General features: G+C 42.7%; 5 protein-coding genes and 2 pseudogenes across 9 annotated transcripts; 3 read left to right on the top strand and 4 right to left on the bottom strand.

Moving 5' to 3' along the window:
- Positions 1 to 23129: 23129 nt before the first annotated feature.
- DNAH10 (dynein axonemal heavy chain 10) lies at positions 23130 to 269917 on the bottom strand. Its single transcript, XM_073627593.1, has 79 exons — positions 269647 to 269917; positions 261611 to 261730; positions 261363 to 261493; positions 251047 to 251155; positions 247159 to 247274; positions 238929 to 239154; positions 231866 to 232023; positions 230760 to 230984; positions 230474 to 230664; positions 224002 to 224200; positions 217419 to 217613; positions 217139 to 217309; positions 210371 to 210547; positions 207089 to 207262; positions 202377 to 202546; positions 195460 to 195611; positions 193058 to 193219; positions 192534 to 192741; positions 190696 to 190852; positions 188615 to 189091; positions 185682 to 185840; positions 183867 to 183983; positions 183133 to 183235; positions 178736 to 178914; positions 178029 to 178240; positions 177705 to 177861; positions 170998 to 171231; positions 170648 to 170770; positions 167899 to 168132; positions 164183 to 164406; positions 162713 to 162982; positions 162435 to 162618; positions 160531 to 160665; positions 158960 to 159112; positions 157925 to 158113; positions 156674 to 156820; positions 153550 to 153741; positions 152108 to 152226; positions 150895 to 151053; positions 150410 to 150545; positions 150203 to 150325; positions 148252 to 148386; positions 143682 to 143898; positions 143470 to 143589; positions 139364 to 139509; positions 138425 to 138577; positions 137425 to 137685; positions 136305 to 136477; positions 135553 to 135646; positions 125508 to 125675; positions 124926 to 125114; positions 124667 to 124838; positions 119986 to 120189; positions 118570 to 118650; positions 116109 to 116306; positions 112545 to 112706; positions 111076 to 111250; positions 104727 to 104908; positions 104468 to 104604; positions 100953 to 101170; positions 93580 to 93801; positions 91998 to 92145; positions 88559 to 88838; positions 79543 to 79772; positions 70899 to 71172; positions 69551 to 69655; positions 69139 to 69293; positions 68651 to 68805; positions 63595 to 63778; positions 58952 to 59152; positions 57889 to 58098; positions 46491 to 46586; positions 45716 to 45887; positions 39640 to 39771; positions 39069 to 39280; positions 38684 to 38851; positions 38209 to 38389; positions 30266 to 30411; positions 23130 to 23353 (listed from the first exon to the last, which is right to left on the bottom strand). Exons 1-79 carry the CDS (start codon positions 269870 to 269872, stop codon positions 23207 to 23209), a joined length of 13896 nt encoding a protein of 4631 aa, XP_073483694.1. The 5' UTR covers positions 269873 to 269917; the 3' UTR covers positions 23130 to 23206.
- Positions 269918 to 294470: 24553 nt separating this feature from the next.
- Positions 294471 to 408033, bottom strand: ATP6V0A2 (ATPase H+ transporting V0 subunit a2). Of its 2 annotated transcripts, none has more exons than XM_073627605.1 (20): positions 407778 to 408033; positions 399848 to 399926; positions 397120 to 397217; positions 386776 to 386913; positions 382747 to 382847; positions 377807 to 377933; positions 373937 to 374019; positions 359933 to 360026; positions 358122 to 358334; positions 347648 to 347798; positions 345665 to 345804; positions 339390 to 339529; positions 338140 to 338230; positions 329794 to 329912; positions 325686 to 325914; positions 324584 to 324703; positions 322872 to 322994; positions 306552 to 306669; positions 298072 to 298246; positions 294471 to 295846 (listed from the first exon to the last, which is right to left on the bottom strand). In XM_073627605.1, the coding sequence occupies exons 1-20, from the start codon at positions 407892 to 407894 to the stop codon at positions 295744 to 295746; spliced, it is 2559 nt and encodes an 852-aa protein (XP_073483706.1). In that variant the 5' UTR covers positions 407895 to 408033; the 3' UTR covers positions 294471 to 295743. The 2 variants fall into 2 exon arrangements, with proteins under 2 accessions (XP_073483706.1, XP_073483717.1); XM_073627616.1 differs by lacking the exon at positions 407778 to 408033 and adding an exon at positions 402107 to 402234.
- Positions 408034 to 408039: 6 nt separating this feature from the next.
- On the top strand, positions 408040 to 466508 carry TCTN2 (tectonic family member 2). Its single transcript, XM_073627627.1, has 18 exons — positions 408040 to 408282; positions 413044 to 413148; positions 413262 to 413338; positions 415286 to 415481; positions 417749 to 417849; positions 424766 to 424965; positions 432024 to 432156; positions 435177 to 435318; positions 435442 to 435498; positions 435590 to 435721; positions 445774 to 445848; positions 452036 to 452116; positions 453744 to 453852; positions 458296 to 458399; positions 460634 to 460787; positions 461406 to 461516; positions 463383 to 463471; positions 466297 to 466508. Exons 1-18 carry the CDS (start codon positions 408201 to 408203, stop codon positions 466413 to 466415), a joined length of 2067 nt encoding a protein of 688 aa, XP_073483728.1. The 5' UTR covers positions 408040 to 408200; the 3' UTR covers positions 466416 to 466508.
- Positions 466509 to 499800: 33292 nt separating this feature from the next.
- Positions 499801 to 537009, bottom strand: RSRC2 (arginine and serine rich coiled-coil 2). 4 transcript variants are annotated; one of them, XM_073627557.1, is made up of 10 exons: positions 536813 to 537009; positions 527210 to 527363; positions 527066 to 527109; positions 520805 to 520992; positions 520432 to 520545; positions 515323 to 515448; positions 514356 to 514444; positions 511391 to 511623; positions 505421 to 505510; positions 499801 to 501093 (listed from the first exon to the last, which is right to left on the bottom strand). In XM_073627557.1, the coding sequence occupies exons 1-10, from the start codon at positions 536816 to 536818 to the stop codon at positions 500914 to 500916; spliced, it is 1224 nt and encodes a 407-aa protein (XP_073483658.1). In that variant the 5' UTR covers positions 536819 to 537009; the 3' UTR covers positions 499801 to 500913. The 4 variants fall into 4 exon arrangements, with proteins under 4 accessions (XP_073483658.1, XP_073483665.1, XP_073483675.1 ...); XM_073627564.1 differs by having other exon boundaries at positions 514365 to 514444; XM_073627574.1 differs by lacking the exon at positions 536813 to 537009 and adding an exon at positions 526480 to 526555 and having other exon boundaries at positions 527210 to 527349.
- Positions 536770 to 1058306, top strand: KNTC1 (kinetochore associated 1). Its single transcript, XM_073627545.1, has 64 exons — positions 536770 to 537154; positions 540228 to 540376; positions 550658 to 550778; positions 580889 to 581004; positions 589785 to 589863; positions 611079 to 611156; positions 627383 to 627417; positions 627506 to 627616; positions 628467 to 628560; positions 628677 to 628729; positions 630146 to 630258; positions 630356 to 630410; positions 635473 to 635571; positions 635862 to 635905; positions 635991 to 636056; positions 636132 to 636207; positions 644124 to 644249; positions 644329 to 644418; positions 668935 to 669000; positions 669084 to 669145; positions 669240 to 669351; positions 670223 to 670366; positions 672431 to 672487; positions 673232 to 673333; positions 682750 to 682869; positions 682957 to 683100; positions 686824 to 686922; positions 716889 to 716992; positions 737759 to 737861; positions 737958 to 738092; positions 740914 to 741033; positions 753592 to 753664; positions 769345 to 769409; positions 781383 to 781672; positions 781759 to 781931; positions 787706 to 787803; positions 794999 to 795143; positions 796559 to 796615; positions 833438 to 833601; positions 840709 to 840813; positions 863846 to 863974; positions 864057 to 864173; positions 871488 to 871597; positions 871685 to 871889; positions 874086 to 874175; positions 875153 to 875324; positions 883711 to 883769; positions 884462 to 884678; positions 885056 to 885129; positions 887714 to 887924; positions 888861 to 888973; positions 905979 to 906028; positions 910762 to 910840; positions 914925 to 915043; positions 919835 to 919970; positions 940954 to 941049; positions 942348 to 942404; positions 983269 to 983323; positions 983408 to 983471; positions 983619 to 983748; positions 1001944 to 1002033; positions 1024090 to 1024235; positions 1057163 to 1057253; positions 1057887 to 1058306. Exons 2-64 carry the CDS (start codon positions 540245 to 540247, stop codon positions 1057911 to 1057913), a joined length of 6663 nt encoding a protein of 2220 aa, XP_073483646.1. The 5' UTR covers positions 536770 to 537154; positions 540228 to 540244; the 3' UTR covers positions 1057914 to 1058306.
- LOC141125157 (5S ribosomal RNA) lies at positions 642209 to 642327 on the top strand (annotated as a pseudogene).
- On the bottom strand, positions 857151 to 857245 carry LOC141124480 (U2 spliceosomal RNA; annotated as a pseudogene).
- Positions 1058307 to 1071771: the final 13465 nt, after the last annotated feature.

Genomic DNA, 1071771 nt, shown 5'->3' with positions numbered 1-1071771 from the left:
GCTGTCACGGCATATGCGGGGAGGGGCCACCGACCCGCATGGTAATCACCGCTCGGATCGGTGGCCCCTCCCCGCGTATACCGTGACAGCGTGACGCTGGTGGTGGTCCGTGTGCTTATTGGGGCGCATATATAGCATTTCCCCCAGACACAGTTCTCCCTACTACACATTTGGACAGGCTGCACTTTACAGAAATTCCTTGCTCTTATGCACACATCCCAGGTAATTATGCTATCCCTTCACAATACCATTTTCAATTAGTCATTTTATTCTTACTGTGTCTTAATGCCTTTAAACTGGTCATGGTTTCTGCATATTTCTCTCCTTATTCTTGTCTTCCTGGTTTTGTGGTTCTCTACCATAACTTCACTTGCACCTGGTTTAATTGTTAATATGGTCTTATTTAACTATTTATTTTTCAATTCCCTATATTTGAATACTATATCATTAATGGATAATATTTTTATTCAACATAGACCTGTTGAATATTCTCATTTCTGCTCACCTTCACACGCTATGAGGACTGGTGATCTGTGTTCTGGGGACATTGTGTGTTTGCCCCACTGGTGCGCAGGCTCAGACTACCTCAGCTCACAGGAGAGACAAACCTCTCTGGCCCTGGCTCCATACTCAACTTACATCAATGTACTTCATTTCATGTAAGCACTCAGGATTGGCAATTTGCCTGTTCCTGTTATTCCCAGTGCCATATTAGACTAATTACCGTGTTTCCCCGAAAGTAAGACAGTGTCTTACTTTCTTTTTATCCCTAAAAGCCCCACTATGTCTTACTTTCGGGGTATGTCTTATATTGGGAAAATATGTTGGGGGGCTTTGGTGAGATATCAGGGGTCTTAACAGACCTCTGATATCTCCCCCTTGAGACAGAGAAAGAGACAGAGGATAGAGATTCCCCAGTCCCTTTCTCTGCAGCGTCAGCTGCACTGAGAATGAAAGGAGAGAAGACAGCGGCTTCTCTCCATTCATAAACTGACACATTGTAATCACAGGAGATTACAATGTTTCAGTTATGTGAATGGACAGAGTCAGCTGACTCTGTCTATTCACAAAGGAAGGAGGGGGAGGACGGAGGAACGGAGGGGGAGAACGGAGGGGGACAGAGAAGGAGGGGGGAACGGAGGGGACAGCGGGGAGGCACAGAGGAGGAAAGCGGAACGGAGGGGGAGAACGGAGGGGGACAGAGAAGGAGGGGGGAACGGAGGGGACAGCGGGGAGGCACAGAGGAGGAAAGCGGAACGGAGGGGGAGAACGGAGGGGGACAGAGAAGGAGGGGGGAACGGAGGGGACAGCGGGGAGGCACAGAGGAGGAAAGCGGAACGGAGGGGGAGAACGGAGGGGGACAGAGACCCGCACCCCCAGCGGCCCGCACCCCCAGCCCCACTCTTTGTACCGCACGTCACTGGAGGCAAATCCCCCCGTGTTTCCCCGAAAGTAAGACATATGTCTTACTTTCGGGGTACGGCTTATATTAGCTGACCCCTCTGAAACTCCCGATACGTCTTACAATCGGGGGTGTCTTACTATCGGGGAAACACGGTATATCCTATATTTTGTAGATACGTTCGAGCATCTTCCCCTGATGAAGTGTGCTATACACAAAACGCGTTGGTCATCTAGGATGCAGTCATATGCCTGCTAATAGAAAACAATCTAGATCCACTATCGACAACCAATGATATTGACACCATTTATATATCTTTTATAGTATTGCAATGTGCCGCTTAGATGACATGTCTGTATATATTTATCAATTCATCTCATGTTGCAAAGCCAATATGTATGCCATTTTATTCTTGTTGTCCATGCCCTATGTGTATGTGTATATAAATAATATTATTTTATTTATCTTTGCATAATTGTCATGTATTTATTTATCAATTATGTTAATCAAATGCTTTACAACCTAACCTCCACTAGTCAATAACCACGTCTAAAGTCCAAATTTCCCTTTTATGTACACACAGTACAATTGTGCTTAATCATTACCTGTAATGATTAACCAATTCCCACCCGGCCTATAGCGGATTGACGGCCAGACGGTGGTTCTGTTATCCTGACTGGGCGTCATATGATGTCCAGCAGGATAACATGCCGATGTGCACGGCGATCGCTAGTGCGGTGTGTCAGTCTGACACACCGCATCTCCAATTGTGGTAAGGAGCCTCTGACAGAGGCTTCTTACCACGTGATCAGCTGTGACCAATCACAGCTGATCATCGCGTGAACCAAGAAGTTGCGGTAAACGGCATTCCTCGGTTTGCGCTGACAGGGAAAGCCGATTGGCGGCTCTCCCTGTCGGGGGGGGGTCTGTGCTTATAATCAGCACAATGATTATCAGCACAGCCCCCATCAGATGTGCCCATCAGCTGCCAGCAGTGCCCCAATAATGAAGTCTGGCAGTGCCCACCGCAGTGCCAATTAGAGCCCATCTCAGTGCCCAGCAGTAACACCTGTCAGTACCTCATCAGTGCCATCTGTCAGTGCCAATCAGTGCCGCCTGTCAGTGCCCATCAGTGCTGCATATTAGTGCCTCCTTTCAGTGCCCATCAATTCTACATATCAGTGCCGCGTCGTCAGTGCCCGTCTGCCATGACAGAAATTAAGAAAAATGTTTGTTTTTTTTTTTTTCTTGTTTTTTTTTTTTAATTTTTAAAAAACGTTGGTCTTTTTTAGTTTAGCAGAAATTAAAAACTGCAGAGGTGATCAAATACCACCAAAAGAAAGCTCTATTTGTGGGAAGAAAATTATAAAAATTTAGTTGGGGTACAGTCTTGCTTGACCGTGCAATTGTCATTCAAAATGCAACAGTGCTGAATGCTGAAAATTGTCCTGGGCAGGAATGGGCGAAAGTGTCTGGTATTGAAGTGGTTAAGCACAATTTTACTGTGTGAAACACATCTACAAGACTGTGTATTGGTGTCTTTTAATGTAATCTCAGTGAATAATAAACGGCAATTGGACTTTCATAGATGTGCAGCCATTTCTTCTTTACTTCATGTATCCACAGAAGCGGGCCGGGGCTAGCACTTGATTGGAGTTCTTGTCAGGCATAGTATATTCACCTGGAGTGGCGAGTTCTACATTTCTACTATGCATTTACATCACTGTTGGTAAGATTACCGATATGTGTGACAAAGTCAGGTGTTTTTTTCTATTGCCACTTTAAGAATCTATGCTGCTATAGCATAAAGTTCTTAAAAAATTGCTGCCAGTTCACAGGTGAGGAAACTGGCAGTAATTAGGACCATCTTTGAGCTGGCATACCAAGTATGCCAATACTCAGAGTGGGGTATGTCTGCTGAGAAGCTGTCTTACATGGGACAGCTTCCTGCACAGTACTGTATCCTTGATCCCATTTAGCCACCAGCTGGGGCATTTTCTGTCCGAAAGCTATGTAAACAAAGGGATAAATGTGAGTTCATTACCCAAGTATCGCAATGTCCATAATTGGGAAAAGGCTTGTCACTGGGTGGATGAAGCTTGGTGGGGAAATGAGAGAGTGCATGGATACTTAGACCTCATTATGAGCACCAACGGGTTCATGTACCTACACACTCCAAAATACTGTGCATCCTTATCTACAATCTACAGCTCTCAGAGCAAAATTCAATTATAAACGCATAACCACCTCACTATATGTACATAAATAAAATAAGAAAGATATAAAATTTAAAAAAAACAATACAATACTGTATATCTAAGTGGTAAAATCACAAATTAATTCAGTGTTTATTAAAACAAGTGGTACAAAATCATAGCTTTATAACCTCTCTTGGTGACATATAGTGCTGAAGAAATGTGGGGGAAAAAAAGACACTCAACTGTATGGCTGCGGGTGTCTCCTGCTGGTTCTAAGCCCAAAAGCTGAACAATCACATGACTGTCAGTCACCACTCTCTGCTCTGCCACTCTTGCGCTAACTGGATCACCAGGCTCAGGCTCTCAGTGGAGCGCTGAGAGACTGAGCCAACTGGCATTTAGGCATCTAGGGGGATCCTAACATTATTGTTGAGATACATCCAGAGACTGGAGCCGCTCTGAGGGTTACACTGTTAACTGAGTCTGGGTCACAGGAGTGCAAAAGTAAATGCAGTCCTGTGACCCTCAAGAGAAGTACAACCAAAAAAGCTTTGCCATACTTCTTTTAACAAAATTCATATACATCAAAAAAATCCATAACAACATTAATGTCCATTAGAAGCAAAAATGTGCAAAAAATCTACTCTTAAAAAGTACTGGTGCTTCACACCATTAAAAGTGCATTCCTTTTTTTCTAGTAAACTATCAGAAATCAGAGGCGCTGAACATATCTATGCCGACCTCTTTATCTACACTACTTCGGGTTGATTTCCCCTTCAAATGGACCACATCGCACATAAAGTACCTGGGCATCCTTTTACCCAGTAGGATAGAAGATATTTTCTCATTAAACTTCCCTCTTCTGGCAGCCATAAAAAAATACCTTCTGTCCTGGCAACACAGCTTATTCTCCTGGTTTGGACAGTGCAGCATAGTGAAAATGAATATTATGCCCCGTCTGCTTTACTACTACCAGGCCCTGCCCATTCAGGGCCCGAGCTTCTCCTAAGGGCAGTGAACCAAGCTCTTGTTACTTTACGAAGGGCCCTGAAACCCCCTTACCTGGCACAGCCAATTCTGCGATTACCAAAGCTACTGGGTGGCATGGCTTTGCCGGATGCCAACCTATACCACATGGCTTGTCATTTGACATGCGCCCTGGATTGGTGTCGCCATGGCCCTCTTAAATAGTGGGTACAAGTGGAGCAGATCCTGGCAGGGATTTTGCTAGAATCGGTGCCATGGTGCCAAACAAATATGCCTAGCCGAATTTTATGGTGGGAGAGACATGGCGGATATGTCTGAAGGTGTTCCGCGACTTTTCTCTCGCTCCGACCCCTTCGTCGCTCAGCCCTATAGTGGGCATCCCTGCTTTCAGCCCTGGCCTCCATGACTCTAGATTCCAGGAATTGAAAGTGGTAAGGCGATCCCAGGCCCGTCATTTTATTGCCAATGGACAATGGATGACAAGACAGCGAATCATTGATGACCCGGCTCTTGCGGGCCTATCTTTCTGACAAAAATTACAATTGGCCCACTTCATTGGCTCTTTACCCCTCCAGAAACCTTTCAGAGACGCCTTACTACCTTTGAACCATTATGTCTAGAACAGTCTCCACTGCATCACGCGGTCTCTTAGACCTACCAATTGCTGTCTCTCAGACCTCCTTATATCACCAGGTGGGAACGAGAGTTAGGGCTACATCTTACAGAGAAACAAGTGGAAAAAATTCTTCTATTCTCTTACAAAACTTCTATTTGCGCTAAACACCAGGAGGCTTGTTTTAAGGTGCTGACCCAGTGGTATTATACGCCGGTGAAAATTCATAGGATGTTCCCTCAATGTTTGGATCTTTGTTGGAGATGTGGGGAGGAGTCCGGTTCTCTTCACATCTTTTGGTCTTGCCGTTTCCTGCAGTCCTACTGGACAGAGGTCCACCACATAACCCAAAAATTCCCTGATTTATCGTAGGATCCTGCGTTTGTCCTCCCGCATCACCACAGGATTCCGAGTAAGATCTACAGGAGATCCATTCTACCTCTCCTGCTCATAGCAGCGAAGAGCTGCATCCCGCTGTTTTGAAAGCAGACACAGCCACCGTCAGTTGCCGCCTGGTAGAAAAGACTAGCCGAAATCAATGCCATGGAGGACCTGGTGGCCACGGAGAGAGGCCTTTGTGAGAAATTCCTCAAAAAAAAAAAAAAAAAAATTGGCACAAATTTGTCTATTCTGAAGAGTACGTGGAGCTGGTGACTTAAACCCCCTGTATTGGAGACCATACTGTTGGATCCCCAGGCCCCCCCTTCTCTCTTCTTACTGCTTTTCTCTTGCTGCAAGGCCCCTTGGGTCATTTATGCTCGCTCTTTATTCGTGTTAAATCGTGTCCACTGTGTAAAATGCCATGCGGGATACAGAGACTTCCTAGATCCTGATGCTCAGTCTTATCTTCATTTACATGTTTACTTTTTTATACGCAATGGCTTTTGTGGTGAAGACTTATTTTTGGAAGTGCTCCATTGCATACACATCAATGTTGTGGTTTCTGTATTTACCGTATGCTCTCTTTAAATAAAGTATTAAAAAAAAAAAAACTGCATTGCCAGTGGCTTATAATCACTCATCAGATATGTTTGACCTCTCATTACAAGATGGTCAAACAGGGCTGTGTAATGATTCTAGATAAGCAGGGAGATGGTTGGCTACCTTTTTGTTATTCCCTCCTTGATCTTATAAAGTGGTTGTAAAGACTGAAGGGTTCTTACCTTCATGCATTGGCTTCTGCTGCTGTCAGTCAAAAACATTGAGGAGGGAGCGGGGTCGGTGCCAAGCCACACTGTGTGTGTCAAAGGACAAACACAGCCTGGCCTGGGAGTGCCCCCCATAGCAAGTGGCTTGACAGGTGTCTAGAAGCCCTCTTAAAGGTCCCGCCCTGCAACCAGCTAATGCTGCCATGTCTATTTGTCAGATCAATGCTAACTGGACAAGACAAATGAACAGAGACCAGTAACCTTTCAGCTGATGCCCTCTGTATTGTTTTGTGTTGACATGGTCTAGAGAATGCAATTTTCCAAGTCTCTAGAATAGCCTTTATCACTGCATTTGCACAGGAGTGTGTGGTTAAAAACTTGGTCTGCTGAACCTACTTATAAAAAGAGTCTTCTACACATGCCTTTTGACAGTGAACTCCTAGTTGGAGAATCCCTTAAATCAAAAAAGACAATGGGGCAAAGATACACCTGCTCCACAAGAAAAAGCCTAAGTCTCTTACTCTTTATGGCTACTACTACTTCCTGTTAGCAAAAAAGTTACTTTTGCTCTTCCCAGGCATCAACTTCCAAACCTTGGTTGAACACTTCCTTTCGTCGTAAGCCCTGGAATCCACTAAGTCTGCTCAGAAGCCCTCCTCACAATGCAGAGGCGGCTCCGCACTTAGGAGTGGCGGGGCATCTGCTGGTGTTTGCACCAGTCTGGATCCAAGATAGATTGGACCCAGAGGTCCAGAACGTCATTTCAAAGGGATGCAAAATAGAGTTTGTATCTCTGCCCCCCAATCTGCCTTATGCCTTCCAATCAGCCAGCCTCAGACCGAAAGAAGGTAGATTTAATGATTGCTTTGCACCAACTTCAGGCACAAAGAATGGCTGTACCAGTTTCTCTTTTTAGAAGATTAGCTTCAAGGTTTCAATTCAAACTAATTTCAGATTCAGTAGGGACAGCTGCCCAATGTTGGACTTAAAATCTCTAAAGAGAGTTTTTTTCATGTACCAAAATTACGGATATAATTAAGAAGTTCTGTCATTGCTTCTCTCAGACAAGGGGAATTCCTGGCATCAGTAGACATACAAGATGCCTATCTACACATTCCCACTACACTCATCCCCTCACATCAATATTTTCTGTGTTTTGCTTTGGAAGGCCAATGCTTCCAATATGTAGCACTACCATGTGGAATACCATCTGTACCCAGTGTTGGTCTTCTACAAACTCAGGGCATTCATGTCACAGGCTACCTGGACAACCTCCTACTGAAGGGCTCCTCAGCCACAACCGTTTCCACCCAATTCCAAAGGACTATTCGGTTCCCTCAAACCTTTGGCTGGATATTCAACTTTCTAAAGTCTGCTCTACAGCCCTCACCCAATCTGGAGTAATGGGGTCTAATCTTGGACACAGCCCAAACCACAATTTTCCTTCCTCAGGAGATGGTTGCTTCCCTAAATCCCCACACAAGGATCTTCCGATCAAAACAGTAATCCCTGAGTTTGCTTCTGCATGAGGGTTTTGGGCTTGAAGATCACCTTCAAGACAGTTCCCTTTGCCCAGTTTCACTCCAGTCCTTTTCAATCCAACATACTCATAACAGGGAACAAGCAAATCAAATCCTTGGATTGTCAGGTGCTTTTTTCCAGCCAGACAAAGCTCTCTTTGACATGGTGGCTCTCCAATCCTGGCCTGGAATAGGGAAAATCTTTCCTTCACATACGCTGGAAGGTGGTGACTATGGGTGCCAGCCTTACAGCCTGTAAGTTTACAATTCCTTGAATGTCTAGTTCCTACCATCAATATTCTGGAGAACTGTCTAGAACATAGTCTGAGGACTGAGAGCTATCAGACTATGGGGTTTATTTACTAAAGGCAAATCCACTTTGCACTGCAAGTGGGCTTAGAGGTGCAGTCGCTGTAGATCTGAAGGAAAGATCTGAAATGAGGGAAACTCTGCTGATTTCTATCATCTAATCACGTACTTACAAAAATGCTGTTTTTATTTTCCTTGCATGCCCCCCTAAGATCTACAGTGACTGCACTTCCAAGTACACTTGTAGTGCAAAGTGGATTTGCCTTTAGTAAATAAACCCCTATGTCTATAACACTGCACCTTCCTTCTGCACCCAGTGAAGATACAATGATCTACATAAACCATCAAAAGGGCACTAGAAGTCAATCTGACCCAAAAGAAAAAGGCTGATAGCCTCTTTCCAGCTATCTCAGCCATTCACATCCCTAGAGTAGACTTGTGGCAGGCAGGCTTCCTAAGCCATCAACGCCTAGAATCGTGGGAGTGGCCTCTGCACTTTGAGATCTTTCAAATTCTCTGTTAAAGGTGGGGAAATCCAGATGTGGATATCCTGGCCTCCAGGTTCAACAACAAGCTGAACAAATTTGTAGCATAGACCAGGGAGCCTCTAGCCTTCACAGCAGATCTCAGGTGATTCCTTGAACTCAGTTTCTCAATATTCAAGCTGGTTCCTGTCTTCCCTTGAGTTCTGTGCAAGATAGGGAAGGATTAGGTTCCCGTGATTCTCATCCAACTAAGTTGGCCAGGAAGGACATGGTACACAGACATACTAAGACTAGTGGAGAAGCCTTGGTCTCCTTCAAACAGAGCAGACTTACTGGCCCAAGGCCCCCTATTCCAGTATTCTAGGGGGAATATTCTGTCACTTATATTTTAGCCTTTCCTCAGTCTGGTGTTGACCATTGTTTGGCCCTCAATACCCTCAAGGGACAGGTTTCTGCCTAACCCATTCTATTCCAGAAACCTCTTGCCTTTTAATCCTTAATCAAGACTTTTCTTCAGAAAGTTGCATATATAAATCCCCCAATTCGACCTGTGTCACCTTGTGATCTTAACCAGGTACTCTGTGTACTTCAGAGACCTTCCTTTAAACCAGTTAGGCTGCATTCACACTACAGCTTTTTGAATCACGGGCAGATCTTTCCGCTAATTGACAGCGCTGACGTGTGAATGAAAAAACGCGGAACTCATATGCCATTCATTTGAGTGACACCTCAAATCACGGTGCGGGCCTGCCCTGATTGTTGCGCTGCAATCGCGGTAACTAGCATTGCGAGAGGCATGTCACCCCAAAGTAGCTCCTGAACTATTTTTGGGCGGCATGCGTCCCGCGATGCGGGTTGCCGCGATTGCAGCACAATTTATCGCGTGACAATCGCACCAGGCCTGCACCGCGATTTGAAGTGTCATTCAAATGAATGGCATCTCAAATGCAAGTTCTGCATTTTGTCATTCACAAATCAGTGCTGTCATATCGGGGACAGGTCCGCGGAAGATCTGCCCGCGATTCAAAATGTTTAGTGTGAATGCAGCCTTAGAGATATTCCACTTGTAAGGATGTGTTCCTGGTAGCCGTTACATATGTTAGGTGTATTTTTGAATTGGCAGCTCTTTCCTGTAAAGAGCCCTGTGCACAAAAAGTTGTCTTGAGACTAAAACCTTTCTTTCTAAGGTCATCTTTTCTTTCCATCTCAATCAGGACATTATTCTTCCTTCCCAGGGTCTACCTGGCAGACACAGCCTCTATACACAATATTGAGCCCTTATTTGTCCTTCCTGTGGGCCCTCGTAGAGGGCATCCTGCTTCCTGCTCCACCATTGCCAAGTGGATCAGGCAACTTATTCGCATGGCCTACGCCTTAAGAGTTCCTCCTTTTCCCTATGAGAGCTCATTCCACTAGTGCTGTTTGTGTCTTTTGGGCTGTTCAGCATCAAGCATCTGCTCACCCAGTATTTGTAGGGTCGTGACCTGGTCCTCTGGTCACATGTCCTCCAAGTTCTACCAAGTAGATGTTCGGGCCTCTGCTGATGTGAGTTTTGACCGCAAGGTGCTTCAAGCTGTGTGAGTGTCTGAGTGTTTTTGTTGGGGTTCTTTTAATTCCTGTTGGTCTATTGGCAATGTCTGTTTGCTGTGCTGTTACCCAGCCGTCAGTTTTTTGCTTGGGTATGTCCCATGGTCTATGAATACAAGTCCTTTGCCCTGCACTGTATTACGATATTTGGAATTTTGACTTATCTGTATTTTTTAAAATTTTGGAGTACAGTACAGAACACAAGCACCTAGGGACGCTAGCAAGTTTTTTTTACCAGTGTCCAATCAACTAAAGGTAGTCTGCATTTAACTCATGGTCTATGAATACAAGTCTTGAATCCTGTACTGTACTCCCAGAAAAGGAAGGTAAGTTCAAATTCCTATAATTCTGTCTACTGCTTGATTGTAGATTCAATGTATGCAGTTACATCCTCAAATTATTATGTATTCTAGAACTGATTTTGCCATTGCGCAATTTGTTCTATCTATTGTTACCGTTAAATGCTGTATGGTATGATTACTGGCACCTGTAATACCCAAATGCATGTAATTTCACTAAACATAACCGAAAAAGAAGATGGCTTTTTTTTCCACTCATGTAACACTTTTAGACTTCATTGCAGTATTCCAAATTAAAAGAAGTTTTCAGAAACACTGGAAATCCACTATTTGTGACAACATATTAACACAGAAGGGTCTGATCGCTTACCTGCAATTAGAGTTAAAGCGGAACTAAACCAATCGATTTAATGGTTTCCCAAAGCAGTTACATTCAAGGCAAGCCATGAATAACTATCACAGAAGCTTTACACAGTGCTTTTATGTGCATGAGGCAGTGCCAAAAGGCAAGCTGCAACCTACTTATCACATACATGTCCTCAGTAACATCACTAGCGCCGGGCACCTAGGGAACATGTCCTGCATCTGATCCTTGGAACCTCTGATCCTGAGGTTGCAATCCGCCTGTAACTTTGTTTCTTTGCATAACTGCTGCATTGCTACTCCCTGCCTGCCAAATTGATTGTGGCCATGCCCTTTTAACAATACTCCCAAGCCTGGTCATATACATTTTCTCCTGGAAGAAGCATGCATACAATAAACAGACACAGATTCAAATTTATAGCTGGTGAGCTGCTGCCAACATTTGACCATCTGCCTGCCCACTAAAAATATGTTTTTGATTATTGCTATTGAGGAGTGGAGCAGCAAGGGTGATGATCAGGGGCACACTGAGCACCAAGTGTAAGGTTGAACACTTTCCACCAATGTAAGCCTGCATACTGACCATTAAGGGGACACACAAAGCACTTTCTACTAATATAAGGGGATGCACTGAGCACCTGATGCAAGAGGACACCAATATAAGGGTATGCACTGAGCATCTATGTGAAGAAACACACTGAGCACTGACCCACCACATGTATAGGAGTACACTGAGCACAGGTTGCCAATGTACGGGGGTACACTGACCACCAAATAAGGGGACACACTGAGTGCTAACTACTAGTTAGTGATTATGTTGGATTGTTAGGGGATCACTAAGCAGTGGCCACCAATAAGGGGATGTTCTGACCACTGAACACCAATGCAAGGGGGCACGCTGAGAACTAACAAGCATGCCGAGTACTGACCATCAATGTGGGAGGACACACTAAGCACTGACCACCAGTGTAAGGGTGCTCATTATGCACAGATCACTAATTAGGGGACACACTGAGCACTGCTAACAGGGGCACATTGAGCACCAGTGTAAGGGGGCATGCTGAATGAAGGTAGCACACTGACCACCAGCATAAGGGGATACTTACTTCTGACCACTGCACTCTACAAGTTGTGCTGTGCAACTGCAGTTTGACTGTTACTGATGTATATTATATATTAAAATATTCCTGACTGCTGCACTCCATATTCTACAGAATCCTAACTGCTGCACTCTGTATGCTATGTTGTATGTTACTTAGTCTTGATTTCTGCACTCCAGTTTACATAACCATGACCCCATGTACTCTATTTTCTTTTTAGTACATTACATTACCCCTGCAGTCTATATGCTGTTTTGTATGTTTCACAAAAAAGTGGGCACAATGGTCACACAGTCATGACTGCTAGTTACATAGTAGGTGAGGTTGAAAAAAGACACAAGTCCAACTATATGTGTGATTATATGTGAGTATTACATTGTATATCCCTGTATGCTGTGGTCGTGCTTATCGAATAGTTTTTTTTAAATTATTGATGCTCCCCACTGAAACCACTGTGGAAGGGAATTCCACATCCTAACCGCTCTTACAGTAAAGAACCCTCTATGCAGTTTAAGGTTAAACCACTGTTCTTTAAATTTTAGTGAATGGCCACGTGTCTTATTAGTTACATAGTAGGCTATACTTTATATGCCATGTTGTATGTTACAAAGTCCTCTGGGCACCTCGGGTCTTTCACAATTCTAGCCCCCCCCCGCCGCCCTGCCTTTCAGTTTGCTTATTCACAGTCAGCACAAGGAGACCTGCAGAGGCAGAGATTACACCACAGGAAGGTTCCCAGATGTTACTTAATACTTCATTGTCCATGTAAAAACCCAATTGGCACACACAGAGCTGCACAGTAATGCTGACACAAGCATGGTATAAAGGAACAAAAAGCAGCTTCTTCTAAGTGTAGCAATAAGACATTTTAATAGGTGAAATAAAAAAATGTAAGCACTCACAAACGAGCGATAAATTCCAGCATTAGTATATATGTATAGATCATCTGCGCTGTCCCGGGATCGTGCCTGGTCTCTCTGGCTGGAAATAGCGATCAGTGATCCAACCGCACTGGTGGTCCCCAGCGCTTCCGGAAAGCTGGGATGATGATCAGCGGTACACAGAGACACTCCAAGTTGACGTCACGTCCGGGTACAGGGTCAGCGGGCGGTGCGCACATTCGGAGCATGCATGCTTCTTCCTCAGGCTCTGCTGGGGGCCATCTTTGAATGGGTTATATATACTACATAGCAAGGATTCTGAGTGGCTAAACGGAGCGTGTAACCATAGGAACACACACATACCGGTATATATATATATATATATATATATATATATATATATATATATATATATATATATATATATACACACACTCTATATGGGAGCACAACTTGATACCAAGAGCTAAGGACAATGCTATCAAATGATTACCAATAGTGCAATAATGAAATTAATTTGTTGAAAAGCTACAATACTTACAATCGACCAGTAGAGTCATAGATGCAAACAATTATATATATCTATCTATAAAAGAGTTATATTATCGCGGACTTATTAAAACCTTTAATAAAAAATTATATGTGATAATACATATTAATATACACACAAAAAGACACACCCATATGTGACCAATGTACATAGTTGATGTGTTATTAATTTATTATTGAGAATTATACGGATTTCCAAAAGAAATTAATTTTGATGCTAAAAAATGTAAATATCATACAATTATTTCGGAATTAAAAATAACATTAATATAAAAAATAATAACAATCAAATTGTTAAATGGACAATTATGGAAAGAAAATTTTTTTGTATATATTATTTATAGGGGGATTGTGATTTTAAATGGGTCAATAATATAGTGGGGGGAGAGGGGATTTTAAGAGGAGAGAGCTATATAGTCTAGAATGTAGAACAGCTGATTATAGTAAAATATTAATTCCAATGCCTTCATTTAGGCCTCCAGGCGATAAACTATCTAAAGTGCAGATCTAGTAATTTACTCTCTCGCATAAACGCGTATATCGTTCAGCTTTGGGAAATTGGTTGGGAGTGGCCTCTATAACCCAAAACGCATAGTCCTGAAGATGACTGCTTATGGAACTCTTTGAAATGCCTCGGAACACTGTTTGTCGAAACTCTTTTCAACAAAGTTCCGATGCTCTCCAAACCTTTTACGAAGGGTACAAATAGTGTCCACATGGACAGGTTAAACAGTACACTACGAACTCTGAGGAATATTACTTAAATCTTGCCTTAATAATAATCATCGTATTTTTATCATAATAGTTACTCGGTTAACCCGGTCTAATAGTCTGTGGGGCGACCATGGAAATTATACAAGATATTGAATCTGCTAGATATACCATTCTAGATGAGCTGTATACTGTCTTTCCAAATAACTTCTTCCACCCCTCCACATCGGTCCCCAGATCCACCTATAGACAGATATGTGCTAAATTTTGTAAAATAGAAGATACCATCAATGCAGCCATCCACCAATGGTAGGATAAGTTTTTCTTGATAAATATTTGACATACAAGATCTCTCCTAGAGGTCTTAGAAATCTAAAAACATGATAATTTATGGGTCCAGAACTAGCTTGTGAGTGCTCTAACATTTTCGAGTTTTGCACTCAAAAATGGATGGAGATTATTACCATACCCAATATACTGTCCTTCTCTCCAAAACCACAGATCTCATTCACACTCTTACATCACAGATTACGTCCCTACCCACATCTTGGCTTAGAAAACTTAAACAAAATACTAAGTTCCAAGAGGATTGTCTTGTCAGAACTAAATTACAAAAATTCCATAGAGACTTTGATGATTACAACACTAATAGGGTTTTCTGTTGGAAGAAACCCAGACCAACCACACAGCATCTTGTTCCTTGTGATGATGATTATAGTTCATTCATGCATGATGGCCCCATCCCTGTTATGGACTGGGAACTCATCTCCGCTGTACCATTTCCTCCCATGCCATCAGTCCCTCCAGTGGGGAAGCGGGGTAAAAATAGATCCATCCCACATCCCAGATCTAAATCACACTCCTTCTTGACCAAGATCCACACCACTGGTCCCTGTTCCTCCAAACAGGGCCCATCTTCCACCAAACCTACAGTTCCCCTCAGAAAAAATATGAATGCAACCAATAATTCCCCCAGTCAGGCATCCACCTCAGCCTCCACTCTTGCCTTAACAAGTAACAGTGTAAGATCTTGCCTCATGCCAGTATTGCCCAACTCTAGCATCTCCACTCCTACTGCTATATCCTTGATTTCTATGGAGGAACAACCTAATACTACTGCCCATTCAAGCACTATCCCTGTTGTAGTAGATTTGTCCCCTTCACCTACAGCCACTCCCAATTCGAGTACAACAGAAGAACCATCATCACTTCCTCTTTTTTAGTGGTCACCCCCCTGTCCTGCCCAAAAAGAAAACTCACCGTAGAGGCAGGAGAGGGGGAAGACATAGACACAAAAAGGAAAGAGAAGGTACGCAGACTATAAAGATTTTCAATTTATCTGATCATGTTCTGTCCAAATCCAAGCAGTCACTCCTTGCATGCGGTCTCACCTTTGCTCCCACAGCATCCCCCAATCCTTTCACTCTTTTTCCTGATCTTAATAGATTTATTAGAAATCTAACTGTCAAATGTTACTATAACATCCAAGCCCTTAAGAACCAAAATGCTGATACTGACAGTGATATCAGCACCTCAGGCTACAGTTATACAACAGATGATCCTCCTGACCTCAGTGTCTCAGAACTGAGGGCCTTGGATCACTTGGAGCATTTATATACCGAGGATCCAGACGAATATGTCGAAATACTCACTCAACACTTGTCCACATCCCTGCCCATCCAGCATATGAAATTTCAACCTAAATCTATTTTTAATCCCACCTTTGCTAAAGGTCCCTATGTTCAAAGCTTCTACCAAGTGGTCTATGTTGATATTCTTCGTATGTGTCAACAGACCACCACACACACACACATAGTCAGCTGCCGAAACTACAGCCCTGAAACAGCTCACTGACAATAGGCAGCTTATCATTAGGTCAGCAGACAAAGGGGGAGGTATAGTAGTCCAGAATCGTTCAGAGTACCAGTTAGAATCCGCCAGGCTCCTCTCAGATAATTCTACATATCAAAAACTCACCAGTGACCCATTACCCAATTTTTCTAAGGAAGCCCATAACTTGATCAACAGGGCTGCAGCTGAGGGTCTCATCACGGCACCCGAAGTAGCATTCCTCAAACATGAATTCTATAAAAGGCCTTACTTTTATCACCTCCCTAATATTCATAAGGACCTAGTTAATCTGCCCAGTAGACCAATTGTTGCGGCTATGGAAAGTGTTACAAGTTATTTCTCTATATATATCGATCACTTCCTGCAGCCCACAGTGCAAAATCTCCCCTCATACATTAACGACAGTATTCATATATTAAATATGCTACAATACTGTTGGGAGCCTTCATACCGCTGGCTTTCGTTAGATGTAGTTTCCCTCTACACCTCTATTCCGCATAACGTTGGGCCACAGGCTGTACAGTATTACCTTAATGAGGACCCACAACTTAAATCCTGCCAGGTATATTTCCTTTTGGAAATTTTGGAATATTGTCTTACACACAACTATTTTGAATCTTATGCCGCGTACACACGAGTGGTTTTGCCGTCGGAATAAACTCTGAACGTTTCTCCGACGGAATTCCGCTCAAGCTGTCTTGCATACACACGGTCACACCAAAATCCGACCGTCAAGAACGTGGTAACGTACAACACGTACCACAGGACTAGAAAAAGGAAGTTCAATAGCCAGTGCGCCACCCTTTGGGCTCCTTCTGCTAATCTCGTGTTTATCTTGTGTTAGTAGAAGTTTGGTGAGAGACGATTCACACTTTTCAGACTCGTGCTTTTCAGATCATATAAAATAAAAGATTATTCATGAGATCACGAGAAATAATAGAGAAATAAGTTTGTCAGAACTCTGTGTGAATATCAGCAGCAAAACAACTTCATTATTCTAGCATTATAAAGTACAAAAGAATGCGCTGCATTAAAAGATCACAGAATTTGCAGCGTGAGGAATGTGCTATCTCCATTACCAATGCTAGTTTTACCAGACCGATCGCTTCCGTCTCGTACTTGCTTCAGAGCATGCGTCGTTTTTGGTGCGTCGGAACAGCATACAGACAAGCGTTTTTTCCAACAGTAATTTGTTCCGTCGGAAAAATATAGAACATGTTCTATATCTACGTCCATCTGAATTTTCGACGGAAAAAGTCCGATGGGGCATACACACGGTCGAAATATACGATGAAAAGCTTGACGGAAATTCTGCTTGTGTGTACGCGCCATAATGGTGAATTTTATATTCAGACCCAGGGCACAGCTATGGGGGCAAATTTTGCCTCCATCTATGCGAATCTCACTATAGGTTATTGGGAACATCTTCACATCTGGCAGAATAACCCATATGCCTCGAATTTAGTAATTTATGGACGTTACATCGATGACGTGGTCATCATTTGGGATGGTCCAGAATCCCTAATCACTGCATTTCTACAACATTGTAACACCAATACCATGGGTTTGTCCTTTACTTTAGTATCTGATATGAATAAGCTTGCTTTCCTGGACCTGGACCATCATGACAACGTCATCTGCGCACAGAACTATACTAAACCCACCTCTGGAAACTCTTATTTGCATCATAAGAGTTGTCATCGCCCGCGATGGGTTAATAACATTCCTAGGAGTCAGTTCTGCCGTCTTAAACATAACTGCACCCGTACACAGGACTATTACACTCATGGCCAGTTACTCAAGACCAGAAAAAGGCTATCCCGATGATATTGTTCAAGATGCTTTTCAACACCATCTCCATAAAGACTTAAGGAGTGATAGAGAGGCTAAAGCATTGGACAGTTCCCAACCAGTACGATTTGTCACACAGTTCCATGCCCAATTTAGGAAAATGGAAAGGACCTTCTCAAAACACTGGCCCATATTGAGTGAGTATCCTCATCTGAAATCCACACTAACTGATCGACCCTTAATCACATATAAGAGAGCAAAAAATATAAAAGCTTGAATAGCTCCTAGCAAAATAAAACCACTACGTCCCACTGTCAGTGCTCCCCTAATGTTCTTCACCATCAAGGGAATGTATCAATGTAAGAAACTGTTATGTCTTACGTGTAAACACATGACACATAGGGAAAAAGAATTTACATGCAAAGGGAAGCAGTATAGAATACCTGACTTTTTTACATGTTCCTCAGAGTACGTAGTGTACTGTTTGACCTGTCCATGCAGCCTGCTGTATGTAGGTCGCATTATACGTACCCTTAGTAAAAGGTTTGGAGAGCATCGGAACTTTGTTGAAAAGGGTTTCGACAAACAGTGTCCCGAGGCATTTCAAAGAGTTCAATAAGCAGTCATCTTCGGAACTATGCGTTTGGGTTATACAGGCCATTCCCAATCATTTTCCCAAAGCTGAATGCTATAAGCGTTTATGTGAGAGAGAAAATTACTGGATCTACACTTTAGACAATTTATCGCCTGGAGGCCTAAATGAAGTCATTGAAATTAATATTCTATTATAATCTCATCTGTTCTACATTCTGGGCTCTATAGCTCTCTCCCAACCATCCCCCTCCCCCCTCTATACCAATGACGAATTTAAAATCATTATCCCCCTATAAATAATATATACAACAAATTTTCTTTCCATAATTGTCCATTTAACAATTTGATTATTATAATTTTTTATATTACTATTATTTTTAATTCAGAAATTAATTGTATAATATTTTTTAACAGAAAAAATTGTATAATATTTAAATGTTTTAGCATCAAAGTACATTTCTTTTGGAAATCAGTATAATTCTTAATAATCAGTTAATAATAACACATCAACTATGTACATCGGTCATATATGGGTGTGTCTTTTTGTGTGTATATTAATATGTATTATCACATATAATTTTTTTTTTTAAGGTTTTAATAAGGTTTTTAACTCTTTTATAGATATATATATAATTGTTTGCATCTATGACTCTACTGCTTAATTGTAAGTATTGTAGCTTATCAACTAATTCATTTTATTATTGCACTATTAGTAACCATTTTGATAGCATTGTCCTTAGCTCTTGTCCTTAGTTTTGTGTGTGTGTGTATATATATATATATATGTGTGTGTGTTTCTATGGTTACCCGCTCCGTTTAGCCACTCAGTATCCTCGTTATGTAGTATATATAACCCATTCAAAGATGGCCCCTAGCAGAGCCTGAGGAAGGAGCACAAATGCTCCAAACGCACCGCCCGCTGACCCTGTACCCGGATGTGATGTCATCTGTGTCTCTGTGTACCGCTAATCGTCATCTCAGCTTTCTGGAAGTGCTGGGAACCACCAGTGCAGCCGGATCACGGATAGCTATTAGCAGCCAGTGAGACCAGGTATGATCCCAGGACAGCGCGGATGATCTATACATACAGTTGTGCTCATAAGTTTACATACCCTAAATTTATGATTTCTTGACCATTTTTCAGAGAATATAAATGATAACACAAAAACATTTTTTTCACTCATGGTTAGTGTTTGGCTGAAGCCATTTTTTATCAATCAACTGTGTTTAGTCTTTTTAAATCATAATCACAACAGAAACTACCCAAATTACCCTCAAAAGTTTGCATACCGTGGTGGTTTTGGCATGATAACATGCACACAAGTTGACACAAAGGGGTTTAAATGGCTATTAAAAGGTAACCATCCTTACCTGTGATCTGTTTGCTTGTAATTAGTGTGTGTGTGTATAAAAGGTCAATGAGTTTCTGGACTCCTGACAGACCCTTGCATCTTTCATCCAGTGCTGCACTGACGTTTCTGGATTCTGATTCTGAGTCATGGGGAAAGCAAAAGAATTGTCAAAGGATCTGCGGGAATGGGTAGTTGAAATGTTTTAAAACAGGAAAGGGATATAAAAAGATATCCAAGGAATTGAGAACGCCATTCGGCAGTGTTCAAACTCTAATCAAGAAGTGGAAAATGAGGGGTTCTGTTGAAACTAAACCACTGTCAGGTAGACCAACTAAAATTTCAGCCACAATTGCCAGGAAAATTGTTCAGGATGCAAAGAAAAACCCACAAATAACTTCAGGTGAAATACAGGACTCTCTGAAAACATGTGGTGTGGCTGTTTCAAGATGGACAATAAGGAGGCACTTGAAGAAGGATGGGCTGCATGGTCGAGTCACCAGAAGAAAGCCATTACTACGCAAATGCCACAAAGTATCCTGCTTACAATACACCAAACAGCAAAGAGACAAGCCACAAAGTCATTTGGAGTGATGTGACCAAAATTTAGCTTTTTGGCCACAACCATAAACGCTACATTTGGAGAGGAGTCAAGGCCTATGAGGAAAGGTACACCTTTTCTACTGTGAAACACGGAGGTGGATCGCTGATGTTTTGGGGATGTGTGAGCTACAAAGGCACAGGAAATTTGGTCAAAATTGATGGCAAGATGAATGCAGTATTTTATCAAAAAATATTGGAGGAACATTTGCATTCATCAGCCAGGAAGCTGTGCATGGGATGTACTTGGAAATTCCAACATGACAATGATCCAAGACACAAGGCCAAGTCAACCTGTCATTGGCTACAGCAGAATAAAGTGAAGGTTCTGGAGTGGCCATCTCAGTCTCCTGACCACTCTGAGCCACTCTGGAGAGATCTCAAACATGCAGTTTGTGCAAGACAGCCCAAGAATTTACAGAAACTGGAGGCTTTTTGCCAAGAGGAATGGGCAGCTTTACCATTTGAGAAGATAAAGAGCCTCATCCACAAATACCACAAAAGACTGTCATTGATGTTAAAGGGGGCAATACACGGTATTAAGAACTGGGGTATGTAAACTTTTGATCAGGGTCATTTGGGTAGTTTCTATTGTGATTATGATTTAAAAAGAGTAAACACAGTTGATTGATAATAAATGGCTTCAGCCAAAGACTAACCATGAGTAAAAGAAAAGTTTTTGTATTATCATTCAAATTCTCTGAAAAATGTCCAAGAAATCATAAATTCTGCAAGGGTATGTAAACTTATGAGCACAACTGTATATACTAATGCTGGAATTTATTGCTCATTTGTGAGTGCTTCCATTTTTTATTTATTTTTTTTTTCTATTAAAATGTCTTATTGCTACACTTATGCCCTGTACACACGACTTTCAAGCGGTCTTGCCTACACATGGTCCGACCAAAGTCCGACCGTCCAGAACGCGGTGACGTACAGCACGTACGATGGGACTAGAAAAAGGAAGTTCAATAGCCAGTAGCCAATAGCTTCCGTCTCGTACTCAGAGCAAGTGTCGTTTTTGGTCTGTCGGAACAACATACGGACAAGCGGTTTTCCCGATAGGAATTGGTTCCGTCGGAAATATTTAGAACATGTTCTATTTCTAGGTCCGTCAGAATTTTCGAAAAATAAAGTCCGACGAGACACACACACGATCGGAATACACGATGAAAAGCTTCCGTCTGACTTTTTCTGTCGGACGTTCTGCTCGTGTGTACGCGGCTTTAGAAGGTGCTGCTTTTTATTCCTTTATATGTTCCAGTGTCTCTAGCTTTATAGCTGGCGGCCTTCCAAGGACAGTATACCTATTATCCTTACATGGACTCACTGTCATGGACTTGAATCATTGCCCCGCCAAAGTAACCCCATCCCAAACCCCCTTTTTCTAATATTGCTTAGCCATATCCAGAGTGCGCCATATCACCCCTTTGTCTATATGACACAGGAACGGTGGCAGATAAGAGTAGGATCCCAGTAGCAGAAGATGTTTGGGCTCACACAGACTCATGCATATTAAACCAGGGGGTGCAGTTTGGCATCTTCGCCCAGGACACTGGATTATCTTGCCAGGGGTGGTGCACAGTTTGGCATTTTTATGCTGGGCCTGGAAGACTTTGTCCCAGCACAGATTTTTATAAAATAAAGGATAACTGCCAATACATTTTATCAATAAGAAACATAATGGAAACAATGGAAATGTCAGAACATAGGGGGTTATTTACTAAAGAAAAATCCACTTTGCACTGCAAGTGCACTTGAAAGTGCACTGAAAGTGCACTTGGAAGTAAAGTTGCTGTAGATCCGAGGGAGACATGCAAGGAAAATAAAAAACAGCATTTTAGCTTGCACATGATTGGATGATAAAATCAGCAGAGCTTCCACTCATTTCAGATCTACCCCTTAGATTTAGAGCAACTGCACTTCCAAGTGCACTTTCAGTGCACTTTCAAGTGCACTTGCAGTGCAAAGTGGATTTGCCTTTCGTAAATAACCCCTATAGTGTTCATTATGGTTGCAGTAGGTTGAAAGGAAGGATTTAAGTGAGTTTTGCACCTATATAATTGAAGCTGTAGTCCTTACTACATATCAGCTAAGATTTAGGCAAAACCTTATGCCTCCACCATTCTTCTAAGATGAGAAACCACAGCATATTCTGCTGTTAATTAAAAATAAAAAAGGATGCAAGCTCTTTTGTTAAACAGCAGTGATCTGCTCCATATTCTATGCTGTGTCTGTGTGAGACACAGCACAGAGAACTGTTCAACTGGAGCAACATGTTTTGGTTCGCCCGTCACCCCCCTCTCCTTTTTGCTCAGTTGAGTGAAGGAGGAAGGCTGTTAACCCAGCAGGCTATACTCTGCATGGGCAGAGAGAGGCATGTGAACTGTCTACAGACAGGTCACATCCTGTATGCCAGGAATATGCAGACATTTTTCATATTGAAAACTAACACAATCCCTTTGTTAATTAGGTGCAGCCCCTGCACCAGCTTCTATGTCACTCTGAAAAAGAAACTGACGTGGGTGGCACAGATAGACCTGAAATAGGTCTGTTATGGTAATGGGGTGCACAAAACTCACGCCAGTTTCCTGCGCCATTATGATTGAATATCAAGTTCTTTCAAATACATAAAATACATACAATAAATAAGTACAAAATATTCAAATATGTTTACAAATGCTTTTTTATTTATTTTAAGTGCATGTATCCATATATATATATATATATATATATATATATATATATATATATATATATATATATATATATATATATATATATATATATATAAAAATGTATTCAGTTTTAAATGTAAGCAATGAAAATATAAAAATCTTATTATCTGAGTATTTACATTTATATAAACCTAATCAGAGTTGAGAGTGAGGCACACGCTTTGTAACACCCAGTGTGATAAATGTTTTGTGGTGTACAGATCAGCCTCAAATACCAAACCTACTCCCATTGCGTTTCTCCTCATGGAAGTGGTGTACACCGGTGTCCGGAACGTGTTCTGCAAAACACAAAAAGCTATAAGCATAATCTGTACCAATAGGTTATTACATTACACTGTGTCAATATATGCTAGAATTTTAAATCACACATGGGGGCATATGCATAAAGCAGTGAATATGATATTAACCAAATATTCACCGGTGGCTAATCATGCCCTGTAAGCTAAAACGGAGTTCCACCCAAAGGTGGAACTTCCTCTTTAAGCACTCCTCGCTCTATACATGCCACATTTGGCATGTAATTCTTTTGGGGGGGGGGGGGGTGTGCCTAGTTTTCCTGTCCCACTTCCTGCTTCCGACTTCGGGCCACCTAGGCGACTCCACTTCTCCCCCTAGGCGGCCTCTCCCTCTCGGCAATCTTCTGGGACACGTCATAGGTCCCAGAAGATTGCCTGGCCACTCGGAGAGCACAGCGCGACTCGCGGCCGGCTGTGAAGCTGCAAGCTGTCACAGCCGGGTGCCCACAGTTTTAGTGTGGCGCCGCGGAGAAGAGGGGGGAGAGGAGCGAGGCTCCGCGCGGCTGCACTGCTGGATTGTGGGACAGGTGAGTGTCTGTTTATTAAAAGTCAGCAGCTACACTTTTTGTAGCTGCTGACTTTTAATAAGCTAAAAATAGCCTGGAACTCCGCTTTTAAAAACACATGCACCAGGAAGATTCACTTGCAGTGATTTGATGACCTGCTGTAAAAGAGAAGGCCTAGGGGAAGTAGACTGGGTTGCTCCAGTAATGAGTGTTATAATGCATTTTGTAAGTATCATATTTAACTTCTTCAATACAGGGCATTTTTACCCTCTTCCTGTCCAGACCAGTTTTTAGCTTTCAGAACTGTCACACTTTGAATGACAATTGCGTGGTTATGCTACACTGTACCGAAATTAAATTTGTATCAATTTTTTCACAAAAATAGAGCTTTCTTTTGGTGGTACTTAATCACCTTTTTTTTTTTTTTTTTTTAGCAAAAAATAAAAAACCCAAAGACTGAAAATTTTGAAAAAAAAAGAAGTTTTTATTAGTTTCTCTCAGAAAATGTTGTAAATAAGTAATTTTTCTCCTTCACTGATGTGCGCTGATGAGGTTGCACTGATAGGTGGCACTGATGAGAGGGCACTAATATGCAGCACTGATAGGTGGCACCTATGGGCAATGATAGGTGGCACAGATAGGCGGCACTGATGAGCAGGCACCGAAGGGCACTGAAAGGTAGCACTGACTATCATTACTGATGGGCACAGAATGACATCACTGATGGGCACAAATTGACATCACTGATGGGTACAGATTGGCATCTTCGATGGGCACTGTTGGGGCTGCACTGATGATCAGTGCCCTGTTTATCTGTACAGGTCTCTTCTGTGAGGAGATGACGCTGATCGGCTCTCCTCACCTCACACTCTGTTAATGTGAGGCGAGGAGAGCTGATAAATGGCATTTCCCTGTGTACAGGTGATCAGCTGTGATTGGACACATCAGCTGCATCATCAGCCCTTTACCAAGATTGAAGTTGCGCCGTGTCCAGGGTCACGGCGTGCCCAGAATTGCCACGTGGCGTGCCCCTGCAGGCATGCAAGCACAGTGAGACTGGGGCAACATCATATGACATCTTCCCAGAACAAGAGAGGATCCCGTCCACCGTCTTTTGTCTATACAGCGGGCGGGAGGTAGTTAAGACTTCAGCCCTCTATGCCCCTTAACTGTAAACATGATAGTCTGCAGGATCATGTTGATGTGGTTGACACATCTCCTAACACCAAAGTGACCCCAAACCCAGATCTCCCATGTTTTCCCAGTGGCCATTACCAAACATTGGTTTCCCACCTTTCCACTATGTCTATAATAAACCGCATAGCGACTATGTACAGTATATACACTGATCATCTATGGCAACCAGCAGATTAAAAAGTACAACACCCAATACCAAAAACGTTGGGACGCTGTGTAAAATCTTCATAAAAAAAAAAACAGGATGTCATGATTTGCAAATCTCATAAACCCACATTTTATTCATGATAGAAAATAGAAAACATCAAATGTTTAACCACTTCAGTACTGGGCACTTTTACCCCCCTCCTGCCCAGGCCAACTTTCAGCTTTCAGTACTGACACACTTTGAATGACAATTGCGTGTTCATGCAACACTGTACCCATATGAAATTTTTATCATTTTGTTCACACAACTAGAGCTTACTTTTGGCGGTATTTAACCACTGGGTTTTTTATTTTTTGCTAAATAAATGAAAACAAAACCCAAATTTTAGAAAAAAAAAACAATTGTGCAAATAAATAATTGTTCTTCATAAATTTAGGCCAAACTGTATTCTGCTACATTTCTTTGGTGAAAATAACATAAATCAGTGTACTGATTTACTTAGTTACTTAGTCTGTAGGAAAGTTATAAAGTCCACAAACTATGGTATATATCTGAACAGTGTCAGCTTGGTTGGCGGCGCCCCCCCCACCCCATCGGTTGCAGGAGGTTGAGCTCCTATAGGTGGCGGGCAGTGGCCGGATTGTGGGCTCCTATGGGGGGCGGGCAGTAGCTCCTGTGTTCTCTCCGCATCACAGCGACTTCCTCCGTGCGGCTCCTCCTCCTAGGCATCCAATAGGATTGCCTGTCCTTTCAGCCAATGGGTGACTGGTGTCAAAACCACTTTCTGATTGGCCGGGAGAGGATCAGTGCTATCACAACGAATATTGATTTAGCTGTTGTAGCACACCTGGGTGGGCGCGGAGCGCACTCTCTGCTACCCGAGCCCACTCTATATTAAAGCCTATTAGAGCCTCTTGCTCTAATCGGTGCTTCAAAAAAACAGCCCCTCCGCATTGGAATCCATGCACCGGTATCCTGAAAGGGGCCGGATGCATGGATAGGAGAGGCGGCGATGGACGGGGGGGCGTCGCCCGTGCGCCCTTAATGGATGGGCCCCGCCCCTGTATCTGAAAATCAATCAATCCTGATGTATGGATGGCCTGTCTCATTTCTTGAGGCCCGAAAATGTCAGGAAAGTACAAATACCCCCCAAATGACCCCTTTTTGGAAAGTAGACAGTCCAAGGTATTTAGTAAGAGGCATGGCGAGTTTTTGTCATTTTTTTTGGAAAATCATGAAATTTAAAAAAGTACAGCATCATTATATAACTAGTGTGGTGGTGATCAGGGACATTGACTAATGACAATATAACAAAAAACAAAAAAAAAAGATTTAATCATTTTTATTTTTTAATTACATTTTTTTCTTTTTTACAACACTGTGACCAGAGTAATATAATGTACCATAGTAACACTGTACTACTCTGGGGAAGTGATTTATTATGATTGCTTATAGCAGTGAATTTCATTGCATGCAAGTAAGCATTTTACTGAATGAAATCGATTCAGTTTGTTTTGTTGTGGTTAGCTGTGGCTTGGCCCAGCTAATCACATGGTACAGATGGGCTGTGATTGGCCCTGTCTGTACCATGTGATCACTGTGACCAATCACAGCTAGCAACACAATTATACACAATAGATGGCATGAAAGGAAGCCATCCATTGTTTACAATTGTCATGTGATCTGCTGTGATTGGTCACAGCAATCACATGGTACTGACAGTGATCCAGTACACTGATCAGCCATTGGCTGTGTCCAATGGACAGCCAGTGGCAGATCATGCTGCACCAGGGCCGTGCATGAGGCACGATCCTGGAGGATATCATATGATGTCTACCTAGATCAATGAAAAGGCCCGCTCGGCCGTCATTTCACTGTAGGCCAGGCAGGAATTTGTTAAACTGAGAAAATGTACAATTTTAAGAAAAAAAATAAGGTAATTTTGAAATTGATGGCAACAACACGTCTCAAAAAAGTTAGGACAGAGTCATGTTTACCACGGTGTAGCATCCCCTCTTCTTTTAATAACACTCTGTAAGAATCTGGGAGCTGAGGGATGTTGTCCCATTCTGGCCTACCTGCTCAACGGTCTTGGGCCATATTTTTTATTTCAAGATGCGCCAAATATTTTTAATTGGTGAAAGGTCTGGACACTGGTAGGCCAGTTAAACACCTGGAAACTTCTACTACAAAGCCATGCTGTTCTCATATTTTGTAGTGAGTATGCAGTTTAGCAGTGTCCTGCTATCCTTCCCTGAAAAAGATGTCTGGATGGGAGCATATGCTGCTATAAAACCTGGATACACCTTTCAGCATTGATAATGCCTTTCCAGCTGTGCATGTTGTCCATTCCATATGCACTATTGCAGCCCCATACCATGCAGGCTTTTGAACTGAGCTCTGATAACAAGCTGGAAGGTCCCTCTCCTATTTAGTTCAGAGGATGCAACTCCCATGGTTGCTAAAAAGAATGTAAAATTTTGATTCGCCTGACCACAGAACAGTTTTCTACTTTGCAAGAGACCATTTTATATGTGCTTAGGCCCAGAGAAGACAGCAACACTTCTGCATCATGTTGAGATATGGCTTCTTCTTAGCATGATAGAGCTGGATGGCACAGCAAACTATGTTCAGAGGCAATCATTTTTGGAAGTATTCCCGAGCCCATGCAGAATCATGCCTGTTTTTAACCACTTGCCAACCGCCGCACAAACATATACGTCTGCAGAATGGCACAGGCAGGCAAATGGGTGTACCTGTACTTCCCTTTGAATTTGCCGCCTATCGGGCGCGCGCGGAAGCATGCCCGCGGGTCCAGTGAACTCGATGTTCACCAGCGGCCTGCGATTGCAGCGAGGAGAGGCAGAACGGGCAGATGCCTATGTAAACAAGGCATTTCCCTGTTCTGCCTAGCAACATGACAGGGATATACTGCTCCCTGTCATTGGGAGCAGTGATCTCTGTCATGTTGTAGTGAGCCCACCCCCCCACAGTTAGAATCACTCCTTAGGACACACTTAACCCCTTGATCGCCCCCCTAGTGTTTAACCCCTCCCCTAGACTTTAACCCCCTTCCCTACCAGTGTCATTTATACAGTAATCAGTGGCTATTTATAGTTCTGATCACGTATAAATGACAATGGTCCCAAAATAGTGTCAAAAGTGTCCGATGTGTCCGCCATAATGTTGCAGTCCCGATAAAAATTGCCGCCATTACTAGTAAAAAAAAATAATAATAAAAATGCCATAAATCCATCCCCTATTTTGTAGACGCTATAACTTTTAAGCAAACCAATCAATATACACTTAATGTGATTTTGTTTACCAAAAATATGTAAAAGAATACATATCGGCCTAAACTATGGAAGAAATTTGTTTTTTTATATATTTTTTGGGATATTTATTATAGCAAAATGTAAAAAATATTGCTTTTTTTTTCAAAATTGTCGCTCTTTTTTTGTTTATAGAGCAAAAAATAAAAACCGCAGAGGTGATCAAATACCACCAAAAGAAAGCTCTATTTGTGGGGAAAAAAAGACATCAATTTTGTTTGGGTAAAACTTCGCATGACCGCGCAATTGTCAGCTAAATCGACGCAGTGCAGAATCGCAAAAAATGCTCTGGTCGGGAAGGGAGTAAATCCTTCCGGGGGCTGAAGTGGTTAATGAAGTGCCATCAGAGGGCCCGAAGATAACGGCCGTCCAATATTGCGTTTCGGCCTTGTCCCTTTTTCACAGAGATTTCTCCAGATTCTTGGAATCTTTTGATGATATTATGTACTATAGATAATGATATATTTAAAGCCGTTGCAATTTTAGGTTGAGGAACATTATTCTGAAATTTTTCAACAATTTCTAGATGCATTTTCATAGATTGGTGAAACTCTGCCTATCTTTAATTCTGAGACACTCTGACTTTCAAGGATACTCTTTTTAAACCCAATCATGTTACTGACCTGTTGCCATTTATTATAATTAGTTGCAAAATGTTTTTCCTTGTTATTTCCACTTACTTTGCCACCTTTTTGTTCCCTGACCCTACTAGGGGGTCCTAGTAGACAATAGGCTCAGCAATGGCATGCAATGCCAAGCTGCTGCTAACAAAGCAAACAGAATATTGGCATGCATTAAAAAGGGGGTCAACTCCAGAGATAAAACGATAATTCTCCCACTCTACAAGACTCTGGTCCGGCCGCACCTAGAGTATGCTGTCCAGTTCTGGGCACCATTCCTCAGGAAGGATGTACTGGAAATGGAGCGAGTACAAAGAAGGGCAACAAAACTAATAAAGGGTCTGGAGGATATTCGTTATGAGGAAAGGTTGCGAGCACTGAACTTATTCTCTCTGGAGAAGAGATGCTTGAGAGGGGATATGATTTCAATTTACAAATACCGTACTGGTGACCCCACAGTAGGGATAAAACTTTTTCACGGAAGGGAGTTTAACAAGACACGTGGCCACTCATTAAAATTAGAAGAAAAGAGGCTTAACCTTAAACTACGTAGAGGGTTCTTTACTGTAAGAGCGGCAACGATGTGGAATTCCCTTCCACAGGCGGTGGTCTCAGCTAGGAGCATCGATAGTTTAAAAAAACTATTAGATAAGCACCTGAACGACCACAACATACAGGGATATACAATGTAATACTGACATATAATCACACACATAGGTTGGACTTGATGGACTTGTGTCTTTTTTCAACCTCACCTACTATGTAACTATATGTAACTTTCATGAGACATGTTGCTGCCATCAATTTCAAAATTACCTTTTTTCCTAAAATGGTACATTTTCTCAGTTTAAATATTTTAATATTTTATATTTCCTATTGGGAATAAAATATGGGTTTATAAGATTTGCAAATCATTGAGCTATGTTTTTATGTAGATTTTACACAGCTTCCCAACTTTTTTGGAATTGGTGTTGTAGGAAGATTCAGAGGAACACAGTCATTTAAATACACATAAAAAAAAAAAAAATGAACAGCAAATGTGGTAAGGTACAGAGTGGTAAAAAGAGATTGTGAACTTTAACACTACCTACCTGTAATTTGAGGCGATGAGATTCGATTGGAATAACCTTTAATACAGGCAACTCCACAACAAGTACTTTGGGTTTACTTTTAACTAAGCATGAATTCTCTATGTCCCAGTCAGCTCCCTCGAGGTACAAGCCTGATATGAAGCATCCTGCACAAATATTGAAAAGGTTTAAATTACATATCTTCTACGGTGTCTGCTTTCACATAATACAAAAATAGGATTTTTGTACTAACCATGAAACCCTTTTCTCAAAGTCCACTAAGGAACACAGTCTTATGATAGTAAGCAACCAAGGGTTGTATTGCTGCCTACAAAAAAATGGACACTAGATATATAGAAAACTGAAGACCTCCTGGAAGCTAACCTTCATTTTTCTAAATGCCTGTTGTCCATTACTCCTCCCACCTCACACCAGCTCAGTTATATCACGGAGTGCAAAGAGAAAAAGATAGCATATGAGGAGGCAATGCTGGTCCCTCAATGTATGAGAAAAGGATTTTACGATTAGTACTTTGAGAGGTCCACAGCAGTGAAAATAAATCTTACATGCTCAAACATAAACCTTACACAAAAGAAGTTTTATGAATTTTTAACAAAATCATTTTGGACTTACATGATGTATTTCAGAACCTAGGTTTCAACAATCAGGCCATCAAAGCCAGGGATCAAGAAGCAGGGTAGAAGATGGGGGCGTGGCGATCGGGCTCCAAGATGGACACTTAACCAAGGAGCTCCGCTCGCCTCAGGAGATAATCCACAGCCATCAGAGCCCACCAGCACGTCTCATGACCCACAAACCTACCATCCAGATGGTGAGACCCCGCTGCACACGTCGGGAATGCCTAGACACCACAAAAACCCGCAACAACCGCAGAAAATGACGAGCTACTACTCTGCCCGCGGATTTCAACAAAATGGCGGCGGAGCGATAGATAACAGACCGGAGCACAGGTCCGAAGCGAGCGGCAGCAGAAACGGGCCAACATCCACCTCTATTCGATCCTCCAATCCGCCAAGTGTGTCATCCTCAGGTCCATCCAGCCCTTCCACGAGAAGCCCGGCCAAATCAAAGCCGAGGAGAGACTCTCCAACCAGACAAGGAACCGACCCGGGCATGGAGGTAAGCGGGCCTCACAGTGATCCCACACACCAGAGCAGCACTGACAGGGACCCTATCAAGGAATTTCCCACTGCAGACCGGCCTGTATCAGACACTTTATTGAAAGATATGCTACTGTCCTTACGCTCCTCATTGCAAGCAGACATGGTCAGGGGGATAACAGAGTGCCAGAGGGAGGTACAAGCCATAGGCCACAGAGTACACCAGGTGGAAAATAAAATGGAGGAATATACCTCAGCATACAATGTGATGGTGGAGGCCCATACAGCTCAGGGGGAGGACATTACATGGCTAAAGGTTAAAATGGCCGGGGACAGGTCCAGGAGGAACAACCTCAAACTGAGAGGAATCCCAGAAGATATTCCCCCTAACCAGCTCCTACAATTTGCCCAGACCCTATTCTCCACACTGGTGCCAGACGCTTCAGCACATGACCTTCTCGTGGACAGAATCCACAGAGTCCCTAAACCATCTTTTCTCCCTGCAGACATCCCCAGAGATGTCCTATTGAGGATGCATTTCTACCACATAAAAGACCGGTTACTCCAGGCCTCATGCAAACGGGAAAATATCCCTCAGCAGTATGTGAACATCAGACTGCTCCCAGATCTCTCCAGGCACACTTTACAATGTCGACGCAACCTGTTAACAGTCACAAAAGACTTGAGGAACCAAAAAATCCTCCATAAATGGAAGTACCCTGCCATGCTCTCTATCACCCATAATGGGGTCACTGTCTCAGTATCCACCCTGGAAGAAGGGCTAACCACTTTAAGGAGATGGAATATCATTCCGGACCAGCCTACCCCACAAGCTCACCCGGCAGGGCCCTCAATTCCTCCAAAATGAATGGCAGGTGGTGTCCTACAAACGTTCCAGCAAGAAACAAGCAGGTGGAAGCTCATAATTGAAACCCAAACCCACACAGGTTTATCTCCAGGGCTGAGTTTCTAAATTTGAATCTCTCCCTTACCCCTATAACACCAATAGCAGCTACATCTGCACGAGGATCAATTTTAAGATCCATTTCTTATGTTACATATGTTGACTTTTCATTTTGCTTTCAGTTTCTTTTTATCTCCTTCTTTAAGTGATATACGCAGCTTAATACGACACAACTTCACCTCCGATTCAGCAGAGGATTCGCTACAGTTAGTCGTCTCCAATGGCAAATGCACCACTGGATGAAACATATGGTCGCAGTGAGTACCCCCATTACACAGCCTCACGATTTACCACACGTCTATTAAGATGACGATCACCTGCCTTTCAATCAATGCCAGAGGTTTAAGCCACCCGGCTAAACACTTTTCTTTATGGAAAGAAGCTCACAAACAAAAGGCGGACATCTTGTGCGTCCAAGAAACGCATTTTCAACTCGACAACACTCCCTATTGCGCACACAAGGACTACCCACACATCTACATGGTCTGTATACCGCATCGCAAAACAGGGGGTGTCCTATTGGCCTTCAAAAATTCCCTATCCTTTGTACCCAAAGAAATTGTTATTGACGAAGAGGGCAGATACATCATTGCCACAGGGGATATTAACTCCAACCCATACACCATTGTAACGCTATACGCACCAAATTCGCAATCCAAATCAGATTCATCAAAAGAGCTCTACAAAGCAAAGGCCCTGCAATATGATAATCTTCTGATTTGTGGAGACTTTAATGCGACTCCGGACCCACTTCTGGATACATCATCAGGTAAAGGAAATTTATCCCTTCAATCATTACTACACAAAGAGGAGGTATTTGATACATGGAGATGTCTACATGACTATGAAAGGGACTACACCTTTTTCTCAAGCAGACATTGCTCATACTCCCGCATAGACTTATTCTTAGCGGATAAATGGCTCCTACAAAACATAGAAACAACGAAAATTCATGATATTACGTAGTCAGATCACTCTGCTATCTCTATGTCTATTGTGGAGAGGGGAATCTCCTCCTCACCCCTCATCTGGCGCTGTAACACACGTATTCTCCAAGACCCACAATACCAAACACTACTATCTCAGCACATTTTTTCTTAGACAATAATGGATCAGTCACTGACCCATACATCTTGTGGAATTCACACAAGGCCTTCATGAGAGGCATTTTAATTCAAACAGGAGCCAAAGAAAAGAGGAGACGGGCTTAGCAGCTTAACACTGTTCTCTTAGAAATACACAATGCTAATACTCAAAACAAAAAAAAACCCTACATTACCATTAACTGAGAAGTTAAACTCCCTTAGAGAAAAACTTAGAAACATTCTCTCCCAACAATATGACATGCATCTTCGACGCCTTCAACTAAACTATTATGCAAATGCTAACAGAGCAGGCAAATATCTAGCAAACAGATTAAAGGCGGCCCGCACCAAAACAAGAATAGCATTCCTAAAACATCCTACACTGCCACACAAAATCATAAATCCACAAGATATAGCTGACCAATTTGCAGACTACTATAGTTCACTATATAACCTGCACACAGACCCCAACACACACCAACCAACAGTAGAAAAGATTGAATCATTCCTAAAGAATATCAATCTCCCAACTCTTTCCGCACACCATCTAGAAACCCTGAACGCACCAATTACACTACGGGAAATAGAACAAACAATACATACACTTCCCAATGGAAAATCTCCAGGACCTGATGGCTTTTCCAACGAATATTTCAAAACATTTGCCAATATCCTATCACCACATATGTCAACAATATACAATAAAGCTGCCGAGACCGCAACTCTTCCTCAAGATATGCTGAAAGCATACATAGTGACACTACCAAAACCAGGCAAAGAACCCACCACTCCAGCAAATTTTCGCCCTATTTCTCTCCTTAACTCAGATATAAAAATATATGCCAAGCTATTAGCCAAAAGACTAACAGACATAATTCCAAACATTATACAGCATGACCAGATGGGTTTCGTGAGGGGGGAGACAAACCTCTGACGCAACTAGAAGAATTGTGAATGTGATCAACTTTGCTGAAAGAACTCGAACGCCTTCTCTGCTATTGTCGATAGACGCAGAGAAGGCGTTCGACAGGGTCCATTGGACCTATATGAAAATGACTCTCACCAAGTTCGGATTTAAGGGTGCCATACTGCAAGCCATTATGGCTCTATACTCATGCCCCTCAGCACAGGTCTATTCCTCAGGGTTCTTATCTAAATCCTTCCACATCACAAATGGAACTAGGCAGGGGTGCCCTCTATCCCCAACAGTTTTTAACTTGATGATTGAACCCCTAGCTAAGACTATAGGGTCTCATTCCTTGATTACGGGCTTCCAGTTTAGCTCCAGCTCACACACCATAAACCTCTTTGCAGACGATGTAATCCTCATCCTGACTAATTCGGCCACATCATTACCGCAAGCCCATGAAATTCTTACCACATTTGGGGAAGTTTCATACTACAAAGTCAACTTCACCAAATCATTAATATTGGATCTAGGAGTCCCACCCCACAAGCGCAAATTGCTACAGTCACAAATGCCTTATACGTGGCGCTCAGGAGGCATCACATACCTTGGTATCACGCTTACTAATAAAACCTCCACGCTTGTCAAATCCAATATGATCCCACTGATAGCCAAACTGGAGGCCCAAATCAGGAATATGTCCAACAAGGAAATCTCATGGCTTGGCAGAATCACAGCCTATAAGATGATGATATTGCCACAAATACTGTATATATTTCGCACTTTACCAATCCACATACCTCTTCATTATATCCACAACATAACAAAATTAGGTTGGAGATATATCTGGAATGGTAAAAAAGCTAGATGCTCCAGAAACAACCTCATGTCCCACAAAAAAATAGGAGGGGCAGGCCTAGCAGACTTATATGACTACTACTGGGCAGTTAGACTAGACCAGACCAAACTCTGGCTTAAAACTGAGGACACACCATTATGGGTAGACATTGAAACAGCATTAGCACCAACAAAAGACTTAACTCTAATATTGCTAAGTGATGGGTGGTTCCCATGGAAGTTGTCATCCTTTACCCCCCCCCCATGCAGATATCACTAAGAGCATGGAGATTCATACTTGCACAGAAACACAATGACATACAAGACATACAATATACCTTACCCCTGACACTACTAGAGACAAAGATTCCTTTACTGAAGACAAAGCATCTGACAAACAAAGGTATCACAAACATCTTAGATCTCTATAACGGAACACAACTCAAACCTATCGATCAGATCATGACCCAATATAACCTCCCGAATGACAGGAGACTCATTTGCCTGGGGATCACACACTTCCTTAAATCTTGCACTAGACCGACCATCTCCCTCCCAAACAAAATATGGCAATTCTACTCAACTGCTGACAGTAGCACAAAAGGTATATCCTTTTTCTACAACAATATAAGGGATAAAAACACATTCCTTAAAACTACAGCAATGAGAAAATGGGAGGATGAATTGGGCACTATCGTCTCAACAGAACAATGGCGACATTCATTCAGGGAAATACACAGAGCTTCTCATTGTGTTAAGCACTGGGAACTAGCAATTAAAATGGCTAACAGGTGGCATTATACTCCATATAGTTTGGCAAACTATTTCCCCGGAACTTCACCACTTTGTTGGAGAGCATGTGGACACACTCCTACACATGCTATGGCACTGCCCCACAGTTAAAAGTATATGGAACCAAGTATTTAGAGTACTCTCCTCTATAACCGGAATGCTCACACCCCCAGACCCGACTTTGGCAATCTTACACTTAAACATGGAGAAATTTCACACTGACTTTAGAGCTGTAGTGACTCACATACTGTTGAGACAAGATCACTGATCCTACGCAACTGGAAATCCACAACAGCCTTAAATATAACAGACATAGTTACAGCCGTTAACAGGAATTATACTTCTGAACGTCTCATAGCGATAAACTCATCAAAATGAGCGACTTTCGACAAATGTTGGTCTATATGGCCCTATAGATTTTGATCTAGCTGTTGCAAGAGGTGATTCTATTGTATTAACAGTACCTGTAGGTCTAGAATTATACCTATATACCAATTTCATGAACGTTACTTTCTGAATGTATATCACACTAAGATGTATATCACTTATTATTCTACTTTATGTTCTGTAACCCATTTATTTGTATTTTTTGTATCTACTTTCTGAGATACTCAATAAAAACTTACTGAAAAAAAAAGAAGCAGGGTAGAAGATTGATCATTGAGATAACAAATCTGACCAATCTGGTATAAGACACAGAGCGTCAGCTAACAGATGAGGATGGTGTACCACACTCTGCTAGGCTATATGAAGCTATAAAAATGCCCTCAGCCTTGATCCTTCAAAGTGGACAAGTTAAAGGCTTCTGCAGAGGAAAGACATCGATCCGGACATACTCAACCTACGGCACCACGTGGGCATCTGCTGCATACGTTGTCAGATACTGAACCCTGGAGAGAAACCAGTTTGTTGTTGAACTGAAAAGCTAGTAAGTCCACATCTGGTGTTCCCCAAAGCAGACATATGTCCTGGAACACCTCCTAATGGAGAGGGCATGCCCCCAAATCTGGTTCTCTTCCCCAGAAATGAGCACCTCAGGGATCATTAGAATATGACACTCCACCCTGTTCAAGACAGACTTTAACTTTTTAACCGCGACACTGATGGAGCTGGCACACCTTCATGCGTAGACAAATTTGTCTGCAGGCTTTGGTCCCTTGGTTTGCCAGTGACATTTAGAACCCTTAAGTCCAAGACCATGAAGAAAGACTTGTGGATCCAGGCAATTGAACCTGACTTGAAAGAACGATGGGAACATTTGATGCAGGATAGGAAGATAGGATAGGAAGATGTCACACCCCTGATGCCCCTGTACATGACAATTCAGCATCAATGAATCTGTCAACCCAGGGATTCAGGAAGTTCCCTGTGCATTTAATGTACACTTTGCATGTGCTCTCTCCTCCAAGTGCTGCATCATCAAGCCAAAAGGAGAAGAAAAAGACGGGAAAATGAATATGGCAGTTGAGCCCAACATTGGCCAGCCACCGGAGCACAGCTTGACAGTTAAAGTGGTTGTAAACCCTTACATATACTTAGTGAAATGACTAGCCTCAAGTGATACACAGAGCTGAAACAAATCCTACTACATATGTTGTACCTGTTTATTTGCAGCCATCTCTTCTCTACATTGTTTAAATTCCAGAAGTTACACAGCTTTTCTGAGCTTCCAGAGGCAGGTGGCAGTCATCTGTCACACACTGCACAGGTCAGAGAAGAGAGCTGAATGTGATCTGAGATCTGAGTGGAGGGAAGGGTCACACCCCCTCGCTACACAATCCCATTGAAAAATATGCACAGCTGAGGCCACCAATCAGAGGGCTTTGCGCTGGAGGTCCACTCCCCATCCCCCTTGATCCCTTGGAGTCAGTACAGCCTGTCAGAAATGACTCATGCAGACAGCAGAGGAATAAGATTGCAGACAGAAATCCCACAGTGCTTTGGACTGAGGCAAGAACACACTATAGACAGATATGCTTTGTTCATTTTTATGTCAGAGGTTTACAATCACTAAAGAAAGAGCTGGACTCCTCAAGTGGCCATCTTTTAAATCTAAATAAAGCACAGCCCAAGAATTATAGAGGAGGGTTCTCCCATGTGGCCAGCATGCAAAGTTACAAAAAGTATAAGGCAAACCCTGTAGTAAAATAGAAAGCCTCAGTAGTTGTTATATACAATGCAAAACACCTAAACATTCTTTTTTATTTGAGTACACTACTAATGTAAAACAATCCCAGGAACACATTTAGAGGACTAACCCTGCCCAGCTCTTTCAGTCACTTCTTCAGCTGTACGAAACTTGGTAACCTGAGTATACAATGTGGAACGGTCAAGTGGCCAGCCATTCTTCCTGCAGGTGGCTTGAACAAGAGCAGTCAGGTAGGATTCTGGGATATGTAGACCTGACAGCCACATGACATTTGGCTCTCCTTCAGTAACCTGAAACAAAAATTATCAATGAAACACACAAATGAAAAGCAGCTTTTAATTTTAAAAAAAGAACAGAGAGAGAACAAAGAAGAAGAACAATTCTAGAGCAAACTTTACACATTGTCAAAATATTGTATTGTCTGGTATTAAGTTTTTGTAAGCAATCAAACACCCTGCATTTAGTCTTGCAAATGAGCTCTAGTGATGGTCTACAAAAACATCCAGGCTGGGACACATTGAAGCTGCACTAGAATAGAATACATAAGATCATAAGATCTGTACTGCATGAGAAGCATATAGTACCCATGATGTGTACTGATTGTAGCGTCTTCTGAAGTGAATCATCCAGTTTCCCAAAGACTTCAGTGTATCAGGAGCCAGTCTTCTCCATATGTTTGGAATCTGACCATTAAAAAGTGCTCGGGCTACTTCATCTAACTCATTGCTCATTCCAACTTCCCCAGCCAAAGCCTACAGATATAACAAAACATTGTAATTATATATTAATAAACACACCATTAAGGTATTTTAAAAGAGTGAGCTGGTTGATAGTTATCTATATAATATTGACAAAATCAAAAATTGTCAGAATGGCTTAGAAATATAGTATAGCTGAAGCTGTAACAGTAGAGTCTATGAATGAGGAACAGTAAAGGAAATCAGACTCAAATAGCACTACATTACTCACCCTCTGAAGTTCAGCAAGAGACCTTGACATACGGATTATCAGTTTGTTAAATCTCTCCAGTTCCTGTAGCAGTACCACTGTGGTGGGTGAGATGTCCAAGCCAAAACTCTTTCTAATTTGATCCAGATCGAATATTTGCGGCAGTTTGTTTTCAATGTCTTTTGCCACTTGCCCAATGTACTCATCACGGCTAATCCCCAAGCCAGATTCACCTGCAGGAATAATGAGTCAATGTTTAACATTGTGATACTGGTATCTATGTGTTACGGCCATGTTAAAGTACTCACAGGCAGTGTATAAAAGCCATAATGTAATTGACAAACAAAACTATGTATGATGTCTACAGTGCACAATATATATACGATACACTGTACATTTTGGCTTTGTCTTATACACAGGCACTTTTTTGTTTTAAATTTGATGTGATAACCATCACTTTAGGAGCACTTTAACATCAGCATATTTTGTTAACCTTGAAACATTTATACAGTTTATTGATCTTTCATAGCTGCTGTAAACATAAGCATAGAATGCAAATGTAAAAATCCACAAGCAGTTCCAGTTGAATTACCTGTTTGTGGCTGAAGCTCCAGGAGGTGAGACCACATATCCCGAGCTGCTTGTGTGTAATATCCAATTTCAGCATTTGAGTTAAGGCCAAATACTTCAGGGGTGTTGGCCAGTGGAAGGGACTCTATCTCCTCTGTTAAATAAAAGACATTGACAATAAATGTGCAAGTAATTTTACTGCGTGACAGACATACTGTACATTTCAACAAAGAGGCCAGATCAAAATGCTCTTTACGCAACATAGGTTTGCAAATTAATATATACACTTAAAGCAAATGACCTTCCTCTGCACTCCATACTCCTTATGATCCAGAGCTTTTATATGGGTCTACCAATTTGCAATACCTTTGTCATTATTTATGATCCTGAAGTAATACATATTTTTGTGACAAATAAGGCTGTCTTTTGGCCACGCAGTCCTCCTAAATTATTATTTGTTTTTTCTTTAGAATATGTAAAAAAATGAGTAAAACAAACTTTAAATAACACACTTTTTTTAGACTTAACCAGTAGTAGTTTTAAAATGATTACTAAAAAAAAATATGCTATTTGTTCCATTTATAAAGGCACTAAAATTATGTTTCTGCTACAAAGCTGAACAAAGTTATTTAGAATGGAATACAGTTTTTTTTTTAATTATGTGCATCATAGGAAACTGAAATGTACAGAGGCACTTGACTCAAGAAAAACCATGGTTTTAACAGTCATGCCAGTAAAGCCAGCGACCCTTAGCCCTAGAATGACAAAAAGGTCCTTGGGACAGAAGATCCTGACTGAGCCCACCGAGTGTCTGCCAGGTGTCTTAATGCAGTTTTTAACCTAAAAGCAAAGATGCAACATATTGCAGCTTACAAATCCTTAGATGTGGTGGCATTGGTTCTCTTTTCTCCCTTTATTTCACCAGGCGGCAATTTGAGAGGGGCGGCAATTCAGGGGTGAACTGGGCCGGGATGGTGGGAGCGTGCTGTGAGCTTCAGCATTCAGGGTGGCTTCTCTGCTGCTACCGTAGGTGCAGGCTTCTTATTGTTGCTGGCCTGCCCACCACCTGTAGCACAGAGCCGACAGGCTTTTGGAGCACTTTCATTGGCTTTGGCTGTGGTAGGTGTCAGATAGGTCACGCTGGTGAGCGGGGACAGAAGTCCAGCATGCCTGAGCGAGCTTGTGGTACACACTGCCTCTCCCGCCCCTTTCTCCCTGCCCATGTGCTGCATTTATAAAGAGGAAGAGGGGGTGGGAAGATTAAACAAGCAGCTGACAGCCACAGTAAAGCGCTGACTGTGAGCCCCACCCCCCCGGACCATCCAAGTGAGTGAGCTGAGCACTGTCACTGACCAGACCCTGACCCCCCTATCTTCCCCCCCTGTCCCCCCTGTCTCTCTCCCTGTCCCCCTCTCTCTGCCCCCTCCCCCCTCTCTCTCTATGCACCCTCTCTCCCTGCCCCCTCTTTGGCAGCAAGTGACAAATGACACGCTTCATCTGGGTGGCAGGTGACAGTGGCAAGTGACATGCAGCATCTGGTGGCAGGTGACGGTGGCAAGTGACACACAGTATCTGGTGGCAGGTGACGGTGGCAAGTGACATGTTGCATCTGGGTAGCAGATGACAGTGGCAAATGACATGCTGCATCTGGGTGGCAGGCGACAGTGGCAAATGACATGCTGCATCTGGGTGGCAGGCGACAGTGGCAAATGACATGCTGCATCTGGGTGGCAGGCGACAGTGGCAAATGACATGCTGCATCTGGGTGGCAGGTGACGGTGGCAAGTGACACACTGCATCTGGTAGCAGGTGACAGTGGCAAGTGACATGCAGCATCTGGTGGCAGGCGACAGTGGCAAATGACATGCTGCATCTGGGTGGCAGGTGATGGTGGCAAGTGACATGCTGCATCTGGTGGCAGTCGACGGTGGCAAGTGACACGCTTCATCTGGTAGCAGGTGACGGTGGCAAGTGACATGCTGCATCTAGTGGCAGTTGACAGTGGTAAATGGCACGCTGCATCTGGTGGCAGTTGACGGTGGCAAGTGACACTCTGCATCTGGTGGAAGTCAACGGTGGCAAGTGACATGCTGCATCTGGTAGCAGGTGACGGTGGCAAGTGACACGCTGCATCTGGTGGCAGGTGACGGTGGCAAGTGACACGCTGCATCTGGTGGCAGGTGATGGTGGCAAGTGACATGCTGCATCTGGTGGAAGGTGACAGTGGCAAGTGACATGCTGCATCTGGGTGGCAGGTGACGGTGGCAAGAGACATGCTGCATCTGGTGGCAGTCGAAGGTGGCAAGTGACATGCTGCATCTGGTGGCAAGTGATAAGCTCAGGGTTCCCACTGATTCTGCATTATGGTGAGTTGAACTATTTCATTATATATTACAATGTAGTAATAGAAATAATGTGATTTGATTATCCTGACACCATATTAAAGTGGTTGTATACCCTTATTTTTAAACCTGTACGGTTTAGGTGATATTCACTTTTCGTGCAGCCACTGACATCAGCGGCGCATGCTCTGTGAATGCCCGGCTGAAGGTCTAGCAGACGCTGCCAGACCCTGCCGGGAAGAAGACTCCCGCGTGCTCCGGCCACTCACAGCACCGAAGCCGCGAACCTGGAAGAAACGCAGAGGGCAAAATGTCAGCTCCCTCGGCGTGGATTGGGCTGCGATACGGGGACCTCATTATAAGGTAATTATTTCATAATGAGCTAGCATGCTATGCATACTAGCTCATTATGCCTTTGCCTTACAGGCAAAGGCATGTAAGGCAATGTGCAGGTATACAACCGCTTTAAGCATGGTGTCGGGATGATTTCAGTGCTAGCACCAACCATTCACCCAACAAATCACCCCCACCGCTGAATTCCCTGTCAACCCTGAGACTACAATCCCTCCTTCCCCGGTCCTTGGCAAAATTGTCCCTGAATGGCAATTTGCAAATATGGTCACCCTACCGGGGGGCAGGGTAGCAGATTTCCCCCAGCCCCCTCTGATGCCTCTGTTTGGGGGTTCTAAGTAAATATTGTGTACATATGTTAAAATCAGCAAAAAATGCTGATTTTAACGTGTATAAAAAAGTAAAAAACTGCCAGAGTGCCAAGTGGTTAAGCTACAGCACCTATAGCATGACAGAGGTAGTTCACCTTGCCTATTGCCCGCTTGCTGGTCGTAGTGTTGAAAGGGTCAGCAAATGCATTTGTGTTTCTGGCTGACCGGAAAGACTGAGGAGTTTTAAATAGCTGGCCTGTAGCCACCAGTAGCAGAAAATAACTGAAGAAACTTCCAGAAATTATGGGCTGTCACAGAAAACACCATTATAAAACTACAAAAATCATTGCACTGTAGAAAATTCAAGGATTTAACTTATGAGACATGAATCTACCAGTGCATGTAGCCTTGACTAAGTAAACTTCCTGGATTTCCTATTCACTGTACCCTGCTTATGCATTGGAAAGGTCTTTCTATGTAATTTTAAAAACAAAAAAATCTCCGCGCTATCATAGAAAGTACCCCAAAGAGAGCAGCAGTTCAACTGTGAAAAACACAACATACAAGAAAAATAAAAAAACTGCGCTATGAAGTGAGAACCCTGCCTTTGGCCAATCATTGCTTGCACAGCAGAGTACGCTGTGATTGGCCAAAGCATGCAGGTCAGGTGCATGCTTTGGCCAAACAGCAGCCATCAATGCACTGCGATCTCGCAGTGCATTGACAGTCTCGTAGTTCATTATGGGGCGCTCGAATTTCCCACAAACGCCCCATAATGTTCTAAATTCACAGTCGAACACCCGACACTTACGTTCGACTCAAACATCGGGCTCATCCCTACCAAGGAGCCATCGGGTCCCCATTTGGGGAGGCTGACATTGGGTTTTTAGTTGCCAAACCTGACTCCATCTTCCAGGCAGGAAGATCTTGTCTTTTATCTTGTTCATGATAAAATCCTCTACAGAGGGATGAAGAGAAAAAACCTTGGTGGAACAGTTAGGTCTTTGAGAACTGAGCCCAGACATGGTCTGTTTAGGTGAGCCAACATCTGACAAATTCCGCTGGTGGGATCTCCTCCTCTAGGGAAGGGATGGATTCAACAAATGACAATGCATCCTTTAGAGCAGTGATGGCAAACCTTGACACCCCAGATGTTTTGGAACTACATTTCCCATGATGCTCATGCACTCTGCATTGTAGTAGAGCATCATGGGAAGTGTAGTTCCAAAACATCTGGGGTGCCAAGGTTCGCCATCACTGCTCTAGAGGGTCTGTAACAGAATCCAAATTATAGGCATCTCTGTGTCAGATTCCACTGGGGTTAAACAGACAGTTGGAATTTTAAACCCTTGTGATCATGAGTAACACTAAAGGATGCATAAAACCTTGCATACCAGAAGAAAGCATCTATGCTGTGATCTGTAAGAAGTGCAAAAAGCACAATCTTTTCCCATTCCCAGCTTGACCTTGCACATAGAGCCAATTAGGTCCTGAGTTGCTGGATTGCCTGCAGCCATAGGGTGATCATTTAGTGCCAGACATGCGTTAAATTTAAAAAAAGGGCTGTTGTACCTGTGAGTAAAAAGAGCTACCTCACTCTCCCAGGTATATTAAGGGACCAGCTTACAGGGTAGATGGAAGTATGGCTTTGTGACCACACAAAGGCAGGCAGAGTGTAATAACCCCCCCCCCCATTGTGTCTATTAAAATCTATTGTGTCCCTGGTGCCAGTGTTTTGCCAAGAAAGGTCCGCCGTCGGATAGTTTCCGCCCTGTACTGCGCAGGCGCAGCTCTTGCGCAGTACGGAGGACAAAGGAGACGCTGAAAGTCTCCGAACATAAACAGCTGTTCATCAGCTGTACACGGCGCCTGCGCAATTAAGACTACATTGTGTCACACGTTCCCGATACTCGTGCAACTCTGCAAGGAGTGGGTGTAGGGGTGGATGCATACAGAAGAGGCCGCATGATGGGCAGAGCTCATACAAGAGGGTTCTGCAATGGATCTGCAACAAAACATCAAAATCCGCACTGATACTGTGGCAAATTGCTTGTGTTAAATAGGTCCAGCAAACCCGCCCATCAACATTGAAAAACCCACCCTCCAATTGTGTAAACGCTCCCCGCAAAGATCCGCCCCTTTGAGAAATCCACCCCCATCGTATGAGCTCTGCCCATCATGTGGCCTCTTCTGTATGCATCCGCCCCCCCTTGCAGAGAGCGCCCCCTGATGCGGGAGTGTGTGGCACGATGTAGTCTTAATTACGCAGGCGCCGTGTACAGCTGATGAACAGCTGTTCATGTTCGGAGACTTTCGGCGTCTCCTTTGTCTTCCGTACTGCGCAAGCGCTGCGCCTGCGCAGTACAGGGGTGGACACTATTTGACGGGGGACCTTTCTTGACAGGACACCTGTTGGTGAAGAAGACAGGCTGTTGGTGAAGAAGAAAGGCAGACTCTGTGAGAAAAAGGCACAAAATGTAGGTACAAAAAAAGGGGAAAATCCCAAAACATCCAGAGATCTGCCTAACCACTCACAAGAAGTAAGTCATCAGAAATGAGGGCAGATGAAAACCGCCACAGCTCTGGTCCAGAAAACTTTGTAAGGAATCCCCAGATGTACTGGCCTGATCTGAAAGTAGAGTCCTGGAGAAGTTGGAATACAGATGGACTGCCACCGTCATCACAGAAAAAACATCAGTATAATAGAATAAAAGCTTCCAAATTATGCAAAAATATAGCAGAAAGGAAAGAGACATCCGTTCTCTTAAGGACATTAAGTGAAACTGAGCAGGTGTGAGATGGGGAAGTTATAGCTTTGGGAAGGTTGGCCTTCAGTTTCAATGTGCTTATTACCCATTTCTCATGTTGGTGGCAACATAACCAAGGGTTGCTTAACTGTCTTCTCTCATAACAGAAAGTTTTTAATCTGTGTTTAATGTGTAATGGATGCATGGGTGGTATGTAAATAGTAGGAATCTAGTTAAGATTAGCTAATGTGCATATTAAACCTGAGACTGAACTATTAATAGGTCAAAGTAAAAGGTAGAAACAACTCTACCAAAAACTCTGATTGCAATGACAGACATTATCTTACCAACAAAGTCATCCTTTTTATCACCACTTGGGATTTTGTAGTCAACTTCATCATTCTTATAAAAGTGGAAAAGCTGGAATGTGTCAAATATGAAGTCACCCAAATATTCATCCATGTACGTGGTTAGAATTCTTCTATCAAAGCTATCGATGGCTCGGCCACCATACATGACCTGTAGATACACAGTAAGATGTCATTAGGCTTCCTAAAGACCAGTTCAGAATGGTGCTTTTAGCTGTATATTTTTAATGACACATAAACTCATATTTTAGTCTATCCCATTCTAGTAAGAACCAGGAACTCTCTTAAAGGGGCTGCATGAATTACCAAAGAACTTCTAATTAATTACAAGCACAGCACTGTTTTTCTCAGCAGTCTTTGCTAATGGAACAAAATATTATATATATATTATATGTGTGGAAGCAGATCAGTAGTTCAAAGCATTCCTGAAATTAGCCAAGACAGTGTGAGAGCAAGGCAGTTCTCACTTCTCAAAATACATACATATGGCCATTCTGTGATACTTACTCTATATTCTGTATGTTTCTACCACAAACCCCTCAAACACACAGAAGAAGCATAAATGCCCCCCATAGTGTCTATGAATCATTTGTAGCAGGAAAACAAAAGTCTCATTTATACTCATCTAGCATTTGTCTGTAAAGACAGAGGCCAATAATTGCATGTGTTTTACAGTAAGCTGCGTGACCTTGCTATTTATGTTGTTGCTGGAAATCAATGACATTAGCAGGTAAAAGCCAGGAAACAAACCAACCTCTCCAATAAGGTACTTTAGACTGCCCCACGGTATCCTGGTATCATTTTGAGTGTAAGCTTTGGTTAGATATGTATTTAATATTTCCATGCACACCTAAAAGGAAAACAAAAACAAGTGATGTTAAATACAACTATTCTATTAACGTGATCAGATTTTATGCTAAATAAGAAGATTTCCAATATGTACAAAAATTCAGCTGCTATTTGATCTGGGGCAGCCCCTCCATTAGGGACGCACAGGCGCCACCTCCCCGATCCATGTGTTTGGCCCCTTGCACCTTGCAGGACGCCGGATGCATGAATTCCAATGGGGGGGAGGGGGTTGAAGCACCTGATTAGAGCCAGGGACTCTAATAGGCTTCAAAATAGGGTGGGCTTGGGGTGCATGGAATACGAACCAAGCCCACCCTGGTGTGTTACAATAGCAAATGAATATTCGCTATTGAAACACTGATCATACTCCCGGCCAACCAGGATTGACCAGTCACCTGATTAGCTGAAAGGACAGGCGATCCTTTTGGACGCCTAGGAGGAGGAGAGGAGATGGGCAGCAAAAGCAAGGAGGAGGAGAGGACAGAGGAACTGCTCCCCGATGCCTGCCACCTAGATGGGGCAAGTGCCAAACCGACTGGCTTCCATATAAATGACAGGACAAGAAACCAGAGGCCCAGGCCATGGCAACCCAGATTCTATTTTCCCCCCAGAGTAGGTGTAACACACAATAAAATTGCATATGACAACAGTTGCATTGTTTATTACTGTCAGAGTTGTAAATGAGCAGGCAATGAAAAAAAATGTAATCATGAATACACTCCTTATTTTGTAGCACCAGAGAGTACATCACAGTTGTAATATATGGGAATACCCAAAAAAGTTGCAAAAAAAGGACCGACGAGACAGAAAACGCAAAAAGGAAAGCAGCCTATAAATAGCATAACATGTCAGATTGTTCTTGATAGGTGTTTCATGATGTATCATATTCAATCAGAAAAACTTTTTTTTTTTTAATAGATAACTGGAGGTAATGCATGCAATGGTGTAAATGGTCTTGGAAGGCTGTAGTTGGGAGGGCTTCTCTCCCTCTCTCTCTGCAGTCCTGCCAGGTAAAGTGTGAAGGAATGTGATGTAAATAATAATAATAGTAATCTGAAAATGTCTATTTTCTTATGTGCATACATATTTTTCTCCTTTCTCATTATATAAGTATACAGGTTTGCTCTGTTCCTATATTTTCTCAAAATGGCAGGTACCCCCTGCATCCCACACATCAGAAGAACGCGGAACTGAAGATAAAACCAAGGACAGCCAGACCTCGTTATGAAGATTCTCCATTTTCTTTTTCTATCTTAACCAATGAGATGTACCTATTAGACTAACATAGCAATGACGTATTTGTGTGTATAAAACATTAACACCGCCTTGAATAAATTAGAAGTGTAAGAAGTAACGGAGCTGAGCGTGTCTCAGAGTGTTTACTTTTATATGCATGCATATCAACACTTTCAAATTAGAGACAGCAGCAGATAACCTTGGGCTCGATTGGAGCTCTTAATCATTTCCATAACAGATGGTGCCGAAACCCGGGACCTCAGGCTACAGTCGAAGCCGTACCGCGATAAGCATTTGGGCGTTAACTGATTGATGAGAGTGGGGTTTGCGCAGCCCTAACAGTACCGGTAAGTTTGATTTATATTCTTACCACTGTACGACTTTCTTATCTTTCGGTTGACGGCTGGATTCTGTCGGTATGCTGAGACTGTCTTAGAGGCAGGTATTTCCTCGCCTGAGGTTGTTTTAACGAACCTGCCAATGGGTTTCTGCTGACTGCATTTTTTGTTCACTGTCTGCCATTCTTTGGACTGCGAAACTCAGCAGTCTAAAAGTGCTACATGTGTGAATGGGTAGTCTCATCTCCAGATGAGCTTTCGGCCTCTGGAGGAAACATGAGATTGTTTCCCTTGTAGCAAACGTTTATAGACGGGTTACTCTGGGTTCGACGAACCTTTGAGGGTTATCTCAGCTGCTGGCTTTGCAGTCTAAAAGTGTTACAGAAGTCTCACCCCAAGACGAGTTGTCGGCCTCTTGGTGTAGAGCTGGAAAAAAAAACGTCTATAAACGGGTTTATTTTTGCAGGGTGGTCTGCCCTTGTGGTTATCTTAGCCTGCTGAAATTTTGCAGTTCGAAGAGTGGCAGGTGTAATGTCCTGTCGTGAGTGTATTTGTGGTTTACTGTTTGCTATACACGAGAGGGGTTGGGGTGGGGACTGGTTAAGGTCGGAGGGGGGGCTGCCCGGGGGATCTGTTGGGTCGCGGGCCGTTGCTCCTCACTACCCCTGATGTGTTTGTTCTTGTTCTGAGATTAACCTAGGAGCGCAGTTTTATGTGCTCCCACCGAAGGAATTTGTTGATAAGAACACTGAGAAAAAATATTAACCCCTTGGTTGTACGTATTCTCCTCTCAAGCCGTTAGCCGAGAAACAGAGAGAGAAAAGAAAGTGATATTGTAAAGAAAGTGATATTGTAAAGAAGGAGAGAAGAAGATGTTGAAATAGTTAACAAAGTTGAAAGAAGTGGCGAAAGTTATGTTGCTAAAGAAACAGGGAGAAAAATCCTGTGTGATAAAGAAAATTGGATAAAGGAAGTTAAGAAAGATGGCGATTGTATTATGTATGTGTATCACAGAGCTGATGATATGTTGGAACTTGAAACAAAGGAGGGGAGGGACAGCACTGCCCTCCGTCTAACAACCACTCCTTTCTCACCACCCAAGCACAACCCACTGTGACAACTCAGCCCAGCGGCCATCTTAGTGCACCCATGCCTTCACTTTCTACCCAGCCCAGTGCACTTCCTGCTGGCGGCCATCTTGGTACACCCAGTAAGCTTAAACACAGCCTGTACCCAGCCCTCCCTGTTTTAAACCAGGATGGTTCGTACCACACATCTGTCTTCCCCAATACGGAAGCATCACATTCCCAGGCCGGATATGTTAATGATGAAGAAGCATCTGAGTGGGAAGCCCAACAGCAGGCAGCAAAGCCACCCACTGATTTAACCCCCAATCCGGCTCCAGACTCTCAGTTCCGTGAGGATCTCAAACACATGCTGGCAACCGTAAGGAACAGTGCCTCTTGCCAGCCCCCGCCCCAACAACAGTCTCGGTTACCAGAAGGGGCACCAGTGATGTATGTCGCTTTTACTCCATCACAAGCAGCGGCCTTAGTGACAAGTCTGCCTGACCCAGAGAAGCAGCCAATTCCCTTCTACCACAGGATAGTGCAGATACAAGAAACTTACTCAGCTGCCTGGAGAGACTTGATCAGCCTATGCCAAATCAAAGCAGGATATGTCTTTTGGCCAGTCATGCAGATGGCCTTCAATGATGCCTGCCTGACAAGTGCCACTTCCTACACCTCAGGCGTGGAGTTCTGTGCACAACTCCACGACTGGGCAAAGGAGAAGTTGACGGATCAGACCACCACAATCCAAGATATTACCCAAGATAAAGGGGAGTCTGTGAAGAAGTATCATGCTAGACTCATAAAGACACACACACATGTTATCAACTGCTTTTGTTTCAGGGCTCAGAGAGGATATCAGAAAAGGCCTGATGGTGGCCCGCCCTGAATACCATTCAATGAAAATGTCTGATTTATTGTTGGTGACCAGAGGTATAGAAAATCAAAAAGGTAAAAAACCAACGCCCCTCATGGTAACCCATGACGAAGATCCCGCCTACACTAGTCCACCACCACTGCCCAATACCAGGGAAAGGATCACCTGTTACAACTGTGGGAAACGGGGTCACTTCAGAAAAGAATGCAGAGCCCCAAGATGTCCCAGACGAAAAACCTACCACTTTCCTCATTGACAGGGGTGCAGCCAAAAGTGTGTTGAGGGCGGTGAACCTGCCTAATAATTCTTTCCTTTCCACTATTGATGTTTCCTGCGTAGGAATGGATGGGGTGCCCCGCTCCAGTCCACTTCCTGATTTGCTTGCCAGATTTGTGGTGTACTCTACATGTCCCGTGAATCTACTAGGAGCTGATGTGTTGTCCAGACTACAGGCCTCAATCAGGACACGCCTGAAGGGGGGATGAAGTTACATACTTCCCTATCTTTAGAAGACTCATCTGCTTTGTGTTCTCTGCCTCTCCTGATGACACTTAATGAAGCAAAAACTTCAAGTTCAATAATGCAGGAAGTACTTGACAGAATCCCTGCGTGCCTATGGTCCACAGGACCGGAAGACAACGGTCACTTAAAGGTGCCACCAGTTTCAGTCAAGCTAAAAGAGGGCGCATCATTGCCCCGGAAACCACAATAACCCCAAGAAGAGAATCCTAAAGGAGAACCAGGTACCTGCTGTGGATGCCTTTGACTGCAAAATACCTCACAGAGGTGGACCTTACAAACGCTTTCTTCAGTGTCCACCCTCACCCCTCCTGCTGGTACCTTTTCGCATTCATCCACGGAAAGAAACGGCAACATACCTAAACAGTTGTGCCACAAGGGGCACAGAACTTTCCAAGCCAGTTTGCAAAAGCTATGGCTATCATCCTTGACACATGACAAGAGGAACACCCGGAAATGATTCTCTTCCAACATGTTGATGACCTTCTCCTTTGTGCAGCTGACTTACCCCCTGTTGAAGTCACCTCAGAAAGCCTGTTGTGCTATCTTGCCAACCAGGGCTGCAGAGCCTCAAAGCCCAAAATGCAGTGGTGCTCAACACCTGTCATTTTCCTTGGACTAATTTCCTAGTGCAGAGCATGGATTCCAGAAGCCTTCCTACTGATGCTCTGCAATCAGACCCTTCCAGATGTCTCCTGAAGAAATATCTAAGTTTGAGGCCCTCAAGTGTGCCATCTCAGGCGCTAGGGCTCCCAGCCTACGGCAAAACGCTCAAGCTCTTTGTATCCGAACGTCTGGGACATGCTGCAGGTGTACTCACCCAATCACACGGCATCAGCCTACGCCCCGTAGGATATTATTCCTGTCGGCTGGATGCGGTAGCAAGAGGAGGCCTATTGTGTCTGCGAGCTGGATTTGCTACACAAGCCTTGCTTGACAAAACTTTGAACTTGGTCCTCGGACACTGCCTCGTTCTGCTTGCTCCCCATGACGTTGTTGCCATATTCAACCAAGATCCAGCCGAAACACTTGTCCACTACCAGACACTTGAGACTCCTGTGTTCCCTCCTACTGGACAGCATTACTCTATTAAGTTGTCAAACACTGAACCCTACCACCCTTCTTCCACTTCTCGAGGGAGGAAAGGAGGAGGAGGAGTAGAGTCTTGACTTGTCACCCCATGACCACACAGGACACGCGGTCACCACTGAAAACACTGTTCTACAAGCTGAAGCCTTACCACCGGTGATGTCTGCACAGGAGGCAGAGCTGTAAGCACTTACTACAGCATGTAAATGGGCAGAGGGAAAAAGAGCCAACATTCATATGGACTCAAGATATGCTTTCAGCATTGCCCATGATTATGGTGTTATCTAGAACAGAGGATTCCTGACGGCTGCAGGAACACCTGTGAAAAATTGATGCCTTGCTTCTCCCAACCCAAGTGACTATTCTGAGTAAAGCACATGACAAACTGAACTCAAAGGAAGCTCGAGGCAATCATCTAGCCAATTCAGCTGCCAAACAGACAGCTGGTGGTCCACGGGAAGTGGACAGTAGGGTGGTAGAAGAAGACCACCCCGTGCTTACCTTACAGACTTTCCCAGTGGACAGAGTTTATCTAAAAGAACTACAGGAAACAACAAGTCCGGATAAGAAGGAAAGCTGGAAACGGAGAGGAGCAACTCTCAGAAATGGACTATTCGAGTGCAACAAGAAGCCTTGTCTACCCAGGAGTATGTACCCAGCCGTGGTGCAATGGGCACATGGAGCTGCCCACTTGACAAAGACTTTTATGAACTCTCTTATCAACAAGTGTTGCACCAAGAGTTACTCCACTGACCGACAACTTCTGCAGATCATGCATTATCTGCACCAAATGTAACCCAGGATGCACAGAAGAAGCACAGAAGAAGCACCTGGCAAAAGCCCTATACCCCATTCCAGAGGATGCAAATTGATCATTCTCAAGTGCCAAGAAGTGGCAGATTCGAAAACGCCCTAGTGGAAGTGGTCATGACTGCCAGGACCACAGCTAAGAAACTACTGAGTGAGATAGTATGTAGATTTGGGGTCCCAGAGGTGATATTGAGAGATCAGGGACCAGCCCTAACAGCAACCCTTACAAAAGAGATTTGGGCAGCACTGGGGGTTCAGTTGGCACTACACACCCCATACCACCCTCAAAGTAGCGGGAAGGTAGAAAGGATGAATGGGACACTAAGAACAGGATGTTAAAGATGGCCCAAGAGACTAACATGAGTTGGCCAGACAGTTAGCCCATTGCCCTGTTCAGTGTCAGACACACCCCCAGGGGAAACATGCCCTATCCCCTTATGAAATTTTGTTTGGTTCAGCTCCCAGACTTGGTTGTTACTTTCCACAACAGTTACAGTTGCAGTCTGATGTGTTGACTAATTATGTAACCACATTATCACGAGAATTAACTTGAATGCATGTCCAGGTGTTTTCTTCCATTCCAGATCCTGAATTAGATACAGGAACACACCAACTACTGTCTGGAGATCCTTGAGCCAAGATATGATGGTCCATTCCAAGTTTTGCTGACCACAGCCACCTCAGTCAAGTTGGCCAGGAAGAACACCTGAATGCATGCTTATCACTGCAGGAGAGCGTGTTTTCGGGCGCTGCATATCCTTTTTCTGTTTGATCTAGGGGGGAGGGGCCCAGGAGGTGGCCATCGCAAAAATGATAACATAATTACGTTTTGGTGTAACTCTTCAGGTACACATGTGACCACCTTTACCTTAGATTACTGTGACATAGTACCTTGTCCGTTTGACCCTTCATGGAGATGCCATTGGTACAGTGATATCCCTGATGGTAAGGACATATATGTATGCCACACAGACAGTTACTGGGGACAGAGTTGTGGTTTCTGTGGGGGCCAGTGGGTTGGAACACAGGGCCAGACTGGGCGACCACAGAGTGCATTAGACAAAAAAGATGAAAATAGAAAGCCCCCATATCCTAACCAAAGATACCCCTGATACATACACTGACCCAGCACACAGTCAGAGGAGGAAGCGAGCAGCTCTCTCCGGAAGCTTTGATCCTCATGTATACATACATGTCATAAGGGTTACAAGGGGGGTCCCTGATGAATTTAAAGCCAGGGACCAGGTAAAAGCTGGTTTTGAGTCTTTGATCCCCATAACAACTGTCAGCAAGAATGTAGATTGGATTAACTACATGTCATGGTTATGCAATAGAGTTTGTCGATCAACATACCTGTCTCCATGTGTTCATCTCTAGAGACCAGCTGACCCTCACCTGACTGCTTTTGTAACCTCTCCTCTAAGCATGGCCCCACCCCAGGCCCTATCAGGGAACCCTATATTAACCTGTGCAATGCAAGCCAGCAGTGCTGATCAACCATTGTGTGTTAGCCTCTGTGTGTACTTGCTGTGTTTCATACATCTGATTCCTGTTACCGACTTTGGCGTGTTCCCGACCATCCCTGTTTGCCTGTGACCCTGATGTTCCAGCCTGCTGCCTCCTTCCTCTTCTCCTGTAGTCTACGGTGAGCGTGAGCTGTGAGACCCTGGGGGCCGCGACCTGGAGCCAGACTGCAGCGCAGTCCATCCTTACCATTAAAGGCTCTGGTGAACACCTGCTGGCTCTTAGACTCCGCGCCCTGGGGAATCTATGCTCTAGCTCCCAGTGGGATCTGTGTCAGTGATTCAGTAGACCTGCTTCCCGAACCTCCCAGGGTTCAATCCGCAGCAGTCACCTGTAGGGTCCACTACCTTGCGGTGCACTCCTGATCCCAACGGTGTGCATCTGTCACCCAGCCTCTAGGTGACCTGACACTACACATATTATAACCAACAGAGATTTGTAAATTACTCTAAAGATGCCCTCCAGCGAATTGCTGACCAGTTAGCCCCCACTTCCTACATGACATTCCAGGACCTGATGGCCTTAGACATGGTGCTAGCTGGGAAAGGAGGTGTTTCGTAAAATCATAAAAAAAACAGGAACTTGCTGCACATACATTCCTGATAATACTGGCCCAAATGGTAAGGTTACTTTAGCTATAAAGAAATTAGAAGATCTGTCATTGGAGTTGAAGAAGAACTCAGGTATCACAGACCCATGGGACCAATATTTTAGCTGGATGAGTGGGTGGCAGAAGGTGCTCGCCCAGATACGGGTAACGGTATTAATAATCCTGGTCCTTTTAGCCCTGATTGTATGCTGTATTCTACCTTTCGTAAAAAGTTAATGAGCAAGGCTGTAGACAATAGCACACCTACATTTCTCCACCAAGAAGAAGAGGATCACCTTGTGATGGAAGATGACAAACCCTTCACTCCTCTACAGTCACTCCCTGTCCATAATCTCACAATCCTATAGGGTTTTAGGGATAGATAGCGCCTGACTGCACCTCTCCAGCTGTATCTAGGAGGGAAGTGAACAGTTGCTGCCCAATTCTATATACAGCCTAAAAGAGTTGCTGAGGAGAAGGGCCAGGCCAAAGTGGGACCTTTAGTATTAGGGACAGAAAAGAGAAAATAGTAATTTTAGGGGGGAATTGTGAAGGAATGTGATGTAAATAATAATAATAGTAATCTGAAAATGTCTATTTTCTTATGTGCATACATATTTTTCTCCTTACTCATTATATAAGTATACAGGTTTGCTCTGTTCCTATATTTTCTCAAAATGGCTGGTACCCCCTGCATCCCACACATCAGAAGAACGCGGAACTGAAGATAAAACCAAGGACAGCCAGACCTCGTTATGAAGATTCTCCATTTTCTTTTTCTATCTTAACCAATGAGATGTACCTATTAGACTAACATAGCAATGACGTATTTGTGTGTATAAAACATTAACACCGCCTTGAATAAATTAGAAGTGTAAGAAGTAACGGAGCTGAGCGTGTCTCAGAGTGTTTACTTTTATATGCATGCATATCAACACTTTCAAATTAGAGACAGCAGCAGATAACCTTGGGCTCGATTGGAGCTCTTAATCATTTCCATAACAAAAGGACTTACCTCAGATTCTGACTGAGTCTCCTTGTCTGTCTCTGGATGTGCTGTCCTGGCTCCCTTGCTATGCTGTGTACTTCTGTGGGTTTGACAGTCTGAATGGTTTTTGTCTCAGACTCTAACTGTGTCTGTTGTCTGCCTTTGGAAGTGCTGTCTGGGCTCACCTGCTAATGCTTCTAAAGTGAGTGGATGAAGGCAGATGGCTCTTAAGAAGACAGTGTACCTGTTTTTTGGTGAGAGGTAATATGATTTTCTCTATATATTTTGTGCAAATATGAGCTTGCCACACCTGTTAGTGGCACAGAAGATTAGCAAAGAAAGGAGAGGGCGATGTGGGACATGGTTCTTAAAAGAGTGCCCAAGGAAATTATGCAAATGAAGGTGCTTTGCATTCTTTTAGGAGCAGAAACCTGAACGCAAATGCTCCAAAAAACATAAGATCTGCCAATGATCACAGGATAACGACACAGTTTGTCACATTCATTAAGCATGTGATTAATACACTCTAAAGGGGTTGTTTCCACTTACCCTGTGAAGGGTCAGGATCCAGCAAATTGACACATGTGTTTATGCCAGCATGATATAAAATGCCTTGCCAAGCTCAGGGTGCATTTTGGGCCTGCATGCAGTCTGCAGTGGCAGAGAAATGACATTGCACAGGTTGCCGCACAAGGATGTGGTTGTGAAAAATTATAAGCCCTATTAAGGCGGCTATAGCAGAAAGTATGCTGCAAATATCCACGCCACAAGCAACACCCATAATGATAGAGCGTAAAGCGCTCATTGATGAAGGATGGCCTTTTCCCACAATGCTAGAGCGTAAAGCGCTCGTTGATGAAGCATGACAGAACCTTGTCAGAAGACCAATTTACAGTAACAGGTTCTCTAAGCTTTATCCAAATAGGATGGCTGATGTATGTTTATGCACTGCACTTCCAGGGGTGGATGCTGCCCTCTAGCGTCTGGGACAGCAAGTGTCTTTGCCTTTTTATAACTCGGTTACCTTCAGATATCATATGGATGAGAAAGTGGACTTGTTCACACCAGATGCAGTCCAGTGCGTTTTTTATTCTGCATCAAGAACGCATGGACAGTGTCTAACTTTGATCCCAATTACTTAGTTCACACCAGTACAGAGTATTCTAGTGCAGTCAACAAAAGTAGAATGTTGCATTGTTTCTGTATAGAACACATCTGGAAAGTGGCAAAACACATTAAGAATGCATCAAAAACACTCATGCAGAAACACATCTGGAACACAGAAATTGTGGTGATCTGGCAATCAGGCTTGCATGGAATCTATACAGTGACAGATTTTGCCTGCCATTCAGCAATAGAGTTAACTCCGCTATATAAACTTCAGAAATGGCATTACATTCAACACCAGAAACTACAAGATTTGGCACATTGTATGGAAAGAGTGGAACCTAGCAACAGACTGTTGGTTGATGCTCTTGATAGACCTAGTACAAGCGCTGGCACACTGTCACTGCTATGAGATCATTGTGGTTACGGCCACTGGAGGGCAGGCGGAACTTCTACATAAGCCTTTGACATTTCCTATAATGGGAGGTTATGGTTTGGCCAAACGCTGAACAACACAATTAAGCACAAATGACAGGAGGAAAAGTCTGGACAGTGGCCACAGACTAGTAAGAGGAAGCCGCCATCCTTCACTCAAGCCTACTGAACTTCAGAAGGTGCAGGAGGCCAAATCTTATAGGACAGGCTGCAGATTTAACAGATGACAGTGGAGGTGTCTCAAAGTTACTTTTGACACAAAATCAAGTCCAGAACAAGCTGCTAAGATGGCTGGAAAGTCTTTTTGAAGGTGCATTCAACCAGTCTCTTCCAGTTGGGGCCAGGGGGCCTGAGTGAAGTTGATGATTGTAGCCTCCTTCTGGAGGGTTTGGATGACAATCATCAAAGACCAGTGGGTCCAGAAGACAGGTGGGAGTACAAGGGAGATTTCCAAAGTTGACCACTGAATTAATTTAATTTATGTTCAACAGATCTCAGAAGAGAAAATGTTTGGCAAGATTTTTATACTGCTACAAGGCCATCATGCCAGTGATGCCGGAAACATAGAATCATCTGGGGGCCTTTCTCCCCAGTTTTTCTAGTACTTAAGGCAAGAGCCTTTTGGTCTGCTAGTGTAGTTTATTTGCATGAGCGCAGTGGTGAGACATCAAGCATAGGTGCGTCAGATTGCTGACCAACAGTTAGAGATACAGATCCATACCTGGAAATCTGATTCATTAAAATCATAAGGTACATTCCAACCAATCTTTCCAAACTTCCTTCTCTCCTGCACCACAGCATGGAAGAATGCCAGGACAAAGACCAGGGATTTAAACGCGGGATGCTGACAAGCGTCAAGAGCTTCATGGCTGATTTTAAAATATGTCGCCCTCATGTTCAGCTTCAGCCCATTGGGAGGTTCTGTAACCACCTGTAGAGTACATGAAACATCTATTTATCTACAAGCATGATAAAAAGCAAAAGCATGCACATTAAATCTGAACTCCAGAAAAACAGTAAATTCACAGCTTAAGTATTTTTACCTTGTACTAGACCTGTTTTACCTGCCAAAAAATGTCTGATTTTGCTCAGCCACTCGAGCGATCTGTAAGATAGACAGCACAGCCAGATCATGGACCTGCCTGCAGACTACATCGGAAACTACAATACAGTCTGGCAACAGACCTGCCCCAGCCTGAGACTGTAAAGCAGCAGCATGATGATGAGATCACTGTGTGTTCTCCTATCATCATATTCACAGCATGGCAGCATTGTGCAAAGAAATAACTGAACTGTCCCAATAGGTTTCATTAGCCATATGTTGTTACTGTAAAGTGCAGTGAAGTAGCCTTATTCACATGACTGAATGTTAGAAGTGATATTAAATTCTATTAAACTATGTACATCAGTCCCAGTTTACTTTAGGCCACTTCACCTAATTTAATGTTTAGTAAAATAGGCCCATACAGTATTTCATTTAGTCCACATACACGATCTCTCTGTTCTCTGTTTTTCCTATAGGGCTGAAATTGGCAGGGCTGTCTCATCTATGCTGGATTATTAGATGAAATTATGATCTTTACAGTGAGCAGTCTCTCCATACTAACACCCCCTTATAAATCTGCTGATAAGCATTAAAGGTGCAGTATTTTCGTCTATAACAGTACATCTCAATTATAGTAAACCATGATACTTTAAATAGTCATAAGGTCTAGTGTGCATTCTGATTGCTGGTTAATCATTACTATTGTACTCTTTTACTGCTTTGCATTGATTATATTTACCTTGAGTGATTTCTGTAGTATTCCAATTGGAAAGTCTTTGGTGGGATCTGTGGTGAGCCACAGGCGGAAATCTGGATGAGGTTTCCTTATCAACTCCAAGGCTTTCTCCAAATCCTTCAGCCATTTCACCAAGAGGTGACAATTCTGTAGCATTAGCCATTGCCCACGAGATACTGCTATCTCCAGCAGCTGCAGGGCAACCTGTTACAATGTAACACAACAAAATTTGAGTGCAATTTAAGCGTGAGGGCAGACAGTACAATTACAGTACAAATCAATGGAGGAGGGATAAGAGGGCCCTGCTCATTAGAGCTTACAATCTAGAAGCGAGGGTCAAGTGATACAAAGGTAATAACTGTGGGAGATGAGCTGATGGAGAAAATACAAGTACGGTTGTTAGGTATGGGCTAGATAGGCTTCTCTGAATTGGAGAAAGTCATATAGAATGGGGTAGGGAATTCCAAAGGATGGGAGAGACTACAATAGTTTTCTTTCTATAATTCAAGTGGCTAGCACTTCCATCTATCAGCACTAGGGTCGTCAGTTCGAGTCCCACCCATGGCACAACCTGCCTGGAGTTTGCATGCACTCCCTGTGCCTGCGTGGGTACTCCAGTTTCCTCCCACACTCCAAAGACATGCTGGTAGGTTAATTGGCTCCTGTCTAAATTGGCCCTAGTATGTATATGTATGAATGTGAGTTAGGGACCTAAGATTGTAAACTCCTAGAGAGCAGGGATTGACGTCAATATACAATACATATGTAAAGTGCTGTGTAAATTGATGGCGCTTTATAAGTACCTGTTATAAATAATTAAATAAATACTATCTACAGCCTTTAGTTCAGAAAATGCCATCATATATTAAGGACACTAAACAACTTATTAACTTGTTATCCGACATTACTCCCAAGAGAGGACTGTGGCTGGTCACGGCAGACGTAACCTCGCTTTATACCATTATCCCCCATCTTTTGGGCCTAGAGGCAGTTAAGCTGTATTTAGTAAGAGGTTCTGGCTTAGTTCCATCTCAGATTGATTTTATTATGGAGCTACTAGAATACGCCACAAGTCACAATTATTTTTGGTTTAACCACCAATTCTATCGTCAAGACGAGGTGGCAATGGGGGCGAAATACGCCCCAAGTTTGGCTAACTTATTCATGGCCAAATGGGAGGAGGATGTCGTCGACGCCCACAGGAGACCATAATTGGTCCTGTGGGCTAGGTATATCGACGACGTCCTCCTCCTATGGGACGATAGTGAGTATGAGCTCCATAGTTTCATGATGCTCCTTAATGAAAACAATAGGGGTATCAGGCTTAATTTTGAGGCCAGTTTAGAAGAAATCAATTTTCTCGATTTAAGGATCATGGTGAAGGGAAATAAATTTGTGACATCGACTTTTTTTAAGCCGACAGACAAAAACTCATACATCCCTTCAGATAGCTGTCACTATGAGCCCTAGTTTAGAGTGGTCACTCAAGGTCAGTTTACGCATCTTAGACGCAACTGTACTGAGGTTGAAACCTTTGAAAATCAGGCGGCCATTCTTGCCAGTAGGTTCATAGAGAAGGGCTAGTGTCTGTTGTCTCAGGCAGTGAAAGTAGCACGTGAGAAAGATAGGACATCACTTCTGGCAGAAAGCCAACACAACATGGTTAATACTCAATTTTCTTTACCATTTATTACAACATTTTCAGTACAACATCATAATGTCAAGAAATGAATCCAAAAACATTGGCATGTTCTGACTAGTGATCGAGTTCTTGGCACTATATTACTGGAGAGACCTCAGGTTATATTTAAAGGGGCATCATCTTTGAGTAACAGGATTGCCCCTAGTGTCCAAGATTCACCAAAGACTAATAGATGTTTTTTCCAGAACCTCACTGGCTACTATAGATGCAAGAATTGCCAGGTCTGTACCCTCAATAGATGTAAGGAGAGGAAAATTTGCAAATTTACATCTACAAGCACCTCGCGGTCATATGACGTGGAACCATTCATTACCTGTTCATCTGAAGGGGTCGTCTATCTTATACAGTGCCCATGCGGTTTACAGTATATAGGGAGGACCAAAAGGTCTCTTCAAGTAAGATTGAACAAGCACATAAATAATATTAGGCAAGGCTTTGATAAGCATTCAGTCTCTAGACATTATGGCCAGGTACACAATAGAGATCCCTCCAATACATTGTACATGGGGATAGACAAATACAAGCCCCATTGGAGTGGTGGGTCATTAGTTAGAGAAATTTCGAAACGAGAAATGGCCTGGATATACAGACTCAAAACCTATGTTCCCTTCGGCCTCAATGTTGATACTGACGTAAATGCCTTTATCAATAACTCTTAATATCTGATTAACTTATTTTTTATGGGAACTTTTAGGGATCTATTATGTCAAAGCTGACTTTGTGGTTGGATGGTAATTCACTACAGGGTCCATTGGTAACCTCTGTTCTGAGTCTCTATTCGCCGGGGACGGATATATTTTTTTTTGGCTTCTCCTTCCTTTTTTTCCCCTCTTTCCCTTTCTCCCTCTTTTTTTGTAATTATAGAGATATTATTCATTTACATGGGTTTTAGTTTGGAATTTTTTTTAAATAATTTTTTTTAAATGAAATCTTCATTCTTTGGTGAGTCTCAATTCCATCGATTTTTATATATGAGGTAATGCCCAATGTGTAGTTTGATTGTGGCCCACTAGATGTCATCTCAATCACTCTGAGGGTGGCCCCTAAATACACATTGGCTCATCTTCCGGTTCCTTTAGCATGGAGGACCGTTTTAGGGTTAATGACGTACAAGCCCTATTCATTTTATTACTTTTAGAGTTTTTCAAGGGATATTATTAGAGATATTGGTCTTGAGTCAACTGCACATGTGTTAGTGTGACAATCTGGATACCAACATATATTCTCTATGCGATGGCATGCCTTTTCTTTAGATGTGCCATCGATATTGACAGTGTGTCCATTTCTGTCATATGTGTGCGAGTCTTGCAGCATACTGACTAATTTAATTTTTTGTAATGTGTTTGAGCTATGAAGGTTCTTTAAAACTACCTTCTTTTTTATTTAGACTGTTTTTTTAATAACACAGTAAAATCTATTATTTGCCCACTAGGTGTCACTCGGCTCAGCTGTTGAGCGTGTCACCATTGTGGACATTAGACCCACTTCCGTTTTCTATATATGAGAAGGGGTGGCTGATCCAGGGATCTCCGTTTATTTCTTGTGCCCGGACCGTTGAAGCCTGGTTGCATGCTTGTTCCCTGGGAGCATAGGCAGACTTTTTCCCACTCAAGGTTTAGTTTATTTTATTTATTCATTTTCAGCTATGCCGTCCCATTATTTAAATGTGGGGTAGGTTGCCTAGATCAAGTCCCATTAGTGTGTCCCGTCGGCTCTTGCGTATTTTCATATCGCACACTGCGCAGGTCTGTCGGTGGACTGCGGCTCAGAATGAGACTTGGTCAGGTTGCTATGATATAAAGGGAGGTGACGCAGCACGCCGCCCGTGCCCCTGGATGACGTAATTCTCTTACGAAACGCATAGGGCAGAGTAGGACGAAGCGCTGACATCACCTCAAGTCGTTGTTTGTGTATCCAGAAGGACAGGTTTGTCCGAATGTGTACTGGCTGGCACATCGGACTTCAGGCTTTCTATTTGTTACTACTTTTGTAAGTGCGAAATGTTTGTTTTTAACCTCTTAATAATTACACTATTGGAGCATTTATGTTTCTTACATGTTATGTGCACCCACTAACGAGGCAATCTGAAGAGTAGCTAGCAAGCAAGTCAGCAGTCTCGATGTGCTCTGAAGATTACAGCTATGCCTAAATTATATGCTTTCCCTGATCCTCTAGTGGGGGATCACGGCTATCTGGTAAGAAGTGATTCTTTCCACAGTGGTGCTGGTTTGCACATACTCCTTGTTAATCAGCGGTTGAAGATTCATCTCATCTGTGGATGGACTTTATTTTTGATCTTTGCACGGGTGGATGTGACACTTTTCAGCTATTTACAAACAGACTGTATGTCTTGTTTGGATATGGACTGAGTTCTGTTTATAATCTATGTCATTTTTATATATGTTTACACAATGTTTATGATTTATTAATTTATTCATACACATTTGCCGTTCACATTGAATTGTGGTTGGTTTGCACATTTTTGTGTGCAATATAGGGCTTATTAACACATTTTTGTCTATTCACATTGCATTGTGAATGGTTTGCACTTTTTTTGTGTGTACAATTTACGGTTCATCCCTATTTATATTCACAGGTTTAGCACGATTCTAAGTTTTTCTTTATTTTTTCACTATATTGGTGTTATATAGGAGAATTGCTGCTTCCACCATACAACAAATTTATCAGGTGTCTTTTATCTATCTTAGCACAGTTTTTTTCTTTTTTCTAAATAAATACTGGTAACAAGTGCTGTCTTAGATGCCGCTAATATCTTAGTATTGGTCAGTGTGTGTGTGTACAGAAGCATGTTAGATAATGTTGCAGTATGTGACAGTATAGATCAGTAAGTTGAAGAACAATGGTGTACATCAACATGGCATGACACAAACAGGGAAGATAAAATACATCAAATGGAAAACTGCTAACAAAGCAGAACACATACTTTCTCCTGCCCCTGTCCCATGGCAAGGAACTTAAGTCGGTTTCCACCAAATCCAGATCTCTCTGCCAGCTTCGTGAGGTCACTGGCAGGGTCAGACCCCGGACTTAAGATAAAGACGATTGGTGAAGTTGGAACACTTTGTTCAAATATGGCTTCGAAGCTTATGACTGGTGGCTGAACATACCTGGTAAAAGTAACAATAAATTCACTGTATGAAAAAGAAACAATGATTTTGACTGGTTTCTGTGGACAACAAGGAGTTCCCAGTACATTTTTCTACATCAGCCTTTATGTCCTTAGCACTTCAGTGATAAAGTACAACTTTTTTAAACAATCTAAATGTTAGATTAGATCTGAGATTTTTTTTTCTGACTGGCTGTGAATGTGTTTCTGTAAATTACCAATCTGGTGGATCATTCAAGAGGCTTTTGAAAATTCTACGCTATCACCATTTGATCAATTTAAAGTATATCTAAACCCAAGGACATTACAGAAATATATTATAGATTGCACCTTATCAATCCTTAGGTGTGGTGGCTGCATTCATTTTTTTCTTTCTATTTTTACTTGTTGATCCTGCCGGTAACACACTTTCTGCCCTAGGGACAACACTCACTTACTGTATCTATCGAGGTGCAGGGTTGTCACCAGACATAAAGTTTGTTAAAACTACAGAGCACCCCACTCTCCTTTTCTCAATCACATAGGGGAGAGGTGTTCTGGAGCTCTCAGAGCTAACCTGTTTATAGCTGATAACACTGCTTGAGATAAGGCAGCACAGTCTGCATGTTAAAAGCTCACTGCATTTCTGGCAGGATCATTAAGTATTTTTTGCACTTAACAAACTAATATACCAAAACACTTCTAAAAGTATATTTAATAGACAAAACTGAGCAAATGAATGAAATTAATTCTCAGGGTTTACATAATCTTTAAAATTCTATCAGACATAACAAACAAAAGGTGTGTGGCAATGTTAAAAAGAATAATCAATACACCACAGACACATACAGTATATAAATAGAGGTTTGAGGGAAGAGAGCTACTTAGTAGTTAACTAATATAGGGAGCCAGGCAGGGGAAAGCTTAAATACAGCCACTATTAAAAGGACATAATATGCATACAGTAAGCTCCTCTGCACAGGGATAAGTAACACAAGGCATGACAGACCAATTTTACTTATAATCAATGGTACGCTTTCAAGCAGCCACACGGTTACAAAAGGCAATCTATGAATTGTTCACAATTCCCTGCTCTGCAGAAAAAATAGTCCCAGGGGTGACTAATGCTGCCTGGCCAGGCTGGCTCCACACCAAATGACAAATGAAACCACCTCAGCACATACACACATATACATAAGTAAATATTTTATTATATTTTTTCATGTGACAACACTGAAGAAATGATACTTTGCTACAATGTAAAGTAGTGAGTGTACAGCTTGTATAACAGAGTAAATTTGCTGCCCCCTCAAAATAACTCAACACACAGCCATTAATGTCTAAACCGCTGGCAACAAAAGTGAGTACACCCCTAAGTGAAAATGTCCAAATCGGGCCCAAAGTGTCAATATTTTGTGTGTCCACCATTATTTTCCAGCACTACCTTAAACCCTCTTGGGCATGGAGTTCACCAGAGCTTCACAGGTTGCCACTAGAGTCCTCTTCCACTCCTCCATGACGACATCACAGGGATGGTGGAAGTTAGAGACTTTGCGCTCCTCCCCCTTCCTTTTGAGGATGCCCCACAGATGCTCAATAGGGTTTAGGCCTGGAGACATGCTTGTCCAGTCCATCACCTTTACCCTCAGCTTATTTAGCAAGGCAGTGGGAGTCTTTGAGGTGCGCTTGGGGTCGTTATCATGTTGGAATACTGCCCTGCAGCCCAGTCTTCGAAGGGAGGGGATCATGCTCTGCTTCAGTATGTCACAGTACCTTTTGGCAATCATGGTTCCCTCAATGAACTGTAGCTCCCCAGTGTTGGCAGCACTCATGCAGCTCCAGACCATGACACTCTCACCATCATGCTTGACTGTAGGCAAGACACACTTGTCTTTGTACTCCTCACCTGGTTGCCGCCACACACGCTTGACACCATCTGAACCAAATTAATTTATCTTGGTCTCATCAAACCACAGGACATGGTTCCAGTAATCCATACCCTAAAGCCTCCTACACACGATCAGATTTTACGACAGGAATTGCGTGATGACAAGCTGTTGGCGGAAAATCCGACCATTTGTAGGCTCCATCTGACAATTGTCGGATTTTTCACGGACAAATGTTGGATAGCATGTTTTAAAATTTTCCGCGGACAAATGTCTGTTGTCGGATTTTCCGAGCATGTGTACACAAGTCCGTCGGACAAAAGTCCAAAGTACAAACATGCATGCTCGGAAACAAGAATGAGCCAGAAGCGGTCGGTCATGTGAACTAGCGTTCGTAATGGAGAATTAACATTCGTGACGTGGCAAATTATGAGATGTCGAAATGCAAAGCACATTCTCTTCTTCTTTAATGGGATAATAATGAAGCTGCTTTGCTGGTGATACTGCTGGAGTTATTGCAAACAAATTTTCAAAGGCTTTTTTTCTAGTGATATCAAGATCAATATTATTATGCTTTTTTTTTTATTTGGGCAAGTTACCACAAAACCATTATCCCATAGTTTTTAAGATCAAAGATACAACTATGTTGGTGTCCCTTGTCAATTTTACATTGTATTTTTTTAAATGTAACTGCCTACTCCCAAACTGTCATTTGAAGTAAAACACATAGCCAAGTATTATTCTACACAATTTTTTTTATTGTGCATTAAAAAAAGAAAACAAATAAAATTAGATATGCTATCTGCCAATAGAACTTAACCAAAAAGTGTATTCTATGCATCCAAAAATATAGAAAATATACCAAATCAAATCATTATTATTCAACAAAAAAATAAAATAAAAGCCTCATGCATGAGTCCTGCTTGTTGATATAGGGGGTCAACAAAGCCAAGAATTGAAAGAGGTGAAAGCAGGCATCCATCATCTGGAGATAATTCTGAAAATCATCTGGATTATTCTCCTGGAGCTCCCGCAGCAAAGGCATCTGATATAATTGGTCACGATTAACAAAGCAACCAATTTTTGGTCCAAGAACTCCTCCTCCTGTTGCTGGACTGGACTTGGGTCAAAGCAATATCTCCAAGGCCAATAATAAATAACACGTTATCTCCTCCGATTCCGCAACATGTCTGGTTGACGAACAGACGTTCAGAAACTAAATGAAAAGCGCCAAATGAAAAGCACAAATTAACACTCACCAAACTTCTACTAACACGAAATTAGCAGAAGGAGCACAAAGGGTGGCGCTAAAGAGCTGAAAAATCACGTTGTACGTCAGTACGTTCATGTTTGTTGGCCGACAAATCCTTGCCATTTGTATGCAAGACAAAATCCAGGCACACGCCTTTGGACAAATATCCGAGGTTTTGTCTGCAGAAAATCTGATCGTGTGTACAAGGCTTTAGTCTGCTTGTCTTCAGAAACTGTTTGTGGGCTCTCTTGTGCATCATCTTTAGAAGAGGCTTCCTTTTGGGATGACAGACATGCAGACCAATTTGATGCAGTGTGTGGCGTATGGTCTGAGCATGGACAGGCTGACCCCCCACCCCTTCAACCTCTGCAGCAATGCTGGCAGAACTCATACGTCTATTTCCCAAAGACAACCTCTGAATATGATGCTGAGCATGTGCACTCAACTCCTTTGGTCGACCATGGCGAGGCCTGTTCTGAGTGGAACCTGTCCTGTTAAACCGCTATGTGGTCTTGGCCACCGTGCTGCAGCTCAGTTTCAGGGTCTTGGCAACTCTTCTTATAGCCTAGGCCATCTTTATGTAGAGCAACAATTTTTTTTTCAGATCCTCAGAGAGTTCTTTGCCATGAGGTGCCATGTTGTACTTCCAGTGACCAGTATGAGAGAGTGAGAGCGATAACACCGAATTTAACACACCTGCTCCCCATTCACACCTTAGACCTTGTAACACTAACGAGTCACATGATACCGGGGAGGGAAAATAGCTAATTGGGCCCAATTTGGACATTTTCTCTTGGGGGTGTACTCACTATTGTTGCCAGCGGTTTAGACATTAATGGCTGTGTGTTGAGTTATTTTGAGGGGACAGCAAATTTACACTGTTATACAAGCTGTACACTCACTACTTTACATTGTAGCAAAGTGTCATTTCTTCAGTGACATGAAAAGATATAATAAAATATTTACAAAAATGTGAGGGGTGTACTCACTTTTGTGAGATACCTATCTTTATCTATCTATCTATCTATCTATCTATCTATCTATCTATCTATCTATCTATCTATCTATCTATCTATCTATCTATCTATCTATCTACACAGTGTGTGGATAGATAGATAGATAGATAGATAGATAGATAGATAGATAGATAGATAGATAGATAGATAGATATGTATATTTCGTTTTAGCATATACTGTAAAAAATACTGTAAAAGAGCTTGCAAAGGTCACTTTCACAGTTACAGTCATAAAAGTAGAATAAAAAGGTACACTGTTAAATTTGCAACATAGGGAGCATATTTAAATACTTTTAGAACAAAATCTGGAAAACCACAGATGCCAACTGTACCTAAATGGGTAAAAGAGCAGAACCAAGGCATGGGACGGAGCACCCCATACATCAAACCGTATGCTAAATTAGCAGACTCATGTAAGCTGCCATTGAGATTTCCTCTCCTTCTTCTTCTATGCTGGGAGAACAGAAACTCAAAGTATGACAAAAGGAGAGGTGGGCCTGATCGCTATATCAACCTTTGCCACTAGTATTCCTACATCAATGGCTCTGTCCAAACAAACCCCATTTTGTCCATGTTTGGAAACCCACCCAACCAACAAATAAAAATAAAATTAAAGCTATCAGTTTTGTGTATTTCACTTGCTAGTCACTAAAAATATCCAGTGTTCCAATCTGTCATGTCAGGGAAGTTAACTGCAATATATACAATACCACCTTCAGCCCATTGTTTGTGGTACTTACTTCTCTCCCATGGTGACTGTAACGTAGTCTGTAACAGCTCTGTATACACGGTCTACTCTGAAGCAGCGCAGGAGTATCAGTTTCTGGAAGCTGGAGAGCTTGTCATTGTAGCCAAGAGGGGAAGGATACTGTTCCAGGGTGTCCAGGTCATACCACTATAAAATAATACACGAGTACTTTTAGGAAAACGATTTTAATGATTTTTTTTAGTGCAGTTTAGACAATGAAAGTAAATTTTTGTGTATTTGTCAAGAACAACGCATTTGTTAAGTGTGAACCAGCCCCATAATCCTGATCATAAGTATGATGCACATATCATAAACTCCAAATATATGTGTGCATTTTAGATAGATAGATAGATAGATAGATAGATAGATAGATAGATAGATAGATAGATAGATAGATAGATAGATAGATAGATAGATAGATAGATAGATAGATAGTCGATATTGCTATTTATCATTTACAGTCATAGATAAGTAACTTACAGCCTTCCACTCTGACTGATGCCTCTCCACGTCATCAGGAAGTGACCCGAATAGTGATGGGAACAGTTCAGTCAGTCGCATGATGTCCTCCCAACCCTGGTCTGGGAGCCAGGAACATGGCTTCTTCCTCTTACTTTTCTCAAGGGATATGTTACCTTAAGAATTTAGGAGACTGTATTAGTATACACTGAGCTAAAAAAAAAAAACTCTAGGCATCTGACCAAATTCACATTATAAAAAAAAAAAAAAGAAGTATCCAAAATAAATGTCAGTGATCTAGCCAAACACTGGCCCTGCTTCTGCTCACTTATTACATTATAAAACCTTTCTAGTAAGAAACACTTCTCTCATTTCATGTTTCATCTGCTGACAGTTCTGCTTGCTCATAGTCATCATTCTCAGGTTTTATTACCTTTTAAGAAAAAATCCAGTTCTTCCTGTGGCACCCTGCCATCTGCTTGTTCTATCTTTATAGTCATATTGAAGGAAAATAGCAGTTTATGTCTTTCAAATAAGCCTGAAATGGAATGAAAACACCAATATAATAATATATATGATATGGTCAACATATAAAATGTATGTTTAGCAGCATCAATTTATGTTTAAAATTGAACTCCTCCAATTTGTTTCTGGTTTTGTTAGAGAAGGGGAGGATTATATCATCTATCAGGTGTTCAGTTGTCTGCAGGGCCAGATTTACCATTAGGCACACACCTATAGGTGGCTGAGGGAATGACGTGACTTTTTCCTGTATAGTGACTGGCCACACATTTTTTTTCTCCAGTATCAATAAAAATGGGTTTCTGATACATGGGTATTTACACAAGATCACAATATTCTAAGCCAGATTAGGACCAGGAAAACAAGTAAATGTTTAGTGTAATAGAAGGGATTCTAGCAGAGGAGTGTTACTAAGAGCCCTTGCACACTGGGGCGGGGGGTGGCGTCGGCGGTAAAACGCTGCTATTATTAGCGGCGTTTTACCGTCAGTATGCGGCCGCTAGCGGGGCGGTTTTACCCCCCGCTAGCGGCTGAGAAAGGGTTAAATACCACCGCAAAGCGCCTCTGCAGAGGGGCTTTGCCGGCGGTATAGCCGCGCCGTCCCATTGATTTCAATGGGCAGGAGCGGTAAAGGAGCGGTATACACACCGCTCCTTCACCGCTCTGAAGATGCTGCTGGCAGGACTTTTTTTACCGTCCTGCCAGCGCATCGCTCCAGTGTGCAAGCCCTCGGGGCTTTCACACTGGAATACAAGCAGCGGCACTTTCGGGGCGGTTTGCAGGCGCTATTATTAGCGCAATAGCGCCTGCAAACCGCCCCAGTGTGCAAGGGCTCTTAGTGCAATGTTCTGAGTGTCATATGTATATTTCCCCAACACTTCAGAGTTACATATCAGGTACCAGTACAATTACAATTCTATTATTTAACCTATTGCATCAAAACATGAACACGGTATGGTTTATTCCATATGGAAATGTGACAGCCATGGTAGGTTAGATCGGACACAATACAGCTCATTGAGTGATTACAAGTAGAGATAATACATAAAACGTATGATGTTCTCATTGGATGTGGAAAGTGAAGGACAGTTTTATACGTCAACTCAAGTATCAAATATAGCTATGTATCTTAGTAAGTAAAAAATGAACACATCGCTGCAACTGCAATCAAGTGTGAAGTTAAATAGTTTGAAGGCAAGAAGATATGCTAATTGTTTTGGTGACAAACAGTGCAAATAAGCATTAGAAAAAAACCCAACCTGTGCATCCATAGTTGTAGACATTGAATGTTAAAGTGTCCATTATGTTTTTCAACCTTTTAGCCAAAATACCATCCGGCAAAGACTTTCGTAGTGATAAATCAAAGACTGCCAAGAACGAGGACAGAGAATATTGATACATTGAGTTGACCAGTGCCATTTCAGAAAGGACAAAGAAAAGAATGGCTCCACGCTTGGCAGCTGGTCTGTACCCATCTCGTAATTTATCAATGTCCACTGCAGTCCGCTCTGCCAGTTTAAGTTTTTCTGAAACCTAAAATTACAAAAGTCATTGTTCATTTTTGGTCATTGCCACTTCTAATAGAAAAACAGAACATCGATGGTAATAACAGTTGCCCTAGAAGAATATTAGAAGAGTATCAATGCAGCCATTAACTGAGAAATAATTATCTAATAAATGATTTTACAGGTTTTTAAATTCTTTATTAGAATCATTTATCAAGGTACAGAGGGAAATCTAAGTATCTCAAGTTAGTGCTGAGATATGTACATAAGTAGTTACCAGTGTATGATAACAGCTAATTGCTGGGGACGGAGAGAATAAATAAGCCATCATAGGAGTGAGACCCAAATTACAGACAACTGCATGCACAGAATGCATACACAGAGTGCATAAAATAGTAATGTTCAATCATCATAGCAAGAGGAGGAGTTGATTTGGCACCAATGCTAGAAGGCTGACCTACATTGAATGTCATGTGAGCTACACCAAAAATCAAAAAATAAGCTAAACTATTGGGAGTCAGTATAGATAGCTGAGATATATATGTGGTCATAAATACAGAAAAGCAAGTTTCAAAAGCTACACTGATGAATCTTATATGGGGCTAACATACACCTGTTCTTCTATTTCTGGTGTCACTTCAAACAAATTAATCCATATTTGTTGCAAATTCTGTGAAATTGTCACTATGGGTTGTCACCTAATTAAGAAGAAGCAACTTTCTTTTGTTTAAAGAAAAAAAAGGAAAGAACAGTAATATTATGCTAATTGGTGCATCCAGTATTGAAAACAAAGAAAGAATCTGCAGAGGCGCTTTGCCGGCGGTATAACCACGCTGTCCCATTGATTTCAATGGGCAGGAGCGGTGAAGGAGTGGTATACACTCCGCTCCTTCGCCGCTCCAAAGATGCTGCTAGCAGGACTTTTTTCTCGTCCTGCTAGCGCACCGCTCCAGTGTGAAAGCCCCGAGGGCTTTCACACTGGAGAGACAGCAGCGGCACTTTCGAGTCGGTTTGCAGGTGCTATTATTGGCGCAATAGCGCCTGCAAACCGCTCCAGTGTGAAAGGGCCCTAATGGTATAAACAATCCTTATTTCCATATACAAAATTCTGTATTTTCTTCTAATATACATGACTGTACCTGAGTGTGATCGATGTACAGTGGGAACAGAAAGTATTCAGACCCCCTTAAATTTTTCACTCTTTGTTATATTGCAGCCATTTGCTAAAATCATTTAGCTTCATTTTTTTTTCCCTCATTCATGTACACACAGCACCCCATATTGACAGAAAAACACTGAACTGTTGACATTTTTGCAGATTTATTAAAAAAGAAAAACTGAAATATCACATGGTCCTAAGTATTCAGACCCTTTGTATTTAGTAGAAGCACCCTTTTGATCTAATACAGCCATGAGTCTTTTTGGGAAAGACGCAACAAATTTTTCACACCTGGATTTGGGGATCCTCTGCCATTCCTCCTTGCAGATCCTCTCCAGTTCTGTCAGGTTGGATGGTAAACGTTGATGGACAGCCATTTTTAGGTCTCTCCAGAGATGCTCAATTGGGTTTAAGTCAGGGCTCTGGCTGGGCCATTCAAGAACAGTCACGGAGTTGTTGTGAAGCCACTCCTTCGTTATTTTAGCTGTGTGCTTAGGGTGATTGTCTTGTTGGAAGGTAAACCTTCGGCCCAGTCTGAGGTCCTGAGCACTATGGAGAATGTTTTCGTCCGGGATATCCCTGTACTTGGCCACATTCATCTTTCCCTCCATTGCAACCAGTCGTCCTGTCCCTGCAGCTGAAAAACACCCCCACAGCATGATGCTGCCACCACCATGCTTCACCGTTGGGACTGTATTGGACAGTTGATGAGCAGTGCCTGGTTTTCTCCACACATACATTAGAATTAAGGCCAAAAAGTTCTATCTCAGTCTCTTCAGACCAAAGAATCTTATTTCTCACCATTTTGGAGTCCTTCAGGTGTTTTTTTTAGCAAACTCCATGTGGGCTTTCATGTGTCTTGCACTGAGGAGAGGCTTCCGTCGGGCCACTCTGCCATAAAGCCCCGACTGGTGGAGGGCTGCAGTGATGGTTGACTTTCTACAACTTTCTCCCATTTCCCGACTGCATCTCTGGAGCTCAGCCACAGTGATCTTTGGGTTCTTCTTTACCTCTCTCACCAAGGCTCTTCTCCCCCAATAGCTCAGTTTGGCCAGACGGCTAGCTCTAGGAAGGGTTCTGGTTGTCCCAAACATCTTCCATTTAAGGATTATGGAGGCCACTGTGCTCTTAGGAACCTTAAGTGCAGCAGAAATTTTTTTGTAACCTTGGCCAGATCTGTGCCTTGCCACAACTCTGTCTCTGAGCTCTTCAGGTAGTTCCTTTGACCTCATGATTCTCATTTGCTCTGACATGCACTGTGAGCTGTAAGGTCTTATATAAACAGGTGTGTGGCTTTCCTAATCAAGTCCAATCAGTATACTCAAACACAGCTGGACTCAAATGAAGGTGTAGAACCATCTCAAGGATGATCAGAAGAAATGGACAGCACCTGAGTTAAATATACGAGTGTCACAGCAAATGGTCTGAATACTTAGGACCATGTGATATTTCAGTTTTTCTTTTTTAATAAATTTGCAAAAATGTCAAGAATTCTGTGTTTTTCTGTCAATATGGGGTGCTGTGTGTACATTAATGAGGAAAAAAATGAACTTAAATGATTTTAGCAAATGGCTGCAATATAACAAAGTGAAAAATTTAAGGGGGTCTGAATACTTTCCGTCCCCACTGTATATAACCAAAGCAGAAAAGCCGCAGCGAGTGGAGGAGGCGACAGCAACTGCAGAGTAAATAGCAATAGTTTCTTCGTTAGGAATATCAAATAGATAATCCAATTTGCAGATGGTATGTATGTATATATATATATAGTCAATCATCAAAAAGGATGGTGTATATGTAACATTGTATGGTGTTGGTTTTATTTTTATATGTAATGTTATTACATTGGTGGAATGGGTATATACACATATATATAGAGTATATATAGAGAAAGTATAAAATATGAATGTTGAGTAAAGTTATATTTCAAAATAACTAGTGGTTGTTGATACATTATATATATATATATGTGTATGGCTGGCACATGTGCGAATAAACAAATCCAGACTTAAAATGCAGTCCTAGATAGATGTAAAATATACAATGTCTTGTATACATAGATATTGGCTGTTATTCCTGAAGGTTATGTCGAGCACTAGCTCAGGGAGGAAAAGATGCAAAGTGAGCAGGTGTCATATATGCTTTCCAGACAGAGTGTTTAAATAGAAAAAGGGCACGACGTCAAGCGCACCCAGTCCACCGACACAGGAGGCCTCGCCAGCGGACTGCACATGTCCGCCGGAGTGGCAATATGGAGGAAGGACGAAGATGAAAAAAATGTCCATGTCCCCTGAACGCCGCCACAGATAGGACATCCGGGCGGCCACCTGTGTCGGGCAATCCCGATGGTCAAATCACAGCAAGAGGAGGGAGAGAATTAATACATAATTACAATGATAGGATATAACATATTAAAGCATGGAAGTTATATATTAGTATAAGAAATAACATTAGAAATACTTGTATCAAATATCGATGCTATATATGTGGAACACATAGACACATATTTTTATTTTAGTTTTTACAGACAATTGATGTTTATGTTAATCAGAAATAACATATATAATAAAAAGATAAAGTAGGAAGAGATAGACCAGGAATGTAGGGTCGGGAGAAAAAAAAAAATATATATATATATGCGTACATGCATAAATGCATCCATACACATATATAGCAAGGGCGACCGCATATGGGACTCATTGTGATTTTAAAACAAATAGCTGGGTTCAAGTAAGAGGGACAAACATTTATTTTCCCCTATTATGGTAAATTTTATTTTTCCATTCCACCCGAGGAAAAGCCCTCAAGGAATGGTTTGAACCGTATAGCTTCATTTAAACCTGGAGCCTGTGTGGCCTTGAGCTGGTGGATCCACCGTAGTTCCATTTGAAAGAGGGTCTTGTTCCAATCTCTTCCTCTGGAACTAGGGTGTATCCGATCCAATATAAGAAATTTGACATTTGGGAATTTGCCGCCATGTACTATTTGGACATGGCGTCCCAAAGGAAGATCAGGGTTGCATACCTGCATACTACGAATATGCCTGTATGCCCTCCTCCAGAATTCTAATTTGGTTTTCCCAATATAGAAACAGCTACAACTGCATTGTAACATATATTTTACTCCAATTGTTCTTCAATTGGCAAAGTGTTTCGGATAGAAGATTTTTCCGTTTGGGAGAATGGGATTCTTTTGAGTCCACATAAATCTGCAATAAATGCATGTCCCACATATAAAGGTGCCCTTGTATTTACAGTGAATTTTTGCTGATTCATTTTTGAATTCACTGTTGACAATTTAGTCCCTGATAGACGTAGCTCTTCTAAAAGTGAAGAGAGGTCTAGCAGGCACAAATTGCCCAAGTCAAGGATCCAAGGTAAGCATGTGCCAGTATTTTTCGTCGATTGTTTTGACTCTATGTTGTTGTATGTTATACTTAGTGATAATCCTCAAGGGATTGGTCTCATTAATCGGTTTCTGTGAGTAAAGTAGGTCCTTTCTAGGCTTTATCAAGGCTTGTTTGTATCTTTTAAGAGAAGCTTGGGAGTAGCCTCTAAATAAGAGCCTATCATGTAATTTATCTGCTTCTTGTTTATATATATATTGTCATCTGTACAATTGCGTTGTATCCTAAGATACTGGCTATAAGGAATTAAATCAATTAGGGCTTTAGGGTGGAAGCTTGAAGCATGGAGTATTGTATTGCCCGCTGTGGGTTTTCTTTACAATTTACTACACAGGGTGCCATCTACACCCTTGTAGATTTCCACGTTCAAAAATGTGATGCGATCTTTGTCATGAGACATGGTGAAACTTAGGTTAATGTCATTTTTATTCATTCTGAGTAGACACTGCTGGAGCATATCTGGTGTGCCATGCCAAATGACCAAGATATCATTAATATACCGATACCATCCAAGGATGCGATCGGTATACATTGCCAAAGTCTTGTTTCCTCGAAAACTGGCCTCCCACTCCCCCAGGTGCAGGTTGGCATACGATGGGGCAGGTCCCCATCAAAACCCCCTGCACCTGGAGGTAGTGGGAGCTGTTAAAAGTAAAGACATTGTGTCCAAGGATATACTTCAGCAGTGACAGAATAAATTCATTGTAGATGGCATCAGTGTTTTCGGCCCATTGCAGCATGTGATTAATGGCTGCCAGACCTCTTTCGTGTGGGATTGAACTATAGAGTGTTTCAACATCTATCGTGGCCAGTAGAGTGTGATCAGGGATATGTAATGTTTCAATAATTTGTAGATGAACAGTATCTCTCACGTAGGATGATAGTGTTAGGACATAGGGTTAGGACATAGGGTGTTAAATATTTGTCAATTCATTTGCTTGCATTCTCACTGATTGAACCCATCTCTGATATGATGGGTCTACCCGGTGGGTCTATTATGTTTTTATGAATTTTTGGAAGTACATAGAAGGTAGGGACTTTTGGGAAATTGTTTCTAATAAAACTCCATGTATTTTTAATAATTGTATGGTTGAGGTAAGCAGTATCAATTAATGTGTAGAATTCTTTGTTGTATTTATCAACAATGTGCGTCGGGATCCGACGGTACCAATCTTGATTTTTTAAAATTTTATTGCACATGTGGATATAGTGTTCATTTTTGAGCAAAACGACACTGTCACCCTTATCAGTGAGTTTGATGGAAATTTGGTTATTGTCAGAGAGTTGTTTTAGCGCTAGGATTTCTTTTTCATTTAAATTAGATGGACCATCGATTTGTATTTTGAGTTTCCCAAATGTCAAATTTCTATTTTTGGATCGGATACACCCTAGTTCCAGAGGAGAGGATTGGAACAAGACCCTCCTCGAAATGGAACTACAGTGGATCCACCAGCTCAAGGCCACACAGGCTCCAGGTTTAAATTAAGCTATATGCTTCAAAGCATTTCTCGAGGGCTTTTCCTCGGGTGGAATGGAAAAATAAAATTTACCATTATAGGGGAAAAGAACAATGTTTGTCCCTCTTACTTGAACCCAGTTATTTGTTTTAAAATCACAATGAGTCCCGTATGCGGTCACCCTTGCTATATATGTGTGTGTGTGGATGCATTTATGCATGTACGCATATATATTTATTTTTTTCTCCCCACCCCACATTCCCGGTCTATCTCTTCCTACTTTATCTTTTTATTATATATGTTATTTCTGATTAACATAAACATCAATTGTCTGTAAAAACTAAAATAAAAATATATGTCTATGTGTTCCACATATATAGCATCGATATTTGATACAAGTATTTCTAATGTTATTTCTTATATTAAATATATAACTTTAATACTTTAATATGTTATATCCTATCATTGTAATTATGTATTAATTCTCTCCCCCCTCTTGCTGTGATTTGACCATCGGGATTGCCTGGAACAGGTGGCTGCCTGGATGTCCTATCCGTGGTGGCGTTCGGGGGAAATAGACGTTTTTTTCATCTTCGTCCATCCTCCATATTGCCACTCTGGTGGACATGCGCAGTCCGCCGACTAGGCCTCCTGTGTCAGTGGACTGGGTACGTGTGACGTCATTCCGACATGCATGCACTTCACACGTGCGCGTTGCGGGATGGAGCCGCGCACATCCAGGGAGTGCCCTACATGTCTGTCTTTCTCTCCATCAGCTGTTCGCAATTAGTTGCGCCAGCTGATCGGAGAGAAGACGACATTTAAACAGCACTGGCACACCCCACACCCAGAGGTAACCTGCTGGATGTCGGGACGTGCGGCCGAGCTGTTATACAGTATACTCAAGGTAACACCATGCCCTTTTTCTATTTAAACACTCTGTCTGGAAAGCATATATGACACCTGCTCACTTTTCATGTCATCTTTTCCTCCGCGAGCTAGTGCTCGGTATAACCTTCAGAATAACAGCCAATGCATACAAGACACTGTATATTTTACATCTATCTAGAACTGCATTTTAAGTCTGGATTTGTTCATTCGCACATATGCCAGCCATACACATATATATAATGTATCAACAACCACTAGTTATTTTGAAATATAACTTTACTCAACATTCATATTTTATACTTTCTCTCTCTCTCTCTCTATATATATATATATATATACCCATTCCACCAATGTAATAACATTATTTGTAAAAATAAAACCAACACCATACAATGTTACATATATGCCATCTTTTTTGATGATTGACTATATATATATATATATATATATATATATATATATATATATATATAATTACCATCTGCACATTGGATTATCTATTTGATATTCCTAACAAATAAACTATTGCTATATACTCTGCAGTTGCTGTCGCCTCCTCCACTCGCTGCGGCTTTTCTGCTTTGGTTATATACATCGATCACACTCAGGTACAGTCATGTATATTAGAAGAAAATACAGAATTTTGGATATGGAAATAAGGATTGTTTATACCATTATACCCCATATATTTGGGGTTACCATATGAATTGTCCTTCATTACAGGGTTTTCCCACTTGGGCCCCACTACATCCTGCTGGCCAACTTCCTGCTGTGAGAGGAGTGTTCTCACCCCCCTCTCCTTGGGGATCCCTTACGTTACAGTCCATTTAAACGACTGGCTTTGATACTTAGATGCTATATACTGGCGAACACAAAGATGCAACTCTTACTGCTTTCTCTTGTTTTTAATGTTATATGATGGAATGTTGAAACCGCCTCTGCTATCAAATACTATGTAAGTATATATGAAACTTTTTTTAGACAGCCTACTCGATTACAGAGTCTACACTATTAGAAATTTACTATTTCTTAATTATGTTATAGATGCATTTAACCCTCTTCACACACCCTGAAGAAGCAATAATTACACTCAGAAACACGTTGGGTGCAAAGAGGACGTCTTATGCGTCGTAAATATGTTGATAGCACTTATATTTGTGTAAACATTCCATTGCTCTATATTTGCATATGTATATTTTAGTGACAATGTCTAAATATTAATAAATATTTTTGTACTATTAATACTCTATATACTCTTTTAATTACTTTTTATGTGCCTTAAAAGTCCACTTTAGGGGATTCTTTCTTTGTTTTCTTTTGTTTAAAGATCCACCATACAGTGGCATCATTGCTACTATTACCATCTTCCCATATGTATTTGCATCTTTATTCTTTGAACTAACAACAGTTCTTATATCGCCAGACCAAGTAACTGAATGCAATAGCTCAAGCAGGAACTAGGAGTCATCTGCACTTTCAGCACCTTACCTCGGTTGCTTTTGATTTAGTCTCTTCCAGAGTATGAACTAGTTCAACATTATCCAGCATGTTACCAGTAGACGTGGCAAGCTCTCTTAGCAATGAATCCTCCAAGTCCTTTAACAGCTTTTTATTTTCACTGGTCTCTTGTATCAGATGTTCTCTTTGCTCTTCTAATTCTCTTCTTTCAAAGCCAACAATGACACTAAGTAACTGATCTTCCAAGCCCTTCAGTGTAACTGAGGATCACATAGAAAGGAGAAGTATAGGAAGGATTTCAACTCTGCAGCCTTTTCAATATTAAAGTTTAATTTTCCCCAAGACTATCATCTTTTTTTTTTTTAAAAGGTGACATTTTTTATTGTTTTATATACAAACAACAAATACATAGGTATTCATTCAAGCGAACATCGCTCAGATCGTAACAAAAACAGTCTTCAGGTATCCAGTCAATATACACAAAGTGATTTGATAATTACATAGCTAATCTGTTTGTTTTGATCCTTATGGAATCTAGGTATATGCATACATTTAACGTAATCCAATGTTACAGTTTCACCACACAGATCAGGGGGCAGGTGGTATGGTACGATCTGAGCTAACCCAGGAATCCCAAATCTTGGAAAAAATTTTAGGCCATCCTCTGGCTTCATATGTGAACTTATACAAGGGGATAGCATGGTTAACAATAGTGAGCCAGAAGGTTATGGCAGGTGAGGATTGAGATTTCCAATGCATGGTTATTGATTTTTTGCATTAAACAGAACTATACGTAGAAAAGTTTGTACATTCATATATAGTCATCCATTTATCCTAATAGGCATCAAAGGGGATTACATATATTAGGTACCTGAGCTATAGAGCTAATAAAGGTCGTAACCTCCGACCAGAAATTTCGAATCGGTGGACATTCCCACATTAGATGAAAGAACGTACCATCAGCCGTGCCACACCGGCAACACAGAGCGGAGGGTATTCTATGCAGTCTATGAAGCAAGCAGGGTGTAAAGTAGGACCTGTATAGCAATTTAGTTTGGATCACCTTGTCTTGGGATGAAATGACTGATGCGACCTGGACAGGAAGCACCTCCTGCCAGATATGCTCTGTCAGCTCGGGTATGTCAGAACGCCATTTACGTTCAGTGCCGCAAAGCCTGTTGGTCATGGTGTCGAGTAGATTTTTATAGTATGTAGAGACAAGTTTTGTATGAGAGGGATCTGTTAATAAACGTTCAATCGGGGAAGGTTGGATATCTATGTTACGAAGGCCAAACTGTGTCGTGGCAGTGTGACGTATCTGTAAATATTGGAAATATGCTTTGGGGGGGAGAGCGAAGTCTCTTTGAAAGTCCGCAAAGGAGTGAAACATGCTATCTAGGAAGAGATGTGAGATTACTTTCACCCCCCATTTAAACCAGAAGCCCCCATCTGTTCTACGGAAAAATTCTTGCAGCCGTGGGTTGCCCCACAGTGGGGAATTCAGTAAGTGCATGGCTTGTGAGTCGGATGGCAATAGCTTAGAGAGTATAAATATCTGTAAGGTCATTGCTAGAACAGTTGTACCCCCTCTTCCCTTGAGTGGCATTCTGTGTATGAGGTTCTGGAGGGATTCATAGGAGGTAAGGATGGCTGCCTCCAAAGCAGTGGCCGCATTGTTGGCTTTGGGATAGAACCACCAATGCGCATGTGTCAGTTGCGAGGCCACATAATAGGTTTGAAGACAAGGAAGTGCCAGACCCCCTTCCAGAACGGGTAGTTGCAAGGTGGTTTTTGCGATCCGAACAGCTCCTCCTCTCCAGATAAAGTTAGTGAGGACGGAGTCTATCTCTTTGAATTTGGCTTTAGTGATATAGATTGGTGAATTACTCAAAATATACAAGAAGCGCAGCAGAAAAATCATTTAAAAAATATTTATCCTACCTAGTAATGTTAAAGGAAGAATTGACCATATCTTCAGTGTGTTCCTTAATCTACCAATAAGAGGGTCCAGATTAATTTTTACATACGAGGAGATAGGGTGCTGTATCAAAACCCCCAGATAACGAAGAGTGGACGATCTGTAGTGGGCATGCGGGAGGCAACACTATAGAGGCTGTCTGGTCTATCATAAATAGGAGAGACTTGTCCCAGTTAACCTGGAAACCTGAGAAATTACCAAACCTCCGGATAGTATCCAGCAGGGCTGGGAGAGACGACAGGGGGTCGGCCAAATATATCAGCATGTCGTCTGTATAAAGGGATACTTTTTCTTCCAGACCCCCAATCGTCAATCCCACAATCGCCCCACTGGATCGTATCGGTGCCGCAAGGGGTTCTATCGCCAGTGCAAACAGCAATGGCGACAGAGGACACCCCTGTCTGGTGTCTCTCCTTATTAGAAAGGGATCAGATATGGAAGCATTCACTCTTAGTCTAGCCGTAGGTTTATGATACAGTAGTTGTACCCATCTGATAAAGGCGTTGCCAAATCTGAATTTAGCTAAGACTTCTAGTAGATACGGCCATTCAACCGAGTCGACGGCCTTTTGAGCGTCCAGGGCCAAAACAGCCTGAGAGCCCATGGTATCATGAATCGCCTGCATGTTAGTAAAAATCCTGCGCAGATTAATGGAAGTCGATCGTCCTGGGATGAATCCAGTCTGATCTGCTCCAATAAGAGTAGTGATGACTGTATTCAATCTCCGGGCAAGCACTTTGACTAAAATCTTCATGTCTGAGTTTACTAGCGAAATCGGTCGGTACGAATCGCAAAGAAGGTTGTCCTTATGGGGCTTAGGGATAAGGACAATCAGCGCCTCCGACATGGAGGGAGGCAACTGTCCCGTCTTTAGGGCAAAGTTATATACCCAAAGCAAGTGTGGGATCAATAATTCTCTAAAATGTGTGTACCACTCGATGGGGAATCCATCCAGTCCTGGCGTTTTATTTCTGGCAAAGGACTGGATGGCCTCCCCTATTTCCTCATTCATCAAGGGAGCATCAAGCAGTGAAGCCTGAGGGTTCTGCAACTTTGGAAGTGAGATGTTAGATAGATAGTCATCTAGTTCCACAATAGTGTAGTGCGCCCTAGAGGAGTATAACGTGGAATAAAACGTGACAAATGCCTCCATTATTTCTGTGTTTTGTTCAACTATGATTCCCTCTGAGTTCCTAATTCTCGGTATGTTGCATGGCTGATAGTCAGGTCTGGAAAGATATACTAACAGGTGACTGTTCTTCTCGCCGAACTCAAAAAGCCACTGATTCTAATAAAGCAACTTTTTTTGGGTGCGTTCCAGGAGCACCAGATCCAAGTCCCCCTTCTGCATCCACCAGTCTGGACTGAGATACCTTACGGGCCTGCCCAATAGCTGCAGCGAAAGAGCCGTACGTGGTGGCTTTAAAGGCATCCCACACCAGAGGGATGGAGGCGCTCTGTTTGTTGGTTATCCAATAGGATTTCATTTCGGCCAGGCTCTGATCAACAACAGCCTGGTCAGCCAGCCATAGTGGGCTCAACCTCCATATTCGATAAGAGAAAGGTGTTCCTATAACAAGGCCCATAGCAAGGTCCTATAGCAAGGTCCGTCAACAAAGGAGAGTAATCGGACATCGCTCTAGGGAGGTACTTGACCTCAGACACCATATTAAGCATAGCCGATGAGACCAGACATAAAACAGTGCGTGACAGTGTACCATGAGAGTCAGAGTGGCACAAGTATTCTCTGATGTCTGCACGTCTCTACCTCCAGGCCTCCACCAGGTCAAATTGAGTCAGAAAGGAGCCTAAGGGCGCGGGGGGGCGATGTAGAGCATCGGAACCTATCAATGGAGCTGTCAAAGACTGTGTTGTAGTCACCTGCTATCAATAAGGGGCCCTCTGTGATTTTCAGGATTGTGCCCATTACTTGCTCAAAGAATTGTTTAGTAAAGGGTGGTGGAACATACATGCTAGTGATTGTATACAGTTTACCAAGGAGTTCAAGCACTAAGATTACAAAGCAGCCACCCGGATCTAGTTTGATGTGTTTAATTTGACATGAGCTGATTTGGCTATAAGGATAGATGTACCTTTAGCATATGTTGAATATGTGGAGTGAACGGCATACGCTATTTTAGCTCTTTTAAGGGCCAAAACCCTGGAGCCCTGGAGATGGGTTTCCTGGAGGAGGATCACATGCGGATTATGCCTGGACAAATATTCAAACATCAGAGAACATTTCACTTTGGAGTTGAGCCCCCTAACATTTCAAGAAATCCGGCGTAATGTAGATATAAGCAAGTATTAAGCATAGTCATCAGTACACATCTCTCACAGAATAGTAGAATCAACCATGCTGCATAGATCCATATACCCCGCGAGATACAAGGAAATATGCATAGTTTGGATGTCGCAGAGAGTAATGTGATCTCTGCAGATACGGACTGGATACTAAGATGGCCGAATAGGCCGGTGAATATGTATGAGAAAAACAAAAAAAAAAAGGCCATATAACAAAAAAACAGTCCCAAAACATCCAAAACCACCCTAACCCTCCCGGCTCACAAACCCAAACACATGAGAGCTTTGTTCCCGAAACCAAAACAGCAAAGCAGGGGGGTCATGGTAAGGTCCCAATACTAATAAACCAGATGGAGTGAAAGGAAGTCCGTAGCAATGTGCATCCGTCCCTGTCCGCACAGGGTATGACGTGTTGATCGACCAAATCTTGGATAGAGTGTTCCAGGGTGGTGAAAATTTTCAAACAAGATGGGAAATGAACAAGAAGGGGGGAACAAGGATGTGGAGGTTAAGTCATCCAGGGTAAAGGACTTCAAGGCAATATATGGTAAGATGTTGGTAGGTGTCCCCAACTTCTCATGAGGAGGAGTGAGAAGGAGGACGGGAAGGCATTGTGGCGCTCTCCCCCCCTCCCCCCATGGCAACATAAGCCAAATGGGTCAAACATGAGGTAGAGAGATCCATTTGTAGGGCTTTCACGTTCAGCGAGGAGGAGACCTCTGGTGCTGGTTTCGCAGATCCGGAGGCCCTAGGGTATCCACCCAGTGTGCTGCATCCTTAGGATCAGTAAAAAAAGTAGGCCTTGCCCTGATGAATTATCCACAACCATGCAGGATATAGCATGCTGTAGGGTAGTTGGAGGTCCCTCAGCCTTCTTTTGATAGCCAGGAAGGTAGCCCTCTGTTTTTGTGTAGCTACTGAGAAGTCCGGGAAGATGGTGATTCCATTACCATTAAAGGATACACAGCCTTTCACTCAAGCAGCTCTGAGAACCGCTTCTCTGTCCCTGAAGTGCAGTAGTTTAATAAGCATGGCATGCGGAGGAGCCACAGAGGGCAAGGGGCGTAAAGGAACTCTATGAGTTGTTCGATGGCGAATAGTGGTGAAAAAGTGGAGGCGCCAAAAGTGGATGTCAGCCCTCTTTCCATAAATATCTCAGGGGCCCTTCCCTCTGAACCCTCCAGGAACCCCAGAAAGCACAGATCATGCGATCTTCCAAGTCAGTAAGCTTGTCAGCAGTGTAACCCTGAGCTTGACACAGCCCTCTAACTGAAGCCTGCAAGGTACATGTCTCATCTTCCAGCTCTCCAATGCGTTGTTCAGCATTAGACACTTTGTGCCAGAGGTTGTGCACATCCTGTTTTAGGAAGGATAGGTCAGTTTTAATGGAGTCCATTTGTGTGGTGAGGGAAGCATGGCTGTGCTGAATGGCCTCCATGATCTGTGCCAGGGTTGGCTTTACAGGGCCTGTGTCAGCATTGCCTGCATTAGGGGTGGCAGGATCTGTGTCCTCAGCAGGGGAGAATAGGAGGGGATCCCCCGGGCTAGAAGTGGGGGGACGCTGTGACTCACCCTTCCCTGAGGGTTGCTGCGCCGCAGAGCAGGAAAAGGATGGCAGGTTGTCTGTGCGTAGAATGCTGGCCGGCGCCAACTTGCTTCTGCCCGCATGGCTGCATCGGAGGCATGGATCCCAGGGCTTCCTCCATCGGCGGGCCGTATTTGAACATCGCCTGGTGGGCTCTAGGATCCCATGAGGCTGTGGGGGCAGAAGGGGCCCCTGAAGAGCGGAGGGGTCAGCAGGATCAGGTGAGGATAAGTGCAGCACGGACGGAGCTCAAGCAACTCACATCCTCACATCCCGGTCATTGGCCACGCCCCTAGACTACCATCTTTAATTATATATCATGTAATTAACACCTCAGCAAAATATAATTTTTATGTTTATTTTGGGCTCAATTTACAGCTCTGCTAAGTAAATGGTAGTCTGCAAAGGCACACAAACACATATGATGTCCTAATTTGCCATACAAAAAATCTCTATCACATGCTATCAAAAGGCCCCACAGACATTGTAATTGAAACACTCAAATGGAAGCTACGTTGCTTGTCATTCTGACCACAAGTGCTTGGCCATATCATTTAAAATCTGTCCTCTTTTGCTAGTGACAACTGTGTTCTAAGGTACACTTAGGTCCTTTAATGCAATGTGGTCATTTTGCTTTTAGGAGCATGAATGTTAAAAATACAGTGTAGTTACACTCTGTATTAACTTAGATATGCTATAACCCCAACACACATAATATATATATATATATATATATATATATATATATATATATATATATATATATATATATATATATATATATATATATATTTACATATGTCATTATATATTGATGCAGCATGTCTTCTCATGCTCATAATGACTTTTGCCCAGTTATAGTCTTCCCTTTCCTAATAAGTGCTCCCAATTTCATGCTTCCTTCTAGGCAACTCATGTTACTCATGTCTTCCACATGCTAAACTTAGAACAATGAAAAAGTCACAAGGTGAAGTGGCTACAGAGAGGTGGTGAAAGAGTTCTCTGCTTGAAACTCTACGTTCATGTTATGTTTTCACTACACATTTAACTAATTTCTTCTTTTAAGCAAAAAAACATCAGGTTTTAAAAAACAGTCATACTGCCTAATTTAAATTGTCAGCAGACCTTTGTTGAGTGTCACTGATGTTACAGAAAACACAACTGACATTTTCAAAATATTTTGATGTGCCCGTTAATCAAAGCATTGTAAGCTTCCTGATGCTCATTTTAATTGCTGCTAAGAAAATTGCTAGGAGAATCTCAAGTTATGTATTGCTATACGACCCCTTTTCACACAGAGGCATTTTTCAGGTGCTAAAGGGCAAAAAAAATAGCGCCTGTAAAGAACGCCTCCCCTGCAGCCCCAGTGTGAAAGCCCGAGTGCTTTTACACTAGAGCAGTGCGCTAGTGTAAGTTGCTACACTGTATAGTTGGTATCAAACTGGTAATTAAGAGGCCACCACATGGAGACACATCCTGGCATCCAAACCCTCAGGTGGATCTAATACATACAGTATCTCACAAAAGTGAGAACACCACTTACAATTTTGTAAATATTTCATTATATCTTTTCATGTGACAACACTGAAGAAATTACACTTTGCTACAATGTAAAGTAGTGAGTGTACAGCTTGTATAACAGTGTAAATTTGCTGTCCCCTCAAAATAACTCAACGCACAGCTATTAATGTCTAAACCTCTGGCAACAAAAGTGAGTACACCCCTAAGTGAAAATGTCCAAACTGGGCCCAAATTGTCAATATTTTGTGTGGCCACCATTATTTTTCAGCACTGCCTTAACCATCTTGGGCATGGAGTTCACCAGAGCTTCTCAGGTTGCCAATGGAGTCCTCTTCCACTCCTCCATGACGACATCATGGAGCTGGTGGATGTTAGAGACCTTGCGCTTCTCCACCTTCCGTTTGAGGATGCCCCACAGATGCTCAATAGGGTTTAGGTCTGGATACATGCTTGGCCAGTCCATCACCTTTACCCTCAGCTTCTTTAGCAAGGCAGTGGTCGTCTTGGAGGTGTGTTTGGGTCATTATCATGTTGGAATACTGCCCTGCGGCCCAGTCTTAGAAGGGAGGGGATCATGCTCTGCTTCAGTATGTCACAGTACATGTTGGCATTCATGGTTCCCTCAATGAACTGTAGCTCCCCAGTGCCAGGAGCACTCATGCAGCCCCAGACCATGACACTCCCACCACCATGCTTGACTGTAGGCAAGACACACTTGTCTTTGTACTCCTCACACGGTTGCTGCCACACACGCGTGACACCATCTGAACCAAATAAGTTTATCTTGGTCTCATCAGACCACAGGACATGGTTCCAGTAATCCATGTCCTTAGTCTGCTTGTCTTCAGCAAAGAGTTTGTGGGCTTTCTTGTGCATCATCTTTAGAAGAGGCTTCCTTCTGGGACGACAATTTGATGCAGTGTGCGGCTTATGGTCTGAGCACTGACAGGCTGACTCCCCCACCCTTTAAACCTCTGCAGCAATGCTGGCAGCACTCGTATGTCTATTTCCCAAAGACAATCTCTGGATATGATGCTGAGCACATGCACTCAACTTCTTTGGTTAACCATGGTGAGGCCTGTTCTGAGTGGAACCTGTCCTGTTAAACTGCTGTATGGTCTTGGCCACCATGCTGCAGCTCGGTTTTAGGGTCTTGGCAATGTTCTTATAGCCTAGGCCATCATCTTTATGTAGAGCAACAATTCTTTTTTTCAGATCCTCAGAGAGTTTTTTGCCATGAGGTGCCATGTTGAACTTCCAGTGACCAGTATAAGAGAGTGAGAGCGATAACACCAAATTTAACACACCTGCTCCCCATTCACACCTGAGACCTTGTAACACTAACGAGTCACATGACACAGGGGAGGAAAAATGGCTAATTGGGCCCAATTTAGACATTTTCACTTAGGGGTGTACTCACTTTTGTTGCCAACGGTTTAGACATTAATAGCCGTGTATTGAGGTATTTTGAGGGGACAGCAAATTTACACTGTTATACAAGCTGTACACTCATTACTTTACATTGTAGCAAAGTGTCATTTCTTCAGTGTTGTCACATGAAAAGATATAATAAAATATTTACAAAAATGTGAGGGGTGTATTTACTTTTGTGAGATACTGTATTTGATTTTATTACATAAAATTATATTTATACTCACCAGTATAATTGATCACCATGGCTTTACCAAACACTGATGGGGAATACTTGGGGTTTGCCAACTTTGTGTTTAGATACAATTTGAAGTTTGGATCATAATCCACCTCTTTATCTCCTAAAATGATGAACTGGCGACCTTGAGCACCTTTGATGTTCTTCTCCAAAACATTGTCAATAACAGGGTCAATATACTCATCCACATCTTGAAACAGGAATGGGAAGCCATATTTAATGGCCATTTCTAATTGTTTCAAAAAATCAGGATCATTAAATGAAGAAATCTAAAATAAAAAGATGTAATATTTTTTGGTAGTGTTATCATTTATCCACAGACAGGTGCTTAACTTTTTTAATAAATATGGGTCATTAGTCAAGGTTATGCTTGATCAGTAATAGAACAACGATTGTGACATTTATGTGATGGCAGTAAGAGCAGCTTGAAAAACTAATAATCAAAGGTTAGGCCAAATCTGGTAAGAGTCAAGAGTTTAATGAAAGAGAGTGAAATAACATTTCACATAAGTATTATAAGAGAGTACTGCACTAATAATCCTTGGTTCAAATGACATAACAAAGTTAACTTTATAAAGATAAAAACTATTGAACACCATTGGTGAACAAATTGGTGGGTTTCATCATCAACCAACTTGCTAGAAGTTTGTGGTAGAGAAATATCTCCTTGGAACAAATGTCTCTGAGCTATAAGCTACAAACTATCAGCTGTTCAGTGCCAGGGCTAAAGGACAACTCCGCAATTGTGCAGAAAAGCAATATTGTAAATAACTCAGCAGACTTAGCTTTAAAATGTGACTTTTTTTAATACAAAATGGATTAACTTTAAAATCACTTCTCTAAGCCATCAAACCTTGCACTGTGAACAGGGGTAAAGCTCCACCCCATCATTCCTCAGCAAAGATTGGGAGAATGCTGAGGCCTGGAAAGAAGCAACCACTCTAAAAGAAGCAAAGCTTCTTCACAAAGCAGAATGGATGATCAATTTCTTATGACAAATGTAGCAGCCATTTTGAAAGATTTTACAAATGGACTTGTGGTAGGTAGCCCATGGCAAAATCATAGCGTTTATTCAGAAAAAGTATAACATTCATAAACCTAAGGTGGTATTGACTAATTGATTTTTTGATATTCTGCACACTCTAATGCCCTGTACACACGGTCGGACATTGATCGGACATTCCGACAACAAAATGCTAGGATTTTTTCCGACGGATGTTGGCTCAAACTTGTCTTGCATACACACGGTCACACAAAGTTGTTGGAAAATCCGATCGTTCTGAACGCAGTGACGTAAAACACATACGTCGGGACTATAAACAGGGCAGTAGCCAATAGCTTTCATCTCTTAATTTATTCTGAGCATGCGTGGCACTTTGTGCGTCAGATTTGTGTACACACGATCGGAATTTCCGACAAAGGATTTTGTTGTCAGAAAATTTTATAGCAAACTCTCAAACTGTGTGTGTCGAAAATTCCGATGGAAAATGTGTGATGGCGCCTACACACGGTCGGAATTTCTGACAACAAGGTCCTACCACACATTTTCCGTCGGAAAATCCGACCGTGTGTACAGCGCATAAGGCTGAAATCACACAATCACACAAACACACTGCAATTTTATCTCAAAACTAAAAAACAGGTTTGGCTGGGGATTTATTTGCATGCAGTTTCCCTATTCATATAGCTGCACCAAAATGCATTTGTGAGAAGGACCTAAGCAGCCAAAAATGACCTTCTAATTCAGATGAACATGTAGTTTTAAGGCTCCATGAACACTACTGTTTTTTTAACCACTTCAGCCCTGGAAGATTTTTCCCCCTTAATGACCAGGCCATTTTTTTGCGATACGGCACTGCGTCACATTTTTTGCACGGTCGTGCGACGCTGTACCCAAAACAAAATTGACGTCCTTTTTTTCCCACAAATAGTTTTTTTTTGTTTTTTATTTTTTGCGCTATAAACAAAAAAAAGGCGACAATTTTGAAAAAAAAAACAATATTTTTTACTTTTTGCTATGATAAATATCCCCCCAAAAAAGGAAAGAAAACTAATTTCTTCACCAGTTTAGGCCAATATGTATTCTTCTTCATATTTTTGGTAAAAAAAATAATAGAAAAATCACAATGGGCGTCTATTTATTGGTTTGCACAAAAGTTATAGCGTCTACAAAATAGGGGATATATATTTATGGCATTTTTAATTTTTTTTTTTAAGTAATGGTGATCAGTGATTTTTAGCGGGACTGCGACATTGTGGCAGACAGATCGGACAATTTTTTGGGACCATTGACATTTATACAGCGATCAGTGCTATAAATAGCCCCTGATTACTGTATAAATGTCACTGACAGGGAAGAGGTTAACACTAGGGGGCGAGCAATGGGTTAAGTGTTCCCTAGGGAGGTGTTTCTAACTGTGGGGGGGAGTGGACTGACAAGGAGTAGAGAGAGATCGCTGTTCCTGATCACTAGGAACAACAGATCTCTCTCTACTTCCCTGACAGAATGGGATCTGTCTGTTTACATTGACAGATCCCCGTCCTGACTTTCTGAGGAGCGATCACGTGTCGCCGGCAGACATCGCGGCTGCCAGCCCCACGCACCGGTGTTGCGGCACAGACGTGCCCGCTATAGCTCTTAAAGCAGCTGACGTACACCTACAGCGGTTTGTGTAGCCGTGCCAACCTGCTGCAGTATAATGACGGAGGCTGGTCGGCAAGAGGTTAAGCTCCTAGAAGCTGTTATTAGCATTTTGTTTCCTGCTTCTAGAAACTAAATAGTGTTATCTTATGTGTCCTTACATACTAATTTAGGCTATTAGCATTTTTTGAGCTTCAGCATCTAGGAGCAAAAAAAAAGAAAAAAGAAACGTTTTTTGGAGCATTTTTCCAGCAGAAAAAAAACGCCGAAAGCTACTAAATGCTACTAAAATGCACCTAACAAATTATTGTTAACATGTAACAACAAAAACGCTAATAAAATGCTAATAAAACACTAATAAAATGCTAATGCTCCTAAAAGCTTCTAAATGCGTCTAAAAGTTACTAAAATGCTACTAGAAGCTGGCACAAAAATGCAATTATTAGCATTTTTTTTTCAGTGTTTATTTCTAGCTTTTTTTGAGCTTATGAAAAACGCTAGTGTGCATGGAGCCTACATTAGACAGCAGCATTTTTTTTTTTTTTTTGTAAAAGGTTTATTTATTTGTTATGGTAAACCTTTAAGTTGAATAAACACATGCTATCATTTGCACACTTATCACTTAGCATTTTTTTTTTTTTTGTAAAAGGTTTATTTATTTGTGATGGTAAACCTTTAAGTTGAATAAACACATGCTATCATTTGCACACTTATCACACAAATGAGCTCTCAGACTTTGCTTTTATATTTGGACATTTATTAATAAAGAGATTAGCAGTAAACCTACCTTAAGGTTATTCCTTTCCTCTTTCCTTTTAATCCAGTTCAGTGCTTGCTGTTGAGGATCTATGCACAATGGGAAACGACTTGCTCTAGTGGTCAGTATTCCATTCTGTATGGAGAGCTCATCAGGAGGTAATCCTTCTGATCCCCATCTGTAGGAAAGATATATAATACAGATGCTGTTCTCATACATTCCAGCTGCTGCTCCCTTAACATCCTAGCATAACGCCTAAAATACATTGACCTAAGTGTACGTTCAAACATAGTGCTCCCAACCCTCCCAGGATCTTCCAATCACTTAACATAGGAATCTTGCTATACAATGCCAATAGACAGTGCCAAGCAGTTATTTTGCATGCTGCAATGGGACTGTTCTCCCTTGCACCCCAGCTCTATAATCAGTAAAGCATGCCTGCACAATGAGTGTCCACTGGAAGCAATAGTAGCCCTAGTTCAAAGTATGCGTGTGCACCACTTAGTTCCATTACTTAATACATATGTGCAGGCATGCTTTGGAACATGAATCTGGATTATGCAGAAGAACAGAGTGGATCTGCTTCCTGAAAAGCACTGCCTGGCCTTTGGCAAAGTCCGGATTCTGAGATTCTTGTGTTAAAAATGATTGGAAGAAAGGGAGGAGGGAGGCACTGTGATTGATATTTGAATGTATACTTTACAAATGTTCATAGTATACTTAATTTTTTTTAAACTATATTGCAATGGTAAAACTATAGATACACTGTCATTCAAAATCAGGGGCAGATGTCAGAAGAACATATAGTGCTTGGATTGTGCAGGCTCCATCCACAAGTATTGTTGAGAAGGTACTGAGGCGATGAGGTTACTGAAGTTAAAATGCTGCATACAATTTTCAGCTCCATGCACCCTTTTATACAATGTGGTTGGGTGGTAATTGGAAAGAGGTTTAAACCATATGCCCTTGATGAAGCCGGTATGAATTTGACCTGATGGCTGAAAGCCCTCACTAAAACATCAACCAATCAGCAATGGTCTTTGTTTAGCCTAACCGATGTAATATAAAGATGAAACCATATTGGATCTCATAGCATCTCACCAAAAATAAAAACTCACAGGCTTAAAGCGTTGTTCCAGTCAAGTGTTGAGTTATTTGGACCATGTTGAATTTTGTACTGCTAACTGCGGGCTTACTGTCATGGTGACAATGCTGTCATCAGTGTTCCCCTGCTCATGTTTGTTTCTCTATAGTAGGCCAACCTTCACTTCTTTTATGGTGAAACCATTGTCACCAGGATAGGAAGTGAGGGAAAATCTCCATAATGGAGTCCCTGTAAGATACAACAATGGTTCTAATTTTGGATTTCCTTACCCACAAACTAAAAAAACATATACACTTGAAGCCTATGAGTTTTGTTTTTTTTTAAAGGAAAGGGGCAGCAAGCTGAATTTTTGTACATTTTTAATCAAATGTAGCTATTCATTTAGATTGACTTTCATGGCAGTTACATGAGCGATTTAAATATCACGTTAAAAGCATTCAAGTGTAGTTTCAGTTTATAGCAAAGTTATAAGAATTACATCAAAACAGTGAAAACATTATCAGTCACCTGCTAATTTCAACATCATCAGTAAGTAGGCTCTCTATCCTGAAAGGCTGGCTCAGTGGGATATCATGGTCCAGTATGTCCTGTTGCCATTCTGTGTAAACCATTTCTTTACGGAACTCCCAGTTGAAAGCTCCTTCATAGCTAAGAAATGCAGAGCATAGCAGACAGTCTCCAAGTAACTTCACTCGTCTCTCCTTCAGGTCTTCCAGATCCTTGGTCCACCTAAAGAAAACATATCAAACTTCAAATTCTGTATTACTGCTCAGTTACATAAATCACCTCTTTTTACAATGCTCATTACTTTGTTGCTAAAGACCCTTTGGGGTGAAGTTTTATCCAGAAAAGGAGCATGGTTTTTATTGACTTTCTATGATAATTGTACCACATTCCTTGACCAAGTTATACTTGTGAGCTACAAATGCTGGTTGTAGTAACAGAATGTTTACATTAGTTTTGGTTGTATGTATGCTGCAGTAATCTTAAGGGCTTGTGTTGAATAATGGATGCAGAGTGATTTCAGAAGCATTTATCCTGCATCTGACAGTTTGAGATGCACCTTTTTTCCATCGAAGTTCTTTCACAGGAACTTCTAACTGGCATTTGACCTCCTAAGCTGCACCAGTTTTTGCATTCCCATTGACCCGTATATGCAGTAAAGCAGTTTTGATGCAAACAAAAACAGGATTTTTGTTCTCACCATGAAATACTTTTCTTTGAGTTCATTGAGGGACACAGGAAATTTGAGTTATACTGCTGCCTACAAGGTAATTGGACACTGGCAAAGAAAAACTGTAGGCCAGCCCAGGATAACACCTCCTACTACCAGCATGCCTCAGTTTGTAACAAAAGAAGTACAAAGAGCACAGAGGGGTGGGACCTTGTGCTCAATGGACTCCAGGAAAAGGATTTAGGGTGAGTAAAAAAAAAATATTTTCTTTCTCATCCATTAAATCAGATAGGAAGATTTTAATCTTCAAGACATCCAAAAGCAGTCCATCTGATGGCTGGGCAACACAGAGAACAATCTCTAATATGTACAAGATAAAAAAAAAGAAAGAGGGAAAACAACGGAACTACTCATAGTTCAAAGAGCCGCCAGAAGGACTTTACACCCAAAGCTGGCATCAGATGAGGCTGAAATGTCCAACTTGTAGAACTTATAGAATAAAATACCAGATGGCAGCCATGCAAACAGTTGATTGATGCAGAAAAGAAGGACTCAGATCTAGTAAAGATTGCCTTGAAAGGAAAGGGGTTAATCCTTGAGATCTTAAGCTTGTTTGATGCTCTGATTGAGTCACCTAATGATGGTGGAATGAGAAGCTATTGTAGTTTAATGGAGTCCATCCAGGATTACAAAAGTGAATCGGTCTTCCTGAAAGAATTAGTGGCTGATAGACTCTCACAGCCCAAACCACATCCAGACAGTGGAGGGAAATGTCCTTTTGGTGAACTGCAGTTGGACAGAATAATGGAAGAACAATGTCCTGATTGAGTGAAAGGCAGAAACTTACATAGGCAAGGATGTAGTCCTGGGTCTCAACACCACCTTGTCCTTATGCAAAGCCTAAAAAGGTTCCTTGCAGGATAAGGACACCAGTTCACATACTCACTTTGTAGTGGTGATAGCCACAAGTAAAACCACCTTGTGGATGAGAGTCGATAAGAGAACATCTGTATTGGGTTTAAACGGGTGGTTTCTAAAGTGCAGAGAGAACCCAATTCTGATCCCACAGAGTTACAAGAGAAAGGACCCCCTCTGCAAAAGTCTTAATCAAAGAGTGAGAAGCCAGTAGTCTCTGAAACAGAATAGAAAGGGCAGAAACCTGACACTGATAGTGCTAAGAGCATAACGCTGGTTCAGACAGCTGTAGGAAGAGGATTTTCCCCCCACACAGAAACTGCTGGGGTAGAAGCCCCAAGATTCACAAGTGAAGTATGGCTTTTATATTTGATTACAGACCTTGTGAGAAGAAGACTTCGTAGATTTCAGCATTTTATGATTTACAGACTCAGTGATGCTCCTGTCCCTCAGAACCTGGGCTTCAAAAGCCAGGCTGTTAAAGCCAGCAACTGTGAAGCAGGATGGCAAACTGGTCCTTGAGACAGAAGATCCTGATGATCCAGTAGAACCCATGGAGTGTCTGTCAGAAGTCTCACCAGGTTAATGTACCACATCTACCTAGGCAATGAGGGCCACCAGAATGTCCTCCATATTGATCCTACAAAGCAGACAGGGATGTTTCAAGGGATTAAAGGCATAGATTAAGGTGTACTGAACCCACAGAACCACTAGAGTATCCACTGTTTTTCCATAGGATCCCTGTACCTAGAGATAAAGCTGTCAAGTTTGTTGTTAATCCTAGAGGCGAGGGGGACTGCATCTATAGTGCCCCACCAGCAACAAATGTCTTGGAACACCCCTGGGTGTAGGGGTCACTCCTCTAGGTCAAGATGCTGCAGGTGCTTATCACCTGGAATGTACAACCTCAACTCCAAAAAAGTTGAGATGCTGTGTAAAATCAACATATAAACAGAATGCAATGATTTGCAAATCTCATAAACCCATATTTTATTTACAATAGAAAACAGAAAACATAAAATGTTTAAACTAGGAAAATGTACCATTTTTGGAAAAAAAATAAGGTAATATTAAAATTCATGGCATCAACACGTCTCAAAAAAGTTGGGTCAGGGACATGTTTACCATAATGTAGCATTCCCTCTTCTTTTAACAACATTCTGCAAAAATCTGGGAACTGGGAAGACCGGTTGCTGGAGTTTTGGGAAAGGAATGTTGCCCCATTCTAGCCTAATATAAGGTTTTAACTGCTCAACAGTCCTGAGTCTCCTTTGTTGTATTTTTCATTTCAAGAAGCGCCAAATATTTTCAATTGGTGAAAGGTCTGGACTGCAGGCAGGCCAAATAAACACTCAGACTTTTCTACTACAAAGCCATGCTGTTGTCATAGATACAGTAAGCAAAAGAGCCTGGAAGTGAGCATATGCTGCTCTAAAACCTGGATATATCATTCAACATTGATGGTGCCTTTCCATAAGCTAGCTGCCCATTCTATAAGCACTAATGCACCCCAATATCATCAGAGATGTAGAATTTTGAACTGAACGCTGATAACAGGCCAGAAGGTCCCTCTCCTCTTTAGTCCAGAGGATGCAGCTCCCATGGTTGACAAAAAGAATGTCAAATTTAGATTCGTCTGACCACAGAACAGTTATCCGCTTTGCAACAAACCATTTTAAATGAGCTTTGGCCCAGAGAAGAGGCAGTGTTTATGGATCATATTCAGACATGGCTTTTTCTTTGCTAGATAGAGCTTTACCTTCCATTTTTGGATGGCACAGCAAACTGTGTTAACAGACAGTAATTATTGGAAGTATTCTTAGGCCCATGCAGTGATGACCATCACAGAATCATGCCAGTTTCTAATGCAGTGCCGTCTGAGGGCCCAAATATTACATATGAGCCTTTTCCCCTGTGCACAGAGATTTCTCCAGATTCTCTGAATATTTTGATAATATCAATTTTACATTGAAGAAAATTCAATTCTGAAATTATTCAACATTTTTTAGATGCAGTTTTTCACAGATTGGTAGACACCTGCCCATCTTTACTTCTGAGACATTCTGACTCTCTAAGATGCTCTTTTTATTCCCAGTCATGTTACTGACCTGTTGCCAATTAACCTAATTAGTTGCAAAATATTCTTCCAGCTCTTCGTTACTAGTATCACTTACTTTGCCAAATTTTTGTAGCCCTGTCCCGACTTTATTGAGAAGTGTTGCTGCCATCAATTTCAAAATTACCTTTTTGTTTCTTAAAATGGTACATTTTATCAGTTTTCGCATTTGTTTTACATTTTCTATTGTGAATAAAATATGGGTTTATGAGATTTGCAAATCATTGCAATCTGTTTTTATGTAGACTTTACACAGCATCCCAACTTTTTTGGAATTAGGGTTGTACATGATTGACAAAGCTGAACCTTGAAGTTCTGCCCAGGGTAGGATCAGATCTACCTCTCTTGTTACAGTGGGAATTCTGATCTAACCAGATGATTGATGTATGCCACCACCTTGGCAATGCCCAACTAAATCTGGATTAGATTATCCAGCTAAATGGCCTGAAGTTTCAGGATTTAATTGGTAGAAAAGACTCCTCAAGTGACCAAAAGAATGTTCAGGACTTCTCCCCTGCCCAAAAAGAAGGAAGAATTACCCAGACTCCAGAGTCAGACAACCTGGTCCTTGGTGATAGACAAATCACTTGAGAGATTGACTGTCCCATAACAAAAGTGTCTTGCTTTTTAGAGGTCTGAAATTAAAATGAATAGGATGGAGAGTAGGATAGCTCCTGGTATGCAGAGTTTGAATCTAAGAATGGAGTGTCTAAATTTCCTTTTGTAGAAGGAACACCCAGGTCTGAGCTGTGTCCAGGACTAGACCCAGATACTCCAAACAATGAGTTGGTTCCAATGGCAATTTCTAAAGGTACATGACCCATCAGAATCGCTGTAACGTCTGGATGATCAATGTCACCTTTTCCAACAGAGCCCAAATGAACAGTTCCTTCAACAAGAATTTGTTTAAGTATCCCACAATAGAGATGCCCTAATCACCTTGGTAATAACCCAAGGCGCAGACTGCAACCAGGGTCACAATTACTTTGGCTAGCTGTTCAGGTAAATGTTCATAATGCTGACAGTGTGCTTCTGCTATCATTATAATTTGTAGTGAGAGGGGTGGAGATGTTAATTATAGTGCAGCTCTTTATTATACTACTCCTACAGGACAACTTTATTGAACTGCTGTGGGAATCAGGAGATATGTCATGGAGCAATGCCAACAACCTCCCCATATTTCTTACTGAATAATACTTACTTTCAGGGCCAGAAACACTGACATGCTAAATCCAATTAAATCATGTTGTAATAAAAATTATAATCACCTCTGTTTGTATCGGTGTATAAACTGTGGATTATTATCCAAAAAAATACTTTTACTAGTGACACAAAAATAATAACCTTTGCACAGAGCATTAACCAATTGCCTACTAGGGCAATTTTAATTGTTTGACATACATGTTAAAATCTACATTTTTGCTCGAAAATTATTTAGAACCCCAAAACACTGTATATTTTCTGAAAGCAGAGCCCATGGAGAATAAAATGGTGGCTAAATATGGCATGTTTCATCCCACCGTTACCGTTCCCTTAAGGAAGTCACATGACCGTGTGAAGAAACACGTTAGTTGGAGACTATGATGTTATCATACAAATGAATGAAAAGCATGATGGTGGTTTTTATTTTTGAGTTGAAGAAAGAGCTCACCACCTGGAAAAAGTTGTAACTTCTTCTGCTATAGCATACTGGAAGATTTATAAAGAGAGTGGTCTGGTGGTAAAATCAGAGATATCCTAGGGAGGTGTTTGAAGCCTGTTAAAGGAAAAGGTGCATTGTGACCTATATATACAGTATATACATAGGTCAATATCTCCAGTTCAGGGCACAGAGTGAAAGGTGGTGGAGTACATGTGACACATATTGGATGAAAAGCATTCACGAGCACATATGTGGAAAAGTATTTATTTGCACAGCGTAGGAAAAAAATTACTATTATTAATCATTGTAGTGTTTATATACTGTTTTTGGGTACAGTATGGATATCAATGAAATAGTGTGGACTATATATGCGCATTTAATTGTGGTTTGGTATAGAGGGATTTCGAGTTTGCAATTCTATGTTTGTTGATTTATGTAATAGTGTTTTCTTACACTTAGTCTAAAGACCATATGTACAGTATATATTAGAAGTGTAATAATAATTGTCAACTCATAAGGGATATTTTGTTTGTTCATTTGGTTGTGCTACACTTTATAATGTATTTGGTTAATATGTTTTTTTTGCACAGTTTTTTTAGTAAATTTAGAGGTTGTTTTGACTAATAAAATGGTGCCTATTGCAATTTTTTATGTCATATGATATTTGCACAGCCGTTTATCAAACGCAAATTTTTATTTTAATTTTCAAAATACATTTAAAGTGGTTGTAAAGCCACTATATTATGATTATAAAATCCCCTCGGTTAAATAAGGACATGTGCCCCACTGCATGTGTTAGAACTATGCAGATTTCTACCTTCTTTCAGAGTGCCTCCTGGTGCTCACGTGACTGCTCGCCGCTCTCCTCTCCTGGGCCAACAGCTTCAGTGGGCGGGGCCAAGAACTCCTGCTGACGTCAGCCGGGAGGAGGGGAGGAGAGCGGCCAGGAGGCACTCTGAAATCAGGTAGAAATAATAAAACACATGCAGTGGGGCACATGTCCCTATTTAAAAGAGGGGATTGTATCATCATAATATAGTTTTATTAGCAGCAGGATGGGGGGGCGCAGGCACTGTCATGCGCAGACAGGCAGGGAGGGGGGGGGGAGAAGGACAGAGGAGAGCTGCGGATGATGGAGGCACATAAACTGACCACGGTGTCAGGGCTCGGCAGCCATGTTAAACCGTAGTCAGTTTACAGGGGGGGAGGACAGAACCAGGCAGGATCAGACAGGTATTTTATATGATACAGGGGGCCAAATTACACAGCACAAGCACTGTGCTGCATAACATGCTTAAAGGGAACAGGATCAATTTTTATTTTTATTTTTTAACTAACTTTAGATTAATTGTTAGTGCAGAGCAATACAATATAATACCCATTTTTTGGGGGGGGGTAAAATATAAAAGATGATGTTGCATCGAGCAAATAGTTTGCAAACATGTCAAGATTTAAAATCTGTGCACGCCTGTGAAATGGCGACAAACTACACTGCCTAAAATTGTTCATAGGCAACGCTTTAAAAGCTTTTACAGATTATCAGTTTAGAGTTAAACGTGAGCTATGGTGCTAGAATTATGGCTCTCGCACTGGCGTTTATGACGAAACCTCATGTGTGTTGCAATCACCATTTACATATGCATGTCATACCTACAGTATGTGTGCTTTTGTATTTCCTCCATCTCCTCTGTTTGCAGCCAACCCAACTGCTTACAACAGTCCATGGCTTCCCAGTGGAATGGGAGAGCCTGGAAAGGGCGGCAGGAGGGGGGGAAGGCTTCTGAGTGCTGTAAAAGCCACTCAGATTACTTTTACAATAAAGCCAATCGCCAGCTCTAAAAAAGAATACCAGGTTCATGGCTGCAGGTGCAGCCATGATCCTGGTATAACAGCTTCCTGACAAGGCCATATATAGATGGCCTCTGGGCTGGAAGCGGTACATTTTTATGCATTTGTACAGCAACATAGTTTTCTAGTTTGCTTATCCTAATCCTTGTTAGATAATTTACACCACAGATCCATGATATACTTGCCTTATATTCTCAGATCCCAAGCCAGAGATGAGTTTATCAGCTGCGATCAGCCTGCGTTCCATTATTTCTGCTTCCTCTTGGAGTTTCTGCTTCTCTGTTATGGCAGCCTCATAGCGCTCTCCCAGGTTTTTCAGTTCACTCTGGATAGCAGCGAGTTCAGCCTGAATCTTCTCCAGTTCACGCTTACTCATGTAATAGTTCCTTTCTAGTTTTGCCACCTAGATTACAAAGTAAGTAATCGGTATGACACTATAGGTAATCGATTTGTATATGATATACATATACACACACACACATATATATTTATATATCTATATATATATATATATATATATATATATATATATATATATATATATATCTATCTATATATCTATATCTATATCTATATGTAGGTCTCCAGTTTAAAGTGAAACTTCACTCTCTCTGTTGAAGACAAGCAGACTAAGGACATGGATTACTGGAACCATGTCCTGTGGTCTGATGAGACCAAGATAAACTTATTTGGTTCAGTTGGTGTCACGCGTGTGTGGTGGCAACCACGTGAGGGGTACAAAGACAAGTGTGTCTTGCCTATAATCAAGCATGGTGGTGGGAGTGTCATGGTCTGGGGCTGCATGAATGCTGCCGGGACTAGGGAGCTACAGTTCATTAAGGGAATCATGAATGCCAATATGTACTGTGACATACTGAAGCAGAGCATGATCCCTTCCCTTCTAAGACTGGGCCGCAGGGCAGTATTCCAACATGATAACGACCCCAAACACACCTCCAAGACGACCACTGCCTTGTTAAAGAAGCTCAGGGTAAAGGTGATGGACTGGCCAAGCATGTCTCCAGACCTAAACCCTATTGAGCATCTGCGGGGCATCCTCAAACGGAAGGTGGAGGAGCGCAAGGTCTCTAACATCCACCAACTCTGTGATGTCGTCATTGAGGAGTGGAAGAGAACTCCAGCGACAAAGCTCTGGTGAACTCCATGCCCAAGAGGGTTAAGGCAGTGCTAGAAAATAATGGTGGACACACAAAATATTGACACTTTGGGTTAAATTTGGACATTTTCAATTAGGGGTGTACTCACTTTTGTTGCCAGCGGTTTAGACAATAATGGTGTGTTGAGTTATTTTGAGGGGACAGCAAATTTACACTATTATACAAGCTGTAAACTTACTAGTTTACATTGTAGCAAAGTGTCATTTCCTCAGTGTTGTCACATGAAAAGATAGAATAAAATATTTACAAAAATGTGAGGGGTGTACTCACTTTTGTGATATACTATATGTGTATATATATATATATATATATATATATATATAAAGAAATAGATATATATGTAGATATAGATATATACACACACACATACATACATATATATACATACGTATATAATTCCAAGGGTAGCCACGGCACTCTATGCTTGAAGTAAATGCCTAGGTGCTCATCTACAAAGAAATCCATATAACTCCAAAAAACGGTTTAGAGGCACTCACGGGTCTTGCAGAGAAGGAAGATCAAAAACAGCAGTGTTTTTTATTGTCAACCTTTCGATGAAGCTCAGTTAATCTTTCTCAAGTTGTCTTGAGAAAGATGGACTGAGCTTCATCGAAATGTTGACAATAAAAACACTGCTGTTTTGGATCTACCTCCTCTGCAAGATGTGTGACTGCCTCCAAACTAGTTCTGAATATACAGCGGGTAAAATAAGTATAGAACAGATCACCTTTTTTATAGGTAATATAAAATTCCAAAGGTGCTATTGACATAAAATTTTCGCCACATCTTGGTAACAACCCATGTAATCCATACATCCAAAGAAACCAAAACGAATAAATTCAGAAATTAAATTATGTGTAATAAAATAGAATGACACAGGGAAAAAGTATTAAACACATGAAGGAGGGGGGGGGGGGGGTTGTGCAAAAAGGCATGGAAAGCCAAGACACCAGCTGAAATCTATCAGTAATTAGAAAAAAATCCTGCCCCTTGTTATTGCAAATTAATATCAGCTGGTTCAGTCTCAACTGATGGCCTATAAAAAGGTGTCTCATTACCAAGGTGTCACACAAGAAACAAACATGATGGGTAAAAGCAAAGAGCGCTCTCAAGACCTTCACAATATTATTGTTGCAAAACATACTGATGGCATTGATTACAGAAGGATTTCTAATCTTCTGAATGTTCCAGTGGGCACGGTTGGGGCCATAATCCGTAAGTGTAAAGAACATAATTTCACCATAAACCAGCCACGATCAGGTTCTCCTCGAATGATTTCTGACAGAGGAGTGAAAAGAATTATCAGAATAATTGTCCAAGAGCCAAGGACCACTTGTGGAGAGCTTCAGAAATACCTGGAATTAGCAAGTACAATTGTTTCAAAGATAACAATAAGTAATGCACTCAACCGCCATTGTCTGTATGCACGCTAACCCCGCAAGACTCTATTGCTGAAGAAAAAGCATGTTGAAGCTCAAATAAAGTTTGCTGCACAGCATTTAGACAAGCCTGTTAAATACTAGGAGAAGACACTCTGGTCATATGAGACCAAAATTGAACTCTTTGGATGCCATAATACACACATGTTTGGAGGTAAAATGGCACTGCACATCACCCCAAAAACACCCCAATACCAACAGTGAAGTTTGGAGGTGGAAACATCATGGTGTGGGGCTGTTTCCAGCATACGGTACTGGCAAACTACATGTCGTTGAAGGCAGGATGAATGTAAAAATGTACCAAGACGTTCTTGATAAAAATCTGCTGTCATCTACCAGAATGATGATGAAGATGAAACAAGGGTAAATATTTCAGCAAGACAAAGATCTCAAACACAAAGCCAAGGAAACTCTCAATTGGTTTCAAAGAAAGAAAAGAAAGCTGCTAGAATGGCCCAGCCAATCACCTGACTTGAATCCAATAGAAAATCTATGGAAAGAACTGGAGATCAGAGTTTATAGAAGAGGCACACGGAACCTTCAGGATTTGAAAACTGTTTGTGTGGAAGAATGGTTCAAAATCACACCTGAGCAATGCATGCGACTAGTTTCTCCATAAAGGAGGCGTCTTGAAGCTGTCATTACCAACAAAAGGATTTTATATAAAGTATTAAATGAATTTCAGTTAGCGTGTTCGATACTTTTTCCCTGTGTCATTCCATTTTATTACACATAACTTCATTTCTGAACGTATTTGTTTTGTTGTTTGTATGTATGGATTGCATAGTTTGTTACCGACATGTGGTAAAAATTTAATTTCAATAGCACGTTCAATTAATTTTTATTTTCTTTATTGTGCTGTATTTAACCCTGGTTAAGGGAGATGGCGCTGAGCCCCCTGAATAGTGTTGGCTATTATTGTAGAATAAAATCTTTTATGAACTACATGAACTAGTGTGGAGCTCCCATCTTTTTAACAATTTAGTGTAAGAACTCAAAACGCTATCTACTGGCATCAATTCTCTACACTATAATTATTACAATTAAACCTTCACCATATGCACACTGCAGATAGGAGACTACCTTTTCTCTCTTTGGCTTAATTTCTTTAGCCACATCACAGTAACTCATCACTGCCTCTACAAACTTCAGCATTCCTGAGCCTGCCTTACTGACAGCTTCCATGTCCTCTAATTTTGCAGTAGGGTTTCTCAAGAAACCTAAAAAACAGAGGTGAGAGATAAATAGTTTAAGCTCATTAATAGAAAATTATATATAATACATATAGTATAATTGTATATAATAGTTTATAGTATATACTGTATATTTATAGTAATATTACCTCTAACAGTCCTGACTTGATTCTGTGTGATGGCATCAAAGTCTATATCCATAAGTATTCTCAGAAAATTCGGTTCAGACATCATTGCCTTTGCACTTTTCCAGCTGATCTCCTTATAGCCTCTCATCACAAGGATACACTCACATACAACCTGAACTGCTCTTGGTGGCTTGGCAAAGGTCCTTGATAAAAATGACAAACAAATTGCCTGTTCATATAAAACTACTTAGGATTTGAATATAGCATAGACCACTGCACACTGCTCACACTCAAATATCATGCTACTGTACTGTATGAACCACCAAAATAAATTGGAATAGGTTGTGTGACAGATAATGAGTACTGTTTAAATGGTTTTCATTTATACACATAAAAAAGCAAAAAAAAAAAAAGCACGCAAATTCTATAAAACAGTTTTTAGACAAACATTCTGTATATCGTATATTTTATATAGCCATTTTAAAAAGGCTTCTGAGAAATCAGTCTTGTCTATTTGCCAGTGCTATAAATGAATACATCATTAAATATTTACTCAACATGTGCTGCAATGCCTACGGGAAGACTTGCACAAGGAGTGTACCTATTGTTTTTTTACAATCCACAACACAGCCACTCACATTAACACCTCACAACACTTCACATCAGAAAGAACCTCACTTGGTGGTGAGACCAGTACTTACATCCTCCTTTGATGTGCATTAAGTAAGAAAGAGGCCTTAATGCATGTCATGTAATACACACTACAAGCAACTGGTAAGAATGCTATACCTGAGTTGAACTAGAAGTGGTCAGAATTTTATTGCACAAGATTGATAAGAAAGCAAAAAAGGCTTTGAATTTTAAGGGCACCTATAAAGAAAATATTGCATTCTTAAAACTGTATGCCATTAATACATAGTAATTACACAGTAATGATTGTATTTAGTATATTTATGTATTTTTATTTGACATGCTTTCATATATATTTTCCCCACATTTATATGCAGACCAAGTTGTCTAGCAAAAGCGACAAAGGCTTTTTTTTTTTTTTAAACCTGGGTTACTATGTAATCTGTGACATTTTTTACCTTGCATACTCTTATCTGAATGTAATCTTTACTTTTCATTCATTTGAAGACTGGTGGTGACAAGCCCTTAGTACCGGTGTTCTGCCATATAGTGTCCTCCTATCGGATAGTGTCCGCTCCGTACTGCGCAGGCGCAGCGCTTGTGCAGTACGGAGCAAAAGGAGATACCGAAAATGTCCGAAGTTGATCAGCTGACCATCAGCTGTACACGGCGCTTCGGCAGTTCTTAGCGATGGCTGTGTAAGAGGGCCCCTCGCGGGCTCGCTTCGCTCGCCACGCTTCGGGCACGGCCTCGCTGCGCTCGGCAACTATTTATTCTCACTCTATGTCCACTTGGATAGTAGGGAATGATCCTGGACATAGGGTAAGAATAAATGTGCAGGCGCCGTGTACAGCTGATGATCAGCTGTTAAACTTCTGAGACTTTCGGCGTCTCGTTTGTCCTCCGTACTGCGCCTGCGCAGTACAGGGAGGACACTATATGATAGGGGACTGTATTTGACAAGACACCGGCCACTTTGTTGTGGGCATCAATAAGTCTCTATTGCCTCATCATTCTTTCCAAAGCAAAACACTTATTTTATCAATTTGGACCACATGTAGTAATACAATTGCACATTTAGGTTCACCATTTACTGGCATTTTTGCATGCAAGTTGCTGAAAACCCTTGACAAAGTCCATTAGGAGTAAACGCGTTGTGGCATAGTCTGGTAACATTACTGAAACAGCAGGCAAAGCTTCTGCAAGCCCAGGGTAGCAGTGGGAGTGTAACACACTGATGGACATTGGTGCACAGACAAGCAGCAGGGAGCGGGGAGGACAACAACATATAGACATCTGCTAATTTGGAGTGTCATAAACAGTGTGGATGGGCAATAAAAATATGTGAGTGCAATTTTTTTATATTTTTTTTAAATAAATCAATAAAGATTTTATATTATGTGTGATTTCCCTGATTTCATGACAGGGGGATATGTGTAGAGAAGCAGGTGTCAGAAGTGTCAACCAGCTGTGTGCATTGTGACGCAACAGTGGGGAGAGGGAGAAATGGTCTGCAAACCAGAGGAGTGATGTCCATAAAAAGTGTGTTTAATAATAGGAAAGACAAAAGGAGTCAGTGAGTGCATTTTTGTTTTACAACCGAGGTGGAGGGATTCACAACTTGTGGTGGAAAAGAGGAGCTTTCAACTTACCATCTATATAAAAGTTTGTTTCTTTTTTGGTGGAGGCTCAGGCTGGGTTCACACTTATGCGATACCAGATATCACATGTGATTCGCACCGCATTGCTGTGCACATCACATGCAATGTCTGCGTGATGCAAATTCAGCCATACAGCTTGTATGGCTGAAATTGCATCGCATTTGCACCAAAATGGTGCAGGAACCTTCATGAGGATCACCGTTGTTTCTGAAGTGATTGTATTGACATTTTTATTTTGTTTTTGGTTGTTGCCATTATTTAATGTTGACACACAGTGGCATATATACGTATAATCTAATAAGTTACATTATTGGCGATTGCAAAGGTTATTATTATTTTTATAAAGGATTTATACAGCGCCAACAGTTTACGCAACGCTTAACCATACATATGCATAATCCATACATACATCTCAAGTTACTGTATAAAACACAGTTTTCAAAAAATATTGCAAATGGTACTGAAGCCAGGAGTATGTTAATGCTGCTTAAACCTTTGAAGGCAAATCCAGATGATGTTGATTTATTAAAGGTGTTGAGAATCTTCATCATAATAAATATCATGTGAATATTTACTCCAATCAGGTGCAAAGCAAAATCCTGTTCCCTTTGAATACTCAATCACGTGTGGATGCTTATCATATGATTGGATAACTGAACTGAATGTTCATACAATTTTTGAGTGAAGATTCTCAACTCCTCTAGCAAATCCGCACAGGTGACAGGGTTTATAATATGTATTGAATGATGCAAAGAACTTTTATTTTTATCCATATGCCTCTATATAAAATCTCCCATTGAACTGCCCTTGTTTGTATTTTGTAATCAAATTACGTACGAGACAAATACTAACATGGAAAAAGCTGACATAAATAAACAGAGTATACCACAGACATAAAAGCTTATCCAAAAAAAGAGCAGATCATCACTTTCTTTCTCTTATCCTAAAAGATCTGTTAATCCTTCAAGCACAAGTTATGCATCAAATACTGTAGATGCATTTTTATTTTTTTTATTTTCACATCTGTAGTTTAAAAACTGAATTGGACATGTACAATTGAGAGGATTTCATACAAAAGATGTGAAAAATGGCAGGCCACTGAACCAGTTAATCATATGAACAGTAACAATTGAAGAAAAAATAGAGGGATTGATTTACTAAAGGCAATTAGACTGCACTTTGCAAATGCAGTTGCTCCAGAGCTTAGTAAATGAGGTGAAGCTTTGTTTTGCAAAGAATGCACATTTTTTTTCTTGCACATGATTAGATGATGGAACTCAGTAGAGCTTCCCCTCATTTACTAAGCTCTAAAGAAACTGCACTTGCAAAGTGCACAGTCCAACAGCCTTTATTAAATCAACCACATGTACCACATGCATAAAAAATTTCACCAAAAAAGAGCAGATTACCGTATTTATTTTATTCACCTACACTAAAAGATCTGTTACCTTTTGTAACATGTTACACCCATATTCAGGGTGTAAAATGTCACAGATGCACCAGCCTTCGCAAACCCCCCCCTCAATCCCGTTTTGACAGAAATTGGGGGATCTCCTCCCCCTGCTAGCTGTCACAATTTAAAAATACTTGCCACGGCCTTTTCCCCACACCCCCCTCCCAAAACACTTACCTGAGTCCTTCATCGATCCAGCCCTGTGCCCAGATGAAGTTCATGTCTCTCCTCTCCCTGCTCTCACAGGCTGCACTGATAGCAGAGGGAGCCATGGCTCTTGCTGCTGTCAATCAAATCCTGGGAGAAAGAAGGGGGGGAGGCATGGCCAAGCCAAACTTTGTTTGTCTATGGACATACATAGCCCGGCTTGGGAGTGCACCCACATGTGCGCCCCTATAGCACACAGCTTGCTATGGGAGTGAACTCAGGAAAGGAGGAGCGGGTACCCCAGAAGAGAAGATAAAGGGTTGCTGTGTGCACCATTGCACAGAGCAGGTAAGTATAACTTCTTCTTTTTTTTAATAGAAAAATTACAACCACTTAAAATCTTCAGGGTATATTGTTGCCTACAGGCCAGTCTAGGGTAAAACCCCTCCATTATATTATTATAGACGCAGAGTGGGACCTGTAAACCTCAACAGACTCCAAAAAAAAGATTTTATGGTAAACACAAAAATCTAACTTTCAACGGACAGTTGTCAATCATAGGTGATATTTCCAGCAGTGGTGCAAAGAAGAGCCTTGATTGAAAAAAAATCTCCTATAGGCAGCAGTATAACCTGAAGGTTGAAGACTTCCTGTGTCATGAGAAAAGAAAATATGTTTCCATGCACTGTTGTAGATACAGCTCCAAGTGAAAAAATCACAACTATATGGTATGCCAGTAATTGGGGTGTATAAAGGTGTTATAAAACATATTATAAATGTTAGTAGTATAAGTGTCACCAATCACGCAATCAATAAACAGTGATAAGTGTATAAATCAGCTGCAGCTACACTGCGTCACTATAAAAGTGGAAGTTGAAATATACTGTAATGCTAATAGTGGATAGCTGCGCTCAATACATGTATAAACAACAATATAAATGCAAGAATATATATATATATATATATATATATATATATATATATATACACTGAGCAAAATTATAAAACACAACACTTTTGTGTTTGCCCCTACTTATCATGAGCTGAACTCAAAGATCTACTACTTTTTCTATGTACACATAAGGCCTATTTCTCTCAAATATTGTTCACATTGGAGCGATTTGTTGTTCACATTTGATCTCTCAAATCATGTGATTTGAGAGATCAAATTGGAGGCAATGACACTGTTCCAATTGGTAAGACACCGATTTTGCCGCGCTGCACCGAATTGCAAAAGTAGTTCCTGCACAACTTTTGCCGATTTCAGGTGCGACTTCAATAGACATCTGTGCATGAAGCCACACATATGTCTATCAAGCAGCACCTGAAATCGCGCTGACCTTGCTACTTTGAAATCGCGCTCCTTCAAGGGAAGTGGGCGCAATTTTAAAGTAGCATCAATGGGAACCAGGGCTAAATCTGTGTTAATGAGCACTTCTCCTTTGCGGAGATAATCCATCCACCTCAAAGGTGTGGCATATCAAGATGCCAATTAGACAGAATGATAACTGCACATCCCTGATTGAGTGGATGGAACGCTTTGTATCCGCAGATCTGGTGAGTGAGATCTGGTGAGTGAGTAGAGCTAGTGGTGAAGGATTCACTCACGGTGGTGTGGAACTGAATATTTTGGCACTTATTGATTTTCATTATTCATGGTTGCACTTGGGGACTGTATTATACATATATAATTTTTGTTGTGTATATATATATATATATATATATATATATATATATATATATATATATATATATTTATTCTTGCATTTATATTGTTGTTTATACATTTATTGAGCGCAGGTATCCACTATTAGCGCTATATTATATACTTTTTCTAAGTCATACTGGCTACATGGAAATTGATCCTCTAGCGGGACTTTTAAAGGGAACACCTACTCATGGGTCATAAAGAGTATGGAAAATGTAGAATTAGGTATGATAAAGTGTTTATTATTAGTATATATAATTAAAGGGGTCTGTGGTACATAAGGGTACATATGCAGCATACGTAATACATACAAAAAAATAGCAATACAAATGCCAGTGCAAACAATTCACAATCATAAAACTCCAATACACATGGAACACATATGCGGGGAGTACCCGACGCGTTTCGAGATATATACTCTTCCTCAGGAAGAGTATATATGCCCTCTTCTTCTCTCAGTGTGGGATGGCCTATCTCATCATGACCACTGTGCTAGATAGAAGACTGGTAATCCCTCATTCCTATACTTCTTTGAATATGCTTCCCAAAACCACAAAAAAAAAAAATCACAACCCTTAAAAAAAGAGCAACAAGGAATATTACACCTTCATAAAGTAATACACTACAGCATTTTTCTGGCAGGCTCTATAACAAAACTTGCTGTAGCCCCTCAATAAAGTAACAGTCTTTATTCATTTCCTTCACTGATTGTTCTGATAAATAGGACACAAAAGTGAAAGTTACAAAAATCCAAGGTGAGCTTCATTTTACCTTATCTCTGTGACATCAGACTTGTCCAATTTCTGCAGTTCCAGTTTTGCAGCTTCTAATATAGGTAAAGCCTCTGCCAAGGCACTCTCTGCTTCCTTCTTCTCTACAGCAATCACTTTGTTCTGCTCCTCTATTTCTGCAGCCTTTTCTTCAGCAAGTTTTTTCTTCTCTTCAGCTGTATTAATCAATAACACGATATGGCATTCATAGGGTGATTTGATGTGTATATGTAAAGCCTTTTTTTTTGGGATAGTGTGGGGAATAATTATTACCCTGACAGTTTTTTCAATCGTTTTTATTGAATTTTTTGTGTACAAATAAGAAAGAATCAATACAAAGCAGAGCAGTAAGTGCCATTTCACACAGGGGTGGCTTTCAAAAAGTCGTCTGACTCTGAAGCCGCCCTGCACAATGCGACCTCAGCACGGCTTGTAAACAACTTCTTTAATAGAAGTCAATGCAAGCCACTCTGAAGTCGCCCCAAAGTAGTGCACGAAGCTTTTTCTAAGTCGGAGCGACTTGAGTTTCGCTCGTATTAGAATGGTTCCATTGCATTGCATGGAGCATGACTTGTCTAAGTCGCCTGACAGGTCGCCCCTGTGTGGACCGGGACTTAACGATTCACATATAGCTCTGTTTACACAATAGAATAGGTGTACAAAGAGAGGGAATAAGAAAGAAGATCCCAACTGAAGTGAACCATTTTGGGGGTCCAGTATAGATGCATACATACATGTAAAACTTGTAGGAAAGAAGGTGGAAAACTAAATCTTATATAGATCAATAACATAGTAATCGATTAAAAAAAGAGTCGTCCAGTAGGATAACTATACAGATCCACCAGTAAATGTATTTGGCCCATATGGCCTAAGGCACCAGTAGTACTTAGCATCTATGAGGTGGTCTATTGAATGAGAAAACAATTTGCGTTTACCATAAAATATCAGGTTTCATGAACCCCCCTTGCCAAAGTTGACCGACCTCACGGTCAATTGTTGGCTTCACGAATCCCCTTCACCATAGATAAAATTATCATAAACAGGGAAGAGGAGAAAAAATGGGGGAAAACAAAATTAACTAGAGAGGAGAAAAAAAGGGGGGGGGGGAGAGAAGACTAAGAAAAACAGAAGAAGGAAAGAAAAGAAAAAATGGAAAAAAGAGTCTGTCTGGGGAACCCGGTCAATTTGTTTACCATCTTTGCTACACTGAGAAGAATTACCATCACTTCCTGTCTCACATACACAATAAGAAATATATAGAAATTCTTACAAAATAGGGGAAATTTCACATTTAGACATTTGTCACTGGGGCAGATATCTACTGTGTCTTCATTTCGATCCGAGACTTCAGTACTTAGGGTTGTAGTGCACCGGAGGTAATGTTCTGAGATGTGCTAACCAAATGGGAATACCCGGGGGGCTTTGGTGCTGGGGAACTTTAGCTGTCTTTTGATCTTGTGTATAACTCACCTACTATTGTGTTAACTGATATCTCATCCAATAATGCTTCACATGCAGCTGATTTCTCAGCCAATACGACTTTTTGTTCCGCCAGCTTTAAATTCAGCTCAGCCAATTGTACCGCAGCTTCCTTAAGCTTATCTAGACCCCCCTCAAGACGTTTGCACTGTGCTGAGAAAGAAATAAAATGTAAGTCATTTATCAATCTGCCACAGCTCAACATTTTTATTAAAAAATAGGATTTAGAATCTATAGTATACAGTACAGAGACACTGAAGACTTGCAATGTATGTATGATAAAGACAACGCACTTAGTACATCATAATACAGAATGGTAACAGAGTAGAAGAAAGTCAGCAGCACATACCACACCAAAGACATGCCTCGCCTCTTCTAACCTTCCGAAGCTAAAATCCTCAGATCATTAAATCCTGGACCCCCTATAGTTTCAGATATAATTCAAATAGAAATCTCAGAGACCAAACTAGGAAATTCACCAGGCCCGGATGACTTCTTGTGCTAATAGTATAATCTCCTCTCCCCCATCTTACCCCCCATAGTTATCCTTAAAGATAACACCCTTACCCAACACCCTGAACCAGCTATCAAACAATATTGCTGTTAAATGCACATCTCAAAATCTTCACTAAAATTCTGGCTACTCATCTTCTACATCTTACATCTCTCATTCACCTAAACCACATAGGTTTTCTATCTACAAAAAAAGCCCAAGAAAACACCACCAAAGTTCCCAATTGTATTCATTCAGCTAACTCCACTTTTACGCCTTGCCTTCTGTTGGCCACCAATGCTGAAGACAGGTCAATTGCAATTTTACACTCTTGGTTATTAAATTGCACCTTTATAAAGATTTTCCAAAATCTTGCAGGTGTTAAGGGGCCTCTCCAGAAAAACTGCCGGCCCCTCATTCCTTCTGTATGCAGGATGAGCTCAATATCACAATATTGTTAGGGCCATTTAAACTACGCAGTGTATCTTCTCCTGACTTGGCCTTTCTATTCAAACATATTCTAACCCCAACTTGAAAAATGCAGACCAGAATTCTGATGCTCCCAACCTAATGTTATTTAACACATATTAGCTTATTCCTGCTTTAATTCTCAGTTTTTTGTTGTAGGGCCAAATTGTTTTAATAACGATAATCCTCTTTCTGTGAATTTAACAATTGACATTGTAATACTGACACATAATCACACACATAGGTTGGACTTGATGGACTTGTGTCTTTTTTCAACCTCACCTACTATGTAACTATGTAACTATGTAACATGTCCAGTATTTCAATATTTAACATGCCAGATGATGCTTATATCCTGTACATTTTACCACTGCTATAAAAGGTTGCACGCAAGGATGTTTGTTATTTGTTTTGTACGGTACCTGTTTTATACTTTGAATTGGGCATAAATAAAAACTTTGCAAAAAATGCTCACTAGCATGATTTATTAATTTTGAATCTATAATGTCAATTGTTTTATACAGTGCTTGCTAGTTGTTTTATTTTATTTTGCATCATACATAGCTAAAGAAAAATTTTAGACACCAAGCACTACGTTTTATGTAAGTGCTCCACTCACTCTAGTACCCATAGTATGTGCAGAAATGTATATATATTAAATACCCAAACAATTATATGTGTTTGTGACTGCAGCTGCTCCTCAGTAACCCTTGTCAGGCCACCTCAAATACATATGAAAGTTGTAAACCCACAGCGCTGTCACCAATTCTTATCCACAATACAAAGTATATGAAGAAATTACATCACAATTTCACCATCACCAAAACTAGAAAGGTCATATACAAAAGTCCCATTCAGCCAATGTTAAAGGGGCTTATTTTGTAAACAGTTCATCAATGCAATAATATGCATTCCACTCTGTAATCCATGCAGACAAAAACTTCACCCGAGAATACTGACCCTGTGCTTTTCAGCATACGAGTCAAATGCTCCTCAGGACACCAATTGGGCAGGCAAAACACGATGAGCGGGACTTCCAGTGATTTCACTTCCGGACAGTGGAGCGCACGCAGCAAAGGAGCTTCCAGGTCTACATGCGTTTTTTAATTTTGATTCATGTGAGTGTAATGGCAAATTCTTTCTTACAATAAAGGCATGCCATACACATAGAAATTATGAATACAACTTGACATTGATCATACAAGGATGGTTGTCAGTCAACATAGACATCCAAATATAGGGACATTAATCAATATCAATTACTATGGGAATAGGGATGTCCTCAGTCACCCAGATCTAAGATCAGGGGCAGAGGCGATATCTATAATGTCAGGTTAGTTACACATATAAATAATCTATGCAACATCAAGTGACACAGAATAACCAATGAATGATAATGCTCAAGGGGAAAAAATAGAGAGGGGTAGAACAGAAGAAAAAGAGAAGAGAGGCAGAAGAGGGAGAGAATAATATATAGTGAATACGAGTCCTCCTGTTTAATATCACAAAATGGTCAGAGCTTATTGTTTGAGTTTAATTCTCAGTCTCAGAGAAATGGAGTAGTGCATCCAGATGTACCATAGGGTGGTGGATTTTTCCCAACTATGCAATTCTTTTGCCTGCATTTCCCCCATTAGCATAGTGTCATTGATTATGTCCACCCAGAGGGACAAAGGAGGAGTAGACTTGCATTTCCAAAATCTGGATATATGCGGCCCTGCTGCAGAAAGGAAAAATCTTAAAAGACATGATTTCTGAGATTTAACTGAACCCGGTAAAATAGATAATAGGGCTATGGTGGGGGAAGGAGTGAGAGACTCATCAGAGACATCCCCATATATCTGAAAGACCATTGACCATAACAGATGGATCCGTTCACATTTCCACCAGATGTGCAGGTACGTCGTCTACTGCTAATTAATTCTTATTCAATGAATGCTCTCAAGTGAACTCTTCCATCAATATAAAAAGTCATCTACCAAGTAGGTTTACAATTGCCAGGTCTTAATATATATCGATAGTGACCTAATCAATGACAGCTGGTGAAGGTTCAAACCTGATGGCAGAGATGGCCCTTTAAATTAAATAAAGGAGTTTACGTGAGATCACTCTGAGTAAGCACTAATCAGCGTGAAACGCATCTGAGTTGCAAGGGCTCTGGATGTACACCACTGAATCTCAAAAAAGATTTTTATGCAACCTCTAGTGTGATAAGCTGACCTAAAAAAAAGTTTGTTTTGAACAGTATTACAGCATTGTATGTCAGTGTGACACAGCCCGTTGTGATTTCTCTGATAGCTAGAAAAGAATGGATCATTATAATACAGCTGGCTGTTAGAAATTGATTCCACTGTCTATCCTATAAAAGTGCAAGTCTATAAAAACATTTCAGATACATCCAGCTTCATTCTTTATCACGAGGGTATAATAGGCTGCTACCTGAAAAATTAAATCCTTGGAGATAACATTTTGCTCTGCCTCTCAAAGGAAATCTACTATAGCCATGGGTTTCCTACAAGCAGCACAACCAAAGCTTTGAGAAATCACAGTATCAGTATACATGTTATTATTTTAAGTCTACATTAATATTTTACCCAAGTTAAACTGGTTCTTCTCTTCCAACAGTTTGGAATATGTGTTGATGAAGTCAAGGTAGTTCTTCGGAGTTACATAGTTGCTGCGTCTCAGCTTCTGCTGGAATATTTTGCTGAACTTTCCCACAGAATCATGGACCATTACAACATGGTTGATGACTGGCTCTAAATCCTGAGATGGGATCATTTGGCTCTCTCCTGAAGCACACAGAAAACATAGCTTACATTAAAACATGCTAAATTCAACTAGACCTTACTGGTGTTTTGTCCTTTAACAGCCTTGCTGAAATGCATACAACACCCTGCCAAATCTCATAGTCTCATGATTGATAAGGTTGAATATCAGTCCATCCAGTTCTACTTCTGTGGGTGTACAAGTGTGTATGTATTTATGTCTCTACCCATTCCCATATCCCTGTATATTGTGATTGCTAAGATGGCCATCTAAGAGCTTTTTGAACTTAACAACACTCTCTGCTGACACCACACCAATTGTGGAAGGGAGTTCCACATCCCTACTTCTCTAACAATACCCTAAGCAGTTTGTGATTAAACAGCTTCTCGTCCTAATTCAGTGAATGGCCCCGTGTCTTCTTACAGTAAGTGTCATGAGACTGAATAGTCTTTTCTCTATGTTTGGGTCACCATTGACATAGATATTTGTATAGTGCAATCATATCACCTCTTAAGTGTCTCTTCTACAGGGAGAATACGTTTAATGTATGCAGTTGTTCCTCATAACGGAGGTCCTCCAGTCCTCTTATCAATATTGTTGCCCTTCTCTGGACTCTCTCCACTTCCAGCACATACTTCCTGAGGACTGGTAACCAGAACTGGACGATTCAAGATGCAGCCGTACCAGAGTCTTGTAAAGTGGTAGAATTATAGTTTTTTAGTGTGTTAAAACTTTATTATGGTGGAATAGTGTGTTATATAGCCCGGATTTGTAGTATGTGAGCAGAAAACAACTAAAATGGCAACAGAACTGTCAGGCATGGTTTTAAATATGTAAAATTATAATTTGGTGAAGCCTAGAAGATGTAGTCATAGGCTCAGTATAATAGTAGTATCAAGCAGTGTCTACAATGTTGCCATAACTGATCACCAGGAGCTACTCTATATCTTTTTCTGTGCATAATGATTACAGAAAGGCTTCCTAAAGCAAACAAATACTTTGTGGATTCTATACTAAAATTTAGTCGGATGGAAACTTTTGTTCCATCTACTGTAAGCACATCGGTTTGATACAACTTGCAATCATCAGAATATGACCGTCATTGCCTGTAGTGATTGTGTACGATAGTTACAGAGCTCTCCTGACAAGAAACTCAAGAGCACTTGCTCCATTTTGGGGGCTGCGTGGGTCAACACAAACACACAAAGCCTTAGAACAGCAAGTCACTCCCTTGGGCTCGTCTCCTCCCTCCCCAAGAGATTTGGTACAGAGAGTGCACTGTCCTCAACAGGAAGTTTGGGGAAGCTGTGCTTAGGCATCTGGAGCCAGTGACAGTGAAGTCTGCAACATGTAAGTGATTGGCACGTATATGGACTAATTCATATGCTGGGGAATGTTTCCCTGGTTGATCAGAATATATTAGTAAAAGAATTGAGTGTTCAATATTACTTTAATGCATCATCACATCATTAATGCATCCCTTATCAGACTGCTGAGCCTAAAATTTTAATCAGACAAAGCTTTCTTTGCTATGCTGTCTCTTTAGCTAACTCAAAGTACTTTGGGAATACTTTGCCTTGTATTAAATGTTATTTGTGCATCACAGCATTTAAATGTGTAAATATGTATCAATAAAAACTGATAAAAAAAACAACAGTTTAAAAAATGTCTACATTTAAAAAAGCAACATTAATATTGATATAAATCATTACGGTTTTTCTTTAGTAAACATCGAGAAACATTTATGTTCAGTAAATCCGTAGAATAAACATCAAAGATAATATGCAGCTGTATTGGCCCATTGTTGCCAATTTGATTTTAATTTATTAAAATTAGTTCAGTGAAAAATGATTTGTGATTGGTTTGTTTTGGTTAGGCCTCATTCCGATGGGTGCTGATACCCGTAACCCGTGAATGGGTGCCTTGTTTATGCAGCTTCAGACACCAAGTGCTGGGTGCTGCAGAGTGGCTACCTAAACAAAGCTGCTCATCCCAATTTGACAGCTGTGATGGTGCAGCAGCCCTGAATGCAGACAGTGTTTTGAGGTCACTTACCCATATTGCTGTCAAACTAGGATGAGCGGCAGTGTTTGTGCAGCCACTGCATCCCAAGAGACATGAATGGACTGTCTGCACAACGCACCTGGCGGCTGAAGCTGCATGAACAAGGTGCTCATACAGGTGTCAGCGCCTGTCTGAATAAGGCCTTACTTCGCATATCCACACTGCCCTGCTTAATCCAACAAGCCTGGCAGTACAAATTACTGTAGCTCTTAGTACACTTACCTAAAAATGATTTAGCAACAGCATACAGGGCTTGAGGTGGCCAGGGCAAGAACCAATCAATTCCAGTATTATTCACCAAACCTTGAAATAAAATATCATAGACTTATTATATAACATTGAAAATATAAAGAAAGGTATAATGTGCAGTAAAAATTATTACAGTGAGAACATGCAGTAATTGGAAAAAATCTATTTTACCATGCAGCTGCATTCATTCCAAGGTTTAATCCAACGGAATATTCGTCAATAACAGACAGGTTATTAGGACTAAAACCCATTTTCAGAGCTCAACCTCATCATGGAGTTTATGGCCTCCTTTCATGAATGCTATACAAAATATCTGGCATTATGGTACACCTGGATCAATTTTTGTACATCTCATAAACTCCAGCCCTTCCTTCGAGTATTACATGGAATGTCTGTCTGCAATTTTTGCTGAATTAGTCGTCTCCTGGGTACCCCCCTCTCCCCCACTCTTTCCTTTTTTCTCTTTGCCCTATTTTCTGTTCGTGTGGATTTCCATTTCTGCTAACATTCTTTCCTGTGCAGATACTAGCAACTAATCAGTAAAGGCCCATCCCCTGAATTTTAAAGGGACACTTTATTTATAATATCTCACTGGGTCTGAGGTTGTTAAGTAGTGTCGTGGGTTCCATATTCCTAGAATCGTATTGGATTTGAGCCTGTGTGCTGAGTATCTCAAACCCAAAAAGTGGCATGCTGGCATGTCCTTCAGCAATAAATTGGGAAATTACTGGCATCAATCAGCATCTGACAAAGGGGGTTGATTTACTAAAACTGGAGAGTGCAAAATTTGGTGAAGCTGTACATGGCAGACAATCAGCTTCCAAATTCAGCTTGTTCAAATAGGCTTTGACAAAAAACCTGGAGGCTGATTGGTTTCTATGCGGAGCTGCACTCGATTTTGTACTCTCCAGTTTTAGTAAATCAATCCCAATATGTTTTTTAAAGCTAAATTTCAGGCAAAGAGAGAAATACAAAAATTAAGAATCAATTTTTATGCATTTCTGTCCATCCAGTTCTAAGGTTTAAAGCCCTGTCAGACAGGGAAGAGGCTTAATTTTTCCTACGCTACAAATATGTAACACTTGCAGGTTCTGTCCCTCCCTCAGCCTGTGACAAATGGTGAAAGGTGAAACAGCACACTGACTCATCTTTGTCACTCTGCTCTCTCCATCCATCTCCATGTTTTTGAGCTCCTCTCCCATTTTGAGTTATGCAGTACAGAGGATTTACAAAAAATACTGCAATCATTTTTGTCCATTATATTTGTCTAGCATTCAGCTTTAACTTTTGTTACTACAAAAATACTTTTGATGCTTTCTTAGGCCTTTACTTTAAACCACGTGATGTAAAATGGTTTGAATATTTTAAAAAAAAGGCTGTCTTTGTTACCTGGAAAATTCCTGCATCTTGTTCTTAGTGTGTCACCAACCGGGGACATTCCAAGAACAATATGGAGGTTGTTGGCACTCTTGTTAACAAAGTATTGCCAAATGCTTTCTTTTGCTGGGCCCATCCCATTTTTACTAGCTTCATCCCTGATTTGGCTTAAAACAGACTCCTTTTCTTCATCAGGGAAAAGTGCAGGAACCATGCCTAAAAAAAAAAAAAAGACAAACAATATAACATTACATGTATTCCATGATATTCTCTTGCTCTTGGAACACTAGTGAAGCTGAATTTCTGTGTTTCAATAGGCTTATTTAAAAAGGCAAAATACAATGTAGAAAATGCAGTAACCAATAAACCACGGCTATGAATAGCGTAATCTGCTACCTGACAAGTTTGTAGACTGCAATTGTATTATTGTATGTTTTTTTTTGTTTAAGGTAAATGTAAAATGTAAAAGAAAAACATAAAATCTATCAAAGTTATGTTTATAAATGATTCATATAACAAAATTGCTATGGGATCTTATATCCTTCCAAAAGCATGCTATCTGCATTTTGTAGCCCTAGGACTGAAGCACTAATACCAGAATTACCAGAGCTTTTCAGTTGATGGAGAAAATACAAAATAAGTGGAACATGCTTCTATGGAATAAATTAACAAAAAGACATGACTATATACAATCAAAGCGATTGTAAACCTAGTTTTACTTTGGCAATGTGACAGAAAATGCATGGTTCAATTATTGATAATACTGTAATAATTTACTTGTTATAATGTCCAATTTTCACTTTGTTTTATTGTTTTGTATTTTGATTTTTTTTTTCAATAAACTCATATTGAAAATAATATCCACTTTGCATATAAAGCCAACTATTCTAGAACGTATCTTTTACTCCTCATCTAATTTAAATATAAATATTTATAAAGTCATTCAAATCATCAGGTCTTTTGTACAAGTGTTACAAACAACGTTTTTGTACACATTTTAAATACTTGAGCCCCTCACTGGTCCCTTGCAGGCTAACAATTATGTGCAGAAAGATTGGGTTCACTTTATGTCAATGGCAGCCAGAATATGACTTAGATGGTCAACCGCATAACCTTATTCTGCAAAAAGGAGCCACATGTTAAAGGTATCTTAAAGACAAAAATGAAACTTCTAAAGAAGTGTACCTTTAACATCTGGACACAGTCTAAACCTTTAATCCTGGCATTCACCATGTTCATTTTGTGCACTAGGAGTTGCTAGTATCCCCATTTACGGATTTTTCTGAATGAAAGCCTGTATATACAGGGCCTTGAAAAAGTATTCATATCCTTGAAATTTTCCACATTTTGTCATGTTACAAACAAAAACTTGTATTTTATTGGGATTTTATGTGATAGACCAACCTAGAGTGGAAGGGAAATGATAAATGGTTTCACATTTTTTTACAAATAAATCTATGAAAAGTGTGGAATGTATTTGTACTCAGCCCCCCCTAAATCAATACTTTGTAGAACCACCTTCAGCTGCAATTATAGCTGCAAGTCTTTTTTGGGATGTCTCTATCAGCTTTGCACATCTAGAGAGTGAAATTTTAGCCCATTATCCTTTGCAAAATAGCTCAAGCTCTGTCAGATTGGATGGAGAGCATCTGTGAACAGCAATTTTCAAGTCTTGCCACAGATTCTCAATTGGATTTAGGTCTGGACTTTGACTGGGCCATTCTAACGCATGAATATTCTTTGATCTAAACCATTCCATTGTAGCTCTGGCTGTATGTTTAGGTTCCTTTTCCTGTTGGAAGGTGAACCTCTGCCCCAGTCTCAATTCTTTTGCAGACTTTAACAGGTTTTCTTTTAAGATTGCCCTGTATTTGGCTCCATCCATCTTCCCATCAACTCTGACCAGCTTCCATGTCCATGCTGAAGAAAAGCATCCCCACAACATGATGCTGTCACCACCATGTTTCATGCTGGGGATGGTGTGTTCAGGGTAATGTGCAGTGTTAGTTTTTCACCCGACACATCGTTTTGCTTTTAGGCTAAAAAGTTTAATTTTGGTCTCATCTGACCAGAGCACCTTCTTCTATTCGCTGTGTCCCCCACATGGCTTCTCACAAACTGCAAATGGGACTTCTTATGACTTTCTTTCAACAATGGCTTTCTTCTTGCCACTCTTCCATAAAGGCCAGATTTGTGGTGTGCACAGCTAATAGTTGTCCTATTGACAGATTCTCCAACCTGAGCTGTGGATCTTTGCAGCTCCTGCAGACTTACCATAGGTCTCTTGGCTGCTTCTCAGATTAATGTTCTCCTTGCCAGGCCTGTCAGTTTAGGTGGACAGCCATATCTTGGTAGGTTTGCAGTTGTGCCATACTCTTTCCATTTTCCGATGATGGATTGAACAGAACAGTGCTCTGTGAGATGTTCAAAGCTTGGGATATTTTTTTTATAACCTAACCCTGCTTTAAACTTCTCCACAACTTTATCCCTGAACTGTCTGGTGTGTTCCTTGGCCCTCATGATGCTGTTTGTTCACTAAGGTTCTCCAACAAACCTCTGAGGGCTTCACTGAACAGCTGTATTTATAATGAGATCAAACTACACACAGGTGGACTCTATTTACTAATTAGATGATTTCAGAAGGCAATTGGTTCCACTAGATTTTAGTTAGGTGTATCAGAGTAAAGGGGGCTGAATACAAATGCACACCACACTGTAAAAAAAATTGAAAACCTATCATTTTCTATAATTTTCCTTCCACTTAAGAATTATGTGCCACTTTTTGTTAGTCTATCACATAAAATCCCAATAAAATATATTAACGTTTTTGGTTGTAACATGACAAAATGGGGACATTTTCAAGGGGTATGAAAACTTTTCAAAGCACTGTATGTAAAAGTAGTCTTTGATACAGTTGTTGAATAGCTATAGAAATTCACCTATTGGCTTTATTTTCCACATGCCGCTGCAGTTTAAATTTCTTAGATTACATACTCCCAGAAAAAATATAATTTTAAAAACTTTGTAGTATGTAAACTGAAACGATTAACTTTTCATTTGCTCCCTTTTGGTCTGTTAACCTTCCTAACGGTATTCCCGAGTGTGGGTCAGGGTGAATTTTCACTACCAAAAGCGGTAACCCCGAACCACAGTCGGGATTTCTTTGCAGGATCCAGGCAAAGTTACCTATCTTGTCCCCAGGATCCTGCGATGTCCTCTCGCTGTGTCCACGGGCTGTGTCCTCCGCCCGATGTACTGTGTGCCTGGCTCCGTTCCCTGAGAGCATCGCAAAGCATGGGGGCGGAGCCCTGCAGCAAATTTAAAAAGTGAAAAAAACATAACACATACAGTACACTGTAATCTGTAAGATTACATTACTGTATCAAATCATTCACATCCCTTTTGTCCCTAGTGCTCTGTCCAGTGCCTTGCATGCACCTTTATATTATATATGCTGTTCTTTCTGCCTGGAAACCTGAGAATGTCCATGGCATCCAAAAAGCGTCCCTTTTACGTCAAAAGCTTTTTCTGGGCAGCTAGAAAACAGCAATAGTAAATAAGAATCAAAAATAAATAATTTTGTGCCGTGCTACCTACCTAATATTCTGCTATAACAGCAGTAAAATTAAAGTGTCAATGGTGCAATATGATGCTCTGCTGTGAAAAATCGAATTCATAACATAACTGAAGTGAAGCATACATTAAAGATACAGTGGTGGCATATCCTTGTGACATATACAACCCTACAAGATCTCACACCTCAAACTCATATAATTAATAATTAATAACAGCAGGTTACTTATAATAAATCCTAATTATAAAAAATATATATATAGTGACACAGAAGTGAAAAATAAAGTGCTGTAGTGCATACAAATACATATATCACAGGATCAGTTCAACATATATAACATAAAAGTCCTTATCAAACATATAATTATGAGTCCATTGATGGAAGTGATCAAAAAACCGTGTTGCAGTGTCCACACTCTGGTGCTCCCCACCCTTAGGTAATAGCTGCTCACCTCTGAGCGTGTGACCTCACATTTAAGTTTGGTCAAATCACGCATGTGAATCACCTCTGGATTCAAAGTTAGCTGTGGGATCCCGAACTGCTCAATAACGCTGTCTCCTCATATATAAACAGTAGAAAAAAACTCCATAGTGTGATATCGTTTTTTACACAATTTATTATACAAAAAAAAACCCAGTCCAGGGTACTCACATGGACCTGGTGGATCAGTGCACTGCTCTATTTAAAGCCTTAAAACACTGGGAATTGGTTAAAGTCATAGGCTCGTTCACTGTGAGACAGACCAGCTGCCTCCTGCACCATCCTGTCCCCTCCCCTACGCGTGTCACTACAAGGAAATGACGTATCTTCTTCATCCCCCTAAGGAAGATACGTAATTTCCCTTGTATCGATTTTGTTATATCTGTCCGATAACAGAAACAGCCTGAATGAAGAAAAAAAATTTAGCCACCATTTCGAAGAACTGGTAAGCGGCAATATATTCATTTTTTGTCCTTGAGTTTGGATACATTTTTAAATCGAATCATTCAGACATGGATTTTCAGCTGCAATCAGTCGCAATACTGTTTTATGCTAAATAGTAAAGGGTGGCAGGATAACACGATGTGTAATGGGCACTGATTTGAATATATGAAACACTACAAAAGTGGTTGGGCACACCTGATGTTAACATGTTGTTGATAAGTTCAAGAAATCCTTCTTCAGCCACATGTGCATCAGTAAACAGAAAAATCATCTTCTTATTTTCTAGACCGAGTTTAATGTAAAGATTCTTCAGATCCTCACGAAAACTGTTTTCTCCATATCCTCGGCTCAAAACAATTTCAAAGACCTAATCAGACGGCATAATATTTTTGATCAATGTTGCATGACAGAATGAGAAATGTACCCAATATATCTCACATTTATTTAAGCAAACCTCATATCCAGCAGCAAAGGCAGCTAGTCGAGCAAGAGATTGCTTCCCTGACCCTCCTACACCAACCAGCAGAGCATGACCTTGATCCATCCTTATAATTCGGTGTATTCGAGTCAAATGTTCAAGGGCATCATCAAAGAGAACCAAGTTCATTTTAGTCTTACTTTCATTGTACTCCTCAAGGATTTCCTGGAAACAACAACAGTAATTATTTAAAACTCTTATGTAGTAGATTATACACACAATTAAGCAACAAACATACAGCTATCATATACTTAAACATGCAGTATATATGATCTTAAATTGGCAAATATATCCTTGAAAACATGAGTTTGCACTGTTAACTGTTGGAAGCACTGCACATGGTTTCAACTTCTGCAGAAAGAGGAACAATTTGACTTCAATCACAAGACATTCCCAAGGATAACGGACTACAAAATATTATTAACATGAACACAGAACCAGGCATTATACACCATTTTGCGATTACTGCGAGATCAAACTTATTGCATCGCATGTGAATATAAGACATGGCCAACCTAATATTTTATTAACTACGGTTATTCATTCAACATATTTTACCTGAAAGAGAGCTTTCACTGCATCATAATCCTGAATGTCTTCATATACCCGTGGTTCTCCTTCATTCATTGCGGTTCTGAAGTCACCAAACAGAATTGGGTCCCTCATGGCATATTCTAAGTCAGCTTTGAAGTGTTCATCTATTAAACTTTGAAGGTGGCCCTGAACCTTGTTGGATAAAAAAAAAAAAATTGGAAAACATTATTAGCATTCAGCAAGAGAAGTACATTACGCCCAACAAGGCTTACTCCAGCCTAGATTCTAGCACCCCCAGGACCTAGGCTCAGATAGTAATTTTCTGCTCAAGTGGAACCTAAAAGACTTATATGTCCCATTGCCAAGCCAGCTCCCCCCAACCAATTAATGCATCTTAACATAAAAGGGTTTATATTATACAGTCTTTTTTTTTGTAAAATTCTTCTTATTGAGTTTGATATAACAGAGTAGAAAAGTGACTCGGCACAACACAGAGCCACACATATGGCCAACAATTACGATAACATTCAGAATAACAAAAGTTCTAACTAGACATGTCACGACTGTCGTGTACCCCCCCTCCCTCCCCTCACCCTGCCACAACTTAAGACTCAGATCTCCACACTCCTCACAGAGACCTTGTATGCAGACGTTAGTGCACCTGGTACTCAATACATATCTCCAGGAGTATTCATGCAGTGCCCCATTACCTCCATTATTTAAACCCAAGCATTAATTATAGCTGAAATCCACAACAATATAAGCAAACTAGAGTACATTGAGCCTCAGATACCTTCCATCCCCAGCTAGGATATTAAGCGGATGTACACTTAATAGCGGTCAAGGTCACTAGGACTCCTACCCCACCGTGACATCCGAGTTATACCACGCCTGCCATACCTTATCAAATTTCTTCCACAATCCCCTTGACAGGTACAGTGGGGCAAAAAAAGTATTTAGTCAGCCACCAATTGTGCAAGTTCTCCCACTTAAAAAGATGAGAGAGGCCTGTAATTGTCATCATAGGTATACCTCAACTACGAGAGACAAAATGTGGAAACAAATCCAATCACATTGTCTGATTTTTGAAAGAATTTATTTACAAATTATGGTGGAAAATAAGTATTTGGTCACCTACAAAAAAGCAAGATTTCTGGCTCTCACAGAACTGTATCTTCTTCTTTAAGAGGCTCCTCTGTGCTCCACTCATTACCTGTATTAATGGCACCTGTTTGAACTTGTTATCAGTATAAAAGACACCTGTCCACAACCTCAAACAGTCACACTCCAAACTCCACTATGGTGAAGACCAAAGAGCTGTCGAAGGACACCAGAAACAAAATTGTAGACCTGCACCAGGCTGGGAAGACTGAATCTGCAACAGGCAAGCAGCTTGGTGTGAAGAAATCAACTGTGGGAGCAGTAATTAGAAAATGGAAGCCATACAAGACCACTGATAATCTCCCTCGATCTGGGGCTCCACGCAAGATCTCACCCCGTGGGTTCAAAATGATCACAAGAACGGTGAGCAAAAATCACAGAACCACACGGGGGGACCTAGTGAATGACCTACAGAGAGCTGGGACCAACGTAACAAAGGCTACCATCAGTAACACACTATGCCGCCAGGGACTCAGATCCTGCAGTGCCAGATGTGTCCCCCTGCTTAAGCCAGTACATGTCCGGGCCCGTCTGAGGTTTGCTAGAGAGCATTTGGATGATCCAGAAGAGAACTGGGAGAATGTCATATGGTCAGATGAAACCAAAGTAGAACTGTTTGGTAGAAACACAACTCGTCGTGTTTGGAGGAGAGAGAATGCTGAGTTGCAACCGCTCATGCTTTGGGGCTGTTTCTCTGCAAAGGGAACAGGACGACTGATCCGTGTACATGAAAGAATGAATGGGGCCATGTATTGTGAGATTTTGAGTGCAAACCTCCTCCCATCAGTAAAGGCATTGAAGATGAAACGTGGCTGGGTCTTTCAGCATGACAATGATTCCAAACACACCGCCTGGGCAACGAAGGAGTGGCTTCATAAGAAGCATTTCAAGGTCCTGGAGTGGCTTAGCCAGTCTCCAGATCTCAACCCCATAGAAAACCTTTGGAGGGAGTTGAAAGTCTGTGTTGCCCAGCGACAGCCCCAAAACATCACTGCTCTAGAGGAGATCTGCATAGAGGGATGGGCCAACATGCCAGCAACAGTGTGTGACAACCTTGTGAAGACTTACAGAAAACGTTCGACCTCTGTCATTGCCAACAAAGGATATATAACAAAGTATTGAGATGAACTTTTGATATTGACAAAATACTTATTTTCCACCATAATTTGCAAATAAATTCTTTCCAAATCAGACAATGTGATTATCTGGATTTGTTTCCACATTTTGTCTCTCGTAGTTGAGGTATACCTATGATGACAATTACAGGCCTCTCTCATCTTTTTAAGTGGGAGAACTTGCACAAATGGTGGCTGACTAAATGCTTTTTTGCCCCACTGTATGTCACTTTATAATAGGGCATCATTGAATTCACCAACCCCTTCCAAAAGGGCAAGGATGGGGCCTCCGGTTTCTTCCAGTGTAACAATATGGCCTTTCTACCATAAAACAATAGGATATTGATCAGAGTTCTGTGAGTCCGAAACTGGACCACCTCTTCCACCAATCCCATGAGACACACTCTAAATGTCTGGGGGACTGGGACCACCAGGACCTCTGCTATGCAGGAGGTAACCTCAGTCCAAAATTGTTGGATCCGAGGGAACCCCCAGAAGACATGGTCGGCAGCTGCCGGCGAAAAGGTACACTGCCAACATTCCGCCAGAACATTCGGGTATATGACAGCTAATCTAGCTGGTGTATAATAAACTTTATGCAAGAATTTAAAGTGGATCAGCCTGTCCCTCGCTGCTACTAAGTGCTGAAAGGGGTCATCCCACTCCTCACCCTGGATGTCAGAGACCTCTACCTCCCACCTTTCCCTACATTTAACCACTGCCAATGGTCGTTTTTTAAATAACTCCTTGTAGGTAACTGAGAGTGTTTTGGAAAGTTCGTCAGATATGAGCAGGTTTTCCAAGTCTGAGGGAAAGGACTCGATGGCCCGGTCTTTAAATTGGGCCTGGAAGGCATGACGCAGCTAAAGTAGTGCGACTTGGTAAGGTCATATCTACATTTTGAGCTGGTCAAAGGTCAGTAATTCCCCCTCCCTAGTTATGTCTTTGAGTAGTTTAATGCCCCTAGATACCCACGTCATGGGGTCTTTAAAAAAATAGAACTGAGGCAATTTGGGGTTCATCTACAAGGGGGTCATGGGAGAAAAGCCCAGAAGATTAGGGCAGGCCAGTCCAACCGCCTCTTCCCATGACTTGATGGTGGCTTTCATAGACATCATAAGGGGAAGATCCGACTTAGAACCTCTATGAATGGCCAATCTTAAAGACTCATATGATCCCAGGTGTGCCGCCTCTAATACCATGGCCCCCAGCATTAGAAATCAGCCAGCGGTGTGCAAACACCATCTGGCTCGCTATATAGTATTTCCTCCAATCTGGCAAGACTAAACCTCCCTGACCCAAGGTTCCTGAAGTACCTTCAGCCCCATCCTGGGTGACCTTGGGGACCATAGGAATGAACTGGTGATGCTATCCAATTTTTTAAAGAATGATTTAGGTATCCATATGGGTGCGTGTCTTAGAAAATATTAAATAACCAGGAGAATTTTCATCTTTAACAGGTTAATCCTCCCTATTAATGATAATGGAAGTTTTTGCCATGCTTGGGCCTTCTGTTTAACTGCTTGCCGACCGCCTCACGCAGATATACTGCGGCAGAAGGGCTCGTACAGTCAAAATCACGTACCTGTACGTTGCCCTTTAAGAGGCGGCCAGTGGGCGCGCGGCAAGCTCCGTGAGTCGGGTCGCGGGTCCCGCAGACTCGATCGCCGCGGGGATACCCGCGATCACCTCACAGGGAGGAAGAAGGGGGAGATGCTGATGTAAACAGCATCTCCCCGTTCTGCCTAGTGACAGTGTCACTCGATCTCTGCTCCCTGTCATTGGAGTAGAGATCAGTGACGTCACACACACAGCCCATCCCCCTGACAGTTAGTAATCACTCCCTAGTACTGATTTAACCCCTCCCCTAGTGGTTAACCCCTTCACTGCCAGTGTCATTTACACAGGAATCAGTGCATTTTTATAGCACTGATTGCTGTAAAAATGACAATGGTCCCAAAAATGTGTCAAAAATGTCCGATGTGTCCGCCATAATGTCGCAGTCACGATAAAAATCGCTGATCGTCGCCATTTAAAAAAAAAAAAATTATTAATAAAAATGCCATAAAACTATCCCCTATTTTGTAAACGCTATAATTATTGTGCAAACCGATCAATAATCGCTTATTGCGATTTTTTTAACCAAAAATATGTAGAAGAATACGTATCGGCCTAAACTGAGGAAAAAAATTGTTTTTTTTTATATATTTTTAGGGGATATTTATTATAGCAAAAAGTAAAAAATAATGCGTTTTTTTCAAAATTGTCGCTCTATTTTTGTTTATAGCACAAAAAATAAAAACCGCAGAAGCGATCAAATACCACCAAAAGAAAGCTCTATTTGTGGGAAAAAAGGACGTCAATTTTGTTTGGGAGCAACGTCGCACGACCGCGCAATTGTCAGTTAAAGCGACGCAATGCCGAATCGGAAAAAAGTGCTCTGGTCAGGAAGGGGGTAAATTCTTCCGGAGCTGAAGTGGTTAAAGAGGGTCAGTAAGGGTATCAGATTAAGGGGCACATAGTCGGCAGTATTTGCTGTGATTTTAACTACTAAATATGTAATTGTGGACACCCATTTCAATGACAAATTAGGTTTCGCCACCTCTCTTGCACCTGGATCCAGTGGCAGGATAGATGATTTGTTCCAGTTAACCCTCAAACCCAAAAAAGTAGTGAAGTTATTTATAATCTGCAAAGCCGCTGTCAGCGATTCCCTCGGGTCCCGTAGGAACAGCAACAAATCATCAGCATAGAGCGCTAGGCATTCGTCAATGGTACCTTGTCTGATCGCCCTAACCTTTGGAGATGATCTTAGGGCAATCGCCAGTGGCTCCATCATGAGAGCAAATAGGAAGGGTGACAAAGGGCAACCCACTGAAAAAAAAGGGGAAGTATTAATGCCCAACCATAACGCCACCTTGGGGTTGCTATATAGAAGTGAAATCCATGTTCTGAAGACTGATCGATAGAGACTATGATTCTAGTAGGGGAGTCAAGGTTAGGTCGTTATATGTGGGTAAAAAGTCTTTGCAGATTCGTATCAGTAGACTTACCTGGCATAAAGCCTGTCTGATCAATATCTACAAGAGAGGAAATAACCCCAACAAGTCTATTGGCCAACACTTTTGTTTTCAGGTCCATATTTTGTAAGGCTATAGGCCTGTAAGAAGAGCATTCAAGGGGGTCCTTACCCGGTTTCAATAAGAGAATCATGTATGCCTCAAGCATTGAGTCAGGGAGCCTCTGTTGTTGCAAGCAGTGCTCTAAAAGTGCAGTAAGTCTGGGGGCCAACTGATCTACATACTTCTTGTAAAAGTCAGCAGGAAACCCATCTGGCCTGGGGGCCTTGTGAGTTGGAAAGGCAAAGATGGCTGAAACCACCTCTTTGGTAGTGATCTTGGAGTCCAGAGCCAGCCGGTCTGATTCCAACAAACTTGCGAGTATAAGACCCTTCAACAGTGCAGTCAGGGCAGTCTGATCATACTTTGGAATGGGTGCATATAGATTGGAAAAAAATTCCCTAAATTCATCCATAATACCAGAAGGATTATTAGCTAGGTCCCCATTCCTAAATCTGATGACAGGAATATTCCCAATCTGGCTATAGTCAGCCACCAACATGGCCAACAGTTTATCATTTTTATCGCCCTCTGTAAAAAGAGAGTTAGCACTGTGACCAGCCTCCGTATGTGCCAAGTTATTGAAATGCAAGGAGAGCAAACGCCTGGCCTCTAGCAAGGCAGAGTATGAGGAATCCGAGGGATTACTAGCGTTGCTCTCCACACATTCCTTTTCCCTTTCCAGCAATAAAAGAATCTCAGCATCCTGCTCCACTCGCACCATCTTTATAGCAGATATACATTTCCCTCTGGCTACTGCCTTAAATGCATCCCATGCTTTGAGAGGATCTGCCGACTCATCGTTGGCCTTCCAATATGTTGCAATCAAGTCCAGAATATGAGAGGACGCCCCATCATTCTGCAACCAACCAGGAGAGAGTTTCCAGATCCGTGACCCCTTCCCAGCAGGAAAGGCCAAGGAGAGGGAAAGTGGATTGTGATCGGATATGCCCCCCGCCTAATATTCAACCCCCTGCAGAAATGGCAGCAAAGCTGGGTTGCTAAAGCCAGATCTATCCTGGCCGACGAGCGATGGGACTGTGGTGCGAGTAGCATCTATCAGTGGGATTTTTATAGCGCCATAGTTCCATCAGCCCAGTCACCGAGACCCAGGACAGAAGCTCCACAGACCCCGTTCTACTCGGATTGGAAGAGTCCAATGCATCTAAAGTGGCATTGAATTTTCCCATCAGCATCAATGGGAGATGGGCATGAGGAGCCAGCTTAACAAATAAGGTATATAACAATTTCACAGTAAATGGGGGAGGTAAGTAAATATTCACCAACAACAGCTTATAGTACCAAATATCTAAGACCATTGCCACATATCGTCCCCCCGGATCTGAGATCACCTGGTGTATAGTGGACGGGACACCCTTACTGACTAGGATGGATACTCCTCTTGCAAAAGTGGAGTTAGTTGCATGAAATGCCCTTTGTATCCAGGGTCTTCGCAGGGCAAGAACCCTGTTCCCATCCAAGTGTGTCTCCTGCAGGAGGACGACATGTGGCCTAGACTTCTTAAGATATTGAAACACAGTGGCCCATTTGAATTTGTTATTTAGGCCCTGTATATGCCAAGACACTATTTTAATCGGGTTAGTCATGACTATAGAGTCCAAAAACTGCTTTGCTGGAACCCGGGGGCCCAAGCATAAACAATGTCACAATGTGAACTAACTAACCACCCTAAATTGGTGCCAAAATATCTGTGAGAGCTGAGAACTGAGCTTGAACTGAAACAAAACCCCCCTGCCATTATACCAGAACCAAAAAAGAAAAAGAAAAAATTGAAAAATTCAAAAGAAAAAAAAACAAAGTCTGGTATGTAGCTTTAGTCCCAAACATAACCATCAAAAAGTTCTGGAAGTTAAACCGACATTCAAATGTTCGACAGATAAAGTTGTTTTTTTGTGTGTACCAGAAGGCTCCACTTAGAACAAGACTAGGAGCATTTGCAGGACAAAAAAACAACTGCATGTTGAAGCAAAAAGAAAAAAAAAAAAAAAAAAAGAGAAAAAGGGCAGTAGCTAAAAACCTGATCATCTGGCGCCATCTATGGACGTTTAGTAGATACAACAGGTAGGTTCATACATTGGGTATGTAATTAAGGTTTATTTAACCACTTCGGCCCCGAACCATTTGGCTGCCCAAAGACCAGAGCATTTTTTGAGATTCGGCACTGCGTCACTTTAACTGACAATTGCGCAGTTGTGCGACGTGGTTCCCAAACAAAATTGGTGTCCTTTTTTCCCCACAAATTGAGCTTTCTTTTGGTGGTATTTGATCACCTCTGCGGTTTTTATTTTTTTTTCTATAACGCAAACGCAATATTTTTTAATTTTTGCTATAATAAATATCCCCAAAAAACTATTTTTCCCCTCAGTTTAGGCCGATACGTATTCTACATATTTTTGGTAAAAAAAAAAAAATCACAATAATTTATTGATTGGTTTGCGCAAAAGTTATAGCGTCTACAAAATAGTGGATAGTTTTATGGCATTTTTATGAATAATTTTTTTTTTACTAGTAATGCCGGTGATCTGTGATTTTTATTGTGACTGTAAGATCGCACACTTTTGGCGCTATTTTGGGACCATTCACATTTATACAGCGATCAGTGCGATTAAAAATGCACTGATTACTGTGTAAATGTGACTGGCAGTGAAGGGATTAACCACTAGGAGGCGCTGCAGGGGTTAAGTGTGTCCTGGGGGGGGGGGCTGGGCTACGTGTGACACGACGCTGATCACTGCTCCCAATCACAGGAAGCTGTGATCAGTGTCCTCAGTCCTGTCACCAGGAAGAATGGGGAAATGCATGTTTACATCAGCATTTCTCCATTCTTCCTCTCCGCTAGACGATCGCGGGTATCCCCGCGGACATCGAGTCCGTGGGACTCGCGATCACACTCATGGAGCTCGCGGCAGGCGGGCGCGCGCGCCCACAATGCCACATCTTAAAGAGCAACATACATGTACGTTAATATGCCTGTACGTGCCCTTCTGCCAACGTATATCGGCGTGAGCCGGTCGGCAAGGGGTTAAAGCATAACTCCAACAGGAATCGCTTGAGGACCTGGATAAAGGCACAACAGGTGCAACAAGGTAGAAAGGCAATACTTATAGTTCAGGCAATCTTCATGGGATCCTGTCCAACTATTCATAGGCAGCCAGTGGGTTGTCAAAAAATATAGCATGCTGTATTGTATAGCCTTAGCTCTCAATCTTTCCTGGATATCGTTGAATGAGCATCTCCTTTTCTGGGTTTCTGCAGAGAAATCAGGGAACAATATCACACAGGTATTTTCAAAGCGCAGCTCCTGGTGTTTCCTGGATTCTGCTAGGATCATGTCCCGGTCCCTGTAGTTCAGGACCCTGACCAAGAAAGGCCTGGGGAATTCCCCAAGGGGACGTCTGCCTGTGGGGACCCTGTGAGCCCGTTTGACCACATAAGTGGGGGGGGTTCCCCCAGCACTAGGAGCTGTTTGAAGAATTGTTCAGCAAATGTGGCCGGTTTAGCCCCTTCAGGCCCCTCAGGCATCCCCACCACTCTCACATTGTTCCTTCTCTGCCTGCCTTCTGCATCATCAGCCCTATTTTGCAGCTGTTTCACCATGTCTTGCAGCTCAGATAGTTAAGAGCCTTGGGAATGAGAGGCATCTTCCACCTCAGAAATCCTGTCCTCAGCTACTGTGAGCCTACCGCAGATTTTGTCCAAGTCATGCCGGATCAACGTGCACTCAGTGGCCAGATGGTCAATGCTTACCATCACCGCAGCCTTAATTGCATCGATCGCCTCCAGAATGGGTCGAGTAATGGCATCCTGTGGATTTTCCTGCTCCTGAGAGGCCGACAGAAAGACTCCAGGGTCCGGATCCTGCACAGTCGCTGCGTGTGCCATCTTATTGGCCTGTTTCTTGGCGCCCTTTCCTGTGTGAGGAGAAGACAAGATGGCGGGGGCTAGGCCTACCTCCGGGCCGCGTGTGGATAAAGTCTGGCGCTGACACCTCTGCATCTGGTGCCCTGGCTTGGAGGCCCCTTTTCTCATGTCCTGGAGTGCAGCGGCAGAACCCGGTACCTCTGGTAATGGATAGCGGGCAGGAAAGCTCCTAAAAACTGATCTATTTGCAGGAGAAGTGTGGAGCTCCTGCCTGGTTTACATCTGGTCACGCCTCCTCAAATCATACAGTCTTTAAAGTTCAGACATATAAGTAAATGTTATAAATTTCTTTAAAATTCCTTACTGATGTGTTTTAAACTGAACACATGAAAGTGGCTTTGACAGATTTTATGTAAACCATTTAACAAGCATGTCAATTAGCTGTCATATAAAAACTAGAGGAACAACTGACAGGCCTTCATGTTAAGTACAATCATGGATACATGGCAGTTCAAGTTTCCAAAAATGCCAAAACCAACATTTCAAAAATAGATAGATGTAGTTTGATAGGCTATAAGACTACTTTTACAATATATTGTTGAGGTATCAATTGTACATCCAATGTATAAATACTAATCATTTTTCTATTGAAACTTAACACAAAAGTGATTTCAGCTTAGTGATGTAAGAAATGGTTTACTAATAAACATGGTGTTGTGCATTTTATTTTGAGTACGTTGACTGTTCTTATTACAAATGTTCATTATAAAATGAATCCACATGTTCACGTACCAGTCTCTTGTCATCTTCATTGATTAGTCTGTCATGGAAAACCCGTAAAGCTTCATTCCTCCAAACTCTCACCATCTGACTCGCCGTTTGAAATCTGCAATCGGAAGCAAAATATAAATAGTTCATATCAGCTCTATATATATCCAGAAAGAAACAATGGTTGATCTCCACATACACAAAATAGAAAGGTCCTGGGTGCACACTGAATAAATGCCCAATACATGTTTGTGGATGTAGGGCACTCACATACATGTCATCCAAAAAGGCTTTTATTCACAGACGTTTTGGTGGGTCACAGTCCACCTTTATCAAGGCTTTGCTATATTGCGTTTTTACATTCAACTTTTTAAAACTATTATATGCATAATTCTTCCCCATTTTCAACAATAATTGAAATTGCCAGGTGGGAAACAGTACTTGCAGTAATGAACATACATTTTGGTGCTGTCTGCTATTGACCTATCAAAGAAAATTAGAAGATGGTAGTTAGGGATTTCTTCATTCAGTTCTGAGCTTGTTAACTGCAAGAGGGAAGATGGACCCATATACTGTACATACAATTGGGAGCTGCATTACGTAAGGATGACTACAAAACACAACTGTAACATAGCATATGTGTAATTGCCTGTTCTTTCCAATGCAAAGCAGGGATAGGGTTAGAAATAAAAAATATCTTTTAGTATTTTTTTCCAGCCACCTACTGCTATTAAATGACAAGTTTAACACATGAAATGTGACACGAAAAACTATACCTTTCTGGGGTAGTAAGAACCAGTCCATGAAATACTCGGGAAAGGTCCCGGAGATTAAATATATAATGGAACTTTGAAGGGGTTGGAGGAAGGTCACGGACAATCATTTTATATAACTCCAAGGTGCAGAAAGTCAGCTTGTCGCATATGGCCTGAATATCTTCACTGAATAGCTGTATAGGGCAGAAAGTTAACCAAACAGTTTAAGTTTACATTTATTTTTCTGATAAACACAAAAATGTGTGTTGTGTTAATGTTTTGGGATGTCACTGAGTATAAATAGCACCGCAACGCTAATGAAGAGAAAATGCACGTTTCTGCAATGCACCATGCTGAAGAGGCCTAAATTGTTCTGTAAAACAGACCTTGCATTAAAATACAAGGTTTGCTTATTAGATCTTGCCCCCCTCCCTCCCCCCTTGTGATAGTAGTTGAAAAGTGTACCGTATTGCAGGGCCTGACGTCACTACCCTCTTTGGGAAATTCCTGGGAATGATGAGTAAATCAAAACTCATGAGAAGATGCTTCAGTCCAGTGAATCCCTATTATTCCCAGGAAGCAGGGTGATGTCGCTTAGGCACCACAGACAGAAGATGGGGCAAAGCAAGGTATCAAACCTTTTTTTTCCAGTGGAAGGAGGCTCTGATCTAATATGTGGACATTGCATTTTACTGCAAGATCCACTTTACCTACAATCATCAGATAAGTCACCATTGAGAGCTTGAGAGGGAAAAAATCTAATGTGTGTAGGTACCTTTATAAAACAGTAATTTTGAACAATTACACAGTACTCTAGGCAGGTGAGGTAAGAAAGAGTTGTTCTGTGATCCAAATTAGGATCACGCAGCCTAGGATGACAACGCTGCTCCTGCGAAGATGCAGTACAGCGGGTGACTATTGTCACCCAGGGACAGAAAGTGGGCTACTGCCAGAATCATCAAGGGAAAATAAAGGGGAAAAAAGCCTAAAAAAAGAAAACAAACAAGTTCACCACTTCTAAACACTGGCAAGCTGGAATATACAGTATATTATTTGAGGGTTTAGATACACTTTAAACACGCTTTTGATCATTAAATTAGCTATCATTCGCTATTAATTAAGTGACAAACATATGAATTACCGTAGTGTGCCCATGTAAGATCGAGTAGTAAATGTGTTGCAGTGAATCTTCTGAAGGAAAAAGCACATTAAAGACACTAAAAAGAGAAATGAATCTTGTATCCACTTCATTTCGGCCACCGCCAGCCTTTCCCATTGCCGCTATGAATCCAAGGTCCCGAAGGAATTTGCAGTTAAGTTCTTTGCCACGATCATACATGCCTCCCTTCTCCAGCAAAAGCTTTAGGAGGGCAATTGGCTGCTGGGTCCCATATTCGTCAACCTGTATGTAGGTAAATTCAACAATATAAAATAAGTATGGGCATTTGTTGACTACAACTTTTAGAGCCCTTTCACACCAGGCCGCCCATAGCGTCGGCGGTAAAACGCCGCTATTTATAGCGGCGTTTTACCGTCGGATTAGCGGTGCATTTCGCCCGCTAGCGGGGCGCTTTTACCCCCCCGCTAGCAGCCGAGAAAGGGTTAAAACCGCCCGCAATGCGCCGCAATAGCGGCGTTTTGCCGGCGGTATCCCAGCGCTGCCCCATTGATTTCAAAGGGGAGCAGCGGTGGAGGAGCGGTAAACACACCGCTCCAAAGAAGCTGCTGGCAAGACTTTTTTTCCCGTCCTGCCAGCGCAGCGCTTCGGTGTGAAAGCCCTCGGGCTTTCACACTAGAGACAATGCTGCAGCTGTTTGAGGGCGGATTGCAGGCGCTATTTTTAACGATATAGCGCCTGCAAAACGCCCTCGGTGTGAAAGGGGTCTAATCGTAAGAAAATGGTACCTGGTAGTTAGTGGTCTAATAGTATCAACAATTACAGGAAAAACATATGTAAAACAAAAGCTCTCTATTTAAACAGGACCTCTAAAATATGCACAATCTTGTTATTTTTATACAAAAAAATGGCAAATTATTTTCTGATTTGAAAGGGGAAATCTTGCCATCATAGGTGTTTAATGACTAGGGTCTAGAACAACAGTTTTACAAGATATAGTAATATGGCAGCTCAAGAATTTAACCTTGGGCATATTCATGTCATCCATGAACACTAGGAGGCGCTTTCCCATTGGTGGCCCATAGTTATCCTTTGTACGTTTCTCTACGTTGGCTTCCAGATTCCTTTGGATGTCCATTGATGTGGTACGAGAGGAGAAATTGATAATCAGCAACATCTGAGAAGAAAACAGAGATTCAGGTATGCCAGTTTGTAGATGGATGGGTGAACTATTAAGAATATGCAGCAGAGAAACAATAATAGAAAATGACTTATTTTTAGATATACAACCTTTCCACTATATGGGTTGAGTATTTGTGTTAAACATTGATTCAATGTTAGAAAACAAAGGTTTTTTTTTATACCAGGTGTTTCAAAAATATAAAAAACAAAAAACAAAAGTTGGTAGCAGAAGCACCTCTACCCATGGTACTTTAGATTATGCATCCCTTCCATGTTAGGATTTCTTCCACTACAGTGAACAATTCTTGGTACAGTGTACACAGTTACATAAAATGTACTGTACATACAGTATATGAAAGTTGTACATATACATTTACCTATATCATTATAAGAAAATAGAGTCTAAAAGAAAGGAAAGAATCTAATCTTGCGCCATCTGAGACAAGGTTCCTATCAGGCCTCATAGTTTGAACAGTTAAGAGTCTGAATAATCCTACTGCATACTGTTGCACACCCTCCCACATTTCTAGAAAACTTTTGATTTTTTCTTGATGGTCCACATCTATTGTGACACATGTTCTAGCTAGCCAACTGTGTCAAAGTGAGCCCTTCCTGGTCAGTCCAAACATTTACTTGGATATAGCATACTTTTATGGTCATATAGCGCCAATATTGGATAAACTGACATATTTGATGGAAAGCTTCTATGTCATTTAATGCAGTAATGTTTGCACATCTTCCACAGCAAAACACAGACACTTCAACAATCTATACAATGTACCGTGCTATCACTGTTCAGGTTCCTTAGAAGGTTCATAGTAGTTGCAGTCTTTGATGTCCCAGATTCACCTACAAGAACTACTGGCCGTTTGATTTTCACCATTTGCTCCAAGAGCCATGTTGTGCGAGTTGTGTCCACAGTTGGAACTAGAAAACATTAAAAGAAGGTTTCTGGCTTGGTACAAGCTATTTCAGGCTGACCTTTAATATAAATATAATATAATATATACAATAAATATGATTACGTTTTCTAAATAATTTTATGAAAACAATGATAAATAACTGCCAAGGAACACCTCAGCTTCCAAAAAATAGGATTTTTGTACTCATTGTAAAATACTTCTTGTGGAGTCCATTTAGGGACACAGGAAGTCCTTGACTGCTAGGTAATACTGCCAAAAACAGGAGGACAGGACACTGGCAAACATAAAAATGATGGGTCATTCTCAGATAGCCCCTCCTACTCTGAGGTGGGCAACAAAAAACATTATGTTAACAGGTCCACCGAAAACAACAGAATTAAGTACCAAGTGCAGTTTAAAACGTATTTCCTATTTTGCGGGCAAATTTGAGAAAACCCCACTATATGTTTGTTATGTGTTCCCAAAGTGAAGAAAGAGAGAAGGAAGGAGGGACTTCACCAATTTCAGGAGGCTACCATCAGCTCCAGGACTCTCCTGCAGAAGCAAAGTTGGGCAACTCCTGGACTGCAGGGTATGATTCCGGCATCAGAGTTTGAAGTTTCTCCCGAGGAATAAAAACTCTGGCTTAAGCTAAGTTGGTTCCAGCACTGAAACAGAAAGTTCAGGATCCTTCTGAATCTGTGCAAAGTCAAAACTACTTTGTTTGCCTAAATCTAGGCCAACTAATCACTCAACATATATCCATCAATGGGAATGGCCCAAGAGTGCAATGAAGGCTAGTACTGTGGCCAACCAAGGTGCAGAAGAAAGGTTAAACACAAACGGAAAGTGTAAAGCACCCGCAGCAGTGTAAAGCACAAAACTCGCTGCTGCGCAGGGAAGATGGGGACATGCAGGTGTCCATGATGTGCACAGAGGCCAGAAAGTCTTCCTTATGTATGGAGGCTGTGACAAAGATGGTGGAATGAATAAATGCATTTAGGCCATCTTGATGCAAGATGGGGTGAAAACGGAAAAGGTTAGTAGAACTCCATAAACAGTTCTGCAATTCAGTGCTTTGGACCTGTAAACCAAGCAAGGGGGTGGAAGTAAAAGTCTAGCCTGCAGTCCCTAGAAACCATCTCTTGCACCCAACCATCTCAGATGCAAGCTGTCCAATTCTCTGCAAAGTCAAACGGATGTCCACACACTTTGGAGAGTGAGGCTGCACCTTCATGCTAAAGACTTGGGGGAGACCTTGGAATTTGGCTTAGGTTTTGGCTTAAAGATGTATTAAAGACTTGTTTTTTTTTTTCTTTCTTTAATAACAAACATGTTATACTTACCTGACCTGTTTAGTGGTTTTGCACAGAGAAGCCCAGATCCTTCTCTTCTCGGGTCCCACACCGGAGCTCCTAGCCCCTCCTTCTTCCCGGTTCCCCTCACAGCAAGCAGCCAACTCTGGGGGCACCCAAACAGCCAATCAGGAGTGCGAGTCCCCAGAGACATCGCTAGATAGAGAGGGGACTAGATCAAGAGGGTAAGTATTAATGGGGGCTGCTGCGCACAGGTTTTTTACCTTCATGCATAGAATGTATGAAGCCATCAAAAACCTTGTCCTTTACAAGCACTTTAAGCAACAAAAGGAACTTTTCTTGACCTCCAGCAAGACATGAGTCTTCCCAGATGGCACCTTAGGCTTCTTTGGCTAAAAAAAAAAAAAAAAAAAAAAAGGGTGTTATTGCCACCTGTGGTGCCCTTTATAATGGTATCTGAAGTAGACCCAATGATACACAGTCACAGTTGAAGGCCATGTGGACTAAGCACTGTGATGATCATGAGGTCTGAAGAACCCCAAACAGAGTGGGCAGAATTGGAATTTATACAGAACACCGTCAGTCGGCAACAACACAAATACATTTCTTGTGTCTGTAGCCAGGCAGAAACCTGGCATATTTCATATAAACCAAAAAACAAAAATGTAATATATTGCAGCTTACTGGTCATTAGATGGTAGTGGTTGCACTTGTTTTCTTTTTTAGGCTGCATTCATTTTCTTTTGTTAGGCTTTTTTCCCTCTCTTTTCACCTGGTGATCTGGCCAGTAACCCACCTTCTGTTTTAGCGTGCCACCATTGTAAATGAATGAGTATCGGGCACAGCAGGCAGCAGCATTGTCAGCTTGGAAGGGGGGGGGGGGGGGGGGTAGTGTTAAACGTACTAGCAAATTTAAATGCACTAACAAATTTAAGTCAAACCACAGCTCACACTTTATAATCTGTTACAGCAAACAGTTTTTTTCTCTGAATAAATAAAAGCAGATCATTGTAAGCATTCCTGTTAGTGTTTAGTGGTTTGTCTCATCCCTGTAAACCGATACAGCTGGACATGAGCTTGTTGTTTTGAAAAACAACAGACTTACTGGCTGGATCACCAAATGTAAATAAAGGGAAGGAAGCCTAAAAAAAGAAAATGAACGCAGCCATCACAGCCATAAATTGGTAAACTGCAATATAATAAATGTTTGCTTTTGGGTTTTATATTGCTTTACAAGAGAAGTTTGGGAATTCTGTTTCTCCCATAATCATGCTTGCCTAGGTGGATGCAGCATCGGACCAAGGCTGCATCTTTCCCCTTTCGTCTCTGCACTGAGAACATCGCTGATGGCTCGGTTCTCTCGGCTCCCGGAGCATAGAGCTGCTGACTGTCAATCACCCCGAGTCACTGCTTGTGCTTCCAGAAGGACGGGTTTGTCTGAATGTGTATCGGCCGTCACATCGGACTTCAGGCGTTCTATTTGATGCAATATTTGTAAGTGTGTTTTTTGGTTTTAATCCATTAATGAACCTGTTGTACGTCACAGCGTTCTGGACGGTCGGAATTTGGTGTGACCGTGTGTATGCAAGACAGCTTGAGCGGAATTCCGTCAGAACTTTGTGGGAAAAACCTTCAGAGTTTATTCCGACGGGAAAACTGGTCGTGTGTACAGGGCATTACAGTAAAGAGCCCCGTACGCAGTTAAAGATTAAAAAGCTTCTCCTCCAACTTCATTGAGTGGTCATTTGTCTTTTTAGGCGACCCGAGACTAAATAGTTTTCTCCTTATGCTAGAATCACCATATCTCATCCTAAGCATCTCTTCGATGAGATTTGTAGTCACTGTTCATAACCAAGATCCTCCAGCCCTCTTATTAGCTTTGCTGCCCTTCTCTGGACTCTCTCAAGTTCCAGCATATCTTTCCTGAGGACTGGTGACCAGGAATGGACAAGCATGCACAAGACATAGCCAAACCAGACTTTTGTAAAGTGGTAGAATAGCAGTCTATTCTCTTGAGTAAATATCCTTTTTAATGCATACGAATAGTCTGCTTGCCTTGCTTGCTGCTTTGCATTGCATGCTATTGCTAGGTCTGTCATCTATTAGGACCTCTAGATCCTTTTTCCATTCTTGGTTCCCAAAGAGGTTCTCCTTCTAGTGAGTAACTTGCATTAAAATTTTTAGTCTCCAAATGCATTAAATGACATTTTTCAATATTGAACCTCATTTGCCATGTAGTTGTCCATCCCTTTATTTCATCAAGGTCTTCCTGTAAGGATTCTATATCCTGCTGTAAAGTTATTACCCTGCTAAGCTTTGTATCATCAGCAAACACTAGGAATGAACTATTTATACCAACTTTAATATCATTTATGAAGGAATTAAACAGAATTGGTCACATGACAGAGAGTTGGGGTTCCCCACTTACAACTCCAGACCATTTAGAAGATACATTATTTGTGTATAAGTGTTTAAAAGAAAAAGTGTTCTTCAATGGCTCTTCATACATGAAACGTGATAAAGGGGAGATTTTTTGTTGCTAGGTGTCATTTTTTTCAATGCAGTCTAGTTGCTGTTAGTCTGAGCATCTGATGCAGCAGTAAAAGTTGGTATAAATAGACTGACATACTTACTGTGTTAAATATTCACTTACTGAGCCTACAACCTACCTAGAATATCAATAAATTTCTCCTCTGATTTATGGATATATTTTGGGACCAGCTTGCTCCAAGGTATCCATTTCTTTTTCTCACCATCAAAATGAAAATCATAGATTGTGGGCAGATGACCTATACAAAAAGAGATTAGATAATTGAATTTCCTTTAATATGCTCATTAGGAACAGTTACCTTGTGGCAGTGATCAGAATGCTGAAACTCACCTGGAAGCTCTCCAGGCCCAGCCAGGGACTTCTCATCATAAACTGTTGTCATTGATGCTAAGCGCTTTACATACTCATCAAATTTAATTCTTCCACTCTCAAGTAATGTGGCTCCCAATGAACAATACAAAGCTTCTATAAAGTAGCATTCCAGCACACTGACATCCTCAATTTCCTTTTCTATTAATGCATCCAGCATCATTGCCAGCTGTGTCACCTGAAACATTTAGCAAAAATGTACATATGAATTGATATGATTACATTTTTGTTCAGGTTATATTACATAGGTTAATGAAACTGCATTATGTATTAAAGGAATGCAAAGAAATGAAAATAATGCATATTTTCTCCCTATAGCTCGCTATGTTAAGGCCTTTGCAGAAGTCTTTCTAAAGCTTTTTTTCCTTTCACATTTTGTTCCAGTTGCTGCTGTCACCTAGGACAAGGCGTAAGAAGCATTCCTGACAGAGTTTTGCCTGGAGTACTACTTTCATACATCCTCAGATACAGTGTGAATTTAATGCATAAAACACTGTCACTTCCAGTGCTAACGGGTCTTCCAAGGTGAGGAGTAGGAGCTAGCTCTGAGGAAGGGGGTGCACCCCCGAAACATGTTATAGCTGTACCACGTGTTCCGTGCATGTCCATGCGCTGTGTTTATGGCTTTTTGTCAGTTGCACCTTGTGGAGTACCTACTTTTATACATTTTTAATAAATTATCTCTGATAATGCACTAGATGTGCACGTCTTCCTTTTCTGTTTTCTTGAATTTAATGCATGAGCTAAAGCAATTTTATAGTAATGAGTCCTTGAGGGGTGCCATAAACTACGCAATAACTCATGATATTGTGAATAAGACACAAATCACTTTTAATCACCAAAAATGTACGTTTAAAATTTTTTCATTACTGCTGATTGAGCAAACGTAAACAGTGAAAAACCTGCACATTTCTGCTTCATAGGTACCAAAGGAAAATCACAAAAAAGGCTTTATATAGTTAATTAGCATTCTGTATGAACTAAGGGAATATGTGAAGGTTTGTTTCAAATGATCAGTTTCAGCTCTAAAATTAATCAAAGTATCACACTGATCCTACTCTCTCCCCACTCTGCAACAAATAGAATACCAATTGCACAATTTATTACACAGAGTGGAGCTGCCCTAAGCTTTTTGATTTTTAGAAACAATTCACATGCAGACTGACTAAGGCACTGGAGGCATCCTGGATGCCAGATCCTTTAGTTCTGTTATATATTTACAGCTTCCTTTCTACTCTTAAAAAATGCTAAACGGATACACATCCTACTATGCCAGGAGGCAAATCCTCCTCAAATGGAAACTCTCTGCCCCACCCTCTTACATTGATTGATGTTCAGCTATTAGATCTGCAATTCCACTGTTCCAACTGATTTACAGGTGCAAAAAATTTTAATATCATCAAAAAGTTAAATTATTTCAGTAATTCAATTCAAAAAGTGAAACTCATATATTATAGATTCATTACACACAGAGTGATATATTTCAAGCATTTCTTTCTTTTAATTTTGATGATTATGGCTTAGAGCTCGTGAAACCCAAAATTCAGTATCTCAGAAAATTAAAAGATTGTAAAAAAGTTCAATATTGTAGACTCATATCTCATAGCTCTTATCAGCTAATTAACGCAAAACACTTGTAAAGGTTTCCTGAGCCTTTAAATCAGGGGTCTCAAACTGGTGGTCCTCCAGCTGTTGTGAAACTATTAGTCCCATCATGCCTCTGTCTGTGAGAGTCATGCTTGTAATGCCTCATGGGACTTGTAGTTTTGCAACAGCTGGAGCGTCGCCAGTTTGAGACCGCTGCTTTAAATGGTCTCTCAGTCTGGTTCAGTAGGTTAAACAATCATGGGGAGGACTGCTGACTTGACAGTTTTACAGAAGACAGTCATTGACACCCTTCACAAGAAGGGTAAGCCACAAAAGTCATTGCTAAAGATGCTGGCTGTTCACACAGTGCTATGTGCAAGCATTTTAATGGAAGGTTGAGTGGAAGGAAAAAGTGTGGTAGAAAAAGGTGCCCAAGCAACAGGGATAACCGCAGCCTTGAGAGGATTGTAAAGCAAAGGCCATTCAAGAATTTGGGGGAGATTCACAAGGAGTGGACTACGGCTGGTGTCAGTGCTTCAAGAGCCACCACACACAGACATATCCAGGACATGGGTTACAACTGTCGAATTCCTTGTGTCAAGCCACTCCTGAACCAGAGACAACATCAGAAGTGTCTTACCGGGGCTAAGGAGAAAAAGGACTGGACTGTTGCTCAGTGGTCCAAACTCCTCTTTTCGGATAAAAGTAAATTTTGCATTTCGTTTGGAAATCAAGGTCCCAGAGTCTGGAGGAAGAGTGGAGAGGCACAGAATCCAAGGTCCATTGTGAAGTTTCCACAGTCAGTGATGATTTGGGGAGCCACGTCATCTTCTGGTGTTGGTCCACTGTATTTTATCAAGTCCAAAGTCAGCACAGCTGACACATTTTAGAGCACATCATGCTTCCCTCTGCTGACCAGGTTTATGGAGATGCATATTTCATTTTCCAGCAGGACTTGGCACCTGCCCACATTGCCAAAAGTACCAATACCTGGTTTAATGATCATGGTATCACTGTGGTTGATTGGCCAGCAAACTCGCCTGACCTAAACCCTATAAAGAATCTGCAGGGTGTTTTCAAGAGAAATATGAGAGACACCAGACCCAACAATGCAGACGAGCTAAAGGCCACTATCAAAGCAACCTGGCCTTCCGTAACAACTCAGCAGTTCCACAGGCTGATCGCCTCTATGAACAAGGACATACTTTTCAGCAAGCCAACGTTTCTGTATTAAAGGTCCTTCTTTTTATTGGTCTTATGTAATATTCTAATTTTCTGAGATACTGAATTTTGGATTTTCACTAGCTGTAAGCCATAATCATCAAAATTAAAAGAAAAGAATGCTTGAAATATATCACTGTTTACAGAACCAATTTTGCTCCTTTTTACTGATTACCCCACCCTGGCATTTTGTGGAGCTGAACACATTTCTTGATGCAAACTAGTACACGGGCTCTCTGTGTAGGCCCTTGGGCCTGGGAGACACATGTGGAACCTTTGATTTGTTTCCCTAGGTCGCTCAGAGGACATTTATTACCTAAATAAGTTGATTGCTCATGTTCTCTCAATCTATGCCTTTTTATTTTGTTTGACATGCTATACCCCTGCATGGGTTAAGGGTTGTCATGTTTATTATAATAAAAATTATTGTACCAGAAATATATCACTGTGTGTAATGAATCTATATAAAATATGAGTTTCACTTTTGAATTGAATTACTGAAATAAATTAACTTTTTGATGCTATTCACATTTTTTGAGATGCACCTGTATATGTGTAGAGCCTGCCCAGCCACTTTATTGTTCCTTGCTTTTTGTGTCTGACTTGTAATTTATGTAAGGGTCATACAGACTATGCATTTTTTTACACGTTGTGATTTTGTACGATACTTGAACTGTGGTACTACTGTTGACATTTTAGGGTGAATCTTTGCTGGCTGTGCTCTGGAGATTGAATGCAGAGAGAGCTGTCGCAGAAGGGCTGGAATGCACTCTCTCCATTTCCAGCACCTCCAGCCCTTCTGTGACAGCTCTGTCTGCATCCAATCTCCAGGGCACAGCCAGCAAGGATTCACTGCCTTCTTGTCATCCAACTCCTGGCTGTACATACAGTTACCCAGCCTGTGGCTCTGTACTTCCTATTCAGTAACACTCTGCACCGCAGGTAGGATGTGGTCGGCTGCTCAGGTTTCTCCTCCCTCAGAGCCTCCAGCCTGTTTGGGACAGTTTTCTCTGCACTCAGCCTAAACTTTATATATAGTTATTTTCTTCACCTGGATTGGACAACTGGATCATAAGGTAGAGTGGGTATTGTGGGCTGTGATTTGTGTATGTTGTGATTTGTGCCGACACCCCAGAGCACTTCAGGCTATACTGACAGTGCTCCCTGCATCCAGCTCCCTTCACCCATGGCCAGTTCTAATTCAAAGCCCTGCACCGCTGCATATGTGGATCTGATTTTCTGCAATCCTTATTTTGTAAATTATTTATTTGTATTATTTTTTACTTCTCTCATGAAAGAGGACACAAAGTGTCCCCCATCATGAGAGAGCTCTGACAGGTGAATCTGTGATCAGCTCCTCCCATCCTGTAGACACCCACTGACTACAGAGGAGCAGGGCATGTCACTTCTGGAAGTGACACCACTAGACCTTACTAGATACACCCACCAGCTATCCTTAGATCAGAAAGGAGAGGGGCTGCAGTTACGTGACAGACAGGGAATACCACCAAATCAAGGTAAAAAAAAACATCAATTTTTGCATTTTGGGACACCTAGCTTAGCTTACATTGATGATTGCAGAGGAGTATTTAGGTATAAGACTTTCCTTCCACTTTAAGCGAGAGATAGATTATGTTATTTCCAATAAGACAATTACATTCCTGACTGAAGATGAACTTCAGGGGTTCAAGAATAAAGTGCTAAAAGCAACATTTATAATTACCATGTTTAGATCAGTCTGAGGAACGATTGTTTTTAATTTTTCTCCTTGTTTCCCATCAAGGATTCCTTCAACAATCATTTCAAGACAATGAGGGACATATTTCTCAAACAAACTGTTTAATTCCGCTTGCTCTTGCTATAAATGAAAAAGAAGAAAGTCTTTGTAAGCACATTAAAAAAAAAAATAAGTCCCTAAATAATAAATCGAGAACTTGTAATTTTCAAAACAAAAGCAAAAACATGTACATTTCTACAATCACAAAGTATTGTGTTACTAAAAGACTCCATACTACACTGAGGTTGATTTACTAAAGGAATACAAACCGTTCACTTCTTCGCAGATTGGTTAAAAAGGTTAAGCTGTTCTCATTTTAATCAATTATGTGCTAGCAAAAATCCAGGTTTTTTTTTTTTTTTTTTTTTTTTAGTTCTTCTTTTTCTCTCACACATATTGGTATTCAAAGTGAAAACTTTGAAATGTTGATAAAGTAAACATACACTTTGCTAAGTGAACACCCTCTACTCATTCCCAGTATATGCATCTCCAGTGGCAACATCCCTCTATTATATAACTGAGGAAAACATAGCATAATATCAGTAAAAAAAATACATGATTTTCAGTATTCCCATGTCTGTAATTTTCACATACATGTAAATAAATCAGAAATTGTGATCTTTCTGCAGCTACTTCCTCCTCCCCAACCAGTAAAGCTGAGGAAGCCTGAAGCCTGTGAAAAAAAGTCCTAATCCCATGAAATTTTGATAATGTTGTCAATCAGTATCAGGTAATATAAGGTATTGTATAGGGTGTCAGTTATTGCAGGAGTCTTCAACCCCTGAGCTGCGGACCGGCACCAGTCCGCGGCCTGATGACCGGGCCGCACAGCAGGAGGTGAGTGGTGACCAAAGTCAGCACAGGGCTATCACAGACCGAGATCGTCGCACCATGCCTGTGTGCCCTCTCCTGGCTCCTCTGCCCGCCCAGCGGACAATGTCATACTATCAGCAGGGCAGGGGGCAGAAAGAGCCGCCACCCCCTGCCTTGTTGATTGGGAGGGGGAGCTGGGAAAGGACACATGGACTGATAACAGCCTCTGCCCTACCAAAGGTCCTGTGCAAGGGAGGCAGAGATTGGAATGGCGCAGTGTGGTGTTAGAGAGGAAAGGGGGGGGGGGGCAGGGGCACTGTGATGGAGGAGGTTGCGATTGCTAGGGGTGTATTGTACTGTAATGCAATGTAATGTAATGTACATGGGCACTGTGATATAAACTAGAATGCATTGTAAAGGGGCACTGTAATCATTACAGTGCCCCTTTACAGTGCAGTGCCTTTATATCACAGTGCCCCCTTTACAGTACAGTACCCTTTACATCACAGCCCCCCTTTACATTACAGTGCCCCCTTTACATCACAGTGCCCCCTTTACAGAGCAGTCCCCATTACATCACAGTGGCTCCTTTACAGAGCAGTCCCCATTACATCACAGTGCCTCCTTTACAGAGTAGTCCACACTACATTAATGTAAAGTGGACTGTACTTTAAAGGGGCACTGTTATGTAAAAGGGACTGCAATGTAAAGGGGCACTGTAATGTAAAGGGGGGTTGTGATGTGAAGGGGAACTGAGGACACTGTGGGACCGCTTCAAAGGAAGAACTGTGATGTAAAGGGGGGACTGTGGACACTGATATAAAGGGGGGGACTGTGCTGTAAAGGGGGGTTGTGGTGTGAAAGGGGGCTGAGAACAGACCCCATGAATATCCCATCCACACCCCCCCTCCTTCGATCCCTGGGAAAATAGGCTGCCATGAAACCGGTCCCTGGTGCCAAAATGGTTGGGGACCACTGAGTTACTGGACTACAGATTGGATGTTCCAACATTACAAGGAAATTGTACCTGTATTAAGGATCATGATAATTCATCAAATCATCTAAAACTACATCCTTTCTTTACCTTGTTCTGCCTATTGCTGACCCACTTCTGCCAGTAGGGTCTGTATTTAAGATTTTTAGGATCAACAAAGACCATTCCACATCTGGACACAGTTGCAGGTGATGCATACTGCAAATCTCCAACCTATGGAAACAAACAGTTATCAGTACTAGTATGTCTTTGACTGTGGATAATGAAAATCAATAAAAAGATGAAAATAGCTCAGACCTCGAATAATAAAGCACAGTGTGGTTGAAGTCTAATTCTCTCTCCATTTGCCAAGGTCAACAACTTGTTGTCATCCATCACTGAATTCATGTTTTCCACCCATAGCGCATCCACATCTCCATCAAACAAAATATACCTGTACATAAACAAATTGTGATTTTACGGTACACTCATAGATAACACGTTGTTTGCATTTATTTAGAACGACTGCAATATGTCAGGAAAATTCACCTGCTTGCAATTGCCAGTGTTTGTTACTGTTATTGGCGACATTTACTGTCATTTTCTGTATAAGGCAGGCCAGCTAACAGATCAGAGCAGGAGTATTAGTGAATACAAATTGTGCGGACCATATGTGAATCTGCAACGTATGTGGAATTCAGTTAAAGATCAATGTAATGGCTAACCCTTTATAAGCATTATTAGTTTAAAGTAGATGACAATGTTGTGTTTAGTATCCATCATAAGAAATAACATCCTTTTACCTTCTCTCTTTTTTATCAGTTGGCTTGTTGATTTCCCTGAAGATGTTAGAAAGCACACCATCTGTCCAGTCTCTTGTTGTGGGGTCCAGAATACCATACAGCTCAATGACACTCATGGCTTTAGGATTCAGTGTATACAGCTTTGTCATAAGTCCAAGCCTGTAAAGGGTAACATTGTCATTTAAGATGTTGCTATCTTTTCTTCTCTGGCATTACAAATCTATTAGAAATTGGTACAGAAAGTCCCCAAAATGATGTCTGAGTAGTGTTTTTACATGAAAGTTCTGTAAGCTAATTTCTCACCCCAATAGTTTATAAAGCAACATTTACTATTTTCAACAGAAAAAAAACAAATGATGAAAAGTGAAAGTAGGTAAAGTGCATTTTTACATGGAGTATTCTCAGCTGCTATGTAGGCATTGCTAGAAAACTATGACATTCAAGAGGGAGCAATAAAGAATTTACTCTATGCACAGTATTTTGATATGAAAGCAAGAGGAATGTCATGGTGCACTTTAGTGATATTGGGCACATTATAATGTATACATAGGTACCATTTTTGATCTTCATGTATCAGAGTAAAAAAGACATACAAAATGTAAATACATATATGTTTATTGTGTAAGCTCTTGTAATATACACAGCTTTATCACACTGCAAAGCCATAAATATCACTCCGCCACATCCTGGTTTACCTTTGCTACATTTCTGTATAGCTGTGCTGCTTCTTTTATCACCAGCCTTCTAATTAGACAGAGGTGAATAACCTGATCATTTGCCCAGCAAGCAAGCTGTAGGCTAAGCAGTGAAAGCAGAAAATAGGTGTGTCACCTACCTGGCTATGGCATGTAGCAGGTGTATCAAATGAATGTCTGTACAGTACACAAATCATTTAACACATTGGTTCTCAACTCCGGTCCTCAGGACCCACTAACAGGCCAGAATTTAGGTATTACCTTGGGGAGATGCAGACTAGAATACTGCAATCTCTGAGCAGAAAATGATATCACCTGTGATGTATTTCAGTTATCCTGCAAACCTGGCCTGTTAGTGGGTTCAGAGGACAGGTGTTGAGAACCACTGATTTAACCTGTAATTAAACTATGTTTTTTTTTTAACTAATGTTCTGCTTTATTTCTGCAATAGGGATCCTTGAATCAAAGTACATTCTTGCTTAATAACAGGTCTATTGTACGTATTAAACAGTACTTACTTAGTCTGTGCCAGACACAAAGTGTTAATCACGACAGACTTTCCCCCTCCGGTGGGTCCAACTACCATGGTAGTGTGACGGGTTAGCATTGTCTCATACATCTGCACAACTTTATCCACCTATAAATCATACCATATATTTAACATTTCGATTTCTAAGTATACAAAATATAATTTTATATTCACATATATAAACAGCACAATATAAAATACCTTATTTAGACAAAATCAAAAATATATGACAGAATAGTAAACAAGAGGCATTGACTTTAGCATTTCCTGATGCATGTAATGTCCATTAGTACCTTGCGGTGCCAATCATTTTGCTGGATTTTGTAATGCACATAATATATAAGCAGTTATAACAAACAATTTTTTTTTCCTTTTGGGATAAAGGTTTTATAAAAACTAATAAAAGCTGACCATTGTAAGCACCCCTGCCAGTGTTAATTGGTTTGCCTCATCCATGTAACTGATACATCTACAGGGGAGCTTTTTCTTTTGAAAAACAACACACTTACTGGCTGGATCACCAGATGAAAATAGAAGAAGGAAAGCTTAAAAAAGAAAACTAATGCAACCATCACATCTAAAAATTGATAAGTTGCAGTATAATTATTGCTTTCTTTTGGGTTTATTACTGCTTTAACAAAACATGCATATTGCTCTTGCTGACTGGTTGCCAGGGTGATCCTCTAAATCCAATGCTTTCTGTGTTATTGCCCTAAACATGTATTCAAAGTTGAATGAGTTTTGAATTCACAGTAACTTCACTTGCATTATGATTGTTCTGGGCCTGTGATTCAGAAAGTGCTTAACAGATAGGAAACTATAATTTTAAGAATTAGTAACAACTTCTTGTTCTCCTCTCTAGACCTCAAGGAATAAAGGATGCAGTGATGTTTATTTTAGCCGAGTCACTGGATTTGCATGAAGAACCCATGATGATCTCAAAGTCCATTACAGTGACACATGGCTTTACTAAGCCATAGCAACACTCTCTAATGTCAGGGCATTTATTAGTCCTATTGACCACTAATGTATGGGGCATTGTTTACACCAGCTGGCCACTAACACCACGGTATTTTTAATCCCACTGACCTCCAATACTGGAAAATTTTATTTGTTACTCCTACTGGCCACAATCTGACCACCAAACAGTGTGATGGACAGTGAACTGGCCCTTTGTTTTAAAAAAATGTTAAGGGAAACGTTGATTTAAAGGGATTCTGTGTCTAAAAAAAATCGACAATAAGTAATATAAATTTAGAGAACACCATTACCTAGTCTGGCCTTGTATTAATAATGCCACCTTGAAACATCTTTGAACCATTTTTCATGGTTTTATTTAGAAATACAGTATATCAACAGTCAAACAAGTGCTAATTTGCTACTGTAAAAATGTAATTGGTTGAGTAATGATTATTTGATGGATGTGCTTACCTGAACAGGGAGCATAACATAATTGTTGTCTTTCAGAGCTTCTTCTACTGCATCATTAAAGTTGGGGTAGCGAACACGGGGACAGTCCAATCCCGGGAACAAATCAGAGATCAAACCAAGGAAAAGGGGGACATCTTCAAACACAAACTTGGGTAGATTCATATCTCTCAAAGCCCTCATTAGTACAACATCCTAAAACATAAGAATTCACAAATGGTAAGTGCAATTACAAAAAAAATAATAATATTACATGCAAGTAATTAAAGTCATGAACTTAAACTCTGTAGACTATATGGATCAGTACCTTTATGAGTTTTGTTTCCTAAATGGTGTCCTTTCTTCCCCTTTCAACATCACTAATGATACCAGGCAAGGCTGCCCACTCTAGCCCAGTTTTGTTCATTATTACCTTAGAGCCCTTTTCATCAGGGAGCACCCAGATATTTCTAGCCTGATCATAGGTTCCGCAGGACAGCAGAAGGTTGTGGGTTATGCAGATATGTTCTTTATCATCACCAACCTGATTGTTTTTCTTCCCAATCTTCAGGTGAAATTAGAGCTTTATAGTGCTCTATCTAACCTCCAAAGAAACTGCCAAAATTTTGAGGCATTGAAAGCAGCACTTGTCCCTGGCAACAGTTTATCAGATATGGCAAAGCTTACCATTAAAATACACAGAGATTATCAATAAATATCTAGTATTCCCGTTGATCTTGCTAGGACCTTTGTCCACCTCTTCTTCAAATCAAGATAGACTATGACTGCTGGCACAAAGGTCAATTGTCATGGCTTGGAGGGTGCAGAATTCTAAAGATTAATATTCTGCCAGGAATTCTATACCTCTTAGGGCCAGTTCACACCACATGCAGTCCAGTGCATTTTTTTTCTGCATCAAAAACGCAAGAAAAGTAGGTTATATGGTTTTCAATGGCATAGTTCACACCAGTGCATTCCAGTTCCAGCAAAAAAAGTAGAACATGCTGCATTTTTTCTGCACTGGACTGTACTGGAACGCTGTAAAACGCATCAAAAACACACTGGAACGCACCTAAATGCACCAAAAAGGCACAGCAACACACGCGCATCCGGACTGCATTTCTATGGTATAAACTGGCCCTTACAAGACCTTTATACATTTTTTTGTAGGTACATAAAAAGCTGCGCCTCCACCGCTCTATCCTTTGACTTAAAAAAGAGCAAGGAGGAACTGCCTTACAGGATTTTCCCATCCCAGGCTACATGCCACCTCACTAGAGTGATAGACTGGTGCAGTCACAGCTCCATCAAACAATGGGTGATGTTGGAACAAGCCTATATGGCCATCTCCTTGTACACACTACCTTGGTGAGTGTTACATGAACTCTACAGGAAATACTTCCAACAAAGTAATATCTCTCTCTTTCTCACTTTTTTCTCAGTAATATGTAATACATACTTTTCTCCAGCAGTACATGATTCTTCCATCCTAAATGTACCCCAAGTAGTGCTATTATGACCCCTTGACTTTACAATGTCCCGATCGATAGTGTCTAGATTAGAAGTTCTGCTGGTTGGTACTTGCCTGCCTGGCTCATTGACTTTTGGGGAATGGCCCAGCTTTCACATTTTATTCATTTCTTATTGCTGACTGAAAACTTCTTCAGATCTGACAAGTCTTTTGAAACTGCATGTGTACAGCAAGGTCCCCTCAGGCAGTTCCCTAATTTACAAATTATTCTCCACTTGGGGATTATGTTGAAAAGGGTACAGGACTTGCAATGATAGTGTCACAGGCGCAAACGGACAGAATCCTGGACTTCATGCATAAGTTGTTGCTTTACATAAAATATCAGGAATCTGGATTTAAGCTTTTGACACAATGGTAGAGGATGTCACATATTCTGCATTTCCATATGCCAGACATTTCTATCTTGTGCTGGTAGTTTGAAGCGGGCCCTGGGTGACCTTCTGCACATATTCTGGTCATGCCCATACAGGTAGTTCCTCTGGCAGAGGTTCGCTGCACTTCTCAGATCAATGCTGCCGGGAGCAGTATCCCAGAACTATGGAAACATGGAAACAAACCTGTGCTCCCATTATAATTTTGTGGATGACCAAAATCAATTAAATTAAATGCATAGAAGAGTTAGTTGCCTCCAGCAGAGACATTTTTGACAGATATGAAGCTCTCATGCACATTAGTTCGTTCTCCACACTTAGACGTTTGACGCACTTGTGAGAATGGGGTCTAGGGTAACACAGGTCAGAGGGAAGGATGCTGCCCTTTTTTCCTTTCCTTGTTTCTTTCTTCTTTCCAACTAGAGCCCTCTTAGCTACCCCCCGCCCCTTTTTTTTTTTTCTCTTAAACATGCAACAGACTTTGCTACCAAACTGCACCCCCTCCCCCACACCACAAGTGTGAACCAGCCCTTACTGAGCTCAGCTGGGCCCATTAAATTATGTGACTGGGAGTACTTACACAACCAGTTGGCTTTGGAAGTATATATGATACCCTGATTTCTATCGTCGTTTTTACTGTCAACTGAGGTTACTTCTAATGCTGTAGCTTATCCACTTAAAGTATCTTTGCTTAAATAGAGAATGCATAGAAAAGAGACAATGCTTTCTTCAATGCTTGTTGGATATCCCCCAACATGTTCTTATCTCTGCTTAAGCCGGGTTGCCTAATATCTCCTTTAACCACCTTGAGTGGCAAAATGCAGGCAACACAGGCAAAATGCAGTATTTAGGACTACAACACAATAGTGTGAACATTGCCTACTAAAAACAAAGTATTTTCTCTTGTCCGCGCATTTTGATGCTTGAAAAAATATAGCACAATGCATAAAGGGTGTCAAAAAAACGGTAATAGCACAAAATTGGATGAAAGTTTTTAATGTGCCATCTCTAGCCACATTGATACCACTCTCCCAAATTCCTCTGATGGAATCATTAGTACCTATAACATAGGGATATCATTGCACAGTTGCACTGAAATCATCCTTGGTGTGTGTAGCCTTTAATAGTTTTCTTATTTATACTTCACAAAAGGCCATACAAAACAATAAATACCACAAACTCAAAAGAGTTTTATGTACAGTACAACATGGTCACACCTTCCCTGACAAAGCCCAATATTGTTTACCTCACTCAGGTCCGGTGAGCCTCTCTTTAGCTCTCCAGCCATCACCAAGACAGACTTCAATGCACGCAGTCCAAAATCATAATGATGTTGCTTGGACAGTTGTTCACGGGCAAGTTTATACAAGACAGTCATCTTTTTTGCCAAATTCTGAAATGTTATAAATGAGGTTAAATAACATATTACAGATGCACCTCTTTTATAAAAAGTAAAGCTTATTATTCATGTTTTGCTAAGATGTAGATCTGATCTGTAGATATGTGATCTGTAAAAATGGATTGTCAGCTCAAAATATACACATATGATACATTTGCAGTAACCCATAACAAGATGACTACACCAATTACTCTTCCATCTCCATCAACCGCATGTTTCATCTAAAGAATCAGTCCATCGAAAACTGATATTTTAACTGAAGTTGGGGACTGGTGGGCTGATTCAGCCTCTCCTCTGGCATCTCCAAGAGCAAGATCTCCCTACCATAATTCCTTATCCACTCCCTATTTAACTGGGAGTTTTAGGTGTGTGTTTCAGCATTTCATTCTCCATATTATAAAATACAGTAATATACCAATCTTGTTATGGCTGTAAACCCAAGAACTCAAACACAGAGATCCCAAATGAAATCCCCCGAACTTAAAAGAACTGTCCTATGGTTTATATCTTCCATAACCTGATAGATATGTTTTTACTGACTAGGGAATCTAATGTTTTTTTTTTATTGTGTGTATTTTACTATATGCACACAAGCCACATTTTACAAATAAACATTAATTCATGACAGAGTGGTGCCAAACCACTGTGGGTTAGCTAAAGACGGCAAAGCAGGAATTGTTCCCTTTCAGACAGCTGTCTCTCCTGAATCATTATAATGAACCCATGAAAAAATTTTAAGTTACTGCTCTGGTGCATCAAGGTCTGTGTGTAAAGTTCAACTTAATCTATAGATGTCTGTGAATAAAAGGCTTTATTCAACATGTGGTAGATGGAGAGAATATAGAACTTCACATGCTGGCTGGAAGACACACTACACAATATTTATATGCAATTTATCTGTACTATTGCAGCAAGTCCTGAATAAGTTTTATCCCCCCACACTACATGTACAGTAGAATAAACTGACAGTTCCACCTTGTCCAGGAAAATGATTTCTTATCACGTTCCAGATTCATGTACTTTTTTGGAAATGTAAAATGATTTTATACCAAATTATGTGTATCTGAACATTTTGAATACTTCCAAGAGCACACTTACCTTGGCCATAAGAAAGCCCTCTGAAAAGAGCATGATTTCACAAATTTGCTGAAGATCTGGTACAATAACCACCACAGGCCTGAAAAGAGCCTTAACTGATTCTGGCAACTCTGTGCGACCAGCATATCCAGGATTCATTGTAATAAAGATCCCCATTCGAGAATCCATGGCAATTTCTTGACCTTCAAACTAAAAAGCAATCAATAATAAAGAAAAAAAGAAAAAAAACTGTTTTATACTGATAGCATTCAAGTGGGATAATTACAATAGGATACATTACAGCAATGCCATTATGCAGGGCTTCTCAAACTGAAACATATTCATTTATATGAAATTTTCAACCACATACTCCTTGGTGTACATGGAAAAAATCTAGGGGATAGAGAATGCTAAGGATTAGATGATACAAAATTAAGGGCAGGGGTGTCTGTACCACCACAAGGGAGAGAACTATCAATGTGGTAAAGCTGAATCAATGCTTGCTAAAGCAGTATCCAAAATCCCAGCAAAAAAAAGGTAGGACAGCTATAGTTCTCATAACATTTTGTTCCACTGTGTGTACATTATTGAAATATAGCAGAGTAAGCAGACACTTCTGATACTGGTGACATCACTAAGAAAACCACAAATAAAATCATACAGCCTATTACCAAAATACCTTAAGTGTCTGCTAGTACCTACAAACCTAATGATCACCGGCAGATCTGGTTAATCATCTTACTTGTAAGGGTACCTTTACAGATTTAGGATACAGATAAACTTGACCTGTTTGCAACTCACTTTGCTGCTTTACATTGCAAAACGTAGGGGAAATGCAAAGTGAAGAACCACATATATCCCCTCCCCCAAACACACACATTTACTTTCTTAAATGTAAAGGAGCAGTGGCATTGCTACCAACAAGGTCAGTCAAAATGTTCAAAACAATTTGGTCAGCAATTCAAATCTGCAATGCCGCCAGTTTACCACCATGAGGGATCTCACAGAGACACACACACATAAAAGTGACTTTAGTTGTTAGATGCATTTACTTACATGAAATTTCTTTAAGTGGTGTATTAGGGCATTTCGTATAGTCTGTATCTGAGAAGAAATGACTGATAGTACTGAAGCATCAATTCGGTTGAATTCATCAAAGCAGCCCCAAGCACCACATTGAGCAAGGCCAGAAAAGATTTTACCAACAGCCTATAAAAATAATACAGAGTTTCAAGTAAAAGCAGATCGATCTAAGCACATACTGTACAAATTGTGACTACAGACACTGATAGTCTGTAGATAAAAGTTGTTGCATTATAAATGATTTATAAGTGAAATGTTTTTTTGCTCTGCTCTGTTAAGGAACACACTGTTCAGTAGTGCAATTATCCATGAATATGGTTGATTACTTCCTGATCAGGGTGAATTACAATCTAAGATCTAAAGCAGGGGTCTCCAAACTTTCTAAACAAAGGGCCAGTTTACTGTCCTGAAGACTTTAGGGGGCCGGACTGTGGCCATTGGGGGTAGAAAAGCTCCCAACGTCAGTGGGTAAAAATATTGCCCCATGGTTTGTTTCATTGGAAGTAATTGCGCCCCATCATTGGTGTCAGTGGGAGGAATTGCAGCCCATCATTGATGTCATTGGGCCCCATCGTTGGTGTCATTGATAGGAATTGCACCCCATCATTGATGTCATTGGGCCCCATTGTTGGTGTCAGTGGGAGGAAATGTGCCTCATTGCTGGTGTCATTGGGAGGAATTTGCACCCTTCATTGGTGTTAGTGGAAGGATCAGTGACCCATTGTTGGTGTTAGTAGGAGCTGCAGTGCCCCATTGTTGGTGTTAGTGGGAGGAATAGTGACCCGTTGTTGGTGTCAGCAGGAGAAATAGTGCCCCTTTCTTGGTGTTAGTGGGAGGAATACCAGCCCATTATTGGTATCAGTTTGAGGAATAGTGTCCCAGGAATTGCACCCCATCATTGATGTCATTGGGCCCCACTGTTGGTGTCAGTGGGAGGAAATGTGCCCCATTGCTGGTGTCATTGGAAGGAATTTTGCACCCTTCATTGGTGTTAGTGGGGGGAATTATGTCCCATTGTTGGTATCAGTGGATGAAATAGTGCTTCAAGGGCTGGATAAATGCAAGCTAAGGGCCACATCTGACCCCTGGGTCGCAGTTTGGAAATAATGAAAGTATATAACTAAAGAGTCAAAAACTAGAAGCCGTACACATTACATCACATGTCAAAAAGTCAAACATATTACATTGTGTTTGCTGTTTTATATATATATATATATATATATATATATATATATATATATATATATATATTTTCGTAAAGCACACATTTACAAGAAGACTCAATCTTCTAAATTCCATTTTAAACATCCTGCTACCATTGAACCAATTGCAACTATAAAACTAGTATAGTGGAGGCTGAAATATATGTACATTAGCTGTATTGTAATAATTTGTCAAATGCTACTCTTGCCTAGATACATCCTTCTACAACAGACAGAAAAGGTCTGTCAGGTGTGCAGCTATATATCTGTTGGTCTGTTAAGCTTGGTATAATATATAATATGATTGCACAAGACATGCAGACTAGGAAGTCATAGATATACCTTGTAGTCCATGCCTTCCCCACAGTTTGTTACCACACACAGCAATCCCAGAGCTTTAGCCAAATCTTTAGTTGTTTCTGTTTTACCAGTTCCAGCTGGTCCAGCAGGTGCCCCACCTAAATACATGGACAGTGCCTAGAAAAAGGAAGACATTAGGTAACTACTAAATACCATTGCAGTTACTTTATATCATATATTTGTAAGCATCCAGTTTTTCCAAAAATAATGGAAATCTTCTATTTGGCTACAACCTGTGCTGTTCTTTAGAATCTTTTTGAAAGAACAGCAAGACTATCCTGAAAGATTGAACAAATGGATGAATGGCAGATTGAAAATTATTCCAATATAGAACCATATTTTATTCACAAGAATCTGTATGTTAATTGTGTTTTATGATAACATAATGCCAAGTCTGATCAACATATATATTTAAATCCTAAATAAACATTTGTATGTTAGGTAAATTCACATTACCTAACCTCAGCCCAACCCCTATGCCCAACTTTTAGGCTGTTATGAGGGAAGTACAGCAATTGCATTGCTAGCATCCTTCTGAAATGTCTAGTTTTCTGGATGGGTCTGGCTTTAATAAGTGTTGGAATTTCTAATCTCCATACTTGTCACTGGGCTGTAATTTGGAAAGCATTAAAACCAAAGCATCAACTTTGACAGCCAGGGAATTAATATTCTTATGCCCTGTACACACGATCATTAATCGGACATTCCGACAACAAAATCCTAAGATTTTTTCCGACGGATGTTGGCTCAAACTTGTCTTGCATACACACGGTCACACAAAGTTGTCGGAAAATCCAATCGTTCTGAAGGTGGTGACGTAAAACACGTACGTCGGGACTATAAACGGGGCAGTAGCCAATAGCTTTCGTCTCTTAATTTATTCTGAGCATGCGTGGCACTTTGTGCGTCGGATTTGTGTACACACGATCGGAATTTCCAACAACGGATTTTGTTGTCGGAAAATTTTATAGCCTGCTCTCAAACTTTGTGTGTCGGACAACAAGGTCCTATCACACATTTTCCGTCGGAAAATCCGACCGTGTGTACAGGGCATTATAAGGGTGTTAAACCATGACAGCCTATATACTTTTCTCATGACAGGTGTACATTAAACTGAGCCTAATGTCAGCTATACACACATAAATACAGACTGCACAAGAGAAATCTAATAGATTCTTCAATCCACACTTCAGGAATCTCCCCTGGTGAACGCATTTGCTGTCTGACAATTTTACACCCAGCTCCTTTGATGTTTCGATTTAAGATATGAGCAGTGTGGCCTGCTAATACCCTAACTCTCAACATAATGTAAACCCTAAATCTAACCATTCACCTCAAAACTAATTCCAACCCCCAATCTAATACACGCACCTAACTGCTAACATTACAGCCATAAATAATTATTACACATAATTATTATACATAGTGCTTTATGAAATAAAATCCAGCTGATACTAGCCTGATATAAGCATTGCAGTAAAATGCAGTTCTCCAATACAAGTCTATGTAAATATATCAAGAACTAAAATACTTGCATTGGTGCTCAACATTCCAAATGATCAGAGCTGAACAGTAACTGGTTTTCGGTATTCGTGGATGTAACCATTAAACTGGTAGTTAAAACATCTGTTTTCTACACAGACTCTGTGCATTTTGTGATAGAATCATATGCATTGCTTACAATAACTGCACATAGTGTAGAGTAGAAAAATAGGGCAGCTGAATAGTTGTTAGGGGCAACACAGTTCATGTAAAATGTTCTTAAAAGTACATAGATAGCAAATGTCTTACAAAATGATAGTATGTAATAATGTTACATGATCTGATACATATACTAAATACAAATATAGCACACATGCTGTCAGAGATATACTAGTATAGAGCACCTGGGTAAGGGTGAGGTAAATCCTATCAGTAAGTGGGGTGATGACTAGCCTCCCGTTAAGTCCCATGTATTCATAGCCATAGGCAAAGGTTCCTGTGCACTGTCGGACATTAAGTTCATCAGGTTCTCTGTCCCAGTAAAAACGTAGTTGGCTTTCCCATTCAAATTCCCGAGCATCCATAATACTGGTAAAGAAGTATTTTAAATGATTATTTAAAAATATTAAACAATATTTGTTATTTACAGAGTCATTTCACAATACTTTTCCCACTTGCATACCTGTCTCTGACAAATATATCCACAATGTCTCTGGCATGTACATCAATGATAAGAACAGTGTTGTACTTCTTCCTGTCATTTTTACTGAGCGGTGTGGTGATGCGGGTGACCAGCTCATCAATTTGTTGGTGCATTTTCTTTGCATAGTTTTTTAGTGCTTGTTTGTCCCCTTTCTTCACTTTTCGGAACACGTCCTCCACTTCCCATGTCCACCAAACTTGATTACCAGCCAGGACAATCATACCCTGGTACAAAAGCATCCAGTCTATCCTACAAAATGAATATAATGTAAGAACAGTTAGATATTCAAACATATCACTGGCTGCCACCATGCCACTTCCTTTCTATTCCTATCCTTCCAACAGGTAGGGCTTGGGGACATGGTACATAAACAACACACTTGCTCACTTGTGTACATGGATGTGTTACAGACAAATGTTTCCCATTCCCCTAATTTCTTGCAGACTATTAACATTTTTTTTTTTACACACTTACACAGAAGATGTGGAATACACAGTGGGCCTTGGGGACAGAAGTTTATTTATTATTTATTTATTTTAAGTTCTGTATTTCTGCGACACAGGGAACCTTTGGGGGCATACAATGGAATACCAGTGCACATACTGTAAGTCCTTGGAGACAGAAAATTTGGAATACCAGTGTACAGCAGGCCATGAGGGCAGGAGATATGAAATGCCATGTGCACATTTAGCTTTAAGATCAGGAGATGTGGAATATTGGTGCACAACAGGGGTTGGGGAAACAAGGTGTAGTATGTTGGTGCCCAATAGCATGGCAACAGAATGCAGTACACAGCTGACCTTGAACCTAGAAAGATGGAACACATTGGGCCTTGGGGACAGGAGCTAGAGAATGCTAGCGCATAGTTTGGCCTTGGGGTAGAAGATGTGGATTAATGAAAAAGTGCTGCTTAGTTGGCTGTTTATATAACTTTAGCATTGCCTTCACTATTATAGAGTCAATAGTGGGGTTGCCACATTGACAATACAGTAGCACGATTCTGTGATGGGGCAAAGAAAATAACCAGTGACACTGGTCCCAAGGCACAGTCTGAGAAGCATGCTTTCTCATTACAGCAGCAGGACTGGTTATGTCCACCAGCTGGATATTAGCTTGTTTTTGCGAAGATGCAAGAGATGAAATATGAAATCTGATTTGTTGCTATGTGCAAGTTGTATTTTGATTAGTCAGGCAGCTACACTTGATCTGTCAAATACACACTATAAAAGCCTTGTTTTGTCATAACTACATACAAGCATAAGATACATAATTAAAAATAGCATGTATTTTGTATGCTGTTATTTTCAAATTAACAAGGGACTAGAAAAAAAATAAAAAAATAAAAGCATATATTTTATGGTATTCTTATATGGATTCTAACATAAGATAACAGGAAGTTTAATCCATGTAGACAAGTATTGATGAATATGACTGTGGAGTATAGAGTACCTGCTCTTATTCTCACAGTATCTAAATATAGCCTCCTTTGTAATGAGTCTGTTGGTTCTCCTCATTTCCTGCAATACAGCAGTCATCCAATCCTCCACACGACCTTCAGCTGCTATGGCTTGGCGGAATGCCATCACTTCTCCTTCAGCTGAGATCATACCTGTTGCCATCATTTCACCACGGTCTCCATCTTGAAATTTCAGAGATGCAATGTTATCATACATCTGCAAAAAAAGAGGTTGCTTTTATTAAATAGGTAAATGATAACAGTTTAATCACACAGCATTTGCACACTTTCAGTCCCAAACTGAAGTGTGCATTCCACTATAACTTAAAGTGTATCTCTAGTCAAAATGTAAAATGTATTGCAATTATTCCTGGCTTATTCCTATTAATGTGAACGATCTTGAGGTTTGTAAACTTAGTTTGTGAAGATCTCCACGCATTTACTTCCTTGAATTCTGTGACACATTTTCACTATGCCCTGTGAGTAGGCACTGCTGTCTCACAGAACGAAAGGAGATCTTTCAAGTAAGCTTATCTTGGATTGACAAATATACAGTAACTATTGCTTGTATTGCTATTACAGTGCTGATGTTATAAAATGAACACACATGCTGTGACCATAGATCTCCTTTAATGTTAGACCAAATGAATTAGGCAATGGCATTGACTCTAAAGGGCCATGTATAAACGTCTAATTTCCTTATTTTCTTCACCAATAAAAACTGTTTTGCTCTGCTGTAATTCTCCACTCACTCTTGCCATATTTCAGCTAAGGGGAAAATAGTCAACAAAATCTATTTAAAAATCACTTCACAAGTCTATAAAGATGGCCTTGTAGCAAATTTTATTATCAGACACACAAGAAGGATTAAGGAGGAAGGTAGATATCACCTTTGGGAGCAAAGAGGCCTTGTGCAACTCAAAGGGGTTGGTATACTAAAATTGGAGAGTGCAAAATCTGGTGCAGATGTGCATGGTAGCTTCCAGGTTTTTTGCCAAATTTTTAAGTACTTTCAAATAACATTGGTCAAGTCATCGTATGTACTGAGAATTTTCGTACAAATGTTCATTCAGATAACCTACTAGTGTATGTCTAGCTTTAGAAAGTTTCCTTACAGGATAAGTCCACCAATTCAGAGACTCTCCTTACAGAAGTGATAGCCACAATAAAGGCCACCTGACTGGTAAAGTCAGACAAAGTAATATTGATGATAGTCTCAAAGGGCAACCGTGAAGGCCAGATTGACAACCCAAAAAGATACAAGGGAACAATCAGGGAGAAGGATGGTAGCTACTCCCTGAACAAAAGCCTTAACTACAGAGAAAGAGACCAAAGGTTTCAGCCAAGGCCACGATTTGTACTTGTAATAGTACTCAAGGCCAGTTTTTGGTCCAAGTCAGACTGGAGAAAGGACAGGAGCCCCATGGAATACTTTCTAGATGAAACGTCCTTGACTCACACCAAGGTGTGTGTGTCAATTAGGTCCCCCAGGTGCGATGGTAGATTTTATGAGAAGTCGACTTCTTGACCTTCAAGAGGGTGGGGATAACAGAATCTGCGAGGCCCCTGTGCCTCAGAACCACTGCGTCAACAGCTATGCCATTCAAGCCAGAAACTGAATTGCAGGATGGAACACTGGCCCTAGGGGCAAGAGATCTGGACGATATGGAAGAGCCCATGGAGCATCTGCCCAGAGCTTGAGCATGTTACAATATTCTTTTTCCTAGGCTAATTTAGTGTACTCAACTTGGGAACGCAACATAGGGAAAAAAGTGCCAGGCACCCCAGAACTGAATGTTAAAAGGACATTCTGCTCTGTACTCACCACATCAGTTTGCCCTTTACATGCTGGGCTCTGCATCCGGCAGACTGCCACTCTGAACCTGTAAAGCACCCTATGGCTAACTCTGTAAGCTGCACTATGAGCCAAGGGGATGACCCACAGCAGAATCCAGTGCAAAGCAACATTACAGGCAGGCCCCGCATCTTTCTCAATGAGGTTCTCAGGGTACGGTCCCCCAAGGCTCTGCTGAAGAGTCCACGGATCCTAGAGCTGCATAAAAAGCCGCAGGGTTTCATTATGAAAGAAATCCATCTCAGAAGAAATCATCAGGAGAGAGGGAGAAAAAAACCCTCCATAGTAAGAAGATGTGCTTCTCTCAGTAGGAGAAGGGATCTAAGGACACTAGTAAAAAAAAAAACAAAAACAAATTGCCCTATTCGAGTCATAAATCCTTGCATAATAAAACACCTCTGTTGTTAGGCAGGAAGAAGAATGAGCACCCAAGGATGAAAGTGGGAGTTTCAAAAAGTTCCTCGGGCATAAACAGTGCCTGACTGCCAGAATTCTACAAACACACACAGCAGACTATAACAAGATATAAGGAGGGATCCCCAGTAAAATAAACAAGTCCAGAAAAGTTTTCTGTCCTCCTCTACAGTGCCCAGTCATGACAGCTGCTTCTGTGGCAGAAGCACATACAGAAAAAAATAATTCTGGTACATTTAAAGAAGAAAATCCCAGACACAGACAGAGACCTGCCTAGCCACTCACAAGAACTGAGCCTTCAGAAACGGGGACAGATAAAAACTGCTGTAGCTCTAATTCTGAAAACTCAGCAAGGAAACTGCAGATACACTGGATTGACCTTAAAAGCAAAGTCCTGTGCTAACTGAAACACAGAGGGGGTGTCAACCCCAAATGCAGAGCTGTCACAAAGAGAATACCAGTATACATATTGAACCAGGAAAACTTGCGCTGGTTAGCTAACTGGAAAGACTTCCAAGATTTCCAATATCTGGACATCCATTCTTCAAAGGGGACTAAGTAAAACTGAGTAGGTAGGAGAGTTATAGTCTCTCTAGTGGGTTGGCCTCCAGTTTTCTGTGTGCCTAGCGCCCTTTTCTCCTGTTGGCAGCATTATAACCCTGGGATGCTTATGCCAAGCTGTGTCCCTCACTGGAAGATAGAGAAACCTTATTTTTTCTGAATGTGTTTCACTGTGTTGACATAGTGACATAGTGATGACATGGTTGGGAACTTCTAAGTGGTTCCTGATTGTTAGTGGGGGCTGAAGCTATCAGTGACAGTTGAGTTTATCAGCTAGCAGCAGGACAAAGTGTTGGAAAAAGGGCCCATTCACACCATCAGGTTGTAAATACTCTAAAATGCAACTCCACTTCACTGACCTCTGGGTTAAAAAAGGGGTAATATGCTCTTAAGAATTAATTAGGTAAAGTTGCTTAAAAGCTGCAAACTGAGGACTGTAGTGGGTGAATTCTGAGGTTACATTGGCCCTATATTACCCGGCCAATGTACAGTAGGACACAAATGTACTAGTTATTGCAACTATATAATGCTAATTTTCAGTGTTTGCCAGACATTATGGGGTTGATTTACTAAAGACAAAAAGACTGTGAACTTTGGAAAGTGCAGTTGCACACGGCAAGAGCAGTTGCTCCAGAGTTTAGTAAATGAGCAGAAGCTCTGCTGACTTTCATCAACCAATCATGTGCAAGCAAAAATGCTGTTTTTTTTCTTTTCCTTGCATGTGATTGGGTATTCTTTGCAAAGTGAAGCTCTACCTCATTTACTAAGCTCTGGAGCAACTGCACTTGCAGAGTGCAATGACACTTTCCAAGGTGCACAGTCTATTGGCCTTTAGTAAATCAACCCCTATATCTTGTCCGAAACCCTTAAACTGTTCACCTTGATAATGTGCTCCTGTACACAAGTGGGATCACTGCTGCCAAGAATGCTGAGAAGCTCATCGTCTGATATGAAGAAGAATCGAGGGAATGCATTTCTCTTAGAGTCTAGGTAATCATTCAAGCTCTTCTGACATTTCTCAAGATCCTCACTTAGGTTCTGTAAGTCAAACAGCCGGTTTGTTGCCTGGCAGCATCGCTTTATAACTGGGTCTTTCACAGTTTCTGACATTATCTGTAAATGATAAATAAAGTCATTCAGTAAAAAATAAATTATAAATATACTCTTGCATTATTTTCATGAATTAAAGCTGACCTTTATTCTGTTTATAATTTGCCTTCACGCTTTCCCCTTCTCATCAACTGATTATTTAAAATTTGAAATAAAACCTTCTGCTTTCATTACATACTTATTTTAGACAGCATTCTGCTTCTGTACCCCTCTCAAGAGTCCTCAACCCCAATGCAAGCAGATGTCTGGCTTTTGGGAGGAATTCTGCAAATGTAAAAAGTCTGTGATGGGTAGATGACAGAATGGAAGAGTGGGCATTCCTAGTCAGACTGAATTGGTATGCAGGCCACCTTAGGTAATACCCACATGTAACACTGAACCTTCATTATTGAAAGTACTGAATTACAATGAATGAAAGGGGCAGTACAGGGATAGTCAGGCTGCAAGGGAAAGGGCTAAATGATGTGGGGCACCAAAAAAACTGAAAAAAGTGGGCTCTATCTGGGTTGCTGCAACTTCTAGTGCATATTGTAAAATGAAAAGAAAACAGTATTTATTAACTTTAAGCACTTGCCTACTGGGCACTTTTACCCCCCTCCTCTCTAGGCCAATTTTCAGCTTTCAGCGCTGTCGCACTTGCAATTGCGTGGTCATACAATGCTGTACCCAAATTACATTTTTATAATTTTTTTCACACAAATAGAGCTTTCCTTTAGTGGTATTTAACCACTTCAGCCCCAGAAGGATTTACCCCCTTAATGACCAGGCCATTTTCTGCGATACAGCACTGCGTCGCTTTAACTGACAATTACGCAGTCATGCAACGCTGTACCCAAACAAAATTGATGTCCCTTTTTTCCCACAAATAGAATTTTCTTTTGGTGGTATTTGATCACCTCTGCGGCTTTTATTTTTTGCGCTATAAACAAAAAAAGACCGACAATTTTGAACAACATTTTTGACTTTTTGCTATAATACATATCCCCCCCAAAAAAGTAAAAAAACAAATGTATTCATCAGCTTAGGCCAATATGTATTCTGCTACATATCTTTGGTATGAAAAAATCCTAATAAGCGTACATTGATTGGTTTGCGAAAAAAAGTTATTGCATCTACAAAATAGGGGATCGATTTAGGGACTTTTAATTTTTTTTATTGTTTTTACTGGTAATGGCGGCGATCTGTGGTTCTTAGCAGGACTGCGACATTGCGGTGGACAAATCTGACCCTAAGTGACACTTTTTGGTGACCAGTGACACCAATACAGTGATCAGTGCTATAAAAACGCACTGATCACTGTATAAATACACTGGCAAAGAAGGGGTTAACACTAGAAGGCGATCAAGGGGTTAAGTGTTCCCTTTCTTACTTAAGTGCTTTCTTACTGTAGGGGGAGTGGACTAACAGGGAGTAGAGAGAGAGATTGCTGTTCCGGATCACTAGGAACTGCAGATCTCTCTCTCCTCCCCTGTCAGAACGGGGATCCGCCTTGTTTACATTGACAGATCCCTGTTTTACCTCTGTGAGGAGCGATCGCGGGTGGCCGCTGGACATCAATCACATGCATGGACCAACGTACGGGTACCTTGCCGCAGTATATCTGCGGTGGGCGGTCGGCAAATAGTTAATCACTGCTGGGTTTTTTATTTTTTGCAAAAAAAAAACAAAAAAAGACCAAAAATTTGGAAAAAAATATGTTTTTCTTAGTTTCTGTCAATAAATTTTGTAAATAAGTAATTTTTCTCTTTCACTGATGTGTGCTGACAAGGCGGCACTGATGGGCACTGATGCGGCAGCTCTTATGGGCACTGATGAGGTGGCATTGAAGGGCAGTGATTAGGTGGCCCTGATGGGCGGCACTGATATGCGTCACTGATAGGTGGCACTGATATGCAGCACTGATGAGCACTGATGGGCGGCACTAGTGGGCAATGATAGGCAGCACGGATAGGCGGCACTGATGGGTACTGATTGGTGTCACAGATGGGCACTGCTGGAGCGGTACAGTAATCATGGCACTGATGATCAGTGTCCCGATTATCTGGAACCCCTGCGATGAGAAGCCACTGATCGTCTCCCCTCGCCACACACTCTGTCAGCGTGAGCTGAGCATAGGCTTACCTGTAGGTACAGTGAATATTTCCTAAACATGCACCGTTTAGGAGATATTCACACTGCATCCAGCCAGGAACGTCACCGGCGCATTCGCATATCATGCCGAACCTTCAGAAACTCGTGCCATAAACGAGGGCTCCCGTGCACATGCGGGTGAGTGACTTCATTGTGGCCCCGGCCACTCATGTAGCCGGATGGCTGCGAACCCAGAAGGAAGACTGGTTGAAGATGGAAGCCCTCTCAGCGGTGACATCGCGCCGCTGGAGGGCTTCGTTTTAAGGCAAGTCTTGCATAATGTGCTAGTATGCAACGCATACTAGCACATTATGACACTGCTTTGCAGTGGATTCTTTTTTTTTTTTAAGATGCGGTTTACTACTGCTTTAAGGTCATGACTACTTACTCGCTTAAATATTTTGTCAATATTGTCAAATTTTTTTGCCTCTTCTGGTAACTGTGATCGAATATCTCCTCCAATAAATATGCTCTCTAAATACATCCACTTCCGCTGTACAACCATCCAAACCTGTAAGAGAGACACAAAGCCAATGTGTAGATTTAATGTTGCATTTGACAATTATATAGATATCACAATGAAATCATACAAATTTGATAATGACTAACAGTTTAGTGTAGTCAGTCTGATAAAAAAAATGCTCTAAGTGGTTGATAATGTCTTCTGCACTTCACTGCTCTCTTTATTAGCCTACTCAATAGAGTACAAAGCATAATAAAAGCAATAATGTTACTTACTGCAATTACTTCTCCAATCAATGAGAGCGATTTTTCCCACAGCTGAACAGTGTTTAAGAAAGGGCCAACAAAGCGACTGCCGGAGATACTTTGCAGGTTCATAGCATTGTCATCAAGAATCTGCAGAATGTCATCAACAGCTCCTAGAATGTTGCCGCGGTCTTGAGTGCCCTTAATATACCTCTGTACGGTAAACTTCATATTTTCCCATGTATCCACAATTTCCTTTACACCCTGGTGAAAACATAAAAATGTAATTCATTAAATGAATTGCTGACCATTTTCTTATACTCACAATAAGTAGTATTACAAAACTTGTATATGTTGTATCAATTACATATGTGAAACTACTTGAAAAATGTTCCAATGAGAGCTATGTTGCAAAGTGAAGATCAGCACTGCAAACCCACTGAACAGCAATGAGCGTCTACTCTAGAGCAAGGATCTCCAAACTTTAAAAACAAGGAGCCAGTTTACTGTCCTTCAGACTTTAGGGGGGCCAGACTGTGGCCAGTGGGAATATAAATGTTTTCTCTGGCATCAGTGGGAGTAAATAGTATACATTCTTTGATATCAGGGGGAGGAATAGTACCCCATTGTTGGTGTCAGGGAGAGGAATAATGCCTCATTGTTGGTGTCAGTGGGCAAAATAGTGTCTTGTATCCATGGGATAAATAGTGCCCCAAGGGCCAAATAAAGGAAACCAAAGGGCTGCATCTGGCCCCCGGGCCACAGTTTGGAGACCACTGGTCTAGAGTGACCAAACAAACCATTTCCAAACAGGGGCAGCCTTACAGGTGCTCAACTCCTTCTAAAACTACTCCTAGCAAACATGGGGGCAACTGGAAACTATGAAGACATTTTGAAGTGTACATTTTGAATGTTTAAAAGTCCTGTGTATGAGCATGCGCCACAAGAAGCATGCTATAACTGTTATAAACCAATAAAGTCTATCATGTGCCCCTCTCTGATATGGTTTCACATCATTATTTGGATCTTACTTTTTATGACTTAATTGAGAAGCTTTACTAACCAGTAGGAACCAGTGGCGGCTGGTGAAGTTTTAGGATGGGGGGGCGCCAGACCCAACCCTCCTTTTTGACCCCTCCCACTTATAAGCCCCACCCCTTAAAGCATCCACCCATTCCGTCCCCTGTATTCCACTTGCTTCTACCCATAGTGTCAGGAGTAAGGATGGGCTCGGGCATGTTCGCACACTCCACGTGCAGAGCCTGCCAGGAAGTCGGCACCGTGCTGCGCTAATCACAGGCAGTGAGACATTTTCCCGATGTGCGGCTGCAGAGATCGGGAAATGTCTCACTGCCCGTGATTAGCGCAGTGCTGTGCAGACTACCTGGCGGGCTCTGCACGTGGGCTGTGCGAACACACCCGAGCCCATCCTTAGTCAGGAGTATACAGCTCAGGACAGCTCATCATAGCTAATCACAGGACAGAGTATAGCCCAGACTCACAGAAGAGTATACAGCCCAGAATCAAAGCAGAGTATACAGCCCAGACTCACAGCAGAGTATAAAGCCCAGAATCACAGCAGAGTATACTGCCCAGAATCAAAGCAGAGTATACAGCCCAGAATCACAGCAGAGTATACAGCCCAGAATCACAGCAGAGTATACAGCCCAGAATCACAGCAAAGTATACAGCCCAGAATAACAGCAAAGTATACAGCCCAGAATCACAGCAGAGTATACAGCCCAGAATCACAGCAGAGGATAGCATATAGCATTTCTCACAAATCCTGGTATATAGTATTTCTCACAAAGCCTGGTATATAGCATTTCTCACAAAGCCTGGTATATAGCATTTCTCACAAATCCTGGTATATAGTATTTCTCACAAAGCCTGGTATATAGCATTTCTCACAAAGCCTGGTATATAGCATTTCTCACAAAGCCTGGTATATAGCATTTCTCACAAAGCCTGGCATATAGCATTTCTCAAAAAAATGGTATATAGCATGTCTCACAAAGCCTGGTATATAGCATTTTTAAAAAAAAAAATAATATATAACATGTTTTACAAAGCCTGGTATATAGCATTTGTCGCAAATCCTGGTATATAGCATTTGTCGCAAATCCTGGCATATAGCATTTGTCACAAATCCTGGTATATAATATTTCTCAAAAAGCCTGGTATATAACATTTCTCACAAAGCCTGGTATATAGCATTTCTCACAATGCCTGGTATATAGCATTTCTCACAAAGCCTGGTATATAGCATTTCTCACAAAGTTCACCTCTGTACCCCCCTCCATCCACAGCTCACCTCTGTATCCTTCTGTCCATCTCGTTACCCCCCCCCCATGTGCACCTCTGTACCTCCCGCCACCTCTGTACCCCCCCTCCTCCGTCCACCTCTGTATCCCCCCATCCACCTCTGTACCCCCCCTCGTCCGTCCACCCCCACCACCTTTGTACCCCCCTCCTCCGTCCACCTCTGTATCCCCCATCCACCTCTTTACCCCCCTCCGCCATCCACCTCTGAATCCCCCATCCACCTCTGTACCCCTCCTCCTCCGTCCACCTCTGTATCCCCCCATCCACCTCTGTACCCCCCCTCCTCCGTCCACCTTTGTATCCCCCCATCCACCTCTGTACCAACCCCCATCCACAGTTCACCTCTGTACCCCCCTCCATCCACAGTTCATATCTGTACCTCCCTCCATCCACAGTTCAACTCTGTAACCCCCACATTTCACCTCTGTATCCTTCTGTCCATCTCGTTACCCCCCATGTGCACCTCTGTACCCCCTGCCACCTCAATACCCCCCCTCCTCCGCCCACCTCTGTACCCCCTGCCCCCTCTGTACCCCCCCTCCTATGTCCACCTCAGTATCCCCCCATCCACCTCTGTACCCCCCTCCCCCATCCACCTCTGTACCCCCCCATTCACCTCTGTACCCCCCTCCCCCATCCACCTCTGTACCCCCCTCATCCACCTCTGTACCCCCCATCCACATTCACCTCTGTAAGCCCAATTCTCTGCACGTGCGAATCCCCTTCTCTCCACGATGTTCTTGCTCACCTGACACCGCAGTACAACACAGTGCAGTCTCTGCCTATCAGACCCGTAGCACACAGCCAGAACACTTCACTCGGCTTTGTGCTACACAGGTCTGTCACTGTCAGGCAAAGTGGGGCGGGAGGAACACGGAGCGCCACTCATTCACTGTCACTCCGGTCCGCAGCTCCTGACAGAGGGAGAAGCGGGACAAGCGGGCTCAAGCACATGAAGCTCGCAGTTGTCCCGCTCTTCTGTCACAATGTGGCCGCCGCTTGGGAGAGCAGGGGGGATCGGCTGCACTCGCTACTCCGCGAAAATCTGCGGGCAGCGCAGGGCTTAAATGGCAGCTGCTTTGGACCCCAGTGATGACAGCCAGCACTTACCTTCAATGGCGCCACACACACTGCTGTCGACTCCCCCCACTGTGGCAGAGAAACCGGAAGTGATGTAGTAGCACCGCCCACGCCCACTGTCCTCTCCTCTGGTCCCCGCCGCGCCAATCCAATGCCACTACTAGGCATACTGACGAATCAAAGTAGAGTGGGAGTGTGTGCAGCTTGCGCCCTGCACACACCCTAAGCACGGGCAAATCAGCTTCCCAGTCTGCAATCAGCTGATTGCAGGCTGGGAAGCTTCCCATAGACCTCCGCATGTCCGGCGCCTGGTCACTCTTAAAGTGACATTTTTTTAAATTTTATTTCATTTTTTACAGCTTGGGGGGGGGGGGGGGGTGTCACCCGAGTGCCCTCTATGGACAGGTCGCCACTGGTAGGAACGCTCTTCTGTTTACTTGAGGCAGTCTCACTGGATGGTGGAATGGCAGCTAGCACAGTTTAAACCCCAAATAAACTTTCAGTTTAAATTAGATAAATATAATTCAGGTGCATCAAAACAAAAGGTGTGCAAAGTCTTACATTTAACTTTCTTTATAAAGTAGTCACCCTCAGGTACAGTATCTCACAAAAGTGAGTACACACCTCACATTTTTGTAAATATTTTATTATATGTTATAATGTGACAACAGTGAGGAAATAACACTTTGCTACAATGTAAAGTAGTGCGTGTACAGCTTGTATAACGGTGTAAATTTGCTGTCCCTTCAAAATAACTCAACACACAGCCATTAATGTCGAAACCGTTGTGCTAAATATGGTGTTATCGCTCTCACTCTCTCATACTGGTCACTTTAAGTTCAACATGGCACCTCATGGCAAAGAACTCTGTGAGGATCTGAAAAAAAGAATTCTTGCTCTACATAAAGATGTCCTAGGCTATAAGAAGATTGCCAAGACCCTGAAACTGAGCTGCAGCACCGTGGCCAAGACCCTACAGCGGTTTAACAGAACAGGTTCTACTCAGAACAGGCCTCGCCATGGTCGACCAAAGAAGTTGAGTGCACATGCTCAGCATCATATCCAGAGGTTGTCTTTGGGAAATAGACGTATGAGTGCTGCCAGCAATGCTGCAGAGGTTGAAGGGGTGGGGGAGTCAGCCTGTCAGTGCTCAGACCATATGCCGCACACTGCATCAAATTGGTCTGCATGGCTGTCATCCCACTAGGAAGCCTCTTCTAAAGATGATGCTCAAGAAAGCCCGCAAACAGTTTGCTGAAGACAAGCAGACTAAGGACATGGATTACTGGAACCATGTCCTGTGGTCTGATGAGACCAAGATAAAAACGTATTTGGTTCAGATGGTGTCAAGCGTGTGTGGAAGCAACCAGATGAGGAGGAGTACAAAGATAAGTATCTTTCCTACAGTCAAGCATGGTGGTGAAATTGTCATGGTCTGGGGCTGCATGAGTGCTGCCGACACTGGGGAGCTACAGTCCATTGAGGGAACCATGAATGCCAACATTTACTGTGACATACTGAAGTAGAGCCTGATCCCTCCCTTCGGAGACTGGGCCGCAGGGCAGTATTCCAACATGATAATGACCCCAAACACACTTCCAAGATGCCTTGCTAAAGAAGCTGAGGGTAAAGGCGATGGACTGGCCAAGCATGTCTCCAGACCTAAACCCCATTGAGCATCTGTGGGGCATCCTCAAACGGAAGATGGAGGAGCACAAGGTCTTTAACATCCACCAGCTCAGTGATGTCGTCATGGAGGAGTGGAAGAGAACTCCAGTGGCAACCTGTGAAGCTCTGGTGAACTCCATGCCCAAGAGGGTTAAGGCAGAGTTGGGAAATAATGGTAGCCACACAAAATATTGACACTTTGGGCCCAATTTGGACATCTTTACTGTACTCACTTTTGTTACCAGCGGTTTAGACATTAATGGCTGTGTGTTGAGTTATTTTGAGGGGACAGCAAATTTACACTGTTATACAAGCTGTACACTCACTACTTTACATTGTAGCAAAGTGTCATTTCTTCAGTGTTGTCACATGAAAAAATAGAATAAAATATTTACAAAAATGTGAAGGGTGTACTCACTATTGCAAGATACTGTATGTTTTGACTTTTATACATTTATGCTTACTAAGCACCAAGATTTTCTCGGCATAAGTTCCTCCACTGCACCCACTTTCGTAAATCCAAGAGGTCTTTCTAAACCCATTATACCATGTCCTTTTTCTTCATTCAGTTAGACTTATGACATCTTCACACATGGTTTCTGGTTGCTCAATGTGGTTTCTGTATGTTAAACTGTATACCTCTATGGATATTTGTATACTTTTATAAATGTACCTTTGCAGTGAACTGAAGTTTACATTAGACTCATGTATGGAGTCAATATTTTTCATGTTATCTGCAATCCTTTAAATAAAAAATTAAAAAAAAAAAAAAAGAAAGTCACAGCGAAGTAGAAAAGCCGTCTTTTTGCCAGACCTACAGTATATCTCTGCAATCAGCAAATCTCTTACTAAATGCAGATTGGCAAGCTTTAGTTCTAGTCAGACCTCTGCAGAGACCGCTTTTTTCACACAGAGAACAAAGGTTCCTTCTACAGCAGGGGTCTCCAAACTTTCTAAACTAAGGGCCAGTTTACTGTCCTTCAGACTTTAGGAGGCCGTACTGTATCCACAGGGAGAAGAAATTGTCCTGGCAGCAGTGGGAGTAAACAATGCATCTAGTATCATTGGGAGGAATAGTGCCCAGTTGTTGGTGTCATCGGGAGGAATAGTGCCCCATCATTGGTGTCAGTGGAAGGATCGGTGACCCATTGTTGGTGTTAGTAGGAGCTGCAGTGCCCCATTGTTGGTGTTAGTGGGAGGAATAGTGACCCATTGTTGGTGTCAGCGGGAGAAATAGTGCCCCTTTCTTGGTGTTAGTGGGAGAAATACCAGCCCATTATTGGTATCAGTTTGAGGAATAGTGTCCCATCATTGGAGTCAATGGGTGAAACAGTGCCCTGTTGTTGATGACAGTGGGAGGAATAGTGTCTTGTATCAGTGGGAGGAAAAGTGCCCAAGGACCGGATAAAGGCAAGCAAATGGCCGCAGTTTGGAGACCACTGTTCTACAGTATGCCAGCATGTTGTCAGGGGGCAGGCTTCTCTAATCTACTCTCTGTGGCTGCTTTCAAAAGAAAATTAAATGAAATATTTTGCATGGTTCAGAGTGAGCGTGGTGTCCAAATACACCATTGACAGAGCTTTGATGAATTGAATACGAGCTTAAAATGTACCTTTTTTCATTCTAATTGGATGAGAAGTATATTCGCAACAAGGAGTCCTTACCTTCTCAATACTGAGTTCTTTAACGGCTGATGCTACAATATCACTGATGACATCAGCATACTTGTGCAGCTCCATCGCAAACATGTTTTCCAAAGTAAAAGTGTCAGGATTCATTTCAAAATTTGTCCCCGTTTTGGTCATCAACTCTTTCCAGTGTCTACAAAATATATTTTTTTTTTTAACTTGAGATATGTGAATTAATGAATGACATTCACTATGCACAAAACATTTACTGATCTTCTGTTAAACAAATTCTAATATACACAACGATATCCATTAATAAATATTTAAATGATAAATTGAAGCGTTTATAAAAGCACAAACCTGTCTCTCAGGGCTTCATTCTTTAGATCAAGAAGCAAGGGTATGGAGTCTTTAAATTCCTTCATCTTGGATTCTAGGTAAAAGGCCACAGGCAGACTGCGGATTTCTTTAGAAAGCTTTCTAAAAGTCTTGAGGAAGCCATCAATGCCATCTTGAAGAATCTGAACATTTAGATTTGCCCACAATGTCTGGGACCATTCTTCTTTGGCAAGCTAAGAGAGAAATAACAAATCCATCAGTGAACAATTCATATCTCAAATATCATTAAAAAAAATTATAATGAGCCAAATGTTGGTTCACAAATCCTGCATTAGTACAAGCCTTACTGGAAGAAATGATAAGCTGTTAGGGCTCATTCAGACTTGTCTGTTTTGGTGTTTTGCATTAACTCTCGGACATGGAGTATTTTTGTGATGCAGCACATGAAAATAGACCGCAGTGCATTACCACGTATGATGGTATGCTGTAACATATATGCGTCAAAGGTGTGTTACCTTAGTGCTTTAGGGTACTATTGAAAATGAATGGCACTGCAATGCACTAATGCATGCACAGTTCATTGACTCTTTAACAGTATCCAAAGTGTATTTAGGTGACTATGGCAAGTTTCTTGTAACACATACTGTATAGTGGCTTTAAAGAAATTAGGCTGTAAAAAATTACTGTATACCAGAGTTACTGTTAGCAAGAAATTCATTTTGACATACCTTTTGTGCACTATAAATGTCATATATCTGCCGCAAACCCTTCATTTCTTTTTGCACTTGTAAAAGTTCTGAGTACATGGTAATCGGAAGATCAAAAAGTTTTTCTGCATTAGCCAACTCCTGGCGGCTCTTTTCATATTTAACTAGCTCTTTTTCATATGCAATAAGGACTTGCAGACCTGAAAATGACCAGATAAGATAAGATTAATATTTATTTTAGAAATGTATTAAAATAAACATCTTCCAAAACAATATTGTTGGTTTGAATGGAATGAATAGGAACTTAGCCCCAGGCATTGGTGAGATCTGCCAACAGATTTGTTATTACCACAGTAGCCAAAGCTCTGCTATGAGCACAACTGCCTTGTTCCTTGTCCTCCGTATATTCTTATGGAGGACCTGGTGGGAGGCCAGAAGCAACAATTATTTTTGGCTATAGGAATGTATGAAGTTTGCAGCAGTGCTCTGTCTTGTTCATCAGAACCAAGCATGAGAGGAAATATCCCTGATATGAAGCTGAGGATCTCAAATCTCACGAGAAGATGCTACTGCACACTTCTGGAGCATCTTCTTGTGAGACTTTGGATCTTCATCTGCCTCAGGACCCAACCAGAGGGCATGTGATCAGACAAGGCAACCCAAGCAAAATGTGCGGTGTAAGTTTAGTACATTTTTTGCTTGGTCTCCTAATGCAGCCTTTTTCAACCAGGGTGCCTTCAGGTGTCTTCAGGAGTGCCTTGGCAAAATGGCTAGAAACTGCCCAAAAATTGTATACAAGCCAGCAGGTGGATCAAGCCTGCCAATTAGTTACATAAAGTCACAGGTTTTCACTGTGCACCATTACAACCTTCTAGCCTCCAGTGTTCTAACAACCAATGACCTCATCGGTTGAAACGGAGGACATGGGGCACCTGCACAGCAACCTTGTTTGCCCCACCCCTGCCCCTCTCCATCAGCACTGGGGTTACATTGCTGAGTGAAGGAGAGAAACAGAGAGAAGAGAAACGATGGAATACTAGTCAGTACCATTGTGCAAAGGTGTTTGCTTTGGAAGAATAAGTCACCGCTAATGTTGGGTGTCCTATGCATATGGGTGTTGCTGCATTATGTAAAACCAATCATTTTGTTTTTTACATTTTAGAATGGGGTGCCTCGAGTTTGTGCAGAATTGTAAAGGGTGCCTTGACTGAAAAATGGTTGAGAAACACTGTCCTAATGTGTTATCTTTTTTTAACAGGTAATGCTGATATTTTTCCAAGGATATAGGAGTCAGGGGTACAAATGTTTAGCAGACTGCATTTTGATGCAAGGACCCAGAGCCATCTTAATAGCATCATGGGCCCCTGGGCAAAGTAATGCACTGGGGCCCCTACAAGCCTTCCCCAATTTACATACCTACTCTCAAGAATGACAGTATAAATAGTTGATAAATTTGAGCTTATATTTCCTAGTACTTTCCATAAAATAGATTTTAAAACAATAAGAAAACGTGCCATAAATCAAACACTAATCAACACAACTATCCAAACAATATAAAAAGTTTTGAAGAACCAAATTTTCACCCTATACACAATATGTTGTTATACCAGTGGCGGAACTACCAGGGACAAGTCTGCACTGACAGTTCCCCCTCTACCCTCGCCTAGATGGGAAAGGAGAAAGCAGATCTGCTCCTTCTCCTCCCGCTCCTCTCCTCCAGTGTGCACCACCGTGAGTGTGAACAGTTAAATTCAACTGCTTAGCTTCACACTTCCTGCGGTGCAGGCTCTGCGCTGTATGAGAGAGATGCCCTTAGCTCAGAATCCTGCTGAGGAGGCACTGATATGCTGTATTGATGAGCACAGATAGGTGGCACTGATCGGGTGGCATTAATAGGCCACACTAATGGGCATCAATGAGCACTGATGGGCACCGATAGGCGGCATTGTTGAACATTGATAGGTGGCATTGATAGGTGGCACTGATGAGCACTGATAGGCGGCATTGAGCATTGATAGGCGGCATTGATGAGCACTGATAGGCAGCATTGATGAGCACTGATAGGCGGCATTGATGAGCACTGATAGACAGCATTGATGAGCACTGATAGGCGGCGCTGATGGGGCTGCACTGATAATCAGGGCAGTGTAAACAATGTACAGACAGCGTTGCAAGTTAATGGCTCTCCTTTCCTCACACAGAAAACGCGTGAGGAAAGGACTGCTGAAATAACCAGCAATTCTGTTTACATCTGATCAGTTGATCACACAGAAAAGGGCCACTATGATTGGTCCTTTACTGTAAATAGCTGTGTCCAAAGGACACAGTAGTCATAGAGAGTGCTGGATGTGCGCCCCAGGGGGCACACGGGAAATGGGGTTCTGGGAGGATGTCCATGGATGCCTTCCCAGAATTGGAAGCCCGGGGGGTCAGGGGAGTCCTTCATGGTTTCTTGCACTGGGGCCCTGAAGGTTCTAGTTACAGCTCTGTGCTATACTATAGAAATAAAGATGGCACAAAAGAATTTCTATGCCGCCTACCCTCAATAAAACTACAGTGAGTGAGTGGCAAGCGGTTAAGGTATATTCATACAAGATACAGTGGGACTGTGGTGGGTGGTTATTCCAGCACAGTCCCACCACATGACAAATGCCTCGTCTCTGGTATGTCCAGTTCACACCACTGCATTCACAGCACTGCGGGCAATTGAACTTTATGAAATGTCAGTTTTACATTGCAATAAATTTTGTTTAAAAAAAAAAAAAAAGCACAGCGTGTTGTAATGCAGCAGCTGGCGTCAAAAAACCCTTAGTACTTGTTCACATGGGTGCGATTTGTTATGGGATTTGACAGGTCCAGATCACATGGCAAGTCACACCCCATTGCTTGCGAACCATTCATATCACCGCGACTCATGTCACAGCAATTATGAAAACGGTCCCTACGCTACTTTTTCCAGATTTCATTGCGACTTGCATAGAAATCTGTTAAATTAAGTTGCAAGCTGTAATGAAATCGGTGGTGCAAATCACACTGATCTGTGACTTTGAAATCACGCTGAAGTAGCACGATTTAAAAAACGCACCAGTGTTAGCCAGGGCTTTGCTGAAAAGGCAGCATCTCAGGGTTTGCACATGCTGGAGCCACAATGCTTTTTTTCATGACTGTGGCAAGAATTACACCACCAATTGCATTTGGCGGGCACCACTGGTCACCAAACGCAACCCATTCAAATAAAAGGGTCTGTGCTGCAACCCTCCCACAACCATCTGCAATGTACATGGTTGTGGTGGAGGTGATGCAGCGTTTAGGGGGTTAAAACTGGTGGTGAAGAGGCGACATATAGCCTCCTCACCTCTGTCAAATACCTCTGAAAAGCAATCCATGTGCAATTGCTGTTTAGAGGAGTGGCAGTCTTTGACAGTAAGAGTAGTAAGAGACTCAGAGCAGCAGAGGAGAGGGACATATGCATTTGTCAAGTTGGGGCGGGGGCTGTGGGGCGTTTGGACACCAATTTTGCAATCTCTAGTGTCCTCCAATTGAAGTTTTCGCCTGCTGCAGCTTCACACATATCTATCTAGCACCATGCTGTGTGTGTACATCAGGGGGTGGGGCTGCTAGCGTGGGCACAGCAGGGATTGGTCACTATACAAGGGGTCTTCAGCATCCTGGGGGCCTGTGCTGTTCACTCTGAATCCTGCTGTATCCAAAATCTCACTCGCAGAAGTGAGATATTGAGTGACACTGCAGGATCGGTACAGGCAGCTACACAGGCAGCACAGTTCACCCATCCAGCTTCCGGTCACGGAGTCCTAGCTGGGCTGTGGGTGGACCGTAGAGGCGGAGCTGCTGACATTCGGCAAAGAGCATTCACGTTCATTTAGGGAGGTTCAGGAAAGGTGAGACTGACAGTCCAGCTGGAAGGCAGATGTAGAACTGGTGCCTGCTCAGCCTGACTCCCAAGCCCAGCTTCCCTGCTGCTAGCAGCCCATTGTCCCTGCAGTGCCAGTGTGCAGAGACCAGACTGCAGACACATTCCTTCCTTCCAGCTAATCTCCACACTGCCATATCCGCAAGATCATTTATTGCAGGAAAACTGGCCCTGGTGGGGCCCCATGATTCCCAGGGGTACCCGCTCAATAAGACGGCCCTGCAAGGACCGCTTTCAAGTGGTCAGCAGTCATGCATAAAAACTATTTTTTTAATACGTTTTTTTTCCAGTATATACAATACTTCATGCAATGGATTTAAAGTCTTGTAACAAGCACAAGAGATGACTCTTCATCATAACAATGCATTATAGCGAATTATAATAAAACTCCAGAGAGTAAATGTTGCATAGAGTCTCAGTAAATATAACAACCTTTACCACTGATCTGGTTTATTAAAATAATAAGCTGCTGGATGTTTTACTGTACCTTTTTCAAGGTCATCCCCCACTGCTCCAGGTCCTTCTGTGCGGAAGAGTTCTGCAAACTGTGCCAACTCTTTCTTGTACTCCTCAATCTGATCTTTTGTTATCTATTAAATGGAAAAGAGTGTAAATAATCTTCCAGAATACAGAATTTTCAGTATGAAGATGAGTTCAAGAACATGGGGGGGAAAGAGCTCAAGCTAGTAAGAAAGTTTAGGAGAAGGTTCAAAAATATTATTTTATTGAAATTTTTGTGGGTGCTTTGAACAGCATTTCCATAGAGGTTGTGAGTCAACCAATAGTGTGTTTATACATGTTTGGCAAAAAAAACAAAGATTAAAAAAAACTAAAACAAAGGCAAAATCAATGGAGCAGTAGGTCCTTCTCTGCCATTAGTCTTCTATGTTTCTTTGAGAATGCATCAAGACTAAGGTTTCATTCAGCACACAAAAAGCATAGTAACACATGACAATGCACAGTGAGTGAAGAGCAATGCATTGTATCATTTAAACCACAGCCCATTAACAGTTCACAATAGACAAATGCATTAAAAAAAAAAAAAACGAGCAGGATCTCATAACTAATGATCTGCCCAGCGCAATGTACTTTAACACAGGAATACTTGGACGTACATGGCATTGTGCTGTCAATTAGTCCTTATAATATACACTGTTATCCATAATATGACTACATGCAATAGAACAATATGCAGTACTGAAGCACAGGTTTGGCACACACCTGAGTAAATGTCTTTTTTACTCTTCCAAGGCTGTGATCCACCCGCTTTGATTCCAGGAACAAATCTTCCCAAATTTGCGTTATTTTCTCTGCCAAATTTTTCTCTTCTTCCTCAAACTAAATAAAGCATTACACAAAATTATGAATATATACATATTTTATTGTGTATTTCAGAAATTTCAACAGTTCAGATTGGAAATTCTATAATATTGCAATAAACATCACGAAATGTATTACAGAAACGTAAAAACAAGGTCAATTTATGTATATGTTAACAAATCCATTTCCTCTTTGGGAAGTGAGAGTACAGGTGCTTCGATGGGAGATGACAACTTGTTCAAATAAATACTGCTAAACATTCAGCTATTAAAAGAGGTGAACTAAAAGCTCTTTCGTCAAAAGTTTTTTTTGTTTGTGATAGAGTATAAAAGAGTCAGTTTTGTTGCTATGGGCTTGTTTTACTAAAACTAGAGAGTACAGGATCTGGTGCAGCTGTGGATGTTAGCCAACCAGCTTCTAACTTCAGCTTGTTCAATTACGCTTTGACATTAAAACCAGGAAGCAGATTGGTTTCTATGTAGAGCTGCACCAGATTTTGTACCCTCCAGTATTAGTAAATCAACCCCTATGTGTGTCCCCAGTTTGAGAGATTTCCTTTACTGGTGACAGGGAGCCAGAGGGACAGCAGCAATTCTCTCCAGAGGAGACAGACAAAATAAATACAAAAAAAAAATTAGAATGTCGGTAAGTTTTTTTTACTTATTTTATTAAATAGCATGGGAACAATAGATAACAGGGCTTCAAACTTACTACTTCAACCACTCTAAATATAAATATATAGTACGTTATTATATGTTATCTAACGTCGCATAAATAAAAAAAAAGAAATAACAGCAAAAACACACTAATTTAAAATTTTACAGCATATCAAGGAAAAACAAGAGCTTCAAAGTTTATCAGCCTTGATGAAGGTAAATTGATGGCATTAGCAAATCTCAAATTAGAGCAATTATTTAATATTTAGTGTAAATGTAATGTGAAATTTATCAATGTAAAATGTATCCTATTATAGACATTAGAGCTGCACGATTCTGGGAAAAATGAGAATCACGATTTTTATGCTTAGAATAAAGATCACGATTCTCACGGCGTAACATCATCTTTCACATTATACAAAAAAAATTGGGCTAACTTTACTGTTTAGTTTTATTTTAATTCATTCAAGTGTATTTTTTTCCCTAAAAATTGCATTTGAAAGAATGCTGCGCAAATACAGTGTGACATAAAATATTGCAACAACCACCATTTTATTCTCTAAGGTCTCTGCTAAAATGATATATATATATATATATATATATATATATATTACACACACACATATATAATGTTTGGGGTTCTAAGTAATTTTTATTTTCATTTTCAGCAAGTGCACAAAAAACTGAGAGATGAAATGAAAGAAGTCTTATTTTATCTTTCTACTATAAACTACTGAACCTATCAGCCTCCATGTAATGGAGGTGAACAAAGGCTAGAGGAGCATGTTTGAAGACCAGCCTGGGTGGTAACCATGGCTCCCTCCACAGATAGAGTGGAGGAGTGAGAGTAGATACCCAGGGACAGGAAGTGTATTTGCAGAATTACCAGGTGAAAATAAGGAGAAAAAGTCCACTATGTCTGAGGACTGTAAAGATGCAATAAATTATATTTTTGTTTTTAGGTTTAGATATACTTTAAGTGTTATGTGTGGGTGCAAAAAATGTGCTTTAAAATGCACCAAGCTTTAAATGTTTATGTATTGCTGCAGAGTTTACTCACCTCAATATTATACATGGCCAGAGTTCTATACCTCTCTTGGATGTCTCGATATCGCATTTCTGCCACTAAAGACATATCTCTTATATCTGCAATGGTGGCAAGGACAAACTTGAGATCTTCAAGTGTGTCTGGAGTTTTTATTAAATTTAACGATAGTTTCTACAATACAAAAAATAAATAAATAGGAAATAAACAGAAATTGAAATATAAGCCTTATTTTCTAATGGAAATGCCATCTGAATTATACTGTTTTATTTTTTTTTCAATATTGTATCATTCGGACCCGAGCAAGATTACTACTCAAAAGAACTAAACAAAACACAATTCAGGTCATAGAATAGAGAAAACAGCTAATATCTTTTTATTTCACAGCCCATATTAATCCTCTTGTCTTTTAGGCCTTGCGCTTTTAGAATGGAACCAAGATCAGCTGAAGGACACTTAGGGTCAAGACAATGATGGGATTGTGTGACCTGGGACCAAAATGCCTATTGGCTGCAGAACTTAAAACAGGATCTGAGCATAGAGGTACCATACGCAAAGACTTCTGATTAATCCTATAGGAACAAGCAAACCCTCAAACAATTTAATTTGTACCCAGTAAAAACAAATACTTTTCCATGTTCGCTGTACATGCACTACATAAAAAATAAACAATTTTGTTATCTCTTATCATTGCTCTATCAGCAGATGAATTGGATGACATTATTTAATGCAAAGTTTTAATGATCCATGTATGATCAGTTTTCTGAACATCTACACCCAAAAGCATACTGGTATTCGTAAAAAAACACTGAATAGGCCTTTTTAAAAATAAGACTTTAGAGGGTTAGTTCATCTTTTCCATAAAACTGCTTATGCAGATAAGGAGTGTCTGTAGTTATAAACAAGCTGTGCAGCTTTGACTAAAAAGTTGAATAATGCCCTTGCTATAGTTGTAGGCAATTAACATACCTCCTGAAGCCTGACTGGAATACTTTCAGGATGTTGCTAAGAGAGGCCTAGTCCTTACTGCTCACTTCCACCATTACAGGAGTGAGCTCTAAAAGGCTCAGCTCAGAGCTAGGTAACGGAATATGTGTGGTGTATCCGCGCAACGGAACAAGAAATTGAAATAAAATTTAAAAATCGCATAAAATCACACAAAAAAAATCGCATAAAAAGACTGGACTGCTGCCTCCACAGACGTAATTGCCACCAGAGTGGAAAAACGAGAGGTAAATAAAAGGTTAATATGTGGGTGTGGCGCTGTCCTACGCGTTGAGGCTAAAGAATACCATGTGAATCGTAGATAAACAAAAAGAGCGGGGAGGGGGGGGGGGATTTCTGGTTCCTAGCAACCAAAGTGACTGTGCTTTATAAAGATAATCCAACCACATGTGTTAATTATAAAAAGTCAAACACCAATAATATTATATAAATAAATAAATTAATAAATTACATAAATTTAATAAATTGAATGGTGACTGGTGCTCAGTGCATCATGGGTGATATTAAACGTTCATAGTGAAAATCCTGGTTTTTCTGTAGACTTAGGCAGGTGTATCCATATATGCATCCGCTGCCTATATTAATATTGGTGACCGAGTGCTCGTGTCTTGTGATCATGCAGACACTCACCAGCTTCTTTAACCCCTGCGGGTGTAACACACAGTCACATTGTGTGCCACTGTGCGGCAGTCCACAGGCAGTTACTGGGTCAAGATGACGTTTTTAGGCATAGAAGAAGAAAGAGGAGATTCCCATAGCGTAAAACCGTAAAACACTCTTTATTAAAAGCAGATGACAAAGTGGTACTCACACTTAAGCAGTTTAAATTAGGCAACCAAGTGTCATCAGACAACAGAGCGTCAGGTTTAAAAACTGTGATCCACTGGGAGATGATGCAAAGGCGTCAGATAGGCCACTCCCTACGCGTTTCACTCCCGTAGACGTCCCTCTGACGAAACGCGTAGGGCGGATGCATATATGGATACACCTGCCTAAGTCTACAGAAAAACCAGGATTTTCACTATGAACGTTTAATATCACCCATGCTGCACTGAGCACCAGTCACCATTCAATTTATTCATTTATTTATTTATATAATATTATTGGTGTTTGACTTTTTATAATTAACACATGTGGTTGGATTATCTTTATAAAGCACAGTCACTTTGGTTGCTAGGAACCAGACATCCCCTTCCCCCCCCCTCCCCTCTCTTTTTGTTTATCTACGATTCACATGGTATTCTTTAGCCTCAACACCTAGGACAGCGCCACACCCACATATTAACCTTTTATTCAGCTCAGAGCTACTGTATCAGGTGAGGGAAAGAGCATGTGAAGGGGGTTTGATTTAGAGAAAAGCTAACTCCCGTGATGGTGAAAGTGAGCAGTAAGAGCTAGGCCTCTGTAGCAACATCCTAGAATTATTCCAGTTAGGCTTCATAAGGTACGTAAATGGCCTACACCTATAGCAAGAGCATTATTTAACTTTCGCCAGAGCTGCACAGTTGGCTTTTATCTACAGACGCTCCTTACCTGTATAGGCAGTTTTTTGGTAAAGGTGAACTAACCCTTTAAAAGCTCCATAACTATGCAGGCAGTTATTGACGATTATTCTTCTTCTGCAAGGTGCAGGTTACTGGCTGCCATGTTAAACCAAAGGACTTCAGAATTCAAGTATGCAGGGAACTCTAACTTTACTCTGATGCCGTGTACACACGGCCAAAAATCGTCTGGAAACGGTGGGTTCGGCAGGGAACGGCTGACTTTTGGCCCATGTGTACAGCTTCCTGTCTGACAAAATCCAGTCTCACAACTGGCTTCTGTGGAATGGGCATGCAGCTTTTATATTTATTCTGTAAAGATTTCCTTAAAGCATTCATAATGAGGCCCTGAAAGGTGCATGCATGTACCTGTGTATAAGATAGTACATCTACGAAACATACCTCCAGCTCATCTCTGAGGCTGTAGAGTTCTTCCCGTGCAGACTCATTTAGCAGGTGACCCAGTGAATTTACCCATGTCCTTGCATTTTCCTGCACTGTGTAAGCTAAAGGACCCAAATAAAGTCTAATACATTGTTCATCTTTAATTAAAGGCTGCTGGGTAACCTCCAGAGCTAGCCTGCTGTAAAACTGCAATTTTTCATCATAGGTGACACAGGAAGGCTTTTTAGCAGCAAATTTCTCCAGGACAATGGCTTTATCCAACTTCCACAGAGGCCGGTATCTCTTCCATCTGTTCAGGTACTTGGTGAGGGAAGTGAGCAGCTTGTGCGTGTTCTGACTGATCATGACTGCTTGTTCTATGATTTGAGAGATCTGATATATTTCACTGTAGAAGCTGTAGACAATTGGCTCATCCTCTTCTGCTTTTTGAGGAGGGCAGAGAATGCATGTTCCATGCATCCAGCGTACAAAATTCTGAAAGCAGAGAATGTTGCTGTTAGAAAATATTGTAAAGTATCCATGTACATGTACTTTTTTAAAGCAGAACTCCAGCAAAAACTAAAAAGATAAAAATAAAGCCCATTAAAAGATTAAAAAAACAAAACCAGCTTTTGTTGCAATATTCATTTTCAATCATGAGGTTTCCCCTGCAGTATTTTTTATCGGCTGCTAGATGTCAAGATGGCCAGCAATCATTCAATTTACTTCAGAGAAGAAGTAGAAGGAGATCGTCATAGACCAAACCTAGCCTGTGACTGGACAGTGAAAGGAAAAGCAGCACAGTGATGAGCTCATCTCTCTGTCACTCTGCTTTCTCTTCCTATCACCATGCTCCTTATCAGGACATGAACTGATTGGTTTCCCATGCTACTGCTTCCTCTTATGCTGCAGCCTTGCTGTACAGGACCTGCAAACGGCTGATATTAGTCTAAGTTTCAGTATTTGCATTGCTAATTGTGATGCATTTAAGAGAGCTGCATTCTTTGGTGTTTCCGTATCTGCCGAGAGTTAAGCCTTTAACAGGAATGCAAAATGGGATAAAATATACAAAGAGAAATGTGCTGACCCTCAGGAAATATTTAAACTCACTTTAGTGCTCTGAAAAATGCTATTCAATCGTGGCCTGTTTTAGTGAAAGTGTCTGCTTTTCACTTCCCCTTAAACAAGAGCAACAATGCGAATGCGGTTGTATATAAATATAGGCACTAAATTTAATGTTTTATATTGCAATTCATATTGTACTAAAATAATAAAAAAGTAAACATGCAAATCTAAATATTAAATGTTAACTTGTACACTTGATACAATTCAGTTTTTATCCTGCCAGAGTGTTACCAGGCAATATACTGGACAAACCTTTACAAAATGGACCCCAAAAAGCATTCAGATGACCTTCTTCCTTGCCTCTCGTGTCTTTGCCATAAGAGGGTGGCAACCTTTAACAAGAATCTACTTTTACAGATAAAAATATACTTGCTTTGGGTAAATTTGCATTTACATTTTCTAAGATGGTACAATTTTAAACAGATGTTCTATGTCCTTTTTACCATCTGTATAAAATCTCTAACTTACAAATAAACATTTAATACAGGATGCATCCATAAAAATGGTAACCCTGGGTTCTTCAAAGGCAGAGTATAGTAAAAGCTGTCCCTCTCTCTTTCTCTGAATGAAAACATGTAAGGCCACTTATGAACAGACCTGAAAGAAATGGAGAATGAGTCATATCTCTGACTCATTGAGCTGTGTGTAAAGGTTTTTCTTTTTTCAGCAGAGCAGTTAATGATAGCTTGGTAAACAGTGAACCTGGAGCTGTACCTCTTATCTGGAAAATACTTCTTTGTTTTATTCATATATTGCATATATTTATATTTTAAATCCTTCATATTTACCATACCTGATAAGAAAATGTTATATATCATAGTCCTGAACATAATAAGATATTCTCTTTTCTCACTACAGGAATTGATAAAAACGAGTAGAGAAAATTTTACAGGCTACACAAGAGGAATTGTTTATATGACTTTATACACAATTAGTTAACAAGGAATAAACCTCTTTTTTTGGTTTGGTCTTACCTTTGTGGTCTCCAGACATCCTTTGTAGCACTGAGCAATCAGCTTGAAAATTTCATTGAAATTAGGATGCAATATAATTTCTGGTGCAGAGAGAATTGTTTCAACTTGAAAGAGTGGAGTTTTCCCAATAATAGCAGCATTAAAGGCTTGGAAATTTCTGGAGAAAACAATATAAAATGTTAAAGTGTATTCAGTGCAGTATGTGGTTAAAATATTCCATACATTTACATACATTTACAGAGACTGAAATATTTAACATTATGATAGGCTTTGCTGTAGAGACTGCTTCTCTGCCCCTATTTGAGCTTTTGAGGGCTATAACATCTGGCAATATTAAACCAAGGGATAAGAAACGAGTTGGAAGATCGGTATGACACACACTCATCTCTAACACACATTGCCACCTTTCTCTGGATTGGAATATTTTAAGTTTCCCAAAACATTTATAGTCTTCCAGGCTCATTCATAAAGTTACATAAGATCATTAGCATAAACAAAGGTATATATTTTATATTCACAAGTACAAAATAACAGCTAACCTGGTATTGTCCATAAAGCTGGAGAGCACAATAATGTATGCCTTTCGCTCAGAGCAAAGATTTATTTACATCTTAGTGTTTTAGAGCAGTGTGTTAAAAAAAAAAAAAAAAAATACTGTTTGCTGTATCTTTAGCCCAATTTTCATAAAATACACTTTCATCCATTTGAATTAAAGGTAAGGAAAAAAAATAAAAATGTCAGTTAAGATGTGAAATTTACAACCTGACCAAGTTATATTCTCCCCATTAAGGAGAATTCCTTTGTCAAGACTTGTTTAAGGTTGTAAGGCACTGTCCACAGGTTTCATGTGGCGACATCAGACAGTCCACTGGGACGTCCACCAACTGGAGATTGGTGACATGCTTTTATTGAAATGGCTAAATGTGAGTGCATTATTCGTGGTCAATAAAGTTGTACTGAAATACTAGATGAGAGGATCGGCTGTTTTTACTTCCTACAAAGAGACTAGATCATGGTAGGTCAGACAACAAGCTTTTGACAGTAACAGTAATGACAACAAGCTTTTAGGATGAACCCAAAAGTGGGGAGACAGACTGACTGCAGGAGTTATGTTGAGAAGTGAAGATCTGAGTGCAGGTGAAGATGGCAGCATATTGAGTCTAGCACAAAATAAGGGTCAAAATAAGCCTTGTTTGACAACTGTAGCTACAGTGAACCTAAATTTACTATAGTGAATATGCTTTGTAAGAAAGTAGCACCGATATGTCATTATTGTTAGAGGAGAATGGATGCCTTTACAGCCTGCTACTTCTGCTCTGAAACTAGCAAATAATAAATAATAAAAACTTAAAAAAATAATAATAAAAAAAGATACCAGCAGTCCTTAAGACAGGTAGGCAACCTCAGCACTCCAGTTGTGGTGAAACTACAAATCCCAACATGCCTCTGCCTCTAGGAATCATGCCTGTGATTGTCAGGGTTTAGCAATGTCTCATGGGACTTGTAGTTTCAAAACAGCTGGAGGGCCGAGGTTGCCTACCCCTGCCTTAAGAGGTAAGGCTACAATGTTATAACAACTTGAAAGTAGGAATAGAGATTATTACAAACACCCATTGGTGACTAATTCTCTTAACCATCTCTGAACCAACTTCATGGGAAATCAATTATATTTTTGATGCATTAGCTAGCCTATATTGGTAAGTCTTACTAATATCAATTAGGATTTTTTTTGCGCTGATTCTATATGCTACTTCCAGCTCACAAAATGACTCCCTTTGATCCGTGCAGATAAATGTGATGAAAGTTGCAATTTTCAATTAAGCAAGCATTACACTTACTTTAAAACCAACTTTGTCAATGTGTTGTAAACTTTGCCTTCCCAGTATGCATAATATGGTGCCATTTTTGGATTTTTGCCAGTGTTAGTATTCACCACTAGACCTTCTATTTTTGTAAGAATGGAACCAATTGCAACATATTTTCTGACCATGATTTCAACATCCTTAGCCCGTTCGATTTCTATGTATTCAAAGAACTCCTTTATACCTAAAAAGCAGATAAAAAAATTATAGTTACAAAGCATGAGCATGGAGTCTTAAAAATGTTACACATTAAATCATAAAAAAAGTGGTACTTAAAACTGTGGATCTAGATCTTTCCTGTAACAGACCACTGCCCAATCAGAGAACCATAGTGATAAAGCCAACATTTTCCAGGCAATTATTTGATGCTTAGAAATCTGTAGTGTGTATTTTCATTCAAGACACAGTAAAACTGTTGAATAAATTCAGCAGAACCAGCAGCACTCTAGCATGTACAGTCGGATTCTTTTTCCCAATACAGAATTTTCAGGCTACATTACCTGGAAGATCTGTAGATTTTTTCGTCAAAAATTTGAAGAGATTTGCTGATTCGATGGCTAACAGCTTGCCATCAATATCATTTGCATTCTTCTGAATTTTATGCACCAGCGATTCAAACTTTGACAAAGCCTGGCTGCATCTAGTGATGTACTCTGCAATACCTAAAGGAAAGATACAACTACATAATAATAAAAAATATAGAAACAAATATTAAAAATACGTTTTTGTGAGATACAACTGTTTTTGTATAATTTCAACAAGTTCAGCAAAGGCTGTCCTCAGGGAAAAAAAAATATTTAGAGGTGAGGAAAGTTCTGGGTGGAGACAGGGCCACCGATAAGGGGGTACCACCTGTCCCCCTGGACCAGGCACACAGGGGGAATCAGATGTGGGCAGGACAGGAAGGATGATCGGTAGCGCGACATATACAGGAACGATGCCCTGTACGGCTTTCTGCAGCTGCTGAAAGCCGGATTCTCCCCCCCTTTCTCCCGTCGGCTTTCAGCTGCTGGAGGGAGAGACACACAGGGCATCATTCCTGTAGAACCCCTAGGAGACTCTGCCTCCTGTTCATTCATCTGCAATGCAGCCGAGGCTGCAAAGAAAGGAATTGAAGAATCGATTACCTCAATTCCTTTCTCTGTCTCAAAGGTGAGATGGCAGGGGTCTGTTTAGACCCCTTATATTAAACCAAAACCCCCAGCAGCAAAATCGTAAAAAAAAAAAAAAAAAAAAAAAAAAAAATGTAAAAAGCAATTTCTAAAAAAAATGTAAAAAAGCATTTTACAAAACTGTAAAAAAATAATTTAAAAAATTAAGGGCTCATTCACACAGGTTCTCTGGCACATACAGTGTGAATGAGCAGTTTGTGTGGCTGGAGCTGCCTCTCACCCCTTGAGGATGCAGCAGCAGTATGAACACAGCCGCAGGTCCTAATTTGAGAAGTGTGCAGGTCTGGATGAGTGTCACACACTGTCTGTGTTCGGGGCCGTACTGCACCCACATGCCTATCAAATTAGGACTTGCAGCTGTGTTCGTACAGCTGCTGCATCCCCATAGTGTAACATAGGCTGCCTCCACACAGCAATAGCCACATTAAAAAAAAAAAAAAAAAACACTGATTCACACGGTACAGGCCACAGCACCTTAATAAATGAGCCTCAAGACCTAATTTACACAAAGAACTTTATTTATTAACTCAATACAGTTTTATCTTTTAGACCTAACATGAATTGTGTACGTTATGTTATGTTTCAGTCCACTAATAATGATTTTGGTGTATTGTAGTGAAAATATTCTTTTGATATTTTCGGGGAGGGGGTCTTCAGTAGGCTGTAGGGGGCCCTGTGATTTCTAACAGCAGCCCTGGGTGGAGGCGTAAGATGATGGCTGTTGGCCTATCTGTTGGGTGACTACAGCAGTCGGATGAGGGTTTCTAAAATATGCTCATAATATCCCTCACAGACCATAAGGATTTTTAAACATTCAACTAATGTCAGTGCGAACTTCCATCTGGCTGCTGTGCTGAACTACTTGTTGAAATATTCTGAGTCACTGACCCCGAACAAGTATGCAGATAAGGAAAGCCAGGGTAAAGTCGGAGGAGAGAGCAGATTGATGGCTTTATCATATCACTGCTGCCCCTTCAATGTAAAATAACAAGCTGTACTCCAGCCTAGGTTAAGACCATATAGCTCAACTACAATTTAGACTGTAAAGCAATGTCAGTCCAAACCCTGGCTGTGCTGTCTGGATTACTAGACTGGTCAAGATCAACTTTTGAAGCTCATTAATGCAAAAAAAAATCTTCCACATTAACCAATGAAGAAGTGTACTGCATTCAAAGAAATGTTTGATCTTACTTATCAAAGTAACTTAATGTATAAAGTGCAATTTTTAAATTTACCCAAATCATCCTGCCTATAGCTAGCCTCAAAGTCAAATCAATTTTATAGTATTACATAGGGTACGAAATTGTAACAATAACCTGTCAGGATTTTTTTTTGGTGTTTCTTTGGGGAGATTTGTCTCCAACTTGAAATAGAACAAGAAATGGGCATTCTCTCGTAGTTGTTTTGGGACAAGCTTTCTTTCTATTCCCTTCCAATGAGAACTCAAAAATTTCTTTCTATTCCCTTCCAATGAGAACTCAAAAATTTCTCTCACCTATAGTCTGGTTACAATGGTCATCAAGACAAATAGAGAGGGTGTTGATACAGACAATAATACAATCCTGACAAAGGTTCAAACCCTTTCCAACGCTATTGAAAAAAAAAACTATTTTTCGGCTTTAGATGCACTTTAAAATGCCTTTATTTAATTTACGCTTTGTAATGTTGGAAGAAATTGTAGTATTGAAAAAAAAAAACAAGTAACTGCTCTATTAATGCAACATTATTACCTAAGGAGTTCCAATTTAGCCTTCTGTACCCAGATCGGAACACTTTCAGTAGTTCTCTGATTTGAGAGTCAAGCAGTTGTGTTTCTGCTTCAATCAGAGATGCCATCAATTTCTCATAAGAAGCCAATATTTGTTTCATGTCATCGATGTACCTAAAAACAAGTTCACATTGTCATAACATCCTATGAACAACTTTCAGGGATAAATGTCTCCTCTATTGCATTAAATGTACAAGCACATTTAGGGGTCAATTCCCTAACGTTTACTGCATGCCATAACGTACTCATGTGACTAATTTGCATAAGTTATCCCATGCGGTAAATTAGGTCCAATTCTTTAAAAAAATAACGATTGTGCGGTATTTACTGCAAAAACAAAATGTGTTGGTAAATATCACTTTAAAAACTCTTAAGTCCAATTCCCAAATGGACCAGAGAGTAAAAAAGCATGTGATATTTCCCACCAGGGTTTTGCTGGCAGTATCACATGCTGTATTTGTCAAAAAAACAGTGTGGGGGTCGAGAGGACCCCCACACTGCTTTTTGACAAATAGCTGGTTGCTAAGGAGCGGGCCCGGGAAGCCGGCTGCCAGGTCCTTGACAACAGATGACACAGTAGCTGTCAGCAGGTTCCCGCTGACAGCTGAATGAAAAAAAAAGACAACAATTAAAAATGATGGAAAAAAAAACAGCCCCAAAATCCACATCAGGCCCTTATCCAAGCATGCAGCCCGGCAGGTCAGGAAAGGGGGGGACAAGCAGGCACCCCCCTGAACCATACCAGGCCACATGCCCTCAACATGGAGGGGGGTGGGTGCTTTGGCGCAGGGGGGCTCTGACAAGGGCCTCATCCCCACAACCATGAACGGTGGTTGTGGGGGTCTGTGGGCAGGGGGCTTATCGAAATCTGGAAGCCTCCTTTAACAAGGGGCCCCCAGATCCCGGTCCCTCCCCTACAAATCACAAAAAGGGAATCAATCTTCCTGAAAGAAGCATTGGCTAAGAGATAAATTCTTACACCCCATGCCATATTGTGACAATGGCGTAAACATTTTTGGGGGTGAACTGCAGCTAGACAGAGTAATGAAAAGCAAAGTGCTGGTTTACGCGAAAAGCAAAGTCTTCTTTAGGTAAGAAGGAAAACCTAGGCCTCACCATCATGTGGGGTATGTCTCTAATGTGTTCAAATTATATTTTTTGTAGAGCAGAGAGAACCAAATTTAGATCCATTGAAGTCACAGGGGAACAAACAGGGAGAGCGACATGGGAAACTGCCTGAACAAGTTCTTAATCAAGGAATGAGAGGCCAACAGTCTGTGAAACAAAATAACAAGAGCAGAAACCTGGCCTTTGAGAGCCCCAAGACACAAACTCTGCTCCAAACCCAGCTGTAAGGAGGAGAGGATTTGTCCCACTGAGAATTTCCTAGGATAAAAGACTCAAAACTCACACCAAGTGAGTATGAGTCCAAGTCCAATAATGGACTTTGCGAGAAGTAGAATAGCATTTAACATTGTGGGGACCACCAATTCCAAGATTCCTCTGTCCCCCAATACCTGGTCTTCAATAGCCATGCTGTTAAGGCCAACAAGCAGAATGGCAGATTGGTTCTTGAGACAGAAGATTGGGACAATCTGATAGAGCATGTGAAGCATTTGTGAGTCTAACCAGGTGAAAGTACCACATCCACCTAGACCAGTCTGGAGCAATGAGGATCAATAACGCCTTTCATTCCAATCCTGCCAAGCAGACGAGAGAGAAGTTTTGTGGGAGAAAGCCATAGAACAGTGTGTACTGATCCCACAGAGCCATCAGAGAGTACACTGTTTCAGCTAGAGTAGTCTTGTACCTGGAGACAAACCTCATTCTCATTTGCTGTGCAACCTAGAGACCAGGAGGTCCACATCTAGCCCCCCCCCCCCATATTGGTAACACAGGACTCAGGACCCATGACTCTCATGCAAAAGCGGAGAGTTGGACAACACCTGGACTAGAGAGTTAGAACCTGGAATCAGAGAGTATAATATTTCTCCTGAGTGGAAAACACTCTGGCGTAAGCTTTTTAAAAAAAACAGATACACAGCTCCAATTGCAATTTCTGAAGGTTAAGGATCCATCTGAACTTTTGTAATGTCTGGACAGTCAAGACTAAACTGTTTGGCAAAGCCTGTACTAACTGTTCCCTCAATAGGTCATGTAATTATACCACTGTGGGAATGTCAAAAGAATGCAGCAGGGCTAGTATTGGGGCAAGCCCCTTGGTAAACACCTGGTATACAGACAAGAAACTGAGTGGCAAGGCTACAAACCGAAAGTGCAGGGAACCCACAGCAAGTGTTGGTGCACTAGCAAAATGTGGACATACAGGTACACGTTCTTGATTTCCACATAAGTCAGGAAGTCTCCCTGATGAAGAGAGTTGATGACAGACTTGGTGGATTCCATGTGGTATTTCTGGACTCAAATTAAGATACCCAGTGGTTTGAGATACAAGATGGGGCAGATGCCCCTTTGTGTTTGCGAACTTTTGAACAGGTTAGAGTAAAACCCCTGAAACTGTTCTGCCACAATCAATAGGCAAATGACACCTTGATGCAAAAGCCTTGAAAGAGCTATATGGAGATCTGCTAATCTGCGTGGTGACCCAGAAAGCATGAAGAAGAGAAATCAAGGGTCTGGGAGTGAAACTCTAGCTTGTAGCTCCTGGAAATTACCTCCTGAAACAGATGCAAGCTGTCCATGTATCCAAACAGGCTAACAAATGTCACCTCACTTTGAAAAGTACCTTCATGTGGAGGAAAGTTTTCCTGAGGGTTTCGCAGACTTTGACCCCCAAACCTTGTGGCTGGACTGGGACTCAGGCTTGAGGTTTGGATCTGGAGGTTGTAGGAGTGCTATAATAAAAAAGATTTTTCCTAACATCCATTGAGGGATGAGCCTTTCTGGTCTGCACCTTGGGCTTCTTTGGCTGCTCTTGCCAACAGTGTTCTTGATAATGATTTCCAGTGAAGATCCGGAGAGATGTCATCCCTCGAAGGCCATGTGGAGTATGTTCTTTGTAGGTATAGGTTCCGCAGTTCTCCGCATGTGTACTAACATAAACCCCATGCAGGAGATAAGATGGGAGACCTCCAGCAATCCTGTCACAATTATAGTATAAAGCAATATTAATTTGTTCCTCACCACAGGCATGCGCACTGGGTGTGCCGAGCATGCCTGAGCACACCCTAATCACCCCATGCGCATTAGCATTATCACTCTGTGTGCCACTGGGAAGATGGGAAAGATCTTCCTCTTACCGGTTTTGCCAAAAGAGAAGTGCTTCTCTTTCACTGTGCCGGCAGGGAGATCAATTTGCCTGGGCCATATATATGTAGACACACGCAAATGTGTGTTTGAGCTTTAGGGTGCACACCCTAATGCAATAAGCTGCACACACTTATATTCCTGACATTTTAATGTTTAAGAAAGCAACCACAGTACTGACTAAATCCTTTCTAATAGACTGTGACCCATAAGCCAGAGTTTGCCAAAGCAAAGTCACAGCTAAGACAGAATAAAGAGCAGGACCTCCCAGCAAGAACAGAGCTCTAGAGAGGGCTTCTATCTGCTTATCGTTTGGGTCTTTAATCACTTGCCGACCGCCTATTGCAGATGTACTGCAGCAGGTTGGCTCTATTGCGCGAAACGACGTACCTGTATGCCATTTCGTGCAATAGACACTGGGGGGCGCGTGCATGCTGATTGGACAGAGGGGGAGCCAATCAGCGGGTCCGGCGGACCCGATGTCCGCCAGCCACCCATGATCATCCCGAGTGAGGCAGAATGGCGCTCTGCCTATGTAAACAAGGCAAATTGCCGTTCTGACAGGAAGAAGATGGAGATCGTGTGTTCCTGCTAGGCAGGAACACGGATCTCTGTCTTCATCGAGTCAGAAAATCCAACACACAGTTAGCAAGAACAACCTAGGGACACACTTAACCCTTTGATCGCCCCTGATTTTAACCCCTTCCCTGCCAGTGACATTAGTACAGTAACAGTGCATATTTTTAGCACTGATCACTGCAATGTCGTCACTGGTTCCCAAAAAAAGTGCCAAAAGTGTCAGTTAGGTGTCCAATTTGTCTGCCGCAATGCTGCTGTCCTGCTAAAAATCTAATAAATAAAAATGCCATAAAAATATCCCATAGTTTGTAGACACGATAACTTTTGTGCAAACCAATCAATATACGCTTATTGTGATTTTTTTACCAAAAATGTGTAGCAGAATACATACTGGTCTAAATTGATGAAGAAATTCATGTTTTATAGCTGAAAGTAAATAATATTGTTTTTTTTTTTTTAAATTGGCACTCTTTTTGTTTATAGCGCAAAAAATAAAAACCACAGAAGTGATCAAATACCACCAAAAGAAAGCTCTATTTGTGAGAAAAAAAAGGACATACATTTTATTTGAGTACAGTGTTGCACGACCGCGCAATTGTCAGTTAAAGTAACGCAGTGCAATATCGCAAAAAATGGCCTGGTCATTAAGGGGGTAAAACCTTCCGGGGCTGAAGTGGTTAAAGACAGGCTCATTCTCCACCGGAATGGTGCTTGGCTAGATCCCGATCCACAGTGGAGGCTGACCACTTTTTAACAAGATCCCTTTGAAATGGATACATAGCTAAAAGTTGCATGGGGAAGCAAATACAGTATCTCGGCAGGGTGTTTCCAAGCTGTATAGTGGAAGACTTGGAAGAGCGGGTGCACTCGTAAAGTCGTTGTTAAAGGGCTCTAAAGGACCCAAAACTAGGACTGGCATTGGTAGAAGTAGCAGACTTATCCTCTAGTTTCATATTAGTGTGCACCACATCAATAACAGCCAATATGGTTTCCTTTAATTTGGGAGTCATAATAGAAGACTGTGACTCATTGGAGGTAAGCTTGTTTGATAAAGATTTGGGTGACTCAGAGTCTCAGTAGCTGATGGCTCAGAGGCTACTAAGGCTACAAGTAGATATAGAATCTACAGATGCAGGTGCGCTTGTGGTCTCCGTGGCCAGAGTCAATAAATAATGGTGTAATTTCAGCCATAAATCTTGTGTGATTGTAGTAAAGACCTCAGACAAGATAGCAGAAGAGCCGCTCACACCCACTGGAGCTATAAAAGCTTCCAAAGATGGGATACGCTCCAGGATTAGAGGGCCACATGATTATAGATGACAGATGTTGGCTGTATCAGTGGGTGTGCTGCAAGCAACAATGGAGCTGTTTCTAGAATGTAAGCTGGGGTCACTCAGTAGAGCAGGGCTGCTTAAGCAATGTAAGGCTCAGGGCATGAGCTAAGACCTCAAGTACTTAAGACATTCAAACAGCTGAAGCAGATGAGGGTCGGATGGTCAGAGGTGACTGTCATCACCTTAGGCAAGAAGCAAAATCAAAACATAGATTGGAATTTTATGTGCTCCTTTGCAATGCAGGAGCACCAGTGGAGAGATGCTTTCTTGATGCTGACTTGCTAAAAAGGCAACACAGAGCATGCCACACAGTAGATAATGGCAGTGCTCAGTCAGTCCCCCAGTGTTAACCACTTCCACAGTGGGCACTGGTGGAAAGCAGGAATTTCAAAGGCATTAATGAGATAACTACGAGTGTTCAGCCAACCCACAAAGTGAAACAGGGCAAGCACTGAGACAATACCAACAGTTCTGGACCTGAAAACCACTCTGAGGTCAACTTGTTATTTGAATCAAAATACCTTACACAAATTTTCCAAGGTAGCCTGACAACATTCAGTCTAGTGGGGTCTGGACATAGCACTTCTAAAGCCAGGTTAAGGATAGCTGCATCAGATAGCTGCAATCAAAGAGTCTTGACTGAGGAAAAAATGTTAAAGAAAAACTAGAAAAATTGGGTTAGACTTTTCCCAGCAGAGCTGAAGAAAAGACTGTCATGCTCCTAGGACAAACTAGAAAAAAAACTGAGAAGGGGTTATCCTGGGCTGGCCGACAGTTTTTTCGTTTGTCAGTGTCCAATCCTAGTGTAGGTAGGAGTATAACCTAAAAGTGAAAGACGTCCTATGCCTCTCTAGAGAAGGGGAAAGAAATACTCATCAACTTAGCAGGAATTAAAGTGTGTGTAGTCTAACTTTTGCTTGGTCTCCGACCCATGGTAGAACCCCATCTTACATGTTTCGCCCAGTAGGGGCGTAATCATAGAGGACATACAAGAAATGTAGGGCCAGCCAGCAGGGATAACATATTGGGGCATTCAAGCAGTATCAATTTTATTTGGGTTTCTGTCCACTTAATTAACTTCTTTTATTGGTTTTCTTTTGGTCTGTTAAATATATAATTAAATGGATTTTATTGATAAATGCAAAAAACCTATTGATCCTACAAGAAATTAAATCAGCAAATAACCCACTGTGCTTTCTGCCTGTGCTGCAATCTTATCAGTTACATTGTTTTCAATTATCTCTGAGGACTACAGAACCCTGCTGCCCTTTTGTGCACAAAAAAAATACCTATTGATCCTTACAGAAATCATGTCAGCTTTTTCTGTCGTTCTCTGTTTGTGCTCACCTCTTATCAGTTACATTCTGCTTAGCTATCTCTGAGGACTACAGAACAACATACCATGAAGTGTGTTACTGGCAGACTCACCCAGTAAAAATTGGAACAAACATGGATAAATGTGCTGCCAACCCTACATTGAAAATACTGATCTCATCCTCTGCAGGAGCAGAAGGTAATTTGAAGAAGCACTTAGTTGGACGTCAGTTATATTCTCTTTACCCCTTGTTATTGTGCCAAGTGATTACTGCATTTTGTTTCATTTTATTTTTATCAAAGGAAGTAATATGACTGCTAAATGTTTCATAAACTAGTATAAATAAAAACGAAAGGAGGTTATAAGGCAGTATATGGAGAGAACCTTAAGAACTTGTCTTCTTGTAGCGCAACATTTCTAGGTAATTCACCAACAACAAATCCTAGTTGTTCCATGTGTTTTGTTTCTGTTATTATTTCTAGGAGTTCAGGAGCAAAGTTCACAGCATAGTGGACATTTTTATAATCAGTGTCAGCCTTGAGCTGGTCCACATCCTGAAAAGATATAAAAAAAAACATATAATTATTACTTTCTAGGCATAACATAAAAAATGTAAACACCCAGAACACAAATATAGGGAACGTACATAACAAAACTTTTATTTTCAGCTTCTAGCATATCATTGACAGGCTGCCACAGGGAAGTCTACCATCCAGATCCAATCAGTTCATACTACACAATATAGTTGCAGGCCAGATCCATCCAGCCTGATATTTCATCCTTTGCTGGTCAACAAGCAGTTGAATCAGAATCTAGCTTTCCTCTTGCACAGTCTAGTGGAGAGAATTCCCTGTGATGGTCTGTGTCTTCATACTCTTGTACAATGCAAAAAGCATCCTCTCAAAACTAGTCTTCTCAATTGGTGTTCAATTTACAACAGCATTTATCAATCTTTTTACCCCAGAGGAACCCTTGAAATAATTTTGAGGTCCCAGGGAGCCCCTGGATTGGGAAAATGCCCCTTACATAAGATCCCTTTCACACTGGGGTGCTTTAGCGCTAAAAATAGCGCCTGCAAAGTGCCCTGAAAGAGCCGCTCCTGTCTCTTTGGTGTGAAAGCCTGAGGGCTTTCACACTGGAGCAGTGCACTGGCAGGACAGTAAAAGAAGTCCTGCTAGCAGCATCTTTGGAGCTGTGAAGGAGTGTATACCGCTCCTCCACCGCTCCTGCCCATTGAAATCATTGGGCAGCGCGGCTATACCGCCGGCAAAGCGCTGCTGCAGCAGCGCTTTGTGGGTGGTTTTAACCCTTTCTTAAAAGCACCCCGCTAGCAGCCGAATACCTCTGCAAAAGCTTAAAAGCGCCCCGCTAGCGGCCGAATACCTCTGCAAATACGACGGTAAATCGCTGCTAAAAATACGACGACGCCCCCACCCCACTGTGAAAGGGGCCTTAGTGATGGTTAGTGGGAAAAATACCCCCGCCCCCTGCAGGATGGCCAGAATGACACCCTTGCAGCTATGCTTCTGATTCTGCTGAGTGGCACTGGACCTGGAGCTATGCAAGCACCATCAGATGGGAGGTCACAGCTCAACGAACCCCTAGCCACCTCTAGAGGAACCCTAATTGAGAATGGCTGCTATACAGCATGGATAATCCATTGATGGAGCATTAGGCAGGCCACAAAATTTGATTAATTTAACCTGGTTTATATTGAATAGGTGAAAATTCTATTAGTGTGTGCCTTGATGGTACTACTTAACCCGACAACTGAAGGAGCCCAGTAGAAAATTGTCAGATGAACAGCATCTGTATACAATCAAATGCAGTCACCGTTTAAGTATTATGACAGCTGGTGGTGCTGGCAGTCAGAATACAATAGCCACACCATAACATTTGTCCATTTGTGCTGTTTATGCTATATAGGAAAATCTCTTAGATTATTTTGGTTTAGCCCACATGACCAGCTTCACACCATCATTTGACTTTGTAATGGTTTCGGCAGTTAGAATATGTAAACCCAACATTTCATATTCCTGATATGTGCCTGTTGAACCATGTACTTGTATGAGAAAGTATCCTTTTCTCTTTGTATTGCTTCCTTTGTGTGGACTCCCTGGTGTTCCTGGCAGTCCCTCTGCTTTCCTAATAAAAACTGACCACACTAGGCACAGTGTGGTCAGTATTCTGGCTGTGCTGGGAACTCTGCGTGCTCTCCTCTAATGATCAGACTGCTGACAACCCCCCTGCACAACCATTCACTGGGAAGTTCAGTGTGCTGCTGTTCCCCCACCCCACAGCACTCTGAGCTGCTTATGCAGCTGAGAAGAGAGGTTATGTAATCACTTATAAAAAAAATTTAAAACAGTATATATAATGAGATATAAATAAATAAATATATATATACACACACACATACATACATACATATATATAGTGGGGAAGGAAAGTATTCAGACCCCCTTCAATTTTTCACTCTTTGTTATATTGCAGCCATTTGCTAAAATCATTTAAGTTCATTTTCTTTCCTCATTAATGTACACACAGCACCCCATATTGACAGAAAAACACAGAATTGTTGACATTTTTGCAGATTTATTAAAAAAGAAAAACTGAAATATCACATGGTCCTAAGTATTCAGACCCTTTGCTCAGTATTTAGTAGAAGCACCCTTTTGATCTAATACAGCCATGAGTCTTTTTGGGAAAGATGCAACAAGTTTTTCACACCTGGATTTTGGGATCCTCTGCCATTCCTCCTTGCAGATCCTCTCCAGTTCTGTCAGGTTGGATGGTAAACGTTGGTGGACAGCCATTTTTAGGTCTCTCCAGAGATGCTCAATTGGGTTTAAGTCAGGGCTCTGGCTGGGCCATTCAAGAACAGTCACGGAGTTGTTGTGAAGCCACTCCTTCGTTATTTTAGCTGTGTGCTTAGGGTCATTGTCTTGTTGGAAGGTAAACCTTCGGCCCAGTCTGAGGTCCTGAGCACTCTGGAGAAGGTTTTCGTCCAGGATACCCCTGTACTTGGCTGCATTCATCTTTCCCTTGATTGCAACCAGTTGTCCTGTCCCTGTAGCTGAAAAACACCCCCACAGCATGATGCTGCCACCACCATGCTTCACTGTTGGGACTGTATTGGACAGGTGGTGAGCAGTGCCTGGTTTTCTCCACACATACCGCTTAGAATTAAGGCCAAAAAGTTCTATCTTGGTCTCATCAGACCAGAGAATATTATTTCTCACCATCTTGGAGTCCTTCAGGTGTTTTTAGCAAACTCCATGCAGGTTTTCATGTGTCTTGCACTGAAGAAAGGCTTCTGTCGCGCCACTCTGCCATAAAGCCCCGACTGGTGGAGGGCTGCAGTGATGGTTGACTTTCTACAACTTTCTCCCATTTCCTGACTGCATCTCTGGAGCTCATCCACAGTGATCTTTGGGTTCTTCTTTACCTCTCTCACCAAGGCTCTTCTCCCCCGATAGCTCAGTTTGGCTGGACGGCCAGCTCTAGGAAGGGTTCTGGTCGTCCCAAACGTCTTCCATTTAAGGATTATGGAGGCCACTGTGCTCTTAGGAACCTTAAGTGCAGCAGAATTTTTTTTGTAACCTTGGCCAGATCTGTGCCTTGCCACAATTCTGTCTCTGAACTCTTCAGGCAGTTCCTTTGACCTCATAATTCTTATTTGCTCTGACATGCACTGTGAGCTGTAAGGTCTTATATAGACAGGTGTGCGGCTTTCCTAATCACGTCCAATCAGTATAATCAAACACAGCTGGACTCAAATGAAGGTGTAGAACCATCTCGAGGATGATCAGAAGAAATGGACAGCACCTGAGTTAAATATATGAGTGTCACTGCAAAGGGTTTGAATACTTTGGACCATGTGATATTTCAGTTTTTCTTTTTTAATAAATCTGCAAAAATGTCAACAATTCTGTGTTTTTCTGTCAATATGGGGTGCTGTGTGTACATTAATGAGGGAAAAAAAGGAACTTAAATGATTTTAGCAAATGGCTGCAATATAACAAAGAGTGAAAAATTTAAGGGAGTCTGAATACTTTCCGTCCCCACTGTGTATATATATATAAAATTGAATGGTTTTTTTTTTACAAGGTGAGGGTTTATATATACTTTTTTAACAGGTAAAGGAGGGTTTACATATACTTTTAAGAACTTTTAAGAACAAAACTGCAGATTTTGGTGTGTGTATCAAAGAAATGTCCAAAGGTATAAAAACCCAATATATAATTTAGCTTGCCTGAAAATATACAAAAGTGAAACAAAGGTCTCTAAAGTTTGTTTCTCCAACTAGAAACGTTATAACACTATAAGCTAAATTTGCCCTTGCCGTTATATTATATGTAATGCACTCTCATGTCTGTATATACCTATTGTGGGTATCATAAGATTGTGTTCAAATATTTGTGGTACAATGAACTGAGCAATCATAATTTCAGTTCTGCATAATTAATTATAAAAGTGATAATAACAAAACAGAGTGCATTCACACTATATTGGTGTTGGTCCCAAAAGTATTGAGACGCCTGCCTTTACACGCACATGAACTTTAATGGCATCCCAGTCTTAGTCCGTAGGGTTCAATAAAGACATGGATGAGCGAGTTTGGGGTGGAGGAACTTGACTGGCCTGCACAGAATCCTGACCTCAACCGGGTGGAACACCTTTGGGGTAATTTAAAGCGGAGACTGCGAGCCAGGCCTTCTCGTCCACATCAGTGCCTGACCTCACAAATGTGCTTCTAGAAGAATGGTCAAACATTCCCATAGACACACTCGGAAACCTTGTGGACAGCCTTCCCAGAAGAGTGGAAATTGTTATAGCTGCAAAGGGTGGGCCAACTCAATATTGAACCCTACGGACTAAGACTGGGATGCCATTAAATCTCATGTGCGTGTAAAGGCAGGCGTCCTAATACTTTTCGTAGTATAGTGTATTTCCAGGTGCAAATGAATGGCAGTAATGAAAGCGAAATAAATTAATAAAGTGTTGCCTTTAGCAGAATGTTAAATCAGATGAGATGATGAGATGAGGTAGTTGTGTAAGAAAAAGGAACTTTATGCCAAGTGTTATCAATTTACCAGATCAGAAGAAAAGCTTGCCTGGTTAATAACATTCTGTGTATTTGTGTTAATGAGCAAATTTCTTTTCAGCAATGATGGCAGAATCTGATCTGTGCTTTCTTTCCAGGCGTCATATTTCTTGTCTTCATATTCCTTCATTTTTCTGGCAACTTCCAAATATTTTGCCTTTGCCTAAAAAACAAATGCAGGATATGTGTGAAAGCAGAAAACTCAAATATAATGTTCTCTACTTGACTGGTTATTAGCCTGACACCAGTGAACAATACAGAGCTGTGTATGAACTATTATGCTGCCTCCATCTCATGCATGAAATCTTATATTCAGCGGCAGATTCTGTCAATAATAGTTTTTATTCTCTCCTATGCCGCCATCCAGTGAAAATGATCTTTTGTGGAGATGGTGCAAAGAAATGTATGTGCAGTTAAATGTGAGTACGCCTAAGCAACTGGCAAACCCCAGTGACTATAGAGGAGGTTGAAGTGGTGAGTAGTTTTAAGTTTTAAGTTCTATAATTGTACTTTTTTTTTAAATCAGTTACATTCAACTTTACATGGAAAAAATAAGTTTTTATTTACTTAAAGTGGCAATAAAGATGAAAAAAAAAAAAAACCTTTTCCCCTGCAAGGCAATGCGATAATGTGCTAGTATGCATTGCATACTAGTACATGATGTGAAACTTACCTTAAAATGAAGCCCTACATTGGCGTGCTGTTACTGCTAACAGGTCCCGGTCTTCACTGCCTTCCAGGTTTGCGTGCTCCAGTCCTTTAAATGGTCGAGCCGTGAGGACATCACACCCACGCATGCGTGCGGGAGCCACTGTTTACGGCACAGAACTCTGAAGGATTGGCACTGGTATGCCGTTCCTTCAGAGCGCATGAGCCGGTGGCGTCCCCGGCTGCTACACAAGTAAATATCTCCTAAATGGTGCACATTTAGAAGATACTTACAGTAAAGCATAAACAATAGACTTTACTACCACTTTAACATAAAATCCATTGCAGAACAGAGGAATGTAGTAATTCTTGGATATTTGGATTATACTGCTGCCTTCAGGATGTTTGGACACTGGCAAACAAAATGAGGCAGCCCTCATATAACCCCGCCTCCAAAGGTCATGCCTCAGTTTTGAGAGAAAGCAGTACACAAGGCCGGTAAAACAGATGAGTGGGACTTTTGTCCCTTAATGGACTTCAAGAAAAAGATTTTACTGTGAGTACAAAAATCTTATTTTTACCATCTGTCCATTGAAGGAAACAGGGATATGGTAACTCTTAGACGTTTGGAACATCCAAAATAAGTCTGAGGAATGGGCAGCCACCACTGAGAGATCCAATGGATGTGGAAATCTTACTACATGGAGCATCTGAAGCAGCCTGATTAACACCTGAACAAAGGCTAGATAAAAATGGACAAAAGCAATCATGGAAATTACCACGACCAAGAAAGAACACCAAGGATTAACCTGGCATTCCAGCACAGAACAGGTAGTAACTGCTATGGGAAATTTGCTACCAGAAAAATGGTGGACCTCAAGCAATGCGGTAGACAATCAATCATGTACAATTTAGAAAACAAGTGAAACAATAGGCCACCTGAAAAGGAGAAACATTTTAGATCATGAGTTAAAGTGATCAGCAAAAAGAATGTTTACTGGGGTAAGGGTCAAAGCCTAGGATAACTAACCCTTGACTGTGGGTAAAAGATGGTTGGACAGACAAGATATGCCCAAACAAAAAGACCAATGGGAAGACCTTTGGAGCAACATGTCTAAAAGACCCTAAGCCTGGAACAGCAGGCTGATCCTAAAACTGCAAATTAGAACATGCTACAACAGTTAGAGTATCAAGGACTCCTTGTAAAGTCGATTCATATGGAACTTGTTGAACTACAGGCATTGCAAGAGAAGTCTGAATCTGAATCAGAGATGGTAATAAGGGGCCTCAGGCACACTTAGAGGAGGAGGTCCAGTATAGCTGAAATCCTGTTTTAGAAGGCCCTATGATGTGCTTTTAACCTCCTGCAAGCAAATTCGAAGTGAATATTAAATGTCTTATGGACATACGAAAGGGCCCCCTCTTCACACTTCAGAGCTGTGATAGACTCTATTGAGGACAACCCTATAGTAATATAGGGTCACAAGATCTATGTTGCAGACATCTGTCCCTTCTAAGGATGACAAGAAATCACCCCTATCAACAACATGTAATTATGGGCTGAGGTCAACCACTGCAGGGGAACTGTCCTCTGTAAACCTTAAAAAAAGGGAAGAAAAAAAAAAAACATCTAGTGCATGTGCAACTATCACCTAGCGATGAAGCGCTCAGTTCTCTCAGCCTTAACCGGTACCACAGTAAGATGGGGGTGGCAGGAATTGTAAAATGGAGTGCTGGTACCAGCTGTGAGCTCTGAGAGACACAGCAGAGGCTCTGCCATGGGGTTGAACCCAGAGAGCGCTTTGCAGATAACTAACATAGTATACAAATGTTTGGAAATGGCCACAATGCAGAGCCAATGCCTGAAAGTGACATTCTGGGCAACCCTCAAAATTTTGGGGTCCACATACAACTTTCAAAGGCTAATATAGCTTAAACACAGATGATTACTGCGCAAGTCTTCAGAGACTGGGTCACACCAGAGTTTGTGGCATGGCTCTGGACCTGGAGAGTGTTCTGCTGCCAACACAGTACACAGAGGTCTAGAAAGGGCCACAATGCAGAGCCCAGTACCTGAAGATTACATTTCAGGATAACACTGCAGTCTTCAGTCCAGCGGAGTCCAGGTATGGCTTCCAAGCCTATTGTTGAGGATACACCGATCCAAAAAGCTGCTGTGTAGTGACTAGGTCTAGCAGTGTTTTTGAAGTCTTCATTGAAATCACTGAAGAAAAATATACCAGAGTAGCTTAAGTTTAGTGAAAAAAAAAAAAAAAAGGCAATATGATGCTAAAGCCATGCTAAGCAAAAAGCTTCCAACCTCCTAGGATGCTAGCAAAAATGTGAGGCATGATGGTTGTAGGTGGGGTTACACGGGGTAAAGCTGAATGTTTTTTTGATTGCTAGTGTCCAAACCTTCTGAAGGAGGCTGTATAAGACAAATGTCCATAAATTACTACATTATTGTGTTCCTCAATGGACGATGTAGAAAATTGCATTTCCGTAATTGCCCAATTTTCATGGGAGATTTTAAAATTCTGAATGAAAGGTCCACTTTAGGGCACCATTATAAGAACTTTCATTTTAAAAGAACCCTTCTCATTAGTGTATGTGAACATCTTACCATCTTTCCACGCTCTGAAGATAACATCTCTTCCATTTCTAGGAATCTGATGATTGTATGCTTGATTCGGTGGAAAAGTGATCTCTCCCAGTATATAGATCCAGCCACTGGAGGATGATTTTTGTACAGAGGAGGATTATCCTGGTTTTTCACAAATAGGTTGTTCACTATATCCACCTGCAAAGCAAAATAAAAAGACCAACTCTGTGAGATAAACTGCACTGTTAAATTTTGTTCTCATTCTCATTTAATCAGTTCACAAGTAAAAAATCCTGAAATCAAAATCAGCAAAACTAAATGGATTAAAGTATACAAACATAAATAAAAAATGTCAAATACTCCATTTGAATACAGTATCCATGGCACAAAGAGTATTAATAGCGATATCCCCCCTGGTCAAAAAAAACGCAACATATACATTTATTAGCATGTTGCAATTCTCCTGTTTGTTGTTGTATGAAAACACCTAAAAAGAAGGCTACAAACATAAAACACCCTAAGCGGTCAGACAAAAACCATTAGACCCACTGGTTCCAATCCTATCCAATCTAGTGACTCTAACTTGATAGCCAATCTCAGTAATTAAAACTGTTCAAAAGGCATGAACTTTAAGTGAAGCTTTTGGCAGAGAAATACTTTTGGCAATGCAGTATATTCATCACAACTTGAAAGTGTTGGTAATTACATGTAAATTGCTACTAAATAAACATATAAATCGTTTATTATGTTAGACAAACAAAATAAAGTATAATAATGAAATAGATTGTTGGAGTGTTCATTCTACAGATATACTGTAGGTCAGGCATCACTAAATTCCGGAGCGCGGTCTGCGTCCGGAATGAGCCACTGTCCCACCCAATCCTCCGCAGTCCTGCCATTTAGGAACTGGTTCTCCCCCTCAGCCATTGCCACCTCTGACATCTCCACAGGCTGCCATCTGGAGGCAAGACAGTTCTGGATGAGGGCGGGAGCTGCCAGGTTAACTTTAAGTTAAGCAGTAGGTGATTGGTTGCTAAGACATAGAGCGGTCCTAGTAACCAATCACAAGCTGATTAACAGGAAAAGTAGCTCCGGTGCTCCATTCAGAACTGTCTTGCCTCCTGATGTCAGCTCTAGACCTGCTTTGTCTTCCACCCTCAGCCCTGTGTAAGGTAGGACAGGGGAGAGGGCTATGCCACTGCTGTGAAGGATTGGGAGGAAGCCAGGGGTGATATAAGAGGGGGCTGAGAAAAGGAGTCTGAAGAATGAGGTGGGTGATATAAAAGGGGGGAGGGGCTGAGAACAGGAATGTAAAGGAGTAGGGCAGGGTGATATGAAGAGGGGCTAAGGACAGAAATGTGAAGGGGGGGGGTGATACTGTATGCAGTGGTGGCTGGTGCTTAATTTTCTTGCAAGGGGCCCCCCCAAGCCAGCCAGCCACCTGCCACCAAGAACCTCCCCCAGCTCGCTCAATTGCCGCCCCCCCCGTCGCTCGCCACATTGCTTTGCCCCCGGCGTCTCCTCCTGAGTCCCAGCAGTCGCTTCTCCTCCCGGCCAATTAGGACTTAGGACTAGCAGCCAATCGGGTCTCAGGTCTCACGCTTCCTGATTGGCTGGGAGGAGAAACAGGAAGACATTAGCGAATATTAATTTGTTAATGTCACACAACTGGATGGGCTCCGGGCCAAGCCAACTATAGCCTCAGGCTCTAATCATGTGCTTAAAAAAACAACCCATTGAAATCCATGCGTTCAGCACCCTGCATGTAGATTCGGGCCCTGCGCATGGATTAAGGGGGCGGCCCCTGTGCCCTGCATGAGCGCCCGAGACTGACTGTATGAAACGGGGCTGAGGACTGAAATGTAATGGAATAGATGGGTGATATGAAGGGAAGCTAGGACAGGAATGTGAAGGAGGAGGGGGTGATAACAAGTGGGGGCTGAGGACAGGAAGGGAGGAGGGTCATATGAAGGAGCAGTGCTGTGCAGGGGGAACTGAGAATACTGATGAATTAATGGGATTGTGATGTGAAGGATCTGAGGTTACGTTTACAGTATTGCAATTTGCGTTGTGCGTGTAGGTAGCATATTCATTTCAATGGGCTGGCTTACATGCAGAAATGCAGAAAAGGAAGTCCCTGATCTTATTTTAAATTGAAGTGCTCTAGAATTTCCTGGTAGAGGGCTGCGCTGGCTTTGGACTTGATAATACACAGTGGACCAACACCACTAGATGAGCTGAAAGCCACTATGAAAGAAACCTGGGCTTCCATAACACCTCAGCAGTGCCTCAGGCTGATCGCCTCCATGCCACGCTGCATTGATGCAGCAATTCATACAAAAGAAACACCGACCAAGTATTGAGTGCATACTATACTGTACATGGACATACTTTTCAGTAAGCCAACATTTCTGTATTAAAAATCCTTTTTTTTTATTGGTCTTATGTAATATTCAAATTTTCTGAGATACTGAATTTTGGGTTTTCACTAGCTGTAAGCCATAAATCATCACAATTAAAAGAAAGAAATGCTTGAAATATACCACTCTGTGTGTAACGCATCTATATAAAATATATGAGTTTCACTTTTTACTGATTAATTACTGAAATAAATTAACTTTTTGATGATATTCTAATTTTATGAGATGCGCCCGTATCTCTCTCTCTCTCTCTCTCTCTATATATATATATATATATATATATATATATATATATATATATATATATATATATATATACATACACACACACACACACACATACTGTGTGTGTGTGTGTGTGTGTATATATATATATATATATATACATATACACACACACACACACACACACACACACACACACACACACACACACACGCACACACACAGTACCCTATATATATATATATATATGTATATATATATATATATATATATATATGTGAGTTTTGTTTTTCTTTGACTAGATGATCTGTACCTAGTGTTTTCACGGAATTTGATAAAAACTGAATGTTGCTGACATATACTGGGTATATCTATACTTGATGTGTGGTTGCTTTCTGAGCAGTAATAGGACATTTCTTCTTTACTTTCATGATTGGATGCCTTCGTGACTTTACATAATATGACTGCAGGCAGTACATCTGTATCTGATGAATAAAAACTCTGACAGTCTGTCTCATTATTATGCTTTGCTTGTCTCATACAACAAAAGATTTATATGTTTATTCTGTAGCAGTTTAAATGTACTTACTTTCAAGTTGTGATGATTATGCTGCATTGCCTGCAGCAAGTACATGATGTAAAAATTATTTTGGATTATATATAATGTGGTGCCTTGGCACTGCCAAAAACTTTAGTTAAAGTTTGTGCCTTTTGTGATCGACTGTCAAGCTATAGAGTCACTACAGTAGTTATGTTTAGGACCATTGGGTCTTTTGTCTAACCACTTAGAAGTGTAATATTCGGGGTGTTTTAGGTGTTTTCAGATAATTTACCTTTTTCTAAATTAATACAATTTTCTATGTTGTTGTTGTTGTGGTACAGCAATCGTTTTTTTATTATCTCTCCTATATTAAAGCAATAAAACATTGTGATTAGCTCTAACCCTTTCCCGCTCTACTCAAAAGAAGTTTTTGTCTGTGCCCCCATATGGAGAGATTTCTCAACATTTCCAGTGTGGATAATGAGTGAATAAGGCTTCAGATCTGTACACAAACTAATTGAGGACAATCTGATAGTCTTCACCTGTGGATACATCTTGCCCTATTCTATCTCTTTCTTCCTGCCCGATGTCGCATCTACAATTATGCCGCCTCGGCTCCCGTAGAGAGGTAATGTCCCTGGCCCACCCCACTCCCACCACAGCACACTGCACTTGTTGCTTCAGTCGGTGAGTGCATTTGGTTAAAACAGCTATAGATGCTTAATGTTCATTTCATCATTTTCTACTTTTTTACATGGACTCTATGGTTCATTATACTTTTATATATATCCTTTAGGAAACCCAATCGCATCAGCTCCTGATGAGTGGGGATACACCCACGAAACGCGTCGAGCTTTGTATTAACGATGCCCCAGCTACATCGTACATGGAACCATAGTTATTTATACCACACGTTTTCCTTAATTACATCAATTCTTTCCTTACTCAAGAAATGCACATCTACCATGTGGGTGCACGTGTCGGTATCAGGCTTGTTGTTGCTAGCAATACTATGCTATATTACTGCTTTATTTACATTGGATCATGTGCTGTTATACGTATATACAATTTCTATTATGTTTATGTTATGTGTACATCTCCTATGCATACATTAATGAACTGTTTACTGTATATGAAATGAATACTCTTTTATTGTTTGGTATTATTTACAAGTAATAAACATTTCTTAATGCATTTTTTACTATGGTCTATTTTTACCTCCACTACCCAAGCGCTTCATTTAAACTCCCAACTTCCCTCTCAAGTGTACCTATATTCGGGATGGAGACACACTAGTGTGCCTCATTTAAAGTCCCAAACACCCCCCTCATATATCCATATATTACCGGGATGGAAGCAATTGGTTATATGGGATTGGTAGTGCTCCCCTACCCTCCCTGTGTGAGGTCTGCCTTTACTCAAAAGGTACCATTATCTATAGGACATTGTCCCGTTTATACGTTTATAGATACATTTATTCTTTAGTCGTGGACACATTATTGTCTATTTTACTTATTTATTCTACTTTTATATGCAGCATCTTGGTTACCGATTCCATGCCCCACATTGCTTTTTCCCTTACAGATGCCCTAGATATATCTTCCACCTGACCAGCATTCGTGCCCTGTGTGTGGTGATTGGGCGTGTGGGTGGTGCTGGGCTCTCCTCCTTGCGGGAGCCGCGATGCGCCAGTGGGTCCTCCCTTTCTCCCCATCTACTTTGTGATCGGGGGATCGGGTGGACGCCCCTCTGCGCATCGGCGCCACGCCCCCTGCGTCGTGCGCATGACGTCAGCTTTTGACGTCACTGCGCCGACGTCCAGTGTTTTCCACCTTGGTGTCCCTAGGGAGGAGCCTCTCCACGCCGACGGCTGAGTGTTACTCGGTTCAGGTGCGGCGGCTCCTCCTCTGCGTCACCCACATGGCGTTGGCGGCATACTTATACTCCCCATTGGGAGCTGGCTGTTCACACGGCCAGTCTCTTTCTGGGGTCTCTGCAGACCAGCCCTACGTTCAACGTTCGGCTGGTGGTGCCTTCTGATGCTGCATTTGGGTAGGTTCGATGTCCCTTTTCTTCTCCTCTTTCCTCTGCTTTGTGTTTTGCTGTTTCTTGGTGTATGTGTCTATTTCTATGGTGATCCTGCCTTATTCCTACTTATTAGTCACTTTTCACTTCCAATTTCTCCGGCACTTTTTGCTATTATGCTTTTACCCTTTTTGGTCACTTTTACTCCTATCCTTACGTCACTCACCTGTGAGCACAGAACCCCATATACATATACTATTTACGCCATCACTTTTCTTGGAACTCTCTGGGTACACTGTTTACTTTTCAACTAATATTACTCATAAAATATCATTTTAAACCAGATATATACTTAATGGAATATATTATTCTGTTCCCAGAACTGTTTGTTCCTACGACAGTACATCTTCACCTGTGGATACATCTTGCCCCATTCTATCTCTTTCTTCCTGCCCGATGTCGCATCTACAATTATGCCGCCTCGGCTCCCGTAGAGAGGTAATGTCCCTGGCTCACCCCGCTCCCACCACAGCACACTGCACTTGTTGCTCGAGTCGGTGAGTGCATTTGGTAAAAACAGCTATAGATACTTAATGTTCATTTCATCATTTTCTACTTTTTTACATGGACTCTATGGTTCATTATACTTTTATATATATCCTTTAGGAAACCCAATCGCATCAGCTCCTGATGAGTGGGGATACACCCACGAAACGCGTCGAGCTTTGTATTAACGATGCCCCAGCTACATCGTACATGGAACCATAGTTATTTATACCACATGTTTTCCTTAATTACATCAATTCTTTCCTTACTCAAGAAATGCACATCTACCATGTGGGTGCACGTGTCGGTATCAGGCTTGTTGTTGCTAGCAATACTATGCTATATTACTGCTTTATTTACATTGGATCATGTGCTGTTATACGTATATACAATTTCTATTATGTTTATGTTATGTGTACATCTCCTATGCATACATTAATGAACTGTTTACTGTATATGAAATGAATACTCTTTTATTGTTTGGTATTATTTACAAGTAATAAACATTTCTTAATGCATTTTTTACTATGGTTTATTTTTACCTCTACTACCCAAGCGCTTCATTTAAAGTCCCAACTTCCCTCTCAAGTGTACTCAAATTGTATATCTGACAAGTATACAGATTTGTTTTTTTATATTTTTATTGAAAAGTGATCCCTTTTTATGACAAAAGTTAGGGGGTAGAGCAAAATACCCATAGAACCATATCATTGCTAATTTTGCATTAAAAAAGTCTAGCCTTCGTTTTACAGAATTGTGACTGTTAGGATTGTCACTTAAACATTTTTTAAGGAAGTCGCAACTGCTTCTCTTAAGAAGTCATACCTTCATAAATCATGTCAGACGGATTTCATTTGCCCATCTCTGTATTTGTAGGATTGTCGGTATAGCCTTGCACAAGTGCCAAAATTAGCAGCTTATTAACAGGTGTATGTGACAACTGTATAGTTAGCTAATGTACACAGCATGTAGCACATATGGAAACATTTACGATTAAAGCAGTCATTTTTTATGGCATGGATGGTATCATACCTCTTTACAATACTGCTCCAATATAGCGTTAAATTTCATCATCATCTGCTTGTTAATGGCTTCTCGTGACCGGATGTGTTTAAATTTTAATAACATGTCAAAAGCGGCTTCAGCTGAACGAAGTGTTTTGAATGATTCATCAATGAAGCTGATTGCTTCACCTTCAATAGCCTGTACATAAAGGTGACATGTCAGCATCAGGTCTTGACAAAGCAGTATTTTCATGAAGTCTTATTTTAATCCAGCTAATAATGTTCTCTACAAAAGAGAAGTCACATACCTGGACTTCATTTTTAAAGTCATCCATAACAAGCTTCCACTGATGGGAATGTGTGATACTGAAAGGATCAAATGTTAAATTTTCCATTGGTTTGATAAGACCATCAACTCTGTTCAAGACGTCATCTATACGCTTGGGATCTCCAGTCACTGCTTTTAGCTCTGCACCAAAAATGTTGTAGAACTCTTCTAAAACCTGTTTGTGGGAAAAGGAAAAACATATGACCATATTTTCACATTAACTTATCCTGTAACCCCATTTATCTCTATACCGTAGTATTTGTTGGAGAGAAAACTCATGTTTTGCTCTCAGGTTAGTTTTCAACAGCCTAACAACAGAGTCTGTCAGAGAAAAATGACAATTTCAGAATTTTATAACCACTTTTATATTATTTCCTCTTCTGTTTTTAATTTAATGTTTAAGACCCCACCATCCTGCTGGTGTAGGGAACATCAATCAAGCAAGTTAGAAATAAGCCTCGATTTTCATTGTTCTCCCATGAGAAAAGCTGCCAATAATGATCATTTCTTTTCATGCATGAATAAGATTGTTTTTTACCCTCAAAGTTCTCTGGGTAATTAAATTAATCAAATTGCTACTTTTCCTATAATCTCTAAGATAGGGGTACCTACATGTGATGATATTGTTGCTGATTTCACATAAACCACTTTTATTATTACTATATTCTTATGCCCCGTACATACGATCGGAAATTCCCCCAGCAAAAGTCCGATGCGAGCTTTTGGTCAGAAAAAATCCCGTCTGTGTGTATGCTCCATCGGACTTTTGCTGGCAGAATTCCAGCCAGCAAAAGATTGAGAGCAGGTTCTCTATTTTTCGGTTGGAAAAAGTTTCGATCGGAAATTCCGATCGTCTGTACAAATTCCGACGCGCATTTGACGCATGCTCGGAAGCATTGAACTTCATTTTCTCAGCTCGTCATAGTGTTGTACGTCACCGCGTTCTTGACGGTCGGAAGTTCAGAGAACTTTTTTGTGACCGTGTGTATGCAAGCCAAGCTTGAGCGGAATTCCATCGAAAAAACCATCCAAGTTTTTTCCGACGGAAAATCCGCTCCTGTGTACGGGGCATTAGAATCTGATACAACCTACTTGATGGATGTAGGGCATAAAAAATCCTCAGTCCTGTAAATATAATGTTATAACATAATTTATGGTCTCTTTTGCACCCTTATGGATGCTCATTCTTCCAAAGTATGCACAACCTCATATACCGCTTTCTGTACTGTTGAAACATAGATGTGCAACCATTAAAGACTTTAGAAGATTGTACTTTCTAAAACATATAGTTTCCCCATTTCAGCAGCTCAGTAACAAAGTGGAAACAAAGTACAATAGTCCTTTTCATGTTTCATGTAGAAAAAGATTATGCAGTACAACAAGGCACTACATAATATATCAAATTGCTTACCCATATTAGAATTGTGTTGTTCTGCACCAATACACAAACCATGTATTGCTTTTTAAAACTGCTGCTGTCAAAATGGACCAAAACATCTTGAATTGGGGCAGGGGTGCATCTAGGATTACATCTATGATGTCCTTTTGTTATGTTTTACTGTTTATACAGTTGATTTCACTGACCTGTTTGACAGCACTTCGTTCAATAGAAAGGTGTAGTATACCCTTAAAGCGTATCTAAACCCCAAAACAAAAATGTAATATATTGCAGCTTACCAATCCTCAAGACTCCTTTCACACTGAGGCTGTTTTCAGGCGTTTTAGCTCTAGAAATAGCCTCTAAAAAGCATCTGAAAACTGCCTCCCATTCTGTGCAATGAGTGCTTTCACACTCGGGCATTGCGCCTGCGGGACGTTAGGAAAAGTCCTGCAAGCAGCATCTTTGGGGCCCCCCTGCCCATTGAAATTAATGGGTAGCGCATCCAAATCGCTTTAAAAGCGTTTTGAAAGCGCGCAAAATGGGACTTTCTCACGTGACCTTAAAAAAAATCCGCCTGCTAGCGCCTGAAAAGCACCGCAAAAACGACCGGCGCTTTAATGCTGTTTTAGCGGCACTACAGTGTGAAAAGGCTCTTAATGTGGAGCTGCAGTTTTTAAATGTATTTTACCTGATGACTTGGCCAATAACACACTCCCTGTTTTAAGATGGATGGAGAAGCAACGGAGACACCTTTTTATAGCAATCATTGTCAATCTTGGGAGAAGGTAGTGTTAGGTGGCCTAGAAAATTTAGTTACAGCAGTTACAGCTTTTTTTTTCTTTTGGGATACAGGTTTTACATAAATAAACAACAGCTGACCATTGTAAGCACCCTTGCCAGTGTTTGTCTCAACCCTCTAACTAGATACGTACAATTCGTTTAGGTCCAAATATAAATTCGGACAAATTTTTGGTTATTGGGATACTAGGATGTATCCTATTTTCTGAATGAAATAGTAATGAAGTTAGTTGAAATTCGTTTAACCGCTGGCCGGCCAGCACACAATGATGTAAGTCGGCACAATGGCTGCGCAAATGGGCGTACCTGTACATCCCCTTTAAGACGCGGCTCAGTGGGCGCGCACCCGCCACGTACTCCGTGACAGTGCCCGCGGGTCCTGCGGATTCAATGTCTGCCGGGGGCACGCGATCGTGACACGGAGCGACAGAAAGGGGAGAAGACTATGTAAACAAGGCATTTCCCTGTTCTGCCTAGCAACATGACAGGGATCTACAGCTCCCTGTCATCAGGAGCAGTGATTTCTGTCATGTTGTAGTGAGCCCATCCCGCCCACAGTTAGAATCACTCCCTAGGACACACTTAACCCCTTGATTGCCCCCTGGTGTTTAACCCCTTCCCTGCCAGTGTCATTTACACAGTAATCAGTGCATATTTATAGTACTGATCGCTGTATAAATGACAATGGGCCCAAAATAGTGTCAAAAGTGTCCGATGTGTCCACCATAATGTCGCAGTCACGATAAAAATCGCAGCTCGCCGCCATTACTATAAAAAAAAAATAATAATAAAAATGCCATAAATCTATACCCTATTTTGTAGACACTATAACTTTTGCGCAAATCAATCAATATACGCTTATTGCGTTTTTTTTTTTACCAAAAATATGTAGAAGAAGAATAGATATCGGCCTAAACTGAGAAAGAAAGTTTTTTATATATTTTTGGGGGATATTTATTATAGCAAAAAGGAAAAAATATTGCTTTATTTTTCAAAATTGTCGCTCTTTTTTTGTTTATAGCACAAAAACTAAAAACCGCAGAGGTGATCAAATACCACCAAAAGAAATCTCTATTTGTGGGAAAAAAAGAACGTCAATTTTGTTTGAGTTCAATGTCGCACGACTGCACAATTGTCAGTTAAAGCGACGCAGTGCCGTATCGCATAAAGTGCTCTGGTCAGGAAGGGGGTAAATTCTTCCGGGGCTGAAGTGGTTAATTGCATTTTGTATATTTGTTTTATAACCCATTTCAAATTTTCAGAACAATTCGAATTCAGATCAGTCGAAAAATGATTGACCAATTTGAATTCTGTGTGAAGAATACCTGGTTGTTAAGGAGCGGGTCGAAAAGCTGTCCGACGCGTCCTTGACAACCAATGAATTATTAGCAATCAGCCAGTTTCCCCACTGACAGCTGATTGTAAAAAAAAAAGAATGAAATATGAAATATGCACAAAAAACAAAAAAAAAAAAAAAAACACCCCCCCCAATCCATACCTGGCCCTTTAGGTCTGGTATGGATTTTAACCACTTTCTTAGCTTCCATCTCATACTTGCTTCAGAGCATGCGTCTTTTTTGGTCCGTCGGACCAGCATACAGACGATCGGTTTTCCCGATAGGAATTGGGTCCGTCGGAAAGATTTAGAACATATTTCTTCGTCCGTCAGATTTTTCGAAAAAAAAAAGTCAGATGAGGCCTACACACGATCGGTATATACGATGAAAAGCTTCCATCTGACTTTTTTTGTTGGACATTCCGCTCGTGTGTATGCGGTATTAGAATGACAATTGCGCAGTCATGCTACACTGTACCCAAATGAAATTTTTATCATTTTTGTTTTCACACAAACAGAGCATCTAAGCAATTAAGGCTTGCGCTGTAGCCATCTTTCAGCTATAGCACGGGCGGCAAGAGGTTAAGGAGAACCCCACGCCAAAAATGTTACATATTTTCTTTATTTTAGATTTTTTTAATAAAGGATTGGTAAAAAACTTGTGTTGTGTTTCAATTTACTTTTTAAACTTTTTTGGTGAAGGAGTACAATGTACCCTGTACTCATTTACATGGGGGGGGGCAGGGTCTGAGGACCCCCTTGTTAAAGGGGGCTTCCAGATTCGGAAAAGCTCCCTGCCCGCAGACCCCCAAAACCACCAGCCAGGATTGTGAGGAAGAGGCCCTTGTCCCTATCAACATGGGGACAAGGTTCTTTGCGTGCATCATCATTGTGCACTTCCTTTTAGTATAGCTGCTGGTGGTTTAAAGAGATGTCGGTGAATTATGCAAGAGGTCTGTCCCTGTATGCTAATAAAGGCCAATGTGCACTTCCTGATGATAAGCACTATGTTTAGTTTTCTTTTATGGTGACTTGGCTGAGAGGAGGTGAAAAAAAGGAGTGGAGAAAAAAACCCAGGTAGTGTCCATAATATTGAAACATTACCAAAGATCCCCTATGGTGGGAAAAAGGCGCATATAGACCATCCATTGGTCATATGCCACAGGTGAGGGCACATCTGCTGAAGTCACTATTGCATGAATATATTCTCATCACAAAGCGGTGGACACTTATATATAGTTTTTTTTTTGTTTTTTTTTTGGGGGGGGGGACATAGGCAACTTTACAGCAGATTCACGTTTTGTTGGAGTTGTTGTTTTTTAAGGTTCAGATCACATCAAAGGACAATGATGAACTGTTTATTTATTTTCATTTTTTTTGTCACAATCTTCGGTTTTTGATATGGACTTAAAGAGATAGTAACATTATTGATCAGTATCACATTTTGGTTATATAGGAGCGAGGCCTTGTTGACTCCTCTCCAAATGAAGCGTTTATGGCCAAAAAGATACATTTTGGTCTCATCACTCCAAATGACTTTGTGCCAGAAGGTTTGAAGTTTGTCTCTGTGCTGTTTGGCATCTTGTAAGCGGGATATTTTGTGGCATTTGCGTAGTAATGGCTTTCCTCTGGCGACTTGATCATGCAGCCCATTTGTCTTCAAGTGCCTCCTTATTGTGCATCTTGAAACAGCCACAACACATATTTTCAGAGAGTCCTGTATTTCACCTGAAGTTATTTGTGGGTTTCTCTTTGCATCCCGAACAATTTTCCTGGCAGTTGTGGCCGAAATTTTAGTTGGTCTACCTGACCATGGTTTAGTTTCAACAGAACCCCTCATTTTCCTTCTTGATTTGAGTTTGAACACTGCTGATTGGCATTTTCAATTCCTTGGATATCTTTTTATATCCCTATCCTGTTTTATACAGTTCAACTACCTTTTCCTGCAGATCCTTGACTATTCTTTTGTTTTCCCCATGACTCAGAATCCAGAAACGTCAGTGCAGCACTGGATGAAAGATGCAAGGGTCTGTCAGGAGTCCAGAAACTCATTGATCTTTTATACACGCACACTAATTACAAGCAAACAGATCACAGGTGAGGATGGTTACCTTTAATAGCCATTCAAACCACTTAGTGTCAACTTGTGTGCATGTTATCAGGCCAAAATCACCAGGGTATGTAAACTTTTGATCAGGGTCATTTGGGTAGTTTCTGTTGGGATTAGGATTTAAAAAGAGTAAACACAGTTGACTGATAATAAATGGCTTCAGCCAAACTTTAACCATGAGTGAAAGAAAAGTTTTTGTGTTATCATTCATATTCTCTGAAAAATGGCATAAATTCTGCCAGGGTATGTAAACTTATGAGCACAACTATTAAATTGCTCCTTTAGAGATGAATAGATGGTATGAGATATGACAAACTTTTTTTTATATTTTTTTTTACCATCACAGATTTTTTTTTAGAAGTGTTAGTTGATTTTATCTGTTAGAAACCATATATACGTAGCTGGTATTGTACGCATAACATACCATAGTGTCATGTCTATGGAATAAAATGTTTTAGGGAAGGAGTGTTTTGTATGGTAGGTGTATATAAGTGATAACTACTTGTATGTCTGTATCCTCTGAAGAAGCCTTTTCTGATGAAACTTGGATCAGGATTTAGATGTGATACGTTAAATTGTATTCTAAATGTATCTTTACACTTTGATCTTGTAGGGAGTTCCAGCTAAGGGACTTTCAGTCCATGGCCAAAGAGAAAGCCTGAAAGAGGCTATGCTACTGGGATTGTGGTTGCACTGACAGTGTATGGATGCACAGATCAAGGATTCCACTGAGTAATCCTGTAGTGAGAGAGCAATGTATTATCCAGGAGATAATTTTAGTTAACAGTAGTGCAGAGAACAATGTTAATACTAGACACAAACTGATGGCGATAGCTGTGCACTTTATGAGATGATATTTATTTAACAGGAGTTTACCTACCTGCTGCTGACAACAGTGTTGATTCATATATATTAATAGATTAAATAAGTATCAGTACCTGCATTATCTTGAAGAGATCCTGACAGATAGATGCCAAATAGTCAGTTTTCTCAAAAAGGCGTTTTCTGTCAAACTCCCATCGCTGATCCCTTCCAGAGGCTTCAATCTTGGCACGGACTTCAAGGTAGCAACTTTTCCACAACTCAAGGGTGCGTTTCGCCTCTAGTGTTTTCTCCTTTGCAACTTCTTTGTTTTCTCTAGAATAAATTTTCTCATATTGAGATTATGAAATGTACTTATTCACAGTTTTTTTTTAAACACACCAGTAACATCAGTCTGCTGCTGCAAAAGGAAGAATTCCCTCCCTAGTTATTACTCTGCTCAGTGTAGTAAGAATATGTTGAATTTGTATATTGGTTAACCACGGGATGAGAAGCAGCAGAGTGACTAAGCTGCGTAAATAAGACCGATTTTTACACGGACAGACTACAGAGCGAATAGGCAGCAGACAGAGTCATGGGTTTCCACACTGGATGTCCATTTCTGTTGATTGAAAGGTAGCAAGAGGGACTTTATCTGTGCAAAACACAAGGCCAAGAATATAAAGATACAAAACCTACATTTAAAAGCTGAAAACTTTCCTACTTAAAAAAGGGTAAAAAGAGACACCATACACCAGCAAGATATGAGGTATTCCTACATAGATGCCACAGGTGTTGTGCTTAATTAGTTGGAGCCTTTAGGTTGAGCAAAATGCAAGAAAAACGTAAGTAATTTCACTGAAACAAATGGAAATGCACCGCGCCAACACTCAACAGCTAAATAGAAGGGTATTGCCACAAGGGTTAGCTAGAAGTATTAGATTGTCGAGTACCATCATCCTATATTGATATGTTGAAGGGGGGAATGGGAAGAGAACAGTAAGGGCTACTCCAAACGGGCCCTATCTTCCCATGAAGGAAATGTTGGACTATAGCGGTAACCAATTAGGACATAGAACATAAATAAAATTCCAGTTTATTGAGTTACAAAGTCATAAAATATGTACGATGTACATTGTACATTGTATATATTTTATGACTTTGTAACTCAATAAACTGGAATTTTATTTATGTTCTATGTCCTAATTGGGTACCGCTATAGTCCAACATTTCCTTCATGGGAAGATAGGGCCCGTTTGGAGTAGCCCTTACTGTTCTCTTCCCATTCCCCCCTCAACACTCAACAGCTGGCAAGACTTTCAAGCAAAAGCTAATATGTCCATATTCAAATATTTATATTAATTTTTACACTTAATTTGTTAACACCTTAGCATCATAGGCATTATGTTGCGCTAAAAAAAAAGTAGGACTTGCTTTACTTTTTTTTTTCACTGCAGACAAGCACATATCATTGCAACGTACTAGTGTGAACCCGTTTGAGTGACTGTCTCTGTACACCATGTAGCAGGGTGGCATGTTTGCTGCCACTACCACCCCCCCTACTTGTCACAAGTTAAAGCGGAGTTCCAGTCATATGTTTGTTTATTAAAAGTCAGCAGCTACAAAAAGTGTAGCTGCTGAGTTTTAATAAACAGCCACTCACCTGCGCCATGTTCTCCCCGCGTCCTCCCTCGGCGGCGCCGGCATCTCTACTATGGGCACCCGGCTGTGATAGATTGCAGCTTCACAGCCGGATGCCCACTGCGCATGTGCGAATGGCGCTGCGCTCTGCGACTGGTCCCGAAGTCTTCTAGGACCTGTCATGTGTCCCAGAAGACTTTGGGAGGGAAAATTTCCTCTTCCAATCGCCTAAAGCGTCTGTAGCGGAAGTAGGAGCAGGTGCTGTAGTGGAAATTATAAAGCTTCACCTATAAGCAAATAATTCTGTTGCGCTTAAAAGCACAATTCACAGCTCTCTTGTATAATGCCGGGAAAGCGCGCTTGTATATCTCCAAGTAACACAGACAGACGCTGGTATCACGTTGAGCTTAGCAAAATCCCCCCTAGCATGATCTTCTGCTTTAATTTATACTGTAAACATGAATAACAAAGGAAGGTGGTGGCTTCAGAATCAGCCAGACACTTGTATTCTTTCAAAAGAACCAATCACACACACATGTATATATTCAAAAAGAATACGAGTAGTGACATGTGCAGATGGTCGTGAGCAGAGCCATGTGGCTAGCTTCCCTGTGAGACACAAAGGGGGTTATTTACTAAAGGAAAATTCACTTTGCACTGCAAGTGCACTTGAAAGTGCACTGAAAGAGCACTTAGAAGTGCAGTCGCTGTAGATCCGAGAGGGACATGCAAGGAAAATAAAAAACAGCATTTTAGCTTGCACATGACTAGATGATAAAATCAGCAGAGCTTCCACTCATTTCAGATCTACCCCTTAGATTCAGAGCGACTGCACTTAAAGGTGCACTTGCAGTGCACTTTCAAAAGCACTTGCAGTGCAAAGTGGATTTGCCTTTCGTAAATAACCCCCAAAGTGTCTCACAATTTGAACACTACTTACAGGGCTCTGAAGATGATCGTGTGCACTTTACCACTGCTACCAAAAACACGAGCCGTACTCTATCATGGCTCAGTGGGCCATAATTTTTGTATGGTTATGCTTTGGTTCCCATGTACGCAGATCTGTTTGCTAGGAGCGTTAATACAATCGCCATGAGGTGGCCAGTCTCTTGGTGAGGCATAAACAAACATCCCTAAAAGAGCAAACAGCCAATGGTCTTCCATCAATATCTGTATGTGCAAATACCCTTGCAAAACTGACACTGGGGGACATCTGACAACATACTTTAATAAAAATTTATTTCCACAACATGACACCCCGAAGCCCAGCCCACGTACCAGATGCAGAGGATCCCTGACCGACAGGCGATTATTACAGCTCACCATGTCGTGTCCTCCCTATAAGTCATCCCTCCTGAAGAACAGAGTGTACAAGTCAAGCAGTGTTTTGAACTCATATGGACTGTAAGGACTGATTCATTTCCAGGTGTAAGAAGAAGATCAAGATTCCTCAAGGGACAAATGGGAGCATATGACAAAGAGGAGGGACTGTTGTGGACATTTTTATTAATGTATGTTGTCAGATGTCCCCCAGTGTCAGTTTTGCTGCAATATGCTCATGCGAGCGTATCTGCACATACAGACGTTGGTGGAAGACCATTGGCTGCGGAAACCTTCCCGTGGACACGGCAGATCTGTTTGCTCTTTTAGGGATGTTCGTTTATGCCTCACCAAGAGACTGGCCACCTCATGGCGATTGCAATAACGCTCCTAGCAAATAGATCTGTGTACATGGGAACCATAGCATAACTATACAAAAATTATGGCCCATTGAGCCATGATAGAGTACGGCTTGCGTTTTTAGTAGCAGTGGGAATGTGCACACGATCGTGTTCAGAGCCCTGTAAATAGTGTTCAAATTGTGAGACACACGTCACTACTGGAATTCTATTTGAATATACAGTCAGGTCCATAAATATTGGGACATCAACACAATTCTAATCTTTTTGGCTCTATACACCACCACAATGGATTTGTAATTAAACAAACAAGATGTGCTTTAATTGCAGACTTTCAGTTTTAATTTGAGGGTATTTACATCCAAATCAGGTGAACGGTGTAGGAATTAGAACCGTTTGTATATGTGCCTCCCACTTTTTAAGGGACCAAAAGTAATGGGACAGATTAACAATCATCCATCAAACTTTCACTTTTTAATACTTGGTTGCAAATCCTTTGCAGTCAATTATAGCCTGAAGTCTGGAACGCATAGACATCACCAGACGCTGGGTTTCATGATGCTCTGCTAGGCCTCTACTGCAACTGTCTTCAGTTCCTGCTTGTTCTTGGGGCATTTTCCCTTCAGTTTTGTTTTCAGCAAGTGAAATGCATGCTCAATCAGATTCAGGTCAGGTGATTGACTTGGCCATTGCATAACATTCCACTTCTTTCCCTTAAAAAACTCTTGGTTGCTTTTGCAGTATGCTTCGGGTCATTGTCCATCTGCACTGTGAAGCGCCGTCCAATGAGTTCTGAAGCATTTTGCTGAATATGAGCAGATAATATTGCCCGAAACACTTCAGAATTCATCCTGCTGCTTTTGTCAGCAGTCACATCATCAATAAATACAAGAGAACCAGTACCATTGGCAGCCATACATGCCCATGCCATGACGCTACCACCACCATGCTTCACGGATAAGGTGGTATGCTTTGGATCATGAGTAGTTCCTTTCCCTTTCCATACTCTTCTCTTCCCATCACTCTGGTACAAGTTGATCTTGGTCTCATCTGTCCATAGGATGTTGTTCCAGAACTGTGAAGGCTTTTTTAGATGTTGTTTAGCAAACTCTAATCTGGCCTTCCTGTTTTTGAGGCTCACCAATGGTTTACATCTTGTGGTAAACCCTCTGTATTCACTCTGGTGAAGTCTTCTCTTGATTGTTGACTTTGACACATACACCTACCTTCTGGAGAGTGTTCTTGATCTGGTCAACTGTTGTGAAGGGTGTTTTCTTCACCAGGGAAAGAATTCTTCGGTCATCCACCACAGTTGTTTTCCGTGGTCTTTTGGTGTTGCTGAGCTCACCGGTGCGTTCTTTCTTTTTAAGGATGTTCCAAATAGTTGATTTGGCCACATCTAATGTTTTTGCTATCTATCTGATGGGTTTGTTTTGTTTTTTCAGCCTAATGATGGCTTGCTTGACTGATAGTGACAGCTCTTTGGATTTCATATTGAGAGTTGACAGCAACAGATTCCAAATGCAAATAGCACACTTGAAATGAACTCTGGACCTTTTATCTGCTCCTTGTAAATGGGATAATGAGGGAATAACACACACCTGGCCATGGAACAGCTGAACAACCAATTGTCCCATTACTTTTGGTCCCTTAAAATGTGGGAGACACATATACAAACTGTTGTAATTCCTACACCATTCACCTGATTTAGATGCAAATACCCTCAAATTAAAGCTGAAAGTCTGCAGTTAAAGCACATTTTGTTTGTTTCATTTCAAATCCATTGTGGTGGTGTATAGAGCCAAAAAGATTAGAATTGTGTTGATGTCCCAATATTTATGGACCTGACTATATAAATGTGTGTGATTGGTTCTTTTGAAAGACTACAAGTGTCTGATTGGCTGATTCTAAAGCCACCACCTTCCTTTGTTATTCATGTTTACAGTATAAATAAAAGCAGAAGATCATGCTAGGGAGGATTTTGCTAAGCTCAACGTGATACCAGCGTCTTTCTGTGTTACTTGGAGATATCCAAGCACGCTTTCTGGGCACTATACAAGACACACTTTTGGGTGGAACGCTGCATTAAGAACAATGTTGGCTTCACAGCCAACAGCCTTCTAGCAACCAGTGAAGCTGACAGTGGACGGAGCCTGAGGGGGAAATTGAGATACTAGTTTCTAATTAGGTCCGCTTACTCCTTGCGATTGACAGCAGGAAGTAGGCAGATTCTATAGCCAAAAACAGGCTGCCTATTGGCTATGGATCCATCCACTGCCTGCTGTCAATCGTAAGGGAAGTGGACCTGATGGGTAAGTAGAGTCTCTGAATTTCCATCAGACTCTACCTATGCTGCTCCAAACACCCTTGGCCACTGCACTGATTTTGTGACAACTGCAGCGGCAGGGAGTGAGCTTAGCTGCATTTAGGATGGAGTTCCTGTATGGACATTGTGGCCTCATTGAACCTGTGCATGTGGTTGCATGCCACAAACTAATGTGCCCGTTTCCATAAGGTACAAGAAACTGTTGCCCACACCAACATTTAACACTGACAGTGCACAACGAAATTCTAAAGAGTGTCATAGACACTGTTTTTGAATACCCCTGGTTATATATATTTATATATATATATATATATATATATATATATATATACACACACAGGATACATACAATATATAGATATACAGTATATATCCACTTGAGTTTAATATTGCTAAAATTAGTTTAGTAGCTCACTTAGCTTTATTATTAATATTGCAAAACATCTGTGACTTTTCCAGTTTTCGGCAGCCAGGCATATGTATTATAAACACTTAAACCCTCTGCTGCATATTAACACATCATGCCCACAGGGCTGAAATGACCATTCCCTTAAAGATGCCCCACTGTAACAAGAAATCACAAATCATTCTGGGAGCTGTAGCTTTGTAACTCACCTCCGACACTTCTGTATAGTAGGTGGAAGCACAGGACACCTTCCCCCCACACCCTTTTATCTCTGGCAGAGCCAGTGCTGATGAGAAGTTTAAGACGGATATATTGCAAAAACTATTAGATTTAGGAAAATATGCATGCTGTTATTTATTTACACTGCAGAATGCTAAGATAAGGCACGTAAAATATGAATGGCAGTCAAGTGACTTCAGTGGTACTAACTCTGTCAACTTTAACAGGGTAATTGGAGGATTTTTATTTCTTTTTTATGAGATGTTTACAATATAGATTGGGATTATATAAAATATTATTATTATTATGTGTCTACCTAATACTGATCAACAACTTACCTAAATAATGTGCGAATATTAAGAACTCGGCATACTCTTTCCGCAATTTCCCATGCAATTCTTTCCATCAAAGGGACCATTCTTTCATCCTTGTTGTAATGTCGGGAAATGATCCATACCATTCTCAGTGCTTTCATCATAGGTGGAATAGTTTCCAAAACCACATTAAAACCTGTGCCATGTGTTAGGTTCTACGATAGAAGTTACAAAACATAAGTAGGTTTGTATGTGGTTTGCAGATAATAGGTAATTTGCTGCTAAAGTTACTCAACAAAAATGGACTTGCCTTCAAATGTCGTTCCAGAGTGGTGAGAAATCGAACGTTATCAGCTGCTTCTACATGGTACTTCATTAGCTCAGCCAGGTCCAGATTTTGCACTAACCCAGGGTTTACAATGGAGCATACGTCCAAGACCTTCTTCACAGTAGGAAGTTTCATTTGTTCGCTGAGTGCACTTAGGGTTGCATTGCGCTCACGCCAGAAATCTATTTCCGCCAATGGACCTTTACCCTAAAAGTAATTTACAATACTTATTCACTAGTTTAGTCTTTATAAAAGTGTCCGAAAGAAAGCATTTGCATTCTGATCAGAATCTCTTCTTAAAGCAGAGGTCCGCCCACCCCCCGAAAAATTAAAAGTCAGCAGCTACAAATACTGCAGCTGTTGACTTTTAATAAATGGACACTTACCTGTCCAGGGAGCCTGCAATGTCTTTGGATCAGCTTTTGGGTGCAGCCGCCGCCATTGCCAGTAAGGGAACCTGGCAGTGTAGCCTTTCGGCTTCATAGTCAGTTCCCTACTGCGCATGCGCTAAGCGCATTGTGCTTTCTAATTGGCCCAGTGGTGGAGGAAGGAGGAGGGGGCCAAACTTCCACGAGACAGCACAGTGGTCCCATCTCCCGGAAGTGGGGAAGGGGGCCTGTCAAGAAAAAGTCTCTGTTCCCCCCTGAAAGGTGCCAAATGTGGCACCGGAGGGGGGAGGAGACGAACAAGCAGAAGTTCCACTTTTGAGCGGAACTCCGCTTTAACCTTTCTAGCATAGATCACAAAATTAGGAACAGAATGAGAAATTTGTCAAGGCAACAAGCACCTTCCTTTTGGGCACTTTTACACAAGAGCCAATATCTTTTTCGCATAATTCAAATCTTTGTACCTCGAAACTTTGTATTTACTGTACATCTGAGGCTTCTTCTACAACAGTCAGAGCTGCAGACATTTGCGTCTGCTAGATAATTACACACTATTAAAATATTTATATGGCACCCCCAACCCTACTACATAGACCTCTGATTAAAAAAAAATTATTCTCTATGGCTGCATATTAATTCATTATATTACTACCCAGTAGCCCATAGAATGAAAAGACATGTATCTAATCATAAATAAAATACCTGAGGCTGCTTCTGTAGTAGTTCTGCCAGAGCTGCGGACATTTGTGTCTGCCAGTTCATAACACACTGTTCAAGTTTTTCTACAGCAGTTTTATCAGCTGCCATAGCATTCGTTTCAACATCAAGATTTACATCCGGCATTGCTAATTTTATTTCTCCTGAATGTGAGATGGAAACAGAGGGTGAATGTTAACCCACTTTGTTAATTTGTATTGAATGGTAGACTTGTGCACGGTGGAAAATGTTGTTTTGTTTTCATTCGTAAAATACATAATTTCGTTCTGTTATATTCGTTATGTTACGTGAATTTGTTTTCAAATAATTAATTATTTCTATAGAGTATAGATATTTGTTGCAACAAATTTGTTCTATTAATTGTTTCAATTTTGGATAATTTGTTATATATATACTTGTGATAACGAATTGTAATTCTGAAAGTCGTTTGTTTATTGAATCCAATAACACACACACAATGACAATGTCTCTTCTGCTGCTTCTCAAAACTCGTCTCCTCTGCTCAAATGCAATACAACAACCTTCTCAGGAATGCACTTTGCCAGTGGTTGTGCTGATGGTACCAGAAGGAACCTGATGTTTAGAGCTTGAATCCATTAGTACACACACAATGGGGTTGATTTACTAAAGGAAAATGCACTCTGCACTGCTAGTGCACTTGAAAGTGCACTTGTAAATGCAGTCGCTGTAGATAGCTGTAGATCTGAGGGGAAGCTCTGAAATTAGGGAAAGCACTGCTGATTTTATCATCCAATCATGTGCAAGCAAAAATGCATGTTCCCCTCAGATCTACAGCGACTGCACTTCCAAGTGCACTTGTAGTGTACTTGTATGCAATGTGGATTTGCCTTTTGTAAATAACCCCCAATATCTCTTCTGCTGCTTCTCAAAACTCGTCTCCTCTGCTCATATACAACACCCTTCTCACTCAGTTCTCAGGAATGCAGTTTGCCAGCATTATTATTCCGACCTCTAGCACAAAATAAATCAGCTGATTGGGCTGTAAGATTTACTCCGAGTCAACCTGCTGTTTCATTAGACCTTTAACAAAATTAACAAATCATGCCAAATTAATTTGTTATTTTTGTAATCATTTTTTCATATTAGTTGAAATTCATCATTTTTTTCTTTGGACATTCAGATGCATCCGGATGTCCGAAAGATGCAAAATTCGGGGAAAATTTCTATTGAATAGCAAGAATGCTTTTATAAGAAAGGTTCTGTTAAACTGAGCCTGTGTCCAGGCTATACGCACTAAAGTATGTACATTTTCTGAACAGGCAACAAAAGCACTTTAAAAAATACCTTTTTCACATCCATAGCTATAGGCATGATGGAAAAATTCAAGTTCACAACAGAGGCACAGAGGTTTTAGCTTTGGTTTCATTTTAAATTCTCTTGTACCAGAATCATGGTAGCCTGCCAGCCTCAAAATAGGTTTATTCTCATTCACAGCTTTTAAGAGATTGCTCTTAACAGCTTCCACAGTTTAGATAACTGAACTGTGGAAGCTGTGGCTAAAAATGCAAGCAAAAAGCAAAGGGCTGGTCACCAGTATTGGCAGTAGTCTACCTGCAGGCTTTCCCCATTACTGACTTACCATTCCTTGTTCTGCACACTGTCTCTGTGAGGAAGAGGTCATGTTAGTAGAGGCAGGGCTTTTCATTTGCATGTCAGAGTCTCCAGTGAAAAGTGAGCAGCACAGTATCATGGGTGTCCGCAGAACTTTTTTCACGGGGGGCAGGTGGGGGGTGATATGAAGGGTGCTTCAAAAACACCCCCCGCTGCTGTAATTCATGCACCCTGCGTCCGAAAAGAGTCCGGACGCCTGAATAGGGGGTGGCAGCGGCAGCCATAGATAGATTCATGCAATGCATGAATCTATCTATCTATAGCTGATAGAGGGATGGCCCGAGAGAGGGGACGGCACCCATGCGCCCTTAATGCACGGGCCGCCATTGTGTTCTGGCCATATTTTGATCTTGATGAAAACAGCTATACAGTCTGTATAGCTGTTTTCAACAAGATCAAAATATGGCCACAACAGATGTATTGCAATTCAAAAAGATGTACATTGCATTCTCTAAGCTATATAAATTATATGGGCATGGACTGGTCTGGTACACCTGGCCTGAGTAGTAACTTCTAATTCAAAGTGAAGAAAACATGAATTATCTCTGTATTTTAGTAATGATAATAACAACATAATACACTAAAGAGACATATCTTTCCAGCAAATTAGCAATAAATAAATCAAAATGCTCTTCCTCCTGGGAGTCCTGGCTGCTACTAACTGTTGTTACCTGTGGTTCCTAGCGGTTCTTATGTTGCCTAGGCACAGGTAACATATCACTGGGCAGCTCACACTTGAGTGGGAGGTGGCAGTGTCGGCCCAGATCTACATAGTGGCAGACTGCTAGCATATGACTCGGCTCGGCGGCTCGCACTTGAGTGGGCGGATCCATCTACAACAACACACCTACACACTACACAGGCAGCCAATCAGTGAGGAGGAGCGTGAAAAGGCCGAGCTGCCGAGCGGAGGACACAGGACAGTGTCTGGACAGAGCAGAGAGCAGTGTAGTAGCAGCTGCAGACCTAGAAAAAAAAGTCAGTGGCAGCCACGGCGGACATTTCAACACAACACACAGACACAGTGCAACTGCAAGCCAACACCTGATGATTCCGGGGGGGGGGGGCTGGCAATCCCCCCCCCCCATGCCCCTATTTGCGGACGCAAATGCACAGTAGTGACATCATCCAATAACACTTCAAATCCCCTGGACTATTAATTAGAGAAGGGGTCTCAAACTGGTGGCCCTCCAGCTATTGCGAAACTACAAGTCCCATGAGGCATTGCAAGGCTGACAGTTACAAGCATTACTTCCACAGGCAGAGGCATGATGGGACTTGTAGTTTTGCAACAGCTGGAGGGCCGCCAGTTTAAGACCCCTGAATTAGAGACAGAAGTGCCTTAGACCCCACGCTGCAGATAGACAACTATGAGGCCTATGGCTACAAAAGTGCCTAGACATGCACATATACTAGTAATTGTTAAAAAAATCTTGGCTGCGCTCTTCTTTCCTAAACATATATACACTATATCACCAAAAGTATTGAGACGCCTGCCTTTACACACACATGAACTTTAGTCCGTAGAGTTTACTATTGCGTTGGCCCACCCTTTGCAGCTATAACAGCTTCAACGTTTTTGGGAAGGCTGTCCATAAGGTTTAGGAGTGTGCCTATGGGAATGTTTGACCATTCTTCTAGAAGTGCATTTGTGAGGTCAGGCTCTAATTTTGGAGGGAAGGCCTGGCTCGCAGTTTCCACTCTAATTCATTCCAAAAGTGTTTTATTGGGTTGAGGTCAGGACTCTGTGCAGGCCAGTCAAAATCCTCCATCCCAAACTCGCTCATCCATGTCTTTATGGACGTTGCTTTGTGTACTGGTGTGCAGTCATGTTGGAACCGGAAGGGCCAACCCCAAACTGTTTCTACAAAGTTGGGAGCATGAAATTGTCCAAAATGTCTTGGTATGCTGATGCCTTAAGAGTTCCCTTCACTGAAACTAAGGGACCAAGCCCAACCCCTGAAAAACAACTCCACACCTTACCTCAACCCAATAGAACACCTTTGGAATTAATTAGGAGCAGTGACTGTGAGCCAGGCCTTCTCCCCATCAGTGCCTGACCTCAGAAATGCGCTTCTAGAAGAATGGTCAAACATTCCCATAGACACACTCCCAAACCTTGTGGACAGCCTTCCCAGAAGAGTTGAAGCTGTTATAGATGCAAAGGGTGGGCAAACTCAATATTGAACCCTATGGACTAGGATGCCATTAAAGTTCATGTGCATGTAAAGGCAGGCATCCCAATACTTTTGGTAATATAGTGTATGTGTGTAACATAACAGATAATTCCTCAAAATTCTAAGCACGTAATTATAGTGATAACATATGTTCCTCCTTTCATTAAACCAGACAAACCAACCAAAAAGTGAATATAAAGTTCATATTCCTTACTTATACACCGTTGGTCCCTTTTCACTCTGTGAATCTTCAACTATATTCGTGACTCCCACCATCTTTCACCACTGCGCTCACCTCCAGTGCAGACCTGTTTCCAGGTCACAAATGCCTTCCCCTGCAGGGGTATACAATCAGCCTTTTCAATCAGATGGTATCCTTATTTCCTCCACTTCTCCTTTATACCTGTGCACTTTGCTGGATAAACCACATCTGTCCCTTTAAACCTGTCATCGCCTTTCCTCCACCGTTTATCCTCATTCAAAACATAGGTCTTTCATATTTTAGTACTTTTTGCTTTCACATTTATTAAAGCATAAAATGTACTTACATTAAGATCAACAGTATTGCGCTTTGTTCATACAGGTATACAGCGGGGCCGAGGCTGCCGCGAGGCTCTCAATCCTTGCACTCCGCCCAATGCATATCTTCACGACCATTTAATGCTTTTTAAGTGCATTTTATACTTTAATAAACGTGAAAACTTAAAAGTACTACACTATGGGACTCATGTTTTGAATGAGGATGAATGGTGGAGGAAAGGCGACCGCAGTTTTAAAGGGACAGACGTGGTTTATCCTGCAAAGTGCACATGTATGAAGCAGAAGTGGAGGAAATAAGGATACCATCTGATTGAAAAGGCTGGTTGTATACCCGTGCAGGGGAAGGCATTTACGACCTCGAAGCAGGTCTGCACTAGAGGTGAGCACATTGGTGAAAGGTGGTGATGTTCACAAACATTTCTAAAGATTCACAGGGTGAAAAGTGACCAATGGTGTATAAGTAAAGGAATATTGCTGCTGGAAAAAAAAAAAAAAGGAATGCACCATATATGAACTGATTACTCACATATGAACTTTGAATTCATATGTTTAATTGGTTTAATGAAAGGAGGAACATATGTTATCACTATAATTATGTACTTTGAATTTTGAGGAATTACCTCTATTGTTACACACACACATATATATGTTTAGGAAAGAAGAGCACAGCCAAGATTTTTTCACGTTTACTCTTCATTAGTTGTGGGAACACAATAATTTGGCTTGCTGCCTTTGAAAGTAGTATTAGTTTATTGCACAATAATTAGGAGGGCGTGGGATAAAATCTATTAGTTTATTGGTTTTATATACTAGTAATTGCATAGCTAATTTTTTATGAGGAATTACTGACAAAAAAAAAAAAAAACATTTTTCAGGGTGCTGCTTAGGTAGAATTAACATTTCTAGATATCATTATAATATAGTTAATCTTCACTTTTTGAGTTTAGGTCTATTTTCTTTTCTTTTTTTAATTAATAATATGAAGTTTATTATTTATTAACTTAAACTACAAACACCTACAAATAAGATAAGTACAGAAGAGGCAATAATGTGATAGCAGAATTGTCATAAAAGGAATGACCGCCATGAGAGACCAATCCAAGCCCCCTAGGAGTCAGAGGATGGCAGAGGAGGGCAGAGGAGTCAGTAAATGTGATGTGTCCAGAGGCCAATACCAACAGTTAGGTATGAAAACTGGACTTAAAAACAAGTCTACTTTATGTTCGATTTCAATATTGCAGCAAAACAATCTTTAAAGTCCAAAATTCTACAAACTGTACATAAAAATCTTACACCATGGTGACCCTGATATACAAATACAAAAAAATGGATCTCCAGCACTTCCTGATCACAAGTAGTCTTCACAGCTCGCTATCTTACAGATACATCTTGGGAGAGCATTGTCATTTGGCTTTCTTCTTCTAACCCCGTGGTCTCCAAACTGCAGCCCAGGGGCCGAATGTGGCCCTTTGCTTGCCTTTATCTGGCCCTTGGGGCACCATTCTATCTACTGACACATCAATGGGGCACTATTCTTCAAGTTGATACCAACAATGGAAGACTGTTTCCCCCCTTAAAACCAATGATGGGGCACTGATGCCAGGCTATTTTCTACTCCTATTGGCCACAGTATAGCCCACCTGAAGCCTGAAGGACAGTAAACTGGCCCTTAGCTTAGAAAGTTTGGAGACCCCTGTTCTAACCTACAGTGAGCTGCCAAGGCGAAGTGTTGTGTAACCAGACAGTGGATCAGATTTTTCATATTTATTTTTACAATGTCATTTTATTTCACAATTTATTACATGTTTGGCTATGTTGGACTTGGTCATGTATGTTCATTTTTTATAGTTCAGGTCTGCTTTATCTTGGAACACCTGGATGAAGACAGAGGTAAACCATAATTTCTTTGCATGCCATTGTAAAAAAGGGCATTTAGGACTGAAAAAGAGACAAAAAAACTATTTAGATGAGCTATTTAGATGAGGAGCTACCCTGGAGTCACCAAATACACAGTAGCCTTTCTGTAAATTCCAGTAATGATGAAATTTTTTTTAGCTAAATCTTTAAACTTTTTAATCTGACACAGATTAACATAGGAGATTATTTTTTTAAGGCAAAGAGGAAAAGTGCAAAAACTCAAAAGATGACCCCCCCCCCCCCCAATGTATTATGATTTATGCTGCCAGACTTATCTACCTTAGCTACCGCTCAGTGTCTGTCACCCCTCTCTGCCAATCCCTCCTCTTCCAATGATTCCAAATATCACCCAAACCATCCTCTCCGTTCCTGCCAAGATCTTCTGCTATCTAGCACCCTTGTCTCTGCCTCCCATGCTTGTCTCCAGAACTTCTACTGAGCCTCTTCTATCCTCTGGAACTCTCTACCTCAATCTGTCCTGCTATCTCCTGCCAGTCTCTCACCACTAGGCGATCCCTAAAAAACTAATCTCTTCAGGGAAGCCCATCCTGCCTCCACCTAACAATTGAACTTTAAATTCTTCTATCAGCTCAACCCTCACAGATATTATCTTTTCTACCACTTGCCCCACCCTATTAGATTGGAGACAAGCACAGTGTATCCTTTTCAAGAAATGAATGATGACTGTAAACTATCTTAATATTCATTTCATTCAGTTCATTTTATTTTGTCCATGATCGTTTGGGTCCTAACTGTATTGAAAAACATAATAAAACACTCACCCTCCAGCTGCTGTATTGTTTGCTGAATATGATTAAGGATTTTTTGCATATTTATTAAAAATTCATCCCTAATTAGCTGAACACTTATGAACTCTCCATTGGGCTCTCCATGCTGTGTGGAATCTTTGTCATTTGAGTCTTGTGAAGGCACGGATTGCCCATGATCACCTTGAAGGGTGATGTCTTTATTTTTATGCTGATTATAAGCCAACAGAGGCATATAGACCTAAAAACAAAATAAACTGTTACCTAGTAATACAGGTAGCATGTTATCATTAATGAGATATTGGAAACAATGCAAATAAGCCATTAGGTGTTCCCTATAAAATAAAATGCTATACTACACCTTTCTAAAGAACGTATGAACTATCTTATTTTTAGTTTTGAGCAGAGTGTGGAAGAGTTACAGTAGAAGCCAGATCAATCAAGTTTATTATTTTTGCTGCCTGTGTCCTTATTGTAACAGATTTCCCCCTCACTTCCTGTCTCACTAACATTCTTCACCAAGACATCACTCCAATGGGAGTACACACAGGAATAAAAAACAGTGTTTGGGAGAATCAGAGAATCTTAGACCATCTCAGTTGTACAGTATGTGTACCCATATAAAACTCAAAACAGAGGTTTTGACCCCATCTTGGCTCCAACCAAAAGTCAAAAAAAAAAAAAAAAAGCTTTGTCTGCAATTATACTTTAGGGTGCACACAGACATTCTTAGTTTATTAAAGAGGAGTTCCACTCGAGGTCCAGTCAAAAAAAAAAAAAAATTAAAAGTCAGCAGCTACAAATACTGCAGCTGCTGACTTTTAATTGGACACTTACCTGTCCCAGGGTCCAGCGAAGCCCCTCTCGTCTCCCCCTCCGTTCAGCGGCACCGGCATTGCAACTGTGGGCGCCGGGCTGTGGCTTCACAGCCTGGCACCCACTGCACATGCGCGAGCGGCGCCGCGCGCCGTGATTGGCCGCTCAGTCACCTGGGACCTGTAATGGGTCCCAGATGATTGACAGGAGGGAGGGAGCAGAGCTGAGCCCTTCCTGTGCCGAGGGGGAAGTGATGTCACCAGCCCAGGCACTGGAAGAGGCAGACTATGAGGGACCCCCTAGCAACAGGCATTTAGAGGTAAGTAAAAAATATATATATATCCAAATGTTTTTTTTTATTTTTTTTTAAGATTTTTCATGTAGTTCTTTTTTTTTTTGGGTGGAACCCCACTTTAAGAAACCAAATGACCACCCAAAGACAATACAACCGGTACACATATACTTTACACTGCGTAGCATGCATTGTATAGTCCGAATGTGCAGTTCCCATAGAAGCAGTATTTACCAGTTTGTCATTTGGCAAGTGTCAGGTTAACATTCACTTAATTATATGTAATAGTAGCTATACTAGCACTGCTGAGACTCCATCCTGATAATCTGTGGCTTAACACAATATATGATGTCATTAGGGGCAGAGTATTGAAATTGATACAATTCCAGTGTTTCAACAGTGCAGTAATGTGAAATGGAATGTTTTCTTGTCAGACAGTGGATTTGCCAGCACTGTAACCCTCTTGGCCTGGGATATGGGATATGGCCAAAGAGTAAGGCTTGTTAGCTTCAAGTGAAGAGCTGCCCAAAGTCTGCTTGCCAACTTACATTTAGGGGCTTTTTTTGCCCACTTTTAAAAGATAAAGAATTAAAAGAAAAGTTCTTGTACAGAAGGTTTCCCATATAGGGTTTCTCACCATGACATAGAACACAACACAAGGTTTTCAGCCTCCTGGCAATAGAGTTGCCAGGTTGGGCTTTACAGGCTTCCTGCCTGTTTAAACAGGAGGTCATTGTGCACAAGGGGGAGCCATTTATATCAACTCATGATGTCATTTATATTTTGTTCTTGTTATCTTTTATTATTCATTTTCATAGAAACATAAGAAAAAAAAAAAAACACGGGGACATACAAACTGATTTTTTGTTTAAAGTGGAGGTCCACCCTAAAAAAGGAAATGGCGTTAAAATTCATAAAAAAATTAAAAACAAAAACAGTTGAAAAAAAAAAAAATGTAACTTACCTGAAACCCCTGTTGCTAGGCAGTCTTCCTAATCTGCCTCTTCCTATTCCGCAGTGCTTCCTCCTCCTAAGGTGAGCGGCCCCGTTGCCTTCTGGGACATGTGTGTGTCCCAGGAAGCAACGGGGCCATTCACAGAGCACCGCGCCGCTCGCGCATGCGCAGTAGGAAATTGGCAGTGAAGCCGCAAGGCTCCACTGCCTGTTTCCCTTAGTTAGGATGGAGGCGTCGCCGGCCGATCCGATGGATGGATCGGCCTCGGGGGGGGCCGACATCGCGGGCTCGCTGGACAGGTAAGTGTCCTTATTAAAAGTCAGCAGCTACAGTGTGGAAAGTGCACTTGGAAGTAAAGTCGCTGTAGATCCGAGGGGGACATGCAAGTAAAATAAAAAACAGCATTTTAGCTTGCACATAATTGGATGATAAAATCAGCAGAGCTTCCCCTCATTTCAGATCTACCCCTTAGATTTAGAGCAAGTGCACTTGTAGTGCAAAGTGTATTTGCCTTTCGTAAATAACTCCCTAAGTCTCCTTACACATACTTTGTGCTCTTGTGTACTCACAGTACTTTACCTATTCTTCATGTTCTTAGGCTTGGTTCACACTGCCGCGATTGTGAGACCCCAAGTCTCATGACATGTGAAATCTTATGTTAGTCAATGAGAGCTGTCTTAATTAGCACTACTGAAGTTGCTCCAACTTTAGAAAAGGTTCCTGTACTACAAGGCGACTTCTATCCAAATTGTGCCCATAGACTTTAATGGAAGTTGCCTCCAAGTCAGATCCTCATCTATATTGATGTGATTGGATTCCAACTTTACAGGAAGATTGCCCAGGCAGTGCATGGCATCTTCCTGTATGCTGTCATCTCTGCATACCTGCACAAGACAAAGTCACTTCAAAGCCACATCAAATCGCATCAAAGTACTACTCAAATCGCCAGCAAATCACCAGGAAATCACCTGGCAAAGTCACACCAAAAGTTGCATGACTTTCAGGTCGCAGTAGTATCAACCAAGCCTTAATTAAAACCTTTTGTTTGCAAAAGTGCAAAGGAGGTTTTAATTATGAGTGTACTGCCAAACACATTCCCTAATGTCAGAGACACCTCCGCACTTTTGTGATGGTCACATGTCACTGGACTCTGCAGGGTAGCAGGCATAGATCAGTGGTCAGAAAGTGGCAACTTAACTGTTGATTTTTTACAAAAATGTAACAATTTGCGTTTAGTCTGTTTAAGCTAATATTTAGAATATTTGGAGGAAACTTCTGATTGTGAAGGTACTGTGTTAACACTGTTGGGAGATGAAAAGGTTTACTTTAAAGCTAAACTCCAGGCAGATATAAAAGGCAAATATGAATTGTTAATACACAATACAATGTATTATTTTTTTTTAATTCAAGCATTTCATATACTTGAATTTGACTTGGTATCAGCCTCTTTCTCTCTACTGTACAGTAGATCCCAGAGAAGAGGAGAGAGAAGCAGCACAAAGAGCTAATCAGATGTGCTGCTGTGGAACCGGCATGCTGATAGGAGAACAAATCAGACTGACAGGAGATAATTAATGTGCAGCCAGGTGGGACTATGCTCTGTGACAAGGTTGTGTAATGGACATATAACTTATGGTTACTGGTTATCACACACGAAATCTGTGTGCAAAAAAACATCAAATGTTTCCTTTTTTATGGGTAACAGGGAACAAAGTGTTCATTACATTTAACTATTGGCTGAATCAGTAAAACCTTAAAGTGGAGTTCCACCCACTTTTACAACTCTTCAGCATCCCTCACTAAACTGTGCACTGTAAACAAATTGGATATTTTAAAATTTTTTTTCTCAGCACCTACTGTATATCTGCTGAGTTCATTTTTCACTTCCTCCTCCCTGGCCGTGGCCTATCACATCATTTCCTGTTTGCAATGCCTTCTGGGAAGGAGCGGCAACTTCCTCTGAAACTGCCGTTGCTATGGAAACCTGACCTGAAACCTATTACACTGCTTGTGCTGCACTGAGCATGTGGGGTGGCAACTTCCTCTGAAACTGCCGTTGCTATGGAAACCTGACCTGAAACCTATTACACTGCTTGTGCTGCACTGAGCATGTGCGAGATCTGCAAGGATGAGATCCAGGAAGAAATACAATCTGGCTTTAGATGCCCACACTTAAGATGGCCACGGCCTGCTGTAAGTTTATAAAATAACAAAATACTGCAATAAACTAACAAAACAGACCTTAGTTTACAGACTAACTTTAATAGAATACATTAAGCTTGTGTATTATAGGGGTATTTTTATTTAACCACTTAAGGACCGCCTCACGCCGATTTACGTCGGCAAAGCGGCACGGGCAGGCAAAATCACGTACATGTACGTGATTTGCCTCCCGCGGGTGGGGGGTCCGATCGGACCCCCCCCCCGGTGCCCGAGGCGGTCCCGTTCTGTTTCCCGGCGATCGGAGATGAGGGGGAGGCCATCCGTTCGTGGCCCCCCCCTCGCGATCGCCGCCGGCCAATGGGAACATTCCTTTGCTGCTGTATGCTAAACAGCAGCAAAGGAAATTATGTCATCTCCCCTCGGCTCGGTAGTTTCCGTTCCAGCGCCGAGGGGAGAAGACATCAATGTGAGTGCACAACACTACACACACACAGTAGAACATGCCAGGCATACAAAACACCATGATCGCCCCCCGATCCCCCCCCAATCACCCCCCCCGCCCGTCACAAACTGACACCAAGCAGGTTTTTTTTTTTTTTTTTTTCTGATTACTGCATAGTGTCAGTTTGTGACAGTTACAGTGTTGGGACAGTTAGTATTATCCCCCTTTAGGTCTAGGGTACCCCCCTAACCCCCCCTAATAAAGTTTTAACCCCTTGATCACCCCCTGTCACCAGTGTCGCTAAGCGATCATTTTTCTGATCGCTGTATTAGTGTCACTGGTGACGCTAGTTAGGGATGTAAATATTTAGGTTCGCCGTCAGCGTTTTATAGCGTCAGGGACCCCCATATACTATCTAATAAATGTTTTAACCCCTTGATTGCCCCCTAGTTAACCCTTTCACCACTGATCACCGTATAACCGTTACGGTTGATGCTGGTTAGTTCGTTTATTTTTTATAGTGTCAGGGCACCCGCCATTTATTACCGAATACAGGTTTAGCCCCCTGATCGCCCGGCGGTGATATGCGTCGCCCCAGGCAGCGTCAGATTAGCGCCAGTACCGCTAACACCCACGCACGCAGCATGCGCCTCCCTTAGTGGTATAGTATCTGATCGGATCAATATCTGATCCGATCAGATCTATACTAGCGTCCCCAGCAGTTTAGGGTTCCCAAAAACGCAGTGTTAGCGGGATCAGCCCAGATACCCGCTAGCACCTGCGTTTTGCCCCTCCGCCCAGCCCACCCAAGTGCACTATCCATCGATCACTGTCACTTACAAAACACTAAACGCATAACTGCAGCGTTCGCAGAGTCAGGCCTGATCCCTGCGATCGCTAACAGTTTTTTTGGTAGCATTTTGGTGAACTGGCAAGCAAGTACCAGGCAGCGTCAGGTTAGCGCCAGTAGCGCTAACACCCACGCACGCACCGTACACCTCCCTTAGTGGTATAGTATCTGATCGGATCAATATCTGATCCGATCAGATCTATACTAGCGTCCCCAGCAGTTTAGGGTTCCCAAAAACGCAGTGTTAGCGGGATCAGCCCAGATACCTGCTAGCACCTGCGTTTTGCCCCTCCGCCCGGCCCGGGCCAGCCCACCCAAGTGCAGTATCGATCGATCACTGTCCCTTACAAAACACTAAACGCATAACTGCAGCGTTCGCAGAGTCAGGCCTGATCCCTGCGACCGCTAACAGTTTTTTTGGTAGCGTTTTGAAGAACTGGCAAGCACCAGCCCCAGGCAGCGTCAGGTTAGTGCCAGTACCGCTAACACCCACGCACGCAGCATACACCTCCCTTAGTGGTATAGTATCTGAACGGATCAATATCTGATCCGATCAGATCTATACTAGCGTCCCCAGCAGTTTAGGGTTCCCAAAAACGCAGTGTTAGCGGGATCAGCCCAGATACCTGCTAGCACCTGCGTTTTGCCCCTCCGCCCGGCCCAGCCCAGCCCACCCAAGTGCAGTATCGATCGATCACTGTCACTTACAAAACACTAAACGCATAACTGCAACGTTCGCAGAGTCAGGCCTGATCCCTGCGATCGCTAACAGTTTTTTTGGTAGCGTTTTGGTGAACTGGCAAGCACCAGTGGCCTAGTACACCCCGGTCGTAGTCAAACCAGCACTGCAGCAACACTTGGTGATGTGGCGAGTCCCATAAGTGCAGTTCAAGCTGGTGAGGTGGCAAGCACAAGTAGTGTCCCGCTGCCACCAAAAAGACAAACACAGGCCCGTCGTGCCCATAATGCCCTTCCTGCTGCATTCGCCAATCCTAATTGGGAACCCACCGCTTCTGCAGCGCCCGTACTTCCCCCATTCACATCCCCAACCAAATGCAGTCGGCTGCATGAGAGGCATTTTCTTTATGTCCTCCCGAGTACCCCCACCCAACGAACCCCCCAAAAAAGATGTTGTGTCTGCAGGAAGCGCGGATATAGACGTGACACCTGCTATTATTGTCCCTCCTGTCCTGACAATCCTGGTCTTTGCATGAATGTGCAATTTGATGAGAGGTATAGTGAGTATTTTGCAGACCTCACTTTTTGTCACAAAGTTTTGAAAATTGAAAAAAGAAAAAAAAAAAAGTTTTTTCTTGTCTTTCTTCAGTTTCAAAAACAAATGAGAGCTGCAAAATACTCACCATGCCTCTCAGCAAATAGCTTGGGGTGTCTACTTTCCAAAATGGGGTCATTTGGGGGGGTTCTGTGCCACCTGGGCATTCCATGGCCTCCGAAACTGTGATAGGCAGTGAAGAGTGAAATCAAAAATTTTCACCCTTAGGAATCCTGAAGGCGGTGATTGGATTTCGGGGCCCCGTACGCGGCTAGGCTCCCAAAAAGTCCCACACATGTGGTATCCCCGTACTCAGGAGAAGCAGCTAAATGTATTTTGGGGTGCAATTCCACATATGCCCATGGCCTGTGTGAGCAATATATCATTTAGTGACAACTTTATGCAAAAAAAAAAAAAAAAGTGTCACTTTCCCACAACTTGTGTCAAAATATAAAATATTCCATGGACTCAATATGCCTCTCAGCAAATAGCTTGGCGTGTCTACTTTCCAAAATGGGGTCATTTTGGGGGGTTTTGTGCCACCTGGGCATTCCATGGCCTCCGAAACTGTGATAGGTAGTGAGGAGTAAAATCAAAAATTTACACCCTTAGAAATCCTGAAGGCGGTGATTGGTTTTCGGGGCCCCGTATGCGGCTAGGCTCCCAAAAAGTCCCACACATGTGGTATCCCCATACTCAGGAGAAGCAGCTGAATGTATTTTGGGGTGCAATTCCACATAGGCCCATGGCCTGTGTGAGCAATATATCATTTAGTGACAACTTTTTGTAAATATTTCTTTTTTTTTTTTTTTTGTCATTATTCAATCACTTGGGACAAAAAAAATAAATATTCAATGGGTTCAACATGCCTCTCAGCAATTTCCTTGGGGTGTCTACTTTCCAAAATGGGGTCATTTGGGGGGGTTTTGTACTGCCCTGCCATTTTAGCACCTCAAGAAATGACATAGGCAGTCATAAACTAAAAGCTGTGTAAATTACAGAAAATGTACCCTAGTTTGTAGACGCTATAACTTTTGCGTAAACCAATAAATATACGCTTATTGACATTTTTTTTACCAAAGACATGTGGCCGAATACATTTTGGCCTAAATGTATGACTAAAATTTAGTTTATTGGATTTTTTTTATAACAAAAAGTAGAAAATATCATTTTTTTTCAAAATTTTCGGTCTTTTTCCGTTTATAGCGCAAAAAATAAAAACCGCAGAGGTGATCAAATACCATCAAAAGAAAGCTCTATTTGTGGGAAGAAAAGGACGCAAATTTCGTTTGGGTACAGCATTGCATGACCGCGCAATTAGCAGTTAAAGCGACGCAGTGCCAAATTGGAAAAAGACCTCTGGTCCTTAGGCAGCATAATGGTCCGGGGCTCAAGTGGTTAAAAAGTATAATTTTGGCTGGAACACCACTTTAAATTTCCACAAAAAAAAATACCTGTAAAATGACTTGTTTGAGCATCACCAGATGATGTCCATTTAACATTCCATACTCCAGAAACCTTGGCATGACATCATTGGCCTCCTGCATATCATTGGGCTCTGGGATAGTTTCTGTACATAAAAGAACATTATACAAAATAAATCAACTGAAACACACATCAAAAGTTAATGTAACCTAAGCACATTTAATCACCTCCCGCCTGGCCTATTATAATAATATGGTCAGGAGGGAGCACCATTACCCCAGGTGCACGTCAAATGATGTCCTCAGGCAGAGGTTCGATCTGTCCCCCGCTGTCTCCACCGGATTGTCGTACTGGGTTGGTCCTACAACCACGTGATTGCACATGTCACATATGTCAGTTGTACACAATAGCTTTCATTCGTAGCCATTCATTTTGTACTATCGTGATCTTTGTGATTGGTCACAGTGATCACATGGTACAGGGGCCAATCACAGCAGACCTGTACCATGTGATTACTGTGGCCAATCACAGCTATCACTATAGTACACAATGGCACATAAATGAATGTCATTCATAAAAATAATTGCTTACAACAGTGATCATCACTGTAATAAGCAATCCTAGTGAACAAAAAAATCCTGATTACCTCCGTAGAGCAGTACTGTGTCACTATGGTGACACTGTACTGCTCTGGTCACAGTATGTAAAAAAAAAAAAAAAAATGTAGAAAAAAAATTGTAAAAAAAAAAAAAAGTTAATGTTTTTATATTTTTTCTCTTTACATACTGTCGCCAGTCAATGTTCCTGATCCCCAACACACCAGTTATATGATGACACTGTATTGCTCTGGTGATAGTATGTAAAGAAATTGTGAAAAAAAATCATTTAATTTCTTCATTTTCCAAACAATTGTGACAAAAAAAACTTACAACCTCAAAAAACTCACCATGCCTCTTACTAAATACCTTGGGGTGTCTTTCCAAAAAGGGGTTATTAGGGGGGTATTTGTACTGTCCTGGCATTAGAGCCTCAAAAAATGAGTCAGGCTGTCAGTGTATCAGAATTGATCAATTTTCAAATATACAGCATATACCATAGTTTGTAGGCTCTATAACTTTCACACAGTAAGTAAATAATATATACTGATTTTGGTTATGTTTAACAAAAAATGTAGCAGAATACATTTTGACCAAAATTTATGAAGAAAGATTATTTATTTGCAAAATTTTCTAACAGAAACTAAGAAAAACATGTTTTTTTTCAACATTTTCAGTGTTTTTTTGTTGATATAACAAAAAAAAACCAGTGGTCATTGAATATCACCGAACGAAAGCTCTATCTGTCTCACGTATATCTAATGACAGATGCATTTTACAACTAGAAGTAAGTGGAAATCTCTCCAAAGTGAGGGAAGTCCACTCTTGGACATTTATCACCAGAACAAGTGTCTCCATTGGAAGATTTCTGCTCTATTCCTGGTCTGGTGACAGTAATCATGAGGACACACAAATCTCCCCAACAGTGACATAAGCAGAAAAAATTTGGCAGGCATATAACTTTTGAAAAAAAGTTTATTGCACAGTTCACACAGGTGTGAAAAACAGTATATTATCAAAAACAATGAAAAGCCGAGTATACAATAATTCTGTGTGCTCAGTAAAAAAAATCTTCAAAATGCTTGTGGGCATTTTGCCCCTGTCTTTCATATAATTCAGTAAACTAGTTATCTGTTTCAAATTCTAAGGGATAAAGATATAAATATGTATCGTCCCCATATCAAATCTTGAAGACAATGACACACTCAGACTCCACTGTTGGAGATTACACACTGCAGAGATTTTCCTGCTCTGGGACAAAATGAAAAGACACGTATGGGAATCGGGGTTTTTGCAGATTCATACTTACCTAGCTGGATGCAGCATCGGTCCCGCCAGCTCTAACACTGAGAACCGAGCAACCAAACACTGCCAATCGCTCGGTTCTCAGGGCTCCCCGAGCAGAGAGCTGGTGACTGCCAGTCAGCGGCTCTCTGCTCTGCCCTCTCACTTCTTCAAGCCAAACCCAAACACTTTAGTGATGCACGGCAATTTTTTATTTTTGTAAAATACACTATAGGATTGTAAAAGACCTGGGACACCTTGGTTGCCCCAAAAAGAGTAGTAATGCGGTGTGCGTAGTGCTCCATGGTGAACAGTGGTGTGGCCAAATTGTTTGCAAAAAAAAAAATTGAAAAAAAAAAAAGCGCCTTGCAGTTCCCTGTTCTCTACTGAACTATACAGCCTAATCCACAAATGAAGTCCACCTGACATGGAGAACAAGAGCTTTATAAAAAATATGAATAAAAAAAAAAAACAAGAAGAAGAGAAAACAAAAAAGTGTGTTGTTGTGTGTGAAGCTTTCCCTGCTCAGAGACAGCAGGCACCGCAAACAATGGAGGAGGGAAGGAGCCAGGACATCCATGCAGATAAGGGGAAGAAGGGAGCCCTGTCATTGGATAAGTGGAGGGGCATGTTAGGGACAGAGGAGCACTACTCCTGCCAATCACCTCTGATCCCTCCCCAGCACTCTGCTCCTATTCTCCTTCATGGACTTCATGATCCCTGGCTGCTGGGATGAGCTCCACGGTATGTGAGAGACTGATCGCTGTGTCATCCCATCTTCTCTCCCTGCCGCTCCCCCAGCACCCAATCTCCCAATCTCCAAGTACTCCTTTAAAGCACTGGCAGAATGAGAGTGGCCATCATTTGGGCAGATTAACCTTGCAGTATCCACCATCACATGATTTTATAAAAAAAAAAAAATTGACAGCATTCAAATTCTCAGCATCTGCTGTTGCAGTTTAGACGTTCTAAAAATAAAAAATAAAAATAAAAAAAAGTGTATAACACTCACTACCATGGTCATACAGAAATGTAACAGAGTTAATAATACGACAGCTCCTAATAATTAATTTCTAATAAAAGCAAACAGAGATTTAGCTTACCATTTTCTAATATCAGTTAGTGGAAAAAAAAATCATGCAAGAAAAAAATAACAGAAGAAAACAAAACAAGAAACAGTAAAATAAACTGAATTAAAAGTGAAAAAATGCTTAAAGTGATTGTGAACTATATTTTTTTAAAACAAGTTTAGTGTCTAGCTGATTGCCATCTTCTAATACAATAGTTTAACATTTGTTTATGAAGGTAACCTTATCACAAAATAAATGATATAAATATAGATAGAGCTTGCTCTGGTAAAAAAAAACAGACTCATAATATTTATTTGCTCAAAACATTCTCCAGACCGTTTTATGATCTGGCTATTTATGACCAGGCTGCATTAGCTTCGTGTTTTGCTTTTCACCTGGAGTGTTTTAGTGGGGTTTTAGTGTACCTTAGTTTTTGTTAAATGTGTCTAAGCTGGCTATGTTTGGCTATGTTTGTTGTCAAAGGTATCATCTTAGATGGCTGCCTGGCACAGAGATGAGATTTAAATCTAGTCTTTTTTTGTGAATTTTGAAGAAATGGTGGTGGCACTGTGTTCAATACAAGCTCTCCATTCTCTCCACACAGTTTGGTGGGCATCAGATCTCCCTACATTCACAATATTGCATTAGGATACCTATAGAGACAAAATAAATGCCTTCTGATATGGCCATTTGCAAGCCAAAAAAAAATCTCCTCTGCACTGCAGGGGTCTGACTGTGCCTCTTCAACCTCCACCTCTTGTACTGACATAAACATCATTTGATGGTCTTAGGTAACGATTATTTGAACGTGTTTCATTAACAATTTTTTCTCGAAAGTTTGATTGTGCCCACATGTCCAACTATCCTCATTTGCCTATGGCCATCTTTTGCGTTTTATTTTATTTTTAGCACAATTATTTTAGTATGTGATTAGTTGTTTAAACTACATATTTACAAAGTGTCTTACCTTGGGTATGTCGAAGAAAAACCAGTGTACTGGAATCAGCAAACTTTTCAGAAATGCAGTTAAATGATACATACAGAATTGTGTGATTAACCTTCTGCAGGATTATTTTCTGAAATCACAAAATTAATTTTGAGTTGTTAGCATGAAAACACAATTCAGCAGTGTATGTTGTCACAAACATTATAGGGCTGATTCATCTCAATAAAGAGAGACAACTGGAGGTGTACCCTTTGGCAACCGGTCAGGTGATTGATCTTATTAAGCATCATCTTACACAGATACTATTTTACTACCTTCGTGTTGATCCCATTTTGTGTTTTTGAAGTCATTTTTTTTTTATGTATAACTAAAAATATAATCCCAGTATAAGTACATCAATGAAGAGGGTGTCCGCAAACGTTTTTGAAGTTATAGAGCAGATGGCTGTCCAAGCTGGACCTAGGCCCACCACTGCACGTACTACGATGGTTATTACTATAATGTGATAGGTATTATTGAACTCATAAGCACAGACTCAAAGACATAATAAAATGACATAGGCTACTATTAAAGTATTCATATTAGCCTTTATTTACACATTCATTATGGAGCCCTCTGTAAGTATACATAATGCCTATGTGCTTAAACATTTTATATCGGTTTTCCTCTACAATTGTCATTACTGCCTCAGTACATTGGTGATAGGAAACTGCTTGTCAATCTACTTAACATCTTTTACACTAGTAAATATAAATCCCAGAGACTTTTCCAGCACTGTATTTTTCTAACACATTGGGGGTTGATTTACTAAAACTGGAGAGTGCAAAATATGGTGCATCTGTGCATGGTAGCCAATCATCTTCTAACTTCAGCTTGTTCAATTAAGCTTTGACAAAAAAAATGGTAGCTGATTGATTTCAATGCAGAGCTGCTGTTTGGTTTTGGGTGCGATACCCCGTACTGCTATACAATGGGTGAATGGACGTATTGCAGAGCAGTTGTATGTAATGTTCTAGGTGTTGCTTGTTAATTGAAGTGTAAATTCATAAAACAGTCATTAAAACTACTTACATGAAAACTAATTATGATTTTAATTAACCTGCACCTCATTTTAAAATGCCCTCCATGACATGTTTTTTTTTTTTAAAATGCATAGTCTTGAAAAAGTCCTGTTGGAAAATTATAATCGGCTTATATTTCAATCAGAGTATGGTTAATATTAGACATGTGCAGTTCACTTTGTTCCAAATTCGTTTTTCGACAAAATCCGACAAATTCGTTAATTCGGAAATATTCAAATTAACGAAAACCCGTTCAATAAATTTTTCCGAAATTTGGAAAATCCAAAAATTCGGAAATTCCAAAGAACGAAAATCTGAAATGTAAAAATCAGAAAATTTGAAAAATCCGAAAATAAGAAAATTCAAAAGAACGAATATCCAAAAATAAGAACGAAAACCCAAAAATACAAAAAAAAATAACTATTACTAATTATTAAATTATAGGTATTGGAATTTCCTTTCAAATTTGCCTGTTAGTGAACGTAACAAATACGAATTTATCCAGAGTTACGAATTATCCAAAATAACGAATGTCGCATCTAAACAAATGGAACATAACAAATTAATAATAATAAATAATAATAAAAATTTTTTATTATTATTTTTAATAATTAATTATTAACCACTTCGGCCCCAGAAGGTTTTACCCTTTAGACCAGAGCATTTTTTGCGATACGGCACTGCGTCGCTTTAACTGACAATTGCGCAGTCGTGCGACACTGTACCCAAACAAAATTGACGGCCTTTTTTACCACAAATATAGCTTTCTTTTGTTCTTTTTGTGGTATTTGATCACCTCTGCGTTTCTATTTTTTGCGCTATAAACAAAAAAAGAGCAACAATTTTGAAAAAAAAAATTTTTTTACTTTCTGCTATAATACATATCCAAAAAATATATATAAACAAACAAATTTATTCATCAGTTTAGGCCGACATATATTCTTCTACATATTTTTGGTAAAAAAAATAAAATAAATCGCAATAGGCGTATATTGATTAGTTTGCGCAAAAGTTATCACGTCTACAAATTAAGGGATTGATTTAGAGACTTTTTTTTTTTTAATGGTAATGGCGATCTGCGACATTGCAGTGGACAAATCTGACCCCAAATTACACTTTTTGGGGACCAGTGACATTATTACATTGATCAGTGCTATAAAAATGCAGGGAAGGAGTTAACACTAGGGGGCGATCAAGGGGATAAGTGTGTTCCCTCAGCGTGTTCTAACTGTAGGGGGGATGGGCTTACTGAAACATGACAGAGATCACTGTTCCCGATCACTGGGAGCAGTAGATCCCTGTCCTGTCACTAGGCAGAACGGGGAAATGCCTTGCTTACATAGGCAGTTCCACGTTCTGCCTCTCCTAGCCGGGATCGCAGGCCGCTGGCGGACATCGAGTCTACGGGACCCATAGGCACGCTCCCGCAGGGGGCACGCGCGCGCCCGATATCCTGCTTTTACGGACTGACGTACAGGTATGTCCGTTTGCACAGGAGAGACATTCTGCCGACATATATTGGCGTGAGACGGTCAGCAAGTCGTTAATTTGTTACGTTCCATTCGTTTAGATGCGGCATGCGCTATTTAGGAAAATTCGTAACTTCGGATAAATTCGTATTTGATACGTTCACTAACAGTCGAATTTGAAAGGAAATTCCAATACCTATAATTTAATAGTTAGTTATTATTAGTTAGTTATTATTTCAGATTTTCAAATGTTCGTTCTTATTTTCAGATTTTCACTCTTTCAAATTTTTGGATTCTCGAATTTTTGGATTTTCAAATTTTTACGAATGATCAAAATAACAAATACCGCATCTAAACGAATGGAATGTAACAAATTCAAATTTTTCTGAAGTTACGAATTTATTCGAAATAACGATTTTCGATCATAACAAATGACCCGAAAAACAAGAAAAGAACAAAAAACGAATGAAACGAAAATAAATACATTTTTCAGCAGTACACATGTCTAGTTAATATTTCTAATTACAGACTGCAAAAAGTAATTTATTTTCTCATTTTGTTAAAAGTTATTTAAGCCCTCATGTATTATCTTTATTCCAAAAAAAATACACTTCTGTTTTTTTTCCCTATCTCTCCTTAATTGGTGGAATAATAGATCCACATTTATTTTGTCTCTTTCTTTCTGAAGTTAGACTTCACTATTTTCCCTATAATGCTTTACTTAGTTCTCTTAGGACGCATTTATACAAACAGCACCCTCTGAAGAGAGATCCGTGTTGGTTTACTTTTCAAAGGGTGTTTGACAGGAGGCGAGAAGATGTTATGTTGCCTCCTTACCATTTGTTTTCACCCCTAAAAACCATGCAGTGCAGGCCCACATGTAAACATAACCTAAGGGTAGGATAAATAGGAATCCCAATCTTATTGTTTTCCTTTTGTCTCTGCCTATCCTTCAATTCTTAACCGCGTCAGCCCTGGAAGATTTTCCCCCCTTCCTGACCAGAGCACGTTTTGCGATTCGGCACTGCGTCGATTTAACTGACAATTGCGCAGCCGTGCGAAGTCGCACCCAAACAAAATCAACGTCCTTTTTTTCCCACAAATAGAGCTTTCTTTTGGTGGTATTTGATCACCTCTGCAGTTTTTATTTTTTGCGCTATAAACAAAAAAAGAGCGACAATTTTGAAAAAAATGCAATATTTTTTACTTTTTGCTATAATAAATATCCCCCAAAAATATATAAAAAAACACATTTTTTCCTCAGTTTAGGCCGATATGTATTCTTCTACAAACCCCAGTGCATAGTGAGAAACATGGCTGTCTTATCTTCCATCTTAAATAAACCTCCTCCCAATATACCTACTACCTTTTCAACCCTTCTTTGACAAACTATGAGCACAGATGTAAATCACAAAGGATACGATGTGCGGGGTGTTTACTGAGATCAGACAACAAATAGGGGGTGCCATTCAAGGCTCCAGCCGGGTCCTCTCCTTTAGTACAATGCTGGGAGTAATGGCAAGGACAGAGCTCATCCCTGCTCCAATGTTACAAAAGACAAAAAAGGTCCTATGCACAGCACATCACAGCAAGACCCTGTGGATGTGTGAAATGACAGCTTCAGCCTAGGCTCCAGCCAAACCACGCCCCCACTAATGCATTTTATTCCACTCCAGAGCTTAATCGTGAGGGGGCATGGCTTGACTGGAGCTGTCATTTCACACATTAACAGGGTCTTGCAGTGATGTGCAGCGCATAGGACCTTTTTTGTCTCTTGTGTTTATTGAGATACTGGCCGGATTCGGGAAGGATGATCGGCAGAGTGAGTGGCTTGTAGAATTCTTCTAGAGGAAGATCGCTGGATCCAGGGAGAGGTGGTGGTCCGAGGTTAACTGGCTTCAGGGTCACTTTCACCGGGTAGCACACTGCCGGGGCAAGGGATGAGGAGGGCAAAGTGGCACCAGAAGTAGACTTATGGGTCAAGGTGTGCAGAGGGGCAAATCTTGATGCCCAGCTGCAGCTTTGGATTCACACAGGTCATAGGCAGCAAAGGGTTCACAGAGAAGAGAGGAGGGGGTGCCTCAGTGTCCAGACAGCAGCTCACAGCTAATAAGGAACTACAAGTTTGAGCAGTCCCAATTGTAGCATACACAGGTTCAGAATTATATGTTCCAGCAGTTCTAATCTCCTTCTGATGAGACTCTGCAGTCATGAGTTTCTCCATGCCTATCACTGAAGTCAACATTTGACTTCTTTCTCTGAGCACAGGTCTGGTATATTGCATCTGGAGTTCAACACAGATCTGAGACAAATTGCTGGGGCCCAGTGTCACGGAACGTCCCACACTCCACTTGAGTGCTTCCGTCATATACCACTTCCTCCCAGTCTGTATACAGATATCCCAACCTCTCTGAGCATAAAACAAGGCGACACTTGCTTGTTGCTACCAAGAACTGTTTATTTAGACTCAAAATTACAAGACTTTATATGCCGTTGGAACCTCCTCTAACAATACAACTGTAACCTAATTAACATAATTGACATGAGCTAATTAACTAATCCTTTATACAGCCTAGGTGACTGAGACATGACCTATTGCCCAGACTGAGTTAATTATCACAGGACATTTCTCACAATAGCAGCTCCAATAGGAGTCGTCCCGTCTCCTACATTGTATAGAGGACAATGTCATCAGCTCATTCAATTACATTAACACAGGTAGTTGGAGCTGATGACACCAGCATCTCCTCACAGGATGTGTCCCAACAGAATGAATCAGTCTTATCAGCAGGGGGCTGCTGGAGGAATCCCCCCTCCCTCTTCAGGGACACAAATCTACAGTAAGGAGTCCCCAACAGAATCAAACAACATACAATATATACATATATACACGACTGAGTCCGATTAGTACAGTTCAGACTGGATTTCTAATTCACCTCACAAAGAGTATTGTTCCATTGAAAATCCAGGGCCCATAATCAAAAGGCAACAGGCTTGCATACAGTCCTCTCCAACAGCCTCTGTTCTGGCTAGGTCTGTCACATTTCTCCCCTTTCGGCAGGAGACTAACACAGGAGGAGACCCCAGACGGGTTGACTCCGAAGTTAGTCAGTAGTTCCAGTCCTCTACTGCCTGTACCCACACAGTACCCCAAAAAAAATTGTTCCAAACAGAGTATTACTCACCCAGCCAACCTCTGCCTCTCTCAGAGAACATATCTGCCGCTGGGGAGAGGCCTGGACTGGCCCTTCTCCCTGGAGTCCTTTCTGTCGCTGGAGAGAAGACAGGGGGACTGGGCTCACTCTGTCATGCTGTTGGGGATCTGAGCCAACTGCCCAGCATCCCTGGGGTATACAGGTGGAGACTGAAGTCCCATCCACCTTCACAGGAAATCCATCCTCTGTTAGTTGAGGGCAGAGTCCAGCAGTACTCGGCCCTGTTGCCAGCCCTTCTGCTGGAAACCCCACACCATCTGCTCCGGCTACCTGTTGGGGAGGGAGGCCGACTGCCCCACCTCCCTGGAACTCTGTAGTTGTTGCCGGTGATGGCCAGAGGTTGGTAGCACTCTGCCCGGTTGCCGGTGCTTCAACTGGGGAAGTTCCCTGTAACTCCACAGATACTGCTGTTGGTGCGGGGCAGAGCACAGTGAAGTTTGGCCCCAATAGCAGCTCTTCTGCTGGAGGCTCATCAGGTTGTTCTTCCTCAGCAGAAAAGTCTATTAAATCCCCTACCTCTATAACTGGTGTCTGTGGATAGAGGTTTACCATCTCCTGTCCGTGGAACTCAGAAGATGCCATCAGTGCTGAGCAGAGCGCAATGAAGTTTGGCCCTAATCCCAACTCTTCTGCTGGGGGCTCACCCGATGGTTCTTCCTCAGCAGAAAAGTCTATCAAATCCCCTGTCTCTGCAACTGGTGTCTGGGGATGGAGGTTCACCATCTCCTGTCCATGGAATCCAGAAGATGCTATCAGTGCTGGGCAGAGGTTAGCAGAGCTCTGCCCTGTTGTCAGCACTTCAGGTTTGGAGATGGCAATCTCCAGATTTTCCACTGCAGATTCTCTGGCATGCTGCTGGACAGGCACATTCCTCCATCCAAGATCATCCCATGCAGAAACAGGATCATCAAGGTCACTCAGCACTTGCTGCATCCGCATTAAGACCTCCGCCTCCCTAGCTGTGGGGGCAGGTTGGCAAAGCACACTATTGCTCTGCCACATTGCCGACTCTTCAGCCAGGATTTCAGGGCTGTCAGCTGGTATTTCCTGATAGTCCCAGGCAAAGGGAGCCCAGCCCTGGCACTGAGCAATGTCTAGCAGCCGTCTGTAGGTGATCTCTAGCTCCCATTCTTGAACGGCCAGAAACTCCAAATCTTCCTGTGCCCAGTGCACTTCCGAAATGTTCAGTAGCCCTTCTCTGAAATCCATGATTTCGTCCACCCGCCACTCCAAATCACTCCCAAAGTTAGAGTCCCCTGTCAGCTTCACATACAACAGTCCCAAGCCGCCGTAGCTTAAGTCTTCCGTTGGGCTGTCATCCGCTATCCAGGGACATGCTTGGGATACATGCCACCGGAGGGCTCTGTAGCTCTCATCCAGCTTTATCTCTGCCCAGACCAGCCTGCTTAATTCAGCTGTCTGCTTCTTGTGTGTGCGACCAGTACCTTTCCTCGATGGAGGGGAGAACTTTTCCCTGGTGTCGCTGCTCACGGGCTAGCGCTTCCTTCCAGAGTTTGCAGCGAATAGAATCACACCATCCCAGCAGGACCTGCTCCGATACTGGTCCTCTGTGCTGTATCTGCATTTCTCGCAACCTCCTTCTGAATTCCTCATCCATGGCGGCTGGTATCTGTACCTCTCCTCTCCTGCTATCTGGACCTTGGATCCAGATGGATGTTTGGATGTCCCAGACTGCAGGAAGCTTTCCCGCTGCTTGCCACCAATGTCACGGAACGTCCCACACTCCACTTGAGTGCTTCCGTCATATACCACTTCCTCCCAGTCTGTATACAGATATCCCAACCTCTCTGAGCATAAAACAAGGCGACACTTGCTTGTTGCTACCAAGAACTGTTTATTTAGACTCAAAATTACAAGACTTTATATGCCGTTGGAACCTCCTCTAACAATACAACTGTAACCTAATTAACATAATTGACATGAGCTAATTAACTAATCCTTTATACAGCCTAGGTGACTGAGACATGACCTATTGCCCAGACTGAGTTAATTATCACAGGACATTTCTCACAATAGCAGCTCCAATAGGAGTCGTCCCGTCTCCTACATTGTATAGAGGACAATGTCATCAGCTCATTCAATTAACATAAACACAGGTAGTTGGAGCTGATGACACCAGCATCTCCTCACAGGATGTGTCCCAACAGAATGAATCAGTCTTATCAGCAGGGGGCTGCTGGAGGAATCCCCCCTCCCTCTTCAGGGACACAAATCTACAGTAAGGAGTCCCCAACAGAATCAAACAACATACAATATATACATATATACACGACTGAGTCCGATTAGTACAGTTCAGACTGGATTTCTAATTCACCTCACAAAGAGTATTGTTCCATTGAAAATCCAGGGCCCATAATCAAAAGGCAACAGGCTTGCATACAGTCCTCTCCAACAGCCTCTGTTCTGGCTAGGTCTGTCACACCCAGGTGTCTGGCTATATTTTGGCATAGGATACAATAATTCCTGTGCTCCCCGCTGAGTCTCCAAACCTGCTGTGTAAGACCATGAACCCATTGACCATTTATGCAGATTAGCTGACTGACTGTGTTACACACTGGCTTTTGATTAGTTTTCATGTATTAGTCCACTGTCCACTGTAATAGTCCACTGTCAAAATGTGTACAAAAAAAAAACAACACTTGTCACATTCATCTCTGATTCAGCAGGGGATCTTCTCAGGGATCCCCTGCTGAATGGAGCGCTTCCATGTAAAAGGACCTGAACACTACTGAGAAAGAGTTAAACTGGTGGGTTTTGTTCCACTTTAAGATCAGTGGACAACCACGTCTATGTGTTGTTATGTGTGTTGGCCTTCCATCCTGTTCACTGAGCTGGCAAACAGCACTGTATTACTACTAGCCTGCAGATAGACAGTATCTCCTTAAACTCAATGGAGAAAAAGCCACAAATGCCCAGAATGCTGCCTGAGTTTCCAGTGGGAAGAGTTCCCCTCATTATCTGTCCAGATGATGGAGACAGTCAAGAACAGAAAGAAAATCTCTCCAATGGGGCAGTTTCAAAAACAATTTTGTTAAAACCTAAATCCAGGTTTGATTTAACTTTAAATAGTTCCTTGGACCAAGCTGGTCCAAACAAACTATTTCCTTCAGTAATACATGCAGCCGCTGTATAAACTCTATGTAGCATCAGCATACAGTATACAGCGCTGTGTTTCAGCAATGGTACAGGGATTTCCCGCCTTGTTCCTGGAAAAAAAAATTGAGTCAGGCTGAACTCTGCTCATCCATTCACAGGAAATGTTTTTATATGAAGGAATACAAGGCTTCCTCTGATTGGCTGAGGTAAAGATCATGACATTATCCACCCACCTCTCCACCTCAGCCATTCAGAGGAAGCCTTATATTCTTTTACAAAGGTTTTTATTGATAGAAAAAATAAGTACAACAGAATTATGCAACAATAAGATGGCATCATCGTACAGAATATGAAGGGAGAATCCCTGCCGAGGGATGGTGATTAATAGTAAATTATTCGTCAGTACAAAAATATAGAAAATAAAAAATTATATATAAAGACAAAGAACACTTACAGTGTATCATAACAAAAATGTAATCTATATCTCAAAAGTGTTTTGATGTTCATCTGGTGCATATTCAAAGTAAATAACAGAAGAAGAAGAAACAACATAAAAGGGTGCATCCACTCTTATATCAACCGTAAGACGTTTATAAGTGATCAATAATAAATAAAAAAAAAAAAAAAAGAAAGAAAAAATTTTTTTAGGCTAAATTCTTTTTTTTTTTTTTTTTTTGGTTGATTCATATCACGAAAACCATCATAAGTGAATTAACTCCTCAGTGAAAGAAATCACAAAGGAGATTACATTAAAAGACAAAAGAAATGGTAAAGAGTAAGTTGATAGAAAGAGATAGGGGGGAATCAAAAGAGAAAAGGAGAAAGGAAACAAAGAGGAAAGGCAGAAAAGAGGAAGGAGTCCAGTTTAAAAGGGGGGGGGGTGCATTCGGGGGCCACTAGATTGACAAAAGCAGGTTATCAAACTTGGAGGTTTGTTTGTATGATATCCATGGTTGCCAAACTCTAAGAAATTTACTGTGCGTATCAGAAGCCAGGGACGTTAATTTCTCATTTATCATTATATCGTTCATTTGATTCTTCACTGCCTCAAAACTGAGTATAGGGGTTTTTCAGGACCGCGCAATGGTCAACTTAGTTGCATTGAAAAGGTGCAGTGCCAACTGACATTCTAGATGAAGAAGTTCCAGGATTGGTTTGCATAGAAGGGCTTCATATGGATCCCTCTTTAGATTAGAGTGGAGCATGTTGCGCAAAAGGGTGTAAACCCTGACCCATAGTCTACAAACTTTGGGACAGGTCCACCATATGTGAGCCATAGTGCCCTCCAGCAAGCAACCCCGGAAACAGTAAGGAGGATAAGAGGGGATAAAACGAGCTAGCCTAGCAGGAGTGTAGTACCATCTGTAGAAGACCTTGTATGCATTTTCTAGGATCTGAACATTTCTCTAGGAAGCCTTATATTCATAGTTCCTGACTTTGTAAATCCTGATTACTCAGACATGGTACAAACTTACAGTAAGCGGAACAGGGGCAAGTTCCTCTTCATGAACTTCGTGATTGAACAATGAGTCTGCATCCATGTCTGATTTTCCATCTGCCTCTGCATGCGGAGGAACAGTATCTTCAGTTGATGTGACATCATTTTCTGTTCAATAAACACAACTCAGATTGGATAAAAATAATTTGACTTCACAGTTGCATTTATCAAAGTTCTTGAACACAGAGGGGTAAATGAGTAGATTAAAACCATGGGAAAACTTACTGTCACTAGGTTGTTCTGAAGAGCTTGTCTTCTCAGAGTGCTCATTGAGCTCCTCTGTATCATCACAGTTAGTATCTTCCTCATGTGAAACACCATTTACTTTCAGGAGTTCGTCAGGTTCTAAAAAGGCAACCAAACATTTTTCAGTTTCTTAGTTAGCACTAAAAAGATCCTGTTGCCCGACCATTTATTTCAACAACAGTCTTCCCATAGGTTAATATGTGCATTTAGTGTATTTATGCATGGTATTTAACTGTAAAACCCAATTGTGTTGACATCCTAAACCCCTAAAACTGCAGCTGGGCACTGCCATCTTGGATGTAATGTCAGCGGCCCCTGCAAACTCAGAGTTGTCACTCAAGTGACACTCTATAGCAGGGTTTCTAAATCAGGGTTCCATAGAACCCTTGGGTTCCTTCAAAGGTTGCTAGGGGTTCCTTGAGCAATAAGCAAGATAAGTTCCAATTGACACCATTGATCTTTTTAGCTATCTGCAAGGGTATAATTATTCCCAATTATCACAACGTAAGGCGCATTCTTCCTGACCATCACATTAATGTATTATGAGTTGTAGATATAGTAATTTTTATCAGGGGTTCCCTGAGACCAGAAAAGTTATTTTAAGGGTTCCTCTGAGTTGAAAAGGTTGAGAAAGGCTGCTCTATAGTAATACCCTTCGCTCCTCCCCCAGCTGCTACATAAAAGGTTATGTAGGGAGGGGTGGATTTCATAAACCAGCACAGACCATAATTAGATGCTTTAAGAACAGAAAAAGGCTATGAGGGAAGGGGCTGTGCTGTGGAAATTACTTTAGTAGTCAAATTTATCAGCAAGTTCAGAGGCACACTTTGTCAGTTAAAGTAGAGTTCCACCCAAAAATGGAACTTCCACTTTTTGGATTCCTCCCCCCTCCGTCGTCACATTTGGCACCTTTCAGGGGGAGGAGGGAGCAGATACCTATCTAATACAGGTATTTGCTCCCACTTCCTGGCATAGCTCACCGCGATGCTTGCGGTGACCTATGTCACTTCCAGCGCCTACCCTGTCATCCCCCGCTGTGTTCTGTGAGACACAGAACACAGCAGGGACCTGAGAGGACGCGCAGCGTGACTCGCGCATGCACAGTAGGGAACCAGGAAGTGAAGCCGCACGGCTTCACTTCCTTATTCCCTCACCGAGGATGGCGGCAGCAGCAGCCGCGAGCCAAAGGACGGATTGGCTTCGGCTGCCGACACCGCGGGCTCCCTGGACAGGTAAGTGTCCACATATTAAAAGTCAGCAGCTGCAGTATTTGTAGCTGCTGGCTTTTGATATTTTTTTTTTCAGAGGACCTCCACTTTATAAAAATATTGTTTATGTAAAGAAAAGTGCTGCAAGTAAACATTACCACTACTTGATTTTCTTGTGCTTTCACCTGCAATTTTTGAAGTTGGTGACAGGGTCCCTTTAAGAAGGAAGTATCTCTAGAATTTTAAACTCATGTTGAGTTCCCAATAGGACCCAGTGCACATATAACTTGGTCTTATTAATATATATGTGGTGGTTTTTAATTAAATTTACACTATCAGTTGTGTCTGTACTGGTTGTAGCTCCACACCAGGCTGAAGCCCAATGTATGGGTGTTCCTATGGTGGGGGAACTACAGGCAGCACTGAAGCCACCTTTTCTCTTCATTCTGCAGCCCTCCTATGTAATTGTATAGCCTTCTGTCTCCTCTGTAATCTTCATTTCTTACTGTAAAGAAAGCTAATGATCACAGACCCACCCTCCCAGCTGCCAGCAGCTTGAATTGTGAATAATCACACTGGAGAGCAGCGCTGTCATTCATAGAAACACAAGCCGATTAAGAATACACTACGGCAACTATTACACTAGTCTCTCTCGGACAAATGCAGTGTGTTGTTGTTGGCTTGTGTGTTTGTGGATAACAGCACTGCTCTCCAGCACGGTTATTCCCAACACAAGCCACCAGTTACAGCTGTACTCTCTCCTCAATTCCGAAATAGCAAGATGCAGCTTGTGGCTGGGTGGGTCTGTGCTCTCTAGCTTTCTTCTGTTATGACTCCAGCTATTTGATGGTTTGAAAGTTTGGTTGAGGGCACAAGCAAATTTGACAGTTAGCTATCCAGGCATTCCAGGAATCTAACTGTTTTTTGAAACATTTACATTTAGTTGCACTTTATTTTTTACCGCTGTTCAGGGGCTCTGGGCTTCAGCAAACAGGCAGCCTCCGGTAAGAAGAAACAGGAACAATGCTGGAGGCAATTTACAGCACAAATTCATTTTGGTAGCATAATTATTAATGTGGAATATATGTTCCTTGCTGAAGAACATTATTTTTTATCAAGTTTTTATGGCTAAAGTTCCTCCTGCTAGATCCATTCAGGCCGGCCCCTTTTGCAGGTAAAGCTATGTAAAACATTAAAAATAAGTGCCTATATTGTTTAAAATCCAGTAATACACTGTCCCACCCTGATCTGCACGTGCGCATTTCCTCCCTATTTTTAGGCATTGTTGAGTTTGTAGAGGCCAATCTGCTGACAGCCTTAAAGCGGAATTAAACCCTCCTATCCTTTACAGCCAAGGAAGCTACTTCTCTTTGATCTGCAACTGCCATGGTGCTGCACATGAAATCAGTTATGACACCAGCCATTTGATGGTTTGACAGTTCGGTTGATGAAACAAGCAAATTTGACAGTTAGCAATCCCGGGAAATTCCAGGAATGTAACTGTTTTTAGAAACCATTAAACTGATGGGTTTAGTTCCGCTTTATGATTTACTGCTGGGGCTCTGGGCTTTAACAAAATGGCAGCCTCCGGCAAGAAGAAAAAGAAGCCATGCTGGAGGCAATTTACAGCACATACTAATTTTGGTAGCGTAATTATTAATGTGGAATTTATATTTCTTGCTAAAGAACATTATTTATTATTAGGCTGTTATGGGTAAAGTGCACTTTAAGTTTTAGGCAGCTCCAAGCTGCATGGACTGTAGTTTTGAATCTGTAGTTCTGTAATAGTTTCCCTTCATATAAAGCCTCCAGTGAAAAAATCCATCCATAAAGCAAACATGTACCATCAATTCAGGACTAACAGGTTTGCTTGATAGCCCACCCCTAACTGTTGATTTACTTTTCCCCATGCTTTCTGGCTGCCCCATTTCAACTGAGGAGCCCTTGTGAAATACCCATGACTTTTGAATATGAGGAGCATGTGACCCTTTCTTCTATGCCATAATGTATTACTAGGCACCTAAACGGTCAGTTGCCAGGCCTGGGTGACAGGAAGGTACTGTGTAAACTACAACGCAAAACCTTAGCAGGGCTTTCTTTTAGAGCCCATTCACACTGCCAGCGTCCGGGCATCGGCAGTAAAGCGCCACTAGTTTTAGCGGCGCTTTACTGTCATTTCTGCAGCGCTTTTCGGGCGCTAGAGGGGCGCTTTTAACCCCCGCAAGCGGCCGAATAAAGGGTTAGGACCGGCCGGATAGCACCGCTGCCAAGGTGCGTTGCAGGCGCTTCGGCGGCACTGCCCATTGATTTCAATGGGCAGTGGCGCTTTAGGAGCGGTGTATACACCGTTCCTAAAGCACCTTAAAGAAGCTGCATGTAGGACTTTTTTTGACGTCCTGCCAGCGCAGCGCCCCAGTGTGAAAGCACTCAGGCTTTTACACTGGGAGTGCAGATGAGACTTTATTCAGCCGCGTTACAGGCCCTATTTTTAGCGCTAAAGTGCCTGAAAAATGCCTCCAGTGTGAAAGGGGTCTTAGTGGTTTGTGAAATACATTTTAAACCCTGTATACACATGTATTGCATTTTATATGCTTTGTCTGTTGCTGGTAATGCCCTTGGCATTACATTACCTATCCTGACACATACTCACATTCCTAGACCTTGATAAGAAACTATCCTGCCTATGTATTGCATTCAATTGTAATATTAATGGGATACTTATGTAAGCATGGTTATAAAAAAAGAACTCAAATGAACAGAACACTTATTTGAATTTGGATGTATATTTGTGTGTCTGCAGCTATTACTAATTTGAGACCACTGATCTATGATCTATATTAGGATAGGAGTTGCTTAGCTATAACATTTCCAAGACAGGTGTGCTGGATAAATTGGGTGGCATGGCAGGGGAGTTTTCAGTAGTGGATATTGCAGTCTAACTGCAGGCTGAACAGACCCCCATTGGAGTACACCTCCACCCCTGCATAATTTTCATTATTTTTAGTAGTTTTTTGTTTTGTTTTGTTTAGAGTTTTTGGTCCAGTCACCTGATGTTCTCCAGTTCTCCTTGTCTTCATCCTGCAGAGGTAGTGAGTAAAGGCCCACTTACACCACATCCATTGGGTTGCATTGGGCTTCATTGCTTAATACAGGCCCAGCACAACAGCCAGCATTGATGTGAGCTGGGAAGAAATGGATCAACACAGATCACCATGCTGCAGCGTTCTACAACGCGCCTTTGTGCCTCACAGTGCACTGCAGCACGTGTTAGGAAAAACAAAATAATAATAGTTTGGCTTTTGCTGTGTAAAAAAAAAAAAAAAAACTACATTAACATACACTATATTGTCAAAAGTGTTGGGAAACCTGTTTTTATAGGCACATGAACTTTAATGGCATCCCAGTCTTAGACCCCTTTCACACGATCAGACTGTTCAGGTCCGCCTGTGAGTTTTGACGGCGGACCTGAACGGGCGCTCCATGTTAGCCTATGGAGCGACAGATGTCAGCGGAGACATGTCCGCTGACATCCGACCCCGTCCGATCTGCAAAAAGCAGACGGATGGCCCTACGTCCAGATCCGTCGCTGGCGGATCGGATCGGGTGAGATCTGATGAAAACGGACATGCTGTCCGTTTTCATCCGATCCCTCCATAGGCGGCAGAGGCACCTGACAAGCCCCTCCCTGCTCAGTGAGCAGTGAGGGACCTGTCATCCGCCGGCTCAGAGGAGATCAACGGAGAGATCTCCCGCTGAGCCGACGGACCGAGACAGGCTCAGTGGAAGCAGAGTCCGCCTCGTGTGAATGAGGGCTAAGTCTGTAGGGTTCAATATTGAGTTGGCCCACCCTTTGCAGCTATAACAGCTTTAACTCTTCTGGGAAGGCTGTCCACAAGGTTTAGGAGTGTGTTTAGGAGTGTGTCTATGGGAATGTTTGACCATTCTTCCAGAAGCACATTTGTGAGGTCAGACACTGATGTTTGCAAGATGGCCTGGCTCACAGTCTCCGCTCTAATTCATCCCAAAGGTGTTCTATCAGGTGCAGGCCAGTCACGTTCCTCCACCCCAAACTCACTCAGCCATGTCTTTATGGACTTTGCTTTGTGCACTGGTGGGCAGTCATGTTGGAACAGAAAGGAGCCAACCCCAAACTGTTCCCACAAAGTTGGGAGCATGAAATTGTCCAAAATCTCTTGGTATGCTGACGCCTTAAAGCGGAGTTCCACCCAGTTTTTATTTTTGTCACCCTTTCTGCTGCTAGGAATAAAATACTGTGATTAATAAAATTACCGTTCAACTACATGTTTTTTTTAATTGACTTACGTTTGTTTTGTGCATTCCTGAGCACTTCCATCTTCACTGTGGGCATGTGAAGCCCACTAGGACTCTGTTCCGGGATAAGGTGCTGCTGGATACCCAGCATGCACCTCCTGTTTTTGTGCTTGCACAATCTACACAGGGTGTAGCGCAGGAATATTATTTGCGGCGATGCCCACTGACTCCTGGGAACAATGACACACATCTCCCAGGAGCCAAGGCGCCGCAGGATGAGATGTACATCGCCATGGCCTGGAAGAGGCAGATTACAAGGGACACCCTAGCAACAAGCCACAAACAGTAAGACAATTTTTTTTTATGACAAATGTTGTTATACTTGCAGCAAGGGACTGATTCATATAAAGATTGAAATATGGGTAGAACTCTGCTTTAAGAGTACCCTTCACTGGAACTAAGGGAATAATCCCTCCTCCACCAAATGATTTGGACCAGTACACAAAGCAAGGTCCATAAAGACATGGATGAGCGAGTTTGGGGTGGAGGAACTTGACTGGCCTGCACAGAGTCCTGACCTCAACCCAATAGAACACCTTTGGGATGAATTAGAGCGGAGACTGCGAGCTTAGTATCTTGTGACTGTAACTAAAAATTGGGTGTGGTACCTTTTTTATCACCCGTGTTTTGAATCTACCACTCTGGAGTCACAGATCTTTGTGTACAGCCATGGCCAGAAGTTTGTAGAAATCAGGTGCTGCTGTAACCAAGTAGTTACATGCGTACAGATGACATGACTAGCCCCTGGGAGGTGGAAGGCGTGTCAACGCCCTGGGCTCACAGGAAGTAGGTTGAATGAGTTGAATGAGGCTGTGCCAACTTGTGTGCCTGCTTTTTGCAACACTTACACTAAAAAAGTTTTGTTAAAAGAGAAGTATGGGCAAAGCCTTTTGGACCATACTTTTCTTCTGATCACAGGGGTACACTTAGGCCCCTTTCACACGGGAATTCATCAAATCCATCACATCTGCCTGCTCAGGAAGGGATTTCCTCTTCGCTGATCCCCACTGAGCAGGCGCATGCCAGATGCGTGTCCGCTCCACTATGCTGCCGCTCCATGATCTGGAAGGATCACAACAACTTTGTTAAGATCCACTCATAGCTCTGATTAACAGCAGACTACACCTCTTAGCACCTTTACATAAGGTGTCACCATTATAGTGCCACCTTACATGAGGTGTTCCCATCAGAGTGCCCCTTTACATCAGGTGTCCCCAGCAGAGTGCCCCATTAACATAAAATGTATCCATCAGCATGTCCCTTAGCTTAGGGGCACCCTGATGGGTACATTAATGTTAAGGGGCATGCTGATGGCACATTTTGTTGTGCCCATCAGCATGCCCCTTTAACGTAAAATGTGCCCATCAGAGTGAATCTTAACATAAAATAAGGGGCATGCTGATGGGCACATTTTATGTTAAAGGGGCATGCTGATGGGCACATTTTATGTTAAGGGGGCACACTAATGGGCACATATTATGTTAAAGGGGCACGCTAATAGGCACATTTTGTGTTAGGGGCACTCTGATGGGCACAACAAAATGTGCCCATCAATGTGCCCCTTAACAAATTATGCCCATCAGCATGCACCTTAACAAATTCTGCCCATCAGTGTGCACCTTAACAAATTATAACCCACATACCTTGAGGGCAGGAGTCAGTACATTTGGCAAGCTGCAGGGGGGCAGAAGCTGCGAGATATACCTCACAAGTGAGAGCTAGGAGCAGGGAGCCGGTGTTCTGTCAAATTCTCCAACTCGTCAGAAACTCCAACCGCGTCATTTCAGGTTTCTTTAAACCATCAGTAATTGGAGATTTTGACTAATTGCTGTTTGGCTACAACACCGGCAACCGAATACAGTCTGGTACAGGAAGGTTTAGCTGTTTTTACAGCACCGCGGCTAACAAGGGCAAAGTTGTTGCCACCTCGGAGGCGGCCATTTTGTTGGCTAATATCGGAGCGGAGTAACAATCTCCGCTCATAATATCGTGCACCGGACTGTATTCGGTTGTTGGTGTTGTGTCCAAACAGCAATTCGTTAAAATCTCCAATTACTGATGGTTTAAAGAAACAGAAAGTTAAGTAGGTGGAGTTTCTGTTTGGATATTTTGACAGAACACCGGGAGTGAGAGCGAGAGCCGCGGTCAGGAGCAGGAGGCGGGGCGCACACGCACGATGTCATTGGTTGCTGGGAAACCCGCGGTCCCAGCAAACCAATGACTGCTACTACACTGCTACTACCTGGCAGTCCGGGCAGGATGACCGCGCGGGCCGTCATTTAGCTGGTGGGGACAGCTGCAGCATATTGAGTATGGAAGTTTCTTTTTTTTTTAAATTCATCTTTGCAACCCCCAAACTTCTCCTGTGATTAAAGTTAAAGTGTCAGGACCTAGAATCAATCCAAGGCAAAGGGTTTCTTTTGTGAGATCGGTCACCTCAGCAATCACAGCACACACACACTGCAGATTTCTCACCGACAGCTATTTCCACCTCCACTTCTTCCTCCCGGATCCTTTTATAGAAGAAGAGTGCAGAGGTCCCCTCCTCGTCCGTACTCTCATTGAGAAAGCGCAGCAGCTTCTCCTCTTGCTCTCCGTTGTTCCGGTTGAGGAGTTCCTCGAAGCACGCCGGGTCTGTCAGGCTGAAGCCGCAATACACCCGATCCCGAATCCATTCCAAGCGCGGATCATCCAGCGACATCTTCCAACTCGTAGCCGACTTGTTAGCGTGTGGTCGTTATGGCAACGCCACGCTGTGGGCACTACATTCAGATAAATGAAGTGCAGAACCCTCCGCGGTGATCATTCCTTCATCTCCTTCCGCCCAGAAACACCTGCATGGCTCTCTGCTACACTAATGCTGCACTACTGCTGTACTCAGGAGACAAAACCAGATCTGCCCTGTTCAAGGGACCCATTTCTACTGTTTATACTTCATGAATAAGGCTATATTCCTAACTATGCCTCCTTTTTTTTTTTTGCAAGTTGTGTTAAGGTAGCTCATTCACTTTGAGGGCCAATTCACACCATAGAAACCCAGGATTTGTTCCAGATGCTTTTCTGCATGCTCGTTTTTGATGCAGTCCCAGTGCGTTTTCCCCCTCTTTTTTCCTAAACTTAACCACTTAGGCCCCTTTCACACTGGGGCGGGAGCGGCGTCGGTTATTGTTAGCGGCGCTTTACCATCGGTATTCGGCCGCTAGCGTGGCAGTTTTACCCCCTGCTAGCGGCCAAGAAAGGGTTAAAATCTGCAGAGGCGCTTTGCCGGCGGTATAGCCACGCCGTCCCATAGATTTCAATGGGCAGGAGCGGTAAAGGAGCGGTATACACTCCACTCCTTCACCGCTCCGAAGATGCTGCTAGCAGGACTTTTTTTACCGTCCTGCTAGCACACCGCTCCAGTGTGAAAGCCCTCGGGGCTTTCACACTGGAATACAAGCAGCGGCACTTTCAGGTCGGTTTCAGGCGCTATTATTAGCGCAATAGCGTCTGCAAACCGCCCCAGTGTGAAAGGGCCCTTAAGGACCGAGCCTCTTTCTGAGATTTGTTGTTTACAAGGTAAAGACATTTTTTTTGCTAGAAAGTTACTTAGAACCCCCAAACATTATATATTTTTTTTTCTAACACCCTAGAGAATAAAACGGCGGTTGTTGCAATACTTTCTGTCACACCGTATTTGCACAGCGGCTTACAAGCACACTTTTTTTGGAAAAAATACACTTTTTTGAATTAAAATAATACAACAGTAAAGTTAGCACAATTTTTTTTATACTGTGAAAGATAATGTTACGCCGAGTAAATTGATACCCAACATGTCACGTTTCAAAATTGTGCCCACTCGTGGAATGTCGACAAACTTTTACCCTTAAAAATCTCCATAGGATGAAGGAGAAATTCCGGGGGAATATAGGACTTTAATAATGAGGAGCCTATTTCAGACGCATAAGCTTATAGAGCAAAACTGGACATCGCCATTTCCACCTACAGTAGTAGAGTGGAAGATACAAATAAGGGAAACCCTAGTTAAGGAAAGATATATTTTTCTGCATAGAGGACACTCAGGAAATTTTGAGAAGATGGCTTGATATTTTGGATATATAAGTGGAGGATGGAATTGCTCTAGCTCTACCGATCACGGCGATACCTCACATGTGTGGTTTGAACACGGTTTTCATATGCGGGCGCTACTCACGTATGCATTCGCTTCTGCACGCGAGCTCGTCGGGACGGGGTGCGTTTAAAAAATTTTTTTTCTTATTTATTTTACCTTTAATTTTTTAGTTTTACACTGTTTAAAAAAAAATAAATGGTGTCACTTTTATTCCTATTACAAGGAATGTAAACATCCCTTGTAATAGAAAGAAAGCATGACAGGACCTCTTAAATGTGAGATCTGGGGTCAAAAAGACCTCAGATCTCATATATACACTAAAATGCAATAATGAAAAAAAAAATGAATAATTTTGTCATTTAAAAAAAAAAAAATGGCCCTTTAAGAGCTATGGGCGGAAGTGAGGTTTTGACATCGCTTCCGCCCTACATTGTTATAGAGACAGGTGGGGGCCATCGCCTCCACCGCTGCCGACGGCTCCGGCAAGTGGCGGAGGGCACCGGAGCGCAGCGGAAGGGCCCCTCTCCCACCACCGATAAAAGTGATCTTGCGGCGAATCCGCCACAGAGACCACTTTTGTTTGAAACCGGACCGTTCACTGAAAAAGAGGATACCAGGGTTATGGCAGCTAACTGAGAACGATAATCCTCTTCAAACAGCCAACGTATAACGATGGTGGGCGGTCCGGAAGTGGTTAAATAAGGACATGTGTGTTCCAGTGTACAATTAGGTGCGTTCAGTGCGTTTTTAGGGCGGTTCACACCACAAGCGTGTTTTTTTTTTCTGCATCAAAAACGCATGGAAAGTAGGTTATATGGGTTTCAATGGCGTAGTTCACACCAGTGCGGTCAGTTCCTGAAAAAAAAAAGTAGAATATGCACTGAACACATCAAAAATGCGTCAAAAACATTCATGCAGAAAAGCATCTGGAATGCATCCGGACTGCCTTTCTATGGTGTGAACTGGCCCAGTGCAGGAAAAATGCAGCATGTTCTACATTTTTTCTAAAACTGGAATGCACTGGAACTACAAGCCCTGGTGTGAACTATGCCATTGAAAACTATATGGGCCAGTGCACACCATAGAAACACAGTCTGGATGCATACCAGATGCTTTTCTGCATTTGCGTTTTTGATGCATTTTCCCCCCTCTTTTTTTCTTCAAAAATAAGGACGTGTGTTCCAGTGCGTTTTTTTTTGTGCATTTAGGTGTGTTCCGATGCGTTTTTGATGCGCTTTACCACGTTCCAGTACAGTTCAATGCAGAAAAAGTGCAGCATGTTCCACTTTTTTTTTCTGGAACTGGAACGCACTGGAACTGGAACTCACTGGTGTGAACTATGCCATTGAAAACCATACAACCTACTTTCCATGCCTTTTTACTAGACTGCATGGGGTGTGAACTGGCTCTATAACCTACTTTCCATACGTTTTTGATGCAGAAAAACGTGAACTGGCCCTGATGCTTTGTTCGCACCGATGCATTTCAGAAACAGACGCAAAATCAAAAGCTTTCTTGCAACATGCAGAAACGTGCTAACCCTTTGCAGACACACAGTAGTGGTGCCTATAATTCTTATGGCACCCCCACGCATCTTGCAAACGTACGCACCAAGACGTATGGTACCAGGCAGTTTGGTGCAGCTCAATTTTGAAAATGGTGCAGACACTTTTTGTTTTCTCTTTTTTTTGGCTTCTTGTGTACAAGACAGCCCATGCGCGCACATGCTCGTCCTAGCATAAACAAAAAAAAAAATACTTGTACAAAAAGAATTACCTTCATTCTAGGATCGCGTATAGAGACAGAAGAGTGCCTGTCTCTGTACACTATAGAGGAAAGTTTACTAATATTGGAGCGTACAGAATCTGCATCAGCTGTGCATAGTAACCAATCAGCTTCGAACTAGCTTGTTCAGTTACCCATTTAGGCTGGGTTTACACTATGTTCTGCATGGGGCACAGCAGGGGGTCCGGTGCGTTCCTGTTCACCGTTTCAGATCCGAATTAGGTCTGAATTTTTGCCTGAATTCGGCCCTGAAATGGAGCCAAAGATGCACAGGACCCTTCTGCAGTGCGCTCCACAGCCACTTCTGAGATGTGTGAACCGGATCCATTGAGAGCCAGTCAAACTCTCCTGTCTCATATTTATTATTTTATTCATTTGAGAGGAAGAAAGGCATTCACTTTACCAACATCAAATATAACATATTATACATGTCTATATGCTAATCTAATATACAAATAAATTCATTTTCTTCCAAAGCATAAGACCATGCACTCTAAATACAACAAAATCAACTATCTCATTATAGTCCCCCAAATACATCAAGACAGAGGTCATCTCCCAACCATTATCAGAATATATCTCAGACTCCGCCCTGGGGGGCTCTATCTATATATTCCTAAAGTGTCTAGCTCTCTTTTACCTCTATATTTTTAAACAAAACAAAATAAAACCTAACAAAACAAAATCCAAAAAAAAAAAGATTTAAAAAATGTAAGGGTAGGAGAAGCAGAACCCATCTCCAGCCTCCCCACCCTCTCTCCTGCCTAGCTACTTCACCCACTGAGAATCTAATAGCCACATCTTTTATTTTCAATCATTGGGATTCACATCTATAAGTGTTTTTCCCTCTTCTGTGTTAATGAAAAGATTCCATGGAGACCATGTTTTCAGATATATCCCTCTTTTTTGCCAGGATGTCCAAACCAAATCCTCCATAAGGTTCAATTGTTCTACTCTTTTAAGCCACAATCCTACCGATGGTGGTTGTGTCTGCTTCCAGGTAAGTGGAATACATGATTTAGCTGCATTCAGCAGGTGACATAGAATAGATTGCTTATATGATTTAACTGAGATTTTAGTATCCTGTAATAGGAAGAAGGATGGGTCCTCCGGAATCTCCTGGTCGCTAAATTTTTGAGCAATTCTCTGAACTTCTTTCCAAAAGTTCTCTATTCTGGGGTAGGACCAAAAGATATGCATTAACGTCCCCTCCTTCCCCCCACAGCGCCAGCAGTTGTCTGCTACTTCTGGGCAGCATCTGTTTAGGAATGCTGGGGTGCGGTACCACCGGGACAGAATCGTAAAATTTGTCTCCCGCATTCTTATGCAGATTGATAACTTAAATGTGTTGTGTATTATATTAGTACACTGCTCTTCCCTGAAGGTTCGATTCAAATATCTCTCCCACCCCCTAAAAAAGGGCAACCGAAAGTCCTCCATGGGTGCAACCAACAGCGCAATACGTTTTAGAGGGGGTTTGGTGAAATACACCACTTCCGTTACAATATCCCTCAAAAGTTGTTAAAGTGCGCTCATATCTACTTGGTGGGGTTAAAGTATTTAGAAAGTGTCTCAGCTATACCACACGCCAAAAGTCCAATTCATATGGTGTAGGTCCTGTTGTCAATGAAAATATCATGGGCCATGTTCTCCCTGTTAAAAAATGAGAGGCCTGGAAGATCCTCTGGTCTATCAGTACAGTAAAATTTCCCTTCCTCAATCCCGGCTCAAACTGGGGATTCCCCAATATTGGAAACAACGGTGAGATTATTGCCGATAGTTTACCCTTGGAGAAGAGCTCAAAGCCCATCTTTAGGGTGAGTCCTATCAAAGGATGTGCCTTTGTAATAGTCAGGAGATCATTGTAGCACCAAGAGGCTTGTTGCAGTAAAGCACTACTCTGAGCCTGCTCCAGGCCAGGTCATATCTTCTGATCCCCATGTCTGCTCCAATCAGGCGGCTCAATAGAGCTGCTTGGTAGTATTTGTACAGGTCTGGTACAGCTAGTCCACCATTTTGTTTGGGTATAGTCAACAGGGATCTACTGATCCTTGGGTGTTTATTTGCCCAAATGATTCTGGCAAGGAGGGAGTGTATCTGTTTGAAATAATATTTAGGTATAGCGATGGGTAATGCTTGGAATAAGTACAAAAACTTCAGCAAAATATTCATTTTGATAATATTGCACCTCCTAAACTAGGAGTGGAACCCTCTCTGCCATCCCTCCAAAAGGACTCGCACTCTGTGTAATATTGGTGGAAAATGAAGATTGTATGTATGGGAAAGGTCTGCTGGAATAAAAGTAATCGGATTAGTCAATGAGAACAACATATCATCTGCTTAAGCCGAAGTTTTATACTGCATACCTCCTATTGATAAACCTCCAATATCTGGATTTGATCGGATCCTACACATTAAGGGCTCTAACGACAAAACAAATAATATTGGGAACAGTGGGCATCCCTGTCTAGTTCCATTCGTGACTCTAAAAAGCTGGGACAGTACCCCGTTCACCAAGAGTTACCCTTGTCCCCCCAATCTTACCCTTCAGGAGCAGGTATTGCCTCCCGGCATCCATCAAGGTTTCTGTACATGACCATGGAATCTTACTAGAAATCAAAATAGACACCCCCCCTTGTCTTGGCAACAGGGTTAGTAGCATGGTAGCCTATTGGGAAGGATCTGTTCCTAAGAAGAGGGAGACTATTCTCTTTAAAGTGTGTTTCTTGGATAAATACTATGTCAATCCTTGATCTTTTCAGATCCTGAAGAAGTATACATCGCTTTTCAGGGGTGTCTAGTCCCTTAGCTTTAATTGACATTATTGAAATGGTGTCCATTTCTTATACCTCACACCCCAACTAGAGGGTATCTCTAAACTCAGGAGGGACAAGAGCGAGAGAGAGAGGAGGAGAGAAAAGAGGGGAAAAAAACCCCCACAGAGGGCCAAACACAAAAAAAAATAAACCCCGAAGAGGGCCAAACAGGAGGTGAAAGACCTCCTTTCAACTAAATCCTGGAGAGGACACCCTTCTGCAGCCTCTCCAGGGAGGTCCAAAGCAAATCAGCTTTATGCACCCGACCTTCCTACTATCCCTATTCTTTGAGTGCTAACCTAATGGGGAGATATGGTTGAGCATGGCCTAGAGGGGAGAGTCCCCGGTTTACCTCCACCAGCTCCTCTAGTCTACCTTTCAATGCTTATTTATATTTTATTACGATCCTGTGATATTTTATAGCTACTATCTAATATACAGTCAGGTCCATAAATATTGGGACATCGACACAATTCTAATCTTTTTGGCTCTGTACACCACCACAATGGATTTGAAATGAAACAAACAAGATGTGCTTTAACTGCAGACTTTCAGCTTTAATTTGAGGGTATTTACATCCAAATCAGGTGAACGGTGTAGGAATTACAGTTTGTACATGTGCCTCCCACTTTTAAAGGGACCAACAGTAATGGGACAATTGGCTGTTCAGCTGTTCCATGGCCAGGTGTGTGTTATTTCCTCATTATCCCATTTACAAGGAGCAGATAAAAGGCCCAGAGTTCATTTCAAGTGTGCTATTTGCATTTGGAATCTGTTGCTGTCAACTCTCAATATGAGATCCAAAGATCTGTCACTATCAGTGAAGCAAGCCATCATTAGGCTGAAAAAACAAAACAAACCCTTCAGAGAGATAGCAAAAACATTAGGTGCGGCCAAATCAACTGTTTGGAACATCCTTAAAAATAAAGAATGCACTGGTAAACTCAGCAACACCAAAAGACCCGGAAGACCATGGAAAACAACTGTGGTGGATGACCGAAGAATTCTTTCCCTGGTGAAGAAAACACCCTTCACAACAGTTGGCCAAATCAAGAACACTGTCCAGGAGGTAGGTGTATGTGTGTCAAAGTCAACAACCAAGAGAAGACTTCACCAGAGTGAATACAGAGGGTTCACCACAAGATGTAAACCATTGGTGAGCCTCAAAAACAGGAAGGCCAGATTAGAGTTTGCCAAACAACATCTAAAAAAGCCTTCACAGTTCTGGAACAACATCCTATGGACAGATGAGACCAAGATCAACTTGTACCAGAGTGATGGGAAGAGAAGAGTATGGAGAAGGAAAGGGTCTGCTCATGATCCAAAGCATACCACCTCATCAGTGAAGCATGGGGGTGGTAGGGTCATGGCGTGGGTATGTATAGCTGCCAATGGAACTGGTTCTCTTGTATTTATTGATGAATTGACTGCTGACAAAAGCAGCAGGATGAATTCTGAAGTGTTTCGGGCAATATTATCTGCTCATATTCAGCAAAATGCTTCAGAACTCATTGGACGGCGCTTCACAGTGCAGATGGACAATGACCTGAAGCATACTGCGAAAGCAACCAAAGAGTTTTTTAAGGGAAATAAGTGGAATGCTATGCAATGGCCAAGTCAATCACCTGACCTGAATCCGATTGAGCATGCATTTCACTTGCTGAAGACAAAACTGAAGGGAAATGCCCCAAGACCAACAGGAACTGATGACAGTTGCAGTAGAGGCCTGGCAGAGCATCACCAGGGATGAAACCCAGCGTCTGGTGATGTCTATGCATTCTAGACTTCAGGCTGTTATTGACTGCAAAGGATTTACAACCAAGTACTAAAAAGTGAAAGTTTGATGGATGATTGTTAATCTGTCCCATTACTTTTGGTCCCTTAAAAAGTGGGAGACACATATACAAACTATTGTAATTCCTACACCGCTCACCTGATTTGGATGTAAATACCCTCAAATTAAAGCTGAAAGTCTGCAGTTAAAACACATCTTGTTCGTTTCATTTCAAATCCATTGTGGTGGTGTATAGAGCCAAAAAGATTAGAATTGTGTCGATGTCCCAATATTTATGGACCTGACTGTATCTAGTACATTTCAAATAGCTATACTTCATATACATTGGTGTACCTGCGTATACATTTTTATTACTTAAAACCGAGAGAACCTAGTCTATAAATTGAAGAGACAACCAAAAAAGAAAAAAGGAAACCAACTGGAAAAGAAAACAACATTATATGTGTCTCCAGAGAGTATAACTTGGGGGGAAAAGAAAAGGAAAAGAAATAGAAAAACAAAAGGGGGAAGGGACAAGGGGGAATCTCCCCCCCAACCCCTCCAATCCCGCCCCCCCCAATGCTTCTATAATACCCTTATTAATATTTATTACCAACTCCCAGCCCTTTGTTCTATTCTTCTACTTACAGTTTCTTGCCCCCCCTTATCTCCCTCCTCCTACTACCCAGACAATCTATCTATATATTATATATTAGTGTATTGGGTTATATTAATACCTTAGTGTATTTTATTGTACTTTTGTGTATGTGTTATATCCTATATTCACCCCTTTGCTTATATTGTAGTGTCCCCTTCCAATCCTGTATCTTGTAAGTAACAACTTCGCTTCTGAAAAAAAAAAGGGGGGGGGGGGGGATTATGCGATCCTATTCCCTCCTCCCCCACCCCTTGTGTAAAAACTAACCTGATTGTGATTGTGTACTTCTGTGTGCCTATGCATACCATAGGGCCTCCCCCCCAACCCAAAAACCAAATAAACAAACAAAACAACAAAAACATTGCATCTATTGATATCCCAAGAGGAGAGGGGAGAAAGGGGGCACCCAACTGCACATCCTTAAATTTAGGGCTATCTACTACTATTGCTTAAAAAAAAAAAGAAGGAAAAAGATGAGGAATAATGATCCAAAATTCACTATATACCTCATTTGGAGGTTGAGACTCAAACCAAGTAACATGCTAAATGGGCAGTACCCCCCAGTCAGAGAGCCCCCACCCATCTCAGTGAGCAAAGTGTAGTTCAGGCCACGTTCATAATATTACCTTTTCACTGCACTCACATATGATGGATGAGGGCTCCCCCACAAAGCAAACTGCCACCCTGCCACCGACACAGACAATCGACTCCAGTGGGTCCACTGCAGGGAAACCATCCCGCATGTCCCCCCTAAAGTTGATAAGATACCTTTTTATAATTTTAATTAAACCATTGCTATATGGGTGAAGAAAAAAAAAGAAAACCACAGAAAAGGAGGGAAAGAGGGAAGGAAGAGGGTCGCTACCAGGAAGAGAAGATCTCCTGTCATGCGGAGAAACCCACATCCAATTCGCATCAGTGTGAACCCAACCTGAAAATAAAAGGTAAATGTTGATTGGTTGCCAAATACAGCTGAATCAGATTTCGTCACCTCCAGTCTTATGCTGGCTATACACTAGTAGAATTTCTTTGTTTTAGCCCTGGATAACACTGGAGCGTTTTGACATGAGATTTGACATTTCAAATCTGCAGCAATTGCCGTCAATGGCACCGTCCTAATCGGTTCGAGGCCGCATCTGCAGCGCTGCACAGATTTCAAAAAGTAGTTTCTGTATTAGTTTTTGCGATTTCAGGCTGCGATTTACATTGACATCTGTGCAGAAACCTGCACAGATGTCTCTGAAATCGCGGCCGAAATCGGGACTGACATGCGGGAGTGAAATCGTAAAGCTGGGCTTAGGAACATTTGTTCAATTTTCTATTTGTTAGCGGGATCAACTCTACATTTCGTTTTGATCACAGTGATGAGAAAATTAGAAAATTCAAAGAAGCAGAATTGAAAATTTTTATTAACCACTTGCCCACTGGGCACTTAAACCCCCTTCCTAACCAGGCCAATTTTCAGCTTTCAGTGCTCTCACACTTTGAATGACAATTACTCAGTTATGCAATACTGCCATATGAAATTTTTGTCCTTTTTTTTTCCACACAAATAGAGCTTTCTTTTGGTGGTATTTGATCACCACTGAGTTTTTTATTTTTTTGCGCTATTAATAAAAAAAGACAGAAAAATATTTTGGCCCAAATTTATACTGCTACATATCTTTGGTAAAAATAACCCTAATAAGTGTATATTATTTTGGTCTTTGTGAAAGTTATGGAGTCTAGAAGCTATGGTGCCGATCTTTGAAAATTGATCACACCTGATGTACTGGAGGCCTATCTCATTTCTTGAGGCAATAACAAGCCAGTAAGGATGGGCTCGGGCGTGTTCGCAACCCCACGTGCATGAGCACGCCAGGAATGTGACACTGTGCAGCGCTAATCACAGGCAGCGAGACATTTTCGGATCCTTGGCTGCACAGATCGGGAAATCTCACACTGCCAGGGAGCACCGTCAGGTGTTCTAGGAGCATAACACATCTAATTTCATGACAACCTATCACATCTTTGAAGGTCCTGGAGCACCATGACAATGGAATTACCCACAAAATGACTTCATTTTGGAAAGAAAACACCCCAATGTATATTCTATGAAGCATATGAGTCTTTTGTACAGTTTATTTTTTCCACAAGTTTTTGGAAAATGTGGAAAGAAAATGAAAAAGCATTTCTCTACGTATTTTTATGGCACTGACGGACACTGATGAGGATCCACTGATAGGGTGGCAGTGGCACTCATGAGCACTTACTGATGGGCACTTTTTTTTTTATAACAGAAGGACTATATGGGCATTTTAGTGACACAGCAGAGGAACAGATGTGCACTGTAGAGAACTGCTGGGCACTGATGGAGCACTGCTCGGTACTGATGTGGCAGATGTGCACTGTAGAGCACTGCTGGGGAATAGATGTGCACTGATGGGCACTTGGAATATAGAAAAAAAAAAAACCTCAAGCAGCCTCACGCCACAGCTTCTCCCTCCTCTCCTCACACGATCGGTGTGAGGAGAGGAGACAACCAGACATGACACCGGTTTGTTGACAGTGATCGCTCCATCATCGGACAGAGTGATCATGTGGTAAAGGGCCGCTGGTATTGGCCCTTTACCCCGATCTGTGACTCGCTGTGTCCCGAGAATCCTGCGGTCAGGGACACTGCCGGCTGTGTGCCCCAGGGGGAACATGAGAAGCTCGTTCAGGGGAGGGCGTCATTGTACGCCCTCCCAGAATTAGCCAGCGGCGCTGTGGCCGTCATTCAGCTATGGCCCGGTCGGCAAGTGGTTAAAAAAAACAAATTTCTAACCGTGTATGTGGTTCTCATTTGGGAAAGTTCATTCATACTAAAATTGAACGCTAAATACAAACAGAACTTTGAAGTAATTTCAAATGACATTTGTCAAGTCATGAAATGTACTGAAAATTTTTGTAGAAATGTTCATACAAACGTTAGTTTAAAATCTACTAGTGTATAGCCCATGGGTGCTCAACCTGTGGCCCCCGAGCAATTGTGGAACTAAGTCCCATGAGGCATTGCAGGGCTGACAGTAGTTACAAGCATGACTCCCAAAGGCAAATGTATGATGGGACTTGTAGTTCCACAAGTTAAGCACCCATGGTATAACCAGTTTAACCATGTGCTTACTGGACACTTTCAACCCCTTCCTGACCAGGCCAATTTTCAGCTTTCAGAGCTGTCACACTTTGAATGACAATTGCACAGTCATGCAACACTGTACCCATATGAAATGTTTATCTTTTTTTTTTAACACAAAATAGAGCTTTCTTTTAGTGGTTTTTAAAGTGGTTGTAAACACTTACAGACCACTTTGACCTACAGGTAAGCCTAGATTAAGGCTTACCTGTAGGTCCAAGAAATATCTCCTAAACCTACACAGTTTAGGAGATATTTGCAAAAAGACAGGCATAGCTGTCTACGGTGCATGCGCCGTAGACAGCGGCGCGCAGGCGCACTGAGCATGCCACTGCTAACGGCGATATGCCGTTAGTGGCGGCTCCCGTGCGCATGCGCGGGAGTGACGTCATCGCGGCTCCGGCCAATCACAGCGCCGGAGCCATGATACCCAGAAAGAAGATGGACGCTCTGAAGCAGAGGGGACAGCGGTGACATCGCAGGCTCCTGTGTCAGGTAAGTGACACATAATGGGCTACTATGCGATGCATAGTAGCCCATTATGCTTTACCTTTGATTATCAGTGTAGATGTCCCTTGTGTTTACATCTGTGATCAGCTGTCATTGGGCTGCTGTGGTTGGCCCTTCACTCCGATCTGTGATCAGCTGAGTCCAAAGGACTCAGGAATTACAAAGCGCGCTGCCTGTGCTCTGCAGCGATCATGGGAGGACATCCATGGGCGCCCTTCCGTCAAAGCCCGCACTGTAGCTGTCTTTCGGCTATAGCATGGGTGGTAAGGTGTTAAAGAAGAGCCAATGTCTGAGATACTTACCATTTGACACCCATGAGGTCCCTCACCGGCATTTTCTCCCCAGCTTCTTCCAGGTGCCAGTCTTCAGCTACCGTAACTTAAGTGGTCAGTGATAATGGTACTCCCACACATGCACAGGAGTTCAGTCATCCTGGCACAGCATGCGCTGCTCAGTGTACATTTCAAGAAAGACTGCAAGCAGGCAGTGCCTGCTCACAATTTTTTTTTAAAACAAGACTTTATTTCCACTTTAAAGCAGAACTAAAGGGAGCTTTACATACCTCTCCTACAATGACCCCCACTTCTTGCTGGCGCCAGCATCTTTTTCTGTGTCGGTCTTTGGCTGACTTCATTGCCCAGCCTGGGATGATGTCACTCCTGCCTATGCACAGGAGCCAGCCATCCTGGGACACAGAGATTGTGTCGGCAATGTAAACTGACCTGCTAATGTGCAACTCAGTTTATATGCCCAAGAACGCTGAGAGCAGGGTTGCCAACGGTCAGTAAATCTACTGTAGGTTTGTAAAAAATCAGTGATTTTTACAACTGTCTGTAAATATCAGGGGCTGATAATTTGCCATGCTGTGTTGACTTAAGCGTAAACCAGGCAAATTACTTGTTATGAGTATTGTCAGCATTTTCATATTGTGTTTAGATTGTTTAAAAATTGCTTGTCTTGGTTATTATTAGGAGTTCTGTCAGTTCCAGGTTGTCAGTAAAAAGTGTGTTTCGTCAGTAAATTTTCCATGTTTTGTCACAAAAAAATGCTGCAGGAGGTTTGCAACACTGGCTGAGAATAGACAGGTAGGTGGATTTTATTGCAGAAGAGACATTGCAAGTCTCTTCTGCAAAAAAGAGCCCGTCTGTTCACAGTGAGTAAGTATAACTTTAGTTCCGCTTTAAGTAAATTCCCGTCTGTGTGGCAGAGCTGCATGTTTGATGGCAATCCCTCCCCATCTGTCAGTGGTTGTCAGATACATTATCAACTGTGAAGAATTCTAGCAACCAGGGATGTTAAAATTGGGTGGAGTATGATGGAGATTCAGAGAGACTAGCTCCCCATCAGGTTCACTCTCTCCTTGTGATTGACAGCAGGCGGATTCCAAAGCCAATTGCAGGCTGTCTGTCAGCTATGGAATCTGAACACTGCTTGATGTCAAAGGAAGCACTCCTAATAAGGAATTAAAGTGGAGCCCCACCCAAAAGGGGAATCTCCGCTTGTTCGCACCCTCCACTGCCGCATTTGGCACTTTTTTTTGGGGGGGAGCAGGTACCTGGTTTTGACAGGTACCCGCTTCCACTTCCAGGTAAGATTACCGCAGTGATCTTTGAGTATTTCCAGCCCCTCCTCCTTCCCCCGCTGCCTTCTGGGACACACACAGACAGCAGGACCATTCATAAAGCGCAGTGCGACTCGTGCATGCGCAGTAGGAAATCAACTGTGAAGCCTGAAGGCTTCCCTTAGGCCCCTTTCACACTGGGGCGGTGGGGGGGGGCGGCGGTAAAACAGCGCTATTTTTAGCGCTGTTTTACCGCGGTATTCGGCCACTAGCGGTGCGGTTTTAACCCCCCGCTGGCGGCCGAAAAAGGGTTAAAACCACTCGTATAGTGCGGCTATAACCGCGGTATTGCCGCGCTGTCCCATTGATTTCAATGGGCAGGAGCGGTTTAGGAGCGGTGAATACACCGCTCCTTCACCGCTCCAAAGATGCGGCTGACAGGAGATTTTTTCTTCTCCTGCCAGCGCACCGCTTCATTGTGAAAGCCCTCGGGCTTTCACACTGAACAAACAGCGGAGGCTGTTTTGGGGCGGTTTGCAGGCGGTATTTTTAGCGCAATAACGCCTGCAAACCGCCCCAGTGTGAAAGGGGCCTTAGTGAAGATGCCGGCGACTGCACCAGAAGCCCATTGATGATCCCTGGACAGAATTTGTAGCTGTTGAATTTTTTTTGAGCAGACTGGAGCTCCTCTTTAATGTTTCTGAATCCTCATCAGTCTGACTTGAGGCAGTCTACATCCACAAAAGATCTGCGGTTAGTTCTCCAAGATGTTTGGAACAACTTACCTGCTGAGTTCCTTCAAAAACTGTGTAAGTGTACCTAGAAGAATTGATGTGGTTTTGAAGGCAAAGGGAAGTCACACCAAATATTGATATGATTTGGATTTCTATTTTGTTCATTTACTTTCAATTTTGTTCATTGATACAAATAACCACTTGCCGACCCATTACACCGTGGCAAAGTAGCTCTCCTGTGCCAGATCATGTACCTAGTACGTGATCTGGCACTTCCAGGATATCTGCTGGCACCCGCTGATCGGCGAGGAGGAACACAGGACACAGCTCTTCATGTGTAAACAAGGCAGAGCTCTGTCCTATCAATGGGGATGTGGTAGTAAACAGTCACATACCTTAGGATAAGCACATCACAGTACACACATAAACACTGGTTAGGCACACGTGTAACCCTTTGAATCACCCTAGAAGTTAACCCCTTACCAGATAGTGTTATTAGTACAATGACCGTGCATATTTTTAGCACTCCGTTGCCCCAGTGACAGCATCCTCTACAACAAAACGTACGTTGGGCGGAGGACATAGCAGTGACCTCAGCACGCGTGCCCGCCGGGGCGCAGGACAACACTTACATTGAATACTTGCTGTTTATCACATGAGTATATAATCTATTTTAATAAAGTATGCATTTTTATGGAAATTGCACAATGAGCGATCCTCTTCCTCTTTTTACACATGCTTGGATTATGGTTGGTGTATGACAACTGATCTGCTGACCCAGTGATTCTTATTAAGGTCTTTTTTCACATAAGTGTGGAGCACCATTAAGTGATCACTTGGAGCACTATTTGGACAGAAAGAGCAAGTATGGTGCACTATTTCTAACACCATTATTGCATTTGGGACTATACAATTGTTGTGCAATACCTTTGGACTTGGCACTCAAAAGAGTTCACTGCATGATAGCACCAATTTATGGAATTTGTTTACATGTAGTTTAGTATTTATGATTGTATATATGTGATGAACAGTTTTTCATGCATTTTGAGCACTTATATGGGTATTGGTGTTATGACAGCACTGTATAGCATTTAATTTATTTTAAGCACATTGACAGCGCAACACTACTTTTCGTTTATTTTATTTTTTTTTAAGCACAGATCACTGCATTATTGTCACTTCCAGGTCCATGGCGCCACTCTATGATGAGTGTATACATTTTATAAGCTTTATTTATGGATATTGAATAAAAAATTACTACACTAGCTTCTTCCCTTTGGTCTGGTTTATGATTATCTGGGGTATCAGAGAAATTGGTTGGCTGCTTTGTTTGTCAAAGCTTTCTGGTGAGTGCGGAGAGATTTGCACATGATGGAGTTGGATGAAGATAGAAATCACCTTTTATTTTATTTCATTCTATATGGACACTGGTTTTGGGTCACTATCAATTGAGACCACTGGACTTTTATTGTTTCATTTTGTATTGATTATATATTGTTTTGGCACATACTGTAAAACATCTATTTTAGTCTTTGCATTTTAAAGGGCTAGCGCCTTCTTTTATATTTTGTATAATAAATGTAGACATGCTGATATTTTTTTTTTTGCAACATACAAACACCTAATACACATCAATAATTACATGAAAGTTAAAAAACAAACGAAAACAGAACAAGTGTTTTTAACAGCTCATTACAGGTCACGTTTGCACATAATAATGTGTGTTGTGAACAAACTCTTAACCTGGCCCTTATATTGGTCAAAAGGCACTAGTATTTTCAGGGTTCCAGGTCAGTGACTCAAATATCAATAGGAAAATAGGATCTTTGACTTACCAGTAAAATCCATTTCCTTGAGTACAATACAGGACAAAGGCACTTGCCTACTGGGCACTTTTATCCCCTTCCTGCCCAGGCCAATTTCCAGCTTTCAGCTCTGTCATACTTTGAGCAATGACAATTGTGCGGTCATGCAACATTACCCATATGAAAAGTTTTTTTTTTACACAAGTAGAGCTTTCTTTTGGTGCCATTTAATCACCATGGCCGCCCTACCGGCAATGTAAGTCGACTACAACGCAGGTGGGAACTGGTTAAATCATTAAGACTGGAACATCCAAAAGCAGTTCAATTGGTGGGTGGACAGTACAGCAACGAATGCCAACAGGCCCACAAAACACAGGTCAATAAGGGAGCAAGACTCAGAGAGCAGTTTGTAGTACCTTACACATAAAGTTGGCATCAGAGGAAGTTTGAACAGTCACCTGATAGACCTTAAATGTTTCAACTGAGGCCCAGATGGCAACCTTGCACATTTGAGAAACAGATGCCTGATGCTGAAGGGCCCATGAAGCACTCACATATCTGTTAGAATGTACTCTAAAAGGGAAGAGGGGAACCCTACACCTCAAACTGCAGGCTTTGACAATAACTTCCACCAAACAATGGTGAAGCTTTTTGCAGGGAACAGTCCAAATTTCCAATGCACATGCTCTTGGAATGGGCTCTCAAAAAAGTTTTGGGTGCTACAGCGACCACCAGCTAGATGCTGCAGCATACACAACACAACGTAAATATTCGCCTGCACACCACGGATCTTTAATCAAGTCCAAACGGCTTTTATTGAAAAAAGATCACATAAGAAACCGTGTAGTGCAAAGTTTCCAAAACATTGCACTACACTGTGATATGATCTTTCTTTAGTAAAAAATGTTTGGACTTGATTTTTCTTGGGATGCTTTATAGAAGGGCATAAGGAAAGAAGGTCAATATCTTAAGGTGGAGGATAGCGACTACTTTCAGGAGAAAGGAGGACATAGGCAACACCTAGAAAGGCTAACTTATAGACTCTCCAAGCAGGTGATAGCCACTAAAGAGCCAAGAAAACCAGACTGAGATCCCGGAGGAAAGAAGGGGAGCGAACAAGGAGAGAGATGCAAGTTGCTCTCTGAAGAAAGGCCGTAACTAGAGGGTGAGAGGCCAAATATCTCTGAAACAGAACAGCCAAGACAGAGGATTTGTCCCTCAGTGGTCCTCAAGCACACATTTGATCCAGACCAAACTGGAGGACAGACAAAATACATCATACTAAATACTTTCTCAGTTTTGCACCAACAACATAGACCTTCTAGGTGTGATGAATGACTTCACGAGAAGCCAACTTCCAAGCCCTCCAGAGGGAAGGGATGACAGACCAGAGCGATTCTCATTTGTCAGCACTTGTACAGTGGATCGCTCTGTGCTACACAGAGCATAGCGGGGATTTCAAATCCTCGGACTAATGTATGGGCTGCATGGGCACTGACAGCTCAGCATAGTACTGTGGGGAACAGGAAGTATATAGTGTTGGGTCACCTTTACATTTTTTCTGCAAAGGAGAACACTTTAGGTACAGTATACCAGAGTATAATGCAATGCTCTCCTTGATTCTGAGTAGGTGAGGGAGAACCTGGAGGGGTAGAAAGGAGAAGACCAAGTTAATTTGATCCCACAGCATCACCAGAGTGTCCACTGCAAAGGCCCCAGGGTACCTGGACCTGGTGACAAATCTGTCCAGTTTGTAGTTGAATCTGGATACCAGGAGGTCCACATCTGGTATTCCCCACTTGTGGCAAAGGGTTTGAAAGATCTCTCGATAGAGAGCCTAGTCCCCTGGGTCCAGACACTGATGACTAAAAAAGTTCACCTGAACATTTTCCACGCACGAGATGTTGAAACTGTGAGCAGGTGTCTCCCTGAAGATTGATGTAAACCACAACTGTGGAACTGTCTGACTGGATTCTCATTGGGTATCCTCAAATTAGAGTCCAGTGTTGAAGGGACAACCAAATTCCCTAGAGTCCCAGAATGTTAACTGGAAGCCAAGCTTCCTCCAAAGTCCAAAGCATTGACCAAGTCCCAGAAATGCTCCCTAACCCGACAAGGGTTAGGGCTCTCAAAGCCAGCATCATAGGCCTAGGGGTTGGGGATAAATTTGTTGCCCTGAAGAGGGTCCTGGCCATAGTGACTGTATGGCCTTTGAGTGGGTAAGTCTATGAACAAACTTAAATAGAATTCTTTGAACTTGTCCTCCACGGTGGTCTGCAGATCTGACTGTGCTTGATTAGATATTGGTTAGTCTGAGAGACAAAAATGATGGAAGAATTTTGAACTCTAGTTTGTACCCCTTTGAAACCACTTATTGAACCCACAGGTCTGGGATATCTGTGACTCAGAGACAGGCAAATAGATGTCCCTCTTTTAGAAGTGAGGGCCCTCTCTTCACTGTAAGAGGGTTTTGAAGTGGAATTTGTAGGTTTTGTGTTCCAAGCCTTGCCCCAAAAGGATGGGCTGAGTTTTTTTACTTTGAAGATGAAGCCTGAGGAGAGCGATGTGACATTCTTTTTTTTAATGCGGTAGAACCTGCAAGGAAGGGGGGTTTTGGAACCTTCCATTGTGGGAGAAGGAACTTTTCTCCTGTGGCATCTTTTTATTCAAATTGTCAAGCACCTTATCAAATAGACATTCTTCCTCAAAGGCCGTAAATATGTTAGGCAATGTTTGCAGGCGGCTTCAGTGATCAGGCTGTGCATATGAATAGAAATGAGAGCCATTCTTGATAAGTGTCATGACATGTTCTGGGGCATCTACGCAAAAGAGCAAAATGGAGGACAGTGTCTGCAAATGCTCCACCAAGGTTGGTCCTGCATAGAGGATCTTGCTGGTTGTTCATTGTCCAAGTCCAATTAGCTGCAGTCTGGCAAACAAAAATATCAGCAAAAGCCAGTTACAAAGCTGGGCATGTGAGGTTAAAAAAATAGCCTTTAATAGCATCTGTCAACAGAATTTTTAAATTAAGAGTTCAACAATGATTCTCATGAGGGTGAAAATGTTGTCTGGGTTAATCCAATCTTTATAAATTGACCATTCTATTTGTTCATGAATGGGGAATATCTTTTTAGACTTAGCAGGTGTCTTAGTACCCAAAAGGGGCATGGTGAGATGGAGGAGAATAAAGTGCAACAATGCTGAGCAAAAGTGAGCATATCTACATTGGCAAGCATATTGCATTAAGCCATAATATTAGGTGTATGCAAGGCTATGAGTGGGAAATCGTCTGCGGCCTCCTCTAACACCACATTTGGGTCTGCCCTTCAATATCTGCGTCCTCTAGAGCAGTGACTCCAGTCCTCAAGGCGCCCCAACAGGTCATGTTTTCAGTATTTCCCTCCACTGATACAGCTGTGGCAGTGAAACTGATAAAATCATCTGTGCAAAATAATGGAAAGCCTGAAAACATGACCTGTTGGGGCACCTTGAGGATTGGAGTTGAGAAACACTGCTCTAGTGGAGGCATTCCACTTTCGGAGACGTCAGGCGTGAAGGAACATGGCGCTTTTGAGTTCTGGACAGTGAAGGCCGTATTAAAGCTGATAGTTAAGCTGCTTGTTGCGTGCCCGAGATGGAGCTTGAGCCAGCTGGAGAGACTTGTGTTAAAAAAAGGGTCTTACGCCTATGCAAAGACAGCATCATCACTCTGAGTGGCATGAGTGTTTTTCAAGCCTTCAGCAGAGATTATGTTTGTCTGAGCTTTTGCTGCTGCTGCAGTTCCCTTCCATCTGGTTTCTAACATTACTATCGGTGAAGGTATTCACCTGTGGGATACTCCCAGAGTAGGATGCGCAAATAGGGTACGTTTGTGCGTAAAGGAGTACATAGCAACCCAGGTGTCAACAGTCTTGTAGCAAAGGGCAGCAGGAATGTCTGAGTAGGTGTGATGTAATGCCTATTCATACATCTTAAAAAACTCAGATTTAACCCGTTCCTGCCCCCGCTATAGCCAAAAGACAGCTACAGCGTGGGCTTACTTTGCCAGGAGGGTTTCCATGGATAATAAACAGCAAAGTGCAGCGCTAATAACATATGTGAAAAGTTAAAATTGAGTTCCACCAAGTGACATGTAAAACAATTAGTGAAAAAACATATTACAAATAACAAATGAAACTAAAATCACAAATGTATGTGAAAAAAAGTCCAAAAATTCTTGATAAGTCCACAAATAAAGTAAATAGATGAAGAACACCCATCCAAGAGAGGTTTGTGACAAAAGGTGCCTAGATATGGTCCACCAAAACGTGTGAGTAGAGTCTGCTTACCAGACGGCGATGACTGCTATTATGGCAGTCTCGCCCAGCATAGGGATTATGGTCTCCCAAAACCCAAGGTACAATACGGGATCGGTAGTTCTAACACTCCATCAGACCGAAAATACAAAAGAGAACACCTAGACAGTATGGAAGCTGGGGCAATGTGGCAGCATATGCAGAGGCACCTGAAGGCAGATGTCCCCCACGGTGGACACGGGAGGCATCTAGGACCACTGAATATTAAGTACTTTTAGGTCAGAAGATCCAATGTGGCACCCCGGGATTAGGGAATAAAGGAGTAATGCTGCTAGTGTGTTCTTAAGCAGTCTATTGTCAGTGAGTTGTTTCTTTCGGCAGGAGTCTATTGGTGCAGTAGATGCAGCGAAAGACAGCTCCACCTGTGGCTTAACACAGACACTTTCAGTTCATATGCTGAAGACAGAAGTCTGCCATGGATGTCGTCCAGTGATTGCACTGCCCGCATACCCCCTGCAGCACGCAGGCTGTACGCTCTGTTATCGCTGTGTGCCTAGGATGCAGTTGATCACAGATCGGGGTAAAGGGCCAATCACAGCGACCCTTTACCATGTGATCACGATTTAAACACAAGCCGGTTATTGGCATGCCTTCCTTCACACTGACAGCATGAGGAGAGCCGATTTCCAGCTTGTGTTAAAGGGACATCTACACTGATTATCAGTGTCCTGATAATCAGTGCAGTCTCAACAGTACCCACCAGTGCAGCCTCATCAGTGGCTATACTTGTTTGCAAAATTTCATAACAAACTATGAATTTTTTAATTTTGTCCCCTCAACATTTTTTGGCAAATTTTTTTTAGCAACAAATAAAAACCCAGTGGCAATGTAGTATGACCGTGCAATTGTCACAGTGTGATGGCGCTGAAAGCTGAAAATTGGCCTGGGCAGGGAGGGGGTAAAGTAGGCAAGTGGTTAAAAGGGTGACATTTTTACTGTCACGTTTGAAAAAATTAACACTCTGTAAATGAATAATTTTCAAACACAATTCCTGATTTCCTGATTAGTATTCATTTATATGTTAAACAATCAGGAAACCGCAATAAATGAGGCAAGAATATCAATTCAATTCAGGGTAAACCTGTCTCAACCATCCATGTCACTGGTCCCTATTTAGGGTCCAGGCTTCATCCATCAAGGCGGGCAGACCCCCCAAAGGGCCTTCAGTGTCTTCCAAAGGGATGGACCATGACCCTGGCCTGTATCGCATCTTTGAACTTGTCCTCTGTCAGTCTAACACCACATGTTGCACTAGATACTGGAGGTGAGCACCCAAGCAGGATCCAGTGCCTGAAGCAACATTACAGGCCATCCCCACAGTGCCGGGTTTGGGTGCAGCTCAAGGTTTTTTAACCCAGCATTTCAAATTCCTAATACGTGTCAAGTACCATGTAGTAACATAGTTACATAGTAGGTGAGGTTGAAAAAAGACAAGTCCATCAAGTCCAACCTCTGTGTGTGATTATATGTCAGTATTACATTGTATATCCCTGTATGTTGCAGTTGTTCAGGTGCTTATCTAATAGTTTTTTTTAAACTATCGATGCCCCCCGCTGAAACCACTGCCTGTCGAAGGTAATTCCACATCCTTGCCGCTCTTACAGTAGAAAAACCGCTACGCAGTTTAAGGTTAAACCTCTTTTCTTCAAATTTTAGCGAGTGGCCACGTGTCTTATTAAACTCCCTTCTGCGAAAAAGTTTTATCCCTATTAGGGGGTCCCCAGTATAGTATTTGTAAATTTAAATCATATCCCCCCCCCCCCCAAGCGTTTCTTCTCCGGAGAGAATAAGTTCAGTGCTCGCAACCTTTCTTCAGAACTAATATCCTCCAGACCCTTTATTAGCTTTGCTGCCCTTCTTTGTACTCACTCCATTTCTACTGCATCCTTTCTGAGGACTGGTGCCCAAAACTGGACAGCATACTCCAGGTGAGGCCAGACCAAAGTCTTGTAGAGTGGGAGTATTATCATTTTAGCCCTGGATTTAATCCCCTTTTTAATGCATGCCAATATTGTTTGCTTTGTTAGCAGCAGCTTGGTATTTCCATCCTAGATTCCCTCAGAGGTTCACCCCCTAGTGAGTAGATTGCATTCATATTTTTTGCCACCCAAATGCATTATTTTACATTTTTCTACATTAAACCTCATTTGCCATGTAGTTGCCCACCCAATTAATTTGTCCAGATCATATTGCAGGGTTTCCACAACCTGCAGAGAAGTCATTGCCCTGCTTAGATTAGTGTCGTCTGCAAATACAGAGATTGAACTGTTTACCCCATCCTCCAAGTCGTTTATGAATAAATTAAACAGGATTGGTCCCAGCACAGAACCCTGGGGGATCCCATTTCCCACCCATGACCATTCCGAGTATTCCCCATTTATCACCACCTTCTGAATTCGCCCTTGTAGCCAGTTTTCAATCCATGTACTCACCGTATGGTCCATGCCAAAACCTTGTACAGTAAATGTTTATGGGGAACTGTGTCAAATGCTTTTGCAAAATCCAGATACACCATGTCTACGGGCCTTCCTTTATCTAGATGGCAGCTCACCTCCTCATAGAAGGTTAATAGATTGGTTTGGCAAGAACGATTCTTTATGAATCCATGCTGATTACTGCTAATGATACTGTTTTCGTTACTAAAATCTTGCATATATAGTCCCTTATCATCCCAAGAGTTTGCATACTATTGATGTTAGGCTAACTGGTCTGTAATTCCCAGGGATGCATTTTGGGCCCTTTTTTAAATATTGGTGCTACATTGGCTTTTCTCCAATCAGTTGGTACCATTCCAGTCAGTAGACTGTCAGTAAAAATTAGGAACAATGGTCTGGCAATTACTTGACTGAGTTCCCCAAGTACCCTCGGGTGCAAGCCATCCGGTCCCGGTGATTTATTAATGTTTAGTTTCCCAAGTCTATTTCTAATTCTGTCCTCTGTTAGCCATGAGGGTGCTTCCTGTGATGTGTCATGATGACAAACACTACAGTTTTGGTTACTGAAGCCCCCCAATTCTCTCGTGAAGACTGAGGAGAAGAATAAATTCAATACCTTCGCCATCTCCCCATCCTTTGTGACCAGCCACCAACCAGCAGCCCTAATTGCACCCTTATATATCCTGTTGCATTCTTTGTAAAGTCTGAATGCTGATGATCATCCCTCAAGCCTTGTATTTTTTGAAGGCCTTGTATGAAAGAGTTTTTTGCTTCTTTTGTGTGAAATCCCTGGTTTTTGCCAGTCCCTCTGTTTTCCCGTTATAAACTGACCACACTAAGCAGGAGAACACACTGTGGTCAGTTCTCCAGCTGTGCCGGGAATTCTGCCTGCTCTCTTGCAGTGATCAGACTTGTCCTCACGTGCCCCCCTCCTACAGCCTTTCACTGGGAAGATCAGTGTGCTGTTGCTTCTCCTCCCCCCCAGCTCGTATGCAGCTTTAGACTGTTATCACCACTGGCTCAGTAACCAATGCTATATATGGTAAATTGTGCTGCATCATCAACATTATTTGGCGTTTCAGCATACAAGAGGGTAATCTTACATACATGGCAGCATGCAGTGAGCAACAAGATGGCCACCTGTTTCCGGGAACAGCGCAACATCTCGCTGCCTCCATTCTTAAGTACGAGACATATATTAGTTGGATGTTTAACTTGGGGACTGCCTGTAGTCTGTTTATAGAGTCTCACCATCTCGAATAGTTTTTATGGTAATGCAAATTCTGATACCTGATGAACACAACTTCCTCCATCACATCCATACCACTGTTTTGGCATAGTGGTTGTACAAAAAACTGTGCATCTGACCTTGTGTTAAAAAAGGTGCTGAAAAGACATTACTACCCACTGTTACCAGTTATCTACAGTGCCTTTCTTAAAATGTTACTTGTTAAAATGGATCTCTCTGCTGCATCATCAGAACACGGTACTTGTTTATACTATATACTTTATTATAGTATGGAACTTAACCACCCCACCTTATATGTTACAGTTTAACTTTTCAAAGAAATGGTACAAATTGAATGACAGAAAAACATTAAAAAAGTCAAAACTGATTAAGTATTTATTCTTTGTAACATATCATTTACAAAGTCCCCAAATGAAAAGGAAATAAATTCGAATAAAAGAATGCAAAATGTCAAAAAATGTAAATGTTGCACAAGCAACATACATAGTTGCAGACATATGGATTATTTGTCCACCTTAGTAGGAAGTTTCAAATTTTAAAATACTGTACATCTGAATTATTTTACATCTTTTTAACCTTCTTACAAATATATAACAGCATTCATATCTCATTCTTAGCTTAAATTATCAAAGAATTAGTATAATTAACGTTTTACCACTGACATTTTAAATTTCAGAAATTTGAGAGTTCTGTTTAAATTTTGATGACTTTCAAAGCTTTTATAATACAGTTTGTAAGGATAAAGCACACAAATTCATCTGTCAATGAGCATAGAATACTTCTGAGAGGTAGAAAATTGTAGGAGAAACTAATCATAAAAAAATAATGCTTACTTTCTCACGTTAACAGTAGTTGTACAGTGTGTTCCTTTTGCTTAGAATTTTTTCAAAGGATTTCTAGGCAGTTAACACTTAAAAATACATTAATCTAGACTGGGATACAGCAGGAAAGGGTGTGCTAGTCTTTTCTTGAAGTCTTCATCCGACCTAGTGTCTCCAAGACACCCTCTCCGATGGGATAACTTAAAACATTACAGCACCACTTTTATGATTAAGAAAATTGGCAAAACAAATACTTGTAAAAAATGTAAATACCTCTTTGCCTGTGCTGCTTAAACCTGCTCCGCTCAAAAGAAATTATCTGGCAACTTCTGGATACCAACACTCCTGAGCCCCTCACAGTGCTCAATGGTTCCTCCTCCTAATCCGCACATCACAGTGAGATCTGTGACGGACTCAGGAAATCAACATGCCAGGAAGTGTCAGTTCTTTAGGAAGACTTTGGGGCACAATTACTCTTTATCCAAGTGCGTTTCGGTGATGTGGGCAACAGGAAAGATGGGTGTTTACATTCTTCTTTTTTAAGAATATTTATTTTGACTATTTTCATATTTAGAGGCCTAATTTTTCTTTACCTAATGACAAGACAGGACCTAAGAGGAAATATCGCCAAAAAGGACAGTAATAAAAACAGATGTTCCCACCCCTTCCCACTGCATCCAAAATGAAGAAAACTTTTCGGCTGAAATTTTGTTTACCTAGCTTTTTTTCATAAAGCAAGATAAAATGGCACCAGATGGTTCTTATTTACATAAATTCTGCTTGTATAACGAAGGAAGCATGAGTCTATGGAAAGTATTCTTTGTCCATATGGAGAGACATGTGCTTAAAAGAGAAAGGTGTAAATTTGTATCCTGCACCAGAATAAAACTTGTTCTGGAATTCCACCCTGTAAATAAAGAAAAGATTGTTCTGTTAATCACTGGTCTTTGCATGAAGGAGTACATTGCATGTTCAAAGGCTACCAAGAGCTCATCATTAAATATGGTATACAAATGATAAAGACACTATAGATACAGTGGGGACGGAAAGTATTCAGACCCCCTTAAATTTTTCACTCTTTGTTATATTGCAGCCATTTGCTAAAGTCATTTAAGTTCATTTTTTTCCTCATTAATGTACACACATAGCACCCTATATTGACAGAAAAACAAAGAATTGTTGACATTTTTGCAGATTTATTAAAAAACAAAAACTGAAATATCACATGGTTCTAAGTATTCAGACCCATTGCTCAGTGTTTAGTAGAAGCACCCTTTTGATCTAATACAGCCATGAGTCTTTTTGGGAAAGAAGCAACAAGTTTTTCACAAGTTTGGAATTGGGGATCCTCTGCCATTCCTCCTTGCAGATCCTCTCCAGTTCTGTCAGGTTGGATGGTAAACATTGGTGGACAGCCATTTTTAGGCCTCTCCAGAGATGCTCAATTGGGTTTATGTCAGGGCTCTGGCTGGGCCATTCAAGAACAGTCACGGAGTTGTTGTGAAGCCACTCCTTCGTTATTTTAGCTGTGTGCTTAGGGTCATTGTCTTGTTGTGTCTTGTTGAAAGATAAACCTTTGGCCCAGTCTGAGGTGCATTAGCACTCTGGAGAAGGTTTCCGTCCAGGATATCCCTGTACTTGGCCGCATTCATCTTTCCCTCCATTCCAACCAGTCGTCCTGTCCCTGCAGCTGAAAAACACCCCCACAGCATGATGCTGCCACCAGCATGCTTCACTGTTGGGACTGTATTGGACAGGTGATAATCAGTGCCTGGTTTTCTCCACACATACCGCTTAGAATTCAGGCCAAAAAGTTCTATCTTGGTCTCATCAGACCAGAGAATCTTATTTCTCACCATCTTGGAGTCCTTCAGGTATTTTTTTTAAGCAAACTCCATGCGAGCTTTCATGTGTCTTGCACTGAGGAGAGGCTTTCGTCGGGCCACTCTGTCATAAAGCCCCGACTGGTGGAGGGCTGCAGTGATGGTTGACTTTCTACAACTTTCTCCCATCTCCCGACTGCATCTCTGGAGCTCAGCCACAGTGATCTTTGGGTTCTTCTTTACCTCTCTCACCAAGGCTCTTCTCCCCCGATAGCTCAGTTTGGCTGGACGGCCAGCTCTAGGAAGGGTTCTGGTCATCCCAAACATCTTCCATTTAAGGATTATGGAGGCCACTGTGCTCTTAGGAACCTTAAGTGCAGCAGAAATTATTTTGTAACCATGTCCAGATCTGTGCTTTGCCACAATTCTGTCTCTGAGCTCTTCAGGCAGTTCCTTTGACCTCATGATTCTCATTTACTCTGACATGCACTGTGAGCTGTAAGGTCTTATATAGACAGGTGTGTGGCTTTCCTAATCAAGTCCAATCAGTATAATCAAACACAGCTGAACTCAAATGAAGGTGTAGAACCATCTCAAGGATGATCAGAAGAAATGGACAGCACCTGAGTTAAATATATGAGTGTCACTGCAAAGGGTCTGAATACTTAGGACCATGTGATATTTCAGTTTTTCTTTTTTATTAAATCTGCAAAAATGTCAACAATTCTGTGTTTTTCTGTCAATATGGGGTGCTGTGTACATTAATGAGGAAAAAAAAGGAACTTAAATGATTTTAGCAAATGGCTGCAATATAACAAAGAGTGAAAAATTTAAGGTGGTCTGAATTAGCCATATAAGGAAATCAATATTTTGTACTTTAATTCTCCAGCTAACACTTTTTTTTAGAATAGGAAAGGGAAAGTAAAGGTTACATTAGAACCTGTCAGGCTTTTATTGTTGTCTGTGTCCCTGGAGAGATTCAGATTCTTCACTCTGTTTGTCCTGGTGATTATGGTCACTTAGACAGAAAGTGATAGGAAATTCAAAAATTTCCCCTTAATTTTAGACTAAATTTCCACTTTCCCTTTGTGTCTTTGGGACAGGAAGTGAAGGGAAATCTTCCCAAAAAGAAACAGCAAAAATAACCCAGCAAATGTATGTCTGAGTGACTCCTAGCCCTCTGATTTCTTCAGCAAAGGCTCCTTCTATGTTTCTAACATCACAGGTACATTTTTAGCTGCAAATGTTTAAAACAATATGCATGAACAACTGTCTAGACACCAAAAATATATTTTTTAAAGCAACTCACCAGTGTAAACGGATTGCATGTAGGAAGGCAGAAAGTCCCTCCATGACAAGAAGAATGAAAATGGTCAATGCTATGAATGCAGCTGTAGCTAGTACCAGAAGAAATGCGCCAATAATGGAGTATGGCATATGAAGGCCCATCCTCAATACCATTTTCCACAACACTTCAGATAGTTCTGCAGTTTAAAAATGTGAAAATAGGTAAATTAATCACTCTGGGCTTTCAAAATACTGCATATGAAATAAAACCCAGGAACAATTTGTTCGATGTTAATGCATAACTCACAAAAAATGATCACACTAAAACTCCACTAAAACCCATATTTTAAGTTTTCAGTGAACATGCCAACCCCAGTCTTAAAAGGTTTCAGGGACAGGGTAAGGTAGCTATAGTACTTTTTGGTACTTTGCTCAATTTTGTTATTATGGCTTTCAATGTGGTAGCATCTCTCTCTAATGCATGGATTGTAAGGGTGGTATGCCATTAGGGCTGCAAATAGAATTTTTATTGATGCCTTCTCCTGGTCCTTCAGGTATTTCAGGGTTGTACTTCCTTCTCCTGAAGTACCTGAAGGACCAGGTGAAGATCCACAAGATGTCACGGTGCATGCCGGATATTTGAGGGTTAGAAAGCAAAGAGAAGCCATGAAGAAAAATTCTATTTTGCAGCCCTGAAGACATACAACCCACAAATTAGACATGCTACCGCAATGTAGACTATAATATCAAAATCCTGCAAAGTATCAAAAACACTATTTCCTATAAGAAGCAAAACAGTCAGGCTTTTGTAAAAGCCTGCTCTGCTGAGAGTGTGTCCTACCTGTCATATATAGAGTGACACAGCTTCTCAGGGCTCTTGCCACACGGTTTCCACCACCCTGAAATCCTGCTCGTAAATCTGAAAATATACCTTCTGGCTAGTACTGTGTTTTACTGTGAGGGGGTGGCAGGTTCAGGACACCGAACGAGTTTGGTAGCAAGTTTCTGCCAATGATTTCAGCTGAAACATGCTGATCAGCTGTGTTCAATCACACACACAGAACTCTGTACACAGAACAACGATCTGGCTGTAAGAGCAGCACACATTACACTTGTTAGGCACACAGGCAACCCTTTGATTGGCCCTCGATGATATCACCACACTTTTACAGTCAAAGTCGCTGATCACCGCCATTACCAGAATAGCGCCTATAGCTGCATAAATTCTAATATATATATATATATATATATATATATACATACATACACACACACACACACACACACACACCATAATATATATATATATACATACATATATACACACACACATTTTTTATTTATATATATATATATATATATATATATATATATATAAATTTATGAATAATTTTTTTTGGATATGTTTTATAACAGAAAGCAGAAAACATTGTTTTTGGGTTTTTTTTCTACATTTTCAGTCTATTTTTAATTTACATATAATAAAAAACCCAGTGGTGATCAAATACCACCAAAAGAAAGAAAATCTTGACAGTACAATCATCCAGGTGGATTACCACTATTTAACCACTTAAGGACCGCCTCACGCTGATGTACGTCGGCAAGGGCAGGCAAAATCACGTACATATACGTGATTTGCCTCCTGCGGGCGGGGGGTCCGATCGGACCCCCCCCTGGTGCCCAAGGCGGTCCTGTTTTGTCCCCCGGCGATTGGAGGTGAGGGGGAGGCCATCCGTTCGTGGCCCCCCCCTCGCGATCGCCGCCGGCCAATCAGATCATTTCCTTTGCTGCTGTATGCTAAACAGCAGCAAAGGAAATGATGTCATCTCTCCTCGGCTCGGTATTTTCCGTTCCGGCGCCGAGGAGAGAAGACTTCACTGTGAGTGCACAAGACTACACACACACACACACACAGTAGAACATGCCAGGCACACAAAACACCCCGATCCCCCCCCCGATCGCCCCCCCCCCCCCCCGTCACAAACTGACAGCAGCAGTTTTTTTTTTTTTTCCTGATTACTGCATTGGTGTCAGTTTGTGACAGTTACAGTGTTAGGACAGTTAGGGTTAGCCCCCTGTAGGTCTAGGGTACCCCCCAACCCCCCCTAATAAAGTTTTAACCCCTTGATCACCCCCTGTCACCAGTGTCACTAAGCGATCATTTTTCTGATCGCTGTATTAGTGTCGCTGGTGACGCTAGTTAGGGACGAAAATATTTAGGTTCGCCGTCAGCGTTTTATAGCGACAGGGACCCCCATATACTACCTAATAAATGTTTTAACCCCTTGATTGCCCCCTAGTTAACCCTTTCACCACTGATCCCCGTATAACTGTTACGGGTGACGCTGGTTAGTTCGGTTGTTTTTTTATAGTGTCAGGGCACCCGCCGTTTATTACCTAATAAAGGTTTAGCCCCCTGATCGACCGGCGGTGATATGCGTCGCCCCAGGCAGCGTCAGATTAGCGCCAGTACCGCTAACACCCACGCACGCAGCATACGCCTCCCTTAGTGGTATAGTATCTGAACGCATCAATATCTGATCCGATCAGATCTATACTAGCGTCCCCAGCAGTTTAGGGTTCCCAAAAACGCAGTGTTAGCGGGATCAGCCCAGATACCTACTAGCACCTGCGTTTTGCCCCTCCGCCCAGCCCAGCCCACCCAAGTGCAGTATCGATCGATCACTGTCACTTACAAAACACTAAACGCATAACTGCAGCGTTCGCAGAGACAGGCCTGATCCCTGCGATCGCTAACAGTTTTTTTTGTAGCGTTTTGGTGAACTGGCAAGCACCAGCCCCAGGCAGCGTCAGGTTAGCACCAGTACCGCTAACACCCAAGCACGCACGCACCGTACACCTCCCTTAGTGGTATAGTATCTGAACGGATCAATATCTGATCCGATCAGATCTATACTAGCGTCCCCAGCAGTTTAGGGTTCCCAAAAACGCAGTGTTAGCGGGATCAGCCCAGATACCTGCTAGCACCTGCGTTTTGCCCCTCCGCCCAGCCCAGCCCACCCAAGGGCAGTATCGATCGATCACTGTCACTTACAAAACACTAAACGCATAACTGCAGCGTTCGCAGAGTCAGGCCTGATCCCTGCGATCGCTAATAGTTTTTTGGTAGTGTTTTGGTGCACTGGCAAGCACCAGCGGCCTAGTACACCCCGGTCGTAGTCAAACCAGCACTGCAGTAACACTTGGTGACGTGGCGAGTCCCATAAGTGCAGTTCAAGCTGGTGAGGTGGCAAGCACAAATAGTGTCCCGCTGCCACCAAAAAGACAAACACAGGCCCGTCGTGCCCATAGTGCCCTTCCTGCTGTATTCGCCAATCCTAATTGGGAACCCACCGCTTCTGCAGCGCCCGTACTTCCCCCATTCACATCCCCAACCAAATGCAGTCGGCTGCATGAGAGGCATTTTCTTTATGTCCTCCCGAGTACCCCTACCCAACGAACCCCCCAAAAAAGATGTTGTGTCTGCAGCAAGTGCGGATATAGGCGTGACACCCGCTATTATTGTCCCTCCTGTCCTGACAATCCTGGTCTTTGCATTGGTGAATGTTTTGAACGCTACCATTCACCAGTTGAGTATTAGCGTAGGGTACAGCATTGCACAGACTAGGCACACTTTCACAGGGTCTCCCAAGATGCCATCGCATTTTGAGAGACCCGAACCTGGAACCAGTTACAAAAAAAGTGTAAAAAAAAAAAAAAAAAATATATATATATATATATATATATATATATATATATATATATATATATATATATATATATATATATATATATATATATATATATATATTAAAAAAATAGTTGTCGTTTTATTGTTCTCTCTCTCTATATTGTTCTGCTCTTTTTTACTGTATTCTATTCTGCAATGTTTTATTGTTATTATGTTTTATCATGTTTGTTTTTCAGGTATGCAATTTTTACCGTTTACTGTGCTTTATTGTTAACCATTTTTTTGTCTTCAGGTACGCCATTCACGACTTTGAGTGGTTATTCCAGAATGATGCCTGCAGGTTTAGGTATCATCTTGGTATCATTCTTTTCAGCCAGCGGTCGGCTTTCATGTAAAAGCAATCCTAGTGGCTAATTAGCCTCTAGACTGCCTTTACAAGCGGTGGGAGGGAATGCCCCCCCCCCCCCCACCGTCTTCCGTGTTTTTCTCTGGCTCTCCTGTCTCAACAGGGAACCTGAGAATGCAGCCGGTGATTCAGCCAGCTGACCATAGAGCTGATCAGAGACCAGAGTGGCTCCAAACATCTCTATGGCCTAAGAAACCGGAAGCTACGAGCATTTTATGACTTAGATTTCGCCAGATGTATATAGCGCCATTGGTAAATTGGGGAAGCATTTTATCACACCGATCTTGGTGTGGTCAGATGCTTTGAGGGCAGAGGAGAGATCTAGGGTCTAATAGACCCCAATTTTTTCAAAAAAAAGTACCTGTCACTACCTATTGCTATCATAGGGGATATTTACATTCCCCGAGATAACAATAAAAATGATTAAAAAAAAAATAAAAAATGAAAGGAACAGTTTAAAGATAAGATAAAAAAGCAAAAAAATAATAAAGAAAAAAAAAAAAAAAAAAAGCACCCCTGACGCCCCCTGCTCTTGCGCTAAGGCGAACGCAAGCGGCGGTCTGTCGTCAAATGTAAACAGCAATTGCACCATGCATGTGAGGTATCACCGCGAAGGTCAGATCGAGGGCAGTAATTTTTGCAGTAGACCTCCTCTGTAAATCTAAAGTGGTAACCTGTAAAGGCTTTTAAAGGCTTTTAAAAATGTATTTATTTTGTTGCCACTGCACGTTTGTGCGCAATTGTAAAGCATGTCATGTTTGGTATCCATGTACTCGGCCTAAAATCATCTTTTTTATTTCATCAAACATTTGGGCAATATAGTGTGTTTTAGTGCATTAAAATTTAAAAAAAGTGTGTTTTTTCCCCAAAAAATGCGTTTGAAAAATCGCAGCGCAAATACTGTGTGAAAAAAAAATGAAACACCCACCATTTTAATCTGTAGGGCATTTGCTTTAAAAAAATATATGATGTTTTGGGGTTCAAAGTAATTTTCTTGCAAAAAAAAAAAAAAAAAAACTTTTTCATGTAAACAAAAAGTGTCAGAAAGGGCTTTGTCTTCAAGTGGTTAGAAGAGTGGGTGATGTGTGACATAAGCTTCTAAATGTTGTGCATAAAATGCCAGGACAGTTCAAAACCCCCCCAAATGACCCCATTTTGGAAAGTAGACACCCCAAGCTATTTGCTCTGAGAGGCATGTCGAGTCCATGGAATATTTTATATTGCGACACAAGTTGCGGGAAAGACAACATTTTTTTTTTTTTTTTGCACAAAGTTGTCACTAAATGATATATTGCTCAAACATGCCATGGGAATATGTGAAATTACACCCCAAAATACATTCTGCTGCTTCTCCTGAGTACGGGGATACCACATGTGTGAGACTTTTTGGGAGCCTAGCCGCGTACGGGACCCCGAAAACCAAGCACCGCCTTCAGGCTTTCTAAGGGCGTGAATTTTTGATTTCACTCTTCACTGCCTATCACAGTTTCGGAGGCCATGGAATGCCCAGGTGGCACAAACCCCCCCCCCCAAATGACCCCATTTTGGAAAGTAGACACCCAAAGCTATTTGCTGAGAGGTATAGTGAGTATTTTGCAGACCTCACTTTTTGTCACAAAGTTTTTAAAATTGAAAAAAGAAAAAAAAAAAATGTTTTTTCTTGTCTTTCTTCATTTTCAAAAACAAATGAGAGCTGCAAAATACTCACCATGCCTCTCAGCAAATAGCTTGGGGTGTCTACTTTCCAAAATGGGGTCATTTGGGGGGGTTTTGTGCCACCTGGGCATTCCATGGCCTCCGAAACTGTGATAGGCAGTGAAGAGTGAAATCAAAAATGTACACCCTTAGAAATCCTGAAGGCGGTGATTGGTTTTCGGGGCCCTGTACGCGGCTAGGCTCCCAAAAAGTCCCACACGTGGTATCCCCGTACTCAGGAGAAGCAGCTGAATGTATTTTGGGGTGCAATTCCACATAGGCCCATGGCCTGTGTGAGCAATATATCATTTAGTGACAACTTTTTGTAAATATTTTTTTTTTTTTTGCCATTATTCAATCACTTGGGACAAAAAAAATAAATATTCAATGGGTTCAACATGCCTCTCAGCAATTTCCTTGGGGTGTCTACTTTCCAAAATGGGGTCATTTGGGGGGGGTTTGTACTGCCCTGCCATTTTAGCACCTCAAGAAATGACATAGGCAGTCATAAACTAAAAGCTGTGTAAATTCCAGAAAATGTACCCTAGTTTGTAGACGCTATAACTTTTGCGCAAACCAATAAATATACGCTTATTGACATTTTTTTTTACCAAAGACATGTGGCCGAATACATTTTGGCCTAAATGTATGACTAAAATTGAGTTTATTGGATTTTTTTTATAACAAAAAGTAGAAAATATCATTTTTTTTTCAAAATTTTCGGTCTTTTTCCGTTTATAGCACAAAAAATAAAAACCGCAGAGGTGATCAAATACCATCAAAAGAAAGCTCTATTTGTGGGAAGAAAAGGACGCAAATTTCGTTTGGGTACAGCATTGCATGACCGCGCAATTAGCAGTTAAAGCGACGCAGTGCCAAATTGGAAAAAGACCTCTGGTCCTTAGGCAGCATAATGGTCCGGGGCTCAAGTGGTTAAAGAGAAAAATGTAAGCTTCTCCCAGTGGAGAGAAGGGGTCCATCATCTAAGGACACTAACAGTCACTAGTGTCCCATCACCTGAAGGTAGCTTCAAATAACCCAGTCATAAGAACTAAAAAGTGATACTAAAAGTCTGATGAAGGCTTGAGCAGCAATACGGAGTTATATCATCCAGGACTATCATTGTCATAGACCATCTGTATATGAGCAATCATCTTTTTGTTACAGCCTGACTATTGTTTTGATCCACGATTATAGCCTTTGAACTCTATAGTAACCATAAATTAAATCTTGTAACTCCATATTCTTAGGACTTGTTTCCCGGATAATTAAGCAATGAAGTGACTCTAGAAATCTTTACAAGCCCTATTAGGTCTTGCGTCCATTACAATTTACTGCATTCCAAACAGTCCTATGATCTATGGCTCTATTCCAACGGTGGTATCAACTTAGTCAGTCTTAGCTTCTCTGCAACCCCGGGGACCACACTTGCATAGTTAGCCCGCTATTCTTTCCTATTATTTTTAACTACCAATACTGGCGATTAGCCATTGGGGCTTCTATGCAAATGTGGATCACTACAGGCGCCTGCACTGCATGTTTTATCTGTGTGTCTACGTGTGTGTACTGTCAGTTCCTGTTTGCCTATCTGTTTCACTGATACATCATTTGTAAACCCATACACTTGGTGTATCATTTTATGGTCGGTCTCAGAGGACCCATGTTCTAGAACTTCAATTGGGAAGTAATATGCATATATTTTATAGATCTGTGTGATTTTGTTTAAATTGATAATAAAATGTGATACTTAATTTTACACACTTTTCTCTTGACTGCCCTCTCTGGCCACAAGTAGCTATCTTTATCCCTGGGACAACCAACCTGGTGATTTGTCCCCGGGATATATCTTTACTTATATGCTTTATACAGGCTACGGCCAGAGCCTCAGAGTTTGAGGAGTGGCAGCAAGTAAGCAATCATCATACAATTAGCAGAGAAAGAGTAACTTTGCGGTCATCTTTTTTGTAATTTAGGTGTGAATGGAGCCTGAAAGTAAAATTGGTGTTTACACAACAACGAGGCTCCATTCACATTTCCGAAAGCACCACAAACCATGCGCTTTGCCACGTGTCGGAAATACGATGCAAATGCACCAAAAAGCGCTGTAAAAAAAGTTCTGGAGCTTCTTTGTCATGCATAGGGCAGCCTATTCAAGTGAATGGGCTGCCCTAAGCGCAATCAGTGGAAACTCTCCAAATGATGATGTGATTATAATATAATATTAATGCATTTGTCTACAGTATGACACCTGTGATGATGGCAACAAGTCCTGCAAAGTAGACTCGGGGCACTCAGACAACCTAGATTGCATATTCCTGATAAATCATATTTTAGTTAGCAGAGCTTCAGATAAAGTATTTTAGGCCTCTAACTAGGCTATGCAGGATAACAATTACAAACGTAAAGCCAATATTAAATAGTTTTTGCAATATACTGTATTAATAATATATTATATATAATTTAAAGTTTAGGGCAACATAAATCAAATCTAAATGAGTACAGAAGGAATTTTTAAAATATATAGCAAGCAGATTTACTGAATGAAAATCAGTTTTCAGCAGTGTGATATAAAAAGATTTAAACGAGTTTATCTGTGGAGCAGTAAAGCATTTTGCAGATTGCACTTTGAACCGAAATTATGGCTTACATCCTTCCACATTATGTGATGTTCCTATTTCCTAAATATCCCCAAAGAAAATAAGATACTCACGGGCATGTGCTAAACTTAAAGCCCAGAGTCGCAGGTAGGAAGCCGTGTTGGAAACACATCCCAGGCAATATTCTATGGTGTGGATGGCCTGATGCATAAATACCTCTGCCATATCAAACTGAAAAACAAAGAAGATCAGTACCAATACAAAAAAATGTGTGATGTTTCAAATATATTTATTCACATTACATCAAATAGTACATAGGTCTTTATAGCGGAACTCCAGGGAACTGAAAAAACTACCCTTGCAGTGTGTCTCTCTCTGCACTGCCTGGGTTTAAATGCTCATTTTTGCCTAGGGTACAAGTATAAAGCACGTTTTTCTTATCTTATTCTGGTCTCCCAAAGCCTTTTATTTGGCATTCGACCCAGTGGTTGCAGCTGTGACACATCACGTACCACGCAGGACCAACAGTCCTGCTATGTAAATGAGGATGTTTAGGGGCTTGCTCACAGCCGAATCGTTGAAGATGTGAGTGCCAGCTGCTGGGGGAGCAAGAGATTAAGTAAAATAATTTTTTCCAGGTAACCTAAGCAAAACAAAAAAGTAAATCTTGTCATGTGGGGGAAGTCCTATGCAAGGGTAGGTTTTTCAGTTCCCCAGAATTTAGTTTCAACTGACTTCCCAGATTTAGCCTTCCCATATATTCTTCAATCATTTTTGTTAATTTTTTCAAAGAAAAGGAAATACAAACGGCAGTACATGACAATACAGATAAGTATCAGAGAAACAAAGAAAAGGGTAGGTACAAAACACTCAAGAATGTGCCCAGTGATCCATTGGCATCGAATGTTATAAAGGTAGGTTCAGTAAAATAAAGGACTATCAAGCGGTGGAAAGCTAGACATATATATTAAATTACCTAGAACCCACCAGAGGTGGTTCTGGCCAGCTCAGTAGATTGCTTTAAGAAAGGCCTGGATACTTTCCTAAATGTACATAATATAACTGGGTACTAACATTTATAGGTAAAGTTGATCCAGGGAAAATCCAATTGCCTCTTGGGGGATCAGGAAGGAATTTTTTCCCCTGCTGTAGCAAATTGGAGCATGGTCTGCTGGGGTTTTTTGCCTTCCTCTGGATCAACTGTGGGTATAGAATTGGGTATATTGGATTGTACGATATTTTATTTATTTATTTATTTTATGGTTGAACTGGATGGACTTGTGTCTTTTTTCAACCTAACTATGTAGAACCCCTTTGGGGAAAAAAAAAAAAACGTAGGGGGAGTGAACTTATAAAAGAAAGAAAAAGACTAACATAACCATGCCAGAATATAATACCCATAAATCTGCTGTATGGGAGAGTGGAGAAGTCTTGAATGCTGATGTAAACATAAGAAATTGGCCTGGGTAACCATACCACAATATACAATCATTGGAATGCAGAGGTAGGACTCTGATTCCAGGGGACCTCCATGTGGGCTAGCCTGGCAAGCCAGATGCCTTGACCACCAGACAGGGAGGATTCTGTAAAAGCACACAGCCTGAGGAAAATAACAAAACAGGTAATGCCCTGTTGCCCAGAGGAAACACAAACTTAGGCACTAGGGTGAGTGTCACTTTTTTATAATGGAGGATGATGTGTTTCCTGTTTCAGGTGGGAGGAGCCTACTCTCTCAGGTGTTGCCTTGGAAGATGACTTGAGAAAGGGAAGGATGGGAGTGCAATAGAAATAAGATAAAGGGAGGAGGAAGGGGTGAAAGGGATGCCTGTCAGGAAGTTCACTGCTATCCATTCACATGCCCACCTCTATCCAGATGGTAAAACGTACAGCCATGGCCAAAATTGAGAATGACAAAAATATTACATTTTTACAAAGTCTGCTGCTTCAGTGTTTTAATCAGATGTTACTATGGTATACTGAAGTATAATTACAAGCATTTCATAAGTGTCAAAGGCTTTTACTGACAATTACATTACGTTTATGCAAAGAGACAATATTTGCATTATTGACCCTTCTTTTTCAAGACCTTTGTAATTTGCTCTGGCATGCTGTCAGTCAACTTCTGGGCCACATCCTGACCAATGGCAGCCCATTCTTGCATAATCAATGCTTGGAGTTTGTCAGAATTTATGGAGTTTTTTGTTCACCCGCCTCTTGAGGATTGATAACAAGGTCTCAATGGGATTAAGTTCTGGGGAGTTTCCTGGCCATGGACCCAAAATTTTGAGGTTTTGTTCCCCAAGCCATTTAGTTATCACTTTTGCCTTATGGCAAGGTGCTCCATCATACATTTTTCGTCACCAAACGGTTGCTCTCGGATAATGGTTTTTTTTACTATTCTTTATTCATGGCTGTGTTCTTAGGAAAAATTGTGAGTGAGCCCACTCCCTTGGCTGAGAAGAAACCCCACACATGAATGGTCTCAGGATGCTTTACTGTTGGCATGACACAGGACTGATGATAGTGCTCACATTTTCTTCTCCAGACAAGGTTTTTTCTGGATGCCCCAAACAATCGTAAAGGTAATTCATCAGAGAAAATGACTTTACCCCAGTCCTCAGCAGTCCAATCCCTGTACCTTTTGTAGAAATATCAGTCTGTCCCTGATGTTTTTCCTGGAAAGAAGTGGCTTCTTTGCTGCCCTTCTTGACACCAGGCCATCCTCCAAAAATGTTCACCTCACTGTGCGTGCAGATCCACTCACACCTGCCTGTTGCCATTCCTGAGCAAGCTCTGCACTGGTGGTGTCCTGATCCCATAGCTGAATCAACTGTAGGAGACAGTGCTGGCACTTACTGGACTTTCTTGGGCGCTGAAATGTTTTTTAAAAATGTTTTTTAAGTTCATTTTTATGCCAGAGAGGGACTTTGCAATTCATCTAATTACTCCTCATAACATTCTAGAGTATATGCAGATTGCCATCATAAAAACTTAGGCAGCAGACTGTGTCAAAATTATTGTGTAATTATTAAAACTTTTGGCCACGTCTGTAGATATGAGAGCCATTCAAACTTTTCAAACATTGATTATTTCGAGGTTCACAACTATCTTTTCATTAAGCATAATCAATATCATTTTACACTTCAGTTACATAGTTGGAGAGGTTGAAAAAAGACACAAGTCCATCAAGTCCAACTCATGTGTGTGATTATATGTCAGTATTACATTGTATATCCCTGTATGTTGCAGTCGTTCAGGTGCTTATCTAATAGTTTCTTGAAACCATCAATGCCCCTTCTGAGACCACTGCCTGTGGAAGGGAATTCCACATCCTTGGCGCTCTTACAGTAAAGAGCACTCTACGTAGTTTAAGGTTAAACCTCTTTTCTTCTAATTTTAATGAGTGGCCATGAGTCTTGTTAAACTCCCTTCTGCAAAAAGTTTTATCCCTATTGTGGGGTCACCAGTATGGTATTTGTATATTGAAATCATATCCCCTCTCAAGCATCTCTTCTCCAGAGAGAATAAGTTCAGTGCTCGCAACCTTTCCTCATAATTAATATCCTCCAGACCCTTTATTAGCTTTGTTGCCCTTCTTTGTACTCGCTCCATTTCATCCTTCCTGAGGGCTGGTGCCAAGAACTGGACAGCATACTCTGGGTGCAGCCAGACCAGAGTCTTGTAGAGCAGGAGAATTATCGTTTTATCTCTGGAGTTGATCCCCTTTAAATGCATGCCAATATTCTGTTTGCTTTGTTAGCAGCAGCTTGGCATTGCATGCCATTGCTGAGCCTATCATCTACTAGGACCCCCAGGTCCTTTTCCATCCTAGATTCCCCCAGAGGTTCTCCCCCCAGTGTATAGATTGCATTCATATTTTTGCCACCCAAATGCATTGTTTTACAGTTTTCTACATTGAACGTCATTTGCCATGTAGTTACCCACCCCATTAATTTGTTCAGATCTTCTTGCAAGGTTTCCACATCCTGCGGAGACGTTATTGCCCTGCTTAGCTTAGTATCGTCCGCAAATACAGAGATTGAACCGTTTATCCCATCCTCCAGGTCGTTTATGAACAAATTAAATAGGATTGGTCCCAGCACAGAACCCTGGGGGACCCCACTACCCACCCCTGACCATTCTGAGTACTCCCCATTTATCACCACCCTCTGAACTCGCCCTTGTAGCCAGTTTTCAATCCATGTACTCACCCTATGGTCCATGTCAACAGACCTTATTTTGTACAGTAAACGTTTATGGGGAACTGTGTCAAATGCTTTTGCAAAATCCAGATACACCACGTCTACGGGCCTTCCTTTATCTAGATGGCAACTCACCTTCTCATAGAAGGTTAATAAATTGGTTTGGCAAGAACGATTCTTTGTGAATCCATGCTGATTACTGCTAATGATGCCATTCTCATTACTAAAATCTTGTATATAGTCCCTTATCATCCCCTCCAAGAGTTTACATACTATTGAGGTTAGGCTAACTGGTCTGTAATTCCCAGGGATGCATTTTGGGTCCTTTTTAAATATTGGTGCTACATTGGCTTTTCTCCAATCAGCTGGTACCATTCCAGTCAGTATACTGTCAGTAAAAATTAGGAACAATGGTCTGGCAATTACTTGACTGAGTTCCCCAAGTACCCTTGGGTGCAAGCCATCTGGTCCTGGTGATTTATTAATGTTAAGTTTCCCAAGTCTAATTTTAATTCTGTCCTCTGTTAACCATGGAGGTGCTTCCTGTGATGTGTCATGAGGATAAACACTGCAGTTTTGGTTACTGCAGCCCCCCCGATTCCCTTGCGAAGACGGAGGAGAAGAATGAATTCAATACCTTAGCCATCTCCCCATCCTTTGTAATCAGATTTTCTTCTGCATTCTTTATGGGGCCAATATGGTCTGTCCTCCCTTTTTTACTGTTTACATACTTAAAGAATTTCTTGGGATTTTTTTTGCTCTCCTCTGCTATATGTCTTTCATGTTCTATTTAGCCATCCTTATTGCACCCTTACATTTCTTGTTGCTTTCTTTATAAAGTCTGAATGCTTATGATGATCCCTCAACCTTGTATTTTTTGAAGGCCTTCTCCTTTGCTTTTATATGCATTTTTACATTGGAGTTAAGCCATCCAGGACTTTAGTTCGCTCTTTTAAATTTATTACCCAATGGGATGCACTGGTTAATGTCCTTATTTAATATGCTCTTAAAGCAAACCCATCTCTCCTCCGTGTTCTCTGTTCCTAATATTTTATCCAAATTTTTTGCCTTCTAGCAAGGCTCGTAGTTTTGGGAAGTTGGCTCTTTTGAAATTCAGTGTCTTTATATTCCCCTTATGTTTCCTATTTGTGTGATTTATACTGAAGCCAATTGACCTGTGATCGCTGTTACCTAAATTGCCCCGTATTTCCACATCCAAGATCAGGTCTGTATTGTTGGTAATCAGTAGATCCAGTAATGCTTTATTTCTAGTTGGTGTGTCAACCTTCTGCCCATAAAATTGTCATGCAAGACATTTAGGAACTGGCGAGCCTTAGATGATTGCGTGGTCCCAGTCTATGTCTGGATAGTTAAAATCCCCCATTATGATAACACTTCCCATCCTTGCTGCTAATCCAAATTGTTATAGGAGATCTGTCTCCCCTTCCTCCCTCAGGTTAGGGGGCCTATAGCATACTCCCAGTATTAGCTCCCCTTAGCTTCATGTTACTATACTTACCTTGGGTTTATGTGCTTTGGTCAACCTACCACTAATGCCTCCAATAATACCCTTTGGAATATGTTCTGCGCTGACTGACTATCTCTACCTCTGGGCCCTCCCCCCATCGCCTAGTTTGAAAACCCCTCTAACTTTTTGGCCATCTTCATTCCCAGCTGATCTGCACCCTCCTCATTTAGGTTCAGTGCGTCCCTTCTACTTCTATAGTACCGGTTATCGACTGAGAAGTCGGCCCATGCTAGTCCTACGCGTTTTGACTAAACAGTCTTGTTGAAGCCTGTTGACTGTTTAGTTGAAACGTGTAGGGCTAGCCTTTTCAGTTTTCCACATTGCCATTTTTTACCTGCTTGTGATCACATTTATCCTGTATGGTTTTTATTCATTAAATCCCATTTTTTGACCTACACCACGTGGAGCTTCCTTTTGTCTTTTTCCATGCCTCCATTTTGAACTGTTTCCTCCTGACCATTCCGTTCCGGAATTGGAGAGCATGTGTGACAGGGGTTAAACTTCCGCCTGTGACAACTACCCCTCACCGGTGACCGTGGCCTATAGGACATCATCCGGTTGGACATCACGGGAGACCATCCCCCCATGCCTATTAGACGCACTGCTATACGGCATGTGCGTCCTACGGATCTGGTAAGGGTATCCATTTATTTCCATTGAAGATCTGTGTGCCTTGGTATCTGTGGTCGCCTTCCCATTTGAGTGTTAATATACCTCTCTGTGTTTAACGGTACCCTCTTATTGGAGAAGACATCCTTTTTACCCTACATCTTATGGACTTCCACCTCTTGCTGTTCCATATTTCACTAGACACTTTGATTAATCTCAGGAGGCTTCACTGCCGGCTTCTCACATTTGTTTGCTGTTATACTCACTTTTTCACATGTGTATTCAGTATTATAATTTTTTCACATATATATCAAGTATATGCTAGATATTCTTAGCGCTGCACTTTATTTGCATCTTTATAGGAATTGGTTTGTTTGTGTGCCAGCTGCTTTTGTTGTTTTTCATTTTGATTTGTTGGGTTTAACGCAGCATTTTTTACATTTTGCATACTTCCCTAATCTCCCTCTGCCTTTCTGGTGTGGCTCGATGTACCGGTAGTATTCCTGAGAATACTACCTTGGAGGTCCTTTTCCTCAATTTAGCTTCTAAGTCCCTAAAATCGTTCTTTAGGACACTCCATCTGCCTCTGACTTTGTCATTGGTGCCAACGTGCACCATGAAAGCTGGGTCTTCCCCAGCCCCTCCCAGTAATCTGTCCACCAGATCTGTGATGTGCCGAACCCGAGCGGCCGGTAGACAACATACTGTTCGGCGCTTCAGGTCTTTGTTACAGATTGGCCTCTCTGTCCTAAGATTGAATCCCCCTACCACCAGAATCTGTCTTTCCTTTCCCTTCGCTTCCACCTCACTCTCACTGGAGGAGTTCTTCCCCTGGCAGCTAGGAGAGTCCCTCAGCTCCAGCAGTGCTGGTCCCTGACTGGTTTCACCAATGTTACTCAATGGAGCGTACTTATTGGGATGCTCCAGCCCTGGATCGGCCTCCCTGGCACTTCCCCCTGTACCCTACCTGACTGTCACCCATCTACTCTTTGCTAGCGCCTGCACCTCTTTGTCTCCACCCGCCTCTGTGCTGGCCCCTGCCGGCACCTGCCGTGTACGTTCCTGGCTCTCCTTTAGTATGGAGGGACTTCTCAGTGCTGACAGTTGCTTTCCCAGATTCAGAACCTGGGCTTCCAGGGAAACAATGCACTTACATTTTGCACAGTAAAAACAGATTAACCACTGAATTTTTCTGGGCCATGACAATCGCTATTTGAGTGGCCAGAAATATAAAATAGATCAATGTTTGAGTATGCCCAGTAATATTTTATTACTGGCTCATTTAAGAGGGTATCCCAAATGTTCTTGGTGATATTTATCACAGGTACTGAATTTATCAGGGAATGGGCTTGTGTCCAGAAATATCTGACCTTGGGACAAGTCCACCATATGTGTGGAACTGTTCCCAACTGACCACACCTCTGGAAACAAGAGGAAGAGAATCCAGAATAAATTTATGAGAGTCCCTCGAACTAAAAACAATCTGGAGTAAACTTTATATCCGGCTTTTATAAGAGCCACATTCGTAATTCCTTCATACGAGAGGTCCAGACCCTCCAATTCTCTTCCTCTATTTCTTAGTCTAGATCTCTTTCCCATGCCAACTGATAAGACAAAATAGAAGGTGAACTAACAAAAATCTCATATAATATAGAGATGCCTCCATGCTAATCTGTATCTTGAAAGTGTAGATTTGAAAATGCTGTCCTTGATGTAATATCAGGACTTGACATCTGGAGAAAGTGTAGATAATGTAAAATTTGCCATAAATCAAATCTTAAAAAACCCGTGCCACTCAAACAATATATATTTATCCCAAGTTAAATAATAAAAATAAATAAAAATAAAATAAAAGTAGTTGCTCCAAGCTGCACTTATCTCACACTTCAGTGCTATAAAATATGAATCAAATATACAGTATATAGCTGTGCTAGGTAAAAAACAGTGATAATATACCAAATATTAACCACTCAATAGTGCATCTACAGTGGATCTAAAAAGTCTACACACCCCTGTTAAAATGTCAGGTTTCTGTGATGTAAAAAAAATGAGACAAAGATAAATCATTTCAGAACTTTTCCCACCTTTAATGTGACCTATAAACTGTAAACACAATAAAAAAATGTAGGAAAATGTGTTATGGTCTGATGAAACCAACGCTAAACCTTTTGGTCATAGTTCCAAAAGATATGTTTGGTGCAAAAACAACACTGCACATCCCCAAAAGAACACCATACCCACAGTGGAGCATGGGGGTGCCAGGTTTATGCTTTGGGTCCGTTTTTCTTCAGCTGGAACAGGGGCTTTAGATAAGGTAGAGGGAATTATGAACAGTTCCAAATACCAGTCAACATCGGCACAAAACCTTCAGGCTTCTGCTAGAAAGCTGAACATAAAGAGCAACTTCATCTTTCAGCATGACAACGACCCAAAGCATACATTCAAATCAACAAAGGAATGGCTTCACCAGAAGAAGATTAAAGTTTTGGAATGGCACAGCCAGAGCCCAGACCTAAATTTGATTGAAAATCTATGGGGTGATCTGAAGAGGGCTGTGCACAGATGTCCTCGCAATCTGACAGATCTGAAGTATTTTTGCAAAGAACAGCGGGCAAATATTGCCAAGTCAAACCATGTGCCATGCTGATAGACTCATACCCAAAAAGACTGAGTTCCGTAATAAAATCAAAATGGTGCTTCAACAAAGTATTAGTTTAAGGGTGTGCATAATATTGCATATTGTAACTATATTATTATTTTAGTTTTTTATTTTACTACCCCTCACCTAAAAAAATTCAGTTTGTTCAACTGAGTTGTACAGTTTATAGGTCACACTACAAGGTGGAAAAAATTCTGAAATGACTTAGCTTTGTCTCTTTTTTTACATCACAGAAATCTGACCATTTTAACAGTGTTGTCTAGACTTTTTATATCCACTGTATATGATAACTTTGCACAATGCTCAATACATGTAAAAAGAAACGTGAAAAAATAAAGCAAACAAAAATAGGATTTTTTAAAACAGCTTACCTATAAAATCCTTTTCTTTCGAAAGACATCACGGGACACAGAGCCACAGTAATTACTGATGGGTTATATAGGGTATCACTGGTGATTGGACACTGGCACACCCTATCAGAAAGTTCAACCCCCTATATAATCCCTCCCCTTGCAGGGATACCTCAGTTTTGTAGCCAAGCAATATAGTGTATTAGAAGAGGGGCGGGACCTCTGTGTCCTGTGATGTCCTTCGAAAGAAAAAGGATTTTACAGGTAAGCCGTTTTAAAAAATCCTATTTTCTTTCTCGAACATCACGGGACACAGAGCCACAGTAATTACTGATGGGATGTCCCAGAGCAATGCTACCTGGGGGGGGGGGGGGGGGGGAGACCACGACCAAGTAGGGTGCAATCAGACCTGAGGACCCTGTACCGCTGCCCGCAGCACACTACGCCCAAAGGCGATATCCTCATGCCTTCTCACATCCACCTGATAGAATCTGGTGAATGTATGAACTGAAGAACAGGTTGCGGCCTTGCAGATCTGAGCCATCGAGGCCTGGTGATGCACTGCCCAAGAAGCACCAATAGCCCTTGTGGAATGTGCCTTGATCTGAAACGGAGGAATCTTCTGTTTCAAACCATAAGCCTGAATAATCAATTGTCGAATCCATTTAGAAATGGTAGCTTTTGACGCTGCCTGTCCTCTATTGGGACCCTCTGGCAGCACGAACAAAACATCCGTTTTGCGAATCTGAGCAGTTGCCTCGACTGCTCTTACTACATCCAATGAATGTAGTGATCTCTCTTCCAGAGAACAGGGATCTGGAAAAAAGTAAGGCACAACAATGTCTTGGTTTAAATGAAAATCAGAAACCACCTTCGGTAAAAAACTAAGATGAGGGCGCAGTACCACTCTATCCTTGTGTATAATCAAATAAGGCTCCTTACAGGAAAGGGCTGCTAATTCTGAAACTCTTCTAGCAGAAGAGAAGGCCACCAGAAAAATTAACTTCCTTGTCAACAAGACCAAAGGAATCTGACTTATTGGTTCACAAGGCTGTTTCTGTAACACAGCCAGGACCAAGTTCAAGTCCCAGGGGTTTAGGGACGCTTTAACCGGAGGATTAAGACGCAACACCCCCTGCATAAAGTTTCGGACCAAAGAATGTGAAGCAAGTGGCCGTTGAAATAATACTGATAAAGCCGAGACCTGGCCCTTGATGGTACTCAAGGCCAGCTTCATCTGTAATCCTAATTGTAGAAAATCAAGAATTCTACCTATGACATATTTCCTGGGATGCCAACCTCTGGATTCACACCAGGATACATAAGCTTTCCAGACTCTATGATAAATCATCCTGGAAGCTGGCTTCCTTGCATTAATCAAGGTAGATATGACAGAACCTGAAAGCCCACGACTCTTCAGAACGTGGGTCTCAATAGCCAAACCTTCAAATTTAGCGTTTGTAAGGCAGGATGGAACACTGGACCTTGAGATAACAGGTCTGGGCGTAACGGTAGGGTCCATGGGGAACCCACCGTCATCCTTACTATTTCTGCATACCAAGTCCTTCTGGGCCAAGCGGGGGCCACCAGAAGTACCGACTTCCTTTCCTGCCTGATCCTGCGAAGGAGTCGTGGCAGTAGCAGAATAGGCGGGAATGCGTAAACCAGTGAGAAATGATGCCACAGAATCACCAACGCATCCGTCCCGCATTCAAGAGGCTCCCTCGTCCTTGCCACAAATCTAACTTTTTGTTGAATCGGGATGCAAAGAGATCTACATCTGGGACCCCCCCATTTTTGGCATATGGCTCAAAAGACGTCGGGGTGTAGAGACCATTCCCCTGGGAGTAACTGCTGCCAGTTCTCTATCCCTGGAAGAAACTGCCGATATGCATGGCACATGCATCTCTGCCCAGACTAAGATCTGGTTCACCTCCTTTTGAGCAGCTCGGCTCCGGGTGCCTCCCTGATGATTGACATAAGCCACTGCTGTGGCATTGTCGGACTGGATCCTGACCGGGCAGCCCTGTAACCTGAGAGTCCAGGCTTTTAGGGCTAGATATACCGCCCGGATCTCCAGAATGTTGATGGGTAAGGTCCTCTCTGTCTTGGACCATATCCGCTGAACCGCAGACTGTTCCAGAACTGCTCCCCAACCTGACAGACTGGCATCTGTTGTTACCACCGTCCAGGTAACCGATAGAAAGGATTTCCCCTTCTGCAGGTTCAGGAATGAGCCACCAATTGAGGCTCTGACGCACCGCATGAGACAGGTGCATCGGAAAGTCTAATGCCTGAACCTTCTTGTTCCAGGTCGACAGAATACTGTGTTGCAGCATTCTTGAATGAAACGGAGCATAGGGAACTGCTTCGAATGAAGACACCAACTTCCCTAGCAGCCTCATGCAAAGGCGGACAGAAGGACCCTTCTTGGTCCTGACTGCCAGAATCAGCTCCCTTAAAGCCGTGATCTTTGCCTGAGGTAGAAATACTTTCTCCTGGCTTGTATCTATGATCAGACCTAAATACTCCAGTCTTCTTACTGGTTTTAGGAAAGATTTTTCTAGGTTGAGGATCCAACCTAGGTGTTCCAGATACTTGACCGTGGATCTCAAGTTCCCGTTCAAGGAGGCTACCAACCGGTCTATCAATAGCAGGTCGTTTAGGTATGCTATGACAGCTATACCCTGAGCCCTTAGTCTGGCCACAGGAGGGGCCAAGACCTTTGTGAACACCCGAGGTGCAGTGGCTATCCCAAAAGGCAGAGCCACAAACTGGAAATGGTGCCCTCCTACCTCGAAGTGCAGAAACTTCTGATGAGCAGGAAAAATGGCCACATGCAGATATGCATCTCTGATGTCTATTGATGCCAGAAATTCTCCTCCCTGCAGGGTAGAGACTACTGTCCGGATTGATTCCATGCGGAAGGACTGAATCCTTAGGAATCGGTTCAGATCCCTTAAATCCAGAATGGGTCCGACATCCCCATTTGGTTTTTGGACCGTAAAAAGGGTGGAATAGAAGCCCAATCCCTGGTCCTTTGCGGGAACCATCATAATGACCTCCTGTGACAAAAGTCGCTCTAACGCTAGAAGGAGCGACTGCTTCTTTTCTGGGTCTCTGGGGACACTTGATCTGAGGAACCAAGGAGAGGGAAATTCTTGAAACTCCAGCTTGTACCCTAAGGTTACCGTGGAGATTACCCATCTGTCCTGGAAGTCCTCCTGCCAGAGCTCTGAGAACTGTCTCAGTCTTCCCCCCACTCAATCGAGCGGGGGCGCCCCTTCATGAAGAGGTTTTAGTGTTTTGCCTAGTAGGCTTCTTCCCCCAGGATTTCTTTTGTTCCTGGGGTTGACTCTTGCTTCTGAACCCAGACGGAGGAGGTCGTCGAGACTGCCTGGAGGCTGAAGCCCCTGGCGCTGGGGAAAGAGTCAGTTTGAAGGAGGGATGCTTACTCTTCTTCTTGACAGGTAAGAGAGTACTTTTCCCACCAGAAATTTTCTTGATATAGTCATCCAAGTCATCTCCAAACAACCTTGCACCACGAAACGGAAACCCAGCCAGCAGCTTCTTACATGGTGCTTCGGCTGACCAATTTTTCAACCATAGGATTCTACGTATATGCACCAACCCCAGTGAAAGATGAGAGGTAGAATCTCTGATGGCGTCAACCACATAACATAAGGCCGCTGGAAGGTTAGCAAACCCCTGGGCCTGTTGTTCGGGTAATAATTTGATGACCTGTTTAACATGGTCTCTTAAGTATTGACAGACTCCAATCGCTGCTACTGCAGGTTGAGCCACTGAACCTGCTAAGGAGAAAACATCCTTCAATAGGGATTCCATCTTTTTATCTACAGGATCCCTGGGCATCTGAGCATTGTCTACAGGACAAGTCAGATTATTATTTAAGGAGGAAATGGCGGCATCAATGGCCGGTATTCCCCACATTTTAACAAACTTTTCTTCCATCGGATAAAGTGTTGAAAACTTTCTCGGCGGAAAAAAACATTTGTCTGGGTGATCCCACTCAGAATAAATGAGCTTTTCAAGTAAATTATGAACAGGAAAAGCCTGTGCTGCTTGGGAAGGTTTCAGTGACCCCAAAGCAGAAGAGGGTTCTTTAAATGATTCAGGTACGGGCAACTTAAATGTGGAGCGGACCAATCCAGTAAGGATCTGCACTAAGACTTTCTCCTCTTGGGAAGTCGCAGAGGGTCCCTCTCCACCTGATTCCTCCGAAGAGGAATCATCTGTCTCATCCCAATCCTCTGAAAGGGTTTCCTCTCCTTTATCCCAGAGTTCCTCTTCCTGAGGGTCTTGGGGAACAGAAGAAGGCCTAGTGCGTTTTCTTCCACCAAGTGAAGACCTAATCACGGCCATTAATCTTTCCTCTAAACCATTAATGGTTGAGGAAAAAAACCTCCTGTGTAATGTATACAGGGGCTGAAGTGCCGGATGCAGGTGTAGCCCCTGACCCCAATGGCTCTCCCTGGCTAGCCGTCCCTGGCCCCTCAGGGGGGGAGGATGCTGCAGACAGGGGGCCTTCAGAACCTGAACGAGATCCCCTAGTGTCTCTGGTTCTGGGGGTGTTTGAACCTCTTCTACCCATAGTGCAAAGCAACAAGGTGGAGGTATCACAAAATGAACACTGACTGCTGAGCGATGTAGTCTGGCTAAAAGCCTTGCTACCCAATGCCCATTCTGGTGTTACCTTAGTAAACGCTGCCTAGGAGAGAATGCCTGTGTCCCACCTTACATGCGACCGTCAGATCTGTGTCCCTCCAAAGGCTGTGTGCACCTGTACAGAGTGCTTTAATAGCCTGCAGGTGGCCTGAGTGGGAGTCTAAGCACCTGTGCTGACGTCCCGCCCCCCCCCTAGAATTTCGAAAAAACAAGCGCATTCCGCGCTGGCCGACCCTCCAGAAATAGCATGGAGGAAGGCTGGGGGAGGGAGAGAGGCTGGTAGTGAAAGCCTGAAAACGGCAATGGCGGCAATAACGGCAGTGCCCGAGCGGTATAACCGCTTTCTACACCCCTATGGCCTCCCCCCTAGCCTGGGGGGAACATCAAACATGAGAAATCGCCCCATCCATCCTACCTTGAGGCCCGAAGACGCTGTGAAGCCTGAACACTGAGACCGACATCAGCATGACAAGGTTTGTGCTCTTGGCAGCCCCCGGTGGTCACAATAGGCATAGCATGCATTTACCTTAAAGGAGAAAACCTACTAGAATTAGAAAATTCTGTGGAATCTCCTCTTACCTTATCCAGCCGCAGGGTTCAGTTTACACAGACCCAATCTTCACCTCTCACGGTTGAAAAAAAAAGTCAGAAACTGGGGTCCCCTACAAATAGGGGGATCCTGCAGTTCTGGACCTGTAAAGCACCCGGCTAGAAATTAGGCTAGAAAACCATTTTCTAATATGCGGGGTCCAGCTCTCTAAAAAGAGAAGCGTTACAGGTAAAACCTCGTTTCTTCGGACACAAGGCCCGGGTACCATCCAATTCGGGCCCCGAAAGGACACTTTGAATGGATCCGGTTCGCCTGGCTTGCCCCAGTATAGGATATTCCCCTTTGAAGCTCAGCACAGCACATCTTTACACGTCCATCACCTAAGACACTGGCGTAAAAACTGAGGTATCCCTGCAAGGGGAGGGATTATATAGGGGGTTGAACTTTCTGATAGGGTGTGCCAGTGTCCAATCACCAGTGATACCCTATATAACCCATCAGTAATTACTGTGGCTCTGTGTCCCGTGATGTTTGAGAAAGAAAAGTGTCCACAAAGCGTTCATCACATTATGTGATATTTCATGCTTCATAAAATCCTTCTAATCTTCTTCTGTGCAAGCAAACACCCAAGTGCCGCTTAGTTTGAACAGCCACAAAAATTTGCCGTAGTCTGAACAGTTCTGAGGAAGGCATCTCAAGTAGTTGAGTAAAGTAGGGTGAAGGGCTTATGCCCTTATGTTCAAGGAAATGTCCTATACGGTATAACCCTTTGTACCCTTCCCATAATTTCTTAAAAAGCTTAGAGAAACAGCTATAACTGGTCTCAAGCAAGAATCTGAATTCTTAGTCCTAGATTACTAAATGTACTTTCAAGTTTGCTTAGCTTTACTTTGACTCAGCCCCACACTTCAACACAAGTATCAACACTGCAAATGCCTGGTGAAACATACAACCAGCCTGTCTTTTTTTTTTCCTGTTTGATCACTGCCGGAATCTATAGTCACCAGCAGTGATCATTATATTCTGACAACTGGAAAACCTCCCACTGTCGGAATACAATGGGCAGCAAGAAGAATGTGTTGATGAGGGAATGAAGCACTTTTCTTTCATTCAACCGGTGAAGGAAAGAAAATTGGTTAATGTATGGTCTGTCTTAGTGGATACTCTAATACACTCAGAAGTTGAGACACAGTGTGGAAGGTCAGGCTAGCTCGGTTTCTGCAGAGGGGACATGGACAGACCCAGCTGTGCTCCATTGGCAGCCGGGTATAAAAGGAGTCCTTTGTCCGTTTACGTCAGTCTACTACTGATCCAGTCTGCCAAAACGGAAAAGGATGCAGTCCTTTGCTGTATTTTTTAGTGGACCTGATTAGACCTGGAGAAAGGCAAGAGTAAAACGGACACGTCCGTTTACACCAGCCTGTCTATAGAGCTGCATGGACCTTCTGACCAGAACCACCTGAAAAACTGACAGGCGGACCTGATTGAAATGTAAAAAGGGCTTTACAGACAAACTTCAGTTGGTCTCTGATATTTAATCTGAAAATGCCAGGCTCAGGTAAAGTAAAGATAAATTTAAAACACAAGTATAAATAATAATAATACTTTTAAAACTAAATGCTAAGATTATTGCACAAGCCAACTCTTTAAATTAAACCGGTCTTCACAGTACTCACATTTTCTGTAGGCCAGACACATTTATGGGAACCCAAATAAAAAATAAAGTTGTGAAGAGATAGGTTTTGCCAAGCAAGCTGACTCTAATAAGTTACAAAAGAATATAAATCATCTAATCTAATCTACTATACTTTCCATTCAACATTGAGCTAAAATCAAGCATGTACCCAACCTCCTCTTTTGATCTGTCCCTCTGAACCTCACGGCCTGTATGATCTTCCCCTTCTTCCAAGTCATGTGACCGGAGTAAAGACAACTCTTCTTCGCTGCCTCGGCGCACTAACGTGTATCCCTTCTACAGAGAGAATAAGCATTATTAATAATAAAAGGAGACATGAACATGTATATAGTCAAATCAGTATAATAAATGTATCTAACCGGGGAGATATGCCTTCACTTCATGTCCAATAGCAAGAGAGTAAATCCCTGGTTTTCCGCAGAACTTGTGTCCCCATAGGAATATTTCCCCTCTATTACTGTTCTTCCGACAATCCAAAATGTGTCACTTTTTTTCACTTTCACTCTATGGTGTCTGTTTATGAAGCAGCGAAAAAAACGTCACTGCTTCATTCTCCGGCATTCACAGAGGCTATCGTTCTCCTCTGTGTGCCAGTTTATGAAGCGATGTAGATTACTTCTCCTTTGGAGGAGTGAAGAGATCTACAAAAGCTTCAAACAGAGAACGGCCCCTGATACTGGAATCTCGTGAGACTTTACAAGATTTCAGTACCAGAAATTCACCGAAACACAGATATCAATTTATTAGGCAGTGATAAATTATCATTGCTCAATACACGGACAGACGGTATGGTTAATGCTAATAAAGTAAAGAGTCCCCCTACACACACACACACATAATAAATACATACATATATATATATATATATATATATATATGTATGTATATACACACACATGCAAACACACACATAAATATGACAGGGGGGCATGGTTACTGTCTTGGGGGGGTCTGAACAAGGTAGAAGGAAGTTAATAATCTTCCTCAGATCCCCCGGGATTCTCTCTTCACTCCCCGCTTCTCCACCTCTGAGCTGGTCAATCGGGGAGTGTGAATTCTAACTCAGATCACCAGTGAAGTGCTGAGATCGCAGCTTCATAAACTGGCCGTTTCTGTGTCAGTCAATGAGGATTCTCTGTGTGCGGAGATCATCGGCGGAAGAACATGTTCAAACATGTTCTCCCCTGATTATCTCTGTTTCATAAACCGTTTATGGACTGTGATCAGTGGCGATCCTCTGGATCACCGCTGTTCACTGCTTCATAAAACGGACACCTTGGTGATAACAGTAAACAGGACATATAGAGAGAGATTGAATCTCCCACAGACAGATACAAAAAAAATCTGAAAGGTGTTCTAATTTGATTCCATGCTATTCAAAAAAATTGTTATATTTTAATAGTTACACTGCAAGCAGAATAAAGTAAAAAGAAGCAGCACATAAAACCATTCAGTTGTGCGCTAGTGAAAAAAGCATACTTGTGGGAGGAGAGAGCAGAGTGATAAAGATAAACTCATTAGTCTGCTGCTTTCCCTTTCACTGTGCAGCCACAGCGTGGGGGAGGGACAAGATTTTTTTTTTTTAAATGCAGCAGAGAAAAATCTGGTCTCCTACCCTACCAGACAGCACTGTGCTGCACAACGCTTCAAAGCTATATGGAAAAGTTACGGATAGGAAATGTGAGTGATGTTATTGTATTGGCATGTAATAAAATAGCAGAAAACTTGTCACAGCAGCAAAGGTTTGAATTGGTCTTCATTCAACTGCATTAAAAAAAATAGAAATGAATTTAAAAATATATATAAAAAAAAAAAAAAAAAAAAAAAAAAAAAAAAAAACACAAAACAACAGAACAAACACCTACCCTATAATTCCCAAAGGTCTGCCCTCCATGATGTTGCCAGTACAGGTACAAGGGTTTCCCAAACAGCATTACAGGCACGCAGAGGAACACAATAACCACAAGGAATATCTGGAAACCAGTCTAGATAGAGAAACAAGGGACTTTCACAAGGCAGACCTCAACAGCTTTAAAACACAGTACTCCCTTACCGTATTGACAGGCAAATTAAAGTAAAATGACCATGACCCCCCCCCCCATAGTAATTTTAATTTTAGAACACTACAAGACATTGTGCATATGGCTTCTAACTGCCGGTATCAAACATATCTAATCTTTTACTGGAGACCCAATTTTTATGCTTTGCCTTTGTAGTCTATAACACACTACTAACCAGCAATCTTTTTGATAGAGAGAGTTATAGAGCATTTACATAATGGCTACAAATCACTACTCTATTTTGAGATGCATATACAATGTCATACATTATTGATGCTCTTATATTTGAAAGCTGCCTTGTAATTTTTTCTTTGTCAGTACACACCCTTGTTTGAGGGAATTTAACCCATTAAGAATCAAAATGGCCTATGCAACTCTATCTGTCCAAGCCAAGGTAATTCTGCAGAAATGATCAAACAACTGAATGACTTAATTTAAGAAAAGACCCTGCACAAACAGAATAAGCCAAGTGTTTTTCTGCTCGTTTCCCCCACACTTCAGCATGAAGAAGCATTTTCTAAATGTCCTTTTTCACACTTGTACGTTCAATCACCCTATGCTCTACTCTCAAAAATACACAAGCTTTCTTTCTGAGCGTAGACAGGTGTTTATGGCTCCATATACTTCAAAAGGGAACACCAGTAAACATGTGATGCACGCATTCAAAGAATCAGTAATGCAAGTAATTATTGCCTATAGCTGACCATTGACTGATCGAAAATTTGATTTAGCAGGGACTGTCAAATTTCAATAAGTGTGTGGCCATCCCTGTTCGATAAAAGTCGACTGTTTGACTTCTCTCGAAGACGTGCTAAGCGGAAAAACAAAAAACAAAAACAAAAAACCTGTCTGTCTATCTATTACAGCAACTGTTATATTCAGGTTTTGAGCTCCAAAATTGACTGACCTGTCCTGGGTAAAGATCTTGGTTCCTGTTCTTGTCATCACTGCCAGCGCCAGTAAACATAAACATATTAATGAAGTGAAGGAGAATACTAGGTGCATCCTTGGAATTCTCTGCAGAAAATGCCAACCACTTGAATATAATCATAAAGACGAGGTAACCAAAGATACACATCATAAAGATAAGCTCTGGGATAAAGACCAGGTACACACAGAATTTCTTCTTGAAGTGCCTGGAAAAAAGTATAGCAGAGAGATTTTTTTTTTTGTTTGTATCGTTTAATTCTAAATGCAGGGAAAAATCATTGATCTAAACATTTAAATTACAACTCAAGCTTTTTTTTTTAATTTTTCTTTTTAATTTGAAGTTTGATAGAGAAGGTTAGAGCTAAAACCTGCAAGTTGTTTTTTTTGCCATGTTATCCAACAGGGAACATTTCTGTTCACTTCCCTTCCTGATGACCACCTGCGAAACTGTCAACCGCTGACACGTGGGGGTGTAAACTAGAAAAGAAAGTTAGTGTTTCTATTTCTGAACCCACGCCATCCAAAACTGAAAGCAAACATTTAAGTTTAAAGAAGAACTTCAAGAAAAACACTTTCCAACTAGTTAAATCTCAGGAGCTGAAGTGCATGCCGCCTACTGGATCGTTGCCTTTTATTTAGAATTTACTATTTCATTGAGCACCAATCGTATATTTTTTGCTACAATTCCAGTGCTCCAAAAACAGACTTGTGACTCTCCTACACACAAGCCATCACAAAAGTAATCTTGTTCTCACCTCCTTTTTCCTGTCCATTTGCAGAACGCTTTGCATTTTTAAAAAATGGTTCAGAGAATACAAAGCATTCTGTGATTGGGAAAGAGGAGGGGAGGGGTGGACAAACAAGACCGCTGCTGTGTAAGAGAGAAGAAAGACTCCTGTCAGAGCACTGGAAGTATAGTGAAGGTTCTCAATAAAAAATGTAAATTGCATATCACAAGCAGTGATCCAGGAGGTGGTACTTGCTAAGATTTAACAATATGTAACCCAGCAGAAAAAAGGAATTTTTACCCATGTGTAAACTACATATCTTGTAGTACAGTACAGGACACTGGAATCAATTCATATACTATATATGCCACAACTTTCAGGTGATTAGACAATGGCAAAAGCTTTGCTGGGTCTGCCCCCTAGTATCCCCATATAACCCTGCCCACTCCCTGAGTCTGCAGTTTTGTTAGGAAGCAATAAAGAAATCATAGAAGAGAGGCGAAGGACATGTGTCCTGTACTCTAAGATACGGAATTTACAGGAAAGGAAAGAAAAGAAAAGAAAAGGAAACTACAGGAAAGGATATGCGTTTATAAAGATCCCAAAAGAAGGAAAACCCCTCAAAACAGAAAGGTAGAGCTCAGCTTGGTAACGAAGTCCTGTAGGAATCACAGCAGGTGACACAGAAGAGACATCGTCAGCAGAAAGTTGCAATGTCTGAAGAGATGGGGAGAGGATATACAATGGTTGACCAGGACCGTCAGGGTATTAATTTGCATGCAGTAAGCAGGAACAGGCAGAAGGATGTAGAGAACGAGGTACCAGTAGAGAAGTCAGGGTGAGGGTCCCTATCACACCATTAGGAGGAATGGTCTTACCAGAGACTACAGAGAAAGGGTGGAGGAATCTGCATGAATGAGTATTTAAGGGGGGGGGCATCCATTGTGAAAGATGGAATGCGCCAATGAGGGAATGTCCGGAAGTAGGGATACCAGGAATTCGCCTAGCAAAGCTGCTGTGCAGCCATAGGTCAAGGTGAGAAAACTGAGCAAGGCAAGTGCTGCAGGTGTAGTGGAAAGGAACCCTGGGAGCTATGTTATGGCAATCGCTTCCAATATAAAAATCGGCAATCAAGTCAGTCATTACCAAAGTCAAGACTCAGAAAATGAAAAGCAGATAGTCACTCCAGCAGCAAAACATGCAAGTTGGCGATCGGCAGGAATGGAAAAAGTAAGGAAGAGGCTTGGGGTGAAACCTGAAGGCTGAAGCAAGGGATGGCATGCGATGGTAAAAACAGAGGAGCAAAGGCTCTAGGTTGTGGAACTAAGCTCCTCAAATAGACTAAAATGGGGATCTGAGAACAATAATCTCCCCGCGGGGAGTCTCAAATGGCTGGGTCAAAGGGGACTGCATGGGAGTCTGACTACTGAATATGCCAATGCATCATGTGCTTAGTGGTAAGTTCAGAATTCAAGGACAGCAATAAAGTTGATCAAATAAAATTTAAAGGGAGATAAAAAAAAAAAAAAAAAAAAAAAAAAAAGATAAATAAATTGTGGATTGCCCTCGTCCCCCCATGCTTATGCGCAAAGGCAGACACACGCAGTCCTTCCCGCACACATGCGTTAGCGATTGCACCACACATGGTGAGGTATCATTGCGAACATCAGAGCGAGAGCAATATTCTAGCACCAGACTTCCTGTGTTTATCTAAAGTGGTAATCTGTAAAGACTTTTAAATGGCTGTCTCTGGATAATTTAATGCACCTTAGTTTTTTAGCAGTTAGACAGGTGTTTGCATTTTTAAAGCGTGACATGTTTGGTATCTATTTACTCGGAGTAATATCATAATTTTTATTTTATCAAAAATTGGGTATTATATTGTGTTTGTGTGCAAAATTCATTAAAATGTATTTAAAAAATAAATAAATAAATAATATTCTCTAGGACATCTGCTTAAAACAAATATATAATGCTTGGGGGTTCCAAATATTTTTTTAGCAAAAAAAAAATATTTGATTTTGTACATATGTGAGGAGTTCAGAATTGGCCAGGAGTTGAAGTGGTTAAAAAGGAGTGAGTGGTTAAAGCTCTACCAGTTGAAGCCTTTAACAATAGTTAAACTGTAATAATTTTACCATTATGCTGAATAGCGAGAGAAAGTTAGTGTGCAAGGAGTTAGTATATATAAGGATACAAGAAAACTCGGTCTTACCTTGTACACATCACTAGCCCCATTCAGGGTCCAGGCTTCCCCATCATTGTGACCACCCTCAAAAGGAATCTTCCGGGTCTGCCATAGGAATGCATCATGGCTCTGGACATGTACAAGTACTCTGTGGCTAGCTACTCTCATTGCACTCTCATGTGACAAGGTGAGCACCGAACACTCTCAAATACTCAAAGTAAACATTACAGGTCGGCCCTGAAGCCTGGGTACGGTTCCCAAGTTGTACACAAGGGTCACTGATACAGAAACTGCTAATAAGCAATGGAGACGATAAGCAGTCGGATCTGGATAAAAGTTTCAGTAAGGGACGTAAATAAATGGGGGAAAAGTAAGAAGAAATTCTTCTCCAAGAGGAGAAGGCAGTCATCATCTAATTACAATAGCAAAAACTGGCACCTCACAGTTTGGGCAGAGTTATATAGAGATATTAGGGGGCAGACCCAACAAAGCTTTTACCAGTGCTCTATTAACTGAAAGTAATGTCACGTACAACCCATGGTCCATTTAAAAAAAAAAAAAAAAAAAAATCGCTTCCAGTGTCTTGTACAATAAAGATAGGTTTCTTCCCTGGAGTACTTCTTCAACATAAATATCAGGATGTTCAGTATAACCTAAATTTACATGATGTACATTATTTATAAAGAAACTTTATTTGTAGAAACAGCAACTTGCTTGTAGCTCTTCCTATTGCACATTGATGCATCTATTGGAGATCATACAAGCTTAAGGCTTAAAAAAAAAAAAAAAAAAAAATAAAATAAAATAAAAAGTTATAAAATCCTGTGCCGATTCATTAGGGTTTTACAGTCACAGAGCAAAGGACTGTAGGGACACTATATTGTATTTAACTTCAATACCTCACCCCATTTTATTATGGTGTATTCACCTTCGTGGCAGGGGGAAGGTATGAAGCTTTGCTGAAAAAGGTTCCAGTCAACTCAGTGAAGGCAAAAATACTGCATATAGTTAACTACACATCTTTATAAAATAAACTTCTAACAGTTCTGTTTCTCAGGGCCATTAGGTATAGTGAAATAATGGGAGAGATTATGCTCAGGGCTGATATTTATTGTGGTAAAAACCTAGACATAAAGTCATATTTTTAACTTTGTACATATCACACTTACATGTAGTTGAAAAGACTCAGAACTACTCCAAAAGTCATGTGAATGACACCTACAATAATGGACATTTTCATTTTGAAAGAGTTCAGGAAGGTAAGACGGTTTGTTGCCAAACTCCAGATCTGTGAAAAAATAATCATCATAAGGGAAAGTGGAAACTGCACAACATATTGTGGAGGAGATGTATAACTAAGGCCCCCTTTTACACTTGCAGAACTTTGACGCCACTTTGCCATGAGACTTCAACGCGACTTGAAGCAATGCCTGTGTAATTTTGAGGTCTATAAACCTCAAGTTGCATCAAAGTTGGAACAAAGTAGTTCAGGGACTACTTTGAAGTAGCACAGATATAAAACGGTACTCATTGGAAATCATGGGGTACCACATGTCATGCGACTTTGCAGTCCCAAGTCGCAGGACAAGTTGCACAAGTGTGAAAGGGGCTTAAGCAAAGAAAAGGGCATGTGCTATTGAAAATACACACAGGAAAAAGAAGGGGGTTAGGAGATGGACAGCAAGATAGCATGAGATCCTCCTTGTGAAGTATATAGGGCCCTATCGCCTACAAAGCACAACCTACATAGGACTCCAGCCCAACAAAAATATTCTGTCTGGAGTGCTGCAAACACCTCCTCCAAATGAGTCGGAGCACCTCCAACAGTCCTTGCTGGGCTGAGCTAGGCACATTCCCTTAAGTGATGCAGCACAGAAGAGGGCACTGTTATTCTGTGACCGCCTACAAAACTGCAAACCCAACTCATACAGTATAACCTTACTGACTAACAAGGCCCAGGGCAAACCATGAGCCCTGCAACAGCTAATGAGCACCTTGTCCACCCAAACTCCAACAATGTGGTCTGACAAAATCTCAAATAAAGGAAAAAATGAACAATCCCCCCCCCAAAAAAGAAGTCAGAATAGAAAAATTCAACTCAGAATCTAAATACTTACCATTTACTACAGAGAGACTACAAACTGACCCTATACCTATAGATGTTACAAAACCAAAACACAAACAGATTCTAAGCCTGCACAGACTGAGCACCCACAGCCTGAAAATGGAATCAGGGTGAAATGGACAGACCTACAAACCCAGGTAGAATAGACTGTATCAACAGTGTGATGGGGGGGCCCTGGAGGGTGTGACCCACTTCCTGCTAACATGCCATAAGTATTCAGCATTGAGTGGCACTCACTTCAGATTTTACGTCCATGGAAAAGGGGAAAATACTCAACATTTTACTGAGAGAACAACAAGAGCAGATAGTAGAAGTAGCTTTACAATATGTTATAGTGTGTCACAGACTGGAAAGAATATGAGAAACCTTGACTTTATGTATGTCCCATACATGGACTTACTCCCTTTATACTATTTTTTTAACCTGATAACATTACTGCCCACGCCTCCTATTCCCTTTTTTGGTTCTCCACTATACACAATACAATAGTATCCTAGGAATTATCCCTTCCACCTCCTCCAACTGATAATTCCTCACCTACTTTGGCAATGCTAAAATGTATTTGATCCTACCAATAAAGCTGATTTGAAGAAATAAAGAGACAGAGAGAGAAAGGGAAGACAGTAACGGCCAGTTCACACAGGCCTAAAGTAGTTCTAAAGCCCTAAAGCAGAACTCCGGCCAAAATGTTTTTTTCCCCCCATGTCCATGTTGCTGATCTACCTTCACCCACTTTGCCATCCATGTTCTTCTGAGCTCTGTAGTTCCTCTCTAATAGGATGCTGAACTTGCGGGAAAAAACGTTATTGCCTGGGGATTTCCTGTTTGTAAGACCCCTTGGCTTCTATCTCTCTCCTCTGCTCAGGCAGCGGTCTGGCACGCCCCCTTGTAGTCCTCTGAAAGCCGAGCAGGAGGAAGCAGACATGTTGTGGGTGGAGGGGTTTCACAGCCCCCAGTCTGTGCCGGTAGCATCAAGCCGGTCCATCCATCAGCATCATCTTTCCAGGTCGCTCTGAACCACTCACCTCCTAAGCCTACCTGACCCAATTCGGGGTACGCCCTTTGGGTCCATCCCATCTGGTAAGCCTCTCCATCTTCAGGTGGTGCTGTGTTTATTTTCACCATAGATGTCTTATTGAAGTATCAATTTTCTTGAAGGACTTCTCATACAATATACATAAATGTACTTTTTGGTTCCTTTTTGGGAGTATTAATCCAACACGTCTTTACACATTGGACATTTCATCCTCTAGCGCTACACCTGTTTTGTTTTTTGTTTTTTTTGTTTTTTTCTTGTGCCACCCATGGAGTAGGTGTCCTCTTTCTCCTCTCTCCTCCCTGACAGTCACCACCCCCACTCTACCCCCACTCTGTCCCCACTGCACCGCCTCCTACCTGCTATCTCCGTGCAGAGCAGGGATTACCATCAGTATTTACTTGTATGACACATAGGGGATCTCCCGCGGTGTCTGGTATTGTTATATGAGAACGCTGATGTCCCGCCCCCCACCGTTATAGGAACAGTGCGCTGTTAATCATAACAAAAATGGTGGCGAGGCATCAACGCTCTATGTTCTCACATAACAATACCTGACACCGTGGGAGATCCCCACTGTGTATATACACAAGTAAATACTGATGATAATCCCCGCTCTGCACTGGCGGTTCCTGTCATGGTGGTCCCTGACAAGTTGCACCGGTGGTTCCTGTCATGGTGGTCCCTGACAAGTTGCACCGGTGGTTCCTGTCATGGTGGTCCCTGACAAGTGGCACTGGCAGGTCCTGTCATGGTGGTCCCTGACAAGTAGCACTGGTGGTTTCTGTCATGGTGGTCCCTGACAAGTAGCACTGGTGGTTTCTGACATGGTGGTCCCTGATAAGTGGCACTGGCGGTTCCTGTCATGGTGGTCCCTGACAAGTGGCACTGGTGCTTTCTGACATGGTGGTCCCTCACGCCTACTGTTATAGGTTGAACACGAGCTGGTAATCCCCCTGGAACACTGAGCCTCAAGTAGGCATTTTCTACTATCAAGTTTTGGGATTGAAACTGCTTGGCGACAGTTGGGGTTATGTCAGGCAGTAGGGAGTTACATATACCTTTAATAGGTTACCAAATTTACCCAGGTTTCTTACACGGTTTTTCATGCTGGACTATGTGTTTTTTCCTTTTTTTATTGTTTTTCTTCTTCTTCCCCCCCCCAGAATATCCGGACGGAACATCATCTGGACTATCTCTGCCCCTGGCTTCCAGGCAAGACACGGTTGGGTATGGGCCTTCTATGCTCCTAATGTTACAAAATTTTTCTTTCTTAAATGGGTACGGATCCGATTGATCTTTTGGAATATCAGAGGTCTGAACGACAAAATGAAAAGGTCTCTGTTTAAGTTTCTGCAATCTCATAAACCTCACGTTCTATTTCTGCAAGAAACTCACCTCATAGACAGTAAGATCTTAGCTCTCAAGAGTGCATGGGTTAAACAGGGGTTTCATGCCACATCCTCCTCCTATGCGAGGGGGGCGACCATTCTACTGAGCAATTCACTACCTTGCTCCATGGAACAGGTTTTCTTTGATCCTGGGGGACGTTATGTTATTTTAATTCTTGAAATGTGTGCTTAGTGCTGGGCGTTGGTAATGTGTATATCTCTCCTCCGTTTGATCCCACCGTCCTGTATACCATTTTCACAAAACTCACCCTCCTCCAGGTCCACAAAATCATAGCCAGGGGGGACTTTAATGCCATCCTAGACTATAAATTCTTTTATTAAAAGGAGTTGTAAATTCAGAAGGTTTTTTATCTTAATGCATTCTATGCATTAAGATAAAAAGCCTTCTGCCTGCAGCAGCCCCTCTCACACGTACCCGGGTCCATTTAGTTCCAGCGACGTCCATGAATGTCTCAGCCATCTGAGATTCTCCTTCCTGATTAGCTGAGACACAGCAGCGCGCCACTGGCTCTCGCTGCTGTGTTTCTGGGATGATTCAGCCCATGAAGATCTGACCTTCTCAACTTTGATATTGCTGCACATCATTATGCATTTTCCCATGGTTGTATGGGTTCAGTGTACCTCTAACCCTGCCTACCACGATGGTCGTTGCAGTGCTCCTGTCTTGCAAAGGCTTCACCTCATCCAGCCCTAATTTGAGCATTTGTCCTTCAGATATCTCTGGAATGGAAGCTTTATAAACTGGTTTGGGCTTGTCAGTGGCTACTTTCCAGCTCTCGGTTAGACTCTGTTTGGACATTCTGACTGTTTTCAAATTCCTGTGTCCCTCAAATGTACAACGGCTAAAATACGATTTTTTTTTTACCGTAAAATCTTTTTCATTGAGGGACACCGGTTCATAGCCCCTTTGTTTGGCATAATGTACTGCTTGCTCAGAAAACTGATGCATATTGGGTAAAAGAAGGATTATATGGAGACTGGCCTACAACTTTTTCTGTTTGCCAGTGAACAAACCTCCTGTATGTGGCATAAAAACCTAAATGTTTCTGAATTCCCCATGTACCTCAAAAGACTTGGAAGGAAGAAAAAGATTTTACAGTAAGTACAAAATCTTATATGAAACACATGGAGGCCGCCATGTGTTTCATATAGTGTGTGTCAGGTCACATCTATTTACTGTATACCAAATATTTGGGTGGAAGACACCCGTTTACAGTGACCTGTCACACCTAATACACTTCATTAACTTTTGTTTAGCGCCCTTATACTGGGCCATAACAGTGTTCAGCAATTTATTATTAGATTCATTCCCTATTTCCAATAGATCCCTATGTCATCTCTTCCCTATGTATTATCTTCGACCCATTATCCTCTCCAGACCACTTCCCAACCCCTTGTCCGGTTCAGCTTGGATTTGGGGGGGTTCGGGTGTTTTCTCTGTCTCTCATGCTTCGACCCTGCAACCAGCGGTGTCATTGACGTTGATTTAACATCTTTTTATTCCATCCTTAGCCACGCACCAGAGGGGTGGAGACTGACTGCTGATGGCTCCTCCACATGCAGCTGGGAATCCCCTCCCCACCTCTCTTGTGCGGACTGGCCAATCAGGCATGACGTTAACGGGGCCCCTCCCTGGGAATGGGAGTATATAGTAGCCTTGAAGCAGCTGGTGGTTCATTTGCTTGATTCAATCACAAGGAAGCACATCCTGATCCCACACACAGCCTATCCTCTTTGCTGGGAGATCAGCCATCCACTTTTGGTATGTTTTTTGTTTTGTTTTTTCTCCCCTTACCTGGTTTTATTTCACATACACCCCCTCATGTAGTCCCCTTGAGGGAACACATAGACACTTTTGCCCCATTACCTTTACACTTTTACACATTTAACTAATCTCTTTTTTGACACATTTTTTCTAGGAACACCATGCACTTTTGGTGTACACATAGTCTATTGGATCATACTGTGACCACTATGTTAGGCTCCGGGCGCTGTTCCCCATCCTTGGAGGGTTCCCCCGTTTCAACCCCGGGGGGAGACATCATGCCTCTTACCCCCGTCTCCCTTGGCGGATACCGGACTTGGCCTTGAGGCTGTTAGTAAGTATCCCAATCTATCTCCCTTGTTGGGACATGATTCCCTTGTTCTCCCTTATTCTAAGGGCATTATCATTAACCCCTGTTCTTTCTTTCCTAGTATATTACACATAACATTCCTGATGAATGGCTGTAATGCCAGGAAACGCGTAGAATGCCACTAGATGCCAACAGTCCCTTGTTTTTATTACATTTTTCAATCGATTTATTATACCTTGTATGTTTGCCATGTCTACTTTTTATTTGTATTGCATGCAATGAGCAGTATATTTAGTGTAAGTCTGGTGACTACCTATCTATTTGATACAAAATATCTGATATGTATTCTAGACTGTAATAAATAAATCATGTACTGTAATTTCATTTTTATGTTGTCATTTTCTTTTAACACGGCGTACCCTCATTTAAAGTCCCACAAAATTCTACCTTTCTATCTACCAAATCAGGGATGGAGGCCATGTGTTTCATATAGTGTGTGTCAGGTCACGTCCATTTACTGTATAACAAACATCTTAATATATTTCAGCCTTTAGATGTGGTGGACACATTACCTTTATTTATTTATTTATTTTTTTAGGAAAAGTAAATTTTCTGCAAATACAGATAAAACCTCTTGCCAGAAATACATGTCCTCATTACTTCATGCAAACTGAATAGATAGGGAGGTGCATCAGAGTAGCAAAACAAAATCATTATTTAAAGTGAGCTAGGAGGAGAAAATAAATTAGTGTATATAGTAAGGAAGTAAGTGAAATTTACTATGATAGATATACAGAAAGAAAGAAGGCATAGGTAAAAGTAAAGTGACCTGATCTACAGTATCTTTATTTTAAAAAATGGTGAAAAGTTTAAAGAAGGAAGTATCCAAGAAAAGTGAGAACTACAGTGCCTTGAAAAAGTATTCATACCCCTTGAAAATTTCCACATTTTGTCATGTTTCAACCTAAAACGTAATTGTATTTTATTGGGATTTTATGTGATAGACCAACACAAAGTGGCAGGAAAATAAATGGTTTTCAAAATTTTTCTACAAATAAATATCTGAAAAGTGTGGAGTGCATTTGTATTCAGCCCCCTTTACTCTGATACCCCTAACTAAAATCTAGTGGAATCAATTGCCTTTAGAAGTCAACTAATTAGTAAATAGAGTCCACCTGTGTGTAATTTAATCTCTCAGTATAAATATAGCTGTTCTGTGAAGCCCTCAGGAGGTTTGTTATAGAACCTTAGTGAACAAACAGCATCATGAAGGCCAAGGAACACACCAGACATGTCAGGGATTACTTTGTGGAGAAGTTGAAAGCAGGGTTAGGTTATAAAAAAATATCCAAAGCCTTGAACATCTCACTGAGCACGGTTCAAACCATCATCTGCAAATGGAAAGAGTATAGCACAACTGCAAACCTACCAAGACATGGCTGTCCACATAAATGGACAGGCCAGGGAAAGAGAGCATTAATCAGTGAAGCAGCCAAGAGGCCCATGGTAACTCTGGAGGAGCTGCAGATATCCCCAGCTCGGGTGGGAGAATCTGTCCACAGGGCAAGTATTAGTCATGTACTTCACTAATCTGGCCTTTATGGAAGAGTGGCAAGAAGAAAGAAACTGTTGAAAGAAAGCCATAAGTCATCCGTTTGCAGTTTGGGAGAAGCCATGTGGGGGACACAAACATGTGGAAGAAGGTTCTATGGTCAGATGAGACTAAAATTGAACATTTTGGAGTGAAATCAAAACTATGTGTAACAGAAAACTAACACTGGTACATCACCCTGAACACACCATCCCCACCGTGAAACATGGTGGTGGCAGCATCATGTTGTGGAGATGCTTTTCTTCAGCAGGGACATGGAAGCTGGTCAGAGTTGATGAGAAGATGGATGGAGCCAAATACACGGCAATCTTAGAAGAAAACCTGTTAGAGTCTGCAAAAGACTTGAGACTGGGGCAGAGGTTCACGTTCAAGCAGGACAACGACCATAAACATACAGCCAGAGCGAGGGTCTCCAAACTTTTCAAACCAAGGGCCAGTTTATTGTCCTTCAGACTTTAAGAGGGCCAGATTGTGGCCAGTGTGGGCAGAATATGTCCTGGGCCCAGCATTAGTGAGAATAAATATGGCCTTAAGGTTTATGGTCAGGAGGAGTAGTAGTGCCCCCATTAGTAATAGGAATAGTAACCCATCATTGGTATCAGTGGAAGAAATAGTGCCCCCTTGTTGGTGTCAGGGGGAGGAATAGTGCCTCAAATCGGTGGAAGGAATAGTCCCCCAAGGGCTGGATAAAGGCTAGCAAAGGGCCACATCTGGCCCTCGGGCCGCAGTTTGGAGACCCCTGGTTTAGATCAAAGCATATTCATGTGTTAGAATGGCCCAGTCAAAGTCCAGACCTAAATCCAATTGAGAATCTGTGGCAAGACTTAACAAGTTGCTGTTCACAGATGCTCTCCATCCAATCTGACAGATCTTGAGTGATTTTGCAAAGAATGGGCAAAAATTTCACTCTCTAGATGTGCAAAGCTGGTAGAGACATCCCCAAAAGGCTTGCAACTGCAGTGAAAGGTGGTTCCACAAAGTATTGACTCAGGGGGGCTGAATACAAATGCACACCACACTTTTCACATATTTATTTGTACAAAAAATTGAAAATCATTTATCATTTTCCTTCCACTTTACAATTACGTGCCACTTTGTGTTGGTCTATCACATAAAATCCTAATAAAATACAGTTATTTTTTCGGTTGTAACATGATTAAGTGTAGAAAATTTCAAGGGGTATGAATACTTTCCAGGCACTGTAAACTTGAAAACCAAGAACAGAGTAGAAATAAACAAAGCACAAGCCACTTACTGGGTCTATTCCAAAGGGATAAACTCCGAGAAAAACTCCAGGTACATTAGGATCTAGAATCAAATACTTGTTCGAATCCTTACGGGTAACACTGGAAAAAAAATTATATTAATGCAGATGGGACATGAGAGCAATATGTAACATAACTTTGAAAGGACTTTGATGTGAGGCAAATAGCTGTTCACAGCCAGCCTGCAGTAAACACAGGGATAGAATAATGCACAAGGTCATTCTCTAACCAGGGGGACACCTGAGGATATTCAGCTGCCCCCTAACACCTGACCTGCATGGTGCCCGAAGGGTGATGAATTGGATGGACATCTGTGTGATTATTTGCTCAAAGGAACTGAAAGTTGAGCCTGGGAGAGGAACAACCTTTTTATGACTTTTGGTTCAACTGTCTTCAATGACTGTGATTACCAACCCCTTCCCCATCTGGGGTGTGGGTCTCAAGTCTGGATAAAAAGGATCCTGGCCTGAGAGAGTCAGTGAGGATGTGTGTATGATAATAGACAGACCCCCTTCCCCCTTTTTTCCCCCTATCCTCATCTGTAATTGTAATGAAGTTTTATCCCTACTGTAAATAAATCCAACCCTTTATAAGAATTAGTCTTCAGTGGAATCCAGGCACCCCAAACCGAGCACATTTTACACTGGGGTAAAGTAAAAAACTGCTGTTTGAATATTCTATGAACATGCATACATAATAAATATGCTATATACTGTAAATTTAACACATACATATTATAATAATACATACTATAATACCATTTTTTTTGCTTTGTCTATATGTGCTGCATAAACTTGTTCTTTAGGCCTCATGCACACTGGACGTTTCTGAATGTTTTTACAGCAGCTGTTTTTGGCTTCAGACATTTTTTTCTACACTCAATAAACTCCCCATCATGTTATCCTATGTGTCCATGCATGCATAGGCTGTTATCAGTAGTTCTGAGATGTGTTTTTCAGCTTTAAAAGCGTTCCGTCAAAAAACGCAGATAAACGCTCAAAAACGTGGCTCACCAGCGTTTTTTTTATGTTTTTGATCCATAAAGAAAAAAAAAAACGCTAACGCAGAAAACCGCTAATAAATGCTATTGCAAAAACATTAAAAAAAACGTTGAAAATCTCACTGCAAAGCTACTGCCGTTTTTATAACGTTATTTTAACGTCCAGTGTGCATAAGGCCTTAAATTTACAATTACACAAAATGTTGTTTTAACAATATACAATCATAACAATATACTCACTTATATATCGCAGGATTCCAGCTATACCCAAAAATGTTCACCGACTTTGAGAAGCAGTCATTGTAGATAAGCCCAGTGTAAACCGAAAAAAGCCCCATTAGCAAAATAATGTATCGGCCTTCAAAAAACGTCCTCATAATCTGTTGATGAATCAATGAAAACCCTAAAAAACTACTCAGTCTAGTGTGTGTATATATTCTGAAACATGTACAGTACAGTAAACAAAAGAGAAGTCTCTGGAAGAAAATAGTATAGTTTATACAAGATCTTGCATGACAATATGCAGTACACTCAAGGAAAACCTAAATCTTTGAGAATTCATAGGATTATAAGAGTCCTGTAGGTCCCATGCATTATATGGCTTCTCCTCATTTTGCAGGAGAGACAGCATTATGCTGGGCATAAGCTTCACCAATAGAAATTTGGTCACTAAGGGGTATATTACTCTGGCAGACATAAGTAGTAGTATGTCGATTTTGCAGTACATGACCTTGTCTGCACTACTCGACCTGCTCCTGCTTTGACTGAGGCTTGTCTTCGGTACATATCTGTAGACATGTTGGTTACATTTTTATATTGGGCCTTTTTGGACCATTTGGCTGGCCAAAGACCAGAGCACTTTTTGCGATTCGGCACTGCATCGCTTTAACTGACAATTGCGCAACCGTGCGACGTGGTTCCCAAACAAAATTAACATCCTTTTTTTCCCACAAATAGAGCTATTAGTGGTATTTGATCACCAATTTTGAAAAAAAGCAATATTTTTTACTTCTTGCTATAATAAATATCCCCAAAAAATACATAAAAAAAACATTTTTTTCCCCCTCAGTTTAAGCCAATACGTATTCTTCTACATATTTTTAGTAAACAAAAAAAAATTAATCGCAATAAGCGTTTATTGATTGGATTGCGCAAAAGTTATAGCATCTACCAAATAGGGGATAGTTTTATGGCATTTTTATTATTCATTTTTCTTCTAGCGGCGATCAATTTTTATGGTGACTGCAACATTATGGCGGACACATCGGACATTTTTGGCGCTATTTTGGGACCACATTTATACAGCGATCAGTGCTATAAAAATGCATTGATTACTGTTTAAATGTGACTGGTAGTGAAGGGGTTAACCAGGAGTGGGCGCTGAAGGGCTTAAGTGTGTCCTAGGGATGTGTTCTAACTGTAGGGGGGATGGGCTACGTGTGTCACGACACTGATCACCGCTCCTGATCACAGGGAGCTTTGATCAGTGTCTGGTCACTAGGAAGAATGGGGAAATGCTTGTTTACATCAACATTTCCCTGATCTTCCTCTCCGTGAGACGATCGCGGGTATCCCAACGGACATAGAGTCCGCGGGACCCACGATCACACTCACGGAGCTCGTGGCGGCCACGTCTTAAAGGCTATGTGCAGGTACGTTAATATGCCATCCTGCCGACGTATATCGGCGCGAGCCGGTTGGCAAGTGGTTAAAAAAACAATTTGAGGGAATGACCAGGGTCAGATTTTGCTTAGAATTGCTCTATTAAAGTGATACTAAAGTCAATTTTTTTAAAATTTAAAAACAAAAAACATGTTATACTTACCTCCTCTGTGCAGTGGTTTTGCACAGAGCAGCCCAGATCCTCTTCTTTGGGCCCTCGCTGGCGCTCCTAGCCCCTCCCTCCTGCCAAGTACCCCCACAGCAAGCAGCTTGCTATGGGGGCACCTGAGCCGCTGCTCTGTGTGCGACACTGAGCCGCAGTTTGGCCCCACCCCTCTTTCCTCATTGGCTCACTGACTGACAGCAGCGGGAGCCAATGGCAACTCAGTCAATGAGGAGGGAGAGTACCCGGGCAGCCGAGACTCTCGAGATGTGGCTCAAGTAAGTATTAGGGGGCTGCTACACAAAGAAGAGGTTTTAATCTTAATGCATAGAATGCATTAAGATAAAAAACCTTCTGACTTTAGAACCACTTTAAAAAAAAGAAGTACTTCATATTGCAAGGGTCCAACTGACTATGGTGTCCGTTTATGAAACAAAAGAGATCTCTGGTGTGTTCCGGTTTATGTAGCTGAGATGAGGAGCAGAAAACATGTTCTCTGCTTCTCAGCAAACAACCGTTCTGTCACAAACGGCCAGTTTATGAAAGTGAGATCTAAAGATCTCACTGTCCGTTACACTGAAATATCTTCCTTCCAGATTCACCAGCTCAGAGATGAAGAATCTGGAAGAGAAGCTGGTGCGATTAGAGGAAGAAGAAGTCAGACTTAAATATATATATATATTTATCATGTTCTTTGTTCTTTTTAACTTTGATTTCACTTTTTAAACTCAGCTGCACTGTAATCTCACAATATATCACGAGATTACAGGCAGCCCACCCACTTTTACATGGATCTCGGCAATTTTCAGAGGAAAAACTCCTCTGTGCTCCCTCTGAGAACTGAAGTTCTCGGCTTCATAAACAGGCTGCAGGAGAATTTTCCTCTGAGAACCGCCGAGAACTGAACAGAGAAAAAACTTCTCAGTTTAATAAACGTACACGTATGTGTTTGTAAACTCTTATGCCACATACACACGATCGGAATTTTCATCGGAAAAAGATATGCCAGCTTTTCAGACAGGATTCCGCTCAAGTTTGCCTTGCATACAGTCAGGTCCATAAATATTGGGACATCGACACAATTCTAATCTTTTTGGCTCTATACACCACCACAATGGATTTGAAAGTAAACCAACAAGATGTGCTTTAACTGCAGACTTTCAGCTTTAATTTGAGGGTATTTACATCCAAATTAGGTGAACGGTGTAGGAATTACAACAGTTTGTATATGTGCCTCCCACTTTTTAAGGGACCAAAAGTAATGGGACAACTGGCAGCTCAGCTGTTCCATGGCCAGGTGTGTGTTTTTCCCTCATTATCCTATTTACAAGGAGCAGATAAAAGGTCCAGAGTTATTTTCAAATGTGCTATTTGCATTTGGAATCTGTTGCTGTCAACTCTCAATATGAGATCCAAAGAGCTGTCACTATCAGTGAAACAAGCCATCATTAGGCTGAAAAAACAAAACAAACCCATCAGAGAGATAGCAAAAACATTAGGTGTGGCCAAATCAACTGTTTGGAACATCCTTAAAAAGAAAGAACGCACCGGTGAGCTCAGCAACACCAAAAGACCCAGAAGACCACGGAAAACAACTGTGGTGGATGACCCAAGAATTCTTTCCCTGGTGAAGAAAACACCCTTCACAACAGTTGGCCAGATCAAGAACACTCTCCAAGAGGTACTTGTATGTGTGTCAAAGTCAACAATCAAGAGAAGACTTCACCAGAGTGAATACAGAGGGTTCACCACAAGATGTAAACCATTGGTGAGCCTCAAAAACAGGAAGGCCAGATTGGAGTTTGCCAAACAACATCTAAAAAAGCCTTCACAGTTCTGGAACAACATCCTATGGACAGATGAGACCAACATCAACTTGTACCAGAGTGATGGGAAGAGACGAGTATGGAGAAGGAAAGGAACTGCTCATGATCCAAAGCATACCACCTCATCAGTGAAGCATGGTGATGGTAGTGTCATGGCGTGGGCATGTATGGCTGCCAGTGGAACTAGTTCTCTTGTATTGATGATGTGACTGCTGACAAAAGCAGCAGGATGAATTCTGAAATGTTTCGGGCAATATTATCTGCTCATGTTTAGCAAAATGCTTCAGAACTCATTGGACGGCACTTCACAGTGCAGATGGACAATGACCCAAAGCATACTGCGAAAGCAACCAAACAGTTTAAGGGAAAGAAGTGGAATGTTATGCAATGGCCAAGTCAATCCCCTGACCTGAATCCAACTAAGCATACATTTAACTTGTTGAAGACAAAACTGAAGGGAAAATGCCCCAAGAACAAGCCTGAACTGAAGACAGTTGCAGTAGAGTCCTGGCAGAGCATCACCAGGGATGAAACCCAGCATCTGGTGGTGTCTATGCGTTCCAGACTTCAGGCTGTAATTGACTGCAAAGGATTTGCAACCAAGTATTAAAAAGTGAAAGTTTCAAGGATGATTGTTAATCTGTCCCAATCATTGTGTGGGAGGCACATATACAAACTGTTGTAATTCCTACACCGTTCACCTGATATGGATGTAAATACCCTCAAATTAAAGCTGAAAGTCTGCAGTTAAACACATCTTGTTCATTTCATTTCAAATTCCATTGTGGTGGTATATAGAGCCAAAAAGATTAGAATTATGCCGATTTCCCAATATTTATGGACCTGACAGTACAGACGTTCACGCAAAACTTTGCTGAACTTACGACCGTCAAGAACTCGGTGAGGTACAACACTACGACGAGCCGAGAAAATGAAGTTCAATGCTTCCGAGCATGCGTAGGAATTTTGCACGTCGAAATTGCCACAGACAATCGCATTTTCGGATGGGAACTTTTCCCGACCAAAAAATTGAGAACATGCTCTCACTCTTTTGCTGGCTGGAATTCGGCCAGCAAAAGTCCGATGGAGCACACACACGGTCGCATTTTCCAACGAAAAACTAAATTATGGTGTGGGGTTGTTTTTCAGGGGTTGGGCTTGGCCCCTTAGTTCCAGTGAAGGGAACTCTTAAGGCATCAGCATACCAAGACATTCTTTACAATTTCATACTCCCAACTTTGTGGGAACAGTTTGGGGATGGCTCCTTCTTGTTCCAACATGACACACCAGTGCACGAACAAGGTCCATAAAGACATGGACGAGCGAATTTGGCATGAAGGAACTTGACTGGCCTGCACAGAGTCCTCACCTCAACCCAACAGAACGCATTTGGGATGAATTGGAGCAGAGGCTGTGAGCCAGGCCTTCTCGTCCACATCAGTGTCTGATCTCACAAATGCGCTTATGGAAGAATGGTCAAACATTCCCATAGACACACTGCTAAACCTTGTGGACAGGGTGGGCCAACTCAATATTGAACCGTACCAGCTAAAACCGGGATGCCATTAAGTTTAATGTGCATGTAAAGGCAGGCATCCCAATACTTTTGGTAATATAGCGTATATAGACAATTCAGAAATGGGCATGATCTAAAAATGGTTATATGCAGTATTTGCTCTGTTATTTGAAATAAAAGTACCGTATTTATCGGTGTATAACATGCACTTTTTTCCCCTTAAAATCAGGGGAAAATCGCGGGGTGCGTGTTATACGCCGATCCCCGGCGATCCTGAGCTGCCAGATCTAAAAAAAAAAAAAAAAAAATCGCAGACCGTGATTTGAAAACGGCGCCACCGGTGCCGAAATACACAGAGCCGGTCCTCAGCTCTTCTCGGCCACTTTCGGCTTCACTCGAGCGCCGCCCGAACCTAGCCGAGTGTACTCGGCTAGGTTCGGATAGCTCCGCTCACAGTCACGCCCATCCCAGGCGGGACTACGAGTGGAGCTGAAAGTGAACGAGAGCCGCCGAGAAGAGCCGAGGACCGGCTCTGTGTATTTCGGCGCCATTTTCAAATCGCGGTCGGCGATTTTGAAGCCCAGTATGGCAGGGGATTGAAGGCTGCACTGGGACAAGGCTGCACTGGGACAAGGCTGCACTGGGACATGGCTGCACTGGGACATGGCTGCACTGGGACATGGCTGCACTGGGACATGGCTGCACTGGGACAAGGCTGCACTGGGACAAGGCTGCACTGGGACAAGGCTGCACTGGGACAAGGCTGCACTGGGACAAGGCTGCACTGGGACAAGGCTGCACTGGGACAAGGCTGCACTGGGACAAGGCTGCACTGGGACAAGGCTGCACTGGGACAAGGCTGCACTGGGACAAGGCTGCACTGGGACAAGGCTGCACTGGGACAAGGCTGCACTGGGACAAGGCTGCACTGGGACAAGGCTGCACTGGGACAAGGCTGCACTGGGACAAGGCTGCACTGGGACAAGGCTGCACTGGGACATGGCTGCACTGGGACATGGCTGCACTGGGACATGGCTGCACTGGGACATGGCTGCACTGGGACATGGCTGCACTGGGACATGGCTGCACTGGGACATGGCTGCACTGGGACATGGCTGCACTGGGGCAAGGTTGCACTGAGAAGGCTGCAATGATGGGCATTTAAATGTAAGTTTTTTTCCCTTCAACTTCCCTCCTAAAAGTTTTTTTTCCTTAAAATTCCCTCCTAAACTTGGGGTGCATGTTATACGCCGATAAATACGGTATATTAAGTGTAAGTACAAAAAAAAAAAAGTGCAACAGGGAGCTAATAAAAAAGGGAGCGGTAAGGAAAACAAATCTTGCTTACTTCATCTTGAGTTCGCTGGAATTTGGGACTGTTTTCATGGCGAACCAGAAAAAAAGCAAACAGAGCCATTAAAAGTCCATGTCCAAAATCTCCAAACATAACAGCAAATAGGAAAGGAAATGTGATGATAGTATAGGGAGCTGCAAAAAAAGAAGAAAAAAAATAAATCAGAAAGGTCACCAACAATTGGAGAGATGCAACCATGGATTACAATAACTGCATGAAATTAATAAATGTAATGCATGTATTCATTGTCTTTATATTTTCATGCAGACCAAACTGCCCAGCAAATGTGAAATTGACAGGGTACGAAAAAAAAAAACAAAAAACAAAAAACCTAGTGTTTGGATTAAAGGTTCAAGGTTTATAAACCCTGGGTTATAGGTTGCTACCTTCAGGTGATTGGACACTGGCAAAGCTTTCTAACCTACCCTCTGGGTGTACCTCTATAACCCTATCACACTCCATGCGACATCAGTTTTTTTTAGTACAAGACACAAGCTTAATATTCATAGACCAGGAGACATCCCCAAGCAAACAATAGAAACAAGCCCATCAAAGCAACAAAGATCAAAAACCCTGTTGGCCAAGAATGTTTTTGTGTAATCTGCTTGCATGTTACATGTTATGTGCAAAAGTACACATTTTTTTTTATTTCTGGTTTGACTCCACAGTTTCCTTCAACGCCACAGGAATGGCAGACTGTGGCCTTCCATTTTGCCGACCGTTGGGACTTTCCCAACTGTGGAGGGGCTATAGGTGGGAAGCACGTCCACATCGTGCCACAGCCCCATTCGGGATCTTACTATTACAATTATAAGGGTTTTAATAGTATAGTGTTGATGGCGGTGGTGTCGGCACAATATGAGTTCCTCTATGTGGACGTGGGGAAGAATGTCCAGATGTCAGATGGAGGAGTCTTCGCCCAGACCGAGTTCTACCAAGCAGAGTGCCACTGAAAGAACTTTGCACCCTAACTTGCCTGGACATCAAACTGGTGGAAACTGGAGAAGGTATGATGGGAAGACCAGATGGCACCCTTACAATGCAGAGCAACAGAAACTTGATGTCTAAAGGCCCAGGAAACTCTAAACCAAGTGGAGTGAGCATGAAGAGGTACTTGGGGGGGGGGGGGGGGGGGCACCTCTATGTGACAAATTCTGGTCAAGTCCTGACTGTAGGAAGGCTAGACTAAAAAACCCAGAAAAGGAGGTTCGGGTTGCTCTGTGCACAACCACTGCACACAGCAGGCGATTATAACATGTCTAGTATTTTAATTAAAAAACACATTTTGCCTTAAAGGAGGAGTCCAGCCTGAGCTTGTTAGACTGGGCTTCTCCTATGGGTCACAGGAGTGCAAACCATTTTGCACTCCTGTGACCCGTTTTCAGCAGAGAGCGGTCTGAAGTCCGCTCTCTGCTGACGTCACACAGATCAGTGCAGGCACCGCGCCATCCCAAATCTGGGAGTCTGGATCCGCCAGGTACCTGGACTGATAGCCGTCTCAGTCTCTCAGTGAGCCGCAGGGGGAAGTCTTTCAGTGCTTAGAGCAGTGCTCCGCGTTTTTTGAATACAGGTCACGGATATGTCTCTGTACCTCAACGGTCAAGAATTTTTTTTTTTATTAATGGCCTTTTAAATAAAAGGAACTAATAAACAGATGCTACAATTACATGCACTACAGTTGTCAGAATACAATATTTTTCATTTGGGCCCTAAAGTCCAACTGCAGACTTAATTTTCATTAAAATATTAAAATATATAGTTCCAAGGCAGTGGTATAAGAAAAAAAAAAAAAAATTGTGACTGCGATGTACTTCTTTCAATCAATATCTTTGGAAAAAAAGGTAAGTGTATTATTTAAAAAAAAAAAAAAAAAACATACAGAGGATAACTACAGGGAAAGGGATGGGGTTATCACTGTTAGGGGATTGGACTCAGAGTTGGGCTTTAAAGAGAGTTAAAAGATCATATATAAATAACCTGGATTCACTTCTCCATACGTTCCAACTCCATAGGCATCCACAATGTTCTGAAAGCCAGAGGTGAATTTGTTTGTTCGGATTAATGTTGGAGGTGTGTCATTGGTAGGGATACGATTGATGAAAGAAGGTATAGAAGCTCCACTCTTTCTCTGGAAGATAACAGAAGAGTGTCATGACTATATACAATGTAGATGATTATATGAATTTAGAAGCTGATCACTTTGAAGCAAGATATGCATCACACCACCATTATGGCCCAGCTTGTAATAGTCTGCATATATTTTCCTTACTTCCATGTTATTTCAATTTTAAGAAGGGGAAGTTAGACCCCTTTCACACTGGGGCGGTTTGCAGGCGTTATTGCGCTAAAAATACCGCCTGCAAACCGACCCAAAACAGCCGCTGCTGTTTGTTCAGTGTGAAAGCCCGAGGGCTTTCACACTGAAGCGGTGGACTGGCAGAAGAAACAAACTCCAAGCCGCATCTTTGGAGCGGTGAAGGAGCAGTGTATTCACTGCTCCTTCACCGCTCCTGCCCATTGAAATCAATGGGGCAGCGCGGCTATACCGCGGCAATGCCGCGGCTATAGCCGCGCTATGCGAGCGGTTTTAACCCTTTTTCGGCCGCCAGCGGGGGTTAAAACTGCACCGCTAGCGGCCGAATACAGCCGCAAAAACAACGGTAAAACAGCGCTAAAAATAGCGCTGTTTTACCGCCGACGCCCCCACCGTCCCAGTGTGAAAGGGGCCTTAGTGAACATATCAGATTTTATACAAACACCTTTTTTGCCAATGGATAGGTATGCTCTTATGAATGCTGTCCATGCTAAAGTGGTGTATGGGCTGCAGCAAACCAGCAAGCAACCCTGCCCGGGTGTTTATGGGGGCGTAAGCACAAGGATTTAAAATCCTGCAGTGAATACCCTCTATATGATCACTACTAGTTAAAATATAGCTTTTAACACAGGGAAGGTTATGGCTTCCTTCACGGATTTACAGAGAAAATATGACCTCCCCCGTACGAAATATTACAGGTATCTCCAGTTGCGTCATGTTTTTCAAACTCAATTTGGCGTTATTAGCACTAAGTTCTCTGACTATCCATTGGTTGGGGTGTTAAGGTAACAGGCCCTAAGGGTTTAATTTCTACCGTTTACTCCCATTTATTGGCTACCTTCACTTAACACAAAGCCTCTGGAGGTTTCGCAATAAATGGCAAACACTTATACCCGATCTGTTGGACGAGGACTGGGAGGAAGCATGTACCTCCCATTTAACTGTTTCACCAGCTATTAATAACAAGCTTATTCAATTATACATGGTACATCAGTCTTACCTAACCCTGGTAAGATTGCACACAATGCATCGTATCCCAATGCCGGCGTGTACTAGATGTACCAGCCGTCGTGCAGACTTTATTCATGTTATGTGGCTATGCCCTCTTATTGAGGTATACTGGAAATGGGTGATATACTGTCTAAAATTCTCGGTCCCTGTGCCATGTGATCCGTGCATCTGTCTATTGGGTATATTAGATGAGGAACAATGACCAGAATTTACTGGAATAATGCTGAGAGAAACACTAATTTTTAGCCTGAAAGGCTATTGCACTTAAGTGGAATCTGGCCCGCCCCCCCCTTACTTGTCAATGGATCCAGATTGTGAATCAGATACTTCCTTATGAAAAAAATAATTTTTCAGCATAGGCGTTGTACCAGCAAATACGACAAGGTGTGGAACACTTGGTGCTCCTCCATTCTCACTATATCTAGTAATCTATTTTCTATACTTAAAATGTGTGAGAACTGGAGACAAAGGTTTTGTACTGGGAATCACATTATAATGAATCCATCCTACTCTGTACTTATATGTAACTGTTCTTTATCGAGACTGGACACTCAAGTATATACAACTGCAAATTTGTACATCTCATGTATCTGTGTACCAAACCTTATGATTCTTTACGCTCATGTCGAGTGTGTTGGTTGTTGTACCAATATGTTTTTTTACATATGTGACAAGAAAAATAAAAAAATAAAATATAAAAAAAATATAGCTTTTAATAGTTCATAAAACAATATGACAAATTTTGTTTCTCCCGTTTAGACTTTGAATAAAAGCCATATTATTTAACTGAAAGACACTAGATGGGATGCACAAACCTCACTTCCTCATGGTTATACTACTATAAATGGCAGGGCTTTTTTTTTTGTTTAAAATGTGTTACAATTTTGTCATTATCATCAACTGTAGGAGAACGGACTACAGGTATTGTCATTTATTAAAGGAAACCTTTACTGAAACACATACACAGGCTGCCATTGCTCCCTGCACCTGAAAATCCAAAATTGTCTTTTTGACTGTGGTTTTTCATATATACTGTACCACAAACATGTAGCAAACTAGCTTAGAATTAATAATTTGCATTTTTTTTTTTTTTTTTTAGGACAGTGACTAACAAGTATTGAAGTCAGAATCAGCATGACAGACAGCTAACCAGCAGTTTGACAAGGAGCTAATGACTACAAATTACAATTTGTTTCCTTAAATCGGTATTAAAGTGGTAGACCTGCACGATTAATCTTTAAAGAATTGACATTGCGATTCTACCCCCCCTCCCGATCTTAAAAAAGCATTTCAGTGCAGAGAGTTCTCTGCTCAAGCTGACATCTGTCAAAAAAGAAAAAACAAAAAAAACAAAAACAGGCAGCCTGCCAAGTTTCTCACAACATCGCTAAAGAGAAACATTGCAACAAATTGTTCTTTAGCTACACACGATCGGAAATTCGGCCAGCAAAAGACCGAAGAGAGCTTTTGGTCGGAAAATGCGACCGTGTGTATGCTCCATTGGACTTTTGCTGGCCGAATTCCAGCCAGCAAAATATTAAGAGCATGTTCTCAATTGTTCGGTCGGAAAAAGTTCCTATCCGAAAATGCGAACGTCTGCAGCAATTCTGACACGCAAAATTCCTACACATGCTCGGAAACAATTCGACGCATGCTCGGAAGCATTGAACTTCATTTTCTCGGCTCGTCGTAGTGTTGTACGTCATCGTGTTCTTGACGGTCAAAAGTTCAGCTCACTTTTGTGTGACCGTGTGTATGCAAGCCAAACTTGAGCAGAATTCCGTCAGAAAAAGCATCAAAGATTTTTCTGACGGAAAATCCACTCGTGTGTACGAGGCATTTTAGATCAAAGGGATGAACTTACTGTCTGTTAGACACCTTTCACATTGAGGCAGTTTTCAGGTGTTTTAGAGCTAGAGATAGCGCCTGAAATCTGCCTCCCATTCATTTGCATGAGTGCTTTCACACTCGGGCAGTGCACTTGTGAGACGTTAGAAAAAGTCCTGCAAGTAGCATTTTTGGGGGCGGGTTTGGAGCGCTGCAAAAAGCGATCCAAAAACACCCCTGCCCATTGAAATGAATGGGCAGCGCTTCTGAAATGCCTTAAAAGTGCTGCAAAAATGCGTGTTTTTTGGATATAGGATCTTGTGACCTTAAAAAAAAAATGCCCCGCTAGCCCCAAAAAGCGCCGCTAAAGCACACAAAAATGACCATCGCTTTAGCGGCGCTTCAGTGTGAAAGGGGTCCAAATGAGGTCAGTTTAACCACTTAAAGACTAAACCTTTTTTGACACTTGTTGCTTACAAAGGTAAAAATCTGTATTTTTTGCTAGAAAATTACGTAGAACCCCCAAACATATATTATATTATATATATATATATATATATATATATATAAAAGTCAGAAGGTTTTTTTATCCTAAAAAGGGGTTGCATTAAGGTGAAAAAACTTCTGACAGTGACCGGCCCCCCAGCCCCCCCATTTTACTCACCTGAGCCCGTTCGTTTCCTCGGTGGAGACGCGCTCACCTTCTCTGCCCGGGGTCCTCAGCTCTTGATTGGATAGATTGATAGCAGCGCAGTCATTGGCTCCCGCTGCTGTCAATCCTGGGCATCGGAAGGTGGGGTCGAGTCCAGCATTTTGCATCTATGCACACAAATGCTGGATTCGGGAGTGCGCCAACAAAAGTAACCCCCCAGGAGAGCGCTTCCCCTAGGGGGTTATACGATGCGGGGAGGAGCTGATAGCGCCGCCGGGGGACCCCAGAAGTAAGTCTGACATGTTTGTTATTTAAAAAAAAAAAAAAAAAAAAAAACAAGGGTTTACAATCACTTAATGCATTCTATGAATTAAGATAAAAAGCCTTCTGTGTGCAGAAGCCCCCTAAAACTTACGTGAGCCACCTCTCTATCCAGCGATGTCCATGACTGCCTCAGCCGTCCAATCTCGCCTGACTGGCTGAGACACAGCAGTGCCGCCATTGGCTCCCGCTGCTGTAAATCAAAGTCAGTTAGCCAATCAGGAAAGGGGGGGGGGAACCTCCAATTTTTAAATGCGATGGCTGCATTAATTTTCTTTCGGACTTCTGTTCTTTTATTTTCATCTGGTGATCCAGCCAGTAACTGTTGTTTTTCAAAAGAACAAAATCTCTTGCAGATATGGCAGTTACAGGGATGAGACAAACCATTTACACTGACAGTGGTGCTGAAAATGATCAGCTTTTGTGTAAAACCTTTATCCCAAAAGGCAAAAATAAAACTGCTGCTGTAACTGCTTATAGAGGGGTTTGGCTTCAATTTGTTAGTGTATTTAGATTTGCTAGTGTATCTAACACCCCACCCCCAGACTCATAATGCTGCTGTTGAAAGGTGCACCTATGCTCCTCCATCCAGAGTGGAGGCTCTCTAAATCAGGTGGTGTGTTTACTGGCTTGATCACCAGGTGGAAAAAGCCTTAAAAAAAATGAAATAAAAAAACGAATGCAGCCACCACATCAAATGGGATTGGTAAGCTGTAATGTGTTATATTTTTGGTTTTGGGATTAATACCACTGTAAGAAAAAAAAAAAAAAGTCTGAATTACCTGTAAATCCCATATCGTGGTGTACAGTACAAGACACAAGGCTTGATATTCTTAGACCCTGGGTTATTGACTGGTACCTTCAGGCAATTGGACACCGTCAAAAACGTTGAAGTTTATGACCCCTGGTCACTCCCTTATAACCCTACCCCATTCTGAGAGTCCTCCCAGTTTTGCAGAGTAACCAAGAATTAGAAGGGAAGGTGGCCTGTATACTGTACTCCAAGATATAGAATTTACAGGTACAAGCTTGATATTCCTAGACCCTGGAACATCCCGAAGCAAATAAAAAGAAGCCGCATCTGCAGAAGACTGGACATCCACCTAACAGAACTTTGAAAAGATATGAACAAAGGACTAGGTGGTGGCCTTAAAAGCTGTACACATGAGAGGGGTTGCCTTTTTTTTTTCTAGTGATGGTAGATTTTGAAGCAGGATTTCCATTGCAAGGTCCTGATGGTAGGGTTAATAGGGGAGTTAATCCTCCTAAAAGAAGCTGTAGCTTTGAGGTAGACTCTGATGGCTCCTACCACGTCAAGGTAGTGAAGAGCAATTTCCACTGGGTGTGCTTGGGTAGGTCAAATGGAGGGAAGGACTAGGTCTTCATTCAGGTGGAAGACTAATACCACCTTAGGAATAAGTGGGCGGGTCCTAGGCACATTTCCCATGTAAAAGGATGATGAATGATTCTTTACCCTTTTTTAAAAGGGTCATCGCCGCAGGGACACGCCTGACAGACATGATAGCCACTAAGAAAACTACTTTGCACAGCAGGATAGATCGCAAAACTAACATTGCTTAGTTAGTAAAGTAATCTCTCAGGTTTTTTTTCGTTCTGCCTACTGGGTTGAATGAAACAAAAAACTGAATGTGTGTACCAGGCATTAGAGAACCCTCTGTTTTTCGAGAACTGGACTTCAACAGCCTTGTCATTAAAGTCAATGACTGAGCAGGATGGACCAGGGGGGCTGGTCTGGCCTGTTTAGCAGAGCTCAGGGGTCATCTTCTAGCAGTCTGTGTACAAAGTTCTTCTGGGCCAATTAGGAGCAATAAGAACCACATTTCTTCTCTTGTCCTATTTTAAGAAGCGGTCAAGGCTGAATTCACACAGGAAAAGCATACAGTAGCCCGAACTGAGTCCAGGGAATTATCAGAGCATCCAATGTCAGTGCTAAAGGATCATTGGCCCTGGTCAAAAAAAAAAAAAAAAAAAAAATTAACTTGTTGAGCCAGGCTAGCCAGGAGTCCATCTCTGACAGATCAGGTTAAAAGGCGTTGGGGTCAAGGGCCCATTACCCTTTAGCCAGGCGGTGACCGCTGAGGAAATTCACCTTCCAATTATTCACTCCTAGGGTATGGACAGCAGAGATCAGTGGACAATGTGTCTCCATCCAAGATATGATCTGGGCTTGCTTTCTTCAAGGCTGCATGGCTGCAGTGTTGCCTTGTTCATTTGATGTAGGCCACAGCCGTGGCACTGTTTGAATGCACCCTGAGTAGGTGTCTCAAAAAAAAAAAAAGGAAAATGGAGGTTTGAATGGCGCAGAGCCATTTTGGTTGTACTAAGCTCCAAGATGCTGAGGGTTTCTGTTTTTCTTCTCCTAACCAAATTTCTTAGACTAAGGGATGAAACCACCTCACCAGCAGGAGAGACTGGCATCTATTGTCCCCTTCTATTGATATGAAAGTACTTCCCCCATGTCAAGGATGGGTTGGAAAAACACTAGGATTGAGAGATCTTGGCTGGATAGGAACAGCGACAGATCAAAAGAAGGAGCATGCTTGTTCCTTGACAAGATCTGCATCCGAATGGTCCTGTGGGCGTTTACTGCAGAAGGGAGAAGAGTCCTTCAGGAGAAGTTTGTCTAGATAACATGTGACCTGGATGCTCAGAGTTTCTAGAAGAGCAAAAAGAAGTGCAAGCACATTTTTAAGTACTCTGGGAGCAGATGATAGGCCAAAAGGCAGAGCAACAAACTGGAATGGATTGTCTGCTACTGCAAAGCCAAGTGCTGATGGGTTGGATAAATAGTAAAATTGAGATAGCATCCATATAGATCCAAGATGCCCAACTACTCCTTGTCTCAGAGAGGCAACAACTGACCTTGGTGATTCCATGTGAAAATTCCATCATTTAAAGGAATTTGTTTTAGAGATTTTTGGTCCAAGATAGGATGAAAACCACCATTGGGTTTTTGTACAATGAACAGCTTTCAACTAAATCCTTTGAACCGGTCCTGTAGAGGTACTAGAACAACAACCCACTGGAACAAGAGACTATTCAGAGAATTCTGCAAACCTGACTCTACTTGGGCTGATTTTGGTTGGATTGAAAGAAGAAAAAAGTGAGGTGGGTAGAGTTTGTCTATTTCATACCGCTTTCAAACCACTGATCGAACCCACAGGTGTAAGACATCTATGACCAAGAGATAGGAAAACTGTTACAGACGTTCCCCCACTCCTTGGCATGAGGGCACCCCTTAATTAATAAAACTTTACTCCCTCGGTCTCCGTGACTGTGCTCTTCAGTGGCTCTCATCCTACCTATCCCAACGCACCTTCAGTGTCACTTACAATTCTACTTCCTCCACTCCTCTTCCCTTCTCCGTCGGGGGCCTCCAAGGTTCTGTTCTTGGACCTCTTTTATTTTCAATCTACATCTCTTCCCTGGGTCAGCTTTCAATATCATTTCTAAGCTGACGACACACAAATATATCTCTCCACCCCTCAACTCACTCCATCAGTCTCCTCACGCATCACTAACTTACTAACAGACATATCTGTACGGATGTCACATCACTTCCTCAAACTCAACTTGTCCAAAGCCGAATATTTCCTCCCCCACTTGCCTCTTCCCCTGACTTATCTGTCAAGAGCAATGGCACAACCATCCACCCATCCCCAGATGTCAGCGTGCTAGGTGTTATCCTGGACTCTGAACTCTCCTTTCGGCCCCACATCCAATCACTTTCCAAAGCTTGCCGTCTCAAACTCCGCAACATCTCCAAACTACATCCCTTTCTAACCAATGAAACCACAAAGCTCCTGATTCACTCCCTGGTTATCTCTCGCCTTGACTACTGCAACTCCCTCCTCATTGGCTTACCTTTAAATAGACTATCCCCCCTTCAGTCCATCATGAATGCTGCTGCCAGACTCATCCACCTTACAAACCGCTCAGTGTCTGCTACCCCTCTCTGCCAATCCCTCCATTGGCTGCCACTTGCCCAACGAATTAAATTCAAAATACTAACAATAAGTTACAAAGCCATCCACAACTCTGCCCCCAGCTACATCACTAGCCTAGTCTCAAAATACCAACCTAAATTGCCCTCTTCGTTCCTCCCAAGACCTCCTGCTTTCTAGCTCCCTCATCACCTCCTCCCATATCCGCCTCCAAGACCTCTCCCGAGCCTCGCCCATCCTCTGGAATTTGCTACCCCAATCTGTCAGACTGTCTCCAAATTTATCCACTTTTAGGCGATCCCTCAAAACTTTACTCTTCAGAGAAGCCTATCCTGCTTCCATCCAACAACTACACTATTTTCTCCATTAGCTCATCCCCCACAGCTATTACCCTTTTGTATAACTTGACCCTCCCACCTAGATTGTAAGCTCTAATGAGCAGGGCTCTCTGATCTCCCCCCCCCGTTTCAAATGGTATTGTAATTGTACTGTCTGCCCTAATGTTGTAAAGCGCTGCGTAAACTGTTGGAGCTATATAAATCCTGTATAATAATAATAATTAAGAGGACCTTGGAAAAGACTTGGAGGTATTTGTGGGCCAAGTCTTGTGTCAAATGGGAGGGCTAAATTTTTGGCTTAGAAGTTGAAGCTCAAGTAGAACATTGAGGAGCTCTGCGTTTTAAGGAGATAGAAGTCCCTTAGGGGGTCAAGAACCATTCCACCTGACAAATCTTTAATGAATTTGTCAAGTGCTGTAACAAATAGAAGTCCTCCTTTAAAGGGCATGTGTGTGAGATGTCCTTTACATGCAGCTTCAGCTGACTGGGATTTGAGCCACAAGTGAGAGTCTGAGTCATAACATGGTCTAGGGCAACTACACAAAACAGCAAGTCAGGGGGCAATTGCTGTAATTGCTCAGTTAAGGTATGATCCTGGTGTACAAGATTGTGTCGGTTGTTCATTACCCTATTGACACTGTTACAGAAAAGTCTGCCTTAGTCAGGCAGACCGTTTGTTGCATGCCTAAGAAAGAGCTATAAGTCAGATGCGGAGACTGGTGTTAAAACTTGAGCCCTGCTCCACTGCAAGGGAAGCATTGTCATTCTAAGCAGTTTGAGCGTTTTGCAGACCTTCCACAGAGTGAAGGTATGCCTGAGCTTTTGCCACAGCTCCTTTTAGCCCGATTTCCTCCACTGCTCTCAGTGAGGGTATTCCCCTGTGGAGTACTGAGGAGTGGAGTATGGAAATGAGGTAAGCGTGTCTGAAAAGGAGCAACCTTTGGTGCAGAATATCAAGTAACAAAGTCCTTGTGGAAAAAAGAGTGGGAGGAAGTAATGGGCTCTAGGTGAAAGCGGTATGAATTGTGCGACCTGTGGTGTGATATAATACCTGGTCAATCACATGATACCAAGTGGTTATATCATGTTGTTTTCCTGATAATTATTTTTTTTTTTTTACATGTAAACAGATACTATTTAGTATACACATGAACAGTGTAAAGCAAGTAATGGAGGTAATAGATCTCATACTTGTTATGATGCTACAGCAACGGTCAACGCTACAAAGGGTCCAAGCTTTGCCCATCATGGTGGGCATAGCCATTGCGGGGTATACAGGGTCTGGGATAGGGAAGGACCATAGCCCTGGACCTCTATAAACACACTGTGGCTGACTACATGCATTGCACCAAGTGCCAATGTGAGCACCTAAGCAGTATCCAGTTCCCAAAGTATTTTTTCAGGCCACCTGGGTACAGCTCCCAAGATTTTACCGAGTTTTCACTCATCCGGATCCACTGCCTCATTGTGAGGAGTTTGATTAAAAAGATTTGGTTTAAGAATCCAAAGTAAACAAAATTAGTCAAGCTAAGAGTGATTTCATCTTAAGCACCCCGCTATCGGCCGAAAAGCAGCGCAAAAGCGCCGCTTGAACGGCGCTAAAGCTCTGCTAAAACGAGCTGTGCTTCAGCACTAACGGCCAGCGCTTTCAATATAAAAAGCACCCTTAAAAAAAGTTTCCATTAATTACTCTAGTCATTTACAGCAAAAGACTTTTCCTCAACACCTGCTGTGTGTCTCTACACTAAATGTAGACAACATTTTGTCACTGCATACAAAGTGCAATAAAACACAAACATTGTGTTGGGTTGGTGATGGTTACAGTTCCAGCAGATCTCTTGAACTGTACAAATACACATGAAAAATCTTGCTATACATACCTTTACATCCCACTGTACAGTTTAACACTAGCTGAATCATGAAAACCCACACTTCATGTTAATTTGAATAGTACAGATAAAATATATGACATAAAAACTATACAATAAAGTGCAAAAAAGATCACAACAATTAAAGGACTTACTGAGCCTTCCTCAAGCGCATGTCTCAGGGTTTGAAGATCGGCTACAGGACACCATACTTCAGCAATCAAACATTTGTTGGTGACATCAAAACTGCATAAATTCAGCACATGGTATACAGCTTTCATTTTTTTGACTTGAATAACCCACTTGAAGATGGACTCTGATGCCTTGTAAAGAACTTGTTTGAGATATTCCTCAGTTTTGGAGATCACCTACAAGGAACAGAATATATACTTGAGAAATACTTGGAAACATTGGTTACACAGCCAAAAATAATATTGATGTCTATTAAGATTTTAAAAGCCTTAAAAAAGGGAATTTGTGCATTGTCCACGTACTGGAACAAAAGACAAAAGGCCCTATGTTAGATCTATATTGATTTGGGCAAAGCTTTCACAGGGCTAAGATCCCTCTCTTCTGCTGGTCAAGAACACAGTACTGCAATCATGTGAACAAGGACAGTATCATATGTTCCTTCCTAACGTAAAGTGTTACTAAACCCAGGACCCTGCATTCTGATCTCCCTTTTCTCATCAGCAGTATATAGCAGTCTTGTGACTTCTATCATTGTCCAGCCAAGCACTGGTTAAAGCTTGTAGGAAGAGTTTTGACTGCCCTATGAGGCTGTAGGATTCCTGACTCTCTGTCTGGACTGTGCCGATTGGCCCTATGCTGATCACATGCACTCTTTCAAGAAATAAAAAAACTCTCTAGCAATACTCATCAAACTGAGCATGTGCAGAGTGCCTCCGTTGGCTCTGTGTTATCAGGAAATCATCAGGGGACAGAGGAAGGGGGGGAGGATCAGAGAAGCCAAGTACAAATTTCCTTTTTACACAATGCTGAGGATTAACCCCTTAGGTTCCACAGTATAACAAGAATGCTTTACTGCATATAAAGAGTAATTTTACTGTTGTGGGTTTAGTAACACTTTAAGTACCCAATATCGTAAATTGCATGGCAGGGAAGCAAAGAGAAGGCAAGTATAAGCACCAGGATCAGCACCAGGATTATTAAAACAGAACCCCAGCCAAAAATATTGAATAGCCTATTAAAAGGTCAACTACATGAAAAAAAAAAAAAAAAAAAAAAAAAAAAAGCTTGGATGGATTGCAACATATTTTAGCGCTCACAATATTGCCTTGATCCAGTATGCCAATACCCCTTTGCCGTATACCTCTAACAGCCATCAACAGCATATCTTGTCAATAATTTTTCAAACTGTACGATTTTGTATGACTGAGTCATACAAGTTCCTGCCATTTTTTTATATCCTTTTATTATAGGACTGCCTGGCCCCACGTCCGATGTTGCCACACTGCTTACACTTATACAGCATTTCCATGGCCTATATATTTATTCACGTGTAGTGAAGACGTTCTCTTATATGTTTGTTAGTCTGTCTGCATTTGTTTGTCCAATGACAACGTTGTCATTAGATGGTGAACGGTGGAGGTTCATTGATTTGATTTTGTAACTTGTGTAATTAATTTTTGTGTATTTATACAATTAATACATTTCTATTTTGTCATAATTAGTTTAATTTTTCTGTTAGTTCTGTGGCTCTATATGTGGCATCTTTTTCTATGCCTTTTCTTTTTGGTGTAGTTTCTTTTCCTTATTGCATGGCCAGCCACTGAGCCCCACCCATCCACAGGGTAAGTAGATGAGTATCTGGCTTTCCTTATTGTTCCAGTTTGGCTTCCATACCCTTTCTTGTCTTTTTCATTATTTGTTACATTGTTCTGGGGACTATGAATCCCACACCTATGTTAAGTACATGACAGGGCTAGTTCCTAGCTTAGCTTACCGCCTGCAAGTCTTGAATTCTTGTGTTCAATCCGAATATTATCTCTTGTCGTTCCTCAGAAGAGTTTGGGTATGGATACACGTGACAATGGTAACTGTAATGCAATAGCAAAAAAGCAATTTTACGCTAAATGTTGAAGTGATTTAATGTATCTTTCAGCAGCAAACAATGGTTTTGACTGAAATGCGAATGTTGTTAAAGGAAATATATAGTTGTTTATAGAAAACATTTCAGATATGCAATGTGGATGCAATCAGTTTAAAGCAAAACATATGTTGAGGGTCCATTTAAACCAAACCAGTGCATTGTGGGGCGTTTAATGCATGTTATATATAGGCATCAACATGCATTGTGTTAAGGCAGCCAAGTTACCCGCACATGCAGCCATCGAACCTTAACTATATATCAGACATGTACCATTTCTTGTAATGCTTTATTGTGCAGTTTAACGCAGGTACACCATAAAAAGACAGCTCTATCGCACACACGACCAGTATACACTAAAATGCAGGGTGCTGGGGCAACCGGTGGATGGCGTCACACAAACAAAAAACACGTTGCCAGTCTACCTTAAAGCAATATTCAACCCAAAACCAAAGATGTAATATATTGCAGCTTACCAATAAATAGATTTGGTGGCTACAATAGTTTTCTTTTTTAGGCTTTTCCCCCTCCGTTTTTACCTGGTGATCTGGCCAGTAACACACCTCCTGTATTAGAGTGCCATAAAGACCAACAGAAACACCTTTGGACAACAACGTCAGTCTGGAGGAGGGGACTGTTAAATGCATTAGCAGATTTAGATATAGTAACAAACTGAAGCCCAAAACTGAAAACTAGCTAACAGTTGATAAGCAGCTAAAGCAATAGTTTTTTTTTCTTCTGGGGAAAGGTTTTACTTGATTAAATAAAATCATTGTAAGCACCACTGTCAATTGTAAATGGTTTGTCCCAACACTTAACTGCTACATCTGCAGGACAGGTCAGGAAAGTACGCTTAAAAAAAATAAAATTAAAAAAAATGCAGCCACCACATCAAAGAATTAGCAAGTTGAAATATAATAGATGCTTGCTTTTGGGTTTAAAGTGGTTGTAAACCCTCTTTTTTTTTAAATAACAAACATGTCATACTTGCCTCCACTGTGAAGTTCGTTTTGCACAGAGTGGCCCTGGTCCTCCTCTTCTGGGGTCCCTCAGCGGTCCCTTCCTGCATCAAGTGTCCCCGTTGGAGAAGGCTCTTCTAATGTGGACACCTGTGCAGGCACGCTCCCCGAGTCCAGCATCTGTGTCCATTCGCACAGAATGCAGGACTCGGTTCCGCATCATTGGATTTAATTGACAGCAGCGGGAGACAATGGCTGCGCTGCTATCAATCTATCCAATCAGGACACGAGACACCAGCTAGAGCTGGTGTGCTCATTCCTGGCCGGAGGATGACAGCGTTCAGGTAAGTAAAACGGGGGGGCTGCAGCACTACAGAAGGTTTTTTACCTTAATGCATAGACTGAGGGTTTACAACCCCTTTAATACCGCATTAAACTTCAACAATAAGACAGCCTTTCCTGACATTCCTTTAGCATATCAATCAACATCATTTTGGAACCTTCAGGGATTCCTTCATCAGATAGCGACATCTCACTGTTTGACATACTGAATGAACATCAATAAAGGCAGCTATTAATGTTGAAGATTTAAGGGGTTGTAATGGCAGAAGGTTTTTTATCTTGATGCATTATATGATAAAAAGCGTTCTGTGTGCAGCAGCCCATCCCAGTACCCCCTATTACTTGACTGAGTCCATCTAGATCCACCAATGTTGCAGGAGTGTCCTGGCTGCCCGGGACTCCCCTCCTCATTGGCCAAGACAACAGCGCAGTGCCATAGGCTCCTACTGCTCAGCCAGCCAATGAGGAGAGAGGAGAGAAAGGGGGTGGGGCTGGGCCGCAGTTCTGTGTCTGAATGGACACAGGGAGCGCTCGGCTCGGGTGCCCCCATAGCAAGCTGCTTGCTGTGGGGGCACTCAACAGGAGGGAGAGGCCAGGAGCACCGAAGAGGGAGAATAAAAGGAGAATCTGGGCTGCTCTGTGCAAATCCACTGCATGGAGCAGGCAAGTATGACATCTTTAACTACAAAAAAAACAAAAAAACACAGAGACTTTAGTATCACTTTAAGGTGTGCCGGCAACATATTTTTCACCAGTAACACAGGTGCATTGGGGCGATACTAAAAATGAAGAGGCAGCATAACGCTCCAATGGATGCATGGAGCATTACCTCATGTTACTGTAATGAACCCTTACAGTTTTACCTGCCAACAGGATTGCATTTCTGTACAACCAGCCTTATGGTTTGTATCTATTTTCCAACTGTACACAGCTAGAGAGGTGAGAGTTTCTTATTAAAAAGATAAAGTTCACTTTTTGGAAAAAAAATAAATAAAATAAATGCACTATTTTTTTGCAGGTAAAGGAGGGGGGGGGGACCCACAGCGGCTGCAGCATTGGGAACATGTTACACCATAAAAACAGGTGGAATATGTAACATGTTCCCAAAAGGTGAACTTAACCTGTAAGCATTTCAGCCTCCTAAGACACTCACCACCTTCCACATTTGAAAGTGAACCACCATCATTACCTCTGTCCAGTGAGACCTAGGAAATAGCAGTTTAGTTGGAAAAAATGACAAATCCTCTGGCAGGTAAATTAGGACACATATACCCATCAGCCATGTATTTTGGTACTTGCCAGAAGTTCCATATGAACACAAATATTCCTCTCAAGGTGTGCCAATGTTTTAAAAGCTTTGTTTCTATTGATATAGAGTTGAAAAAATACATGGGACAACAATACAAGTCCAATAATTATATACAGTATCTCACAAAAGTGAGTACACCCCTCACATTATATCTTTTCATGTGAAAACACTGAAGAAATGACACTTAGCTACAATGTAAAGTAGTGAGTGTACAGCTTGTATAACGGTGTAAATTTGCTGTCCCCTCAAAACAACAACACACAGCCATTAATGTCTAAAGCGCTGGCAACAAAAGTGAGTACACCCCTAAGTGAAAATGTCCAAATTGGGCCCAATGTGTCAATATTTTGTGTGGCCATCATTAATTTTCCAACACCGCCTTAACCTTCTTGGGCAGGGAGTTCACCAGAGCTTCACAGGTTGCCACTGGAGTCCTCTTCATCTCCTCCATGATGACATCACAGAGCTGGTGGATGTTAGAGACCTTGCACTCCTCCACCTTCCGTTTAAGGATGCCCCACAGATGCTCAATAGGGTTTAGGTCTGGAGACATGCTTGGCTAGTCTATCACCTTTACCTTCAGCTTCTTTAGCAAGGCAGTGGTTGCCTTGGAGGTGTTTTTGGGGTCGTTATGTTGGAATACTGACCTGTGGCCCAGTCTCCAAAGGGAGGGGATCATGCTCTGCTTCAGCATGTCACAGTACATGTTGGCATTCATGTTTCCTTCAATGTACTGTAGCTCCCTAGTGGCGGCAGCACTCATTTATCTTGGTCTCATCAGACCACAGGACATGGCTCCACTAATCTATATCCTTAGTCTGCTTGTCTTCAGCAAACGGTTTGTGGGCTTTCTTGTGCATCATCTGTAGAAGAGGCTTCCTTCTGGGACAACAGCCATGCAGGCGTATGGTCTGAGCACTGACAGGCTGACCCCTCACCCCTTCAACCTCGGCAGCAATGCTAGCAGCACCATATGTCTATTTCCCAAAGACAACCTCTGGATATGACACTGGGCATGTGCACTCAACTTCTTTGGTTGACCATGGCGAGGCCTGTTCTGAGTAGAACCTGTCCTGTTAAACCGCTGTATGGTCTTGGCCACCGTGCTGCAGCTCAGTTTCAGGGCAATCTTCTTATAGCATAGGCCATCTTTATGTAGAGCAACAATTCTTTTTTTTTCAGAATCTCAGAGTTCTTTGCCATGAGGTGCCATGTTGAACTTCCAGTGACCAGTGTGAGAGCGATAACACCAAATGTAACACACCTGCTCCCCATTCACACCTGAGACCTTGTAACTCTAACGAGTCACATGACACCGGGGAGGGAAAATGGCTAATTGGGCCCAATTTGGACATTTTCACTTAGGGGTGTACTCACTTTTGTTGCCAGCAGTTTAGACATTAATGGCTGTGTGTTGAGTTATTTTGAGGGGACAGCAAATTTACACCGTTATACAAGCTGTACACTCACTACTTTACATTGTAGCAAAGTGTAATTTCTTCAGTGTTGTCACATGAAAAGAAATAATAAAATATTTACAAAAATGTGAATGGTATACAAATTTTTGTGAGATACTGTATATTTGTAGTTTTCCTGAAAAGGAGTTCTGCAAAGTGATAGACTGAAACCAGTCACTTAGGAGTACTAAAGGCATTTTTTTTTTTTTTTTTAACTTTTGTAAAGAGTGGTGAGGAATTAGAATATTTTTTGAGGTTTTTATTGTTGTCTGTGTCCCTGTTAGGGAGATTCACCCTACCTATGTGTCATGTTTATCATCATCACCGAAAGTGAAAAAGACAAATTTTGGGTTGTCCCCAGAACAGGAATATTGGGGATATCTGGCCCTGGGGACAACCATGGATGCCCTCACTTTAGAGTCAAGGTGTTCAGCCTGCAGCACTGATGGCTGTGAATGCAGCACGACACAAAATCATAAACTTAATTAAGAACAGGGGGGAGATTTTTTTGTAAAAATGCATTTACACTTAGCGAACACATGTGGCCTAAGAAAAACTGGATGGTGTCTCTTTACTGGACTTTTAGAAGTTTTATCTTCCCAAAGAAAAATATTCCCACGCCCGCCTGACCCAATCACTCCTTGTTCATGTCATCAGTTTTCAGCAGTACCTATATTTATGAGCAACTATTTTCAAGGATGAAGCACACAAAGGGCAAAATTAGAACCAAAATATCTGATGAGCACTTGCTACATCATCCATCGAACCAGACACTTATGTGTTAGTTTATCAAAAACCGTGTCAAATATTGGGCTAGTTTTATGTTGCCCTCTTTTACTTAGAAAAATTAAGTTTTGAAACTCAGATAGGTACATTATCTACATCAGTGATCATTAACTTGTGATCTGCCTGACTTTTTCTGCTGACCAGCTATCCTTAGTGTATTTTATGTGTGAATTAAGAGGTGCAGTGCTTTTTAAATAAAAGTCCAAGAAATTTAAAGGTCATGAAGGGCCAAAACACTTCTTGAGATGAATACTGGTACGCTGGATAGAAAAAGCCGTCACCAACACCCAATAGTACTGACTCTTACCCTAAATCAAAGGGATTTGCACAGTGGATGGTCAAATAATAGAAACAGCGATCATCACAAGCTGGTAGAACCACTCCGCCAGAGGTATGCTGATCAATGCACAGGTATGGATATCAATACTCTAATTTCGCCATATATCCATACCTGTGCATTGATCAGCATACCTCTGGAGGAGTGGTTCTACCTGTTTGCGATGATCGCCGTTTCTATCATTTGACCATGCACTGTGCAAATCCCTTTGATTTAGGGTTAGAGTCAGTATTAGTGGGTGTTGGTGACGGCTTTTTATAGCCAGCGTACCAGTAATTCATCTCAAGAAGTGGTTTTGGCTCTTCATGAACTTTATATTACTTATTGGACTTTTATTTAATAAGTGCTGCACCTCTTCATTTATTTCTTCCATTGTACCCAGCAATATTGTGTCAGCTGCTGTTTGCCTGTTATTGATCTTAAGCGCAACAGATTTGTTATTTTAACGTTATTTTATGTGTGGCCCAAGACAATTCCTCTCCTTCAAATGTGGCCCAGGAAGGTGAAAAGGTTGTACGACCCTGCTTTAGAGGGATGGTCTTCAACTTCCTGTTTTGCCAAGGGACAGAAAGTGACCCCTCCATTACTCGAACCAAAATGAAAAAAAAAAAAAAGTTTTGTTCTAGTTCTTCTTTAAAGTGGTTGTAAAGCCACTGTGTGATGTTGCTACAATCTCCTGTTAAGTTAAATGATGTGCCCTAGTGTATGTGTTTAAAACACATACACTGGGGTACATCATTTAATGTAACAAAGGCGATTGTAGCAATAAGACTCAGGATAGCAGCAGGAGGGGAGGGTCAGGGAGCAGATCGGGGTGGACAGGCAGGGAGGGGAAGAGAGGACAGAGGAGAGACAGCAGATGATGGAGGCGCGTAAACTGACCACGGCGTCAGGTCTCAGCAGCCATGATAAACCGTGGTCCGTTTACAGAGGGGAGGGCAGAACCAGGCAGGATCAGCCAGGTATTTCAGATGATAAAGCACGAAAAAAGAAAAAAACAAACTAAAGTCAATAAAAATTAAACACATGTACACAATCCCAAAAGTTTACAGTGGAGTGATATGTGAACAATTACAGCAGCAATTCTCCTGCACAAAATATATACAGTAATCAAAATTGGAAAACATAGAATCGCGTTAAACATATGAAAAATACATATAGTGAATGTGCTCTCATACACCAACCTGATATTAGGATAATCTTATATCCAAATATGTGCAACCATATGAATAATAAACAAACACACACACACCTACCCCTATTCCCTCTTCCTCTCACTCTCATACCATTTTTCTCCTCTTTACAGCCCATCCTGTGCTCAGCGGCCTGGTTGCACCTTTCCTGCCTGGCGGTGTTTCTATTGGGGTGCTGCGGTTTCTCGGTGGCTGTGATCCGCGGATCGGGGGATATGTGCTCGGCCTCAGCCCCGGGTGAGAATTTGTTGACCCAGACCACTTACATATCCCGGCTCATTGGTTGCCATTGACCAATGAATTATATGTAAGCATCATTGAGACATAGGTTTCTTTTATACTTACTTTCTATCTATCCATAACTGACTCTATACTAATAGATGGCTTTATTGTTTTAATTTTTAGTTAATTTGCATCGGACTCCTGATGATTGGTAGAAAGCCAAGAAACGCATAGCGTTACCAACTTATGGATGCACATATTGTTGTTTTTTGTTCTTTGTTTTTTTATTTAAGAATAACAATATTTCTCTTTTCTGTAACTGCCTCGATTACATGAATTATGTTCATTGCTTGTATTATGTTAAACTACGTTGTACAGTGTATTCTATGAAACTTATTTTACGCAAACCGTATTAAAAAGATATTTTGTACCATTTTATACTTCGAATGTCTTTGGAGATTATGGTATCCCAGGCTATATGCACATTTATGGTTATTACAATATTTTACCCATTACAGATATAACATTTGTTTCAGGTCAACCCCTTTTGACCTGGAACAACCAGTTTCTGCATCCATTGGCATGTCTCAATTAAAGTCCCGCTACCATCCCCTCTTTCTTTACCATAAACTATTGGGATGGAGACATGTCAGTGTAATCATTGGTGTGGACAGGTCACAATTCTAATTTAAATTAATAGACCAAATGAGATTGTGTCCATAAGGCCTGCAGAGCAGTATCACCTGTGAACTCTAAGGGGTTTATTTACTAAAGGCAAATCCACTTTGCACTACAAGTGCACAGCAAGTGCACTTGGAAGTGCAGTCGCTGTAGATCCGAGGGGAACATGGAAGGAGAATAAAAAACAGCATTTTTGCTTGTTACATGATTGGATGATAAAATCAGCAGAGCTTACCCTCATTTCAGATCTCCTCAGATTTACAGCAACTGCACTTCCAAGTGTACTTTCAGTGCACTTGTAGTGCAGAGTGGATTTGCCTTTAGTAAATCAACGCCTATATGTCCATCCAAAATAGTGCAATCTTCAAGCTCAAAAGAAGAATTAGTGCAGAAATCCACCACCATTAAGTAAGGGGTTACTGCTTACCAGAAGCCCGTGATCCCCGGGGGCGGAGCGACGCGCTGACGTCACCTTGTGTTGCTGTTGATGGTTCCAGAAGGACGGGTTAGTCTGAGTGCTATCGATTGACGCACCAGATACTAAGGCGTTTTTATCTGCTTCTCTATGTAAGTGCATTATTGTATTTTATTACACAATAAACTTTGAAGGTTTTACACTATGGAGCACTTATTATTTTTGCATGCCATGAACATCTACCCATGAGCGTGGAATGAAATGAGGAGATTTGGAGTGCTATGAGTTTTGTTGGGTGTCTCTGGAGATCGTAATACCATCCCCATTATATCGAGGATATACAGGCTTCCCTTGATCCTCTGTAGCTGGGGATCACGGGCTTCCGGTAAGCAGTAACCCCTTACTTAATGGTGGTGGATTTCTGCACTAGTTCTTCTTTTGAGCTTGAAGATTTCACTATTTTGGATGGACATTTAGAGTTCACGGGTGATACTGCCGTGCAGGCCTTATGGACACAATCTCATTTGGTCTATTAACTTGTCATGATCAATCTTTTTTGGATAATTTTACACTATATAATTTAAGTGTTTTGCTTATTTTTTCTATTTTGTTTATTATTTATATGGTTGCACATATTTGGATATAAGATTATCCTAATATCAGGTTGGTGTATGAGAGCACATTCACTATATGTATTTTTCATATGTTTAGCGTGATTCTATGTTTTCCAATTTTAGATGATACAAAAGGGCCAATTTACACAGCACAAGCACTGTGCAGTTATTCATGCTTTAAAGGACAGGATTCATTTTTTTTTTTGGAAGGGGCCAGGGTTCAAACTCCTAGAAGAAGTCTGAGTCAGTGTACCAGCTTGTTCTGGGACAGTTTCCTCTTTTGCTCTATTTTATCCAGGCAGAATTCTCACGAGAAGAATGGCATGCATAAGTCTGAAATGAGTCTAGAAAATTATCAGGGCATCAAATACACTAACAGAGGTAACTTGCTCTTGAACCTGGAAGTCAAGATATCCACATCCTCATCACTGATATCTCAGGTTGAAGATGTCCCCCTTGGTTCAGGCAGTAAGCCACATTTCAACTGTCCACTCCTGGGATGCAGGAGGACATCAGGGAGAGCAAAAATGACTGAACAGTGTTTTTTATGTCCACGAGATGATCAGGCTTTCTGCCTTTAAGACTGCATGACTCTTGGTGCCTCCTTGGCGATTGACGTAGGCCACAGCAGTGGTATTGTCCGATTGTCCCTAATCAAGTGTTCAGTGGTGCACAGCCATTTTTATCGCTTTAAGCACCATAATGCTGATAGGGAGCTTGGCTTCCTCTGGATACCATGACCCTGTACTGTGAGAGATAAACACTCCTTCCCAGCATCCCCAGCCTGAGAGACTGGTATTGGTTATCACCTTCCAGTGGTATGGTGGAACAACTTCCCTATAGGCCCCCTAACCTGAGGGAGGAAGTGGAGACGGATCTCCTATCACAAATTGGATTAGCAGCAAGGATGGGAAGTGTTATCATAATGGGGGATTTTAATTATCCAGACATAGACTGGGCAGAGGGAACAGCGCATTCATTTAAGGCTCGCCAGTTCCTTAATGTCTTGCAGGACAATTTTATGGGTCAGATGGTAGACGCACCAACTAGAAATAAAACATTACTGGATCTACTGATTACCAACAATACAGACCTGATCACGGATGTGGAAATACGGGGCAATTTAGGTAACAGCGATCACAGGTCAAATAGTTTCAGTATAAATCACACAAATAGGAAACATGAAGGGAACACAAAGACACTGAATTTCAAAAGAGCCAACTTCCCTAAACTACAAACCTTGCTAAAAGGCATACATTGGGATAAAAAATTAGGAACAAAGAATACGGAGGAGAGATGGGTTTGCTTTAAAAGCATATTAAATAAAGGCATTAGCCAATGTATCCCATTGGGTAATAAATTTAAAAGAGGGAACAAAAATCCTGGATAGCTTAACTCCAATGTAAAAATGCATATAAAAGCAAAGGAGAAGGCCTTCAAAAAATACAAGGTTGAGGGATCATCCTCAGCATTCAGACTGTATAAAGAATGCAACAAGAAATGTAAGGGTGCAATTAGGACGGCTAAGATAGAACATGAAAGACACATAGCGGAGGAGAGCAAAAAAAATCCCAAGAAATTCTTTAAGTATGTAAACAGTAAAGAAGGGAGGACAGACCATATTGGCCCCATAAAGAATGAGGAAGGACATCTGGTTACAAAAGGATGGGGAGATGGCGAAGGTATTTAATTTATTCTTCTCCTCAGTCTTCACGAGTGAATCGGGGGGCTTCAGTAACCAAAACTGCAGTGTTTATCCTCATGACACAACACAGGAAGCACCTCCATGGTTAACAGAGGACAGAATTAAAATTAGACTTGAGAAACTTAACATTAATAAATCACCGGGACCAGATGGCTTGCATCCGAGGGTACTTAGGGAACTCGGTCAAGTGATTGCCAGACCATTGTTCCTAATTTTTACAGACAGTCTATTGACTGGAATGGTACCAGCTGATTGGAGAAAAGCCAATGTAGCACCAATATTTAAAAAGGGCCCAAAATACATCCCTGGGAATTACAGACCAGTTAGCCTAACATCAATAGTATGTAAACTCTTGGAGGGGATGATAAGGGACTATATACAAGATTTTAATAATAAGAACGATATCATTAGCAGTAATCAGCATGGATTCATGAAGAATCGTTCTTGCTAAACCAATCTATTAACCTTCTATGAGGAGGTGAGTTTCCATCTAGATAAAGGAAGGCCCGTAGACGTGGTGTATCTGGATTTTGCAAAAGCATTTGACACAGTTCCCAATAAACGTTTACCGTACAAAATAAGGTCCGTTGGCATGGACCATAGGGTGAGTACATGGATTGAAAACTGGCTACAAGGGCGAGTTCAGAGGGTGGTGATAAATGAACTCAGAATGGTCAGGGGTGGGTAGTGGAGTTCCCCAGGGTTCTGTGCTGGGACCAATCCTATTTAATTTGTTTATAAACGACCTGGAGGATGGGATAAACAGTTCAATCTCTGTATTTGCAGATGATACTAAGCTAAGCAGGGCAATAACTTCTCCGCAGGATGTGGAAACCTTGCAAAAAGACCTGAACAAATTAATGGGGTGGGCGACTACATGGCAAATGAGGTTCAATGTAGAAAAATGTAAAATAATGCATTTGGGTGGCAAAAATATGAATGCAATCTATACACTGGGGGGAGAACCTCTGGGGGAATCTAGGATGGAAAAGGACCTGGGGGTCCTAGTAGATGATAGGCTCAGCAATGGCATGCAATGCCAAGCTGCTGCTAATAAAGCAAACAGAATATTGGCATGCATAAAAAGGGGGATCAACGCAAGAGATAAAACGATAATTCTCCCACTCTACAAGGCTCTGGTCCGGCCGCACCTGGAGTATGCTGTCCAGTTCTGGGCACCAGTCCTCAGGAAGGATGTACTGGAAATGGAGCGAGTACAAAGAACGGCAACAAAGCTAATAAAGGGTCTGGAGGATCTTAGTTATGAGGAAAGGTTGCAAGCACTGAACTTATTCTCTCTGGAGAAGAGACGCTTGATAGGGGATACGATTTCAATTTACAAATACTGTACTGGTGACCCCACAATAGGGATAAAACTTTTTCGCAGAAGAGAGTTTCATAAGACTCGTGGCCACTCATTACAATTAGAAGAAAAGAGGTTTAACCTTAAACTACGTAGAGGGTTCTTTACTGTAAGAGCGGCAAGGATGTGGAATTCCCTTCCACAGGCGGTGGTCTCAGCGGGGAGCATTGATAGCTTCAAGAAACTATTAGATAATCACCTGAATGACCGCAACATACAGGGATATACAAAGTAATACTGACACATAATCACACACATAGGTTGGACTTGATGGACTTGTGTCTTTTTTCAACCTCACCTACTATGTAACTATGTAACTTCCCCACTGCCAAGGCTGGGTTGCAAATTCACCAAGCTAGAGAGTTTGTTGCTTAGCTGGATAAGAGCATGGTCAGGTCGAGAGAGAATGCATGTTTGATCCATGCCAACAAGAGGTTGTGTTGGAGAGGCCTTGAATAGAGTTGGGTGAAAGGCATAGGCTCGAGGCCCAAAACACTCAAGGAGACTCTCACAAAGAGACTCTTTAACCTCAAGGCCCAAGACGTGAGATCTGAGAGACCAGCTTGAAAGTTGATAAGATAACAAAGTATGAATTATCTGAATAGTCATGTGGATGTTTGCAGATAGCTGAAAGGGTAATAAGTCCTTCAGAAGAAGGTCGCCCAGATACCCTGTGACCTGAATGCCTTGAGTTCTTAGGAGGGGAAGAAGGGTGCAAGAACCTTTGTAAATACTTTGGAAGCAGAGGACAGGCCAAAGGTCAGTGTAACAAACTGGAAATTATCTCCTACTGCAAAATGCAAAAAAGTGCTGATGCGCTGAGGTGCGTAAATGTGAATATGCAGATAAGCATCTTGAAGAAACTTTGGAACTAAGCGGTACTTGTTTAGGGATTTTAGGTCCTGCATAGGACACATTACCCCATTTAGGTTTTGGGACTGTGAACATCTTTGAATAGAAACCTCTGAACCTGTTCTACTACCGGAATGACCAATCCCTGGGACAAGAGATGGTTCAGGGCAGTCTGCAAATCTAACTGTCATTAAGCAGATTTTGGTTGATTTGAGTGGAGCAGTGAAGGGGTAGAGTTTGAAACTTTGTACCCCATTTGAAATCAACAATTAAAACACACAGGTCTGGGATGTCAGCGACCAAGAGACATAAAAACTAACAGACATCACCACTTTTGTAACCTTCTGCTGTAGAAGCAGGGCTTTTCCTCCTGTGACATATCTGACAAATTTGTTAAGTCCCTCACCAAAGAGATGTTCTCCTTCAAAGGGCATATGTGTGAGGTTTGTTTTACAGGTAGCTGTTGCAAAGCTGGGCCTGAGAGAGTAAAGAGAGCCTACAGCAGAGATTCAATAAACAAGGTGATTGTCTAACCTGTCTGTGTTGCTGGTTCCTATATAAGGCCAGGCTTAGCCCATCATAGTGGGCATACCCCCAAGAGGAGTCTACAGAGTCTGGGTTTCATAGGGATAGACTAATCGGCTTGGACCTGTATAGCACCCTGCAGCTAACTACATGCATTTCACCAAGTGCTGAGGTTAGTGCCCAAGCAGGATCCAGTGCTGAAGCATGTTACAGGCCATCTACAAGTTGTGGGGTTTGGGTACAGCTCCCAAGATTCTACAGTGGTTGCAGTGATCCAAATGCACTGCCTCTATTGTTGCGAATATGATGTGAAGTCAAATAATAAAAACTAGTTGAGCCAAGAATGACTTAATTGTAATGGAGGTCCATCACCTTAGGACACTAACAAAAACAAAAATTGAGGACTCTGAGTGGGGTAGGTTTTTTGAGGGGACACCCAGGGGGCATGTCTCAAAAGCCTGCCAGTTTCCATCACCTGAAGGTACCAGACTATAACCCAGGGTCTATGAATACTTTGTCTATGTTCTGTAGTGATATCCAAAGATATTGAATTTGAGGTAATTTAAAATTCCTCTATTTCTCTCATGCCGACACAGGTAGGAATCACTTTAGGACATTAGCAGAAAGCTGAGAACTTAGGCTAGGGTACAATTATCTGAAAGTAACAGCCTTTCAAATGTAAAGGTTTTGTTTCCATAGTTTTTATTAGTTTTACAATGAAAAATGGCAATACAGATGAAAATTGATTTGTACATTACTGAACATACAGCATTAAGGTTGTCAGCTCAAATTTAAATTTTAAATAGTAAACATCTAACCAAGCATTTTGACAGCTAGCATAATCACACACACACACACATATATAAATATCAATGCCTAATACTGCACAATAGCAACGTATCAGAGACAGAGTGCCTGCGCTGTAAGCCAAACAGACCTGACTGCATTGCACAATGCTGCCAGCAAGTTTCCTATCAAGTTTCAGGCACTGGGATAGAGGGAGAGGTGTGTAGGTTGTCTTACGGCAGGAAAAAAAGATCACAGCATCTTTACTGTAAAAGTTGGAAATAGTGATGCAAATTACTCTACAGAACACTCACCAGTCACAGATCTTTTTCACTTTCTGTCCAATCTGGTCTCCCCAGTAAGAAATTAGAAACACAAACCACTTTGTTGGCTCTTCCTTTAAAAATGAAAAAAAAAAAAAAAAGAAATAGTCCTGTATCAAAATTAAACCTTAATATAACAATACTTTAAGATATGACCACAAAATGACACCAAATATATATGAACCAGCAACAAATGGTAGAGCTTTAAAAAGGACAACGTCATTCACTTTTCTTCTTTTGAGGGCTTTTCTTGCTTGATTTTATTAAAAAAAAAAGTCCAACAAACTTCCAGAATAGAAAATAGAGTAGCTTCCCTCACAGGGGGGTTTTCAGCATTTCCATCCAAAGAAATACCCAATCAGCCTGTAGGCTTATACAGTACATGCAGCATTTCTGCTCTGGCATTACCTTTTAGGCCCTTTGTCTGCCTCCCACGTATGAAGACAGTCTTCATACACACTCTGTGCACATAATTTGCAGCCCCTTGTTGTTTTGGCTCCAACATGGAGCCCTCCCCTGCCTGCTGGGGTGGAGCCAAGATCTATGGTCCGGTCTTTACAAAAAGCCCAGCACACACCTGACCAAATTATCATCCCACCCAGATCTAAAAAAAAAAACCTTCAGGTTTCAGGTCCCAAAATGGACTTTACAAAACCATGAGGAAACTGAACAACCAGTTTCCTCTGAGTTAAGCAAACCCCCTGGAGCTCCTCAACCCGCTTGGTTGAGAATCCTGGGTTATGGCCTCTATTTAGACCCTGGCATGATACTGCACTGCCAAGATAGTGAGTGTGTGTGTACACATATACACATTGTAAGTGTATATGTTAATTGCTTTAATTGACTTGAAAGTGACCCACTCTGGCTACTACAATTTTTTGCAAAGTACTATAGATTTCCTCCTCATTAACCTTTTGCAGTTTCGTTTAACATACCTACCCGAGCTAATATACAAATGTATTAAATCCTAGCAGCAAACACCAGCAAGTCTCCTACTTTATGATTTAGAAACTGAATGTGCTGTCCTAGTGTTGACAGATAGCTGAACACAGGACTGGTTGGCCTATTTTTTCCCCATCGTATTTCATTTACCAAGTCTATACAGGAGCAGTGTTCCCAGTGGCTAATCAATACTTCTATCTTTCTTATTTACATCAATCCCATTCAAGAATTGACCCGTCCCTAGCATTTCTAGATTGCCATCTCTAATTGCCACTTTCCTGTCCAGACCTGTATCAGACCATAGTCCCTTACTAGTGGAAGCTGCTTGAAGAAAGTACCTCCTGGAAGTTCCCACAAGACCTACGATTTGTCTGAAGATTGTTCGGCCTTTCTAATATTAACAATAGCTGATCAGATGCTTTAACACCTTTAAAAAGGGACACCTTTAGGTGTCTTCTTTAGTACAGTTTCTCAAATGAAACAGTCCTGTAACTCTATGCACACCCTAGCGACTATTGCGGCTCAAGTGAAATAAGCTTATACTTGACCCCTCCGATTCCAACAAGAGGTCATACATACCTGCAGCCAAATCTTTTTTTCTAAGCAATCCATTTTTGAGAGAGGGGAGACAAGTCCAGCTCTATATTGGCATTTTTGGCTAAAGTAAAACCATTTTTCTCCTTCTACAATTTTATCTATACACAGGCCAGATGACTGACTTGTTACTACCCCTGTAACATAAATGTTACTTTTTCTGATTACTGACATATTCTTTATAATAGTACCACATTCTACAGACTCATGGGTAGACAACTATTCCTATTTGTTAGCAATCTCATCTCCATGTCTTACACTTGCACAGTGTGACTCCTTGGATGCCCCATTACAACAAACAAGATTAAGGTAGCAATTTGCTTAATTTTAAATACAAAGGCCACTGAATAGGATGGACTTTCACTTGAAATTTTAAAAGCTGTACATAGACTTTTTAATCTTCACAATGCTTGAAGATAGGCACTAAGGACAGTATACAGTTGCTTCATCAGGGAAGTTTTTTTTTAATTTATTTTTAGCAGAAGCAGCTGCCAGTACATAATGGTATGGACGCCATTACACATAAGTATATGGTGCGGTTAAAAAACAAAAAAAACACACACACTTTAGCTCTAATATTTCATGCAACCTGTAAAAGCTTATTTTGTGTAGATATCCAGAAATCCTGAGACTGCTGCTGTAGGTGGAAGTGACTCTCATAGAAAAGGCAGATTACTTCCTCTGTCCTTGTGAGCAAGCCAAGAATGGTGAAATATGTCAAGGAAGGTTGGTTTTGGGGTGGGAGACATCACTGTATGCAGTCAATACACTGCTTTTTTAAAAATACTGCAAGAAGAACTAATTGGAGCGCAATTTTTTTATTTTTAGATTTTCAATATAAAGTGGAGACAGACTGTGATGGCTGGCACCCAAAGTTGTTCATGTGCAGGAGAGGCTGGTTTTGAATGGAGCCATGGATCTGTGTGTTGAATATGCTTTAAAAAGCTGGCAAAAAAAGCTTTTTCTTCATCTAGTTTTTTTAGGTACTTTGAAATGATGTTATCAAGTCCCTTCTTTTGTATCAAATAAACTCCATCTCAAAACTTAGGTCTGACCATTTTTTTTTATATGGCAGCTCTAAAGAGCTTTGGTTTAAGAATTTGGCATCACTTACTGATGTTCCACATAGGATAGGTGAGCCCACACCCTGTGCTAGCAGCACTGCTGTGGGACATAACACTAGAGTGGGATTTAAAGCTGAGTGCCACCAATTTTTTTTTTTTTTTAATGTGAGCAGCTACAAATACTGCAGCTGCTGACTTTTAAAATATGGACACTTACCTGGCCAGGGCGCCCGCGATGTCCTCACCCGAAGTGGATACCTGTCAAGCCGCTCCCACCCCCCAAAAAAATAAATAAATTACATGCCAAATGTGGCAGGGGAGGGGTGCTTAAAGCGGAACTTCCCCTTTTGGGTGGAGCTCCGCTTTAACAGTTGTATGATAATCACCCATAGTGGAATATACTGTATTTACAAAATGTCAACATTATTTACACAGCAAGCTGATCTTTTTCCTATATCTATGGAAAAAAACACACACACACTTTAAAGCCAAGTTCCCCTATTAAAAAAATAATAAATGCACATATTTTGCAGAGAAAAACAAAATTGCATTTATAAATTTTCTTCATATAGGAGTCTGCAAAGCATTGCACCTGTGATCAGTGGATCATGGGTACAACGTCAGGCTCCTTCACACGGTCATGGGGAGGGAGGTTAGCGACAGGAAACACCCTTAACATGCAAAAGGTGAAGCTAGCCCTTATATTACAAGCGCACGCACGCACACACACACACACACACACACACACACACACACACACAAAACAGAATAATCCTAAAGTTAAAGAATATGTAAACCCAACATTTCATATTCCTGATTTATGTGTCTGCTGTACTATGTACGAAAAAGTATTCAGTTTTCTTTGTATTGCTTCCTTTATATGAAATCTCTAGTTTTCCTGCCAGTCCCTCTGCTTAAGTATTAAAAACTGACCACACTAAGCAGAAGAGCACAGTGTGGTCAGTTTTCTGGCTGTGCTGATAACTCAGTCTACACTCCTCCAATGATCAAACTTATGCTGACCCCACGCCGCCCAGCCACTAACTGGGAAGATCAGTGTACTGCTGTTTCACCTCCATGAGCTCCTTATGCAGCTGAAAACAAGGACACCTATAAAAAGGGGGGAAAAGGGTATTTATAATGTTTTTTATATGTATACATAAATGTTTTCCCTTTTATTTCTAATTTAAACTGGTTGTTTTACAAAGTGTTAGAATTACCACCTAGCTAGTTGTTAGAATGCAGGGAAGGACCTACTCACAGTTTCAGGGTCATTCAGAAACACATCTAGCTCCTTGTAAGTGAGAATGGTGTAGCCTTTGCAAACCCTCCACAGCATCTTTTGAAAAGATTGAAGTTTGGTACAGTGAACTAGCCCAGAAACAAACCTGCCAAAATAAAAAAAAAGTGAAATGATTTTTTGTAAACATAGTTTCTACTATGATCTCACTGTACTCTATGTAGTAAACACAAAATACAAGGCAAGCTTTGGCAAAACATTTGAAACACAAACAGCGAGGTAGGGGTATAACTCCAATCTGTCACAATGCCCCTTTTTTTGCTTAACCACTTTAACCTCGGAAGGATTTACCCCTTAATAACAAGGCCATTTTTTGCGATACGGCACTGCTTTACTTTAACTGACAATTGCACGGTCGTGCGACGATGTACCCAAACAAATTGAAGTTCACAAATAGAGCTCTTTCTTTTGGAGGTATTTGATCACCTCTGCGGTTTTTATTTTATGATTTATACAACAAAAAAAAGACGATTTTGAAAAAAAAAAAAAAACACACTATTTTTTACTTTCTGCTAAAATACATATCCCAAAAAAAAAAAAAACAAAAAAAAACAAACAAAATGTATTCACCAGTTTAGGAAATTTGTAGTCTTCTACATCTTTTTTTTTTTTTTTTACCAAAAAATAAGAAGCAATAAGCGTATATTGATGGGTTTGCACAAAAGTTATAGCTGGTAATGGCAGCGATCTGCGATTTGTAGCAGGACTGCGACATTGCAGCGGACAAATCTGACATCAAAGTGACACTTTTTGGAGACCCGTGACACCAATACAGTGATCAGTGCTAAAAAAAATGCACTGATCAGTCTATAAATTTACAACTATGTATACGTCCATACATGTGTGACTCTATAGTCACATGGGCTGCTGAGATGTCATAGGGAGGAAATGCTCAGCATAGAAAAGCACAGAAAATTGAGTACGTGTAGAGCGGCCAACACTGCTCTGCAAAATCCCTATCTGAATTGGGGACTTGAACATTAGGTGGAGATATATAGCAGCAGGATCAACCAGTTTTTTTTTGGCAGAACACAGAAACACTCGCATAGTGACTGAGTGAGTATGAACAACATGTTATACAGCATTTATTGATAGGTTTTTTTTTTTTTAATTATGTGGGTTTACTGACACTCTAACCCATTCAAGTAAAAACCCAGAAAATGAAAACCTCTACCTCCAATTATTCCATTATAGCTAGAGCTAGAAAGGATGCCAACAGATATTTTACATCACTGGATTGCTGCAACAGCAGCCTACCTTCACCTCACAACTGTGGGCCCATTTGCAGGAGACACATTCTTAGTCCAGTAAGTTAAACCTCTACACACACACACACAGAATTATTTCTCTATGCACAACATACTTACTAATGTAGCACCCTCCAGTGTGCTACTAGAATAATGCAGGCAAATGTATTGACTAATGGTAAAAGGAGTCTTGAATCTGTGTCAAGAGTTTATTGCAGGTCAGGCTGGATGACTCATACAGGCAGGTCTCTGATGCTTCCCCCTGGTTCTGGAAGTTTGGAGAAATTTCAAGAAGCTGGAGGGTGGAGGCCAGGAGGGTTGATCTGCATACTTAGGGGAGTTAGGCCAATCCCCTGGCAGTGGGCCTGGCATGATGGCTGAGCCAGCCCTTTAATATGGAGGAGCAGTAGCAGCAGAGGTGTTGAGTGGAAGATGGAGTGCTGAGGAGACTGTCAGTGGGCTGGCTTGGGAGGATCCTGACAGCAGTGCAGTTTGAAAGCAATCTTACCCAAGAATCATAGGGAACAAGGGGGACAGTGTGAGTACATCAGCACAGTCAGGGACTTACAAGAGGAAAGACTGCCAAAACAAGCCTTTCTGGAAGACAGCACTGTGCTTAAATCTTTCCTTTCCCTTGCCCTGGAAGATCTTCAGTAGCAGCTGGGTGGGCTGGTGAAGAAGCACCCATTTGGGCGGAGTTCCTAGTCCATAAAGAGGAACTGCATTCTGCTCACATAATTTGTAATAACATCATTCTGTGGGCTTCCTTCCAACCACTTTGCATATTTTTTTATATACACCGATTCTGTACTTGCCAAATATGCTGCAGAACTCTCCCTCCATCGAGTCCGGCTGCAACCATTTTAAGTGTGGGCAGCTGAAGCCCCTGCCTATTCACTTCCTGGATTTACACAGAGGCACTCTGCAGCTCTCATTGGCCCGCTTATTACTCATCCCCCCGCCCTTCCTGGTAAACTCTCACAAGAGTGAGCTGTGCATGATATCATAAGCCTAGGCTTTTTACCAGACAAGACACAGGAAGTGGGCTGTATAAGGTATTTACCGGCAGAAAAAAAAATAGGAGGAAATTGTCACTGGTTTTTGTACTTTGATTAAAAGTTGGGCATTCCATTTATCCCTTCACCCCATCCAAGTTGTTACCCCTAATAAAACATAAAAACAAAGCCAAGAGATTGACTTGTGTTTGGATGCAAGTGGAGAATGAGTGTTGTCTGGCTGTAGAGATGTAGGAGAGCCAGTTCCCAGTGGCTCCTGCAGCGGTAGTGCTACACTAATATAATATAATTCTCTACAAATCTGATGCAAGCATTAAAGTAATTGTAGAGTCAGAAGGTTTTTTATCTTAATGCATTCTATGGTGCTCTTCACTTACAGCCTTTACTCTGTTATCCAGTTTAAGTGATGCTGGACATCATTCAACGTGAAAGACTGAGGTCATCTTTGTGGCAAATGTCTCTATAAGGACAGACCTGGACCTCTGATATAGATCGCACGTTCACAGAACTGTTAATGAATGACGTGGCTGAGTCTGCAAAAGCCGCACATGGCCACATTCTTTTTAAATTGTGACAGTGAATGCGGAAAAAAAGATTTCCTGTCGGATGTCATAGCGGTGGATTGAAGGGGCACAGGCAGGTGCCCTTTGCTAACCTTTTACATTTTATACCTTAAATACATGTGTAACAATCACCAAAAGGTGAACTTATCCTTTAATAAATAGGTGCAACATACTTTGATATTCAGATATTATTCTCTGGCACATCCAAAGACTGGGTTGCAACTTTTTGACTCATATATGGAGACAGGATTATGATTTCACTAAGTGCCACCCATAAGGAAGGATACAAATCTATATTAGACTGCATGCTTTATGCCAATCAAGCTGGAAATTATTTTGTAAATAAATATTCTACTCAAGTATTTATTCTTAACTCCAAAAAGTACTTTCTATTGCTCCTAGTCTCCACCAGATTCTGTTTTTTTTTTTTGCTGTTGTGATCTGACTTCTATAAGGGGGTGGCTATGTACATTCACCATGGTCCCACTGTATGCGGAACATAACCACTCTCTCTTACTTGCTCCTGAGGTTGACTAGGGCCTATGGAGTATAGGATTTGGAGTGTGCAGAGAGCAGTGCACATGACCACGACTAACATGCACAGCTTGTTCCAAACAGAAGTGAGGGGGAAATGAAAGCTTTGGCATCTTACGGGGAACATTACAATGAGGCAGAAAAACACAGTAAGAAACATTTTCATGAAAAAGATTGGTATGGATTATTTTTGGAGAATAAGGATATCGTTTAGTATTACTTTAAGCACATAATTACAGGGAAGTACATTAGGAAGTGCTACCTTGATATTCAATATTCTAACCAAGCTTAAGCATACCACTGAGTGAAAGTGAATGTGAAAATATAACTTGAGTGCAGTTGCGTATCATCCATGGGTGCAGGGTGTGGGGTGAACACGGGCCCCCCAGGGTAGGGGGGCCAACTGTGCCCACACGCACTGTACACATGGAGTAAGTAAACACTGGTCCATAACATTGCCTTGGGCCCCATGATTTCAATCAGAGGGGCCCAAAAGGTAGTAGCATAGGTGAATTTTATTTTAGGGTCACAAGTGGAGGCAGCCAAAGCCACATTTTCCGATGCTAGGATTATAGTTTTGACAGCTCAGAGAGACTCCAGGGGGCAAAACTTGGTTGGTGGTACCATGATGTATACTCACAGCAAGTCAGTAGTGTGACTGCTCACTGCTACCCCTGTACTATGTGTGATAACTGGACACAGAAGACGACATCTTCCTTCACAGACTGAGTTTGGATACTTTGTGATCTGCATGTGTCAGGTGCATACCAAGTTTGTGAAGGAAGATGCTGCGTCAAACTATGGCAGGTATGTGCTTGGAGCAGCAAGCGGTTTATTTTTATCAGCAGCGCTGCTGAATGGTGTCTGTGGAGATAAGGAGAGAATGTCTGTGTTCAGGTTGCCCAGAACTTTGCACAGCAGCCCAGGAATCGAGCCCTAATGGCTCCTCCATGACTTGATCACCCTTTTGCATGCATGTGGCAGGCTGACAAAAAGAAAAAAAAAAAAAAAAAAAAAAAAAAAAGACACTCAGAACAGAGGGCTTGTCGCAGACAGTGGGTTCTAAGACGCAAGTCATACACAGCATGTCCTACTATACAATCTCTTTAGACTAGAGAAAATCAGGAGTGGAGAAAAGTCTGTATTGGGGTAATTTAGGGGAAGAGTCTCTACTGGGAATGGGGAAGGGGGGAGGCAATATTTAATGTCCTCTTGTGCACATACTACCCACCTCCATGTTGTGTGCCGAGCAATTACTATGGTGTATTGCTCTTATGGTTACTTCAACTGTTTTTGTAAGCTGTTGTTCAACTGTATACTTTTGAGCCAGGAAATACCCAAGGGCTGTTTTTTATGCATTTCTGTTTTTATATAAGCAAAAAGGATTTGCACAAAAACTAAAAAGTGTATTATACAGAAAATTTCTAATGATTCACATACCTTTAAAATGTGTCAGCAGTAACAAGCAAAATACCAGAACTGCAAGCTTACGTCTTATGGACCTGAGAAAAGAAGGGTTCACTATCATGACTATTACTCACCCCAGTTTTGCGCCAAGTCTCTGCATACAAGTATAGTCCATTAAGGAATCCTTTTCCAAAGCAGGAAACTCCTCATAAATGGTTTGTGAAGAGGTTTCATACTGAAAAACAAACAAAAAAAACCCCAAAAAAAGTGAACACAAACCTTCACGAGAATGAGGATATAAATGCAAAAAGGCTAAAAGTGATTTAATTTCATTATGGCTAGCAAATAGGGGAGAGGACATTATTATATTGGTTCTTTGAAACAACCCTTCACCTGGCACTAACCTGTAACCCCATGTTTTTTCACCTGTCACATGCAAGAATTTTGGTAGCTGGTAGAGGTCCTGGCATTTAACAGCTGATAAGCAGGGACATGACTTAGTGTACTGAGGGGGTGTTCAGTACTTGTGTAAAGTCGAGATCATGGAGATCACATGGTACAGACTGGATCTAGTATCCAATGTGAGCATTAACACATGTACTTGCAGGCACCACAAAGCTTTTCAGCTAGATAAAGCCCTTTCATTTAAAATTCTGCTTCATATATTTGGTTTGTTCCAAAAAAAAAGCGTCAAGCATTTATGAAATTAACACTGCTAAAGCAATTGCCCGGGAAAAGACTGTAAAACTAATGAAAAAAATGCACCTTGAGCAAAGCAAAGTATTTGCCTTCTATGGGAGCACTCGGCAGGGGATCCGAGAAGAGGAGGATCAGGGTTGCTCTGTGCAAAATCATTGCACAGAGCAGGTAAGTATGACATGTTGTTATTTTAAAAGAAATGGTCATAGATGGATTGAACCTGCTGAATTGATCAGTCTATGAGCAGGCTGGTTGTACTGAAGTGGATCCATCAATCAACTACAGTACAACCAGCCTGTCAGATTTTTTTTCACCCGGTCACTGCTGGAGGTTATAACCACCAGCAATGAACACTGTATTCTGCTGGTGGGGAAGTCTCCCTGCACTCCCCACCAGCAGAATATAACAGTGCTGCGGGAGGGATTCCCACATCAACACTGACTGCGAATCAAGCAATTTTCTTTCCTTCAACCTTCATTCAGAAAATGCATGAATGGCCCGTCTTAGCCTCTGATGAAGTTGGCATGCCGTATCATGTAGGGCAGGATTGGTGCTGAACACCGGGTTTCTGCTCTATTACACAGTCCTTTATGAGTTTAAGCCTGGGCAGTGATTACAGGTTAAGGAGCTGAAATTCATCTGTATGGAGAAGTGGGGTCTGGCTCTGGACAATGATTAGTATCACTGCGCCTTATAAATTTTTACTTCTTATTGGCCATCTGCAACATTTGCTTTCTGATACATGCACTGCAAAACGTATGCCTTGTAAGTAGATTTTAATCCAATAAATAAAACTGGTTGTAAGTTTTTACACTATGTGGCTCGTTTTCGCTCCTTGTGAAACATTGAATTTCCTATTGGGGAGTGGCCTGTCTGGGAACCTCTCATGTTACTCATGAGGAATGCTGAATTACCTAAGGGCAGATCTATGATTCATAGGTTCTGGGAAACTACACAAGCCTATTTTGACCTGTCTAATAAAGGTTAGTGAAGGTCAATCCTAGAGGGTGAATGCATTTCCATGGTGAGGAGCACATGTAATATGCACTGCAATCTGCAAAGGATTTGACTATCTGTACCATTTCACGAGGCAATGAACTGCACACAATTTTGATTGTCTGCACACTTTAACCACTTTAATACCGGGCACTTTTACTCCCTTACTGCCGAGGCCAAATTTTCAGATTTCAGCGCTGTCACAATTTGAATGACAATTGCACGGTCATGCAACACTGTACCCAAACTAAATTTTTCCCATTTTGTTCACACAAATAGAGATTTCTTTTGGTGGTATTTAATCAACACTGGGATTTTTTATTCTTTGCTAAACCAACGAAAAAAGGACAGAACATTTTGAAAAGAACAAGGTTTTTCTTAGTTTTCGTTATAAAATTTTGCAAATAAATAATTGTTCATAAATTTCAGCCCAAATTTATTCTGCTACATTTCTTTGGTGAAAATCACCCAAATCAGTATATATTATTTAGTCTGTAGGAAAGTTACACAGTCCACAAACTATGGTATATATCTGAAAATTGATCAATCCTGATGTACTGAGGGCCTAGTCAATCCGTCCAAACGATCCTTTTTGGAATGTAGACAGTCCAAGGTATTTAGCAAGAGGCATGGAGGGTTTTTGGAAGTTATAATTTTTTTTTTTTTTTTTTTAATACGGTCACCAGTGCAGTCAGCGTTATCATATAACTGGCGTTGCGGTGATCAGGGATACTAACTGCTGACAGCATGGCAAAAAAAAAAAAGATTTTTTTGTTTTAAAACACACTTTGACCAGAGCAATATAATATTACCATAGTAACAGTGTACTACTCTGGGGTAGGGATCAGGATATTTTTTTCTGCTGAGTGCCCTCACAGAAAACAGCTTGCTATGGGGGCATCTGAGCAGGCTCGCTCCCAAGCTGCTGCTCTGTGTCCCCAATCACATATGGAACAAAATATTACAGTGCACACATGCAAAAAAGACATTTACCTCCTGCAAGGCTATTTAAAACACCTAGACATTTTCAAAAAACATTATCAAAAAATATGGGGATTTGGTCACACCATATTGCTATATGGTGCTTAAGCCCACTTATTGCGACAAAGTACCCCATGGTTAGTGGGTCCTACGCTATCCATAGAATGGGAGATCCTGCTTCTCTGAACCATGGGAGCCATACACTCTTCTATATGGGAGAACTAAAGGTCTCCACCTATGACACAGGTGGACACTAATGGGAGGTACCGATGAGGGAGTGTGGTGCTCCTGCCCAAAAGGATTTGGTCAGAATCCATACAATAGACAAACAAGATATGCCTCCCATTAGTGTCCACCTGTGTCATAGGTGGAGACCTTTAGTTCTCCCATATAGAGGAGTGTATGGCTCCCATGGTTCAGAGAAGCAGGATCTCCCATAATATGGATAGCGTAGGACCCACTAACCATGGGGTACTTTGTCGCAGTAAGTGGGCTTAAGCACCATATAGCAATATGGTGTGACCAAATCCCCATATTTTTTTGATAATGTTTTTTTTAAATGTCTAGGTGTTTTAAATAGCCTTGCAGGAGGTAAATGTCTTTTTTGCATGTGTGCGCTGTAATATTTTGTTCTGTTGTATGGTCTTATGGCTGCACCATCTTTAATGCATCTTTTAGGGTGTGCCCCCCCAAATATCTTGTTCATTCATTCACACATGGAGCATGGCTCGGCCCCTCCCCCGCTCTCCTCTTATTGGCTCACTGTCTGTGATTGATATTAGAGAGAGTCAATGGCTCCAACTACTGTCTCAGTCAATGAAGAGGAATGGACCCAGGAGAGCCGCTGGTTCGAGATGGGGCTCAGGTAAATATTAGGGGGGCTGCTACACACAGTCATTTACCTTTATGCATAGACAACCACTTAAAAGGTGACTGACATTTATTATTTTTCATTTATTGTATGTTAAAAGGTAGGGAGTAATAGCACTGGGTCATTTTTTTTTCAACTTCCTGAAAGTGCCTTTTTACTTATTTATTTTTTTAACTGACCACCCAACCAAACCTGGAGCATTTGAACCGTCCTGTGTGTGTATGTGTTTGCTGACAGCTGGAAGGGAGAGGAGTCCTTTTGGAGAAGATTGCCTAGAGTTGCTGACTTGGATGCTCCGAGTTCTGAGAAGGGCAAGAAGGGGTGCTAGGGCCTTTGTAAATACTCTGGGAGCGGAGGAGCAGTAGCACAAGATTCTATGACTGAAGGGGCTGAATGGAAAGGTTTGCATTGTCAGGCACAGCTTGATGAGCGCATGTGGCAGCTCCCATAGTTCCGATTAACCTTCACAGAAATGGAAGGTTTAGTTATTTTGACTGTAAGTAGGCTTTAATATACAATATGGCTTGTGTAGCAATTTTTCCTTTAGTGGAGCTGCCCTTTAATAAGTTAAAGTTAGCAAAAGGCTGAATAGAATAGCATATTCATATATGGATACCTCTGATGATTTCTGCACAAATTTCTTGGTTACTCGCAGCATGTGTGTATACTCGGTTAATTCCTGGAGGTTTTTTTGTAACTTTTCCTTGTTCTTATTTACTTCCCTTAATTCAGATTCTAGTTTCTGTAACTGTTCCTAGAAGACAGAATAAGTAGTAGAGTAAGAAGCATGTTAATGATTAAAGTGATTGTAAAGTCTCTTTTTTTTCCAATAAAAATAACAAACATGTTATACTTACCTGCTCTGTGCAGTCAGTTTTGCTCAGAGCAGGGTCTCCTGGCCCCTCCCTCCCTTAGCAGCTTGCTATAGGGGCACCCGAGCCAAGCTGCAGCCACGGCATTCAGACATGGATCTGCGGTTGGGCCCTGCACCCACTCTCTCCTCATTGGCTAACTAATTTTGATTGACAGCAGCGGGAGTCAAAGGCAACGCTGCTGTGTCTCAGCCAACAAGGAGGGTAGTCCCAGATGGCTGAGGCAGTCATGGACATCGCTGGATAGAGATAGGGCTCAGGTAAGTATTGGGGGGGGGGGGGGGGGGCTAAAAGGGGCTGCTGCACACAGAAGGCTTTTTATCTTCATGCATAGAATGCATGAAGATAAAAAAACTTTCTGCCTTTCCAACTCCTTTAATAAAACCCTTCCCTTAAATCAATGTTCTGCTCTGCATTTGTAAACAAGACCATCAGCGATTAATGTTACTATAAACGATAAAGTACTTTAATGAAAGCATGACTTACAGATGACTCCTCCAGAGCTGACCCCAATGCAGAAGGATTCGTGTACAAATGGCACTCAAAGCGGAATCTTTAATTGGGCGAATGGCGGGTTTCAAGTCCTTTTACAAGAAACCCTGGTACGAGTTGCCCAAGTCTAGCCACTGGGCAGATGACAGAGGACTAAAGCCAAAAATACTAATCTCCAGTGTGGTGGGGGTTAAAAGAACCAAGGGACTTTCACGGGTTCTCATCAAGAGTGCCCGACTATGCATGCCCTTTCTGCTCAACTCTGCCATTCATAGCCGTACTTCAACTTCTATGAATAAAACAATCTATGAATGGAGGAGCAGCCCTATCAAATCATTTGCTTGTCCTGCATTGATCCATTTCCATTCATAGAAGCTGTAGTAACTGTACAGCTTCTATGAACAGTGGAGATGAGTGGAAAGGGTGGCCATAGTGGGGCACTCTTGATAGCCTGTGACAGCCCCTTATTTCTAATAACCCCCACCGAACAGGAGATGAGTATTGTTGGCTTTAATTCTCCATCACCTGCCCAGTGGCTAGACTTGGGCAACCCATACCAGGGTTTCTGCTTCTATTAACCCCCTGCCACAAAGGAAGATTATGGTGGAGGGGGTGGATCAGGGGCATGGACAGAGGAAGATTTAACCTAACAGAAGAGGCATCAGCACAAGTGACACATCCTATCGACTAAGTTATGTCCCTTGTGCTGATTTTTAGGGTTAATATATTTTGGCTGCACTTAGGTTTTATTAACATATTAAAGCAGTACTAAAAGGCAAAAATACTCACCTCCACTCCAACATACGCGAGGACCTTCAGAGTCAACAGATTCTCCCTTGCTTTTTTCCGAGTGTTTCTTTGGTTGTTTTTGTTGGCTTGCACAGGATGACGTAACTTTGTGGTTACACCATGCCAAGAATGTACCCTGGGCTGAACATGCACAGCCCAGGGTACATTTTAAAGAAGACTGAACAGGCAGTTATTGCAGAAGATGCATAAATAGATAAATGGCCTATTCGCTCACAATTTTCTTTTAAACACTTTCGTTTCTTAATTTAAATTAAATTAAGCTTAATTTTGTGTCTAGAGTTCCAAATTAGCTTTAATAGTTTTCTCTATAAATGTCAGCCTACTAATTGAAGCCCATTAAAAGCTTGCTAGGAGTTTGCTTAGTGCTGAATTTCAGGCAAACAGCTAAAAACCTAGGTCAAATACATAAACGCCGAAGGATTTGTACACAGCACAGCTCAGACTGACAGGTCAGGAATCAGGATACCTATTTTTTATTCTGCTGCAGTTGTGTAACACTAACAGGTCATGACCCTTTCCCAACCTGTGCTTAGCCAGTGAAAAAAAGAAGCAGCAGACTGATGAGACCATCTTTGTCAGTCTTATCTCTCCTCCCATCACTGCAGCACAACTGATTAGCTCCTGAACTGCTTCTCTCTTATACAGTCTAAACTCTGCTGGGAATGCAAAAGGTTTTTTTCCTTTGAATCCTTACTGTCCTTATTAACACCTATAACGCTAAGGCTATTAAGATGATATTGAGTAGGTTAATTACAAGCTGAAATGTAAGCAAAATTAAATGAAGAGATAGCCATTATGGAGTTAAAAAATACAGATATTACACAAGGGCAGCAAAATTTGTACATATACACACATACACACACACACACACACACGTCCATATATATTTGAACACAGGCACAATTTTCATACTTTTGGCTCTGTATTCCACCAGAATAAAATTAAAACTAAACAACCCAAATGAATTTGTAAGTGCAGACTTTCAGATTTAATTCAAGGAGTTGAACCTAAATATCAAGTACAAATTTTAGGAACTGCAACCATGTTTATACACAGTACCCCCATTTTCAGGGGCTCAATGTAATTGGACAAATGAATATAATCATAAAAAAAATGTTCATTTTTAATAATTTTGTTGAGAATCCTTTACTGGCAATGACTGCCTGAAGTCTGGAACCCACGGACTTTCTAATGCTTTGTCAGGCTCTAACTGCAGCTGTCTTCAGTTGTTCTTTGTTTGTGGGTCTGTCTGCCCATAAGTGTCACCTCATCAGTGCCCGTAAGTGCCACCTCAATGCCCACCAGTTCAACCCATCAGTGCCGCCTCTTCAGCGCACATCAGTGAAGACAAAAAATGACTTAGTTACAAAATTTACTGACAGAAAAAAAAAAAGTAAACATTTTTTGGTCTTTTTTTCTGTAAAAAATAAAAAACCCAGCAGTGATTAAATACCACCCAAAGAATGCTCTATTTGTGTGAAGAAAGTGATAAAAATAGGATTTTTATATCAGCTTACCTGTGAAATCCTTTTCTTGGAGTACATCACGGGACACAGAGCCATAGTCATAAATACAGTCAGGAACATAAATATTGGGACATCGACACAATTCTAATCTTTTTGGCTCTGTACACCACCACAATGGATTTGAAATGAAACAAACAATATATGTGCTTTAACTGTAGACTTTCAGCTTTAATTTGAGGGTATTTACATCCAAATCAGGTGAACGGTGCCTCCCACTTTTTAAGGGACCAAAAGTATTGGGACAGATTAACAATCATCCATCAAACTTTCACTTTTTAATACTTGGTTGCAAATCCTTTGCAGTCAATTACAGTCTGAAGTCTGGAACGCATAGACATCACCAGACGCTGGGTTTCATCCTTGGTGATGCTCTGCCAGGCCTCTACTGCAACTGTCTTCAGTTCCTGCTTGTTCTTGGGGCATTTTCCCTTCAGTTTTGTCTTCAGCAAGTGAAATGCATGCTCAATCAGATTCAGGTCAGGTGAATGACTTGGCCATTGCATAACATTCTACTTCTTTCCTTAAAAAACTCTTTGGTTGCTTTCGCATTATGCTTCGGGTCATTGTCCATCTGCACTGTGAAGCGCCGTTCAATGAGTTCTGAAGCATTTTGCTGAATACGAGCAGATAATATTGCCTGAAACACTTTAGAATTCATCCTACTGCTTTTGTCAGCAGTCACATCATCAATAAATACAAGAGAACCAGTTCCATTGGCAGCCATACATGCCCACGCCATGACACTACCACCATCATGCTTCACTGATGAGGTAGGATGCTTTGGATCATGAGCAGTTCCTTTTCTTCTCCATACTCTTCTCTTCCCATCACTCTGGTACAAGTTGACCTTGGTCTCATCTGTCCATAGGATGTTGTTCCAGAACAGTGAAGGCTTTTTTAGATGTTGTTTGGCAAACTCTAATCTGACCTTCCTGTTTTTGAGGCTCACCAATAGTTTACATCTTGTGGTGAACCCTCTGTATTCACTCTGGTGAAGTCTTCTCTTGATTGTTGACTTTGACACACATACACCTACCTCCTGGAGAGTGTTCTTGATCTGGCCAACTGTTGTGAAGGGTGTTTTCTTCACCAGGGAAATAATTCTTCGGTCATCTACCACATTTGTTTTCCGTGGTCTTCTGGGTCTTTTGGTGCTGCTGAGCTCACCAGTGCGTTCTTTCTAAGGATGTACCAAACAGTTGATTTGGCTACACCTAATGTTTTTGCTATCTCTCTGATAGGTTTGTTTTGTTTTTTCAGCCGAATGATGGCTTGCTTCACTGATAGTGACAGCTCTTTGGATCTCATATTGAGAGTTGACAGCAACAGATTCCAAATGCAAATAGCACACTTGAAATGAACTCTGGACCTTTTATCTGCTCCTTGTACATGGGATAATGAGGGAATAACACACAACTGGCCATGGAACAGCTGAGCAGCCAATTGTCCCATTACTTTTGGTCCCTTAAAAAGTGGGAGGCACATATACAAACTGTTGTAATTCCTACACCGTTCACCTGATTTGGATGTAAATACCCTCAAATTAAAGCTAAAAGTATGCAGTTAAAGCACATCTTGTTCGTTTCATTTCATATACATTGTGGGGGTGTATAGAGCCAAAAAGATTAGAATTTGTTGATGTCCCAATATTTATGGACCTGACTGTATATTGGTTATATAGGCTATCTTTAGGTGATGGACACTGGCACACCCTAGACAGGAAGTTTACTCCCTATATAACCCCTCCCCTTACTGGGAGTACCTCAGTTTTTGTAGCAAAGCAATACACGTGTATACTACAAAGAGGGTAGGGACCACTGTGTCCCGTGATGTACTCCAAGAAAAGGATTTTACAGGCAAGCTGGTAAAAATCCTATTTTCTTTATCTTACATCACGGAACACAGAGCCATAGTCATAACTATATGGGATGTCCTAGAGCAATGCTATCTGAGGGGAGGAAGACACAAACCAAAATAGGGTGCAGTCATACCTGAGGACCTATACTGCTGCCTGCAGCACACTGTGCCCAAAGGCGATATTTATTCTCCTGTCTTTTTACATCCACCTGATAGAATCTTGTGAATATATGGACTGAAGACCAAGTTGCGGCCTTGCAGATTTGAGCCATAGAGGCTTGGTGATGCACTGCCCACGAAGCACTAACAGCCCTGGTGGAGTGCACTTTGATTTGAAAAAGTGGAACCTTCTTCTTCAAACCGTAAGCTTGAACAATTACTTGCCTAATCCACTTAGAAATAGTAGATTTTGACACTGCCTGTCCTTTCCTAGGACCTTCAGGCAACACAAACAAAACATCCGATTTTCGAATCTGAGCAGTCACCTTCAAATAGACCTTGACTGCTCTCACTACATCAAGAGCGCGTAGAACAGGGTTCTGGAAAACATTAAGGTAGAAAAATTTCCTGGTTTAGATGAAAACCTGACACCACCTTCGGGAGAAAGCTAGTATGAAGACGCAATACTACCTTATCCTTGTGAATGATTAAATATGGCTCTTTACAAGAAAGAGCAGCCAACTCTGATACCCTTCTTGCAGAAGATATGGCAACTAGAAAACTAACTTCCTTGTCAAAAGGATCAAGGGAGTATGCTATATCGGCTCAAAAGGCTGTTTTTGTAAAGCCGACAAAACTAAATTCAGGTTTCAAGGGTGACCTAACCAGCGGATTGAGCCATGTTACCCCCTGTATGAAACTACGGACCAGAGAATGTGAAGCAAGTGGTCGTTGGAACAATACCGATAAGGCCGAGACCTGGCCTTTGATGGCACTCAAGGCCAGCTTCATCTCTAATCCTATTTGCAGAAAGGCAAGAATTTTACCTAGAACATATTTTATAGGATGCCAACCCCTGGATTCACACCAGGAAACACATGCCCTCCAGACTCTACAATAAATGACTCTGGAAGCTGGCTTCCTTGCATTAATCAAGGTAGATATCACTGACCCTGAAAGCCCACGATTCTTCAGAATGTGAATCAATAGCCAAACCGTCAAATTTAAGGTAGGATGGAATACTGGTCCCCGCAAGAGCAGGTCTGGACATGGTGGTAGGGTCCATGGGTCCCCTACCACCATCCTTACGATCTCTACATACCAAGACCTTCTGGGCCACGCTGAGGCCACAAGAACCACCAACCTCCTTTCCTGCTTGATCCTGCGAAGATGATGAGGTATCATCAGAATAGGAGGGAATGTATAAATCAGTGAGAACTGATCCCACGTGGTCACTAAGGCATCTGTTCCGCATGCAAGCAGATCCCTTGTTCTTGACACAAAGTTGTCGACTTTGTTGTTGAACCTGGACGCAAACAGATCTACATCCAGGACCCCCCACCTTTGGCATATAACTAGGAAGATGTCGGGGTGAAGGGACCATTCCCCAGGGAACAACTGTTGGCGACTTAAGTAGTCCACCTGCCAGTTCTCTATCCCTGGAATGAAGATTGCCGATATGCAAGGCACATGCTTTTCCGCCCAGGCTAGGATATGGTTTACGTTTCCCTGGGGTGCATGACTTCTAGTGCCCCCTTGGTGATTGATATAAGCCACTGCTGTGGCATTGTCGGATTGAATCCTGACTGGACAATCCCGCAACCTGAACTTCCAGGCCCTTAGGACTAAGCGTGCTGCCAGAATCTCTAGAATGTTGATGGGCAAGGTCCTTTCAGTCCTGGACCATTTTCCTTGGGTAGTAGCTTCTTCCAGGACTGCTCCCCAACCTGAGAGGCTGGCATCTGTTGTTACCACCTTCCAGGTAACTGGCATGAAGGATTTCCCCTTCTGCAGATTCTTGGAGATCCTCCACCAACTGAGGCTCTGGCGCACCTTTGGCGACAGACGCATTGGAAAATCTAGCGCTTGGACCTTCTTGTTAAAGCAGATAGGATACTGTTTTGCAGCAGTCTCGAATGAAACTGAGCATAGGGAACAGCTTCAAATGAAGCCACCATCTTTCCCAACAACCTCATGCAAAGGCGAATAGAAGGATCCTTCTTCGCCCTGACCACCTGAATCAGCTCCTTTATGGAGCTGATTTTTGCCTGGGGTAAAAACACCTTTTTCTGGGCTGTATCCATGATCAGACCCAAGTACTCTAGTCTTCTTAATGGTTTTAACCACTTACAGACCGCCCGCAGTCGTTATACAGCGGCTGTTTGAAGGAGGATATCATTGTTATGGCAGCAGCTAGCTGCCATAACCCCGGTATCCCCGTCCTCAGCGGGCGGTCCGCTACAAGATAAAAAAGTGGTCTCTGCGGAGGATTCGCAGCGAGATCACTTTTATTGGTGGTGGGAGAGGGCTCCCCCCCTCGCGCCACGATCCGGTGCCCTCCGCCGCTTACCGGAGCCGTCGGCAGCAGCAAAGGCGATCGCGTCTGTTTTTTTTTTTTTTTTTTTTTTTTTTTTGCATTTTAGTCTAAATATGAGATCTTAGGTCTTTTTGACCCAAATCTCAGATTTAAGAGGTCCTGTCATGTTTTTTTCTATTACAAGGGTTGTTTACATTCCTTGTAATAGAAATAAAAGTGCCATTTTTTTTGTTTTTTAAAACAGCGTAAAAATAAAAAAAGGTACAATAAAAAAAATAAAATAAAAACGCGCCCTGTCCGGGCGAGCTCGCGTGCAGAAGTGAACGCATACGTGAGTAGCGCCCGCATATGAAAACGGTGTTCAAACCACACATGTGAGGTATCGCCGCAATTGGTAGAGTGAGAGCAATAATTCTAGCCCTAGACCTCCTCTAACTTAAAACATGCAACCTGTAGAATTTTTTAAACATCGCCTATGGAGATTTTTAAGGGTAAAGGTTTGTCGCCATTCCACGAGCGGGCGCAATTTTGAAGCGTGACATGTCAGGTATCAATTTACACGGCGTAACATTATCTTTTACAGTATAAAAAAAAATTAGTCTAACTTTACTGTTGTCTTATTTTTTAATTCAAAAAAGTGTATTTTTTCCAAAAAAAGTGTGCCTGTAAGACCGCTGAGCAAATACGGTGTGACCAAAAGTATTGCAACCACCGCCAATTTATTCTCTAGGGTGTTAGAAAAAAAAATGTATAATGTTTGTTTCTAAGTAATTTTCTAGCAAAAAAAAAAATGTTTTAACTTGTAAACAACAAATCTAAGAAAGAGGCTCGGTCCTTAAGTGGTTAAAGAAGATTTCTCTAGGTTGGGGATCCAACCTAGGTATTTCAGGTAGTTGACTGTGGTGACCATGCTTTGGTCTAAGCGGGCTACCGACCGGCAGGTCGTCTAGGTTGTTATACCTTGAGTCCTTCACTTGGCCAGAGGAGGTGCCATAACTTTTGTAACACCCCTGGTGCAGTAGCTAGACCGAAAGGCAGAGCTACAAACTGAAACTGGAGATTCTCTACCTTGAAACGTAGATATTTCTGGTGAGCTGGGAAAATAGGCACATGCAGGTATGCATCTTTGATGTCGATTGACGCCAGAAGTTCTCCTCCTTGTAGGATGGAGACAACTGATCGGATTGATTCCAAGCGAACAGAGCGGATATTCAGGAATCAGTTTAGATCTTTGAGATCTAGAATGGGTCTGACATTACCATTTGGTTTTTGCACCGTGAAAAGGTTTGAATAAAACCCCAACCCCTGCTCTTCCATGGGGACCACCATGATCACTTTTTGAGACAAATGTCGGTCTAATGCTTGAAAGAGAGAATTCTTTTTTTCTGGATCTTTGGACATTTGACCTGAGAAAACGAGCAGACAGGAACTCTCGGAACTCTAGTTTGTATCCTAGAACTATTGTGGAGACCACCTATCTGTCTCGAAACCTTTCCTGCCAGACCCTTGAGAACTGCAGAAGTCTTCCCCCCACTCGAGCGAGCGGGGGCGCCCCTTCATAAAGAGGCTTTAGTATTATCTAATAATACCTTGTATTCCTTTTCTGGTACCTATAAAGTCTGCTTTAAAGTCCTAATTTTTCAATCCAAATACCACACTTATGCCCTGTACACATGATAGGATTTTCCGACAACAAAATCCATGTTTTTTTTTTTCGACAGATGTTGGCTCAAACTTGTCTTGCATACACACGGTCACACAAAGTTGGTCGGAAATTCCGAACGTCAAGAACGCGGCGACGTACAACACGTACGACAAGCCGAGAAAAATTAATTTCAATAGCCAGTGCTGCTCTTCTGCTTGATTCCGAGCATGCGTGGAACTTTGTGCGTCGGAATTGTGTACACACGATTGGAATTTCTGACAACGGATTTTGTTGCTCTCAAATTTTGTGTGACGGAAATTCTGATGGAAAATGGAATTTCCGACAACAAGCTCCTATCAAACATTTTCCGGCTGAAAATCCTATCGTGTGTACGGGGCATTAGGATCAACTCCAGACCTTTTACCTGCTTAATTGATGAAGAAAAACGGAGGAGTAGCCCTCACCTGGCCATGAAACAGCTTTTGATTCAATTGTCCAATTACTTTTGGTCCCTTGAAAAAGTGTGTGTGTGTGGGGGGGGCTATTCTTAAGAGCTGTAATTCCCAAACCCTTCCTCTGATTTGGATGTACATACCCTCAAATTAAACCTAATGCCGCATACACACAAGCGGACTTTACGGCAGACTTTGCCCGGCGGACTTTGACAGACTTTACGACGGACTTTCTGAATGAACGGACTTGCCTACACACAATCAACCAAAGTCCGACGGATTCGTACGTGATGATGTACGACCAGACTTAAATAAGGAGGTTCATAGCCAGTAGCTAATAGCTGCCCTAGCATGGCTTTTTGCCCGTCGAACTAGCATACAGACGAGCGGACTTTTCGACCGGACTCGAGTCCGTCAGATAGATTTGAAACATGTTTCAAATCTAAGTCCATCCAACTTTTGAGAATACAAAGTCCGCTGGAGCCCACACACGATCTAATTGTCCGACGAAATCCGGTACGCCAGACAAAGTCTGCTGTAAAGTCCGCTCGTGTGTACGCGGCATTAGAGTGTGCACTTCCAGCCCATTTTCTTTATATAAGTATATACCTGGAAAAAAAGCAAAACTAAAATTGTGCCTGTGTCCAAATATATATGGACCGAACTGTATATATACAAACACACTGTATATCGTGTTTGCAATGTTTTAAATGCATTACAGTACTCTTATTTGAGGAAATGACGGGGTGCAATTTACCTATGCCTTTTCTTTCAATAGGTCATGTGATGTCTACAAATAAATGCATGTGATGCAATCTTGTGAGAGTTACCTGAATTTCTAGCACATGTTTTGGAAGGGGGGCTGCTGGCAACATATTTCCTTCTGGAACTGGAATGTCCGCTTTCTTGATTTCCAAAACCAGGTACCCTGTTATGAAAATGAACAAGTACATTGAAAGGGTGAAGAATAAACATAAATTAACGAGCTCAGCTTCTTATTCACAATAGCCTTTACAGTATTTATTTTTTTAATGCATTCTTTATCTTTTCATTTTTTCCAATATAGAATAGTGATAAACCACACTACACTAACATTTGGTGGGCCCTTAAATTTTTAAATCTACTATATATATATATAAAATAATTTTTTTTCTATTACACTGAACTTTGCATAGTACAACAAATGTAGGATTTAAAATAAATAAATAAATAAATTAAAAGACAGAACTAAGCCTCGCTTCACACTGGGACGACTTGACAAGTAACGTCCCGTTCAGTACAATGGAACCGTTCTAATCGGAGCGACGCAAGTCGCTCCGACTTAGAAAAAGGTTCCTGTACGACTTTGGGGGCGACTTGGGGCGACTTGCATAGACTTCTATACAGAAGTCGTTTTGCAAGTCGCCCCGGCAGTCGTGTGCAGGTCGCCTCGGTGAGGCGACCTGCAAGTCGTGCCGCCTCTGGTGTGAACCGAGGCTAAATCCCCTCAAGGTCAACTATAGGCATTACACAATAGAATATCAAATGTAACTGCAAATTCCTCTCTTTCCCAAAATTAAATGAGGGGATTTTAAAAAGTGGAAGCCAAGCCAGCTTTTTTTTTTTTTTTTTTTTTTTTTTTGCAGTCCTTTGACAATGAGCTTTACTTTAAAAAGTACTGCCATGTTGCTCACAACGACTACCAGTTCCCCTGTTCTGTAGTGATGCCACCATAATAAAAAAGGTGGCAATTCTGGAGCCACCATAGGCTGGAGTTTACACCATAAGGCCATCTAAAGAGAAGTGACTTTTTATTGGATGTGCAGCAGATGTAGAGAAGAGCAAAAAAACAACATTAAACTACCGCTAATATGAAGCTTGTTTTTCTCCCAGCCAACAAATTTCAAAATAGGAAGCAGAAAAGAGAAGTCACATTTATATATTTTTTTCAACAGATACTAGGTAACCTAGAACAGGGGCTCCTCTATTTAACACCGTTGCATACCTAGCAATTACATATTCAGATAATTCTCTTTTCTCAAAAACATAAGAGCTGGAAAAAGGAAGATTAGATAGATAGATAGAGAGTTTTATTTAAAAAAAAAAAAAACAAAAAAAAACACACCACACACACACAGCAAGTTGGGTACAAGTAAGAAAGGACAGCAAAACACATTTGCAAAAGATCCAAAAAACAGAATGTTAGCTCACACTGCACATTATTATTTAAAAAAAAAAAAAATATCACAGATGAGGACAGGGGGGGAAAATATAGTTTATTTTAAGGAAAATTAACAAAAAAATATTATCTCAAAAATGTGAATCAATCTAGCTATAAGCCATTTAGTTATAAAAACAGCAATGAAACCTTCCAACGCTTAACATACATTTGCTTCTGTGAATGGTTATATTCAGAATACCTTATTCTATAATTGCTTGGGTGAGGTTGCTATGTGCAGTTTTAATGATAAGAGAACATACGCTTGTTATAGAAGATAGGACTAAACATGTGATTTCCAGCAGGAAAAACATTAGCACATAGCGATCCCTTTACTAAATGTAACAAGCTAGACATTTGCACTTTGTTTTATGTAGAGGATTACTTTCATGTGACACAGCACAAATTCCTGTACAAAGTGGAAATGGTCTGCTGTCACTGGTATGAACTGAAAGCCTTCTCCCTGTGTAGCTTTACTCAGATTACAAGAAAAAAAAAAAAAAACAATATAACCCTATCTGAAAACATCATAAAATGTAACTCAAGCCAAAAAAATATTTTATAGTTTTGGAGAGCGCTGGGAAGTTTAAGAATTCAGGTCTTCAAAGTGGTTGTAAACCTCAGACATTAAATATGATTAAAGCCCCTCTATAGTGTGTACTTGTCTAAATTGAGAGCACCAAGTGTCAATTCTGTCTGCTGTGTCGTTCCTCTGCTATAAACATAATTCACTTCTGACAAGGTTTTCCTGACACCATCAGAAAAATGGTGACAGGGGAAGGAACTCCATCTGATTGACAGCCTCAGCTCTGTTCCCATGTGCTATGTGAAGGGGGTGTGTCCCTTCCCTCCAATCAGCTCTCGGAGCTCTCCACTCTGAGGTCTGTAGAGTGCAACTTCAGGTCTATGATGATGAAGGCTTAGGCCGAAACGCGTCAGTATTTTGGATGATGTTACTGCTGTGATGCTATAATAACGTTTTCTATGGAGAAGCTGTCAAGTTGCCGGCCCGTACTTGTTATGGACTCACTGTAACTTCAGCTCTCCTTCGAACGCAGAACAAGGCTTGGTAAAAATAACAATAGAGGAATGATCAGCTACAGTGAGCCTACAGACAATGCTAGTGACTTGGCTTTTTGAATACAGCTTCCATAGTCTAGATCCTTTTTAAATGCAAATCATAATTCTTTACATCTAATAACTTATATCTGATCGGGTACTCTTGAATTTTGCTTAGATATTCCCTACTCATTTTAAGAATGCAGTTGTCAAACCCATCCAAGATATATAAAGCACAAAACAAAGAAAGCAGTAGTGCATGCATATAACAAAACCCAAACATGGATATTTTCACTACCCACCTAATATTCTTTCCAACTCTTCACACTTCTTTACTTCACCAACAAATCTTTTCTGAAAGGCACTCACATGAGGGTTCAGCTGTTAAAATAGATTTAAAATGTGTTTACAATACACAAGTAATCCAAGCACATGCAGAAAACATTTATCATCATATTCTATATTGTTAGAACACATACAGCCATTGCCTGCTGCAAACCGCTGAGGCTGGCAACACAGGCGTGCTGCCATTTTCTTACTACTTGTTATAAAGAAAGAAAACCAACACACAATCTAAGGCCATTTATTCAAGTATTTCAGTGTGTTAGTAAAGATTATTTCATGGCAGTTTAAACATGTAATCCATTTTTTTCAACGGTGAGTTTAAGAGATTGGGGGGGGGGGGTTGTTATATCAAACAAAGGTAGCATGTAGCAAATTTAGTTAGGTTTTAAGGAAAATCTATAAAGACAGGAGGAAATAATTGATTACTGCACTACTTACAAGAGGATATAGTATGCTCCTTCCAACAGAGGCAGTGTAAGGCTTTAAAGTGCTCCTAAACCCAGGACTCTGCATTCACTATATCTGGTCTCCCACAGTACACAGAACACGGAAAATGCAATTATTTTAGTAAATATAAACTGATAAATACTGTTTCTCATCAGCAGTATATAGCAGTCTTGTGACTTCCATCAGTGCCTGGTTAAAGCTTGTAGGAGGAGTTTTCCCACTGCACTGGCTGTCCTATCAGGACCCCTGACCGTCTGGACGGTGCTGATTAGTCCTGTGCTAAAAAAAAAAAAAAAATGCAGTCTCCCAAGAAAAAAAAAAAAAAAAAAAAAAAACCTAGCAATACACACCAAACTGAGTATGTGCAGCCAGTAACTGTGTCTTATTCTGACCTGTTTTGGAGTATGTGGAAGAGGATGTGTGCATACAGGATCAAACAGCTTTTTTTACACAATGCAGAGGATTAACCCCTTAAGTTCCACAGTGAGTATAACAAGCATGCTTTACGGCATATACAGACTGATTTTACGGTTTAGTAACACTTTAAAGTGGAAGTAAACTTCCATCACTAACTTTTACCTATAGGTAAGCCTCATTATAGACTTACCTATAGGTAGTGTAAAGATCTCCTAAACAGGCACCATTTAGGAGTTAGTTACTGTACATTAAGCCAGTGACATCACTGGCACATGCGCTCTGAAGGAATGGCCATCCATGACATTCCTTCAGAGCCCGTGCCGTAACTGGCATGCGCGGAAGCGACAGCATCATAGCTCCGGCCAGTAGAACAGGAGCTCTCAAGACCCCAATGCAAGACAGGTGATGATAGGAGCACCCTGACTTCTCGGCACTGGAAGAGGTCTGTTTTAAGGGAAGTTTAACATAATGTGCTAGTATTTATTTATTTTATTTATTTCAGGTACTTATATAGCGCCGTCAATTTACGCAGCGCTTTACATATACATTGTACATTCACATCAGTCCCTACCCTCAAGGAGCTTACAACCTAATGTCCCTAACTCACATTCATACATACTAGGGACAATTTTTTTAGACAGAATCCAATGAACCTACCAGCATGTCTTTAGAGTGTGGGAGGAAACTGGAGTACCCGGAGGAAACCCACGCAGGCACAGGGAGAACATACAAACTCCAGGTAGGTAGTGTCGTGGTTGGGATTCGAACCAGCGACCCTTCTTACTGCTAGGCGAAAGTAGTATGCAAAGCATACTAGCGCATTGTGACATTACCTTGCAGGGCAAGGAAAAAAAACAAAACAAAAAAAAACTTCCAGCGGTATATATTTGCTTTAAGTGTAACTATGGCCAAAATCAAACATAACATACTGTATATGATACAGTCTTTCACTAGCATTAATTTAGCAGTCTTTCTTTTTCTGAGTCTCTCTGTAACATAGTTTATTACCTGGTTATCCTGTTTTTCAACTACCTGTAACAGACCAAGCTGAGCAGCAAGTTGGGGGTCAATCATTTAACACTTACAGGGATTCTTACAATGTTTAGCTTTTATTCAAGTAAAACCTTTATCCCATTAAAAAAAAAAAAAAAAAAAAAAAAAAAAAAAAGGTAAAAAAGGTACGGTAACTCCACTTTTGTGGGGGAAAAAAATAGCAAATAAAAAAAAAATACATATAGTGCATACAATTGCGACTCAAGTCATATTGTAATTAAATGTTATAAAAAAAAATACCTTTCCTTTTCAATCTGCAGCTCTATAATTTTCTGTAAAATGCAATGTAATATGGTTACCTGGAGGTGTTCTGTACACAGATGGTGTACAGAATGCCCCGCCAGAAATGTAATTTCCTGCTTGTGTGATTGGCTCGCTGATTTTTCCAGAAGTTTACACTAAGATAAGTCAGATTTTTGGCATTCACTGCAACAAAAAAGTCATTTTTGGTAAGATACTCGAAATGGGAAATCACGTCTAAAGCAATGCAGAGTCTGCATTTTTCCTCAGAGCCCTGCAGGTGCAGCAGCAGATTGAGAATTATGAAACCACTCCCATTAGAATCACTTGCACACAGGGATTTCTTCAGAGTAACAAAAAGGTAGGAATCTGCAACAAAGTTTGTTGAAATCATTGTAATGTACATAGATCACCCAGACAGGAATGTTTTTCTCTCAACCAAAGTGGAGTTACTCTTTAAAGTGTTACTAAACCCACAACAGTAAAATCTGTCTGTATATGCAGAATAGCATACTTGTTATACTCACTGTGGAACTTAAGGGGTTAATACTCTGCATTGTGTAAAAAGGCCCTTTGATCCTGTATGGACAGATCCTTCCCTTCCTGCAGAGTCTCTCTTGGCAAGGACAGATAAGACACAGTGAGGGTAGTAAAGCTAAACATGCTCAGTTTGACCTCCATTGCTGGAGAGAACATTTCCTTGTTGAGCTAAGTCTTTCAGGTCACATGGTATTGACATCTCACACTTGGCTGACCCAGCTCCTCTACTGCCTGCTGTGCCGACCCAGCTCCTCTACTGCCTGCTGTGCCGAAATCTCATCCCACCAGTCCTCATTCCTGTGGCATCAGGAACTCCGGAGCAGCTCTCCTGACTACCTACCTGCCAGGCACTTATACCATTCTGTACTCTCAGGTCCCCTGTATGCTCTATCAGGGGCCTCAAGTCAGATACGTAAGGGAGGCCTTCCTCTGCATTACCGGGCTCATCTATAAAAAGGTACGTGGAAACGTAATCGTTGCTGTCAGCAAATTGTGTAAATAAGTATTTTTTCTTTTTCGCTGATGTGGCTGCACGAACATGCAGCACTGATATGTGGCACTAATATGCGTAACTGATGAGCACTGACAGGCAACACTGAAAGGCAGCATTGACTTGCATCACTGATGGGCATCCCTGTGAGGAGATGCCACTGATCGGCTCTCCTCTCCTCACACTGTCGGTGTGAGGTGATGAGAGCCGATAAACGGCATTTCCTTATTTACATGTGACCGCCTGTGATTGGACAGACTGGGGCGATATCATGACATCGTGTCAGAACAAACGGAGCATCCCACCCGCTGTCATTTGTCTATACGGAGGACGGTAGTTAAAGTATAACTAAAGGAAAGACGTTTTCGTTTTGTATAGGATAGAGTGGGGAGGGGTTGAAACCCCTGTCCGGTTTTTATGTCTTTCTGTGTCCCTTTTAGATTCACCCTATTTGTCCTGTTTATTGTTCTCACCAACAGTAAAAGAACATCCCAATTTTTGATTGGTTACCAGAACAGGAATAGAGGCAAAATCTTCCAACGGGGATGCCAACTCTGATGACAACTTCGGAAGGATTTCTTCTCACTTACTATTGTGACTATAGGACAGAAAGTAAAGGGAAATCTCCCCACTGGGACACAGATGGGAAAAAACTGATAGCGGTTATAATCCTCCCTTAGGCTCCATTCACACTTGTGCGACTCCAAAAACATGTAACTTCCATTGCTACTTCATGCAACTTTGGCAGGGGTCAAAGACAGACGTGTGACTGGGTGTGTCTCTGCAGTCAGACAACTGTCGCATTGACAACATTCAGGTGCGACTTTTGAATGTTTACATTGTAGTCTATGGCACTCAGGTTGCATCAAAGTAGCGCAGGAACATTTTTCATCTCATTGCAACTTTAAGTTGCATAGATTTGAATGGCTTCAATTGAAATACATGTCCTCTGGTTTGTCACGCGACATTATGTGTCCAAAGTTGCAAAAGCGTGAATGGAGCCTTTTATAAAAATTAAAAAAAAACATTTTTGCTTGTAGCTCTAGTCCTCTCTTTAATTCTCACAATACTCACTTCATAAATAAAACAAGCTTTCCTGAACCCGACCTTATTAATACAATGGGTATGCTCTCCTCTCCTCAGGAAGATTCAGCCTTTGTCCTATGTACAGTTAGTTTTGCCTTCATTTCCACTTGAAGCTTAAAGTGGAGCTCCGCCCACTTCTAGGAGACCTCGACGCAGCAAAGTCCCCTGAAAATTCGGCCCCCCTCCTCCTTCCCCCACCACCGATAGGAAATCGGCTGTAAAGCCGCAAGGCTTCACTGCTGGTTTCCCTCACAAAGAATGGAGGCAGCGGCAGCACCTGAGAGATGATTTTAAAAATCGCCTGGGGCTCCCTGGACAGGCAAAGTGTCCTTATATTAAAAGTCAGCAGCTACAGTGTTTGTAGCTGCTGATTTTTAAAGTTTTTAGTGGGGGGGGGGGTGGACGGAACTCCGCTTTAACTCCAGCCACAAAGATTGATCTGAATTTCTAAAGCCAAATGGGGGCAAAATGTTTATAGTGCCTATGTTTAAAGGCTCAGTCCACCTTCTAGAGAAGAAATTAATGCATGTATATTTGCTGGAAAAAGAATGTGCATTTATTTTTTTCTACAGGAGCCTGCAAAGCCTTGCACCTGCGATCAGGGGATTGTGGGTACAATGAAAGGACTCCTACCGACTTTTCCTCCGGCCCTATGTCTTTACAGAGGAACAGACTTTCAGTTGGGTGTTGAAGCGTCAATGGCCTATGAATACGGTGATCACCACATCTGTGTTCCAATGAGAACTACAAGTCCTGCTGGTGACAGATGGGACTTCTAGTTCATTTAATCACAGATGAATGATGTGGCTGCGTTGGTGCAGCCCTGCACTTGTTGGCAAATTAAAAAAAAAAAAAACAAAACAAAAAAAGACAGCTGCTGTGGGAAAGAACCCTGGCAAGCTGTCACGGGAGGACTATTTGGCGGGGGGAGGGGTCCAGTTAGCACCATGTTACTTTACACCCCGAATGCAGGTGCAACATTCTGTATACTACAATGCAAAAGTGGAGTTAGGCTTTCATCTAGCAGGCTGGCCATACATTATACAATTTTCTTTTAGATTTACCAAAACCATATAACATGAGGTCAAACCTAAACACTTTCTATTTTTATGCAATCAGGTAGGCCCTTGCACTACATAGTTGAAGGTAAATCTGAAGGAAATTAAATAAGAAAATTGTAAAATGTAAGCCCAGCTTAATCCATTCATTATATTGTTTGAAACTATTTGAGCGCCCAACTTCCAGCACTGCAGAGATTTGTCATTTGCCTTCCCCGTCCATTCACAGAACATTTTGTATGCTGTTTAGTACTGACATTACTCGGATGGAGTTCCCCTTAAAAGATTTGTTCTTCACTGTAAACAATGCTAAATGTAGATATCACACCCAGCGACGTGGACACCTCCCTAACCAAACAGTGAACTTCTCAATGGAAGTGGCAGCTGATGAATGGAAGGCTCCATTATCCTGTCACTGTGGATTATCACCATTACCAATGGAAGGCTCCATATACTTGTCACCATTACCAATGGAAGGCTCCATATACTTGTCACCATTACCAATGGAAGGCTCCATATACCTGTCACCATTGATGCTCATATTACCAATGGAAGTGCCAGCTGATTAATGAAAGGCTCCATACATCTGTCACTGTGGATCATCATCACCATTACCAATGGAAGGCTCCATACACCTGTCACTATGGATGGTCACCATTACCAATGGAAGGCTCCATACAAACATCACTATGGATGGTCACCCTTACCAATGGAAGGTTCCATACAAACATCACTACGGATGGTCACCCTTACCAATGGAAGGCTCCATACAAACATCACTACGGATGGTCACCATTACCAATGGAAGGCTCCATACAAACGTCACTACGGATGGTCACCATTACCAATGGAAGGCTCCATACAAACGTCACTACGGATGGTCACCATTACCAATGGAAGGCTCCATACACCTGTCACTACGGATGGTCACCATTACCAATGGAAGGCTCCATACACCTGTCACTACGGATTGTCACCATTACCAATGGAAGGCTCCATACACCTGTCACTACGGATGGTCACCATTACCAATGGAAGGCTCCATACACCTGTCACTACGGATGGTCACCATTACCAATGGAAGGCTCCATACACCTGTCACTACGGATGGTCACCATTACCACTGGAAGGCTCCATACACCTGTCACTACGGATGGTCACCATTACCAATGGAAGGCTCCATACACCTGTCACTACGGATGGTCACCATTACCAATGGAAGGCTCCATACACCTGTCACTACGGATGGTCACCATTACCAATGGAAGGCTCCATACACCTGTCACTACGGATGGTCACCATTACCAATGGAAGGCTCCATACACCTGTCACTACGGATGGTCACCATTACCAATGGAAGGCTCCATACACCTGTCACTACGGATGGTCACCATTACCAATGGAAGGCTCCATACACCTGTCACTACGGATGGTCACCATTACCAATGGAAGGCTCCATACACCTGTCACTACGGATGGTCACCATTACCAATGGAAGGCTCCATACACCTGTCACTACGGATGGTCACCATTACCAATGGAAGGCTCCATACACCTGTCACTACGGATGGTCACCATTACCAATGGAAGGCTCCATACACCTGTCACTACGGATGGTCACCATTACCAATGGAAGGCTCCATACACCTGTCACTACGGATGGTCACCATTACCAATGGAAGGCTCCATACACCTGTCACTACGGATGGTCACCATTACCAATGGAAGGCTCCATACACCTGTCACTACGGATGGTCACCATTACCAAAGGAAGGCTCCATACACCTGTCACTACGGATGGTCACCATTACCAAAGGAAGGCTCCATACACCTGTCACTACGGATGGTCACCATTACCAATGGAAGGCTCCATACACCTGTCACTACGGATGGTCACCATTACCAATGGAAGGCTCCATACACCTGTCACTACGGATGGTCACCATTACCAATGGAAGGCTCCATACACCTGTTACTACGGATGGTCACCATTACCAATGGAAGGCTCCATACACCTGTCACTACGGATGGTCACCATTACCAATGGAAGGATCCGTACACCGGTCACTGCGGATGGTCACCATTACCAATGGAAGGATCCATACACCGGTCACTATGGATGGTCACTATTACCAATGGAAGGTCCCATACACCAGTCACTATGGATGGTCACCATTACCAATGGAAGGCTCCATACACCTGTCACTATGGATGGTCACCATTACCAATGGAAGGTCCCATACACCTGTCACTATGGATGGTTACCATTACCAATGGAAGGTCCCATACACCTGTCACTATGGATGGTCATCATTACCAATGGAAGGCTCCATACACCTGTCACTACGGATGGTCACCATTACCAATGGAAGGCTCCATACACCTGTCACTAGATGGTCACCATTAGCAATAGAAGGTCCCATATACCAGTCACTATGGATGGTCACCATTACCAATGGAAGGTCCCATACACCTGTCACTAGATGGTCACCATTCCCTCCTGGAACATAGGAGCAGACTAGAAATCAGGACACAGAAAAGGCAGCGAATACTCACATCCCTGAACTCTGCCAGCCCCATCTCCCCCAGCTCGCTGACACAATCATAGGCCGAGCCGGCCTGTAGGAAGAGCTGTGCCAGGCACATAGGATCACTCCGGAAAAGAGAGCCCATGGTGTGTGTGTCCGCCGCTCTGGGCCAGGCTCCTGTGTCACCGATAAGCTCTCCACGTCGCTTCCTCTCCACTGCTCACTCCGCACACAGCACTTCCGGGATGGCCAGCCTTCCGCTGATTGGCAGAGTAGACGGTCCGCCCTGGGGGATGGGCTTCTAGAGGGAAGATAGTTTGCTGGCTGTAGGGATCCGGCAACGTGACTCCGGCTCTCAGAGCGATTGGTGGATGGGGCCATGGTTACTGTGGAACGCAACGCTCCTATGGACATGGCATCTTAGCAACAAGAGTGTGCGGAGGGCAGAGAGATGGCGGTCCGGGGGGCTCCAGGGCTACTTGTCATAGGCATGGTGGTGCTGATAGCTGGGATAGAAGGTCAGATCATCACAGGTGAGGAATAAGGATGGCTGCTCTTCCCTTATTGCGGCCTGACTCTTAGTGTAGGCCAGCACTGCCAGGTAGGATATGGGGGAAATGACAGAGATCAGACCCCACAAGGTGCCAACTCCGACCTTTGTCAGCCACCAAGGGTTCGCCTGTGCTCCTCCTCTGATTTGGGTTCACATTGATACAAGGGTCTGACGTCTGACTTTATTACAGTGTAAGTGCAAAGTATACAAAGTAAGGCTGGGGGCACACTTTGCATCTATGCAGATTGATGTGTGTTTTCATGTATTCTGTACAAAGTGTTCTGGGCCGAGACCCCCTGTACAAAGTGTCCCGAGACCCCCCTGTACAAAGTGTCCCGAGACCCCCCTGTACAAAGTGTCCCGAGACCCCCCTGTACAAAGTGTCCCGAGACCCCCCCGTACAAAGTGTCCCGAGACCCCCCGTACAAAGTGTCCCGAGACCCCCCGTACAAAGTGTCCCGAGACCCCCCCGTACAAAGTGTCCCGAGACCCCCCCGTACAAAGTGTCCCGAGACCCCCCCGTACAAAGTGTCCCGAGACCCCCCCGTACAAAGTGTTCCGAGACCCCCCCCCCCGTACAAAGTGTCCCGAGACCCCCCCCCGTACAAAGTGTCCCGAGACCCCCCCCCGTACAAAGTGTCCCGAGACCCCCCCCCGTACAAAGTGTCCCGAGACCCCCCCCGTACAAAGTGTCCCGAGACCCCCCCCCCCGTACAAAGTGTCCCGAGACCCCCCCCCGTACAAAGTGTCCCGAGACCCCCCCCCCGTACAAAGTGTCCCGAGACCCCCCCCCCGGACAAAGTGTCCCGAGACCCCCCCCCGTACAAAGTGTCCCGAGACCCCCCCGTACAAAGTGTCCCGAGACCCCCCCGTACAAAGTGTCCCGAGACCCCCCCGTACAAAGTGTCCCGAGACCCCCCCGTACAAAGTGTCCCGAGACCCCCCCGTACAAAGTGTCCCGAGACCCCCCCGTACAAAGTGTCCCGAGACCCCCCGTACAAAGTGTCCCGAGACCCCCTGTACATTAAGAGAGGGTAAAATCCCTTGTTTAACAGCCTCTCGATCATCTTAACTACTTACTGACCAGGCCTTTTCTGGAACTTTATGTTTACAAGTTTAAATTAGTATTTTTTGCTAGAACCCCCAAACATTCTATCTATCTCTCTATCTCTCTCCTAGACCTAGAGAATAAAATGGCAATTGTTGAAATATTTTATGTCACGTGGTAATTGTGCAGTTGTCTTTTAAACGCATTTTATTTTTTTTAAAACGATACACTTTAATGAATTTAAAAAAAAAAAAGAATCACAATAGTTACCCCAATTTGTTTGTATAATGTGAAAGATGATGTTACCACAAGTAAATAGATACTTAACATGTCATGCCTTTAACCACTTCCCGACCGCCTCCTGTAGATATACGTCGGCAGAATGGCACGGGTGCGCAAAAATGTGTCAAAAATGTCCGATGTGTCTGCCATAATGTCGCAGTCACAATAAAAATCGCTGATCGCCGCCATTACTATTAAAAAAAAAATTAATAAAAATACCATAAAACTATCCCCTATTTTGTAAACGCTATAACGTTTGCGCAAACCAATCAATAAACGCTTATTGCGATTTTCTTTTTTTTTTTTTTTTTTTTTACCAAAAATATGTAGAAGAATACGTATCGGCCTAAACTGAGGAAAAAAATGTTTTTTTAAAATATTTTTGGGGGATATTTATTATAGCAAAAAGTAGAAAATAATGCGTTTTTTTTTTCAAAATTGTCGCTATTTTTTGTTTATAGCGCGAAAAATAAAAACCACAGAGGTGATCAAATACCACCAAAAGAAAGCTCTATTTGTGGGAAAAAAGGACGTCAATTTTGTTTGGGAGCCACATCGCACGACCGCGCAATTGTCAGTTAAAGCAACGCAGTGCCGAATCGCAAAAAACGCACTGGTCAGGAAGGGGGTAAATTCTTCCGGGGCTGAAGTGGTTAAAATTACATGCGGCCGTGGAATGACAACACACTATGGTACCTCAAAATCTCCATAGGGATGCTTTAAAAGAAAGTTTAGAGTTACAGTAGCATTCCAGTCAAATCCTAACTATACCTAAATCTGATCTCACCCCCATGCTAAGGCTATTCTAGCTACCTTGTAAAGGAAAGCAGTTTATTCTTACCTATTCTGAGGGTTCTCCAGTTCGGTCACATGATCTCTCCAGGAGGGACGGATAGCCTGCTGCAGAACCTGGGCAATTACATCACCCTTAGGCTTACTATGGGGGGGGGGCAGCCATTGTCAACTGTCCATCCCTCTACACTGAAGTCAGCGATGGGAGCTGGACCAAACCAGAGCACTCTCAAACTAGGTAAGTATAGACATCTTTCCTTTCACAGGGTAGGTAGATAGAATAGGTTCAGAATAGGGGTGGGAGTAGATTTGGGTATAGTTAGGATCTTACTGAAATGCTACTTTCAAGTGGTTCTAAAGGCTGAAGGTTTTTTACTATGCATGAAGGTAAAAAACCTTCTGTGTGCAGTACCACCCCCAGCCCCCCCCCCCCAGTTCTTAACTGACCCCCCTCCGATCCAGCAATGTTCACAATAGCCTCGGCTGTATGGGGACTCTCCCTCCTCATTGGCTAAGACAGCAGCGGGAGCCCATTGGCTCCCACTGCTGTCAGTCGCGGCTCTATGTGTGTTTTATGGACGCATAGAGCAGCAGCTCAGTAGCAAGCACACAGCGGTGAATGTGGCTTAAACCGTTACAGTTTAGTTGTAAAATGTCTAATATCATAAAATGTCTGATATCAAAAGAAAACCAGTGTGTACAGCATGACAAGTATATGCCTTAAAGGCATGACGTAAGGTAAGCTGTGCATCCATCCGATTTCCTACCCCTATTCTCTTGGCTAAAACAGGTCATTTGTCTAGTAATGGGTTTAGAAGTATGATAAAATTCCCCTGAGATTTGATAGCACTGGGGTTTTCTGATGTTCAATAAACCTTTATTGCGTATTATTTATTTATTTATTTATTTATTTTAAGAAAAATCGGAAAATATGTATCATTTTAAGCCGTTGTAAAGTAATTATTACTTTTTTAATTAAAATCAAACCGAGCATATTTACCTGCTCTACCCCAATGGTATTGCACAGAGCAGTCCCTTACCTCCTCTTCTGGAGTCCCTGCTCTTGACTCCTCTTCTCCAAGTGCCCCCTCAGCAAGCCATGTGCTAAAAAGGACTCCCATGCTGGGCTGTGCGCGTCCATAGACACACACAGCTCTGTTCAGCTATGCCCCACGGTCCCTCCTTCATAGGATTTGACTGTTAGCAGCAGGAGCCAATGGCTTCCACTGCTCTCATTTATCCTGTGAGTGAAGGAGGAGAGGAGAGAAGAGTTGCAGCCAGGCACAGCGCTAGATCCATGCAGGACTCAAGTAAATGTTTAGGGAGGGTGGGGGAGACAAACGGCTAGACGAATGTTTTTTACCTTAATGCAAAGAGTGCAGTAAGGTAAAAAAAAAGCTTTTGACTTTAGAACAGGGCTCGACAAACCCCAGGTGCCAAGTCGCCATGGCGACCAGCAGTTTCGTACCGGCGCCTGGGCTGCCGCCCAAATGCTCCACACACCCCGTGCGCGCTCCTTCCTGCTATGTACAGTATCCTGGGCTTCGCTTGCCCATCTGCGTTCCCCAGAACAGCATAGCGGGTGCCGCCGGATAGAGGGGGCGGGGGGGAGGGAGGAGTGTTCGGTTTACATTCTGAAATGCATGTGAATTGTACAGGAACTGCACCACATTCCTGTTCAATTCACCTGCGATTCAGTGCAGTGCAATTTAAGTCCATTTCTTTTTTGGAACCACACTGCAACCGGATCCCATGGTCGTTTTATACCATGTGATCTGGTGCTGGCAAGCGCACTGCGTTTGTGACTTGCATTTGGGGTATCTTTAAAGTGGATGTAAACCCTCACATATACCCAGTGAAATGAACAGTCTCAGGTGATACACAGAGATGAAACAAATCTCCCTACATAAGTTTTACATGTATATCTGCTGTCTTCATCTTTATATATCCTTTAGAAAGTGCAGATGGTGTTAGTGATTTTTTTTTTTTTTTAGTGAATTGTTTTGAGTTAGTGATTTTCTCTATTAGTATTGCACTGGGAGTGGATTATTGGCATACAGCCAAGACAGCTGATTGGAGGAAAGGCACCCAGCCCCACTCCATATAGGCAAAGGAAGGCAGGAATGCGCAGAGCTGTGCTCTGACAAGTCAAGCTCTCTGCTAATCTCTTTATAGCAACCTCCCACGACAATTTTCAGGCTGCTTTTATCTCTGGTGTCTGAGAATTTATCAGAAGTTATCAGACTGATAACAGAGGGGATTCAGTGCTTTGGATAGATATAAGAAAACACTGCAGATATATGTGCCCAGCTCAAATTTCATGAATCGGGTTTACATCCACTTTAAGCTTGCATTTGGACCCACAACGGATCATAGGAGCAGTGTGATTTGAATGCAGTGTGAGAAATGCGCATGAATCGCGAAGTTTCCAGTACCACATTAGTTTGATCCTAGCCTTAACCTTGTCTAGAATGTGTGTTTATAAAGTTAGCAACTATGCTGCTGATGGTATAAGCATGTTCTCATTTGAATCTTTAAAGATTTGTTCTCAATTGTAAATAATAATGTAGTTTGCACAGATTTTAGGTGCCTTCCTAATTCTGATGATCTGCCTTTCAGGTTTCTTTCCTTCTACAATATTTATGTCTGGACCTGAAGTAACTACATACCTTGTTACAAATGCATCTTCTGTCAATTTATCCCTTGCTGTCATTACAGATACCAGTAAGTTGAATGTTGTCTCCTCTATATTAAAACAAATACATACTTTTATTGCCCCAATTATTTACAAGAACATCTACATAACACTAAGCTTTACTTTTACTTTGTAATTTTAGTTTCCGCACCTGTGGAAAGTTGCAGTGGGAATAATAATATAGACAACTGGACTTCAACTTATGTTGGGACACAAACTGTGAGTAAAATAAATTCAAAAAACTTTGTACAAATTATATTGGCTAACCTTTTACATAACTATGATTTATTCTTGTTTATTATTAAATTACTGATTCTCAGATGTGGTGGCAGCATTTATTTTTTTTTCTGTTGTGTGTTTTTTTTTCTTTGGGGGGGTATTGTGTTTTTAGGTTTTTTTTTTTTATTTTTTTATTTATTTATTTTTTTATTTATTTTTTTTTTCACCTGGGGATCTGGCCAGTAAGTCTGTCATTTTTCAACTCCCTATAACAGACCAAGCTGTGCAGTAAAAGTGGCAGTTTTTTTTGTTTTTTTTTAGGGAGATTCTCCATCTCTATTTGTCCTGTTTACCATTATCATTGAAAGTAAAAGTAAAAGAAAATCCCAAATTTTGGGTTGTCCCCAGAAAAGTAATAGAGGGGAAGTCTTTCTAAGGGGCTCCGGTGACCTGGGAAGGGGCTCAAGAGATTCCCTAAAGGGGTTGTAAACCCTCAAGGTTTTTTACCTTAATGCATTCTATGCATTAAGGTGAAAAACCTTGTGTGATTCAGAAGCCCCCACAGTGCCCCCGTTTTACTTACCTGAACCCGGGGAGGAGCACACCAGCTGCAGCCGGTATCTCGGGTTCTGATTGGATAGATTGATAGCAGTGCAGCCATTGGCTCCCGCTGCTGTCAATCAAATCTAATGACGCGGGAGACAGGGGACAGGACCGAGCAGCAGGACACGGGAGCGCGAGTGCCCCGAGGGAGAGCGACTCTTTAACGGGGCACTCGAGAAGAGGAGGAGCCAGGAGCACCGATGTGGGACCCCAGAAGAGGAGGATCAGGCCACTCTGTGCAAAATCAACTGCCCAGAGGAGGTGAGTATGACATATATATTTTTTTTTTTTTTTTTTAAACCGAACCTTTACATATCCTTTAATTTGCCGGGATTTTCTTTCACTTGCTGCTTGGCTATGGGACTGGAAACAAAGGTAAATCTCCGCAATGGGACACAGATGGCGGCAAAAAAATCTGACGGGTTATAATCCTCCCTTGCTCTATCCAAAATGAAAAAATACATTTTGCCTTTAGTTCTACTTTAACACTGACAAGGGTGCTTACAATGGTCAGATTTTATTCATTTATGTAAAACCTTTATTCCAAAAAAGGAAAAAAATAAAAATTTGCTGTATCTGCTTAAAATGCATTCATTTGTTAGTCAAGTCCATTTAAATCTGTTAGTACAGCTAACTAATGCCGCGTACACACGATCGGACATTCCGACAATGAAATCCTGGGATTTATTTTCGACGGACGTTGGCTCAAACTTGTCTTGCATACACACGGTCACACAAATGTTGTCGGAAATTCCGAACTATAAGAACGCGGTGACGTACAACACGTACGACGAACTGAGAGAAATTAAGTTCAATAGCCAGTGCGGCTCTTCTGCTTGATTCCGAGCATGCGTGGAATTTTGTGCGTTGAAATTGTGTACACACGATCGGAATTTCCGACCAACGGATTTTGTTGTCGGAAATTTTGAGAACCAGCTCTCAAATTTTTGTTGTGGGAAATTCCGACAACAAATGTCCGATGGAGCCTACACACGGTCGGAATTTACGACAACAAGCTCACATCGAACATTTTGTTATCGGAAAGTCCGAGCGTGTGTACGCGACATAACACTACCTTCTTCCCAAGATATCAATGCTGCTGTGCAGTGTGGAGACTCCTTAAGACAGGAAGTGTGTTACTGGACAGATCACCAGGTGAAAGTAAAGAGGGATAAAATAAAAAAAAAATAATAATCCAGCTGCCGCATTTAAGGATTGTAAGCTGCAATATATAAAATGTTTGCTTGTTTATTACAACATAAATATCTGTGATCTAAAAAAATGAGCCACAAATAAAAAATGAACATTGTTAATAATACTGACACATTTTCATGTTTTTGGCAGAATGTATTTAAAGTCACAGTGACATCACAGAAGAATCTTACTCTCTGTACCATCAATGAAACGAATTGCTGCACTGAGGATCTGTGTATTGTGGAAACACTTCAAGTTACAGCTTGTGAGAATAACGCTCCCATCAGCAGTCTACTAATCTATGCTGAAATTTATATCAACACCACCTTTATAGGACTTGTATCAGGTAATGGGGTGAAACAAACATGTCATTATTTTCTGTATGTGTACTATTCAGGGACAACAACAGTAATGACTAACACTGAACTGAATCTTATTCTCATTGCCACCACTGCATTTGTTTTTACACAAATCAATTGGATGTAAACTTGTTGTTGCCTTATAGAAATACTTGGTAAACAATGTTCATGGTTGTCATTTTTACAATAAATAATGTATATAGGGTCCATGCACATCGGGCTTAAAAAAAATGCCAGTTCTTTTGGCAAAAAGGAAAACAAAAAACGCTCCAAATAGAGCATTTTTGTACGAGCGTAAACATAAAAAGCATTTAGCATTTTTTTTTTCTGCCAGAGAAATCCACTCAAAAATGCAAACCAGGTTTTGCAACCTTTATAGCTACTTTAAAGTATGCCTCTAAACATCCTAGTGTGCATGGACACATTGGATAACATTGAGTTGCTTCTACAGGTGAAATGCAAATATAAAAAGGTCAAAAATAAAAATTACACTTTAAAATGCATACAGGGAGTACAGCCTACCTGCTCATTCCTTTAGTTTTTAATGTTATTGTTGTAATGCACCAGTTGATTTTAGTCCATTTTTTTTTGGTAATCTGGTGGTCTCTTCTGCTTGTGATGTAGGCGAGGGTCGAATATATATATACATCAGTCAAGTCAATTGCAATTTTGCTTCTGGCTTGCTTTGATCTGCTTAACCCTAGGATCCCACTGCTGCGTTTTATTAGGGCCACGCTTGCGTGGTTAGGGCAGCACATTTCAATCCAATGGGCTGCTGTGCATGCGTTTCCGCAAAACAAAAGTGCATGCACCCTTTTTAAAAACACAAGGCGCACGGAAATCGTTTGGTCTTTTTGACCATGCGATTTCCCTGCAGTTCCTGCAAACACACTGCATGCTTAAACGCGTGGGGATGTCATTCTGAATGAATGGCAGCACCGCGATTCTCCTAAGAGCAGCGCAATTTGGCGGCGCGTGTGGGAACAGAAGCGATTGTTACAGCCACATGCATAGGTATGAACCTAGCCTAAAAGTTGCATCAAGCTGCTTTTAAGTTGTGTTGTTTTTTTTTTTAGTTTTGGATAGTGGAGAGGGATTAGAACGCTTGTCAGTTTTTTGGTTTTTTTTTTTTTTTTTTTGTTAGCTATTTGTGTCTCCATTAAAGAGATTGGAAACCTGAGAAAAAAAGAAATAAATAAAATGAACCTGTAAGAAAAAGGCATAATGAGTATGCACCGCCGCTATGATGCCGCTACTGCGAATTCATGCGGGAGCTGCCGAATGGCCGGTCCTTCAGAGCGCAGACTTAGCGAAGCCAGCGGTCTTTCTGTAAGACCGCTGGCTTCTATCCCTCTCCTCAGCTCAGCCAGCGGTCTGGCATGCCCCCTTGTAGTCTTCTGAAAGAGCAGGAGGAAGCAGACATGTTGTTGTGGGCGGAAGGGGTCTCACAGCCCCCGGTCTATGCCACCCATGGTGGAGGTGTCCTCCTTCTCTCTCCTCCCTCCTCCTCCTCCTTTGCTCCCTGACAGTCGTCGCTGTTATCTCTGTGCAGAGCGGGGATTATTATCATTAATCAGTTGTATGACACAACGGGGATCACCCGCTATGTCAGGTATAGTATACAAGAACAACGCTCACTGATGTCCCGCCCCCGCTGTTATTATGATTGACAACGCACTGTGCCGATTGTGCCGTTATTGGCACAGTGCACTGTCAATCATAATAATGGTGGGGGGCGGGACATCAGCGAGCCGTGTTCTTGTATACTATACCTGACACAGCGGTACATCCCCGCTGTGTCATACAATTGATTACTAATAATAATCCCCGCTCTGCACTGGTGAGACTGACATGCGGCACTGGTTTGCATTTATATTAAAATGCTTTGCATTTATAAAGCTGTAACCTATCATACTGAGTGTTATGTATGAGTGTTATGTATGGCTTGCTGGTTGCAGAATGAGGGGTGTGATTTATGTTAAAGTGGGCGAGTTCACATTTACATGTACAAGCCTAGTGTACCGCCCACATTAATTCCCATCCCAAGGATTCATGGGAAATGTAGTCTGATTACAGTTAAAAAATCCTGACGGGGTTAACTCCCCCCCCCCCCCCCCCCCCCTTTACTAAATGGGAAAACAAGTTTTGCCTATAGTTCTACTTTGATAGATGTTTTTGCATGGTATAAGCTGGAATTCCTATTAAATGATGTACATTTAGCATTAAAGCGAAAATGTTTTGTTTTTGTACACAGATAATGAAACTGTGATACCCAATCAAGTGTACCAACCTCTAGGATCGTGCCCATGTAACCTGACAGCTGGAGCATGTGACATTCTCTGCTGTTGTGATCAGGTAGGAGTTTATGCAATCAAGTGCTGTTGTATTATATATTCTTGTAGTTAGCCCCACTTCCAATCCCTGTCCAAATAATGCCGCCTCAACCCCTACATCTCCAGAAAACGGCCCTTTTGTACCAATGACGCCACAAAGCTTCTAATTTTACTCCCTGGTTATCTCTCACCTTTAACTACTGCACCTCCCTCCTCCATTGGATTACCTTTATATAGGCAATCCCCCCCCCTCAGTCCATCATGAATGCTGCTGCCAGACTCACCCACCTTACCAACCGTTCAGTGTCTGCTACCCCTCCCTGCCAATCCCTCCATTGGCTTCCGCTCACCCAACAAATAAAATTCAAAGTACTAACAAGAACTTACAAAGCCATGTACAACTTGGCTCCCAGCTACATCACTAACCTAGTCTCAAAATATCAACCAAAACTGCTCTCTTTGGTCCTCCTAAGACCTCCTGCTCTCTAGCTCCCTTGTCACCTCCTCCCATGCTCCCCTCCAGGATTTCTCGAGAGCTTCTCTCATCCTTTGGAACTCACTACCCCAATCTGTCCAACTATCTCCTAATCTAACCATCTTTAGGCGATCGGTGAAAACCCTTCTCTTTAAAGAAGCCTATCCTGCTTCTAACTAATACACTGTTTTTACTTCCTCCATCCGCTCACCCCCCACAGCTATTACCTTTTGTATCAATTGACCCTCCCTTTTTAGATTGTAAGCTCTAATGAGCAGGGCTCTCTGATTCCTCTTGTACCAAATTGTAATGTAACTGTAATGTCTGCCTTCATTTTGTAAAGCTCTGCGCTAACTGTTGGCGCTATATAAATCCTGTATAATAATAACAATAATAAAAGTTAATTTCTTGCAAAAAAACATTATAGTTAACAATGTTAGGATTGGGAAGAATTGGCACTTTGAGCTTAGTAAAGATCAACAAAAAAAATGAGTGGAGAGGTAAAGACAAAAGCAGTAACTATGGAACTATAAGATTGTTTTTTTTAGCTATTCAGCCTTCATTAGGAAAGGTAAGCAACAAGTGCAGCTTGAGGCAGGTACTGATTGCTAGCAGATTCTCCTCCTGGAGCATGGATCGCTTTTCAGAGGAACAGCATTTTTTTGCTGGTACTTTGAACAAACAAGAAAAAAAAAATCAGTTCTGATTTGTACACATATAGGGGTTCAGGATTAAACGTGCATACATAAAATGTGCATACATACATGTAAAGGCATACACACACACATATATATACTGTATGTGTGTGTGTGTGTGTGTGTGTGTGTGTGTGTGTGTATATATATGTATGTATATGTATATAATATATGCGCGCACACACACATCTAAACACCTACAGAAAGCCTTTTAAAAATCGTCAGTGCATTACCTTACCTCTTCCTGCCGGGGTCAGGAGGGCACAATATGTGTATGTGTGTGTGTGTGTGTGTGTGTGTGTGTGTGTGTGTGTGTGTGTGTGTGTGGGGCAAATTATGGGGCGCACCAGGGCACATTACAGGTGGGGGGGGGGGGCACAGTAGGACACAATACATGAGGGCAGCAGGGAATATTGTAGGGCACATTATATGGGGGGGGGGGGACAGAGGGGCACAATATGGGGGCTAGCAGGGCACATTATGGGTTACAGCACAGTATATTATATGGGGGCATGGGGGGACATTGTGGGGCACAGCAGAGCACATTATGGGGGCAACATGTCATATTATGAGGCACAACAGGGCATATTACATGGGGGCAAGAGGGCACATTATGGGGCACAGCAGGGAATATTACATGGGGCAAGAGGGCACAGTATGGTGCATACAGCAGGGCACATGGGGCACAGAATGGTGCATCACAGGGGCACACAGGAGGGCACATCACGGGGCACAGGACACACCGCAGGGCGTCGGGAACATCACATGTCACACAGCAGAGCACAGAGCACATCATGGGGCATACAGTAGGGCTCAGGACACACAGGAGGCCACTGGGCACACAGTAGGACACATGATTGGGCACACAGTAGGACATTGGACACATCATGGGGCACACATCAGAGCATGGGGCACACAGCCAGGCACATAGCAGGACACAGGGCACACAGCTGGGCACATAGCGGATCAAGGGGCACACAGCAGCATACAAGCAGAGGCACTTTCCGACCTATATGCAGAGTAGCGCGGGAAGCGGCTGTAATTAGACCTCTCATAATGCACTCCTCTCCGCTGGACCCTCCTCTCTTCTCGTCTGTCCCAGGTGATGACAAATACAAGCTAGGGTGGACAGGAGGGTTGGAGGGGCCAGTGGGGAGGAGTGCACCACAAGAAGACTAATTACAGGCTCTTAGCAGGGACCCAATTTACCCGTCAGCTAGCTGTGATTGACAAGTAGATCACAGTGGAAGCTGTTATGGGGCCCCCTACTGGCCACGGCCCTCGGTCGGTCCACCCCTAATTGCTAGTATGTCTAAGCAACTGTGATTTTCAATACAGCAAAATGGTGGCAGTGGGTCCTATAGGGAGCAATTCATTTTTGTTTGTCTTGCATTTTTACCTGTGTTGTACAAAATAGGCAGAGAATGAGTCCTAAAAAATATTTTTACTGATGAAATGATTTATTTTACATACATATTTATATTCATAGACCATGTTATTCTGGTTTATTCATATTTTCTGTATTCATATATCTGGCATAGTGACAATTTGAGAATTGGCCTCTGTTTAACTGCTACTTTTGTTATTGCTGGATTTTTTTCAATAAAAATATTGAAATATTTTACATACATATTCATTTTAGAAGGTTAGAACAGATACTTTAAAATCAAAACGCACAAAGCACATACATTGTTTGACAACATGAATATCAAGTTCACCAAATAGAAATAAAGTAAAAGCATGTACTTGCATTCAGCAAACATGTAAGAGGCAAGTGACAATTATCAGTCAAAAAAACAAAAGAATGTATTTGTTAATTGGATGGGGGGATGTGTCTGTAGGCCTGATTGAGTACTGAATCCTATGTTGGGTGTGTGGATGCAAATCTCTGTAGCTGTCAAGGAAGGAGGGAGTTATATCTGACTCAGGTAGCACTTTAATAAAATAAGGGAAAATGGAGGGAGGAGGCAGGGGGATAATTCCAGACAAAATATTAGAGAGAAAGTGAGGGTTGCAATTAGGGCTCAGCCAAAGGCACCCAATGCATATGGCCTATATTTATGTCATCTCTAATGTGAGAGCAGGAAGTGGTCAAGGTTCAGACTGATTGTAATCGAACCACAGTGACCATATTTTTAAGAATTTAGAATGAGTATCATTTAGTATAGAGATGAATTCTTTTGGATCACGGTGCCCATTATCCGCTGTTTCACCTCCATGAAGTTCAGGTAAAGCTGTCTTCAGGCTTTTGCTATTGTTTGATGTGAAGATAAAATCTGTTAGTTTTCTGTCATTAGTGGTGGGATCAGAGATGCAGTAGGTCTATTAAAGAGGAGCTCCAATCTTGTTAAAAAAAATAAATTAAGAGTCAACAGCTACAAATACTGTAGCTGCTGACTTTTTATAAAAAGACACTTACAAGCCCAGGGATCCACTGCTATCTTCACCTGGGCTGGTTCTTCGCCAGCCTAGGGGTCCCTGGCGCCATATTAACTGGGGAATACTGGCTGTAATTACCTGCTAGCTCACAGCCGATTCCCCATTGTGCATCCACGAGACACACTGTGCTTTCTGAATAGTTCTGCAGCCTCCTGGGTCCTGTGACGTGCCCTAGAAGGTTGTGGGCAGGAGTGCTGAACTTCTACTCAGTTCGCTTAGGTAGATATGACACTTTTAATAATGTGTATTCTGTGAACCAAGACAAGGGGCTGGAACACCAGGTGGTTAGAAGTCTTGAGCATTCCCTAAATCAGGATATACGCTAGTAGAATATTGTTTGAAATGTTTTGATTAAAGAATATTTGTTAAATTTTCTAACAGTCTATGGGGTCAAATGAACGTTTGCTTTCAACCACATTGACAAGAAAATTCAAAGGAGCAGGATGGAAAAATTTTCTTAAAATAACAAAATTCTAACAGTGTGTGCAGTTTTCATTCAGAAAATTACATTCTTTCCAAAATCGAATGTTGAAAGCAAACAAAATTTAGTTTTTTTGGACAAAATTACATTTGTCCTGTCATTGAATGTACAAAGAATTTTCATACAAATGTTTATTTGAAGATCTACTGTTGTAAGGGCAGCATAAAGGCTAAGTTCACCCTTTTTTTTTTTTTTTTCCTCTAAATTCCAGCTCCCCTATGTACCAATATAGTGTTGATGTACTTCTTTTGCAAAAATAAATCCGCTTTCCATTTATTCTACATACGCCTACCTCACATTTTCATAGCTGTTTAAAAGTTGACCAGCTGAGGGTAGATGATGCAGGGTTTGTGTGCTAATGAGATCAGTTGGTCAACTCCTTCCTGTGTTATGACCTAAAGTCTGTACAGGAAGTAAGACAGAAGTAATCGAGCAGTGTTTTTAAACCACTATGAAGAGAGTTAGGTAAGCGTGTGTAGAATAAATGGAAAGCTGTTTTATTTTTGCAAAAGAAGTACATTAATGCTATATTGGTACATAAGGGAGCTGGAATTTAGAAAAGAAAAAAAAAAGGTGAACTTAGCCTTTAAGTCAAGGTGGATAGTTTGCTTTATATAGGGAGTCAAATGAGGAGATGATATTGATGCCTAAGAAAGGTAAGGATGAGGGAGGGCCAAGTGAAGTGATCATTCTTCCTGATTGTGTGATATTTAGTGCTTTGAACTTGGTTTCGTTAAATCGAATTCCTGAAATTTCCACAAAGTCCGATATGGTGCTAAAGAGGTTTGGTAGAGAACTGTGTGTAGCGTAAATACTCAGTAAGATATAATCTGCGAATAGCATGGCTTTGTGTCCACGAACTGAAGGCTGTGAATCTAACGCTCCGTACACACAGACCGAATGTCGAGAGACTTCAGACGGTTTTTATTGAACCATTTTATTGAACAATCTATTGAACATTTGGCCCGTGTGTATGTCAGCCCTTTCGGCAGAAGCGCGCCAAATGGACAAACATGCTGGAAAACCAACAGCCGACCAGCTCCCGGTCAGCACTCTCAGCCACTGGCCACCCCCCTGTCAGAACACAACAGCTCAGCGGGGGAGATCGCTGTACTAATATCAGATCGTTAGTACAGCGACTCCGACCGGAGCTGTCAGTTTTCGTGCATTCAACTTGCTGGGTTGAGCAAAAAAAACTATTAGGCATTTGTGTTTGCTCAGATTGCAACGGCAAGAGGCTCTAGGGGTCAAGATGAACGGAGTTGGGGTGCCTTGAAAAATAAGGAAAGGCTAAGAACCAAAGCCTGCTTATTTTGGTGATGCTGAGGCTTTAGACCATAGTGCTGCAATATATGCTAGAAATCCTTCCCTGAAGCCCCACTTAGAGTGCAGAAAACATGTGTTGTCACAACAATGTGTCAAAAATTTTGTGGACATCTAGGAAGAGCAGTCTGGCATCCAGAGATCTGCATCTGGTGAAATGGATGAGCTGTTTTATGCCACATGTTGTAACTTGGCTGTCATGAAAAATATGAAGCTTGCATGAGCTTTGTGATTAAGTTTATGTAAGAATATGTTTATTCTGGTGGCCACAATTGTAGCCAAGAGCTTTACATCAGTATTTAGCAGTGAGAATGGGTCTATAGCTGAACCATGAAAGGTCTAGGTTAGGTTTAGGTAGCACAACTACATTGGCCTTCAGGTCTTTAAGAGAAATACATTACCATTCTGAAGGTAGTTGAAAGTCCGATCTGTATGTGAAATCTGAGTGACCAGAGTCTTTTTAATAGAAAAGCATAGCTGCCTGGTTTTGTTTTATTATTAATGTTAAGTGATTTACAGCTGTAAGAACCTCCGCCTCTGTGATGTCAGTTAAGTGTAGTTCTGTATTCTTCCAAGATGGCGGAGAATTGAAAACATTGGAAGAATTCTTCCGCTCTGCCACCAGGGAAGGGAGCATGCGGTGCATAAAGTTAGGATAACTGGCGTTGGAATTCGAAAAATATTTGGACAGGGTTGCTGGTGAGTCTGCTCTGGCTTGTTCAAAGAGTAATAGGGTGTGTTTTCCGTTCAAAGCATCACATTTAGCTAGCCTAGTGTTGGGTTTATTGCTTAGTGTATAAAATCTTTTATTTCGCCCCGTGGAGTTGTTGTTCCACAATGTCCATTAGGTATAGATTCAGTTCTGCCCTGATCTTATCTAAGTGGTTGCGAGTGCGTGGTGTTGGGTTACTTTTGTTTAATGGAGGGACTTGCTTCAGTTCTGCTTTTATTTACAGTGTGCGTTCCTCTGTCTGTTTTTTTTGAGAGGTGATCTGGATCAAGTGACTCCTAAGGACCACACTGTATGCTTTCCACACCATGGCCGACAAAGAGACAGAGTTCTTATGGCTTAAGATATATCCTGTGATAGTAAATTAATGTTTTTTTCTGGAATATCTAGGTGAGCTAGCAACGTGTCGGTAAGTGGCTAGGTGGTCTCATGGCACCTTTGTGCAAGGGAGTTGCAATATTGTACAGTATGATAGGGTCATAGTCAGACCATGGTACTCATAGGATTTTGCCTCTGGAGAGCTCTGGAAAAAAAGATTGCTGCTCCCAGATATGGTCTACACGCATGGGCAGGGTGCATGGGGCAGAGTTATAAGTATAGTCCCTAAGAAGAGGGTTTAATTCAAAAGAATTTTATTTTAGGTATGTTTTATAATCAATACAAGTTAGCGATACTTGCCCCAAACTCTTGGAATTCTACCCAGGGCCTCATGTTCACACTCTTTGTATGAATCGTTTAATTTCTTTACTTTGAAAGCACTGTTAACAAGATATGTTTTGTCTTATGTTCTTATAGGAATGCAACTCCAGCATGATAGCACTTTTTAATGGTTCCTGTTACTCTGGAGTTTTTGGTGGCAATGTTTCTCCACCATTTGACCAGCTTTGTAGCGTCCAGGAAAAGAATCATGCACCAGACTGGTTTCCATTCCTGTGTGTTCAGTCCTCCATTGATAACTCTCCATTTCTTGGCTATTTCTATCAGGGAAACACTATGTAAGCATCCATTAGTGTGCATATTTCATTATATGGTATTTAATATTTTGTTTTAAGACAAGTGTAAAAAAAAAAAAATAAAGTAAATCAATCTCATTGTGTCCAACCTTTTGCCTTTTAAAAACAGCACCAATTCTCCATGGTTACTTGCTAACAATGTTTAAGGAACTCCGCGGGTAGGTTGTTCCTAATATTTAGGAGAACGTACAGTGATAATCTATGCATTTAGGCTGTTTTTGTTGCTTTTGTCTTTTCCCGTTATTCTAGACAGACTCAGTGATGATGAGATCAGGGACTCTGTGGGGCTTTACAATCCCTTTTAGTACTCCTTGTTTTTTTCACTGAAGATAGTTCTTTGTGACTTTTGGCTATTTATTTTGGGTAATTTTCCTGCTGCAGAATGAATTTGGGACCAGCCTCCCTGATGGTATTGCATAATGGGGAAGTATTTGCCTGTACTTTTCAGCACTGAGGAGACCATCAAGTCTGATCAAATCCACAACTTCATGTGCAGAAATGCAGCTTTAGACATACAAGGAACAATGATTTATCCTTCACTGTTTCCTTCACCCTCTCATCTCCTACAACTTTCCATACCTTTGGTGAACAAATTGTCTACTGTTGGAGCCAAATAGTTTACATTTGGACTCCTCAGTCTAGACTAGAGCACCTGTTGGCATTTTTCTGCACATCAGTTCTTTTGTTTTCCTAGCAAGTCAGGTGGACTTGTTTCCATGTCTGAGGTATGGCTTTTTAGCCACAACTATTCTATGAAGACGACTTCTGACCAGACTTCTCTGGACTGTAGATGGGTGTACCTTTATTCCACTGGTTTCTGGCAAGTCTGAGCTGATGGCTGAGGGAGGTCAGCAAGATTAATCTTTCATCTGCTGCACTAATTTTCCTGGGCTGGCCACTGTATTTTTGGTTCTCAATGTTGCCTCCTTTTTGTGCTTCTGCAAAAGTGCTTAGGGAGCACACCTGATAATCACCCATCTTCCTAGAAATTTTTGCCTGTGAGAGGCCTTGTTAATGCGTTAAGGCTCTCAATCCTCCTCCCGTATTTTCCTTCTGTAACTGCAAATGTTTTTGTGTGTTTCCTTATTCTTTTTTACACTGCACTAGAGTTGCACGATTCTGGCCAAAATGAGAATCACGATTTTTTTACTTAGAATAAAGATCACGATTCTCGTGGTGTAACATCTTTCACATTATACAAAAAACATTGGGCTAACTTTTACTGTTTCGGTTTTTTTTTTAATTCATTAAAGTGTATTTTTTTTCCCCAAAAAATTGCATTTAAAAGACTGCTGCGCAAATACAGTGTGACATAAAATATTGCAACAACCACCATTTTATTCCCTAGGGTCTCTGCAAAAAAAAAATATATATAATGTTTGGGGGTTTTAAGTAATTTTCTAGCAAAAAAATAATGATAAGCAAATATAAGAAAAAGGTTTAGTGTTTAAGTGTTTAAACTTCCCTCATTTACACACCGAAGCTGAAGAATGTTGTGATACTTGGCAGACTTCTGGGGTTTTTTCTTTTTCTTTTGACGGCTGTGGTTTCAGCAGAAAAGAGAATCCTCCGCATAGAAAAAAATCGGGAAAATACTTTGTCAAGATCGCAAGGGGGAAAAAATTGCGATAACGATTAATCGTGCAGCTCTACACTGAGCGGTCTTCCACAATCTCAACTTGTTAGTGCATGCCTTTTCCTCACCTAGTTTAATTATTAGACACAGCTGATTTTCTTTGATTTAATGGATATATTTTAGCACACATGTTATCTTGTTGATCATTAGCACTTGTTTGGTGTAATTGTGCACCTGACCATATGTCTGCAAAATAGTTAACAGTGTGCAAGTGTACCTGGGAGAATTGATGCTGACTTAAAAGCAATGGTGGACACACCAAATATTGATACAGTAAAACCTTGGATTGAGAGTAACTTGGTTTGAGAGCGTTTTGCAAGACCAGCAATTTTTTTCTTTTTTTTTTATCTTTTATAAATTTTGACTTGATAAACAAGCAATGTCTTGATATAAGAGTAGAGTCATGTCACAACTGAGTATAAAAGAGAAGAGAGGCGCCTCTAAGTGTAGCAATATGGTTACATTTAATGAAGGTACAACATTTAGCAACTCACATGGTTGATGGTTAAAAGAGGCACATCTAAGTATGCAGGCATCTGTGGTAAAGCTGTCCACATAGACCATCCTCCGCACCGCCATTGACGTCATCCTTTCTAAGCTTCAAGCCTCATTTTCAGATCTCTCTACTGCAGGGTAGTCTCCCCGGTCACGATTTCAGACTGACTGCGGTAAGAGCTGGCGATGCGGAGGATGTTCTATGTGGACAGCTTTACCCCGGATGCATGCATACAAACCGTGTTTCCCTGAAAATAAGCCCGGGTCTTATACATTTTTTCAACAAAAGACCCAGTAGGGCTTGTTTTCGGGTTAGGGCTTGTCATGTGCTGTCTTCTCTCCCTATCTCCCTCCCTGCCTGTCAGAAATCCCCAGTGGCCAGTGGAACAGAGTTAAAAGTGCCTGTAAAATCATAAAATGCACTGATTATATAGTTACATAGTTACATAGTAGGTGAGGTTGAAAAAAGACACAAGTCCATCAAGTCCAACCTATGTGTGATTATGTGTCAGTATTACATTGTATATCCCTGTATGTTGCGGTCCTTCAGGTGCTTATCTAATAGTTTCTTGAAGCTATTGATGCTCCCCGCTGAGACCACCGCCTGTGGAAGGGAATTCCACATCCTTGCCGCTCTTACAGTAAAGAACCCTCTACGTAGTTTAAGGTTAAACCTCTTTTCTTCTAGTTGTAATGAGTGGCCACGAGTCTTATTAAACTCTCTTCTGCGAAAAAGTTTTATTTCTATTGTAGGGTCATCAGTACGGTATTTGTATATTGAAATCATATCCCCTCTCAAGCGTCTCTTCTCCAGAGAGAATAAGTTCAGTTCTTGCAACCTTTCCTCATAACTAAGATCCTCCAGACCCTTTATTATCCATTTCCAGTACATCCTTTCTGAGGACTGGTGCCCAGAACTGGACAGCATACTCTAGGTGCGGCCGGACCAGAGTCTTGTAGAGTGGGAGAATTATTGTTTCATCTCTGGAGTTGATCCCCTTTTTAATGCATGCCAATATTCTGTTTGCTTTGTTAGCAGCAGCTTGGCATTGCATGCCATTGCTGAGCCTATCATCTACTAGGACCCTTAGGACCCCCAGGTCCTTTTCCATCCTAGATTCCCCCAGAGGTTCTCCCTCCAGTGTATAGATTGCATTCATACTTTTGCCACCCAAATGCATTATTTTACATTTTTCTACATTGAACCTCATTTGCCATGTAGTTGCCCACCCCATTAATTTGTTCAGATCTTTTTGCAAGGTTTCCACATCCTGCGGAGAAGTTTTTTTTTTTTTTTTCCATAATAATATTTATTGTCCGATGCACAAAACAGAGAACGTAAACAGTGACCGGGATATTACATGGTACAGATTGTTTCACAAATCTGAGATACAGATAGATAACATAGGCATAACCAATATCAAATTCAAAATATTAGGTTGTACATCAGTCATTTAACAGATTGTCTTGATTAACCCTTTCGGGGTAAGTACTGAGGGAGTATTATAGCACCAGTCAGAGGCCAAGGGTTATGAGAGAAACAAGAAATATCAGAAAAGAAAAGAAGAGGGGGAGAGAAAAAGGAGAAAGAGGTGAAAGAGGTAAGAGAAAGGCAAATGGGGAGGGAGGAAGGAAGAAAGAGGCACAAGGGGGGAGGGGAGGGGGGGGGGGATCAAGTTACACAGAGACTAAGCCCTACAATAATGAGGTAGGGGAGAGAAGAGCTGTAGGGGAGGGATTGGTGACTTGATAGGGAAAGAAATGAGGGGGGAGGAGGAAGGGAACCTGGTCTTTCCCCCTGTCTCCATCCTGCCCCCCCGCCCCGGCGCAGCCCCCTCCACCCTCTATCCCCTAAGGGGGAAAGTTGAAAAGGTTCAGGGGTTATATTCGCCAAATCGCTTAGACAGTTTGAAGTGTGTCCAACAGGCCCATGTGGTCGTAAATTTTTGGATTCGCTCCTGCGATATATGAACCAGCTCCTCCATCTCCTCTATCTTTGAGATCCTCCGAAACCACTCTCCAATCGTAGGGGCAGAAGTGGATCTCCAATGTGTCGGGACGCACAGTCTAGCCGCATTCACCAAGTGCATTGCCAGTGATCTGTAGTATTCCTTTTTAGTTAAGTGGGTATGATGTAGGAGGTATTGAGCAGGGGAAAATGTTAGGGAGTACGTCGTAATGTGTGTAATAAGGTCGTGTACCTCCTTCCAATACGGTTGAATGAGGTCACATTCCCACCATACATGTAACATAGTCCCTTTTGCCTTTCCACACCTCCAGCATGTATCTGGGATTGTCGGAGAAAATTTATGTAGGAGCGCCGGGGTCCTCCTGCGGAGAAGTTATTGCCCTGCTTAGCTTAGTATCGTCTGCAAATACAGAGATTGAACTGTTTATCCCATCCTCCAAGTCGTTTATGAACAAATTAAATAGGATTGGTCCCAGCACAGAACCCTGGGGAACCCCACTACCCACCCCTGACCATTCCGAGTACTCCCCATTTATCACCACCCTCTGAACTCGCCCTTGTAGCCAGTTATCAATCCTTGTACTCGGTCCATGCCATCGGACCTTATTTTGTACAGTAAACGTTTATGGGGAACTATATCAAATGCTTTTGCAAAGTCCAGATACACCACGTCTACGGGCCTTCCTTTATCTAGATGGCAACTCATCTCCTCATAGAAGGTTAGTAGATTGCTTTGGCAAGAACGATTTTTAATGAATCCATGCTGATTACTGCTAATGATACCGTTCTTATTACTAAAATCTTGTATATAGTCCCTTATCATCCCCTCCAAGAGTTTACATACTATTGATGTTAGGCTAACTGGTCTGTAATTCCCAGGGATGCATTTTGGGCCCTTTTTAAATATTGGTGCTACGTTGGCTTTTTTCCAATCAGCTGGTACCATTCCAGTCAGTAGACTGTCTGTAAAAATTAGGAACAACGGTCTGGCAATCACTTGACTGAGTTCCCTAAGTACCCGTGGATGCAAGCCATCTGGTACCGGTGATTTATTAATGTTAAGTTTCTCAAGTCTAATTTTAATTCTGTCCTCTGTTAACCATGGAGGTGCTTCCTGTGTTGTGTGCACCGTACCTTCCTACAACGCCTTCCTTGGCGCTTCCATGTACCGCCTGAACGGTCTTTTCCCGCTCCGAGCACTGCAGAGGGAGCGGGGCCTGAGGTCCCCCCCTGCTGACAGCTGGCAGAAGAGGAGGAGAGCAGTGGGGGATCAACTGAGCAGCGCCACAACGAAGGTATTCACCACAGAAAAATACACAGTCTAGACCACACAACATAACCCTTCCAAACTATAGGCTTATTTTCGAGGTAGGGCTTATATTGCAGCCCTCCCCGAAAAATCACAGTAGGGCTTATTTTCGGGGAAACATGGTAGATGTGCCTCTTTTGATCATCAACCATGTGAGTTGCTAAATGTTGCACCTTCATTACATATAACCATATTGCTACACATAGAGGCGCCTCTCTTCTCTTTTATACACTGTAGCTCCAGCTGGATTATGCTTCTAATCCCCTTGTGGAGGCTGCCATTTTTGGATGGACATTTTATGGTTACACAACCTATTACATTGTGCCAGCACAGGGATCTGTGTGTGTAAACACACAGATCCCTGTGCTGTCAGAGGAGAGAAGACATGTTGTTTGTTCCTACTAAGTAGGAACAGCGATATGTCTCCTCTCCTACTCAGTTCCATTCCCATACACATAGAACACACTGAGGGAACACACATTTAACCCCTTGATCGCCCCCTAGTGTTAACCCCTTCCCTACCAGTGTCATTTACACAGTAATCAGTGCATTTTTATAGCACTGATCGCTGTATAAATGTCAATGGTCCCAAAAATGTGTCAAAAGTGTCCGATCTGTCCATCGCAATGTCACAATACCGCAGATCAACACCATTACTAGTAAAATAAATAAATAATGGCATAAATCTTTCCCATAGTTTGTAGACGCTATAACTTTTGCGCAAACCAATCAATATACGCTTATTGCGATTTTTACCAAAAATATGTAGAAGAATATATATTGGCCTAAACTGATGAAGAAATTTGTTGTTTAAACACATTTTGGGATATTTATTATAGCAAAAAGTAATAAATATTATTTATTTTTTTCAAAATTGTCGCTCTTTGTATAGCACAAAAAATAAAAAACGCAGAGGGAAAAAAAAGGACGCAAATTTCGTTTGGGTACAGCATTGCATGACCTCACAATTACCAGTTAAACAATGCAGTGCCAAATTGTAAAAAGTGCTCTGGTCAGGAAGGGGGTAAAACCTTCCGGGGCTAAAGTGGTTAAAGTGGAAGGCAAGTCAAAACCTAACTAAGCTTAAATCTACTCCACCCCCATTCTAAGCCTACTCTATTTACCCTGTAAAAGGAAAGAGGTGTATACCTACCTATTCTAAAGTCGCTCTGGTCTGCTCAAATGATTGGGTCCCAGCACCGACTTTGGTGCAAAGCAGGGACAGCTGACAACAGATGCCTCATAGTAAGCCTATGGGTGACATCATCACCCAGGCTCTGCAGCCGTTGTCAGACATCTCTCCTCTCACTAAAACTGGTGCTGGAGAGATCATGTGACTAGACCAGAGCGACTTCAGAATAGGTAAGTATAGGCAGGATTGGATACAATAGGCTTAAAATGGGGATGGAAGAGAATTTAAGCTTAGTTAGGTTTTTGACTTTCCTTCCAATTTTCATTTGCATTGAAAAGTAATGTTATGGTCATATCAGAAGTCAAGGAACATTGAAATTTTCTTGCATTCAAGTAAATCTTAGTAGTTTTACATTTTAAAAGCCATTTTGGTTCGATATGATAGGTTTTCTTATACACAGTGTATTTAACATTTATTTATTGCTCTTCCTTGTATACAGAAGCCCTTCCCAGACTCCATTTTTCAATCTGAGCTTTCAGTCCATTGTTCAGGCAACAATTAGTGGTTATAAAGAAGGAAATCCCATTTTAATATTACAGAATGGATTCAGTGACTATTTTACTATCCCACAGGTAAGTGGACTGTCCATTTGTATAAATATATTGTAAATGCTAGAGATGCATCGGTATCGGTGCCAAAACCAAGCATTTGCTTGAGTATCTGTACTCCCCCAAATGCTCCCGATACTGAAACCGATACTTTGCAGTGATATTTGTGCCAATACAAATGAATAGGCGCAGATCGCACTGCAAAGAATTAAATGCGATTTGAACAGAAATGTGGTGGGATTCCTGTCTGAATCACATGCGATTTCCCCCCACTGCTTGTGTGTGTGTGTGTGTATACATAGAATGGGATTAAAGTGCCATCTAGTGGGCAGTTTAAAAAAAATGTTAGAACTCGCAGTATATATCTAGCCACATGCAAAATAATCTACATAGGTGTCCTGGTCTGCCGATGATAGCAAATCAGGGCTGCTGGAGATGCTCACAGGGCTGGAGATGTAGAGGCCGTTTGCCCCCAAACTGACATCATTTCCGCCCTATACCCATTGGGTCCCAGAACTTTCCATCCAGCCCTGTGAGCCCTTCCAGCGGCCCTGATTTGCTATCATCGGCGGACCTGGACATAATGTAGATTATTTTGCATGTGGCTAATCTACTGTGAGTTTGAACATTTTTTAAACGGCCCACTAGATGGTGCTTTAATCCCTCTCTATTCTCACACACACACTGTCTGTACGGTTGCCCTCAGTCTGGCTTTTCACGTATCACATGTAGACCTCGCTAAACTGGACGTTGACGGGGAAATCCTGGAAGTGACCTTTCGGGCACTGTGTTCCGCATGAACCAAAACCACAAAGCGCAGTGACATGCTACAGTGTGCTGCAGTGCACCATGAAATATGCAGCAGGTCAGATTTTTGGGCCACGTGGTGCATTAGGTAGCCCATTTAAATGAATGGGCTGCTTTTAACGCATCAAATGTTAATGTGCTATAATAAACACACAGCAACAGTCCTGATTACTGTAAATGGGCTAAATTTAACTTGTCCCTAAAGGAATGACCTCACCTAACCCATGTGTAGTACATGTGAAGAAATACTTACTTTTGTCCTTGATCCAGCAAGCGTTATCGTGCAGCCCTGCCTGTAGCTGCACCACCTTGTTTTAGAAAGCATCCTTGCTAGGTCTTCATCCTATGCATGCGCACTGCAGCCCTTTGTTTCCTATGGGAAAAATCAAACCATGCAGGCAGCTTGAGGCTGCCATGAGTTTGGCTCTCTATAGAAATGAATGAGTCCACTAACTACATGCACAAGCCAAAGAGGACCTGACAGGGATACTCTCTGATGCAAGGCTGTGCTGCTCTGGGCAGGGCTCCACAGTAAAGTTTACTGGAATTAGAATGAAGAGAAAAATGTCTCCAGGTGGGATGCACTCAGGGGTGGGATCATGTCTTAAAGGACAACTTGTACCAAACATACAGTTGTCTTTAGGCTGTGTATTCTATGTTAATAAGTAAACCTATGTTGTTGTTTATTCGAATGTCTAAGATTAGGGGTTCAGAATTGTCATTAAACTAATGTTTCTGTAAGCAACAGTTCTCAGAGTAGCAGTCTCAATCTTGTCTAATCTGATGTATGGAAGAATTGCAATTGTACTTTTTCAATTTACCTCTCTGGACATATAGGACATACCCAAGTATCATTTTTGTTTATTGGGACCAGTGCTAGATGAAGACATCTCGACACAGGACGAAACTAAAGCCTTGGATCCCCATATCAAGTATCTTATTTGATCTTCATATTCTGGATTAAATTCCATAAGAAGTCTTAAAGGATTAATTCACCTTTTAGGAACCTGTTACATGTAACATGTTCCCAATGCTGGAGATGCTGTGCCATATCTCTCCCCCCCCCCCCTTTCCCTCCCTGTGACAGCAGTGCGGAGAGAAGTTTCCCATACTAGCTGTCACTGTTTGAAATCAGCGGGGCTTTGCCCACATGGCCGTATCATTCATTCACACAGCTCTGTGTGTGTGAATGAACTACAAGCCCCTGACATCCTTTGCGGCTGTTGGCTTGTAGTTCTCAGTGAGCTACGGATGCACTGTGGGTCGCCGTGGTAGTTCATTGGTTCTTCCTGTCAGATTGTATTTGCTTGCCCGTACAGGATGTAGGGGCACACAGATACTCTGACAGACCTAGAGGAGACCTGCATGGCACCAGTGATCTGCTGATCGCTGGTGAAATGCTTTACAGGTCCAAAAAAAAAAATAAAGGCACTTTATTTTATTTTTTTTTCTAAAAAAAAGTGAACTTCTCCTGTAAACAAATCACTTCACAAAACAGATTTTTCAGATTTGGGTGGAGTTTTGAATGTTCACTTTTAATAAGGTGCAGGAGTCAAGTCAGTGAAACGAGAAAACAAGGAAATATGTAAAAAGAGGCCTCCACGACAAGGGGGTAGGAGAGGATAGAGAAGAAAAGATAGAAAGATTGTATGGAAGGAAAGGAGGAAGGACATCAGGGACTATAAAAATGCATAACTTACCATAGACATGGATGGGTGGACATATTCAATCCCTATTGTGTTTAATGGCTGTGTAGTGAAGGTTTACCTCTTGCCACTCAAGTAACTAACTGTGATATACTGGGAGAAAAGCGACTTGAATAACCGGCCTGTGAATTTTTTAATATGTTGACGACTCGGTTGTAGCACACATTAAATCTTGACTTTCTCCCCCAAAGACAGAAAGAGGTATATGGTATGGTATATTTGCATGGTGTTTTTCTATAAAGTTGAAAATAATCCTCCAGTTTCTAATTCTTTACCACGCTGAACTAAACTAAAAGGAAAAAAAAAAACACTCTTTGGCTAGAGGTCCACATTAACTTATCCAGGCTTTCTCACGCTCCACATAATTGACTTACAGTGAAAGTTGACTTACAGTTGAAGTTTCATATTGAAATCATCTGGGCCCTGGGCCACCCAGATTGCTTTTATGGATATCCCCTGTTCTTTTGGCTTTTGTAAAGCATATACATTTTATATATTCAGAAACTGATGGCCAAACATTATTTTTTCCAGAAATCTACCATTGGGCAATGTGTGAATGCTGCACCTGTAGCTTACTTACAAGATTTCAATGTTACATGTGTTACTGATATAACTGCGTGTTCAGATGTTCTCACAGTTGACTTGAACGTACAGGTTAACCCTGGGAATGGAGGTCAGTCCTAAAATCATTTCTCTAATATCCAGTTTTTTGATGGATCACTACATGGTAAAGGATATATTTTTTTCTGAGAAGTATATGTCTGCTGACCCTAGTCATAATCATAATTTTTTTCAGGTTCTGTCATTCTGACAGTACAAAGTCAGAACACAAGTGTGGACATTGCTAATACAGGTATGTTTAACTAAAATCGTGTATCTTGATTTTTCATTCTGATTAATCTTTCATTATTAAAATAGACTGCAATGCTTCTTGCCTTTTGTAGGCGCTGTCCTGCCCCAAGCTGTACAGTGTAATGTGATTGTGTCAGCAGATTACACATTCATTTGGAATGCCAGCGTGATAAAGGAAATACAAGTCTCCATCGTTACTGCTAACATAAGCTTAACTCATCAAGGTAATGTATTATTATCCACATTATGTTGATGATGACATTTTTTGTATGGTGTCATTTGATGGGAAATTGAAGGATATGAAAACTGACCACTGTTTCTAAGTCTACCATCTGGTAATGCTGTTTGCAGCTATTAAATGACAGTCAGCTGTGCATGTAATGTTTGCCTGCTGACAGATCTTTCTAAGGTCAGATCATTCTACAGGCATACAAGTTAGGATTAAAGTCAAAACCTAACTGAGCTAAAATCTACTTCCGATATATCACAATAACAGTGCCACAGATATGGGCCCTAATGGACAGCTGCTACTCTATATATTGCAAATGATAATAAACAAACCATATATTGTGATAAGAGTGGTGCTGGTCTGCGCATCAACCCCCAATATCCTTAATATAAAGTACAAATAATAAAAGAAAAAAATTATATCTAATATCACATATATAATAAACACATTATGTGCAAAATATGAATAAAGTGCTAGTGCATTCAAAAGTGCAATTCAATATAACTGTGCAATGTTACTAAAGTGCTTCTATAACAATCCATACAAATTCTCTAAAAAAAAAAAAAAAAAAAAATTGGAAAAAATAGATGAATAAAGGTGTAAAAAGTTCAAAAAATATTTCAAACTTGTGACGTGAGATCCAAAATGTCTTTGCATATAAATGCCCAAGTGCTCCACCACTGACGTCTTCAAGGAGAGGCTCCTTGAAGATGACGAAACGTACGTAGGGTGGGGCAAGGATGCTGATGACATTGCGTATGCTGGCTCACACTTGTGGTCTATGACAGGTCCGGAAGTGAATGGCTATTAACAGCTGAGATTGTTACTCCGGGTAGGCACTCTGCAAATGTAAGTGGAATATGTGCATTCTTTTAACAAGCCTGTTAGACGTTTTTATGCTATGGGAGCCTCCTTCCTTCTCTTTATTTTCCCACATTGTATGCTGTGACCTTGGAAAGGGGAACCTGACCATAAATCTGTAAAGAAAGGGAGTTGCAGTTGGTGATCGTTTGGAGAAACTGTGGTCTGTTTGCTGGTTTCACACAGTGGTGGAGCAATTGGGCATTTATATGCAAAGATGTTTTGGATCTCACTTCACAAGTTTGAAATATTTTTTTGAACTTTTTACACATTATTCATCCTTCTTCCTTCTTTTTTTTTTTTTTTTTTTTTTTTTTGGATAATTCTTATGGATTATTATATAAGCACTTTAGTAACATTGCACGATTGTATTGAATTGCACTTTTGAATGCACTAGCACTTTATTCATAGTTTATTCATATTTTGCACATAATTTGTTTATTATACTGTATATGTAATATTTGATATATATATTTTTGGATTATTTGCCCTTTATATTGAGGATATTGGGGGTTGGTGTGTGGACCAGCGCCACTCTTATGACAATATAAAATCTACTTCCACCCCCATTCTAAGCCTATTGTATATACCCTGTATAAAAGGAAAGATGATGTCTCTACTTGCCTATTCTGTAGTCTCTCCGGTCTGGTCCCATAAATCTCTCCAGCAGCAAATTCATTGTAGAGAGAGCAGCGGCAGTGACTGCAGAGCCTGGGCGATGACATTACCCCCCCCCCCGTGCCCGTGCCAGTCGGATTTGTTACAGGAACGATCAGTCCTCAGGTCCCGGCCAATGTTTTCTGGCCTGGGCCTGCTGATCGGTCCTGACAAATGAAATCCTTCCCCTGTCTATGTAAGTGTAAACACAGACAGGAGGAAGTGATGTCATCTCACCTCGTGGAGTCTTTTTGATTCCAGTGAGAGGAGAGAAGACATCTTAGCACAACACCACACTAACACCAGTACCAGTTAACCCCTTCACTCCCTGTCACCGTGTCACCAATTGCAGTTTTCTGATTTTTCCCTGATCACTGCATTGGTGTCAATTGTGACTGTAATAAGTGTTAGGGCAGTTAGTAGTAGGCCCCGTTAGGTCTAGGGTACCCCCCTAAACCCCCCCTAATAAAGTTTTAACCCCTTGATCGCCCCCAGTTAACCCTTTCACCCCTGTCACCAGTGTCACTAATCAATCTTTTTTCTGATCGCTGTATTTGTGTCACGGGTGACGCTAGTTAGCCAGGTAGTTGAGGTTTTTATAGTGTCAGGTACTCCTGTATATTGCCTAATAAAGGTTTTAACCCCCTGATTGCCCCCTAGTTAACCCTTTCACCCCCTGTCACCAGTGATCACCGTATTAGTGTTACGGGTGACGCTGGTTAGTTGTTTTGTTTTTTTATAGCATCAGGACACCCGCCGTATATTAATCAGTAAAGGTTTAACCTCCTGATCGGCCGGCGGGTGATATCAGTTAGGTTTTAGTGTCAGTCAGGGTCTGCGTCGCTCCAGGCAGCGTCAGATTAGTGCCAGTAGCGCTAACACCCACGCACGCACCATACACCTCCCTTAGTAGTATAGTGTCTGAACGGAACAATATCTGATTTGATCAGAACTATATTAGCATCCCCAATAGTTTAGGGTTCCCAAAAACGCAGCATTAGCGGAATCAGCCCAGATACCTGCTAGCACCTGCATTTAGCCCCTCCGCCCAGCCAAGCCCACCCAAGTGCAGTATCAATCGATCACTGTCACTTACAAAAACACAACACACATAACTGCAGCGTTCCCAGAGATCCCTGTGAACGCTAACAGTTTTTTTGGTAGCGTTTGAATCAGTCGCTGACAGTCAGGAGCTCTTTTTCCTGTGAGTCTCACTACGGTACCAGTAAATTTAGAGACCAAAATGTCAAATCGAAGGTACAGTAGTGAAGAGGCCCACACGTTTCTGAGCATGACAGATAGTGAAGAGGAAGTCGCCCATCTGTCAGATTCAGGCTCAGAATACGATCCTGTAGACCGCAGCGGCACCCTGACAGATAGCTCTGACGACGGAGTTATGGTCCCTGCCATGGTCAGGCGTACCCTACCCCGTTCTTCTGCTGTTTGTTGAGGTGCAAGAGCCTCAGGGCTCTCAGATGGAGCAGAGAGCCAGTACTAGTGCCGCTTCTCCTCCTGGTGAACTGGCAAGCACCAGCGGCCTAATACACCCTGGTCGTAGTCAAACCAGCACTGCAGTATAACGTGGTGACGTGGCGAGTCCCATAAGTGCAGTTCAAGCTGGTGAAGTGGCTAGCACAACTAGTGTCCCGCAGCCACCGAGAAGAAGACAAACACAGGCCCGTCGAGCCCATAGTGGCCTTCCTGCTGCATTTGCCAATCCTAATTGGGAGCCCTCCACTTCTGCAGCACCCGTACTTCCCCCATTCACTGGCCAACCCAGAATTCAGATGGAAACAGTTGATTTTACGTCGCTTGAATTTTATTTGCTGTTTTTCATGGAAGATCTCTATAGATCTATTTTGGACCAAAGCAATTTGTATGCTGGTCAATTCATCGCCGCTAATCCCCATTTGACCCTTGCCAGAGAATGGAAACCTATTACGGTTTCCGAATATAAGACCTCTCTGAGCATATCCCTCCTCATGGGCATAACTAAAAAGAGTGAGTTGCGGTCATATTGGTCCACTAACTCAATTCACCATATTCCTGTATTCTCTGACTCCATGGCCAGGGCACGATACAAGCAGATCTTGCGATTCATGCACTTCAATGATAATGAACTCTGTCATCCTCAGGGTGACCCTGGATACGATTGGCTCTACAAAATTCGGCCCCTCGTAAACCACTTCAACCAACAGTTTGCAGCTTTGTTTACTCCCAATCAAGTTGTCTGCATTGATGAGTCCCTGATTACGTTTTCTGGCCGCTTGTCTTTCAAACAGTATCTTCCCGGGGGCGTGGCCGGCATGGCAGACTGAGCGGACGTGTTACCTGTGAGCTCCTGGAGTATAACTGATTCCTTCATCCGTACACTGATATAGTTCTCCCTGGTGAGTCCCCCTTGGGTCTGGATGCCTTCCAGAACACCCGGCATCCAAAAGCGGGGTAAGAGATTGAAATTTCCCCCGAACATTCCTCAGGACAGCAGCCCGCTCTCCTGCTCAGCGGGCCCTCCTGCGCGCCATTCCAACATGGCGTCGCAAACAGACCACAAGGCGGACCTCCTCGCTGCTACAACGGGGTTGCCTGAGCTTATGGCTGCCATTACTTCTTGCCAGGCAGCTGTTACCACTTGCCAATCTGCCTTAGCTTCCAAAATAGAAGAAGTGCAATTGGATGTGGGCTTACTAAGACAGGACATTGATAAAATCAGATCCAGAGTGTCGGAGGCTGAACAGCGTGTGGGGACGGTTGAAGATACGGTGACAGACCATGCTGCCTCTATCCGCACACTACAAAGGTCAGAGCCCTTGAATACAGAGCTGAGGATGCGGAGAACCGCAGTAGAAGGAACAACCTGCGGATTGTGCTTTTACCTGAGGGGGCTGAGGGAAAATCGCCGGCCCTATTTACTGAAGACCTGCTAAGCTCGCTCCTGCCCTCTGCACAGCTCTCCCCGTACGTTGCAGTAGAGAGAGCGCACCATGTTCCTCCAAAACCGGGTCCGGAGGGATCCCCCCCCCCCCGCACCTTCATCCTTCGGGTACTGAATTTTAGGGACAGAGATGAGCTCTTAAGGGCCTCCCGTGCTGCGGGCGAACTCCCCTACCATAATGTCAAACTTCTCTTATTCCCGGATTATACCATGGAGACTCAGCTGCAGCGCCGCTCTTTTGATGCAGTCAAGGTCAGTCTGAGGAAGAGAGGAGTTAAGTACAGCATATTGTTTCCCACAAAGCTCCGTGTGGTGGATGGGGAGACGATTCGTTTTTTCACCAACACTAAGGATGCAGCTGCCTGGTTGGAAACCTTCCCCCGTAAGATGCCGGGAAGACTCACCGCTTATGTTGGCGTTTTGTTGCTGCGGTTGGCAGTGCTTCTTACTGTTCTGAGATAGGTGTTACCCAGCGACTACTACTTTTTTATGCCCTTCTTTGCCGTTTAGGTTTTGATAATGTGCGAAGTTTTTCAAAGGAAGTATGCAGGTTGAACACAATCTACCTCGCTTTATGTTGGAACTATCTCTGTACACCCCAAGAGGAGAGGAGGTTTGCTTTCCCCTGTGTATATGTCGGGGCTTATTGTGCAGGGGCTGTGTTCACTGTGTCAGACTAAACAGTTCTTTCTAATTGCACAAAAGGGTATTTTTTTCTATTAATGACTGGCTCTAAGTGATAACAGCGCCATAAGTATGCGCCCCTGCCTGGGCAGGTGAATGTCGGTTTCCTTTTTTTTTTTTTGGCCTCGCTTTATGTTAGCACTATCTCTGTACACACCAAGAGGAGGGGAGGTTTGCTTTCCCCTGTGTATATGTCGGGGCTCACTGTACAGGGGCTGTGTTCACTGTGTCGGACTGAACAGTTCTTCCTTATTGAACAAAAGGGTATTTTTTTCTATTAATGACTGGCTCTAAGTTGCAACAGCGCCATAAGTATGTGCCCCTGTCTAGGCAGGTGAATGTCAGTTTTTTTTCTTCTTTTTGATGTTATAATTTTTTCAGTTGTGCTACTCCATGCTCAGGGAATTTCTTCTATATACCTAAACCTGATCGTTTAGACATTGGTAATGTAAAGTTATTACCTTCGGTCGTGCGACCCTAACTAGATAGTCATAGTCAGTTGACTATGGGGTTTTTGGGATCCAGGCGTTCCTCACAGTTCCGAGGTGCGCGGGGTGGGGGGAGTTAGCATCTGCTAACCTGTGTTGGGTGTTTTGCTTTTACAAGTGTTATACAAGTAATGTTGGTCTTCTGCAAAAAATGTTGGTTACTTACCTCACTGTTCTTTATGGTACGGCTCATTTGGGTACATCTTTGCAGGTTTGGGACCTGGTGCAGGTCTCAGAATATCTCCAATGGCTAACACGGCGCAAGACGCCACCGGTCACAAACCTGCTGCGGGCATTTGTTTTTTTCCCCTCATGGTTGATTGCTTGGTGGTGACATGGAATGTGAGGGGTCTAAATTCTGCTATAAAGCGCTCACTAGTACATAATTATTTAAGGAAGATACGTCCACAGGTGTGTATTCTTTTAGAGACGCATCTAATGGCATCCCGTGTCATGAGCTTAAAACGGGCCTGGGTGGGAGCTCACTACCATGCTACCTATTCCAGCTATGCCAGGGGGGTCAGTGTTTTAGTGAACAAATCCCTGCCTTTTCAGCGTCTGGATGTTAAGATCGACCCAGGGGGAAGGTATGTGCTCCTACATGCTCAGATTTCAGAGGTACCTATTGTGGTGGCGGGCATCTACCTTCCACCTCCAGCTGATATAGATGTGCTTCATGTGCTGATGCAGCAGGTTATACTCTATAATGTAGAGAACGTTTTATTTGTGGGAGACTTTAATATGGCCCCCTCCCCAGACTTGGACAGACTGCATACTTCAGGTTCACAGCCGTTGGGTCTGACTCACTGGGCCTCAACCTTCCATATGACTGACGTTTTCGCGTCACTTCCACCCCTCTGATAGGGAGTTTACTTGCCTTTCTACCACATACCGGACCCTGTCCCGTATCGACTTGGCTTTTGCCTCGTCGGGATTGCTGCGTAGAGTGGTCTCATCTGAGATTCTCTCGTGTGGAATTTCGGACCATGCTCCGGTATCTGTCTCATTAAGGCTCTCAGAGGTGGTGGGTGTACATGTATGGAGGCTGTCCAAATTCTGGATCATGGACCCAGATATTCAAGAGGAGATGCCAGAGGCACTGTGTAACTTCTGGATGGCAAACGAGGGTTCTGCTGGACCTTTAGTGGTATGGGATGCCCTTAAATCTTGGGTTAGGGGCACGTACATGGCTCGCATAGCTGCAAAAAAAAGGCAATCTGTGCAGTCCCTGCAGCAGTTGGAGGAACAGGCACGAATGAAAGAGGCTGAGTATGTGCGTTCTCCCAGTCAGGGGTCTTATGTGCCCTGGCAAGACACCTTGAGGGAATTATCTCTGTTTAGAATTGAACTCACCAAGAAGGCTATGCTCGATAGTGCTCAGAGGGTATTTGAATTCTGGGACAAGAACGGTAGACTATTGGCCTGGTTGGCAATATTAATTATTACACGAGCGTGCTACTTTTTGGTCATGGAATTGGTGCATGTGGCACCGTGCAATCTAATCGCCGGAGCTCACCCCAGCGGCTTGTAGATTCCCGTCTTAGGCTGGGGGAGAGAGCATGCTTGAAGTGTAATAATTTGCTCACTGTGAAGTGGAAGGATAATCGGAATGTTTTCATTCTGTCCTCCCTTAACGCAGACACAATGGTCCAAATTCCTACGGCGACTGGTGTTGTGGAGAAACCCCTCTGTGTCCACGAATATAACCTTAATACGGGAGGGGTGGACCTCAACGACCTGTTGTTGGCGCCGTACCTAGTTGCCCGTAAGGCCAGACGCTGGTACAAAAAAGTGTCTGTATACTTATTTCAATTGGCTCTGCTAAATGCTTATGTGCTATACAAAGCTTCAGGACGAATTGGATCCTTCCTTAAATTCCGGGAAGAGATCATAACAGCCCTTCTGTTTCCAGACAGTGCCGTGGCCCAACTTCCCAATCCAAATGCAGTAAAGCCGGCTGCATGAGAAGCATTTTCCGTTCGTCTTCCCTGGTACCCCTACCCAATGAGCCCCACCAAAGAAAAGGTTGTGTCTGTAGAAAGCGTGGATATAGGCGTGACACCCGCTATTATTGTCCCTCCTGTTCCGACCATCCTGGTCTTTGCATTGGTGAATGTTTTGAACACTACCACACACTAGTGGAGTATTAGCGTAAGGTACAGCACTGCACAGACTAGGACACACTTTCACAGGGTCTCCAAAGATGCCATCGCATTTTGGGAGACCTAAACCTGGAACCAAACCATTACATCCACTACAACCACTACAACCATTACAGTTACAAATAAAAGTGTAATAAAATAAAAAAGTTAAAAAAAAAAATATAAAAAAAAATAAAAATTGTTGTTTTATTGTTTTTTCTCTCTTTATTCTCTCTCTATTGTTCTATTGTTCTATTGTTGTATTGCAATGTTTTATTGTTACTATGTTTTATCATGTTTGCTTTTCAGGTATGTAATTCTTTTATACTTTACTGTTTACTGTGTTTAATTATTAACCATTTTTTTGTTTTCAGGTACGCCATTCAGCTGCAGCACTGATTTATTTATCTTGACAGCAACCGAGTTTGCTCCCACAATACCTAAATCAGCGACTCCAGCGCTGTAGAAGGTGATTTCGCCATCACAGTTAAAAAAGAAAAAAGAGCATATATGCCTCCCCCCCGTCTTCTGTGGTTTTCTCTGGCTCTCCTGTCCTGTCCTCCTGAACCCGAGAATGCAGCCGGTGGTTTCGCTAGCTGACCATAGAGCTGATCAGAGGCCAGCGCTCCAATCATCTCTATGGCCTAAGAAACCGGAAGCCAAGAGCATTTCATGACTTCATGGATTTGCTGGATATAAACAGCGCCTTTGGGAAATTGGCAAAGCATTTTATCACACTGATCTTGGTGTGTTTTAGATGCTTTGAGGGCAGAGGAGAGATCTAGGTGATTGGTTTTCGGGTTCCTGTACACTGTTAGACTGCCAAAAAGTCCCACACATGTGGTATCCCCATACTCAGGAGAAGCAGCACAATGTATTTTGGGGTGCAGTTCCACATATAACCATGCCATGTTTGAACAATTTATCATTTAGTGACAACTGTGTAAAAAAAGAAATAAATAAATAAAAAAAGATTGTAATTTTCCCGAAACTTGTGGCAAAATATGAAATATTCCATTGACTCATCATGCCTATCAGCAAATAGCTTAGGGTGTCTACTTTCCAAAATTGAGTCATTTGGGGGTTTTTGTGCTATCTTGGCATTTTACGGCCGTAGAAACTGTGATATGTAGTGAGGAGTGAAATCAAAAATTCACACCCTTAGAAATCCTGAAGGCGGTGCTTGGTTTTCCGGGTCCTGGACGCGGGTAGGCTCCCAAAAAGTCTTACACATGAGGTATCCCCATACTTGAGGGAAGCAGCAGAATGTATTTTGTGGTTTAATGCCACATATAACCATGGCACGTGTGAGCAATATATCATTTAGTGACAACTTTGTGTAAATTTTTTTTTTTTTGTCATTTATCAATCACTTGTGACAAAAGAATAAAATATTCAATGGGCTCAACATGCCTCTTAGCAATTTCCTTGGGTTATCTACTTTAGCACCTCAGGAAATGAGATAGGCAGTCATAAACTAAAAGCTGCGTAAATTCCAGAAAATGCACCCTAGTTCGTAGACGCTATAACTTTTGCGCAAACCAATAAATATACGCTTATTGACTTTTTTTTTTTATCAAAGACATGTGGCTGAATACATTTTGGCCTAAAATGTATGACTAAAATTGAGTTTATTGAATTTTTTTTTATAACAAAAAGTAGAAAAGATCATTTTTTTTTTTCTTTCAAAATTTAGTCTTTTTTGTGTTTATATCGCAAAAAATATAAGCCACAGAGGCAATCAAATACCATCAAAAGAAATCTCTATTTGTGGGAAAAAAATTTTTGTTTGGGTACAGCATTGCATGACCGCGTAATTACCAGTTAAAGCAGCGCAGTGCCAAATTGTAAAAAGTGCTCTGGTCATTGAGCAGCCAAATCCTCTGGGGCTGAAGAGGTTAAAGAATCTTAATTTTATTGAAAAAACACAGTGTATAAACCACCATAATGCTTCAAGTACTGGTTGTCACAAGGGAAACAGTAGCATTTTCCTGGGTCATAGAGGGGCCACAAACCTTTTAAACATTTCCAAAATCTGATTGAAAACTTCTAGCTTGGGAAACCTCTAAAATCTGCAGGTACCTTATCTTAGATGTGACTCCCCTTCAATACCCTTGATAAGATGTATTTCTCCTGCATGGGAAGCCTGTTATCATGATACCTTTATAGTAGCGTGGGTGGATTAAGGGAAAACTTGTGACTTCAGGTTTAAAAATGTAGAAAGATATGATTATGTTAGCTATGGTAGTATTAAGGTTGTTTTCCCATTTTCTTTCCACAGCAAAGTTATCACAGCAATTTACAGCTAAATTTCTCACCAGCAATGGCACATCAACTGTTCTCTCTGGCAACCCAGGTAAAATGTTTTCAAAGAAATATAAGCACACTTTGTCACATTTAACATATACAGTATTAATTCCATATTCTATAATGTGAGAATCCTCCTCTTCACCCTCCTCCTCCCCCTCCCCCCTGTACACAAAGAGATGGGGGGGCATATTTATAATGACATTTGCCGTACCTGTTTAATTATTACAAAGTATGGTGTTAGAACAGTGATGTCACTGGGGGTGCTGAAGATCCCTGGCCCTGTCATCGAATTTAGAGTGTCAAGAGGGGTGCATCTTTCTACAGTGTTCACCTTCCCCCAGTTCTGGCAAGCACAAGTCAGCAGTGCAGAAGCCTGTACACTTTTGCCATGGATATACTGTAACTGGTGTCTGGGGCTGACCATGTGTAAAAGTGGAATAGTTTCTGCTTTTTTTTTTTTACCTGCCTATGCAGGTAAGGGATGTTTGTAGATTTAAAAAAACTGTTCAGCTCTGACTAAAATGAATTGCTGTAGGTGTAGGTAATTTACAAACCACCCAACGCATGACTGGAATACTCCCAGGATGTTGCTAAGTACTCCCAGAACATTGCTAAGTGAGGCCTAGTCATCTCTTCTCACCTCCACTTCACTCCTGTGATTGTGGAGGTCAGAAGTGATGACTAGGCCTGTTGTTCTGGGAGTAATCCAGTCAGGTTTCATAAGGTATGTCAATGGCCTACACCTATAGCAAGGGCTTTATTCAACTTTAGTCAGAGCTGCACAGTTTGTTTTTATCTACAGATGCCCCTTATCTGCATAGATGTATTTACCCTCAAAGTTTTTGTCTTGCCATTTAGTACTTTAACCACTTGCCGACCGCCTAACGTATATATACGTCGGCAGAATGGCACGGGCAGGCAGAATCACGTACCTGTACGTGATCTGCCTCCCGCGGGCGGGGGGTCCGATCGGACCCCCCCCCCCCCCGGTGCCAGCGGCGGTCGGCATTTGACTGGGAGCGTCGGGAGGCGAGGGGGAGACCATCCGATCGTGGCCCCCCGCTCGCGATCGCTCCCAGCCAATTGGAATCCTCCCCTGCCTGTGTGTAGTTTCACACAGGCAGAGGATGTGATGTCATCTCTCCTCGGCTCGGCAGTTTCCGTCCAGCGCCGAGGAGAGAAGACATGTAAGTGCACACAACACAAACACACACAGTAGAACATGCCAGGCATACTTTACACCCCCGATCCCCCCCCGATCGCCCCCCGATCCCCCCCCAATCACCCCCCCCCCCCCCGTCACAAACTGACAGCAAGCAGTATTTTTTTTTTTTTTCTGATTACTGCATGGTGTCAGTTTGTGACAGTTACAGTGTTAGGGCAGTGAATATTACCCCCCTTTAGGTCTAGGATACCCCCCTAACCCCCCCTAATAAAGTTTTAACCCCTTGATCACCCCCTGTCACCAGTGTCACTAAGCGATCATTTTTCTGATCGCTGTATTAGTGTCGCTGGTGACGCTAGTTAGGAACGTAAATATTTAGGTTCGCCGTCAGCGTTTTATAGTGACAGGGACCCCCATATACTACCTAATAAATGTTTTAACCCCTTGATTGCCCCCTAGTTAACCCTTTCACCACTGATCACCGTATAACCGTTACGGGTGACGCTGGTTAGTTCGTTTATTTTTTATAGTGTCAGGGGACCCGCCGTTTATTACCTAATAAAGGTTTAGCCCCCTGATTGCCCGGCGGTGATATGCGTCGCCCCAGGCAGCGTCAGATTAGCGCCAGTACCGCTAACACCCACGCACGCAGCATACGCCTCCCTTAGTGGTATAGTATCTGTACGGATCAATATCTGATCCGATCAGATCTATACTAGTGTCCCCAGCAGTTTAGGGTTCCCAAAAACGCAGTGTTAGCGGGATCAGCCCAGATACCCGCTAGCACCTGCGTTCTTCCCCTCCGCCCGGCTCAGCCCAAGTGCAGTATCGATCGATCACTGTCACTTACAAAACACTAAACGCATAACTGCAGCGTTCGCAGAGTCAGGCCTGATCCCTGCGATCGCTAACAGTTTTCTTGGTAGCGTTTTGGTGAACTGGCAAGCACCAGCCCCAGGCAGCGTCAGGTTAGCGCCAGTACCGCTAACACCCACGCACGCACCGTACACCTCCCTTAGTGGTATAGTATCTGAACGCATCAATATCTGATCCGATCAGATCTATACTAGCGTCCCCAGCAGTTTAGGGTTCCCACAAACGCAGTGTTAGTGGGATCAGCCCAGATACCTGCTAGCACCTGCATTTTGCCCCTCCGCCCGGCCCAGCCCAGCCCACCCAAGTGCAGTATCGATCGATCACTGTCACTTACAAAACACTAAACGCATAACTGCAGCGTTCGCAGAGTCAGGCCTGATCCCTGCGATCGCTAACAGTTTTTTTGGTAGCGTTTTGGTGAACTGGCAAGCACCAGCAGCCTAGTACACCCCGGTCGTAGTCAAACCAGCACTGCAGTAACACTTGGTGACATGGCGAGTCCCATAAATGCAGTTCAAGCTGGTGAGGTGGCAAGCACAAGTAGTGTCCCGCTGCCACCAAGAAGACAAACACAGGCCCGTCGTGCCCATAGTGCCCTTCCTGCTGCATTCGCCAATCCTAATTGGGAACCCACCACTTCTGCAGCGCCCGTACTTCCCCCATTCACATCCCCAACCAAATGCAGTCGGCTGAATGAGAGGCATTTTCTTTATGTCCTCCCGAGTACCCCTACCCAACGAACCCCCCCAAAAAAGATGTCGTGTCTGCAGCAAGCGCGGATATAGGCGTGACACCCTCTATTATTGTCCCTCCAGTCCTGACAATCCTGGTCTTTGCATTGGTGAATGTTTTGAACGCTACCATTCACTAGTTGTGTATTAGCGTAGGGTACAGCACTGCACAGACTAGGCACACTTTCACAGGGTCTCCCAAGATGCCATCGCATTTTGAGAGACCCGAACCTGGAACCGGTTACAGTTATAAAAGTTAGTTACAAAAAAAAGTGTAAAAAAAAAAAAAAAAAAAACACAAACAAAAATATAAAATAAAAAAAAAATAGTTGTTGTTTTATTGTTCTCTCTCTCTATTCTCTCTCTATTGTTCTGCTCTTTTTTACTGTATTCTATTCTGCAATGTTTTATTGTTGTTATGTTTTATCATGTTTGCTTTTCAGATATGCAATTTTTTATACCTTACCGTTTACTGTGCTTTATTGTTAACCATTTTTTTGTCTTCAGGTACGCCATTCACGACTTTGAGTGGTTATACCAGAATGATGCCTGCAGGTTTAGGTATCATCTTGGTATCATTCTTTTCAGCCAGCGATTTGGCTTTCATGTAAAAGCAATCCTAGCAGCTAATTAGCCTCTAGACTGCTTTTACAAGCAGTGGGAGGGAATGCCCCCCCCCCCCAACGTCTTCCGTGTTTTTCTCTGGCTCTCCTGTCTCAACAGGGAACCTGAGAATGCAGCCGGTGATTCAGCCAGCTGACCATAGAGCTGATCAGAGACCAGAGTGGCTCCAAACATCTCTATGGCCTAAGAAACCGGAAGCTACGAGCATTTTATGACTTAGATTTCGCCGGATGTAAACAGCGCCATTGGGAAATTGGGAAAGCATTTTATCACACCGATCTTGGTGTGGTCAGATGCTTTGAGGGCAGAGGAGAAATCTAGGGTCTAATAGACCCCAATTTTTGCAAAAAAGAGTACCTGTCACTACCTATTGCTATGATAGGGGATATTTACATTCCCTGAGATAACAATAAAAATGATTTAAAAAAAAAAAAAAATGAAAGGAACAGTTTAAAAATAAGATAAAAAAATAATAATAATAAAGAAAAAAAAAAAAAAAAAAAAAAAAGCACCCCTGTCCCCCCTGCTCTCGCGCTAAGGCGAACGCAAGCGTCGGTCTGGCGTCAAATGTAAACAGCAATTGCACCATGCATGTGAGGTATCACCGCGAACGTCAGATCGAGGGCAGTAATTTTAGCAGTAGACCTCCTCTGTAAATCTAAAGTGGTAACCTGTAAAGGCTTTTAAAGGCTTTTAAAAATGTATTTAGTTTGTCGCCACTGCACGTTTGTGCGCAATTTTAAAGCATGTCATGTTTGGTATCCATGTACTCGGCCTAAGATCATCTTTTTTATTTCATCAAACATTTGGGCAATATAGTGTGTTTTAGTGCATTAAAATTTAAAAAAGTGTGTTTTTTCCCCAAAAAATGCGTTTGAAAAATACTGTGTGAAAAAAAAAATTAAACACCCACCATTTTAATCTGTAGGGCATTTGCTTTAAAAAAATATATAATGTTTGGGGGTTCAAAGTAATTTTCTTGCAAAAAAAATTATTTTTTTATGTAATCAAAAAGTGTCAGAAAGGGCTTTGTCTTCAAGTGGTTAGAAGAGTGTGTGATGTGTGACATAAGCTTCTAGATGTTGTGCATAAAATGCCAGGACAGTTCAAAACCCCCCCAAATGACCCCATTTTGGAAAGTAGACACCCCAAGCTATTTGCTGAGAGGCATGTCGAGTCCATGGAATATTTTATATTGTGACACAAGTTGCGGGAAAGAGACAATTTTTTATTTTTTTTATTTTTTTTTGCGCAAAGTTGTCACAAAATGATATATTGCTCAAACATGCCATGGGAATATGTGAAATTACACCCCAAAATGCATTCTGTTGCTTCTCCTGAGTACGGGGATACCACATGTGTGAGACTTTTTGGGAGCCTAGCCGCGTACGGGACCCCGAAAACCAAGCACCGCCTTCAGGCTTTCTAAGGGCGTAAATTTTTGATTTCACTCTTCACTGCCTATCACAGTCTCGGAGGCCATGGAATGGCCAGGTGGCAAAAAACCCCCCCAAATGACCCCATTTTGGAAAGTAGACACCCCAAGCTATTTGATGAGAGGTATAGTGAGTATTTTGCAGACCTCACTTTTTGTCACAAAGTTTTGAAAATTGAAAAAAGAAGAAAAAATTTTTTTTTTCTCGTCTTTCTTTATTTTCAAAAACAAATGAGAGCTGCAAAATACTCACCATGCCTCTCAGCAAATAGCTTGGGGTGTCTACTTTCCAAAATGGGGTCATTTGGGGGGGGTTTTATGCCATCTGGGCATTTTATGGCCTTCAAAACTGTGATAGGTAGTGAGGAGTAAAATCAAAAATGTACGCCCTTAGAAATCCTGAAGGCAGTGATTGGTTTTCGGGGGCCCCGTACGCGGCTAGGCTCCCAAAAAGTCCCACACATGTGGTATCCCCATACTCAGGAGAAGCAGCTAAATGTATTTTGGGGTGCAATTCCACATATGCCCATGGCCTGTGTGAGCAATATATCATTTAGTGACAACTTTTTGTAATTTTTTTTTTTTTTTGTCATTATTCAATCACTTGGGACAAAAAAATGAATATTCAATGGGCTCAACATGCCTCTCAGCAAATTCCTTGGGGTGTCTACTTTCCAAAATGGGGTCATTTGTGGGGGTTTTGTACTGCCCTGCCATTTTAGCACCTCAAGAAACGACATAGGCAGTCATAAATTAAAGGCTGTGTAAATTCCAGAAAATGTACCCTAGTTTGTAGGCGCTATAACTTTTGCGCAAACCAATAAATATACACTTATTGACATTTTTTTTACCAAAGACATGTGGCCGAATACATTTTGGCCTAAATGTATGACTAAAATTGAGTTTATTGGATTTTTTTAGAACAAAAAGTAGAAAATATCATTTTTTTTCAAAATTTTCGGTCTTTTTCCGTGTATAGCGCAAAAAATAAAAACGGCAGAGGTGATCAAATACCATCAAAAGAAAGCTCTATTTGTGGGAAGAAAAGGACGCAAATTTCGTTTGGGTACAGCATTGCATGACCGCGCAATTAGCAGTTAAAGCGACGCAGTGCCGAATTGTAAAAAGTGCTCTGGTCAGGAAGGGGGTAAAACCTTCCGGGGCTGAAGTGGTTAAACATTCAACAGGCACTTGCTAGGTATTACATTCACCAAGTACACAATATAAGCATTTTATAAATATGGAGGTTCCTTTTTTAACTAAGTAGGATTACATGGTTATAAAGCTGAGAAAAAAACGTAAAACTGTTTTGGGGATCTCTAAAAAAAAAAAGATGGGATGTTGCAGCCTTGCCAACTAAACACATTATTATATCTGCCAAGTTTACTTTTTTCTGTTGCAGGTTACCAATTTGGAAAGCCAGTCATAGTTGCTAATGGAAGTACTCCTTTCACTAAAATGACTCTGAACGTCTGGAAGCCTGGTAAACTGGTGTATTTTTACAAAATTAAGCAAGGGTTAAAACATCCTACAGCTTAAAGAAGATATAGCATTTAGAATTTTTTATTTTACAGTTCTGTCCCCTATGTGTCAAAGTGCTACATGTACCAAGCTGCAGCTATGAACCAACTGTCTCCTTCAAAGCTGTTGTTGGATCTGCCATTGCAGGAGGAGAGGGGGCAGGCCAGTACTCATAACTATGATTAGAAAGCACTTGGAAACACCGAACAAAATACTACATGTACAGAAAAACAGATGAGTTGTCAAGAAGTATCACCCTAATGTATAAACAATTAATTAATATAAAATATATAACATCAATTATTCAGCTGCCCAGGCACAAACCATTCACCTAAATTTTATATTATGGATAAAGCTAGGTGTGTTCCAAAAAACATGGAGAGAAAAAGAGGGCAAACAGCCCGGACAGGATTCTTCAAAGAAGAACAAAACTGTTTTTTTAGCAAAAAATAATAATTACTTTATTATAAATAATTCTACCATCTAGAAAAGATTTTTTCAAAAATAAAAAAGATACCTCCACCACATGGTTATGTAGAATGATAACGTTATCAGAACATGGATAGCAACACCAGCCACACATTCATTCAAACCCCAATCAAACAGATGTCAGCTAAGTAGCAGTTAATACCTAGTAAGAAAAACCAATGTGTCCATTTGTAGTATAAATATGTTGGAGCTCAAAAATTTAGCTGATTAATCATCATTTTGAATAAGCATATATCTGCAGCTGAGAACTTCTGTACTTTCTAATCATAGTGTTTTCAATACCATAGTTATGAGTACTGGCCTGCCCCTTCTCCTGCCACAGCTGATCTGACAACAGCTTTGAAGGAGACAGTTGGTTCATAGCTGCAGCTTCTCTCAGCTATGAACACTTTTCCCGAGACAAGCAATGGCAAGAGGAATGCTGAGGGAAGGGGCACAATGTCAGTAACTGAAATCGTAGAGTTACTTAGTGTTACTAAACCCACAGCAGTAAAATCGGTCTGTATATGCAGTAAAGCATGCTTGTTATATTCACAGTGGAACCTAAGGGGTTAATCCTCCACATTGTGTAAAAAGGCTGTTTGATCCTGTCTTTTCTGATCCTCCCCTTCTTCCACTGTCCCCAAACCATCTCCTGATAGAACGGAAAGTTGGGGGCACTCTACACATGCTCAGTTTGGTGTGTATTACTAGAGAGTTTTTTTTTTTTGCTTGGGAGAGTGCATGTGATCAACACAGGGCCTATCAGCACTGTCCAGACAGAGGGTCAGGGAGGTCCTGCAGCCTCATAGGACAGGTCAGGGGAGAATGAAAACTCCTCCTAAAAGCTTTAACCAAACACTGATAGACTGCTATACACTGCTGATGAGAAAAGGTATTTAGCAGTTTATATTTACTAAAATAATTGCATTTCCATGTTCTGTGTACTGTGGGAGATCAGATCTAGTAAATGCAGGGTGTAGTAACACTTTGTTGTTGCAGAGAGGTTGTGTACCAAATGGTTTATTTGTTCTGAGTACAGTTCTTTATATTAAACTATACTGTATTATTAGCAGTTTGTATTACAAATAACTTTGTGATGTTTTTTTTTTCTTTTCCAGTTGGGGAGGGTTTGTGTTCCACAGCTACACAGACACCTGTCTTATTTGGACAAAATCTATTTTCTGGATGCCTCTTTAAAGTTGTCAGTGAAAGCTGCACTCAGCTGAGGTGCGAGATTGCTTTTCAATTGTACTACAACTTTACAACTATATTTTTCCTCACTTCCGCTTTAGTGAAATGATTGTCTCTCTGCGCTCTGTTTAATCTCTTCGCACTCTTTTTAAAAAAAAAAAAAAAAGTGTTTTTTTTTTTTTTTTTACATACACTTTTTAGCTAAAAATGAGACGATAAAGTAATAAATAAGCATCTATGAATAATTTAGCATTTCACTGCCAGTGCCATTTTTACATTTTTTTTTTTTTTTTTTTTTTTTTGTACACATGATAAAATGCACATTTTAGGCCTGAGTATTCGTTAAACCCCCTAATAGTATATAATTTTCTTAAATCGGGGACCCTGGAAAATAAAATGATGGTATGTGCAATTTTTTATGGTACATGATATAATCGCAAAAGTTTAGCAAATGCACATTTTCTGTAAAAAATATACTTAAGGTAATTTTAGTGCACGCAAATGCAATATACTGCCTCATTTTGGTAAAAAGAAAATTGTAATGAAAATAGTCTATAGGCGATGCTTTAAGGCCCTTATGGGTCATCTGTTTGGAGTTAACCGTGAATAATGGCCCTAGCACTATTGCTCTCACTGTGGTGTACTCAGTGACAGGGCCGGTGCTACCACTAGGCAAATTAGGCAGCCGCCTAGGACGCCCAGCCGCTGGTTTCAATACTCTGTCTCCCGCCAGTCCCCGAGCTATGTAGATTTTCGGTGCGGTGGTGACTGTATGCAGGGGATGTGATCCCGCGCTACAGCAAAACCACAAACAAATTTTATCCCTATAAATAAACCTGCAGTGTCTAAAATAGAGAACAAATAATATTTCTCTTATAGTGTAAAAAAATATTAATTTAAATAAACAAATAGACAAATAAATCAATCCAAGGGCATGAAGAGTAATAATCGTCTCTTAATATGATCTTCAAAAAATATATATATATATATAAAAAGTGCGTTAATCACAAGTGTCTGTGCAGAGAGATCACGCAGAAAAAGTTCCAGTAAAGGCAGTGGGCAAGGAGAGGTATAAATCCAAAAAATGAGCTCACAGAGCCCTCACCTTCATAACTTGAAAAATCAGCATGTAATGGACAGGAATCAGTTGTGTTGTTACCACTTCAACCACCAGGGGGTCCTCCGTTCCACTGTATGCACGACCACCCGAAGTGTCAGTCTAAGCCCATAGATAAGTAGTAATCCTATTGCGCCGATATCCACCACTAGGGGGTCCTCTACACCACCAAATGGGCGACCTCAAATAGACATCCCATCCAAGTCCTCATCCGACCTCGTCACCTCCGCTTGAGGGGGGGGGGGAATGAGGATGAAGGGCAAAGGTAGGAGAGAGAAGAAGCTCCAGTAGTGTAGTGTGTTATAATAAAAACAAAGTTTAATTCAATATAGTACACACAAGGCGTCTGAACGCCACTCTCAGGTCACTTCCGGTGCACTTTCAACCTACGGCCACTCCGGAAGTGACGTGAGAGTGGCGTTCAGACGCCTTGTGTGCTAATTCATGCTTGTTTTTAATATTTTTATTGTAAGAGTCCAACTACTATATTGAATTAAACCTTGTTTTTATTATAACATACTACACTATTGGAGCTTCTTCTCTCTCCTACCTTTGCCCTTCATCCTCATTTCCCCCCCCCCCCCCCCCCCTCGAGCGGAGGTGACAAGGTCGGATGAGGACTTGGATGGGATGGCTATTTGAGGTCGCCCATTTGGTGGTGTAGAGGACCCCCTAGTGGTGGATATCGGCGCAATAGGATTACTACTTATCTATGGGCTTAGACTGACACTTCGAGTGGTCGTGCATACAGTGGAACGGAGGACCCCCTGGTGGTTGAAGTGGTAACAACACAACTGATTCCTGTCCATTACATGCTGATTTTTCAAGTTATGAAGGTGAGGGCTCTGTGAGCTCATTTTTTGGATTTATACCTCTCTTTGCCCACTGCCTTTACTGGAACTTTTTCCGCGTGATCTCTCTGCACAGACACTTGTGATTAACGCACTTTTTATATATATATTTTTTGAAGATCATATTAAGAGACGATTATTACTCTTCATGCCCTTGGATTGATTTGTTTATTTGTCTATTTGTTTATTTAAATTAATATTTTTTTACACTATAAGAGAAATATTATTTGTTCTCTATTTTAGACACTGCAGGTTCATTTATAGGGATAAAATTTGTTTGTGGTTTTGCTGTAGCGCGGGATCACAATAAGCTTTCACTTTGATTTTGAGTGGATTGTGATACACTTTAGGTTCCGCTGCAGACAGCTGTTATTTATTCAATATATTGCACCTTTATGCACTGTATACACTTTATCATTGGTGATTCACTTTTGATGTGTGTTTTTTATTAGTCTTTTACAGCACATTTAGTAGAGCGAAGGCTTTTTCACATTTTTGTATGCAGAGGATGCCTCTGTCTGCAGCATGTAACTAACTCAGGTGTCAGCCACCCCGTCCGTAAGTAAGTAGTGTCAGAGGTGCAGAGCAGCACTGGAGGACTGTGCCTTGAAGGAACGTAAATGCACATCCCCTACGCGCCACTGCCTCTATGATCAGTGACCTGTCTGTCTCTCCCTCTCTGAGTCTCTGCCTCTGCCTAAACGCGATTCCTATACAGAGTCATGTGACCCTGCCATGTCACCGCCATTCGTAGAGGCCGATCTCCCTCCTGTACAGCGGCAGCATGTGCTATAGCCTAATCAGATTGGAGTAGTGGGCGCTCCGGGGCTGCAGCCTGGAGGTACCGAGGCAGGGTTTTTTTCCTGGCATGGCAAGGTCATCGGATGCATGTAGAGCCCCGGTGAGTGAAGAACACTGACACTATATTAGGAATCGGGTAGGTTAGTGTAATGGTCAGGTAGGTTAGTGTAGGGGTCAGGTAGGTTAGAGTAGTGGTCAGATTGGCTAGTGCAGTGGCCAGGTAAGTCAGTGTAGGGGTCATGTAGGTTACTGTAAGTGTCAGGTAGGTCAGTGTAGGGGGTCTGGTAGGTCAGTGTAATGATCAGGCAAGTCAGTGTAGGGATAAGGTAGCTCAGTGTAGGTAGGCCAGTGTAAGGGTCAGGTAGGTCACATGGGCAGGGCAAAGGGCGTGGAGTCAGGGGCGGTGCGGAAAAATGAGGTTTCGTCTAGGGTGTCAACAATCCTTGCACCATCCCTGCTCAGTGATCTATAATGTGTAGCACAATCACCGTGCTGGTGGTGGGTTAAAATATTGTTAATTCTATTTTTTTTTTTTTTTTTTTTATATATACATAACTTTACAATAACCCCCTATGTGATAGCATAGAGCCCTGATGTCTCTCCTGCACTCCACTGCAGCTAATGGAGCACAAATTGTTCTGGTGCTTAGGAAGTGAAATGCGCCAAAATCACTTTCACCCGCCTAGAGTGTGTAAAACCAGAAGTCCTAATTAGTGACTAACAAAAAAATATGTAGAACAAATAATTCTGCGCTTTTGAGGGATTTTTTTTTCCATCTAGCTTTTAATTGTAGATTAGATATTAACCACACAAGTGCATTGTGTTTTAATGAGTCAACTGACTAAAGCTGAATTAAGTGATACACAAGTATGGCTGCCCCCATGTACATATAAAACTATACAAAAATACAGTTTTGTAAACTATTGACTATTAAACTATTATATATAGATGGGGATACTATACATTTCCTCTTAAATTGTACCATTTTTATTTATCATTGGATTGTGGTAAAATGATTCCTGGTTCTCCTACATGAGGCTTGTGGTCTGTTCACTTGGTGCTTCTTCTCAGTGTTTACAGAAAAAATAAGCAAAAGCCCTGAAACAGAAGGATGTTAAACTACCTGGATGCCTCCTATGTTGCTTCAACAGACTGTGAGCTCTTTATTAGATAATCTCTGTGGAAGCTCAGGAGATTTTTACACACAGCAGAACTGTGGTGGATAAAAATTCTTCGATCACCTGCAGGGAGCAGTTTTTCTTCATGTGTTTTTGATGCTTTTTTCAAATTTTATGTTTAAAGCTGTTTTCCCAGGGATTTAGCCACTGTCTAAAATCTGCTGGCTTACCATGCATTAAGTCCAACAAGGTGCATGTCCCCTCGTGGACTTTTTTTCTTTTTGTTTACATCTGACAGTTTTTTACTGAGCGCTAAGAGTACAGCTGTCGTCCTCCATCTGGAAAATGAGGAGGGGCTCTATCTGACTTGCTGAATCTTTTATTGCACAATGTGAGAAGCTCACAGTGTGCTGGAAAATCAAGTAAACAGCAGATTTAAAACGTAGTAGCTTGATTTGTACAGCCCAGTGTTACACTAGTCATGTACCATGACTTGTAAAATATTTCAATACTAAATAATAATATGAAAAATGTAGAAGTATGTAAAAGCTTCATTAAGTGTCATTAATTGAATGAAGTGTCTTTATTGCAGGGAGAAAGCGCTACAGTTCCTGCAATCACTGGTTACAGTCAATTACATTGCCATGAGAGGAAACTCAAATGTTGGCGACCCTAGTGAATGGGTATCTATAATATGTGAGTATTATGGAACTCAGGAGAAAAAAAGTTTTTAGTTTAGTTAGGTCTGAATATTTTCTAAAATATATTTATATTTCATTATGTAATCTGCTGCTTTGTATCAGTTTAGATCTAAAGTTGCCTAATTGTTTTAGCTTAAGAGCATTATATATGATTTAGCCCTCATGCACACAGGCTGTTAAAAAAACGTTATGAAAACGCCAGTATCTTTGCAGTGATTTTTTTTTAACTTTTTTCAGCGTTTTTGCAATAGCGTTTTTTAGCGTTTTTGAGCGTTTTTCTGCGTTAGCGTTTTTGAGCGTTTTTTTTTTTTTTTTTTTTCAATGGATCAAAAACGCTAAAAAACGTTGGTGAATGATGTTTTGAGCGTTTTTCAGCGTTTTTCAGCGTTAGAGCGTTTTTACAGCTGAAAAACGTCTTTCAGAACCCACTGGTCCTGGGTTTTTTTTTACAGCTTAAAAACGCCTATGCCACTTGCAGCTCAAAAACGCCTAGGTGGGCATGAAGCCATAGACTAACATAGACAGGCCTTTTTAAGCTGCAAAAAAGCTCAAAAAAGCAGCTGTAAAAACGTCCGTGTGCATGAGGACTAAAAGTAAAGCCTAGTACACACTACTAGTTTTTTCCCAGCAGGTTGAACGAAAAAAAACTGACAGCTCAGGTCAGAGCCACTGTACTAACAATCCAATGTTAGTACAGTGATCTCTCCTGCCGAGCTATCGTTCGGCAGTTGGTTATCCAGCATGCTCGTCCAACAGAAGTCGGCCGAATGGCTTCCATACACACTTGCTGATTGGTGACTGGGTTTTATTCGGCGATGTCGGCAGATATGATCCGTCCATTAGGTGCGCTGCCCCCTCTCTCCAGGCCACCCCCTATTCATGCGTCCTGCCTCTTTCGGGGCACCGGGCGTATGAATTACAGCGGCGGGGGATTTTTTTGCAGCACCTGAATAGAGCCAGAGTCTCTAATAGGCTTCAGAATAGAGTGGACTCAGGTCACAGAGCATGCGACTGGAGCCCACCCAGGTGTGTTATAACAGCAAAATGGATATTCGCTGTTGAAACACTGATCCTCAATCCGGCCAATCAGAAGCGGGTGTGGGACCCCATTTTTCGAAGACTCCCGATTGGCCGCCGAGGAGGAACGGAAGCCGCCATGATGGAGAATGGGAGACCACTGCCGAGCAGGGGGAAGCCGCCGGTGATGGGGTAAGTGCTGCTGACTGACCGATGGTGGGGGGGGGGGGTTGGGGTTATACTGTCTGCCACCTCCCCAAAACAAATTTCCACCAGCCGCCACTGGATGTCAGCATCTGGCTTTAGAAAGTTTTTACAAATGAAACCCCATGTTTTGCTCTCTTATATTGAAAGCATTTAATATTTCCTAATGCTGGAAAGTATTTCTAGTTAATTATCTAGAATTATCCATAAATGTAATGAAAGAAAGTTGTTGTTTGATGGTGTTTAAAAAGTTATTCTTTTCATTGAGTGATATTGGAATATTTTTTTTTAAAGCTAGTGTACTCAGTGTAATGTAGGCTTGCCATAGAAAAGAAAATCAATTAGTAGTTTTAAAATCTGAACTCCATGGAAAGGGAAAAACTCCGATCCTTGACGCCCACAGGCTGTAAGACTGTTCCCTGCAGCTTCTTCTTCCCTATGCTCCAGTAGTCACAGGTTCAGGTTCATTAAGTTCAATGCAGAGCCCATAGCCCTATAATGGACATGAGGACTTTGAGGAACAGTCCGCTGCTTGAGCATAGGGGGGTAGAGGAGAGCTCTGGCAGTTGGGGGGGGGGGGGGGGAGCAGAGGATCAGATAAGTGACACTACTTTTTGTGGCCCCCTGGATATAAATGAGCATTCAACTCTTTCAGTGCAGGCCCCACTGCAAAGGAGAATTTTTCCTTTCTGCAGAGAGGGGCTTTATGCTATTTGTAGTGGTCTCCAGTTATGCAATGTGGCTCAGACAACTTTGTTAATGCATGTGCACTATCTATAGGTATGTGCACACTGACAAGGAGGAGACAGTTGTTGAATGGTAATGACCTGAACCCTTTCTTTGGTTGCTATGGGCTTCATCTCCACTGTCCAATTATGCTGCACTTATAAATTAATGAATTGATTACTTAACCATTTGCTATTTATGGTTATATTTGTTTTAAAATACGGTGTGGTATAGGGGGGGATAGGTTGTGTGAATTAATCAAGCGATATGATTTTTGTCTAGATGTGCTACCCAATACTACATGTACAGGGAACTGTGCTGCAGAAAATGTAATGTGTTTAAAGGTACCATCGAACGTGAACATTGAGATCATTACAGCTGTGACAGGTGCAGTGGAAGGCATTCCGCAGGAAGAGATTCTGGCAGCCAAAGTCAGGTAATATCAACCACTGTGTACTGCTTTCTTTTTTTTTTTTTTTTTTTATGTGTTTCCTGGTCTCTTGTTCACAACCTGATTTAAATTAAAGTGATACTAAAGTCTCTTTTAAAAATTTAAAAATAACAAACATGTTCTACTTACCTGCTCTGTGCAGTTGGTTTTGCACAGAGCAGCTCGGATCCTCCTCTTCTTGGGTCCCTCGCTGGCCCTCCTGCCGAGTGCCCCCACAGCAAGCAGCTTGCTATGGGGGCACTTGAAGCCGAGCCACTGCTCTGTGTGTCTATTCAGACACACAGTCCCTCTCTCTCTCTCCTCATTGGCTCACTGACTTTGATTAACAGCAGTGGGAGCCAGTGACGCCCCACTGATGTCTCAGCCAATGAGGAGGGAGAGTCCTGGACAGCCGAGACTCTCGTGCAACATTGCTAGATCAAGATGGGACTCATGTAAGTATTAGCGGGCTGAGGGGGGCTGCTGCACACAGAAGGTTTTTTTATCTTAATGCAAAGAATGCATTAAGATGAGAAGCCTTCTGAATTCAGAACCACTTTAATGTAAACAGTGTGGTTTTTAATATGTTTTATTTGATCTGTACTTGTTTTATTCCTTTTTTAGTTACTCAACTATTAATGTGGAGTGTGTATCTGCCTGTAATGTGTCTCTGCCGCTCACAAGCTCTGTGCAGTTCATCCAAGTCCCAGCTCAGCCACTTCCAACTATCACAAGGTAAATAAGGAATATGGTACAAACAAAAGCAACATGTTATGAGAGCTGTAAATGCACTTATGCTATCCCCAATTTTATCTTCTAGCCCCCTGAACAGTATCTTATTGAATAACCATGGGGCAGGAAAGTTAGTTTCAGTTGAAAAGCTGCCAATATGCTGCTTTTAGATTTAAGAGGGGATCATTGTTTGTATGAGCTGCCTGCTGAGCACTGCAGAAAACCTATTAAACTTGAAAGGCTGGCTTAAAGACTTTATGGGGAAGTCATTTGGAGGGGGTTGTAGACACCCTTTAGCATCTTGTCAGGGTGCTGCACCGAAAGTGCAATTGTACCCAGTCAGAGACAGGTATGTAAATATATGTCAGTGCTGGTTGGAGTGTCTGTACTGGACACTCTTTCCTCAGTGCACCTCCTCCCTGCCCACTATGCCCGTCACAACGATAAGCGCATGGCGAGAAGTTTTGTTCTAGGGGTGTCCAGAGCCTGATAGGGAGACTAAGAAAATAGTTCCTTGTTGAGTTGGCTTTACTTTTGATTGACATACAGAGGTGTCCTGTGAATCCATGACCGCTATACAGACCAATAGAATCTTTTGAAACTGCCCACTGCTATGCGCTATCAGTCAAAAGAAAGGCATCCCTGATGGAGAACAAATCTCTCGGTTCCACCTACCCCGTGACCACTCATTTCCCAAATATGGACATTGCAACATGCCCCACTCTGATGAATGGCATACCTTGGTACGCCAGCTCAGAGCTGGTGATAAACACTGCCAGTTTCTTCACCTGCAAACTGGTGGTAATTGTTTAAGAATCAGACTCTTATAGTGGCATTAATGTTCCTGACAGTGGTGCAAATGTCTAATTAGGAGCAGGTCGTTCTTAAGGAGACTAAAGTTGACCATACACTGAGAATTTCATCCCTGATTTGACTTTTGGCCAGTGACTGCTAGAAAAGCTTCAGCAAAACAGCAGCTGCATGCAATCAGAAGGCTAAACTGGCCATACACTCTGAGCATTTCATCCCTGGTTTGACTTTTGGCCAGTGACTCTGATGGAAATTTTTTGGCAAAACAGCAGCTGCAGGCAATCAGGAGGCCAAAGCTGGCCATACACTTAGAATTTTGTAGAGAGAGAGTATCACCGCTCCAGGTGGGTCAGATCAAGGTAAAAGGCATCTCCTACAGTCTAGAAGTCCAGGTGCTGGCAATGCTTTGGCAGTTAGACATCAAAGAAATTCTGGACAGCCGCACTCCAAAAATATTTGCCTTTATTCAATAAGGTGTCATCCAAAATACAGGTCACAGCAAAGTGGAACAAAGCTTACGCGTTTCGCACTACAAGGAGGGCTTAGTCACAGCTATGACCAAGCCCTCCTTGTAGTGTGAAACGCGTAAGCTTTGTTCTACTTTTGTTCTGTGACCTGTATTTTGGATGACACCTTATCGAATAAAGGCAAATATTTTTGGAGTGTCCAGAATTTTTTTGATGTCTAACTACTTAGAATTTTGTCCCAGGTATTACTTTGTCCTGTGACCCTCCTAGAACATTTTTTTTTTTTAATTTTGTTTCTTGAACAAAAAGCAATCTGTCAGAGTATGACCAGCATAACAATGTGTTACTGAGGGAAACAATAGTGGTTGGAACAGGTTTTTTTAGAATTTTTTTTTTTTTTTTTTCTAATAGCAGTTGTCTGGTGATACCTGTCAGACATACTGCACAGGAGACAAATGCAGGATTATAATATAGTTAAACACAGAATTATTTTCCCTGTCCCTACTTTTTTTTTCAATAATGTAATTTACATTCCAGTCCTATTCTTATCTTGTTGCCAAGTCTGTGTTAATGACTTCTCTGATGCTTTCAGATTCCAAACAAATTACACAGAATATAACTGTGAGAAGAATGACGTGTGCTGGCAGCAACTTGCCTATCCACTTACCAAATACTACACAGGTATAGACAGTCATTTTTTAATAAACTCTTTTCCCTACCTGAGCCTGCCCAGTTATCCAGATCAACTTTTATAGTTTGACATTTAAGTAAAAACATAAAAAAATATGAACATACAAATATATTTCCCGTATAACATACTTTGAATGCTGCTCGCGGCCATAAATATATGGCTACTGTCTTTCTCGTGTATTTTATTTTCCCTTTTTCTCTTGTTGCTTTTTGTTTTTTCTTGGTTGTTTTTTGTAAACCTACAAAATCTTTAATAAAAAGCCATTTCGTAAAAAGTACAAATATAAAATATAGCATTACTGGAAATTTAAATAACATTTTCCAGGCAATGCTGAAAGAATTCTGAAGATCATAATTTTAATTCTTATGCCTTGTTTTTGCCATAATACTATAATCTTTTTTTTTTTTTTTTTCAAAAATGCACACCCTTATTCTGTATACTTAGTGGTAATCTTAGAGATGCATGTGGTGAGCAACACAGCTCAGGTTCTTTGTGACATTCAAATGATGGGGTTTGGGAATAGAGGTGTCTACCATTCCCAACCACCACTAGCCTGAACCATTAGTACAAGACAGGACGGCATATGAATTCTAATGATCTAGGGCTATGGCTGAACTTACCACCTGCATGTACAATATTGGCAGAAATCTATATAAACCTGACAAGACAGTGTTGTCCTAATCTTCAAGCGTATCTTAACCAAAATAAAAAAACGAATATAACATATTGCAGCTTATCAGTCCTTAGACAAGGTAGCACATTCATTTTTTATTTATTTATTTTTTTTCACTTTGTTTTCACCTGGTAATTCTGCCTATAACACACATCTTGTCCCCGAGTAGCTAAACTAACTTCTCCGCTGTATCTATGGAGGTAGCTCTGGTTACCACCCAGGCTAGATTTTAAACATTCGCCTTTGCTCATCTTCATTACATGGGGAGTATGGTTTACAAATGGAATATAACAGTTCATATCACAAGAAATGGCCTTGCATTTCTAGCAAGATCCACTGGTATTTTCTGAAGTTGCTGAAAAAGTTCTGAAAAAACTACTGCAGCAACTTAATTTGAAGACTGGTAAGCTGCAATATATTATGTTTTTGTTTTCAGGTTTACACTTTAGTTGTCTAAATGGGGTCCATTGTAGTCTAATTTTCACGTTTTAGCAGAGAAAAACTACGCCCCCTGTACACTTCTGCCACTAAAGCCCAAACTTTTCAAAATTTGCCATGTTCTCTGTCTTCAGTGATGTCATCATGGACTTGTACAGAGTAATAGTTTGAGCAGTTATGGATTAGCTTTCAGTGTGAACAAGCTTGGCCATTTTCCTATCATCACTCTCAATAATCAGGCATTTTTACCCATGGAGTTGCCATTTTCTGGATGTTTTTGCACAATTCTTTGTAAACTCAAGACCCTGTAGTGCATGAAAATTCCACGAGAGTTGCACAACCACCACATCATGCACCAAAATTAATTCTATAAATTTGCAGTAAATATACATCTTTATATTGTAGAACGGTATAATGTTTAAACAATGAGAAACCTTTTAACCATATCTACATGCTTCATGTTTTGGTTTGCTGCCACATAATTTACTGACTGTGCTTCAATGTGCAGACATACCTAATGATTAGGTTTAATTTATATTTTTCTTATACAAGACTTTAAAGTGGCTTGTGGTACATACTCTAGGTAGAGCAAGCAGTAAACTGAAAAGACTGGATGGAGTTTTTCTGTTCCACAATTTAAATTTTGTTACTGCCTGTTAATCATCACAAAAGTAAATATTCTCTGCATTAGGCCTCATGCACACGAGACTCCAGTGCAAACTCTGCTGAACACATGTTTTTAAAAGCTGAAACCGGCATTTAGAAACGCCCGTTTTGCCACGTTTGCATGCCGCGTTTAGCCGTGTTTATCCGCGTTTGCGTCTAGAAGCGCCTGCAGAGCAGAAAATAACATTTTGCGACCCAACTTTGGGGCCCCATATCTCGGGGCCACTTGGTGCTAGAAACCCCAGACCTAGCACTATAACATTTCCAAATTTGGGGTTCCTAGCACTAAGTGGCCCCAAGATACGGGGCCCCAAAGTCGGGTCGCAAAATGTCAAGCACTTCTGCAGCAGAGAATGACATTTTGTGAGCCAACTTTGGGGCCAAATATCTCAGGGCCACTTAGTGCTAGGAACCCCAAATTTGGATATGTTATAGTGCTAGTCCAACTGTGTTAGCACACCATTTGGGGTTCCTAGCTCCATGTGGCCCCAAAGTCAGGTTGTAAAAAACACTTATAAACGCAAACACGTGTTTGGCGTCTGAAACATGGAAAACTTTTGCGTCTGAACCCATTTGTTTTGCTTCTGGAAAAACGAGGTTAAACGCAACTGCCTAAACGCCAAAAAACGAGACTGTGTACATGGACACATAGGATAAAATTGAATGGGTTCAGGGGCAGTTGAAAAAAGTGTCCAACTGCCTCTGAACACGAGTTTAACAGCGTCTCGTGTGCATGAGGCCTTAGAGTCCACTAGTAATGGCTACCAAACAGATTTGGTCATTTAAATGACATTTAATAAAAATCTGCATGTGTCTGCAGTGTTCGAGCTGCATTATTTTATTTTTTTCCTTTTTGTTGTACAATGTTATTTATATACCTAGGACCACAGCATAGCTACATGTGTCAGACAAAGGCTGTGAAGATGGTTTTCCAGGGCTGGCCAAATTAATGTAGAGTTCAGAGACTAGTAGGACCAGTCTCTTGAGACTAGAATAAAATAAATGAAAAAACTAATTGATGGTTCTGTCTGATTTTAGGGGAGCCCTACCATCTAACGCTAGCCAAAGGTATGATCCTAGCTTTCTTCTTTATAAGTGCCGCAGTCCTAGGAGGTCCATGGGACAGAATACGTAAAGCCTGGTATAAAACACTGTAACCATGAATGATTTCTTGCTGTAATGTAAATATATGTAAAACACTATATTTTTTAACATTTAAATAAAAATAAATAATGAATAACAATAATAAACTCTTCTTGATTTTTTTTTTTTTAATTATATGGTATAATAATGTTGCATGATTCTTCCACTAATACACCTGAAAGGCTTTGCCTAGGCTATGTACAGTATATTTCATTTATTGTCTGGGGACCTATGGGGCATATTTATAAATTATTTTCTTCTAAACCTCTTCATATCCATGATGATAGATTTATACTGCCACCTTCAGGTGATTAGACACTGGGGAAAAAAAGACAGCAAGTTCCGTATTAGGAATAACTCCTCCCCATTAGGCAAGGCTTAAGTTTTTTTGCTAGTGTCTTGGGTGATGGTCATGTCCTGCATAGTCTCTGCACAAAACCATAGCTACCTTCACAACAGTTCCACCTGGGATTTAGAGACTAGCTCTTTCTGGGTCATTTTCTTATGACTTCTCTATGCTTAGAGGAACTCTGCTTTGCCCACCATGATGGGTGAAGAAAGGACCTTTTAAAGGGTCCTGTAGCAGGGCTGGTGAGTGCCCTGGAGTAGTCCTTGCTGGTACCCTCTCTTGGTGACACCACCTGGAGCAGGACAGACTGTATGTCAACATTAGCTATCAGTCCAAACTTGGCAAAGATGTAAAAACTCTATCTTTTGCCCATAGTTGGACTGATGCAAAGAAAGGAAGGACATGCAGCCTTCAATGCTAGCTTTTTATTTGTGGTGTCAGATTACAGGTCACAGCAGTGACTTTTTGCTTTACTGGTGGAGACAGTGCACACTCTGGAGAGGATCAGATGGGTTCTAAATTTACAGAAATTGGCCTTAGTCCCAACCCAGTGGTTGGAATATTTAGGCCTAACCCTGGATACAATCCAGGCAAGAGTGATCCTCCCCCTGGACAAATATCTTACTCTGAGGACTCGTGGACTTGCTCAAGTTGTTATCAAATCCCTAGATTCATCTTTGCATGAGGGTTCTGAGAAAGATGTAGTCTCCTTCGAAGCAGTGACCTTTGCCCACTTACATTCCAGGCCTCTACAGTGGAATGTCTTGCCATCATGGGACTGGAGAACGAGTTGTTAGATTCCCTGATGTTCTTAAATACCAGCATGAGATCTCTGGACTGGTGGATCTCCTCACGGATTCTGGAGATGGGGAAAATCAGTGGTGTTGCTAGGGGGTGCCTTCTGGGGCTATTGTCCCAAGTCTCTTATCGGGTGCAGTGGTCAGGGCCAGGCTGGCCTACCGGAATACCAGCAAGGCCATCTGCCCTGGGGCCGCTTTGAGGGCAGCGGTGCCCGTAAAAGAGATGGCTGAGGGCCCAGGCCGACATGTCAACTGCACATCCGCCGCCGTCGCTCGGGAAAGCCCGTACACGCTCGGCTCTTTTTGGGCGTGCGCATGCGCAGTGCCATAATGGCGCCGGGCAGCGCCATTTTTAAATGTAACGCAGCAGTGTCACCTCTGTGAGGTCTCGGTGGCGCGCGCCTCTCATAACGGCCGGGTAAGACCCCTTTGCAGCCTCTGACTACCTCCTGTTATTGTTCTCCTCGCACCATGTCTGCAGCCTCTGACCATCTCCCTCTGCACCATGTGTGCAGCCTCTGACCATCTCCTCCTGCACCATGTCTACAGCCTCTGACCACCTCCTCCTTACACCATGTCCGCAGCCTCTGACCATCTCCTCCTGCACCATGTCTGCAGCCTTTGACATCTCCTCCTGCACCATGTCCGCACACCCTCTGACATCTCCTCCTGCAACATGCCTCTTGCTTTATTTTCTTCCCGCATATCAAATATATTTTATTTATATATGTTAAAGGTGGCCAACAGTTGGGTTTCAATATTCCTGACTAAATACTTTTTTGCCCCACTGTATGTAACAATATTTTATATATATATATATATATATATATATATATATATATATATATATACATACACAGTGGGGCAAAAAAGTATTTAGTCAGCCACCAATTGTGCAAGTTCTCCCACTTAAAAAGATGAGAGAGGTCTGTAATTGACATCATAGGTATACCTCAACTATGAGAGACAAAATGTGGAAACAAATCCAGGCAATCACATTGTCTGATTTTTGAAAGAATTTTTTTGCATATTATGGTGGAAAATAAGTATTTGGTCAATATCAAAAGTTCATCTCAATACTTTGTTATATATCCTTTGTTGGCAATGACAGAGGTCAAACGTTTTCTGTAAGTCTTCACAAGGTTGTCACACACTGTTGCTGGTATGTTGGCCCATTCCTCCATGCAGATCTCCTCTAGAGCAGTGATGTTTTGGGGCTGTCGCTGGGCAACACGGACTTTCAACTCCCTCCAAAGGTTTTCTATGGGGTTGAGATCTGGAGACTGGCTAGGCCACTCCAGGACATTGAAATGCTTCTTACGAAGCCACTCCTTCATTGCCCGGGCGGTGTGTTTGGGATCATTGTCATGCTGAAAGACCGAGCCACGTTTCATCTTCAATGCCCTTGCTGATGGGAGGAGGTTTGCACTCAAAATCTCATGATACATGGCCCCATTCATTCTTTCATGTACATGGATTAGTCGTCCTGTTCCCTTTGCAGAGAAACAGCCCCAAAGCATGATGTTGCCACCCCCATGCTTCACAGTAGGTATGGTGTTCTTTGGTTGCAACTCAGCATTCTATTTCCTCCAAACACGACGAGTTGTTTCTACCAAACAGTTCTACTTTGGTTTCATCTGACCATATGACATTCTCTCAATCCTCTTCTGGATCATCCAAATGCTCTCTAGCAAACCTCAGACGGGCTCATACATGTACTGGCTTAAGCAGGGGGACACGTCTGGCACTGCAGGATCTGAGTCCCTGGCGGCGTAGTGTGTTACTGATGGTAGCCTTTGTTACGTTGGTCCCAGCTCTCTGCAGATCATTCACTACGTCCCCCTGTTGATTTCTTCACACCAAGCTGCTTGCCTATTGCAGATTCAGTCTTTCCAGCCTGGTGCAGGTCTACAATTTTGTTTCTGGTGTCCTTCGACAGCTCTTTGGTCTTCACCATAGTGGGGTTTGGAGTGTGACTTTGAGGTTGTGGACAGGTGTCTTTTATACTGATAACAAGTTCAAACAGGTGCCATTAATACAGGTAATGAGTGGAGGACAGAGGAGCCTCTTAAAGAAGAAGATAGAGGTCTGTGAGAGCCAGAAATCTTGCTTGTTTGTAGGTGACCAAATACTTATTTTCCACCATAATTTGCAAATAAATTCTTTCAAAAATCAGACAATGTGATTGTCTGGATTTGTTTCCACATTTTGTCTCTCATAGTTGAGGTATACCTATGATGACAATTACAGGCCTCTCATCTTTTTTACTGGGAGAACTTGCACAATTGGTGGCTGACTAAATACTTTTTTGCCCCACTGTGTGTGTGTGTATATATATATATATATATATATATATATATATATATATATATATATATACACGCGTGTATGACTGCCCAAGCATATGACTTTCTTGCCTGCCCAAGCGTGTTACTTTCTTTACTTCGCTGCTATGGGCTCTAGCCCCAGATCTTTTGTAGATCTAGCAATGCCCCTGGGGAAAATCATGCCTCCCTCTATCCTAGAAGATCCTGATGATAGACACCAGCCTGATGGCCTGGGGTGTAGTTCTGGACAGTCTCTCAGTCCAGGAAACTTGGTCACCGCAGGAGAGATTGTTGCCCATCTCCATCTGCATTGGCCGGTGCAGTTGAAGGGCCTTTTTGTAAGGGTCCAGTTGGACAACGCTACAGAATTGGCATACATAAATCATCAAGGAGGCACCAGGTCACTCAGGAGGAAGTGGATCTCATCCTGTCTTCAGTAAAACTCTGTTCCTGCCCTATCCGCTGTCCACATTCCGGGTTTGGAAAACTGGCAGCCACATTGGGGTGTATTTACTAAAACTAGAGAGGGCAAAATTGGTCACAATTCTGCAGAGAAACCAATTAGCTTCTAACCTCAGCTTGTATAATTCAGTTTTAGCAAAAAAACTTGGAAGCTGATTGGTTTCTCTACAGAATTGTGACTAATTTTGCCCTCTCTAGCTTTAGTAAATAAACCCCATTTTGTCAACAACTCTCTCTGGGGATTGGGCTGTTCACCCAGAGATGTTTGAGGATCTCTGTCAACAGTGGGGTACCATTGATGTGGGTCTTCTGATGTCCAGGTTAAATGCAAAGCTAGACAGATTTGTTTTCAGGACCAGGGACTCTCAAGTTTTGTAGTGAATATTCTGGTGAAACTGTGGGGCCAGTTCTCTACAATTCATTCCTTCCCACTGTTACGCCTTATACCTTTTCTGCCTCAAAGGATTTGTGTGGAAGGCATTCAGTTGATTCAGATCATCCTGGCCTGGCCCAGGAGAATGTGTTACTCCAACATTGGAAACATTTTGCCAGAGGATCCTTGGATCCTTCCAGATCAACCCATCCTTCTGTCACAAGGTCCAGGCTTCCATCCTTCTTTACAGTCACAGGCTTTAATGGCATGGGTGTTGAGTCCATGGTTTTAGGAGACAAGGGGGGCTCTGATATGGTCATTCCTTCCCTACTAAAAGCCCAGAAGGTGACTTCAAGGAAGATTTTCCACAGAACCTAGTAATCTTATTTTGCTCGGTGTGAGGCTAGAGGATTTCATCCTCGCAAGTATGTTGTGGGTTGCATCCTTTTCTTCAATCTAAAGTTGATCAGGGTTTGGCCTTGAGTATGATCAAGGGTCAGATTTTGGCCTTGGTGGTCCTTTTTCAGACATTGATTCACATTCCTTGGTACATGCCTTTTGTGCAAGGTGTCAAGCATATTGTTACACTGGTCAGTACTCTGTTAACTCTGCAGGACCTCAACTTTGTACTTTCTGCATTGCGGAAATCTCTGTTTGAACCCATCCAGGATATTCCTTTAGTCCTTCTGACTCAAAAGGTTATATTTCTGGTTGCCGTTACTTCGGCTTGCAGTGTTTTCGGAATTGGCTGCTTTTTCCTGTAAGGAACCATTCCTGGTGCTCCACTATGACATGGTGGTTCTACAGCCTTAGCCAAAAAATTTTTCTAAGGTGTTTTTTTGGATCAACTCAATCAGGTCATTGTGTCACCAGGCCTTTCTACCAAAAACCACAGATACCAGGGGACAAGGCACTTCACTTTGGATGTGGTTTGTGCTATCAGCCTGGAGTTGACTGCTGCAATTTGTTGGTGGGATTCCCAAACAGCTTCCAAATCCAAAATTTTCCAATGGATCTGTCATATTTTCTCAAGCTCACAGTCTAAAGGGTGACCTTCCACGGTTGAAGGCTGTTGCGTGAGGTTCTAACCTGTTCTGGTTTAGTTGTTTGGGGCCACTTGGCCTATTGCAGTGTTGCCCCCCCCCCCTTATATTCAGTGCTTTGGGTCATCCCTATCTTCATGAATATACATATACTCTGTGTCCCGTGATGTATGATAAAGAAAATGGAAATTTTGGTTTACCTGTAAAATCCTTTTCTTGGAGTACATCTCCGCCAAAGCCTTGCCTAACGAGAAGGGATTGTGGCTAGGACAGGACTTGCTGTCTTTTTTTTTTTTTTTTTTTTTGGTACTGTCCAACCATCTGAAGTTGGCAGCATAGCTTTATCGTCATGCATTATGCAAAATTGTTACCATGCTTACTGTAATTTTCCTTTCCTGGGAGCTCATGTCAGCCTACGAATGGCTCAGCTCCACCCCTCTGACCCCACAGGACAACCCCTGCTCAAATAAAAGGAGGGATTTCCAAAACCCAGTGTTCCTAACACCACCTTGTGAAGGAACACCTGAGTGGGAGACCCTATGCTGACATGATGAGTTCGCAGGAAAGGAAAATTACGGTAAGTATGGTAACAATTCTCCGTATTCCAGGGGCTAATCATATCAGCCTACGAATCTTGTATAGCTAGCATAAAAACAAGAAAGGGCGGGACCAAAAAAATAAAAGAAAAACAAACTATGCAGACTGAATGCAAAAGAATTGTATTAATATCACATGGAAAGAACAGAAGCAAGCACCGAAGTGCCCAAAGCCCGGGAAGGGCCATCCAAACGGTAATGGAAGATGAACATGTTAGAGGACTTCCAGCTGGCAGCCTACACATCATCGTCTTCAGGATTAGAGAAGTCGGAGGAAATGCATATACAGGCTGGAAAACCCAGTGCTGGTACAGTGCATCCTGACCCCTGGCTCTCGAATGGAAGAACCGGGAGAAGAATACCGGCAGCTGGGCATTGAGCGGAGAGGCCATCAAATCCACTTGCCCCATTTAGCAAAACAGTTGTAGGAGATATTTCTGATTCAACATCCATTTGTTTCGATTCAGAAAGTGTGTGCTTAACCACTTCAGCCCCGGAAGGATTAACCCCCCTCCTGACCAGAGAACTTTTTGCAGTTCTGCACTGTCACTTTAACTGACAATTGCGCGGTCGTGCGACGTTGCACCCAAACAAAATTGACGTCCCCACAAATAGAGCTTTGTTTTGGTGGTATTTGATCACCTCTGCGTTTTTTTATTTTTTGCGCTATAAACAAAAAAAAAGCGACAATTTTGAAAAAAACACAATATTTTTTACTTTTTGCCATCCTAAATATTCCCCAAAAATTTATTCAAAAAATATTTTTTTCCTCCGTTTAGGCCGATATGTATTCTTCTACATATTTTTGGTAAAAAAAATCGCGATAAGCATATATTGATTGGTTTGCGCAAAAGTTATAGCGTCTACAAAATAGGGGATAGTTTTATGGCATTTTTATTATTAATTTTTTTTTATTAGTAATAGCGGCGATCTGCAATTTTTATCAGGACTGCGACATTATGGCGGACACAACGGACACTTTTGACACTATTTTGGGACCATTGTCATTTATACAGCAATCAGTGCTATACAGATGCACTGATTACTATGTAAATGACACTGGCAGGGAAGGGGTTAACCACTAGGGGGCGATCAAGGGGTTAAGTGTGTCCTAGGGAGTGATTCCAACTGTGGGGGGGGGGGGGTGTCTACTATACACATGACAGGGAGCAGTGATCTCTGTCATATCACTAGGTAGAATGGGGAAATGCCTTGTTTACAAAGGCATCTCCCCGTTCTTCCGCTCTGTGACACGATCGCGGGCACCCAGCAGACATCGAGTCGCAAACAATGCCGCATCTTAAAGGGGATGTACCTGTACGCCCATTCTGCCGACGTATATCGTCGTGCAGCGGTTGGGAAGGGGTTAAAGTGTGTGCTGTTGTACTCTCCACCCTGGGAAGGTTAGTGACTGACAAGGAAAACAGATTGTACTCGGCCTACCGAAAGATTTGTGCCGCAATCTGCAGAAGAGGCAGGCTCCTTGTTCCTCCCATGATTCGACACATATGCTTCTGCCATCCTGTTGTCGATTTGAATCCTCACATGACGGCCCTGAAGCAGGGGCGCAAAGGTCAGTAATGCCTCCTGTGCTGCTGTCAACTCTAGACGAACAAGGAATCGCTCCCTTTCATCTTCCTTAACCACTTTAATACAGGGCACTTATACACCTTCCTGCCCAGACCAATTTTCAGCTTTCAGTGCTGTCGCACTTTGAATGACAATTACACAGTCATGCTATACTGTACCCAAAGTAAATTTTTATCATTTTGTTACCACAAATAGAGCTTTCTATTGGTGGTATTTGATCACCTCTGGGATTTTTATTTTCTGCTATACAAATAAAAAAAAGACAGAAAATTTTGAAAAAAAAATGTTTTTTTTGTTTCAGTATACAAAACTTTGTAAATAAGTAAGTTTTCACCTTCACTGATGGGGCTGCACTGACGGGCACTGATAAGGCAGCACTGATGAGCACCAATGAGGTGCCATTGATGGGCACTGATGATGGGCACTGATAGGCGGCACTGATAGGCAGCACGGATGGGCACTGATAGGTGGCACAGATGGGCATGGATGGGCACTGATAGGTGGCACTGATGTACTGTAATGTACTGATGGATGCCAATCAGTGTCAATCAATAATGCCTGCCAATCAGTGATGCTCATTGTGGGCACTGATTGGCATCCATTGTGGGCACTGATTGGCATCCCTGGTGGTCTAGGGTGGCATACCTGGTGGGCATCCCTGGTGGTCTAGGGTGGCATACCTGGTGGTGGGCATCTCTGGTGGTCTGGTGGCATCCCTGGTGGTCCAGTGTAGGCATCCTCAGGGGGACTGCGCTGATAATCTTTTGAACTCCTCCAAATTCAGATCTCTCCACTGAAACAGATGGGCATGTGAAGATTGGGGGTTATTGACAATATACTACTGGGCGTAGAAATTGGTCTGGTCCACAATGAATTGCGAAAAAGTGTCGGGCAAAAACAGATAAAAACAATCGATCTGTGAAAGGGGGAATAATTGGTGATCCCGAGTCGGAAGGCAGCCATGTTGGGTTGGCAAGACCATCTGGCATGTGTAGAGGCCCTGGTTCTTGGGGGACATAACACTCCAGTAGTTGGGGGATTTGAATTAACTGTGCTGGTACTCAGGCGTGATGTGGCAGCACTGGTACTGGGCCTGGGCATTTGTTCCTGGGGCCTATCGCCAGCGGCAGCACTGGTACTGGGCATTTGTTCCCGGGGCCTATTGCTGGCGGCAGTGCTGGTACTGGGCCTGATAATTTGTTCTTGGGGCCTATTGCTGGCAGCAGGGCTGGTACTGGGCCTGGGAATATAATCCTGGTTGCTGGCGGCTGCCTGGTTTGTGTCCTTTTAGGAGGAACCCATTCTTCCTCCGAATCATTTACCGATTCACTATTCTCAATTGGTTCAAATGCCAAATTTGATTCAGAATCAGAACTGGAATCTGATGAGAACTCACTGCTGCTCTCATCAGTCATGGAGAGGATCTGGAATGCCTCCTTAATAGTATATAATCTTTTGGACATGATGCTGATGGCTGTGTTACAGGTGGCAGGTGATGGTCACTGATGGGTGATGACGGTGTGATGGGCGATGGTCACTGATGGGTGACACGCCACAGTCACTGATGGGTGATGGGTGCATCGCTGATGGTCACTGATGGGTGACGGGTGATGGATGACAGGCCACGGTCACTGATGGGTGACAGGTGACAGGGCAGGTCACTGATGGGTGACAGGTGACAGGGCACGGTCACTGATGGGTGACGGGTGTCACTGATGGCAGTCTCTTATGTGACAGGTGCACTTTATGAGGTAACTGTGGTGACTGTTGGGTGACAGATGACAATGGGGGGAGGGCGATGGGACAAGTGTTGTGCTTGGTGCAGACACTACAGAACACAGATCGGTAACTCTCTGCTCCTGGCTCTTCTCTCCTCACACTGGAAATGGTGTGTGAGGAGGGAAGAGCCGGTAACAGCTAGTTACAAGTCTGTGTTTACATTTAGTGATCAGCTGTGAAAGGATCACAGCCAATCACATGGTAAACAACCGCTGGCCAATGGCTGTTTAACAGCGTCGGTGACGAGCAGTGTACCCGGGAACACGTTACCACCGACGTGCACGCGCATCGCGATTGCGTGCGTGCGCCATGCAAAGTGGGGGAGGTACCATTTGTGATCGGCCGTGACTTCATCACGTGGTAAACGGCCATGCCCAATGGCTGTTCACCCCCCTCGTGATGAGCGGTGTCTCGGTGACAAGCCGCCACCGACAGTACAGGGCTGCGCACACACGGGCTTGCGCATGCCCTGTTTAAATGAACGGATGTCATATGACGCCCGCCCAGAACGAGAGCCGAGTCGCCGCCCAGCCGTCATATGACGGTGGGCGGGCGGCAAGTAGTTAAATGAATGTGACAGCCTTTTAGGTGTTGTCAAGTTTCATAAAGGGCTTTGCCTGCCAAGGCATGAGCGGCACAGGCCCAAGTTAAGGCAGTGCTTGATGCCTACCAAACTGGAAGGACTATATGGCAAGAGCCCATAGTTTGTTTCCCATACACCTGAAAGAAAAACTCTTACCTGAACGGTGCCCTTATCATCTTTGCAACGACTGGCTACCAGGAAGAAGTGACACTCATGGCTTAGGAAAATAAGCAAATGGCTTTGTAGCAAACTAGCAGTGAGAAATACAAGGTGGTAACCATACACATTACTGCTTGCTGAACAAGACCAGTCTCAGTAAAAAAACAAATCCCTGACAAACAGGGATACTGAGCAAGAGCCATCTGGTAACTTAAGATATTAAAAGTTACCTATCTACTTCAGATTATAGCCATACAGACTAATAACCAGTTCAAAATAAATTCATTTTTTTTTAACTTTCAATTTTTATTAGGTTTTGACAGATTAATTTCCAACAAAAATGATTACAATTATTTGGTGTTGCTTATCTTATTGCATAGTTCATAGTATAACAAACATTTAAAGAACTAATAATAAGTAGTTACAAGGGTAACATACAATAGTTGAATTTTGATAACTTGCCCCCACTCACCCCGAGTGGAATCTAACTGTAAGCTGGACATGGTTACCAAGTATTTAAATTAATAGGGATGAGAAGGATCTGTATGGTATTTAGTCTTGGTATATCAAATATCGCTATTCTTTAGGTAGAGGCTCTCGGGTTGTTTAATCATGCTTGCCATTTTTTTTTATTATTGAAAGAATTTTTTTTATATGCTAATAACAGTTCGTACTGAGATTGGGTGTTCAGTCTAGTGATCACATTTGACAGGTTGGGAGATTCTGTACATTTCCACATGCTGGCAATGGTAAGTCTTAAAGCTATTAGGATATGTGCTACTATTGTTCTAAAACAAAGTGGGTATATATCCAGATGTATTCCTAATAATGCCATTGCAGGTGTTAGTTCTATCAGGTTACCTGTAAGGTCTGCTATAAAGGAGGAGACAGATTTCCAAAAACATAATTGCATGTCCAAAGAGAGTGTTGAAGGTTTTCTACTAGTTCCTTACACCTCCAGGAATTAGGGGAGGTGGAAGGATATATTTTGGATAATCTATAAGGTGTCGGGTACCATCTGTTTAGAATTTTCTGTGAATTATCCCAATGTTCAATACATGAGGATGCTTTACAAGTAATTGATAGTACTTTCTGCCATTGTTCCCATGTAAAGTTTTGTGAGAGGTCCTTTTCCCATTTTAACATGCATGGCCGAAACTACGGGGGCGGTGGCCTGCCCCAGGTGACGCACCTAGGGGGGCGCCGCCAGGGGTGCCGCTCTTCCCGCATTGGCAACTGCTGCTCTAAGGGTGTCGCTGCCGCCCGGTTAAGTGTAATAGACAGGCAGCGCCCGCTGCATAGTTTGCTAAATACCGGTGAATCAAATAGGAGGGAGACTACACAGGTACACTAGCGCTGAATCACTCTGCTCCTCCCACCCACCCTATAGAAAGGCATTCCAGAGTGATGCTTCAGTTACTGTTGCTATGTTGCTAAGCAACAGTAGATGCAGCGTTGCTCTGGAATGCTTTTCTATAGGACGGCCAGGCGGGAGGAGCGGAGTGATTCAGCGCTAGTGCGCCTGTGTGGTCTCCCTCCTACTTAATTCTCCGGTATCTGGCAAACTATTCAGTGGGTGCTGCGTGTCCATTACACATTTGAACCAGAGGCAGTAACACCCTAGAGCAGAGGCACCCGGTTCAAGCGGCACACCCGGAGGGGTGCTGTAAGGTCTTCCGCCTAGTCCTGCCCAGTGCCCAAACAGCCTACGTCTTTTCTGAGTCAGACTGGGGGGGGGTGCAGAGGATGGCCCTGGACTGGGGAGGTGCAGATGAGGCCCTGGACTGGAGGGGGGGTGCAGAGGAGATGCTGGAGGGGGGGGGGGTAGAGGAGGCCCTGGACCAGGAGGGGAGTACACCGGAGGCCCTGGACTGGGGGGTGTAGAGGAGGCCCTGGACTTAAAAATTGGGGTGGTTGTGGTAAAGGACCTGGATTCAGAGAGCAGGGTGCGGAGGAGGCTCTGAACTTGGGGTGGTCTGTAGAGGAGGCCTTTGACTAGGAGAGGAGTGAGAGGCCCTGGACTAGGGGGGTTGGGTGCAAAGGAGGCCATTGATTAGGAAATTGTGGTTGGTGTGGCAAAGGCCCCTAGATAGGAAGGTACAAGGGGGGTACTGGACTAGGTGAGGGGGTGCCTGGAGGTCCCAGATTAGGAGAGGGGCTGGAGGCCCTGGACTAGGGCAGCAGGTGTCTTGAGGTCCTGGACTATGGGAGGGGATCGTGGAGGCCCTATGGACTAGGAAAGAGGGTGCCTGAAGGACATTTCAGCTTCAGGGAGAAAGAGCCTGGATTTAAAGCCTGGGATGAGGAAGAGCCTGCTTAGGCCCTGGATGGTGAGTTCACAACATAAATGGGGACATTTATCAATTGTCGCAAGTAATGCCAAACAGGAGCAGAGACAAGTCGTGTGATAGATTTATTTTTTAGTTTTGATAAATTCCCCTCACTGTGTATTACATTTCTTACTCCTGACTATTGCATTCTAAGTACAGCACATTCTTTGTTAAATTGGTTGTAAAGGAACAAGATTTTTACTCTTCATGCATTCTACTCATGAAGGTAAAAAACCTTCTGTGTGCAGCAGCCCCCCAGCCCCACCTAATACTTACCTGAGCCCCCTCTCGATCCATCGATGTCCACGAGAGCCTTGGCTGTCTGGGGACTTACACTCCTGATTGGCTTTTGGCAGCAGCGGGAGCCATTGGCTCACACTTCTGTCAATCACAGCCAGCGAGCCAATCAGAAGACGGAGTGTGAATAGACACAGAGCCACGGCTCGGGAGTGCGCCTCCTTAGGTGCCCTCATAGGAAACTGCTTGCTGTGGGGGCACCCAGAAAGAGGGAGGGGCCAGGGGTGCCAGCGAGGGACCTTAGAAGAGGATCCAAGCTGCTCTTTGGAAAACGACTGCAACAGAGCAGGTAAGTATAACATGCTTATTATTTAGAAAAGCAAAAGAAAAAACAAGACTTTATCTTCACTTTAAGGTTAGCTGTGTGTAGTAAAGGATATGCAACAGAACAGTTTTATTTTATTAAAATGAGTAAACTGAGCTTTGTACTGTCTGCTGCATACTCGCTTGTGGCATAGTCATTAAAGCATATGGCCCTTAAGGCTCGATTCACATCTATGCATGTTGCTTTTGAGCGTTTTTGGAGTTTTTTTTGAGCAGTGTTTTTGCCACGTTTTGCGTTTTTTTTTTTTTACAGTTTTTTTTTTTTTTAACTTAAAAAAAGAATTAAAAAAAAAAAAAACGCCAAAAACGCAGTAAAAATGCTGTACTTGCGTTTTTGATGCTGGTCCATTGAATTCTATTACATGCAAAACGCTGCATTTTGCATGAAAAAAAGTCCCTGACCCTTTCCAAAAATGCAGAGGTACAAAAAGGCATTGATGTGAACATGTTCCATAGGAACCCATGTTAAAAAATTCCCATGCATTTCTGCAAAATGCATCAAAAAACGCGCTAGTGTGAATGGAGCCTTAAGCCCCTCCCACTGTTAATGCACTCTGACCACACCCAGAGTTTTGGGTGGCGCTGCTATATTGCCACATACCATTTTTCTTGAGGGTGCAAAAAAATGACCAGTCCCGGGTGCCAGATATGCTAGCTACGCAATTATTAACATGTTTAGGTATTTGTCAATTGGAGAGGGAGAGGAAAGAAGGTTGTAGAATAATTTAGAGTCAAATATATTTTTATTGTATTTTATAAGAGAAAAACAACAGTACATGGGTGATGATCAGATGTGCTGTACATTAAGCAATACAGTGCGAGATCCAAATCAAATACAAATCTGTATGGCATGCAAGCATACCTGTCTTTCAAACAAAAGGTGGTTACAACCATGATGTATTGCATGACAGATTTATAGTAAGGGGGAGCAGATATCTGCGTAGCAGTCATTGGAACATAGGGATAGAAGAAGGGGGGTAAGAGGAGAGAGGAAAAAAAAAAAAGGAAAGCGAGAGAGAGAAGGAGGGGGATAGGTATTGTGAGAAAGGAAGGTTAGGGAGGGTTGAGCAGACCCCCACGCAACAGGCTGGGACAATAGGGTCTGGGGGATGAGTCCGGCTTAGCTATGAGGTGTTAACATCACCTTTAGGGAGTCAGAGGTAGAATATTCTATCCAGATAAGCCAGAAGGTTTTAAATTTGTTGAAGGTGTCATTGTCTAGGGCTATCATTTCCTCCATGCGCATGATGTCATTTTCCGCCGAGACCCAGGCGGATAGGGGTGGGGTGGTAGTGGTCTTCCAGAAGAGGGGGGTAAGTTGTCTGGCAGGTGACAGGAAGAAACATAGCAGGGTACGTTTCTGGGAGGCTATGAAGCCAGGGAGCATTGATAATAGCGCTATCTCTGAGATGGTATCGTTGGCCGATCATATAGACTGCTGTATATAGTGAAGACCTGAGACCAGAGGGGCTGTATGGCCGTGCAATTACACCAGATACAGAGGTAGTTTCCATCCACTGAGCCGCATCTCCAGCATGATGGAGGTACGGACAGGAAGATTTTATTGAGAGATTGAGGATCCCTGTACCACCTAGATAAGAGTTTAAAATGATTTTTCTGGGTATAGCAGGAGATTGAGGATTTATGGGTGAAGTGGAATGACTTTTGCCAGTCGATTATTGAGAGATCCTTTCCTAGGTCCGCAGCCCACCTCCTGGTTTAAGAGGGTGGTTGATCATGTATCAGTGCATGTTGTCATTTGTAAATGGTGGAGAGCAGGTGTCTGGGTGTTTCTGAGAGAGCACAGCTGTTCGTATCCCGTTAGAGATCTGTGGATTTGGGAGGAGGAGAATAAATCTGAGCAAAAGGAGGAGATTCGTAGGGCCGTCAACCAATTGCCTTGGTCTCCTGGCAGAACAGGTGTACCCGAAGTTGGGTTCACGAATGAGCTTGCCAATGGCCATGACGACCGAAGATATGGGCCTATTTTGCTAGCTCCCATTCCTTGAAGGAGAGCAGGGTGATCAAATAGTGATGTAAGTGGTGAGGAGTCTGAGGACAGCAATGATGCTAGTCCGTGTTTGTACCATAGGTGTAGCGTGGCGGTTGTCAGCGGGGAGGAAGTGGAGAGAAGGTGTAGCTTCTGCCCATATCCCCATAGTAGTGCCCGGAGGTCGGGTGTGGAGAGATCTTGTTCCACCATAGTGGATGCTTTGGGGAAGGGCTGGGGGAACCACTCCAGTATCCTATATAGCAGCATTGCCCTGTGGTACAGTTCGAGTCTGGGAGGCCTACTTCGCCCTGAATTTTGGGGTATGTTAGTAGCGTATGGCGGATATGAGACATTCCCCGGTGCCAGAGGAAGCGTATGGTCATGGATTGTAGAGATTTAAAGAAGTGTTTAGGGACAGAGATAGGCACAGTCTGAAATACGTAAAGTAATTTGGGAAGGGTGTCCATTTTAATAGTATTAATACGCCCAAACCAGGGTAGCGGTGTTAGGTTCCAGGTGTCTAGTTCCTTCCTAAGCTGAGTTAGCAAGGGGAGGTAATTAAGGTTATAGAGATTTGAGAGATTGGATGGAATTGTTATCCCCAGGTAAGAAATGCCCCTGGAGCCCCATTGGAAGGAGAAGTTGGTCTTCACTTGGGCAAGTGTAGTAGGTGGTAAAGAGATATTAAGGGCTTCAGTCTTGGACATATTTAGTTTAAAATTGCTAAATTCCCCAAATCTGTGAAATTTGTGCATCAGGCAGGGGAGGGACGTGTGTGGATGTTGAATATACACTAAGAAATCATCCGCATAGAGTGAAAGCTTGTGGTCGGCTGCTGGCGCCTGAATCCCTGCTATATTTTTGTTCTGTCTGATGGCCCGTGCTGGATGTTCTATTACCAGGACATAAAGTAGAGGGGAGAGGAGGCATCCCTGGCGGGTACCATTAGAAATGTGAAACAGAGTAGATGAGGAGCCATTGACTAAAACGGAAGTTGATGGGTGGGAGTACAATGCCATAACCTTGGATACAAAAGCGGGGCCTAGGTCTATCTGTTCTAGGGAAAGGCATAAGGACTGCCAATTGACCTGGTCAAATGCCTTTTCTGCGTCAAAGGACAAAAGGCATGGTTTCAGGTTATGTCGCTGAATGTAGGAGATAAGGTAGATGGTTTTAGGCATGCTTACCCTGGCCTCCCGGCCAGGGATGAACCCCACATGATCTTTGTGAATAATCGCGGGTAGTAGAGGGGAGAAGAGGTTCGCTAGGACTTTTGCGAAAAGCTTAACGTCCAAGTTAAGTAGGGAAATCGGTCGGTAACTACTGCATTGAGAGGAGTCTTTGCCCTGTTTGGGTATGACAGAAATATTGGCGGATAGGAGTCATCTATGTGGTGGAACGCTGCGACTAAAGTGGGGTAAGGGACTGGGCAAATGATTTATAGAACCTAAGGGAGAACCCGTCCGGGCCTGGGCATTTACCAGATTTCAATTCCTTGATAGCTGACAAAAATTCAGATCCTATTAAGGGGTTATCTAGGTCTGTGGACTCATTAGGGTCTATTTGTGGTAATGCTGTTTTTGAGATATAGTCTCGCATGTCGGATAGGTGTGGGTCTCCCTCAGGTATCTGTCTAGTCCTTGTGGGTAGGTTGTATAGTTGGGAGTAATATTGTTGGAAAGCGCTTGCTATGCCCTGGGTGTTACTAATCTTCTTTTGGTTGGGAGTACAGATGTGTGGGATGCGGAGTAGCTCCCTACGGGCGTTCGAGAGGTCCACATATACTGTGGGTTCTGGGTTTTGTTGGCGGGTCTGTTCCAGTGTGTGTATAGTGGTCAAGAATTTTGTGATGCAAGCGGTCCTGGCTTTTTTTTTTTTTTTCGGCAAGATCCGTGTTGAATGAACGTCCCTCGAATTATGCATTTTAGAGCTTCCCATTTAGTGAGGGGATGGATTGGGGTCGTCGTTTTGATGGTCTCGGATGAAGTAGCAAATTGTCTGTTCAATAGCCCCATGCCTATATAAGTCATTGTGCACCTTGCACATGGCATTACAGCGGGAGAGAGCGTTGAGTCAACATCAGAAGAAGAGAGAAGAAAACAACAGAAAAGAGCAGAAGATATCGGAGGAGCCCGGGAGAAGATGCTGGAGAGCACAGAGAAGTCAGAAGAGACCCCTGGAGCTGCCTAATTAATAACTTGTGTAATGTGTTTTTTTTTATTGACACTTTTTTCCCCAGGTGAATGAGTAGGGGTACTATGTACTCCTACTAATTCACATAAGGTGGGGGGCTGGGATCTGGGGGCCCCCTTATTAAAGGTGGCACCCAGATTCCGATAAGTCCACCGCCTGCAGACCCCGACAACCAACAGCTAGGGTTGTCAGGAAGAGGCCCTTGTCCTCATCAACATGGGGACAAGGTACTTTGGAGTGGGGGGTGTAGGGCTCCCCCTGCCCCCCCCATGTTGAGGGCATGTGGCTTGGTATGGTCCGGGGGGGGGGGGGGGTGCAGGCCCCCCTTTCCTGACCTGCCGGGCTGCGTGCTTGGATAAGGGTTTGGTATGGATCTTGGGGGAACCCCCATGCCATTTTTTTTTGGCATGGGGGTTCCCCTTAAGATCCATACCAGACCGAAAAGGTCTGGTATCGTCTTGGTGGGGGAACCTCACGCAAATTTTTCAAAAAATTTTCACTGGGTTCCCCCCTCAAGATGTATGAATGTGCTTTGGGGGGTCATTTTTGCTATGCACATGCTATGTGTTAGAAATATCTTATGAATTGACATCTTTGTGTTAAAAAAGAAAAAGTTTTTCCTTTCTTTCCACATTTTCCAAAAACATTTGGAAAAAAAAAATGGCACGTTCAAAAGATTTGTGCCTCAGACTGTACTTTGGGGTGCTTGTTTTCCAAAATGGGGTTGTTTTGTGGTTAATTCCACTGTCTGGGTGCGGTCGTTAGGAAATTAGATGTGTAATTTATGCTCCTAGAATGCCTGACGGTGCTCCTTGCATGTTGGAACTCTTTATGTGGCCAGGCTGTGAAAGTCTCACATGTGGTATTGCCATACTCGGGAGTAGCAGAATGTATTTTGGGGTGTAATTGGAAGTATAAACCTAGTGTGTGAGAAAGAACTTATGACAATTTTGTGTAGAATTTTTTTTTTTTCATTTTCCCAAGAGATATGGGAAAAAATTACAACTTTAAAAAAACTCACCATGCTTCTTACTAAATACCTTGGACTGTCTACTTTTCAAAAAGGGGTCATGTGGGGGGGAATTGTACTGTTCTGACATTTCAGGACCTCAAGAAATGATAGGCCATCAGGTGCGATTTATTTTTAAAGGATTTGCACCATAGCTTGTAGACTTTAACGCAGACTAAATAATGACAACTAATTTGGGTTAGTTTTACCAAAGATATGGAGCGGTATAAATTTTGGCCCAAATTTATGAACAAAAATTACTTATTTGCAAAATTTTATATAGAAACTAGAAAAAAAAAAAAAAAATTGACAGTTACTTACCGATAACTGTTTTTCTAGGATATCTTCCAGGACGGCAGGCCTGAGAGATGAGAGGCTCCTCCCTACAGGAAACACAATCAATCGACAGCTGTTTTAAGTCCCCACCCTTCCCCTTGATCCTCAGTTTGTAGAGAAGTAACTCCTGAACCTGGTTCACAAGGGAAATCATTCCTCATAGGTACTCACCTTCTAGTGTTCTACCATTTTCCCTCCTCCAACGGGCGGGAAGTAGGCCTGCCGTCCTGGAAGATATCCTAGAAAAACAGTTATCGGTAAGTAACTGTCAATTTTCTCTAGTCATCTTCCAGGACGGCACACCTGAGAGGATAATCAAGTACCTCAGGCCTACCTTAGGGTGGGACCACTGCAAGACCCTCTTGGCGAACCTTGGTTCTGCAGTGAGTTTTACCTCCACTCCATATGCTTGATGAAGGTATTATAGCTGGATCATGCAGCTGGTCTGCATGTCTACTCCACCGATGTCCCTGCCTTCTCTGCTTCGGATGCAGGACCTAGGTGGAGTGGGCTCTTAAAGATGGAATCAGAAAACATGTTAAACTTGTAGGTTATCAATGTTGCCTGTCTCACACATCTAACAACCCTGGCCTATTGTGCCTGTAGGTGCTACTTAGAACCCTTAAAGGTTAATCAGAGACCTGTGTTGTAAGACAAGGACACTAATTGATCACTAAGAGGGCCTGTCTAACACTACCCTGTTCAGGGAATTAAAACTGCAAAAAAAGGTGGGCCCCTAACAGACAACCTTTTTTGTTCATTTTTATCTTTACATCAGCCAAGACTAAAGGGAAGCCTACTTAAGGGTAATAGATTAACCGAGGCTTGATCCCTGGGTTTAAGGCATGCCCACTCTGTGGCTTTACTTACGCCAAAGTGCCTACTTCAGGAGAATAAAGTTCATAGCAGGAGTATAACACTTATACTGCTACATCTAGTTCTGCTAGAAGGGCGAGATGAAGGCCATGCACCGAGCCGTAACCTATTCGGTGGGGTGGACATCTTTATACTTCATCTTCAGGTCATAATACTCCTCTGAACAGAACTTCCCAAGTTCTTACTAAGCAGGGTGATTCTTTATCGCCTTCCTCCAGTGTCCTATAACCCTACTGGGCTTCAACCCTAGGAAATGGTTCCAGCATTCCTGAATGTATGGGGCTGAGGCTTTCTGACATGTGACGTCTGCCGCCAGAACTCCAGGCCCCTCCACGGAAAAGAGGGCTGAAATACAAAAGGTGATACATGCATTATTAATATCACAAATTAAAAAAGATCATAGCTTGTGGACCCAGCACAATAGATTTAGACAAAAAGGACACAAGCATAGACAATAATGTGTATCTGAGTGTGGCTAGCTAAACCAACATATCAAATATGGGAGAGACCCAAATCTGAACTTCAATGTAGACAAACAGTCCTCACAGTCTGGTTTTCTGATGTGCAGCCAATCTGTAAAAACATTAAGACACACGCAAACCCTCAGTCTTGGTTCACACTGGGACGACTTGTCAGGCGACCTAGTCACCTGACAAGTAGCGTCCTGTTCTGTGCAATGGAGCCGTTCTAAATCGGCGCGATGCAAGTCGCTCCGGCTTAGAAAAAAGGTTCCTGTACGACTTTGGGGGCAACTTGCATTGACTTCCATACAGAAGTAGTTTCGCAAGTCGCCGCTGAGTCGTGTCCTGGGTCGCCTGAGGCAGTCGCGCTGTAAGTCGTGCTGCCTTAGTGTGAACCGACCCTAAATGCTGCGTGTTTCTGAAGTGCAGCTAGCTAGGTCATAACTGATAGAGATATATATATATATATATATATATATATATATATATATATATATATAGATATAGAGATATATATATAGATATAGAGATATATATATAGATATAGAGATATATATATAGATATAGAGATATATATATAGAGATATATATATATATATATATATATATATATATATATATATATATACACACACACATATACACACATATATATATACATACATACACATAAAGGACGGGAGTCCTGTTTACGGTAGAGTTTTACTGATGTACAGCAAAACAGGGCAATAAATATAAGACAGAAAGACCCAAACTTCTATGTTGCGTATTTCTGATGAACCACCAAATACAGTTATAAGATCAATATGGTACTGGCTAGCTAAACCAACATAACAAGACAATATCTTTTCTGTTATGCAGTTCTGTAGTGCAGTCACATAGAACCAACATGGAAAGAACCCAAGCAACCTGCAGCATTGTGTTTTTCCGAAGTGCAGTAAGGTAATGGAATCTGAAACAGAAAGCACCAACAAGCTTCAATGTTGAGTATTTCTGCTGTGCAGCCACATAAAAACAGACAGCCTTCCTAGCTGCGATCTTTCTGGTGTATTGCAAAGTAAGGCAATAAACTCCATGATGTCTATTCTTGTGTGTAGCAAAACCTCAACCAGAAGGGAAACTTAGGGCTCCCACACCTGTGCGACCCAACCTGCAACCGCAAAAACGCAAGAGAAAAGTCATACACTATGGCTTCCAATGGGAACCAATTGTGTCTGTGCAACTCCAGGTCGCGGCGCCACCAAGCAGACCCTGCTTTCTGGATCCACAGACCTCAAGATTACACAGGTCGCAGGTAACTTGCAAATTTTCAGGTTGAACAAGCGAGGGGTCCCCAATGCTGTATCTTCTGGAGGCGTGCAGCCAACAACCCCCTGCTGTGTATCCTTAAGAAGCAGCAAGGTAGAACAATGAGAAACAGAAAAGACACCCCTCACTGCTGTGCCTTTCTGATATGCAGCCGATAAGGCAGTAAATATAGAACATACAGGACACAAACAATCTTCAATCTTTGTGTATGTCTGATGTGTAGTAATATACCAATACTGAGCAGATACGCCACCATCCTCAATGTGTCTCCCTGCTGAGGCAGTAAAAACAAATCAGAAAAGGACAAGCAACCCCACTGCTGTGTCCCCTCTGATATGCAGCCAATAAGGCAGTAAATGTAAGACATAAAGGGACAGACAACCTTCAATCTTGTATATATCTGATGTGCAACAATATAACAATCTGAATAGAGATAGCACATCCATATTGAAGGGATTTGGCATGCGACTCAACATGTAAAATCGCATGCCTAAAATCGGCAACCTTTGCCGTTAATAGCACTGTCAGCCTGACGCCACTTTGCGGGGCTGCACCTATTACCAAAAGGCAGTACCAGTACTACCCCTGGCACAGGTTCAATTTGTATTTCCCCACAATTCAGGACCATCAATCTTCACTACTGCCTTTCTAATAAGCAACCAATAAGGCAGTAATACAGGACACAAAAAACCCCAGACAGAACTCAATTTTGAGTATGTCTGATGTGCAGCAATATAACAAATATGAGCAGAGATGTCATAAAACTCAATGATGTGCATTTCCGCCATGCGTCACAAGACCAGAAAGTACAGACCACCTTCCCTGTTGTATTTTTCTGATCTGTAGCCAAATAAGGCAGTACCTTTAGGATATAACAGACAACAACAAAGCTTCAGTGCAGTGCATTTCTGATGTACAGCACTATACCCCTTATGAGCAGAGATGTCACAAATCTCAATGTGTATTTCTGCTGTGCCACAAAATATCCCAGCAAGGACAAACCTTCACTACTGAGGTCTACTGGTGAATCCCTTTATGCAATAACCAAACAGAGCAATTTGATCCCTAGGCATAGCCTGGGCTGTAGATACTAACACTTCACCCCCCAGTGAAGGAACAAATTCTAAAAATGGTTAGACACCTTACTATAGTAGCTGTTGTCCTACCTTACCTCCGTAGACTGAGCAAATGCTGGTCAGCTCACACACAGGTGGGGCTGATCAGAAACTAAAGTCTCAATGAGCCCCGCCCTAGAGACCAATTTAGGACAGCCTCTAGAAAAGGTGATCACCAATTTAGCCTGGAGGAAAATAGCCACCTGCAGGCCTTAAACAAGCAATCATGTATCTATCTAGCTCTTGCATATGTTTGCACAGAAAATCCTTAATTAAAGGATATAGGAAGCGATTTATGGTAAATCGCCTTTAGATCTGTCACTGAGTTGACTGCAGCCCAAACCAACAAAAAGGTTTTTCTTACCTCCTGCACTTCAATATAACCACAATGTAAAGGTGGAGTGGGAGGTTGGGGCTTATGACTTCAGATTCCTAGCAGCTGGGCTAATAGGGCCATATACCTAGTGCACCTGCTGACCAGGAGAACTTACTCCTGAATCCTTCAACCATTGCACAATCCATAAATTGTTCAGTGGTATACCTGGCATGTAAGGAACTCTTTGTATCTACCAGGTCCTCCCCCCCTTCGCTCTATTCATCCCTACTAATGTCCCACAACCGGACATGTAGGGAGAGTGTTGGAAACCTACTGTTGTGATAACCACAGTGTCTCTGCTGTAAGAGGGAGCTGTGGCTGGTGGTATTAGCAGTAGCTTCTGGGCTATTTTGTTATGCAGACCCCAGGTCCTGCACTGCACCACTTAGTAAATACAGGGGGAAGGGGAAGAAATGCCTTACCTACCTCTTTCCCATCTGAGGTGGTTTAGGCACACTCGCTCCTCTGCACCACTTGTCCACCATACAGCATCTCTGATGTAAGAGGGAGCTGTAGCTGGTGTTTTTAGCAGAAGCTTCTGGGCTATTTGAATCTAGACCCCAGGGGAGATTATCTCAAATGCCCAGAAACCATCAGGCTGGGATTGGGGATTTTGCAGCTAAATTCCCAAGGTAAAGGAAAGTACTCACCGTTGTAGTCTTCCCCTTTTTCCACAGCCACCGGGCTTGCTTTTCCATCCTTATGGTCCACACGCAAGGAGGATAGCCGCCAAAGTGCCCCCCCCCCCCCCCAACTACTGTCCCCATAGGGAGCTGCAAGGTTAGGCTGTGTCCTGCCAGTCAGTATATACACCTGGGGGGGGGGCAATGCCGTACGTTCCTCATTCCATTCTGGAGGTGGTTTAGGCAGACATCCACCGTAGTGAACTGGTGCCTCCTCGAAAGGAGGATGTGGGCGCCTGCTCCTGCTGACTCTCAGCCTTCCCTCCTGGGTAAGAACGCGGGTCGTTCAAGCGGCGCCCTCCCCAGCAGCCCACGCGGGCTACCAGGGGCCCAGGAGTCGGGGGCCCTGGAAAGAACTGACAGCCAGCACCCCTGTCTGAACGGACGCCCGGACAGGTAAGGGGGGGGAGACAGGAAAAAGGCCCCTGAAGTTCTGGGGACACCACTGTACCCAGGGGCCTTCAGCTCTCAGGGGGGCTCTTCCAGTTTCTGCTGCCCCCCTGAGGAAAGGATAAGGGAACCCCCCAGGAAGGATAAATATATCCGGCCAGACCCAGAGGCCCATCAGGTACTAACCAGGCCCGACCCTGCTTTGCCTCCGAGATCCTACGAGATCGGGCAGGCGGCGCCCTCTTTCACTTTCAGGGTGATGTGGCCGTAGGCCTTCCCCAGGCATTTGGTCCGGCTCCCAGGGGGGGACCACCAGCGCCAGGCTTCGGGTCATTTGAAAAAAAAAAAAACAAACGGTTTCGCTGTGTAGGGAGAAACACAATCAAAAACTGAGGATCAAGGGGAAGGGTGGGGACTTAAAACAGCTGTCGATTGATTGTGTTTCCTGTAGGGAGGAGCCTCTCATCTCTCAGGCCTGCCGTCCTGGAAGATGACTAGAGAAAAAAGCTTTTTTTTTTTTTTCTTCAAAATTATTCACTTTTTTTTTTACTTATATCGCAAAAAATAAAAACCCACTGGTGATTAAATACCACCAAAAGAAAGCTCTATTTGTGTGAAAAAAAGATAAAAATTTTGTTTGGGTACAGTGTTGCATGCTTGAGTAATTTCATTCAAAGTGTGAGCATTGAAAGCTGAAAATCTGATTTGGAAGAGGGGTGTAAGTGCCCTGTATTGAAATGGTTAAGCATCACATCAATCGAAGAAAAGGAAAAGACACTAGAGAGGGAGAAGGGAATTGCTGCTCACCCCTTAGATATTAAAACAAAAAAGAGAGAAAGGTTTCCCCACAGGCGGGGTTTTTAGGCAGCACAGTAACAGGTGTAGTCAGTATTGTATGAAAAAATACAATTTTATTGAAAAATATACCATAAGTTAAAAACAATGAGCTCCAGTGAGGAGTGCTTAAAAGCTAAGTAGCTGGACATACAATGGCAGACATATATTCATAACAAATCCTATCATGAACATAAGACCTGACGCGTTTCAACCCTTAATAGTTGGGGTCTTCTTCAGAGGTTCGGTCTGCTAGAAAGAACATATAAATAGCATTGGTATATACATACATCGCTTATATTGTATAACAGTAACCACATTCATCATGCAATGCACCAATACAGTATAGTTACCAAGTGATGTATGTCCAACAGAAGAAAGAAAACTTCCCACATGGAGGTCCCTTAGAAAGATATGCTGTGTTTCCCTCACAGTCCGAGGGAGAATTCCGGATGCCTCCACCACCACCTCAACCCAGACCGGGGTAGCGAGAGGCGAAAGTGACTTGCGAGAGGCCACACACTGAGGCACCGCCCGCCAGAGCAAACAGCCGGCCGACGAGCACAAAACCTAGGATGAGAGCTTTATGAGACAGGCCAAATGCACACCCAAGGGATCATAATCAGATTCTTCAAATTTTTTGTGAACAGAAACAACCACCAAGGGACCGAGGTCACCCATATATATTATCTATAGTATATGTGGTTCAAATCAAACCAGAGAGAGTTTCCAACCATATTTGTATGGTATGTCTCTGGAGGCTAGTAAATAGTATCTAACTATGAAAATATTGGCAGAAGTGCTCTTTCCATATACAAATGAAAAAGGTAGTGAAGGGTGTGATGGAATGTGAAAATGATGAAAGCATACAAACAGCATGGAAGAGAAAGTGAAGTATAGGAGAGGAAAAGTGCAGTGAAGTGTGAACAGGGTGATGATGGGAGGGGGAGGGGGGGGAAAAAGGAGTGTTGGGGGGGGAAAAAAGTAATAATAATTATAGTGAGGTGCATGCATATTCATTACCTCAAAAAGTGCTAGCCATAGTATGTAACTGCATCAGAGTGCCCCATGAAGACTAGATTAGCACCTGTTTGCCAACCCGGGATTGGTCACAGGTCATGTGGAACTTAGAGGGTTAGTGTCCAAACCTAAGTCCACTAGTCTAGAAGCAAAACAAAAGAAAAAAATAGAAAAAAATTTTTTTTGTTTTATATCTATGAAAAAGTATACAACCACTATGGTCATGAGTAGTCAAACAAAATAAAAATAGCAAATAACAGGGTCAAAAGGCCCTGATTACATGGGATAGAGACAAAGATGCAGAAACATAAGGCTGGAGGGGTGTACTTACTTGGTAGTGACCACGAGTGGCAAAGAGTGATAGCAAGCAAAGGAGGGTGTGTATGATCCTCCAGGCAGGAAAGGATTATGAGACTATTGCCAATAGTATTTTTATGTCCTTAGTTAATTAGGGGTGTGCATAGCCCGTCCCACCCCATCCCAGGTGTGCCCAGTCGGTCATCAGCTGCGTGGGGGGGGGCAGTATGGCCGCCATTAGGGCAGCCGTGTGTGGTCTCCCCGGCGTCCAGGAAGAGCGTCAGCCCCGAATTCTCGTCATTCTCGCCGAAATCTCGCGATACCCATGACGTCACGTCGCACGCGCGGGGCCCCGCGCATGCGCAGTGGCGCGGAGTATCCGAGAATGTTCAGGGACGCCGCCGGCAAGGAGGGATAGATCCCCAGTGCGGCGCTCGGTGGCCACCCGAGCGCCGGACGGGGAAAAAAACAGGGGGGGGGGAAAGAGCCGTCTAATCGTGTCGGCCCATGTGCCCCCCCCCCCCCCCCTTGCCGGGAAGGCACATCACCAATCACCCCCGCACTGGGAGCGATGGCGGAGAGAGCACCAGCGCCCCCCCTGGCCGGAGGGAAACAGACACATATACAATATACAGAGAACATTGTATTTTTAACTTAACATTATTGGATACATATTGCTATTTGTACATTACATACATATAAAAGGAGCATCAGTAAAAAAGGAGAAATTCAATCATATGCATTGGTAACCTGATAACATCGAATTGAGGGGTAAAAAAGCAAGGTCAAACGGAACAAACCAATATAAAATGAAAAGTAACAAGTATGGAAAAAATTATCAAAAGGTCAAATCGGAAATATAATAACACTAGAGGCAAGGAAGGAAGAAGAAGGGAGGGGGAGGAAGGTTGGAAGGGGGGGGGGGGGGGGGGGAAGAGAGGGGAGGAGGGAGAGAAGAAAGAGAGGAGAGAAAGAGGAGGGAGGGTAAAAAATGGATCCTAACAATGAGGTGCTGATTGATAGACTGCTTTAGGTATACTCCACTCTCAACATTATAGAGAGAGGGAACATACCTATTGGGTTTTACCAGAAACAAAACCCTTTAAGAATGGAGCAAAAGAGGTAGCATCATTCAGTCCTGGGAAAGAGGTGGAGTTTAGTTTAAATATCCACCTCTGTTCATGCTGCAATAAGATTTTGTTCCAGTCGCCGCCTCGCGTTGGTATATGAACTCGATCGAGTGCGGCGAAAGTTACTTTAGGCATTCTGTAATTGTGGGTTTCCATCACATGTCGCCCAAGTGGCAAGTACGGGTTGCTGATTTGCATATGGTAGATGTGTTTAGATATGCGTTGGTGGAACTCTTGTTTGGTCTTTCCGACGTAGTGTGCCCCACATTCGCAAGACATGAGGTACACTACGCCCCGCGTTTGACAGTTGGTGAAGTGTGATGGTTTAAAAATTGTTCCATTTGGGAGATTAAAGATCTTTTCATGTCTTATGTACTGGCAGTAAGAGCAGTGTCCACAAGGGAAGGATCCCAGGACTGAACAATGCTTTCCTCTTTTTTGTGCGTTTTTAAACTCACTTTGAACTAGTTTGTCTCTTAGTGAGGTTGCTCGTCTATAGGTGATTGAAGGGGTATCTGCAATGAACTTACTAATTTTTGGGTCATCCCAGAGTATGGACCAGTGTCTACCAATAATGTTTCTAATCTGCTTGTGTTGTTTGGAAAAACGTAAAATCACTCTGGTGGAATTCATGTTGGAGTCACCCTTCGGCTTTTCTCCAGATAGCAATGCATGTCTGGGTTGTATGGCCGCTCGATTGTACGCCCTACGCAGGCATGAGCGGCTGTAGCCCCGTGCCAGTAATCTAATTTGTAGTTTCTGTGCTTCCTGCTTGAAGAGGGTCTCATCGGAGCAGTTCCTGCGTAAACGCAGGTACTGACCGTATGGGATAGATCTCTTCAAGCCTGTGGGGTGAAAGCTATCCGCATGGAGAATGGTATTTCCTGCGGTGCTTTTCCGAAACAAAGTACTGGAAATGAGGTCCTCTGAGGTACGTCTCAGGTGCAAATCCAAGAAAGTTATTTGATCGCAATCATATGTCATGGTAAACTTTAGATTGCGATCGTTTTGGTTGATATAGTCAAAAAACTTTAATAGAGATTCCTCAGGGCCCTCCCAAATCAGGAGGACATCATCAATGTATCGTCGCCACATACGTATGTGACTCACGTATGTGGCGAGGCCCTCATCCTCTTGGAGTGCCCTCTCCCACTCCCCCAGGTACAGATTGGCGTAGGCCGGGGCACAGCAGGTGCCCATGGCCACGCCCTGCACCTGGAGGTAGTGGGAGTGGTCAAAGATAAAGAAATTGTTATTCAAGATGTATTCCAGGGCGTCAATGATAAACTCATTTAATGCTACATCATATTTGCGGCTTCTTAAAAGGAGTGTACGTACAGCCTCAATCCCCTTGTGATGGGGGATCGAGCTGTACAGGGCTTCGACATCGATAGCCACAAAAAAAGAATTTGATGGAAGAGATACTCCCCGGATGAGTTGGAGTAAATGCATCGTGTCTTTTAAGAACGAGGGCATGCTTGTAACAAACGGTTGTAGAAATGAATCAATCACTCTACTCAGGTTTTCTGATATTCCTCCATTCCCGGAGACAATTGGTCGTCCGGGAGGTTTTATTTGACTCTTATGGATTTTGGGCAAACTATAAAACGTGGCCATGCGTGGGTACTTTGTTCGAATGAATTCATACTGATCTCTAGTGATAACTCCCTTGTCCACAGCGGACTGGATTAGATCATAAAATTTAGTATACGATCTTTGTATCATTTTGTTTGAGGTGATTTTGTACCATTCTTCATTGTCTAAGATGTCTTGACACATACGAACGTAGTCCTGATTGTCCATCAAAACTACGTTCCCTCCCTTGTCGGATGGTTTTATTGTGATTTCTACATTTTTACACAGAGAATCAATAGCTGCCGATTCCTCAGCAGTTAGGTTCTGTGATTGTGTTTTTTTGTATGGGAGTTTAGAAAGGTCTCTTAATGTTTGTTTGACAAAAATCTCTATGTTTGGGTTTAAACTGAGAGGTGGAAATTTGCCGGAAGGTTTTTTGAAACTCCTTGCAGGTTTCTGGGTAGGTTCATTTACGCTTTCCAATAGAGTTTCCAAGTCAATTTGATCTATAAGATCCAAAGTGTTATTTTCTTGGAATAATAGTGTCAAATCGCGCAGGGCTTTGAATTCTTTTATACTGAAGGTAGCCCACTCAGTCATATCTGTATCAGTGTCGGTTTTTGCATGAAGGCTCTTCAGAAGGAGCCGACGTGCAAATAATTGTAAATCAGTTACAACTTCAAATAAATCGAAGTTTTCTTGGGGACAAAAGGTCAATCCACGTGATAGAACATCGATTTCAACTGCAGATAGTGAATGGGATGATAAGTTTATCACGCTGAGGGATTCTGTGGAATCCGCGTGATATACGCATCCAGGTTCCCTGCTCCCCTGTTTGATTGGGATGGGGAGGATCCCTGTGTTTGGTTTAAAGGATTCTGTAATCCCGATTTTGGACCTCCTAGGGAGGGATTTGAATGTTTTTTAATTGCTAACACACTGGGCAGGACATCTGTTTCATTGGTAGCTATACTCGATATATCAGATTTGGATCCTACATGTCTCACCTCCTCCCTATTGGTCTCCGGACTGAGTTCCGAAGGGGCCTCCATAGTCCGTTTTTTCCTATCCTGTTCTGGGGAGCCCTTGTTGTTACGGCTCCTTTTAAATTTGCCGCGTTCTTTAGATGTTTTTGAGTTTTGGTTGGAATCGAAATCTTTTTTGGGCCTCGATATACTACCGATTTGTTTAGATTGTTGCTGTGATACGTATTGTTTATTTTTTTGGAGATTTGTTTGAGAGTTGTTATTCCATTTATATGCTCGTCCTTCAGAGAAGGCGGCATGATCCCTCCAGAACTTCGACTCCTTTTTCTGCAGCACATTCCTGTTAAAGGTCGACAGGTCATTCCGAAGATTGGCCTGCAGCTCCGAGTACAGGGTGTGCTGCATAAAAGGCTTAAGGGAGGTGTCTATGTTACCAATCTCTGTGTCTAGTAGTGCCATTTGTTTGTTATATTCCCTAGTGAGGATGGCCATCATTTCCTGAGAACAGGCATTCAGATTGGCCTCCCATTCGCTTTTACATTCGGCGCTGATTTGATCTAGATTGGGAAATATTTGAATGCGTAAGCCTAAAGGGTTGATTTTATCCTCTTTGTATCTGTTCAAAGTTTTAATGTGCCAAAATAATGCAGATTTTTTCTCAAGTGTTCTATTCAGCTTGTGAAACAGAGATGAGATCTGAGTTTTAGCTCGATCACCTTGTTCAAACTCTGTTTCATAGCCTGACATCAAATTTACCCATTCTGTACCTTGAAAATGACTCATATTGATATCAATTCTTAACCAAAAAAACATATAGGTACCAACAACCAAAAGAGAGAAATTAATCCTATATACTGAAGCTCATATTTCCACTCTCATGTGTCATAGGGGAAGGGGTGTTTAACCACCCAATTGACAGTCGAAGAAAAGGAAAAGACACTAGAGAGGGAGAAGGGAATTGCTGCTCACCCCTTAGATATTAAAACAAAAAAGAGAGAAAGGTTTCCCCACAGGCGGGGTTTTTAGGCAGCACAGTAACAGGTGTAGTCAGTATTGTATGAAAAAATACAATTTTATTGAAAAATATACCATAAGTTAAAAACAATGAGCTCCAGTGAGGAGTGCTTAAAAGCTAAGTAGCTGGACATACAATGGCAGACATTTGTATATGGAAAGAGCACTTCTGCCAATATTTTCATAGTTAGATACTATTTACTAGCCTCCAGAGACATACCATACAAATATGGTTGGAAACTCTCTCTGGTTTGATTTGAACCACATATACTATAGATAATATATATGGGTGACCTCGGTCCCTTGGTGGTTGTTTCTGTTCACAAAAAATTTGAAGAATCTGATTATGATCCCTTGGGTGTGCATTTGGCCTGTCTCATAAAGCTCTCATCCTAGGTTTTGTGCTCGTCGGCCGGCTGTTTGCTCTGGCGGGCGGTGCCTCAGTGTGTGGCCTCTCGCAAGTCACTTTCGCCTCTCGCTACCCCGGTCTGGGTTGAGGTGGTGGTGGAGGCATCCGGAATTCTCCCTCGGACTGTGAGGGAAACACAGCATATCTTTCTAAGGGACCTCCATGTGGGAAGTTTTCTTTCTTCTGTTGGACATACATCACTTGGTAACTATACTGTATTGGTGCATTGCATGATGAATGTGGTTACTGTTATACAATATAAGCGATGTATGTATATACCAATGCTATTTATATGTTCTTTCTAGCAGACCGAACCTCTGAAGAAGACCCCAACTATTAAGGGTTGAAACGCGTCAGGTCTTATGTTCATGATAGGATTTGTTATGAATATATGTCTGCCATTGTATGTCCAGCTACTTAGCTTTTAAGCACTCCTCACTGGAGCTCATTGTTTTTAACTTATGGTATATTTTTCAATAAAATTGTATTTTTTCATACAATACTGACTACACCTGTTACTGTGCTGCCTAAAAACCCCGCCTGTGGGGAAACCTTTCTCTCTTTTTTGTTTTAAGCATCACATCAATTGCCCTGTGGACTGGGAATACCTTAGTCTTCTTCTTTTGTAGACCCCCCCGATACAGAAGGTGTTTGGAAAGTTGACTTTTTTCTTCCTCAATCACATGCGATGTCTGAGCAATAAGAGTTCAGCCATACAGTTATATGTCATTGGATTCGCACAGAAAAAAAAGGTACAGGACATTTTCCCCCCGTACTGGAATCGGATTGCATGTGTGTTCTCACCCATGCAATCTGATGCCTGTCAGAATCCACAGTTCGCACTGTAAATCTAACTGGGGTGTCATTAACATTGTATTGACACCCGCAGCGGTTCACAGAAGGCAGTGTGAACTGCCTGTGAGAGAGATGCTATGTGGGAACCGGCACTAGAATCACACAAGTGTGAACCTAGGCTTAAAGATCATCCAGGGAAAATTTATACTTGGGGCCCTTTTTTCCCTCTTATCTACTCTCTTGCTGCTCCGAATCGGAACTTAATGCGTTAGTGTCAGTGGTTTCAAAGCTCACGTCCCCCTCTCCTAAAGAGACCCGAAGCTACTGATCTTGGGAGAAGCTATAGGTAAAGGCTGACTGATTGGAGCAGTAGCAGCTTTAATGTCTGTGATAAGTTTATTAAACGCAGAGGAAATTTCTTTCTCTACAGGTTTGCATAAAGGGTATCTGCCTCCTTCCTCAATAGTAGGGAAAAATGTAGTTTACAAAGCGGCTCTGTGCTATCCGAAGGCATCTTCATTCCACACTTGGCACAACGCTTTTTGGGAATGGGCTTAAAACCCCCCCCCATGGCGGTGTTCACCCGGGAAAACACTGCACTCCTGTTGTGCCCCCATACCGCTAGGTAATATATAGTACTCAAACGCTCTGCGTCCCCCCAAAACAGTCAGATACTCAGGACACCCCCAGGTGCCTGTGTCCCCCCTAGCACTGATCTCCCCTGGAGATTGTGCTGTCGGTATTCATCCCCCTGCATCCTTAGGTTGTGTGGTGCTCGCCCTAACCCCTGTAGTGGTGTCCACATGCAGTACCAGCTGGCCATCCCTCCTCCCTGTCCACAAAATGAAAACACCTCTCAGCCCTGAAGCCACACCGCCTTTGTCCCAGCCTGGGCACAGGGGGTGGGGGGAAGGATTCCCTGCCACCCGGTGCCAAGAAGAGAACCACCACAGCCGCATGCCAACCTCCTCCACCAAGTAGCTTTGCTGGTAAGGATGTACATTATTCCTCGCCCCCCCCCCCCCCCCCCCGATCCCAGAGCCTCCCATCCACCAGCCGGCCCTCTCGTGACCCGGATGAAGCCCTTGGGGATAGAGTACTCCAGCAAAAGGCCCATGTCTCCTTCAGATGGAGAAAACACAATAACAGGCGATGTGCCTGAAAGACTGCCCTTAAAGATTGAGTAACACGTTCCCCGATTGGTGGGAGGAGCGCAATCTCTCAAGGGCTGGCCTGGAAGATGACAGAGGGAAATTGTTTGTCTCAACACTCTAATGGCTACATTTGCAGGGAAGCTTGCTCTGGTGGAAAACAGACTTAGTAGCTGGATCACCAGATGAAAATATAGGAAAGCCTAAAAAGAAAACTAATGCAGCCACCTCATCTAAGAATTGGTAAGTTGCAATATAATAAGGGTTTGCGTTTGGGTCTAATACGGCTTTAAATTCCAACTACAGGTCAAACTGTCAAATCACATTTCTATGGATATTCACACTGAGAATACAGGCTGTAAGCAAATGTTTTGTCTTGTACCTACAGTTAGTATCACAGAATAAGAAAAAAAGAAACACTAGGGTGAAAACTACATTAGTAGGAGTTTTTGTATTTATTCTACAACAATCTTTTATTGTCCGTTAAGTATATTACAACAGTAGAATGCATGGACAATTAGCATCTACAGTCAGTGATAATGAGCTATAACCAACAAGAGCTTGGCTAAAAAACATCTGTGCAAAAATGATGGTATAAAGTATGTATATCTTAATATTAAAAAAAAAAAAAAAAACAAAACAAAAAAAAAAAAAAAAACAAAAAAAACAATAGCCATATGTTTTTTTGCCACTGCAGTCCAGAATACATATTCAAACATGTGCTATTAGAGCGCAAAAACACCTGGAACAAAAGAATGTAAACTTATAGTAAAAAAAAAATCTCCAGAATGACTTGAGGGATTGTTATGGAAAAATTCACAACATGTGTATACATTTAAAACTGAACTACAAGAACAAAAACTTTAAACATATTCCTCAATAGTCACAAAGGATATAAATCCAGTCCGTGTCTTTGCAAATTCAGTTATTACCTTTTAAAAGTAGCAATGATTTCATCACTGTGAAGCACGTAGCCTGTGCAGAGAGCAGGTCCTCCCGCTACAGGCTGCCTGCAAGAAACTACAGGTGGGGATACAAGGCCACTTACCCTGCAAAAGGAGAGGGAGCAGCAGTGACTAGTCTTTATTACAAGAAGCTTCTGCACAAATTTTACACTAGATTCTTCCACAGATCTGGAACATACATACAAAGTACAACCGGATTCAAGATTGAAGTGAGAATACACACATCTCTTGTATTTATAAAAGGTTTATCCCGGAGTTCAGCTTTACCAGTGGGATCAGACCTGCTTACTTCGATGTGACAAACACACAAAACATTGATGACCATACCTTTAAAGTCATACACTTTTGAATGTCCCCAAAAAAAAGTTTAAATTCAAACATCTTACTATTGCAGTTTAATGAAAATTGTCATGTGTCAACACTAACACCAGTATCACTGATATTTACAAAAATGATTTTTTTGTTTTTTGTTTTTAATAAGTTAAAGTCAATGCAACATCCATGCAAGCTAGAGTTCTAGCTTTTTGGTTACAAGGACAGGTGAGAAGTCCAGAGTAGCAGAAGTGATACATCTTTCTTCTTATTCAAACCATGTCCATTCCACGCATTGATGATGTAAAACCCAAGCCCATGCCTCTCTGGGTGTGAGTCTGTGATCTTGCCATCTCATACTGAGCATCCAGGTTTCGAAAAACCTCTTCTTGTTGCTTTAGGGTTTTGAAACTTTCCACATCTAATTTGCTAGGGCCAGCTTCTTCTTCATTCTAAAAACAATATGAATGGTTAACACATTGATCTATGCTTACAGCCAAAGGAATACTACTTCCGCAGAAATGCATAATTGTCATTACTCACTAGAGGCAGGGCTCTTGATTAACAAGAAAACTGGCAAAATGACCAGGCTAATAATGCTTGTGAAGTGCTAGAAAATTACTTAGAACCCCCAAACATTATATATATTTTTTTTAGCAGAGAATCTAGAGAATAAAATGGAGATTGTTGCAATATTTTTTATCACACGGTATTTGTGCAGCGGTGTTTTAAACGCAAATTTTTGGAAAAGTGACACTTTCATGAATTTTAAAAAATCCAAACAGTAAAGTTACCCCAATTTTTTTGTATAATGTGAAAGATGATGTTACGCCGAGTAAATAGATACCAAACATGTCACCCTTTATAATTGCACGCACTCGTGGAATGGCGACGAACTACGGTACCTATGAATTTCCATAGGCGACGCTTTAAAAATTTTTTTACGGTTACCAGGTTTGAGCTACAGAGGAGGTCTAGGGCTAGAATTATTGCTCTTGCTCTGACGATCGCGGCGATACCTCACATGTGTGGTTTGAACACCGTTTACATATGCGGGCGCGACTTCGGTATGCGTTTTCTTCGCTGCGCGAGCTCGCGGGGACGGGGGCGCTTTAAAATTTTTTTTTTTTTATTATTTATTTTAATTTATTTTTGTACTTTATAAATTTTGTTTAAAAAATTTTTTTTTTTTTTTTTTTTACTTTTATTGCTGTCACAAGCAATGTAAACATCCCTTGTGACAGTAATAGGTGGTGACAGGTACTCTTTATGGAGGGATGGGGGTCTAAAAGACCCCCCCCATCCCTCCTTTACACTTCAAAGTATTCAGATCGCCGAAAACGGCGATTCTGAATACTGTGTACTTTTTTAAATTCGGCTCTATTGGCAGCCGAGTAAACGGGAAGTGACGTCATGACGTCGCTTCCGCGTTTACAACGAGAAGGCTGGAACGAAGCCGCTCGCAGCTTCGTTCCAGCCCGCCCCCAGCCGCCGAAGGCAGCCGAATGGACACCGGGCCTCCAGATCGCACGGGAGGCCCGGTAACAGCGGCAGGAGGGGATGTCCCCTCCCGCTCCTCCGGTATAACAACCGAGCGGCTTTTAGCCGCATCGGTTGTTATACACGGGTAGCCGATCGCCCGCTGTAAACAACGGTACCGGGATGATGCCTGCAGCTGCGGGCATCATCCCGGTATAACCCCGGAAAGCCGAGTACGCATATCTGCGTACGGTCGGCAGGAAGGGGTTAATCCTCAATTGACCAAGGAACCATAAATCTCAGGCACATGCTATACAGAGGGCACCTAGGTAGACCCCCCTCCCCCTTCTTAGACTAGGCTATGGGAATTTCACGTCAGCCAGTATAAATCACGCAAATCGGAAACACAAGGGGAACCACAAAGACACTGAATTTCAAAAGAGCCAACTTCCCTAAACTACGAAAATTGCTAGAAGATATAAACTGGGATAAAATCTTAGGAACAAAGAACACGGAGGAGAGATGGGTTTGCTTTAGGAGCATATTAAATAAAGGCATTAGCCTGTGCATCCCATTGGGAAATAAATTTAAGAGAGTGAATACAAGTCCTGGATGGCTTAACTGTAAAAATAAATAAAAAAGCAAAGGAGAAGGCCTTCAAAAAATACAAGGCCAAGGGATCATCATCAGCATTCAGACTTTACAAAGAATGCAACAAGATAAGCAAGGGTGCAATTAGGGCGGCTAAAATAGAACACAGACACATAGCGGAGGAGAGCAAGAAAAATCCCAAGAAATTCTTTAAGTATACAAACCATAAAAAAGGGAGGACAGACCATATTGGCCCCATAAAGAATGAGGAAGGAAATCTGGTTACAAAGGATGGGGATATGGCGAAGGTATTGAATTTATTCTTCTCCTCAGTCTTCACGAGGGAATCAAGGGGGGGCTTCAGTAACCAAAACTGCAGTGTTTGTCCTCATGTAACATCACAGGAATCACCCTCATGGCTAACAGAGGACAGAATTAGAAATAGACTCGGGAAACTTAACATTAATAACTCACTGGGACCAGATGGCTTGCACCCAAGGGTACTTGGGGGAACTCAGTTATATAATTGCCAGACCATTGTTCCTAATTTTTACTGACAGTCTACTGTCTGGAATGATTGGCTTTTCTCCAATGTATCACCAATATTTAAAAAAGGGCCCAAATACATCCCTGGGAATTACAAACTAGTTAGCCTAACATCAATAGTATGCCAGATCTTGGAGGGGTTGATAAGGGACTATATTAGAGCTGCACGATTCTGGCGAAAATGAGAATCATGATTTTTTTTTTTTTTTCTTGCTGAGAATAAAGATCATGATTCTTGCGGTGCAACATCTTCTTTCACATTATACAAAAAAAATTGGGCTAACTTTACTGTTTAGTTTTTTTTTTTTTTTAATTGCGTTTGAAAAACCGCTGCACAAATACGGTGTGATATAAAATACTGCAACAACCACCATTTTATTCTCTAGGGTCTCTGCTAAATAAAATATCATGTTTGGGTGTTCCAAGTAATTTTCTAGCAGAAAATAATGATTTTTAATTGTAAGCAACAAATGTCAGAAAAGGTTTGGTCTTTAAATGGTTAAACTTCCTTCATTTACAGGCTGGAGTTCTTTCCTTTGATAAAAGAACAAAAAGATACTTTGTTTCTACTTATTTGTGGTGTTGTGATAACACTTGGCTGGCTGCCTGGATTTATTTTTTTCCAGCCCTGAGAACTCTCTGCACTTGCTAGAAAGAATCGTGACAGGCTGTTTTGAAGATCGGGAAGGAAAAAAGAAAAAAAAAAAAAAGAAAAAAAAGATTGCGATTTTGATTCTTAGACTATATACAAGATTCATGAAGAATCGTTTTTGACAAACCAATCTATTAACCTTCTATGAGGAGGTGGAGATGCCATCTAGATAAAGGAAGGCCTGTAGGCGTGGTGTATCTGGATTTTGCAAAAGCATTTGACACAGTTCCCCATAAACGTTTACTGTACAAAGTAAGGTCCGTTGGCATGGACCATAGGGTGAGTACATGGATTGAAAACTGATTACAAGGGCGAGCTCAGAGGGTGGTGATATATGGGAAATACTCGGAATAGTCAGGGGTGGGAAGTGGGGTCTCCCAGGGTTCTGGGACCAATCCTGTTTAATTTGTTCATAAACGACCTGGAGGATGGGGTAAACAGCTCAATCTCTGTATTTGCGGACAACGCTAAGCAGGGCAATAACTTCTCCACAGGATGTGGAAACCTTGCAAAAAGATCTGAACAAATTAATGGGGTGGACAACTACATGGCAAATGAGGTTTACTGTAGAAAAATAATGCATTTGGGTGGCAAACATATGAATGCAATCTACTCACTAGGGGGTAAACCTCTGGTGGAATCTAGGATGGAAAACGACCTGGGGGTCCCAGTAGATGATAGGCTCAGCAATGGCATGCAATGCCAAGCTGCTGCTAACAAAGCAAACAGAATATTGGCATGCATTAAAAGGGGATTAACTCAAGAGATAAAGCGATAATTCTCCCACGCTACAAGGCTTTGGTCTGGTCGCACCTGGAGTATGCTGTCCAGTTCTGGGCACCAGTCCTCAGGAAGGATGTACTGGAAATGGAGCAAGTACAGAGAAGGGCAACAAAGTTAATAAAGGGACTGGAGGACCTTAGTTATGAAGAAAGGTTACGAGCACTGAACTTATTCTCTCTGGAGAAGAGACACTTGAGACCCCACAATAGGGTTAAAACTTTTTTGCGGAAAGGAGTTTAATAAGACACGTGGCCACTCACTAAAGTTAGAAGAAAAGTGGTTTAACCTTAAACTGCGTAGAGGGTTCTTTACTGTAAGAGCGGCAAGGATGTGGAATTCCCTTCCACAGGCGGTGGTTTCAGCATTGTTTCGTTCTTTATAAAAACGAGTGAACAAGCCCTTAATGTGGCTCACATTGGAACAGGACAGCCCAGTAAGCGGGAGAACTCTGCAGTGCTGTAAAAGTGATCAGGTGGCTGGAAAGCCTCCTGGATAATTTTTTACAGGGGAGCCGATTGCCAACTTTAAATAAAAACATTTTTATTATATATATATATATATATATATATATATATATATATATATATATATATATATATATATATATATATATGCTATACAAAGCCTTTATATAGTAGCTTGCTTCTTTTACCCATTAAAAACACTCTCCACCCCCCCTAAAAAAACAGGAATTTATTCAACTTAGAAGTCAGTATGAAATTACTCACCTTTATTCCCATTAGTTTTCTAAATTTAACATTTTGGTCTTTGTTTCCAAAATTTAGCTTTTCCCAGATTTCTGCTGACACAGATTTATCCTAAAAGGAATAAAATGTGAATCTTAAATACATCCTTAAGCAAACATCCATATTCAAAACTCATTAAAAATGTATTATTGCAAAGTTCTTCTTTATTGCTCAATTGTTAGCAGTTAGTTTTGTGCTAAATATAATACTAATCAGGCAGATGTGCAAAACATTCTGTCACAGAAACGCAACCTAACAGTACTAAAAAACACGTATTGAATCCACAGCAAAGAAACCTGGGAAAAGTTTATCAGCTGTTCACAGCGGAATCCTAATGGAAATACACAGCTGAACACTGTGTTAATTCTTAGTGACCACTTAAGGCAATACTGTCACTTGAGTAATAAAAACTAAAATTACAAAAATTGTAAAAAAATGGATACTGCTTAGGCCCCTTTCACACTTGTGCGACCTGAAAATGGCGTGATTGTGATGCGATTTTAAGCAATGCATGTGTAATCTTGTGGTCTATGACCTCAAATCGCATCAAAGTCAGACCAAAGTAGAACAGGGACTACTTTGAAGTTGCACAGATAAGAATGGTACTCATTGGAAAACATGGGGAACGACCTGTCATGCGACTCTGCAGTCCCAAGTCGCACAAGTGTGAAAGGGGCCTTAGCTGTCTGGCAGACAGGGACTCCAATCTTCACACTAGAATGGACAGCTGCCAGAATGCTTTACCTTTCCAGGAGCTGTTTGTTCCCGACTGCGGTAGGGGGCAGTGTGGTGAGGGACATACACGCAGCTCTTTTTGTTTTTTTGTAAATTTTATTTGAAGGGTATAAAACACACTTCATTAATGTCACTGTATAGCAGTTCAATGCTCTGCGCTACTGTACAGTGTCCTTCGGTTCTGTATAGCACGCTGCGAAAAAAAATGCAGCATGCTGAATTTTATTGCATGCACACTGCAGTGGAGCTCTGCATTGTAAATGGGACACACAAAAAAGACAGTAAAACGCCTGTCACTGCACTGTGTGTGTGAATTCGCCCTCGCTCTTCTGCAAAGCTTCTGTCAATGTAGATATTGGATTCTTCCAGATGTGTCAGATGCCACATTCCTCACTACGTGCTGTGGTTCTGCCCACCACAGATCTAGCGCTACAGGGCGTATCAAAGACAGCACCTGGCAGGATAAACTGCAGCGTGCAGGTAATAAACACTGTCCAAGTGTTAGCTAGTGTAGTTCTGGTGAATGCAGGCATGGATGCTAGAACACACAAGTATTGCCCTGCAAGTATTTTGCAAGATTACTTTTTTTGGCAAGAGAGAGTCACTTTAAACACAAGATGAAGTAGGCATTGAGCATACAGGTATTTTTAGTGAAGACTGGATTTTAAAACCTCACTTTTCAAATCTTATGGCACAGCAGCGAGTTTCTTGGGCAAGTACTGTTGTACTGAATCTGCTCTGTCCCATCTTAAAACAGTTTCAAAATTCACTTAAATATCGGTCTACTGCTTGCTTACAAGAATTTAAAGCAGAGTTCCCAGTAGCATAATAGCAAGTCCAGAAGCTAAATGATTCAGCACCCTTTTAAAATTGCACAAAGCTTCATGGCTGCATGTGCTTCCCAGTGGGTTTGTGGCATAACTACCAGCCATCAAAGACAGTTCCATTGAAGTGCTCATTAAAACAGTAATGTACTCTGCATTGTGGTTACATAGGAAGTCTGCCCACATCTGGATTACTGGTGAACTAAAGCAATCATGCTGCTGCTGGGCTCAGGCAACAGATTACTGCGTTAGAGATCTATATCTTAGATCACTATTTTATTCTGTTGCTAAAACATTGCATGAATTTATTAAATAATACACCGGCCACTTTATTAGGTACACCTGTTCAATTGCATAGTACCACAAAATTACTATTCAGCCAATCACACGGCAGCAACGGGGGGTGGGAATCTAGTTATGACAGGTACCCAGCTCCCACTTGCGCTCGGCCACCTAGGCGACTCAACCTCTTTCCCTCCCTGCAATCTCCTGGGACATGTCACAGGTCCCAGAAGATTGTCTGGGCACTGAGAAGGCGCAGCGCGACTTGCGCATGCGCACCTGGCTGTAAAGCCGCAAGCTGTTACAGCCGGGTGCCCACCCTTGCAATGACGGCGCCGCAGAGAGGAGCGAGGCTTCAGGCAACCGCATCGCTGGACCATGGGACAGGGGAGTGTCTGTTTATTAAAACTCAGCAGCTGTGCTTTTTATAGCTGCTGACTTTTAACCACTTCAGCCCCGGACCATTTGGCTGCCCAAAGACCAGAGCGTTTTTTGCGATTCGGCACTGCGTCGCTTTAACTGACAATTGCACGGTTGTGCGACGTGGCTCCCAAACAAAACTGACGTCCTTTTTTCCCCACAAATAGAGCTTTCTTTTGGTGGTATTTGATCACCTCTGCGGTTTTTATTTTTTGTGCTATAAACAATAAATATCCCCCAGAAATATATAAAAAAAAATTTTTTTCCTCAGTTTAGGCCGATACGTATTCTTCTACATCTTTTTCACTAGTAATGGCGGCGATCTGCGATTTTTATCGTGACTGTGACATTATGGTGGACAGATCGGACATTTCTGGCGCTATTTTGGGACCATTCACATTTATACAGCGATCAGTGTGATTAAAAATGCAAGATTACTGTGTAAATGTGACTGGTAGTGAAGGGGTTAACCACTAGGGGGTGCTGTAGGGGTTAAGTGTGTCCTAGGGAGTGATTCTAACTGTGGGGAGGCTGGGCTACGTGTGACAAGACACTGATCACCGCTCCCGATCACAGGGAGCTGTGATCAGTGTCACTAGGCAGAACGGGGAAATGCTCGTTTACATCAGCATTTCCCTGTTCTTCCTCTCTGTGAGACGATCACGGGTATACCCGCGGACATCGAGTCCGCGGGACCCGTGATCACACTCACGGAGCTCGTGGCGGGCGCGCGCCCACAATGCCGCATCTTAAAGGGCAACGTACAGGTACGTTAACATGCCTGTACGTGCCATTCTGCCGACGTATATCAGCGTGAGCCGGTCGGCAAGGGGTTAATAAGCTTAACCACTTCAGCCCCGGAGGATTTTACCCCCTTCCTGACCAGAGCACTTTTTGTGTTTCGGCACTGCATCGCTTTAACTGACAATTGCGCGGTCGTGCGACGTCGCTCCCAAACAAAATTGATGTCCTTTTTTTCCCACAAATAGAGCTTTCTTTTGGTGGTATTTGATCACCTCTGCGGTTTATTTTTTGCGCTACAAACAAAAAACTAGCGTCAATATTGAAAAAAAAAAAACCGTTATTTTTTGCTATATTAAATATCCCCCCCAAAAAAATGTATAAAAAAAATTTTTTTTCCTCAGTTTAGGCCGATACGTATTCTTTTACATATTTTTGGTAAAAAAAAAAAAAAAAAAAAAAAAAAAAATCGCAATAAGTGTTTATTGATTGGTTTGCGCAAAAGTTATAGCGTCTACAAAATAGGGGATAGTTTTATGGCATTTTTATTGATAATTTTTTTTAATTAGTAATGGCAGCGATCAGCGATTTTTATCGTGACTGCGACATTATGGCAGACAGATCGGACAATTTTGACACATTTTTGGGACCATTGGCATTAATACAGCGATCAATGCTAAAAAAATTGATTACTGTAAAAATGTCACTGGCAGTGAAGGGGTTAACCACTAGGTGGTGCTGTAGGGGTTAAGTGTGTCCTAGGGAGTGACTCTAACTGTGGGGGGAGGGGCTGTGTGTGACACATCACTGCTCCCGATTACAGGGAGCTGTGATCAGTGACAGTGTCATTCGGCAGAACGGGGAAATGCTTGTTTACATTAGTATCTCCCCATTTTTCCTCACCGTGAGACGATCACAGGTATCCCCGTGGACATCAGGTCCGCGGGACCCGCGATCATGGTCATGGAGTTTCCTGGTGGGCGCAAGCCGCCTCTTGAAGGGCAACGTACAGGTACGTTGCCCTTCTGCCGCAGTACATCTGCATGAGGCGGTCGGGAAGCAGTTAAAAACGAGTAGAACTCTGCTTTAAGTGACTTAGAACGTGGCATGGTTGTTGGTGTCAGATGGGCTGGTATGTAAAAAAAAACCTGCTGATCTAACTGGGATTTTCACACAACCATCTCTAGGGTTTACAGAGAATGGTCCAAAAACGAAAAAAAAAAAATCCAGTGAGCAGCAGTCGTGTGGACAAAAATGCCTTGATGTCAAAGGAGAATAGGCAGACTAAGTTACTGTTACCTTTCTATCATCTTGAACCAAATGACCACTCGTTACAACCAAGGTATGCAGAATACCTTCTCTGGACACACAATAAATCAAACCTTGAAACAAATGGGCTACAGCAGCAGAAGACCACACTGGGTGCCACTCCTGTCAGCTAAGAACAGGACACAGGCTACAATCCACACAGGCTGACCAAAATTGGACAATAGAGGATTAGAAAAATGTTGCCTGGTCTGAGGAGTCTCCATTTCAGCTGCGACATTCAGATGGTAGGGTCAGAATTTGGCATAAATAACATGAAAGCATGGATTCATCCTGCCTTGTATCAAGGGTTCAGGCTGGTGGCGGTATAATGGTGTGGAGGGTATTTTCTTGGCACACTTTGGGCCCCTTAGTACCAATTCAGCATCGTTTAAACGTCACAGCCTACCTGAGTATTGTTGTTGACCAGGTCCATCTTCTGATGGCTACTTCCAGCAGGATAATGCACCATCTCACAAAGCTCAAATCATCTTAAACTGGTTTCTTGAACATGACAATGAGGTCACTGTACTCCAATGGCTTCCACAGTCACCAGATTTCAATCCAATAGAGCACCTTTGGGATGTGGTGGAACGGGTGATTTGCATCATAGATGTGCAGCCGACAAATCTGCAGCAACCGCACAATGCGATCATGTGAATATGAACCAAAATCTCTGAGTAGGGCTGCAACTAACGATTATTTTCATAATCGATTCGTTGGCCGATTATTGTTTCGATTAATCGATTAATCGGTTAATAACCTTAAAAAAAAGCGTGGTGTATAATTTAGTTAATATGTAAAGTTTAAAAAAGGCAATTTGTTCCTAAATATCTTTATACGCAGGGGTAAATATAAGTAACCAACTATATGGTTAGGGAGTAAAATCTTTAATCCTCTCTGAGAATAACAGACAGAAGAGATATACTCTATATACTATTAGAGGTTGAATCTGGTAAATATCATCAGACTCAGATCAAATTTTTTTATTTAAAGAAAAAAAAAATCTAGACTGTTTTGCAGATTTTCAAACAGAACTGTAATATTATATGCTTTTCTGCAGCTTCTCCACTGAAGTGTATTGAACCAAAAAAGCACCGTTTTGCATTGAAAAAGGTCCTTGACCCTTTCCAAATACACAGCAGCTGAAAAGGCATAGATGTGAATGTTAAATGAACTGTAGTGCATTTCTGCAAAAAGCACCAAAAAACACATAGGTGGGAACCAGGCCTAAGACATTTAGTAACATAATGGAGTTAAAAAAAATAAATAAAAAAAATAGCCCTTAGTTTTTTTTACTTTGCAACAGTGAAAGTAATATTTACAGTAGAGATTATTTGCTCTTTTTGTACTTTATAGGGCTAATTTTAGCTTTTTTAACCCCATTATGTTACTGGCCGATTAATCGATTACTATTTTCATAATCGATTAATTTCATAATCGATTAGTTGTCGATTAATCGATTAGTTGTTTCGGCCCTATCTCTGAGGAATGTTTCCAACACCCTACTGAATCTATGCCATTAAGAATTAAGGCAGTTCTAAATGCAAAAGGGGTCCCACCCGATACTAACAAGGTGTACCTAAAAAAACGGCGGTGAGTGTAGTTACCTTGTATTTGAATAACCATGTTAAAATGATCTTACCCCTTCCTTTTTGCCTTGCCAAAGCTTCTTCCTCTTCTTTTCTTGCTCTGCAAACTTCATAGGATTTACAGCTGCTGGATTATAATAGCTAGGAACAGAAATGCCAGTCTCTGCCAATGCCTTTGCCTGTAAAGCAGCCATTTGTGCTGCCATTGCAATTTGAGGAGTGACCTGTGTTCCTGAGGCCAACAAAGCAGCTACATTGATAACCGATCCACCACCTGCTGCAGCAACTGCAGAGAAAAAAAAAAAAAAAAGAAAAAAGGTTATACCATGGGTTGAAAAAGATTTGTAAAACAATCACATTTAGGCATGTGAGCAGCAAGCCTTGTCATTAGGACAGACAAGTTCACATATATGTTATATTTTAACTATATTTAAAGGGTTTGTAAAAGGTTCAGATTGCTTTTACAGGCAGCGAGAGGGGACACCCCTGGGACACCCCCCCCCCCACGCAATCGAGGAGCCCGGTATCCAATCTGGTGGTGCCTCAGGGTTACCACAGAGCTGGCCATCTCTGTGGTCCTGGGAGGCCGGGAGTGACGTCCCTTCTGGTTTTGGCACATGTAAACACTGCCATTTTTTTTTTCCTGGAAAGCAGAGATCAACTTTTTTTTGTAGCTCATGTTTTCAAGTGTAGAGGGGAGATCTGGGGTCTTATAGACCCCAGTTGTCTCCATAAAGAGGATCTGTCATGCCTTATGCGCAGGGGTGTATCGACCGTGAGGCAAACAAGGAATTGGCAATAGGTGGAATCACGTGATTTTGTTCACACGATCAGCAGGTCCGGCGGCCGCGATCCACTGATCGTTCAGAGGAGAGACAGACCAAAAATATGTAACAGAATACATATCGGCCTAAATTTGATTTAACTTTTTTTTTTTTTATTGGTTATGTTTTATAGCAGAAAGTAAATATATATTTTTTTTTTCCTCAAGTGCCGGTATTTTTTTTGTTTATAGCGCTAAAAATAAAAACCGCAGCGGTGGCCAAAAAACACCAAAAGAAAGCTCTATTTGTGGGAAGAAAAAGGACATCAATTTAATTTGGGCACAGCATCGCACAACGGCGCAATTGTCAGTTAAAGTAATGCAGTGTCGTAATGCAAAAAATAGCCTGTTCATGAATCAGCAAAACCTTCCGGGGCTGAAGTGGGTAAAAAGACATTTTAAAATTTTTACCAGGTTACTGTTTTAGAGGTACAGAGGAGGTCTACTGCTAGAATTATTGCTCACGATCGTGGCAATACTTTACATGTGTGGTTTGAACACTATTTACATATGCGGCGCGACTTACGTATGCGTTTGTTTCTGCATGCAAGCATGGAGGTACAGGGGGCTTTAAATTTGTTTTTTATTTTTACTGTCCATTATTTACTTTTTGGGTTCACCTTTATTCCTATTACAAAGAATGTAAACATCCCTTGTAATAGATATAACATGTCCTTTAAGAGACACTTTGCCTTTAACAGAAAAAAATTCCTTTAACTACTTCCCGCCCGGAGGGAGTACATGGACGTCCTCCTGTTTCAGTGGTTATACTGATGGGGAATGCAACCCTCCCGCCGCCTATAAAAGTGATCTTGTGGCAAATCCATCGCTGGGATCACTTTTATCTGAAAGAGAATCGACCACAGTACAAAAGGATACCAGGGTTATGGCAGCTAGCTGCTGCCATAACAACGGTATTTTACATCAAAGTAATGATGTAAATGTACTGTGGGCGGTCAAGGGGTTAAAGCGTCGCCTATGAAGGCTTTTAAGTAACGTAGTTTGGCACCATGCCACGAGCGTGCGCAATTTTAAAGCCCAACATCTTATCTATTTACTCAGCCTAACATCTTTTATATCTTACCAAAAAAAAAAAATCGGGTTAGTGTTTTTTTCCATTAAAATTCATTAGAAAGTGTATCCCCCCCCAAAAAAAGCATTTGAAAATATTGCTGCGTATATACTGTGCGACATACAAAATTGCAACACCCACCATTTTATTCTCTAGGGCCTCCCCAAAAGTATTGGGATGCCTGCCTTTACACGCACATGAACTTAAATCGGATCCCAGTCTTAGTCCGTAGGGTTTAATATTGAGTTGGCTCACCCTATAACAGCTTCAACTCTTCTGGGAAGGCTGTCCACAAAGTTTATGAGTGTGTCTATGGGAATGTTTGACCGTTCTTCCAGAAGTGCATTTGTGAGGTCAGGCATTGATGTGGGCAAGGCCTGGCTTGCAGTCTCTGCTCTAATTCCTCCCAAAGGTATTCTATCGGATTGAGGTCAGGGCTCTGTGCAGGCCAGTCAAGTTCCTCCACCCAAAACTCGCTCATCCATGTCTTTATGGACCTCGTTTTGTGCGCTGGACCAAAAAATTTGTGAAGGGGGGATTATAGTGTGGGGTTGTTTTCCAGGGCTTGGTCTTGGCCCCTTAGTTCCAGTGAAGAGAACTCTTAAGGCGTCAGCATACCAAGACATTTTGGACAATTTCATGCTCCCAACTTTGTGGGAACAGTTTGGGGATGGCCAACATGACTGTGTACCAGTGCACAAAGCAAGATCCATAAAGACATGGATGAGCGAGTTTGGGGTGAGTCCTGACCTCAACCCGATAGAATACCTTTGGGAGAAATTAGAGCGGAGACTGCGAGCCAGGCCTTCTTGCCCACATCAGTGCCTGACCTCACAAATGTGCTTCTGGAAAAACGGTCGAACATTCCCATATAGACACACTCCTAAAACCTTGTGGAAAGACTTCCTAGAAGGTTCCCCAATACTTTTGGCAATATAGTGTAGGTGTGTGTGTGTGTGTATATATCTCTCTCTATAGATATATAGATGATGGAAAAAAAAAAAAAAAAAAAAAAAAAAAAAAGATTTTTACATGTAGGAAAAAAAAATGTCAGGATTGTTGTGGTACGAAGTTAAGTAACATGCTAGTAAATGTAAATACAATATTTCGTAGCTCATAGTACCTTTCTCACCTACAGTACTTTCTTGCTGTTTCTGCTTTTCAACCAATTCTTTTTCACGCTGTTCCTGTAGTTTTTTTGCTCTTTCCAATCTGAAAAGAAAAGATAAAAATTGTATATAAAAAACGTGGACAAAATAATTGCACTGCTAAATGATGTAGAAAAAGTATTGACGGAACAACTGTTAAGTTGAATACAGAGACATAAGCATTCACCAAGTGTGTTATAATAAGCTTTTGGAATTTCCTCCAAATTTGGAAGGTACAGTTTAAAAGACAAACTGATGAGTTATGATTCAAACACCATAAAAAAAAAAAAAAAAATAAAAAAAAAAAAAAATACAATTTTCACAGCGATTGGGCTTACAAATTGATCCACAGACCATCAAAATGCTAAACCGCAGCCAGGCACTACTTAGAACTGGAATGTAATGTAAAGGCTACCATTTCTGTAATTTAAGGAAATGTTACTTTGCATTTTGCTAATCCGTGAGTGTGCTATTAAATCACTAGCACTATATTGGAAGGTGTATAATTAATCTATGGGGAAAATTTGTTTACCACACTATAACTATACAATGCTCATTGCAAACACTCCTCAGATCCATATCTGTATACTGCATAGGCTTGTTGTCAATACATTGGCTTAGACGCGGTTTACCAATATGCTGCTTGCAGTCTGGAGCATTTCTGTTCACCGGTTCGGGTGTGAATCAAGTGTGAATTTTTACCTGAATTCGCACCTGAACCGGACCCAAAAATGCACAGGACCCTTTTCAAAACCGTACGCGTGAAAGCCAGTCACATTTACATGTTATGCGAATTGGATGCGGTTAAAAACACATTTAATTTGCATACATGTGAACCAAGTCTTACTTTAGTAAAGCCAAAAAAAATTGGCAAATGAAGACTGACTTGATAAAGTACACACTGGCAAGAACCAATACATTAGTGTAAAAAGAAAGTATTACCTTCTAGCCAAAGCTTCTTGGGCATCCATAGCTGTATTTCTCCCTCTAAAGGCTGGTGGGCTTGGTGGTGTCCGACTTCGACTCCTACTATGCCGCCTTGGTTTTTCAGGTCTCTTCTTTTTCTCCCTTGGGGAAAACAGTTGGCAATAATATAAACAGATAAGTTGCTGTTTGGGTCATCTGCCATTGGTGTGGGCACCCAACCTTTTTCTTAACTCCCCCGGCCCTGTTTCTTCTCTGCTTGTCCTAAACGATTCACAAATCACATAGGTGTGTAGCGTGCTGCAGCCCGGTGATCATGTGATCACATGTGGGCAGTCGCTATACAATAACATGATCACAATGTCATCAAAGCTGTTATGAATTCATTTATAACAGCTGTTTCCTTTGCTGCGATTGGCTGACAGCTATCACATGGTACCTGGGCCAATCACAGCACCCTGTACCATGTGATTAGCTGTAGCCAAAGATCACTAGTAATCACGGCTGTCATGAATGTAACCCATTCCTGACAGTTGAAAACATTGCTGTGTTACATTGATTTGTCGGAGGATGTGAGAGCAGGAGAACGTGGTGGCGCAGTTCTCTAATCTCATGATAGTTCCTGCTGAATTCCTCCCCTCAGCAGAGATTGAATGGCGGGGCAGGCAGTGGACGGTCCCCCCCCCCCCCCCCCATCGCGTTTGGCCGGATAGTATGAGCGTAGCTACGTGGACTGGAGGAGCCCTCGTGTGGAAGCGGGGAGGAGAGAGGTTCCTGGAGGACACGGCAGTCTGCTCCAGAGGGGGAGTGTGCAAGGCCGCAGAAGGAGAGGTGGAGAGGAAACGTGGAACTTGCTATACAGCCGGAGATTGTCTGAAAGTTGAGGCTTTCCGAACAGCGGGTCTGGATGGCCCCATGTAAGCCACGTGCAGTTAAAGCCCAGACTGTTATTCCAAGATCCTCTCCCACTTCAATGGCAGCTAAGACAGCCGGAAAGTCAGTGGTGAAATCCCAAGCTGGAGTGTCAGAAGGGACCCAAACAGTAGTAGACAAAGCGGTGGAGCTGGCTCCCTCTGGCAAGGACATTATGGCAGCTATTAAAACATGCAGTGAGACTCACAACTAAAATTGATGCACTGGCTGTAGATATTAATATAATTAAGCATGAGTTTGATAAAGTCAAGCAAAGGATTAAAGAGATGGAAGCCTGGGTTACAAAGGTAGAAGACAATCTAAGAACAGATAACAGAGAACTGCATATTTTGAGAAAACAAGTCAGATTTTTACAGGATAGCGCAATTGACACAGAAGCCGCTTGCAGAGAAATAATATCAGCATTATAGACCTGCCAGAGCAAGTGGAGGGAGATAAACCAGCTGAATTCTCAGAGAAATTATTGATAAAATGTACTGGGACTTGCAGATATGTCTGCAACATTTGTGATTGAGAGAGCACATAGAATCTCTTATCGATCGCCAATGCCCCCCCACCCCGTTTCTTTTACGTCTGTTGCATTATAGAGACCGAGATCGTAATGCGGAAAAGACTGCAAGAGAATGGAACAAAATTTAGTCTCTTATACCCTAGTAAATTACAGGTTATTGATTACAGGCGTTTTTCTGCCTTATACATTGGTGACCTGAACAAAATCGCAGCTAAAAACGCAGTAAAATCGCGGTCTAAGGGTACAGAGATGGTGTGGTGTTGCTGCCCCGGTGATGCTTTTTTTGTTTTTAAGAGCCACATGACTCAGGTCAGTGTGGAGCTGTTTGTCTGTTTTCACTACTTATGTATAATGTCAGGTGAAAACAGTTGTTACTCTATAATATCATGGAATGTTCGAGGGTTAAATTCTAAGTTCACAGAGCGGACAAATAAATGCTGGCGATGTGGAGAATCAGAAGGTAATATGCTCCACATCTTTTGGTCATGTCGAAAGTTAGTAGATTTCTGGTCTAAAGTATGAGATACTGTAAGACAATTAACAGAGTATGACCCGGGGTCCGACCCAGCAAGATATCTTCTTCATCTTTCGGATCTCTCAAAGTGTACATATCGGAATTCTCTGGTGGCCCATCTTTTGAATGCGGCAAAGGCCTGTATCCCGGCCGTTTGGAAACAAGAATCACCCCCCTCGATCTCACTATGGCTAAAAAAAGTAGCAGATATATACGCCATGGAAAAAGGCATTGTGATTACACAGGGTAAGGTGGAGAAATTTAATGAAAAATGGAATTCATGGTCTCTTCTGGTCTGCACCAGGGATATGCACTCGGAGAGCAGGATGGGTCACTATGGGGGGGGGGGGGGGGGGAGAAGAGAGCGAGAGAACCTAAATAATGCCATAGGGAAATTTTTGTATTTGGGGTTTTTGGGTTTTTTTTTTCTTGTTTGATAATAAGCCATATGTGTCTACTAAAAACTGAATCACAATGTGCTAAGTTATACTCTGCAAATTGGAAGCAGCAATAACGATATAAAAGTTCAAACGAGCATTAATGTTTCAATATGTAAGAAAATATAATCTAATCTACAGTTGATTTTACTTCAGGAGACACATCTAGTGGGAGGGAAACTAACGACTCTTAAAAAAAAACAAAAACAAAAAAAAACAAAAACACGTGGATTCAAAAAGCTTATCACACTTCCTACTACTCCTCCTATGCGAGAGGGGAGTCAGTGTTAATGAATAAATCTTTTTATGGCTTAATAGAGAAGGTATTTACGGCTGTACAGGGAAAATACGTCATATATAATATTGGGAAAACAATGCTGGATCATCGTCGTTGGATATGGTTTGGGATGTTTTTAAAGATTATGTGCAAGGGCAATATATCTCAAACATGGCCGCGAAAAGGGATCTACACTTGCATATGATGGAAATAACTAGGTTAAAACTATATAAAAATAGACAAAATATTTTGAAAAAGGGGATAAAAGCGGGAGATTCTTGGCAAGGTTGGTGCAACAGGAACATCAGGTTACACTTATCCTAGAAATTAGGACTCCAGAAGGAGAAACGGTAGTTAATCCTGGGGATGTTTTGGAAACTTTTAAGAGGTATTATAGTTACTTATATACCTCTTACCTCCCCTCCGACTTACGCTCGGGGGAGATGTCGGGCCTTTTGGACTGGATAGCCCTCGGGTGGCTGTCAGACAGGGAGAGAGACATTGGTTAGCCCGATTACAAGTGAGGAGATCTTCAAGACTACACATACTTTTCCGAGGGGAAAAGCCCCAGGTCCTGATGGAATACCTGTTGAATTGTATATAAAATATGGGGACATTTTAGCCCCAAAATTAGCGCAAATATTCACAAGTGGGTTATCGAAAGGGACTCTTCCAGATTCAATGAGACAGGCACATATAGCCCTTATACATAAAGAAATTAAGAATCCAAAATTATGCGCTTCATATAGGCCAATAGCATTATTGAATATAGACATTAAAATATTAACATTGAGAATACATTATTTGTTAAAAACCATTATAGATTCAGACCAGACAGGATTTATGCCTCAGAAGATGATAGATAATAATCTACGTAGATTACATACTAATATACATGCTCATCATGTTAACGAGGGATCCAGAACGGTGGCCTCCTTGGATATAGAGAAGGCCTTTGATACTATCGAACGGACCTTTCTATGGGAGATACTTAGAAGAATGGGTTTCCATTAGTGTTTATTAATAGTTGGATACAAACAGTGTATAATAAACCTATGTCAGCAATTAAGCTGGGAGGAAGGCTGTCAACTTTTTTTCAGTTATATAGAGGAATGAGGCAGGGCTGCCCTCTCTGTAGACAGAGAGGAGAGGATATGATGTAATCCCTGTTGTAACAGCTCCTCCTCTTTGGCAGAATAGATGCTGCGTCTTTTGAATTACAGAGAGGACCTTCCTGAAAATTAAATTAGTCTTTTCTCTTCAATAGTAAGCAATGCCACAAATGTAATAACAGTTTAGTGTTTTGTGTAGGGCCGATCACGGAGTTCTGCTTTAAGGGCCTCAGGAAACAATAGGCCATCGGTACATCAGAATTAATCAATTTTGAAATATAGATGCCATGATTTGTAGATGCTATAACTTTGACGCAAATTAATTAATATACACTTATTTTTTTTCCCCAAAGACATGTAGCAGAATATAATTTTGTAACAGAAAGTAGAAAATAGCCTTTTTAAAAAAATTGTCAGTCTTATTTCATTTACCGCAAATACTCGAGTGTAAGCCGCATTTTTTCAGCCCATTTTTTAGGCTGAAAAACCCGCCCTCTGCTTATACTCAAGTGAATGTCAGCTGAAGAAAAAACTTTGCAAAACGGAGGCGAAAAAGGGGAGGGGCAGTCCGACTGGGTGACGCTCATGGATCGGCCCGACGCCCCTGTGAATTTCCCCTCTCTCCCATGCTGCGTCAGTGTGTGCAGCTGCGCAACAATGTCCCGCTTCCTAGACCTCCTCTTGTGATTGTCGGCACAGTGATCCAATACTAGGAATCATTGTGCCGTGTGTCATAGGAAACGGGACATCGTTACCGCGGCTGCACGGCGATTCCGATCTGACACAGCGGGACATCTCATTACCAGGAACAGGTAGGCTGGCAGGCTGTATTCTTTTAATGGGCACTGGCGCGCTGTATTCTTTTAATGGGCACTGGCAGGCTGTATTTTTTTTAATTTTTATTTTTGAAATTTACCGGTAGCTGCTGCATTTCCCACCCTAGGCTTATACTCGAGTCAATAAGTTTTTCCATTTTTTTGTAGTAAAATTAGGTGCCTCGGCTTATATTCGGGTTGGCCTATACTCGAGTATATACGGTATATCACAAAAAAATAAAAAGCCCAGTGGTGATCAAATACCACCAAATAAAAGCACTGTGTGGGGGGAAAAAATATATATACATGTGTAATTTACACTATTGCATGGCTGTGCAATTGCCAGTTAAATTAGTGCAGTGCGGAATAACACAAAATGCTCTGGTTGTGAAGGGGATAAAACCTTCTGGAGTGGAGGTGGTTAATAAACTGAGATTAAACATAAATAAATACATAAACACTTGTGTAATTATACTGTAAATAACTAAATTTATACAGGAAAAAAATTGCTTAGCGCACAAGACTTACCGGCTTTTGCTTCTATGACGGTGTCTGGATCTGGAGCGTGACCGGGGTCGTCGCTTCCTTTCTCTGCTCCTTGATCGGGATTTTTTCCTGTCACGACTCCTACTACGATGACGCCTGGAACATCATTTTTTTTAGAAAGAGAGGTGAATAAGGGCACATTTTTCTCAATACATTTACTCTTAACATCCACATACTAATGTTGAAGATAAAAATATAAGTATCCATTACTAGCAAGTCAAGACTTTTCCAACTCTTTTTCTCTGTTCTAAATTATTTGTTGACCAGAAAGAACTAAAATTGACACCATGGCTGCAACATGGAACATTTCTGACAATAAATGTGCTTAGTGGTTATAAAGTAGAAAGAATAATACCTTTCACGCGACCGGGACCTGGAATAACTTCTGCCCCTAGATGGCTTCCGATCCTTGCGGCGATGTCTTTCTTCTCCATTTTCTGATGAATTAAGTCGCTCCCTGACTTTGTCTGAATGATCTTTGTCAATGATGTCATCAGAGCGATGCTTCTTTGAAGATTTCTCTTTGGACCCATGTCTTCGACCCTGTTTTAAGAAGAAGTTGGTTCTTTCAGGAAAATAGTGCAACAAAGAGAGTTAGTATAAATGTCAAACGAGTGACATAGGCTGTGAAGTAACTTTTGTGACCTTAGTGACAAAAATAAGTCTTAAACCAAGCCTTCAAAGCTTTGTATTTCTACTGTCTGAATTACTAAAACCATAGAGAAAACTGTAGTAAGTTAAAGGCATTTTTAGGAAAACTGGAACTACCATATGCTTGGGACCCTTCCATGCAAAAAAGATAAGGTCCAAATCCCTCCTGAAGCAACTATTTGCTTAGAGCAGCCTGATGCAATAACAAATTTTGATTTGAAGTCCTGTCTGCTGACATGCAGTAATGTGTCAAACTGAACTGAAATGGTCGGAATGATAGTATGGAGTTGCCACCACTGACTAGAGTTGAAAGGTGCAGGCTCAGGGGTTGTCATCTTGGTCCCGATTTTCTTACCTAGTGAGTCATCGGATGTTTTAGATTTTCATTGGCTGCTTTCTTGTTCAAGATCAAACAACTAGTAAAAGGAAGAATGAAACCCAGAGCTTCCACCTTCAAAGCTGTCAATACCAACTCCCAAATTCTATGCCCGCAGACTTACAAAGAGTTCTCTCAGAATTTCTCCATTTTCTTGACTAAACACAAGCCTGATAAATATTTGAAGTAACAGTGGGAGGTGTGTCCTGATGTATGTTTACATAGCAGTTATTGACATTTTTCTGAGATATCTCCTTTTAATACAAAAAACAGCAAAATTACAAGACTGCTTTGATCAGAGTTTGTACCCAATTATGAAGGAGGAATATATTCTTACACACCCAAAATGTATTACCATCTATTTTCCTTCACCTGAGCTAGATATAAAATTTGACAATGCTAAAAAATACTAGTCGAATATTAGAGCACTTAATTGATCTCAGCAAGCAACATAAACACACGACATGCATCAGTTCGTGCAATATAATCTGATTAAACTCTGTGATACAGTTGCAGCACTTTCACAGTTACAAAGATGGCACTTGGATGTTGACCAAAATAAAAAATTATCAAAACCCAGGAAGAGGAGAAACAGGAAAACTGACCGTTTTAACAGTGTTTGGTGCCCCATATCTCATATACTGTTATGAAGTCATTTGGGGGGGGGGGAACGACTTATCCCTAGGCTTCATGTATTCCCATGTATTTCTACAAGATGCTGATCACCTAAATAAAACTGCTGCACGTGTTTCTTTAACGAGAAACAATACTCTTGCAAAAGTGACAATGTCACTGCAAAGACCATCCCTCACATACTCGCCTTACCGGCAAGACCCCCCCAATGCTCCTCGCAGCCATCCACAGCACCTTTTAGTACAGAGTAGCATGCGATCTCCCCCACTCCAAGACAGTGCTAGTTTCTAGCAGCTAAAATGCTAGGCTTGAGCACTGTCACATGATGGGGCCCTTGGGTGGTCAACCAGTCAATTCAGTGCTGGCTGCAAAGGAGGATGGAGGGGCAAAAGATTGCATGGACACTCATATTGCCCTATAATGACAAGGTGACATTGTCGCTAGGGAAAAGTAGGCTGGGACAAATAGAGGCTCCCACTGTATAATGCTGCTCTTGAAAACCCCAATTGCCTGGGCGTCTCACCAATTTAATATCTTCAGAACTTCCTAAGGCACTTAAATCAAGTATGGCTGCAAGATAACTAGCACTCTTGAAATAAAGTCAGCAATAGTAGCCCCTGTATTTTTCTTAGCACAGCTGCCATTATCGGACTACAGATGCAGAGGAAATTGACAAACACAAAGGCTGTTTTTTCCATGTGATAGAAATTTATGGAGGTTGAAAAACTTCATACAAAATCTTCAAACCATGCAGGCTGTCATTGCCATAGTCTCTTTTCAAAATCTGAATTGCTTAGCTGCTAAATTGGCCCTCTCACTAGTCCAGAATACGATCAAAGTTGAAGCTTTCAGACTTGTCAAGAGCCTTCATCATGTTACAGTTCAATGACCCCCAAGTATAGAGGGCCAGATTAACAACCAGGCAACTATACCACTTTCAGAAAGGAGGCCAATAGATACAGCTCCCATTTCTGTCTAATCACAGGTTTACATTAAAGCGGAGTTCCGCCTGGGTAAATTTTTTTTTTTTTTTTTTTTAAAGCCAGCAGCTACAAATACAGCAGCTGCTTAATTTTAATATTTGGACACTTCCCTGTCCAGGGAGCCGACGTCGGCACCCAAAGCCAACCCGTTGTTTGGCTCCGGGTGCAGGCGCCGGCATCCTTACTACGGGGAGCAGGAAGTGAAGCCTTACGGCTTCACAGCCGGTTTCCTGTCATGCTGCGATTTCCGAGTGATCCCCTACTGTCTTCTGGAACTGGACATTGCGTAGATCGCCGCACAAGATTGATCACTTCCAGGGATCTTTCCCTGGAAGTGGGAGCAGATACGTGGATTTGACAGGTATCCGCTCGACCCTGAAAGGTGCCAAATGTGGCACCAGAGGGGGGGTTGGGAAGGAATTTGATCCGCAGAAGTTCCATTTCTGGGTGGAACTCCGCTTTAAGGAGGCTAATACAGTGTCAATACCAAACCGATTTTCCTTATCGGTTAGTAAACTGAATTGTACGCAATGGTGCTTCTAAAGCCGGCCAGAGACAGTTTTGAAATCTCGGCCTGTTCAGCAGGGACTGGACGAAATTCAAACCATGTATGGGTAAGGCTGATTGTGCCCAAGTTGATCGATCGATCATTTTGGGTTCAACCAGCCTGTCAAATTTTTCATGCAATAATTGCCAGCGGGTATAGCAATAATCAGTGTTCTTCCAACCGCCCCCCTCACCGGGAGAACAAAAGCTATGTGGGAGGGATTCCCCCATCAACACATTCAGTTGTTGAAGTTGAATGATTGCCACTTTCAGAAAAATTAGGCCAAACAGTTACAGCCTCTATCTTTCTCCAAACGCCAGTTTACTTGAAGAAGGCCAATACAGTGCTGATACCAAGCTGCTTTCCATTATCATTTGGTGAGCTGAATTAAAACCAGCAACAACATTTTCAGATATTTGAGCTACAGATGCTCTTCTGTCGCTGGCTCACCAAATTCCTTCTTTTGACCACTTTTGGTTGGTCCTGACCACTGCAGACTGGGAACATCCCACAAGAGCTGTTTACAATTAGCCGTTACAATTTGGCCCTTGTCAAGGTCACTCAAATCCTTACTCCTGCCCATTTTTTCTACTTTCAACTTACTTCAACTCACATCAACTTCAGAGACAGCAGGTTCACTTGCTGTCCACTGTCAGATGCCATTGTAACAATATAGTCGATGTCATTACACTTTACATTCTCAGTGGTCATAAAGTTATGGCTACTCGCTTGGTTGGTTTAGAACCATGCACGCATGTATGATTAGTTAGCTGCAGAAGCAGCAGAGAAAATAATCTCAGGAAAAAAAGGCAGAACATAACACGTTTGTCCGTTTTTAATACCCTCACAAATCTGAATATAAATTTTACAGTGGCTGCAATGCATTATGCACCCCAAATTTTAGGGAGGTAAATTACATTTTGTTCTTCACATTTTTCTATGCCTATAAGTTGTGCTTTGCACATCACTGTGGTTAGCCTGGAGTTTAACTTTTAAAATCTTAGTGAAGGAAGAAAACTTTTTGTATGAATGTAACATCCATAGAGTTAAAGTGGATGTAAACCCGAATTTTTTTTTTTTAATGTCATAATATAGAGTATAAGATTTCCTATCATTTGAGCCCATTCTTGCCACAAATAGTTAATCCAGCTCTGAACAATCCTCTTTTATTGTTCAGTGAGATAAATCTTGACAAACAGAGAAAAACTTTGTCAAATACTCCCCCTTGCTGTGAATGACAGGTGATTTACATATCTCGTGCACTAGCCTAAGACATGCAGTATTTTTGAATTCCCTCCCCCACTCCTTTCTTCTGCTGCTCTGCCAGGATTGGATGTTCCACACCTCAGCATAATTGGGCATGCTGAAATCATGTGGTTACTTTCTTGTCTTTTCACTGGATGTTAGAGATCATAGCAGAAGTTCAGTGTAAGAAATACACAGGAGAAAAATGCATGTTGACAAGGGGAATGTAGAGGTGGGGCAGGGAGTCTACTGACATCACGACTCCACCCACCGAGCTTCATACAACAGACCCACCCACAGAATCTGCATTTTTTCGGTTCTCATAACAGACAGAGGGGAGACATTTGACAGGTAAAGATACATGCAGGAGGCATGTATATCCTTATAGATAACCCCTATGGCAGTAGTTTAGAAAGGATGACATTGGGTTTACATCCACTTTAAGTAAATAAAGAAGTATAGCCAAAGCTTTTCTGGCTATACTTACACTATACAGTTAGTTCTGCACTCTTGTGACTCATTCTGAAGCCCGCTGTCGATGAGCTGGTCCAGGCTCTGGACTGGCACCTGGCTCAGCTTCTCAGCAATCCGCTGAGAACTGAGCAAGCTCCGCCCCTTCCACAGCCCAGTGCTCCAGTGAGCGCTGGAGAGGAAAGCAGAGAACCACTAACTGAAAGTCACGGCTCTCTGCTCAGAACGAAGGAGAGAACTGAGCGATCAGCATTGTTTGATTGCTCAGTTCCTACTTCAGAGCCGGTAAGGGACAAATGCTGTATCCACCCGAGTAATTTTTTTTTTTTTTTTTTTTACACAAAAGCCATACTTTTTAATAATGGCAAATGTTAAGCAAAAGGCAAACTGGCTTGCTTAATACCAATGGTTACAGTGGAAATTAAAATATAATGCATGAGGTATATTAGTAGTCACTTTTCCTACTGGTTAATATTCACTATAACAACTATATTTTACAAAATACATTTTAGATGAATAGTGCTTCCAGTTAGGTTTTGCAAAGCCAAAATCTATTGGGGTACAAATCATACCTCAACTTCCAACCACTGTCAGGCAAAATGATACGTAACAATCCTGCTTGTTTCATATAACAATTATATTTCCGTCTAAAGCAAAGCACAGAGCTGTAGATGGCACCATTTGAAAGAAAGGGAAGAGCGCTACACTAATGGTATAAAACCAATAAGGGTAAACAGATGAGTGGTGTGTACTTTAACACACTGGAATAACAGTTTTTGTTGTTGTATTTTTATTTTCACAAGTATTAGGCTAAAAGACAAGTCCATCCAAAAAAAGCTAAGTTCACTTTTCTTTCTCCAAGATGGCTGTGACAAAGCTTTGCTCTGTTTCAGATCAAATTAGCAGTGTATTTATGTCCATGCCCAATTATCCACATATCTTAAGAGAAATCTAGCTTTGGACAACCAACTCTGTCTTAATGAATGACACCTGTTAAGACATATAGCTTGGAGGAAAATAGATTTCACCTTTAACATAAAACACTTACGGTAAAATAATATCCTTAAACAATGTATTTCAATTATTGTACAAGTCAAATAGGAGGTTGAATGACTGATAGTTACCTTATCATGAAGTAGGCTTATTTTTTTGCTATGAGTCAGCAGCGTCTTCAGTTCAGTCTCTTCGTGCTTTAGCACGCTGAGTATGATTCATTATAGAAAAGTTATCATGTGGTCTAGGCACAATAATCAATTTTATATCAATGCTTCCTATCACAAGTGATCACCAAATATGGTTAGAATACTATTCAAGCTTGCAGTATCACCAGTGCACTACTCCTCAGCAACAAGTTTTACAGAGGCATGAGCAGCTACTATATTACAAATGGGCAGGGCAAAAACACTAAATATGCAAAACCTTGCACCAGAATATACTCAAATATTTCAATGTAGTCAGTCCATGAATTCTGCTGTTTAGCTAGATTATGCTTTAACAGCAGAGTTTAAAATGAAGTTAGATACTGCTGAAGCTGTAATAAATGCAGTTAAATAGAATTTGACAAAGTAAAGTGCACCATACACAATAATATAGTGAAATGTTCAATGTTTTTTACATAAATGCTTCGGTACTTACTTACCATAGAGTAAAATAATCCCCAATTTAAACAGTTATATAATTAGTCAATGTACACTACAAAGTATTAATTACCTCTTTGCTCCTGCTTCGACTCCGATGTTTCTTCCCTTCATTATCTGCAAAATTTAAAGTGATATGGTAAATAATAGGGGATTTGACTGACAAAGGTACAAGGAAGAAGAAAAAAAAAAAAAACACAGGAGACACCCAACTTACCACCCTTCCGTTTATGTTCTCTTGAACGTGATCGGGATCTTGAAAAATGTCTGCAAGTTGTAGGGGACTTTGATGGATCACATTCTTTCATTCTCTTTTCTAACGTGGGTGAGCAGCTATCCGGGGAACCTTCATCTCGATCTGTATCACTCGACTGAAAAATACACACATATTAACGGTTTGAATAAAAATTTTGAACCTTAACACAGGCTCATTTATATAAGCAAAATAAACTGGTCATTACAATAATACTGGAGTTGTCACTGTTAACCTGCTGAAAAAAAGCAGTCTGGCTGACCACTCAGGAAAGTCAGGCGGCCACCTGCATATTTAGGGGTCAGCAGGTGGAGTGTGTGGCAATTGTCCCCATCACAGAGATAAATGTAGATCGGGGGTGATAACAGCGAAGGCAGGTGACTGGTAGATTGCGGTCTGGGCTTGCAGACCCACCATCCCAGAGCATCAAACAGAGTACAATGCAAAGGGACTGATTGTAATCCTGTCCCATGAGGAGTGATACCAACTGCACCCCACCTCTTATCCCGGCTAGGGTTCTCCAGAGTGGTGCCAGCAGCAGGAAAGAAGAGATCCATAGGTCAGTGCGAAGCAATACACTGGGCATAATTGTATAAGGCTGCTTTCACACCGACATGCTGCACTTTACCTACACCACGGGTGCAGCGCACCTTGAGCAACCTGTGGGTTTGCTGCACTTAGCCATAGACTTCCATTATATCCTGTGGGTTTGGTGCTCTTTCTAAATGCAGGATAGAAAGTGCACCACATCTGCAGGATATAATAAGTCTATAGTAGTATAGAAGTTGCAGATGCAATGCGATGCAGGTAAACCACAGCACATCAGCGTGAAAGCAGCCTAGGCGGCTCAAAACAGTAAGGGCTAATTTACATTTGCAGTCTGAGGGGTGATAAAACCCCATAGTTAAGATGTGCTTTTATCACCTCTGCCCCAACCGCACACCCTTTAGCTGCAGTGGCTGGGATGTACACGTTGCAGCAGAAGTTTTACGCCCTGTCATGGTTGGTGGGTGTAGCACCTGCCAAGTATGACCCATTCAAGTGAATGAGGCCACTCTGCAAGTGCCCTGCAACCTTGTGCAGTACAGTAAACAAGGTGTTAAAGCAGGCAGCCTTGTGTTGCTTTCTCACCACCTGTTTTAACCCCTTAGACCCAGCAGGATACAATTGCGGGTAACTTGCAGAGTGGCCCCATTTACTTGAATGAGTTGTAATTGGCAGGCGGTAGCACCCACCAAAAGCAACAGGGGGCTTAATTCCTGCTGTGGCATCTGTACACCTTTGGCTGCAGACTCAGCAGCTAATGAGGGTAGAGAAATTTCAATCATCCACCCTTCCTCAATTCACAGATCCCCTTCGCTTCATTTTTAACACAATTTAACACCACTCACTCATCCTACTGGATTTATGGAGGAACAGCATTAAAGACCTGGGGCTACAGGACACATTGTCAATTTATCTACATTTATCTACATAACACAGGAGGGAGGAGTTTTGTAGTCCAGAGAGAGCGGAGAGCAATACAAAAAAAATAAGAGTCAGCAGGGGCACAAAAGATTATCAACTCACTTGATTTCCGGCAGGAATAACATGCATAACAAAACCACGTTCAGCCTGGATTCACCCTATTGCGAACACAGACCTCGCATGTGATTTGCACCACATTGCTGTGTCGATCAGATGCGATGTCTGTTCAATGCGAATTCAGCCATACAGTTGGATGGCTGAACTCGCATGAAAAAGGTGCAGGAACCTGTTTTTTCCCCCCGCACTAGAATCAGATCGCATGGGCGCGATTCCTGTCCGAATTCACAGTTCGCACTGCGATCTGATCTGGAAGTGTCATTAAAGCGTTAACCCAAAAGATAAAATAAAATAATGAATCCTGCTCCTTTAACCGGTTCCCAACCGGCGCACGCCAATGCGCGTTGGCAGAATGGCACGGCTGGGCAAATGGGTGTACCCGTACGTCCCTTTAAACTTGCCGCCGTGCCATTGTGTGCGGGCAACCGGCGGCGTGTGCTGGGAGCTCCGTGAGTCGGATCGCTGCGGGGATACCCGCGATTGCCTCACGGAGAGGAAGAATGGGGAGATGCTAATGTAAACAAGCATCCCCCCATTCTGCCTAGTGACAGTGTCACTGATCTCTGCTCCCTGTGATTGGGAGCAGAGATCAGTGACGTGTCACACGTAGTCACGCCCCCCCACAGTTAGAAACATTGTCCAGGACATACTTAACTCCTACACTGCCACCTAGTGGTTAACCCCTTCACTGCCAGTGTCATTTACACAGGAATCAGTGAATTTGTATAGCACTGATTGCTGTATAAATGACAATGGTCCCAAAAATGTGTTAAACATGTCCGATGTGTCCGCCATGTCGCAGTCACGATAAAAATCGCTGATCGCCACCATTACTAATAAAAAAAATAAAATAATAAAAAGACATAAAACTATCCCCTATTTTGTAAACGTTATAACTTTTTCGCAAACCAAACGCTTATTACGTTTTTTTTAAAACCAAAAATATGTAGAAGAATATGTATCGACCTAAATTGAGGAAAAAAAATGTTTTTTAAAATATTTTTTGGGGATATTTATTATAGCAAAAAATAATGCGTTTTTTTCAAAATTGTCGCTGATTTTTTGTTTATAGCGAAAAAAATAAAAGCCGCAGAGGTGATCAAATACCACCAAAAGAAAGCTCTATTTGTGGGAAAAAAGGGATGTCAATTTTGTTTGGGAGCCACGTCGCACGACTACGCAATTGTCAGTTAAAGCGATGCAGTACCAAATCGCAAAAAGTGCTCTGTTCAGGAAGGGGGTAAATTCTTCCGGGGCTGAAGCGGTTAAAGCATATTATATGACACAGTGCTTTTGCTGTGTCATTTGGCCCCCTGTAACACCTAAAAAACCTAGCTGATCCTGCCAGTGTCTGCCCTACCCTCTGTAAACTGACCACCATGTATCATGACTGTTAAGCCCTGACACCCTGGTCAGTTTACGTGCCTCCATCATCCACAGCCTGCTGTCTCCTCTGTCCTCCCCCCTTCCTGCCGGTCAGCCTGTGGCAGTGCCGCCCCCTCCACTCCTGCTGCTTACATTACACTAACCTGTATACACCATCAGCACTGCTTCCTATTAGAGGTGTACACCTCTATGTGTGATTTATAAAAATAAATGCTGCAAATACCTAATTTCAGAGCCGAGATCACGATCACCAGCCGGCTCCCCTCTCTACTGACGTCAGCGGGGGAATCTCTGCTCCTCCCACTGCATCTGTCAGAGGAGGAAAGGAGAAAGCTGGCTGGTCATGTGATTGCGATCTTATGGAGGTATTTGCAGTATTTATTTTTATAAATCACACACAGGGGGACACTACAATAGGAGGCAGTGCCGATGGTGCATACAGGTTAGAGTGGCTTAACAACCACTTTAACTTTGTATTGACACCCGCAGGGGTTCGCAGAGGGCAGTGTGAATTGCCTGCGAGAGATGCGATGCGGGACCAGCCACTGGTTAGGGTTTTGCATCTTCACTGGTCCCACGACTCGATTCAATTACGATTATCCTGTCCACGATTTGATTCCACAATGCATCACAATTATTGCGCAAGTGCGCATGGTTAAGAACTTTTTATCCAAAAATTCAAGCAGTCAGAAAAACTAAATTTTTCTCCAGTGGCAGAGGGGTGGCCGGGATCAGTGGCAGAGGGGTGATGGTAATGGAGGGATGGAATCAGTGACACTGGCATGCTCACCTGCTCAGTGTCAGTTGATTCCCCCTCCTCCATGCTGCTCACTGTGTCTTCCACCTTCTGTGCCTCCAGTGAAGTCTCTCCTGATGTCTGGTCTACTTGAGCTCCTCCCCCTGCACTGTACTGGCTGTCAGCTCATCAGCTGACTTTCTGCTTCAGTGAAGGGGAGGGGGCTTTATCCACCATGCAGGACCTGCCTCTGTTTCTCCAGTAGAGGCAGAGCACTGCACGGAGCAACGGATGATGTCACCAGGCATTGATTCGGCCAACTCGCAGCATCGTGAACGTCTGAATCGCGATGCACCGATGCTGCAATTATGTTCAACACCCCTACCACTGAAATTGCTCTGGTTCCCGCATCGCAATAGTGTGAGCCCAGGCTCAGTGTAGTTATCAGAAAATGGGGAAAAACAAAGATGTTTATTGTAGGGTTTACTATTACTTTAAAGTGATTGTAGTCTGTTTTTTTATGTTAAAAAAAGGATTTACTAACATACTTACCTGCTCTGTGCAATAGAATTGCACAGAGCCGTCCCCAATCCTCCTCTTGAGTCCCCTGCTGGCACTCATAGCTCCTCCTCTTCTTGGTATGCCACTGCAGGAAGCCACTTTCTATTGCGGTACACTTGTGGCCTCAATCCAGTCTTGTGCTGCCTGCGTCCATAGACAGCCCTGCCCCCCATAAAAGGATTTGACTGACAGCAGTGGGAGCTAATGGCTCCCGCTTCGTCAGCAAAGCCTGTAAGAGCAGGGTGAGCCACTGGATCTAGTAAGGACTCAGGTAAGTATAAGGTGGGGGTGGAGGGGGTTGCAGAAAAGAAAATCACTTACCCCCATCAACACAATCAGTGTTGATAGGGGAATCCCTCCCAAGGAGCATTTGTGTCCTCCTGGCGGGGGTATCTATTTAGTCGATGCAACATCAATCATCTTTTATATTTTTCCCCCAAAAAAGTAGGTATTATATTGTTTTTGTCTGCAAAAAAGTTTAGGTATTACAAGTACACTAATAGAGCGCTGACAATTTTCGCAGTGCTTTTACCTACAGTACATTCACATCAGTCCCTGCCCTCAAGCAGTTTACAATTCTTTTAGTCAGAAAATTAAGTACTGCTAGAGGACTGCAGGTGGGCCCCTTTGCAGGTACAGTATGTAAAACATTAAAAATAAGTGCCTATACTGTTTAAAATCCAGTAATACACTGTCTCACCCTGCTCTGCACATGCTCAGTTGCTCTCTATTTTTAGGCACTGCTGAGTTTGCAGAGGCCGATCTGCTGACAGCCCTATTAAATACATCCTCCAACCCTTTACAGTCAAGGAAGCTGCTTCTGTTTGATCTGCAGCTTCCATGGTTCTGCACGTGGTCAGTTATGACTCCAGCCATTTGATGGTTTGACATTTTGATTGAAGACACTATCAACAGTTAGCAATCCCAGAATTTCAAGAATGTAACCATTGAAACCATTTACCGTATATACTCGAGTATTGGCTGACCCGAATATAAGCCAAGGCACCTAATTTTACCACAAAAAACTGGGAAAACGTATTGACTCAAGTATAAGCCTAGGGTGGGAAATGCAGCAGCTACTGGGTTAACAATGCCCATCTGCAGCGTCACTGTGTCCATCTTCAGCTGTACCTGTGATAACTAAAACAGCGGGTGTTTCCCGCTGTGTCATGCAGTCTATTCAGCCATCCATTGTAACAAAGCCCTGCCTCCTCCTTGTCCGTGATAGACAGAACACCGATACAGTTTCCCAGCATTGTATCAGTGTTCTGTCTATCACGGATGAGGAGGTGGGGCTTTGTTGCAATGGACAGCCAAACAGACCGCATGACACAGCGGGAGACACCCAGGTACAGCTGCAGATGGGCATGACACGGCCGGAGACACCCGCTGTTTTAGTAATCAGAGGTACAGCTGCAAATGGGCCCCCTCACTCGAGTATAAGCCGAGGGGGGGGGGGGGGGGGGGAGTTGGGGTTTCAGCCTAAAAAATTTGCTGAAAAACTCGGCTTATACTCGAGTATATATGGTAATTGATGGGTTTAGTACCGCTTTAAGATTTACTGCTGGGGCTCTGGACTTTATCAAAATGGCAGCCTCTGGCAAGAAGCAGCCGGAACTATGCTGGAAACAATTTACAGCACATACTCATTTTGGTAACTTTTCTAGAAAAAAAACAAAAGTATAGTAGTGATACCTGAATGATGCCTGCAGCTACAGACATCAGATATTTATCTTTTCAGCCAGCGATTCACTCACATGTAAAAGCCACCCCATTGGCTACTTAGCCACTGGATTGCTTTTATAAGTGGCGGGAGATGCTGAATTATTGTAGAGCTGGCTGGGGACCAGATGGTCCCCGGCCATCTCTATGACCCTGGGAGGTCGGAAGCGACATCATGACGTCACTTCTGGCACTGACAGATGTACCAATTTTTTTTTACCTTGAAAGCAGAGATCGATGTTTGTTTTTCTCATACTTTCCAGGGTAGAGGAGATATCTGGGGTCTCATTGACCCCAGATGTCTCCATAAAAGAGGACCTGTCACATTGTATTCTTATTACAAGGGATGTTTACATTTCTTGTAATAGGAAAAACAAAAAACAAACAAAAAAAAAAAAAAGACAGTGTAAAAATAACAAATAAAAAAAGTTAAAGCTCCCCCGTCCCCTTGTGTTCGCACACAGAAGTGAATGCATACTTGAGTTGCGCACGCATATGTAAACGGAATTTGTACCACGTGTGAGGTATTGCTGTGAACGTCAGAGCGAGAACAATAATTCTAGCACAAGACCTCTAACGCTAAACGGGTAACCTGTAAAAATTTTTTAACGGTTAGCCTATGGAGATTTTTTAAGTACCGAAGTTTTCGGTGTAACTTCATCTTTCACATTAACCACTTCAATACAGGGCACTTATACACCTTCCTACCCAGACCAGCTTTCAGCGCAGTCGCAGTTTGAATGACAATTGCGCAGTCATCCATCACTGTACCCAAACTAAATTTTTATCATTTTGTTCCCACAAATAGAGCTTTCTTTTGGTGGTATTTGATCACCTCTGCGGTTTGAATTTTTTGCTAAACAAATAAAAAAAGACCGAAAATTTTAGAAAAAATAAAAGTTTTGCTTTTGTTTCTGTTATAAAATGTTGTAAATAAGTAAGTTTTCTCTTTCACTGATGGGCACTCATGGGCGACACCGATGGGCACTGAAAGGCTGCAAAGATGGGTTCTTATGGGTGGCACTGCTGGGCACTGATAGGCATCCCTGGTGGCACTGGCAGGCATTGTGAGTGGGCACTGATTGGCATTTCCCTGGGGGTCTAGGGGGGGGGGGGGCATACCTGGTGGTCTAGTGTGGATGGCCATCCAGGTGGTCCTGGACAGCATGATGGTGGTCCTGGGCAGGATCCGAGGGGGGGGGTTGTGCTGATAATAAGCACAGACCCCCCATCAGGAGAGCAGTCGATCGGCTCTCCTCTACTCGTGTCTGTCAGACGTGAGTGAGGAAAAGCCGATCACTGGCTCTTCCTATTTACAACATGATCAGCCGTGTCCAGTCAGAGACTCTTTACCTAGATCGGAGTTGCAGTGTGTCAGACGATAAACAATCAGCGCAGACCCCCTCCCCCCCCGTCAGGAGAGCCGCCGATCGGCTCTCCTCTACTCACGTCTGTCAGACGTGAGTGAGGAAAAGCCGATCAACGGCTCTTCCTATTGACATTGTGATCAGCCGTGATTGGACACGGCTGATCACGTGGCAAAGAGCCTCTGCCGGAGGCTCTTTACCAAGATTGGTGGAGCGGTGTGTCAGACTGACACACCGCTCCACCGATCGCAGCGATGCGGGCGCGCGGCGTCATGTTATCCTGCTGGACGTCATAAGGGCTATGGGCTGGGCGGGAAGTGGTTAAGGACCAGGCCTATTTTTCAAACTTCTTGTTTACAAGTTAAAAATCTGTTTTTTTTTGCAAGAAAATTACTTAGAACCTCCAAACATTATATGGTCTTACAAGTGCAATTTTTTTGGGGAAAAATACACTTTTGAATGAAAAAATAAAACAGTAAAGCTAGCCCAATTTTTTTTTATACTGTGAACGATAATGTTATGCTGAGCAAATTGATATCCAACATGTCATACTTAAAAATTGCGCCCGCTCTTGGAATGGCGACAAAATCTCCGTAGGCGACGTTTAAAAATTTCTACAGGTTACCAGTTTTGAGTTACAGAGGTCTAGGGCTAGAATTATTGCTCTCGCTCTAACAATCTCGGCGATACCTCACGTGTGGTTTGAACACCATTTTCATACGGGTGCGACTTACATATGCGTTCGCTTCTGCATGCGAGCTCGGCGGGACAGTGCGCTTTAAATTTTTTTAAATTATTATTTTACTTTTTACAGTTTTTTTTTTTTAAATAACTAATTTGGGTCACTTTTATTCCTATTACAAGGAATGTAAACATACTCTGTAATAGAAAAAAAGCAGTGTTTTGTTATCTCTCTTCAAAGTCCTAAGTCCCCTAGCTTTCTCCAGCCTGGTTCTTCTGTTATTAACCTGATGACTCCAGACACGTTCTCCATCACATATGATAAAAGCAGCAGGAGTTTTGTGTTGGGGAGGATGGTATCACTAGATTAGCAGAGCCCTGAACAATTCAAACAGTTTTAAGTCTCTACCAATGAGGAGAGGGGGTGAGTGTGCCTTTCCTCCAATCAGCTGTTTTGGCTGCATGCCCAGGCTTCACTGCAAGTGCTAACCAGGAAGAGAAAATCTAACACGATGTGCACTTTCTAAACAGTATAAAAAAATAAAACAAAAAAATAAAAAAGGAGACAGCAGATATACAGGTAAAACTTATGTAGGGAGATTGGTTTCATCTCTGTGTATTATCTAAGGCTGTTCACTTCACTGGGTATGTGTGAGGATTTACATCCACTTTAAACAAAGTGGGGTAAATATTGTGTTTTGTTTTTTAAATTCATGTTTTTTTTTCCCCCAAAAAAATGCGTTAAAAAAAAATGACTCCACAAATCAAATGTGACATAAATTGCAACAGTCACCATTTTATTCACTAGGGTATCCGATAAAAATATATTTATAATGTTTGGGGGTTACGAGTAAATTTCTAGCAAAAAATACAGATTTTTTTTTTACATATAGGAGAGGAATGGCAGAATTGGCCGGGTATGGAAGTGGTTATAAATGGTCCTAGCTGTGTCCATGATTGATTAAAATGAAAGAAGTGACAACACTTGGCAGCTCTCATATGGGAAAAGCATGTTTCAGATCACAGATGGGGGGGTTATAAAATGTGACTTTTGAAGGGTTTGTAGAGTTGTTTACGTGGGAAGATCGCTGTTGTGGAGGTGAAGACTCCTGGTAGGAGATGTACACAGGGATCGCCATCACACTGCTCTGTTCCTTTATCCCATCATCACCCACCAGGCCGCAATCATTGTCTCTGACTGCATCCTGATCGCCATCCAGGAGTACTATTTGGCTCCTCATATCTGCGTCCCTAAAATGGTTACCATCACCGTAATATTATTGTATCCGTAGGAAAGTGATTGTTCTATAGACATATAACAGGCTCGGTCACAGGCCGATGTTTCTCCCCACAGCCCTGTACATGGCTACAACGCCTGACACAGAATGGGAGACAAAGCAATACGACGAGGGGAGGGCCGAGGCGGCGGAGGAGCACCTAGGCCGCACTAGTCATGGCGAAGACGCGGCGCCATTTTCCCTCCCTCTCGCTCTCTCCGGAAAAGGCCTCAGCTCCGAGCAAACTACTTACCGCCATCACTTAGGCGAAGCCGCGTCCTCTACGCGCTACTGAATGCTAATAGCCAGCCGTGCGGTAACCCCCCACACACACAACGCCGTACACAATTCACAGGAGCGGGCGGGGCTCACAGAGCCATCCGAAAAGGCACGAAGGAAGCGGCCGCCGCGCACAGCATGCTGGGAAACGCTGCTCACGTCACCAAGTCCGTCCCGCCAAATTCGACTGAGAGAGAAGAGCTGAGGAAGTGTCCCGGACAGCCCTGTGGGTGAGGAGGTTTGGCAGACAGCGGTCCGTATGTCTTAAAGAGGCTCACTGAGTCGACCTGTCTTCTCTAGCTGCTTCTAGAACAAGGCATGTCTAGTGTTTTCTTATTATATTACAGCTGACTTTTACTTGTTATAAGGAACTTCACAATGCATGCTGTCCAAAGGTTGTCTCCACTGCTCCTTCATCCAGAGTGGAGACACCCCGAAATCCTGTTTACACTATAACCCAGTGTGGGAAAGATGCGTTTTGTGCGTGAACGCGCTTCCCTTTTGAGACATGCGTTGGTGTCATTAACCACTTACAGACTGGAAGATTTGGCTGCTTAATGGCCAGGCCATTTTTTGCGATGCAATGTCGTACTCAAACAAAATTGACGTCCTTTTTCCCCACAAATAGAGCTTTCTTTTGGTAGTATTTGATCACCTCTGCGATTTTTTTTATTTTTTGCGCTATAAACAAAAAAAGAATGACAATTTTGGAGAAAAAAAAAACAATATTTTTTGCTGTAATAAATATCCCCAAAATTAAAAAAAAATGAATTTCTTCATCAGTTTAGGCCAATATATATTCTTCTACATATTTTTGTTAAAAAAATTGCAATAAGCGTATATTGATTGGTTTGCACAAAAGTTATAACGTCTACAAACTATGGGAAAGATTTATGGCATTATTATACTAGTAATGGTGGTGATCTGCGTTTTTTTTTTTTTTTTTTTTTTTTTTTTTTTTTAGCGGTACTGTGACATTGCAGTGGACAGATCGGACACTTTTAACACATTTTTGGGACCATTGGCATTTATACATATATGAATGCACTGATTACTGTATAAATGACACTGGCAGGTAAGGAGTTAACACTAGGGGCGATCAAGGGTTTAAATGTGTGTTCTAACTGTATTGGGGATAGGACTAACTAGAAGAAGAGACATATCGGTGTTCCTACTTAGTAGTTATAAACGATATGTCTCTTCTCTCCTGACAGAACAGGGATTTGTGTGTTTACACACACAAATATCCCTGTTCCTGTTCTCGTGCACGCAATCGCGCCGCCGGCCACGCACAGCGGGGGCACGCTCGCTCCTCTGGCGACGCGTACTCCTGCTATCGCCCTCAAAAGTACATATGTACCCATATGGCGATTTGCAAGAACAAACCACTTTGCCACCGTATATCGGCATGAGCTGATCGGCAAGTGGTTAAAGTGATTGTAAGGCTCAGTTCACACATATGCGACGACAGGCATTGCTGTGCAGATCCCATGTGATCTCTGTGCGATGCGAATTTCAGCCAAAGTGTGTGGCTTAAATTGCATCGCATTTGCACCAAAATGGTGCAGGACCTTTTTTTGGTCCGCACTGGAATCAGATCGTATGGGTGTTTACACCTATGCGATCCGATTTTGCGCTATTTGACAGTTGGCACTGTGATATGCGAACTGATCTGGGGGTGTCATTAACTTTCTATTATATAAATCACAAAGTGCAGCGCTAAGAATTAATAAAAATGTTTGCCTCTCTTCCTTTCAGGGGCGCGCACTCCGGCTCTGTGACTGGCTGGAGTTGCGTGATGTCACTACCGCGGGAGCCGCCGGTCACGACACTTGCTATTAAAAAAAAACGTCACGAGCGGCTGCTTCTTCACAGTGCATGTGCTGATGACATAATCGGCGCAGTGTACAGCAAATATCTCCTAAACGGCGCTGTTTAGGAGATATTTACACTACCTATAGGTACATCTTACCAATGGAGGTTTACAACCTCTTTTTAAGTGCTCCACAATGTGTACAAAATGCACACTTACCGATCACATCTATAACGTAAGCCTTTGGTGTCTAAGGCCCCTTTCACACTGGGACGGTGGGGGCATTGGCGGTAAAACGCCAATATTTTTTTTTTTTTTACAAAATTGTTTTTTTATTTGTTTTGATAGAAAGTAGTTTACAGGTTCAGATAGTACAAATGCATCCATAAACAAATCTCTTTTACAAAATATAAAAGAAAGTACAATAGCCCAACGGGGGCCAACTGTTATAGTTATACATCATATTTACCAAATTCCTCAACGGAGGAATGAAGTATACCACTGGTCACATAAGGGTAATGAGTGTGGACCTCGTAGGGCACCACAACCTAAAATCACAATGCTATATTCAGCAGGGATATTTCCATGAACACAACATCCACACCATACATGCACCCATCTATACTCATTCACACAAAAAGGCAAACCTTGTCCCACCCCGCCTCCACCACACCGTCCCTCCAGGTACACAAACGACCCACCATCCAAAGGTTACAGCCTCCCCTAGACGTCAAAACAAAAAAAAAAAAAAAAGAAAACCTATCAAGGGGAGGCCGGATATAGTTATTGTTGTGAGAGCGGAGTGTCCTTCCAAAAGGAGTCTGCTATATCAAGCCAGGGCTGCCAGATCTTAGCAAATTTTTTTGGGCAGGCCCTACCCTTATAAACCAGTTTAAAAATTGGCTTCAGATAGGAAGCCTAAAACACAAAATAAGCTGCAAAAAAGTTAGAAAAATCAGAGGGGGGTAATTAGGCAAGTGATGTAATAATCTTTTGTGTACTGGCTATAGTGGTTTTCATGATTTGGGTGGCAGAGTTTACTACCGCATTAAGACCCCTTTCACACTGGAGGCATTTTTCAGGCGCTTTAGCGCTAAAAATAGCGCATGTAAAGCACCTGAAAAATGCTGCAATCCCAGTGTGAAAGCCCGAGTGCTTTCACACTGGGATGCTGCGCTGGCAGGACGACAAAAAAAGTCTTGCAGCTTCTTTGAGGTACTTTAGGAGCGGTGTATACACCGCTCCTAAAGCGCCCCTGCCCATTGAACTCAATGGGCAGCGGTGCTTTGCGGGCGCTTTTAACCCTTGATTCGGCCACTAGCGGGGATTAGAAGCACCTCGCTAGCGGCCGAAAAGCACCTCTAAAACGACGGTAAAGCGCTGCTAAAACAAGCGGCGCTTTACTGCCGACTCTCCCACGCTGTTAGTGTGAAAGGGCTCTAAAGCCTTTCCTTGTTTATTTTCCAGTTGTTCCCATGAAGTGCCACTTACCCTGATGCAGATTTAAATAAAAATAACATTTGTTGGTATTACAGACTCTTTTAATGTTTAATGATCATCAATTTTATATTTACAGCAAACCCTGCCATCAATATGTGGAATGATATTGAAATTTTAGCAAATGATGACACTGGAAGCTGCCGTTTGAACATAGATTCACGGCAAGAAAGTGGCACCTCTTTATATCAAGTGGACACGCTACTTAAAATTGCATCAACTGAAAAGGTAAGACTTTTTTTTTGTAAAAGGCATATAGAATATCAAGTCTAAACATATTCTGCCACCTTTGTTTATTGTAATAGATGTAAGTAACTGAATCTAAACAATTACTAGAGCTGGCCATACATGTAGCTAATTATTGTCTGTTTTCTGATGAACCGACTGCAGTTCGAACTGTGAAAGGCCTTGGCATCCTCTCACGTGATCTCTTGCAATCTGGAAATTCAAGCAGTAGGGTTTTTGGAGGAACAGTGGATGCAGCCACTGTTTTGAGTATTCTACCCATGCCAGCTGTTGACATACAAAAGCCGGCACTGCAGATTTGCAGCTTTGTCCAGTTACACTGTTTATTGTGGATAGGGGAAATCTAACACACTAAGGCTCGCTTAAATTTCTACCTATTTTTTGGAATTAACTTTTTTTTTTTTCTCTTCATACCACAGTGCAAACTGCACAAAGTTTCAGACCTTTGACTTTCATCAGGTACTTGTAACATGGATACACCCACCTTTTTTATATATACATCACGATCTACCTTTTAAGGGGTGGTGTCATGAACTTGTACATAAAAAGTATCCAATAATATGAATATCAATGCAAGTATTAATAAATTAATAACAATTAACCACTTCAGCCCCGGAAGGATTTACCCCCTTCCTGACCAGAGCACTTTTTACAATTTGGCACTGCGTCGCTTTAACTGCTAATTGCGCGGTCATGCAATGCTGTACCCAAACGAAATTTGCGTCCTTTTCTTCCCACAAATAGAGCTTTATTTTGATGGTATTTGATCACCTCTGCCGCTTTTATTTTTTGCGCTATAAACGGAAAAAGACCAAAAATTTTGAAAAAAAATGATATTTTCTACTTTTTGTTCTAAAAAAAAATCCAATAAACTCAATTTTAGTCATACATTTAGGCCAAAATGTATTCGGCCACATGTCTTTGGTAAAAAAAATGTCAATAAGCGTATATTTATTGGTTTGCGCAAAAGTTATAGCGCCTACAAACTAGGGTACATTTTCTGGAATTTACACAGCTTTTAGTTTATGACTACCTATGTCATTTCATGAGGTGCTAAAATGGCAGGGCAGTACAAACCCCCCCAAATGACCCCATTTTGGAAAGTAGACACCCCAAGGAAATTGCTGAGAGGCATGTTGAACCCATTGAATATTTATTTTTTTTGTCCCAAGTGATTGAATAATGACAAGAAAAAAAAAAAAACAATTACAAAAAGTTGTCACTAAATGATATATTGCTCACACAGGCCATGGGCATATGTGGAATTGCACCCCAAAATACATTCAGCTGCTTCTCCTGAGTACGGGGATACCACATGTGTGGGACTTTTTGGGAGCCTAGCCGCGTACGGGGCCCCGAAAACCAAGCACCGCCTTCAGGATTTCTAAGGGCATAAATTTTTGATTTCACTCCTCACTACCTATCACAGTTTTGAAGGCCATAAAATGCCCAGATGGCACAAACCCCCCCAAATGACCCCATTTTGGAAAGTAGACACCCCAAGCTATTTGCTGAGAGGCATGTTGAGTCCATGGAATATTTTATTTTTTGACACAAGTTGCAGGAAAGTGACAATTTTTTTTTTTTTTTTTGCACAAAGTTGTCACTAAATGATATATTGCTCACACAGGCCATGGGCATATGTGGAATTGCACCCCAAAATACATTCTGCTGATTCTCCTGAGTACGGGGATACCACATGTGTGGGACTTTTTGGGAGCCTAGCCGCGTACGGGGCCCCGAAAACCCAGCACCGCCTTCAGGATTTCTAAGAGCGTTAATTTTTGATTTCACTCCTCACTACCCATCACAGTTTTGAAGGCCATAAAATGCCAAGATAGCACAAAACCGCCCCAAAATGACCCCATTTTGGAAAGTAGACACCCCAAGCTATTTGCTGAGAGGCATGGTGAGTATTTTGCAGCTCTCATTTGTTTTTGAAAATGAAGAAAGACAAGAAAAACGTATTTTATTTTTTTTTCTTTTTTCAATTTTCAAAAGTTTGTGACAAAAAGTGAGGTCTGCAAAATACTCACTATACCTCTCAGCAAATAGCTTTGGGTGTCTATTTTCCAAAATGGGGTCATTTGGGGGGGGTTTGTGCCATCTGAGCATTCCATGGCCTCCGAAACTGTGATAGGCAGTGAAGAGTGAAATCAAAAATTTACGCCCTTAGCCTAAAGGCGATGCTTGGTTTTCGGGGGCCCGTACGCGGCTAGGCTCCCAAAAAGTCTCACACATGTGGTATCCCCGTACTCAGGAGAAGCAACAGAATGTATTTTGGGGTGTAATTTCACATATTCCCATGGCATGTTTGAGCAATATATCATTTAGTGACAACTTTGTGCAAAAAAAAAAAAAAATTTGTCTTTTTCCCGCAACTTGTGTCACAATATAAAATATTCCATGGACTCGACATGCCTCTCAGCAAATAGCTTGGGGTGTCTACTTTCCAAAATGGGGTCATTTGGGGGGGGTTTTGAACTGTCCTGGCATTTTATGCACAACATTTAGAAGCTTATGTCACACATCACCCACTCTTCTAACCACTTGAAGACAAAGCCCTTTTTGACACTTTTTGTTTACATGAAAAAATTATTTTTTTTTGCAAGAAAATTACTTTGAACCCCCAAACATTATATATTTTTTTTAAAGCAAATGCCCTACAGATTAAAATGGTGGGTGTTTCATTTTTTTTTTTTTCACACAGTATTTGCGCAGCGATTTTTCAAACGCATTTTTTGGGGAAAAAACACACTTTTTTTTAAATTTTAATGCACTAAAACACACTATATTGCCCAAATGTTTGATGAAATAAAAAAAGATGATCTTAGGCCGAGTACATGGATACCAAACATGACATGCTTTAAAATTGCGCACAAATGTGCAGTGGCGACAAACTTAATACATTTTTAAAAGCCTTTAAAAGACTTTACAGGTTACCACTTTAGATTTACAGAGGAGGTCTACTGCTAAAATTACTGCCCTCGATCTGACCTTCGCGGTGATACCTCACATGCATGGTGCAATTGCTGTTTACATTTGACTCCAGACCGACGCTTGCGTTCGCCTTTGCGTGAGAGCAGGGGGGGGGGCGGGTGCTTTTTTTTTTTTTTTTTTTTTTTTTTTTTAATTTTTTATCTTATTTTTAAACTGTTCCTTTCATTTTTATTTTTTTTTTAATCATTTTTATTGTTATCTCAGGGAATGTAAATATCCCCTACGATAGCAATAGGTAGTGACAGGTACTCTTTTTTGAAAAAATTGGGGTCTATTAGACCCTAGATCTCTCCTCTGCCCTCAAAGCATCTGACCACACCAAGATCGGTGTGATAAAATGCTTTCCCAATTTCCCAATGGCGCTGTTTACATCTGGCAAAACCTAAGTCATGAAATGCTCGTAGCTTCCGGTTTCTTAGGCCATAGAGATGTTTGGAGCCATTCTGGTCTCTGATCAGCTCTATGGTCAGCTGGCCGAATCACCGGCTGCATTCTCAGGTTCCCTGTGGGACAGGAGAGACAGAGAAAAACATGGAAGACGGTGGGGGGGCATTCCCTCCCACTGCTTGTAAAAGCAGTCTAGAGGCTAATTAGCCGCTAGGATTGCTTTTACATGAAAGCCAACCGCTGGCTGAAAAGAATGATACCAAGATGATACCTAAACCTGCAGGCATCATTCTGGTATAACCACTCAAAGTCCAGCAACATACCAGTACGTTGCTGGTCCTTGTTGGGCATATATTGTAAACTTTTTTTTCATACAGCCTGTGGGCTGAACGAAAAAAGATATTGATCGGTGGATATGCCCACCATTAGAATACCTCCCTTCATCCACCCACTTCTAATGATGGGCATACATGCACCATTTATATATGCCGAAGCATGGGGGCATCCTCCCGCAAAAGGCAGGAGCAAATCGCTCCTCCACCCACTTCTGCCCCCACGCTTCGGCATATATGCTGAAGTATGTAACTGTGGTGGTGAAATCACCTCCGACAGCGCTGGAGTCACGGCTTTATGTATCGTGGGAGCAAACGCTGTTGCTGTCAAGATAAATAAATCCGCGCTGCAGCTGAATGGCGTACCTGAAAACAAAAAAATGTTTAAAACACGGTAAACTATAAAAAAAATTACATACCTGAAAAGCAAACATGATAAAACATAACTATAAAACATTGCAGAATAGAATACAGTAAAAAAGAGCAGAACAATAGAGAGAAAATAGAGAGAGAGAGAACAATAAAACGACAACTATTTTTGGTTTTTTTATTTTATTTTTTTTGTGTATTTTTTTTTTTTTTTTTTACTTTTTTTTTTTTTTTTTTTTATAACTAACTTTTAAAACTGTAACGGTTCCAGGTTTGGGTCTCTCAAAATGCAATGGCATCTTGGGAGACCCTGTGAAAGTGTGTCCTAGTCTGTGCAGTGCTGTACCCTACGCTAAAACTCAACTAGTGTATGGTAGCGTTCAAAACATTCACCAATGCAAAGACCAGGATTGCCAGGACAGGAGGGACAATAATACCGGGTGTCACGCCTAAATCCGCGCTTTCTGCAGACACGACATTTTCTTTGGGGGGGGCTCGTTGGGTAGGGGTACTCTGGAGGACATAAGGAAAATGCCTCTCATGCAGCCGGCCTACTGCATTTGGATTGGGAAGGTGAGGTGGAGCACCGTCTGGAAACAGAAGGGCTCTGACGATCTCTTCCTGGAATTTAAGGAAGGATCCAGTCCGTCCTGAAGCTCTGTATAGCACATGAGCGTTCAGCAAAGCCAATTGAAATAAACAGACACTTTTTTTGTACCAGCGTCTGGCCTTACGGGCAATTAGGTACGGCGCCAACAACTGGTCGTTGAGGTCCACCCCTCCCATATTAAGGTTATATTCGTGGACACAGAGGGGTTTCTCCACAACACCAGTCGCCGTAGTAATTTGGGTCGTCGTGTCTGCATGAAGGGAGGTGAGAACGAAAACATTCTTCTTATCCCTCCACTTCATAGCGAGCAAATTATTATACTTCAAGCAGGCTCTCTCCCCCAGCCTAAGACGGGACTCTACAAGCCGCTGGGGAAAGCCCCGGCGATTAGGTCGCACGGTGCCACATGCTCCAATTTGATGATCAAAAAGGTGACTAAAAAGTGGCACGCTCGTATAATAATTGTCCACGTACAAGTGGTACCCCTTTCCGAATAAGGGTGACACCAAGTCTCACACTATCTTGCCAGCGCTTCCTATGTAGTCAGGGCAGTTTGTCGGCTCTACGTGACTATCTGTGCCCTCGTAAACCATAAAACTACATGTATAGCCTGTGGCCCTGTCACAGAGCTTATACATCTTGACCCCGTATCTGGCACGCTTGCTGGGAAGGTACTGTTTGAATGACAAGCGGCCAGAAAACTTAATCAGGGACTCATCAACGCAGACAACTTGATGGGGAGTAAACAAGTCTGCAAAACGTTGGTTGAAGTGGTTTACGAGGGGCCGAATTTTGTAGAGCCGATCGTATGCAGGGTCTCCACGAGGACGACAGAGTTCATTGTCGTTGAAGTGCATGAACCGCAAAATCTGCTCGTATCGTGCCCTGGCCGTTGAAGCAGAGAACACGGGCATATGGTGAATTGGGTCAGTGGACCAATATGACCGCAACTCACTCTTTTTGGTTATGCCCATGTTGAGGGAAAGGCCCAGAAAGATCTTAAATTCGGAGACTGTAATTGGTCTCCAATCTCTGGCAAGGGAGGACTGGGGATTAGCGGCGATGTGTTGACCAGCGTATAAATTGCTTTGGTCCACAATAGATCTATAGAGATCTTCGGTGAAAAACAGTGAATAAAAATCCAGTGGCATAAAGTCAACTGTTTCCACCTGAATTCCGGGTTGGCCAGTGAAACGGGGAAGTATGGGTGCTGCAAAAGTGGTGGGTACCCAATTCGGATTGGCGAATGCAGCAGGAAGGGCACTATGGGCACGGCGGGCCTGTGTTCGTCTTCTTGGTGGCAGCGGGACACTACTAGTGCTTGCCACCTCACCAGCTTGAACTGCACTTATGGGACTCGCCACGTCACCACGTGATACTGCAGTGCTGGATGTACGACCAGGGTGTACTAGGCCGCTGGTGCTTGCCAGTTCACCAGAAGGAATAGCGGCGCTAGTACTTCTCTGCTCCATACGAGGGACCTGCGGTTCTTGCACTTCAAGGACAGAAGAAGTAGTTCGGGGTCTGGTATGCCTGACCCTAGCAGGGACCACAACTCCGTCGTCAGAGCTATCTGTCATGGAGCCGCTGTCCTCTACAGGATTGTATTCTGAGCTTGAACTTGACAGATGAGTGACTTCCTCTTCACTATCTGTCATGCTCAGAAACGTGTAGGCCTCTTCACTAGTGTACCTTCGATTTGCCATTTTGGGCTCTAAATTTAGGGGTACACTAGTGAGACTCACAGGCAAAAAAGCTCCTGACTGTCAGCGACTGATTCAAAGCGCTACCAAAAAACTGTTAGCGATTGCAGGGATCAGGCCTGACTCTGCGAACGCTGCAGTTATGTGTGCTTAGTGTTTTGTGACAGTTATCGATCGATACTGCACTTGGGTGGGCTGGGCTGGGCTGGGCTGGGCCGAGGGGCAAACCGCAGGTGCTAACAGGTATCTGGGCTGATCCCGCTAACACTGCGTTTTTTTGGGGGACCCTAAACTGCTGGGGAGTATAGATCTGATCGGATCAGATATCGATCTGTTCAGATACTATAGCACTAAGGGAGGTGTATGCTGCGTGCGTGGGTTTTAGCGGTACTGGCGCTAACCTGACGCTGCCTGGGGCGACGCAGACCTTATCTGACCCTAAGAACTTAACTTCTATCACCGCCGGGCAATTAGGGGGTTAAACCTTTATAAGGTAATAAACGGCGGGTGCCCTAAAACTGTAATAAACTACAAAAAACAAACCAACTAACCAGCATCACCCCTAACAATTATATGGTGATCACTGGTGAAAGGGTTAACTGGGGGCAATCAAGGGGTTAAAACCTTTAGTAGGTAGTATATGGGGGTCCCTGTCGCTATAAAACACTGACATCAAACCTATATACTTGCCTCCCTAACTAGCGTCACCTGTGTCACTAATGCAGCGATCAGAAAAACGATCGCTTAGTGACACTGGCGACGGGGGGTGATCACGGGGTTAAAACTTTATTAGGGGGGTTAGGGGGGTACCCTAGTCCTAAAGGGGGCTAACCTAACTGCCCTAACACTTGTAACTGACACAAACTGACACCAATGCAATAATCAGAAAAAAAAAAAACCTGTTATTGGTGTCAGAGTGACAGGGGGTACAGGGGGGTGACAGGGGGGTGACAAGTGTGCCTGCGTGTTCTACTGTTAGTGTAGTGTTGGTGCACTTACTTGGATGTCTTCTCTCTTCGGCGCCGGGACGAAAAGACCGGCTCGAGGAGAGATGACATCACTTCCTCCGCTTCTGTTTACATTCACAGAAGCCGAGGAAGCCTGTCATTGGCCAGGAGCAATCGCGAGGGGGGAGCCACGAATGAGTGGCCTCCCCCTCACCTTTGATCGACCCTGACCTGAATCCGACCGCCGCTGGCACCGGGGGGGTCCGATCGGACCCCCCACCCGCGGGCAGGCAAGGACGTACCTGTAAGCCCTTTTGCCTGCCCGTGCCGCTCTGTCGACGTACATCGTCGTGCGGCGGTCGGCAACTGGTTAATAAATCTTCAGTGCCTGTAAATATTGATTTAGCTGGTAGTCAAATCTATAGCAGCAACAAGGAGTTTGAGAAAAGTTTTTATAGATAAATGCTTAATTGAAGCCTATTATTTATTGCACCCAACTTAAATACTTAAAGTGATTGTAAAGTCTTGTTTTCTCCCCTAAAAAAATATTAAACATTTTAGACTTACTTGCTCTGTTGCAGTGGATTTGCACAGAGCAGCCCAGATCCTCCTCTTCTCGGGATCCCTCTTCTGTGATCCTGGCCCCTCCCTCCTGCTCAGTACCCCCACAGCAAGCAGCTTGCTATGGGGGCACCCGAGCTTAGTCAAAGCTCCGTGTGTCCATTCGGGTACGGAGCCCCGTCCCTCTCTCCCCTGATTGGCTAGCTGACTTTGATTGACGGCAGTGGGAGCCAATGGCGCTTCTGCTGTGTCTCAGCTAATCAGGAGGGAGAATCTTGGACGGGTGAGACGCTTGTGGCATCTCTGGGCAGAGAGGGACCTCAGGTAAGTGTTAGGGTGGGGGGGGGCTGCTGCACACAGAAGGCTTTTTATTCTAAAGTTTTACTTTTTTGGATAGGGTGGAGAGAGACTGTCAGTTTTTATTGCTATCTGTGCCCCTGTTGCGGAGATTCTCCCCCCTCCCCCGCCTATTTGTCCTGTTTACCATTATCTATGAAAGTGAAAGTAAAAGAAAATCACAACTTTTGGGTTGTCCCCAGAAAAGTAATAGAGGGGAAATCTTCCAATGGGGACACTAGTTCAGGTGACCTAAGGGCCCCAAGGAATTCTAATTTGTAGGGGTTTCCTCTCACTTCCTGTTTGGCTATTGGACAGAAAGTGAAGGGAAATCTCTGCAATGGTACACAGATGGCGTTTATTGATTGGTTTGCGCAAAAGTTATAGCGTTTACAAAATAGGGGATAGTTTTATGGCGTTTTTATTAATAATTTTTTTTTTTTTTTTTTACTAGTAATGGCGGCGATCAGTGATTTTTATTGTGACTGCGAAATTAAGGTGGACACATCGGACATTTTTGACACATTTTTGGGACCATTGTCATTTATACAGCAATCAGTGCTATAAAAATGCACTGATTCCTGTGTAAATGACACTGGCAGTGAAGGGGTTAACCACTAGGGGGCAGTGTAAGGGTTAAGTATGTCCTGGGGACTGATTCTAACCGGGGGGGGGTAGGTGTGGCTACGTGTGACACGTCACTGATCTCTGCTCCCGATCACAGGGAGCAAAGATCAGTTACACTGTCACTAGGCAGAGCGGGGAGATGCTTGTTTACATTAGCATCTCCCTGTTCTTCCTCTCTGTGAGGAGATTGCGGGTATCCCCGCGGCCATCGAGTCCGCGCGTCCCGACTCACGGAGGTCCTGCCCGGCGTGCATGGCGGCAAATTTAAAGGGAGGTACAGGTACGCCCATTTGCCCAGCCGTGCCACTCTGCAGACGTACATCGGCGTGCGCCGGTCGGGAACCATTTAAGATGGAAAACCTTCTGTCTTTACAACACCCTTTAAAGTGGTTCTACAACCTTAGGATGCTTTACCTTAATGCATTCTCTGCATTAAGGTGAAAAACTTTCTGTGTTCTGGATTCCTCCCCCCATTGACTCCTGCTGCTGTCAATCAAATCCTGACAAGGGGGTGGGACAAAGCCAAGCCATGGACGCAGGCAGCAGGGCTCAGGAGCAAGCCCACATGAGTACCCTGTTAGCAAGCAGCTTACTGGGGGGTGGGGGGTGGGGGGAGTATTTGGAAGGGGGACAGAAGTGGAAACACTCGTGGAGGATCCAGGTTGCTCTGTGCAAAACCATTGCACAGTACAGGTAAGTATGACATATTTGGTTCTTGGTGAGCAGGTAATAGAAGTTCATTGTTAGGGGTTGCATACACTTTAAACCTCTGCATTTGATACATTATTCTTTGGGTGCCTCTCATAGAATTTCACCTGCCCCATGACCATCACCTATTCTGATGTTAAAAAATAAATTAATTAAAAAAAAAAAATCCCCTTAAGGTTGACTGCTTATCTATGGTCCACCATGTAAAATCATTTATTCAATTCCACATCATATTTTAAATATTTGTAGTTTACTTCTAATAATCTGGATGACCTTGAAGTTTGTAAACATACTTTGTCAAGAATCCTACATGTTTACTTCCTTGAATTCTGTGACACATTCACTATTCCCTGTGAATATGCATAGCTGTGTCACATTTATCACAAAGCCTGCTGTCTAAACTATAGAGGCGCTGAGAGGAGGCGTTTCAGTTGGCGCAGTCAATAGAGGAATCAATACTTGCAGGCAGCGAAGGTACCACAGGATGGATAGTCCCTTGAAACTGAATGTAAAGCAAACACGTTTTTTTGAAGGTCTGACAATATTTTTGAATTTGTGTCATTGTCAGCCTAACAGATGGTGGTGCTTTTTTTTTGTTCAGTAAGGTCTTATGTATTGAACTCTGTAGTTTTCAACGTGCAACTTTACTATATTTAAAAACATATATATTTTTTTTTTTCAAGGTGATTGTCAATCCAAAACTATTCGCCTACAGTTCAAATGAGGGATGTGTAATTGTTGCTGACAAATCTGTATGCCTGCTTGATAGCATTTGTCAATCTCTGCAGCTCCAGTTACAGTTTGGTAAGTGCCAAGGATTGTGAACAGCAATCAGATGCGTTCTGTAACCCAAACAAAAAAGAAATTAAAAATGTGTAAAGTTTAGAATACCCCTCTTAAAATGACGCACTCTAGTTCCTTGGTCCTTGTACAGTTGATGCTTGCTTTAAAAAAAAAAATAGTATCCGACTCTCACCTGAATCTGTAAAGAAAGACATCCTGCGACATTTCCTGGCTGCACCAAGGGTAGTTATTCCCTGCCAGTGGAGATTGACGACTATGTCTTCCCTTGGGGTTCGGGCGATTGTACGTGGACCGTATAAGAGATCTGGAATGTCGGCTCAGAAAGCTGGACAGGAGGAACGGTTCTCCCTCACCTGGACCTCATGGTCCATGTTCCGCTACTCCTCGGAGTTCCTTGCTTGGGCTGAAGGACACCCCGTGACAGCTTTGGTGGAGTGCATTTATCTATTTATTTTCTTTTTTTGTTCCTTGGTCCCATAAGCTCCTTTTTCTTTTCCATCTGGCTTTTTAATCCCCTTTTAGGTGTATAGCGTTCAGGGGCCTGGTATGCATTACTAGTGTCAATTACAGTGTTCATTTACGACAGCTTGAAGTCCCTTCAGCATCTTACTCTCTCAAACAGAGCAGTGCTGCATTATATTTCTTGATGCCCCCCCCCTCACAATAAAGTTTCATGTTGTGTCATTGTTGGAGCCTATCGCCAGCATTAGTACCCTGTATCTTTGCTTTTATATATTTTTTGAATATATGCTCTTGAATTTGTGCATAAGAGATTGTAATTTTTCTACTTTATATTTATCAAAGTAGACATTTGCTTCTGTTTTGTATATGTTAATCTTTCCATACATTTTTTTTTCAATAAAATCAGATTGAACTTAAAAAACAATAGATGGATGTTCTCAAACTTCATTATGAAACCTGCACCACTAAAATGAATGGACTAAAACATTATACAGGGTAGATAAATAACACAGTACACAGATTTTTCTGGTGGTATGGATCTATTAAATTGACCTGTGCCTAATTCATAAAAGCCTTACATCAGTTTTGGTACAAGTACTGAAACTTGTACTAGATTCAGGTAGTTATTACTACCACCATTTTTAGATTCTGTTACTATGCCTGATGGGGAACTCTGAGAAACTAGATTCCCCATCAGGTCTGCCCTGCCTGTGAGTGGCAGTGGGTGGATTCCTGTGCCGCTATTCAGTCCAATAGCACTTTGATTCTACCCACTGTTCTCTGTATCTGCTGGCAGTTGCAGGCAAGGCGGACCTGATGGGAAGATCACCTTGGGGTTCCCCATCAGGTTGCGCCAGCCCAACAACTCAAATTCACAAGAGCTACTCCTATTGGGCCCAACTTGCTCGTGATTGACAGCTCACGCCAGTGGGCAGATTTCAAAGCCACTATTGGACTGAATAGCAGCTATAATGAAATGTCAATCAAAAGTAAAACAGACCTGATGGGGAAATAGTCTCTTGGTCATGCCCCTGTCAGTGTGATGGTTGCAATGACCAAGGAGGGAGGGTGGCGGTGCACTGAGGAACGAGTGGTCCAGTAAGGACACTAACCACATTGCCAGTATCGGCAGATCATGTACCAGGTACATGAATCAGGCGCAATCACTGCTATTTTCTGTGCTGCGCCCTGACCCTTTATGAATGCTCCGGTCGCTTTTTAGGCAAGCATTTTAAAACATTTGCAGGAATAGTGAAAACCAACCCCCCCCCCCCCCCCCCAACCCTTTTTTTTTTTTTTTTTCCTTTGTCAGTGCAAACAATATTCTCATCCTAAATGCATACTCTTGTCTTGGTGTCACATTAAAGCAAAAGTAGCAGATCATAAATATAAACCTATTTAACATCTTTTACTATTTCCTTCCTTTGGCACGTTTATGACAAATACTATCAATCTAAATACGTATTAGTTATCAGAGCATCAAGTTTATGATTACATTTAATTTCGAGACATTTAAATGTTTTAGTATTACCGAAAAAAATGTATGTGATTGGCGGACCTCCTATTTTTATAGTCCTCTTCCAGGGCGGAACTCCTGAGAGGTGACTGGTTCCACTCGACAGGAAACGCAATCAACAGAGGTTAAAAATCCCTGCCCTTCCCCCTGCACCTCAGTTCTTGATTGTGTTTCTCTGGTGCAGCAAAACTTTACTTACCTGAAGCCTGGGGTGGATGGTCTCTCCCTAGGACGTTTATGCCAGGAAGGGCTGCGCGTCCATGCAGGGCATATTCCCACTCCAGGGAGTTTTTTCTATTGCAGGGCGTCTTCCCTGTTTTGGAGCGCCGGGAACACTTCCCCTGTGCCAGAAAAACTCCTAGAGACGAGACGAACAAAGCCCCGTTTCCAGGTCTTCACCTATCGACACAGCAAGGAAGCAGACGGATGGAGAGTGAGGATGTGCTAGTGGTGGCTGCAGCCAAGGAGGAGACCATGAGCGGCGAGTCGGACACTTCTTGCAGGTCATGGGAAAGGGGGGAAGCCTGACCCACACCCCTGTGGGTAGAACAGGGCAGGCAGGAGAAGGGACAGTTACTAACATTAGGCACAGTCTTTCTTTATCCCCAGGAGCCAAGTGGATCTGCTCCCGGGAGCTCTTATAGGCTACCCAAGCCCACTCCCTCGCCTCGCTCAAAGTGGTGTGGCTATTGTAATGAAAAGTTGCCGCTAGAGCATACCAGACCTTTTTGTTATAAGTGTATGCACAAGCTTTCAGGCAATTAGACCTCAGGTCATGAAGGATTTTTTGTCTGTTCAGTAGGAGACGTTAGCCACCCTTCAGTCCTTTAGGACAGCAGTGTTGTCTAAACAGGACACTGACACCTCCTCTAAAGAGGAATCTTCCTCCCAGGAAGGGACGTCTGTCCCAAACTTGTGGGGACCTCAGAGACCAAAAATTTGAATGAGGAGGTGGAGGGGCCTGGGGGTTCAGGTCAAAGCTCCCTAGATGATGGGCAGAATTTGGACCTAGCTAGCCAGGACAGTGATAAGGCTAGACCAGGTAGGCATCTTTTTTTCCATGGAAGACATGGAGGGGCTTCTTCGGGCAGTTTACGCCTCAAAACATCTGAGAACCTCCGGCTCAGGTCTCTGCCAGAGATAATATGTATAGGAGGCTAGTCAGACCACAGTCAAAAGTCTTACCGGTCCACCAGACCCTTTAAGGAAGTTATCCTGAGGGAATGGAAGGAGCCAGAAAGAAAGGTATTAAAGCTTAAAATCTGGAAACTGAGGTATCCATTTGGGGAGGAGGAGGAAGAAAAGTTCTTCAAGACCCCCAAATTGGACGCTGCATTGTCGGAGGTGTCAAAGATGTCTGATTTGTCCTGTGGGGATTCGGGTAATATTAAGGACAAGATGGACCACAGGTCATAGAAAGTATTGTGCAGGGCCTGTCATGCAAACACAGCAGTCATGGTCTTGGCATTGGCCTGTGCCAGCTTTTTTGTGGCCCCTCTAGTCAGAGCCAATTCAAGTCCAAAAAGGACTTGTGCAAAAGATGGGGTAACAGTAAGGACAAACAGAAAGGTGGTCTCCTTTTTTCCAGCCCTAGTCCCCACTAAAGATTCCAAATGACACCAGCCTCAAAGTGGGGGGGACTCTCACGTTTTCTGTCCCAGTGGGAGCAGATCTCCGGGAGCCCTCACATCCTGGTACTGTTAAGAGGGGGTTATCTGTTAGATCTCCTCTGTCCCGCCTCAAAATTTTTATTTTGACTCTCCTGCCCAGGGATCAGCTGAGAGCAGAAGGACTTCAGGGCGGTAGCTGAGAATTGGCGGAACAGGAGGTAATCGCCCCAGTCCCAACGTATCAGGTTTGACTGGTATTTTATTCCCATGTGTTCGTGGTCCAAGAACCCTCAGGCAAGTTTCACCTGATCATAAATCTCCGGAAACAGTTTCTGCAGTACAGCAGGTTCTGCATGGAGAGTATCTACAGTGTCCGAAAAACACCTTTTAAAAGGGGGTCTTCATGGTCATGCTGGACCTCAGGGATGCTGCTCTCCATAGCCCTGGAACATCAGACCCTATTACGGTTTGCCATACTAATAAGTCGGGGGATCCAACACTGGCAGTTCAGAGTGCTCCCCTTCAGCCTGGCAGCAAGCTCAAGGGTTTTTACCAAGGTACTAGCAGAGGTATTGTAGCTCACCTTCACCTCCAGGGGCTGTCCTCGATCCCATACCTGGGCGACCTCCTGGTCTATGCCCATTCGCTGCAGCCACTAAGGGCAGACTTGGAGAAGTTGATTTTCACACTGGAGACCTTGGGGTGGATCGTCAACCGAGAAAAGTCCTCCCTAGCGCCATCCCAAACAAAGGTCTTTTTGAGATCTCATGCACTCCGGGGTTTAAATGCACTTTCTTTCAGAAGAGAAAGTTGTAAAGGTGATGGGGGCAGTTTTAACATTACTAGAGCTCAGAGAATGTTCCTGCAGGCACATCATGAGGGTCTTGGTGCTGATGACGTCTTGCATCCCAGCCCTTCCTTGGGCACAGCTTCACTCCAGAGAACTTCAGTTCTTTCTGCTCTCCTCGTGAGACAGGAGGAGGGAGTCCTTGGATGGAAAGGTGTCCCTTCCAGGAGAAATAAAAGCCTCATTAAAGTGGTGACTCGATGGAAACAGGCTAGAGTTAAGTCGACCTTGGAAACAGTGGTTCCCAGTCAGGCTGACCGCAGATGCAAGTTCCTGGGGATGGGGGGGCCCATCTGGAGGACCCCTGGGCTTAGGGAGCTTGGGACCCAGCACAGGCAAAAACCTCTTCCAACTACAGAAAACTACTGGTGGTGGGACGGGCCCTAAGGGTGTTCGAGGACAGAAGGCGGGAGAGGGAAGATCAGATTCTCTTGGATAATATGATGATGGTATCTTGCCTAAATCATCAGTTCTGTCCCAGGAGGTCTTAGGTTGGGCAGAGGAGACACTGTCCTCTATCTTGGCGGTCCACATAAGCAAACCTGCCAATATAGTCAGCAGCCCATCCTTTAAGCGATATGGGAGCTAAACAACAAAGTCTTTTCTCAGCTAAGTCAGCTCTTTGGTACCCTGGAGATAGGCATCTTTGCCTGCAGGAGGAACAGGAAGGTGAGGCGCTATTTTTCCCTCTCTCTGAAACAGAGATTCTATTATATAGATCAGTGTTTCTCAACTCCAGTCCTCAAGGCGCACCAACAGGTCATGTTTTCAGGATTTCCACTATTTTGCACAGGTGATTTGATCAGTTTCACTGCCTTAGTAATTACCACAGCCGTTTCATCTGAGGGATATCCTGAAAACATGACCTGTTGGTGCGCCTTGAGGACTGGAGTTGAGAAACACTGATATAGATTATAATAAACAGAGAAAAAAAAATATTATATATATATATATATATATATATATATATATATATATATATATATATATATATATATATATATATATATATATATATATATATATATATATATATATATATATATATATAATTTATATATTATGAGCTCTCACATTTTCTTAAATATTTTATAATATCTTTTCATGTGACAACACTGAAGAAATGACACTTCGCTACAATGTAAAGTAGTGAGTGTATAACAGTGTAATTTTGCTGTCCCCTCAAAATAGCTCAACACACAGCCATTAATGTCTAAACCGCTGGCAACAAAAGTGAGTACACCCCTAAGTGAAAATGTCCAAATTGGGCCCAAGTAGTAATTTTCCCTTCCCGATGTCATGTGACTTGTTAGTGTTACAAGGTCTCAGGTGTGAATGGGGAGCAGGTGTGTTAAATATGGTGTTATCGCTCTCTCTCATACTGGTCACTGGAAGTTCAACATGGAGCCCCATGGCAAAGAACTCTCTGAGGAGGATCTGAAAAAAAGAATTGTTGCTCTGCATAAAGATGGCCTAGGCTATAATAAGATTGCCAAGATCCTGAAACTGACCTGCAGCATGGTGGCCAAGACCATACAGTGGTTTAACAGGATTGGTTCCAATCAGAATAGGCCTTGCCATGGTCAACCAAAGAAGTTGACTGCACATGCTCAGCGTCATATCCAGAGGTTGTCTTTGGGAAATAGATGTAGGAGTGGTGTCAGCATTGCTGCAGAGGTTGAAGGGGTGGGGGGTCAGCCTGTCCGTGCTCAGACCGTACACCACACACTACATCAAATTGGTCTGTATAGCTGTCATCCCAGAAGAAAGCCTCTTCTAAAGATAATGCATAAGAAAACCTGCAAACAGTTTGCTGAAGACAAGCAGACTAAAGACATGGATTACTGGAACCATGTCCTGTGGTCTGATGAGACCAAGATAAACTTATTCGGTTCAGATGGTGTCAAGCGTGTATGGCGGCAACCAGGTGAGGAGTACAAAGACAAGTGTGTCTAGCCTACAGTCAAGCATGGTGGTGGGAGTGTCATAGAAGCTGAGGGTAAAGGTGATGGACTGGCCAAGCATGTCTTCAGACCTAAACCCTATTGAGCATCTGTGGGGCATCCTCAAACGGAGGGTGGAGGAGCGCAAGGTCTCTAAAATCCACCAGCTTCGTGATGTCGTCATGGAGGAGTGGAAGAGGACTGCAGTGGCAACCTGTGAAGCTCTGGTGAACTCCATGCCCAAGAGGGTTAAGGCAGTGCTGGAAAATAATGGCGGCCACACAAAATAATTGACACTTTGGGCTCAATTTGGACATTTTCAATTAGGGGTGGTACTCACTTTTGTTGCCAGTGGTTTAGACATTAATGGCTGTGTTTTGAGTTATTTTGAGGGGACAGCAAATATACATTGTTATACAAGCTGCACACTCACTACTTTACATTGTAGCAAAGTGTAATTTCTTCAGTGTTGTCACATGAAAAGATATAATAAAATATTTACAAAAATGTGAGGGGTGCACTAACTTGTGTGAGATACTGTGTGTGTGTGTGTGTGTGTGTGTGTGTGTGTATATTAGGGTATTTCATTTTTCCAAAGGTGTGATTTTAAAAGATATGCCAAATTTTAAGAAGATTGGATAATATTTAGGGGTTGCACACATTTGATCACTTTTATTAAAGCAAAGTCTGTGGTCTTCAATTGATAAGAAGTCATATACAACAATGCTGGATGAAGAAAGTCCCGTTCAAGGCTTTCTAGAAGAACAACGAGAGAAAATGGTTAACTACATCCAAAATGTCCTAAAAGACGGAAGTCATCCAAGAGAAGACTACAAAGAGTTATTACAACTCTCACTCCTGTACCTAGGAGGTTGGTCTTAAAACGACTTCCGTTTCAGGATCCCAGGGGCACTGCATCAAGCAAGGTGGATGGCAAAGGCAATATATGCACTTAAAATTGTCCTCTTCACTAAACCGTTGAATATTCCTCAAGGACAATTGAAAGGAATGAAACGGGTTGCACATTTTGTCAGCCTCATATATGTTCACTTTTGGCATGAGGCAATTGTAAGTCGATGGGCTCCAGAGAAAGATTTGGATATGCTACAGCTTTTGAGCACTTACCCAGATGCAGACGTCAAAAAATGTGCTCTCACAGTTGCTAAGAGACACCTTTGGTATCTGTCAGAAATAAACGTAGGATTGGCTTTTTTGAACGAATGTATTACTCAGGCTGTTAAGGAAAATATGACTAAAAACTTAGAAACCAAACCTGCGAAGAAAAAGGAAGTGAAACGATTATAGGGCAAAATCATGGTTTTTGAAGGAAAAGACCTGAGCCATTTCGTTACTAATAAAACAAAGACATTCTTTGAATTGTTTGGGATCCACAACGTGACATAATACTGCAGTGATTCTCTAAGAAGCCATGTGAATGCTCTTAAGGTTGTCAATGATACCGCAGAAAGAGGAATTGCTCTGATAAAAAAGTATAACGAATCGGTCAGGGATGAACAACAAAAACAATTCTTGTTGAGGGTAGTCGAGCATCACAGAAAAGTCGAGCATCACAAAACAAGGGATTGCATCGTTCAAAGTTGATCAATATAACACATGTTGTGCCTATCATATTACCTATTACTCTTAGTGTATAGTTTTAATAGTATTTTAAGTTTGTGATTTCTAGTTTTCCCAATAAAAATAATTAACATTGAAAAATCTTATTTTTTGCCTACTTTTACAAAACAGATCAAAGTGCAACCTCTAAATATTATCCAATCTTCTTGAAATCTAGCATATATATCTTTTACATCACTCAGACTCGGGGGGCAAAAGCAAAGTCTGCAAAAATGTTAGTTTATTTTTTTTTCCATTAGAAAATGAAACACCCTAGCATATGTTGTTTTTCTTTTTTTTTTTTTCTCACTGGTGCCAGGAGAAAGATGTCTCTCCTCCTAATTATGCCTCCCCTCTAATGATTAGATACCCACCTTAGGATCTGACCCTGGTGTTGGGGGCATTGACTGAAGCTCCCTTCGAACCAGCGTATCAAGTTTGTTGGATTCTTATCCTTTAATTTAGCCTTCCTACTAGCCATTACTATGGCTAGGAGGATAGGTGAGTTATAGGCCCTGTCTATTAAGGAGCCTTTTTTGTTAGTTTTGGAAGACAGGGTTATTCTTAGGCAGGATCCCCTGTACCTCCCTAAAGTTACCTCTCATTTCCATAGATCACAAGAGATTGTTCTCCCATCATTTTGTGAAAACCCTAAAAACAAGAAAGAAAGACATTCTCATTTGTTAGATGTTAGGCAGTGTCTCCTGACATACCTGGAAAGAGTGGGAGAATTTAGGAAGTCAAACCACCTCTTAGTTTTATTCAGTGGTCAGAAGAAAGGAGGGCAAGCGTCTAGCAAGACGGTAGCCAGGTGGATCAGACAGGCCATTGCCTTAGCCTATGAAAAGTCAGGTTCCCCTGTTCAAGTTCACCTTAGAGCTCACTCCAAAAGATTGCTGGCGGCCTCTTGGGCGGAGAAAGTCGGAGCATCGATGGAAAAAATCTGCCGGGCAGCCACATGGACAAGCCAGAATACCTTCTTGGGACGCTACAGAGTGGAACTGTTGTCCCCTCAGTACCTGGCATTTGACAGAAAAGTCTTACAGGCAGTAAGGCCTGACCTTTTTGCTCTTCGTTTCAGGTGTGCTGTCCTGGAAGATGACTGGAGAAAAATACCAGTTACACTTACCGGTAACGGTTTTTGCGGGAAATTTTCCAGAATGGCAGGCCTACTTCCAACCCCTGGGTGTTGGTTAATTCTTAAAGAATGTCCCTTGTGCACCAGTAGTTATGATACTTTTTCATAACTGAGGTGCAGGGGGAAGGGCAGGGGTTTTTAACCTCTGATTGTTTTTCCTGTCAGGTGGGACCAGTCATCTCTCAGGTGTGCCGTCCTGGTAGATTTCCCAGAAATACTGTTACTGGTAAGTGTAACTGGTATTTTTCAAATGCAACCCCAATACATTGAAAAGTCTAAATACCTTGTTTTATTGGAGTCATTTCACACATTTTTGTTTTGTTTTTGTTTTTTTGTGTGGTTTTGTTTTGTTTTGTTTTTTTTTTTTTCTTTTTATATTTATTTTCAGTGAACGGAGTGCAGCAGGTGTGCATGAGAGAGGCTCAATCCGGGTCAGTTATACATCTAGATCAGCCTTTCTCAACCTTTTCAAAATAGAGGAACCCTTAAAATACCTTTCCGGTCTCAAGGAACCCCTGCTAAAAATTATATATCTACAACTCGTGATACATTTAGTGTGACAGACAGTGAGAAGAATGTTCCTTACACTTGTGGTCATTGGGAAGAATTACCCCTTTAAAGATGGCTAAAAATATTAATGGTGTCAGTGGGAACTTTATCTGAGGGGCAGAAATTGCTCTTTGCTTGAGGAACCCCTAGCAACCTCTGAGGGAACCCTATGGTTCCATGGAACTCTGGTTGAGAAAGCCTGATCTAGATAAACAGTACCTCAGATTCAAAAACAGCAGTCTTGCCAGTGAAACCATCTCTTCAGGAATTTCTCCCTAGTGCCCTTCTGTCTCAAACATGTCTTCCATTTCTTGATTTCCACAATCTTTGCCAACCAGACAGTAACCAAGGATAGTTGGAGCTGCTTCCCAAAGATTGGGATACAACGTTTTGCAGTACTTACAAGGACCGGGATGACAGACCATCTAAAGGGCCTAATTGGAATCTGGTGATGGTGTAACAGAAAAATATCAGGATCTCGGGGGGCATATCATAGTCTGTGAAGTTTTGGATGATTCGATGCACCTCTGTCCAAAGCACAACATTTCTGTGGTGTGCGCTAAAATAAAAAGTACTGCATGATCTACAAGTTGCAATGTGAACCATGCATTACAACACCACTGTTTCAATAGAACTGAATGTCACTCGTGACATTTTAACCACTTCAATACGGGGCACTTATACACCTTCCTGCCCAGACCAATTTTCAGCTTTCAGCGCTACCACACTTTGAATGACAATTGCACGGTCGTGCTACACTGTACCCAAACTAAATTTTTATTATTTTGTTTCCACAAATAGAGCTTTCTTTTGGTGGTATTTGATCACCTGTGGGATTTTTATTTTTTGCTAAACAAATAAAAAAATACCGAAAATTATTTTGTTTCAGTTAAAAAACGTTGTAAATAAGTAAGTTTTCTCCTTCACTGATGGGGTTGCACTGACAGGCACTGATAAGCACAGTTGAGATGGCATTGATGGGCACTAATATGTGGCACTGATAGGTGGCACTGATGGGGGCACGGTTGGGCGGCACGGATGGGCACTGATGGGCGGCACGGATGGGCACTGAAGGGCAGCACGGATGGGCGGCACTAATGTACTGCAATGTATAGTACTGATGGATGCCAATCAGTGCCAAACAATGCCTGCCAATCAGTGATGCCCATTGTGGGCACTGATTGGCATCCATTGTGGGAACTGATTGGCATCCCTGGTGGTCTAGGGTTGCATTCCTGGTGGTGGGCATCCCTGGTTGTCCAGTGTGGGCATCCTGGGGGGGGGGGGGGGGGGGGGGTGGCTGCGCTGATAATTGATCAGCACAGACCCCCCCTGTTTACGTCGTGATCAGTTGTGATTGGACACGGCTAATCGCATGGTAAAGAGTCTCCGTCAGAGATTCTTTACCTAGATCGGAGTTGCGGTGTGTCAGACTGACACCGCAACAACAATGGCCGCGATGCGCGCCCCCGGGGGTTCGCAGCGGCTTAATATCCTGAAGACGTCATATGACGTCTGGTCAGGATATTGAACACCACTTTGCCGCCGTCATTTTGCTATATGATGGGCAGCAAGTGGTTAATAAAGTTTTTTGTTAAAAAAAAAAAAAAAAAAATCAGTGGCTGTGCGCACAACGTGGTTGGCTGGTATGAAGGACCCTTAAAGCTGAACTCCAAGGATATTTCACAACTACCTTTTGCGGTGGGTGCCCCTCCCCTTTCCTACAAAAAGTGAACTCTTGTTTTTGTCTAGGGTACCATTAAAAAGCAGTTTTAGTTACCTTTTATTCCTTGCTACCTTGGCAGCTGGCGCTCTCTTCCTTCCAATTCTTTGGGTTGTGGGTAAGCCCTTCTGTGTCCTCACTTACAATACAGAGCTGCTGGTCCTACATTGTATTTGATGTGTGTGTGCCTGCAAACAGAGCACCATAGAGACAAGGTTTCAGGGGTCCAGTTGTATGAAGAGAAGGAAGCCCGTGAGAGAAAGGGATAAGGTATTTTTAAAAATACATTTTAATACCTCCCTAGACAAAATGAGCATTAACCCTTTTAGTGTATGGGGAGTTCCATTGCAGAGGTAGTTTGGAATTTTTACTTTTTTCAGGTTTAGAGAATTAGAATATGAAACAAAGAGCCTAGCTGCTATGTTTAATCCAGTGTGTTTTAATCCAGTATCATTAACCAACAGTGCTGAAACGGTTGTCTGTCAGTGACAGCTTGGTTCCACCGCTATGCTGAGGGGCAGAAATGATCAGCTCCTGGTCTTTCGATCTTGCTACCCAGGGGACTTTACTTGTAGAATCCTGTAGACTTCACCTCCTTAACACCTCCAAAATACGCCACTTTTTAACCCTTGAAACTACCAATCAACTCATTCACCCCTTGTCATCTCCTGCCTTGCTTATTGCAGCCCCCTCCTCATAGGATTACCTCAACACAGGCTTTCCCCCTTCAGTCTATTGTGAATGCTGCTGCCAGATTCACCCACCGTACCAACTGCTCAGTGTTGTCCACCCCTCTGTGCCAGTCCTTGCACTGGTTCCCAAGACATCCTACTTTGCTTCACCACCATCCACTGGCTCGCCGGCATGAGCCGTTGAGTATACATTATGTGCAATCACAAGTGGAAGCAACACAACTAAATGAAGAGGGGGAGAAAGGGGAATTAAAAGGAAGAAAAGACAAAGCAAGGAAAGGCACAAAAGAATAGTAAGAGGGGAAGAAGAAAGACAAAGCAAAGGAGAAAAAAGGACTGTCCGAATGCTCGACTCCACTCCTCAGTCAGCTGGAAGTTAGAGATACTTAATCCAATGATCCCAAACACTGTCAAACTTGGCAGTCTTATCCTGCAAGATACTGACCAGCTTTTCGTTGAGCATGATCCATGTCGTTTTTTTTTTTTTTCATAATTGCTAGATCATCCACTGGTTTCTCCTGAATGGTCACTATAGCGATTTTTGCCGTGAGAAACATGAAGTGGATTAAAGTTTGAACATGCTTGGGAGCATCCACAACAGGCTCGTTGAGAAGAGCCACCTTAGGGTTTTTAACCACTTCAGCGCCGGAAGGATTTACCCCCTTCCTGACCAGAGCACTTTTTACAATTTGGCACTGCGTCGCTTTAACTGCTAATTGCGCGGTCATGCAATGCTGTACCCAAATGAAATTTGCGTCCTTTTCTTCCCACAAATAGAGCTTTCTTTTGATGGTATTTGATCACCTCTGCCGTTTTTATTTTTTGCGCTATACACAGAAAAAGACCGAAAATTTTGAAAAAAAATGATATTTTCTACTTTTTTGTTCTAAAAAAAATCCAATAAACTCAATTTTAGTCATACATTTAGGCCAAAATGTATTCGGCCACATGTCTTTGGTAAAAAAAATGTCAATAAGTGTATATTTATTGGTTTGCGCAAAAGTTATAGCGCCTACAAACTAGGGTACATTTTCTGGAATTTACACAGCCTTTTTATGACTTTTAGTTTATGACTACCTATGTCGTTTCTTGAGGTGCTAAAATGGCAGGGCAGTACAAAACCCCCACAAGTGACCCCATTTTGGAAAGTAGACACCCCAAGGAAATTGCTGAGAGGCATGTTTGAGCCCATTGAATATTAATTTTTTTTGTCCCAAGTGATTGAATAATGACAAAAAAAAAAATTACAAAAAGTTGTCACTCAGCTATTTGCTGAGAGGCATGGTGAGTATTTTGCAGCTCTCATTTGTTTTTGAAAATGAAGAAAGACCAGAAAAAAATTTTTTTTTTCTTTTTTTCAATTTTCAAAACTTTGTGACAAAAAGTGAGGTCTGCAAAATACTCACTATACCGCTCAGCAAATAGCTTGGGGTGTCTACTTTCCAAAATGGGGTCATTTGGGGGGGGGTTTTGCCACCTGGGCATTCCAATGGCCTCAAACTGTGATAGGCAGTGAAGAGTGAAATCAAAAATTTACGCCCTTAGAAAGCCTGAAGGCGGTGCTTGGTTTTCGGGGTCCCGTATGCGGCTAGGCTCCAAAAAAGTCTCACACATGTGGTATCCCCGAACTCAGGAGAAGCAACAGAATGTATTTTGGGGTGTAATTTCACATATTCCCATGGCATGTTTGAGCAATATATCATTTAGTGACAACTTTGTGCAAAAAAAAAAAAAATTGTCTCTTTCCCGCAACTTGTGTCACAATATAAAATATTCCATAGACTCGACATGCCTCTCAGCAAATAGCTTGGGGTGTCTACTTTCCAAAATGGGGTCATTTGGGGGGGTTTTGAACTGTCCTGGCATTTTATGCAGAACATTTAGAAGCTTATGTCACACATCACCCACTCTTCTAACCACTTGAAGACAAAGCCCTTTCTGACACTTTTTGATTACATGAAAAAAATATTTTTTTTTGCAAGAAAATTACTTTGAACCCCCAAACATTATATATTTTTTTAAAGCAAATGCCCTACAGATTAAAATGGTGGGTGTTTCATTTTTTTTTTTTTCACACTGTATTTGCGCAGCGATTTTTCAAACGCATTTTTTGGGGAAAAAACACACTTTTTAAAATTTTAATGCACTAAAACACACTATATTGCCCAAATGTTTGATGAAATAAAAAAGATGATCTTAGGCCGAGTACATGGATACCAAACATGACATGCTTTAAAATTGCGCACAAACATGCAGTGGCGACAAACTAAATACATTTTTAAAAGCCTTTAAAAACCTTTACAGGTTACCACTCTAGATTTACAGAGGAGGTCTACTGCTAGAATTACTGCCCTCGATCTGACCTTCGCGGTGATACCTCACATGCATGGTGCAATTGCTGTTTACATTTGACGCCAGACCGACGCTTGCGTTCGCCTTAGTGCAAGAGCAGGGGGGACAGGGGTGCTTTTTTTTTTTTTTTTTTTCTTTATTATTTTTTTGCTTTTTTATCTTATTTTTAAACTGTTCCTTTCATTTTTTTTTTTAAATCATTTTTATTGTTATCTCAGGGAATGTAAATATCCCCTATGATAGCAATAGGTAGTGACAGGTACTCTTTTTTGAAAAAATTGGGGTCTATTAGACCCTAGATTTCTCCTCTGCCCTCAAAGCATTTGACCACACCAAGATCGGTGTGATAAAATGCTTTCCCAATTTCCCAATGGCGCTATTTCCGGCGAAATCTAAGTCATAAAATGCTCGTAGCTTCCGGTTTCTTAGGCCATAGAGATGTTTGGAGCCACTCTGGTCTCTGATCAGCTCTATGGTCAGCTGGCTGAATCACCGGCTGCATTCTTAGGTTCCCTGTTGAGACAGGAGAGCCAGAGAAAAACACAGAAGACGGTGGCGGGGGGGGGGGGGCAGCATTCCCTCCCTCTGCTTGTAAAAGCAGTCTAGAGGCTAATTAGAAGCTAGGATTGCTTTTACATGAAAGCCGACCGCTGGCTGAAAAGAATGATACCAAGATGATACCTAAACCTGCAGGCATCATTCTGGTATAACCACTCAAAGTCGTGAATGGCGTACCTGAAGACAAAAAAATGGTTAACAATAAAGCACAGTAAACGGTAAAGTATAAAAAATTGCATACCTGAAAAGCAAACATGATAAAACATAATAACAATAAAACATTGCAGAATAGAATACAATAAAAAAGAGCAGAACAATAGAGAGAGAATAGAGAGAGAGAACAATAAAACGACAACTATTTTTTTTTATCTTATATTTTTGTTTGTGTTTTTTTTTTTTTTACACTTTTTTTTGTAACTGTAACTTTTATAACTGTAACCGGTTCCAGGTTCGGGTCTCTCAAAATGCGATGGCATCTTGTGAGACTAGGGGTGCAACAGATCAAAAAACTCACGGATCGGATCGATCCTCGGATCAGAGTCACGGATCGGATCATTTTCGGATCGGCAAAAAACAAAAAAACAAACAAACACACAAATCTTGTTACACCCACTGGAGTTTTGGATTTAAAAGCTATTTTCAACACAAAACGGAGCTTATATGCATAAATACAGTATTTGTAGATCGGACAGACTGTTTAGATGTTAGATTTTAAAAGCAACAGCAAACCTGCCGACCTTACATGGTTGCTAATGTGACAGAACACCTCTGATTTTCACATTTAATGTCCCGCACTGTAATATAGCCACATGTCCCCCACTGTAATATAGCCACATGTCCCCCACTGTAATATAGCCACATGTCCCCCACTGTAATATAGCCACATGTCCCCCACTGTAATATAGCCACATGTCCCCCACAGTAATATAGCCACATGTCCCCCACCGTAATATAGCCACATGTCCCCCACCGTAATATAGCCACATGTCCCCCACCGTAATATAGCCAGTCCACATGTCCCCCACTGTAATATAGCCAGTCCATGTCCCCCACTGTAAGAGCCCTTGCACACTGGGGCGGTTTGCAGGCGCTATTGCGCTAATAATAGCGTCTGCAAACCGCCCCGAAAGTGCCGCTGCTTTCATTCCAGTGTGAAAGCCCCGAGGGCTTGCACACTTGAGCGATGCGCTGGCAGGACGGTAATAAAAGTCCTGCTAGCAGCATCTTCGGAGCGGTGAAGGAGCGGTGTGTATACCGCTACTTTACCGCTCCTGCCCATTGAAATCAATGGGACGGCGCGGCTATACCGCCGTCAAAGCGCCTCTGCAGAGGCGCTTTGCGGTGGTTTTTAACCCTTTCTCGGCCGCTAGCGGGGGGTAAAACCGCCCCGCTAGTGGCCGCCTACCGACGGTAAAACGCCGCTATTAATAGCGGCGTTTTACCGCCGACGCCGCCCCCCCGCCCCAGTGTGCAAGGGCTCTAATATAGACACAGACTTCCCACTGTATTAGTGCTGTGCCTGTTAGTCAGACTCATACCTTGCTTTAGAGAAGCCGCCAAACCCACGAGTTGGGGGAGGGGTGATGACGTCAGCACGATGCTCAGCGCCGCCGGGTGTACCAAGATGGCCGCGGCTCCGGAGCTAGGCCGAAGCCGCGGCCTTTCCTAAAACCCGAGGCCGCGGAGCGCTCCGCGGATCGCGGGTGTGCCGATCCGAACAGGTTGGCCCGTTCAGATCGCGGATCGGTGACGATCCGTTGCACCCCTATGGGAGACCCTGTGAAAGTGTGCCTAGTCTGTGCAATGCTGTACCCTACGCTAATACACAATTAGTGAATGGTAGCGTTCAAAACATTCACCAATGCAAAGACCAGGATTGTCAGGACAGGAGGGACAATAATAGCGGGTGTCACGCCTATATCCGCGCTTGCTGCAGACACGACATCTTTTTTGGGGGGGTTCGCTGGGTAGGGGTACTCGGGAGGACATAAAGAAAATACCTCTCATGCAGCCGACTGCATTTGGTTGGGGATGTGAATGGGGGAAGTACGGGCGCTGCAGAAGTGGTGGGTTCCCAATTAGGATTGGCGAATGCAGCAGGAAGGGCATTATGGGCACGACGGGCCTGTGTTTGTCTTTTTGGTGGCAGCGGGACACTACTTGTGCTTGCCACCTCACCAGCTTGAACTGCATTTATGGGACTCGCCACGTCACCAAGTGTTACTGCAGTGCTGGTTTGACTACGACCGGGGTGTACTAGGCCGCTGGTGCTTGCTAGTTCACCAAAACGCTACCAAAAAAACTGTTAGCGATCGTAGGGATTAGGCCTGACTCTGCGAACGCTGCAGTTATGCGTTTAGTGTTTTGTAAGTGACAGTGATCGATACTGCACTTGGGTGGGCTGGGCTGGGCTGGGCCGGGCGGAGGGGCAAAACGCAGGTGCTAGCAGGTATCTGGGCTGATCCCGCTAACACTGCGTTTTTGGGAACCCTAAACTGCTGGGGACGCTAGTATAGATCTGATCAGATATTGATCCGTTCAGATACTATACCACTAAGGGAGGTGTACGGTGCGTGCGTGGGTGTTAGCGGTACTGGCACTAATCTGACGCTGCCTGGGGCTGGTACTTGCCAGTTCACCAAAACGCTACCAAAAAAACTGTTAGCGATCGCAGGGATCAGGCCTGACTCTGCGAACGCTGCAGTTATGCGTTTAGTGTTTTGTAAGTGACAGTGATCGATCGATACTGCACTTGGGTGGGCTGGGCTGGGCCAGGCGGAGGGGCAAAACGCAGGTGCTAGCAGGTATCTGGGCTGATCCCGCTAACACTGCATTTTTGGGAACCCTAAACTGCTGAGGATGCTAGTATAGATCTGATCGGATCAGATATTGATGCGTTCAGATACTATACCACTAAGGGAGGCGTATGCTGTGTGCGTGGGTGTTAGCGGTACTGGCGCTAATCTAACGCTGCCTGGGGCGACGCATATCACCGCCGGGCGATCAGGGGGCTAAACCTTTATTCGGTAATAAACGGCGGGTGTCCTGACACTATAAAAAATAAACTAACTAACCAGCGTCACCCGTAACGGTTATACGGTGATCAGTGGTGAAAGGGTTAACTAGGGGGCAATCAAGGGGTTAAAACATTTATTAGATAGTATATGGGGGTCCCTGTCGCTATAAAACGCCGACGGCGAACCTAAATATTTACGTCCCTAACTAGCGTCACTAGTGACACTAATACAACGATCAGAAAAATGATTGCTTAGTGACACTAGCGACGGGGTGATCAAGGGGTTAAAACTTTATTAGGGGGGGTTAGGGGGGTACCCTAGACCTAAAGGGGGCTAACACTAACTGCCCTACCACACTAACTGTCACAAACTGACACCATGCAGTAATCAGAAAAAAAAAAAAAAAACACTGCTTGGTGTCAGTGTGACAGGGAGGGGGAGGGGTGATTGGGGGGGATCGGGGGGCGATCGGGGGTGTAAAGTATGCCTGGCATGTTCTACTGTGTGTGTGTGTGTATATGTGTTATGCACTTACATGTCTTCTCTCCTCGGCGCCGGAACGGAAACTGCCGAGCCGAGGAGAGATGACATCACATCCTCTGCCTCTGTTTACTATACAGAGGCAGGGGATGTTTCTCATTGGCTGGGAGCGATCGGATGGCCTCCCCCTCATCTCTAAACGCTCCCAGACAAATGCCCACTGCCGCTGGCACCGGGGGGGGGGGTCTATATTCACCATTGTAACAGAATAGAACAAGGAGTGAACGCTAATCCAAAACCGGCGAACCACAGGTCTACCATATGTGGAACATCGTACCAGGTTGACCACATCTCCGAAAACAGAGAGGAAACCTCCTGGTTCGAGAGGAGATCTGGCATCAGGTACCATCTGGAAAGCACCTTTATATCCTCCCTCCACCAAGGCTGTTTTCATGGTGCCCTTTTATGTAAGAGGAGACCACTTCCACCAGTCACTCAAATCAATCTCCTCCCCCAAGTCTTGCTCCCAAGCCTGCAAAGAAGATAATTTCAATGACGGGTAAACAATTTGTACAGCATCGAGGTGCCCCCCCCCCCCCCCCCCCCGGGCTTCCCCCCGGAAACATCTAGAGTCAAAAGCAGTGCGCGTAGTAATATCAGCTACAGATCTCCTGCAAAAAGTGCAGGATCTGCTGCAAACAAATGCTCAGACGGAAGCACTTTCAACTGCTGCAGAAAGTAGGAGACCGGCCAAATTCCTTTATGGTCAAGGAAATCACCTATTCTATACCGGCCCTTATCAATCCACTACTGGAATTCCTGCTGACATAGACCAGGTGGAAACCCCCTGGGTTGTGGAACAGAGGATCCACCAGAGTTTGTGGGGAGCGCAGAGGCACAGTCCTACAGGACGAATCCTAGACCTGCATAGAGTGTGATAAAGAAGGGCACAGGATCGGCGGACGCTGCCGAAATGAGATCTGCATCAAAAGGTCAATGGGGAGACTGCAGGGACACCCACTCGGGTCTGCACGGGAAGGAATATATCTGAGCTGCTCTAAAGTATTGTTTGAGGTCTGGGACCCCCAGCCCCCCAAGCTTATGCAAAGTATATAGCGTGTGCCGGGCCAATCTACGCCCCCTAGGGGCCCAAGTAAACTTAGGCTGGGCTTGAGGTTTCTGTAGTTCCTGGGAAGGGACTGTTGTAGGTAGAACACGAAAATAGTAAAGGATCTTGGGGAGCACTACCATTTTGATCGAGGCTATTCTCTATCCAGGAGAGACCACCAGGTGACTATTGTTCCAAATCAGTAACTGAGAAAAAAGTTGTGAATAATTGGATCGATAGAGAGTTGCCAAAGAAGGGGTCAATTTAATGCCAAGGTAGGGAATGAAATTCCACTGCCATGCAAAACTATAATTCCCCTGGAGACTTAGACATCATCATCCAGGTTCACATTCAGAGCTTCCGACTTTTCCCAATTGAGGACTAAGCCGGAAATGTTTTCAAAGCTCCAGAGGAAATCTAGAACTGACGGCAGGGAAGTATGTGGGGAGGACAGAAAGAGGAGCAGATCAACTGCAAACGGTGCACATTTTTATTGTCTACCCCCACTGTTAATACCTAATATATCTGGATGGGCACTAATTGCCACAGCCAGTGTCTCAATGGCGATTACAAAAAGAATAGGGGAAAGAGGACACCCCTGCCTAGTGCCTGACCGGATAGAGATTGAATCAGAGAGGTAACCTTGTAGGCGTATCCAGGCCGAGGGGTTGCTATAAAGTACCTTTAAAAATGACAGGAATTGAGGGCCAAAATTCCACCTATGCAGTATTCTAAAGCGATAGTCCCATGAGATACTATCAAATGCTTTATGTATAGCATACCCTTTCTCACACCCCTCTTATCCCAGGAGATTTGAAGTACCGAGATCAAGTCTATGGATCGCCGTATTTGATCCGAAGCCGGACGGCCTGGTATAAAACCTGCCTGATCTACATGAATATAATTAGCAATAAACTGGTTCAATCGAGTAGCATACATTTTTGACAATAATTTGAAGTCACAATTAATTAGTAAGATCGGCTTATAATTGCGACCTCGCTTAGGTCTTTGTGAGGCTTCGGGACCAAACAGATGAAAGCTCTATTAGAATCTGCATCAATGTAACCCCCCTCTTGCAAGGCACTATAGTAAGCAACTAAATCGGGAGCTAAAATATGTGCTTATTTTTTTAAATAGAGGGCAGAAAACCCATCCGGGCCCAGAGCCTTAGCCGGCTTAGACTGTTTGCCTGGAGTACCTCTGAAAGGGTTATTTCCCCATCTAACAACTCCCGATGAGCATCTGAAAGAGACGGGATTGGATACAAAGCTATCAAAATCTTATGGGCCAGAAAGCTGAGGTCCCTGGTAGTTTTTTATAAAACTCCTGAAAGTCACAGAGGACCACCACTGGATTCTGAGTAAGCGTTCTTTCAGGTTGCCTGATTATAGGCACTGACGTCACCAAGTTCCTAGGGGTTAACTTTCCAGCTAACAGTTTGCTCAGCCAATCTGCCTGATGATAACATTTTGCCTTAATCCAATGCAAATGCTTTTCCGCTTTAATAGTCAAGCAAAGGTTAAGTTCCAATCTCACTGCGTCAATAATACCTTAGAGATCTAGAGAGGGGTTCTGTTTGTGGTCTTTAAGGAGAGCCGTCAGTTCAGACCCTTCTTGGCGGATAAGGGCTTCGGAATGTTTTTTATAACGAGATGCCAACTGGATGAGGATGCCTCTCACAGAGTCCTTGTGAGCCGCCCAATTTATTTGGGGGGGGGGGGGGGAGAGTCTGTTGGGGGTCATTATTGGCAAAAAACTTTTTAAGCTCTATATCAAAGTAGACTGCAGGGTTACTGAGCAGTGCTTCATTGAGCTGCCAGGAGAAAGGCATATTAGATGTGCGAAGGCTCGAGATCTTTTGCTAGTACTGAGGAGTGGTCTGACCAAGGCACTTCTAAAAATTTTTGAAGAGTGGAAATGGGGAACATTGGTAGAGTGGGCAAACAGGTTCTCGATCTTGGAATAGGTAGCATGGACACTACAGTAATAGGTATAATCCCATTTAGTAGGGTTAATCTCCCTCTATATGTCAATCCGGTCGCATTGACAAAGATATTTTGCGAACTTAGTCCCCAACCTGGTTTGGCCGAAAAACCCGGGACCCCATGTGCCTAGTCTTACCAATGGTGAATCTAAGGCAATGTTCGAGTCCCCTCTCCTCACAAAATGAGGAAACAAGGTATTGAGCAAGTGGGTGAAAAGGTCAGTTGCTCTGAGTCGGGGGCATAATACGTTACAAATGTAACACCCAAGAGCCCTCAATCTCCCCAGCCACCAAGAGATATCAGCCATTGGGGTCTTTAACAATAGTAGAGGGGGAAAAGGAGAGCCTCTTAGATATACAAATTGCCACGCCCTGTGTCTTATCGGGGGCATTGGCCAAAAGAAACGGGGGATACTGTTTATGCAAAAAAGGGGGTGCATATGAGGAAGGTAAGTGGGTCTCCTGTAAGAATACCACGTCTGCCCCCACCAAGTGATAATAATTAAATGCCTTCCGGCGCTTAACAGGTGAGTTCAGGCCCTGAGCATTGTGAGACACTAAGGCAATAAGGCAGTGGGTTTAAGCTGTGAGGACATAGCCATATCGGGAGAGAAGAGGCAGGCAATTCGTTTTGCACTCCTGTGACCTGTTTTCAACAGAGAGTGGACTGAAGTCCGCTCTCTACTGACGTCACAGAAATCAGTCCAGGCACCGCGTCATCACGACAATAGTCTGGATCCACCAGGTGCCTGGACTGATGCCTGTCTCAGCCTCTCAGTGAGAGGCTGAGATGACCGCTCCCTGCCCCTCCACAGCTCAGTGCTGCAACAGAGAACCGAGCCATCGGCGGGGTTTGATAGCTCGGCTCTCAGTGCAGAGGCGCTGGGGGACATATGCATCATCTTAGTATGAATCTAGAAACCCCCCCCCCATACTTCTCATTTAATTCCGCTTTAACCACTTGCCTACTGGGCACTTTTACCCCCTTCCTGACCAGGCCAATTTTCAGCTTTCAGTGCTCTCACACTTTGAATGACAGTTGCACAGTCATGCAACACAGTACCCAAACAACATTTTAATCATTATTTTTCACACAAATGGAGCTTTATTTTGGTGGCATTTTAATTTTTTTTGCTAAATAAATACTGAAAATTTTGAAAAAAACAAAAACCAGAAAACGTTTTCATCGTTTTTGTTATAAAATTTTGAAAACCGGTAATTTTTCTCCTTCTCTGATGTGCGCTGATATGGCTGTACTGATGGACACTGATAGGTTGCACTGGTGGGTACTGGTAGGTGGCACTGATGGGTGACACTGATGAGGAGGCACTGGTGGGCACTGTAGGGACTGTACTGATAATCAGTGCACGTTTATTTTTGAGAAGCAGGTTATCGGCTCTCTTCTCCTCTCTTCATGCTGTAGGCATGAGAAAAGGAGTGCCGATAACTGGCTTCTATTTACATCTTTGATCAGCTGGCATTGGACACAACTGATCACACGTTAAAGAGCCGCTGATTGGCTCTCAATCTGTGATCAGCAGCGGAGCGGGCACATTTACGGGAGGCGGTCATATGACGAACCCCAGAACTAGCCGTCTGTGCTGTAGCCGTCATTCAACTATAGCGGGGTCGGCAAGTGGCAATCCCTTAAAACTCATCTCTTTAGGAAGCCTATCCCGCCCTTGCCCAACAACTGAACTTTTAAATCTCCTATCGGCTCATCCCTCAGTTAACATTTGTACTGCTTGCGCCCCCCCTCCCACATTAGATTGTAACCTCTCAGGAGCAGGGCCCTCCTAACCCTTTCGCATTGACTTGTATTGTAACTGTACTCTCTCCTTTTATATTGTAAAGCGCTGCGCAAGCTCTTGGTGCTATATAAATCCTGTATTAATAATAATATTAATAATCATATTTTAGTTCTCACTATTCCCAAGTCAACTCTAGCAAAACCGTGTGGTGATCTGATTCAGATAATCTGCCTACTTTAAATGCAAGTCAGAGGGCAAAGATCCAGCTGGAAGATGGCTAATGCTCAGTGGTCTTCTACAAGACGTTTAGGTTACCGTTGTCTTTTACAGCTCAAATGTTGTTCAAACTTTCCTCCTATCCAAGTTGATACCCATAAACTGGGTACATTTAATTATAGGTGGGGACTTAAATCGGTCATTCACCCATAGTTTCACACATTTTTCTAACTCTCTTGACACAGTACTCGCTGAAAGACCGTTGGAGGAAACGGAATCCCACAAAGCGAGATTACAATTTTTTTTTTGTATTGTCTTAATATTTTACTTCCCCGGGCCTGCCTAGTATAAAGTTGTTTTGAAGCCTCAAGGTTGTTTTTTTCCTTTCGCCTTAAGCAGGACATTGTTCTACCATCCCTCTCTGTCCTGCTTCTAAACATACTAAGGAGATTTCCTTCCATTCTCTGGATGTGGTATGCGCCCATAGTCTAACTTTCAGGTAAAGCTCCGTTTAGATCCTTCTCTTGTCCACCCCTCAGTTGTACTCCTTTTGGGTGTCCTAATGTTCCATAATACTCTTCATGTGTACCAAAATGTATGATAATTAAGATGTTTGAATTATCATAACCCTTTTCTTGGCGCACATTACAGGACGCAGGTCCCCCCTCCCCCTCTAATCTTATGATCGATTCCTACTATTACTTCCTATCAAAACTCAAGCATGCTGGGAGTTGGAAAATTTATTCTGAGCTGACTTTAAGCATTTTGTGCCAGTGTCCAATCTTCTAAAGGGAGCAGCACCACCAAATGTTCCTGAATACTCTTTCTGTATCCCATTTTGTACTCCCAGAAAAAAATTTCTATGGTTGTTTCCTCCCCCTGCCCCAAATCCTTTTCCTTTCCAGGGTCCTATCTAGTGTAGAACCTCAGAATCTCCTCATTTCAAAGAAGAACACCACAATTTATCTGGGGACCTAGACTTCTTAAAACCATTCCGTACCAACATTTACTACGAGGTGGTTTTGGGGGGTGGGGGTTGGGGGCGAATCCCACTTTCCATTCCCTTAAGGTATGGGATGACAAAATTACTCAGGGGGCTTGATTTCCCCACATCTTCTATTGCTCTTTCATTTGTAACCCCTCTTTCTCTCTTTTTTTTTTTTTTTTTTTGTTTAGCCACTCAACTTCTCAGTCTTTTGAGGCTTGGGAAAGGTCAGGGCCGTGTAGTCTACACACAGATTTGCAGAGTAGTGGCATTAAATCCTTCCACATCCTATACTGGCCAAATGTTGACATTTTCCAATATAGAAAGAGAAAAAAGGTTTGGGACTTTGTGTGAGACAAGCAGCCAGGAAGGTAACACAACATAGTACTAAATAAGAATGTCTGGTGAGTGCACCATATCTGTGACCACATTATTATTATACAGGTTTTATATAGCGCCAACAGTTTGCGCAGTGCTTTACAACATGAGGGCAGACATTACAGTTACATTACAATTTCATACAAGAGGAATCAAGGGGCCCTGCTCGTTAGAGCTTACATATACCATTTAGCTATATTTTGTTGGTATCAACACACTTCTATCCTTAACGATGACCATTATGTGATATTCATGTATAATTCCACAGTCACCCTTAGTACGCTCATTGTTACAGGTTATGTTTATGTAGTTATATCGCGCTACAAGCTTCCCAGGGATACTTATTTCCCACTGGCGTTCCATCTAGCTGCCTTTTAGGGTACCGCCTCAGCTCCCGGGTTTGATGATACGTATTCACCCCTGGCTGGCTCTGACCCTTGGCATCCTTCACTCATATACACAGGTCCCTTGTAAGTATCATATTATTGTTTAAAGTCACCAGCCTCATTCTATTTTCCCCTGCCTGACCTCTGGTTAGCCCCTAAATTATTCTATATATTCGTTATAGACAGCTACACTGCATCTGCTCCTGAAGATTGGAATTATCCATGAAACGCGTCGAGCTATTAGATGCCTTTCATAACAAAAAAAACCCCTCTTTCTACATCAACTATAACCTGCCGTTTTTGCACCTCATCAACTTTTATTATGTTGTTACTGTGAAGACACGCAACAATGAGTCTGGGCCTTTTATTTATTTATTCACCACTGTGACTACATTATGTTGCTATGCTACATTGCTACTGTTATTATGTTATGGAATTTAAGTTTATATGCTCTACTAAATCATACTTATGCATTTTGGTATTGTGCAGGAGGCTATATGGTCACCACTTGGCTTATTCACCAGACATTATTAATATTATGTTGCGGCTATATGCAACAGTCTGGTGTTTTTATTACGTTACCATTATGACTATAGTATACTGCTATGCCATTATGTTATTTTACTATTGTGTACTCTACTATGGTATTAAAATTTCCTCGTTTTATTATATTATACCGTATGTATTTTGTTACCATGCAAGTTATGTGGTCACAGATATGGTGCACTCACCAGACATTCTTATTTAGTACTATGTTGTGTTACCTTCCTGGCTGCTTGCCTCACACAAAGTCCCAAACCTTTTCTCTCTTTCTATATTTGCATATCGGGGATGGAGGTTCATTCCTATTTTAATGTCCTCATACAAAGTCCCACCTAGTTAGTTTTTTCTGTTTCTCAAAAGACATTTTCCAATACCTGTAGGTCAAGGTTCTACACCCAGCTCAAACTTTCACACCCTTCAAAACAAAATGTCTTAGGGATCCCTACTTACCTGGTATACACTCCTTATTCTTCCCTTTGTCTCTAAGTTGGCCTCAGATCCACCACATTACACTTGTAACTGGATGTCTTGACCTTTTTTCTGTGGTTGCCAAAGATGACTGAAAACTAATTTGGGCAACAGCACAAAAGTCCTCCCCATTAGTGTTACTGCCATTGAAACTAATTTATAACAAAGTTATCTCCCACTGGTATGTAGTTCTTGACAGGATTTATGGATTTGTTCCTGGGTACTCCCTATATTGCTTAAAGGGAAGCATTGCATTAGGTACTCGCATGCATATATGGTAGGTAGGACTGCCCAATTCAACATTTTTGGATATGTTTTTTGCATTGTATCAGAGCTTTATGGACCCATTATGCCATTGATCCTGGCAAAGCACTCCTAGTTTAAGACCATCAGGCATAAGTAGTGTTCAGTTCAGACTATTTTTGCATGTCTTAACTGTGGCTAAAAGATTGTTAGGGTGTTGAAAAGCACCAGTCTTGCTCATACTGAGGTTCGGAACAGAGTGACTCAAGGTGCGATACATGAAAAACTTAATTCTAGTGGATAAGAGTATCCAAATACCTTCAAGTATAGCAACCATTGGTAAATATATTATCTCCAGACTTTGAGAGAAGTCTTTTTGGAACCCTGAGCATTTTTCCTGTTGTCATAGATACCTTGGACCATAATCCACTTTGAAGTATAGCTCCTCCCATGTCTCCAATGCCAAAAGCATCCTCCCTGCCCTTTTCTTCTTTAAACTTTACTTGCATTAATTTACAAATGTCTGTCACCTTTTATGAGCCTCTATATCAGCCGTCACTAAATTGCGGCCCGCAGTCCAAACACAAACCGAGTGACACTCCTGTGCGGACCGTCAGGCTGCCAGTGTACAGCGCCACATCCCCACTGCTCCGCTCAGCAGTCATTGGTTGCTGGGACTGCGGGCGTCCTGCAACCAATGACATTGTGTGTGCACCCCGCCCCCCGCTGCTTTTTATCTCACAGCTCCTGACCGTAGCCGCAAGGTAAGCTATGACGTCACTTGCACGCCCCCGCCCCCTGCTGTTATTGAGTGAGAGCTGGGAGCCACGAGGTATGATGTGCTATGCGCACCCCTTCAGCAAGACTCTGACGCAGCCCTTGTCCCCCTGCAGCTTGTTACCTCCTGATCCCTGCTTGCCGCAAGGTATGGGGGGTGTTTACAGGGGCACTCTGATGGGCACATTTAATGTAAGGTTCACTCTGATGAGCACAACAAAATGTGCCCATCAGTGTGCCTCTTAACATAAAATAAGGGGCATTCTGATGGGCATAGTTAATGTTAAGGGGCAAGCTGATGGGCATATTTTTGTTGTGCCTGTTAAGGGGCACGCTGAAGAGCACATTTTATGTTAACGGGCACAACAAAAATATGCCCATCAGCGTGCCCCTTAACATTAAATATGCCCATCAGAGTACCCCTTAACATAGAATGTGCTCTTCAGCGTGCCCCTTATTTTATGTTACACATTGTATGTTAAGGGACACTCTGATGGGCACATATGTTAGTGGGGGCACAGTGATAGGCACATAACATGTTAAAAGGGCACTCTGATAGGGACACCTGATGTACAGGGGCACTCTGATGGGGACACGTGATGTGATGGAGACACCTGATGTAAAGGGGCACTCTGACTACACATAATGTAAGGGGGCACTCTGATGGGGACAAATAATGTAAGGGGGCACACTGATGGGAGACACCAGATGTAAGGGGGGGGGGGGGGCTTCTGATGAAGAAACCTGATTAGGGCTGCAACTAACGATTATTTTCATAATCGATTAGTTGGTCGATTATTGTTTCGATTAATCGGTTAATAACCTTAAAAAAAAAAAGTGTGGTGTATAATTTAGGTAATATGTAAAGTTTAAAAAAAAAAGCAACTTATTCTTAAATATCTCTATGCAGTGGTAAATATAAACAACCAACTATATGGTTAGGGAGCAAAATATTGAATCCACTCTGAGAATAACAGACAGAAGATATATACTGTATATACACTATTAGGGGGAGATATACTGTATACACTATTAGAAGAGAAATACAGTTTTTTGGCCAATTTGTTGTTGGGCAGATTAAAAAATACAAATTGCTGCAAAAATGCATTACATGCTTTTCTGCAGCTTCTCCATTGAAGTATATTGAACCAAAAAAGCCTTGACCCTTTCCAAATACGCAGCGGCTGAAAAAAAGCATAGATGTGAACGTGTCCCATAGAAAACCATGTTAAATGAACTGTAGTGTGTTTCTGCAAAAAACACCAAAAAACACAAAGATGTGAACCAGGTCTAAGACGTTTAGTAACATAATGGGGTTAAAAAAAACTAAAATGAGCCCTTTATAGTACAAAAAAAGCAAATAATCGCTACTGTAAGGGGTTAATTTTTTTTACTGTAGAACTGTGAAAGTAATATTTACAGTAGCGATTATTTGCTCTTTTTTGCACTATAAAGGGCTAATTTTTTTATTTTTAACCCAATTATGTTACTGGCCGATTAATCGATTATGAAAATAGTAATCGATTAATTTCATAATCGATTAGTTGTCGATTAATCGATTCGTTGTTTCAGCCCTAAACCTGATGTAAGGGGGCACTTTGATGGGCACACCTGATATAAGAGGGTACTCTGACGTTGGCAACTGATTTATGGGGGTAGTCTGATGGAGGCACCCAATGTAATGAATTATTGTGGTAGGGGCACCTGATGTAAGGGGGAACACTATTGGGGACATTTAAATTTACAGGGTATTACCAGTGTGTGTGGAGGAAACTGTAAGAAAGGCGTCAGAGTGCGGCTTGTGCCAAAAAAAGGAAAGTAGACATGTACAATCTTTCATGGCACAGACTTGTGATTCGTACCTCGGTCGAAAATTTTTTGTAGTTACTGGACCTCCTTGAATTTTAATTCACTTCCCCTGCTCTATATGAATTTAACATTTGTTTATCCTCCTCATTATTTTTTTTCTACTTATGCAATCTTCTTTTTGCATTTGTATATTACTACTCTCTTCTTGAATTTGAAACCTAATGAAAATATTGAACGATAAAGTGTAAAAGTTGATGATAATCTTTTGATTGATGTGTAATCATGATTATCAGTGTTTGCCCAAATTTCTTGGCTTCAAATACTTTTTTGTGCTTTTGCTATTGCCAATGGCACCGTCCGATTCCTAAAAGTAGTTTCTGTACTACGTTTGGCGACTTCGGGGTGCGATTTAAATAGACATCTGTGCGGGTTTCTGCACAGGTGTCTCTGAAATCGCCCCTGAAGTTGGGACAGACATGCGGGAATGAAATCATGCAAGTTCAGCTGAACTCGCATGATTTAATTCCCGCTGTCAGTGTGAACCTAGGCTTAAAGCTGAAGTTGCATTGTGGGACAATAACGATTAGTTCTGTGAATATAGGAGTAGAAAGGAGTGGGTGAGTTGCACAAATCCTTCACATTCACAGCTGCTGCTGTTAACGTCTGCAGCACCAGAAGATTGCTGCTCTGGGCACCATCTGGCAGCAAGAAAGGAAGACTTTTTTTTACATGAAGCAACAATCTGCTGGATATGGGAGAGCAGACCATTACAAATAATGTATCTAGTGTTTGTATCCCATCTTCTTTAACAGACAATCCAAGAAAACCTCATGTTCACATCTTTCCTTCCAGCCTTCATAAAAGTCTAACTACATCTTCAGTGCAGTTACACTGTATATTTTAAACTAAAATTTGAAGACAAGAAAAAAAATCCACTTTTGTTATTTTATTTTTACAGATACAGAAGTAGATGTTGTGGGCGTTTGTCATGAAGGACAGTTTCTGTTGGTTGGAGAGAGAAATGGCAATGTTCATCTTATTCATGTGATATCTAGACAGATCTTGATTACGAAGGTAAATTTGTTCAGTCTACATTTTGGTTTCAGGGGTTAATGGAAAGATTTCTAATAGTAAAATTAAAGTAAATGTTAAACTTTCAAAATAAAAAAAAAAACAAGTTTTTCAATTATATTGTTTTTGGTTAATGTAATTATAATCCTTTTTCTGTTCATTGAATTGGTGCCCTTATTAATATATTTATTTATTTTTTTTATATATATTTTCATGGTAGAAGAAAATATTTGGATTGGTGAAGGGGAAGGTGTTAGAACTTTTTGAGTATTCTGGCCAAATCAGTATGCTCATTCCAGTGGACCCAATCCTGGAGTAACTAATCCTGGAGAAAGCTGCCCAACCCATTTTTTTCTCCACTCAAGACCCCTCAAAGCTCCTCAAGCTGCATAAGTGAGAACCAAAGAAACATGTGAAAGTTGACCGCACTCCAAAGTATATAGGAATAAAATTGTAGCTTTATTGCAAATTTAAATCCATAAAGATGACCGATACAGACACAGCAGACATTAATAATCTCTGCTGTGCCTGTATCGATGTCATCTTTATGGATTTAAATTTGCATTAAGGCTACAATTTTATTCCTCTATACTTTGGAGTGCAGTCAACTTTCACATGTTTCTTTGGCTATCTATCCAGACCGTGGACTGGACCTGCACCTAATTGTTGGGGGAAGGATAACTCTCACCTGGAGCTGCATAGGCTTGTCTTTGTGTTGGATTCTTTGCATAAGTGAGAACCCTGGGGGACATCTAACCCGTCTGACACTGTGACGAGGCGCACCACTGTCACAAAATATATTTACACGCATGTGCGCATGCAGGAGCGACAGGTGGCCAGTAGAGCTGCACAATTAATCATCAAGAATCGTTATCGTGATTTTTTTATCCCCTGTTGCGATCTTGACAAAAGTGTTTCACGATTTTTTTCTATGCAAAGAATTCTCTCTTCTCTTCTGAAACTACAGCCTTCAAAAGAAAGGAAGAAAAAAAACGGGCAGTCTGCCAAGAATCATAACGTTCTTTAGCAGAGGATCTAATTAGTGTAAACATTGTAACAATTTGTCAGTGGAATAGACTTGTGTGTAAATGAAGAAAGTTTACACTAAACCTTTTCCTGACATTTGTACGTTTCAACGTTTCAAGTTAAAATCTTTTTTTTTTTTTGCTTGAAAATTACTTAGAGCCCCAAACATATTATATATATATATATATATATATATTAGTAGAGACCCTAGATAATAAAATAAAATATTTTATGTCACACTGTATTTGCGCAGCGGTCTTTCAAATGCAATTTTTTGGGAAAAAAATTACTTTAATGAAGAATAATAAAAAAAAAAAAAAAACAGTAAAGTTAGCCCAATTTTTTTGTATAATGTGAGAGATTTTACGTTGTGAGAATCATGAGAGAATCGTGATCTTTTTATTCCAAGCAAAAAAATTGTGATTCCCATTTTGGCCAGAATCGTGCAGCTCTAGTGGGCAGGCAAGTACCAAAACAGTATAACTTAAATGTTCCATGCATTTAACCTGGTGAATTCCCAGCAAACCAGCAGAGATACAAATGGAGAGGGTTGCAGCATAGAGCTCTTCTTTTCTCTTAAGGCCCATACACATGATCGGACTTTTTGACAACAAACATGCAAATTAGCTGTTTTGGAGCAACACCCGTCCGTGTGTACGCTCCATCGGACAAACTTTTTTAGTTTTCATCGGTCTTTTGTTGGCTGTGTGAACGGACAAACTTTCCGGCAACAAAAGTCCGATGGAGCAAAGTCCGATCGTGTGTACACAAAGCCGTCGGACTTTGTACAAACTACAGTACGCAGCTGCGAGAATGGTTCTCGGCGTCAGGGTACTGTACATCTCGTGCTGGCTGCAATAGGAAAAACACATTTTCCTATTGCGGCGAGCGTGAGAAGGGATTCCCCTCTGGGTGGCATATCGGGCCCTTAGGTCTGGTATGGATTATAAGGGAACCCACTACCCACGAAAAAACGGTGTGGGGTCCCCCCAAAATCCATACCAGACCCCTATGCGAGCACGCAGCCTGGCCGGTCAGGAAAGGGTGTGGGGATGAGCTAGTGCCCCCCCTCCTGAACCGTACAAGGACGCATGCCCTCAACATGGGGGGGTGGGTGCTTTGGGGGAGGGGGGCGCCCATGTTGATGAGGACAAGGGCCTCTTCCCGACAACCCTGGCCATTGGTTGTCGGGGTCTTATTGGAATCCGGGCGCCCCCTTCAATAAGGTGGACCCCAGATCCCGGCCCCCCACCCTATGTGAATGAGTATGGGGTACATCATACCCCTACCCATTCACCTAGGGAAAAAAGTGTCAATAAAAAAAAACACACTACACAGTTTTTTATAGTAATTTATTAGACAGCTCCGGGGGTCTTCCGACTTTGCTGCTCTCTCCGGCCTCTTCTCCCCGGTGTCCTGTTCTTCTCCCGCTCTCCGGCCTCTTCTCCCGGTGTTCGACCTCGGATGACATGACCATGCCCACTTATGACGTCACAGTCCCAGCATGTTCCGGGACTGTGACGTCATAAGGGGGCGGGGTCACTGCCTATATAAGTCATTACGGAGCGCTTAGACAGCATTACAGCGGGAGAGAGTGTCGCGTCAACATCAGAAGAAGAGAAGAGGGAAGAAGACGACGCAAAAGTCCGGGCCACCGCTAGCAAAAGAGCGGCAGAAGATAGCGGAGGAGCCGGCAGAAGAACCGAACACTGGAAGAAGAGGCCAGACATCGGGAGAAGAGGCTGGAGAGAGTGGCGAAGTCGGAAGAAGACCCCCGGTGCTGTCTAATAAATTACTATAAAAACCTGTGTAGTGCGTTTTTTTAAATTTTTTTTTATTGACACTTTTTTCCCTAGGTGAATGGGTAGGGGTACGATGTGCCCCATACTCATTCACATAGGGTGGGGGGCCGGGATCTGGGGGCCACCTTAATAGAGGGGGCTCCCGGATTCCGATAAGTCCCCGCCCGCAGACCCAGACAACCAACGGCCAGAGGCCCTTGTCCTCATCAACATGGGGAGGATATATATTATGTGTGTGTGTGTGTGTGTGTGTGTGTGTGTGTGTGTATATCTATATATATATCTATCTCACAAAAGTGAGTACACCCCTCACATTTTTGTAAATATTTAATTATATCTTTTCAAGTTACAACACTGAAGAAATTACACTTTGCTACAATGTAAAGTAGTGAGTGTACAGCTTGTATAACAGTGTAAATTTGCTGTCCCCTCAAAATAACTCAAAACACAGCCATTAATGTCTAAACCACTGGCAACAAAAGTGAGTACCACCCCTAATTGAAAATGTCCAAATTGAGCCCAAAGTGTCAATTATTTTGTGTGGCCGCCATTATTTTCCAGCACTGCCTTAACCCTCTTGTGCATGGAGTTCACCAGAGCTTCACAGGTTGCCACTGGAGTCCTCTTCCACTCCTACATGATGACATCATGGAGGTGGTGAATGTTAGAAACTTTGTGCTTCTCCACCTTCCGTTTTGAGGATGCCCCACAGATGCTCAATAGGGTTTAGGTCTGGAGACATGCTTGGCCAGTCCATCACCTTTTACCCTGAGCTTCTTTAGCAAGGCAGTGGTTGTCTTGGAGGTGTGTTTTGGGGTCGTACTCATGTTGGAATACTGCCCTGCGGCCCAGTCTCCGAAGGGAGGGGCTTATGCTCTGCTTCAGGCATGCACGTCGGCTCCGGGGACAAGCTGCAGGCGCACCTGCTACAGCGTCTTAAAGAGCTGATGTACAGCTATGCGCAGAAGTGCCATCCTGCCACAGTATAACTGCGGTGGCTGGTCGAGAAGGGGTTTAACCAGCTGTACACTCACTACTTTACGTTGTAGCAAAGTGTAATTTCTTCAGTGTTGTCACATGAAAAGATATAATAAAATATTTACAAAAATGTGAGGGGTGTACTCACTTTTGTGAGATACTGGAGATATATTATATATATATATATATATATATATATATATATATATATATATATATATATATATATATATTACACACAGGGCTTTTTTTTTTCTCAGAAGCTAGATGCAAGAGCTTAATATCCTCTTGCTAAACCCTCCTCCTCCCCCCCGGTGAAAACCTGCATGTGCTGTGCCGCATGATGAATGTTGCCAAATTATGCAAACAGTGGGAGGTTCTTAACACGGTTAACCGCTTCAGTCCTGGAAGATTTTACCCCCTTCCTGACCAGAGCACTTTTTGTGATTCGGCACTGCATCGCTTTAACTGACAATTGTGCGGTTGTGCGACGTTGCACCCAAACAAAGTTGACATCCTTTTTCCCCACAAATAGAGCTTTCTTCTGGTGGCATTTGATCACCTCTGCGGTTTTTTTTTTTTTTTTTTTGCACTATAAACAAAAAGGAGCAACAGTTTTGAAAAAAATGCAATATTTTTTGCTATAATAAATATCCCCCAAAAATGTCCTCAGTTTAGGCCGATATGTATTCTTCTACATATTTTTAGTAAAAAAAAAAAATCGCAATAAGCGTGTATTGATTGGTTTGTGCAAAAGTTATAGTGTCTACAAAATAGGGGATATAGTTTTATTGCATTTTTATTCATTTTTTTTTTTTTTTTTTTACTAGTAATGGCTATCTGCGATTTTTTTTTTTTTTTTTTTTTTTTTTTTTTTTTTAAATTTATCTGGACCGCAACATTATGGTGGACACATCGGACAATTTTGACACATTTTTGGGACCATTGGCATTTATACAGCGATCAGTGCTATAAAAATGTCACTGGCAGGGAAGGCGTTAACACTAGGGGGCGATCAAGCGGTTAATTGTGTTCCCTAGTGTGTGTTCTAACTGAAGGGGGGGGGGGGGGGGCCTGTGTAGGGTGACAGATCACTGTTCATACTCTGTATGAACAAACTGTCTTTTCTCCCCTCAGAGAACCGGAAAGTGTGTGTTTACACACACTGATCCCAGTTCTCCGTGTGTCAGCAGCGATCGCGGGAGTCCAGCAGTGATCTTGACCGGGCACTTGCATCGCCTCTGCGGGCGAGCAGCGGGCACGCGCCCCTAGTGGTCACAGGGCGAAGCGACGTAACATAATTCGCCCAGCTGTGCCATTCTGCTGCAGTACAACTGCGGCGGCTAGTCGGCAAGTGGTTAAAAAACCACTTGCGCTCTAGAAGATTTTGCCCCCTCACGATCAGGCCATTTTTTGCTTTTCCGCACTGCGCTATTTTAACTGGTAATTGTGTGGTCATGCAGCACTGTACCCAAACTAATTTTATATATTTTTTTTCACACAAAATAGAGCTTTCTCTTGGTGGTATTTGATCACCGCTGTTTTTTTTTTTTTTTTTTTTTTTTTTATATAAATGAAAAAAGATCGAAAATGTTTACTTTCTGCTAAAAAACCTATTCAATTAAAAATACATTTCTTCATAAATTTTGGCAAAATATATTCTTATATTCTGCTATATTTATGTGTCTTTGGTAATAATCCTAACAAGTGTATATTGACTGGTTTGTGTGAAAGTTTTATAGCATCTACAAAATCAAGTGTGTGTGTGTGTGTGTGTGTGTGTATATGTATTATACTGGTTTTTTAAACTTCTTTTTTTTTTTTTTGTACTACTATTTGTGGCGATAGGCGACTTATCATGGCACTGCATTCTGACACTGGCTGGGACTGACTAACTGACGCTGAACTCACCAGTCGCCTTAGTACAATGATCAGTGATAATACTATACAGTGTCACTGTACTAATTACACTGACTGGGAAGGGGTTAACATCTAGGGTGATCAAGTGTGTTAAATGTGTGCCTAACTATGTGCAAAGTGTGCTACTTTTACTGTTAGATCTCTGTTTCACATCCTTGCTTTAGAGTGATAAGAAACAGAGCTCTGTGTTCTTTATCAACACAGAGTTCTGGGCTGTGATTGCACAGAGCCAATCATTGACTGGGACTTGCTGACAGGCTCCCGCTGTGTACAATTATTATTTTATCAGGTCACAGAAGATATTTTCAAAGTTTGAAAATATCTTCTGTGACCCGATAAAATAGTAATCTGCTATTTTTTTATGCCAAACTAATTTTTAATGATGTATTAAAAAAAGTGTTGTTATTTTTACAAGAACTTTTTTGGTTTTATCTTGTTTATGGCACCGCTAAAATCCCACAAAAAAATCTCCTTGTATTTTTGTTCTATGTAGGTACCCCCCCATCCCAACACTCGGCTCTCTACCCTGTTTCTCCACCCAACACTATATGCAGTGTATATTGTATACCTGAGAACATAGGAGATAACTGCATGTAGCAGATCAACGCGCTAGATCTTAACTATGAAGCCAATTCTTTTTGGTAAACACAGTGGCTTTGTGGTTAGCGTTCTGCCTTGCAGCATTAGGTGCATGGAGTTTGAATGTTCCGCCTGTGTTTGCGTGGGTTTTCTCCAGGTACTTTAACTTCCTCCCACTCTCCAACGATGATGCTGGTAGGTTAACTGACTCTAAAATTGTCCCTAGTATGTGTATGTATGCATGTGAGGTAGGGACCTTGGACTGTAAGCTCCCTAATGGCACAATAATTGTACAATATATGTAAAGCACTGTGTAATTTGTCGGAGCTATTGAGAAAAATCTGTAATAAATATTAAGATTTGCCTAGGTCTGAATTAATTGCTGATTTTTTGTTGATAATCAGTCTTGGGAATCTGGGATTTTTGGGAGACAAATGGTCTTGTACTGAAATGTACAGGTCTTTTGGCACTGAAAGTTCCCTTACCAAATTTACTGTGCAAGTCTGTAGATTGGAGCAGCTTAAAGTGTGCATTGCAGCAGTGCTGGTCACTGCAGAGTGAAATGTCTCCTGATTTGCTCTATGCAGTTAAATGTTATGTATAGGTGTGTATAAATGGAGATCCACATATATATATATAATATATATTGTACATACACATTGTGTGTTGTAAATATTTATATACACAGTATATATATATATATATATATATATATATATATATATATATATATACACACACACACACAGTGGGGACGGAAAGTATTCAGACCCCCTTACATTTTTCATTCTTTGTTATATTGCAGCAATTTGCTAAAATAATTTAAGTTCATTTTTTTTCCTCATTAATGTACACACAGCACCCCATATTGACAGAAAAACACAGAATTGTTGACATTTTTGCAGATTTATTAAAAAAGAAAAACTGAAATATTACATGGTCCTAAGTACTCAGACCCTTTACTCAGTATTTAGTAGAAGCACCCTTTTGATCTAATACAGCCATGAGTCTTTTTGGGAAAGATGCAAGAAGTTTTTCACACCTGGATTTGGGGATCCTCTGTCATTTCCTCCTTGCAGATCCTGTCCAGTTCTGTCAGGTTGGATGGTAAACGTTGGTGGACAGCCATTTTTAGGTCTCTCCAGAGATGCTCAATTGGGTTTAAGTCAGGGCTCTGGCTGGGCCATTCAAGAATAGTCACGGAGTTGTTGTGAAGCCACTCCATTATTTTAGCTGTGTGCTTAGGGTCATTGTCTTGTTGGAAGGTAAACCTTTGGCCCAGTCTGAGGTCCTGAGCACTCTGGAGAAGGTTTTCGTCCAGGATATCCCTGTACTTGGCCGCATTCATCTTTCCCTCCATTGCAACCAGTCATCCTGTCCCTGCAGCTAAAAAACACCCCCACAGCATGATGCTGCCACCACCAAGCTTCACTCTTGGGACTGTATTGGACAGATGATATGCAGTGCCTGCTTTTCTCCACACATACCGCTTAGCATAAAGGCCAAAAAGTTCTATATTGGTCTCATCAGACCAGAGAATCTTGTTTCTCACCATCTTGGAGTCCTTCAGGTGTTTTTTTTAGCAAACTCCATGCAGGCTTTCATGTGTCTTGCACTGAGGAGAGGCTTCCGTTGGGCCACTCTGCCATAAAGCCCCGACTGGAGGAGGGCTGCAGTGATGGTTGACTTTCTACAACTTTCTCCCATCTCCCGACTGCATCTCTGGAGCTCAGTCACAGTGATCTTTGGGTTCTTCTTTACCTCTCTCACCAAGGCTCTTCTCCCCCAATAGCTCAGTTTTGCCGGACGGCCAGCTCTAGGAAGGGTTCTGGTCGTCCCAAACGTCTTCCATTTAAGGATTATGGAGGCCACTGTGCTCTTAGGAACCTTAAGTGCAGCAGAAATTTTTTTTTTGTAACCTTGGCCAGATCTGTGCTTTGCCACAATTCTGTCTCTTCAGGCAGTTCCTTTGACCTCATGATTCTCATTTGCTCTGACATGCACTGTAAGCTGTAAGGTCTTATATAGACAGGTGTGTGACTTTCCTATTCAAGTCCAGTCAGTATAATCAAACACAGCTGGACTCAAATGAAGGCGTAGAACCATCTCAAGGATGATCAGAAGAAATGGACAGCACCTGAGTTAAATATGAGTGTCACAGGAAAGGGTCTGAATACTTAGGACCATTTGATATTTCAGTTTTTCTTTTTTAATAAATCTGCAAAAATGTCAACAATTCTGTGTTTTTCTGTCAATATGGGGTGCTGTGTTTACATTAATGAGGAAAAAAAATGAACTTAAATGATTTAAGCAAATGGCTGCAATATAACAGAGTGAAAAATTTAAGGGGGTCTGAATACTTTCCGTCCTCACTGTATATATTTATTTATTACTTTTTTGTTTTTCCAAACAGTGTTTATAAATAATGGTGACATCCATCTGGTTTTTTCCCTAATTTTTTTTTCTATTCTTGTTTAGGCTATGGCATCAAGCTGTGTAAAAGATGGTGGAGAAACCTTTAAAAAATTACTTATAGAAAAAGATACTTCAGATGAAGGTTGCTATATTTTGGCTTATTGTAGAATATTTGCTACTAATGTTTATAATTTATTACTGTCATTTTCAAATGTCCATGTTTAGTTTGAAATTTAAAAATAGAAAAGAGTTTTTTGTTGTAAAGAAATTTTAAGGATATATGATCTAATATGTAACAAATGTATTATATTGGCATATATTGAAAAAAAGATATCCACTGGCTCTAACTGTATAGGTAAATGGGATGGGGAACCCGAAGGACAAACATCACATATACATTACAACGATAAAAACACTTACAAACTATAAAGGTATGAGACCTATGTGTGGCAAAAATAAATCTTAAAGGAAACACACCATACATATCTATATTTTAAACCCCCATTGAAGGCCTTTCTACCTTGAATCATCAAATAATACTGGTAATATGGAACAATGCTTAAATCCTAGAAACAAGCTAAAATTAAATGCACCAACTGTGTACTATCTGTATTGATCCATAATCCACAATGTACTGGCTTGGTCAGATGGACAGTAGTTTTAAGTAACTTTGCAATCCAGGGTGTGCTTCCAAACACAAACAGTATAAAGTTTTTTGTTAATGCACTTTTGAGTAGGAAATTGGTGCATTGACATAGTCCCATGTAATGGGATTTAAGCATCTCAAGGTATTGCCCATAGTGATTAAAATGATGCCTCTACATGGTAAACCAGCAGAGGGATTATAATGCAGGCATCTTCTGGTCTTATCTTAGCTCTTAAGCCTAGTAGACACTATCAGTGGGCTAAATGAAAAACAACTGCAGAGCTTGGTAGGAGATCCTGTACTAACAACCCTATGTTAGTACAGCAATCTCTCCGCTGAGCTATTGTGTTCTGACATGGGGAATGCCGTGCCAGTCGTGCGATAGTCCCCCTGCCAGGGGGGGCGCCTTAGAGCACTGATCGGATGCCAACTGGCAGATCTTTTTTAGCCATGCCCCTTCAAATGTATGGCTTCTTTCAGACCTGCTGCCGTACGGCCGAATGTCAGCCAAAATCTTTTGAACCAGCTGATACCGCTCGATATTCGGCCTGTGTGTACAGCCCTTTTAGCCTCTTTGTGTTTTCTTGAGGAATTTCCTGCTTGGAAAATGGCTCTGTGCATTCCTCATCCCAGATGTTATGCTGGGTTTAGCTTGGTGATCTCCTACACCTCATGCTTTTAGTTTGGGTATGCTGTGTACGTAGGTGCAGCGATGGACATCTTCCAAGCACTCCCCATCAATGAACTGAAACTGCACAATGATAACTAGAGCCTTAACTCGGTCCTTCAATCTGCTTCAATACTGCCACCTGTGGTGTTTTTCTTTGGACACAGAGTCTGGCTAATATTCATTACCTGCTGGGTTATACTTCATCATCAGGTGAATGGACACTGGTAGACCAAAGGCAGGAAGTGATCCTCTATATAACCCCTCCCTTACAGGAAGTACTTTAATTTTTGACCAGTGTTTTCAAGGTGAATGGCACAGTTTGAGCTCTCTGAGCTCCAGGTCTCTAGTCCCACAAATGGTTCCAAAATGAATCAAGGGATTGACCGATTGGATCCATTTGACAGGCTTTTATGCGTAGATAAATGGTACCCGAGCCTCGCAAAGAAGACTCAAGATCCTGCAAGGTTTTGCCTGAAATGTGGCCTCAGGGTGCTGGACCCTGCGGAGTGGAAATCCTGGACACTACAGCGCTAAGGCATTTCCTTCAGGGTGCTGTACAGGTCCAAGGGAGTGGACCCTAAACATGAAAAGGGTGACCAGTTCTTGAAGGTCCAAGTGACAGGAACCTGCCGTGAAGGGTGAAGATTGGGCCCTTAGTTTCTAAGTGTCCCTGCGCCTGGACGGGTAAGTGAAACCCCTTTATATTATTATTGTTGGGTGTCCCAGTGATTGTAACAATCAGTCAAGCTAGCTAAAAGCTGGACACCTGTGTGCGGTGACCATACGGGGGAGTTCTGGGCTAGCAGTGGGTGTTTGCAAAGTGTACCTTTTTTGGTTGTGTCTGGCTGTTTTTTACCTGTATGAGAGCGCATGACGGTAAGCAATTTTGCCTTGGTTCACCATGGCGCAAGTGCGCCGCTGTGCTCAGCAGTTTGGCGGCCATGACGCACGTGGCTTCGCCGCACATGCGCAGTAGCCTTTATCTAGACGCACAAATATTCTCGTTGTACGCGAATACAGTCACGCCCATTCGCCGGGACCGCGCACATATGCACAGAATGTTCCAGCGCACACCCAGCTTATTTAAGCTGTGCAGGCCAAGCATGTGGTGCTTCCAGAAGGCAGCTGTGGGACACAGAGCAGGCTCTGAACAGACACTTCTGTTGCAGTAGTTCATTTTTCCTTACCTGGGTCACGTGAGCCAGGTGTTGCTTGGCAGGCTAAAGGTGCTTAGCAGGATTGTTGCACAGGGGCTTAGTGAGCCCTATTAAAGGGTCTCCCTTCTGAGGTGTTTTAATACTACTCCCAGGTACTCTTTGTCCAAAATTAGTGTGACTGCGCTAATCCATAAATGTGTGTGTGTGTGTATATATATATATATATATATATATATGTGTATATATATATATATATATATATATATATATATATATATATATATATATATATATATATATATATATATATAAAATAATATTATTGTTACCACTGATGCGTTGTGTTTTTCAACCTACTACCGTTAGACTACCATGTGCCAACATTAAAAATAAAAAAATATATAAAAGTATATTAAATAGTGTAATATAATAGAAAAAATGCCAAAGTTCATACAGTGAAACAAGGATCACGCTTGAAAATCACATCCATATGTTTTAAATCTCCGATATATAAGAAGTGCTCTTGTGCTTCAAATTTCATTCGTGCTGTATAGCCATGACTTTTCACCAGTTCTTGTGCCACCACCACCTTCTAGATTGGTCACTCACCAGAGCCTAGAAAAAGTATTGCCTTTGGTTCATATAGGGATAATCACTCCACTATCCTGGCGTCTCTCCAGTCAGTTTATCACTAGACGTTTCTCAATGCCCAATGTAGATATTTCAAAAAGATTTAATGATTATCATTGTGCAGTATGTTTATATAAAAAGGAATTTATAATCATTAAAAACAATAATGCCTCGTACACACGGTCGGAATTTCCGATGGGAAATGTTCGATGTGAGCTTGTTGTTGGAAAGTCCGACCGTGTGTATGCTCCATCGGACTTTTGCTGTTGGAATTTCCACACACAAATGTTTGAGAGCAGGTTCTCAAATTTTCAGACAAAAAACGCTGTTGGCTGAAATTCCGAGCGCGTGTACACAAATCCGATGCACAAAATTCCACGCATGCTCTGAATCAAGTTCAAGACGGAAGTGCTTGGTCTTGTAAAACTAGCGTTTGTAATGGAGATAGCACACGTCACGCTGCAAATTTTTAAATCTTTCAATGCAGCGCATTCTCTTCTTTATAATGCTAGAATAATGAAGTTGCTTTGTTGCTGATATTCACACAGAGTTCTGACAAACTGATTTCTTATTTTTTCTCGTGATCTCCTGAATAATCTTTGTTTTTTTTGTTTTTTGTTTTTTTCACAAGATCGCCAGAATAATCCTTTTTTTTTTTTTTTTTCTCAAGATCTCCTGATTTTTTTTTTTTTAGAATGATCTCCATAATATTTTTTGTTGTTTTTTGTGTGTCAAGTTACTACAACAGCATTATTATCTTGTATTTTTTAACATCAAAAACGTTGGTTGGTGTTGGTGTCTCTTGTTAATTTGACATTGTATTTTTGAAATGTACCTGCCTACTCACAAACAAACTGTCCTTTTTGAAGTAAAACACATAGCCAAGTATTTGTTAAAACAAAAAATATAAATGTATTAGGGGTCACAACAAACTAAAGAGGAAGGCAATGCTGGAGAAACAGTTGAAATTGGTGAAGCCTTTGTACCCCAGGGCAGACATCAATTTGACAGGCAAAATTGGTAGCCTGAGGAGTCCATTTAATAGAGAGCACAAATCCGGTCCAGGACTTCGAGAGATCGGGAGCAGCAGCAGATGACATATATGTCCCCAGGCTGTGTTCTTACAACAGTCTGCGTCTTTTGCCAGACCACACCAAACCCAGGCCATCACTCAAAACTTCCTTGCACGCTTCCTTTCAGGCTGTGATGTTGGAGGTGTTACTGGAGGTTGTGGAGGAGTCATATGGTCCAATGTGACTTTTATTGGTGAGTTGGCTCCTCACCCCCTTATTAGGGCCTGCAGTATAACCTCCTCACAGATGAGGCGTTGGCCCTCCTCCATTACTTGCATTTTACTGTCCGTCATACACCCAAAGGCCTCGTGGACACTAGGGGTGGTTGTGAGGACCGCAGTAGCCTGCCAAATCAAAGCAGTTGCTGACTCCTCCACGTTCCCCACCTTCCTGGTCCTTTTTGTTGGAAGGCGGAGGGGAGCAACCTGCGATTCAGTCAGGCTACTGGGCATTTTACTGTCCGTCATACACCCAAAGGCCTCGTGGACACTAGGGGTGGTTGTGAGGACTGCAGTAGCCTGCCAAATCAAAGCAGTCACTGACTCCTCCACGTTCCCCACCTTCCTGGTCCTTTTTGTTGGAAGGCGGAGGGGAGCAACCTGCGATTCAGTCAGGCTACTGGGCACGGCCACCTCCTGGCTGCCACTTTCCACGGCCACCTCCTGGCTGAGAATTTCCTGTGTATGAAAATGGGACATAGTTTTAGTTTTTTGGTCATCAATCGCACACAATTTTGAGCGCATGACTGTTGCAAATTGAATGTTAACAAATAGAAAAGACTATCATTCTGACCCCAGCATTTTTCATTCTTGTCCCAATCATTTTTGGCTACTACTGTCTATTGATATGTAAACCACTTTGTTAGATCAGAAATTGGTGATCAATAATAACATCTAGTTAACGTCATTAATTTTTTGACAAGAAATATGTTGAACAATGCTTTACCTGGCTCAAGCTGGTCTCCTCCACATCTTGCTGGGTGGAAGGCCTAGGTTGTACGCTGGAAGCCTCAGCTGAGGTGGAAGGAAGAGTGGAAGGAAGTGTGGAAGGAAGGGTTGAGAGTGATTGCCTGGGTTCACTCTGGTCTGACAAAAACCGCAGTCTGTCGTAGTACCAGAGCCTGGGGACATAAATGTCATCTGCTGCTGCTCCTGATCTCATGGGATCCTGGACCTTTTTGTGCTTCCTATTATATGTGATCCTCAGGCCACCAATTTTGCACTTCAAATAGGTGATGTCTGCCGTGGGAATCGTCGGCTTCACCAATTCCAACAGTTGATCAAGCGCTACCTTCCTCTTAATTTGTTGTTATAAAATTGATGTTTCACTTGCCACAGACAGGGCAGCTCTCTGTACTTATCAATGAAGTTGGGGAGGAAGTCATGGTCATTTAAATTTATTCATTTTATCTGCAAGACACAACACAAAAGAAACCCTAATGTCAGGCTAAATTCTCCTAATCTTGTCCCAATATAGGCCTCAATTTATAAACAGTATAGGCCACTAACCATTGATGCCCCGAGTTAAAATTGTTCCTTTTGTTTGCACGATCGGCGCTTACGCTACTCTGTCCTCCGCTCACAGATCGTACGTACAACGCACGCGTGTTTATGCTTTATATACACCGTGCATGCGTGAAACTCCACCCCTGACCTTCTTTCTAGTGTATTCCCCGCCCCTTCTCTTTCGGCGCAGTGGGAGAGCACATGGCGGAGAGACAGCAGGTGCGTGATAATAGCAGCAATGACGAAAGCCTGGAGCCAGAAACATCCCGATCCTGGAGGAGATATAAGGCCTCAAATATTTCCTTTGTAGAGATGGGGGAGATGGTGGACATCTTAAAGAGGGCTGACTGTGATGGGAAGTATGGACCGTACAGCAACCCTAACGTGAGAAAAGCCAAGATCATGACTAAAGTTGTGAAAAGTCTGCACAGGTATTTTGGGGTACGACGAGCCAAGGAGCAATTGAGGAAACGTTGGTCAGACCTTAAATTGAGGGAGCACAATCAGTATTAAAAGATCAGGAAAGTGCTTCTAAAAAAGTAAGTATTTGTCCTGTGTTATTATTATTATTATTATTATTATTATTATTATTATTATTTTTTTTTTTTTTACTTGCATGCTGCTCCATGTGCTTTTCTTTACTGTTGTACAGTTTAAAATGGCAAGTTTGAGGTTCGTAGGCACAGTAATTATTCGTAGTAAACATCATTCGTTCGCCCACTAATACGATGTTTTTGACAGATGCAGATTAACTACATTTGTTCATGTCTATTTGTATTAAAGGGTTTGTAAAGGTAAACGTTTTTTCACCTTAATGCATTCTATGCATTAAGGTGAAAAAACTTCCGATAATACCGCCGCCCCCAGCCCCCCCGTTTTACTTACCTGACCCCTCGAAAGTCCCACGCTCGCTCCCGACATCCTCTTCGCTTCTAAGCCTGGCCGCTGATTGGCTACAGTGGATGGATTGAAAGCAGCGCAGCCATTGGCTTGCGCTGCTGTCAATCACATCCAATGACGCGGTGCGCAGGGGGCGGGGCTGAGTGATACAGTGAGCGGCTATAGCCGCCGGCTGTATCACGGGAGCGCGCCCGCAAGAACTAACCACCATGCGAGGGAGCTCGCATTAAGGTGGTGAGTCCTTGCGGGGAGCAGCTGAAACAGCCGCCAAGGGACCCCAGAAGACCAGGTTCGGGGCCACTCTGTGCAAAACGAGCTGCACAGTGAAGGTAAGTATAACATGTTTTAAAAAAAAAATGCCTTTACAACCCCTTTAAAAGAAGTTTAGTACATTGTTGTCTAGATGGGTTTGTAACTAGAATGAAATGCAAACTTGATTCAGTATAAGGAGAGCACACTCAGCAGCTGTTTACACATCTGGACGCAGGAGCACTAGTGTGGGACACCTGAACACCCTTTTTAGGGTGTCCCACACAGGTGCTCCAGTGGATACTAGGGGTCTCTCCATGTGTGAAACTTTAGCAAAAAAGGTAAGTGGACACCAGGAAACCCACTACTCATGAAGAGGGGGAAATCCCCACACACCATAAAGATGATGTGGAGGGAGAGGTTCAGGAAGTGGGCAAAATAGTGACCACAACAGGTCAGTGTCTGAGACCACAACTACAGCTTTATAATACATGGTGTGTTTTTTAATTTTTAGGTGATGTGGATGTTGTGGAAGAAGAAACTTATTTCAACTGTGCAAGTGCACAAGTCCTCATTGGGGAGATAATGGTGTGCAATCGTGATTTAGAGATGGTCAAGCAAAATATCACTGATGTACAACAAAAAATGAAGAACATCATTGAGGTTTTAGGCAGAATCTAAAACCCTCCAAAATTGAACAGTTTGTCGTTGAATTTTTTAGTTTTACTAAAATTTTAAAGCCAAATTTTTAAGATGCACACAGTGTGTCAACATGTGCTATCTGCTATCACAGGATATCAATGTACGCGTTTTGTGGGTGCAACCCCCTTCCTCGCAACTAAATAGATGAGAGGAAGGGGTTGCACCCTCAAAACACGAGGCAAGATCAACACAGTTTTGACATACTAATGTCTCATATTGCCTTCAATTTATCAAAGTTGAACTTTGTAAGTACCTGAGTTGTGTATGTTATGGTTTTAAACATGTCTGTTTAACCAAAAAAAGGCTATATACTGTCACACATACATGTTATACACCAAAGATGTTGGTTTGTTAAAAAACTCTTTTCTAATGCACATGTGAATGTGCATGAAGTAAAATGTTTTATACTCAACAATGTGTGGCTTCTTCTTTCAATGCTCAATACCAGTTTTTGAAGTAAGTTGTAGTTACAGTGACAATGGGGGTATTTACTAAATGCAAATACACTTTGCACTGAAAGTACAGTTTTGGTGCACTTTCAAGTGCACTTGTAGTGCACTTGTAATGCAAAGTGGATTTTCCTTTAGTAAATCACCCCAACAGTGCTCTAAAATTTGCCCCAATCAGGCCGTTTTAGGGACTCAAAGCAATTCATGGAGCTGAAAAGGATGATTATTTTTATCATTAAGGCATTACATACATTAGCAACAAAAACAATGTGTGTGTGTGTAGCAGACCCACAACATAATAGTTAGCTGAAGAAGAGATTGTCACCTCATTTATCAAATAAATTACAGTTGCACTATTGAAGAAAATGGCCAAAAATAAAAGGGCATTGGAGAACCTAGGAGACAGCTAAAAGTAACACAAGCAGTAAATCAAATTAAATATGAGTTCAGTTTATTATACAAAAATTTATTTAAAAAATGTTTTACACATTGTCTGGCATATCAATGGCCCCCCTACCTGCAAAGTACTCTACATACTTTTGTTTTACTTCGCGGGCGCTTTGGGTGGGCAAGCCAGGACGGCCAGCTTCAAGAGTCGTCAAGGTTGTTGTATTTTGAAAGCCGGCCTCAATCCCAACTGAGGCCACATAGTTTGTTGCATTTTTCATTAGGAAATTATGGACTATGCAGCATGCAAGAACAATATGATTTATGTTATATTCCGCCATGTTGATCCCCTGTCAGAAATGGGCAGAACTGGCTGGCCATTATTCCAAACGCATTCTCCACCACTCTTCTGGCTCTGGCCAGCCGGTAATTAAAAACCCTCTGGTTCGGGGTGAGGGTCCTCATCAGGAACGGCCGCATCAGATGGTCACCTAGCCCAAACGCTTCATTAGCCACGAAAACAAATGGGAGTCCTGCCACGTTGTCTTCCGGAGGTGACAAGTCCAAGCTGCCATTCTGGAGATGTCTGAAGAACTCCGTCTGGGCGATGACTCCGACAGCCAGCCATTTTTCCCCACGTCCACATACAGATACTCGTATGGCGCTGCCACTACCGCCAACAACACAATACTATTAAACCCTTTATAGTTGTAATAGTATGCCCCCAAGTTGGGGGGTGGGACTATGTATACATGCTTCCCATCTATTGCCCCTCCGCAGTTGGGAAAGTTCCACTGCTAGGCAAACTGGGAGGCCACAGTCTGCCATTCATGTGGGTTTGAAGGAAACTGTGGAGTCAAACAAGAAAAAGAAAAATTAGTACTCTTGCACATAACATTGCAAGCAGATTAGACACAAACATTCTTGGCCAACATAAGTATAACATTTATTTTAAGGAGTATTTAACCACTTGCCGACTGCCTCGCGATGATATACGTCGTCAGAATAGCACGGGCAGGCAGAGTAACGTACCCGTACGTTACTCCCCTCCCTCAGTACGGATCGCTCCTGCAACGATGCAGCCCCGAGGCGGTCGGCATCGTTGCAGGAGCGATCCGTCCTGAGGGGGAGGCCACTGATTCATGGCCAACCCCTCACGATCGCTCTTGGCGAATGTGAAGCTTCTGAAATGTATACAGAAGCAGAGGAAGTGATGTCATCTCTACTCGTGCAGCCTTTTCGTTCTGGCGCCCGAGGAGAGAAGACATCAATGTGAGTTTGCACCAACACTACACTAACACTAGTACACATAGGCACATAAATCGCACCCCCTGTCACAGTGAATCCAATAACAGTTGTTATTTTTTTTACTGATCAATGCATTGGTGTCATTTTGTGACTATTATAAGTGTTAGGGCAATTAGTGGTAGGCCCCTTTAGGTCTAGGGTACCCCCCCTATAAAGGTTTAACCCCTTGATGGCCCCCCAGTTAACCCGTTCACCCCCTGTCGCCAGTGTCACTAATCAATAATTTTTCTGATCACTGTATAAGTTTCACGGGTGACACTAGTTAGCCTGTTAGTTATTTAGGTTCACCATCAGCTTTTTATAGCATCATATACTACCTAATAAAGGTTTTAACCCCCTGATTGCCCCCTAGTTAACCCTTTCACCAGTGATCACCGTATAAGTGTTACGGGTGACTCCGGTTAGTTTGTTTATTTTATACCCGCCGTTTATTACCCAATAAAGGTTTAACCCCATGATCGCCCGGCGGGTGATTTAAGTTAGGTTTTAGCGTCAGATAGGGTCTGCATCGCCCCAGGCAGCGTCAGATTAGTGCCAGTACCGCTAACACCCACGCACGCAGCATACACCTCCCTTAGAGGTATAGTGTCTGAACGGATCAATATCTGATCAGATCTATACTAGCGTGCCCAGCAGTTTAGGGTTCCCAAAAACGCAGTGTTAGCGGGATCAGCCCAGATACCTGCTAGCACCTGCGTTTTGCCCCTCCGCCCAGCCCACCCAAGTGCAGTATCGATCGATCACTGTCACTTGCAAAACACTAAACATAACTGCAGCGTTCGCAGAGTCAGGCCTGATCCCTGCGATCGCTAACAGTTTTTTTTGGTAGCGTTTGGTACAGTTGCCGACAGCCTAGGAGCTTTTTTACCTGAGTGTCTCACTACTGTACCAGTAAATTTAGAGCCCAAAATGGCAAATCGAAGGTACAGTAGTGAAGAGGCCTACACGTTTCTGAGCATGACAGATAGTGCAGAGGAAGTCACTCATCTGTCAGATTCAGGCTTAGAATACGATCCTGTAGACGACAGCGGCTCCATGACAGATAGCTCTGGCGACGGAGTTGTGGTCCCTGCCAAGGTCAGGCGTACCATACCCCGATCTTCTGCTGTTGTTGAGGTGCAATAACCACAGGGCTCTCGTATGGAGCAGAGAAGTACTAGTGCCGCTCATTCTGGTGAACTGGCAAGCACCAGCGGCCTAGTACACCCTGGTCGTAAATCCAGCACTGCAGTATCGCGACGAGTCCCATAAGTGCAGTTCAAGCTGGCGAGGTGCAAAGCACAAGTAGTGTCCTGCTGCCACCAATAAGACAAAGACAGGCCCGTCGTGCCCATAGTGTCCTTCTTGCAGAATTTGCCAATCCTAATTGGGAGCCCACCACTTCTGCAGCTTCACCACTTCTGCAGCACCCGTACTTTCCCCATTCACTGGGCAAGCCGGAATTCACCTGTTCAGGAAAACAGTTGATTTTACGTCACTTGATTTTTATTCACTGTTTTTCACAGAGACTCTCTCTAGATCTATTGTGGACCAAAGTAATTTGTATGCTGGTCAATTAATCGCCGCTAAACCCCAGTCCTCCTTTGCCAGAGATTGGAAACCAATTACAGTTTCCGAATTTAAGACATTTCTGGGCCTATCCCTCGACATGGGCATAGTTAAAATGAGTATATTGCGGTCATATTGGTCCACTGGCCCAATTTACCATATGCCCGTGTTCTCAGCCTCCATGACCAGGGCACAATACGAGCAGATCTTGCGGTTCATGCATTTCAACAACAATGAACTCTGTCGTCCTCGTGGAGACCCTGGATACGATCGGCTCTACAAAATTCGGCCCCTCGTAAACCACTTCAACTAAGGTTTTGCAGCCTTGTTTACTCCCCATCAAGTTGTCTGCGTTGATGAGTCCCTGATTAAGTTTTCAACGGAACGTCCCACACTCCGCTTGAGTGCTTCCGTCATATACCACTTCCTCCCAGTCTGTATACAGATATCCCAACCTCTCTGAGCACAAACAAGGCGACACTTACTTGTTGCTACCAAGAACTCACTTTATTCAGAACCAGAATACAGTCTTATATACACAGGAGAAGATTACTCTAACAATACAAACGTAACCTAATTAACATGAGCTAATTATCTAATCCTTTATACAGCCTAGGTGACTGAGACATGACCTTTCGCCCAGACTTGTGGTCACCGAGCTTCACACAGTTATATCAACACAATATCAGTCATCCCGTCTCCTACATTGTATAGAGGACAATGTCATTAGCTCATTCAATTAACATAAACACAGGTTGATGACACCAGCATCTCCTCACAGGATGTGTCCCAACAGAATGAATCAGTCTTATCAGCAGGGGGCTGCTGGAGGAACCCCCCCCCCCTCTTCAGGGACACAGATCCACAGCAAGGAGTCCCCAACAGAATCAAACAACAAACAATATATACATATATACACGACTGAGTCCGATTAATACAGTTCAAACCGGACCTCCAATTCACCCCACAAAGAGCACCGTTCCATTGAAAATCCAGGGCCCATAATCAAAAGGCAACAGGCTAGGGTTCAGTCCCCTCCAATAGCCTCTGTCTCGGGTGAGTCTGTCACATTTCTCCCCCATCAAAGGTTGACTAACAAGGTCCCAGACCTCCACCTGGTCTGGACATACGTTAGTCAGGCAGAGTGAACTCACATAGTCTTCCCGCATGATCTCCATTCTTGGCTGCAAGGAATAGTTGACCTCAGTAGGTGTGGGGCAGAGGTCATTTACTCTCTGTCTGGCTGCCAGGGCTTCAGCTGGATTGTTTTTAACATTCCTGGGCTCGGTCTGCTGCTGGGCAGAGGGGCCAATCACCCCTGCTTCTTGAAGCTGTAGAGGGACACTAGGTGCTAGGCAGAGGCCAGCGGTGCTCTGCCCTGTTGCCAGCGATTCAGCTGGGAGTAGCAGCTCCACTACACCAGCTTGTCATCGGAGAGAGGGGCCAACTGCCCCGGCTCCCTGGAACTCCACAGTGGTTGCTGGTGCTGGGAAGAGGTTGGTAGCACTCTGCTCTGTTGCCAGCACTTCTGCTGGGGACTCTGCATCCTCCGCTCCAGCTAACCGTTGGTGCAGGAGGCTGGCTTCCTCCACTCCCAAACTGTGTAGCTGCCATTGGAAAAGGGAGCCAGCTGCTTCCTTTTCTATTCCCTCATCTAGCTGCTGGGACGACATGTCGATGGTACTGTCTCCCAGGTACACGGATCTTTGCTGGGGAGTAAAGCCCGCTTCCTCCACCCTGGCCAACTGTTGGGGAGGGACAACACACACCTCCTCTCCCTTCTCCCCCTGTATCTGCTGCTGGGAAGTGATTGCCATCTTCTCACCCTGAGCCTCCACAATTGCTGCAGGTGTGGGGCAGAGGTCTTGGACTCTCTGTCCGGTTGCCAGCACTTCTGCTGGGGGTTTGCCAGGTGATTCCTCCTCTACAGAAATGTCTATTAAATCCCCAGTCTCTGGAATTGGTAAAAGTGTGGGGCAGAGGTCTTGGACCCTCTGTTCAGTTACCAGATCTTCAGCTGGAGAAGTTTGTTTTAACTCCGTAGATGCTGCTGGCAGAAAATCACATGTCCCTGTCAGTGTTGTGGGAGAAAGGCCAACTACCTCTTCTCTCAAGAAGGCTGAAGCCACTGTTGGTGCTGGGCAGAACACAGTGAACTTTGGCCCTGATAGCAGCTCTTCTGCTAGAGGCTCATCAGGTTGTTCTTCCTCAGCAGAAAAGTCTATCAAATCCCATGTCTCTGCAACTGATGTCCGGGGATAGAGGTTCACCATCTCCTGTCCATGGAACCCAGAAGATGCTATCATTTCTGGGCAGAGGTTAGCAGAGCTCTGCCCTGTTGTCAGCACTTCAGGTTTGGGGACGGCAATCTCCGGATTTTCCACTGCCGATTCTCTGGCATGCTGCTGAACTTGTTCTAGCAGTTTCCTGTATGCCCTTTCCAGATGCTGTTCCTTCCTTAGCAAATGGTCCAGATCAGGTTTGAGCTCTGAGACCCCTGCAAGACCGAGCATAGACTCTCTATAGTCTCTCAGGTCCTCAAGGTCAGGTTCCCCTTCATCGCCAAACATAAAAAGATCTGTAAGGTTCTCACACAGCAATCCAGGGCTGCCAAAGTCATATCCCTCCCAGAGAGCATTCTGTTGTCTCCCCTAAATATCCCTCCTCTGCGTGTCATTGCAGAGCCCGATAACGATTGTCCAGCTCTATCTCCTGCTGGACCAACCTGTCCAACTCAGTCACCCATTGCTCCTGGGGCTGCTCTCCCAGGAGTGCCATCCGCAATGCCCGTTGGTCACTGGCCCGTTGCTCTTGGGTTGGAAAGCACTTGCCCTGTTTTATACCAGCGAGACGGAGGGCTGCAATCCAGAGCTCCACCCGAATTTGCTGCCTAAGCTCCAGGTATTCATCCTCAGACACAGTCCTGGTGTATGTTGAAAGGATGATCCGCAGCAGCCCCGGGAACTCTGATGCCAGGTCCATATCTCCGCTGGGGTGACTGAAGTCTGCTATGCTGATCTTGGATCCAGTTGGAGGTTTGGATGTCCCAGACTTCAGGAAGCTTTCCCGCTGCTTGCCACCAATGTCACGGAACGTCCCACACTCCGCTTGAGTGCTTCTGTCATATACCACTTCCTCTCAGTCTGTATACAGATATCCCAACCTCTCTGAGCACAAACAAGGCGACACTTACTTGTTGCTACCAAGAACTCACTTTATTCAGAACCAGAATACAGTCTTATATACACAGGAGAAGATTACTCTAACAATACAAACGTAACCTAATTAACATGAGCTAATTATCTAATCCTTTATACAGCCTAGGTGACTGAGACATGACCTTTCGCCCAGACTTGTGGTCACCGAGCTTCACAAAGTTATATCAACACAATATCAGTCGTCCCGTCTCCTACATTGTATAGAGGACAATGTCATTAGCTCATTCAATTAACATAAACACAGGTTGATGACACCAGCATCTCCTCACAGGATGTGTCCCAACAGAATGAATCAGTCTTATCAGCAGGGGGCTGCTGGAGGAACCCCCCCTCCCTCTTCAGGGACACAGATCCACAGCAAGGAGTCCCCAACAGAATCAAACAACAAACAATATATACATATATATACACGACTGAGTCCGATTAATACAGTTCAAACCGGACCTCCAATTCACCCCACAAAGAGCACCGTTCCATTGAAAATCCAGGGCCCATAATCAAAAGGCAACAGGCTAGCGTTCAGTCCCCTCCAATAGCCTCTGTCTCGGGTGAGTCTGTCACACTCCCCATCAAGTTGTCTACGTTGATGAGTCCCTGATTAAGTTTTCTGGCCACTTGTCTTTCAAACAGTATCTTCCCAGCAAGCATGCCAGATACGGGGTCAAGATGTATAAGCTCTGTAACAGGGCCACAGGCTATACATATAGTTTTATGGCTTACGAGGGAAGAGATAATCACGTAGAGCTGCCGAACTGCCCAGATTACGTAGGGAGCGCTGGCAAGCTTGTGTGGGAGTTGGTGTCACCCTTTTTCGGAAAGGGGTACCATTTGTATGTGGATAATTATTACACGAGTGTGCCACTTTTTAGTCACTTGTTTGATCATCAAATTGGCGCATGTGACACCGTGCGATTTAATCGCCGGGGCTTTCCCCAGCGGCTTGTAGATTCCCGTCTTACGCTGGGGGAGAGAGCCTGCTTGAAGTGTAATAACTTGCTCGCTGTGAAGTGGAGGGATAATAAGAATGTTTTCGTTCTTTCCTCCCTTCATGCAGACACGACGGTTCAAATTCCTACGATGACTGGTGTTGTGGAGAATCCCCTCTGTGTCCACGAATATAACCAAAATATGAGAGGGATCGACCTCAATGACCAGTTGTTGCCGCCGTACCTAGTTGCCCGTAAGGCCAAACGCTGGTACAAGAAAGTGTCTGTCTGTTTATTTTAATTGGCTTTGCTGAACGCTCATGTGCTATACAGAGCTTCAGGACGAACTGGATCCTTCCTCAAATTCCAGGAAGAGATCGTCAGAGCCCTTCTGTTTCCAGACGGTGCTCCACATCATCTTCCCAATCCAAATGCAATAAGCCGGCTGCATGAGAGGCATTTTCCGTATGTCCTCCCGAGTACCCCTACCCAAGGAGCCCCCCAAATAAGATGTCGTGTCTGTAGCAAGCATGGATATAGGCGTGACACCCGCTATTATTGTCCCTCCTGTCCTGACAATCCTGATGTTTGCATTGGTGAATGTTTTGAACGCTACCATACACTAGTGGAGTTTTAGCGTAGGGTACAGCACTGCACAGACTCTCTCTCTCTCTCTCTCTCTCTCTCTCTCTCTCTCTCTCTCTCTCTCTCTCTCTCTCTCTCTCTCTCTCTCTCTCTCTCTCTCTCTCTCTCTCTCTCTCTCTCATATTGTTATTCTGTTTTATCATGTTTGCTTTTCAGGTATGTAATTTTTTTTTTTTTATACTTTACGGTTTACTGTGTTTTATTGTTTTGTTTTCAGGTATGCCATTAAGCTGCAGCGCGGATTTATCTTGACAGCAACAGGGGTTTGCTCCCACGATGCATAAAGCCGTGACTCCAGCGCTGTAGGAGGTGATTTCACCACCACAGTTAAAAAAAAAAAAAAAAAAAAAAAGAGCATATATGCTGAAGTATGGCGCAGCAGGGGTGGAGGAGCGATTTTCTCCTAACTTTTGGGGCGGATGCCCCCATGCTTCGGGCCTATATTTTTTAGGCCATTCAGCTGCAGCACTAATTTATTTATCTTGACAGCAACAGCGTTTGCTCCCACGATACCTAAAGCCTTGACTCCAGCGCTGTAGGAGGTGATTTCACCACCACAGTTAAAAACAAAATGGTGCATGTATGCCCATCATTAGAAGTGGGTGGATGAAGGGAGATATTCTAATGGTGGGCATACCCATCGATCAATCTCTTTTTTTCGTTCAGCCCACAGGCTGCATGAAAAAAATTACAATATATGCCCAACAAGGACCAGCAACGTACCGGTATGTTGCTGGACTTTGAGTGGTTATACCAGAATGATGCCTGTGGGTTTAGGTATCATCTTGGTATCTTTCGTTTCAGCCAACGGTCAGATTTCATGTAAAAGCAATCCTAGCTGCTAATTAGCCTCTAGACTGCTTTTACAAGCAGTGAGAGGGAATGTCCCACCTCCCACCATATTCCATGGTTTTCTCTGGCTCTCCTGTCCCAACAGGGAACCTGAGAATGCAGCTGGTGGTTCCGTCAGCTGACCATAGAGCTGATCAGAGACCAGAACAGCTCCAATCATCTCTATGGCCTAAGAAACCGGAAGTTACGAGCGTTTCATGACTTAGATTTTGCCGGATGTAAACAGTGCCATTGGAAAAGCATTTCATCACACCGAATTTGGTGTGGTCAGATGCTTTGAGGGCAGAGGAGAGATCTAGGGTCTAATAGACCCCAATTTTTTCAAAAAAGAGTACCTGTCACTATCTATTGCTATCATAGGGGATATTTATTGGCGTATAACACGCACCCCAAGTTTAGGAGGGAATTTTAAGGAAAAAACTTTTAGGAGGGAAGTTAACAATAAAAATGATAAAAAAAAAAATTAAAAGCACCCCTCTCCCCCCCTGCTCTCACACAAAGGCGAACAGAAGCATCGGTCTGGCGTCGTATGTAAACAGCAATTGCACAATGCATGTGAGGTATCACCATGAAGGTCGGATCTAGGGCAGTAATTTTAGCAGTAGACCTCCTCTGTAAATCTAAAGTGGTAACCTGTAAAGGCTTTTAAAAATGTATGTAGTTTGTCACCGCTGCACGTTTGTGTGCAATTTTAAAGATCATCTTTTTTATTTCATCAAAAATTTGGGCAATATAGTGTGTGCATTTAGTGCATTAAAATTTTTACAAAAGTGTGTTTTTTCCAAAAAATGCGTTTGAAAAATCGCTGCACTAATACTGTTTGAAAAAAAAATGAAACACCCACCATTTTAATCTGTAGGGTCTTTGCTTTAAAAAAATATATAACGTTTGGGGGTTCAAAGTAATTTTCTTGCAAAAAAAAAATTTTATTCATGTAAACAAAAAGTGTCAAAAAAGGCTTTGTTTTCAAGTGGTTAGAAGAGTGGGTGATGTGTGATATAAGCTTCTAAATGTTGTGCATAAAATGCAAGGACAGTTCAAACCCCCCCCCCCCCCAAATGACCCCATTTTTGAAAGTAGACATCCCAAGACATTTGCTGAGAGGCATGTTGAATCCATGGAATATCTTATATTTTGACACAAGTTGCAGGAAAAAGACAAATTATTTATTTGTTTTCACAAAGTTGTCACTAAATGATATATTTCTCAAACATGCCATGGGCATATGTGAAATTACACCCCAAAATACATGCTGTTGCTTCTCCTGAGTACGGGATATCACATGTGTGAGACTTTTTGGAAGCCTAGCCGCGTACGGGACCCCAAAAACCAAGCACTGCCTTCAGGCTTTCTAAGGGTGCAAATTTTTGATTTCACTCCTCACTGCCTATCAGTTTCGGAGGCCATGGAATGCCCAGAGTTTTTTTTTTTTTTTTTTGTTTTTTGTTTTTTTGTTTTTTTCAAAATTTTCAGTCTTTTTCCGTTTATATCGCAAAAAATAAGAATCGCAGAGGCAATCAAATACCCTCAAAAGAAAGCTCTATTTGTAGGAAAAGATGCTAATTTTGTTTGGATACAACATTGCATGACCGCGCAATTACCAGTTAAAGCAGCGCAGTGCCAAATTATAAAAAGTTCTCTGGTCTTTAGGCAGCCAAATGGTCCGGGGCTTAAGTGGTTAAAGACAAAAGTTTAAGGTCCACTTATCAGATTCCTCACCCCCTCTGATGGCCCATTGTAAAAATTTTAGGGGGGGGGGGGGGATGTTTTGGACAGGTAACCCTCTCCACTTCATTGAAAGCTAAATGCATAAATAATCTGTGTTACTTTGGCAAGCCCCTCCTCCTTACTTACACTATTGACATCCCACTGGACAATAAGAAGTGTTATAATACAAAAATATGAATACACACAGTAAAAATTGAAGCGCATTTTTACATTCTGCAATTACCTATCAAGATAATAGAAGAACAAAACTTTAAACAGTACCATTTGAAAGTATTCAGGCAGGCCCTTGCACTACATGCTTTGGTGAATTCATCCATAAATATGACCACAAAAGAGGTAGGTATAGTGTGTATGGGTTTGGCAAAGTTAACAGATAGAGTATTGGTATAGGTTGGGGATAGGGAGGGTTCGAAATTAGTTTTGCCCCCCCCCCCCCCCCCCCCCCCCAAAAAAAAAAATCTTGCACTATGCCTGAATTTAAGAACAACAATAATTTTTATACACATTTTAGGGGGTGTTTAGGGGTAAGCACTACAATGGAGCTGACAAAATACATTAAGTGACTAGGCTAGGTGTGTATGGGCCCAGGATAGCATGCCGGGGAGGTTAGTGATGGCAAATATGCATGAAGGACAAAAAATAAACTTTAAAAGCTTCCAGCATGCATGAGGACAAAGAGGACATTCACAGCATATTACAGTCATGGTAACTAGGGAATGATGAAATAAATACAATACATTAGCAAACATTAAATACATAGAATGTGATGTTAAAGGAGAAAACTTACCTTAATATAGTACTTCTGCAGGACCTGTATGATGGCAGAACAGGTCTCTGGAATAATGATTCCCAGAGCCTGGGGGGGAGATTCCAGTCGAGAACTTGATGTTCGACAAAATTTTTGTGACCGTGTGTATGCAAGACAAGTTTGAGCCAACCTCCTTCGGGAAAAAAAAATCCACGGTTTTGTTGTCGGAATGTGCGATTGTGTGTACGCGGCATAAGTGTGCACACTGACATTTCCCACTATTGGTGGTGGATTCTACACTTCTGGTCAGTTAAAAGTGAGGAGAAATGGAAGTGGGTGGTCCGTTTCGATCACTCGACCGGATTTGCCTAGTAATTAACATTAAGGGCATAAATACCTTTTCCAAGGTGGCGAGCCCAGCTTCCTGATGACGCATGTTTGAATGTGAAACGCGTTTTGGGTATTCCCGAACGTCACTTCCGGTCACTATCCCGAACCAAAATGAGGCTTGGAGTGCAAGCCGGGGACGAGGAACTCAACAATAGAACAGAGCCCCATAGCAGAACGCTGCATAAACTCTGTGCCGATCTAAGGCACTGGGAAATGTGAGTGTGCACTCTTATTGTTTTTAATGATTCTAAATAAATTCCCTTTTATATATACATACTGCGCAATGATAATCTTTAAATCTTTATGAGATATCTACATTGGGCTTTGAGAAACGTCTAGTTCTAAACTGACTGGAGAGACACCAGGATAGTGGAGTGGTTATCCCTATATGAACCAAAGGCAATACTTTTTCTAGGCACTGGAGAGTGACCAATCTAGAAGGTGGTGGTGGCACAAGAAGTGATGAAAAGTCATGACAATACAGCACAAATTAAATTTGAAGCACGACAGCACTTTTTTTATATTGGAGATTTAAAACATATGGATATGGTTTTCAATCATGATCCTTGTTTCATAGGAACTTTGGCATTTTTTTTTCTATTATATTGCACTACTTATTTATATACTTTATTTTATATATTTTTTGTTTTGTTATTTATATCTATATCTATTTATATCTATTTGTATCGCAGTGTACTGCGGTCTGCCGTATAAGTTCTGATGGCTATTGTTTGGCAGGTTGTCTCCCTCCCCTCAAGCCTGTTGCTCTGGGTTGTCCCAGCAGGTAATGAATATTAGGTTGACTCTGTGTCCCATGATGTATGAAAAAGAAAATAGGATTTTTTCTTCATACTTACCTGTAAAATCCTTTTCTTTGAGTACATCATGGGACACAGAGATCCCTCTCCTATTTTTTGAGGATTTAGTGCTTGCTAAAAAACTAAAGTACTTCCTGTATGGGAGGGGTTATATAGAGCATCATTTCCTGTCTGAAGACCTTTGGTCTACCAGTGTCCATTCACCTGATGATAAAGTATAACCCAGCAGGTAATGAATATTAGCCTGACTCTGCGTCCCATGATGTACTCAAAGAAAATGATTTTACTGGTAAGTATGACGAAAAAATCCTTTTTTTTTTTTCGCCCGATTACTGCCAGTAGCTATAGGCCCCAGCAGCGATTTTTTTTTTTTTTTTTTATATATTCTTCTGGTGGGGAAGGCTCCCCGCGTTCCACATTGGCAGAACACAATAGCGCTGCGGGAAAGATTCCCTCATCAACACTGACTGTGTTGATGGGGGATCAAGCAATTTTCTTTCCTACTAACTTTCAAGAAAATTGTATAATATATGGCTTGCTTTAGTTTTCTCAATAAGCCATAACAATTTGGGTGCAAATTCTTCAACTAAAAATAAAGATAAGATTGTGTGTTCAACAGGCATGGCATTGTATTCTCTTGTGGTGGGCAGAAATATATATTTTATATGATCTCTTAATTACATGATCACAATCGGCACATCAAAATTATACTCATTTTACTAAGCTCATTATCATATTACCACTTGTTTTCTTGCACATTGTGCATGTTTTGCATTAGACCTCTGATTTACTAAATGTTGTTCTCCAGGTGTGTATCACATATTCCTTTTGACAAATGGAGGCCTCTACTGTATAATGTACTTTCATCTTGCAAGGATAAATGATGGTATGTTAAAGATGTAAACACCTTATTTTGTACTGTAATATAATATATTTTATGTGGCATAGCAAATTTTTTTTTGAAGGTAACAGTATAACTGCAAAAATGTACAGTCTTTTTAAGTTGCATTAATGAAAACCGTCATGGGAGAAATACCTAGGTATTTATTCCTTTAATGGATTCAATGACTCTTAATGTGTAGTTTGTGTGTTTTGACTCACTTGTTGAGTGCTTGTTTTTGGGGTCAGTGAAAAGGTAGTCAGGCAGCTTTTTTTTTTTTTTTTTTTTTTTTTTTTTTAATAGAGGTCCAGACTGTAATAATGATCCACTAGTAGTAGCATAAACTTACCTTTTTCATGGCATCGCCTTGCCTGGCATAATAGAAGCAGCATAAGATATCAAGGCATAAGGCTTCATGCAAAAAGGTAGTTTGGCTCCTGTAGGTCAAATCCTGAGGTTTTTGAGCACCCAAGAGGCACAGGTACAGTGTTCACCCCTGCTGCAAGCAGCCTCAAAATCTGACAGGCTGAAATTTGCAGCAGCTAGACATTGTACTGAGTAGTACTTGTGCTTAGGACCATGTGTGTTCAGGGACGTATGCCCAGAATGCAGGATTCTGCCTAATAAGCTTGTATGTATGTTGCCACAGAGAGTACATCCAAAGTGTGGGTCATTACAGTAAGCTGGGGTGGAATTTGTAGTGGATGCAACCAACATGCTTGCTTTAAACCATATTATGAGTCATTGGCTGCCGGGATTGTGGATGCTATTATAGCAAGGTTCCGGGTCCCCTTTGGTCTAATGAGAACCTCCAGAGTTGGGGACAGCTGACATCCTTCTGTGTAGAGTGGGTTACAAGGCATGGTGGGTGTAATGCAAGGTAGATTCATGGGCGCCATATACTTCTTGAATGCAAAGACATTTATTTTCTCTTGAAAAGAACTGGGAGAGAGGGTTAAGGGCCAGGACACCTTTGAGTAATTGCAATGTTAATTAGCAGACTCCGAGACTTCTATAGGTAGACAGCCATGCAGGGAAAAGCATCGACAGGACACCACATCTGCATGTGAAGGATCGCTGTCTCCTATGGCACAGTCTTTTATACCAGTTTCTAACACAAGTTGTAACGTACTTCCTCTACAATCACTTCTTGTAGATCTTCACTCCAATGAGCTCCCAGTCTCTCTCACTAGACTTGCTGATCCTCTGCCACTGGATCTCCTGAGCTCTTCCAACCTTCTCACTGAATATCTTCCTCAAGCGTCACCCCCTGCTTCCTGCTGGGTCCCTAGCTTGGCACTCAAATACTCATCAAGTGTCACCCCACTGGCCTGCTCGGTCCCTAGCTTGGCACACAAGGATGTTCTGCGAGGGTCGCCTCCGCTGGCTGGGTCCCTGGCTTTACACCTGCTGAAGTTTCCCAATTATTCACCGTCCCCGGTTGGTGAGAATGCTGCTCCGGCACTTGCTTCAGCTACTCAGTGTGTTCCCTGATAATGAGGTGGATGGTCCCTTAGTGGCGACAGCTTCCCCTCTATCTCCGATCACAACAGGTTTTCCGGCCGGCAGAACCGTCACTTATGGTTGGACTGCAAGCAGCAGTCCCAACCCTACGCTGCTCTCTTGCTTCTGGATAGGCCCTCAGCCTAGCAGCCAGATGTCCCCGGGTTGGGCCTCAGGCTCTGGCCTAGCAGCCCAGGGAAGCATAAAACACTTCCGCCCAGACAGCCATCCAGGTGGCACCAAACCCTGATCACCTGGCCTCACCCATATAAATAGGCTCTGCCAGCAGGCCAAGGGACCCAAAAAGATACCTGCCCATTGGCTGAGATACCCCATCTATTCCTAATCTGTCCTTGCAGTGCTCTTGTCTTATCTTATCTAATGTCACCTGATACCCGGCCATCTAGTGACAGAAGAGAGAAGTGCAGCAATTCCAGAATTAGGGTGGAATCAATTGATCTCCTATCAATTGGCCAATGCAACTGTACCTGGCAGATAAATTTACTAGCAACCCTGCCTTACCATCAAGGTGCTACATCATATACATGTCACCTAGGTTTCTCACCTACACATGATTGTGGGCTCCAGGGTTTGTGTCTGCCATGGAGGAAACCAACTTGGTTGTTTTCTCAGATCTTAAGTCCTGATCTAGGTTCTTGAGCCTAGAGGCTTTGTAGTGCTTTGGGTGGAATAATGCCTTCAGTCCTAGATCCACATTAGAAAAAGGAAAATTTTGTGACTTTAAATGAGGCTAGCACCAAAGGGATGCTCGCCTCCATCCCGGTCATTGGTTAAAATGAAAAAGAGAGAGAAGTGGGACTTTAAATGAAGCACACAGCAGCACAACGCAGGTCAAGTGACCAACATTCATTTATTTGGTATAATCCATGGTATGTAAAAAACATTTTGGGCATCCAACCTCTAAAATGCTGTGGGCACCAAGCCTCTATATAATAAACCATGGATTGATTATACATAAAATACACATAAATTACACAATAGGTCATGATCCATTGTCACACAGAGAGCACAGATAACAATCAATATGCATGTGTACATTTGTTACTATGATTAGACCCAAAAAGAGCCATGAAAATTAGGACAAATAATTATAATAATAAAAGAGATTTAATGCCGTGACAGATACTTATGGAGGTAGGTGGAATCATTGAAATCTTGGTATTCCATGATATGGGAAGATTGGTAATAATCAAAGCTCTACGCGTTTCGCGGTATAGCAACCACTCATCAGGAGCATACGTCATGGAATGATTCTAAAAAATATTTTTATTAAAAAAAAAAAAAAGTTTTTCAGTAAATAGGAAATGAAAATGGTTTTGTATACAAATATTTTACTTGTATAGAATGAGTTAAAGGTTGTGCGTCCAAACTCACATCTGCATCGGCGATCCAGTGAAACGGCATCCAGAATCGCAGAGAGCTGCAAAGCAGCCCGACGCCAGGGTGATCTGCGGGAATGGGAACAACGGCCATAGGCAAAACCATTGCTGGTGGGTGCAATGAGTGTAGGATGCGGACCTCCATGTGGGAAATATATATGAAACAAATCATAGTGATATGTGTTGATGTGTAAGTATGAGAAAATGTGAAAAGGGTGATGTGGCGACAACATGGAAATAAGGAGAGAGAGTGGGATAGGAAGGAGTGGAGAACAGAAAAACAAAGAGAAAAATGAGGCCAAACATGAACATGAATTTTTGTTCTCCACTCCTTCCTATCCTACTCTCTCGCCTTATTTCTCGCCTTATTTCCATGTTGTCACCACATCACCCTTTTTCAAGTTTTCTCATACTTACACATCAACACATATCACTAAGATTTGTTTCATATAGGTTTAATGTTTCATAGAGGTTTCCCACATGGAGGTCCGCATCCTACACTCATTGCACCCACCAGCAATGGTTTTGCCTATGGCCGTTGTTCCCATTCCCGCAGATCATCCTGGCGTCGGGCAGCTTTGCTTTGCAGCTCTCTGCGATTCTGGATGCCGTTTCACTGGATCGCTGATGCAGATGTGAGTTTGGACGCACAACCTTTAATTCATTCTATACAAGTAAAATATTTGTATACAAAACCATTTTCATTTCCTGTTTATTTACTGAAAAACATTTTTTTTTTTTTTGTAAATAAAAGTATTTTTTAGAATCATTCCATGACGTATGCTCCTGATGAGCGGTTGCTATACCGCGAAACGCATAGAGCTTTGATTATTACCAAACTTCCCATATCATGGAATACCAAGATTTCAATGATTCCACCTACCTCCATAAGTATCTGTCATGGCATTAAATCTCTTTTATTATAATTATTTGTCCTAATTTTCATGGCTCTTTTTGGGTCTAATCATAGTAACAAATGTACACATGCATATTGATTGTTATCTGTGCTCTCTGTGTGACAATGGATCATGACCTATTGTGTAATTTATGTGTATTTTATGTATAATCAATCCATGGTTTATTATATAGAGGCTTGATGCCCACAGCATTTTAGAGGTTGGATGCCCAAAATGTTTTTTACATACCATGGATTATACCAAATAAATGAATGTTGGTCACTTGACCTGCGTTGTGCTGCTGTGTGCTTCATTTAAAGTCCCACTTCTCTCTCTTTTTCATTTTAGATCCACATTAGAGCTGTTTGTCAGACCTTACCAATAAGTCAGTTGTTTGATGGACTTGCTTTACAAAGCCCTTCTGCATTGAACTGTGTGTACCTTGCTAAATACACCCATGCGATCCGATTCTGATGTGGAACAAAAAAAGGGTCCTGAGGGAGTTTGGTCCGAATGCAATGCGAATTCAGCCATACAACCTGTATGGCTGAGTTCGCATCGTACAGACAGCGCATGTGATTTGCACTGCGGTGCGAATCACATCCGATGTCAGACTGCACCAGTGTGAACCGAGCCTTACAGACTAAACCTTTTTCTGACACTTGTTGCTTACAAGTTAAAATCAGTATTTTTTTGCCTGAAAATTATTTAGAATCCCCCAAACATATTTTATATATATAAATATCTTTAAAATACACCGGGGAAGATGTGGTTGGTGTGCGGGCGCCACCGCAGTGGTTCGTTCTGAGGTATTTCATAATTAATATAATTGTAATAATATATAATTTTTTATTTATTTATTTTTTTTTTAGTAGAGAAACTAGAGAATAAAATGGAGATTGTTGCAATATTTTATTTTACACTGTATTTGCGCAGTGGTCTTTCAAAAAGCAATTTTTTAGGAAAAAATATACTTCAATGAATTAAAAAAAAACTAAACAGTAAAGTTAGCCCAATTTTTTGTATAGTGTGAAAGATGTTACGTGGCGAGTATCGTGAGAAAATCATGATCTTAATTCTAAGCAAAAAAATTGTGATTCTCATTTTATCCAAAATGGTGCTGGGACCTGAACTGAAAGCATCTTGGACACATGGGCACAGAACATTGTGTTCAGTGGCTACAAGCTAGAATTTCATGCTCCACCTTCACTCTACTTTTTGTTATTAAATCTGCCAACGTGTCTGCAAAGACAAGCACATCGAGGCTGCTCTGTTGCAACAAATCAGTTGTCCCCAAATAGGAAAGTTTACAGGGAGTCTACGCAAACCTGTTCACCAATCCCAAAGCAAAAGGAGGCATTCATCCCATTCTAGATCTAAATATGCTCAGTGGTTTCTTTTTGAGGGCACAAATTGGATTATTCCAGGTCAGTCATTGCTTCCTTATATCAGGGGATTTTCTGGCCCTTCTGGACATCAGTTACCCTTCCTTTGGTCTAGCCACTGCACCTTGGGCCTTCTGCAAGGTGCTAGTTGCTGTTCATGCCCTGCTCCGTTAAAAAGGCACCTCATAGTGGGATACCTGGACCTTTTACTTTTTGGGGTGAACAGTCTGCATAGACCTTATTGGTCAATTTCTAACAAAACTGTTCAAACTCTCCAGAACCTCTAGATATCTGCACGGGAGCAAAGTTATCCCTTGGAGCATCTTGATCTCCTGGAAACTGCTCAGTCAGGAGTTCTTTTTTTTTTTTCTGAAGGACAAACTCCTGACTCTGCTCCCAGGTTTGAACTCTGCAGTGTAGGTGCTTGTAACCCTAAAATTTTACATTAGAGTTCTGGGCTTGATGCCCAAATTTACTTCAAAATGTTGCAAATCAATTTTCTGTCTGTCTGGAGCAAGAATACCCATTGTTTGAAAAATCACATTTACCTGGTGTCCAAGACTAGGTTACTGTATACATAGCCTGGTGGTTTATGAATCTAGTTCTGGAACTTCACATTCCAGCTCTCTCTTCTGTGCTCCTTTGTGGAAGTTAGACTTACTCAGTCACTGCATCTGGGCTCTTCACCTGGGGGTGTTTCAACAACTCTGTTGCAGGTGAAGAATATTGGATTTTGACCTCATGGTTTCCAAATTCAAGAGGGTGAGCAAGTTTACCTCCAGGCCCAGATCCTCAAAGATAAGCTATATTTATTGCACCAAACTGGCTCAGGCGGATGTGGTACTTGGACCTCACCAGACTCCTGGCAGACAATCTGCAAGCTCTTTCAGGTTTCCTGGAACTTCTGTCCCAAGGACCAGTTTGTCACCTTGCTGCAAGGTTGCTGGCTTTAAATGGCTTTAAGAGATGGGTACCTATTTGATTATGTTTTTGCTACGCTTCTGGGAAATCCATTTCTTGCAAGGTCTATCATTGCACTTGGAAGGCAGACTGTTGAGAGGCATGGAAATGCGATCCCAGGAGATAGGTCAGGGTGCATCCCCCAGAGTTTCTCCAAAGCAGTCTGGATCAAGGTTTTGGCTTAAAGTGGTTGTGAAGGTAGAAAGTTTTTTACTTTAACGCATTCTCTGCATTAAGGTAAAAAGCCTTCTGGGTGCAGCTCCCCCACAGCCTTACTTACCTGAGCCCAATCTTGATGCAGCGCTGTGCCTGAGAGCAGCAGCTCTCTCTGCTCACTCCCTCTGCTCGCTCTCTCTTGCCTCACTAGACATGGACCAAGCAGCGGGAGCCATCGGCTCCAGCTGCTGTTACACAATCAGTGAGTAGAGAGCGGGGTCAAGCCACACTGTGGGTTTCAATGGACAGGCAGGGCAGCTCAGGATTGAGCCCGCATGAGTGCCCCCATAGAAATTGGCTTGCTATGGGGCATGTGGCAGAAGAAGAGGTTTTGGGGAGTAAGTTTGACGTGTTTTATTATTTAAAAAAAATATGGTTACAATCACTTTAAAGAGGAAGTAAACTGCCCTTATGTGTTTGTACCTATACAGGCAATCCCCGGGTTACAAACAGCCGCGTTACGAACGACTCCTACTTACGAACGGCCTCAAATGCCAGCCACTTGTGCTCCCTGCGGGTCCTGGATACCTCTCGAGCACTTCCGAACACATTCCACACTGCCGTACTACGCCCCAGATAACATAACAAGTGCCCGAAACATCCCACATCCATGCACAGGCGGCCGATACACTTACGAACGCAGTGTTCTGACCGGAAGTTACACTTACTTATGCAGTGTTGCGACTTATGAACAACTTCGACTTACGAACAAACCTATAGTCCCTATTGTGTTCGTATCTCAGGGACTGTCTGTAGGTAAGCCTATAATAAATTCCACCCCCAGGCGCTGGGAATTCCAGTCGTGTATCGACACTGTCATCCCCGCCTGAGATACCAGATATGGCAAAAAAGCCAGGGTGAGTCATTGGGACCAATTGGTGGTGCAACTGCTTCTCACATTTCAGCCCCTGTATACATGACTGAAAATGCGTTTTCCTCTGCCCTGCAGGGCCTAGAAGGAAAATTAGCGACTTTAATTGCATCCGCTATCCAAGAGGATAGGAAGCGTGTTAGATCCCCCTCCCCCCACCTTAAGACCCCTTATCAAGGGAACAGTGGGTAGAGGATGAGGTGACCCTCAGGAGATCAGGAAGAAAGGCAAACCGACTACTCCTCTGTGGAGGAAACAATGGTAGATGAACCTTTTCAGCCTCACAATCTGAGAGATTGCTGGTACAATCTCTTACAGCGATGGTTCATGCCTCTTTCAAGCTACCTCTAGCAGAGTCAGCTGATAATTCTGTTTCTTCTTAGGTTCCTTAAAAACCTTCACAGATTTTTCATGCGTTTCCCATACATGCATTATTAGAAAAGCTTATTTATACTGAATCGGATCACCTAGATGAGCATTTTCCCTCCAAAGAGATTCACATGGAGGAGAAATTCACCAAAAGCTGGAAGGTACCAGCAGTTGACGCTGCGATTTCCAGTGTGAATAATAGCCTAACTTGTCCAGTGGACAATGCACAAATGCTTAAAGATCAGACTGATAAAAGATTGGAATTTTTGTTAAAATCCTCTTTTCTTTGGCAGCGGTTATTCAGCCTGCAGCCTGCAGCAATAGGCATCTGTCAGTCCGTAAGGGACCAGTTTAGACCCTGCATACAGGCCCGCGATTTGGCCGAACTGCCAAGGGCGCTATGTTTTGGATAAAAGGATAGGAAGCGTGTTAGATCCCCTCCCCCACCTTAGACCCCTTATCAAGGGAACAATGGGTAGAGGATGAGGGGTTACCCTCAGGTGATCAGGAAGAAAGGCAAACTTCCTCCTTTGTGGAGGAAAGAACGGTAGATTAACCTTTTTCAGCCTCGCAATCTGAGAGATTGCTGCTACAATCTCTTACAGAGATGGTTCGTTCCTCTTTCAAGATACCTCTAGCAGAGTCAGCTGATAATTCTGTTTCTTCTTTATGGTTCTTAAAACTTTCACAGCCTTATCATGCGTTTCCTGTACATGCACAGATCCACACAGAAGAGCAAGGTTTGGGGTTTTATTCAATAGACCCATTCTAGATCTAAAGAATCTAAATCAGTTCCTGAAGATCCGCTCCTTTCAATGGAGTTGATCAGGTCAATAGTTTCTACCGTACAAGGAGGAGAACTTCTGGCGTCTATCGACATCAGGGATGCATATCTGCATGTCCCTATATTTCCCACTCACCAAAGGTTTCTGCGTTTCGAAGTAGAAGAGCAGCATTTCAGTTTGTAGCCTTGCCCTTCGGGCCAGCTACAGCACCCAGGCAGCATCGAAATATTGCTAATAGACCAATCAGTGGCTTGTTTGGAGCAAAGTGTACGCATTACTACCAGTTTCCTGGAAAGTCTGGTTTGGGTTCTCAACCTAGAGAAGTCTTCCTTGAAATCCGCTAAAGAAGCTGGAGTATTTCGGTCTGTTCATAGATACAGCCCAGAAAAAGGTGTTCTTGCCTCAGGCAAAAATCAACTCCATAGGAGAGTTGGTGCGGATGGTCAGGTCGAAAGGAGATCCCTCCTTTCGCTTTTGCATGAGGTTGTTAGGAAAGATGTTGGCTTCATTCGAAAACTGTTCCCTATGCCCAGTTCTATTCGAGACTGTTACAAAACAGTATTCTATCTGCTTGGAACAAAACAATCCAAGCTTTAGACTTGCCAATGCGGCTGTCCCAAAGCCTCAATTGGTGGTTACTAATCCAGAATCTGCTGAAAGGAAAATCCTTTAGACCAGTTATCTGGAAAGTGGTAACGACAGACGCCAGCATTTCAGGCTGCAGAGCAGTACTAGAGAAGACAACTGTCCAGGGACAGTGGTCAAGATCCAAAAGAGCCTTGGCCATCAATCTCCTAGAGATTCGGACAGTGCGCCTGGCTCTGAAGGCCTGGACTTCCAGGTTACGGATTGTCCTGTCAGGATCCAATCCGACAAGGCCACAGCAGTGGCCTGTATCAATCACCAAGGGGGCACCAAGAGTCTTGCAGCGCAGACAGAGGTGAACCATATCTAACTTGGGCAGAAAGGAATATTCCGTGCCTATCGGCAGTCTTCATTCCGGGAATAGAGACTTGGCAGGCGGACTACTTGAGTCGCCAGCAGTTATTCCCAGTGGAATGGTCTCTTCACCCTGACATTTTTCGGGCTGTTTGTCAAAGATGGGGGACTCCGGATGTAGATCTTCTAGCATCAAGATTCAACATGAAGTTAGTCAACTTTGTGTCCAGGACAAGGGATCCATTTGCATGCGGAACAGATGCGTTGGTGATCCCGTGGGATCAGTTCTCACTGATCTATGCATTTCCCCCTATTCAATTGCTGCCTCGACTCTGCCGGTAATTCTGGTAGCACCAGCATGGCCCAGAAGGTCATGGTATGCAGAAATTGTAAAGATGGCAGTGGAGGACCCATGGTCCCTTCCACTATGGCCAGACCTACTCTCACATGGGCTGATATTCCATCCTACCCTACGAACGCTAAATTTAACGGCTTGGCTATTGAAACCGACATTCTGAAGAAATGTCAGCTTTCCAAGTCAGTTATCTCTACTTTAATGCAAGGAAGCCAGCTTCCAGAACTATCTATTAGAGAGTCTGGAGGGCTTATGTTTCCTGGTGCAAATCCAAGGGTTGGCCCCCTTGGAGATATATCATAGGCAGAACTCCTGCCTTTTTACAATTTGGGGTAGAGATGCAGTTGGCCTTGAGTACTATTAAAGGCTAAGTCTCAACTTTATTGGTCTTATTCCAAAGACCGCTTGCTACACATGCCTTAGTCCGGGGTTTTATGCAAGGGGTGATGCGGATTAATTCGCCAGTTAGATCACCTTTGAACCCTTGGGACTTGAACTTTGTTTTGTCAGTGTTACAAAAACAGCCATTTGAACCGATACAGCATATTCCCAAACCAGAAGCTGGTTTTCTTGATTGCTATATCCTCAGCAAGGAGGGTTTCGGAATTGTCTGCTCTTTCTTGTAAAGAGTGGTGTTATGCCCTTGTCCAGATTTTTTGCCCAAAGTGGTCTCAGGTTTTCACCTGAACCAAGACATGCTCCTGCCTTCATTTTTTTTCCCCCAAAACCATGTTCCAGGGAAGAAAAGTCACTACATTGTCTTGATGTGGTGAGAGCAGTGAAAATCTATTTAAAGACAACTGCTCAGATTTGAAAGACTAATGTCTTCTTTATTCTGCCAGAGGGTCCTAAGAAAGTACAGGCAGCATTGAAATCCACTGTCACTAAGTGGATTCAGCAAGTTATAATTCAGACTTATGATTTAAGGGGTAAAATTCCCCCTTTTCAAGTCAAAGCGTTGGTTAGTGCTTCTTGGGCAGTGCGTCACCAGGCCTCCATGGCTCAGATCTGCAAGGCTGCAACTCGGTCTGCAGTCTATACATTCACTAGATTTTATCAAGTGGATGTAAAGAAGGGCATGAGGCGGGCGCACTATGCTGCAGGCAGCAGTATAGGTCCTCAAGTCTGTTGGCGCCCTACGGGTTGTGTCTCCCTCCCCTTAAAAAGCATTGCTATGGGACGTCCCACATAGTAATTACTATGCTGCTCTGTGTTCCATGATGTACGATAAAAAAAATAGGATTTTTATTACAGCTTACCTGTAAAATCCTTTTCTTGGAGTACATCATGGGACACAGAGGTCCCACCCCTCTTTTCTGGAGTATATGTATACGTATATTGCTTTGCTACAAAAACTGAGGTACTGGTAGGAGGAGGGGTTATATAGAGAGGCAACTTCATGTTTAGGGTGTGCCAGTGTCCATCACCTGAAGGTGGCTATAACCCACATAGTAATTACTATGCTGCTCTGTGTCCCATGATGTATTCCAAGAAAAGGATTTTACAGGTAAGCTGTAATAAAAATCCTATTTTTCGTTAAAAATACACTAAAATCATTATTAGCAGATAAAAATACAGCACAGTTTACAAAATTCCTACTAAATATTAAAGCTTAACCTGTATTGAGTTAATAAATAACAGGTTTTTGCAATTTTAAAATTACTCCTTTTTGCAAAATGGTGAAAACTGAAGGTGTGCAAAAATGTAAATAACCACATTTCTCTCAAAATCTGAAGGTTTTCATTGTTCCCTTACAGCTTTCAGAGTTTGTTAAAGACCCCCCCAACCATATATTTTCTGAAAGCATAGGACCGGTAGATTAAAAAGAAGGTGCTGCTGATTTTTAAGGCCCCACAATATTTGCACAAATGTTTATCAAAACAATATATTCGCTAAAAATTCTCTAAAATCATTTTTAGCAGATATAAACATAGCAAACTTCCTGCTAAATTCCTACTAAATATAAAAGCTTAAAGGAGAAGTCTCTGCACTGAGAACCAAGCCATTGAACTCTCCAATGGCTCAGTTCTCTCGGCTCCCTGAGCAGAGAGCTGCTGATTGTCAATGGGCAGCTCTCCTGCTCTGCTACTCCACGCTCGCTGGAGTGCTGAGCTGTGAAGGGGCGGGTAGCGGCCATCTCAGCGGCTCACTGAGAGGCTGAAACAGCCATCAGTCCAGGCACCTGGCGGATCCAGACTTCCAGAGTCAGTATGACACGGTGCCTGGACTGATCTGTGTGATGTCAGCAAAGAGTGGACTTCAGGTCACAGGAGTGCAAAATGAATTCAGGTTGGACTTCTCTTTTAACCTGTATTGAGTTGATAAATAACAATTTGTAATTTTTTTAATTACGCCTTTTTGCAAAATGGTGAAAACTGAACGTACGCTAAAATGTAAATGTAAACCACATTTCTCTAAAAATCTGAAGGTTTTCATTGTTCCCTTACAGCTTTCAGAGTTTAATGACCCCCCAAACCATATATTTTATTAAAGAATAGGACCAGTAGAATAAAAAGAAGGTGCTACTGATTTTTAAGGCCCCATGATATTTGCGCAAATGTTTACCAAAGCAATATTTTCGCGAAAAATACACTAAAATCATTATTGGCAGATACAAACAGCAAATTTTACCAAATTTCTGCTAAATTCCTACTAAATATAAAAGCTTAACCTGTATTGCGTTTATAAATAAATATTTGTAAATTTTAAATGGCGCCTTTTGGAGAAATGGTGAAAATCGGACATTTGCAAACGTTTCCTAGAAAATCTGGAGGTTTTCCTTTTTCACTTACAGCTTTCAGAATTTGTAAAAGACCCTCCAAACCATACATTTTCTGAAAGCACATGGGCAGTAGAATAAAAAGAAGGTGCTACTGATTTTTAAGGCAGCGTGATATTTGCCCAAATGTTTATCAAAACATTAGTTTCGCTAAAAATAAACTAAAATCATTAATAGTGGATCCATACATGGCAAAATGTACACAATTCTTGCTAAATTCCTAGTAAATATAAAAGTTAAAACTGTGTTCAGTCAATAACAAATATTTGTATGTTTTTAAATTGCACCATTTTGTGAAATGGTGAAAACTGAAGGTACGCAAAACTGTAAATAAAAACAATTTACTCTAAAAATCCGGAGGTTACCATTTTTCACTTACAGGATTTTAAAAATTATTAATAAACGTGATACAGAGGAAACAAATTCCCAAACACAGATGTGAGGCTATGTGAACTGTGTAATGCAAGCCGTGTGATGCTGGTATCAAGCAAAAAACAGTGAACAATATATATGTGATAATAAAAAATACGGATATATTTCTTATATTTATATATAAGCGCATTAACTAATTAATTGGCAATCGGCAAATTATGAATAAGGAATTCCAAAAATGTTCCCCAGTGTTTGTTTCCCCTGTATCAAGTTTATTAATATTTTTTAATATCCTTCATCTACCATCCATGATGGTTTCAACATTCACAGAACAGCGCCATTTCCCTTTCTTTGATTCTTAATACTTTGGATTTCACTGTGTTCCCAATCTGACATCCGTGTGGGTGTGGGGACATGACCACGAACGCAGACAGTGTGAGCTTAGGGCCATGCATGAGGACCTACATGGATGTAAAATCGGGAGCAATGGCTCTGTTCATGCAGTTGCTGCATCCAAAATGACATCAATGGGACTGCCTGCACAGAGATGCATGGAACACCTGTGCTTCCCTGTAAAGGTACGCTGTGTATGCCCTATGTGAACAAGGCCCATTTCACACAAGCACACCGATCTGGTCTGCCTGTCCAATTCTCAGGTGGGCCAATTGGACCACCCATTGTTCTCTATGGAAAGGCTAATAAAAATTGATGTATCTGTTTACACCCGCCTGCATCCGATCCAGTTCAGTCCGCTAAAAACAGACTGATGTGGATTCCATTTCCCACCCATCTAGCAGATCAGATCGAATAATATCTGATGGAAAATGGACCACCCCATAGAGAACAGCGGGCTGTGTCCGCTCTGCATCAGTGGAGCGGACACGGACCTGTTATCCGCCTGCTCAGTGGGGATCAGCAGACATATTCCCCACCAAGCAGGCAAATCTGCATGACAGAGTCCACTCCACGTGAAAGGGGTCTTACCAGGAGCGCCCCCTTGCAGGGTGCCGGAATCGTACGCTTGTAGAAGTTATTTTTTTCCAATCCACATGATTAGTACCTGAGGCTCTAATTGGCTTGAAAAAGGTTGGACTCGGGTGCAGAGCATTGCACCCTGAACCCACCAACAATTTAATATTCGCTATTGTCTTCCGGCTCCTCCTCCTAGCCAATCAGGACAGATCGGGTTGGCTGGGAGGAAAAGCTGAGGAAGCTGTGGAGTGGAGCTGTCACCATGGAGAGGCTGAGTGCGGGTGGACCTGGGGGGGTCTTACTATGTTCGTTTTTACATTTTCTTTTATTATTTTTTTATTTTTTGGGGGGGGGGGGGTCTTTGGTGAGATATCTAAACAGACCCCCATATCTCTTTTTTTTTTTTTTTTTTTTTTAGACCAAGGGACTGAAGATAGTCCCCTTTCTCTGCAGCACTTTACTTGAATGAATAAGGAATCTGTATAGATCATTCATAAAATGACAGTCTGATACATAGTAACGCTCGCAGTTTACTATGTATCAGCTGTCAGTGGATATAGGAGCGATTGCAACCTATGTCCACTGTACTACAGGGGGGAGCTTGGTAAATGCCCCACCTGCACTGCTCCCCCTCTCCCATCCCGCTCCCCAGCGTGACAGCTCACCAGAGCTCAGTGCGGGCAGAAGCTGCAGGCAGTGAGAGGGAAGGAGGGATGCTGCTCTGAGCAATGATAGATCGGGGGATACGGGGGCTATCTGACTGGCGGGGGGGACACCTCTGGACCCCCCCCCCCCAAGCTCCATGCAGTACCTGAAGCCGGCGGGAGTGGATGAGGAGGGATGAGGGTATAGCTGCGGGGATCCGGTTTGCGGGGGTCGGATCGTGTAGAGGGGTGGGGCGGGGTATTCAGTGCTGGGGGGGGGGGGTGGAGAAGGGGGGGGTGAAGGGGATAGTAAAGGAGAGTGGGGGGGTAGTTTTAGGTGTAAGAGAGCGGTGGGAGGTGGAGAAGCAGAGGGCAGGGAAGCGGCGGCATGGGTGGGGGGGTCACATTTGAGGTTATTAACTCTGATCAGCTGGTTGTAATCCGCTGATCAGAGTTATAGAATTGTTCAGCAGAGTCTGCTGAACAATTCTGCTATAAATTTATGGTCATTGTGACCATGAGCTTATAGAAGAGGGAAAAATGAGGGCCATATGGACCTGGTCACCTGCGGGCACCTTTTGTAGGTCCATACGACGTACGTACCTGGCAGTAAAAGGGTTAAGTACTCTCAAAGGTCAGCTTTCAGCTCTAGTGAATCTGTTTCAAAAAGGCTTGCCCTTTATTCTCTAGGGAAACCTTTGTACAAGGTATTGCCCTCACAATTCTCACTGTGTTTCCATCAGGGATTCATTGGGATCTTAAGCTGATTCTGTAGGCTCCTCAAAACTGCCTTTTAAACTTATCGGAGATATTCCTCGGTCCACACTCATCCACAATTGACCACCTTCTTTGCCATCAACTCTGCAAAGGGAGGTTGAGTTAGGGGCTGTCCTGTAGAGAATTTTTTTATTTTGTTCAATGCAAAGAGGCGGTTTTAAGACCTTGGGCCTTTTTTTCGTCCTAAGTAGAGATGAGCGCAGGCATGTTCACATCCTAGTTAGAACCCATCTGAGCTATCTTGCCAGAAAGTTGTCACTGCGTACTGCCATTCATATGCAGCCAAGACATTCCCTACCCTGCAACTGCACTTAAACATGGGGCTGTTTATTATTCTACTTCCTCTAACAGACCAAGCTGTGCAGCAAAAGTGGCAGGCAGAGGGTTGTTGCAAACCATTTAAAACTTGCTGCAACTGCTAAAAATTGTTAACTGGAGTTGGACTTTAGTCGCTTATGTAAAGTTCATCTAAACCTACAAGCCCATTTAATACTACCCTCTCTGTATAGTGCTCCTGTCCAAGGGTGACTCCTTTGCTCCTTCGTAGATGGAGGAACCACCCTAAGACCGGATGTGTGTCACTGAACAGGTTCAAATAAACGAGAAAAAAAAGAAAACCAAATGGGGAAAAAAAAAACGAATGCAGCTATCACAGCTAAGTTTTGGTAAACTGCTATATGTTAGATTTTTTGGTTTTATACCACTTTAATAAAGTAAAAAATCAATTTTTTTCCCTTTTTAAATCTACAAGCTGCATGTTTGAAGCGGTATCAACCTATTCCCTGCCAGAGACATTTTTGCAGTTTTTTTGCACGTTTAAAAAAATAATTTTAAGCCTGAAGATTACTTAAAACCCCCAAAACATGATATAATTTAATGAAACTTGATGGGTCAAATATGCTACTGTTGTCCTCCTTATGACAGTCAACTTGCTGATTTACACACTTTCGTATTTTTGGTAAAAAAAAAAAAAAACATTGAATCGGCTAAACAAATTTCTTTTTTACAGCTGTGGAGAAGATGGACTTCAGTTCTGCAAAGGAGGTCATTATTTTTTTCTGACATGGCTCAGCAATTGTAATAATCTTTCTGTTAAGGTCTGTATTTACTGTCATGCGTATTCATTCAACAGTTGGAAGGGAGGCTCAAGACTTGTTTTACATCTACAGAAAAGTATCACACTGAAAGTTGTTTGAATTTAGTGATTGGGGATTTGACAAGTGATACTCAACTAATTGTTGGGGTAAGCAAGTTTGTAACACTCTGTACAAATCCTTTAACATCAGAAACTGATTTCCTTTCCTAGCTCACCCCCGGTAACAGTTTCTTTCCTCGTTCTGGAGATTTTTCGTTTCTCTAAATTGTTTGTACTTTTGTCGTCTTGTCTCTCCTTTAAATGGTTTCATTCTCCTGTTTTTATTCTTTCGCCACCATGTCTTCCTACGAGTGTATTGTTGTCTCCCCTACATTTATTTTTCATATATTCTGCGGTTTTGTTGCTTGTTCACGCCATATCATTTTCAATGTGATATATACATAAGGCAAAGCAGAAAAAAAGTGAAAAAAGTACCTAATCCAGTGCTGCCTGTTTCTTTTTTCCTTGGTACGCACATCTTGACCTAGCTTTCTGGTTTTATAGCCGCTATTGACTCCTCACTGGTATGTCAGCTTCTTACATATAGTAAGGCCGAGCAGGAGTTGGTGTTAGTTTTGTGTGTGTGTGTGTGTGGTTTTTTTAATTTTTTTTTTTTTTTTAAGTTAGCAATGTGTACATACCAGAAAATGCTGGGGTTTGGGAACCCAGGTTGCTTAATTAGAGTGAATACATGTCCTGTTATGTGCTAACAGCACTGGATTAAAAAAAATAAACTTATCCTTCAGGTTTTTTTTTTTATATAATAAGACAGTGTTAAAGTTACAAGGAATGAACTCAGAATTGCTGGTGTTATGCTTTTGATGAAAATTGCAGTAAAGACCGATCATTGCCTCATGTTAGGTACTGTTCCCTCATGCAATCCCGACAACTGCTTTATAGAAAATGTAATGTGAAAAAAAGTATGGGTTAATGTCGCTTTTGTTTGGGTTCACACCAGGGAAGAGGTGATTATGCTCTCTCAAAGTGGAAAATGGATCCTGTGAAAAAACACCTTGCTGTCCAAACTCTTGCTGATTGTAGTATGATCCAAGGTAAAATTACACTCACTAATTGCCAGTATTACTAATTAATATTTAGTTTTTTGTTTAAATATTAAAGCCACCATAGAGTTGCATTGTTTTGATGTTTATATTCCTTTAATGCTAAGGTGCAAAGAAACTACAGATTTTGGACAACCTGTTGTTTATTCTGGATGAGCATGTAAGTGGGCACTCTAATAATTATATTAAAGCTATAGTAAACATTCCAAGCTACGCCTGCACAAGATGTGCATTAAATATGTAGTTTCATGGTGTCATTTATTGCCCTGTATGCACAGTCTATAGCAGATACATCTGTGTGAATGAGTGCATATCTTTCACTTTTAACACTAAACTGCAGCACATGCATAGTTACATAGTAGGTAAGGTTGAATAAAGACAACAGTCCATCCAGTTCAACCTGTGTAGGTGTACATGTGTCAGTGTCTATAATTATTTGCCATATTATTGTGTTCATTAAGATGCACATCCAAGAGTCTTTTAAAAATATCCATACTCCCCACTGCCACCACCAATTGTGGAAGAGTTCCACAGCCTTATTGCCCTGAATGTGGAAATCTCTCTGCGCAGTTTAAGGTTAAACCACTTCTCCAATCTCATTGTGTGGTCCCGTGTCCCCTTGCACTCCTTGAGACTGAATAGTTTATTTCCTATGCTGGGATCACCATTGAGGTATTTGGAAATCTCTATCATGTCCCCTTTGAATCGTCTCTTCTCCAGCAAGAATAAATTTAGTGCTTGTAGTCGTTCCTTGAATTGAGTGTCTATTGACACTTGTTCATTTTCATGCACCAAACCCCATGTATTTTACTGCATGCAAATGCATTTCAAGTTAAAATCCCATTATGTCATATGTGACTGTTTTACATCTATGTGCTGCAGTTTAGTAGGAAAGAAAAACTATATAAACTCATTCAGACCCATGTGTGTGTACATTACCATGCTTGCTGTAACACACACAAAATAGTGTGAACCCATGGTTTTTAATGTATTTACATACAATTTGAGGTATTTTAGTGTAATATTAATGTAGGGCATATTTAGTACTCATTCGTTTTGACGCATTCTGGGTTTTTTTTATTTAAAGGAACATTTTGAGATTATATTGTTTTTGGTATGTAAGAATTTTTTTTTAATGAAGGTATAGATTACCATGTTTTTGCAAAGATTCATTTTTTTTATTTTTTTAGCATTTTATGTCATGTTTTGTTTATTTAAACCACCTGGCTAGTCTTTCATATCAGCCAGTTAAAAATAATTGCTAGGGAATAAACAGGAGTTCCCTCTCTGAAAATAACAGCTCGGAGATTTTTTTTCCAACAATGGAGCAAAATAGGTGAAAACAGCAGGTGGAACTTTAGCTTCCTTTTTTTATATTTAAAACCAACAATGCAAAATATGATTTGCCTATTTTTCGATTTATTTTGTGTTTGTTTTTTTATTATTTATAATAAAATATTAAAATTAAGATTACATATTTCTTAATAAGAAAAATGTTTATGTGGGAGTCCACTTTACCTTGTGTTTATAGAACAAACTCGGTTTCAGCAAGTTGTAATACATATTTCACTTTTAGGGCATTCTGAGTGTATGGGATGTGTATACTCTGGTTTTAATATGGGATTGGCCTTCCTTTCACATATCGGACTTTCTTTTAACAACAGAAGGAGATTCATCTTCAGTTACACGGTATTTTCAAAACTTATTTAAACTGATTTACCGGTAATTAATTTTTGTTGTGTGAAATGCAAAACTACTATAGAACATGTGTTATTTCTTTTTGCAGACGAACTGACACTAACCTTAAGCTTATAGTTTTAACATTTCCAAATGATAAACAGGTAAGTGCTAAATTTTACATGAAGTAGATTTAGATGGCTTTTTATTGCATTTTGCCACAGGTTTGACATCTATTACCCAGAATTTGGCTATTTAATATTTTCAATGGTTTCTATAGTGTCCATGAAACTACCCACATCAAAAAATGAATTCCAAATCCTGTACCTGCTGACTTTTATTAAAAGGACACTTACCTGTCCTGGAGTCCAGCACCATCCTCACCCAGGCTATTTGTTTACTAGCCTTTGTGTTTCTGGCACTGGCATGCTAACTGTGGGTAGTGGCTATGCTGCCACGCTGCACTTTGCAAATGGTCCTGCAGTTTTCTGGGATCTGTGACATGTCCCAGAAGACTGCAGGGGGTGGGGGGGGGGGGTGGGGTGGGGGGAGAAAAGCTGTTGGAAGTAAGTCCCCGCTAACAAAGACTTGTGCAAGCAATATGCTTGCCCAACTTTTCTAACTTCAGAACATGGAGCAGATGCCATTTTTCTGCTGATTATAAACACCAAAACCATTTCCACAGGCAAACGTCTTCAATATTATTTCATAAAACCTATAATTTTATTACAACATCATAAAATACAACAAAAACAACATGGTGAGTGACATAATATTTTTAATACCCAGATGTAACCCGGAAGGGATCACAAAAGCATTTTTATGCTTGATGTCTTTGTATGTATCCCATGCCCGGGACAGACCCAACGCATTTGCGAACAATATCTTCCTCAGGGGCATGGGTGTACAGTGTCTACAATCAATTCACCAAATATCCATATATAGCAGTTTTACATATTCATTTATAATACCTTGCAATTAGTTATGTAATGATGTTAACACATAATAAGGCCTTGGAGGCTGGTATCCTTCCCCCCACCATGCGAGAAGCCTTGATCGTGCTCCTGCTGAAACCCTGCAAAGATCCACTTAAATGTGAATCATACCGCCCAATATCCCTCATAAATGTGGATGTTAAGATCCTAGCAAAAGTGCTTGCAAACCGCTTAAATACTGTAGTTACGTCCCTGGTCAATAGTGACCAAGGGGGTTTTATACCTGGACGGTCCACAAGAATGAATATCCGCAGACTATTCCACAACCTGCAATACCCTCATGAGTGTTCACGTACCCGTGCCATTGTGTCTTTGGACACATGTAAAGCATTTGATAGTGTGGAATGGCCATATCTCTTTCGTGTGCTGCGGGTGTATGGTTTCGGTCCTCGCATGGTGGCATGGATTAGACTACTTTACACATCCCAAGCCCGAGTGCGCGTTAATTCCTCAATCACTAAATCATTCTCCATTACAAGGGGCACGAGGCAGGGATGTCCTTTATCCCCGCTTCTGTTCGCCTTGGCTATGGAACCGCTGGCGGCTCGAATTCGTACATCCCCTTCCATCAAAGGCCTGCCTATTGCTACTATTGAGGAATGTATTTCATTGTATGCAGACGACACTTTGGTGTATCTGGCAGATACTAATACATCACTTCGGTCGCTGTTGGCCGAGATTAATAGGTTTGGAGATTTCTCTGGATTCCGGGTGAACTGGGACAAATCCAGCCTGTTCCCTTTGGATTCAGCAGCAATCTCCCAGATCCACCCGCACTCCAACTTACAGGTAGTAACTTCCTTTCGATACCTTGGGGTATTGGTACAATCGCCTTTATCCACCTACATTACTAATAACTTAGACCCCATACTGAATAGACTACAGGAACAAATTAAGCAGTGGATGGACTTGCCCCTAGATCTTATGGGAAGAGCAAGTCTGCTTAAAATGATCTACTTACCGAAACTGCTATACGTGCTGGCTAACTCCCCTTGCAAAATCCCCAGATCTATTTTTAAAAGGATAGATACGATTTGTACAACGTTCCTGTGGAGTGGGGGGACCCCCAGGGTGGCACTGGAGACGTTAAGGCTGCCATCACATATGGCGGGGTTGGCGTTTCCAAATTTTTTTCTTTATTACTTAGCATCACAGTTAGTGCATGTGCATGATTGGCTATGTCCGGTCCCGGCAAATGCATGTACTACCACTGAGGGAGCCATTGTGTCTTCCATGGAAACCCTACATAACATTGTTTATAGAGGTAGGGTTCCAAGTCGACCAGGCACCTCTATGCTAGCAACTTCTCTTTTACTTTTTCGATATATCATTACAAAAATCTCTAAATATTCCTGGTCCACATCCCCAAATAATCCCCTGTGGTTCAACCCTACTTTGCAGGAACTACACTCATTGCCCGACACTCAGCGATGGCACTCTAAGGGAATAAAATACTTATGTCATTTGTATGATGCCCAAGGGTTTAAAACTTTTCAACAACTGAGCTTAGACTTTGGCCTACCACGCTCTTATTTGTTCCACTATTATCAACTTAGGCATGCTATACGAGCTCAGTTTGGCTCCTTAAAGAATCCCATTAATTTGCCCCCACTAGAGAGACTACTAAGACAACCAGACCCTAATAAGCTTATTTCTACCTATTATGCGGCCCTAATGACGGACGTTAACCCCCGATTTAGTAAAGCGCAGGAAAAATGGACATCCATGGACATCTCATTTACTGAGGAAGACTGGACTGAATTCAGAGACACATATAAAGCCACGGTCATTTCATCTAGAGATAGAGTTATACAGATTAAATTTTTTCACCATTCTCATCTTACCCCGGCCAGACTACACAAAATGGGGCTGAAGACCTCCGCTGAATGCTTTCGTGGTTGTGGAGGGAGTGCTGATTTTATGCACTGCTTCTGGACCTGTCCAGTGGTTCAGGACTTCTGGGTGGAAGTAGGCTCCTTCATTTCCTCTGCTTTAGGCCTCCCCAATATCATCCACCCAAAAAATGGCCTGTTGGGGATCTTTGGAGATTTACAACTACCAACACAGGTCAAAAGATTACTACGAATCCTCTACTTTTACGTTAGAAAGACCATCCTGATGTCATGGAAGGGTGTATCAACACCCTTGAAATCCCTATGGCTAAAATTAATCAATGATGTGATACCACTGTATAAACTTACTTTCGAACTAAGGAAACGGACAAAAACATTCCATAAAATTTGGGGTAGATGGCTTGCTAGCCCTTTGACCCTCACCTTGTAGGATATGTAGTTGGGGCATTTACAGGTCGCGCCGGGATAGCATATAATTTATGCAAACTATTGGTACCGTTATATACAGACGAATTGCTTGTGTGGGTAGTTGCGTGCTAATATTAGCAGATGTACCAATGTCTGTCTCTGTTTATATGAGCTACATGTTATTACTGTTTACCAATGACTGACCGAGCATATTAAGTGGATGTTTGTTGTGCTTGTTTTGTACAACTGATTTGTAAAATTAATAAAAATATCTTTAAAAAAAAAAATGATGTTAACACATGCAGTATATATCAGCCAATCTTAAAACCAAAGATGCATTAGTCCTCCCCAAGATGGGCTAGATGTCTGTCAGGACTGCAGCACTTGCACCACAGTGATCGTATAGACCACACTAGTGGGGAGCCACTACATACAACAAGGAACCATTATATAAATGTCATGAAATGCTAAAATTTAAACCTTTTGGGTGAAGTTCCACTTGTTTGCACCCCCCCCTCCACTACCACATTTGGCACTTTTTTGGGGGGGGGGGGGCAGCGGGTACCTGGTTTTGACAGGTACCTGCTCCCACTTACAGCACATATCGCCACAGCGATCTGAGCTAGAAGTTCGCCCCCCTCCCTCCTTCCCCCCCGCAGTTTTCTGGGACACATCACAGGTCCTAGAAGACTACAGGACCATTCACAAGGCGCAGCATGGCTTGGGCATGCACAGAAGGAAACTGGCTGTCAACCCACAGGGCTTCACTTCCTGTTTACCTTACTTAAGATGCCGGAACCTACACCCAAAGCCAATTGAAGAATGGTGAGCACATCACTGGATCCCTGGACAGGTAAATATCCTTATTAAAACCCAGCAGCTACAGTATTTGTAGCTGCTGACTTTTTGTTTTTTTTTGGGGGGGGGGGGGGGGGTGGGAACTCTTCTAATTTTCAGATTAGTTACCAGAATAGCATTTTATCACAACCTACATCAAAGCTGTGTTTTTAACCTTCAGGTCTAAACATACACATAAAGCAAGGGTATTGAATTAAAATTCAGACGTGCGGTCAGAAAAATATCTTACAGCAGAGGTCCGAGTCACTTGTTTATATGATGACTGAGATCCTTTACATCACAGCCCCCCCCCTCCTCTTATATCTCAATTCCATTCCTACATCAGTGTCCTCAGTTCCCCCTAAATATCACATTTCCAACATAGTCCCACACTTCACATCATAGTTCACCCTCTTCACAATAGTGTTCCCAACCCCCATTCACACCCCTCCTTCATTCATTCCATGTCCTCAACTCCCATTCACATCAACAGCCTCCCCACAACAGTAGTGTCCTCTGACCCCATTCACAGCACACGCCCCTCACAGCATTGTCTACCTCGGTTTCCCTTTACCCTCCCACAGTAATTCCCTCCTCTTCCCCCCTTCACCCTCCTACATCAGCCCCTCCCCCCCCTGTATCAGATCTCACAATCAAAGGTACCTAATAAATGATATCAATAACATGTCCTGGGATATAAAAAAAAGCAAATCCTTCTTTCTTTTTTTTTTTGCGTTCGTGATTGTATAATAAGTTTGCCCTATAGGGCATACTATTAAATGTCTACCCCAGGGACAAGCATACAGCAGATACAATATGTAACCAGCTATCCTTAAAGAGTAGACCAAATGTACATTGCTGCTAACTCACATAATTCTTAAGCGGCTCAAACCCAGCGACCAGGTCTGTGGTTAAAAGGCAACTGGTGTGATAAAAATGTTAGTGCCCCTCTAAATGGTCCCTTAGGGGATATGTCCCACCTACTGTATATCTGGGGGTAGATGTAAAAAATGGTGTATTACCGCCCGATGTAGCCAGTTCTGCTCCTCCTCCTCATGGTTGAGGATATGCCGCCATCTCTGCCCATCCACTTGACTTCCCTACATTTTTTTTTTGTTTTTTTTTTTGCACAGATGAGAAACCTGGCGGTTTATTCCTTGCCCACAATGCACCATTTGTATTCTATTGAAGTATCCGCTGTTTCCAGTCTTGTTCAAATTGGCATCACAATGGTGAGTTTAATAATGTATATACTTTTCTCTTGAAACGTGAATGTTTTAAATGTTGTGGAGGTGAAAATTACCTGCCTGGGGCTCGCTCCAATCTATGAAAAGATGGAAGAGCTCACTTCCACGCATAAGTGAATTGGCTTTGAATTTAGTGCCTGTCATTCTGCATTTACATACCTACTTGTTTGCTTTAAAATGGCGAGAGATGAATTTTTGCTCCCTTGGAAGAGGATGATCATTATTTTGCTGAAAATGTTTACATATCTGAAACTAAATGCTTCTATCTCTAATAGGATACAATATATCTTCTAGAAGGAATATATGATGACCACGAGGGGTATGTTTTTTCCATCCAAGTAAATAACTAGATATGTGTTTTTTTTTATTTATTTTTTTAAGACTATTCTTTATTGCATATTTAGGTCATCTGGGGGCCTGGTCAGCGTGCTTGCACTGAGATGTCTAACAGAAGCTTTACCAGAAAACAGGTATTTTATGTAAATTACATGATTACAGAGGTGTTATGGATCGTCTCTACTCATCTGTTCATTCCTTTTTACCAGGTTAAGTCGATTACTTCACAAACTTAAATTTGAGGAAGCAGAGAAGTTTGCAATACAGTTTGGACTGGATGTTGAGGTATAATCTCAGTAATTCCTTCATCTTATACAATGTTTGAAATCAATATATTGATATAGTTACATAGTAGGTGAGGTTGAAAAAAGACACAAGTCCATCAAGTCCAACCTATGTATGTGATTACATGTCAGTATTACATTGTATATCCCTGTATGTTGCGGTCATTCAGGTGCTTTTCTAATAGTCTCTTGAAACTATCGATGCCCCCTGCTGAGACCACCGCCTGTGGAAGGGTATTCCACATCCTTGCCACTCTTACAGTAAAGAACCCTCTACGTAGTTTAAGGTTAAACCTCTTTTCTTCTAATTTTAATGAGTGGCCACGAGTCTTGTTAAACTCTCTTTTGCGAAAAAGTTTTATTCCTATTGTGGGGTCACCAGTACGGTATTTGTGTATTGAAATCATATCCCCTCTCAAGTGTCTCTTCTCCAGAGAGAATAAGTTCAGCGCTCACAACCTTTCCTCATAACTAATATCCTCTAGACCCTTTATTAGCTTTGTTACCCTTCTTTGTACTCGCTCCATTTCCAGTACATCCTTCCTGAGTACTGGTGCCCAGAACTGGACAGCATACTATAGGGGCAGCCGGACCAGAGTCTTGTAGAGCGGGAGAATTATCATTTTATATTTTGGAGTTGATCCCCTTTTTAGTGCATGCCAATATTCTGTTTGCTTTGTTAGCAGCAGCTTGGCATTGCATGCCATTGCTGAGCCGATCATCTACTAGGACCCCCAGGTCGTTTTCTATCCTAGATTCCCCCAGAGGTTCTCCCCCCAGTGTATAGATTGTATTCATATTTTTGCCACATAAATGCATTATTTTACATTTTTCTACAGTGAATCTCATTTGCCATGTAGTTGCCCACCCCATTAATTTGTTCAGATCTTTTTGCAAGATTTCCACATCCTGCGGAGAAGTTATTGCCCTGCTTAGCTTAGTATCGTCTGCAAATGCAGAGATTGAACTGTTTACCCCATCCTCCAGGTCGTTTATGAACAAATTAAATAGGATTGGTCCCAGCACAGAACCCTGGGGGACCCCACTACCCACCCCTGATCATTCCGAGTACTCCCCATTTATCACCACCCTCTGAACTGGCCCTTGTAGCAAGTTTTCAATCCATGTACTCGCTGTATGGTCCATGCAAATGGACCTTATTTTGTACAGTAAATGTTTATGGGGAACTGTGTGAAATGCTTTTGCAAAATCCAGATACACCACGTCTACGGGCCTTCCTTTATCTAGCTGGCAACTTGCCACCTCATAGAAGGTTAGTAGATTGGTTTGGCAAGAACGATTCTTTGTGGATCCATGCTGATTACGGCTAATGATACCGTTCTCGTTACTAAAATCTTGTATATAGTCCCTTACCATCCCCTCCAAGAGTTTACATACAATTGATGTTGGGCTAACTGGTCTGTAATTCCCAGGGATGTATTTTGGGCCCTTTTTAAATATTGGTGCTACATTGGCTTTTCTCCAATCAGCTGGTACCATTCCAGTCAGTAGACTGTCTGTAAAAATTAGGAACAACGGTCTGGCAATCACTTGACTGAGTTTCCTAAGTACCCTCGGGTGCAAGCCATCTGGTCCCAGTGATTTATTAAAGTTAAGTTTCCCAAGTCTAATTTTAATTCTGTCCTCTGTTAACCATGGAGCTGCTTCCTGTGATGTGTCCTGAGGATAAACACTGCAGTTTTGGTTACTGAAGCCCCCCCGATTCCCTCATGAAGAATGAGGAGAAGAATAAATTAAATACCTTTGCCATCTCCCCATCCTTTGTAACCAGATGTCCTTCCTCATTCTTTATGATGCCAATATGGTCTGTCCTCCCTTTTTTACTGTTTACATCTTAAAGAATTTCTTGGGATTTTGTTTGCTCTCCTCCGCTATGTGTCTTTCATGTTCTATCTTAGCCGTCCTTATTGCACCCTTACATTTCTTGTTGCATTCTTTATAAGTCTGCCAATTGTGGCGGACCTGCCAATTCTGGTGTTTAATGGCAAATACCAATTGAGCTCCATGGTGCCGGGCAGTGATCGCAGAGCCCATTAGAGGACGTCGGGCCCTCAGGCCACCCTCATGAAGTCTTTTTCTGGTTGTTTGGTCAGAGACATTCACACCATTGGCCTGCTGGAGGTAATTTTTTAGGGCCCTGGCAGTGCTCATCCTGTTCCTCCTTGCACAAAGGAGCAGATACCGGTCCTGCTGATGGGTTAAGGACTTTCTACGGCCCTGTCCAGCTCACCTAGAATAACTGCCTGTCTCCTGGAATCTCCTTCATGCTCTTGAGACAGTGAAAAATAGCAGAAAAGATGAGTAGGGAAAAAAAAATGTCAGTGGCCTCCACCTTTAAAACCATTCCTGTTTTTGAAGGTTGTCTCATTGTTGCCCATCTAGTGCACCTGTTGTTAATTTCATTAACTCCTCCACAGCTGAAACTAATTAACAACCCCCCCTTCTACTTAAAGTGATTAAGTCTCATTTTTTTTTTTTTTTTTAAAGGCAAACAAACATGTTATACTTGCCTCCTCTGTGCAGTTGGTTTTGCACAGAGCAGCCAGGATCCTCCTCTTCTCGGGTCTCTCTTTGCTCCTCCTGGCCCCACCCTCCTATCGAGTGCCCCCACAGTCAGCAGCATCCTATGGGTGCACTGGAGCCAAGTCACAGCTCCGTGTGTCCATTCAGACATGGAGCCCGGCCCCTCTCTGCCCTGATTGGCTGACTGACTTTGACAAGCACTGAAGCCAGAGGCGCCGATGCCATGTCTCAGGCAATCAGGAAGAGAGTCCCGAATGGCTTAGACATTTGTGGACATCGCTGGAGTGAGATGGGGCTCAGGAAAGTATTTAGGGGGGTGCTAGGGTGGCTGCTACACACAGAAGGTTTTTGTCTTAATGCATAGAATGCATTAAAAAAAAAATCCTTCTGCCTTTACAACTCCTTTAACTGACCAGATCAATATCCCAGGAGTTTAATTGACTTGATGCTATACTCTGATTAAAAAGTGTTCCTTTAGGCTGGGTTTACACTGCTGCACACAGCGGCTCTGTCACGGATAGTACTTACTGAGGCTGAGATGCCGAGAGCGGCTCGCCCTTGTGACCTTGCGCACCCTGTCCCCCGAAGGTGATACTGGGAACAGGTGGCAAGCGGAGGCACGGGCCACCAGCAGGTGAGAGTTCCTTGAAGAATCTGAGAAGCTGTATGAAGGATAGCTGAGCTTCAGGAACTGGCTGAGGGTCCAATGCAGGACAGAAGGATCAGGTGCAATGACAAGTAAACAAGTCCGTGAAACAGGCCAGAGGTCAAATCAAGGTAAGGCAAATAAGCAAAGTCCGTTAGGCAGGCCGAGGGTCAAACACTAGTAGGCAGATCAAGCAAAGTCCGTTAGGCAGGCAGAGGGTCAAACACTGGTAGGCAGATCAAGCAAAGTCCGTTAAAGCAAGCCAGGGGTCAGATCGAGGAGAGCAGCAGCGTAGTCAGGAACAATCCGGGTGAAGGCAGGCAATCAGATATGGCAAACAGGAAGCTGACGAACAAACCAGCAACCCGTCTATGCACCAGAGCTGTCTGAAACAGCCCCACCACAGCGTGCGCTACCGTGCGCACTTGCAAGCAACTGCACGCACATGGGGACTGTTGTGCACACGCCGCACCATCGGGCTGCGCACGTGTGTGCGCCGAAACGTCAATCCACTGCGCATGCGCGCAGGAGCATGGCGAGTAATGGTAGAAGAAGTCCTTCTCTGACAGGCTCACAGCAGGTGTCTGGTGTGTCCCTGTTTACCGTTTCAGGTCCCATTTCAGTCTGAATTTTTGGCTGAATTCGGACCTAAAATGGACCAGAAGACGCACAGGACTCCTGTGCAATTCGCTTCGGAGATGTGTGAACCGGCTCCATAGAGAGCCGGTCACAATCTCCTGACATGCTTTGTGCATCGGGCTATGGTCAGAAGTGGGGGTTGAAACACCCCCAAAAAAGAGCTAAAAGGGTCTCCCTCAATCTCTGGAAAGCCCACTCATCTCTACAAATGGCATCCTCCTCTGAGAGTGGGTGGCTGGCCAGAGTGAGCATCAGGTCCATGAAATGTCTGCATTGTTTTTAACACTGCAGACCCTGTTTTTTTTATGATAAAAAAAAAAGTTTAGCGACTTTAATCGCATCCCAGTGTGGGTCAACATGTGACAGGTTCTCTTCCATTACCCAGGACCCTCAAACTGAGGAACTAGGGGCAGGAGAAGACTAATTCCCTCAGGGGACTGTGGTGAGGCTGATGACTCCTCTTCTGAGGTGTCAAATGTGGGAAAATCAGCTGTTCCAGCTGTTGATGGTGCAATTTCTTGCTGAATGATCCACTCCACATTTATGTACCCTTAACTGAGTGTTTGGGTTCACTAAAGCCTCCTCAAGCCGTGCATGCCTTTTCCTGTCCATTCATTGCTGGAAAAGCTTTTTAGTATCTGAGAGGATCACCCAGATAAGCATTTTTTTTCACTCCTAAAAAGTTTTCACACTTTATCCTATGGTGGAGGAAATTCACTAAGTAGGGTATACCAATTAATGCTGCTATATCCTCTGTGAATAAGTTTGACTTGTCCGGCAGGCAATGCTCAGATGCTTAGGGAGCCAATGGATAAAAAAGTGGAATTCCTATTGAAAAAAAAAAAAACACTTTTTTTTTTTTTACTCTGGCAGATTGAGTGTCTCAGCCTGCACTGACAGTAATTGCCTAATCATTGAGAGACCAGTTTAAACAGGTGTTCAAGGTTATCCTGCTCAGCAGGCCCAGGAGGCAGCTTTATGTTTGCAATAGTTGCTATGAGAGATTCTATCCTTCAGGCCTTGCGCACTTCGCTTGTAAGAAGCTCCTGGCTAGTCTTCCTTTTTGCGGTGAAACAGCTATTTGGGGATGTTTTAGATAATACATCCAAAGAAATTTATAGCAGAAAGCACCCCTTTTGCCATTTAAGAAAAGGAGTAAATGTATTTTCGTTTTTTAAGTTCCTTCTCCTGTGCCAGAGGCATCAGCCTCCAGGCAGTCACGGCGGCTTCCACCGTCAGGTTCAATCGAATAGGGGGAATTCTTCTGCAGTTCTCAAGGATCTGGCAGGAAGAGTGTCGAGATGAATGGGGGACTTCCTCAATAGCTTCAGGGTTCAAACTGGAGTTCCAAGAGTTCCCGTCTCCTCGTTTTCTGAGATCAAACGTTTCTAAGGATCCAGAGAAAAAGAAAAAAGTGATCATAGGGGTCCCCATGTAAGAACAGAGGTTGGAGTTTGATTCAAACCTCTTTTTTTCACGGTGCCAAATCCGAATGGACATTCTGGATCTCAAAAGTCGAAATTCAATTCCTGAATATAACCATTCTTTTTTCGTATGGAGTCAATCCAAATCAGTTATCTCCATCCTACAAGGAGGAGCACTTTCTGGCGTCAATCGACATCAAAGATGCATACCTCCATATGCCTTTTTCCTCGCTCACTAGTAATATTTACTTTTCAAGGTGGAAAATCTTCATTTTCAGTGTATAGCTCTGCTTTCTGGTCCACCTACTGCACCTTGAGTGTTTACAAAGGTTCTGGCTCCTCTTCTAGCCAGATTAAGGGCCCAAGTTATAACGATTATGGTTTACTTAGTCGATCTGTTCTTGTATGGTCACCACATTCAACTACCTGGAATATCTAGGTCGGATTCTCAACCTAGGAGAAATCTTCTTTAAAACTATGAAGAAGGCTAAAATACTTGGGTCCGATCATAGGTACACCCAGAAAAGGGTATTCTTACCCCAGGCAAAGATCAGCGCCATAAATAAAGTGATTTAGGTGGTCGAAGCAAGATGAATTTCTTCTATTCAACTTTGCAAGAGGTTGTTGGGAAAGATGGTGGCTTCATTCAAGGTCGTTCCTTATGCTCAGTTTCATTCGAGTTTGCTGCAAAACAGTATCCTATTGGTTTGGAACAAGGGTTCAAGCTCTACATTGTGTCTAACTCCAAAGCCTACGGCCACATCACCCTGATAGCGCCCGATCTCGGCTGATCTTGGAGGCTAAGCAGGGTCGCGCCTGGTTAGTACCCGGATGAGAGACCACCTGGAAATACCAGGTGCTGTAGGCTGGATGCGCCAGAGCCTCAGTTTATGGTTAATATCCAAAAATCTACTAAGAGGAAAATCCTTCCTTCAGTTACCTGGGAAGTGGTAACAACATATGCCAACCTTTTTTGTTTAGGTTGGGGAACAGTCCTGGAAGAGGCAACTGTCCAAGAGAAGTGGCCCAGATCAGAAATGGCCTTGCCCATTAACATTTTAGAAATTCAGTTCTTGGTCCTGAGGGCCTGAACGTTCAGTTTACGGTATTGTCCTGCCAGGATTCAATCCGACAATGCCACAGCAATTTCAACGACCACTTGCTTTGCATTATTTGGTTCGTAACTTTATTCAGGGGGTAACATGGCTTAATCTCTGGTTAGGTAACTCCTGAACCCTTGGGACTTGAATTTAGTTTTGTCGGCATTACAAAACAGCCTTTTTTTGGCCGATACGACATATTCCCTTGGTCCTTTTTTGACAAGGAAACTTTTTTATCTGGTAACCATATCTGCTGCAAGAAGGGTATCAGAATTGGCTGCTCTTTCTTGTAAAGAGCCATATTTTTATTGTTCGCAAGGATAAGGTAGTATTGCGTCCTCATCCTAACTTTTTACCGAAGGTAATATCGGGTTTCTATCTAAACCAGGATATTGTTCTACCTTCATTTTTCCAGAACCCTGTTCTATGGAAGAAAAATCACTACATTCTCTTGATGTGGTGAGAGCAGTCAGTCTACTTAAAGGTGACTGCTCAGATTCGGAAAACGGATGTTTTGTTCGTGTTGCCTGAAGGTCCTAAAAGAGGACAGGCAGCATTGAAATCTACTATTTCTAAATGGATTCGACAAGTAATCGTTCAAGCTTATGGTTTAAAGAGGTAGGTCTACCCTCTCAAATCAAAGCGCACTCCTCTAGGCCTGTTAGTGCTTCGTGGGCAGTGCATCACCAAGCCTCCATAGCTCAATTCTGCAAGGCCGCAACTTGGTCTTCAATCTATACATTTACCAGATTCTATCTGGTGGATGTAAAAAGACATGAGGATGTCGACTTTGGGCGTAGTGTACTGCAGGCAGCAGTATAAATCCTCTGATCTCATGGTGCCCTACTTTGTTTGTGTCTCCCTCCCCTCAGTTGGCATTTCTCTGGGATATCCCACATAGTAATTACTATGGCTCTGTGTCCCGTGATGTACGATTAAAGAAAATAGGATTTTTATAACCGCTTACCTGTAAAATCCTTTTCTTTTGAAGTACATCACGGACACAGAGGTCCCGCCCCTCTTTCTAGTATACACGTGTATTGCTTTGCTACAAAACTGAGATACTAACCAGTAGTGGGAGGGGTTATATAGGGAAGCAACTTCCTGTTTAGGGTGTGCCAGTGTCCAGCACCTGAAGGTGGACTATAACCCACATAGTAATTACTATGGCTCTGTGTGCCGTGATGTACTTCAAAAGAAAAGGATTTTACAGCTGTTATAAAAACCCTTTTTTTTTTCTATTATATGAATTGTTTTGTGTGGCGCATATCGTATCCCCTACTACAATCTTCTGATATAGAAATTGGAGGTTTGATTCTCTGTTCAATATAAATGTATGGGGATAGTGCCTAATTTATCTCTACAAAGGTCTTCCGCCCCATTTACACATTTGTATCTTAAGGAACAGGATGTTATTTAATTAAGTCTTTGCACATGATATTGAACGAGATGTGCTAGGTTTTATTTTGTTGATGCCTTTCATGAATATACCCCTTGTTGTGGTTATTACCACAAAGGCCGTTTGCTAGAATGTTATACTAAAACAGATTAATTTTTTGAGCAGCTTGTGTATAAAGTAAAAGTCAACACCATACTGGAGAAAATGGCATCCACATCCATTGGAAGTTATGGACAGTCTCTCTGGCAGGAGCTTGTGGATGAAGCCAAAGACAGTCTAGTAAAAATAAAGGTATGCTGTCTTCTCTAAATTGTATGATGCCATCTGCCTGTCAAATATTTATTAACATATATTTATTTTATGCATTCAGGATGACAACTTTGTGACTGAGTACTGTGTTAATGCCCCCTGGCCTACTTATGAAACCGCCTTTACTATGCTGAGTTATGCAAAAACCAGGGTAAGTCATGTTTTTTCTACCTTTATTGTTGTACATTGTTTACAAGAAAAGTCTAGGTGTTTAATCAAATGACATGCATTTGCCCACTGAAATTACATTTTGCTCAATTGAAATTGACTGGCCATGTGTTATTTTTTTATCTTTTTTTTATTATTTTTTTTTCTTCTTTGTACTACTGAAGGTGGTAAAAGACCCATGCATAGGCACAGATATAAGTTTCACTTTGCCATGTTTGGTATTAAGTGCTGTTTAGTGAAGAATGTGCACGTGAATGTGTTTATAAATGCACTAGTGTGGCAGGCTGTTGTCTTTTTAAATGCATTAGAGTGAAAACTATATGCATTGTATTTTTTAGAAGTCCTGCAAAAATTTAAATTATTCTTCATGAAAAGCAACACCCTTGTTGCAAATATTCAGGGACCCTGCCCGATCATCTCTTATTGTCTGCCAATGAGCTATTTATGTAACAATTATACCTTCAGCTATAGGCTAAACATTTACACGATTATTAAAAAGAGGGTAATTCAGTTCAGTAGACTATCACAACCATACAGGATGTGGGTTACTTAAAATGTTTGTAACCCAAAGAAAAAAAAAAAGAGATCCTGTTCCCCTATAATAGCAGGTTAAACAGCACAGTGCTTCTGCTGTCTAACCTGCCCCTGTGGAAGTTGTAAAAAATCTGGCTGATCCTGCCTGGTTCTGCCCTCCCCCCTGTAAACTGACCAAGGTTTATCATGGCTGCTTAGTTTATGTGCCTCCGTCACCTGCAGCTCTCCTCACCGCACATCCTCACCCTCTCCCTTCCCTGCCTGTCAGCTCGGGAGTCTGTGTCTCTATCCTGCGCACCCCCCCCCCAACCCCCCTGCCCTGCTTCTGTTAGTAAAAAAACAAAATTTAAGAAAAATTTGTTGCCAGCCCCTCTCTTTTAAGCTGCCATCCTGCACTGTGTAATTGTTAGAAACAAAGCTTCTAAATACCTTTTTGTGATGTAACTTCAGGCCGGTCACGTGACTCCCGGCCATTCTCCTACTCCGATCCAGAACTACAACAGGAGAGGCCGAACAACCAGCTCAGCGGTGACGTGACCTCACGGCTGTCATCAGAGGGAGATCTCAGCTCCTCCCACTGTAGCCCTGGATCTGAGTATTGGAGCAGCTGGGAGTTACGTGACCGGCCTGAAGATACATCACAAAAAAGGTATTTAGAGGCTTTGTTTCTAACAAAAACAATTACACAGTGCAGGATGGCATCTTAAAATAGGGGGTCTGACAGCGAATCATAAGGTAGGGTTACAAACCCTTTAAGTCAAATCTATGAATGTGCAGTGCTGCCATTTGTGCAATTCTCTTCTTCTTCTCTAATTTGCATGTTTGAAGATTACTTTAACCACTTCCCTACAGGGCACTGTCACCCCCTTCCTGCCCAGACCAATTTTTAGCTTTCAGCGCTCTCACACTTTGAATTACAATTACTCAGTCATGCAACACTGTACCCAAATGAAATTTGCGTCCTTTTTTTCACACAATAGAGCTTTCTTTTGGTGGTATTTAATCACTAGTGGGTTTTTTATTTTTTTGTTCTATAAATAAAGACTGAAAATTTAGTGAAAAAATGCCTTTTCTCTGTCATAAAATTTTGCAAATTAGTAATATTTCTTCATAAATTTTGGCCAAAATTTATACGGCTACATATCTTCGGTAAAAATAACCCTAATTAGTGTATATTATTTGGTCTTTGTGAAAGTTTATAGAGTCTACAAGCTATTGTGCCAATTATTGAAAATTGATCACACCTTATGTACAGAAGGCCTATCTCATTTCTTGAGACACTAACAAGCCAGGAACACACATAATATGTATAAATCTATAATCTTTTGAAATGTTAATTTTTTTCCATAAGTTTTTGGAAAATGTGGAAAAAAAATAAACGCATTTTTTTTCTCACAAAGTTGTCCTTTTTTAAGATATTTCCAACACATAGCATGTACATAGCAAACGACACCCCAAAATACATTCTGCTACTCATCCTGAGTATGGCGATACCACATGTGTGAGACTTTTACACAGCCTGACCACATACAGAGGCCCACCATTGAAGTAGCACCTTCAGGCAATCTACAAGCATAAAGTATACATCTAATTTCCTGACAACCTATCATTTTTGAAGGCCCTTATATTTCTAACACATTGCATTTACATACCAAAAATTGCACTCCAAAATAAATTCTAATGAAGAAAGAGTAAAAAAAAAAAGTATTACCTGCGGTTTTAGTAGTGTCCCCAGAGGAGAGAATTGATTCAGGCAGCAGGCAGGGATGTGCTTAGCAACAACATTATTAATTATCAAGGCAGCAGGCAGGAATATTGTCTATAGTCAGCACAAGGATATCTTTGGCACAGCCAAAGCATTTGTCTATAGAAATTGTCCAGGCAGAGACAGCCAGCACAGCCATAATATTGGTCCTGGTACACCGTTACCTGCCTGCACTCATTATTGTACCGCTCTCCGGCCCTTCATAAACATACTGCCTCTTGCTACAGCTAATTAATTCCATAGTCCAGGTTGCAGGCAGAGGTGTGGTCAGTTTATGCGGCAGGCAGAGGCATGATGGCAGTAAGTCATCAGCAGACTGAGGGCCGCAATCAGGTAAGACCTGGGCACAGGGGTAGAGGCTTCGACCCACCCAAATCTCTATGAAGCCTACAGACTCCAGACCCATATTCGGAAATTATGAAACCTGGTGACAACAAAAAAAATTGTTTTCTCCATCCGGAAAAACATTTCTGGTGCCCCTCACATGTGAGACCCCTGTGTACTACAGTAACAGGGCAACAGATCAGTCCAAGCGGTAGGCAAAAGCTTAGTCCATAAAACAGACCAGGGTCAGTTCACGTGCAAGCAGTCCAAGCAGTGGGCAGAAGCGTAGTTGATAAAACAGGCCAGGGTCAGTACACGTGGAAGCGGTCCAAGCGGTTGGCAGAGGCATAGTCCAAAAACAGGCCAGGGTCAGTTCACGTGGAAGGCAGTGGCATGGTTATTTGAGGAAGCATGGGAAATGGTCAGCACAGATGATGAAAATGGGGAAATGGTTAAGAATATGGGCTAATATTTTAGGGATGTGTGATATAGTCTGAAGAATTCACCAATGGAAAAGCTGGGTTCGGAGGGACACTGGGGACAATGGTAGCTGGTATCTCTTCGAAATCCTTTATTGCTGCACGCTCAACATCTTTTTTGGCGTCTTCGGCCTGCTTCAGATGGTGGAATGTTGTCCGGGAAGTGGCGTTCATGAAGTCGACTAACAGCATCAGAGCGAAGGTTTTCTGGGGTGGGTCTTTGATGGTAGATGAGGGACTTCTTCGATTCATTTTAGGAAGTGGGTAGGGCTTTCTGTGGATTTGGTGTGAATTATGTAGGCTTTATAAATGGAAAAATGAATTAAATAGATTGCTACTTTCTTGTACCAGAAACGTGACCTCCTTATTGATAAATAGGGCTGAAGCATTTGGTCGTTGAAATCCACCCCCCCATGTACAGATTGTAATCTTGTACACATGTTGGCGTTACAATGACCTCGTCTTCTCTGCACTTCAACTGTAGTAGTGTCATGGATGGTTGACATCATGTACACATTCCTGGTATCCTTCCACCTCAAGGCCAGCACTTTGTTGCCTCTCGAAGTTGCTCTTTCTCCCCTTCACAATTTCTTATTCACTATGGCTTGTGGGAAGCCCTTCCTATTCTTTCTGGAGGTTCCACAGGCCAGGGTTGTTATGGGTGTTTGAAAAGGGGCAAGCTCATGTAGAAGTTATCCAGGTATATGTGGTAACTTTTTTTCAGCAGTGGGTATGCCAGGTCCCATACAATTTTACCAGTTGTGCCCATGTAGGCCGGGCACTCAAGGGACTGGAGCTGGGAATCTCTTCCTTCGTATATGCGGAACGCATACAGATATCCTGTGACTCTCTCGCAAAGCTTATAAAATTTCACTCCGTATTTGGCCCTTTTGCTAGGAATGTATTGCTTTATTCCTAGCCGGCCTGAAAAGGGTACCAGGGACTCATCTACACATATATGCTGATCAGGGACATAGAGTTCTACAAATCCTTGGGAAAAGAAATGAGTGGGCGAATTTTATATCATTTATCGTAATTTGGATGATTGCAGAGAGGGCACTGGGTGTTGTCACTGAAATAAAGAAAGCGCATTATCATCTTGTATCGGGACCTGGACACTATGGAAGAATAAATGGGAATGTGGTGGATGGGGTTGGTGGACCAATAGGCATGTCCTTCTTCCTTTTTTTTTATAAGCCCCATGTTTATGGTGAGGGCCATAAACACTTTGAACTCCTCCAGAGTAAAATCGTTTGATGATTGGGGTTTGATGGCAATATGCTAATGGGGAAAAAATTGGTCTGGTCCATGATGGGTTGCAGCAAAGTGTCAGGCAAAAATAAATAAAAACAATCAATTTCAGTAAAATTTTGGGTATTGGCCTGCACACCTGGCTGTGCGGTGAAAGGGGGAATTCTTGCTGATCCTGAGTCGGAAGGCAGCCATGTTTGATTGGCAAGACCAGGAGGATGTGTAGCAGCCCTGGCTCTTGGGGTACGTGGCACTCCAGTGCTGGTAGTTGGGCGATTTGAAGTTCCTGTGCTGGAATTTGTGTGTGATGCTGTGGCAGTGCTGGTACTGGGCCTGGGCATTTCTTGTGGTCTTTCGCTGGCGGCAGCGCTGGTAGTGGGCCTTTGGTTTTGGCGTCTATCGCTGAGGGCAGGGCTGGTACTGGGCCTGGGAATTTGATCCTGGTGTATATTGCTGATGGATACCTGGTTTCCAGAGCTCCGTGCCCTTTTAGGAGGCATCCATTCTTCCTCTGATTCATTTGCCGATCCACTACTATCTATCGGTTCAAATGCTGAATTTGATTCAAAATCATAATTGGCATTTGAATCTGAGAACTTCCTGCTGCTCTCATCAGTCATGGAGAGGATCTGGAAGGCCTCCTCACTTGTATAGAATCTTTTGGACATTTTTTCTGATGGGCTGTGCGACTGGTGACAGGTGACAGTCACTGATGTGCCACAGGTGATGGGTGACAGGTGATGGTCACTAATGAGTGACGGTCACTGATGGGTGACGTGGGACGATCACTGGTGGGTGATGGTCACTGATGGGTGACAGGTGATGGGTGACAGACACTGATGGCAGTCTCTGATGGTGACTGGTGCACTTTATGGGACTGATAGGTGACAGATGAGGGTCACTAATGGCGGTTACTGACGATGGTCACTGATGGGTGACGGGTGACAGTCACTGATAGCAGTCTCTGATGGTGACTGGTGCACTTTATGGGACTGATGGGTGACAGATGAGGGTCACTGATGGCGGTCACTGGCGATGGCCACTGATGGGTGACAGGTGCACCGCTGACGGCAGTCTAACGATGACAGGTGCACTTTGTGGGCACTGATGTGTGACAGGTGCACGTTTATAACCTCTGATGTGTTGACTGTTGGGTGACAGCTGGGGGGGGGGTGGCGCGATGTGACAGGTTCTCTTTTTTTGTGGTGTTGGTGCAGTACACTACAATACATAAATTGGTAACTCGCTGCTCCTGGCTCTTCTCTCCTCACACTGGAAACGGTGTGTGAGGAGAGAAGAGCCGGTAACAGCTAGTAACCGGTCTATGTTTACATTTAGTGATCGGCTGTGAATGGATCACAGCCGATCACATGGTAAACGGCCGCCAGCCATTGGCTGTTTACCCTTGTCGGTGACGAGCAGTGTTCCTAGGAACACTCCGCCACTGACATGACCGCGCTGCGCGCTCCCAATCATGCGCATGCGCGGACTTATGCAGGGTATACCCATATGTGACTGGCCGTGGCGTAATCGCAGCCGATCACATGGTGAACAGCCATACCCAATGGCTGTTCACCCATGTCGGTGACGCGCTGTGTCTCGGGGACACGCCGCCACCTACAGTGAAGGGCTGCACGATCGCGCGCATTCCCTGTGTGAATGGGCCACCGTCATATGACGTCGGCCCAGAACAAGAGCCGCACGCCTGTTCTGGGCTGTAAATGTGTTTTTAACCTGTTGCCACCCGCCCATCATATGATGATGGGCGGGCGGCAACAGGTTAAAAACACATTTCCTTTTGAGTAAAATACGTTTTTCCTTGGTATTGTATTGTTAAGATTACTTATAAAATTAGAATACCATCAAAAAGTACATTTATTTCAGTAATTCAATTCAAAAAGTGAAACTCATATATTTTATATAGATGTGTTACACACAGTGATATATTTCAAGCATTTCTTTCTTTTAATTCTGATGATTCTGGCTTACAGCTAGTGAAAATCCAAAATTCAGTATCTCGGAAAATTAGAATATTACATAAGACCAATTTAAAAAAAAAATAAATAAAATAAAGATTTTTAATACAGAAATGTTGGCTTACTGAAAGGTATGTACATGTGTACAGTATAGTATGCACTCAATACTTGGTCATTCTACTTTTATCTCCAGATCAGGCATGCATTAGATAAACAATTCAAGACTAGGGCATTGGAATGGTGTAGTGCACCGCTGCTTAGCAAGGTGGTAAGAGCTCCTAGCCTTAAGGGACTTATATCAGGAATCTATGACCAATTAATGGCCAGGACGATTAGATGAGTTCCACTCTTGCGTGCAAGGGAGGGGTGGGAGGCCGATGTGGGGGAGTTGAGCGATGATCAGTGGGAGAGAATATTGGAGCTTGGTCCAATGGTGTCCCTCTCTCCGTCGCAGCGGACAAATAGCAAGGGTAAGATAATATGTGTTGATGGTGTAATGGGAGAATATATAAAGGAATGTCTGTATTTTTATATTATATTGTTTATGATGGATAATGTATACCTTGAAAAACTAATAAAAATGACTTGATCCAAAAAAAAAAAAAATACTTGGTCATGGCTCCTTTTGTGTGAATTACTGCATCAATGCGACTTGGCATGGAGGCTATCAACCTGTGTCACTGCTTTGTGGTGTTATGAAAGCCCAGGTTGCTTTGATAGCGGCTTACAGCTCATTTGCATTGTTGGGTCTGGTGTCTCATCTTCCTCTTGACAATACCCAACATATTCTCTATGGGGTTTAGGTCAGGCTAGTTTGTTGGCCAATCAAGCACAGTGATACCATGATCATTGAACCAGGTATTGGTACTTTTGATAGTGTTGGCAGGTGCCAAGTCCTGCTGGAAAATGAAATCAGCATTTCCATAAAGCTGGTCAGCAGAGGGAAGCATGAAGTTCTCTAGAATTTCCTAGTAGAGGGCTGCACTGACTTTGGACTTGATAAAACAAAGTGGACCAATACCAGTAGATGACATGGCTCCCCAAATCATCACTTACTGTGGAAACTTCACACTGGACCTCATGCAATTTGGATTCTGTGCCCCTCCACACTTCCTCCAGACTCTGGGACCTTGATGTCCAAATGAAATGCACCTGAAAGAAGCGCCTGAAAGAAGCCTCATCTGCAATCCCAATGTGAAAACCCGAGTGCTTTCACACTGGGGCGCTGCGCTGGCAGGGCGTCAAAAAAAGTCCTGCAAGCAGCTTCTTTGGCTGGGTGCGCTGATGGCCCGAGCCCTTTCAAACTGCCAGCGCCCAAAAAACGCCCCAGTGTGAAAAGGGTCTTAAGCGGCGCTTCACCAGCGTTTTTCGGGCGTTGGCAGTGTGAAATGGCTCGGGCTTTCACATTGGGATTGCAGATGAGGCTTCTTTCAGGCGCTTTACAGGCGCTTTTTTTAACGCTAAAGCGCCTGAAAAGCACCTGAAAAACGCCCCAGTGTGAAAGGGGTCTAAGGGAAGCGGAATGGTCATTAAACCAAGAGTTATTCGAGACGATCACCGAAAGTTGGGGCCTTCCTCAGGTGGAAATCTTTGCAAACCAAATAAATGCAAAAACATCAGCCTTCTTCTCTCTCCAGAGACGGGGTCAAACACTCTGAGTGGACGCGTTATCTCACAAATGGGACCTCCCCCTGTCTTACGCCTTTCTCCTTTCCGGTTAATCCTAAGAGTGTTAGCAAAGTTCAGAGCAGAGTCCACAGATCTGATCTTAATTGCCCCCTATTGGCTAAAGATGTAGAAGAGAGGGGTGCCCCCAGGGATAATATGGACAGGGAACCAGCATAGGATGGTAAGGAGAAAATGCAAAGTGTATATAAAAAAAATTGATACATTTTATTCAAAATACAAAAGAAGACAAGAAATTATAAATATCTAAAAATCGTAAAGAGGAACATGGTAACAGATGCAAACATACAGCTACTAGATGCTGCAGCAAACGCTAAGAAAACGCAGCTGCTGCAAAACCACCCTACATGTTTCGGAAAACCACAAAAAGATTGGTTCCTTTTTATGATGAGTGTACTTCCTTCTTCAGGGGTTCAGGTAGGACGTGTTTGTTGCATTTCTATCAAAAAAGATATATAAATAAATATATATGTGTAAGTACACAAAAATAAAAGAAAAAGAACTTTTGCGCTAACCAGACAAATTAGATTAGATAAAATATTAGGTACAGCTGCTAGTGTTAGTCAAAAAAATACAAAGACCCTAATACAGTACATATATACTGACAAGCGCGCATCCTTACACAATGTATATTAAACAGTGTGTGTATTCCTTAGTGGTTTGAACCCTATAGGTGTGATATTGAAAAATATCCAAAATGTATGTGAAAAAAACTTATTTGAAGAAATTACTATAGTTCCTCTGAATATTAAATTAACGTGCTCCAAACAATATTGTGAAAATAATATAGTAAAAAATATATTGGTATAGTGACACCAGCCACAATGTTGCTAAAAAAACTTTTTAGTCAGCAACAATGTAGCATCCACTCATTACTCAAAATAATATTGTGAACAACAAATAGTGAAATATAGTGGTATAGTGACATCAGCCACAATGTTGCAAAAAAAGGACTTTTTAGTCAGCAACAGTGTAGTATTCACTCAACACCTCAAAAATAGTGCTAGAAAAAAAAAACAGTCTGTCAGTGGGAACTTCTCCCCCCTGAATATCCTGTGAAAAAAACTTAAACAGTAAAAAAATGTGTAATCAAGCTCAGTCCTCATAGAAACATATATTATGCTGATGATGAAATAAATCTTCTACTGGAATACAGCGATGATCTTCCCATTCAGCAATATAATAGAAGAGGCCGCTTACCGGATCAGATGGATCTCTGGTTTAGGGAGATCAAACAAGCTTGTTGCATTAGCCTGCCGGCTTCCTTGATTACCACCTGGATGTCAGTCACAGAATCTTCATCCACTTAGCCCGATCCACAGAACAGGTATCCTCTGTTTTTGGTATGAAAGATCTCCGTTCCTCTCCGTTCCCAGTGGAAGCCTGTTTAGGGGAAACGCGTCGGGTGGAGCTAGAGGCTGTGACGCCATCACTTTTTTTTAGTTTTTTTCCCCATGCGGTCAGTCGGTTTGCTACCTCGCTGCATGTCTGCTAAAATTTGCAGTTGAACTTTTTTAGCTGTTTTTATCTGGTTCCCGTTTGCTGTGCACCTTTGAAGTTGTTGATTTGCGGTTCCGAGAGTGCTGTGTGTCATTGCTGTGATCAACTGCAGTGGAATTTGTTGAAGTGACTGTGAAAAAGTTTTTTGAAATAAAATTTTTTTGAAATACACATCTGCACTGTGGAGTTTCTCCCGCTTTGTTCCCACTGAGGTGTTCGGCTTATATTATGGATAAATCAAAGATTTAAATTATTCTGGAGCTGTGGAAATCTTTCATACCAAAAACAGAGGATACCTGTTCTGTGGATCGGGCTAAGTGGATGAAGATTCTGTGACTGACATCCAGGTGGTAATCAAGGAAGCCGGCAGGCTAATGCAACAAGCTTGTTTGATCTCCCTAAACCAGAGATCCATCTGATCTGGTAAGCGGCCTCTTCTATTATATTTCTGAATGGGAAGATCATCGCTGTATTCCAGTAGAAGATTTATTTCATCGTCAGCATAATATATGTTTCTATGAGGACTGAGCTTGATTACACATTTTTTTACTGTTTAAGTTTTTTTCACAGGATATTCAGGGGGGAGAAGTTCCCACTGACAGACTTTTTTTTTTTCTAGCACTATTTTTGAGGTGAGTGAATATTACACTGTTGCTGACTAAAAAGTCCTTTTTTTTGCAACATTGTGGCTGACGTCACTATACCACTATATTTCACTATTTGTTGTTCACAATATTATTTTGAGTAATGAGTGGATGCTACATTGTTGCTGACTAAAGTTTTTTTAGCAACATTGTGGCTGGTGTCACTATACCAATATATTTTTTACTATATTATTTTCACAATATTGTTTGGAGCACGTTAATTTAATATTCAGAGGAACTATAGTAATTTCTTCAAATAAGTTTTTTTCACATAAATTATTTTGGATATTTTTCAATATCACACCTATAGGGTTCAAACCACTAAGGAATACACACACTGTTTAATATACACTGTGTAAGGATGCGCGCTTGTCACTATATATGTATATGTGTAAGTAGCCAAACACTACAAAATACAATAAGTTTACATATTTGGGTTGATTTTTAGAGAGGCAGACATACAGACAAATGTACAAGTAAGTACTTACAAATCAAAGATGTTCCTTTACAAGAGGATAATGCATAGCACATATGCGGGCAGATGAGCTCCCACATCCAGGAATCCCTTTTGGAGGTCGATTATAAAAGGGGAGACCCCTATCACAGGGGAAGTCCCATCACCTCATTCAATGAGTGGACAGAGTTTAGGGCATATAGCAGTTTGGTCAAAGGTCTGGGATGGGATCAAACACCACAAGGAGGCGGATGCAGAAGGTCAGAGCTTGCAGGAACCACCCAAAATGGGTATGGAGGGTACTAATCTGTCAGGACAAAAACGGGGGGAAAAAAAGAGGAAAACATGTGTATGTGTGTATACTGTGAATCCATCTATATAGCACAAAACCATTGGCAAACTCCCATTGAGCAAAACAAGCAAAGACATCTTGCCAAGGGGGGAGGAGAGGCAAAAGCTATGGAAGTGCAGATAAGTATGCCCTGTACTCTGTTCACTCATTGAATGAGGTGATGGGCCTTCCCCTGTGATAGGGGTCTCCCCTTTTATAATCGACCTCCAATGGGATTCCTGGATGTGGGAGCCCATCTGCCCGCATATGTGCTATTCATTATCCTCTTGTAAAGGAACATCTTTGATTTGTAAGTACTTGTACATTTGTCTGTATGTCAGCCTCTCTAAAAATCAACCCAAATATGTAAACTTATTGTATTTTGTCGTGTTTGGCTACTTACACATATATATATTTATATATCTTTTTTTGATAGAAATGCAACAAACACGTCCTACCTGAAACCCTGAAGAAGGAAGTACACTCATCATAAAAAGGAACCCATCTTTTTGTGGTTTTCTGAAACATGTAGGGTGGTTTTGCAGCAGCTGTGTTTTCTTAGCATTTGCTGCAGCATCTAGTAGCTGTATGTTTGCATCTGTTACAATGTTCCTCTTTACTATTTTTAGATATTTATAATTCTTTGTCTTCTTTTGTATTTTGAATACAATGTATCAATTTTTTACCTATACTTTGCATTTTCTCCTTACCATCCTGTGCTGGTTCCCTGCCCATATTATCCCTGGGGGCACCCCTCTCTTCTACAAGTTTGTTTTGGGATGTGGAAGTGACCCTTAGGATTAATCTCTTGCTTAGTTTCCTTTCCAAAACCATTTTTCCTATTGGCCAAAGAGACCCTGGTTCTCAACCCTAATGAATCTCTCAGCAAAACCTCCCTGGAGATTACCAATCAGGGAGGACCTTCTGGGTCAAGGTCAGATTCTTCATCCAGATCCAGCGTACCTCAATCTAACCGCCTGATTTCCGAGGAAGAAATTCTAAGGAAAAGGGGACTAACAGAAAAACTCATCAACACCCTTCTAGCAAGTAGGAATGTGGTCACCAGGGCTATTTACTTCAAAGTCTGGAAGTGTTACAATTCCTGGTGTTCCAGCAAGAACTTTAATTTTGTTAGCACTATTTCAGTTTTAGAATTTCTTCAGGAAGGAATGGAGAAAGGTTTAGCAGCAAGTACTCTCAAGACGCAGGTAGCTGCATTATCAGTAGTTCTGGAAAAGACCCTGTCAGGGGAAACCTTGATAGTCAGGTTTTTTAAGGCTATGTAAAAAATTAGGCCTAGGCCTCTTATTAGTTTTCCCTAGTGGGATTTATCTTTGGTTCTTCAAGGACTCACTAAGTCACCGTTCGAGCCACTAGAAGAGACATCTTCAAGATTTCTGACCCTAAAGATAAATTGTTCTTGGTGACAATGACATCTGCATGTAGAATCTGCAAAATACAGGCATTATCAATTAAAGAGCCCTTTGAGGTGTCTGCCGGACAGGATAGTGCTGAGGACAGATCCAGCCTTCCTACCTAAGGTGTCTTTAGTTTTTCACCGCACACAGGAGATCATTCTCCCTACTTTTTCTGCCCCATGTCTTCTGGGCCAGGAGAAGAAGCCTTCAACACTCTGGATGTTAGAAGGTGCCTCCTAAAGTACTTGGAAGTAACGAAGAATCTTAGAAAGTCATCTTCGCTTTTTGTCCTAATGGAAGGAAGTCACAAAGGGGATAAAGCTTACAAAAATACCCTAGGATGGTGGCTAAAACAGGCTATTAAAGAAGCATACCTGTCCTTAGGGCTAGAACCTCCGGAGTTAATATTGCTTCACCCTACACTGGCAGTGGCGGCTTTGTGGACAGAAAGGGCTGGGGCATCACCAGAGCAAATATGCAAGGCTGCCACGTGGTCCAGTTTTTCAACCTTCATAAGACACTACAGGTTGGATCTACTGTCGGCCTCAGACCGGTTCTTTGGCAGGAAGGTTTTACAAGAAGTGGTCCCACTCTGAAGTAATTTCTCTGTTATCTCCAAGGTGCTGTCCTGAAAGGCAAAGGGAGAAAACCTTAGTTAGACTTACCGGTGATGGTATTTCTATGAGCCTTTCAGGACAGCTGCCTACTTCCCTCCCTAGGTTATTATGTATGGTTTATAATCGCTGGGCTAGGTAATTGTCTGCTTATATCTTCCAGCATGTCGGAGGAATTCTTGGTAACAACTGATGGCATGGTGGAAGCAGCTGAATTTAAAGGGGTGTTGTCACGCAGTGTTTCCTGTGAAGAGGTCGAGCTACACTCTCTCCAAGGTGCTGTCCTGAAAAGCTCGTAGAAATACTGAATATGAAAAGAAAAAGTGTAGCGCTATATTATACTAATGGACATTAATGTGGACATCAATGTGAACCTTTGTGTGAAACACCCGTGTATACATCTTTACTCGGTCCTGCTAGTCCTGCAGGAATAATTAAATGAAATAAAAACACCATATAAACAAAAATCTGGTGGTATAAAAAATTCGTTGTAACAATCTTTGTGTGAAACACCCGTGTGTACATCTATATTAGGTCCTGCTAATGATGCAAAAATGATTGAAATAATATATTATCACCATATATGTAAAAATTTAGTGGTATACAAAATACATTGCAGTAGTCTACTATATAGTAAACGTTAATACAGATTGTATATACACAGTAAAATGATCCCAAAACTTCCACCAAAAATAAGCATATGCGATACAAATTGGGGTGGGATTGGGTAGCGAGTCTTTGGGATATTGACAAGTTCGTTCAGTCAGACGGATGCGTCCTGGAGCATAGATATAAATCTCACAGTAGTATCCAAACATATCCCCAGTAGACTTTTCATATATTCAATAAGGCAGAAAATATTATAAAATGCCCTTACCGGACGTGGTGGACTCACAGGCCGTTGGCGGTGAGTCGTATAGGCTTGCACCGTTTTAACGATAAGGTTATGGCTACTCTTGGTCCATAGTGGAGGGTCTTGGATGGATCCCCGATCACGAGCAGTACCGTGGGTTCCTCTTCTGATGATCACTTGATCTCATCCAGATGAGATGAAGGGAAAGGGAAAAAAAAGCTCCACATAGCATAAAATCCGGGTAACCAGGAAGTTTTATTGCATTGATTAAAAAATTCCAATAAAAAATCGGGTTTAAAAGCAAAGTTCATATGAACCAAATGGTAAGTTTAGCGCAGTAATCAGATGGCTGTGGTAGTGTCACACCCGACGCGTTTCGTCTACAAAGACTTCGACTGGGGTAAACGTAGAAATACTGTCACTGGTAAGTCTGTCTAAGGTTTTCTGAGCTACTGAATATTGGGTTTTAGCTAGCTGTAAGCCATAATCCTCAAAATTAAACTAAATAAATGCTTAAAATATATTACTCTGTGTGTAACGCATCTATATAAAATATAGGAGTTTCACTTTTTGAATTGAATTACTGAAATAGTTTAACTTTTTGATATTTCAGTTTTAATATGCACTTGTATCTTCCACACTTGAACTCCTCCAGTCTACCTGCTATAGTCCTACCACCTTATCTACTCTTTGGGCACCTATCCATCTCTGCATTCCAGATATCTATTGGGTGACCTGGGGTTAGTCTTCAGCTAAGCCCGAATCCCAGTGAGGGGGGTCCTTGACGGAACACAAGCTATCCCTAAGACTCCACTCTCTGCTAAAGCGTTTGCTTTCAGGTAGGGACATGCCTATGCTTGTGACAGCGGGTCAGCACCTATGCTTGTGACGCATAAAGCGAGAACATGTAAAATGTATTTGCCAGATAATTAGGCCGTTCATTCCTTTGTCATAATTCTTATAAATGCCAAGGTTAAACTTTTTAACCACTTTCCGCCCGCCATATAGCACAATGACGACCTGAAAGTGGTTCTGTTATCCTTACTGGGCGTCATATGACATCCAGCAGGATAAGCCGTGATTGCGCGCCTGCGGGGGCACACAGCACGCGATCTGTGGTGTAGTTAAAGAGCCTAAGATGTAGGCTCTTTACCACGTGATCAGCTGTGTCCAATCTTTTTTTATTTGTAGCTCAAAAAATAAAAACCGCAGAGGTAATCAAATACCACCGTAAGAAAGCTCTTTTTGTTGGGAAAAAAATAGTAAAAATTTGCTTTGGGTACAGCTTAGCCCGACTGCGCAATTGTCATTCAAAATGTGATGGTGCTAAAAATTGGTCTGGGCAGGAAGGTGTATAAGTGCCCTGTATTGAAGTGGTTAAAGTTGGACCCCTGGAAAATATTAAAACATATAATGTAGTTGGGTATTTCTGTCTTGATACTAGCTGCTGTCATCCCTTGCATAGGAGCACTTAGGGGTTTATTTACTAAAGCTAGAAAGGGTAAAATGAGTCACAATTCTACAGAGAAACCAATCGGCTTCTAACCTCAGCTTGTTTAATTAAGCTTTAGCAATAAATCCTGGAAGCTGATTAGTTTCTCTGAAGAATTGTGATTAATTTTGCCCTATCTAGCATTAGTAAATAAACCCCTTCGAGTCTTGGCAGACTGGGAGTGAAAGTTGCAGCACTAATGGCTAATCAAGCTGTGCTGACAGAAGGAATTAATGGATTAGCACTGTATTGCTGTTCCTTTACCAATCAGCAGCATCACTGTATTCTATAAGGGCTTTATTATGGTGCTGCTCTGCTCTATTCAGCAGGGGATCTGTGAGTGGATCATCTGTTGAATCTGAGTGAAACTGGAGGTTTGTCAATTTTTTTTAATTTTCTTTATTTCCACGCCTGTTCAATTTATGTCTGGTGGACCCGTGGGTGGCCAGATGTAAATGGACTGTTTACATCAGGCTACCCTCGATCAGTCACATTTTTCCGGTCCTGGACAGACTCTGAGGTAGACAGGTGTAAACTAGCACAAATTATTTTACACCCCCACCTGTCCAAAGAACTGCATGGAGCTTTTCGATGAGGTCGACCTGAAAAGCTGACAGGCAGACCTGATTGGCATGCCTGTATGAAAAGGCCATAACTCCTATTACTAAGTTGACTGACAGGCAGAGGTGTATGAATCACAAAATGGCTAGGAGAATTTCAAATCCTGTAGCAGTTACAGTTGTTCATGTATATATGTGTATTCATATAAAGCAGTTTGCCAGAACTAAAGATAGTAAGATAGAAAGTAACTAAACGAAAGTCTATTGCAGACCCCAGAAGTTTTGGAGGATGTGAATAAAGAATTAAAACTCTATTTTCAAACAAACGACCAATCAGATTTGACCCAGAGATATTGTAGGGGGCCCTTAAAGTAGTTATTAAAGGAATTCTTATTAAGCACAGGTCACGGTTAAAGGGCTGCGTGAGGAAAAACTTAGATCTCTTCTCGTTGAGGTTCATACTGTTGAGTCCTAACATAAACATGCTCCAACCTCATTGCTTGAACGGGATCTTATGTCTCTGCGCAGACAAGTCACTGACTTATTTTGTTATAAAGCCAAAGCAGCTTTACAAATGTGTCATAAAATCGGCTATGAAGCGGGTGACAAATGCGGGAAAATATTAGCCAGGTCGGTCAGAGAACAAAAGGCTATCTGCCTATATCCCCCAAATTTCCTCCTCCACTGGTCAAAAATCCATCCCGCCTAAACAAATTGTGCAAGAATTCAGAGATTTCTACTAGTCTCTACAATCTGCCGGTTCAAACCCCCCCCCCTCAGACCCAACTAGATGCTTACATCTCCTCGTCCCAGCTTCCCCTGGAAGTTCAAGAGGCGTTGGAAGCTCCTATCGCTGAGGAAATTCAAAGAGAAGTTTGTTCATCAAAACCAGGTAAGGCTCCAGGTCCAGATGGCTTTACGCTACACTACTACAAGCTTCTCCTCCAGACTCTAGGCCCCTATATGGTGAGATTGTTTAATGAACTTGGTTCAGAAACTGTTTTTCCTAGAGAGACATTGAAAGCTCATGCCTCTGTCATCCCTAAAGAAGGTAAGGAACCCACCTCTTGTGGCAGTTATAGGTCTATATCACTCCTGAACTGTGACCTGAAGCTGTTCACCAAGATCATCTCATCTAGCACAACATCTACAACAACTGGTTCACTTGGACCAAGTTGGATTCATTCCATCTAGAGAGGCATGAGATAACACTATTTAGTGCTTGATCTAATACATGTTGCTAATGCGATGCGTACCCCCCTTTGTATTTATAGGTACAGACGCTGAAAAAGCGTTTGATCAAGTTAACTGGAGCTTTATGCTCTCTGTCTTGTCATATCGGTTTGGGAGAACACATGTTAACATGGATTGTCAAACTATATTCCAACCCGACAGCTCAAGTCAAAGCCAACGTAATTCTGTCTGACCCATTCTCCATCACTAATGGGACCAGACAGGGGTGCCCACTATCCCCTCTACTTTTCACTTTTGTCCCTAGAACCTTTCCTCTCTAAAGTTCGCTTGAACCCGGACATCAAGGGAATAACTGTTAAAGTACAACATAAAATATCAGCATACGCTGGTGACATGCTTTTTTCCTTGACAAACCCGGTGCTATCGCTTCCGAATCTCCATGAATTTGAAGTTTACGGAGCGTTGTCTGATTTTTTAATTCATTTTAGTAAATCAGAGACCATTGGGGTTGAAGTCCCTCCTGGCCTTCTCCAAACTTTGCGGTCAAGTTTCAAATTCAAATGGACAGATCTGGCCCATCCAGATTGTCAAGTACTTTTGATCTCAATTTTCCCCCTCTCTTGACCAAAACTTGCTTTTATTGGAATCCTGGCACCAGGGTTTACATTGTGTGGTTTGGTAGATGTAACCTCCTTAAAATGTGCATCCTACCAAAATATCTTTGTCTTGTCTTTTTCAAGCCTTACCGATAAAGATTTCCGGTCGTTACTTTAAGCAGGTACACTCCCTATTCATTAAATTAATTTGGGCACATAAATGGCCTTGCCTCCCTCGTCACCAACTCTCGTTAACTAAACAGTATGGAGGACTAGCACTTCCAGATGTCTTGAAATACCACCAGGTAGTACATCTAGGTAGACTTATAGATTGGCGCTGTCAATACGCCGCCAAGCTATGGGCACAAATTGAACAAGCTCAAACGGATATTCAATTGAAGAGTGCTCTTTGGTGCTATGATGCTCTGCCGCCTGCCTTAAAGTCACACCCTCTATTAGGACCCACCATCCGTATATGCTCACACCTCTTTACACAAGCATCACTTTCTGCTAAAGCTTCCCCCTTGTCCCCAATCCTGGCGAACCCACAGTTTCTTCCAGGCTTTCATGACGAGTGTTTTAGGGCCTTACGCCAAGCTGATCGTTTTCAGGCTTCCCACTTTCTGGCGGCGGAACACTGGCCTACTATCACATCTTTAATGAAGGACACAGATCTCTTCCGTCATAACATTTTTGAATGCTCTTGAACGACATCATTTATTTCGCTCTTTAGCAAGTCCGCAGGGGTTCAGTAGACATTTGACCACTTTTGAGGAATACTGTTCATATGAAGGGACATTGTCACAAGTGTTATCTAAGATCTACAATTTATCCCCCCCCCCCCAACAACCATATATACCCTGTATAAGGAAATGGGAAAGAGACCTATATCGCACATTCACACTAAATCAACAACAAAACATTATTAGGTTCTCGTTGAAATCACCTATCTGTACAAAGATTCAGGAAACAAACTTTAAGATTTTGACGAGGTGGTATCATACTCCTCGGATGTTACATAAATTTTACCCCAATGATGCTGATTGCTGTTGGTGCCAGAAGGGAGATGGAACATTGCTCCACATCTGGTCTTGTCCTAAGATGATTGACACACTTCTGGAAAGAATCCCGGCAAATCACGCAAAAATTCGCCGACCTATGAGATTCCTGACGATCCAGCCTTTTTCTTGCTGCATGTTTCATTATTTCTGCAAAGATGTAGAAAAAGTTGATTATACATCATTTGCTGAATGTCACCAAGTCATGCATTCCACTTAATTGGAAAAACCCACAGCCACCAACCATCGGTTGCTGGCTTCACAAGGTGGAGCAAATAAGTAAGATGGAGGACCTCATACTCGCAGTGCAGCACAAACACGAAAAATACTCCAAGCTTTGGAGGTTATGGAATGTGTTTGTCCTCTCCTGAAGAAGGGGCAGCTCCTTTAGGATCATAACCACCCGACTAGCAACATTTGCTGACTACCTTTATTGAAATGAACCATCACCATATCAACCCCCCCCCCCTCTTTCTCTCTCTAGTTTTTTCTATTTTCTTTTCCTCCTTTTAATCTTTTGCTCTTTCGAAAATCGAAAAAGGTGCAGGCAGCTCCAAACATTGCCCTAAGTAGACGTATATCCAATGGTTGTTTCATGGTTCGACATGTTATATGTTACTGCTAATGCATCTGGATATTTTGTTGGCTATATTTTCTGGATGTAATAACTTGGATCTGCCTTTCCTCGTTTACCACTTCATTAAAGCGGGGGTCCACCTAAACCGCCCAAAAAAAAAAATATTAAAAGCCAGCAGCTACAAATACTGCAGCTGCTGACTTTTAATACATGGCCACTTACCTGTCCCGGGGTCCAGCGATGTCGGCAGGTGACGCCGAGAACCCGCTCGGTTCTCGGCAGCTGCTGCCGCCATCCTAGGTGAGGGAATCAGGAAGTGAAGCGTTGCGGCTTCACTTCCCGGTTCCCTACTGCGTATGCGCGAGTCGCACTGCGCATCGTAACTGGTCCCCGCTATCTCCTGGGAGCTGTGTGTTTCCCAGGAGACAGCGCGGACTGACAGGAAGAGGCATAGACTCCCATGGGAGTCTATGCCGGAAGTGGGTGCAAATACCTGTCTTAGACAGGTATCTGCACCCCCCTCCCCCCTGAAAGGTGCCAAATGTGACCCGGGGGGGAGGGTTCCGAAAAGCGGAAGTTTCATTTTTGTGTGGAACTCCGCTTTAACCAGCCATTGTCATATGACGTTCGCAGATGGGATCTCCCATCCTGGGCGGCGTCATATGACGTCCTTGGCTTCCCGCCGCTACTGCGGGGGCCCACAGAATGGCGATCGGGGATCCGGTGTGTCCCTCGGGACACAGCCGTTCCCCGATGAGGTTAATGAGTGGGTGGTGGAGCCTAGAAATCAGCGTGACCGGCTGTATCCAATCACAGCCGGTCACTATGCAGAGCGGCGTGCACGCGGCGATCGGGGTTGAGGCTTTTCCCTTTGACAAATCCCAGCCCCGATCAGGGTAAAGAGCCAAGGAAATGGCTCTTTACCACATGACCGGCTGTGTCCAGTCACAGCCGGTCACAAATGTAAACCGTAGTGTAATGGCTGTTGCTGGGCTCTTCTCCTCACACACCGATCCAGTGTGAGGAGGAGAGTGAGCTAACAGTGAGTTACATGTTTACTGTGATTTTACTGTGCCCATATTGCCCCCCCTGAATAAAGAGTACCTGCTATCAGTACCCATCAGAGTACCTTCCATCAGTCCCGTGAGCCCATCAGAGTACCTGTCCCTGACGCTCAGCCCATTAGTCCCTGACGTTCAGCCCATCAGTGTCACCCGTCATACAGCCACTATGTCCAGAAAGGTATACACGCCAGAAGAGGCATACCAAATACTGAGTCTGACTGATGAGACCAACGGAGAGCTCTCATCACCCAGTTACAGTTCTGATTCTGGTTCAGAATATGAGCCCGTCAAAGGCAGCAGAGGAGTAAGTAGTCCGTCCAAAAAGAAGAGTGTCTGAACACCAGGCAGCTACCAGCAGTGCCAATGGCGCTAGACCCCTGGAGGAGAGGCCACGTACAAGCCCTGCTAGACCCCTGGAGGAAAGGCCCAGTACAAGTGCGGGAATTGCCCGCCAAAAAATTAGGGCCCAAACCCAGCTACCAGATGCCTTGGCAAACCCATTGTGGCTGCCTTCTAGTACAGGGTCAGCCACGATCCCCCCCCTTTCACAGCACAGCCAGGTGTGCAGGTCCACACTGAAGGTTTTTCCGAAATTGATTTTCTTAATTCATTTTTTCCTGACGAATTAGTTCAAGGCATCGTGGACCAAACCAATCTTTTTGCCCAACAATTTATTGAAAACAACCACAGCTCAAGCTATGCCCGCCCTTTTGAATGGAGACCCCTAACAGTGGTGGAGCTTAAATTGTTTTTAGGCCTAACACTCAATATGGGGCTTACAAAAAAAATGAAGTGCATGCATATTGGTCTACCAACTCTATCCACCACATGCCAATTTTTTCCTCTCTCATGCTCAGGTCCCGATATGAAATTATAATGCACTTCCTTCATTTCAGTGATAACTCACAATGCCTCCCCAAAATCACCCAAACTGATAAATTATATAAAATTCGCCCCCTAATTGATTTTTTTCTCCAAGAGGTTTGTTAAACTTTATATCCCTGACAAGAACATCTCTGTGGATGAATCCCTGATCCATTTCACAGGCCGGCTGGGAATCAAGCAATATATCCCCAGTAAGAGGGCGAGGTACGGGTTGAAGCTCAACAAGCTCTGTGAAAGCTCCACGGGATATGTGCACTCATTCCGCGTGTACGAAGGCAAAGACTCCCAGCTCCAGCCCCCTGAGTGTCCATCGTACATGGGAATAAGCGGAAAAATTGTCTGGGAGTTGGCATTCCCACTCCTCCAAAAGGGGTATCACATATACATGGACAACTACTATACCAGTTTGCCCCTTTTCTGCCACCTATACCTAAAAAAAAAAAAAAAAAAAAACTTTGGCCTGCGATACAGCAAGGAAAAACAGAAAGGGCTTTCCACAGAGTCTAGTCACCACCAGGCAACAAAGGGGGGAATCGACAAGCTTGAGGAACGAGGAAGTGTTGGGTGTGAAGTGGAGGGATTGGAAAGATGTGTACATCATGTCCACCATTCATGATGACACCTCAGTGGAACTTTGCAGAAGACACGGTCCCGTTCGAAAGCCTTCCTGTATCCTTGAGTACAATAAATTTATGGGGGGGGGGGTGGATTTAAATGATTAAATGTTGCAGCCCTATCTGTCAACATGAAAATCCCTCTTCTGGTACAAAAAAGTTGCAATTTACTTTTTTCATTTGGTCATGTATAATTCTTTCATAATCTACCAAAAATAGAAGGAAAAACCCAACACTTTCCTAAAGTTTATTGAAGCCATTGTCACTGCCCTGATCTATCAACAAGTTTTCCCCCCAGCAAGCATTCGATTGTGTCAGCAGACTACACGAGCGCCATTTTCCTGACCATATTCCACCATCAGCATCTGGAAGACGACGCCAAAAAAATTGTCGGTCTGCACCAAAAGAGGAGTTAGGAAAGACACCAGTTTCCATTGTCCCCAATGTCTCTCCCAACCTGGCCTTTGCCTTTGCGGAGAACACTATCACACTCTTGTAAACTATTAGCCCATATTTCGAATAGACTGCCATTTCCCCCCGTTTTCGATTTCTGTCCTGAATATGTCCCTGATGCCTCAAACCAACCATATCATTGTCTTCCATGCGAACTGACCCTGGCCTGTTTCTCAACTGTGCCTCTGCCTGCCGTCTGCATTGTTTATCTGCCATGTTTCTGCCTTTCATGTGAACTGACACTGGACTGTATCGACTATGCCTCTGCCTACCGTCTATTTCTGCCTTTTACGTGCACTGACCTTGGCCTGTTGACCATGTTTTTGCCTGCCTTTTGGACTGATCTTTCACCCTGCTACACAGGGGTCTTGCATATGTCAGGGGCTCCAGAATAGTGTTTGAGTTGAGAAAAACAGTTTTTGGTTTTCTCTGTTCCTAGAACAGGGTCTGGTTGCCCGGAGGCTTCAAAGAGATTTGGGTGGGAGAAGCCTCTACCCCTGTCCCCATTCTTTCTTGACCGATGCCCTAAGCTTGATGGTCCTGCCTGCTCCCTGGACAAATACTTTGGCTGTACTTGACCATATCTTTGCCTGCTGCATGTACTATGGACAGTGTTCCTGCCTGCTGCATGGACGATCCTTTTGCTGCTGCTGACCACATCCCTGCCTGCTATCTGGACCAATGCTTTGGCTGTGCTGACAACACCTCTACCTGAAGTGACTGATCCTGCCTGCTGCCTGTTTTGTCCACGTTCCTGCCTGATGCCTGGACCGATGCTCTCCTCTGTGGACCACTGCAGTACAAAAACCGCAGGTAATCTTTTCTTTACCCTTTGCGCAGCAGAATGTATTTTGGTTTGTAATTGGTATGTACAGTACATGCTATGTGTTATAAATATGACGGGCCTTCAACAATGTGATAGGTTGGCAGTAATTTATGTGTGTAATTTATGCTCCTAGAACGCCTGACGGTGCTACTTCAATGTTGGGCCTCTGTATATGGCCAGGCTGTGTAAAAGTCTCACACGTGGTATCACCATACCCCGAAGGAGAGCAGAATGTATTTCGGGATGTAATTTTTGCTATGTACATACTGTGTGTTGGAAACATCTCATAAATAGACAACTTTGTGTAAAAAAAAAAAAAAAAAAAAAAATGCGTTTTAATTTTTTGCCCCACATTTTCCAAAAACTTCTGGAAAAAATGAACTGTTCAAAAGACTCATCATGCCTCATAGATTATACGTTGGGGTTTTGGCTTTCCAAAATGGGGTCATTTTGTGGGCGTTTCCATTGTCCTGGTGCTCCAGGGTCTTCAAAACTTGTTATGACAATTTTGTGTAAAAAAAAAAAAAAAATTAATTTCCCAAGAATTGTGGGAAAAAATTACAACTTCAAAAAACTCACCATGCCTCTTACTAAATACCTTGGAATGTCTGCTTTCCAAAAAAGGGTCATTTGGGGGGATATTTGTACTTTCCTGGCTTGTTAGGGTCTCGAGAAATGAGATAGGCCGTCAGTACATCGGGTGTGATCAGTTTTCAATGATTTCCACCATAGCTTGTAGACTCTATAACTTTCACAGAGACCAAATAATATACACTAATTTGGGTTATTTTTACAAAAGATATGTAGCAGTATACATTTTTGAAGAAAAATTACTTATTTGCAAAATTTCACAAAAGTGTTTTTTTTTTCCAAAATGTTCTCTTTTTTTGCTTATATTGCAAAAAATAAAAAACTCAGCCGTGATTAAATACCACCTAAAGAAAGCTCTGTCTGTGAGAAAAAAATGATAAAAATTTTGTTTGGGTACAGTGTAGCATGACTGAGTAATTGTCATTAAAAATGTGAGAGCGCTGAAAGCTAAAAATTGGTCTGGGCAGGAAGGGTGTATAAATGTCCTGTATTGAAGTGGTTAAATAAAATATTTGAAAAAAGATCAAAAGTACTGTGTATACTTGTTACTTCCCATTTGCCTCCTTCCTGTATATGCCTTATCGTTGGACAAGATTTTGACTATTGAGATGTTCTTATATGCTTTTCATTTGTGTAACATGTATACTTTTTTTCATTTTTTTATCCAATAAAGCGAGTTTGAAAAAAATACAGTACATGTTTACATGGACTTGATTGTATTTTTTTCACTCTGGTAACTGAATCTTTTTCTTCCTTTCAGATTCAGAGAAGGGAGGACAAGGCTTTGCCAGTAACTTCAGATGATATTCCCATTTCCATCATCGATGTAATGATTAGGATATTTTACAGTAAATTGTGTTTATGTAGAAATTCATTGAGATGTTCTTATATTATTATTCAACATTTTAGGTACTAAGAGCACAGGCCAGATTGGTTAGTTTTTATGGTGCTTTTGGACCAGATAAATTCAGGTTAGTATTTGGACCTTAGACTGTAGATGCATAATAAAAGGGCAGCATTTAGCTTTACTGTTTTTTTGTTTTTTGTTTTTCATCCTTACTTAAGTGGCATTGCATGGATAGAGTTTTTAAACAACAGTGATGTGCTAAAAGACATCTTCTATCAATTGGAAGAAGTAAATTTGTCGTGTGCACAGTACCTGTGGCTGAGACATCAGGTAAACTAGATTGCAGTATTTAATGTATCTATATTTAAAAGCCAAGTCCATCCTAATTATCATGTTTTGTGTTACTCCCATATTTAGACCTGCAGCTCCCCCCCACCCATTTCCCCATTCTTTCACACGCTTTTCCTTTAGCAGCGTAAGTGCATTTATTTGTTTTTGCAAAAGATGAAATCCTCCTTTAAATTTGTCAACTCCTTGTAGCAGTTTCTTGCTGTCATTTATAAAAAATTTACTTGCAGCTCCACTTGCTAGTCAGAATTCAAGGTAAAGAAATGAGGGAGTTGTTACTGAGATGGGAAGATAGCCACGAATAACCTGATAAATGTTCTAACCCTTCTCAATTTTACTGAAAAGAAGCATTTTATTTGTGTCCCCAGATTATGTCATTACGGGAGTCTTTCCAGTAGGTTCACAAATTGTAGAAAGTTCCTTTCCTCCATGGTTTTAATCTAGAAATAAAAAAAAAAAAAAATGTGTTACTGTGCATTGCAGTGCAACACAAATGCATAGGGTTGTCACTAAAAACATTACTGAACCTCAACAAGGTAAAGTGGGCTCTAAAGCTGAATTCCAGGAATGAAAAGTAGCATGAGTGATGATGTTCTACCCTGTAAATTCAAGGGAATGTAACCTTGACAGCTCAGCTAGTGTTGCAGTAAGTAGAAGGAGAGGCACGTATCTTTCTTTATATATTATAATAGTATTATGGGAGGAGGTGAAAGGGTAACGGCTGGGCTGCAATAGGTGAAGTCTTATACTCTATAGTAATACCTTTTTGGGGTTACCCTGGAGATTCGTTTCAAGGTAGACGTTTATGTTGGACAGTATTGTGCTACAATGAACCTTCTTTTTTGCCTCATAGGCAGAATTTGAAAGCAAGTTTGATGAGAAGATTCTTGAAAAGCTCCTTAGCATAATTCCTGCAAATATCCCTTCACAAGAATTGTGCCTCTGGTTTAAAAACATATTGGTTCCATTTGTGAGAAGAATTGTGCCAAAAGGACACGTATGTTATTGAGTCTTTCATAGCATTATGTTATGTTACAGAACCATTGCTTAGAGGTAAACTCCTGTTTGTGTTGAAAAACCCTTCCATACATTTCAAACCTTTAAGCAAACTTTACAGATCTTTATCTAGAATTATCAAAATTAATTAGTAAAAGTGTTCCCATTCCAATAGGAAAGGTGATGTAACAATGTTAAAAGAAAAGTTTGGGAATAAACAAAATACGCATTTATACTCGCCTAGGTGGATCCAGCATCTGATCTGCTAGAGGACTGAGCTGTGGAGGGGTGGGTGGCTAGCTCAGGCTCTCAGCAGCTTTGAGAGGCTGAGCAAGGTGCTGGTCCAGGCTTCTAGGTGGATCCCGAGCAATATAATCAGGATCTTTTCAGAGCCTGGATCAGCTCTGTGACGGCAGCCAACCGCTGGCTTTACCTCGCTGTAGGCTTTAAATGGGTCACAGGAGTGCAGAACGAACTGCACTCCTGTGATCCATAGAAGTACGGCTAAAAAAAAAACTTAGGCTATACTTCTACTTTGAGCTTTGACAAAAAAAAAAATTAAACTTATTGGTTTCTTTGTAGAGCTGCACGTGATGTTGCACTCCCCAGTTTTAGTAAATCAACCCCAGGGTTTTTTTTACTGAGGAGGAATAGAGGTCAAAATCAGCGTCCATGTATTTGGCCTGCTAAAATTGAATATGGTTATTCCAGAATGGTAGAGCTTGTCTAGAAATGTCAGCAGTACCATGGACTGTAAACAGGAGGAATGTGTCATTGGAAAAGAGAGACGAAAATTAAAGCAGCATATTGGCAGGGACTGTCATGAAGTCTGTGAACGTAGGAGATGGTGCAGGGCAATGTTGTCAGAGAATGTTTGAGGGGCAGTTGATATTCCTTTTGAACCAGGGGCAATGGAAATTAGATATTTAAGCAAGTCATAGGTTATACTATTTTCTTTCCTTCACCCACAGTCAGTATTGTTGGGGGAATCCTTCCCTCTGCGCTATTGTATTCTGACAGTGGGAGGTTTCCCCACTGTCAGAATACAATGACAGAATACGTTGAGGATTGGTGACTGGGGGTTAACACACATTTTGTCACACGAGCTGGGCATTGAAGGATAATGCACATAAGTAGTAGGCTGTTTACTGATGGGTAATCCGATTACTTCTACTGGATTGTGTGTGCTGGACAAAGGATACCGGAGAAAAACACCAGCTGTATGTTGGATGCAGGATCTTACTGGGAAAAGATTAGGAGGGGAATTCCCACAGTGACAGAGTGTCACGGAACGTCCCACACTCCGCTTGAGTGCTTCCGTCTGTATACCGCTTCCTAAGTTCTGGAACACAAGTCCAATGGATCTGGCTATAGGAACCCCCAAGAACTAGACAACACCAGTCTTGGAGTACATCAGGACTAACTTTATTTAGAATCAAAATTACAAGACTTTATATGCCGTTGGAACCTCCTCTAACAATACAACTGTAACCTAATTAACATGAGCTAATTTTCTAATCCTTTATACAGCCTAGGTGACTGAGACATGACCTTTCACCCAGACTTGTGGGCACCGAGCTTCACACAGTAATATAAACACAATAGCTGGAGCTAATTACACCTAATTAACCTAATTAACATGAGCTCCAATAGGAGTCGTCCCGTCTCCTACATTGTATAGAGGACAATGTGATCAGCTCATTCAATTAACAGGTTGCGTTCAGAATCAACCAAACCAATAATAGTCTCTACATACATCCTGGGAGATATTGTGGACAAATATTACTGTCCCATTTTAAGTAGTCCAAGATATATTTTCTCCCTCACCCTGTGCCAGGATGGCACAGGGTGACTTAGACATAAGATTTATTCTGAGTTCCACGGGCCCTCCCGTCACACAGAGTGAAAGTAGAACTCCACCATGTGATAGATGAAAAAATTTAGCACACAATAAACAGGAGGTGATGTTGTGGGTGGGGTTTTTTGTTGATAATTTTATTTTAAAAACCTTTTGAAGACTGACATAAAATTTTACTAAACTGTTTGTTGATTATTTCCCCTGTAGAAAATTATTGCAAAATGGCTGGAACATAGAGCACGGTCTCTAGAACTAACTGATAAAGTGAGTCTAAAATGTAATGTACGTATGTTCCTTGCTAAAGAACAAGTTGTTTTGAGTAAATTTCTGCTTTAAAGGGTAAGTTCACCTTTACAAAAAAAACCTGTAGGGTGAACTTACACAGGATGCCCTCCTCATCACCCCCGCCCCCCCCCCCCCCCCCAGTTTTGCTGACCCGGCGTGCGGCCATCGCCTGCTAGGAGACATTGGGTCGCTGCCTCACCGGTCGGGGGTTCAGGAACCTCCCGCAGCTTAATTTCCAAAACGTACCTCGTAAGGAGGTACGTTTAGGAGCATTCTAATTGGTTGGCGCCGACCAGTCGGAACCCATGTAGACCATCCTGTCACCGCGGGAGCAGAAGAGAGAAAGCCGTGGGGATTTCAAATCCCCGGACCAGTACAGCGACCATACGAGCTGTCGGTGCGGGGGATCGCCGGACTCCAGGTTGACGGGACTGGGGGGGATGGGGAGGGGGTCTAGTGTAAGTTTACCTTACAGATTTTCTGCAAAGGTGAACTTACACTTTAAGCTTGTCTTTAGTTTTCAGAGGTCTTTGCTACATATTTGTACTGCATTTGTGTGGTAAAGCAGGACACAGTGCTAAGCCCTGCTCTCAAGCATTGTATTTCTCTAGCACTATATTTAAAGACGGGTTGGCAGTTTGTATGAACATTTTAAAACTAAAAAACCCTTCCTCTCAAAATGAATGATGTTGTTGTCTTTCCAAAATGCTGCTTTTTTTAAAGGCTAACTGGCCAGAAAACGGTTATGAAATGGCAGAAGTATATTTTACATCGAAGAATCCAGCAGAGCTTGGCATTGCCTCTTCTTGGCTTTGGATCCCTCTGGTGAGTAAAACTCCACAGTTTGTATCACTCCTTTTTGATTATATGTAAATGTATCTGCTCTGCTTTTATGGAGGACACCAAAGCAATTTAAAACGAAGGTTATAGTACTGATTATTTTACTATAGAACATAAGAATTCCCTTCCACATACCAATTTCTCGTACATCTATAAAGATACCAATGCACTTGGATATGCCCGTCTGCACAAAACTTCTTTTTACATTTACTGTTTTTTTGTGCAAAATAATTTATAGCTTTTTAGTGGGAGTACTGTGATTCTTCAAAACGTATTCATAAATAAATCAAGAATTTTTTCCCCTATACAAACGTATGAGGCTAGAGTTTGGTAAGTTTGGTAAGTTCTGGCCTCCTTGGCTGAATACGCATTCTGCAATTTCTACAGATTGATATTATATATATATATTTTCTAAAAATGTGAGGAACAATGATGCATATGACAGTCAACATGAAAATCAATGACGAGAAATACACATGATACAAGTTATGATTATTAATTCAGATGGAGACGGCTTCAAGCATTATAAACAGTCCCTTTTGTGTAAAGAAAGCTTAGGGCAGATATTATTGTGCTTAAAAAACAATACATTGAGTACATTTATCTTTATTCCCTGTTGGGAGATATTACTCTTCTATGTAACTAATCATTAGTGGACACTTGTATTTTCTGTGTTTTTAAGTGTCTTGTACTTTGTATTATTGTTTGTTTTTGTGTTTTTTTTATGCGTAATACAATCTTCCTTAAAGAGGAGGGCCAGTCAAAAAAAAAATTAAAAGTCAGCAGCTACAAATACTGCAGCTGCTGACTTTTAATTGGACACTTACCTGTCCCAAGGTCCAGCGATGCGGGGGATCGAAGCCCCGCTCGTCTCCCCCTCCGTTCAGCGGTGCCGGCATTGCAACTGTGGGCGCCGGGCTGTGGGCGCCGGGCTGTGGGCAGCCTGGCACCCACTGCGCATGCGCGAGCGGCGCCGCGTGCCGTGATTGGCCGCTCAGTCACCTGGGACCTGTAATTTGGTCCCAGATGATTGACAGGAGGGAGGGAGCAGAGCTCAGCCCTTCCTGTGCCAAGACGGAAGTGATGTCACCAGCCCAGGCACTGAAAGAGGCAGACTACGAGGGACCCCCTAGCAACAGGCATTTAGAGGTGAGTAATAAAAACATACTAAATACTAAAAAAAATGGTATAATAGTGCAGACAAGCAATACTGGCATCAATAAAAATGCAAACAAACAATACAAAATATATATGTATATCAAAATGGAGGGTGCATAAGCCCAGCAGACATTAGGCTCATAAAAATAGAGTGGGTCAAAATACTAGCATGAGTGGAAAACACTGCAAACAGCTGATAACATACAAGAAAAGGAAAAAATTAAAGCAATAAAAATAATCCCAGTAAGTGTGTGCTAGTATCATACCAGCACGTAGCAACTTACAAAACCTGTAAGTGACAAGTCCATAAAGTGAGATAATGCCAATCCCACCAACAAATGTGACACTTCCATATAAAAAACAATTCCAATAGTGAAAGGGGAGGGGGGAGTTCTTCAGTGAGGGCACCTCCGTGTTCGCAGGCCGCTTACCTTACTGCTGTAAGGTATACAGCTTGTGTTGTGAATGGCCAGCGAATAAAGAAATCCAGTTGTACAATGGGTAACAATGGTTGAGCATGCAGGATGGCATATAAAAAGACAGACAGCATATAGTATAATTTCATGACGTCCAGAGTGGAGGGGTAGCAAGACACAGAGAAGGGGGGGGGGGTTTACACTCGTTATACAATGAGTGCGGGCATCAACCCACGAGCCCCGAGCTCCTATACCTCCAAATGTTAACTTCAGTCCTCAGTCTGTCCCCGTTTCAAACTCCTCAAAGCTCGTCGGGCTCTTTTGGCTGTAATGAATCACAATCTTCTTCTTATGCAGTCAGTCTGGACAAGGTAGTGCTCTCACTATAATTTTGGCCGTGATACCTCACATCTGTGGTGCGAACACTGTCTGCATATGTAGCCATGACCTACGTATGCGTTCGCCACCACCCACTGGGTCAGGGGACGCTTTAAAAAATTATTTTATTATCTTATTTAATTATTTTTACACTGTCCCTTTAAAAAAATGTTTTTGGTCACTTTTATTTCTATCACTAGAAATGTAAACATCCCTTGTGATAACAATAAAGCATGACAGATCCTCTTTATGGAGAGATCTGGGGTTTCTCTGCTACCCTTGAAAGCATCAGGTAAAAATAAAACATTGATCTGATGCTTTCCCAGAAAAAAACAGGCATTTACATCTGCCCTAAACCGGAAGTGACGTCATGGCGTCGCCTCTGGCCTCCTAGATCAGTGGAGACGATCTGGTCTCTCGCCAACTTTATGGCCGCCAGTGAGACCAGTAAGCCCAAGAACCACAGAAAAGTGGCTAATCGGCCACTTGGTTCACTTTTATGAAAAAAAGAAAATTGTAGTACCTGGGCTGCTGCTTGCCCACAGCAGGGCTAAAGGGGGGGATGACGACTCGCCTGCCTGGTGCCTGGAACTGCATGCACAGACACATTTTTATTAAAATGTGTTTTAATTTTTCTGGTTGTAAACATTGGACATATGAACAAAAGCACATCCTTCTTTACTGTGTACTTACCTCTATCCAAAGCATGGAGTGTGATTTCTTTCTGCTGCCTCATTCCACTGTTATCACAATAAATCTCCCCTCAGTGAGATCTGCACTGTGAGACTTAAGATCTCCACCCCTGCTGCTGGAGCTGGGGAAAAAAAATCCCTATATCTGTGTGTTTTTAGAACGATCTGCAAAATTGCGGCAGATAAACTGGCAATAAACAGATACAACTCATGTAGGAGATTTTGTTTTGTCTGTGTTTCACCACCTCACTGGGTATATGTGAGGATTTTCAACCACTTTAACTCAATTTCTTGGATAGGGGGGCTGATAATAGTTTGGACCCCAATGTGTCCCCTGTCCTCCAATGCAACTAATCAAATACACTTTGTGCTTGATTAGCTGAATTCTCAAATACGGAGGAATGACAGCTCTGAAACTGGAGGCCAGGTAATACACATGGCTTCCAGTTTAAGTAATCGCAGGAAAGCTTGGAAAACGGATGTTTCCCGATCACCTCACAGCAGGTGCCGTTTCTCGCAGCTCAGGCTTCCCAGAGAAATGGAAGAGCCTGAGAACAACTTGGGGTGTTGCTGGTGGAGGCAAGGGAGGGCAACACACCTTCAGAGCTCCATAAATATGCTCCATAAAAGTGACCAGCCGGCTTTAGACCTGCCTGGATCACTTTTAACAAAGCTGAACTCTTGCATTTATAAACATACCTTGGTAGACACGGGATTAAGACATTTGGGGCTGTTCATACATGGTGCCATAACTGATATATTCTGCACTGGATGAATACCAGTCACCATTAGGCACAATTGTTTTTTGCATACCCCTTTCACACTGCAGTGCAGCCTGGAGGTGTGGTGTATTAAGCTGCGATTAAATGCAGACATATCAAAGGAAGTTTACTCCCTATATAACCCCTCCTCCTTCCAGGAGCACATCAGTTTTTTCGCCAGTGTCTAAGGTGTTGGTCACGAGTGAAGAAGTGCTCTGAGGAGCTCCAGGAGGGATCCATGCTGGATTTAAATTCCTCCATAAAAAGAAGCCAGATCCATCCAAAGTGCCACTGAGGCCTAAGATGGATGGTACCTGAGACCTCGTATCTGAAGAACGAGGTTTTGCCTGTCACGCCTCTTTGTAGGGCTGGACACCAGGAACCCAGGGCTTAGGTCTTGTTACATTACCTAAAACTTCCTGATGGGGTGCTTGTACATGGCCCAAGGCAGTTGTAACCCCGTTTTAGTGACCCAGTCCTTGAAGGTTTGCTAAACGCAGCCCGCTGTGATGGGTGAAGGGTTAATTCAGCAAAATCCTGCGGCGAGGATAAGGTAAGGGAAGAAACTTTGGTATTAAAAACATCTATTATTTTCTTCCATTAAAGGAAAAAAAAATTTGTCATTCCTTAAAATCTCCACTAGATGGAGTCTATGCACATGCCTTACTCTGTTGTCTTCACTGTTAGCTCAGTCCATGTCTGGCTGCACAGCGTGTGGAGGGAGATTTGCAAGGTAAAAAAGAAATCTGCAAAAAATGTCTTTTTCTCCCCCTGATGGGACCAGAGGGTTAGGTGGACAGCAGCGCTTCACCCGCCTTACATTACCACCCCTGCTGTTGGGGATATGGAGGTCCCGCTATTTCACCACTAAAAGTTTTTTACTGTGGCTGTATTTTTTACTTATCTGTGCCTCACTGCAGGAGTCTCTGCCCCCCCCCCCCCCTCATGTTGGGTCTGGGACCCGAAAAACTCTGCGCTCAGGCGCGGGAAACATTTTAAATAAAAAAAGGGGTGGAATTTTTCCGAGGGGGGGTCCTAAACGCAGGTGCCGTGAAAGAGGACGCATGCCAGGCTAAAAGCAGATAAATACAGCTGTGTCAGTCTCTCCTCTGCTTGTGAGGAGGAAACAAGCTGCCTGCACACAGGGACACGCGAGCTGTGGGACACGTATGGGTTGCAAAAACTGGCATTCCTGATTCAGGAAGGACACTTTTTCCAGCACTAGGCTGAACTTTATAGTGGCTTTTAAAGTGACTATTTTCAGCGATTTAGTGCAAATTGTATAGCGTCTCTGTTTTTGTACTTAGGACTATGCTTGCCAAAAAAGTAAAGGTTTCACCCCCCAGGCATTGGAATCTTGAGCTGTATTTCCATGCTGTCATCCTCGCCTGAATTACCAGTTATGGCAACTCAGGGTGAGCCATTGGAACAAATTGATGGTGCAGCTGCCTCTCACATCTCAACACCTGTATACATGACTGAAGATGCCCTTTCCTCCTCCCTCCAGGGTCTGGAAGAAAAATTAGCGGCTTTAATCGCATCCTCCATTCAAATGGAGAGGAAGCATACTAGGTCCCCTTCCCCCACTTCAGCTTTGCAAGGGGAACAGTGGGCTCACAATGAGGTGTTACCCTTAATCAATCAGGAAGAAAAGCAAACCGATGATTCCTCTGCAGAGGAAACAACGGTAGATGAACCCTTTTCAGCTTCTCAATCTGAGAAATTGCTGATACAATCTCTTACAGAAATGGTTTGTTCCACTTTCATGCTGCCTCTAACAGAGTCTCATGAAAACTCGCCCTCTTCCTTAGGTTCTTTAAAACCTTCCCATCCTTTGCATGCGTTTCCAGCACATACATTTACTAGAACAGATTATTTTTGCTGAATGGGATCACCTGGATGAGCATTTTCTTCCTCCTAAGAGGTTTTCAATTCTCTATCCTCTGGAGGAGAAATGCTCCAAAAAAAGGAAAGTACCAGCAATTGACGCTGTGATTTCCAATGTGAATAATAACTTAACTTGTCCTGTAGACAATGCACAGATGCTTAAGGATCCAACAGATAAGAAGTTGGAATCGTTGCTAAAATCTGCCTTTTCCATAGCAGGTTCCATCACTCAGCCCCCAGTCGCCGCAATAGGCGCCTGCCAATCCCTAAAGGACCAATTTAAACAGGCCCTTGGAGAGCTTCCTACACAACAAGCTCGGGATTTGGCTGAACTACCTAAGGCATTATGTTTTGCCATAGATGCCATTAAAGATTCTATTCACCAGGCATCCCGCCTTAGGCTTATGCTTGTACATATACGTAGAATCCTGTGGTTGAAAAATTGGTCAGCTGAAACACCATGTAAAAACCTCCTAACTGGGTCCCCCTTTCATGGGGAGCGACTATTTGGAGAAGACTTGGATAAATATATCAAGACAATTTCTAGTGGGAAAAGTACTATTTTATCAGTCAAAAGAAAATATAAACGCCCTTCGTTTAAACGGCAACTTTCCCCTGCGCCAGGGGCTTCTTCCTCTAGGCAGTGGCGACGGCCTCCGCCATCAGACTCTAGAGGAAAACCTCAGGGTCAGACCTTTTGAGACCAAAAGAAGCCCTGGGGTAGGAAATCTGCAAAACAGAATCCTAAAGCCTCATCATGAAGAGGCAACCCCCCTCACGAAGGTGGGGGGAAGACTTCTGCAATTTTCAGAAGTCTGGAAAAAGGAAATTCAGGACAGATGGGTCATCTCCACAGTAACGCTGGGGTACAAGCTGGAATTTCAGGACTTTCCACCGTCTCGCTTCCTGAGGTCAAGCGTTCCCAAAGATCCAGAGAAGAAACAATCTCTGTTTCAGGCTCTAGAACGATTAATATCTTAAGGGGTGATCACAGATCCCCACAAAAGAGCAAGGTCTGGGGTTTTATTCAAATCTTGGTACCAAAACCAAATGGAGACTTCAGACCCATTCTAGATCTAAGAAAGCTAAATCAATTCCTGAAGATCCGCTCCTTTCGCATTGAGACAATCAGGTCAGTAGTTTCTATCCTTCTAGGAAGAGAACTTCTGGCGTCAATCGACATCAGGGATGCATATCTGCATGTCCCTATATATCCTGCTCATCAAAAGTTTCTGTGGTTCGCGTTAGAACAGCAGCATTTCCAGTTTGTAGCCCTGCCCTTCGGGCTAGCAACAGCACCCCGGGTGTTCACCAAAGTGTTGGCCCCACCTCTAGCCAGGTTAAGGGCACAGGGCATAACAATCGTAGCGTACCTAGACGATCTATTACTTATAGATCAATTTTTGACTCGTTTGGAGCAAAGCATACACACTACAACTAACTATCTGAAAAGTTTGGGTTGGATTCTCAACCTAGAGAAATCTTCCTTAATACCGCTAAAAAGGCTGGAGTACTTGGGTCTGATCATAGACACAGCCCAGAAAAGGGTGTTCTTGCCTCAAACAAAGATCAACTCCATAAGAGAGCTGGTGCGGAGGGTCAGGTCAAATGGCAATCCCTCCTTTCGTCTCTGCATGAGGTTGCTAGGAACCATGGTGGCTTCATTTGAAGCAGTTCCCTATACCCAGTTTCATTCAAGACTGTTGCAAAACAGTATCCTGTCTGCTTGGAACAAAACAATTCAAGCTTTAGCCTTGCCAATGCAGCTGTCCCCAAGAGTGGCCCAAAGCCTCGCTTGGTGGTTATTAACCCAGAATCTGCTGAAAAGAAAATCCTTCAGAGCAGTCATCTGGAAAGTGGTAACGATGAATGCCAGCCTTTCATGCTGGGGAGCAGTACTAGAAAAGACAATTGTCCAAGGACAGTGGTCAAGAACCGAAAGAATCTTGCCCATCAATATCCTAGAGATTCGAGCAGTACGTCTGGCTCTAAAGGCCTGGACTTTTAGGTTACGGGATTGTCCTGTCAGGATTCAATCCGACAATGCCACAGCTGTGGCCTATATCAATTACCAAGGGGGCACCAAAAGTTTCTCAGCACAGAGAGAGATGAACCATATTCTTACTTGGGCAGAAAGGAATGTTCCATGCCTTTCTGCAATCTTAATTCCGGGAGTAGAGAATTGACAGGCGGACTACTTAAATCGCCAGCAGTTATTCCCAGGGGAATGGTCTCTTCACTCTGATATATTTCGGCTGTTTGCCAAAGATGGGGGACTCCGGACGTTTATCTTCTAGCATCCAGGTTCAACACGAAGTTGGTCAACTTTGTGGCCAGAACAAGGGATCCATTCGCATGCGGAACGGATGTGTTGGTGACTCCATGGGATCAGTTCTCACTGATCTAAGCATTCCCCCCTATTCAGTTGCTGCCTCAACTTCTTTGCAGGATCAAACTAGAAAGAAAGCCGATAATTCTGGTGGCACCAGCATGGCCCAGAAGGTCATGGTACGCAGAAATCGTAAAGATGGCAGCGGAGGGCCCATGGTCCCTCCCACTATGGCCAGATCTGCTCTCTCAGGGACCGATATTCCATCCTTCCTTACGGTCTCTAAATTTAACGGCTTGGCTATTGAAACCCACATTCTAAAGAAACATGGGCTTTCTGGGTCAGTTATCTCTACCCTGATTAATGCTAGGAAGCCAGCTTCCAGAACTATATATTATAGAGCTTATGTATCCTGGTGTGAATCCAAGGGAATGGCACCCTCGGAGATATATTATAGGCAGAATTCTTGCCTTTCTACAGTTAGGGGTAGAAATTAAATTGGCCTTAAGTGCTATTAAAGGCCAAGTCTCAGCTTTTTCGGTCTTATTTCAAAGGCCACTTGCTACTCATTCTTTAGTCTGGGTCTTTATACAAGGGGTGACGCAGCTTAATCTGCCCGTCAAACCTCACTTGAACCCTTGGGACTTAAACTTAGTTTTGTCTGTATTACAAAAACAGCCATTTGAACCGATGCAACATATTCCCCTAGTCCTTCTGACAAGGAAGGTGGTATTTTTGGTTGCTATATCCTCTGCAAGAATGGTTTCAGAATTGGCTGCTCTTTCTTGTAAAGAGCCATATTTGATTATTCATGAGGACAGAGTGGCGTTACTCCCTCCTCCAGGCTTTTTGCCAAAAGTAATTTCAGGTTTTCACACGCACCAAGATATTGTCCTGCCATCGTTTTTTCCAAAACCATATTCCAGAGAAGAAAAGTCACTACATTGTCTTGATGTGGTGAGAGCAGTGAAAATCTATTTAAAGAAACTGCTCAGATTCGTAAGACTGATGTCTTATTTATTCTGCCAGAGGGTCCTAAGAAAGGACAGGCAGCGTCGAAATCCACTGTCGCTAAGTGGATTCGGCAAGTGATAATTCAGACTTATGATTTAAGGGGTAAGATTCCCCCATTTCAAGTTACGGCGCATTCTACCAGGTCGGTTAGTGCTTCTTGGGCAGTGCGTCATCAGGCCTCCATGGCTCAGATCTGTAAGGCCGCAACTTGGTCTTCAGTGCATACATTCACCAAATGTTATTAGGTGGATGTAAGAAGGAATGAGGATATCGTCTTCTGGCGCAGTGTGCTGCAGGCAGCAGTATACATCCTCAGGTCTGGGTGTACCCAGCAGGTTGTTTCTCCCACCCCTCAAGTGGCATTGCTATGGGATGTCCCATTAAGTAATTAAGGGTCTGTGTCCCATGATGTACGATAAAGAAAATAGGATTTTTATTACAGCTTACCTGTAAAATCCTTTTCTTGGAGTACATCATGGGACACAGAGGTCCCTCCCCTATTTTTTGGTATTTAAGTATATTGTTTTGATACAAAAACTGATGTGCTCCTGTAAGGAGGAAGGGTTATATAGGGAGTAAACTTCCTTTGATTCGGTTTACCAGTGTCAACACCTGAAGGTGGCCTATAACCCATTAAGTAATTACTTAAGGCTCTGTGTCCCATGATGTACTCCAAGTAAAGGATTTTATAGGTAAGCTGTAATAAAAATCCTATTTTTTCTAAAACAAGCATAATATTAGAGTTTGATGTTTATTTTTATTGAAGAAAGAAGACTGTGACTGTGAGGAAGTTCAGCAGTTGATGAAGCTTGTCACCAGCCTCCAGGAGTTGGTGGAACTATATAGGAAATATAACTGCAGGCTTGCCCTTTCTGATTTTGAAAAGGTAAGTTATATGTCTTCAGTAGTTTCTGAAACTGGTGTTGCAGTTTTTTACTTTCCATGATCTTTGATACTACTCTTGACATTTTAGGAGACTACAACTACAATTGTATTCCGTATGTTGGATAAAGTCTTGGCTCCTGAACTTATTCCATCCACTTTAGAAAAGGTTATTAGGCCCTATATGCATCAGCATAACCTAAATGAAGAAGAACTTTTACTTCAGTACATCAAGGTAATTCAAATTACTAATGACAAGTGCTTTTTTTTTTTCTCTTAGACCACGTGTCAAAAACGCAGCCCGAATCCAGCCTGTTTATTTTCAGCTGGAACATGTTGGAACCCCCGTTCCACCACCTCCGTCTCTCGCCCTCCGCTCCCCGCTTACCACTGTCACTTGTAAACAAAGATGGCTTCCGTGTTTACAAGGACAACTTTCCCCTAGGCAGCTTTCACATATCCCTGCCTGCCCTGCACTCATGGCAGGGACAAGGTAAATGCAGCTGCAGTGTGGGTTGGAGCATTATATGGTATCCTGCACTGGAATCCCCATCTGTGCCTGCAAGCAGAGATGCCAACCAAGTGCAAGTGAGGGAGAGAGAGGCAAAGCTGGGAGGTAGGGCCGGGTAGGTGAGATGTGAGGAAGCTTTTTGGAATGGGGAGGAGAGGTGAGGGCTGTGACAGGTTATTCACAGAATCGGTCCTCCGCCCTGTAATGTAAAGGGGCACTGTGATATAAAGGGGAATGCACTGTAAATGGGCACTGTAATGGTTACAGTGCAGTCCACTTTATAACACAGTGCCCCTTGCAGTCATGCACCCCCTTTTTCTCTTTAATCGCAGTGCACCCTTTTACTCTGCCTCCCTTGCACAGCCCTACCTTTTCTTAGGACAGAGGCAGGATTCAGCCTGTATGTCCTCTACAGGGTATCCCACCCTACCGACCATGTCATCCTATCAGCAGGGGGCGGGAGGAGCTGCAGATCTGGATTATATTAACAAGCGGGTGATTACCTGCTTGTTAATATGAAAAGACTCCCGCTCTATGTGCAGATCTCCAGCTCCTCCCGCCCCCTGTTTTGCAGATAGAATGATATTGTTGGCGGAGTGGGAGAGCAGGAAGAAGAGACACAGGCATGGCTACATAGCGGGAGTTGAATGGCAACCGCTGTCTGTGTTTGCCCTGTCCAGATGGTGTTAACCGCTTACCTCCTGCTGTGCGGTCCAGTCATCAACAGGCCGCTCTTGGGACACGCAGCCCCGGTCCATCGGGAAAATGTTTGGTTTGCCCTATGGCCAGTCCGGGCCTGGTGATGCAGTTTCCTGAGAAAAAACAAAAAAACCCCTTATTTATTTTTAAAACCCGCATTTCTTTCAAGATAGCACAATGTGAATGTTCAAGGAAAATGGTTATCAGATAAATGCAGTCTGCCATTGTTATCTTCCCTATAAAATTTTAGTTGCCTGTCTGACATAAAGATGCAGTCAGTCTCAGACCTAGAAAAAAAGGATATTGGTTGAACTAGATGGACTTGTGTTTTTTTTTTTCAACCTGACCAACTATGAAACTATACATTTTAAAGAATGTTTATTGTTACTGACACGCAATTGGTGTGTTTGAAAAGTAGTTTGCGAAATCTTGAGGACGTCACTTGCCACAAGATTCCACTGTGTGGCCAAGGCACCTGTGGGATATGCTACAGTGCCTTTGAAATTTTCCACATTTTGTCATTTTGCAACCAAAAACGTAAATGTATTTTAATTGGGATTTTATGTGATAGACCAACACAAAGTGTCACATAATTGTGAAGTGGAAGGAAAATAAGTGGTTTTCAACATTTTTTACAAATAAATATGTTAAAAGTGTGGCATGCATTTGTATTCAGCCCCCTTTACTCTGATTCCCTTTAAGGAGACATACAGCCAAAACTCGTTTGGCTGGACTTCTCCTATGGATCACAGGAGTGCAATCCGTTTTGCACTCCTGTGACCTGTTTTCTGCAGAGAGTGGACTGAAGTCTGCTCTCTGCTGACGTCACGGATATCAGTTGAAGCACCGGGTCACGCCGACAATGGGAGTCTGGATCCGCCAGGTGCCTGGACTGACACCCCGCTCAGCCTCTCAGTGAGCCGCTGAGAGCCTGGGAGGGCCGCTCTGGCCCCTCCACAGCTCAGAGCTCCAGTGAGCGAGCAGGGAGAAGAGCAGAGAGCTGTTACTGACAGTCTACAGCTCTGTGCTCGGGGGAACTGTCAAAACCAAGTGATCAGGGATGTTCCATCGCCCGATTCTCAGTGCAGAGGCGCCTGGGGACAGATGCAGCATCGGACCGACTTCTCGTTTAACCAAATTCTAGTGGAACCAATTGCCTTCAGAAGTCACCTAATTAGTAAATAGAGTCCACGTGTGTAAATAAATCTTGGTATGAATACAGCTGTTCTGAGAAGCCCTCAGAGGTTTGTTAGATAACCTTAGTGAACATACTTCATCATGAAGGCCAAGAAACACACACAAATAAAATTGTGGAGAAGTTTAAAGCAGGGTAAGGTTATAAAAAATATCCCAAGCTTTGAACATCTCACGGAGCACTGTTCAAGCCATCATCTGAAAATTGAAAGAGAGTGACACAATTACAAATCTATCAAGACATTGCTGTTCACCTAAACTGAAAGGCTGGACAAGGAGAGCATTAATCAGAGAAGCAGCCAAGAGGCCCATAGTAACTCTTGCAGTTTGTGGGAAGCCATGTGGGGGACATTGCAAACATATGGAAGAAGGTGCTCTGGTCAGATGAGAGCAAAATTGAACTTTGTGGCCTAAAAGCAAAATGCTATGTGCAGCAAAAAACTAAGACTGTACACCACCCTGAACACACCATCCCCATCAAGAAACATGGTGGTGGCAGAATCATGCTATGGGGATGCTTTTCGTCAGCAGGGACAGGGAAGCTGCTCAGAGTTGATGGAAAGATGGATGGAGCCAAATACAGGTCAATCTTAGAAGAAAGCCTGGTGGAGTCTGCAAAAGACTTGAGACTGGGGTGGTGGTTCACCTTCCAGCAGGACAACGACCCTAAACATACAGCCATAACTACAATGAAATGGTTTAGCTCAAAGCATATTCATGTGTTAGAATGGTCCGGACCTAAATCCAATTGAGAATTTGTAGCAAGACTTGAAAATTGCTGTTCAGACGCTGTACTCCATTCTGACAGAGCTTGAGCTATTTTGCAAAGAAGAATGGGCAAAAATTCCACTCTAGATGTGCAAAGCTGGTAGAGACATCCCCAAAAAGACTTGCAGCTGTAATTACAACGAAAGGTGGTTCTACAAAGTATTGGCTCAGGGGGGCTGAATACAAATGCATGCCACACTTTTCACATTTATTTGTAAAAAAAAATTGAAAACCATTTATCATTTTCCTTCCACTTCACAATTATCTGCCAGTGTTGGTCTATTACATAAAATCACAATAAAATACATTTACGTTTTTTGATTGAAACATGACAAAATTTGGATTTTTTTTTTTAGGGGTATGAATACTTTTTCAAGGCACTGTATATCACATCCTGTTAATGTAGGGTGCCCTGCAGAGTCAGTAGGAGTGGGCAGAGCTAGCTGGCACTCCGTTTAAATCAGACAGTGCTGGCTTGTTGATGTCAGCAATGCCTGGTCCTGGATGACAAGTAGGCATTGGGAAGAAGTCACTGTAGACACAGAACAGACATGAGTCTTCTCACTAGATAGCTGTGTGACTCTCATTCCTGCAAGGCAGCCTGTTTATTATTAGTCACGGCATAATTGAGGAAAATACTGAGAAAAATAATACAGGAATTATAGTATGTGTATTCTTTGCTGCATTTTCTTGTTTTTTTATTTCCACCTGTAAACAATGAACGCATACATAAAAATATTTTCGGAGTGGAGTTTCAGAAATTCACTTATATTTGTTGTATTTTAGGATATGTTGGAGCGCTGCAGTTCTCGCTCTGCATCACTGTTTGAAACTGCATGGGAGGCAAAGGCAATGGCTGTTGTTGGGTGTATGACAGATACAGATGTAAGTAAACCCATCTATTTTCCTGATTTTTATATAAAAAATGCTTAGTTGTGTTTTTCCCTAATAAAATGTTCCAGTTTTGTCTGCCTTGTACACTCCATGCAAACTTCAATGGCTTACATCTCTTGGACTCTGGAGGAGAGTAATCCCTGCTTCTGGACTTGGACCTGTGTTGTGGGTGGGGGGATGTCAAATTTTGACCTGGCTTCAGGCATGTGGTACGCCGCTAGTAAGACTCCTGCTATACAGTCTGTGAGCTCTTCAAAATTTGCAAGTTCTTTTGTCCTAAGAATTCAAATATGTAAAGTGCAGCGCTAGAAACATCTGACATGTATTACCTATACATGTGGGAAATGTGTAATAAATATAACAGGTGTGCTGAGAAAGATACGAATAAACCAACGTAAAATTGTGATGAAAACCAGCAATAAAAATCAAAAAGTGTCTAGTGAAATATGGAACAGCAAAAAGTGGAAGTCCATATGTTGAAAGGTGAAAGGGTATCTTCTCCAACAGGGGAGTACCGGTAGGCACTGGAAGACTTATGGATACTCAAATGAGGAAGAGACAGCAGATGTCAAGGCAAACAGATGTTGAATGGAAGTAAATGGATACTGTGCCAGTTGCCCAAACTTCAATCGGCAACCACCATCTTCTACCGGTGTTCGTGGCCCACAGGACTCCGTCTGGTTTGACTTCCCGGGAGTTTATCCCCATGCCTGTTTGACGCATTGCTATATGGTATTTGCGTCCTACGGATCTGGTAAGAGTATCCATTTACTTCCATTCAACATCTGTTTGCCTTGACATCTGCTGTCTCTTCCTCATTTGAGTATCCACACGTCTTCCAGTGCCTACCGGTGCTCCCCTGTTGGAAAAAATACCCTTTCACCTTTCAACATATGGACTTCCACTTTTTGCTGTTCCATATTTCACTATAGACCCTTTTTGATTTTTATTGCTGGTTTTCATCACAATTTTACGTTGGTTTATTCGTATCTTTCTCAGCACACTTGTTATATTTATTACACATTTCCCACATGTATAGGCAATACATGTCAGATGTTTCTAGTGCTGCACTTTACATATTTGAATTCTTAGTGGACTTGGTTTGTCTGTCAGCTGCTTTTGGTGCTTTATATTTTTTGGTTCAGCGCAGCATTTTGTTATTTTTCATATTTAACTTTTGTCCTAAGGACTGATTTACCATCCCGCTCCATGGTCTTTGGCAGCTCAGGTTCTGAAGGAAAGGGGCATCCAAGTCTGTAATTCCTATGATGCCTCAGGTTAGGAAGGCTATATTCAGCAAAGTCTGTCATCAGATATGGAATGCACAATTCTCTTTGTTTGAGTCTTGGGGGTTCCACGCTAGGAGTTCTTTTGGGGATGAATCCCCTTCTTCCTTGCAGCTGGGCCTGAACCAGCGTTGGGCTCTCAGCACTTTCAAGAGCCAGGTTTATGCCAATTATATTATCAGAGACCACTGGCCTCCTATATGTGATCAAGACCTTTGTAAGGGGGTCTACCGTATAACCACCCCTTTTTGTTTTCACTGTGGATCCATGGGATGTAAATGTGTTTCTCTCTGAGCTTCAGAAATCGCCAATTGAACCCATTAGAGACATTCTTATCCCTACTATCCTCCACAAGGTTGTTTTTTTTTTTTTTAATCTGAAATGTTTTTATTGTGTCACAAAATCAGAGGTACAATAAGAACATGCATAGGAACATCTCTTTAGGGTGTACAACAATATCAGTATAGCATACAGACGGTGATATAAGGCACGTAAACCCAGGGTATGGCATTTCTGTTAAAATATCTTTGTTGTCAGAGTCTTCGAGTGAGAAAGTGATAGTCCTAAGCACCAAGGCCTGAGGTGTGCCTTGGCCTGACTGGTCAGTATGCCTGAAAAGAGGGCAAAAGACACAAATTTAGGTGAAGAAGGGAAGGTAACAATCGATCAAGAGTAGTAGCGTGCGCCCGGATGGCAACAGTATGTATCCGAAAATCCGAAAAGTGTGCCCTATGACCGGAAAAACATTCCCCCCCCCCCCCCCCCGACTTGGTGATGAGACAGAACCCCCTACAGACCTGTGAAGCTACCAAGAACCCAACTAAACATCCCGTGAATGATTGGACAGGGCCTGAAGTCCGAGACGACCCAGAAATGAGAATGAACTGCTTGTAAATGAGGATGCGTGGGGGAAGGGGAGCAATGGCTGCCCCGAGGAGCCCCTGCAAAATGAATGGCCGAGAAGATCAAAACTACAAACGGACACCAGTGAAGTGCTCAGTGAAACCCCTCCCAAGCCCTGGCCTGGCCATACTGGTATGGGGAAGTGCGAGGGTGAGTGCCAAAGAACAACTGGTAGGAGTTCAAAATGCTAAATACCTGAAGGATGTGATGAAGTAGGTGGATGAGGCCCATGCACTATGGCAATAAGTATTGACAACATGGAGAAACCATGCCAGACACAGAATACTGGTCCCACCTGATGCGATCGGGTCGTGCTTCAGCCTGTGACCTGACAACCGAGCCTAAAACAGAACTGAGGAAGGAGGGCCAGACTCCACCCCAGGGAAATAAGTCCCATGGCATGAAAACAGTCATACCCAAAGTGACTGAAAACCCCCCTACCTGGAACCGGCTGGGGAACAGAAAAGATGACCGGACTGACGTCCCTGAGCAGTCTTCAAGGCCACATCCTAGACAAGATCCGAGCCGAGAGTGGAATCCAGAATCATGATGACGTTTGCCCAAACCTACCACTTAAGGACCAATAAGGGGATAACGAATGCCAATACAGCCCAACCTGAGAACATGCACAAGAGAAATAAGACAAGACAAGAGAACAACAACGCCCCTCTGTGTCTACCTAAGTATGAGCGGAAATGCCAAGACCACTGCGCATGAATAGACCTGATGATGGACCCCCCCCCCCCTCGTGTGAGTAAAGAGTGAGCCCGAGTAACCTGCCGCGCAGAGACAGGTAATTAACTGAAAACTCAGGGCTGGTGCACCCACAGACCGTGGTGGGTAATCATACAGGTGTGGTGAATGAACGTGCATCGTATGACGTATGTTATACGAGCGAGAAGATTGTGGTCAACAATCATTAACAAACGAAACCTCAGCCCGTATGGATCTGTAGACGTGACAGATCCTGACATGTGAGCCCTAGCTACCTGACGCAGGTACAACCATGAACAAAAAACTGAGACATGACAAACAACGAAGATGAAACCGCTACCGGAGTATGTGCTGTGACTGAACAACGATGCCCCTCTGAGAGATGCTGAGGCTGAACACTGAAACGGAAACGTTAGGGCAGAAACATGAGCACAATAACGCTATGACAGAAATGCTGAACTAAATGCTGAGACAGAAACGTGATGACAGTAAAACCCTGGGGCATGAATGTAATGACAGTAAAACCCTGGGGCAGAAATGTAATGACAGAAAATACCTGGGGCAGAAATGTAATGACAGAAAATACCTGGGGCAGAAATGTAATGACAGAAAATACCTGGGGCAGAAATGTAATGACAGAAAATACCTGGGGCAGAAATGTAATGACAGAAAATGCCTGGGGCAGAAATGTAATGACAGAAAATACCTGAGGCAGAAATGTAATGACAGAAAATACCTGGGGCAGAAGTGTAATGACAGAAACCCAGGGGCAGAAATGTAATGACAGAAACCCTGAGGCAGAAATGTAACGACAGAAACCCTGGGGCAGAAATGTAACGACAGAAACCCTGGGGCAGAAATGTAACGACAGAAACCCTGGGGCAGAAATGTAACGACAGAAACCCTGGGGCAGAAATGTAACGACAGAAACCCAGGGGCAGAAATGTAATGACAGAAACCCAGGGGCAGAAATGCCATGACAGAAACCCAGGGGCAGAAATGCCATGACAGAAACCCAGGGGCAGAAATGCCATGACAGAAACCCAGGGGCAGAAATGCCATGACAGAAACCCAGGGGCAGAAATGCCATGACAGAAACCCAGGGGCAGAAATGCCATGACAGAAACCCAGGGGCAGAAATGCCATGACAGAAACCCAGGGGCAGAAATGCCATGACAGAAACCCAGGGGCAGAAATGCCATGACAGAAACCCAGGGGCAGAAATGCCATGACAGAAACCCAGGGGCAGAAATGCCATGACAGAAACCCAGGGGCAGAAATGTCATGACAGAAAATGCTGGGGTAGAAAACGCTCAGACAGAACGCAGAGGCAGAAACACGATGACAGAAATCCTGGGGCAGAAACACTGAGGCAGAAATGCCATGACCGAAACGCAATGACAGAAACGCTGAGACTGAAATACTGATGGCAGAAATGCAAAGACAGAACCCTGGGGCAGAAACGCTATGATGGAAATGCCGAGACAGAAAAATTGAGCCTGAATGCTGAGCCAGAAATGCTGGGGCAGAACCGAATAAAGAAAAAATGCCATGACAGAAATCCTGGGTCAGAGATGCCATGACAGAAATCCTGAGCCAGAAACGCTATACAAAAATCCTACGGCAGAACCGCTATGACAGAAATGCCGAGACTGTACGCCGAGACAGAAATGCCGGGGCAGAAAGCTATGACAGAAAAGCTAGGTCAGAACGCTGAGACGGAAATGCTGAACGCTTATGACAGCAAGCTAGGGCAAAACTCTAAGAGAGAAATGCTGAATGCTATGACAGAAATGCTGGACAGAACGTTGAGCCAGAAATGCTGAATGCTATGACAGAAATGCTGAACCCCTGCGACAGAAATGCTGAACCCCTGCGACAGAAATGCTGAACCCCTGCGACAGAAATGCTGAACCCCACGACAGAAATGCTGAACGCTACGACAGAAATGCTGAACGCTACGACAGAAATGCTGAACGCTACGACAGAAATGCTGAACTCTACGACAGAAATGCTGGGCAGAACATTTGAGACAGAAATGCTGAATGCTACGCCAGAAATGCTGAGGCAGGAAACGCCATGACAGGAAAACAAGCGATGAGACTAAACGCCTAAACAGAAACGCTATGACAGAAAACCTGTGCCGAAACGCTATGACAGAAGTCCTGGGACCGAAATGCTGCGATATGAACACTTATGACTGCAGCGGTGGATGCCCGGGAGGCATGCGGGCCCCCCCCACATGATGCCCCACGTGAATACCGGGAGGTGAGCGGTCGGGTGAGCGCCACCCCCGGCTATGAAAACTGGGAGACGTGCGGGCGTCCCCTCCACGGTGCATGGCGTGGTACCAGGGAGGTGTATTGGCGGGCGAGTGGCAAGTGGGTGGGTGGAGAATGGACGGACGCGCCCCCCCCCTTCCCCCGGCATGAGAGCCGGCAGACGTGGGCGGGCAGCACCCCCCCTGGACAGATGGGGCTGTGGGGAAAGTGGGTGGTTGGAGGATGGATGACCGGACAGACGGCACAACCCCCCCCCTCCTCCCCCGCAGTGTGAGTGGCGGGAGAAGCGGGCGGGCAGCCCCCCCCCCCAGCACTGTCAGGAACAGAGGGACAGCGGTGGCCCCCCCCCCAACTATGCGGGATTGTGCCCAGCTGGATGGATAGACACCCCCCCCTTTTGGGCGCCGGGAGAAGCCGGTGGGCAGACAGCACGCTGACCAAATGGAGCCGTAGGTGATGGCTGGACGCCCCCCCCCGCCGTGAGAAGTGGGCGGCTCCCCACAACTCTGGCAGGCACCTGGATGAAAGGGAAAAGAAGCAGGCGGCAGCTGCTATACAAGACGAATGCCCCCTCCCACGAGCACCGGGAGAAGCGGGCGGGCAGCACCTGGCTAGCTGCAGCCAAAGGAGGGTGGATGGACGGCCCCCCTCCCTCCCCCGGCATGATCACCGGGAGAAGCGGGCGGACCGCACCTGATTTAGCTGCTGCCGAAGGGAAGAAGGGTGGGTGGAGGATGGATGGACGGCCTCCCTCTGTCCCCCGGCATGATCCCTGAGAGAAGCGGGCGGGCGGCCCCGTGGCGCCGTATGCAGAGAGGAACAGACGGCTGGCTGGACTTTCTCCCCCCCCAACACCCGGAAAAACGGGCTGGCGGCTCCCCCCTGCAGCAAGCTGGTAAGGGGAGAGAATGCTGGCCAGCGAGTGGCTCCCTCATGGAGCTGTTTTTGAATGGGGAGAGTGGCTGGTGGTGGCGGCGGCCGAGCACCCCCCCCCCCCCCCCCGAAATACTGGGAGAAACAGGGACCCGTGAATATGGGTGCAGGAGGGTAGACAGGCGAACTCCCCAGTGAAGCACCGACAGAGGTACCGCCGCCATGTTGCAGCCGACCCGGAAGTGACGTGTAGGCCCCACCCCCTATTGAACCCAGAGACGCCGACGAGCCCTGGCCTGAAGGAGGAGGAGGCTTAAGTAGCCCTCTCAGCCTCCTCCCACAAATACAGGCTAGCCTCCAGCTAGCCTTTACACATGTCCAATTAACCCATTCCTTGTTTTTAGCAACGTACGTTCTATTGATAAGCGGATAACAGATTAAGTGACACACTGGTAGTCGTATACACTAGGATACTGAGATTGAACTAACTACCTTCCAATGGGAAGGCAAACCAAAGCAAGTGTATGAGGTCTCCATCGGCCCCTCCACATCTGGGGCACAGAGGGGACTCCACAAGGTTGTTTTTACTTGTACCCATCACCTCTGCTAGACAAATATCAGAAATGATGGCCTTGTAAGGGCTTTCTGATTTTGCATAGGGACAAATTGGCATTGAGGCCCAGGACATCTTTGTTGCCTAAGAATTTGTACTTTCTTTCTCGGACATCACGGGACACAGAGCCACAGTAATAACTGATGGGTTATGTAGGTACCTTTAGGTATTGGACAGTGGTCACACCCTAATCAGGAAGTTCAACCCCCTATATAATCCCTCCCCTTCCAGGGATACCTCAGTTTTTACGCCAGTGTCTTAGGTGTTGGACGTGTAAAGATGTCCTGTGCTGAAGCTCCAAAGGGAATATCCTGATATTCTATACTGGGGCAAGCCAGGCGAACCGGATCCATTCAAAGTGTCTTTTCATGGCCGAATTGGATGGTACCCGGGCCTCGTGTCCGGAGAAACGAGGTTTTACCTGTAATGCTTCTCTTTTTAGAGAGCTGGACCCCGCAGATCAGAAAATGACTTTAAACCTCCTAATTTCTGGTTGGGTGCTTTACAGGGCCAGAACTGCAGGATCCCCCTATTCGTAGGGGGCCCCAGTCTCTAAAGGTTTTTTCAAACGGAGCCCACCGTGAGAAGTGAAGATTGGGTCTGTATATACAGAATCCTGCGGCTGGATAAGGTAAGAGGAGATTCCACAGAATTTTGAATTCTAGTAGGTTTCTCCTTTAAGGTACATGCATGCTATGCCTATTGTGACCACCGGGGGCTGCCAAGAGCACATACCTTTTCATGCTGTTTCCTGTCTCAGCGTTCCACGCTGCACAGCTCTTCCAACCGGCTCCAGGTAGGATGGGATGGGGGGGATTTCTCCTTAGGAGTGTTCCCCCCAGGCTAAGGGGAGGCCGCAAGTGGTCTGTAAGGCGCTTTTTATACCGCACTGTCGCAGCCAGGCCGCCATTGCATCTATGCAGGTCTCATCGCTGCCGGCCTCTCTCCTTCCTCCTCCACCCCCAACCTTCCTCCATGCTCATTCCGGAAGGGTCAGGCTCGCGCAGGAAGTGCTCAGTTTTTGAAAAAACGAAGGGGGGGGCGGCAGAGGGGGGGGGGGGGCGCCAGCACAGCATTAGCGTGCTTAGACGCCCACAGTGCCATAAGCATGGCTACTTAAAGCACACTCTACCGGTGCTCTGAGCCTTGGAGGGACACAGAGCTGACAGTCACATGTAAGGTGGGACACAGGCATTCTCCTAGGCTGCATTTACTAAGGTAACACCAGACTGGGCATTTGGTAGCAAGGCTTTTGCCAGATTACATCGCTCAGCAGTCAGTGTTCATTTTGGATACCTCACACCTTGTTGCTTTGCACTATCGGTAGAAGAGGTTCAAGTACCCCCAGAACCAGAGACACTAGGGGATCTCGTTCAGGTTATGAGGACCCCCTGTCTGCTACATCCTCCCCCCCTGAGGGGCCAGGGACGGCTGGACAGGGAGAGCTGTTGGGGTCTGGGGCTGTACCTGCTTCCGGAACTTCAGCCCCTGTATACATTACAGAAGAGGTTTTTTCCTCAATCATTACTGGGTTAGAGGAAAGATTAATGGCCATGATTACAGCTTCACTCAGTGGAAGAAAACATACTAGGCCTTCCTCTGTTTCCCAAGACCCTCAGACAGAGGAGCTCTGGGATAAAGGAGATGAATCCCTTTCAGAGGATCGGGATGGGACGGATGATTCCTCTTCAGACGAATCAGGTGGAGAGGGACCCTCTTCGACTTCCCAAGAGGAGAAAGTCTTAGTACAGATCCTTACTGGATTGGTCCGCTCAACATTTAAGTTGACCGTACCTGAATCTGTTAACGAATCTTCATCTTCTTTGGGGTCGCTAAAACCTTCTCAAACAGCACATGCTTTTCCTGTTCATAATTTGCTTGAAAAGCTCGGATCACCCACCCATTTCTTCCGCCGAAAAAGTTTTTAACACTTTATCCTATGGAAGAAAAATTTATTAAGATGTGGGGAATGCCGGCCATTGATGCGGCCATTTTCCCTATAAATAGTAGTTTGACTTGTCCTGTAGACAACGCTCAGATGCTCAGGGATCCTGTGGATAAAAAGATGGAATCCTTATTAAACGATGTTTTTTCCTTAGCAGGATCAGTGGCCCAACCTGCAGTAGCAGCGATTGGAGTCTGTCAATACTTAAGAAACCATGTTAAGCAGGTCATCAAAGTATTACCTGAACAACAGGCCCAGGGGTTTGCTAACCTTCCAGCGGCCTTATGTTATGTTGTTGACGCCATCAGAGATTCTATCATGCAAACCTCTCGCCTTTCACTTGGGTTGGTACATATGTGTAGAATCTTATGGTTGAAAAATTGGTCAGCCGAAGCACCATGTAAGAAGCTCTTGGCTGAGTTTCCTTTTCGTGGTGCAAGATTGTTTTGAGAAGACTTGGATAACTATATCAAGAGAATCTCTTGTGGGAAAAGCACTCTCTTACCTGTTAAGAAGAAGAGTAAGCGTCCCTCTTTCAAACGGGCTCTTTCCCCAGCGCCAGGGTCATCAGCCTCCAGGCAGTCACGACGGCCTCCCCCGTCTGGGGCAAGAAAAAAGGGTCAACCCCAGGGACAAAAGAAGTCCTGGGGGAAGAAGTCTTCTAGACAAGACACTAAGGCTTCTTCATGAAGGGGTGCCCCCGCTCGCTCGAGTGGGGGGAAGACTGCTGCAGTTCTCAAGGCTCTGGCAGGAGGACTTCCAGGACAGATGGGTAATCTCCACAGTAACCTTAGGGTACAGGCTGGAGTTCCAAGAATTTCCCTCTCCTCGTTTCCTCAGATCAAGTGTTCCCAGAGAAGAAGCAGTCGCTCCTTCTAGCGTTAGAGCGACTTTTGTCGCAAGAGGTCATTATGGTGGTTCCCACAAAGGATCAAGGATTGGGCTTCTATTCCAACCTTTTTACGGTCCAAAAAACCAAATGGGGATGTCAGACCCATTCTGGATTTAAGGGATCTGAATCGATTCCTAAGGATTCAGTCCTTCCGCATGGAATCAATTCGGACAGTAGTCTCCATCCTGTAGGGAGGAGAATTTTTGGCATCAATAGACATCCTGCTCATCAGAAGTTTCTACGCTTCGAGTTAGGAGGGCGCCATTTCCAGTTTGTGGCTCTGCCCTTCGGGATAGCCACTGCACCTCGAGTTTTCACAAAGATCTTGGCTCCTCCTCTGGCCAGATTAAGGGCTCAGGGTATAACTGTTATAGCATACCTAGGCGACCTGCTCTTGATAGACCGGTCGGTAGCCTCCTTGAACTGGAACTTGAGGACCACGGTCAAGTATCTGGAACACCTAGGTTGGATCCTCAACCTAGAAAAGTCTTTCCTAAAACCAGAAGGAAGACTGGAGTATTTGGGTCTGATCATAGATACAAGCCAGGAGAAAGTTTTTCTTCCTCAGGCAAAGATTACTGCTTTAAGGGAACTGATTCTGACAGTCAGGACCAAGAAGGGTCCTTCTGCCCGCCTTTGTATGAGGCTGCTGGGGAAGATGGTGTCTTCATTCGAAGCAGTTCCCTATGCTCAGTTCCATTCAAGACTACTGCAACACAGTATTCTGTCGGCCTGGAACAAAAAGGTTCAGGCATTAGACGTTCCGATGCACCTATCGCATGCGGTGCATCAGAGCCTCAATTGGTGGCTCATACCCGAAAACCTGCAGAAAGGGAAATCCTTTCTACCGGTTACCTGGACGATGGTAACAACAGACGCCAGTCTGAACAGTCTGCGATCCAGGGGCTATGGTCCAAGACCGAGAGGACCTTACCCATCAACATTCTGGAGATCCGGGCGGTATACTTAGCCCTAAAAGCCTGGACTATCAGACTACAGGGTTGCCCGGTCAGGATCCAGTCCGACAATGCCACAGCAGTGGCTTATGTCAATCATCAGGGAGGCACCCGGAGCCGAGCTGCTCAAAAGGAGTTGAACCAGATCTCAGTCTGGGCAGAGATGTATGTGCCATGCATATCGGCAGTTTTCATTCCAGGGATAGAGAACTGGCAGGCAGACTATCTAAGTCGCCAGCAGTTACTCCCAGGGGAATGGTCTCTGCACCCCGAAGTCTTTTGGGCCATATGCAAAGATGGGGGATCCCAGATGTAGATCTCTTTGCATCCCGATTCAACAAAAAGATAGACAGATTTGTGGCAAGGACGAGGGATCCTCTTGCATGCCAGACGGATGCGTTGGTGATTCCGTGGCATCGGTTCTCACTGATTTATGCATTCCCGCCTATGCTGCTACTGCCACGACTCCTTCGCAGGATCAGGCAGGAAAGGAAGTCAGTACTTCTGGTGGCCCCCGCTTGACCCAGAAGGACTTGGTATGCAGAAATAGTAAGGATGATGGTGGGTTTCTCGTGGACCCTACCGGTACGCCCAGACCTGTTATCTAAAGGTCCAGTGCTCCATCCTACCTTACTAACGCTAAATTTGACGGTTTGGCTATTGAGACCCACGTTCTGAAGAGTCGTGGGCTTTCAGGTCCTGTCATATCTACCTTGATCAATGCAAGGAAGCCAGCTTCCAGAATGATTTATCATAGAATCTGGAAAGCTTATGTATCCTGATGTGAATCCAGAGGTTGGCATCTCAGAAAATATGTGATGGGTAGAATTCTTGATTTTCTACAATTAGGATTAGAGATGAAGCTGGCCTTGAGTACCATCAAGGGCCAGGTCTCGGCCTTATCAGTATTGTTTCAACGGCCACTTGCTTCGCATTCTTTGGTCCGAAACTTTATGCAGGGGGTGATGCGTCTTAATCCTCCGGTTAAAGCGCCCCTAAACCCCTGGGACTTGAACTTGGTTCTCTCGGTGTTACAGAAACAACCTTTTGAACCAATACATCAGATTCCTTTGGTCTTGCTGACAAGGAAACTAATTTTTCTGGTAGCCATCTCTTCTGCTAGAAGAGTATCAGAATTAGCAGCTCTTTTCTGTAAAGAGCCTTATTTGATTGTACACAAGGATAGAGTGGTATTGCGCCCTCATCCTAGTTTTTTACTGAAGGTGGTTTCAGATTTTCATCTAAACCAAGACATTGTTCTGCCTTCCTTTTTTCCAGATCCCTGTTCTTCGGAAGAGAGATCGCTACATTCTTTGGATGTAGTAAGAGCAGTCAAAACCTATCTGGAAGCAACTGCTCAAATTCGCAAAATGGATGTTTTGTTCGTGCTGCCAGAAGGTCCCAATAGAGGACAGGCAGCGTCAAAAGCGACCATTTCTAAATGGATTCGACAATTGATTATTCAAGCTTACGGTTTGAAACAGAAGAATCCTCCGTTTCAGATCAAGGCACGTTCCACAAGGACTATTGGTGCTTCTTGGGCAGTGCATCACCAGGCCTCTATGGCTCAGATCTGCAAGGCTGCAACCTGGTCTTCAGTCCATACATTCACCAGATTCTATCGCCTTTGGGGGTAGTATGCTGCAGACAGCGGTACAGGGTCCTCAGTTCTGATTGCACCCTACTTGGTTGTGATTCCCCCTCCTCAGTTGGCATTGCTTTGGGACATCCCATCATTACTGTGGCTCGGTGTCCCGCGATGTCCGAGGAAGAAAATAGGATTTTTTTATAACAGCTTACCTGTAAAATTCTTTTCTTTCGATGGACATCACGGGACACAGAGGTCCCGCCCCTCTTCTTTTTTTTTTATCAAAAGTTTTTATTGCGCACAGAGTCAAAATTTATACATTACATCTGATAATGACGTGACATACAAATCATAATAGAGGCGTACATTGAACAAATTTAACCTTCATTAGTAAAAAATATATTTCCGTGTTCATACATGTAGATTCCTGAGTTCGCCGTCCTTATCACTCAATCAGTATATGTGCATTTTTTAAACCAGAACAAAAAAATAAAAACAACCAGCATATTACAATCAGCAACTTCTCCCCTCCCTCCCTCACCCACCCATAAGTCTGTCTTTGGTAGAATGGCCCACAAAGTAAAGAGAACCAGAAAAAAAGGAACAACCACCCTCTCATCAGCCCAAACAGAAAAATTGAGCTCACTATCATCCGTCCTTTGCCTATTCACTTTCCTGAAATAGGTAAAAAAAATCCAAAAAACATCCTCCCCGCAAAATATTTATCCCTCGCCTTCCAGGGTATCAGCAGAGTCAACCCATCTAAACCATACTTTTTGAAATTTTTTTGAGGCCCCCCTAGCTTCATAAGTCATTTTATACATCAAGACATCAGAGTTAATTACTTTTTTCCACATCCCCAGTGTCAGCGGTTCATCATGTATCCATCTTCTGGCAATAAGCTTTCGTACTCCAAAAAATAAAATTCTCAGAAATAATTTTGTGTGTGTACTCATTTGTTCTTGTCCAAACACCCCTAGGAGACACCTTAAGGGAGAGCAAATATTTGGCAAATCAAACTGTTCCGAAATGAATTCTGTCACCTGCGACCATAATGGTCTTACTTTTACACATTCCCAGGTCATGTGTAAGAAAGTACCCTCCGCCCTCCCACACTTATGACAAATAGCCGATTCCCGTCTATGCATTCGATACAATCTAGTAGGTGTATAGTACTGTTGATGTAGGTACCGGAATTGAATCATTTTATCCGTGTAAGAGACTACTGATATTAGATATGTATCCAACACCTCCTGCCACATTTCTTCCGACAGCTCAGGGACAATCGTGACCCAACGTTCCATAGATCTAGAGGTTGTAGTCCCCACCCCTGGGCCCACCGCCCCATAATATCTAGAAATTCTTTTTTTCGGGTCCGGATCCATCAGAATCCTCTCTAAGTCAGTATTCTGAACTATAATTTCATCAGCGCCAAACTGCGCAAGCGCAGCATGGTGTAGTTGGACATACCGAAAGTACCAGTTCCTCGGTATTTCAAAATTCTCTCTCAGCTGTGCAAATGTACAGAAGCGATTGTCCTGATATATATGATGTAAGTATTTTATGCCATGTCTAGCCCAAGAGTTATGTCCGTCAGTTAATTTCAAAAACTCTGCAAGTGTCTTATTATACCATAGGGGATTGTTCGGTGACAACCACAATGGATCATCCTTCCTACGTCTGGAGCATATATAGAACACTTTCCCCGGTAGTGTCATTACGGATCCCACCTCTCTCCCTGGTATCCCCTTCCTATACAGCATATTTTGAAGTGTTTCCTGCGAGGAGGCAACAGCAGCCTCCAACAGGGCAGTAGCATTGGGTGTTAAAGGGAAAAATCGCCAGTGCAGAAAGGATAATTGCGACGCCAGAAAGTAAGACCTCAAATCTGGTAACGCCATTCCACCCATTGTAACTGGCAGTTTTAAAATCGCCAAGGAGACTCTGGGTGCTTTAGAGCCCCAAAGAAAACCCACAATAATGGAATCTATATTTTTAAAAACCTTCAGAGTCACAAAAACCGGAGAGTTCGAGAGAATGTAAAGAAATTTCGGCAAGAAGATCATTTTAAATAAATTTATCCGTCCCAATAGGGTAATCGGTAAATTCTGCCATTTCCGCACCTTCTCCCGAAAATTTTGTATGACCGGCGTCAAGTTTTTGTCCAAGAACGTAGAGATAGGAAGCTGGATCTCGACCCCTAAATACTTAAAAGATGTGGAGAGTGGAATGGGACATTCCCTCGGGATCACCACCCCCTCATCAATAGGGAAAATGGAAGATTTTTTCCAATTAATCCGGAATCCAGAATAATCTCCAAATTCCTGAATCAATCGGAAAGCCTCTAATAATGAGGGCCCTGGATCCTGCAAGTATAACAACATGTCGTCGGCATAAAGCGAAACTCGCTCCTCAAAATTGCCCAGTTTCAGTCCCACCAATTGCGATGTGGTTCTTAGTTTGACCGCTAAAGGCTCAATTGCCAAGGCAAACAGGAGGGGCGAAAGCGGACACCCCTGCCTGGTGCCTCTAAAAATAGGGAAGGAATCCGAAACTATACCATTCACCCTTAATCTTACCAGCGGGTCCGTATAGAGTAACCTCACCCAAGCAATAAAACAAGGGCCAAAACCATATGACTCAAGGAGGTGGAACAGATATGTCCACTCTACGGAGTCAAAGGCTTTTTTTGTATCCAAAGAAGCCACTACTCTAGTCCCCAAATTGTCATGGGCTATCTGAAGGTTTATAAATAGTCTCCTAATATTCATCTGTGCACAACGACCTTGTATAAAACCAGTTTGGTCAGCGTCCACTAAATTTAGTATAACAGATTGCAGTCTACCAGCTAATATTTTTGCAAGGATTTTTGTGTCCATATTCATCAGCGAGATTGGACGGTACGAATCACATTCTCGAGGGTCTTTACCTCCCTTAGGTATTAATACAATCAGGGCTTCCCTCATAGAGGGAGGGAGTCTACCATCCGATCTAGCTGTATTAAAAACTTTCAATAGGCGTGGGGCCATACCGTAACGAAAAGTATTGTACCATTCCGAGGGAAGGCCATCCAGTCCAGGTGCCTTCCTGGGCGGAAAGGAGGCAATCGCCTTCTCTACCTCCTCCACCGTAATACCCGCTTCTAGAGCAGTACTGTCTTCTTCTGTCAATCTAGGTAGTTCTACGTCAGCAATGTATTTCCCCAGTTTCTCCAGTTCCAAGGGGGCACAAGAGCTATATAGTTTTTTATAGAAACGAGCGAAAATATCCAGGATAGCGGCCGAGTCACATATTTCAATCCTAGAATCATCATACACCGCCTTAATATATACCGGGATATAGTCAGGTCTCGCCAGGTATGCCAGAAGCCTGCCATTCTTGTCTCCAAATTCGAATATACGTCTGCGTTGTGCCAAGTTTAATTTTGTAGTACGATCTGTGAGGATCGTCTTGTACTCCCTTGTACTGGTTTGTAAAGTCAGTAGTCTTTCTGTAGTAGGGTCTCTAACATATTCAGCTTCCGCCAGTGTCGCCTCAGTCTCTTTAAATTGTACCTCTGAGGCCAGTTGTTTTTTAAAACTTCGGACCTCCGTCATGAACACCCCTCGCAGCGTGGCCTTAAAAGCCTCCCATTGGAGAAGTGTGGATGCGGAGCCAGTATTTTCTGCCCAAAAATGTTTGATCGCCTCTGTACATTTGATTTTAATATACTCCTCTTGAAGCCAACTCGCCTCCATTCGCCATAGCCTTAAACCCGGCTTTGGTCCTAGGTTAAGTTCCAGTAGCATGGGGGAATGATCTGATATGGCTCTGGGCAAATATGAAACCCCCTGAACCAACTGCATCCCGTCTCCCTCAGTCAGGACGGTGTCTATCCTGGACAGCGTCTTGTGCGTTTCAGAGTAGCAGGAATATTCCCGCACTCCAGGATGATGGAAACGCCAGACATCTCTGAAACCATGTGCAGACAACCATCCCGCTAAAGGAGCCGACGTGCCGGATACCGCCCCAAGTCTCTCCAGAGCAGGGTCTGCCACAGTATTGAAATCTCCTAGTATATATATCCTCCCCTCCGCTACCTCATAAACTATCCGTAGCATATCATCTAAATAAGCTAGCGAGAAAGGAGGAGGTACATATAAATTCACTATTGTTAGAAATTTATTCATCACCTGGATTACTAATACCACAAACCTCCCTTTAATATCAGTCCGAACCGCATGTATCGAAATAGGCATAGCCTTGGTAACCAAAGTGGAAACTCCCCGTGCGTACGAAGAGTAAGTAGCATGATAAGCCCCGGCAATATGTGCTCGTTTTAAGGAGAGAACCCTGGAGCCCTGTAGATGCGTTTCCTGGAGTAGAATTATATGGGGCTTGTGTTTCTTAATATAATCAAAAATCAAGGAGCGCTTGAATTTAGAATTGAGGCCTCGTACGTTCCAGGCCAAAATTTTGAGACTAACCGCCATATCTATAATTGTAGTAGTAGGCGGCCCTCCCCAGTACACCTGTCGAATCCAGCCATCCCAATGGGCTCCAGGCCTCTCCCAGTATTCGCAGCGGGCGATGCACGCAGAACATTTGAGAGAATTTCCTGTAATAACAGCAAATGTGAACCACCCCCACCAAAGACAGACTTAAACAAACCCAAAAATTACAGTTTCCAACCCTTCCCCTCCCCCTCCCTGCACCCAGTCCCAACATACCAGGCACTTTTTTCCCATAACCACAATGAATTAGCAGCAGAGATGCAACTCAAAACTAGTCACATAAGGCAGGTTACTTGGAAGTAACAGTACTACTTAGCATTAGAAAACAATAAAAATAATAAGTCAATAAAAACTCTGTTTTCCCTAGAAAAATAGGAAAAAGAACTTTACTCCCAGCAAAAAAAACTGTTCCAGTAAATTGCAGTTTCAAGGTCCATCTGCAGACACTGTATATCTTTTTTTAACATAGGACAGCGGCAATATAAAACAAAAAAAAAAAAAAAAATTTTCCTCCTTCCTTTTTTTCTTCTCACCCTCCTTTTTTTTTTATTTGGGCCGCTAGTATCTATAGAGAAGTCCTCCAGAAAAAGAGAAAAAAAAAAAAATTTCCAAATGGGAAAAAAGAACTGACCCAGAGACAGACCCAAAGGATTAACTTTCCCCCTCCCCCCCCAAGGATAACCATCAGGAAGAGATTGCATCCACAATACACAGATCTCCTGTTCCAGCAATATTTTCAGCATGAAGAAAAAAAATTAATGTTATAGCAAGGAGAAAAAAAGGGGGAAGGGGTCAACTAGTAAGGCAGGGAGAGATATATCACAAGATACAGTCAGATAGGCAGACAGTATTCTTTCCAATTAGTATTCTCTCACCCAAAAAGACAGTTGCCTCACACATTTTCATCTTCTTTAAGGCGATCTAGGAGAGGCTCTATTTCTCCGATGACCACGGGAGTCTAGCCATTCAGACGCTTCAGTAGGATTTGTGAAAAAAAGCGTTTTTCCATTCTCCACAATGCGCAGCTTAGCAGGATATAGCATGCTGTAGATCAAGTTGAGATCCCTTAATCTTTTCTTTATGGGTTGAAATGAAGCTCTCTGTTTCTGAGTAACGGCAGAGAAATCAGGATATATTGATATGCGATTTCCATCAGAAGTCATCTCAGGGCCCACTCTGGCTCCCCTTAGAATATTCTCCCGGTCCCGGAAGTGAAGCACTTTTGCTATCATAGACCTGGGGGGGGCATCCTTTGGAGGGGCCCGGCCTGGAACTCGATGGGCCCTTTCAATAGCAAACATCTTTGTAAAGGTGTCAGGCGCCATATTAGCAATCAGCCATTTCTCTAGATATTCCTCTGGGTGCTTTCCCTCCACTCCTTCTGGGAACCCCACCAGCCTTATATTGTTTCTTCGCATACGGTCTTCCATGTCGGCCATCTTTAAAGTATGTTCAGATAGGGTCTTTCTGGTCACCTGTGCTGCAGTATCTAAGGGTCTTATATTATCCTCCAAGGCAGTAACACGGCGGTCTGTAATCTGTGCCTTCTCCCTCAGTTTTTGCATATCATGCTTGATGAATGAGAACTCCACTCTTAGCTCTTCAAAATGATCTAGTAACTTTGCTTGGCCTCCCTGAATGGCCGCCATTATCTGTGACAGGGACGGTTCCTCCTCTCCCACCACCTCCCTGTCAGCTCTCGCCCAGCGATCCTTCAACCTGTCCAGCGATCTTCCCCTGTGTATCACTACCTCTCTTTGGGGCTTAGGACTCACCCTGTCCACTGCTGAGGATGAGGATGCCTGAGGCGGTGTCCCTGTGGATCTCTGCAGCGGCGGCCATTCCTCCTCCTCCTCCTGTGTTCCAGCGCCATTTTGAGAGCCCCAGGCGAATTGTGCCAGCCGCTCACCGGCGGATTTGGGGCACGGAGGGCCGTATTTTACCATCCCTGAGGGTGCCTGATGTATCCCAGCACACATCCCCAGCCGCTGGCCGAAAAAACAAGCGCCGCTGTCCCAGGATTTTATCAGGATAGTTTGTCTGCAGACGGAGCTCCGTTCAGACGCTCCTTACATGCTGCGCGCTAGCTCCGCCCCCCCCCCGCCCCTCTTCTAATACACTTATATTGCTTTGCTACAAAACTGAGGTATCCCTGTAAGGGGAGGGATTATATAGGGGGTTGAACTTCCTGATTAGGGTGTGACCAGTGTCCAATACCTAAAGGTACCTACATAACCCATCAGTTATTACTGTGGCTCTGTGTCCTGTGATGTCCATCGAAGGAAAAGGATTTTACAGGTAAGCTGTTATAAAAAATCCTATTTTTCAACTCAACAAGGACATCATTCTTTTGCCCCTCTGGCCAGCTCTAGTTCATTAAGTTAACTACTTAATGACTGCCCGCCACAGTTGTATTGAGGCAAGTCGGCTCTCCTGCATGAATCGCCGTCGTATGTTGGCAGGCGCTGTTGCGGGTGGGCATGCGCCGCCGGCAGCGCACTCTTGCGTCCACTACCAGAGGGTTCCAGCGGGTCGGGTGGACTCTATGTCCACCGGCGGCTTGCGATCGTGGTGAGGAAAGGCAGAATTGGGATCTGCCTTTCTTAACAAGGGGACATGTCACATCTACTGTTCCCATTTTTATAGTACTGATCAATGTAATATTGTCACTGGTCCCCAAAAAGTTTCATTTGGGGTCAGATTTGTCCGCCGCAATGTAGCAGTCCCGCTAAAAATCGCATATTGCCGCCATTACTAGTAAAAATAAAAAAACATAAGTCCCTAAATCTATCTCTTAGTTTATAGACAGGATAACTTTTGCGCAAACCAATCAATATACGCTTATTGCGATTTTTATTTTATTTTTTTCAAAAAAATATGTAGAAGAATATATTGGCCTAAACTGATGAATAAAACCCCTTTCACACTGGAGGCAGTTTTCAGGTGCGTTAGAAAAAAGCGCCTCAAAAATGCCTCATCTGCAATCCCAGTGTGAAAGCCTGAGTGCTTTCCCACTGGGGCTCTGCGCTGGCAGAACGTCTAAAAAAGGCCTGCAAGCAGCTTCTGTGAGGTGCTTTAGGAGTGGTGTATACCCATTGCCCCGCCCCGTGCTTTGCTGGCGTTTTTAACTCTATTCGGCTGCTAGCGGGGGTTAAAAGAACCCTGCTGGTGGCAAAAAAGCGCCTCTAAAACAACGGTCAAGAGCTGCTAAAACTGACGGTGCTTTACCACCGACGCCCCCGTGCTGTCAGAGTGAAAGGGCTCTAAATTTGTTTTTTTATTTTTGGATATGTATTATAGCAAAAAAACACTTCTCTGTGATTATGATCATGCTCTTGGTTCAGCTTGCTTTAAAACTGAGACATATAGGTATCGGGTGGAGCTATCTTGGGCTTGCTGACAGTTTCCAGTGTCAAATCCTCCTGTAAGCAGCAGTATAACTGAAGGTGAAAAATGTCCCTTGTCCTTCAATTGACTCCAAGAAAAGGATTTTACAGTAAATACAAAAGCATTTCTCTTCTTGAATTAATTTGTCCCTAAATTACAACAGGCAAACTGGAAAGAGGACTTAAGCTCCTCTGAGACAATGCAGTTAGAGCTCATCTCCCATGCCTTGCTATTGCTTAAAGAGAAATTTCAGCCTAAAAACAAAACTTTTAAAAATTAGGTATTAACCAGTGCTGCCTTCCTACAGCTGGTTCTCACCACTGCGGATCTCCGGCGCTGCCATTTTGGACTTGGGAGCTGCTTTTGACTTTCTAAGGAACCACAGCCAGCTCCCCACTGTGCATGCCTGAGATGATGTGGCATTGGGGGGAGGTGTTGCTCTTCCCCGTGGTAGCTGTCAGCTTTGTGAGTGTAAAAGAACTACAATTCACCTGTCTAGAGGAGACCTATGCTTTTTTTTTTCTATAGACCACATTGTGTCTATCTGCGCATCACCCTAAATATTCCTTCTCTTTTACTTTCTCCCCCTCCCCCCCCTTTTTTCCCCTTCCTTTCTCTTTCCCCTTGGATGGAGGACTCGCAGACCCCCTCTGATGTTTTTCTTTTAATATCTGATGTAACATAAGATGTTCAATGTGGCATTTGAGATGTGTTTTATACAACATTGACAGTTGTTACCTGATATTCCCCTCCATTTGTTTTTTTTTTTGTATCTCCATATGTTTTGATTTTCATAACATAAAAATATGTTCAACCTGAAAGAACTAAAAGTCATAGTTATCACTGGAACATATGTGCAGTGATTACTGCACTTGTAGCCCATTGACCCTTCCTTCAGCTCAGTAACGAAAAGTCTGTAACTTGGTACAGACGTGAGATGGAGGAAGAGTCTTCAGGAGCATGTGCATTGCACCCACAATCCACTGATCACAGCTGCAATGCTTTGCAGGCTTACTTGAAAAAAAATAGTAATTTTTGTTTTTTTGACAGTACAGGACACCAGCTATACACTGGGTGTTCAGAAACAGGTGAAACCCACTGACTTAACACCTTCCTCTGGTGCGCAGGAATGGGAACAAAGGGGTTCTCATCTACCCTTTTTACTGATGAAGCAAAGGGGTTGTGTGGTTTTCTCCTGATTTTTTTTTTCTGCCTCCTTCCCTATTCTCTTCCCTCCTTAGATGTCTCTGTTGCCCCTCTTGGCATCCCACACTCCTTTTGCCTAAGTAGAGAGGATTTTGCGGCTTCTATGTCCACCTTTATGGGACAGATGTCAGATCTTACATAGTCTGTGGGCCATCAGTAATGTAAAAGATCCCTGCCACCTCCATATCCCCCAAAGTCTGTTTTTGATGCATTTCTGGGCAGGTTCTCTTACACGGAGGAGGATAGTGGGGCAGGTGAGGAAGAAGAGGGGGGGCGAATGAGGAGTGAGCTTTTTTTTTTTGACTGACCGACGCAGGGAGGTGCGGTCTGAGCATGACGGAGTGAGAGGCGGAGCTTCGCAGTGGCGCGCTCGAGCAGGAGATCGGGTTAGGCGGGCTGAGTGAGAGACGCCAGGAGAGCCACGAGTAGATGTCGGGGCGAGTATATGCCGGGACGCAGACGAGAGAAGGGCATAGATCGGGCTGAAGCATCCAGATACCCGTCTATTATAAAGTACCTTGCTGCAAAGATAGAGCCAGCCATGTCATTGGAGGCCGGGGCCGGGGCCGTTTCTCGGCGCGCGGTCCGGGCCGCCCAGAGACAGCTAGCGGCCATGGAGGAACCAACCATACAGACTATCATAAGCGACTCAGCCGGGAACATCCGCACGGAGTTGGCAGAAACCGCAGAAGTAAGCCCCCCAATCATGCCCCGGATCAGGGCTACTACAGAGACTCAGGTATGTTCCGTTAACAGGGGGGAACCTATTGTACTGGCTGCTGATGGCGAACAGGACATTAGGAAGCTCATACAGGCGTTACCAACCAAAGAGGAATTACAAGCCCTATTGAGCGACCTAAAAATGGCGGTAAGGGAAGAAATGTGCGAAGTAACTGTCAAGCTAGAAGTAATGGATAAAAGACTGGGTAGCTGTGAGTTATCACAGTCCTCGGCAGACGCCCGAATAGATGTGTTGGAAAGGTTGCTCAAAACACAACATCAAAAATTGTTAATGTTGCAGCTACAAGCAGAGGATTCTGAGAATAGAAGCAGGAGAAATAATATACGCATTAAAGGGATTCCAGAAATAATAAAAGCACCTGAGTTGAGGAATACAGTAACCGAGATTTTTAATAAATATCTAGGGAAAACAACTGATACCCAAATAGAGTTGGATCGCGTTCATAGGAGTCCGGCAGGGCCTATGTTGGAATCAGGGCCCCCTAGAGATGTGTTATGCCGTGTTCACTTTTTTGGGGTGAAAGAGGAGATAATGAGAGCAGCATGGCAGAAAGGGGTTTTGGAACACGCAGGCCAGGGGGTCCAGGTGTTCCCAGACCTTAGTTGGCAGACGAAAAGAAGGAGAAGGTTACTGAGACCACTTCTGGATCAATTACGGGCAAAAGGTGCAACTTATAGATGGGGACACCCATTTTCATTAATTATAAAAAAGGATGGCCACACCTTTGCCCTGACGGTGCCAGAGCAACTACCGGACTTATTTAAGTTCTTAGACACAGAAGTGGTGGAGATCCCTGACTGGATTGATATCCCTTTAGAGAATATGGGAGGGTATACTCAACAGAAGAAACTGCAGAGGAGTAGAAATTAGGAGAAGGAAGAAGAACTATAACTCATGGGTGGACTTGTTTTTTCTTGTTCAGTGCCCTGTCTTTGACGCTCTTCAATTTCTCCCTATCCTGGACTTGCTGGAAAGCGCCTGGGACTTTTCCATCCTCCCCCTGAGGTGCACCCCCGTGCCTCGCCCCCCCAAAGGGAAAGAAAAAAAATTTTTTTTTTTTTTTTTCCAAGTTTAATGGAAGGTACTCCATAGGAATGTGATGGACTATAAGCGATATCAATGGAAGGCTCGCCGCAGCTTCCAAATTTTTTTTTTTTTTTGGTTTTGTGTATCACTGGGAAGGGGTGAACTATTGTTGTGTTTTGGAGGGATAGCACTTGGGTATTTAGAAGCACTTGATGTATATGATGAAATGTCACTCTCTGGTTTTTTTTTTTTTCTTTTTTTTTTTACGGTGTGCTGTGGTAAAGGAAAAATTAATTGCTGTGTTATGGATATATATCACGTGGTCTTTGTGGAAACACATGATACACTGGTTGCACATGAAGAAAGTGTGGGGGAGGGCATTAAGGGGGGAGGGGAAGGAGGGAAGGGGGAGGGGGGTTCACGTAGGGGGGAGGGGTAGGGGGGGGGTGGGATGAGTGTACATCAAGGGTGGGGAGGAGGGGGTAGGGGTAAGAAGGGAGGGGGGAGGGGGAGGGGGGAGGGAATTAAGATATTAATATCACACTTTTTGCTAGCACTAATATTTTCACACCAAGTGACAGGGGTACTTAGTGGCCCCTATGAATCAGAGGGAGATAAGTAGGGGGAAGACACGAGGTAATTATATTTAATTTTTTTTTTTTCCCTCTGTCTTCTTTCTCCTCCCCCCCCCCTCCCATCAACCTAACTTTCTCGGGGTGGTGGGGGGGGGGGTGGAGGGGAGGGGGGGGGGAGTGGGGGTAGGCATGGGGTATCTAGAAGTAAGGGGTATGAAAAGGGTTGGATGGGGATGTGGGAGGGGTGGAGGGGGAGGGGGGGTTAGGTGGGGCTATAGGTTAACAATCACAAAATAAGTTTGGAAATGTAAATACAACTGTACAAGGTAGCTTTGACTTCTTAATGTTGTGCAAAGGGAAGACACAGCCCTTCTCTCTTACGGGTACTGCTTTTGGTGTACTCCCCTTGATTATCTCACTCTCAATGATTATCAAGGGGCGTGCCACTGCTATTTTTGATAAATATACGCTCAAACTTTTCGTGCTCAGGGGCATTTCCCTACAAAAGACGTCTCCCCTCCGAGTGGAGGAAAGTCGGAGGCGTCTATAACGTGGGTTTTTTTTTTTTTTTTCCCAACGGCTCCGTGGATTCGCGCCGTTCGGTTTGTACCTCTTAATTGGTACAGGGGAACGGGGGGTGGGGGGAGGTGGGTGGGGGTTCTTTTTTTTTTTTTTTTTCTTCCTTTCTTCTCTTTCTTTCTCCTCCTCTCTCTGGGGTTCTGGTTGGGGGGCCCCTCTCCTCGTAGTTTCCAATAGATCGTAAAAATATGACTAGAATAAAATTCACCTCATACAATGTCAAGGGACTGAACACTCCGGAGAAACGGATCAGATTACTTGCGGAGATGGGAAGGATGGGGACGCAGATTGGTTTCCTCCAGGAGACACATTTTAGAAGGGACAGAATACCAAAATTTGTAAATCATAAATTCTCAATAGTTTATCACAGTGCATCCCCGAGTGCAAAAACCAATGGAGTATCAATCATTGTCTCAAAACAGATCCCGTGGAAGGAATTAAAGGTAGTCACAGACGAGGTGGGCCGCCTTTTAATTGTAAAAGGACAAATTGGAATACAGAGGATCACACTGGTGAACCTATACCTCCCAAATGAAGAACAGGTCAATTACCTTGAAACCTGCCTACAAATGATACATCAATACAAGGAAGGGATTCTAGTGATAGGAGGAGACCTAAATCTTGTATTAGACCCGTCCCAGGACACGTCTAGGGGAGCATCATATCTTTCACTGACAAAAATACGAAGAGTTAAGAAATTATTAAGTAATTTGCAAGTAATAGATACATGGAGGTCTCTCCATGTTCAAGACAGGGATTATACGTTCTTTTCGCCAAAACACAAAACATACACTCGTATTGATTATGTCTTGATATCACAGACAGTCATAACATCACTGGTGAGTGCGGAAATTGGATCATTTACCTTGTCAGACCATGCTCCGACAGATTGTACGCTGGATCTAGGGGAGGAGGAACGCCGGGAATGGCATTGGAAGATCAATGAAACACTACTAAAAGACAAGGAGTATGAGCAAAAACTTAACCAGGAACTAGACTCCTTCTTTTTGACAAACGAGTCGAATGAAGTTACCCCATTTTGCATCTGGGAAACACACAAATGTGTGATGAGGGGAGTTTTGATATCACTAGGGGCGTACAGGAAAAAAAAGCTTAATGCACAGATTGAGGCCTTGCTTAAAAAAATCCGGGAAGTAGAACTAAAAGATAAAAAATCTCAGACACAGTCACTAGAGGAGAAGTTAGGTGACCTCCGAGGGGACCTGAATTCTCTTCTTATTGAACAGGCAAAAGCTAAACTGAAACGGGGAAGGCGGACACTATATGAATTTGGGAACAAACCAAGTAGGATGCTGGCAAAGGCCCTCAAGGACGCCTCAACACAACCCCATTTGTCGGGTATCAAAACACAGAGGGGTGAAGTGGCGAATTCGTCACAGGAGATGGCACAGACTTTCAGAGAATATTATGAGGGTCTTTACCAGCTGGACAGGCATCAGCCCCCACAGAGGGGTAGAAATAAACAAGAGAGGGCAAAAGAATACCTACATAATTCAGAAATGCCAAGGTTAACGGAGGAGGTAGCACGAGAACTAGACGTACCAATCTCAATTGAAGAATTTAAGAAGGTAATAAACCTCCTAAAAGTAGGGAAAGCCCCGGGACCGGATGGTTATACCCTTTTGTACTACAAACTTTTTGCTGAGAAATTGGCCCCGAGATTTATAGCGGCTTTTAACTCCCTACGGGAAGGACGGAGGATACCTAGAGAGACTTTGATGGCACATATAGCTGTAATTCCGAAGGAGGGAAAGGACCCATCCCAATGTTCTAGTTATCGGCCAATTGCGCTGCTGAACGTGGATTTAAAAATTTTTTCTAAGATCTTGGCGTTAAGATTAGAAGAGCATATTCCGGCACTGATTCACCCAGACCAAGTGGGATTCACGGCAGGAAGGGAAGGGAGGGAAAATACGCAGAGAGTAATAAATGCAATATATATTGCACAGAGCAGACAGGAACCCCTTATATTGTTCTCAGCGGACGCAGAAAAAGCTTTCGATAGGGTTGATTGGACTTTCCTTGAAACAACTTTACAATATATTGGATTGGGTGAGGGAATGCTGAGCTGGTTCTCAAACCTTTACTCAATTCCAAGTGCGAGGGTTAAGGTTAATGACAGATTGTCGGATCCGTTTGTGATACAGAATGGAACGCGACAGGGATGCCCCTTTTCACCAATTATCTTTATTCTCACGCTGGAACCTTTTTTAAGGAAGATACGCGCTGACTGCAATATTAGGGGTATCAAGACAGAGAGAGAGGAACACAAGTTAGCAGCATATGCCGACGACTTGATCTTCTTTATAACCTCTCCTATTATATCCCTCCCTTCCCTTCTAAGTGAGATAAATAATTTTGGAGATTTAGCAAATTATAAGGTAAATTATACTAAGTCCGAAGCCATGGGGTTGGAAATGAAGACAATTGAAATACACCAGATAAAATCACAATTCAATTTCAGGTGGACAGACTCCCACATAAGTTATTTGGGGACTAAAATCCCAAAGAAGCTCAGTAGAGTGTTTGAACTAAACTATGCCCCGTTGTTAAGACAAATTAAACAAGATTTTAGGAGATGGGACAGGGAAACCTTCACTTGGTTTGGAAGGACAAATATTATAAAGATGAACGTGATGCCGAGAGTCCTTTATTTGTTGCAAACATTGCCAATAAAGATCCCATCGAACTTCTTAAAAGACCTTAGATCAAGGTTCTTGAGATTCATTTGGGCAGGGAAACCAGCAAGGGTAAGGAGAAACATTTTAGCACTCCCAAAAGGAAAAGGAGGTATTGGTTTTCCAGACCCAGTACGATACAGGGAGGCCTTACAACTAGCGAGAGTGATGGAATGGTGTGCCTCCGTTAGGAAGCCACACGTACAGCTAGAACAAGCAACGACTAAAATCCCATTGGAAGGAATAGCATGGATAGAAAAATCAGAATTACCTACTATAGTGAAAAAACATCCGTTAACAGGGGCAACCATCTGCTCCATTTATATGATCTTTAAAAAAACAAATCTTTCACCAAATCCGAGCCCAATGACTCCGGTACTGGGCGCCCCGGATTTCTTACCAGGCCTAATTGACCGGAGGTATGAGGCATTAAAACATAAAGGGAAAAGTAGGCTCATAGACTTTTCTAGAGACTGCCGTCTGATGACACGAGGCGAGATAGAGGGAGAAGTGACAGAAGACCTGGACTATTTCAGGTCCATGCAGCTAGGAGTGTATATTCGCTCAAAAATCAAAACATTCCCAGTAATACGGGGGCTATCTAGCTTTGAGCGGAGTTGTTTAAATGGTGAAAGTATGAGGCACTCCCTATCATATTTCTACGAAATATTAACAAATCTGGAAGCCCCACAGGAGCTCAATTTCATGCAAGCCTGGGAGAGAGAGTTAGGAGTAACGTTCACCCAAAAACAGAAGGCCAAAATGTTAAAATCAGTACATAAAACATCGATTGCTAGCAGATATCAAGAGGGAGGATATAAAATCCTTACCAGATGGTACAGAACACCATCAGTTCTTCAAAAAATCTTTCCACAGGTATCAGATAGATGTTGGCGATGTAAGAGAGGGGTGGGTACGATGTTACACATATTTTGGGATTATGAGGAAATTAAGAGCTTCTGGGAAATGGTTGAGGAAACGATTAAGGATATTACAGGTGTGTCTCTTGGGAAAAACCCGGCTGCATTTTTACTAAATGATGTTCCCCTATCGGTGGAAAAATATAGGAACTCTCTGCTTAAACACCTTCTCACTGCCGCAAGGGCTTGTATACCGGCTCTGTGGAAGAGTACAGTCCCTCCGACCAAATTCCAGTGGTGGGCTAGAATCATAGAAATTCAACAAATGGAAAATTTGACTATGACGCTGAAAGAACAAGATGAGAAATATCGGAGGATTTGGTCCCCTCTAGTAGAGTACAGAACTAGAGAACAGGAGAAGGGGGCTAGGTAGGATCGAATGGAACCGAGGAGGGGGGGGTCTCTCCCCCCCCCCCCCCTTTTTGGGGGGGGTAGAGAGAGGAGGGGAAAAGGGAGGAGAGGAATAATATATATATAATTTTTTTTTTTTTTTTTTTTTCGTGGGAAGGGGGGTGGGGTGGGGGGGGGGGGGGGATATAAAGGATATGGGAAATGAAAGGGGAAAAGATATGCTTGCCCTTGGAACAGAAGAGATTTAGAATTATTTTGTAAGGAAACGAGTTAAGTAGGTATATTATGACAAAAAGAAGCTGTATATGTTGATATGATGTTTAAAAGAAATGTTTCATGTGGCATGTGATATATGACTGTCAGAAAATAAAGAATTTGAAAGAAGAGGGGGGGCATGAAGGCTGCTTCCTCTGGGTCATAGGTTCCCCTAAAAATGCACACAATCTAAAACCTTTCCTGTGTGCTCCCTATTGGAGGATGTACTGTATGGGGACAGGCTGCATCTTGAAAAAAAATTTATGCCCTGCCAAAAATCTTTACATCAACAATACCCAACAATACCCTATAGAGGATTTGTTTCTCAAAAAAAGTGTGGTCCCTGAGGTTGATTCAGCTATCTGATTGTACACAGACATACTCTGGCTTCTGGCGGACGTTCCAAGGCTGCTTGGATCTTTTGTCTCAGTATCCCACCCTGCTTCTTGGACGCTGGCTTTGACAACCCGGATGTTGAAACCCAAGTCCTGAAAGATGGACATCTGGCTAAAACGGTCAAATCTAAGCTTTTCAGTACCAGAAAATTGTCCTCTCTATATCACCGTACCTCTAAGGCTTACTCTGCCTGGTTTGCAAAGTGTTAGTCCTTGCTAGTATTCCGTGGAACGTCTCCTGGTTTTTCTACAGTTGGGGTTTGGACCTGCATTTGGTCTGGAATACAATCAAGGTCTGGATATCAGATCTGGGTATTCTTTTTTTTTTTTTTTTTTTTTTTTTTTTTTTTTAATGGTTGTTGGCTTCTTACTCCTTGTGAAGGTACAAGGGATTGCTCATATCGTTACTCCTAGACACTCTCCAGTGTTGCCGTGGGACTTAAGTATGGTGCTTTTGGTAATGCAGGCTCCTCCTTTTTTTCTGCCCATTAGAGAGCTATCTTTGTCTGACCTTAAGCCGGCCATAGACTAATCGAATCTCGGCCAGTTCAGCTGGGACCGACCGAGACTCGATACATCTATGGGCAGGCTAGTTGTACTAAAGTCGATCCATCAATCGACTTCAGTACAACCAGCCTGTTTAATTTCTTTTATGTGATCACTGCTGGCAGCTGTAGCAGCCAGCAATGATCATTGTATTCTGCTGGCAAGTGGATGTTCAGGCTTCGGCTAATGGTCGCAAGGTGCTTCAGGCTGCTATTTACCATGTATACTGGATCCTTTTTTGTTGTCGTGTGTGTCCTTTGGGCTGATTTTGTTGCCCTCCCTTCATTGGTATTGCTTTGGGACTTCCAGTCTTTTTTTCTGCCTGTTGATGTATTATATGATCAAGAAAATAGATTTTTGGATTTGCCTGTAAAATCAATTTCTTGGAATGCAGTATAGGGCACCCTTCCCTCTGTAATCATCTTACAGCTTGCTAAAGAACTGAGGATTTCTGGGAGCTGGAGAGGTTATTAGGGATCCTTACAGGTTTTTTTGCTGGTGTCCAGTCAACTGAAGGTACGTGCTTAGAGCCCATTCTTCCCTAAAGCTGGCCGTGTCCTGTATTGTATTCCAAAAAACTGATTTTACAGGCAAGTCCAAATTCCTATTTAGTCCTGTCCATAATACATAAAAATTAAATATGTGCAAAACAACCATACATTCCCTGTAAACAAATCCTATATGTTTCATTTTAACCCACTTTTTAATTAATTTGTGCATTTTATTTACAGTTAATATTTGATGCTGTCCTTCAAATAATGTATGGCGCTGTGGTTCCATGGAGTGATGCAGTAGAGCAGCTTGTCAAACAACATCTAGAGATGGATCATCCCAAGTAAGTAAAGAATATTCCTACCCTTTTGCATCATATTTTCTTCACCATTTTAGCTTTCATCAGTATGATCATTTTAAATGTATATTATTACTATACATTTTAAAATGTCTGTGGGCCATCAGTAATGTAAAAGATCCCTGCCACCTCCATATCCCCCAAAGTCTGTTTTTGAGGCATTTCTGGCCAGGTTCTCTTACACGGAGGAGGATAGTGGGGCAGGTGAAGAAGAAGAGGGAGGGCATGAAGGCTGCTTCCTCTGGGTCATAGGTTCCTTCCTGGAAGAGCCCATTTCTGTTAATTTATCACCAAACCTCAGGGACTAGTTCAGTCTTGATTGATGAGGTGTGGACATGCCTGGCTCCGAATGGGCTAGAGGCTTCTCCACCTCCAAGATACCAGTATAGGGTCCCCTAAAAATGCACACAATCTAAAACCTTTCCTGTGTGCTCCCTATTGGAGGATGTACTGTATGGGGACAGGCTGCATCTTGGAAAAAAATTTATGCCCTGCCAAAAATCTTTACATCAACAATACCCTATAGAGGATTTGTTTCTCAAAAAATGGACAATAAGCCTAGGTTTACATATGTGCAGGTCGGGAATGTGTGTATAATCTCGTGTGTTCCTAACCCACTGGTTAAACTCAGATTGATTAGTGGTTCCAAAACTAACTCCTAGATTGTAAGTGCTAACGAGCAGGGCCCTCTGATTCTTCCTGTATTGAATTGTATTGTACTTGTTGTAATATGTTGGCCGATTTATGTATAATGTTGTATTGGAGTGCCATGTTGACAAGAAATTCAGTTGAATTGTCCAAGTCAACTGAATTTTGACATATCAAGGGGACAGCTGAAGACTCTTTGATGTGTTGATCTTATGCAAGTCTACCTAGGTGTGTGAGGTGAGATATGGTCTGTAAACCTAATTGAACATTTCAAAGGGTACATTGTTTAAAGGTCCATAGAAGAAGTATTTATTGATGGTAATTAGACTTGAGGGGGTAACAATCAGATCAAAGAGTATTTTGGGTTGACCTAGCAGAAACTCCCTCCTAGTGGACTAGTATTTCGGAGAGGACATTCAAGCTGGCATTTAGTTTTTTGGTATAGTTTTGTCTGTGTGTGACTGTGAAGACACAGACCTAGGAAAATGGGACTCTGAATTATATCTACTCTGTCGGATTTTTTTGTCATCTGTGGACTTTGCACTTTGTTCTGTGTTGGAAGTCAATAAAGTGCATCTCTCTGGAAGAATTGGGTTGCTGCGGAAGAGTACTTACTGATTAATTATCATACCCACGATACTACTATACTACACATATTATTCTATCACTACAGTACTGTCTGCCCTAATGTTGTAAAGCGCTGCGTAAACTGTTGGCGCTATATAAATCCTGTATAATAATAATACCTATTACTGCAGCAGGAAACAGACACAAAAAGATACTTTGCATTTTTTCCAAAAACTGTTCTGTTTATTTGCTGCAGTTTGAGGAATTTTTATACACATGATTACTTAGGTATCACATTAAAATGGTTGTAAAGGCTCAAGCCTTTTTACCTTTATGCATTCCATGCATTAAGGTAAAAAACCTTCTGTGTGTAGCAGCTCCCCAGTCACCCCTCATATATTTACCTAACATAAAAAGGAAAGCTGCGCTGTGCAATAATTTGTGATCATAAGAAAAAATATTACAGAATTTAAATCCTACAATTGAAAATGTATAAAAAGTTCATGCCTGTGGCTCTTAACCCCAGCCTCCGGTCTTTCAAAGCTAAAGGGGCTCCTCAGACTCTCCGCGTAAGATGTCATCTCATGTGGCAGATGTATGTTCATTCACTTCCCAAAGGGCTGTCAACACACAGTACCAGCGACTTAATTTCTGCAACACTCTACAAAAGGTGATAATGGGATCTGCAGCACTCTGTGTCCGGCATGCTCCTGTCACCCCGGGTATATTTACCTAAGCCCGATCTTCCTCCAGCGATGTGCTGGAGAGCCTTAGCTCTCAGGGGACTCTCCCTCCTCATTGGATTAGACAGCAGCAGGAGCCATTGGGAGCCTGGAGCGACGGCAGGGGACCCAAAAAGAGGAGGATCGGGGGTTCTCTGTGCAAAACCACTGCACAGAGCAAGTAAGTATAACATGTTTGTTTATTTAAAAAAAAATTGCCTTCAATATTACTTTAATGTTACAATTGTTTTTTTATGGTAACAAGGGGCATTACACAGACAGGCTAATTACTAATCAAGACTCAAAAGAATGCAAACATGTAATCATAACATTTTTAGTGCACTGTGCAATACATGCAAAGTATACAAAATAGAATACAGTTTTTTTTGTTTTTAGCAGTAAAACTTTATTAGGACAATTGCAGCATTACATGTGTAACAGTAAGTAGAATAGTAGGCAAGTTACAGACCTCAATACACTGCAGTTAGTCATATAGCAATCCAATGTTCTCCTATGTTGTATCAACCTGATCTTCTACCACAACATAGGCATGAAAATAAAAATCTTTAGCTTAATCTAACACTACAGAATCACAAACATAAGCTATACCATGAGACTCAATCAGGGAGTGGGGGCAAGGAAGGGGGGTGGGTAGAAAGGGAAGGAGACAAAGAGTAGGAAGGGTGAGGAGGGAAGGTGACACAGTCAAAGGTAAATGAAATGTCATAATCTGTTCCCTAAAGGCCGGACAGAGCTTTTAATAGTCAAAGTTAAGGATTCTGTCCTCAACCCACGTTGCCCTACTTTTGTCAAACTTCTTAGGGCAATTGCGCCCCATGTAAGTAAGACGGTAGAGGGGAAGTACTGCGTTAACCATCAATCTCCAAGCCGCCACTTTTGGAGGCTCAGCGAGTTCCCACTTTTAAAAGGATCTTTCTAGCATAATATGTTGTATAAAATATAAACCGCTTTTGGTGTGTGGAGGCCTGTAAGTTGTCAGTTAGTTATACCCAACAGTAAAATTAAAGGGTCCAAAGATTTTGTCAGTGACCTCTCTCTAAAAGTCCAGAATGCTAGGACAGAACTACACCATATGAATAAAATTCCCTACCTCTGTTTGACATTTAGGACAATCAGATTGTGAGGTCCGGTAGATTATAGACAATCTCTGGGGGGTGTAATATACTCGATGAATGAATTTTATTTGCACCAGTCTATCTCGGGCAGAAATCATCAATGGAATGTACTGCTGGATCCCTGCATCCCAGTCTTCCCTGGACAGCTCGGGCAAATCTCTCTGCCATTTCTGGAATAGCTGGCAGGGTGGATTTGATTTAAATCAAGTCCATTTAAATCATGATTTAACTCACTAGTAAAAAGGCTTGATTTAAATCAACTCGATTTTAAATCATCATTTTTGAAAAGCAAGTGTCATCTCTGTCCCATAGCGGCTCCTCCTCTGACCCGCTGTTGACTCACCGACAGTCCTATTCACTTTAATGGGGCGGCTGGTGATGCGGCAGTGACATAACAAGGTGAGGGATGTGGCGGCCCATGTGAGTGGATGCCCGCTAACAGGCGCTGCCATGATGGATCTGAAATGACAGGTGCTCTTTAAATGTAAGGACTCATTCTTGCTGGTAGGTAGAATCTTTAATATTTGCAAACAAAATTAAGGTTTCCCATTAAGAATAATAAGCTGTCAGGTTAGTAAAACAGCGATATCAGAACCGATTCAATCATACAGCTTGTAGTGTACATAGATTTTCAAAACAATGGGATAAATAAATATTCCTGAACTTTGTTTTATAACATGGTTACTGTGAAATCGTGTGAATGCATCAATGCAGTGCATGTTATCTTAGTTTGCAGAGCTTGGATTCATTGAATGAGTATACCAAAAATGTAAATATTGCATAATATACAGCCTCATGATACATAACTAAGCTCCATTTCATGCTGAATAAATTATATTATTATTGTATCTTAAATAGAAAATTATCTTCAGATAGATGTCAGATGTCTTGCATCGGCTACTATTATTTTGTTTGTCATTCAAATGAAAGGGCTGCTGTACCTGGGACGTGCATGCGTACATGCACATGCACGTATATGAACCTAGGCTATAAAGGGTTACTGAGCCTGTGATACATTTCTGAGGTCTTTCACCAAGTTGAAAGGAAATGGAGAGTAAAAGGAGGAGCATAATATTGCTGCTATGGTACAAAGACAGTCTATTTCTTTCAGAATATTTTGCAGCTTACGCAAAGAGTACCTTATTGATTTGTTTTGGTTGAAAAATAAGCTCCTACCTCTACAGGATCATGTGTTGGAGGTCACCACATCCCGATAATATAGAAAAAAAACAGACCCCCTTTGGAAATGGGATTTTAAAAGTGGCCAAAAACACCAAGTAATAATATAATTAATAATAACAAAACCTTGTTGTATAGACAGAAATGCACAAAGGCATAAAGATAAATAATTTTGATACATATACAGACATTTATGACATCTCTGATGAACCCGACGTTTCCTGCTTGATGCCCTTCTTCAGGGTTTTTTTTTTTTTTTTTTTTGCAAACAGAGCAAAATGTCTACCGAGAAAACATACCGTATTTATCGGCGTATAACATGCACTTTTCCCCCTTTAAAATCAGGGGAAAATCACGGGTGCGTGTTCTATGCCGATCCCCCGCTGATTGTGAGCGGAGGAGCGAGCCGCCAAGATACACATAGCCGAGTGTACTCGGCTAGACTCGGCTCCGCTCACACTCACGCCCAGTCCCGCCCTATGATGGACATAACACAGGGACTGCGAGAGGAGCCGAGAGCCGCGGCACCATTTTTTAGCTGGAAGGCTGCAAATGACACTAGAGCAATGCTGCAATGACAAGGCTGCAATGACAAGGCTACAAATGACACTGACAAGGCTGCAGATGGACACTGATAAGGCTGCATTGATGGGCATTTTAATGCAAGTTTTTTCCCTTAAAATCCCCTCCTAAACTTGGGGTGCATGTTATACGCCGATAAATACGGTATATACCATTATAGAGACAATAGACGAACATCGATGTACGGCATAAACAAATAAATGGCAATGCATATCGCATACCAATGGTAACAATAAATTGTACATAGGTATAAGAGCCCTTGGGCCCCATGCAGCAGAGAGGCTGGACGGATGAGACTCAATCTCAGATAACCCCACAAAGTATGGATATATCAGCGAAGGTCCAAAAAGGGGAGGAATGCCACAAAGAAAAAGTCAGATCTGAACTGATCTGAAAGATAAAACGGAGTATAGTAGTGTCTAATGCTCTTTAAAGTCAGGCACCAGATGACATTACACATGATTATACAGTCAGGTCCATGAATATTGGGACATCGACACAATTCTAATCTTTTTGGCTCTATACACCACCTGAAAATCTGCAGTTAAAGCACATCTTGTTCGTTTCATTTCAAATCCATTGTGGTGGTGTATAGAGCCAAAAAAAAATAGAATTGTGTCGATGTCCCAATATTTATGGACCTGACTGTATATACATAAGACATACATACCTGGATAGAAAATATAAATAGATTCTTCACAGGAAGATGTCCCCTGTTTAACAATCCCAAGAAAATGGCTGGGAGAATTCCCATGAATCCCCTGCCCAGGAGGTATGCCTGTCTGGGATGTAAAGCGGTAGTATTATAAAGATCAGCATCACCTCTAGCTTATTATTTGAGTAAATCAGGAAATCACAAAGAAGTGTGTACTGTGTGTCCATCTCCACCTCTTCTGGAGAGTTTTTAAAAGTGCCAGTGATCAGATCCGTCGCAGCTGTGTTGTTTGCACGTCGCAACGGGTTCTGTTATACACCTGCAGATGCCCGCGCATGTGCAGTGGTGCCAGATGTATTGCGCATGCCCAGTGGTGAAAGGTCGGGGCGCATGCACATTTGTGGCCGACCAGGACCGACTGTCCTCAGCGCACAGCGCGGCCCCAAATAAGGGTGATGGCGTCCTGCGCTCCAGGGACACCAACGCACAATCTTGGCCTGTCAACAATGGGTGGGACTCCAGAAGGACCCAATCATGTCAGCACCGTGTAAACAAGGGGGGGCCCTGCGCTAGCAACGTCGAACACCCCTTTGTGCGCCGGGTGAGATATGTTCAAAACGAGGAGGGGGCATGAAAGGAGGAGTCCCACCGTCAGGTGATAGAAAAAATGGAAGGAAAAAAAAGAACGATTGTAAAGGAGTCTGAAAGGCAAAATAAAGTAGCATCATTACCAGCATATTATGCTATATTAGACCCTAAAAGGGTCAATCAAAAGAAGGGAGGAGATATAAAATAGCATTTGAAATATTAGCATAGAAGGTCGAAGAAACTCTTAGTGAAACTTCTTATAAAAGTTTATTTCTCTGTTCCACCATATGGCACCAAATATACTGCCACATAGTAGAACAGGAATAGAAAAGTTGGAATGGGAGATTTTAATTTTATCCAATGGGAGGACTAATATAGTTTATCCCGATAGCCAGTCGGATATAACACCTTCTCTCCTATTCTTCCCATCCCCCAGATGAAAAAAAAGAAGGGGACCATGTCATTAAAGTGGTGTTCCGGTCAAAATGATACTTTTTAAATAAAAATACCCCTATAATACACAAGCTTAATGTATTCTAGTAAAGTTAGTCTGTAAACTAAGGTCTGTTTTGTTAGTTTATAGCAGTAGTTTGTTATTTTATAAACTTACAGCAGGCCGTGGCCATCTTAAGTGTGGGCATCTGAAGCCAGACTGTATTTCTTCCTGGATCTCATCCTTGCAGATCTTGCACATGCTCAGTGCAGCACAAGCAGTGTAATAGGTTTCAGGTCAGGTTTCCATAGCAACGGCAATGTCAGAGGAAGTTGCCGCCCCTTCCCAGAAGGCATTGCAAACAGGAAATGATGCGATGGGCCGCGGCCAGGGAGGAGGAAGTGAAAAATGAATACAGCAGATATACAGTAAGTGCTGAGAAAAAAAATAAAAAAATATCCAATTTGTTTACAGTGCACAGTTTAGTGAGGGATGCTGAAGAGTTGTAAAAGTGGGTGGAACTCCACTTTAAGGCCAGGGGGTGAGGTGGTATCCAGACTTGTTATTCAGCGTGTTTCACGCTGGAGCAATAGTCTTTTCCAGTCTCCACCCTGGGTATTGGGATGTATTCGATCGAGAATAAGAAATTTTATTTGTGGAAACCTACCCCCCATGTATATCCCTAACATGCCTACCTAATGGAAGATCTAAGTTTGACTTCTGCATACTAAGGATATGCCAAAAATGTTCAAAAAGGTTAAAAATGGTTCTTCGTTCAATTTCATGTGTTCTTGGTTTAAGTTTTTTTCTACAAGTTCTGTATTGCTGTACTCTGGCATGTATAATGCTTTCCTGCAATGCAGCTTATCCAGTCAGAGAATACCTTGCATTCATCGAGAAGAATACAAGGTGTTCTGTGAATGGTGACTGTGTTCACTATGTGCAGCGCAACATAGTACCTAGAAGATGACGGCAATCACTGTAGTGATTCTCTGCTTCCATAGCTGTTCGACAGGTATGGTATGTGCATGCTTGCACATTGACATTGGTCCAAGCTGACTAATGTGACCATGCACCAGGGTTGCATTGCAGGATCCTGGTGCGGTATACTTACCTTGTCCCCAGGATCCTGCGATGTCCCCCCGATGTGTCCGCGGGCTCTGTCCTCTGCCCGAAGCCTCTGTGTGCCGGGCTCCGTTCCCTGCGAGTAACGCGACGCACGGGGGCGGAGCCCAGCGGCAAATTCAAAAAATGTAAAAATCATAACACATACAGTACAGTGTAATCTTATTATTTCACATCCCTTTTGTCCATAGTGGTTTGTCCAGTGCCCTGCATGCAGTTTTATATTATATATACTGTTCTTTCTGCCTGGAAACTTGAGATTGTCCATAGCAACCAAAAAGTGTCCCTTTACGCCAAAAGTGGTTTTAGACCAGCTAGAAAACAGCGATAGTAAATTAGAACACTTGCAGAATTGAGCGATAGTGAATAGTGGGGAAATTCATTTTATTAGTATTTTTTATAATTATTTATACTTATTTATTATATTATAATTTATGATTTTGGGTTTCAAACTTTATCATACCCGGGATATCTACTAGACTCTTGTTTGGACAGATTTAAATGTGTTATTGCTAAGAATTACAGGCCTACAATATAAAACGCCAAATTTCTATGCAAAATAATTGTACCGCTTTGAGGCGCAAAAATCTGACATAATCATACCGCCAAGGAGGCTACAGTGGCTACAGCCAGACTTTGTGGAGGGAGATTTCTGCAGCATATTTGGCAAGTACAGAATCACAGTATATATAAAATATGCAAAGTGGTTGGAGGGAAGCTTCAGAATGGCAAAGATGTTTTTTATTACAAATTATATGAGCAGACTACAGTTCCTCTTTAACAATCAAGTCTTTGGGGGACATTGGTAGAATTAAGTTTAGTGTTTTTCATTGCCATGTAACTATGATATAAAGTATGTGTTTGGGAAAAATTAAAAAATAAACACATGCAGAAAACCACTTTAGTACATGCACAATAACCCACGATTTGTCTCCCCACACTGCTGGTGTAGAAAAATACCAAAAATCCAGTGAGATCCTAATTTCCTGTGGAGAGCTGGAAACTGTCTCAGCTGCACTTAAAGTTCATGTTACTCTACCATTTCATATTCCTGATAGGTGCAAAAAAAAAATTAGAAATAATAGACCGTGCAAGTGGTCAAACAAACCAAACAAATAATAAAAAAAAAATTATATAGTGAAAATCAGCTGCAAGCACACCAACTGATATCAACTTAGTCACAAATAGCTAAAAATACTGTGCTCCGCTAAACAAATATAGTAGAAAGATTAGTGAAATAGCAAAGAAGCCATTTAACATTAAAAACATATAAAAGTAAATAAAATTGTTTCACTTGTAACTTAATGTCCATGTGATCATCCCATTCTTCACTGAGAAATCAAATAAATCAGTGCATCCTCCACCAGTGTAATAAACCGTCACCAAAATTGAATGTATGGAGGCTTACTTGAGTTCCATGTCCTCCTAAATTAATAGAAAGGTTATGACTCGCAAGGATAGAAGCTCCCTGGCACAGTGTTGGATACACAATTTGATAGCAAATCAGATGCAAAACCACCGAAAGATGTCTGATTGTTCTCAAATTAAGGGTAAAGAAGACCCCAGGACAGGAGCCGTTGACGGGGCTTCATCTGATGCCAAAATCCCTTTGCACTTGCCACTCTAAATGGAGACCACATAGTGTTAACCAGATACCACACATTTATTAAAAACTAGAAACTGTACTTACAGAAAAAAGGCAGCTACAGAGCTGTATTACATCAACGTGAAGGACCCATCAGATCATGATGACATCACGTGCGTAGCCCCACTCTGACCGGGTTCATCAAATATTACATTCTCTAAGGACTGCTCCAACTCCATATTACTGTATATGTAAACCCTGGGTTACCTAGATGACAACCCGTCCATTTGCACAAAACCTCTTTTTTGACTACAGTTTTATTATGCTAAGAAATTTAAAAGTTACTTCAGTGGTAATCAGAAACCTCTCTTAAATTTGCTCAATGCCTTAGACTTATTGACCAGGTTATCCTAATGTAAAAATTAACATGCGAGGCCTAAGGTTGCCCTAAGAAATTTGAAAAGGTCTGGTCCTCTTGGGTAAATACACAAGCCAGAATACCACCTGATTAAAATGATATATATCTATATGTAATGCTATAAAGCTATGATTCTTGTGTTGCATTCTCATCTACTGGAATATATATTATGCACTGTTGGAAAACCTAAAACCGGTATTCTTGCTCTTTTTGGCAGTAACGTATTGGGTGGAGTCTAGCTTACTTTATTTTTTTTTTCTTTGTTTTAGTTTGGTACACTGTATGCTTTTTGTATTTGTGTTTTCAGAGATTATAAATATAATAAAAATTTACCTAAAAAAAAATAAATAAATAAATAACGGCAATACCAGTGTATTTGCATTAATCCAATCCTGTAATCGGAATAAAGCAAACCGTTGCTGTAGAACTAAAGCTGGCCATACATTACATTACTTCAACTATGTAGTGCAAGGGCCCGCCTGATTACATACAAATTGAAAGTATTTAGGTTTAGGACCTCATATCATATGGCCTTGGTAAATCTAAAGGAAAATTGTACAAGAAAATTGCATAATGCATGGCCGGCCTAATAGTAACATCAGTTACAAATCAACATGTTACAGGATTGGATTTGTCTTCTGTTACAATTAGATAATACTCCCTTCTCACTGAAAGATTTTTTTTTTTCTGCCATATCTAGTATAAGTGAAATTTTCCCCATTGATTTATGCAAATGAGCCCATATTGCCGTCAATGTTTTTTACTCAGTATTTGGACTGGGTAGTTATCTTGGTGTGTGATATAGGCACACATGTTGATTTACATATAGTCATGTTCATGTGGAAATAAGTTTTTCAGTTTTCGATATAAAGAAAAATAAATGTACTATTTTTGGATGCACTCAGTGGTAGCAGTGTACTTCTTTCCTGCTGTTTGTATCCCTATTCTTTGGGAGTCTTTTGTAGAACTGACAACACTGATGTGATTTCAGACAGTGTTGTTACGTCAGAAAATAGGAGCTCAATAAAGGGTAAGCTCACCTTTTACAGAAAAATCTGTAAGGTGAACTTACACTGGACCCCCATCGCACCCGTCCCGCTGTACCTGAAGCTGTCAATCACTAACACTGACACATGGTAAAGCTGCTTTACCAATCCAGGGATCAGATATCCCCCGCAGCATAATCTCCTAAATGTACCTCCTAAAGGTACGTATAGGAGGCATTCTGATAGGCGCCAACCAATCAGAACCCGCGTAGCCCATCCTGTCAGAAGAGAGAAGAAGAGGAGAGAAAGCCGCTGGGATTTTAAATCCACAGACCGGTAAAACGGCTTTACGATGTGTTAGTGCGGGAGATCGACGGCTTCAGGTACAGTGGGACCCGGGTGCGATTGGGAGTTGGTCCAGTGTAAGTTCACCTTACAGATTTTCTGTAAAGGTGAACTTACACTTTAAAGTTCTTTCAGGTTAAAAAGGTATTTTCTTTATCGTACATCATGACACAGATCCTAAGTAATAACTTAATGGGTTATGGGCCACCTTCAGGTGATGGACACTGGTATACCCAATACAGGAAGTTCACTCCCCTATATAACCCCTCCTCCTTCCACGAATACCTCAGTTTTTTTGCCAGTGTCTAAGGTGTTAGTCACGAGTGAAGATGTGCTCTGAGGAGCTCCAGGAGGGATCCATGCTGGATTTAAATAACCTCCACACACCGGATCCAGCCAAGCCACTGAGGCCACAGGATGGTACCCAGGCCTCGCATAGAAGAACAAGGTTTTGCCTGTAAGCCTCTCTTTTGAGGGCTGGACCCCAGGAACCAGGACTCTTTTTGGTCATGCTACATTACCTAAAGTTGCTCCTGAGGGGTGCTATACAGGTCCAAAGGAGTGGAACCCCTTTAATAGGGACCCGGTCTTTGAAGGTTTACTAACGCAGCCCACCGTGATGGGTTAAGTTTGGATCTGTCTGTTTTCAGCAGTATCCTGCAACGAGGAAAAGGTAAGGGAAGAAGCTTAGGAACTGTAAAAAGTTCATCTATGCCTTTTTCTTCCATATGAAAAACATTGTAATGTCTTAAAATCTCCACTAGAGGGAGTAAAGATAACATACCTTGGTACGTTGCTTCTCAGCAGCTCTGTGTCCAGCTATAAATAGCGTGTGTGTGTCCCAGCAGCAGGAGGGGGTTCTTAATTGAACAGGGGTGTTCCTCTCCCTCTGGGGGTACCGCATATTGTTAATAATGGCTCCTGTTTAAAACACTAAGTGTTACAGAATACTTAGCCTACTTCTGAGGGAACGCCCCCCCCCCTCTCCTCGAGGGGTGCGGTGGCGGCTTCCTATGGGTATTACTTTAATGACTCACATTTTGTTGTCAGACTGCCAGTTAAGTGAAAAAGAGGGGATAGGTATGGCGCTGCTCTTATTAAGAGGTGACCTACAACCTCTAAATACTTGTGTGTGTCACGGGTGCATTTAGTGCAAAAAGTGACAATAAAAGTGCAGAAAATAAATATTTGTATATTCACAAAAAATCCTACTGTGTACACTTCCTAACCACTTGTATATAATACATATTGTTATGTTCAAACGAAAATAAACACAATCCTGTGCAAAACCTGCAATTCAAAGTGACATTTCTGTGCAAAAAAATCCAACATATATGACTGGTGTATATTGTTGCTGTGAAACTGGGTTCAGAAATATGCATATACAGTCCTTAAACCCTGGTAGTCCAATAAAGTGACCATGTGCTCCTTCAAATTGTTCTGTGCTTCTTGGAAAACAGTGCCCCATAAGAAACGCACTCACCGCTGCTATTCACCCCACAAGGAGGTATTTCACCTTCACAGTATGAGCCACTGTGTAGCCTGTGGCGTGGGAGGAAACTTCCTGTCCTGTGTTCTCCAAGTGCCTCCTTGTCTGCGATGTAAGTGGTCTCCTCACTGTTAACCTCTTAGATGTTGCCCACATGTAGAGAGGAAAGAGACTCCATAGTGTGATACCGTAAAAAAAATCCAAAAATGTATTAATACTGATGGGTACTCACATTTAATAAAAATCATTAAAAGCGAAAACAGTGTTTAAAAACAGGAATCTGCGCTCCACGGCTCGAAACCGGAAGTGATGCAATGACGCTGTATAGTCCCGCCCAGACTCCCAGTTAAATAAGCCTTGTTGTGGCACGAGGCAGGGGTGCCCTCTTTCCCCACTCTTGTTCGCCCTTGTGCTGGAACCATTCCTGCGCACTGTTAGGGCAAACCCAGATTTTAAAGGGCTCACGATAGGTCCCACAGAGCATAAGCTTTCAGCCTATGCTGATGATGTGCTATTCCACCTCACGGAGCCTCTGGTCTCTTTGCCTAATCTGATGCGGGAACTTCAAAATTTTGGGGAGTTGTCTAATTTCAAAATTAACTACACGAAATCAGAGATATTACCTATTCAAATGACACCCTCCCTGACAGACCGATTAAAAGCTGCTTTCCCGTTCACTTGGACTAAATCATCACTAAAATACTTAGGTATAAGACTGACGGACAGGTTTGAAACCTTATTTACTACCAACTTTCCCTCCCTAATAACAATTGTGAAGAAAGATCTGACCCAGTGGGCTAAGACAGCCTTCACTTGGATCGGAAGACTTAATATTATTAAAATGAATGTCCTACCACGTGTGCTGTTTTACATGCAGATGATACCTGTGGCTTTACCTAAGAGCTTTTTTACCCAATTATCCAGTATTATATCCACCTTTGTGTGGAACAATAAGAGACCGAGAATCGCCATTAGATTACTGAGGCGCCACAGGGATGCAGGGGGCCTGAGCCTCCCAGATGCGCAAAAATACTATAGAGCTATGGTCCTACAAAGGATACTTAATTGGCGCTTCCACACACACTCCAAAGTGTGGGTCTCCTTAGAAAAATATACGGCGGGAAGAAATCTGGCATATGCCCCATGGCTAGCCCGGGAGCACAGGGGGTTGTCAACTTTTGCGTCTCCATTGACGACCATTTGAAAGCTTGGGACCGACTTAACACCAATTTAGATCTGGCGCCCCCTGTGTCCCCTCTAGCCCCACTGGGAGGATATCGGTGGTTTCTGCCTGGGGAACAGACAGTTTTTTTTGGCTCCTGGGTGGATGACGGCAATGCCAGCTGTGGTAAATTGATAGAAAGCGGTAAATTAGTCTCACTAGAAGCTCTCAGAACCCGGTCAGGGAGTTTCCCTATGGACTTTTGGCGTTCTAGGCAACTCCACCATTTTTTCAAAAAACACGGAGGCTCCATAAGAGATACTTCCTCCCTTACACCATTTGAACGCCTGTTCGTAGATGAAGAGCCGATTCCACATATGATTTCTGAACTGTACCAGTTGCTCAGCTTTGCTTCTCCAGTAGTGAAGCCACCATACATTAGGGCTTGGGAAAGAGACCTGGGAGTAGTTTTCACCCCTGCTCAATTATCTGCCCTTTATTAACTCACTCGGTCAATTGACTCCAAGACGTAAGAAATGAATTATAAAATACTGATGCGCTGGAGTGCCGGCAGATTTAGCAAAAATATATCCAGCCACATCGGACCTATGTTGGAGAGGTTGTGGCCACAAAGGCACTCTTCTCCACATTTGGTGGGATTGTCCTGCGATTAAATCTTACTGGGAGGACATCAAATCACAAATTAAGGATATCATGGGCATTGACATACCTCTCTCTCCGGTGCACTTCCTGCTACACATTCCTCCAATGCCAATACGCCAGTATAAGAAAAGTATACTACCTCACTTGCTTAACGCAGCAAAGCGGCTTCTCCCTATATACTGGAAACAGCCGCAAGTACCATCCAGAGAGGAATGGTGGCGCAGGGTGGGAGACATCTGTGAGGCAGAGGATTGGATTGCCACATGTAAAGGTGTTCGTGACCGCTTCACTGCGGTGTGGCAACCCTGGACAATATATACTTTAGATTCAAGTCACATCCCTTCTAGCTTAGACGTAGCCCTCCTTGAGCTAGCTGACCCATCCCTGAAAGGACGCCTTACAGACCCACAAAGGGGAGCAGTGAACCAGGACCCAAAGTAAAATAAGGTGGGGGAAAAAAAAAACACCTAGGGGAGACATGTCCCCTTCTCCTGTTCTACTTTTTAGTGAGTGTGGTGATGTCGGGAGGGCCTTGGTGGGGGGCGGAGTCGGACGCAGATTCCCAGGTATGTTCCAAACTATCTTTACTTTTCTTTTCTCCTTCCTTTCTTACCTAATAATGCACTAAGCCTTAACTGGTTATGGTTGTCTGTTTAAAGACAAGATAATATGTTTGACGTCAGGTGACGAATAAGAAATGATTAAGCAAGGAGACCGGACGGTCTCTGGAGGTTTGTGGCCATGGGACACCCTGATCTGGGGGTGTACTAGCACTATGGCGCTGACATGGTTTTTACACATGATTTTGGAGGGGGTTGGGGGTGTGGAGAGAGGTCAGTTGGAGGCGTATGTTGCCCCCCCTCTCTCCGCGCGCTCCTGATTGTCCCACTCTGTAATCTATCATGAAAAACTGAACTTAGCTGAAAATGTTAAAAAAAACAAAACAAACAAAAAAAAACCTGTCAAATCATTATAGTCCGGAGACCGAGACGAGCATACTCCAATATTCTGTCACCTGACTGATTGTTGTTTTTTTTCTTTTTCTTTTTATTAACACTAGCTACACCAGTTAAGGTGTGATTGTCTAGTATTTCATATATACCACTGATATTATTGTTTTTTTTCTTTCTTTATTATTCCTTTTTTGTTGAATAATAAGAAAATTGACTGGTATGTTACCTCAAACCATCATTCTAGGTGGATGTAAATCTATCTTCACAGTTTTACAGTTTTGCAATGTAATATCCTGTCTTTCATAAAAAAAAATGTATAAAAAAAAAATAAGCCATGTTGTGCCCCAGCCTTATATATTTCAAAGACCGCTTGCATGTAGAAAGCATAGACAGGGTTCTGAAGCGCCAGACGCCGATCACAGATCCTCCTCTTCATCGGGTCTGCATTGCAGACCCATATGCCATGCCGTCCGTGCGCACGCAGACTAAGGTTCATTTTTAAAAAAAAACAACGAGTAGGGTGGGTATTGGAAGGGGCGTGGCTTAAGGCAGGCGGCGCCGTGTGCAGGAATCTGCTTCCACGTGGCACACCACGCACAGCTGAGGACGTCAGTCAGGCTTACACCTGAAGTTTGTCATAAAACAGGCGCTCTCATTTTCAGAAGATCTCTCAAGAGCAACTGAAGAGAAGAAGTCTGTCACACAGGACACAGGAGCACTGGGGCATGTAAGGGATGTATACAGGCATTTCCAGTACAGGAAATCCAATTGCTACTCAGCACCAAAAGCTGATCTTTATGGTGGCATTGTTTTGCTAGCTATTACTCAGCAAGAAGTATATTTTTTCTTAAAGTGCCTCTGCTTTTGTGCTTAACACTATGACTTCCAGAGCTACCACAAAGGTACCAAAAATTCTACCCCAGGCGCTGGGAACTCCAGTCATGCCTCCACACTGTCATCCTCTCCGGAGATACCAGACATGACAAGCTAGGGTGAGTCATTGGAACCGATTGGTGCTACAACTGCTTCTAATGCTGTGTACACACGACTGGACTTTTCGTCGGACGGAACTCCGAAGGACTTTTCGACGGAGTTCCAACGAATCAGACTTGCCTACACACGATCACACCAAAAGTCCGATTGTTTCGACTGTGCTGACGTACGACCAAACTAAAATAAGGAAGTTCATAGCCAATAGCTGCCCTAGCGTCGGTTTTAGTCCGTCGGACTAGCATACAGACGAACTGATTTTTAGACCGGACTCGGGTCCGTCGGAAAGATTTGAAACATGTTCCAAATCTAAAGTCTGTCTGATTTTTCGACAGCAAAGGTCCGATGAAGCCCACACACGATCGGATTGTCCAGCGGTTTTTTTTCCGTCGGACCTTTGCTGTTGAAAAGTCCGGTCGTGTGTACACGGCATAACACTTGAGCCCCTGTATACGTGACTGAAGATGCATTTTCCTCTACCCTGCAGGGCCTGGAAGGAAGATTAGCAGCTTTAATTGCATCCTCCATCCAAATGGATAGGAAACGTGCTAGATCCCCCTCCCCACCTCAAACCTTTTACCAAGGAAACAGTTGGTACAGGATGAGGTATTACCCTCAGGAGATCATGAAGAAAAACAAGCCGATTATTCCTCTGCGGAGGAAACAACAGTTGATGATCCTTTTTCAACTTACAAAATCTTACGGAGATGGTTCGTTCCACTTTCATGCTACCCCTAACAGTCAGCTGAAAGTTTCTTCCTTGGGTTCTTTTAAAACCTTTACAGCCTTTTCATGCGTTTCCGGTCCATGCATTACTAGATTAGCTTATCTATGCTGAATGGGATCACCCGGATAAGCATTTTCTCCCTCCAAAGAGATTCTTAGTTCTCTATCCCATGGAGGAGAAATTCACAAAAAGATGGAATGTACCAGCAGTTGACGCTGCGATTTCCAGTATAGATAAAAGTTTAACTTGTCCAGTAGACAATGCACAAATTCTTAAAGATCCGACAGATAGAAAATTTGAATTCCTGTTAAAATCCTCTTTTTCCTTGGCAGGGGCACAAAAGAAGAGCAAAGCAGAATTCTAAAGCCTCATCATGAAGAGGAGCCCCCCCCCCCCCCCCCCCCCCCCGCTGCAATATTCAGAATTCTGGCAAAAGGAAATTTAGGACAGATGGGTCATCTCCACTGTGTCTCTAGGATACAAACTAGAATTTCGGGAGTTTCCACCGTCTTTGTTTTCTGAGATCAAACATTCCCAAAGATCCAGGGAAAAGGCAATCTCTGTTTCAAGCATTAGACCAATTATTGGCTCAGGGGGTGATCATACAGATCCCCACAGAAGAATAAGGTTTGGGGTTTTATTCAAACCTGGTTACGGTACCAAAACCAAATGGAGGTGTCAGACCCATTCTAGATCTAAAGAGTCTAAATCGGTTCCTGAAAATCCGCTCCTTTCGCATGGAGTCGATCAGGTCAGTAGTTTCTATCCTACAAGGAAGAACTTCTGGTGTCCATCGACATCAGGGATGCATATCTGCATGTCCCTATATTTCCCGCTCAAGAAGGGTTTCTGCGATTCAAAGTAGAACAGCAGCACTTTCAGTTTTATAGCCTTGCCCTTCGGGCTAGCTACAGCACCCCGGGTGTTCACAAAAGTGCTGGCCCCACCTCTAGCCAGGTTAAGGGAACAGGGCGTAACAGTCTTGGCGTACCTAGACAATCTATTGCTAATAGACCAGTCAGTAGCTCGCTTGGAGCAAAGTGTACGCATTACAACCAGTTATCTGGAAAGTCTGGGTTGGATTCTCAACCTAGAGAAGTCATCCTTAAAACCGCTAAAAAAGCTGGAGTATTTGGGCCTGATCATAGACACAGCCCAGTAAAAGGTGTTCTTGCCTCTGACAAAAATCAACTCCATGCGAGAGCTGGTGCGGGTGGTGAGGTCGTAAGGAGATCCCTCAATTCGCCTTTGCATGAGGTTGTTAGGAAAGATGATGGCTTTGTTTGAAGCAGTCCCCTATGCCCAGTTCCATTCAAGACTGTTGCAAAACAGTATCCTGTCTGCTTGGAACAAAACGATCCAAGCTTTGGACTTGCCAATGCGGCTGTCCCCAAGGGCGTCCCAAAGCCTCAGCTGGTGGTTACTAACCCAGAATCTGCTGAAAGGAAAATCCTTCAGACCAATTATCTGGAAAGTAGTAACGACAGATGCCAGCCTGAAAGGCTGGGGAGCAGTACTAGCGAAAACGACTGTCCAGGGACAGTGGTCAAGAACCGAAAGAGCCTTGCCCATCAACATCCTATAGATTCGGGCAGTGCGTCTGGCTCTGAAGGCCTGGACTTCCAGCTTCAGGGATTGTCCTGTCTGGATCCAATCCGACAATGCCACAGCTGTGGCCTATATCGATCACCAAGGGGGCACCAAGAGTCTCTCAGCACAGAGAGAGGTGAACCATATTCTAACTTAGGCAGAAAGGAATGTTCTGTGCCTATCGGCAGTCTTCATTCCAGGAGTAGAGAATTGGCAGGTAGACTACTTAAGTCAGCAGCAGTTATTCCCAGGGGAATGGTCTCTTCACCCCGACATTTTTCTGGCTGTTTGCCAAAGATGGGGGACTCCGGACGTGGATCTTCTAGCATCCAGATTCAACATGAAGTTAGTCAACTTTGTGTCCAGGACAAGGGATCCACTCGCATGCGGAACAGATGCGTTGGTGACCCCATGGGATCAGTTCTCACTGATCTATGCATTCCCCCCTATTCAGTTGCTGCCACGACTTCTTTGCAGGATTAAGCTGGAAAGAAAGCTGGTAATTCTGGTAGCACCAGCATGGCCCAGAAGGTCATGGTATGCAGAAATCGTGAAGATGGCAGTGGAGGATCCATGGTCCCTTCCACTAAGCCCAGACCTGCTCTCTCAGGGGCCGATATTCCATCCTACTTTACGAACGCTAAATTTAATGGCCTGGCTATTGAAACACACATTCTGAAGAAACGTGGGCTTTTCGGGTCAGTTATTGCTACTCTGATTAATGCAAGGAAGCCAGCTTCCAGAACTATATATTAGAGAGTCTGAAGGGCTTATGTTTCCTGGTGTGAATCCAAAGGTTGGCACCCTCGGAGATATATCATAGGCAGAATTCCTGCCTTTCTACAATTAGGGGTAGAGATGAAGTTAGCCTTGAGTACTATTAAGGGCCAAGTCTCAGCCTTATCGATCTTATTTCAGAGACCGCTTGCTACGCATTTTTTAGTCCGGGGTTTCATGCAAGGGGTGATGTGGATTAATCTGCCAGTTAAATCACCTTTGAGCCCTTGGGACTTGAACTTAGTTTTGTCATTGTTACAAAAACAGCCATTTGAACCGATACAGCATATTCCCTTAGTCCTTCTGACAAGGAAGCTGGTGTTCTTGGTTGCTATATCCTCAGCAAGGAGAGTTGCGGAATTGGCTGCTCTTTCATGTAAAGAGCCATATTTGATTATTCATGAGGACAGAGTGGTGTTACGCCCTCGTCCAGACTTTTTGCCAAAAGTGGTGTCAGGTTTTCACCTGAACCAAGATATTGTCCTGCCATCATTTTTTCCAAAACCATGTTCCAGGGAAGAGAAGTCACTACATTGTCTTGATGTTGTGAGAATTGAAAATCTATTTAAAGACAACTGCTCAGATTAGAAAACTGATGTCTTATTTATTCTGCCAGGGGGTCCTAAGAAAGGACAGGCAGCGTCGAAATCCACTGTTGCTAAGTGGATTCGGCAAGTTATAATTCAGACTTATGATTTAAGGGGAAAGATTCCTCTTTTTAAAGTCAAAGCGCACTCTACCAGGTCAGTTAGTGCTTCTTGGGCAATGCATCACCAGGCCTCCATGGCTCAGATCTGCAAGGCCGCAACTTGGTCTTCAGTACATAGATTCACAAAATTTGATCAGGTGGATGTAAGGAGGTATGAGGATATCGCCTTCAGGCGCAGTGTGCTGCAGGCAGCAGTAGAAGTCCTGAGGTCTGGGGGTTCCCTACGGGTTGTCTCTCCCTCCCCTCAAATAGCATTGCCATGGGACGTCCCGTTATGTTATTACTTAGGCTCTGTGTCCCATGATGTACGATAAAGAAAATAGGATTTTTATAACAGCTTACCTGTAAAATCCTTTTCTTGGAGTACATCATGGGACACAGAGGTCCCTCCCCTATTCATGGGGTTTAAGTATATTGCTTTGCTACAAAAACTGAGGTACTCCTGGAAGGAGAAGGGTTTATATAGGGGAGTGAACTTCCTGTATTGGGTATACCAGTGTCCATCACCTGAAGGTGGCCGGTAAACCATTAAGTTATTACTTAGGCTCTGTGTCCCATGATGTGGATTTTGCAGGTAAGCTGTTATCAAAATCCTATTTTTCTGTATTTTTTTAAAGAAACAAAATGTTTTAGTCGTGCTCCCGAAATGTACTTGGTATGTTTTTGTTTATTTTGCCTATGCTTTTTTTATATTTTAATTGTATTAAATTTATTCCTGTTAGGGTAAAGTTACTGCAGGAAAGCTACCGACTTATGGAGATGAACAACCTTTTGCGTGGCTATGGGATCAGGGCATTTAACTTTCCACATGACAAAAATATAATGGTGAGCAAGTAATTAAAGCAGAAAGTCCTGCAGTAAACTGTCTTCAAATGTACTTTTTTCTTTCTGTCCAAAATAATATATTTTTTTTTATCGAAGGGTTTAATCAAATACATCCTAAAGCAAGATTCCCCTTCATCTTTGGAAGATGCTTTGAAAATTGCTAAAGCATATCAGCTGCCCACAGTAGAGGTGTACATATTTAGGCTTGTGCAGCTAATTTATATGAACAGGGTATGTATTCTGTTTTTAGTAATATTAATTACTAATTATATTTAAAATACATTGTACGCCACTGTTACGTGCAGATTTTGTTTTGTATAACGAAGTTGTTAAAAGAGTAGAATTGAGGAGGTGAAAGTTGAATAGAAAATACTATTTACCTGCAAAAACAACATTGTTTCACCTTTGTTAGAATTGGATTCTAAGGAGGTATTATCTCTTGTTTTTGAAAACACAGTATAAAACTTTTTAAACAGTATAAGTGAACAGGTATTATGGACTGCTTTAATATTATAAACATTTCTTCTCATTCATGCATGGAAAACTTTATTTTGCATAAAATGTTTTATTCGTAAGTGATAGCTTTAGGAGGGCCATGCATTTTTGCCTTCTGACTGCTGTAGTGCACGTGCTAACTGGAATTGAGAGCATAGGCATAGCGTAACATGCTGCAGCTTCACTGTCTGGTCAGTAAGTGTACGTGTTTTGACCGAACTGTGCTGATGTTGCCTGAACTAGGGTCCCTGTTGGAAGATTTTCCCCTATTAGTGTTCTGGGGACAGCCCAATATTCAGGTTTTTCTGTTACTTTCAGCGATAATGCTAAATGTGACAAATGGAGGAAGTGAATCTCCTGAACGGGGCATAGACAGAAAAAAATATATCTGACACATGTTCTAATCACTCTCCATTATGTAAAAAAAAGTTTTGCATTTAGTTATATAAATATCACATACATATTTTCCTCAACTAATTGAATCCCCAACTTTAAATGGTTCTAAAGGCTGAAGGTTTTTTTTTTTTTACCTTCATGCTAGGCATGAAGGTAAAAAACTTTCAGGGTGCAGCCCCCCAATACTTAAGCCCAATACAGCGATATGTGTATGAGAGCCAAGGCACTCCGGGAATCTCTCCTGATTGGCTGAGACAGCAGCGACTCCCTCCGCTGTCAGTCACAGCCAGTGTGGAGGGGGTGGGACTGAGCCACGCTCTGTGTGTCCCATAGACGCACAGAGGCGGCTGGGCAGTGAGCATGCCGGAGTGCCCCCAGAGCATGCGGCTTGCTCTGAGGGCACTCGGCAAGGGGGAGGGGCCAGAAGTGCCTGCAGGGGACCTGAGAAAAGGAGGAACGGGGCTGCTCTGTGCAAAACCTTTGCACAGAGCAGGCAAGTATGAAGTTTTTATTATTTTAAAGAAGAAAAAAAACAAGGCTTTAGAAACACTTTAACCACTTGCCTACTGTGCACTTTTACCTCCTTCCTGCCCAGGCCAGCTTTCAGAGCTGTCGCACTTTAAATGACAATTGTGCTCTTTTGGTGGTATTTAATCACCACTGGGTTTTTTATTTTTTGCTAAACGAAAAAAAAGGCCAAAAATTTTGGGGGGGAAAAAGTTTTCCTTAGTTTGTTATAAAATTTTGTAAACCGGTACGTTTTCTCCTTTACTGATGTTAGGCTGCACTGATGAGGAGGCACTGATTGCTGCCAATCAGTGCTGCCGTGGATTGGCACTGATTGACAACACAGGTTGGCACTGATGGGCATGGTTGGGGCTGTCCTGATTATCAAGACACTGATGATCAGTGCCCTGCTTATCAGTGCAGATGTCCCCTTTCACACCAGCCAGTTACCATCTCTCTACTCTCCTCACGCTGTCAGGGATGCCGATAACTGGCAAATGTGTTTACTTTGTGATCGGCTGTGATTGATTGGACACAGCCAGTTACGTGGTAAAGAGCTGCCGTCATTGGCTCTTTACCCCAATCGTGATGTGCTGTGTCCTACGGACAGAGCTAACCACCGATCGCCATGTGCCCCTGAGGGCCCGCATGCGTGACAAGAATGGGAGTATGTCATATGATGTCCTCCCAAAACTAGAGTGGTCCTACCTGGGCCATAATTTGACTATACAGTGGGCAGGAACCGGTTAAATAAAGAATAAATTGACTTAAATCTAGAAGACTAGCCATAGACTAAAAAAAAAAAGTTTGTTCATTCTGCAAAAGGATAATGGTTTCAACCTGATATGTTTTAGTTAAATGCGCAATTTTAGTCATCACATGCTCAATAACAGGTTGGAAGCTGCACACTTTTTCTAACTGTATAGCGATTACTGTAATCTTCAAAAAAAAAAAAAGCACACTTTTTCTAACTGTATAGCGATTACTGTAATCTTCAATAGTTTCAAATTTCATACAGGTAAACATTACCATTTTACTTATTAGAACACATTTCCACAAGATGGAGGAAATGCAGGTTTATGGTTATGCGCTAAGCCAACACCCTGGACACCATATACACATACATCTATCTATAACTGATGTAAACATCTCGCTATTCAGAATTTTTTCCCCCCATAATAATCCACTTGTGAAATATGCTGATCCTAGTTCCTCTGCAATGTAGTTTTGTCACATACTTTGTTTTAGGGAAATATTTTGTTGGAATAAGTGTTTATTAAAAGTATTTTCCTGCACTAGAACAGTGATGGTGAACCTTGGCACCCCAGATGTTCTGGAACTACATTTCCCATGATGCTCAGGCACTCTGTAGTGTAGTGGAGCATCATGAGAAATGTAGTTCCAAAACATCTGGGGTGCCAAGGTTTTCCATCACTGCACTAGAATCTTTAGGAGCCGTTATAAAAAAAAATATATAAAATATATTTATATATTAAATATAAAGATGGAAATAATCAGTTTTATTTTTATGGCAGAAAAAGATCATTAGTAATGAAAAAGTGTAAACAAGTCTTCATTGTTGGCATTTTGCTCGCTATATTTACATTTTTGTAGATATTTAGTTTTCTTTCTTTGAAAAATATTGCATCCACAGGGTGATGAATGCTTGAATCTTTTAAAGTCCATTTCTCCATCTGAAGCAGAAAAAACAGTTGAGCGTCTGTCTCTGTGGGCAAGAATAGCATTGCAGGAGAGCCCAGGCACTTCTGAGGAGGTATTGTTAAAGGATATAAATAACTATTTAGGTTATCTTTCTGCCATCAATCTATAGCAGAATTTGCCGCAAATTTTTGTGGTTTGTTAAAGTGTACGTTACCCTAAATATATGTTTTCTGCGTGTGTGCTCACATATGTGTATTCTATAAATCCTAGTCTATCATTTTCATGCAATTCTTCCTTCTGAAGTACCTGGTTGATCCTCCCAGTCACCTCTTCCCAAGTCATCTTCCAGGATTGTAACATGGGAGAGATAGATTCCGCCTCCTGCAGGAAATGCAAGCACATACATATTTTTTTTCTTTATACATATTTTTTTTCTTCTTTTTAAATCCAACCTCTTTTATTCATATTGAAGGTCATAACAGAGAAAATGTCACATATAGCATAGATTACAAAAATGTACATTCTTGCATAGTTGTACGTAACAAAAAGAGAGAAAACAAAGTCCGAACCAATTTAACGTAAAGTGGTACATGACCACGTTTCAATTCAAAGGAAATCCTCTGAACAGGAGGATAAAGACAAAGTATACAGTGTTCAATATCCCAGGGATTACCTGATGTACAGTAATATAACCAGTACCAAAACACTTTCCAACAAGTGAGCTCAAACATAAAGTGAAATACCAATTAGAGTGCTAACATCAGCACTCATCTACAGTAGCCTGTCCATTATTAATTGAGGAGAGGCTAAACTTGGTGTATCCAACCATACCTGCCAGATTATTTGAAACTTGCATAAAGCTTTTTGATGATGATAAGCAAGTTGCTCACGCAATAATGAGTTTGCCCAATCTATCCATTGTTTCACTGTCTGGATAGTGGGGGCCATCCAGTATCTAGCAATCATCATACGAGCCAGGTAGAAGAGGCGAGATATCATTATATATGCACCTGGTTGGTATAGTTCAGAGTCTAAAGCATCCAATAGGCAGATCAGGGGATCAGTATGTATGGTAACTTGGACTACTAATTAAATAATTTGTACTACCTGGTTCCAGTAATGTTTGTTTCGAACACCTCCAAATCAGATGTATGAAATCGCCTCTATGAGAATAGCATTTACGTCACAAGAATGAATCCCTCCTACCCCAATCAAATAGCTTAGCTTGCGTTCTAAAGGCCCAATGTAAAATTAAAAGTTTTGAACGTTTATGAGAGGCTGACAGGGAAACCCAGGGAAAGGGACTCCAGGGCCAAATCCCATTGTTCACCAGTTATCTCCCCAATATCCTCCAACCATGATGCTCTACATTTAAGTGCAGTGGAATACTGTATAGAGGTAAGCAGCCACTGATAAATACAGGAAATCAGCCCTTTCTTCTCTAATGCATATATCGCCTCAGTAATTAACATCGATTCTGATGTTGCATCTGAACTGCATGCCAGAGTTGCAAATATTGGTAAAATTGTGCATGAGACAGTGAATATTCAGAACTCAACTGGTCATAGGATTTAAATATATTACCCACAAATACCTAAACTACTGTACATATAAATATGCCCTTGCTTTTCCAGGTATGAAAGCCCTGGAGGTTGGCTACTTCTGGGTACCCTGGATTATGCCACAATGGAGTGAAGCTAAGAAAGCCTGTTATATGTAATAAAGATTTCAGGTCACGCCAGACCCCATACAGGAGAGCTGTAGTAGGAGATGAGGATGGGAGAGCCAGTAGACCAATCAAATTAGGATCAGGGTTAGTAATTAGGCCAGTTATAGGGTCCTTATAATCTATATGTCCCCAACCAGCTAGTTGCAAAAACTGGGCTGCAAGAAAGAACATTTTAGAATGTGATACATCTAGACTTCACTTATCTTTAGCATATTGCTGCGTGGTCTCTGGTCCAGGTCTCTGAACTGGAAATCAATATGTAGAAACCACATCTGGGGAATCCACATAGTATCATTATGAAATCTATAGAGAAGTTGAATTTCAGTGGTATAATTACTAAAGCGCTGAAGTGAAAATATATCTATAAATTATGTGAGAGTAAAGTAAAATACATAAATAAATATCAAGATAATTCAGCTGCAATCAATCAGTGACACCCCACTTGCAAACAAATGAATAAATAAAGTGATGCACTCGTATTATCTCATCGATATCCTGCTACCTCATTGTGCTGACAAAACACATCCTAAAGATGAATACATTGTTTCAAACTTATTGCAAAACATAAGCAGTGAAAACCACATCAAAACATATAAGATAAATATCTAAATACAATGTGTTCAGAGTTTTCATGTATGATTTCCTTATTAATGAAAGACCTCCCGGGGATTTTATTCCACAAAAGATATTTTATAACCAGTGTTCTTGTGAGTTAGTGAAAAAATATATATAAAAATAAATATGGGTTTATATGTAATCCAATACACCTCAAATAAAAATTGTGAGTGGTTCACTAATTAGAAGCAAAAATGATACCTCCTCTTCGTTTTTAATCAGGGCTTTGTGAGTCAGGATGAATCAGCGGTGGATAGGCTTAGTCCCTTTCATCTGCCGGCTTAGATCGGTTACTCTCCAGTTCTAGTGCTCTCCCCCATATGAAATACAAGAATGGGAAAATACCATTGCACACATATCAGCCAGTACATACATGAAGCAAAAGACCCCAATAGATTCACTCACATGATCTCTATATCATAGATCGCATTCTCCAGTTATATGGTCATTTTACACTCAGCTCCGTGCTGCTCCATGCTGCTGCTATTTGGATCACTTGCAGACTGCACACTGACAAGAGCGTTACAGGCTCCTTCTCCCCACGCATATCGTCACTGGGCACGTGACTTTTTCAAGGGAAAAAGTCACGAGCGTTACAGGCTCCTTCTCCCCACGCGTATCGTCACTGGGCACGTGACTTTTTCAAGGGAAAAAGTCACGAACGTTACAGGCTCCTTCTCCCCACGCGTATCGTCACTGGGCACGTGACTTTTTCAAGGGAAAAAGTCACGTGCCCAGTGACGATACACGTGGGGAGAAGGAGCCTGTAACGCTCTTGTCAGTGTGCAGTCTGCAAGTGATCCAAATAGCAGCAGCACGGAGCTGAGTGTAAACTGACCATATAACTGGAGAATGCGATCTATGATATAGAGATCATGTGAGTGAATCTATTGGGGTCTTTTGCTTCATGTATGTACTGGCTGATATGTGTGCAATGGTATTTTCCCATTCTTGTATTTCATATGGGGGAGAGCACTAGAACCGGAGAGTAACCGATCTAAGCCGGTGGATGAAAGGGACTAAGCCTATCCACCGCTAATTCATCCTGACTCACAAAGCCCTGATTAAAAACGAAGAGGAGGTATCATTTTTGTTTCTTATTAGTGGACCAATCACAATTTTTATTTGAGGTGTATTGGATTACATATAAACCCATATTTATTTTTACATATATTTTTTCACTAACTCACAAGAACACTGGTTATAAAATATCTTTTGTGGAATAAAATCCCCGGGAGGTCTTTCATTAATAAGGAAATCACACATGAAAACTCCAAACACATTGTATTTAGATATTTATCTTATATGTTTTGATGTGGTTTTCACTGCTTATGTTTTGCAATAAGTTTGAAACAATGTATTCATCTTTAGGATGTGTTTTGTCAGCAAAATGAGGTAGCAGGATATCAATGAGATAATACGAGCGCATAACTTTATTTATTCATTTATAGAGAAGTTGAGATGCCCAGATCATGATTAAATTAATTCTGCCGACAACAGACAAAGGCAGCTTACACCAACTGCGACATTTCAAACTCTGCTTTTCTTGCAGCAGGGCCAGGTTCAAGGTTGGGTATTGATTTGGATTAGGGAATAGCACCACTCCAGGGTATTTAACCTTCTTAGTGGTATTCCCAAGTGTGGCTCGGGGTGAATTTTCCATACTAAGTGCGGTAACTCCAAGCCACACTCGGGGCTGCATCGCAGTATGCAGGGATAGTTACTTACATTGTCCCCAGGATCCTGCGATGTCCCCCGCTGTGTGCGGCGGCTGTGTCTGCCGCCCGATGCTCTTTATGCCGGGCTCCGTTCCCCGCGAGCGGCGCGACGCATGGGGACAGAGCCCGGCAGGAAATTCAAAAAGTGCAAAAAAACAGAATGCATACAGTACACTGTAATCTTACAGATTACATTACTGTAATAAATTATTTCACCTCCCTTTTGTCCCTAGTGATTTGTCCAGTGCCCTGCATGCACTTTTATATTATATATACTGTTCTTTCTGCCTGGAAACTGAAGAATGTCCATAGCAACCAAAAAGTGTCCCTTTACGTCAAAAGCAGTTTTAGACCAGCTAGAAAACAACGATAGTAAATTAGAACAGCAGGATTGAGCGATAACGATTTGTTGGGAAATTCATCATCAGACACTGAAAGTGAAGACAGCGACAATTCTGCAACTGAGCACATTTCAGTGTTTTTGAGTTGATTACATTATTGAATACATTTTATTATTATGTTATTATGTTTGATAATTATTTATAGTTATTATATTATAATTTATGATTTTGTGTTTCAAACTTTTTCATACCCGGGATGCCTACTAGACTCTTCTTTGGACAGATTTAAGTGAGTTGTTCCTAAGAATTATAGGCCTACAATATAAAACGCCAAATTTCCATGCGAAACAATGTACCGCTTTCAGTATAAAAAATCTGACATAATCTTACAGCCAGGGAAGTTAACCCTTTCATGACTAAGCCTATTTTTGAAATTTGGTGTTTACAAGTTAAAATCCGTATTTTTTGCTAGAAAATGACTTAGAACCCCCAAACATTATATATATTTTTTTAGCAGAGAATCTAGAGAATAAAATGGCGATTGTTGCAATATTTTTTATCACATGGTATTTGTGCAGCGGTGTTTTAAACGCAAATTTTTGGAAAAGTGACACTTTCATGTATTTTAAAAAATCCAAACAGTAAAGTTACCCCAATTTTTTTGTATAATGTGAAAGATGATGTTACGCCGAGTAAATAGATACCAAACATGTCACCCTTTATAATTGCACGCACTCCTGGAATGGCGACGAGCTACGGTACCTTTGAATTTCCATAGGCGACGATTTAAAAATTTTTTACGGTTACCAGGTTTGAGCTACAGAGGAGGTCTAGGGCTAGAATTATTGCTCTCGCTCTGACGATCGCGGTGATACCTCACATGTGTGGTTTGAACACCGTTTACATATGCGGGCGCGACTTCCGTATGCGTTTTCTTCGCTGCGCGAGCTCGCGGGGACAGGGGCACTTTAAAAAAAATTTTTTTTTTTTTTTAATTTAATTTATTTATTTTTGTACTTTATAAATTGTGTTTAAAAATTTTTTTTTTTTTTTTTTTTTTTTACTTTTATTGCTGTCACAAGCAATGTAAACATCCCTTGTGACAGTAATATGTGGTGACAGGTACTCTTTATGGAGGGATCGGGGGTCTAAAAGACCCCCGATCCCTCCTTTACACTTCAAAGTATTCAGATCGCCGAAAACGGCGATTCTGAATACTGTGTACTTTTTTAAATTCTGCGCCATTGGCAGCCGAGTAAACGGGAAGTGACGTCATGACGTCGCTTCCGCATTTACAAGAAGAAGGCTGGAACGAAGCCGCTCGCAGCTTCGTTCCAGTCCGCCCCCAGCCGCCGAAGGCAGCCGAAAGGACACCGGGCCTCCCGATCGCACGGGAGGCCCAGTAACAGCGGCGGGAGGGGGGGGATGTCCCCTTCCGCTCCTCCGGTATAACAACCGAGCGACTTTTAGCCGCATTGGTTATTCTATTCGGGTAGCCGATCGCCCGCTGAAAACAACGGTACCGGGATGATGCCTGCAGCTGCGGGCATCATCCCGGTATAACCCCGGAAAGCCAAGTACGCATATATGCGTTCGGTCGGCGGGAAGGGGTTAAATGAATTAGCTTTTGGTATTTGTAACGCACCATTTGGTAAAGGGGTAAGTAAGTGCTCTAAGGGCATAAGCATGGACTTATTCCAGTTAATGGTGAATCCTGAAAAACTGCCAAATCGGGTAATAAGCTGCATCAATGCTTGTAGGGAGCCATCAGTATTTCCTAAATATAATGGGGTATCGTCAGCATATAGGAATATTTTCTTCTCTAGTCCAGCTCTATGGAATCCAACGATTGATGTTAAGTTACGAATCAGGATAGCTAGGGGCTCAATCGCCAAAGCGAAAAAGATGGGGGATAGGGGACATCCCTGCCTCATACCTCTATACCAGGATAATGAGGGAGATAGTTAGTTAATTAATGACGGGCTCGAGGGGCTGAATAAAGTACCTTACACCCAATTTAGGTCCCAGGCCAAAACGAGATAAACTTTCCCAGAGGTAGGGCCATTCCACACTGTCAAAAGCTTTAATTGTAATAAAAATAGGTAATAAAATGTAATATCTGTGTTGGTAATGTTCACAGGTTGAAGTGTTGATGAAGTGCATAATAGAGATCACACATGTGATTTTTTAATGTTTTTTTTTTTTTTTTTTTTGAATAGATAAGATTTCACAATATGGGGTGTTCTTCTTTTTTTTTTTTTTTTTTTTTTTTAATTTATTTATTTATTTTTTTGGGCGGTAAATACTTGTGTTTTTTTTTTCTCATGGGGGAGGGGGGTGGACCAAGAACAATGGTCCTTTTTACTATGGAGGCAGAGGTTTATATTGTAGGCATAACCTAGAGATGCTGTGAAATTATTGTAGAATATACCCCTTTGGGTAAATAAAGGGTGTTATAGACATAATATTAGGGATGCACTGGTGTTAGTATTACATCTCAAATCTCTATCTTGCTTGATTACTCTCCCCACTATAAACACCTCTGGGTTGTGAGGAATCAGAGGTGTTTTTTTTTTTTTTTTTTGGGGGGGCGGTACATTTTTCTTTTTTTCCTCCCCCCTCCCTCTTTTTTCTGCTCTCTCCCCATCGCTAGTTTGCTTACTTCCCCTTTCTTGATTTATCTCTTCTCTGAGGGGATAAGATGACTAGGGTAACGTTAACATCATATAATGTAAAGGGTTTAAATAGCCCAGAGAATTGACCTAGGTTACTAGATGAATTATGGAGACTTAAATGGAGACTTAAATCTAATATTATTTTTCTCCAGGAGACACATTTCAGAAAAGATAAAATTTCTAGATTAAGAAATCATAGATTCCCAACGGTGTATCATGGTGCCTCTCAGTCATCTAAATCAAGTAGGGTTTCAATTCTTATTTCTAAACAGATCCCATGGAAGGAAATAAAAGTAATCTCAGATGAGAAGGGACATCTCCTCATCGTCAGGGGGCTTCTTTGTGAGCAAAAAGTTACTCTTGTTAACTTATATCTGCCAAACGAGGACCAGGTCTCCACATTGTGGACATATCTTCACCTTGTACAACAACACAAGGGGAGGGCCTCTTGTTGATTGGAGGAGATCTTAATATAGCGATTGATCCTTTGATGGATGTGTCGAAAGGAGTTTCTCATCTCTCAAATTCCAAATTACGTAAAGTCAAAAAAATCCTTCATGATTCTCAGTTGGTGAATACGTGGAGAACTTTACAGGTAGATGATAGGGATTATACATTTTTTTTTCAGCCAAACACAAGACATACACCAGAACTGATTATATCTTTCTTTCACAGAATGTTTTGATAGACATATCGGAGGCCTATATAGGCTCATTTACCCTATCCGACCATGCATCGACGAGCTGTATTATAGAAGTAGGGAAATCAATGCCTCCTGAGTGGCATTGGAAAATTAATGAGATACTGCTGAAAGACCCAGAATATGAGAGACAGATAGCACAAGAGTTGGAATCCTTTTTTGAAACTAACGACACAGGGGAAGTAACACCTCTGTGCCTATGGGAAACAGATAAATGTGTTATAAGAGGGATCTTGATATCTCTGGGGGCGAATAGGAAACGTCTTCTGACAGCACAGATAGATTCGCTACTTAGAGATATCCAAACATGGGAAACTACTCACAAGAGATTACAAACCCCACAGATAGAGTAAAAGCTTGTGCGTCTACGTGAAGAGTTAAACTCGCTACTTATAGATAAGGCAAAGGCTAAATTAACCCGATGTAGATGAACATTTTATGAATTTGGAAACAAAACAAGTAGGATTCTGGTTAATGCCCTGAGAAAGACGAGGGCACGGAATTACATATCTCATATTAAAACACAAGGTGATGTGTTAGTTGACTCTTCACAAAAGATAGCACAAGCTTTTAGGGACTACTATGCAAACCTATGGCTACACCCTATCTTATTATAGGAAAGATAAACAAAAGAGGCCTTGGGATTGTGCGGGTGAGGGGGAGAGTGGAAGTAAATTACCTAAGGAGTAAGGAGAGAAGAGGGGGGGGGGGGTTTGAAAGGGATAATATGATTGGTACCCAGAAGTAATAAAAAATATATACTTTATTAGAAATATACAAAAGAAATATTTAAAACAGTGAACAGTTCATACAAAATATCTAGACCATATACATGAGTGTTTTAATCAAGGAAAACATGCATATACGTGGTACTTGAGAACCCAACATGTTTCGGATAAAAAATGCAATTCCTTCTTCAGGGGTTTCCTGTAAGGATATTGTATGATCTCGGGGGGGTACATAGGTAGAATATACCAATCATTAGTACACATATACAGTATACATTATACATATAGCTATAAATGGTAGGTCATAGGAGCTTATAAGGGCAAACAATCATGATAAGAACTTTGGGAAAACGAGAAATATATGTATATTTGTATATATCATAAGGAAGAGAAAGGACTTACTCGTTCACAGAAATGTGTGCATATCCCAGGCCGGACTGTAACTTGGTAGCTTAACAGATGGTGCTCCAAATCCTAGTATTATAAGTTATTTTCAGAGAAACTGGCACAGAGATTTGTGACCGCCTTTAACTCATTACGAGAAGGGCGGATAATACCAGCAGAGACACTACTAGCCCACATAGCAGTCATACCTAAAGAGGGGAAAGACCCTTCCATCTGCTCTAGCTACCGCCCAATTTCCTTGCTCAATGTTGATCTAAAAATCTTTACGAAAATCATAGCAACGAGATTAATGCCCCACATCCCTATGCTGATCCTGATCAAGTGGGCTTTACTCCAGATAGAGAGGGTAGAGAGAATACTCAGCGGGTGCCGAGTGCTACACATCTCTCCCAAACTCATCATATCCCCTAGTGCTGTTATCCACGGATGTGGAGAAGGCATTTGATAGGGTTGTCTGGAGATTTTTAAAAGCTATGATACAACATATTGGATTGGGGGCGGGGATGCAGAGCTGGTTCTCAAATCTATATTCAACGACGACGGCACAAGTTAAGATCAATGATATATTGTCAGATCCCTTCCCAATAGGAAATGGGACTCGCCAGGGTTGCCCATTGTCTCCTATTATTTTTTTTCTTAACTTAGAATCACTTTTGAGAATGATATGAGCTAACGGGGATATTAGAGGCATTTTAACAAAAGGCGGAGAACATAAAATTGTCGCTTATGCGGGTGATTTGATGTTGTTTGTTTCTTCGCCACTAATATCCCTTCCATCCCTACTACAGTATCTGCACACATATGGGGCACTGTCGAATTTCAAGGTGAATTATGAAAAGTCAGAAGCGATGGGGGTGGAGCTGGATACTGCTCTTCAACAGCAGATTGCTTCCCAATTTGTGTTTAAATGGACAAATTCTCATGTTTTGTTACCTAGGAACAAAGATACCGAAGAAACTGTCGAGGGCCTTTGAACTTAACTTTGCCCCTATGATGCGTCAGTTTAAATTAGATTTTCAGCGATGGAATAGGGAGGTTTTTACATGGTTCTTTAGGATCAATATTATCAAAATGAATGTTATGCCAAGGCTGTTATACCTATTCCAGACACTACCCATAAAAATCCTTTATGGGCTTTCTGAAAGATATTAGATCAGAGTTTATGAAGTTCATTTGGCCCGGAAAACCAGCGACGTTGCTTCCAAAGGAGAAAGGGGGGGGGGGGGGGGAGTCCCGGATCCAGTTAAATACTATGAGGCCTCTCATCTGGCACGGGTAGTGGATTGGTGTGTGCATTTAAAGAAACCATGGATCCATATGGAACAGGCAACTATTGATTTACCTTTGGGGGGGCTTGTCTGGATTCCAGACAGAGACATTCCGCAATCTGTGAAGAGACACCCAATGGTGGGTGTGACCCTACGAACACTTAAGAAGATCTTTAAAACCACCACTATCTCGCCAGAGCCGACTCCCATGGCTCCAGTTCTGGGCACATCGACTTTTCAGCCAGGAATGACAGATCCCCATTTTAAGGCCCTGTTACGACAGGGCATTAGTAGGCTTTTTCATTTTTCAATAGAAGGGCGAGTGATGACAAATAGAGAGATTGAAGGCAATTTCTCAGCAGACCTAGATTTCCTTAGCCGGTTACAGTTGAGTACATATATTCAATCTCAGTTAAGAATCCCTGCTTTAATACGTGACCCCTCAACTTTTGAACAGATATGTTTAAAGGGGGAATCATTGAAACACTCACTGTCATATCTATATGCCCTGCTAATTGAAATAGAGGCCCCACATGAATTGCCTTTTCTGCAATGTTGGGAAAGAGATCTGGGGGTATCTTTCTCACAGGCACAAAAGGATAGGTTTTTATTTTTCGCTCACAAAGCCTCACTGGCGAGTAGATATCAAGAAGGAGGCTATAAAATCTTTACGAGGTGGTATAGAACAACGGCAGCATTGCATCGGATATTTCCTCAAGTATCGGATGTATGCTGGAGATGTCAGGAATCGGAAGGCACCGTGATACGTATTTTTTGGGAATGTCCAATGTTGAGGGAATTCTGGCAGATGGTTGAGGAAACCGTTGAAACGATTGGGGTGTGTCTCTTGGAGAGAATCCGGCAGCCTTTCTCTTGCATGACACCCCATTGTCAAATGAAAAATATAAAAACTCACTGTTAAAACATTTGCTCACTGCAGCAAAGGCTTGTATTCCAGTATTGTGGAAAAGTAATGTATCCCCAATGAGATTACAGTGGATGGCAAGGGTTTCAGAAATTCAACAAATGGAAGATCTGACTATAACAATGAAAGAACAGGAGGAAAAATATTGGAGTATCTGGAATCCCTACTTTTAATATAGGGAACAGACTCTCCTATCTGAGTAATGTTGGTCAATCCTGAGATAGTTATTTAATAGTTAGAGACTGGGCAGTGAATATGGCTGAGGTGGGCCTTATTGGGTGGGGGGGATTCTATTTAATGTTTTTTTTGTTTTTTTTTTTTTGTTTTTCTCTCTCTCCTTGCTTATCTCTCTGCCTATAGAGGCAAAACCAGGACTTGTTCTCGGAGAGGAAAAAGAAATGGTGTTTATTTTGTTAAGAGATTGAGCATGTAACATGATAATTAATATCAATTCGGATTAAGATAAGAAGAAAAAACAAAATATATAGAACTGTGGTGTTGTGCACTATGAATCCTTATTTGATATGATTGTATAATGTTTTGATATATGAAAAAAATAAAAATAAAGAATTTATTAAAAAAAAAAAAAAAAACAGCTTTTGCTGCATCCAAGGAGAGAATGACCCTACATCTCACATTATCCACTGGCATCTGTAGGTTAAGGAAAAGACGCCTGATATTATTGGCCGTAGATCTGGAGGGAATAAACCCTGACTAACTTGTATATAGTCTAGTAGGTAAAACCCGGGCCAGAAGTTTTACATCTGTGTTAAGCAGGGAAATGGGTAGCTGTGAATCTGAAAAAAGTGCATATTTGCCTGGTTTAGGAATAAACACATAAATGTTTAAAAAGGCCACCCACCAGCTGCCCCTCAGTTCTTGTGTTCTCTGCATCCTGCACAGAGGAGGATACACAGCCCCAGTTTGTTTTACATTTTTTATTATTATTTGGGGCAGGCACAGAAGCTGGTCTGTTTTAGCGTGGTCAGTTTTCATCCGTTAACTGGATTTTTAGAGTTACTGGACACTGTGCAGACACCCATGCTGGTGTTGGGTAGTTTAAGTCACCACACCCCCAACCTATCACAGCCTTCCTCTGGCACACACCCCCTCTTGATCACACCCTGCTTCTTGAACATGCCCCCTGCTTAAACTCGCATCCTGCTCTATGGAATAAAAGGAAAAGTGTGTGTCCGTAGTGTCCTGTGCCCCACACTGTCAGGAAGAAGAGATGTATGGTCACATGATAGGACATTTTAACCTTGTAAAAAGGGTAAATCATTTCTTAAACTAAGCCATACCTCCTGTATTAAGAGATGTCTATATAATTATATGTTAATTATTTTAAGATTGATTTTTTTTTTTTTTTGTGGGTTTCATTTCACCGAACCTTTCTTCTCCAGCTTTCATTCAAAGTTCCCTGCCACAATTAGTTTCATACATGAGGCCCACATTCGAGTAAAAATCATTTAGCAATTTTGACTCACACATTCAATAATTGTATAATAATTGTACGACGAAATGGTTTTCTGCTGATAATGTTTTGTTTATGAAAATTTGTTTCAGTTCAAGGAAGATCAGAAAAGAATTGCAAGAACACTAGTGGATATTCTCAAGTTCAATTTGTGCAGCATTAAAGGTGTGCTATTAGTGTTCAAATCATTTGCAAATTTTAAATGTTTGTCGATATTCTTGTTTGTTGTAATAGTGACTGTTTCTATCCTGAGACCTTTATGCCTGACCTGAATATAGCAGAGCCCATCCCCACAGACATCCTTCGTTAGATAGGTGAACTTGCCAAATACTTAGAATCCTGAATGTCTTATTTGCATGCAGAACACTTGGCAATGCGATAAGATTCAGTAGACTTGATGTAGAAGTGGTTAAGGCGGTGAAAAGGAATATTAGCTTTTCTCAGTCTTCATGTGTGCCTTGCAGGGCAAGGTACAGAAACTCACACAAAGATTAAATTATTTCACAGAAAGGGAGAAAAATAATGTGCAATAAAAATAGTCAAAAGGCGAAAGCCAGTGTTAATTTTGTCAGCAAATTTCGATTTGGTTTTAGTCTTAGGACTAAAATGGCATTTTCGTTTTTTAGTCTTCTGCTATTTGTTTTAGTTGTATTTAGTCGACTAAAATCTAGTACATTTTAGTAGACTAAAATAATTTTAAAGTCAATCTACTAAAAGCTAATGTGTTTAGTTAACCGGTTCAATACAGGGCAATTTCACCCCCTTCCTTCCCAGGCCAATTTTTAGTTTTCAGTGCTGTCGCATTTTAAACGTCAATTGCGCGGTCGTGCGACGTTGTACCCCAAAAAAGTTGACGTAATTTTTTCACCACAAATAGAGCTTTCTTTTGGTGGTATTTGATCGCCTCTGCGGTTTTTATTTTTTGCGCTATAAACAAAAGAAGAGCGACAATTTTGAAAAAAACACAATATTTTTTACTTTTTGCTATAATAAATATCCCAATTTTTTTTTTTAAAAAACAAATTTTTTCCTCAGTTTCGGCCAATACGTATTCTTCTACATATTTTTGGTAAAAAAAATCGCAATAAGCGTATATTGATTGGTTTGCGCAAAAGTTATAGCGTCTACAAAATACGGGATAGATTTATGGCATTTTTTAAAAAAATATATTTATTTATTTTTTTAGCGGCGATCGCGATTTTTTTTCGTGACTGCGACATTATGGCGGACACATCGGACACGTTTTACACATTTTTGGGACCATTCACATTTATACAGCGATCAAAGCTATAAAATTGCATTGACTACTGTGTAAATGTGACAGGCAGTGAAGGGGTTAAGCACTAGGGGGCGGGGAGGGGTTAAGTATGTTTCCTAGGGAATGATTCTAACTGAAGGGGGAGGGGACGCTCAAGGGGAGGAGACCGATCAGTGTTCCTCCGTTCTGGGAACACAGATCCCTCTCCTCAGAGCTGACAGGCTGTGGATCTGTGTGTTTACACACACAGATCCACATGCCGGCCCGGTTAACGGGCAATGGCGGGTGCCCGGCGGACATCGCAGATGCCGGGCACACGCACCGGGTCCCGAGTAACACGGCCAGCGCACGCGCGCGCGCCCCCTAGATGGGCAGGAATCCCAGGACGTCATATGACGTCCACCCAGGATGGGAGATCCCATCTGTGGACGTCATATGACTATGGCTGGGTATTGAAGTGGTTAAATAATGCATTATTTAAGCATTTCTCTAGAATTTCAAAACTCATTGTACACTCCTGGAGTATAAAAAAAAAACTAAAATCTAGTGGAACCAAGGGCCTTCAGAAGTCACCTAATTAGTAAATAAGTCCACCTGTGTGCAATTTATTCTCGATATAAACACAGCTGTTCTGTGAAGCTCTCAGAGGTTTGTTAGTGAACCTTAGTGAACAGACCGCATCATGAATGCCAAGGAACACACCAAACAGGTCAGAGATAAAGTTCTGGAGAACTGTAAAGCAGGGTTAGGTTCTAAAAAAATATTCCAAGCTTTAAACATCTCACGGAGCACTGTTCAATCCATCATCTGAAAATGGAAAGAGTATGGCACAACTGCAAACCTACCAAGACATGGCTGTCCACCTAAACTGAGAGGCCGGTTAAGGAGAGCTTTAATCAGAGAAGCAGCCAAGAGGCCCATGGTAACTCTGGAGGAGCTGCAGAGATCCACAGCTCAGGTGGGAGAATCTGTCCACAGGATAACTATTAGTCATGCACTCAACAAACCTGGTCTTTATAGAAGAGTGGCAAGAAGAAAGCCATTGTTATAAGAAAGCCATAAGAGGTCCAGTTTGCAGATTGCAAGAAGCCAGGTGGGGGACACAGAAAACATGTGGAAGAAGGTGCTCTGCTCATATAAAGCCAAAATTGAACTTTCTGGCCTAAAAGCAAAACGCTATTTGTGGCGGAAAATTAACACTGCCTGCACATCACACTGAACACACCATCCCCACTGTGAAACATGGTGGTGGCAGCATTATGTTGTGGGGATGCTTCTATTCAGCAGGGACAGCGAAGCTGTTCAGAATTGATGGGAAGATGGATGGAGCCAAATACAGGGCAAGAAGAAAACCTGTTTGAGTCTGCAAAAGACTTGAGACTGGGGCGGAGGTTCACCTTCCAGCAGGACAACGACCCCAAACATACATCCAGAGCTACAATGGAATGGATTAGATAAAAGTATTTTCATGTGTTAGCATTCCCCAGTCAAAGTCCAGACCTAAATCCAATTGAGAATCTGGCAAGATTTTAAAATTGTTGTTCAGATGCTCTCCATCCAATCTGACAGAGGTTGAGCTATTTTGCAAAGAAGAATGGGCAAAAATTTCACTCTCCTAGATGTGCAAAGCTGGTAGAGACCTACCCAAAACGACTTGCAGCTGTAAGTGCAGCGAAAGGTGGTTCTAGAAATTATTGACTCACAATGCACACCATAGTTTTCACATATTTATTTGTAAAAAAAAAAAATGAAACCCATTAATCTTTTTTCCTTCCACTTCACAATTATGTGTAACTTTGCATTGTTCTATCACATAAGATCCCAATAAAATACATTTACATTTTTGGTTGTAACATGACAAAATGTGGAAAATTTCAAGGGGTGTGTATACTATTTCAAGGCACTGTATGGTTTGAACAAACTATACAGACACAGATTTAGCCGATATATAGTGTCTTTACCCTGTAAACCCAAGTTTTGTTACAAAAATATTGCTTTTTTGAGTCCACACGGCTTCATTCCTTGCTATAAGTGCATGCTACTTTTCTGTTGATGAGAACAAGTAGCCCAAAGCCCATCCAAACACTGCAGTCAATTAAATCACTGTGTGGACAAATGCTTGCACGAGTAGGACATACCAAAGAGGAAGATCCAAAGCGTTAGACAATAGAAGTAATATAGTGGCAGCATTTAAAAAAACCACAGCAACAGCAGAACCACCCAGCTCTAGGGAGGAAGACTCTCCCTGACAGAAAGTGACTGTCGCGGACCCCCGTACTCAAGAAGAGTCTGCTGTATATGCTTCCTTTGTCCGGTACCAGCAGGATCCAAGGTCCCTTAGCCCACCCAGTCACTTGTCGAAGCATCAGTATAGGTTGGTAACAGACATAAGACTCTATTCAAACACAGGGACAAAGAGATATACACTCAGTGGACAACCCCCCCCCCCCGTTTATTTGCAGAACGACACAGGTCGGGGTAAACTTTACCTCCTCCAGTGACAAGAGGCACACAGGTGTATTCAACTTTTCTACAGTAGACCGCCTTATCAGCAGGGAGGGCTGTTGGAGGAATCCCCCCCCCCCCCCTTTACATAATTGACTGAGGGCGGGGTAAACTACATTCAATAACAAGAGACACACAGACAGCCTTTAGGAGTGGCTGCAGGAACCCCATCCCCCCCAGCATCTAATAGCTGACAGGGGTTTTATTAACATCATGTAAGCCAATCCACATAAGCATATATACAGTATCTCACAAAAGTGAGTACACCCCTCACATTTTTGTAAATATTTTATTATATCTTTTCATGTGACAACATTGAAGAAATGACACTTTGCTACAATGTAAAATAGTGAGTGTATAGCTTGTATAACTAAATTTGCTGTCCCCTCAAAGTAACTCAACACACAGCCATTAATGTCTAAATCACTGGTAACAATAGTGAGTACACCCTTAAGTGGAAATGTCCAAATTGGGCACAAAGTGTCAATATTTTGTGTGGCCACCATTATTTTCCAGCACTGCCGTAACCCTCTTGGGCATGGAGTTCACCAGAGCTTCACAGGTTGTCACTGGAGTCCTCTTCCACTGCCCCATGACGACATCACAGAGCTGGTGGATGTTTGAGACCTTGCACTTCTCCACCTTCCGTTTGAGGATGCCCCACAGATGCTCAATAGGGTTTAGGTCTGGAGACATGCTTGGCCAGTCCATCACTTTTACCCTCAGACTCAGTTTCTGAAGGGAGTGGATTATGCTCTGCTTCAGTATGTCACAGTACATGTTGGCATTCATGGTTCCCTCAATGAACTGTAGCTCCCCAGTGCCAGCAGCACTCATGAAGCCCCAGACCATGACACTCCCAGCAACATGCTTGACTGTAGGCAAGACACATTTGTCTTTGTGCTCCTCATCTGGTTGCCACCACACACGCGTGACACCATCTAAATCAAATGCGTTTATTTTGGTCTCATCAGACCACAGGACATGGTTCCAGTAATCCTTGTCCTTAGTCTGCTTGTCTTCAGCAAACTGTTTGCGGGTTTTCTTGTGCATCATCTTTAGAAGAGGCTTCCTTCTGGGACGACAGCCATGCAGACCAATTTTATGCAGTGTTTGGCGTATGGTCTGAGCACTGACAGGCTGACCCCCCACCCCTTCAACCTCTGCAGCAATGCTGGCAGCACTCATACGTCTATTTGCCAAAGACAACCTCTGGATATGACGCTGAGCACGTGCATTCAACTTCTTTGGTCGACCATGGCGAGGCCTGTTCTCAGTGGAACCTGTCCTGTTAAACCGCTGTATGGTCATGGCCACCGTGCAGCAGCTCAGTTTCAGGGTCTTGGCAATCTTCTTATAGCCTAGGCCATTTTTATGTAGAGCAACAATTCTTTTTTTCAGATCCTCAGTTTCAGGGTCTTGGCAATCTTCTTATAGCCTAGGCCATTTTTATGTAGAGCAACAATTCTTTTTTTCAGATCCTCAGAGAGTTCTTTGTCATAAGGTGCCATGTTGAACTTCCACTGAGCAGTATGAGATAGAGCGATAACACCACATTTAACACCCCTGCTCCCCATTCACCTGAGGCTTTGTAACACTAACGAGTCACATGACACCGGAGAGGGAAAATGGCTAATTGGGCCCAATTTGGACATTTTCACTCGGGTGTGTACTCACTTTTGTTGCCAACGGTTTAGATATTAATGGCTGTGTGTTGAGTCATTTTGAGGGAACAGCAAATTTAAACTGTTCTACAAGCTGTACACTCACTACTTTACATTGTAGCAAAGTGTAATTTCTTCAGTGTTGTCACGTGAAAAGATATAAAATATTTACAAAAATGTGAGGGGTGTATATATTTTTGGGAGATACTGTTCATCCCATAATAGGTTGCTCCCAAGGCAGACGAACAATGGGATACAGCCACACCTCAAATGATCTAGTAAAACAACAGTTTGAGACCAAGCTCATACAATATTCCAGCAGTTGGAAAGGTGGAATTCATTTATCTTTATATATTTCTTAAAGAAGATTGTTCAGAAATATTACCGTCCCAAGTGAAAGAGCCCCTTCATTCTTTCATCACAAACCACACAAACAAGACCCTGGAAAACAGGGGTAACACGAAATTCTTAGTCCGAGTTGGTGGTACGGTGAGTCGGGTTAATGCAGACCCGACTGGGGTTCTTGGTCACCCTGTGCCCCTAATAGACACAGAAGGGGCCGGGGGAGCCAGACAAGGAGTTTCCAGAGCTCTCTAAGGTAATCTGGGTTCCACAAGCCCCCCCGCCCCAAGTGACACCCATCAGACTGAGTCCAAAATTAATGCTCTGCGGTGAGCCATTGTTATTCTTTTACATGATGACACTACAGTCAATTATCAAATGGTTATGAAATGTATGATCTTGGGGCTGTCTGCTCTAGGTATCTTTACTTTTCCACTTTATTTGTATCTCGTGTAAAATTATTCCCATAAGATGTTGGACCAGACACCGTGTGTGGTCTTGTCTGGTGCATGGAGGCAAGTGTTAAAAGAATCTTTGATAAAGCAAGATCAATAGTAAACGTTTTCAAGTCTTCCATTCCGTTGCAACACTGAAGATATTGGAGCATTGTGGCCTTACTATTTCAAATGACTGTCCCATAGCTGATCAAGTAAAACTACTAGTACATTAAACATGATCAAAAGACTCCTCAAACTAAAAGGTTCGGTCTGCCAAATCACAAACATGGGATGGGACACAGCTTGCTCCCTAGTTAAATGGAAAAAGCTCACATCATTGCATGACCTACTGCTGCCTTTTGCGGAGCGGAACATATTAAAACCCTCCAGTGACACCATGTCCATGTCCCTGCCCTCTTTGATCTACTCTTTACTACTCAGCCACCTCCTAGGACTTTAAGCAGAACACTAGCAAACAAGACCATGCCACAATTGAACAGAAAATGAAAGAGAATGTGAACCAGCGTTTTGCTTCATTCATTCTTCGATCCAAGTAGCTGATGAAATGTTCTCACCAGTGCTTGCAGCAGCTGCTTGTTTTTTGTCAATTCTGCTGTCTGTTAAAAAACCCCTTGTTGATGTGACGGATGAGAATATTCAGGAATTGCTTCTCTTACTCCACACAGTCAGCTCCAAGTTGTCTCTCTATAATTTACTACATGTATGGCCCTTCCCAGGACTGGCCTTAGGCCTTTAGGCGCCCTGTGCTGTGCGAAAATTGACAGTGCCCCTTCAGTGACCACATGCCTCTATATATATTTTGGTAAGATAGTTCAATTCTGGGAAAGCAGCAGCTGGGAGATATTATGACATCACTCCCATTAAGATTCAGTGACTAAGTGCACAACATAACAAACAAACCGCTATTACTTCAGAATAACAAAAGGTATACAATCTGACTGCAAGAGTTTGTTAAATACCTGCAATGTACATAGATAAGGATGTTCTCAACAAAAGTGGAGTTATGTGTACTGTGCTTAATTTTGTATGAATTTCGGGATGAGTTGTCTTGTCCAGAATAGAGGCCTGTAATGCAGCCAAGTGCTCTGGACGGTGGTCTGAAGAGGCCTGTAATGCTGCATAGTGCACTGGATGGTGGTCTGAAGAGGACTGTAATGTTGCATAGTGCTCTGGACGGTGGTCTGAGAAGGCCTGTAATGCTGCACAGTGCTGGATGGTGGTCACAGGTCTGAGGGATGGCCTGTAATGCACAGTGCCCTGGGTGCCAGTGGTCAGGGGAGGCCTGTGTAATGCACACACAGTGCTGGATGGTGGTCTGAGGGGAGGCCTCAGGCCTGTAATTGTAATGTACTACACACTCAGTCTGCTCTGCTCTCTGCTCTGGACGTGGGCGCCTGGTTGCCGGTCGTCTTGTGAGTTGGGACTCGGGAGGCCTGGCTGGCTGTAATGCACAGTGCTGCTCTGATCTCTGGCAGTCCGGGTGCACACAGTTGCTTGCTGGAAGCGGAAGTTTTCGTTGACAAAATTAACACTGGTGACAGCATACTCAAAAGTACAAGTTACTAGAAAACACCATAGCTTATACACAGATGTAACCGCATTGTCGTTACCAGCGGTTCCTGCGCGCATTTGCTGGAGTGATGTCATCGGGGCTCCGGCCAATTACAGCGCCGGAGCCCGCGATACCCGGAAATAACTTCGGAAGACGTCGCCGGGTAGCGCAGTGTGCCGGGACTGCTGCGGGGGGCTTTGATGTAAGGCAGAGGTGTCCAAACTTTTTTCAAAGAGGGCCAGATTTGATTTAGTGAACACGCGCGAGGGCCGACCATTTTGCCTGACATTCTTTGAAACATTAAAATTCGGTCTAAGTGTGTTTGTCCGAGTACTAATACACTGCCCAACAAGAATTCTCCGGCCTTTGTGGCTGTGTGTGGTGAAGAGATGAGCTTGGGCTTGTTTGGATATACCTTATTTATCATCTTGTAACACGCACCTTCACTTTAAGAGGGAAGTTTCAGGAAAACATCTTAAATTTTAAATTAAGAACTGTGAAGCAAAATAAGGGTGCCCATCAATGCAGCCCCACTGTTGCCCTGAATGCAGCCCCCCCCGTTGCCCTGAATTCAGCACCCCCCAGCCCCCCCGTGCCCTGAATGCAGACTCACCATTGCCATCAGTGCAGCCTGATTCATGCCCATCTGCAGAATCGGAGGGGCCGGGACGAGCGCCGACAAATATACAGGAGAAACTCCTGTTTTCTCGGCAGCTTCTTTATTAGAAAGTCTTCGCAGGAGATGGGACTTCCTTTTACAGAGGCCGCCGTGTAAACAGGAAATACTCCTGTATGTAGGTCACTCATCCCGCCCCCTCTCTGTCCCCTCCAAGGCATCCAGCATGTATATATTTTGTGGCCCCCGGGACTCGCCGATTCGTGGGGGGGCCACAAAAGATATACATGTCAAAATTACCAGGCGGGCCGTCTGAAACGGGAACGTGGGCTGCGATTGGCTTTTGACATGCCTGATCTAATGTGATTATTTCGTAATGAGCTAGTATGCTATGCATGCTAGCTCATTATGCCTTTGTCTTGCAGTTTTTTTTTTTTAGTGGGTTTACAACCACTTTAACCGCTTGCCGCCCGTCATAAGACCGCCAAGCAGCGCGGCTCTCGTTCTGGGCGGGCGTCATATGACGTCTGTCCATTTAAACAGGGAATGCGCGCGATCGTGTGCGCGCATTCCTGTACCTTCGGTAGCGGCGTGTCACGGAGACGCCGCTCGCCACCGATGGGGGTGAACAGCCATTGGGTATGGCTGTTTACCACGTGATCGACCGTGATGAAGATCACAGATGGTACCGCCCCACTTTGCACAGCGCATGCGCGCGTTGGTGGCAGCGTGTTCCCGGGAACACTGCTTGTCACCGACGCTGGTAAACCGGCATTGGCCGACGGCTGTTTACCACGTGATCGGCTTTCATCCTTTCACAGCCGATCACTAAATGTAAACATAGTGCGGTAACGAGATGTTACCGGGTTCTCCTCCTCACACACCGATCGTGTGTGAGAAGGAGATTGGGGTAACATATCGATACCGCTTACAGTGTACACCAATCACACTGATTGCCCCCCCCCAATAAAGAGGACCTGTCACCACCCATCAAAGTATCTGTCACAGTCCATCTGAGTACCTGTCGCAGTCCATCTGAGTACCTGTCACAGTTCATCTGAATACCCCGAGTACCTGTCACCGCCCTTCAGAGTAGCCGAATACCAGTCACCAGCCCATCAGAGTACCCGAGTACCCGTCACCAGGCCATCAGGGTACCCGAGTACCTATCTGTAGCCCATCAGAATACCCAAGTACCTGTCACCATTCCATCAGAGTACCCGAGTACCTTTCTGCAGCTTATCAAGTTACCCGAGTACCTGTCTCCAGCCCATCAGAGTACCCGAGTACCTATTTGCAGCCCATGTCTCATAGAATATACGTTGGGGTGTTTGCTTTCCAAAATGGGGTCATTTTGTGGGTAATTCCACTGTCCTGGTGCTCAAGGACCTTCAAAAGTGTGATAGGTAGGAATGAAATGAGATGTGTAATTTATGCTCCTAGAATGCCTGAAGGTATTACTTCAATGTTGGGCCTCTGTATGTGGCCAGGCTGTGTAAAAGTCTCACAAATGTGGTATCGCCATACTCGGGGAAGAGTAGCAGAATGTATTTTGGGGTGTAATTTGTTGTATGCATATGCTGTGTGTGAGAAATAACCTGATAATATGACAATTTTGTAAAAAAAAAAAAAAAAACTTCATTTTGCAAAGAATTGTGGGAAAAAATTACAAAAACGCACCATGTTACTTAATACCTTGAAATGTCTACTTTCTAAAAAGGGGTCATTTGGGGGGTATTTGTATTTTCCTGACTTGTTAGTGTCACAAGAAATGAGATTCACCTGATGTACTGAAGCCTGTTCAGATGTGATCAATTTTCAGTGATTGGCACCATAGTTTGTAGACTCGATAACTTTCACAAAGACCAAATAAGACCAAATAATATACACTAATTTGGGTTATTTTTATGAAAGATATGTAGCAGTATAAATTTTGGCCAAAATTTATGAAGAAAAATTACTAATTAGCAAACTCTTATGACAAAAACAAAGAAAAAGGCATTTTTTCACGAAATGTACGGTCTTTTTTTATTTATAGCACAAAAAAATAAAAAAAAAGACTAGTGATTAAATACCACCAAAAGAAAGCTCTATTTGTGTGAAATAAAAGGACGCAAATTTCATATGAGTACAGTGTTGCATGACTGAGTAATTGTCATTCAAAGTGTGAGAGAGCTGAAAATTGGTCTTGTCAGGATAGGGGTGTAAGTGCACTGTATTGAGGTTAAGGACCAAGCAAATCTGTTTTTTTTTTTTTTTGTTTTTGCTAGAAAACCCCTCAAACATTATTATTATTAGTATTATTAATAACAATAATAATATATAAATATATATAATTTTTTTTTTTTCAGTCACCCTAGAGAATAAAATGGCATTTGTTGTAATACCGTATCACACCGTATTTGCACAGCGGTCTTACAAACGCAATTTTTTTGGAAGAAATGCACTCTTTTTAATGAATAAATAAGAAATCAGTAAAGTTAGCCCAATTTTTTTCTATATTGTGAAGATGATGTTACACCAAGTAAATTGATACTCAACATGTCATGCTTCAAAACTGCGCCCGTTGTGGCATTAAAAATTTCCATAGGCAAATTTTAAAAATTTCTGCAAGTCACCAGTTTTGAGTTAAAGGAGGTCTTTTCCTAGAATTATTGCTCTCGCTCTAAAGATCGCGGCGATACCTCACGTGTGGTTTGAACGCCATTTACATATGCAGGCGCGACTTGCGTATGCGTTCAATGATAAGGTATATACCGTATGTATAACACACACCCTAAGTTTAGGAGGGCATTTTAGGAAAAAAACTTGTAGGAGGGAAGTTTAAGGAAAAAAACTTACATTTAAATGCCCGTCAGTGCAGCCTTATCAGTGTCCATCTGCAGCCTTGTCCATCATTGCAGACTGATCGGTGTCTATTTGCAGCCTTGCCCAGTGCCGTTTGCAGCATGCAACTGTTTAAATTTGCCGCCGCCTAGATAGACCGAGCCTGTGTACTCGGCTCGTCTCGCCTCGCCTCACATTCCCGCCCAGCTCCTATGATGGACATAACACAGGTCCAATGGTGGGACTGCGAGCCGAGCCGAGTACACAGTACACTCGGCTCGGTCTTTTTCAGCAGCGCTCGCTCCTCATCCTCTGAGACGGCAGGGAGGCGTGACTGCGAGTGGAGCCGAGCACTCGGCTCGGTTTTTTTCGACGGCGCTCGGTCTTTTTCGGCGGCGCATGCGCTTCTTCGGCTCACAGACAGTGGGGATCGGCGTATAACACGCACCCACGATTTCCCCCTGATTTTAAGGGGAAAAAAGTGCATGTTATACGCTGATAAATATGGTATATATTCCTGTGCTACCATGTGAGTATAAAAAAATATATATATAACTGCTGCAAGCACCAAATAAGGGTCAATCTATACCCATATACAGAAATATTAAACAAATGGGGGTTGGTGCTGCACTGTTCAAACACAGAAAACCAAGTAATCCGAATATTATATCAAGAAGCAATGTGCTGCTAAAGGTAGTACACATGCAAATGGATAAATAAACAAAAAAAAATAAATAGTGTAAACACAATATACTAAGTGCAGAGTGTAAAATAATGTTAAATAAGTGCTGAACAATGAAATGATTCTTCTGTAAATAAAGATATGTGCAAGTTCAATTGACTGTGCAAAATGCAAATGAACTGTGCAAAACTGACAATATAGTCTTTTTGTGCAAAGTGCAAAAACTGAGCAATACAGTCTTGTCGTCTTGTGCAAAAAACATCAAAGTGCAAAAGGTGCCAAAGAGCAATTATCTCCTATTCATGCAAACCACACACACTAGTGGAAATGGCCTCTTACCTTGCGGTAATGTAACCGCATGTGTATAAAAATCTGTGTCGTTTGCTTCTTTCTTACACAGTAATCCTGGGCCAATGGTATGGATCTAAAGTTGTTTTTGTCTCTCAGTGGATGCAGGGATAGTATTGGACAGCAAAAAAAGGGGGTTCCAGGTCGTGTAGTATGTAAAATCAAGTGCTTTTATTACATAATCAACAATGAAGGTACTTACATTAGATTAAAAATAATGAACACAACTCCACGAGCAGCAAGCTTGTTTGCCAACATCTATTCCGGTGCCCTTCCGTCCCTATGCGTGGCGTCGTGTGTGTGTGTGTATATGTGTATGTGTATATATATATATATATATATATATATATATATATATATATATATATATATATACATTCCCTTTAAAAAAAAAGTTTGGATCACGTTTATTCCTATTACAAGGAATGTAAACATCAAAAATTTTTTTTTTTTTTTAATCCAATAAAAAAAAATTGCCCCTTTAGGAGGCCATTGGGCGTAAGTGACGTTTGACCGTCGCTTCCGTCGTCCAATGGCACAGAGTCGAGTGGGGGCCATCATTCCCTCACTTAACTTCCTGTCCATCGGGGAAAGGATCGGATCATCTCTGCCACTACCAACAGCTTCGGTAAGTGGCGGAGATGAGCGAGACTTGGTGGGGTGGGTGCACCTCTCCCGCTGCCGATCAAAGTGATCTTGCGGCAAAAACGTTGTGGAGACCACTTTTATCCTAAAGTGGACCACCCACAGTGAATAAACAATGGTATTTAACCTCAAAGTAGTGACGTATATCCATGGTGGGCGGTCCAGAAGTGTTTAAAGGTAAAGGTCTTTTTGACCCTGGATCTCTCAATAAAGATGACCTATCTTGCTTATTTCTTATTTCAAGGGATATTTTCATTCATTGTAAAATGATTAAAAGTGATAAAAAAAATAAAGTGACAGTGTAAAAATAAAAAGTAAAATAAATAAAACATTTTTTTTTTTTTTAAAGCTCACCGTTGTTCTGTGCTCGCGCACAGCAACGAACGCATAAGTCACGCCCACATATGTAAACCGTGTTCAAATCACACATGTGAGGTATCGCCGTGATCGCTAGAGTGAGAGCAATAATTCTAGCACTGGACCTCCTCTGTAACTCTAACCAGGTAACCTGTAAATATTTTTAAAACATCGCCTATGGAGATTAAGTACCCTAGTTTGTCGCTATCCCACGATCGTGCGCAATTTTAAGGCATGACACATTGGGTATCTATTTACTCGGTGTAACATCATCTTTCACATTATATAAAAAAATTGGGCTAACTTTGTTTTGCTTTGTTCTTTTAATTTAAAAAAGTGTATTTTTTTCCCAAAAAATTGTGTTTGAAAGACCATTTTATTTTCCAGGGTGCAGCTTAAAAAAAATAAAATGTTTGGGGGTTCTAAGTAATTTTCTAGCAAAAAATTCCAGAAAAAGCCCTGTCTTAAAGTGGTGAATAACTGCCTAATGACAGTTATTAAAATACAAATAAATAAGTGAAAGTGAAATTTTAGGATAGGCTCGTTTGACTGTGCTTCTCCTGTAGATCACAGGAGGGCAGTTCGTTTTTCACTTCTGTGAACCGTTTTCAGCTGATAGTAGGCTAAAGCCGCATTCGGCTGACGTCACAGAGCTGGTCAAGGCTCGGGAAAGATCATGGCCATATGGTCGGGATCCACCCATGTGCCTGGACCAGCACCCGGCTCAGCCTTGCAGCGAGCCACTGAGATTCTGAACTGGCCGGTCCTGCCCACTGCACAGCCCAGTGCTCCAGTAAGCAGGGGGGGGGGGGGCATAGCAGAGAGCAGGTGACTGACAGTCACCAGCTCTCTGCTCAGGGAGCTCTGAGAACTGCGCAATCTGCGGTGTTTGATCGCTTGGTTCTCAGTGTTGGAGCCAGCGGTTCAAGTTCGGCTAAATGTTCTTGACACATGCCTCTGTTGGGGTGTCAGAATCTTTGTCAAGTGCCTAAAAGCAAAGTTTAGTTCCCAAAGGCCAAGAGCAGTACAAGTTCAGTGATAGGTCTAAAGAAAGTGTTTGTTTACATTACCTTGTCTTTTGACCTTGTCAGAAACCATGAATCAGACTGAGACAGAAGTACAGTTAAATCACACTTGTTTAATAATAATAATAATAAGGTAAACAGTAAATGTAGTCAAAACATACCCAGAGTTCAGGAACCGGAACGAATAGTCAGACAAGCCAAAACGTCAGGGAGCCAGAGATGAGTGTAGTAGAACAGCAAGCAGGATCTGGAGCCAGAAGGAATATCAGCCAAGCAAGTCTTTAACAGGAAAACAGAAGAGCATCTCCAGAGATGTGACCAAGGCGAAGGCAGAGATCATCTGGGCTGGGCGGCTTAAGTAGGCAGGACTGACTAGCAGGATATCGTCAACAGGTGAGTCACTGTGGAGAGAAAGGCGCTGGCAATTAGCCGACAGCTCAGCTGTTGGCCAGCTTTTAGAAGAAAGAGCTGAGCCCAGCCCTGACAGACCTTCACCTCTACCTTGCCAATATCACTAGGAGTGAGTACCAGAGGCTAGTCCGTTCTTTCACCTTGCTTGTGCAGAAAGAAGTGTCCAACCAGTAATTTTGGATTAATCTCTGGGCCCTTGTCAGGGTCTTGGAGACTGAAGAAGTCCATAGTTGTTATTTCTTCTACATGATCCGCAGGAACTCTAGACCTCTTGACCAGGAAGAATCTGCAAAGGCACTTGTGAACACTGGCCGGGTGCAATAAAGTGCCATTGTGCAGGCTTGAAGGATTTCCTAATCCTTTCTGCTCATCTGCTGATGTAGACGTAGAAGCGTTTTGTCTGTATATGTAGCACAGAACAACTTTCTTTGTAGAATTTGACATCATCTACATGAATGTCCAGTTCATGCAGTCTGTTTCCACAGCTATCACAGTCCCACAAAGAGTAAGCCTAAAAATTGTATGCTTGAGCTTAGGTGTCAACTTGTTGCCAAAAAGAAACCCAACATAGGTCTGATGACAGGAGTCTATCACCCTGAGGTAGAAAACAGCTGCTATGTGTGAAAATGTGAATCTCCTTTCTCTGACTTGTAGCTAGGGAAACAGAAATGTAGCAACGTGGTATGTGAATCCCTTGTAAAGCATTTAGAGATTGATTCCAGGAGACCCATTTTGATTGCTTGTCAGTTGGTAGCAAAAAGTCAGAATCCTTAGTAGTCTCTGATAACCGTCTAGTTTTGCTTTGTGTGGTGATGGGAGCTGCGAACTCTAGTGGATCATATAGGCTGTTCACCAATGTTTTGGTTAATGGTTTGTCTGTAGAGCTGACTTGAAAACCAAATGGGTCTTCCACTGTAATAAGATGAAGCTGCGAACCTGCTCTTCGGAAACCAAAAAAGTGTACCGAATACATTTTTGACAATTGCTGCCACAAGAGGCAAAAAAGCAATTTGACAGTTATACAGAAAACCTCTAGAAGATACAGCGCTATCCACCCAGCTAACATAAATTTTGCATAACCGAAAGGAAAGAAAGATTCACCTGTTTACAGTGTGTAGTTATTAAAATCATTCAACATTTTCATTTTTTTTTTTAGATCTTTTAAAAAGAGAGATTTTTGAGACCAATTTAAAAATGTTTGAAGCAATCTCTAGTTTACAGGTAAGGCCTCATATATCATATTAAGTTATATTATATACTGGTATGTTATAATGCTAGGTCAATATGTTCTAATATTTTGGTAACCTGTTTTCTTGGAGGGAACACACCAGCTCTTTGGGAATACACATTTTGAAAAACAAACAGTAATTGCCATATTTTGAACAGTGCTGTTAGTAAAGCACAAAAAAGTAGTGTTCACTTGGTAATATTAGTTGCTGTGTTATACTTATTTTGATTTAAAAAAAAAAAAAAGGATTGGCGTCGTGGTATTTATCATAAATACATTTTTTTGCCTAATTAAAGTGTTACTAAACCCACAACAGTAAAAATCAGTCTGTATATGCAGCATAGCATGTTTGTTGGACCCCTTTCACACTGGGGCATTTTTCAGGCGCTTTTGAGCTAAAAATAGCACCTGTAAAGCGCCTAAAAAAAAATACCTCCCCTGCAGTCTGTGTGCTTTCACACTGAGGCGATGCACTGGCAGGACTTTAAAAAAAGGCTTGCAAGCAGCATCTTTGGAGCGGTGAAGGAGCGGTGTATACATCGCTCTTCTACTGCTTCTGCCCATTGAAATGAATGGGCACTGCTGCTGAAGCGCCTGCAAAGTGGCAGTGGTGCTACACGGGGCATTTAACCCCTTCATCGGCCGCTAGCGGGGGTTAAAAGTGCCCCGCTAGCGGCCGAATAGTGCAGCTAAAGCTAGCAGCGTTTTACCGTCCACTCCAGTGTGAAAGCAGCCTTATACTTACTGTGTAACTTAAGGGGTAATCCTCTGCATTGTGTAAAAAGGCTGTTTTTATTCTGTATGAATAGATCCTCCCCCTCTCCTGCACTGTCTATCTGGGGAAGGCCAGCTAACACAGGCAGGGTAGCCGACCTGCACATGCTCAGTTGTGTCTTTTATGCTGGAGAGAACATTTACTTGTTCTCAGAGCTAGCCAGGTCACATAATGTTGACATCACACATGTGGGCGTGTGTACAGGCTGTAGTGGAAATCTCCTCCTACCTGAACTCTCAGCACTGGAGAAACTATGCAGTTATCATGTAGCAGTGGTATACAGATCATCCAAAAAGGTGTATATAGTGGCAGTATTTTTTTTTTTTACAATACCATTATACAGAAGGGACATAGTCAAATTATCCACAATGGCATTACATCAGTGGTCTCCAAACTGAGGCCCAGGGGCCAGATGCGGCCCTTTGCTTGCCATTATCTGGCCCCTGAGGAACTATTCTCCCACTTATATGAGACACTTATATGCCAACTGACATTAAATCAACAATGAGGCACCATTTCTCTCATTGACACCAACAATTGGCCTCCCAGTGATACCAATAATGGGGCACTATTCCTCCAGCTTATAACAAATGTGGCGATGTTTATTCCCACTGATGCCAGGAACATTTCCACTCCTGCTGGCCACTGCCTGGCCCTCCTAAAGTCTGAGGGACAATAAACTGGCCCTTTGTTTAGAAAATTTGGAGACCTCTGCATTACATCAACTAGGAACAATATAAATAAGAAATTTGGCTTCAGGGAAAGTGCTCAACGTCACACAGAGCATGTACGCATAACCACTGAGGCACATCTGTGTAGGAATATATCAAGTCCTGAAACCCTCAACCAGGCCATCCATCCCAACCCCTTCTACCAATGTTGGCCAGCTAATCAGATGTCCAGGAAGAACATACCTTGTCAAACTTCCATGGGCAACCCCGGTTAATATATGTAATTTTATACATAGGGAAGGCAGTGTCCACCATAGCCTCCCAGGAAGAAAGTACAGGTGCAGATTGGGACAGCCATTTCATAAAGATTTCTTTTTTCACATAATAAAGGAGATGGCCTATTAATAACTTAGTATGGTGTGATCTCTGTTCATCATCTGTGATACCCAATAATGCAAGAGACGGGTTAATCGGGAGTGCCAACTGTAATTTCACATTCAGTACTTCAAATACCTCCACCCAGAATTTTGCAACATAGAAGCATTCCCAGAACATGTTAAGGTAAGAACCAGGGGATACTTTACAGCGAGGACATGCCAGATCTCTATTGGGAAAGATTCTATGCAACCTAGCAGAAGTGTAGTATACTCGGTGTAGAAATTGAACTTGCATAAGCTTGTCTTTGGAGGGAATCACCAGTTTGGGACCCTGTTCTAAACAATCCTCCCAGTCCTCTATCTAAAGATGGATGATCCTTCTGCTAATAGTCAAACAACCTGTCAACCTTGGGTGAATCTACTATAAGCAGCAGAGCACTATATAGAGTGGAGAGTGTTTTTTCCAGTTCTCCTGGGGTCAGTAACTCCTCAATGGGGCTAGCTTGGAGGCTAGGCGGCTGCAGGAATTGTGCCCTATAGGCATGTCTGAGCTAAAAATACCGGAACCCCATCCAACCAGGTAGATGAAACCTCAGAGACAGTTGAGAATATGACATTAGGGAGCCCGCTTGAACAATATCTTGTAGGGTTTTAATTCCAAAGTGTGCCCCCACCTGCAGGGCAGGGACAGTGTGCAGGTGAGGCAATGTCGGGTTGAGCCACTGACAGCTGATTTGGTAGACTAAAGCGGCGGACAGCAGCCCCCCACACCCTCCAAGTGGCACTTGTTGGTGATGGAACATGGCTATAGGCCCTCGGTCCCCAGTAGATAAAGTTCCTGAGATCGGACAGGGAACCCAGGAAAGCCGCCTGCAGACACGTAGCCGCATTAGCCCTGGAACCCTGAAACCACCAGTATACTGACACCAACATCGCTGCCCAGAAATAGACTTGAAAATTGGGTAGCGCCAACCCCCTCAACCTGGTAGGAAGACACAAAGTGGATTTGGCTAGACGGGGAGCGGCGCCATTCCAAATGAAAGATCCCACACAGCACTCTATTGTAAGAAAGGACCTGGGGACCCAAAGCGGACAGTTCCGGAATATGTAGTTAAATTTAGGAAGGAGCACTATTTTCACAAGGTTTGTCCTACCTAACAGATTCAGGGGACGGTTAGACCATGATTTGCATTTCTCCTTAAGCATAGATAAGGGGAGGAGATTACGGTCATGGAATCCCGCAGTATTTTGAGTAATCTGTATCCCCAAGTATCTAAATTTCTCTACCCAACTCAGCTGAGAAGGGGAACCCAGTTGCACTGCCTGCGCGTCTATAGGAAAAAGGATGGAGTTGGTCCAGTTAATCCCGATGCCTGAACGTGTCAAAGAGCCGCAGCGCTGCCAGGAGAGACGGGCCCGCATCGGTTAGGTATAGCAGTGCATCATCCGCGTATAAGGATAATTTCTCTTCCATCGTCTCCACCCTCAAGCCCAGTACCTCAGGTGGCCCCCTGATCAAATTGGCCAGGGGTGCCAGAGCAAAAAGATGGGGACAGCGGACATCCCTGCCATGTACCCCTAAAGAGGGGAAAGGCCTCAGAGAGCCAATCATTGGTGCAGACCCGTGCCCTATACAACAGCTGGAGCCAATGCAGGAACTTTGGACGAAACCCATATTTCTTCAGGACTTCCCACAGATATTCCCATTCGACTGAGTTGAATGCCTTTTCTGCGTCTAGGGATGCGATAACCCTAGTTGTCACGTGGCACAGACAGATTTAGAAAGAGGCGATGGACATTGATATCCTTTCCCTTGCCCGGCATAAATCTGGTCTGGTCCACATGGATTAAATCCTCAATCACTGAGGAGAGACAGCTAGCCAGGACCTTTGCAAATATTTTCGCATCATCATTTAATAGAGATAGGGTGTGGGTCGATAGTGTGTGTCCTAACAGGTCCTTGCCTGGTTTGGGAATCGGAACAATGAGCGCCTCCTCCATGGAATCCAGCAGGGAGGCCAACGTATTAGACTCAGTAAAGAGGGCTGTGAGTTTTGGGGCCAATACCAATACCTCTTCAAATTGGGAATAGAATTCCGTTGGGAGACCATCCACCCCGGGAGTTAAATCCCCCAAACATCCCCCCCAACATCCTAATTGCTAATTGGACCTCCTCAAGTGAGATATCCGCCTCCAACCTTTCTTTATCTGTATTAATCAACGTGGGAAAAGGGACAGAATCAAGGTAAGCTAGCAGGTCAGCAGGGGAAAAATTTGTTTTAGAAGCATACACTGCCTGGGAGAACTCAACAAAGCGCTGATTGATACGGTCCGGCGAGGAGAGCAAGGATCCGCCCTGGTCCCTAATTACAGCAATGTGTGGAGGGGCTCTGGCCCTTTGCCAGCCAAGCCAAGAGGCGGCCATTTTTATCACCAAACTCAAACACCCTCTGTGAAGAATATAGGAGAGCCTTTTTGGTTTGCTCTATTCTGTAAATCGAGAGCTGTCTCAGAGACCTCCGTTAGGCAGCGTACGCATCCCGATCTGGGGACTCCACATACCCAGCCTCCAATCTAGCCGCCTCAGCCTCCAGTTCCTCCAATGAGAGTGCAGCCTCCCTCTGTAACTTAGATATCTTGGCTATATTTTCACCTCTGACCCAATCCATAAAGGCATCCCATATCACCACGGGAGACACCGATTCCCCCCCCCCCATTGCAGACCCAGTAGTTGCACATAGAAGCTGTGAGAAGCTCTTGCAACCTCTGGTCTAGTGCCTAGAACCTGGAGAGACGCCACAGCCTAAAACCCGAGGGAGGGGGTAGTGAGGGAAATAGTTAAGCACAGTGGTGCGCGGTCAGATATACCCCTAGACAGGATACGCACCTCTCTAAGGCTTAATGTACACCGGATGTTTTTACAACCTCTCCTGAATGATTTAACTTGACCGATAGTAACCCACGTTTAAAACGTCCGTTTTGCCGCGTAATCGTTTGAAAAAATAATAATTTTGGCGCTTGAAATGCCTCTAAACTCAGCGTCTGAACTAATTTTTTTGCTTTCCAAAAAAGACCTCTAAACTCAACTGCCAAGAAAGGACTATAAACGGCCCTGTGTACATGTACTGATAAGATAACACAGAGGAGAGTTCAGGAGCAGTTGAAAAAATGCCCAACTGCTCCTAAACGTATGTTTAGCAGCAGTGTACATGAGGCCTAACCCAGCGGAGGGCCGAAGCTGATGCAAAAATTAAATCAATCCTAGAAAGGGTTTTAAAGGTGGTGGAGTGGCAGGTAAATTCTTTATTATTAGGGTGGAGATGCCTCCAGACATCTGAGAGGGTGAAGGTAGTGGCCCAGCTCATGAAGTCAGATCCCCGAGACACAGAGTGCAACCTATCTAGATCTGGGCAGGGAACCATGTTAAAATCGCCCATCAAGAAAATGTCATTAGTATCATGACTCAACAACATTTGCATTATTGACATAAGAACCTGTATGCAAGCCGGAGGGGGAATATAAATCCCGACAAGCACCATAGATTTATCATATATTCGAGCATGGAGAACATATCTACCATCCGGGTCCATACGAATATCCAAGGCCTGAAATGGAAGGGATTTCCTCACTAAAATACTTACACCCCCTGCATAGATAGAGTAAGTGGCATGGTATGAAGAAACCACCCATGGCCGTCTCAATCCCAGGGTTCTAGAGCCCTGGAGATGCGTTTCTTGTAGGATACAGATCTGGGGGTTATATTTCTGCAGATACTTAAAAACTAAGGAACGTTTGACCACAGAGTTTAGACCGTGGACATTCCATGATACTATGGAAACTTGCAACGTTGTAAAGCCAGTGACCAAAGTTTAGCCGGGGATTTAACCATACAAGACCAAACCCATATAGCCTTGGACCTGGATGGTAATCGCCCCCCCCCCCCAAATAATTGAGCATCAAGTCAGGTTCCAAGAAGCACAAACATATGCAAAATATACATTGATAAGTAATATTCAGCACCCATAAACAGAAAATACTTAGAACTAAAATATAGAACAGAACAACCCCTCCCCCCAGTCTGTTAAGAAAACAGAACCCCACCCCACCACCCCGTCCCAAACATGGAGAGCATAAATCCCAAGAACTGTTCCAGAACTATAATATAACAGTTTGCGAGGGGCGTGGCCAGGCTCGCTATTCCATGACCCACCAAGGGGTGGCATGGAGATGCTGGTATGTAGCCGTGATAAAATTAAGCAATTACACAGGGTATAGTCTCCTGAGTCAGTGCAGATATATCTCAGCCAGGATGGCAACAGCATGACACTGACTGCAGCAGTTCTGTTCCTAAAAAGGAGAAAAACATTAAAAGGGAAAGGAGAAACAAAACAGTTCACATGACTATGTCATGAGTACATACTTGGGTTGCAGTAACTCAAACCTAGTAAGGCACAACAGGTGCATTATAAATCCCCTCCTGAAAAGTTAAGGCGCGCCGCACAGTGCAGATCAGCAATACTGAGCAGGCATCAAAAAAACTTCAGACACAGGTTAAATGAACTCACATCCTAGGATCGGCAATGAGGAGGCAGGGTGTCAAGCCAGGCAGAGGCTTCCCTTGGGGAGGTGTAAAAGCGGACTGTCTCCCCATCCTGGACCTACAGACGAGCAGGAAACACACTGTAACGAATCCTGCGAGCCCGCAATGCCGCCTTAACCTGATCTTAAAGCCTTCCTTCTGGGTCTCCACAGAATAATCAGGGAAAATCGGCAACTAGTTATTTTGGTAGCGCAGCTCCCCTAGGGCACAGGATTCCAGGAGTATCTCATCTCTGTCGTGAAAATTGAGTAGCTTCAGACTGAAGGTCCGAGGGGGTGAGCCCAGGGGCCCAGTTTGGGTGGGATGCGGTGCACCCTTTCCACCGTGTAGTGTGGTGAGAAATGAGCACCAGGTACGAGATAGCGCAATGCGTCTTCTATGAAGACCGTAGGATTGGATCCCTCCGACAGCCCCACAATCTGCAGATTATTGCGTCTATTCCTGTTTTCCGCATCCTTCACTTTATACTCCAGGGCACGGATTTTTGTTTGGAGCGTGCGGAGGGCTGTGGTGTGTTCTGAAATAGTGTCTTCCACCTGGCCCACCCGCTGTTCAGCCTCCGACACGATGTAAGCCGACATCTTGCTGCGCCGCTTCTATTTTAGAAGAAAGTGTGGCCTGGCAGGATGTGAGCATGGTCTGGCAGGCAGTGATAGCCGCCATGACATCTGTAAGACTAGGCTGCGGTGCGGCTGTCTGCTCCGTGAGGTCAGTCTGAGAGGCCATGTGCTGATGGACAACCGGGCAGGCCGCAATGTGAGAATCCGGGATCGTTTCTTCCAATACTGCAGGGAATCGAAGCTTGTTACCTCTACCAGAATTCACCCGCAGCGCATCTAGCGAATTACCAACAGTCCAAAGGGGGATCAGAGGCACTCAGAAGGGTATATGCCAGCATCCAGCAGAGCTCCAGCAAATGCAGCCGCTCAGAACGCCATCTTGGACACACCCCCATAGTGGCAGTATTTTTAATGTAAAAAGAAGATTTAGAAACTTTGGGGGAGCGGATGAACTATTTTCAATTCTGGGTTTAGTAACACTTTTTAAGTGGATGGATGGTGAAATAATATACAGTAATTCCACAACACGATTTAAGCTGATTAGGTGACAATAATACAGAAGTGAGAATCTTTTTGTCAAAAAACAAGGGGTTAATACGGCGCACTCTGGATGTGGCTGTATACAAATAGCTGAAAAAGAAGGGGATTGGGGGGGGGGGGGGGTACATGAACAGGGAAAGGGAACTGGTAGTGGAACTGGATATGGGTATTTCAGAACAAATCTAAAATAAGTATGTCTATGTAAGGATGATAAGTTGCTGAATATATAGAAGGCAGCCAGTCCATAAAAGCTAGAAGAGGCTCTGGAACAAGACAAAAGGAAAAAAGAACGGCGCCCTCTAAATGCAGCATGTTTTACAATAATAGTAATAAGTATAAAATTGATGCGCTTTAAATAAATAGTGCACAATATACCTCTGCTAGGAATTAGCTTAAATATATAAATATACGATGCATATATGTAAATAAAATAAATAAATAATTCTGGTGCCCATACATGTATTAATGTTATCCAAAATAAATCCACAAGCTGATAATGTGACGGTGAATATAAATGTATTGACACTATAAATATAAAATGTCCAGGCGGAGATAGATAGTGGGAGAAATAAAAGTAATTAAACAATTCCTTCCCTTAATCCAAATTGATTAATTCACTGGGTTAAACAGTTTGTTGCAGGATATTTAGTTTTTCTTGCATCCCACTTCAGCCTTAATACCGCTGGTGCTTCGGCTCTCAGGGTAAAGATTTATGCAAGGCAAGCAAAAAAGATAGATCATTGTGCAATAAACTTCTGAGATAGAACACAAGCAAAACAGGGACAAAAGATACACTCACATACTCCCGGTCTATTAGAAGCATTCAAATATTCAGATTGCAGTCAGCCGCTGTGGACGAGGCTTCCCATAGAGAAACCGCTGCTGTTAAACTCAAGGTGTATTACAGCACTGAACGTCCTAAGCTCCTCCCACGCGTTGCGTCACTGGCACGTGACTTTCTCAAGGATAAACACAGGAAGCCACAGCCTCTGCATTTAAGTCCTATGGCGTAAAGGTTACCATGGAGGCAGCGCTGTGTTCATTGGATCATCATACTGTTTTCTGCTACTAATGACATATAAATACTTAAACTATATTTAATTTGTTTACAAATTGTTAAAACGGGGGACATATATTTATAAACACAGGTTTGTATACAAAAGAAACAAATATAGATAGAAAATTCCAAATAGAGAATAATAACGTAAGAGTAGACATAATTAATATGGTCATAGACTCCCTCCAGTGGTAAAAAAATGTTACTACACATTCAATGTTACCACATGTTACGCTCCTATGTGGAAGCGCATAAGGGAACATATCCAGAACATTAAAAAATCTTTTCCTAAGCATAATGTCTCCAGGCATTTTGCTATGCACCACAATAGTGACCCTAAACAGTTGAAATTTTGGGCAATTCAGAAATATAGACCACACTGGAGAGGCTCAAACAAGATAAGGGAACTCAGCAAAAGCGAGTCTAAATGGATATTCCAGATGGGGACTCTTGCCCTGAATGGCTTAAACATAGAATTTGATCTCAATTGCTTCATATCAGATTTTTAATACTCCATGATATTCTCAAGATATGCCTTATTTTTTGGAAATTTATTTTAAATATATTATCTTTACCTTGTAGGTATTGAGTGGTATTTACCCTCATCGTCATTTTATACAGTAAATCATATTTTATATCTTATATGTTCTATCATAGTAACATTTTTTTATAATAAATTTTTAAATTTTTAATAATTTTATTTTTTAGGGACTATGTATTTATATTTATTTTTAAACTGTGAATTGGTTTTTAGGAATTAATACCTGGGTTACGCATACAGCTAAATATGTATTACAATTCATTTAGTAATTTTTATTTTATTTATTTCGAATTTATAGATTTTTTGAAACATTGTTGCATTGGTTTATCAGTGGCGCAACAATGTAGTGTTAATTTATTTTTATTGTATTTTTTTCATTCATTATTGGATGTAGCATTATACTAACCTAATTAATATGTTGCTAGTGATTACTTAATGTGGATTGATGGGTATTTCACTTGCGGAATTACACTCACATACTAGTAATGTTACTATGTATCCCAGTTTAAAAAGTCATGTTATCTGATGTGGTAACATTGAATGTGTAGTAACATTTTTTACCACTGGAGGGAGTCTATGACCATATTAATTATGTCTACTCTTACGTTATTATTCTCTATTTGGAATTTTCTATCTATATTTGTTTCTTTTGTATACAAACCTGTGTTTATAAATATATGTCCCCCGTTTTAAAAATTTGTAAACAAATTAAATATAGTTTAAGTATTTATATGTCATTAGTAGCAGAAAGCAGTATGATGATCCAATGAACACAGCGCTGTCTCCATGGTAACCATTACGCCATAGGACTTAAATACAGAGGCCGTGGCTTCCTGTGTTTATCCTTGAGAAAGTCACGTGCCAGTGACGCAACGCGTGGGAGGAGCTTAGGACGTTCAGTGCTGTAATACACCTTGAGTTTAACAGCAGCGGTTTCTCTATGGGAAGCCTCGTCCACAGCGGCTGACTGCAATCTGCATATTTGAATGCTTCTAATAGACCGGGAGTATGTGAGTGTATCTCTTGTCCCTGTTTTGCTTGTGTACTATTTTAGAAGTTTATTGCACAATGATCTATCTTTTTTGCTTGCCTTGCATAAATCTTTACCCTGAGAGCCGAATCACCAGCGGTATTAAGGCTGAAGTGGGATGCAAGAAAAACTAAATATCCTGCAACAAACTGTTTAACCCAGTGAATTAATCAATTTGGATTAAGTGAAGGAATTGTTTAATTACTTTTATTTCTCCCACTATCTATCTCCGCCTGGACATTTTATATTTATAGTGTCAATACATTTATATTCACCGTCACATTATCAGCTTGTGGATTTATTTTGGATAACATTAATACATGTATGAGCACCAGAATTATTTATTTTATTTACATATATGCATCGTATATTTATATATTTAAGCTAATTCCTAGCAGAGGTATATTGTGCACTATTTATTTAAAGCGAATCAATTTTATACTTATTACTATTTTGTTTTTGGTTATCTGATCACCTTTATATTGATAGCAGCTTTAATTTTCTGATTTCATTTTACAATAGCACGTATCTTATTATTACATCAAAATATTTTTTAAGCATTTTTTAAGCACATTTTTATTTCCTACACTTATCCACATCAGAGCTTGGTTTTTACATTTATGTTTTACAATAAGTTTAATATAAATGGATTAAAAACACTCACATGGGACCAGTAAAATTCCAGCATGTAAAATTACAATGGTTCATCCGCATGGTCCCCGAATGGTATACGGCTCACGGGCTGATAGAAGCGATCCTCAGTCCTGTAGCTGTCCAGTCGTACTGCATACACACAATGCTTCCCGGGAGGCTGGGACGTAGATTGTGGATGCTTCATGGTGTCGTGATGTCGTCGCATCCGGGAACGGGGTCGGCGGTGCTTCGCGTTAGGAGCATGCATGCTGCTTCCTCAGGCTTTGCTGGTGGCCATCTTGGTTAAGGGAACTTATAACATAAAGCTAGGGGGAGGACTGGACACATATATATATTATAAATGTAAACTAGAGCCTTGGTTCTTTTATATGTTTTTTTATATAAGCACTCCCTAATAACTACTACTACTGCCATCACTACTTTTAAACTATAATTAACATCAATCCCCAATTAATCATTTCATATTAATACTCAGCTTCATTTAAGACAATACAGCTTTGCCCCCCCCCCCTCTTCCTCTCCCCCCTCTCTTCCTCTCCCCCCTCCTCTTCCTCTCCCCCCTCCACGATACAGATAGCATTGCCTTATTGCTAGGCTTTGTTTTTGTTGTCACTGTCACCATGGTTACCAGGGCGGGTTTACTAAATCCCCGTCCGGTCCTCCCCCTAATCATTGTCGAATCCTCCCCCTTGCTTGACTGTCGAATCCTCCCCCTTGCTTTATGGTATAAGTTCCCTGAACCAAGATGACCACCAGCAAAGCCTGAGGAAGGAGCACGCATGCTCCGAACGCGAAGCACTGCCCGCCGACCCCGTTTCCGGATGTGACGACACCACGAAGCATCCACGATCTATGTCCCAGCCTCCCGGAAGCGCTGTGTGTATGCAGTACGACTGGACAGCTACAGGACTGAGGATCGCTTCTATCAGTCTGTGAGGCGTTGACCATTCGGGAACCATGCGGATGAAGCATTGTAATTTTACATGCTGGAATTTTACTGCTCCCATGTGAGTGTTTTTAATCCATTTATATTTAACTTATTTTAAAACACGCTGCATTTAGAGGGCGCCGTTCTTTTTTCCTTTTTGTTTTGAGAATCTTTTTGTTAATGCTTTGTCCTACAATATGTAGCTTAATAACTTGTTCATTTTCCTATTACAGGAAGATTTTGACATATTCCTTTCACTGGATGAGTATGAAAACCGATCTTTTCTGTCTCATCTTAGAGAAGAGCATATTATTGCTTATGAGACTACCAGGTCCATGTCTAAATCTGAAAAGACAACAGAACAGATTCCGAATACTAACCATCATTCCAAGGTGCCATCAACAGAGTCTAGGTTATACAGACTTGCCTTGCTTCTACAAGTCACAGAACAAGAGCTAGGTGCAGAACTAGCCCTGAGAGCTCTGTCAGCTGGAAAGGTTGAAAAGTCATTGCAGATCTGCCGGTACAGTGGAAAGCGATTATGTTGTACACTTCTTGCTACCTTCCAGAACAAAGTTGTTGCATTCACTATTATTTTCTCTTTTTTAGGGATCTATATGAACATCATTGTAATTCTCAGACTGGAAAGTTACTTTTCCTTGTTTCTCAGAAATTGTGCCAAATGTTGGAAGCAAATACACCAATGGTAATACCTTCTGGAATGAATTTGCCTGCCGTCACTCATCAGTTATCTTGTCAGGCAGTCACGATAAGCAGTCCAGGTAAAGATTAGCACAGTGGGCTTGCATCTACTAAGGTATTGAATGGTAATGGCAGATATGTTACTGCTGTTATTGAATATTACCCTTGCTAACAAAATTTTTTTACAGGCAAAATGGACTCTAGGCACATAGGAGAGTGAAGATCAACCCTCTGGAGGCTGTAACCCCTCCCTCGATACACTTGCTCAGATTTGCTTGATTTCCTTAGGGGATTGAGTGTCTCTCATCATTCTGCTTTTTTTCCTTGAATTGGAAAATGTTCTAGCAGATACTAGCAGATTCAGGCTAGATTTTGGAAATCCCAGAGGTCTCTCCAGTTAACCTACAGAAGCAGATTTTCCCAGATCATTAATTACATTTGCATATCACCTGATCGGCAGCTGGCTCAGCCTCAGTGCTACTGAGAACCTGAGCCAGCCACTCACACCCCCTCTTCAGCTTGGTGCTGCAGTGAGTGCTAAAAGAGGCGGGGCAGAGAGAGGTGACTTAACAGCCCCCACTCTCTGTTTCGGGAAGACAGGGAGCTGTGTGGTCAGAGCTCAGTTCTCGGTAGTAGAACCTGTGGAGGAGAGCTGCAATATCACACCAATGCAGCAGCCAAAGAGGTGAGTATGCATGTTTTGTTTTTGCAATTGCAAAAGGGAAGTGCACCACTAGTGCAATAAAAACTTTTATTTAACAAGTGGTAAATAAAAACAATATGCATTCACCCCAGTTCATGTGTGCCTTTCACAGCCTGTCACAGATCTATGGCTATAGTCCTGGCTAGAGACAAGCACCTGGTAAACTATAGTAGATTTCTTATTCTGCACTGTTAACCAGCAAGCTTGCAAGGCAAAGCACTCTGGTTCCTGGCATTTGCCAGTCATTTTCAGGGCTCTGAGGAAAGGTATTCCAGTGTTCCCCTGACAGGGTGAATCATAGGTCGCTTCCACAACTCTCATAGCGAGTTGCTGTGAGGACACGTGTTTCGGGAGCAGTGCCGTCATGGCATGTCTCAGATTTTTAAGGCTTCCACCTGGTCTTCTGTTCACATGTTGTCTAAATTGTTATCAGATGGTTGTTGCTACCTCACTTGCCAGCTTTGGGTATAAGGTCCTTCTGGCAACTCCTTGAGCTGCAGGGAATCCTGTTGTGTTTTCTTGAGTCTGTTAATGCTTGTTTTAAAATGCTAGTGTCCCTCAAATGATAGGAGAAAAATACTATTTTTGTACTCAACGTAAAATTCCTTTCTAGGAGTAATTTGGGGGCAAACAGGTCTATGCTTAGAATCTTGCTCTCGGTACTGCTTTGCTACAAAACAGTGTTAGTGTCAGTATAACCCCACAGTGAAAGGTTTCCTTTGTTCCTTATTTACCACCAAGAAATGTATTTTAAGTTGAGTACAAAAATCCTATTTTTAAATGGAACAAGAGTCTATCTTTAAAGTGGTTTTAAACCTCACAGTTGAAGTATAAACAAAGCATATTCCTCTATAGTGTGTACTTGGCTCAACCCAGGGCACTAAGTGTCATTTGTCTCTGCTGCCTCATTTCTCTGCTATCTGTATGATTCACTTCTGACAAGTTTTTCTGACACCAAGAGAAGTGAAAAAGTATACAGGAAAGAGGTGGTGTGTCCCTTGCCTCCAATCAACTGTCAGAGCTCTTCTTACTGAGCTCTTCAGAGTGTAGCTTCAGCTCACCGGCTTCTGCTTTTCAAAGCTGAGAAATCCTGTGTAAATTCTGTGTTTTTCAATGCACATAGAGAAGAGAATGTGTTTCATCTGTCTATCACCCAAGGCTAGTCAATTCACTCGGTATCTGTGAGGGTTTGCAACACTTTAAGACCTAATGTAACTAGCCCTCCTTTTTTTTTTTTTTGTTGGATTGAGTGGTTGAAGATTAGAATTTTTCATGTTTCTATTACTGGCTGTGCCACACTTAAGGAAAATTTTGCCTCACTTCCTGTCCTGGTGACATAACCTCTTAAGATCTGTTCGCACCTATGAGTTTTTTATTGCTTTTTGCAGAAACGCACTACAGTCCATTTAACATGGTTCCCTATGGGACATATTCACATCTATGCTTTTTTCAGCTGCTGCGCTTTTGGAATGGGTCAGGATCGGTGCGTTTTTGGTTCAATAGACTTCAATGGAGAAGCTGCAGAAAAGCATTACGTTTTTGCCACGTTTTGCATTTTTAACACACACACCCCCCCCAACAACAAATTGGCCCTAAAAAATGCGCCAAACGCTCAAAAAAATGCCAAACGCGTGTGCAAAAAACGCAAAATGCACCGCAAGGAACTGCAGAAACAGATCAAAAGCAAACTGCATAGGTGTGAACCAAGCCTTAAGAAGGGAAGTGGGAGAAAATCTTCAGCAGTAACATATACAGTAATAAAAAACTGCCAGGGCTCCCTTTCACACTGAGCCGCCCCGGGCGTCGGCAGTATAATGCCCCTATTTTTAGCAGCGCCTTTAACGTAGTTTTTGTGGCGCTATTCGGACGATAGCAGGGCGCTTTTAACCCCCGCTAGCGGCCAACAAAGTGTTAAAACCGCCAGCAAAGCGCTGCTACAGCAGCCCTTTGCCGGTGGTTCGGCGGTGCTACCCATTGATTTCAATGGGCAGGGGCGCTTTAGGAGTGGTGAGTTCACCGCTCCTTATGCGCTCCAAAGAAGCTGCTGGCAGGACTTTTTCTGACGCCCTGCCAGCGCACCGCTCCAGTGGAGTGAATAGAGCCGCTGTTTTAGGGCGCTTTGCAGGTGCCATTTTTAACGCTATAGCGCCTGCAAAGCGCCTCAGTGTGAAAGGGGTCTAACTTTCTGTCCTGGTTTCCCTTAGATGGCCACAGAAAGCAATTTAAATCTGATTATGTAGCTTAATACACAGAAGTATGTTTATGTGAACTGCTCTTCTTGCTGAAGGATTTGTAATTCTGTTTAGCAAGTCATATGGCTTGGGAAGACCTAAAAGATGACACAGCTAGGTCCTTGTTCTATACCAGAGGTCTCCAAACTTTCGTTATTGGTGTCATAGGGAGAAATTGGGCCCCATTGTTGGTGTCATTGGGAGAAATTGGGCCCCATTGTTGGTGTCATTGGGAGAAATTGGACCCCATCATTGGTGTCATTGGGAGGGATTATGCCCCACTGTTAGTATGAGTGGATGAAATAGTGCTCCAAGGGCCAGAAAAAAGCAAACAAAAGGCCGCAGGTTGGCAAAAACTGTTCTAGACTATAGTGGCAGAACAGCTAGGGCAGGAACTTAACCCCTGCCTGCTGAGTAGACACTGAAATGGCAGCAACCCACTGATGGGTGATCACTCTGTTTTCTCCTCCTGTCAGCAGGTGTACTCTGCAGAGCTTTTTTAGCTTCTACTGCTGGCCCTGCCTCTCTGTTTGACTAATACAGTGCAAAAGTTTAGCATTACAGAAGGTTGGTATACCAATAACGTTCTTAAAAAAAGACGCACTCATTTTGCCCATTTAGTGACAGTGTCTAAGTAAATGCTCCCTACCACTCTCCTCTATTGCAACCCCCCAATTCAGCGTTTTTTTTGGGATGGAATAAGGAGCGACAAGGGATTGCCTGAATGAGCAAAGCAACATTGTCAGTGACAATGTATTTGTATGTGCCTGTCGTTCAGCTTTGTAGCATGGCTGAAGGTAGGCAACTCTTGCCATGATAAAGTATAAATGGCCTAATTTCACATTTTTCCAGACTTGCCCTGCTGAAGTGCTGACAGCTCCACAATCCCAGTCACTAATCTGTCCCTTGCCACTTTCATCTGCTCTGTTATTTTTTGGTCCAGCACCTTCTTTATGGAGTAGAACCAGAGGTATACACTGTGCCACTCATGTGCAACAGGCAGTAAACGCTAGGAAAGAAAAAAAGTTGCTAGGAGCAAGGAGAATTTTTTTTCATTTCACCGCCAAAAAAATACTTCTGTGAAAAAGGTCACAGTGTATAAAAATCATGACAGCTTTGATTAAAGGGGTTGTAAACCCTGAGGGTTTTTCACTGTAGTGCATTCTATGCATTAAGGTGAAAAACCTACTGTGCTGCAGCACCCCCCGACCCCCTCCTTTTTTTTTTTTTTTTTTTTTTTTTTTTTTTTTTACCTGACCTGATCGTTCCAGCGACGGGGACAAGCACAGCAGCTCCAGCTGCTGTCTCTGGTCCTCATTGGATAGATTGGCAGCAGGAGCCATTGGCTCCCGCTGCTGTCATTCAAATCCAGTGTTAATGGACGCAGCAGCAAGATTCGGGAGCGCGCACGCAGGAGTGCCCCCTTGGAAAGCGGCTCTCCGAGGGGGCACTCGAGAAGAGGAGGAGTCAGGAGCGCTGCTGGGGGACCCCAGAAAAGGAGGATTGGGGCCACTTTGTGCAAAACCCTTGCACAGAGGAGGTAAGCATAACATGTTTTTGTTTAAAATAAAAAAAACGAACACTTTAATTGCAGTTACCTAATCACCTGTTCATATTGGCAGTTTTAAAAATGGATGCTAACCCCATGAAGCAACATTTAATGTGATGTTATTGCAGGGGTGTCAAACTCCATTTCATTACGGGCCTCATCAGGATTATGGTTACCCTTCAAAGGGCTGGTTGTATCTAAAACACTAGATCTCCAGATAGAGCACCCCCCCCCCCCCTTTACATCAGATGTCAAGAGCCCCCCGCCCCCGACCTTCAGAAGCCAAGACTCCTCAAACCTCCCTTACATCTCGCAGTGTACCCCACTTAACTGCTGTCTGGAAGAAGCTAGTGTGGAAGCTGAGAAGCAGAAAGTACGGCGTCTGGAGCAGGACCAGAGAAGGACAGCTGCCTGAGTTTGCTGAATGCTGAGACGGGGGAGGGGGCAGAGACGAGGGAGTGCTTGGGCTGCACAGAGTGGCACAGGATCTGTAGGAAGAGTTGATGAGAAACTGATGAGATCCTCTCTGTGGCTGCACACAAAAGCCGGGATCTAGTGGAGGAGTTCTGTTCTCCTCTGTGTTCCCGATTGCTGAGACAAAATGGGCGGATGGAAATGAAGGGGGTGCCGCAGCTGCAGCAAAGGTGCGATGGCCACATGAAGTGGCCAGAAGGCCCAGATTCGACCCGCAGCTCTTGTATCTGACACGTGTATTATTGTATTGAATCTAAAGTGATACTAATGTCTTGTTTTCTTTTTTTTAGTTAAAAATAACTAACATACTTACCTGCTCTGTGTAGTGGTTTTGCACAGAGCTGCCCAGATCCTTCTCTTCTTGGGTTCCTCTTTGGTGCTCCTGGCCCCTCTCTCCTGATAAGTGACCCCACAGCAGGCAGCTTGTTATGGGGGCATCCGAGCCGAGCCACAACTCCCTGTGTCCATTCAGACACAGAGCCACGGCCCACCCCCACCCCTTTCTCCTCATTGGCTGACTGAATTTGATTGACAGCAGCGGGAGCCAATGACGCCGCGCTGCTGTCTCACCCAATGAGAAGGGAAGTCCTGGGTAGCTGAGACATTTCTACAACATTGCTAGATCTAGATGGGGCTCGGGTAAGTATTAGAGGGGCTGAGGGGGGCTGCTGCACACAGAAGGGTTTTTATCTTAATGCATTGATTAGAATGCATTAAAATAAAAAACCTTCTGCCTTTACAACCACTTTAATGCATTTCTGATTCACTTATGATAATGATAGTAAGAAGAAGGTGAAAACATAAAATAGAAGTTTCAATTACTCTGCACGACATAACTGGCCTAAACATGACACAATTTGTTTTATTTTGTTTTTTTGTTTTTTTTAAACTTCACAGATCTCTTGCTGGATGCTTTGGAACTTTGTAAATATACACATATTGCTGTGGAACTTTACAGACAATGTCATATTGAAGATTATGGATTTATTACCAAAGTGAGTGTTGTGCATTTCCTTGTGGTTTATTACTCTTGTATATATTGATGCATTTATTCTTTATACAACCTCATTGGTTTTATAAGTAAACAGTTATCACTGAACAGTAAAGGTTCTCACTGTGCCTCTCCAGCTTACCATCCAAGCAGATGTATTTGTATGGAAGCAAGCATGTTAATCCACATAACTGATTCAAATTTAGGTCTGGAAATCTAAGAACCCTTAATCGGTGTTCTTGTACCTACAGTAAGTTCCTAAGCTCCATGTTTTTGAATGAATCCTGGGTAGAACACACATGCTAGAACATACAGAACTCTTGATGGAAGTTAAATGGGTTTTTACAGGTGTAGGATAATTTTTAGTTAATTTATATTCAACTCTCTTGTTAGCAGCCATTTAAAACTTTGTACAGTATAACCTTGAATTGCGAGCATAATTCGTTCCAGAAACATGCTTGTAATCCAAAGCACTTGTATATCAAACAGAGTTTCACCATAAGAAATAATGCAAACTCAAATGATTTGTTCCACAACCATTTATTCATAGGTACTTTTCAGTTTATAATCCATATAAAAAGATTATAGCAATGTGATAGTTTGTGTAACCATAAAATGTCTATCCACAAATTGCAGCCTCCACAGGGGGATTAGAAGCTAAATCCAGCAGGAGCTATAGAGTATAAAAGGGAAGAGAGGCGCCTTTAAGTGAAGCAATATGATTACATTTCATGAAGTTACAACATTTAGCAACTCCCATGGTTGATGATTAAGAAGCACATCTAAGTATGCAGGTACCCAGGGTAAAGCTGTCCACATAGACCATCCCCCACACTGCCGGCTCTCACCGCTGTCAGTCTGCAATTGTGACCAGGAAGACTACCCTGCCATAGAGCGATTGAACTGCTCATGAAGCGCAGCGTGGAAGGGACGATGGCAGTGAGGGGGGTGGTCTATGTGAACAGCTTTACCCCGGATGCCTGCATACTTAGATGTGCCTGTTTTAATCATCAACCATATGAGTTGCAAAATGTTGTACCTTCATTAAATGTAACCATATTGCTACACTTAGAGGCGCTTCTCTTCTCTTTTAAACTCAGTTGTGACATGACGCTGCTTGTATATCAAGTCAAAATGTATTTAAAAATTTAGCTTGTCTTGCAAAACGCTCTCAAACCAAGGTTTTACTGTATATGGTTTTCTGCTTGACTATAGTACAGTTAGGAATCTGCACATATATTTTACTGTATTGTAACATGATTCTTAATTTGGTCAGTAGAATGTAGCAGAGCATCACAGCAGACACAACATATCAAAGACATTCTGCAATGTATTTTTGAGTGATCTTTTTATTACATAGTAGATAAGGTTAAATAAAGACACCAGTCCCTCATGTTCAGCCCGAGAGAGTGTGTGTGTGTGTGTGTGTGTGTGTGTGTGTGTGTGTGTGTGTGTGTGTGTGTGTGATGACCATTTTCCATATCCCTGTACAACACGCTTGCCAAGAAACACATCTAACCGTAAAGAACCACTTACGCAGTTAAAAATTGAACTGTTTCTTGACCAACTTCATCGTGTGGCCACGTGTTTTCTTTAAAGACCTAAGATTAAAAAGTCTCCCAGTGCTAGTCACCATCAAAGGATTTGTATATTGCCATCATATCCACTCCTAAAGAGGAGTTCCAGTCTGTAAAAAAAAAAAAAAAATATATATATATATATATATATATATATATATATATATAATTAAAATTAAATACTGTAGCTGCTGACTTTTAATACAAGCATACTTACCTGTCCAGGGATCCCGCAATGCTGGCACCCCTAACCGATTCATTAATCGGCTTCGGTGCAGGTGCAGGCGCCGGCATCTGTAGTAAGAAAAACAGGAAGTGAAGCCTTGCGGCTTCACAGCCTTTTTTCTACTGCATAAGTCGCGGTGTGCTTTCTGAATGGTCCTGCCGTCTTCTGGGAACCTCTGTGTGTCAGAAGGCAGCAGGGGGAAGGAGGAGGGGCAGGAAATGTAGGGTCACTGTGCAGCGATCTTACCCAGGAAGTGGGAGCGGGCACCTGTCAAAACCAGGTACCCGCTCCCCCCTCCCACCCAAAAAGTGCCAAATGTGTCAGTGGAGGGGGGAAGGGTGCGAACAAGCAGAGCTTCCCCATTTGAGTGTCTCTTTTCCAGGTAAAAGAAGTTTGTAGTTGTTTCTCATAACTGAGGTCCTCCAACTCCCTTATTAGCTTTTTTGCTCTTCTGTGGACTCTGTCCAGTTAAAGCACATCCTTCCTGAGGATTGGTGACCAGAACTGCACAGCATACTCAAAATGCAGCCAAACCAATGTTTTGTAAAGTGGTAGAATTAGTTTTATCTGTTGAGTAAATACCTTTTTGAATGCATGCCAATCCCTCACTTCCACATCTGCATTCAGTTTTGTGTTACTTGTAATTAGTAGGCCCTGCAGAGCAATATCTCTAGTTGTCGCTTTCACAATTTGACTCAAGAATTTGTCCTGCATTACATTCAATAAATGATGTCCCTTAGCTCAGTGAGCAGTTCCAACTTTCCAAATAATAATTAGGGTTATTTTACCATTTTATCTGAAAGTAAAATTGCTGTTTTTGCAATATTTAACAATTAGTAACATTGGTAAGCGTACATATTAACATTCAGAAGCCTTTCGTAGTCAAAACATTTTATTTGTGAATAGAATTGAGAGATGTGACATTGGCATTCGAGTTGAAAAGTGCAGGCAGTTACATAATCACGTGCACTTTTATGCTAGTTGGCCATTTTAAGATGTTGAGTTGTAGGAATACTTTGTCATAGACTGATTAGACTGCTGCCTAATTTTCAACATGGGGCCCTTTGTAAAATAATTTTAGAGCTACATCTTATGTACCTATAGAACACTAACACTTTTTTTTCTTTCCCATTTGTTGAGGGACACAAAGTCTTAAACATTCGGGTTATACTGCTGCCTACAAAAGGATTGGACACTGTCCTAGCAGGTGACATTTTCTCCTCCACTCTGTGGTTTTGAAGTTTAACCGTTGATGTTTCAACAACAAGCAATTTGTTTCTTGTTTTTTCTTCAATCAAGTCTCTTCTCTACGCCACTGCTGGAGGTTTTCACTTTGATTTGCAGCAAACCAGCATGGTCATCTTTAGCCTTGCTTTTTGGGCTGTACTGCAACTGGACCCCACTGTAGTGGACTTGGGTTCTGCGTTGGATGCTTTACAGACTCCGTTCTTGTTAAAATAGCTAATGAGCACTTTCCCGGTCTGGAGAGGCTACCATTGCCTGTGCACTTGTCTGTGAAGACTCCCTCATTTTTATTGATTACTGACCACCTTTATTTCCCGTTTCCTGCTGTATTTGCCATTGAAGGGGTTAATGCTGTGGGATTGAGTGCTGAAGCCAGTCACTGGGTGGAGGCTCACCCAGTGACCCAGTGCACTATATGTTCTTTCCCGCCATACTGCATCTCCCTGCTGCCGCTCTGTTGCAAGGAGCCACATGGGACTTTGATCCATTCTTTCTAGCCTTCGGTGACTGATTACCTTCGACTAGCTGACCCTCAACCTGCAGCCAGTGTCTGGGCTTTGTGAGTACTTGAGGCCTTGTCCCTTACCCTGAGCATGTATATTGCCTATCCACTCTGCACTCGCAACATTTATAATTCACGTCACAGGGGAGACAGTCTGGCTATATTGGGTGCCCCCAGCTCTACTTCTAATGGTCTGGGGGAAGCTTGCATCAAGCCTACTGGTGGTGCTGAAGCGTGCAGTCATGTTATTCTCTGCAGTTAGCCTATACCGTACTTGGAGTCATCCTTAAATCTGTCAGGTGTGACTGGGTCCTCTGCCCCTTCTGCTGAAGGTTTTTACCACTATCATGAAGATTGTTATGACCCAAATTATGCAGCTGTACTCTGACTCTGATCAGAGAGACAACAAACATGCTCCCATGCTGTCTCCATATTTTGCAATGTATGCCATAGAACCCTGTCCTGTTATAAAACGTAAACACTTGTCACTTTTGTCTGTTCACCAGGGTCAGTTTGCATCAGAGATATGCAAATTGTTCTGTTGGATTTTTAAGCAAACAGTGGGAGATTTTTCCGCCCTGGAATATAGAGATCCATCAGCTACATGGATATTTCTGTTATTACCACCCCTTTAATATAGATTGATGCTTTATTAAATTTCTGTACAAAAAGGACAACCCCTACCCTTGAATTTCAGAAACATATTTTCAATTGTTTTCTCACAATCCTGTGTGTCAGTGCAGATTCTCATAACACTCATAAAACTGAGAAGACAGCTAAACCCTCAGTCAAATGACATGGGTGAGCCCTTTTGAAATGAGACCATGGGTTGCAGTCAGTGAGTTTAGAAAAGTTGAATACCTACATGTCCAAAAGTGTAATATGGGGGGATGAGTATTTTAAGCTGAATGGAGACCTGGAAAGAAACAATTAGAAAAATCTGAAAACTCCAATCAACCTGGTAAGTCCCCTCCCAGATCAGGCAGCTGTTATCAGTGCATCTCCACTATAGTCTTGACAGAGTACCAGCTATACACTGAAGGGTGTACATATTTGACACACAGCTATCCCATAGAGAGATCAGGAAAGGATGAGGCATAGAGCTGCCCATGGCCATCCCATGAACCTGCTTTAACATCATATTCTCAGAAGAAAAAACATTTTTTTTTTTTTAATTTTAAGAAGCAGCTTAAGACAAAAACATTAAAAAACAGTTAGGGGGCCATGAGTCAGATTGGAGACCAAGAAATGCTAAACTGCCTCAAGGCCACTAGAGTTTGGTTTGGAGCTATAGAGGGAGCACTGGCAAGCATTAAGTTAGGCCCTGTATCCTTTATTCAATGCAAGACCTGTAAGAAATCATTAGTCTTTTATAGATGCAGTAAATGCTGAGAGTTCATCAACATAAAGTTTTAATTGTCTGTCCAGCAACTTGGCAAGTGGCTGAATAGTCAATTCACTTCCCGCCGCACCAGTTGGTCAAAATTTTAAGGGATGGAAACCCCTTAATGGATCTTGGGTAACCCATAAATAATGGGTGTTTTAGGAAATTGTGTGCGCAGGAAATTTGCAGTTTTTTTTTTTGGGTATCTATCTTTTTGGCAAACTGTTGATATAAGATTTATCTGAGACTGTATTTCACACGTGGGGCCATTGCAACCTCTATATACCTTGTTGTATCAGATAGTGTGGCTTATTTGGTATTCCACATAGTTGAGTACCACCGCCGTCCTGCCCTTATCTGCGGGCTTTACTGTGATGTTTTTGTCTTGTCAAAATTTTCAGGGCTCGAACTTTGCCTATAATGACTTGGACTGGCCATCAGATTGAAGAATCTCCTACCATATGACTTGTATAAAGCTTTGAATGCTCTTGTATTGGCCAGCTGAAACAAAATCACTCTTTCGTTGTCCTGTTATTTTGTTTGAACATAGTGTGCTGGTTTGATATCTTGTAATGGGGTAAATGTTTTGACGGCCCCGTCCACCATTTCATCAGAGCACCCTTTTATATTTGGGTCTAATCAATGTATGGAGTGTGCTAGATTTTTTGCATTATGTCAAATTCTGAGTTGCTCAATCTTTGACTGATCAGCTTACCCCTGAGAAATCTCAGTCTTCTACTATTACTCACAAGTTAAGGGATACAATTTCGGGTGATTTTGATGAAAAGATGTTCCCTTTGCAAGCTTTTTTCCAACTGTTTTCTTTGAAGATTGGAAGCAGCCTCATACGTTTTCCCACTAATGATTTCTGGCTTTGTGAAGAATTAGTCTATTCCAACACGGATCTGGCTGTCTCACCTTAACAAGGCAACTTATATACCAGTGGAGGATGTGCCTGCCTTTATTGACCCAACTGATAAGCGATTGGAAGTCCTTTCCAGAACTCTGTCCTTACTAGTGGGACCAGGCTTGCACCCAATTCTGGCTGTGACTTTGCTTTGTCAAATCATGTCCGACTGGTCAAAATCCCTATAAAGGATCTAACCTATGTAGCTGTTGATCCCTTGGTTGTGGAGCAGATGGCTATAGCACAATATTCACAGTTTTTTTGCATTGATGCCCACCCCCTCAATTGGACTGCTTAAAAAGGTTAAAGACTGCCTGTGCCCCTCAGTGGACAAGAAACAAAATGGGATTTATCTACTCGGTAAAGTCCTTTGGAGTCCCATGTGGGACACAAGTCCCACTCCTCTGTTTTTAATCATGCTTTTGGTACCGCTTTGCTATAAACTGAGGCATGCTAGTAGTGTCCACTCTGTAGCAGCAGTATAACTTGAAGGTTGCAGACTTTATATGTAACTCAATGGACTACAAAAAGAGGATTTAATGGCAAATACAAAAATACCATTCTATTTCCTTATTTCGTCCAGCTATGCCTTCTTAAGTCATTGGTGACAATACCACTTTTAAGTACTGCTAGTAAGTGTCCTATGTAATATCAAAAGCTTAGTAAATTTATGCTGGTTACACAGTTTACCTACTGCCTGTGTCCTAAACATCGTGGGGTGGGGGGCGTTATTCACTTGGGCACACAACTGGCATTTCGCATAGAATCAAACCTGTTAAACCTCTGTCAATACTGTTCTTTAGGTCCGTCATCAAAGTCAATATTTCACTTTGTATCTTATGCTTCAAAACACAACCACACTACTAGCAAGGAGACAAAATGTATGATCACACTGCTAACAAGCAGACAAATACTTAAAGCGGAGCTCCACCCAAAAGGGGAAGTTCCGCTTTAAGAACTGTTTCCCCGATCCTCTTGCACAATTGGCACATTTCAGGAGCCGGGAGCAAGCTGGCACAGCCAGGTGCCTGTAGTGAAGATGCCGGGGATCGAAGACCTCAGGTGAGACCAACTGGGGTGAGACCAACTGGGGTGAGCACACCGCTGGATCGTGTGACAGATGAGTGGCTGTTTATTAGGTCAGCAGCTGCAGTTTTTGTAGCTGCTGACTTTTATTTTTTCCACAGGTGGCTGGAACTCCTCTTTAATGAGGCATACACTGGAGAAAAGCATTTCCATTTAGCACACCAACAGGCAGGGGTCAGCTCTTTATCAGTACTGTCTAATGTGATCGTATCAACTTTTGTGTGTGCGTATATATAATATATAGAGTTTAAGAAGTATGTTATCTTATACAGAATGCCAGTTTTGGAGGTGACCGAGATCATTACAAAGAGTGGACCTATGAAGAATTCTTCAGTGAAGATGGAATTGTCCTGGATTCCTTGGTGGTTTTGCCAGTTGCTTATAATTTAGCTACAGCTTTTGTTCCAAGCACAGCTGGTAATATGTCTGAAGACCAAACCTTTTCTGGCACTTATGTTTATAAGTTTTTTTGTTTTTTGCTAGAAAATTACTTATAATCCCCAAACATATTATATATATATATATATATATATATATATATATATATATATATATACATACACACACACACACACACACCTCTATATAGATATATGTGTTTAGCTGCAGCCCTAGAGAATAAAATGGTGATCGTTGCAATTTATGTCACACGGTATTTATGCAGCAGTTTTTCAAATGCAATTTTAAAAAAAAGAAATACATTTTAATGAATAATAAAAAAACTATATATATATATATATATATATATATATATATATATATATATATATATATATATGAATATGAATTTTTTGTAAAATATGAAAGATGATCTTGAGCTAAGTAAATAGACACCTAACATGTCACGCTTTAAAATTGTGCATGCTCATGGAATGGCGACATATGACAGTACTTAATCTCTATAGGCAAACTTTTACATTTTACAGCTTACCTGTTTAGCGTTACAGAGGAGGTCTAGCGCTAGAATTATTGCTCTCTCTCTAACGGCAATGGTTCATATGTGTGGTGGGAACACCGTTTACATATGCATGCACGACTTGCATATGCATTCACTTCTGCACGTGAGCATGGAGGGATGGGGGCACTTTACATTTTGTTTTCTTATTTATTTTATTTTTACACTGGCCCTTTTTAAGAGAAATGAGGATAACAGGTCCTCTTTATTGAGAGATTTTACACTGGCCCTTTTTAAGAGAAATGAGGATAACAGGTCCTCTTTATTGAGAGATTTTTGGTCAAAAAGACCTCAATCATCTCGTTTACCTTTAAAAGCAAAAGATCAAAAAATAATTTTAGTTTTTTTGCTTCAAAGTAAAAAAAAAAAATGTTTACTTCTGCCCTAGACTGGAAGTGACGTCTCATCCTCCAAGATCATAGAGGCGATCATAGTGGATATGGTCTCCATTCGCCTCTGTGCCCAGCCGGCTGCACCGTCTGATCGTTTCCCGGTCGCACCGGTGAGCAAGGAACACCGGTGGGGGTATTTGGGGAAGACTTCTGAAAGCGATCCAGCGACTAATGAGCTGCTCGGGCCGATTTCATGAGAGAGCCAGCTGCCGGCTGAAAAAAAAAATATGCGGGAGTGATGGTGATGGCTTCAGCCATAACTCTGGTAAACCACTTGCAAACTGCAGCGTATATATACATGTTGCGGATGGCAAGTGGTTAAAGTCTATTAAGCTAAGGTTCTTCAGTCTTTATTCTGTTAAATATAAACATAGGTGCATTACTGTAATGTTTACTCTGGTGACTATTTTAATTCACAATACTAATTTGGGATCCAGTTTAGTCTTATGAAGCTGCTTAATCCCTCAAATTTTACTGTTTTACAGGTAAAAAGATGTATCCTTTGGATTGTGCAAATCTGGCTACCTGTTCATGCACTAAAGGTATTGTGGGGAACACAGATTAATTCAATATATTTTTTCCATTTAAAGTTTATTAACCGGTTCAATACAGGGCATTTTCACCCCCTTCCTTCCCAGACCAATTTTTAGTTTTCAGCGCTGTCGCACTTTAAACAACAATTGCGCGGTCGTGCGACGTTGTACCAAAACAAAATTGACGTCCTTTTTTCCCCACAAATAGAGCTTTCTTTTGGTGGTATTTGATCACCTCTGCGGTTTTTATTTTTTGCGCTATAAACAAAAGAAGAGCGACAATTTTGAAAAAAGCACAATATTTTTTACTTTTTGCTATAATAAATATCCCAATATTTTCCTCAGTTTCGGCCGATATGTATTCTTCTACATATTTTTGGTAATATTGATTGGTTTGCGCAAAAGTTATAACGTCTACAAAATACGGGATAGATTTATGGCATTTTTTTTTTTTTAATTATTTTTTTTTTTTTTTTTTACTAGTAATAGCGGCGATCACATTTTTGGGACCATTCACATTTATACAGCGATCAATGCTATAAAATGGCATTGATTACTGTATAAATGTGACAGGCAGGGAAGGGGTTAACCACTAGGGCGACACGAGGGGTTAAATGTTTCCTAGGGGAGTGATTATAACTGTAGGGGGCGGAGACGTACAAGGGGAGGAGACCGATCGGTGTTCCTCTGTACTGGGAACACAGATCGGTCTCCTCTCAACTGACAGAACGTGGATCTGTGTGTTTACACACACAGATCCACGGTCCGGCCTGGTTAACGGGCAATCGCGGGTGTCCGGCAGACATCGCGGCCGCCAGGCACACGTACCGGGTCCCGATCAACGCGGCGGGCGCGCGCCCCCTAGACGGCCAGGAAGCCCAGGCCGTCATATGACGTCCACCCAGGATGGGAGATCCCATCTGTGGACGTCATTTGTCTATGGCCGGGTGGTGAAGTGGTTAATGTTATACAGAAGAAAACATACATAAAGTATACATTGCGTATATGGAGTCATGTAAATATATGTAATATAATTCTGTTAACATATATAATATAGTATCTGTGACATTCTATTATTAAATAGTTGGACTTGTATACTTAATTTGCTAAATAATCAGGTATTGTAGCATAGGGAGAACAAGATGAAGTTAGAGAATAGATTAGAGTACAGATTAAGGAAAGAGAATAGAGGGGATTCTTAGGAATATGTAGAAAGACGGATAAAAGAAGGAAAAAGAAGAGATTATGAAGAGGTAAAGTGGGAGGGGTGAAGAATAGTGGTCATCCTCATATGTGACAGTTTGTTTTGTGTTTCTAATATCACAATGTTTTGTACCAATATGTATTCATGATGTAACATTCTCAATAAATTACAGGAATTATGAAAAGGCCTATATGTTATACTTATCATTTATAGGGTCTATAACAATCATTATTCGGTTTGCAGCTCTCGGTGTGGGTACAGTCATCCCAGAAGGGGTATGGCAGAGTGGGATAATTATTCACGCATGAAATATGAAAGATCAAGTGAATGTGGATGCCTTCAAGTCCTCATATTTTTGTGAATACCTGAAGGCAAACCATGGAGACCAGGTTTTGTGGTATCTTTCAATCGAGTCATTGGGCTGTGCTATTGTCTCCTCCATGTCACATATGTCTTTAATTCTGGAGAGCCAGTCTCTAATTGATGGAGTATTAGTGGATTTCCAAAACAGCGGCACTAGAGATTTGGCTGCATTCAGTAGGCGTGAATTCCTGTACCGCTGAGTCGGAAAGGTAGTGACATGAAGTAGGCAACATGCCGCGTCCAAGCTCAATGAGGTTTCTGTTATGTGTCTAATGGTTGCATTCACTCCTGACCAGTATTGGGCTATCGCGGGACAAGTCCACCATATATGTAAAAGCGTGCCCCTGTCTTTCTGACATCTCCAGCAGAGTTCAGAGGATTGAGGGTGCCATTTGTGTATTTTGTCAGGGGTGGCATACCATCGTGTGAGCAATTTGTAGGCTGTTTCTTGTGTTCTGGTGCTCAATGAGCATTTGTGTGCCAGTATACAAGCATTCTGCCATTGTTTATCAGTTAAATCCACACCAAGTTCTTTTGACCATTGCTCTCTGAATCTATCCCCAGAGGATTTTTCTGAATTTTGCAACCAGGCGTACGATATCGAGGTAGCTTTTTGGATATGTTCTCCATCCAGGCACACTGATTCCACCTCAGTAAGTCGTCTGGTAAAGTGTCTTTTACGATGAGTATTATTAGTGTAGCTGCGTATCTGGAAGTAGGTCCATTGTGTTAAGTGTGTCATGTCGTTATCTAGTTTGAGTGTGGAGAAGTCTTTGATCTGGTTGTTTTGGAAGCAGTGTTTAGTCAGAAGAGGAGTATTTGGATCTAAGGATCTCAGTAAATGAGGATTCCCTTCACCAGGGGGAAAGTCTGGATTATGGTGTAGTGGGGTGAGTGGGCTCAACGATGTAGAGAAGTTTGCATTCTTAGTTAATTGATGAAAAATTGATAAAGTGGTGTTTATTAAGGGGTGTTTTAAGAGTGGTGGGTATTTTGAGCCCGATATCCAGGGTGCAAATTTCAAGGGTATAGGGCTCAATTCCTTTTCTAAGGAGACCCACTCTTTGAGGTCAGCATGGCAATGCCAATCTATGATTCTGGTGACATGGGATGCGAAATAATATTTCTTGTAATCGGGTAGGCCCATCCCTCCCTGCTCTTTGGGTCTCGTCAGTAATGAGTATCTGTTTCGAGGATGTTTGCGTGCCCATACAAATTTAAGTTGAATCGATTGCAGTCTTTTGAAAACGTTTGTGGGTATTTTTATTGGTAGGGTTCTGAATAAATAAAGAATTCTAGGTAGGATGGATATTTTACATATGGTCGCCCTTGCAAACCACGAGAAGTTTTTTGGAAGCCATATAGTCAAATCCTGCTCTATGGCTTTTAGAAGTGGTGGGAAGTTTGTCTCGAATATCTGAGAAAGTTTTGGTGTTAGCCAAATCCCCAGATATTTGAGCGCTGTTCTCTCCCACTTAAAGGGGCAGTTGTTTTGTATGATTTTTAAGGTATGATCCGGTACATTAATGTTCATTGCTTCGGACTTCGTATAATTCATTTTCAAATTTGAGACGTAGCCGTATTTAGAGAATTCTTGTATCAGGTTTGGAAGAGACATGTGTGGATTTGTTAGGAAGAATAACAAGTCGTCTGCGTATGCGGCTATCTTGTATTCCTTGTTTGCTATCTGAAAGCCTCCAATGTCTGGGTTCATCATTATTTTCCTGATGAATGGTTCGAGTGAGAGTATGAAAAGGAGCGGTGATAAGGGGCAACCCTGTCTGGTACCATTGGAAATATGTACTGTGTCTGATAGGGATCCGTTGATGCGTAGGGTTTTTGTATAATGCAGAGATCCATGATAACATGTGTGTGTCTAGGCCTATGAATCTGCATGTCTCCATCATGAAGTCCCACGCTACTCGATCGAAGGCCTTCTCCGTATCTGTGGACAGGAGAAGGCCCTTGATTTTTCGCATGCGGGCCGCATGGATGATATTAAGTGATTTTGTGACATTGTCCTTTGCTTCCCTGCCTGGCATAAAACCAGCTTGCTCAGGTCCGATCAGGTTATGTAGTAGGGGGTCTCAGTCTGTTTGCTATCATTTTAGCCATTAGCTTAACGTCTAAGTTTAATAGGGAGAATACAAGCCTGTAGCTTGTACAATGTGTTGGATCTTTATTCGGTTTAGGCAGGACTGTTATGTGTGCTGATAAAAAAGTTGAGGAGATGTCCCTTGGGGTTGAGAACGAGTTTAGAGCTTTTGTGAGGGGGTTCGTTAATATATCTGTGAATGTTTTGTAATATATCGAGGAAAATCCGTCTGGACCCGGACTCTTCCCGGTTTTCAGGTCTTTAATTGCTAACTGTACTTCTGTGGAATCTATTGGTTGGTCAAGGAGATCGATGTCAGTTTCGGAGAGTTTGGGGAGGTTAGAGGGGAGAGTAAATAGTCTTGTATAGCTTGTTGTTTGGTTGTTTGGTCCCTAAAATGTCTGCTGGTTTGTGTTGCTTTGGTAAGTTATACAATTTGGAATAATAATCGTGGAAGTGTTGGGCTATTAAGTCATCTGTTACGTCTAATTTACCTTCTGTATTAATTATGCCTAGAATATTGTTTTTGTAGCGGGGGCCTTTCAGGGCTCTAGCTAAAAATTTGCCAGTCTTGTCTCCGTATTCATAATAGATTTTTTTGAAAAATAGGAAGCGCTTTGAAATGGCATCTAACGTTTGCTGTAATGTTTTCCTGGTGTCTAATAATTCAGTTGCCACTCGTGTCGATAATGAATGTTTATGTAATGTCTCTAATTCTGATATTTTGTCTGTCAATTTGGTTACCTCAATTTCTCTTTCCCGTTTGCGTTGTGCTCCCAGCTTAATCAGCTCCCCCGAATGGTACACTTGTGAGCCTCCCAAACCATTAGGGGGTCTATGTCCTGAGTAGTATTGTGTGCAAAGAATTTTTTCAGTAGAGACGTGCACAGGATCTGTCAGTAGAGATGAATTTAATCGCCATGTGGATATGTTTTTTGTGTGTGTCTTGAGGGTTAGCTTAACTGAGATGGGTTTATGGTCAGATATAGATTGGAACCCTATTTTTGCCTTAGAGAAGAGATGTAGGTCTCTACGTGAGACAAAGATAGTCGATCCTAGAATATTTATCATGTGGGGCGGAGTAAAATGTAAAATCTTTGTCTTGCGGATGTAGGAAGTGCCATGAATCTATAAGGTGTAAGGAATGTAACGATTTTTTAATACTTTTTAGGATCTTGTATGCCATGTGTGATTTGCCTGTAGATATGTCTGTCAGGGGGTTTAGAGGAAGATTGAAGTCGCCACCCAAGATTATGCAACCCGAGCTAAACCCTTCTAATTCTCGTACCAGCCGTCTAAATGTGACTTGTTGGGAAAGTATACATTAGCCAACGTGACAGGGTTGCCATCATATTTTCCTTTCAGTATGAGAAATCTTCCGTCTGGGTCTGCTAATTTGTGAGTTCAAAGGGAGCTTCTCTACTAATTAGTATCGACACTCCCTTCGTTTTTGCCTGATCGTTAGTTGCATGGTGTGCTGTAGTGAAGAAGGAATCAGTGAGCCTGGTATTTTGTGAGATTTAAAATGCGTTTCTTGGAGGAAGGCAAAATGAGGCCTACCTTTTTTAAGTTCCCTTAGGAGGGTGGATCTTTTCTCGGGGATGTTCAATCCCTGGACGTTGTGGGATATCACCGTGGGATTTTGGCCTAGAGAAGAGTACGCCATAGTTCCACTGGAGACAGACCCAGAGAGCCAGGCCCTGTAAGCAGCACTTAAAATAAGAGTATGAGAACAGGTGCAATCAGCATTATTAGTTATTCAGTAAAGTGTATACAACCACTAGATATATAAAAAAAAGAGAGAGTAAAAGGAAGAGGGAGAGAAGGGTGTTGAAATAGAACAAAAAGTGTGAAAACAATTATAGATTAGAAGGAGACAAAGGAAGTTATCTGTTTTGTACTTTTAAAATAGTTATACTATCAATGAGGTCGTTTGTAGTGTGTCCTAGGGCACTTAATCATTACCGCAGGACACACTTTGAGGGACGGAGGGAGACGTCAAACAAGGGTGACAGCTAGTGCCAACCGCCTCACTCGTGAAAGTGGCAAACAAGAAAACTGGAGGTGGGGAGGCCGCAGCCACCAATAATAACAAATATAATGCTTCTAGGTTGGTAATCCTGCATATTTATGGTCACTATATGTGACCTACCGAACAAAGGGTAGGGGAAGGGGAGGAAAGGACTTTCTAACCAGAGAAATATATGCCATATATATCCCAACATGGATCTGGTTCATGGCAAATAACATTAAATGTATTATAAAGGAATAAGGAATGGAAGACCCTCGAAAGTCTGTAGGTCTGCGTCTATAGGATAGGCAGTTCAAATCAACAGTGTAAGGCATGTGAACATCAACTCCTTCCAAACTTGTGTGATTCAGGGTGCCTGTCAGAGCCTATGAGAAAACTCTGTGGTTGCCATAATGTGGTAAGTCTTCCACTATATTTCGATGTTATTATGAGTATGTGAAATAGGGTAAAGTCCATCCCATGTGAGTAAGGGAGGTCTTTAACTTCTGTATTCAGCATACAGCCATTGCGCAATGTCCGGTCCACGGCGATGTAGGCTGCAGACAATCAGATGATGCAAGTCAAACCAAACAATAAAGAAAAAAGGTTGTATGAACATGTGTGAATCTTCTATATTCAGTGTCAATAACTCCTGTCAGCAACTGGTTTAATAGGCATCTTCTAGGGCCCCAGAAGAGTGTGCCCTGTTATTTGGTGTGCCCGTCACTGAGCCTCCATTTCGGCCTTGTTTCATTTTTTTTGGGTTGACTTTTTTCAGGAAAGGTGACAGGCGAACATGGTGGGCTCCTTTCCAGTGGGGGTAAACGAAATTCCTGGTACCATGCCGGGAGCTCAATATGGCCCAGGTGGAGGGCAACACAGAATTCAGTCAGGTCCTCTGGTGATCTCAGGGAATGTTGTCGACCGTTGTGGGTCACGAGTAACGCGAATGGGAAATGCCATGTATAGCTTAGGTCTTTTTCCCGAAGCTTATCAAGAAGGGGGCGTAGAGCTCTGCGATTTTTTTTTTTTTTTTTTTTTTTAGAGTTATTTGAGACAGGTCATGGAAGAGCATAATATTTTCCCCATTAAATATGATTTGATCATTTCTCCAGGCTTTCTGCATATAACAATAAGACAAAAATATGTGTAGCACTAAAAAAACTTAAAGTTCAACATAAGAACAATGTAGTCCAACCAGTAGTGAAAAACATCTAAGAAAAACTTAGAAGAAAGTCCTCCATGTTTATAAGACTCATGAAAGTTAAAGGTCTATATAAATTCAGTGACTTCATGTGAGGAACAAATCAAATACATGACATCTGGAGTGAAAACAGAAGAAGCACACCACCACTGACAATACCGGCTTACCGGATCACATAGACCCAAGAGGACATACGCCCAACTGGGTCAAATCAGGCTTGGGTGGTGGGTGATGGTAGATGTCCTGGAGGAGTGGGGAGGATGAGAATCCGAGAGTGAACCCAGAACTAGTATGTCCCTCAAGATGATGTTGAGAAGCAGGTAGCAATGATGTATGGCAGGAAGGAGAAAGGCCACATAGTGTAATTCCATAAAACAAGTAGCAAATTTATTAAAATAAGAGATACACTCGCATGAAAATCTTTAAAAATCAGCGCTGTAAAAGTATGGCGGCAGTGGGGTCCTACCCGAAGCGTTTCGTCCTCTTAGACATCGTCTGGGGGGTCCCCCCACTGCAGCCAGCAAGATATATATAGAGAAAGTGATCATGATGGTGGGAGACAACTCCACATTGTGTGTAATTGCTACTTCCGGTATTCGGGCAAGATAGCCGCTCGGCGTGCGTTCCACGCCTCACCATGAAGCCAATTGCCGATACCGGAAGTGAAACCAATGAGGTTAATAGGATACCAAATGAAACAACTCAAAAGTGTACCGTTTTAACTTGTGTCTAAATCATCTTGTATATGAAATCAGGATGTATATGTGGCTCTAAGGGATTGTGTAACGTGATGGACAAAGATGAAAGTACACCTTATCGTGACCGTCAGTGATGCGCACGCGCACTGTGATGAACAGTGGCCTACGTGCGACCTAATCAGACCAGCGATGATGTGCGCGCGCACCTTGCGCATGCGCACCGGCTAGATGGAAATGACTAGGATAACTACTTATTCAGAAGGCGGTCCCTCCTCTGTGTTGGGATGGCCCGCCTAAGAATACACACTGCGTACGTGGAAAGTAACCCATCGCATATATAAAGCAACGCAGTGACGTGTATTTGTGTGGTGGCCCCAAACGAACAAAGCGATGGGGCCAGCGTAGTATGTAAATTCAGATGTGTATGTAGTGAACATACAAAAAGCAAAGTGATTGTGTGTGTATCTGCATTTGATGTGACGGAAAATGCGTATGTGGTGTGTGTGAGAAGAATTATTACTTAATGCATAACTGTTGTCCCTACCCGTAGGGGGACAATCTAAGTATAAACACATAAGTGTATATGAATATAATACTATCCAAGGGACAATGTGTGTCCTTATATGTTGTATCAAAGGTGTCAAGTGAAAGTGCAATGCAAATAACAATGTAGCTACCCATATACAAATACATCGTTATGAAGTGGTTGGGTGGGTGCACACATGTGGAGTGGGCTCCCATAACAATATACAGTTAAATTTCACACATATGGTCTCCAATAAACGCATGTCAGTATTGCGTACAAGACTGGGAAGCAAAATCTATACATGTGGATGAACTGTATCAAAAATATGAAGACAAATTGGAGAGTGTATAAAGTGAAAATTAGAAAAGACAGAGCGATGGAAACAATGGTAGAGCTGGGCATCAAGCCCTGTTGATGAAGGCATTGACGTCCAGCTCCATGTTAATACCCAAAGGGAAATATGTACGGAGCTCATGGATCCAGAAGGTCTCTAAACGTGACACCCCTCTGGTCCTGGCACCACCCCTCCAGGAGGGAATGTATTTATCGATCACCACAAATTGTGTTCCCTCAATTACACGGTTATGATTTAGCTTATAGTGTATTGGGACAGTATGTTTGGTATCACCGTTCTTAATGAGAGCAATGTGCTCTGCTACTCTGACCGCAAACGAGCGGATGGTGCGACCTACATACTGTTTCCCACAATGGCATGTAATCAAGTATACAATGTAGCTAGTGAACCTTATTCGGGACATATGGACACTTCCTCATCCCGACACAGAGATTATGTTGACACATACCATACTGACCCCCACTATTACCATCAACCTCCCCTTGCCACGAACAATAGGTTCTCTCCCCTTAGAGGTACGCGGGATGATGAATATAGAGATGACTACAGACATGGCACTGGATTCAGGCATGAGCAGTCATCTTATAATTATCACCAACCCAATGCCAACCAATACAGTGGCCAGGTTTTTCACGAGGACCAAAGACCACGAAAAAGGGGTCCAGATCCAAGAGAGGTACAAGGGGAGGGAGGAGAACACAAAGGAGGAAAAAGAAGGAGAACTTGAAAGGCCAAGGAGTTTTCAATCTAAGTACCAAGTCATTGACTAAGGAGGAACTTTCCGTCCTGGATAAGGGCCTTAAGATCGCTCCTCCAAAAAAATTGGATAGATTTGGCACTTTTATTGATATCCACAAGTACATACGGAAGTTCATCCACATGTATAGATTTTGCTTCCCAGTCTTGTACGCAATACTGACATGCGTTTATTGGAGACCATATGTGTGAAATTTAACTGTATATTGTTATGGGAGCCCACTCCACATGTGTGCACCCACCCAACCACTTCATAACGATGTATTTGTATATGGGTAGCTACATTGTTATTTGCATTGCACTGTCACTTGACACCTTTGATACAACATATAAGGACACACATTGTCCCTTGGATAGTATTATATTCATATACACTTATGTGTTTATACTTAGATTGTCCCCCTACGGGTAGGGACAACAGTTATGCATTAAGTAATAATTCTTCTCACACACACCACATACGCATTTTCCGTCACATCAAATGCAGATACACACACAATCACTTTGCTTTTTGTATGTTCACTACATACACATCTGAATTTACATACTACGCTGGCCCCATCGCTTTGTATGTTTGGGGCCACCACAACACAGAGGAGGGACCTCCTTCTGAATAAGTAGTTATCCTAGTCATTTCCTTCTAGCCGGTGCGCATGCGCAAGGTGCGCGCGCACATCATCGCTGGTCTGATTAGTTCGCACGTAGGCCACTGTTCATCACAGTGCGCGTGCGCATCGCTGACGGTCACGATAAGGTGTACTTTAATCTTTGTCCATCACGTTACACAATCCCTTAGAGCCACATATACATCCTGATTTCATATACAAGATGATTTAGACACAAGTTAAAACTGGACACTTTTGAGTTGTTTCATTTGGTATCCTATTGACCTCATTGGTTTCACTTCCGGTATCGGCAATTGGCTTCATGGTGAGGCGTGGAACGCACGCCGAGCGGCCATCTTGCCCAAATACCGGAAGTAGCAATTACACACAATGTGGAGTTGTCTCCTACCATCATGATCACTTTCTCTATATATATCTTGCTGGCTGCAGTGGGGGGACCCCCCAGACGATGTCTAAGAGGACGAAACGCGTCGGGTAGGACCCCACTGCCGCCATACTTTTACAGCACTGATTTTTAAAGATTTTCATGTGAGTGTATCTCTTATTTTAATAAATTTGGTACTATTTTTATGGAATTACACTATGTGGCCTTTTTCCTTCCTGCCATACATCATTGCTACCTGCTTCTCAACATCATCTTGAGGGACATATTAGTTCTGGGTTCTCTGTCAGATTCCCATCCTCACCACTCCTCCGGAACATCTACCATCACCCGTCACCCAAGCCTGATTTGACCCAGTTGGGCGTATGTCCTCTTGGGTCTATGTGATCCGGTAAGCCTTATTATTGTCGGTGGTGGTGTGCTTCTTCTGTTTTCACTCCAGATGTCACGTATTTGATTTGTTCCTCACATGAAGTCACTGAATTTATATAGACCTTTAACTTTCATGAGTCTTATAAACATGGAGGACTTTCTTCAAAATTTTTCTTACATGTTTTTCACTACTGGTTGGACTACATTGTTCTTATGTTGAACTTTAAGTTTTTTTAGCGCTACACATATTTTTGTCTTACTGTTATATGCTTATATCCTATTGGCCGTGTCAGCTGCTTACTCGCCTTTTTTTTTGGCAGCGCAGAATTACTTGTATCTTTCAGGCTTTCTGCATATGATCTCCTCCTCTCTAAAACTCTGCAGGCAGCAAATAACATCACGTGGAGGCATAGTGTCTGGGCCTTGTGCTCTCAGGGCCCTGTGTGCTCTCACAAACTCTATTTCAGTGTCCTCAAGCCGTTCTAATAAGCTATTGAACACTCTCCTCAGGGCAGAGACAATTTGATCAGTGTCCAGTCTCAGGGATCCCTCTGACCCTAATATTGCTCCTTCTCCCCCTGTTATCCAAGTCCTCCAAGTGTCTGTTCATTTCTATGAAATGGTTTGAGTGGGAAGCTGTTACTTTATCAAGTCTGTTAATGGCTTTCTCCCTGTGCCTACCGGCTGTTTCAGCAGTGACCATGCGCTCATTCAATACCAGTAAGCTGGATTTGAGATCTGTGATGGCTGCAGAAATGGAGGATTTAATGTCCGCTGCTATTATGGCCATGTCAGCACAAGTAAGGGGAAGATTAGAGCGCGGGGGTCCCCTACCGTTATCCTCAGTGGCTGATTGGGAGTCTTCACTGAAATCCTCTGCAGCGTGAGTCAGCACCATTTTAGGATCGGGCCCTCCAGATCGTGTGAGTGTCTGGTTCTTAAAGATTTCGGATATATTCCGTCCTTTACAGGCCACCGATGCTCGCCGGGATCTGGTGTGGGGTGTTCTGTATGTCAGCTTGCTCATTATCGGGGTTGATTGTGCAGGAAACCGGGCTGCTGGCTGCGGTCTCTCCGGAGCTCCTCTAACAAACTGCCATCTCCGCTGCGCGCCAAGCCACGCCCCCCTAATTCAATATATTATATCATTTTACTTTAAGATGACTATTTAACTTGTGCTGCTGCAACAAAGCGAAACCTATTTTGAATACACATTCGGGGAAATTTACTAAAATTGGTGCACACAGAATCTGGCTTCTTGTTCAATTAACCACTTCAGCCCCGGAAGGATTTGCCCCCTTCCTGACCAGGCCATTTTTTGCGATACGGCACTGCGTCGCTTTAACTGACAATTGCGCGGTCATGCGTCGTTGTACCCAGACAAAATTGATGTCCTTTTTTCCCACAAATAGAGCTTTCTTTTGGTGGTATTTGATCACCTCTACGTTTTTTTTTTGTTTTTTTTTTTTGTGCTATAAGCAAAAAAAGGCTGACAATTAAAAAAAAAAAAAAAAAAACACAATATTTTGTACTTTTTGCTACAATAAATATCCGCCCCCCAAAAAAATGTAAACAGATTTCTTCATTAGTTTAGGCCGATATGTATTCTTTACATATTTTTGGTAAAAAAAAATCGTAATAAGCATATATTGATTGGTTTGCGCAAAATTTATAGCGTCTACAAAATAGGGGATAGAGTTATGTCTTTTTTTTTTTTTTTTTTTTAATAGTAATGGCGGCGATCTGTGATTTTTATCGGGACTGCGATATTGCAGTGGACAAATCGAACACTTTTGACACTTTTTTGGGACCATTGACATTTATACAGCGATCAGAGCTAAAAATAGCCACTGAATACTGTATAAATGTCACTGACAAGGAAGGGGTTAACACTAGGGGGCGATCAAGGGGTTAAGTGTGTTCTATAGGTGTGTTTCTAACTGTGGGGGGATGTGAATGACGGGGGGAGGAGACATATCGTTGTTCCTACTTAGTAGGAATACACGATCTGTCTCTACTCCCCTGACAGAACTGGGATTTGTGTGTTTACACACACACAGATCCCCGTTCTCATTCTGTCAGGAGCGACCGCGGGTGCCCAACGGACATCGTGCCCGCTGGGCACGTGCATCGGCTCCGGGGACGCGCACGCACCCCTGCTATAGCGTCTCGATAAGCCAACGTACAGCTATGGCAATTTGCGCAGCCACGCCAACCTGCCGCAGTATAACTGTTAATTGGCAAGTAGTTAAACTTTTACAATAATACCTAGAAGCTGATTGGTTACTATGACAATTGCACCAGATTGTGTGTGGACCAGTTTTAGTAAATCTTCCACATTGCTATTTTCGGGTAGGTGCATAGCAAGCCTACCAAATCAGCTGTTAAATTTAAATCTCAGTACACATGCTTGATTGAAGCTCATTTGAAGCCTTATTCTGTGTTGTCCTTTTATAGTTCTGGACTCCTGCATTTATGATATGTCACTGACTTTTGCTAAGAAATGGCTTAAAAATTATGGTTGCCACCTCATCCCTTTAAACTCGAACACATATTAATTACACAGGTTCTGTGGCTGATTAAGGTGGTAATGAAACTCTGTGCCTTATCTGCATTTAATTAGCCTCAGAACCTGTGTAATTCAAAGGTGTTCAGGTTTAAAGGGATAAGGTGGCAGCTCTACTCAATACCCCTTTCTCTTTGTGAAAATATTGCTTTATGCCTTCCTGTTCCAGTGCTCTGTGTTACAGTATATGAATGCTACCTTTCAACGCAAGTGGCTCTACCACTGCAGCATATTGAAGGGGAAGAGAGAAGCATGTCTACGATGTAACTTGGTGGCGGCTTGGATCTGTTTAAATTGTGGAATCCACAATGTCGAGTTTCTCAAGCGGCGCCACTTGCTATATTCACCCATTAATGTAATTGGGACTGCCCTGCAAGTGCTTGCCAAATGCTTGCCACAAGGTTGCGGTACAGTATTTCAAGTCCCCCTTGGCATTAGAAAGAAGAAAACAGTCATTCAATTTGGCAGTTGTTTAGCCTCCTTACCTCCTGTAAACCATGTCTAAATGGCCTCTGAAAAGCAAGCCTACTGGTCATGTGAAGTAGGCCTTAGAAACACCTGCTGTGTGTTTACATTAGGGAGCTGGCAAGCTAGCAAGATTTGGGTGCAATAGAGAAAAAAATACTTTACTGCATGTTTAAAATATGTAAATACTTTAGTGTATGTATTCTGGTCACAGGTTCTCTTTAAATAGACATTTGCATTTAAATTTCAGCTTCCAGCAAGATAAGGGCCCTTTCACAAAGGTGTTCAGTTTAGATCCGTCTGTCAGTTTTTCACGCTAGACTGAACCACAATGTGTGTCTATAGGCAATCAATTCAATTTGTCTGTCTTTAGGCAAGAAACATTTTTTTTTTTATACATTTGTCACCTATAATTGGTTTCTGCAAAACCTGAAAAAATTGATGCAAAAACATGTAAATTGATCTGAACTGAAGTGTAAACTGAAATCCGTTTTTTCTTAGCAAAAACATGGCTGACTGGATGACGCCCATGTAAAAAGGACCCTAAAACAGCTCCAGGTGACATGTATGAACTGGCGATGCTATACGTTATGAGCAGTTCATATGTTTCAGTTACAGCTATAACATTGACACCACAACTATGTTGTGATAAGGTGACCTATAGTTCTATCGGCAACACACTTGTAAAATGGGCTGAGGCTTTATACAACCTTTGAGTGGTGGAGATCTACCTGGACAACATGGAAGAGATCAAAGTTCACCGGGGTGCGGCACCCTTTTTTTTTTTTTAAACTGGCAAGCCCCAATAAAAAGTAAAGACGGCATGAAGAAAACTTCAATCCAATAAAACTAACGTTACTGTAGAAATGTAAACATAGCCTACCTTAAGATTTTGTTTCAGGGAAAAACCCGGTATTCACTTAACATTTTTTTTTCCATGTCTGGGGAGTTATTGGTCACCCCCACAAGGCTAATGCCAGAGTCCCACTATAAGGCAGAACATTTAATACTGCAGGCTAATTTGCTCGACTAGTTTTAGGGCCTGGCTATCTGCTCTGATTTCTGGCTAGTATAAGTAGTATGTAGGGCAGTGTCCAGAGGTTAACAGGTAGGGCAGTGTCCAGGGGTCAGTAGTAGGAAGAAGGGCAGTGTGCATAGGTCAGTAGGATGTAGGGCAGTGTGCAGAGGTCAGTAGACTGTAGGGCAGTGTGCAGAGGTCACTAGGAAGAAGGGCAGTGTGCAGAGGTCACTAGGAAGAAGGGCAGTGTGCAGAGGTCAGTAGGAAGAAGGGCAGTGTGCAGAGGTCAGTAGGAAGAAGGGCAGTGTGCAGAGGTCAGTAGGAAGAAGGGCAGTGTGCAGAGGTCAGTAGGAAGAAGGGCAGTGTGCAGAGGTCAGTAGGAAGAAGGGCAGTGTGCAGAGGTCAGTAGGAAGTAGGGCAGAGGTCAGTAGGAAGTAGGGCAGTGTGCGGAGGTCAGTAGCAGGTAGGGTAGCATGCAGAGGTCAGTAATATGTAGATCAGTGTACAGAGATCAGCAGTATGTAGGGCAGTGTGCAGAGGTCAATAGGATTTAGGGCAATGTGCATAGGTCCGCAGTATAAAAGCAGTGTATAGAGATCAACAGGGCACAGAACAGAGGATCAGGAGGACACTGTATTAGGGAGTTAGAAGGTCATGGGGTGGGGGAGGGGGGTCAGGAGCGCATGGTACTGGGGGTTTAGGAGTGCATAATACAAAGGGGTCAGGAGGGTATGGTATTGGGGAGGTCAGTAGGGCACAGAACTTAGGAGGTCGTGAAGGTATGGTATTGGGGGATCAGGAGGGTACGGTACTGGGGCGTCAGAAGGGCTGGGATGTCAGGAGGACATGGTATTTGGGGGGGGGGGGGGGGGTCAGAAGAGTAAGGTATTGGGGGTGTTAGGAGGGCACAGAAAGAAAATCCAATAAAACTAACGTTACTGTAGAAATGTAAACATAGCTTACCTTAAGATTTTGTTTCAGGGAAAAACCCGGTATTCACTTAACTTTTTTTTCCATGTCTGGGGAGTAATTGGTCACCCCCACAAGGCTAATGCCAGAGTCCCACTATAAGGCAGAACATTTAATACTGCAGGCTGATTTGCTCAACTATTTTTAGGGCCTGGCTATCTGCTCTGATTTCTGGCCAGTATAAGTAGTATGTAGGGCAGTGTCCAGAGGTTAACAGGTAGGGCAGTGTCCAGGGGTCAGTAGTAGGAAGAAGGGCAGTGTGCAGAGGTCAGTAGTATGTAGGGCATAATACAAAGGGGTCAGGAGGGTATGGTATTGGGGAGGTCAGTAGGGCACAGAACTTAGGGGGTCGTGAAGGTATAGTATTGGGGGATCAGGAGGGTATGGTACTGGGGCGTCAGAAGGGCTGGGATGTCAGGAGGACATGGTATTTGGGGGGGGGGGGTCAGAAGAGTAAGGTATTGGGGGTGTTAGGAGGGCACAGCACTGGGGAGGGGGGGGGGGATCAGGAGGATTTGGTACTAGGGGATCAGGAGGGCTGGGATGTCAGGGTATTAGGGGTTCAGAAGAGTATGGTATTGGGGACCAGGAGGGAATAGTACTGTGGCGTCAGGAGGATGTGGAAGTTGTTACCAGATGCAGAGTAGCGCAAGGAAGCAGCATGTTCTGGCACTGATCTCCACCAGCCTTCCACTCTCATCCATCCCACAAGCACCCTGGATGGATCGGAGAGTTGAGGCAGTGGAGATGAGCTCACTAATTGCAGGGCTCAGGGAAAGAGCTTGGGCGTGTTCCTACAAGAGCCCGAACCCGCCTGAGCTATTCCGGATGCCCCGCAGGCCAGGATTGGCCGAGCGTCTGCCTGCGCCACTCTGTAGAAAGGGCTGGGTCGGTGAGGCAGGGATGTCATTGCAAGCTACCTGTCGACAGGTAGCTTGCGATTGACTGGTTGCCGACCCCCACTTTACACAAAGGGGTGTGCTACATATGATTGACAACTGTATAAAGTATATTTATTCTACAGGCTACTGTCCTGGAATTCATATAAAGTCTATGTACAGTATCTCACAAGTGAGTACACCCCTCATATTTTTGTAAATATTTTATGTCTTTTCATGTGACAACACTGAAGAAATTACCTTTTGCTACAATGTAAAGTAGTGAGCGTACAGCTGTATAACAGTGTAAATTTGCTGTCCCCTAACAATAACTCAACACACAGCCATTAATGTCTAAACCGCTGGCAACAAAAGTGAGTACACCCCTAAGTGAAAATGTTCAAATTGGGCCCAAAGTGTCAATATTTTGTGTGGCCACCATTATTTTCCAGCACTGCCTTAACCCTCTTGGGCATGGAGTTCACCAGAGCTTCACAGGTTGCCACTGGAGTCCTCTTCCACTCCTCCATGACAACATCACAGAGCTGGTGGATGTTAGAGACCTTGCGCTTCTCCATCTTCTGTTTGAGGATGCCCCACACATGCTTAATAAGGTTTAGGTCTGGGTCTGGAGACCTGCTTGGCCAGTCTATCACCTTTAGCCTCAGCTTCTTTAGCAAGGCAGTGGTCGCCCTGGAGGTGTGTTTAGGGTCGTTATCATGTTGGAATACTGCCCTGCGGCCTAGTCTCCGAAGGGAAGGGGATCATGCTCTGCTTCAGTATGTCACAGTACATGTTGGCATTCATGGTTCCCTCAATGAACTGTAGCTCCCCAGTGCCGGCAGCATTCATGCAGCCCCAGACCATGACACTCCCACCACCATGCTTGACTGTAGGCAAGACACACTTGTGTTTGTACTCCTCACCTGGTTGCCGCCACACACGCTTGACACCATCTGAACCAAATAAGTTTATCTTGGTCTCATCAGACCATGGACATGGTTCCAGTAATCAATGTCCTTAGTCTGCTTGTCTTCAGAAAACTGTTTGCGGGCTTTCTTGTGCATCATCTTTAGAAGAGGCTTCCTTCTTGGACGACAGCCATTCAGATCAATTTGATACAGTGTGCGGCGTATGGTCTGAGCACTGACAGGCTGACCCCCTACCCCTTCAACCTCTGCAGCAATGCTTGCAGCGCTCATTCGTCTATTTCCCATAGATAACACCAAATTTAACACACCTGCTCCCCATTCACACCTGAGACCTTGTAACACTAACGAGTCACATGACACCGGGGAGGGAAAATGGCTAATTGGGCCCAATTTAGAAATTTTCACTTAGGGGTGTACTCACTTTTGTTGTCAGCAGTGAATGGCTGTGTGTTGAGTTACTTTGAGGGGACAGCAAATTTACACTGTTATACAAGCCGTACACTCACTACTTTACATTGTAGCAAAGTGTAATTTCTTCAGTGTTGTCACATATAATAAAATATTTACAAAAATGTGAGGTGTGTACTCCCTTTTGTGAGATACCGTATGAAATAAATATCCGATGGGGGTTACAGATTCCCTCTATTTATTCCATATACGTATTAACTTGTCTATTCCTTTAGTTAGGTAGTCTATTAAAACTCTGATAGTTACTGTTGATAAACACAATGATATAAGGTTAGCTATGAAAACACAAACACTGTGCTTAATAAAACGTCTTATTTATTTCCCAAGAAAATAGGAAATGCTAACATGAAGATACTATAGAACGGGCATGTGCAATTAGCGGACCTCCAGCTGTTGCAGAACTACAAGTACCATGAGGCATAGCTAGACTCTTGACAGCTACAAGCATGACACCCTGAGGCTGAGTCATGATGGGACTTGTAGTTTTGCAACAGCTGGAGGTCCGCTAATTGCATATCCCTGCTATAGAAAGATATTACAAAGCATATAACAAAAGAACATCAAAGATACTTATCGCAATTCACGGATTACGGCTACAGGGCGGTTGCATAACTCTGGGAGGGCGTACAGTGACGTCCTCCCAGAATCCTGCTCTCGCACGCCCCCCGGGGCGCGCACCTGAACTCATCTATGCTCTGGAGCCGAAGCATCACGGTGACAGGCCGTTTACCATGTGATCGCTCTGTCAGTGTGAGCGGAGAAGGGAGAGATCGGCGGCAGCAGCGCTGTGGGCTGGATGTGTGGTGCATCCATCCATCCATTCTCAGCCATGCATACTCATCCGTACTCTGCATACCCATCCATCCATACTCTGCATACCCTTCTATACTCTACATACCCATCCATACTCTACATACTCTGCATACCCATCCATCCACAGCAATACTCATCCATCCATGCTCAGCCATCCCATCCACCCCCATCCATAATTACCCATCCATGCTCAGCCATCCCATCCATAATTAGCCATAACCATCCATACCCATCCATACTCAGCAATATCAGCCGTACCATCTATACCCCGCCATACTCAGCCGTACCCCGCCATACTCAGCCGTACCCCGCCATACTCAGCCGTACCCCGCCATACTCAGCCGTACCCCGCCATACTCAGCCGTACCCCGCCATACTCAGCTGTACCCGGCCATACTCATTCATGCTCAGCCATCCCCATCCTCAGCTCATCTATCCCCATTCATGCTCATCCATGCCACATCAGTTATCATCCATTCCACTAAAGTGCCTCACAAATGTGTATTAGGTAGTCAAATTAGATTTGAAACGTATGTCCCTAGAACACCTGTTGGTGCTCCCTGCATGTTGGTGCTCTGTATGTGGCAAGGTGTGGAAAAGTCTCACATGTGGTATCACCGTACTCAGGAGGAGTAGGAGAATTTTGGGGTGTCATTTTTGGTATGTACATGCTATGTGTTAGAAATATTGTGTAAATGGACAACGTTGTGTAAAAAAAAAAAATGCGTTTATTTTCTTTACACATTTTCCAAAAACTTGTAGAAAAAAATGACACGTTCAAAAGACACGATATGCCTCATAGATTATACATTGGGTTGTTTTCTTTCCAAAATGGGGTCATTTTTGGGGCGTTTCCATTGTCCTGGTTCTCCAGGGCCTTCAAAAGTGTAAGAGGTAGTCAAGAAATTATATGTGTAATTTATGCTCCAAGATCGCCTGATGGTGCTCCCTGCATGTTGGGCCTCTGTATGTGGCCACGCTGTGTAAAAGTCTCACACATGTGGTATCGCCATATCAGGAGTAGCAGAATGTGTTTTGGGGTGTAATTTGTGCTATGCATATGCTGTGTGTGAGAAATAACCTGCTAGGAACCGTCCATAATGGTCTTAACGTGTTGTGCTTCCCAACATGTGCCGCTTTGCCACTGACTGACACACCAACATCATTCTTCAGCGACAGCTTCCATGTCACTATTCTGTGTCTTCTCCTTTCTGGTATCTTCACGACAGGGTGCGATACAGGCAAGGGGTGTCCATTCACTCACCATTCACCAGCACACACTCAGAGCAATGTATTAACTAGTTTTCAGATACAGAGTCTCGAGGAGGGCCTTACTCACCCATGTTACTAACTTAAAATACACATATGTCAGACCATACCATATACCGTGTGTGTGTGTGTCCGATCAAATTACGCATCCCGCTCCCAACCTCCTATAACCCTTTACTGTAAATACGTGTTGGTAATAGGCAGGCATGCTCACAATGGCCTTTCCTACCGCAATTTTGGCACATCAGCGGTATTTCAGGGCTCTGAATTGGCAGCAAAGTCTCTAACTTGTACAAAGAGACCTCACCGTCAATTCGTCCCTCAACTTGCCTAGATAAATGGGAGACCCTTCTATATAAATATTGAGTCCAACAACACATAACTTAAAACAATGGCAAACCCACAAAATTCCATCCCTGTGCCTGGATTTCAGAGACCATGCCCAGGGTATACAATGCACCTCTATCTACTGTAAGGTTCAAGGAACACCCTAATTCCATGACTAACATAATATATCGGTATCTTTTAGGACAAAGAAACAAACTCGTCTACGTCCCAAATACCCAGGTGCTTCCTTCCCAGCAATGATCTCTCCATCCAGAACCCAGAGTGAAATATCTTTCCAACATTTCTCGTTCACCACTGTGTATTGACCTGGCACACAAAGGACATCATGGTCATGCTTCCGACAGAGGGAAATATCAACCTGCCTCCAGCTTCCTTCCTCTCTGATCACATGTGGGTAATTTAGCCTCAGATGCAATCAGGTAGAATCCCCAGTCAGTAAGCCCATTGATACCACCGAATACACAGACTGAGTCTGCAATTCTGTATATGGGATCAATGAAGAAGCATAACCTCTCTCAATCCAAACTAGCACAGCCCATCCAGGCACCACCTTGAATTAGTGTAAGCGACGTGTTTTGGCAAAATCTTACTGAGCTGTGATGCTAACCCATAAGGCCAATACCCCTCATACAGAGACTTTCCGTTAAACTTGAAGTTGGTTGATACCTCCGCCTGCCCCTGCAAGCACGCTAGAGTCCATGACAGTTTCTGTCCTGTACCATCACACTCTCTACTAACTGGGCAAAATCCAGTTTAAACTGGGTATTTATGTGACTTTGTTGAATGTTATTAAGGATGCCACCAATCTCTCTGAGTAACAGAGCCCCGCTTACAGTCTGAAGCTATGACTGAGAGTTTGTTCCTCAGGATACCGATGTCCACTCCATTAACAACATCCATCCCAGCTCCCATTCCCCCCAATATAGTGCTGAATACAGCCCTCCTCCTTTAGTTACTCCTCAGAAATAAGCGTCCTGCATGAACCTCATTCTGTGTCCGCACATCTCTGGGAGTAAGCCCCTGGTACAATGACCGCACTTGATTCAGTGTATACTCAGCACATATAGCCGGCCGATATTTGGTGTTTTTTACTTAATCGGCATCGGCAGAGTGTGCTGATAAAAAAGGCCGATATCAGCGGACTTGCAAATGACTTTTGTAATAGAAGTCAATACAAGTTGCCTGAAATCTTCTGTGGAGAGACTTCTCTCCTCCTCTGGGCAGCCTGCCAAATCTGATAAAAAGAACCTGACAAGATACAATGTTTACACTTATGAATGTACTGAATTCTGTGTGTAGAAGCTCTCAGTTTAACCATTTAAAGACTAAATCTTTTCTGACATTTGTTGCTTACAAGTAAAAATCCTGTATTTTCTGCTAGAAAATCACTTAGAACCCCCAAACATTATATATATATATATATATATATTTTTTTTTAGCAGAGACCCTAGGGAATAAAATAGCGGTTGTTGCAATATTTTTATGTCACACGGTATTTGCGCAGCGGTCTTTCAAACGCAATATTTTTTGAAAAAATACACTAATACATTTTTTAAAAAACTAAGCAGTAAAGTTAGCCCATTTTTTTTTTCATCCAAAAGTTTTGATTACCTGTTTTTGTGTATTTAATATTTAAGATATAGTTTTGTTTTTTGTTTTTTTTTGTTTTTTTATCTAATTTCTACATACAAGTGAACTGATTGGAGGTTTGTTTTGTTTAACCACTTGCCGACCGCCTCACGCATATATACGTGAGCAGAATGGCACGGGCAGGCAAAATCACGTACCCCCCCCCGGTGCCAGCGGCGGTCGGCATTTGGCTAGGAGCGATGAGAGACGAGGGGGAGACCATCCGATCGTGGCCCCCCCCCTCGCGATCGCACCCAGCCAATGAGGAACATCCCCTGCCTGTGTATAGTACACACAGGCAGAGGATGTGATGTCATCTCTCCTCGGCTCGGCAGTTTCCGTTCTAGCGCTGAGGAGAAGACATGTAAGTGCATCAACACACACACACACAGTAGAACATGCCAGGCACACAAAACACCCCCGATCCCCCCCCGATCGCCCCTCGATCCCCCCCCAATCACCCCTCCCCCCTCCCTGTAACACTGACACCAAGCAGTATTTTTTTTTTTTTTTTTCTGATTACTGCAGGGTGTCAGTTAGTGACAGTTGCTGTGGTAGGACAGTGAGTGTTACCCCCCTTTAGGTCTAGGGTACCCCCCTAACCTCCCCTAATAAAGTTTTAACCCCTTGATCACCCCCTGTCACCAGTGTCACTAAGCGATCATTTTTCTGATCGCTGTATTAGTGTCGCTGGTGACGCTAGTTAGGAACTTAAATATTTAGGTTCGCCGTCAGCATTTTATAGCGACAGGGACCCCCATATACTACCTAATAAAATGTTTTAACCTCTTGATTACCCCCTAGTTAACCCTTTCACCACTGATCACCATATAACCGTTACGGGTGACGCTGGTTAGTTGGTTTATTTTTCATAGTGTCAGGGCACCCGCCGTTTATTACCGAATAAAGGTTTAGCCCCCTGATCGCCCGGCGGTGATATGCGTCGCCCCAGGCAGCGTCAGATTAGCGCCAGTACCGCTAACACCCACGCACGCAGCATACGCCTCCTTTAGTGGTATAGTATCTGAACGGATCAATATCTGATCCGATCAGATCTATACTAGCGTCCCCAGCAGTTTAGGGTTCCCAAAAACGCAGTGTTAGCGGGATCAGCCCAGATACCCGCTAGCACCTGCGTTTTGCCCCTCCGCCCGGCCCAGCCCAGCCCACCCAAGTGCAGTATCGATCGATCACTGTCACTTACAAAACGCATAACTGCAGCGTTCGCAGAGTCAGGCCTGATCCCTGCGATCGCTAACAGTTTTTTTGGTAGCGTTTTGGTGAACTGGCAAGCGGCAGCGTCAGGTTAGCGCCAGTCGCGCTAACACCCACGCACGCACCGTACACCTCCCTTAGTGGTATAGTATCTGATCAGATCAATACCTGATCCGATCAGATCTATACTAGCGTCCCCAGCAGTTTAGGGTTCCCAAAAACGCAGTGTTAGTGGGATCAGCCCAGATACCTGCTAGCACCTGCGTTTTGCCCCTCCGCCCAGTCCAGCCCAGCCCACCCAAGTGCAGTATCGATCGATCACTGTCACTTGCAAAACACTAAACGCATAACTGCAGCGTTTGCAGAGTCAGGCCTGATCCCTGCAAACGCTAACAGTTTTTTTGGTAGCGTTTTGGGGAACTGGCAAGCACCAGCAGCCTAGTACACCCCGGTCATAGTCAAACCAGCACTGCAGTAACACATGGTGACGTGGCGAGTCCCATAAATGCAGTTCAAGCTGGTGAGGTGGCAAGCACAAGTAGTGTCCCGCTGCCACCAAAAAGACAAACACAGGCCCGTCGTGCCAATAATGCCCTTCCTGCTGCATTCGCCAATCCTAATTGGGAACCCACCACTTCTGCAGCGCTAGTACTTCCCCCATTCACATCCCCAACCAAATGCAGTCGGCTGCATGAGAGGCATTTTCTTTATGTCCTCCCGAGTACCCCTACCCAGCGAACCCCCCCAAAAAAGATGTTGCGTCTGCAGCAAGCGCGGATATAGGCGTGACACCCGCTATTATTGTCCCTCCTGTCCTGACAATCCTGGTCTTTGCATTGGTGAATGTTTTGAACGCTACGATTCACTAGTTGAGTATTAGCGTAGGGTACAGCATTGCACAGGCTAGGCACACTTTCACAGGGTCTCCCAAGATGCCATCGCATTTTGAGAGACCCGAACCTGGAACTGGTTACAGTTATAAAAGTTAGTTACAAAAAAAAAGTGTAAAAAAAAAAAAAAACACATACAAAAATATAAAATAAAAAAAATAGTTGTCGTTTTATTGTTCTCTCTCTCTCTATTCTCTCTCTATTGCTCTGCTCTTTTTTACTGTATTCTATTCTGCAATGTTTTATTGTTATTATGTTTTATCATGTTTGTTTTTCAGGTCTGCAATTTTTTATACTTTACCGTTTACTGTGCTTTATTGTTAACCATTTTTTTGTCTTCAGGTACGCCATTCACGACTTTGAGTGGTTATACCAGAATGATGCCTGCAGGTTTAGGTATCATCTTGGTATCATTCTTTTCAGCCAGCGGTCGGCTTTCATGTAAAAGCAATCCTAGCGGCTAATTAGCCTCTAGACTGCTTTTACAAGCAGTGGGAGGGAATGCCCCCCCCCCCCCCCACCGTCTTCCGTGTTTTTCTCTGGCTCTCCTGTCTCAACAGAGAACCTGAGAATGCAGCCGGTGATTCAGCCAGCTGACCATAGAGCTGATCAGAGACCAGAGTGGCTCCAAACATCTCTATGGCCTAAGAAACCGGAAGCTACGTGTTAGGCGCTCGTCTTCTCCTTGTGGCCTAGGCTCTTGGGGATGTGGCTCAGTGGAGGTCCTCGCCGGCGGTTAATCAAAGACACATACACACATAGGTATGCTGAAAATGATTACAAGTCTTTATTTTTAGATTCGCTTTTTTATGCTGTCTTTACAAGACTCTGCCCACAATTTGGGGGCCAATCAAAATGATAATACATATTAGCATATTCGGTAATTTCCAAACATATCCCAATCTTGTGATTTTCTAAACATTAATAATACCTACATCTTGTGATATCAAAAATGGTGACCCCTGTAGTTCAAGTTAATAGGTCAAAACATTCCTCATCCTCTGTCACTTGTCTGCTGGACAACCGCAGCTTCTTTAAAAAAGACAGAGACAAAACCACAAGCAGATGTTTCCTCAAATAAACACAGAAAAGAGGAAAAGACATATATGAGATATTTCAGTAAATCATAAGACAGTCTGATCTTAATCAAAAATATACTAAGATATGTTTCTGATTGTTAAAGCAAAATAAGCAATGTGAAATCATGAACAGAGTGAAATCAACAATTAATCAATTAATCAATAATGTAATGTAATATGGAATCTCCTTACAATCCTCCCTTTGACCATTCGATATCATCGAAATGGTCATTCTACCTATTTGTCACGCCTCAAGGAGTCATATTCCTCGGCTACCTTTTCATCATGCCTTAAGGAGTCGTATTCCTCGGCCTCATTTCCCTGGTTCTCGTACCATACCGTGGGATCTCTGGTAATGGAAGTCAGCTTCATGGTTTCGGAAGGTGCTTTGCTACCCTTTTTGTAGAGGCATTTAAGTAACATGAAGCATGCATACAAGAACAATATAAAAAGCAGTATGGTAAAAATTGTCATTGCAGTGTTCTTTAACCATGAAGTGAGACCTCCCAAACTGAACCCGGTAGAGAAAGGGTCCCATGTTTTCCCAATATCCCTTGCATCCTGTTGTAGCTTGTTTACCTCTTTTCTGTGTTGTGCAATAATGTCATAGTAATCAGGGATCTCGATACTCGTGTTGTGTATCCAAGTGCAGCATTCATAGTCCTCAGTAATCTCACAGAGGCCAGTGAGGGCTGCACTCATGCTTTCTATGGCCAGGTCATGTAACCCTAGTTGCTTTCTGATTGCTCTGGTCTCTAGGTTTAATTTTGAGATGTCATCAGAGTCTTTTTCCAAGATCTCATCAATGATCGAGGTGTAGTTATTTAGTTTCTTCATCAGATCTATTCCCCAACCTGTCCAGGAAGGAAACCAAGCCCAGGTCATATCTTTTTCTAGGAACATTTCTCTCTTTCCAAGATGTTTTAGAGGGTATCGTGGGTGGGTGCTAGCTTTAAGTAGGTGTCCTTGCCCATTATCCCCGACTACTCCCATTACAGGAACTATTTTAGCAAGGTAACACCATCCCTGGGGTTCTTCAGGAATCCATGGGTAACAGAGCTTGCCACAACAGATGTAGGTTGTGTTACCTAGTGCCAAGGGTCGTTGGCTAACAACGGTCCTTGCACCCTTTGAATGACCAGATGCCATTAGCAGAGCTAGCAACTGTGCGACCGTGGAGTGGGAACTAGAATTAAAAAGGTCATAGATGGTAGCATTTATCACAGGGTCTGAGGTGCGAAAAAGTGAGTCATCGGTGAGGGAAGCCATGGAGACATTAAGTTTTGACCTTTTGCATACCTCAGCTCCCCTGGAAATGTTTCCCAGTATGAAACACCAATCTGGAGCATGGCTTCTACCCACGATTTGAAAACTGAGGGGCTTGTTGGGACTTTTTCTTATGACATTGGCAAGAACTATGGGGGGAGTTCCATTCAAAAAAGGAGTGATGTTTAAGGGAATGGCCATCAATGGGATTCTGGCTGTACTGGGGTGGAGTTTGCTACATATCCAACATTTCTCAAAACCAGACTTCTGTGCATAACTGTACTTAAACTTCAACAACAACATCTTGTCAGTGAAACCTGAAGGGGGTTCAGTGGGGGATATACTTCTTTTATATTTTATACTAGATGTATTGGCTGTCTGTGTATTTCCACATATCCCTTCTAGTGACCCTAAATCTTCTGGATGGTACACACAATTTGTTAGCCCTTAGGTCCTGTACAAGCCTCCACTCCCCATTTGCCTTTTTCACAGGGTAGATTGGTGTATTCCAGGGGCTTATGATGTGTTTCAGAATCCCTTTTGCTATGTAATCATTGATTAATGGTGTGATGCCTTCAATTTTTTCAAGTGGCAGGGGGTACTGCTTGTGATATTGTACTTCAGCGTCTGGACGCATTTGTGGTGTGTAGGGTGTACAGTTGATAAAACCCACACTCCCTTTGTTGTCTGCCCATATAGCATGTGTTTCTAGAGTGGGTGGTAATGATGCAAAGAGTCCCCTGAAAGTGTGTCTCTTTGGAGCATGTAAATCACAGAACGGTGAGCTGGCAGTGAGGGAGCCCCCTCTGTCAAATTTAATGGTGATATTCAGTTTTGAGAGTAGGTCCCTCCCCATTAAAGATACTGGACAATCCACAAGGACAGCAAAACTCTGGGTACACAGTTCCTGCCCTTCTGGAGTAGCCACGGGCAATGGTGGAGTGATGGGGTGGGTAATTGATGTCCCATTTATACCAATAGAGTTTCCCTCAGTGCAGTGCGGTGTGTCATATATGGCATCATTCAAACTACTGAATGTAGCCCCTGAATCCAACAATAGACATATCAGGTGATTGTCTACCCGCAATAGTACCTGCGGAAGACTTTTCCATGATGGATTGTAACACACAAGGCTGAGGGACGGGACGTACTCTTGGCATCCCTATTGTGGTGTCCGCCGAGCGGATGGCCACTGCATCGGAATGCGTGGGGGTGGTCTGTTAGGCTGAGGCTGGTATTGGGGTTGTGGTTGGGGTGGTTGGGGTTGTGGTGGGTGAGGATACCTGATATCCTGAAGGCGACGGGGGGTGGTGTTAAGATTCCTACCCCTTCCTCTCTGGGCGTTTGTTCTAATTCTGTAGGGACATTGGGACTTCCAGTGCCCCAGTTCCCCACAGTTAAAGCACCCCTGGTCTGGTGGGTAACCCTGATTTGGGGGATAAGATTGCATTGGTGGATAAGGTTGCATTGTCATTATGTGGGTGGGCGGAGTCCCACCAGTTGGCAGAGTCTGGGTTGGTGTCAGGGAGGGAAAAATGCCACCCTTCTGCTCAAATACCCCTGATGTTTCTCGTGACCTAGCATCCTTCATAAATTCATCTGGGGGTTGTTCTGCCCACTTTGGATTAGTGAATTTAAGCAACTGTGTCACCTTCGTATCGCCACCAGCCATAATGGTGGTGGTGAACAACTGGGGGTTGGCGTTATCTACTGCTTTCCACAGATTATATACCCGGGTACAAAATTCATAGAACTTTTCCTTCGTCCCTGTTTTGCTAGGACAAGTTCCTGAAGTGCAGATGAACCCTTGTATATAGTAGACCAATGATTCCCCATACCTTTCCAAAAAGATACCCAATCTTTATCTTCTTCTATGTGGGCTGTCCATAAGGCATCTACAGGATGCCCTTCTGGGCTGTCAGGGTCAACTATACTAAGGATCCCTGCTATATCTTCTTTATCCAGGCTAGTCCCTGCACTGTATTTTGCAAGGAAAGCTCCAGCCTCCCTAGGGCTTTTCTTTGGGCTGGGGCATAACTCCTTTATTTTTGACAGTGTGCCTAGGGGTAGGGGAATATGCACTACCGTCTCCCCTATATGCATGAGTGGTGCTTTAAAGGCGGCACCTAGACTTTCCTGTTCCCATCGTGTAACCTGTGCCTGATCAGCTGCACTATATATCATGGTAGCTAATACTGCTGGATCCAGAGATGGATACAGCTGAAGACATGGACCCAATGTTCCATCCTCCTGTTTAACCATCACATAAGGGGGGGGTGCTTCGGGTGATAGGGCGGGTGAGTTTACAGGTTTTGGTGTAAGGGCTTTAGTTATATACTTTGTTTTATATTTGGCTAAGCATTTGTTCCATGCTTTGTAACAATCTTTCATGTATTGGGTGTCTTCCCATTTCCCAGGTGGGTAAGAGTGCTTGTGCACCTGACACACCTTGCTCACTTCCTTCCACTCGTCCTCAGAACAGGGTCCCACTGGCCCTGGGTCATGTATCCCCAGCTGTTGGCACCTCTCTCTGACCTGTGTCCAAAACGGTTCTACCTGTGGCCCCGGTAGTGTGTTTTTAACATACTCATAGGGAGATGGATTGGCCATGGTCTGGGTTGCTGCAGAATTCCCCATCCAATAACCTTGGTAGTGTGTGTCTAGTACAGGGACAGAGATGAAAGCAACCTGTTTGTGCTATAATCTGTTCCCTGACTTGGGAATAAGTCCCCTCGTCTGTTATCGCTGTGGGGCTGATATAGCTATGAAGGTTAACCCTCAGTACTCGGTATAGGAAACCCCTCCTTGTGGTAGGATATACTCCCCTTGCACCAAGTCGGTATGAGAACCCGGTTGGTCTAGTGGTGAGCAGGATCCACGTCCTGTCAACACTAAGGAACAGTAAACCAAAGGTGCAATGTGGGCAGGCGGGCGCTATCTCACTACAGTCAGGCTCCTGTCTTAGGTCGTTCATTTAGTACATATATGTGTAATACAATATCAACAAAAAAATCCTCTAAATTAATACAGTACTTTACATTCAGTTGTCATACACATATATTATCATACACTTATCTCTAATTCTCTAATTCTCTATACACTCTAAATACTTACGGTGGTACCTAAAAGAAAAAACAAGCAAGAAAACAAGCAAAATCTTATATATACAGTGGCAAAATAAAGTTACATTATATGAACATGTTATAATAAGTATAATAAGTGCACTTTTCAATATTTTCCCCAAAAATTGGGCGTCCACTTAGCCACTCCTTATACTACGGGCGTATTCTATACTTCCCGAGTTTTAAACACACATATATATACTCAACACAGCAGTCAGACCAACCTAGTCAGACTATAAAAAACCAAAAAACCTCTGCGAGCCCTTTAACCCTCCAAGGGGCTACAGCCCTAGCCCGTTGCGAAGGCACAGTTATGTAAGTGGGTGGATATACAAGGCTATTTGAACAAGGCAAGCATCAACACCAGTTACCAAAAATAGGTAAAAAGGAGCAGAATGTCTTACCTGTTCAAAACACCCCACTTCTGGTACCAAAACTGTTAGGCGCTCGTCTTCTCCTTGTGGCCTAGGCTCTTGGGGATGTGGCTCAGTGGAGGTCCTCGCCGGCGGTTAATCAAAGACACATACACACATAGGTATGCTGAAAATGATTACAAGTCTTTATTTTTAGATTCGCTTTTTTATGCTGTCTTTACAAGACTCTGCCCACAATTTGGGGGCCAATCAAAATGATAATACATATTAGCATATTCGGTAATTTCCAAACATATCCCAATCTTGTGATTTTCTAAACATTAATAATACCTACATCTTGTGATATCAAAAATGGTGACCCCTGTAGTTCAAGTTAATAGGTCAAAACATTCCTCATCCTCTGTCACTTGTCTGCTGGACAACCGCAGCTTCTTTAAAAAAGACAGAGACAAAACCACAAGCAGATGTTTCCTCAAATAAACACAGAAAAGAGGAAAAGACATATATGAGATATTTCAGTAAATCATAAGACAGTCTGATCTTAATCAAAAATATACTAAGATATGTTTCTGATTGTTAAAGCAAAATAAGCAATGTGAAATCATGAACAGAGTGAAATCAACAATTAATCAATTAATCAATAATGTAATGTAATATGGAATCTCCTTACACTACGAGCATTTTATGACTTCGATTTTGCCGGATGTAAACAGTGCCATTGGGAAATTGGGAAAGCATTTTATCACACCAATCTTGGTGTGGTCAGATGCTTTGAGGGCAGAGGAGAGATCTAGGGTCTAATAGACCCCAATTTTTTCAAAAAAGAGTACCTGTCACCACCTATTGCTATGATAGGGGATATTTACATTCCCTGAGATAACAATAAAAATGATTTAAAAAAAAAAATATGAAAGGAACAGTTTAAAAATAAGATAAAAAAGCAAAAAAATAATAAAGAAAAAAAAAAAAAAAGCACCCCTGTCCCCCCTGCTCTCGCGCTAAGGCGAACGCAAGCGTCGGTCTGGCGTCAAATGTAAACAGCAATTGCACCATGCATGTGAGGTATCACCGCGAAGGTCAGATCGAGGGCAGTAATTTTAGCAGTAGACCTCCTCTGTAAATCTAAAGTGGTAACCTGTAAAGGCTTTTAAAGGCTTTTAAAAATGTATTTAGTTTGTCGCCACTGCACGTTTGTGCGCAATTTTAAAGCATGTCATGTTTGGTATCCATGTACTCGGTCTAAGATCATCTTTTTTATTTCATCAAACATTTGGGCAATATAGTGTGTTTTAGTGCATTAAAATTTTAAAAAGTGTGTTTTTTCCCCAAAAAATGCGTTTGAAAAATCGCTGCGCAAATACTGGGTGAAAAAAAAAAAATGAAACACCCACCATTTTAATCTGTAGGGTATTTGCTTTAAAAAAATATATAATGTGTGGGGGTTCAAAGTAATTTTCTTGCAAAAAAAAATAATTTTTTCATGTAATCAAAAAGTGTCAGAAAGGGCTTTGTATTCAAGTGGTTAGAAGAGTGGGTTATGTGTGACATAAGCTTCTAAATGTTGTGCATAAAATGCCAGGACAGTTCAAAACCCCCCCAAATGACCCCATTTTGGAAAGTAGACACCCCAAGCTATTTGCTGAGAGGCATGTCGAGTCCATGGAATATTTTATATTGTGACACAAGTTGCGGGAAAGAGACAATTTTTTTTTTTGCACAAAGTTGTCACTAAATGATATATTGCTCAAACATGCCATGGGAATATGTAAAATTACACCCCAAAATACATTCTGTTGCTTCTCCTGAGTACGGGGATACCACATGTGTGGGACTTTTTGGGAGCCTAGCCGCGCACGGGACCCCGAAAACCAAGCACCGCCTTCAGGCTTTCTAAGGGCGTAAATTTTTTATTTCACTCTTCACTGCCTATCACAGTTTCGGAGGCCATGGAATGCCCAGGTGGCAAAAAAAAAACCCCAAATGACCCCATTTTGGAAAGTAGACATCCCAAGCTATTTGCTGAGAGGTATAGTGAGTATTTTGCAGACCTCACTTTTTGTCACAAAGTTTTGAAAATTGAAAAAAGAAAAAAAAAATTTTTTTTCTTGTCCTTCTTTATTTTCAAAAACAAATGAGAGCTGCAAAATACTCACCATGTCTCTCAGCAAATAGCTTGGGGTGTCTACTTTCCAAAATGGGGTCATTTGGGGGGTTTGTGCCACCTGGGCATTCCATGGCCTCCGAAACTGTGATAGGCAGTGAAGAGTGAAATCAAAAATTCACGCCCTTAGAAATCCTGAAGGCGGTGATTGGTTCTCGGGGCCCCGTACGCGGCTAGGCTCCTAAAAAGTCCCACACATGTGGTATCTCCATACTCAGGAGAAGCAGCTAAATGTATTTTGGGGTGCAATTCCACATATGCCCATGGCCTGTGTGAGCAATATATCATTAAGTGACAACTTTGTGCAAAAAAAAAAAAAAAAAAAAAAATTTGTCACTTTCCCGCAACTTGTGTCAAAATATAAAACATTCCATGGACTCAACATGCCTCAAAGCAAATAGCTTGGGGTGTCTACTTTCCAAAATGGGGTCATTTGGGGGGGGGGGGGGGGTTTATGCCATCTGGGCATTTTATGGCATTCAAAACTGTGATAGGTAGTGAGGAGTAAAATCAAAAATGTACGCCCTTGGAAATCCTGAAGGCAGTGATTGGTTTTCGGGGCCCCGTACGCGGCTAGGCTCCCAAAAAAGTCCCACACATGTGGTATCCCCATACTCAGGAGAAGCATCTAAATGTATTTTGGGGTGCAATTCCACATATGCCCATGGCCTGTGTGAGCAATATATCATTTAGTGACAACTTTTTGTAATTTTTTTTTTGTCATTATTCAATCACTTGGGACAAAAAAAATTAATATTCAATGGGCTCAACATGCCTCTCAGCAATTTCCTTGGGGTGTCTACTTTCCAAAATGGGGTCATTTGTGGGGGGTTTGTACTGCCCTGCCATTTTAGCACCTCAAGAAACGACATAGGCAGTCATAAATTAAAGGCTGTGTAAATTCCAGAAAATGTACCCTAGTTTTAAGGCGCTATAACTTTTGCGCAAACCAATAAATATACACTTATTGACATTTTTTTTACCAAAGACATGTGGCCGAATACATTTTGGCCTAAATGTATGACTAAAATTGAGTTTATTGGATTTTTTTTAGAACAAAAAGTAGAAAATATCAATTTTTTTCAAAATTTTCGGTCTTTTTCCGTGTATAGCGCAAAAAATAAAAACGGCAGAGGTGATCAAATACCATCAAAAGAAAGCTCTATTTGTGGGAAGAAAAGGACGCAAATTTCGTTTGGGTACAGCATTGCATGACTGCACAATTAGCAGTTAAAGCGACGCAGTGCCAAATTGTAAAAAGTGCTCTGGTCAGGAGGGGGTAAATCCTTCCGGGGCTGAAGTGGTTAATGTTTAAATGTAAAACATTTTCTGTATCACTTAAGGTTGCTTTCACACTGGAGCGGGCATGCGTTGACAGAAAAACGCTGCTAGTTTTAGCGGCGCTTTACCGTCATTTTAGCGGCGCTATTCGGCTGCTAGCGGGGCACTTATAACCCAGCTAGCAGCCAAGGAAGGGGTTAAATGCGCCCCTGAAGTGCCGCTGCCGAAATGCTTTGCAGGCGCTTCGGCAGCGGTGCGCATTCATTTCAATGAGCAGGAGTGGTGGTATACATCACTCCAAAGATGCTGCTTGCAGGACTTTCTTTTAACATCCTGCCAGCGCATCGCCTCAGTGTGAAAGCACTCGGGATATCACACTGAGACTGCAGGGGAGCCATTTTACAGGCACTTTACAGGTGCTATTTTTACCCCAAAGGCACCTGAAAAATGCCCCAGTGTGAAAGGGGTCTAACTGTTAGATTTTATATGATGAAGGGAAAAAAAAAATCCTAATAGCCTAAAAGCCTAATATATCTGCCCAAAAAAATCGGCATCACATATCGGCCACCGCGATTTCTAAATATCGTCATCGGCCAGAGAAAAACCCATATCGGTCGACCTCTAGTAATTGGCTTTTATCAACCACTGTGAAATGTTGAAGGGCCATGTGGTAAAGGCATATACTGTGCCCTGGTAGTCAGCGTTTGTTCCCTTTTATCAAACGGAGCATGCTCCTGTGTAGTCACTGACATTACCTGTGCATCAATCAGGCGTATCTCCCCCATATCCAGCTCTTGTGTCCCACATGTCCATTAACCGAGAACCTCTCTGTAGGACTGTTAAGATTGAGACACCACCCCTGCAAGGAAATTTTCACCCCATTGATGTGTCACCTGGCACCCTCTAGTCTGGCCAACAGACACCTTATTATGCATAAGTGCCAGCCTCCTGGGTACCTGCACCATATTCAGTTAATTCAGTTACATGTCACACATTAAAAACCTTTCCTTCTTTGAATTCCTCCCTCCATTAAAAAAAACAAAAAAACATATTTTACATTTCTTGTTCTGACGGATTGATAGGTTATTTTCCTTCCCCAACCTCCAACCCATTGCACTTGTATTAATGGCACGTTTGCATTCATAAATGACAGGAGAGATTCCGGCAAAATGTTTCACCAGTCTTGTTGCTGGGCAAAGTCTTTCAGATGCAGCATTAGCACTAAATTGTCCATAAGAAAAAGAAACCTTATATTGCAAGTATTAATCTGAATCTTTTTGTCCCTTCTCTCCTGAATGTTTGTCAGAAAAAATTTGTGGTATGGTATGGTATGGCACAGACAAACTGCCAACCAGATGAAGTCCTTTCATCTCTGTTCCAGAAACCTCTCTATATATTCATATTTAAAACGGTTATGTTGCTAAAACGAATTAAGTGTTCTTGCATAGCAAGACCACTTAATGTTATCTCACATATATATTATTATTATTATAGCCAAATTTACCACCCTAACTCCTCCCACAATTTTTACACTACATAGACAAGTAATATACCGAAACGTGCGGATTGTTCCCGAATGGTGTGCTATTACTTTGTGGAACGTTTCGCCGAATGGTTCACGAAATATCGTCGTTTTTGCGGCGAAATTGGTCCCATAGGAATGAATGGGGAAACTAGAGTGGGAGGTGACAAAAGATGAAAAATCAGAACATGATGTCTAAACTGCCACCACTCCCTCATTTTCAAGCCCACCTACACAAATCTTATATCAAAACGTTCAGCTATCCCTGCTGCCACTAAACATGTCTACGGCTAAGCCATAGTCCTGATAGTTTTCACAATATGACCATTTGTTTGCAACTCACACCGTCTATTGACATTCATTATAACTACACTCTAGCCCTTTCAAATTTGAAGGGCAATTTCTAAACTGCGACCGTGCCTTCAATTTTAATATTTCAGAGACATACTATGTATCAAAATCTAGGTCTGGGTCTTGTGATTCTCACAATATAAAGATCTTCGCTGTAGGATTTATAGTTTTTAAAATACGGCCATTTGAATTACTGCACAGTTACTACAGCTATCATGGTCCTGTGTATTGTGTATTGAGCAGTATTTGTGAAGCATAAACAGGGCATGAGCGTTGCTAGGAAACAGTGGTTGTAAACACAAGATGCTGAGACCCCCCAAATGCATGTGGTCATACCTTCATCTGCTAGACTTGATAATGCTTGTAGACTCCTCCCACAGTTTTTACACTACAGAGACAATATATACCGAGTAATATACCGAAACGTGCAGATTGTTCCCGATTGGTGTGCTATTACTTTGTGGAACGTTTCGCCGAATAGTCCACGAAATATCATCGTTTTTGCGGTGAAATTGGTCCCATAGGAATGAATGGCGAAATGTTCAATGTCATTTAATTGGTGTGCTATTACTTTGTGGAACGTTTCGCCGAATGGTTCACGAAATATCGTCGTTTTTGCGGTGCAATTGGTCCCATAGGAATGAATGGGGAAATGTTCAAAACTAGAGTGGGAGGTGACAAAAGCTGACAACCCCATGATCAGCCAAAACATTATGACCGCCCCATGAAAAAAAAAATCATTTTTGAAAAAAAAAAAAAAAAATCATTTTTGAAAAAAAAAAATCATTTTTGAAGAAAAAATTAATTTTTGAAAAAAAAAATTATTTTTGAAAAAAAAAAATTTCATTTAAAAAAAAAAAAAAACATTTTTGAAAAAAAATAATTCATTTTTGAAAAAAAAAAACTTTTGAAAAAAATGTTCAGCTCTTTCAGCTAATGATGGGACTTCAACTTTTTAAAATATTAAGCTTTTTAACACTTTTCACAGTTACTCAAGCCACTCCATCCAGTTACTCCGCCCACTCCAGTTGTAGAGGCAAGAACACCTTTCACAATTTCCCCAGAAATTGTAGCTTTTCTAGTATTTAAAATAAAGCTGTACCTGTAAAGAACTTGGATACTAACCAACCATTCTTGCTGCCCACTTCGTCAGTTGCTTTTGCAGTAAAGAGCTATCTGTGGCTTAAGAATCTTCAGAAACAGACACTTCCGACAGTGTAAATTTTCTGGTCCCCATTGCAATTGCGGTACCTCTTGCCTGCCCCACTATGTCTCTACAGGGCACAGTAATGATGTAGGAGTTGTAGGGAGGGACAACATTGGGGAATCAGGAATGCAAAGTTTCTAGAAGTGTTGGTTTCCAAACAGTCTTCAGTGACCAGTTTCTCTACACTGTTGATCATCCTACAACCCGCTAAGTGTTTTTTATTTTTATCTTTAATTACTTATTAGTGTGGGTTTATGTAACAGTATTTTGAATATCTATGGTTGGATTTGTGCACTGCATACTTTGCTTAAAATAAAGTTCATTAATATACAGACAATAGTAATGGTACAAGAGACTACTGTTAATGTTATTTTATGACCAGTCTCTTCCTCTTTTTTTTTTTTTTTTTTTTACAGGAGAAAACATGCTGTGTCCTGCTAAAACTCCTATTGTTGCATTACTGGAGAATTTACAAGAGTGCAGTCAATGTGAACTGACCTTGCAGCTCATAACAAGAGCATTTGGTACATGTTTACAGCACAGCGTTTCAAATTATATAGATGATAATTTAAGTACAAAGGTACGGTCACTTTGTGCAGGACCTATGATGCATTAAAAGTGTTAATTTATTACAGTTGGGTGAAATATGTGTTTTCCATGTTAACCAATGTATGACCTTATCCCTCGTAGTCATTTAAAAAGACAACATATAATAATTATATATAGGGATACCAATTATTCAGCTACAAACAGTCATTTTGTGAAATGTATTAAGCCCGCCATACATCACTCAAAATTTAGCCAGTTCAGCTAAAGGGCGCCCTGGTTGTACACAGTCGATCTATCGATCGACTTGTGTATAATCAGACTTCTGTATTTTTCCCAGCAATTTCTGGGTTTTATAGCCAGCAACACTGATTGTTGTATTCTGCTGCTGGGGAAAGTTCCCCGCTGGCAGAAGAACACAATAGCGCTGTGGGAGTTCTGCTATCAGCACCAAGTGTGTTGATAAGGGAATCGGCACTTTTTTTTTTAGAACTGCCTTAGAAAAGGATCAGAAGAAACTGATTGCTTTGGGTAACAAGAACACTTTAACTTAGAAGAAATATTTTAATTTGAGGCCTGTAGTGTGCAGGTTTAGTGATACATTTAAATAAAAGCTTAACTCCAGCCAAATTCTTCTTGCTGTTCAGCACTGCGCTACTTTAACTGGTAATTTCGCAGTCATGCAACGATGTACCCAAACCCAATTTATATAATTTTTTTACACAAATAGAGCTTTATTTTGGTGGTAATTGATCTCCATTGGGTTTTTTTTTTTTTTTTTTTTTTTTTTGCGATGGAAACGAAAAAGACCAGAAATTATGATAAAATCCTGGGGAAAAAAACTAATTTTTTACTTTCAGCTATAAAACATATCCAATAAAAAATGTCTTCATACATTTCAGCCAAAATGTATTCTGCTAAGTTTTTGTTAAAATCCCAATTTTTTTATTTTAGTTTTATTTAAGTTTTTAAAATAATCCCAATAAGTATATATTGATTGGTTTGCGTGAAAGACTGGGGGGAACTGACTAACTGCCACTGATATCACCAGTGACATTAATACAGTGATCAGTGATAATACTATACACTGTCGTCCCACTAATAACACCGGCTGGGAAGAGGTTAACATCTAGGGCAATCAAGGGGTTAAATGTGTGCCTAACTATGTGTAAAGTGTGCTGCTTTTACTACAGATCTGTTTCTCATCCCTGCTTTGCAGGATGACAAACCCACACAGCTTACCCTTTGTTTACCAGAGCTCTAGGCTGTGATTGCACACAGACTATCAGTAGGTCCCACTGACGGGTCCAGGTGATAATACTATACACTGTCATCCCACTAATAACACCGGCTGGGAAGAGGTTAACATCTAGGGCAATCAAGGGGTTAAATGTGTGCCTAACTATGTGTAAAGTGTGCTGCTTTTACTACAGATCTGTTTCTCATCCCTGCTTTGCAGGATGACAAACCCACACAGCTTACCCTTTGTTTACCAGAGCTCTAGGCTGTGATTGCACACAGACTATCAGTAGGTCCCACTGACGGGTCCAGGCTCCAATTGTGTACAATCACAACAGGTCTATGTCCGCCGTAAATGCTTCCTTTGTCCAGAACCAGCACTATCCAAGACCCTTTAGCCCACCCAGTCACCAGCCGTAACACAGTGTAGGGTGAACAAAAACATCAAACTCTTTATTCAAGCACATGTTACCACAGATCTACAACTCAGAGACACGCCCCACCCACCCTTGGATTCAGGGCGGGGTAAACTGTCGAATCACAATAGACACACAGGTCAGGTGTATTCAAATTTCTCATCAGTAAACAGTCTTATCAGCAGGGAGAGCTGTTGGAGGAATTCACCCCCACCAATCTTACAGCTAATCTACATACACATCCCATAATATCCAAGGCAGACAGACACAATAGAACATTGGAATACAATCCCACCCCAAACAATCCCAGCAAAGAGTCCACAACAGCATGAGACAACACACAATACACACATATATACAACATTCCGGTGTGGCTGTACAGTGTGTCTAAATAGCACAGATCATTGTGGGGTTCTCAGTCACCCTGTGCCCCTAATGGACGCAGGGTGATTTACACATAGGAGGGGCCAGGAGAGCTGGACACGGAGTCCCCAGAGCTCTCCAAGGTAAGCTGAGTTCCACAAACCTGCCACCCAAAGGGACTTCTGTCACACCTCCATTACTAAAATAGTGTCTGAACAGATCAATTTCTTTGGTCTGATCAGAACTATACTAGCGTACCCAATAGTATAGTGTTCCCAAAAACGCAGCGTTGGCAGGATTAGCTCAGACACCTGCTAGCACCTGCGTTTAGCCCCTCCGCCCAGCCCACCCAAAGTGAAGGATCAGTGGATCACTGTCACTTCCAATACAGGGCAAACAAAACCGCAGCATTAGCAGAGTCACGCCTGATAGCAGTTTATCTTGTAGCAGTTAAAACCGTCTTCGACAACCAGGTGCTTTTTAACCTGTGAGTCACACTAGGTACCTGTAAATTTAGTGGCCAAAATGTTAAGGTATGCTCTGGACAGCCAGTTTAAGAAGTGCCCGCTTGTATGGTGTAAGGTCCCCTTCCTTGAAAGCATTGTTAGATCAAACAGCACTAAGGGCCAGATAGCAAAGGTGTATGGACAACTGGCTGAAAAGATGCTCGCCCCACAGGAGGCTATGGGAGCCAGGGCGAGATGGGAGGCAGATGTGGGGGAGATTACGGATCTCCAGTGGAAGAAGATTTTGGAGTATGGCCCGCTGGTATCTGCCTCTCCGTCGCAGCAAGCCTCGCATCTCCTCCTGCTGCATAGAGCTTATTACACCCCAAAAATATTATATAAATTTGGTAGCAGACAAGACGATAAGTGTCCCAGATGCCAGGATACAGGAGATCTTATCCATATGATGTGGCGATGCCCAAAACTAGCAAGGTATTGGGGGGAGATAGTAAAGATCATAGGACCTAGGTGGAAAATTAAAATAGCCTTAGAGGACAGGGTGTGCATCCTTGGTATGATTGGAGAGCATATAGGGGGTACTAGTACCAATACCTTGGTGCGGAGATGCCTTTACCAGGCTAGGAAATTGATAGCACAGTGTTGGCTCTCTGCTACCCCTCCAACTCCGGAAGAGTGGATCGAAGTGATAAATAAGATGGTATGGACAGAGATAGACAATGTACATTAGAAGGGGTTGTTATGGTAAATTTATAAAGTTATGGAGACCATGGTTAGAAAGTTTGGGCTTCCCCCCTTGAGAAATCGAGGAACCTAAATCTTAACTTAAATAGAGGTGTATGTGTGAACAGGGAGGAATAGGGGGGGGGGGGAGAAGACTGAGGAAACCCATTACTCGGCTGGGAAATTCTCCCTGTCAAACCTATTAATTGGGTAGGGGGAGGGAATTCCGGGGTGGGTTAATATAATTCAATGGAGAGAAGGTGTGGGGAATTGAGTAAATAAAGGGGGAAAAACCAAGGTACTATGTATTTATAGCTAACCAATGCAGTGCTTATTAGTTACTTACTCATAAACTGAATGTATAAAAAGAAGGGAAAGAAATATGCCTGTATGGGTATGCGTGCTTTGTACTAAACTTTTTTGCTAATAAAGAATATTAAAACCAAAATGTTAAGGTTCACTAGTGAAGAGGCCTGCAGGATACTGAGAACGACACATGAGAGCACAGGGGAGCACAGGGGAAGCTTCACTGTCAGAATCCGATTCAGGCTCAAAATACGAACCTGCAGAGAGCAGCGGCGCCCTGACAGATGGCTCTGACGACTGAGTGGTGGTCCCTGCTAAGGTCAGGTGAACCCAGCCCCGTTCTTCTGTTGCTGAGGTGCAACAATCGCATGGTTCTCATATGCAGCAGAGTGCCAGTGCTAGTGCCACTCAACCTTCTGGTGAACTGGCAAGCACCAGTGGACTAGTACATCCTGGTCGTAGACAAATCAGCACTGCAGTAACGCTTGGTGACGTGGCGAGTGCCATAAGTGCAGTTCAAGCTGGTGTGGTGGCTAGCTAGCACAAGTAGTGTCCCACAGCCACCAAGAATTCGAACACAGGCCCATAGAGCCCATAGTGTCCTTCCTAATGCACTTGCAAATCCTGATTGGCAGTCCACCACTTCTGCAGCGCCCGTACTTCCCCAATTCACTGGCCAACCCGGAATTCAGGAGGAACCCTATGAGGGTTCCCGAATTTAACACCTTTCTGGGCCTATCCAGCCTCATGGGCATTACTAAAAAGAGTGAGGTGCGGTCATTTTGGTCCACTGACCCAATTCATCATATGCCCATGTTCTCTGCTGCCATGGCCAGGACTAGATGCACGCAAATCTTGCGGTTCATGCACTTCCACGACAATGAACTCTGTTGTCCTCAGGGTTGCCCTGAATATGATCAATTCCAAAAATTCAACCCCTTGTAAACCACTTCAATGAATAATTTGTAGCCTTGTTTATCCCCGATCAAGATGTCTGCGTTGATGGGTCCCTGATTTAATTTTCTAGCCGTCTTGTTTTCAAACCGTTTCTCCCCAACAAGCGTGCCAGATATGGGATCATACGTGACAGGCCTACAGGCTATACATATAGTTTCCGGGTTTACGAGGGAAAAGATAGCAGCGTGGAGCCCCCTGACTGCCCAGACTACATAGGGAGCAGCGGCAAGATTGTTTGGGACTTGGTGTCACCCTTATTCTGAAAGAGGTACCATTTATACGTTGACAATTTTTATACAAACGTGCCACCTTTTAGACACCTCTTTCAATTAGGAATTGGCACATGTGGCAACAGGCGATCTAATCGACAGGGCTTCCCCAACCGACTTAGAAGGGGGCAGAGAGCCTGCTTGAGGTCCAATGAATTGCTTGCAGTGAGGTAGAAGGACAAACAAAACGTTTTTGTTCTGTCTTCCATTCACGCAGACACGGCAGTCCAAACTGTAACGGCAACTGGTGTTGTTGAGAAGCCCCTCTGTGTCCACGAGTACAACCTTAAAATTAGAGGGGTAGACTTCATCGACCAGATGATGGGGCTATACTTAATTGCCCATAAGGCCAGACGCTGGTACAAAAGTGTCTGTATACCTATTCCAATTTGCTCTGTTCAATGCTTCTGTACTATACAAAGTGTCAGGAAGAAGTGGATCCTTCCTAAAATTCCAGGAAGAGATCATTACAGAGAGGCATTTTCCAGATGTCCTGCCTGATACCCCTACCCCAAGGAAGATGTCGTGTCGTGTCGTGTCGTGTCGATCTCGTATATTAAAAGTGTAAAAGAAGGAAAAAAAACAAATAAAAAAGCCAAAAATAGTTGTTCTTTTATTGTTCTTATAAACACCCCAATGTATTTGCTAAGAGGTATAGTGAGTATTTTGCAGCTCTCATTTGTTTTGGAAAATTAAGAAAGAAAAGGAAAAATTTTTTTTTTCTTTTTTTTTTTTTTCTCTTTTCAATTTTCAAAAGTTTGTGACAAAAAGCGAGATCTGCAAAATACTCAACATGCCTCTCAGCAAATATCTTGGGGTGTCTACTTTCTGAAGAAGGGTCATTGGGAGGGGAGTTGTGCTATCTTGGCATTTCATGGCCTCCGAAACTGTGATCGATAGTGAGGAGTGAAATCAAAAATTTATGCTCTTAGAAAGCCTGAAGGCAGTGATTGGTTTTCGGGGGCCGTGTACGTGGCTAGGCTCCCAAAAAGTCTCACGTGGGATAGGAGAAGCAGCAGAATGTATTTTGGGGTGTAATTTCACATATACCCATGGCATGTTTGAGCAATATATCATTTAAGTGACAACTTTGTGTACAAAAATGTTTTATTTATTTTTTTTCTCATTTTTCAATCACTTGTGGCAAAAAAATAAAATATTCATTGTGCTCAATATGCCTCTCAGCAAACTCCTTGGAGCTGTCTACTTTCCAAAAAGAGGTAATGTGGAGGGTTTTTTTTTTTTTTTTACTGCCATGCCATTTTAGCACCTGAAGAACTGAGATAGGCAGTCATAAACTAAAAGCTGCATCAATTCCATTAAATGTACCATAGTTTGTAGACACTATAAATTTTGCGCAAACCAATAAATATACGCTTATTGAATTTTTTTTACCCAATTTTTTTTACCCAAGACATGTGACTGAATACATTTTGGCCTAAATGTATGACAAAAATTGAGTTTATTGGATTTTTTTTTATCGCAAAAAAATCACTGAGATGATCCATTACCACCAAAAGAAAGCTCTATTTGTGAAAGAAAAAAGACGCAAATTTCGTTTGGGTACAGCATTGCATGACAGCGCAGTGCATGGCCCAGTTAAAGCAGCGCAGTGCCAAATTGCAAAAAGTACTGATCATTAAGAGGGTAAAACCTTCTGGGGCTGAAGTAGTTAAGGTCTTTTTTTTCTTTTTTTTTTCTTCAAATAACATTTTTTATCTCCGAGTCTGATGATCTGTACCAGATTCAACCAAATAGTATATAAATCTCTTTAAATTCTCAGAGTGGATTAGATATTTTGTCCCCTAATTGTATAGCTTGTTATTTATATTTACCACTTCATATAAATATTTAAGAATAAATTGTGTTTTTTTAAACTTCACATAATAACTAAATTTTACACCAAACTTTGAAGTTTTTTTAGGGTTATTCTCTCCGACTAATCGAAACAATCAACCAGCTAATTTATTATGAAAATGAATCGTTAGTTGCAGCCCTAGATGTAACCTTGTATGCCATTATGCTAAGGTCTCTCAACCTGTTCTGAGGCCTTGCTAACATTGCAGGTTTTGCATATTCAGAAGAAATGTAGCTACTTTGTTCACTCATTGTTGAAATTCCATTGTTCTGCAGAGAAAATCAACAAAATGTGCGCATTAATAAAGGTTTGCTTCTGAACTTATGCTTTATCAGAGCCATTGTGTTTCAGTGCTTTAACTTCAGTCCAACCCCTATACAGATAAATTCCCACACTCATCACCTACTAGTTGAGATGTTGGGGAATGGGCTGCTTTGTAGGGATGCTCATTATTCACTAGTCGCTATCCATAGTTATCCATGAAATGGAAAGCAGTGACTCAAAAGACTTGTGCTTCATATTCATAACCGTTATTTTCTGTTCTAGTTGCACGATGAAAAGGTAATGGCAGAAACCAAAACCTTTATTTCAATAATTGGAGAGAAAACCAAATCTTTGATTAAGGATACATCTATGGCATTATTACACAAGGTAAGAAAACTGGTATAATGCTTTTTTTTTCTTTTTTAGAATGTCCTAAATCCCATTAATTTTGCAATGGATCGCAAAAAAGGAGTGTATGCACTACTTTTCAAAAACACTGCAGTACCATGCACTGCGTTTGCGATCTGCATTTGGGGTGCCGTTAACAGTGTGTTGGCACCCGCAGCAGATCGTAAAGGCAGTTCCGCGGTGTGCTAAAAAAACAAGGAACATGACGGCCCTGTCAACCAAGCCTACTAATATGGCAACAGTCCACAACCGCTGTGCCAGATGATACAGTGAACCAATAAAGTGGCAAATAGTTTGAAATGCTTTGCTCCCAACCCTGCCAGAGACTCTAGCTGACATTAAGAGACACAGCATACTGAAATGCCCTTCTTTGCATACGGTTCACTATCCTAACCTGTGTTGCTTTAAACTTTGTAATAGTTGAAAATTCCACCCTGTGACTCTTTGTTTGTGGCCGTCACCTAACTGGTCTCACTTGACACTTTGAAGCTTCTAGCCCATACACTTAGTAAAATCTCATACTAGGGGGGCCTTCTGTTTGCTGACTGGTTAGACATCTCAGGTGTCCTATATCTATAGCTTGGTCCTTGCCTCTTGGATTGCAATGGAACTGATGTGACACAAACAAGAGGAAGGCGCTGTTCTGTACTCTCTCATTTTGGTCCATCAGTGGTCTGTCTGCAGGAAACCCATTTGATCAGGTAGACCACCAACTTTAAGAGGGTTTAATTACCCTCTACTTTTCATTTAGTTTTCTTCTATGCTAGAATTGTTTGCATATTAATATAATCTAATATAATTTTCTATCAGGCAGGTCACAATTGACGCACAGATTTGGTTTACCTTCTTAGTTACATAGTAACATACATAGTACATAGTAGGTGAGGTTGAAAAAAAGACACAAGTCCATCAAGTCCAACCTATGTGTGTTGTTATGTCAGTATTACATTGTATATCCCTGTATGTTGTGGTCGTTTAGGTGCTTATCTAATAGTTTTTTGAAACTATCGATGCTCCCCGCTGAAACCACAGCCTGTAGAAGGGAATTCCACATCCTTGCTGCTCTTACAGTAAAGAGCCCTCTATGCAGTTTAAGGTTAAACCTCTTTTCTTCTAATTTTAATGTGTGGCCACATGTCTTATTAAACTCCCTTTCACGGAAAAGTTTTATCCCTATTTTGGGGTCACCAGTATGGTGTTTGTAAATTGAAATCATATCCCCTCTCAAGCATCTCTTCTCCAGAGAGAATAAGTTCAGTGCTCGTAACCTTTCTTGATAACTAATATCCTCCAGTCCCTTTATTGGCTTTGTTGCCCTTCCCTGTACTCGCTCCATTTCCAGCACATCCTTCCTGAGGACTGGTGCCCAGAACTGGACAGCATACTCCAGTTGTGGCCGGACCAGAGTCTTGTAGAGTGGGAGAATTATCGCTTTATCTCTTGAGTTAATTCCCTTTTTAATGCATGCCAATATTCTGTTTGCTTTGTTTGCAACAGCTTGGCATTGCATGCCATTGCTGAGCCTATCATCTACTAGGACCCCCAGGTCCTTTTCTATCCTAGATTCCCCCAGAGGTTCATCCCCTAGTGAGTAGATTGCATTCATATTTTTTCCACCCAAATGCATTATTTTACATTTTTCCACATTAAACCTCATTTGCCATGTAGTTGCCCACCCCATTAATTTGTTCAGATCTACTTGCACGGTTTCCACATCCTGCGGAGAAGTTATTGCCCTGCTTAGCTTAGTATCATCCACAAATACAGAGATTGAACTGTTTACCCCATCCTCCAGGTTGTTTATGAACCAATTAAATAGGATTGCTCCCAGGACAGAACCCTGGGGGACCCCATTTTCCACCCCTGACCATTCCAAGTACTCGCCATATATCACTACCCTCTGAACTCACCTTTGTAGCCAGTTTTCAATCCATGTACTCACCCTATGGTCCATGCCAACGGACCTTACTTTGTACAGTAAACGTTTATGGGGAACTGTAGCAAATGCTTTTGCAAAATCCAGATACACCACGTCTACGGGCCTCCCTTTATCTAGATGGCAGCTCACCTCCTCATAGAAGGTTAATAGATTGGTTTGGCCAGAATGATTCTTCATGAATCCATGCTGATTACTGCTAATGATACTGTTTTCATTACTAAAATCTTGTATATAGTCCCTTATCTACCCCTCCAAGAGCTTGCGTACTATTGATGTTGGGCTAACTGGTCATACTACCCAGGGTTGTATTTTGGCTACATTGGCTTTTCCCCAATCAGCTGGTACAATTCCAGTCAGTAAAAATTAGGAACAATGGTCTGGCAATTACTTGACTGTGTTCCCTAAGGACCCTCGGGTGCAAGCCATCTGGTTCCAGTGACTTATTAATGTTAAGTTTTCCAAGTCTAATTCTAATTCTGTCCTCTGTTAACCATGAGGGTGCTTCCTGTGACGTGTCATAAGGATAAACACTGAAGTTTTGGTTACTGAATCCCCCCCCCCCCCCCCGATTCCCTTGTGAAGACTGAGGAGAAGAATAAATTCAATACCTTCGCCATCTCACCATCCTTTGTAACCAGATTCCCTTCCTCATTCTTTATGGGGTCAATGTGGTCTGTCCTCCCTCATTTACTGTTTATATACCTAAAGAATTTCTTGGGATTTTTTTGCTCTCCTCCACTATGTGTCTTTCATGTTCTATCTTAGCTGCCCTAATTACACCCTTACATTTCTTGTTGCATTCTTTGTAAAGTTTAAATGCTGATGATGATCTCTCAGCCTTGTATTTTTTTGAAGGCTTTCTCTTTTGCTTTTATACACATTTTTACATTGGAGTTAAACCACCCAGGACTTTTGTTTGTTCTTTTAAATGTATTTCCCAATGGGATACACTGCCTAATGCCCTTAATTAATATGCTCTTAAAGCAAACCCATCTCTCCCCTGTGTTCTTTGTTCCTAAGACTTTATCCCAATTTATGCCTTCTAGCAAGGTACGTAGTTTAGGGAAGTTGGCTCTTTTGAAATTCAGTGTCTTTGTATTCCACTTATATTTCCTATTTGTGTCATTTACTGTATACTGAAGCTAATTGACCTGTGATCGCTGTTTCCTAAATTGCCCTGTATTTCCACATCCGTGATCAGGTCTGTATTGTTGGTAATCAGTAGGTCTAGTAATCCTTTGTTTCTAGTTGGTTCATCTACCATTTGACCCATCAAATTGTCCTACAAGACATTTAGGAACTGGCGAGCCTTAGACGAATGCGCGATTCCTTCCGCCCAGTCTGTCTTGATAAATTCTCAGTGCTGACAGTTGCTTCCCTAGATTCAGAACCTGGGCACCAAGTCACATCTCCACACCTGCCGGGCATCGTACCTAGCGATTTAATGAGGATTGGGGATTATACCCTGTCCAAATGAACTAACAACTAGTTTCCTGACACTAATACTCAACAATACACAGGTACTCAACAATACAATACACAGGTACTCGCAGCCCACGTGCACTCGCAATACACAGGTACTATGTACAATTGATGGAAATGTATTCTAGCATATGTTTACATACCCCCACTGTACTCGAGTAAGGTTTTACAGTTTGTGGTGAATCACCTTAGGCCTGAAGAGGATACTTTCCTATAAGATTCCTTGAGTTCTTTCAAAAGTAAACTTGCTGCATCTGCTACAATAGTGTGAGATACAATCAAAGCTTGCTTAGGGGGTATTTTAACCCCTTCCCGCCGGCCGTACTCGGCTTTCCGGGGTTATACCGGGATGATGCCTGCAGCTGCAGGCATCATCCCGGTACCGTTGTTCACAGCGGGCGATCGGCTACCCGAGTATAACAACCGATGCGGCTAAAAGCCGCTCGACTGTTATACCGGAGGAGCGGGAGGGGACACCCCCCCTCCCGCCGCTCTTACCGGGCCTCCCGTGCGATCGGGAGGCCTGGTGTCCAATCATGTGCCTTCGGTAGCTGGGGGCGGGCTGGAACGAAGCTGTGGGCGGCTTCGTTCCAGCCTTCTCGTTGTAAACACGGAAGCGACGTCATGACGTCACTTCCCGTTTACTCGGCTGTCAATGGCGCCGAATTTTTTTAAAAAATACAGTATTCAGAATCGCCGTTTTCAGCGATCTGAATACTTTGAAGTGCAAAGGAGGGATCGGGGGTCCTTTAGACCCCCGATCCCTCCATAAAGAGGACCTGTCACCACCTATCACTGTCACAAGGGATGTTTACATTTCTTGTGACAGCAATAAAAGAAAAAAAAAAAAATTTTTTTTAAACACAATTTATAAAGTAAAAAAATAAATAAATAAAAATTTTAAAGCGCCCCCGTCCCCGCGAGCTCGCGCAACGAAGAAAACGCATACGGAAGTCGCGCCCGCATATGTAAACGGTGTTCAAATCACACATGTGAGGTATCGCCGCAATCGTCAGAGCGAGAGCAATAATTCTAGCCCTAGACCTCCTCTGTAACTCTAACCTGGTAACCTTAAAAAAAAAAAATTTAAAGCGTCGCCTATGGAAATTCATAGGTACCATAGTTTGTTGCCATTCCACGAGTGCGTGCAATTATAAAGGGTGACATGTTTGGTATCTATTTACTCGGCGTAACATCATCTTTCACATTATACAAAAAAATTGGGGTAACTTTACTGTTTGGATTTTTTAAAATTCATGAAAGTGTCCCTTTTCCAAAAATTTGCGTTTAAAACACCGCTGCACAAATACCATGTGATATAAACTATTGCAACAATCTCCATTTTATTCTCTAGATTCTCTGCTAAAAAAATATATATAATGTTTGGGAGCTCTAATTAATTTTCTAGCAAAAAATACGGATTTTAACTTGTAAACACCAAATTTCAAAAATAGGCTTAGTCATGAAAGGGTTAATAAAAAGCATATCTAACCTAAAGAAGTCCTCTAGGGCGTGAGAGGTATCTTATGGAAGAGGTGCATGTTCTGGGGGAGGCCTATATTGCTGACCCTACACCTACTTGTTTTGGGAGTTTGAGAGATGCACAGCTAATTTATCTTAATATTTTCATATCGAAAGCAGAAAGTAAATGGTATTTTGAGGAATAAGAAAGCACAAGACACTTGATGCCGGTAATAGCAAAGTCCACATTAGAATCTTCCTATATTGAAGCTATTAAAACACTAAGGGGATCTGTTATGCACTCCCTGTCAGATATTATGGATACTTTTAAGTGTTAATACAGGGATCTTTACAGCTCCAGTTTTTCTTCCCCCACCCATTTTCTAACGCCCTGGCTCACTTTCTATCATCTCTAAATCTTTCATGTCTTGAGGAGAGAGATAAAGAAACTTTTGAATGCACCTCTTAATTGGAAGAACTGATTTTTCGCAGTGGCAAAAGTCCACAAAAATAGGGCACCCGGCCTAAATGGCCTCCCATCTGAAATATACAAAAACTACAGCTGGGTCTTTTTACCAGAATTATTACTTTCTGCTTGAATGATGGAATGGTTTTAGTTCTTCCTACCCAAAGCAAAGATTAACTATACCCATCTCAATGTGAGGAAAAATGTACGCAACATTTTATAATATACAGAGTGTGCCAAACACTAGGGTAATAAAATCTATCATACTAGGCAGACTTTTAGATTCTTAGGTCTGTCTTTTGACCTCCTTAGATGAGGAGAACTTTTCAGCTGCGTTTGTTGCCCCAGTTTTGAGACTCCTGTTTGTGGCACAAAAGTGGTCGTCCACCACCAGCCGAGGTTCGAAAAGTGAAGGATTTGGGTTAATCTCATTCTGCCAAATAAAAATGTGTGCTCCAACATGAATTATCCACAGAAATGCGTTAAACTTTCAGGTCAATGATTGTCAAAGCCAGGGCACCCATAGCCCTGGTTACCCAACAGTCATTTCAATACATAGGAATACTTATTCATAATGTGCTTGAATGAACATAACTTTTTTATTACAAGCATTCATTTACAGGTCTCTGTGAGTCATATGCAGAGACCTTCAAAATGTGGCATTTACTTTTACAAAATGTGGCATTTATTTTTCAACTTTCCACCCCCCTTCCCATCGTAAAAGGGATATTAAATCGTGCAACTTGAATCATATTAGCTACCTGATTACTATTTACAGGTATTTACAACAATTTTAGTTTTAATCATAGTATAATTTTACATGAGCGACTATGCTCTCCATAGAAAAATTGAGGCGACGGTCGCTGAGGATGTACTTTAATTTTGAAAAAGTCCTCTCTACGTCGGCTGATGTTCCAGGCATGTATTTCATTGCCAGCACGTCTGCAGCATCCCAATCTTCTTTCAGCAGTGATTCCTTTCCTTTGAGGTTCGCAGCCACGCTCCTGACTTCCAGCCACAATTCCTGATCAGGACGGCCTGTACTTTGGATTTAATCCTCTTTCCAATGGCTCCTGGGTAATCTGTGTTGGAAATTTCCTCCATCTTCGCCACAGAGGTTATCGGGAGAGTCTTCTGAGACTGAAGCTGCTCGATGACTTCTGGAGTTGACTTGAAATTGGCCTCCAAAAAGAGAAGCTGCGGGAAGAGGGCCGGGTCGTCTGAGGTCTTTTGCCTTTTTCACCACACCAGAATCATCTTCCAGCTCCTTCACCACGGTTTTGAAACCTTCAAAATGCTTCACGTACCACGATACTGCAGACAACCAGGTGCCCCACCTAGTGACAACAGGCTCGGGAGGTAGTGGCACGCCAGGAAAATGTTTCCTGAATACCTCAACCCTCTTTGGTGCCTTCAGGAATATTTTTTTCCCCGCCGAGATTAGTTTATTGACTTTGGGGTGCTCTTCCCGTATGGCCTCCACAACACAATGTAGTCCATGTGCCAGACACTTCTCGTAGATAATTTTTGGGTAGATAGCCTTAAGGGTCCTCCCCGCGCTCAGCATGTATGCTACACTATCCGTGAAAAGTAGTAGCAAGCGTCCTGCCGTGTTGGGGGCTCCTTGCCACAGCAGCCCTGAAACACATAAATAAATGAAATATTAGCATGCTGTATATAAGCACTAAAAATGGCACCGTGACAGACAAGCTAAAATTATAGCCTGAAGGGTGCTGGTTTAGTAGTAGTAGTGTAGGGAAAAAAAGGCACTTACTCAGGGCTTCCTGGACAGTTTGGACAATGGTTGAAGTATTGTTTTTTCCAACTGAGCCACGTGGATAAGATGACCTTTTTGGGCATTGTCAGGATCCAATTTTCCTACAACGACGTTGGCGGTGTATCGTCCGAGTGAGCCCGTTGCTTCCTCCACGCTGAGCCAGATCCTTGAGTCACCAATGTCCTTGCGAATTTCCTCCAAGTTCTAAGAAAGAAAAATATATACACGTATACAGTCGGCACCATTTAAAATATGAACATTTGTTTTGTTTTCATACCTACACGTAAACATGTTTGTAAATTTTTACTCGTTGATCTTCATTTTTGCAGAAGGTATTGTTGCTCAACCAAAGGTACCTATGCGTGATTTGAATATAAACTATCATTGAACATTGCTTACCTTTTCACACAATTGAGGTACCATTAGGGTGCTCACGCTTGGCAATTTGACGCTACAGTACTTGTCAAAAATGTCGCGCAGGGGACCCTTCTCCAGTTTGTGTCACGGAATGCCTTCTTTAAGGAAAGCCATGGTGACGTCTCTGGAAAATTCCTGGACCTCGGGACGAATTTCCCATGACACCACATCTCTAAGGAGCTGCTGTTGCTTCCGATCAGTACTCGGAGCTTTGTCCCTTGCCAGGTGCTGCTCGCTTTTCTTGTGCACTTCGAATTGCCACTTCTTCTTAAACTCATACTGTAAATTAAATACAGGAAAAAGTTTTGTAATCAGTACCGGTAAAAATGAAGAGAGAAATGAGAATGATATAGGTATAAGAAGAGTTCTCAAAGAAAACTGAATAAAAACTTACAGATTTCGTGCACAACTTGCAGAATTTCTTCCCACCTTCCATAGCGAAAATGCTGTCCCCATTAATCCACTTCTTGAAAAGGGTTACGTTTGAACTAGCAACTTTAGGCATATTGAATTAGGAAAACACGAAAATGTAAAACACGAGCGATGACTTCAGTAATACACTTCAGCTTGGTATGAAGGACGTCGGAAAGGGAGCTGATATACTGTATATACGTGTTTCCCTATGGTCCTCCCCCCTGCTAATGGATTTTTACATACAGTGTACACAAAGATATACACTGTGGGACAATCCCCCTCCCCCTTAGCAGCTAATACACATATACATCCCATAATAAGTTTATCTTAAGGCAGACAGAGCAATGTGAGGTCATTAACATTTAACAATGAGACAGGCACAATCCACATTCCCTCCCAATACACAAACAATAGGGAAGTATGCCAATGACAGTCTGTGTGTCTCTCACAGACAAGCACATGGAATACACTGTGTAAGGTGGTATTAAATCTTCATAAAAATGTGGCATTTTAGTATGGCGCCTTGGCAATGTGGCATTTGAAGGTCTCTGGTCATATGGCTTTTCTTTGTGTGTAAATTACCAACTTTTGTCGATTGCCATGAGCTACAACAAACGCAGGCGGACCCGAGGTTCGTCTAAAGCTGTGACAGAAGTTCCTATTAGCCGTTATTTCCTGGAGACAACGCAGGCCTCCCCAGGAGTGCGAGCCTCGGCAACACGTGGCAAACACGAGCCCAAAACTTTTCAGCGATGGCTGCCTCTTCCCAACAGATGCCGAGCTCCCTGGCAGGCCTGCCGGCTATCCTGGATCCTTCGGCCGCATCCTCCCTTGGCCCGGGCTCCCTCTCCCAGGAGGATACCGACATCAGGACCCTGCTTCGCACCCGCCCGACGAAAGCCAACATGGAGGCCTTGGTACAGCGGATGTAATAGCAACACCGCCGTGACTTCCAGAAGCTCCACACGGAGGTACAGCACTTTGATGTTCGCTTGTCTAAAGGGGAATCATCTGTGAGTGCCCTGGAGCAGTGTGTCGCCCATTTGGAGTGGAGGCACTCATCTCATCAAGAGGGCCTGGCAGAGGCGCAGCTCCACCTGGAAAGAAACAAGTTGCAGCTCCGGGGACTGCCGGAGGCGACAGGCCCGGAGAACCTCCAAGAAACAGTGAGGGCGATACGGTTAAAGGTTCTTGACCCTGACCCGCCTACCACACTGGAGTTTGACAGGGTTCACAGGGCACTGGGACCCAGGCCTTCTGATCTAGATCGTCCACGTGATGTGATCTGCCGACTCCACATGTACTAAAAGAACAGATACTCCGGGCATCCTGGACAAAGGGTCAGATAGTTTGGCGCACAGATTTCCGTCTTCCCTGATGTAGCTAAAGCCACTCTGCAACGGAGAGCAATGCTGAAGCCCCTTTTGTAATGCCTGAGACGCTCTGAGCTGCCTTACCGTTGGGGCTTCCCCCTCCAGCTTAACATTCGCAAAGACAACAACTTCTGGCTACGCCGCTACATGGATCACCTTGACCTCTTTGCCTTCCTGGACATTGAGCCGATCCCTTTACCAAACTCTTTAAACCCGCTGCCGCGCAGAGACCCGGGCCTGAACACCAGGGGCCCACGATTGGGACTGCCACGTTGCACACCTCGAAGACAGAGGGGAGATCCCAGCTCGGGTGGGCGACCCTGAAGTTTAAAGCCATTGCTACAGGAACGTACGTTAAGTGCACATGGCGCGGACCCTTGTTTTGTTGTTTCTTCCACTTATACTTCCGCTATACAGGCGAGCCCGGTACTGTTTGTGCCATGGAGCACAACCATCGAATGTCCCATGCTACTCCCCCATTGACTACCAGTAATCCTGTATTGGAAGGACGTATACAGTGGAGGGAACGATTGACTTTTGTCTTGGTAGAATTCCGCCTACTCTCTCTGATCCCCGTATAAACACTCCAGTATATTGATCCCAGTTTAAATGCACCTCCCAATATGTACTGTAGATCTCCGTATATAGACATAGTGTATTCCTCTCAGCATAAACATATATTGCATGGATCAAAGTATATACAGTAGATCTAAAAGTAAATATCTCATATAGTTCTATGTATATGTATCCCAGGATATAGATCTCAGTGTAGCTATTCATAATAATCTATAGATATCAGTATAAAAAATCTCAGTGTATGCGCTGTAGATCTCAGTGCGGCAAATCACAGGGTAGATTTTGTATTGTGATCCTGCTGGTTACATCCACTGCCTCTCTCTTTCCCCCCTCCCTCTTTCCCCCCCTCCCTCTTCCCCCCTCCTTCCCCCCCTCCCTCTTCCCCCCTCCTTCCCCCCTTCCTCTCTCCTTCCTTCCCTCCTTCCCCTCGCCCCCCCTCCTTCCTCTTTCTTCCTTCCCCCTCTCCCTAACAACCCTCACTCCTCCTGGCATTAAAGGCTTATGGGTGGATCCTTTATCCGCTCCCCCCCCTCATGTAGATAAGCAGCCCCCATGTGGGCAGAGGCCATCCGTTTTAAGTGGATGCGGTGCTCTGGCCAATTGAACACCGTTTGCTTACTGGGTGGGCCCCCAAATGGGACCTGTTTGTTTTGGTGAAGTCCTAATTTTATGGCCATGTGTGGGTAGGTATTTCTGTTTGTTTTCATGTTGCTATAGTTATTGTGAACATGTCGGTTTATATGTTACTCATGTCCTCCTGCTAACATCCATGTACAGGTGGTGTTCCTGCAGGCAGTATCCTTGGGTCTGCTTGGACGAACGCTCCAACCCTGAGGCACTTATTACTCTGTACTGGCTTATCAGCTGCCATAAGTAATTTTTGATTGAAAATGTATACTTTATTTTGCAAGAACATATACAAAAAACAAATACTTAAATAGGGTACATTCCCATCTGTACTGCGACGCAGCGCATAAATACACTTCATAACAATACATTGCCAAGCATACAAATAAATGACATTCATCCTGCGGTATGATGCCTAATGTGTTGTGCGGAGTAATAATACCCCGAAACATCACATCATGCATGACACCGCATTACCCTGAAAGCAATACTTCAAAAACATGTTACAAAAAGTCTGGTCATACAGTCTAATAACATTCAAATGGGCAACGGGTGTGATTGGGGGGGGGTGGGGGTGGAGAAGGTGGGGTAGGGGAGGGAGAAAAAGAGTTCACAGGCCCAAAGCTTTATTTGAACTGCCAAAGGATACACAGGGAGAGGGGGAATCTTCAGACCTCCTCTTCCTCCTTGAAGTCAATCAAGTGGTAGTCTGAGCAGACTTTGGACCAGTCTGCGACAGTCCTCGATGGACATCCTCTCCCGCTGGTGGATGAGGCGCTTTCTGGCGCACCATAAAGCGTCCTTAAAGCAACACAGCACCCGCCAGGCACCGTCAATGTCCTCCTGTGAATGAGTTCCACAGAAGAGTCCGTTCAACACACCAAAGTGTGTGATAGCAGTCTGTGGTACGAAGTCTTTGAGTTCAGGTTCCAAGGCCCTCAACAGGTCCTGTGCAAAGGGGCACTCCCAGAAAACATGCAGAGCAGTTTCCTCCTGGATGATGCAAAAGGGGCAGTGCCTGTATCTGCACAGGTTTCTGGCATGCATGAATGTCCTGAGTGGCAACCCCCCTTGGATTGCCATCCATGCCAGATCTTTGTGCCTGTTGGTGAGTCTCTTTGAAGAAACATTCCTCCAGACCACTTTACAAGTGGCTGAAGGGAGGCCTGGAACAGTCTCAACAATGTCTGATGCTCTGATCAACTTGTGGATAGTTTTTGGCTTCCACAAGTCGGGCTTCACTCCATGTAGCCCCAGCTCCTTAATAAACTTGAAGGTGTCCAAGTAGTACCAAGGGGTGTCCTAGTTGTAGGGGATGGAGCTGTCCCATTTGTCCCAGCCAAGGGTCCTCCAAAGAGGCAGGAGGAAAAAACGGGACATGGAGTTACCACCAGAGTCCACAGTTCTGTCCACCAATGTCCTGCGGATGCAGTTACAAGCAAAGCACACCCTCAGTAGGGTAGCGATGTCGGGCACGCCCTTACCGCCCTTGAGGGGTTCCTTGAACATAACCACCCGCTTCACTCTGTCCATTTTGGAGCTCCAGATGAAGTGAAACACCGCCCTGGTGATGGCCTTGCAGGTGTTAACCCAGGTGGGCCAGGCCTGGGCGAGGTACTGCAACACAGGGAGGATCTCGCTGCGGAGTACCAGTGTTTTTCCTTCGATGGTGAGTTCTCTGAGGCTCCAAAGTCCAAACTTCTGTCGCATCTTTGACAGTCTTTCCTCCCAGGACTTCAGGGCTGCGCCCTCAGCTCCAAACCAGACCCCAAGGATTTTGATGAAGTCCGTCTTGATGCTGAAAGGAATGGGTGCAGAAGAAGGCAGGAACCACTTTCCGAAGAGCATGACTTCTGACTTCCTGCAGTTGACCTTTGCCCCTGAAGCTTGGCCGAAGTCCTCACAGGTCTGGGCGAGTGTGTCGATGGAGCGCCGATCAGCACAGAACACCGTCACGTCGTCCATGTAGAGTGAGCACTTGACCTCCCGTCTGTCCGGTCCTGGTGCGGTGATCCCTCTGATCTCTGGGTTCCGTCTGATGCTTCGGGCGAAGAACTCTATACAACAAACAAAAAGCAGAGGTGAGAGAGGGCAGCCTTGTCTGACCCCAGACAAAATTGGAAAAGGGTCAGTTTTCCAGCCATTTACCAGCACCAAACTAGAAATGTCAGTGTACATTACATTCACATACGAACAAAACATTTCCCCAAGACCAAACCTGCGCAGAGCTCTGCACATAAACTCGTGGGAGACACGGTCAAAGGTCTTCTCCTGGTCAAGACTGACCAGGGCCGCGTGCACACGGCGGCCATGAATGTACTGGACCGTGTCCCGGACAAGCGCAAGGCTGTCCGCAATCCTGCGACCAGGAATGCCGCAAGTCTGATCCGGGTGGATGATCTGTCCGATGACAGACTTCAGCCTGTTGGCCAGGACCATGGCGAGGATTTTGTAGTCCACATTCAGAAGAGAGATCGGACGCCAATTTTTAAGATCCAATCTCTCCCCCTTCCGCTTATACAAAATCGTGATCATCCCCTCCCTCAGTGACGGAGGCATTCTGCCCTCCACCACCATCTCCTCGTACAGCTCGAGCAGGTCCGGGCCCACGAGATCCCACAGTGCTACATAGAGCTCGACTGGGAGACCATCGCAGCCCGGGGTCCTGCCTTGCCTAAAGGATTTAGCGGCAGAGTGCAGCTCCTCCAACACCAAAGGGGCGTTGACGGTTGATGAACCTGCAGGATCAATTTGGTTAGAGATACCTGACAGGAACCTGTCGGCCGCCTGTGTGTCCGTTTCTTTCGGGGAGTAGAGGTTGGTGTAGTAGTCGCTGACCACTTGCATCACAGCCTTCTTCCCCTTCTGGAGTGTTCCGGTCTCGTCACGCAGCTCTGACAAGGGTGTGTGTCCTGAGTGAAGTTTCCTGAAAAAGAAAGAATTGCACTTCTCACCTTTCTCAAGATTCTCCACCTTGGCACGGAAGGCAATGTGCCTGGATTCTTCCTCGAAGTGTCCTTTCAGGCTCTTCTTGGTGTCCTCCAGGTCCTGCCTAATGTCCCAGCCACAGTGTTGAAGGTCCTGCAGGGACTGCAACTGACGCTGCAGTCTCCTGAGTTCCCTCCTCCTGGCACACACACGCTGGCGTCCCCTTGCCTGAAAGAAGCTACGCAGCTTAACCTTCACAAACTCCCACCAATCACTTACCCTTCCGAAGAATCTCTTTTCCTCCGTCCAGGTGGCATAGGCCTCCCGGAGTTCCCCCATCAATTCCTCGTTTTCCAGCAGGGTGCTATTCAGCTTCCAGGAACCCGGTCCGCGGGCAAAGCCCTCGCCCAGGTCACCCCGAAAGTGAATAGCCCTGTGGTCCGAGAAAAAGAAGGGGACCATGGAGAACTTGCGATGCTTGACTGTTCTTGAAGTGAGCACGAAGTCGATCCTGGAACTCACAGATCCATCGGGTCGGCACCACGAATAGTTCACGGTCCCTTTCCCTATGGATCCCACGGCGTCCTGCAAGGAGGCCTCCGAGATCATCTCCTTGAGCAGCCTAGAAGTAGCATCAAGTTTTGCGTATTTGCTGGAGCTGCGCCCATCCTCCTCGATTGGACAGTAAAATCACCGCCGATCACTACTGTTCTGGTGGTGACGAGTTGGGTCCGCAGGGTCTGGAAAAGTTCCAGCCGCGCATTCTTGTCTGGGGGGGTGTACACGTTGATGAGCCTAACTGGCTCTTCCACCCACGAGCCGTCTATGACCAAAAGACAGCCACAGACTAGCTCATGAATAGAGTCAACCGTGAAGCGCCCACCCCAGACCAGAATGGCTACTCCTGCAGACTTGCAATCGCCACCCCCGGACCAGTAGGAGGGACCAAGGGTCCACTGGGAGGACAGATGAGTGTACCTCCTCAAGGGAGGAAGGGCGCACTCCTGGAGCATGTAGACATCACTCTGCTGACTTGAAAGAAAGGTCAGGACAGCTTGCCTTCTAGATGCATCTTTGATACTCCTTACATTAATGGAAAAGATTGAGATCTCAGCCATAATGAAAAAGGGTATGAGGGTCTAGTTAACAAGGGTCCGAACTTACCTCCCCGGAGGGGGGGGGGTGGCTCTTCCGTTGTGTCTTCCGCCTGTCCTGTGTTCTGGGCCAGGCCCAGCTCCTCAAGGACAGACTTCATCATCTGCTGGCTGATGTGGACGTTGGGGGGAGGTCATGCTCGGGGTCGACCACGATCTCCTCCTCTTCCTCCTCCTCCCCTGCAGACTCTAGGTCCTCCACTACTTGCTCTGGTCCATCGCTGTCACGCTGGACCCCGTTGGGCCGTTTGGTGGAGGTGGCGGGTTCCTCAGCTGTTGGGCTCTGGTTTCCGTTTCCGGCTACGGCTTCCTGTTGGGCCACTGGTGGGGGTGGAGGGAGGTGGGAGGGTGGGGAAGTCCTCCAGGGAGGACAAGTTCGGGGGGGAAGGGGAGGGGCTCCTCCGGCACAGAGGGGGTGGGTGGGGGTGTGCTGGAGGTAGGGGGTGGAGTTGGGGCAGGGGGGGCAGGAGTGGACTTACCTGTGGCCTTTCGAGGTTCCTTAGGTTTTTCCGGCAGCTTCCTCCCGGTGCTGGAGGGTGGTTTACCCTGGCTCACGGCTCCAGCATAGGTCTGGGTCCTCTGGGGGCAGTGTCTGAAGACTGCTCTGCCAATCCGCAAAGGTTGCAGGCTTTGGACCTCGGACAGTCCTTGGTCTCGTGGCCTGTCACCCTATAGAACTTGCAAGCAAGCTCTTTACAATCCTTACCTATGTGTCCCGGCTGCCCACACTTGTTACAGTTGTAGGGTATGCCGGGGTAGAAAAGGATTCCTGCGGATGATCCCAGGGAGAAGAAAGGCTGCAGGTGCTGGATGTCCCCCGAAGGGTCTTTCCTCAGTTTGCAAAGCACAGACCACTTACCTATCCAGAAGCCGTTGGCATCGAAGATTTGGATCGGGTCCTTCACCACGGTGCAGAACCTCTGGAGGTAGGTGTCCTTTCCTCTGGTATGGGGGTTCCTCATGGCTACTGTCACCCGCTTTTCGTCCCGTGTTATGGGGCAGTTCGCAGTGAACTTCCGGAAAGGGGATTCAGGGCCACTGGTCTTCACCCTCTCCCAGTATCTTCTGCAGACCTGAAATGACACAAAAATTATAAAGAATATACCTCTTGTGAAGGCCTGCACAGAAAGCGTCTCCGCTTTGCTGAACCCCTGTTCCAGAATCATCTTCTTTCCGAAAATCTCCGGGGTCATGTCAGGGACTCTTCCGTCCACCTCCTTCAGCTGCAGCACGACCGTCTGCTTCATCCAAGGCTCCAGTGCTGGGAGCCTGTCTGCAGGCTGGTCTGGCTTGGCTGGTCCTGGTCGGCTGGTGCCGGCCGGGGTAGAGGCGGGGGTTGAGGCAGCGGCATTCCCGGGCTCGGAGGAAGTGGCTGGAACGGGGCTCTTCTTCTCCTTGCTGGTCTTCTTATCGCTCTTCGCCATCGCCGAGGAGTTGGATGTCGCTTCAGGTGTTCTTAGGCGGCTTCCTTCTGGTTCCTCGACGTCTTCGCTCTTTTTCGTAGCCTTTACAAAGGCTCTAGCATCTACTGCCCGGAGGTAGTAATGCGGAGTGGGGGAGGAGGGAAGACTGCAATCTCGTTCCCTGTGGGGGCTAAGCCTCTAACCCAATAGCAGCAAGTAGGTGAAGCTGAATTTAATCAATGATCCTACCAGGCCGAGCAGAGGGTACCCCACAAGGACCAATTGGCTTGGATAGATGCAAGTGGTTCTCAACGTCCTAGCTGTGAAGCAGAGACACCCCTAAGGGCTAAAGTCGATACTACACTTGATCTTAGCCAAAAGGCCGAGAAGCGATCAGCTGCCATAAGTAATGCTACAGTTAAAGGAGGTTTGTTTTTTTGTTTTTTCTTTTCCCGTGGGTTGGGACGAGGAGTCTCTGACCCCCGCTGTGCACGACCACTTCCCCCACATAGGGTGACACCCTGTTGGTCCTCGTTTTTTATTGTTGTAGACTACCTGGGTGTTCAGAGTAATCTCTTTGATACCTCGGGCATATTCGCTCTCTCCTCTGTTCTTTCTTTTTCTTAATGGGTAGGCTTTTAGTTTACCAGTTTCTCTACATTTCTTACCCTTTCGTTCCTCCCTTTCCCCTCTCCCCCCCCCCTTTTTTTTTTTCCCCGCTCCCCCCCATCCAGCCGTCACCATGCATACAGGCGAGAAAAGATCCGTCAGTCTCATGTCTATTAATGTGAAGGGTCTAAACACCCCAGAGAAACGCACAATGGTGCGCTCTAACTGAAACATATGAAAGCTCATGTCTGCTTCCTCCAAGAGACACACTTTCGAGCTGACAAACTGTCAAAGCTTCAAGATCTCACTTTTCTGACGGTATACCATGGCTGCTCGACGGACTCCAGGTCAGCATTCTGATTCAGAGCTCGATCCCTTGGCAGCTGGGTGATCAATGGAGTGACACAGAGGGTAGAGCCCTATTTGTTAAGGGGACACTGGGCGGTTCCCAGGTTACCTTGGTTAACCTATACTTGCCTAACTCAAATCAGATTACATATCTAGAACCGATCCTAGCCAAATTGGGTGACTTTGCAGAGGGGATGGTGATCTTGAGGGGGTGATATGAACTTCACCCCAGATCCTACCCTAGATGCCTCTAGGTGGACATCACAGGTCTCGTATGCAGCTATTAAACGCCTGAAAAAAAACCTTAATGCGTTCCATCTTGTGGACGTGTAGCGGATCCTTCATCTGCATCAACGAGACTAATACCTTCTACTCGCATCCCCATGATTCTTACACCAGGATCGATTTCTTTCTGCTGCCTCAATCTCTCCTGTCCAGGGCTACATCCGCATCCATTGGCTCTATCACATTCTCGGACCATGCTCCAATCTTTGTGGACATAGATCTGCTATCCCCATCTCCTAAGCAATGGATGTGGAAGATAAATGATTCCTTGTATCAAAATCCGGAGGTTGCGGATGAGATCTCCCAGGAACTGAGACTCTTTTTTTGCTTCCAACACCGGGGATGGCAGTGTCCCCATGATGGTATGGGAGGCGCATAAAAGTTATATCAGGGGTCTCTTGATCAAGATTGGGTCACGGATAAAGAAGGTCAGGGCCCAACAAATAATAGATATCTTGGCCAAGATTAGATCTCTGGAGTCCATCCACAGGCAATCCCCAGCAGACAAGACTCTGGCTGACCTTACAGCCCTCAGGTCCCACATGCGCACTTTGCCTTTGGACAGAGCAAAAGCCACAATAGTCAAGTGTCGGCGCACTTTCTACGAGCATAGTGATAAATGCGGGAAGCTGTTGGCGCGGGCCTTGCGAGCCCAACAGGCTCGCACATTTGTTCCGGAGCTATTAGACAAACGGGGTACTAAAGTCCACGATACGGAAAAGTTAGCGAACATTTTTAGGAAATACTACATCGCTCTCTACAACCTCACCCACCCACACTCTTCCGAGGAGAATCCTCCAAGAAGAAAGCGATCCAAGACTACATATCTCGTTCAAGGCTTCCCCGTATCACAGATGAAGATCTGGCAGATCTCCATAAACCTCTCTCAGCGGAAGAAGTGACAGCGGCAATAGCACAACTGAAATCAGGGAAAGCGCCGGGCCCGGACAGCTACTCTCCCCTTTATTATAGGACCTTTGGGGACCTTTTGACCCCGCACTTCCTCTCGGCATACAATGCCGCAGGCGAAAGGACTAACCCACTGAGAGACACCCTTTGAGCTCACGTTGCAGTGATTCCAAAGGAGGGCAAGGATCCACTAATGTGCCAAAAATACAGACCGATATCTCTTAAATGTGGACCTTAAGATATTTGCCAAAATACTCTCCATGCGTCTGATCGGGCACATTCCCCTAACTGATCCACTTAGGCCAGGTTGGGTTTGTCGATGCCAAAAAGGCGCTTGATAAGGTGGACTGGACCTTTCTGACAGAAACGCTGCGCTCTATAGGCCTGGGGCAGAGGATAATGCACTGGGTTCAGGCCATCTACTCGTGCCCCTCCGCCCAAGTAAAGGTGAATAGACACCTTTCACGTCCATTCGAGATAACTAACGGCACTCGTCAAGGGTGCCCACTATCTCCCTTGATTTTCATCCTGACCCTAGAACCATTTCTACGGATCGTTAGAAACAACCCCGACATCTCAGGTCTCCATCTGGATAACACTCTCTCTCCAAAGATTGCAGCTTTTGCGGACAACCTTTTCTTTCTATCCAACCCTCTGATCTATATTCCAAACCTGCTTTCGGAATTTAAGGCCTATGAAATGCTGTCAGGGTTCCGAGTTAACTACCAAAAGTCAGAGGCACTGAACGTTTCCTTGCCGGCCTCCACACTAGCGCTGCTACAAGTGGACTTTCCTTTCAAATGGGCCTTGGAACACATTAAATATCTGGGGATTCGTCTCCCCAGAAAGCCAGACACATTTTCGCTGAACTTCCCCCCCTCTACTGACGACAATCAAAAAAGACTTGCAGTCCTGGCAGAACGGCATGTTCTCATGGTTTGGATGGTGCAACATCGTGAAAATGAATGTGATGCCTTGCCTATTTTATCACTTTCAGGCAGTACCCATCAGGGTTCCGAGCTCAATTCTCAGGGTGGTGAACCGTGTTTTGGTCACTTTCCTATGGACACTGAAACAGCCACGGCTGGCCCAATCTACCTTGAGATTACCCAAACTCGGTTGGTATGGCCTTTCCAGATGCTAACCTTTACCACATGGCATGTCATCTGATACGGGTCCTCTACTGGTGTCCCCATGGTGAACTCAAACAGTGGGTCAGGGTGGAATGTGTCCTGTCGGGACTGCCACTTGAGTCCCTACCATAGTGCCAAGCAGATCTACCCCAGCAGATAATGGACCCACGATAGGGGAGACTAAGAGGGTCAGCCGGAAGGCATTTCTGGACCTCTTGGTAGCGCCCCTACCGTCGCTGCTCTTGCCCATAGTGGGGAATCCAGCTTTTACCCCTGGACTCCAAGACCCCAGATTTCAGGACTTGAAAATAGCGGAGCGTTCTCAGGCTCGGTATTTCGTCACAGACATTGGATAACGAGACAACAAGTTATGGCCGACCCAGGCCTGTCAGGGTTGTCCTTCTCGTAAAAGTTCCAGCTGGCACACTTTCTTAGATCCCTTCCACCCCCGGCGTTGTTTCAGAGGTTTCTTACCACCTTCGAACAGCATTGCCTGGAACAATCTTCACTCCCCCATGCAGTCTCTCTAACCTACCGACTGTTGACAACACTGCTAGCAGACCACAAGCCTCCGTATATTGCTGGGTGGGAGAGAAAGTTGGGGTTTGAACTGACTGAGAAGCAGGTATACAGACTCTATCTGTTTTCTTACAAGACTTCGATCTGCGCTAAACGCCAAGAAGCAGGTTTCAAGGTACTAACCCGGTGGTATCACACCCTGGTAAAGATCCATAAAATGTTTCCCCAATGCTCGGATTTATGCTGGAGATGTGGAGAGGAGTGATATAAAAGAGAAGCTGCGCTGGCCCAAAAATAAATATATGTGAGCAATGTAACGAGTAGCAGCTAGCACACAAACAAACCAAGTCACATCAAATATATATAAAACAAGTGCAGCGCTAAACCATAACTGAAAACGTGTAAATAGCAAAAATAAATCTGTGACTAATGTAGTAACTATCAGTAATGTGAATCAACACAAAAACATCTGAAGTAAGTATAAATGTCTATGATGCAATGTGCTAAACTCTGCGACCAGAGTCCATAAATAAAGATGAAAAAAGTCTTCTCAGACAGTGAGGGTGCTTAAACATAGGACGTTGACCGGAAACTGAACTGCATAGCAACCACAGGCAACACGTCATGGACATCTAGAGTTGGATACTCTTACCCGATATTGTGGGACATATCTGCCATATAGCAGTAAGTCTGTCAGAGCCTATGGAGGTAGCCTCCCGTGGAATCCACCCAGATGTTATCCCTTTGGTCCCGATCTCAGGCAGGGTTGTCACTTGGGTCACGGATAGCCAGGATCGTCACAGGTGGGGATTGTCCGCTCACTCGCATGCTCTCCAGTTCCAGGCAGGTTCAAAAGGTCAGAGGCAATCAATCATAGATGAGATCATGGAGAAAAAAGAGAAAAGGGGTTCCACATGGCGTAGGTCAAAAAGTAAAAGGATTTTATTGGATAAAAAGCCTTACAAAGTAAAAAAGCGATCACTAGATAAAATAGTGGCAACGTGGGAAGCAAACGCCCCACGCGTTTCGACTATAAAGCCTTCAACTGGCTCCCTCCTCCACATTTTTTGGTCCTGCCGGCTCTTGCAACCCTATTGGACAGAAGTTCATCGTATCGTCCAAAAATTTACCGACAGAAACATTTCAAAAGATCCACTTGCATCCCCAGTAAAGTATACAGAAAGTCTATTCTGCCCCTCCTGATCACAGGTGCCAGGGGTTGCATCCCACTGTTCTGGAAGCAGACACAGTCCCCGTCGATTGCCACTTGGTTGAAAAAGTTTGCCAATATAAGTGCGATGAAAGACCTGGTAGCTACTGAGAAAGGCCTTCACAAGAAAAATACTAAAAAATGGTTCTACTGGCGTGAATTCGTATACTCTGAGTATGCAGGACTAGCTCTAAGTCTCCCATGAAAGGAGGACACATCCGGAGAACTCTTCTGCCTGGATGAGGGTTTAGACCGCTGGACTTCTACCCCCCTTTTTTTTTTCTCTTCCTTTATCTTCCTGCCCTCCTTCCCGCCTCCTCTCCTTTTTCTCCTCTTTGGGTCCCCTCGGGCCAACTCTGACTCTTTGAACTTTTTATAACGCGGTTTACACCGCGGAAAAGTGACATGCGGGGTATGGAGACTACTCGATCTGGACGTTAGTCGTTTGTATCTATGTGAACAGTCAAGACTACAAGTGCATTAATTCAGATGTAATGATATCCTCTTCTGTATTGTTTAAGTCCTTTGAACCCAATATCTGCAGACAGTCTCTGTATTATACCGTGTGTCTCTCTCCTTTTGCAAAAATAAAGTAAAACTAGCGACGCTTTACCGCTAACGCTGCCCGCGGCTCAGTGTGAAAGGGCTTTTACTGTATAGATCTGGTGGATAAAAGGCTTGAATTTTTTTTAGGCCTTATTTTCCCCTGCAATCTGCTATTGTGACCACATCCATCTGCCAGATCTTGATACTATACACCAAATATCCAAAATGGTCCTCCTTTATGTTGCTTTCTTACTCAGTTGTTGGCCTGCAGAGCACCAGTGCTCTTTCTTATGTGTGTGTTTTTTTTTTTTGTTGGGGATGATTATATTATTGTCAAAGCTGTATAGCAATAAAGTAACCAAAACCGATAACAGATATACACTCGTTCTTTTATTGTTCCTTTTTAATAGTAGCTCAAAATGACAATGAAAACGTTTACATACAGCAAATAGGATAGTTAGAACTATCCACATAAAAATAATCCTAATTTTTCAACTATTGTGGGAGAGCCTTCTCGACAAATCCCTGGAAAACTTTAAGGAGGTCACTGGGCCAAAACCCTGTTATCTTTCACTTGATTTGGGTATTATTTTAGTTGGGCTTTTGCCACAGAATGTTTTCAAAAAAGTGTGTTCAATACCCATTGCTATTTAGAAAATTGCAGTCAGATTGTGTTGCTAGGATTTATATTGAGATATAAAGTACTTTGTGTTTATATTTTTATTGAACCTTTTTTTTTTTTCCTGGTGCTATAAGGGTAGCCATAGGTAAAAAAACAAAACAAAATAAATTCCAAAAGCATTTAACTGTGTAGCCAAGTGTGTTTGTGAAAAGAGTAGACATTCCACAAACTGGCTTTATTTCAGGCTAGACTGTAGTGATCATCCAGGAAATAATGTTCTAGAAAATCGGTTCTACCCCACTGGTTGGTTTGGGAGTGTTTTGTAGAGTTTTCAGTTTAAATTTGACCATTAGTAGGCAATCATCTTGGATCCAGCTGAATTTCGATCCATGTATGGCACCCTGGTTGTACACAAGCCGATCTGTCAATCAGCTTGTGTACAACTAGCCTGTCTGGTATAGCTGGCAACACTAATTGTTGTGTTCTGCCGGCGGGTAAGGCTTCCCGCTGGCAGAACAAAATGGCACTACAGAAGAGATTGCCCCATCAACACTGACTGTGTTAATGGGGGGTGTCAAGCACTTCCCTTTCCTTCCACCCATGGGGGAAGGAAAGAAAATTGCATACTCTATGGCCTGCCTAAGGGCCTACACTTGGTCAATTGTATCCAAGTTCCTTGGGCATCAGAATTGTTTGATAGGTCCATAAACAGACAGATTTTGCTTGACTGCTGAAGAAGTTATTCTTGGGCACAAGCCTTCTACTTTTTATGCTATTCTTGATTGATTTTTATTTATTTTTTTTTGTCTACAGGTTTTCAATTGCCGTTTAGTGGACTGCAACCTTGCGCTGGGTTATTGCACACTTCTACCCAAGACAGACGTTTTCACAAAGTTGTGGGATGTCATAAACAACACATGGCAAAACTACAACAAGGTTCTGGTATGTTCCAGATAATTTACAACACTTGAAATATTTTTTTTTTCTCTATTGAAAGTACTCCACTAACAAATGTCATGTGCAGGCAGTAGCAATCGTTGGGGCCCAGCTTGCATTTATATGTCAAGAAAATGAAGAAAGAAAGAAATTTCAAGACCTTGTAACTGATGCTGTATGGGGTACCGCGCTCAGTAGCTTTGGAGTAAGTTTTCCATGTAATGATTATATAATGATTTTAGGTTATGAACTATAGTTATTCTACAGATTAACCTTTTAAAGACAAAACACATTGCTTGCTTCCAAATTCAAATAAACAACTTTTTACTCTTTGTTCCTTTCATTCAAATTTTAAATTGGCGATTTCTTTCAGGAATTCTTGCTATTCAAATGGACATTAATCACCAGCAACACATGAGCTAACTGATTAAATTATACAGGCAATCAATGACTTTATAATTGTCTCAAGTTTGGTGTCAAACATTTGCCTGTATTGTCCCTCAGATGCACAGTTGTTTAGATGTGTCTTATGTCCAAATCCAACTGGATGTTTGTTACTGTAAAAATGTACCTTTCTTTATAGTACAACAATGGACACAGAGGAGTTAATAGTCATTACTGTATGGGTTATGCTGCTACCTTCAGGTGAATAGACGCTGGCCAGAAAAAAAAAGCCAGGAATCCCCACCCAGGCATAACTCCCAGCTAAGCCTTTGTTTTGTGCTAGTGTCTAAAGGTAATGGGTGCTCTCCTGAGCCTCTCTGGAGATCTTTTTTTTGGGGAATATTTCTTTATTTCAGAGCCTGTTCCTAACACCCAAATCTGGGCAGAGGTAGGGCCCTACCTGGATCAGCCACTACTACAAACAGGCTAATAGCAACTTTACCCAGACCCCTCATAAAGGAGCCGAGATGGCCTGTAATGTCTGCCATTTGGTACTGGACCCTGTGGGCAACTATCTTCAATGTACACCGTACCCAGTGATCTTGCTGACAGGGTGCTCTACAGGTCGATGTCGGTGTTCCTTCTGCAGGGGAGTCAAGTGCCCATGGTGATGTGTGAAGTTTGGTCCTAATAGGCTTGGCAGCGCAAACTGTTAATCGCCACCTCCTGTGTGTGTTGCGTTTTAGAGCCTAAGATGGCAAGTGTTTTCCTCTTATGGGGTAATGTATAAGCTGGGGGAGTGCCAGTCGGCTATTTTGTGTCCCTTTCACTTCTATAAGGATACTTTGCCCACACTACTTAACAGCATTCGCCTTATATCTCAGCCATCCGGCCTTCCACAACCACTAACCGAGCTGACTTCAGGGGGGTGCGTGAATATTTGGGAGGTACTGTCAATTTTATCATCCCTTATCAAGCCCTGAGTTCTCACAGGCAGAGAGGTTGTGAGAAGCAATAGCTCTCCTATGGGTCATAATCGCTCTGAATCCCTGTTCGCATATGGTATCTCCACTGTTTCGGGGCACAATCCTCATCTTTGTGTCAAAGAAGGAATTCTCTGTAGCTATTTGTAGACTGCGAGATCAACTCTTGGGAGTTCTCACTAGCCTGGGATGCAAACACGAGTGCTCTCCTCCCCCTTCCCCTTTTACAGGAGGATGAGGCATCAGAGGAAGTTCCATTGGAGGAGGAGGAAGTAGTGGAAGCTATTCAGGATCTGGGGCCCTCTGTAGATGAGTCCTCTCAGGAGGTAACTCAAGGTCCAGGGTTGTCTCGGAAAGAGAATGCTAAAGGAGGCATCCTAGCGAATGCGTCGCATCAGTCATAAGTTTTCATTATCTGAATCTTCTTCCCCTAAAGTCCCTAGCTTTGGGTCCTGGCAGCCGTCAAAAATTTTCCCAAGTCCATTCCAGTGCAGGAAGTAAATGCTGATTGGGCTCACCCAAAGAAGGTGTTTCTGCCACCTAAATGTTTTTCTCATCAGTAAAAGGAAATAAAAACCAGACTGAGCTCAACCTCAATGTAAGAAATATATCTGCAATATATTATAAGGGGACCTAGTGAAGTAGTCTGACACATGTAACAATATAGAAAAAAAACTTTATTTAACACCAATAATCTAAGCAATACAAAATCCACTACCCGAAAATAAAATCATAATTGGCCAATTATTAAAAACACAACCATGGCAGCTGCAGGGAAGTTATGTAAACATCACCCCCCGTTTCCCCAAAAAGAGTATTAACAGAAATTCATAAGTGTATGAGCCCCAAAACAAAATTAGTCCCCATGCAATAAAAAATGTTTTTTAGGGATCTGAAGTTTTTACCAAGGAAGGAGGACCTGAAGAAGGACGCTATACCCTCTGAAACATGTTGTCATAGTAAGCCAAGCGTCAGACATCAGCTGTCTCTATTCTATGACCATGTGGGTGTGCACCCGGGCTGAGTCTCTCTGTCATCAGATGATCCTCGTTGTGAGCAGGCGTTTCATGTGCAGCTTGTCAACTGCTGCATGGTAACACACACTGAGACTTTAGACTGTCAGTCATCTGTACTAAATGTGAGTGTTCAGGCTTCATGTACACTGCTGCTGGTAAACGGACATTTAGGAGCAGTTGGGCGTTTTTTTGTTTTTTTTCAGCTGCCCTTGAACTCTCCTCTATGTTCTCTTATGTACACAGGGTCATTTATAGTCGTTTCTAGGCAGTTGAGTTTAGTAGAATTTTTTGGAAAGCAAAAAAATGCGTTCAGAACGGATGTTCAGAGGCATTTGAAATGCCAAACGCCTATAACAGCTTGTAAACGTGGCAACTCGCGTTTAGCCGCGTTTTGTTTACAGGCGTTTATAATTTTTGACTATTTGGAAAAAAAAGCTTCTAAACGCAGAAAAACGGACATTTTTAAACGTCGGTTACTATCTGTCAAGTTAAATCGTTCAGGGGAGATTGTTAAACGTCCTGTGTATATTAAGCCTTAGTGTTACTTTTGATACTTTTTATTTCTAAACAATAAACAGTATTGCACCAGGAGCCGATGCGCTCTGTCTTTCTATTTATCTTTGCGTCCATAACCAGAGAGATCTACCCAAAAATAAAATCATAATTGGCCAATTTTTAAAAACCCAACCATGGCAGCTGCAGGGAAGTTATGTAAACATCCCCCCGTTTCCCCAAAAAGGAGGAGAGAAAAAGTATTAATACATATTCATAAGTGTATGAGCCCCTATGGGGGGCACAGTCTACATAGACGAGATCAAAAACATAAAGTTATCTCCTCCCTATTGTGATATTATAATGTATAGCTTACAACTTAATGCTTTTGGGGATGCCTAGAAAAAGGGATCCTTTATTAGAATATATTCCAGGACTGGTTTAAAGTTCAATTTTATTCCAAGTCCATAAGGAAGATCTTCTCATTGGTGTACAGAAATCCAAACCACATATGAATAATATCTCCCCCCGTATGGCTAGTAGTAAAATTCCTTTGGGCTGTAGCATGACAACCTACATATAAATGATGTAATGGGCCCATACATGTGGTTAATGGCATTTAAAGTCCATGAGGGCTGTGTAAGTCCAACCCCCATATAAACAGCATGGAGTCAGAGTGAATAATGGCATATGTATCAGATGTCAGATATAATTGGAAAACTTGCAGGGATAGGTGCCCCTGTCATCCTCCAACTGTGGTTTGTGATCCATCATTGCCCAAAGTGGCTATCAGTTTAAATCAAAGGAGAATGTCCAAGCCATATAACACTTAAATAGAAAGTGTACTTGACCATCTTGAAATATCCACGTTGTACTTGTAACAAATGGTAGTTTGAGTCCATAACCAGATTAAATAAAAAATACCAACATAGTGCTAAAGTCCAGTGAGTCTTAAAAAGAGCAAAAATAAGAGCACAATGAAAAAATCTACAGAAAAAAGATTAGTCCCGTGCAATAAAAAAAGTTTTGTTAGGGATCTGAAGTGTTCACCAAGGAAAGGGGGACCTGAAGGAGGCTATGCCCTCTGAAACATGTTATCATAGTAACCCAAGCGTCGGACATCAGTTGTCTGTACATTATGACCACGTGGGTGTGCACCCGGGCCGAGTCTCCCTGTGAGCATGCGTTTCATGTGCAGCTTGCCAACAGCTGCATGGTAGCACACACTGAGACTTTAGACTGTCAGTCTAAACTGGATCCAGCCTGGAGCACTGCACTTGAGAGAGTTATTACAGCTTTACACAGACGCGCTTCTTATCTGTACTAAATGTGAGCGTTTAGTGTTACTTTGATACTTTGTATCTCTAAACAATAAACTGCACCAGGAGCCGATGCGCTCTGTCTTTCTATTGATCTGTCTGAATGGAGGAGATGGGGGAGGAGGTATCCGAGAAGCTGGTAACATGGGAGCAAGGATGGAAGCCTGACCTGTCTCGCCAGTCACACCGCCTGCTTCAGAGGCAATTGTCACTCATCCTGGATGGGTGACAATTGCCTCTGAAGTAGGCAGCGTTAACGGTCAGGCTTCCAGCTGTGCTCCCATGTTGCCAGCTTATGGGATACCTCCTCCCCTATTGCCTCCATTTTTCTAAGGGACTAAGATCTCTCTGGATATAGACTCATAAACTACCATTTAATGAAAAATTACGCTGTGCTAAAGTGTGTTGAATATGCCACTATTGTGACATAATAAAATTATTGTGCATATACATAACCATGTGAAATGTGTAAGGGTGTATACACCTGTGCAAAAGTGTGTGAGATAAACAAGGTAAACAATAACCACATATGAATCTGTATACCTACATATGTGAACACTAAAATCATAAATTAACAAAACCTAATCAAAATCACATGATATTCATATATAAAAAAGGTAAATACAAACAAATGTCAAAAAAATGCTACATGCCAGACAAACTACAAAAGTGCTTAGTGTCACACAATGCATATAAATATTAGTCCTCAGTTCTCAGAGAATAGGTGCAGGAACTCCCCCTTATGACTCACCCTTCGTCTCTGCCCCCCTACCCACCTCCGAGCACTGTCTCTTGGCTCCACCCCCTACCCACCTCCCAGTACAGCTCCTTTTAGAGAGTACAGAACCAAATATTTTGTGCTACTAAATTGTATGGATTTTGATAGACCCCACCACAGCAACAATAGATACCCCACACACACACAACAACAGACCTCCCCCAAGCAACAATGGACCCCCCGCAACAAAATATCACCGCAGCAACAATAGATCCCCAGTGACAATAGATCCCCCAGCAGTCAGCATCAATTGACCTTCCAGCACACCTTGCCATAGAATACATTCAGTGCTGGAGGTGCCGGAACTGCGTTCCCCCGCATTCCCGCTGAAAAAAAGCCCTGGTCCTCAGCAAAATCGGAAAAACATATATAAAGTCCTGCACACAAATAATAAAGTGCTTGTGTGCAAAATTCAACGGTAATGTATTTAAACATGCTGGTAACTCTCCAAGTGCCACAAATCATGCGATGGTGCAATGCGGTGACCCCTCAAGGTAATCCGCTCACCTCAGAGCGTGTGACTAAGTCGCTAAACAAAGTCAAAAACGCTTATGAGCCACCCAGGGCTCTGTGCAGATCGCTGGATCCCAGGCTCCAATGCAGGATAGATGAATGGATAAGAAAAAAGAACCATATAGTGTGATCTCGTTTAAAATTTTATTCCAAAACAGATAAAACACTTCCCCAAATGGGGTACTCACATTGCCCATCGAGGGGCCAGGACGGAGCGAAAGGCAGCAACAGCTGACAGTTGATGGGATGAACGCCATATCCTCACTGCAATCTTTATTCAAATGCTAGATTGAGAATGGTGCACTGACGCACCTCAACAATGTGAGGTCCATAATTTTTCACCTTTGCAGGGCTAGAAAGTCAATCCCCTGGAAGGTGTACCATTATATTTGGGTGGTTTTTGTAATTTGGTGTGAAATCTGTTCCATCTTCAAAAGTATGTCATAGAACAGACTCTAGCTCTTCTTGTCTGGCCAAATGTCTTTGGCTTTGATTACTATCAAGGAGCAAATCTTGGCCTTGGTCATGCTTTTTCAGAGACCTGTTGCGCCTCATTGCTTAGTCAAAGCTTTTGTTCAGAGTGCCACTCAGATTCTTCCTCCTATGCAACGCCCTCCATCTCCATGAGATCTTACTTGGTCTTGTCCGTTTTGCAGTCTTCCTTAGAACCCCTCCAAGAGATTCCTTTGCCAATTCTTACACACAAGTTTGTGTTTTTGATGGTCATTACCCCGGGCTGCAGTGTCTTGAAGTTGGCTGCTTTTTTCTACAAGGGAACCTTTCCTGGTTCTTGACTAGAATACAGTGGTGTTCAGGCCTCAATCCTCTTTCTTTCCTAAAGATGCCTTTTTTCTTTTCACCTGATTCAGGACATTGTGTTTCCAAACTTGTCCTACATCTAAGCGTCTAAAAGAGAAGGCACTTGTTGTCCAGGCTGTTTGCAGTTTATATGAAGTATATGGTTCCGTTTCCACAGTCTGATTCCCTACTTGTTCTGCCTGAGGCACCTCATAAGGGTCAGGCTGCTTCTAAATCCACTATTTTCAGGTGGATTGTCCGCTCACATCTCTGGCTTATGAGATCACGGGCGACATTCCTTCTTCCCTGGTTAAGGCCCATTCCACTAGAAGTTTCAGTACTTCCTGGACCATTCAGCATCAAGCTTCTTTTGTTCAATATTGTAAGGCTGCTACATGCTCTTCTCTTCACAGGTTTACAAAGTTCTACCAGGTTTACGTATTTGCCTCTTGTCGCCAGTTTTGAGCGAAGGGTCTTGCATCTGGCTTTCATTTCTGTCTGGGGATTTGGGCTTGCTGGCCTTGTTGCTGTGTTGCTCACCCCTCAGATTCATTGTTTTAGGACATCACTTGCAGTAATGACTAATGCCTCCTGTGTCCTGTAATGACTAATACCTCATGTGTAAATATACAATAAAACAATTGGCATTTTCAGTTTACCTGTTATCTCCTTTTCTTGGAGTATATCACAGGGCACAGGGATCCCTCCCCAGTGGCTTGTGTCCCTCTTGTTACAAAAGGCTTTGCTGAGCTGGGAGGGGTTTTTTTTTTGTTTTTCTGGCCAGTGTCCATTCACCTGAAGGTGGTAGCAGAACTTGTGTACTAATAACTACTATATTGACATTTCTTTGTCCTGTGATGTACTCCAAGAAATGCATTTTACAGGTAAAAAGAAAAATCCAAATTTTTCTGTTAAATGCACTTTTGTTATATGGTGCAAATAATAAAAGTCCTCAAGCAGACCTAAACCCTATAATTTCCCTCCTTGCTCCCCACTTAACACTTACACAGTCTCTAGCGATGATTGGGAGCTGGCGGGATGGGTTCCCATTCATTTGGCCACTGTGACAGCAAAACCATTAAGGAACGATAGGGCTGTGCGGGGAAGGTTTAGCTTTGCTGCTGTGAAGAATTAGCACTTTGCTTCTTTATTTGTGCCATTTAGTTTGTGTACTGTAGATATACTTTTTAATAAATGCTATTTTCATTACTCTAATTCAGATTATTTATATTACAGATTTCTTTCCAGTCTGCCTTCCGACAAGGACCACAGCAGAAGAAAGAGCTTATTTCAACATTAGTTCAAAATTCAAGTGTGGATACAGAACTCATACTTAAATACTGCAAGTAAATAGCTACTTATTGTTTTTAAGAGCTGCTTTGCCCACAGTTATGTGAATGTACAGTAATTTCTTAAAACTTTTTTTTTTAAAGTACATTTATGTTGGATAGTGATGCTGCACTACAACTTTACATAGAAACGCTGCTTCTGTCTGGTTCAAGCTGGAAACACAGCCGTGAAGATTGTGCAGGGGATTCTGAACAGCATGCTAAGCTGGTGACTAAAGCAAAAGCGATCATTCCTCTGCTAAATACCACAGAAGACCTGGTTATTAGTCTTACGGGTATACTGCATAAGGTAAACTGTGCCATTTATTTCTAAATCACCTGTTATATGCCAAACCATACATTTTATATTTTCCAAATAACACCTTTCTTCTAGTCTTACGGGTATACTACGCAAGGTAAACACTGCCATTTATTCCTAATTCGCCTGTTGTACAGTATACCCAACTATAAAATATATTTTTTCCAAATGACATCTTTCAAAAATCTTAGTGTTGCAAAAGAATATGCTGTTCTAGTTTTTTACTTGCATGCGCTTCAGTCTTTCATGGGCTTCAGTGCAGCCCCTTTTGTTATAAAAAAAATAAATAAATAAAAAAATGGGCAGGGGGCACATGTGCTCTTCTAAAAGTAATATGGTGGCTGCCATTGCTTAACTCTTGTGTTTTTTTTTTTTTTTTTTTTTAAATGTTTGGTGACTGTCATTGCACTGACTTTCAAGAAATACACTCACCAGCCACTTTATTAGGTACACCTGTTCAATTGCTTAGTAATACAAATTGATAATCAGCCAATCACATGGCAGCAACTCAATACATTTAGGCATCTAGACGTGGTGAAGACTATTTGCTAAAATTCAAACCGAGCATCAGAATGGGGAAGAAAAGCTATTTAAGTGACTTTGAACATGGCATAGTTGTTGGTGCCAGCTGGCTGGTCTGAGTATTTCAAAAACTGCCAATCTACTGGGTATTTTTACGCACAACTATCTCTAGGGTTTACAGAGAATGGATTGAAAAAGAGAAAATATCCAGTGAGCGGCAGTTGTATGGAGGAAAATGGTTTCTTGATGTCAGAAGTTTAGAGGAGAATGGGCAGACTGGTTCCAGATGATAGAAAGGCAACAGTAACTCAAATAACCACTCATTACAACCAAGGTATGCAGAATACCATCTTTGAACGCACACCACATCGCACCTTGAAGCAGATGTGCTACAGGAGCAGAAGACCACACTAGGTGCCACTCCTGTCAGCTAAGAACAGGAAACTAAGGCTAAAATTCACACAGGCTCACCAAAATTGAAGATATAATAGAATAGAAGATTGGAAAAACGTTGCCTGGTCTGATGAGTCTCGATTTCAGCTGCATCATTCAGATGATAGGGTCAGAATTTGGCGTAAACAACTTGAAAGCATGGATCCATCCTGCCTTGTATCAACGGTTCAGGCTGGTGGTGGTGTAATGGTGTTGGGGATATTTTCTTGGCACACTTTGGGCCTCTTAGTACCAATTTAGCATCGTTTAAATGTTACGTCCTGCCTAAGTTTTATTGCTAACCATGTTCATCCCTTCATGACTACAAGTGTACCCATCTTCTGAAGGCTAATTTCCAGCAGGATAATACACCATGACACACAGCTCAGATTATCTCAAACTGTTTTTTTTTAATATGACCATGAGTTCACTGTACTCCAATGGCCTCCACAATCACCAGATCTCAGTCCTACAGAGCACCTTTGGGATGTGGTGGAATGGGAGATTTGCATCATGGGTATGCAGCCGACAAATCTGCAGCAACTGCGTGATGCTATCTTGTCACTATGGACCAAAATCTCTGAGGAATGTTTTCAACACCTTGTTGAATCTATGCCACAAAGAATTAAGGGGGTCCTTCCCAGGACTAGTAAGGTGTACTAATAAAGTTGGCCGATGATTGTATACAGGTTAGGAGTTTTGCCTTTTAATTGCTTCATGCTTGTTTTGTTTTGGGCCAGATCAATACCCAGAAAAAAAATTTCCTTTAACTCGACAATGCACATTAAGGCAAAGGAGGGTGGTGTTTTGTTTTGTTTTTTTTGCTTTGTTTTTTGTGTGTGTTTTTTTTTGGGGGGGGGGTTTAGAAAAACCTGCCATCAGGCTGATGCATCTGTTATTTTTAGAAGGTGTCTAGGAATGACTGCCTAGTATTTTTTGTGACAGGTTTGCTTTAGGTTGTTGCTATTTTCTGCATACAAATAAATATTTCAAGGAGTCTCTAGTAGTTGAGCCCTCAAAGCCAATCTTTTCATACAGTACAGTATATACCGGTATATATTAAAATGTCACTGTATATCCCTTGTGTTCCCAATTTGGGCAGTGTTTTATTCAACAAATATATAATGTCCGCGTTACATACAAGTATGAGAAATCCATGTGGCCATACTGTTGCTCTGGCATCATAAATCACTTAATTGTTTCCTTGTGTCCACTTCATAATATCTCTTTCAGATGGATCCCTATGACTATGAAACTATTGAGGGGACTTTGCAAGTTATAATGGCTGCAGATGAAAAGAATACCAATATCCAACTTAGTCAGGTAGAGTAACCTCATTGGTCCCAGTCCCAGATTTCAAAATGTTTAGTGTTTATTTTATATACTGTATTTATTGGCGTATAACACTCACTTTTTCACCATGAATATTGGGTGCAAATAGCGTGTGCGTGTTATACGCCAATACTTCAATTTTAGCTACCTCGGAGGGGACAGGGAAGGAGGCGGGACGAGCGCCATCAGATTACATACAGTGAGAAACTCCTGTTTACTTGGTGGCCTCTGTAATAGGAAGTCCCGTCTCCTGGGCCGCAATTGGACCACTGTTCTGTCTATCATAGGAGATTCTCACTGTAATCTGTCGGCGCTTGTCCCGCCCCCTCCATGTCCACTCTAGGCTGCAGATGGGCATCGATCAGGCTGCACTGATGGCAATGGTGAGGCTGCTGTATTGATGTGGACTGGTGAGGCTGCATTGATGTGGACTGGTGAGGCTGCATTGATGGCACTTGTGAGGCTGCAGATGGGCATCAGACTGCATTGATGGCAATGGTGAGGCTGCAGATGGGCACTGACCCTTATTTTGCTTCAAAGTTCCTTATTTAAAATTTAAGTTTTTTTCATGAAACTTCCCTCTTAAAATGAATGTGCGTGTTATACGCCTGTGCGTGTTATACGCCGATAAATACGGTAGTCATATTACTGAGCTAATATTGATCTGATTTGTAAGTGACATTTAGATGTTCTAACAGGGCGATATTAATCTGTTGTGATATACTTGTTTATTCATTCAATTTGAATAAATTATGCTATAATAGCATATTCATGATATTTTAGCTTTTTACTTTAGAATAGTAAAAAACACAGAATTTTTTGTTTTGTTTGTCTACATCTGTCATTGCTTTTGTATCTGAGGACTTCCCCCTATCTTATTCAGGATCTATTAAAAACCTACAGAGCTTCATGGCTTTTTCTATGTATTTCCTATATTTTCTATTATATTTTGGCATTTTTACTTGTAGGCTTTAAATTTGATCAATCTTCTTAAATCTTACAAGAGGATTTCTCCACCTGCTGATATAGAGCACCAGTACATACTGGAGCATGGCATTGCAATGTCCAGTGCTGCACACACTAGACTACCCTTCCATTTGCTTTTCTTCACAACCGCCTCAAGCTTCTGGGCCATCATATGTAAGTTGCAAGTATTCATGTGGATAAATAAATAAGCATTTTTTATTAAAATGTTATGTTTAAGCCTAGCGTCTGGAGTGATGGTATTAAAGCCGCATCCTCCATCCACTTAACTTTTGCCTCTCAATATTCCCTTCTAAAGCAAATTGTTATTATAAGCTCAAAAAGTGCAACCTACACCACAGATCTGGGCTATAAAGTTAAGCTTGCTTTATACTTTAAAGTTGAATTGCTTTCTTATTAGTCTATAGAGACGCTCCTGAAAAAAAAAATGTTTTGTACGGTAAAATTATTTTTCTTGGAGTCCATTGAGGGAAACAGGAAGTCTTAAACTTCCAAGTTATACTGCCACTGTAGGAGGATTGGACACTGGCAAACAAACTGTAGGCCAGCCCAGGGAATAACCTCTCCTACTACCAGCATGCCAACGTTTTCTAGCAAATCTGTAATGAGAGCATAATCATGTGTCCCTCAATAGAATCCAAGGCAAGCATTTTACAGTGAGTACAGAAATCCTATTTTCTTTCTTGTCCATTATGGCTCACAGGAAGTGTTAAACCTTCAGGACATCCAAAAGCAGTCTGAGGGGTGAAATACAAAGCAAACAACGTAAACAATAGAAAACTGGGGGTGTCTGCAGTTAAGAGTCATCTGAAGGACCTTATGCAGAAGCTGGCAGATGAGGGAGAGATATCAACCTGGTAGAACATGTGAACCAAAGACCAAAATCGCCTTGTGGACGAGAGTACAGAGAGAAATGTCTCTAATGGGTTCAAGTGCTGGCTTCTGAAGTACAGAGAGAACGCTATTCAGATGTCATGGGGAAATAGACCGGGGAAGTTGCATGGGAGACTCCCTTGAAAAAAGGTATTCATCAAAAAGTGAGAGGCCAATGGTCTCTTTATTAGAATGGAAAGTTCAGGCGCTTGATGCTGAGGCTCAAATGTTAATCCAGACCCAACTGCAAGAAGGAAATCATCCCACGGAGAACCCCTAGACTCTCACACCTAGTGACATATGCCTCTCAAGTCCAATGATAGACCTTACAGTAAGTTGAATGCTTAGCCTTCATTTTAGTAATTAAAGACTGAGAGATTCCCCTGTTCTTTAGAACCTGGGCTTTAACAGCCATGACGTTAAAGCCACTGACTGAGAAGCAGGATAGTAAATTGTTCTTTAAGACTGGCAGGACCCATGGTGCTTCTGCTAGAAGTCTTGCCATGTTGGCATACCACATCCACCTGGAACAATGAGACTTACTATTTCAATTTAAATTCTATGAAGCAGATGAGGAAGATGTTCAGCTTGGCCCCAACCAACTGAAAAAGTGTATGAAAAGCTGGAGTTCAGCTTTAAGAGTTTGAACCTGAGGGTCTGAAGCTTCTCCTGAGGAAGAAAGACTCTGCCCTGAGATGTGTCCAGAACTAAAGCCAGATATCCCAAACAATTTCCGAGTAATTTCCAATGATGATTTGTTTAGCACCCACCCAAACCTCTACAATGTCTGGACAATTAAGAGATACATTGTATGACCGAGGCCTTGCCAACTCTTCCCTCAGCAGGAGGTCATCTAAGTATCCCACAGTGGGGATAATACAGCAATATAGGGGTCCCATTACAAAGCACATAAAGCTTTTTCCTGGTGAAGGGAGACAATGGCAGGTCTGATTAATTCCATCAAGAGTTTTTGGGCCCAAATGTAAACTGTGTTCAGTGCCTTGATGTCTAAGATGGGACAAATACCTCCTTTGGGTTTGTGAACAAATTAGAGTAAATCACCTGAAACCGTTCTGCTGCAGGGACTGGAGCAATAACACATTGATCCATTAGATATAGTTCTGCAAGTCTATGGAGAGATGCAGGGAGATTTGAGGTATGAAAATAAGGAAGGGGCAGGGAACAAAACTCGAGTTTGTAACCCTGTGATGACACCTCATGCACCCAGGCATCTAGAATGCAAGATGTAGAAGCATCCTTAGATGTTCCTGCCCTCCAACTCTATAAAATAGGGGTGCACCTTCATGCAGAGGAGGAACTCTTCATCTCTTCACAGCACGTTGCATAGGTTCCCTGCACTGGGTAAGGTAGGAGTTTTTGCCGTCAGTAGCATTCTTGATGATATCAACAGTCGATCCATGCTTCTAAATCCATGCATCTCAGATGCTCCTTGCAAGAGAGCTTGGCAGTCCAGCACTTTAGCCAAAGTGTCCAATGCACTATAGGGAGGCAATTGTAAAAAAAAAAGGCTTCCAGTAAACTTTGATCAAAGAAAAACAGTATGTGTTGGTTCAGTGCCTATGATATAAGTAAATTGTGCTCTCTTAAAAAAAAAAAAAAAAAATTGACAGCCGCAGTTGTAATGTGTACCAATGCAAAAAAAACTTAAAGTGGATGTAAGCCCTTGCATATACCTAGTGAAGTGAACAGCCTCAGATGATACACCAAGATTAAACAAATCTTCCTACATAAGTTTTACATGTATATGTGCTGTCTTCAGCTTTCTATATTCTTTAGAAAGTGCACATTGTATTAGAAATCTTTCTAACTGTTTCAGCAGAAGTTATGCTGATAACAGAACGGAGCAGCAGAAAGACACGGTGCTTAGAGGTTTGGAGAGAGAGTAAACACTACAGATATGTGTCCAGGTCAGATTTCAGGAATGGAGTTTACAACCACTTTAAATATTAGTGAATAGGCAGCCGCGCTATTCATAAATACCATTACATGCAGTACACAAGTATATACAGTATCTCACAAAAGTGAGTACACCCCTCACATTTTTGTAAATATTTTATTATATCTTTTCATGTGACAACACTGAAGAAATTACACTTTGCTACAATGTAAAGTAGTGAGTGTACAGCTTGTATAACAGTGTAAATTTGCTGTCCCCTCAAAATAACTCAACACACAGCCATTAATATCTAAACCGCTGGCAACAAAAGTGAGTACACCCCTAAGTGAAAATGTCCAAATTGGGCACAAAGTGTCAATATTTTGTGCGGCCACCATTATTTTCCAGCACTGCCTTAACTCTCTTGGGCATGGAGTTCACCATAGCTTCACAGGTTGCCACTGGAGTCCTCTTCCACTCCTCCATGACGACATCACGGAGCTTGTGGATGTTAGAGACCTTGCGCTCCTCCACCTTCCATTTGAGGCTTCCCCATTGATGATCAATAGGGTTTAGGTCTGAAGACATGCTTGGCCAGTCCATCACCTTTACCCTCAGCTTCTTTAGCAAGGCAATGGTCGTCTTGGAGGTGTGTTTGGGGTCGTTATCATGTTGGAATACTGTCCTGTGGCCCAGTCTCTGAAGGGAGGGGCTCATGCTCTGCAAGACACACTTATCTTTGTACTCCTCACCTGGTTGCCACCACAAACGCTTGACACCATCTAAACCAAATAAGTTTATCTTGGTATCATCAGACCACAGGACATGGTTCCAATAATTCATGACCTTACTCTGCAAAACTGTTTGTGGGCTTTTTTGTGCATCATCTTTATAAGAGGCTTCCTTCTGGGACGACAGCCATGTAGACCAATTTGATGCAGTGTGCGGCGTATAGTCTGAGCACTGAGAGGCTGATCCTCCCCCACCCCTTCAACCTCTGCAGCAATGCTGGCAGCACTCATACGTCTATTTCCCAAAGACAACCTCTGAATATGATGCTGAGCACGTGCACTCAACTTCTTTGGTTGACCATGGCAAGGCCTGTTCTGAGGGGAACCTGTCCTTTTAAACCGCTGTATGTTCTTGGCAATCGTGCTGCAGCTCAGTTTCAGGGTCTTGGCAATGTTCTTATAGCCTAGGCCATCTTTATGTAAAGCAACAATTCTTTTTTTCAGATCCTCAGAGAGTTCTTTGCCATGAGGTGCCATGTTGAACTTCCAGTGACCAGTATGAGAGAATGAGAGCAATAACACCAAATTTAACACACCTGCTCCCCATTAACACCTGAGACCTTGTAACACTAACAAGTCACATGACACCGGGGAGGGAAAATGGCTAATTGGGCACAATTTGGACATTTTCACTTAGGGGTGTGCTCACTTTTGTTGCCAGCGGCTTAGACCTTAATGGCTGTGTTTTGAGTTATTTTGAGGGGACAGCAAATGTTCACTGTTATACAAGTTGTACACCCACTACTTTACATTGTAGCAAAGTGTCATTTCTTCAGTGTTATCACATGAAAATATAGAAGAAAATATTTACAAAAATGTGAGAGGTGTACTCAGTATTGTTTAACCAAAAAATTTCAAATAACAAACGTCCCATTTATTTAAGCCCACTGTGCTCTTGCAGGTGCTCTGTATAGTTATTCTTATACTTTGGTGCTTGATCTGACTAAGTGCATGTAGTGCCCCACATGGATTTGCACTCACCAGCTTTGTATGACCAAAGGTCGCTAGTATGGTCAAACACGCTTGTGGGGCGTATCTCCTGTGTTTGTTTGCCTTCTGTTGCTAATACCACTGCAGGTCAGCTTCTGGGTCTTTTTATGGCTGGGCTCATCTAATTCTTGGCCAAAACCTGCCCCAGATATTCAGGCAAGGTCCAGCGTCCCACAGGCTGGGCTCTCCGTGTCCCCGGTCCTCTGTTTTTCCTCTCTCCAGCACAACACACACATACACTTTCTGGGCATGGCGGCTGTTAGCCACCTGGATGGGCTTGCTTTCCTGACATCTGGGCATGGTTTCTTGTTGTGGGCGGGGCGCAGAGGAGGAAATCGGGATGGAGACGCATTTAAAAACCTGGGGTAGGTGTTTTAAAACAAGCCAAAGTCTACTCTACAAGATGTCTTGGGGCCAAGAATTAGATGAGCCCAGCCATACAAAAACACAGAAGCTGACCTGCAGTGGTATGAACAGATTAACAACAGCGAGCAAACTTAGCACAGGAGACACTGGATTTAAAAGTGACATGCCTCACAAGCTCTTTTGACCATAATAGCGTTAGTTGGTCATATGCATGTGGTGAATGCAAATCCATGTGGGGCACTACATGCACTTAGTCGGATCAAGGGCCAAAGTATAATAACTATACAGAGCAGGGCTTTAATTGTTTGGAATTTTTTGTTTAAAAGATTTGAAAAGTCAGATATGGTTTGTCAAAATCGGGTGTCGTGAGGGCCCTGCCAGCAAGAACAAACCTCTGGAACAGGTTTCCAACAGCTTATCATTTGGGTTTTTAAAAGCGGATGCATTGTCCACTAGTATGGTATTTGCATTGTTGGTGTAAGACACAGTGGGAACAGACCATTTCTGAACAGAAATTCTCATCAATCTCATACAGAGCCAGCAAGCACATTGGGGGAGCAATCATCTTCTTTTTTTTTCGGGTGCTTTCAATTTCCGTAGAGAAACAGTTGGGAAAGAGGGTGCAAAAGTAAAGTTTTTGTGGCCTTAGATGTTCTAAATGACCCAGGGCTGTTAACAGCACTGGTAAAAGCAACAGGTGATCCTTTAGCTTCAGAATCTTATGCACTACAGCAGTAAAAGCCAAACCGGTCTCCTTTAACCACTTTAGCCCCGGAAGATTTTACCCCCTTCCTGACCAGAGCACTTTAACTGACAATTGCGCTGTCGTTCGACGCTGTACCCAAACAAAATTTGCGTCCTTTTTTTCCCACAAATAGAGCTTTCTTTTGATTACCTCTGCGGTTTTTATTTTTTGCACTATAAACAAAAAAAGAGCGACAATTTTGAAAACAAAAACAATATTTTTAACTTTTTGCTATAATATCTCCAAAAGTTTTTTTTAAAAACAAATTTCGTCATCGGTTTAGGCCAATATATATTCTTCTACATATTTTTTGTAAATAAAATCGCAATAAGCAAATATTGATTTTTTTTTTCTGAGCAAAAGTTATAGCGTCTGCAAACTATGGGAATGGCATTTTTATTATTATTATTTATTTTATTTTTTTTACTAGTAATGGCGGTGATCTGTGATTTTTAGCGGTATTGCGACGGATAGATCGGAGACTTTTATGACACTTTTTTGGGACCACTGGCATTTATACAGCAATCAGTGCTATAAAAATGCACTGATTACTGTGTAAATGTCACTGGCAGGGAAGGGGTTAACACTAGGGGGCAATCAAGGGGTTAAATGTGTGTTACCTCAGCATGCTCTACCTGTGTGGGGATGGGAGTAACTAGAAGAGGAGCCATATCATTTTTCCTACTTAGTAGGAACAAACGATGTGGCTCCTCTCCTCTCCTCTGACAGCACAGGGATTTGTGTGTTTGCTGGCGTGCGTGCCCACCGGCCACACGCATCGGGTCCCCCGCAGTGCAGCACACATGCCTGCCCTCTGGTGGCCGAAAACGGATAGGACGTACCCATACAGGATTTCACCCAGGAGAGCCATTGTGCCGCAGTATATCTGCGTGACACAGTCAACAAGTGGTTAACTTGAGAGCAATAGCAGCAACTGTGAATTTCTTAGGGTTAGCTCATTTGAGCAACTCCATATCAGACATTATCTCTGCGACCGATGGCTCAGTAGCTACTAAGGCTGCGGACAGGTTAAATACAGAATATGTGGGTGCGAGAACACTGCAATCCAAGTCTGAATACTGGATAAAGTTCTGCGTGACTGTGGTAAAGACTTCAGTCGAAAAAGGGCATAGGACCCATCTACACCCTACAGAGCCAAAAGAGGACTCTGAAGATGGAAAATGATTAGCAACAGACATCAACACCATTAGTAGGCGATTACTAAGCTCTTAGTGGAAAGTGTTCTGAGGGCACCACCTCAAGTACTTAAGGCAAGACCTCAAGTACTTACAAATTTAAACAGCTGGTAGCAGGTGTAGGGTCAATGACCACAGGGTCGGATGGCCTAAAACGACGAAAGTCTGAGGGGTGCAGCAGGAACAGATTAAAGTTTTATGTGCAACGGTTTGGAACTGCAGCGGGGAGATGCTTCCTTGCCGCTGTATGGCAGAAAATAGAGCATCCTCGCGATACACCCAGCAGATAACATCGGCACTCTGTCCCACAGCATTAACCCATTCCATAAGAAAAGCCTGCCAGAAACTTGGAATAATGGTGGCCAATGACTGATAAAACGAGGGTGTGACCAGTCTATTTACGAATTGAGTCTTCTGAGACAGGGTAGTGCTAGCAGGTGTGGACCTGGAAAGTTCTCTGTAGCTAACTTAACCAAAATGGAATCTGTAATGTGTCTCACAAGGAACCCAGTGCTTTGAAGTTCATGGTCCAGCTACGCCTGCAGTGTTCAGTCAAATAGAGTCCAGGTGCCATACAGTCTAAAGCCAGACTGAATGCAACTGCGTCAGATAACTGCAAGTTGCAGGGAAAACCCTAACAGAAGGGTAAAAATGAGTCCTGATTGAAGAAATAATGTGATGAAGTTCAAGGTTTAAGACTTTCTGTTTCTAACAATGGATAAGAAGAAAAAGCTGTCCTTGTGTCAACTAATACATGCTTGCAATGCCACAGAAATGCTGTCCTGCATGCCTTTCTGTTTGGCATTAGCCAGGCTACACTACAGCTTTAAAGCGGAACTTAACTCAATAAATAGTTTGTTCCCTTCAAACAATCACACCCTCCACTTTCAAAAATGTGTTTTTTTTTGTTTGTTTTTTCTGTGTATGGTTATATGTATATACAGTATATTTATAAATATATTTTCTTTATTTCTCATCTGGCCTAGGCCAGAATGACCTAGCCTTGGTCCTGCAGCCACCTTGGTTACTGGTGTCACATCTCCCAGGGGGTTGCAGCACCAGGAACATGGGGGGGGGGGCGTAGGAGGGCAGGCCCAGCACAGACCTGGCTGCTTAAACATGGAAGAGGCAACCAGTTGAAGAGGACAAAAATGGCAGGCTATGTTACCCAAACAGCAGCCAGTAGGTAAAAATGACAAAGTGGGCTTTACCACTGCTTTAAAATCTCTATATATTTTTGCAGGTTAATTATGATCCCTTCATAAGCAAAAGAAAGTCCACATTCCACATTAAGACCTTTTTTACTCATTTATGCTTTCTAGATGTGTCCAAAACATTGTTTTAGAGAACATTTATTATAGAAGGGTACTCTGTGCTAAAATGAGAGATTTTATATATTTATGCATCACAAATTCACATTTAGTAAATAATGGAATTACATTAACTTATGGCCTGTACACACAATCCGAAAATCTGACAGACTGTGCGTTTTTCTTTTTGCATGCTAGTCGCACATCTAAAATGGAGAGGTTACTAAAGTTATGAGAATTTTTATACAACAGAATAAATAAATATTTTTCGTACGATTTTCGGAACGTGTGTACGGGCCATTAGGAATGCAGAAAAAACATTTTGATTTTTTTTAATTTTATTTTTTGTCTGTCATGATCCACTCTTGTTCTAGCTGCTGAACTAAGTGAAGAGTCCTTCCCGTCACTGCTTCTTATCTCCAAACTCATGAAGGTGAGAATGCACCAAGTTTTAGACCAGCATGTATGCTTGTGGGGGGAAAGGGGGTAATAATAGGATCATTTTTTCAGTCAACATTTGCAAGATAAGAGCTAAAAAAAAGTTTAGAAAAGGCTGGCTGTTTTTATTTTATTTTTTCTTCCTTTATTTTAGATTGTTATAACTTTGTGGTAAATACAGTTCTCTGGTTCATCTTAGATAAGCTGTACTTTGAATATTCAAAACTGTAATCATACCATTGTAAAATATGTCAAGTATTGAGAAATAAATATTGCCACCTATAAACCAAAAATCATTATGACTTTGAATATGTATTTGGCAAGTCGTATAGATTGCATCCATATCTACTTTACATAAAACAATGCTAAAGTCTATGCAAACTGGTCTCAACTTAACCAGCATTGTCTGGTTAATGTATAGGCTAACATCTTCTAAGGTCCTGCTTTAAAGCTTAATGTAAATATAGCATGGCAGCAGCAGCACCGAGAGCCGATTATAACATCGGCTGGGGTGCCGACATTGCTGGATTCCTGGACAGGTAAGTGTCCTAATATTAAAAGCCAGCAGCTACAGTATGTATAGCTGCTGACTTTTTTAATTTTTTGCTGGGTGGGGGGTGGAACTCTACTTTAAGATAAACTGTCATTTTTGGCTAATGTTCTTTATCTGTGACTTTCAAATTTTAGGTTTCACTGGACACTTTGTATATGACCGCTGTCAAGCATGTGTTTGAGAAAAGTTTACGACCTAAAGCCCTCAAACTTAAAAATAATGAATGTGCTTCCCTTATTAACAAAGAAACTGCAAAGACTGTGCTTACTATTCAGTCATACCTTCAGTCTATTAGTAACCCAGAGTGGGCTGCAGCTATAGCTCACAGAATTGCACAAGAGCTTCCAACAGGTATGTACCTTAGATCAGTCTATGTATATGTACAACTAAGCCTAGTACACACTAAAGCGGGTTGATGGAAAGAAAACTGACAGCTCAGATTGGAGCCGATGTATTAACAATCCAATGTTGGTACAGCAATCTCCCCTGCTGAGCTACTGTGTTCTGACAGGGGGATGCCCCCCCCCCCGCCAGAACACTCCAGTCAGCACATTCAGCCACTGGCTTGATTGGCTGGCTGCTGGTTTTCCCAGCATGCTCATCCGACAGAAGCGAACCAAATGTCGGATGGTTTTTATTGAACCGGTCAATGTCGCCCGACATTTGGCCCGTGTGTACTAGACTTAAGGCGGTAGTTTTCATGTTTTTCATTTCTGATTTTGTTTTAGGGCCTGATAAAATTCACGCATTAAAATTTTGCTTACATTTGGCTGAAAACTGGAAAAGCAACACATCTCCTAAGGTAATGCAATATTGTAATGAAATAATTTAACTAGAAAGTAATTGTTTTCATTGCATTTTACCTGTTCGTGTTTTGTATGTGAATTACTTTAAAAAAATTGGTCTCATGCACATCGACTAGTGAAAATAAGCAGCATTTATTCTAGCAAATAGAATACATTTTAGGCTCATACACACACATTTATGTGCATTCAGACACATTTACACATGTTTTTCTGCTCAAAAGCTTTCTTTGGTGAGGGGGTTCTGTCTGTAAACTCTCCTCTTCAAATACTTCTGTAAACACCTTTGTGTGCATGGCCACTTAGGCTAACATAGAGTTGCTTTTACAGACAGAATAAGAAATGACAAGGCCCAGGATCTATGTTTACAAAAGTGTCGTTTTATTGTCCTATACAGTGCGAACATTATGTGGACCACATTTTCTATTTTAATAATATATATTACTAACTACATCATCCTGGTGTTAAATGAACACACATTTAACTTTACTTATATTTTGGCTAATCTGCATACAGAATTTTAAAGAGAAAAGCATGTGCCATGTGTAGATTAAATAATACTTCATATACCCGCAACCTGGAAATTTTAAGGTTTTGTGCTTATTGGAAGTAAAGACTATTAGTACTTAGTGTAATTCATATTTTTCCATTTCCAATATAGAACTTAAAATGCAGATCACGGTGTCCTGCCAGCAGGCTGTTCACTTTAATTTTATTCTCATATATACATTATGTATTCGTAACAGAGACCAATTAGAAGTTAACACACACAAATATTTAAATGAAGATTGACAGCCCCTCAAAATTTTTTTGTGAACAATTTCCCTTCACAAAACTTCTGGGTTACCCTTATGATCCCACCTTAACACAGTTGAAAGTCATCTGATCTCCATCTATAACCTAATAGGGTCTCCCCCAAATATTAGAGAACAACGCCAACACCCCCCCCCCCCCCCCAATAACACTGACCCAGCTTTATGTGAAATTTTCCGTTGGCCTGATCTCATCCTACCGTTTGTAAGCAATAATTGTAAATTGCCGCCCCCCCCCCCCCCCCCAGCCTACAAAAAAGCCACAATCTTCACACATTTGAGAACATTAAATCCTTTCAGTACTTGAAAGACAATCAGACATTCCTTCAGCTGAGGTTGTAAAGCTTAATTTTTTTACAAAATAACAATCATTCATGTTATACTTACCTGCTCTGTGCAATGGTTTTCCACAGGGCAGCCACAGACTTGCTCTTCTGGGGTCCCCTCCTGATGCTCTCAGCTCCAATAGTGCTGGCATGCTCTTACACATATAATGGGATTACCCCAAAGACAAAACATTGGATGGAAGTCTGTAATCCACTGATATCCATTCGTAAAGATAAGTTCACCTTTTGACAAAAACTATAATAAATGCACACTTTTTTGCAGGTAAAAAAAAGTGCATTTATTGATTTTTTTTTTTTTTTTTTTGCAGAAACCTGTAAAGCATTGCACCAGCAATCAACAGATCACTGATGCCATGCAGGTCTTTTGCAGACCCATCAGTGTATCTTCTTACTTTTTACCTCGTACGAGCAAGCCAATGCACCCTGACAGAAAGAATCGATGAACTAACCCAGCACCATGGTAGTTCATTGAAAACTACAAGCCGACAGATGCTAAAGCTGTCAGGACCTGTAGCTTTCCACTCATAGTTTTCACTATGTTTTTTTTAAATTGTGACAGCTGGAGTGGGTTCTTTCATAACATTTTACACCTTGTATATGAAACTCTGCAATATAGGAATATTAATATTGATAAGTGAATCTGTTTAAAATCCAGGCCAACTACTAATTCTGACTCATTCAAAGATTTACTTAAAGCTTACCTATCGGTTACCTAACAGAAATAAATACAGAAATTATTTCAACTCCTGTAATTATTGTAAATACCTCAATTTGATGGCTTGCTGACCAGGAACATGCTTATGGGGGGAGACAGCAGAGTGACAGGAGATGAGCTCATTGCTGAATTACTTCTCCTTTCACTCTACATTCGGAGGCTGGGGTTGGGCCCAGAACAACATGAGGTCAGAAAAATGAGGTTAATGCTGGCTTTCAGACTAAGGACATATAGCAACAGAAAAAAATACTGTGCGTTAAATCTCTGGATTGAAGGTGAATATTGCAAAAGCTGGTTTTGTTGTGTTTTAAAAATTATTTTTAACTTGCATTTTCAGGCTAAAATTTTGCTTCAGAAATTTTGTCCCATCTGCAGGAAAAATTACCAGCCTGGGTTAATAAATTGTATGATCCGATAGCTATGCAGGGAAACATATGAACAAATGAAGTACTGGTATTATATTTTATTAACAATTTACATTTATTTAGTTTAAGCTACAGTAACACATGGCAGCAATGCAATAATTTGTAGCAGACAGCAAATAAGGCAAATTCAAGATTATGGTTGCAACTAAAAAACTGAGCACATTAACAAAAAACTAAATCGATGACAAATAGTAACCATACTGCTTTTTAAAGAGGTTTTGTGAATCAGTTTATATATATATATATTTTTTTTTTTCTTTCTTTTCTTTTTTGCAACCTTTAAGGTGGAGGCTCATGAAAGAGCAGAAGTGCTAATAAAGAAGCTCACTGTGCAATACCAGCGGTCAGCCACAGAAAATGTTTTGATAACGCACAAACTAAATACACCAGATTTTTTGAAACAGATTGGTAAACCGGCCAATCTCATAGTTTTGCTGTATGAGCACAGCAGTGTGGAAGAAAGGATACGAAATCCAACAGGCAGAGATTATCCAGGTCTGACTACTCAAGTATCCATATTAAACCTTTTCTACCTAAAGCAGAGTTCCAGTCATATTTTCGTTTATTAAAAGTCAACAGCAACAAAAACTGTAGCTGCTGACTTATAATAAACAGCCACTCACCTTTCCTATGATCCAGCTGTGCACTCACCTACACTGTGTTCTCCCCATGTCCTACCTCAATGGTGCCGGCATCTTCACTATGGGCACCCGGCTGTGACAGCTTGCGGCTTCGCAGACTTCGAAGGGAGAACTTCCGCTTCTGATCGCCTAAGGCGACAGGGATGGAAGTGGGAGTAGATACCTGTCAAAATCAGATACCTTCTCCCCCCTCCCCAAAAGCTCAGTTGCACGAACAGGAGTCTGGGAGTAGGCCTTAAAACAGAAGTTCCACTTTTGGGCAGAACTCTGCTTTAATGCTCTGCTTAAGAGACATTACATACATAGTATTATATCGATTAGTGTATAAGTATATATAACCAGCGCTGTCTCAACAAATAAAGAAAATTTGTAATCTTGGATATGATTTTTGCTTAAAATTCTGTGAGTGGTCACAAGGTGTTTAAATCATATTATACATACAATGTTTGCAATTATTCAAAAAAAATTATATATAAAATATTTTAAAGTGCAATCAGTGCTTAGTGTGAAACAATCCTTGGTGAGCAATAAGTCCTTGCAAATATGGTTGATGATAATCTTCAAATATCTGGGATCTGTATTTGTACAATACATTATTTTATGTTTTCAGTCATTGTTTATTAGTGTTATGTTTGTATATGTTTCTAAGTAATGAAATCTCTTTAGATTTTTACTTTGCAAGATTTTGAAAGGAGCACTTTGAAAAAAATCTTTCTCGAAGAGCATAAACATTTGAAATACATCACAAACTATTTTCTTAAACCTAAGAACATTTTTTTTATTTCTCCAGACATACATACCGCAGCAAAGCAAATAGCTGAAGTGAACAACTTGAGCATGAGCAAAATTCGAGACCTTCTCCTTGACAAATGGTTGTGTCCAACTACCCTGCCACAAGCTGTAGTAAGTACAAGTATCTTCTTTTCCAAAGGCCCTGAGTTTTATTTACAGATTGGGATGCAGTTTATACTTTAAGAACTTTTGATGTGCTTTTAAAGTATTGCTAAAGGCAAAACCTTTTCTTTTTCAGTTTTGGATAGAGTGGAGAGGGATTAGAGACCCCCTGTCAGTTTTTATGTCTGCCTGTGCCCTCTGTTAAGGACATTCACCCTCTCCATTTGTTCTGTTTACCATTATCATTGAAAGTGAAAGTAAAAGAAAATCCCACATTTTGGGTTGTCCCTAGAAAAGTAATAGAGGGGATATCTTCCAACGGGGACACTAGTTCTGGTGGCCTGTGGGTCCCCAAGGAATTCCCTTAATTTGCAGGGATTTCCTCTTACCTCCTGTTAGGCTATGGGACAGGAAGTAAAGAGAAATACCTGCAATGGGAGACAGATGGCCAAAAAAACCTGACAACGTTATAACCCTCCCTTGCTCTATCCAAAATGGAAAAAAAAAGTTTTGCCTTTAGTTCTACTTTATGTTGTCAGCGATGTCCATGCTGTGACATTAGAGGTCTCTCTATATCGCTGTGCATTTGAAGTACAAATGCCCCCCAAATTACCCCTTTTTGGAAAGTAGGCATCCCAAGGTATTTAGTAAGAGGCATGGTGAGTTTTTTTTTTTTAAGTTGTCATTTTTTCCCACAATTCATTGCAAAATTAAGCTTTTTTTTCACAAAATTGGCATTGTAATGGCACATGGCATGTGCATACCACAAATGACACCCCAAAATACATTCTGCTACCTATGTTATACAGTATATACCCCTCCATATGCCTCACATCAGTGAATGACCTAAACTGAGTGCCATAGCACTGGTCATCCTGTTAGCTGCACAGTACTGGCAAATTATTCTTCATAGATCCCAAAGGACAATTCATTTACTTGCAAGTCTGCATGGAGACAGCTTCTCCATTAGGGCCTAGAGAGAAAAGATGAAGTAAGCTCAGTTATATTCAGTCTAGCCAGCTCAGAGAAATAATAAAATGCTGCACAGCCCAATGTGAATTGTGGATCCCAGTCCAGGTGACCCCCTGACCTGGGCAAGCTGGTATCAGTTTGGCGAGCGTTGTCATCTTCCATCCATTTCCTCATTTGGCATCCTTGAGGTTCATCTGCCTACTGGAGGGGTCATCGTGCAGTCCAGCTCGAGAGTTTGGCCTCAGGCCTCCCACTCTACGCCTTACTGATCCACCAACGTACGGTGAGTTGGGTCCATCGCTCCTGGTAAGGGCACATCTTTCTTCCCTTGTCCCTTCGATGGTGAAGGCACTCTTGGGTGTACATTTACCACTGAATACATTCACCTTAGAGACTTTTTGATTTGTGTTGAAGTTACCTCTTCATTACATCCCTTTTATCATCATCACTTTTGGGACTCATACACTGTTATCTTATATAAGATCCATCATGGAATTTTTTATGTTTATGTTATATTGCTTGATTATTTTTACCAGTTACCATATTCATTTCTTTATAGCTTTTGCACTTATACTGTGTTGCACTTTTTTTGGTATATATCATTAGTACTTGCGACACTTCGCGGCTTTGGTCGCGAGCAACTTCAAATTGTACGACATTATTATTTGTACCATTTTTATTTTTTGCAGTTGTGAACACATTCCTCTCACATGTTTCTACAAGAGAAGGACTAGTTTCCCTAGATAGCCCCCTCCCTATTCCCTTTCCTTCACTCACATTTTCAGCGCCACACTTTATATTTTCATTTACTCCTGAGTATGGCGAAACCACATGTGTGGGACTTCTTCACAGCCTGGCCACATAAAGAGGCCCAACATGCAGGGGCACTTCAGGCATTCTATAAGCTTATGGGAATAATGGACTTTGTAGGCACGTATAAAAAATAAATTTTAATAGTTCACATAAAATTCATACATATACAACACATTTAATTATAAAAAGATATGGGATACTGTGGTTTTATCCTGGAGGAAATACTTAAGTCATATTTCCTGTGGGGCAATACTGAGAAAATACCCACACTGAGGTGTATGTATTCCTCCTGGTTGTTCCAACAGTCCTCATAGATTAAAAAGAAGAATTGCTTGCTCTACATGTTTCGCGACCTGAACTGTCGCTTCTTTAGGAGCTTCAGTATTTCTAATTGGAAAGACATACTTTAATTAGAATACAATACAAATTAATGGTATTAGGGTGCAAGTGTGCATTCGTATACAAAACTATATATGGACTCACCAATAATATAGTGCTTAGACAAAGAGTTTCAACGCTCGCCTACGCCAGGGAGATTGTGACTGCAAGAGAGCCCCCCTCCAAAAGGAGGTGACAACTGGGGACATTGGTGCTGGGTGACAGCCACTAAATAGGCACATGTGTCAGGATGTGGGGATGTACAGGGTAAATGAATGTAAAGAATATTTAAATGAGTATTAAACTAGGGTACATTTTCTGGAATTTACACAGCTTTTAGTTTATGACTGCCTATGGCATTTCTTGAGGTGCTAAAATGGCAGGGCAGTACAAACCCCACCCAAATGACCCCATTTTGGAAAGTAGACACCCCAAGGAAATTGCTGAGAGGCATGTTGAACCCATTGAATAGTTATTTTTTTTGTCCCAAGTGATTGAATAATGACAAAAAAAAAAAAAAATATTTACAAAAAGTTGTCACTAAATGATATATTGCTCACACAGGCCATGGGCCTATGTGGAATTGCACCCCAAAATACATTCAGCTGCTTCTCCTGAGTATGGGGATACCACATGTGTGGGACTTTTTGGGAGCCTAGCCGCGTACGGGGCCCCGAAAAACAATCACCGCCTTCAGGATTTCTAAGGGCATAAATTTTTGATTTCACTCCTCACTACCTATCACAGTTTTGAAGCCCATAAAATGCCCAGATGGCACAAAACCCCCCCAAATGACCCCATTTTGGAAAGTAGACACCCCAAGCTATTTGCTGAGAGGCATGTTGAGTCCATGGAATACTTTCTTTTTTGACACAAGTTGCGGGAAAGTGACAATTTTTTTTTTTTTTTTTGCACAAAGTTGTCACTAAATGATATATTTCTCACACAGGCCATGGGCATATGTGGAATTGCACCCCAAAATACATTTAGCTGCTTCTCCTGAGTATGGGGATACCACATGTGTGGGACTTTTTGGGAGCCTAGCCGCATACGGGGCCCCGAAAACCAAGCACCGGCTTCAGGATTTCTAAGGGCGTAATGTTGTGATTTCACTCCTCACTACCTATCACAGTTTTGAAGGCCATAAAATGCCAAGATGGCACAAACCCCCCCCCAAATGACCCCATTTAGGAAAGTAGACACCCCAAACTATTTGCTGAAAGGCATGTTGAGTCCATGGAATATTTTATATTTTGACACAAGTTGTGGGAAAGTAACACTTCTTTTTTTTTTTTTTTTTTGCACAAAGTTGTCACTAAATGATATATTGCTCAAACATGCCATGGGCATATGTGGAATTACACCCCAAAATATATTCTGCTGCTTCTCCTGAGTACGGGGATACCACATGTGTGGGACTTTTTGGGAGCCTAGCCGCATACGGGGCCCCGAAAACCAAGCACCGGCTTCAGGATTTCTAAGGGCGTTAAGTTGTGATTCCACTCCTCACTACCTATCACAGTTTTGAAGGCCATAAAATGCCAAGATGGCACAAAACCCCCCCAAATGACCCCATTTTGGAAAGTAGACACCCCAAGCTGTTTGCTGAGAGGCATGGTGAGTATTTTGCAGCTCTCATTTGTTTTTGAAAATGAAGAAAGACAAGAAAAATGTATTTTTTTTTTCTTTTTTCAATTTTCGAAAGTTTGTGACAAAAAGTGAGGTCTGCAAAATACTCACTATACCTCTCAGCAAATAGCTTGGGGTGTCTATTTTCCAAAATGGGGTCATTTGGGGGGGGGGTGTGCCATCTGGGCATTCCATGGCCTCCGAAACTGTGCTAGGCAGTGAAGAGTGAAATCAAAAATTTACGCCCTTAGAAAGCCTGAAGGCGGTGCTTGGTTTTCGGGGTCCCGTGTGCGGCTAGGCTCCCAAAAAGTCCCACACATGTGGTATCCCCATACTTAGGAGAAGCAACAGAATGTATTTTGGGGTGTAATTTCACATATTCCCATGGCATGTTTGAGCAATATATCATTTAGTGACAACTTTGCAAAAAAAAAAAAAAAAAGATTTGTCTCTTTCCCGCAACTTGTGTCACAATATAAAATATTCCATGGACTCGACATGCCTCTCAGCAAATAGCTTGGGGTGTCTACTTTCCAAAATGGGGTCATTTGGGGGGGTTTTGAACTGTCCTGGCATTTTATGCACAACATTTAGAAGCTTATGTCACACATCACCCACTCTTCTAACCACTTGAAGACAAAGCCCTTTCTGACACTTTTTGATTACATGAAAAAATAATTTTTTTTTGCAAGAAAATTACTTTAAACCCCCAAACATTATATATTTTTTTAAAGCAAATGCCCTACAGATTGAAATGGTGGGTGTTTCATATTTTTTTTTCACACAGTATTTGCGCAGCGATTTTTCAAACGCATTTTTTGGGGAAAAAACACACTTTTTTAAATTTTAATGCACTAAAACACACTATATTGCCCAAATGTTTGATGAAATAAAAAAGATGATCTTAGGCCGAGTACATGGATACCAAACATGACATGCTTTAAAATTGCGTACAAACGCGCAGCAGCGACAAAATAAATACATTTTTAAAAGCCTTTAAAAGCCTTTACAGGTTACCACTTTAGATTTACAGAGGAGGTCTACTGCTAAAATTACTGCCCTTGTTCTGTCCTTCGCGGTGATACCTCACATGCATGGTGCAATTGCTGTTTACATTTGACGCCAGACCGACGCTTGCGTTCGCCTTTGCGCGAGAGCAGGGGGGGACAGGGGTGCTTTTTTTTTTTTTCTTTATTATTTTTTTGCTTTTTTATCTTATTTTTAAACTGTTCCTTTCATTTTTATTTTTTTTTTATTAATTTTATTGTTATCGCAGGGAATGTAAATATCCCCTATGATAGCAATAGGTAGTGACAGGTACTCTTTTTTTTAAAAATTGGGCTCTATTAGACCCTAGATCTCTCCTCTGCCCTCAAAGCATCTGACCACACCAAGATCGGTGTGATAAAATGCTTTTCCAATTTCCCAATGGCGCTGTTTACAAGTCATGAAATGCTCGTAGCTTCCGGTTTCTTAGGCCATAGAGATGTTTGGAGCCATTCTGGTCTCTGATCAGCTCTATGGTCAGCTGGCTGAATCACCGGCTGCATTTTCAGGTTCCCTGTTGGGACAGGAAAGCCAGAGAAAAACATGGAAGACGGTGGGGGGGGGGGACATTCCCTCCCACTGCTTGCAAAAGCAGTCTAGAGGCTAATTAGCCGCTAGGATTGCTTTTACATGAAAGCCGACCGCTGGCTGAAAAGAATGATACCAAGATGATACCTAAACCTGCAGGCATCATTCTGGTATAACCACTCAAAGTCCAGCAACATACCAGTACGTTGCTGGTCCTTGTTAGGCATATATTGTAAACTTTTTTTTCATGCAGCCTGTGGGCTGAACGAAAAAAAGATATTGATCGGTGGGTATGCCCACCATTAGAATACCTCCCTTCATCCACCCACTTCTAATGATGGGCATACATGCACCATTTATATATGCCGAAGCATGGGGGCATCCTCCCGCAAAAGGCAGGAGCAAATTGCTCCTCCACCCACTGCGGCCCCCACGCTTCGGCATATATGCTGAAGTATGTAACTGTGGTGGTGAAATCACCTCCGACAGCGCTGGAGTCACGGCTTTATATATCGTGGGAGCAAACGCTGTTGCTGTCAAGATAAATAAATCCGCGCTGCAACTGAATGGCGTACCTGAAAACAATAAAATGGTTACCAACAAAACACAGTAAACGGTAAAGTATAAAAAATCTGAAAAGCAAACATGGTAAAACATAATAACAATAAAACATTGCAGAATAGAATAGAGTAAAAAAGAGCAGAACAATAGAGAGAGAGAGAACAATAAAACAACAACTATTTTTGGTTTTTTTATTTTATATTTTTTTTTGTGTTTTTTTTAATTTTTTTTTTTTTTTTTTTTTTTTTACACTTTTTTTTAGTAACTTTTAACTTTTGTAACTCGTTCCAGGTTTGGGTCTCTCAAAATGCAATGGCATCTTGGGAGACCCTGTGTTAGTGTGCCTAGTCTGTGCAGTGCTGAACCCTACGCTAATACTCAACTAATGTATGGTAGCGTTCAAAGCATTCACCCATGCAAAGACCAGGATTGCCAGGACAGGAGGAACAATAAGACCGGGTGTCACGCCTAAATCCGCGCTTGCTGCAGACACGACATCTTTTTTGGGGGGCTTTTTGGGTAGGGGTATTCGGGATGGCATAAAGAAAATGCCGCTCATGCAGCCGGCTTACTGCATTTGGTTGGGGAAGGTGAGGTAGAGCACCGTCTGGAAACAGAAGGGCTCTGACGATCTCTTCCTGGAATTTAAGGAAGGATCCAGTCTGTCCTGAAGCTCTGTATAGCACATGAGCGTTCAGCAAAGCCAATTGAAATAAATAAACAGACACTTTTTTGTACCAGCGTCTGGCCTTACGGGCAACTAGGTACGGCGCCAACAACTGGTCGTTGAGGTCCACCCCTCCCATATTAAGGTTGTATTCGTGGACACAGAGGGGTTTCTCCACAACACCAGTCGCTGTAGGAATTTGGGTCGTCGTGTCTGCATGAAGGGAGGTGAGAACGAAAACATTCTTCTCATCCCTCCACTTCATAGCGAGCAAATTATTATACTTCAAGCAGGCTCTCTCCCCCAGCCTAAGACGGGAATCTACAAGCCGCTGGGGAAAGCCCCAGCGATTAGGTTGCACGGTGCCACATGCTCCAATCTGCTGATCAAACAAGTGACTAAAAAGTGGCACGCTCGTATAATAATTGTCCACGTACAAGTGGTACCCCTTTCCGAATAAGGGTGACACTAAGTCCCACACTATCTTGCCAGCGCTTCCTATGTAGTCAGGGCAGTTTGTCGGCTCTACGTGACTATCTTTGCCCTCGTAAACCATAAAACTATATGTATAGCCTGTGGCCCTGTCACAGAGCTTATACATCTTGACCCCGTATCTGGCACGCTTGCTGGGAAGGTACTGTTTGAATGACAAGCGGCCAGAAAATTTAATCAGGGACTATCAATGCAGACAACTTGATGGGGGGTAAACAAGTCTGCAAAACGTTGGTTGAAGTGGTTTACGAGGGGCCGAATTTTGTAGAGCCGATCGTATGCAGGGTCTCCACGAGGACGACAGAGTTCATTGTCGTTGAAGTGCATGAACCGCAAAATCTGCTCGTATCGTGCCCTGGCCATGGAAGCAGAGAACAAGGGTGAATGGTAAATTGGGTCAGTGGACCAATATGACCGCAACTTACTCTTTTTATTCAACCCCATGAGGAGGGAAAGGCCCAGAAAGGTCTTAAATTCGGAGACCGTAATTGGTCTCCAATCTCTGGCAAGGGAGGACTGGGGATTAGCGGCGATGTGTTGACCAGCGTATAAATTGCTTTGGTCCACAATAGATCTATAGAGATCTTCGGTGAAAAACAGTGAATAAAAATCCAGTGGCGTAAAGTCAACTGTTTCCACCTGAATTCCGGGTTGGCCAGTGAAAGGGGGAAGTACGGGTGCTGCAGAAGTGGTGGGTTCCCAATTCGGATTGGCCAATGCAGCAGGAAGGGCACTATGGGCACGACGGGCCTGTCTTTGTCTTCTTGGTGGCAGCGGGACACTACTAGTGCTTGCCACCTCGCCAGCTTGAACTGCACTTATGGGACTCGCCACGTCACCACGTGATACTGCAGTGCTGGATGTACAACCAGGGTGTACTAGGCCGCTGGTGCTTGCCAGTTCACCAGAAGGAATAGCGGCGCTAGTACTTCTCTGCTCCATACGAGAGCCCTGCGGTTCTTGCACTTCAAGGACAGAAGAAGATTGGGGTCTGGTACGCCTGACCTTAGCAGGGACCACAACTCTGTCGTCAGAGCTATCTGTCATGGAGCCGCTGTCCTCTACAGGTTCGTATTCTGAGCCTGAACTTGACAGATGAGTGACTTCCTCTTCACTATCTGTCATGCTCAAAAACGTGTAGGCCTCTTCACTAGTGTACCTTCGATTTGCCATTTTGGGCTCTAAATTTAGGGGTACACTAGTGAGACTTACAGGCAAAAAAGCTCCTGACTGTCAGCGACTGTATCAAAACGCTACCAAAAAACTGTTAGCGATCGCAGGGATCAGGCCTGACTCTGCGAACGCTGCAGTTATGTGTGCTTAGTGTTTTGTAAGTGTCAGTTATCGATCGATACTGCACTTGGGTGGGCAGGGCTGGGCCGAGGAGCAAAACGCAGGTGCTAGCAGGTATCTGGGCTGATCCCGCTAACACTGCGTTTCAGGGAACCCTAAACTGCTGGGGAGTATAGATCTGATCGGATCAGATATCGATCCGCTCAGATACTATAGCACTAAGGGAGGTGTATGCTGCGTGCGTGGGTTTTAGCGGTACTGGCGCTAACCTGACGCTGCCTGGGGCGACGCAGACCTTAGCTGACCCTAAAAATGTAATTTATATCACCGCCGGGCAATTAGGGGGTTAAACCTTTATAGGGTAATAAACGGCGGGTGCCCTAAAACTATAATAAACTGTAATAAACTACAAAAAACAAACTAGCTAACCAGCGTCACCCGTAACACTTATACGGTGATCGCTGGTGAAAGGGTTAACTAGGGGGCAATCAGGGGGTTAAAATCTTTAGCAGGTAGTATATGGGGGTCCCTGTCGCTATAAAACACTGACAGCGAACCTATATACTTACCTCCCTAACTAGCGTCACCTGTGTCACTAATACAGCGATCAGAAAAACGATCGCTTAGCGACACTGGTGACGGGGGGTAATCAAGGGGTTAACTTTTATTAGGGGGGGTTAGGGGGGTACCCTGGACCTAAGGGGGGGTACCCTAGACCTAAAGGGGGCTAACCTAACTGCCCTAACACTTGTAACTGACACAAACTGACACCAATGCAAAAAAAAAAAAAAATGCTATTGGTGTCAGAGTGACAGGGGGTACAGGGGGGTGATCAGGACGTGATGGGGGGTGACAAGTGTGCCTGGCGTGTTCTACTGTTAGTGTACTGTTGTGCAGACTTACTTGATGTCTTCTCTCCTCAGCGCCGGATCAAAAAGACCAACTCGAGGAGGGATGACATCACTTCCTTTCCCTCTGTTTACCTTACAGAGGGAAAGGAAGCATTCTCATTCGCCGGGAGCGATCGGGAGGGGGTGGCCAACAATGGATGGCCTCCCCCTCACCTCTCATCGCCCGGGAAGAAATGGCGACCGCCTCGGGCACCGGGGGGGGGTCCAGGCAAATCACGTATATATACGTGATTTTGCCTGTCTGTGCCACCTTGCCGACGTAAATCGGCGTGAGGCGGTCGTCAAGTGGTTAATAAATGCTTAAATTAGAGTTTGAATAAGCTATAATACTAGGTGCCATACTCACATATCGGTTGATATGTAGTCACTACTGTTCACATTGCCTTAAACCAGGAACTTGCTAATCTATAGAAAAATAACAGAGTTGGTGTTTCCAGGGTCTTTAACCATGTGTTGATACACTTTAACAAGTAGCTTTGACTGAAAAAGGAAGAGGGTAACTAGCAAAGCCAAACAAAGCCCAAAGTACCTTAGTTCACTGATCCGGGATAGAGGGATTCAGTAGTAGTGCACACATCCTACACCGGCAAGCTTTAACATCCACTTTCCTAAAGAGCAGAGGAGACAGGAATGCCATGAGGACAGGGAGAATACATACACACACTGGAGCCAAAGTGGCTGCTTAGCTAATACCGGGGGCGTGGTGAATGGTAGAGTACCTGGAACTGCGGTGGTTCGGGTCCCGATAGTGGGGCCGCCTATTTGCTATTCCATGGGGTATAATGGATATCCATTTCCCTCAGAGCCCCTGGGGAATGAAGTCCTATCCTCGCTATTTGTACACCGGCAAGCTTTAACATCCACTTTCCTAAAGAGCAGAGAAGACAGGAATGCCGTGAGGACAGGGAGAATACATACACACACTAGAGCCAAAGTGGCTGCTTAGCTAATACCAGAGCGTGGTAAATGGTAGAGTACTTGGAAGTGCGGTGGTTCGGGTCCTGAGTGTGGGGCCGCCTATTTGCTATTCCACGGGGTATAATGGACATCCACTTCCCTCAGAGCCCCTGGAGAATGAAGTCCTATCCTCGCTATTTGTACACCCCGACTGAGCTCAGTCAGACTGGCGTCTGACGTCACTCAGCCTGGCCGCTGGTGCACCGCGCATCCGCCTGCTGCGCTGGTCCTAGTGTCTGCCGTCTGTGGGGGCCGCTGTGAACCTAGGAGACACAGTTGGAGCGTGTCTCGTGGTTGCTGTGGGTGGTGCGTCCCCTACCTGTCCCAGGTCAATATGGCCTGGGAGGGTGGGCCGCAACCCCAACAGCTTGGGCGGCCACACATCCCAGCTATGCCAATCATGGCATCACACAGCTAATGCCCCCAGGGGCCAAAAGAGGAACTGCGGTCAGAAATCCTGGTCACAAGTGAGAGGAAACGTGTATATGTATGTGTGTGTGTATATATATATATATATATATATATATATATATGTGTGTGTATATGTATGTGTATATATATATATATATATATATTAGTGTGGACATTTTCTCAGTATTATCCCACAGGAAGTATATGACTTAAGTATATCCTCCAGGATAAAACCATTGTATCCCATATGTTTTTATAATTAAATGTGTTGTATATATATGAATTTTATGTGAACTATTAAAATTTGTTATTTTTATACGTGCCTGCAAAGTCCATTATTCCCAATTTTTAGCATTTATAGATTAAATGTAGGATGTGGCATATTTATACCAAAGGTGTTTGATTGCCACCTGAGGGCAATGCAATCAATTGAATTTCATTCTAGGAACATAAATTACACATCTCATTTCTAAACCACCTATTACACTTTTGAAGGCCCTGGAGCGTGCCAGGACAATGGAAACGCCCACAAATTTTGGAAATCAAATACCCCAACGTATGATCTATGAGGCATGAGTCTTTTGAACGGTTCATTTTTTTCCAGAAGTTTTTGAAAAATGTGGAAAAAAAATGAAAACGCCTTTTCTTTTAAACAAAGTTGTTAATTTATAAGATATTTCCAACACATAGTATGTGCATAGCAAAAATGACACCCCAAAATACATTCTGCTACTCCTTTTGAGTATAGTAATACCATATGTGTGAGACTTTTACACAGCCTGGCCACATACAGAGGCCCAACATGCAAGGAACACCGTCGGGTGTTCTAGGGACACATAGCATGTACATACCAAGAATTACACCCCATAATACATTATGCTGAGCACAAACAAAAGATTACCTGTGGTTTTAGTAGCGCATTTGTCCACAGGAGGATAGCACTGGTCCTGGCAGCAGGCAAGGACTTGGTCAGCAACAGCGAATGCAATTGTCCAGGCAACAGGCAGGAATACTGTCCATAGTCAGTACAGGCAGCAGGCAGGGATACGGTCCATATACAGTCCAGGGTCAGTGCAGGCAAAGATATTGTCAGCAGTGCCAAAATATTGGTCCTGATAGTAGGCAGGAACATGGTCCATGTGGTGTGGCCAGTGTGACAGGCAGAGGCATGATGGCAGTAAGTCCTACATGCAGCAGCTAGAAGTAGGGCCTCGTTCAGGACAGAATAGGGACAGGGGTAGAGGCATCTCCCACCCAAATCTCTTTGAAGCCTAGGAATCTCCAGACCCTAATTTAGGAATGAGAAAACAAAAAAAAATTGTTTTCTTTATCCAGAAAAACAATTCTGGAGCCCCTCTCATATGTGAGACCCCTGTGTTATGAATCCCACTAGTCCAGTAGCAGGGTACAAGATCAGTCCAAGGGGCAGGCAAAAAAACATGGTCAAACAGTCCAGGGTTCGTTCCAGATCAGACAGAGGTGTGTACAGAATCGGAAGGCAGAAGCGTGACCGAATAACAAGCTAGGGTCAGTTACAAAGCAGGCAGTGGCATTAGGGGTGTGAAGGTAAATGGTAGGAACTGAGGATTACGTTTACCATACTTCACTAATAATTTACTGAAGTAAGGTAATGCCGCAAACAGTCACCTATGCAGAAGCCTGGTTGGGAAGGACACTGGGGACAATAATAAGATGCGTCTCTTCTGACTCCTCCACTGGTATACACCTTACCTTTTTTCTAATGTCTATGGCCTGTTGATTTGGGAGGGATTTTATCGGGAACGTGGCATTCGGAGAATCTACGAAGAACATCGGATCAAATGTTTTGGTCTGGTGGGCCGTTCGGGACTATAAGGGCAGTGAAAATTTCCTCCTGGTAGCCAAGGAAGGGTTGGGGTTTTGGGTGGAGTTGTAGTAAATTATATAGGAGTTGTATATGATCAAATGAAAAAAATAAATTGCTACTTTTTTATACCAATTGTATGTCTGTCTTGTGGCAAGGTAGGGTTCGAGCATTTGGTAGTTGAAGTCGACTCCCCCAATGAACAAATTCTATTCATGGACGCATGTTGGCTTTTGGATGGGGCCATTCCTGCTGGGGTGGAGACCAGTAGGAACGCAACTCCTTTTTTTTTTTTTGGTGAGTCCCATACAGAATGTGAGGCCCAAAAAAAAAATCTTAAACTCCTCCACTGTTAGGTCTCTCCTCTCGTAGGGATGGACATAATAGGATGTTGGATGTTATTCAAAATAAATTGTGCATACAGGTTGCACTGGGCCACAATTGATGCTAGCATGTCCTCCGTAAATCAAAGAAATCGATTGGGGAAAAATTCTTCGTGTCCACCTGGACTCCTGGCTGGGCAGTGAAAGGGGGTATGTTGGCTTCTCCTGAGTTGGGAGGAAGCCACAAGGGGTTCTGAAGGGCATTGGGAGGGTTGGCATGGGTCCTAAACCTTTGGGGCTGAGGTGACACCCCCACTGGTACTTAGCCTTTCTTGCCGAGGTACTGTGGTGCTGGTGGATGCCATTGCTTCCTCACCAAAACTCCTTCGTTTGGCAGGCAGAATATCTTCCTCCTCTGAGTCTGTCAGTGTTCCACTACTTAGGTCTGGCTCCTAATTTACATCAGACTCGGAATCTAAATTTGAAGAGTAAAACGCATCAAAAATGCACCAGACTGCACTAGAACGCAGTAAAAACACACCAGTCCCCAGTAAAGTGGAAAAAAAAAAGAAAAAACTGGAAAAAAATAAGAAAAAAAAAAGCACCTGGAATGCATCTGGAAACACGCCAAAAACGCATTACAAACACACATGCAGAAACAGAATGCATCTGGAAACATGCCAAAAACGCATTACAAACACACATGCAGAAACGCATCCGGAACGAATCTAGAGTGCGTTTTTATGGTGTGAACCTAGCCCTTACTCCTTATTGCAATATTGCATATCTTCCTGGCGTACAACCCTCAAACTCTACCCTGAACTCTGAAATGCCCTTTCTTCATTTGACAGGCTGTGAAGCCATTTTGCTCCATTACCTACAAAGGTTATGGCTTTTTTTTATACCACTAGCAGACTCCGTTCCCCCACTTAGTACTGGAAAAGGTCATATTGTCTGATCTCGCTGCTCCCCTTATGTGTTTGTTTCTTTCACCACATGCAGTTTGTAGGTACCCCAGGACTTGCCTGCTTCTCTACTTATATAACTGCTTTGCAGATTTTTGCTGAGAGTTCTCCTGGCATCTGATATCACCAGTTAGGCAAATCCCAACATCTAGGTTGTGCTCCCTTCCTTCCTATGCAGCCCACTTATTTTATGCTCTGCAATGTATCATGTGTGGTAGTTCTCACCCAGTGTGACAATAGGGAGCCTCATCCCAGAACTTTCCATTTTCTCATCCTGCAACAACTTATTTTTAGAATCATCAAACACCTAGCCCTGCTACTCTGCAAGTCTTAGTTCAAACTTGTTCATTCATTTCCTAACATCTTGGTTCTTGCACTTCCTGTGCACTCTCATTGCAAGAAGTTGTCTTCTTTCTCTGTTTGCCCCTGGCAGTCCTAGCTCTGTCTTAGCCTGCCCTAATTTCTTCTTGAGGCCTTTTTCTTTTCATAACTTACATCGGGGCCAAGTATCCTGGAAGCTGGTTCTCGTATCCCCTTGTGTTTGATTGTTCTTCTCTTTCCAGCCTGATGACATGTCAAACATTTTACAATTTACCTTGGGTAGGATCAGGATTGTTATCTTTGGCTATCTGCCACATCTTCCTTTTTAAAACAGGTTTGCCAGGTGGCTGTTTGAGCCTATTGCTATCATTTCAGCAATTTCCCAAACCTAAAATTATTGCTCGAGGACATCCAGTGGTCCAATAATGAATTCCCGTGTCCTGTACTGTACCATTAAGATAATAAAATGTTGATGTACCTGTATATTCAAAATCTTGAAGTACAGGGCACAGGTCCCTCCCATCTTTTCTCTGTGATCGCATTATTGCTTGCATAAAAAAATGGAGTCTCCCATGTAGCACGACCTTCTGGGAGGGAGTGTTTTAGATCATTTCTACACTAGTGGACTTCTCAATCCCTTTTTTTAGCCCAACATACTCTCTTGAGTCTCAACCTTCCAGGCCTTTCCAAAAATCTGTTCAAATTACTACAGCATGTTTTAACAGCATTCAAGCAGATTTAACCAAAATCTCCCCCTATTCCCACCTGCTCTACGCATTTAGGCACAGCCAATCTTCTTACCTCTCCTACTTCTGTCTGCTTGCCTCATTTTTGCTGGTGTTCTGCGAAGATGCATGTCTTTTTTCAGCTCTGCTGTTTTTAATACTAACTTTCCACTGGCACCTTTTTTGCTGCTTTGGTCTATTTCTTCAGTAAGAACTTTTGTCTAACTGTTGCTGGAGTTTCTCTTTTGATTTGCTGCTCTTTGGCGCAGTCGCTTTCAGCCTGGCTTTAGACTGTGCAGCATCCAGATCTTGCTGAACTGGACATAGTGGACCTAGCCTGGACATGACCTTCAGGCATTGGATCCCATGTAACTTGCATTCTGTATTCAATTATGATTGTCGGATTGTCTTGGTTGTGAGAGAAAGCAAGATTACAGTGAACAATGGGGAGCAACAGCTACCAAACAGCAACAGAAGAACAAGCAACTTAAAGCCTAGTACACACAATGAAATTATTGGATAAATGATCTTCCATATTTTTTTGGGATGCTTATCTCCAGATCGAAAAGGAATGAGTGAATAAAGTAGGAAAATTCTCGTCGGACAGAATTTTGGAAGTGATGTAATGTGTTTGTAATGTATAAGTATTGTATTTTTGGACAAAAACTGTACTGATTAAACGAAAATTGTACGATCTGTTATCGTACGAGAAAATATTTTGTGCTTGTCCCTTTTTAAAATTTCGGATGACAGCTGATAGATCAGATTATCGTACAATCGTTTCGAAATCGATATTTTTTTGTACAATGTTCTAAATGTGTGTATATGGGTTTTAGAATCAGCAAGCCAAAATCAAAGAGTGCAAAGTGAAGAGCAGGAATCTGATTTTTCATTCAGTAGTTCAGGAGAGATGGCAAAGCCAGCTGTTGCTGTTCGGGGCACCAAATAACATGTCTTCAGCTTTGTTTAATAGGAAAAGCATAGAGGAGGAGTGGCACAAGTTCAGTAGGAGAAATGAAACTCCAACCAAATGAGCAAAACAGCAACAAGAGCAGTGGGAAGAATATAAGGGAGATGCACTGATGGTAGTAAAGAGGAGGCATGTATAAGACCAATACAAGAACGGAAAGCAATAAAACACTTGGGTGGGAAGAGGCACTGAAAAAGTGAGTCAGCCAAGACTGAGATATACAGGAGAGGAGTGGTAGAGGTACCTAGAGCGTGGAGTGCCGAATAAGCTTCCACTGCTATACACAAAAAGAATGGTGGAGGTACTCAGAGGACATCAGGAAGAAGCTGTTGAACTACAGTTCACAGAGAAGGTGGGAATTACCAGTGGTGCTGCAGAGACAGGAAAAGCAGTCTCTTGACCTGAACATACTGATGGATAGGGAGAGGACGATGTAGAGGTACTTACGAGAAGGGAAAAAAAGGTCAAAGGAGCTATTCACATGTTTGGGAAGGACTGAGAGAAGTCAGAAGTTGCACACAGAGGGGGATAAGGTGCTTGAAAGGTGCCTCAGAGGAGTAGTCTAAGAGTTGCACATAGGGAATATAAGAGGTTTTAGGAGTTTCACACTGTGAGGGTGAGAGGTCTGAGGACACAGGGTAGAATGGCGAGAGATTCTAGCAGCTGAACATGGAGGGGTTCTAGGAGCTGGATACAGGGGATGATGGATGAAAGGTCCCAAGAGCTGCACAGGGAGAAAAATTTCAGGTAAAGTATACTGCCTTAATTGTAATTTGTGTATGTATACAACTCCCCCCACACAGAAAGATAGCTTCTTTACTTACAGTATACAATGGGGGAGATTTACTAAAACTGGTACAGCTGTGCATAGTAACCAATCGGCTTCTAACTTCAGCTTGTTCAATTAAGCTTTGACAATAAAACCTAAAAGCTTATTAGTTGCTATGCACAGCTGCACCAGATTCTGTGTGCACCTGTTTTTGTAAATCTCCTCCCAATGTGTACTTTTATTACCATAATGCCAGACATGACATTCCATAGAAATTTAGAGGTAAAATATATTGATTTGTAGTTGGTTATATTTGCATTGTTGTAAACATAAGGAACAATGAGTTGTTTCTCTGGCATATTGAAGCTACATACGGGCTGCTTCGTCTATTTGTTTAAACTTGAATTTTTAACTAATATAGGTCATCTTCTTTTTCTAGAAAGACAAAGATGTATTTGGTGATGTACAAGGAGATGAAGACCTCAGTAGGTATGTTCTATGTGGTTTCATCTGCTATTTTTCACTGAGATAAACTCATAATGAAACAGTACAGTTGATGTATTGTTATGAGCATCCGAAAGCAACTGTGGGATATCAGGACTTGAGCAACTGTCTTAGAAAAGTTTTCATTTCACGTGTATAAGGGATCCCCACCACAGCACAGACTCCCAACAGCCACCTCATTGTCACCAGAGACCCCTGCAAGGAGGCATGGGTTTCTTAGTGGACAATTTGGTGATTTGGGACTTCCTCATCTGGTGATCGTTCACAAAACGTAAAGTAAAGAATTGATCAGCAGAGTGACATTCTGTAAGAAACGAACAGAGGTATTTAGTCTTAACATAATGGTCAAGGCAGCAGACTAATATATGAAGCAAAGTTGAGGTCAGGAAGTAGAGATTCAGGCCAAAATGTAGGAACAGAATGACAGTCATTGGATATAGAAGCTAGAGGATTAGTTGCATAAAGTTCCATATAACGCAACGGCAAACCCTAAAAGGAGTAGTCTATATACACACACTTGGGGTTTGCGCAACCCAAGTACATGTAATCGGGTTGCAAAGCCAATGGGTGAGAAAAATGCAGGCAAAAGGACAAAGAAATGAGAATAGTTTTAAAGTGTTACGAAACCCAGGTCCCTGCATTCACTATATCTGGTCTCCCACAGTACACAGAAAATGGAAATGCATTAGTTTTAGTAAATATAAACTGCTAAATACCTTTTTTTTTCATCAGCAGTCATAGTAGTTGTGACGGGGGGGCCCGTGGAACTCAGAATACATCTTATGTCTAAGGCACCCTGTGCCATCCTGGCACAGGGTGAGTGAGAAAATATATCTTGGACTACTTAAAATGGGACAGTAATATTTGTCCACAATATCTCCCAGGATGTATGTTAATTGAATGAGCTGATCACATTGTCCTCTATACAATGTAGGAGACGGGACGGCTCCTATTGGAGCTCATGTTAATTAGGTTTTGTTTGTATTGTTAATTGTAATTAGCTCCAGCTATTGTGTTGATATAACTGTGTGAAGCTCGGTGACCACAAGTCTGGGCGAAAGGTCATGTCTCAATCACCTAGGCTGTATAAAGGATTAGATAATTAGGTCATGTTAATTAAGTTACAGTTGTATTGTTAGAGGAGGTTCCAACAGCATATAAAGTCTTGTAATTGTGATTCTAAATAAAGTCAGTTCTTGGTAGCAACAAGCAAGTGTTGCCTTGTTTGTGCTCAGAGAGGTTGGGATATCTGTATACAGACTGGGAGGAAGTGGTATATGACGGAAGCACTCAAGCGGAGTGTGGGACGTTCCGTGACATTGGTGGCAAGCAGCGGGAAAGCTTCCTGAAGTCTGGGACATCCAAACCTCCAACTGGATCCAAGATCAGCATAGCAGACTTCAGTCACCCCAGCGGAGATATGGACCTGGCATCAGAATTCCCGGGGCTGCTGCGGATCATCCTTTCAACGTACACCAGGACTGTGTCTGAGGATGAATACCTGGAGCTCAGGCAGCTGATTCGGGTGGAGCTCTGGATTGCAGCCCTCCGTCTCGCTGGTATAAAACAGGGCAAGTGCTTTCCAACCCAAGAGCAACGGGCCAGTGACCAACGGGCATTGCGGATGGCATTCCTGGGAGAGCAGCCCCAGGAGCAATGGGTGACTGAGTTGGACAGGTTGGTCCAGCAGGAGATAGAGCTGGACAATCGTTATCGGGCTCTGCAATGGCAGGCAGAGGAGGGATATTTAGGGGAGACAACAGAATGCTCTCCGGAGGGATATGACTTTGGCGGCCCTGGATTGCTGTGGGAGAACCTTACAGATCTTTTTATGTTTGGCGATGAAGGGGAACCTGACCTTGAGGACCTGAGAGACTATAGAGAGTCTATGCTCGGTCTTGCAGGGGTCTCAGAGCTCAAACCTGATCTGGACCACTTGCTAAGGAAGGAACAGCATCTGGAAAGGGCATACAGGAAACTGCTAGAACAAGTTCAGCAGCATGCCAGAGAATCGGCAGTGGAAAATCCGGAGATTGCCGTCCCCAAACCTGAAGTGCTGACAACAGGGCAGAGCTCTGCTACCCTCTGCCCAGAAATGATAGCATCTTCTGGGTTCCATGGACAGGAGATGGTGAACCTCTATCCCCAGACATCAGTTGCAGAGACATGGGATTTGATAGACTTTTCTGCTGAGGAAAAACAACCTGATGAGCCTCCAGCAGAAGAGCTGCTATCAGGGCCAAAGTTCACTGTGTTCTGCCCAGCACCAACAGTGGCTTCGGCCTTCTTGAGAGAAGAGGTAGTCGGCCTTTCTCCCACAACACTGACAGGGACATGTGATTTTCTGCCAGCAGCATCTATGGAGTTAAAACAAACTTCTCCAGCTGAAGATCTGGTAACTGAACAGAGGGTCCAAGACCTCTGCCCCACACTTTTACCAATTCCAGAGACTGGGGATTTAATAGACGTTTCTGTAGAGGAGGAACCACCTGGCAAACCCCCAGCAGAAGTGCTGGCAACCGGACAGAGGGTCCAAGACCTCTGCCCCACACCTGCAGCAATTGTGGAGGCTCAGGGTGAGAAGATGGCAATCACTTCCCAGCAGCAGATACAGGGGGAGAAGGGAGAGGAGGTGTGTGTTGTCCCTCCCCAACAGTTGGCCAGGGTGGAGGAAGTGGGCTTTCCTCCCCAGCAAAGATCCGTGTACCTGGGAGACAGTACCATCGACATGTCATCCCAGCAGCCAGATGAGGGAATGGAAAAGGAAGCAGCCGGCTCACTTCCCCAATGGCAGCTACACAGTTTGAGAGTGGAGGAAGCCAGCCTCCTGCCCCAACAGTTAGCCGGAGCAGAGGATGCGGAGTCCCCAGCAGAAGTGCTGGCAACAGGGCAGAGTGCTACCAACCTCTGCCCAGCACCGGCAACAACTACAGAGTTCCAGGGAGGCGGGGCAGTCGGCCTCCCTCTCCAACAGTTAGCCGGAACAGATGGTGTGGGGTTTCCAGCAGAAGGGCTGGCAACAGGGCCGAGGACTGCTGGACTCTGCACTCAACTAACAGAGGATGGATTTCCTGTGAAGGTGGATGGGACTTCAGTCTCCACCTGTATACCCCAGGGATGCTGGGCAGTGGGCCCAGATCCCCAACAGCATGACAGAGTGAGCCCAGTCACCCTGTCTTCTCTCCAGCGGCAGAAAGGATTCCAGGGAGAAGAGCCAGTCCAGGCCTCTCCCCAGCGGCAGATATGTTCTCAGAGAGAGGCAGAGGTTGGCTGGGTGAGTAATGCTTTGTTTGGAACAATTTGTTTGGGGTACTGTGTGGGTACAGGCAGTAGAGGATTGGAGCTGTTTACTAACTTCGGAGTCAACCCGTCTGGGGTCTCCTCCTGTGTTAGTCTTCTGCCGAAAGGGGAGAGATGTGACGGGGGGGCCCGTGGAACTCAGAATACATCTTATGTCTAAGGCACCCTGTGCCAGGATGGCACAGGGTGAGGGAGAAAATATATCTTGGACTACTTAAAATGGGACAGTAATATTTGTCCACAATATCTCCCAGGATGTATGTTAATTGAATGAGCTGATCACATTGTCCTCTATACAATGTAGGAGACGGGACGACTCCTATTGGAGCTCATGTTAATTAGGTTTTGTTTGTATTGTTAATTGTAATTAGCTCCAGCTATTGTGTTGATATAACTGTGTGAAGCTCGGTGACCACAAGTCTGGGCGAAAGGTCATGTCTCAGTCACCTAGGCTGTATAAAGGATTAGATAATTAGGTCATGTTAATTAAGTTACAGTTGTATTGTTAGAGGAGGTTCCAACAGCATATAAAGTCTTGTAATTGTGATTCTAAATAAAGTCAGTTCTTGGTAGCAACAAGCAAGTGTCGCCTTGTTTGTGCTCAGAGAGGTTGGGATATCTGTATACAGACTGGGAGGAAGTGGTATATGACGGAAGCACTCAAGCGGAGTGTGGGACGTTCCGTGACAGTAGTCTTCTGTCAGTGTCTGGTTAAAGCTTGTAGGAGGAGTTTTCATTCTCCTCTGACTGTCCTAATGGGGCTGCAGGACCCCTGACCCTCTGTCTGGACAGTGCAGCTTGCCCTTGCCTCTGTACGATCAGGAGATGTTTTGGGGACAGTGAAAGGAAGGGGAGGATCAGAGAAGACCGGATTAAACAGCTTGTTTACACAGTGCAGATTAACCCCTAAGGTTCCACAGTGAGCATAACAAGCATGCTTTACTGCATATGCAGACTGATTTTACTGTTGTGGGTTTAGTAACACTTTAATGGGTTTGAAGAATTTGCTGTTCAGTGACAGAGAATACAGATGACATCATCAAATCCAACCAGATTATTATTAGTTATTTGTTTGAACATAAAGTGTTTTGGCTTTTACCAGCCTAATATTAAAATCGGTAGGATTTTTTAGCCTAAACAGGAACTTGAGACAATTATTTTTAAAATCTTACTAGTGCAGTACTTATAATGCTGTGTTCTATAATTTTTTACAACTTCTACGGAAGTCCTAAATTTAAGTTGATAGTTGCTTTTGATTTTTAGAGTGGCAAAAAATATTCCAAAGTTGCACCCCGATAACATCTCCTATATTCTATGTCACTCCCATACACTATAAATGCATTGAATTAGTATAGCATTACAGATCATGCTGGTTTCCTAGTAATTTAAAAAGGTGTATTAAATATTTTTATTTACAGAGTTATATATCTTCTCCAGCCATACCCTGTAGATTTCAGTTCAAGAATGCTGTATGCAATTGCAACTTCTACTACTTCTGTAAGTGATTTAATTTGATTCATCATTATAAATGTGAACAGATGGGGGGGGGAAAAACTTTCAACTGCTTACGAATAACTGAACTTTACAATAGATTAAAAAAGTAAATTATCGCGCTAATACCTAAAATAAAGGAAGCTGCTGGCACAATACTCTGGTGTACAATATAGAAACAAGTGCTGCACTAATATACAAACTTTCTCAAAATATCTTGTGTAAAAAACAAGAATTATGAATTAAAGTGCTTCAATGTGAAAAACGGTAAATAAATACAGTAAAAAAAATTATTGTATTTACCGTTTTGCACATTGAAGCACTTTTTACCCCCTTCCTCACCAGGTCATTTTTTGCAATACGGCACTGCGTTACTTTAACTGAAGGACGTGCGACACTGTACCCAAATAAAATTGATGTCCTTTTTTTTCCCACAAATGGAGCTTTCTTTTGGTGGTATTTGATCACCTCTGCAGTTTTTATTTTTTGCGCTATAAACAAAAAAACCCTGACAATTTTGAAAAAAAACTATATTTTTTACTTTCTGCTATAAAACATATCCAATAAAAAAAAAATTAAAAATCTAATTTCTTCATGAATTTAGGCCAATATGTATTCTGCTACATATTTTTGGTAAAAAAAAATTCCCAATAAGCGTATATTGATTTGCGCAAAAGTTATAGCATCTACAAACTATGGGTTAGATTATTTTTGTATATTTTATATATACTGTGTATGTATATGTGTGTGTGTATATATATATATATATATATATAATTTTTTTTTTTTATTATTTTTATTACTAGTAATGACAGCGATTTTCAGCAAGACTGCGACATTGTGGAGGACAAATTGGACACTAAGTGACACTTTTTGTGGACCAGTGACACCAGTACAATTATCAGTGCTAAAAAAAAAAATGCACCGTCACAGTATAAATGACACTGGCAGGGCAGGGGTTAACATCGGGGGCAATCGGAAGGTTTAAATGTGTTCCCTATGTGTGCTTTCTAACTGTAGGGGGAGTGCTTTGACTAAGGGAAAACAGAGATCCCTGTTTCTGCTTAGCAGAAACAGAGATCTCCATTTTCCTTTCTGCCAGAACAGCAGTCTGCCTTGTTTTTATAGGCAGACCGCCGTTCTGCCTCTCTACGAACGATTGTCGGGTTCCCGGCGGCCATCATGGACACTGGGGCATATAATGTTATTTTACAGAGGGGATTGTATGTTTATAGTGTAGTTATGATAGCAGCAGGAGAGGAGGGCTGGAGAGTGAACGGAGCTGACAGGCAGGGAGGGGGGAGAGGACGGAGGAGAGCTGCGGACGACAGAGGCACGTAAACTGACCACTGTGTCAGGGCTTAGCAGCCATGATAAACCATGGTCAGTTTACGGGGGGGAGGGCAGAACCAGGCAGAATCTCCCAGGTTTTTTCGGCGATAGAAGAGGCCATTTACACAGCACAATCACTGTGCTGTATAACATACTTTAAGAGAACAGGATCTTGTTCTTTTTTTTTTTTTTTTGGGGGTAACAAACGCTTTACGCCCCATACACACGGGCAGAATGTCGAGAGACATTTGCCGATTCAAAAAAGAACGTCTGACATTCTGTCCCTATGTCGAAGGTGCATGCTGGAAAACTAAGCCAATGGCAGACAGCGCTGATCGGAATGTTCGGGGGGAACACAACAGCTCAGCAGGGGAGATCGCTGGACTAACCTCGCATGGTTAATACAGCGACTCTGAACCGGAGCTGACATTTTTTTTCCCGTTCAAACCACGGGGTTGAATCATGCACAGTGATACCATAATTAAACCAGGTTTTGGTACTTTTGGTAGTGTGGCCAGGTGCCAAGTCCTGCTGGAAAATGAAATCGGCATCTCTATACAGCTGGCCAGGAGAGGATAGCATGAAGTGCTCTAGAATTTCCTGGTAGAGGGCTACGCTGACCTTGGGCTTGATAAAACACAGTGGACCAACACCAGCAGATGACGGCTTCCCAAATAATCACTGACTGTGGAAACTTCACACTGGACCTCATGCAACTTGGATTCTGTGCCTCTCCACTCTTCCTCCAGACTCTGGGACCTTGATTTCCAAATGAAATGCAACATTTTCCACAGTTCATGATGATTTGGGGAGCCATGTCATCTCCTGGTGTTGGTCAACTGTGTTTTATCACTTACCTGGCCTTGTTTGAATTCTTGATAAATTAGGTCAGAAATCTCCACCAGGTTTATCGAATATTCAGCTTTGTCTCCTGTTATTCCTCTTCCAGCCAATTGTTAAGAGACACTAATTGAACCAAAATTGCTTTCTATTACCTCCACCTCCATTTAGTGCACAGTTGCATATATGAGAAGGAAAAAATCTGCTTGGTATTTAACGTTTTTCATTTTTTTAATCTGAGCATTAAAATCACTCACCTCTCCAATTGCTATTACCCGTACGGATGTGGGTGTATGTACTCCATAATATCTCCCCAGCACCGGGAGTTGCATGCAAACTTCTAGGTAGAATGGTGATTACATCAGTAGACCTCGCCTCTGTGTTTGGTTACATTGACTTGTGGACAGGATTGTGGTTACAGGACAGGATTTGGTTACAGGATTGTGGACTTTTTTTTTTCCAGGTGAAAAAAAAATAGATAGATATATAGATAGAGGGAGGTGCAGTTTATATATTTTTTTTGATCATGTTGATTGTTTTTATTCACAAACAAATATTTTTAAGATACATTTTATATATTTTTATATATATATATATATATATATATATATATATGTGTGTGTGTGTGTCTGTCTGTCAAGGTGTACACATACAAAACATAAGGTCACACACTAGCTTATTTTATTTTCATATACTCAATTCACATAAGCTCTGGGCACACTGAATAGGAACTGGGCCAGAAACTAGGTTAAGGAGATGTCACCACGGTCATCCTCAAGAGGTATTAAAGGTCAGAAGGTGACTTCTTTCCCCAGACTCCACCCCTAACAGATATAACTTTTGAGTAAACTGCCCCTGTAAGTGGTTGTAAACCCCTACATTTATCCCCCAATAAAGTGACTGGCTTCAGGTAGTACACAGAGATTAAGCAAATCCTTCCTCCTCTTCTCTACAGCCTTTCAAATTCCAGTATTTATAAAGCTTGTCTGAGCTGTCAGAAAAAAGGGGACGGGTAGCTGAAATTACACTCTGCAGATCTCAGTGAGGATAGCTCTGAGAGTTGATTGGGGGGAAGGGACACACACCCCTTTACATAGCACACATGAACAGAGCTGAGGCTGTCAGTCAGCTGAAGGTCCCTCCCTGTCACCTTTTTAGCTCTTTGTGTCAGGAAAATGTGTCAGAAGAGACTTATGCTGATAACAGTGGAACTAGACAGCAGTGAAAAATTACACTTAGGGCTCATTTAGACGTCCAAAGAATTTTGAATGCCCATTAACATAATGCGTTCACGGCGTGTCTCTTATGTGTTTAAAAACGCTAGCCAGATGCCCCGCCTTTGTTGGTTTTTTAATGCATGAAATTTTGTATTATCATCTCGGCTAGTAACGCTTTCTAAACGAATCTCAAACGCGTTGTAAATGCTAGGAGGGTGTTTGTGATGCGTTTGCAGCGTGTTTACATGAACATCAATGGAAGGGTTTAGGAAGTGGCAAAGCTTGGCAAACGGGTCAGTTTTGATGTGATGCTTATGCAACCATGTGAACAACACTGGGCACTGCACACAATTTTGACAGGCATTCATGGAGCTTCAAAAACATTCATAAAATGCTTGCTTTTGAAGCTGGTGTAAATTTGACCTTAGTGCTGTGGAGAGAGGCAGGTAAACACTATGGAAATACTATATGCTTTTTTCAGATTTCATGTCTGAGTTTTCCAACCACTTTTTTTATTTTGCTGTTAGTTGGGTGTTTACAAATACTTTCCTTTTGTTTGCAGTACTGTTGACATGGGCAACTGTTATTGATCTGGATCTTTCCAAATAGTTGGTTCACTACATGGTGTTTGACAATGTTTGCATATAACTTTTTATATAATATGACTGAAACCTTGTTATTGAAGCTTTCTCTTTTAACAGCCTATTGGTGAAAACAAACTGACATTTGCACACAGAAGTAGAGCTTTACAGTGCTTGATCCATTTAGCTGACACAGAGACTGTCGTGTCGCTTGTCAAAAAATCTATGGACCAAGTAAAGTAAGTAGTTTGTAACACAGATCCTGTATTTTATCTTCTGTGATTGTCTACATTTTAAGAAATTGTTGTATTTCAATACTAAGAGCTTGTTCTGATTGATTGTGGCCTCAGACTGTACCTTTTGGTATTGTGTTGTATTTAGATGGGATTTTAATAAATACTTTTCAAGTTGCAGCTGCTATTTTACTATTACTCCTATGATTTCTCTGGAAATAAAACTGAGCTAATACAGCTTGTGAGTTGGGCGAACAGTTTGAGCCAAGCAAGAGTCCGCCCAGAACATCACCTGTTCACCCGTTCGGTGAACACCCGAATTTGTGTGGCGCTCGGCGGGATGTTCGCCTGCCGAGCGCCCCACAATGCACAGTGCATTTTATGCCCTGTGGTGGACAAGTAAGTGTCCCCCCTAACCATTTGCTCATTCCCCCCCGCCCCCAACGATACCAGGCCACATGCCCTCCACCTCAAAGCACCTTGTCCCCCATGTTGATGGGGACGAGGGCCTCTTCCCCACAACCCTGGGCTTATTGGAATCTGGAAGCCCCCTTTATCAAGGGGGACCTAAAAAAAGAAAAGTGTCAAATAGAAATAAAAACAGACACACTTTTTGATGATCCTTTATTAAAAATAAATAAAGTCCCCTGATGTAATCCACCGTCAATCAAGACGCCCGCCGCCAGATTGAAAAAAAAAGAAAACTCCACCTGCGAGGAAGGCTAACCATCGACTGCAGGGACAAGGCCATCTAGTTGTTACCTGGTGGCACCGTCCCCTTGTGACATCACTGACCCAGCATACCCCATACTCATTCACATGGGGAGGGGGGATCTGGGGGCCCCCTGGTTAAAAAGTGCTTTCAGATTCTGAATAAGCCCCCTGCCTGCAGACACCCACAGCCCAGAGTTGTCGGGAAGAGGCCCTTGTCCCCATCAACATGGGGACAAGGTGCTTTGGAGGGGGCAGAACGAACCAGTCCCTGCTGCAGAGAAATGCCCCCATAACAGGATATTACCAGCTCCATGCTTTACTGTAGGTGTAGTGTTATTTGGATGATAAGCTGTAATGGATTTGGTGTGGGAATCCCACACCAAAAAAAAAAATAAAAAAAAAAAAAAAAAAACACGGTGTGGGGTTCCCTACCTTGAGAATGTATTGCAGCTGCAATTGCAAATCTCTTCTGTTCTATACTCGTTCCCTGCCTGTCATACTGATCTAGTGACCCCAGAGCAATTTGTTTCACTGACATCAAACAAGTAGCAGTGCCTCAGAATGTATTACAAACCAGGGATTTAGCGTTTTCAGAAGCAGGTCAACGTCGACAGCCTCAGTATTTGTCATAAAAAGAGAGAAGGGCGCACCAGCCATGTGCATTATCTTTTGTAAAACATTTATTAAGTAAAATGATAAAGGAAATTACTCACAAGCAGTAAAGAATCATGTGCCATAAACCTTGGACATCAACTTGCAATAAGTGGTATAAATGATGAACGAAGCCTTCCAAAGGTGTTTCCGAGGAATATATAACACTGCTCGCTTACGCGTTTCGAAGGGCTCATCCCTTCTTCATCAGAGCTCAGCAGTGAACGCTCCTTCAGTAGGCCCTGTATATATAGTGTGAATGCCAAACCGGCACAATCAGTGGAGGGGGCAGGGCACATAGGGCTCCTCCCTTTCTGGGAGATCCTCCCTCCTACACTCTTTGCCTGTACAATTGGATTGCCCATCATGATTTATTTAATTAAAAAATATATATAAAAATATATGAATAAATAAATAAATTGATAAATAAATTGATGAAAAGATTCATTAGTAGATATAGTAAAGTGAAAAAACTGATGAGTGTCGCTGTATTGTAATACAGTTAAAACCCAGCAGGGGCTAGCCATAGGGGTACATGATCAGCAATGATAGATGTGTGCATGTGTACACACACATGTATGTATATATAGCGAGAGAGAAATGGGCGCAAAACGGTGCAGAGTGGCATGGGATGGATGCATCTGTTTGGCAGGAAGGGAAATGTCATGTTAATAAACTTATAAACTTATACATAAAGAGATGGACACTGTACCTTAGATGTTAAGTGCACCCTGATCACTTTGTAGCTGCAGTGTGTATAGGATAGCGGCTCGCCGGTCTTTTCTGGATGTATAATCAGTGTTGGAACGCACGCCAGTGCGTTTGCGTTCCAGACAAGAGGAAGGAGCGGTGCGCGTCATTTCCTCTGTGCCCCCTGCCGCATACCGATGACGTAAACGGCAGGGGATAGCGCGGCGCCATACTAGTAGAGGCAGACGTTCGAGGGGGCGAGGCCAGCACAGTGCAAACCACGGACCCGCCCCGCAAGTGACAACACGGAAGCAATGCACAGAGCGGCCGTCACACACTGAGTCACAGGGGCTGCTGTACACTGACAAGCAGTGAACACACACATATATATCTATGTCACACATGTTTGCCAAAAGTCAATGGTGACCAGTGGGTAATATACAGCATGTATAGTGTTATGCTAAATAGCAATTAGGACTGTCAGCGGTACTAGTAGTACATATATATGTATATGGAGACATATTCACAATATTACAGAATGCACAACCCATATGCCCATCTGCACATTACGTGAGCGCCCACATCGCTGTATACCATGTGGCACCCGAGGCAGCCAAGAAAGATTATTATATAGATGAAGGACTAATCCAGGCCAAACCAGAATGTATGAATGTTTAAAAATGGTTAAATAATAAGTTATTATAAAAAATTGTTATTATAAAACAAATTGTGTAACAGGTAAGAATTAAAATGTTCTTAATAAATAAAAAAGAGAGATGATTGGATACACCGGGATGGTACTGAAGGAGTGGACACATGTGGCACGACCAGTAACTGGCATAGTGACTACTTAGTGCTAATGTGCCCATTGTAGTCATCATATACCCCACAACGGAGGGTGGGGGGAAGGAAAGGGATGTATAGTAAATATATATATATATGTTTTTTATTTTTAATTTATAATATAATATTTTCCAGGTAAAAGCCAGATGGTCCCTTCCTCATTACTGTGTGCAACATGTGTGACGTGACATACTTGTCATTAAAATACAAAGGAGATGCCTATATCATATATGCTAAACATATCAACAATGGTACCACAATAACAACATAACCACATAATGATAGTTCAGTGTAGATTTGATTAACCATAGGTCACTGGGGGAAATGTGAAATATGATACACCAAATAAACCTGGAAAAATATATTCGAATGCAACAATCGAAAGTCGACCTAGGACCAGAAGTAGGAAGGACAGAAAGATGTGTATATGTGGATGAAGTGGCAGTGGCATATTGAAGCGCCGTGGGTAAATGCTATGGGGTCACGTGATTTTGTGAACCTCAGGGTCTTCATTTAGGCCCCAAGGGTGAAGATCCAATAGGCTTCGCGTTTGCAGAGCCTTTGGTGTCTCCTACCCCTATCGAGGCTGCCTCCAATGGATTCAATCCCGAACACTTTCATGCCTGATGGATCACCATGATGGGCTTCCTGAAAGTGCCGAGGGACTGGATATTTGACACGTGTATTTGTGATGTCACATTTGTGTTCGCCAATACGCACTCTCATGGGGCGGGAGGTACGACCTACATACAGGCGTCCATATGGACAAAGGATACCATATACCAGTGTATCCCCTTTATATTGGGTCGACCACTTGTGCGCAGGAGTCATTATCTGTTTTTATATCAGTATTTGTCATTACAGGTTTTCTGTTAATATATTTGGGATCATCCTACAGTACATAGATCTAAACTTATACAGTGGGTATAGAAAATAATCACCCTCCCCCTTTAAAATAATCACATATTATACTTTCTGTATTTACTAGTGCAATTTATAACAAGTGAAAAATGTGTCAGAAAACCAACATGTCAGAAAAAAAAAAAAAAAAAAAATCAAAAACAGAATCACTGAGTTGGAAAAGATCACCAAGATGAGACTAAAACTGAATTATTTGGCCTCAACACCAAACGATATATATATAGCAGAAATCCAGTACAGCTTACCATCCAAATAACACCATTCCTACAGTAAAGCATGGAGGTGGTAATATCCTGTTATGGGGAAGTTTCTCTGCAGCAGGGACTGGAACACTTGTCAGGATAGATGGGGCAAAATACCATGAAAAATTCTGCTGCCCTCTGCCAGAAAGTTGTCAATGGGAAGAATGTTTACCTTTCAACATGACAATGACCGAAAGCACACAGCCACAATGACCACACAGTGGTTGAAGGAGAAAACGCTGAATGTCCTTGCGTGGCTTAGTCAGAGCTAAGACTTAAACCCCATTGAAAATCTGTGGAATGACTTGAAGACTGCAGTCCACAAACGGTCACCATCAAATTTAACTGAACTTGAGCAGTTCTGTAAAGAAGAATGGGCAAATATTGCAGTCTAGATGTGCAAAGTTAGTAGAGACATAGCCCAACAGACTACAGGCTGTAATTAAAGAAAAATGTGGTCCAACAAAATACTGACATAAGGGGGGTAATACTTTTTCCAACTCAGTGTTTGTTTTTTATTTTTTTTTTCTGGTGTTATATCTTTCACTTGGATGTTATAAGTTGCACAGCTAAAAATAAAAACTGCATCTGTCTTCATTTTGGCTGCAAAGCAACAAAATGCGATCATTTTAAAGGGGGGGTGATTCTTTTCTATACCCACTGTAGTACTCTGACTTGCAAGTAGGAGTTTATTTTTTTGTATTCTTTAATCACTTTTCTATTAAATTCTCTTAAGGTATTATCTGAAGTGCTGCATTTACCTGTCAGAGTTTGAAATCTTGAACATACCGTATACCCTCGAATCATTTCACAGCAGTCCCAAAGAGGGCATGATTAAAGGCCTCTGGAAGAACCACAGCCACGAAGCAAGGGTAAGTCTGATGGTAAATGATGGAATATGAGCCCCTTATGAACTGTACCCACTGTCCCTACATTGTACCATGTTCCCAGATGCTAACCCTGGGTTAATGAAAATGTAAATTGGATGTACAGTATATGTTTAGAAGCCTGTATCTCCTTATTTAAAATCAGATAGATTAGAAGTTTGATATTTTTATTTGTATTCCTTTTATTGAAAATAGTTCTGGGTATTTTTTTTTTTTTTTTTTAACCCCTCCCTGACCAGCCGCCGCAGTTGTACTGCGGCAGGTTGGCTCCCCTGGGCAAAAGACATTACCTCACATTGCTTCACCTTTTGGCCACTAGGGGGCGCGGCTCGCCGCCGGAGCCGATGCGAGAGCCTAGTGCAATGACCGCTGGGTACCCGCGATCGCTCGTGACAAAGCGAGAATCTGTTCTCTCAGGGGAGAAGAGACAGATCGTGTGTTCATACCATGTATGAACACCGATCTCTGTCTCCTCCTAGTCAGTCTCACTCCCCCCCCACAGTTAGAACACACACTAGGGAACACAATTAACCCCTTGATCGTCCCCTAGTGTTAACCCCTCCCCTGCCAGTTACAATTATACAGTAATCAGTGCATTTTTATAGCACTGATCGCTGTATAATTGTCACTGGTCCCAAAAATGTGTCCAGCACAATATCGCAGTCCCGATAAAAAAAATCGCTGATCACTGCCATTACTAGTAAAAAAAAAAATAATAATAATAATAAAAATGCCATAAATCTATCTATTGTCTATTGATGAGCCCACCTCTGGTTTGGGATCACTAAAGCCTCCCCCATCTGGGGATGCTTTTCCTATCCATTCATGGCTAAAAAAGCTGATATATTCGGAATGGGAACACCCCGATAAGCAGTTTTTTCCTCCAAATTAGTTTTCTATACTGTATCCTATGGAGGAAGAATTCTATAGGAAATGGGGGGTTCCAGCAATTGATGCTGCAATCGCCTCGGTGAATAAAAATCTCACTTGTCCGGTAGACAATGCGCAGATGTTAAAGGATCCAACAGATAAAAAGTTGCAATTTCTTTTTAAGAACAACATGTCTCTGACAAGTTCAGTAGCGCAGTCGGTTCTTGCAGCAATTGGTGTATCTCAGTCCATAAAGGATCAGTTTGTAGAGATACTTAAGATTCTTCATGATCAGCAGGCCCAGCAATGGGCTGGTGTATCAGATGCACTATGTTTTATGGTGGATGCTATAAAAGATTCTATCATTCAAGCCTCACGGCTTATGCTAGGACTAGTACATACACGCCGAGTCCTGTGGCTGAAGAATTGGTCAGCTGAACCACCATGTAAAAAGCTCTTGGCCAGTTTCCCTTTTCATGGTGAACAGTTATTTGGAGACAATCTAGATAAATATATCCAAAGGATCTCTAATGGGAAAAGTTCTCTTTTACCAGTAAAGAAGAAGTTTAAACACTTCTCCTTTAAGCGTGCTTCCTCTCCAGTACCAGGAGCATCTGCCTTTAGACAGTCTCGATGGCCTCCACCGTCAAGCTCAAGAGGTAGACCTCAGGGACAGTCCCAGGGCCAAAAGAGGACTTGGGGCAGAAAGCCCGCAAAACAAAATTCTAAAGCCTCCTTATGAAGCCCCCGCTCGCTCAGGTGGGGGGAAGGCTTCTGCAATTTTCAGAGATCTGGCAGAAACAATGTCAAGACAGATGGGTGGCTTCCTCAGTTTCTCTAGGTTACAAATTCCCGTCTCCTCGTTTTCTAAAATCAAATGTTCCCAGAGATCCAGAGAAAAGGAAGTCTCTCTTTCTAGCTCTGGATCATCTCTTATGCCAGGAGGTGATATCAGAGGTTCCCTTAGAGGAACAGGGTTCAGGGTTTTATTCAAACCTTTTCACGGTTCCAAAACCAAACGGGGAGGTAAGACCCATTCTAGAGCTCAAAGATCTGAACCGGCACTGAAATATCCGGTCCTTTCACATGGAGTCAATCCGATCGGTTGTTTCCACTTTGCAAGGAGGAGAGTTTTTGGCATTGATCGATATCAAGGATGCATATCTCCACGTGCCGATATTTCCCGCTCATCAGAAATTTCTACAATTCGAGGTAGAAAATCGTCATTTTCAGTTTGTGGCCAAGTTTCTGTCATTCAGTCTAGCCACTGCACCGCGTGTGTGTACAAAGATCCTGGCACCTCCCTTAGCCAGGTTAAGGGCTCAGGGCATAACTGTCCTAGCCTATTTAGACGATCTGCTTTTAGTAGATAAATCAGTCTCTGGTCTAAACCAAAGTTTAATCTCAGCTGTAAGCTACTTGGAATTCCTAGGTTGGATACTCAACCTAGAAAAGTCCTCCTTAAAACCATCAAGGAGATTACAGTACTTGGGGCTGGTCATAGATACCGTACAAAAGAAGGTATTCCTACCCCGGGCAAGAATTGGCTCCATAAAAGAACTGATTTAACTTGTCAAAGCAAAGAGAAATCCTTCCATTCGGCTGTGCATGAAATTGTTAGGGAAGATGGTGGCCTCCTTCGAGGCCGTCCCTTATGAACAGTTTCTTTCAAGACTGCTACAAAACACCATTCTGTCGGCCTGGAACAAGAAGGTTCAGGCTTTAGACTTTCCAATGCACTTATCCTTATCCCCCGAGGTACGTCTGAGCCTCAATTGGTGGTTGATATCCAGCAACCTCCTAAAGGGGAAATCCTTTTTACCAGTATCCTGGAAAGTGGTAACAACGGATGCCAGCCTTCTAGGTTGGGGAGCAGTCCTGGAAGAAGCTTCTGTCCAGGGGAAATGGTCCAAGTCAGAAAGGACCCTGTCCATCAACGTTCTAGAGATTTGGGCAGTATGTCTGGCCCTAGAATCCTGGCCGCTCAGGCTGCGGAATTGTCCTGTCAGGATTCAATCCGACAATGCCACGGCTGTGGCCTACATCAATCACCAGGGGGGCACGAGAAGTCGTGCAGCCCAAAAAGAGGTGAATCATGTTCTAGCTTGGGCAGAAAGCAACTTTCCTTGACTATCAGCGATTTTCATTCCAGGGATAGAAAATTGGCAGGCGGACTACTTGAGTCGCCAACAATTGTTTCCGGGAGAATGGTCCCTTCACCCCGACATCTTCCTGTTGATATGTCAAAGATGGGGTATTCCGGACGTGGATCTGTTTGCGTCCAGATTCAACAACTAAGTCGACAACTTTGTGTCAAGGACGAAGGATCCGCTAGCGTGCGGAACAGAAGCCTTGGTCTTCCCACGGGATTGGTTTTCACTGATCTATGTTTCCTCCAGTTCTGCTACTTCCGCGCCTTCTCCGCAGGATCAAGCAGGAACGGAAAGAGGTGATTCTGGTGGCCCAGAAGATCTTGGTTTGCCGAGATCATAAAGATGGCAGTAGGAGTCCCTTGGACCCTGCCATTGTGGCCAGACCTTCTCGCTCAAGGTCCGGTATTCCTTACAAACGCTAAATTTAACGGTTTGGCTATTGAAACCCACATTTTAAAGGATCCTGGGTTATTCCCTTCAGTAGTGTCTACTTTGGTTAATGCTAGGAAGCCAGCCTCCAGAGTCATTTACTATAGAGTCTGGAAGGCATATGTTTCCTGGTGTGGATCCAGGGGTTGGCACCCCAGGAAGTATGTCATAGGTAGGATCCTTGAATTCCTGCAAATGGGATTTGGAAATGAAGCTAGCCTTGAGTACTATCAAGGGCCAGGTCTCGGCCTTATCAGTATTTTTTCAATGGCCTCTTGCTTCTCACTCTCTGGTGCATAATTTTTTTCAGGGGGTAACACGAATTAATCCTCCTGTCAGGGCACCTCTAAATCCTTGGGATTTGAATTTAGTCTTGTCGGGTTTACAGAATCAGCCTTTTGAGCCTATACGGGAAATTCCCTTAGTTCTTTTGACAAGAAAAATAGTCTTTTTGGTTGCCATATCCTCTGCCAGAAGAGTATCTGAATTCCTACCGAAGGTGGTGACAGGTTTTCATTTGAACCAGGATATTATTCTGCCTTCTTTCTTCCCAGAGCCTCGATCTAGGGAAGAGAAGGCACTACAGTCCCTTGATGTAGTAAGAGTGGTCAAGGTCTATTTAAAGGAGACTGCTCAGGTTCGCAAAACAGATGTTTTGTTTGTACTGCCAGAAGGTCCTAAAAGAGGACAAGCAGCATCGAAATCTACTATTTCCAAATGGATTCGTCAAGTGCTTGTTCAAGCTTATGGTCTAAAGAAGAAAATTCCTCCTTTTCATGTCAAAGCGCACTCCACCAGGGCTGTTAGTGCCTCTTGGGCGGTGCATCACCAGGCCTCTATGGCTCAGATCTGCAAGGCCGCGACTTAGTCTTCAGTCCATACATTTACCAGATTCTATCAAATCGATGTTAAAGGTCACGAGGATATTGCCTTTGGGCGTAGTGTACTGCAGGCTGCAGTATAAGTCCTCTAGCCTCTTAATGCCCTACCTTTTTTGTTGTGTCTCCCTCCCTTCAGTTGCCATTGCTATGGGACATCCCACATAGTAACTACTATGGCTCTGTGTCCCCTGATGTATGAAAAGAAAACAGGATTTTTAAAACAGCTTACCTGTAAATTCCTTTTCTTTGAAGTACATCAGGGGACACAGAGGTCCCTCCCTTCTTGGTATACACGTGTATTGCTTGGCTACAAAACTGAGCTACTCCCAGTAGTGGGAGGGGTTATATAGGGAGTGCACTTCTTGTCTTAGGGCGTGCCAGTGTCCATCACCTAAAGGTGGCCTATAACCCACGTAGTAACTACTATGGCTCTGTGTCCCCTGATGTACTTCAAAGAAAAGGATTTTACAGGTAAGCTCTTTTAAAAATCCTGCTTTTTTTTTTTTTTTAATTTGGGATTATTTATTATAGCAAAAAATAAAAGATGCGGTTTGTTTTTTTAAATTTTCGGTCTTCTTTTGTTTATAGCGCAAAAAATAAAAACCGCAGAGGTGATCAAATACCACCAAAGGAAAGCTCTATTTGTGGGGAAAAAAAGGACATCAATTTTGTTTGGGTACAGCGTCGCATGACCGCGCAATTGTCAGTTAAAGCGACGCAGTGCCGTATTGCAAAAAATGGCCTGGTCATTGAGCAGCCAAATCTTCAGGGGCTGAAGTGGTTAAAGTGTTCTGGGTTTTTTTAAACCACTTTTGCTCCGGAAGGTTTTACCCACTTTATGACCAGGCCATTTTTTGCATTACGGCACTACATAGCTTTAGCTGACAATTGCGCGGTTGTGCAACGCTTTACTCAAATAAAATGTATGTCCTTTTTTTCCCACAAATAGAGCTTTTATTTGGTGGTATTTGATCAACTCTGCCGTTTTTATTTTTGCGCTGTAAGCAAAAAAAGAGTGACAATTTTGAATAAAAAAATATATATTTTTTACTTTCTGCTATAAAACATTCCCAATAATAAAAATGTAAAAAGTCATATTTCTTGATCAGTTTAGACCAATATGTATATGCTACATATTTTGATAATAAAAATCCCAATAAGCATATATTGATTGATTTGCACAAAAGTTATCGCGTCTACAAACTATGCGATAGATTTATGGCATTTGTATTTATTTTTATACTAGTAATGGTGGTGATCAGAGATTTTGCGGCAGACTAATTGTACACTAAGTGAAACTTTTTTGGGGACCAGTAACACCAATACAGTGATCAGTGCTAAAAAAAAAAAAATGCACTGATCACTGTATAAATGGCACTGGCAGGGAAGAGGTTAACACCAGGGGCGATCAAAGGGTTAAGTGTGTCCAAGGGAGGTGCTTTCTAACGGGGTGGGGGATGGATACCCTGGAGGAAAAGAGATCCATGTTTCAGCGAAACACAAGATCTCTTTTGCTCCCTGACAGATCAGCGGTTTGCCTTGTTTACATAGGTAGACCGCTGCTCCATCTCTCCACTGAACGATCGGCAGGTCGCGATGGCCGCTGGACCCACTGATTGGCTTCTGCTGTGTCCAATCATAGCGGGAGCGGTGCTCCGCCAGCTGTGCACGCTACACTGCGTGCACAAAATTATGTACAGGTACGTGATTTTGCGCAGCTGGGCTGCTTTGCCGCAGTATATATGTGGTGGGCATTACTTCTTTTTGGAAAGTAGACAGTCCAAGGTATTTAATAGAAGATGAGTTTTGTTTTGTTTTTTTTTGTTGTCACAATTTTTTGTAAAATTTTTTTTTTTTTTTTTTTTTTTTTTTTTTATTTTACAATTTGATTGCTGTTACTGTGATTATCACTGTAACAGCAATGTTTTGAACTGTCATGAATGGGTTCGATTTTTGACAGCTGTGATTGCTAGTGATACGTGGCTACAGCTAATCACATGGTACAGGGTGCTGTGATTTGCCCAGGTACCATGTGATAGCTGTGGGCCACTCAGTTGTTATTTAATGACCTTGTGATCACGTGAAAGCATAGCGACACTGTGCTGCATGCCCCACGGAACAGGCTGGATCACATTCATGTAAAAGTAAAACTGTGGGCATTCCTAACCACTTCAGCCCCGGAAGATTAGGCTGCTGACCAGAGCACTTTTTACAATTTGGCACTGCGCTGCTTTAACTGGTAATTGCGCAGTCATGCAATGTTGAAACCAAACAAAATTTGCATCCCCCCCCCCCCCCCCCCCCCCAAATAGAGCTTTCTTTTAATGGTATTTGATTGCCTCTGCACTTTTTATTTTTTGCGATATAAACGGAAAAAGACCAAAAATTAAAAAAAATATATATTTTCCACGCTATAAGAAAAATCCAATAAATTCAAATTTAGTTATACATTTAGGCAAAAATGTATTCAGCCACATGTCTTTGGTAAAAAAAAAATGTCAATAAGCGTATATTTATTGGTTTGCGCAAAAGTTATAGTGTCTACAAACTAGGGTACATTTTCTGGAATTTATGCAGCTTTTAGTTTGACTGCCTATCTCATTTCTTGAGGTGCTAAAATGGCAGGGCAGTACAAACCCCCCCAAATGAGCCCATTTTGGAAAGTAGACACCCCAAGGAAATTGCTGAGGCATGTTAAGCCCATTGAATATTTTATTTTTTTGTCACAAGTGATTGAAAAATGACCCAAAAAAAGTAAAAAATTACACAAAGTTGTCACTAAATGATATATTACTCACACATGCCATGGTTATATGTGAAATTACACCCCAAAATACCTTCTGCTTCTCCTGAGTATGGAGATACCACACGTGTGAGACTTTTTGGGAGCCTAGTCGCATACAGGACCCTGAAAACCAAGCACCGCCTTCAGGCTTCTAAGGGCGTACATTTTTGATTTCACTCCTCACTACCTATTACAGTTTTGAAGGCCATAAAATGCCAAGATAGTACAACCCCCCCCAAATTACCTAGTTTTGGAAAGTAGACTCCCCAAGCAATTTGCTGAGAGGCATGTTAAGTCCATGGAATATTTTATATTTTGACACACGTTGCGGGAAAATGAAAACAATTTTTTTTTTTTTTTTTTTTTGTTTTGAACAAAGTTGTCTCTAAATGATATATTGCTCAAACATGCCATGGGCATATGTGAAATTACACCCCAAAATACCTTCTTCTGCTTCTCCTGAGTATGGAGATACCACATGTGTAAGACTTTTTGGGAGCCTAGCCGTGTACAAGACCCTAAAAACCAATCCACCGCCTTCAGGTGATTTTACTCCTCACTACCTATCACAGTTACGGAGGCCCTAAAATGTCCAGATAGCACAAACTCCCTCCCAAATGACCCAATTTTGGAAAGTAGACACCCCAGGGCATTTGCTAACAGGCATGGTGAGTATTTTGCAGCTCTCATTTGTTTTTGAAAATGAAGAAAGAAAAGAAAAAAAAAATGTTTCTTTCTCGTACATCACGGGACACAGAGCCTCAGTAATTGCTGATGGGTTATATAGGGTATCACTAGGTGATTGGACACTGGCACACCCTAAACAGGAAGTTCAACCCCCTATATAATCCCTCCCCTTACAGGGATACCTCAGTTTTTTCGCCAGTGTCTTAGGTGTTGGTCACGTGTAAAGATGTGCTGTGCTGAGCTCCAAAGGGAATATCCTATATCCTATACTGGGGCAAGCCAGGCTAACCGGATCCATTTCAAGGTGTCCTTTCTAGGCCGAATTGGATGGTACCCGGGCCTCGTGTCCGAAGAAACGAGGTTTTACCTGTAACGCTTCTCTTTTTAGAGAGCTGGACCCCGCGTTTCAGAATTTGGTTTTTCTAGCCTTATTCTTGGCAGGGTGCTTTACAGGCCCAGAACTGTGGATTCCCCTATCCATAGGGGGCCCCAGTCTCTGAAGGTTTTCCAAACGGAGCCCACCGTGAGAGGTGAAGATTGGGTCTGTATAACAGAGCCCTGCAGCTGGATAAGGTAAGGGAGATTCCACAGAATTTTTTAATTCTAGTAGGTTTCTCCTTTAAGTAAATGTATGCTATGCCTATTGTCGCCACTGGGGGCTGCCAAGAGCACATACCTTTACATGCTTGATTGTCTGTCTCAGTGTTCACGCTGCACAGCTCCTCCAGCCGAGCTCCAGGTAGGATGGGATGGGGGGCTCTTCCTCAGGGATATTCCCCCCAAGATTAGGGGGGGGGGGCGCTGTGGTCTGAAAGGCGGTAGTATGCTTGTCCCGGAGGGTCGGCTCGCGCAGGAAAGCACACGTTTTTTGAAAAAAACGAAGAGGGGGACAGGGTGGTCAGAGGAGGGGGGGTGGAGCGTTAGCGCGACGTCCGGCGTGCTTAGACGCCCACATCATCGGCTGCACAGCCTATAAAAAGCACACTTTTTCAGGTGCACACAGCCTATGGAGGGACAAAGAGCTGATGGTCGCATGTAAGGTGTTTTATTTGTGTGATACCTCCACCTTGTTTGCTTTGCACTATGGGTATAAGAGGTACAAATACTCCAAAAACAAGAGGCTCTAGGGGATCTCCCTTGGGCTCTGAGGACCCCCCTTCTGCAGCGCCTTCCCCCCCGAAGGATCTGGGATGGCCGGCCAGGGAGAGCCGTTGGGGTCGGGGGCTGCATCTGCTTCTGGCACTTCAGCCCCGTATATATTACGCAAGAGGTTTTTTTCTCAACCATTAATGGACTAGAGGAAAGATTAATGGCCTTAATCGCATCTTCGCTCAGTGAAAGAAAACGCACTAGGTCTTCCTCTGTTACCCAGGACCCTCTGGCAGAGGAACTCTGGGGAAAAAGGAGAAGAATCCCTTTCAGAGGATCGGGATAGGACTGATGATTCCTCCTCTGAGGAATCAAGTGGAGAAGGGCCCTCTTCAGCTTCTCAAGATGAGAAGGTCTTAGTAGATCCTTGCTGTATTGGTCCGCTCCACATTTAAATTACCTGTATCTGAGTCAGTTAAAGAACCCTCTTCTTTTTTGGGGTCACTGAAGCCTCCTCAAACAACACATGCTTTTCCTGTTCATAATTTGCTGGAAAAGCTCATTTATTCTGAGTGGGATCACCCAGATAAACGTTTTTTTCCGCCTAAAAAGTTTTCAACACTTTATCCTATGGAAGAAAAGTTTATAAAGATGTGGGGGATACCGGCTGTTGATGCCGCCATTTCCTCCGTAAATAAAAGTCTGACTTGTCCTGTAGACAATGCTCAGATGTTCAGGGATCTCGTTGATAAAAAAAATGGAATCCCTGTTGAAAGATATTTTCTCCTTAGCAGGTTCAGTAGCTCAACCTGCAGTGGCAGCGATCGGAGTCTGTCGATACTTAAGAGACCATGTTAAGCAGGTCCTCAAAGTTCTACCTGAACAGCAGGCCCAGGAGTTGGCTAACCTTCCAGCGGCCTTATGTTTTGCTGTTGACGCCATCAGAGATTCTATCATCCAAACCTCTCGTCTTTCACTTGGGTTGGTGCATATGCGTAGAATCTTATGGTTCAAAAATTGGTCAGCCGAAGCACCATGTAAGAAGCTTCTTGCTGGATTTCCATTTCATGGTGCAAGGCTGTTTGGAGAGGATTTGGACAATTATATCCAAAAGATCTCTAGTGGGAAAAGCACTCTCTTACCTGTTAAAAAAAGGAGTAAGCGTCCCTCTTTCAAACGGCCTCTTTCCCCAGTGCCAGGAGCATCAGCCTCCAGGCAGTCGCAACGGCCTCGTCCATCAGGGTCTAGAAATACATTTCAGAGTCGACCCCAGGGACAAAAGAAGTCCTGGGGGAAGAAGCCTACTAGACAAGACGCTAAAGCCACTTTATGAAGGAGTGCCCCCGCTCGCTCGGGTGGGGGGAAGACTGCTACGGTTCTCAGAGCTCTGGCAGGAGGATTTCCAGGACAGATGGGTAATCTCCACGGTAACTCTAGGTTACAAACTGGAGTTCCAAGAATTCCCCTCTCCTCGTTTCCTCAGATCAAGTGTCCCCAGAGATCCAGAGAAAAAGCAGTCGCTCCTTCTAGCATTAGAGCGACTATTGTCGCAAAAAGTCATCGCGGTGGTTCCCACGAAAGATCAAGAATTGGGATTTTATTCCAACCTTTTTACGGTTCAAAAACCAAATGGAGATGTCAGATCCATCCTGGATCTAAAGGATCTAAATCGATTCCTAAGGATTCGATCCTTTCGCATGGAATCAATCCGGTCAGTAGTCTCCATCCTACAGGGAGGAGAATTTCTGGCATCAATAGACATCAGAGATGCGTATCTGCATGTACCCATTTTTCCTGCTCATCAAAAGTACTTGCGCTTCGAAATAGAAGGACGCCATTTTCAGTTTGTGGCCCTGCCTTTCGGGCTAGCCACTGCACCTCGAGTGTTTACAAAGATCTTGGCTCCTCCTCTGGCCAGTTTAAGGGCTCAGGGTATAACTGTCATAGCATACCTAGACGACCTGCTCTTGATAGACCGGTCGGTAGCCTGTTTGAGCGGGAACTTGATGACCACAGTCAACTACCTGGAACATTTAGGTTGGATTCTCAACCTAGAAAAGTCTTTCTTTTAAAACCAGTAAGAAGACTAGAGTATTTGGGCCTGGTCATAGATACAAGCCAAGAGAAGGTATTTTTACCTCAGGCAAAGATCACTGCCTTGAGAGAGCTGATTCTGGTAGTCAGGACCAAAAAGGGTCCTTCTGTCCATCTTTGTATGAGCCTGCTGGGAAAGATGGTGGCTTTATTCGAAGCAGTTCCCTATGCTCAGTTTCATTCAAGACTGCTGCAACACAGTATCCTGTCTGCTTGGAACAAGAAGGTTCAGGCATTAGATTTTCCGATGCACCTGTCTCGTGCAGTGCGTCAGAGCCTCAGTTGGTGGTTGATACCCGAAAGCCTGCAGAAAGGGAAATCCTTTTTACCGGTTACCTGGACAGTGGTAACAACGGATGCCAGTCTTTCGGGTTGGCGAGCAGTTCTGGAACAGTCTGCGGTCCAAGGGGAATGGTTCAAAATCGAGAGGACCTTACCCATCAACATTCTGGAGATCCGTGCGGCATATCTAGCCCTAAAGGCCTAGACTCTCAGGCTACAGGGTTGCCCTGTCAGGATCCAGTCCGACAATGCCACAGCAGTGGCTTATATCAATCATCAAGGAGGCACCAGGAGTCGGGCAGCTCAGAAAGAAGTGAACCAGATTTAGTCTGGGCAGAAAAGTATGTGCCATGCATATCGGCAGTTTTCCGGGGATAGAGAACTGGCAGGCGGACTATTTGAGTCACCAGCGGTTAGTCCCAGGGGAATGGTCTCTTCACCCCAACGTCTTTTGGGCCATATGCCAAAGATGGGGGGTTCCAGATGTAGATCTCTTTGCATCCAGATTCAGCAAAAAAATCGAAAAGTTTCTGGCAAGAACAAAGGATCCTCTTGCATAGGGGACAGATGCGTTGGTGATTCCGTGGCATCGGTTCTCACTGATTTATGCATTCCCTCCTATTCTGCTACTGCCACGACTCCTTTGCAGGATCAGGCAGGAAAAGAAGTCGGTACTTCTAGTGGCCCCAGCTTGGCCCAGGAGAGCTTGGTATGCAGAAATAGTGAGGATGACAGTGGGTTCTCCGTGGACCCTACCATCTCTTCCAGACCTGTTATCTCAAGGTCCAGTGTTCCATCCTGCCTTACAAACGCTAAATTTGACTGTTTGGCTATTGAAACCCATGTTCTGAAGAGTCGTGGGCTTTCAGGTCCTGTGATCTCTACCTTAATCAATGCAAGGAAGCCAGCTTCCAGAGTGATTTATCATAGAGTCTGGAAAGCTTATGTATCCTGGTGTGAATCCAGGGGTTGGCATCCCAGAAAATATGTAATAGGTAGAATTCTTGACTTTCTACAAATGGGATTAGAAATGAAGCTGGCCTTGAGTACCATCAAGGGCCAGGTCTCGACCTTATCAGTATTATTTCAACGGCCACTTGCTTCATATTATTTGGTCCAAAACTTTATGCAGGGGGTGTTGCGTCTTAATCCTCCGGTTAAGGCTCCCCTAAACCCCTGGCACTTGAATTTGGTTCTGTCAGTTTGACAGAAACAGCCTTTTGAACCAATACGTCAAATTCCCTTGGTGTTGTTGACAAGAAAGTTAATTTTTCTGGTAGCCATTTCTTCTGCTAGAAGAGTATCAGAATTAGCAGCTCTTTCCTGTAAAGAGCCGTATTTAAACATAATCAAGGATAGAGTGGTATTGCGCCCTCATCCGAGCTTTCGACCAAAAGTGGTTTCAGATTTTCATCTAAACCAAGATATTGTTCTGTAGCAAGAGATATACAAATAAACCGCCCCTGAATCTCTCTTACGCCACTGCGCCAAAGAAAAGTGCAAAGCTGTATAAAAGATGTGTAAATTAATACAAAATGTGTGTGCATACACAGTGTACAGTGAAAAAAAGATATTGTTCTGCCTTCCTTTTTTCCAGATCCCTGTTTCCTGTAAGAGCAGTCAGGGCCTATCTGGAAGCAACTGCTCGAATTCGCAAAACGGATGTTTTGTTCGTACTGCCAGAAGGTCCCAATAGAGGATAGGCACGGTTTGAAACAGAAAATTCCACCTTTTCAAATCAAGGCACACTCCACAAGGGCTATTAGTGCTTCTTGGGCGGTGCATCACCAGGCCTCTATGGCTCAAATCTGCAAGGCCGCAACCTGGTCTTCAGTCCATACATTCACCAAATTTTATCAAGTGGATGTGGGAAGGCATGAGGATATCGCCTTTGGGCGTAGTGTGCTGCAGGCAGCAGTACGAGGTCCTCAGGTCTGATTACACCATACGTTGTGTGGTCCCCTCCCCTCAAATAGCATTGCTCTGGGACGTCCCATCAGTAATTACTGCGGCTCTGTGTCCCGTGATGTACGAGAAAGAAAATAGGATTTTTTATAACAGCTTACCTGTAAAATCCTTTTCTTTTGATGTACATCATGGGACACAGGTCCCGCCCCTCTTCTAATACACTTATATTGCTTTGCTACAAAACTGAGGTATCCCTGTAAGGGGAGGGATTATATAGGGGGTTGAAATTCTTGTTTAGGGTGTGGCAGTGTCCAATCACCTAGTGATACCCTATATAACCCATCAGTAATTACTGAGGCTCTGTGTCCCGTGATGTACATCAAAAGAAAAGGATTTTACAGGTAAGCTGTTATAAAAAATCCATTTTTTTTTTTTTTTTCTTTTTTCAATTTTCAAAACTTTGTGACAAAAAACGAGATCTGCAAAAGCATGCCTCTCAGCAAATAGCTTGGGGTGTCTACTTTCCAAAATGGGGTCATTAGGGGGTTCCTCCGAAACTGTGATAGGCAGTGAGGAGTGAAATCCAAAAATTACGCCCTTAGAAAGCCTGAAGGTGGTGATTGGTTTTCAGGGGCCTGTAGGCGGTTAGGCTCCCAAAAAGTCTTACACATATGGTATCCCCGTACTCGGGAGAAGCAACAGAATGTATTTTGGGGTGTAATTTCACATATGCCCATGGCATGTTTGTGCAATATATCATTTGGTGTCAACTTTCTGTAAAAAAAAATGTTCCCGAAACTTGTGTCAAAATATTAAATATTCCATGGACTCAACACGCTTCTCAGCAAATAGCTTGAAGTGTCTTCTTTCTAAAATGGGGTCATTGGGGGGGGGGGGGTTGTGCTATCTTGACATTTCATGGCCTCCAAAACTGTGATAGGTAGTGGGGAAGTGAAATCACCATTTTACGCCCTTAGAAAGCCTGAAGGCGGTGCTTAGTTTTCGGGGTCCTGTACACGGCTAGGCTCCCAAAAAGTCTCACACATGTGGTATCCCCGTACTGAGGAGAAGCAGCAGAATGTATTTTGGGGTGTAATTTCACATATGCCCATGGCATGTTTAAGCAATATATCATTTAGTGAAGACTTTGTACAAAAGAAAAAATTGTCATTTTCCTGCAACGTGTGGCAAAATATAAAATATTCCATTGACTCAACATGCCTATCAGCAAATAGCTTGGGGTGTCTACTTTCCAAAAAGGGGTCATTTGGGGGGGTCTGGAATTGTCCTGGGCGGTACAGTGGTGATGGGCGGTATAGTGGTGTAGTGGGTAGCACTCTCAACTAGAAGTAAAAAGGGTCGCTGGTTCAAATCCCAACCACGACACTACCTGCCTGGAGTTTGCATGTTCTCTCTGTGCCTGCGTGGGTTTCCTCCGGGTACTCTGGTTTCCTCCCACACTCCAAAGACATGCTGGTTAAATGGCTTCTGTCCAAAATTGGCCCTAGTATATGAATGTGAGTTGGGGACCTTGGATTGTGGGCTCCTTGAGGGTAGGGACCAATGTGAGTGTGCATTGTATGTGTGGAGCGCTGCATAAATTGACAGCGCTATATGGGTACCTTAAATAAATAGGGATAATTGTAGATACGCACCCACACTCACTCAGGTTGAACTGGATGGACTGGTGTCTTTATTCAACCTTATTAACTATGTAACTATGTATGTCCTGGCATTTTATACACAACATTTGGAAGCTTATGTCACACATCACCCACTCTTCTAACCACTTGAAGACAAAGCTCGTTCTGACACTTTGTTTACATGAAAAAAAAAAAATATTTTTCTTTGCAAGGCCCTACAGATTAAAATGGTGGGTGTTGCAATTTCTTTTCACAGTTTTTGTGCAGCGATTTTTCAAACGCATTTTTCTTGGATAAAACACACTAAAACACCCTATATTACCCAAATGTTTGATGAAATAAAGAAAATGATCTTATGCCGAGTACATGGATACCAAACACGATGTGCTTTAAAATTACGCACAAACGTGCAGCGGCGACAAACTACATACATTTTTAAAAGCCTTTACAGGTTACCACTTTAGATTTCCAGAGGAGGTCTACTGCTAAAATTACTGCCCTTGATCTGACCTTCGCGGTGATACTTCACATGCATGGTGCAATTACTGTTTACATATGACACCAGACCGACGCTTGTGTTCGACTTTGCGTGTAAGCACGGGGGACAGGAGTGCTTTTTATTTTTTTTTATTATTTATTTTGCTTTTTTTATTTTATTTTTAAACTGTTCCTTTCTTTCTTTTTTTTTTTTTTTAACCACTTCAATACCGGGCACTTAGATACCTTCCTGCCCAGACCAATTTTCAGCTTTCAGTGCTGTCGCAGTTTGAATGACAATTGCGTGGTCATACAACACTGTACCCAAACTAAATTTTTATCATTTTGTTCCCACAAATAGAGCTTTCTTTTGGTGGTATTTGATCACCTCTGCGGTTTTTATTTTTTGCGAAACAAATAAAAAAAGACCGAAAATTTGGAAAAAAAATAAAAGTTTTGCTTTTGTTTCTGTTAAAATTTTGTAAATAAGTATGTTTTCTCTTTCACTGATGGGTGCTGATAAGGCGGCACTGATAAGGCGGCAGCGATGAGGTGGTACCAATGAGCGGGCACTAAGGGGCACTGACGATGGGCACTGATATGCGGCACTGATGGGCACTGGTAGGCGGCACTGATAGGTGGAACTGATATGCAGTACTGATGGGCACTGAAGGGCTGCAAAGATGGGTTCTTATGGGTGGCACTGATGGGCACTGATAGGCGGCACTGATAGGCGGCACTGATACGTGGCACTGATACGTGGCACTGATACGTGGCACTGATACGCGGCACTGATACGCGGCACTGATACGCGGCACTGATAGGGATCCCTGGTGGCAGTGGTAGGCATTGGAGTGGGCATTGATTGGCAGCTGCCTTTGCACTGATTAGTATTTTCCTGGGGGTCTAGGGGGCATACCTGGTGGTCCAGTGTGGCTGGTGGTCCTGGGCGGCTTCCCTGGTGGTCCTGGGTAGGATCCGAGGGGGGCTGTGCTGATAAACAATCAGCACAGACCCCCACTGTCAGGAGAGCAGCCGATTGGCTCTCCTCTACTCGCGTCTGTCAGATGCAAGTGAGGAAAAGCCGATCACCGGCTCTTCCTATTTACATCGTGATCAGCTGTGATTGGACTGATCACGTGGTAAAGAGTCTCCGTCAGAGATTCTTTACCTAGATCGGTGTTGAGGGGTGTCAGACTGACACTCCGCAACATTGATCGCCGCAATGCGCGCCCCCGGGGGCGCGCATCGGCTCAATATCCTGCGGACGTCATATGACGCCCACTCAGGATATTGAAACCACTTTGCCGCCATCATTCTGCTATATGGCGGGCGGCAAGTGGTTAATAATCATTTTTATTGTTATCTCAGGGTATGTAAATATCCCCTATGATAGCAATAGTTAGTGACAGGTACTCTTTTTTGAAAAATTGGGGTCTATTAGACCCTAGATCCTCTCCTCTGCCCTCAAAGCATCTGACCACACCAAGATCGGTGTGATAAAATGCTTTGCCAATTGCGCTGTTTATATCCGGCGAAACCGTCATGAAATGCTCATAGCTTCCGGTTTCTTAGGCCATAGAGATGATTGGAGCCATTCTGATCTCAGATCAGATCTATGGTCAGCTGGCGGAACCATCGGCTGCATTCTCGGGTTCCCTGTTGGGACAGGGTAGCCCAAGAAAACCATGGAAGACGGTGTGGGGGGGGGTTCCCTCCCACTGCTTGTAAAAGCAGTCTAGAGGCTAATTAGCCACTAGGATTGCTTTTACATAAAAGCCGACCGCTGGCTGAAAAGAATGATACCAAGATGATGCCTAAACCTGCAGGCATCATTCTGGTATAACCACTCAAAGTCCAGCAACATATCAGTACGTTGCTGGTCCTTGTTGGGCATACATTGTAATGTTCTTTTTTTAATGCAGCCTGTGGGCTGAACGAAAAAGAGATTGATTGGTGGGTATGCCCACCATTAGAATACCGCCCTTCATCCACCCACTTCTAATGATTGGCATACACGCATCATTTTTTTTTTTTATTTTTTTTTTTTTTTTAACTGTGGTGGTGAAATCACCTCCTACAGCGTTTGAGTCGCTGATTTAAGTATCATGGGAGCAAACGCTGTTGCTGTTAAGATAAATAAATCAGTGGTGCAGCTGAATGGCGTACCTGCTAAGCAAATGTTGGTTAACAATAAAACAAAGTAACATTACAGTATAACAGTAAGACATACCATACCTGCAAAGCAAATACAATAAAACAGTAAAAAAAAAAACATTTTTTAATGCGATCTGTGCCTAAAAAATATATGCCGTAGCATGGGGGCAATCCACTCCTAATGTTAGGAGCACATCGCTCCTCCACCCCTGCCCCCATGCTTCGGCATATTTGCTCTTTTTTTTAACTGTGGTGGTGAAATCACCTCTGACAGCGCTGGATTCATGGCTTTATGTATCGTGAGAGCTGGTGCCCAAAACAGAATTGCATATCCCAGATGAGGCCTTACTAATGATTTGTAGAGGGGCAAAATGATATCTCTCTCTCTGGAGTCCATACCTCTCTTAATACAAGAAAGGACTTTGCTCGTTTTGGAATTTGGCAAGCGCAGCTTGGCATGCTATTATTGAGCTTATGATCTACCAAAACCCCCAGATCCTTCTCCACCATTGAATCCTCCAGTTGTTCTCTCCCTAATATGTATGATGCATGCATATTCTTAGCCCCCACGTGCATAACTTTACATTTATCAACATTAAACCTCATTTGCCACTTAGTTGCCCAATTAGACAGTGCATTGAGGTCAGCTTGTAAATTGAAGACTTCCTGTAAGAAAGTTATTCCACTGCATAGCTTAGTGTCATTTGCAAAGACAGAAATGGTACTTTTAATCCCGGACCTTATATCATTTATAAAGATATTAAAAAATAAGGGTCCCAGTGTGTGTGTATATATATATATATATATATATATATATACACTGTACTGCTCTGTTGACCGTATGTAGAAAAGAAAAAAAAATTGTTTAAAAAAATGTTTATTTAACTTCGTTTTCCAAAAAATTGTGACAAAAAAAATGAAACTTCAAGAAAACTCACCATGCCTCTTACTAAATATCGTGGGGTGTCTACATTCCAAAAAGTTATTTGGGGGGTATTTGTACTGTCCTGGCATTAGGCCCTCAAGAAATGAGGCTGTCAGTACCCCAATGTTGATCAGCAATAGAAAAATCTTTACCATATATCCCCAAAGATCCATCGCAGTGTAGTTCACACTTTAAATGTGTATATCTTCAACCATATGTGCTAACAGATGTGCGATTACCTTAAGAGTTAGGCCCCTTTCGCACCAGTGGACCGATCGGGTCCTCCTGTCCGTTTTTCAAGCGGACCCGATCGGACCACCCATTGTTCTCTAAGAAGTGGCCGATCTCAGCGGACATGTGTCCGCTGACACCCACCGGCATCCGATCCACTAAAAACAGATGGCTGGGGATACGTTTGCCATCCGTCAGGCAGATAGGATCAGATGACAATTGGATAGAAACAGGCGTGCAGTCCTTTTCCATCCAACCTCCCCATAGAGAACAGCAGGCTGTGTCTGCTCTGCATAGCGGAGCGGACATGGACCTGCCATCCTCCTGATCAGCGGAGAGATCCCCCCGCTGAGCAGATGGATCCGTTTGGACAGATTCCGCCTCGTTTGAAAGGGGCAATAGACCTCTTAAATTACATATGAACCTTCGAGTTGTGACATTTCAGAGATGCGAACATGTGTTTGCACAGTTTTTGTTTTTTTCGTTCAAGCGGATTGAATGAAAAAAAAAAAAAACTGACAGATCGCTATGCCATCACAAGCAATATTGGTGCAGCGATCTCCCTACCTGTGGTATTGTGACTCCCCCTGCCAGAACACACACTGATCAGTGCTCGCAGCCTTTGTCTGTAAGCACTGATCTTTGTTAGACTTACGAACAAGCTCCCAGAACGGAACTCATTTGTGAATAGGGGGCTTACTGTACAGCAGGTTGGTCTTAGTTGTTCCCCTCAGGGATTAATCCACCAGATTTAGCACACTCTCCCCACACCAGCTCAATACAAAGTCATACTAGTTTGTTCCCCTCATGGGTTAACCACCAGGTAGTTTTATATCATATCATAGTGCTTTCTGCTTTAATATTTATAAAAAAATAAACTTACATGAACATGCTTTAAAAAAATCCTCTGCAGTATACACTCCTCAGCTTAACATCCAATGTACCTTTGGTAATGGCAGCAGAACCTGTAATCACATCCCTCCCACTGGCAAACCCTTCCTTATGTGATGTCACCACTCTCACCTCCGCCTTATACATTACCCCCAATGGACTTCATCAGATGCGTGGGGACATTGTAATCTTTATACAGTGTCCAGTTCTTCTGTAGGTGGCAATATAACTTGACTGTATCCGAATTCATGTGTGTAAGCGTATAGATGACTAAAATTCTTCTTCGTTGCCAGGATTGTAATATACTCATTTATACTCACGTAAATATGCTTATAGTTGAGTAAACACGAATATGCGATTAAATTACTGCACTCAAATGAAACCTTTTCTATTTTTGTTTTACTACTCTGTACTCAAAGCTGTATTCCTGATCTTTACTTAGCTGTGTCCCATAGAAAAAATGCATCTAATTTCAGATCGGTAAACAACTCAGCATTTTTTTTACTTTGGTGTGCAAGAGGCCTTACTTCACAAGTCAAACCTTTTTCTCTTTAAGTGGCAAGAGAGCTTATTTTTTTTTTTACAGAATATGTAAGTTGTTTAACCTCCCTAGCGGTAATCTCGAGTATGGCTCGGGGTGAAATTTTAGTACCAAAAGCGGTAACCCCGAGCCACACTCGGGATTGCATCGCAGGATCCAGGCAAAGTTACTTACCCTGTCCCCAGGATCCTGCAATGTCTCCCCGCTGTGTGTGCGAGCCATGTCTCCGCCGGATTTATCACAGTGCCAAGCTCCGTTCCCTGCAAGCGATGCGACGCACAGGGACGGATCATGGTGCCAAATTCAAAAAGTGAAAAAAACACAATACATACAGTACACTGTAATCTTACAGATTACATTACTGTATCAAATTATTTCACCTTTTGTCCCTAGTGGTTTGTCTTGTGCCCTGCATGCAGTTTTATATTATAAATACTGTTCTTTCTGCCTGGAAACTGGAGATTGTCCATAGCAACCAAAAAGTGTCCCTTTACATCAAAAGCGGTCTTAGACCAGCTAGAAAACAGCGATAATAAATAAAAATCACTTGCAGAATTGAGCGATAGCAATTTGTGGGGAAATCCATCATCAAACACTGAAAGTAATGACCGTGACAATTCTGCAACTGAGCAAATTTCAGTGTTTTTGATTTGATTACATTATTGAATTTTTATTATTATTTGTTATAATTATTTATAGTTTATTTATTAAATTATAATTTATGATTTCGTGTTTCAAACTTTATCATACCCGGGATGTCTACTAGACTATTATTTGGACAGATTTAAGTGTGTTATTCCTAAGAATTATAGGCTTACAATATAAAACGCCAAATTTCCATGCAAAACAATGTACCGCTTTGAGCATCAAAAATTTTAAATAATCATACCACCAGGGAGGTTAATATTTTCTCCTTATGATTCAGGCAGTGAGATTGGTAACAGAGCTCAGTTTGGAATATCAAGTTTATGATCCTCAGCTCTGGAGCGGACTATTACAAAAGTTACTTGGATTTAACATGGTAAGCAAAGCTTCTGAATAACATAATACTGTGTTTTCTTGAAACTAAACTGTACTGGAAAGTCTTCTGAAGTGAGTGCACACTATAAGAAAATCGGGCGAATGTTCGTCCTATTTTCTTCTCAATGTTTCACAGCAAATCGAAACCGATTAACTAAAATTCTCGTCCGACAAAAGCTTTTTTTTGTTGTTGTTGTTTGTTTCTGATCCTGCGCAGTCTTTTTTTTTTTTTTTTTTTTTTTTTTAGTGATTTTTCTTGTATGAAAATCTATACAAAAAACGGTACACATTAAACGAAAAGTGTTCATTCTTTTCCCGTCCGAGAAAATTTTTAGAGTTTGTCCCTTCGGGAATTTTCGGACGAAAAGTCAGAATCGGCTGTTGAAAGTTGTGTGCACACTATGCAAAAGTCATACAAAAATTCTTTGGACAAAAATGTTCGTCCGATTTTTCTTAGTGTGTATGAGCCCTAACTGTTCTTCAAATAATATTGTGTGTAAAAAAAAAAAAAAAGGGCAGTTATACATTTTACTTTCATCAGCTTCAGTGATGTCCAAAGTTGCCAGCTAATTTGAGAAGCAGTAAGCGTTGTAGGGTTAACCTGCTAATACTCAATGGGAAAAGACACTTATAATTTCATATCAAGCCATTAAGATGCTGTAGGAGAACCAAAGCTCCTGGCTTCTTGCTTCTGTTTTATACAGCTGGCTATTTTGCCTTGCGCAGAGCAAGCAGTCAGGTAAAACCTACTATAGTCCTCAGAGGAGGTGAATCCTTTTAGTGGATACCTTTCTGCCTTTTTCCAACCATCTAATTTGATAGGCAATTAATGCAAATTACACGCTTCAGTCTTGCTCCACTGCACCTCAGCCACAGATCACCACTTTTTGTGAGACACTGCCAAACCTAAACTTTGCAGTGACAGATGCTATATACTGCCAGGCCCCTGGTAGATGGCTTTGTGGGCAGTTACAGAGGAGAACACAACTCCCCTGTCACTGCCCACAAACCCACCCCCCCACTGGTCAGGTAGCTCAGAGCATTGGTCATTCATTACTCCTCCCTGCATCCTATAATATATTGAATTTTTTAAGAGGCTGGACATTCAACTATTGGTATCATTTCTAAACGTTTGTGTGGCAAACAGGCAAGGGATCTTTATATTGAAAATTTAGGTAATCCTGAAGTTTAGGTTTAACAAAGATGTTCTTCTATATTTTACAGCTTTAAAATCTGTAAACATCTCTTGGACTGCTGTCACTTTTTATAATTTTGCCTTTTTTATTTGTTTATATTTAGATGACTTACCTGAGAAAGGTGTTAATAGCCATCACTTGTATTCACTGCCTCTGGGAGGTATGTATATGACTTATGAGTAATATGAAAAACAATTATAGAATATATATTTTTAGAACAACCTTGTAAAAGCAATACTGGGTATTGGGTTTTTCACTTAGTATTTTGTGGCTAGAAAAAGAGCAGCTACATTGTGTTGATTATGAAGGGGCCCGGCAGAACTGAGTAATGGGATACTGCACAACTTAATGGGAACTAAAGGTAAAACTTTTTTATTTTTTTTAAGTAAGGGTGGGTTATAACACCTGTCAATTTTTTTTGCTGTCAAAGTCCCATTGTGGAGATTTCCTTTCACTTTCTTCCCTGTAGCCAAAACAGGAGGTGACAGGAAATCCCTCCAAAATTAGGGAATCCCTGATTGTCACCAAAACTAGTATACCCATTGGAAGATTTCCCCTGTGTTCCTGTACTGAGGACAACCCAGAATTGGGGATTTTCATTTACTTTCACTTCACTGAACAGATAAAATATAGAGAGTGAATGTCTCAAATGGGGACACAATAAAAACCCGACACGTGTTCAATTTCCTCTCCACTCTATGCAAGACAAAAAAAACTGCTTATGTACAGTGACCAGGCTGGACAAGCGTAGTGGCCACACCAGTCCCAGTGAACCGAACACAGCGGTTACAGGTCATGCCACTGCTCATCCCTGGGGGCATGCTTCTGGGAGGACGTATGGGTACATCATCCCAGAAGCGTGCCCCAAGGGGTGCGAATTGGCACATTCTTTGACCTCTGTGCTCAGTTCATAGCAATCATAGTAGTAAAAACTGGTATCATGAATGGATGCCAAACACACATGAAGAAATTATTGCTTATACAGTGATCATCACTGTAGTAAACAATCATAATGTATTATAAAAAATCACGATCAACCCCCCCAGAGTAGTATAGTGTCACTATGGTAACACTGCACTGCTTTGGTAGCAGTATGTCACCAGACCAGTGCTGCCAGTTAGTGTCCCTAATTCGCGCCGCACCACTCAGTGTTCCTGATCACTGCCATGCCAGTCATTTTGTCTTTAATCGCCACCACGCCAGTTGGTGTCCCTGATCACCGCCACAGCAGTCCCCGTGGCACCAGACCAGTGTATGCCAGCATCAATGTTCCTTATTAGTGCCAGTTTAGTCGCAGTGTCACCACACCAACCAGTGTAAGCCGACCCTGATTGGGGCTGCACTAGTCCCAGTGGCTTGCTTTCCAAAATGGGGTAATTTTGTGGGCTTTTCCAGTGTCCTGGTGTTTCAGGGACTCAAGAAATATGCTCCTTGAAAGTCCAAAGGTATTCCTTGGATTTTGCCCCCCCCCCCTCTATGCATTTAATCTGTGAACGTCTCACACACCTGGTAACCCCATACTCGGGAGGCATAGCATATTGTGTTTTGGGGTGTAATTATAAATATGACTATGCTGTGTGTGAGAAATAACTTGACTTAAAATGACAACTTTGTGGGGGGGGGGGGGAAACGTTTTTTTGTATTCATTTTCCAAAAAAAGTGACAAAAAAATTACAACTTTAACCACTTCCTGCCCGGCCTATAACAGAATGACGGTTAGGTGGTGGTTCAGTTATCCTGACTGGGCGTCATATGACGTTCCAAAAAAAGGATCATTTGGGGGTATTTGTACGGTCCTGGCATTTTAGCATCTCAATAAGTGAAATAGGCAGTCATTACATCAGGACTGATCAATTTTCAAATATATATATATATTGTATTTATTGACGTATAACACTCACTTTTTCACCATGAAAGTTGGGTGCAAATAGCGTGTGCGTGTTATACACCAATACTTCAATTTTAGCTGCCTTGGAGGGGACAGGGAGGGGGCGGGACAAGCGCCATCAGATTACATACAGTGAGAATCTCCTGTTTACTTGGCAGCCTCTGTAATAGGAAGTCCTGTCTCCTGGGCTGCCATTGGACCACTGTTCTGCCTATCATAGAAGATTCTCACTGTATGTAATCTGTCGGCACTCGTCCCGCCCCCCTCCCTGTCTCCTCTAGGCTGCAGATGGGCATTGTTCAGGCTGCACTGATGGCAATGGTGAGGCTGCTGCATTGATGGCAATGGTGAGGCTGCATTGATGTGGACTGATAAGGCTGCATTGATGGCACTTGTGAGGCTGCAGACGGGCATTGATCAGGCTGCATTGATGGCAATGGTGGGGTTGCAGATGGGCATTGACCCTTATTTTGCTTCAAAGTCCCTTATTTAAAATTTAAGTTTTTTCCTGAAACTTCCCTCTTAAAATGAATGTGCGTGTTATACGCCGATAAATACGGTATATAAAACCGTGTGTGTATATATACACCACAGTTTGTAGACACCTTTTTTCACTGGCAAAATAATAAACACTGATTTTGGTTATTTTTACAAAAGAAATGTAGCATAATACTTTTTGGCCTAAATTAATGATAGAAGATTTATATGCAATTTTTTTTAACAGGCACTTAGAAAAGCATATTTTTTTGAGGTGTTTGCTTGTATAGCAAGTGCTAATTAAGTACTACTAAAAGAAAGCTCTGCCTGTCTTAAAAAAGATTTTTAAAAAATCTTATTTGTGTACAGTGTTGCATGACTGAGTAATTGTCATTCAAAATGTGACAACCACTGAAAAATGGCCTGGGCAGGAAGTGGGTGAAAATATCCGGTCTTGAGGTGGTTAGGTAGTCACACAGTGACTACCTAACCAAAAAATGTCATGACTCCATTAAAGTTAAATGAGTTAGTTTCATCTTTCAAATAACTGGGGATGTGGAAATACATACGGTTTATTAGAAATAGTTATTTTTATCCATTTACAAAATGATAAAGTGAGAGAACAGAGAAAAATCTAAATCAAATCAATATTTAGTTTGACTACCCTTTGGCTTAAAACCAGTATCAACTCTTATGCCCCATACACACGATTGGACTTTCCGACAACAAAACCGTGGATTTTTGTTCGAAGGATGTTGACTTCAACTTGTCTTGCATACACACGGTCACACAAATGTTGGCTAACAATTACGAACGTAGTGACGTACAACACGTACGACGGCTGATAAAAAGGAAGTTCAATAGCCAGTGCGCCACCCTTTGGGCTCCTTCTGCTAATCTCGAGTTTATCTCGTGTTAGTAGAAGTTTGATGATTCGCCCTTTTCAGCCTCATGCTTTTCAGTTCGTTTCTGCTTTTCAGTTTGTGCTTGTCGGTTGGAATCTGTTCTTCAGTGCATGTTTGTTAGTTCATTCGTGTCTTTCAGTGCGTTCTATTTATAGTTCGCTTCTGATTTTTAGAGCGTTCTTGTCCGGTCGGTTCTAATTTTCAGCTCGTTCTTGTCAGGTCCTTTCTGATTTTCAGTGCGTTCCGTCAGTTCGTTCTTAGCAGCCGTTCGTTTATTAGCCATATTGCGGTTACGTACTCTTCGTAGAGTTCATGCTGTTGTTTGGCTTGGTTTTGGAGTTATTGCTTTGACTCAAGTCCAGCCCATGAACGGGGGAGGATGAGTTCTTGGACCAAGAATTGGTTGCTTAATTGTGAACAATTCTGTCATATGCCTTTGTTGCAGGAGACTAATCCTGATTTCAGGAATTATCTCCGGATGACGTCTTTCACCGTCTCTTGGCTTTGCTGACCCCTTATATTACGAAGCAGGACACCTGCATGCGGCAAGCCATCACTCCCGAGCAAAGCCTCATTGCCACCTTGCGGTACTTGGCAACTGGGAGAAGTCTCCAGTACCTGAAGTTCATGACTGGGATCTCCCCCCAGGCTCTGGGAATCATTATTCCAGAGACCTGTTCTGCCATCATTCAGGTCCTGCAGAAGGACTATATTAAGGTAAGTTTTATCCTTTAACATCACATTCTATGTATTTAATGTTTGCCAATGTATTGTATTTATTTCATCATTCCATAATGACCATGATTGTAATATGCTGTGAATGTCCTCTTTGTTCTCATGTATGCTGTAAGCTTTTAATGCTCCTTTTTTGTTCTTCATGTATATTTGCCTTCACTAACCTCCCCAGCATGCTATCCTGCACCCATACACACCTAGCCTAGTCACTTAATAATGTATTTTGTCAGCTCCATTGTAGTGCTTACCCTAAACACCCCCTAAAATGTGTCCAAAAGTTATTGTTGTCCTTAAATTCAGGCAGAGTGCAAAAAGCTTTTTTAGGGTGGTGGGGGGGCAAAACTAATTTTGAACCCTCCCTCCCCCAACCGCTAAGTCAACCGCTACCTATCTGGTATCAATTTGACTTTGCCAAACCCATACACACTATACCTACCTCTTTTGTGGTCATATTTATGGATGAATTCACCAAAGCATGTAGTGCAAGTGCCTGCCTGAAAACTTTCAAATGGTACAGTTTAAAGTTTGTTTGTCCTATTATCTTGATAGGTAATTGCAGAATGTAAAAATGTGCTTCAATTTGGACAGTGTGTATTCATGTTTTTGGATTATGACACTTCTTACCTGTCCAGTGGGCTGCCAGTAGTGTAAGTAAGGAGGGGCTGGCCAAAGTAACACACATTATTTATGCATTCAGCTCTCAATGCAGTGGAGAGGGATACCTGTCCAAAACATCTCCCCCCACCCTAAAATTTTTACAGTGGCCCATCAGAGGGGGTGAGGAATCTGATAAGTGGACCTTATACTTTTGTCTTTAAATACTCATTTCAATAAATGTTATACTTATGTTGGCCAAGAATGATTGTGTCTAATCTGCTTGCAATGTTATGTGCAAAAGTATAATTTTTTTTTTTTTTTTGACTCCACAGTTTCCTTCCAACCCACAGGAATGGCAGACTGTTGGCCTCCCAATTCCACCAGCAGTGGGACTTTCCCAGTTGTGGTGGTGCGATCGGTGGGTAGCACGTCCACCCAACTCGGGGTCATACTACTTCAATTATAAGGGGTACAGTAGTATTGTGATGTTGGCGGGTGGTGACGGCGAATTATGAGTTTCTATATCTGGACGTAGGGAAGAATGGCCGTATGTCTGATGGAGGAGTGATCGCCCACAATTTCCTGTGGAAGAATGCAGCCAACTATCTGGCCTCAGTTGCGACTGAGGCCGACTTTTCACCTGACCAAACAATGATGGCGCTTGAAAGTGGCTGTCCTGGCTTGGCCCCCCCCCCCCCCCAAAGCGCCCGCAAAGTACGTCTAAACTATGTGGGGTACTTCGTGGGTAGGGGGGGCAATTGATTAACCAGAAAATCTGGAAGCTGTGTAAAATATTTTTTTTTTAAAAACGAAACTCCTATTTCATTTGAATTACTGTTTGTGTTTCTTTTAGCTGTCTCCTAGGTTCTCCGATGGCCTTTTATTTTTGGCCATTTTCTTCAATAGTGCAAACGTAACTTATTTGATACATGTGGTGACAATCTCTTCTTCAGCTAACTATTATGTTGTGCTGTGGGTCTGCTACACACACACACAATGTTTTTGTTGTTAATGTACGTAATGCATTAATGCTAAAAATAATCCTCATTTTCAAATCCATGAATGAATTGCTTGTAGTCCCTAAATTGGCCTAATTTTTTTTCAAATTTTACAGCACAGTGGGGGTTATTTACTAAAGGCAAATCCACTTTGCACTGGCAGTGCACTTGTAGTGCAAAGTGGATTTGCCTTTAGTAAATAACTCCCATTGTCATTGTAACTACACCAAATTAAAAAATAAACTGGTATTGAGCATTAAAAGAAGCCACACATGTTGACTATAAAACATTTTACTCCAAGCACATTCACATGTGCGTTATTAACAGTTTTGGAACAAACCAACATCTTGGTGTATCTCGTGTATGTTTGACATAAATTTGCCATTTTTGGGGCTAAACAGGCATGTTTAAAAACATAACATACGCATCCCCAACTCAGGAACTTACAAGGTTCAACTTTGTTGAAGTGAAGGCCATATGAGACATTAGTATGTCAAAACTGTGTTGATTTTGCTTTAATCAGATGGGGTGATCTCACCCCTGTAAAAGCCAAATTTTGAAGATGCACACAAATTGGGACTCAAAATTTGGATGTCCCTCATGATCCCACGCATAAAATGTGTGTATTTTCCCTACATCTATTTTGCTAATGCCACAAAACACACAGTGTGTCAACATGTGCAATCTGCCATCATGGGATATCAATGTACGTGTTTTGTGGGTGCAACCCCTTCCTCCAAACTAAAGTAGGTGAGAAGAAGGGGTTGCACCCCTGAAACACGTCCATTGATCCCCCATGATGGGAGCTAGCACATGTTGACACACTGGGCCTTATTTCAGAAGGGACAATCCACTTTGCCCTACAAGTGCACTTTCAAGTGCACTTGTAGGGCAAAGTGGTTTTGCTTTTTTTAAATAAGCCACATTGTGTCAACATGTGCTAGATCCCATCATGGGGGATCAATGGATGTGTTTCGTGGGTGCGACCCCCTTCCTCTCAGCTACTTTAGTTTGGGGGAAGGGGTTGCACCCACAAAACGTGTACATTGATATCCCATGATGGCAGATAGCACATGTTGACACACTGTGTGCATCTTCAAAATTTGGCTTTGCAATTACTTTAAAACTTTTAAAATACGTACAACAATAACGACAACTTAAAATTATTTTTTTTGGTTAGATTTTGCCTAAAATATCAATGATGTTGCTCAGTCTTTTTTGAACATCATTGATATTTTGCTTCATCTTTTTTAAATCACGATTGCACACCATGATCTCACTGATGAGTACTTGTGCACTTGCACTGCTGAAGTGAGTTTCTTCTGCCACAACATGCACATCACCTAAAAATAAAAAAACACATGAATTATAAATATACAGGCATCCATCGATTACCTGAAGCTGTGGTCTCAGACACTGACCTGTTCACACCATTTCGACCACTTCACCCAGCACTTCCTGAACCTCTGCATCCACATCATCATGTTGTGTGCTGAGTTCCCTTTCTTCAGTAGGTGTGGGGTTACAGGTGTCCTCAGATTCTTTTCTCCCCTTTGTGAATACAAAAAAGGTATACTCAGCAGACAGATATTTTAGGCTAGAAATAGTAATATGAAACATTGCTTGGAAGTGTCGTCCAATTGTCTGTTTTGGCAGAGTTACAAGCTGAAGACATGATTTTTTCTCTTTCAAAAGCTGGAATACTTACCTGTTTTGTGCAAGTTTCACACATGGAGAGACCCCTAGTATCCACTGGAGTACCTGTGTGGGACACCATAAAAAGGTTATGGTGTCTCACACTAGTGCTCCTGTGTCCAGATGTGTAAACAGCTGCTGAGTGTCCTCTCCTTACACTGAATCAAGTTGTCATTTCATTATAGTTTCAAACACATCTAGACAACAATGTAATAAACTTATTTTAAGCAAAATAGGCATGAACAAATGTAGTTAACCTGCATCTGCCAAAAACGTTGTATTAGTGGTCGAACGAACAATGTTTATTACGAACGATTCCTGTGCCCACGAACCTCAAACTTGGCATTTTAAACTGTACAACAGTAAAGAAAAGCACATGGACCAACAGGAAAGTAATACTAATAATAGGAACACGACAAATACTTTTTTGCAGCACTTTCCTGATCTTTGTATACTGATCTTGCTCCCTCAATTGCAGGTCTGACCAGCGTTTCCTCAGTTGCTCCTTGGATCGTCGTACCCCAAAAGTCCTGTGCAGACTTCTCACAACTTTAGTCATGATCTTGGCATTTCTCACATTAGGGTTTCTGTATGGTCCATGCTTCCCATCATAATCTGTCCTCTTCAAGATGTCCACCATCTCTTCAAATGACATATTTGTGGCCTTATATCTCCTCCTGGATGTGGAACTGCCTTTCTCCGAGCTTTCCTCGTCATTGCTGATAACAGCACACACCTGCTGTGTCTCCACCATGTGCTCTCCCACTGCCCCGAAAGAGAAGAGGCGGGGAATACACTAGAAAGAAGGACAGGGGTGAAGTTTGACACATGCGCAGTGTATATAAAGCATAACACGCAGGCAATGTACGTACGATCTGTGCGTGGAGGACGGAGGACTGTTGGCGCAGATCGTTCAAACAAAGGTACAATTGTAACTTGGGGCATCAGTGGTTAGTGGCCTATACTGCTTATAGATTGAGGCCTATATTGGGACAAGATTAGGAGAGTTTAGCCTGACATTAGGGTTTGTCTTGTGTTGTGTCTTACAGATAAAATGGTTGACAAATTCACAGCCCCTGACTTCCTGCCCAACTTCATAGACAAGTACAGGGAGCTGCCATGTCTCTGGCAAGTCCAATGCAGGGACTATTCGAACAAGCAATAAAGGAAGGCAGCGCTGGATAAATTGTTGGAATTGGTGAAGCCTGTGTATCACATGGCAGACATCAACTATTTGAAGGCCAAAATCGGTAGCTGAGGAGCACATATAATAGGGAGCGCAAGAAGGTCCAGGATTCCCTGAGATCCGGAGCAGCAGTAGATGACGTATATGTCCCCAGGCTGTGGTCCAACCTGGGCCTTCCACCCAGGAAGAAGGTGTGGAGGAGCCCTGCTTGACCCAGGTATAGCATTGTTGAAGATATTTCTTGTCAAAAATTGAATGATGTTAATTAGATGTTATTGATCACAAATTTCTGATCTAACAAAGTGGTTTATATATCAATAGACATTAGTTGCCAAAAATGATTGGGACAAGAATGAAAAATGCTGGGGTCAGAATGATAGTCTTTTCTATTTGTTTACATTCAATTTGCAACAGTCATGAGCTCAAAATTGTGTGTGATTGCTGACCAAAAACTAAAACTATGTCTCATTTTCATACACAGGAAATTCTCAGCCAGGAGGTGGCCATGAAAAGTGGCAGCCAGGGGGTGGCCGTGCCTAGTAGCCTGACCGAATCGCAGGTTGCTCCCCTCCGCCTTCCAACAAAAACATGGAGGAGTCAGCGACTGCTTTGATTTGGCAGGCTACTGCGGTCCTCACAACCACCCCTAGTGTCCACGAGGCCTTTGGGTGTATGACGGACAGTAAAATGCAAGCAATGGAGGAGGGCCAACTCCTCATCTGGGAGGAGGTTATACTGCAGGCCCTAATAAGGGGGTGAGGGGCCAACTCGCCAATAAAAGCCACATTGGACCATATGACTCCTCCAGTAACACCTCCAACATCACAGCTTGGAAGGAAGCGTGCAAGGAAGTCTTGAGAGTGATGGCCTGGGTTTGGTGTGGTCTGGCAAAAGACGCAGACTGTTGTAAGAACACAGCCAGGGGACATATATTTTATTTGCTGCTGCTCCCGATCTCTCGGAGTCCTGGACCGGGTTGTGCTCCCTATTAAATGGACTCCTCAGGCTACCAATTTTGCCTGTCAAATTGATGTCTGCCCTGGGGTGCAAAGGCTTCACCAATTTCAACTGTTTCTCCAGCGTTGCCTTCCTCTTTAGTTTGTTGTGATAATTATAATGTATAATTTTTGTTTTAACAAATACTTGGCTATGTGTTTTACTTCAAAAAGGACAGTTTGTTTGTGAGTAGGCAGGTACATTTCAAAAATACAATGTCAAATTAACAAGAGACACCAACCAACCTTTTTTGATGTAAAAAAAAATACAAGATAATAATGGTGTTGTGGTAACTTGACACACAAAAAACAACAAAAAATATTATGGAGACCCCTTTAAGAAAAAAAAAAAATCAGGAGATCTTGAGAAAAAAAAAAGTAGATTATTCAGGAGATCACGAGAAATAATAAGAAATCAGTTTGTCAGAACTCTGTGTGAATATCAGCAGCAAAGCAACTTCATTATTCTAGCATTATAAAGAAGAAGAGAATGCGCTGCATTGAAAGATTTAAAAATTTGCAGCGTGACGAATGTGCTATCTCCATTACGAACGCTAGTTTTACAAGACCGAACGCTTCCGTCTCGTGCTTGATTCAGAGCATTCGTGGAATTTTGTGCATTGGATTTGTGTACACAAGCTCGGAATTTCCGACAACAGCGTTTTTTGTCTGAAAATTTGAGAACCTGCTCTCAAACATTTGTGTGTGGAAATTCCAACAGCAAATGTCTGATGGAACATACACACGGTCGGACTTTCCAACAACAAGCTCACATCGAACACTTCCCATCGGAATTTCCAACCGTGTGTACGCGGAATTATTGTTTTTAATGATTAGAAATAAATTCCCTTTTATATAAACATACTGCACAATGATAATCTTTTTGAGATATTTACATTGGGCATTGAGAAACGTCTAGTGATAAACTGACTGGAGAGACGCCAGGATAGTGGAGTGGTTATCCCTATATGAACCAAAGGCAATACTTTTTCTAGGCTCTGGTGAGTGACCAATCTAGAAGTTGGTGGTGGCACAAGAAGTGGTGAAAAGTCATAGCTATACAGTACGAATGAAATTTGAAGCACAAGAGTACTTCTTATATATCGGAGATTTAAAACATTTGCAACAGTCATGAGCTCAAAATTGTGTGTGATTTATGACCGAAAACTATGTACCATTTTCATACACAGGAAAGTCTCAGCCAGGGCAAGCAGCTTGACCGAATCCCAGGTTCCTCCCCTCCGCCCTCTAACCAAAAGAACCAGGAAGGCAAGGAACCTGGAGGAGTCCGCGGCTGCTTTCCTAAAACAGGCTACTGTGGCAATTACCACGACCCCTGGTGTACACGAGGCATTTGGATGCGTCACTGCCAGCAAATTAGAAAATATGGAGGAGGCCCAACGCACTATATGCGAAGAGATTATTCTAAAGGCCCTAAGCAAGGGGACAAGGGGCGAACTCACACCTCAAACACACCTCTGTGAGTTGGACCTTGCTCCTCCAACACAGCCACCCCACCCACCACAGCAGCGTGGAAGGAAGTGTTGAGAGTGATGGCCTGGGTTTGGTGTGGCCTGGCAAAAAACGCAGGCTGTTGTAAGACCACAGCCTCGGGACATATGTCAACTGCTGCTGCTCCCGACCTCAGAGTCCTGGACCATATATTGCTCCCTATTAAATGTACTCCTCAGGTTAACAATTTTGACAGACAAATAATTGATGTCTGCCCTGGGGTACAAAGGCTTCACCAATTTCAACTGTTTCTCCAGCGTTGCCTTCCTCTTTATTTTGTTATGACCTTGTGCTCCCTATTAAATTTAAAATTTTTGTTTTGACAAATACTTGGCTATGTGTTTTATTTCAAAAAGGACAGTTTGTTTGTGAGTAGGCAGATACATTTCAAAAGTGCAATGTCAAATTAACAAGGGACACAATATAGTTGTACCTTTGAGGTAAAAAAATACAACATAATAATGGTGTTGTGGTAACTTGACACACAAAACAAAAAAAACAAATTATTATGGAGATCACTAGAAAAAAGAAATAGATTATTCTTGAACACTATTTAAAAAAACGAAGAAAAAAAAAAAAAGATTATTCTGGAGATCACGAGGAAAAAAAAAACAATAAAAAAATATATTATTCTGGAGATCACTAGAAATAATAAAAAATACGTTTGTCAGAACTCTGAATATCAGCAGCAAACAACTTCATTATTATAGCATTATAAAGAAGAAGAGAATGCGCTGCACTGAGAGATTTCGTAATTTGCCGCGTGACGAGCCATTACGAGCGCTAGTTTTACAAGACCGAGCACTTCCGACTCATACTTGATTCCGAGCATGCGTGATCTTTTGTGTGACGGACTTGTGTACACACAAACGGAAAGTCCGACAACAAATGTTTGATGGAGCATACACACGGTCGGACCTTCAGCCAACAAGCTCACATCCAACATTTCCCGTCAAAGTCCGATCGTGTGTACGCGGCATTACACTTGCACACTTTGTACACTTGCGCAAAGTCAGGGACTTTGTAGGATTAGAGTCTGGTGTTTGATTCATCAATTATACCAAGCCCGATGCTTTTTATCATCAATTTCATATGTAGGCTGAAACCGCTGTGTAGGAAGCTTAAAACAATGACTAAGCCCCGGTGGGTGGGGTAAAGCATGTTACAGGGTGTGGCTTGGTGGGGGGGGGGGGTGAAAGGCTGAGGCCATCTTACAACATAGACTGGACTGGGAGAGCAGCGATTTTTCTAAGCAGGCATATACATATGTAGTGCTCACCCCGAGAGGGCCGCTGATTTGTCTCAGGTTTTTTTCCCAGATAGTGCAACAGCAACCAGGCACACCACAACAGTCACTCTTCTGGCTGAAAAAACAAAAAAATATAGTCTAGCGCTATGTGTATAAACAAATTATGACAAATATAATGAATCAATATGTCCTTAGTGAGAAAAAAATATCAGCAACATTAAGTGATATAAATAAACATTTTGACAGTGACAGCAATAAATAAATAATGAGAACCTGTAACAAAAAATAGGTAGTGGGTCTCAAGGACCGTACATGTGTAACAAGTCAAATAATATAGTCTATGGCAAATTCGTATTTATAGTGATGGTGAATAAATAAAAAACAAAGGGACCTCCACCAAGAAGTCTATAAGGGTTAAGTGCTAAAAAAACTGATATAATGAAATAAGAATAGAAATAAAAAAAGAAATGAATAAACGACTCCCGGGGTGTCTTCAAGAGTGAATATGTTCACTTCTGGCAAATGGATGAATAGATCACAGAAGGGTGGAAGATCTAAATAGGTGGCAGGACCATCACCGAAATTTAGGAGGAGGCTTACCGGAATCAAATGACCTGAAAAGACCTATGTCTTACAGATCAGAAACAGCTTGTTGACCACCAGGTCCACCCAGATGAAGGCTGTGTTGCCGAAACATGTCGGGTGGACCACTTACGATTACCGCAACTGATTTTTTATGAGCTGTCTTTGATCTCCTATCAAGTGAGTGTTCTGATGTATCATTTTCTTAATAAATTGATGTTTTAAACGTTATTATGCCATGTGAGCGTTTTTTTCTCGCATGACATCTGAAACACTTATCGGGCCTGTTGGATTGTTCTGAGGACATTTGTGGCTGTAGCGAGACCCCTCCCCCCAGTTTGGAAGTTGAGGATTATTTGACGATTCATTTCGCCAGACCTGGTGGTCAACAAGCTGTTTCTGATCTGTAAGACATAGGTCTTTTCAGGTCATTTGATTCCGGTAAGCCTCCTCCTAAATTTCGGTGATGGTCCTGCCACCTATTTAGATCTTCCACCCTTCTGTGATCTATTCATCCATTTGCCAGAAGTGAACATATTCACTCTTGAAGACACCCCGGGAGTCGTTTATTCATTTCTTTTTTATTTCTATTCTTATTTCATTATATCAGTTTTTTTAGCACTTAACCCTTATAGACTTCTTGGTGGAGGTCCCTTTGTTTTTTTATTTATTCACCATCACTATAAATACGAATTTGCCATAGACTATATTATTTGACTTGTTACACATGTACGGTCCTTGAGACCCACTACCTATTTTTTGTTACAGGTTCTCATTATTTATTTATTGCTGTCACTGTCAAAATGTTTATTTATATCACTTAATGTTGCTGATATTTTTTTCTCACTAAGGACATATTGATTCATTATATTTGTCATAATTTGTTTATACACATAGCGCTACACTATATTTTTTTGTTTTTTCACTTCTGCCTTTGTCTAGAGGTGTGTTAGCTGCTGGTTGTATATTTTTCTTTTTAATTATTGTTTGGCGCAGCGCTGTACTTATTTCCATATTTACTCTTCTGGCTGAATAAACGGTCCAGTGTTTGCCTTTTTAGGATTTTTTGCAAATTACCTTGGATAAGGGCACAGGGAGCTGTGGGATACAGTAAAAGCTCAGAAATTGAACAATACCTGGATGCTTTCAGTAATTTCCTAGGCCAGGCAAGCACTAGATTTGATATGCTAGGGATATCAGCAGCAAGCATCACTAGGATCCTCCATTCAGATATGTACTTACAATGTCTCTTTATACATCAATGCCTTCCTCCAAAATCAGACAGACAATTCCTCTGTGAGTCTCCCAGACTGGATCCCAAGTCAAATCCCTCGCTTAGCTTTATTAGATTTTTTAGCAGAACATGCTCCCCAGCTCTGCCACAGCTGGGATCTTGATGAGAGCAAGTAGCAATTTCAGCAGGGCTGCCCAGAAGGGCAGCAGCCCTTCAGGCTGGGAACATCTCCTTCTGGACAAAAACAGGGCTGCCTCAAACCCCAGAATATTTTATGCACTGTGACTGAGCCCCGGGGGTTAGGGCGAAACATGTCAGAGGGCATGGCTTGTGGAGTGGTGTAAGGCTGAGGTCATCTCACACATGTTAACACCACAGACTGGACTGAGAGAGTAACAATTTTTTCTGTTCCAATCATTTATTACATTTTTTTCTTCCCAAATAAAAGACAGAAAAATAAACACAATAGCAAAACTCCTCTTGCACAACACTGCACACACAGTAAAGTGGATATACTTAACCACTTGCCTACAGGGCACTTACAACACCCCCTTCCTGCCCAGGCCATTTTCAGCATTCAGTGCTGTTGCACTTTGAATGACAATTGCACGGTCATGCTACACTGTACTCAGATTACATTTTTATCATTTTCTTTACACAAATAGTTTTCTTTTGATGGTATTTAATCACTGCTGGGTTTTTTTTACTTGGATTCTTTCAGTAAATTTTGTAATGAAGTAATTTTTCTCCTTCACTGATGTGTGCTGATGAGGCAACACTGATGGGCACTGATAGGCTGAACTGGTGGGCATTGATGAGGTGGCACTTATGGGCACTGATGAAGAGGCACTAATATGCCGCACTTATGGGCACTCATATGTGGCACTGATGGGCACTAATAGGAGGCACTGGTGGGTACTGATGGGCGTTACTAATGGGCATTGATGGGTGGCACTGATGGGCAGCACTGTTAGCCAGCACGGACTGGCATCACTAATGGGGACTGATTGGGGGCAGTGGTGGGTACTGATTGCTGGCACTGGTGGGTACTCATCGCTGGCACTGATTTGTGGCACTGGTGTCGCTATTGTAATCAGGGCACTGATGATCAGTGCCCTGATTATATATGTAGATGTCTCCTGTGAGGAGATGCTGCTAATCGGCTTTCTTCGCAGATAGGGTCGAGGAGCGCCGATTACCGGCATTTACATGTGACCGGCTGTGATTTCTTTGTTTCTGTTAAAATTTTTTGTAAATGAGTATGTTTTCTTCTTCAATGACGGGCACTGATATGGCTGCACTGATACGGTGGCACTGATGGGCACCGATGAGGTGGCACTGATGGGCGGCACTGTTATGCGGCATTGATGGGCACTCATAGATGGCACAGATGGGCACTCATAGGCGGCACTGATGGGCACTCGTAGGTGGCATTGATTGGTACTTATGGGTGGCACAGATGGGTACTTATGGGTAGAAACGGATGGGCACAGATGGGCACTGACAGGTGGCACCGATGGGCACTGACAGGTGACACTGGTGGCATTGCTGGGCAGAACTGAAATATAATGGTGCCAATCAGTGCCCATTTGTGGGCACAGATTGGGCACATGTGGATGGCCATGGGGTACATACCTGGCCATCAACATGTTGCCCCCTTCCCTGGTGGTCCTAGTGGCGTCCCTGGTGGTCCAGTGTGGTCATCTGAGGGGGGGCTGCGCTGATTGCCAATCGGCTCTCCTCTGCACGCGTCTGTCAGATGCGAGTGAGGAAAAGCCGATCAACGGCTCTTCCTATTGACATCATGATCAGCCATGATTGGACACGGCTGATCACGTCGTAAAGAGCTTCCGCCGGAGGCTCTTTACCAAGATCGGTGGAGCAGTGTGTCAGGCTGACACACCGCTCCACCGATCGCCGTGATGCGCGCCGGCATGTTATCCTGCTGGACGTCATATGACGCCCAGTCAGGATAATGAAACCACCGCCCGGCCGTCAATCTGCTATAGGCCGGGCGGGAAGTGGTTAAAGCATAACTCCACTTTTGTTGAGACAAAAATATTCCCCCTGTGTGATCTATGCACATTACAAGGATTTTAACAAACTTTGTTGCAGATTCCTACCGCTTGTCATTCAGAAGAAATCCCTGTGTGTTTGTCTCCATGTGGAAAAGTGTGTCTAAGGCCCCTTTGACACTGCCCTGACATGAAAGTTGAGCGATTTTGCCGCAATTTCAGGGAAAGCCTGTGTAAACTTGAGGTCTATGGTCTTCAACTCGCATCAAAGTCGGACCAAAGTAGTACAGGGACACAGTCACACAGATATGAATGGTTATCGTTGGGAATCATGGGGTACGACTTGTCATGCGACTCTGATGTCCAAAAGTGCAGGAAAAGTTGCAGAAGTGTGAAAGGGGCCTAATGGCAGTGGTTTCATAATCCTCAATCAGCTGCTTCAGGGCATTATTGAGGAAAGCTGCTGGACCTGCATTCCTGGAGACGTGTTCCTATTGGGAGTATCTCACCAAAAATGAAATATTATTTCCACGGGATGCCTGAAATCTGACTTGCATCTTAGTGCAGATTTCTGGGAAAATTGGTGAGCCAATTACACAAGCAGGAAATGATGTTTCTGGGGGCATTCTGTACACATTCTGTGTACAGAACACCTCCATGTAGCTATATTACATTTTTAGAAAATTACAACTGCTGCAGATTGAAAAGAAAATTTAATTTTTATTAACATTTAAATACAATATGACTTGTATCGCAATTGTATACGCTATAATATTTTTACATTGCTATTTTTTTTCCCCATAAGAGTGGAGTTACCCTTTTAATATAAGCAGGTCAAAATGTGTACAGTATATGCCTAATACAACTTTATTGCTAAAGCATTCAAACAGAGGGGGAAAATTACTAAAATATTTAATCTATTGCATCCACCACATCTGAGGATTTCTTAAACTGGTTTTGGGTTTAATACCACTTTCGCTCATCCTAACACTGCCCAACATGTTTCAGCCATCATCAGGAGCTGGAATTTGTGACATCTAGGAACTGCCTGTAAAGGCAGCAAGTATTAAAATATTCAGACATCACTAAGTCTTACAAAGACATCCAGCCACTAATTTAAAAACTACCCTTTGTCACAGCAGCCAGCAACTCTGTATCCCTACTGTTATTAGTGCGGCTAATTCCTGGTCTATGCTATTTCAAGACATTTGCACATTAAAAATCATGAAAAACAAACACTACCTCTGGCTAAGTGAATTAAAAGAGAAGTATGACGAAAGCTTTTTTGGTCAGTCTTCTCTTTTGGGTCACAGGGGTGCACTTGTTCTTGTGTGGACAAGAATTGTCTGACAGCGGACTAAATGCTTGATCGTAAATGCTTAATTGAGACATCATTAATGACACGATTTAGGGTTACTTCGCTTAACACTTAGCCCAAATAGGTATACAATTTTACTGACTAAAGTGATCTTGCTGGATGTATAAATCTACCCCTTCAACCACTATGCATTTCTGCTGCACACAATGCCAACACGTCTGAAGACGTTCATTCTCTGCTAATGCATTTCAGGGTCTAATGGAAAAGAGTCTGTCTTTCTGCCTCTTAACTAGAAAATTGTTCAGCTCTACTGTGTAAAAAGACTAACCCCTTTCTTACCATGTAAAGTTTTTTCTTCAATCAAGACTCCTGTCTACATTGCCACTAGAGCTTGTGTCTCCACTTGCAGCCAAATTCCCAGACAAGCCTTCCCTAACATGAAGGTGCATCCTCACTTTTAAGAGTGGGGGGGGGGGGGAGGGTGTTAACCTTTCCATACACTTGGACAGCTTACATCTCAAATGCTTATGTGCAGGAGTTGATATCCTAGGGCTACAAACTGGAGTTTTACTCCCTGCCACATCCTTGGTTTCTCACCTCCAACCTTCTGGGTTGCTACATTCTTTAGCAGATCTCCATCGAGTCTTTTCAGATCTTCTGGACCAAGGTGTCATTGCCCTAGTTCTTGTGGCAGACCTGTTTCAAGTAATTTACTCGAACTCCTTCACCATTCCCAAACCCAAACAGGGTATCTGCTATTTTTTGGATTGTAAATTTATAAATGTCTTGATTTGAGACCAGAAATGTTGCATATAATCCACCTAGTCTGTCATCGCCCCCTTCATAATGGGAGCGTTTCTGACTCTGTGGGCATGAAGGATATATATTTGCATGTCCCTAGCTTTACAGCACATCAGGGTTTGATATATTTTGCTGTGGGGCCCCTTAGAGCTGCACGATTCTGGCTAAAATGAGAATTTTGCTTAGAAGATCACGATTCTCGCGGCGTAACATCTTTCACATTAAAACAAAAAAAATGGGCTAACTTTACTGTTTCATTTTTTTTTTTTGTTATTTTTATTCATTGAAGTGTATTTTTTCCCAAAAAATTGCATTTGAAAGACCACTGGGCAAATACAGTGTGACATAAAATATTTCAGCAATTGACATTTTATTCCCTAGGGTCTCTGCTAAAATATATATAATGTTTGGGGGTTCCAAGTCATTTTCTAGCAAAAAATATTGATTGTAACGTAAGAAACAAGTGTCAGAAAAAGATTTAAACTTTAAGCCCTCATGCACACAGGCTGTTAAAAAAACGTTATGAAAACGCCAGTATCTTTGCAGTGATTTTTTTTAACTTTTTTCAGCGTTTTTGCAATAGCGTTTTTGAGCGTTTTTCCACGTTAGCGTTTTTGAGCGTTTTTTTTTTTTTTTTTTTTCAAAATTTTTATTTATTTTTTTTTTTTTCAATGGATCAAAAACGCTAAAAAACGTTGGTGAATGACGTTTTTGAGCGTTTTTCAGCGTTAGAGCGTTTTTACAGCTGAAAAGCGTCTTTCAGAACCCACTGGTCCTGGGTTTTTTTTACAGCTTAAAAACGCCTATGCCACTTGCAGCTCAAAAACGCCTAGGTGGGCATGAAGCCATAAACTAACATAGACAGGCCTTTTTAAGCTGCAAAAAAAGCTCAAAAAAGCAGCTGTAAAAACGTCCGTGTGCATGAGGACTAAGCGGTTAAACTTCCCGCATTTACACGTTGTGAAAAACTTGGCAGACTGCCTGAATTTTTTTTCACACAGAAGTTTATCCCTTTGATCTAAGAAGGAAGAGTTGGTTACAATGTTTCATGTTAAAAACTTGGCAGACTGCCCGGATGTTTTCTTTTGACAGCTGAGTGAGCAGATAAGTCCCTCCACTTGTTATATGAAAGAATCGGCAAACTCTGCAATAGAGATCGTCAGGGGGGTTGAATCAAGATCTCGATTTTTTAACGATTAATTGTGCAGCTCTAGGGCCTCTACAATACTAGTTCATTGCCCTGCCCTTTAGCTTCTCATCTGTATTTCGGGTGTTCAGCAAGGTGTTGGTTTCCAGCATTAGCACTGTTGTTGGAAGGTAATTTAATCCAGACACATTTAGACCATGTCACAGCATTGGCATACCTCAGCAATCAGGGAGAAAATAGGAATCTTGCTGCAGCAAAAGAGGTAGATCGGATCCTGTGCTGGGCCAAATGTCACGTCCCCACCTTGTCCGCTGTGTAGTACCTAGGCGTAAACAATCAGAATGCAGACTTCCCAGGCAATGGTGCCTACACCCAAGGGGAGTGGTCCCTACACCCAGAGATGTGATGGGACCTGTGTCATAGATGGAAGGTGTTGGGTGTTCAAGTTTAACAGTCTGGACAGGTTCTCCAGTTACAGGGATCCTCTAGAGCAAGGGTAGGCAACCTAGGCCCTCCAGCTGTTTTGAAACTACAAGTCCCATGAGACATTGCAAGACCCTGACAATCACAGGCATGACTCCTAGAGGCAGTGGCATGATGGGATTTGTAGTTTCTCCACAGCTGGAGGGCCGAGGTTGCCTACCCCTGCTCTAGAGGAAGCAGTGGATGCTCTGGTAACTCATTGGGATCTGTACACCTTGAAAATATCACTTGGTGTGGGTCTCGGGGCTTCTGCCAAAGCATTTGGTTGTGCAAAAGGGTTTAAGGGCCTATTCAGACCTATGTGCATTCCTTCAACACATAGGTGTGAATGGGCCCTTGGATTTACCAGTACTTCCAGGCACCATAGAGTTCCTGCATATCGGCACTCTTGTTACTATAAAAACATATTAATTGGCTTAGGTTAGCTTTAGTATAACATAATAAACTGAGTAAATGGATTCTTACCATGTGTTCTTCAAAGTATAATGTTTACTAAGCAGTACAGAAACCTTTCAACAATAGCATTTGGCCACTGGAATTTTTCAGATTCAAAATACTTTTTTAATCCCACAGGGAAATAATTAAGACACAATTTCATTCCATGAAGCCGACACAAAATCTCAATAACAAACGGAAACAAGACTCTATAACAATAAATTACATATAACCGCAATTAATACCAAATACAACTAAATTAAAACAATATTCTAATAAACCACACCCTATCAAAATGCTACATAGAATAAATAACACTGATTGAAAAATAACAGAAAATCAAACTATCAAATTGCAAATATTACACCACTTTCCCTAACATTGCCCAAAAATCATTACAGATAATTAACCTAATACCAACATAATATAAAAAAATACATAAAACTCCGGATCATAAACCACATTAAATGCTCACATCCAGCACTCACAGAAAAGAACTCTATACTTTGATGGCCACAGGCAAACATTATTTCATGTGGTGCATCCTGGTTGTAACAATCTATCACTGAAGGTAGTCCTCCATTGACTCATAAAACATCTTCAGCATCGTCTGGCTGATGATAAAAGACCTTAGCCTCCTCTGGAAATAGAGAGGCTCTGGCCCCTCCTATAGGGCATTTCAGTGTTCGTGCTCCGGTCCAGCTTATTATCTATGTGCACTCCCTTACTTGTAATTCTCTACTACACTCACATCTACACCTCAGATAGAGACGGGGGTCACCGGTGCTTTTCTCCTTCTAAAATCCACAGCCAGCTCCTTTGTCTTAGTCACATTTAGATACCTATGAACTTCTGAAGATGGCAAGACTCTGGTAGTTAAAATCAGTGGTATAGGCGGCGCATGCGCGGAGCGAACCGAGGAGGAAGCAAGGGCTGATAGCTCCGTGAGCCGCGGAGGAGAACGGCACTTCCCCGGGGCCATCAACGCTGAGTTTCGATCCGATTCTTATTAACACCCCCGGTAGAACATCCAGCGCATGCTGGGACCCAAAAATCGCCGTTGCAAACCGGCTCAAAGATCTCTAAGTACATACTTGTTAAGAGTGAGGGAGAGGAACATGCAGGCCCAAGATGGGAGGAAGACACAGTCACACGCACACCATCCCGCTGCAGCTACCTCGCTGGCACACTCCCTGGGAGACTGTGAGTACTCATTACAGTTAACTAAGGCAGATCTGGATGAAAGTCTAACCCTGATATATGACAAGATTGCCCAGAAGTTTCAATCAGAGCTGCATAAGTCCACTAATACACTATCTCTGGAGATTGCAGCTCTGGGAAGTAGAACAGATTTTCTGGAGACCAAGCACGATGAACTGTCCCTAGGGTACTCAGATCTTAGAAAAGAGCACGAATCGTTGTCAGAAACGGTCCTACAATTACAAGCACACATTGAGGACCTCGACAACAGAAATCGACAAAACAATCTCAGAGTGCGCGGTGTTCCAGAATCGGTAACAGACCTACTGCCCGCTATCCAGAAACTATTCCAATCTCTCCTGCCTGACTCCCCATTGACGGCCTTTTCCTGTGATAGGATTCATAGGGCCCTACGTCCTCCCCCACCTCCAGAGAAGCCTCCTAGGGACATAGTACTTTGCCTCAAGGACTTCCTGATTAAAGAAGATATCCTCAGGGCCTCAAGAAACACCCCTAACATTCGTTTGGATGGTGCTCCTATTCAAATTTATCCAGATATCTCCCCCACTACCCTGGACAAACGCAGGAAGATGAAAGAGGTTAAGTCGGTGCTTCAGTCGGCAAGTATCCGTTACCGCTGGGGCTTCCCTTTCAAGCTACAGGTGCCTCACAATGGCACGACATACACCGTGACCACATTGCGGAAGGCAAGGAATTACTGGTGAAAATGGGCCTCCTAGATGTGGCTTCCCTGCCCAAACTACCATCCACTCCACGACACTCAGCAATTTGGGCTACTCCTCCACCCAGAAGAGATCGCCGAGACTAACAGAAGCAGCAACTCATTTTTTTTTGTGTCTCTTCTCTCTACTATTTTTGTTTTTCTCCCTTAAGGTTGAGAACTATGATCCTCTCCTGCCATGCTTTGATGCACCTGGACTTTCCCGCCTCCGTGTGGAATCCTGGTTGCGTCCGCTTGTGAGACCCCACACTCTTCAAAATTGGGGGCTGGCTGGCTCTTCATCTGTTCAGTAATGTTGGAGCCGACGGATCCCTCACAGGTAAACCCTCCTGATATATCTGCATCTGTGCAGATCACACGGACACAAAAACTTAGAGTGTTGGACCTTTTGGTCCAAATGGACACCTCTTTTTGGGTATATGGGATGTTTTCCCCCATAACCCCCCTAGACTATGGTTGGCCATTTTTTGGCTGGGTTTTTTGGTTCCTAGATTCCTTGTTTGTTTTTGTTCCTCATTTTATTTTTTTGCTTTTTTTTTTGTGCTACCCAACTCAAAAGGTTCTGTCATTGTGATATATGTATTGCTACCTCAGACCAAACATGTACGTATCTTAATGGGGTTATACTCCTTAGCTGTGTCTTACCCTGGGGTATTTTGTACTGTTACTGTGGTGCCCCCCCTCTCGGCCTGGACCCCTTTCTGATCCTACAGCTATCCCCTTTGATCCAATATGGGTATTAAGGTAATTTCTCACAACGTAAAAGGGTTTAATACCCCTCAAAAACTGGGAAAAGCATTTAAAGCTTATAAGTCCCTTGGAGCGGATATTATACTGCTTCAGGAGACACATTTCTCCAGTGATAACCACCCATCATATTTTGATAAAACTTTTAAACAATGCTATTTCACTACCTATGGGTCCAGATCTAGAGGGGCCGCTATCTTCATCAGGAATTCTGTGTTATTTCAGGTTCAACAGATATATAAAGATCCAGGCAGTCGATTTGTGATAGTTCAGGGCTCAATCCAGAACAAACAATTGACCTTAGCCTCAATATATGCGCCTAATGCCTCACAGGCTACATTTTTTAAGGATTTTTTCCAGACCCTAGAAAGGTTTCACTCCCCCCATCTGTTAATCGAAGGGGATTTTAACCTGGTAGCTTATTCAGGATTGGACATAAGTAGAACATGCCCAACCTCTAATTCTTTTCCCAAATCCCTTCAGCACTCCTTGCGGTCCTCTCAACTAATAGACGTATGGAGGGCCCATAATATAGGCTCGAAAGAATACACTTTTTATTCCCACCCCCACGATAGTTACTCTCGCCTAGATTATATTTTTTGCACTCCTTTTCTGACGGTGAATTCCACCTCAGCCAATATCCATATTTGCCCTTGGTCAGACCATCACATGGTTTCCACCCATGTTTCTTGTCTAGGCCTCCCACACACAGCCAGGTCTTGGCGCCTAAACAATGCACTGCTTACAGAACCTGTGATCCTGGGCCAGCTGATGGATCGCCTCAAGGAATATTTTAGGCTCAACAACGTTGAGGGTATCTCACCTATCACCCTTTGGGTAGCCCATAAAGCTGTTATGAGAGGCCACCTGATAGAAATCTCTACAACTCAAAAACGCCAAAAACAACAGGAGACTCATAAACTCACTTTAGAACTAGAACGATTGTATCATAGTCACACTCAGACACCCTCAATGGAGTTGCTCCGACAGATCACTGAAAAGAGAAGGGCCCTAGACGATATACTTTCAGGACACATAGAAAAATCTCTCAGATGGTCTAAAGCTCGTTTCCTCCTTCATAGCAACTCAGCCTCCACGATGTTTGCGCGTAAACTCAAACAATCCTCCCAGCCGACCCACCTTTATAAATTGAAGGATGGAAAAGGCAACATCACCTCCTACCCTAGACAGGTTCTAAATATCTTTTCCTCCTTTTATCAGAAACTATTCTCTGGCCCAGATCCCTCTCTTCCCCCTCCCTTGCAGACATGGTTAGATACCCTCTCGCTTCCCCAGTTGTCAGAGGAGCATCTTGGTATTCTCAATGCCCCTTGTTCGTCTAAAGAAGTGGCTTCTATCATATCTTCCCTCAAAGCCCCAGGCCCGGACGGGTTCTCAGCAGTCTATTATAAAAAATTTGCAGACTCCTTACTCCCCACACTAACTAACTTGTATAATCAGATTCTCAAGGGGAAACAATTCCCAGAGGAAATGCTGCTAGCAAACATGTCCCTCATACCCAAACCGGGCAAAGACCATACTCTCCCTCAAAACCCGGCCCCATTTCTGTTATTAATAACGACCTAAAGATATTTGGAAAGATCTTGGCAGACAGGCTGGCTAAAGTGATACAGACCTTGATATCCCCTGACCAAACTGGCTTTATCCCATCGAGGCAGATCACGGATAACATCCGTCTAGCCACCAACATCCTACAGAACGCCCATATGCATTCAAATCAAGTATTGCTTTTAAGTTTGGACATAAATAAAGCATTTGACAGTGTCCTTTGGACGTATCTAGACACAGTATTATCAAAATTTGGATTTAGAGGGGCATTTATACATGGCTTTAAAGCCCTTTACCATCACACTAAGACCCGCATTAAGCTGCCGGGATGTAACTCAGACTATTTTTCCTTGCAGTGTGGCACTAGACAGGGGTGTCCCCTCTCCCCTCTATTATTTGCACTCGCCATGGAGCCCCTGTCTAGGTCCATCTCCAATGACCCGAACATTAAGGGATATACAAAAGGTGACCGTGAATTTAAACTTAGCCTTTATGCGGACGATGTACTTTTATTTATTTCGGACCCTTTAATCTCCCTCCCCAACCTTATGTCCACTCTAAACTCCTTCCAGAAGTTAACAGGCCTTGGAATTAATCATAGCAAGTGTGCGGCGATGCCCATCCACCTTCCACAACTTTTATTGACTACACTTAAAGATAAATTCAAATTCACATGGAACCACACCTCCCTACAATATCTAGGCATTAAACTAGCCCCCTCTCTTAAACAAATATACTCTTTAAATTACCTCCCGGCTTTCTCTAAAGTTAAACTCCTTTTAAATCAATGGTCCTCTTATCGTATATCATTTTTAGGTAGAATTCAAGCAATAAAAATGAACATCCTTCCAAAACTTTTATTCCTCTTTAGGTCTTTACCTCTATATGTTTCTCGCTCTGCTCTGTTGCTGATGCAATCGGCTCTGCTCAAGTTTATATGGCAAAACAGAAAACCCCGAACGGGACGTTTGATGATGTATAGAACTCAGGTGAGGGGGGCTTAGGTTGCCCGGACCTATGGAAGTATTTCTTGGCATCCCGCCTCATTCAATTGGCGCAGTGGCATACCTCCCCCGCCTCTATACCATGGCTACAATTTGAGCAGATCTCGGTGGCACCTTACTACCTCCCGGGTCTATTGTGGTCCCGATCAGTAACTCCAAAAGATATCACCCCACTTAATACTATAGTAGGCCAATCACTTTATCTATGGTCCCTTTACTCTAAGAAGTTTAAGTTACAATCAGATAGGCCCCTATTATCTTCCTTTTTAGGAGAACCATCCTTCTCTCCGGCCTTTTCATCCATATCATCATTCCATGGTTGGATTGTAAGGGGTTTGGTGAACCTTGAATCTTTGTTGCAGGATGCCTCCTTTTGTTCTTACGCTCACCTGCAACAAACCCACGATATGGGCCGATTCGAGTTTCACCAATATTTGCAAATACGACACTTTTACTTGGCACATATTGCTGGTGGAGTCGATTTGTCAAAGACTCCGTTCAAGTCGCTGTGTGGAGAGGCTTCGAGAGATAAGTGGACCATATCCATTCTTTATAGATATCTCAATGACCTCAACTCCCCTCAAAAATCTAAAGCAATGGAGGCATGGGAGGTTGAGATGGCCCAAGAGTTCCCTGTAGAGGACTGGCAGGACATGATAACTAATATGCACAAATGTACGTGGTCTATATCCATCAAAGAGACAGTTTTCAAACTTCACACTAGGTGGTATTACACTCCCGATCGTCTCCACAAAATATATCCCCTGGTACCTGGCACATGTTTCAGAGGATGCCAGGCCGGGGGAACACTGTTGCACACGTTCTGAAGTTGTAAGGCCCTAGATGCCATATGGCATAAGACAATGTCTCTTATAACACTTCTCTCTGGTATCTCGATTACTCTGACCTCTCCAATGTGTTTGCTTTTTGCAGAGGTTCCCATCCCACTACAGAAATTATTTCATACTCTTTTTAGTGCTATTCAATGGAAAATAGCTTTGAACTGGAAACGTTCCCATGAACCATGGTCGCAGGTGATTTCGCGTATGGAGTCCATTAGGACTATGGAAAGAATACACCATACTCTCCTGGACTCCATGCATATTTTTGACCGTAAATGGAATGTTTGGACGGCCCACCTGCTGAGTGATAGACTGGGGGATCCTTCGGCCTCAGTGGCTGAATCATAATAGGTCTGATTATAATCCTAACTGATAAAATCTGTTTGCAATGTACCTCTAAAAGCTTCATAACCTCTAGACTTCAGGTATTATGGCACACAGCATCCTTGTTGAATGATGGCTAATTCAATATGCTTGGGTTGCACATTTGTCACAATTGTGTGTTTTTTTTTCTTTCTTTTAGTTTCATTTCTTTTCTTCTTTTTTTGTATTTCTCTTTGTTTTGATTTAATGGGTGCATTATGATTGTAATGAGAAACGTGATTTGCATTGTAAGAAATGTATTATTAAGCTACCAATGGTTACTTTACCACTGTACCTCTTGTACCCTCAACACTTGTACACCCAGATATTATACCATTTTGCAATAAAAACTTTTGTAAACAAAAAAAAAATCAGTGGTATAGATAGTAAAGAGAAAGGGGGAGAGAACTGTCCCCTGTGGAACCTCAATATTGCTGACCACCCTCTCTGACACACATTTTTGCAAATGTACAGTGGTCTTCCAGTCAGGTAATCTACAATCCATGACACAAGGGAGACATAAATCTGTATGGCTGCTAGCTTTTTGCCCAGGAGAGCCGGCATGATAGTAATAAAAGTGGTGGAAAAAAAATGAACCCCACAGTGCTCACTGGCTTATCCAGTTTTGCATACATTTTTTTTTTTTTTTTTTTAATATGGAGATGACAGCGCCCTCAACTTCTTGCCACGGCTGGTAGGCAAACTGCAAAGGGTCTAAATATGTACTAACCATGGGCTGCCACTGATGTAAAGCTAATCCCTCCAAGGTCTTCATGATGTGGGAGGTCAAAGCCACTGGTCTGTAATCCTTGGAGCCACCAGGGAACAAGGCAAGACAACTTCCACAAAACAGGGACCTTTTGTAGGCTCAGGTTAAAGACCCATTAAAAGACATAACACCCCACACACACACACTGCCCCCTAGCTGGTCTGCACACGCCCTAAGCATACTGGGGCTAAAGCCATCAGGGACTATAAAATCAGTCTATATATGCTGTAAAGCATGCTTGTTATACTCACTGTGGAATCTAAGGGGTTAATCATTTACATTGTGTAAAAGGCTGTTTGATCCTGTCTTCTTTGATCCTACCCTTCCACAGTTCACGATCCATCTGCTGACAGTACAGAGCATTGGGGCACTCTGTACATGCTCAGTTTGGTGTGTATTGCTAGAGACCAAACCCCTTACGATCCAACCATGGAATGATGATATGGATGAAAAGGCCGGAGGGAAGGATGGTTCTCCTAAAAAGGAAGATAATAGGGGCCTATCTGATTGTAACTTAAACTTCTTAGAGTAAAGGGACCATAGATAAAGTGATTGGCCTACTATAGTATTAAGTGGGGTGATATCTTTTGGAGTTACTGATCGGGACCACAATAGACCCAGGAGGTAGTAAGGTGCCACCGAGATCTGCTCAAATTGTAGCCATGGTATAGAGGCGGGGGAGGTATGCCACTGCGCCAATTGAATGAGGCGGGATGCCAAGAAATACTTCCATAGGTCCGGGCAACCTAAGCCCCCCCTCTCCTGAGTTCTATACATCATCAAACGTCCCGTTCGAGGTTTTTTGTTTTGCCATATAAACTTGAGCAGAGCCGATTGCATCAGCAACAGAGCAGAGCGAGAAACATATAGAGGTAAAGACCTAAAGAGGAATAAAAGTTTTGGAAGGATGTTCATTTTTATTGCTTGAATTCTACCTAAAAATGATATACGATAAGATTTTTTTTTTGGGGGGGGGGGTGCATGTGATTGGCCAGAGCCAATCGGTACTGTCCAGACAGAGGGTCAGGGGTCATGCAGCCTCATAGGACAGTCATAGGGGAATGAAGCCTCCTCCTACAAGCTTTAACCAGTGCTCTGCCAGACACCAGATGTCACAAGACTGCTATATACTGCTGATGAGAAAAGGTGTTTAGCAGTTTTTATTTACAAAAATAATTGCATTTCCATGTTCTGTGTACTGTGGGAGATGAGATATAGTGAATGCAGGGTCCTGGGTTTAGTAACACTTTTAAGTCTCCTCAGCTGTCTACTCACCTGATCATCTGTAAAAGACATTGATGCACTTTCCCTGTGAAGGAGAAGTAAGAGTTGTTCTTATAAAAAGAACAACTGGGGAAAGTATCCAAAGGGGTGAAGCAGAACACACACTAAAGAAGGAAGTACATCTAGTATGATTAGGAGAGGGTACTTGCCTCAACTCTGCTTTTATACAACTTTGTGGTAAATTAAGGGAGTCAAAGCCAAGGCCTCCGAATCAAACCTGTTAAAATGGTTCAGTTAATTTGCCCTCTCCACACCTCCCCCAATCCCTCAGCCAACTGGATTGAGACCTGTAATGGTTTTCATGCCACTCCAGATCTCCCTCACATTGTTTTGCTGGAGTTTCCACTCCAGCTTTCTCCTGCATTTCTCTTTAGTCTCTCTAATCTTCATCTTCAGGCCCTTTTAAATCATTGGAACTCCTCCCTAACACCTACTCTAAAAGCCATTTTTTAAGAATATCCTTAATATCCTTTGTTACCCATGGCAAGTCCCTAGGCAAGTAATAAGGACAAAGCCCTACAGCCAATAATCCTACATCTGGGCATCAGACACTTTCCTTAACCACTTGCCGACTGCACTATAGCAAAATGACAGCTACAGTGCGGTCGACCAGTACTGAAAGGGCATCATATGACGTCCTCCCGTGGTCGCATTCTACCACAGCACACTCTATGATCGCCGTGTCCTTCGGACACAGCTGATCACAGATCGGGGTAAAGTCCCAATCACAGCTGGCCTTTATTACGTGATCAGCTGTGTCCAATCATAGCTGATCATGATGTAAACACAAGACGGTTATCGGCATTCTTTTCCTCATGCTGACAGCGAGAGGAGAGCCAGTAACCAGCTTGAGTGATCAGAGCACTGATTTTTAGTGTCCAGATTATCAGTGCAGCTTCATCAAAAATCTTAATTTTATAACAAACTGAAAAACTTTTTAGTTTTTTTAACTTTTGGCCTTTTTTCATTTATTTAGCAAAAAATAAAAAATCCAGTGGTAATTAAATACCACCAAAAGAAAGATCTATTTGTGTGAAAGAAATGAACAATTCATATGGGTACAGTGAAGCATGACCACGCAATTGTCATTCAAAGTGCAGCAGCGCTGAAAGCTGAAAATTGACCTGGGCAGCAAGGGGGTAAAATGCCGGTAGGCAAGTTATGGGACCATAGTTACACCATCTATTGGTTACAAAAATAACAGGCACCCCTCCCTTCCTCTTACCACCAATATTACAGTCTCTAATCCACTAACAATCTGGAAACCACTTATATTACATTGTGATCAGGCATATCTCTGTGCAGCCATTTTTCCAAAAAACACATGCTACACTCGTAACACTCAAGTTGACTGTGAACGCCATTAGTTCATCTACCTTATTTGCCAAAGATCTCAATTTCCCCATGACAATGTAGGGAATATTTGGTTTAAATCTTCTTCTCTCCCACAGTACCTCTGTCCTCTGCTGTGGTGGATGGGAACATTGCTTAAAATAGGTACTCCTGCTGTGCACCTGATACAGAAAAGGATGATCCTTGCTGCAATAAAGTCGAGTATTGAGGAACTTGTTGAGTATATGATAACTGATGGGGAACCCAGCTGCTGTTACCCTATGTATGAAGGATGTGGGGACTGCTGCTGTTGAATGAAATTAGGCTGCACAGGCTTGCTAAAAGGAGACATTGACAAAGAAATCAGATAATAATTGTAAAACTGAGAAGCTATGTGCTGCTTAGTGAGGGTACCCAGCTGCCGTTGCTGACTCTTTGGCTACTTTCACACTAGGGTGGGCGGGCGCTGGCGGTAAAGCGGTGCTATTTTTAGCCCCCGGTTAAAAGGGTTAAAACCGCCCGCAATACGGCGCTTTGCCGGCGTGTTTGCACCGCTGCCCCATTGTTTTCAATGGGAAAGGGCGCTTTAGGAGCGGTGAATACACCGCTCCTATAGTGCTGCAAAGATGTGGCTTGCAGGAGTTTTTTTTTTTTTTTATTCTATTATTTGATACTGTTTCTTTAGTGATGTTAGATCTACAGCTCTCTGATCAGATCCAATGTTCCGTGAGCTGTGGATCTGAATTTTTTTTTTTTTTTTTAGGGGTTCCCCAAGATCACAAACTTGTTGCCAAGGGTTCCCCGAAGGCAAAAAGGTTGAGAAACACTGATCTATATAGTTTACCAATTCAACTATCTAACTGAATAAGTAAAGCCAGCCATACATGGATTGATATTTGGCTGGTTCAGCAGGGAACAGCTGAATTTTCGATCCATGTGTGGGCAGGGTGGTTTTACACAAGTCGATCGATTTGAATTGTGTACAACCAGCTTGTTGGAAAATTGTCTCTAGATTATTTAGCCAGTGGCCCTGATGAGTGTATTCTGATGGCGGGGAAAGGTGCAGCGGGAGGGATTCCCCCTTCCACATGAGTATGTGGATGGGATTGTTTTGTCAGATTAGGCGACCCATCAAATTTTTGAAAGCAGCGGTGTTCTGTCAGATTAGCAAACCTGTGAGATCAGCAGGCTTGCCGCTGCTTTTAAAATTTAACATCTAAACAGTCCGACTGATTTCTTTTTTTAATTCAATACTTTTTTTATTAGTAAATTGTAATACAATACACGTAAACCAATGCAAACGCATTTACAAAAACATATGGATTGGTAACTGCAGGAGTTTTTTGACCATCCTGCAAGTGCACCGCTCCAGTGTGAAAGCCTGAGGGCTTTCACATTGGAGTGAATTGAGTAGCCCTTTCAGGGCGCTTTGCAGCACTATTTTTAGCGATATAGCGCCTGCAAAGCGCCTTAGTGTGAAAGTAGCCTAAGTTGTAAGAGATCAAAATTGCTGCTTTAGGGTGAAATTGAGCTACATGGGCTGGCTGGGAGGACACTGGGACAAAAGTCTGATATTGTCTATCAGCCTGGAGAACAAATTGCTGCTGAGAATACTCAGACTGTAACGGTGTTTGCTTCTGCCGAAGGTAAAGGCAGCAGGTAAAGGTTTTTGTAAATGGATTCCATTTTATTGGAAGTGCCATTTAAAAAGAAGTATATTTTGATGCAGAGGTTTTCACACATTGTTTTTATTTATGATATTGAACAAATTAGTATGCTATGATCATGTTGTTTTACTATATTGATGATACTCATCCTTTCTCTTAGTATTTTACTATGTCCAGTCCTATGTCCAGTAAGACGTGACTTTACTATGTCCAGTGGGACTGCCACAGGATTTGTTCCTTGAGAAATAACTCCTGCCTCAACTATACTAATTATATTAAAGTATAACTAAAGGCAAAACTTTTTTTATGGTTTTGGATAGAGTGGAGAGAGATTAGAACACCTTTCAGGTTTTTATTGCTGCATGTGCCCCCCATAAGACCCCTCTCACACTGGGGCTGTTTGCAGGCGCTATTGCGCTAAAAATAGCGCCTGCAAACCGACCTGAAACAGCCTCTGATGTTTTCCCAGTGTGAAAGCCTGAGGGCTTTCACACTGCAGCGGTGCGCTAGCAGAACGGGAAAAAAAGCCCTGCTCGACGCATCTTTGGAGCGGTGTGTATTCCGCTCCTTCACCACTCCTGCCCATTAAAAGCAATGGGGCACCGCGGCTATACCGCCGGCAAAGGCGCTTTGCGGTGGTTTTTAACCCTTTTTCGGCCGCTAGCGGGGGGGTAAAACCTCCCCGCTAGCGGCCGAATACTGACGCTAAAACGACGGTAAAGCGCCGCTAAAAATAGCGGCGCTTTGCCGCCAACCCCGCCCCAGTGTGAAAGGGGCCTTAGATTTACCCTCTTTGTCGGTTTTATGGTTGTTAAAACTGAAAGTAAAAATAAATCACTAATTTTGGATTGTCCCCAGAACAGTAATAGAGGATAAATCTTCCAATGCCTAGACTTGTTCTGGTGATCCTTCTGGCAGCCAGGGATTCCCTCACTTTGGAGGGATTTCCTCTCGCTTCCTGTTCCTGCTATGGGAAAGGAAGTGAAGAGAAATCTCCTCAATGGGACACAGATGACATATAAAAAAACTTTACAGGGGTATTAATCCCCCTTACTCTATCCAAAATGAGAAAATGCCTTTTAGTTGTACTTTAATATTGATCATGTTTTGTGCCTTAGCTTTGGTTATACTGAAAGGTCTGTTTGTTTTTAATTGGATTCAGCTTGAAGAAGAAATGCGAATACTGGATTTTTAGAAGAAAAAGTGGCCAGCCTGTGGGACAGCGATTCACTTTTAGTTGTTGTAAACATAAAATATAACCATGCTAAAAGTTTGATTTTAGTAGTTTACTGTACACAGTTCCTAAAACCATTACTAGCAACGTTTCAAAGTGGCACTGGGATCAGGGGCTTTTTAACTACTTAAGAACCGGAAGGATTTGCCCCCTTAATGACTAGGCCATTTTTTGCGATATGGCACTGCGTTGATTTAACTGACAATTGCACGGTCATGTGACGCTGTACCCAAACAAAATTGATGTCCTTTTTTTCCCACAAACGGAGCTTTCTTTTGGTGGTATTTGGTCACCTCTGCGGTTTTTATTTTTTGCGCTGTAAACAAACCAAGAGCGATAATTTTGGGGAAAAAATTGTTGTTTTTTTTTTTTTGCTTTAATACATATCCAAAAAAATAAAATAAAAAATTGTATTCATAAGTTTAGGCCAATATATTCTACATATTTTTGGTAAAAAGAATCAAAGAAGATCACAATAGGCGTATATTGATTGGTTTGTGCAAAAGTTATCGCGTCTACAAACTATGGGATAGATTTAGGGACTTGTATTATATTTTTTTATTATTGTTTCTAATGGTTATGGTGGCAATCTGCATTTTTAATGTGACTGCGACATTGCGGCTGACAAATGTGTCCCCAAATGACACTTTTTGGGGATCAGTGATGTAATCGATACAATAATTAATATTATATCTGTGTATTAATTTGTCTAATCCCTATAGTTAATCTATTAAACTCTGAGCACATGTTACTGTTAATATCACAATACCAGGTTAGCTATGAAACCAAACACATGGTGCTGCTAGTAAAAACAATATCTTATTTATTTCCCAAGAAAATAGGAATGTACTAACATCACACACTACACAGCACAGTATATATACAGAGCATACAACAACAATGAAATATCAAAGATACTTATCACACATGGTTTCATCTGCTGGTTCTGGATGATAAAAGAGGTCTGGGCCACATGGATTTTAGGCCCAAGCCCTCAGTCAGAGCAAAGTCCCAAGATGGCAGAGAGACAACCTCATGGTTTTGCAGCAAGAAAGAGAAAGAACTCTCTGTAACAACCCTTTTTACAAACTCGCTCATCACTTATTCAAACTCTCCCCATTGCCAGTCCCATTTGCTTTGGACCAATCAGTGTTCACATGACAATCCTCCTCATATTACTGACTGTTTTGCCATACTTGGCTCTGGGGGCAGTATTGCAGTCCATGCGCCCTGGGCCGTCTTTGTATTCAATCTCTTTGAAGCTTCTAGCACACCAGGTGGGCTGGAGATAAGCCCTTTTGCTATGCAGATTCTGTTTGGGGCCACATTCCTCTGTACCTTTTTAAAACTGTGGGACTGCAAGTGTCAGCATGGCTGGTCCTGGAAACGAGGAAACACGCACAACATCCAGAAATATGATAGTAATTCATGTTGAATTCCAGCATATTCCGCTTTGCGCCTAAAGGGTGGATATCACCCTTCTTCAGACACGGCACCTATTGAACAGTCCATAACCGTCTTAACGCATGTCACTCCCCAACATGTGTTTCCGAACCAGTACCTATGGAAATGTCCTTAACTGTCTTACCGTTTTGCGCTTCTCAACATATGCTTCAGAAACAGCCCCTATGGAACAGTCCATAAATGTCTCAACGTGTTGTGCCTCTCAACATAGGCCTCAGAACTAGCTCCCGTGGAACAGTCCATAACGGTCCTAACGTGCTGTGTTTCCCAACACGTGCCGCTTTGCTACTGGGTGACACACCAACATCATTCTTCCGTGACAGCTTCCATGTCACCATTCTGTATCATCTTCTTTCTGACATCTTCATGAAGGGGTATAATACAGGCAAGGGGTGTCCATACACTCCCGTGACAGCTTCCATGTCACCATTCTGTATCATCTTCTTTCTGACATCTTCATGAAGGGGTATAATACAGGCAAGGGGTGTCCATACACTCCCATTCACCAGCACACACTCAGAGCAGCATCTTAACCAGCTTTCAAATATAGAGTCTCGAGGAGGGCCTTTCGCCCATGTTACAAGCCTAAAATACACCTTTATCACACTATACCATGACATGAATCAACCCATCACCATAATATATACATATGTGTCCCATCCAATTATGCATCCCACTCCCAACCTCCTATAACTCCTCACTGTAAATACGGGTTGGGATTAGGCAGGCTTGCTCACAATGGCCTTTCCTACCGCACTTTTGGCATGTCAGCGGTATCGCAGGGCTCTGACTTTGCAGCAAAGTCTCTAACTTGTACACAGAGACCCTACCGTCAATTTGTTCCCCCAGCTTGCATAGATAATTGGGAGACCCTTCTATAAAAAACTCGAGTCTAACAACACATATAAATCTGCAACAATGACAAAACCCACAAAATTCCATCCCTGTGCCTGGATTTCCGTGACCATGCCCAGGGTATATCATGCACCTCTACCTACTGTTAGGTTCAAGGAACACCCTAGTTCCATGACTAACGTTACATCGGTATCCTTTAGGACAAAGAAAAACTTGTCTATGTCCCAAATAATACCCAGGTGCTTCCTTCCCAGCAATAACCTCTTCATCCAGAACACAGAGTGGAATATCTTCCCAACATTTTTCGTTCACCACCATGTATTGGCCTGGCATACAAATGACATCATGGTCATGCTTCCGACCGAGGGAAATATCAACCTTCCTCCAGCTTCCATCTTCTCTGATCACATGTGGGTAATTTAGCCTCAAATGAAACAAGATAGATTCCTCAGTCAGTAAGCCCATTGATGCCACCAAGTATACAGACCGAGTCTGCACTTCAGTATATGGGATCATACAACATAACACCTTTCACAATCCAAACTGGTACAGCCCATTCAGGCATTCGACCACCACTTTGGATCAGTGTAAGCGACGTGTTTGTCAAAGTCTTACTGAGCGTTGATGCTAACTCATCAGGACTCTGCCCCTCATACAGAGACTGTACAGTCAGCTCAATGCTGGTTGATACTCCCGCCTGCCACTGCGTGCACGCCAGAGCCCATGACAGATTTCTGTCCTATACCATCACACTCTCTACCAACCTCTCAACATGGTTGACCAAAATCCGGAGCCACTTTAACCTGGGTGTTTATGTGACTGTTGAATGCTATCATGGATGCCACCAATCTCTCTGAGCAACAAATCCCCGCTTACTGTCTGAAGCTATAGCTGAGAGTTTGTTCCTCAGGAGATTGATGTCCACTCCATTAACAACACCCATCCCCGCTGCGTTTTTTTCAAAATTGTCGCTCTTATTTTGTTTATGGCGCAAAAAATAAAAATCGCAGAGATGATCAAATACCACCAAAAGAAAGCTCTATTTGTGGGAAAAAAAGGGCGTCAATTTTGTTTCGGAGCCAGCGACGCAGTGCCGAATCGCAAAAAACGCTCTGGTCAGGAAGGGGGTAAATCCTTCCGGGGCTGAAGTGGTTAAAAGCTAACTTTCACCTGTGGTCCCACAACCAAAAAAAAAACAGATACAAAGCTGTTTAAAAACGGATTTGTTCCCTGTAGTTCTACAGCCTACCAGACACAAGGCACATTCAAAGACACAAGGCAGACTCTCAATCAATGCCTTCCCGTTAGGTTGCAGGCCACATTGCACTCCTATTGGAACAAAGAGCTATTTCACTCACATGGGTAAAAAAAAAAAAACTTAAACATTTAAAATAACAATCTATATTTCTCCCACTTTTTCCTCAAAGATGTATGGTAATCCCTGTCAATCTCTAACCAAGGGTGATCAGCCCTTTACTCGCCAGGCCACTTGACCAGCTATACCGAATTATAACAATTTGCATTAGCAATACAATAAACGTTTAACAAATATACATGTATCAGCCAAAAATCTCACCAGATTTTCGCGCGTCCGCTAACTGATGAAATATTTCCCAGAATTTTCATGACCATCCAAGCAGGATTTCAGAATTCGCAAGCCAGCGCCTATCTTTGTCCACACTAGAGACGATTTTCAGTTCCGGGTGTACTTGAGGATTTATGCTTACAGGGACTAAAGACAAAAAATACTTTAGGTTTTTGTGGATTCTGTGTAAAAATAAATTCTACACGCCTTCTGCTGGGGTGCCAAATGATGTAATCGATACAATAATTAATATTACATCTGTGTATTAATTTGTCTAATCCCTATAGTTAGTCTATTAAACTAATAGCACGTTACTGTTAATATCACAATAATACCAATAATACCAGGTTAGCTATGAAACCAAACACCCGGTGCTGCTAGTAAAAACAATATCTTATTTATTTCCCAAGAAAATAGGAATGTGCTAACATCACAAACTACACAGCACAGTATATATACAGAGCATACAACAACAATGAAATATCAAAGATACTTTTCACACAAGGTTTCATCTGCTGGTTCTGGATGATAAAAGGGGTCTTGGCAACATGGATTTTAGGCCCAAGCCCTTAGTCAGAGCAAAGTCCCAAGATGGCAGAGAGACAACCTCATGGTAAGGTTTTGCAGCAAGAAAGAGAAAACTCTCTGTAACAACCTTTTTACAAACTCACTCATCACTCATTCAAACTCCCCCCATTGCCAGTCCCATTTGCTTTGGACCAATCAGTGTTCACATGACAATCCTCATATTACTGACTGTTCTGCCATGCTTGGCTCTGGGGGCAGTATTGCAGTCCATGCGCCCTGGGCCGTCTTTGTAATCAATCTCTTTGAAGCTTCTAGCACACCAGGTGGGCTGGAGATAAGCCCTTTTGCTATGCAGATTCTGTTTGGGGCCACATTCCTCTGTACCTTTTAAAACTGTGGGACTGCAAGTGTCAGCATGGCTGGTCCTGGAAACAAGGAAACACACGCACAACATCCAGAAATATGATAGTTATTCATGTTGAATTCCAACACTGGGACATGACAGAGATCACTGTTCCTGATCACTGGGATCACATGTCTCCTGTCAGAATGGGGATCCACCTTGTTTACAAAGGCAAATCCCCATTCTGCCTCTGTACTAGGTGATCGTGGGTCACCGGCAGACATCTAGCCTCCCCGACCCGCGGGCACGCTCCCTCAGCTTGCAGCGGGCACGATAGTGTGGCACGCAACCGCCCGCAAATGCGACTGCGCGAGCCGACGTACAATGGCTGCGATTCACGCCGGAGAGCCAACCTGCTGCAGTACAACTGCGGCGGGCGGACGTTAACTGGTTAGACACACTCTCTGCTGGTATATAGCAGCTGGGACTATATGTACATTTGGTAAGCCAGCTGTTGGCTTTCAGGTGAAAGTGATACGGGCAGCTGTGAAATTGCCCAATCACTTCAACAATCACTGCAAAATGTCACTTGTGGGTCCCTAAATGGAAGAAACTTGTTTCATTGGAGGAAAGGTGAGGCATTAAAGAGAACCTGTTATCCAAAAAACATCACAGGGACTTTAGGCCTTTTTGCCCCTATGTGATGAAACAAAAAGTTTTTAGTAAAAAAAAGAAAAAGTGTAAGAAATTAACTTACACCGAGGCACTTAAAATCCCCCCCCCCCCCTCCTATTATTTGTGGTTAACCCTAAACTGGTGACCTGTAGGAGCTTTTAAAGCATTGGCTATGTAAAATATAGGGTAATGAAATTATATACTATTTGGGAGTTTTTAACTAAGCTTCAGGCCTAAAATTACTTTTTAACTGCTTGCCGACCGCGCTATAGCCAAATGACGGCTGCAGCGCGGTTGGATAACTCGTATAACGTACATTGACATCCTCCCAGAATCCTGCTCGTGTGTGCCCCCTGGGGCGCGCACCCAGGAACATCCGGACCCGGCACATCACGGTAAACGACCGCTGCTGATGGCGGCCATTTACCACGTGATCGATCCGTCAAATGACGGAGCGATCACTTGTAAACAAACCGGCGTCTTGTCCGGTTCCTCTCTCCCCTCCCTGTACCACAGAGCTGATATGTGCCCATTGCAGCCATCCATCCTTTCATCCCCAGCCATCCATGCTCAGCATACCCATCCATCCATCCATGCTCAGCCATCCATACTCCGCATACTCATCCATCCATCCATGCTCAGCCATCCATATTGAGCATACTCATCCATCTATCCATGCTCAGCCATCCATACTCATCCATCCATCCATGCTCCGCCATCCCATCCACCCCCATCTATAATTAGCCATACCCATCCATACTCAGCTGTACTCAGCCGTACTCAGCCATCCCATCTATACTCAGCCGTACCCGGCCATACTCAGCTATACTCATTCATGCTCAGCCATCCACAGCTCATCTATTCCCATTTATGCTCATCCATGCCACATCAGTTCTCATCCATGCCACTACAGTGCCTCACAAAAGTGTAATAGGTAGTCAAATTAAATTTGAAACTTGTGCCCCAGGACACCTGACGGTGCTCCCTGCATGTTGGTCTTCTGTATGTGGCCACGCTGTGCAAAAGTCTCACAGGTGGTATCGCCGTACTCAGGAGGAGTAGGAGAATCTATTTTGAGGTGTAATTTTTGGTATGTACATGCTATGTGTTAGAAACATTGTGTAAATGGATAACGTTCTGTAAAAAAAAAAAAATGTTTTTATTTTCTTTACACATTTTCCAAAAAAAAAGGCACGTTCAAAAGACTCATTATGCCTCATAGATTATACATTGGGTTGTTTTCTTTCCAAAATGGGGTCATTTTTGGGGCGTTTCCATTGTCCTGGTTCTCCAGGGCCTTCAAAAGTGCAAGAGTTAGTCAAGAATTTATATGTGTAATTTATGCTCCAAGAACGCCTGATGGCACTGCCTGCATGTTGGGCCTCTTTTTTTGGCCACGCTGTATAAAAGTCTCAAACATGTGGTATCGTCATACTCAGGAGGAATAGTAGAATGTGTTTTGGGGTGTAATTTGTGCTATGCATATGCTGTGTGTGAGAAATAACCTGCTAATATAAACATTTTGTGAAAAAAAATCTTGATTTTGCAAAGAATTGTGGGAAAAAATTACAACTTCAAAAAACTCACCATGCTTCTAACTAAATACCTTGGAATGTCTACTTTCCAAAAAGGGGGTATTTGTACTTTCCTGGCTTGTTAGGGTCTCAAGGTCGTCAGTACTTCAGGTGTTATCAATTTTCAGAGATTGGCACCATAGTTTGTGGACTCTATAACTTTCACAAAGACCAAATAATATACACCGATTTGGGTTATTTTTACCAAAGATATGTAGCTGTATAAATTTTGGCCAAAATATATGAAGAAAAATTACTAATTTGCAAAATTTTATAACCGAAACGAAGAAAAATGCATTTTTTTACAGAATTTTCGGTCTTTTTTCTTTATGAGTGCAAAAAATAAAAAACCCAGCAGTGATTAAATACCACCAAAAGAAAGCTCTATTTGCGTGAAAAAAAGGACAAAAATTTCATATAGGTACAGTGTTGCATGACTGAGTAATTGTCATTCAAAATGTGAGAGCACCGAAAGCTGAAAATTGGTCTGGTTAGGAAGGGGGTTTAAGTGCCCAATGGGTAAGTGGTTAAACATGAGCAAAAAATAAAAAAGTGGCTCTGGGACTGAAGTGGTAAAAAAAGAAATAAAGGACCCCTATAAAATCCTACAGTCAACATCCTGTCAGTAAAATCCAGTTGGACAAGATCATGAGTGATGCTGACTCCAAGCAACTATATACACTGACAGATGCACAGATTACATAGCAACAGTTTACAGCAATTATCTGACACAGTTCTAATAGAAATCACCCATATACATAAGGCTTCAGCTTAAAATATGATAATTCTATAGTTGGACTATTTTATATCCTATAACTTGCTTCAGTCTGAGGATTTGTTATGTTGTGGAGAGTTTGTTCTGTGTTTGCACTGATCAGTTTTCAGTACTCCCAAAAGTACATATCCCTTGGGTTCTTGCTCATTGGCATATTAGTAGGTGCATATAATAGGTGGTTCTAGTAAAATGTTTGTTTTTTTTTTTTTTTCTTTTACAGGTACCAAACTTTAGTAGAGCATGGCGCAGTGTTATTCTGGCACCATTTGCTTGTGGTTTGTAAATCAAATAATATTTTGATATTCTCAATTGGTTTTATGTTTTGCTAGTACAGGATTGATTTATTTTTTCTTTTTTAGCCTCTTGCCCGCCAAGCCCTTCACAGCTTGCTGAGTGCTACCAGTCTTTCCTAGTGCTCTTAAAGTGAGTTTAAAGATCCATATATAGAGAATGTTCTTTGTACATATATAGCTGCAGATTATTACTTCTATACAAAGGAGAAATACAAATTCAGCACAGTGATATTTGTTTCATATACATTTTTTTTTTAATCCTTGCTTTCTGTTTAAGGTGCCCTGTACTAGCTGATCTGGACCTTTTAGGAATTGCTAGGCAATATGCACAAATTGATTTACCAGCATTTACCTTAGGATGTCTCTTGTTAATTCCACATGCTGAAAAAAGAGAGCAACAGATTCAGGTAAGAATACATTTAATGCAAATCTTAAAGTGGAACTTTAGTAAGAAAATTAAAGCAGTTGTAAACCGCTGAACTTTTTTTTTTTTTTTTTTTTTAACCTGCAAGGTAATGTCATAATGTGCTAGTATGCGCCACATACTAGCACATTATGTTAAACTTGCCTTAAAAACAAAGCATTCCAGTGCCCAGATGTCAGAGCTGCAGGTGCTTCTATCTTCACCAGTCTTGCTTCAGGGTTCTTAGACTGCATGCATGCGGAAGCCGCCATTTCTTTATCGTACATCATGGGACACAGAGCCTTAAGTAATTACTTAATGGATTATAGGCCACCTTCAGGTGATGGACACTGGTATACCCAATCCAAGAAGTTCACTCCCTATATAACCCCTCCTCCTTCCAGGAGCACATCAATTTTTTCGCCAGTGTCTAAGGTGTTGGTCACCAGTGAAGATGTGCTCTGGGGAGCTCAAGGAGGGATCCATGCTGAATTTAAATAGCCTCCATACACCAGATCCATCCAAAGTGCCACTGAGGCCTAAAAGGATGGTACCTGGGGCCTTGTATCCGAAGCACAAGGTTTTGCCTGTAACGCCTCTCTTGGTAGGGCTGGAACCCAGGGCTTTGGTCTTACTCATTACCTAGCTTTCCTGGTGGGGTGCTTTACAGGTCCAAGGGAGTTGGAACCCCGATATCTAGGGACCCAGCCCTTGAAGATTTGCTAAAAGCAGCCCGCCGTGATGGGTGAAGGTTGGATAGTCGGTTAATTCAAAAAATCCTGCAGCAGGGATAAGGTAAGGGAAGAAACTTAGGTATTGAAAACATCTATGTATTCTTCCATTAGGGAAAAAATGTTGTCATGCCTTAATTCTCCACTAGAGGGAGTCTATGCACATACCTTACTCTGTTGTCTTCACTGTAAAGCTCAGTCTGTGTGTGGTTGCAGCAGCGTGTGCAGGGAGATTTTTTAAGGTAAAAGAAATCTGCAAAATGTTTTCTTTCTCCCCCCTGATGGGACCAGAGGGTTAGGGGGACATCAGTGCTGTACCCCCCTTAGATTACCCCCACCGCCGGGGGGGTGCAGAGGTCCCGCTGGTACTGCTTACTGTGGCTGATTTTACTATTGTTTGCCTGCTGCTGGATGGGCTCTGAATCCCCTCCCCACACCCCAGCCCCCCCCTCGTGTTGGGTCTGTGGACTCGAAAATGCCGCACACAAGTGCAGGAACATTTTTAAATATAAAAAGGGTGGGGGGTTTTCTCAGAGGGGGGGCCTAAAAGCGGTGCCGTGAACGTCCACGAGGACGCACGGCAGGCTAAAACAGATAAAGCTACAGCTGTGACAGTCTGAGGAAGAGACAAGCAGCCTGCAACACAGGGACACAAGAGCTGTGGGACAAGTATGGGTTGCAAAACTGGCATTCCTGATACAGGAAGGACACTTTTTTTTCCCAGCACTAAGCTGAACTTTATAGCGGCTTTAAATGTCATGACTATTTTCAGCGATTAAGTGCAATTTGTATAGTGCCTCTGTTTACTTAGGACTATGCCAACAAAAAAAGTAAAGGTTTCACCCCCAGGCGTTAGGATCTCGAGTCGCATTTCCACACTGTCATCCTCACCTGAATTACCAGTTATGGCAAGCCAGGGTGAGCCATTGGAATAAATTGGTGCAGCTGCTTCTCACATCTCAACCCCATATATACGTGACTGAAGATGTCCTTTCCTCCTCCCTGCAGGGTCTGGAAGGAAGATTAGCGGCTTTAATCGCATCCTCCATTCAAATGGATAGGAAACGTGCTAGATCGCCCTCCCCCACTTCAGAACCTTTGCAAGATGAACAGTGGGCTCAGGATGAGGTGTTACCCTTAGTCAATCAGGAGGAAAAGCAAACCAATGATTCCTCTGTGGAAGAAACAACGGTAGATGAACCTTTTTCAGCCTCACAATCTGACAAATTGCTGTTACAAACTCTTACGGAGATGGTTTGTTCCACTTTCATGCTGCCCCTGACGGAGTCTCCTGAAAGCTCGGTTTCTTCCTTGGGTTCCTTAAAACCTTCTCAGCCTTTGCATGCGTTTCCTGCACATGCATTACTAGAACAACTTATTTTTGCTGACTGGGATCACCCGGATAAGCATTTTCTCCCTCTTAAGAGATTTTCAATTCTCTAACCCCTGGAGGAGAAATTCTCCAAAAGATGGAAAATATCAGCAGTTGACGCTGCAATTTCCAATGTGAATAAAGGCCTAACTTGTCCTGTAGACAATGCACAAGTGCTTAAGGATCCAACAGATAAAAAGTTGGAATCCCTGTTAAAATCTTCTTTTTCCATGGCAGGTGCCGTTACTCTGCCTGCAGTCGCTGTAATAGGGGTCTGTCAATCCCTAAAGGACCAATTTAAACAGGCTCTTAGAGAGCTTCCTGCACAACAAGCTCGGGATTTGGCTGAACTACCAAAAGCATTATGCTTTGCCATAGATGCCATTAAAGATTCTATTCACCAGGCATCCCGCCTTACGCTTATGCTTGTGCATATGCATAGAATCCTGTGGTTAAAAATTTGATCAGCTAAAGCACCATGTAAAAACCTCCTAACTGGGTTCCCTTTCAATGGGGAGCGGCTATTTGGAGAAGACTTGGACAAATATATCCAAACAATTTTTAGTGGGAAAAGTACTCTTTTGCCAGTCAAAAGAAAGTATAAACGCCCTTCATTTAAACAGGCTCTTTCCCCTGCGCCAGGGGCTTCCGCCCCTATGCAGTGGCGACGGCCTCCACCATCAGACTCTAGAGCAGGGATATGCAATTAGCGGACCTCCAGCTGTTGCAAAACTACAAGTCCCATCATGACTCTGCCTCTGGGTGTCATGCTTGTGGCTGTCAAAGTCTTGCTATGCCTCATGGGACTTGTAGTTCTGCAACAGCTAGAGGTCCGCTATTTGCATATCCCTGCTCTAGAGGAAAACCTCAGGGTCAAATCCAGGCTCAAAAGAAGTCCTGGGGTCGGAAACCAGCAAAGCAGAATCCTAAAGCCTCATCACGAAGAGGCAAGGTGGGGGGAAGGCTTCTGCAGTTTTCAGAAGTCTGGAAAGAGGAAATTCAGGACAGATGGGTCATCTCCACCGCAACACTGGGGTACAAGCTGGAATTTCAGGACTTTCCACCGTCTCGCTTCCTGAGGTCAAGCGTTCCCAAAGATCCAGAGAAAAGACAATCTCTGTTTCAGGCACTAGACTGATTATGATCTCAAGAGGTGATCATACAGATCCCCATAAAAGAGCAAGGTCTTGGGTTTTATTCAAATCTTTTCATGGTACCAAATCCAAATGGAGACGTCAGACCCATTCTAGATCTAAGAAATCGAAATCAGTTCCTGAAGATCTGCTCCTTTTGCATGGAGACGATCAGATTAGTAGTTCCTATCCTTCTAGGAGGAGAACTGGCATTAATTGACATCAGGGATGCATATCTGCATGTACCTATATTTCCCACTCATCAAAAGTTTTTGCGGTTCGAGTTAGAACAACAGCTTTTCCAGTTTGTAGCTCTGCCCTTCAGGCTAGCCACAGCACCCCGGGTGTTCACCAAAGTGCTGGACCCACGTCTAGCCAGGTTAAGGGCGCAGGGCAAAACAGTCATAGCGTACCTAGACAATCTGTTGCTAATAGATCAGTCGGTGGCTCGTTTGGAGCAAAACGTACCCATTACCAACCAATTATCTGGAAAGTTTGGGTTGGATTCTCAACCTAGAGAAATCTTCCTTAATACCGCTAAAAAGGCTGGAGTACTTGGGTCTGATCATAGACACAGCCCAGGAAAAGGTGTTCTTGCCTCAGGCAAAGATCAACTCCATAAGAGCTGGTGCGGATGGTCAGGTCAAATGGCGATCCCTCCATTCGCCTTTGCATGAGGTTGCTAGGAACCATGGTGGCTTCATTCCAAGCAGTTTCCTATGCCCAGTTTCATTCAAGACTGTTGCAAAACAGTATCCTGACTGCTTGGAACAAAACAAATCAAGCTTTAGACTTGCCAATGCAGCTGTCTCCAAGAGTGTCCCAAAGCCTCACTTGGTGGGTACTAACCCAGAATCTGCTGAAAGGGAAATCCTTCAGACCAGTCATCTGGAAAGTGGTAACGACGGATGCCAGCCTTTCAGGCTGGGGAGCAGCACTAGAAAAGACAACTGTCCAGGGACAGTGGTCAAGAACCGAAAGAACCTTGCCCATCAATATCCTAGAGCACTCTCGCCTAGCAGTAAAAAGTGTTGCTGGTTCAAATCCCAACCACGACACTACCTGCCTGGAGTTTGCATGTTCTCCCTGTGCTTGCATGGGTTTCCTTCGGGTACTCCGGTTTCCTCCCACACTGCAAAGACATGCTGTTAGGTTAATTGGTTTCTGTCCAAAATAAATTGGCCCTGGTGTATGGGTGTGGGTTGGGGACCTTGGATTGTGGGCTCCTTGAGGGTGGGGACTGATGCGTGTGTGTGGAGCACTGTGTAAAAATTGATGGTGCTATATGGGTACCTTAAATAATAATAATAGATGAGCATCTTGATGGGACACAATGTATAGGGGTTGTGGACATGCACCCACACTCACTCAGGTTGAACTGGATGGACTGGTGTCTTTATTCAACCTTACTAACTATGTAACTATGTAGAGATTCAGGCAGTACGTCCGGCTCTAAAGGCCTGGACTTTCAGGTTATGGGATTGTCCTATCAGGATTCAATTCGACAATGCCACAGCTGTGGCCTATATCAATCACCAAGGGGGCACCAAAAGTCTCTCAGCGCAGAGAGAGGTGAACCATACTCTAACTTGGGCAGAAAGGAATGTTCTGTGCCTATCGGCAGTCTTCATTCTGGGAGTAGAGAATTGGCAGGGGGACTACTTGAGTCGCCAGCAGTTATTCCCAGGGGAATGGTCTCTTCACCCCGACATATTTCGGGCTGTTTGCCAAAGATGGGGGACTCCAGACGTAGATCTTCTAGCGTCCAGGTTCAACATGAAGTTAGTCAACTTTGTGGGCAGAACAAGGGATCCATTCGCATGCAGAACGGATGCGTTGGTGACCCCATGGGATCAGTTCTCACTGATCTATGCATTCCCCCCTATTCAGCTGCTGCCTCAACTTCTTTGCAGGATCAAGCTGGAAAGAAAGCCGGTAATTCTGATGGCACCAGCATGGCCCAGAAGGTCATGGTATGCAGAAATCATAAAGATGGCAGTGGAGGGCCCATAGTCCCTTCCACTACGGCCAGATCTGCTCTCACAGGGACTGATGTTCCATCCTTCCTTACGGTCTCTAAATTTAATGGCTTGGCTATTGAAACCCACATTCTGAAGAAACATGGGCTTTCCGGGTCAGTTATCTCTACCCTGATTAATGCAAGGAAGCATCATAGAAAGAGCATGCATTGGGAGACGCCCCCTTGGACTTTGATGGCAGAAGTAAATTATAAAGGGTCAAGGTAAGTAAAAAAGGCACAAAGGTGCCAACTTTATTAAAGTACAAAATAGTAGGTAAAAAAAAAAAAATATATATATATATATATATATATATATCACGTACAAACACAATAGGCTTAAAATGTATTGCAATGGTACATCATTAAATCAACATAAAGAAATAATTGTACATAGTAACCCAAGCTGATAGTCAAAAGAGGTCAGCCAACTGGACTTTTAGACATATACCCGACATGTTTCGGAAATTGTCTGTGCAATGGTATGCATTTTCCTTCTTCAGGGGTAGTTTTAGAATGGGTAATTATGTTCTTGTCTGCAACATAAATATAGGTATATAATAATATTTGCATGGCAACATCCAATAAATAGGAAAATGCATACCATTGCACAGACAATTTCCGAAACATGTCGGGTATATGTCTAAAATTCCAGTTGGCTGACCTCCTTTGGTTTGGCCAGTGATCTTTTGATTATCAGCTTGGGTTGCTATGTACAATTATTTCTTTATGTTGATTTATTGATGTACCATTGCAATACATTTTAAGCCTATTGTGTTTGTACGTGATATATATATATATTTTTTTTTCCTACTATTTTGTACTTTAAAGAGGAGTTCCACCCGAGGGCCAGTAAAAAAAAAAATTAAAAGTCAGCAGCTACAAATACTGCAGCTGCTGACTTTTAATTGGACACTTACCTGTCCCAGGGTCCAGCGATGCGGGGGATCGAAGCCCCGCTCGTCTCCCCCTCCGTTCAGCGGCACCGGCATTGCAACTGTGGGCGCCGGGCTGTGGCTTCACAGCCTGGCACCCACTGCGCATGCGCGAGCGGTGCCGCGCGCCGTGATTGGCTGCTCAGTCACCTGGGACCTGTAATGGGTCCCAGATGATTGACAGGAGGGAGGGAGCAAAGCTGAGCCCTTCCTGTGCCGAGGGGGAAGTGATGTCACCAGCCCAGGCACCTGAAGAGGCAGACTACGAGGGACCACCTAGCAACAGGCATTCAGAGGTAAGTAAAAAAAAAAAAAAAAATATCCACATTTTTTGTGTATTTTTTTTTTTTAATTTTTCATGTTTCATGTTTTTTTTTTTTTTTTTTTTTGGGTGGAACCCCACTTTAATAAAGTTGGCACCTTTGTGCCTTTTTTACTTACCTTGACCCTTTATAATTTACTTCTGCCATCAAAGTCCAAGGGGGCGTCTCCCAATGCACCTTGGTGCATGCTCTTTCTATGATGCTATTTAGGATGTTGGCAGTAATTTCACACCATTCTATTCTCTAAATTCCTTTTTTCTAATGCAAGGAAGCCAGCTTCCAGAACAATATATTATAGGGTCTGGAGGGCTTATGTTTCCTGGTGTGAATCCAAGGGTTGGCACCCTCGGAGATGTATCATAGGCAGAATTCTTGCCTTTCTACAATTAGGGGTAGAAATGAAATTGGCCTTGAGTACTATTAAAGGCCAAGTCTCAGCTATATCGGTCTTATTTCAAAGACCACTTGCTACTCATTCTTTAGTCCGGGGTTTTATTGCAAGGGGTAACGCGGCTTAATCCGCCCGTCAAACCTCACTTGAACTTAGTTTTGTCTGTTACAAAAACAGCTATTTGAACTGATACAACATGTTCCCTTAGTCCTTTTTTACAAGGAAGTTGGTATTTTTGGTTGCTATATCCTCAGCAAGGAGGGTTTCGGAATTGGCTGTTCTTTCTTTTAAAGAGCCATATTTGATTTTTCATGTGGACAGAGTGGTGTTATGCCCTCGTCCAAGTTTTTTACCAAAAGTGGTCTCAGGTTTTCACCTGAACCAAGATATTGTCCTGCCATCGTTTTTTCCTAAACAATGTTCTAGGGAAGAGAAGCCACTACATTGTCTTGATGTGGTGAGAGCAGTGAAAATCTATTTAAAGGCAACTGCTCAGATTTGTAAGACTGATGTCTTATTTATTCTGCCAGAGGGTCCTAAGAAATACAGGCAGCGTCTAAATCCACTGTCGCCAAGTGGATTCATCAAGTGATAATTCAAACTTATGATTTAAGTGGTAAGATTCCCCCTTTTCAAATTAAGGCGCACTCTACTAGGGTGGTTAGTGCTTCTTGGGCAGTGCGTCTCCAGGCCTCCATGGCTCAGATCTGTAAGGCCGCAACTTGGTCTTCAGTGCATACATTCACAAAATTTTATCAGCTGGATGTAAGGAGGTATGTGGATATCTCCTTCGAGCGCAGTGTGCTGCAGACAGCAGTATAGGTCCTCAAGTCTGGGGGTACCCTCCGGGTTGTGTCTCCTCCCCTCAAGTAGCATTGCTATGGGACGTCCCAATAAGTAATCACTTAAGGCTCTGTGTCCCATGATGTATGATAAAGAAAATAGGATTTTTATAACAGCTTACCGGTAAAATCCTTTTCTTGGAGTACATCATGGGACACAGAGGTCCCTCCCCCCTTTTTTGGGATTTAAGTATATTGCTTTGCTACAAAAACTGATGTGCTCCAGGAAGAAGGAGGGGTTATATAGGGAGTGAACTTCTTGGATTGGGTATACCAGTGTCCATCACCTGAAGGTGGCCTATAACCCATTATGTAATTACTTAAGGCTCTGTGTCCCATGATGTACTCCAAGAAAAGGATTTTACATGTACCGTATATACTCGAGTATAAGCAGAGTTTTTCAGCACATTTTTTTGTGCTGAAAGTGCCCCCCTCAGCTTATACTCGAGTCAAGCACTTTTCTGGTGCAAAGAATGACATTTCCCGAACCAACTTTTGGCCCCGTATCTCGGGGCCATTTGGGGTTCCTAACATCAAGTGGCCCTGAGATATGGGGCCCCAAAGTCGGTTCGGAAAATGTCATTCTCTGCTGCAGAAAAGTGCTTGACATTTTCCGAATTGTCTTGGGGCTCCGTATCTCGGGGCCACTTGGTGCTAGGAACCCCAGCTTGGATATGTTGTAGTGCTAGTTCCACTGGGTTTGCACACCAAATTTGGGGTTCCTAGCACCAGGTGGCTATACAGGGCCCCAAAGTCGGTCAACTGTGTCCATCTGCAGCAATGTCATTTCGGGACCCTTTGGGTCCAGAGACCCCAAATTTTGGCTGCAGCTAGGGGACATCTAGGAACCCTTAACAACCAAGTTTGAAGTTCAGGGGACCTATGGCTGCAAATGGGCACAGTGAGGCATGCAAATGGGCACAGTGAGGCTGCAAATGTTCACAGTGATGTTGCAAATGGGCATTGATGACCCTCTTTTCCACTTACAGTAGCTGCGCATTTCTCACCCTAGGTTTATACTCGAGTCAATAAGTTTTCCCAGTTTTTTGTGGTAAAATTAGGTGCCTCGGCTTATATTCGGGTCGACTTATACTTTTTTTTTTTTTAACATAAAAGTTTATTTAAATTTTCACAACAAAAAAACAGTTCGCTTCGTATTAGATTTGATTACAGATGACATGCATAGAACATTTACGTGACTTGGTATGAGTAAGAATCAATTATCATAGTAGTTATCCATTTCAGAAGAAGATATTAATACACTCATTAAGGATATAGATATATGATGTACGTGTAAGGGATCCCACCTTTCAATTTAGAACATCCTAGCCCATTTGTATAAAGTTTTGAGAAGTCCTGGGAGCTAGTCACCGCCAATCCCCATGGGCACGAACCCCACATTTCATTCAATAGACAGGTGTTTGGCCTTCACCCACGCTGCCCAAATTTTTCAAATTTTTTTGGACAGTTCCTGCCCATATACGTCATTTTATATAATGGTAGCGCCTTATTTACCAGAGATAGCCAGAGTTGTTTGGTGGGCGGTTGGGACTGATTCCACTGCAGTAAGATTGCTTTTCTGGCATATAGTGTGGTGTAAAAAATGAACAGTTTCTTCCCCCATGAAACTTCTAGAAAATCACAAATACCTAGTAGAAGAGGTATTGGGCTATATGGGACTTGCAGTCCCCCTATAGAATTGATATCAGCAAGTATACTTTGCCAGAATTCCACCACTCCGGGGCAGGACCAGACCACATGAAAGAAATCGGCTTCCCCAGACCCACATCTAGGGCACCTCGCTGTTCTATCAGGGTATATTTTCGCCAGGCGTATTGGAGAGTAGTAGGCCCTATGTAGGAATTTCAGCTGCATGAATCTATCCCTTGCTGAAATTGTCAAGGGTAGGTATTGTTGGATTCCCTCTTCCCAGTCCTCATCCGTCAACTCCGGAACATCCACCCTCCACCGCTCACATAGCTGGGAGACTTTAGATGTATCTCGAGTCACAAGTAGGTTATAGACGGCGGACAGAGTTCTTCCGCCATCCTGGTTTTTCAATACACTTTCTATCGGTGTCTCCTCCAGAGTCAGCGGGCCGGGGAACTGGGATCGGAACGCATGCCTCACCTGGAGGAACCTGAAGAACATATGATTGGGTAGATCCTTTTCTCTTTTTAAAGCATCAAATGTGACTAGTTGTCCTTGGGCAACTATATCCCCCAGGGTCATGACTCCATATCTGGCCCACACAACCGGGTCAGGGATGGAGTGAAAGCGAGGCAGGCGGGGGTTACCCCACAGGGGAGTTGCTGGGGACCAATTACTAGGTCCCCGAAATAGCGTATTAACAGTGTCCCATACCTTAAGGGTTGTTTTTATGGGACAGGTCACATCTGGGTTGGATCTGGGGCCTCTATGCACCAAGTTCCTCAACTCTGCATAGGAGCCGATCAGCGCCGCCTCCAAGGAAGCGGCCGGATTAGCCGTCTCTTCTGAGAACCACCATTTTACCGTTACTAATACCGCTGCCCAGTAGTATTTTAGGAAGCATGGTAAGGCCAGACCCCCCAAGGTCCCTGGTAGTTGCAGTGTTGCCCTGGCTATTCTAGGAGTTTTCCCATTCCAAATGAATGAGGTGATAATGCTATCTAAATGTCGAAAGAAGGTCATTGATATAGGGATCGGGGTCTGTCGGAATAGGTATGTAAATTTAGGTAAAATTGACATTTTGATTAAGTTGACACAGCCAACCGGGGTCAGTGGTAGGGATCTCCATGTGTTACATCTTTGGGATAGGTGGTGAACCACAGGGTTTAAGTTTAAACTGATATATTTTTTTAAGTCTAGGTGTATTTCTACTCCTAGGTATCTAAACTGGGAAACCCTACGGAGTTGTCCATCCGTCTGCAAGGAAGTAGACCCCGCCCGCAGGGGAAACAGTATCGATTTTCCCCAGTTGATACATATACCAGAGAATTTCCCAAATCTATTAATTACCGAGAGAGCCTCCGGTAGGGAGGCACCGTCATCTTTAAGATAGAGTAAGGTGTCGTCAGCATATAACGACACCTTTTCCTGTAGAGGACCCCTCGGAATTCCCCTAACCCCGGGTGTGGCCCTTAGAAGGGCAGCCATCGGCTCTATTGCCAGGGCAAAAAGGCCCGGCGAGAGCGGGCACCCCTGCCTGGTTCCCCTACCCAAAAGAAAGGTCAGGGAGAGTACTGTACCTGTGCGAACTCTGGCTGTAGGGGCCCTGTATACCATCCTGACCCAGGAGATAAAGACCGGGCCAAACCCGAATCTGCGGAGAACCTCCCATAGGTAGCCCCACTCAACAGAGTCGAAGGCTTTCTCCGCGTCCAGAGAGGCCACAACTTCGTCTCAGGTATCCTCCTCCCCGGAGGCCAGGACAGCAAACAACCTGCGGATGTTTATGTCTGTGCCCTTTCCAGGCATGAAACCTGATTGATCTTCATGAATTAGATCAAGTATTATTTTGTTTAACCGCTGGGCCAAAATTTTGGTTAAAATCTTCGCGTCCGAATTAAGTAAAGATATAGGTCGATATGAGGGACATAGTTGGGGGTCTTTTCCCGGCTTTGGCAGGACCACTATGATGGCTTGTGACATGGATTGTGGAATCTCCCCAGTACGCAGGGTCTCTGTAAGCATTGTGTGCATCCTAGGCGCCACCTCGCCCATATACAGTTTATAAAATTCAGGAGGTAGGCCGTCCAGTCCCGGTGTCTTCCCCGTTTGTAAAGAGCTGAGAGCCCGTTGGACCTCCTCCAAGGTTATTGGAGCTTCGAGGTCCTCCCGTGCTGCAGCCGTTAGGGTCGGAAGTGTTATTTCGTCTAGGAATTCCGAGAGTTCCTTCGCTGAGTATTGTGCCCTAGATGAGTATAGGGACGAGTAATACTCAGCAAAGCAAGCATTTATCCCCTCAGGGTCTGATATTAGGGTGCCGTCATTCTTGCGGATACGAGCTATGGTGGACACAGGGGACTGCTCCCTGGCCAACCAGGCCAAAAGCCTACCTGTTTTTTCCCCTTGCTCAAATATTCTTTGAGTTTGGGCTAGTTGGCGTTTGTTTGCCTTGGCTACCCTTAGTAGCATTACCTCCCGATAGGCAACCTTCATGTCTTGTGCTATAATAGGGTTGGCCGTGAGGGTGTATCTGGTCTCTAAGTCCCAGGCTTTGGTCTCTGCCTCTTCCACCAGCATCTTATTATTTCTGCGCTCTCTAGCTATGGATGACATATAGCAGCCTCTGATGTAGGCTTTAAAAGTGTCCCATATCATCCCCGGAGTGGAGGAACCCACGTTGGTCAACCAAAATTGTTTTATCTCCTTTACTATCTCAATTTCTATGGTAGGATGTTCAATCCAGAATCGGGAGAGTCGCCAAATTCTGTCCGCCTGTGGAGTAGAGGTTTGCAGTATGCATAATAGCGGGGAATGGTCAGAAATTCCCCTCGGCAATGTATCAATATTTATAACTTTGGGAAGCATGGGTGAGCTTGCGTAAAGGAGGTCAATACGTGATAATGAGTTGTAGGAGGAAGAGTGACATGTATAAACTCGTTCTGTTGGATGTTTCCAGCTCCATACATCCTCTAATCCCAGCACCTGCGCCCATCTAGTTAGCACAGAGTCTGTAGCTGGGTCCGGGGACATTTTATCTATTGACGGGTTAGGTGTGATATTAAAATCCCCCGTGAGAATTACATTGTCTGTGGGGAATTGCGCAATTATAGTAGTGATCTTCTGCAGTAGGGAAATGTTAGCCGGTGGAGGCAAATATACCCCCACTATGACCATTGCCAATGCTTCTATATTAGCGTGGATTATTATGTATCTACCTTCTGGGTCTATGAGAATATCAAGGGGTTCAAAATTGAGTGATTTGTGGATCAATATACTAACCCCCCTGGCGTAATTAGTGTATGTGGCATGATAGTGGTGTCCCACCCATGGTTTCTTTAACCCCAACACTCTGCCCCCCATCAAATGTGTCTCTTGAAGAATACAAATACTGGGCGTATATTTCTTAAAATATTCAAAAACTAGTGAGCGTTTAATTTTGTGATTAAGACCCCTTACATTCCATGACAATATTTTCAGCTGAGCCATATCACAATGTGGTATATATTTCTTTCGGAAAACCATGTATTGTTAAAATATATAGATAACTCCTTCCCATCCCTCCCCCTTCCCTCCAAGGGACCCATCCTCCACCCATGGGCAATAATCAGTCTGGAAGCCTGAAGCATGTATCCTATGCCTTTGCTATTGTCAAGCCATCTATAGGAGTCTTCCCTTAAATAATGAAGCGAAAAACAACGAACAAAAATTAACTTTAAACAACCTAAACAAAACGTCCCTCCCATCCCTCCCCACACCCCATTAATTAAACCTCGGGGTGTTTGAGTACCCATAACAACCAAAATAAAAGAAAATAAAAAAGCAAGAAAAGACAAAAAAATAGGAGGAACCTCCTAGGGGGCGGTGTGTAGCAGTTGGCACACCTAGGACCTAATTATCTTAGCGTGAGATCAGAGACCGCACTACTCATTGCATCTGCAGGCCTGTGCTGATAATAAACAACGAGAGGGGGAAGGTAAAATAAAGATACCTTATAAAAAAGAAGAAAAAACCTGGAGAAGGAAACCAAAACAAAAAGGAGAAATATCCCCCATATCCAAGGCCCCCTCCCTTCCATGTGGACCTGAGCAACCTGTCTGCGCTAGAGCAGCCATTAGCACTTAGATATTTCTAAGGGTACAATCTTAGTTACAAACGATGGTAGTTTCTATAAACCTGTAAAAAGTAAAAGAAAGTTGGTTAAACAATAGAAGCAGTCACTTAGAGTCCTCTTGAAGAGTCAGACCACTTAACAGAATTCCACCATTAACCCTTCCCTCCACCACCCATCTCTAATAACAGGATGAATATTGGTTATGTGGGGCACTATGTCTCGCATTCTCCCCCTTTTCCTTTTCTCCTCCCCCGTCAGCCCCGGAGTCAGTAAATACAGCAACAAAGTTCCATGGGTCCATACCGTCGGTCAGGACTGCCAACATCCGAATAGTTCCTTTAGGGGGAGAGAGGAGCCCCAGGGAAAGGAAAAAAAAAAGGGGGGAAGGGGGGGGGGGGCGGGGTGGGAATACATTCCAGCAGACCATATTTAACGCACCCCCATCGACCCCCCCAATCCCTCGACACAGGACTGTTCAGGAAAGCAAGTATCCATCCCCTATTGTCTGGTTAGCTGTTCGGCAATACTCCCCACAGATAATCAGGCCCCTCAGGATTCATGTATTCCATAGTGCCCGGACAGTGTGTCATTTACCAATAGGGGTGGGGATTATTAGAGATAGCAGGCTGTAAATCTTACCACCGGTCATCACCAGGTAGATGGAGGGTTAGGCTTGGCATACTCCATACGCCGTATCAGTGATTGCGTGGCAGGGATTCAAGCCATCTGGCTGCTTCCTCCGGGGAGGTGAAGAATTTAGTAGTTTCGCCATCCACTACCCTGAGTCGTGCAGGGAATAACATGCTGTATTTTAGTCCCTTAACGCGCATTTGGGCCTTAACCTGGTCGAATATCCTGCGTTGCCTCTGTGTTTCCACGGAGTATTCAGGAAATAGCATTATCTTCGCGTTCTCGGTGCGCAGCTCTCCCACTTTCCGTGCCTCTCTTAAGATCAGATCTCTATCTCTAAAGTTCAATAAACGAAATATGAAGGTGCGTGGAGGTGTTCCCGGTGGGCCCCGAGTTGACGGCATTCTGTGGGCTCGCTCCACCGCAAAGTGTGCAGAAAATGGTGCTTGCGGGAGAAGGTTATGCAGCAACTGCTCCGTGTAAGCCTCCGGGTCTCTTCCCTCCGCTCCTTCCGGAAGTCCCACCAAGCGCAGATTATTCCTGCGATTTCTGTTTTCCTGATCTTCCGCATGCGATTCCAGCGTTTTCATTTTAACTTGCGGTATACGAAGGGAGGCGCTGTGATCTCGGATTTCATCTTCATTCTCCCCTACCCTCCTTTCAGCCTCCGTCAGCCTGTCTCTGTATTTGTCCATATCCCTTCTTATTAGGCCCATTTCTGATTGTATTTGCTCTATTTTGGTAGTTAGGGTAGTTTGGCAACCCGTGATAGCCTGCATTAATGCTCGAAACTGACTGAGTGTCTGTGTGATCTGTTTGCGAGGCCATGTTTGAACGCACTACTCCCCGTGGGCCCTGGGCTGGTGGCGATGTATTAGGTTCCTTTTGTTTCTGTTTCTGGGCGCCACAGGTTCTTCTTCTCATGCCCAGTTTTCAGTCTGCCAGGTACTATGTGACAGGCAAGGGTCCCTCAGCAGCCAGTTTACAGTATGTATCCTCCGCCCTCCGTATATCCCTGTCTCTCTCACCTTCCAGCAGGTCTTGTCTTTAGTCCCTCCGCCTCTCCCCTCCGGATGGCACCTCCGCTGGGCGTAAAGCAGCCCCTCTTCCGCCAATCGCGGCACCTGAGGCTGGGGATCGCGAGTGCCACGTAGGCCTCAGAATGGCGGATCCCTTCTGGAGTGATGAGCCGGCCGAGGGCCTCCGAGGCGGCGTGGGTGTCTCCTCTCTTCCGCTCCGGGCCTCCCCCTGCCTCCCAGCGGCGCCAGCCACAGCGGATGGATCGTTGCGGCCACTCCACGGCCGTCCACAGCACCCGAGGCCGGGGATCGCGAGGCCGCACAGGCCGCAAGATGGCGGAACGTCTCCGCGACGCCGAGCCGGCTGAAAGCTTACAGCGGCTTCATCCGACGGTCCACACCTACAATTCTCCTCCACTCCGCCGCCGGTCACAGAGCACCGCCACCCCAGGTCAGTTTTTAGAGGGATCGCTTAGATTTAAGGTAGGATTCCTATGGATGCAGTAAGGGCCGGCGGAGCTCCCTCAGATTCCTTGTCCGGCAGTGTCGCCCGGGAGCCGAACCGCCACTATCATCTGGCTTCAGCTTTCCTCGCCTCTGTGCCCGGTCTCAGCCACAACCCCACGGGGCAGTTAAATCTGTTATTAGTCCACAAACTAACGGATTTGTAGGCCTGCTGTGTGTGGAGCTCTATCTCAGCCGTCCTATCTGGTCGCCATCTTGACCACAAGGGTCGACTTATACTTAAGTATATACGGTAAGCTGTTATAAAAATCCTATTTTTATGACACGAGGCTCTGAAGGAACGGCACAGGTGGCCGTTCTTTCAGAGCGCATGCGCCAGTGATGTCACTGGCTGCCTTTTACAGTAAATCTCTCTAAAACTGTGCACGTTTAGGAGATATTTACACTACCTATAGGTAAACCTTAGTACAGGCTTAACTATAGGTAGCCAGAGATGGAAGTTTACTTTGACTTTAAGTCCTACTAGATCACATCAAACTTGCTGGTATAGCTATGTAAAACATTAAAAATAAGTGCCTATACTGTTTAAAATTCAGTAATACCCTGTTTCACCCTGCTGTTGCACATGCTCAGTTGCTCTCTATTTTTAGGCACTGCCAGTTTTGTAGAGGCCCGTCTGCTGACAGAATTAAATCTTCCTATGCTTTAGGCTGCATTCACACATGGGCGTTTTGAATCACAGGCAGAATAGCAGCCATTCTGCCTGGAATTTCCAGACGCACCCAGGTGTGAATGACAAATCGAATAATGCACATTTCAGACGCCATTCATTTGAATGGCACCTAAAAATGCGGAGCAGTTCTGCCACGATGGTTGATGATAAATTGCCCTGCAATCGCAGCAGACCGAATTCTGGTGAAGCATGGTTCCCAAAATAAGCTCCTGAACTTTTTTTGGGTGACAAGCTTCATGCATTGCGGTTTGCCACGAGTGTTTTATCACGGCAGAACCGTACCATGATTTTAAGTGCCATTCAAATGAATGGCATCTGCAATGTGCGATTTGTCATTCACACCTGGGTGTTTGGAAAATCGTGGGCAGAATCGCGGCTATTTTGCCCGGGATTCAAAACAACCCATGTGTCAATGCAGCCTTACAGCCAAGGAAGCTGCTTCTGTTTGATCTGCAACTTCCTTGGTGTTGCACACATGATCAGTTTGACGGTTTGACAGTTTGGTGGAGGAAATAAGCAGATATGACAGTTAGTAATCCCGTCATTCCAGTAATGTAATGTTTTTTTTAAACTGTTAATCGATGGGTTTAGATCCACTTTGATTTACTTATGCTCAGGGACTCTGGGCTTTAGCAAAATGGCAGTCCCCAGCAAGAAGAAACAGGAGTAATGCTGGAGGCAATTTACAGCACACACTGGTTTTGGTAGCATAATTCTTAACGTATGTTCCTTACTAAAGAAATGTTTTTATCATGTTATTATGGGTAAAGTTCTGCTTTAACCACTTCAGCTCCAGAAGGCTTTACCTACTTCCTGACCAGGCCATTTTTTTGCGATACGGCACTGTGCTTTAACTGACAAATGCGTGTTCTTGCAATGCTGTACCCAAATAAAATTGATGTCCTTATTTTCCCAGAAATAGAGCTTTCTTTTGGTGGTGTTTTTGCGCTATAAACAAAAAAAAAAAAAACAATTTTGAATAAAAAAAAACAATATTTTTTACTTTCTGCTATAAAATATTCCCAATAAAAAAATGTAAAAAAATATAATTGCATTAATTTAGGCCAATATGTGTTATGCTACATATTTTTGGTAAAAAAAAAAAAAATCACAATAAGCGTATATTGATTTGTTTGCCCAAAAGTTATAGCATTTACAAACTATGGGATATATTTAGGGACTTTTTTTTTTATTATTGTTTTGGCGGCAATCAGTGATTTTTAGCGGGGCTGCCACATTGCGAGGGACAAATTGGACACTAATTTGGGGACCAGTGACACCAATACTGTGATCAGTGCTAAAAAAAAAATGCCCTGTCACAGTATAAATGACACTGGCAGGGAAGAAATTCACACCAGGGGGGGATCAAAGGGTTAAGTGTGTGCCTGCTTTCTAACTGTGTGGGGGACAGATACACTGGAGGAAAAGAGATAGTGTTTCAGCTTAGCTGAAACACAAGATCTCTCTTTTGCTCCCTGACAGATAAGTTGTTTGCCTTGTTTACATAGGCACACCACTGCTCCGTCTCTACACAGAACGATCGGCAGCCGCCGGATTACCTTCTGCTGTGTCCAATCCTAGCGGGAGCAGCGCTGCGGCAGCACGCGTGCCCCCTACATTGCATGCCCAAATTTACGTACAGGTACGTGATTTTGCACAGTGGGGCCGCCCTGCCGCAGTATATATGCGGTGGCGGTCTGGAAGCGGTTAAGGACTTAGCAAGTAGTAAATTACAAAATGCAGACTTTAGACCCATCACATCAATGTATTCTGGAAATGCTATATTTGATGTTTAGCTAGTGCAAAGTATATTTGCATTCATGTTTTGTGTTTTTTTTTTGTGCCAGGGTTTTCTTAATGCTTGCAGTCCAGAAACGGTTTTGCTTCAAGTAGCAGACTGCATGAACACTGGGGAAGTGGCAGGCATTGCATCACAGGTGGGTCATATAAGATGTTAGCTTTTTTGTAATTTTCTTTATTTTATTAATTTTCTTTATCATTAAAACATTATACCAGCAATCTTAATTGATTATGCTATATAAGTAAGGTCTCATTCACATGGGCATACTATAGTATACACCCATGCAATAGTCTTGCTTCATTCCTGTCATTTGGGACACCGCGGCTGCTGGATAGAGCTGCCGCTTCCAGTTTGACAGCCGTGCGTGTGTGGGTGCACAGCCCTCACACACGCATATGAACAAGGCCTAAATCACAATGTGTGGATAAAACCTATATTTTCCTATTGTGCATCACAGGGCATGTTCATATCCATTACAATAGGTTATGCAGCCACCTTCAGGTGATTGGACATTTGGCAAAAAAGACCGGACTTTTTAGATTTAAAAAAATAGATGAAAGCTACGCTTAAATCACTACGAACGGCCATTGACTAGATGAAAGGGGAGGAACGACCATCTACCTCATCTCAGAACCCCAAGACCGCACGGCAGAAAGAAAAACTTAAGAAACCCCCGCCAACCCAAACCCCCCCGGCCAGCCACAGTTAGTTTTTTCGGATTCAGAGGAAGGATAGCTCTGACGATGAGTCAGGCCCGATCAAGGCGCAGAAAACTTCCAAACATCTTTTTTGGGCAGAAGAAACGGAGAAGCTCTGAAAAGCAATTTATATAACGGAAGAAATTCAAGAAACTCAACCCACTGACTCGGGTACGGGAGAGGCTGTATAGAGGGCTTCAGGAAATGAAACAAAGATTGTTTCTGATCCATCAGTCTATTAAAGGGATCTTGGAGAAAGAATGGGGAAACCCAGAAAACAAACTTTTTCCCAAAAGCCCTTAAGAGAAGGTTTCCATTTAATGAGCAGCAAAGCGTTTTCACCAAATGCCCAAAACTGGAGGCATCCTTGGCCAAAGTGTCAAAAAAATCAGACCTTTCATTTGAAGACATGGGTCAGCTAAAGGACCTGATGGACAAGAAAATGGACGTCACACTGCACAGAGCATATGAAGCAGGGGCAGCGTGGTTTCAGCCCAACATAGTTAATACATACGTGGCTAGAAACATGACATTTTGGCTGGAACAACTCCGGGGACACCTGGACAAGGTCCCAGGGACGGAGAAAGCATTGGACTTCCTTCTACTAATAGAAAATGGGGTAGCATATATGGCCGACGCTTCAACAGAAGCGGTAAGAAATTCCGCATGCACCATGGGCATAGTCAATACGGCCAGAAGGGCCCTGAGGTTAAAGCCCTATTAGGGAGACTACACATCCAAAAATTAAACTGTGCATTATCCCCTTTGATGGCAGTTTACTATTTGGTCTTGAACTCGAGAAAGTTTTAGAGAGGTAAAACCAAGGGATTTCCCTTCAAAAAAACAAAACAAAGGGCAAAAAATGTTTTTTTTGGTTTGCAAAAACAAGAAGCCCAGACAAAAAGCCTCCGCGAAGTTGGGCCTTCAATAAGAATAAAGGGATAACCAACATCTTGTTCCGCAGCTCGGCATCTTCTAACAAACCCCAATGACGCCAGCAGCACGATGTGAGGGAGACTAATACAATTTCTTTCTTAATGGCGAGCATTCTGCTCAAACCATTTCATCCTGGAAATAGGGCAGGGATTCAAAATAGAGTTTACATTGAGTCCTCCGACAAAGTTCCAAACCACAAAGGTTCCAGCCTTCTCACGGCAAAGCAAACCCATGAAGGGAGCAATCAGGAATTTTCTGAAGAAAAAAGTGATAACCAAGATATACCCAGGTCATCACACCCAGCTGGGGTGGCAAATCAATCTAGAGAAGTCGAACATAATTCCCTCTCCAAAAGGCTACACGACTACACAAAAGATCATACTACCAGAGGACAAGGTAGCCAAACTAGTCAATGCGGTGGAACAATTGAGAACCTCAAGTGAAGGGACAAGAAGAGGCATAATGTCCCTGTTGGGGCTCATGTCGGGCTCAATCCCGGCGGTACAATGGGGCCAGATACACATGAGAGCCTTCTAGCGCCATCTCTTAAACAATTGTGAGGGAAATGTGAAATCATTGGCGGAAGTGATTCCCATTCCCAGAATCATCAGGCGGTCATTGGCATGGTGGATAAAGAGAGACAACCTGGCGAAGGGCAGACTGTGGCTCCCCCTCGATCCTTCATCTAGATGGGAGCTCATATAGGGCAACAGGTCAGACAAGGAACTTGGGAACCAGAGATGTCAGAAGTCTCCTCCAACTTAAAAGAACTGACGGCGGTGCTAAAAGAGCTACTGGCCTTCCAGGAGTCAGTAGCGGGAAAGCATGTCCAGATATTGTTGGACAATGTCACTACGTGGCATATATAAAGCATCAAGGAGGCACAAGGTCGAGACCCCTTTTGAGGAATGCGCACAACCTTCTCTCATGGGCGGAAGCTCAGTTGATATTTTTAACAGCGGTACGAATCAAGAGAACATACAATACCCTAGCGTATCTCCTGAGCCGAATACAGCTGGACCCAGCAGAATGGGAACTGAACCACAAAAATTTTTCAATGCTTACTGCAAAGTGGGGCCTTCTGGAGGTCGATCTTTTCACCCTGGCAAAGAACAAGAAAGTGACAAAGTACTTTTCTCTGAAAAGAGAGGAAGACTCACTAGGGGTAGACTCCCTGGGGTTCCCATGGAGGTTCAGTCTAGGGTACGCTTTTCCTCCGGTACTTTACAGCCTTTTCATGCATTTCCTGTACATGCATTACTAGAAAAACTTATTTATGCTGAATGGGATCACCCGGATAAGCACTTTCTCCCTCCAAAGAGATTCTCAGCTCTCTATCCTATGGAGGAAAAATTCACCAAAAAATTGAATGTATCAGCAGTTGACGCTGCGATTTCCAGTGTGAATAAAAGTCTAACTTGCCCAGTAGACAATGCACAAATGCTTAAAGATCCAACAGATAGATGGTTGGAATTTCTGTTAAAATCCTCTTTTTCCTTGGCAGGGGCCCTTACTCGGCCTGCAGTCGCTGCAATAGGCATCTGACAGCCCCTTGAGAAGGTCCCTGCACAACAGGCCCGCGATTTGGCCCGAACTACCAAAGGCATTATGTTTTGCCATAGACGGCATGAAAGACTATTCACCAAGCCTTCCGCCTTGCGCTTGTACTAATACACATGCGTAGGATCCTATGGATAAAAAATTGGTCAGCCGAAGCATTTTGCAAAAGGCTTCTGACTAGTTTCCCTTTTTCATGGGGATCGACTATTTGGGGATGATTTGGACAGATACATCCAAATAATTTCTAGGGGAAGAGTACTCTTTTGCCAGTCAAAAGAAATTATAAACGTCCTTCATTTAAGCGGACTCTTTCCCCTGCGCCAGGGGCATCCGCCTCTAGGCATTTGCGACGGCCTCCACCGTCAGACTCTAGAGGAAAGCCTCAGTGTCAGGCACAGAAAAAGACCTGGGACCGAAAATCTGCAAAGCAGAGTTCTAAAGCCTCATTATGAAGAGGCGCCCCCTCGCCAGAGTGGGGGGAAGACTTCTGCAATACTCCAGAAGTCTGGCAAGAGGAAATGGATCAGGACAGATGGGTCATCTCCACTGTGTCTCTAGGATACAAACTAGAATTTCGGGAGTTTCCACCGTCTCGTTTTCTGAGATCAAACGTTCCCAAAGATCCAGGGAAAAAGCATCTCTGTTTCGGGCATTAGACAGATTACCGGCTCAGGGGGTGATCATACAAATTCCCACAAGAAGAGCAAGGTTTGGGGTTTTTATTCAAACCTCTTTACGGTACCAAAACCGACTGGAGATGTCAGACCCATTCTAGAACTAAAAAAATCGAAATCATTTCCTGAAGATCCGCTACTTTCGCATGGAGTCGATCAGGTCAGTGGTTTCTATCCTACACGGAAAAGAACTTCTAGTGTCTATGAACATCAGGGATGCATATCTGCATGTCCCTATATTTCCCACTCACCAAGCGTTTCTGCAGGTTCAAGGTAGAACAGCAGCATTTTCAGTTTGTAGCCTTGCCCTTCGGCTAGCTACAGCACCCCGGGTGTTTACAAAAGTTTTGGCACAGGTTAAGGGCACAGAGTATAACAGTCTTGGCGTACCTAGACGATCTATTGCTAATAGACTAGTTGGCTCATTTGGAGAAAAGCGTGCACATTACAACCAAATACCTAAAAAATCCGGGTTGAATTCTCAAATTAGAGTAGTCTTCCTTAAAACCGCTAGAAAGGCTGGAGTACTTGGGTCTGATCATAGAGACAGCCCAGAAGAAGGCATTCATGCCTCAGGCAAGATCAACGCCATAAGAGAGCTGGTGCAGATGGTCAGGTCGAAAAGAGATTCCTCTATTCGCCTTTGCATGAGGTTGTTAGGAAAGATGGTGGCTTTATTCGAACCGGCTCCCTATGCCCAGTTCCATTCGGGACTGTTGCAAAACAGTATCCTGTCTGGTTGGAACAAAATGGTTCAAGCTCTAGATTTGCCAATGCGGCGGTCCCCAAAAGTGTTCCAGAGCCTCAGTTGGTGCTCGGTATTCGGGAATCTGCAGAAGGAAAAAACCTTCATACCAGTTACATGGTAACGACAGATGCTAACCTTTCAGGTTGGGGAGCAGTACTGGAAAAGACAACTGTCCAGGGACAGTGGTCCAGAACCGAAAAAGCCTTGCCCATCAACATCCTAGAGATTTGGGCAGCACATCTCGCTCTGAAGCCCTGAACGAGCAGGTTACTGGATTGTTCTGTCCAGATCCAATCCGACAATGCCACAGCTGTGGTCTATATCAAATCACCAAGGAGGCACTAAGGGTCAGAGAGTGGTGGACCATGTTCTAGAGAACTGGCAGGCGAACTACGTGAGTCGCCAGCAGTTTATCCCGGGGGAGTGGTCCTTTCACCCCGGAATCTTTCTGGCTATATGCCAAAGATGGGGGATCGCGGACGTAGATCTTTTGGCGTCCCGGTTCAACATGTAGTTGGTCAATTTTATGTCAGGGACAAGGGATCCACTCACATGCAAGACAGATGCGTGGTGACCCCATGGGGTCAGTTTTCACTGAATTAGGGTTTTTTCCCTATTAAGTTGCTGCCACGGCCTCTTTGCAGGATCAAGCTGGAAAGAAAGCCAGTAATTATGGTAGACCCAGTATGACCATAAGGTCCTGGTATGCAGAAATCGTAAAGATGGTGGTGGAGGATCCATGGTCTCTTCCACTACGGCCAGACATATTCTCATAGAGGCCGATATTCCAAGTTTGACAGGTTGGCTATTGAAGCCCACATTCTGAAGAGACGTAGTCTCTCCGGGTCAGTGATTTCTACCTTCATTAATGAAGCCGGCTTCCAGAGTCATATATTATAGACTCTGGAGGGCTTATGTTTTCTGGTGTGATGCCTAGGGTTGGCACCCTCGGACATATAACATAGGTAGAATTCTTGTTTTTTTTCTACAAGTACAGATGAAGCTGGCCTTGAGTACTATTAAGGGCCAAGTCTCGGCTTTATCGGTCTTATTTCAAAGACCGCTTGCGTCACATTCTTTGGTCTTTTTATACAAGGGGTAAGGTGGCTTATTCCGCCAGTTAGACCACCCTTGGGACTTGAACTTAGTTTTTTGCCAGTATTGTTGAAAACAGCCTTGTGAACCGTTACAGCATACTCCCTTGATCCTTCTGACAAGGGAAATAGTGTTTCAGGTTGCTATACCCTCTGCAAGAGGGTATCGGAGTTGGCTGCTCTTTCCTGTAAAAAAGCCAGATTTATTTATTAAGGTGGTTTTTAGGTTTTCGCCTAAACCAAGATATTGTCCTACCATCGTTTTTTTTCCATAACCTAGGTTCTAGGGTAGAAAACTTGATGTAGTGAGAGCGGTCAAGGTCTATTTAAATCAGACCTTGCAGTCACTGCGTCCCAATGGACATCAATGGGGCTGCCCGCACGGGGATGCACAAAACACCTGTGCATTCCCATAAGAGTAACACGGCCCTCGCACGGGGTATGCATTGTTACAACCTGTGTGAATGAGGCCTTCTAGAACAGCCAGCCACAGTGTTCCTGATCACAACCACACCAGTGACAATGTTTACCAGACCAGTGCAGCCAGCAACAGTATCTCAGATCTCTGCCAGATCAGTAGTACAGTGTCACCAGATCCAGTGCAGCCATCAAAAGCATTCCTGCTCACCCTCACACCTGTGCAGTGTTGCCTCTGCCTGTACTGACCCTGGCCTGTTTATTGACCACATTTCTACCTGTTGCCTGGACCGATACTTTGTCTGTTTATTGACCATGTTGCTCCCTGCCCCCTGAACTTTACCCATCTGCACATCCTGCTGACTGCAAGACACCAGTCCCAGCCTTCCCCTGCAGACAGCTGCACTCCTGGAACCATAGGAAATTATTTGTTGTTCCTTTTTCCAGCCCCCTGCACTTCCTGACCAGCGAACATGGCTTTGCTGAGGGTAGCCACGTACCAGTAGGATAGACTTGTTTGGCTTATAGGAATGGGGGCTACTTTGGGTGACTTTACACTAAACTATAATCCCTGACCGCTCATACAGAGATTTCCATTACAGTACATGTGTTTGTATGTATTGTTGGTTGATTTTTGTGATTCACAAGATGCAATATCCGGTACCCATGCTGCATGTAAGAAATATCTTATAAAATTGACAACTTTGTGTAACAAAAGTGTAATTTTCTCCTTTACTCTTTACTGGATGTTTACTGTATTCTTCCCGACAATGCTTGGTCCTAGATACTCCCTACAGCTGGCATGGACCATTTTTTGCTGCTTTTAATCTTAGAATGTTTAAAGTTATGTTCATTGCCATCGTCTACCGGATACTTTTGTTTTGCTACAGCAATGCTTACCCCTTGGAGAGGGGTTAGTGTTTAAAACTGAGCTGTTAACAGTGTATTTTTTTTCTCCCCCTGCATGGCGAACATAGTATTCTCATTTGTTGTTACCTTGCTTGTGATGGCCTTTATATCATCCAGTAAAATGTTTGAAATCAAAAAATACATTTCCAGTTTCTTTTGGCATTTTCCAAAAATGCGGCAAAAAATACATCTTCAAAAGACTCATTATGCCTCTTAGAAAGTCTCACATGTGGTATCCCCTCCCCATAGGTGGAGTAGCATAATGTGTTTTGAGGTGTAAATCTACGTATGTCTATGATGTGTTTTAGAAATATCTTATTGATTGACAACTGTGTAAAAAAGAAAATATATGCATTTTCATATTCTTTCCACGTTTTCCAAAAACTTGTAGCGAAAAAATGTTAAAGCATAAAACAACACTATGCCTCTTAGAAAATACATTGGGGTAATTACTTTCCAAAATGTGGTCATTTTTGGATGTTTCCACTGTCCTGTTCCAGGGCCTCTAAATATATGACAGGCAGTCAAGAAAATAGCTGTGTAGTATATGCTCCTAGAAAGCATGAAGGTTCCTCCTTGGATTTTGGGCCTTTCTATGTGGTTAGGCTGTGAAAAAGTCTATCATATGTGGTATCCCTAGAATATTTGAATATTTATGGAATTAAATTGTAAGTATGTCTGTGTTGTGGGTGACAAATAAGTTGTTAAAATGACAGCTTTGTGGGGAAAAAAATACATTTTATTTAATTTCTTCATTCTCCAAAAAATTGTGGCAAAAAACTAAAACTTCAAAACATTCACCCTATTCAACATCTCTTTTGAGCATTTTACAGTATCTCACAAAAGTGAGTACACCCCTCACATTTTTGTAAATATTTTATTATAACTTTTCATGTAAATTTGCTGTCCCCTTAAAATAACTCAACACACAGCCATTAATGTCTAAACTCCTGGCAACAAAAGTAAGTACACCCCTAAGTGAAAATGTCCAAATTGGGCCCAAAGTGTCAATATTTTGTGTGGCCACCATTATTTTCCAGCACTCTTGGGCATGGAGTTGACCAGAGCTTCACAGGTTGCGATTAGAGTCCTCTTCCACTCCTCCATGAGGACATCACGAAGCTGGTGGATGTTAGAAACCTTGCGCTCCTCCACCTTTTGAGGATGCCCCACAGATGCTCAATAGGGTTTAGGTCTGGAGACCTGCTTGGCCAGTCCATCATTGGCAATGGCATTCATGGTTCCCTCTTTGAACTGTAGCTCCCCAGTGCCGGCAGCACTCAGGCAGCCCCAGACCATGACACTCCCACCACCATGCTTGACTCTCCATTAAAGCACACTTGTCTTTGTACTCCTCACCTGGTTGCCGCCACACACGCTTGATGCCATCTGAACCAAGTTTATCTTGGTCTCATCAGACCATAGAACATGGTTCCAGTAATCCATGTCCTCAGTCTGCTTGTCCTCAGCAAACTGTTTGCGGGCTTTCTTGTGCATCATCTTTAGAAGAGGCTTCCTTCTGGGACAACTTTGATGCAGTCTGCGGCGTATGGTCTGAGCACTGACAGGCTGACCCCCCACCCCTTCAGGAATGCTGGCAGCACCCATACGTCTATTTTCCAAAGACAACCTCTGGATATGACGTTGAGCAAGTGCACTCAACGTCTCTGGTGGACCATGGCAAGGCCTGTTTTGAGTGGAACCTGTCCAGTTAAACCGCTGTATGGTCTTAGCCACAGTGCTGCAGCTCAGTTTCAGGGTCTTGGCAATCTTCTTAGAGCCTAGGCCATCTTTATGTAGAGCAACAATTCTTTTTTTCAGATTCTCAGAGAGCTCTTTGCTATGAGGTGCCATGTTGAACTGCCAATGACCAGTATGAGTGAGAGCGATAACACCAAATTTAACACACCTGCTCCCCATTTACACCTGAGACCTTGTAACACTAACGAGTCACATGACACCGGGGAGGGAAAATGGCTAATTGGGCCCAATTTGGACATTTTCACTTAGGGGTGTACTCACTTTTGTTGCCACCGGTTTAGACATCAATGGCTGTGTGTTGAGTTATTTTGAGGGGACAGCAAATTTATACTGTTATACAAGCTGTACGCTAACTACTTTACATTGTAGCAAAGTGTAATTTCTTCAGTGTTGTTGCATAAAAAGATATAATAAAATATTTACAAAAATGTGAGGGGTGTACTCACTTTTGTGAGATACTGTATCTGTACATATGTGCATGATCCTTTGGTTGTGTTGGTCAGTGGAGCTGCCTTCTAAGAAACCGGTTGAGAGGCCTTGTTTTGGCCCTGCCTTGGATGATTACATCCAATAGTAACTGTGGTTAAGAGTACCCTGTTATCGCTCAAAAAGAAGGCAAAGTCGGTGGTGCAGAAATCTACTCCTCCTCCTGCCTGCAAGAAGCATTCCTTCCATCCATCTCAGGCCTCTGTTTCTAAGTCTAAGCCCAACAAAGATTTATGCAAGAAGCCATGTACTTCAAAACCCAATGAACTGTCCTCCTCCCAAGGAAGGTGCACCCCCACTCACTCAGGTGGGGTAGGGTTGCTAGACTTTAAGGATGTTTGGACCAGGGAGATTGTGGATGAGTGGGTCTGCAGCATAGTAACTTGAGGCTACCAGCTGGAATTTCAAAGCCTTTCACGCTTCGTGCTCTCAAATGTATCCCTTGAATCCACAAAAAAACTAAATCATCCCGATCATTAGTAGTACTGGAGAAGCTCTCTGTTCAGGGCACTTGGTCTTCGAAGGAGAGGAAATCCACATCCTGTAGTTGAGAGTAAATGTGACTAGTTCTCTTCTAGGTCTTCCGTCTCAGTTGGACAAGCCATGTCGTGGCTTGTCAAATTCGGTGTGGACAAAAATTTGGCCCGGAGTACAATCAAGGGTCAGATTTTGGCCTTGGCAGTTGTTTTCCAAAGACCCATTACCTCTCATTCCTTAGTGCTTGGATTTGTGTAGGGCTGGAGGGCCACCAGTCTCAAACTGGTGGCCCTCCAGCTGTTGCTAAACTACAAGTCCCATGAGGCATTGAAAGGCTGACAGTTACAAGCATGACTCCTCCAGGCAGAGACATGATGGGACTTGTAGTTTCGCAACAACTGGGGGGCTGCCAGTTTGAGACCCCTGGTGCGTAGGGTGTCAAGTGCATTGTTTTACTGGAAATCTTCTTTTGAGTCAATCTGAGACATTCCCTTAGTGCTTCTGAAAAGGAAGGTAGTCTTGGTTGCTGTTACTTCAGCTTTCAGGGATGCAGAGTTGGCAGCTCTTGACTGTAAGGAACCTTTACTTATAATTCATCGTGATAATGTGGTTTAGCAGCCTCAGCCCTTTTTTTTTTTTCCTAAGGTGGTTTCTTCATTCTATCTAAGTAAAAAACACAAAGGCGCTTCTAAGTGCAGTATTAAGGAGTATTTATTCATAAAAATCGGTTAAAAACACTTACAATGTAGTAGATCAAATAAGCATCTCAGTCAGCATAATAGGCATCCTGTAAAGTCCTTCACCTCTAGGGGGAGGGAAAGCTGGCCCACAGCTGTGACAGGAGAAGGAGAAGCGAGGAAGCAAGATAACCGATGGACTTCCAGGACAGAGCTGACGTCAAGGGTCGGTAACGCGTTTTCGGAGCATGAGCAATTCGCTGCTTCATCAGACCTATGTTCCTGTGTATGGAATCGGCTTTTATGCAGCCAGAGGGAGGAGAGGAGGGGGATGGACTAAATGGGAGGGCTAATTAGTAAACTCCGCCGATGTGCACAGAGCCAGCAATGGATCTGAAAGCACATATTATGAAGCCAGCGGTCTGAATACATTGTTAGATCTAATTATACCAAAAGAGGAAAGGAATTGTTATTTATGCTATTGTCTCAGGTATCAGTGGTAGTGAAAATAAAAGCAGGTATTGATACATTATAATAGAAATAACCGTATCTAAAAAACCTGAGTATGAAGAGTGTCCACTGGTATTGTTACACTTGCATTTATCTAAGCACATGTTTAAACATTATGCACAATTAAAGGAACAAGATAAATTCAACAAATAAAGGCAACCATTTCTCCAGTCTTCCGCCTTTCTTTGCCAAACATTGGCGGCATGTCGCACCGGTTAGCCCTAACGGTTCCATAGGCATCTGTTTTGTTTTGCAGAAGAAACTCATAAAGTTCAGGAGATGTTTAAAAGTTGTCGGTTGTCACGCAGTAGCCCTGACTTAGCAATGGCTCAATGAGTGAAAGAACTGAAGATGTTGCCATTCCATAGTTGCTGTATTTTGGATTGAATTTTGTTCCTTTTCCAGTGTATATGACTGAATTCCAAATGTAACCAGTTGACGATTCGCATAGTATGTAGGATTTTACGCCAAATCGTACTCTTTGATGCAATGTATTCAGAGGCGGCTCTAGGCTTTGTGAGGCCTTAGGCAAAACTTAGACATGAGGCCTCACTCACACCCATAATGGGAAAAATAATTCAAGCAATAAAAAACAACGGTGTGCCCCCCCACAGCACTGCCGACTTCCCTCCTCTGCCCTCACGCTGACTGCTGTTTGTGTGTGGGGGGGTCTTAAGGATGGAGGCCAGGAAAAGGCCCCTACCTTTTTAAAAACAAACACAGTGAGTGATTGGAACTGATTTGTGTTTACTATACTTTAGTTTATGAATTAACAGGAGCCTCTGTCTCCTGTTCATTCATCTGCAGTGCAGCTGAGGCTACAGAGAAAGGAACTGGGGAATGTGTTTGCTCATTTCCTTTCTCTGTCTCAAAAGTGAAACTTCAGGGGTCTGTTTAGGCCCCTGATATCTCACCAAAGAAACCAAAAAACTCTCACTAAAAATGTAAAAAAATAGATAAAAAGATTGTAAAAAATAAAATAAAAAAACACTATAAAAAACAAAAATAAAAAAAAAGACTAAAATTTCTTATCAAACTAAAAAGCCATACCTAATAGGTAGCATAATTTAGCCACACATACAAATGTTTCTGTATGGCACGGGTCACCTTCTCCCTAGTAAGGGCCCCTACTGTACAATGGCGGTAAACTTGAATAGGAGGGGGAAGTGGAGGGTATGCGGGCGGGTAGTATGTACTTGAGAGGGGTGCAGAGTGTATGGTGGTGGGTAGTATTTTGCATGAGAGGGGTGCAGAGTGTATATAGGTGGGTAGTATGTACATGAGAGGAGTGTATGGTGGAGGGTAGTATGTACATGAAAGGGGTGCAGAGTGTATATAGGTGGGTAGTATGTAAATGAGAGGAGTGTATGGTGGGGGGGTAGTATGTATAGGAGAGGGGTGTGGAGTGTATGGCGGTGGGTAGTATGTTCATGAGAGGGGTGCGGAGTGTATATAGGTGGGTAGTATGTACATGAGAGGGGTGTGGAGTGTATATAGGTGGGTAGTTTGTACATGAGAGGGGTGTGGTGTGTATATAGGTGGGTAGCATGTACATGAAAGGAGTGTGGAGTGTATGGTGGGGGGTAGTATGTACATGAAAGGAGTGCTGAGTGTATGGTGGTGAGTAGTATGTACATGAGAGGAGTGTATGGCGGTGGGTAGTATGTACATGAGAGGAGTGCGGAGTGTATGGCGGGGGGTAGTATGTACATGAGAGGAGTGCGGAGTGTATGGCGGTGGGTAGTATGTACATGAGAGGAGTGTGGAGTGTATGGCGGTGGGTAGTATGTACATGAGAGGAGTGCGGAGTGTATGGCGGGGGGTAGTATGTACATTAGAGGAGTGCAGAGTGTATGGCGGTGGGTAGTATGTACATGAGAGGAGTGCGGAGTGTATGGCGGTGGGTAGTATGTACATGAGAGGGGTGCGGAGTGCATGGTGGGGGTAGTATGTACATGAAAGGAGTGCGGTGGGTAGTATCAAATACACAGTGATGCATTAGTGACCAGTGGCAGTTAATTAACCCCTTTGTGCTGCATTAGTGGCACCAGTATCAGAGTTTGTGAACCCTTTCATGCTGCACCATATAGGGGTTAATTAACTCTGATACCGGTACCACTAATGCAGCACAAAGGGGTTAGTTAACTTCCACTGGTCACTAATGTATAGTAATGCAATAACCCCCTCCATGCTGCATATTACAAATACCAATGTAAATTACCACCCTCCCCTAAAGATTTAAACACTTCAGGCAGTTGACACAGCTAAGCCACTGTGACAACAGTGCCTTAAGAAAGGTTTTTAGCCTCTGCAAACTTACTTGCACTTTTCCATGGGGCTTCACTGGGTCTTTGCAGGTCTTTGCAGCAGCACTCTCCTCTGCTCTTTCATCCCGGCCTGTGAATGACATCACGCTGGGTGGGACTAGGAAGCTCCTGTCGGGCGGAGAACACTCCGCCTGACAGGGAAGTGAATGAGTTGGACACACAGCATACTCGCACCGCTGCAGTGTACTGGCGGGTGTCACGGCTGTCTGCAGCGGTGCGGACTCCGGAGCAAGCAACATTTTTACAAGGCCTCCCTGCCCCCCGGCTCAGTCCTCCCCTACGTCCTGGTGGGTTCAGCAGCTGCTGGCCCGGCAGCTCCGCCTCCACCTCCTCTACAATTCGTCTGCAGCAGGCAGTGCAGTATATTAAAGATGGCGATCCTTTACGAGCCCACTCACCCTGCCAGCTTGGGGACACTGACCGGGGACATTCCCTCTCATTCTCCCACACACAGCAGTCAAACTAGGCAGCCGCGAGGCCCCTGGGGGCACGAGGCCTTAGGCGGCTGCCTTTTTTGCCTAATTAGAGAGCCGCCTCTGAATGTATTGTACCCAGCTGAGCCTTCCCTTGTAGGCCATTAGACTTTTGTCTATGCTGATATCTCCTTCTGGCACATAGCTCCGTTGGAAATTCTTTAGATTCATTTGAGATACTTCCCAAATTTTCTTTAGTTTTGGTGCAAGTAGGTTCATCACATTCTTTGTTTTCGAAATGTAAATATTTCATGATCAGAGAAAATCTGTACTCTGAGATGACTGCGGCAAGTAATTTATTTGTTGTCCAATACCACTTCTGCAGGGGTTTCCCCACCACTCCCTAAAGTATTATTAGGCCCAGAAATTTCCAAATGTCATCTTTGGTCACTGGTTCCCACTTTCTGCTTCTTGGAAACTTTCGATGCGGAATAGCTAATTGTTGCTCTTTGTACCAGTTTGGCTCAGTAACTATTATTTCAATAACCTCATCGGTCAGAAATAATTGTAAGTATGCCAAGGGGTTGTCGTGTTCAATGTCTACTTTCATACCAGATGCTCCAGTAAATGGAAATCATGGGGGCACTGCCTGATCCAATCCACAGTCAATAGGGCACCAAGTTCGCACATCACTGAGCTCAGTCGCAGACTGTCGTCACTTTCAGTGTCTAATGACGAATTTCCCCAGGAATCACTATCCCTTAATTCTGCAAGTGATTCTAATTCACTATCGCTGTTTTCTAGCTGGTCTAAAACCGCTTTTGGCCTAAAGGGACCTACAGGGCACTGGACAAAGCTTTAGGGACAAAACTGAGGTGAAATGGTTTGATACAGTAATGTATTCCTAACAGATTACAATGTATTGTGTGTATGTTAGGTTTTGAACGTTTAGAATTTTCCGCTTGCTCCCCCCTATGTGTCACTCGCAGGGAACGGAACCCGAAAGACATGCATCGGCCGAAAGGACACAGCGGGAGGACATCGGGGGATCGTAGGAACTAGGTAAGTAACATTAGAGGGATACTATGGTTTAACCTTAAGTGTAGCTTGGGGTTACCGCTTTTGGTACTGAAAATTAACCTCGAACCACACACAGAATTACTGCTAGGCAGATTAATAAACAGGCACTCACCTGTCCAGACTTCCAGCGCCGTCCTCACCCAAGATTTTTTGGTCCCTGGTGCTGGCATGACGCAAACCATTTGATGGTTTAACAGTTTGGTTGCGGACACAAGTAAATGTGACAGTTAGCAATCCCATCATTCCAGTAATGTAACTTTTTTGAAACCATTAAAATCAATAGGTTTAGTTCCGCCTTATAATTTACTTCTGTTCAGGGGTCTGGGCTTCAGCAGAATGGCAGTCTCCAGCAAGAAGAAACTGGTGCAAAGCTGGAGGCAATTTTTTAGAGCGCACACTCCTTTTTGTAGCATTATTATTGGAGGTGCACCGAAATGAATATTTTGGGACCCGAAAATTCAGGATGCACTTGACCAAAAATGACCATTTTAAAAAATCTATATATTTTTATATATAGTTGTATTATATTCTACTTTTTAATTAATATCATGAACCTAAATGAATATGAATTTGTCGGCCATTATCGGCACCTTAAGTGCAAGAAAAATGAATCCCTTTAAATTCTATGTACGTCTTCACACTGGTTCATTGCGCTTCAGTTGTGGTGTTCTTGCTGCATTTTTGGTCAGTTAAAAAAAACGCACCTCGCTGTTAAAATGCATTGAAGACGCAGTAAGAACGCATCAATAACTTACATGTTACGTTTTTGATGTGGTATTTTGAATCACATGACTTATGAAAAACAATCCATAACCATGGTAAAATTATGTGCGTCTTCGGCGCCATTATCGTCACCCTTTTCTCTATCGGCAAAATGCCAATAACCCTATTTTCTCAAAGCGTCTTCCAGGACAGCCTATGAGAGGGCTCCTCCTGCCAGGACAGGAAACACACTACCCCCACCAGATAAAAGGGCGGTCCTCCAGGCCCCTTTGTCAGTTATTCGTGTTTCTTCCGGTCAGGGGGTAACATGTTCCTGGAACCTGGTCCCCTAGGTCTCATGAGCAGGGGCTCTGTATGGCTATTTGGGGCATATCACTAACCTTTTCCTCTGCCAGAAGCAGCACTCCACTGGGGAGGTTGGCTGTGCTGCTGTCTCCTGTTTCTCAGTGCTTGGAGAGGGCCAGGACTGGGATGGTGTCAGCTCCCAAGCGCTTTGCTGAGGTTATGCACTCTGTAAGGCAGCATTATCCTTTCCTCACCGACAGCATGGCTGGTTTGTGTGAGGAAAAGCAGAAAGCTGCCTCGCTCGAGGGGGGGTGGCGCTTCTGCGCCCCAAGCTGGCCCACAGAAAGTGCCGAGGGGTAGGTCACTTCCGGGGCATATAACGTCATCGTCGGACGCCGGAGACGCCGGTTCCAGTTTCCTTAAACGGCGTGAACAGGAGACGCTGGCCGCTGGTGTCTTTTGGTGGATGCAGCCAGGCTGTGGAAAGCCAAAAAGGGGGTAGGATGGACCAGTCTACAGTTCCTGCACAGGCAGTAGAGGCGGTGCCCAACACCAGCACCTCACAGGTAAGCCTGAAGTGTTGTGTCACTCTCCTGCTATCCTGTGAGTGTTCCCTCCCCCTCCCCTCTCTGTAGTAGTGGGTTATGGGGACACAACGGAGTGTCACGGTGGCCGAGAGTCTCATTATGGGTCAATTATTTTTGTCTTGCAGACCAAGACCCAGGACAAGGCTCAGGCACAGCCACCTAAAAGGAAATGTGCGGTGTGCACAAACAACTTGAGCTCCTCCTTCGAGCAAAGCGGTGCGTCGCAGCTGTATAAGAAGGCCTTGTAAAAGATGACCTGGTTGCCTCTTGCCAGAAGATGCGCCCACCTTCAGTTCCTTTAGAACACTTATTGACAGGCTCCAGACTCCAGCTGAGAGTCCGTCTTCACCGAAGACGTCAGTCAGCACTCCGCAGCAGGCAGAGAGTGAGGACTCTGAGGCTGAGGTCAGATCTACCCGCTCTTCTCCAGAAGAATCAGGGTCAGATATAGAGCCCAGGGATAGAGAATCCACTCGGGGCTCGAGATTTAAGTTATCTGTAGAGGATGTGGATGACTTATTGAAGGCTATCTATACTACTCTTGAAATTGAAAGAGGAGGAGGTTCAGTTATCCAAACATGATCTTATGTATAAAGGATTGCATAAGAAAAAATCGAGAGTTTTTCCAGTTCATAGTTCTATAGTTAATTCTATCAAACTGGAATGGGATAATCCTGAGAGAAAAACATTCTTCTCTAATAACCTAAAAAGAAGGTTTCCTTTTGATGAGGACACTGCGCAGCCATGGAATAAGAATCCCAAGTTGGACGCACCTCTTTCAAAGGTTTCAAAAAACTCGGACCTAGCGTTCGATGATATGGGCACGCTTAAGGATCCGATGGACAAGAGAGGGGATATCCTTCTCCACAGAGCCTGGGACTCAGCGGTTGGGAACCTCAAACCGGTAAGAATGTCGGCCAGGACTTCGGCTTTAGTGAACTCGGCCAGGAGAAGCCTTTGGCTTAAAACATGGTCAGGGGACTCAGCCTCCAAGTTGCGCCTTTGTGACCTTCCCTTAACAGGCGATCATCTATTTGGCCGAGGACTGCAGGAGGCACTGGAACGCACAGCTGATAGGAAAAAGGCGTTTCCAGAGAAAAAGAGACTCCCAACAGCCAGAAAGTTTTTTCGTGGCCAAGGCAGGCAACAGGGTCCTAGAGAAAAGGACAGCAGGCCGAAAAAACATTGCACTGGGCACAAAGGCAGAGGCAAAGGGGGGGTCCTGTTTAACCCTCCTCAACAGCCCGCCAAGCCACAGTGACTTGGGTTCCCCGGTGGGAGGAACATTGATGGGCTTCATCCCACAGTGGGCAGCAGCCACTTCGAGCCCATTCATCCTGGACCTAGTGACCAACAGGTACAGGCTGGAATTTGCCCACCAACCACCAGAGCGGTTATTGGTCACCTTTCCTCCCCAAGATCGAGAGACTTATTGGATCAAAAGGTCCTGATTCCTGTTCTCCAGTCAGATCAGGGCAGGGGGTTCTATACCCATGTATTTATGGTCCAAAAGCCGTCGGGGAAGTTTCGACTTATCCTGAATCTCCGGACTTTAAACAATTCAATCAGATACAAACATTTCCGTATGGAGACGGTTTTCAATATCAAAAAACTGGTCTACCCAAATTGCTTCATGGCCACACTGGACCTAAGGGATGCCTATTTTCACATCCCTATCCATCCAGCCTTCCAAAAAATTTTGAGGTTCGCAGTGAAGTTGGATACAGGGACTCGACACTTTCAGTTTCAAGCCCTTCCCTTCGGTCTTTCCTCAGCCCCACGCATTTTTACGAAGGTGTTGTGGGAAGCATTAGCTCTGCTGAGGTTAAAGGCGATAAATGTTATCCCTTACTTGGACGACCTCCTGGTGGTGGCATGCCAGAAGCTGTTGGAGGACCTCTAGATTGTACAAAACTTCCTACAGTCCCTAGGCTGGTTGATAAATATAGAAAAATCATCCTTAATCCCAGCCCAGAAAGTAACATACCTGGGTTACGACTTTTGCTCAGTAGACCAGAGAGTCCAGCACCTATCAGGGGGTCTCCCATGGTCCATTCCCATATCCCAAAGGATTACTACGGATGCGAGTTCCTGGGGATGGGGGGCCCACCTCAACAATGCAGTGGCACAGGGAGAGTGGTCCGCGGGGGAGGCAAGGCTTCATCCAATCAAAGAGAGCTGCTAGCAGTTCAGAGAGCACTGCAGTCTTTTCAGACGGAGATCAGGGGTCACAATCTCCAAATTCTGTCAGACTATCGCGACAGTCGCGTACCTCAACATGCAGGGGGGCAGAAGCTGGATACTTCAATCAATTGCCCAGGAGATCCTTTCATGGGCAGAAGGGAATCTAGCTTCAATTTCAGCTGTGCACCTGAAGGGGACACACAATTGTCTAGCAGATTATCTCAGCCGCTATGGGGTAGATCGAGACAACTGGTCCCTTCATCCCGAAGTCTTTGCAGATCTCACCAGCAGACGGGGATATCCCGTAGCGGATCTGTTCGCAAACCAGAACAACCGCAAGACAAATTTGTTCTTTTCCATGAACCCAGCAGACCAATCCTTGGGGATCGATGTTATGCCTTCCTGCCAATCAGACTTATTCTGGAAGTTCTCCGGAAGTTTCTTCTAGAAGAAACGGATCTCATTCTAATCGCCCCTTTCTGGCCCAAGAGCACATGGTTTTCCCTGCTTCAGATTCTGGTCTCGGAGCCTCCACTGAGTCTTCCGAAACGAGAAGACTTACTATCGCAGGGTCCAGTGTCACACCCACAGGTGGTTTCCTTAAACTTGACGGCTTGGTATCTGAAGAAAAGATACTGAGCGCCCAGGGGTTCTCTGACAATGTAGTCAGGACTCTGGTAAACTGCAGAAAACCAGTCACCAGAGCCATATATTCCAAAGTTTGGAAAAAGTTCAATTCATGGTTATCTGAGAATCAAAGATTAACTCATGATATTCCTTCAATTTTGGAATTTTTTCAGGAGGGGGTCGACAAGGGTCTTTCTGTTAGTACCTTAAAGGTACTGGCGGCAGCTATCAGTGTGTTCCTCCAGTTTTCTCTCCTGGAAAATCCCACTATCAATCTCTAGGGCCAGACCAGTAGTGGTGAGAAGTTGTCTAACTTGGGACCTGTCCCTAGTACTTCAAACTCTGGTTGAATTTCTTTTTGAGCCTCTTGAAGATATTTCAGTTAAGTTACTCACATTAAAAACTGTTTTTCTTGTAGCTGTTACCTCAGCTCAGAGGGTAAGTGAGTTGCAGGCCCTATCAGTAAGGGAGCCTTTCCTCACGATTTTTGAGGATCGAGTCATTTTAAGAACTGATCCAGGGTTTTTGCCCAAGGTGGCCAGTACATTCCACCGATCCCAGGACATTGTACTGCCAACCTTTTGTAGTTCGCCACAGGGCGACCTAGAAAGAAAGTTTAGTTTTTTAGACGTGAGAAGGATTCTCCTAGTCTATCTTGAGGTCACCAAGACCTTTAGAAAAACTGATGCCTTGTTTGTCCTTTTTTCTGGAGTTCACAAGGGAAATAGTGCATCTAAAGCCACACTGGCTGGATGGAGCAAGCAATCTCTGAAGCTTACAAAATTAGAGAAGTTCCTCCACCTTTTGTTACTGCGCACTCAAAGGGAAATAGTACATTTAAAGCCACACTGGCTAGATGGATAAAGCAAGCAATCTCTGAAGCTTACAAAATTAGAGAAGTTCCTCCACCTTTTGTTACTGCGCACTCAACTAGAGCCTTGTCTACGTCTTGGGCTGAGAGGACTGGTTCCTCACCGGAACAAATTTGCAGGGCTGCCACATGGTCCAGTTACTCGATTATTGCCTGGATCTCCTATCAGCTCAGGAGCAGGCGTTTGGTCGTAAGGTCCTTCAGGCAGTGGTCCCTCCCTAGACTGGTAAGTTCTGGCTTATCGTCTCATGGGCTGTCCTGGAAGACGCTTTGAGAAAAGCTGAGTTAGACTTACCGGTAACTTCTTTTCTGAGAGTCTTCCAGGACAGCCGGATTCCCACCCGGTTTTGTCTGAAGTTATGTGTATTATGAATATGTTTGCAGGGACGTCCTACGGTTCTTAAGAACACTGACATGGGGCCTGGAGGACCGCCCTGGCCCTTGTGGGGGTAACGTGTTTCCTGTCCTGGAAGGAGGAGCCCTAGGTCTCATGGGCTGTCCTGGAAGACTCTCAGAAAAGGAGTTACCGGTAAGTCTAACTCAGCTTTTTAGACAATAATTTTCAGCAACCGCGCAATTGTCAGTTAAAGTGACGCAGTGCTGTATTGCAAAAAATGGCCTGGTCAGGAAAGGGGCAAATCCTTCTGGGGCTGAAGTTGTTATGGGTAAAGTTTCACTTTAAAGTGTTACTAAACCCAGGACCCTGCATTCATTATATCTGGTCTCCCACAGTACACAGAATACCAAAATGCAATTATTTTAGTAAATATAAACTGCTAAATACTATTTCTCATCAGCGGTATAATAGCAGTCTTGTGACTTTCATCAGTGTCTGGCTGAGCGTTGGTTAAAGCTTGTAGGAGAAGTTTTCATTCTTCTCTGACTGTCCTATGAGGCTGCATGACCCATGACCCTCTGGACAGTGCTGATTGGCCCTGTGCAGATGCACTCTCCCCCCGCACTAAGGTACAAACAAAATATTGGGCATCCCCTGCAACAAAAATGTCATTTTTGATGAGGTACTCTATATGCAGTGTATACCCACTGCATGGTTCAGCTTCAAGCAAGAAGTTTTCAGAGAGAAAGCTGAAAAATACTGCGCCTTGGCATTGCTCACCAATCTCCTGCCCGAGTCTTGAGAATTTCATAGATCCTGCTGATATTACGACAGCACAACGCTCAAGCTTTCCAACTTCTTCTTGAATACTCTTCTTAGTTTTACACTATGGAGAATTTGTTTTGTCCTTTTGGGTCCTCCTGTTATGCGGATTGAGTCCATTTCATTGAAAGATCCTGTCCACCCCCTTCCTTGTGTGGAGACCTGAGGAGCTGATTTCCCCGGAGTGGAGGTTCACTATTAAGCTGATTTACAGCTTACCTCTGGTAAGCGCACATCTTAATAGGTGGAGGATTTCTCACTGGGTGTTTTATGTTTATGATCACTGATTGCATCTGCCTTGGCCCCAAGGACTGTGTGTTATACGTCTATGATCACTGATTGCATCTGCCTTGGCCCCAAGGACTGTGTGTTTTTGTGACGTTTCAGTCACTTTTTTAACCTTATTTGGGACTTTTATTTTTCAGTCACTTTTTCTATATTCACTTTCAATAGATTTTTGGTGATTCATATTCTAATATTTTTTCATATTTTGATGTATATTATTTTCATACACGTAATCATGTTTTGATTAGTTACATCACATGCTATTGTTTTTAGCGCGGTCTTTCTTGATTATTTTTGTCTAGTATGTGCACGCCTCACATTAAGACTGCAGCTTTTCTAGTTTTATAACCGAGTTTTTACTACAGTGAGTAGCGCGGTAATTTTTGATACTTACTCTATAGGAAATCACATCTATAGTATTGTTAATATTGTCAAAGTTTGCATATTGTTTATACTGTTTAAAGGCTACGGTTTTTCTTCAACAACATATACATCCTCTGTTCTGTTAAACCCCTGTACACTGCCATGCTGACCCCTGTGCTCTCCCCTTTTGAGACCCCATCCTCTGCCCATATGACATTTTATTTTTTTTACTGCACCCCACATCAGACTGTCTAGATTCGGCCCTGTGTACCGTGCATGAACTTAACATGTTTTCATTGGCATCCTATCCACAAATGTTTTGATGGTTTCTTGTGTTGCAGATAAAGGCTTTACTTTTGGACAGCGTGATTAAGAGAAAACAACTTGAAAAGTTGGTGAAAACAAAATGCTACTATGTGCTAAAAACTGAAGCAATTAATTCTAACCGAGTAAAAGACCTGGCAAATTATTTGCTGAACAGGAACTGGTAAGTTGCTAAATTACTGTAACATAACCGCTAAATACAGAGTTTGAATACATATATGTGAACTGCTCTGCTTGCAAAATGATGATTTAATTCTAATCAGCCTGCCTTGTGGTCTCAGCACCCCTGCCAGACAGCATAGCTAGAGCCCTGGTCTCCAGGGAAATTGAACAGTACAGCTTGGTTAGTGACTGGTACTTTGTATATTTGCACAGTGCACGACACATGTCAAGCCCCGGGGAAGCCAAAAATGGTGGCAAAACACGTAGTGTTTACTTGGGGAGCACTTCATGATTTTTGTTGGTGGAAGCTGTGTAATATTAGTCTTAAATATGGAAAGAGGCAGGATTGAGATCAGTAGCATGGGTAAAATGAGAGTAAAGAGCAAAGCGTAAAAGGAAGAGAAGAGAAAAGTAAGAGATTAGCTGTAAAAAATATTAAGCAAAGCAAAATTATAATGAGGGGAGAATGAGATTAACCACTTCCCACCCGGCCACTGCACATAAACGGCCGGATGGGCGCTCTCTCCTCCTAAGTGGACGTTCAGGAACGTCCCTCAAAAGGAGGCGGATCGCGTGTGCCCGCGCAGCGGCGCGATCCCGATGTGCTCGTGTCTACCGGACACACCGCATCTCCGATCGGCAGGAGGGCTCTGTGATTGGCCCTCCTGATCACATGACGGCCATGTCCAATCACAGCTGTCATGTGATGTAAACAGAAAGCCGGTTGCTAGGCGATCGGCTTTCCTCTCCTCACACAGAAGTTGTCGGTGAGGAGAGGAGCAGATCGCTGCAGCCGGCTGGTGATCAGTGAGTATGAGCTGTTTTTTACAGCTTTTTACACACTGATCACCAGTGTAAAACACACATGTACACAATGTAAAACACACATGTACACAATGTTCCCACATAGTAAAAACACCTGTCCCCCACAGATTTAACAGTAAAATCACATGTCCCAATGATCTGCACACATGTCCGTGATCACCTGCGTACTTCTGTACATGATCATCTGCGTACATATGTCTGTGATCACACAAACCAATTATTATACACTTAACGGGGTTTTTTTTTCCGCTCTTTTTTCACTTATATCGCAAAAAAAAAAAAGGAGTCGTGAATAATAACCACCAAAAGAAAGCTCTATTTGTGCAAACAAAATGATAAAAATTTCATTTGGGTACAACGTAGCATGACCGCGCAATTGTCATTGAAAGTGCGAGAGCGTTGAAAGCTGAAAATTGGTCTGGGAAGGAAGGGGGTGAAAGTGCCCAGTATTGATGTGGTTAAGTACAATATATAATTTAAGAGTGGGCATAGTTTACTTGAGAACTGCTAATGTTGTATTAGATTGCACTCGTTCCCATTAGAGTGTGTTAAGAAGTGTTCAAATAAAGTAATACTTTGATTTATTAAAGGCAAATATACTGTGCACTGCAAGTGCATTTGCTCTAGATCTGAGGGGAAGCTCTGATTTCTATCATCCAATTATGTGCAAGCAAAAATGCTCTTTATTGCATGTGATTGCGTATTCTTTGCAAAGTGAAACTTTACCTCATTTATTAAGCTCTGGAGCAATGCACAGTATATTTTAATTTAGTAAATCAACCCCATAGAGCTGAAAAACTGATACAAAGAAAAATTGTATTAAATTTTGAATAAACGTCCAATTATAATGGTGTAAGGTGCTGAATGGAGGATGTCGTGCCTGCGTCATCCAATCCAAAAAGAGTACAGCCTCATGCACCTCTTCCTGAAACACCCCAATGCATGCATGAGATTCCGGCCATTACTACAAGAAAGAAGTTACATACAGTAAAGATAAGGAAAACAGTAAACATGGCACTGGCTTTGGATGAGAAGCATACAAAAAATTGGCTCCAAAAAAAATAAGAAAAAACTAAGGAGGATGATTAATGAGGCAGAATGATGTAAAAAGCGTTTGTGTACTGGCTGTATTGAATTTCAGGAATTTGGAATGGCTGAGTTTACTACTAAATGTTTTTAGAGACTTAGGCTGGCCATACATACAAAATATTATCTTAGCCTTTTAACTGAAAGGTGTCGCCCTCACAGGAAATACCCTCTGTAACAGCCTGGGTATAGGGAGAAGTCAAAAACATGTCCCTGGAAATCATCAGTATCTTCCAACTTTGGGTCTTCCTTGGCAGAGGAATTATTTTTTTGCCAGTGAAATTGCAGCTGAGGTAGAAGCAGGAAAGAACACTGGGGCAACTGGCTTATTTTGAGCCATTTATTCTTTCATGCTTCCTGCTCTAGGTTCTTTAGTAAATTGCCTCGCATCCTGAGGTTTCTTTGTACTCCAAAGGTAGCCTCCTTAAAGCATGCTTCCTTCACTATATTCACCAAATGTGATATTGAGTTCCTCTAATTTTACCCTATAACTTTCCATCCAATATTATACTATCAGGCACTGCCACCATATAGGAGCAAAGGAGCTTACAGTATTGTATCCAATCTGATCTGAGCTGAGCGGACGTACCTGGAAGAGCTCTGCCAATCCGGAGCACACCTTGGCTCTTTTTCTTCCCCACGGGTCCGCCCTGCCTCCTCCAGGGACCCTGGGGTTCCCCATACGGTCAGGGAGCCTCCAGAGACCATTGGCGCGGTGTTCTTCCTGCCTCTGCCGTCTGAGCGATGGGCCGCGGTCGTAGCACAGGGAGCGGCGGCCATCTTGCTCCACCCGGCGGCTGTGCCCATGCTGCCTCTGGGCCTCCCAGACTGTCCCACGCCGAACTCTTCTCTGCACGGGTACCGGAGGCATCTGGCCCGCCATTCTGCGCCAGCAATCCTCCCTGGGTTGGACCCTGCAAGCCAGTATGGGAGGAAAAAGGGAATGACGGTGGCCATCTTGCTGCACCCGGACCAGCCTGCAGGACACAGAGACTGACAGCGGCCATCTTGCTACACCCGGACCAGCCAAAAGGACATAGAAAGTGTGGGCGGCCATCTTGTTACACCCTGGACAGATAAAAGGACATAGAATTCTACTAACTTTTTTAAACTTTTAAACTTTTTTTCTAAACTTTTTCACTTCTTTAACTTTTTAACTTCTCAACAGACATCTCCTCCCGATGTTACCCGGGTTGCCCCAGCCTGTAGCCCCCGCCGCCGCTACCCCTTCCACCACACAACCGATCACCGCCACCACCAACTCTGCTCCGGGGCAGAGCCCGAGCGGCACCATGGCACCTCGAGCCACTCACCCCAGAGCACTCTCCTATCAGGTGCGCCATCAATTATTCAGTTGACACCCTCTGCAGCCTAAGGAATACCGCTAAACATTACCAACCAGCACCCAAACAATATTACGAAAAGAACAACTTTTAAGAACAAATTTGAAACCAACCATCCAAAACAGGAATACACCACATCCAGGACAATACCTATCGTGCGCCCTGATCAACACTAGATCAGCAGTCAAGCACAAACATGAAATTCATGATTTTATTACTCAACACAACACAGACTGTCTCTTCATCACGGAAAGCTGGCTAACACCTGACTGTAACACCATTCTAGCAGATTTAGTGCCTGAGAACTACCGCATCCTAACTGAGCACAGAGTCGGTCAAAGAGGAGTGATCTACAAATCTCACCTCACGTTCACAAACCAACTTTACAGAGCTCACTGCCATTCATGGAAACACTCACACTTCAATGTCAAACAACACCCCGGGACACCATTCGCATACAACTGTGCTACAGACCACCGGGACCAAAGACACACTTCCTTGCACCTTTTATTGAATTCATCTCTACATACACCTTGAAAACCAAAAATCTCCTGCTACTTGGGGACTTTAATCTCTGGGCAAACTCCTCCCAGGACTCCATCGCTACCGCTTGCATCAACCAACTGGAAGCACTAGGTCTGCAGCAACTGATAAATGCTCCCACGCATGCTTTGGGCCATACCTTCGACCTCATCTTCAAACAAAACATTGATATTAACACACTTGATAACATGCCATTGCCTTGGACTGACCACCACGTTATCAAATTCAAAATAAACATCACTTACCAAATACCAACACACAACGACAATACACTGCCTACACTACACTACCCAACAAAATAACGGTGTTAACCCAAAACTACTCAACTGAAGACACACTCAACTTCCTTAATACAGCATTATTACAGACAGCAGACATTGTCGCACCAGTACGCAGAGCACCCACCTGCAAAAACACTCTTAAACAAGAACACAGAATAGCTGAAGGAGCATGGAGAAGGAACCCAACAATAGAAAACCACAAATTACAAATCACTCACCACAAGATACCACAAAGCCATCTTTATAGCAAAAAAAAAAAAACATTTCTCCAAAACCATCTCAAAAGCCATAAACCGCCCTCGAGCACTCTTCAAACTAGTTGTCCAGACTATGAACCCCACCTGTTTAGAGTTTCCAGCAAACGAAACAAAAGAACTCTGCAATGAATTATCTGATTTTTTTCATTGACAAAATCGCAACCATTCGGGAAATAATTAAACAGAACATAACAAGTAACCCCACTTGGCCAGAGCAAGAAGACAAAAACCACACAGAGTCTACAACCGCCGAGATTTACTCTGGTCCCAATCACTATTGACACCACCAAAACCATCATCAGAAACCTCCGAGACAGCACATCGCCAAACGATATTATTCCCACAAAACTTCTGAAAGAATGTACCGACATCTTGGCACCCATCATAACGTACTTCATAAACCAGTCATTTAAAGAAGGAATCGTCCCCGACCTCCCTCAAGCAAGGCACAATCAGACGCCTCCTAAAGCAGCGTAACCTCGATCCCAAAAACCCAAACGACCGCAGACCTGTCACAAGCCTCAACGCCATCTCCAAAATTATCGAGAAAGCAGTAGTACAACAGCTACAACTCCATCTGGACACCCATAAACTCTTGGACTCACTACAATCTGGTTTCTGCCCTGGCCACGGGACAGAAACTGCACTCCTCAAAATCTGGGATGACTCCCTCAAAACAGCAGATGAAGGAGAATCGTGTCTCCTGGTGCTGCTGGACCTCAGTGCAGCTTTTGACACAGTAAACCACAAAACCCTGCTCACTCGTCTCACAGAAGTAGCTGGAGTTGCAGACTTACCCTGGTTCGCACCCTTCCTAGAGAACCGATCTCAGAAAGTGAAGCTAGGAGCTATCACTTCGGAAGCACAAAAAATTACATGCGGAGTCCCTCAAGGATCACCCCTTTCGCCCAAGCTCTTTAACATCTATCTCCGCCCACTCCTCATCAGCAACCAGGACCTACTTTATCACTCCTATGCAGCTGACATCTAACTCTACCTACGCATCACCAACAAAAAAGACCATTACCAGGCACTGGAAAACTGTCTCTCATTGATCGATGATTGGATGACAGAAAGCTCCCTTAAACTCAACGAATCCAAAACAGAACTCCTCTTCCTCCACGCAAACCGAAACAAAAACCCTGGCAGGATGTCCACACCACTCGCCATCCTCGGTCAACCCCAGCACTAAAGCCAAAAGCCTCGGAGTCCTCTTTGACTCAAACATGACAATGGATGCACAAATATGATCAGTAGTCAGTAGATCCCACTACCTTCTTCGCCTATTGCGTAGATTCATCCCCTACATCCCGGAAGGAGATACAGCAGCAGTAGTTGGAACAATCATCAATTCCCGACTCGACTACGCAAATTCCCTCTACCTAGGGCTTCCAAAATACCAAACTTCATGTCTACAAATCATCCAGAACACAGCAGCCAGACTGTTAACTGGAAAAAAAACCCTGGGAACCAATCACCCTGTCCCTGAGGACCCTCCATTGGCTAGCCGTGAAAGACCGGGTTACATTTAAGACCCTGTGCCTCACTCACAAATGTACACAAGGAAAAGCCCTGTAATACCTCTGCGACAAAATAAAGCACTACACCCCAGGTCGCCCTCTCCGGTCAACTAACCAGAACCTCCTCCACATCCCCAAGACCCGTTATAAATGAAAAGGTGAACAAAGGTTCGCAGTCCAATGACCACGCCTATGGAATGCTCTACCCACGGACATCCGCTCGGAAGAAAACCATCTAGCCTTCAGGAAGAAGCTCAAGACCCATCTCTTCTGAAGACCCAAACGGACACTGGTGGCAAAAGGGCCCTGAGGCGATTTAGTTCGCATATGTAGCGCTATACAAGTTATTCATTCATTCATCCCCTCCAACAACTTTCCAATAATGATGGATTATATAATACCACCTTGCAAAAAGTTTAAAGTTCCATTCCTTTACCTGCAAATCTACAAAAGATGCACATGTTAATTCTAATACTCTGTTTTGGGTACTCCAATATAGTCGGTTTCAGCTCTTGCTGCCATTTAAACAAAAAGTTTGGATATTCGGGTTCTATAGGAGCCACCAACAGTTTATAAATTAGAGGATTATCAAATTCCAAGAGGTATTTAATGGATTAGGATCTTTCATTAAACGGAGTGCTTTTGATAAGGTCACAAAGTGTTACTTTTTGCCAGGGGTTGTAGAAAAAAAATTATGAAATCACCACTCTTGGAAAATGTTTGTTTAATTGTGTAGAAAAAAAACTAATTGCAGACATGACTCAAAACTTCATTTAACATTCCAACCTTCTGGCTTTAAGAAACCGTTAAAAAAAAAAAGAAAGCTGTAGTCAGTTGCAACTGTTTTTGCAAATCAAGCAGAGGAAAAAAATATGGAATCCCTAAATTCTGAGGAAAATATTGAATCACTATGTACTTTGCAGTTCTAAAACAAAAATCTGCATCAGACTACATCCTGAAAAATATAATCGTCACCAAACATCCTTTCAATTGATGGCATAAGAAAAATGTCCAAAATCTCAATATAAACTTGTGCATTTATTGAAGCTTTAATGACTGTCATCTTCCCTTACCTTTAGCTGACATGCAACCCCATAGCATCGATTGTGGAAATTTGCACGTTTTCTTTAGGCAGTCATCTTCATACATTTCATTGGAACGGCACCAAACAAAAGTTCCAGCATCATCACCCTGCCCAAGGCAGATTTGTGATTCATCACTGAATATCACTTTCATCCAGTCATCCACAGTCCATGATTGCTTTTCCTCAGCCCACTGTAATCTTGTTTTTAGGTGTTAATGATGGTTTTCTTTAGTACAAGTCAAATAGGAAGGTTGGTAAAGGGAAGCGCACTGGTAGACCAAGGAAGACATCAAAGCGTCAAGTTAGAAAACGTAAAGCAATATGCCTTAGAAACAAAATATACAACAAAACAAATGGTCAGCAAATAAATTCGATGTCTGTGACCGAACTGTAAGACATCGGCTAAAGGAAATGGGATTTACAGTACATACAGAAAAGCCAAACAAAAACCATCATTAACACCTCAACCGGAAAAAATAAGGTTACCTTGGGCTAAAGAAAAGCAATCGTGGACTGTGGATGTGGAGAGCACTGAATTACGAATCTGCGTTGGGCAGTGATGATGCTGGAACTTTTGTTTGGTGCCGTTCCAAAGAAATGTATGAAGATGACTGCCTGAAATAAACAAGCAAATTTCCACAATCATTGATTATATATTGATGTATTGCATGTCAGGTAAGGGTACGGGGGAGATGACAGTCATTAAATCTTCAATAAATGTACAAGTTTATATTGAGATTTTGGACACTTTTCTTGTTCCATCAATTGAAAGGATGTTTGGTGAGGATGACATCATTTTTCAGGATGTAATTTGATGCAGATGTTAGAACTGCAAAGTACATGGTGATTCCATAATATTTTCCTCAGAATTGAGTGATTCCATATTTTTTTTTCCTCTGCTTGATCTGCAAAAACAGTTGCAACTGACTATAGTGTTTCTTAAAGCCAGAAGGTTGAAATGTTAAATGAAAATAGTATATTTTTTTTACACAATTAAACAATTGAATTAACATTTCTTTATCGTACCTCACGGGACACAGAGCAGCCATAGTAATTACTATGTGGATTATACGCCCCCTATAGGTGAATGGACACTGGCACACCCAAAGACAGGAAGTGCCCCTCTATATAACCCCTCCCATACAGGCTGTACATCAGTTTTTTTGCCAGTGTCTCAAAGTGATGGTCACGGTGGATTGAAGTACTATAATATAGACATTGGAGAAATCCTTGCCAAGATCAAGGGGCTATGCAGTCAGATCCATTCAAAAGTGGCAAAAGAAAGGCCAAGATGGATGGTACGAGCCTCGAGGAAGAAGAAGCAAGGTTTTTGCCTGTAATGCTCCTCTTTGGAGGCCTTGACCCTGGAATCCAGGCCCTTGGATACATGACTAAACCAAAGGTTGTCCTGGCAGGATGCTGTACAGGTTCAAGGATGTGGACCCCAGTATGCAAGGAGGACACGGACCTTGAAGGTCCGTTCAAAGACCTGGCCCGCCGTGGTGGGGGAAGATTGGGTCTGACTGTGTATTCCAGCAGTATCCTGTGGTGGGAATGGTAAGTTTAGAAAAAAAAGGAGAAGAACCTGAGAAAGGAACATATATGGTTCACTTCAAGGGATTTCTTCTAAGTAGCGAATGACTTGCCTGTTTTTCACCACTAGAGGGTGTATTGTAACATACCTGGTGTTTACTTGTCATGCTCCGATTTTTTTCTGTGTCTAGCAGCGCTCCTTTGGAGACAGCATTGCCCTCATCCTGGTCTGCAAGTTATCCGAGGCCCTGGGACCGCCCGCCTCCTAGCCCAAGGCACGCAGCCCTCCCCCCCAGAGGCTGGTTCTGACGACGGGAGCTGGGCGGCCGGCATCCCCCCACAGTAACGCAGCCCCTCTCTCCCTCCGAGCTATCCCGATAACAGGACCGCCTCATCCCCACACATGGGTCAGCTCTCTTAAAGGTCCGCAGTAGGATGCAGGGGGCGTGGCTTAGGCACGGCCAGCGTGCACGTGGGAAGCTAGCGTGCGCGTAGTACGGTGCAGGCTCGGTGACTATAAAGTTTGTGACTCTGTAAAGAGTCTGTTGGCTGATGGAGGGACACAGAGTATACTGGGGCATGTAAGCACTGTATAGGTGTGGATACAGGCATTTAAAGGCACACCTGCTGAGTATAAGACTGAGCAGTGATAGCAGCATTTTTTTTTTTTTTTTTGCTGGACTAAGCTCAGCAGTGGATGCATATTGAGAGTACGTCGGCATTTTGTGCTTAGGACTATGTCTTCCCGAAAGAAAGGTGGGGGGAATATAGCAGGGAGGAGCGCAAGGGCGCCGCTGTTGGGATCTGAGGATCCTAGTCATGCTTCCACTGTACTATCCTCCCCTGAAAGGCCAGAGGCGACTGGTCAGTCTGAGCCATTGAGGCTGTTGGGGCATAGTGGCTACATCCAACATTTTAGCCCCTGCATACGTCACTAAGGACGATTTGGCTTCCGCATTAGCTGGGTTGGAGGGAAAAATAGCCAACATGATCGCGTCTGTCTCCCAGTCCGGGAAAAAATGCGAAAAGTCCCCTTCTCCCCCTCCTTACCTTCCAGTATTGGAGAAGGAATGGGCAGATGACATTGAGGTGCCATTGGGTTGACCGGGAAGAAGGGCATGCAGATGACTTCTCTTCTGAGGATTCAATCTCAGAACAGCCCTTCTCAGCCTCGCAAACCCAAAAACTGCTAGTCCAATCCCTTATGGAATGTTTTCGTTCTGCATATAAGTTGCCCCCAGTGGAGGGGGCTGAGGCCCCCTTTTCTTCTTTGGGTTCTTTGAGGCCTTCACAGGGTCCACATGCTTTCCTTTTACACCCACTGCTGGAGCAACTAATATATGCAGACTGGGATCACCCAGATAGGTATTTTGTTCCTCCTGGGAGATTTTCTCTTCTTTATCCCATGGAGGAAAGGTTCACTAAAAAGTAGAGTTTGCCAGCAGTGGATGCTGCTATTTCTTCTGTGAATAGGAGTCTAACTTGTCCAGTAGACAATGTCCAGGTTTTCAAAGATCCAGCCGACAAGAAGCTGGAATCTTTACTTAAAGCCTCCTTTTCTATAGCCGGTTCAGCAGTACAACCTGCAGTAGCAGCGATAGGGGTTTGTCAATCCTTAAAAGACCAGCTCAAGCAAGTCATTAAAGGTGTCCCTGCTCAAGGGGAAGTGGCCTTATGTTTTGCAGTGGATGCCCTTAAAGATTCTACTCAACAGGTGTCACGCTTTGCCCTCTTATCTGTGCATATGCGCAGAATTCTCTGGTTGAAGCATTGGTCAGCTAAATTGCCATGCAAAAAGCTATTGGCAAGTTTTCCTTTTAATGGGGAATGGTTGTTCAGAGGCTACTTGGATAAGTATATCCAAACAATTTCAGGTGGTAAGAGTGCCCTTTTACCGGTTAAAAGAAGGAGTAGACATCCTTCATTTAAATGTTCTTCTTCCCCAGCACCAGGTGCTGCAGCCTCCAGGCAGTTTCGACGGCCTCTGCCATCGGGTTCAAGAGGTAAGCCTCAAGGCCAGAAGAAGCCCTGGGGGCAAAAGCGTACAAAATAGAGTCCCAAAGCCTCCTTATGAAGGGGCGCCCCCACTCGGTCGAGTGGGGGGGAAGGCTTCTGCAGTTTTCAGGAGCCTGGCGGGAAAAGATCCAAGACAGATGGGTCATCTCCACAGTATCTCTAGGCTACAAGCTAGAGTTTCGGGGGTTTCCACCATTTCATTTTCTAAGATCGAATGTACCCAGAGACCCGTTAAAAAGAAGGTCTTTATTCTAGGCACTGGACTGACGTCACAGGGTGTGATTACAGAAATTCAAACAGAGGAGCAGGGCATGGATTTTTATTCAAATCTCTTCACAGTGCCAAAACCGAATGGAGATGTCAGACCCATTCTAGATCTCAAAGATCTAAGTCAGTTCCTAATTATCCGCTCCTTTCGCTTGGAGTCAATTCGGTCAGTTGTGTCCTCTCTGAAGGGAGGAGAATTTCTAGCATCAATAGACATCAAAGATGCATATCTGCTTGTGCCAATCTGCCCCGCTCGCCAGAAATTTCTGCGATTCGAGGTGGAACAGCTCCATTTTCAGATTGTAGCCTTGCCCTTTGGGTTAGCCACCGCCCCCCCGGGTGTTCACCGAAATTCTGGCCCTGGCATTAGCAAGATGAAGGGTCCAGGGTATATCAGTAACGGCATACCTAGACGACCTTCTGCTTATAGATCAGTCGGTTACACGGCTAGACAGCAGTGTGTCCATCACGGCCAAGTATTTGGAACACCTAGGTTGGATTCTCAACCTAGAGGAGTCAGCTTACGGCCAGTAAGAAGACTAGAGTACTTGGGTCTGGTTATAGACACAGTCCAAGAAAGGCTTCAGACGAAGGTCGGGGCTATAAGAGACCTGGTCTGTGTGGTCAAGGGAAAGAAGGATCCCTTCATTCGCCTTTGCATGAGGTTGCTAGGGAAAATGGTGGCTTCGTATGAAGCTATTACCTATGCCCAATTTTATTTGAAACTGTTGCAAAACAGTATTCTGTCTGCTTGGAACAAGAGGATCCAAGCCTTTGACTACCCAATGTATCTGTCCCCAAAGGTACACCAGAATCTCAATTGCTGGTTGATAGCCAGAAATTTGCAGAAGGGGATATCCTTCATGCCGGTAGCCTGGAAGGTAGTAACGACGGATGCCAGCCTCTTGGGCAGGGGAGCAGTTCTGGAGGAGGCCACTGTCCAGGGGAAGTGGTCAGAGACCGAAAAAGACTTGCCCATCAAAATTTTAGAGATTCGGGCAGCGGCATGGCTCTAATATCCTGGACTTTCAGGTTGCAGGGGAGTCCTGTCAGGATACAATCCGACAATGCCACAGCTGTGGCTTACATCAACCACCAAGGGGGTACCAGGAATCGGGCATCCCAAAGGGAGGTGGACCATTTTCTGACATGGGCAGAGAAGCATATGCCTTTTTTTTTGGCAGTCTTCATTCTGCGAGTGGAGAATTGGCAGGAGGACTCCTTGAGCCGCCAACAATTGTCCCCAGGGGAATGGTCCCTGCATCCCAAGGTTTTTTCAGCCATATGCCAAAAGTGGGGTACCCCGGACATACAGTTGGGTCCATAGATATTTGGACACAGGCACAATTTTTGTTTTTTACAGATATTTACCAAAACATATTCAAGCTTTAGTTATATAATGGATAGGGATTGAAAGTGCACACTCTCAGGTTTAATTTGAGGGTATGTACATCCAAATCGGCAGAAGGGTTTAGGAATTATAGCTGTTAAGAAAAGCCATCCCCCCTTTTTCAAGGGACCAAAAGTAATTGGACAATTGAAACAAAAGCTGTTTTGTGGCAAGGTGTGGGCTACTCCCTTGTTATTTCTTCATCAATTAAGCAGGTAAAAGGTCTGGATTTGATTCTAAGTGTGGTATTTGCATTTATAATCTATTGCTGTGAACCTACATCATGCGTTCAAAGGAGCTGTCCATGCAAGTGAAACGGGTCATTGTAAGGTTTCAAAAACGAAACAAACCCATCAGAGAGATAGCAGCAACATTAGGAGTGGCCAAATCAACAGTTTGGTACATTCTGAGGAAAGAAGAATGCACTGGTGTGCTCAGCAACATAAAAAGGCCTGGACATCCACGGAAGACAACAGTGGTGGATGATCGCAGGGTCCTCTCTATGGTAAAAAAAAACCCATTCACAACATCCAGACAAGTTAAGGATGCTCTCCAGGAGGTGGGCGTATCATTGTCAAAGTCTACAATCAAGAGAAGACTTCATGAGAGCAAATACAGAGAGTTCACCACAAGGTGCAAACCAATCATAAGCCTGAAGAATAGAAAAGCCAGATTAGACTTTGCCAAAAAAAATCTAAAAAAGCCAGACTACTTCTGGAAAAGCATTCTTTGGATGGATGAAACTAAGATTAATCTGTACCAGAATGACGGGAAGAAAAAGGTGTGGAGAAGGCTTAGAACAGCTCATGATCCAAAGCACACAACCTCATCTGTAAAACATTGCGGAGGCAGTGTGATGGCATGGGCATGCATAGCTTCCAGTGGCACTGGGTCATTGGTGTTTTTTTGATGATGTGACAAAAGACAGAAGCAGCTGGATGAATTCTGCAGTGTTTAGAGATATACTGTCAGCCAAATGCAGCAAAGTTAATTGGACAGCACTTCACAGTACAAATGGACAATGATACAAAACACACTGCAAAAGCAACCCAGGAGATTTTGAAGGAAAAGAAGTGGAATATTCTGCAATGGCCAGGTCAATCACCTGATCTCAACCCAATTGAGCATGCATTTCACTTGCTAAAGGCAGAAAGACCCACAAACAAAGAATAACTGAAGACCGCTGCAGTTAGAGCCTGGCAAAGCATCAGAAAGGAGGAAACCCAGTCTTTGGTAATGTCCATGGGTTCCAGATTTCAGGCAGTCATTGCCAGTAAAGGATTCTCAGCAAATGATTAAAAATTAACATTTTATCTATGATTATATTTGTCCAATTACATTTGAGCCCCTGAAAATTGGGGGACTGTGTATAAAAATGGTTGCATTTCCTAAAATGTGTTCTTGATATTTATGTTCAACCCCTTGAATTAAAGATGAAAGTCTGCACTTCAAATTTATTTGGATTGTTTTGTTTTAATTTTATTCTGGTGGCATACAGAGCCAAAAGTATGAAAATTGTGCCTGTGTCATAATATATATGGACCTAACTGTAGATCTGTTGGCGTCCAGGTTCAACAAGAAGTTGGACAGCTTTGTGTCAAGGACAAGGGATCCGCTCGCATTCGGGACAGATGCGCTAGTGACCCCTTGGGATCAGATTTCACTGATTTATGCCCCCCCCCAGTTCATCTGCTACCGTGGCTTCTATGCAGGATTAAGGAGGAAGGGAAGCCACTGATACTGGTGGCCCCGGCGTTGCCCAGAAGATCCTGGTATATCATAAGGTTGGTATTAGGGAAACCGTGGATTCTTCCCTCCTGTCCAGACTTGCTTTCGCAAGGACTGGTGTTCCTTCCTGCCTTAAAATCGCTAAGTTTAACAGTTTGGTTATTGAAGCCCAAATTTGAAAGGATCAGGGGCTTTCGGGCTCAGTGGTGACTACCCTGATTAATTCAAGAAAGCCGGCTTCTAGGGACATTTATTATAGGATCTGGAGGTCCTATATTTCCTGGTGTCAAGCCAAAAGATGGTATCCTCGAAAGTATGTTATAGGAAGAATTTTTGCCTTCCTACAATTGGGGGTAGAAATAAAGCTAGCCTTGAGTACCATCAAGGGTCAGATCTCGGCCTTGTCAGTATTTCTTCAAAGACTGCTTGCTTCGCATTCTTTTATCCGGGCATTTATACAAGGGGTAACTCGTAAAACTCTGCCAATCAGGCCGCCATTGTTCCCCTATGGGATTTGAATCTAGTTTTATCGGTCCTGCAAAGTCAAACCCTTTGAGCCTTTGCGCCATATTCCCTTGATCCTTTTGACAAGGAAGTTGTTGTTTTTTTGGTTGCAGTAACTTCGACAAGGAGAGTGTCAGAATTGGCAGCCTTTTCCTGTAAAGAGCCATGCTTAATTATTCATAAAGACACGGTGGTGTTGCGTCCTCACCCAACCTTTTTGCCTAAGGTAGTGTCCAGTTTTCACTTGAACCAAGATGTCTCCTTGCCTTCTTTTTTTTCCCTGAACCTCGCTCTGCGGAAGCAAAATTGTTGCATTCTCTCGATGTGGTGGGAGCTGTCAGGATTTATCTGACGGCTCAGATGCGGAAGACGACTGATGCTTTGTGCTGCCAGAAGGGCCCAGAAAAGGGCGGGCAGCATCAAAATCGGCTATTTCACAGTGGATTCATCAGGTTATAATTTAGGCTTATGGGTTAAAAAGAAGGGTTCCGCCTTTTCAAATTAGAGCACACTCTACTAGGGGAGTGAGTGCGTCATGGGCAGTGCGTCACCAGGCCTCTATGGCTCAGATTTTCAAGGCTGCGACTTGGTCATCAGTACATACGTTTACTAAATTTTAGCAGATGGATGTAAGGCGGCAGGAGGATGCCGCTTTTGGGCACAGTGTTCTGCAGGCAGCAGTATAGATCCTCACGTCTGATGGCGGCCTACGATATGTGTCTCCCTCCCCTCAGGGGCATTGCTTTGGGACATCCGACATAGTAATTACTATGGCTGCTATGTGTCCCGTGATGTACGATAAAGAAAATAGGATTTTTAATACACCTTACCCATAAAATCCCTTCCTTGGAGTACATCATGGAACACAGAGGTCCCTCCCCTCTTGCTGGGATATACATTGCTTTGCTACAAAACAGAGGTGCTTTCTGTATGGGAGAGGTTATATAGAGGGGGACTTCCTGTCTTTTGGGGGTGCCAGTGTCCATTCACCTATAGGTGGCGTATAACCCACATAGTAATTACTATGGCTGCTCTGTGTCCCGTGATGTACTCAAAGAAAAGGATTTTACAGGTAAGCTCTATTAAAAATCCCATTTTTCCAAGAGTGGTGGTGATTCCATACTTTTTGCCAGGGATTGTATACTTCCAAGATTTGAGATTGAATACAGACCACTTTGTATTCAAACCAATTCCAGAAGGGAGCAGAGAGTACATGGCATCAATGGAGAATTATACTGCCCTTTTAAGCATTTACTGTCATAATCTCATACTTGTAATATCATTAACTACTTAAAGACAGGAAGGATTTGCCTCCTTAATGACCAGGCCATTTTTTGCGATATGGCACTGCGTCGCTTTAACTGACAATTGTGTGGCCGTGCGACATTGTACCCAAACAAAATTGGAGTGGAGACTTTTTTTTCACCCACAAATAGAGCTTTATTTTGGTGGCATTTGATAATTTCTGCATTTTTGTTTGTTTTTTTTTGTTTGTTTTTTTTTTGTTTGTTTTTTTTTTTGTTTGTTTTTTTTTTTGTTTGTTTTTTTTTTGTTTGTTTTTTTTGCGCTATAAAAAGGGCAACATTTTTGAAAAGAAAATTTTTTTTTTTACTTTTTGCTATAATACATATCCAAAACAAAATATAAAGACAAATTTATTCATCAGTTTAGACCGATATATATTCTTCTGCATATTTGCAACAATTTGCACATAATTGTCAACATTATGTTGTTTATTCTCCCTAGCTAAAATAATGCATAGATTGAAAAATGATTCACATTTGGTTTAATTACAATGCATCCGTAAAGTATTTACAGCGCTTCACTTTTTCCACATTTTGTTATGTTACAGCCTTATTCCAAGATGGATTAAATTCATTATTTTCCTCAAAATTCTACAAACAATACCCCATAATGACAACGTAAATGAAGTTTGTTTGAAATCTTTGCAAATTTATTAAAAATAAAAAAAATTCAAGTACATAAGTATTCACAGCCTTTGCCATGACACTCAAAATTGAGCTCAGGTGCACTGATCATCCTTGAGATGTTTCTAAAACTTGATTGGAGTCTACCTGTGGAGGAGGGGATTTGTGTTGGGTGGGGGAATTTAGGGGGGTGGTAGGGGTTAAGAATTGTTCTAGAAGGGCAGATTTGGGGAGATGTACTAGGAATGCTAATTTGATGGGATTTGTGTTGGGAGGGGGGATGGGGGAAGAGGATTTGTGCTAAAAGGGGGGATTTGTGCTATGGAAGTAATATGCTTGAGGGGATTTTTTTTTTTTGGGTGGGTGTGCTAGTAGGAGTGATTGGGGGGTATTTGTGCTAGGAGGGGAAGTTTGTGGGGGGGGGATTTGTGCTAGGATTGGGGGAGGAGAATTTGTGCTGGAAAGGGGGGTTTAGAGTGGGGGGGGTGTTGTTTGGAGGGGAAAGTTGAGGGGTAGAGGATTCGTGCTAGGAGGGGGAATTTTTTTTGGGGGGGTGAAGGGGGTTTGTGTTGGGGGCATATGGGGAGAGAGAGGATTTGAGCTGGGTGGTTAGGGGGGTGAGCATGCAGATTAGCGATCAATTTTTTTGGGGGGGGGGATTTTTGCTGACACATAATGCTCATACATAATGGGGGGGGGGGGCAATTTGACATGTTTGCCCTGGGCACTAGATAACCTTGTCCCAGCACTGATATAAGGTCCCACAGTTAACAGTGCATGTCAGAGCACAAACCAGGCCATGAAGTCCAAGGAATTCTCTGAAGACCTCTGAGACAGGATTGTATCAGGGCACAGATCTGTGAAAGGATACAGAAACATTTCTGCAGCATTAAAGGTCTCTATGAGCACAATGGCCTCCATCTTCTGTAAAAGGAAGAAGTTTGGAACCACTAGGACTCTTCCTAGAGCTGGCCACCCAGCCAAACTGAGAGGTCAGGGGAGAAGGGCCTTAGTCAGGGAGGTGACTAAGAACCCAATGGTCACTGTGACAGAGCTCCAACATTTCTCTGCAGAGAGGGTAGAACCTTCCAGAAGAATAACCATCTCTGTAGTACTCCACCAATCAAACATGTAATGTAGAATGGCCAGATGGAAGCCACTTCTCAGTAAACGGCACATGACGGCCCACCTGGAGTTTGCCAAAAGGCACCTGTAGAACTCTCAGACCATGAGAAACAAAATTCTCTGGACTGATGAAACAAAGTTTGAACTCTTCGGCCTGAATGGCAAGTGCCATGTCTGGAGGAAACCAGGCACCTCTCATCATCTGGCCAAGACATCACTATAGTGAAGCATGGTGGTGACAGCATCATGCTGTGGGGTTGTTTTTCAGCAGCAGGAACTGGGAGGCCAGTCGGGATCGAGGGAAAGATGAATGCAGCAATGTACAGAGACATTCTTCATGTAAACCTGCTCCAGAGCGCTCTGGACCTCAGACTAGGGCAAAGGTTCATCTTCCAACAGGACAACGACCCTAAGCACACAGCCAAGATCACAAAGGAGTGGGTACGGGACAACTCTGTGAATGTCCTTGAGTGGCCCAGACTTGAACCCGATTGAACATCTCTGGAGAGATCTGAAAATAGCTATGCATCGACTCTCCCCACCCAACCTGATGGTACTTGAGAGGTCCTGCAAAGAAGAATGGGAGAAACTGCCCAAAAATAGGTGTGCCAAGCTTGTAGCATCATACTCAAAAAGACTGTAATTGGTGCCAAAGGTGCTTCAACAAAGTTGAGCAAAGGCTATGAACACGTATGTACATTGGATCTTTTTCATTTTTTATTTTTAATAAATTTGCAACGATTGCAAACAAACTTCTTTCATGTTGTCATTATGGGGTATTGTTTGTAGAATTTTAAGAAAAAGAATTTAATCAGTTTTGGAAAAAGGCTGTAACATAACAAAAAGTGAAGCGCTGTGAATACTTTCCAGATGCATTGTATATCAAGTAAAGGGTGCGCATATTCACTGATTCGATTACGATTATCCTGGCAACAATTCGATTAGATTCAATTCCACAATGCATCACAATTACTGCCCATGGTTTTCATTAAAAAATTTCAAGCAGTCACAAGAACTGTTTTTCTTTTTTTTTTTTCTTTTATTTGATCTGTTTCCTAAAAAAAAAAAAAAAAAGTAGTACAACACTCTCTGCATGTAGGAAAGTCTGAACACAGCAGATAACTTAAAGATAAAATACTAGAGATGGTCAGAGACTGCAGACATACAGTTGTGCTCATAAGTTTACCCTGGCAGAATTGATGATTTCTTGGCCATTTTTCAGAGAATATGAATGATAACACAAAAACTTTTCTTTCACTCATGGTTAGTGTTTGGCAGAAGCCATTTATTATCAATCAACTGTGTTTACTCTTTTTAATCATAATTACAGCAGAAGCTACCCAAATTAACCTGTTCAAAAGTTTACATACCCTGGTGAATTTGGCCTAATACCATGCACACAAGTTGACACAAAGGGGTTTGAATGGCTATTAAAGGTAACCATCCTCACCTGTGATCTGTTGCTTGTAATTAGTGTGCCTATATAAAAGGTCAATAAGTTTCTGGACTCCTGACAGCATCTTTCATCCAGTACTGCACTGACGTTTCTGGATTCTGATTCATGGGGAAAGCAAAAGAATTGTCAAAGGATCTGCGGGAAAACGTGTTGAACTGTATAAAACAGGAAAGGGATATAAAAAGATATCCAAGGAATTGAGAATGCCAATCAGCAGTGTTCAAACTCTAATCAAGAAGTGGAAAATGAGGGGTTCTGTTGAAACCAAACCACAGTCAGGTAGACCAACTCAAATTTCAGCCACAACTGCCAGGAAAATTGTTCGGGATGCAAAGAAAAGCCCACAAATAACTTCAGATGAAATACAGGACTCTCTGAAAACATGTGGTGTGGCTGTTTCGAGATGCACAATAAGGAGGCACTTGAAGAAAGATGGGCTGCATGGTCGAGTCACCAGAAGAAAGCCATTACTATGCAAATGCCACAAAGTATCCCGCTTACTTTACGCCAAACATCACAGAGACAAGCCTCAATTCTTTTGGCACAGTCATTTGGAGTGATGAGACCAAAATTGAGCTTTTTGGCCACAACCATAAACACTTCATTTTCAAGAGGAGTCAACAAGGCCTATGCTGAAAGGTACACCAATCCTACTGTGAAACACAGGGGTGGATTGCTGATGTTTTGGGAATGTGTGAGCTACAAAGGCACAGGAAATTTGGTCAAAATTGATGGTAAGATGAATGCAGTATGTGATCAAAAAGTACTGGAGGAACATTTGCATTCATCAGCCAGGAAGCTGCGCATGGGACGTACTTGGACATTCCAAGATGGCAATGATCCAAAACACAAGGCCAAGTCGACCTGTCATTGACTACAGCAGAATTTAAGTGAAGGTTCTGGAGTGGCCATCTAAATCTCCTGACCTCAATATCATTGAGCCACTCTGGGGAGATTTCAAACGTGCAGTTCATGCAGGACAGCCTAATAATTTACAGGAACTGGAGGCTTTTTGCCAAGAGGAATGGGCAGATTTACCATCTGAGAAGATAAAGAACCTCATCCACAAATACCACAAAAGACTTTAAGTTGTCATTTATGTTAAAAGCGGCAATACACAGTATTAAGAACTGGGGCATGTAAACTTCTGATCATTGTCATTTGGGTAGTTTCTGTTGTAATTATGATTTAAAAAGACGAGTAAACACAGTTAATTGATAATAAATGGCTTCAGCCAGACACGAACCATGAGTGAAAGAAAAGTTTTTGTGTTATCATTCATATTCTCTAAAAAATGGCCATGAAATCATAAATTCTGCCAGGATATGTAAATTTATGATCACAACTGTACTAGAGGAGATGGTCAGATACTGCATACATTCTAGGAGATGGTCAGAGATTGCAGGCATGATACAAAAGATGGTCAGAGACTGCAGAATATGATACAGGAGATAGTCAGAGACTGCAGACCTGATACAAGATATGCACAGAGACTGCGGACACGATACAGGAGATGGACAGAGACTGCGGACATGATGCAGGAGATGGACAGAGACTGCGGACATGCTACAGGAGATGGACAGAGACTGCGGACATGCTACAGGAGATGGACAGAGACTGCGGACATGTTACAGGAGATGGGCAGAGACTGCGGACATGCTACAGGAGATGGACAGAGACTGCGGACATGCTACAGGAGATGGACAGAGACTGCGGACATGCTACAGGAGATGGACAGAGACTGCGGACATGCTACAGGAGATGGACAGAGACTGCGGACATGCTACAGGAGATGGACAGAGACTGCGGACATGCTACAGGAGATGGACAGAGACTGCGGACATGATACAGGTGATGGTCAGAGACTGTGGCAATGTCCCCATAACATCCCCCCAAACGACAACATATGCCATTACATTAATTATGGTTTATGTATGTCTTAGTGATTGATTACATCACAACTTCATTGATACTTTTTTTTTTTTTTTGAATGATTTATGGTTTTGCTCATCGCTGCCCCTCACATGCATGGCTGCATGCAATGCATGTGTGAGGCAGTGATGAGCAAAAACATAAATCATACAAAAAAAAGGTATCAATGAAGTTGTGATATGAATCAATAATAAGACAATAACACATACATAAATCATAGAGTTGAAAATGTTTTTATTATTAATAAAGTAAACATCATAACAGAAATGCAGTTGACATATCACTTGTAAAAAAGCAGTATCAAGCACGCCAAATGGCTATCGCCTACAGCAGCGCTTGTGCCCAAAGGTTGCATAAATAGGTTTAGGCTCAAATTATGTCAATCTATAGTTGATCAGATAAAACAGAAAGAGGGGAAAAAAAGATAAGGGCAGAAAGAGTTAGAGGGGGGAAGTGGGAGGGGGGGGTCTGCTGGGAGAGCCTGGGGTGTAAAGACAGTAGTTTGGTAAATGAATGGGGCTGGGCTCGGAGGAAAAGGGAGCATGCCAGCCAAGGTGTCTGAGGAAGAGAAGCGTAGCCAGACTGACCAGAGAACTTTAAATCTGTCAAAAGTATTGTTGTCGAGTGCTAACATTTCCTCCATTCTCATAATGTCATTTACTGTGGAGACCCACAGGGATAATGGGGGGGGTGGTGGTTGTTTTCAAGAAAAGGGGGATCAGTTGTCAGGATGCTGATAGAAAAAAGCGTAGACGACAGTTTCTGAGATGCTATAGATCCTGGCAACATAGAAAGGAGAGCTATCTCAGGGGTTAGTTGCAAAGATTCTTCATATATATTATTGTAAGCCTGAAATACCTGCTTCCAGAACGGTCGAATCCGTCCACACTCCCACCAGATATGAAGATAAGTATCCGTAGCTTCATTGCATCGCCAGCAGGAGGGTGAGGTAGATGGGAAGATTTTGTGTAGCGTAGCAGGGTCCCTGTACCATCTGGACATGATCTTAATTTTTTTCTCTTGTGAGTAACAGGAGATGGAGGACTTGTGTGTAAAATGGTACGCAGTCTGCCATTCTGCTCTGGAGATAGTTTTTCCAAGGTCTGCCGACCACATCCTCGTGTAAGTGGGCATGTCATCCTGAGTGAGGGCCTGAATCAACCTGTAAATGTGGGGAGAGTAGATGTCTGGGGAGTTCCTGTAGGGAGCTGAGATGTTCGAATTCTGAGAGTGGGCAATGGATTTGAGATGAGAGGAATAGTTGTTTTGTGAAGGTTGTGATGTGTAGGGAAGTAAGCCAATTGCGTGTCCCCTCAGGGACTATTGGGCCCCAGTATCTGAGTGGAGGAAGGTAGTGTGCCTGAGGTAGAATGATCCCAGTTGGTGAGCACCAATTCCCTGAGGGAAGGCTGGAATGTCGAATAGAGGGGAAAGGGGTCCGAGGAAAGAATCTCACACAGCCCTCTCCTATACCAAAGAGTAAGGACAGCTATAGTTAGAGGTGAGGAGCCAGATAAGTGAGAGAAGCTGTTTTTGTAACCACAGAGCAGGGCCCGTAGGTCCACTGGAACCAAATCCTGTTCGACCATTACTGAGGCCTTTTGAAACGGTCGCGGGAACCATTCCAGGGTCATAGGAGTGGATCTGTAATAGAGTTCGTAGTCTGGTAGTCCTGTGCCACCTTGTAGCTTTGGACGTGTGAGTAGCTTATATTTAACTCTGGATAGTCCCTTATTCCAGATAAAATGAATGGAGAGGGAGCATAGGGCTGAAAAAAAGGATTTGGGGATGGTGACTGGTACAGTTTGGAAGAGATATAATAATTTGGGTAGAGTATCCATCTTGAGGGTGTTTATGCGGCCAAACCAAGGCAGTGCCTTGCCCCCCCCCCCCCCACTCGGCCAGATCCTTCTGTAGGCGAGAGCGAAGGGGGGTGTAGTTTAATGCAAAAAGGTTGGAGAGGTTGACAGGGATCATTATGCCTAGGTAGGAGATGCCCTTGGTCTGCCATTGGAAAGAATAATTGGAACGAAGTGAGGACATGGTGAAGTTGAATAGGGAGATGTTGAGTGCCTCTGTTTTGGAAATGTTGAGCTTAAAATTACTTAGTTGGCCAAAGGGTTGAAATTCAAAAAAGTGGGAGGGGAGGGTCATGTGTGGTTGTCGAGCGTATATTAATAGGTCATCAGCATAAAGAGATAATTTATGGTGTTCTGAGGGTGTTTGAATTGCCTGTATGGATGTATTTTGTCGAATGGCACACGCCAGGTGCTCGATTACGATGACAAACAGGGGTGGGGAAAGGGGACAGCCTTGACGAGTGCCATTAGATATGTCAAACGCCTCTGATGCGGTGCCATTCACCAGGACCTATGCAGAAGGATGGGAGTAAAGGGACATAATTTTGGTGATGAAGGGGGATCCGAGCCCTATTTGTTCTAGGGAGAGTTGTAGGAAGCACCAGTTTACCCGGTCAAATGCTTTTTCGGCATCAAAAGACAAGAGACAGGCCTGCTATCGGTGTCGCTGTATATACGAAATACGGTGTATGGTTTTGGTGGTGTTGTCCCAGGCTTCCCTGCCAGGGACAAAACCAACCTGATCCCTATGAATAATACTCGGCAGTAGTGCCGAGAGGCAGTTGGCGAGGACCTTCGCAAATAATTTTAGGTCTATATTTAGGAGGGATATGGGACGGTAGCTACTACATTGTGAAGGATCCTTACCAGGTTTCAAGAGAATGGATACGTTGGCGGATAAGAGGTCTCTGGACGGGAGGATATTATCATCTATGGCATTGAAGGCCCAAGCCAGAAATGGCATTAGTAGGGGTGCAAAAGTTTTGTAAAATCGTGGCATATAGCCATCCGGACCCGGGCATTTGCCTAGTTTTAGACCCTTGATGGCACCCAAAAATTCTGGTACCGCCAAGGGTTTGTCTAGGTCGAAGGATTCCTGAGGGTCGATTGTAGGTAGTGCCGTTTCCGTTATGTAGGTCTGTATGTTGTCTTGTGGGGGGGATGTAGGACCTCTTGAAGCGTTCTGTGTGAGGTTGTAAAGCTGGGAGTAAAAGTCCCTGAACGCAGAGGATATACCCTTCGTATTAAAGACCTTAGTCTGGTTAGATTTGGTCATTAAGGGAATGGATTGGCGGGGAGGCCTAGGATGTACAACCCTTGCCAGATGTTGGCCACATTTATTGGCTATAGAGTAATGATAATTGCGAGCTCGATCACGAGCTATCAGGGAGTGGGAGTCTAGCAATTGGAGGACGTCCCGACGGGCGTTTGATAAAGTAACAAAAGTGGATGGCTCCAATGTCTGTTTATGAAGGGATTCTAGGTCTGAAATGGTGGCCTGGAGGCATCGAATTTCATCGGATCTGATCTTTTTCAAATGGGAACCGTTCTGTATGAGTACGCTTCGGACCACACATTTCAGGGTTTCCCATTGATTAAGTGGAGTAGTAGTGTCAGAGGAGTGATCAGACGTGAAGTGTTGAATCGCCTTGGAAACTTCAGCGATGCACACTGAGACCCGAAGTAAATTGTCATTGAGACGCCAGGACGCCCCCCTGCGAGATTGGGGAGGACGGGCAAAGGACAAGTAAACTGGGGAGTGGTCAGACCATAGGGTATATTGTAAAGCGCTGCGTAAACTGTTGGCGCTATATAAATCCTGAATAATAATAATAATAGGGTATGTCCCAGGGAGGATTGTAATGGAGTATCTAGGAGAGATTGTGAAATGAAAAAATAATCTAATCTGCTGTATGAGTTGTGGGCTATAGAGAAACAACTGTAATCATTTTCCGTGGGATGGTGTATACGCCAGACATCTACTAATTTATGGGAGTGTAATAGAGATTTGATGTGTGTGAGTGAGGATGTGGTTATGAATGACTTACCCGAGGATGTGTCGGCAGATGGAGACAGAGCAATGTTGAAATCACCTCCGAGGATGACACAGGAACCCCCGAAGGTAGATAGTCTGGTGAGGGTGGTGGAGAGGAAGCGAGCCTGGTCCGTCCGTAGATGTTAGCCACTGTAAAAAGAAAGTTGTTTAGCTTCAATTTGAGAAATATAAAGCGACCATTATCATCGATATAAGAATCAAGTACTTCAGGGTGAAAAGATCTATGGCATGCGATGGACACTCCTTTGGACTTAGCTAAGGGGTTAGTGCTGTGGAACCAAGTAGTATAATGGCGGTTGCGAATTGTGGGTGTAGACCCAGTGCGGAAATGTGTTTCCTGTAATAGCAGGATGTTAGCTCGCTGTTTGTGGAAGTGATATAGAATCTGACTATGCTTCTCAGGGGTATTAAAGCCTCTACAGTTCTAGGATGCTAAGTTAAGAGGTGGTGTGACTGCCATGTTGGTTGGTGGGGGTCAGGGGTGGTAAGAAGAGCATGACAAAAGTCTTTCTGGGACCAGGCTCAACCAGCAGGAGAGAAGATGGGGGAGAAGCGGCGGGAGGGTAGAAAGAATAAGTAGGGGGGTAGTTGGAAGAAAGAGTAGCATGGGGATAAAGAGAGGGTAAGGAATTCTTTAGTCTCGGTAAGATTGCAAAGTGGTATATCTGGTTGTGAACTAGAGACTGAAGCCATGCTTTTAGTGGGTGTACAGGACACTAGGTGGCACCAAATGTTCAAATGTGTAGAAAAATGCCGGGTCATGCTTTGGACTGTATTTAGCATCACGACCCAAGATGTCAGACAGCGAGGGTGCAGTGTCTCCTAGTGCCTTCCTCCGGTCGGAGGCCAACTTAGACGGTATATATCTAGGCAAAAGCTTTGTTGTTTGGGGGGGGAGGGGGGGATTTAATTTCATGTTTGATTTTTGTTTGTGTTTTTGTATGTAAATGTCCACCGGCAACTGTGTTATAGTCGGTGGTTGTCGGCCGCAAATGTGGCCTGTTATTTGTATGCTTTAAAACTGAATAAAAAAAAGAATTTTCAAAAAAAAAAAAAATGTGTAGAAAAATAACATGCATAGTAAAATGCTATGAAGAACATAGTAAAACCAAGAACAGTGCCAGTGACTGGCACCGAATATGCCTAAGGGGGGGGTAGTGGGAGGCATGGGGGGGCCCCCGTGGTCCCGGGCTCCACAGGGCGGAACTAAGAATAAAACATAAACAGTACAACCTGTCATGGGGGAGGAAAAGAAAGGGGTGTTGTGAACATGAACATACAAATGTGAATAGAGCATGGGATGATGTGACAGAGATTTAGTATATTCGTGCTATGCAAGTGGGTAATCAGCGTTCAACAGCGTTCATACATTTCCCTGTGATTCAAGAAAAAGAAAAATATTAAAATAAAGTGATTAAAAAAAAAAATTAGAGTCCCAAAGAGGAAGAAATAAAAAAAATTTTTGACACAAAATAGGAGTTCTGGGGAGACATTTGTTGGATGGTGTGTGTCAGAACACGGGGGGTTTGCTGTAGACAAATCTGCGTAACTGGGACAGAATGTTCATCTAGATAGGGCGGTTCAATCGTTCTGGTCTTCAACTGTGGAACAAGCTGTCTTTTGTTAACAAGACACAACGTGGGTGCATAGTATGAATTCTTCCATAAAGAGTAAGTCTCCAACTCTAACAATGTTCCGTAAAGTGAACAACGTGGAAAACTTTGAACAGGGTGCACTCATAGGAACATGAGTGATAGCAGGGAGTAATCCTGCACAAACAAGAAAGGACAAAGACCAGCCTGTCTGTAATGATTCAATCATTGGGGTCTTTGTATGAGGAGGATCCAGGGCGTCGCTTGCGACTTTGCTTGTGCCACTGTGGTAGGTATGGTAGGCCTGGGGTGGTGGGTGTGATAGGCCAGTCTGGGATAGAAACATGCGGCAAGTCCAGTGTGCTAAGAAATGTCGAGAGGTCCCCGAGTGTGTGGAAGATGGCTGTCTTGCCGTCATGGTGGACCAGTAGCTGGAAAGGAAAACTCCATTGATACTTCAGTTGGCGGGATTGCAACAGATGTGTGAGGGGTTTCAAGGCCTTCCGCATGGTCAGAGTCTGACGTGAGAGGTCTGGTAGAAGCATCACGGGTGTAGTGTTGAAGAGAATAGAGTCTTGAGTGCTAGCAGCTCACATGATGGCCTCTTTAATGTTGTAAAAGTGCATTCTGCATAGGGTGTCGCGTACAAATGATGGGTCAGGTTTCCTGGGGCCGGAGGTCCTGTGGACACGGTCCAGTTCAAGGGGACGGAGGCGCCATCTTTGATTCCGGCTGGCGCTGGGCCACAGCCAAAGATCGGGTGAAAAAGTGCCCGAATCACCCCCTGGATGGGATCCCCCTGTCCCCTTAGCCTCCTTGTACTTATCTTTCCCCATTGGAGTCGGTGAGGCTGCGTTCTGCGGTGCGGTGAAGCCACGAGACCTGGGAGCTGAGACACTACACGTCCTCCAGCTCCATGTGGCAAGCCACGCCCTGGCCATGAAATGATATAGTCAATTTAATGTTTAGGTCCACCATCAATTCATTATGTTTATTTATTATTTTATTACGGTCATAATTTGTCAAATTTGCACATAATGGTGCATCAGATATTTACTGTCAGTGTCTAACTTAAGTACCCGATGCTGATGACAGAGTGTGCACTGGTCTCCCACTGCCCATAGCAGCCTGTGAGGAGGACAAGCAAGGCCATCCAGTAATCCTCTTGGGACGCTGGCCTGGCTTGCTCAGGTCTCCTGCTGCCCACAGCAGCCTGTTGTGAGGAGGGCAGAGGACAAGTGTGGGACGCAGACTCTGGTCTCCCGCAGCAGCCTGTGTGACCGTGAGCCGAAGAGGACTATCTGGGGACCGGGAGTCGGAGACACTCGCTCCATGTGGCTCGTCTCCTCTCCTACAGCAGCCAGCTCAACACACAGTGACGCTGGGTGGCTGGGGATGAAGTCAGCGGTAGACGCGGCTAACGCCCATGGCTCCTTTCGGCTCAGTGCGGAGAGGCAGGGAACAGCGTGGTGCGCAGATGACGTCATTCAATAATCGATTATGCCGGTCATAGCACCGATGCCGTATCGCGGGCGGCTGAATCTCGATGCATCAATGCTGCAATTAAATTCAACACCCTTAATATCAAGTAGGAAAATATAATTGTATTAATAAAGCAAAGATCTTTAAAAGAGGAAGTTTTTGTAATCCCAAATATTTTAGCCCCTTTTATTTTTCCACTGGAATGGGAATAGTGGCCTAGGTGCTCTGCGTTCTGAATATGGTACTGTAAAATCTAAATTATGTGCTTTATACAAGATAATCTTTAAATGTGACAGATTACCTCACAATAACTGGCAGAGTATGTTTTGGCTTTATACATAGAATAATGCATCAGCTATCTTATCCACCATTCCTATTCCCTGATTTTTTTTTAATTTCTAAGGATTGCATCCAAAAGTTCTAGGGTCAACACAAACAGGTGAGAGTGGATATCCATAGCGAGTCCCGTTGTACAAATTAAATGGCAGTGATAACATACCATTAACCTGCACCTTTCACTGTTGGTGTTGAATACAATACCTTAACTACTTAGGGTCTGGAAGGACTTGCCCCCTTAATGACCAGGCCATTTTTTGTGATACGGCACTGTGTAGTTTTAACTGAAAATTGCGAGGTCGTGCGACGTACCCAAACAAAATTTATGTCCTTTTTTTTCCCAGAAAAATGGAGCTTTCTTTTGGTGGTATTTGACCACCTCTGCGGTTTTTATTTTTTGCGCTATAATTTTGAAAAAAAGCAATATTTTTTACTTTTTGCTATAATAAATATTTCAAAAAATATATAAAAAAAAACCAAACTTCTTCCTCAGTTGAGGCCAATATGTATTCTTCTACATATTTTTGGTAAAAAAAATCGCAAAAGGGGTATATTGATTAGTTTGCGCAAAAGTTATAGCTTCTGCAAAATAGGGGATAGATTTATGGCATTTTTATTTTTTTTATTTATTTTTTTTTACTAGTAATGGCGGTGATCAGCGATTTTTAGCGGGACTGTGACATTGCAGGGGACAGATTGGCTTGCGAAAGTATTCGGCCCCCTTGAACTTTTCAACCTTTTGCCACATTTCAGGCTTCAAACATAAAGATATAAAATTTTAATTTTTTGTGAAGAATCACCAACAAGTGGGACACAATTGTGAAGTGGAACGAAATCTATTGGATATTTTAAACTTTTTTAGCAATTAAAAAACTGAAAAGTGGTGCGGGCAAAATTATTCGGCCCCTTTCAGTGCAGCAAACTCACTCCAAAAGTTCAGCGAGGATCTCTGAATGATCCAATGTTGTCCTAAATGACTGATGGTGATAAATAGAATCCACCTGTGTGTAATCAAGTCTCTGTATAAATGTACCTGCTCTGTGATAGTCTCAGGGTTCTGTTGAAAGCGCAGAGAGCATCATGAAGACCAAGGAACACACCAGGCAGGTCCGTAATACTGTTGTGGAGAAGTTTAAAGCCGGATTTGGATACAAAATATTTCCCAAGCTTTAAACATCCCAAGGAGCACTGTGCAAGCGATCATTTTGAAATGGAAGGAGTATCAGACCACTGCAAATCTACCAAGACCTGGCTGTCCCTCTAAAACTTTCAGCTCAGACAAGGAGAAGACTGATCAGAGATGCAGCCAAGAGGCCCATGATCACTCTGGATGAACTGCAGAGAACTACAGCTGAGGTGGGAGAGTCTGTCCATAGGACAACAATCAGTCGTACACTGCACAAATCTGGCCTTTATGGAAGAGTGGCAAGAAGAAAGCCATTTCTCAAAGATATCCATAAAAAGTCTCGTCTAAAGTTTGCCACAAGCCACCTGGGAGACACACCAAACATGTGGAAGAAGGTGCTCTGGTCCGATGAAACCAAAATCGAACTTTTTGGCCACAATGCAAAACGATATGTTTGGCGTAAAAGCAACACAGCTTATCACACTCAACACACCATCCCCACTGTCAAACATGGTGGTGGCAGCATCATGGTTTGAGCCTGCTTTTCTTCAGCAGGGACAGGGAAGATGGTTAAAATTGAGGGGAAGATGGATGCAGCCAAATACAGGACCATTCTGGATGAAAACCTGTTGGAGTCTGCAACAGACCTGAAACTGGGACGGAGATTTATCTTCCAACAAGACAATGATCCCAAACATACAGCAAAAAAGGTGTTAGAATGGCCAAGTCAAAGTCCAGACCTGAATCCAATCGAGAATCTGTGGAAAGAGCTGAAAACTGCTGTTCACAAACGCTCTCCATCCAACCTCACTGAGCTCGAGCTGTTTTGCAAGGAAGAATGGGCAAGAATTTCAGTCTCTTGATGTGCAAAACTGATAGAGACATACCCCAAACGGCTTGCAGCTGTAATCGCAGCAAAAGGTAGCTCTACAAAATATTAACGCAAGGGGACCGAATAATTTTGCACGCCCCACTTTTCATTTTTTTATTAGTTAAAAAAGTTTCAAAAATCCAAAAGATTTCGTTCCACTTCACAATTGTGTCCCACTTGTTGGTGATTCTTCACAAAAAATAAAAATTTTATATCTTTATGTTTGAAGCCTGAAATGTGGCAAAAGGTTGAAAAGTTCAAGGGGGCCGAATACTTTCGCAAGCCACTGTATATAGCAATCAGTGCTATAAAAATGCACTGATTACTATATAAATGGCACTGGCAGGGAAGAGGTTAACACTAGTGTTTCTAACTGTGGGGGGAGTGGACTGACTGGGAGTACAGAGAGATCGCTGTTCCTAATCACTAGGAACAGACTATCACACTGTACTCCCCTGACAGAACGGGGAACTGCTTTGTTTACACTGGCAGATCTCCGTTCTGCCTCTCTGTGGAGCGATCGCACATGGCCGGCGAACATTGCAGCCGCCAGCCACGCGCCTCTGGCGCAGTGCACTTACCCACTGTATCTATTACACGAAGCAACGTGTAATAAAATTTGTGTAATAGAGCCTCCCTGCCATAGTATAACTGTGGCTGCTGGTCAGCAAGTGGTTAACTAACAATTGCGCAGTTGTGCAACGCTGTAACCAAGTAAAATTGGTGTCCTTTTTTTCCCACAAATAGAGCTTTCTTTTGTTGGTATTCGATCACCTCTGCGGTTTTTATTTTTTTCACTATAAACAAAAAAAGACCAGTCGGCAATTGGTTAAAAGGGTTCAGGTCTGAACTTTTGCAATTTTTCAAGAGTTCTGGCGCAGACCGAATCGGGTGATGTTCAGCCAGACGCTACCAGCGAAGACCAGAGACTGTGAGTGAGGACACCCGGGGGCAGCGCAGCACTGCTTACATCACAGCACCACTGACACAGGAATACTGGAGCTTCCACTCACCTGCTTCCCACCACTGATTACCGGAGGCTTTCAGGGAGAGACCGAAGGCCCCCCTACAGCGAGAGGTCACTGCAGCATCCCAGGGACTGGGGATAGGGCTGTTCGCCCATTGATGATACTGCTAGCAGAGACTGGACCATTGAGAACCGGTCACCAAGTGTTAATCCTGATCGCATCCATACAGCACTCCATACCAAATTTACTCCAAACCTAGGCTTTATCTATACTGCACCTGCACCTGCACCTTATCTGAACCACAACTACTGTGCACCTGGGCCAAGGCAATACTGTACCTTTACTGCATGCACGTTAACCGGAGCTGTCGGTTAAGTGCACCGACACTCTTAAAGGGCCCCCGATCGCCAGCAAACGTCTCATCTCAAAGGACTGCCCCTCCTATAACAATTGTTCTGCAAGCCCCCATTGTACTCTTGCCCACTCCACTACCATTCTCCTTTTATTTTGGACAGTGCCTACCCAGTCAGTCTACACAGTTACCAACTATATTGGATAACAATATATATTTTGTATCTACATGTAAAAAAGATATTGCCCAAAAATGTGATCATTGAGCATTCCTTTTAAAAGAAACATTTTTTTTAGGCCATAAAAGATTCAGGTTTCAACTTTATTCCCTTCCTATTGGAATCAATGTAAAGCCCAAAGTAGGGCACTGTCCCTGGAATACATCAGTGAAAACCCATCAAGGAGCAAACATCTCTCCACAGCTTAATCAATGTCTATTTCCTCCTGAGACCATGTTTTAATGCTCATTTAATGTCCCGTTCCTATAAGGTTTTAAGACCCTCTTGTTTAGCCACTAGGTCTGCAAAGCACTGCATATCTATTGTTACGTTATCTAACTGCTCCAATATTTAAATCTCTAATAGAGACTGCATTTTAGCTGTCTGTTTCCTTTATTTTTTTTTATCCCTAGCACAATAAATTCCCTTCTACCGAAAGCTTTATGAGCCTCCCATGATAACGTCAGGGGAATTTTCCCTGTAGTATTTTCCCCAAAAAGAGTTTAGGTTTTCATTAACGGGAACCAATAATGGTTTTTATTTACAGTCATTTGACTTAAAGCGGAGTTCCAGGCAAAAATGTAACTCCTTAGAAGACATAAGCACTCCCTCCTACTTCATCCTCTCCCCCCCCCGGTCGCCTTCTGGGACCTTGCGTGTGTCCCAGAAGATGAAGGGACCATTCAGAAAGCGCCACGCGACTCGCAAGACTTCATTTCCTGTTTCCCTTAGTAAGGATGCTGGGGCCTGCACCCGGACCCGGAGGACAGGTCGCCTTCGGGGCCGACATCGCTGGGCTCCCTGGACAGGTAAGTGTCCTTATATTGATTATATATTAAAAGTCAGTAGCTACAGTATTTGTAGCCGCTAACTTTTTTTTTTTTTTTCACCTAGGCTTATTTACAAATAAACATTTAAAAAAGACAAACGATTCCATATGGGTAATCAAAAGAGCCAAAACAGTAGCTGCCTGCCTTGAGGTTTACTTTGTCTAAACCTTGGAGATGAGGTCTGCCAGTCAATTAGTAATGCCCCAAGGAGAGAGTGCAAAATGTTAGTTTTTTGCAGGGGCTACTTTTATGAAGGTGTTGTGATAGGTCTTTGTGTACCCCTGAAATGAAAGAACATTCCATACTGAACACCACTAATGACATATAGTCAATGTTTGAAGCCTTCTGGAAAGCCTAAGTGAATAATGAAAATGATATTGTTTATGGCTTATACGTTTTTTTTTTTTTGTTTTTTTTTTAGTTTAGATGATGCTGCTGAACTTGTAATAGAATGCCTAAGTCGTCGTGGAAAACCTTACCCAAGAGATGCAACATCCCTGGACCTTGTGAAGGTATTGTATGACAGGCATAGTTCACCTTTTACCAAAAAAAACTGCCTATTCAGATAAGGGCCGTCTGTAGATATTAACAAAGTGTGCAACTTTGTCCAAATTTATTTAATGCCCTTGCTATAGGTGTAGGCTATTTACTTCATGAAGCCTAACTAAAAAACAAACTCCCAGAGATTCCATTATCCCATCCTTCCTTGTTGCTAGGACATTGCTAAGGGTCTCACAGCTGTTATTGCTCACCTCCACCATTACAGGAGCTAGCTGTTTCTCTGATTAAAACCTTCTCACATTTTTGCATTTTCTCTACCCTCATGCAGTAGCTCTGAGCTCAGCATTTGAGAGCTCACTCCTGTGATGGTGGAGGTGAGCTGTAATGGATGTGAGTCTCTTAGCAAAGTCCTGGCAACAAAGCAGGACAAGGTTATGTCATCTCTGGTCATTTTTGCAGACAGTCTTCGTGAAGTACATAAATGGCCTGCATCGATAGCAAGGGCATTATTCATTTTGACAAAGCTAAGCGTTTGTTTACTGCACAATTAATGCCTATATTTACTTACTTTACTTGCTTTTGTTATTGCCCGATTATACTATGGAATGAAGTGGTAATTTATTTACAATAACTTTTTTCTACAGACTTTTCTAAGGGACCAAACGTCTTAAAAGTATGTTTTCAATAAGCACAACAGTGGAGCCAGGAGATTGTTTCTGTGGTTTGCTGTCCACGAAAAATGTTACAGAAAATAAAAAAAAAATCAAGGCATCACTTAATATAAAGGTTATTATTCCAGGTTTTAATGCATGTATGTGCACCTTCCCATGGATAGATTGTGTGTATGTAAGCTTTTCTCCATATACATGCCTTGTTTGTAATCTCTTTGTACATTATACATCATTTACTAGAATTGTTTGTCAAACAGCACAGTCGCTTGTATTGTTATAAGTTTTATATATATGTTTCTCTCCTAAATCCATTTAAATAAAGATTGGTTGTCAAAAGTATCTCATTCATTTATAATTAGCAGGTGGTTGGAATAAAGGTACAATGATTTCCAACTGAGTCTCCATATCTCTGTGTCTATGTATTGTATACAAAACTTAGGTTAATCATACAAACGCAACCTTTGCTGGACTTCAAATTGTAGAATGCACAGGCAAAAAAAGCACACATATTGTACTGCATTTTGACTTTTTTAGTTAAACATGTCCATGAAAAGTGTGCCAAGTCCCCTCTTCCCCCGATGTTTTCCTTCCTAGTTGCTTTGTAAACGCTCATAAAACTGCATCTCTCTTTACATCAGTGCTTAACTTGTCCTCTTGGCAACATGACAAACACAGAAGTCTTCATCAGTGGCGTCACTAGGGTTGGTGTCACCCGGTGCGGAAAAAATTGGTGTCACCCCCCCTCCACCAACTATAGTCCCCCCTCAGTACAGACCCCCCTCTCTCAGTATAGACCCCCCCCACTAAGCACAGATCTTCCTTCCGCAGTATAGATCCCCCTCCCTCAGTACAGACCCCCCACTAACTACAGACCCCCCCATGAGTATAGACCTCCCCTTCAATACAGACCCCCAGTCCATAAGTATAGACCCACCCCTCAGTACAGATCCCCCTCACTAAGTACAAACCCCCCATCAGTATAGACACCCCCCTCAGTGCATACCCCCCCATCATATAGACACCCCCCATCTCAGTGCAGACCTCCCCCCATCGGTATACACCTCCATCTCAGTTCAGACCCCCTCCATTAGTATAGACACCTCCCTCAGTGTAGACCCCCTTAGTGCAGACCCCCCCCATCGGTATAGACCACCCAATTAGTATAAACACCCACCCTTAATGCAGACCTACCCATCAGTATAAACATCCCCCTCAATGCAGACCCCCCTCAGTATAAACACCCCCCTCAATGCAGACCCCCCCATCAGTATAGACACCCCCTCCCTCTCAGTGCAGACCCCCCATCAGTATAGACACCCCCTCCCCCTCAGTGCAGACCCCTCATCAGTAGACACCCCCTCCTCCTCAGTGCAAACCCCCCCATTAGTATAGACACCCCCTCTGCCCTCCCATAGTGCCCCCCCCATGTCCATCTAGACTACAAATAGTAAAGTGTACAGACCTCAGAACAGTCAGTTCGGACGGATACACACAGCGGTGTCCCTCGGTCTCCTCCTCCTGTGTGGATGTGGGAGGAGGAGGCGGCTTCAGTCCGGACACGAGAGATCTGAGAAGAGCAGATTAGTGAAAGGCAGCGGGCAGTGATAGCGGTGCCGCTACCCACGGGTGTCACCCCTCTGGCGGGTGTCACCCGGGTGCAGACCGCACCCCCCTAGCAACGCCTCTGGTCATCATCAGTACTTGTTTGTAACTTTTGGGGGGGTTTTCTGTACAGTTACAGGCACTGTTTAGTCCTTTTTTTTAAGCAAAGACTTGAAATGTAAATTGGCAATGGGTTTGGTACACTGTTAATGAGAGTTGCTGCAAACACAAGGCTTGGTGTCCTATAGCCAACGTATTGCTAAATGTTTGGATGTGACAGCAATGATAGTAGAAACTGTACTTGGAAAGAAACAAAGATAAACACAAAATCAACCAGTGTCATGAATGTAATGATTCAGTTATCCTTACAAAATTTCAGCTGTCTTACAATGCAGCATATGCAGAGCAATATAATGAGGGGAATGATTAGTTGACGACACATAATACAAGTTGATTATAACACTTTTGTCCCAGTTCAAGCTAAAGCTCTCACTGAGTGTTTTATTTGTCTCTCCTATTATCATATGATAACAGTCCACAGTGTGAATGTGACAACAGACCCCACCAGGGGTTAACATAATCCTATTGATTCTGAAGTGAGGATGGACAGTCATGTTTACCACCATAGCTGTCAAGAAGAAAATGATTCCTATTCTACAGAGAGACCACATGAACAGCATAAATCTACAGGGCATGTCTCCAAAGTTCTAGCTTTTACTATGGAGAAAATATTCTGCTCCAAAAGGGAGATAGGAAATTGGCAAATGATACATTGAAAGAGGTATAAAGTGCTGATGATCCAGGAAGGGATGTAGACAGCCCAGAGCTCGATAGTGTTACCAAATGAGTCTCAGCGCAAACTTTACTAAGGGCTGGTGACCAGCCACATTCTCTGAAATTAATAAATGTAACCACTAGACCTCCGGTAGCTTTTACCCCCTTCATCACCAGGCCTTTTTTTGCTATTCATCACTGTGCTACTTTAACTGGCAATTGCATTGTCATGCAACATTGTCGCATATGAAATTTATATCATTTTTTTTTCAGACAAATAGAGCTTTGTTTTGGTGGTATTTGATCACCACTGGGCTTTTTATTTTTTGCTGTATAAACAAAAAGACCGAAAATTCAGAAAAAAAATATATATTTTCTACTTTCTGTTATAAAACATATCCAATAAAATCAGATTTCTTCATAAATGTAAAAGATAAATGTCTTTGGTTTAAAAAAATTCCAATAAATGTATAGTAATTGGTATGTTGGTGTGAAAGTTATAGTGTCTACAAACTATGGTGTGTGTGTATATGTGTGTATATATATATATATATATATATATATATATATATATATATATATATATATATATATATATAAAATATTTGAAAATTGGTCAGTCCTGATGTACTGACGGCCTATGACTAGAGTGGCAGTGATCTGGGATACTGACTGGTGGTAGTTTAACCATTTCAATACCAGGCACTGCCCCCCCCCTTCCTGCCCGGGACAATTTTCAGCTTTCAGCACTGTTGCACTTTGAATGACAATTGCGCAGTCGTACAACACTGTACCCAAACTAAATTTTTATAATTTTCTACCCACAAATAGAGCTTTCTTTTGGTGGTATTTGATCACCTCTGCGGTTTTTAGTGTTTGTGCTATAAAAAAAAAAGCGAGACAATTTTGAAAAAAAAAAACTGATGGGCACAGATAGGTGGCACTGGATAGGCAGCACTGATGAGGAGCTACTGACAGACATTAATGAGTGGCATCTGAAGGCATTACTGATGGGGCACTGATTGGCACTGTTGTGGGCACTGATTGCCACTTTTATGGGCACTGGCAGGCGTTCTTTCTGGGGAACAGGCTGGCAGGTGATAGGAACTTATTGGCATCTGATGGGGGCTGCACTGATAATCAATGTGCTGATTATCAGCGCAGACCCCCCTCTGACAGGGAGAGCCGCCGATCAGCTCTCCCTGCCAGCATGAACCGAGGAAAGCCGTTTACCGGCACTTCCTGGTTCAAGCGATGATCAGCTGTGATTGGTCACAGCTGATCACGTGGTAAGAAGCCTCTGTTAGAGGCCCCATACCACGATCAGTGTTGCGGTGTATCAGACTGACACACAGTACCTCCGATCGCTGCGCGCGCCAATTTGTCGTCCACTTAACGATATATGGCTAGTGGCAAGTGGTTAAAAATTTTTTTTAGATATTCTTTTAATTTTTTTTTTTTTTTTTTTAACATACTTTCAATAAAGTAGTCCAGTGTCACCATAGAAACACTACCACTCTCGGTAAGTGATCAGGGATTTTTGTTTTGTTTTTACACTTTTGATTGCTATTACAATGACGATCACTGTAACAGCAATGCTTTCAACTGTCATGAATGGGTTACATTCATAACAGCCGTGATTACTAGTGATCTGTGATTGATACATGCAGGGCCGGTGCTACCACTAGGCAAACTAGGCAGCCGCCTAGGGCGCACTGCCGCCTAGGGTGCCCAGCCACTAGTTTCCCTCCGCGTCTGCATGCTCTGCAGGCTGCAGCATGTTAACTCAGTCTCAGGCAGCCGCTCCGTCCGACCGATAGTGTAATTAGAGGCACGGCGCTGGAGGATATGTCCCAACGGAACGGAAGCAAACATCCCCTGCCACGTGCCTCTATGATCATCAGTGACCGACCTGTCTGTCTCTTTCAGAGACTCTCTGGTGATCATCCCAGTACAGCCAGCTCTGCCTTACACACAATGCATTCCTTACAGCAGGGGTGCCCAACTGCTGGCCCTCTGATGTGGCTCGCCACCTCCTGCTCTAGGATGGTGGGTCAGCAAGCCAAGATTGCAGGTTCCCAACTCGCCATCCCTGAGAATCAGTGTGAAGATTGGAGCCGGCACTAGAGGAAGCAGAGCCGATGCTTCCTGTATAGCACCGGCTCCTGTCGGGGGCGGCAAAATTAGGTTTATCCTAGGGCAGTGATGGCGAACCCTGGCACCCCAGATGTTTTGGAACTACAGTTCCCATGATTATCAACTACACTGCAGAGTGCATGAGCACCATGGGAAATGTAGTTTCAAAACATCTGGGGTGCCAGGGTTCGCCATCACTGCCCTAGGGTGTCAAAAATACTTGCACCAGCCCTGGATACATGGTACAGAGTGCTGTGCTTGGCCCAGGTACCATGTGATAGCTGTGAGCCAATCACAGTATAACTATAGGACACACAACTGTTATAAATGAAATTCATTCACAACAGATTTGTTGACACTGTGACTCCCCCATTGGCCGTACCTCTTGATTGGCCTGATCATTTCTGCCCACATCCCCAGGAACCAGAAAAAAGACTGCATAAGTCAAGACTTTTTTAATTAGAGCCAACACTGATCTATCTCATGCCCATTGACTGGACATTGCTGGAATTCTCAGAACTCAGGACTCTTGTAAAGTACTTTCATTGTAGATCCCTTTTTGTTTTCTGTTGCATTATTGTCTTTTCTTTTATAATACCTGTTTTCTTTAAATATTTTGTTTGTGCTGTTTTACCTGTTTACTAAATTTTTATGAAAATGTTCTTTCTAAAGCACCAAGGCAGAACTTAAAGAATCTGTGTCTCTTTTAAGAGTGCTACTATATTGTAAATCTCTGAAATATTCCTGTCTTTTGTGACAGTGTGTATTAAAGACATTTATTAAAAGTTATAAGTGTTATTGCAGATATTCTGGTTTGTATTACCACTAAAATACCTGGTGGCAGTGTAATGGGTTAACTGCCTAGTTAACCACTTGACCTCCGGACGATTTGCCCCCCTTCCTGGCCTGCCATTTTTTGCAATACAGCACTGCGTTACTTTAACAAGTGCACGGTCGTGCGACACTGTTCCCAAATAAAATGTATGTCCTTTGTTCCCACAAATAGTTTTTTTGTGGTGGTATTTGATCACCTCTGCAGCTTTTATTTTTTGCGCTATAAACCTAGAACGGCCAACAATTTAACAAATAACTATTTTTGACTTCTCTAAAACACATCCAATAAAAAAAATGTAAAAAACTAAAATATCTTCATCAATTTGGGCCAATATATATTCTGCTACATATTTTTGGTAAAAAAAATCACAAATAAGCATATATTGGTGGTTTGCGCAAACATTATAGCGTCTACAAACTATGGGAAATTTATTTTGTTTGGGTTTTTTCTTTACTAGTAATGACAGCGATTAGTGACTTATTGCAGTGGACAAATCGGACACCCAAATGACAATTTTGACACATTTTTTGGGGACCAGTGACATTATTACAGTGTACCGTGCTAAAGGTATGCACTGTCACTGTACTAATGACACTAACAGGGAATGGGTTAACGTCAGGGGCGATCAAAATGTTAACTGTGTGTCTAGCTAATGTTTCAGTGTAGTGGGGGAGGTGCTTTTACTACTAGAAGGTATGGATTGTTTTTCCTGCTTTGCAGACACAGGATTCATGCCTTCTGTACTGACAGAACAGCAATCTGCCGTTTTACATAGGCAGACTGGCATTCTGTAAGTGTACTGTACAATCATTGGGTCCGCAGGACCCACTGATCATCCCCCGCTGTGTAAAATCACAACGGGAGCAAGCCGGCGGTGGCGCGCACTCGCGCCCAATACCCAAAAGTGCAGGATCACGTATATATATGTGATCTTGTGCACCGTGGCCACCCTGTAGCAGTAAATCTGCTATGGGGCGGTCGGCAAGTGGTTGATTAAACCCAGTGTTAAGCACTCTGTCTGCTGGCATGTAGAATGTGGTCCCGTCAGCTGGAAAATCTTTGTGCAGGATGAGTGTCATCACCATGTGTTTGTGACAGTGTGGTGTGAGTTTGACCAGCCATTTGTCACATGTTGGTGAAAGCGGCTGGGGTCTGGCACCGCGTTTGTCACACATGATTGGATGACGATATCAGCAGAGCTTTACCTCATTTACTAAACTAAAGAAAATGTCTTTTGCAAAATGAACAGCTTATTTGCTTTTAGTAAATCAACCTCAAAAACTCCTATGTTCCATTTCTGCTTTGCCATTGCACTATTCACAAGCTAAGTAAAAACAGTAAGTGATGAACTGACATTACATGCTTATTTGTCAGTGCTCCAGGTACCCATTTCATTTCACATAAAAGGCATTAGCAAGAGTAATGGTTTATTTTAGTCTATATTGGAGATCAAAAGACAAAACATTTTTCTTCTTTCTTTTTGTCTCTGTCATTATCAATCTTCCTAACAAAACTATATCACATTACCTCCAGCGTAATCTTTGCAGTTCCTAAGAAAGACATCTGCTTAGTAGAATGAACAAACCTTATAGGGTGCTTTACTAAAAGCACATTAACAACAAAATATATAAATGTTCATTGACGCTGTGTGCTTAGTAAAGTAAATATTGTCCTAAAGATATGATATGGAAAATTTGTGCCATATTTGCTCTATAAATCATGTACAAGAAAGTGCTTTATGGTACTGTACAGATGTACTGTCCTATAATTGCAGGTGTGTATACAACAGACAGATCGTAATAATTTCTACATATAAGCATAGCTGTGGATGCAGTCATCCGGCAGCTGCAGTATAGGGAATGTAACTTTTATTGGATTATTGACTTATTACTTGTCTCATCCTTTTAGTGTGTAGACTCAGTATCATAATCTGATAAAGGGTGTAGGCCCACTATTTTCATTCTTTGAGGTATGCCACTTTCTCTGGTGCGAACACAAAATTTTGCTTCACAAAATTGCAAGCTCACACTCCTGTCTGTGTTTCTTGCACCAGCAAAGATTTTTAGTGTTATGCCTTTGAGGATGTGTGATCAATCACATTCTTCTGCAAACTCAAACAACTATGCAAGGGATCTTAGTATTTTTCAGCGCATAGATGGAGTAAGTCTATGTGCAGATACACAATGGGGTTGATTTACTAAAACTGGAGAGTGCAAAATCTGTTGCAGCTCTGCATAGAAACCAGTTTCCAGGTTTTATTGTCAAAGCTTAATTGGACAAGCTAAAGTTAGTAGCTGATTGGCTACCGTGCACAGCTGCACCAGATTTTGCACTCTGTTTTCGTAAATCAACTCCAATGCATGGTTTCAACCAGCACTTAAAAGTCCCAAGTTAAAGTGCAGTTATCCTGTGGACTTGTCTCCTTAACACTAATAAATTAGATTCTCACCAGATTATTTGACCCCTGAGGAACATGGGTCCAAATAAAGCTCAATTTCAAAATGGTGTCTTTCCTTCATTTTCTCTTCAACATGTGATGCCCAAAAGAAATCTAATAAAGTGTCCTATATTCAACTTCACATAATAAAATAAATAACAACTTATGCTCATATACAGTATATAAGTAAATGCATGCCATGCAACACCCAGTATAGTGTTTGTCCTCTTCACTCCCACAAGCCTATTGTACTCTTACCAAGTGAAAATATTTTCCAAACTTATATCATTAAGGCTTTCCACACTCCAAATCAAGTGTACAAATCTTCAATAATGTCTTATTAGATTTCCCTCTGTTGGTAAAGAACTATTTCCACACTCCAATCCTCGCAATATTATAACATAAACAAAATAAATATTCATAGTGTAGTATGCTCTCCAAATTTCATAGAATTAAAGTGTTTGTTACCCCCAGCATTTCAAATTCCTCATATGTGCCTGCTGTACCATGTACTTGTATGACAAATCTCTTATCCTGATCTCTTAGTATCGCTTCCTTTGTGTGAAATCCTTGGTGTTCCTGCTTAGTCCTTCTGCTTTCCTGTTAGAAACTGACCACACTAGGCACTGTCATTGTGGTCTGTTATCTAGCTGTGCTGGGAACTCAGGCAGCTCTCCTCCAATGATTAGATTTGTCCTGACATGCCTACCTTGCACAGCCTTTCACTGGGAAGATCAGTGTGCTGCTGTTTACAAACTCCCACCGGGGGCAGCACGGCAATCGGAGGTGCTGTGTGTCAGTCTGACACACTGCATCTCTGATCGTAGTAAGGAGCCTCTGACAGAGGCTTCTTACCACGTGATCAGCTGTGACCAATCACAGCTGATCATCGCGTGAACCAGGAAGTACCGGTAAACGGCATTGCTCGGTTCTGGCTGACAGGGAGAGCTGATCGGTGGCTTTTCCTGTCGGGGGGGGGGGGCTCTGTGTTGATTATCAGCACAGCCCCCATCAGATGTGCCCATCAGCTGCCGGTCTATGCCCCATCAAAAACGCCCATTAGTGCCCACAACAGTGCCAAGCAGTAACATCTGTCAGTACCCCATCATCCGTGCCATCTATTAGTGTCCATTAGTGCAGCCTATCAGGGCCCATCAATTCTACATATCAGCGCCCATCAGTAAAGGAGAAAACAAAATTTTATGGAAAAAAACTCAGAAAAATATTTTTTTTTCAAACACTTCGGTCTTTTTTAGTTTGTTTAGCAAAAAATAAAAATTCCAGAGGTGATCAAATACCACCAAAGGAAAGCTCTATTTGTGGGAAGAAAATGATAAAAATGTAGTTTGAGTACAGTATTACATGACCGCGCAATTGTCATTCACAATACGTCAGCGCTGAAAGCTTAAAATTGTCCTGGGCAGGAAGGGGCAAAAGTGCCTGATATTGAAGTGGTTAAACTGAATGGGTTGTTTTAAAAGGTGATCGCTTATAATTACTTTAATATAAATTGTGCTAACATTTATCAGTGACTTTTATAAGTGCAACCACTATATTCCTGTGTATCCTCAAACACATGCATTCACATTCATATATTCTGGGATTGTATGGCAATAGAACAATGTTGGCTCAATGCAGTACAATGTATACATTCTGTCACAACATTAAATATAATTCCTTGTGTGGAAATTTGCCTGCTGGGATTGGTTGACCCCTTGGTCCATACAAAGGTAATCAGAATTCTCCCAACCTTGCTCTATTACGCTAGAAAAGGCATTTTCCTTTCTTGGAAAAAAAAAATCTCATGCTCCGACCATCACGGCCTGGAACTCTCTAATAAATAAAGCCCTACCTATTTATAAGGCTACATATGCCAGTAGAGGGATTCCTGCAAAATTTGACAAAGTGTGGGAGGATGGGTGAATAATGCATCTGAGTGAGAACCGTCTCTCTTTGTTATCAACACTCAACACTACATTACTGCATGTAGTGCTTTATGTGTGATGGGGTTCGGTATCAGTATAAATTGTGAGTTCCATCTGTGAAGGATTGATTATTTATCTGGATACTGTAGTCGGTTACATATACAGTTCATCCGGAAAGTATTCACAGTGCTCCACTTTTTCCACATTTTGTTATGTTACAGCCTTATTCCAAAATGTATTAAATTCATTATTTTCCTCAAAATTCTACAAACAATACCCCATCATGACAATGTGAAAGAAGTTTGTTTGAAATCTTTGCAAATTTATTTTAAAAAAAAACTATAAAAAATCACATTTACATAAGTTTTCACAGCCTTTGCCATGATGCTCAAAATTGAGCTCAGGTGTTTCCACTGATCATCCTTGAGATGTTTCTACATCTACTTGATTGGAGTTCACCTGTGGTAAATTCAGTTGATTGGACATGATTTGGAAAGGCACGCACCTGTCTATTTAAGGTCCCACAGTTAACAGTGCATGTCAGAGCACAAACCAAGCCATGAAGTCCAAGGAATGGTCTGTAGACGTCTGAGACAGGATTGTATTGAGGCGCAGATCTTGGGAAGGGTACAGAAAAATTCCTGCAACATTGAAGTTCCCAATGAGCACAGTGGCCTCCATGATCTGTAAATGGAAGAAGTTTGGAACCACCAGTACTCTTCCTAGAGCAGACCGCCTGGTCAAACTGAGCGATAAGGGGAGATGGGCCTTAGACAGGGAGGTGACCAAGAACCCAATGGTCGCTCTGACAGAGCTCCAGCATTTCTCTGTGGAGAGAGGAGAACCTTCCAGAAAAACAACCATCTCTGCAGCACTCCACCAATCAGGCCTGTATGGTAGAGTGGCCAGATAGAAGCCACTCCTCAATAAAAGTCTGCTCAATATTCCTATCGCACATGCAATGGCGTCCCTGAGGGGGCCCTGACCCCCCCCCCCCCCAACATCATGCTGTGCCCCACCAATTTTTTTTTTTTTTTTTTACAAAAAGGCAACGTCTAATGCCCCGTACACACGGTCGATTTTCCGACGGAAAATGTGTGATAGGACCTTGTTGTCGGAAATTCCGACCGTGTGTGGGCTACATCACATCATTTTCCATCGGAATTTCCGACACACAAAGTTTGAAAGCTTGCTATAAAATTTTCCGACAACAAAATCCGTTGTCGAAAGTTCCGATCGTGTGTATACAAATCCGACGCACAAAGTGCCATGCATGCTCAGAATAAATTAAGAGACGAAAGCTATTGGCTACTTCCCTGTTTACAGTCCCGACGTACGTGTATTACGTCACCGCGTTCAGAACAATCAGATTTTCCGACAACTTTGTGTGACCGTGTGTATGCAAGACAAGTTTGAGCCAACATCCGTCAGAAAAAATCCATGGATTTTGTTGTTAGAATGTCCGATCAATGTCCGACCGTGTGTATGGGGCATAAGAGGGAGAGCGTCCCCAGTAAGCTCCTGCGGGTGATCCCCCCCCCCCCCTCTGCTCGCTGACTGCATAATGCAAACGCTCACACAATAACGGCCACCCAATCTGCTCCTTCCCCTGCATTCTCATTGGCAGGGAGAAGAGCGAGTTGCAGGAAGGACTCCACCAGCACTCTCAGTTACTGAAAAAACAGACTGATTTCTCCCGTCCTTAGGACAGGAGAACCAGCCTAGAAATTCCAAGAGATGCCAGACCAGCGCTGTCAATAGCAGGGGCAGGACAGCAAGAGGAGGATGGGGAACCCCACAGTGGCAGAACACCAGGGCTCGGTGGCAAGACAACCTTTGCAACCCTCCCACTGCTTTGGACCCTTATATTTTCTTGGTATGCTGGTGACATGTATCTCTTGTTTTCTGCCACCCTGGGGGGGCCCTAATACAGTAGGAAGGGAGCTCACTGCAGAACATGTGAAAGGGCCGTTGTGGGATCGTAGTAAAGGGCCCCAGGATATATATATAAATAATTGCATTTTATAGTTGCCCCCCTAAATATGAAAGCTGGAGATGCCACTGCGCACACGTTCCTGGTAAAAATGGCTCATAAAATGATAGGTGCTGAAGCGATTACCAGTTGGGTCCTGGAAGCATCAAACATACGTACATATTCGCCAGCACACCATGGATCAGCAATTAGTCGTCCAAAAAGGTTTTAATGAAAAGAAGTCACATCACAAAGGAAGGTGCAACGTTTAGGGGCCGCGCAGGACCCCTTCGTCAGGCATGTGATGTGATATGTGTGAAATGCATTTACACTTAGCGAACATATGCAGGCAAAGAAAAATTTGACACCGTCTTGGTTGGGAGGCTCCAGGCCTTGCTGGCTGAGTTGGAAATGGATCCCAGGGAGGTTTCAGGGGTGGCAGAATCTGCCTCAAGACAGCACAGCCATAATCCTCGCTGCGATTGAACAGAGCAGGACCTCGCTGCTGGTGCGCATAGATCACCTTGCCGAAGAATGCAATCTTATCCGGAACGACTTGGACAAAATAAGGGGGAGGCTGACCGAAACAAGGACCAGAGTATCTGCCACAGAAGATCTTACCGCCACTCATGTCACCTCCATAGCAGAGTTGCAGCACACAGTACAAACCCTTGTCGCAAAATTGGATGATGCTGAAAATCGGCAGAGGCGCAACAATGTTAGATTCCTGGGTCTCCCTGAAGGGGATGAGGGGGATCGCCCGGCTGAGTTCACGGAGGATTTCTTTAAAAGCCTGCTAGATCTTGCTGATGTCCCACCCACCCAGATGCATGGATCCTCCATATCCTGAATTTTGTCTTATCCTACTATTTTTTCCTGCCCATGCTGGAGCTACCTCATGTGCAAATTTGATCTTGCTTCACACTTACCCCCTCAAGGTTTAACTTCTTAGAGAACAACTGAAGTTGTTGAACTGCTACTCTCCATATACCTGGAGTAACTTCAAAAAAGAAGATCTAGTTATGCCGCATACACACGATCAGAATTTTGGTTGGAAAAAGGCATGATGGTTTTTCCGACGGGATTCCTCTCAAGCTTGTGTTGCATACACACGGTCACACCAAATTCCGACTGTCAAGAACGCGGTGAAGTCACGTACAACGGGACTAGAAAAAGGAAGTTCAATAGCCAGTGCACCAACCTTTGGGCTCCTTCTGCTAATCTCGTGTTAGGAGAAGTTTGGTGAGAGACAATTCGCGCTTTTCAGCCTCACGCTTTTCAGTCCGTTACTGCTCTTCATTTTGTGCTTGTGGGTTTGTATCTGGTTGTATCTGCGTGTAGTCAGTTCGTATCTGTTTTTCAGTGCGTTCTTGTCCTCTCGTTTCTGATTTTCAGCTCGCTCTTAACAGGCCTTGCTGTTCTTCAGTGCGTTCTGTTAGTTCATTCTGACCAGACGACCACTTTGAAGCCATGTTGCGGGTACATGCTCGTCATAGAGTTCGTGCTATGCGGGGGGCTTGGTGTTGGGGTTCTTGCTTTGACCCAAGTCCAGTCCATGAACAGGGTGGGGAGGAGTTCATGGACCAAGAATTGGTTACTCCAGCGTGACCAATTCTCTCACATGCCTTTGCTGCGTGAGATCCATTAGAATAACCCTGATGATTTCAGGAATTTTCTCCGGACGAGGGACCCCCTTTTTCACCATCTGTTGGCTTTGCTGTCTCCTTATATTAAGAAGCAGGACACCTGCATGCGGCAAGCCATCACTCCAGAGCAGAGGCTAGTTGCCACGTTGCGGTACATGGAGACAGGGAGAAGTCTACAGGACCTCAAGTTCTCTACAGGCATCCCCCCAGGCTCTGGGGATCATTATTCCAGAGACCTGTTCTGCTATCATTCAGGTCCTGCAGAAGGACTATATTAGGGTAAAGTTTTCTCCTTTAACATCACATTCTATGTATTTAATGTATGCTAATGTATTGTAATTCTTTCATCATCCCCTAATTACCATGATTGTAATATGCTGTGAATGTCCTCTTTATCCTCATGCATGCTGTAATCTTTTAATGCTCCTTTTTTGTCAGTGAAAGCAAATGAATATTTGCTTTCACTAACCTCCCCAGCGTGCTATCCTGGGCCCGTATACACCTAGCCTAGTCACTTAACCACTTGCTGCC

Source organism: Aquarana catesbeiana, linkage group LG01, assembly GCF_042186555.1.
Source record: "Aquarana catesbeiana isolate 2022-GZ linkage group LG01, ASM4218655v1, whole genome shotgun sequence".
NCBI lineage: Eukaryota > Metazoa > Chordata > Amphibia > Anura > Ranidae > Aquarana > Aquarana catesbeiana.
The sequence above is the reverse complement of the archived record's forward strand: the minus strand, read 5'-3'. Positions and strand labels throughout refer to the sequence as shown.

Excerpts from the sequence above, each read along its gene's own strand:
- RSRC2 (XM_073627557.1), bottom strand. Across the intron at positions 505,511-511,390 it reads GGCAAGGCAAAAAGGAAGGG|GATAAATCTGTGTCAGCAGA; the intron begins GTAAGATCATTT and ends TATTCCTTTTAG. Across the intron at positions 501,094-505,420 it reads GAAAACTAATGGGAATAAAG|AATGAAGAAGAAGCTGGCCC; the intron begins GTGAGTAATTTC and ends TATTGTTTTTAG.
- DNAH10 (XM_073627593.1), bottom strand. The coding sequence starts at position 269,872 with ATGTCGCTGGATGATCCGCGCTTGGAATGGATTCGGGATCGGGTGTAT. Across the intron at positions 160,666-162,434 it reads TTTACCTCACCCTTACCCAG|GCACTGTCCATGTATTTAGG; the intron begins GTGCTCTATACT and ends TCCTTTTTCTAG. Across the intron at positions 151,054-152,107 it reads TTGTGTCTGGCACAGACTAA|GCTTGGACTTATGACAAAGC; the intron begins GTAAGTACTGTT and ends TACCCTTTACAG.
- ATP6V0A2 (XM_073627605.1), bottom strand. The coding sequence starts at position 407,894 with ATGGGCTCTCTTTTCCGGAGTGATCCTATGTGCCTGGCACAGCTCTTC. Across the intron at positions 358,335-359,932 it reads GAATTCAAGACTTGCAGGCG|GTGATCTCCAAAACTGAGGA; the intron begins GTAAGCTAAGCT and ends TGTTCCTTGTAG. Across the intron at positions 322,995-324,583 it reads AGACCTTTGGGAATTATAGG|AAGGGATACACGTTAGTGCG; the intron begins GTAGGTGTTTGT and ends TTCTCTCTGTAG.
- KNTC1 (XM_073627545.1), top strand. The coding sequence starts at position 540,245 with ATGTGGAATGATATTGAAATTTTAGCAAATGATGACACTGGAAGCTGC. Across the intron at positions 611,157-627,382 it reads TCTTGCAAGGATAAATGATG|CTGTGGAGAAGATGGACTTC; the intron begins GTATGTTAAAGA and ends TCTTTTTTACAG. Across the intron at positions 919,971-940,953 it reads ACCACAGCCACGAAGCAAGG|GCAGTGAGATTGGTAACAGA; the intron begins GTAAGTCTGATG and ends CTTATGATTCAG.
- TCTN2 (XM_073627627.1), top strand. The coding sequence starts at position 408,201 with ATGGCGGTCCGGGGGGCTCCAGGGCTACTTGTCATAGGCATGGTGGTG. Across the intron at positions 453,853-458,295 it reads GAAAGCTGCACTCAGCTGAG|GGAGAAAGCGCTACAGTTCC; the intron begins GTGCGAGATTGC and ends TCTTTATTGCAG. Across the intron at positions 463,472-466,296 it reads ACTTACCAAATACTACACAG|GGGAGCCCTACCATCTAACG; the intron begins GTATAGACAGTC and ends GTCTGATTTTAG.